Source organism: Penicillium cosmopolitanum, assembly GCF_028827165.1.
Source record: "Penicillium cosmopolitanum strain IBT 29677 chromosome Unknown utg000005l:1.0-4006212.0:1.0-4009387.0, whole genome shotgun sequence".
Lineage (NCBI taxonomy): Eukaryota > Fungi > Ascomycota > Eurotiomycetes > Eurotiales > Aspergillaceae > Penicillium > Penicillium cosmopolitanum.
The window spans coordinates 2,298,057-3,325,346 of record NW_026622675.1 but is presented as its reverse complement, the minus strand read 5'-3'; the positions used below and the strand labels follow the sequence as shown (position 1 = coordinate 3,325,346).

At 48.1% G+C, this 1,027,290-nt stretch overlaps 361 protein-coding genes across 361 annotated transcripts; 185 read left to right on the top strand and 176 right to left on the bottom strand.

The window, feature by feature from the left end:
- Nucleotides 1–2,203: 2,203 nt before the first annotated feature.
- N7509_004247 (sugar porter family MFS transporter) lies at nucleotides 2,204–3,959 on the top strand (the record flags this gene model as incomplete). The annotated part of the gene is made up of 3 exons (XM_056628884.1): nucleotides 2,204–2,301; nucleotides 2,371–3,161; nucleotides 3,229–3,959. 3 exons carry the CDS (start codon nucleotides 2,204–2,206, stop codon nucleotides 3,957–3,959), a joined length of 1,620 nt encoding a protein of 539 aa, XP_056491618.1.
- Nucleotides 3,960–5,949: 1,990 nt separating this feature from the next.
- N7509_004246 (uncharacterized protein) lies at nucleotides 5,950–6,384 on the top strand (the record flags this gene model as incomplete). Its single annotated transcript, XM_056628883.1, has 2 exons — nucleotides 5,950–6,217; nucleotides 6,335–6,384. The coding sequence occupies 2 exons, from the start codon at nucleotides 5,950–5,952 to the stop codon at nucleotides 6,382–6,384; spliced, it is 318 nt and encodes a 105-aa protein (XP_056491617.1).
- Nucleotides 6,385–8,985: 2,601 nt separating this feature from the next.
- On the bottom strand, nucleotides 8,986–9,276 carry N7509_004245 (uncharacterized protein; the record flags this gene model as incomplete). Its single annotated transcript, XM_056628882.1, has 1 exon — nucleotides 8,986–9,276. One exon carries the CDS (start codon nucleotides 9,274–9,276, stop codon nucleotides 8,986–8,988), a length of 291 nt encoding a protein of 96 aa, XP_056491616.1.
- Nucleotides 9,277–10,133: 857 nt separating this feature from the next.
- N7509_004244 (putative ab-hydrolase associated lipase) lies at nucleotides 10,134–12,008 on the top strand (the record flags this gene model as incomplete). The annotated part of the gene is made up of 1 exon (XM_056628881.1): nucleotides 10,134–12,008. The coding sequence occupies one exon, from the start codon at nucleotides 10,134–10,136 to the stop codon at nucleotides 12,006–12,008; it is 1,875 nt and encodes a 624-aa protein (XP_056491615.1).
- Nucleotides 12,009–14,209: 2,201 nt separating this feature from the next.
- On the top strand, nucleotides 14,210–14,521 carry N7509_004243 (uncharacterized protein; the record flags this gene model as incomplete). Its single annotated transcript, XM_056628880.1, has 2 exons — nucleotides 14,210–14,309; nucleotides 14,376–14,521. The coding sequence occupies 2 exons, from the start codon at nucleotides 14,210–14,212 to the stop codon at nucleotides 14,519–14,521; spliced, it is 246 nt and encodes an 81-aa protein (XP_056491614.1).
- Nucleotides 14,522–18,458: 3,937 nt separating this feature from the next.
- Nucleotides 18,459–20,287, top strand: N7509_004242 (putative oxalate decarboxylase; the record flags this gene model as incomplete). Its single annotated transcript, XM_056628879.1, has 9 exons — nucleotides 18,459–18,759; nucleotides 18,809–18,898; nucleotides 18,949–18,964; nucleotides 19,011–19,081; nucleotides 19,136–19,236; nucleotides 19,293–19,360; nucleotides 19,418–19,538; nucleotides 19,594–20,098; nucleotides 20,151–20,287. The coding sequence occupies 9 exons, from the start codon at nucleotides 18,459–18,461 to the stop codon at nucleotides 20,285–20,287; spliced, it is 1,410 nt and encodes a 469-aa protein (XP_056491613.1).
- A 358-nt stretch (nucleotides 20,288–20,645) lies between these two features.
- Nucleotides 20,646–21,392, bottom strand: N7509_004241 (uncharacterized protein; the record flags this gene model as incomplete). The annotated part of the gene is made up of 1 exon (XM_056628878.1): nucleotides 20,646–21,392. One exon carries the CDS (start codon nucleotides 21,390–21,392, stop codon nucleotides 20,646–20,648), a length of 747 nt encoding a protein of 248 aa, XP_056491612.1.
- A 1,040-nt stretch (nucleotides 21,393–22,432) lies between these two features.
- N7509_004240 (hybrid sensor histidine kinase/response regulator) lies at nucleotides 22,433–26,296 on the bottom strand (the record flags this gene model as incomplete). Its single annotated transcript, XM_056628877.1, has 5 exons — nucleotides 22,433–22,671; nucleotides 22,722–22,830; nucleotides 22,883–23,135; nucleotides 23,197–26,154; nucleotides 26,211–26,296. The coding sequence occupies 5 exons, from the start codon at nucleotides 26,294–26,296 to the stop codon at nucleotides 22,433–22,435; spliced, it is 3,645 nt and encodes a 1,214-aa protein (XP_056491611.1).
- Nucleotides 26,297–27,889: 1,593 nt separating this feature from the next.
- N7509_004239 (hydrophobin family protein) lies at nucleotides 27,890–28,416 on the bottom strand (the record flags this gene model as incomplete). Its single annotated transcript, XM_056628876.1, has 4 exons — nucleotides 27,890–27,931; nucleotides 27,992–28,056; nucleotides 28,112–28,264; nucleotides 28,317–28,416. The coding sequence occupies 4 exons, from the start codon at nucleotides 28,414–28,416 to the stop codon at nucleotides 27,890–27,892; spliced, it is 360 nt and encodes a 119-aa protein (XP_056491610.1).
- Nucleotides 28,417–29,863: 1,447 nt separating this feature from the next.
- Nucleotides 29,864–31,762, top strand: N7509_004238 (eukaryotic translation initiation factor 3 subunit D; the record flags this gene model as incomplete). The annotated part of the gene is made up of 3 exons (XM_056628875.1): nucleotides 29,864–30,071; nucleotides 30,211–30,870; nucleotides 30,894–31,762. The coding sequence occupies 3 exons, from the start codon at nucleotides 29,864–29,866 to the stop codon at nucleotides 31,760–31,762; spliced, it is 1,737 nt and encodes a 578-aa protein (XP_056491609.1).
- Nucleotides 31,763–32,736: 974 nt separating this feature from the next.
- flbB lies at nucleotides 32,737–34,230 on the bottom strand (the record flags this gene model as incomplete). Its single annotated transcript, XM_056628874.1, has 4 exons — nucleotides 32,737–33,199; nucleotides 33,290–33,847; nucleotides 33,904–33,991; nucleotides 34,098–34,230. 4 exons carry the CDS (start codon nucleotides 34,228–34,230, stop codon nucleotides 32,737–32,739), a joined length of 1,242 nt encoding a protein of 413 aa, XP_056491608.1.
- Nucleotides 34,231–34,285: 55 nt separating this feature from the next.
- N7509_004236 (uncharacterized protein) lies at nucleotides 34,286–34,481 on the bottom strand (the record flags this gene model as incomplete). The annotated part of the gene is given in 2 exon segments (XM_056628873.1): nucleotides 34,286–34,422; nucleotides 34,433–34,481. 2 exon segments carry the CDS (start codon nucleotides 34,479–34,481, stop codon nucleotides 34,286–34,288), a joined length of 186 nt encoding a protein of 61 aa, XP_056491607.1.
- Nucleotides 34,482–34,746: 265 nt separating this feature from the next.
- N7509_004235 (uncharacterized protein) lies at nucleotides 34,747–36,132 on the top strand (the record flags this gene model as incomplete). Its single annotated transcript, XM_056628872.1, has 1 exon — nucleotides 34,747–36,132. The coding sequence occupies one exon, from the start codon at nucleotides 34,747–34,749 to the stop codon at nucleotides 36,130–36,132; it is 1,386 nt and encodes a 461-aa protein (XP_056491606.1).
- Nucleotides 36,133–37,136: 1,004 nt separating this feature from the next.
- N7509_004234 (putative arsenite resistance protein Ars2) lies at nucleotides 37,137–39,922 on the bottom strand (the record flags this gene model as incomplete). Its single annotated transcript, XM_056628871.1, has 4 exons — nucleotides 37,137–37,700; nucleotides 37,763–39,661; nucleotides 39,726–39,752; nucleotides 39,812–39,922. Coding segments are annotated over 4 exons (2,601 nt in total), but the record flags the coding sequence as incomplete, so codon positions are not given.
- A 2,209-nt stretch (nucleotides 39,923–42,131) lies between these two features.
- Nucleotides 42,132–42,788, top strand: N7509_004233 (uncharacterized protein; the record flags this gene model as incomplete). Its single annotated transcript, XM_056628870.1, has 1 exon — nucleotides 42,132–42,788. One exon carries the CDS (start codon nucleotides 42,132–42,134, stop codon nucleotides 42,786–42,788), a length of 657 nt encoding a protein of 218 aa, XP_056491604.1.
- A 1,672-nt stretch (nucleotides 42,789–44,460) lies between these two features.
- Nucleotides 44,461–45,544, bottom strand: hapB (CCAAT-binding transcription factor subunit HAPB; the record flags this gene model as incomplete). The annotated part of the gene is made up of 2 exons (XM_056628869.1): nucleotides 44,461–45,285; nucleotides 45,314–45,544. 2 exons carry the CDS (start codon nucleotides 45,542–45,544, stop codon nucleotides 44,461–44,463), a joined length of 1,056 nt encoding a protein of 351 aa, XP_056491603.1.
- A 4,034-nt stretch (nucleotides 45,545–49,578) lies between these two features.
- On the top strand, nucleotides 49,579–54,421 carry N7509_004231 (kinesin-3 motor protein uncA; the record flags this gene model as incomplete). Its single annotated transcript, XM_056628868.1, has 5 exons — nucleotides 49,579–50,537; nucleotides 50,569–50,954; nucleotides 51,013–53,366; nucleotides 53,437–53,938; nucleotides 54,078–54,421. 5 exons carry the CDS (start codon nucleotides 49,579–49,581, stop codon nucleotides 54,419–54,421), a joined length of 4,545 nt encoding a protein of 1,514 aa, XP_056491602.1.
- Nucleotides 54,422–55,134: 713 nt separating this feature from the next.
- On the top strand, nucleotides 55,135–56,569 carry N7509_004230 (uncharacterized protein; the record flags this gene model as incomplete). Its single annotated transcript, XM_056628867.1, has 2 exons — nucleotides 55,135–55,542; nucleotides 55,622–56,569. The coding sequence occupies 2 exons, from the start codon at nucleotides 55,135–55,137 to the stop codon at nucleotides 56,567–56,569; spliced, it is 1,356 nt and encodes a 451-aa protein (XP_056491601.1).
- Nucleotides 56,570–57,970: 1,401 nt separating this feature from the next.
- Nucleotides 57,971–58,552, top strand: N7509_004229 (uncharacterized protein; the record flags this gene model as incomplete). The annotated part of the gene is made up of 1 exon (XM_056628866.1): nucleotides 57,971–58,552. The coding sequence occupies one exon, from the start codon at nucleotides 57,971–57,973 to the stop codon at nucleotides 58,550–58,552; it is 582 nt and encodes a 193-aa protein (XP_056491600.1).
- Nucleotides 58,553–60,245: 1,693 nt separating this feature from the next.
- Nucleotides 60,246–62,885, bottom strand: N7509_004228 (uncharacterized protein; the record flags this gene model as incomplete). Its single annotated transcript, XM_056628865.1, has 3 exons — nucleotides 60,246–60,370; nucleotides 60,588–61,843; nucleotides 62,029–62,885. The coding sequence occupies 3 exons, from the start codon at nucleotides 62,883–62,885 to the stop codon at nucleotides 60,246–60,248; spliced, it is 2,238 nt and encodes a 745-aa protein (XP_056491599.1).
- An 818-nt stretch (nucleotides 62,886–63,703) lies between these two features.
- N7509_004227 (uncharacterized protein) lies at nucleotides 63,704–64,433 on the top strand (the record flags this gene model as incomplete). The annotated part of the gene is made up of 2 exons (XM_056628864.1): nucleotides 63,704–63,987; nucleotides 64,061–64,433. The coding sequence occupies 2 exons, from the start codon at nucleotides 63,704–63,706 to the stop codon at nucleotides 64,431–64,433; spliced, it is 657 nt and encodes a 218-aa protein (XP_056491598.1).
- Nucleotides 64,434–65,246: 813 nt separating this feature from the next.
- On the top strand, nucleotides 65,247–67,672 carry N7509_004226 (HET domain-containing protein; the record flags this gene model as incomplete). The annotated part of the gene is made up of 2 exons (XM_056628863.1): nucleotides 65,247–65,628; nucleotides 65,865–67,672. The coding sequence occupies 2 exons, from the start codon at nucleotides 65,247–65,249 to the stop codon at nucleotides 67,670–67,672; spliced, it is 2,190 nt and encodes a 729-aa protein (XP_056491597.1).
- Nucleotides 67,673–69,878: 2,206 nt separating this feature from the next.
- Nucleotides 69,879–70,946, top strand: N7509_004225 (glycoside hydrolase family 43 protein; the record flags this gene model as incomplete). Its single annotated transcript, XM_056628862.1, has 2 exons — nucleotides 69,879–70,193; nucleotides 70,254–70,946. 2 exons carry the CDS (start codon nucleotides 69,879–69,881, stop codon nucleotides 70,944–70,946), a joined length of 1,008 nt encoding a protein of 335 aa, XP_056491596.1.
- A 797-nt stretch (nucleotides 70,947–71,743) lies between these two features.
- N7509_004224 (BCS1 and AAA domain-containing protein) lies at nucleotides 71,744–73,518 on the bottom strand (the record flags this gene model as incomplete). The annotated part of the gene is made up of 2 exons (XM_056628861.1): nucleotides 71,744–73,372; nucleotides 73,444–73,518. The coding sequence occupies 2 exons, from the start codon at nucleotides 73,516–73,518 to the stop codon at nucleotides 71,744–71,746; spliced, it is 1,704 nt and encodes a 567-aa protein (XP_056491595.1).
- Nucleotides 73,519–76,227: 2,709 nt separating this feature from the next.
- Nucleotides 76,228–78,279, bottom strand: N7509_004223 (uncharacterized protein; the record flags this gene model as incomplete). Its single annotated transcript, XM_056628860.1, has 3 exons — nucleotides 76,228–76,960; nucleotides 77,026–77,901; nucleotides 77,963–78,279. 3 exons carry the CDS (start codon nucleotides 78,277–78,279, stop codon nucleotides 76,228–76,230), a joined length of 1,926 nt encoding a protein of 641 aa, XP_056491594.1.
- Nucleotides 78,280–80,151: 1,872 nt separating this feature from the next.
- On the top strand, nucleotides 80,152–81,287 carry N7509_004222 (sterol desaturase family protein; the record flags this gene model as incomplete). Its single annotated transcript, XM_056628859.1, has 3 exons — nucleotides 80,152–80,481; nucleotides 80,562–80,647; nucleotides 80,729–81,287. The coding sequence occupies 3 exons, from the start codon at nucleotides 80,152–80,154 to the stop codon at nucleotides 81,285–81,287; spliced, it is 975 nt and encodes a 324-aa protein (XP_056491593.1).
- Nucleotides 81,288–82,187: 900 nt separating this feature from the next.
- N7509_004221 (uncharacterized protein) lies at nucleotides 82,188–83,103 on the top strand (the record flags this gene model as incomplete). Its single annotated transcript, XM_056628858.1, has 2 exons — nucleotides 82,188–82,555; nucleotides 82,584–83,103. 2 exons carry the CDS (start codon nucleotides 82,188–82,190, stop codon nucleotides 83,101–83,103), a joined length of 888 nt encoding a protein of 295 aa, XP_056491592.1.
- A 941-nt stretch (nucleotides 83,104–84,044) lies between these two features.
- Nucleotides 84,045–84,998, bottom strand: N7509_004220 (AA9 family lytic polysaccharide monooxygenase; the record flags this gene model as incomplete). The annotated part of the gene is made up of 2 exons (XM_056628857.1): nucleotides 84,045–84,599; nucleotides 84,675–84,998. The coding sequence occupies 2 exons, from the start codon at nucleotides 84,996–84,998 to the stop codon at nucleotides 84,045–84,047; spliced, it is 879 nt and encodes a 292-aa protein (XP_056491591.1).
- A 2,979-nt stretch (nucleotides 84,999–87,977) lies between these two features.
- Nucleotides 87,978–88,637, bottom strand: N7509_004219 (uncharacterized protein; the record flags this gene model as incomplete). The annotated part of the gene is made up of 1 exon (XM_056628856.1): nucleotides 87,978–88,637. One exon carries the CDS (start codon nucleotides 88,635–88,637, stop codon nucleotides 87,978–87,980), a length of 660 nt encoding a protein of 219 aa, XP_056491590.1.
- A 2,424-nt stretch (nucleotides 88,638–91,061) lies between these two features.
- Nucleotides 91,062–92,123, bottom strand: N7509_004218 (uncharacterized protein; the record flags this gene model as incomplete). The annotated part of the gene is made up of 1 exon (XM_056628855.1): nucleotides 91,062–92,123. One exon carries the CDS (start codon nucleotides 92,121–92,123, stop codon nucleotides 91,062–91,064), a length of 1,062 nt encoding a protein of 353 aa, XP_056491589.1.
- A 1,303-nt stretch (nucleotides 92,124–93,426) lies between these two features.
- pfa4 (putative palmitoyltransferase with autoacylation activity Pfa4) lies at nucleotides 93,427–94,958 on the bottom strand (the record flags this gene model as incomplete). The annotated part of the gene is made up of 5 exons (XM_056628854.1): nucleotides 93,427–93,836; nucleotides 93,899–93,969; nucleotides 94,025–94,329; nucleotides 94,382–94,539; nucleotides 94,640–94,958. The coding sequence occupies 5 exons, from the start codon at nucleotides 94,956–94,958 to the stop codon at nucleotides 93,427–93,429; spliced, it is 1,263 nt and encodes a 420-aa protein (XP_056491588.1).
- Nucleotides 94,959–95,253: 295 nt separating this feature from the next.
- Nucleotides 95,254–98,030, top strand: N7509_004216 (putative DNA mismatch repair protein; the record flags this gene model as incomplete). Its single annotated transcript, XM_056628853.1, has 3 exons — nucleotides 95,254–95,660; nucleotides 95,726–96,111; nucleotides 96,160–98,030. 3 exons carry the CDS (start codon nucleotides 95,254–95,256, stop codon nucleotides 98,028–98,030), a joined length of 2,664 nt encoding a protein of 887 aa, XP_056491587.1.
- Nucleotides 98,031–98,555: 525 nt separating this feature from the next.
- On the top strand, nucleotides 98,556–99,388 carry N7509_004215 (uncharacterized protein; the record flags this gene model as incomplete). Its single annotated transcript, XM_056628852.1, has 2 exons — nucleotides 98,556–98,565; nucleotides 98,616–99,388. The coding sequence occupies 2 exons, from the start codon at nucleotides 98,556–98,558 to the stop codon at nucleotides 99,386–99,388; spliced, it is 783 nt and encodes a 260-aa protein (XP_056491586.1).
- A 424-nt stretch (nucleotides 99,389–99,812) lies between these two features.
- N7509_004214 (uncharacterized protein) lies at nucleotides 99,813–102,849 on the bottom strand (the record flags this gene model as incomplete). Its single annotated transcript, XM_056628851.1, has 4 exons — nucleotides 99,813–100,471; nucleotides 100,529–100,662; nucleotides 100,718–100,853; nucleotides 100,929–102,849. 4 exons carry the CDS (start codon nucleotides 102,847–102,849, stop codon nucleotides 99,813–99,815), a joined length of 2,850 nt encoding a protein of 949 aa, XP_056491585.1.
- A 2,305-nt stretch (nucleotides 102,850–105,154) lies between these two features.
- Nucleotides 105,155–105,762, top strand: N7509_004213 (uncharacterized protein; the record flags this gene model as incomplete). The annotated part of the gene is made up of 2 exons (XM_056628850.1): nucleotides 105,155–105,381; nucleotides 105,498–105,762. The coding sequence occupies 2 exons, from the start codon at nucleotides 105,155–105,157 to the stop codon at nucleotides 105,760–105,762; spliced, it is 492 nt and encodes a 163-aa protein (XP_056491584.1).
- A 3,675-nt stretch (nucleotides 105,763–109,437) lies between these two features.
- On the top strand, nucleotides 109,438–111,198 carry btgE (putative cell wall glucanase (Scw11); the record flags this gene model as incomplete). Its single annotated transcript, XM_056628849.1, has 1 exon — nucleotides 109,438–111,198. One exon carries the CDS (start codon nucleotides 109,438–109,440, stop codon nucleotides 111,196–111,198), a length of 1,761 nt encoding a protein of 586 aa, XP_056491583.1.
- A 1,107-nt stretch (nucleotides 111,199–112,305) lies between these two features.
- On the bottom strand, nucleotides 112,306–114,044 carry N7509_004211 (peptidase family M28; the record flags this gene model as incomplete). The annotated part of the gene is made up of 7 exons (XM_056628848.1): nucleotides 112,306–112,380; nucleotides 112,470–112,641; nucleotides 112,704–112,846; nucleotides 112,924–113,301; nucleotides 113,384–113,550; nucleotides 113,603–113,951; nucleotides 113,997–114,044. 7 exons carry the CDS (start codon nucleotides 114,042–114,044, stop codon nucleotides 112,306–112,308), a joined length of 1,332 nt encoding a protein of 443 aa, XP_056491582.1.
- A 310-nt stretch (nucleotides 114,045–114,354) lies between these two features.
- On the bottom strand, nucleotides 114,355–116,622 carry N7509_004210 (uncharacterized protein; the record flags this gene model as incomplete). Its single annotated transcript, XM_056628847.1, has 1 exon — nucleotides 114,355–116,622. The coding sequence occupies one exon, from the start codon at nucleotides 116,620–116,622 to the stop codon at nucleotides 114,355–114,357; it is 2,268 nt and encodes a 755-aa protein (XP_056491581.1).
- A 1,343-nt stretch (nucleotides 116,623–117,965) lies between these two features.
- N7509_004209 (uncharacterized protein) lies at nucleotides 117,966–119,537 on the top strand (the record flags this gene model as incomplete). The annotated part of the gene is made up of 3 exons (XM_056628846.1): nucleotides 117,966–118,159; nucleotides 118,212–118,978; nucleotides 119,044–119,537. The coding sequence occupies 3 exons, from the start codon at nucleotides 117,966–117,968 to the stop codon at nucleotides 119,535–119,537; spliced, it is 1,455 nt and encodes a 484-aa protein (XP_056491580.1).
- A 201-nt stretch (nucleotides 119,538–119,738) lies between these two features.
- Nucleotides 119,739–121,363, bottom strand: N7509_004208 (uncharacterized protein; the record flags this gene model as incomplete). Its single annotated transcript, XM_056628845.1, has 3 exons — nucleotides 119,739–120,197; nucleotides 120,249–120,374; nucleotides 120,431–121,363. The coding sequence occupies 3 exons, from the start codon at nucleotides 121,361–121,363 to the stop codon at nucleotides 119,739–119,741; spliced, it is 1,518 nt and encodes a 505-aa protein (XP_056491579.1).
- Nucleotides 121,364–123,017: 1,654 nt separating this feature from the next.
- N7509_004207 (transposase) lies at nucleotides 123,018–124,748 on the top strand (the record flags this gene model as incomplete). The annotated part of the gene is made up of 1 exon (XM_056628844.1): nucleotides 123,018–124,748. One exon carries the CDS (start codon nucleotides 123,018–123,020, stop codon nucleotides 124,746–124,748), a length of 1,731 nt encoding a protein of 576 aa, XP_056491578.1.
- A 692-nt stretch (nucleotides 124,749–125,440) lies between these two features.
- On the top strand, nucleotides 125,441–127,093 carry N7509_004206 (uncharacterized protein; the record flags this gene model as incomplete). The annotated part of the gene is made up of 1 exon (XM_056628843.1): nucleotides 125,441–127,093. The coding sequence occupies one exon, from the start codon at nucleotides 125,441–125,443 to the stop codon at nucleotides 127,091–127,093; it is 1,653 nt and encodes a 550-aa protein (XP_056491577.1).
- A 229-nt stretch (nucleotides 127,094–127,322) lies between these two features.
- Nucleotides 127,323–128,790, top strand: N7509_004205 (putative C6 transcription factor; the record flags this gene model as incomplete). Its single annotated transcript, XM_056628842.1, is given in 2 exon segments — nucleotides 127,323–127,991; nucleotides 128,008–128,790. The coding sequence occupies 2 exon segments, from the start codon at nucleotides 127,323–127,325 to the stop codon at nucleotides 128,788–128,790; spliced, it is 1,452 nt and encodes a 483-aa protein (XP_056491576.1).
- A 176-nt stretch (nucleotides 128,791–128,966) lies between these two features.
- On the bottom strand, nucleotides 128,967–130,270 carry N7509_004204 (uncharacterized protein; the record flags this gene model as incomplete). The annotated part of the gene is made up of 4 exons (XM_056628841.1): nucleotides 128,967–129,154; nucleotides 129,213–129,459; nucleotides 129,509–130,017; nucleotides 130,081–130,270. 4 exons carry the CDS (start codon nucleotides 130,268–130,270, stop codon nucleotides 128,967–128,969), a joined length of 1,134 nt encoding a protein of 377 aa, XP_056491575.1.
- Nucleotides 130,271–131,064: 794 nt separating this feature from the next.
- N7509_004203 (MFS transporter/fungal specific transcription factor domain-containing protein) lies at nucleotides 131,065–135,285 on the top strand (the record flags this gene model as incomplete). The annotated part of the gene is made up of 6 exons (XM_056628840.1): nucleotides 131,065–131,183; nucleotides 131,251–132,232; nucleotides 132,291–132,867; nucleotides 133,424–133,626; nucleotides 133,676–134,450; nucleotides 134,510–135,285. 6 exons carry the CDS (start codon nucleotides 131,065–131,067, stop codon nucleotides 135,283–135,285), a joined length of 3,432 nt encoding a protein of 1,143 aa, XP_056491574.1.
- A 109-nt stretch (nucleotides 135,286–135,394) lies between these two features.
- On the bottom strand, nucleotides 135,395–136,480 carry N7509_004202 (ribokinase; the record flags this gene model as incomplete). The annotated part of the gene is made up of 1 exon (XM_056628839.1): nucleotides 135,395–136,480. One exon carries the CDS (start codon nucleotides 136,478–136,480, stop codon nucleotides 135,395–135,397), a length of 1,086 nt encoding a protein of 361 aa, XP_056491573.1.
- A 1,846-nt stretch (nucleotides 136,481–138,326) lies between these two features.
- Nucleotides 138,327–139,380, bottom strand: N7509_004201 (NAD(P)-binding protein; the record flags this gene model as incomplete). Its single annotated transcript, XM_056628838.1, has 3 exons — nucleotides 138,327–138,579; nucleotides 138,634–139,051; nucleotides 139,077–139,380. The coding sequence occupies 3 exons, from the start codon at nucleotides 139,378–139,380 to the stop codon at nucleotides 138,327–138,329; spliced, it is 975 nt and encodes a 324-aa protein (XP_056491572.1).
- Nucleotides 139,381–141,064: 1,684 nt separating this feature from the next.
- Nucleotides 141,065–143,155, top strand: N7509_004200 (flavin-containing monooxygenase; the record flags this gene model as incomplete). Its single annotated transcript, XM_056628837.1, has 7 exons — nucleotides 141,065–141,351; nucleotides 141,409–141,422; nucleotides 141,473–141,722; nucleotides 141,793–141,861; nucleotides 141,915–142,172; nucleotides 142,236–142,781; nucleotides 142,846–143,155. 7 exons carry the CDS (start codon nucleotides 141,065–141,067, stop codon nucleotides 143,153–143,155), a joined length of 1,734 nt encoding a protein of 577 aa, XP_056491571.1.
- Nucleotides 143,156–143,526: 371 nt separating this feature from the next.
- On the top strand, nucleotides 143,527–144,971 carry N7509_004199 (DUF2855 family protein; the record flags this gene model as incomplete). Its single annotated transcript, XM_056628836.1, has 3 exons — nucleotides 143,527–143,699; nucleotides 143,753–144,599; nucleotides 144,654–144,971. 3 exons carry the CDS (start codon nucleotides 143,527–143,529, stop codon nucleotides 144,969–144,971), a joined length of 1,338 nt encoding a protein of 445 aa, XP_056491570.1.
- A 533-nt stretch (nucleotides 144,972–145,504) lies between these two features.
- Nucleotides 145,505–147,925, top strand: N7509_004198 (uncharacterized protein; the record flags this gene model as incomplete). Its single annotated transcript, XM_056628835.1, has 6 exons — nucleotides 145,505–145,571; nucleotides 145,649–145,762; nucleotides 145,850–146,242; nucleotides 146,313–147,161; nucleotides 147,217–147,299; nucleotides 147,359–147,925. 6 exons carry the CDS (start codon nucleotides 145,505–145,507, stop codon nucleotides 147,923–147,925), a joined length of 2,073 nt encoding a protein of 690 aa, XP_056491569.1.
- An 827-nt stretch (nucleotides 147,926–148,752) lies between these two features.
- N7509_004197 (uncharacterized protein) lies at nucleotides 148,753–149,497 on the top strand (the record flags this gene model as incomplete). Its single annotated transcript, XM_056628834.1, has 2 exons — nucleotides 148,753–149,145; nucleotides 149,168–149,497. 2 exons carry the CDS (start codon nucleotides 148,753–148,755, stop codon nucleotides 149,495–149,497), a joined length of 723 nt encoding a protein of 240 aa, XP_056491568.1.
- Nucleotides 149,498–149,805: 308 nt separating this feature from the next.
- On the top strand, nucleotides 149,806–150,360 carry N7509_004196 (uncharacterized protein; the record flags this gene model as incomplete). Its single annotated transcript, XM_056628833.1, has 3 exons — nucleotides 149,806–149,931; nucleotides 150,068–150,114; nucleotides 150,144–150,360. 3 exons carry the CDS (start codon nucleotides 149,806–149,808, stop codon nucleotides 150,358–150,360), a joined length of 390 nt encoding a protein of 129 aa, XP_056491567.1.
- Nucleotides 150,361–151,905: 1,545 nt separating this feature from the next.
- On the bottom strand, nucleotides 151,906–153,688 carry N7509_004195 (uncharacterized protein; the record flags this gene model as incomplete). Its single annotated transcript, XM_056628832.1, has 2 exons — nucleotides 151,906–153,206; nucleotides 153,256–153,688. The coding sequence occupies 2 exons, from the start codon at nucleotides 153,686–153,688 to the stop codon at nucleotides 151,906–151,908; spliced, it is 1,734 nt and encodes a 577-aa protein (XP_056491566.1).
- A 2,585-nt stretch (nucleotides 153,689–156,273) lies between these two features.
- On the bottom strand, nucleotides 156,274–157,871 carry N7509_004194 (Zn(II)2Cys6 transcription factor; the record flags this gene model as incomplete). Its single annotated transcript, XM_056628831.1, has 3 exons — nucleotides 156,274–156,964; nucleotides 156,993–157,521; nucleotides 157,571–157,871. 3 exons carry the CDS (start codon nucleotides 157,869–157,871, stop codon nucleotides 156,274–156,276), a joined length of 1,521 nt encoding a protein of 506 aa, XP_056491565.1.
- Nucleotides 157,872–158,445: 574 nt separating this feature from the next.
- Nucleotides 158,446–159,717, top strand: N7509_004193 (uncharacterized protein; the record flags this gene model as incomplete). The annotated part of the gene is made up of 1 exon (XM_056628830.1): nucleotides 158,446–159,717. The coding sequence occupies one exon, from the start codon at nucleotides 158,446–158,448 to the stop codon at nucleotides 159,715–159,717; it is 1,272 nt and encodes a 423-aa protein (XP_056491564.1).
- A 137-nt stretch (nucleotides 159,718–159,854) lies between these two features.
- N7509_004192 (Zn(II)2Cys6 transcription factor) lies at nucleotides 159,855–161,752 on the bottom strand (the record flags this gene model as incomplete). Its single annotated transcript, XM_056628829.1, has 4 exons — nucleotides 159,855–160,691; nucleotides 160,837–160,980; nucleotides 161,041–161,520; nucleotides 161,600–161,752. The coding sequence occupies 4 exons, from the start codon at nucleotides 161,750–161,752 to the stop codon at nucleotides 159,855–159,857; spliced, it is 1,614 nt and encodes a 537-aa protein (XP_056491563.1).
- A 356-nt stretch (nucleotides 161,753–162,108) lies between these two features.
- N7509_004191 (FAD-dependent oxidoreductase) lies at nucleotides 162,109–163,455 on the bottom strand (the record flags this gene model as incomplete). Its single annotated transcript, XM_056628828.1, has 3 exons — nucleotides 162,109–162,383; nucleotides 162,440–163,248; nucleotides 163,301–163,455. 3 exons carry the CDS (start codon nucleotides 163,453–163,455, stop codon nucleotides 162,109–162,111), a joined length of 1,239 nt encoding a protein of 412 aa, XP_056491562.1.
- Nucleotides 163,456–164,550: 1,095 nt separating this feature from the next.
- Nucleotides 164,551–166,582, bottom strand: N7509_004190 (uncharacterized protein; the record flags this gene model as incomplete). Its single annotated transcript, XM_056628827.1, has 3 exons — nucleotides 164,551–164,973; nucleotides 165,051–165,686; nucleotides 165,749–166,582. The coding sequence occupies 3 exons, from the start codon at nucleotides 166,580–166,582 to the stop codon at nucleotides 164,551–164,553; spliced, it is 1,893 nt and encodes a 630-aa protein (XP_056491561.1).
- A 784-nt stretch (nucleotides 166,583–167,366) lies between these two features.
- On the bottom strand, nucleotides 167,367–168,149 carry N7509_004189 (uncharacterized protein; the record flags this gene model as incomplete). Its single annotated transcript, XM_056628826.1, has 1 exon — nucleotides 167,367–168,149. The coding sequence occupies one exon, from the start codon at nucleotides 168,147–168,149 to the stop codon at nucleotides 167,367–167,369; it is 783 nt and encodes a 260-aa protein (XP_056491560.1).
- A 1,389-nt stretch (nucleotides 168,150–169,538) lies between these two features.
- On the top strand, nucleotides 169,539–169,799 carry N7509_004188 (uncharacterized protein; the record flags this gene model as incomplete). Its single annotated transcript, XM_056628825.1, has 1 exon — nucleotides 169,539–169,799. One exon carries the CDS (start codon nucleotides 169,539–169,541, stop codon nucleotides 169,797–169,799), a length of 261 nt encoding a protein of 86 aa, XP_056491559.1.
- Nucleotides 169,800–170,294: 495 nt separating this feature from the next.
- N7509_004187 (uncharacterized protein) lies at nucleotides 170,295–172,466 on the bottom strand (the record flags this gene model as incomplete). Its single annotated transcript, XM_056628824.1, has 3 exons — nucleotides 170,295–171,028; nucleotides 171,518–171,861; nucleotides 171,949–172,466. The coding sequence occupies 3 exons, from the start codon at nucleotides 172,464–172,466 to the stop codon at nucleotides 170,295–170,297; spliced, it is 1,596 nt and encodes a 531-aa protein (XP_056491558.1).
- Nucleotides 172,467–173,616: 1,150 nt separating this feature from the next.
- chs3 (putative chitin synthase activator (Chs3)) lies at nucleotides 173,617–175,697 on the bottom strand (the record flags this gene model as incomplete). Its single annotated transcript, XM_056628823.1, has 2 exons — nucleotides 173,617–173,840; nucleotides 173,903–175,697. 2 exons carry the CDS (start codon nucleotides 175,695–175,697, stop codon nucleotides 173,617–173,619), a joined length of 2,019 nt encoding a protein of 672 aa, XP_056491557.1.
- A 3,938-nt stretch (nucleotides 175,698–179,635) lies between these two features.
- chsF (chitin synthase CHS3) lies at nucleotides 179,636–183,413 on the top strand (the record flags this gene model as incomplete). The annotated part of the gene is made up of 3 exons (XM_056628822.1): nucleotides 179,636–182,367; nucleotides 182,420–183,225; nucleotides 183,328–183,413. 3 exons carry the CDS (start codon nucleotides 179,636–179,638, stop codon nucleotides 183,411–183,413), a joined length of 3,624 nt encoding a protein of 1,207 aa, XP_056491556.1.
- Nucleotides 183,414–185,794: 2,381 nt separating this feature from the next.
- On the top strand, nucleotides 185,795–187,949 carry N7509_004184 (WD40 repeat domain-containing protein; the record flags this gene model as incomplete). Its single annotated transcript, XM_056628821.1, has 3 exons — nucleotides 185,795–186,543; nucleotides 186,590–187,867; nucleotides 187,919–187,949. 3 exons carry the CDS (start codon nucleotides 185,795–185,797, stop codon nucleotides 187,947–187,949), a joined length of 2,058 nt encoding a protein of 685 aa, XP_056491555.1.
- A 673-nt stretch (nucleotides 187,950–188,622) lies between these two features.
- N7509_004183 (uncharacterized protein) lies at nucleotides 188,623–189,308 on the bottom strand (the record flags this gene model as incomplete). Its single annotated transcript, XM_056628820.1, has 3 exons — nucleotides 188,623–188,757; nucleotides 188,815–188,856; nucleotides 188,898–189,308. 3 exons carry the CDS (start codon nucleotides 189,306–189,308, stop codon nucleotides 188,623–188,625), a joined length of 588 nt encoding a protein of 195 aa, XP_056491554.1.
- A 799-nt stretch (nucleotides 189,309–190,107) lies between these two features.
- N7509_004182 (uncharacterized protein) lies at nucleotides 190,108–191,295 on the top strand (the record flags this gene model as incomplete). The annotated part of the gene is made up of 1 exon (XM_056628819.1): nucleotides 190,108–191,295. One exon carries the CDS (start codon nucleotides 190,108–190,110, stop codon nucleotides 191,293–191,295), a length of 1,188 nt encoding a protein of 395 aa, XP_056491553.1.
- Nucleotides 191,296–192,395: 1,100 nt separating this feature from the next.
- On the bottom strand, nucleotides 192,396–196,547 carry N7509_004181 (class I myosin myoA; the record flags this gene model as incomplete). Its single annotated transcript, XM_056628818.1, has 4 exons — nucleotides 192,396–192,820; nucleotides 192,886–195,963; nucleotides 196,106–196,448; nucleotides 196,545–196,547. 4 exons carry the CDS (start codon nucleotides 196,545–196,547, stop codon nucleotides 192,396–192,398), a joined length of 3,849 nt encoding a protein of 1,282 aa, XP_056491552.1.
- An 875-nt stretch (nucleotides 196,548–197,422) lies between these two features.
- On the bottom strand, nucleotides 197,423–199,720 carry N7509_004180 (uncharacterized protein; the record flags this gene model as incomplete). The annotated part of the gene is made up of 2 exons (XM_056628817.1): nucleotides 197,423–199,593; nucleotides 199,645–199,720. 2 exons carry the CDS (start codon nucleotides 199,718–199,720, stop codon nucleotides 197,423–197,425), a joined length of 2,247 nt encoding a protein of 748 aa, XP_056491551.1.
- A 616-nt stretch (nucleotides 199,721–200,336) lies between these two features.
- N7509_004179 (NAD(P)/FAD-dependent oxidoreductase) lies at nucleotides 200,337–201,352 on the bottom strand (the record flags this gene model as incomplete). Its single annotated transcript, XM_056628816.1, has 2 exons — nucleotides 200,337–201,021; nucleotides 201,078–201,352. 2 exons carry the CDS (start codon nucleotides 201,350–201,352, stop codon nucleotides 200,337–200,339), a joined length of 960 nt encoding a protein of 319 aa, XP_056491550.1.
- Nucleotides 201,353–202,065: 713 nt separating this feature from the next.
- N7509_004178 (uncharacterized protein) lies at nucleotides 202,066–202,572 on the top strand (the record flags this gene model as incomplete). The annotated part of the gene is made up of 1 exon (XM_056628815.1): nucleotides 202,066–202,572. The coding sequence occupies one exon, from the start codon at nucleotides 202,066–202,068 to the stop codon at nucleotides 202,570–202,572; it is 507 nt and encodes a 168-aa protein (XP_056491549.1).
- A 985-nt stretch (nucleotides 202,573–203,557) lies between these two features.
- Nucleotides 203,558–205,875, top strand: N7509_004177 (uncharacterized protein; the record flags this gene model as incomplete). The annotated part of the gene is made up of 3 exons (XM_056628814.1): nucleotides 203,558–203,867; nucleotides 203,957–205,277; nucleotides 205,362–205,875. 3 exons carry the CDS (start codon nucleotides 203,558–203,560, stop codon nucleotides 205,873–205,875), a joined length of 2,145 nt encoding a protein of 714 aa, XP_056491548.1.
- A 583-nt stretch (nucleotides 205,876–206,458) lies between these two features.
- Nucleotides 206,459–206,806, bottom strand: N7509_004176 (uncharacterized protein; the record flags this gene model as incomplete). Its single annotated transcript, XM_056628813.1, has 1 exon — nucleotides 206,459–206,806. The coding sequence occupies one exon, from the start codon at nucleotides 206,804–206,806 to the stop codon at nucleotides 206,459–206,461; it is 348 nt and encodes a 115-aa protein (XP_056491547.1).
- A 1,465-nt stretch (nucleotides 206,807–208,271) lies between these two features.
- Nucleotides 208,272–209,101, bottom strand: N7509_004175 (OPA3 family protein; the record flags this gene model as incomplete). Its single annotated transcript, XM_056628812.1, has 2 exons — nucleotides 208,272–208,967; nucleotides 209,042–209,101. The coding sequence occupies 2 exons, from the start codon at nucleotides 209,099–209,101 to the stop codon at nucleotides 208,272–208,274; spliced, it is 756 nt and encodes a 251-aa protein (XP_056491546.1).
- A 1,754-nt stretch (nucleotides 209,102–210,855) lies between these two features.
- Nucleotides 210,856–214,446, top strand: N7509_004174 (CDC5/polo family serine/threonine-protein kinase; the record flags this gene model as incomplete). Its single annotated transcript, XM_056628811.1, has 3 exons — nucleotides 210,856–211,164; nucleotides 211,221–211,663; nucleotides 211,719–214,446. The coding sequence occupies 3 exons, from the start codon at nucleotides 210,856–210,858 to the stop codon at nucleotides 214,444–214,446; spliced, it is 3,480 nt and encodes a 1,159-aa protein (XP_056491545.1).
- Nucleotides 214,447–214,925: 479 nt separating this feature from the next.
- Nucleotides 214,926–216,468, top strand: N7509_004173 (NAD(P)-dependent alcohol dehydrogenase; the record flags this gene model as incomplete). The annotated part of the gene is made up of 2 exons (XM_056628810.1): nucleotides 214,926–215,234; nucleotides 215,368–216,468. Coding segments are annotated over 2 exons (1,410 nt in total), but the record flags the coding sequence as incomplete, so codon positions are not given.
- A 225-nt stretch (nucleotides 216,469–216,693) lies between these two features.
- On the bottom strand, nucleotides 216,694–218,595 carry N7509_004172 (uncharacterized protein; the record flags this gene model as incomplete). The annotated part of the gene is made up of 4 exons (XM_056628809.1): nucleotides 216,694–217,821; nucleotides 217,880–218,190; nucleotides 218,245–218,320; nucleotides 218,377–218,595. The coding sequence occupies 4 exons, from the start codon at nucleotides 218,593–218,595 to the stop codon at nucleotides 216,694–216,696; spliced, it is 1,734 nt and encodes a 577-aa protein (XP_056491543.1).
- A 1,137-nt stretch (nucleotides 218,596–219,732) lies between these two features.
- On the bottom strand, nucleotides 219,733–220,943 carry N7509_004171 (uncharacterized protein; the record flags this gene model as incomplete). The annotated part of the gene is made up of 4 exons (XM_056628808.1): nucleotides 219,733–220,223; nucleotides 220,280–220,594; nucleotides 220,663–220,868; nucleotides 220,927–220,943. 4 exons carry the CDS (start codon nucleotides 220,941–220,943, stop codon nucleotides 219,733–219,735), a joined length of 1,029 nt encoding a protein of 342 aa, XP_056491542.1.
- A 590-nt stretch (nucleotides 220,944–221,533) lies between these two features.
- N7509_004170 (GNAT family N-acetyltransferase) lies at nucleotides 221,534–222,330 on the bottom strand (the record flags this gene model as incomplete). Its single annotated transcript, XM_056628807.1, has 2 exons — nucleotides 221,534–221,769; nucleotides 221,919–222,330. 2 exons carry the CDS (start codon nucleotides 222,328–222,330, stop codon nucleotides 221,534–221,536), a joined length of 648 nt encoding a protein of 215 aa, XP_056491541.1.
- A 724-nt stretch (nucleotides 222,331–223,054) lies between these two features.
- N7509_004169 (uncharacterized protein) lies at nucleotides 223,055–223,954 on the bottom strand (the record flags this gene model as incomplete). The annotated part of the gene is made up of 1 exon (XM_056628806.1): nucleotides 223,055–223,954. The coding sequence occupies one exon, from the start codon at nucleotides 223,952–223,954 to the stop codon at nucleotides 223,055–223,057; it is 900 nt and encodes a 299-aa protein (XP_056491540.1).
- Nucleotides 223,955–226,263: 2,309 nt separating this feature from the next.
- Nucleotides 226,264–227,534, top strand: N7509_004168 (D-isomer specific 2-hydroxyacid dehydrogenase family protein; the record flags this gene model as incomplete). The annotated part of the gene is made up of 4 exons (XM_056628805.1): nucleotides 226,264–226,411; nucleotides 226,475–226,541; nucleotides 226,598–226,881; nucleotides 226,954–227,534. 4 exons carry the CDS (start codon nucleotides 226,264–226,266, stop codon nucleotides 227,532–227,534), a joined length of 1,080 nt encoding a protein of 359 aa, XP_056491539.1.
- Nucleotides 227,535–229,419: 1,885 nt separating this feature from the next.
- Nucleotides 229,420–231,210, bottom strand: N7509_004167 (uncharacterized protein; the record flags this gene model as incomplete). The annotated part of the gene is made up of 3 exons (XM_056628804.1): nucleotides 229,420–229,663; nucleotides 229,729–230,093; nucleotides 230,146–231,210. 3 exons carry the CDS (start codon nucleotides 231,208–231,210, stop codon nucleotides 229,420–229,422), a joined length of 1,674 nt encoding a protein of 557 aa, XP_056491538.1.
- An 867-nt stretch (nucleotides 231,211–232,077) lies between these two features.
- Nucleotides 232,078–232,406, top strand: N7509_004166 (uncharacterized protein; the record flags this gene model as incomplete). The annotated part of the gene is made up of 2 exons (XM_056628803.1): nucleotides 232,078–232,316; nucleotides 232,340–232,406. The coding sequence occupies 2 exons, from the start codon at nucleotides 232,078–232,080 to the stop codon at nucleotides 232,404–232,406; spliced, it is 306 nt and encodes a 101-aa protein (XP_056491537.1).
- Nucleotides 232,407–232,572: 166 nt separating this feature from the next.
- N7509_004165 (uncharacterized protein) lies at nucleotides 232,573–232,923 on the top strand (the record flags this gene model as incomplete). Its single annotated transcript, XM_056628802.1, has 1 exon — nucleotides 232,573–232,923. The coding sequence occupies one exon, from the start codon at nucleotides 232,573–232,575 to the stop codon at nucleotides 232,921–232,923; it is 351 nt and encodes a 116-aa protein (XP_056491536.1).
- A 627-nt stretch (nucleotides 232,924–233,550) lies between these two features.
- On the top strand, nucleotides 233,551–233,986 carry N7509_004164 (uncharacterized protein; the record flags this gene model as incomplete). Its single annotated transcript, XM_056628801.1, has 2 exons — nucleotides 233,551–233,722; nucleotides 233,778–233,986. 2 exons carry the CDS (start codon nucleotides 233,551–233,553, stop codon nucleotides 233,984–233,986), a joined length of 381 nt encoding a protein of 126 aa, XP_056491535.1.
- A 785-nt stretch (nucleotides 233,987–234,771) lies between these two features.
- Nucleotides 234,772–235,304, bottom strand: N7509_004163 (uncharacterized protein; the record flags this gene model as incomplete). Its single annotated transcript, XM_056628800.1, has 3 exons — nucleotides 234,772–234,883; nucleotides 234,942–235,004; nucleotides 235,078–235,304. 3 exons carry the CDS (start codon nucleotides 235,302–235,304, stop codon nucleotides 234,772–234,774), a joined length of 402 nt encoding a protein of 133 aa, XP_056491534.1.
- A 1,912-nt stretch (nucleotides 235,305–237,216) lies between these two features.
- N7509_004162 (uncharacterized protein) lies at nucleotides 237,217–240,773 on the bottom strand (the record flags this gene model as incomplete). Its single annotated transcript, XM_056628799.1, has 9 exons — nucleotides 237,217–239,194; nucleotides 239,255–239,552; nucleotides 239,614–239,754; nucleotides 239,808–239,912; nucleotides 239,988–240,085; nucleotides 240,123–240,280; nucleotides 240,338–240,452; nucleotides 240,520–240,543; nucleotides 240,766–240,773. The coding sequence occupies 9 exons, from the start codon at nucleotides 240,771–240,773 to the stop codon at nucleotides 237,217–237,219; spliced, it is 2,925 nt and encodes a 974-aa protein (XP_056491533.1).
- Nucleotides 240,774–242,498: 1,725 nt separating this feature from the next.
- Nucleotides 242,499–243,446, top strand: N7509_004161 (uncharacterized protein; the record flags this gene model as incomplete). The annotated part of the gene is made up of 5 exons (XM_056628798.1): nucleotides 242,499–242,514; nucleotides 242,575–242,691; nucleotides 242,748–243,053; nucleotides 243,117–243,230; nucleotides 243,295–243,446. The coding sequence occupies 5 exons, from the start codon at nucleotides 242,499–242,501 to the stop codon at nucleotides 243,444–243,446; spliced, it is 705 nt and encodes a 234-aa protein (XP_056491532.1).
- A 670-nt stretch (nucleotides 243,447–244,116) lies between these two features.
- N7509_004160 (ankyrin repeat domain-containing protein) lies at nucleotides 244,117–245,259 on the top strand (the record flags this gene model as incomplete). Its single annotated transcript, XM_056628797.1, has 1 exon — nucleotides 244,117–245,259. The coding sequence occupies one exon, from the start codon at nucleotides 244,117–244,119 to the stop codon at nucleotides 245,257–245,259; it is 1,143 nt and encodes a 380-aa protein (XP_056491531.1).
- Nucleotides 245,260–246,639: 1,380 nt separating this feature from the next.
- Nucleotides 246,640–248,457, top strand: N7509_004159 (LysM peptidoglycan-binding domain-containing protein; the record flags this gene model as incomplete). The annotated part of the gene is made up of 6 exons (XM_056628796.1): nucleotides 246,640–246,855; nucleotides 246,915–247,186; nucleotides 247,241–247,383; nucleotides 247,452–247,706; nucleotides 247,776–247,931; nucleotides 248,012–248,457. The coding sequence occupies 6 exons, from the start codon at nucleotides 246,640–246,642 to the stop codon at nucleotides 248,455–248,457; spliced, it is 1,488 nt and encodes a 495-aa protein (XP_056491530.1).
- Nucleotides 248,458–253,384: 4,927 nt separating this feature from the next.
- N7509_004158 (uncharacterized protein) lies at nucleotides 253,385–254,856 on the bottom strand (the record flags this gene model as incomplete). Its single annotated transcript, XM_056628795.1, has 2 exons — nucleotides 253,385–253,928; nucleotides 253,988–254,856. The coding sequence occupies 2 exons, from the start codon at nucleotides 254,854–254,856 to the stop codon at nucleotides 253,385–253,387; spliced, it is 1,413 nt and encodes a 470-aa protein (XP_056491529.1).
- A 5,083-nt stretch (nucleotides 254,857–259,939) lies between these two features.
- On the bottom strand, nucleotides 259,940–260,293 carry N7509_004157 (uncharacterized protein; the record flags this gene model as incomplete). Its single annotated transcript, XM_056628794.1, has 1 exon — nucleotides 259,940–260,293. One exon carries the CDS (start codon nucleotides 260,291–260,293, stop codon nucleotides 259,940–259,942), a length of 354 nt encoding a protein of 117 aa, XP_056491528.1.
- A 3,271-nt stretch (nucleotides 260,294–263,564) lies between these two features.
- Nucleotides 263,565–268,222, bottom strand: N7509_004156 (bifunctional urea carboxylase/allophanate hydrolase; the record flags this gene model as incomplete). The annotated part of the gene is made up of 16 exons (XM_056628793.1): nucleotides 263,565–263,815; nucleotides 263,874–264,277; nucleotides 264,337–264,688; nucleotides 264,828–264,984; nucleotides 265,038–265,374; nucleotides 265,434–265,586; nucleotides 265,655–265,906; nucleotides 265,966–265,999; nucleotides 266,050–266,271; nucleotides 266,359–266,377; nucleotides 266,434–266,729; nucleotides 266,787–267,215; nucleotides 267,275–267,566; nucleotides 267,626–267,899; nucleotides 267,960–268,079; nucleotides 268,152–268,222. 16 exons carry the CDS (start codon nucleotides 268,220–268,222, stop codon nucleotides 263,565–263,567), a joined length of 3,663 nt encoding a protein of 1,220 aa, XP_056491527.1.
- Nucleotides 268,223–268,488: 266 nt separating this feature from the next.
- On the top strand, nucleotides 268,489–271,047 carry N7509_004155 (Zn(II)2Cys6 transcription factor domain-containing protein; the record flags this gene model as incomplete). The annotated part of the gene is made up of 6 exons (XM_056628792.1): nucleotides 268,489–268,524; nucleotides 268,593–269,586; nucleotides 269,637–269,828; nucleotides 269,909–270,139; nucleotides 270,199–270,497; nucleotides 270,559–271,047. 6 exons carry the CDS (start codon nucleotides 268,489–268,491, stop codon nucleotides 271,045–271,047), a joined length of 2,241 nt encoding a protein of 746 aa, XP_056491526.1.
- Nucleotides 271,048–271,676: 629 nt separating this feature from the next.
- N7509_004154 (uncharacterized protein) lies at nucleotides 271,677–272,624 on the top strand (the record flags this gene model as incomplete). Its single annotated transcript, XM_056628791.1, has 3 exons — nucleotides 271,677–271,863; nucleotides 271,934–272,354; nucleotides 272,411–272,624. The coding sequence occupies 3 exons, from the start codon at nucleotides 271,677–271,679 to the stop codon at nucleotides 272,622–272,624; spliced, it is 822 nt and encodes a 273-aa protein (XP_056491525.1).
- A 968-nt stretch (nucleotides 272,625–273,592) lies between these two features.
- Nucleotides 273,593–275,288, top strand: N7509_004153 (uncharacterized protein; the record flags this gene model as incomplete). The annotated part of the gene is made up of 3 exons (XM_056628790.1): nucleotides 273,593–274,303; nucleotides 274,341–275,028; nucleotides 275,092–275,288. The coding sequence occupies 3 exons, from the start codon at nucleotides 273,593–273,595 to the stop codon at nucleotides 275,286–275,288; spliced, it is 1,596 nt and encodes a 531-aa protein (XP_056491524.1).
- A 442-nt stretch (nucleotides 275,289–275,730) lies between these two features.
- On the bottom strand, nucleotides 275,731–278,458 carry N7509_004152 (uncharacterized protein; the record flags this gene model as incomplete). The annotated part of the gene is made up of 3 exons (XM_056628789.1): nucleotides 275,731–276,833; nucleotides 276,890–277,330; nucleotides 277,384–278,458. The coding sequence occupies 3 exons, from the start codon at nucleotides 278,456–278,458 to the stop codon at nucleotides 275,731–275,733; spliced, it is 2,619 nt and encodes an 872-aa protein (XP_056491523.1).
- Nucleotides 278,459–279,305: 847 nt separating this feature from the next.
- Nucleotides 279,306–280,932, bottom strand: N7509_004151 (putative MFS alpha-glucoside transporter; the record flags this gene model as incomplete). Its single annotated transcript, XM_056628788.1, has 2 exons — nucleotides 279,306–280,718; nucleotides 280,768–280,932. The coding sequence occupies 2 exons, from the start codon at nucleotides 280,930–280,932 to the stop codon at nucleotides 279,306–279,308; spliced, it is 1,578 nt and encodes a 525-aa protein (XP_056491522.1).
- Nucleotides 280,933–282,853: 1,921 nt separating this feature from the next.
- N7509_004150 (Cytochrome P450) lies at nucleotides 282,854–283,444 on the bottom strand (the record flags this gene model as incomplete). The annotated part of the gene is made up of 1 exon (XM_056628787.1): nucleotides 282,854–283,444. The coding sequence occupies one exon, from the start codon at nucleotides 283,442–283,444 to the stop codon at nucleotides 282,854–282,856; it is 591 nt and encodes a 196-aa protein (XP_056491521.1).
- Nucleotides 283,445–286,355: 2,911 nt separating this feature from the next.
- On the bottom strand, nucleotides 286,356–288,014 carry N7509_004149 (MDR family MFS transporter; the record flags this gene model as incomplete). Its single annotated transcript, XM_056628786.1, has 4 exons — nucleotides 286,356–287,096; nucleotides 287,146–287,605; nucleotides 287,657–287,891; nucleotides 287,948–288,014. 4 exons carry the CDS (start codon nucleotides 288,012–288,014, stop codon nucleotides 286,356–286,358), a joined length of 1,503 nt encoding a protein of 500 aa, XP_056491520.1.
- Nucleotides 288,015–290,184: 2,170 nt separating this feature from the next.
- On the top strand, nucleotides 290,185–291,048 carry N7509_004148 (type 1 glutamine amidotransferase; the record flags this gene model as incomplete). The annotated part of the gene is made up of 1 exon (XM_056628785.1): nucleotides 290,185–291,048. The coding sequence occupies one exon, from the start codon at nucleotides 290,185–290,187 to the stop codon at nucleotides 291,046–291,048; it is 864 nt and encodes a 287-aa protein (XP_056491519.1).
- Nucleotides 291,049–291,741: 693 nt separating this feature from the next.
- On the bottom strand, nucleotides 291,742–292,343 carry N7509_004147 (uncharacterized protein; the record flags this gene model as incomplete). Its single annotated transcript, XM_056628784.1, has 2 exons — nucleotides 291,742–292,134; nucleotides 292,215–292,343. The coding sequence occupies 2 exons, from the start codon at nucleotides 292,341–292,343 to the stop codon at nucleotides 291,742–291,744; spliced, it is 522 nt and encodes a 173-aa protein (XP_056491518.1).
- Nucleotides 292,344–293,166: 823 nt separating this feature from the next.
- N7509_004146 (uncharacterized protein) lies at nucleotides 293,167–297,050 on the bottom strand (the record flags this gene model as incomplete). The annotated part of the gene is made up of 7 exons (XM_056628783.1): nucleotides 293,167–293,375; nucleotides 293,438–293,552; nucleotides 293,641–293,938; nucleotides 293,998–295,026; nucleotides 295,082–295,762; nucleotides 295,811–296,896; nucleotides 296,971–297,050. 7 exons carry the CDS (start codon nucleotides 297,048–297,050, stop codon nucleotides 293,167–293,169), a joined length of 3,498 nt encoding a protein of 1,165 aa, XP_056491517.1.
- Nucleotides 297,051–300,200: 3,150 nt separating this feature from the next.
- On the bottom strand, nucleotides 300,201–300,617 carry N7509_004145 (uncharacterized protein; the record flags this gene model as incomplete). The annotated part of the gene is made up of 1 exon (XM_056628782.1): nucleotides 300,201–300,617. The coding sequence occupies one exon, from the start codon at nucleotides 300,615–300,617 to the stop codon at nucleotides 300,201–300,203; it is 417 nt and encodes a 138-aa protein (XP_056491516.1).
- A 916-nt stretch (nucleotides 300,618–301,533) lies between these two features.
- N7509_004144 (mercuric reductase) lies at nucleotides 301,534–303,497 on the top strand (the record flags this gene model as incomplete). The annotated part of the gene is made up of 2 exons (XM_056628781.1): nucleotides 301,534–302,929; nucleotides 303,484–303,497. The coding sequence occupies 2 exons, from the start codon at nucleotides 301,534–301,536 to the stop codon at nucleotides 303,495–303,497; spliced, it is 1,410 nt and encodes a 469-aa protein (XP_056491515.1).
- Nucleotides 303,498–304,392: 895 nt separating this feature from the next.
- On the top strand, nucleotides 304,393–305,730 carry N7509_004143 (uncharacterized protein; the record flags this gene model as incomplete). The annotated part of the gene is made up of 1 exon (XM_056628780.1): nucleotides 304,393–305,730. The coding sequence occupies one exon, from the start codon at nucleotides 304,393–304,395 to the stop codon at nucleotides 305,728–305,730; it is 1,338 nt and encodes a 445-aa protein (XP_056491514.1).
- Nucleotides 305,731–306,810: 1,080 nt separating this feature from the next.
- N7509_004142 (uncharacterized protein) lies at nucleotides 306,811–307,146 on the top strand (the record flags this gene model as incomplete). Its single annotated transcript, XM_056628779.1, has 1 exon — nucleotides 306,811–307,146. The coding sequence occupies one exon, from the start codon at nucleotides 306,811–306,813 to the stop codon at nucleotides 307,144–307,146; it is 336 nt and encodes a 111-aa protein (XP_056491513.1).
- Nucleotides 307,147–308,082: 936 nt separating this feature from the next.
- Nucleotides 308,083–308,298, bottom strand: N7509_004141 (uncharacterized protein; the record flags this gene model as incomplete). The annotated part of the gene is made up of 1 exon (XM_056628778.1): nucleotides 308,083–308,298. One exon carries the CDS (start codon nucleotides 308,296–308,298, stop codon nucleotides 308,083–308,085), a length of 216 nt encoding a protein of 71 aa, XP_056491512.1.
- A 738-nt stretch (nucleotides 308,299–309,036) lies between these two features.
- On the bottom strand, nucleotides 309,037–309,635 carry N7509_004140 (DUF3807 domain-containing protein; the record flags this gene model as incomplete). The annotated part of the gene is made up of 2 exons (XM_056628777.1): nucleotides 309,037–309,555; nucleotides 309,612–309,635. 2 exons carry the CDS (start codon nucleotides 309,633–309,635, stop codon nucleotides 309,037–309,039), a joined length of 543 nt encoding a protein of 180 aa, XP_056491511.1.
- Nucleotides 309,636–310,304: 669 nt separating this feature from the next.
- On the top strand, nucleotides 310,305–310,588 carry N7509_004139 (uncharacterized protein; the record flags this gene model as incomplete). The annotated part of the gene is made up of 2 exons (XM_056628776.1): nucleotides 310,305–310,532; nucleotides 310,577–310,588. The coding sequence occupies 2 exons, from the start codon at nucleotides 310,305–310,307 to the stop codon at nucleotides 310,586–310,588; spliced, it is 240 nt and encodes a 79-aa protein (XP_056491510.1).
- A 662-nt stretch (nucleotides 310,589–311,250) lies between these two features.
- Nucleotides 311,251–312,375, bottom strand: N7509_004138 (HVSL domain-containing protein; the record flags this gene model as incomplete). Its single annotated transcript, XM_056628775.1, has 3 exons — nucleotides 311,251–311,668; nucleotides 311,797–312,079; nucleotides 312,135–312,375. The coding sequence occupies 3 exons, from the start codon at nucleotides 312,373–312,375 to the stop codon at nucleotides 311,251–311,253; spliced, it is 942 nt and encodes a 313-aa protein (XP_056491509.1).
- A 3,091-nt stretch (nucleotides 312,376–315,466) lies between these two features.
- On the top strand, nucleotides 315,467–316,351 carry N7509_004137 (uncharacterized protein; the record flags this gene model as incomplete). Its single annotated transcript, XM_056628774.1, has 2 exons — nucleotides 315,467–316,144; nucleotides 316,229–316,351. The coding sequence occupies 2 exons, from the start codon at nucleotides 315,467–315,469 to the stop codon at nucleotides 316,349–316,351; spliced, it is 801 nt and encodes a 266-aa protein (XP_056491508.1).
- Nucleotides 316,352–317,271: 920 nt separating this feature from the next.
- N7509_004136 (uncharacterized protein) lies at nucleotides 317,272–318,279 on the top strand (the record flags this gene model as incomplete). Its single annotated transcript, XM_056628773.1, has 1 exon — nucleotides 317,272–318,279. The coding sequence occupies one exon, from the start codon at nucleotides 317,272–317,274 to the stop codon at nucleotides 318,277–318,279; it is 1,008 nt and encodes a 335-aa protein (XP_056491507.1).
- Nucleotides 318,280–318,986: 707 nt separating this feature from the next.
- N7509_004135 (uncharacterized protein) lies at nucleotides 318,987–319,852 on the top strand (the record flags this gene model as incomplete). Its single annotated transcript, XM_056628772.1, has 2 exons — nucleotides 318,987–319,074; nucleotides 319,134–319,852. 2 exons carry the CDS (start codon nucleotides 318,987–318,989, stop codon nucleotides 319,850–319,852), a joined length of 807 nt encoding a protein of 268 aa, XP_056491506.1.
- A 223-nt stretch (nucleotides 319,853–320,075) lies between these two features.
- On the bottom strand, nucleotides 320,076–320,873 carry N7509_004134 (VOC family protein; the record flags this gene model as incomplete). Its single annotated transcript, XM_056628771.1, has 1 exon — nucleotides 320,076–320,873. One exon carries the CDS (start codon nucleotides 320,871–320,873, stop codon nucleotides 320,076–320,078), a length of 798 nt encoding a protein of 265 aa, XP_056491505.1.
- A 3,560-nt stretch (nucleotides 320,874–324,433) lies between these two features.
- On the top strand, nucleotides 324,434–326,455 carry N7509_004133 (ER oxidoreductin; the record flags this gene model as incomplete). Its single annotated transcript, XM_056628770.1, has 3 exons — nucleotides 324,434–324,544; nucleotides 324,608–326,226; nucleotides 326,320–326,455. The coding sequence occupies 3 exons, from the start codon at nucleotides 324,434–324,436 to the stop codon at nucleotides 326,453–326,455; spliced, it is 1,866 nt and encodes a 621-aa protein (XP_056491504.1).
- A 731-nt stretch (nucleotides 326,456–327,186) lies between these two features.
- On the top strand, nucleotides 327,187–328,757 carry pex13 (peroxin PEX13; the record flags this gene model as incomplete). The annotated part of the gene is made up of 3 exons (XM_056628769.1): nucleotides 327,187–327,238; nucleotides 327,377–327,889; nucleotides 327,949–328,757. 3 exons carry the CDS (start codon nucleotides 327,187–327,189, stop codon nucleotides 328,755–328,757), a joined length of 1,374 nt encoding a protein of 457 aa, XP_056491503.1.
- A 1,030-nt stretch (nucleotides 328,758–329,787) lies between these two features.
- On the top strand, nucleotides 329,788–331,751 carry N7509_004131 (major facilitator superfamily transporter; the record flags this gene model as incomplete). Its single annotated transcript, XM_056628768.1, has 3 exons — nucleotides 329,788–330,090; nucleotides 330,284–330,562; nucleotides 330,840–331,751. The coding sequence occupies 3 exons, from the start codon at nucleotides 329,788–329,790 to the stop codon at nucleotides 331,749–331,751; spliced, it is 1,494 nt and encodes a 497-aa protein (XP_056491502.1).
- An 822-nt stretch (nucleotides 331,752–332,573) lies between these two features.
- Nucleotides 332,574–334,020, bottom strand: N7509_004130 (Clr5 domain-containing protein; the record flags this gene model as incomplete). The annotated part of the gene is made up of 4 exons (XM_056628767.1): nucleotides 332,574–333,109; nucleotides 333,209–333,328; nucleotides 333,383–333,621; nucleotides 333,788–334,020. The coding sequence occupies 4 exons, from the start codon at nucleotides 334,018–334,020 to the stop codon at nucleotides 332,574–332,576; spliced, it is 1,128 nt and encodes a 375-aa protein (XP_056491501.1).
- A 2,898-nt stretch (nucleotides 334,021–336,918) lies between these two features.
- N7509_004129 (beclin 1) lies at nucleotides 336,919–338,590 on the bottom strand (the record flags this gene model as incomplete). The annotated part of the gene is made up of 2 exons (XM_056628766.1): nucleotides 336,919–338,246; nucleotides 338,311–338,590. The coding sequence occupies 2 exons, from the start codon at nucleotides 338,588–338,590 to the stop codon at nucleotides 336,919–336,921; spliced, it is 1,608 nt and encodes a 535-aa protein (XP_056491500.1).
- A 376-nt stretch (nucleotides 338,591–338,966) lies between these two features.
- N7509_004128 (Myb-like DNA-binding domain protein) lies at nucleotides 338,967–340,976 on the top strand (the record flags this gene model as incomplete). Its single annotated transcript, XM_056628765.1, has 1 exon — nucleotides 338,967–340,976. The coding sequence occupies one exon, from the start codon at nucleotides 338,967–338,969 to the stop codon at nucleotides 340,974–340,976; it is 2,010 nt and encodes a 669-aa protein (XP_056491499.1).
- Nucleotides 340,977–341,043: 67 nt separating this feature from the next.
- N7509_004127 (putative cysteine synthase) lies at nucleotides 341,044–342,561 on the bottom strand (the record flags this gene model as incomplete). Its single annotated transcript, XM_056628764.1, has 4 exons — nucleotides 341,044–341,222; nucleotides 341,296–342,034; nucleotides 342,152–342,211; nucleotides 342,304–342,561. 4 exons carry the CDS (start codon nucleotides 342,559–342,561, stop codon nucleotides 341,044–341,046), a joined length of 1,236 nt encoding a protein of 411 aa, XP_056491498.1.
- A 374-nt stretch (nucleotides 342,562–342,935) lies between these two features.
- On the top strand, nucleotides 342,936–344,571 carry N7509_004126 (class I SAM-dependent methyltransferase; the record flags this gene model as incomplete). Its single annotated transcript, XM_056628763.1, has 3 exons — nucleotides 342,936–343,236; nucleotides 343,317–344,287; nucleotides 344,362–344,571. 3 exons carry the CDS (start codon nucleotides 342,936–342,938, stop codon nucleotides 344,569–344,571), a joined length of 1,482 nt encoding a protein of 493 aa, XP_056491497.1.
- Nucleotides 344,572–347,960: 3,389 nt separating this feature from the next.
- Nucleotides 347,961–350,015, top strand: N7509_004125 (uncharacterized protein; the record flags this gene model as incomplete). The annotated part of the gene is made up of 6 exons (XM_056628762.1): nucleotides 347,961–348,417; nucleotides 348,491–348,603; nucleotides 348,682–348,905; nucleotides 349,009–349,286; nucleotides 349,357–349,815; nucleotides 349,879–350,015. The coding sequence occupies 6 exons, from the start codon at nucleotides 347,961–347,963 to the stop codon at nucleotides 350,013–350,015; spliced, it is 1,668 nt and encodes a 555-aa protein (XP_056491496.1).
- Nucleotides 350,016–350,289: 274 nt separating this feature from the next.
- On the bottom strand, nucleotides 350,290–352,401 carry N7509_004124 (tetratricopeptide repeat protein; the record flags this gene model as incomplete). Its single annotated transcript, XM_056628761.1, has 2 exons — nucleotides 350,290–352,098; nucleotides 352,234–352,401. 2 exons carry the CDS (start codon nucleotides 352,399–352,401, stop codon nucleotides 350,290–350,292), a joined length of 1,977 nt encoding a protein of 658 aa, XP_056491495.1.
- Nucleotides 352,402–352,800: 399 nt separating this feature from the next.
- Nucleotides 352,801–354,248, bottom strand: N7509_004123 (nucleic acid-binding protein; the record flags this gene model as incomplete). Its single annotated transcript, XM_056628760.1, has 3 exons — nucleotides 352,801–353,275; nucleotides 353,391–353,897; nucleotides 354,235–354,248. The coding sequence occupies 3 exons, from the start codon at nucleotides 354,246–354,248 to the stop codon at nucleotides 352,801–352,803; spliced, it is 996 nt and encodes a 331-aa protein (XP_056491494.1).
- Nucleotides 354,249–354,359: 111 nt separating this feature from the next.
- N7509_004122 (uncharacterized protein) lies at nucleotides 354,360–355,286 on the top strand (the record flags this gene model as incomplete). The annotated part of the gene is made up of 1 exon (XM_056628759.1): nucleotides 354,360–355,286. One exon carries the CDS (start codon nucleotides 354,360–354,362, stop codon nucleotides 355,284–355,286), a length of 927 nt encoding a protein of 308 aa, XP_056491493.1.
- Nucleotides 355,287–355,575: 289 nt separating this feature from the next.
- Nucleotides 355,576–357,494, bottom strand: N7509_004121 (uncharacterized protein; the record flags this gene model as incomplete). The annotated part of the gene is made up of 6 exons (XM_056628758.1): nucleotides 355,576–355,874; nucleotides 355,941–356,207; nucleotides 356,300–356,870; nucleotides 356,938–357,118; nucleotides 357,175–357,254; nucleotides 357,345–357,494. 6 exons carry the CDS (start codon nucleotides 357,492–357,494, stop codon nucleotides 355,576–355,578), a joined length of 1,548 nt encoding a protein of 515 aa, XP_056491492.1.
- Nucleotides 357,495–359,954: 2,460 nt separating this feature from the next.
- On the top strand, nucleotides 359,955–361,298 carry N7509_004120 (uncharacterized protein; the record flags this gene model as incomplete). The annotated part of the gene is made up of 3 exons (XM_056628757.1): nucleotides 359,955–360,083; nucleotides 360,199–360,832; nucleotides 360,913–361,298. The coding sequence occupies 3 exons, from the start codon at nucleotides 359,955–359,957 to the stop codon at nucleotides 361,296–361,298; spliced, it is 1,149 nt and encodes a 382-aa protein (XP_056491491.1).
- A 634-nt stretch (nucleotides 361,299–361,932) lies between these two features.
- Nucleotides 361,933–364,733, bottom strand: N7509_004119 (uncharacterized protein; the record flags this gene model as incomplete). The annotated part of the gene is made up of 6 exons (XM_056628756.1): nucleotides 361,933–362,238; nucleotides 362,312–363,010; nucleotides 363,062–363,580; nucleotides 363,630–364,091; nucleotides 364,163–364,565; nucleotides 364,621–364,733. 6 exons carry the CDS (start codon nucleotides 364,731–364,733, stop codon nucleotides 361,933–361,935), a joined length of 2,502 nt encoding a protein of 833 aa, XP_056491490.1.
- A 300-nt stretch (nucleotides 364,734–365,033) lies between these two features.
- On the top strand, nucleotides 365,034–365,339 carry N7509_004118 (uncharacterized protein; the record flags this gene model as incomplete). Its single annotated transcript, XM_056628755.1, has 1 exon — nucleotides 365,034–365,339. One exon carries the CDS (start codon nucleotides 365,034–365,036, stop codon nucleotides 365,337–365,339), a length of 306 nt encoding a protein of 101 aa, XP_056491489.1.
- Nucleotides 365,340–366,270: 931 nt separating this feature from the next.
- N7509_004117 (putative RNA interference and gene silencing protein (Qde2)) lies at nucleotides 366,271–369,673 on the top strand (the record flags this gene model as incomplete). The annotated part of the gene is made up of 6 exons (XM_056628754.1): nucleotides 366,271–366,632; nucleotides 366,693–367,138; nucleotides 367,198–367,848; nucleotides 367,911–368,158; nucleotides 368,209–368,807; nucleotides 368,866–369,673. 6 exons carry the CDS (start codon nucleotides 366,271–366,273, stop codon nucleotides 369,671–369,673), a joined length of 3,114 nt encoding a protein of 1,037 aa, XP_056491488.1.
- A 545-nt stretch (nucleotides 369,674–370,218) lies between these two features.
- N7509_004116 (uncharacterized protein) lies at nucleotides 370,219–370,898 on the top strand (the record flags this gene model as incomplete). Its single annotated transcript, XM_056628753.1, has 2 exons — nucleotides 370,219–370,384; nucleotides 370,474–370,898. 2 exons carry the CDS (start codon nucleotides 370,219–370,221, stop codon nucleotides 370,896–370,898), a joined length of 591 nt encoding a protein of 196 aa, XP_056491487.1.
- A 445-nt stretch (nucleotides 370,899–371,343) lies between these two features.
- Nucleotides 371,344–372,587, top strand: N7509_004115 (NAD(P)-dependent alcohol dehydrogenase; the record flags this gene model as incomplete). Its single annotated transcript, XM_056628752.1, has 3 exons — nucleotides 371,344–371,982; nucleotides 372,083–372,463; nucleotides 372,525–372,587. 3 exons carry the CDS (start codon nucleotides 371,344–371,346, stop codon nucleotides 372,585–372,587), a joined length of 1,083 nt encoding a protein of 360 aa, XP_056491486.1.
- A 1,751-nt stretch (nucleotides 372,588–374,338) lies between these two features.
- On the bottom strand, nucleotides 374,339–375,046 carry N7509_004114 (uncharacterized protein; the record flags this gene model as incomplete). The annotated part of the gene is made up of 1 exon (XM_056628751.1): nucleotides 374,339–375,046. The coding sequence occupies one exon, from the start codon at nucleotides 375,044–375,046 to the stop codon at nucleotides 374,339–374,341; it is 708 nt and encodes a 235-aa protein (XP_056491485.1).
- Nucleotides 375,047–376,361: 1,315 nt separating this feature from the next.
- Nucleotides 376,362–377,357, top strand: N7509_004113 (uncharacterized protein; the record flags this gene model as incomplete). Its single annotated transcript, XM_056628750.1, has 1 exon — nucleotides 376,362–377,357. One exon carries the CDS (start codon nucleotides 376,362–376,364, stop codon nucleotides 377,355–377,357), a length of 996 nt encoding a protein of 331 aa, XP_056491484.1.
- Nucleotides 377,358–379,177: 1,820 nt separating this feature from the next.
- On the top strand, nucleotides 379,178–380,551 carry N7509_004112 (flavin monoamine oxidase family protein; the record flags this gene model as incomplete). Its single annotated transcript, XM_056628749.1, has 1 exon — nucleotides 379,178–380,551. One exon carries the CDS (start codon nucleotides 379,178–379,180, stop codon nucleotides 380,549–380,551), a length of 1,374 nt encoding a protein of 457 aa, XP_056491483.1.
- A 520-nt stretch (nucleotides 380,552–381,071) lies between these two features.
- N7509_004111 (uncharacterized protein) lies at nucleotides 381,072–381,518 on the bottom strand (the record flags this gene model as incomplete). Its single annotated transcript, XM_056628748.1, has 2 exons — nucleotides 381,072–381,148; nucleotides 381,215–381,518. 2 exons carry the CDS (start codon nucleotides 381,516–381,518, stop codon nucleotides 381,072–381,074), a joined length of 381 nt encoding a protein of 126 aa, XP_056491482.1.
- Nucleotides 381,519–382,753: 1,235 nt separating this feature from the next.
- N7509_004110 (uncharacterized protein) lies at nucleotides 382,754–384,593 on the bottom strand (the record flags this gene model as incomplete). Its single annotated transcript, XM_056628747.1, has 3 exons — nucleotides 382,754–383,942; nucleotides 383,981–384,189; nucleotides 384,282–384,593. 3 exons carry the CDS (start codon nucleotides 384,591–384,593, stop codon nucleotides 382,754–382,756), a joined length of 1,710 nt encoding a protein of 569 aa, XP_056491481.1.
- A 1,073-nt stretch (nucleotides 384,594–385,666) lies between these two features.
- N7509_004109 (DNA-directed RNA polymerase II subunit RPB7) lies at nucleotides 385,667–386,335 on the bottom strand (the record flags this gene model as incomplete). Its single annotated transcript, XM_056628746.1, has 3 exons — nucleotides 385,667–385,840; nucleotides 385,916–385,996; nucleotides 386,087–386,335. 3 exons carry the CDS (start codon nucleotides 386,333–386,335, stop codon nucleotides 385,667–385,669), a joined length of 504 nt encoding a protein of 167 aa, XP_056491480.1.
- A 1,115-nt stretch (nucleotides 386,336–387,450) lies between these two features.
- N7509_004108 (2-hydroxy-palmitic acid dioxygenase MPO1) lies at nucleotides 387,451–388,407 on the top strand (the record flags this gene model as incomplete). Its single annotated transcript, XM_056628745.1, has 4 exons — nucleotides 387,451–387,627; nucleotides 387,700–387,723; nucleotides 387,798–387,857; nucleotides 387,940–388,407. 4 exons carry the CDS (start codon nucleotides 387,451–387,453, stop codon nucleotides 388,405–388,407), a joined length of 729 nt encoding a protein of 242 aa, XP_056491479.1.
- An 886-nt stretch (nucleotides 388,408–389,293) lies between these two features.
- N7509_004107 (ATP synthase subunit alpha) lies at nucleotides 389,294–390,928 on the top strand (the record flags this gene model as incomplete). The annotated part of the gene is made up of 5 exons (XM_056628744.1): nucleotides 389,294–389,362; nucleotides 389,554–389,723; nucleotides 389,870–389,926; nucleotides 389,999–390,119; nucleotides 390,224–390,928. 5 exons carry the CDS (start codon nucleotides 389,294–389,296, stop codon nucleotides 390,926–390,928), a joined length of 1,122 nt encoding a protein of 373 aa, XP_056491478.1.
- A 323-nt stretch (nucleotides 390,929–391,251) lies between these two features.
- On the top strand, nucleotides 391,252–391,479 carry N7509_004106 (uncharacterized protein; the record flags this gene model as incomplete). The annotated part of the gene is made up of 1 exon (XM_056628743.1): nucleotides 391,252–391,479. The coding sequence occupies one exon, from the start codon at nucleotides 391,252–391,254 to the stop codon at nucleotides 391,477–391,479; it is 228 nt and encodes a 75-aa protein (XP_056491477.1).
- Nucleotides 391,480–392,319: 840 nt separating this feature from the next.
- On the top strand, nucleotides 392,320–393,658 carry N7509_004105 (methylenetetrahydrofolate dehydrogenase (NAD(+)); the record flags this gene model as incomplete). The annotated part of the gene is made up of 4 exons (XM_056628742.1): nucleotides 392,320–392,516; nucleotides 392,705–393,338; nucleotides 393,414–393,503; nucleotides 393,575–393,658. The coding sequence occupies 4 exons, from the start codon at nucleotides 392,320–392,322 to the stop codon at nucleotides 393,656–393,658; spliced, it is 1,005 nt and encodes a 334-aa protein (XP_056491476.1).
- A 3,517-nt stretch (nucleotides 393,659–397,175) lies between these two features.
- On the top strand, nucleotides 397,176–397,484 carry N7509_004104 (uncharacterized protein; the record flags this gene model as incomplete). The annotated part of the gene is made up of 1 exon (XM_056628741.1): nucleotides 397,176–397,484. One exon carries the CDS (start codon nucleotides 397,176–397,178, stop codon nucleotides 397,482–397,484), a length of 309 nt encoding a protein of 102 aa, XP_056491475.1.
- Nucleotides 397,485–398,654: 1,170 nt separating this feature from the next.
- N7509_004103 (flavin-containing monooxygenase) lies at nucleotides 398,655–400,558 on the top strand (the record flags this gene model as incomplete). The annotated part of the gene is made up of 4 exons (XM_056628740.1): nucleotides 398,655–399,229; nucleotides 399,307–399,787; nucleotides 399,849–400,038; nucleotides 400,089–400,558. 4 exons carry the CDS (start codon nucleotides 398,655–398,657, stop codon nucleotides 400,556–400,558), a joined length of 1,716 nt encoding a protein of 571 aa, XP_056491474.1.
- An 891-nt stretch (nucleotides 400,559–401,449) lies between these two features.
- Nucleotides 401,450–403,053, top strand: N7509_004102 (aldehyde dehydrogenase family protein; the record flags this gene model as incomplete). Its single annotated transcript, XM_056628739.1, has 4 exons — nucleotides 401,450–401,501; nucleotides 401,608–401,865; nucleotides 401,920–402,982; nucleotides 403,041–403,053. The coding sequence occupies 4 exons, from the start codon at nucleotides 401,450–401,452 to the stop codon at nucleotides 403,051–403,053; spliced, it is 1,386 nt and encodes a 461-aa protein (XP_056491473.1).
- A 2,286-nt stretch (nucleotides 403,054–405,339) lies between these two features.
- Nucleotides 405,340–406,271, top strand: N7509_004101 (FG-GAP repeat domain-containing protein; the record flags this gene model as incomplete). Its single annotated transcript, XM_056628738.1, has 2 exons — nucleotides 405,340–405,356; nucleotides 405,434–406,271. The coding sequence occupies 2 exons, from the start codon at nucleotides 405,340–405,342 to the stop codon at nucleotides 406,269–406,271; spliced, it is 855 nt and encodes a 284-aa protein (XP_056491472.1).
- A 1,626-nt stretch (nucleotides 406,272–407,897) lies between these two features.
- Nucleotides 407,898–408,608, bottom strand: N7509_004100 (B3/B4 domain-containing protein; the record flags this gene model as incomplete). Its single annotated transcript, XM_056628737.1, has 1 exon — nucleotides 407,898–408,608. The coding sequence occupies one exon, from the start codon at nucleotides 408,606–408,608 to the stop codon at nucleotides 407,898–407,900; it is 711 nt and encodes a 236-aa protein (XP_056491471.1).
- Nucleotides 408,609–412,943: 4,335 nt separating this feature from the next.
- Nucleotides 412,944–416,443, bottom strand: N7509_004099 (MET18/MMS19 family protein; the record flags this gene model as incomplete). Its single annotated transcript, XM_056628736.1, has 8 exons — nucleotides 412,944–413,354; nucleotides 413,413–414,075; nucleotides 414,131–415,345; nucleotides 415,403–415,591; nucleotides 415,641–415,780; nucleotides 415,833–415,930; nucleotides 416,006–416,279; nucleotides 416,362–416,443. 8 exons carry the CDS (start codon nucleotides 416,441–416,443, stop codon nucleotides 412,944–412,946), a joined length of 3,072 nt encoding a protein of 1,023 aa, XP_056491470.1.
- Nucleotides 416,444–417,859: 1,416 nt separating this feature from the next.
- On the top strand, nucleotides 417,860–420,084 carry N7509_004098 (flavin monoamine oxidase family protein; the record flags this gene model as incomplete). The annotated part of the gene is made up of 2 exons (XM_056628735.1): nucleotides 417,860–417,893; nucleotides 418,100–420,084. The coding sequence occupies 2 exons, from the start codon at nucleotides 417,860–417,862 to the stop codon at nucleotides 420,082–420,084; spliced, it is 2,019 nt and encodes a 672-aa protein (XP_056491469.1).
- A 414-nt stretch (nucleotides 420,085–420,498) lies between these two features.
- Nucleotides 420,499–421,272, top strand: N7509_004097 (uncharacterized protein; the record flags this gene model as incomplete). Its single annotated transcript, XM_056628734.1, has 2 exons — nucleotides 420,499–421,104; nucleotides 421,177–421,272. The coding sequence occupies 2 exons, from the start codon at nucleotides 420,499–420,501 to the stop codon at nucleotides 421,270–421,272; spliced, it is 702 nt and encodes a 233-aa protein (XP_056491468.1).
- Nucleotides 421,273–421,481: 209 nt separating this feature from the next.
- Nucleotides 421,482–422,573, bottom strand: N7509_004096 (ER membrane complex subunit EMC3; the record flags this gene model as incomplete). The annotated part of the gene is made up of 5 exons (XM_056628733.1): nucleotides 421,482–421,669; nucleotides 421,744–421,905; nucleotides 421,982–422,348; nucleotides 422,426–422,459; nucleotides 422,524–422,573. 5 exons carry the CDS (start codon nucleotides 422,571–422,573, stop codon nucleotides 421,482–421,484), a joined length of 801 nt encoding a protein of 266 aa, XP_056491467.1.
- Nucleotides 422,574–422,908: 335 nt separating this feature from the next.
- N7509_004095 (signal peptidase complex subunit 2) lies at nucleotides 422,909–423,662 on the top strand (the record flags this gene model as incomplete). The annotated part of the gene is made up of 3 exons (XM_056628732.1): nucleotides 422,909–422,942; nucleotides 423,035–423,333; nucleotides 423,426–423,662. 3 exons carry the CDS (start codon nucleotides 422,909–422,911, stop codon nucleotides 423,660–423,662), a joined length of 570 nt encoding a protein of 189 aa, XP_056491466.1.
- A 1,815-nt stretch (nucleotides 423,663–425,477) lies between these two features.
- N7509_004094 (uncharacterized protein) lies at nucleotides 425,478–426,885 on the top strand (the record flags this gene model as incomplete). The annotated part of the gene is given in 5 exon segments (XM_056628731.1): nucleotides 425,478–425,593; nucleotides 425,664–425,824; nucleotides 425,908–426,128; nucleotides 426,142–426,250; nucleotides 426,263–426,885. 5 exon segments carry the CDS (start codon nucleotides 425,478–425,480, stop codon nucleotides 426,883–426,885), a joined length of 1,230 nt encoding a protein of 409 aa, XP_056491465.1.
- Nucleotides 426,886–427,422: 537 nt separating this feature from the next.
- On the bottom strand, nucleotides 427,423–428,634 carry N7509_004093 (uncharacterized protein; the record flags this gene model as incomplete). The annotated part of the gene is made up of 1 exon (XM_056628730.1): nucleotides 427,423–428,634. One exon carries the CDS (start codon nucleotides 428,632–428,634, stop codon nucleotides 427,423–427,425), a length of 1,212 nt encoding a protein of 403 aa, XP_056491464.1.
- Nucleotides 428,635–428,758: 124 nt separating this feature from the next.
- On the bottom strand, nucleotides 428,759–429,370 carry N7509_004092 (uncharacterized protein; the record flags this gene model as incomplete). Its single annotated transcript, XM_056628729.1, has 1 exon — nucleotides 428,759–429,370. The coding sequence occupies one exon, from the start codon at nucleotides 429,368–429,370 to the stop codon at nucleotides 428,759–428,761; it is 612 nt and encodes a 203-aa protein (XP_056491463.1).
- A 68-nt stretch (nucleotides 429,371–429,438) lies between these two features.
- N7509_004091 (uncharacterized protein) lies at nucleotides 429,439–430,485 on the bottom strand (the record flags this gene model as incomplete). Its single annotated transcript, XM_056628728.1, has 1 exon — nucleotides 429,439–430,485. The coding sequence occupies one exon, from the start codon at nucleotides 430,483–430,485 to the stop codon at nucleotides 429,439–429,441; it is 1,047 nt and encodes a 348-aa protein (XP_056491462.1).
- A 69-nt stretch (nucleotides 430,486–430,554) lies between these two features.
- Nucleotides 430,555–430,899, bottom strand: N7509_004090 (uncharacterized protein; the record flags this gene model as incomplete). Its single annotated transcript, XM_056628727.1, has 1 exon — nucleotides 430,555–430,899. The coding sequence occupies one exon, from the start codon at nucleotides 430,897–430,899 to the stop codon at nucleotides 430,555–430,557; it is 345 nt and encodes a 114-aa protein (XP_056491461.1).
- A 1,249-nt stretch (nucleotides 430,900–432,148) lies between these two features.
- N7509_004089 (uncharacterized protein) lies at nucleotides 432,149–433,405 on the bottom strand (the record flags this gene model as incomplete). The annotated part of the gene is made up of 1 exon (XM_056628726.1): nucleotides 432,149–433,405. One exon carries the CDS (start codon nucleotides 433,403–433,405, stop codon nucleotides 432,149–432,151), a length of 1,257 nt encoding a protein of 418 aa, XP_056491460.1.
- A 711-nt stretch (nucleotides 433,406–434,116) lies between these two features.
- Nucleotides 434,117–434,874, bottom strand: N7509_004088 (GPI anchored serine-threonine rich family protein; the record flags this gene model as incomplete). Its single annotated transcript, XM_056628725.1, has 2 exons — nucleotides 434,117–434,674; nucleotides 434,728–434,874. The coding sequence occupies 2 exons, from the start codon at nucleotides 434,872–434,874 to the stop codon at nucleotides 434,117–434,119; spliced, it is 705 nt and encodes a 234-aa protein (XP_056491459.1).
- A 1,433-nt stretch (nucleotides 434,875–436,307) lies between these two features.
- Nucleotides 436,308–437,256, bottom strand: N7509_004087 (uncharacterized protein; the record flags this gene model as incomplete). Its single annotated transcript, XM_056628724.1, has 3 exons — nucleotides 436,308–436,572; nucleotides 436,704–436,918; nucleotides 436,990–437,256. The coding sequence occupies 3 exons, from the start codon at nucleotides 437,254–437,256 to the stop codon at nucleotides 436,308–436,310; spliced, it is 747 nt and encodes a 248-aa protein (XP_056491458.1).
- Nucleotides 437,257–438,419: 1,163 nt separating this feature from the next.
- On the bottom strand, nucleotides 438,420–440,128 carry noc4 (ribosome biosynthesis protein NOC4; the record flags this gene model as incomplete). The annotated part of the gene is made up of 2 exons (XM_056628723.1): nucleotides 438,420–439,452; nucleotides 439,521–440,128. 2 exons carry the CDS (start codon nucleotides 440,126–440,128, stop codon nucleotides 438,420–438,422), a joined length of 1,641 nt encoding a protein of 546 aa, XP_056491457.1.
- A 240-nt stretch (nucleotides 440,129–440,368) lies between these two features.
- On the top strand, nucleotides 440,369–441,398 carry atp4 (F1F0 ATP synthase subunit 4; the record flags this gene model as incomplete). The annotated part of the gene is made up of 4 exons (XM_056628722.1): nucleotides 440,369–440,399; nucleotides 440,463–440,911; nucleotides 441,054–441,276; nucleotides 441,373–441,398. The coding sequence occupies 4 exons, from the start codon at nucleotides 440,369–440,371 to the stop codon at nucleotides 441,396–441,398; spliced, it is 729 nt and encodes a 242-aa protein (XP_056491456.1).
- Nucleotides 441,399–442,206: 808 nt separating this feature from the next.
- Nucleotides 442,207–443,778, top strand: N7509_004084 (tetratricopeptide repeat protein; the record flags this gene model as incomplete). The annotated part of the gene is made up of 5 exons (XM_056628721.1): nucleotides 442,207–442,836; nucleotides 442,964–443,003; nucleotides 443,092–443,185; nucleotides 443,296–443,602; nucleotides 443,680–443,778. The coding sequence occupies 5 exons, from the start codon at nucleotides 442,207–442,209 to the stop codon at nucleotides 443,776–443,778; spliced, it is 1,170 nt and encodes a 389-aa protein (XP_056491455.1).
- A 638-nt stretch (nucleotides 443,779–444,416) lies between these two features.
- N7509_004083 (uncharacterized protein) lies at nucleotides 444,417–444,689 on the top strand (the record flags this gene model as incomplete). The annotated part of the gene is made up of 2 exons (XM_056628720.1): nucleotides 444,417–444,424; nucleotides 444,518–444,689. 2 exons carry the CDS (start codon nucleotides 444,417–444,419, stop codon nucleotides 444,687–444,689), a joined length of 180 nt encoding a protein of 59 aa, XP_056491454.1.
- A 2,442-nt stretch (nucleotides 444,690–447,131) lies between these two features.
- Nucleotides 447,132–448,403, top strand: N7509_004082 (class I SAM-dependent methyltransferase; the record flags this gene model as incomplete). Its single annotated transcript, XM_056628719.1, is given in 4 exon segments — nucleotides 447,132–447,250; nucleotides 447,261–447,370; nucleotides 447,393–448,165; nucleotides 448,224–448,403. The coding sequence occupies 4 exon segments, from the start codon at nucleotides 447,132–447,134 to the stop codon at nucleotides 448,401–448,403; spliced, it is 1,182 nt and encodes a 393-aa protein (XP_056491453.1).
- Nucleotides 448,404–453,437: 5,034 nt separating this feature from the next.
- Nucleotides 453,438–454,297, top strand: N7509_004081 (uncharacterized protein; the record flags this gene model as incomplete). Its single annotated transcript, XM_056628718.1, has 3 exons — nucleotides 453,438–453,563; nucleotides 453,589–453,812; nucleotides 453,922–454,297. 3 exons carry the CDS (start codon nucleotides 453,438–453,440, stop codon nucleotides 454,295–454,297), a joined length of 726 nt encoding a protein of 241 aa, XP_056491452.1.
- A 374-nt stretch (nucleotides 454,298–454,671) lies between these two features.
- On the bottom strand, nucleotides 454,672–455,782 carry N7509_004080 (Zinc-regulated transporter 1; the record flags this gene model as incomplete). Its single annotated transcript, XM_056628717.1, has 2 exons — nucleotides 454,672–455,648; nucleotides 455,674–455,782. The coding sequence occupies 2 exons, from the start codon at nucleotides 455,780–455,782 to the stop codon at nucleotides 454,672–454,674; spliced, it is 1,086 nt and encodes a 361-aa protein (XP_056491451.1).
- Nucleotides 455,783–457,754: 1,972 nt separating this feature from the next.
- On the bottom strand, nucleotides 457,755–459,668 carry N7509_004079 (putative bZIP transcription factor; the record flags this gene model as incomplete). The annotated part of the gene is made up of 2 exons (XM_056628716.1): nucleotides 457,755–458,841; nucleotides 458,911–459,668. The coding sequence occupies 2 exons, from the start codon at nucleotides 459,666–459,668 to the stop codon at nucleotides 457,755–457,757; spliced, it is 1,845 nt and encodes a 614-aa protein (XP_056491450.1).
- Nucleotides 459,669–463,985: 4,317 nt separating this feature from the next.
- On the bottom strand, nucleotides 463,986–465,596 carry N7509_004078 (CCCH zinc finger protein; the record flags this gene model as incomplete). Its single annotated transcript, XM_056628715.1, has 3 exons — nucleotides 463,986–464,566; nucleotides 464,668–464,723; nucleotides 464,788–465,596. The coding sequence occupies 3 exons, from the start codon at nucleotides 465,594–465,596 to the stop codon at nucleotides 463,986–463,988; spliced, it is 1,446 nt and encodes a 481-aa protein (XP_056491449.1).
- A 606-nt stretch (nucleotides 465,597–466,202) lies between these two features.
- On the bottom strand, nucleotides 466,203–467,504 carry N7509_004077 (transcription factor IIF subunit TFG2; the record flags this gene model as incomplete). Its single annotated transcript, XM_056628714.1, has 4 exons — nucleotides 466,203–466,571; nucleotides 466,631–466,827; nucleotides 466,895–467,159; nucleotides 467,238–467,504. 4 exons carry the CDS (start codon nucleotides 467,502–467,504, stop codon nucleotides 466,203–466,205), a joined length of 1,098 nt encoding a protein of 365 aa, XP_056491448.1.
- Nucleotides 467,505–468,417: 913 nt separating this feature from the next.
- Nucleotides 468,418–469,737, top strand: N7509_004076 (PCI domain-containing protein; the record flags this gene model as incomplete). Its single annotated transcript, XM_056628713.1, has 2 exons — nucleotides 468,418–469,650; nucleotides 469,708–469,737. 2 exons carry the CDS (start codon nucleotides 468,418–468,420, stop codon nucleotides 469,735–469,737), a joined length of 1,263 nt encoding a protein of 420 aa, XP_056491447.1.
- A 136-nt stretch (nucleotides 469,738–469,873) lies between these two features.
- N7509_004075 (uncharacterized protein) lies at nucleotides 469,874–471,607 on the bottom strand (the record flags this gene model as incomplete). The annotated part of the gene is made up of 2 exons (XM_056628712.1): nucleotides 469,874–470,971; nucleotides 471,092–471,607. 2 exons carry the CDS (start codon nucleotides 471,605–471,607, stop codon nucleotides 469,874–469,876), a joined length of 1,614 nt encoding a protein of 537 aa, XP_056491446.1.
- Nucleotides 471,608–473,123: 1,516 nt separating this feature from the next.
- On the top strand, nucleotides 473,124–475,565 carry N7509_004074 (uncharacterized protein; the record flags this gene model as incomplete). The annotated part of the gene is made up of 1 exon (XM_056628711.1): nucleotides 473,124–475,565. The coding sequence occupies one exon, from the start codon at nucleotides 473,124–473,126 to the stop codon at nucleotides 475,563–475,565; it is 2,442 nt and encodes an 813-aa protein (XP_056491445.1).
- Nucleotides 475,566–476,301: 736 nt separating this feature from the next.
- On the bottom strand, nucleotides 476,302–477,507 carry N7509_004073 (uncharacterized protein; the record flags this gene model as incomplete). The annotated part of the gene is made up of 3 exons (XM_056628710.1): nucleotides 476,302–477,123; nucleotides 477,190–477,260; nucleotides 477,321–477,507. 3 exons carry the CDS (start codon nucleotides 477,505–477,507, stop codon nucleotides 476,302–476,304), a joined length of 1,080 nt encoding a protein of 359 aa, XP_056491444.1.
- Nucleotides 477,508–479,582: 2,075 nt separating this feature from the next.
- N7509_004072 (aldehyde dehydrogenase) lies at nucleotides 479,583–481,489 on the top strand (the record flags this gene model as incomplete). The annotated part of the gene is made up of 4 exons (XM_056628709.1): nucleotides 479,583–480,043; nucleotides 480,170–480,563; nucleotides 480,702–481,173; nucleotides 481,323–481,489. 4 exons carry the CDS (start codon nucleotides 479,583–479,585, stop codon nucleotides 481,487–481,489), a joined length of 1,494 nt encoding a protein of 497 aa, XP_056491443.1.
- A 1,326-nt stretch (nucleotides 481,490–482,815) lies between these two features.
- osm1 (putative fumarate reductase Osm1) lies at nucleotides 482,816–484,833 on the top strand (the record flags this gene model as incomplete). Its single annotated transcript, XM_056628708.1, has 3 exons — nucleotides 482,816–482,852; nucleotides 482,920–484,668; nucleotides 484,736–484,833. 3 exons carry the CDS (start codon nucleotides 482,816–482,818, stop codon nucleotides 484,831–484,833), a joined length of 1,884 nt encoding a protein of 627 aa, XP_056491442.1.
- A 1,631-nt stretch (nucleotides 484,834–486,464) lies between these two features.
- On the bottom strand, nucleotides 486,465–487,775 carry N7509_004070 (uncharacterized protein; the record flags this gene model as incomplete). Its single annotated transcript, XM_056628707.1, has 1 exon — nucleotides 486,465–487,775. The coding sequence occupies one exon, from the start codon at nucleotides 487,773–487,775 to the stop codon at nucleotides 486,465–486,467; it is 1,311 nt and encodes a 436-aa protein (XP_056491441.1).
- A 1,482-nt stretch (nucleotides 487,776–489,257) lies between these two features.
- N7509_004069 (protein phosphatase 2A regulatory subunit CDC55) lies at nucleotides 489,258–491,144 on the top strand (the record flags this gene model as incomplete). The annotated part of the gene is given in 8 exon segments (XM_056628706.1): nucleotides 489,258–489,301; nucleotides 489,459–489,499; nucleotides 489,564–489,661; nucleotides 489,772–489,966; nucleotides 490,055–490,415; nucleotides 490,500–490,590; nucleotides 490,607–491,063; nucleotides 491,121–491,144. The coding sequence occupies 8 exon segments, from the start codon at nucleotides 489,258–489,260 to the stop codon at nucleotides 491,142–491,144; spliced, it is 1,311 nt and encodes a 436-aa protein (XP_056491440.1).
- Nucleotides 491,145–492,265: 1,121 nt separating this feature from the next.
- On the top strand, nucleotides 492,266–497,834 carry N7509_004068 (transcriptional regulator SIN3; the record flags this gene model as incomplete). The annotated part of the gene is made up of 7 exons (XM_056628705.1): nucleotides 492,266–492,369; nucleotides 492,442–492,506; nucleotides 492,615–492,955; nucleotides 492,993–493,441; nucleotides 493,499–494,177; nucleotides 494,232–496,820; nucleotides 496,899–497,834. 7 exons carry the CDS (start codon nucleotides 492,266–492,268, stop codon nucleotides 497,832–497,834), a joined length of 5,163 nt encoding a protein of 1,720 aa, XP_056491439.1.
- Nucleotides 497,835–499,710: 1,876 nt separating this feature from the next.
- Nucleotides 499,711–501,468, top strand: coaT (acetyl-CoA hydrolase ACH1; the record flags this gene model as incomplete). Its single annotated transcript, XM_056628704.1, has 4 exons — nucleotides 499,711–499,853; nucleotides 499,942–500,182; nucleotides 500,274–500,838; nucleotides 500,885–501,468. 4 exons carry the CDS (start codon nucleotides 499,711–499,713, stop codon nucleotides 501,466–501,468), a joined length of 1,533 nt encoding a protein of 510 aa, XP_056491438.1.
- Nucleotides 501,469–502,137: 669 nt separating this feature from the next.
- N7509_004066 (uncharacterized protein) lies at nucleotides 502,138–502,467 on the bottom strand (the record flags this gene model as incomplete). The annotated part of the gene is made up of 2 exons (XM_056628703.1): nucleotides 502,138–502,299; nucleotides 502,378–502,467. 2 exons carry the CDS (start codon nucleotides 502,465–502,467, stop codon nucleotides 502,138–502,140), a joined length of 252 nt encoding a protein of 83 aa, XP_056491437.1.
- A 1,053-nt stretch (nucleotides 502,468–503,520) lies between these two features.
- Nucleotides 503,521–504,618, bottom strand: N7509_004065 (uncharacterized protein; the record flags this gene model as incomplete). The annotated part of the gene is made up of 2 exons (XM_056628702.1): nucleotides 503,521–504,198; nucleotides 504,355–504,618. 2 exons carry the CDS (start codon nucleotides 504,616–504,618, stop codon nucleotides 503,521–503,523), a joined length of 942 nt encoding a protein of 313 aa, XP_056491436.1.
- Nucleotides 504,619–505,057: 439 nt separating this feature from the next.
- On the top strand, nucleotides 505,058–506,830 carry N7509_004064 (CocE/NonD family hydrolase; the record flags this gene model as incomplete). The annotated part of the gene is made up of 1 exon (XM_056628701.1): nucleotides 505,058–506,830. One exon carries the CDS (start codon nucleotides 505,058–505,060, stop codon nucleotides 506,828–506,830), a length of 1,773 nt encoding a protein of 590 aa, XP_056491435.1.
- Nucleotides 506,831–507,512: 682 nt separating this feature from the next.
- On the top strand, nucleotides 507,513–509,276 carry N7509_004063 (uncharacterized protein; the record flags this gene model as incomplete). Its single annotated transcript, XM_056628700.1, has 5 exons — nucleotides 507,513–507,657; nucleotides 507,713–507,769; nucleotides 507,828–508,144; nucleotides 508,201–508,325; nucleotides 508,409–509,276. 5 exons carry the CDS (start codon nucleotides 507,513–507,515, stop codon nucleotides 509,274–509,276), a joined length of 1,512 nt encoding a protein of 503 aa, XP_056491434.1.
- Nucleotides 509,277–509,426: 150 nt separating this feature from the next.
- On the bottom strand, nucleotides 509,427–511,443 carry N7509_004062 (fungal specific transcription factor domain-containing protein; the record flags this gene model as incomplete). Its single annotated transcript, XM_056628699.1, has 3 exons — nucleotides 509,427–510,432; nucleotides 510,552–510,889; nucleotides 510,943–511,443. The coding sequence occupies 3 exons, from the start codon at nucleotides 511,441–511,443 to the stop codon at nucleotides 509,427–509,429; spliced, it is 1,845 nt and encodes a 614-aa protein (XP_056491433.1).
- Nucleotides 511,444–514,524: 3,081 nt separating this feature from the next.
- N7509_004061 (potassium channel family protein) lies at nucleotides 514,525–515,631 on the top strand (the record flags this gene model as incomplete). The annotated part of the gene is made up of 1 exon (XM_056628698.1): nucleotides 514,525–515,631. One exon carries the CDS (start codon nucleotides 514,525–514,527, stop codon nucleotides 515,629–515,631), a length of 1,107 nt encoding a protein of 368 aa, XP_056491432.1.
- Nucleotides 515,632–516,856: 1,225 nt separating this feature from the next.
- On the top strand, nucleotides 516,857–518,297 carry N7509_004060 (FAD-dependent oxidoreductase; the record flags this gene model as incomplete). Its single annotated transcript, XM_056628697.1, has 3 exons — nucleotides 516,857–517,319; nucleotides 517,375–517,693; nucleotides 517,745–518,297. 3 exons carry the CDS (start codon nucleotides 516,857–516,859, stop codon nucleotides 518,295–518,297), a joined length of 1,335 nt encoding a protein of 444 aa, XP_056491431.1.
- A 142-nt stretch (nucleotides 518,298–518,439) lies between these two features.
- Nucleotides 518,440–519,927, bottom strand: N7509_004059 (uncharacterized protein; the record flags this gene model as incomplete). The annotated part of the gene is made up of 1 exon (XM_056628696.1): nucleotides 518,440–519,927. The coding sequence occupies one exon, from the start codon at nucleotides 519,925–519,927 to the stop codon at nucleotides 518,440–518,442; it is 1,488 nt and encodes a 495-aa protein (XP_056491430.1).
- Nucleotides 519,928–520,621: 694 nt separating this feature from the next.
- On the top strand, nucleotides 520,622–522,564 carry N7509_004058 (sugar porter family MFS transporter; the record flags this gene model as incomplete). Its single annotated transcript, XM_056628695.1, has 8 exons — nucleotides 520,622–520,664; nucleotides 520,727–520,849; nucleotides 520,909–521,133; nucleotides 521,208–521,654; nucleotides 521,708–522,017; nucleotides 522,075–522,157; nucleotides 522,211–522,296; nucleotides 522,355–522,564. The coding sequence occupies 8 exons, from the start codon at nucleotides 520,622–520,624 to the stop codon at nucleotides 522,562–522,564; spliced, it is 1,527 nt and encodes a 508-aa protein (XP_056491429.1).
- A 1,908-nt stretch (nucleotides 522,565–524,472) lies between these two features.
- Nucleotides 524,473–525,644, top strand: N7509_004057 (aromatic ring-hydroxylating oxygenase subunit alpha; the record flags this gene model as incomplete). The annotated part of the gene is made up of 2 exons (XM_056628694.1): nucleotides 524,473–525,149; nucleotides 525,200–525,644. The coding sequence occupies 2 exons, from the start codon at nucleotides 524,473–524,475 to the stop codon at nucleotides 525,642–525,644; spliced, it is 1,122 nt and encodes a 373-aa protein (XP_056491428.1).
- A 465-nt stretch (nucleotides 525,645–526,109) lies between these two features.
- N7509_004056 (uncharacterized protein) lies at nucleotides 526,110–527,622 on the bottom strand (the record flags this gene model as incomplete). Its single annotated transcript, XM_056628693.1, has 2 exons — nucleotides 526,110–527,297; nucleotides 527,359–527,622. 2 exons carry the CDS (start codon nucleotides 527,620–527,622, stop codon nucleotides 526,110–526,112), a joined length of 1,452 nt encoding a protein of 483 aa, XP_056491427.1.
- A 1,553-nt stretch (nucleotides 527,623–529,175) lies between these two features.
- N7509_004055 (uncharacterized protein) lies at nucleotides 529,176–530,444 on the bottom strand (the record flags this gene model as incomplete). Its single annotated transcript, XM_056628692.1, has 1 exon — nucleotides 529,176–530,444. One exon carries the CDS (start codon nucleotides 530,442–530,444, stop codon nucleotides 529,176–529,178), a length of 1,269 nt encoding a protein of 422 aa, XP_056491426.1.
- Nucleotides 530,445–531,792: 1,348 nt separating this feature from the next.
- On the top strand, nucleotides 531,793–533,382 carry N7509_004054 (class I SAM-dependent methyltransferase; the record flags this gene model as incomplete). Its single annotated transcript, XM_056628691.1, has 7 exons — nucleotides 531,793–532,005; nucleotides 532,055–532,151; nucleotides 532,244–532,335; nucleotides 532,390–532,565; nucleotides 532,626–532,781; nucleotides 532,834–533,295; nucleotides 533,349–533,382. 7 exons carry the CDS (start codon nucleotides 531,793–531,795, stop codon nucleotides 533,380–533,382), a joined length of 1,230 nt encoding a protein of 409 aa, XP_056491425.1.
- Nucleotides 533,383–533,744: 362 nt separating this feature from the next.
- On the bottom strand, nucleotides 533,745–535,354 carry N7509_004053 (putative MFS multidrug transporter; the record flags this gene model as incomplete). Its single annotated transcript, XM_056628690.1, has 2 exons — nucleotides 533,745–535,132; nucleotides 535,189–535,354. 2 exons carry the CDS (start codon nucleotides 535,352–535,354, stop codon nucleotides 533,745–533,747), a joined length of 1,554 nt encoding a protein of 517 aa, XP_056491424.1.
- A 542-nt stretch (nucleotides 535,355–535,896) lies between these two features.
- N7509_004052 (cysteine hydrolase family protein) lies at nucleotides 535,897–536,586 on the top strand (the record flags this gene model as incomplete). Its single annotated transcript, XM_056628689.1, has 2 exons — nucleotides 535,897–536,310; nucleotides 536,371–536,586. 2 exons carry the CDS (start codon nucleotides 535,897–535,899, stop codon nucleotides 536,584–536,586), a joined length of 630 nt encoding a protein of 209 aa, XP_056491423.1.
- Nucleotides 536,587–536,646: 60 nt separating this feature from the next.
- N7509_004051 (Zn(II)2Cys6 transcription factor domain-containing protein) lies at nucleotides 536,647–538,035 on the bottom strand (the record flags this gene model as incomplete). The annotated part of the gene is made up of 1 exon (XM_056628688.1): nucleotides 536,647–538,035. One exon carries the CDS (start codon nucleotides 538,033–538,035, stop codon nucleotides 536,647–536,649), a length of 1,389 nt encoding a protein of 462 aa, XP_056491422.1.
- Nucleotides 538,036–538,302: 267 nt separating this feature from the next.
- N7509_004050 (wax synthase family protein) lies at nucleotides 538,303–538,773 on the bottom strand (the record flags this gene model as incomplete). Its single annotated transcript, XM_056628687.1, has 1 exon — nucleotides 538,303–538,773. One exon carries the CDS (start codon nucleotides 538,771–538,773, stop codon nucleotides 538,303–538,305), a length of 471 nt encoding a protein of 156 aa, XP_056491421.1.
- A 142-nt stretch (nucleotides 538,774–538,915) lies between these two features.
- Nucleotides 538,916–539,653, bottom strand: N7509_004049 (uncharacterized protein; the record flags this gene model as incomplete). The annotated part of the gene is made up of 1 exon (XM_056628686.1): nucleotides 538,916–539,653. The coding sequence occupies one exon, from the start codon at nucleotides 539,651–539,653 to the stop codon at nucleotides 538,916–538,918; it is 738 nt and encodes a 245-aa protein (XP_056491420.1).
- Nucleotides 539,654–540,280: 627 nt separating this feature from the next.
- Nucleotides 540,281–540,666, bottom strand: N7509_004048 (uncharacterized protein; the record flags this gene model as incomplete). The annotated part of the gene is made up of 2 exons (XM_056628685.1): nucleotides 540,281–540,303; nucleotides 540,366–540,666. 2 exons carry the CDS (start codon nucleotides 540,664–540,666, stop codon nucleotides 540,281–540,283), a joined length of 324 nt encoding a protein of 107 aa, XP_056491419.1.
- A 1,408-nt stretch (nucleotides 540,667–542,074) lies between these two features.
- On the top strand, nucleotides 542,075–542,290 carry N7509_004047 (uncharacterized protein; the record flags this gene model as incomplete). Its single annotated transcript, XM_056628684.1, has 1 exon — nucleotides 542,075–542,290. The coding sequence occupies one exon, from the start codon at nucleotides 542,075–542,077 to the stop codon at nucleotides 542,288–542,290; it is 216 nt and encodes a 71-aa protein (XP_056491418.1).
- Nucleotides 542,291–542,676: 386 nt separating this feature from the next.
- On the bottom strand, nucleotides 542,677–543,726 carry N7509_004046 (uncharacterized protein; the record flags this gene model as incomplete). Its single annotated transcript, XM_056628683.1, has 1 exon — nucleotides 542,677–543,726. The coding sequence occupies one exon, from the start codon at nucleotides 543,724–543,726 to the stop codon at nucleotides 542,677–542,679; it is 1,050 nt and encodes a 349-aa protein (XP_056491417.1).
- An 871-nt stretch (nucleotides 543,727–544,597) lies between these two features.
- N7509_004045 (H-type lectin domain-containing protein) lies at nucleotides 544,598–549,084 on the top strand (the record flags this gene model as incomplete). Its single annotated transcript, XM_056628682.1, has 5 exons — nucleotides 544,598–544,647; nucleotides 544,709–544,974; nucleotides 545,059–547,364; nucleotides 547,421–548,053; nucleotides 548,104–549,084. The coding sequence occupies 5 exons, from the start codon at nucleotides 544,598–544,600 to the stop codon at nucleotides 549,082–549,084; spliced, it is 4,236 nt and encodes a 1,411-aa protein (XP_056491416.1).
- A 556-nt stretch (nucleotides 549,085–549,640) lies between these two features.
- N7509_004044 (uncharacterized protein) lies at nucleotides 549,641–551,305 on the bottom strand (the record flags this gene model as incomplete). Its single annotated transcript, XM_056628681.1, has 6 exons — nucleotides 549,641–550,562; nucleotides 550,617–550,694; nucleotides 550,769–550,812; nucleotides 550,869–550,994; nucleotides 551,090–551,193; nucleotides 551,278–551,305. The coding sequence occupies 6 exons, from the start codon at nucleotides 551,303–551,305 to the stop codon at nucleotides 549,641–549,643; spliced, it is 1,302 nt and encodes a 433-aa protein (XP_056491415.1).
- A 607-nt stretch (nucleotides 551,306–551,912) lies between these two features.
- Nucleotides 551,913–555,848, top strand: N7509_004043 (transcription initiation factor TFIID subunit TAF2; the record flags this gene model as incomplete). The annotated part of the gene is made up of 3 exons (XM_056628680.1): nucleotides 551,913–554,210; nucleotides 554,263–554,631; nucleotides 554,688–555,848. 3 exons carry the CDS (start codon nucleotides 551,913–551,915, stop codon nucleotides 555,846–555,848), a joined length of 3,828 nt encoding a protein of 1,275 aa, XP_056491414.1.
- Nucleotides 555,849–557,620: 1,772 nt separating this feature from the next.
- On the bottom strand, nucleotides 557,621–559,246 carry N7509_004042 (carboxylesterase/lipase family protein; the record flags this gene model as incomplete). Its single annotated transcript, XM_056628679.1, has 1 exon — nucleotides 557,621–559,246. The coding sequence occupies one exon, from the start codon at nucleotides 559,244–559,246 to the stop codon at nucleotides 557,621–557,623; it is 1,626 nt and encodes a 541-aa protein (XP_056491413.1).
- Nucleotides 559,247–562,492: 3,246 nt separating this feature from the next.
- Nucleotides 562,493–563,057, bottom strand: N7509_004041 (putative small nuclear ribonucleoprotein SmG; the record flags this gene model as incomplete). The annotated part of the gene is made up of 4 exons (XM_056628678.1): nucleotides 562,493–562,552; nucleotides 562,628–562,702; nucleotides 562,885–562,956; nucleotides 563,028–563,057. 4 exons carry the CDS (start codon nucleotides 563,055–563,057, stop codon nucleotides 562,493–562,495), a joined length of 237 nt encoding a protein of 78 aa, XP_056491412.1.
- A 199-nt stretch (nucleotides 563,058–563,256) lies between these two features.
- Nucleotides 563,257–564,559, top strand: N7509_004040 (uncharacterized protein; the record flags this gene model as incomplete). The annotated part of the gene is made up of 2 exons (XM_056628677.1): nucleotides 563,257–563,350; nucleotides 563,427–564,559. 2 exons carry the CDS (start codon nucleotides 563,257–563,259, stop codon nucleotides 564,557–564,559), a joined length of 1,227 nt encoding a protein of 408 aa, XP_056491411.1.
- Nucleotides 564,560–564,713: 154 nt separating this feature from the next.
- N7509_004039 (uncharacterized protein) lies at nucleotides 564,714–566,978 on the top strand (the record flags this gene model as incomplete). The annotated part of the gene is made up of 7 exons (XM_056628676.1): nucleotides 564,714–564,802; nucleotides 564,856–565,025; nucleotides 565,087–565,439; nucleotides 565,502–565,588; nucleotides 565,630–565,782; nucleotides 565,832–566,597; nucleotides 566,656–566,978. The coding sequence occupies 7 exons, from the start codon at nucleotides 564,714–564,716 to the stop codon at nucleotides 566,976–566,978; spliced, it is 1,941 nt and encodes a 646-aa protein (XP_056491410.1).
- Nucleotides 566,979–570,201: 3,223 nt separating this feature from the next.
- On the top strand, nucleotides 570,202–571,203 carry N7509_004038 (uncharacterized protein; the record flags this gene model as incomplete). The annotated part of the gene is made up of 1 exon (XM_056628675.1): nucleotides 570,202–571,203. The coding sequence occupies one exon, from the start codon at nucleotides 570,202–570,204 to the stop codon at nucleotides 571,201–571,203; it is 1,002 nt and encodes a 333-aa protein (XP_056491409.1).
- A 75-nt stretch (nucleotides 571,204–571,278) lies between these two features.
- Nucleotides 571,279–571,746, top strand: N7509_004037 (uncharacterized protein; the record flags this gene model as incomplete). The annotated part of the gene is made up of 2 exons (XM_056628674.1): nucleotides 571,279–571,294; nucleotides 571,580–571,746. 2 exons carry the CDS (start codon nucleotides 571,279–571,281, stop codon nucleotides 571,744–571,746), a joined length of 183 nt encoding a protein of 60 aa, XP_056491408.1.
- A 3,270-nt stretch (nucleotides 571,747–575,016) lies between these two features.
- N7509_004036 (uncharacterized protein) lies at nucleotides 575,017–575,655 on the top strand (the record flags this gene model as incomplete). Its single annotated transcript, XM_056628673.1, has 1 exon — nucleotides 575,017–575,655. The coding sequence occupies one exon, from the start codon at nucleotides 575,017–575,019 to the stop codon at nucleotides 575,653–575,655; it is 639 nt and encodes a 212-aa protein (XP_056491407.1).
- A 428-nt stretch (nucleotides 575,656–576,083) lies between these two features.
- On the bottom strand, nucleotides 576,084–579,737 carry N7509_004035 (uncharacterized protein; the record flags this gene model as incomplete). The annotated part of the gene is made up of 1 exon (XM_056628672.1): nucleotides 576,084–579,737. One exon carries the CDS (start codon nucleotides 579,735–579,737, stop codon nucleotides 576,084–576,086), a length of 3,654 nt encoding a protein of 1,217 aa, XP_056491406.1.
- A 4,053-nt stretch (nucleotides 579,738–583,790) lies between these two features.
- Nucleotides 583,791–585,757, top strand: N7509_004034 (FACT complex subunit POB3; the record flags this gene model as incomplete). Its single annotated transcript, XM_056628671.1, has 3 exons — nucleotides 583,791–584,087; nucleotides 584,186–585,327; nucleotides 585,415–585,757. Coding segments are annotated over 3 exons (1,782 nt in total), but the record flags the coding sequence as incomplete, so codon positions are not given.
- A 1,026-nt stretch (nucleotides 585,758–586,783) lies between these two features.
- Nucleotides 586,784–588,328, top strand: aspB (septin AspB; the record flags this gene model as incomplete). The annotated part of the gene is made up of 3 exons (XM_056628670.1): nucleotides 586,784–587,072; nucleotides 587,141–587,607; nucleotides 587,693–588,328. 3 exons carry the CDS (start codon nucleotides 586,784–586,786, stop codon nucleotides 588,326–588,328), a joined length of 1,392 nt encoding a protein of 463 aa, XP_056491404.1.
- Nucleotides 588,329–594,292: 5,964 nt separating this feature from the next.
- N7509_004032 (Zn(II)2Cys6 transcription factor) lies at nucleotides 594,293–596,961 on the top strand (the record flags this gene model as incomplete). The annotated part of the gene is made up of 7 exons (XM_056628669.1): nucleotides 594,293–594,339; nucleotides 594,392–594,523; nucleotides 594,579–594,820; nucleotides 594,876–594,958; nucleotides 595,029–595,651; nucleotides 595,701–595,871; nucleotides 595,920–596,961. 7 exons carry the CDS (start codon nucleotides 594,293–594,295, stop codon nucleotides 596,959–596,961), a joined length of 2,340 nt encoding a protein of 779 aa, XP_056491403.1.
- A 90-nt stretch (nucleotides 596,962–597,051) lies between these two features.
- N7509_004031 (putative 2-haloalkanoic acid dehalogenase) lies at nucleotides 597,052–597,774 on the bottom strand (the record flags this gene model as incomplete). Its single annotated transcript, XM_056628668.1, has 1 exon — nucleotides 597,052–597,774. One exon carries the CDS (start codon nucleotides 597,772–597,774, stop codon nucleotides 597,052–597,054), a length of 723 nt encoding a protein of 240 aa, XP_056491402.1.
- Nucleotides 597,775–598,942: 1,168 nt separating this feature from the next.
- On the bottom strand, nucleotides 598,943–600,670 carry N7509_004030 (alpha/beta hydrolase; the record flags this gene model as incomplete). Its single annotated transcript, XM_056628667.1, has 1 exon — nucleotides 598,943–600,670. The coding sequence occupies one exon, from the start codon at nucleotides 600,668–600,670 to the stop codon at nucleotides 598,943–598,945; it is 1,728 nt and encodes a 575-aa protein (XP_056491401.1).
- An 889-nt stretch (nucleotides 600,671–601,559) lies between these two features.
- On the bottom strand, nucleotides 601,560–603,224 carry N7509_004029 (uncharacterized protein; the record flags this gene model as incomplete). Its single annotated transcript, XM_056628666.1, has 1 exon — nucleotides 601,560–603,224. One exon carries the CDS (start codon nucleotides 603,222–603,224, stop codon nucleotides 601,560–601,562), a length of 1,665 nt encoding a protein of 554 aa, XP_056491400.1.
- A 619-nt stretch (nucleotides 603,225–603,843) lies between these two features.
- On the top strand, nucleotides 603,844–605,340 carry N7509_004028 (NAD(P)/FAD-dependent oxidoreductase; the record flags this gene model as incomplete). The annotated part of the gene is made up of 2 exons (XM_056628665.1): nucleotides 603,844–604,434; nucleotides 604,489–605,340. 2 exons carry the CDS (start codon nucleotides 603,844–603,846, stop codon nucleotides 605,338–605,340), a joined length of 1,443 nt encoding a protein of 480 aa, XP_056491399.1.
- Nucleotides 605,341–606,830: 1,490 nt separating this feature from the next.
- Nucleotides 606,831–608,135, bottom strand: N7509_004027 (uncharacterized protein; the record flags this gene model as incomplete). Its single annotated transcript, XM_056628664.1, has 4 exons — nucleotides 606,831–607,202; nucleotides 607,277–607,657; nucleotides 607,745–608,019; nucleotides 608,090–608,135. 4 exons carry the CDS (start codon nucleotides 608,133–608,135, stop codon nucleotides 606,831–606,833), a joined length of 1,074 nt encoding a protein of 357 aa, XP_056491398.1.
- Nucleotides 608,136–608,726: 591 nt separating this feature from the next.
- N7509_004026 (uncharacterized protein) lies at nucleotides 608,727–609,972 on the bottom strand (the record flags this gene model as incomplete). Its single annotated transcript, XM_056628663.1, has 2 exons — nucleotides 608,727–609,589; nucleotides 609,657–609,972. 2 exons carry the CDS (start codon nucleotides 609,970–609,972, stop codon nucleotides 608,727–608,729), a joined length of 1,179 nt encoding a protein of 392 aa, XP_056491397.1.
- A 562-nt stretch (nucleotides 609,973–610,534) lies between these two features.
- Nucleotides 610,535–611,106, bottom strand: N7509_004025 (uncharacterized protein; the record flags this gene model as incomplete). Its single annotated transcript, XM_056628662.1, has 2 exons — nucleotides 610,535–610,693; nucleotides 611,056–611,106. The coding sequence occupies 2 exons, from the start codon at nucleotides 611,104–611,106 to the stop codon at nucleotides 610,535–610,537; spliced, it is 210 nt and encodes a 69-aa protein (XP_056491396.1).
- Nucleotides 611,107–611,436: 330 nt separating this feature from the next.
- On the top strand, nucleotides 611,437–613,075 carry N7509_004024 (uncharacterized protein; the record flags this gene model as incomplete). Its single annotated transcript, XM_056628661.1, has 2 exons — nucleotides 611,437–611,907; nucleotides 611,960–613,075. The coding sequence occupies 2 exons, from the start codon at nucleotides 611,437–611,439 to the stop codon at nucleotides 613,073–613,075; spliced, it is 1,587 nt and encodes a 528-aa protein (XP_056491395.1).
- A 783-nt stretch (nucleotides 613,076–613,858) lies between these two features.
- N7509_004023 (nuclear transport factor 2 family protein) lies at nucleotides 613,859–614,329 on the top strand (the record flags this gene model as incomplete). Its single annotated transcript, XM_056628660.1, has 1 exon — nucleotides 613,859–614,329. One exon carries the CDS (start codon nucleotides 613,859–613,861, stop codon nucleotides 614,327–614,329), a length of 471 nt encoding a protein of 156 aa, XP_056491394.1.
- Nucleotides 614,330–616,416: 2,087 nt separating this feature from the next.
- On the top strand, nucleotides 616,417–618,116 carry N7509_004022 (putative cellobiose dehydrogenase; the record flags this gene model as incomplete). Its single annotated transcript, XM_056628659.1, has 3 exons — nucleotides 616,417–617,241; nucleotides 617,304–617,951; nucleotides 618,009–618,116. 3 exons carry the CDS (start codon nucleotides 616,417–616,419, stop codon nucleotides 618,114–618,116), a joined length of 1,581 nt encoding a protein of 526 aa, XP_056491393.1.
- A 595-nt stretch (nucleotides 618,117–618,711) lies between these two features.
- N7509_004021 (splicing factor u2af large subunit) lies at nucleotides 618,712–620,439 on the bottom strand (the record flags this gene model as incomplete). Its single annotated transcript, XM_056628658.1, has 2 exons — nucleotides 618,712–619,212; nucleotides 619,276–620,439. The coding sequence occupies 2 exons, from the start codon at nucleotides 620,437–620,439 to the stop codon at nucleotides 618,712–618,714; spliced, it is 1,665 nt and encodes a 554-aa protein (XP_056491392.1).
- Nucleotides 620,440–620,796: 357 nt separating this feature from the next.
- Nucleotides 620,797–622,249, top strand: N7509_004020 (8-oxoguanine glycosylase OGG1; the record flags this gene model as incomplete). The annotated part of the gene is made up of 3 exons (XM_056628657.1): nucleotides 620,797–620,885; nucleotides 620,947–621,755; nucleotides 621,819–622,249. 3 exons carry the CDS (start codon nucleotides 620,797–620,799, stop codon nucleotides 622,247–622,249), a joined length of 1,329 nt encoding a protein of 442 aa, XP_056491391.1.
- Nucleotides 622,250–623,030: 781 nt separating this feature from the next.
- On the top strand, nucleotides 623,031–624,027 carry N7509_004019 (40S ribosomal uS15 domain-containing protein; the record flags this gene model as incomplete). The annotated part of the gene is made up of 4 exons (XM_056628656.1): nucleotides 623,031–623,232; nucleotides 623,335–623,367; nucleotides 623,622–623,668; nucleotides 623,758–624,027. The coding sequence occupies 4 exons, from the start codon at nucleotides 623,031–623,033 to the stop codon at nucleotides 624,025–624,027; spliced, it is 552 nt and encodes a 183-aa protein (XP_056491390.1).
- Nucleotides 624,028–624,279: 252 nt separating this feature from the next.
- On the bottom strand, nucleotides 624,280–626,943 carry N7509_004018 (fanconi-associated nuclease 1; the record flags this gene model as incomplete). The annotated part of the gene is made up of 3 exons (XM_056628655.1): nucleotides 624,280–625,763; nucleotides 625,810–626,252; nucleotides 626,309–626,943. Coding segments are annotated over 3 exons (2,562 nt in total), but the record flags the coding sequence as incomplete, so codon positions are not given.
- A 567-nt stretch (nucleotides 626,944–627,510) lies between these two features.
- On the top strand, nucleotides 627,511–629,107 carry N7509_004017 (uncharacterized protein; the record flags this gene model as incomplete). The annotated part of the gene is made up of 2 exons (XM_056628654.1): nucleotides 627,511–627,662; nucleotides 628,219–629,107. Coding segments are annotated over 2 exons (1,041 nt in total), but the record flags the coding sequence as incomplete, so codon positions are not given.
- A 425-nt stretch (nucleotides 629,108–629,532) lies between these two features.
- N7509_004016 (ankyrin repeat domain-containing protein) lies at nucleotides 629,533–632,037 on the bottom strand (the record flags this gene model as incomplete). The annotated part of the gene is made up of 1 exon (XM_056628653.1): nucleotides 629,533–632,037. The coding sequence occupies one exon, from the start codon at nucleotides 632,035–632,037 to the stop codon at nucleotides 629,533–629,535; it is 2,505 nt and encodes an 834-aa protein (XP_056491387.1).
- A 53-nt stretch (nucleotides 632,038–632,090) lies between these two features.
- N7509_004015 (5'-methylthioadenosine/S-adenosylhomocysteine nucleosidase family protein) lies at nucleotides 632,091–633,854 on the bottom strand (the record flags this gene model as incomplete). Its single annotated transcript, XM_056628652.1, has 2 exons — nucleotides 632,091–632,824; nucleotides 632,900–633,854. The coding sequence occupies 2 exons, from the start codon at nucleotides 633,852–633,854 to the stop codon at nucleotides 632,091–632,093; spliced, it is 1,689 nt and encodes a 562-aa protein (XP_056491386.1).
- A 3,856-nt stretch (nucleotides 633,855–637,710) lies between these two features.
- On the bottom strand, nucleotides 637,711–639,027 carry N7509_004014 (RNA recognition motif domain-containing protein; the record flags this gene model as incomplete). Its single annotated transcript, XM_056628651.1, has 4 exons — nucleotides 637,711–638,279; nucleotides 638,365–638,723; nucleotides 638,796–638,937; nucleotides 638,991–639,027. 4 exons carry the CDS (start codon nucleotides 639,025–639,027, stop codon nucleotides 637,711–637,713), a joined length of 1,107 nt encoding a protein of 368 aa, XP_056491385.1.
- A 458-nt stretch (nucleotides 639,028–639,485) lies between these two features.
- Nucleotides 639,486–642,877, bottom strand: N7509_004013 (putative PHD finger domain protein; the record flags this gene model as incomplete). Its single annotated transcript, XM_056628650.1, has 4 exons — nucleotides 639,486–640,383; nucleotides 640,444–641,258; nucleotides 641,304–641,353; nucleotides 641,494–642,877. 4 exons carry the CDS (start codon nucleotides 642,875–642,877, stop codon nucleotides 639,486–639,488), a joined length of 3,147 nt encoding a protein of 1,048 aa, XP_056491384.1.
- An 838-nt stretch (nucleotides 642,878–643,715) lies between these two features.
- On the top strand, nucleotides 643,716–644,439 carry N7509_004012 (uncharacterized protein; the record flags this gene model as incomplete). Its single annotated transcript, XM_056628649.1, has 4 exons — nucleotides 643,716–643,729; nucleotides 643,796–644,010; nucleotides 644,192–644,260; nucleotides 644,348–644,439. The coding sequence occupies 4 exons, from the start codon at nucleotides 643,716–643,718 to the stop codon at nucleotides 644,437–644,439; spliced, it is 390 nt and encodes a 129-aa protein (XP_056491383.1).
- A 638-nt stretch (nucleotides 644,440–645,077) lies between these two features.
- N7509_004011 (N(6)-L-threonylcarbamoyladenine synthase family protein) lies at nucleotides 645,078–646,591 on the bottom strand (the record flags this gene model as incomplete). The annotated part of the gene is made up of 3 exons (XM_056628648.1): nucleotides 645,078–645,798; nucleotides 645,843–646,373; nucleotides 646,479–646,591. 3 exons carry the CDS (start codon nucleotides 646,589–646,591, stop codon nucleotides 645,078–645,080), a joined length of 1,365 nt encoding a protein of 454 aa, XP_056491382.1.
- A 1,971-nt stretch (nucleotides 646,592–648,562) lies between these two features.
- Nucleotides 648,563–652,435, bottom strand: N7509_004010 (uncharacterized protein; the record flags this gene model as incomplete). Its single annotated transcript, XM_056628647.1, has 4 exons — nucleotides 648,563–648,582; nucleotides 648,650–650,369; nucleotides 650,768–652,293; nucleotides 652,351–652,435. The coding sequence occupies 4 exons, from the start codon at nucleotides 652,433–652,435 to the stop codon at nucleotides 648,563–648,565; spliced, it is 3,351 nt and encodes a 1,116-aa protein (XP_056491381.1).
- Nucleotides 652,436–653,327: 892 nt separating this feature from the next.
- N7509_004009 (uncharacterized protein) lies at nucleotides 653,328–653,708 on the bottom strand (the record flags this gene model as incomplete). Its single annotated transcript, XM_056628646.1, has 1 exon — nucleotides 653,328–653,708. One exon carries the CDS (start codon nucleotides 653,706–653,708, stop codon nucleotides 653,328–653,330), a length of 381 nt encoding a protein of 126 aa, XP_056491380.1.
- Nucleotides 653,709–655,110: 1,402 nt separating this feature from the next.
- Nucleotides 655,111–655,968, bottom strand: N7509_004008 (bZIP transcription factor; the record flags this gene model as incomplete). The annotated part of the gene is made up of 2 exons (XM_056628645.1): nucleotides 655,111–655,772; nucleotides 655,839–655,968. 2 exons carry the CDS (start codon nucleotides 655,966–655,968, stop codon nucleotides 655,111–655,113), a joined length of 792 nt encoding a protein of 263 aa, XP_056491379.1.
- A 644-nt stretch (nucleotides 655,969–656,612) lies between these two features.
- Nucleotides 656,613–657,666, top strand: N7509_004007 (SDR family oxidoreductase; the record flags this gene model as incomplete). Its single annotated transcript, XM_056628644.1, has 2 exons — nucleotides 656,613–656,648; nucleotides 656,695–657,666. The coding sequence occupies 2 exons, from the start codon at nucleotides 656,613–656,615 to the stop codon at nucleotides 657,664–657,666; spliced, it is 1,008 nt and encodes a 335-aa protein (XP_056491378.1).
- Nucleotides 657,667–658,485: 819 nt separating this feature from the next.
- On the top strand, nucleotides 658,486–659,728 carry N7509_004006 (phosphatase PAP2 family protein; the record flags this gene model as incomplete). The annotated part of the gene is made up of 4 exons (XM_056628643.1): nucleotides 658,486–658,519; nucleotides 658,606–658,883; nucleotides 658,990–659,452; nucleotides 659,511–659,728. The coding sequence occupies 4 exons, from the start codon at nucleotides 658,486–658,488 to the stop codon at nucleotides 659,726–659,728; spliced, it is 993 nt and encodes a 330-aa protein (XP_056491377.1).
- Nucleotides 659,729–661,082: 1,354 nt separating this feature from the next.
- Nucleotides 661,083–663,433, top strand: N7509_004005 (citrin; the record flags this gene model as incomplete). The annotated part of the gene is made up of 4 exons (XM_056628642.1): nucleotides 661,083–661,259; nucleotides 661,400–662,581; nucleotides 662,654–662,816; nucleotides 662,880–663,433. The coding sequence occupies 4 exons, from the start codon at nucleotides 661,083–661,085 to the stop codon at nucleotides 663,431–663,433; spliced, it is 2,076 nt and encodes a 691-aa protein (XP_056491376.1).
- A 1,017-nt stretch (nucleotides 663,434–664,450) lies between these two features.
- On the bottom strand, nucleotides 664,451–665,156 carry N7509_004004 (DUF5321 domain-containing protein; the record flags this gene model as incomplete). Its single annotated transcript, XM_056628641.1, has 2 exons — nucleotides 664,451–664,644; nucleotides 664,721–665,156. The coding sequence occupies 2 exons, from the start codon at nucleotides 665,154–665,156 to the stop codon at nucleotides 664,451–664,453; spliced, it is 630 nt and encodes a 209-aa protein (XP_056491375.1).
- Nucleotides 665,157–665,529: 373 nt separating this feature from the next.
- N7509_004003 (C50 family peptidase) lies at nucleotides 665,530–671,945 on the top strand (the record flags this gene model as incomplete). The annotated part of the gene is made up of 3 exons (XM_056628640.1): nucleotides 665,530–670,246; nucleotides 670,325–670,541; nucleotides 670,604–671,945. 3 exons carry the CDS (start codon nucleotides 665,530–665,532, stop codon nucleotides 671,943–671,945), a joined length of 6,276 nt encoding a protein of 2,091 aa, XP_056491374.1.
- Nucleotides 671,946–672,550: 605 nt separating this feature from the next.
- N7509_004002 (SDR family NAD(P)-dependent oxidoreductase) lies at nucleotides 672,551–673,330 on the bottom strand (the record flags this gene model as incomplete). The annotated part of the gene is made up of 1 exon (XM_056628639.1): nucleotides 672,551–673,330. The coding sequence occupies one exon, from the start codon at nucleotides 673,328–673,330 to the stop codon at nucleotides 672,551–672,553; it is 780 nt and encodes a 259-aa protein (XP_056491373.1).
- Nucleotides 673,331–674,820: 1,490 nt separating this feature from the next.
- Nucleotides 674,821–676,563, bottom strand: N7509_004001 (uncharacterized protein; the record flags this gene model as incomplete). Its single annotated transcript, XM_056628638.1, has 2 exons — nucleotides 674,821–675,525; nucleotides 676,504–676,563. The coding sequence occupies 2 exons, from the start codon at nucleotides 676,561–676,563 to the stop codon at nucleotides 674,821–674,823; spliced, it is 765 nt and encodes a 254-aa protein (XP_056491372.1).
- A 1,317-nt stretch (nucleotides 676,564–677,880) lies between these two features.
- On the bottom strand, nucleotides 677,881–679,434 carry N7509_004000 (purple acid phosphatase family protein; the record flags this gene model as incomplete). Its single annotated transcript, XM_056628637.1, has 1 exon — nucleotides 677,881–679,434. The coding sequence occupies one exon, from the start codon at nucleotides 679,432–679,434 to the stop codon at nucleotides 677,881–677,883; it is 1,554 nt and encodes a 517-aa protein (XP_056491371.1).
- A 2,378-nt stretch (nucleotides 679,435–681,812) lies between these two features.
- N7509_003999 (cysteine hydrolase family protein) lies at nucleotides 681,813–682,650 on the top strand (the record flags this gene model as incomplete). Its single annotated transcript, XM_056628636.1, has 4 exons — nucleotides 681,813–682,159; nucleotides 682,241–682,360; nucleotides 682,429–682,449; nucleotides 682,521–682,650. The coding sequence occupies 4 exons, from the start codon at nucleotides 681,813–681,815 to the stop codon at nucleotides 682,648–682,650; spliced, it is 618 nt and encodes a 205-aa protein (XP_056491370.1).
- Nucleotides 682,651–683,235: 585 nt separating this feature from the next.
- N7509_003998 (uncharacterized protein) lies at nucleotides 683,236–683,598 on the bottom strand (the record flags this gene model as incomplete). The annotated part of the gene is made up of 1 exon (XM_056628635.1): nucleotides 683,236–683,598. The coding sequence occupies one exon, from the start codon at nucleotides 683,596–683,598 to the stop codon at nucleotides 683,236–683,238; it is 363 nt and encodes a 120-aa protein (XP_056491369.1).
- A 230-nt stretch (nucleotides 683,599–683,828) lies between these two features.
- On the bottom strand, nucleotides 683,829–684,335 carry N7509_003997 (uncharacterized protein; the record flags this gene model as incomplete). The annotated part of the gene is given in 2 exon segments (XM_056628634.1): nucleotides 683,829–684,218; nucleotides 684,231–684,335. 2 exon segments carry the CDS (start codon nucleotides 684,333–684,335, stop codon nucleotides 683,829–683,831), a joined length of 495 nt encoding a protein of 164 aa, XP_056491368.1.
- A 733-nt stretch (nucleotides 684,336–685,068) lies between these two features.
- N7509_003996 (WD40 repeat domain-containing protein) lies at nucleotides 685,069–688,497 on the bottom strand (the record flags this gene model as incomplete). Its single annotated transcript, XM_056628633.1, has 3 exons — nucleotides 685,069–686,766; nucleotides 686,823–688,404; nucleotides 688,487–688,497. 3 exons carry the CDS (start codon nucleotides 688,495–688,497, stop codon nucleotides 685,069–685,071), a joined length of 3,291 nt encoding a protein of 1,096 aa, XP_056491367.1.
- Nucleotides 688,498–688,685: 188 nt separating this feature from the next.
- Nucleotides 688,686–689,776, bottom strand: N7509_003995 (uncharacterized protein; the record flags this gene model as incomplete). The annotated part of the gene is made up of 3 exons (XM_056628632.1): nucleotides 688,686–689,156; nucleotides 689,238–689,436; nucleotides 689,487–689,776. The coding sequence occupies 3 exons, from the start codon at nucleotides 689,774–689,776 to the stop codon at nucleotides 688,686–688,688; spliced, it is 960 nt and encodes a 319-aa protein (XP_056491366.1).
- Nucleotides 689,777–692,506: 2,730 nt separating this feature from the next.
- Nucleotides 692,507–692,950, top strand: N7509_003994 (Mg2+ transporter protein CorA-like/Zinc transport protein ZntB; the record flags this gene model as incomplete). The annotated part of the gene is made up of 2 exons (XM_056628631.1): nucleotides 692,507–692,665; nucleotides 692,723–692,950. The coding sequence occupies 2 exons, from the start codon at nucleotides 692,507–692,509 to the stop codon at nucleotides 692,948–692,950; spliced, it is 387 nt and encodes a 128-aa protein (XP_056491365.1).
- A 1,498-nt stretch (nucleotides 692,951–694,448) lies between these two features.
- Nucleotides 694,449–695,608, top strand: N7509_003993 (S-formylglutathione hydrolase; the record flags this gene model as incomplete). The annotated part of the gene is made up of 4 exons (XM_056628630.1): nucleotides 694,449–694,704; nucleotides 694,790–695,010; nucleotides 695,142–695,336; nucleotides 695,423–695,608. 4 exons carry the CDS (start codon nucleotides 694,449–694,451, stop codon nucleotides 695,606–695,608), a joined length of 858 nt encoding a protein of 285 aa, XP_056491364.1.
- A 1,876-nt stretch (nucleotides 695,609–697,484) lies between these two features.
- Nucleotides 697,485–698,756, top strand: N7509_003992 (Zn(II)2Cys6 transcription factor domain-containing protein; the record flags this gene model as incomplete). Its single annotated transcript, XM_056628629.1, has 1 exon — nucleotides 697,485–698,756. The coding sequence occupies one exon, from the start codon at nucleotides 697,485–697,487 to the stop codon at nucleotides 698,754–698,756; it is 1,272 nt and encodes a 423-aa protein (XP_056491363.1).
- A 30-nt stretch (nucleotides 698,757–698,786) lies between these two features.
- N7509_003991 (uncharacterized protein) lies at nucleotides 698,787–699,273 on the bottom strand (the record flags this gene model as incomplete). Its single annotated transcript, XM_056628628.1, has 2 exons — nucleotides 698,787–699,066; nucleotides 699,134–699,273. 2 exons carry the CDS (start codon nucleotides 699,271–699,273, stop codon nucleotides 698,787–698,789), a joined length of 420 nt encoding a protein of 139 aa, XP_056491362.1.
- A 1,221-nt stretch (nucleotides 699,274–700,494) lies between these two features.
- Nucleotides 700,495–701,036, top strand: N7509_003990 (VOC family protein; the record flags this gene model as incomplete). Its single annotated transcript, XM_056628627.1, has 3 exons — nucleotides 700,495–700,714; nucleotides 700,806–700,948; nucleotides 700,995–701,036. The coding sequence occupies 3 exons, from the start codon at nucleotides 700,495–700,497 to the stop codon at nucleotides 701,034–701,036; spliced, it is 405 nt and encodes a 134-aa protein (XP_056491361.1).
- A 768-nt stretch (nucleotides 701,037–701,804) lies between these two features.
- Nucleotides 701,805–705,129, bottom strand: N7509_003989 (Ran GTPase-binding protein LOS1; the record flags this gene model as incomplete). The annotated part of the gene is made up of 3 exons (XM_056628626.1): nucleotides 701,805–701,831; nucleotides 701,923–704,976; nucleotides 705,118–705,129. 3 exons carry the CDS (start codon nucleotides 705,127–705,129, stop codon nucleotides 701,805–701,807), a joined length of 3,093 nt encoding a protein of 1,030 aa, XP_056491360.1.
- A 612-nt stretch (nucleotides 705,130–705,741) lies between these two features.
- On the bottom strand, nucleotides 705,742–707,276 carry N7509_003988 (cation diffusion facilitator family transporter; the record flags this gene model as incomplete). The annotated part of the gene is made up of 2 exons (XM_056628625.1): nucleotides 705,742–706,412; nucleotides 706,499–707,276. 2 exons carry the CDS (start codon nucleotides 707,274–707,276, stop codon nucleotides 705,742–705,744), a joined length of 1,449 nt encoding a protein of 482 aa, XP_056491359.1.
- Nucleotides 707,277–707,869: 593 nt separating this feature from the next.
- On the top strand, nucleotides 707,870–709,015 carry N7509_003987 (putative SIR2 family histone deacetylase; the record flags this gene model as incomplete). The annotated part of the gene is made up of 1 exon (XM_056628624.1): nucleotides 707,870–709,015. One exon carries the CDS (start codon nucleotides 707,870–707,872, stop codon nucleotides 709,013–709,015), a length of 1,146 nt encoding a protein of 381 aa, XP_056491358.1.
- A 216-nt stretch (nucleotides 709,016–709,231) lies between these two features.
- Nucleotides 709,232–710,537, top strand: N7509_003986 (cyclin-dependent serine/threonine-protein kinase phoA; the record flags this gene model as incomplete). The annotated part of the gene is made up of 3 exons (XM_056628623.1): nucleotides 709,232–709,393; nucleotides 709,455–709,478; nucleotides 709,629–710,537. The coding sequence occupies 3 exons, from the start codon at nucleotides 709,232–709,234 to the stop codon at nucleotides 710,535–710,537; spliced, it is 1,095 nt and encodes a 364-aa protein (XP_056491357.1).
- Nucleotides 710,538–712,659: 2,122 nt separating this feature from the next.
- N7509_003985 (putative cAMP receptor-like protein) lies at nucleotides 712,660–714,315 on the top strand (the record flags this gene model as incomplete). Its single annotated transcript, XM_056628622.1, has 3 exons — nucleotides 712,660–712,919; nucleotides 713,042–713,243; nucleotides 713,335–714,315. The coding sequence occupies 3 exons, from the start codon at nucleotides 712,660–712,662 to the stop codon at nucleotides 714,313–714,315; spliced, it is 1,443 nt and encodes a 480-aa protein (XP_056491356.1).
- Nucleotides 714,316–715,006: 691 nt separating this feature from the next.
- On the bottom strand, nucleotides 715,007–715,870 carry N7509_003984 (uncharacterized protein; the record flags this gene model as incomplete). The annotated part of the gene is made up of 1 exon (XM_056628621.1): nucleotides 715,007–715,870. The coding sequence occupies one exon, from the start codon at nucleotides 715,868–715,870 to the stop codon at nucleotides 715,007–715,009; it is 864 nt and encodes a 287-aa protein (XP_056491355.1).
- A 1,734-nt stretch (nucleotides 715,871–717,604) lies between these two features.
- Nucleotides 717,605–718,481, top strand: N7509_003983 (PMF1/NNF1 family protein; the record flags this gene model as incomplete). Its single annotated transcript, XM_056628620.1, has 2 exons — nucleotides 717,605–718,101; nucleotides 718,187–718,481. The coding sequence occupies 2 exons, from the start codon at nucleotides 717,605–717,607 to the stop codon at nucleotides 718,479–718,481; spliced, it is 792 nt and encodes a 263-aa protein (XP_056491354.1).
- A 59-nt stretch (nucleotides 718,482–718,540) lies between these two features.
- N7509_003982 (uncharacterized protein) lies at nucleotides 718,541–720,463 on the bottom strand (the record flags this gene model as incomplete). Its single annotated transcript, XM_056628619.1, has 4 exons — nucleotides 718,541–719,813; nucleotides 719,911–720,052; nucleotides 720,140–720,173; nucleotides 720,404–720,463. 4 exons carry the CDS (start codon nucleotides 720,461–720,463, stop codon nucleotides 718,541–718,543), a joined length of 1,509 nt encoding a protein of 502 aa, XP_056491353.1.
- Nucleotides 720,464–721,380: 917 nt separating this feature from the next.
- Nucleotides 721,381–721,888, top strand: N7509_003981 (uncharacterized protein; the record flags this gene model as incomplete). Its single annotated transcript, XM_056628618.1, has 2 exons — nucleotides 721,381–721,431; nucleotides 721,583–721,888. 2 exons carry the CDS (start codon nucleotides 721,381–721,383, stop codon nucleotides 721,886–721,888), a joined length of 357 nt encoding a protein of 118 aa, XP_056491352.1.
- Nucleotides 721,889–723,252: 1,364 nt separating this feature from the next.
- On the top strand, nucleotides 723,253–724,940 carry N7509_003980 (NTF2 and RRM domain protein; the record flags this gene model as incomplete). Its single annotated transcript, XM_056628617.1, has 3 exons — nucleotides 723,253–723,570; nucleotides 723,636–724,571; nucleotides 724,647–724,940. 3 exons carry the CDS (start codon nucleotides 723,253–723,255, stop codon nucleotides 724,938–724,940), a joined length of 1,548 nt encoding a protein of 515 aa, XP_056491351.1.
- A 1,458-nt stretch (nucleotides 724,941–726,398) lies between these two features.
- Nucleotides 726,399–728,590, top strand: hsp90 (chaperone Hsp90; the record flags this gene model as incomplete). Its single annotated transcript, XM_056628616.1, has 2 exons — nucleotides 726,399–726,656; nucleotides 726,731–728,590. 2 exons carry the CDS (start codon nucleotides 726,399–726,401, stop codon nucleotides 728,588–728,590), a joined length of 2,118 nt encoding a protein of 705 aa, XP_056491350.1.
- Nucleotides 728,591–729,841: 1,251 nt separating this feature from the next.
- On the top strand, nucleotides 729,842–730,731 carry N7509_003978 (uncharacterized protein; the record flags this gene model as incomplete). Its single annotated transcript, XM_056628615.1, has 4 exons — nucleotides 729,842–729,972; nucleotides 730,023–730,190; nucleotides 730,254–730,301; nucleotides 730,383–730,731. 4 exons carry the CDS (start codon nucleotides 729,842–729,844, stop codon nucleotides 730,729–730,731), a joined length of 696 nt encoding a protein of 231 aa, XP_056491349.1.
- A 762-nt stretch (nucleotides 730,732–731,493) lies between these two features.
- N7509_003977 (putative quinol monooxygenase) lies at nucleotides 731,494–731,939 on the top strand (the record flags this gene model as incomplete). Its single annotated transcript, XM_056628614.1, has 2 exons — nucleotides 731,494–731,515; nucleotides 731,653–731,939. The coding sequence occupies 2 exons, from the start codon at nucleotides 731,494–731,496 to the stop codon at nucleotides 731,937–731,939; spliced, it is 309 nt and encodes a 102-aa protein (XP_056491348.1).
- Nucleotides 731,940–732,483: 544 nt separating this feature from the next.
- On the bottom strand, nucleotides 732,484–734,839 carry N7509_003976 (uncharacterized protein; the record flags this gene model as incomplete). Its single annotated transcript, XM_056628613.1, has 4 exons — nucleotides 732,484–733,511; nucleotides 733,585–734,052; nucleotides 734,129–734,513; nucleotides 734,663–734,839. The coding sequence occupies 4 exons, from the start codon at nucleotides 734,837–734,839 to the stop codon at nucleotides 732,484–732,486; spliced, it is 2,058 nt and encodes a 685-aa protein (XP_056491347.1).
- An 852-nt stretch (nucleotides 734,840–735,691) lies between these two features.
- On the bottom strand, nucleotides 735,692–736,828 carry N7509_003975 (ankyrin repeat domain-containing protein; the record flags this gene model as incomplete). The annotated part of the gene is made up of 1 exon (XM_056628612.1): nucleotides 735,692–736,828. One exon carries the CDS (start codon nucleotides 736,826–736,828, stop codon nucleotides 735,692–735,694), a length of 1,137 nt encoding a protein of 378 aa, XP_056491346.1.
- Nucleotides 736,829–737,964: 1,136 nt separating this feature from the next.
- Nucleotides 737,965–739,065, bottom strand: N7509_003974 (uncharacterized protein; the record flags this gene model as incomplete). Its single annotated transcript, XM_056628611.1, has 4 exons — nucleotides 737,965–737,984; nucleotides 738,127–738,294; nucleotides 738,348–738,729; nucleotides 738,778–739,065. 4 exons carry the CDS (start codon nucleotides 739,063–739,065, stop codon nucleotides 737,965–737,967), a joined length of 858 nt encoding a protein of 285 aa, XP_056491345.1.
- A 971-nt stretch (nucleotides 739,066–740,036) lies between these two features.
- Nucleotides 740,037–740,718, bottom strand: N7509_003973 (uncharacterized protein; the record flags this gene model as incomplete). Its single annotated transcript, XM_056628610.1, has 2 exons — nucleotides 740,037–740,414; nucleotides 740,464–740,718. The coding sequence occupies 2 exons, from the start codon at nucleotides 740,716–740,718 to the stop codon at nucleotides 740,037–740,039; spliced, it is 633 nt and encodes a 210-aa protein (XP_056491344.1).
- Nucleotides 740,719–741,605: 887 nt separating this feature from the next.
- Nucleotides 741,606–743,961, bottom strand: N7509_003972 (putative AMP-binding enzyme; the record flags this gene model as incomplete). The annotated part of the gene is made up of 5 exons (XM_056628609.1): nucleotides 741,606–741,711; nucleotides 741,810–742,996; nucleotides 743,121–743,401; nucleotides 743,457–743,712; nucleotides 743,788–743,961. 5 exons carry the CDS (start codon nucleotides 743,959–743,961, stop codon nucleotides 741,606–741,608), a joined length of 2,004 nt encoding a protein of 667 aa, XP_056491343.1.
- A 720-nt stretch (nucleotides 743,962–744,681) lies between these two features.
- Nucleotides 744,682–746,543, bottom strand: N7509_003971 (putative arginine transporter; the record flags this gene model as incomplete). Its single annotated transcript, XM_056628608.1, has 3 exons — nucleotides 744,682–745,926; nucleotides 746,002–746,261; nucleotides 746,333–746,543. The coding sequence occupies 3 exons, from the start codon at nucleotides 746,541–746,543 to the stop codon at nucleotides 744,682–744,684; spliced, it is 1,716 nt and encodes a 571-aa protein (XP_056491342.1).
- A 35-nt stretch (nucleotides 746,544–746,578) lies between these two features.
- On the top strand, nucleotides 746,579–746,791 carry N7509_003970 (uncharacterized protein; the record flags this gene model as incomplete). Its single annotated transcript, XM_056628607.1, has 1 exon — nucleotides 746,579–746,791. The coding sequence occupies one exon, from the start codon at nucleotides 746,579–746,581 to the stop codon at nucleotides 746,789–746,791; it is 213 nt and encodes a 70-aa protein (XP_056491341.1).
- Nucleotides 746,792–747,892: 1,101 nt separating this feature from the next.
- Nucleotides 747,893–748,572, bottom strand: N7509_003969 (MARVEL domain-containing protein; the record flags this gene model as incomplete). The annotated part of the gene is made up of 3 exons (XM_056628606.1): nucleotides 747,893–748,001; nucleotides 748,085–748,370; nucleotides 748,494–748,572. The coding sequence occupies 3 exons, from the start codon at nucleotides 748,570–748,572 to the stop codon at nucleotides 747,893–747,895; spliced, it is 474 nt and encodes a 157-aa protein (XP_056491340.1).
- Nucleotides 748,573–750,290: 1,718 nt separating this feature from the next.
- Nucleotides 750,291–751,833, top strand: N7509_003968 (O-acetylhomoserine aminocarboxypropyltransferase/cysteine synthase family protein; the record flags this gene model as incomplete). Its single annotated transcript, XM_056628605.1, has 4 exons — nucleotides 750,291–750,340; nucleotides 750,427–750,925; nucleotides 751,000–751,568; nucleotides 751,632–751,833. 4 exons carry the CDS (start codon nucleotides 750,291–750,293, stop codon nucleotides 751,831–751,833), a joined length of 1,320 nt encoding a protein of 439 aa, XP_056491339.1.
- Nucleotides 751,834–752,527: 694 nt separating this feature from the next.
- On the bottom strand, nucleotides 752,528–752,980 carry N7509_003967 (uncharacterized protein; the record flags this gene model as incomplete). Its single annotated transcript, XM_056628604.1, has 1 exon — nucleotides 752,528–752,980. The coding sequence occupies one exon, from the start codon at nucleotides 752,978–752,980 to the stop codon at nucleotides 752,528–752,530; it is 453 nt and encodes a 150-aa protein (XP_056491338.1).
- Nucleotides 752,981–756,701: 3,721 nt separating this feature from the next.
- On the bottom strand, nucleotides 756,702–759,246 carry N7509_003966 (Nrd1 complex RNA-binding subunit; the record flags this gene model as incomplete). The annotated part of the gene is made up of 5 exons (XM_056628603.1): nucleotides 756,702–757,160; nucleotides 757,208–758,411; nucleotides 758,494–758,597; nucleotides 758,808–759,053; nucleotides 759,127–759,246. 5 exons carry the CDS (start codon nucleotides 759,244–759,246, stop codon nucleotides 756,702–756,704), a joined length of 2,133 nt encoding a protein of 710 aa, XP_056491337.1.
- A 1,792-nt stretch (nucleotides 759,247–761,038) lies between these two features.
- cit1 (citrate (Si)-synthase CIT1) lies at nucleotides 761,039–762,720 on the top strand (the record flags this gene model as incomplete). Its single annotated transcript, XM_056628602.1, has 5 exons — nucleotides 761,039–761,143; nucleotides 761,201–761,265; nucleotides 761,342–761,426; nucleotides 761,499–761,546; nucleotides 761,614–762,720. The coding sequence occupies 5 exons, from the start codon at nucleotides 761,039–761,041 to the stop codon at nucleotides 762,718–762,720; spliced, it is 1,410 nt and encodes a 469-aa protein (XP_056491336.1).
- A 964-nt stretch (nucleotides 762,721–763,684) lies between these two features.
- N7509_003964 (putative mitochondrial DNA replication protein (Yhm2)) lies at nucleotides 763,685–764,901 on the top strand (the record flags this gene model as incomplete). Its single annotated transcript, XM_056628601.1, has 3 exons — nucleotides 763,685–763,801; nucleotides 763,946–764,042; nucleotides 764,177–764,901. 3 exons carry the CDS (start codon nucleotides 763,685–763,687, stop codon nucleotides 764,899–764,901), a joined length of 939 nt encoding a protein of 312 aa, XP_056491335.1.
- Nucleotides 764,902–768,725: 3,824 nt separating this feature from the next.
- Nucleotides 768,726–770,132, bottom strand: N7509_003963 (uncharacterized protein; the record flags this gene model as incomplete). Its single annotated transcript, XM_056628600.1, has 1 exon — nucleotides 768,726–770,132. The coding sequence occupies one exon, from the start codon at nucleotides 770,130–770,132 to the stop codon at nucleotides 768,726–768,728; it is 1,407 nt and encodes a 468-aa protein (XP_056491334.1).
- A 704-nt stretch (nucleotides 770,133–770,836) lies between these two features.
- On the bottom strand, nucleotides 770,837–771,431 carry N7509_003962 (GNAT family N-acetyltransferase; the record flags this gene model as incomplete). Its single annotated transcript, XM_056628599.1, has 2 exons — nucleotides 770,837–771,333; nucleotides 771,398–771,431. 2 exons carry the CDS (start codon nucleotides 771,429–771,431, stop codon nucleotides 770,837–770,839), a joined length of 531 nt encoding a protein of 176 aa, XP_056491333.1.
- A 609-nt stretch (nucleotides 771,432–772,040) lies between these two features.
- On the top strand, nucleotides 772,041–773,147 carry N7509_003961 (pyridoxal phosphate-dependent aminotransferase; the record flags this gene model as incomplete). Its single annotated transcript, XM_056628598.1, has 1 exon — nucleotides 772,041–773,147. The coding sequence occupies one exon, from the start codon at nucleotides 772,041–772,043 to the stop codon at nucleotides 773,145–773,147; it is 1,107 nt and encodes a 368-aa protein (XP_056491332.1).
- Nucleotides 773,148–774,111: 964 nt separating this feature from the next.
- Nucleotides 774,112–775,746, top strand: N7509_003960 (amidohydrolase; the record flags this gene model as incomplete). Its single annotated transcript, XM_056628597.1, has 1 exon — nucleotides 774,112–775,746. The coding sequence occupies one exon, from the start codon at nucleotides 774,112–774,114 to the stop codon at nucleotides 775,744–775,746; it is 1,635 nt and encodes a 544-aa protein (XP_056491331.1).
- A 333-nt stretch (nucleotides 775,747–776,079) lies between these two features.
- Nucleotides 776,080–777,038, bottom strand: N7509_003959 (SDR family oxidoreductase; the record flags this gene model as incomplete). Its single annotated transcript, XM_056628596.1, has 4 exons — nucleotides 776,080–776,273; nucleotides 776,310–776,546; nucleotides 776,581–776,760; nucleotides 776,810–777,038. The coding sequence occupies 4 exons, from the start codon at nucleotides 777,036–777,038 to the stop codon at nucleotides 776,080–776,082; spliced, it is 840 nt and encodes a 279-aa protein (XP_056491330.1).
- Nucleotides 777,039–777,106: 68 nt separating this feature from the next.
- On the top strand, nucleotides 777,107–777,757 carry N7509_003958 (Vanillin dehydrogenase; the record flags this gene model as incomplete). Its single annotated transcript, XM_056628595.1, has 4 exons — nucleotides 777,107–777,220; nucleotides 777,272–777,491; nucleotides 777,536–777,575; nucleotides 777,637–777,757. 4 exons carry the CDS (start codon nucleotides 777,107–777,109, stop codon nucleotides 777,755–777,757), a joined length of 495 nt encoding a protein of 164 aa, XP_056491329.1.
- A 1,522-nt stretch (nucleotides 777,758–779,279) lies between these two features.
- On the top strand, nucleotides 779,280–780,349 carry N7509_003957 (fungal specific transcription factor domain-containing protein; the record flags this gene model as incomplete). The annotated part of the gene is made up of 3 exons (XM_056628594.1): nucleotides 779,280–779,366; nucleotides 779,420–779,887; nucleotides 779,954–780,349. The coding sequence occupies 3 exons, from the start codon at nucleotides 779,280–779,282 to the stop codon at nucleotides 780,347–780,349; spliced, it is 951 nt and encodes a 316-aa protein (XP_056491328.1).
- A 4,027-nt stretch (nucleotides 780,350–784,376) lies between these two features.
- On the bottom strand, nucleotides 784,377–785,963 carry N7509_003956 (ubiquinol--cytochrome-c reductase subunit 2; the record flags this gene model as incomplete). Its single annotated transcript, XM_056628593.1, has 4 exons — nucleotides 784,377–784,472; nucleotides 784,550–785,409; nucleotides 785,526–785,700; nucleotides 785,787–785,963. 4 exons carry the CDS (start codon nucleotides 785,961–785,963, stop codon nucleotides 784,377–784,379), a joined length of 1,308 nt encoding a protein of 435 aa, XP_056491327.1.
- A 794-nt stretch (nucleotides 785,964–786,757) lies between these two features.
- On the top strand, nucleotides 786,758–788,918 carry N7509_003955 (uncharacterized protein; the record flags this gene model as incomplete). The annotated part of the gene is made up of 4 exons (XM_056628592.1): nucleotides 786,758–786,769; nucleotides 786,827–786,883; nucleotides 786,950–787,843; nucleotides 787,902–788,918. The coding sequence occupies 4 exons, from the start codon at nucleotides 786,758–786,760 to the stop codon at nucleotides 788,916–788,918; spliced, it is 1,980 nt and encodes a 659-aa protein (XP_056491326.1).
- Nucleotides 788,919–789,200: 282 nt separating this feature from the next.
- On the top strand, nucleotides 789,201–790,252 carry N7509_003954 (uncharacterized protein; the record flags this gene model as incomplete). Its single annotated transcript, XM_056628591.1, has 6 exons — nucleotides 789,201–789,222; nucleotides 789,275–789,333; nucleotides 789,387–789,453; nucleotides 789,543–789,748; nucleotides 789,876–790,138; nucleotides 790,216–790,252. 6 exons carry the CDS (start codon nucleotides 789,201–789,203, stop codon nucleotides 790,250–790,252), a joined length of 654 nt encoding a protein of 217 aa, XP_056491325.1.
- Nucleotides 790,253–791,079: 827 nt separating this feature from the next.
- N7509_003953 (integrase zinc binding domain-containing protein) lies at nucleotides 791,080–792,955 on the bottom strand (the record flags this gene model as incomplete). The annotated part of the gene is made up of 5 exons (XM_056628590.1): nucleotides 791,080–791,599; nucleotides 791,745–791,884; nucleotides 792,016–792,070; nucleotides 792,139–792,261; nucleotides 792,414–792,955. 5 exons carry the CDS (start codon nucleotides 792,953–792,955, stop codon nucleotides 791,080–791,082), a joined length of 1,380 nt encoding a protein of 459 aa, XP_056491324.1.
- Nucleotides 792,956–795,715: 2,760 nt separating this feature from the next.
- N7509_003952 (putative cytokinesis regulator (Byr4)) lies at nucleotides 795,716–798,816 on the bottom strand (the record flags this gene model as incomplete). The annotated part of the gene is made up of 2 exons (XM_056628589.1): nucleotides 795,716–796,281; nucleotides 796,368–798,816. The coding sequence occupies 2 exons, from the start codon at nucleotides 798,814–798,816 to the stop codon at nucleotides 795,716–795,718; spliced, it is 3,015 nt and encodes a 1,004-aa protein (XP_056491323.1).
- A 647-nt stretch (nucleotides 798,817–799,463) lies between these two features.
- N7509_003951 (uncharacterized protein) lies at nucleotides 799,464–800,916 on the top strand (the record flags this gene model as incomplete). The annotated part of the gene is made up of 4 exons (XM_056628588.1): nucleotides 799,464–799,734; nucleotides 799,785–799,999; nucleotides 800,076–800,379; nucleotides 800,462–800,916. The coding sequence occupies 4 exons, from the start codon at nucleotides 799,464–799,466 to the stop codon at nucleotides 800,914–800,916; spliced, it is 1,245 nt and encodes a 414-aa protein (XP_056491322.1).
- Nucleotides 800,917–801,469: 553 nt separating this feature from the next.
- On the bottom strand, nucleotides 801,470–803,989 carry N7509_003950 (putative NADH-ubiquinone oxidoreductase, subunit G; the record flags this gene model as incomplete). Its single annotated transcript, XM_056628587.1, has 7 exons — nucleotides 801,470–801,581; nucleotides 801,657–803,538; nucleotides 803,601–803,623; nucleotides 803,686–803,700; nucleotides 803,768–803,819; nucleotides 803,873–803,896; nucleotides 803,950–803,989. The coding sequence occupies 7 exons, from the start codon at nucleotides 803,987–803,989 to the stop codon at nucleotides 801,470–801,472; spliced, it is 2,148 nt and encodes a 715-aa protein (XP_056491321.1).
- An 827-nt stretch (nucleotides 803,990–804,816) lies between these two features.
- On the bottom strand, nucleotides 804,817–806,551 carry N7509_003949 (putative ER to Golgi transport protein (Sly41); the record flags this gene model as incomplete). Its single annotated transcript, XM_056628586.1, has 2 exons — nucleotides 804,817–806,061; nucleotides 806,150–806,551. 2 exons carry the CDS (start codon nucleotides 806,549–806,551, stop codon nucleotides 804,817–804,819), a joined length of 1,647 nt encoding a protein of 548 aa, XP_056491320.1.
- A 1,625-nt stretch (nucleotides 806,552–808,176) lies between these two features.
- On the top strand, nucleotides 808,177–810,955 carry N7509_003948 (Pumilio-family RNA binding repeat-containing protein; the record flags this gene model as incomplete). The annotated part of the gene is made up of 6 exons (XM_056628585.1): nucleotides 808,177–808,365; nucleotides 808,419–809,489; nucleotides 809,551–810,177; nucleotides 810,250–810,529; nucleotides 810,587–810,677; nucleotides 810,739–810,955. 6 exons carry the CDS (start codon nucleotides 808,177–808,179, stop codon nucleotides 810,953–810,955), a joined length of 2,475 nt encoding a protein of 824 aa, XP_056491319.1.
- An 824-nt stretch (nucleotides 810,956–811,779) lies between these two features.
- Nucleotides 811,780–812,451, bottom strand: N7509_003947 (DUF5572 domain-containing protein; the record flags this gene model as incomplete). The annotated part of the gene is made up of 2 exons (XM_056628584.1): nucleotides 811,780–812,158; nucleotides 812,282–812,451. 2 exons carry the CDS (start codon nucleotides 812,449–812,451, stop codon nucleotides 811,780–811,782), a joined length of 549 nt encoding a protein of 182 aa, XP_056491318.1.
- An 806-nt stretch (nucleotides 812,452–813,257) lies between these two features.
- Nucleotides 813,258–814,778, bottom strand: N7509_003946 (TFIIH/NER complex subunit SSL1; the record flags this gene model as incomplete). The annotated part of the gene is made up of 3 exons (XM_056628583.1): nucleotides 813,258–814,050; nucleotides 814,135–814,470; nucleotides 814,564–814,778. The coding sequence occupies 3 exons, from the start codon at nucleotides 814,776–814,778 to the stop codon at nucleotides 813,258–813,260; spliced, it is 1,344 nt and encodes a 447-aa protein (XP_056491317.1).
- Nucleotides 814,779–815,063: 285 nt separating this feature from the next.
- Nucleotides 815,064–818,874, top strand: N7509_003945 (M1 family metallopeptidase; the record flags this gene model as incomplete). The annotated part of the gene is made up of 12 exons (XM_056628582.1): nucleotides 815,064–815,305; nucleotides 815,610–815,779; nucleotides 815,856–816,280; nucleotides 816,348–816,569; nucleotides 816,630–816,747; nucleotides 816,811–816,927; nucleotides 816,982–817,007; nucleotides 817,070–817,280; nucleotides 817,349–817,419; nucleotides 817,484–817,926; nucleotides 818,004–818,216; nucleotides 818,280–818,874. 12 exons carry the CDS (start codon nucleotides 815,064–815,066, stop codon nucleotides 818,872–818,874), a joined length of 2,853 nt encoding a protein of 950 aa, XP_056491316.1.
- A 504-nt stretch (nucleotides 818,875–819,378) lies between these two features.
- N7509_003944 (Rab family GTPase YPT1) lies at nucleotides 819,379–820,514 on the top strand (the record flags this gene model as incomplete). The annotated part of the gene is made up of 5 exons (XM_056628581.1): nucleotides 819,379–819,389; nucleotides 819,654–819,777; nucleotides 819,859–819,906; nucleotides 819,975–820,202; nucleotides 820,320–820,514. 5 exons carry the CDS (start codon nucleotides 819,379–819,381, stop codon nucleotides 820,512–820,514), a joined length of 606 nt encoding a protein of 201 aa, XP_056491315.1.
- A 1,145-nt stretch (nucleotides 820,515–821,659) lies between these two features.
- On the top strand, nucleotides 821,660–822,793 carry pmp47 (putative peroxisomal membrane protein Pmp47; the record flags this gene model as incomplete). The annotated part of the gene is made up of 4 exons (XM_056628580.1): nucleotides 821,660–821,784; nucleotides 821,869–821,953; nucleotides 821,997–822,597; nucleotides 822,678–822,793. 4 exons carry the CDS (start codon nucleotides 821,660–821,662, stop codon nucleotides 822,791–822,793), a joined length of 927 nt encoding a protein of 308 aa, XP_056491314.1.
- A 934-nt stretch (nucleotides 822,794–823,727) lies between these two features.
- Nucleotides 823,728–825,780, top strand: N7509_003942 (WD repeat protein; the record flags this gene model as incomplete). The annotated part of the gene is made up of 2 exons (XM_056628579.1): nucleotides 823,728–825,390; nucleotides 825,536–825,780. The coding sequence occupies 2 exons, from the start codon at nucleotides 823,728–823,730 to the stop codon at nucleotides 825,778–825,780; spliced, it is 1,908 nt and encodes a 635-aa protein (XP_056491313.1).
- A 731-nt stretch (nucleotides 825,781–826,511) lies between these two features.
- On the bottom strand, nucleotides 826,512–828,347 carry N7509_003941 (Zn(II)2Cys6 transcription factor; the record flags this gene model as incomplete). The annotated part of the gene is made up of 1 exon (XM_056628578.1): nucleotides 826,512–828,347. One exon carries the CDS (start codon nucleotides 828,345–828,347, stop codon nucleotides 826,512–826,514), a length of 1,836 nt encoding a protein of 611 aa, XP_056491312.1.
- An 888-nt stretch (nucleotides 828,348–829,235) lies between these two features.
- N7509_003940 (FAD-dependent oxidoreductase) lies at nucleotides 829,236–830,502 on the bottom strand (the record flags this gene model as incomplete). The annotated part of the gene is made up of 2 exons (XM_056628577.1): nucleotides 829,236–830,375; nucleotides 830,455–830,502. 2 exons carry the CDS (start codon nucleotides 830,500–830,502, stop codon nucleotides 829,236–829,238), a joined length of 1,188 nt encoding a protein of 395 aa, XP_056491311.1.
- An 805-nt stretch (nucleotides 830,503–831,307) lies between these two features.
- On the top strand, nucleotides 831,308–832,114 carry N7509_003939 (oxidoreductase, short chain dehydrogenase/reductase family; the record flags this gene model as incomplete). Its single annotated transcript, XM_056628576.1, has 1 exon — nucleotides 831,308–832,114. The coding sequence occupies one exon, from the start codon at nucleotides 831,308–831,310 to the stop codon at nucleotides 832,112–832,114; it is 807 nt and encodes a 268-aa protein (XP_056491310.1).
- A 1,966-nt stretch (nucleotides 832,115–834,080) lies between these two features.
- N7509_003938 (uncharacterized protein) lies at nucleotides 834,081–834,803 on the top strand (the record flags this gene model as incomplete). Its single annotated transcript, XM_056628575.1, has 1 exon — nucleotides 834,081–834,803. The coding sequence occupies one exon, from the start codon at nucleotides 834,081–834,083 to the stop codon at nucleotides 834,801–834,803; it is 723 nt and encodes a 240-aa protein (XP_056491309.1).
- Nucleotides 834,804–835,222: 419 nt separating this feature from the next.
- Nucleotides 835,223–836,177, bottom strand: N7509_003937 (uncharacterized protein; the record flags this gene model as incomplete). The annotated part of the gene is made up of 3 exons (XM_056628574.1): nucleotides 835,223–835,428; nucleotides 835,528–835,620; nucleotides 835,724–836,177. The coding sequence occupies 3 exons, from the start codon at nucleotides 836,175–836,177 to the stop codon at nucleotides 835,223–835,225; spliced, it is 753 nt and encodes a 250-aa protein (XP_056491308.1).
- Nucleotides 836,178–836,985: 808 nt separating this feature from the next.
- N7509_003936 (phosphate-sensing transcription factor PHO4) lies at nucleotides 836,986–839,259 on the top strand (the record flags this gene model as incomplete). The annotated part of the gene is made up of 3 exons (XM_056628573.1): nucleotides 836,986–837,531; nucleotides 837,599–838,643; nucleotides 838,715–839,259. 3 exons carry the CDS (start codon nucleotides 836,986–836,988, stop codon nucleotides 839,257–839,259), a joined length of 2,136 nt encoding a protein of 711 aa, XP_056491307.1.
- Nucleotides 839,260–840,174: 915 nt separating this feature from the next.
- Nucleotides 840,175–841,779, bottom strand: N7509_003935 (uncharacterized protein; the record flags this gene model as incomplete). Its single annotated transcript, XM_056628572.1, has 3 exons — nucleotides 840,175–841,234; nucleotides 841,288–841,711; nucleotides 841,773–841,779. 3 exons carry the CDS (start codon nucleotides 841,777–841,779, stop codon nucleotides 840,175–840,177), a joined length of 1,491 nt encoding a protein of 496 aa, XP_056491306.1.
- A 1,733-nt stretch (nucleotides 841,780–843,512) lies between these two features.
- N7509_003934 (U2 snRNP complex subunit CUS1) lies at nucleotides 843,513–845,254 on the bottom strand (the record flags this gene model as incomplete). Its single annotated transcript, XM_056628571.1, has 2 exons — nucleotides 843,513–845,138; nucleotides 845,198–845,254. 2 exons carry the CDS (start codon nucleotides 845,252–845,254, stop codon nucleotides 843,513–843,515), a joined length of 1,683 nt encoding a protein of 560 aa, XP_056491305.1.
- A 493-nt stretch (nucleotides 845,255–845,747) lies between these two features.
- On the bottom strand, nucleotides 845,748–846,246 carry N7509_003933 (mitochondrial 37S ribosomal protein mS33; the record flags this gene model as incomplete). Its single annotated transcript, XM_056628570.1, has 4 exons — nucleotides 845,748–845,776; nucleotides 845,837–845,886; nucleotides 845,942–846,150; nucleotides 846,214–846,246. The coding sequence occupies 4 exons, from the start codon at nucleotides 846,244–846,246 to the stop codon at nucleotides 845,748–845,750; spliced, it is 321 nt and encodes a 106-aa protein (XP_056491304.1).
- A 169-nt stretch (nucleotides 846,247–846,415) lies between these two features.
- N7509_003932 (ribonuclease III) lies at nucleotides 846,416–847,602 on the top strand (the record flags this gene model as incomplete). The annotated part of the gene is made up of 2 exons (XM_056628569.1): nucleotides 846,416–846,484; nucleotides 846,592–847,602. 2 exons carry the CDS (start codon nucleotides 846,416–846,418, stop codon nucleotides 847,600–847,602), a joined length of 1,080 nt encoding a protein of 359 aa, XP_056491303.1.
- Nucleotides 847,603–849,301: 1,699 nt separating this feature from the next.
- On the top strand, nucleotides 849,302–851,148 carry N7509_003931 (uncharacterized protein; the record flags this gene model as incomplete). The annotated part of the gene is made up of 3 exons (XM_056628568.1): nucleotides 849,302–849,714; nucleotides 849,775–850,214; nucleotides 850,277–851,148. 3 exons carry the CDS (start codon nucleotides 849,302–849,304, stop codon nucleotides 851,146–851,148), a joined length of 1,725 nt encoding a protein of 574 aa, XP_056491302.1.
- A 14,549-nt stretch (nucleotides 851,149–865,697) lies between these two features.
- N7509_003930 (uncharacterized protein) lies at nucleotides 865,698–866,213 on the top strand (the record flags this gene model as incomplete). The annotated part of the gene is made up of 1 exon (XM_056628567.1): nucleotides 865,698–866,213. One exon carries the CDS (start codon nucleotides 865,698–865,700, stop codon nucleotides 866,211–866,213), a length of 516 nt encoding a protein of 171 aa, XP_056491301.1.
- Nucleotides 866,214–866,251: 38 nt separating this feature from the next.
- N7509_003929 (uncharacterized protein) lies at nucleotides 866,252–867,211 on the top strand (the record flags this gene model as incomplete). The annotated part of the gene is made up of 1 exon (XM_056628566.1): nucleotides 866,252–867,211. The coding sequence occupies one exon, from the start codon at nucleotides 866,252–866,254 to the stop codon at nucleotides 867,209–867,211; it is 960 nt and encodes a 319-aa protein (XP_056491300.1).
- Nucleotides 867,212–868,445: 1,234 nt separating this feature from the next.
- Nucleotides 868,446–868,980, top strand: N7509_003928 (SANT/Myb-like DNA-binding domain-containing protein; the record flags this gene model as incomplete). Its single annotated transcript, XM_056628565.1, has 2 exons — nucleotides 868,446–868,455; nucleotides 868,622–868,980. The coding sequence occupies 2 exons, from the start codon at nucleotides 868,446–868,448 to the stop codon at nucleotides 868,978–868,980; spliced, it is 369 nt and encodes a 122-aa protein (XP_056491299.1).
- A 2,198-nt stretch (nucleotides 868,981–871,178) lies between these two features.
- N7509_003927 (uncharacterized protein) lies at nucleotides 871,179–872,996 on the bottom strand (the record flags this gene model as incomplete). Its single annotated transcript, XM_056628564.1, has 4 exons — nucleotides 871,179–871,657; nucleotides 871,710–872,100; nucleotides 872,163–872,305; nucleotides 872,498–872,996. The coding sequence occupies 4 exons, from the start codon at nucleotides 872,994–872,996 to the stop codon at nucleotides 871,179–871,181; spliced, it is 1,512 nt and encodes a 503-aa protein (XP_056491298.1).
- Nucleotides 872,997–877,362: 4,366 nt separating this feature from the next.
- On the bottom strand, nucleotides 877,363–882,106 carry N7509_003926 (uncharacterized protein; the record flags this gene model as incomplete). The annotated part of the gene is made up of 3 exons (XM_056628563.1): nucleotides 877,363–880,431; nucleotides 880,479–882,005; nucleotides 882,071–882,106. 3 exons carry the CDS (start codon nucleotides 882,104–882,106, stop codon nucleotides 877,363–877,365), a joined length of 4,632 nt encoding a protein of 1,543 aa, XP_056491297.1.
- Nucleotides 882,107–882,176: 70 nt separating this feature from the next.
- On the top strand, nucleotides 882,177–882,551 carry N7509_003925 (uncharacterized protein; the record flags this gene model as incomplete). Its single annotated transcript, XM_056628562.1, has 2 exons — nucleotides 882,177–882,285; nucleotides 882,445–882,551. The coding sequence occupies 2 exons, from the start codon at nucleotides 882,177–882,179 to the stop codon at nucleotides 882,549–882,551; spliced, it is 216 nt and encodes a 71-aa protein (XP_056491296.1).
- A 377-nt stretch (nucleotides 882,552–882,928) lies between these two features.
- Nucleotides 882,929–883,816, top strand: N7509_003924 (uncharacterized protein; the record flags this gene model as incomplete). Its single annotated transcript, XM_056628561.1, has 2 exons — nucleotides 882,929–883,366; nucleotides 883,481–883,816. The coding sequence occupies 2 exons, from the start codon at nucleotides 882,929–882,931 to the stop codon at nucleotides 883,814–883,816; spliced, it is 774 nt and encodes a 257-aa protein (XP_056491295.1).
- A 4,054-nt stretch (nucleotides 883,817–887,870) lies between these two features.
- N7509_003923 (ankyrin repeat domain-containing protein) lies at nucleotides 887,871–888,998 on the top strand (the record flags this gene model as incomplete). The annotated part of the gene is made up of 1 exon (XM_056628560.1): nucleotides 887,871–888,998. One exon carries the CDS (start codon nucleotides 887,871–887,873, stop codon nucleotides 888,996–888,998), a length of 1,128 nt encoding a protein of 375 aa, XP_056491294.1.
- Nucleotides 888,999–889,082: 84 nt separating this feature from the next.
- On the bottom strand, nucleotides 889,083–889,850 carry N7509_003922 (uncharacterized protein; the record flags this gene model as incomplete). The annotated part of the gene is made up of 2 exons (XM_056628559.1): nucleotides 889,083–889,542; nucleotides 889,627–889,850. The coding sequence occupies 2 exons, from the start codon at nucleotides 889,848–889,850 to the stop codon at nucleotides 889,083–889,085; spliced, it is 684 nt and encodes a 227-aa protein (XP_056491293.1).
- A 56-nt stretch (nucleotides 889,851–889,906) lies between these two features.
- N7509_003921 (glycosyl transferase family protein) lies at nucleotides 889,907–890,250 on the bottom strand (the record flags this gene model as incomplete). Its single annotated transcript, XM_056628558.1, has 2 exons — nucleotides 890,122–890,250; nucleotides 889,907–890,061 (listed from the first exon to the last, which is right to left on the bottom strand). The coding sequence occupies exons 1-2, from the start codon at nucleotides 890,174–890,176 to the stop codon at nucleotides 889,907–889,909; spliced, it is 210 nt and encodes a 69-aa protein (XP_056491292.1). The 5' UTR covers nucleotides 890,177–890,250.
- Nucleotides 890,251–891,064: 814 nt separating this feature from the next.
- Nucleotides 891,065–892,588, top strand: N7509_003920 (uncharacterized protein; the record flags this gene model as incomplete). Its single annotated transcript, XM_056628557.1, has 1 exon — nucleotides 891,065–892,588. The coding sequence occupies one exon, from the start codon at nucleotides 891,065–891,067 to the stop codon at nucleotides 892,586–892,588; it is 1,524 nt and encodes a 507-aa protein (XP_056491291.1).
- Nucleotides 892,589–893,490: 902 nt separating this feature from the next.
- N7509_003919 (uncharacterized protein) lies at nucleotides 893,491–894,027 on the bottom strand (the record flags this gene model as incomplete). The annotated part of the gene is made up of 2 exons (XM_056628556.1): nucleotides 893,491–893,772; nucleotides 893,821–894,027. 2 exons carry the CDS (start codon nucleotides 894,025–894,027, stop codon nucleotides 893,491–893,493), a joined length of 489 nt encoding a protein of 162 aa, XP_056491290.1.
- Nucleotides 894,028–896,155: 2,128 nt separating this feature from the next.
- On the bottom strand, nucleotides 896,156–897,380 carry N7509_003918 (uncharacterized protein; the record flags this gene model as incomplete). The annotated part of the gene is made up of 2 exons (XM_056628555.1): nucleotides 896,156–896,691; nucleotides 896,870–897,380. The coding sequence occupies 2 exons, from the start codon at nucleotides 897,378–897,380 to the stop codon at nucleotides 896,156–896,158; spliced, it is 1,047 nt and encodes a 348-aa protein (XP_056491289.1).
- Nucleotides 897,381–899,358: 1,978 nt separating this feature from the next.
- On the top strand, nucleotides 899,359–900,294 carry N7509_003917 (uncharacterized protein; the record flags this gene model as incomplete). The annotated part of the gene is made up of 1 exon (XM_056628554.1): nucleotides 899,359–900,294. The coding sequence occupies one exon, from the start codon at nucleotides 899,359–899,361 to the stop codon at nucleotides 900,292–900,294; it is 936 nt and encodes a 311-aa protein (XP_056491288.1).
- Nucleotides 900,295–903,725: 3,431 nt separating this feature from the next.
- On the top strand, nucleotides 903,726–904,675 carry N7509_003916 (uncharacterized protein; the record flags this gene model as incomplete). Its single annotated transcript, XM_056628553.1, has 4 exons — nucleotides 903,726–903,771; nucleotides 903,822–904,404; nucleotides 904,455–904,485; nucleotides 904,604–904,675. 4 exons carry the CDS (start codon nucleotides 903,726–903,728, stop codon nucleotides 904,673–904,675), a joined length of 732 nt encoding a protein of 243 aa, XP_056491287.1.
- Nucleotides 904,676–905,776: 1,101 nt separating this feature from the next.
- Nucleotides 905,777–906,502, top strand: N7509_003915 (uncharacterized protein; the record flags this gene model as incomplete). The annotated part of the gene is made up of 2 exons (XM_056628552.1): nucleotides 905,777–906,200; nucleotides 906,252–906,502. The coding sequence occupies 2 exons, from the start codon at nucleotides 905,777–905,779 to the stop codon at nucleotides 906,500–906,502; spliced, it is 675 nt and encodes a 224-aa protein (XP_056491286.1).
- Nucleotides 906,503–908,276: 1,774 nt separating this feature from the next.
- On the bottom strand, nucleotides 908,277–909,670 carry N7509_003914 (WD domain-containing protein; the record flags this gene model as incomplete). Its single annotated transcript, XM_056628551.1, has 2 exons — nucleotides 908,277–909,446; nucleotides 909,524–909,670. Coding segments are annotated over 2 exons (1,317 nt in total), but the record flags the coding sequence as incomplete, so codon positions are not given.
- A 1,414-nt stretch (nucleotides 909,671–911,084) lies between these two features.
- On the bottom strand, nucleotides 911,085–911,546 carry N7509_003913 (uncharacterized protein; the record flags this gene model as incomplete). Its single annotated transcript, XM_056628550.1, has 1 exon — nucleotides 911,085–911,546. One exon carries the CDS (start codon nucleotides 911,544–911,546, stop codon nucleotides 911,085–911,087), a length of 462 nt encoding a protein of 153 aa, XP_056491284.1.
- A 626-nt stretch (nucleotides 911,547–912,172) lies between these two features.
- N7509_003912 (uncharacterized protein) lies at nucleotides 912,173–913,206 on the bottom strand (the record flags this gene model as incomplete). Its single annotated transcript, XM_056628549.1, has 3 exons — nucleotides 912,173–912,268; nucleotides 912,294–912,748; nucleotides 912,783–913,206. The coding sequence occupies 3 exons, from the start codon at nucleotides 913,204–913,206 to the stop codon at nucleotides 912,173–912,175; spliced, it is 975 nt and encodes a 324-aa protein (XP_056491283.1).
- A 6,295-nt stretch (nucleotides 913,207–919,501) lies between these two features.
- N7509_003911 (uncharacterized protein) lies at nucleotides 919,502–920,197 on the bottom strand (the record flags this gene model as incomplete). Its single annotated transcript, XM_056628548.1, has 1 exon — nucleotides 919,502–920,197. The coding sequence occupies one exon, from the start codon at nucleotides 920,195–920,197 to the stop codon at nucleotides 919,502–919,504; it is 696 nt and encodes a 231-aa protein (XP_056491282.1).
- Nucleotides 920,198–920,916: 719 nt separating this feature from the next.
- Nucleotides 920,917–922,263, bottom strand: N7509_003910 (uncharacterized protein; the record flags this gene model as incomplete). The annotated part of the gene is made up of 1 exon (XM_056628547.1): nucleotides 920,917–922,263. The coding sequence occupies one exon, from the start codon at nucleotides 922,261–922,263 to the stop codon at nucleotides 920,917–920,919; it is 1,347 nt and encodes a 448-aa protein (XP_056491281.1).
- A 42-nt stretch (nucleotides 922,264–922,305) lies between these two features.
- Nucleotides 922,306–923,097, bottom strand: N7509_003909 (uncharacterized protein; the record flags this gene model as incomplete). The annotated part of the gene is made up of 1 exon (XM_056628546.1): nucleotides 922,306–923,097. The coding sequence occupies one exon, from the start codon at nucleotides 923,095–923,097 to the stop codon at nucleotides 922,306–922,308; it is 792 nt and encodes a 263-aa protein (XP_056491280.1).
- Nucleotides 923,098–923,992: 895 nt separating this feature from the next.
- Nucleotides 923,993–924,427, top strand: N7509_003908 (uncharacterized protein; the record flags this gene model as incomplete). The annotated part of the gene is made up of 1 exon (XM_056628545.1): nucleotides 923,993–924,427. One exon carries the CDS (start codon nucleotides 923,993–923,995, stop codon nucleotides 924,425–924,427), a length of 435 nt encoding a protein of 144 aa, XP_056491279.1.
- Nucleotides 924,428–925,661: 1,234 nt separating this feature from the next.
- N7509_003907 (uncharacterized protein) lies at nucleotides 925,662–926,422 on the bottom strand (the record flags this gene model as incomplete). Its single annotated transcript, XM_056628544.1, has 3 exons — nucleotides 925,662–925,853; nucleotides 925,902–926,027; nucleotides 926,183–926,422. The coding sequence occupies 3 exons, from the start codon at nucleotides 926,420–926,422 to the stop codon at nucleotides 925,662–925,664; spliced, it is 558 nt and encodes a 185-aa protein (XP_056491278.1).
- Nucleotides 926,423–926,773: 351 nt separating this feature from the next.
- Nucleotides 926,774–928,076, bottom strand: N7509_003906 (uncharacterized protein; the record flags this gene model as incomplete). The annotated part of the gene is made up of 2 exons (XM_056628543.1): nucleotides 926,774–927,495; nucleotides 927,761–928,076. The coding sequence occupies 2 exons, from the start codon at nucleotides 928,074–928,076 to the stop codon at nucleotides 926,774–926,776; spliced, it is 1,038 nt and encodes a 345-aa protein (XP_056491277.1).
- Nucleotides 928,077–933,805: 5,729 nt separating this feature from the next.
- N7509_003905 (uncharacterized protein) lies at nucleotides 933,806–936,438 on the top strand (the record flags this gene model as incomplete). Its single annotated transcript, XM_056628542.1, has 3 exons — nucleotides 933,806–933,887; nucleotides 933,993–934,143; nucleotides 934,185–936,438. 3 exons carry the CDS (start codon nucleotides 933,806–933,808, stop codon nucleotides 936,436–936,438), a joined length of 2,487 nt encoding a protein of 828 aa, XP_056491276.1.
- An 8,690-nt stretch (nucleotides 936,439–945,128) lies between these two features.
- N7509_003904 (uncharacterized protein) lies at nucleotides 945,129–945,548 on the top strand (the record flags this gene model as incomplete). The annotated part of the gene is made up of 1 exon (XM_056628541.1): nucleotides 945,129–945,548. The coding sequence occupies one exon, from the start codon at nucleotides 945,129–945,131 to the stop codon at nucleotides 945,546–945,548; it is 420 nt and encodes a 139-aa protein (XP_056491275.1).
- A 142-nt stretch (nucleotides 945,549–945,690) lies between these two features.
- On the top strand, nucleotides 945,691–945,882 carry N7509_003903 (uncharacterized protein; the record flags this gene model as incomplete). Its single annotated transcript, XM_056628540.1, has 1 exon — nucleotides 945,691–945,882. The coding sequence occupies one exon, from the start codon at nucleotides 945,691–945,693 to the stop codon at nucleotides 945,880–945,882; it is 192 nt and encodes a 63-aa protein (XP_056491274.1).
- Nucleotides 945,883–947,074: 1,192 nt separating this feature from the next.
- On the top strand, nucleotides 947,075–952,177 carry N7509_003902 (uncharacterized protein; the record flags this gene model as incomplete). Its single annotated transcript, XM_056628539.1, has 1 exon — nucleotides 947,075–952,177. The coding sequence occupies one exon, from the start codon at nucleotides 947,075–947,077 to the stop codon at nucleotides 952,175–952,177; it is 5,103 nt and encodes a 1,700-aa protein (XP_056491273.1).
- A 9,840-nt stretch (nucleotides 952,178–962,017) lies between these two features.
- On the bottom strand, nucleotides 962,018–962,540 carry N7509_003901 (uncharacterized protein; the record flags this gene model as incomplete). The annotated part of the gene is made up of 2 exons (XM_056628538.1): nucleotides 962,018–962,298; nucleotides 962,369–962,540. 2 exons carry the CDS (start codon nucleotides 962,538–962,540, stop codon nucleotides 962,018–962,020), a joined length of 453 nt encoding a protein of 150 aa, XP_056491272.1.
- Nucleotides 962,541–963,298: 758 nt separating this feature from the next.
- Nucleotides 963,299–963,847, top strand: N7509_003900 (uncharacterized protein; the record flags this gene model as incomplete). The annotated part of the gene is made up of 1 exon (XM_056628537.1): nucleotides 963,299–963,847. One exon carries the CDS (start codon nucleotides 963,299–963,301, stop codon nucleotides 963,845–963,847), a length of 549 nt encoding a protein of 182 aa, XP_056491271.1.
- Nucleotides 963,848–964,046: 199 nt separating this feature from the next.
- Nucleotides 964,047–964,464, top strand: N7509_003899 (uncharacterized protein; the record flags this gene model as incomplete). The annotated part of the gene is made up of 2 exons (XM_056628536.1): nucleotides 964,047–964,244; nucleotides 964,297–964,464. 2 exons carry the CDS (start codon nucleotides 964,047–964,049, stop codon nucleotides 964,462–964,464), a joined length of 366 nt encoding a protein of 121 aa, XP_056491270.1.
- Nucleotides 964,465–968,308: 3,844 nt separating this feature from the next.
- Nucleotides 968,309–970,071, bottom strand: N7509_003898 (uncharacterized protein; the record flags this gene model as incomplete). Its single annotated transcript, XM_056628535.1, has 2 exons — nucleotides 968,309–969,682; nucleotides 969,745–970,071. 2 exons carry the CDS (start codon nucleotides 970,069–970,071, stop codon nucleotides 968,309–968,311), a joined length of 1,701 nt encoding a protein of 566 aa, XP_056491269.1.
- Nucleotides 970,072–976,833: 6,762 nt separating this feature from the next.
- Nucleotides 976,834–977,379, top strand: N7509_003897 (ankyrin repeat domain-containing protein; the record flags this gene model as incomplete). The annotated part of the gene is made up of 1 exon (XM_056628534.1): nucleotides 976,834–977,379. One exon carries the CDS (start codon nucleotides 976,834–976,836, stop codon nucleotides 977,377–977,379), a length of 546 nt encoding a protein of 181 aa, XP_056491268.1.
- Nucleotides 977,380–977,875: 496 nt separating this feature from the next.
- N7509_003896 (uncharacterized protein) lies at nucleotides 977,876–980,208 on the bottom strand (the record flags this gene model as incomplete). The annotated part of the gene is made up of 7 exons (XM_056628533.1): nucleotides 977,876–977,893; nucleotides 977,944–978,751; nucleotides 978,802–978,828; nucleotides 978,875–979,274; nucleotides 979,329–979,463; nucleotides 979,914–979,977; nucleotides 980,029–980,208. 7 exons carry the CDS (start codon nucleotides 980,206–980,208, stop codon nucleotides 977,876–977,878), a joined length of 1,632 nt encoding a protein of 543 aa, XP_056491267.1.
- Nucleotides 980,209–982,762: 2,554 nt separating this feature from the next.
- On the top strand, nucleotides 982,763–983,044 carry N7509_003895 (uncharacterized protein; the record flags this gene model as incomplete). The annotated part of the gene is made up of 1 exon (XM_056628532.1): nucleotides 982,763–983,044. One exon carries the CDS (start codon nucleotides 982,763–982,765, stop codon nucleotides 983,042–983,044), a length of 282 nt encoding a protein of 93 aa, XP_056491266.1.
- Nucleotides 983,045–986,658: 3,614 nt separating this feature from the next.
- Nucleotides 986,659–987,121, top strand: N7509_003894 (uncharacterized protein; the record flags this gene model as incomplete). Its single annotated transcript, XM_056628531.1, has 2 exons — nucleotides 986,659–986,830; nucleotides 986,889–987,121. 2 exons carry the CDS (start codon nucleotides 986,659–986,661, stop codon nucleotides 987,119–987,121), a joined length of 405 nt encoding a protein of 134 aa, XP_056491265.1.
- Nucleotides 987,122–988,347: 1,226 nt separating this feature from the next.
- N7509_003893 (HET domain-containing protein) lies at nucleotides 988,348–990,671 on the top strand (the record flags this gene model as incomplete). Its single annotated transcript, XM_056628530.1, has 2 exons — nucleotides 988,348–988,405; nucleotides 988,783–990,671. The coding sequence occupies 2 exons, from the start codon at nucleotides 988,348–988,350 to the stop codon at nucleotides 990,669–990,671; spliced, it is 1,947 nt and encodes a 648-aa protein (XP_056491264.1).
- Nucleotides 990,672–992,734: 2,063 nt separating this feature from the next.
- Nucleotides 992,735–993,577, bottom strand: N7509_003892 (uncharacterized protein; the record flags this gene model as incomplete). Its single annotated transcript, XM_056628529.1, has 1 exon — nucleotides 992,735–993,577. One exon carries the CDS (start codon nucleotides 993,575–993,577, stop codon nucleotides 992,735–992,737), a length of 843 nt encoding a protein of 280 aa, XP_056491263.1.
- A 538-nt stretch (nucleotides 993,578–994,115) lies between these two features.
- N7509_003891 (uncharacterized protein) lies at nucleotides 994,116–996,566 on the top strand (the record flags this gene model as incomplete). Its single annotated transcript, XM_056628528.1, has 1 exon — nucleotides 994,116–996,566. One exon carries the CDS (start codon nucleotides 994,116–994,118, stop codon nucleotides 996,564–996,566), a length of 2,451 nt encoding a protein of 816 aa, XP_056491262.1.
- Nucleotides 996,567–1,003,274: 6,708 nt separating this feature from the next.
- N7509_003890 (uncharacterized protein) lies at nucleotides 1,003,275–1,007,721 on the top strand (the record flags this gene model as incomplete). The annotated part of the gene is made up of 2 exons (XM_056628527.1): nucleotides 1,003,275–1,005,782; nucleotides 1,005,844–1,007,721. The coding sequence occupies 2 exons, from the start codon at nucleotides 1,003,275–1,003,277 to the stop codon at nucleotides 1,007,719–1,007,721; spliced, it is 4,386 nt and encodes a 1,461-aa protein (XP_056491261.1).
- Nucleotides 1,007,722–1,016,168: 8,447 nt separating this feature from the next.
- N7509_003889 (glycoside hydrolase family 18 protein) lies at nucleotides 1,016,169–1,017,176 on the bottom strand (the record flags this gene model as incomplete). Its single annotated transcript, XM_056628526.1, has 1 exon — nucleotides 1,016,169–1,017,176. The coding sequence occupies one exon, from the start codon at nucleotides 1,017,174–1,017,176 to the stop codon at nucleotides 1,016,169–1,016,171; it is 1,008 nt and encodes a 335-aa protein (XP_056491260.1).
- Nucleotides 1,017,177–1,021,266: 4,090 nt separating this feature from the next.
- On the top strand, nucleotides 1,021,267–1,024,794 carry N7509_003888 (WD40 repeat-like protein; the record flags this gene model as incomplete). The annotated part of the gene is made up of 3 exons (XM_056628525.1): nucleotides 1,021,267–1,022,496; nucleotides 1,022,672–1,024,498; nucleotides 1,024,624–1,024,794. The coding sequence occupies 3 exons, from the start codon at nucleotides 1,021,267–1,021,269 to the stop codon at nucleotides 1,024,792–1,024,794; spliced, it is 3,228 nt and encodes a 1,075-aa protein (XP_056491259.1).
- Nucleotides 1,024,795–1,026,341: 1,547 nt separating this feature from the next.
- N7509_003887 (uncharacterized protein) lies at nucleotides 1,026,342–1,027,009 on the bottom strand (the record flags this gene model as incomplete). Its single annotated transcript, XM_056628524.1, has 2 exons — nucleotides 1,026,342–1,026,637; nucleotides 1,026,739–1,027,009. 2 exons carry the CDS (start codon nucleotides 1,027,007–1,027,009, stop codon nucleotides 1,026,342–1,026,344), a joined length of 567 nt encoding a protein of 188 aa, XP_056491258.1.
- Nucleotides 1,027,010–1,027,290: the final 281 nt, after the last annotated feature.

Here is a 1,027,290-nt window from a genome sequence, read left to right as displayed (position 1 = left end):
CAGAGCCAGAGGATGATTCAAAGTCACGTTGCTTTATAAATTCTGCCCTAATTGAATTTTTGTATCCGCATGTCTTGGACGTATCTAAAAAAAACCATGAAATTTACCCCGTGTGAAATTAATCTGGATTGATATCTGGGGACAGTGATCTACGCCACCCACGCCTCAGCACTACTCCATACTCATACTCCATCCTCCGGAGACACTCGACACACGACACCCCGTGTTCCTCGGCACACAGACACACCTCGGGGTCCAAGCCCGAACCCGAGACACTCGGCCCCAACGCACCCCGCAAGGCAGACGGCCGACTCCTACTGAAAGTTCGTATATCCCCGAGTCCGCGGCGCACTAATGCAGTTGATTCGCCGAGACCGGGAAATTCTCGGAGAGCCATCGGATAGCCCGTCCAATCCGCGCCACGGTACGGAGGGCAAATAAATGCCGCATTTCAGTCTTTAGGCTTCAGCCAAGACTGCAACACGGGCCGGGTGCCACTTGCGTGTGCCGTTACGTCTGCACGACATGTCTGGATTTTAACATGATCCGAGTCTTGCCAGTGATTATGATCTGGGTTGTTTCCGAGTGTTGTGGCTGGTTACGGGTATATGTGATACCCAGTGATACTAGCACTGTAGATTTGAAAATTGGAAATAGATATTTGTCTACGGATTCTGTACAACGTAGTACGAGTATCCGCTAAATGGCATCCCTCATGCAATGCAACAATCGGGGGGGTGGTAAGAGGGAAGAGGGAAGTGGATCCCAGAAAGAAAGTCTCGAACAAGGTTTCAGGGGGCTAAGCAAAAAACAAGCCAAACGCCACTTTCCACCATTGCTTGTTCCTCAATCAGGTCCCGGTGAGCAGTGAAACGCGACACAGGGTCCATGGTCGTGGTAGCACACGTCAGTTCTGACTTTGCTGTCATGTTCATGTGGTGATCCCATCCCCAGCAGTTGATCGGTGAGCGTCTGGAGATTCTGGGGAGAAATCAGTTTGGCTGGGGTTGTGGAGGGCGAAAATCCGGAGATTAGATGGCCAATCGTGGAGAAGACATCTCTGAGAATACATCACTAGTGAGTCTAATCGTGACTTACTCTACTTTACTCCATCCGTGGTTTGATGCTGTCCATTTCATACTCCGTACATCTCGTATTATTCTATGCGGAGTACTCCGTACATTTTCACGTAATTGATTCCTACTAACAACACACTGCCAAATTGCCCCAGTCCCAGAAATAGACCTCCCACGCCTGAACCAGCAAGGGATGTCCGTTTGTCTTTTCCGGAATCCGGCTCGCCGATCCATTCTTGGCCCGTTTGCGGGTTCCTCGGCGCCATATCAACTCTTTCTGTAATACACAAAATCAATTACTTCGCAGTTTCTTTCTGATCTTGGTCAATCAAGGGATAAAATAGAAGCCCCAATTGTCTGCTGCTCATGTGAGTACCTGAATTGACTCCGATTAAAGTGGCAATTTCCGCAACCAGCTGCCAGCCCGTGAAACACGGCCGGATGCCGATCGCATTCCCCTTTACCCTGACTTCCCCCATCCTCTTCTCGAACAATTCCGGCCGACCACGGTTTAGGGCAGAGAGCTAATCTTCCTTCCCACCCAATAATTTCTCGGCGACGCCCGAGATCTCCACTCTGATGGGTGGCCGCATTGGCTCAGTGGCCATGTCTTCTCCACACGGTCTCGCCATCCCCAACCTTGTTCCTCTCTCTCCATGCGTTGGAAAACATGGAGGGATGGGGCTACCCAGTCCCTACCTGCCTTCCTGTTTGCCTGCCTGTCTCGCTTTGGCCGCAATGGATCACTAATGTACGTACTGGGGAATTGCGTCCCCACACCCACATCCCCGGGCCTAGAGCGGGTATCGTATGGTATTTTTTCTTTTCTGTTCTATGTAGGGTCCTGGTTTCGGGAGGTTTCTCGGATGAAGGACTGCTGAGGCTGATCCTGCCCGGATTTTGCTGGCTCTTGGCCCTCGTGGTTTGGTTTGCGGGTGTGGAGTACAAGAAGCACTGTTCATCCTCTTATTTTTCTTTTTCTTTTTCTTGAAGTTTGTTGATTGTCTTTGGTTTCCCCCACGGTCTTCTCTGTTTCGTGACTGTGTTGGTTCTACTATACACTACACTATCATCGCCACTTTGATCAGTTACTCTCGCCCTCGCCTTATCACACGACCATCCTCACTATGGGTTTCGCTATCAAGAAGCCCGATGATGCCGTCGGCTCAGCGGCACCGGCCATTATCATCGGTCTATTTGTTGCCTTTGGTGGTGTTCTTTTTGGGTATGTTGTTATTCCTCCTCCTACTGTGAGACGACCAGGGCATTGGATACTAACCTGCTGGCTTCTCAGATATGATACAGGTACCATCAGTGGTATCCTCGCCATGAAATACTGGCGAGAGTTGTTCTCGACCGGCTACACAAACCCCAAGGATAATCTCCCCGATGTAACTAGCTCGCAGTCTAGTATGATCGTCAGTCTCCTCTCCGCAGGCACATTCTTCGGTGCCCTCTTTGCTGCCCCGATGGCCGACCACTTCGGTCGTCGCCTTGCCATGATCCTCAACACCTTCGTTTTTGTCTTTGGTGTTATTCTGCAAACTGCCGCCACAGCAATCCCTCTGTTCGTGGCTGGTCGTTTCTTCGCCGGTCTTGGTGTCGGTCTTCTGTCCGCCACCATCCCTCTCTACCAGTCCGAGACTGCTCCCAAGTGGATTCGTGGTACTATTGTCGGCGCCTACCAATTGGCCATCACCTTTGGCCTGCTGCTTGCTGCCATCGTCAACAACTCCACCAAGGAACGCAATGATACCGGCTGCTACCGGATCCCGGTTGCCATTCAATTTGCCTGGGCCATTATCCTAATTGCTGGAATGATCATTCTGCCCGAGACTCCTCGCTTCCTCATCAAGCAGGACAGACACGAGGAGGCTGCCAAGGCCCTTGCTCGTCTCCGCCGCGTCGACATCAACGACTCCGCTGTTATCGAGGAACTATCTGAGATCCAAGCAAACCACGAGTTCGAGCTTCGTCTCGGAAAGGCTACCTACTGGGAGATCGTCCGCGGCTCTCTTGGCAAGCGTCTCGCCACTGGTTGCGCCGTCCAGGCTCTGCAGCAACTCGCCGGTGTCAACTTCATCTGTACGTGACCTCACCTCACCCCCAACCAACAAAACCAACATCCAAATACTAACTATACTCATCACAGTCTACTACGGCACCACCTTCTTCCAGAACTCCGGCATCCAAAACTCCTTCATCATCACCCTAATCACCAACATCATCAACGTCCTCTCAACCTTCCCAGGCCTCTACATGGTCGAGAAATGGGGTCGTCGCCCCCTGCTCATGTTCGGAGCCGTCGGCATGTGCGTCTCACAACTAATCGTCGCAATCGTCGGCACAGCCACCTCCTCCGACGTCTCCAATAAAGTCCTAATTGCCTTCGTTTGCATCTACATCTTCTTCTTCGCCAGCTCCTGGGGTCCCGTCGCCTGGGTCGTCACCGGTGAATTATACCCCCTCAAGGCCCGCGCCAAGTGTCTCTCCATCACAACCGCAACAAACTGGCTCCTGAACTGGGCCATCGCCTACGCGACACCTTACATGGTGAACGATGGACCCGGCAATGCAAACCTCCAGTCTAAGGTCTTCTTTATCTGGGGCGGTTTCTGCTTTATCTGCGCTATCTTTGTTTACACTTGTATCTATGAGACTAAGGGTCTTTCCCTGGAGCAGGTTGATGAACTTTACGCTAAGGTCCCTGTTGCGTGGAAGTCTGTTGGCTGGGTTCCTTCGGTGCATTATACTGATGTTCGTGATGTTGCGGGTGCCACTAAGGCGGGTAATCTGGCTGACCTCGAGACGGAGGCTAATGAGAAGCGGAGTGGTGAACATGCTACTCACTTTGAGAGCATTGCTTCTAAGACTGAGGTTTAGATGTGTTATTACGGATATGATTGTTTAAATTGTTTGCGCCCTTTTATTTTAGGGTGGTTTTTTGGGCATTGGTTTCTGCTGTTTTTGGCGGAATGACTCGTGGTTACTCACTATTGCTTTTTTCCCGAGTCTTATGGATAAATTGTTTGATATGGCATAAACTGGATATACGATTGATGGAATATATCTAATTTTCTTTTTTTCCATTTCGTTTTTTTCTCTTGTAGTTTGTCTTGGTGGATTGAAGTAGTAATTTTTTTAAAGGATCACTCAGCAACAACTTTCTATTTAGAATTGGAGAAATACAGGATTTCAAGTGTTTAACAGGAAGGGACCTTGAACGTGAGTCAGTGCATGTTTTGATGGAATATTCCACGACACGAACGGAGTTGATCGGGCCAAGGAGACAAGAAGAATGCGGCAAATCTCACCGCTCTTCACATGTCGTCCTGTCGTTGTCTCCACTGGCTCTGATACAGTTAATTCATCCCAGCATGGCTGTTCCAATAATTTCTACTCAGAATGCCAGCTTCAAGGTTTTCGTGTGGTATTTGTGACCACAATTTTTCAACCAAGAACCACCTCCGGCGCCACGAAGCATCGCGTCAGTATACCCGACCGAGGTCCATTGCCAACCTCGTCTAACGTCTATTCCCAAGCAGATGCTTCACATTCTCGTGTAAAATGCGATTTTTGCGGCCGGGAGTATTCGCGAAAGTATGTCTCTTTCTCTAGATTCATTGAAGTAGATATTGATCATGGGCTTACTGCCACAGCGATGCTCTTCGGAGACACTATCAAAGTTGCCTCGAAATAGGATCACAGATACCTATGCTGAACAAGCCCGGCCGCCGACGAAAAGCTTGCGACAACTGCGCGAAGAATCGAATTGTATGTAACGGTGGATTATCCTGCAATTCATGTCGGTCTCGAGGAACGGATTGTTCCTACACCCGACTTGAAGCTCACCCGGGTTTGCAATCTGACTCACGACCAGATACTTGTCGTGTATCAACCAGGAGTCAAACTAATCGGACTGGGGATAACGAGCCTAGATTCCTCGCACCAAAACTTTCTGTTCCTTTCTTACTGAACTATTCGGCCACGAGCAGCCGTCACCCGGGGGAGGTCAATAGCGTACTCACGGCACTTGCAACTGCAGAGTCCAAAGATGAGACGCGAGACCCGGCCGTTCCAAGTTTACTCCTAGAGGATGATAGACCGGATCTGTTCTTTGAAGAGTCATGGAATCTTTTCTTGGGATCTCACCAAGACCAAGCTCGCTGTGAAACACTTTTCCTGCCTCATGGCTTGGAAGATGATAATGAGTGTGAAAGCGCAGCATCCCGGGTTCTTCAATCCATCACTTCTCGCCATGTCGATACTAGTAAGAATGCTTATTACAATCGAGCAAAGGCATTTTTCACGAAAGAAAATATATATGATTTCGTCGTCGCTTACTTCGATGGCACCGTTCGTCCACGATCGCGAATTGTCTTGAAATCCTTCTTCGACCTTTCCTCCACCTCTACACCTTTACTTTTAACGATGCTATTGATGGGAGCTATTTGCGCAGGATTCAAGGACGCGAAATACAACGCTATAGAATACGCGGATAAGGCGGAGTTCATTGTATTTGACGACCCCTCATTTCAACGCCTTGTCTATCAAAAGCGAGAATCTAGATGTGATATGTTGAGGAAGAGTGATGTTGAGAGCATTCAAGCGGCAATTATGATGATTCTCATTCAAATATCCAGTCCTGATCCAGAAAGCAGACGCCGGATCCGAATTCATCGCTACCCTGCTTTGGTATCTGTCGCGCGGGCTACTGGCCTCACGCAAATAAAGAATATTTGGCATGATTCCGAAATTTCCAGTCATGAAGTATTTTTTCGAAATGAACTCAGCATTAGGTGCGGTTGAAAGATTCTTCTACTGCCAAGCAACACAAATACTGACCTAAATCAGGATGATGGCATCTATCGCCATGATTGATACGCACTTTATCATTTTCTTCAATTCCCCACCGCTCCTTTCTCCGTTCGAACTTGGCTTTGACCTTCCGGCTGAAGATGCCGGGGTAGATATCTCGGACACTTCGACTTGGGAGGAATGGATCACAAACGAAAGGAAGTATCAGCGACCTCCGCCTTTGAATCGATTTATCCAAGAGCTTTTATCCGACAACTGGGCTGGAAAGGAAGACACGCGCTTCCAGAATTTGAACATATTTGCTCTGTTCATCGTTATATCAAGTATGACTCATGCTTTTACTCTTAGGCGGGGCTTGTGCGATTTGAAGCTAACTGCCTAACCCTCTCCGATCAAGAACTTTACCCCATTATATTCAATATGCGATCAAGCTTGCTTAGGACGGATGATCAAGTCAGTCAAATTGAAAGAGCTCTTTCGCGATGGCTAGAATTATGGGAACATTTAAAGTCCCGCTTGACAGAAGAAGAGATGTATCGATCTGGTTTCATGATTCACGCACCGGATTTAGTAGTCTTTGCCAGACTCTTACTTCGAAGACCGCTAGCCGAGGCCAATGATATTGCAAAAGACTCGATGGCACATATACATGAGCTTTTAAAAGGGCCTTCGGACTAATGCAGGAAAGAATTTTTCAAGGTTTCGGAATATTAAGGAGAGAGAACATGAAGATAAGCGACGGTGGTGATATTGGGATGAAGCTATCTGAGGTTGTCTACATTGGAACGCAGGGTGACTGAAAACACTAATACCTGAGCCATGAGGCGTCAGCACTCAATTTTCACTGACTAACGGGAATTTCATGTTTCGGTGGTCAAACACCCCGATTCACCCTATGAAGTCATTCACAGCGAAATCCATGTCAAAGCAAGCGATGCACTTGTGCTACATGCAAGAACCAACCACGTCATTCTTCCGCTGCTGTGCCTGGTGAGGCATCGACCAGTGTCCCAGATCAAATGCTTTACGCCATTGAATCCGTGCCATGTGAAAGGCATCGAAAACACGAATTTCATAACAGCCTTCGCAATAATTGGTAGAGATCCAAATGCAGTTGTTATGGAAGTCGAGTCAAAGTGTATTCCCATCGCCGGAGCAGCCAGGTAGAACGTGAAACAAGCATACAGACTTCCTGAAAGCAGAATCCCGGAAATTCGCTGCAATGCTGAGGCCGATGAAACATAGTTCCATTTGTATATTGTCATGTGTGGTGAGATAGGGCGGCGTAGTCGTTGGGCGGCGAGAGGGCTCTGGGGTGTGGTTGTGGGTGCGATTTTGTTCGTTGAGTTGCGCTTTCTTTCATAGATATTTAGCATTTCCACTCATCGTTCTATTGATTAAAGGGCCAGTTAGCCTGTCACGTACTGGAAATTCAAAACATGCAGCCTTCGCATTTCCACAAGCCTCGTTCCGGTGTGTCGAGCTACGGCGCGCGCAAGGTACTGAGAAGCTATAGAAAACGAACGTTAGAAGTCATTTCGAGATAATATATGACACTGTAGAACTTGCCAATGATCATTTTCTATAAATGGGAGAAAATTTATTAAAGAATTTAATGCCATGAGACCATCAACAGAGACAAATATGACATTTACTACGAGTAGACTCCATTGGAAAATACCCACCGCTAGGGAAATATCCACAACAGCCCCCCCACGCCAACTTCATCTGGCATTCAGTAAATCTCCACCTTGATATTTGATTTACTGACTCGGAGGGTACCGCGTTAGGTCACACTTCTTTGAATTTTTTTTCGTGAAATCGGCAATTGTCCATTTGTTATCTTACAAAAAAGGAAAAAGAAAACCAGCGCCGAAACCCCAAAAGAACTCGCAAGATGTACTCGCCCCATCTCGATATGTTACTATACACCAACAAACACATTTAAATTTTTCTGAAGCTCCTCAGGGACCCAAAGGTTCCTAACAGTGCTTCCGGCGGAGGTCTTTTTCTATGGCCAGCTCTGCTTGCAGCCCCCGGATATCTGCGCAGTCCGCCTCCCGATCATCCTGGAGTGCGGTGATCTCAACTTTGTACTTTCGCTGAAGCTTGTCATATTTTTGCTGCAATGCAATGATCAATTGAATCAATCGACCATCCTATTGCTCGCCAGTACTGTCCGCACAATAACTATATGATTCACGTACGTGGCGAAAAACGGCACGCCATGCGCTTCGATCACCAGCAGAGGGTCCATGGGCACTGGTCGAGTGTGATGTTGGAGGTCTTGCGGTATAAGACAAAGCAAAACTCGGCGAGTTGTTCCATGGACAGAAGTATCAACATGATGATTGATGCCAATTCGATCAAGACCAAGAGGAGGAGGGTCGCTATCCAGCCGCGGTGCTCACGAGCGCAAATTCGGCAATTTTTTGTTGTGCAATCAGCCACGTGAAGGTCTATGCGGCTTTGACTTCGTCTCCAAGTCCCAGCTAAATAGTCGTCCGATTTCGACCGCAATACCGGTACAAACTGTCATCAGGATCCCTATCTCCGAGTCGGAGGATCCCATTGACCGTCCGGGGAAGCATCAGTGCTTGAAAGCAATAGTATCGGATGCAATTCCACTGGCATATTCCGGCGCTCTTATCCTCCAGCAGATCATATGTGTTTTGGGCTGCTACCTATTTGGGTGTCATTTGTTTCGAGGCTCGGGAGCTTCTGTTATCTCTGCATACCTCGTTAGTAGGCATCTTGAGAATATCTCGGGAGGCTTACTGAATGTTGTGACAAGTGGAAGATTGATCGAGAAGTAGCATTTGGTCAACTTGGTGTTTGCAGTCAAATATGAGTCTAATTCTAAGTTCAGATTCTACTCGAGAAATGAGGAGAATGGGAGATGTCTTATGTTTTGGCTTGCTAACAAGAGGGAGGGGACGACCATCTCAATAAACAACCCCGTTTGAACTTGAAAAAAAAAGAACTGGGAGAAGGAGCCGAGAACAGGCAATCGCAGTCCGGTTGGTTCTACTTAAATGATACCATACTAGTACAACTAGTATTAGTACTTACTAGTAGCTCTATGTTAAGGTTACCCTTTCCGTCTTCCGAGTTTCTTTGTAACCTCTGGCAGATCAATATCGCAATCCGGTAGGTGGGATGCCTGTGTGACTATTATCCCGGGTCCACCATTAATCATTTCGTAATAAAACTGTTCAAGTTCTTCACGCGTGTGTCGGCGTGGCTGCTTCTGTTGTCCTTTGGCTTGGATACCGTTATCCTCCTTGTTGACTTGTGGTTGATCAGCATACGGCTGACCTTGCGCCTGGGGTTGTCCTTCGTGACCAATACGGCCCTTGGAGGGGGGCTGAATATCGGCCATCTCGACTTCCGATTTATTCTGTAGATCAGACGAGAGAAAGAAATGGTCCTCTTCGGAGCCTCTGGTGAGTATCGGAGAGTCTGTGAGTGCGGGATGCTCGTGGGAGCTTTCACGACTTGAATACTCAACGTGAAGTACGCTTTTCACGATGAAGTCTTGAAGAGAATACGGTCTCGTGGCCGCAAGTGCTAGATGTTATTTGTTGCCCCTTTTGAGACCTTGACGATATCCTCTGCGCTTTGGCAGGACTGAGATGCATCTCTTGGCGAAGTGAGGCGAGGCAGGGTGTTGCAACGGATAGTTTGGTCTTCCTTGGAAATACGCGAGAGGATTGCGGAGTGAAAGCACCGCGACAGACCGTCTCCAAAGGCTATATTCGAGAAGCGGGGAAAGTAGCTTGTTTGAGCTGTAGGGTCTCGCGACACTTGTTGTGTACGCGCGAGCGAGCAGAGCTAGTAATGGTTTGCTTATGGAGGGGGGTTGGAAAGCCTCACTAGAAACACCGGGCCATAAGCTGCTAAGAGGTCTTGAGTGCTGCTATGACAGATCATGCGGGATAAACGTAGACGTTGCAACAGATCGTGATTGGGTGAAGCTATCTAGAATTGAAGGTGTCAGTATGTATGTATTCCAGATGTGTTTGGTTCTATTTAAAGATTTCTGCCTCAGGCAAAATCACATGATGCACCCGCATTTCACGTGACATCATTTCCCCGAAGCCGAGGGACTCCCCTGGCAAGTTCAACTTCCCCGCGAGGTTCATGTTGCACAATTCAATTCAGGACCACCTGATCTCCCCGTAGCAGGATGCAAGATGTGTTCTAGCTCTTCAATGTCGATTACCTGATCCCGCGCCAATGTCGGTCACCATTCCTCTGGAGACACTCGTTACTCCCTCTGCCGGGGGTACTCGGAGTAAACACATTCTCGAAACGACCCACGAGACGACACTCGATCAATACTCTCCTTCAAAATCCGGCAGTGGGGATGGGATAAATGGGCAGGTCGAGTTGGGGTGCCAGGTGACAGATGCTGAAAAGCACGGCCAGCCCTGTCACATGGTTCTTCCAGGAGACTTAGGTGAACACCCTCTCTTTCCACCGCTACCGTCCTACTGTCCTCCGACACCAGCTCGAAAGATGTGGTACTATGTACGAAGAACTGTCTCGTTCTTTCTCTCGCTCGGGTTCTTGACCCTCATCTTCCTCGGCGCATTGACTTGCACAGCTGCCACGGCAGTATCCGACGCGATATCTCGACTAAAGGGCCACAAGAAACCTACGGCAAGGGTCTTCGAAACCGAGGAGCATATTCGCAGATTGGCGCGAGCAGAATCAGACAAAAAGTGGGTAATCCGGCAGCAGAAGAAGCATGTGGATGAGGAGCAAGGACCCCAGGAATGCCCACCACTGGAAGGAGGCAAAGATCAGATCGTATGCGACGTCGCCTACTATGCCAGACGAGTCGGTCTCGATGTGGAATCTTTCCGAGTCCAGACCGAGGACGGCTTCATAATTACCTTGTGGCATGTGTACAACCCACAGGAGTATTCGGCGCTCTCTGCGGAGCAAAGGCGCGAACGTGGACCCTCGGTGTTTGGCGAACCGAAGAAGTTTGATTCTCCACGCGCAAATTCCAATCGGCGATATCCCGTACTTTTGATTCACGGCCTTCTTCAAAGTTCCGGTACCTACTGCACCAATGATGACGACAGCCTTGCCTTCCACCTCTGCAAATCCGGTTACGATGTATGGCTGGGAAATAACCGGTGTGGATTACACCCCGAACATACCAGCCTGTCAACCTCGGATCCGCGAATGTGGTCATGGGATATCCGACATCTCGGTACTCTCGATCTAGCAGCTCTGACCTCGCGCGTGCTCTACGAGACAGGTTTCGAAAAACTGGGCCTAGTCTGTCACTCACAGGGCACGACCCAAACGTTTGTTGCCCTTGCCAAGGAACATCGCCCCGAACTTGGAGAACGATTATCAGTATTCTGTGCTCTTGCACCGGCTGCATATGCCGGGCCTCTCGTCAGTAAATCATATTTCCGGTTCATGTCGATCATGTCGCCAGATATGTTCCGCCTCTTCTTTGGAATCCATTCTTTCATCCCACTCATGATGACTGTGCACCGAGTCGTCCACCCTAAAATATACGGAACACTCGCTTATTGGGTATTTTCGTTCCTTTTCGGCTGGTCCGATGCACGCTGGGAACGCGATCTTCGCCACCGCATGTTTCAATTCGCACCTGTCTACGTCAGTGCAGAGACCATGCGGTGGTGGCTTGGAAGCGAAAGTTTTGCAAAGCATAGATGTATTTTATCAACGACGGATGAGATGGAAAATGATCGTCAATGTGGTAGGAAAACCGGCACTGACCACGGCGATGACCCCGCCGACGCTTGTCTTGGTGGCCCGAAAAATAATTCTTGGTTCGGTCCCCAAGTTCCCCCATTTGCGTTATGGATTGGTGGTTCTGATTCCCTGGTGGATGGTCGGAAGCTTCTTGATCGGTTGCAATCTGGCTCTGAGCCGCATGTGCGACTCGTTCATTCGAAGATCATTGATGAATATGAACATCTTGATGTCTTGTGGGCTATGGATGCGATTGAGAAGGTGGGCAAGGAGGTTCGCCAGGTCCTTTGGACGACTATGCCCGAGGACGCACGCAAGGTCTGCCGTGTTCCCCGTGACATCAACCAGACCCTTCTAGAAACGGAGTAATGATCGTCAAGCTTGGATTTTGACTGCATATTGATATTGCTCTCACTGTATAGCTGCTATACAATCCCTTGTACATAAATAAAGAAACCTTAAGAGGGGCCTTCAAGCTGAGGTGGTTTCTTCAACTCGACTGCCATTCGGAAGGTTCACACTACAAGCATGTAACTAGAATACGTAAGGAGCCTGAGCGGCCAAGCTTGTGCGAGAATGACGAGTGTATGTCCCATACTCTGGTATCTAGACCTAATTGTCCACCTATTTCATATCGAAGTACCGAAGCAGTCAACTCGAAGACCCGAGAACAGGAATATGACGGCTCCGGTGAGCTGCAGTATCTTTGAGCCATTGATCTGAGCCAAGATAAGGTCAACTGGAAGATATCCAAGCCTAGCCACCAAGTTTGACGCTTGAACCTCCCTTGGTCGTGACAGTGTGTCAGGAAGCGAGACCTAGACCTCCCGCATGTCAACTATGGGATCTTGAGCATATATTCCGGATACTAGGATGTCAGTGGGATGTCCAGGTGGTCACCAAAAGAAGGTCTCGGATTTCAACCAAGGAGTGTTCATGCCCAAATGGTCCCAAGTCAATGAAACCTAATTGGCATAATCTTGACTGCGTCTGGCCACCAAGAAACCAGACACTTTCACAAGACTCCCTCCCAGCATCATATCCATGACATAAATGTCATCGGTAGACAGTGTTTCCCTTGGATAGCTCGATGGTATGTTATGCCGAGGACTTTGCTAGGCCGGTAGTCCTTCCTGCCAGTTGCCAACGACATCGCGAAGTATTTGCACCGAGTAAAGTTGTCGAGCGTTATCGTTGGTTATTCTGTGACAAGACCCGACCGGGAAAAGCAGAGAGGATCTTCTGACACCGACAAGACAACCCGAAAGCAGTTCATCAAAGGTGTCAGCTTCAACTTGGAGATTTGTGCGACCGGCGAGTCGTGTTGATAAGCTCTAGCGTCTCCATTCGCATGCCCGCTGCACAAAAGTGAACCCTTTTGTGACGAGGATTATCCAGTTCGATTTGAGGACGTAGGAGGGCGGGTGGTAGGGAAAGAGCAGCTATTGAGTGGCGAGGTCGCCCCTGAGGGCCATTTAGGAAACGTTGAGAAGGCAAAAGCGACCGAATCGAAGGGGCTGGCCATCATATGGCGGTCGCAAAGTTACATTCCAGAGACTAGCATGGCCCTGCAACCTATAGTACAGTGTCAGCAGGCTTCAAATCAGCTAGAACTGGCTCTGATGGAATCATGAATGCTAGGACACTCTGTCTCACCGGGTTTTGCCCCTCTATCGTGATTCAAATAAGCCAAGCGTGAGGGTGGAGTCATTTACCCCGGATTGGATCCATCGCCCCAGATTTCCACTGTGGGCCCAACCCGCACAGCCTCTCCACACTGTCGATATGCCCACAGCCTGAAGAATGCGCGCGGGAACAACATCAAAGAGACATCCCTTTGGAACGAAAGGTCTTGCTGGTACTTATTGAATGCTAGATCAGACCATGCCTTAATCTAAAAAATTAAGCTTGTCTCCCCCGTGGTATGATTTCAGGGGAAGCAACCTATGGTCACGGAGAGGAATCGCTTGGGCGTCAAGTCGCTCAATCATGATGCACACGAGTTGGGCAATCAAGGGCGGTGCTGCATACCTGGACCAATCGTTTGTCGATGTACTCGGTACGTTATGTGAAAGATAGGCATGTGGAGGGGGAGGGTGGGTTACTCTGGACGGCATCAGCCCATCCCTGAAGATGTACCTCTTTGCCTTTCCCACTCATCTTCCTCGATCGTTCAATGCCTGGGAGAGAAATGAATGAAGGTACCATAATATAATTGTAAGACAGCCCGTATAGTGTCTTTTCCCTCGAGTGGCTACAACTCTGGGATAAATCTTTGATCTGGATTGACCTCATCGATGACTTCGCTGGCTGAAACTCTCAAGACCATCGCCACCTGAAGTACAGGGATGCCCCGGATGTCACCTCCCGCCGCTGTTAACCCAGTAAACCTTGTAAACCCCGCATTCATCTGTCATCTGATCTGTGCTATATAAGCTGTAGGGGTTGGAAACTTGGTATCTCTTTCTCTCCCTCTCATCATCAATCTCTCCACTCTACACGTTCATATCCATCGATTTCATCTCAAATCATCACTTTTCCATCATAAACCAACACCTACAACCGACAAGATGTCTGCTCCCGTTGGTCCTCTCCTTGCCTCGCTCAGAACCCTCCCAGAGCGTTCTCGCCAGGGTGTGAACAATCTTCGCCAGAGGCTGTTCCAGCAGGGTATGTCTTTGTTCCCAAAAACATCTCCATCATCACCCTCAGGACACGATAACTAACAGAACCCAGGTGAGAAGCCCAAGAGGGAAGGTAATTTCCTGCGAACCTCTTTCAGTGTCCACCGTCCTGTCTGGATCACCGCTGCCGGTGGCGCGTACACAAGTGCGGCAGCCGTCCTTCTCACCATGCGATACCTCAAACGCGCCGTTCGATAGACGTGACTGTCGAACGTGCTCACCCTCATCACTACAACACCTACTTTCACGCTACATACCCTTTCATCCACGACTTTCTTTTTTTATCTCACACGACTACTACTCACGCACCCTACTGGTTATGGATTTGAATCGGAGGATGCTAGTCGGTTCTTTCTTTTGTTTAAACCATGTCCAGTCAACTTGTATCGCCATAGATTGGCACAGACTCGGATTGGAGTTAAGGGCTACTTTACCCTGAATACGAATACAACTGTTTTGATTAAGCATCTTCCTTTAAATTTGATGCAGCAGTAATGATGACATCGAATGTAGAGTAATCGATAAACATCACGTAGCAGCGCAGTACCTTCAAAAGCCAAGAATGTAAATCACAACAGTCATAATAAAAGCCCGATTGAGTCATTCCTCTCGATTCCGTCAAAAGTAGTGCGCTTGCGTGATGTTCGAAATCGCAGTGCGAGGACAGTATCTAGAACATTCGCTATCGTCGGCCTTGGTTTCTTTGTTCATCAATAACTATGCACATCATGATCATGCTACATATACATAATCAGCCCATCTTGACGAATCCAAGTCCATCCGGAGCCCAGACTTGCAACTCAGACTAACTGAAACGAAAACATCAAGGGGGAATGCGAGCCAGGTCCTCGATGGCCCCGTGGCAGTGTAACAAAGTAGCCCTAGTCTTGAAAGAAGTCGGTGCAGAACCCGCCCCGCCCCCAGCGCTTCCAGACTAGGCATCTTCGCAGACGACCTATCACACCACGCTACTTACTCAGTGCGTCGTCATTAATGTCAAGCTATGACCTCATGAGTCTAGCGTATGCCCAAGATGGCATATTTTGTTTTCATTGTGTTAGAAAGACAGGCACTAGCATCTTGGCAACCCCGCACTGTGCGATCGTATCTTATTAGCCTTCCTCACGGATGAGTCTGGCAAATCGAATGGCTCAGGGGATATTACAGTACATTAATTAGAGGAGAATGATTGCAATGAAAGGGGTGCTCTCTGAGATGCAGTGTGGGAGGGGTAATCGGTCTGAGCGCAGGGCGGAGAGATGCTTTCGTCACCTTAGGGTCACCTTAGGGGTTAATTTGGGCGACTGGCAGATCTGGAATGGGGGTTATTGCATGTTAATTTCCATTATAGTACTAGCGCACCTAATGCCTTCGCTGGGTGAAAATACAATATTAGCCTCAACGTCCTCGCTATTGTGACGCGCAAGGCCGAGTCTAATAGACAAGCTTAAAACAATGACAGAGGTTACTAGTATTTCCTGGTAGCCGTATGAGCAGGAGCTCAGACATTGAATTGTTTAATTCTACCTGTGATGTTGAAGAGCGTATCAATTCGACCGTGCCAAACTCACAAGTTTGTGTATGATCAAGTACACAATCGTTTGCTGTTTTGTGCCATCTAAGAGAGCGCCAAAAAAGCAATTTATCAATACAATTGATATTATTGAAATATATTTACCTATATATATTGCGTGCCTTGGCAAATCAGGAGGTTACGGCAAGAATTCCAACATAATTCTGTCGTCCAATTAAGTCCATAATGAAGCCTAGTTTCGGGTTAGAGAGGAACTTCGTCAAATCAACTACTAACATAATCCCCCATGGACAAAACGACATTCTCTTCAGGTTGTTAGTGGCATATTCAGTTCTATTGCAAATTATCTTGATGTTCAATATTTTATTAGTAATGACGACTCGGACATTTCAGGCTATCGCAAAGGTCGACCACTTCATCGATAGTGGATTCCAAAGAACAACTAGTACATACCTAGATAGTCTAGAGTGGAGCCAAGTGATTATAAATAAAATTACCGGTACTTAAACGAGTGCAGCAGATTTGCATAAAAGCACTATGTCTGTTGCAAGAATAGAACAACTTGGCTACATCTCTAGCTTTACCTACAGATGCTTGTTTTGAGTGACTTTGAGGTCGATCGCAAGTCGACTTGCCAGGCAGGAAATTTCTAGAGATAGTATTGTAATTCATTTAATTCGCATTCCGTACCTATCGCACTTCTTACCCAACACAACAAACCTCAGGGGTCGGAGCCGTGATTAATTTCTAACCTCAGCTCCAGCCTTGCGACCGGCATGATATGCAGCCAAGTCTTCCACCTTGACTATACAGCGTGTCGCCATGCTATCCATTTTCACCTTCGCTGTAAAGGGCATCACGTCTATGTATAGACTGGTTTAAGCCAGGCAAATCGATGATCACACTAGATTGGATATAGAAACATCCCCGCCTGCCTCCAAAGGCTTAATTCGCGATCTAGTGTTTTTAATTGTCGGTGATCGAAGATTTTCATAATCACCTAATGACATGGGCGAGGTTAGTGGTCCTTTATAGATGAAGGAAATGTGGAATGGTAAATTAAGGCCTTGTTTTAATTTTCTACAATTTTAGTAGCATAGTGCGACAGGGCTGAGATGCTGTTAAGCTCAGTGAGGGGTTGCGGGATCTCCGGGACGCCATATTCTAAATTTATCTCCTGGAAGCTATCTGGATGCAACGTACGCCCCTCTTCATGTAAAGCTCTCATTCTATACACCCCTAAACAAGCTAGAAAAAACACTCTCGAGGATCGACCCCTACAGCAACATCTTTAAGTGGTGGACATATTTCCTATTCAACTAGACCCTCAAGCCACCTTCCAGTTCGGTTCCCAAGAGTAGTCGATCCGGCTAAAATCTTCAATGTTTTTGATGTCAAAGCGCTCTCTATAGGGCTGTATTATATGATATTCCCCTCACGCGGAGAGGGGCACGTGGATACTGAGAAGACGCAAGTGGGGGATCGGGGGACCTTCGAAGCCTGTCGCTAAGCTTCTGCCGTCCCACTTAAAATACCCGAGAAAGCTAGCTAGACAGTTGCTTGATTTTCTGCGGCCGTAATTGGATATCTTGGCTAGCATTAAAATCTTGCTTGTACATTGCGGTTTCTATACACAAGTACCTACTTCGCTTAACTGACGGCTTTTCTACGTTTCTGACGAATTGGACGATCGTCATGAGATTCCTACTCGAGAATTCAATATTCAATAGTCACCAGATAACTTTTTTTCCCGATTATTGTGCCATGGAGATTGCTGCGTTAAGACTGTTTCTCAATTTTGGAGTGCCATTGATTGGCCCGGATTCCACGGTACCTGGTGGGTCCTACTGTTGACTTTGATCGAGGACCCATTTTTAGAGCCACGTCATTTGCGGGCCAAATGATTAAGCTAACCTCCTCTTCGGCACAAGCGGTGGCTTTACTCCGGCTTTGATCAATCGCAGATCAGTATTCCGAAACACCGAACTTCCTGGTTGCCGGAATGAGAATGGTTGTTTCTAACCATTATACCAGCTGCACCAGGAAGCTGCATATAAAAGATTATAAGTGCAGGCTGCAAAGTTGAACTGCAGCTATATTGGATTGTTCCGTTTTCGTCAATTCTGACCGACTAGTCTAATTTTTATACTTGGTAGCTAAGATACCACTGTCTACTTTCCTATGACAGGGATGATGACTTAAAGTGGGGATAGCTGCACGGGCAAAGATACTATCCCCGATTCATAGCATCTCCGGTCTATATCCCTGCTCGTTATTCTGCTCTATTTCTTATTGCGTCCTAGTCGAGAGGAGCTATGGACCTACTGGATACTTCTTGAAGCCTAGCTTTATCACGCGGTCCCCTCGCGAGGGGAACTTGGTGAATCTCCAAAAACTTGTACTGTTAGGTCTGGATTCGGATGAGGGGATGCAGATCCGTATAGCCATGGGTTTGTCCTAGGTGAAGTTTTGTGTGCTGGGAATCAAATATATAAAAGCCGACATAACCCAGCCCTGGAGTGTCTTTCGTTTCATTCATAATTGACGGGCTTGTCATCAATCAGAACGGGCTGCAAAACTCCAGCTTGCGGCTCTGCCACCATGAAGCTCCAATTTTCGTCTTCTGTTGCTTCTCTGCTTTTAATCCTTCTTCCACTATCCTATGCATTCCCTGCACGCCGAGCAGATGAATCAGCGAGCAACCCTGGCTTGAAAGGATCTAAGACCCTGATCGGGTACTCGCCTTCTGAAAAGGTCGGCAGCACGACGACTCCCGACATCAAGTACAGCCTCCTCCCTGGGCAAACCAATGATCCCGACATCGGCACTTGGCTCGACTTCTCGAAAGTTGATAATCCGCAGCCAATTCGGGGAGATACAGGAGGAGATGATCCTGGTCCACGTGAGTGAAGAAGCTGCTATTTTAAAATATGACACTCATCATTTCCCAGGAAACTTGAACTACGATAGGATTCACAGTGACAAACTTGCTCCTCCCGGCACAGACCACGGAGCAACCATCAATGCACAGTGGCCCATGGGTAGGTTCTCCTTTGGCAACAATGATAACATATACTAATTCATGACATAGGTCTCAGTCACAATCGGTTAGGCTTCAATTCCTATCAAATTTGGCCATGCTAACATTTTTAGGCTTGGAATCGATAATGCTGGCTGGGCTCGCCAAGAGAATACTGTCGTGATGCCGGCTGCTACCGAGATGGGTAAGGAAATTCTTAGCTCGGTTTTATTTTAGCTCTCTAATCAATATTCAAAAGCCGGTGTCGATATGCGCCTGGAACCTGCCGCATACCGAGAACTCCATTGGCACGTTGCTAGTGAATGGTCTCTCATTTTGAATGGATCTTGCCGCATCCAGGTATGCACTATATATTTTGAGATTTACTAAATAATGTGGATTAACCAACTTCGCAGGCTGTGAACGAGAATGGCGAGACTTTTGTCGATGACCTTACTGCGGGAGATGTCTGGTTCTTCCCACCGTAAGTCCCAAAAACCACGAGAGTCCAAAGCCCATACATTGACCAATTTATTTCTAGAGGAATCCCTCATTCAATCCAAGCATTGGACGATGGGGTCGAGTTCCTCCTTGTCTTTGACGATGGTGGCTTCAATGAAGACAATACCTTCCTCGCCACCGAGGTCTTCCTTCATAGTCCCGTACGTACCTGAAAGTCTAACTATTGGTTGAATCAACAACTGACAGCCCTTACAGAAGGAAGTCCTGGCCAAAAACCTCGGAGTTTCAATCGCTGATTTTGAAGATATTCCTGATGATGAGCTCTATATTTTCAAGGGTACACCAGCACCTAAAGATATTGAGGAGCAAAACGTGACTACATCTTCCGGGGTTGTCCCTCGAACCAAAAGCTATTCGTACCACTTTTCTGAACAAGAACCTCATGAGGTTGCCGGAGGCTCCGTTAAGATTGTGGACCCATCAACCTTCCCCCTCGCCAGCAACTTCTCCGCGGCCGTCGTTACTGTTCACCCTGGAGGTATGCGTGAGATCCATTGGCACCCGTCCAGCGACGAATGGACCTTTTTCATTAAAGGACAGGGTCGGGCAACCATCTTCACTGCCCCAGAAGCCGCGAATACCTTTGACTTCATGGCAGGTGATGTTGGGTACTTCCCCCAGTCAAATAGTCACTATATTGAGAACACTGGTCAGGAGGATCTGGTATTCCTTGAAGTTTTGCAGGCGTCGGAATTCACAGGTATGGTTGATTTAACTCCCTTGGTGGGGCAAATTTGCTAAATATTTCCTAGATGTTGCTCTCGGCCAATGGATTGCATCCACTCCCAAGCAGATCATCTCCGACACTTTGAAGTTGAGTGACAGCACATTGAGCAAGTTGAAGACTGAAAAGCAATATGTTGTTGCTGGCTCGACTAGTGACGAATGAGAGGTTCTGAGCCGATGGCTGAACCATTCTGTATCTCCAATCGCAGATCGCATCATTTGTGCATATCTTCATGCTTTAATATCAAGGTGGCAACAGAAAATAGTACTTCGTTCGAAATAAACATCCGTTAGTGTAGCGACATTGACCTGGCAATTCAATCTTTGTCTTGAGATAACAATGTTGATACTAGTAGTAAGACATGAGTTTTTTTGATGTAAATATCGCTTTCAAATTATATAAAAAATTGAAGAGAGAAGGTACTGTCACCCATGGATATAATAAACAAATAAAATCGATCAAGTACAAAAGGCACCACCCTGGCCCTTGGCCCCACAGTAGCTTTCTTCAAAGTCTCATCTCAAACTTTATACGGAGGAGGGAGATCTTCCGAGAGATCGGAATCCTCGCTCTCAGCGCTCTCGGCTGAATCGATTCGATCCAAATCGTGAACTGGTAGCGGGCCCTTTGATTTAGAATCGAGCTCCGGTATAGCAGTGATGTTTGAAGATGGCCCGGCATCACGACTCGACTGTAGACGGCAAACGTTAGCACCACTTAGAGAAATGACATATAAACAGGTAATACCCACAGTCAGACGTGGATCATCTTTTCGAATCGCGACGGGTTCTTTATCTCCAACCTTCCCGATAAGCTGACCCCTTTTCCACACTCCATATTTAAGAACCATGCCCTCGAAAGAGGACCGAGAAATTATACAATCCTCCACATCACAATTCTTGACTTTAGCCCTTCTGAGTTGACTGTGCGAGATGGTTGATCCCGTCACAGTACTAGTCGTGATGGTACTCGCATCTCGGACCGTGGAAGTTTTGATGGTACTTCGATGTGCGGAACTCTTTTCAAGAAGCGTACTTTCTGTCACCTCACTGCGCTTAACCGAAGTCACGCTGTGGAAGTGAGACTTCTTCCCTGTTGCGCGAGATGCTGAGCCCACCTGCACCAAGACGCAGTCGTCAAAGGTGCTACGCTTCACGTAGGAGCTAGTAACGGCACAGTTGCGCAGATTGCTGCGCGTGATAGTATTATCATCGTTGGTTGTGATATTGCCACCATATTGGGCTGCCTGTTGAAAGTTGTTATCCATCTTTATCTGTTCGCCTCTGAGAGCAGTTGCCGTTGTTCAAAGTCTGCGCTTGATCAATGCTGAAAGTTGAAGTCAGAGGAATGCGGACAGGATATATGGGCCGGTGGGGCTGAGAATACGAGAAGCTTGCCAAGGTGGAACTCGGCTGCCTGGACTCTCGAGGTGTCAGCACCAGCTCGGCAGGACTGGTTGTCGTTATATCCGACGAGGTTAATTTGCACGACCCATGCCGGTCATGACGAAGGGAATGGTTAAATAGAGGGGAATATGAGTGGTTACTGATATGCACGGAGGTGGTGCAGGGAGGCGGGGAGAAGTGGATGGTGTCGTCTGCAGCACTGATGCCTGAGGCCTCAACGCTATTTTTTGTTCTCTCGAGCATTTTACGATTAATTTCCTAACAACAAATTCTCCATTCTATAATGACGCCCGGGAGATCGCATCTGGAAGGGATGCATTTCAAGTCCCATTATATTATATACCATAGCATCAGGAGCGGGTTGTAGATAAAAGAATACTATCAAATTCAGGCTTCATGGGAACAATCTAGCGTCGCATCTGCTACTACAGTGGTGTTGCAAAAGTTTGAAACCCCTTGATTACCGCCTGATCCCTCTCTTCCGAAGGGAACAAGTAGGTACCTGACATGGCATAGAGTGTCTAATCTATTCCATGATCTTGGGGACTAGTAGCTATTAGTTTGCCATTAAAAGGCGTTTGCAAACTTTTGCAATGCCACGGTAGTTGGCTCGTAATATCGGGACATTCGAAACATCTCAAGATAGTATCATGATTGGTCTAGTGCACATTCTGAATCTGTAGGGTTTCGAAAAACTTATGGGTGTATGTTGAAGCTTTTAGTAACAAGTTTTACGGGATATATCAATATTCTAACTCTACTAGCAGTACACACTAACTATATAACCTTGAAAGATTCTTCTGCCAGGTATCGCACAAAGAACACACGCTAAGTAAACATATTTGTACATCTCATCAGTTACATAAATTCGTTTATATCCTCAATGGGTCATGACTCGAGCTCATGAGTTAATCGAGGACTTGCGCCGTGGCAAGTTCTGCAGCATCTGTTTTAGCTGCTTCAGAGGTGTGGGCTTCGTCAAAAATTCGTTTACGCCGCTGATCGCCGCCTCCTGCTGCGTCTCAGCGGATAGGAACGCAGTCAAAATAATAATGATGCTCGGATCCAATTTGCCCATCTTCTCGAAATGGCGCATTTCGCGAGTTGCTGAAAGCCCGTCCATGATGGGCATCGATATGTCTAGGCAAAAGTTAGGAGAAAGCGGTAGAGATAAGTCTTGCTTAACATACCCATGATAACTGCATCAAATCTCTTAGCCTTGTACTTGTTCAATGCTTCGAGGCCATTGACGGCGGTTTCATAAGGTAGTTTCGCGTTCTTGACGCATGCCTCGATGATCTGAACATACTTTGTTAGCCCTATTCAAAATCGTCATATGGTCCATGCGTACCTTCAGATTCACTGGGTTATCTTCGACGAGAAGTACAATTGGTCTATCATCTGGGAGTGCGCCAGAATCATCCCCGTTGCGGGCCTTATCCATTTCTGGGTCCGTCGAACCCAAGTTGTTGAGGCTCATTCCAGAGATTTGTTGAATCTCGTGACTCTCAACAAGCGGTGGGGATATAGAATCTTCATCAAACTCAATCCCTTCATTGTCGAGGCAATAACTGAAGACCTTCTCTAAGGTTTTGGGGCTCACTCTGATGTAGATATAATGTTAGCCTCATAGAATAAATCACGTAATGCCTCGTCGTCACTTACGGCTGTGAGAGGAAAATCGCCCGATCTTGTGAATTCTCCTTCACCACTTTCCAGTTACCTGTATGGCCACTCAACACTATCAACGGGTATGCGTGCTTGGGTTCTATTGACTGTCGGATGTCAGAGTTCTCAGGACTATGAGCGAAAGTCCGATATTCATGTTCAGTGACAATCAGGAAATCGGGGCGCTTTTGCCGCAACTCGCTTTGGTCCAGAACTTCCAGATCAAACCAATCTCGCACCATCCGAGTCAAACTAGATCGAATATCACTAAAGACTTGCTGCTTGATGCCAAGATCACTTCTTTCAAAGCTCTTTGTGAAAAATGAAACACTCTTTCCCTTCAGGCGTTTTTGCAGGCCAAGGAACGGACATTTTGATGCGGGAATCGACTCAGGTCCAGAAATGGGAAGAATAACGTCAACCTCCGTTCCTTCGCCTACTTTGCTCCGAATCTTAATTTTTCCATTGAGTGATTTGACAATCTGGTGTACAAGACTCAGACCTACCCCAAGACCTGGTGACTGAGTATCCTCTTGAATGAAGGGAGTGTAGAGATCGTGGAGCAGATAATCCTGCGATATGCCCCGTCCAGAATCAGCAATAGTGATCCGAACAGCCGGTACTGGGTTTTCACCGTGTACGCTAATGGTATCTCGCTTCATGAAGAGACTGACGTAGCCTGCCTCGGTATATTTCAGGGCATTTCCGAACAAATCCATGACTATCCGGCGCCATGCGCCGGCATAGACTGTGAAATGCCAGTTTTCTTGCCACTCGATATCAACTACCGTCAGCAGTCGAGATCGATCGTCTCCATTCTCAGACATTTGGGAAGATTTGCGATCTCGTTTCCGTGATCCGGGTGCATAATTTTCCTCTCTGTCTAAGAACTCGCGTCCGGCGATTAAACCTTCGACAACTTCTTGCACCAGAGAGCTGAGGTTTTGGTCTTGTATGACACCAGGAACTGCTGCTTTTGCTTTCGAGCGGTTTGTTTTCCCTTCCTCTCCGCCACTGCCCCGGGGCTGCGTCAAGGTATTTATTTTGGCGTAGTCCAGCAGGTGATTGAGTGTATCAAGCAAAGTCCGACCACAGCTGTGGACTGTTTCGACAAGCCCCCTTTGGGAGTAAGTGCTGACCGATTCCTGCAGTAGCTCAATGGTACCGAGCACTCCATGCAGTGGAGAGCGTAGCTCATGCGAGATAGACGATATGAAAGCCCCTTTTGCTCGATCGGCAGCTTCCAAATCCATTTTAGACACTTCGGCCATCACGCTGTTGCTAAAAGCAGCCATGTATGTCAGGTCTTTTGGTTCCGATAAAACTCGTCCAGGGTCATTAGTCCAAACCAGGTTCACGGTAAACCATCGACTTCGCTGGAAGTCCCAAACTGGATAGATACCAATACATCTGGCATCTGGCAACGCCCTGTGGAGGTACTTGATGTCCATGGTTTCTTGGCGGATATCCTTTTCTTGAGGGGATCCTTCGGCAACTTTCTTTCCACCAACGAAATAGGCTTGACTCACATCATCCGCCAAGCCTTCATAGCTCACTGCGATAGTTCCATCATCCTCGATGTGGAAAATCTTTCCGCGGGGGTACCTTTCAATGAGATGGCTAATGAAGGCACCCGGCAAAGAAATATAGTGTCGTGCTTGCTGATCAATATCCTCCCTCGAGGCTGATGATGATGTTGAATATCCTAAGACCAAACTCTTAGGCCCGGAATTCTCGGCTCCCATGGATTCCCAGTGGGTTTGCGTCTCATAATCGATCTCGAAATCACGGGGGTCGCTATCGCTTTTCTCATCTGGGGGACCGATCATCTGACGTCGAGCATACACATTTGCATCAAGAAACGTGGCCCCTTCCACATCTAACGCCTGATTCATCAAGCGCGAAGCCCGGTCAAGTATGCGTTGGACGCTAGATGGAGCTAGCTTCTCCTGCAGATGGCTTGTGGTGGGCGAGAGAGGCGGTCGCTGCTTATTTTCCTCCTTCTCCTCTGATCCTCTCAGCTTGCTCTCGTCGCGTTTGAATTCCTGGATAGGAGATCGACTCCTACTGCTTTTTGAGCCTTCATCCACGGTCTGGCTCTTTGTAGAGCTCGTGATTTCTGCAATTCTTCCCCTCCGGCTTTTTCCCTGGCCATTGTACTGATTGTTCGTGTGATCAGGCCGGGATTCTTCCAACACCGGCTTTTCTGGGGTATTAGAGATGACCACTGAGAGCTGAAAGCTTTCTAGCTTTTGATTTATTTCGGCAAGCTGATTGTCGGCCTTGTTCTCGTTCTTGGCATGATCGCGACTGTCAATTCCTTCGGAAAGATCTGATTTCCCTTGAACGAATAACCCAAGTGCTCTGACCATTCTTTCTTCGCGGTCTTCCTCGCGCATAGCTCTCTGCGATATAAGGTGATCCATGACCGTTAGACTGAGCTCCTGTAAGAACTGTGTTTGCTCCTCGGTCATGGCCACTCTTGGCTCATCGTCCAAGACAGCAATGCTCCCGATCACATAGTCGTCGGGTGACATTATGGGGACGGAGACATAAAAACGATTATGAGGCGGGCCCGTAACCGATGCATCGAACTGAAATCGGGAATCTTGGGTAAGGTTGGGGACAACAAAAGATTCCTCTCCGTTCTTTGCAAACGTGTGCATCGCCATATTGCACATTGGTATACTTTCTCGCGGGAGCTGCTGAACGCCACGCCAAAGACTCTTGTCATCATCCTTGGCGCCACGAAGACTAAGTCGAGGAGTTGCTTCGGCCACAACATGCTGAGTAGTCCGATCGAAAAGCGAAATTAGGGCTCTTTTCGCATTCAAGCGTAAGCTTGCCAATTGAGCGAATACTGTCAGAACATTGTCGCGCGATGCATTTGGCCCATTGCCGGATGATTCTTGAGCAAACTTTTCTGATGTCGAGTAGCCCCAGTACGGGAGGTACCTTTTGCAATTGGTGAGTCACAGTAACAATCAAAAGACAAGACTAGGGAATCACACAAGTGCATTTCTCGTTCTCGAGCGGCGTCGACATTATGAGCATATTTGCGTGGGCCATCAGGGCCTCTAGTCATGCTAGGTCTCATGAACTTGGAATTTGGAGATTTTGGGGGAAATAATTGGAGGTTCGTAGTTTCGTTGCCAATCAGTGTCGTTTCGATTGTAGAAATCATCCCTGTTGAGTGACAATAATCAGCCCACCGAAAGTGGTGATGTTTGGTTTAAAGCTGAACGACAGCCATGGCGTCATAGTTTACACCGTTCAGATGAACTGGGGCACTTTTAGTTTCGGGTAGTCATTTTAGCGCGTGGACCGAGTGCCAGGGACGATTATGACCCGATCAGCCGGTTTGCTGCTCAGTTCAGTTTCTTCCCCAGACTTCCATCCCTGACGTCACGATCCACATTCCTCAAAGTGAATCGTCTTCGGTGTGCCAAAGGTGCAAAGGTGCAAAGATGCGAAAGAAAAGCTATGACAACCTTGGAAAGCAGTTGCTGGTCCGGACGTGTCGAATGCAAGACCTCGGTCGCGGCCAAGACAGACCTCATCTGCCGATCCATTTCCTTTCCCAGACGCGTAGGATTAGAAACGCGACTTGGGATGACCATATATCTCGCGAGTCATTCCATACATAGAGGATCCACCCCACAGTAGAGAAGCGTTGGTGTTAACAGTGTTGGTTAAAACCTTGGAATAACATGACCCAGCCCCATCTCTTCCACCATCTGGCTATTCTACACTGGCATGCATCATCCGGGATTCCCCGACCACGCACCAAGATTGAAATCCATATTTCCACCAAGCATCCCCTTCGTTCCCCCACTATTGAATGGTCAAAGAGAAATGGAAGAAGCTTCAGGTGTAAGAAGTATTAATATTTTCAACCTCATTTTTGGAAAACAACTTGAATTGCAACGGGTTATCGAAGAAACTGACGAGGTGAAGATAATACCTTGACCGACAATGGAGCAGAAAAAAAATATAAGCCCTGGAGATAATTAGAAATTTTCGATTGGATCTTTTTTTTGTTTTCACTCCTTTCCAAATGAAACACTCGGCGGTTAGTGCCGACCAGAGGCTACAGTGGCGTTGCAAAAGTTCGAAACCCCATGTTGCCCACCACTATCGACCGCTTTCTAATGGGAGACTGTAGCTACTTTTTTCCCTTTGGGAATGAATCCTTTTTCTTTCAAACTCGAAGCGTAGCCACTAAGCTTTCATGCATAACCTTGGCTACAAGCGCATTTCTCAAAATTCTGATCTCCAGCTTGAGCCAAGAGAAAGATGCTGACTTCGCATCTTGATAAAAAAATACCCAATAGGAAGCTACAATTGTCCCAACGTGGTTTCCCACGCCGTCGGAAAATTTCAGCGGATTTCGCGCGCTCGATACATCAACTCCGTTAGTTTCCCGCTCTTGATCCCTAGACGTATTGCACATAACCTTGCAGATCGAACGTTTCAGACCCTTGGAAATTCTCCTAACATTGCGTTAAATCTTAAATTTTCAACATCAAAATTGATAGGTAGTTCAAAATGATTCTTATTACATAAATATATAAAGTTAAAGGGCTGTGCTCCCTGAAGAATATAGACCTGCTAGTGGGTCATCCATGAGCGGAGAGAATTATCTCTCTTCCACCTGGAGTACTAGATACTGTTCGCTAGACCAGCAACTTTACTTCTTGAGAGCGGCGCAACCAAGAGCCACGGTACCACCCTGTAATCAGTTAGTCAGAATAGCTTGCTTAAATACTGGCTCGGTTTAGAAATCACGTACCAAAAGGTTAGCCTCAGTGCAGCACTGGGGTTCGGTGGTGCAGACGGAAGCCTCGTAGGGGTCGCCTGATACCGCATTAGCTATCGATATAGTGATCGTTGGTGATTCATGAATACTTACAAAGCAGACCAATGGAACCAACGATGTTGGCGGCATCAATGCCTAGGTCCTCCAGGATGGGATCCACGATGTGATCCAAGGGAGTGGTGAGGGGTACCACAGCAAAGCAGTGGGCCAACACACTCCGAAGTCTCAGACTCGTTCTCGTGTTTGCTGCCGGCCAGAGCAGCAGCGGCGTCATGAACCTTAGTCTCTGTGGAATCACCGCGGCGCATCACGTTGGAAGAGAGAGATCCTTCCATGGGAGTGGCGGCAACCACGCCGGCACCGACGAGGGAGAGGACAGAGATCATGGAGAAACGCATCTTGATGTATGAGGATGACTTGGAGTCGAAATAGAGGTTTAAAGTTGGAAGTTTCTTTGGATGATGAGATTGAGAGTGAATCAAGCGTGATCTGATACCCTGAATGCGCGAGATGTTGTCCCCTTCTTATACCCTTCGCAAAGGCCCCTGTACTTCATAGCCGAGCTTCTCAATTACTCCTATCCTCCATTTTGAATAGTAACCATGTACATACATAGGACGCCTTATCAGTCACCTTGGTGTCTTGGGTCGTCATAGTGTGAACTATAGACCAGGAGTTTCTATGACAAGAGTCAATCCCAGCGGACAAAGGATTGGCAAAAGTATAGATAGAACATTGTCCACTCGGAGAAGCACCATGAGGAGTATGTGGATCAAATGAAATTGAGAGAACGCAGGAACAATAGTGCCGCGCGGTGGCAGAGCCAGGACTTCACCCATAGATCAAATCCGTGATCGACAACCGAGGCCGGCGATGCCTGTGCTTGCCCTAAGCGACCTCCTCTTGGCCGTCGATCACTACCGGTCCAAGCGCGATCTTGGGGCAATTATGTTCGAGCATAAACTAAGAACTCCTGTCGGAACCAATAGTTAGCGGGGCTTGCATTTCCATTGTTGTTCCTGGTGGTTGGATCGAAGGGTGTTCTTATCAGTGGAGCCGCATTCCGGGGGGCCGAATCCTGGTTTAGCGAGTCAAGTTGGTATCCAGTTGGCCGTGCTAATGCCAAGAGGCTGATCCACTGCAAGGAACAGGGAGATTCCGGCGAACGAGCTTGTTGAGGTGCTCACAATTGATAAGGTGGTCAAAAGCAAATCTGCACTGTCACGTCTTCATATCCACCTTGGGACCAAAATTGATGTATCCAGGAATTTGTCATGGGCGCGTAGTGCGGGAGGAAGATGGAGGCGGAGTCGGAGTCACGTCCATCCGAGCAGCTGGTGATAAGCTTCCTTTCGTTGATTGCAGGAAAGAAGTCGCTCCCGTACCGAGTACAGCGAACATTGAACAAGGAATCCCCGGGTCCAGAATTATGGTTCATTTAGATCGACACTAGTGAATCTGTCGGGAGGCATTGGCAGTCTGTAGCCGAGTTCATTAATTGCGGTGGCTGCATCTATACGTACTGGGGAGCCTCCAGAAAGAGAGATTTGAAAATTGAATCAATTCACCCAGTCCAAATAGACACCTTCTCAATCACCAATCATGCCAATCATCCTGTATTTCATATACCTCAGAATCTACGAATATCCTGAAGTATACTCGACCTGGGGCAAGATATTCACGTGATCTCACGTGACTGTGGCTTGACCCGTGAATTACTGTGGCTGGTGACTCCCGTGCTTGTTGTGGCTGTGGGTGTGGCGGTGCCTCGCGACACAAAAACTTCCCGCAAATCCTCCCCCCACCAAGGCAAACCTCCTCCACCCATCTTCAATCGCTACAAAAATGGCTCCGACTTCGATTGCGGATCTCGTGGCCGCCCTCCCCTCGGAGGAGTCCTGGGGCCCTGCCTCCTCCGCCGATAACATGCTGAACGGCGTCCCCTATGCCCCCTTCTCCAAGGGAGACAAGTTGGGCCGTATGGCCGACTGGACTGCTGAGTCTAAGGACCGTGAGCGCCAGGGTCGTCAGCAGTACAACCGCAACTTCAGAGGTATGTTTTGTTCTCCTCTCTTTTTATTTTTTATGTTTTATTTTGTCTTGCTTTGGTTTTGGCCAATTTTCATTTTCTGTGATGGCTGGATGATCGACTTTGAGAACCCACACTGACTATTTTTCTTTCGTCAATAAAGACCAGCAGGTTTACGGTGCCGGCTCCGGCAGTCTGTTCACCGTTGCCACTGCCGAGGACGAGTCCTCCTTCTCCGTCGTTGACAACACCCGTTCCTCGACCAAGCGTACCTTCGGCCGTGGCGGTGGTACCGTTTTCCGTGGCCGTGGTGGCCAGCGTGGTGGTATGGGCCAGCGTGGTGGCCGTGGCGGTGCTTTCCAGCGTGCCGGTGGTGGTCGTGGCAATGACCGCTTCTACGACAACCGTGGTGGCCGTGGTGGTCGCGGTGGCCGTCGTTTCGGCTGGAAGGACTACGACAAGCCCCAGCGCACTCGTGAGCCTTCGGTCAACATCCGCCCTGAGTGGCAGATGCTGGAGGAGGTGGACTTCACCCGTCTGTCCAAGCTGAACCTCGATGCCCCCGAGGGCGAGGACCTCGAGACCTACGGTTTCCTCCACTACTACGATCGCTCTTACGACAAGCCTCCTGTCAAGAACGCCGAGCGCAGAATCCAGGCCCTCGACCGTGCCGCTTACAATGTGACCACCTCCCAGGATCCCATCATCCACCAGCTGGCCGAGAAGAACGCCGCTACCGTCTTCGCTACCTCCGACATCCTCTCCATGCTCATGTGCGCCACCCGCTCCGTCTACTCCTGGGACATTGTCATCGTCCACCATGGCGACAAGATCTACCTTGACAAGCGCAACGGCGCCTCCTCGACCTGGTCACCGTCAACGAGAACGCCTACGACGCCCCTCTCGAGGTCTCCGAGACCTCCGCCAAGCACGACCAGATCAACACCCCCTCCGCCCTGGCCATGGAGGCCACCTTCATCAACCACAACTTCGCCCTGCAGACCGTCACCGAGAACGACCAGGCCAAGATCTCCTTCGCCCAACCCAACCCCTTCTACAACGAGGCCGAGGAGACCGAGCCCCTCGCCTCCAAGGGCTACAAGTACCGCAAGTTCAACCTCGGTCTCGAGCGCGACGAGGAGCCCCTCCAGATGGTCGTCCGTACCGAAGTCGACGCCGTCATGAAGAACCCCACCGGCGGCGCAGACCAACAACTCATCGTCAAGGCCCTGAACGAGTTCGACACCAAGGCCCCCGGCTCCGGCAACGCTCTGGACTGGCGCTCCAAGCTCGTCTCCCAGCGCGGTGCTGTCCTCGCCACCGAGATGAAGAACAACTCTTGCAAGCTCGCCCGCTGGACCACCCAGGCTATCCTGGCCCAGGCCGATGGCATGAAGCTCGGATTCGTGTCTCGCGCCAACCCCCGCTCCGCTGCTGGCCACGTCGTTCTCGGCGTCGTCGGCTACAAGCCTAAGGAGTTCGCTACCCAGATGAACCTGAACCTGGGTAACGGATGGGGTATTGTTCGCACGATCGTTGACCGTATTCGTGAGCTTGATGCCGATGAGCCTGCTGAGTCGGTTAAGAAGTACGTCCTCATCAAGGATCCTAACAAGTCTGTTCTCCGTCTGTACAGCGTTCCTCCTACTACCTTTGACGAGGATGATGAGGCCGAGATTGAGCAGGAGGAGAAGGCTGAGGAGTCTGAGGAGTAGAGAGAGATATCCATTCGATAATGTGCCTTTTCTGTCTGGACTAGATCCGAGTCCTATATTACTATTTCTTTCCTTTCTTCTCCTTGGATGTGCATATGTTGAAAAGTTTGATAACGACGATCTGTTACGATTGTGCTTGAATTCAATGTTTCCACGTCAAATTGTCCAGTCCAGTAGATGTGTTCCAGCCCGTACTACTACTATCAATACCTAGTAATACTACTAGGTAGCAGTGAGCAGTGACTAACCAGTGTATCATTATGAAGTACCCTAGAGTCTGCCATGCAAAATGGCCAAGTCATCACTACCTGAAATTGTTCGACATGGATACAGTAATCTAAAGCAAGATCAAAGGGATCCTATATAACTATTGAATTCTCATGCAGACCAAACAGATAAGAAATCTCAATGAGAACCAGATTTGACCTTGCTTCAATCCAATAAACCTAGGGACTCGGAAAGAAACAAGTGATGGAATAGAAGCAGATTGGTCTCGTGCGGTACACACTGGTACGCGCAGTACCCATCTGACTGTTTTCAAATATATACATCTCCAAAGCAGGATAAGAGAAGAGGAAAGGAATCAAGGAGACAAAGATGAAGAGTAGTGACACAGAAAAGAAGAGAAGAAAAGGTAAAAGTAGTATCATAAGAAAAGCCATCCAAAGGATGGAAGGTGGTGGGGGTGGAGATAAAATGAATATAGGAAAGAGAATCAGAAAATTTCTCAAAGAGAAAAGAAGAGTTCAAGTTGTTTGAAGAGAGATATCAAGAAAAGAAGAAAAAGGTCGGGCCCTCGGCCTTCCAACCATAGAAACCGAATCTCAACGGTTTAAGCTAGAATAATACACACAGCAAGAACACGCCAAAAGCAAAGGGTCTTTCCAGACATGAAATTTCGTAATCGTTTCTTAGTTTTCGCAAAGCTCGCTTTTTGATTGGGGTCTCCAGGGAATCTGGAGGAATCAGTCAAATCAAGAGTAAATCGCATCGTCGCGTTGGCGAATCATGCTCAGATCAACATTGGTGCCCAGAACACTGCTCAAGCAATCGATCAGCTCGAAATCCTCGACGACGGCACCGAAGCCGTAGCAGCGGACTTTAGTATTGAGTGTTTCGATGATGACCTTGATGTCATCGCGGCTGAGGGATGGGTAGAGCTCGTGGTTCTTCAGGCACTGTAGAGCCATAATGGGAGTGATTTGACCATCGGTGACGAGCTGGCGACTCAAGTTGAGGAGCGTGCCGAGGTTTGCGAGCGGTAGATCTGGTGCTTTATGGGGATATGGTTGTTCGGGTGTTGTGTTTGTTATATAGCTGGGCGGTGGGCAGGTAGCCATCAAGGCGTGCCCTGAGAAGGGCATATCCTCATCGTCGGCCTCGGTGATGGAGCGACGACAGAGATAGTCGGTGTGTTCACGGCAAGGACCTTCCAGACTATTTGTGGGTTAGCAGTGTGCAGATGGAGGTGGAAGGGGACAACGGGAACGGGACGCTCGGGGACTGGGGAAGAAGGATGTGGCGTACGTTAGAATAAAGTCAATCTGGAGCTGTGGGTCACTCTCAAAGGCGCCGCCCATCGCAGGGACCGGAGGAGCTGCTTGGCAAGCGGACCGATCCATCGCACCCATACTGTCGCTGGCACCAGCGTGGTAGATCTGTTGTGGGGGCGCAAAAGCCATCGCGGGCGAGATATCGGGGTGCTCCAGACCAACACTCCCACTACCAGCGGTAGGACTCAAACCAGGAGAAATGGAGGTTGCCGGGGTGGTGTGTTGGTGGCTGATCGAATTTGCGAGGCCGGCAGATTGCGAACCTGCGCTGCTGGCGGCGACGGGGCTGGACTGGAATGGGACAGGAGGGCGTTCCGCCCGACGCTGCTCGAGCTCGGGCTCGTAGTGGATGCCATGCGCGATGAGGATCTCCTTGAGGATATCATTCTCGGTGCGGACGGACTGCAGGACCTCCTTGTGTTGTTGCAGTTGAACATTTGCGTCGGAAATCTCCGTTGTGTAGGCCTCTCGTAAACGCGACACTTCCGTCTCCAGGGCTCGCATATATTGTTCCTTTCGTTCGCGATGGGTTCTGCGTCACGTTAGACGACGTGTGGGGTTTGAAAAGGACGACAGAATAGTGCATACCGCTGAGCCTGGCGGTTGAGCTCCTGTCGACGAGTCAAGGCCGGCTTGCTATCAGGTTTGGGACCGCGACGTTTCGGAGCCTGGGCATCTGGGGAGAAGTCAATATGTGTGCGGGTGCATATCTAGGGGAATCGGGAGTGAAATTCACCTCGCGGGCCTTTTTTCACAGCAGCCGCAGGGGGGGTTATTGTTACCACCACCGAAGAGCTTGAAGAATTCGCCGCCAAAACCGGCTCTTGTTGGGGTGGAGGGTTGTTCTGCGATCGATCGCACCGAGCTCCCGTCGGGCGGGATGGCCCGGCGCAAGGAAGTCAGCATGGACGCCATGAGGTTGGGTATATTATGCGGAGAGGAGAGAAGAAAGGCAGAGGAAAGTCAAAAGTCAATAATCAGTAGTGAAGCGCAGGTTATCGAGTAGACTGTAGGCAGTTGACAGTAGCAGTAGCAGTAGCAGCTTGATACCCAGACGAACACCCCCAGACCAGACCAGACCAGACCAGACCATGACCATAAGAAATGCTAGACTCACCAGGCAGATGTTGCATCTGGTCCATGGGATACACCCCACCGTTAGCCATGATGCCAGTGAGTAGGGAGTGTGTGGAGTGGAAGAGAGGAGTACAGTAGAGTAAAGGGAAGAAAAGAGAAGAAAGTCGGGGCAAGCACAACCGTTGAGAAGTGGATGTGATCGATCGGTCTTGGCATGACCTGCTACTACCACCGTCGATACTACGAAGTACCTCTTGTCGATACTCTACCCTGTCGAATCTACTCTGTCGATACTCTGTCGACTGTCGACTGTCGAGGACCCCTGTCGACTAGTCCGCTAGCTCTGACAAATACATGGAGATCCTCGTCCATGTCTCTGCCCCGAGCAGCGCCGCGGATGATGTGCGATACCGTGCCCAGATCGCCGCCATCATGGCTCTTCAGCCAGTCTCCGCTGCTGCTACTCCTGCTACTTCTCTTGCTTCTCTCTCCGGGACACCCGCTCGCCCCGGTTCCCCTGCAGCTGCAGATCCCCGACCTCAATCTCCCTCTCCCTCTGGCTTTCCCTCCTCTCGCCCGGGCCAGGAAACTGGCCCAGGCACTGGTCCAGCCTCCGATCTCCAGCGGGTCTCCAGTCCTGTTCGCTTGGACACCATCGGGCCCGAGGCGCTGGCCCCGGCGCCTTTAGTTCGTCCGCAGCAAGAAACAGCGTCCACTTCCAATTACCTTCCCACATCCAGTTACAATTCCCAAGAAAGTCTAGTCAGCGTCATTCTAGACTCACAACCATCGGAACAACCTCCAAATCCTTCATGGCCTGAAGACGATCCTCGTGCCCCGACTCCACCCCACCCCCCTACCTACCGGCACTCGGCGCAAGCTAAAGCTAGCCTGGTCCCTGCACTACAATCAGGCCTGGCTAGCCCTGGGCCACCCCCCAAACGCCGCCGTCTCGAAGCCGAGGCCGAGAGAGAGGCAGCCGCCCCCAACATCACAACCACGGCTCATGAGGCATCGCTCCTCCACTCTCTCCCTATCAAAATCACTCCCCCACCGCCCCCAATCTCCACCTCTCCCTTCATCACCCACATCACTCCAACCCTGTCCATGCTCACTCAGCGACTCAAGCCGGAAAGAATATACAAACCTCTCCGACAAACTAGAGATCTGGATAAACTAGAACGGGGGTACTGGGCTCTCCGAATTCCCATTCACACAGCACCAAACCAAGACTCAAACCTAGCCCAGTCTTCTGCTGCTGCTGCTGCTGCTGCTACTTCACCCAACCCAACCCAAAAGCCCTGGGACATCCCCTCCTTCTACCGCTTCTGGTCCTTCCTATCAGACTTCATCGGAAAAGACGCCCGAGCTGGCTGGGGCGTATGGTGTATCGTCGAGCAAATCAATAAAGCAGATCCCACTGCTAGTTCCGATACTAAAGAACAATCACAATCGCAATCACACTCACTACCCTCAACTGCATCAACTGATATAGACAATCCCTCTCCCCCTCCTCCTTCCAAACACACAGGTACACAAGCTGCCACTTCCACTACCACCCCCAAAGACACTCCCATCCCTGGACCTGAATCTCTATCCCTCTCGCTAAAATTGTATGCATGGGGCGAAGTCGCAATGCATGTCTATCTCCTGCTGTTCCTAGCGAGTGAGCGGAGGGTTAAAGGGATGGGCGCTGAGTGGCGCGATTCTGGGGAGAAGGTTGTCATCAGTATGCCGTGATGTGATGATCGGATCGGATCGGATCAAAGGTGATCTGTCCTAATTTGGTTCAATATGCATATATTTATTTTTTCGATGTACGATGTACGATGTACGATGATGTTAATGACAATATTACTATGACTGAACAATGAGAATGAGAACTTTGGAATGAGAGTTCTTGAATGTAAATTTCCCTGTCTCCAGGGCTGGTTCTACTAGTATACACCCCGACAACTCGAACTTGAACTTGCAATTATTGCTCCCAGGAGCACCTACTAGTACTAGTAGACATTCCAGTACCACACGTGCTACACTGACGGTACTTTTACTCCTAGTCCGAGTCCCCTTCCCCTCTGTCGTGTTTCATTCTACCGAGAACAGATGAAACACAAACACCCTACGAACCGGGATGAAACGATGACCAGTTTGCAACTCAATTCACGATCGAATGATATTGTACATCGAAACGAACTTTCGAACTTTCAAATAGAAAGGGTCCAGGTCCAGATTCAGGTCCGGGAGTTTTTGAGACCAGATGAAAAGAGATAGGAAATGAAAAGAAAGTAGACGAAAAGGAAACAAGAAGTAGTAAAATGGCCCAGGCTGGGTCAGCCCAGGCTACACCTGGAGCATGGTAAAATCAGAGGTGTGAAAAGAAAATGGGAAAAGAAAAATAAAAGAACGGAGTACTGCAAATGTGGTCCCGAACTCGAGGGAGAAGTAAGATCTCGATAATTCGAAGAGAAAATAAAAAAAAATGAAAAGGTGAGGAAAAGAAAAAAAAAAAAGAAAAGAAGTTCAAAAAAAGAAAGGCGTGCCGTGCGCAGTAAAGTAAGTTTCCCGTTCATCCGATCCATTGCGCCACACACCAGTTAGAAGAGAACAGAGCAGAACAAACAGCCAGAATAGACAGAATAGAATTGAGCAAGGCGAAGAAGCAGACATCATCGACCTAAGCCGAGTCCAGTCAAGTCAAGTCGCTATGTCCATGTGAGTGAGCCCAGGATAACAGAAGACTAGTGCTAATAGTTCAGCTCTCCACTACCGGACCCACCCACCGCATCGAGATCCTCATAGCTCTTGATACTCCGCCCCTGGACCGCTTCACGCGGCGGCATAGGCTGCTGCGCACCACCTGCACCCATTGCATCGGGGAACGGGTTATTGCCGACCATTCCGGCGGCAGGATGACCCGAGGGAGGGTAACGGCCCGCGCCGTGCATGTTAGACATGCGGACAGGGCTGAGTCGACCGCTTCCGTTGGGCCGCCGGCGGTCGTACGGTCCAGGTCGAGGATGGTGGCGGATATTTCCTCCGCGGCGCATGGCACCAGGATGGTGGAGACCAGGACCGTCGCTGGAAACCATCCCATTGCCCCAGGGACCTCCGTTCCTGGACATCATGGGCATGCCCGTGCCCCGAACTGCGAATCCGCCGGGTACGTCTGGGTTGTAGGTATATGCCATCATTCCATGTCCGTGTGACGGGCCGCCTGGGCCGAACGGGTTGTCCTCGTTCTTCTTGGGGTCAGGGTGGGGTATCACGAGACGCGATGGGTCTGTAGCGAATCTCTTTACAAGTGCCATCTGGAAAAAAGGGTTAGTGGGTGCCATGAACAATTGTTGAATATTCGAAAAAGAAAACTCACCTCACTAGTGATATTCGCCCGGAATGCTTGGTGGCCCGGGTTCTTGGGCGGTTGGCCTTCGGCTCCACGTCCGGTGGTGTGATTGAGCCAGAAACGCTCGGCCGCGAATTTCTTTGAGCAATTTGGCAGTTTGCAGTCGAAACGAAGTTGCTTTCCCTCATCGGTGCTCACAGTGCGCTTCAGAACGTGGTTGGCCAATAATTCGTCAACAGTGGCCTCTTCGTCATCCATGCAGTTGAATTTGCGCAAGTCGACGGATTGCGGGTCCAAAATCAGACCCAGTCTATCTTCGAACCTCTTTACATGCTTGAAAGCAGTTTGCAGCTGCTTCTCGTTCTTCGAAACGGGTCGCTGGTTTCGTCTTTCTTGCGGCGACGACTCTCCATCCTCCGGCAGCTCCTCGTCTTCGGCAGGGAAGTCTGTGCCGTTGACACTAGCATCAGCGACATCCTCAGCGCGCTTAGAAAGAGTGCCGCGTGGTCGACGAAGGTGACCTTGGCACTTTTGGGTAAGTCCATGAACCGAGTCACTCTCATACACACAGTAAAAGCAGAAGTTGTGGACTCGTCGCAGGTACTCCACCATCAAGTCCAAGTTCTTCTTTTGCACCAAAAGCTCCATATCGTCGACATCATTGTTTTGGTGCGCTTCCTTCTCTTCACCCTCCTCTAATTCCCCGTCCTCGGCATCCTCGTCGAATCCATTATCCTGCTTGATGCTGACTGGGCCAGTGACAGGAGGCTGCAGCCAGCCCTTTCTCTTCAAGTCCTCAATGCGTTCTTCGATCTTGGTAGCTGCGCTGGCGTCATAACCCAACACTTCGGTCAATTCAGCATCCAGCTTTTCAATCAAACTCTTCGCAAGGCTCAGGTCGGCTTCGATTCTTTTCGGGGCGGAGTACAAGTCCCAAAGTGTTTTCTTGGCAAGGGGAGGTGGGTTATGAACTCCCATGTGGCAGGTGAAGTCACCATGCACCGGATCATGGATCTTCTTCTCATTCACAGCTTCGAGAGCTTTCTCGGCCGTGTTGGTGACGGAATTGCCATTGCCAGTGTGGTCCTGGTCAATTTCAAAGTTCTCGCCCTCCTCGTCGCGGCCATCACCACGCTCCACGACATTCATCGTATCTGCCGCGGGGTGCAGCATGACCCATCCCATGCGGTGGAATTTCTTCTTTGGCCTGGGATCGGCAAGACTGAGCCATTTGAAGCCACCATCACCCTCTCCAAGATGCTCCTTGCAAAACTCCTCGATCTTATCGCGGCTGATATTTGGAGCCAATGTCTTGATGAGCAGGGTTGGTTGAGAAAGGGTCTCGTCGCGCAGATCCGCTCCACGAGCTGGGACTAGATCTTGACCACCTTGGGTTTCACCAGCAGTGGTAGTCTCGCCCTCCTCCTTCTCAATGACACCACCGGCGCCGTCGTGCTCGCTCTTGTGGATTCCTTCCAAAGAGAACTCATCAAATACACCTTCGTTCAAATCACGCTCCCATTGCTCAAAGCCTCCCTTCCGGAAAGCGAGGAGGCGGCTGCGGATGGGGTTCCGCAGCTCATCGTTGTAGCGTTCCTTGAACCATTCGTCGTCCCGGTGCTTCCGAACAAGAGTTCGCGTGAACTTGATGAGATAGTCCTTGTAATCCTTCTCAAGTTCAGCCTCTTCCTTCTCTCGGTCCTCCAAGGCCTCACGCTCCCCTTTGATGCCATTGGTAATTCGGTTTGCCTCTCGATCCTGTCGCCACCACAGGCGATATTCTTTGAGTTCTAGCTCGAATTCGACGGAGAGCGGATCGGGGTATACAATCGGCGGTGAGCGGTTGCGATTCCCGGGGTGTATGTGTCTCTGGATGAGAAGGGCGAACGTCGGCGTTCTCGGGGGCGTCCTTCGCGAGGACCATAGCTGTCTCTCGGACGGCGATCCGAAGGTTCATAGCGATCGATTCTGGCGGGAGACCGCGAGCGACCATGGCGACGGCGACGATCTTGGGGGGCTGGGGGAGGAGTCAGCATTGAAGAGTTTCAGCAACGGGGAAATAAAATTGTGTCCTACAAGGAGATCGGCGTCGAAATTCCCCGGACGCTCGTCCGAGATACGAATCTCCATCTCGGGGTCGTCCCGGAGACATGTGGTCGTCGAATGAATCCATCTCGGCGGAGGGATTCCTGATGATTGGTGATAAGCAGTTCACGGCTTCTGCCGCAACCGAAAATGCTCAGAAGCCCCTAGAAGGGTAGCTGGATGGTGTTATGAGCCAGCAAGGTAAGGTCGTGTGCTGGATAAGCCGACGGAGGTCTGGTGAACAGTGTGAAAGAGCTAAGATGTTCCATCGTCAATGTCAGATCGAGCAAATCGGAAGAAAAGCGGAAGGAGATCGGTGTATTGCAGCTGATGGTTTCAAGAAGGACAGAAGAGACAATGTGATCGGGGATTGGATATAAACAAGATGAAGTGGCCGTCGGTACGGCAGCTCCCGAATGGAGGAAGCATGTCTTGACCGGATCAGGCGAGTGTGGGGAGATTAAGAAGATGGAAAGAAGGGCATGGCATCTCGAGCATGCGCTAGAGAATAGTAGAAGAAAAGGAATTGCGCGAGCTCACGAAAGCGCGAGGCCAAAGCGGCGCAGTTGCGGTCTTCGGGGCAGCAGGCAGAAAGATGAAGCGGGGAAAACAGATGATCGGATAAAGGGGGGGAGCCACGAAAGGGAGGAATGGGAAAGGGTAAAAAAAAGGAAAGGCAACCTACAAGAAGCCTTAAAAGAAGCGATTGAGGCAGTGACAAGCTCTCAAGAAGGGAAGATGGAGATGGAGATGGAGATGCGAAGGGGAGCGACAAGCTGACTGGGGCGGAGGTGATATGCTAGTCCGGATGGGGTTAGCGGGTCACCTGACAAGGGAGTATACAACGTGACTCAAAATCAGGTAACTAAAGTTGACAAGAGTAGGTTTAAAAGATCGGAGAATTGAGAATCGAGAGTCGTGAGAGAGGCGGACAATATTGAGGATACTAGTAGGTAGACAGGGGTAATGGTGGACAAGAAGGACATGTCCAAAGGGGGACACGGCGGGCTGGGGGCTTTGTTTCACATCAAATACTCTAGATGACAGGCTGTTCCTGGTCAGTAGGGAAAGTATCTACAAACAGGTTATGGGCAGCTGCAGAAGGAATATAAGCGCAGTCTTACATAGCTGCGATTGCATTCTTTGTCTCGATCTTGACAGACGATGCATATTCAGCATGTATGACAAAAGTACTAGAATATAGGCCTAACCCTAAGTGGGATATCAGAAGACAAGCAAAGAAATAGCTTAGCATAAGAAAAGATACCATTAGTAGGATTCTGATAGAGCGACTCTGATCCGGCTGCAACATTCAGCCGCACTCTCAAACTAAATTCCAATTGCGACTGATACTGCAGGCGTCTCCGAGTAGAACAGAGAAATGGAGGACAGAAAGAACAGGTGCACCTAGGACGTGGGGACTCGCTGGTCCTAAGACTTTAGAAGAGTATTAAAATATACTTTGCAAAACTATGTTCTATTATGTAAAATTGAATTCCCAAATATGACTTCAAAGAAGGCTTGGTGGATTAACCATATATTGGATTGGAACCCCAAGGCTTCGAAGTCTGATTGCCATTCATGAGCAGCGATCGGTGAATTATGAGGTAATCAAGTGATGTACTATCCATAATTTTGCTAGTATCGTATAAAATAGAGACTGATTAATTATCTATGGATGTTCCAAGATTAACAAAAGAAATACCTCTATTTGCTTCTCACTATACCCTTTGTACCTAGTACCCACAGAGTGACTATTTTTCAAGATTCAATTGCGCCAGCTGATCCATACCTACAAACTTAAATAATGCTACTAAGTTATTGTCAAAGAAATCCTCTCTCCTTCGCACAGCCCTGCACTACTAGTACTGCACTTAGTATATCTACTCTACTCCACCATTCCCCAAGGCCCGTGCACACCGGATAATCACCCGCCTCCCCCACATTTCACATTCCACAAAGCACCGCACCGCACTGCACTACACTACACCGCATCACACCAAGCTCACAATGGGCGACCTCCTCAGCTCGCGCTGGGCCCCCAGCGCGAGCAACCCCAGATCATCCAACAATTACACCCTCCGCCGGCCACGCTCCGAAAACCCAATTCGCAACCACACCCACACCCCAGCCTCACCCTCAACCTTCTCCTCACCATCCCGCAAACCAAGTCCCCGTCCAACACCACAGCACCAGCACCACCAGCTCCACCAGCTGCCCCCCTCACGAAGAACTATCCCGCTTCATGAAAATCGTCTCCCGTCTACGCTGGAAACTCCCCTTCTTAGCCGAAGCATACAGACTAGCAACAATGACCGCACCAGAGAACTATGGCGCAGACTCGAATCCAAATCCAAATCTAAGCGCAGAAATCGCACACGCCCAAATCATGTTCAAAATCGATTTCCACGAATACTACGCCCTCCTCGAACGGGCTATTGTCCATTTACTCGCAATTTTCAATATCAGCGTTTCATCGCGTCGACCTGCTCCTTCCCCTGCTCAAAGCCTACACACGACTACCTTCGCCAACGGCACCGGCACCGGCACCGGCACAGGAACACACCGCTACCACGCAAACGTCCTCCAAGCCCTAGAAGAAGAAACAACACCCCTGACACCGGTCCTAGGATCCGGAAAGACAATCGCGTTACTACGGCAAGCGAAACAGTTACGCAATCGGTGGAAGACGGCTGATATGACTGCTGAAGAGAAAGGGCGGGATCCCCAGTCTGATCGGGATCGGAGTCGGGATGAGGTACTTCCGCTGTCGAGTTACAACTTTGAAGAAATTATTATGGGGATTTTTGCTGGGCTTGAGGAGGGGTTTGCCCGGGCTCAGGCACATGTTGAGCTTTGTCGACGGCCTGAGGAGGAGGAGGGGGCTGGGGCTGGGGCTGGGGCTGGGGGAGGTTCGGAGGCGGATTGGGAGTTTATGGTTGATGCTATGGATTGGGAGGCTGTTTAGTACCATACCAACTACGGAGTACATCTGTATTAACTAAGACGGTAGATGGTCTTGTCTGCGGCTTGCATAAGATGGTGTTTGGGATGGGGGTTCGGTTTAGATTTCGCATGGGTCAGCGCTGGTTTCGCGGCCTTTCTTTGTTTGCTGGACATATGTCTTTTTTTCCACCGTGGCTGTATCTACAAAGCAAACGAATTTTCTTTCATGGGGTGGGGGTATTATGGGGACTAGGTTGTACTTTTGTACATATTACTTGGTTCTGAATGGTCATGCTTGACGCCTTGGCTCAGATCAGATCGGGCCAGGTCAGTCAGGTACCAGAGTCAAAAGGATATCGGACCAATGATTATCTCATGTCATATTCTAATCTACAGAATACATGCTACATAATTTACTACCTTAGTACTAGCAGTTTAGTTTATTTTAGTTTCCATTGGCAGTATGGGCACCGGGACTATCCCTTCCTCCACCCTTTGAGTAGGTACTACAGTCTGGCAACATACCAGTAGGTAAGAAACTGCAATATAGAACAATGTCTTCATTCAAATGGTATAAGCATGACAAATTGGTCCCATATCCATCCATCAAAAAACGAAAAAAAAAGAAACACATAAAACACAAACAGAAAATCATCTCATCCAGATTCATAAAAGATCAAATAAATCTGTTTTTCCAATGAAGGATACCCTCTCTCTAAATTCCCAGCCTAGCCCAGCCCAGTCCAGTCCAGCCCGGAACACAACAGAAAAGCCATACAGACCCAGAACCAGAAGACACCGAGAAAGTCGCATAAGTGGAGAGAAAGAACAGAAAGGGGACGGGGGATAATCATGAATAAGTCAATTCCGGAGAAGTCATTCGCGATAGGAGACAATTGGGTAATAATAAACATAAGTGCGAGCTGCAATCAAAGTCAAGACAGTCAAGCGTGCGTACTGTCGATCATATACACAGGGTGAGGAGAACGCTGAGCGAGATTAATTCTCAAGGTTCCAGTTGGTTACCATGTTTTCTCTTCTCTGCTTTTCATAATTTGCCCATCCACAATCACAGCCGCGGTCAGGCCAGTCACAACTAGTAACTGGAAAGAATATGACGATCATGGCGATGCGGTGCGGATGGTGGAAATGAAAGCTCGCGATATTCCAGTGTCAGTCATTCTGATAGGAGAGGAGAGAAGAGAAGAAAAGAGGTCTCGAAGACCCATGGACCATGGAAGAAAGGGAGGAAATCTCAACCAGCGACCCCTCGCGGAAATACTTAGGGCGAGAAATTGCTTTGCTTCCCAGCGTAGAGTTATAAACAAACAAGTCAGGAGGAAGGAGGTTGAAGATTCAAGGTTGAAAAGAGTCAATGTGAGGTTGGAGAGGGTAAGTAGAGCACATTGAGTTGAAGGTAGAGAGTAGAAGAGAAAAGGGGTTGTGGGTTATCGCTCGCTCGAGAAGAAAAAAAGAAACCATAATCAAAGTTAAGACAAAAAGGACACAACAAGGGGAGACAAATAACAAAAACACAGTCCAGAAAGCGTCCATCCATAAAGCCGTCGTCACAACAAAAGGAAAATACATAGGAAAAATGATATATCATCAACGAGAATCATGTACACCCAACCCTATGTACAGGGTTAAAGTATATTTCATGAGCCAAGCCAGCAGTTCCGAGGAAGAGGCACTTAGCCATCCTCATCCGATGGGTCGGCAGATTCTTGCTCGCTTCCATCGGCGCTGGCAAGCGTCTTGGTCTTCTTGGGGTTGACGTTCTCATCGTTGACTTCACTTGATTTGCGCTTCTGCGCGGATCCGTTCTCGCCCTTCAGTATATCTTCCAACCCATCACCTCCACCTTCAGCCGCCTTCTTCTCCATCGCGGCAACCTCGTCAGCAGTCAGGAAGCGGCCACCAGGGCCACGGGGTCGACGCATGGCGTGGTTATGTCGTGATTCGTGCAGGTATGGCTTGCGGCCCTTGGATGTCAGACGCAGTTGTTCTTCAAGCTTCTGTCGCGCAACACGGCGCTTGAGAATGCGATGGAACTGCTTCGCGTTGACGTATAGTGGTGACTCTTCCTGGTTGGTGCTGGCCACCATCTCCGGAGATGGGTGACCCTGGGCCATGGCCTGGGGAGGACCTCCGGGGGGAGCCACGGAGGCACGGCTAATGTGGTTCAGGACGGGTTGGGCACTTTGTACATTGGGGCTACCACCGACATGGCTCATTCGACGCTGGGCCATCTGCGTATTTGGCGCCATCGGAACACCGCTACCCATGGGTGGCATCTGTCCCGGCATCTGCGGCGGCGATCGAGGGTTGCGGTCCTGCTTCATCGGGACACCAGGGGCCATTCGAGGAGATCCTCGCTGCCCCTGAGCCATTTGACCCGCCATGGAATCCTGGTGCATAGGATAGAACTGACCCGAGGCAGCGGCGGTGGCCATGGCGGCAGCCTGGGTAGGCGAGATACCATACCCTTGGGGCATGGCGGCGGGGACACCATATCCCTGGGGGGAAATTCATCTGTTGATGAACGCCGCCGGGCGCATTCTGCTGTTGCTGGTAGTGCTGTTGGGATGGAATGATAGGAGAAGTCTGGTGAGCGGGATGTGTCTGTTGCATCTGAGGCGGAGCGTTGGTTGGCGACGCCATGGACCCGACGGGAGGTCCAGCATTCGGGGGACCAGCTTGGTAAGGACCGGGCAAGTGTGAGGGAGCATGCGGATGTTGGCCATGAGGCTGTTGATATTGCGGCGGGTACTCCATGATGGGCTGTAGTAACGGGGTTGTTTCCGTTGCACAGTCGCGCGGTACCGAAACAAGGATGGATTCGGGGCCGGGGGGACGATCTACTTTACCCCGAAATCACCAATCAGATGAAATGAGACGTTGAGCGACGCGACGGATTGGTGCGCCGTTGGCGAAGGAGAGACAAGAAGCTCGAAGAGCGCGAGCTTTTGTTTGGTAGAAGAGCCGGGACTATATCACGGCGCGTGCAGGCGGGGCGGGAATCACCACACTCGTCAACTGAGATGATTCGACGTGGGGACACGACGGTCTGCAGCCTGTCGGGCGATCGCGTCAGCAAGAGTCTGGCGCTGCAGCAGCGGACGGTCACTGGGTTTTGGCACAGTGGGGACCAAAGGAAATCACGGCGCGTACCTTAACGGAACCAAACAAATGGACAAAGGGGGTTGAGGGTGTGAGGGCAACGGCTTCGAGGCTTCGTAGCTTCCCGCACGATCTTGAACGGAGGGATTAGCGGTTTTGAGCAAACCGATACCAGGACCACGGGTGTAACGTGGTTGGGCTGTGATGCAGCCGGGGGGTCGAAGTGGCCCCTCTGGATATGATGCGTTGTCCGTCTACCACCCCGCGGAGGGCTGGAGGGCTGGGAACTATTTCAGGCGCTGCGACCGCAGTTCCGAGGTTTGATCTTCTTTCAACCTCGCTGGGCGCAAAGAGCACACACAGTCAAGGGTTGAGGCAATGCGAATCTGGGCTAGCGGGAGTGCTAAACAATGCGACTCCAATGTCAGAGCGCCGTCACTGTGAGTGTCAGTATGCATTCGGTATGAACTGGGAGTGGTGCTATGTTGTGTTGTCAAGTTGGGACCAAACTTGGTCTTCTTTGTCTATTTTCCTCTCTTTTCTTTTTTTTTTTTTTTCTGTAATTTTTCTTTCATTTTTTGGGGGGGAACCCGGGCATACCCAGGATAACACCGGAGTGGGTTAGGCCGCGACGGGCAGAGAGGCAATGGGCAGTGGGAGTGGCAGTGGCAGTGGCCGCGGCCGTGGCAGCGGGTAGAATGGGATGTATGCGTTGGCACGGGAATTTGGAGGGTGCAGTGAACTTACCAGGATGATCGGCTCTGCAGACAGATCGAACTGGACAAGGCGACAAGGGCCGAGCGAATTGATTGGCGTGAAACTAGCAGCTGTTAGAATGCGATGCGATGCGACGAAAGGCGATGATGTCAAGCTCAATGCCAGGGACGCGTGCAAGGCGAAGCGATCGGGTAGAAACACGAAACAAAAGACAGTAAAGGCAAGCTCGAGTCAAGGCGCGCGCATAGAAGATTCGCGTTCAGCCAATGACAGAGGGATAGGAAGGGGAGGAGGGGGTAAGGAAGATGCGGCGCATGCGACCGTGGGTGGTGGGAGATGTGGGTGGTGGAGGAGGCGCGTTGTTATGCTGTTGGTGGGCGCGCGCAACGTGGGATTGGAGCAAGCTGGGACTTACCTGGAGACCAAGGTGGGGGAGATGGTAGGAAATGGCAAATGGGAAGGGAGAAGAACGTGGATATGGATATTCTCCGGGTCAAACGATCAAGGGATCGAAGGGCGAAGATGATTGGGGAGAAGAGATGGGAAGTGCAGGTGGAGGTGAAGTCAGTGCTAGGCGGTGTGATGTGGGCAGTAGCAGGCAGTAGGCAGAGTAGGCAGAGTAGGCAGAGTAGGCAGTAGTAAGGTACAGTAGAGGGAAGGTAGAGATAATGAATAGTATAGTAAAGCAGTATAGTAAAGCAGTAACAGTAAAGTAGCAAAGCAGTGCAGTATAGTATAGATAGTATGCTAGTACTCACGATTGGTTGGTGCAACTGGACCAGATGCGAAGGAAGGCTCTGTGCGATGGTTGGAGGGCGAGCTGGAGAGGGCGACCAACGAGAAGAGGCAGAGGGAGAAAGGCGAAAAGGGGGCGATGGGGCATTTTGTACATTCACGTTGACTGGTGAGTTATTCGGGTTACCGTGGGCTTACATTGGGGATACCATGTGGTTACCAGTAGGTTACTGGTTTGACCAGAGGGGAAACCTTTCATTGGCTTATTGGGGGCAGTGTACCCACTAGAGTGTGTATCTATGACCATACCATACGGCTGACCGCTCCGGGCTTCCGGGTCATGTGCACCAAAAGGGGAGACTCCGCCGAGTCAGCTACGTAGACTATCTCAGCTGTACTCAGTACTCGTACTCAGCTACTGTGGTCACCGTAGGTCCAAGTTCCCGAGTACCTACACTACGGTGAGTACACAGTACTCACCCCATTCGGCCCCATCTGGCCCCCCATTCCATCATTGCCATCTGGACTGCCCCAGGGTGCCGCAGGGTGCTACGATGATATCACACCAACGCTATCCCATGGATTCCCGTCACTATCACTATCACTATATCGAAGGATGACCAGTGTGAATGCTACTCGTATGAATATCCCTGGCTCTATATATCTACTCTGTATCCAGCTGGGGCGGGGAACTTCCGAGTACGAGGCCGCCTGCGTGGTGTGGGACTGGCAGCAAAGGTCCTTACTATATGCAGTCTATCAGTCCCATGTCACTACCATACTGGACAAGGATATCATTCCAAGGTTGCCAATATAAATGTTAATGTAATGAACAAATACTAGTACTAGAAGTTCTCAATATCATCTAGATTACTAGTATCATCTCCCCACGTGCCAACCCAACCTTAGCCGCAGCCATTCAGCGTGTGACCCGCCCGATCGTGACCCACGTGTGAAGCTTGTCAACCATCCCAGTGTACGGAGTATTCAGTTCAAGTTGAATAGAGATAACTACGAGTAGTAGACCATCAGTTAGTATCTAGACTAGTACTACCAGTGGGCAGTTCTATCAAGAACTATCTAGTACTCGTACCAGTACTAGCTACTAGTATGCGCTGCCACTGGCACTGGCACTGGAGTGACTCGGCAGTCCGATATATATGTATCCGAGTCAGCTGATCTTCTAATATTTGAGTAGACTCAAGTTCAACTCCAAGTTCCAAGGTCAATATGCTATTATTAGTAGTACTAGTAGCCTAGAGCATACCTAGAATTCGAGACTCCGATTCATTACGATCATATAATCCCACCTCCAATTGAGCCATTCTGAGTCTACTGTTCCATGGACTACCCCAGGCCCCAGGTTGGCGCATTCCGCACTCCTCAGGCTCAAAAATACCTCGATCTGCATAGTGCATCAGCCTCGAAAATTCATTCTATATAGCTCTTCCAAGCATCCCTGGATCCTCTATAATACTGGTAGTATGGATCCTTGCATACAATACCCTAGGCATCCAGTGCACCAGAGCTGGAGTCCGCAAAGGCGGTGTTTACCTCAGCAAGGGGCCTCAGGTGCCAGTGGCTTTTCCGCATGAACAGGACGACATCTCGACAATCGCATTTACTCCTTTGTCTCTCGTCTCTCCGTTTGCGCGGCTTGCATTCGACTGTCAAAGAGGTCCCTCCCTCTCTGTCCCGAGGGACTTACCCATCCCACTCCGCCACCCCCCGACGCGAAAATCCCATACATGACGTCTTTGTTGACATCCACGGTTCACTCCCTCCTCCCCACAAACCACTCGTCGACTTTCCCCGGCCATTCGACCACGTCCCACACCCCCGTGCAATTACGCCGTATCTACGAGCCCAAACGCGCTCGCGCTCGCGCTCCTGGCGGAGTCCGCGCACCGCTGTGACACCCCCGTCACCGCTTGTGTCCATCCTCACTCCCCTCACTTGCGGAGTTGAGTCCCATACTACGACCGCTTGACCTGTGCTTTACACCCAGTGCATGGGGTAGTGGACAAGATGGCTCCAGGCGGCGGAGGTAATATTAAGGTGGTGGTCCGAGTACGACCTTTCAATAGCAGAGGTGAGTTTGCGCGGAAATTGAGGCCTTCTCCCCCGAGTGCCCTCCGCTCCACCCCTGGCAGGGGCAGATGAAGTCATTGGAAGCTGACACCCTCCCTCTCTCACGGCGATTAGAAATCGAAAGAGGTGCAAAATGTATCGTCAAAATGAAAGGCGCCCAGACGGTGCTCACCGCACCGCCTGGCGCGCAGGATGTCTCCTCAAGGAAAGGCGGCAAGGGCGAATCCGGAGCGCCCAAAGTCTTCGCGTTCGATCGATCATACTGGTCCTTCGACAAGAAGGACGGGACGTACGCCGGGCAAGATAATCTCTTCGATGATTTGGGTTCGCCACTCTTGGACAACGCCTTTGGCGGATACAACAATTGTATTTTCGCCTATGGCCAGACTGGTTCGGGAAAGTCGTACTCCATGATGGGATATGGCAAGGAATATGGTGTTATCCCGCGAATCTGTCAGTCGATGTTTCTGCGCATCGGCGACATGATGCAAGCCGATAAACACCTCAATTGCACGATCGAAGTCTCGTACCTGGAAATTTACAACGAACGCGTGCGCGATTTGCTCAACCCGTCCAATAAGGGTAACCTGAAGGTCCGTGAGCATCCTTCCACGGGTCCCTATGTGGAGGATCTGGCCAAGTTGGTGGTGCGCTCCTTTGAGGAGATCGAGAACCTCATGGATGAGGGTAACAAGGCGAGAACGGTTGCTGCGACGAACATGAACGAGACCTCAAGTCGATCGCACGCCGTGTTCACACTGACCCTCTCACAAAAACGTCACGATGCCGAAACTTCACTGGACACTGAGAAGGTATCGAAGATTAGTCTAGTCGATTTGGCGGGTTCGGAGAGAGCAAACTCTACCGGAGCCACGGGTGCTCGTTTGAAAGAAGGTGCTGAAATTAACCGCTCGCTTTCCACGCTTGGTCGTGTCATCGCTGCACTTGCGGATGTCTCATCTGGAAAGCTCAAAAAGGCATCCATGGTTCCATATCGTGATTCCATCTTGACATGGCTGCTCAAAGATTCACTCGGTGGTAACTCGATGACTTCTATGATTGCAGCTATCTCGCCGGCTGATATCAACTTCGACGAAACTCTGAAGTACTCTGCGTTATGCAGATTCTGCCAAGAGGATTAAGAACCACGCCGTTGTGAACGAGGACCCGAACGCTCGCATGATTCGCGAGCTCAAGGAGGAATTGGCACAGCTTCGGTCAAAACTTGGAGGTGGTGTTCCTGGGGCTGCTGGGGGCGCACCTGGTGCCATCGCAGCAGAATCATATCCACCAGATACCCCATTGGAACAGCAAATGGTTTCTATCCACCAGACTGACGGCAGTGTGACCAAAGTCAGCAAAGCTGAGATCGTCGAACAACTCAACCAAAGTGAGAAGCTTTACAAAGATCTCAATCAGACCTGGGAGGAAAAACTGCAGAAAACTGAAGAGATTCACAAAGAGCGTGAAGCGGCGCTCGAGGAACTCGGCATCAATATCACAAAGGGCTTTATCGGATTAAGTACCCCGAAAAAAGATGCCCCATTTGGTCAATCTGAGCGATGACCCTCTGTTGGCAGAGTGTTTGGTTTACAATATCAAGCCCGGAAGCACGACAGTGGGACACATGGATCAAGGCACTAATGTCGACATCCGACTGAACGGCTCCAAGATTCTTCAGCAGCACTGCACTTTCGAAAACGCCGATAACGTCGTGACCATCGTCCCCACTGAGGGTGCTGCTGTCATGGTCAACGGTCTCCGGATAGACAAGCCCTCACGACTCAAGAGTGGTCATCGTATCATTCTCGGTGACTTCCACATCTTCCGTTTCAACCATCCGCAAGAGGCTCGCGCCGAGCGTGTCGAGCAGAGTCTCCTGCGCCATTCCGTGACAACTAGTCAACTGGGCTCCCCGGCGCCTAATAAAACGCACGATCGCAATGTCAGCAAGACTGGATCGGATATCGACGGGGACTCAAGTAGAGCCGACTCCCCGATGCCCGCACGCAGTCGCGAATCTGACTGGTTCATGGCGAGGAAAGAGGCCGTCGGCGCGATGCTTGGCCAAGATCATATCTCACATCTGCCCGACGACGAGCTTGACGCCCTATTCGAAGATGTGCAAAAAGTCCGAGCAGGGCGTCGTGGGCTGCCGGAGAATGAAGAAGATTCAGACTCTCTTAGCTCCTTCCCTATCCGCGACAAGTACATGTCCAATGGAACCATCGACAATTTCTCCCTTGACACGGCGATTACAATGCCAGGCACCCCACGACAAACCGAAGACGATGATGGCTCCAATGGTGTTTCCCTGAAATCGGTTCGGTTGGATATGCAGCGCCAGTTAGATCGCCAGCGGGAGGCGTTCCAGGACAAGCTGAAGAATGCGGAGACTTCTTCCAATCAAGATCCCGGAGAGATCCAGACTGAGAAACAGCGTATGGAGGATGCACTCCGGTCTGCCAAGGAAGAGTTTGAAGAGCAGTTGCGAGCACAAAAGGAGACTTTCGAGACTCAGATGCGAGATATGGGAAAGCCCATCCCACAGATCTTTGAGAATGGCTTTGCCAAGTTGAATGAGCGCGAGCTCGAGATCGCACAGTCCGTCTACTCCCATTGGTCACAGCGTAACTATGTTCGCATGGCCGAGAAAATTCTACAGCATGCATCGCTGCTGAAAGAGGCACAAGTCATGAGTCAGATCATGGACAAGAATGTGGTCTTCCAGTTCGCAGTTGTTGACCACGGTCATAGCATGGCTTCATGTTATGACCTGGTTCTAAATGGCATTTCCGGCGACGAGGATATTGTTCTTGAAGAGACCAAGAAGCCCTGTGTCGGCGTTCGAGTCATCGATTACAAACAGTCTGTGATCCACTTATGGTCTATCGAAAAACTCCAGAGACGCGTACAATCTATGCGACAGCTGCATCAGTACATCGATCGGCCCGACTATATCCAGCACTTCAGGCTTGAAAATCCGTTTTCGGAGTCTTGTTCGCCGCAATACTCTCTCATCGGTGATGCCGACATCCCCCTGACGGCTGTCTTCGAAACCCGTGTGCAGGATTTCTCAATTGAGATCACATCGCCCTACACCCAAAGCGTTGTCGGTATCATTCGATTGTCGCTTGAACCCTCCTCAGCCCAGGCTCCTTCTTCGACTTTGAAGTTCAACGTCGTCATGCGTGACATGGTTGGATTCGCTGAATGGGAAGGATCCGATGTTCACGCTCAACTCTTCGTGCCCGGAATCTCGGAAGAAGGTGGTGCGACGACAACGCAGATGATCAACGGGTTCGAAGAAAGCCCGGTGCGCTTCGAAAGTGTTCACAGTATGAGCCTCCCGTTGTCCAGTCCTAGAACTGCGGCGTTGAAGGTGTGCGTCTATGCTCGTGTGACATCCGTTCATATGGATAAGCTTTTGAGTTGGGATGATATGCACGATTCTTCGGAAATGATCCCTAAGAAGCGCACCTCGCCTCGGATTGCCGAGTCTGAATTCTACTCCGAAGAAAGACACGACGTCTTCGCCCGCATCCAGATTTTGGAATTAGCCGAGTCTGGCGAATATACACCGGTTGAAGTGGTTCAAAATGGGGCTCTTGACGCTGGTACTTCTCAACTTCATCAGGGATTGCAGCGTCGCGTTTCGATCAACCTGACTTATAGTTCCACCGAAAGCCTCCCATGGGACGATATTGCCAACGCGCGCGTGGGCTCTGTTCGTCTCCTCGACCCGTGGGGCAAGATTCCCGACCAGGATCTCCAAACACCAGATGTCCCGCTCAAGTTCCTTCAAGAACCAATGGTTAAAGACAATGCTGATGGCACTTCGAATGTTACAATCATTGGCCAATGGGACTCAAGTTTACACGGCTCTCTCCTTCTTGATCGGGTGACCGCGGACAAATACAAAGTCCAAGTAACCGTCCGCTGGGATCTCGTCTCCTCCCGACTTCAAACCCCCCGTGATATTCGAGATCGACCAAACCATCCAGATCCTCGGCCGCACATATGTCCGCCAACAGTCCATGTTCAAGCAGCTATGGAGCTCCACCAGAGTCGTGCATTCGACAACAAGCATGTACTCACTAGTCATCCGCCCAATCTCAGCCAAGCGCGCCGCCGACCTATGGCGTATGAATACTCAGAATGACTACGTTAAGGGCGAAGAGCTGCTAACAACATGGGCTCCACGGAAAGTCTCCCTCGTCCGAGATTACATCGCTGCCCGTAAACGTCGATATCGCATCGCAGAGCTCCACGCTGCCCGCGGCGCTCTCAGTGCCGGCAGCCTAAGGGCATCTCCAGCCCGAGGCAGCGGCAGATCAACACCCATGCGCGGCCAAGACCTCAACGAGCGCAAGACAAAACTGCTCAAAAAATACCTCGACCTCTGGTCAACAAAGAAAGATCCCACCGAAGCAATCCTCGTCCGAACAAATACCGAACCGCCAAGTGACGGCGCTGACCTAGCAGCCCAACGCAAACAAACCAACGGTACCCCAACTACAACAACGCCTTCTGTCTCCGACAGCATCTCTCTTAAACCCCGCTTCATCGCAACAATCCAAACCCTACCAAAGAACCCCTCAGCCCTAAAAACAGGCTACGTACTCACACCCGATGACACGAATAGCGTCTGGGTCCGACGCTTCGTCGAACTGCGCCGACCCTGATCTGCACATCTACTCCGTACCGGAAGGTGATGAGATCAACGCGATTAACCTGCGCAATGCACGGGTTGACCACGCGCCCGATTTCGCGCGATTGCTTGATGGGTCTGGGGCCGGTAATGATCGGTCATCAAATTCGCTTGCTGCGAAGGGTAGACCGAATATCTTTGCCGTTTATGGGACGCAGAATACGTTTCTTTTTGCGACGAGGACGGAGGCGCACAAGGTTGAGTGGATTCTTAAGATTGATGAGAGCTATTTTAGTAGCAATAGTGGGAGTGCGGTTGCGAGTGGTGATGAGCGGTGATGATGGTGATGATGGATGTTAAGGCAACTTGAAGGCCAATCAATGCCTTCCTTCTCTCTCGATCCTCCTTCATGTTTGACGATATAACGGCCCGGGGGACACGGCGTCCTTCACCCATTACTGTTTTGCGTCGTTTTCTTATGTCTACTATACATTTCTTTTTTTTTCTGATTTCTGACCCCCCTTTACTTTATGATGACCTGTTGAGATACCCCGTCTTTATATATATCAACTGCCTGTGGCGATTTCCCCATGTACATAGTTCGATATCGTTGGGACTATAGATTCGACGGTGTTCATGATTTCAATTACTATTAGTACCGTGGCTTCATGGTACGAGTGGTTTTTTCAACTTCAATTCTTAGAATGGCTCACTTATAATAGTATACGTAGTAGCTATGGATGTACTAGTACTACTCACTTGATTTTTAATAATTCCAATGTTCTGGAAGCCCTGGAGTTCAAGTTCCGAGTCAATTCGTGGATGATCTCATTGAGGCAGCTCGTTGTCGGGGCAACAATCTGTTGTGTCCACCACTCCCACCTGCACCACATGGGATCTACCAACGACTCACCACTTTCAAGGTCGATCCTTCAAGTTCAAGTTAAAAGACACCTGGGCGAAGACCCCGAAGACATCCAACTTGATCCTGCATGGAATAGACATTCCAACCTAACCCTCCGAGTCCCCAACTGCCATTGCGAAAGCGACCATGTTCGCTCAACGCCCTTCATTCCGATTCTTGGCCGTCGGCGCACTCTTCTCGCTCGTCACTCTCACATTCCTCCTCTTAAACACACGCCGATCACGCGATTTGACATCCCAGTACATCCTCAAGACCCCGCGGCCGGTCTCACATTGCCCGCCTTCGTCCTCGACCCAGCCTCTTCCGAACAATACCAATACCCACAACCAGCTTGAAGCTTGGGAATTCCATGTTGGCCGCGATGGAAACGATCACGGTCTTTCAGAGGAGCAGTGCCAAATTGCGTTTCCGAAACTTTTCGGCGAGATTGAGAAATCGGCGGCGGCACGATCGCAAGATCTCATTTCTTATGAGGAGCTGCGAGGGCGAGAGATTGAGGATGGGATGGTGAGGTGCATTATTGATCGGGGCGAGGTATGTATTGTACTAGTACTGCTTATGCTAGAAGGTGATCTGGCAGAACTGCAGTTAGCTAACCTCAACTCCGAAATAGTTATACATCGTCGAATTCGCCCCCCAACCCGTGACAGCATCCCGTGCCCGCGCAACCCTAAACTCCCTCCACCGCGCTCTCAAAGCAGTTCCGAACCGCCACCAGCTCCCCAGCATCGAATTCATCTTCACATCCGAGGACTTCGCAAATGACCCCACCGGCCGCGGACCCGTATGGTCCTACTCAAAACGCGACACAGACTCCTCAGTCTGGCTAATGCCCGACTTTGGCTACTGGGCCTGGCCAGAAGTCCAAGTAGGACCATACCACGAAGTCCGACGACGCATCGCAGCCATTGATGACGGAGAAATCAACCCGGATGATGGCTCTATCATCAGTCCCGGTATCTCCTTCCAGGATAAAAAGAAACAGCTCGTCTGGCGCGGAAGTCTAAATACAAACCCCGGCATCCGGAGTAAACTCCTCAAAGCTTCGTCGGGGAAAAGCTGGGCAAGTGTCCGGGTGATTGACTGGGATGACGAAAATGATATACGATACAATCTCCTCCCAATCGAAGATCACTGTCGATACATGTTCCTCGCGCATACGGAGGGTCGCAGTTTTTCCGGTCGAGGCAAGTATCTACTGAACTGTCGTTCGGTGGTTATTTCGCACCCGCTCATTTGGCGTGAGGCGCATCACGCTGCGCTCGTTTCGTCCGGGCCCGATGCGAATTTCGTCGAGGTGAAGGAGGATTTCTCGGATTTGTCACGCATGATTGATTATCTTATTGATAATCCGAGAATTGCGGAACGGATTGCGGAGAATTCCGTGCGCACCTTTCGTGATCGGTATCTTACTCCTGCTGCGGAATCTTGTTATTGGCGCCAGCTTGTGAGGTCTTATGCTGCTGTTTGTGATTTTGAACCCTTGCTTTTTGATACGACCAGGGATGGGAAGAAGGTTTCTCGTGGTGTGTCGTTTGAGACTTGGATGCTTACGCATTGATTTTCCTTTTGACATGATGTTTGTTTATGTATGCAATGCTATGCTATGCTATGGACCGGGGTACAGACCTGCTGGATGGGTTTGGCGACCACAACGACGCTGCATTTGAGCGAGTTTCTTTACGGCGTTGGGGTAATGGATTGTATTTACAACTGGATTTGACACTGTCTGTACATGAGACTAATCGATGGATTTTTAAAGTTATTTCTTCATCTTCTCTGGGTCTGCGATCGCCCGTTGGGCTCTCCTTTTAGAGCAGATTAAGGTTGTCGGTACGAAGTGCTCTGCGATCGCCGTTCACGCCAGTCTGGAATGACCTTATGATAATTCTTTGTTCAGCAAGGCTTTTCCTCGTCTAACCTCTGCCAAGAATTCTCATCTTAAAAAGGGGGTCCACCTGCTTTGCTAGTCTCGAAGCGTGTTTAGTCTCGGTTCTGATCAAAACTCGGGTCAGTCATATTAAACTTTGCAGTGAAATCCTTCGGACGAGAAAGATGCATATCGGCAATAAAGAATAACTACAGTACTCTGTACGAGTATGGTGTACAATGCATAGAAATCCAAATAATCCCTCGGCTACCTTGTTGAACTAGGAGACTCAAGCGAGATTAAGGGTCCAAGTCCAAGCCCAAGCCCAAGCACAAGCCCAAGTGTGGCGCTGGGACCGCGTGAATACGAGTGAGGCTCTCAGTGGTCTTTCGTCTACTAAACCCAAAAGGGGTTAAATCCCCTGCCTTGCTGCTGCACCACGGTAAAAAAAGTCTGTTATTCTTGGAAATTGGGGTCTGCCTCGCCCCCAATCGCCCCCCCAGGAATGCCTTCCCGCTAAGCTCGTGTTCAGGATCGTATTGTGTGACTTGGCTTGGACGATCTCGGGCGATCTCAACATCGATCTGATGGGCAGACTCTGATGTTCGGTGGAAATTCAAGGGAAAAGTTATCTAACGCGAATTTTTTTGATGTGACAGCTGATCCGAGATATTATAGTGAAATTGGAATTCCCTGGGGACCCTTACAAGGTTGTCATTGCCATGCAGGATGTGATTAAAGATCGACACTACGCCATGTTCACATTTTCTTTCTGGATACGAGATGGACCATGAAAATAGGGGAATCTACAGCCGGGCCAGCACGAAACCCTACTTGCCGGAGACGATGATAGGTCCAGTTTGTTTTAGTTCACAGCTTAAATCAAGCCCTGTCTGCGTACTAGTACTAGTTAGTATCCATCACATTCATGTTTCAATGGGGCGGAGTTCGTTCTCTGCGCTGGCCCCGGCGCTTTAAGAACCGTTTCAGCCCCATAATCCATACCCTAGTCCTTCTTTTCCTTTCCCTTTTCGCCCTTCAGCGGAAAAAAAAAAAAAAACCGCCCCCACGAGGAACATCATATCCTTAATCATGTCGTCTCCAGGCCAGCCTTCGCGCGTCACCAAGTGGTGGCCCATCAGCTTCTTCATCGCCGCCATCGTCTGCTTCATCATTGGCGGTGCTCTGATTGGAGTATGGACTTCCAACTCCATCAATGACTGCTCCTACAGCTCTTACTCGTCCTACTATTATTCCGACTACTCATGTGTTCAGACGGACATGGGCGAGTTCTGGGGTGGCGTCGCTATGTTCGTCATCGGCGGTGTTTGCAAGCTCATTGCTTGGGTTCTTCTCATTATCTTCTGCGTCAAGCGCAGCCGCAACAACCACACCACCGTCACATACGTCAACCACCCTCCCGCCCAGCAGCAGCAATTCCAACAGCCTTATGCTGCTCCCCAACCAGTCTACGCTCCCTCCCAGCAGAGTGCCCAGTTCCCTCACTCCCCCGCCTCCCCCGGCCCTATGTACCCGGAGATGGCCAACCCTTCTCTCGCTGGTACTCCTCCTCCCAAGGAGGCTCATGCCACTGCCACTGCTTTCAAGTACTGCAGCCAGTGCGGAACTGCTATTTCCAGCCGCTTCTGCCCTCAGTGTGGAATCCAGGCCTAGACGTTTACCACTATTTGGTTCAAGTTGTTGTCAACGCTTAGTTTGATATTACGTCGTCGCCGATCAAATGATATGGCGGGTGTTTGAGATTTCGGAGCGATGAGGCTTCTGGTTATATTTGAAAAAGAAGATTCGCATATGAGGAATGAGAGGTCGCTTCGAGGGGTTTCTTGGGATGTCATGTTGGCATCTGTTAATTTTGAGATACACCGGGATGAATCCCACAGACTGCTGCGCTAGCATTATTTATTATTTATTATTATTATCATTTCAATTATTATTTTTTCCATTTTCTTCTACTTTCTTAAGTACATTTTTCTTGGGACGTTCCTGGTTTAGTCCTCCGATTGACCGTATTCATAGTGCCATCGGTCGTTGGTGAATATTCGATATCAATCAGCATAAAGTAGCAAAAGTTCTTGGCTCAAGCTCTAGATCCGAGTGCTGCTATTTGGACCACCCTTTTTACTAATTGGACCACATTCTTGCTACTTGAACCATGATCCTTCTTAATCTAGATTAGTATGTGTTTCTAATACAAATTTAGATATACCTCTGTTATATAGTAGCATAGTAAAAGTTCAAGTTTATAGCCTCTTGTTGGACTATCTTAGTTTTCCAGCTTTGAATAGCAGACTAGTAGCTACTATTCAAATGTAGTCAATGATAGTGGGCAAGAGGGTTGCAAGCTTTAGTTGAGCCACTGTCTATCGAAAATTTGTATAGTGAATACATACTAATCTGAATTCAGAAGGTCCATGGTCCATTTCGCAAAAAGGGTGGTTCAACTAGCAGCACTCCTAGATCCTAGCTTCAACTTTCACAAAGAGCGAAAATATTCTTAGAAATTTCAAGATTTTTGAATTTGAATCAACATAGAAGAGGAGCATTTTCGCTCTAGAAAATGTAGAACAATAACACCTGAAAATATCGAAATACATGACTCCCATAAACGCCAGAAAATGCCAAAAAATGCAACGAATGAAAATACTGAAAGCTCTTGACCAGTATCTCGTCATAGTGTATCCAAATCAATCACAATGCAATAAGCTCCTAGAAACGCATGGCCTCCTGGATTGATTTCAGGTCAATTTCCAGGCGGGCACAAATGTGCAGTGTTGACATCTAACGCACTCCTGACAGCAGATCTACAAGAGTTAGTATTAGGCTCTTCGTAGCTTTCAATCACCAATTAATCAGCGATGGTATTGCGCGATACTCACTTTGAAGAGATTTAATCCATCCCTATGGATCACTTGCAGGAAGCCACCGTTTCTGCAAATCGGAACTTTCATCTCCTTGGTATTCTCGTCGACAGACCTTGGGATCAGTATCCCACCTAACATGGTTTGTTGGTCAGGATCAAGTCGAATCTCGCAGTCAATGCCGTGGAGGAACGCAATGAAAAGGAATGGGGACTGTGCTTGTTTTGTAAGAGAAGCAAGCGCGATTCGGCTAGGGTCTTGCGATGGCGCAATGCTAATCTCGTGAAATGTTCTGTTCTTGCCGAGTTTTGCATGCGAGGTCCATAGCCGTAGACCATTTAGTGACGAAGCTAACCAAGAAGGTGCACAATACAGTATAGTCGTTGACCTCCCCGATGGTAGAGCATTGGAAGGCGAGTTGGAGATAACACAAACGTCGTTTAAAGACCTGCTCTGAAGCCTCAGTAATTCTGTAACAATGTCAGGCCCTAGTCGAGATCTAAGACCTTTGGCTGAGAAATGGCAGTGGCAACAGGGTCCATATTCATGGCGATTAGACGCAGGGCGTGACCGTATGTGGGAACAGATGTTGTCTCTGCGGTGACAAGGGACACTTCCATGTGCACAGTCGTATTCATGGTGGGGGTGATGCTTGTTCATTATATGTCTCATTAAGCCGCTCGTGAAAATGTGTCTGTTTGACATGTCTGGACTGCAGAGGTGGCAATCGAAGAGCTTCGTTCTGTTCCAGGTGTAGCTGATATATGCATGTGAGTCGTCGTTATCGTGGCCACTGTTTGAATGGTGGGCCTGAGACCTCCTATGCCTACCGCTGTCGACGAGGACTTCATGATCATAGCCAAATGTGGTCAGTGGTATCCATTCAGCCGATGTGAGAGACACGAGCGGAGCCACAGTGTTACGAGTCAGAAAGTCGTGTTCCCCTTGCAGCCTGGCGAAGGTCCGCTGAGGCTGTTCATGTAAACTTTTCAAAGCATCCGAAATGTATCTCCACTCCTCCAAAATCCAGTGGTGATTCCTCCTATCATGTATGGGTAGCGAGTTCTCGTAATGGTTCCAAGGGGGTTGAATTGTGGATTCCAGGCACGTGGGAGAGAAGTCTCTAAAGCTCCTTGGACTCATCCCACACTTTGGATTTTGGGTCATTTCGTAGTTTTGTGGAGTGGGATCGAGATCCCAGCGAGGTGAACTCTGGGAAAAGGCCCCTGATATGGAGGCTGAACAGCCGAATGCATGGATCACATCTTCTATACTCAAACCAAAGTGAGAACCGGGATGATTAAGCCCGATCGCCTGTCGCGACTCTCCAAAGTCCTCTGGTTGGGCACATGGGTCGTTTCTGACCTCTTCCAAGTCGATTCTTCTTTTCTTGGTACTCTCAACCGAGTCGGTTACCGGCTCTTGCAGTGATCCCTTCCTAATGCAATGACTTGATGATACATGCCATGTACCACCGAGTAAAGGGTCGCAACCATCATCGGTGAGGCTTAGGCCATCGAGTGAGATGTCTAGAGAGGATGAATCTCCCACAGATCGCCCATCAAGCGAGGTATCTGAAGCCAACGTTTCTTCGACCTGAAAGATGGAAGGTGAGTGCCCAAACCAATATGCATCATTGTGCTGAGCCGTTGACTCGACCAAGGGCTCGTGCGAAACTGAAGAAGGAGCAGGTATTTGTTTGTCATATGTCGAAACTGCCTCAGGATCAGGCAGTCTGGTCATAACATCATCCAAGACATCGGCCGCTTGAACGATGAAAGCGAATTGAGATTCTGTGTCACCGGCGACTAGGTGCCCATATATCTTTCCGGTATTTGCATCTCGAACTATCGAGCCACATACACCAGGTTCAAGCGAGTCTTCAAACTGAGCAGACAGGACTTCAACGAAGTTTGCGGCGTTTGGCAATCGGATGCATGATTTTCGGCCTGAAAGTATGCCTCTGAGGATAATGCCTGAGCCCGTTATGGCTGTCACATTGACAGATCTACCATCGAGCTGGCCAATAGTGTCCTTGGAAAGAACGGGTAGATCTGTCGAAATGCTCTCGTCGTCCATCCCCAGTCTATGAGACAATAGTCGAAGCTATCAGAGCTCAGTCGAGGCGGTCTAGCAAGTGAGAAGGCGTGGTGATTGACTGAAAATAATTTCATGTCATCTGCAGAAGGGCGTGCTTTATCGCTGGCCATCGCAGTACTTGGAGGTTGCTCACGCCGCTCATCAAAGTATTGTGTGGATTCTCCATCAGACATTGTTTCCTCAGAGTCAAGGTCCCACTCTTCTTCTATATCGCTAGACTCAGCACTAGCGCTATGTCGGCTCATGAAATCGGCCTCATCTTGGCCATCTGAAAAGCTTTCGTCGTCACTGTCGAATTCGTCTATATCGCATTCACTATTCTCGGACAAGCTCTTCTCTTCAGACATCACATCTGGAGTAGTTGCATTAAAAACATGTACCGGAACCAGATAGTACTTTTTACCATGAAGTTTGATAACACTTCCAATAGTTGCCATGCAGGGACTTCCGTGGTTTGTCGACTCATTTTGTGTGGCCAGTCGTAATGCCCTGATCTTCCCTGACTTGAGGTCGAGTACAGGGTAGGCCCTGCACCTATACGACTTTGTAACCTCATCATCAAGCTCGACAGCATTGATGAAGATGCTTGACTTCACCTTCGAAGAGGCAAGCGGCCGCACATTTATAAGGTGTGGAGGATAGTCCCAGTCACCGAGAAGCATTCCCGGCGGACACTGATCGAGAATATTCGACTCTTTGATAGCGGCGACAGCGGCCTTTCGTGATTCGCGGTGCCTGCACGAGAACATAATGTAGGGCCTTGATCTAGCTTGGTCTTTACCAATCATAAAGACGTCGACCATAATCATGCTTGAGCTGGGAACCTGAATTCTCGCGCCATTAAGACGGTCAATAATTTGCTGTCTGACTTGTTCAAATGCATCTCTAGCGGGACCTGTGGCATCCCAGCAATGGAGTTTTCCTTTTTTCATACCACGATAGCTATCTATGGATAGCTCGGGCTCAGACCAGCGGACCTGGGGCGTCGAGAAAAGTGACATATTAGGGAAGAGTCGTGATGAGTTCATCGTGAAAATAGGGCTGGAGTAGAGATTTGATCGAATAAGTCCTCACAGAGAAATAAAGGGTTAGGATTATTCGCAAGCAAAGAAAGATTTCTACATAAAGAGCAACGGGAGCTGTTAGTGTTATTTGAGTCGGCGGGTTGGAAGAAGTGGCGAAGAAAAAAGAGGCTAACAAGGTACTTACGAAGCAAGTAATCTGTTGCGTTTTGTTCCAGCTTTCAGCCATAAGCCACAATCATGACCGCGCCTCGCTTTCGTCGGTAGAAATGGATGGAAAGCGCCCATCTGTACGGAGTAAGCCAAATATGCTTTGTGGCTGTGGCGCAACCCGGGCGGACGCAGGAATCCCTGTTTTGATCACATTGGCTGGACAACGATTGGAAGATAAGTATATGTCAGCTTCCCAGGACAGAGATCTAATGCTACTGGGTGTTCTCGAGTATTTTCTCACAATGGGCACTGTAAATTTGCATGCTTTTAGCGATTCTCTTGATGTGACCTTCCTTGAGTCCCCCATTCCGTCAGAACGACAAGAGAAAATTGTCACCCAATTCTGGGGTAGCACTCAAAATTATCAGACCCCTTGTTTTCGTTTATACTTTCAGTATTATACTGAGCAATGCAGAATTGTGTATCAGTCCCATGGTACCAATCTTGCCATTCGCACCCACCGACATATTGCGGAGCTTGCGTCACGTATTCAAGGTGGACTATCACGTTCTGAAGTCTATGAATTTGTTGAACAGTTTCAGTGGACCAGTGTTCCAGCATCAATAGATTCCATCAACGCGTCGATAGATCTGACCGCCCGACTTCTCTATATGCTTGACATTGGCGAATTTCGAAATGGGCATTCGGGAAGAAACCCGCTGCTATGGGTCCAGGGCTCTCTACAAGACTTTGTGCAGGAGAATTTGGCGGAGGCCAACTCCGAACCCGACGATGGGATCAGATTTGAAAAATCATTCAATCTCATTCGCATGGTTGGAATCGCGGGATTCGATGTGGAGCTAACGTCAAATCTATCTGATCATCTTCGCTTCAGAGACTCCGATAAGACTGTTAAAATCTTCCATCATGCCTCATTTCTAGAGGCCCACAAAAGGTACGTTAGGGGCCATGCCGCATTTTATTGTTTTGCTTGCCTTGAGACTATATTGACAATTGTTTTCGCCTAGAACCTCGGCATACCCACCAGGTCTCGTCGACGAGACACTGGCGACGCTGGCCCTCTTCTTCCCAAAGGGTGATAAAGAGACCGAGAGGTGGTACAAAAAACAAGGGAATGCCGACGAGCTTGACAAAAGTATCTTGAGGCGTCCGAAGGTTGACATGGGGATAAAGGAATACCGATACTGGCATGATCGCCTTGTCATTCTCAAGACAGAATTTGACGAGTCCCGCCCATCGACGATCGCACAATGGTGGAACGACAGACGCGATGTTAGTCAGTGGTATCCATTGTGGGTAGCGATCTCCTTGACCGTCTTATTTGGCCTGGTTCAGAGTATCGAGGGCGCGTTGCAAGTATACAAAGCATTCAACCCATAGTTTCCCAGCGATAGATATGAATATTATTGAGGTGTGAATGCCCGGAATCGGGTCCTTCCGCTTCAAAAAGATATATTCAAAGAATTTGAAATTCAAAGAAGGCATCCATGAATTCCCAAGATAAAAATAACTTTTTATTACTACGCTAGTTCCACAACTATCCCCCCGGGAGCTCTAAAATAAAGCCTCCACAACAGTAGTATTTTATATCAATATAGTATTCCTCCTTTACCCTGTAGCATGCAGATGGTATTTATCTTACAACACAGTTTTCAGGCACTGATTGATGGCCTCGGGGTTCAGGCACTAGGTGATGAGTCATCCTGACTACCACTTCGTGGTTCAGGCACTAGGTGATGAGTCATCCTGACTACCACTTCGTGGTTCTATATAGCCTCAGTCTGTTTTGTTCTCCTCCTATCACCACCTTTGGCCTTTCTCGCTCTCGTTCAAGTTCGTGCCCACCGTGCCCCTCGTGTTCGATAATCTCAAATCAAATCTGCCGTTCACATTCTGGATTCTAAGCCGTCCTAGGCTGGTACCTACGGGATCGATAATATCTCTATGGGGCTCCTGCAGTGTGGTGCCTGGTCTGTTGACCCCTGTCGCCAAGTAGACACGTGACACACCACTTGGTCTATCTAACGATCTACGACCGTCAGCAAAGAATCATTTTCTCCTGTATCATGTCTCCGAGATACCCCTGGGATATTCCACCCCCATAATTTTTGGCCAAGGAATTATTTAGGAGTTTGGTTGAACTGCCCGACTTTGAACCATCCCGTCTAGATCATCTGCCATTTCCAATCCGACATGCCAATCGAAAGCAACGGACGAGGAAGGCTGTGTGAACCCTGCCAGAAAATATTCCGCGGCCAGCAGATCCTGAGTGCCGACTCGACAGCATCTGACGACCAGACCTCCCAATTAAACTACCAGGCTCACCATTCCAACTTGCAGTCCTTTCTCAAGGCCTCGGACTCGGGTTGCCCCGTCTGCTATGAGTTCTGGTCTTCAATAGGAGAAACCCGTCTAGAGATATTCTCAGGTTTGTCCACGCCGGAAGGGTTCTCGTACTGGGAATTGGAACGTCGAGAGGGTGGTGGATATGACCTCACCCTTGCGCTTGATGATGAGTACGACGAGCTTATCGAAGACCACTTGGAGTTGGACCTCGAAGTCCTTCCACCGCATAGTATGTTGACCAAGCAAATGTGTTCTAGGCTTGGTAGGCTTACTTATAGCGCTTTCTTAGTCTATGATGGGTCAACGGAGAATAACTCCTGTTTGCAGGTGATAGTACCGCGTCAGACGCAGCATTTGCTTAAGCATTCAAATGGTTTCAAGAATGTCTTTCGATGCATACTGCGTGTAAATCCAGTATTCATTATCTGCCTTCACGGCTCCTGAGTCTCTGTGAGGACGACTTAGAGACTATCAGGCTGGTTTCTACGAAGGTCGAAAGGAAGGGGATAAGTTGCTACGCAACACTGAGCCACTCTTGGGGTGATGCAAACATTCTTACGCTTCAGTGTTCAACGCTTGATACGTTCCAGCAGAGTATCTCGATCGACCTACTCCCCAAAACCTTTGTAGAAGCAATTACCGTCTGCCGCCGGTTCTCAATACCTTATTTGTGGATTGATTCGCTCTGCATCATTCAAGACTCTGTAGCCGACTGGCGAGCCGAAGCCGCGTCGATGGAAGGCGTCTACAGTAACAGTAGGCTCAATTTCATGGCTACCGCTTCTCGAAACAGCCACGAGGGGCTCTTCCGATCACGCGACCCGAGACACCTCGCACTCTGCATCGTGGAATCACAATGGACTGACGCCGTGAACGACTTTTTCAGTATAGTGCAAGACGAGATGTGGCAAATGGAGATGACAAACGCACCTCTAAACCAGCGAGGCTGGGTCCTGCAGGAACGCATTCTACCGCCACGCGCCCTCCACTATGGTCAGTACCAGCTACTCTGGGAATGTAGGGAGTTAGACGCATGCGAGAAGTATCCAACAGGTCTGCCAAAATCCCTCCGCAATATCTTCACGGGAGTTAAGATCACCGATCCAGAGGCCTATCAGAGTTACCACTACGGCTGGTATCCCAGAGAGAGTGACAGTGTTGATAGACGGGAACGTTCGAAGACAGTGATAGACTACGCGTATATGCTATGGAGTCGCTGGATCTCCGCGTACAGCAGCATGCGGTTCACTCGGTACTCGGACCGGCTCATTGCCTTCAGTGGGCTCGCCAGTCGCATGCGGGCCATCCTGCAAGACGACTACCTCGCGGGGTTATGGCGGTCAAGGTTCGTCGACGAACTTCTGTGGGTCACCTTCCATAATGATTCGATTGAGGGCGAGTTCAGGCCTTGTCGGCCGCCCGATGGCGGTGCACCTAGCTGGTCATGGGCATCCGTCACCGGGAAAGTCACCGCTGGCATGGCCGATGAGCTTACCGGCAAGGTATATCATCTGGATCTTAAAGCGGTTAATGTGACGCCGGTTTCTGGGAGAGAAAGAAACGACAACAATGACATGGGCGCTGTATCGGACGAACAGGTTCGGATAAAGGGATTTCTCAAGCGAGGAACTCTACTCAAAAATGTATATGACATGCCAGAAGAAGATTATGAGGCTCCTGCGACGGTGTACGATGTTGAGGTCGACGGGATAAAAAAACCATTTATCGTCTTTGTCGACGAACCCATGATGAACCGGGCCACAATGAAGATTGTCGTCCTCTCTGTGCTTACGAATTTGGATGACTCGGACTCGGACTCGGATCGGAAGAAAGAGCTGCTATATGCATTGCTGCTTCGGAGGCCAGACGGATTGCCTAGAGGGCTCTATGCGAGGGTAGGCTATGCGTCCGGAACAGAAGAGGAGTTCCCTGGCAGTCAGCTGTGTGAGTTTTTTCACCACCAGACTGTTACCTCCATTCAAAGAAATAGAGTAGGCGGTACGGGGTTTCGAAATGCGCTGCGGAAGCTGGTTCTGGCAAAGGACCAAGGGGATCAAGAGACTCATGGCCAAAGCTGGGGGACGAGAAGCTGTATCTTCCTGGTGCCTATGGGGAGTTCATCATCGTTTGAAGGCCGTCTGAATGAAGACCTTACAAGCTCAGACTTTGGTGTAGGCAGCATGGATGCTCGACCAAGATTATGGCAAGTATTGCGTATCTTGAAAGCTTTCTACAACCAAAACTTTCTATTTTGCAATTACATGGGACCCTAAAGAACATGACTTCCCATCCTCTCCGCGGTAATTAGGCCATGACGGCCAATGGGTGGCGGTGGACCCCGATATACGAGAGGGAGCGTCCTGGTTGTAGAGTACCAGTCATTTATTGTACGTGTATGTCTATGTCCATCGAATTCTTGTTAATAATTATTGGCAATAGGAGGATCTCAATATTGGGCAAGTGACGTCATGACATCATGAACAACCGAAACATCTTCACCGACTGGTTGAGACTGACGTTCATTGGAGGATGTTTCGGCAACCAACATGACTCAAGCCGAGCATGTCTGATGTATATGTATGTAGGTACGGTGCAAGTCTTTGCCGATCGGAACGTGATATGCGGGGGATCTCCCAATTCATGAGGTAATCCGGCTTTCGAGACATGATTTCTGATTCAATTCTCGAGTTCCAGTGAGACTTGCCTCTGCGATTTACCAGCAAGTGAGTTCATGCTGCCACTGACGACCATTGATACTAATGCTCCGGTCGGGTGCGCCACACCGCAACTTTGGCGGCCCCTTGCTTGGAACCCGCGACCTGGAACCACGGGGCAATCCAATATTTTGCGGGGAATATTGAAAGCTGGGAACGTTCAAGTGCGGACTATACCGGGTCTAGTGGAAAACTATCGGAGCTTCGTGCAACCCACGAGCCATTAGTCCCCGCGTGCCAACGCACCCTGAATAGTGTACAATAACCATTTGCCCCTGTGTAGCGGGCATACGCCCGCCCTATCAGCGGTCACTTCTCCCGTGTTAGGGCGCCTAATTGGTGAGATGACGGCATTGTACATAGTGCCTGGCATCTTTTCCCAGCCATACGTTGCATGTTGTTGTACAGAGTACCACGGTTGACAGCAATATTCACAAGCGTGTCTCGATGGTGTATCTGATATTTGAAAGAAAAAAAATGAAAAAAAGAAAAAGAAAAGGAAAATTGAAAAGAAAAAAAGAGAAAACTTTCTTTTCCCGGGTTGGGAGTGTCTTTCCGCTCGTCCATCTGAGTCTTGGGAGCGAGGGGTGTCCGCCGAATCGCCCTTACTTTATCTTCAGCTCCCAACTACTGCATATGAATTTTCGTATCTTTGCCTTCACCTCTGTCAATGACTGGCCCCATTATTCTCTGTATGATAGTGAATCTTGTCTAGCATTTTCCAAGAAAAAGCAATGGGCATTGATCGCTTTCACCCGGCATCTTTGGCGAGCTTGGATCCACTAGAATCACAGCCTTGCCGTATCGGGCCTCATTCAGTGATGGGTCTGTCCGATCATTTGCTTCCCCACACCCACAAAGATGTTGTACTGAAACCTTGTTGGAACCAAAAGACTGACTTGCCTTGGACCTATGTATGTACGTAGCTGTTCGCTTGAGGCTGCATACAGCTACATGTCCTTGTGACTTCAGGTATAATCCGGGCATCACTTTCCATGTCCCATGGAAACCGCAGCCTCGGTGTCGATAATCATGAATCTCGGCTGCCACGAGCTTTGCGGCTCCTAAATTTGTCAGCCTAGTACCTAACAAAAATCCTAATAATAGGGTGCTAGCCATATGGAATACCCTAATGCTCAACAGAAGGAAGCACAGCCTTCACTTGGCACGATTCCACTTTTCCCACTGATCTCAGCCGAGCCATCCGTCTCATGCGGCTGATACCTTTGAGGAAAGGTGTCACCCCACCGCCAGGACAATTCTGTTTGGGTAGACCCACCAAGTCCCTTTTTATGCATTCAAGTCTTAAACTTTTTTCCTACTATCAATGCGCCTCCCCGGAAAATCCGCCTTGCTCTTAGAAACTCGAGTTTTTGATCGCCAACAAGACTCGTGATTACTGGACCCACACTTCGACTATCGCATGGTTTAACCAAAATGGTCAACCGTGAGTTGACAAATGGCTTGGCCGCAGAATTTAGCCTCGCAGAATCCACATGCAGCCACATGCGCCTGATAGACCTGTCGTGCCAGGTATGCGCCTGCTGGTCCACAAATGTCGGCTCGGGGAATAAATGTCTCTCTTCCAGGCTAGATTGATCGACCGATGCATGGAGCACTGCTGGCAGTGCTGTTCGATGTCATGCCCAGAAGCTCAACATATAAGACGGGCCACTTCTGTCCTCGCTTGAGATGAATATTCCAAAAAAAAGGAAATAACCATTTCCCCTGGATCTCACAGCCTGGATTTGATAACCACAGAAGAATGTTTCTCACATCCATCTCCCCATCCACATTAGTGGCACTTGTTCTACCACTGCTACCGAGGGCTTTGAGCTCCCCTTTGATGAAGCGGGGTGGCTCCTTTTTAGCTTTGCATACCGACTTTCCTGACCCCAGCTTCGTTAAAACACCAGAAGGCAAATGGTTTGCCCTGGGTACGGAGGGAAATGGCAAGCGTGTTCAAGTCGCCGAGTCTGATGGTTTTCATTCTTGGACCCTTCTGGATATCGAAGGTCTGCCGAAGGTTGCGGCCTGGGAGGAAGATGCCCAGCATTTTGCCCCGGATGTGATAAGACGAGTCAGTTACAACCCTTGAATTTAGACTCGGAGATACCAAAAAATGTTAATACCACTACAGGATGACGGAAAATACATCATGTACTATTCTGCCAACTCGAAGGAAGTCGGCCCAAACCAAGATGACCACCATTGCGTCGGCACTGCTATCTCTGACGACCCCAAGGGACCATATATTCCTAACGACAAGCCACTCGCTTGCGATCTTGATAAGGGCGGTGCAATTGATCCTGCTGGATTCCGCGATGCAGACGGTACTCTATATGTTACCTACAAGGTTAACGGTAACAGTATTGGCCACGGAGGTGACTGCAACAACGGCGTCGACCCTCTCGTTCCCACCCCTCTCGTGCTGCAGAAGCTTGCCAAAGATGGGGTCACTCCTGTTGGCGACCCTGTTCAAATCTTGGATCGTAACACCGCAGATGGCGATGGCCCTCTTGTCGAGGCTCCCAGCCTTGTATTGTCATCTGGCACCTACTATCTATTCTACTCAACACATTGCTTCAACGAGGACACATATGATACCCGCTATGCTACAGCATCTAGCATAAATGGCCCTTACACCAAAAATAACGAGCAATTGTTGAAGACTGGAGATAGCCCTAGGTTGATTTCTCCCGGTGGTGCAACTGTCCATGCGGATGATGGTAACCGCATTCTTTTCCACGGCTGGTGTGATGCCAGCATGAAACAGCGTTGCATGTACGGTGCAAATCTTTCTTTAGATGGGACTAAGGCCTCCATTGTCTGAGCTTGAGCCTACAACGACATTGATTTGATTTCAATTTCCGGAAGAGTTGAGTGACGCGATTGAGCTTTTGTTTTGATACCCTTGTCTGTCTATAATTACCACTCAAATGCATTTATTTATATCTTTACTCCATTGGTTTCATCGAAAAGACTGATCTTGTCCAATTCTCCATATTATTTTGTTCCCTGAATCAGATACGACTATTATTAGTATATTAGAGCCACATGGGCAATCAAAGCCCACTAAAAAGTACTAGCAGTAATAATATTACAAACCCCTCATAAATTTCGCTCATTTTCGAGTCGTCTTCATGCTCCCCATGCATGGATGTTTACATGTAGAGGAATTATAGTATCAAGTACCTCCCAAACGGGTCCGTGGAATTAAAGTTATATAGTCCTGGTTTTCGATCAAGCCGAAATGAGGTCATGGACTACAGACAAATTATTTTTTCATTTAGACGAGCCCGAGAAATATGAAGTGACCAAGGCGCTCATACTTGCTCTGGTCGGAGCTGAGGTCGATAGGCTTTTCGAGGCTACGGAACTTGACTCGCTTGACCAGAAGAAAACTAATAGAAGTAGGAAGAGGAAGATATTTCCGAGGACTGCTACTAAATGTACCGACAGAAAGAATTTGATATCAAGAGTTTTATTATGTATTTGGCTTATAATGAAGAGCTTGTTCTGTGAGCCTGGTAACCAAATCCGAAGTCCCTGGACCAATTGTATTCCATGCACGAACCATTAATGCCAGCCCAAGGTTATAAATTATAAATGATGTCGCTACTCCATTCGCTATGCTAAAATACTATCTTGGGCAGATTTCTTCTCTCTGAGTCCTTGAACCCAGGCATCTGCGCCACCAATAGCAGCCTCGGGGGAATCCTTATGGTTGAGAAGGTATCCTTGTATCTCGGCAGCAGTGAACTCCCCGTTGGGCATGATCGCCGAAAAGTCGGTCGCGAGCTTCGAAATCCGGACACGAAGGTCATGAAGACGACGTTTTTGCTCTTTATCATTCTCCTCTTGCTTCCGTTTCTCTGCATATTCGACTTTACCATTCTCGTGGTTGTGGTTGGCGCTGCCGTTCGTCAGATGCTTGGCCGCCCCATTAGGGAGACGTCGGGAGGCTGCAGCGCGTGGAAGATCGCCTTCCATTGTTGTGTAAATTGATGTAAAAAGCTCCTCAATATCGGCTTGGGTAGTTCTTCCGAAGGCGATGCTTAAGTCAACGCGACCAGGTCGGAGGAGAGCTGCGTCGAGCTTTTCAGGGTGATTGGTTGTCATGACGAGTATGCGACCTTCACTGGCTGCAACTCCGTCAATGACATTCAATAATGCGGATAATGTGATACCTGGAGACTTGTCCTCCTTTTTATCTTTGTCTTTGTCCTTTCCCTCGAGTTCCTCTGCTTCTGTATGGTCGGTACTATCGGTTGGTTTATCTTTATCCTTCGACGAATCCGTTGTTTTCCCTCTAGTATGAGTGACACCGGCGGTGTCAACATCCTCGAGGAGAACGATGCATCGACGGGGAAGATCATGGAAAAGGGACGCTAGGTTATCCTCGTCGAGGGCTTTCGAGTCAAGATTAAGGAGGTAAAGCTTCAAGCTAAGCAAGCCTGCAGCTGCGAAGCAGAGACTGGTTTTTCCTGTACCCGGAGGACCATGCAAGAGATATCCCCGGCGATACGGAATTCCCCGATTTGAGTACCATCGTCGAGTGCGCGGATGAAGATATTCTTTGATATCGGAAATAAATTCATCTTTCTGTGCCTGATCCAGAACAACAGTTGACAGAGGCCGTGGGCAACGCGCCATGCATCGATACCAGCCAAACTGCTGACCAGTATATAGTCTTTGGCCGCGGTAAATAACGGTTCGATTGCCATCGCGCTCTACATATGTCTGTTGCGCCTCGTTGAGCAGGTCCTTGATTATGGCAGGGTTGCGACCAATACAAGATACGTAAAGGGTCTCGTTGTTCATTACCCACAGCGGACTCTGCTGTTGCTGTTGTCGCTCCAGCATCAGCGGCTTGCCTCGATACCAAAAGAAATGGCGGCCCTCTGATGGTGTATATCGCAAGGTTCTATACTTGTCACGGCCGGTGAGCTTGGCCCAGTATTCTTCAAAGGATGGTTCGTTTTCGCCGCAGCCGGGCTCATCCAGCTCAATTCCTTTTTCGTCGTCTTCATCATCAGAGCAATCGTCAGACCAGTAGCCACTTGTTTTAACACCAGCGACAAAGCGGTTTGTTTTCGACATGTTTGGCTGTCGTGACATCCAGTACATGAAGTAATTAAAAGTCTCATCGTCGAAACGTATTTCTGCGGTAGACATGAAATACCTTTCAACTATATCCTTTGCGTACCAAATGAGGTATTGAAAGGAGGCGCCGAACGTAGCCAATAAGATGACATACTGCAAATAGCTGGCGATGTCAATGTTCAGGCGAGAAATCACAAGTTTAGAAATTAGTGAGTACCCCGGACTAGGGCATCGAGGATTGCGGTATCCGTTTGTGAGAATGAATTGGTAGGAGAAGTAGCTGTAGTATTTTCAGCCATGGTTGACTGTTGAGGGTTAATGGATCGTTTCTTTCGAACGGGGCAGTAAGCTGTATTTTATCCTCCGATGTCAGCTAGAGCCTCATCAAACCCCGACCCGACAGGGCACCCGATCAGTTAATAGCGGAGAAAGGTATGACGAGGATCTGCACATGCACGGACAACCTTGTTGCAGAGCAAGCGTGTTGGCGGTGTGGCGTTGGCCAGGCTGTACAGGCTGTGCCGGTTCGTGCAGCTTCTGCCTGATCCTTGACTCACGGACGCAAAGATGCCCCAGGTAGGCGACATGCTCAGCTTATCTGAGCTTAGCTCAGCTAATGGGGCAACGAATCGGAGATCGAAGGAATCACCGTGATGCGTTTTCTTCCAGCTGGTCACGCAGATGTGCGGCTTTTTGTGAGTTGGTTTGAAGACTAGAAACTCGGAGCCTAAAGCCAACTGTGAATTTCAGCCTTTTAGCCCAGGTTAACCCCGCCCAGGCTTAATGAGTCACTTGCCTAAATCGCCCGCACCGTTCATCAAAGTCGCCTTGTGACTGGAGTATCATAAAGTAAGCATTCGACGAGGCGCAATTAACGCGCACTCTGCCAAACATCTAGCTAGGTCCATATTCAATAAGCTCGCAGTTTTCAAACTCCTATTCCATGCATTCATTACCTTAAACACTACGAAGTCTGCCTTGAATTTTGGTGACCCCTTTGCTTACTTCTATCACATCTACTGATATTGTTCGTGACCATTAGCAAACATGCTGTAAACCACCAGTAGCAGATTGACTTTAGGATCTCTTCAAAAGTTCAATCTAGTTCAAACAGAGTGATACCCTGATAAGCATCCCACCACGTGGCACGAAAATACTACTTGGTAAATTGCCCTGAAAGGAGTAGTATTATGATATTGTTGGCCGATGACAACTTATGCATCAAGAATAATTCTGGCAAATATGTGTCTTAAACTACAACCTTTTTATTCACGTGGGTGTTGAATGCCCAGGTGTCATATTCTTTCGAGCTCTTAATGAAGATGATTTGAATAATAACTGAATACGCTATACACCAAAACTAACCTGATCGGTCACATTGCATAAGACTTGACTTTTCTTTCGAATAAGCCTCTGATAATACTAGATTGCAATACCTTATTCTAACATCTTGTAGATCATGCCAGCATAGATTCTGACATAAATAGTAGGATTTTGTGGCTACAAACACTACCGAAGGCTCTAAGCTAATGCATAAAAGACGTCTCAGCCACATGAGGCAATTTATTAATATCCTGAGTCCAAATAAACTCCATGCGGCCTTCCGACAAGGCTTTTGAAACAGGAAGGTCTCCGCATAGCAAATTCCAGCAACTCCATTCATCTTCATTCGTATCAACTTTTTGATTCTAAAGATCTTCCGTCGGCATTATCTGAGTGAGGGCATAAATTTAAGTGACAAAGGCGAGGGTATTGCTTGATTGTAGCGCCAGCATCGGCTTCAAGTATCGGCTTTGAAGATAGTTGCCGAGGTTCTGTTTTGAAGATCTCTCATTTGACTCTGGAATTGGTCCCTTAGTGCTTGCGACTCGACGCGCGCCTTTTTCTTCCCCCACCAGAACCCAAAGCCCAGCATCGAAATCGCCAGTATACCCAAAGGGACCCCAACACCAACTCTGATCGCAACCTTCGACGATGAGCCGCTATCGCCTTTTGAAACCGCACCGGCTGTTGATTCGGTTGAATTTGAGACAGCAATTGAAACTAGTGAGGATTTGAGCCTAATCTCATTTTCGCTTCCACAACAGTCTGTGGTTTTCAAAACGATTGCCCTGAGCCTCCTGGACAGCGCGTCATCACAGCTGTCCAATTCGAAGGTCCGCCTGCCTGTATCAATGCCAAGTCAGAATGCGGTCACATAGCCATCTATTACAAAGTGGGAGAAACTCCGAGGCAGAAATCATCCTCTTGTTGAACGTACATTGTCATCGCAGGTGGTTTTGAGGAGACAGTTTGGAAGGCTATGCGCAGAAGCCCCACATGTCCCTAGAAGCATCTTTGGCCTAGACTTTGATTTTAGACCGAGCTAAGTGAATATCCGAAAGCCTTCTCATTTCCTGAATCGCAGGTAATGCACTAATGCACCCTGGATCATGTACATTACTTCTGTTCTTTAGTATCTATCATAATATTTAACTCTAAGAGATTTAAACTAATTAATCTCTGCTCCTATTCTTAGGTATCTATTACAATATCCGTTTCTAAGAGATTGAAGTGGATGAAACCGTTCTAGAGTTATTTAAGCCACAGAAGAAAGAAGGTCTTTGGAAAAGGAGACCAAGTAAGACAAAGAGCCCAGAGAATGTATGGCAGCCTGCAGCCTGCAGAACTGTCACTTTCCTACCCCGGTTAATATCAATCTCAACCGCAGGGTAAGAATGCTAGCCTGGGGAGCACCGTATGTACTTACAAGTACTGTATTCCTCAACGATTTGTAAGCCCTTTGGAAAACATTTATACTCACTCATATGTACTGAGTATGCTCCGTTATTTTCAATTTTGACCACCTTGAGCACTAATATGAAACTTGTCTTTCTTCTTTCAATGCACATGTGTGAAAATGGGTCTTACTATTTTAACCTAATACCGGATAGTCTAGTCCAAATGGCTCTTCTATTTAGCCCATTCGAGTATGGTAGCTCATCAGAATTCTCCACCCGTACCCAAGCTCACGCGTAATAGCGCCCTTCTTCAGGAGATGTTATTTCCCGTCCAGAAAACGTACAATGATCCACCTCCCCACCAAAAGAGTTCGGGACAACCCCCCACTGCACCGGTCCCAGATGGCAGTCAAATTCATCCGGAGGCGGATGACAAGCAGCACTAATAGCCAGGCTACAATGGCCAGCCGGAGGAATAGCATACTGAATCTCACGACACATCAATACCAAGATAGAAACAGCCATTGCAAGAAGACAGATCAAAAATACAAGCAAGCTCAGCGTCGAGTATCCGCAGGCGCAAATCGACGCATCCTCCCTTAACCCCTGATCTTTATCATAGACTTCAATCCGGACCAGGAATAAAGATTGCGAAAGCAGCCAGTGTAGTAGCCCTGACATCGCAGTTAGTGGTACGGCCCAGCGGTATGGGAGTTGGAGGAAGTAGGCGCTGCGCTGCTCTCCCTTTGGCTGCGTGACGCGGAGGGGTTTGCGCGTCTGGGCGAGGGCATTCCATTCTCGCGCGAAGCACAATGATGTGCAAATTCGGTTTGCGGCTAGGTAGAATACCGATAAGAGGAGCTGCGGGCTGTTTGCTAGCCAGGATGTAAATATTATACCTCGAGCATCAAGTGGTGAGACGGCAAACGGGATGTGTAGCTTTGAGGCGGTGCCCCATGCGCTTGGCCCTTTTGCGCTGAGGGCAACGATTCCGAGAGTGGATATGACGATTAGAAGACCGCTGGGTTAGTTAGATCAAGGTTTCCAAGGATTTCAGCTTCTTTCTTTTAGATCGTGGAAACGCACAGCATCATATAAGAAGTCCACCGTCCTCGAGCCCGGTCTGAATATCTCCCAATCTCGTGTGACCATTTCCCCTCCGTCGCATGTTGAGGATATTGAATACCCTGGATTAAAGCATGTTTCTCCGCTAGACAGCGTCCGACGGTCGCGGTATCGGGTACCTGAAGGAAAGTCGAAATAGCGTCCCCCTGCGTGATGATCTGTGCCGAATACGAGCCTTTCAGTGTAAGGTATATGGCGATAGTTTTTATAGCGTTGCAGATGATAACGACTGCAATGAATGCAATGGAAATCTGCACCGCACTACCCTTGTGTAAAGATTCCGCCAAGCTGTAGCCGATGTGCCAGGGTGGGTACATCCATGTGTCGTGGCTTAGTGTTAACACGTCTTTCCAGGAGTTGTCTTTCGAGATATTGAATTGATAGGGTGACGGCCAGCTTACCTCTGGCATCGTTTGCGAAGAGTACTCATGTATAGGGATTTGGCGGCGTACACCTGTTGATGAAATATTTCCTGACCCGGATGATTTTGAGGTGTTGTTTAGTTGTAAGGTGACGTTGACAGCCCATTCTTTTGCGTCCCATGAAGGTGAGAGTACCTGCCCCCAGGCTGGTTGCTCTGTTATATTTTTCGGAGGCAAGAGTTCCCAGCTCACATTCCCAGGGAAAAAGCCGAGTTCGAATGCTACGGCGTCTAATACGAGGTATAAGTTTCCGTAGTCAGTGATATATTTTGTATCATATTTTTCCATCCAGATCGAATTTTCCAGGCGCTCGTGTCCTGATGAGCGGTGGGCGATGGTTTTGGGATCGCTCGCATTAAGGAAATCGATCTCGTAGTTGCGGCCGACGGTCACGCTGAAAATGGAGCTGTTGTATCTGGCATTTTCTGACGTATTAGAAAAGAAAGGAAATGACGAAGATCAGGTTGTGATCTCACAGGAGGTGGAGCGGAATAGAGCTCGCTGCCAACATCAACCACAGCAACGCCCGCGGCCGCGCGATATGCCGCACATTGCGAAAGCTGAGAATTCCAATATCAAAGTAAGTACCCCGGGCATGTAAGCGATTGATATCTTGTCGGGTTGGCGCGCAAACTAGTTGCATGCAGTAGTTGCTGGAGGTAAGGAGGCCTGTGCTGAGGATATTGATGAGGATATGGTATGCCGTACTAAGTCTGGCGATGTATTTCGCGCGGCCTTCGTGTAGCGTTCCGATCCCGCCGTCTTGTTCTCGAACGGCAATACCCACGATCATTAGGATGAAGTTGGCGGCTAGCGTGACGGTTGATATGAGGAGGGCTAATTTGACGTTACTGCGCCAGTCCCATGCAGATTTCTCTGCGGGCTTATCGTGGACGGATTCTTGCGAGGAATTGGGGAGTGCGGGCGATACTATTTTGTATCGGAGGCGCTGTCTTAGGAGCCATTGTCTGTTTATGTGAGTATACAGTGCGACGCTGAAGCTGCTTGGGAGGGGATAGCGGACAAGAACATTATTGTTTATGCAGCCGGAAGGTAGGATGAATCAGAGTTTCGAGAGAGACAAGAAGCACTGAAATGATCTGGGGGGTAGCTCATGTGAGTTCATCCGTAGGGTGGCGACAAGGCATAGCACAAGCTTGCCCGCCCCCCTGATCTTCAATGGAGATGGGGCTGAGTCTCGGGTTACTCCTTGGCGCATAGATGTGTAGGGGTCACCCTTGTTCATCTTCACGGGGCGCGGCAGCCTGACGACGTCTTCGTGCGTCGGCTGTGCATTTCCCTACTGAACTTGATTAACGGTATCGTAATTACAAATAGTTCCCTCCATTTAGGCGACAGACGGGCGATAACTACACATGCTGTACACAATACAGAGTCCAAAGGGGGAGGATATCTGCACAAATGGACGCTGGCATTGGTAATTCATTGCCAGCCTGACAGCCTCAACCTGGCTTAAATAATATGCAATGTTCCAATCTAAGTATTTCTGCAAGTCAGCCACGTCCCGCCCCTGTAATCATACCGTTCATCTCTGCACATATCAAACTAGGCACGATACGACTGTATAACCCATTTCAAATCCACATACCCACTCAAGAAAGCCAACCTGCACAGCTTAGCAAAAGCCGAGGCCGCTATGCATCTAAGTGGCACCAAACTAAACAGCACCCACCAAGCTGATAGGCTCAGCCCAATGTAAAACACCAGCAGAGCCTCCTACTACGGCATGGCTAAGTAAAAGGATCCCGTAGACACTTTGAGAGTAGTGGCATGTTGGTTGGAGTTTTGACCTACTGTATCCAATCATCTCACTTGCTCTGAGTACATCACTAAGGAGAGAAAGAGTCAGGCTCTCGATGAGGCTGCCAAAAAGACTTCAGCCCCATTTCTCCTGCGCCCTAAGTAGCTTGGTGCGGAGGCCCTTCCTTCCCACCGCACTTACTTTTCACCACGGAAAATCTGCAGAGAAAATTATTCCAAGGGATCCTTCAAGGAATTCAGGCGAAATCAATGAGCCTAGTTAAAGGAGGTAGTTAAACCACCTCATTTCCCTCTGGACCATAGCAGGTGTGCTTCGCAACCACAGCTTGAAAGATTTGAATAAAAACCCAGATAGATAGCTCCATTCTAATAAGCGTTCCCATTTAGTATTCCTCGAATTGCAATCCAAAAGAAGGCGGACGAAAAAGAGGTAGAAAGGAAGCGGGAGAAGGGAAGATACATAAGATGCGCCATGTAAATAAGTGTCGTGTCGCATAGGTCATAGGTGTTTTAATCAGGTCTGTTGGCTCTACCGGCATGCCATTGGTCCTATCTCTAGCTTGGACCTATGTGCTATGTATGTAGTGTACAATATATTCCCCACTATTCAATCCTAATTCTGCTAAATTAAACATACCACAAGCAGGAAGGTCCCAGGCAGCCAAACACAGGCGGGCACATGCGTATTACTAGTAGTATCCGGTTTGGTGGGGCTCGGATGGCTACCGGCCCGTCTGTGGCCTGACCTTTGCGGCGCTGATGACTTTTATGTTCCGGCTCTCGCCCAGATCCTTTCTTTTTTACTCCCCTCTTCATGAAATAGTCTTCCCCTTCTCTCAGCCTCTGCTTCTTCTGTCTTATTCAAGACCTGCTAGGAACCACAATGTCTGTGTCTCCGCTTTTTTGCACCCCCGGGGGTTTGGATTATACTCTTTTGTGGAATTTGTCGCATATTGACCCTTTTTCTGCTAGGAATTCTACCGTGCTGCCCCCCGGCACCTATTGGGGCCAATATCAGGATATCACCAAATCCAATACCCACCTGAGCGTGGCAGAGAGATTGTGGGTCGCATGGTATGCGTGGGTGCAGAATGATGTCCTGGCCACCGGCATCATGTCCTTCCTCATCCACGAGTTGTTCTACTTCGGCCGCTCTCTTCCGTGGATCTTCATCGATAGCTTGGGTTTCTTCACAAGATACAAGATTCAAAGTGTAAGCGGCAAGCCTAACATCTGGCACTAACCGAAATCAACCCAATTACAGCCGCTATCGAAACTAACATTCTGCTTCAGAGCAAAGTACCTTCATTACGCGAGCAATGGGATTGCGCCAAGTTTGTGCTTCTGAGCCACTTCACCGTTGAACTTCCTCAAATATGGTAAGTTCCTGCCCTCGACGGAATGGTATTCTACCTGAAGTTTGCCTCTCAGGCCTGATTGAGTAGTAACGGATCTTCTAGGCTTTTTCACCCGATGGCCCAGTTCTGCGGTCTATCAACATCGATTCCTTTTCCGTCTCTCTGGACTATGACATATCAGATTACAATATTTTTCGTGATGGAGGACACTTGGCACTATTTTTTCCACCGAGCTCTTCATTGGGGTCCACTCTACAAGGCTATTCACAAAATTCATCATCAGTATTCCGCACCATTTGGTTTGGCCGCCGAATATGCTTCTCCTATTGAAGTGATGATTCTCGGCTTCGGGACCGTCAGCTCCCCGATCCTCTGGTGTGCTTTCACCGGTAACCTGCATATCCTCACTATGTATATCTGGATTGTATTACGCTTGTTCCAGGCTATCGATGCCCACAGTGGCTACGAATTTCCTTGGAGTCTTCACCATTTCTTGCCTTTCTGGGCTGGTGCTGATCATCACGACCTCCACCATGAGAAATTCATTGGGAACTACTCAAGCAGCTTCCGCTGGTGGGACTACCTCCTTGACACCGAATACACTCCGGATGCCCTGAAGCGCCGAAGAGGGGAAAAGGTGAAGGCAAAGAAGACACAATGATCTGAACATTGGCAGTGACGGTCTGCCTATTTTCTCTTCAATTTGGGCGTTGGCTCTGTCTGGAGCTATTTACCTGATAGATGATAGCCTTTATTATGGTACTGTTCAAGGGTTGATTTACCATGACTAGACTTAGCTATTGTTGAAACTAATTGGTCTTCTAAACATCGCTAAACTCATGCCGTAGCCGAGAGATTCATGGCAAAAGATGAAGCGGGCTGTCTCGATTAATATACGATTTGTGGCTCTGTGATGAGAACTGACTCTTCGAACAATTTTAGAAGAACGTCCATGGCGCGGTTATGAGTGCTAGGAAATGATTGGTACTCAGCTACTGTACGAAGACCGCGCCGATTCTCTTACTCACGCGTCTGTTGCAGCTTACGCGTTGTGACTCAACTTGTGAGTCGTCGCGCAGTCACATACATGACGCCAAACCCGTGCTCAACCTAGCCGGTCAGGAGGAACACTGCATAGAGGTTAGGCTACGTGTGTGTCGTCTGACCCTTGAGACCGGGTTCCAATATTCAACATAAGTTACAAGTATCGCTTACCTTTGTGCTATTTCACATTGTTCACGTGTTTGACGTGTGAAACTGCTTATACTCATCATGCTTGACTGGACCTATCACAGCGCACAAATGGTCTTGACAATTTACGCGCCGAGAAACCTGTCCATGACTGCGCGAAGTACATCTACGCCAGATGTAAAGGCACCCTTGTTCCTGGGCGGTTGGAAAAGTGCTTAGCGCCTTGGAACATTTATTCAGAAAGGCAGAGACTTCAACCGGCGAAGAGGGCCTGCGTTATGTGCTCCCACCCCATACCTGAAAGTGATCAAAACACGTTCTTCCACCCTGTTCTCCTCTTTGCAGGCCCTTCGGGGTCGATAGGATAACCATGGCAGGGTGGGAGCTCTACTCTGCATTGCCGCTCACGGGCTCGCAAGTCCGCATCCTGACAGTCGAGCCTGGAGAGTATGGGGAGACACTACAGACCAAACTGCGTCTTGGCTACCTGCTCCACCCAACAGGGGCGCTCTTGCTGGAGGAAACTTGTCCTGTTCAATACCAAGCGCTGTCGTACCATTGGGGACCCAAAGGAGAGCGCACAGTCGGCCTGCAACTACTGGCGAGTGTCCATTGGGGAGTCAGCATTTCAGGGTTGGCACGGCTCAGGCACGACTGGCAGCCGGTGAATTTCTGGATCGACGCGATCTGTATTAATCAAGAATATTTCGAGGAAAAGGCTCTCCAAGTACCTCGAATGTGAGACATCTATGCGAATGCTGAAGAGGTGGTTGTGGCTGGGACACGGAGATCAGCAGATTCGAGATCTTCTTGATCGATTGGCACACACCCTAGACAGGGCGACTGATCAACAAGTCGCTGAAATGGGTGAAGTAGGCGAAAAATTGGAGGTCCTATGCGTTTGGTCCTCTGCAGGTCCTAAAACCGCGGTTCCACAAACTTCAGCGGAGCTCGTTCAACGCATCCAAACTCTGCTGTGGCTTCCATGGTTTAGTCGAGTGTGGTGCAAACTGGAAATCTGGGCAGCTCGCAAGGCATCACTACGTTACGAAGACATTTCATGCGAATGGCAAAATTTCGATGCCGATTTCTTCGAACGCATAGATACGAGCACTACTGCAGACGTCCAAAGTGTTCCGGGAATGACACGAGCTATGCAAAGTCTTGCACGAATCCGAGACCAACATTTGAGAGCCGACGGCGCAACACTTGCAAGCGTGAGAGACAAAGACATACGCAACCCGTACCTCAGGGAAGATTGTGCTGGATACAGAGGGACTAGATAGAATGATGAATGCGATGTAATGTATGATATAGAAGAGGAACTAGTAGATGGCTATCTACTACATATATAGTAACAGAATAACTCAGCACCGGAGCCTGAGCCCTCAGGTCTCAACAGAATACAACGCATCGCAGTGGGTATTCTCACCCCTCTCACCCTGTTCTCGCGCGCTCTCACCCCGGTCTCCAGAATTCTCACCCATATCACCCGCACTCGCCCTAACACAGAAACTGACGCTAATTAAAGATCCAGGGCTCATTGGTTATTGACCACGTTTAGTATGTGGCTTAAGTACGGCTGAGCGGACAGGAAGCCCTGTTCTCCACACCCTATGGTAGTATGTACCAGATATTCCCCAATAGGGCTATATATGGCTACATTTTTCTTGGTTTTTACTAGAAAACATGATCTATTCTCTTTGTGAGGATGCTCAGATAAGATACTCACAGATCAACGTACGGCGTAGCATACGATACAATGAAGTGGTAGCGGTTCGAACGAAAGTAATAGCTTGAGGAGAATAGGGAGGAAGTTGAGATGGAACAAGATACATCCATGGATATAGGCGTAGATGGCATCTACGAGGCATCTACGTCAGGCATACGCGAATGGTAGCAACCCCAGTTCGTTACGTCCTTCTTCACAACTTTTTGATGGAACTCAAATTTCATTTATATTTTCTCCAACTTCAGGAAATAAAAGATGATCTCCACCAATGATTTTCTATATTTTCAACACATCACTTCCCGAAAAGCATTTCGCGCACAATTTCCTTAGACAGAGATATCTCGAACATGCTTCCTGCCCCCTGACAATCCAGCCAGAGGATCTTTTCTTCCAGGTTTGGAAGCCCCCATAAACTCGACCGTTCTATATCTCACCCACAGTTTGGCCCTGATAGAATGGCAAAGCGGCGTCAGTCCCCATGGGTGCACATCAGATTTAAGGAGCACTCCGGTTGGGAACAGATCCACAAGCCTGAGGCGCTGCAGCGAGGGTCGTCCACGCTGGGGTGGAAGACATCGCAGGGGAAGAGGTTCCAGCGGGGATGACGGCGGTCACCTTAGGTGCTGCACCCCTGCCATTGTAGAGGGCAGGGCCTGGAATCAGATAGGTGCGAAGGTTGTTGAAGATATTGACTAGGATGCCGGGATCGGTTGGCTTGTAAAACTGGGTGGCAGGAACGCCTTTGGGAGTAGCAGTGCCACCCGCTGTTACCTTCAGGTTGATGCATTGCGGGTAAGCTTGTGCACCATTGTCGCTCATTGCGTTATGCAATGCGATGATCTCATGACGAAGGACATAGTCTCCTGCTGCGATATCGGAGGGGATGTTGACCGTCCAGGTATTGTTCGCAGCCATAAGCTCACCGCTGGCCCACCATCCGGGGGACTTGCTGTTGTCGAGAAGACCAGCTTCTTCAATTTTGAAAAACTTCAGCTTCATCTTGTCCACAGAAGCGCAGCTCCCATTGCAGTTCGCAAGATAGCTAATAACCTAAGTTAAGTTAGCGTTATGTTTAGATTTAACCACTTCTGTCTCGCTTGTTGCCCTGTTCCTCTGATCACTTACCGGACCACGGTGATCTTCAAACCATCTGCTCCAGTGCAGCGTCACATTACCACCAGCAACAACCTCTCCAGCGAGAGCACCAGGCTTAGCGTCCTGGTGGCAGATAATATTCGGGTGGCTGTAATCGAAGGTTTGAATATAGGCGTCCTGAGTAGCCGCAGTTGACCACGCAATGAGTTCAGGGACGTTTGGTTGACCGGGGTATTTATCGACCAGGTATCCACCATAGGATTTGCCATCAATGTCGACACGGTCGATGTGTCCATGAGCTGCAGCCAGACCAGCTGTGCCTAAGATGAGGCACGCAACTTTAGAAAGAGACATTGTTACGTAAATAGTGAACAGGGTAAACGAAGAACAACTTCAGTCAATGAAGTAAAGGAGAGAAGTAATAAGAAGGATGAGACAATGAAGCCTTTGAGGGAATAGAAGGACTTTATATATGCCCAAAGTTGTTCAGGCCTGTATTCTAAATTCTAATATTGTAAATAAGACAATGCCTTGATGCATTCAAGACATACAACAGCGATGGCATACTGGTAATGGTTTCAGCTCAAACCTTGAAACCCCAACAGTCCTGGTGCATTAGCCACGGTTTCAGGCCCAAACTTGACACAAGTGGTTGTTCATTTAATAAAATGTATTCAGGGGTCCAATAGAAGTTCTAGCATCCATTTTTACATGTTTAGATAACATCTTAAATAAATGCCGACGGAGTCTCCATTTCTTATATGCGTTTACTATAGGTAGCTGTTTGTGCATTTGTCATGCTGAAGATGAAAAGGGTAATTCTTTCAATCCAACCTAAGTAAGTCACGACTCAGTACATGATTAAACCTCAATGTGAACTATCGTATAAATTTTATTTGTTGGTTGTAACATAGTACTATTCTGGAAGTATCCACTTTAAGTGTTTTGGTTCCTTGTTAGAATGCATAATATATTAAGTCTTTAACGTAACGAACTCATTTATCTGGACCCTGATGATCAGGAGAAAGAACCAGGATCTAAGGTTTCATATTGATTTACTGGACTACAACCTCCTTCTAAGCGATCTCACATATTCATGATTACATATAGTAAGAGCATCAGTAATCTGTTTAGTACTAAAAAAAAATCATGACTTCATGATTAAGGCTGCCGTAGCTTGGGAAGAAGAATATCTTAGTTATCATATGGTAGACAGCTCAGACAATGACCCATCTGCATCTCTAACAAATGCAACCAACTTAGCTGCTTTTAATTGTACTGCCTATTTCCCTTAGTTTATATCTCACTTGATACTTAAACTTCGTAGGGGATGATAGAACATATATCATGAAACAACTAGTAAAGGAACCACCCCACAGAAGTTTAAGCTGAAGGGTTTTTACTAAAGGAGGGTAACTGCCTATATGATTAATGTACATTTTTTTAGCATAAGCACTTGAGTCATTGCAAGATTCTGAAGAAAATGGACGCAATAATTGCAACATGTAATTCCAAGCTAAAAATTTCACCATCTAGCTACCTACCTTTCGAGTCGAGTAGCATTATCATAATTATCCTAAACTCAGCTGTGCGATAAAGACGAGCCTGCACCCCTAAGACCACTATGTTTGACCCCAACTGTTTTAGGTAGATTGCTTATCCTAAGCGAGAGCAAAGCGGACTTTGATAAAATGCGTCGCTTAGAAGTTACGTAATATTAAAGAATATTGTAACTAACGGCGGGAAGCTAACCGATCACCTGATCAGCTCGTTTGTTTGATCAGCTAGCACTAACCTTTTCTATCTGGTAAAACAGCCTACGGAATTTAGATAGTACCGTTAAGCGACGTTGTTACTAACATAATCGCGAAATCCAATTGAATTACACTGTATACTATGATTGAATTGCTGGTTCATGTGGTGGACTCTTTTGACGTTACTAAAACAAGATATTCTTTTCTGTGTACTATCGAATTTCAAGTGATTGAATGTTTTGCGAATTTTCCGCTTTGTAAACCACAGCTCAGAGCTACACGTATCTCCGTCGCGTGTGGGAAATGAGATGATCAAAGACGTTAGTTCTACATATTTAGGAACCTAAGCCACAGTAAGATTGATTAATTTAAACGGTCCATTATTGACACTTCCAAAGTTTTGACTTCATGGGTTCGTTGAGGATTTCTATCGCGAATGCTCTTTATAGACTTATATTAGACTTTTCCAAATGGAATGATACTAGTTCGCAAACTCAAGGTAGTATCGTCGCGATAACGCCAGCTTTCCAAGAATTCGGGATCAATTATCACCCAATGTATGAGAGACCCCCTTTCCATATTCTATTTAAGATAAAATAAAAGATGCTGATAGGTATTGGTCAGATTTAATTAGGAACAATAATCATCAAGATACAAACGCTATAATACAAGCATTCGTTTGAGTTACGATAAGGACTGGATTCGATGATAGCCCCTACTCTTGTACCAGAGCTAGGAAATAAAGAGAGAAAACTCCCGGTCTATACGCGTGCTCTCTTATATACATAATCGTAATAGATATTCATAAACAGGTGTAACGAACTGGTGCTGTTACCATTCGTGGATGCCTTGCGCCTGCGGCATCCACTTAGGCATCCATGCCTACACGTGTATCTAGTTCATCTCAGCTTCCTTCTTCTTCTTCTTCTTCTTCTTCTTCTCGAGCTATTGCTTTTGTCGAACAGCTATTGCTTTCTTTGCTTCGTATGCTACGCCGTACGTTGATCTCTGTGAGCATCTGAGCATACTCACAACAGGTATCGAGTTAGGTAATCTATATCCTTTCCGTTAATAGGAACCACTATCTAGGCTTCGTAGGGAGCTTAATAGCAGAGCAAGAGAAGGGCCTCGAGGCTTGTATTTGTGTCTTTTCCCTGGGACGAGCATAGGTTCAGTGTGAGTTCTCCCCTATCACCCCAAGGGTGAGAATTGTCACCCAGTTCTCACCTCTCTCACCTCTCTCACCCGCACTCACCCGCACTCACCCTAATACTAAAACTGACGCTATTTTATGATCCAGGGCTCCTTGACTATTGGCCGCATTTAGTATGTGGCTTAAGTACGGCTGAGCGGACGGGAAGCCCTGTTCTCCACACCCTATGGTCGTTCGAACAAATTTAGAATTGATATCAGAAAATTAATCCAAGACTGTTTAAAATGTCTGATCTTACTTTCAATCATTCACCATATTGAGGGTTGCAAAAGCTGTAATAAAGAAACCATTAAAGGCCAAGACCGGGCATCACAGCCGCGAATATACTAGGTACATCGTTTAGCTATCTCTCGCTTCCGACTGGCATTAACCCTTACTCCTCCTGACCTGACTTTCAATAACTGCAAATGTAGTCAGATAGACAATTATCTCCAAGTCGTTGGCATGGCCTTCTCGCACTGCACTTTGGTCTTGCTCTTTCTTCACCGTATCTGCAAGAAACAAGCTGCCGTTCTTCATATTCCAACGACTACTTCCTATCCACTTTGCCACCAACTCCCCATCTTCCTCATCGACTCCTCCGATGCGAAGCTCCATGCTCTTCAGTCTCCCCGTTCTGCCGGTTGATTTGCGGAATGTGTATGTTTTCCTCTGCTCCCCCTTTCCAAAGTCGAAATGGTATATCTTATGACTATACTTCTCAGGCCGCTCCAATTTCTCCCAGATTATCGGTTTCCCCTCAATTTCTCCGGCTGGGTCACCCAGTCCGATGGTGAAACCGCGCAAGTGTCTTTTCGCAACACCGAGGATCACTCCGTTCTTAGAGTCTCCTTTGTGAAGCAGGAGGTCGAATTTGCTCTTTGAGAGAGTCTCGTTGGATTCAATGTAGTATATCGGGCTGGAATTAGGACCGGGACTATGAATTTCGTAGGCGCGAAGCTTCCCCTTCGACACGAGTTCATAGGAAGATCCCTTTTCAAATGGAGAATTGACCGGAAGATCCGGCGTGGAGGGTTCGGATTCCATGAGCGACTTCTGTATATTCTCGTGGAGGTGGTTTGGAAAGAGAATTATTATGGAAGACTGCTGTCTCTGGAATTTGTCACCGCGAGGAGGTGTGAAGGAAATGAAGTTGACGATGATGTGCGCTCATCTCTTATAACTACCGGGTGGGGCTTACTGAAAGTAACTATACGCTAAACCCGAGATGGTCAAAACCCGCGAACGCTGATCTCGTATTTGAATCCATGGGTGCTCTGGGTTCCGAACATGATTGGCCCGAAAAAATTATGATAGTATTTTTGGTCAATACTTAACATATATACGAGTAGGAGTACGATCAATTACCAACACCCATTCAAGCTCTAGAAAGAACCAGGACAATACTATGCGACTCATTAACCTGGATATGATACAAAAGGACCACGCCGTGAGAACTTGAATGTCCGTATCTTTTATTACTTATGAAAATGGCGTTGAATAACAAAGCTTGGCTTTACCTAGGTACTTTGATGGGTATTTTTCGTACTTGCCAGAGAGGACTTGATGCTACCACGAAGGGACCAAAAGGCGAGAGATGTGGCAAAAAGGCGATTATGGGATGACTAGCAGCTGGGGCTATCTAGAATGATGAAACAGTGGGTGCAAGGAGACTCAGCATTCTCGTGCTCGCGGCCACCCAGAACTTTTTCCCACACCGTAACAAACAATGCAACGACTGCAACGTCACTCTGGCTGAATAAAGCTCCCGCCCTGCCATCCCTCGCAAAAGCCGATATCACGAAATTATTCATCGCCATGGTTAATAAATTCAGCCCGTCAGAGGCTACAGAAGACTCGAAACCGGACATCGTCATGCGGCTCCGGAGTCATACAAAAAAAAATGAAAACCGAATTCCACACCATTTCATCCTCCCCGCTGTCCTTAGTTGTCGTCAAAGTCGTGATCGTCGTCGTCGTGAATCTCGTAATCGCAATCGTCACTCATCCCAGTCATTTGGTGTCGTCCATTCGAAATGGCCGTGATGTTTGTCGGAATACGGTCATCACGGCAATAGAGGGGCAAAATGGAAGTCCCAAATGTGACAAGAAATACTTCCACGATGGGAAAGAGGATCTTTCTTGATGTTGCAAGACAATAAAAGTTCTCTCTCGATGGTGAGAGGAGATGGAGACGGAGACGGAGACGGGGTTTTAACACACGACAAGACGAGTTTGTCGACACGACGCAATGGACACAACGGGACGCGATGAGATGAGGTCTCGATTGTGACAAGCGACAATATCACATGAAGGGAACGAAAGGAGAGAAATTGGGATGGAGGGAATAGACGAGCTGGAAGCTATCTAGAACAAACGGATCGTGGATGACTCAGCAAAATGGTGCCTGAGGCCACAAATGAATTTTATGCGAACGTTGTCGAGTTTGTACCCAATCTTCTGGTTATCACTTTACATATTGTTCGGGATTCGAATTCCTTCAACAAACCAGGGGACTATGACCCGATACAGCCTTACATGCCACGAAAAAAGTGATCGGTTGATTGTCGACAAACAATCCGATCAGGCCCCGTCTAACTACAGTTCAGCATGGCTGGCTGGTTGTACACAAGGGGCACATCTCTGCGAGTTCGTTACGAGCATTTCTTACGAGCATACCATGACCCCGACTTGTTGCAGCTGACTCTTTGTCCGGTATGGCTAATCCAAACAGGAGTCCACTTGGGCACCTCGTTTTTGCTTTGGTGCCCGAGGAGGTAAAATAGGCGTAAGCGAACGGCCCGTTAAGACATGATATCCCTCGGAGGAAGTGAGGCTGGAATACCAAATGCCTCTCCCCATTTAATTTGCTCACAATTAGCCTTCAAAAATTGCCCGCAAATCAATATTCTTTCTTACAGTCAGAAAGCGTTGAAACCTGAAATAAATCACAGAAATCTTGACTACGATCAAGTTCATCTAAGTTCTTCACAGAGGTAGTCATTCAGTCCTGCATGTCTCACAAAACACCTCCGAACACGCCCATCGCCAAAAATGCGTCCGGGCCAAATAGCTGCTTAGGAAATTGCTCACAGAATGCAATCTGGTCCTACTTTTGCTTCTGCCGCCAACTAAATTCCCTTGGGCGAGTTATTAGTAAAGCAATAATATTCCGTTGTATATTCAATCTCCATTGAAAGGTTGGGATGTGAAATTTCCGCTACATTTTGAGCCCTTTATAGAATTTGAAATTTGTTGCTGCGTACTTAAACAGCGGTGGTGCTTACAGATTGCCTAGAAATAACAAGTATTTTGTACTCCGTACTCCATTAGTATCTAGACCCCACCCGAACTTGAATTTAATGCAAGGTAATAGTTAGATCTTGTTGAATTTGTTCCTTAGGCGATAACTACAGGTTAAAAGCATTTTCAGGCCCGCCATCCGTTACATCTTCTGATCTCAATTTGGGATCAGTATTGGCCTTCAAATAACAGCACTCTACCCGCAATAACGAGCAGAAGTATCATTAAGTAGACGCTCATCCTCTTCTCCCATTCCCCCATAATCATGCACATTGACGTGGCCATAATAAGCTCATACACCCTTGTTGTCCTTATGTCAAGTTCTGACCGTGACACTGCTCCTTCCTCAATTTGGTCTCGATCCCTGAAACTGGAGATGCCTGACTCTTCAAGCACCTTGGAGATCATATTATCAAAAATCCAGAGTCGCCCATACTTGTCGCGATTTATTGCTGAGGAAAATAGACCAATAATGTAGCTCTTACTCCCTGGAAGGTGTGCCACAAGCTTCAAATGACTCAATGGTAGAAGAAGCCTCGCCAATTTATTCTCCACCGGCAAATCCCGAGTTCCCTCCCAAGAGAAACGTATGCCTGCATATTGAAACTCGTATCGTCGGGGGTTGAGAAAAGGAGACGACCATTTAAGTTGCATTGCCTCATCCGCGAATTTAGGTTCGTGAATAGGAACTTCATCAAGTCCTTCTTCCCTTTTCATCTTGCGTCGAGCATTGACACGATCGTGGTAAGCTTTCCCGCTTTCGCCCCAGACTCGCCATGTACGCACTTTGTATCCTGTCAAGGCGCAATAGTCGCCCTTGGTAGTATTGTCCAGCCTGCTTCGATTTTCAAACGGAACCATTCCTCGAGGATCGAGTATGTCGGGCAGGTTTTCCTGAAACTGAACATTCCAGTGACTCCAAAACGGTTCGCTGTATATCAAACAAATTGGATGGCCATCCCTGCGGCTTCCTCGGCGAAGGACGCGTGGAGGATTGCGGAAAAGGAGTTTCGGCTGGTGCAAGAAATAGCTATTGGATTCGTCGCTTCTCCTGTGAAAGTATTCGTGGTCTCCTGCTTCTTCGCTGTCGTTTTGCCTGCTGTTGTCATATCCAAACTCCTTTGTCTTATCCAAGAATGGCGTGATGTGGACGTTATATTCAGGTTCATGATACACGTGATACTCCGACAGAGAGTGTCGCGTAGCCAAAACTTCTTCTAGTGTTGACATGTTGATGTGTTGTGTGTTGCGATCGACCAATAATCCCAAGAGGTGGGAAATGATACAAATTCGGGCGGGCGGGGTGATATTTTACAAGTGTCAAATCTTTCCGGAAATGGTTCGGTCATTGGGGACAAGTGAGGTCTTCTCAGCTTCCAAGGTTTGCCCTGACTGGCCACTTCATGTGGGCCGACCTTTCGGGCAACTCGTAACTATGGGGCTGTGCATGCCATGGGCAGTACATAGCTCTTAACCCCGAAATCCCCACTTTTATGATAGTTTTCTACCAGGACTGTACGAAGTAGCGTTTCGGAAACAAGCATAGTTTATATATTCATTGCATCTTATCACAATCAAAGGTGCAACTGACTTTCCGTGAAAACCTCGCCTCCCTTGGGCGCCACGGTTGGGAAGATGGTGGCCTTGAGGAACACCTTTCCAGGTGCCTTTGGAGTCTTTGTGAAAACGGCACTGCCAATAGGTTACTAATGAGCATCATTTAGGTCGGACAAGTAGTACATACCTTCCACAATTGGAGCAGAAATTCCTCTGTACAAGTTAGATTAGAACACCTCAGAGTTATGAGTTGACATTTGATATAGATGGTTTCAGCTATACCTGAATAACGTTTCCAGTGACAGTATTTGAATCATCATAGATCTTCAGCGCGTGTGATGGATCTTCCACGGTCATATCATCTTCAGAAATGAAATAGTTGACCGAAAAGGCTGTCTAGTGTTAGTTTCGAATCTGGGGTTCCGGATATAGAGGACTGTGATCCTACCACCACCACCAGCTTTCTTGCAGTTGTCACTAGTAAAAGAAACATTAGCTCTCTGAATGCTTTAGACGACACTGGTGAAAACCCCACCAATGACAAAGGATCGAATTAGGAGGTTGCTCGGGGAGCGCAATGCTAACGCTCGCACAGTTGCACGATCCACGGTAAGCCATATTGAATGCTTATGTGAGACCAAACCAATCACCAAAGGTACAACGAAAGGACCTTGGAAGACTGACCCCGGCTACTATTTAACCATTTCCCTCCCCGGTCCGGGCTGAGAGGAGGGGTTATCTTATTCTTCTCCACTTGCAATGGCGGGACTCGGCCGAACACTTCCGCTCATGCTATGACGTCACAGCGTCAAGAAGCAATTGTTTGCGGTCGCAGAAGAGTTTCGTCGATGAAAAGAAAAGGAAAAATTGCAGGTGTCTGATTTTGAGTTTGATTTTCGCCAAGGTTGAGAAAGAGCCGGACTATACAGGCTATGAAGGCTATAAAGGCTATAAAGGTGGCTGGAAGGAGTAGAGATTATTGGCGCCCCCTGCGCTGCTCGACTAGTACCCCAAGGGGAATGTCATCTTCATCATAGAATTCAACATCTTCGTCAACCCCAAAATCGCCAAGGCGCTCACCTTCTGAATTTCGCCACGATTCTTCACCTTCATCTGAATCATTCCCGTAGGTAGGGCCTGCTGGCTGGTCTTCATCGCTGTCATAGTTAGGCTCGTCCTGAAAGCGTTCATGGAAGCGCTTGCGTCTCTGGACTGTCGAATAGGGCCTTAGGCGATCCGAGTCGGCTGCTTGTCGACGATCAAATGCTTCGACTTGGTCCCGAGCAGAAGCGTAGGATAGAGGAATTTCGGGATCATTGACGGAGTAAGATCCCTTGGGAATGGGTATGCGGTCTGGGTCCGGTGGAGGCCATGTCACTGAAGCATCTGTTGTGATTTGTGAGCTTATCGACCTGATCAGTATGTGCATTGAGATGAGCCTGGCATACCCTCAAATCCGTTCGTCTTGAATGTCCATCCAGAATTGCGATCGGGACTTGCGGCGAATGGCCAGAACCAACTGAATATCTACAACAGTGTCAGTTCATCTGAAGGGGTGCGTGAATGGTAAAAACTCACGTTGAGTGTATCCCCCCATAGCTTGTACAATGTTTGAAAATATGCCGATATCGTAAGGGAATTCCTGCTTGCGAATCACGATATTGACACCTCCCGGGCCCTCAAGAGAGCCACCTAAGACTCGAGCTCGACGAACAAGAGTTTCGTGCCTCTCAATTTCCCAGGATTCAATTGTGGTCGTATTGAAGAGGATGGTCCCGATCGTGCGTACCAGAAGAATGAATAGGCCAAGCCAGGTCACACTGTTCACGACGATCAAAAGAAGCAAGTGAACTAGTTGTGCTACCGATGGACCGAGGTACTAGGAAATAGTGAGTCTCCTTGCATTAGGAACCGTTGCATGATCAACTCACGCTCGGCATATCCCTCTCGTGCCAGATTATAGATGCACGTTGCCACAAAAGGGTTTCCAGATAGCCCATTCCGAGGACTGTATAAAATAGAAAACGGAAGAAGTGGGGAATGTGAAGTATGAGACGCAGTTTGAAGTCCATGGACAATGGTGATCCATCTTCGGAATGCACCTGAAAATAGTAAGTGATTGGACGAGATCAGATTTAGCTATCGATTGATTTCTTTTTCTTTTTGATCTCACCTTTTGCAAGTTTTACAATGATGAGCCCGAGGTGGCTTGTAGGCCTCACATCTACGACACCATCGTTGGCGCCCTGTGGACTGGTCCTTCTCCTGTCGGGATGGGGCCACCGATTTGCCCTTTAGATCAAGACGTCCAGGGTCTACAAAGCATGCACGATAGTAGCAGACCCAAATGCATAATGCGAAGACATTGAGAGCCCAGCCCTCGTCGAGTGTCAGCGGTGCGGGCTTGAAGTTGTGGAAGAAGTATTGCGAGGTGTAGGCGAGAAAGCTGATCAGCACGCTGACGGCTGGAATCGCTAGTCGCGAAACTTCGAAATTTTCGGCCAACATTCTTTGACCCCAGCTTTCTCCCGGTCGAGGAATGCAGGAAAGAGAGACGAGAACAAGAAGGAGGAGAAGTTGAGGTTGAAGGTGGACGTGTTTATCGCGATCGCATGACTAAGCAGTCTTCCAATCAGCCTCGGCCAACGCGACCAGCACTCTTCCACTTCCACTTCCACACTTCCCCCTTCAAGTCTGCTTGAATCCAGCTGACTGGTGCTATATACAAAATATTCGATTTCTCCCCCGAGTTCCGTGAGCCAGCGAAGGTGCACCCATGTGCAATTGACCCAGCTCTGCCACCATGCCCATCGAGGCTCTCCCGCAGGCCACAGTTCGAGCCATTGGGTCGACATCGGTTATATCCGATCCCTGCTCTGTAGTGAAAGAGCTTGTTGATAATGCCTTGGATGCATCTGCGTCATCCATAAGCGTTGAGCTGTCCCTGAACACCATTGATGTCATCCAAGTCAAGGACAACGGTATCGGCATTTCGGCCGATGACCACCCCGGTGTTTGCCGGCATGCATGTACAAGCAAAATTCAGACAGTCGAGGATCTAAAGAATATCGGAGGAACATCTTTCGGCTTCCGTGGCGAAGCTTTAGCGAGCGTGGTGGAGATGTCAGGCGGCGTCACCGTTACTACGCGAACTACGTCAGAGGTAATTGGATCGTGCGTTAAGTATAGCCGAGAGGGCGAGATTTTGCAGTGAGTCGAACCGAGTGGAATGTCAATTTATGATTTTTTGACTATCCAGCTAATTCTTCTTATAGAAATCAACGAACAGCCCACCCGGTAGGGACGACAGTTCGCGTCACGGACTTTCTCAAGCATATCCCTGTCCGCAGACAGACTGTGCTCAAGGGGACCGCGAAGGCTCTTGCGAAGATCAGAAAACTTCTGCAAGCTTATGCATATGCTCGGCCTTCTTGTCGGTTCTCTCTCAAATTTCTCAACGCGAAAAATGAGAACAACAACTGGATGTACGTACCTAGTCCAGAGGCTGCAATAAGCGACGCGGCAGCCAAGATTGCTGGAAGAGACGCTTCTTCATGCTGCATTATGAAGGATGTTTCATCGAACGTGAATACCCAAAATGAAAACAATTTGACCTCGGGAACATACCACCTGAGTGCCTTTCTTCCACGGCCAGATATAGGTATCGCCTCGTTTTCTTTAGCGTCCGAGATATTCGCTGACTGAGTAGACTTCTCCAAAATAAATCATGTCGGCCAGTTCGTCAGTCTTGATGGCAGACCATTGTCCTCATCCCGTGGAATTTCTCATGACATTGTGAAGTTATTCAAGTCTTACCTCCGCTCGGCTGCTTCCAAAGATGAGTTTTCGAAGACCATCGTCGACCCATTTCTCTGTCTACAGCTCGAGTGTCCACAAGGTGCCTACGACGTGAATATCGAACCGGGAAAAGATGATGTGCTTTTCGAAGATCGAAAAACGATTCTGTCCTTGGCAGAAAGCCTATTCGGAGATTTTTACGGCCAGCTACCAGTGGACGCAAAGAAAAGCCTAACCAAAGACAAGTCTGCATCTTCCACTACAGCGGGAACGGCCACTGGCTTCAATATCCTCATGGCCAGAAAGCAGACTGAAAGGCCGCCACCTAATCAACCAGTGAATGTCAGAAAGCTCCCGGTCAGTCACTCTACCAGGAAGCCACCCTCTCATCCCCCATCCCAAACACGCACCGCCATTTCTCCCCCGAGAGATGAAACAAGAAACTCTCAGCCCGAGTGTGCCAATGAAGATCGCAGCCCAGCAGATCGGAACTCACGTTTCATCAATCCATGGTCTGTTACGAAAATGAATACTCCACTACACACTCCAGGGCGATATGGCCGAAATGCTGCGAGTCGGACACCCCTATCGCCGGACACCCAGCGCCTAGCCCCTACCTTGAGACATACTCCTCAGTCTCCCCCGGACACACCTGATGTCGCTCATCCTGAAAGTCTAAGGGCTCCGTCGGGATCTCCTATCAGCAGGAGACGAGTACCCCAAAGCTCTGCGAGCCCTCCCTTATCAAAAGAGCCCACGGGAAGTAGCTCGAAGAGAGAGGCAAGAGAGCGAGATAAAGAACGTTACGGCAATGGCGCTCTTGACACTTGGTTTCAACGGACAACCCAAATTTCAATGGGTCAAACCCCTCTCGACCAACCTCCCAGTATTGATGACTTGGTTCCCACCTTGTCACAACTAGCCCAGCAAAGATTCGGCGCTGAGGACGACGTCCAGACTATCGACAATGAAATCCCTGAGCTTTCCCAGGATATTCCGACCGGTACATCTGGCGATGCTGGATCATCATCTTCTCCAGAGGACCAAGAGTCGACAGCCAATGCACATGATACCTCCATGAACAGTGGAAGAGGATATCCTGTTCTTGAACACTGGGCTGCCAGCCTCAAAGATGGGTTCAATGCCGGTGGATCATCTGGGTTAGAGTGGGCGATGGACTTCGAACGACGCAAGAAAGAGGCCAACCAAAAACACCGCAGTCGCCCTGTTCCCGACCAGCAAACAAGCGAGCCATCAAGTCAACCACAAAGCTCTCAAGCTTCACAGAGGCCACATCAGAACCGATTCATCGCAGCCAAAGCCGCATTGGCTGCCGACCGCCCTTTCGGCCCTGAGGTAACCTCCAAACCAGCCATTACTCTACATGACCCCAGGGCATATTTGATGCGCCATGAAAGTTCCAAGGCGTCCCGAAACCGGGCTTTGGATGGATCAAACAGCAGACGCCATCATACCAGCCGTTTACCTTTTGAACGGATTCCTGATGGCCATGGTCTCCACGATGTCTGTTTATCCGTGCCAACAGATTTGCCATCGATATCTGACTCCTTTAAAGTTTCAACATCGCACGACTCTTATATTAATGGTGGCAAAGACACTGAAGCTTTTCTTGATCCTGAAATCAACACCCTAGTTCCCATTTGGGCACAGCGGCTGCAATCCATCGTCGCTGGAGAGTACAAGGGATCAGGCAGTCAACCCTGTTCTGATCAAGCTGATCTTGAAACCGTCATCGCGAAGCATCTGAAGCTTCGCTACTAATTTTATTAAACTCGGCCTATATTTAACCGCTTTTTAGCGCGGTCATGACCTGTTATATCCCTTACGAATACGATGATACCCCAATGGCGCACCCCTGATACCTTCAGCCGCCAGTTTAAAATTATACCTTTTGCCAATGAGAAACATACATTAACAGCTAGCCTAATTGAAGCATATTATATTCCCAAAATTAATCGATTCGTTGCGGTCCACCTGGGCAAGTTTTTCTCGACGAGTGGAGAGCCTCTGTCAATGAGGACTTGCACGCTCGAGATGTGAATCCCTTCCACTGCATGAAATAGGGCATTCTGTCCGTTTGCATCAAACCAGGATATATCCGCCTGATGTTCCAGGAGCCATTCCACAAGGCCCTGGCCCCCAGATGCTGCAGCATACATCAATGGAGTCAGTCCTTGGGATGAATTGCTCACGCCATCAATCTCGACGGGCATGACGTGGTTAACTAATAACGTCATGATGTCTCGCTTGGCATCAAATAAGATTTACTTGTGATTCGAATTGAGGATGGAATCTCGTACGCGAAGCCAAACATTCCTTCGCGGAGTATCAACCCGAATAGTGTAGCCTATGCAATCGAGAACGCAATCAGCCATGAAGTCGATATTATTTCCATGTCATGGACCATTCGCAGAAGTGTTGCTGAGCTCCGAAGCCAGAGCAGTGGGATAGGTATTGCCACCTCACCAAAGAAATCAATCGATGATTCAGGTGTCACGCGGCTGGAAAAAGCGATTGCACGCGCTGCGGAGAACAAAAATATCCTAATGGTGTGTTCGGCGGCCGACGACATCGAACTTCTTGCCAAAGACACCTTGCGTTACAGCGCGGCCCGGGTACAGATATTCCGCATCGGCGCGTGTAATTCGCAAGCGCAGAGAGAACCCTCTGAGGACAACCAAACCATTTCGTATTTCCTTCCCGGGATCCACGTCCCCGAGGCGCGCCGGCCACATTCGAGCACGCCGCCCGTCTACCATGACGGGTCGTCCATCGCCACCGCGCTCGCGGCCGGTCTGATGTCAATGATTCTTCACTGTGTCCGCTATATGGCCCAGTGCCAGGAGACTCGTCCTTTCACGCCTGATAATGGGCTCAAGAATAGTAATTATTACACGCGATTGGCAGAAAAGCTTAAGGATCACGCCAGCATGAGAGTGGCCCTGACTAATATTGTCCGATCGCAAGGGTCGCAGCAACCTGATGACCCTAAGCAATTGCCAGTGTACCGGCTTTTCAGAGAGAAGGCCGAGAAAATGCAGAATGCGAACGGATTAAATAAAATCGTGATTCTGGAGGATCTGGTCACAGATTTGTGCAGTGGTATCAGTAAGGACTAGAAGATTTGCTGAGATGCAAGTGCTACTAGTATCTAATTAGTATACCTTATGAGATGAATTTGAAATCTATTTTTTCTCCTGCAAATTAATTAGGAGCATCAATATCACCATCCCACTGGAAGTCAATTGACTCAAAGCACGCAGAGAGCTCTCTTCAGCCTTTATCAATATTCTGGATCATCATCTTCATATAACACAGTTTCTTCGCGATATGGCGGCGGGCAACCACATGCAAATCTCTGCGGTTGTTTGTTTTGGATTTTGTGCTCTCGTTTTTTAAAGCATAAGAAGAAAAGAGATGGGAAAAAAGCATTTTATTTTCAAATATCAAGTGAGATCGACAAGAAACTACTAGGACTAAATAATTCGAAGCTCCAGGCAATGAGAAGAATAACTTGATTTATCCACCTGGGCTAAGATAAAATTAGGTAACCTTTATATGGGCGCGACCCGTCAAAGGCACATCAACATGAAGCACCAACTTCTTATTCTCAGCATCGTACTCGGCATTATGGAGTCCCTTCGGCTTGTGCTTTACGCCAAGAACGGTGACTGTCTCAATGCCGACACCAGCGTCATACTCAAACGAACCAGTCATACTGAACTTGCCGTTCTCGTATTTGAAGTCGATCTCCGACACAGCATCCTGCACAACTGACTTTCCGTCATCGAGGTACAGCGAGCCTTCTGCAGAGCCATCGAGACCGGGTGCAATGACAATGTTGAAGCCCTTCTTACGCAGAGCGGTAGTGGTGTTGGCGCTCTCAATGCGTTGCGGATAGATAATTCCACCCTTGTAGTGGATTGTGATATCTGTGTAGTCAACCTCGGCGGAGACGTACTCGCCATGTCCACGGACGGGCTTTCCGGTGCCCCATTCGTAGAAAATATCGTCGGGGAGATAGTAGCTCAGGCTCGTGCTGTTCTCCTCTGTGACCGGGCTGACGAGGATGCCATCACCGTAGAAGAATTGAAGATCGATCGGGTAGGTGTTTGCGTCGTTCGGGTAGTTGAAGAACAAAGGATTGAGGGACGGAGTACCAGTCTGGTTTTGCTTATAGATGGCAGTGTAGATATAGTCGACTAGTCAATTGTCAGTTATATTTTTCCACCCGGGAAGGTATACTTTTCATGACTTACGGAGCTGATATCTAATAGCGATTCCTTTGCGTGCGGCCTCCGCGACCGTCGGCCAGCGGTAGAACTCCTGGGAAGTCGAGGTGATCTCGGCGTGGTTGCGGAAGAATGTGTAGAAGGAGCCAAGAGAGGCCCATCTGAAATGTGACATTGGTTAGGATTGCTCATTTGACAAAGACCTGTAATTCTCACCTAGCGCATAGCGTTTCTGTTGTATTACCGCCGAAGCCGCAAACATCGGGGCCCACGACGGGGATCTGGTACAGAGATGCAAACTGCAGAATCTGACTGATGGAAAGCCGGTACCATGACCATCCGGAAATATTATCTGTAGCGAATGGAAGTTAGCATCGGGTTGTGACTTTTCATTATAGAATAAGATCAACTTTGACAGCATTCTTACCTCCAAGCCAGTGCGATACGTCCTTTCCGGAGCCAGCGAATGTGCTTCGGGTAATCACCAAGGCACGATCATCTGGACGCCTGGCACGCATGGCATTGTGAGAATGCGACGACATCATAGCGCCATAAAGATTGTGTGTATCATATTGAACATATCCGCCGCTTTGCACCACATCGGTGTCGGCAGTGCTATCAGCAAGTGTGGGCCCTGCACCGTTTTGAATCATATAGGGTGGCCTAATGAGCTCACGACCTGAAAGGCCCTTGCACTCCTTAGGTCCACAGCCAGAACCAGTTTTTCCACCGTGCTGCCATCCAGAATGCGAGGGAGTCTTGTTGGTGCGCCAGTGACCAGCGCCGAGGTTGCGGCGGGAACGAGGCCGGGATTGATCACGTTGGACAATGGTAACTTCGCGCTTTTCTTCTGAGTTTCCAGAAGCAAAGTTCGGCTGAAGACTGGCTGGGAACCCGGGGATGGGGGCATCTGGGCCATCTCGAACCGGTGGGGGCGCAGGAGGGTCACCATCAACCTCTGCGAAATTTTCCGGGGTGGTGTTGTTGCCTGGGTAGGGGCGATTGAAGAAATTTGCGGGCTCGTTCATGTCAATCCACAATGCGTCAATGTCCGGTCCATGCTCTCCATCGAAGAAGTTGCCGAACTGCTCGGTCCAGTACTGCTGTGACTCAGGGTGGAACCAGTCAGGGAAGTAACTCGGACCGGCCCAAACGACTCCCTTGTATTCGGATCCATTTGCTTCCTTCATAAAGGTATCATACTTCAGGCCCCCCTCGAGTGCCGGATTGGTCTCCTTATAGAATACAGCAGGGTCGACCATGACAATGTAATGCTGGTCTCTCGCGTGAATCGTGTCCACCAGGTCCTTGTACAGATTGGCTGGGAAACGTTCAGGGTCAATAGTGAAGATGCGGCGACGATCCATATAATCGATATCAGTCCAGATGGTTTCGAGAGGAATGTTGTTGGTGGAGTAATTAGCGGTAACAGCGGCGACCTCATAGACGTCTTGGTAACCGTATCTACACTGGTGGTAGCCAAGCCCCCAATAAGGAGTCATCAGTGGGAGCTGAGTAATTTCCGCGTACTGAACGGCCACATCGCGAGGGGAAGGCCCTGCAATGAAGTAGAAATCAAGAACACCGCCAAGAATGTTGTACTCAAGAAATTGGCCGCCCTTGTTGTCGATGAAAATATCCATACCATTGGAGTTGAGCAGGAATACTCCGTGAGTGGCATCCTTCCTGTGGTCGAAATAGATGGGGTGGGCACCGTACAGATTCTCACCCTGAGGCGTTCCATAAGCATCGCGAGTGTAGATTGTTCGAGTGTAGTTGGTCGTGTTCAGCATGAACGAGTCACTGTGCTCACCCAGTCCATAAAGGTGCGGGTTCTGGGGCAATTTCGTCTTAAGATAGACATATTGACTCTCGAACACCAGCTTGCTTCCTGAGGTATCGAAAAGTACTTCTCCGGTATCAGTGCGAGATACGGAAAACGAGAAAGGGTCGGCAACAAAGTTGAATTTAAGCTTGGAGTTCTTTGGGGAAATCCATTCGCCATATCCGGGGCGCGGGAAGACACTATCTGGAACCTGGTAGACCGTGTTGTTGGTGTCCAAAATCTTAACGTGGAGTCGATCGCTAGTCTGATATTCCACCTCCAGCTTCAACTTCGGCAGGTCAGTCCCGAAAACATTGCATTCCGGTCCTGCTAAAGACAGATCCGCATAGAATCCAGATTGAGTTTTCCGGTGCTTCGTCGCCTTATATCCTGGGCATTTGGATAGGTCTTTTTCATAGAGATCATTACCCGGGGCATCTAGATCCGCGACACCAGCCTGGCTTTGGGCCAAGGCACAGCCACTCAGGGCTATAGCCGAGGTGACTAATTTCTTGAAGAACATATTGACGCCTTGAAGATCAAATTATCAAACGGACAGATGTTGACCTTATATACATCTCTCGGCCTCTATTCGGAGTTCCCATTGCCAAGGCGGAGCGGAGCGTGTTGTCAGTGCGGCGAATGCAACATTCCCCAAGGCCCGCGATCCCCACCCCGCAAAAATGAATCATGCTATCTTGAATGTCCAAGTTTTGCAGATATTGATCAAACCAGTTTTCTTGCTTCTATCGCTATCGCTGCCGCTTTGCCGATATCGCTCAGAATTTTGTGACATTCCATGGTATACACTACCTGATCCTTCATTCAAAGTTGAAAATGAAGCCAACGGAATCAACAACACGCAAGATGTCAACAATGCAATTATTATATCCTGTTCTTGGCATTCGCCAAATTACCGATTCCTCCGCTAAAAATCCGAGAAATGATGCGGCGAACTTGATTCCAAAGCCAAGACAATGAGATGTACCGGCCCACGATTTTCTATTTCTCCGCTAAATGCCCGTCTTTGTGGGGCTCCGCGGGGCCCCAAAGCTCCTCGGCACCCCACAGCTTCGTTAAATGACTTCTATACGTAGTTAAAGACCCGAATTTCTCGATCTCTTCGTAACTAGGGACGTGGAGCTATCCGATCGGATAACTCTTTGGGTTGTGCGGCAAGGCAAGACACCACCGTGGAAGACAACTGATCACATGTAGAATTTCCGGTCTGCAAATGCCAAGAAAGCCAAGAGAATAGTCATCTTAGATCGGACACTACAATCCAATGACTATTCACTGCCCCTCATCTGCCGGGAGATGGTCATTGCAGCCAACTTCCCGCTCTTATAGCGCACATTTCGCCTAGTTATGCGACTGTCAAGCGGAATTCACATTTAACTATTCTAGCAGAACTTGCCGAGCTGTTTGTCATGGAGAGGCTGCAGTTGGTATCTTAATCATATGACGGGTGCCCCATGTGAATCCCTGCCCCTCCGCATACTGATACTACTATCTATCAATGCATTCTCTGTTTTATTTTAGCCGTCGTACTTCTTATTTTGTTAGCTTGAGCTTATTCTACTTCTTAAAAACTGCCGTTGGGACGAGCTCGTAAATGCATGCTCGAGTCTCAGAGACCGGGGATATGGGATCTATCGCACGGCCAACTCCGATGAATCGAATGCATTTCTCTCAGATGCTGCTGAATTTATTGAATTTTGCATAAAATGAACGTTTTTCCAAGTCAGTATACACTGCTTTAATCAAGAGCTTGTTGAGATCTACGGAAGACATGAACTTATTCCTATGATCCACTCGATGCAATTTATTAGAGCGTCCCTTGCTTCGACGTATACAATGCCACCCAAGACGAACGTGAACGCTGGATCAAATTCTATATATGCATGACCATTGATACAGAGTCTCTGCAAATGCTTAAGGTGCATATGTGGCTGGCCTTGCCAATGATGCACTAGGAGACCTCTATACCAAAGAACGCAGCTGCATGAAAGTCCTTGCACAATTTTGCTCCAAGTGGTTGATTTCTCCATATTTTACGATTTTCAGTCTCTCGAATATCGCGAGTGAGTATTTCCAATAGCTATATAGGTATATCTACCTTGCCAAGGGATTGTTATGAGCGAGTCCAGCTTCCATGTTGGCGGTTGTTAACATTGAAAGTCATTGTAGAGACAGGGTTTCTCCTCGAAATCTCAAACAAGAGAGGTAAATTACTTTCTCCTAGTATCTGCCATATTCAACGTCATGTCTCTATCCAATCGTAATTATGATCAAACTTTACATTGTTCATATTCATGAAACTATCACCCCAATATGTGAGGGAAACGTTATTCAGGCGTAGGCGAAACATATTCTCGAGTGCAAAGTGCTTTGAAGGTAACAAATTCTCAAAGAAATTTTCAAAAAAGAGACGAAAAATAAATTTTATACCGGTTTTTGGCGATCGTGGTCTTGTAAAAATAGCAGTGTCATCATGAGGTGTTGTTGTCGTGGTGCCTCAGGCTTCCAGGCTTCCGTACCTTCGTAGGATGTCTAGATAGCTTCAACTTTGACTTCAAGTTCACTGTCTCCTCCTCTCTTTTCCTATCTCATCCAACCACTGGCACTATCATCCGATCTCCATTCCTCGTGGCTGTAAGCATGTGATGCTTGTGTACTGGAATCCAATACTGACACTATTACCAAGTCCCATACTTTCCATCGATTTCAACCTCACTTCCTCGATCCCCAAAATCGAACACCAAATAGTTTGTTTCGGATCGATTTCACTTTGAAGTACATTTACAAATCAACGCAATTTGAACAGAATGTCTTCTCTCGAATCTCCCGTCGGCACCGTGCCTGAAGCACAGCAGTGTGAAAGTTGCGAGATCTGTCAGCACTTCGCGAGCCTTATCTTCGCTTGGTCGTGGGCACATACGATCGCATTTTACACCGTCATTTCATGTTTCCATTTACTTGCCTTTATTCTCGCCGAAATTCTCTATATCTTCCTCGGACCCTATGTCAGACGCGTCGTGAACTACTTGTACGGGTAAGTTCTGACCCCACCAGCTCATGCTCAAAATCCACAAAAGACGTTTGGTTTGGGGAATCAATCGCATTATCATCCATGCTCTGTATGCATTAAAGCTAAGATATGGGTAACAGGCTATCAACCAACCGCACGAACACCACGGCAAGGGAGTACTCTTGCATTGTCCCCGCACCCGTTAATCGCCCTCATAAGCTCCGCGTTATCCAAGCAAATGGGCAGAACAAACAGTCGAGTCAAAAGCGATCAAAGGACGATGTCGATGCCACGTTTTACCTCTATACGGATGACTTTAAGCGTGGTTGGGCACGCAACGAGATCACCTTGAAAGCCGTTATTTACGTCGGGGACAAAGAATCAGGTGGTAAAGAGTGCGTCTAGTTCTGAGTGGCTTTGATTTCTGACTCGGAACTGTTGAGTTGCTGAATTTCGCTGCGTTCTCCGGGGGTTGTGATGTGATTCCGGAGGTCTATCTCGTTCAGGGATATCAACATTCCTGCTTCTAGCCTCCGCTCACTTTTCTATTTCTATACTTCGCACCTTCAAACCCCCCTGTTTATCACGGGTTTGTTTAGATTGCTGTTTCTTTTCGTTGCTTTCTTTTCAAGAAGATTGTACCTTATTACTGAGGGAGCTCACACTCCATGCATTGCTTTCATCGCTTTCATCGCTTTGATCAGTCTTTTGCATGGCCGTTTGTCATAGGTTGGTTGAGATGCCGCGGTAAATCTATTCAAGGTTCCCACTTCGTTCCAAACAAAACAATCACAAATTCAAGATGGCACACTCTTTCCCAGCATTCCAAGTTGATATTAATAGGAAAGGACCCTAGTACCAACAATTTTGTCCGGTCGCATGCTACTAGTATTATATCGGGTCGAGCCGGAATCATGTTACAAAATATATATCTGAGGGTACTGGTACTATTCTCCTTCAAGTTGTAGGTGCACAACTCTCAACTTGAATTTGAACAGTAACCTTCAAAAAGAAGTTCAAGTTCAACCTCCCGGGCTCAAATTAAGTCAAGAATCCGTAAATATCTATCTACAACATACTACTACTATCCAACTATCCCATCAAAAAAGTACTGGTATACTTCCATCGTCAGAATTTTTCACCGATCCACCGCCAAGCCCCCCCGCTGACAGCCACAACTAGCGACCGTTGGCCCTCGATCGAGCGCTTTGGGCTGACATTTGCCACCACCAAACGAGGGACCCTTCAGAATATGGATACTGAATGGATACTTACGAGAAGGGGGAAAATTACGTGAAATCCACCGATCGCCCGGCGTGGATCCGAAGGAGATTGAGATTACAGATGGACGTGTCTAGCCAGACTGACACCAGGGCATTCCTTGGGCGCTGTGGGAAATGAGATGAGATGAGATGAAATGAAATGAAATGAAATGAGCGGTCACGATCAAAGACAAAATCAGCCCATACGCAGACTCCAAAGGTGAGTGGTGCCCAAGAATCGAAATTGTTTGTGATTTGCTTCCTTGGCTTCGCGGGCATCACGTCACATTTACACACCGACCAACCTAGCGCCAACGCAGAACCTCATTTCTCTTCCCCTGCAAAATGCAAGGTAAGGCTGAAAATATGTGCATAAGACGCTCGGGGACGTAGACGGTGAAGGGTGAGTGGGTGACTACGGAAATGAGCCCCCGATGAGCATGCAGGAACCCGGCCCACTGCTAATTTGCGGTGCTGTGCGCTTACCAAGGCTGAATCAAAGGGTGCCCGGGTGGCTGGAAGAATATGCATTCGGGCATCGCATGTGGAGAGGAGAATTATTGTACGTGGGTAGGTAGGGTAAGGGCAAAATATGACCCGGGAGGAGTACGATACTCCGTAGATGACCCTCAGGGCTAGACCAACTGTCCGAAAGTCCGCGCTAACCAGTTCGCCCCTGGACGAATAACGAATAACCTCAGAAACAGAGTCTCGCCAAGCCTTGTCCTAAATGTATCGTACCAGTTCCAACCCACTTCACGGTGCCTAGATCGACTATCTTGCTTGGCAAGAAGAGATGTGGTCGAGACCGGTGTGCCCAGGTGTTGTGGAGATGTGGTCGAGTTTTCTCGGATCTTAGCGAGGTGGGCACTATGGAGGTGGATGGATATGAATACAATTCATATTTACATATTCTAACCAGGGTTTGTGAGTGTATGTGCGTACTGCTCCTCACTGTACGTATTCGTACACAACTTGAACTTGAAATACGCCGGTCGGGTTTACCCCTGGATGGGACTTGGATGAACTGGAGGGCTCAATCACACTTGCGTAAGACATTTAATTTTAGTCTGGAGAGTCGGCAGCGAGTCATCCGAGACTAGCGATTGTTATTCTCGGCCTGACCATTGACAATTGGCCATTGAGGAATTAGGGGGGCGGCCCCCCAAGGAATCAATGCAGTAGCCTTGTTGAACATGTCGGCAATTCGATTCCCCGCAAACGATGCCGTTGTGCTGTTGCATTACACAGCTATGAGTATGAAAATAGGAGGTCACTACGAAGGAGGCAGTGCGAGTACTCGTACTCGTACATAAACGGAGTGGTATATGGAGTTGTAGGCAGAATGTAACTTAAACTTGGCAGATTCACAGAGCCATGGCCTCAGGTCTAGACCGGGCGCATTGGGATCAGCATCAGCATCGGCCAACTGGGGCCGCGTTGTTGGAGTGGTGATCGTCGGAAGATGCGGATGTGTTCAAGTTGGTCGAGGGTTATTTATGTATTGATGGCCCCGGGGGCTAACACGATGGAATTGGGTTTTGTTTTTGTTAGTATGGGCTTTGAACAGAGCACAGCTAAAATGATCAATTATTCTATACTCAATGGTACTCATTCTTGTACTCCGACTCGTAGTTGAATAGTGTATTTGTTGTGCATAGCCGCCTGGAGCAGCGATCCAAGCGATCGGCGGTTAGCGGGTGACGAGTCTCTGAGCGGTTGGAGATGCAAGTGCGATCTTCCTCTGTTGTATACCCCATGAATGGAGGAGATGGCTGTTCAGACCCATGGTTGCATTGATGAATGAGGGGCCACCATGTCATCGATGGAGTGTTGAATATGTGTGTTATTGAGGAGTGGATGGAGTACATGTCTGGAATTGTGCGGGAGTACCTGGATGGATCCTTGGTATCAGCCGTGTACCTCAGTGGTCCTGTGTAATTGACTAGTGCTGAAGCAGGAGGTACTAAGAGTACACAGAGTCACGATCGGCAGGGCGGAGATTAAAGATGGGCGAATTGGCAAATGATATTCTTGTATATGACTCCACCAGGCTGCCACTTAGCCCGTCTGGGGATAGCGGGGCCACATGGCGCAGGGGCATTTCCTGTTTTTGTGTGGTTCGTTTTTGAGTTCCCCTTTTTGTATAATACAGAGTTGTTGGTGGTGAATAAAATGTAGTAGACTGTAGATAGAATGTATAACAGACTGCAGAGTATGAGTAGAATAGAAGATAATGCAATAGAAGTGGCCAGTTAAGTGAAATAACCAAGTGCGGTGTCCCGTGATCGCCGAGCCCTATCTTGCACTTCACGGCAGTAGACTTCACTGCAAGCTGTCAGGGGTCGCAAGGGGCGGAGTGAGACACCTATTTTTGCACATCCGTGCTCTCCTAGTACATCCAGTACTCCGTAGGTAAATAAATACTCGAATACAGCATGTGTATCCGTGGTATCAGTCTATACACTAAGTGCCTCCTCGGTGCATCCATCTCCACTCTGCCACCACCTCACCAATAACACTTGCAGTGTGCCTGGACATCTCAACCTAGTCCGTATGGATCCCCCGTAATGTAATTTAATATTCACGATCGGTGGAGATGCGCCCTTTTGTCTTTGGTCTTTGGTCTCTCCTTTTCCCCCCTAACTCTGCCTCCGCCACTCTGCCTCTCCCAGTCTGACAAAAGGCCTTGCGTGCCCACTTCCCCGACTCTCCTTCTTTTCCCTCCTCAACCCACGTTCCTTTACAACCTGACCACCGCTTCACTCGTTCAGCGGGCTTTCCCTTCTTTGCCGCTAAATCCCTATCATCTTCCATAATGAAGGGTTCCATCTTTGCGGCCGCCGCCTTTGTCGGCTCGGCTATGGCCGACGGTGCTCTGCACCGCCGCCACGAGGCCTTCCACCGTCGTGGTGAGGCTGGCTCTTCTTCTTCCTTCGTGGCTGCTTCGTCTTCCGCCTCTGTTCTTCCTCTGAACCCCGAGGAGACCTGCGGTTGCACTACCAAGGTCATCACCTACTATGGCTCGCCCACCCTGGTGCCCATACCTCAAACCTCCACCAGCACCGAGTCGACCTCCACCTTGACCAGCACCATCCACTCGACCAGCACTCTCACCAGCACTCTGACTGTGACTCCCTCCGTCGAGGCCACTGCCACTTCTACTCCTACCCCGGAGACCTCGACCATCATTGTGTCGCTGCCCACCGCTGGTGTCTCCAGCTTCTCCTCGACCGGTGTCTACACCATCCCGGCCACCACTCTGACCGTGACTGATACCACCACCGTCTGCGGTGCCACCACTACTGCTGTCCCCAGCGGTACTCACACCATCGGTGGTGTCACCACTGTCGTTGAGACTGAGACCACCATCACCTGCCCCTACGCCACCGTCAAGCCCCACGGCTCGACCGTTACCAGCACCATCGAGTACACCACCTATACTTGCCCTGCTGCTGGTACCTACACTGTGGTCCCCGGTACCGTCACCACTGTGCCCACCAGCACTGTCCTTGTCTACCCTACCCCCCAGACTTTCACCCCCGGTACCTACACTCAGTCCTCCAGCGTCGTGACCGTCACTCGCACCGACACCACCTACTACTGCCCCTACGCCAACGGCGAGTCCTCCACTCTTGCTGCTAACCCCAGCACCAGCTCCGCCCCCGTCCCCGCCGTTCCTACCACCACCGCTGCTGCCACTACCACTGCTGCTGCCACTACCAGCTCCGTCGTTGCTGTCACCACCAGCTCGGCTGCTCCCTCCAGCACTGGCGGCACCGGCAGCGGTGTCACCGGCGCCGGCCAGTACGGCATGACCTTCTCCCCCTACACTTCCGAGGGTAACTGCATGTCCCAGTCCGAGGTCACCAGCAACCTGAAGACCATCAAACAGAAGGGCTTCAACCTGGTCCGTGTCTACTCCACTGACTGCAACTCCCTCGAGTACATCGGTTCCGCCTGCAAGTCCCTCGGTCTCAACATGATCCTCGGTGTCTTCATCGAGTCCTCCGGCACCTCCGGCGCCGAGGAGCAGGTCACTGCCATCACCAAGTGGGCTCAGTGGGATATGGTCGAGCTGATCGTCGTCGGTAACGAGGCCATCTCCTCCGGCTACGTCTCCGCCTCTCAGCTCGCTTCCTTCATCACCTCCTGCAAGTCCTCCTTCGAGGCTGCCGGATACACTGGCAAGGTCACCACCACCGAGCCCATTGATGTCTGGGAGCAGTACGGAAAGTCCACCCTGTGCAGCCCCGTCGACATTGTCGGTGCCAACATCCACCCCTTCTTCAACTCCGACACCACCGCCGCCAAGGCCGGTGAGTTCGCCCTGGCCGAGTACAATATCCTCGAGAAGCTCTGCGGCAAGGACGTCCTGAACCTGGAGACCGGCTGGCCCAACGGTGGTTCCGCCAACGGTGCCGCCGTCCCCGGTGCCTCCGAGCAGAAGACTGCCATCCAGGCTATTGCCAAGTCCCTTGGCTCCAAGTCCATCTTCTTCTCCTACGCCAACGACGACTGGAAGGCCCCTGGTGACTTCGGTGTCGAGCAGCACTGGGGTTGCGCTGATGTCTTCTAAACATGTCACCCCCGATGTCATGTCCCTGTGATTTAAAACTTGTACAGGAGGATCCAGGAGTTTTTCTTTTTTCTTTCTTAGTGGCGGGTAGCTGGTCGAACTGATCACTGCTATTACCCAGCAGTGAAAATTCACGCTCAGTGCGCCTGGTCGCTCTTTTGGTTTCTCGTGTCTATCTTGGACTTACGTGGTAGATATCCTTTTTTATTTCATGTCTACTGATCCTGGTCGCCATCCGCCTGATTTCTTTGTTTCCGCTAATTTGCGATTGTCTGTATATCTTTATTCTATTGATGCACTTAACGAACGGTAGTCTTTTGACGTAGTTGTAGTTCTATGCTCAATAACTTTTCTCCAAACCCTGCCCTTCCTAAATCACCTTGTAACTTTCAAGCCTTCCTATAAATACCCACAAAAACATGCTTCCATGTCTACGACCCAGCCTCATAGTACCATCCCATGCATATTCTTTGTCTGAAACACCCGATCTCCGGACCGACCCGCCGAAACCACAACATGCACAATCCTCAAACAAGACCCGCCATCTAAGCATTTTCCCCAATCAATCTCCGACGACCAGGTATTCGTCACAAATGCTTGGTCTCGTTTACCGATCGTACTCGTAGATCTCTCCCTGCAGATGATCTACACAGATACGGAGTACGATACGGATCCGATCCGATGTTTCAGTGCCCAGCCTGTACAGGGAGGCGCATCAGCAGCCATCTCATCTCCTTTATTTCGTGTACCCTTGCCCCAGCCATCTTGTCCATGAAGATATCTACTTGGCTTTGGCTGTCCCTTGCCTGAGGCACATGCTGTGGTTTCACATCTTTAGGGGTATTATAATGACGGACTAATTCATGTTCCTGGATGCTGATGCTGACAATGTATTCACATGATTCATATCTGGGTCTGGCAAGTACAAGTTCGGCGCAAATTCCGATACACACTGGCATGCTACAGTGGTGTTGCAAAAATTTGAGACCTCCTATTGCCCATCATTATGGACCGTCTTCTAATGGTGGGCAATACTAGGAGATTTCAACCTTCTGCAACGCCACTGTAACTAGTACCTCCCCAGATACCATCTCAAACGTAACTCATTTACCTCCACTTATTATTCCAACCAGCCTGCTCAACTGCAAAAGCAATAGCCAATTCACTGAATCGTGCCATATGCTGCAATGACATCCCATCTCATCTTAGCAAATGACCCACAGATATACTCGTAGAAACGGAAAGGGAATCAAAAAATAACTTGAACTCACATCAACTGAAAAATATCCCGTCTTATCATTGACCCACATCGTGTCATTAATACCATGCACATAAGGATCATATTCACCAGGGAAACCACCGCCAGCAACAGGATTTCCTTCCGACGCAAAAGAAGCTGGGTAATTGAGTTGTGTGTAGGACATATAGTCCGAGCCAGCATTACTAAAGACTTGGTCAGAAAAAGCCTTCCACCCTTCCAGGCAAATGGATGCGGAGCAACATACCCAGGAAGATCATAAACCTCAGTAGGAATAGAGATATACTTCTGACTCAAATTGACAGCCCAGTTAGTGAGGACCTCATCAGCCTCTGTAGCAATAAACCCAATAGACTCGGTTGCATTCGTAGCAATGAATGCGGTCATATCCTTATAAACTTAATCAGCATCTGTACCAAGCCAATCATTTCTTAACTGCACTCTCTCTTTCACGAAGGGCGACTCACAAATTCCATCATAGCCCCAATCCGCGCCCCCTGCTCTTTCTTGTACCTCGCAATAGCCTGACTACCCAACAACCCACCCTCCTCAGCAGCATACCAGTGAAACTCAACCGGTCCATCCTGGGGCACGAATCCCGCCTCGGCGAGGACACGGAATGCTTCAAGGATACTGACAGTCCCGGAGCAGTCATCGTCTGCACCTGGGGCGGGGAGGAGGGGGAAGAGATAGTTAGCTGAATCCTGGTGTGCGCCTAGGATTGTCAATGGTTGCTTGAAGTTGCGGACTTTGGGCTCGAAGCGGGCGATTATTGAGGATTGGCGGAATGGGTGGGTGAAATATTCGAGGGAGATGTGGGTGTGTAGGGGTGATTTTGCGATTATCTTTGAAAGGTTGCGAGGATTTGTTAGGTCTGCTTGCTTTTTGCCCGGTGGCTTTCTGCTGTGTTGTGGACTCCACTCATACCTGGGAGATATGGTTATAAAGCCACTCAGAGCTCAATTCGCCGTGAATATCGTCAAAATAGCGATTATAATATCCAGTCATGTGTTCAAGTACGCCAAACATTCTCCCAGTATCAACGAAGGGGAAAAGAGGTCTGATAAGGCGTTCATGAACCAGATCAGGTAGACCTGAAATAGTTAGTTGTTAACTACTATCGCCAAGATGAAGGAAAAAACTAACGAGGCTTCCCAGCCAAAGCATCAACCTGCTCCTTATAAAAATCTTCATGATCAGTGATATCCATGAATTTAACCCCCTCCCTCCGCAACCTCATCTTATCACCCTCAGTCATCCACTCCGCCTTGGCATTAGGAGCCCCCAGTCTGCGCAAAAGACGCGGCTCAGCCAACGCTGCTTCGGTCTTTGCTCGAGCTTCATCTTCACTCTGGAGCGAGACTAGTGCGGCCACTGGATCTGCATGAGTCTCGATTGCTGATAGTATACTTTCGTGAACGCTGTGATCGCCATGCGGGCGCGACACGCCAGCGACAACGCCAGCGTCGCCCGAGCCTGAGGTTGAGGCCGAGGCCTAGGGGATCGGAGCTAGGACGCGTTGGAGGTCGGGTATTGCGACCGTTAGCTGGGCGGCGCCGAGGAAACAAGCTAGGAGAGATTTGTGCATTGTTGTTGATGATGGGGTAAACAACTTGGATATGGATTTGAGGGGTTTCAAGTCCGTTAAATGGCCCTGCCTGACGTCGGAGCACGCGAGTCAGTGCGGAGTTGGCTACTCCGGAGTCCGACGTGATAGCTGACTGGCCAATCACAGTTGAGTATTTCAATGTTGGAGGCAAATAAATGCTACGGCAATCTATTGTGTTAATATGATTGACCGAAATTGAATTGAGAGCGGTAGTGAAGTAAAAAGAGGTAGCAAATTGTCTAGACCTAATATAGGTTGAGCGATATCAAATTCTCTAGTTACGCAACTCTCACATAGTTTTAGGAACCGGGTTCTTCATTCGGTAGTAGTAACCGTCCAGAAAGGCCGCTGTCTTCAATCTCCCCTTTTCTCTTGCCGCCTTCTCTGCGTCACTCAGTATTTCTTTCCACTTCTCCAGTGAGAATCCCCGCGATTCTAGCACACTCAGCATTATTTCAATTTCCTTGGTATGCCCCGACTTGGCAAAATTGACCAACACAGTATTGGAGTTACCTCCTCCATCCCACAAGGGATCCGCCCCATGATCTAGCAATAATCGAACATTATCCTGCAGGCTGACCTGTCCGGTACCATTGCTATAGGAGTATCGTGTGAGATGGTGGTGAATACGGCTCAGACTGGAGCTCTGCTGTGTGTCTGCCACAACCCCATGCGCGACTAGAGTGTCCATGGTAGCCGCTCTTTGAACTATATCACCACTTACACATGTCAAAAGTGGACAATGATCCTCTGTGGGCTGGTGGAGGTTCTCTATTGGGCATTCTTTGAATAGAAGCTTGATTGCAGCCACGTCTGATGTTCTTGCTGCGAGCTCGAGTGCTGCTTGATATCCCCAGAGGGCACTGGAGTCTGCCTGATACCCAGCCGCGAAGAGACGTTCCATCGCTGCTACACCACCATGCGTTGCAGCTTGAATCAAGCTTTGAAGTGGTGCGGCCCTGTCTGTATCGTGTGGGATGATTGGGAAATCCTCAAACGGAACTCTCCCGTCTAGGAAATCGATCATGCCAACATTCCCTAGCATCAAGGCGCTAAGGAGATTAGATCGCTTCTTGGACTCGGGCAGTTTTTCGAACTGACGAGCTCCGACATCAAGCACCAATTGTAGGATACCCGAGTTTTCGGGCGACTCGAAGGCCTTAGAAAATGGCGACTTAATCGCTTGATAATATATGCAATCTGGTCCGGCTCTACGATCCATGGACATCATTCCGATTCCACAGTGGGATGTGGAATGTGCGTTTGCTCCGCGTCCCAGAAGCATTTTCACAATACTCCGGTGACCACCATCAATTGCGAAGAAGAGTGGACTTGGAACATGATAGACAGACGGGGTTTGGAGGTCGACTATCCCGGCATCGGCGTGTGAAAGTAGCTTTTCAACAACGTGATGATGCCCTCGATGTGATGCCAGTGCCAATGGGGATCCGTACGTTAGACTGGGGTACCCCTCGGTCCGGCCCCTTTCTTCGGCAGGCCAATTCTGCCCTTCAAACTCCGCAATCCGACCCTGAGGGGCATTAGGTGGATACACTCGCTCGAGTAGCTTTTCCACAATATCGCCCCACCCACATCCAGCGCTGACGAACAAAAGCTGGCGATAATTTTCATGGAGAAGCTTCCCATCCGAGATGACACGTTCTAGGTCCAAAGCCCTTCGAAATTGTTCCGCGGTAGCAAAATTCCCACTATTCGCAGCCTGGATCATTGGGGCAACAAGGAGAGTCGCATTCGACACTCTCGGATTTTTATCGTAATCCAACACACCATGATCCAAGAGAAGGCCGACGATTTCCTGGTTACCGTTCCCAGCAGCAGTACAAAGAGCGCCAAAGCCAAGACTCAACCATCGGTTATTAAATTTCGGAGAATGTATTAAATAATTGACGATGCCATAATGACCTCTACCGGCTGCATCGGCGAGCAGATTTCCCCCTGGAAGATCGAAGACCTGTTTGTCGAGCAGCTTCACAATATTTAGGTGACCTTTTGACACAGCTATTTTGAACGGTGTCATATAACTCTCCTCATCGATGATGTTTGGATAAGCCCCTTTGGATAGTAGCAGTCTGACAATATGTTCGTGACCGTGGGAGGCGGCAAGTAACATCGGGCTCGTAGTAGTACGGGGCTCCAACATCTCCCAGTGGCTATTTTCGCGATTGGGAGGTGTCATGAATCCTTTAATCGAGTTCAGATCGACACTGTGTTCTATCAGCAGGCGGACAATAGGCTCATGTCCCTGTATGCATGCCACAGCCATCGGGGGCCAACTTCCAAAGCGAGGAAGATCATATTCTTCAGTGACTGAAGCCTCAGCTTCAAGAGCGCAATGAGCAGTTGACTCTATACCGTTCATTGCCGCCCATCCCAATGCGCTGGAGCGAGATTTGCGAACATTATGTTCGTAAAGCGAGTAGTTCAAGCAGCTGGCAAGCTGCCGGCAGGTTTGGAGAAGAGCGTTTATGCAGTACTCGTCGTCCAGGTAATCAGAGATATAGCAAATTAGTTCAGTTGGCAATCCGAGAAAAGACATTTTGGGTGAATGAAGAAAAGTTGAAGATTTTTTAAATTTTTGCTGGGAAAAGTCAAGAAGAAAGATAAGGTAAACCGCGGATGCCGCCCAGCTGCGACCCTTTTTGGGAAACATTACGTCGTCTTGATCATTCAATATGACAAAAGCAAGAACAGCACTGAATTAAATAAACGCTCTGAAGCATCCAAAGTCCCTTAAAATGTTTAGAAATTTTTTAAAAATATGGTATATAGCAACCCGTGAGAAAGAGTATTGACAGATGACATTCTGTGAATGACGTTATGTACAGCATTACTTCTTTCAAAGGTTCAATTTAATTGCAATACGTTTCACAAGAGAAAGTTTCAAGTAAATAATCATCGAAGCCGCAACATTTCTAGTGACGGAGGCCATCGAGGTCTTGTGAAATACTACTACTGAAGAGATGATGGGATCAAAACGAAAAGATGAGATGAAGATGAATGTGAAAAAAGGGGGAGCCCCTCATGCAATATTTACCCATTTAATAGTTACAAAAGGTATGTAAAAGCAAATGACTAAACAAAGCGATGAAAGCGATGAAAGCGATGAAAGCGATGAAAGCGATGAAAGCGATGAAAGTAATGCAGGCAATGCGTGAAGTATGAAGTGTGAAGTGTGAGACTCAGCCACAGGCCTCAGTAATTTCTGATAGACTCTCTATGGGAATACAATGAGTAGTAAAAAAAGATACTTGTACAAAAGAAAAAGCAAATTTCAATAATTTGAAGATTTGGCCGGAGCGTCACACCGAAGTCTGGCTGTAACCATGATCGAATCAGGAGTCGATCAAGTAAAAATGGGAGGATTATACTCAGTTGTGCATGCTCTTCTAGCTATAGTCTCGCTTCCTTGAGGGTATGGGAAGTCAAGAAGCTTTAAAATGTATGTTACAATCGGACCAGTCGCTGATCACTTCCTTCCATTCCTGCCCTCCCAGCCCTTGCGTATTGGCTCCCTGCCCCTTTTTCCATCATAATTCCTTTTCATCCGACACCAAGGTGATCCGTTATTACCGATACTAGCTACCACGCTAGACAGTCGCGCCTGGGCGCAGAATAATCGCTTCGCATCACGCCCGGTCTACAAGCCGTGAATTATTTATGCCAATGCATCAATATCTATGTGGTCCGGGACATCCTCATACATAACTTCATCCGGAATATCTCACCCCCTTGCATATTTCAAAGATACCAATCTTAAGAAAGGGATTGCATGACCCCTCACAAAATTAAATCTCTAATTACGACGTCAGAGCTTTTAACTAGTCAACCTCTACTCATAACTTCCATGAACAGCCCCGGAGGTACGATAGCACCTATAATATGGTTGTTTCTCCTATCGTGGAAGATGCCGAGCCCTTGCTGCTTGATGCGGGAGATGACATCTACAGTCTCGAAGAATTTCCACAAAATAGCGTCGGTCTTGGAGACTCAGACTTCCCAGAATATCAGCTCGAATGGTCGGAGTCCTTCAAATGGGGCGTTGTGGCCTTATTATCTTTTATGGGGTTTACCGTGTCTGTATATCTTCGAATATCTGGGTTTCACGTTGAGGCTAACTTCATCAAGCTCTTTCACTTGCATCTCGATAGCCCCAGTGGCAAGTTATATAGTCGAGGATCTTGATGGGAGTGCTGGAACCAAATCCGCCGTACTTCTCGTCACAATTTGGGAGCTAGGCGAGGCAGTAGGCCCGCTCTTTATTGCGCCGCTCTCTGAGGTCTTTGGTCGTTACCCCCTACTCATAACATTGAATCTGGTCTTCGTTATGGCCACCATATTTGCAGCTCTTTCACCCAGTTCGATACTTCTCATTGTCTCGCGTGCGCTGATGGGCATGTCAACAGCGTCAAACGTTTTAAGCCCAGCAATTATAGGAGACATTTTCGAACCCGAACAAAGGGGCTCAGCCATCAGTTTGATCACATTTATACCCCTTATCGGTAGTAATTTGGGATCAGCAGTTAGCGGCATTATTATGGAGAAGCTAGGCTGGCGCGCTATAATCTGGATTAGTGTCGTGCTGACGAGCATCTGCCAGCTCTTGCTAGTCACTTTTTTCAGAGAAACATACAAGGTGTCGATTCTCAAAGGCAGGGAAGCCAGGTTGGGTTCGGAGAAAAAGAGAATTCATAGGGTAGTCCTAGCCGACTTGCTAGGCTGCATCATGCGTCCCGCCATGGTTCTCTTAAGCTCTGGTGTGCTAGCAGCTCTCGCACTGTTCGGGTCCATCATCTTCGCACATCTCTATGTGGTAGCCACCACGCTTCCAGTTATCCTGAAAGACACATATGGCTTGTCAGCAACTGCGACAGGGCTGTCTTTCCTCGCAAATGGTAAGTCTGAATCGTTCATCTTCCTTATTCAGCCGCGGACATCAAGCTCACACAGTCTATTTAAGGTCTCGGCAGTGTCATGAGCTTCGCGATTTTGATTCCCTTTTTGGATAAAATTTATATGAAGCTCGGCGCAGGAAAAAGGGGCGGTCTACCAGAGCATCGTCTGCCGTTAAGCATTATCGGCGCTCTCACATTGCCTCCTGCTGTATTGCTGTACGGTTGGTGCGCCGAGTACAGACTCCCCTTGCCTCTTCTTTTGTTCTCCGCCACCTGGATTAGGTTGTCTATGATGTTAGCCTTCTCGCCTTTGACGTCTTACGTTGTGGATGCGTTTGGCGTTTACTCAGCATCTGCTCTGGCTGGCCTCGTGACATTCAGATGCTTAGCCGGTGCGTTCTTACCGCTCACCATAACGCAGATTACTGAAAACTTTGGCTATGGTTGGGGATTTACTCTGCTTGGAGTCTTTGGCATGGGTCTCGCTCTAATCCCAGTGCTAGTTATACGTTATGGGTACCATTGGAGGCAACGCTCTAGCTACACTGAAAATAAATGATAGTCGAGTACGATCCTCATAGGTGGTCAATGCTCTGTTGCAATTTGGATACTGAGAGTAGAAAGACTAAAGTTGTTTTTCATAGATTCATGTCTAAGACCGATGCTATCAAAGAGAAGTGGCAACTGCCGATTTGCATAAAAAGTTTCATACTCGTACTCGCTGAGAGAGTAAGAATGTCCATTGAAGTGTTCCAGCACTCTAGACCAAATACCTGAATCCCTTGCGCATGCACAGCGACTCGTTGGCACTGACAATAAAGTCGCCACCCTGGTCTTCATCAGCAACCTCAGCCTCAGAAAGCTGCTTGTTCAGGTTGACAAGGATCATGCGGAATAGCCAGAAGCCAACGATTGTAATGCCGAACATGGCTGTGACAATGCCGTAACTCTTGCGGTAACCGTTCTCCGAAAGGTCCCACACGTATGAACCAGCCACGTTACCGAGTTGACTGAAAGCGTTGATAAGGGCAAGGGCGACGGCTCGCTTGGCTGGGGGACGAGGGAATGAGGAACTGATCCAAGAGTAGAAGACGATAAAGCCAGCGTAAGAACCGGCTTGCAGGAAGAGAGCGACGTAACGGGCTGCGACGTTTAGAGTGGACATGCTGATGATAAAACCAACAAGACCCATCACGATAGGACCGTAAATATGCCAGATCTGAGAGTCGTTAGCTTGATGTCAAGTAGGTTGCTAGGGATATCAACTGACCTTTTCTTGGGTTCTGTCGGCGTGCCAGGCGTTGATGACAGAGAAGATACAGGAGAAGACCCAGGGAGGAGCACTCAGGAGGAGGGTGGGGATTTCCGAGAAGCCGAGAGTACCAGTAAGGGTAGGCTGTGGGATTTCATGGTTAGTGGTGATAATCAGAAACCTCCGAGTCTGAAACTTACGAAGAAAGCATTGAAAGACAGTCCAACAACGTAGGCAGTGAAAGACAACATCATGATGTAGATCTTCCAGTCCTTCAGGGCCATGACAAGACCAGTGAAGGGACTTTGCTCCTCAGAGTCGGTATCAGCCTCACCAACATCCTCAAGGATGCGAAGCTGCGCAACCAGACGCTCCTCCTCGGTAAAGCCACGTGCATTGGTAGGCAAGTCAGGCAGGATGAAGCCAGCAGAGATCGCAATGGTCATGGTAATGGCGCCCTCGATCCAGAAAAGCCAGCGCCAAGCAGCATGTCCCAGGACACCTTCCATGTTGGAAAGAACACCCGCGGCAACAAGCGAGGAGAAGGCATTTGAGATGAGGTTACCACAGAATAGAATCGCATTCCGAGTAGTCAGCTCCTTGCGGGTATACCACTTGGAGAGGATAAGGAGAGCACCGGGAAGGAAGGCGGCCTCAACAAAACCCAGCAGGAAACGGATGGCAACCATGTGGCCAAAGTTCTTAGCCCAGCCAGAGCAAGTCGAGATGATACCCCAAAGTGTCATTGCGATGGCAATGTAGATGGATGGTCGGGAAATGCGGTTGATGAACATGTTGGAGGGGACCTGCATCAGAATGTAGCCCACGTACAGGATACTCAAACACGTCGAGTACTGTGGATCTGAGAGGTTAAGATCATCTTGAAGACCCTTCAAGCGGGCCGCTGAGATGTTGTTGCGGTCGAGGTAGTTCATGATGTAGATGAGAACGAACAGACTGCAGCGAGCATCGAGCTTGCGCTTAAGGGTCTTCTCAACAACGACTCGGCGAGCCGGGTCAATGTGAGGAAGGACATTCTGCTGCTCAGAAATATTTTCGAGATTTTCAATTCTCTCCTTCTCGACCTCGACCTCGATGCGGTCATTGTTGTTTCGTGAGATGTCGTCGGCCATTGTGAAGGTATTTTCTCTTGCCACCCAAATTCGCACACCGAAAGAAAAGATCTCGCGTCAGGGGATTTCCGTTCCTTTTATGAAAGAGCAGGCTCGTACCAGAACCCCATCCCCACCAGTCCTGTTGCGTCCTCACCCCGGTGACCCCCACGCGAAAATATCGAAACACGCGGGGGTTACAGTGGAGATTTGCCTTGGCGTCCGGACCTGGGACACCCCACGGAAGGGTTTCTCGGCTACAAAGTTGTCCGAGTAGCGGAGAAAACGCGGACGGGCTGCCGGTATTGGAATATAATTGGTCAATCGGTCCGGTACGGGGTGTGGAGAATCGGGTTGAAACGAGGGGGAACAACACCTAGGACATGTGCTTTTGCACACCGGGAGCTCTCTAGGGACATGTTAGACTGCCCCGGAAAGCTTGGACAACTTGTAGATGCGGAGAAAATGACATCGTTGGAGTAAAAAAGTACACCATGGAGGCTTTTCGAACCGATATTCTACCGGATGGTCGCCGGGTTACAAGCGGGGGCTTGTTCGGTCAGCTGCCGTGAACATTTTGCCCCAGACATCCCGCATCGGTCGGGATCTGGCTTCCCAGGAAAATTCTGTCGGCCAATCCCGGCCCCTCGCCTAACTCCTTGCTATGTAATGTAATGGATTCCCTCCCTGCGTGTTGCGTCATGGGTCATGCTGAAGCAAACTCCCGAGGGAGAGCGACGGTGCCTATGATAAATAGCTTCTTCTTTAGCGTCGGCAAACTCACTTTAATCCACCCCCGGCCCACAGATATAAGATATAGAAAGCAAAGGAACATGTGGTAAGTTAATAATTACTCGTGCAGACAGGAAAGGGGCAATGCCAGTCTAGATTGATTGCCAAGGGCTTGGAAGGTGAACCGAGACCAGAATGAAATCCCAACATGAATTACTGAGGAATTACTGACCCCAAGGGATACCCAAATTGGAAGGTTTCTAGGGATTAAGATATCTCCGCCGGAACCCCCCCACGTTCTTGCAAGCTGGCTTGTTGGCAGTGGTCTGATGCCGTGCTCTGCCAGTGTTAAATTGGCTCAAGCCGTGATCTGCGACCGGATGGAAATTGGCTGCCCTCCAGGTCACCCCGCCACAAAATTGCTTTGAAGTGGAGCAGATTCTAGGCCCAATAACCAACGGCTTGTCTTCGCGGGCGATTCTTTGATTGAGGATTCCAAGGTTATATTCACGTGATTCACTCTCATCCATTTCAACATCACACATCTCGGCTCCTGCAAGATAAAGTAGATCATGGATGTCAAGCATCATGCTACGAGTAGTTTTCGGTGGTGATTTGGTTTCTCACTAATTCGGCAATGTACTAGGAGTAAAAACTGTGGAGAATGAGGTAGTTATCGTGTCAATGTCAGCTGTGCTCACGTCTGATCCCATACTTTGATCTTCAATATGCTGCCCAAGACTTGTACCAAAACTAGGTTTCCCTCATAGCTGAAATATGCATGAGAAGGAATGAGTGTGCGTGGTTAGCAGTGCCGCACTCGTATTACAATACTGCGCGCACCCCACCTGGCGGTGAGGGTGCGCGTCACAATTAGAACAATTGTCAGAATTAGAACAAATTCACACAACCAGCCTTCGTGAAGCTATTACCATCCACCATTATGCCGTATCGACCCAAAATTGACGAATCTCGTGTGGCTGAGGCTTGCGAAGCCGCCAGTCTCCTTGAAAACCCGAATTTGTCGCAAATCGCGAGGCAATATGGTGTTTCATATGGGGTATTGCGGGGACGCATCCGCCAGGGTAAACAGCCTCGTACAGCACCAAAACCTGAAAATCGAGCTCTTGATAATACTCAGGAGGAAGCCTTGATTCTGTGGATTGTGGAATTGAACAAATATCATATGCCAGTAACCCCGGCGTTGCTCCATGAGATGGCGCAGCTCTCGTTAGTTCGCGCAGGCTCAGATCATATCTTAGGCGATCGCTGGGCTTATCGCTTTATTAAGCGTTTGCCAGAGGATGTGAAACTATCGCCAGTGAAGCAGAGAACGAAGGAGTATAAGCGTATTAAGGCAGAGGACGCATGGAAGCTCGATGTGTGGTATATGAAGCTGAAAAATGTGATCAAAAAGAATACCCCAGCACGGTTGGTATACAACTTTGACGAATGTGGTTTCCAACCAGGAAAAGGCAAGAATCGAAAAGTGTTAGGGCAGGAAGGAGGGCCTGATCTTGGAGAAAACGAGCATTCAGAGACTATTACTGCTCTAGAGTGTATTGCTGCAGATGGTTGGTTTATGGACCCGTTGTTCGTTTTTAAAGGTACCACCTTCCAAGAAGTTTGGTATGACAACAGCGAGGGCCTTCCACCACGTACACTTACAGCAGTCTCTCCAAATGGCTGGATTTCTGATGAACTACTTCTTGAGTGGCTTGGTCACTTCCAGGAAGCAACAAAAGAGCGAGTAGAACCTAATGAGAAGCGTATTATGATCTTTGATGGTCATAACTCTCATCTTACGGTTGAATTCCTCGAAAAATGTCAGGAATATGAGATTTTACCAATCGCATTTGAGCCTCATACAACTCATATATCTCAGCCTCTTGATGGCAAGCCTTTTTTGGCTTATAAACAGCATTTCAAGGTGGTTAATAATGAGATGTCGTACTTTGCAGGTATGCCGGCTGGTAAATCAGAGTTCTTAAGAGTCATCACCAGAGTACGCGCCCGTACTTTCAACACTCGAATTATCCGAGATTCGTTTAAAGAACGTGGTATTTTCCCAGTCAATGGCAAAGATATTGTTAAGAAGCTTCGTATGAAGCTTCCAATAAGTTCTGAGGACCTTGATATCGATACATCTCAGCTACGACTACACGGAGAAGAGCATACACCACCTCCTCCTGAACCTGGATCATCCAGTATTGAGAATTCACCTCCAAAATCAATACAAGCTGCCAAAAGGAATCATCGGAAGCTGGAGAAGCTATTCAGAAAAGAGAGAATATCCCCAAAGCTTCAGCGAGGGTTAAATCGAGTTCTGAAACATCAGGGTGTTATCATAGAACACGCAGCATTAACCAAAGATATTGTTCGTCGTATATCAGCTGCACGTCGTCCTCTACAACGCCAGTTTCACAAGCGACAGGTAAAGCCACTCTCTGGCTCTAATATACTGAGTGTACGTGATGCCAACTACTCAATTAAAGCCAGAAAGGAGAAGGAAGCAACAAAGGTCGCAAAACAAGCTGCAAAACGAATAGGCCACAAGCTCAACCAACCAACAGCAACAGAGGTTTCACAGGCAAAGCAGGCATCATTAGATGCGGAAAAAGCTGCCCGAGAGGGTGGATTACTTTTTTGGTTCGATTCAAATCCAGTGCGTTGAAAAACGTTGTAAATAGTTTCAATTTGTTCTAATTCTGACAATTGTTCTAATTGTGACGCGCACCCTCACCGCCAGGTGGGGTGCGCGCAGTATTGTAATACGAGTGCGGCACTGCTATCTGCAACGCCTCTGGTCAAGTTCTTGATCTGGACTTCGAGGAAGGGCTGAAAAATGGCCCAGCAACACCAGTGTGCCCGTTGAGCTACGCAAGCCACTACATCGGTGGTGAGACCTCAGCCACGAACTGTGGACTTTGTGCTGAAGTGGCTCAGGATACCTGCATATGCCGGGGTGTACGAGCCAATGATTGTCCTCGGAGCCTCGGTGGTTTGAGCGACCTGCATATAAATACGTCAACTTTTTTTCCAAAGGTACAAACAGATGCAGTTTCAGGAAATGAATTGCACGTTGGCAAAGTATCTGTTCAAAGGTATGGACCGGCGATTCCGTCGTCGGCTTTTATTTCTCACAAGGTGGGGAGGCTTCGTGGCTCTGCAGCATCGTGAATAATGGTTAGTGCTGCCGCGCCTGTTTAGTCCGGGACAAAAAACGGACTTCGCCGAGTGCAAGTATCCGCAGGTATGAAAGATAAGTTTTGGTGAATGGATAGCGAGGATATTTAAGAAGGCAAGGCCTGCTACTTTAAAGAGTCATAGAAATAATTTGAACCTATATAACGCCCCGCCTTCATAATGATTTCCAAGATAGCGCCCGTGGTGGAGCCGAGTTTGCTCGACATCTATTTGGCATGGAGCGATGCGTGGCTCTTGTTTGATGACAATAGCAAGCAAGATTCCGCTTCTCATACTTTGAGTCTTCATGATCTTGCGATGTTATTCGATGAAGGTAAAATCGATCGACTCATTCACTACGACCAGCTCATCTTGGCCATTTCTTCATTCAAACACCATATGACACTTGGTAACATCAGCTTTGGAGGATCTCATCCACCATCATGCGATGAAACCAATCTTGCTTCCCAAACATACAACCCCCAGTCAAAATGTGACTGCGAAACGACGGACATAATCAAACTTAAAAAGGGTCTTCCCATCAATCCACGAGACAATATATGCGAAGCGATTTCCAGTATGAAATCATCAATGGAAATAGTCATCGCACATCAGAGCGAATGGCATAGCACCGGTCTTTTCACAATTAAGAAGCTTCGACATGCCGTGGAAGAATTGATACACGCCAATATGGACATTCAAACCACGCCAGACACATGCCGCGGCCGTCGAACAGCAAATTCCATAACCGAGATTCGAGCACCCGACCGCCGGCCCAATACCAAGGTTGATGGGAATGCGACAATCGGGAATCAGATATACCCGACCCATGAACAAATAAAGATCTGCGCCGATGCAAAGTACTTTGGTGTCATGGCCTGCGGGGCAGGAATTTGCGATGAGGGACTGGCGCGAGCGGTCGCTGATTCCTGTAATGATATTTTGATCGGCGACTATTGCGAAGCTGCAGATGCGGCTGGTTTGCTTTTGCTTCAGCGTGTTGGTGCTGGTGCAATGGCGTTTTTGAAGCTATGCAATTTAGCGGGGCGCGTGACAGATTGGCAATTCGATAACTTGTCTGCCTATATGATTCAATGTCGCATTCTAGGACATTTCCGTGATCATTCGAGGAACAAGCTTCCAGACGGAATATATGGAAGCAGGATGACTGGTCTTGGTATCCATCGCCATATAGATGTGGCTGCCTTCCATGGTGTGATGACCGCGTCTCTGGCAACGGGCCAGGAACTCACTGAGAACGAGTTCATGCATGTGGTGGACGCATGTGTTTATATCAATGATTTTGTGGATTTCCGCGGCGACACTATGCGCAAACAACGTGAAAATGTTATTCTCCGTGGGATAAGAGGAGACCTGTGCAGATACCTTGATCGAATGATCGTGCAGTGCCTTGACTCGGTCATCGAAGTTATTGAGACTTCTGAGGTCGGGGCATTAGTTGTCATGGGGTATTGCAACTGGGCAATTCTTGGGGCACATCACAAAGTGTTTGAGATATTGGAGGGTATACGGAAAGTGAAAAATGATGCTGCTTGCATATACAACTCACAGTTGGATGCAACTCGCTATGAGCGACTTCTCCAAGCATTACAACCATACGGCACACTTGGTGACCAGGGCCCTCGAGTTTCGAAGAGACGAGTCGAAATGGACAAGCTATATAATGTTTATCGGAAAGAACCCACTTCGCACTTAGCATGGCTTGCGGATGCCACTCGGGACCTCCTGCAGCCAAATGTATTGAGAAAAATCATTGATGTGGTGCACTATGAGTGGAGTGGTGATCTGGGCGCTGTTGATTATTGTCCTTAAATATACGCTTTTTCAACTTCAAGTTCTGTCATCTTAAAAAAAAAAGACTAATTCCAATATTCAACGCCAAAGATGCCTAAGACCCGTGGATCCATATTTGCTCACCAAATATTGGCGGAGGCTTTCCGTGACTAATTTAATTTGCCTCCCGCCAACATCTCAGCGCTCCACCTTTTCTCTTTCCTTGTTACCCCAGATTCCCAGAACCGACCAGATACTACACAGACAAATGGATGGCCCAGTTCCTCCAATTATTCCCGATGGGAGACTGCCCGATTCTTTCAATACTACCTCTTCGCTTTTTGAAGAAGAGGCTTTTTTATCGCCAGGTACATTTTCAAGTGCGGACGAGTATGCCGCCAACCCGCGCTTCCTAGAATTACAGGAAGAACTTCGCTGTGTTTTATTCTCGGCGGTTTCCAGTCTCGAGCCAAACACATACACGTCTCCCACGCCGTCAGAACCCCTGGATGGCCCTGGCCCCCGAGCATCACGTCCGAGCTTGGACTTTACGCGGGTATCGATTCCCAAAATACGACTGATTTATTATTTGAAGAATTGGATCACGGAATGTGCGCCGTACTTGGACAAATTCGACGAGTCGCGCCATTTTGGTGTCCACATTCCAATCCTGGCGCAGAAGTCGCCAACATTATTCTACGCTATTCTCGCATTCTCCGCCCGCCAAAATGAGCGCAAAGCTTGCCTTGACAAGGCCTACGATAGCCTAGAGCTATACCAGGAATCAATACGACTATTAGCGCCTTGTCTGCAAGCCAAAGATCCAAATGTATTGGTTACGGTCTGCATTTTAGCCGTAATGGAGTTGATGTCCGTCAGTCCACGCGATTGGCGCCGCCATGTCGAGGGCTGCGCGGCACTTTTCGATTCTTTCAACGTGAACGGCCTGTCAGGGGGGGCACCTACAAGCAGTTTTCTGGTGCTATGCGCGCATGGAGCTCTGCGGGGCAATTATCTCCAACGGTGCAGAGAGCACAGTTCTGCCACTGGAAAAATGGGTACCTGCCATGCCAGAAGCATCATGTCCGAAAGAACAAGAGGACATGATTCGGGACTTATTTTGCCAAAAGAGCCGTACATCGCCAGACATGCATGCGAACTGGGCAGTATATCTCTGCGCGAAAACATGCGGCCTCGCAAGTCGGCAAATCAGACATCTTGAACTTGGTGAGATGGTCGATGACACCAGATCCTTCGTCGAGCAGTGGGACTGCCTTTGGGATGAACTTCAATACTGGCTGGAACAGCGACCCCCAGCCATGTTACCCATCAAAACAACGGGGCTGGGTGGTGGACAGATTTTCCCAGAGATACTCTATGCGCATTATGCCGCCATAAGTGGGAATCAGCTGTATCATGCATCGTGCATCATGATGCTCGACATGAAGCCACCGGAGAAAATTCTGCCTCCTGCGAAGCCACAATACTCCGCAATTTGGCATGCGCGGAGAGTGTGCGGTATTTCGCTTACGAACCCACACAGTGGAAATTTGATTAATGCTATTCAGCCACTTTACATCGCAGGCAAATTTCTCAGTCACAACAGCGAGCATATTGAGGTCGCCAAACTATTCAAAATAGTCGAGGAGACAACTGGGTGGGGTGCGCTCTGGAGATTGAAGGATCTTGAAAGAGCTTGGGGATATGAGCCGGGTGAGATTTTGTCTGCGATTTAAGCATTGAAAAATGGGCGTCTTCACATTTGAAATCCCTGGAAGAATATCTTAGAAAGAACGCTTAATATACATGGTATTTAAAATAATCGTGCAGACGCCCAAGATACATGCATGGCGACAAGTTTATATACGATTTTAAGATAACTGGATCTAAACACATCGGCAGCTTTCCATTCTTATTTCTTCAGATCCGCGCAAGTCTTTGGATATTGCAGAGCGTGCTTAACCCGATTCTTCAACTTGTCGGCATCAACCTCAAAGACGTAGTTCACCTGGCGAATACCACCGGGAGCGAGTGCCTTCTGGTAGACGTGGATGTTGCCATAATTGGGGCTTCCATAGGAAGTGTCCACATCGAGGTACACTAAACGCGAAAGAGTTAGATTTTTCGGTCAAGAACAGGTTGCTCGCTTTCCACTTACCCGAGGTCTGGTTAGTAGCAAGGGAAGGGTCAACCATTAGGGCCGCGGCTGTCTCATCCCAGAAAGGGAAAGAAAGGTCATAGTATTTGGAGAAAAGCTCTGAGTAAGGGTTCTTGACAGAGGCAACCTCCTCGACGAATTCCTTTGTGGGGAAGACCTGGTTTGCAACATTGCCAGCAATGGTGATCTCAGGGAAGTCCGCAGTCAAAGCGATCTTGGATGCCTCCGGGTCGATCATGAGGTTAATCTAATATGTGTTAGAGCTTGAAGGCTTTTACTTGAAACGTGGGGCTTACATCAGATTGATAGTCAGCGAGCATAATGCTACCCGTAGCCTCGAGCATGTTGAGATCGACATATCCACCCATGATCACTAGATCTTTAGCCAGCGATGCGAACTGGGGGTCCATGCGGACGGCCAAGGCGATGTTGGTCAAAGAACCAGCAGAGTAGATAGACACTTGGCCTGGATACTTGTGGACCATTTCCACCATAAAGTTCGCCGCAGAAGTAGAGTTGTCGGGCTTGCCCTTAGGGTATCCCTCCTTGAAAGCCTCCTTCACGATGCGGTTTGGATTGCCCGAGGTGGGATCATTGCCTTGCGCTTCGAGGGTCTTGTTCTCTGGGGCGAAGGCACCTTCCCAGGGGAGCTTTCCGTGAATGGTTTCCCATGCTTGGAATCGTTCTGGGGTGTTGATCAAGGGCCAAGTGGCGCCGGGGTAAACTGGAATGCAGCTGAGGTTGCCGGCCTCGAGGGTGGCGACAGCATGCAATGCCACTTGGGGTTGCCAGGAATTGGCAGTATCTGGAGAGTTAGCGTTAGCTAGCTAAACCAAAGACAACCCAAGGGAGTGAGACGTGATCTCACCTGACGCTAGTCCCAGCACATCAACGCCTCCATCAAGAGCGATTAAATACGGAACAAATCCTGCCGTGTACCAATCATTGTCCATGATGGCATAGTGCTTATTCGACCGTGCCTTCGGCAGCGCAAGACTACCAGTGACGAATGGGAGGATAGTGCTGCAAAGCAGCGGCAACGAAGTGGGCCAATGCATGATGAAAAATCGGGGGAAAAGGCCAAAATCAAATCGTGAGAGAGCTATTGATCGTCTTCAGCCTCGTTCTCTCACCGGATCTTTTATATTTACAAGTAAACATTTCCTGCTGCCTACCCCAGACTTCTCATCGGCCATACCCGATTATCTCCCGACAATTGGGTTTTCTGATGTCAATCGCCATGCGATTATCCTCCACGTTCTCCACGATCCCCGCATGGAACTGACTTAGGGAGCAAGCCCGTGGCTCTGATTTCCCAAAGCAGCGACAGAGTTCAGGGCCAGTGCCCACACTATGCAGGTGCGTCAGGCCATCAGGAGCTAAAGCATTTTAGGGTGTCATATTTCCTGCAACTCGACACGCTAATGGGCCAAATCCCATGGAATTCACGCGGGATGCCTCCGATTTCCCCCTTCGCTAACCGAGTGGATCCACCCCGAACCCGAATGTTTCGCCGAATCGGGATATCAGAGCCTACACCCCATTAGCTTTTGGTTAAGGGCCTGCTCCGCACTTGTCCGCACTTGTCTTTGCCTCCACGTTTTTGCAGCGTTCCGGGGAAAAACCACGCGATTCGGCCTCCCGAGACCGGGGAAAGAGGCGTTTTGGCTTTTTTTTTTTGCGCGGGTGATGGCCCCGTACATTCGAAGGAGGATGGTTCAAAAAAGGTATAAGACATGACTTCCCCATAATTTCGCAGATCGACATTCTCGCCGTTGAAAATTCCCCTTCTACGAGTACAGGTTTCTTGTTGTTCCTGCTCTGCCCGATCTCCTTTTTCTTCATTTTCAGTATGTCGGACCGAACGTCCGTTGATGTGGAGACGGCACCGCGTATCCAAATCGCGAAGAAGTCCATGTGGCAGTCAATTTTTGCCAATCCTAAAGTTCTACTAATCGCCTTCTTTGCTTCGTGAGTTTTCCTGTTTGCCTTTGGGTGATTTAAAATTTCTGTGCGCACCACTAACTCTGCAATCTAGCTTTGGTGGATTCGAGTATGGATACCAGCAAGGTGTCTTGGGCCAATCCCTGGTCATGACCCGGTTTACTGAAAACTTCCCCACCGTCGTCGCATCGTCTACAGCAACTGGCTGGTTAACATCCGTTCTCCAATTGGGAGGTATTGCGGGTTCGTTGGCCGCCGGTATTCTTGGAGAAATCTACTCCCGCAAATACACCATGTTCTTCGCCTGCTGCTGGGTTATTCTGGGCAGCTATCTCTATATTGGCGCCACTGCCGGAAACCCATCTCTCCTCTATGCGGGACGGTTTTTCACTGGTCTGGGTGTCGGCTTGTTCAGTGGTGTCGGCCCACTGTACAACGCTGAGCTTGCTGCCCCCGAAATGCGCGGCTTGCTCGTTTCATTCTATCAGTTCGCCACTATTCTCGGAATTATGATCTCCTTCTGGGTTGGATACGGCAGCAACAACATTGGTGGTGTCGGCGAGACTCAATCCGACATGGCATGGCGTCTTCCCTCTATCATTCAAGGTATCCCCGCCATTTGCCTGGCATGCGGAATCTGGTTTATGCCCTTCTCGCCTCGTTGGTTGGTCAAGCAGGGCCGTGATGAAGAAGCCCAGTCTACTCTGGCATGGATGCGCAAGCTGCCCGTCGAGCACGAGCTGGTTCAAGTCGAGTATTTGGAGATCAAGGCCGAGGCCCTCTTCGAAAAGCGTGCTTTTGCCAAGTCGTCGCCCAAGCTGGCGGAGCGCGAGCGCCAAAGCGTTTTCATGAACCAGGTTGCTCAATATGCCAACTGTGTTCGCTCGATGGACAACTTCAAGCGTGTCGCTACTGCCTGGATGGTCATGTTCTTCCAGCAGTGGAGTGGTGTTGATGCAATCATTTATTATGCGTCCAACGTCTTTGTCAGTCTTGGTCTAACTGGTGGTACCATTGCTCTCCTCGCTACCGGAGTCACTGGTGTTGTTTTCATTATTAGCACTATTCCCGGCATGGTAAGTAAAGTATCTACCTTGAAATATTCCGAAAAGCTTTCCGCTAACTCTCTCACAGTTGGTCATCGACAAGATTGGTCGCAAGCCTATGCTTCTTGGAGGCTCTGCTCTCATGTTTGTCAGCATGGTGATTGTCGGAATAATCGTCGCGAAATTCCAGCACGATTGGCCCGGTCATGTCGCAGCCGGTTGGAGTGCGGTTGCTCTTATCTGGCTGTATATCGCAGGTTTTGGAGCCACCTGGGGTCCTGTCTCATGGACCCTTGTCTCCGAGATTTTCCCTCTCTCCATTCGCGCCAAGGGTGCCTCAATTGGCGCGTCTAGCAACTGGATCAACAACTTCGCTATTGCCTTCTTCGTGCCTCCCATGCTCCAAGCTTGGCAGTGGGGTACATACATTTTCTTCGCCGGCTTCCTCCTGGTCGGTATCTTCTGGGTCTATTTCTTCCTCCCGGAGACCAAGAATGCCAGTCTCGAGGAGATGGATCGCGTTTTCGGCAGCCACACTGGAGAGCAAGATGCGGAACTTCTCCGCGAGGCTCAGAGAGAAGTTGGCCTCACGGCCTTCATTGAGCGCCTTGGTAGTGCCACTGGGCGCGATTTGGAGAAGAAAGAGGGCTCCCAGTATATTGAGAGTCTGTAGAATTTTCAAGTTAGCAATAATCGGTGTGAGGAATGATTAGGCCATCCCTTGCTTTGGAAAACTAGTATCATAATGCAGTTCAAGACCTTTCTACGAAATATTTCCACAATTCCCAGGGTCCTCCTAATCTCCTACTAGTAGTTCCATATCTTATCTATCAAGTGCATAGTAATCCATGGGTCTCTTGTGGATATGTATGTATAAGCCTTCGATATTTAGTGCCTAGATCGAGCGATCGCTGAACGTTCTATCGGGTGGCGTCCGAATCCGCCTCCGCCTCCACAGACCCAGACACAAGAATGAAAACATAATGAAAACGCGGTCCAAGCCGCAAGCCTGGCAGATCGGGTGATTTGCCCCACAACGGGCCCCGACTTTGCGCGGCATCCTCCGGAGAGCACTTTTTGGGGAGAAAGGAGCCTCCAGATCGCGCTTTTGGTCTCCTTCACAATCCGGGGTCATGCATACTATACTAACACCATGCCCCGGAAACCTACACCCGCAGGCAAGCAACGGGTTCGGACGGGGTGTCTGACGTGCCGCAAAAGGCGACGAAAATGTCGGTGACAATCTTTTCATTGTGCGTTCCTCGGGCAAAGAAGCTAACGAGCAAGCAGGCGACGAGCAAAAGCCGCGATGTGCCAACTGCGAAGTAAAGGGCTTTACTTGCAAGTATGGCTCTGACTTGGCATTTGTACCCCCACGATCAGGGGATGCGCCAGGCGGACGACATGTGTATGGCGCGATCAGTGTAAGTGAGGCTGGAATTTATTTAACAACATAGCTGACCGTACAACTAGTTCGTTGATGACTCCCCGGTTGCACATGCTACAGTGAAAAGCAAGGAGAAGTCTCTGGATCAAGATACACAAGCGACCGATTCCAGCGACGTTTCACTCACAGCTCAAGGCACACTGAATCCAACGGGCCAGGGTCCGTTTCTTAACCCCAGTGGCAACCGTACGACAGTCGGTTTAAATGATATCTTGGCATCTAATACACCTCCCCACAATTCGCAGGGGCAGTCAACTTTACAGACTGTTCTTGGTCTCCCTGGCAGCCACCCCGGTGGTAGCCCCTTAAGCCTGGAGTATCTTCGCTTAACCAGAGACTACTCGCTCTTACCACGAAGGCCAATAAGTGTGATCAGCAACTATGAGACAGACCTTCTGCGCCATTTCCGGTACTCTGTTAGTCCTTGGATTGACGTCGGGGATCCCTATTGTGCATTTGGAGTCCAAGCCCTGCTCATTTCCAGATCGAACCGGCCTCTCCAAGCTGCTATTCTTGCTTTGTCTGCAAGTCAAAGACAGCTCCTCGCTCTGGGCTCCCAGAGCCAAGATGTTGGTGGCAGTATTCGATTTCGCAAGGAAGCAGAAGCGAGCCTGGCTATGGAGACTGACATGTTGCGACGTACCGGTCAAGCCTTGTTGCTATTACAAGATCTCTTACCATCCGGCGTCCAAGGGTGGAGAGATAAGCTAGAGGCTCACATTGATGCTGGTGGTCTTGTGATGCCTACTGTGCTGGAGGAGGAAATGGGCGAAGAGCTATTTTGGCTGCATTTTCGCCTTGGTCAGTACTCCCCTGGTGAATTGCTACAGGAACGAAACTGATCAAATTCCCATTTTTAGATCTTGCATCATCTCTGATGACGTCCAAATCGCCTCTTATTCCATTTCGCTCATTCCTCCAACGCGATGGGTCGCCTATACACACCCCTCACAAAAACTCACAAACGCCTTCCGTCCACCGAGTGTACAATCACGCGCTATGTCTACTTGGACATAGCCTTGCTTTAATATACGGAGATCCGTCGGATGTGACTTCTCCACAAGCAGCTGGATCACCAGAGCTAGCGGCTTATCCTTCCTTGCGACAGTCACACTTTTTATCACAGTGGACATTCCTTTGGACAGATTGTCAAAAGTGGTATAATGAGCGTCCAGTTGACGCACAGCAGATTGTGGATGTCCGGGGTGGAGAAGCAGATCAACTGGACCCTGATCATGACACGGGCTTCCCCATCCTCATCTTCACAACGCCAATGGCGCTGGTCGCCAATACCGTTTACCACATAACGTCACTTCTACTCTTAACGCATAAGCCACGACTCTTGAAGTCGCTTCCTGGACCACGTTGTTTCACCTCTCACATCTGGCATGCCCAGTCAATAGCTGGTATTGCAACCAGTAATGACTCGCCGGAGCAGTTTGACCCGATACTTGTCGTGGGGCTACTTCTGATTGCGCGAGAGATGACCCATGAGTCGCAGCAAATCGTTTTACTTGAGGTGTTGCAGAAAATCACAAATACGACAGGCATTAACCTTGAGCGTGAAAGGGAAGCGCTCCGGTCTGTATGGAGAATAGCGCGGTATGACGACGGGTCTGATGAGCAAGATATTTAGTGTGGTAGTATTATGTATTTCATGAAATCATTTAAGCGCCGTTTCCCATTTTGTTTCATCTTTTCATGTCCATATATAGTCTAGTATGTATTTATCTTTTATAACCTCATTATTCCATATCGTAAGCAAAGGGGATGCTTTGCATAGCACCTCTTCGTTGAACGCACTTGGCGGCAGCAGCGTTTGCTTTTGACACAGCAGCCTCAATCTGATCATCAAAGGACTCCAAAGATGCACCGGTCGCAAGGAATCGACCGAGAGCAGTTGAAAAGTATCCTACAAAAGTATCACCCGCAGCTGTAGTATCAACAACCTTCAACACCTTAACTCCAGGCACAACGCCACGCCGGCCGGTCCGAGTAGAGAAGTAAACACCCTTAGCCCCGAGAGTGATGACCACAATCTGAACATGAGCCAGCTCATGGAATCTTGGTGCAAGCTCCTCGGGTTGCAAATCGTCTAGTTCGGTGGGCTGGGTCGAGTCAGAAACAGGAAGACCAACAATTGACCTCGACATTTGGACCGCCTCGGTTTCATTCATAATGAGGACAGATGTGTGTTTCAGAGCCGTAAGCGATATACCCTCAGGAAAAACAGGCGCAGGATTGAAGACCACGTGGGCGCGGTTGGTGGTTGCAACACCCCCGTTGAAGTATTCGAGCAGGCCAAGTGTAGTCTTGCGCGGAATTTCGCCTTGCAAAACAATGACTCCAGGGCTAACTTCCTGCTCCTTCACGGCAGAGATGATGTGTGAGGTATCATTCATCATGCCAGAATGGTTTGCGCCCGGAACCACCAGGATGCGATTTTCTCCTCCAGCGGCCTCTTCGACAATGATGCTGGCTGATCCAGTTTGAGCCTCGGTGGACTCTTCGATGCTTGCTGTGTTGACACCGGACTTTTCGAAAGCAGGCTTGAGAAGGGTCGAGTAGTAGACATCATCGGCACCGACCGCTCCGATCATGCTCACGGCAACATCTTGTGTGTCCTTCGAAGTAAATGAGGCACGACCGCACGCTGTTGCTTGGTTTCCACCCTTGCCGCCGGCTGTGACGGACAAGGAGGTTGCTGTAAGAGTTTCACCGGGGCCGGGGCATCGCGGGGTCGATGTCACAAAATCAATATTCAAGGAACCGATGATGCAAATGTGTGGTTGGGAAGTTCCCGTGGTCGCGGTTTCGTCTTTAATACCCATTTTTGAGGCCCCGGGGCACGACTGGAATGTGACGGCGAGGGGTTGGTCTTTCGGGGCGAAGTAGAGGAGTTTTGAGAATATTTCTGTGAACTTAGAGTAACAGCTTTGGTCGTAAGAGTGAAATCAAAATGGAAATTAATCTCGGCTCGGGTTGTCCTATATTTATTTATTCAAGTTCGGCTTATCTCCAAGCATTTCACGGTCCGGGGGCGAGGAAGCCATCGGCTATCACCCGAAAATGGATGCCGTAGCCTCCGTACTTACAAAACAGGTTAGGATCTGCCGCTAAATTTGTCTAAGCGGCTAGCGCCCCTCCGTAGGCCTGGAGGGTTCTATCATCGCGGTTTTTTCTAGAGAAAAAGTAATGATGACATGAAAAATTCTTTTAAGCGCGTCTGTTTAAATAGATCATGTCGATCGCTTGATTCACAGTCTACCTTTAATATAAAGCCGACTTCCAACAAGCTTCAAACCTTGGAAATAGACCTTTTTGGGCATTGGTTGCACCTACTCCTGAGGTCATAATTGAAGTTTGTGCCGAGCTCCCAGCAATATATAATATGGTTCCGGCCTGGGTTTCTCGAATAATGGTTATCACGACGAATAAAATCCGCCAACAAGACAATGAAACTAGTATTTATCTCATCCTTCAGAAAGCGGAAATGGAAGATGAAGATAGAACGGAATAAACTCAACAAATCGACCCGGAAGGCGATTGACTAGTAGTACTATGCCCGGAATTTGCGAAAGTCTTGACTGGTGGTGAAATCGTCAACCACGAGATCAAATCTGGGATTAATTAATCAACGGCCGACCGAGAAAAAATCAATCCAATTCTTATGTGTTTTTGAAAATTCTTAGAAAGCATCAAAAGTAATAAGAATCCGAACATGCGAACTGGGAGTTCCGGAAGGAGGTTGCGGGCAACTTTTCTACCGTGACCACGCAGCAGCGTGGTCACACACATCGATCCGTCTCAATAGTAATTCCTCAATATCGACCGTCTCGTTACCTTCAAAAACATCGAAGCGAAAGGGATAAGGACCCCCAAAAAATGCAAAAAAGACAATGCTCACGTCCAGATTTGAACTGAAGACCTCGGCATTACTAGTGCCGCGCTCTACCAACTGAGCTACGCGAGCTTGTTGATGGAGGGGATTGCCGATGTTGGTTATACAAGATAAGACTCTGAAAACCCAAAGGTATCGGCTGTCGAAATCCACCTCTCCAGTCACTTCTCCTTGTACAGAGGACTGTCTCCCTTCGAGTGGCTATGTTCGGAAGACATGCCAAGCCCATGCTCCTAGAGGCTGTAGCGTGATTGGCCGAGATATTGAACGATCCAATTCTTGTTTGTTGAGATACTTGGGTTTGAGATATTTCGCCTGGAATATGTTCAGCCCGTGAGGCTTGGAACTAGAACGAACCTACAGATCCATCCATGAATTTAGGTAAAACTATTCCCGAGTCAGGTTAGTATTGGGTGCCCAGGTGGCTGAGGCCATGAAACAAATTTTCCCTAGATCTCCAGCCCGGGGAAATTACGAAGGGTGGTCCGTAATGTTGGCAATCTAGGGCGAGGCGAACGGTAGAATCAATTGAGAGGTTTAATAATAGATGAAAGCATAGCAAACTTGAAGGCTCATACGAAAGTAAGATAACAAACGAGCTAGATTGAAGCAATTATATGAAGCGACGGAGTTGGTTCATTGGGAGTAGTATATTTACGCATGATCCACTTCACCTAAGATCTTCAAGAACTGATGGGAACCGCTGCTGAGCCTCCATTGTACTATTTTTACACCGAGAAATGTATCTAAAAAGCAACACACCAAAAGTTAATTCTTTAATTATGGTCGTAGCCTCTACTGGTGGTCAAAAGGTTCCGGATCCGCTCCTGTATCCAAGAAGGAGCTCCTCTCACAAGTGAAAGTATCCAGAAGTTAGATGGCAAGAATACTTGAGCTCCAAAAGTTGACCTAAGTTGCTTTAATATAGCCTCTGCAACTTCCTCAGGCTCGAGAAGATGACCCTTAAGAGCTCCACTCTGCATGAGCTTCTTGATAAGCGGTGTCTTGACCCAGCCTGGATGGATAATACTAAATCGAAGTTATTAATATTAGATATATCAATATGGCCAGCTGGAGACTTACGTCGTGCGAACCCCTGGCGCACGATAAATATGTCGAATTTCCTGACCAAGGCCCTCATGAAACGCCAGAGCAGCAGATTTGGTGCATGCATAGTCGACATTAACCGCACGTGTTGTGAATGAAGCAAGGCTGGCAACAGTCACGACATGTCCATGGTCATTGGATACCATAGCTGGAAGGAATTCCTTGACGAGAAGAAAGCTTGAAATAATATTCACTTCAAATGTTGCGTGAAGACGATCTTGTGGAAGGTCAAGAATTGGCTTATTCCACTGTATACCGGCATTATTTATCAGAACCGTGGGGTCACCATGTTCCGATCGAATCCGTTCCGCAACTCTGTTGATGTGCTCCACATTGGTCAAGTCGACTTGATAGAAAAACGCATTTTCTGTCTCTGCTCTTGTTAACAAGAGTACTAATGAGAGAATAAATGTACGTACCGGCATCTGGATGGGGCCTGCAAAGATCCAAACCTATCGTCTTAATACCCTGTTCGGCAAAGAGCTTAACGATTGCTGCTCCAATTCCACTGGCACCCCCAGTTACCACCACGATTTCCTTATCCCAGTCCCACGTATCCTTTCCAGCGGGGCTATTCAACGCACGCCTGGATAGGTAGGAATTGGATTTGTAAAGGAGACCAATGCAGGCCAAAGCGCCAAGACCTATAGACAGTGGAGGTGGGATCGAGACCTGGCGGGGTTGCCTTATTATTTGAGTGAGATGGTCCACAATATCTGGCATGGTCGCTTTTAATTTTTCGATGAAGAAAAGAAAAAAGATCGATTGATTGAAGGACTTCGGAGCTTGCTGTCGATGTTTCGAAAATCGGGAGATGAGCCACGTGGACTTTTTAAATAAGCTCCTATGGCCCCCAATATTTTCATAACCGATCTCCGGGTGCTAAGGCTTTATCAGACCCGCGGGATTTAATTATGCAATTTTTGATCGATATGATTCGGAGTTTCAAAAATGTGAGGCTCCAAATTTATTTCCGTAATATCGAGGTCAGACAGGATTGAGACTCGAGAGTGGATTGACAAAATGATGATTTGCACGAATCCATTGCGATAAACTTACACCGGGCGGCTATCATGAATGGGAAGTAACTAGTAGTAGGAGTTTGAGAGAGAATTCGGATGTGGTGATATCAGGTCCTACCAGGTCAGATGCCTATAAAGAACTCATGTGTGCGCAACCGTTGAAGTGTGATTGCAAGGGGCCAAAGTCATACACTTACATTGTTTCATAGCACCCGTCGAGTCAGAATGCATACAAAGTAAAGCCAGTCTATAAATATTCAAATTTCATGCTAACTCCGAGTCCACACACAAAAACGAAAAAAAAGAGAGAGAAAATCACACAGATCGCCAGTAACTTCTAGTATTAATTGGATGAGGCGTTAAACGGTCGCTAGCGCACCCAGTGTGGCGCTCCATAAGCTCAGCCTTGTCAGTAGTTGCATATATGAGTATTCTACCTGACCGTCTTGAAGGCCGCCTGTAACTTCTCAGTCTGAAATTAGCAGTGTTCCATATACAAATTTGGACAAAATTACAATATGAACACAAAATTTTCTGACCCTCATTGTCTATTCCGATTGAATATCCTCTAGTAGTATACTAGTACCTACCTTAGATAGAATAGATTAGCCAATCCATTCCATCCCAGGTGGCTACTAGCCCCCCTTAGAAAGATAGAGACTTGGAAGTTGAGGGCGGGCTTCAACTCTGACAATTAAACACCCTTATATGCAGGTACTGACCAATATGGGCCTATGGAGCGCCGTAAGCATGGCCTGATGCTTCTGACAGCGCGGGGTCGTGCATATATGCATGATTTTAAATATAGTGATGGATGTACACTCTTCCACTGAATCGATGTGTCAAGGGGCTGACTAGCCAAGCCGGATATCTGCACGAGGCTAAAAGTAATACTTCATGCTAAAAAAGAGAGTGGCGGAGGACTTAAGTCGGACTTAAGCCAAGTTGCTGTACATTGACAAATGGGGCGTCCAGCTGATCCAAACTAGCCATAGCCACGTCGATCTTCAATAGCCGTTGGGAAAGCCGGGAATTTTGAACTGAATCATTACAGAAACCTTGGAAGAATCCGGAGATTGTTGCTATCCCCGGAGCTACCGACTGAGACAGGCCTTGTCTTAGAGCCGCATGTCGGATTTTGTTTCTTGTACAACTACCCGGAGGCAGAAATCAGCGTTGTGACTATTCACCGGCATGCCACGGAAAACGATAGCAAATGGCAGACCACTATGTACGAGTAGCGCAAGATATGCCTACTTCAAGTTATAGTCTTGTATTGGCGCTGCGGGGTTCCTCGAGAGAGTGTCTCTACTTAAGAAATCGAGATTTCCAGGAATTTACCCAACTACAACTCTGCCGAGATATTAACCCCTTTGACTGAAAACATGGCATCGAACGGAACCACAAACAAACATGGCCGAGGCGAAACGCCCGCAACCAGAGTTGCTAATGGACAACATCCGGAAAACTGGATGCCTTGCAGAGATCAACCTGTCTATACTCGACGCAAACTCCGGATCGCTTGTATCGGGGCTGGATATTCCGGTTTGACATTGGCGCACAAGATTGATCACGAGCTGAAGCTCAGCGACGTAATTGATCTAGTCATTTATGAGAAGAATTCTGCTGTTGGTGGAACTTGGTTTGAGAATACATACCCCGGCGTGGCGTGGTATGTCTTTACCCCGTAGCTACTGCGGTTAATGGTAGTTTGCTGATTGAAGAATAGTGATATTCCATCTCGTACGATATACATTTCTACGACCTTTGATTTTTATCTAACATTGGGCCAGATGCGTACACCTTTCTTTTCGAGCCTAATCCCAGCTGGTCGAAGTTTTATGCTCCTGGTCCCGAGATTAATGAGTACATCCAGCGGACAACGAAGAAGTGGAATTTGGACAGGAATGTCCAGTTTAACTCTCGGGTGAAGGAAACTCTTTGGGACGATGAGTTAGGAAAGTGGAAGATTGAAGTCGATCAAGCCGGGTCGGTAAAATATGACGAGGTCGATATATTGGTCAACGCTGCAGGATTTCTCAAGTAAGATTCAATTCCAGAAGCGCGGAATTTGAGGTAATTTAGAAGCTGACAATTTGTTTTCACCTTGCAGCAAGACCAATTGGCCAAATATTGAGGGCTTGTCTGAATTCAAGGGCAAGCTTGTTCACACGTCAAATTGGTAGATCACTTACTAGACTTGGAAGTGTATGATAGCAATACTAACTTTCACAGGGACAACAACTATGACTGGACCAACAAGAACGTCGCAGTGATTGGAAATGGGTCATCTGGCATCCAGTGCGTGACAGCCATGCAGCCAAAGGCCAAAAAACTTGTGAACTTTGTTCGTAACCCGACATGGGTCTCTGTGAACATTTGCGCAGACAAAACCCCGGACGGGCTCAATTTTGCATATACGGAAGAGCAGAAAAGGCTGTTTACCGAAGACCCTGTTGCTCATTTCAAGTATCGGAGGGAGTTGGAGAGCAGGTATGTCATTGTCGCTGGGGTGACATTTCCGAGTATATTAATTAATACCATCTATTTGTCCAGCGTGAATGGCTTCTTTTACGGAATGTACAGAGATCATCCGGTGCAGGTTGAACTGACAGCTCTCTGTCGGCAGCATATGCAGGAGAAAGTAAGAGGGATTCCAGACCCTGAAGTCGTTTCAAAATTGCTTTCTCTGGATTGGAATCCTGGTTGTCGTCGCCTGACGCCCGGAGAAGGCTACATAGAGGTTTTCTCAAACCCAAATGCGACCTTGAGTTTTGATCCTATTGAGAAAGTTACCGAAGAAGGTATTAAAATCAAGGATGGAAAAGAACACCAATTTGACATTATTGTGTGTGCCACTGGATTCGACACCAGCTTCATTCCTTCTTGGAAATTGGTCGGTCGCGGTGGAGCAATGTTAGATGAACGATGGAAGACCAATCCGGAATCATTTTTCTCTGTTCAAGTCGACACAATGCCTAACTACTTCATGTTCAGTGGTCCTAACGCAGTAGTCTCTCATGGCTCTCTACTGGCGTCTATATCGTGGACTTGTGACTATATCCTACGATGGGCCAAAAAGATTGCGACCGAAGATATCAAGTAAGCAGGCCAATTACTATGCCGAGCTCGTTTGTATACTCTCAGGCTAATATGAAAATTATAGGTCAATTGATGTCAAGAGAGAATCCATGGACGACTATAACGTTTATGCCCAGGAATTTCTGAAGCGCATGGTCTGGTCCGATGGGTGCCGATCTTGGTACAAAAACGGCAAAGCGTCCGGACATGTTACGGCCGTATACCCCGGCTCCATCTTACACTTCAATAATTGTCTCGAAAATATCGGCGGAGAGCATTTCAACTTCCAGTATCGATCCAAGAATAGTTTCCACTTCCTGGGAAATGGAGAAAGTATTCATGATAAATACGGGAAAGGTGACATGGCATACTACATGGACGAGAGGAGTGTTTGAGATGTGGCTCTGGTTGGGATGAGGCTCTTGGGTCAAATCATAGTTAATTTCCGAATAAACTCAATTTAATACACTCGCACAAGTCCCGTGTATCTGCTGACGTGGGATTTAATTCAAATCGGTATCCTCCAAGCCTGAGTGGAGCGCATAAAACTCAGTAAGTCGCGGAGTCCCCTTTATACAGTAAGACAAGCCCGAATCCCTCTCAGTGGGTGGACGATGTTGTCCGGAGCGGGGCATTCCCGACGGAGACCTAACAATCCGGTTGATTTGTGATCGGCGGGGTAAATTATAGCTTACTATTTTAAAACACGCCCATCTTCCAATTTCAATGATTTTGAAAAATCAAACTCCTCAAAATTGCTGCAACCATGGCGGTCCACGTAGTGTCAAAGTTAGATATCAGCCAACATGCAACCTTCCCGGTTCCTGCGGCTGCCGGTCCCCAACAACTTGCCCCGTCCAGCCTGCGTGTCAAGACACAATTAATTACTCTGTCATCGAATAATTTAACCTATGCGAAACTGGGGAGTGCGTTAGGATGGTGAGTCGTCAATCCTTTCTTACCAAAGCGACAATTGCTCAAGGTCAACGCAGGTGGAATACATACCCCGTCTCACCATCCTATCCAGCCCCCTACAACGACGAATCCAAATGGGGCATCGTTCCAGCCTGGGGTTTTGCCTCGATTGAAGAGAGCAATATTCCCGAATTGACTCCAGGAACACTACTGCACGGGTATTGGCCCACATCCGCCGCGTTGACAGATTTGAAACTACAAGCAACTACACTAAGCGGGCATTGGCTCGAGATCAGCGATCACCGTTCACAACTCATGCCTCTATACAATCGCTACAACGTGCAACCGACATCGTTGTCTGCGGGTGCGATCGCAAATTCCACAGTTGCACAGTCTACCGAGCTAGATAAACTTGGTTGGTCGGCTGTTTTCCAGGCAATCTGGCAAGCTGGTTACTACCTGAGTGAGTACGTATTCTCACCACGAGAAGGTATCCAACCTATCCACCCCCTTGGTAATGCGGCGGGTTTGACTTGGACGGATGATGACGCGGACTTGTCTAAGTCTGTGGTTGTGAGCCTGGCTCCTTCAGGAAAGACTGGACGTTCATTTGCCTATTTCTTTGAACGAAAATCGAAGGAATTGGCACCTCTAGGCTTTTTGCAGGTCACATCGGCAGTGGAGGGTCTTTCCCGGGCCACAGAATCTGCTGCACCCTCGTTTCCTTCCAAGGCTATTGCGTATAGCGATATTTCAGACCCTGCGTCGATCGAGTGGATCCGGAACCTCGGTCCTTCGAAGATTATTTTGCTCGATTTTGGTGCGCGAGAGGGAACTTTCGACGAATTGCTTGCTGGTATCAAGCAGAACAAACTGCTGGCGAGTAGCAAGGTTGTTCTTGTTCAAATCGGTGGTCCGCAGAAGGTATTGTTTTAATCATTCCGCCCGCCTTCGAGGTCACGCTAATGCAATGCATAGAAAATGACAGCGGAAGAAATGGCCGCATTGATGGCGAAAAGAGCCCAGCAGGATATTGGAAGGGTTCAGTACAATACTTCGGGTGTTATTGATAGTGCCCTTGTCGCTCGAGGTGCGGAGGTTTTGTATGAGGAGTTGGCCCAGGAGTGGGAAAAATTGCTCAGTAAGCGCCATCTGACTTTCCCCGATTTGGAGATTATCTGGAAAGATGGAGTCAATGGTGCCGATGGTATTGAGGGAGGATGGGATCTGCTTAATAATGGGAAAGTCGGGGCGAGTGAGGCTCTTGTGTACCGAGTGCAGGGTGCTCAAACTTGAGCATCTCATTGACAAAGTAGTCTGATAGGTGGCAATGGATCTGGGTGTTTTCTTCAGTTTTGGATAGGAGTATCAAGCAGAGTATCAAGTAGAGTATCAAGGAGAGTATCAAGTAGAAGTGGAGTACCGAGTATAGTATAAAGTAGAGTAAGGTGGAAGGTCCCTGGTGCCTGCACTAAACCATTTTGGGCCAGAGTGCAGCCTGCCACAAAGTAGGCAACAGCGGTGGACACCCGACAATTCAGGCCAGAACATTTGTGTTGCACCTTTCCCCCGTCCATCTTCAATCTTTAAATTGTGTCCGACCTCCTCTTCTTTCCATCTCCATCTCGAACTCCTCAAATTTATTTTCTTTCCTCTTTCCTCTTTCCTCTTTCCTCCTCCTCCTCCCCCCCCCCTTTTCAATTGTCCCCTCGGATGTGGTCACCCTGATTCACATCCTTCACACATCGCCATCTCTCTTCATCCCCTCTTACACACACAACTCTAACCTTCAACCAAGAGCTTTCCATTGCCTATTTAAAATCTTCACAATGGCACCTCGTTCATTCAAGGCGCTGGTCATCGCGGTCAGCGGAACATTCCCAGGGTACAAGCAAGGTACGGCCCCCACTTGAACCTCGTATCCACGTGGAAATGTGGAGATGAGCAATGAGGCTGACATTCCTTTTCCACAGCTGATCTGAAGGCGTTGATCACCGACCAAGGAGCCTCCTTCAGTACCTCGGTATCTGCCGAGTGCACTCATCTGGTGACAAACGAGAAAGACGTCGAAAAGAACAGCAACAAATGTGAGTCCTGGCTGGGTCTGGGCGTTTGCCCAAATATGCCTGCCCCCTCCCCCCCTTTTTTGATATTTTGATGCTGACCTCCTCTAGATCAAGCCGCTTGCAACTCCGACAAATGTCACATCGTGTCGCTTGACTGGTTGCTCGAGTCAGTCAATAGCAAAAAGCCACTGACCGAGAAGAAATATACCCTGGGCCAGAAAGCCAGTTCTCAGCCAGCCCAAGCCGACTCCAAGAAGAATGGCAAGGCAAAAAATGGGGACGGCGCAAAGGCCGCTGTCGGGAAGACCAAGACTGTGAAAAACGAGCCAGAGGAGAGGAACGGCGACGCAGTCAAGACCACTGGCAAGAAGCGTGCTATTAAGGAAGAGGACGAGAACGATGAGGTTGACGACACGAGCAAGAAACAGAAAGACTCGCAAAAGGTCGGATTCAAGTCTCTCAATGTTCCAGTCGAGTTGGGGGCAATCAATGCTTTGCCTGGTAACGGAATTGGTTCCAGTGAGTTAAACCCACCCCAGAATGTGCTCTGAATTCTGACTGATTACAACAGACCCAACCGTCCTGATCGATGACTCCGGCGTTATCTGGGACGCGACACTGAACCAAACCAACTCCACTAACAATAACAACAAGTTCTACCGCCTCCAATTGATCGTTACGTGCAAAGGAAAAACCACGACACACTACACTTGGAGTCGATGGGGTCGCGTTGGCGAGAATGGTCAGTCATCGCTGATCATTAGTAGCACTCTGAAGGACGCCTTGAGCCTGTTTGAGAAAAAGTTCAAAGACAAGTCCGGCCTCAAATGGGAAAACAGACTCGATACTCCCAAAGACGGAAAATACACCTTCATCGAGAAGAACTACGAAGAGGAAGACGACGAGCCCAAGGCGAAGAATGGAAAAGCCAAAAAGGAGCCCAGCAAAGGCTCTCCGCCCGTGGAAAGCAAACTGACCCAGCCACTGCAAAACTTGATGTCCTTCATCTTCAACCAGGACCATATCACAAACGCTCTGCGGGCAATGGATTACGACGCGGAGAAGCTCCCGCTGGGCAAGCTGAGCGAACGGACTCTCAAGAACGGTTTCTCAATTCTCAAGGAGCTCTCGGAGCTGATGCTTGACCATGATTTGGCGGTTTCCAAGTATGGCACCACTTTCATCAAAGCTGCGGAGAATCTCAGCAACCGATATTTCACGACAATTCCTCACGTCTTCGGCCGCAATCGCCCCCCTATTCTGTCCACCGGTCCCCAGATCAAGAAGGAGGTTGAACTGATTGAGGCATTGACGGACATGGATGTCGCGAACGAGATCATGACCGAGGCCATGGAGATGGATGATGTCAATCAACTCGATCAACAGTTTAAGGGACTGGGATTGAAAGAGATGACCCAACGTGAGTGACTCGGGTTCCCGCTGCAAAGCATTGCCAACAAAGCTGACCGTCACAGTGGACCACAAATCCGAAGAATTCACTGAGTTGTCGAATTACTTGAAGAACTCGTCCGGCGCGACACACCACATCAACTATGAGGTGAGTATTCTCCACACTCCTTACCCTCGTACCAATACTCATTCCTAACGATCTCCCAGGTCATCGACATCTTCCGAATCGAACGAGACGGCGAAGAAGAGCGATTCACATCATCTGAATACGCCAAACTCCAAACCCAAAACCGCCGCCTACTATGGCACGGCAGCCGCTCCACAAACTTCGGTGGTATCCTCAGCCAAGGCCTGCGAATCGCACCTCCCGAAGCCCCCGTTAACGGCTACATGTTCGGAAAGGGAGTCTACCTCGCAGACACATCGACCAAGTCCGCCAACTACTGCTGCTCATACAACAGTGCGGGTATGGGACTTCTCTTGCTCTGCGACGCGGAGCTCGGCCAACCCATGCATGAACTTTACCACTCTGACTTCCAAGCGGGCGAAAGGGCAAAGGAAAACGGCAAGATCGCCACCCTTGGTCAGGGACGTACCATTCCCGGGGGCTGGAAGGACGCTGGCTCCTTCAACAAGGAACTGGGTGGTGTTCAGATCCCGGACGTGTCATGTGCCCGAGCCGACGATAATAAGGCCAGTCTTCAGTACAATGAGTACATTGTTTACGACGTTGCTCAGATTCGCCAGAGATATCTATTCTATGTCAAGATGTGATCGGATCTTTTTTTTGATTTTGCTTTTCATTCCGCATTAGCGCAGAGGCGTCCAAGAAGCCATGGGTTATTTCGAAGCACGGCGACGGTGTTCACGGTCATTTGCTTGAAAGTTAGCTAGTATATTTTTACTATCTGGCTATTTATCTCGAGGAATTTTTTATATTAGCTTACATAGCTAATCTCAATAGTATCCAACCTCCTATTGACTCCCTTCTAACTAATGGCAGACGAGTAGCTACTTGAGATAGAATAGATTAGCTAATCTCTTCCATCTTGGGTAGCTACTAGTAGTTTACTTTAGGAAGGCAGGACCCAGGCTGGTGAATACGGAAGGTGCTCAGGGAGCAAGTGCCTGGGTAGGTAGAAGGCATCCTCCTCTGGACCATCTTCGTAACCTCTGAACACCCCAACCCATCTGAATCTCGCTCCCACTGCTCAAGCCATCATGCCGAGATTCGTAAGTCCATCAATTGGAACAAAGTTACATCTAATATATGTGAGATACTAACAAAAGCTGCAGTTCTGTTCAGTGCACGGGGCAAACGCCTCGCACGACACGGCTGCTTGCCTGTAGATAGATATAAAGCTGCAGTTTTTGCTCGTTCCACGGAGACAACGCGTCGCACGACACGTCGGTCTGGCACCACATGCAGCTTTCAGCAGTGTTGTTCAGTGCACGGGGATAACGCGTCCCAGAACACGGCTGCTTGCCAGCAGCTCGAAACAGAAGCTGCAGTTTTGCACGTTGCACGGCGCCAATGCGTCTCATGACACGGCTGTCAAAGACATTTCCAGACAGTGCCGACTCATCCCAGCACCGTTATCATGTCAAAGTTCTTCCGGTCTTCCCATGGTCATCGTCTGGGATCTGATCAATGCAATTCGAACCGCACAGTTGCCTCGTATCTCTCCAGCTGCAATTTTGAGCCCGATACTCGAAGACGAAGACACTCGCCTTCTTTGAGCCTGTCCAAACTGTCCGCCTGTAACTTCAATTCGCGCAAATCGGCGACTAACACCTCGCACGACTCATCTGCTTGCCGCCAGATCCGCGCTCTGAACGACCTCCAATTTGAGGCGGCGGCCACTATAGCCAAGAACATGGGCAAGAAGCTCCTCTCGGGAGCAGAAGGCGGCCCAAGGCCGTTAAGAACCGCACCTGGCACTTCCGCAAGGCCCGAGTCTGCAGTCAAAGTCAAAAGAGAACTAGGAAAACTGGTACTACAAGCACTCTCGTGAGTACCGTCTCAAGAGTGATATCCAGTCACGGGCTCGCTTTATACTTGCGACATTTGAGCCCAAAGTGCCAACTTCATTTCATGTGGTTCTTGAGTGGATCTTGTGCATTTGGCTCGGAATGCTCCGTGGTCCCCGGAACGATCATTTCGAATGGAATACCCCAGGAACGGTGTCTTTGGTCAAAGAGATCCGAAAGGATATCCACGAAATTGCAGGCGTTGCCAAGGCACCTACCTGGCTTCCGTTGAATGCTGCATCACAGCTCAGACAGGGCTGCCCATGTGGTCACCGACGTCTTACGTGGGAAGGGTGTGCCCGTACCTGGGTGTAACAATCACGAGACAAAAGAACGCAGATTCCGCCTGTGGCCTGAGAATCGAGCACCATTTGAACTAGCCGGTAAATTGATCTGCAGGCTTTGCCACAAGTCAGCTCGGATTCGAAAAGAAATACCTTCCAAGGAGACTCTTGAGCGTCGAGTCAAGCAGTTGACAAATGATCGAGAGATTCAGCAGTTCCTGCTAGGTCAGCAATGCCAGATGATATCCTGCAGCATCAGTCCAGCATGGATTCAGCGACGATATCTCTTAGGAGATTCGAGGACGTTGGCTCTGACAATCTTGTCATCATCATGTCGAAATGGGCAAGAAGCTTCGACCCCCTGAGGCTATTGCCAAAGCTCTAGCAAGGATCAAACTAAGCCTGCAGCTTAAGCGACAGAAGTGCCCACCTGGTCGGCAATGCCAAATGCCAAGCTTCAGTGCCGTGTGTATGTAGCCAGGCCAGTTCCGTAGGCCTTGTGATGATCATATTCCCTAACAGGTTCGAGGTCGTTGGATGTATTTCTCTTGCTATGATTATGTCTAAAACAATGAAAACTTTTTACCAAATCAAAAAATAGAGAAGTGCCCACTTGGCCAGCAACGCCAAATGCCAAACCGCAGTAATGTATGTACTAAGCCACGCCAGTTCTGTAGGCTTTGCGGTGACGATGTTTCCGAAAATGTTCGAGAACGTTGGATCTGTGAACCTTGTCGTCGATATGGCCGAGCGTACAAGAAGCTTCGGGCCCCTGAGACTATCGCCAAGGCTTTGACCATGAGGGTCTGGAATTGCTTCGATCTGATATACGACTCGCAGCCTGGCTCCTGGCTAGTACAGCAAGATCCTGCCACTGCCGTGGCTAGATTCTAACGATGGAAGATACCGAGTAGGCAATCTAGTAGGATTGAAAAGGCCCCAGTAAAGGCTTCAAAATAGCACTACGGGTGAATCAACATCATCTGGCATGATCTTCTACCCCTGCTCCCTCTTCTATTTTCTTTCCCGGATTACCGGGGCAATGCACATAGTTATCGACAGGTACCCCCCTACCGCACCTTTGATGCAGAGAGGTGTGTGTATCGTTAGTCGTTGTTGTATGGGCCGGCGTTGGCTATTGTGGTTGGACGGGGTTAGCTGATGAGGAATCGAGCGTATTGATTACGCGGCGTGGATGCGGAGAGTAGTGAGGCCGCAGGGGCAGCAGTGAGGCCGTGGAGGGGAGTGAGGCCGCGACAGTAGTGGTAAAGAGAGCCACATTGGTAAGGACGTGAGGTGGTGGAGGCGGCTGCCGGAAATGAAAGATGAGGCGAAAGTACGCCGGTGGCTGCGACCGCCGCGAGGACGTTGCCCAAAAGAGGAAGTTGACACTGTTTCGATCAAGTAGGGTTCAATGGACTTGAATCGATGAGGTGGCCATCGAAGGGTGTTATTGTTGTGGCCACTGGTGGCAGCGGGGGAATTGAGAGATAGCGCGAGGTGGTGATGGCGCCCCCACCCCCCCAAAGGGCAGGGGATAGTGCTGAGAGCAACAGAGTGGTGATAGCGACAGATCAGGAAGCGTAGGACCTGGTTTATTAAAGAGAGCTTTTCAAGTTTTTAAGCGTATAATAAAGAGCCGTTTGATAGTCTCGGACTCTCGGCATGCCGAATCGCGGGATGCGTAAAGCCGGCTCGTTTTCGTTCCCGCATTCGCTTGCTGGAGTACGGCGCTCGATAAGCGCAGGATGGTCAGTAGTTTGTTGTATTGCCCACCATTGTTGACCCATTTTTAATGGCAGTGGCAGACTCGGACTAGTAGCTACCTGAGATGGAATAGAGTAGCTAATCAATTCTATCTTGGGTAGCTTCTAGTTAGTTCACCTTCGGAGGATGGAGACCAGGCCGGTCAAAAAGGGCTTGGAAATCATTGCGCTGCCACGGTAAAATACCACTATACGAGTACATAACTATACAACTGCTCACTAACTGTACTGACCAACCTGCGCTTAACTATGGTCCGTATACCAACGAGCGGCTGGACATCGCCAAGGCGCAAGCTATGTAGGGACCGACTCGGACCGGAGGTAGAGGAGTGCTACGCAGCCTAAGGGGCAAATCTTAGATAAAAAGAAAACTCATTTCCAATTTGAAAATATAAGTATCTCCAGAGTCAAAATATGAGAGTTACACTGTCGCCTCAAAAGGCCAAGACTTTGTTGAGAGGAGGCCAGTGGCTCTCAGAGTGCTTCGTCAGCCAGCACCACCACCACCGTAGATAGCTTCATCTTCATACATCATTCATCTCCCATTCCATCACGTCCCTCTAGTCATCAGATTTCGGTTGGAGTTGTGGCAGCCCGGCACTAAGCTAATCTTCAAGTACTTAATCATCAATAACAATTTTTCAAATACCTGCATCCAATTTTTGCCCATCAACTAAAGGTGATAGGTATACGTCTGAGCTCCACTAGTTCCTCCAGGATTTGTGACAGTTACCGAAGCTGGTCCAGGTAGCCCTGTTATAGGCACAGTCGCGGTTATAGTAGTATCATTGAGAACAGTAAAAGTCGCCGGGAGGAGGCCGAAGAACACAGTAGTTGCAGTGAGGAAGCCCGTTCCCATCAAAGTAACGTTGCCACCTCCACTTATGGATCCGGTAGTTGGTGAGATGGCAGTAAGGGTCGGTGGGGGAATGTATTGATATAGAACACCATTGCTGACGCTAGCAGCTGTTGAGACCGTGACGCTAACGGCCCCAACAGCCTCAGCAGGTGCAACAGCAGTCACCAAGTTATCAGAAATGACAAGGACAGTCGTTGCAGGGACGCTACCGAAGAGCACAGCATTGGCTCCAAACAATCCGGCTCCAGTGATCGAAATTAAATTTCCTCCATCGAGAGGGCCCAGAGCTGGGGAGATCGAAGTGACCGCGGCGGTGGGTTGGAAGCTAAATGAAAGCGAGCTATCTGTGCCACCCGGAGTCGTAATAGTGACTGGAACTGTCCCAACAGGGTGTGGAGGGGCTGTCACTGTTACGAGCGTATCCCCACTCACCGTAATCGTGCCCTGTGAAGGCGTCGATCCAAAGAGCACGCTGCTAGTTCCCGTGAGGCCTATCCCAGTGATAGTGACCGCAGTTCCACCAGTGATCACGCCAGCGGTAGGGAAAATTGTTGTTGGCGAGGGCGGAGTCAGATAGGTATAGGGGAAACTTGAGCTAGTACCGGAAAGCGTTGTCACTGTCACCGGGATGGCTCCAGTAGCGAGCCCAGGCGGAACGGTCACATTGATAGCAGTTGGTGACAGGACCGTGAAAAAGAGAGCTGGGATAGCGCCGAACAGAATGGCTATTGCTGCGTTCAAGTTCGTTCCTTGGATAGTGATTGTTCCGCCCCCAACCAAGGGCCCGGAAGATGGGGTCAGTGAAGTGATTGTTGGCGTCGGGGCCGCCGCATAAGTATAGCTGGGCCCGCTAGGACTGGAACCGCCAGGGCCAGACACGATTATAGTGACATTTCCTCCTGCTGGTGGACCTGCAGGCACAACCGCATTGATGGTCGTGTCGGATAACACAGTAAATGAGGCTGTGTTAGCCCCGAAAGCGACAGAAGTGGCATAAGTAAACCCAGATCCCGCGATTGTGACGCTATTTCCACCTGCAGCTGCACCGGTACTCGGGGATACGGCAGTGGTAGTCGGGGCATTCAATGTGGTATAAGTATAGGGCAAAAGTCCCACTGGTACCAACCGAGTTCGTTACGCTGACTGTAGTAGCTCCTGCTACACCCGCCGGAGCCACTGCGGCGATTTTGGTATCGGAAAGAACAGCAAAGCTCTGCGCATTAGTGATTCCAAAACCGACGCCATCCACAAAGGACAGCCCCGATCCCGAGATATAAATGACGTTGGAGCCCGATACTGGGCCACTGATTGGGTTGAGGGAAGTGATGACGGGTGCCGTGGCAACGACATAATTGAAAAACACCGGTTGCGTGCTAGAGCCGGCGCCGGTGGTGACTATTATTTGGGCAGCGCCTACAGATTTTGCAGGGCTTGTCACCGAGATCGTGGTGGAGGTACTTGAAGTGACCATCGCGTTTGTGCCGCCAAAGGTTACGGCGGTAGGATTGAGAAGATTCGCTCCTACTATAGTAACCGCCGTACCACCCGTAGTAGGTCCAGTTGTTGGAACAACTTGGCTTATGCTAGGAAGAGCCATGGTGAATGAAGAACTTCGGAGGCTGAGTATGGATTTGGAGTGCCGAGTGAGGGGAAGCTATGTCGGACCAAGAGAAGCATATATAGCACATATCGACAGAGATACCTCGAAGAGGAAAGGTGTTGATTGAAGCTTGAAAGGGACTCAAAATATTTGTTCAGGTCATTAACCACATCACGCCATAAATGCAACAGTTGCAATAAATATTGATGGATGGGTCCGAATGCTGTCTCGTGGAGCCATCATGCAGCTCTCCTACTTTGTAAAGGGAATTTGACCATCTATCCATACTATCGCCATCCACAAGCTTTTTGATTTCGCCGCATTAGGCTTATCGGCCGGGAAGCATACTTCGACTTCAGGTTCATGAAACCCACCTTCAAGCTTCTGTGATCTCTATTGCGTTTAGAAAAAAGGAACTGTAGCATGATGAAGCTCTAGTCTATGCATCTGGTCCAATCCTTGCATGTGCATAAATTGATCAGATGATCTGCGATATTCGACGTACTCCAGGGCTCTCCAGCACCCAGCACCCAGCACCCCAGAACCAAAACCAGACGCTGAGTTATGGTATCCTATATCATTTCTCACTGACGTGTGGTCGCTCATCAGAACAGCTTTTTTTCCTTTCATACACAACATACTCCTTGGTCATACCCACAAAGGAATTATATACTGTCATGAGACTTGAAGTGGGCTGCTATTCTTCCCAAGAAAGAAGGTGCACTATCGCTGTCTTTGTGCAACGTTTCACAAAGGGTCTTGAGGTGACGATATCTGAAGGTTCCTAGAATAAATGAATGGTCAAGGAACAGGGTTTTGCTTTGTTCAGGACTTTTCAGTTTTTATGAATTTTCAAGGCTGTTTAGCCTACTAGCCGAAAAACTTCTTTGAGCTCCATCCATTTCTTTCTATTTCAGATATATCGCCCGGGGATCCCAGGAGGGGCTTAGTTCAAGAGAAATGTGATCTATTGATGATCGTACATGCTTCGACTGTATACTGGATCTGCCCATGCCAAAACGTTTAACCTTGCAAATTTAACAATACAATGCTTCCTGCTTTCTAGAAATATTAATTAAAGGAGCAGACAATACTTTGATACGTAGGGTATGAACGAAATATTTGAAATCATGATGATATTTATCCATTACTTCTACATTTGTATTGATATCGCTGCACATCCCGTCACCTAGCTTTCGTACACGTATTACAATTGCGCGATCGACGATTTTTATACTTTAACAAAATAAGGATTACCACTCTCGACTGCCAGAAAATGGAGTGTAGGCTTTAATTTCCATGAATCACCTACAGCAACACAATTAATAACCCCCCCAATAGAAAAGCCTCATTTCCTCCCAGTTTATTAAGTCACACGACGAAGAGATATTTTTATGCTGTGAGCTTACGACATGAAACCTCACACTAATAAGTAATTGGAATGTAGCATGATCTCATGATATCAGTGTTTCTGATAGATGCTACGTTCCGCAATATTATTTTCTTACCAAATGTCTTTTGGCTACTACTCTTATAATTTGAAAACAGACCAGAACCCCACAGTTCATGAGTTTTATGATATCTAACGACCTGAGAAACTTTCGGGTGAAGGCTTGCCTCTTTGGAATTAGAAGCCCAATGATTCATACGATTGTAATCATACTTAGTGGGGCCGTTACTGCTTCCACAATGGCCACATCCTCTCAATATAGCGACGCCATGTCTTCCATTTCTTCGAATACTGCTATCCCCCCTGAAAATCCTAAAAATTCATCGCTGGAAGCAATCCCAACATTCGATGAGGAATCTACGGCAGCTGCCTCCTCATCTCCACAAAGCTCGAACCCCAATACCAGGAGTAAAGACTCGTCAAAGGTCTCATCTTTCAGCTCTAGCTTTTACATGTGCTGCCAAGCAAATCCCAATAGCATTACTATCGACCACTATTATCCACCGTATGCGTGTATATTCGGGCCTGAAACTGGGCTGTGCCCTCAGGGAGTCAACTCTTCGTTTATCTTTCCATGGCTATGTGCCGTCGATTCAGGCTGGAAGGCTGGTCAGATTGTGCGTGTCTCGAGGTTACATTGTTGAATAAATCACTGACATTCCATGCAGAACTGCACTTATAATACTTCTATCTGATTGAACACCAATTTCGCTATTCATGAAAACCACAAAGTCATAAGTATCATTTCACGAAGAATTTTGTTGCAGGACAAGAGGAGATCCTGTGGATACCTCTCTTCCCTTCTTCCCTTCGGTTTCGATACTCTGTGAATAAAATATTTCTTGAAGTATAGGCGACTGGCAGAGACTTTATAGGCCGTTGGGCAGATTTCATGATTAGGATTATTGCCAGGCTAATAAAATAAAGTTACTACTATCTCTAACCGCATCCCGGTTTGGAAACGGGGACCATGAAAATTAAGAAACGGCTAGTTAGACCGCTCGTGATAATAATTTTCATCACAGGCGCAGTGAAGTCAATGGTGGATCAAAATTCCGAATTGTCACTACAGAAAAGGGGGAAACATTTTATTATGGACGAAATTGCCAGGTGTATCAATATTAATGAAATATCAAACAAAAATCCAATCCATCCCCGACCGATAAATTTCGCCAATCCAGGAAACAGGGGTTATACTTTCATCATTCCGAGTCCAAAGGTTCTGAAGTACATCCGAAGCGTTTTTCACATTCTGACAGCGCCATATGTCCCAGAGGTGTTCAAACACCCGAACAATAGCCATTCTTTGTGATCGATCCTTTGCCTCCGCCCCAATGACGAATGCAGGCCACACCAGCCCCTTAAAAAGGGTGTCTTCGGGGCTTATGGATTCAATGTGTAATATCGTCGGGTCAAGAGAGGCTGGAGTATCAATGTGAATATTTTGACCATGAGGAAGTTGGCACAAAACCTGAGACATGTAAATCGCAACAGAATGCTTGTATACGCTCGCTAGATGATATCGTGTCTTCATCAATTCAGGCTTATCGCTTCTAATTGCCCATTTCATTGGTGAAAATCCATGCAATGCTGGCAAAATCTCTGTTGTGAATTCACTTAGGATTGACTGCGATCTTGAAATGTTGTTTAGAATGGAGATGATATAGAGAAGCTCCGCTGGACAACCTGCCCATAACTCGCTATCGGAGAATCTCATCATTTCACGTGGTGATATTTCTGAAAGCAAGGGTTGGTAATCGGTTTTGCTTTGGATAAAGGTAGTGCCCAGAATATGTAGCCTTGATGTGATAGTCAGAAAAGGCCTTTGATGCAAGATTGTTTGAGACTTACGTTGCGTAGGTCATTTCAAGGCACCGTTCATACCTCGCAAAATCAAAGAAAAAACATCTTCCAGGTTGGAATTTGGCCGAGGATTTCTGTAGTTCTGCAATTTCTTTCAGGGCATCCAGATGGTATCTCCAAGAATTCGTTCCCGAGTCCATGCAATCCTGCCAAACTAGTAGGAGTATTGAGGCAATTGTACCCTCAATATTTCCAGAATCACAGCTTGAAAGCTCCTTTTGGATTTGTTGCAGGGCATGTTGCTTGTGTTTCAGGGAATCGTACACTGCACGTGGATCGTCTTCGATGATATTCGTGCGTGGTGAAATGGTCATGCAAGCATCATCTCCCAGGGTTGGTGAATGTTCAAGCTTTACAGCTCGACCATTCGATTTTCTCCGAGCTTGATGAAGGGCTGCGATAGACATCATCGCATGAGAGAGTCCCTTGCTCGAAGGGATTATCCGCATAAACTCCCGAAAGGGATTGGTTGCATCGGAATCGTAAAGCGCACTTTCAACAGAGCAATACCGATCAACTGTTTTTAAGTTAGAAATGAATATATTATATTTCCCATACCGACATACAGTATTTTATATATCCCCGATTGATAGGTGACAAGTCTTGCACTGCTGGGTCTTCAAGTGACCTTATGATCGAGGCAGACGACTTATTAGCATCAATTATAGGCACGCGTTTCCCCATAAGTTTGCCTCGACTAGCGACGCCATTGGTCCACCTTAAAGGCCTTGATTCATTATATCCTTGGCAATGCTCTTCGCCAGCTAAACACTTATGACACTCCGGTAGCGCTCGGTCGCATTTGACGCGGCGACGGCGACACGTCCAGCATGAGGTCGATGAATAGCCCCTGCTTGTTCCGCTCATGAAGTTCAGTTTCGGTATTATAAACTCAGATCCCAGTCGAATGGCTTTTCATAATATCGGAGTTCGTGTCACGATAACATTCAAAAGATCTGGAGGAAATCTTTACAGCAAGGACTCGCGGGGAAGAGCTTTGCACTAATCTGCTTTAGGCAGCCAAGACGCGGTGGCCAAAATGAAGCATCATAATTGGTGTAGATCAGATATTTGTGGAACGGCTTCCTGCGTCACGACAAACTGACAAATCAAAAATCGCGACCATGGAAACCGGAAGCTTGACTAGATCCATGCGCGAACCTCACACTTTATACCATCAGAACTCTTGGCTGCCTTTTAAGGACTAGTCTTACTACTTTGAACGATGCAGCTATCGGAAACTGTACGATTTCCAAAGCTCACTGGCATCTGGGCAGGCTGTAGGGGGGTTCCGACATCCCCTGCCTGGCTGATATATAATCTAGGACTGGTAGGTCTCCAGGTAGCGACCGGTGCGTCCGAGTCCTCTAATCTGAATTGAAAAAATCCATCTCACACCTCCTGCACCTCCAGCCTGAGTGTCTCAAAGATTCGGATGGTCATGGCCAGCTCACGTTTAAAATTGAAAATTCCATCGCAATACTATATCATTCATGACCCTAAAGGAGAAAGATGCGCCCAGCCTATTTCTGGAACTGCCATTCTTAGTACTGGTTTCACTCAACCGGAGACTTCAAATCAAAATGTGCTTCATATTTGCCTGATTTGTGTTCTCACGACGACCGAGAAGAAAAGCAGAGTCGAAAAAAGATTGTTGGGTCGATTCACTCGATGGAGGTTGGAGAAGCAGAGTTCGCTTCGAAAAGGTGACCTAGTACGATCCTGCTCGGTCATTGAAGAATTGACCCTCCAACCATTTGCCAACACTTGCGGACAGCTCCGCTGCAATATTCCCTTTTTATTGCCAGTTCCTGGGAATATACCAGGGACATCGATCACAGACATCGGAGAAATATCATACTACCTTGTTGCAACTTTGAACACGGGAAACGGCACAGACGCGGAAATTACCCACCAAGAGATCAAGATTACCCGTCAAATCTTGCTAGAACAACCTTCGCTTCAGCACATTCGGAATTATCCTGGCTTGAATCTCATTACTAAGATTATCCTTACACAGGATGTTGATTTAGCGACGCACTCCAAAATTCCAGTCAGTGCGAAGGTGTTCGTCCGACCGGCGAGACCCGCAGATCGCCCAATCGAATACCGATGCGTGGCGGTACGTGGAATTCGATGGCGAATCGAAGAAATGACAAAGGTCTTCAGCCATTCAGCAGATGAAGACAAAAATTACCAGCCATGCCAGCCTATTGCAAGTCGATGCTCGACAAGTGTGATTTCCAAAGGAGTGCAGAAGGGGTATTGGAAGATCGAGCAAGTTTCCACGAAACGAGCATCGTCGCTGCGGCATGCAGACCTATCAGTTGACATCCCGCTTGAATTATCGCTGAGTAGAGACTTTGACACCACTTCAGCGGTTGATTTGAGATGCTATGATGTCTTTTCGACGCCAACGAGCAACTTGAGTGCAAATTTGAAAGAAATTGGGGTTTATACAAAAAAAGATGACATGATGATCACTATCGAACATCGGCTGAAACTCGATATATTGATGTTAGAGGATACATTTTGCGTCTATAAACATGAATTGGTTGATCGGAGACCTCTACAGACTGCACTTGACGCGTCATTTCCTCTCCAGATCAGCGCAAGAGCCAGGGGCAATTTGGAAGCCGTGCCGAATGAAGTCAACCCGCCCTCTTATAATGAACTTCCTATTCGTCCTCCTCATTATATGCAAGCAACTTGATGGTTAAATTGAAGAGCGAATCTTTTTTCCGAAAAAAAGTTAGAATTTAGTAGTGTTCGCATTCTAGCTGAAATATGAGACATAAGGAGTAAATACAGAGCTTTCAAACTAGCCATCATATGCTTAGCCTCAAGTAATCATGCTGAAGATGCACGTATCTCCTGATACTCCTTCATATTGCCAAGCTCATAGTACGGGACATGGAAGATCGAAACAGACATCACTCCCGGAGAGCTAGTTTCTTCATCGGCATTCTCGCCAAACTTCTCGACCGAATGGAACATTCCCGGATCCACGGTAAGAATATCCATCAGTGCGAGTGCCTGATCCATACCCATCGAGCGACCGATCATGCCCAGACATTGCCTTACCCAACGACGCTGTGGGTGATTGGGTCCCTCGACCATACCAGCAACGAATAAAGGCCAGAGCAACATTAGCCCACCGATATAAGTTTCGGAAGGCAGCATGGGCCTTCCAGGAAGAATTCCTGCGTTGCAAGCACCTAGGTGGAAAGGTACGCTGCGGCAAATATCCGCACCGAGACGACGTATTGTGGAGCGCAAGGATTTGCAGTGTAAACGGAAGTCTTCAGATAAAGAACCGTGAGGTGAAGTGCTAGAGACTTTATGGACGTTCGCTAAAATTAGCTCACTGACGATGATTCGTGCACTTCGATAATGGTTCCAGAGATTTGGGGACCATAGGTCTGGGTAACTGTGATACTGGTTGTTTAAAGGTCGAATTCCACCACAGATATGTTCGAAGCTATGGTCCGTTGGCATCACTGTGTGACTGCTATATGTGAAATCTGGTGGTAAAGCAGCTAGCCAGGCCATGAGGTCGGCTTCGATGGCACTAGCGGCAGCCAGGATTTGCTGCGGGTCGTCGAGAATCTTCCCTTGAACATCGGCTCGAAGATTGGAAAGATTTCCAATGATGATGATCAATCTGTTTCCGAGCGCATCCCTTATCTCAGGAATAGGTCGAGTTTGGAACAGTTCATTAAGGAATCAGGTACTCTCAAGTCTCGCTGGAGACAGCTAACTATCTGTAAATCGGTTAGACGCGGCTTTCCTTCTCGTGTTCCCTTTTTTGGGGAAGTAATTATGCACGAACAATTTGGTATCTCAAATGCAGAAAAAGACGAACACCCATCACAGTTGTCATTTGTGCAAATCCTCGGTGCTCCAGAAGGGCTGCAGCTCCGCAAATATGATTTGTCCAGCCCTGGATACTTTGAGGGGCTCTCGATGTGATAACCTAACGATGTCAGCAGTTGATTTGGCATTGCTTTTGATTTTGGAATTGGCGGAGCTTTACCTCATACAAAGACATAAATACGACCGCAAGTAATGCCTGATTTGTCCTAGACTGAACGGGGTCGGCTAGTGCTGCATTGACTAGCTTGAGTGTAGATCCATACTCCTGACGCGCCGCCTGCTTTAGGGAGGGTACATTGCGAACCCGCGAAAGCATCGCACCAGCGACGGCATAGATACTAGATTGTACAGCTTGCTGACCTAAAGATCCGCCGGAATCCATCAGGAAATTTGTCAAAGTGTCCGTCATGAGGGAACTCCCGGGAATGCTATGTGATTGAAGAAAGAAGCAGATAGCCTGCTCCTTCGAAAGTCCTTCTGTGGGGTTTGTGATCACTGCACTTGGCCTTATTTGGCGCATAATGTATTGGTGACCGGGATCTGAGTTGAAGTCAAAACTTGTCTCAGCGTTTGATCCAGTAGACCCTGTTGTCGAGGGGGACCGAACATGCCGTTCAGGGTAAGCGTTGCGAGGAGGGTCCTATAATGTGGGACGATGCATACGAAGCCGACGAAGCAGAACTCGAGCTTCCTGCTTTACGCGCTGTGGCTTTAGTCACGTCTCGGAATATAAGATCCAGCTGGTCGCGGTATCCTGGACATTCTCTCTTCGTTCGAATGCATTGATCGCAAGCCGGTCGGCCCTGGTCACACCTTATTTTGCGTTTGCGACACATATGGCAACCCTTGCTAGGTTTGCCGCAGTATACCATGACTGAATGATTTTCGAGCTGAATTTGACGCAGACTTGAAAGATGAAGAGAAATAAATGTTCATCAGGCTGAAGAATGCGGAGATGTCCTTCGGTTTTTGGCTGGGGAGTTTGGCACACAACTGAAGTGGCCCCCACCAAAGGCCAGAGAGATCAACTAAAAGTCTAACCTAGATAGGCGACGCTCTAAAAAAAAGAATTTGTCACTGACAAGGCGTGACGGTGACGACTGGTGTATTTTATTTTACCAGACAAGCCATTTTACCGAACTTCTCCGACAGCACCTTGCGTGTTGCTATTTTCTTGATCGGCACTGCATTTCGATGTACATCTCGGTTATTCTTAACCAACGAAGATCTAATTTGCCCAAGGAATCTCACTCAATAGCACCTTTTTTGATGGAATTATTGAGCGCCGAGTGCCCCAACTGGATCGCTCCTCCTGAGATACCTTGGTCCATTCATTTCGCGAAAGGCGAACCGCTGTGCCGCCCCGAGAGAGCATCTCCTTCTGGTATTCCCCCATGACACTGTTGAGCTCGTTGCCGCCATCGGTATTTTTGACTATCAGAGTAATTGCCTTTGACAGATGAAGAGCGTCGCGCATGGCCTGGACCCCACCCTCTCCACGGACTGCATATTTCTATTAGCACGACAGGGAAATAAAAAGAGAAGAATTGTGCACTTACAAGGTGTCATGCAATGAGCCGCATCTCCGAGCAAGGTCACTCTTCCTGTTGGGAGATCTTGGAGCTCCAATTCCCGGAGGCACATTTGAATGTCTGACACCCCCTGTACTCCCGTTTGACGAATTATCTCCGTGAACTCAGACTTGAGATGGCTTGTCTTTTCCAATGCTAGCTCGTATCTTCTGGCTTTGTTTGCATATGATGTCCAATGAGGGAGGTTTGATGCGGCCGGGTCGATATAGCTCACAGACCAATAATAGTTGCCCGACTTTCCGTCAGCATTGACAGAATTCAAACCAACGAATATTCTTCCGCTACCTTCATCTTGCGAGTTTGCATCATGTGCCACATACCCGCTATACCCCAACTCAAGTTGCTTTTCAAATTCTTTCCCGGATAGAACGACCTCCCCAACAACCGTGGCAATCGGAAGCACATGAACTGGATCCGGCTGTACCAAGTATTGGCGTATAGCGCTGTTGACACCATCCGCGCCGACCAAAATGTCACCGATTGCACTTGAGCCATTCTCAAAGTTTACCCTGACGCGATTTCCTGGAATTTCTTCAAGTGTGGTAGCTGCACTACCGAAATTGATATGGATATTGGTTGCAAGCCATGATCTTAGACGCTGCCGGTTGCATCGAATAACAGCCTTACTTCCGGCGTCCTGTACACCATAACGAGGCTCGACCTCATTGCTACCATAAAATATCATCTGCGCGGGCAATGAAAGCGGCAAAAAAATGTCCGTCAGATTGATAGGCGGCATGTCCGAGGAAAAATGCTCCAACAGGTCATCGATGATGCTGTCCGATATTTCAGTGATTTGTAAAGGGCCAGAACCAATGGGCAAAATACCTATGAATTCCGATAGCCCAGCCTTGAAAACGGGAATCCGAGGTTTTCTCAAACACCTGGAAAGATATGCCTTGCTTTCGCAGAGCCTGAGCGAGAACTAGGCCACCAAGTCCCGCGCCGATAATCAGAACATGAGGCTTATCCTGTGAAGCCATCGTCTTATAGAATTTGGTTGAATCAAGCTTGGGCCCAGATAAAGTATCAACCGTGGTTGTGTATCTCAGTCAAGATCTGGAAGAGAGTCTCGAAATCTTATACTCACGGGACATGCGCCCTCGGAGCTCGCATAAGCTCGCATAACACGGCCGAGATTCATAGTGGCAAAATATTTCAGAGATAAATTTCACGAAATTGAAAGCCGAGATCAAGCTGATCATGATTATTAATGGGCTCTATACAAGTTTAAACTTTGCAAATGTCCAGATATGGTACGACAGTCAACAATCGCCATATCTAACTTAATATTGTCTAGTTTCTCCAAGACCAGGGCGGTGAATAATTTCATCAACAGTTCTTCAGCCTTGCGATCTGTATTTGAAATACAGAAATGGGAAATGCGGCCCCATGCAACCTTGTGCTAAAAAGTGGATTACATTGCCTCTTGAGCTTGGCATATGGTTACGCGGCAGGGCAGTTGTCCATTCACACACTATAGCTCATGTCCTAGCTCGACCTAATTCAAAAAGGAAGTCCCAGCATGACTCAACAGAAATGACCGCTTCCAATCTATCGGTATTTAGAGAGCCTTGGGGGCGTTGGGGGCGTTGGGGGCCAAAACCATTCTTTAAACGGGAATGTTAGACGATTCTCCTGGAGTTGCTTAGAAAATGGGCGTTCGAATATCAAGCAGCAATTTTTACACGAATAAAAAGTCGCTGCCTGGGTCTGGAACCCTCTGCTTAACATTTTATTAGATTATTTTTTACATTATCCATCCAACGGGAACCTTGAAACGTGATTTTGTGTCGATCATTCACTCCGCGAATAAGTGGAGATTCCTGCAGACACTGCTTGTTTCCTGCGGCCTACGTGTCTACATACAAACAAGGCTGTGTATAATCAAGTGTGCACGATATGTTACGAAAAATCTGAGTAATCTGACAAATCAAACATCAATTCGCTTAATTGCATGAATCATCTATTATGGTTTTCGCTATGCAACATGACGCGAAAAATATGAATACAGCCGGCAGATGATCAAAAACACGTTTGCATCAACTTGGGAATATCACCATCCATGATAGCTCTCGCTATTGTCCAAAGCCATTAGCTATGGGCAAGCCCTTTTCCTTCATGATATATTCCAGCTTGGTAGCCGATTGCTGTAATTCCTCCTGACTGGGCATATTCATAATGACCAAATACTGCACATTCGGCTGCAGAACCTTCTTCATTGAGCCCAGGCCCCGAGTATCCTTCCCAAAGCGCGTCCATATTGTGTCATTGCTTGATTCAATTGAATCTATGCTCCGGGTAGCTCGCTTGGCATCTTGAGCTTCCTTGATGGAAGCAGCAGCACGATGAATCAGTCCCGGCTTGCTTTTGTTTCCCAACCTCCCACCTGTAATGGCCGATATGAGCTTCCCATTATGTGCTGAATGGGTGGAGCCGTTTTGGTGCGGGTCTGAGCAGTTTAAGCTATGTCCGTACGACATTCGTGAAGAATTTGCCTTCTGTTCCTTGTCAGCAACCAGCAACCAGCAACCAACAATCAACCCGAATATGATGTGAAAATGGGGATAAATCTCACTTCTGAGTCTAATTTCCTTCTCTCGTATTGATCACCAATCCAACCACCTGCCGCCCTAAGCATTTTGTGTTTCTCCTTACCGCCTGGTCCTGCTCTCTCCGTTTTCTCCGTTCTCTCCGTTCTTTCTGTGACCCCCATGCCCGCGCAATCTAAATCAGGAAACACCAACGGCCTGGATTCGGGTAACTCAATCTGAAGAGAGACATTGTTTCCGGAAGCTTTCGAGTTACGCTCCATGTTTCCTGGCCGGAAAGAGCTCGGACATGTATCTTTTTGGATAGTTGTACCCTCATAGAGATCGGTGCTTGATTTGGGGGTCATGGCCGACTCGGTCAAATCAATCTTCTCGGAAGCGAATATGGTTCTACCCATTCTCTGGGAAAGTGGATTGAGCAAGCCTTCCTGTTGACCAAAGACATTATCCTTGAACTCCACAATCATAGCACAGAGGCCTCGAGGCATGAATATTAACTCGTTGGCCGAGTCCACGAAGCTTGGGTCGCGGCCAGCATATCGTGACCCAGGAATTGACCCAGCCACTATTTTCATGAGAGTTTCGGTCATAACATCTGTCTTTCCAGGTACCCAGGTAACGATATCCGTTGCGATACCGATAACATCGAGACTTCGAGAGATCTAGTTCCGACATTAGCATGCTTGTTTCTTACATTTTGCCGAAATACTCAGGGAGCACTCACTTTGCTTGACTCGTAAACCTCTTCCAGAAACTCCAAGAACATGTCCTGGCTGATGCCGCAATCCGCCAATTCAGGTGCATATGCGCGCACGAAGCCACGAAACTTCGACCCGGGCCTGCGTTGTGGAATTACTACGGGGCCAGGGATCTGGATTGTGGAGGAATTTGGCGGCCCTGCCATATTCAGAAGATCGCGAATCATATTTTCGATTTCCTGTCGCTCCTTTTCTCTAGCTTCGCCGACCTTGTTGTCTGCTGGCACATTTGAAACATGACTGGGCGGAATTCCAGATTCTTCGTATGCCGGGGGTCTCGCGTACCCTGTTGTCTCATCGAGTGTCCAGACCGCTTCATCTTGATTAATGCCGCGATTGGGGTCGGTTGAATAATTTGACTCGCTGTACGCATCCCAGTTATCCCTTTCTACAGGGGAATATTTGGTATCGTACCCATCGACTGCGTCGAGCTCTTCGATCTTCTTGGTGTTGATATCTTCATATGAAACACTTGGAAGCTCTGCATAATTCTCATGGAGCTGCGTTTCGGATCCAGGAAGCTCGGCATATTTTTCGTCCGGAAAGGAAAATGAGGCAGGGAGCTCTGCATATTGTGTGTGGAGAGAGGGCACACCGGGCGCTGGAAGCTCTGCATATCCTTCGTGGATGAGCGCGCCGGCTACCTTGTCGTCTGCAATGACAAATTCACCGCTCTGATCAGCGGTAAGTTCGCGTTTTGTGGTTAGATCGCGGCTTGAGCTGTAGGAAGATGAACGATTTCGAGCTGCATTGATGGCGTCGATACCCGACCCGACAAGTTTAACGACCAATTTACCCATGTTTGAATAGTAAGTGACTTGCAAGTCTGGGGAATCTACAGTAGTGAGAAAGGTGGGTATTCTTCAGATCTTAACCTGAACATCAAACACCGCATTTCTATTTTCAGCACAGCTATAACCTAGCCCCCGATCAGCGAGGACCACAGCATGGGCTGTTCACTACGCTAGCTATGCAAATGGCCGCAATGTTAGCCTAAATAGGCTGCGATCAACTATTTTGCACTTTAGGGCAGTTAGGCCCACTTTTGCCGTGGACCCAACGCCGCTATCTCTGGGATACGTCGCTTGCATCAAACATGGCCCCCAAATTACGAGGCCTGCATGAGGGGTTAGCCATTTTAAGCACAGACGATGAAGATATGATTTTCTTTCATGAACCAAAGACCCAGTACCATGGAAGCTTTCCAAAATGTTGAGAGAATATTGTCCACGTGTACTTGCGGTAACTAGTTAGTAATTCACCTACCGTACGCGGTGTTCTTCGGGTAGAATTATGAAAGCCACGTTCTTCTCAGACGACAAAGTACCACCTTTACCCTATTTGTGTGAGTAATCATCATGCTAGCATCTGGAAATGGATACCGAAGCCTCTATCTCACCATGAATGAAATATTAGCATCGTTATTATCATTATAATTTACTAGCAGTAACTAAGAAGAGAGTTGCTTTGTACCGAGTGAGATTGAGCATTGAAGAACAGAAATAAATTCGTGAAGCTGCCCCAAAAGAAAAAATAAAACGCCAATCGCGATGCGCAATTATTATAACAGAAAACGAGAATCATCTAAGCCATCTCCTCTCTCAATTCAGTCTCCTTGTTTGGAACGGTCTTCCAGTTCTTTTCCCGAACATGCAAGGTAAAGCCAATACTCAAGCAAACGAAAACAATGATCATCTCCTCAAGTACAGACATCACCAGCTGAACCGTGGTGTTTCCGTCCAGGGCGTTGAATGTATTGTTTGCCACAAACCAGAGCAAGATAGCGTAAATGGTTCGGATAAGGAGAAACGGAACACAGACAGCCACAGCGAGCAAGTTGCGATTCTCACCTTCTGCGATCTTTGAGCGCCGCAGAAACAGGACGGCGAGACCAATGCACAGAAGGACCCAGCTGACAAAGTACAAGATCATGCCAACCTTCACTTCGGTGTTTGGCGTCTTCAAGGCCTCGGGAGTCATATTCCATGTAATTCCAGTCACAGTCATAGCCAGCGCGACGATGGTGATGACACGAAAAGCGGTAAATGTGAGTCTGTGAAGGACAGGTCGGGCCATGGATTGGTTTGCTCTCGATAGCATGCCTGAACAAGCCATGAGTAAGGGAGATAATCCAACGGAGCTGCAGATCGCAGCCGCAATGTAAACTCCAGTCGAGTGATTGTGGATAGTCGCCAATTCACAACAGGCGCCGACTATGCGGACGAAGGTGAAAATGACGAGGAAAATAAAGCCGCCCGAGCTTCTAAAGCCATGACGGTAAACCAGGAAGCTGGACACGAAAAATGATGGGAGGTATGCGATGAGCTGAAGGATAGAGACGCCGTCCGCGTATGTGATTGAGCCCATGATGAGTGTGTATTTTGAGTATGGAGGAGTGGAACTGAGTGAAGAGGATTGAGAGCCTCGTAGGATTGATGAGGGGCGAGGAGGAGTAAAGATAAATGTAGATGAGTGGTGATTACTTTTTCTGTGGATGTCTGTGCAAGGTTGCAGAAAGCTTGGTATTCCTTGTGCTTATATACTCTAGTGAAATTACTTGTCAGAAAGGTCTTCAGCAGTGCCAGCACAAAAATAGAACTTTAATGTCAAAGCGAGTATTTGCAATATGGCGATCAACGCTCGTTCGCAAGTCGATAGTGCATCTCTGTTACTAACTCGAGCCTTACGTTGAGTAGAGTGGAGGCTTAGGATCAAGCCTCGACCCGCTTATCGGGGCGGCCCCTTGACGCTCATTTGCTCTCGCACTGCTGTATCAAAAGAGGTTAGGATCTACACAGGGAGCCTGGGGAGAATCAACAAGCTCAACATGGGGGCCAAAACTCTTTCGAAGCTCCATCGAATCCCCCACCGAGGTTTGGAGTGGTAAATGATTCAGGACCAAGCTATTTTCAAGTCCGACTCCCAGCCCCTGGTCCCGATAAATTAATTTTGGCCCTTGAGAACTTGCATACGAGAGATTTAACTATTTTTGGCAATTTCCGCCCCTTCAAATGCAAGCGAATTAGAATTTAGCTCCGCGTGAAGTCTGATAGCTTCCTGTTCAGAAGGATTTAACCCAAGACTTAAAAAAAAAAGGGAGAGTGTCAATATGCCCAAGGCTTATAAAATAAGCGAGAAAGTCAAAGAGAGAAGATATTGATATATAGTGATCTTCAACTGCCCAGTGTTGTTATGCCTAAAATGGTACACTGGTCCGTCTTTACTACCACATAAGGCTGAGAAGTAGATAAATACTACGGTAGTTAGCTAGTAGTAATTGATTCAATTTGCGGGATTCCGGGGAATGACAGCGGCATTTCGACGACTAGTACCTAGGTTAAAAAGCCAGTATTATTGCTGCAATTCAGAATCACTCCGAGTCTGGTCTATATATTTCCAACTTGAAGGTTTATCCACCTCCAAGTTCGCGTTCTGATAGAGTCAACATCCATGGATACAAGCGACCAAGATAGCCACCTCAACAATGTCCATTTCCACATTGGCGTTCTCTCCCTGGCAGCAAGGGGTCCTGCGCTACCTGACACATCCGCATCCACAACTTCCGGATCAGAGCCCCTCGCGCTTGCACTTGTGAGGTCGTCGAAGAAACACTCCAATACCAAGATCGGTGCTGATCCACGATAACAAGAACGTTCCAGCCAATCAGCCCATTTCAATAGATATGTCCCATGATGAATCATTTTCACGGCGCGCACTGTGCATTGTCTGGATCATTTAAAATCTAGGTCGAAGGGAATGCCACCTACTGTCGCACAGGCACCGCGTCGCAACTTCAAGTTGAATGAAATGATCTCCTTCGGCACTCATCTGACTTCTGAGATTTGGACGTGTCCCCGTGACACTTCGCTCAAAGATCTTCAGACTCAGTTGTACAAGAATCTGGAGCTTTCGTCGCCCAACGATGAGACGGTAGACTACATCCGTCTGGTGCTGAATAATGCCCTCTCCCTCTCGGGAGCCTTTCTGCTTGAAGGGCTCAATGAATGGACTTTGTGAGGTAAAAACTTCCTCAGAAAGGTGCTTGACCTCATTAAGGAAGCCCAGTACCCACATGCGATCTTTAATAAATACAATGCTTCGACTCCTGTGGGCCATGGACAACCGCCCGGTTCCTAAATATGGTCTCTATCTCGTGATACTATGTACATTGGGATTCTGTGGTTATGCCATCTTAGCCAAAGTCGTCATGATCCGAAATCTGATGAAGGATTATGTTTGCTTTCTGTTTCTATTGTATTATAGTAACATCACCTAAATAGAATCAAATGCAAATCCGCTACGAAACTTCCAACGCACTAATCAAATCCTTCGCATATACCGCAGCAGTAATTGCCGCATATCCCTGCCACCGATTGTTCTTATGAGAATCCGAATAATCAGAAATACCCCGTATAACAAGGCAAAGAAAATGATCCATCAACCCAGCCGCTTCCATCTCAAAACAGAGAATCCCAAGCTCCTTGGCTAGATTCATCATCTTTTGACCATCCTTTATGACCTGATTACCCGTTGCAACGATACCGTAATGCACATAGGGACCATCATGACTTCGGACAGCTCTAGAAACCAATATTTCCACATCGCACTGAGAACAATCGGGCATCCACTCCCATGTCCATACGATGCGTCGAATAGCACATCCTCCCGACATCCAGGGAATACAAAGATGGGATTTTGAAAGACAAGTTCACCAATAATTTTCGATATGTGCGAAGGATCACTTAAATGATTCGTTTCGATGCGACTCATAGCAGTGAGAAGTGCCGGGGCTGGCTTCGCCAATTGACCTATTCGTTCAAACTTTCCGTTGGCCATTGCCTTGCCGTAGTCATATTGGATGATTTGCTGATTGACAACCACATCTCCGAGTCGAATATCTGTATGATCTGGCACCCCGCCACCAATTCCGACGAGCAGGATATATTTGAGAGATCGGAATGTCGCATTCATTCGATCGGCTACGACTGTTGCTGAAGTACTCCCCGGAACGCCGTGGGGTAGGCAGGTGATGACAACATTATGGTTCCCGATACTTCCCAAGATGTATTGATTGGGGTCTTTCTCGAGACATTTAAGTGGTAGATGCAGTTTGGTGAGCATCAGTTGCGCGGCTGCCATTTCAACTGCCAAAGGGCAAATCCAACCGATTGAGTAGTCGGCATGGTCCAAAGGCGCCGATGCAACGGAACACGAAGAGATACTTCGCCGATAGCTCATATCCAAGGCTCCAGATTTGTTAGTGGCTTTAACACGGAAACCTCAATCCTTGTCCTCTTTGAGACAATGTCGTAAATTGTTTCGGATATCACAGATGCCGGGAACAATGCCTCGTCATCATGGCTGTGTCGAGGATTTGAGTCCGGGTATCTTTCCCTATGTTGATTTTGTAAATAGGAGTGCCGATCTCTAGTCTCTGGAATTGCGTAATATTCCAAATCCAAGGCTATTTGCAAATCCCCTTCACGCTTGCTCTTTTCCAACAACTGCCCCAAGGATTCGAGCTTTTGCTCAGCCTCAGAAATCAATTGTACTACGTCCATTTTCTCTTCATGTAGCTTGAAAATCGGAGCATATTTCTTTCTTGTCGCAGCCATCCAGTCTTGTGCAGTGATTAGTAGACAATCCGGAGCAGTCTCGCCATCAAATTGCAAGGAAAAATCCTCAATCTCGAGTTGTCGCATGCGCTTTTTCCAACTCGCTTATCTCTTTCGTACCGCAATGAAGTTCTATTCTGGCTACAGCCTCGGCTTCATCAATAAGGTCGACAGCACAATCAGGAAGAGGTCGTCTTGGTAAAAAGTGCGTCGCAAGATTAGCGGCTGCGACAATTGTGGCATCAAGGATATTAACTTTATTTGTAGCTTCCGAGTCTTTTCTCATGCCCCGAAGAAGGGAGACTGTCTCGATTATAGAAGGCTCAGCCGTCAAAACAGGTTGAAACTGATCGGAGGAGGAGAAACTCCCATAGAATTCGTCTAAAGAAGTCGTAACAATGCAGCGAATTTCGTCCCCTTCTAGCACAAGCTTGAGTAGCTTGATGATATCCTTCTTATCTCCACTTCCCAGCGTGTGACGACAGGAAATATCGATTCATAGAATCGCCGGATAATTCAAAGAGCGCATGTGATAGGAGATGTGCTTGCACCGCTCCTCCAAATCCCAAAGTCCGGCCTCCAAGAATCCCTTTTGCACAGGTAGAACTCGGTATCGCTCAAGTTCCGACGGAACCTTAGAGCTGAGAATCATCGAAGCCAATACTTCCATAATGAATCTTCTTGTCATGCAAGACTCACCGGCAACAACGGGGGTTCTTTTCCGTCTCCGGCTCAATATTTGTATGATTTCCCGGGTTTCATCTTCATAACCAACAGGATGACGAGTACGGTTGCGTTGGACCACTTCTATGTTATCAAGCGCGAATGTCTGGTCAAGCCTAATATTGAAAGTCTCATTTGCACTTGTATCGAGGCATAATTTGGATCGTATTTCGAGAATTGCTGTTCTTATTAGATCAGGATCGGAAATCCCTGATTCCTTCAGAGCATCCTGAATCTCGTGAACCCGAACAACAGCTTGGATTACATGATCTATGGCAGTCAAATCCTGACCAGGTTTTAGTTTCTGTGCTGCGAATCGCATGACTCTTGCGCAAGCTGCTGACATTGGGGGAAGTTCCTGCGACGGCACGTCTTCTGTATGCATTTTACCCAGCAAAGCATTCAAGACATGGGCAAGTTATTCAGGAAAGCCACCCGCTTGCGCTATGACTTGTTCAAAGATAGTATGGCGAGGTTTGAGTGGTTTCTGACGTCTTGATACCGTCGTCGTGAGAAGGGCATATACCAGGTGAGCTGTTTCGATCTTCGTATTTCTTCCCCTTTTCGCAACTTCGCCAGCACTTAAGAGTACCTTGTTTAGGGCATCCGTGTATTCTGTTGAAGTGAGTGCCATCGTGAGCCAAGACTGGGCGAACTACTAGTAGATTCGATATTCAAGGTCAAGATGGGTGAACGCTGTCAGATTCCTCGCGTTAACGTGATGGACGCTTTTCATTGGGCTGAATAGGAACCAATCATGCAGATAGATGCCTACCTTGCTTTTGGCAATGTCCCATACCTCTTTTATAGGTACGTGCTCGATAAGCGCAGTGTGGAAAGTAGTTGTATGTCGGTGTATTTAGGCCGGTAGAAAAGGGTAGGCATAGTATAGTGGCACAGCAAGTTGAAACATTAAAGTTTAAGCTTTAGGCAGTGTGTTTTCGCACAATAGAAAAGCCGTAGTATCAACCTTGGAATTAAAATATGAATAGTATATGAACACTATACAACAGACCAGACCAGATGACTCGATAAACCGACATAGAACCGCAGAAAAAAAGGAGAGTCGAACATGCAGAGTATGATATGTATTAATGCCGGAATGAAAATCACAATCAGAATCACAATATAAGCATAGCCAGACAGAACTGGATGGAACTCGGCATCAAAATGCAGAAGAGAGATGAACAAGGAAATCAAGATTAAATCAAAACCAAAATCGAGAAGTATTGGGGGAATCATGACATGGAGGTGCGAATGGGAGGGAAGAGACAGGCTGTAAATGCATTCATTCATGGCGGGTGACTTGGGTGTTCGGGGGAAGGATGTAGATGTATTTTTGTCTTTCACACGGAGAGAATGTTGAAAGATAAGTCATGTACGGGGAAGGGAATTCAGAAAATCATGAAACGCTTCTGTTTCGGTTTCTCGCCGTCTGAAGGAAACATGTATGTTAGTTGAAATCCATTTATATAGAGTTGTTTATTTTTCGCGGATCACTCACCTTGGCCTTTATCCTTTCTGAACCGGCCATTTCGAGCTGCATTTACCGGGTTTGCACCGTCGGCGGCAGCTCGAATGGCAGCAATGCGGTGCTTCGCACGTTCATCGCCTTGATCAGCGGCCTTGACATACCAGACGTTCGCCTGGAGGGGGTCGCGCCGGCATCCGATACCCATTTCGGTGAAGTAGCCGACAGCATATTCCGCCTTGGCGAGACCTGTTTGGTTTTAAGTGTTAGTTGGCTGGTTTAAGAGGTGATTTCGGGCTATTAGGACATACCAAGTTCCGCAGCCTTAGCTGCCCATTCATACGCCTCATTCTCATCCTTTTCAAGGACTGGTTCAGCACCGACGAGGTACCACGCACACAGAGCCATCATCGCCAACGGGTGACCGGTCTGCGCGGCGGAGGTATAGAAGTGAATACTCAGTGCAGGGTCGCGAGGACAATTCAATTTGCCGTGTTCGTAAGCATCACCCAATCGATACGCCGCTTCCTGGTGACCCAATTCCGCAGCTTTGGTGAATAATTGTGCAGCATAGGATTCGTCGATGAAAACGTCATCACCGTAGCCTGTCTCGTGCATCAGGCCCAGTTCATAAGGCGCCGCGTTATACTGTGCATCTGAAGATTCGGTCGCCCGCTTCATCCATTTGATTCCTTCTCGATACCGTTTTCCCAGTCCCATATCTCCTGCCAGACAGGCATTGGCCATGCGCATCATCGCTCCGGGGTGATTTTTCGACGCGGCTTGGCGGTAGAATTGCACGGCGCGACCACCATCAGCACGACAACCCCAACCAAATTCGTAGCAGAGCGCTGTGCGATAACACGCCTCCACATGGCCGTGTTTACTAGCAGCGACGAAAAGGCTGAAGGCGCGGTCTTGGTCTGGCTTGCCCTTGTTGAAGAGGCCGGATGCATAGCCGTCGGCAAGGTAGTACTGTGCGAAGGGGTAGCTGCGGTCTGCGAGCCGTTGAAGGATGGACTTTGACTCGCGCATTAGTCTGGCGCGGGTGATCGAGCTGGAGTCTTCGAGGTCGACGGATGGCATGTCGCGCATGGAGTTGATCATGAATACGGCGAATTCATAGAGCACTGCGGGTTCGTCTGTCTTTTTCACGTTTGCCAGGTACATCTCAAATGTTTGTTTGTGGCTGAGTAAGGAGGCATTGTTGCCGACTGATGCGCGGAGAGAGGCATTGTTGAGCTTTGACGCCCCTGGGCCTGGTTGGGGATAGGAGGTGTTGAGGAGATCCAGGAAAGACGAGGAACGATTGTCGTGGGATGCGCTGGAGTTCCTGGAGGATGATCGTGCATGCATGTACGGGGAAGCTGAGAGGTTGCGACGGTGTGCTCCGGGGGCGAGGTCGGAGCTGGAGGAATGGTTGGAGAGCGGGCGGGTGATTCTTGAGCGTCTCACGGCGAGTTTATCGGTAGAACTTGACGGATTGTCCGGTAGAATCATCCCGGGGGTTGATTTCCGCTTGCTTTGTGGGGTTTCCTGTTGCTGGTGGTGATATGCCAGAGGCTCATGGCCGTCCGCTGCGAGAGCGACGCTTTCCAAGCTGCCACGAGAGGAACTGTTGTGGCTAAGATCATGGTGTTCGAGCGAGGCCGCACTCTTCTTGGGGTTCCCCATTGTACCATCCTGCGCATGTGGCTCGATCACCGACCAAGATCCGCTGCTTGCGGGGGTATGGCCATATGGATGAGGGTGCTGCATGGATTCCCTGCGTGGCGGGTATGTTGGAGACCATGTCTGCTGCGGTTGTGCAGGATCGTCGATTGTCATGCCGGCGAATTCGGGCAGCTCTAGCTGGGGAGTCGGGGGACCGTTGTGGAAGTGTTCAATGGGGGCTCGTGAGGCGGGCGGAAGACCAATGCCATAGTCGATTTTCACAGGCGACCGGGGGGAGTCTTGGATGACTGGGACATTATCGGTGGTCAAACTCTTGGGCCTCGGAACGGCATTGCGTGGAGTGGATTGCTGAGAGGGGAAAGGAGGTGTCGATCGGAGATAAGCTGGAGGTGGAGTGGGAATGGACGGATACTCTGCGACCGGAGCAGCCATGGTGAAGAGAGTAGATGGGGGAGTGTCAAGATGAAGAGGCGTAGCAGACGTAGTAGACGAGTAAAGCTACTAGTAGCAAACTAGCAAAACGAGCGTGGAAGTGAACGCAGTGGCAAAGCGAAGGTGAAAGCGAGCGAGGGTCTATTGCGGAGACATGGAGATCCAAAATTCTCGCCGATCACGAAGGTGGAGCAGCGGGTGCTAGGGTATGATCGAGCGAGATGTGTCGTGTAAACAGTCACAGCGTATTTTGGTGTAGATATCGGTGCAAGAACTTGAATATACCTAGATGGACTAGGTGGTGGGATGATAGGAGGAGGTGAAGAAGAGAAAGAAGAAGCGAGTGAGTGACGAGTGACCTCCGCCAGTTGAAGCGAGGGGCAAAACACTGTTTCACCTGAAAGACCACCACACTAGTATTTACTAGTAGATGGGATTAAATCAGTATAGTAGAATACTAGTATACATCTACTACAGAATGTGTGAAATAAAATAGAATAGCTAGTATGTAGTGTCATATATCTAGATATAATCCAGGCCTTCCAGCCCTGGTCATGTGAACCCTCCATCTTCTCCAGACTACTCCTCTACTCTGCTCTCCTCTACTCTATTCTATTAATATATTGGTGCCTCAGGGTACCCCATCTCCAGATTTTTATTTTCTCGTATCGCCTGGGGCTGAACATCTCTTCCCCTCGTATGTTCCCGTCTCCAATCTCCACAACAGCGCATAGCACCTGGCATACGAGCCCCCAGAGGTTTCCCTTGAGGCCGATCCTCATTCGGATACCCTCCGATCAAATTCAAGTTCAGCTTCAATCCACTGCCCAGACTACTCTCTCCAAATTTCTCCTCTTTCGTCTCTTCTCTTCCCCTCCATTCCCTTCCTTTTCTACATTGGTGGATCGCGGATCGGTGGAGTCAACTAGGCACAACTCTACTTCGCCAAACCCCCAGTGCTAGTCGCAACGGGGAATAGACTGCATCCCGCTGCCATCCTCCAACCAACTACGACTCGGCATCAATTTCCTAGCCCTGTCCGCAGTCGCACTCGCAGCCGCACTTCAACTGGCGGTGGCAGGGAGACCGTAATTTAGGCTCCGGCATATCCGCCGTGGTGGCACGTTCTGAATCATGACCAATCCAGTCATCCCCAAACCCTTTCCTTCCTTTCCTCACGGAATTTTTGCCCTGGGCCACGTCTTACCGCTGAACAGAGTCATCACAGTCACGGCGGTAAGAATATCCAGCAGGAGGGGATTCGAGGTTGAATTGACTTTCTCACGGCCCTTGGTCTCGCACGGCCCGAACCACGGACCGCGATGGCGATATTCTCCTTGCTGCTTGCTCGTATGCGCCGAGCCTTGAAGGTTTCTTGTCTTGGCTGATTCCTTCAGCTGGATGCCACTGGAGTGGTGGTAAATGACGACAATCGAAGTGATACTTCGTAGTCACTCAGTGTCTCTCTCGCCGTCTCCCCTCCCCCTCCACGGGGTACTCGTAAAATTATTCCACATTCGAGCCCAATAAATACAACCATAACGTGGCCATGCATGTAGTAATGGCTAAGACGAACCGAACCAGCAGAGAACTGGAAGCGGTCGTTCCACAATCCTGGCAGCCAAGATTGCGCCGCGTCTGATACGTCCAGGTACGCACGCCGCACACGGAGTAATATTATGCGATATACGATATAAGATTCCGGTACCGAGTAGTGTAGCCTGAGGATAGTGGCCAGCATCCATAACTAACTACCTACTCATCCACGGGCATGGATGTACCTCCGCGATCTCTCACGTTATACAGCGTGTATCGAATCTGATATATATCGCGCAGCGGGGATCGGCCGCCATGCCGATCCCATCGTGGGCGTGAGCCTGAGCACAGGGGCTTGCCAATGCGGGTTGAAGTTTGCCCCGGATTTCCATCTGCGTCCCTCGCAGGGATATTCCGATAAGTTTGATAGTTGTGTTTGGGCCTCGACCTGGGTCTGATCTGGGTCTGGGTGCAGTAAGGTATGGCATCAATTATCATTCTGGTGTCCACTGTCCAGCATTTATTGCACTACAGTACGATACGGAGCACCAACGGAATATGGAGACAGAATTGGGCATGTCATTTCGGATATGACAGATTCGCGATCGGAATGCCAGCCGAGTCTGGTACGAGTACTCCGTACTCGTACATGTGGCGGGCTCCCTCTGACGGCTGCCCAACGCTGTGAGGCGGCGTGCATATTGCTGAGACTACTGTATTGCTCGAATCGCCCTACGCAATACATATAGTCTGACAGGTAGGCTATATATCTCATGCCCTGCGTACTGCCCTGCCCTGCTCGATTCAAGCACTCTGCATAACGGTTCCAGGGCGGCCGGGGTGCAACCTACCAATACCTACTCTACTTCGTATTAAGTGTAGCTTAGCTTAACGTAGCGTAGCGCCCGGGAAAATTGAGATGGCCCCGTGACCGTCGTGGAGAGGGGAAATGAAAGTAAAATAAAAAATAAAAATAAAATAAGCCCTCGGCTGGATATTCCCCCAGTGAAAGCGGGTGCCCGGGCGGGGGCCGGGGCACTCCTATTAGTGCATCCCAGTAACTATACAGTGGCAATCAGTACCTGACGCTGTGCATTCGAGTAATTTGTGAAGCGCCCGGGAATTAAATCGTACATATTATAGTTAAATAGAGCATCAGGTATGCCAGTCTTTAAGTTCTTGTAATGATGCATTTTATTGTTGTCTATTTTGAGAGTGGCAAAGGTGACTCTATAGCTTCAGTGCTAGTATCCATGGGTTGACTTGGGATGGACGGCAGTTCCTTGGTCGCCATTATTTACAGTGTGCTACTATAGATAACACCGCAAATTTCGCCTACTCTGCCACTCTGGGTGCTACTCCGTCGGACCCTTCTAGTCTTTTGGGTGCTAAAGTGCAAGGCTAGACCCGAGATGGTTTGGCGCGAAACGGGGAGGGTGTAACCGAGGAGGGGCGATGATTTGCTGGGATTGCCCCTAGCGACGGGGCAGAGCAACCTTTGCCCAAAGGGAAAGAGAAGATCGAGGCAAAGGGGCCTCACATGAAGAGATAAAATAGGAGAATGAGTCTGTAGTGAAGTACCTAACCTTAGCGATAGGCATACTACTACAGTATACTACAGTATACTACACAGTTAATACAGGCATATAGTTATGCATGTATAATAGAAAAGTGAGACTGTCACGGGACCCTCCCCGGTCGCACCTGCCTTTGTTTTTTGCACTGCACTGCATCGCTCCTTCCCTAGTCAGAGTCTCTCAGTCACTCAGTCACGTTCACTCCGGCTTTCGCCTTCTCCTCGACTTCCTCGACTTCCTTCATTTCCACCTTCGTTTCCTCTCCTCCCATCGCTTCCCTGGATCCTCGTACCCTCGCTCTCCAAGTCGCTCGTTGATTGATCTGATCGGCCCCGCTGACGTTCACTGAATCGTGTGTGGACCGCACTTTGTTTATTCTCCACCCCGGCCGTCTCGTTGCACAGGCCGACCAGCTCATCTTGCGATCAACCAATTTTCCATTCGCCCACTTAACTCTCGCTATTCTATCGACCAAGTCGACATTCTCGGGTCCACTGTCCCACGCATCGGAATCGGCATCTCTGACTTTCGCGTGGAATCTCTGATCCCAATCACCTCCCGATATCCCTCGTGTCGGCCTGCAGATTGCGCATTCCTTTGTGTTGATCCCCGAGATATGTTCTAGACAACCGACGACCCACAATATTTTTGAAACCATCGTCACAACACTCTAGCTTCCTGTTGATGGTCGCAAGTTGCTCAGGGTAAGTTGAAAGGTTCCTAGCTTCAGCTTTGCTTTCGTCCCGTCTCGTATCAAGACTTGACTTGACTATCCCTGGCCCACACTGCAGGCAACTGATCCAGCTCACAGAACCACCAGACACCATGTCTCTTCCGCAACGGCCTGGCAAGGCCTCGCCACGCCGTGAGGACACCCGCAGTGCCTTTCGTGAACCCTCACAACGTCGTCGCCGTCGCGATATCGATTCCGGGACATACAGCGACAGCCCGCAGACCTCCCCATCCCACCACCGCCATCGTCGACGCTCTCACTCCCATCGCAGACATACCGAAGTCGATGACGATCGCTTGGAGCGGGGTGATGATTTGAGGCGCAAAAAGAGCCTGGTCAGACCCGAACGACGACACATGGACCGAGACCACCCCAATTATCACTATAGACAACGGTCGCATCACATGGAGACTCACCCCTCGGCGACCGGCAACGACCCGCTACTCGATCATGATGGAGAGGCAGAGACGAATAGCTCCCGGTCCATGGATGCGAAACCCAAGGACAAGGAACAACTCTACGGGGCACATGGCAATGTGAACAAACCCATGGATCGAGTACCGAGCCGCCATCGGTCGAAGAAGAAGAAAAGGTCAACCCGCCGAGTATCCAAGACTCAAACCGCTGAAGACCGGAGGAAACAGAAAGAATTGGAAGCTGCACGGCCGCCTGATCTGTGGACAACCTACTGCGCTCTCGTCAGTTGTTTGATCCCAGATTTCGTTCTCAAGTGCTTTGGCATGCCCCAGAGAGAGCAAAGAACGGCTTGGCGAGAGAAGATTGGCCTGATCAGTATCATTCTCGCGATCGCGGCCTTTGTCGGTTTCCTGACTTTCGGTTTCACTGCCACCGTATGTGGTACGCCCCCGGTTCGTCTGAAGGCCAACAAGGTTGGTTCCGGTTACATGATTTTCCACGGCCAAGCCTACGATTTGACGGGCTCGCACCACCCCGCAGCAGAGGGCATCCCGGCCAAGACTAATGTCCTGTACGATCTGCCACATAAGTACGGTGGTCAGGATGGTAGCTTTTTCTTCCAGCAAGTCAACGGTGCCTGTAAAGGTCTCATCACCGCTAAGGATGATGGCGGCGTACCGACGAACTCCAATGGAGACGTGGGGTGGTATTTCCCTTGCACGGCTTTCAACCAGGACGGATCATCCGAGCCCAACTTGACGACTTCTTACTACGAGGGCTGGGGATGCCACACTAGCAGCTCTGGGCGCAATGCTTTCTATAACCTGAGAAGCTCCGGCGATGTATATTACACCTGGGAGGACACGAAGAATACCAGTCGCAACTTGGCTATTTATTCCGGCAATGTCCTGGATCTCGACTTGCTACGCTGGTTCAACACCTCTCAAGTGTCATATCCCAAGAAGTTCGACAATCTGCGCACCAACCCTGCAGTCCGTGGTGTCGATCTGACCTACTATCTCCAGAGCGGCGGCGAGAAGCAAGTTGGCAAGTGTCTGGAACAGATCATCAAGGTTGGCAGCATCGATACCGATACAGTTGGCTGCATTGCGTCCAAAGTCGTGTTATACGTCTCATTGATCTTCATTCTATCTATCGTTGTCGTGAAGTTCGCCTTTGCCCTTCTCTTCCAATGGTTCTTGGCCCCCAAGTTCGGGGCGCAGAACACAAGCATCGCGTCGGATTCCAGAACTCGTAACCAGCAGATTGAAGACTGGTCGAACGACATCTACCGACCTGGACCTCGAATCGCCGATCCCCCTGCTCCCGATCGAATGAGCAAACGCGCGAGCTTCCTTCCCACAACCTCCCGCTTCTCCAGCCCATATGTGGTGAACAGCTCTGGTAGCAGCAAACAGCGAAGCCCATATGTCACCATGGCAAGTCAAAACTCCACGTCTCGTCTCATGCCCACCTCCACTACAACTGGTACAATGTACAAATCCAGCCACAATGGCAGCGGTGGGACATTGAGCGCCGAAAACTCTCGCAACAATGCTGCCGCTAGTCGAACAAGCTTGGTTCCTGGCCAACAGGATCAAGGCTACTCTGAAATCATTCCCGATTCTGAAGGGTCGGGGCCAGCTGGGTTCATTCATGAAGCAGTTGTCCCCCAGCCTCCGCCCGAGTGGCAACCATTCGGCTACCCATTGGCTCACGCATTGTGCCTGGTGACATGTTACTCGGAGGGCGAAGATGGTATCCGCACGACCCTGGACTCGATTGCCATGACCGATTACCCGAACAGCCATAAGACTCTTCTTGTGATTTGTGATGGTATCATCAAGGGTAAAGGCGAAGAATTCTCGACTCCAGAGATTGTGCTGGGCATGATGAAGGAACACGTTATCGTTCCCGATGAGGTCCAGCCATTCTCCTATGTGGCGGTAGCTACTGGCTCAAAGCGCCACAACATGGCCAAGGTATACACCGGATTCTACGATTATGGCGAGACATCTGTCATTCCCCCTGAGAAGCAGCAACGCATGCCAATGATGGTCATTGTCAAATGCGGCACCCCGGCCGAGTCGACCGTTTCGAAGCCGGGAAATCGAGGCAAGCGCGACAGTCAGATTATCTTGATGTCCTTCTTGCAGAAAGTGATGTTCGACGAGCGTATGACGGAGTTGGAGTTTGAAATCTTCAATGGAATGTGGAATGTTACGGGAATCCCGCCGGATTTCTACGAGGTTTGTCTGATGGTCGACGCCGACACGAAGGTATTCCCAGACAGTTTGACGCACATGGTTTCTGCCATGGTGAAGGATCCCGAGATCATGGGTCTGTGTGGTGAGACGAAGATTGCCAACAAAACCGACAGTTGGGTTACCATGATTCAAGTCTTCGAGTGAGTTTCCCTGTCTGCCGGTGGTGGTGCCGAACCAACTAACAGAATTAAGGTATTTCATTTCTCACCACCAAGCGAAATCTTTCGAATCCGTCTTCGGTGGTGTCACCTGTCTCCCCGGTTGCTTCACCATGTATCGCATCAAGGCCCCCAAGGGTGGTCAAAACTACTGGGTCCCAATTCTGGCCAACCCGGACATTGTCGAGCACTATTCCGAGAACGTGGTCGACACTCTGCACAAGAAGAACTTGTTGCTACTGGGAGAGGATCGTTACCTGACAACGCTCATGTTGAAGACCTTCCCCAAGCGAAAGCAGATTTTCGTCCCGCAAGCTGTATGTAAGACAGTTGTGCCAGACAAGTTCATGGTTCTTCTCTCGCAGCGTCGTCGCTGGATAAACAGTACCGTGCACAACCTGTTTGAGCTTGTCCTTGTTCGCGATCTATGCGGTACCTTCTGCTTCAGCATGCAATTCGTTATTTTCATCGAGCTTGTCGGTACCCTGGTCTTGCCAGCCGCCATCTCGTTCACCATCTACGTTGTTGTCTCCTCCATCGTTAAGAAACCTGTCCAAATTATTCCCTTGGTTCTTCTCGGTCTTATTCTCGGTCTACCCGGTGTACTGATTGTCGTCACCGCACACCGACTTGTTTACGTGTTGTGGATGCTGATCTATCTGATCTCGCTCCCAATTTGGAACTTCGTTCTTCCTATGTACGCATTCTGGAAATTCGACGATTTCAGCTGGGGAGATACGCGAAAGACAGCCGGAGAGAAAGACAAGGGCCATGGAGATGGCGAGGGCGAATTCGACAGTACTCAGATCACCATGAAGAGGTGGCGCGATTTCGAGAAAGGTAAGATTTAAGCCCCCCTGCTAGCCTGGACAGGCTTATTGGTAGCTTACCCTGGTGGTGACATTTTGGATTTGGATTTGGATTTTCTGACATGCATTGCAGAACGACGTCTACGAAATAGCGCCTGGGCGCACCCACATGCGCCAACGAATGGGTACTCGCATTACGAGACGTACTCTGATTATTGAGCGGAATTATTTAGTTTTTGTACTTTTTCTTCTTTGATTTGCTTTGCTCTGTTCTGTGATTTATTATTCCCACTCACATACCGAATCTCGGCGGCGTTTGCGTTTTTTTAATCTAATCAGCTGGGATTTTGAAGGATGCGAAGCTATTAATGGCGCTGTACTGCACGATTGACGAGCTATTATTGAACGAGTGTTGCCTGTGCATTTATTGTATTCAAGTTTTCTGGCATTTATTATGTGTATCTTATTTATACAGCGAGTTGAGCGTGCGTGCCATGCTCTGTGTTGATAATGAACATGAACATGAACTGGATGATACTAGCGTTCGCTGCTTCTGCTTTATGGCTATGCTTACTTACTACCTTACCCATTGCCCATGCAAGTATTTGATTTGATGTATAGGTTCCCCACACTGTGCCAGCGACAGGGATGTTTACAAGGATCGTCAGCCCAAGGGAGTGCCCAATGGACCTGAGCGCAGGTCACAGGCTCAATTCACGGATCTGCGGTGCGTCACTCCCTGCAGCGATGATTTACATCCGCACCTGGGCACCCCTTTCCCGATATTGGATACTCCAGGGCTGTCTCAATGGAGTACTGATATACTATGCTACTACTAACTGTGTACATAAACTTAAGAGGTGTTGGTAGTCCATCAATATACTATAGTCATGGTGGCGTTGCACAAATTTGAAACCCCTGTTGACTGTACTCGTCCGCCTTCTAATGGCAGATTAGTAGGTACCTGAGATGAAAGAAGTTGGCCAATCTATTTCATCTCAGGTAGCTACTACGAGTATACTCTCTGCTCTACTCTGTTGTATAGTGTTGTGCTGACTAACGCCAAGACTCCGGGATCGACTCGTCAATTCGACCTCACTTTCACTTTCACCTCCCTCCTCCCCTCACGCCTAACTCCGACTCCGATACTATCTTCCATTGCCTCATCATTTTCTGAATTGTTTATTTGCTTCTTTTCTATATCGCGCAATTCCCCGTCCAGCCAACACATTACCAATCCACCTCAGCTGCCTACACTAACTGCGCCCTGCACTGGCCATCTCTCCATTCCAGCTGCACCCCACTTACTCTCCTCCTTTCGTCATCCTGCATCCCGCTATCAGCCTCTTTCTCTCATCCTTGGATCTGATCACCACTCGGCGTTAAGCACTGCCATCGCTTTTCACTCAATGATCCGCTGAACCCTCGCCGAATCTACTCCACCTGGCTCCTTTTTCCACCTGTCATATCCCGCCCACCGTCGCCGTGCTAAATTACCCTCAGACAACGTGGATCAGTGCCTCCCCCATCTCCTTATTTTCACTTTCGACTTGGCGTTGAACGGGAAAAAACGGCCCACGCTCAGTCCTCTCACCTCAGATCTCCATTTTTCTTTTTCTGTTCCAACCTTTCAGGCTTGGTGATCATAAGTTTGAAACCTCGCCCGCGAGCGCCGGCTCTACTCCTTACCATCTCGCCTCCACCCTCGTCCACACTTATACCTGTCGTGAATCATTCGCGGCGTTGACCGCGATCCCCCCCTGGTCTATAGTAGACCAGTCAGAGAAACAGATACAAAAGCGACCCTTGGGTTTCACTGATTATCCAATCATCCCAACGTTCTTGCTGACACTCGCACTCTCACTCTTTAACGGTCGGCAGTCCCACATTCCCCTCGTGGGCTTCTTACCTACACTGCCCCTCCTTCCCGGTTGCCTTACCACTGGCGCGATCTTATCACCAAGTCCAACCGTCGCCTCGGCATTTCTGTTTCGCCCGCATCTTGTCTCCCCGTTGTCCGCAATTGGTGACTTACACCTGCGCCACGCCCGACCCAAGTCACCTGGAATACTGCATATCCCAGGATCCGGCGTCCCCAAGAATACCACACTTAGGTCTGCGACAACTCGTGTAACTGTCACTGCCAATCATCCTTGCACCAGCTGCCTATTCGAGTTCTGATCATCCGTCCTCCTTCTTGTGCCTGACATTCTTCGACATCCCATCGGCGGATCCGACTTGCGCGGCTTTTTCGCTCGCCCATCCCCGCGATTTAGATTCGATATTCCCCGGATCGACCTGCGGATATTGTTACACCCCTCTCCATGACGGGCAATGCTTGATGAGAGCCACGCCGCACATACGCCTTCATCCACCCGTTCCCGTCAGCCAACGTCTTCCCTGACGACTCCTCGCCATGAGTCATGTGATGCCGCCTGCGTGTCAGCTCATCCACGAGTCATGAATAACGCTGCATCCACCTTGCATTTCCCCGAGGACGGGACAGACCTCCCGCGCCGCAGAATGCCGGCGCTACATCGACGACGCAAGACCTTGCACCCACGCCTACACTTTCATATGCAGGAGCGACCACTACAGACATGGCGTCCCAAGAGGATCAAAGGCTGCACAATGTGGGAGTCGCGGCTCTCGCTGCCATCGCGCAATACCCGCATGCCGTGAATGATGAGAGCAATTCTCTTTTAGTGTCGGAGGTGGTGCATGCGATGACTGGCAGGTCCCTGCCAGTGTACCATCACCACAACCCCCATCCAACCCTTGGCGACCAAGTGCAGTCACCTTCGAATCCTGAAATCAATTTTTCGCCACTATCCTTTTCCCCGGTGTCCGACGGGAATAGCGTGCCGTCTGGATCGAATGCTCTCTCGCCACTCTCGCAGGACGATACCGATATCGACATGGAGGGCATTGTGCAAGACCTGATCGAGCGCACTGCAACATGGCCTAACATCGCGACAATTGCGAACGAGAGCGATATCGAGAAGGATATGGTGAAGGATTACGATCCTGAATTCGAGGACCACACCTCGCCGTCGACTACCCCGGACGATGAATTTGAAGATTTCCTCCGGTTTTACCCCGACGAGGAGGAATATTACCGCGAGGAAAATGAGCCGCGGTCTCTGGAGCCTGGTATGCATGAGGTGGACTTGGACGAGTTTTATCACACCATCAACTATGACACTCAAGATGTGGATATTCCTGAGGTTCCGGGCACTCCACCCTTGGGTCCTTTCCCGGGAGTCGATGAGCTTGATGCCCATCCTCCCTCCATCATTCACACTACAACCCATGAACGAAACCTCACTATTGATGAATTTATCCAGCGGTGGGTTCTCCAAACAAATATTATTCCGCATGGGTTCCACTCGGAGCACAGAATCCCCCCCGCAGCTACGCCCGCTATCGAAAATGATGAGCTGGACTCCTCACCGTGATGTGTACCGGCCGCATACATATGAAGATGACATATATGATCTTCAACAAATCCCTTGGGCGGAGACTTTGAAAGTCAAACCCAGTGAGGCGCGCGCCCTTCGCGATGCATGGTACACATCATACCACAATATCCCCAAAAACTCCCATAGCCGCCGCCTCAACCATCTCCCCCAAGATGAATTATTCTTCCAAGAAAAGTCAATGCATACCGCACACAAAGCGACAATCGAACACTTCCAACTACGAAACCTGATGTCGGTCCCTGCCTACAACACCATCAACTTCGCCAGCCGTTCAAAAGTCTACTCATGGGCCCCATCCTTCGATGAGAACCGAGTCCTCATCGACCTATCACGAGCATACCCAGAAAGCGGCTTCCTAGGCCCAGTCAAAATCTCCAGTATGAAGACCGCGCACGGTCTCACCATCGCAGGTGGTTTCTGCGGCGAATACGCCCTTCAAGCTTCCGACGGCGCAGGATCCGGCGCTAAGGGCCTAGTCACGCCCGACCCGAGCGACGGCATCACAAACCACGTGGACATTGTTCCAAAACGGACCGGCAGTTCTCCAATCTGCGTCTTCTCCTCGAATGACCGCCACCTCCGAGTCCTCGACTGTGAAACAAACACCTTCCTCTCCGACCAAGAACTCTCCCGCCCGATCAATTGCACCGCCACATCTCCGGACAGCCGTCTCCGCGTCGTCATCGGTGATTCCCCGGATGCTTGGGTCATTGAAGCCGACACCGGAAGACCAGTCCACCCTTTACGCGGACACGAAGATTTCGGCTTCGCTTGCGCCTGGTCCCCCGACATGCGCCACATAGCAACAAGCAACCAAGACAAAAAAGTAATCATCTGGGACGCGCGCACATGGCGAATTCTCGAAACAATCGACTCCGACGTCGCGGGGTATCGATCATTACATTTCTCCCCTGTGGGCGGTGGACCACGAACACTCCTCTGCGCCGAGCCAGCAGATCGAATATCCATTATAGACGCGCAGCTCTACCAGTCTCGACAGGTGCATGAATTCTTCGGCGAGATTGGCGGGGCGGATTTCTCGCCTGATGGGGGGACAGTGTGGGTTGCTAATACGGATCCGCATTTTGGCGGGTTTATGTCATTTGAGAGGCGGGAGTGGGGGAGGGAATTTGGGGTTTTGGATTTGGTGAATGAGTTTGTTGGTGAGGACCGGCTTGATGAGGATGAGAGGTGTGTTTTGGGGAGGAGGGAGAGGGGTTTGAGGTTTTTGAGGAATTTTAGTGATGAGGAACATGATTTGTTTGTTCTTTAGGATGGGTGGGATGGGATGTGGTTTTTCTCTGATTACCTGCGTTTTCCTCTGTCTGATTTACCATCAGATTGAAGTTTGAGCCGGCAGTTCCCTTCGTTTCTTTCCCTTTTTGTTTTCTTCTTGTCTGTCTTTGCGTTCTTCCTGTTCCCTTTTTTGCGGCATTTGATACCCTGGGTTCTGGTGTTGTTGGCTATCTGTACTTTGCATAGAGTGTATCACATATATCGAAGAATGGATATGTCTTGACTAGTATTCTTCAAGTTCAGGTTGCTTAGGATCTTGTGTAGAATGCAGAATTCACAATGGTACTACCCAGTGGGTAGTACTAGTAAACTGCCAGTGCCAGTGGGCATTGAAGATCTGAGCAAGTAGGCTTCACTACTAGTATTTTAGCGCAGGTTTAGCTTCATGCTCGAGCTAATTATAGTTTTAAGTAGATAATAGCCTTACTAATACCTAGTACTAGTCGTCAGTCCTTCCTACAGATCTACATATCATTAAATCATACGATGTGTAGGTTGATCTGTATTCATCGATTTGATAGCGTCCAGGTTGACATTCCGAGGACGCAGCAAGATACACTACTAATAGTGCTGCTAGTGCTAGTATCGAGACGAGTCATATAAGAAGACTGAAAGCAAGCAAGTAAGCCCGCCTCGACAAAATCCATCATTTACAAGAACTTGCTGGCTAGACTCATCAGACCACCAGCACCACCAGTTCCACCAATTCCACCACTGCCACCCTTCATGTACATCTTCAACGCCATCTCGGCAGCAGAGTTGACCGCAGACTGCTTATCGCCAGACTGTTGCACTTATTAGCCAACCCAACTCATTCAGAATACCCCAGTATCTCAACTCACCACATTGCCACTAGCATTCTTCTCATCCCAAAGCTTACTAGCCTGCGCCATAGCCAACCCCATCAACTTATTCTTATCCATACCCCCATCCGAACCACTACCCCGGAACCACCACCAGTAAACATCTTAAGAGCCTGCATAGCCGCACCCGCACCCACAGTACCAGAATCATGACTGCGCTCATCACTACCACCACCATACATAGCCTGGTGGGCATTCATGGCGTGCGCCTCGTCGACTTCGTACTTGGATGTATCGGCATACTCGCTCCTACGCTCCTTGACGAAGGATAGTGCGCTGTCGAAGAAGGATCGGTCTTCGCTGCTGTGTTCCTGGGAGGCGTGGTGGGCTGCGCTGCTGAAGTCGTCGTGTTGGTTCTCGTTGGAGTAGGAGGGGGGTCCGTTGTAGCGTGTATCGCGGAAGTCGGCGTTTTGGTCGTAGTAGTTGGCGCTGGCACCGGAGTTGCCGCCGGAGTTGTAGTCGTTGTAGGACATTGTGATTGTGGGAGATAGATGGGATGTGGAATGTGGGTGTTGTAGATGGGTGGAGGGAGATAGGAAGAAGATAGAAAGACAAACAGAAAAGAGGGGTATTTATTTGGACTGGGCTGAGCTGAGCTGAGCTGGCCAGGTGGGCTGGAACTCCCCTCTTCTTTGGAACTTGGCGGGGCTGTGGAGTCAATGGGAGATCGAATGGATCGGTTTTACGTCGGTGGATCGGACACAAGGTTGGTGGCAAAATAATGCTATGTACAATAGCCCACTGGTAGCGGTTACTAGTATGATAGATAGTCTCGAATTTTGAAATCAGGGCATTTATACCCCATTATAAATTACACTAACCGTTCTTCAAGTTGTACCTGTGGAATAGAATAGCAGATATATGAGCTGCTATTGGGGCCTACACTGCAGAGGAAATAAAGAGATAATAAAATTGAATCTGAGTACTTCGATGACAAGTGAAGAATAACAACTAGTCGAAACTACGATTATCTGGCATGGGAAATATCGAACGTGGTGCTGATCTATACATGCCTCAGGCGAAATAAGGCGCCAATTAACTATTACAACTTCTTTACCCCGACATGTTCACGAATTGAATTAAAATGATAATATATATTTCCAAAGTCCTCTACCTGTGTTAATTGTGATCGATGGGCTCAACAAATGCCATGAAGATCACGCCAAAAGATTTCTTCCTCTACTGGCTCAACCGCAGAATCTGAACGCCATTCGACTAAGGATCTTCACAACAAGCAGGCCAGAAAATCATATTGCCAGACTTTTCAAGAAGATGAAGGACATGTTGGCAGATTCTGTTGACGAGAATGAACTCTGTAAAATTGATTCCCAGACGAACAAGGACGAGACGGACATGGAAAACGACATAGCTCGCTTTCTGAACCCTGCCTTTACCCAGATCGTCGAGGGCAAGGAGAACGAGGGCCTGTACCAGGGATGGCCTGGCGATGATCGAATCTGCGATATTGCAGATAAATTTGGAGGTCTATTAATTTATGCGGCTACCGTATGTCGGTTCCTCGGCGGCCTGAAGCCAAGCAAGGTTATACTAGAGTCAAGACTGCAGAAGATATTCGATGGCAAAGTTTCTGGAAGAAGCCCGCAGGCGAGCCTCGTTGCCATTTACAGCCGCATACAATCTGCCATGATGGAAGGGCTAGATGTGGACGAAGAAGAAGACATCATAAGTCGATTCCGCTTAGTGGTTGGATCTATAATCATTGTGCTTGGGCCGCCTACATTCGAAATACTGTCTAAATTGATCGAAATTCCAGAATCGGACATCCGCGGGGACCTGAAAGGTCTTCATTCAGTTCTTTTCTTCAAAAACTCCCCAATGTCTACAATACAGTTGCTTCATCTCACGTTTCGAGATTATCTGCTTGATGAAAGAAGATTACCCATTGCATGGTCATCGGATAGCAAAGTGATCGCTTTCCCTGACTATAGCCACATGACGATTTGGAACTTCTCAAAAGAAGTCCTGGCACAGTCTTTGGACGCCACTTCGCTAGAGCTTCTTGCCCTCGCGTTCTCACCCGGGGATCAGCTTTTGGCAGCGATGGCCAATTTTGGGACTCTTCTACTTTTCCAGCCTGGAAGTTCTGGAGATACTAAGTACTATAAAATAGCTGACTGGTCACCTCAAGTAAAACCTACCATGAGAGACTTTGAGCCGCCGGTGTTGGAATTTTCGAAGGATGGCAAAACCATCCAGACAGGCTACGGTCGTATTGATGTTAGGATATTCAAGGGAGAATTAAACCATTCTGATGACCTCAGTTTATACATAGATGGTGCCTGGATTCTTCGAGGTCGACAAAGGGTTATGATGATCCCTCATGAATATCGAGTTAGTTGCGCATTCGCGGCAGATGATACTCTATTCATGGGGTTCGAGTCTGGCGGTTCCGGTTCCATTACATTTGATGGAACTAGGAAAATAACTCACGGGGGTTGATACCAGGCTATCGATACCCTGTGTTCCAAATTCTTCTCCTTCTCCTTCTCTTCCTCCTCCCCCTAGATTATAAGTAAAGGCCATCATCACTCCCCTGTGACTATTAGGAAGAAGTCCATCATTGAGACCCAATCAAAATCTAGCATAAGTTGATATATGAACCATCATTAACTCATTTCAAAGCTTTTCATGCAACCTTTTCCAATGTTATTAACATACCTCAGGTCGATTCCTACCTGGCTACGCCAATCTCAAATCTATACACAAATTTATTATAAGCTCAAAGTCTTACAATAATTTATCATCTTGATATATGAAATACGATGTCCTAGTTTATCGTCCATGTCTACCCGACTAATTCGTTCAATTGCGCTTGTCATTGGGGCGCAAGGCAATCGGCCCTCCCTGACCCAGACTGGCAGGTATGAATGGAAACTCGAACTTCAAGTTTTCACCTTAAATTTCTCGTCTGTGGTAGGGCTGCTCGTAGTATCCACCCAAATAGGAACCTTGGAAGTTGGGCATCAGACTCCAAGTCAGATTCCAATTTGAAGACTCAAGTTCCAAAGGTGCGCTGGAGTCCACAGTTATTATTTCAAGTTTGCTGCTTGTAATACTACATCCGTGACTCGGAATAAATGAAAAATCTAACACTTGTAGCGGTATATATTCAACAACAATTTTCTACGGTATGAATATCAAGTTGAACCACACCATGCCAGAGCCCATGCCATCCATACAATACCATGCCATGCCATGCCATGTCCATGACCTCGCCAGCAAGCAGTAATGAATCATATAATCAGGAACCGTGAAAAAGCAGATCAAAACCAAAAGAGTCATAGCCATGCACAAATGCCGGGGTTCTCGTGAATACATAGCTGAAACGGGGAGGAGACACAGTCCAAGAGAAAAAGAAAAAGAGAAAAGGGAAAAGAAGAAAAGAGTAGAATATAGAAGAGAGACAGCAGAACAGAACAAAATAGAACAGAAGGTCCAACGCTAAGCGCAGAAAAACAATTCCATCACCTTGAACACGTAGACAATCACACATCACATCACCAACAATAGCACAAGCAACAGCTAGCTAGCTGTCTTACCTACCACTCATCATCATCATCATGCTTCCCCTGCATAGCACTCTGTCTCGCCCTAAGCGCTTCAGCAAGACCACCCGCCAAACTAGCATTGGAAGTACTATTCGGGGTACCACGACCACTAGCACCAGACGAGTCACCGGAATTCATGCTCACAGCACTATCCCGGGGAGCTGGGGGTGGAGCTGGTTTGCGGCCAGCCATAGTGGGCCGCTTAGCTGGGGGTGCAGGTGGTGCGGGTTTTGTCTTTGCTGCTGCTGCTGCGCCGACGCCGCCGTTGGGGACGGGCGAGGGAGTGGCGCGGGGAGCGGTGGGTGGTGGTGGGGGTGGAGTTGGTTTGGGGGGTGGTGCGGACTTTTGTTCTTCTAGGTATGCTTCTGGTGTCCAGCCTTGGGCTGAGGTTGTGGTGTTCATGCATAGCCACCAGCCTGTTGTTAAGTTAGAAAGGGATTCGTTAAGTGGGAGGGGAGGAGAGGGAAGGGGGTATGCGTACCGTTTCCTTCCTTTGAGACAATTTGTACGATCTCGCCGGTGCGGATGGAGAGTTCGTTCGCGCGGTCGCTGTTGAAGTCGTATAGGACCTTGGCGGTTGGCTTTCTCGAGGCAGCAGGGGGTGCGGAGGGTGGAGGTGGAGGAGGAGCTTTCATGGAACCGCTTGAGTCAGTGCGGATGTGAGAAGCAGCGGCGGCAGCAGCTACGGCCGCTGGCTGGGGAACGACGCGAGACTGGGCGACTGGTGTTGGGGCCGCTGGCACAGAAGTCGTTTGATGCGATACAGGTAAAGGCTGCGCGGGGGGCGGAGCTTTGCGAGCAGCAGTGGAAAGCTTTCCTGCATTTCCACCGGGACCTCCTTGACGGAGAAGTCGGCCCTTGGTGATTGGTCGTGCAGCAACGGGCTTCGCTCGTGGCGTAGGCTTCGATACAGAGCTGGGAGGTTCACCGGCGCTGGTGTGGATCGTGCTACTCTTGTAGCTGTCGACGGCTCCAGCTTGGGGGTCCTTGACAGACTTGACATAGGCGAGCTTTCCTGGCTTCTTGTTGTATTCGATGCTCTCGCCGATCTTCAGGTTCAGGGAGCCGCGAAGAGAGGTGTTCAGGTGGGTAAAGAATTCGGTCTTAAAGACACAGGTGAGAAGGGGATCGGGTTCCTGGGCACCAACAACCAGCGAGAACCAGTCGTCCTTCAGGCTGGAGGTGCTGACGGCCTTGATAGCGCCAACTGGGATAGTTCGCTCGGATGCAATGACAAGTTGGTTGTTGACAATGCTCTGGGCCACAATGTACACATGGCGGCCAGTGAGAACCAAAATACGAGGCACAAGCTTGCTGGAACGGCCAAACTTGGAAACCAGCACTTCCGCACGACAAGAGAATAGGATGTCTTCGGAGCTGCTAATGTTCGCGCCATTGCGGATCATCTCACCGGGTCCACCCTTGTTGCCCACACCAAGGTAGTCACCAAGGAAACGACGCGAGCCGAGCAAACTCATTCTCCGACGTTCCTTGCGGCCTTGCAGGACTTGGTGGCCTGAATCACGGACCTTGATCAACTCAAGACCTCCGGTAGTGCGGCGCCAGAATCGTTGAATACGAATGGCACACTCGATGCGGTAGCGGAGGTAGTTGCGCCAAGCACGTTGGATGCGAATGGCCATGTTGTGCCAGTAGCGATCACGCATGGCTTCCAGTGCGAAGAGAGTCTCGGGTGTCTTGACAAACACCTTGCTGATACCCATTTGGTACTCCTCCGCGGGGATTCGGGTATCCTTCAGGATTTGTTTCGCGCCCGACTCAACATCGCCTGACCAGGTATAGTCACCGGCGTAGGAGGTCTTGGGTGAAAGAAGGTAGAATCGCTCAACGAACTTGTCGAATGTTTGACGGTAGGCAAAACCGGCACGACGAATGCGAACGTTCTCCTGCAGACCAAGATACTTGATCTGGTGCAGCACGTTTCCTTCATTATACTCCTTGGGTGCCTTGTTGTCGTTCGGCTTGATGGTACGGATATAAGAGGGCTGGGCCTTCATCAGTGTCGCGACGAGGTCATTGGCCGAGGCCTTGATCTTATCACTGGCAGTTGGCGGACGACGCTTGTCATCCTGATTGACCTGGTTGGGGAAGAGAGTATGCACAAATTGGTTACCGCTAGATCCGGCCAAGTTCAGCAGATCCTTCAACAATTGATCCTTGTTCTTGTCCGTCATTCCCTCAACTGCGTAGCTCACATCACCAGCGTAGTGCTTGATGATGAATTGACCCTGGCGACCTTCGAAGTTGGGGTTTTGGCCAAGGAAGTTCAGGCGACCAACAAAAGTGTTGTCCGCAGCACCGGAATCGGCGTGTGCAGTCGCGCAGGCGTCGTTCAAGGCAGCGAAAACACCCGGAGGGCGCTTGTCCTCGATCAAGGAACACACGACCTTGTTGTCAAAGTACTTGATCGGAGTCCACTTAATCTGCTCACGGGCATATTCATCCTGCTCTGCCTTCAAGGTCAATTGAATAAAGATTTGCTGTAACTTCTCGTTGACGTAGTTGATGCACAGTTGTTCGAACGAGTTCTTTTCGAAAATCTCGAATCCGTAAATATCTAAAATACCGATCGAGTTGGTGATTGCTCCTCGGGCAGTCAAAGATTGGTTGATGCGCTCCACGATCCAGTCGAAGAGGTTGAAGTAGATGGCCTTGGCCAAAGCGTCACGCACGGCCGATGCCTGAGTCCGGTTCAGCGGCACCTCGTAAACGGAACCTCTGCGCCCTCCGCGGGCAGTCTCCATCAGACGGATCGTCAAGGCCTTGTTCACCTGAGCGGCGTCCACCTCCAACAGGTAAGCGACAAAGTCGACGGTCGACTGATCTGAGATGGCCGCATTTCCTGAGTCGTCCTCGGCGAATTGAATATTACCGATCCACAAAATCGCGGATAGCATGCGGAAGACATTATCCTGCTCCGGCTCGGTCATACCGATCACCCGCATCGCATCCAAGGTATCCTTAAATTCAGCAACATCGTCGATTCCTGGCACATCGTAACACTTGGAACGGCTGGTATAGAGGTAGGACTGCGGTTGTTGCACACCGAAGGTATCCCGGTATTTCTGCGGCGCTCCCTTGGTGAATTGGTAAAAGATGTGGAAGTTTCGCTCATTTTGAATCTGCCCAACAACACGGGTCTTCTCCAGCAGATAGTTGGTGATGTTAGCACCGACCGGCTCGCCGTTGGTGTTAAACTCGAGTTCCAGGTACTTTCCGAATCGGGAGGAGTTGTTGTTGCGGAGGGTTTTGGCGTTACCAAAGGATTCTAGCAAAGGGTTTGTGGCCAGCACCATGTCCTTGGTCTGCTGGATAGATGAATCGCTGCCACCGGAGACACTGGCAATATATTGCATAATGCGCTTGGCGGCCTCTGTCTTTCCGGCACCGGATTCACCGGAGATAATGACACACTGGTTGTCCTTGTAGGACTTCATGTTATAGTATGCGGATTCGGCGACTCCGAATACATGGGGAGGGACTTCGAGTCGGTTCTTGCCGCGGTAGGAGTCTAGGACTTTATCGGTGTAAATGCCGACTATATGGAGAGATCATCGGTTAGTGAGGATGTAGCGGGGGCGCAAAGCGCAGGAGAGATTGGGACGGCGCTGAGGTAGCGCATTCCGTCAGAAGTCCGCTGGTGACTTACGGTCTTGAAAGGGATTGACGGAGACCAATACATGTCCAATGTAGGTCTACCAATGACATCGTCAGCGTATACTCTGGGGGCACTTGCAGGGCCCCGGGGAGAGCGGGGGTGTCGCGTGCGTGGAAGACGGGGTCCCTTACATAAATTTCGCCATGCTCGAATCGCAGTTTCAGGTTATCGTTGATCGCCTCGTTGGAGATCTTGCTAAGCAGAGTCAAGTCGGAGACACCAATCTCCTTCTTCTTGGAGGATTCAAAGGCGGCCTTCTTGACCTGACCCTTGCCCGATTGACGGCCATCGCCGACGTCTGCGACAGCTTTGGAACGACCAAAGCGACTCTTCTTTTCCCCGCCTTGGGGACGTCGTGATTGACCCTAGATTGAGCGCGGGGTCAGCGGCAGTCGCAGGTTGGCGGGGATGGGGGGGAGAAGGGGAGGAAGTGAATGGGAGATTGTGGTGAGGAGACTCACCATGTTACCAAGTGATCCGGGGAGTAACGCCCAGGATCAGAAGTAGCAGATGTCTTGAGAATTGAGAGAGAGAAGAGAAGACCGAGTACAGCGTCAGAGTCCAAGTCCAGTCCTCCAAAGTCCAGAGTGTCGGGAAGGCGGACAACCAAACAAACCAACCAAACACTGCGCCACTTTCCACTCCACTTTCACTGCTGCCTTTCAGGGGCAAATCCGTTGGGTTGGGCCTCCACTGACGCGTTGCAGTGGGGATGTCAATTTGAGTATGTATGAAGGAGTCAAGAGAGCCTGATCTACCAGGGACGACAGAGTAATAGATTGGGTATACAGAGTACGAGTACGAAGTAATTAGTAATCACTGTATACCATCCCTAGTATACATACGAGTACACTATGTACTGGCTAGAGCCACAATGTGGCGCGTGCATACAAGAATAGCAGCACCGACGTCATTGGGCATGCACTGCGTAAGCCCGCTTAATCAAACTTTTCTTTCTTTTTTTTCCCATTTTTTTCGTTTTTGCCTAATAGCCAGTCTAGACAGAGGCTATTCCTGGTTCGGTCTGACAATTAGGGTCATACATACAAGTAGTAAAAAATATGACGGTACTGAGCCCACCTTTAGTTAGTCCCCCAGAGCCGCACCCTGAGCAACCGTGGACCCTGATCTCACCCCATAACCCATAGAATATAGAAAAGACCTTGAAAATTTAGTGAATGATGTTCCAAGGTTTTTATGACTTTGAAATATTTATACAAGTTTCCGATGTCTACTCCTTGTCTTTTTAGAATGTTAGCTTTGCATACATGTTGCCCACTGGCTGGCAGGTGTTGATATCATATAGCATCCAAATATAAACCTTGGAAAGATTTTATATTCAAAGTAAAACCTCAGGCTCGATCCCCTCTTGAACTAAATTCCAAAAGTTCGTATCAATCCCCTGTAACGACCACTCCATCATATCCGCAGCGACGTTCGGGAACATCGACGATTCAGTGGGATCGTCGTTCAGGGAGACCATTGTAGAACTCGAAGTCGAAGTAGTCGGAACATCCTGGAAAGCAGATATCTCCTCAGTGGAGAAATAATGTGCCACTTGTGACTCATTTTCATCACGTGTGACATTTAGGTCAGGAACCCATCCCTGTATGCTTGAGGACACCGGTCGTTCAATATTTATCCTAGTCGCATCAAGAACCCACGGTTTAATGGTAATGACTCCGATATAAGGCACATCAAGTTTTATAGGTGGAGTGGTTTGCGGGATCTGATCTCCATGCCCTTCGAATCCGCTCCTTTCAGTCCAAGTAACGATAGGCATTAATCGACTAATAACGTCCGATGTTTCGTGGCAGATAGCATCTTCATTCTCTCTTGCGAGGACTTGGAATCGAGCCTGAACACTCTCCAAAAGACGACTATCCTCTTGCCGCTGGGTCGTTGGCGTATGACCTTCCTCGATGTGGGGCGGTTCGTCCGCTAGATATGCCATCAGCAAGGTCATGGCTCCAATTAGAGCGCTGTGGTCAACATGCCGACAGGCAGACGCTGATGAATTGAGATTGCGATATGGCATAAATAATCGCAAAATCGAGCGACTGGCTGTTGCGCAAATGTCCCGGCTATATCTAAAGCGAGGGTTGTGAGATCGGAGACCAGGTTCGCGCTGGAATAAGTGTGGTAAATGCAGAAAGACCTTCAGTGTGTAGTGGTGGATTTGCAGCAAGGTCTTAGAAATTCTGCTGATCTTTTCAAAGAATGAGCCAACCATGTGTGGGTGAGTTGGCTCCCACCACTCAGTCCCCATCTCCTCAGCTACGGAATCCAATTTGCAGTCGATGAGTTGTGTAGATGCGAATGCTTCGTTACTACTCTTTATTGAATTTCTCTCAATAATGAGCCCAGTAAGAACAGTGTAGTTTCTTTCGAGAGTATCCATGGGCGTATAAGTTTCTGAGTCTGAAAGGTTTGTAAAGGGGTCATCTTTAGTTCCCGGCGGCAGACCAAAGAGGAGTGACAGATAGCGATCAAAGAATGTCACGCGGTGCCATATCCATTCAGAGGAGCTATTAGCACCTGGCGACAACCTTTTATCGAATTTTTGGAGGCGTGCAATCTTCCCATTATCCAAACCGAGGATCTGGGATATGTTCAGAGCTCGACGAACCGTCAGCCAGCTACGTCGCAGATTGCCAGCATTGAGTTGAAAGATCGCCAAAAGCAGAAGACACTCCAAACCCTGGAGTGAAACACAGATATCATCCGTAGAATGAAGAACTTCCGATACTCTGGAAACCACATCCACAGCAGACTTTTTGAGGGACTCTTGAGTTTCGCGGGTGAAAGAACTGCAATCGGGCTGGAGGTGCTGAACGCAGATCATGAGTTTGAAGAGGTGCTTAGCGAGAACTACAGGGTGGCTGTCTTCCGAGGGTCGTATAGCAAGATCCGTTGGTTTCTGAAAATTCCCCTGCAAGATTTCATGCTGAGAGTAGAAAAAGGTTGAGACAAAGTTCGATCCGGGACTTGCTGACACCAGATCGCTCATGACCTGTTGGGATGGGAAAAGATTGAACAATAATTTGCAAACATCTCTGTGTCTCCGGTCTTGAAAGCTAGCTGTAGGTTTGTTGATATTCAATTTTTGGTGGGAAGCCGAGGAGCCCCTAGAGTGCTCATCTAGCATGTCGCGGATACTGAAAATGGCTGCCGTGGGCGTTTCTTCCACTGTCCTGCCAACTAAAATGTCATTGGTAGCTGGAGACTTATAAGACATCGGCAAATCGTTTGTAAACTCGATTGTTGGGGTAGAATGCATTCCGCTCGTTTCCCTGGACTGCCGAATTTCCCCAATCAGGCTCTCCATAGCTGCCTCTAGTCTTTGAAGTCGATCCATGACCTCGCCATCCTGCTGCTGTTTCTGGGGCGGGCGAGAAGTTGTGGGGCTGATGGAGTCCTGACTATAGCAGGAGGTTCCCCTGGCGGTACAGGTAACGCAGACGATGTCATCTGGCTTCGCAAATCGACAGCGTACTTTGCGGCGCCGGCCTGGGAAATGATAAGCGACCGAGTTAAAGATCGATCATATTGCGAACATACATTCTCTGCAACTGTGGGTTCCTTTTCGTACTCCCTTTCTCCGCCCAGTCGGACTCATCGCAGATCCCTGGGACATAATGACGATCCGGGGTCCGGGAAGTTAGGGAATCAGTGACAGTGACACTTGATTCGCAAGTTCGACATATATATGCAACCGCTTTGGTATGGAAAACGTATTCAATTTTTCAGGCCACAGTCAATATTGATCTCCACACAACCGCTTGGTAAAGATGGAGGGACCCAAAGGAGTCAAGTTGGGATTCAAGCCTCACCTTAGGCGGGTGGGGGCGGAATATCACGATTACCAATCAGACGTAACATAACTATAGGACAACATCGTGCAATAGGAAAATAGTGTGCAGTTCATTTCAGATAAAATAGAAGGTAGTAGAGATCGAAAAGTATGGTAGCTAATGAATGAAAATAACGAAGTCTATAAAGGAAACTAAGGAATCAAGAAATGATCTGGTATGGTGCCTTGGCTGTCTCTTGCTATTGCTTAGGATTAACTGGTGGCTACAAGCTTACAAGAGAATCATCATCGTCACTATTCGTAACAGTATTCTAGAACTCGGAATGAAACTTCTCCCCGAAGGATTCCTATTCTAGTTTTGAATTTTTCAGCGCACCCAGAAATGCGAATGGTGTACCAGAGAAGAGCCCACAAAAGAATCAGATACAAGTACTACTAACTATTTCGTCCATTGTTCGCCACTCCATAACTTCCCTGTCGTCCACAAAAAATAATCACGGCCTTTAACAAGCCATATCAAGAAGCTTGGGAGCCTGTAGCCCATCACAGCTCCAACGCCTTTCGACCTGCCGATCGGCACCAACTGCGCCTCGCGTGTATCTTCTGTAAAAATACAATCCTCGCCAGCTTCGGCCTTGGTGGCTCCACCAGAGAGTAGCAAATCCCGCTTGATGTTGGCACAGAGAACTGGCACTGCTTTGAAGATACTATGCACTGTCGGGCGGGCAAAAGACGCAGCGTCACCAATGGCGTACACCCTGATTCCTGCCTTTTCGACACGCAATGTCGATTTGTTCGTCTCAACTCGTCCGTCCGGAGCAAGAAGGGTCTCATCAAGAAATCCGGTATTGGGTGTTGTGCCTGTAGCAGGAATATACAGGTCTGCTTCAAGGATTTGCCCATTATCCAATGTCACCGTCGTAGGAACCGCAATCTGATCGTTCTTGTCCTCGCCTGAATTTGAGGGCTCGACCTTCTTTACTCGGACGTTCTTGATGACGGTCACCCCAACGTTGGCCAAATATTTCTCAGCAGTCTGGGCGATTTCAGAACGAAGTACCGGCAAAATGTTTGGCGTCGAAGTAACGATTTTAATGTCAACTTTGGGCGGACTCGACCTCGAGCTAATCCATCGAGGGACCCCATTCAAATACTCTCCGAGCTCCCCAGCTGTCTCTACCCGGCAGGACCGCCGCCTGCTATCACAATGTTCTTTGCGGTTGGGAGTACTTTTCGTATAGCAGCCCAGCTACTGCGAAGTTGCTGGACATCCTTGTTGAGACCGAGGGCTGGAGATGGAGTAGAAGCGCCCGTGGCAATGATGAGGGCGTGATATTCAATCTCTTCCCCTTCCCCTGATGGTAACTTTATCGATGCCACCCTTTTTGTGTGGTTCACGGCGGCGGTTGTGCCGTGGAGAAATCGAAAGCGACCATCGGGGTACTTATTGAACATTGAGGATATGTCGACGAAAAGCTTCTCTTGAGGGAAAAATTCGTCTGAAACCAAGGCTCGAGGGCAAGCTTGACGACACAAGGCCTGCGATGAAGCGCTCACCAAAATCACCTCATATGTACTTGCCCCGGATAAATTGGGAATAACATTCTTGAGCAAGTAATGCGCAGTAGAGATGCCGCCGTAGGACCCGCCAAGAATTAGAATATTATTTTTGGGGGGAGTCTGGAGGGACATCGGAAATATCAAGATAAAATCGAGTTATTGAGAAAGAATCGCGAGATTTTTATCCATAAGGCCATTAGATAGGAATGTCTAGGGCAATTAATATATGAAGTATACTCGGGCCGAGCTGCGGACGAACTGCCAGAGTAGCCAAAGCCACCCGTCGTTTGTCCGAACTTTCGCAGGTTATTCGGCCGAATTCATCCGAGCACCTACAATGTCGTTACAAATACTCTGGTACCTCTTGGTAGAGTGGGCTCTCACAAGAGCACATTTGAGAAAAAATAAATATCTTGTTTTACAAAGGCCTCATATTTGATGAAGGGACACATGTCTGTTTGAGCAAAATGGCAAACCAATGCTAGTCGCGATCCAGATCAGCAGTTGTGCCCAGGTGAACTCCGCGATTTCCGTACTGTCAGGCCCCAGTAAAGTTAGATACTACTACTAGCTGTACATATACGCGACGGCTTTCCGCTTCCGGGATAATGGAGAGTGCATCTGTGACGACCGGGAAAATCGCAAACACACGTCTTATGGCACTGTGTGATCCTTACCTTCAGGGCGAGATTGGGTCTGGTATTCTTACTGATGCAGCTTACAGTGGACATTATGAAACTGTTCGTTTCTTGCTAGAGACGAAGCTTTTTGAAATCGAATCGCCTACGCAAGCAGCTGGTCGAGGCAATACAAATATTGTGGATCTGCTAATAGAGCATGGGAAGATCCCAACACCAGTCATGTCGGATCCTCTCCAACCCTTGATTAGACCAGTGTTAGGTGATCACTCTTTAATCCTTGAGAAGCTTCAACGTTCTATGGATCTTGATGCTTTTGTGGCACACGACGAAGCTGATCATCATCGAGACCTCCTGATGATCAGTGCTGCATGTGGCTGGAATGGCCTAGTTGAGAAGTTACTTCAACGCGGCTGTTCAACACATCTCTATCACCCATATAAACATCTCTGGACCTGCAGTGGCAAGGAAGTCTAGGCCCCAGGCATCTCCTAGCCCAAAATTCCCTATCACCTTTAGCGTTGGCGGCCCATCGCGGTCATTACGATACTATTGAGCTTCTGCTCAGCCATGAAACCAATAATATTTCTGGCAATATTTAGCATTTGCTGTATGGTTGGGATCCAGTGCCGCTTCTACTAGCAATTGACGGGGGTCACAAACAGATCGTCGAGTTGCTTCTAGACAAAGGTGCGGATCCGAATCATATGACCGATGGCCTTACACCAGTCTTTTTCAAAGCTATCGATCAACCAGAGATTCTTGAGATACTTTTCGATCGAGGAGCAAACCCTCGGCTAAAGGCAGTGACAGATATTTCCTCCCACAGATTCAGAGCATCGATCTTCCTGCACGAACTAGTAGCTCGGAATATCAGCACCATGGAACTTCTACAATACCTATTTTCGGTCGGAGAATTCTCATAGGCCAAGCCCCGTTCTGTACTGTCGTTTCTCCAAGCAGCCGCCTGGGGCGGAGCTTTGATGATGGGATATCTTCTTTTGCTTGGGCTTTATTGTCCAGTTATACAAGGCAGCCTTGCCTCCAAGTTGGTGAAGTTCTGGAAATTGTGCTATATAAAGCAGATACGGCGACTTTGGCTCTTATTTTGACAGCTAGTTGGAAATTTGTCTTGAATCAATGAGGAGTGCGTCATGGCGTTGGTTTGTCAACGAAATGGAGATCTGCTAAAGGTAGCCGCTACCCTCGAGTCTCGATATATTTATGGAACATGGTATTTCAATGGAAATTAAAGAGCAATACAAGTAAAAAACCACTGGTGTAGTTGTTGAATGTGATTCTTGATTTTCTGTGAGGGTTCTGTTATAGTAAAAAGGGGCTCCGAGAAATCCCCGAGGCTGCCGAGCTTATCTGTTATCGTGGTCAAGTTTTATGGAACCCCGGACTTCAACTTGAACTTCAACTTCAACTTCATTCAACCCTGCATATATTTACTAGCACAATGGCAGCCAGGATTTCACGTCACCTGCCATTGCTCAACCGCCGTGGCTGGGCTAGCTTACCCTCCCACGCGACCCCTCGCCTTGTGAACACCAGTGCCCGTTGCGGCTTGGTGACGTCGCGCAACACCCGGAACCTCGCGCCCTGGACAGGCCGCGCAACACCAGCGAAAAGCGTGGCCGTGCCATTGCGATATGCGCATACAGATGCTAGCTCGTCGGGAAGGCCAAAGGCCGTCATTGCGGACGCGACCACGTTCAAAGGATCCAACATCACCGAGAAGCATTGGACGAGCCAGAATTTGCCAGTTGGTACGTTAGCACGGCCCAGGCCGAGCCCTCCTTGATTTGATACTTCGATTCTTCACTATGGTCACCTCGCTAACATTGGAATTCATTAGCGGACCCCTTAATTGAACCGCAAGCTGTCTTGCATTTCCTTGAATTCATCACGTCGGGTATTCTACCAAATGGCAAGAAAACCGCTCTGCCTTTGCTGAACCCCGATGAATTCCCTCTATTCTTGACCCCGAGCTCGCAATGGGCGCCGGCGCCTTTCAACAAAGATGAGACCCTCTCATCCGTGCAAAAGGCCATAAAGCGTATCACGGATGCAGAAGAAGTGACCGGACTGTGCCTTGTTGGTCAGAACATTCAGTTCATCAAAAATCGTCTCTGGGGAGGCCTCGCCCCTGTGCCCGCATCTCGATGGCACGAAAAGGACCTGAACAACCCGGACCACTTCGCAATTGCTCAGGAATATCTGACCTCGGTCATTGCCGTCTTTGAATACCTCAACAACCCTCAAATCCGGTCTAACATGCGCGACACCTTCAACAAGATCTCTGGTGACTTCGGAGAAATGCAGGAAGCCCTGAATGCCCAGCGTAAAGCTGCAGGTGGCGTCTCTCCCGACCTCAACCTAACCGCCCTGTGGGAAGAATACATCCGCTCCGTCTACGAAGTAATGACCACCACCGCACACAGCTGGATCCTAGCCCGAGTCACCGAACTCCGCGCCCGCACCCTAAACAGCTTCAGCGAAATCACAGCCAAGCCCAACGCCGAAGAATCCCCCGAAATGGCCATCTTCTCGCAGCGCTGGAGCGAGCTTCTGTCCGTGACTTCGATGGCTGACTTTAACATCTGGATTTCCATGGAGGGGTACAACGGCTTCAAGACGCCCACCTCGATCGTCGCCGGCCTGCACAATCCCGATCTCCAGAATCAAGCTACCAACTCCGGCTTCTCGGAACTCTTGCTTGAACGTCTTGGTCAGTGTATTAAGCGTCAGAACGAGGCTGCTGGTGTTTCAGGCGAAGGCGCGATCGATAATGACGCGGCTCGCCGTGAACGTCTTTCGATTAGCACACTCGTTCAGGATGAAATACGTGAAAAGATTCGTGGGCCGAAACCCTCGCCCCGGCCACCTGTGCAGCCTTGGATCCAACAACATCTTCGCGCTTATGAGATGCTATCGAGCGGGTTGCAGCCTGGGCAGGAACCCGGCTTTGGGTTTGGATTGGCGATTTACCGTGCAGCGCATAGAAATGTCTCCGATGAACAGTGGAACAAACTGAAGCAGGATTTGGAAACTCAATTCTCGGCATGGGGTGAGGAGGTCGAGCGTGCCGATGAGCTTAAGCCTCTTCTGAAGTTGCATTGGTTCGATTGCAAGGAATTGGGCTTCGACGCGGCTAACTCCATAACTGAAGCGAGAAGGTTCGTTGGTTTCTGAAATACCCTCCCCCTCCTCTGAGTAATAAGCTAGTCTGGCTAACTAATCCCTTTTTTACCTCCTTCTAGCCACTTCCAACAAATCCGCACCTCAGAAGAATGGAGCCGTAAAATCGCACCATCCTTCTTCCTAGCCATCGACCCCATGGCCGTAGGCTCATACACCGACGAGAACTTCCACCCAACCCCCACCAAGGACGAAGTACTCCTGAAAGGAGATTTCCAGGGCCACGTCCTCGCCATTGACGCAGACTTCGAAGCTCCTGCCCCGACCGATGCGAGCAAGGAAGCAGACCCCACGAAATATACCGGCCAAATGCGCGTTCTGGGAAATCTAGTCTGGAGCGAGATTTACCCTATGCTCATGCTTCAATCTGCCAATCTTGAGACTCTTAATATGCGGGCCCGTGATCATCCGATGAAGGTTTATACGGGTCCTACGGTGCCGAGTCAGGTTGCGCCTTGGAAGGAGAGGATTGCTATGAATGGTGCTATGATGGATAGTTTTGTGGATTATTTGAAGGAGAAGAATCCCGATCTTGCGGGGAAGGTTGAGGGGATGAAGGGGCAGGGGATTCTTTGATTGGAAGATTTGAACTGTGAGGATGGCCTTTTGTAAGGTTGTCATTTTGATAGAATGTACTATATTGTATTATTGGGCTCTCTTGTATGTGGTTTGAAATACACTCTTCGGGCATACTTGTCTCTATGTATATTTGCGGAGAGAGACTAAAGTCGGCTACAGATAGGCACGTATGTAGCTACATCTACATCTACATCGAGTATCGGGAATATTTTGATGGCTAAGAAATGAATTTCTAAGATAAGAATAAGAAAAAGACAAGCCGGAGAGGCTTCCCACCGCCGACAAACATAAACATAACTCAAAAAATCCCAGAGAGCAGAAATAAACAGACAAAGCACGCGCAATCTAAAAATCTCACTCGAAAAAATCAAATCTAGAAGAAATCCTTCAAACCCTTTTCCCATCTGCCAGACATAAACATAGACATAGACACAATAACAACAAACTCACGTATCAGCAACGTCGGACGCACACACAATTTCAAAGGTATTCTCAAACCATCAAACACGAAACAGTCCTTGACAACATTGAGCTCCCACTTCTCGCTTCTTTTCAATCTTCGTATCAGTTTTGTGCCCATCTAAATGACAGGCGCAACAGTATGAATAAGTTGCCTAAGACGACTCGCCGTAGAGCGACCCAAGATCTGCCGGGCCAAAGCCAATGTACCAGGATCATCCAGTGACCGATCGAGGAATTCAATTGCTGCATACAGGTTGCTCGGGAATGAATCGTCCTCGTTGATCGCATTGTCGTTTGAACTTTCTTGGTCCTCTAGCTCAGCCCAGTCGGGTCGAGTAGGTGATAGGTTTGGACGTGAGGGATGTAGATCGCCACTGAGGGAGGCCCGGTGGAGGTATCCAACCAGTTCTTCGTAAAGGTTCGTTGGGTCCTTGATTGGGAGGATTGGGACGTAGTGTGGAAGCATTTCGATCCGGCTGTGGTGAGGAAACGAGTTTTTAGTAAAGACATAGAGGGAGGGAGGAGGTATTAGTGTAAGAGTAACTTACATTTCTTCCAGAGCTGCGATGTTATTGAGAAGACCCGTTCCAGGTATACCTTCCAGAGGATGTTCGATCATAAGGAACGCGATAACCTTTTCAACGACCTGCCCTCGAGCGTCATGCTTATCCCTCCGCACCATAAAATCCTGCATCATACTCCCAGTATTCAGAAGATTTTCAAAGAGCAGACAGTGAGGGCCAATCACAAAGACCTCAAGGATGACGGGTATTTGTTCAGGTTCGGTCTGGGCTTCGGTTTGGCCCTGGCTTGGGCGTCTTCGGAAGTCTGGCCTGGGTGGTACACGAGTCATGAATCGAAAATGAAATGGCTCAATGAGGTTTCCCTCCACTAGAGAGACGTCAGTTTTGAATGTAAAGTGAATCTAGATAGTCTGCTTCTTGTTTAGTTTGCCTACCGTCATTTCTGCCTTGAATGCTATTCGCGGGGATGTAATTCCTCAGGATAGGGTCCTCCAAGTCATTCTGTCCAGGTGGCTCCTGGCGCCCAGGCTGGGGCCGGCACAGAGGTAGGTCCTGGTCGATGGGGGTCTGGATATGCCAAACGACCATTTTGGCGGCGTATCTTTGTTTAACCTTGAAGGATTCAGGGACCCAAATTCGAAGAAATAGTCAAGATAGATTGCTGATCGGTAGGACTCGGAAAGAATCGAACTCAAAGGTGGCATAGAAGGCAGAATAGAGAGAAGTGGGCAGTGGAAAGTGGAAAGTGGAAAGATTGAGACAAATCCAGGTCAAACAGAGGGAAGGTCAGATTGATGAAAACCTGAGCAGAATTTGATTAGATGATAGAAAATGGCGAGCTCGGGTTAGTATGGAAGAGCCAGAGGAAGAGGGAGTATGTGAAGGGGAAGTTGTAATAGACCCGGGACTCGGACTTAGAGTTGCCGGGTGGTACCTACCATTGCTGCCATACCCTACCTATAGTACTATATTGAGTATATTTTTCTAGTTTATACAATACTGTAAGTTCTGGATATAACGTATAGTATATTTAATATATGGTATATTATAAAACTTATCTCAGATGTAAGCAAAGAGAACACCGTTTTCTGCGGAATATAATTAGTAACAGAGCCCGGAGATAGTTCTAGTATAGACCAGACAACTTCGACCACTTAACCATGAAAAATCCAGGCCTGTAAAAGAATCCAGGAAATAAGAGTAATAGAAAGATAATCTATAATCAATTAAGAATGGTCTATGTACGATCCATAACAAAATATCTCAAAAGTATGAGTGGAGGGTATCAACACAAAATCGCGGGTCTATCCGCCAAACAAAACAACTCAAAAACACCCGGCGCGCTATGTATATATCGAAGGAGAGCGGAGAATCTATTTACTCCTCGGTTGTTGGTGGAAGAGGAGATTATTTTTTGGGAATAGAAACAGTGGACGAGGCAGTGGGAGGCGCGGTAGCTTTCAAGACCTCAGTCTTAGACTCGGTCGTCTCTTCTGGCTTCACCACCGCAGCTGTCGTCTGTTGAGAGATGGTCGGTTCTTGGCCGAAAGCAATGTACGACGTAAGTCGCGTCCATAGGCTGTTTTCAGGCTGGGCCTTAGGTGGATCCTCTGGAACATCCAGTTTGCCATGCTTCTCCTCGTAGAGAGAAAGCTTCTTCTCCAGCGCATTGAGACGATCTTCCACCCCTTCACGGCGCGTACTCTCTTTATTCCGCGATCGCCAGGATTCAAACACAATCAACCCACCCGCCACGAGGAACAGAAAACTTTCGCTAATAAAGTTGGCACCGGACTCGATGGCCTTGGACTGGGAGAGGGGTCGGATTCGGTAGTGGTGCGGTTTGGCGGCCTCTTCAGCCGCAGCTTTGGCCTTGTCTAATGCATCTTGCTCGGCTTTCGTCGCGGCTTCGGTCTTAACTGTCGGGCTTTTGGCGAGGTGCTTTTTGGCTTCGGCTTCGGCAGCGGCTTGTTTTCGGGACGCGGTGGTGTCGCGGATGGATCCTAGTCGAAGGCGCATGTCGAAGCGGTGTAGGGCTTGGGCCATTGAGACACAGACATTGCGGAAGCGCTCATGTTCGCGAGCTTGGCCCTTGATTTGATTCTGCCGGTGGCTGTTAGCTTGGAGCTTGGCGAGGAGGGGAAGTGTCAAGGGGCGAGTTCGGGGGACAGGCTCACGGCGATAGGTTTGGAGAGGGTACGGATGACCAACGAGGATATCTTGAGAGTGAGCGACATGGCGAGTCTATAGGAGTAGTAGTCGGGAGTGAAACTTGAAATTGAAGCTGACAATTTGAGTCACGGCTGTGACGTTGTCAACTCAGGAACGGGTGAGTCAGCAGATCACAGCCTCCTCTCCACTATTAAAGCTACTATAGTAATTAGTGGCAGTCGATTCTATTTTTATGTAAAGTAGCATGAAATACGTAGATTAGGAGATTTGAAGGATATTTAACGCAATTAATGAATATGCGTTAAATATGTATTTGGTACTACTAGTAGGGGTTGAATACGAATATCTCAAGATAACTAGTATTGTTACTTACTATAGGTGGGCCAAGCTATTATAGAGAGATTTCACATACTTGGCAGCTTTCAGCCAAAAGAACCTTGGAACTCTTCTCAACCCGAAAAAAAGTAGAAACTTATTTTAGCCCCTATGTAGTTCATCTACTAGTATCAAGATTGAAAAGTTTACCTTCCGATCCGCTGTCCTCAGATGCAACTATATCGGGCTCAACGTATTTGAAATCAACTTCTTGAAAATGGAATCTGGCGTCCACAAATTTCGTTTCCCAGATCTTCAGCCTGATAATCCTCACAAAGCAAAAACTGGAGAATGAAAGTTAATCCAAAAATTTTGGGTACATGGTGGCAGGCGTGTCATGATGCTGTTGGCACTGTAGTACTATATCTTGCCTTTTCGAACTCCTACTAGTACTGGGCAGCGAAACTCATTCTCGCCTATCGTGGAAAATTATCTATTACTAATACTAGTACTATCTCCGAGCTATATGGGGTAGTTACTAGTACCTCTGTGCTAGTGGTGGTGGTACTCCAGGACTAGTAGTACCTAGGTAGGTACTATTACATTCCAAGCCCTCATATATATTTTCTTAAGATGATCGGCACTATTTCCCGAGGTCAAGAGTCTTTCGGGTAATAGGTAATGCAGGACTTTTCATGGTAGTCTCAAGTTTCACCCTAAAGAGCATATCTGGCAGGAAGACTCAAAATATCATCTCCGAGTCCGAGTCTCTTACCCCAGGCCTCCAAGCTGGAGGCGCCACAATGCGAATTTAAATGTGGGGATGAAATGTAAACTGCCTCCCGAGGACCGTTGGTATGGAATTTGGCTTCGTAATTGATTTTTCTGACCTCCTTTTCGAGTGGGTTCAGTAAAAAGTATATAAAGCTCGCTTTATTTATTTTCTTTGTTTAATCCAATAAATTATGGCAATAATTGTACTCGTACTGTAGTGATACTTTTCTTTGTTGTAACTAGGGCACTGTTGACACCATCACGTGACTGTTACTGTTTATCGATTTCCCAAAGGGGAAATCTATTATGGCCCGAGTTCTTCTCTTCCACTTCAACTTCACTCCCCGCTTTCACCTCCCCGGCTTTGCGCTGTCTGGCTTCGCAGCAGCTTTGTACAGTTTTTGTTTTATTTAGCGCTTTGCATTCTGGTACTTCAAGTCCTCGAGGTCCCCTTCTTACCATCCATTCTCTCCGGTCCTCATCGGCCTCGGTTTGCCGACCGGAGTTAGCTGCTCATCATTAACGGATCGTTGCAGGGATACCAATCTGCACCACCCAATACTGATACCCCCTTTGCGGCTCCGCCTAATACCTCGATTCTTTTCATGACTTTGACGCTTAATATCCGTTTTATTAAACAAAAAGTTCTATTGCCCCTGGCCCCGAGAACCCGATTGCGACGGTCCTAATATCGTCGCGTGACGCTGGCCAACCCGACGCAAGTTTCATAATGGAGGCTCTTTCCCCGCGCTCGACAAACCAGATGATTCGGCCCAAACCTATCCCTGAGCGCAAAATGACCGACAAGAATGCCGCGGCTGGTCCCGTGCAGAAATCCTCGTCTTCCAAGAACCATGCCGACCCGCCTCCATCTTTCGTACCGGAACCGGAGGAGGGTGGAGAGCGATACTCGATCGGTGGATTTTTGGGGAAAGAGGGGTTTGCAGTTTGCTATGAAGGGACACTCGCTCGGAATGGTCGGCTGTTTGCCATGAAAGTGGTTAAGTCACAAATGCCCCAGAAAAAGATGGAGGAGAAGGTACACAACCCATGACGCTGCGTTGAGTCAATTATTTTTGCGCTGACAATATCTAGTTTCGAACAGAGCTTCAAATCCATTCGAAAATGCGCCATCCCTTTATCGTTCAATTCTACCGAGCCTTTGCATTCGAGCAAAGCACCTACGTTGTTCTAGAGCTATGTCCGAACGGATCAGTCATGGATATGGTGAAGAAACGACGGTCCCTCACACTACCCGAAGTGCGACGGTTCATGATTCAACTCTGCGCTGCTGTTAAATACCTCCACAAACGATTTGTCGCTCATCGCGACCTGAAAATGGGGAACCTGTTTCTTGATCACAATATGAACATCAAAGTTGGAGACTTTGGACTGGCGGCAATGATTTTATCGGATAAAGACGCAAAGCGACGAAACACCCTATGTGGTACACCCAATTATATTGCACCGGAGATCCTTGATAAGAGCAAAGGTGGACATACCCAGAAAGTCGACATTTGGTCCTTGGGTGTCATCTTGTAAGAAAGTCCTCCCACGCTATATGTTGAATTCAGCTGACTCAAGGTCCCCTAGTTTTGCCATGTTAACTGGCTATCCCCCTTTCCAATCGAAAACACAAGAGGAGATTTACAAGAAAGTACGGAGTTTGGCATATGTCTGGCCGAAGGAATCGGATCATTCGAACTTTATCCCTGAGGAGGCCAAGGACTTGGTCAGCGCCTGCTTAAATCTGGTGGATGAGGAACGTCCCGACCCCGACGATATTGTCGAGCATCCATTTTTCGACATGTACGACGGTTGCATTCCCCGTCAACTCGATCCCTCATGCCGTTTCAACAAGCCGGTCTGGCTCAAGGACCAAGCGCCGCGTGGAGACTCGATGATGAGTGGATATGGGTTGGACTCCGATGAGAAGCTACGATCATACGTATACCAGGTTGATGATCCTGGGCAAAGGTACCATTCTTGCAAAGCTGCTTTCTACTCACTGTGTGGAGTCGGACGAAAGCCCGACGGAACAGCGCGCAAGTCTGTTGGTCGCAACTGTTCGAAATCGGCGTATTCGGAATGTGAGACCGAGGACGCTCGCGGCCTACGCCCGGTCGTTCCTTTGCCAATGGACTTCGTATATAAATGGCCACATGACTTGGAGGGTGATTGGTGTCTAGTGGAAGCCGCTAGGAGGCCAATTCGCGCAGAGAATCCTAGCCTCGAAAGCAGTACGCTATCTCAGCGCAGTACGGCCTCGATTCGGAGCAACAGCACTGTCGCGACCTCGAGAACAAATGCGGCACTCGCTGCCGCGCACCAACGCAGACTCGAAACTCAGAACCACGCTGCTACTCTCCGACAACAAGTTCGACCCGGAACTCGAACCGTTCGACATATACCATCGGTCGATGTGCTTCCTGAGACAGCCGCGCGACCTTACCGTGATATTAAGGAGGCCGAGCCAGCACAGGCATTGGCACCAGTGCCAGCACCAGTACCAGTTCCAGCACCAGTGCCCATACCGGCGCTTGATAAGGAGCCGTCATCTGGTGGACTAGCAGAGCGTCCGATTCGTACACGGAGGATGGCGTCGGCATCGAATGCCCCGACCTTGCGTGAGACTGAAAGGAGCGCCGCTGCGCCCCAACTTTCCAAGTCTACTAGCATGCCATCTGGCCTGACTATAGGTAAAACTCGATCCCAGTCCCGCCGAATGGCCACTGGAGAGGCAGTCAATTACCCCCAGGCAGCGCCGACTACCCAACAGAAGCTGGCGGCCCTACCGGAAGAGCGCCGGACCGCAAGTCGCTCGACAACGTTGCGATCGACATCTCGACCCGATCTGAAGCTTATGGCAGAAAGACAAAGGCCTGCGCCGGAGCTTGTTCCAATGTCGTCTCAGCCACAACAAATCCAACCCACACCGAATGGAATCAGCCGGTCCAACAGCAAGACATCGTCGGGCACTAGAGCTCGCTCGAGTTTGGGACTCAGCCCCTTGTTCCATCAGGATGACCTCTACGACATGATTCCTGGAACATCGCTCACTGAAGTCAACACTGATTTGCGACTGATGTTGTCAAATCTTGTCAACCACGCGCCAGCTCGTCGCCGCGGTGGGCCTCGGAAGCAACCTCATGCCTACGTTATCAAGTGGGTGGACTACACCAACCGTTATGGAATTGGCTACGTCCTAGATGATGGCAGTGTGGGGTGTGTGTTCAAGGGAGAAAACGGTCAGCCCGCCAGCAGCGTAGTGGTGAGAGATGGCGAGAGACATATTCGTCGCAAAGCGCGCAGTGTCGACAGCCCAGAGTCTAAAGGAATTCCTTACTCCGAGTCTGAGCAGCTTGTCCCTCGCCACGGTAACGCCATCGAATTTTACGAAAACAAAGACGATGATTTGCTTGGCTGCCGCGGCATTCGAAGGGGAATGGTGTCGCCTTCCTTGTTCGACTCCAGAAGCTCCAAGGTCATGAAGATCCGAGTCAACTCAGGATCCGATGCAGACAGATGCGACGCCGAGAAGATCAAGCGTGTCAAACTCGTTGATCAATTTGGAAAGTATATGATCGGCTCGCTGGGTCGCCATGGCGACGACGGTCTTGCAGACGCGCCCGCGTCCCGGCAGACAAGCGGGCAGTTTATAAAATTCTACCAGCGACTGGGCAATGTGGGAATCTGGGGCTTCGGTGACGGTGCTTTCCAGTTCAATTTCCCCGATCATACCAAACTCGTTATATCCCCTGGTCGCACCCGCAGCTCCTCACCATGGATCGATTTCTATCACCTCTCGCCCTCGGCAGCCCGGTATTTCACAGCCAAGGGAAAAATGCACCCGTCCGGCTTCGATACGCGTGCCATTGCTTCTGATGAAGCTGCGACCTTCATCAGCATTGCAAATGGCAGCTCCGGTAGTTCGGTCGAGGAACGCATCCGCGAGATCCTAGACGCCAACTCATTCATGGAGAAGATTGGATTTATGAAGGAAGTTCTGAAAGGCTGGATTAAATACGGGCGACTTGGTGGTCGTCCATCCACCAATAAGACTTCTTCCGGGGCAGACTCCGTGGCCCCTGAGTTATTCTGGCAGGGAACGCAGGAACGCACACCAACCGGAGGCCATGGAACCAAATTTGTCTGGGTTACTGTCGGAGCACCGGATGGCGATGGAGAGTATCGGTCCGTGATGCTGAAAGATAGCGACCGCGATAGATTGGAGAAGAGAGGAGGAATGAGCAGTGTGGTGGACCATGACAAGGAGATGGATGTGCTCCGGGAGCGATTGCGGATGATGGGCCGCGAGTGATGATGATTATCCAAACTGCGATTTATGCCATTTCATGCTCTGTCTTCTTTTAACGACGTGATGACCTTTTCTTTTTTTTCTTTTCTCTCTCCCTCTCCCTCTGTGTTTAGTTTTTGTTTGGTTCGGGATTTCTTGGCCTGGGTTCAAGATGGCCGAACGGACCAGGATATTTGCGGGAAAATACGGCTCTTTTGCTGTTGTTTTAGGCCGCCAGACTCTTTTAGCCTGGTGTTATATCGAGTTTATTTATTTTTCCTCTCTTGTCGCTTTGCCCTTTCCAGTTTTCTGCCTCCGAGTCCCCTAGAGTTAGATGATGGTAGGTATACCACGAATCATTCTACAACTGCTGTGCAATCGGAGCTCTTTGTTTGCTGCCAGTGTTGGCTTTGGTCTGTCCGTGGGGGCTGTGCCCACCAGGAAGCATCATCCCATCTCTCCCCGGCTGCACGCATTGTCCTCCTTCAAACCACTTTCTCCCAATGGTAGCCTCAAGGGTGAAGGGGACCACACCTCCTGTTAGACAAAGAACTCATCATCCATCAGCAACCCGCAGTATAATTCACTCCACCAGTCAGCGGAAGTATAAGCATCAGCAGCAGCAGCAGCAGCAGCAACAACGACAACAAGCTCAGCCTCGCGCTCCACTTTCAACGGTCAGCATGCAGAACCCCTCGTGTCTGCTGTATGGGCCTGGAGACGCTCGTTTCGAAAATATCCCACTCCCAACCATCGAGGATCCCTACGATGTAATAATTCGCATCGCATATGTCGGCGTCTGTGGAAGTGATGTATGCTGCTAACTTTTTCTTGCTTTTCCTTTCCTGACCCCTTCCCTATCCATATGCCCGTGCGCCGAGAGGCAACGTACATCAACAAGACAGAGACAGGGAGAGAACACTTCAAGCTAACAAATAACCCCAGGTCCACTTCTGGCTACACGGCGGCATAAAAAGCTACGTCTCACCAGAACACCCATTAGTAATGGGCCACGAAGCATCAGGAATCGTCTACGCCGTCGGTCCCTCAGTCACAAACCTCCAACCAGGCGATCCAGTCGCCATAGAACCAGGCTACCCCTGCCGACGCTGTCGTCACTGTAAATCAGGCAAATATAACCTTTGCCCGGATATGCGTTTCGCCGCCGCTCCACCGTATTCCCATGGCACTTTATCAAAGTACTACAAACTGCCTGCAGACTGCTGTTACAAGATCCCGACTAATACCGCCCCTTTACCGCCGCTCGGCCTGGATGAAGCGGTTCTCATTGAACCCTTGGCCGTGGCTGTACATTCTGTTAGACAGGTCGGCGTTCAACCTGGTGATAAGGTTGTTGTTTTTGGAGCCGGGACGGTTGGATTACTCTGTGCGGCAGTTGCGAGAGAGTTCGGGGCTAGGATGATCACATCTGTTGATTTAAGTCGGGAGAGACTTGATTTTGCGCATTCGTTTGTCCCCGGGTCCAGCAGTGGAGGTAATAATATCCAAGTTCACAGTAGGGTAGGATTTTCCACAGCAATTCCCAATCCCGCCCTATCAGCGGAGGAGAATGCGCAATGTCTCCGCGTTGTGCATCGGTCTTCTGTACTGGACGACGATCCCGGGTTCGACATTGCGATTGAAGCTACGGGATCCGAGTCTTGTATTCAGATGGCGATTTATGCGCTCCGGGTTGGTGGATCGTTTGTGCAGACGGGTATGGGGCAGAAGAGGGTGGTGGAATTTCCGATTTCGGTCGTGGCTGAGAATGAGATTTGCGTTAAAGGGTGTTTTCGCTATGGACCTGGTGATTATCGGATGGCGTTGGAGTTGGCTATTTTGAAGAAGATTGAGCTTAAGTCGTTTATTACGAAGGTTGTGCCGTTTGAGAAGGCTGTTGAGGCTTGGGAGACGACGAGACGTGGGGAGGGTATTAAGACGCTTATTCGTGGGGTGGGGTTTTCGGATGGGAGTACCAGGCCAGTGCCAGTGGTGCTTCGCCTATGTCTACTGATACTGGGAGGAGGGAGGAGAGTTCAAGGGGAGGAGTGAGTATATTTTTATTGATGGGGAATGACCTGAAGTGCTTGTAAGAAAGAGGTGGAGAGTTGATTATTATTATACAGGCGAATTTGTTCTCGATGAGACCGAGGCTGTCAATATTTCCGCCGTAAAACCCAAAGAAATGTACTATTATTTCTAGAATATCCTAGTGTCGTTAATCGTCGAAATGATTCAAGTTCAACTTGTGATCCCATAGCACACACATATTTACCATGCCATGGGTGCAGCCTGGTTGACGCCCCTGTCAGCGTTCAGCTCCAAATCCTTCTCCGACTCCAAGCGAGCCTTCTTGTCCAGTCCCTGCTCGGTCTCAAGCGCACGGTCAAGATCGTATTCCTCGGTGAACAAACTGGATACCAATGCCACAGCAGAAATAGCGCAGCAGACGATCCACACAATCCGCAAGCTATCGGTGTATGCATCTTTGAGGTTGATCTTGTTGATGCCATCTGGCATGGCCTTGATAACCTGAACAAGCCCCGCTGCATCTTTGCTATATGCGCTAGCCATGGGAGCCAAGGCATCATACTTGAGCAGGTTCTTGTGCATCTGATTCTGGAAGACCACACCTCCAACTGCAACGCCGATAGCCTGTCCCAAGGCACGGAAGAAGCTGAACATGGCAACTGCGATAGAAAGATTGCGGGGATCTGCTGATGCTTGGACTGCGTATCCGAGGGAAGGGAACAAGGAACCCAGGCCTAGTCCAGGGACAATGTTGAGGAAAACCCACCCGACTACACTGGTATCTCTCTTGATGATGCACATAAGACCCAGTCCAATGGTGGACAGAACCCATCCCATCCATACCGCCCAGCGGTATTTACCGGTAACTGTGATCAAAATACCGATGACGATTGCGGACGGGGCAACCGTGAATGTTTGTGGGAAAAGGGCCACGCCGGAGAGGATAGGGGAGTATTCTCTGACGGCTTCATAGTAAAGTGGCAGATAGTACAGCGTGCACCACATGATCAGGCCCTGAAGAACGCTGCCCAGGAATGAGACACTGGCAGTTCGGTTGACAAAAATGGCCGGAGGGATAATTGGTTCGGCGGCATAGCGGTACTCGTAGAATATGAAAGTGGCCAATCCAGCGACGCCGATCAGCAACGGAACGAGTGCGTGCCAAGAATCCCAGTCGTAGGAAACACCGCCCCATGTGAGTGGGATCAAGAATGAAGAGAGACTACCGACGAAGAGGATGGTGCCAGTGTAATCGATGCGACGGAGCTTGTCGAGAAGGGAGCTCGGGGCGAGCTTCAGAGTTAAGAATAAAATGACGAATACGGTTCCCACTCCGATGAATGGGAAGTTGATATAAAAGATCCACCGCTGGAGAATTTTGTTAGATATTTTGAAATTATTCAACTGTCAGCTGAAGTGTACTCACCCAAGTGACATTTTGAGCGAATCCACCACCAAGGATAGGACCTGTCACGGATCCGATACTCCACATTGCACTAAATATTCCAAAATACTGTCCCCGGTATCGCAGGGGAACAAGGTCTGTGATGATGACTTCGGTCAAAGCGATGATACCACCTCCACCGATACCTTGAATCGCTCGACCGACCAGCATCTGCGTGAAATTGTTTGCAACGGCGGAAACAATGGCGCCAACACAGAAGAATAAAATTGACGCCAACACCGCAGGACGGCGACCGAAGATATTAGAGAAGGACGCAAAACTGGGTTGGAAAACTATCAAATATATTAGCTCGATGTTACGAGGCTATATCCTATGCCATGTCGTACCTGTGGAGCAGAGCAGGAACGAAGTTCCTGCCCAGAAGGCTTCGATGGCGGTGCCGTTGAGTTCTTCGGCCATGATCTACAATGCGTTAGCTCAAAATTCACTGGAGGTGACCCAAAGATGCTAGTTATTACCGGTAGTGCGACTGAAATAGAGGTTCCATCGAGCGCAGCCATGAGAGTCAGCACACAGAGAGTGAACACCACCAGTATACCCTTTCGTCCAAGGGCAAACTTCTCATCTGGGTCGGTGTGGGTAGCATCGCTTTCGGCAGATGCATGTCGACTGAGAGAAAGTGCCTGGGGAGGTGATTCTGGCTTTTCAGCAGCAGAGCTGGGTGGCTCTGAAGCCATTTTGAATATATTAAAAAGAATAGTTTGGAGAGAGTGAAGTAGAAGAAGGCCGAAGATGATCAAGTAGGACGGAGCGTCAATGAGTACAAACAAACAAAGCGAGGGCGAAATTTGAAATTTGAAATTTGAACCTTCCTGCTGTGTAATTCTATGATTATTTCTTCCATGGATTTGGAAAACCGCGTGGCAGCGCAACATATAACCAAGTATAAATGCTTAAATCCAACGACCATGTGGGTCCGTGACACAAGGTTGCCCAGGTGTCTAGCTTTTCAACAGGGCGAAATGTTGCGCCGTCGCGAGCCCGCAGTAATCGTAAAAACCCATAATATTAGGCTCATTACGCTATCTGATCCATTCCAAACCTAGACTGTCGCCGCGCTCGTAGCTAAAGTGGACACATTCTGGAAGAGATCGCCAAGTCGGGCCAATTCCAGGCCGATTCACCGGTGCGCCACTCAGCTCGGGGTCGGCCCAACATCTTCGGTGGAGATCATGATAACTGCGGCCACCCGGGGCGCATTACTACGCAGTCCGAGTGCGATCAGTTGCGTTGGCACGAGGTGAATGACTCAATGAGCTCGTGTTTGAGATCGGCTTTAAGGTCCTGCTGAGCCCCGCGGACTCGTCCGGGGTTTCTCGGGGAATTTTTTGTTGACTTATCACCCGGGAAGGCTTAGCACTCGCATCGGAGCTAACTACCTTTGTAATACGAGCTACGGACACGGAGTGGAGTCGATTATTTTCAGGATCCGCGGACGTGGACCGCGGACAACAAGCGGACAGGAGACCGTTGCTCTGGGACAAGAATGTTCAATATTTGCTTTGGATTGATGTTTCATTGGATGCAATCAAATGCCGGTCGCATTGAAAATATCACCTGTCATCTCCGCGATTGCTGGGCCAGGCTAGAGTCTTGCTCTGAGAGTATAAGACTATAAGACTCGCAGAATATAAACGAGCTCACACCGCAGGTTCCAATGCGATCAAGGACGCGACCCGATTCTATAGATTTCTCATTGATGCATTTGAGCAAGAGGTAAGTGAAAAGTCAATTCAAGGGCAATCTTCTCTTGATAGTGCGAATGCTGGGATTAATAAGACTTGCCCACTCATTCTGGCTATATCACCCCTTGCCTATTTCTGCAACCGCTCCCACTCACTCCGAACAATCTCCGGTAATTCAGCCAACAAACTAGGTCGCGATGGTTGCCATCCCAGAATTTTGCGTGCACGTTGAGCCCGGCCACGAGAATTCAGGCCCCAGCTGACTGACTCGAACCCTGCATATTTTTTCGCGCTCTCGAGGTCAAATGCCTCAGTCTTACGCTCTGGGATGTACCCCAGTTTTGCAGCAGCCTCTGCGGTAGATTGCGCCAGCTCTCCCCAGATATGCTCCCCGTTCTCTGTGAGATAGTAGGCATCGGCACCCCAAAGCCCCGGATCAGTCCGGCCTGCAACTGCAGCATCCACGAGCAATGCATATACATCGCTCAGATCATGAACGTGCACGTTGTTCCAGATGGACTGCCCAGCCCCAATAATCGGTCCCTTCTTCAATTGGAGCGTCACCTTCGCTAGCTCGTAGACTTGTCGTCCGCGTCCTGAGACGGGTCCTCTTCCTTTGCCTGATTTCAAAATAAGCGAGGGGCTTGTAGCATATCTTGATCAGATCGTGACGTACCGTAGATCGTTGGAGGGCAGACCAGAGCAAGTTTGAGCACATCTGCGTGCTTGGCACCAGCTTCCAGGACGAGCTGGTCGACATTGCGATGGAAGGCATGGTCGGGGAGATTCAACAGCTCATCTACCCCTTCCCAGTCATTGTAAATCTTATCACTCCTGTTGCCGTACTGGTTCTTGTCGGTATCATCGAACGTAAGGATTCCAGTCCCGCCCGTGTGTAGCCAGTACCCCGGCTTTTCTTTCGAGTGACCCGCGACGAGGCCAGCTGCTATTGCCTTTGCTGCACCTACATGATCAGATGCGTCGGCAGTGTCTATTCTCACACTTGTCAGCGAACAAGGACTCGTGGTCATAATCTATCCTTGTAGGATTCGTACTTACGCAAGACAATATCCGCCGCCGCACTCTCTCGCTCAAGTATGGATGAGTCATTCAGGTTACCCAGAACAATCTGGACGTTCGGGTATTGAGCTTTGACTTGCTCTGCCTTATCTGAATCGCGCACGAGAACGGAGTAGGTGAACTCGGGGTGCTGTGCGACGATCGTAGCCAAGGCGTCACCGCCAATGTAGCCCGTTGCACCGGTGCTGTTGCGACGTTAGATCTTGCTTTGCCGAAGTTTTCTATGGGAAAACTCAATCTCACAGGAATACTTTGGTCATTTTCTGATCTGTCGGTAGATGGTGTTGGAGACTCTTCAGGTTGTTGCGAGCAAACGGGAGAGCGTTGACGTCAGAGCGCTGAGAGATTGTCCGAGCATGCGGTTGATAGATAGTTCTTTGCGAAGAAGAGGGTTGTGTCTGTGATGAAATCGAGAATTTAAGTGAACAAACTAATTCAAGTAAATCGAATTCCTGCCAATTAATATATGTTCATGTTCAATTCTACTCGATTGCTGCCCCGCGATTCCAGCAACCCCCCTCGGCCACATTTGTAAGCACTTCGTGGGGCAATTCGTGATCTTCACAGCTCCACGGCGATTCCGGGCCCTTTTTTTTCGACATTGCATGTTTTGAAGAGTTTCCTTGATTTAGTCCGGCTCTAGTGCGGAAGACTATAACACCACGACACTGGCTTCAAGTTCAAATTTCCAACCCCAAAATCCAAAACCGCCCGTGGATTGCTCCCGGTCTCTAATATAAATCTAGCATCTGAAGTTCAACTTTTAACCAACAAAAAACCATGGATATTTACAAAAATCTTCCAGGGTACCTTTAAACGCAAAAGCAGTGCCTTAGAAAGCCCGATGACTCTATTTCCGAGGAGTACGGATCATATCGACCTGCTCGTATCCAGGCCAGGGCGAGAAACGGCCTGGATACTTCCTCTCTTCAAAGCCATTCTTGTCATACAGAGGTTTCCCCTCCGGCGAACTAGAGAGATAAACCTCAACTCCCTCTTCATCTGCACGCGCCAGTCCCCACTTCAATAATTTGGACGCTAAACCCCGGCCCTGGTAAGACGGATGCACGCCCAGGATTTCAAGATCTATCACACGTCAGTTCTGCAGCTCAATTCAAGGTGTGGGGTCACTTTAAATGAATCGCGAAAATCCGTAGTAGAATTTCCAAGGTTGATAATCGCCAGCGATCTAAACTAGCTATCAAGCAGAAGGGAAAGAGAGCAAAGGAACTTACAATAGTGTGGCCGACCATCCATAATTTCTTCATGATGCTTTTCCATCGTTCCGAAAAACATATCGCAGAGCTTCGCATCGCTACTGGCAGGCCACTTCGTAGCTGCAGAGTGCTCATGTCGATCCTGATCGGCATTTGCATCTGCACCTGCAGCTAAATCTGCAGACACGATTGGGAGTATCCATTTCGCGAAAGCAGCAACCACCTCGGCATTGGAAGGATCGGTTACTTTGAGGAGAATCTCATGCTGGTGCTCGGTGTTTACCTCCAGAATGGTGTTCTGTAGAAACGCGCTCACTTCCGGGTTGGCGGGGAACATGGTTCTGTTGAAGTCGTCGGAGAATGTGGAGAAGAATGTCTCTGTCAGGCTGGCCGAATCGCCCGGCGAGGCAGTTTGGACTTCGAAGGCCATTTCTCTTGTATAACCTTCGAGTGTTTTTAAACGAAGTCAAATTCGTTGTTCGGTTATTATCGTTTGTTTGGCGGGCTGTAAAATTTTCTGGTTGCGGATGATTGCCGCCTACGAGTTGCCGAGTTCAGTTCTGGGTGGGTCTTCACCAACTTCAGTCTGGGTTCAAGTTGGTTGTACGTAGATAAACAAAAGATTGAATAGAATGCTTTTTCATTGTGAGTGAGGTTAAGATTGCTTTGTTTTTGGGCTGCTTTTAGGTTTGTTTAGTTGAGATCCACGGAGATTGAAAATTGGTATCTGGCGATCAATGCTGAATTTAGAACTTCCTACAGCTGCTAGTTTAATCTATTTGTGCGCGAGAGCAATAGTTTTTAGGAACTTGAATTGGTAAACATTAGGTGACATTAATGGTCTTGAGACAATACTAGTACTGTATCATGACATAACCGGTATGAACGCCGTCAATATGTATGCGGACGATGGTATAAGTAAAGACATTAAACGAAACCGACCTACGACAAAGCGTAGGAAGGTAATGTATGATTGATGATTCACGGAGACAACATGTTGCGTTGAGATTATTCTCCATGGTGTAGCTTCTGCTCACCCTCATCAAATTTTGAATTGGCTCTGAGGAAATCCGCACTTCTTCAGCACTGTCGGTGGCTTTTTGAGAGGGTTGTGTGGTGGGTCCGAAACTGATTCAAGGGAGAAAGAGGAAAGATCAAATCTTCTCATGAACAGGAGCTGGTGAACTGATTGGGCTCACAGGCTCATGATCATCGGCAGAGTCAGCCCGATGCGCATCCGCGCGTGTGGCGGGAGTCGTGGAGGCTCGGTGGCCGCTGAGATTATTCGAGGTAGGTAGAAGAGAGCGACGAATTCGGGGGTCATCTGGTTGAGATCCCCTATTGTCGCCGCTGCTCGTTTTCGATTCCATCTCCGACTTGATGCTCTGGTACATGCTTTCCACGATAAAGACCTCTTCTTGAACGTCGAGGGTACAGCCAACCAAACAGAATTCTCGTTCACGTTGTTCGATATACTCTCGGATATTTTTCCACTTGTTTTGGTAGCCCTTCAGACGATCGGGAAGACCAGAACCACGGAGGTAGGTGAGGATACCCGCCATGATGGTGTTGATTGCGCCAAATGCAGTGATGGCAGAATGAGGTCCACTGGCCGCGCCAACAGCAGTGATTGCAGCAGCGACGACAATTTGAATGCCCAGACATGTGTTGATGAGGAGGTTGAAGATTTTGTAGGCACGAGCAGCCTTGGTTTCGTTTCGGATGACACGGGTATAAATACCGACATTTGGCGCGCTTCGAAGAAGATGTCCACCAGAAGTGAGGGCCGGGACACTGTCGATACCGGTCAAGGCACGGAAGATCAGTAGCTTATCGTTGGGTGGGATAAGACTATCAGGGTCGTTTGGCGACACAGCGAGACCAGTTGCACGTTTGGATGGTCCACGCTCTAGGTCAGGAGTACCATTTCCATCCCCACGTGTGGCAGCAAGATGGGCTGCCATCGGAGGATAGGAATTCTCTTCACGATCCAGAGCGGCCGTGATCACCCGCCGCAATAGGCTGTTCGATCTGGGATTAGACTGGGCAGCCATGGTGGGAAGGACCTGGTGACGAGGAAATGGAGGGGGAAGAAGAGAAGAACAACGCGTTACACCAGAGGAGGGGCGAGTTCTCCATTTGTAGCGACATCCGTCTTTTTTTGCCTTGAATTTTGTTTTTTTCTTTGCTTTTTACCCCCCCCTTGCGTAGTACCGGTGCATGTGCAGATGACAGTAAGCTTGACGTAGATTGGGGCGCACGGCTAGACCAGAGCTAAGTGCAGTTTCAGCACATCTCGAGTCATGATGATCATAGTTCCTACTAAAAATGGCAAGACTGGCAGGCAAAACCTGCAGGGTTCAGCAACCGGTGGGTGCTGATGATCCAATCTGAATCGTGACAGGACCGGTAGCTTTAGGGAGCGGGTGTCGACGGCTGTCCCGCGAGCGCGGGCTGAAGTTTGCGAATGGACAGGACGAACAGTAATGACCCTGAATGGAGCTCGAAGTGGTCGTGGCGTCGAGTTGGCGTCGAATTGAGTGGGGGTCGCACGGGACATCTTCGCGAAGCAGTCAAGAACGGTGGGGAAGGGTTTAGATGATTGGGGGAATCACGGCCCAAGATCGTGATAGGGACCTCTCAGAGAGATGTCGATCGATGGCACTTGCTCTAGCTGGAGTGTAAAAAACCTCCGAATGGGGGATGCCACATGGAGATCCTCCCCGCCCCATCGCTTCAAAAGGTTACGGGGCCTGGCCTGCATGATAGGCGAGGAAACCCTGGTCCAGTTGGATGATTGAGATTGGTGCTCTGCAGATGCCTCAAGATTGAGTGGGTGAACTGCTTCTGGGTGGAGTTGGTTTGCACGGGATGGCAGCTCCACACAAATTGAGAAGCACACGGCTCCAGCGCGACGGCGTGAAATGCCGATTTACCCTCGTGTGTTCCCGAAAAAAAGGATCAGTGCGCCTGCGCCATCGGACTGTCCAAGCGATCTAGATCGCTCGGATAGGCTATCGGCGGGGGGAGCATGGAGTCACCAATACCTCGAGCGAACTTTGTGAGGTTGATGCATCATGTCGAGACAGCGGTAGCTGCAGGAAGCGGCTTTGTTGACAGTGGAAGGTGGATCCTCCCCTGAAGAATGCGATGGAGACAGCGGCACTCGATTTCCGGGTCACAGCAGCCCCGGTCTTTCATTACTCGTATGCTCGTGTGCGACATGCTTCAATGCCTTTCGCGGTCATGATTGGTTGTGGGATAGTGCGAGAACCTCATCCACATTTCAGGGGGTTTGGTGGCGAGCTGAACAGGTTGCATTCGGTATGGAATATGGCTTGAGTTTATCCTGTCGTGCATCATCCTTAAAAAATCATGACTGACCTCTTGGAAGCCGTGAATGTTGCGGAAGACAAATGGTGAATCGCGATCCCCAGTTCAAGTTCGAGTTGTTCTTATTATCTTTGAGCATGTGATTATCAGAGCATTTTTAGGAATCCAGCTTTCTCGCCAAAGGCCCAGGTACACGACACTGTTAGAATTCTGCTCCCAAATCCCCGGTGGAATCTAATCTGAATTATACTCCGTACTCCGTACAAAGAATAGCAACTTGAGATCGGCGCGCTCTTCAGACTGAAAAAGACGATCGACTTGTTCGTGCCTTTATCCCCGCTAGGTCTGTTCGAGAATTTTCTTCCGCGTGGAGTAATCAAAACGCTGAACGATCCTGCTTACAATACGGAGTATTCCTTTCACAATTGCGCTCCTGCCGAAATGACCCAAAATAGCTGAACAAACTAATGTTTGAGAATAATTTGTTTTTAAGGGGGCGTTGTGGACGCAAGAGTGCCGGCGAGAAAAAGCATATAAGTGGGGTTGCCAACGTGCAATGTGCATGGATGCAGGTGCGAGGAATCGCATGAAACTGAAGTATTCATCTCAAGTTCTACTTCGTACTCTCAGCTATCCTCGGATGGTTGGCTTCAAGCCAAAATGAGCTATCTACAATATACATTGCGACATATACTCATCGGATGAAATTCTGTCGTCATCCTGCGCCTTTGTGGCATAACTAGAATGCGTCTAAATTGGATATTACAAATCCTCCGCATATTCGCCATGCAAAAATACTTTGTTTTGCTCGATGGTGAGCTAACAGCTTATCGTTCATTGCTCATCGGTAACCACTCAAACTGCCTCGGCCTTCGTCCTTCCGACCGATGTGGGGAAAAGAGCGCCTTACGCCCTATCGTTTAACAACCAGCCACTTCCCAAATCTCGGGCCGTTTTCTTTCATCTGCAACTGCAAGCATTGAATATCCAACCACTGAAGAAGGCCAGCCCAATCATCTGTGATATCGAAATGGGATCAGTCGAGGTTTCCAGGGAGCACCTGCTCGTGATCTTCTATCAAGTCTTCTCACCGGAAGTGGAGAGGGTGATTCGAGAAAAGTTCGCCGATTCGGAGGTCACCCTCTACCAGTCTAAACCAGGAGAACCGGTGCCTCGTGGTATGTGTTGTGGCTGGATGGGAAATCAGCTCATGGAAATATACTAAATTTGATGTTTTCCAGAGCTGTATCGCAATGCGACCATTTTAGTGACATTCACGGATCTGCCAGAACTTGAAGATTCGCATAAGTACTCAAAACCCAATGTCTTATTGACATCGCATTGCCTAATAATATTGAATACAGCCTGAAGCTTATTCATACATTTTCTGCTGGTCTTGATCACCTCATGAGCCATCCTATTCTCAAAGAGGGCAGGATTCCAATTGCGACCAGCTCCGGGATCCACGGTCCACCGATAGCCGAGTGGACGATCATGAATTGGATTCTCGCAGGACGACAGCATTTCCAAGTGTATGAGGCTCAAAAGGCTCATCACTGGGATGAAAAAACGAAATATATGCAGGGCAACCATGACCAGGCTGGCAAGAAGGTCGGAATCTTGGGTTATGGCAGCATTGGGCGACAGAGTATGTACTGCTCGTGGTTTTATTTCACTTTCCGAAACGGTGAAAATGATCTACATGACTAACGAGATATAGTTGGTCGTGTTTCCCAAGCACTGGGAATGTCTGTCTATGCATACACTGCATCGCCTCGCAAGACCCCTGAGTCTAAAAAGGATACCGGCTATATTGTTCCCGGAACAGGGGATCCAGATGGCTCTGTCCCAGTTTCATGGCATCACGGTACAGACAAGGAATCGATCCGGTCCTTCCTTTCCTTGGGCTTGGACCATCTAGTCATTTCACTCCCTTTGACACCGCAGACCACCAAGTTCCTTGGGGCCGAAGAATTCGGTCTACTTTCTGATAACAGCACTAGCCGATTTGCTAAGCCTTATATCACTAACATCTCCCGAGGAAAGGTCCTTGATCAAGACGCTTTGATTGACGCATTGAATGCTGGCCAGCTCAGTGGAGCGGCACTGGATGTTACGGACCCCGAACCGCTCCCAGAAGACCACCCCCTCTGGGATACTCCAAATGTGCAAATCAGTCCTCATTTGAGTGGACTTGGGAGAGAATATCTTCCCCGGTCGCTTGATATCTTGAGGCTCAACCTGGACCGACTGGCTAAGGGGGAGCCATTGATCAACGTTTATAGGGGCCGAGGCTACTAGTATTGACATTGAATGAGACTAAGCGCAAATTGACACAACCAAATAATAGCATAGTGATCGATTGTTGTAGATGTAAGCTGTTGCCTTAAGACGTCAAAGCACTAAGGCATCAAGGCATCAAGGCAACAGCATTCAGACGCAGACGAGGAAGGAACGTCCGACTGTATACTCCGTACAAAAGGAAGGAACGTAGTGAATACTCCGGATCGGCACGTGCCCAGGCTGCTACTTGGGAATGAGTTGTACGTCTTCGAATTCTCTTCTTCCTCCTCCTCCTCTCCCTCTTCATCTGCATCTACGTCTTTCAGAGTCGACCATCAAACACTTACGACGCCATCAGATCTCGCTCTCTCATCGCAGAATAGCCCACCGTCCTGACCAAGACTCAGCTTAACTTTCCGCTGCTCTGCCTCATTCTTGGGAAGCCCATCGCCTCTTCCGTTACCCTCCTCCGCATCTCCTCAACATCGTCGCGATGCCTGACCTGCGTCATCTCCTCCGCCGTCACCGAGCTCCGTTCTCGCCGTTCTTTTCTGCCTTAGAAAGACCAAATGAGTGACCCAAGGCGGAAGATAACGATGCTTCAGCCGGATTCATGAATTGGTCTGGCCGTTCTATCGGCCTTGAGCATCGCTATCACCCGCCTCCAACATCCGTCCTCGCTGAGGTTCGGAAACGAATTTCGCCGTTCCTCTCTGAGGTTCGGCACCCCCCGTAGCGTGACTCGCGTCACCTATCCGTCCTCTCTGAGCTTCGGACTTATTTTCGCCTCCGGCTTCAACAAACGTCTCCATGTCCCCGGTCCAGTATCTGTTTTGTCCTCTCTGAGGTTCGGCATCCTCACACCTTGACTCTTGTCACCTTTCCGTCCTCTGAGGTTTGGACGTATTTTCGCCTTCAGCTTCTACGAACGTCTCCGCATCCCAGATCCACCATCTGCTCTGTCCTCTCGGAGGTTCGTGATTTTACTTCGCCTTCGTCTTCGACAAACATCTCCTGACACCGGGTCTCACTCTACCTTCCGTCCTCTCTGAGGTTCGGCAACCCATATCGCCCTGTCTCCGTCGATAACAGTAAGATTCATTGGAAAGTCCGTTCTCTCTGTTTGGTTTACTAATCGTTGAATTAGAAATGACGTCCCATGCCCAGCAACGGAAGATGGGTGGAAGGGGATTGAAACGCAGGTGAACGCGGCCCCGCTGCGTAAAATGCCTAGAAGGACCAGGAGGGATATCTGGTGAAAGATAGGGCTCATTGGGAGTCGGTAGGAGATTGGAGCGCCAGCTAGCGGGTACACACCGGGGGACCCCAAGTGATTCCAAAATACAGTATTCAGATCAGTGCAGTATTCCTTGACTTTCCCCATTTCCCTCGCATTCAATAGTTCAATCAATATAGTAGTTACCAGGGCCCAAATTCTGTTACATTCAAGTTCTCTCTTATTCAGGGAGGGCCGGATGTATTGAAGTAGTTCTCTGTTACGCTCCCTAGCGGCAAAAACCTCCCCCTCAGACATATCAAATTAAATCAACAGGTGCTGATTCTAAATAATGAGATTGCTGGGGAAGTACAGTCCTGAATGCAGCGGATTGAAGGCGTCTTTGAGTGCCGTGAATACTACTATCCTTTTTCCTAGCTTTTTTACTTCAAAACAAAGGTGTCCTTTAATACCTGTGGAGTCGCATAGGATTTGTCAGTACCACCTGGGCATTGCTATATCTAGATTTTTGAGCCTCATCTACTAGTCTTTCATTCTACACATATTTCCTCTTTCTGATATCTCTCAACCAGTTAATATTATTAGCTACTACTTGATATCCTACCCAGTTACATACTCAACACTTTAAAGCGCCAGAAACAAATTACCCAAGCAGAATTGCTGGCTTCATCGCGCCCGTCGACCAATAGACTCTAGCCATTCACGTCCCCTATGCCGCACCTCTTCGTTATGGCACACGCGCTGATTCTGGAAGGCCCGGACGTTTCTCATGACCTCTATGATACCGTTATTGATAGCTGTTATCTCATCCTCCGGAGTATCAGCCTCTATCAAAACCGCTATCACATAACGAAATGGCCGGTGAAAGCGCGGGCCCTGTAGCTTCAGGCGAGGCTCCCAGCCCACGAGCCTGAGAAATCGAAGAAATCTTTGAGTGGCGCGAGTATAGTTAACCACCTCTGGCTGTATTCAGACGCCGACAACTTCTTCTCGATCGCATTCGCCCAAGCATTGTCATGCCACATGATGCAGATCTCATTCCATGGGACTGGAAGCCTGAAAGTCTCGACAATGTAGTCTGCGAGAAGTGCCGCTTCCCACCGGAAACGCATAGTTGCCTCCAACATGCCCGCTTGTTCAAGGTTCAAGCCCAGCTTATAGAAGCAGAACAAACGACCACTCAAGCTTACATGGTCACTTAGGGTCCAGTCGTATGGACAAGTAGTATTGTGGAAAATCCTAGCCATCTCTTTGAGTCTCTCATGGGCCATTTGGTCGGTAATGGTGTCGACGATGTTTCCGGCCTCTTCCGCTTGTTCTCCCGCCTGCTTGGTTTTATTCTTTGATAGTTAGCTCGGGGTTTTGAGGATCGGTATTTTGTAGTGAACGCACCTCCTCCGATCCTGTATAAGGATAAGCTTTCAATCTTTTCCACCGCTCTTCAAAGTGAGCTAGTGGTATTCCAGTCCTTCCAGTCCACGAATACTCCCAGTCATCATTCTGAGCACTGAAGGTGAAGTGCTGGAAAGAACTTGAGCTAAGCCGCGTAGCCGTGTTTTGACAGGCATCTAACACTGATTGGCGGAATGCATCGTAGGCCAGGGTTTGTTCATCGGTAGGTTCCTGTGGCTGGAGGCTCTCTTCGCAATCTGGTTGCTCAGACTGACGGGGATCATCTAGCAGGGGACTTGCAGCGCTGGATAGCTCTTGGAAAATTGAACCCGCGAATATCGAACCACAGCTTCGCTCGATTTTCGGCGATATATCCCAAAGAGAAAGGCCTTGAAGTAAATCACCCGTGGGACCAGCACCAGTCGAAGCAGTGATGTTCAGATCTGGAGTAACTGCCCACCCTCCGGAGTAGCAACCGGTAGTTACCAGGGTAGTACGGGTACCTGGCGCAAGGACGTCTTTCAAAGTACGCATACTCAGATTATTCTCTCGATTCTCATCATCTAGGAGGAAATGATGATTCGGGAGTCCGTGACAGAAGATCAGAAGAAGGAGTGGCGCGTCGGTTCTTTTCGCCAACTCTGATGCTCGCTTCGCCTCGGAGAGGAACCGCTCGATCATATCACTTGGCTGAACCACAGTAACATCGGTGAGTTGATTCTGGTCCAGGATTTCACGATCGAGGCAGACTTTGCCGTCTCCGTGCGGGTTGCCATATAAGTAGGACCCGTATTTATCTACCACCTCCTCCGGGGCAGTTGCTGTGAGCCACGTCTGTTCCTGACCTTCACCCTTTAGGAGATAGTTAAAGGCGTAAAAGTCGGAAATAAACGACCCGTCTTTGGCTGGGTCTGCGCTGGTCATGGACGGGTGGGTAACGGCGAGGATTACGGTATTTTCGTGGATGGAGGGCAATGTTGACGATGTGAACGTCGAAGGCACCTTGTATGTAATTCGTATGTTACTCCCCTCGACAACAGGCTGTTGCTGCGCTGACGACGCCATAATGTACTAGGTAGACTGAGGGGTGTGTTATGTGCCCAGGTGGAAAGTGGAAATCAATGAGTGAGGAGATTTGAATCCCAACCCCAGAGTGTACTAGTAGTAGTTGCCTTGAAGTTTACCATGGTACGTGCTCCGCTTCCCAAAAGGGAAGTCCTCCTACCCCATCTGTATATGTCATCTGACTGGGCTCACTCGGTGAATAGACATCATTCTATTATTATCTACTACTTAGGATCCTACTCAGTTGTATACCCAGGACCCTAACTCGTTAGGCATGAGTTACCCAGGCAGAAAGACTGGATCTCTTGCGCCTGCCATACTTCTACTGGTAGTTAACTGGTACCTACGTGAGTACGAAGGCAACACCGTCCGGGAGTGTACAAGGAAGGTGCACTATAGAGAGCAATCGCACTGGCACCTGCCTTGGTGGCCTAAATGGATTGTTTACTTTCTCTTCTTCTTTCTCTCCTTTCCCTTTCTCTTTGTTTACATCTTCCTCTCCATCTCGTTGAGCCCGTCTACTGGCCCTGTATTTGTCGGCACACTCTGAGAACTAAACCGCGCTCAACCAGCGCAATTGAAACAAAAGCCACTTCACGATCCTGGAAGATGCGGTCTCAAAGCCCAGTTTGAAAGAGCTTGTGCGCAAACCCTCCGCCCCGACGGCAAATCGCGTTCGATTTCGTACATCGGGAAAATGCCAAATTCCGAAGAACCGAAAAGGCACCACGCAGACTCATGTTGCCCTGCTTTCCAATATTGGTGGCAAATACTATACATGGGGTTTCTTCGCTGAATTAGCAATAGCGAGCTCTGCCAACGTCCCATATCTTCTCCGCCGTCCTCTTAGAGCGGATCACCCAAAGGATGTTCACAATCAGCCCCAACGAACCCGTTTCTGCACGCTTCGCTTTAACGAACAAAAAGGAATGCACCCCTGTGTCAATGAGAGTCCGATTCAAATCCCGGCAGCCATGCCGGGATATTCAATTTGGCCAGGTGCACGTCGTTTTCCCCGCGACGCGGACAGACATGAAGTTGATTCTCAAAGCCGACCCCCGTCAGTACGACGCCTTCATTGAAGCAGACCAGAAATCAGCAATAACGTAACTAAAGAAGGTCTACGAAGTCTGCCTGGTCCAGTTGAACCCGTCGCTAGCCCAGTTTCATGGTCTGCCATGGGAACTGAAGGGTGAACAGCTAGCGCGCTGGAACAAACTCAAAGACACATAGTGGGCTGCCAGAAAAGTGTACATCTGAACTACGTTTCCCAACAACTGCCGTCATGGTTTCGAGGAAATCAAGAGTCATATGGCCAACCTCATGGGGCATATACGTAAAAGTCCCCAGCTCAATGGCAAGATGCGTTTGTTCCAGTATGCCAAGCAGAACCCTCTACCGGAGCCGAGCAAAGCACCACGTCGACCCATGATGTCTTGGCTGTTCTTCGACGACAATCAGTACCGGATCTGGGAACACAATTTCGATTTCTTTCTGGGCGAGGAGGATCACCGTTCTCGATTATTCGAGGCCACAATCGTCGAACAAAACGTTCAGTGGACAACTACGATAATGTGTTCCATGAGAGCAAGACTCACCACGTCATTCTTGAACGACCCACACATGGCTAAGTTTACTGGAAGCTCGACGTTCAGATTCGCGCGGGTCCAAAGCCAACCCCGCCTGAAGCCATCGAAGCCAAGTTCGAAGTGAAACTTGCAAGCTCGACTCTTCCGAAATATCGGAACACGGTCCATGGAACTGGAATTTCAATGAATTCAAGTCAATCAGATTTTGCCATCTTGACCCAGGCCCACTTAGATCTTGCCTTGGACGACAAAACCAAGAAGGTAACAGCTTCACTCAAAGGAATAATCCTCGCGCAGGGGTCGAAGAGCCCGATGAGTCCGTTCTACTTTGAGTTGAATGTCAAGGATGTTTCCGCCGTCGATCCTGATCGCCAAAAGAAGCGAATTGACTATATATATATATCCTTGGGAAATACGAACTGGATAACTCTGAGCCTCGAGCCGTTGAGAGTTCAGTTTTCAAGGTCGTTGCTGGCATAGACCTGGTGAAAGCGTAGGGGAATGGCAAACACAGACAACGTTGGTCATGCTTTTCATCCTAGTGAGCCTGGGGATGAAGTTTCTAATCCGCACCGGGTCCAACCAGGCCAACGACATGCTTTTGCTCACCTTCTATGACACTGGATTCAAGCACAGCGCAAGGTTTTGTCCGACCTCAATCTTGCATGTGGCCTGATTGACAGTTGAAACGCTGTTCAAAGCTCGCAGGTTGGTGTAGGTTGTACTGCCGCTCAGAACTGTCGGATACCAAATGGGTATTCGTTGCCAATCATTGAGTGGTACCACTGACGACAGCTCTTCCTTTGGCGAGGCCCTCACAGACTGCCAGATAGAGGAAATGGTGGTAAAAAAGGTCACGAAGGTTTACGACCAACGGCCTGACGCGAAGAAGCTGATCGACCTGCTCCACCTAGATCGACGAAGTGTTTTGGACAAGGAGACGATGTTCTCACTCATTGACTGACTGTTGCGAAAAAGTCCTGCGCGGGATGATCATTCAATGCAAAGTGGTCGTCACCGCACTCAACGTTTCTGAAGACGAGAATCTCAAGGACTTGTTCACGCCAAATTCGTTGCGCTACGAAAACGCTGGCGAGTGCCTCGAAGGCGACAGAATGATACCATTCACAGGGTATCTGAACCTGCGCATAGCTGTCATTATCGAAGATACGAGCAGTTACCGCTGACTGTTGTATCCTCGCGTCAGAACGAAGGGGCAATTTCCACCGTCGCTCGTTCGTGGCCCGATTCTAGTTCATCATAACCAAAGATCGGTGCCACCCTGAGATTTTGGATTGGCCTACGTCAGCCGTGTAGGAGGGTAATATCACCGCTAGCGCGGGAAACACCAATGCTTAAAGCGCGAGGGATATGTGACACGCCCACTGGTTCAAGACCCGGGCATTTATTCGGAAGTGCCGAACTGTGTTTGACGCCGAAGGTGGAGTAGGCCTGACACAATGACACCCAGATTAATGCCGTTATGGCTATCATTGAGGCACTACACGCCTGCAGATCCAGGGTAGTTCATATCTTGTCCGAGGATGGAATATTGTTCTGCTCCTACAATGCAGTGTCAAACGCCCGATCGGGCGTTTCGCTGAAGATGGAGTGAACGACCGTTGCTTGATCGACGACGGGTCGCAGAGTCAGGAGTCAAACGTGGTAATCTTCATGTATACAAAACCACGTACCAAATTTGACGACAGAGATTATCTTTCTCTCACGCCATCAGCGGTTAATGTGGCCCTTCTCCGAGCAAAGAAGCTCCCTGTTGTCGTCGCAGACCTGCGTATCTGGAGAATCCCAAGATCTCTAGGAAAAGCCGATTACCTGTGAACTGTAAGCGATGCCTAACAATCACACCGATGAAAATGACTAACCTGGCTATATAGCTTGAACAATGTTTCCAACTTGCAAGCTCATATATACGACTGGGTTCGGAACGGAGGATATTTGCTCTATGTTACTTCTATGAACCAAATGTTCGTCTCTGGAGAGACATGACTCCAGCCGTTATCTTGTGAGCATCCTCAAGGATGCGGTCGACAAGGGCCATGTGCTGCCATGGGTTGACCCAGAGACTGTGGAAAGAATACTGTGAACACGGTAAATAGCAGGTGCTTGGTCAGCGTCTCATACCTTGACTCACCATCACCGAAACGACCACCGGCACCCTCGCAGCAATCCTTAAAGCCATCTTCCCTGAAAATACTGATGTGATCGTTAGGGCTATCCTCAAGCTAAGGCAGGTTGGGTTGGGTTGGGCTGGGCCAACATAGCGACCACCCCAAAAAAGTAGGATGCGAGGCCCGACCCGAACATTCCAAATCTCATCGCATATTCATCACGAAGAGGTCCTCGGGGAACGTAATGAGTTGCGACAGTGATATCATGATTCCATTCAATGTCATATTCCCGAGAGATCCCGAGATAAACAGGGAATTTAACATTGGCATTGACGACCTCGGGAGCAAAGACCGAAGCCGAAATCGCCTGGGACATGTAAATTTGAAGATAGATGGTGAAGCTCCAGATGAACGGGCACGCTAAAGCACAGCTGGAGAAAAGTGCGGCATCTTGCGATCGCGTCGCAGTTGGTAGTCGAGCATGCCTCGAGAGACTTGAAGACAGCATAACCGTAGATAATTTTAAATGAATTCAACCTTTCCGTTTTGATAGTTTTCACGTTCATTAAGATACTACTACTAGTGGCATATTTCATGAGTATCTCGTCCGCACTTGTACTCGGCCTCAAAACCAGCAAAGCCCCCTACACCTCCTTTTTGGGCTTAGTTTTCTATAAGACTCCGAGGAAGAATTTTGCAAGATAACAAGACATCCATGAATAAACATTCACAATTTTTTCCCGTTGTTTACAAGCTCTGGTGGCTCATTCGCAAATGACTTTCATGCGGAACTTTGCCCAGGTGGTTGGTCCTTTGTGGCGCTCCGTAGCCGCAATAGAGACAGACTTGGAGATGTAAATAATACACTACTCGGTATAGTACTCGGTTACATACCCAGGAGCATGAATTGCTAGGATCAAGTAATTCTTATAGGTGGAAAAGCTCTAACGGAGCACGGGGCCGATCGGGGCCCGGCGGAAACACTAGGTCGATTGCGGTATAGAGGGCTGTTCGATGAGGGTGGTTGATGAGGGAAAAGAAAACTGAAAAACTGAAAAAAAAAAAAACATACAACAGCAGGGATTCGCATGTGGTCACCCACCATACTACTAACCTGCCGGCGTGTGGCTAAAACACAGCAGGTAGTGCGGTGGGTGCCGCCCGGGTGAGAATGGGGTGAGCGCCGCTTTAGCGTCGCGCGACCCGGGTGATTAGGGTGAGTGCGCAATAGACAGGGTGAGAACAGGGTGACACCGGGTGAGAATTGTACTTTGCCATGCAAGGATCGCGCTTTGACCTTGAGAGCTGAAGTCAAGCATACATCATTGGATGATCTACTATCACCTGAAACAATCGTCTCCTTGGCACCTGCACATTGCCACCATATGTCCTGGGTGGTTGTGTGAGATGCTGATTAATTTGGACAGGAAGCCTTCACATAGTCCTTACGTGTGCTCCGCTGGTCTGCAACACCATTAAGTGAGCTAGCAGTGGAGGTCTCACCAGGCTTGTGTCAAGGATACCACTATCCGTCCAATCAAAGCTTGCGATCTCCTTATGAGCCGTTGACCGAATTTTGCGGGGGTTATCTCCATCTACACACAAACTTCTTTTTATCATCTATAGTACCGATTGAATGTCTTCGACTCTCATTTTGTGCTGTAGAACCACAGATTTTCATATTGTGTCGTCATCTTGGTTCATTAATATAGGTAGAGAAACAAGGGATGCATGTATATATTCCGGACGATCGCTCATTGTGTCTCAGTGAATTTATCTGCTTAAAAGATGTATGATTTAAGCTCTATATAAACCTGTGTCTTTCTAAACTTCGCTGCGTTAGAATTTACCAAATTATGTTGCCATATAAGCACAACCGCCCCAGTGTGCTTTAATCAAAATAAATAGCTCCTTGCCACTCGATTCAATGTCATTCACTCTCAACGGCAAGTTGTTACGGACCCTGCGACATGAGGGGTCGCTGCCTACAGATGGGCCACCGAGAGCCAACCGTTCCTGGGAAAGGAACGCAAGAGTCAAGACCGGATCACGTGACCAATGGCCGGAATCAGCCTCTGACTCGCCGTCTGAAACTCCACTAAAAGACAGGGAGTAATATGATAATCACCTACGGGGAACGGTTAGGTCTTTGCATTGGATTGAGTTGATACAGCGTAGACTAAATAATTAATCATAACTCTTAAACTTCTTCGAATGATGTATTTAACAGAAGCATTATAGCACGTCGGAAGCTACTTGGATTTGAATCATTCCGAAACTTCCGTCTATCAGATGATAGAGCATTCTATCACCTTGTTGTAGGATTTCCATGTCTTCGTACCCGCTTTGTCCATTGATGTCCCACAGCCAAAATCCACGACATGATTACCTTTCTCTTTCACAAAGCCAAGACAATCGAATTCTGTCAGTGTGTTTTCGCAAGTGACGTGTCCCGGATGGCCATTCGGCGACGTATATTTGCACCCAGTGTATTCGCCGAGGTCAAAGCCACTGAGAGATGAAGGATAACTATCATGTTCATCTGCATCAACTGGTCCAGCCACCTTGCGCTCTCCAGCACACACCTGAACCTCGGTCATTTCCTGGCGGTAATCATAGTAGGCACCGTAGAAAGAGTATGTATCTTTGCGACTGGCGTCAATATAATCCTTCTCCTCGTGATATTTGAAGATCAAGAATGAATTAGGGTAGCCGGCCTTCGATGGCTCAGAGCCACCGCTACTTGTTGTCGTCGTTGCCGTAGTCTTTGTAGAAGTTGTGGAACCAACGGCTGACCAATAATCAGAAGCATATGCCATCAATTCGCTTTCTATTGCAGATGAAACATCTGCTGGCAGCGTCTGGGCGTACTCAATTATACTGACAGTGGCTTCCACGAATTGATCGTCGGTGATTGTCTTCGTAGTCGTAGTTGGTGTCGCTTCACAAGCAGTTATTGTCTTACAAGCAGTAGTAACGGTTTCTGTAGAGTGAGTTGAAGCTGGCGTAACCAGTGTGCTGCTGATCCAGTCTGTACAGACCTCAGCCTCTTGAGCCTCGCAGTCACGATCCTCTGGCTCGCAGTCCTCTCCTTTGCAGATGCCATTATCGCAGTCAGGCCCAGCGCAGCTGACAACACGGCAATTGGGGCCAGTGCAGGTGAACTTTCCAGAGCCAGATGGAGGGCAGTCAAGACCAATACATCCCCAAGCCAGACAGTTGAATCCAATGCATCTTCCAGAGCTTTCGTCGCAGTCTTCACCAGTACATCCATGATCTTGACAGTCATCGCCTTCGCAATGACCCTCGTAACAATCAGTACCTCTGCATCCAGTTGGCTCGCAATCCTTATCATCTGTACAGATTCTTCCCTGACAGCCTTTCCCTTTGCAGCCCTTCTCGATGCACAGCTTGTCTTTGCATTCCCCGTTTTTGCAGTCTGGACCGACACAGTCGGCCACAGATGGGGGATGGTCATCAAGAGGGTCAATGAAATCGCTATACGAAAGATCATCACAGTTGTTGAGGCAAGGCCCGTTGCAAAATTTGGTACACACCTCGCCACAGTCTGCTGTACAAGTTGGACCGGGCGGACTGCCCTGAGTGAAAGTAATCCTGGTGGGGTTCTCATTGTCGGTGTGCCAGGGCCAGGGTGGAATATTGATAGTTCTCGTGACTTGCTTGTGAGAAACGCCTGATTCAAACAAAGGGTTGGGGTCATCAGTGATATGGACCACAGGCATGGGGATACTAGGCCAAAGCGTGCCCACGAGAAACGTAGCATTGGATTGGGTAATGTTCCAGTTATAGAAGCCATGAGAATAAGCCGTGTGTGGAGGGACTGTTATGACTGTGTCTTGAACGTAACGAGTGATGGTGCTTGTGACAGTTGTGATGGTTCCACTCGTCACCATCTTCGGTGTCTCCCATGCTACTTCGACGGAGGTAGATAGCGTAGTTTCAGGGATGGTGGTTGGTGTGGGCAATGTTATCCAGGGAAAGATAACATTGACCGGGGCAATACCCGTGACCTCATGGTCATCAGAGTCAAATATCTCAGAAGCAACTTTGAGAATTCCTGTTCCATCACTTCCACCCTTTGTATCAGCACCATTCATGCTAGTATCAGAGGGGTCCATAGAGTTAGGGTTTTTCAAAGAACCAGGACCGCCCATATCAAGCGCCCAACTGAAAAGACCCCCAAGACACCTAGAATTTGCAAAGTCGGCCTTTTGTTTCAACGTGCGTTCATTGTCGAAGGAAACCCTAGAAAGAAAGAAAGAAATCAGCATGCTCGTTGTCTTCATTCCTTTCGCTATCACATACCATTGGTCGTTGTTCCAGGTCATCCAGTTGACAGCAGCCGCTTCATCGTACTTGATTTCAGGGGCATCGCTTTTTATGATGCGATTTATTTCATAATCAGAAAGAATACCACTTGTTCCAGTACATTGGCCTGCAGCGGCTCCCCCAGTGCTGTTATGATCTTTGTCAAATGCACAACCCGGAGACGTACAGGAAGTGTCGTCCAAAGTGAAAGATCTTCCATAGAAACCCAATCCCAATAGAACCTGGCTTGGATCTATGCTGTTCCGCCACAGAAGATCCAATCCATTGGATACCTCTGTTTTCGATCGTTAATACCAGCTAATTTCGGCTTGGGTGTATGACAAAGTCAAACATACCAGTCAAATTCGTATGAGGGTTGACCACCGCACTGGTCCACTTGGTTTTACCGTCCCATGTACCATGAATATCATAAGCCATGAAGTTGAAGAAATCAAGATGTTCAGCCATGCCTTTGAGATCAAATCCTTTCAGATACCCTTGGTATCTGGTCAGTATAATTCCAAAATATAAAAATAAAGCTTTGACCCACAATAAGATGACGGAAGTGTAACTGTGACTCCCCAGGAAGTCTTGACTTCCTCGCGAAGCTCCTTCAATAGCGTGACGAGATTAGCTGTGTCTCTGGCAGTGCCACCTAGAGTTCGATCAATAGCATGTTAATACTACACATAATGACAAGTGAAAGATGTGGTCAGCTCTTAGCACTCACCTCGATCTCCTGCCGCAGGGTACTCCCAATCAATGTCGATCCCATCAAAATCGTATTTCTTCATGGTCTCAACCGCCGATTTGATGAAAGCTTTCCGACTCCCAGGGAAACGGCACAAATTGGACCAGATCTCACCACCAAGATCCCAGCCTCCGATCGACAGGTATGTTTTCAATGAACTCTTCTTTTTTTTTCAGGGCGGTAAATTTAGACCAGTCATCCTCGTCACCATCGTTCATAGTGGTGATAGTAAAATCAGACTTGTCAATATAGGCAAAGCTGTAGTAAAGATGCTATTAAAAGAGATTTAGAACCATGTTAAGATGCTCACATTTAGCTTTTGTACTTACGGTCCAAGGAAGGACATTGATATTTTCTGGCTCGACAATGTCGCATGCTCGCTGAGTGTTCCAACCCTCGTAATATCCAATATAATTTGCCTTACTTGAGATTCCATCACACGAACTAATGTATAGAATCTGTTAATTGATCTGTGAAAGTGCGAGCCTCAGGGCCGCAATTCTGTACTCACGGTTGCTCAACAGGGTCACAGCCGCTTTGGCAGTTAGATTTGCAAAATTCTTCAGTCGTTCCGCAGAAACTATGGAACTCATGAGCATATTAACAAAAAAATATATTTCATTCTTAGATTCAACCCACCCAAACTCAGAACAGCAGACGTTCAAAGGACACGTAGTCCCGTTAACCTTTGCATACTCTGGTTTAAACAAATATTAATCCCATAAAAGCTAACGAAGCGATAGAGTCAAAATCATACCGCCACATTCTGCGATAGCGTCGCAGCTGGAAATACAGACATCGTCTCCGCAAAAGTCTGGTCCGAATCCGCAATATCCCTCTTTTGAGCAACAGCCACTATCACATTTGTCGGTAGATGAGCAGCTACCCATTGCTGCTGAAACAGGGATAACGTTGTTGGTAAACAGTAGGCTGAATATCAGCCCCGGTATGGTTTTTAGTATCATAATAGGCAATCCCTTCTCATGGGACTTGACTACTAGAGATATCCAGATACCGGAAAGGGAGGCGAAAAATTAGGAAAAGAAAAAGAACGTAATATGAATGATTCAATGATCCATGTAAAGAGCGTGATGTGTTGCGATAAGGAATGTCGAAGGCTATGGAAATAGCAAAGTCTAGGTTCAACGGGGACTGTTACTTATATTCATCTAGCCTTTTCCGCCGCACCAGCACACACGAGGTTAGTTCCCACCCTACTGAGTCGTAATGTATCTTTCCTCAACGTCGTGATTTCGCAATGATACGGTCTAGTATCACGGGCAACGGAACCGGCGGTTAGAGATCGTAATTTTTGCTGGTGTTGACACAAAATTTCACTTACTAGTCTAAGGGTTTGATTGAAACAAGGAGTGGATTAAGTTTGGGGGCTACAAAACTTAGCATGGCACTAGCTAATGCATACTATAGAGTATAGACTGGGACCGGCGCCTCTACCAAGCATCTACGCGTTTCCGGCCCTCGGCTGGCGGTATTTACGGAGACCTTGCAGGTACATCCGAGTGTGCCGGACTCGGATACTCTCCGAAAGACGAGAATTTAGCTTAATGAAACCGTACCAGAAAGTTGAAACGAGATGAAGTGGTTTTTATATGCACGTACTAACAGTAGAAATCTCCACTTTGATTCACCTGGAAGAGTCGAAAAAAGCTCCTCTGAAACCCACGTTACATCGCATAGACAGGAAACACTTAGGTCCATTTACGTCCGAAAGATTGAGAGTCTTTTTTCTTTTTTTTTTTGTGAATTCTCCTAGAATAATGAAACGAATTAGTTCTGGTTGGCTTTGGGGGGTATAGTAAATACCTAATAGGTAATAGTATTTGCTAGTAGATACTGGACATAATCAGAGCTCAAATATATTCCGATGAGATCCCGCTGTGAAACACAACCAAAGCTTCTATTCTCTTAGATTCCCATTTCATCATGCAATTTCGTGAGAAAACTTTTGCAGGCTCAGCTTCAAAAGCTGGCTCGCTGGTCCAAATGCTGCTGGTGGCTGTTTTTTGTGCTCTTACGGCAGCTTCCTCCATCTTGGATACAGCGAGCTCTCCAGTTGCTATCGAGACGATTGGAAGTTCGACGAATACAAGCTCGATCGTGGAGGACTTAAACTCTCTACATACACGTGCAGATACAAGCAAAAGGCCCAATGTTGTTTTTGGATCGACTTGCTCGGATGCTCAGGTCACATACCTCCATATATCCATGAGTGAGGCTGCGGATCTGGTATGTTCTCATCTTCCCTAGAAAAAAGCACAAGTTTCTGAAGCTGCTCAAAAGGCATCTCGAGCTCATACTGCTGTGGCCGAGCTTTTGGAGATAATGAGAAACAAAGAAGAGCCTAGCACCTGGCCTGCGGCCCAGTACACTAGAAGAAGCCGAAATTTCCTTCTTTGGAATGCTTTCTTTGGACAGGTAACCCTTGGAAGAGCAAGAGGCAAAGTTTCAAGAGGGAAGACTATAAATACAATGAAGCAGGTGCTATGTAAGTTAATGCCTTGGACGCGGACAATGGTATACAGCCCCTCATACTAATGGAACTTAGTCATGTTCGAAGATATCAGTAAAGCATTGAGCGCGACTAATACAAAATTTCAAATGGTGATCAATTGTGCCGATGAATGGCTTGTCAACACGCACGAGGAAGGTGTACAGGGCTATAGTAAGTTCCAACACTTCAATGCGGTCTAAATTCGATTCAACTAATACCGAACCCAGTGCTGTATCATGATACAAGAATTACAGATCGTCGGGTTCTCTTTGAGCACAAAGTGACCTGCCATGAGACTTCCAAAGTGAACGGCTATCAATTTTTTCATAAATCAAATGACAAGGAAGAGACCGTATACTGTCCAAAGAGCTTCGATATGTGGGCCGGCAAGACGTTGGCTGAGATTCAAGGCTCCTCCTTTCAATCTTTGAGGGGGAAGCCCCTGCAATACGTGAAGAAGTATGCTGCGGCCAGCACAGTATTTCACGAAACCTCCCACTCTTACAATGTCCTCAATGACTGGCAAACATTTGGTGCGAAACTTTCAATCAAACAGTGAAGCTGTATACATGATTTACACTAACGACAAATATCAGACTACTCAATTGTTTGGAACGGGAGGCAGGAAGCAGTTTATGGCGCACTCCTTGCCCGAGAGTTCGCCAGGGTATTCGATGTTAAAAGCGAGAGAGCCCCCATTAAAAATGCAGGTAGGAGACATTCCTTCTTGAATTAAAACACATCTTTTGCAACAGGGATGCTAAAACTTTGCAGATACTTTAACAGTTTTTGCACTTGGGGTGTATTTTGGCCAGTGCAACTGGGCTAATCCTCAAGATCCCGGTAAATGCTCTGGCGACTCGCCAGATCCCATCTGCCCGAGAGGCGAGGATGGCGAAAGACATTGCGTCAGTTTTTTTGATTGAATGACCAGGGTAATTTGAATCTCTGGCTATCAAAAATAATTAAAAAAGATTCTTTGCTTCTTGAACAAATATCTTTCATAGAATCTGGGAAATAAAATGCGGATAACATTTTTAGATATTTTCTTGATAATCACCATTCGAAGGAAATTGAAATAAGCTGCCATTGTTTATCTTTGAGAGATCTGTTGGAGTAGTTTCGAATTCATCCCGTATATAATAGGCGATCGCCGAAATCTTGATAATTTTCGGATGCATATTCAAGGATTTGTAGATATTGCAAATGTTCCACCCTGATCATGCAGAAGATAAGTCTGGACCAGGATGCATGTTCTGAACTACGGAGTATACTAGCTAATACGGAATCGACCGTGGCCCCACATTCGACTCCATCACGCCAGGCACGAGATGAGAACGCAGCACGTACGGACTAGTTACAATCTCATTTAAATACCGGAACCACCTGATGTCCGAAGCTAGCACCGGATCAATAACTTGGCATCCTTTAGTCTAGCGATACTCTTTCGCCATTGTGGACATTGTCAAGAGTGGACATAGGGGCGACAAGAAATACCTCGCTCTTTCATTAGTGAGCACCTTTCCTCCTACATGTGTGCAACATATATGCATCCCAGAAATTAAGTGTCTTTTCAGTTTCTAATCACACATCGAGATGGATCTTTCTCAGCTGCCCACTGAAATTCTGTGGATCATTTCGTCCTATCTTTCACGCCAAAACGATGTCTACGCATTTGTTAGAACCAATCGTCATCTGTACCAAGAGCTGGGAAAGTGTCTACCTTATTGGAATGCTCAGTACGATCACGGATCAGCGCTCGCCTTTACCGCCGAATACAATCTTCTTCCACAACTCAAAAATCTTTTAGTCGGGCTGTTAAATGTTGCCCGAACTAAACCCCATTCGCGTCCGCGGGATCCGACCCAGGTTTCCCAGTTGGCCGGAATTAGACATGGGGATCCCCGGTATTCCTATCTATGCAAGTGGAATTTGAATACCGAGGGGGAGATTGATTCCGAATGGGAAGAGGAATTAGAATGGGAAGAGGAAAGAAGAAGATCAGATCCGTACTGGGAAGATATCTATACCCATCGTCTTTCCTCGCAAGGTCACTGCTTTGAAAGTATTATCAACATTCAGCATGCTCTAGCATTGGCGATCCAAGCTGGAAATACAGAGATTGTTCAGACTCTGTTGAAGTTTGGTGCAGAAATTAACTTCTATCGTGGAAGTCGTACTGCGAACCCATTTCCGATGTTTACCGATAAAGCACGGCATAGTAGTCGAGTCAAAATTGACAATCCACCGTTATTTATTGCAGTCCAGTATGGACACACTGAGTTAGTGAACAACTTGCTCGATTGTGGTGCCGATCCACAGCGGTATACCCCTTCGCCATTATACCGCGCTGTTGAAGATGATCGCCGCGATATTGTTTCCATTCTACTGAAAAGAGATATACGATCCCAGAAATCAGCCATAAAGCTTGCTTCATTACGTGAGAATTACGCCATGGTTGAATTTCTTCTGTGCAATGGCTTGAATGCTGCAGAGCATGGGCATGTTAGCCTATATGTTGCTGAAATGAAAGGTTACAAGGAAATGGCCGATTTACTAAGGCGTCATGGTGCAAGCTTTGATACGCTCTCCAATCGAGACAGAGAGGACTGGCAAAAGGAAGATAGAGATGGTACTGATCGTCCCCATCATTTCTTTCAATCTTGTATCCCATCAGAAGATTATCCTGATGACACCGAAGCCCCAGAGTCTGAGTCGGAAACCAATGAATCGATGTGAAAGCTTGAATGAAATGTGAAACCTCTACCAGTGGATTATAAAACCTAGAAACGTTGAATACTGCTAATTAATACTATGTAATGTAAGATGGGAATGCTCGTAGGCTGTCTGCGTTGGCAGACGGGTCGATCGCAAAGAGACAACACCACCACACTCGCAGAGTGCAAGGAGACGATAGGCAAGCGTGACACTATAGAGAATCAACAGAACGAACAACAGAACGAATAACAGAACCTTTCATGAGCAGTATACCGATACCGCTACCTCAGCAGCCTCAGTAGAACATTTTTCATAACAGAAGGGGGAACATCCATGTTGAATTGATAATCTAGAACGAAACTATTTATCCTCCTTGAACTAAACAGCAGCCTTGTTGCTAAGGCCCTAATCACATGACTCTGAGATACCAATGTTGAGAGCAGGAATCCCCACTACAGTAACTAGTATGTAGGATATAGTTAGAGGTAGGCCATAGTACTATCTACTGATAGTGTTTGTTTTTTTTTTTTTTCAGAAATACGTTCCGTTCAGCAGGGAATAAAAGAAAACAAAACAAAAGCTACAGGCACTGCTTACAGACCGCAAAACGATTTCTTCTGTAATATTGCAGCATGCCATAAACTATTTGTCGATACTCAAAGTTTGCCGGACTCCAACTTCTAGGTACAACAAGTTCCTTGGTCTTTCTCTTAGCTTCGTCTTTTCATTTACAGGGGGATCTAAGCTCGTTTCATTTCACCGTTCGGTATTTCCCAAGTGTCCGAGGTATATCCACCGTACTCACTTTTATTTCGCTTCGCTTTGCGAGATACTTGTCTAGGACGCCCGAAAGATCCGCTTGATACAATAGTAAGTGGGGTGAACTACATTATGAAGGTAGCATTCGCTACGGCAGGTGAGTGGAGAACACCACTAAGACTGCTCGGGGGCTTCGGGATGTCTCAGATCATCATTTCTTGATTTTGTGTAAGTTTGTTGAATGAATGCGGTACAATGCAAATTTCGCTTATTTGATCAGGCTGAGTGGAATCCTACGGATCTAGCTAATGATCGGAATGCATAAGTGGGGGCCTGGAAAAGAAACACTAGTATGTATGCGCAAAAACAGAGCTAGTATTGAGAACTATCTCCCGACAGTATACAAGCGCCAAGGCCCTAACGGTGGATCTGTTTGGCGTGTAATTAAAAGAGGTAATACGAACAGGCAGTGGATATATCCCATAATCGCGCATTGGATAAGGGTAGATTTGGCAAGACTAATTTAGTGTTGTTACTGTTTATGGACTCGATCTTACCGGACTTGAAGAGTATTGGAAGTGGCTACACTTATTTGAAACTAAAGCCCCGAAGTCTGTTGCCTCTCTATCTCTTGCAAGCATAATGGTCCGATTGAATCTTTTCCTCTTTCAAAGCCTTGCTTTACTTTCCAGTGCTCAAGTCCAGCGCAGATGGACCAACGCAGATTCCGCGACGGGGAAAACAGGCGATCTTGTCATTGAGGGCTGCGAGTACTGGATAAACGATATCAGCAAAGATGACACCTGTGAGGCGATCGAGTCTTACTTCGGAATCACTGAGCAACAGTTCCTCTCCTGGGTTTGTCCATTTCTTCCTGAGGGAATTTCCTGATATAGGACGGCAACTGACTGATATAGAATCCTTCGGTGCCATCAGCATGCATCCTGATCCTTGGTTGGAGCTACTGTGTAGCAGGACCAGAGAATCCTGTCATTTCTGGCAGCACAACTTCGAATACAACTCCAACTCCAGCTGGAACTCTGACATACTCGGGAACTGCAGCGCCCACACAAAGTGGAATTACTTCAGATTGCAAGAAGTACTATGAGGTCCTGGAAAATGACACCTGTAACACGATTCAAGACAAGTTCATGGGCTTTACTCTTCAACAGTTCTACTCGTGGAATCCGTGAGATGAATCGATTGACCTTATCAAATCTCCTCTATCTAATATTCGCAACAGGTCGATCTCTAAGGGCTGTAAAGGCCTACAGGCTGGATACTACGTCTGTGTTAGTGACGGGTCCAGCCCAGCCTCGCCTTCTGCTACTGCAACATCCTCCAGCTCGGATCATGAGCCGCATCAAACAGGAACACCTTCTGACTGTAAGCAGTGCCTCCATTCCCATCAAAAGATTGTGTCAGACCTGGCTTATATTGTGGTTTTTATCAAGGCAACGAATGGTATTACGTGGTCGATGGGGATAACTGTGAAACCATTGTGAAAAAGTATGGTTTGACAAAAGAGGGATTCTTTAAATTGAACCCAGCAACTGGCTCAACCTGCTCGAATTTGTGGCTGGAAAACTATGTTTGTGTTGGCGAGGGGTCTACCTCAACATCATCCCCTGCCACTACCTCTGCTACATCCACGAGCTCGAGCACAGCTGCTAATCATGAGCCACATCAAACTGGCATCCCGTCGAACTGTGAGATTTGACTCCCTGCTCTTTAGAATAACTCGATCAGAATTTATTAACATGGACTTCCAAATGCAGGTAACAAGTGGTATTATGTTGTCGACGGCGACAACTGCGAGACTGTCGCGAAGAAATACGGCATGACCAAGGAAGAATTCTACAATTTAAACCCTGCTACTGGATCGTCTTGTGCAAAATTGTGGTTAGAGAACTATGTCTGCGTCGGTGTGTCAGGTAAGTACAACAAGAGCAGCGGCTCATGAAGCAAAGGCCCTGCCCACGAAGAGTAGATACTAAAGACAAACTGTTCTCAGATTCTTCATCCTCAGCTACCACCACGGTCACAACATCAGCATCATCTACGGCATCCGGAGGCGCCCCTGGTCCAACTGGAAGCGGTACCGTAGCGAACTGTGAGACCTACTACAAAGCCCAGGCTGGAGACAGCTGCTGGTCTATTGTCAACGAAAAGTACACATACTTGACACAGGATATTCTCACAAAATGGAATCCGTCTCTCGGCAGCGCATGCACTCTCATTCTTGATCAATACTACTGCGTCGCCATCAAGACTGCACAGCCGATGCCGGGTACCATCAATACATGCAAGACATGGCACTTGGCAATTGATGGTGATGGCTGCTGGAGTATTGAGCAAAAGTACGGCATTACGACAACACAGTTCAACAAGTGGAACCCTCAAGTTGGATCCGACTGTGCGAATCTTTGGTTAGGTTATTATGTATGTGTTGGCGTTTAGATCTGGAGGATCAAAGAAACTTAGATCAAAAGTCCCCAAGACATGCATCGAATATGCACTAGCTTGAATTCATTTGTCAACCGAAAAGTCCACACACTTAAAACGCACAAAATAGCAGCTCCCTGGCATGATATAGGATATTTAGATAGCAACTAGTGACCACATAGTAAAATAAACTCCCCATCTCGGGGTCGTCCGTCATCATACCATCCATCGCCTTCTTTCACGAGCTTGTGAGTCATTACCAGGTTTCCTACCTTACTAGTGAGACGAAGAGATATCTGACTAGCTGGGCTTGGTTATGATGCATCGGCACCTTCGGCAATAACGAGCAGAAGGCTGCAGACGCTCGAATGAAAGACGTTGACTATCCCATTCCGTCCTTGCACAGGCTTTTAAAGGATTTCAAATATCTGGAAAGCTGTATACACTAGCTCAAACAAAGCTGCAATCAATGAAACACGACTCAATGATCGCTATTATACATCAGCAGAAAAAGCCTTGCGACCAATCGAGGATAGCAACGCTTCCTCGCGGGAAGCGAACATGGATCTAGAAAAGGAAGGTGCACGACATGCACTATAAATCGCTATAAAGGGCCTGGAACTCCACATCGATCTCAATGATAGCGAGTATTCTATTTTCCGAAAGATGAGAAGGTATTTGAATTTAGAAGATAGAGATCGGCCAAGGTCCAAAGAATAAACGAGCACACTGCGTCTTATCAAAGCAACCTGGCTTCAGGAAGTGGCAGACAAGCGTCTCATCTACTTCTCCATAATCTACTCATATATTTCTCTTTCCGATAGATTTTTTCTTAATTTCTAGGAGCATGATGGAAGAGGATGAGGCAACTCGCCGGATTTTGGAAGATCTATTCGGCTCTGGGGCCTAACTTATTCACATTCTTGTAGCGGATATCTCAAGTTGTTGTTAACGTCGCTGTTCTTGTCAACAATATCAAGGCAATAACATGATACAACTCATTTATTAGTCCACTCATGCTGTCCATTTGCTCAATAATCTGCGAATTTAACTAATCCAACCGGATAGGGATACCTAATTGTGGGAAGAGAGGTCTTCCACAAACACTCTCTGCAGGAGAAATGTTTGCCCGAATTTGGCAGGCGGATAAATACACTGTGGCTCAGGGTACTGGCCTTTCTCAGCAAGCTGTACCTCTGAAGAGATCACCTATCGCGAACACGTTTGCAGATGGTGTGCCGGCCTTATATCGGCTCCAGCGGAAAGCAGGACATATCGTTACAGCTCTGAAGAAAAAAATCAAGGAGAAAACGCCATCGCGCTGAATGAGAAAGTCTAAGGCCATCTGACCATGGAGACTACAAGCTAGTCATTCCTATCTATGATTTGACTTCCGACCTTCACATTTTCCCTCACGCCTAAAAAGAATAAAGCACAATTACTTCTGGTCTACCTTCTCCTTTCCTCACTCTTTTTGCGTCAAGTATGCGATGTTTACTCTAAAAAATTTCAAGTTCTCTGCTGAAATATGTCTGCAATTGAATAAAGGCTCTTTAGTTAAAGACGAATGCGGAGTTTAATACTGTGTGCCAGTCTTCTTTTCTCCCACCCCAAATTCATGCTACACTCCTCATCGTCATTTCATTTTGATCATTTCTGCTTTTTTATCGCTATTTACCTTAGTATAGAGTGTGTTCCTATATCATTTTGTTTCTCTTTAGTGCTACTTGCTTCTCTTGAATCGTTGATTATGATTTGTCATTCGATTAACGTACTAAGCCACCTCGAACACCTTTTGCGCCCTGGCACCTTGACCCTTATTATACGTTGCCAACACCCGACGGAGGTTTAGGATTTGGTCTCTTCCTATCTATAGGCTAAGGAAAGCTTAAAGGTAAGGGCTATTGTTACATACTATTACGTTCAGAACGTATATCTCTGGAAAGTGATGAAGCAACCTGAAAGCAAAAGGTGTACGCAGCTTGACTGCCGGGTAAGCCATCAGCAGCCAATTAGGGCGTACGACGTGATTCGATTAATGAAATCCGATTGCTATATAGTGGCAGAGCCAGTATCCTCCAAACAAGACTTTGTCAATGATTCAAAAGGTGGCGAGCAAGAGATATGTTTCGTTTGATGCTTGAAAGCTGCCGCAGGCATCTACGTGCATCCTCTAACTTTTAACCAGCATTAAAACCTCTCTAGCCATTTCTCATTATCCTTCCCTCCTCTTGTTTAGCTACGTCATTTAATGCTGCTACGTTCGATCTTGATATATTCACATCCCATCGAATATTACTCCCTCTTCAGCTTATGAGGTCTTCGAAATCTTACAACTCGAATGGGAAAGAAAGTGGAACCTGAAATATACTTTCTGGTGCTCTGGCACGGCCACATTCAGAACAGACAGGACAGACTACATGGACAAACAATCTAACCTTATTTGACCGCCAAGAAGACACACATGCAAATCCACGAGTCTAACCCCTATTCGTTAGCTTGGTAGAGGTGTTAGGTGCCAATGACTTTTCATTCTGTCGTACAGCAGTCGCGCGACCGAGGGCGATCCTCATCAAGCTTCTCACTTTTTTCATTGCGCACTCACCCTTCTCAACCGGGTCGCGCGATGGAAAAGCGGCGATCAGCTACTTCCCCACTAGGCTAGTCCTGGCGATTGGCTAGCCCGGCCATTAGGCGTGGGGCAGGTAGTGCGGTGGGTGCCGCCCGGGTGAGAATCCTACATTTCATGCAAGGATCACGCTTTGACCTTGAAAACTGAAGTCAAGCAAATATCATTGGCTGTTCTATGACCAACTGAAGCACTAGTCCCCTTGGCACCTGCACATAGCCACCTGTTTTGTGCAATGAAAGCGAGGATCTGGTCGGCCAATGGGGCACATAATTTGACCATGCAATCCACATTATTGACGACTAAATTAAAATCTCATGTGGAAAGACCAGCCAACGGTGTCACTGCTAATGCTGGGTGTTTTCGGAGTGTACGACGACATCATCGCCTACTACACAACCTCAAAATACCGCGCCTTACACACTTTGCCCCGCTAAAGAAGGTTTCACTCTACTCTATGGACAGTTTCGTGGATAATCATTCAGTATCATGTCTATCCAAAACAAGTTATCTGGTGATATATGTAGTCAGACTCTGGATTATCTCATAGATTATCTTGGCTTTTGCGATATTCAGGCAAGGCCCATTTCACCATCCATTCTGAATTGAGAATTTGATTGGTAGTAGGGCGACTAGCAGGCCTGAATGAGAGCATCGGTCGCAGCAAATCAAACAATGCTTCCTTCTCTTCTGCTTCAAATGACGACATTCCGCTATCTCGCCTGGGCTGTTGCACGCTATCCTCAAAACGATCGTCCGAGGATCGAAAAGACCTGCGATTCTTTGGCACACCGACTTCATCGAATTTATGCCTTCGCGCATTCCATCTCCCCCACCATTCGGATGGCAGAATACCAAGGGTGTCAACGTGTTCACATGTCATATCGTCTGCTGTTGCGAGGAATCCTTCAAACAAAGGCCGCTGAGCGATGATAGACCATATGGTACAGGCGGCAGTCCAAATATCCGATGAAAAAGATAGTGATTCATTAGATTCAAACCGTGCATCCGGGGGGGGGGGGGGCAGATCACAAGGGGGGTGAAAGATTCAAATCTCCGTTCTTTTGAGCGAATAAAGGCCTCGCCAAAGTCTGCAAGCAGGATTTTGGTTTCTAGCAATCCTATTTCTTCACTGGCTTTCCCCAACCATATAGGCGGAACCCCATGAGTCGGGACGCCAGGTGGGAGAGGATTGCCAAATAGGCGAGAAACTGGTTCCAATTCCGGGGCTCCATATTTCTAGTATAATTGTTTCGGTGAAAGCTGATCAAACCCGGACGGAACTTTAAGAAGAATATTAACAAGGTGCAGGTCACCGTGGACAATACCTTGAGCATGCACATAGTCCAAGGCAAGAATGAGTTGCGCAGCCAATGACCGGGCTACGTCAGGCTGGAATAAGCGAATCCATGGACCATCTTTCAGGTCGGAGAGGCTAGCGCTGGTCGGCGCTGTAACGTAGCAGGAATGAATGCCATTCAGGCCGTGGAGGGTGAATCTGTCAAGGATAGATGGCAGCATCATTCTTCCTGGATGACTGACTGAAGGACAATAAGGCTGAAGGAGAGTGGATATAATGTCCACTTCCCTTGGATTCGCGCCGTGCAAATTTTAACTGCAACGTATTTCTTTGTTTTTGTATCACTTGCTAGCCATGCAGTTGAGTAAGAGCCATATCCCAGCTTGTGGACAACTTGATATCGATCGTGGAGGAGATCCCAAATTTGAACGACATGATAACCCCTTGGTCGATAGTTCTCAAGTCTTTTGACTCCTTCAAGAGGCTCGTAGAGGGGAGAAACATTTAGATCTTCGTTGATCCTCATTTTATTGACTGCAGTATGAGTCAAGGCGTAACGGGAATGCTGGTGATAAAGCAGTGGCAAATATACCGGACGGTGGGCAATGTATCATGCAAATTCCTTCAACACTCGAAGTGTAGCCGGGGGTTGCGACCCTTGGTAGTGGATGAAGTAAGCTGGTGGGGATCTGGGCGCAGATGATTATATCTCTAACTGAGATACCAAAAGACATAACTAATACTAAGTGACAAGATAACTTGGGTAAGTAGAAAAAAAGAAAAAATATAACTGAGACTAGGCAGAAACTGGCAGGTAATAAGCTCAAGTGGAGTGAATAATTGTTCAATTATTGACATGTATGATTCTTTATGTGTTCTGAACGTTAATTATTTTTATTGTACTGTAAAACGACGTTCAAATAAGTCCTTACTCTGTCAGTGGCCAACCTCCCGACCGCATCTATAAGAAGTGCACTCAGACTCCAATCAGGCAATTTTGGAATAGATAACTCCTAGAACTTCAGTGCAGCAATAGAGACCAGGAGCTGAAGTGCTGCCAGAATGTTCGCCACTCCCCCAACCAGTAACACAGCCCCGAATGTGTACCATTGTAAAGGATTGCGCCTATCGCGCCACAGATCGGTCAGCTTACTGGGTCTCTGACGTGTATTGAACTGCTGGAGCTTGATCAACCGTGGTCCAAGCCTTGGGAAGTCGTCTCGAGCGCTGTATACGTCGCTTTGCTGAAGATGGCCTTCCATGGTCCGACATGTGATTGGCCATACCTCGGATGGATAGCTCTGCAAGACTTTGTCGCATGTCTTCCACCACTGACTGCCACAGTCATACTTGCGTTCGCAGAGATCCGAGAGCATTCTGTCCACAATTTGATCTGCGGACGAGTTCTTCAACATGCAAATTTCTTCACGTGCAACCTTTCTGGACTTGTCGTCTTGTCCAACAAGAAGGCGGTAGGAGAGGATAATCTCTTGTTCTAGACTAACGCAACACTGGTCCTTCTCCTCCGGGGACAAAGGGTCAAGTTGCTCATGAATACTATCAACGGTTAGTTATAACGACGTTAATGGGGGCCTGTATGATGATCTGTATTATACCTTCTAATCGTGGGGCAAACATTTTCTCCATGGCTAGCAAGCAATGCGCAGAATGTGGGAAAGCGAAACAGGGACAGCCGACGATCAGCTGGATTGAACCGTAGATGCTCGTTGATGGTATCGACCCATTGAATGGTGACGTGCCCAAAGTAGCGTAACGAGTAGACGTTGAGGCTTGCCACGTACAGGCTATCCGTTTCTCGAGGTCTCGATCCATCAACTATACGTTCACTTGACTGGTCACCCCAGTTCTGTGGTTTGAACGACCGAAAAGTGGTCAGTAATGGCCGCTTACATCTGTCAACTAGTTTGTTGGAGGGGGATTTTAATGTCGATTTGGGGTCGTGTGGCAGGAGGCATGTGAAATTCGGCGACACAGCATCTGTGAAGATCAACCTAGGCCGCACCACCAGGCTTGACCAGCACAGAACCCCGAAAATCGCGATGTAAAGATAACTCTTATCCTGGACTCGCCCTATATTCGTTTTCAAGGGACCAATCTGCTCTTCGAGGCGCTGTGCTATGTCGTGTATACTGACTTCGGGATATTCAGACTGTGTCACCTGCAACACTGCAAGACACCAGTCCCAACAGTCTGTGATCTCTTTGGCTTTTTTGCAGGATATAAATTCCCAGATCAAGCTAAATTCTGGGTCCATCAATGACTGGAAAGCATCATGCTCTAAATAGTCACAGTATGATTCGATTCCAGGGAAGCCGGTGAGGATTTCAGGCTTGACATCGAACAGAAATTGGATAAATTCCATGCGCTTATTGTATGTCAACTTCTGGATGACCGAGTCGGCTTGTGTTTCCAGATCTATTGATTTCTTGCGGGATAACGTCATTTGCCGAAGCAGTCGTTGCATTTTGAAGTCGTCCGGGTACAAGCGACAGCTGCTTTTGCGTTCGGTACAGTCTGGCCTCTTCACGAGCAAACTAATAACTCCAAAAAGCAATCAAGATTGAAACAGAGTGTGGGGTGAGAAATTTTGGATTTTCCCTTCAAGGAGCGGATGTAAACGCAGAGATCATCTGAGAACCTATTTACGGAACGGACTAGAGGTATTTAACATAACTCAATGGGCATGTCTCTTCTATCTTCACGTACCAAAAATAGTTCAGCTAAGTGTGAGGCTGGCGGTTAAAGATGGGGCTGATGCCTTATAGGCCCACTGTCCTTCAAGAGCAACCATCCAGTACTATTCGATTACTGTATCTACGTTACCACTCTTCACTCCAGGATCGAGCAGCTACCGACCTAGATGGGTGGAGACCAGTACATTACGGGATGGGCCCGACAGTCGCAGAGACTCGTTATGATCATGGCATTATTTGTGGGATTTTGAGGGTCTAGCAATGAGTGGAGTGTCATTACGCGCCATGGGTGGTGTTTCAAGGCATCATCCGTCATCCTCAGCAGTAGCGGCTACAGAGAGTAGGTATCCAGCGAATTTAGTGTTAGAAAGATGATTAGCTGCCAAATGAACCGGGGGTACCCACATCCCGAGGGGTGGGGCGGTTCGAGGCACACATGTTTTGGCTTACTAGTTAGTGTAATAGGGATTTCCGCTCTCAACATCGGTACCCTGTAGTCAGGTAACTGAGGCCTTAGCAATAAGGCCATTGTTTTGTTTCTTAAGATTAAGTAGCGTTCGTTTGATAGCATCAATAATAATTATCTATGTTCCCCCTGATGAAAGTGTTCTACTAAGGCTGCTAAGGTTGCGGTATCGGTATACTGCTTATAAAAGATTCTGTTATTTGTTCTGTTGATTCTCTATAATATTACGCTTACCTATCGTTTCCTTATACTCTGTAAGTATAGTAGTATTATCTCTTTATAATCAACCCGTCTACTAACGCAGACTGCCTATAAGTATTATTATCTTTTATATAGTATCCCTAGGAAGGCTCGATTAACAAAAGGATAGCTAAAAGCAAGAGTAATAACTTTGTAAGAAGTAGATACTGTATTTAACCCTAAGAGAATACAACAGTATTCGAACATATTATAAAGGATAAAGAACAGCTTAACCTAGGTAGGATTAGCCTATCAAATATTCGAAATATTAGCTAAAAGGTTTACCGGAATACTGCTATCTGCAGAATATATATAGTTTTTATGATCAACACTTACTAATTAGTATATAGGAGATGCTACAGTACTAGAAGGACTTTTATAAATAATACTAAGTTAATTATATAAGATTATAGTTCGAAGATACCCTAGTATTAGCTATATCTAGTATTCAGTACTGTCTAATATTCTGTTATTATTTATATTACGTTATCTATTACTAAAGGGATTACTATTAGAACAGTATTAATTACTAATAGCTATATTGTTATTATTATTACCCTAGAGGACAGAGTCTTCTGTTCCTTATTTAGTATTATCCTCTTCGTCTATATCTTTATCTGTTTCTGTTTCTACCTAGAGATTATCTTATTAGGCTAATTTATTCTCTAATACTATATCTGTTTATTGTTCTTATTCCCCAATATCTTATTTTCCTGCAGGAAAATAATCTCCCGAAACTATAGCTATTAATTACGGCAGAAATAATAGTAAACTTCCTAGTAATATAGCTATACCTATTACTACTGTAGAGCAGTTTACTTAGTTTTACAAACCGCTTCCTAAAGCTTCTAGATCGATAATTAGGGAACCCTCTCGTCCTAAAAGTCCTAAAACTGTTGTAAAACCGCCTCCTCTGTCCCCTTCTATACCAGTAATACCGTTGTAAGATCCTGTACTACCTACTGAAAGATGGGAATGCTCGCTGGCTGTCTGTCAAGCAGACGGGTCGATCGCAGAGAGACAAAACCACCACACACGCAGTGTGCAGGCGAGTAGGCAAGGCGATGGCCACTGAGATATAGCTTCCTAAGGCATCGGAGCCTTCATGAGCAGTATACCGATACTGCTACCGCCGCAGGAACAGAAAAGACAGAATTGTGACACTTGACAGGTGTGTGTATTCCTAGAATGCTATCGCGCGAACTAAATATCTCCCTATAAGCGACACCTTATTGCTAAGGCTCTAATCACCTGATTCTGATGTTGAGAGCAGAATCCCCACTACACTACTTAGTATTATATAGTTCTGCCCCCTTAGCTAATATATTAAATAATATATAGTGTGATGCTAGCCCCAGGATCTTAGGGAGCCCCTGCTTTCAACAAAACTAATACGTCTGACTTCCTAAGAAAGCTAGAGGATATCTATCGTCGCTATAGTATCGTCCGTTATAAGGTAATTATAGATCTGCTCCCTTAGTATTGTAAAAGACCTCTATATATTGAAAGATGGGAATGCTCGTAGGCAGTCTGCGTTGGCAGACGGGTCGATCGCGAAGAGACAACACCACCACACTCGCAGAGTGCAAGGAGACGATAGACAAGCGTGACGCTATAGAGAATTAACAGAACGAACAACAGAACGAATAACAGAACCTTTCATAAGCAGTATACCGATACCGCAACCTCAGCAGAACATTTCGTAAGGGGGAACATGCATGTTGAATTGATAATCTAGAACGAACGCTATTTATTCTCCTGAAACAAAGCAGGAGCCTTGTTACTAAAGCTTCTGTCACCTGACCCTAGGGTACCAATGTTGAGAGCGGAAATCTCCATTACAGTATATATAATTTCCTTCCTTTAGGAGGTCTAACTGCCAGAACTTCTTCTACTGTACTGAGTCCCTTGAAGGTACTATTAGCAACGCTATATACTATAACCCAGAACATAAAGTTAAATCTAAGAATCGGGTTTTCCCTAAACTAATTTTTAGGTCTTCGAATGCTAGGTTAGTTATCGAGAACTATAAGAGAATTAGGGACCTTATAAATATCTGTCGTCTTTATAACGCTTTCCTTTCAGGAATTAAGGATTAATCATTACCCAACGTTTTAGCTTACTATCTTTCGAGCTCTACTTTAGGTTAAAAGTAAGGTACTATTAACTTTTTATTAGTTTGATAGTTCGAAGTTAGGAAAGAAAGAAGAGAGGGGGGGGGGGGAGATCTAATAAACCCTGTAATAAAGATACTCGTTGGTATTACAGTAGTTACTTAACTCTACAACAGTGCCTGCTCTCGAGCCCGAGCCAGCGAAAATTATAAGGGTGCTGCTAGTTTGGACCTAAGTATGCTTATGTCTGTAATTATGCTAATCGTCCCTAAATAGGCTACAAAGAAGGTAGTCTATATCCTTAGCTGTAACTATATATCGTTCTTGCGGCTTTGTTCTCAGCTTATATTTGATAGTTAGGTCCTGCCTTATATACTATAAATGGTTAGCGAATACCTTGTGTAATCGTTTATGTCTGCCTTATGTTGAGAATATCTTCCTTAACTAGACCTGGTAGAGAGCAAGAAGTTTCTCGCTCCTACCTCAACGTAAAATTGATGAAGTTCAAACATACTGACTTCTGTAAGGGTAGTTTTTTCCTTGTAGCAATGTAATCTTCTGTAAAAGATTTTAACAGCTGAGGGATAAGATCGGGCTCCTCTTTAGAGAAGTTAGCGTTAGTTGCTTCATTGCGAGAAAGTCTCTATCTGTTGTGTTTTGATTAGCCTCGATGACCCGAGACAATGTTTTGGTTACCTACAGTACCTAATTTAATACTGTATTCTTGTAATTACGGAGCGTAGCTAGAGTAAGCTGCTTATGGCAGAAAGTATTAACTACTTATTCCTGCGCGTTCTGATACTCGTGGGTGAAACTACATAATACGGTACGTGCCTTTCTCTCTTCTAGCTTCTTTTGTATTTCTTCTGGGGACATCTTCGGTCGAGGAGCTGGATGAAAAAAAAAATGAGGAATGGCAGACTAGACTTACGCCCTCGGGCTTTTATTTCCTACCATTGCAGTAAATTAGAATAACGCAACGCATCGCAGTGGGTATTCTCACCCCTCTCACCCTGTTCTTACCCGCTCTCACCCCGTTCTCACCTCTCTTACCCTAGTCTCCAAAATTCTCACCCATATCACCCACACTCACCCTAAGTCGGAAACTGACGCTATTTTAAGATCCAGGGCTCTTTAGTTATTGACCGCGTTTAGTATGTGGCTTAAGTACGGCTGAGCGGACGGGAAGCCCTGTTCTCCACACCCTATGGTTGTATGTACTGTACAGAGTTGTTAAAGGAGAGATATCGCTAGACTTGAGACAATTCTCAAACTCAAAATTATAACGAACAGTAGGCCCTAACTCGCCGATCCCAATGTCGCTCCAGGGTTAGCTTTTGGCAAGCCGTCCTCTTTTCATCGGCGCCACCATACGCTATATATTCCAGACTGGGTGAAATTTTCGTGAATGGCCCGCGATTTTGTATGTAAGTGAGCGTTATAATTTTTATTCATAGTGAAGATGCCGCAGATGAATATCGGTGCCGCAGGCAATATACTCGACCTAGAACGGGTTCCCGTTCCCCAGATTAAAATTACGAGATATCTCTTCAAGTTGTCCAAAGCTGCGCAATCGCCGTTCTTTATTATTTGAATCAGTACATCAAGCAATTTCATGGTTACTTACCCTTGCTTTGTTTTTGTTTTTTTTCGATATGCTGGGGTGCAATTCGACACCTCTATCAGCGTTATGATAAGAAGAAAGTTGCCCTATAAAATTTCCGCAAGCTTTGCTGATGAGATGGGCACAATTTGGGTAAGCTCGGCCGGTATCTTGTATACTCTGCATTAGCATGACAGGTACCTCCTATGATTAAGTTCACATAAAAAAATTACTGTAGTATAAAATGAGCTAACGTAGATCAAGTAAACAGAATGATTTATTTGCACCGAAAGTTGCACCGAAAGTACTTTGCTAATCAGGATACTTCCAATACCTGGAAATAGGGATCACCCTGCCACCCATGGGAGACCAATCAAGTGAAAGCAATATGGGGCAGACTTCAGATGTGACCATGCATGTTACCACGCCCCCTATTTAATAATCGTTTCCGTTTCAGCTTTCTTTAACCCTTCGTCGATGAGGTTGCGTAGTTCGTCACCTGCCGCGCCCTTTTCTTCTTCCCATTTCTCCAAAATATCCTTCCAAATAATCTGACCCTTTGCGTCCTTGTCCATGATATCACTCAGTTGCTTCACTTCGTCACTGATCGATGTTTTGCTACTATTCTCAGGTATCAATGAGATCATTCGAGCAGCCGCCGCCCCCAGGTCCTTCAGTTCAAGCAGGCTTGACAGTACTATCATTTTAATGATAGTTTCCAGATCCGCCTGAGTGTCTTCATCTTGGAAGATCCAGGCAGTCAGTTCTCGTTCCTTGGGCGTCATGTAAGTTGCATCCTTTTCATCCTTCAGTACCCCCACAAGACGGGAGACATCAAAGTCCTGGGGAGCCAGTGTAAGCCTCCTTCATTGACAGCTTCACAGCTTCAACGATGAGAAATGAGGACATTACCTTAAAGCTATCAATGAGACCAAGCCCCCAAGTGGTTTCCACGTTCGTACCATAGAATCCTAGATATTTCCCTGGCTCTGTCGATGCTCCTGAACGAATAAATCGTTCTTCTTGTCCAGCCAACCTGTCGTCTCGCAAATTCAAGCGAAAATGCAGAATATCCTTCAGTATCTGGACTTTGTCCGCTGTTTCAAACGCGTTGTATCCATCAATATCTAGCACATCCTTCCATCCCGGGATGGATCTGAAGTAAACGATGGGTCCGATAAGACGATGGAATACATCAGCACACCTCTTGAGATCCAATCCGTAATCCTCTGCACAGCAGCATCATCGATTGCCACTCTGTTTGGGTAGTAATTCTCGATAAAGGCCCGGATGTATCTTTGGCTGAGTTGTTTATATTGATAATCCCAGCTGTAGACCAGTCCATTGAAATAGTCTTTCATTTTCCTTCTTGCAGATTGTATTCTCTGATATTCATCTTCGCTCACGACGTCGATGTGCCTAGCTGGGCGACGGATTTCGGCTTCACGCGCCGCTTGAGCAGCGTTAAATCGATCCCATGCTTCTGCCAGTCGCTGCTGTCCTCCCCTCAGATGACTGACCGATTCAGGCATTGCTGATTGTTGATGATGAATTCAGGAAGGCTTGGTATTATATATGAGGTATGAAATAAATCATTGACGACGAGACCAGAGCGTTCACTCTTCAAATACCTACTGGCGGGGTATGAGAAGCATGTGGTGTTACACAATTTTGGTGTCTGTTACACAGTTTCGATCTTGTGTTACATAAGACCTGGATGTATAAATTTTGTACACCGCTAGTTCTAGGCCATTCTCCCAGTCTTTGAACAGCATCTAGAGACAACTCAGAGACTTCAATTACGTTCAGCCTCTGAAACAGACCTTATTTCACATAATAAGTGGTGGAATAAATGTTTTCAACGACTTCAATGTGGTGACTTCGTGAATCGCTAGTTCATGAATAGTCATTTTAGTCTCCTCGGAGTACTTCGGAACGGAGCTTCTTTATCAATCTTATGGTTAACGAACGTACGCTTTGCCGCATAGGGTGCATGTCATTGGAAAAAGTTTCCAGTGCCTTGTGTGTATGATAAGTAGTATTTCGTAAGTTCCAATTTGCAAGGTTACTAATAGACCATAACCAAATTCCACCTCAGTACTATACTACGTTGGTATACCTACTGTCCAAAATACTTTGACAAATATAAAACTACATATAACCTTGGAAGTAGCCATAGTGGTACATATCACAGGACTTGGTTATTACCCACTCATTTATCTGGTAAATTCACCTGCGCAGTGGCTTTGGCAGAAGCACATTGCGCTAATTGTACGGTTGGATACCTAGCTCTCTATCACGGTCAATACAATATGATACTAGTAGTATTAACTTAATGTAGGGCTGGTAAGGTAGCACCGACAATAAGTTAGGACTGTACAATGTTCTCACTTCTGTAACGAACTGGTGTTGTTACCATTCGTGGATGCCTTGGGCCTGCGGCATCCACTTAGGCATCCACTGCCTACATGTACTTAGTTCCATCTCAGCTTCCTCCTTCTTCTTCTCCTCAAGCTATTACTTTCGTCGAAAGCTACTATTTCCATTTCCTGCTACGCTACGTCGTATATTGACCTCTGTGAGTACTTGAGCATCCTCACAACTTCCAATAATTTTCTGCTATAGTTAAATAAGGCCCGTGTATAGAAAAGGTCCTTGCTCCTTCGGAGATAGGCCTCGTGTCGCACAAAAATAGCCACTGGATACCTATACTCGTAGTACTGGTATATCTAGTCCTTTCAGCCTCACATGGGCAGCCAATAGCCTTTCATCCAACACATATTCTCGCGATCGTCTCTCTCATCCATCATGACTCTCATCCCCCGTCAGCAGCCCCCCTGTCCGAATGAGACCTTTTAGTTTCTTTGGAGTAGATTTAGACAAACTTAAAGATCAATTGCCGTAATATATCCCGCAGAACTAATCCAAAATAAGTTCAAGTTGAGGCACGTATGCCTCAGGCATGAAGAATACGCCTTTATTCAAGATAGCTGCTTTGTCTTCTTCCAAATTCTTATCCTTACAATCATCACCATCTATCAAGGTTGTCTGTCATCATCATCATCTGAATTAACTCTCTTCATCAACATCGCCTTACTTGATCCTATATTTATACTTGTTATCGGGATATGTTATTGCATTCGGCGCTCAGGCAGCATATCCGAATGCCCAGGTGTATCCATTCAAGTAAGGAACGCTGCAATAATGCCCAGGTGCTGCAAAGACTCGGAGCACCTAGCGCAGGTAAATTATATTCACTCCCGATGTCTCCCTGTCACGGTGTCCTCCACATTTTCCTATTTCCCTCCGACCCCAGGAGTTTCCTTTACATCCATCTCGACCGTTAAGGTTCCAACTTCTTTTCCCATGCCTCGCTTCCACTACACAAGACATTACCAGATATTGGCCTCGCATTCCAAAATAACTCCCTCCTGTGACCTACACATTTTCACGCTTCCTGAAGACCGTTCTTCCATTTTTCGCGCCCTCCGTCAATAACCGTAAGCTCGTGTGGCAGATTGGTCTTCCCTGTTTAGTTTACTGATTATTGAATTAGAAATGACATCCTCTGCCAATTTACTAAAGAGGCCCACGGAGTCCCGCCTGGCTCCCTCGCCACCAAGGAAGAAACGACGCATTACCCGCAGCAGCCTCAGGACCGCAGACATGGCTTATGAACTCGCTGAAGCGACTATCAACTTTGACCAGCTTGCGTTGAATCGGGATACCATGGCAGCCGAGGAGGAATCCTTGCAGAAAAGACTAAGAGAGATGGATTCGGAGCTGAGAAAGCTAAGCTGGTGAACGGCGTCACAATAGTTAATCTATCCTGCGTGTAGGAAGGCGACCTAGGCCGCATGTGAGAATGCATAACACCGTCGGGTTCTGTTACTTTGATCATTATTAAGGCGCTACTATGATTGACCTAGCATCTCATTTGTACTTGGGCTACTCTCCTTCAAGATAAGCAAAATCACCTGCGCTCACACCTCGAGCTCAATTCTCAATGAAACCCTAGATGATATTTTCAGAGACTCCATGATTCTCCCACTCGTGTCATACATTTTTCAAAAATGCAAGTGAATCTCCAGCTTTTACCGTATCACCCGGCTGGACAAGCATCTTCTCAATTCTAAAGGACTGATCAAGACCATCTTTCTTATCGCCATTATAGGAGACAGCGACTTCCATCTTCATTGCCTCGAGGATAGCAACGGCCTGATTAGAGGAGACGATAGTGCCATCCTCAGCGTTGACCTTCCAAACATTTGCGTCCAGAGGAGCATATAACGTTAAAACTTCAGGGTCTGGTGATATTCGGTCAGTATATTGAAAGTGTGACTGACTCGCGATGATTTCATTTACCTTCTCTCAGAAGTTCAATTTCATTGGCAGGAACGTTGTTCTTCGCTCTCTCCTCTATCCACTTGTCCATCGATTCCTTTTCCAGGGCCAGCATTTTTACCTCAGCCTTGGATTGGCGAGACTTAAATGCCGCGGTTTCTTCTCTGGTTTGATCGAGGAGACGATTGTGGGCGCTCATATCAAATATGACATCCTCGTATTGAAATTTATAATTTCCGGACCGGAAACGAGCCATCTCACTCTCCAGCTCGTCTTTCTCCACTCGGTAGAAGGTGATCTGATCGAAGTCACGGAAAAGACCTGGCTGACTTGGCGAGAAGTCGGGCTTCACTCCCAATTGGTTGAAGCAGGGAATGGTTTGCCCTGTCATTTGATATCCACCTGGAGCGTCAACGGGATAGATGCTGTTAAGATTAGCATTTGAACTTTGTCTTCATTGTCGGGAGTATGAGGAAGGGCTTACTTCATGCATGATCCACCCCAGCTGACACTTCCTTCCGGGGTGTATACACGACTGGGGTTCTGCTTGGGGCATTTCAACCGATAGCGGGGATCGATTGGGAGGCAGATTGTATCGCCACAGAAGAATCCGACACAAATAGCCATGAACTCAACCGAGAGAAAAATATCCACCAATTCATCATGCGTAATGCCGTTGATATTGGCCACAAAGTCCATGTTACTGGGTAAGAATGGAGCATGTGGTCTTTGGGTCTCCATATATCGCTGGATTGCCTCCTGCTGAGCTGGACTTTCGAAGCAGATAGGAAGACGAAACTTTCGACTTGGAACATGGGAGCTACTGAGATCGCCAACTGCTTCCTGGAGCGACACCAAAAGCCGGACAAGCTTATCCCGGGGGGAGTTTTAAACCATCATAGTGAATTAGAAGAGCTTTGATTGGCCATTTGTCAGTTGAATTCAAGCATCTTGGAGATTAAAGGGGATACTCACAATTGCAGCATCCGGTGGTCTTGTATACGGCTTGCTTCACAGATTCGTCGGACTCTTGAGAATTCTTGAAGGCTTCGTTCAATGCTGTTACTCGGCACCGATGATTCAAATTGAACTTCCCATCACCAAATTCGACTAATAAGAAGTCATCTCCACCCTGCAAGGGAAAGTTAGAAGTTGATGGGCAATGTGAAATGCAGTATTTCTTACCTGTCTGAATGACATAGAAATCCCAGATTCCCCCAGCACAGTGCTATGAATCAACGCCTTCCCCCAGTTACCAGACATAGTTGACTCTGGCAATTCGGAATTGGAGATTGGCTCTATGGTGCTCACGTCACATTGTCCGGCTACAAGTCCTGACACACTTTCCAAAAACCTTTCCAATTTCTCACGAGCCTGAAGAGCATCTTTCAATGATACTCTGCGGTATTGAATAGTGTCGCCGGATTTAAGTTGGCCCATACGCCACAGGCTGGCATTCACAATTGTAGTAGATGATATAAAGCCACCAAGATCAGGGGCATCCACGGGGAAGATGCAAGGGCTGAAAGGGCGATTCGAATTAGCGTAATGAGCATCAATGTATTCGCCATCGCGACTTGCCTGTCTCCTGTCCAGTTCAAGGTTCCGTTCGGGTATCCGTATTCAATCACGTTGCTAGGGTGCTGTCCGCCCTCGCCGCCATCTTCTCTTGCCCACCTAGGAGCAGGTCCAACAAGGCGAATTCCGCCTCGAGTGGCATTATGCGAAACATCCCTGAAACATAGTAGTTAGCAGCGCTCAATGAGGTATTTCTTTGTACCTCTTCCGTGCACGGAACATACCAAACTGTGTTGTATATCATTTCCACATCTTCGGATACAATGTACCCCTCGTCATATGGCCCTACCATGGAATCAATGTCCCAATGAGGGGGGTAGTTCGGGCGTAAATGAATGGGCAATGAGACTTCAGACTCTTCTTCGAATAAATCGAGCTTTGAAATTGCCAACATATCCCCTGGAGCCAGTGCTCTTCCTTGATACCCGCCAATACTAAGTAGAGGAGAGGTTGACTTTGATCCAAAGTATGGGGAACTGTTCATGTGATTAGTTCGAGAGTCAGGAAGAAAGATCCATGAATAGGAGTAGCTTACATTCCTGGGAATCCTCCTCGAACAGCGAGATATGCTAGTATAGCAAGTTAGTAGGGTGGATGTGAACGATGGATAATAACTTACCTCGACACCCTCCAGATCCATTGAGCTTTCCGATTGATAGGGTTTGGCCAGATTTGATATATAGTCGTGTCCACATTGCTACATCGGCCCCATCAATTGTAATTCCCATTGGAGCTCCACAGACAGATACCATTGCAGGTGCTAGGAACCGTAGCTCTGGTCCTTTCAATGTAATTTCTAGGCCTTCGGTCCCGACCGGATTGCCGGCCAATATGTTTGCAACTGCAAATAAGATAGTAAGCCGTTAGTGGGTTTCGCCTCATCTAGAAATGTACCAAAACTAGTAGCTACTAGTAGGAAACTGCATACCTTGAAATGCCAAAGGGTCCTGATATCAAGATGTAAGCAAATGAATAATTTTCTGATTGATAGAGTTCCACTAACCATTGGCCCTGCTTGTGGAATTCCGCGCCCAGTTGTTGGGCGTCCTGGATAGTCCTGTACTGTTGTATACACACCCGGCGATATGACATCAATCGCAGCAGGCGTGAACTCGAAATCAGTCAAGAAATTAGTGAGAGTATGACCCGACCTAAATTTACTGGAATCAATGATTGCGTGTAAAAATTCCAAATTCGTGGGTGGTCCGCAGAGGGTGGAGTTCGACAAGACATCGCCCAACTTTTCAATAGCCGCTGTTCGGTTGGTGTCATGTACCATCAACTTCGCAATCATGGGATCTAATTTTTTTGGGTCAGCGTAATATTTCATATAACGGCTTCAATGTAGCGACATACCGTAGTATGTGGAAATTCGGGTTCCGGTAGCAACCCACGTATCGATTCGAGTGCCGCTCGACTCCTTCCACTCAACATGTTGAAGCAATCCAGGAGATGGTGCATAGTTTCGTGCAGGATTTTCTGCGTACACACGAACTTCAATTGCACAGCCTGAAGGCTTTTTGGGTTGCAAAGCTTTAATATAGCTTTTTTCCAGACCTCCAAGACCGCATAGCTCTCGGTCAGCCTGTTGGAGCATGAGCTTTACAATATCAAGTCCGTAACAGAGCTCGGTGATACCGTGCTCCACTTGAAGACGAGTGTTCATTTCCAGGAAGAAGAAGTCACCCGATACATCATCAACTAGGTACTCAACTGTGCCTGCAGATCCGTAGCGAATGGATGTGGTCAAAGAAACCGCCGCAGAGGTGAGCTTCTCGCGAAGACCTAAAAACATCAGTAAGTAGATAATACGTGAAACACGTAGGAGAATTGTGGCAACCAACCTGGGTGTCTTTCAACGAAAGGACTGGGACACTCCTCAACAACCTTTTGGTGACGGCGCTGAACTGAGCACTCGCGCTCCCCGATATGGATGGCATCTCCTAGACCATTGCCAAATACTTGAACCTCAATATGATGGCTCTCGGGGTAGTAACGCTCCATAAATACGCCGGCGTTCTTGAACAAAGTTTCTCCTCGGGACCGAACTTGCATCAAGGACTCTCGGACCTCTTCCACTGATTTGCATATCGTTAATCCCATACCACCACCGCCACCGGTGGCTTTGAGCATCACCTAGAGCAAAACATCATCAGCGGGGGGTGTCAGCCACGAATACGGGCAGGGTACCGTACAGGATATCCCAGTTTATTTGCCGCATCAACTGCCTCCTGCTCTGTTACGAGCAGCCCCTTTGTTCCGGGTACAATTGGAACTCCGGCTGCCACAGCAATATCCCGAGCACGATGCTTCAACCCGAATGACTCAATGGCTTCGGAGCGAGGCCCCACAAAGACCATCCCCGCATTGGCGACAGCTTGGGCAAATTCCACATTCTCCGACAGGAATCCATAGCCCGGAATAATCGCATCAACATTGTAGGAATGTGCGATCTCTATAATGGCATCCCTGGGTGCATCACCGTCTCAGTTTCATAGAGCTTGCGTTTGGGAATGGTAAGGAACTAACCCGTCAATGTACGCGGTGGAATCGTCACCCGGTAGTAGGACTGCCTCATCTGCCGCTCGGAGGTGTTGTGATGTCGCGTCAGCAGAAGTGTAGATTGCAATTGTGCGGACACCCAGCTCTCTATCGCGAATAATGTATTAGTTAGGCTGTTGGTAACAAACAAGCTCGGCAGTGTCCGCAAGGCTCTCTTACTTGGCAGTTTTGGCAATTCGAACCGCGATTTCACCACGATTTGCGATCAATAATGTTTTCAATTTCTCCATTGTGAAATTCTTGATCTCATGAATTCCGGGAAGTCCTGCGGATGTGCAATAGTTATTAGTATCCTAGGATACCCCAGTTCCCTTCAGCCGAGGCCAATAGATAAGCTTATCAGTACCCCAACGTCGGATGCGGGGAAATGTCACGGGGTTGGGGTAATTGCGCTCATCCGACTGGCTGGAAAACACCGCTTACTTCGGAGATCTCTCATAAAGTGTCTGGATATCCCCGGCTCGGATTTTTCGTCCAATGCAATCTCCCATCTACCATGTCTCATGCAAGGGAACACAGACGAGTCTACCAGGTATGAGGACCGAGGACCCTTGAGCCCCCGCAGTTCCCTCTTTGTCGATCCTCTGACATTGTGACCAGGCCTGTGAGCCGTGCAGGGAGAAGAAAGTGCGATGCGAGTTGGGATCGGCCGATTCTCCCAGTAAACCACCGTGTGCGCGATGTCGGAGAGAGAGCAAAGACTGTTTCTTTTCCGCGTTGCGTTCAAGGAAAATCGCCAATCGGAAATCCCAACCTTCTCCCCGAAAGCCCAGGCCTCAACCTACCACATTTTCTCCCAATTCGATCCTTTTGTCACCCGGCAATCCAACTCCTACAGAAGAAGACAGTCGACCATTGCCTGGAGATGGCCGTGCAACAGCTGCTTTGCTTGAAGGTCATCCTCGAACCTACCATGAAGCATTGACACTGCTGTCGGAGGCTTGTGAGCACAGTGAGGCTCGAAGGGAATCCACTGATGGCTCACCATCCAACCATCCAAACGCCACCGAAAATTCCCCCGACTTGCGTCTCGGCATCCAAATTGTGCCGACTGCCAATAGACACACCAATGATGCCCTTCGCGCCTGGTCCAACCTACGATTTGTCCGCGGCGGGCTATTCACAGCAGAGGAAGCATTGGACATGGTTGATCATTTCTATACGTTCCATTCTGCCTTTTCCCCTGTTGTGCCGGAACACTTCCGATGTCATTCCCAGCATGCAACGTTGATTGAGGAGGAACCCGTTTTGACAATCACCATGTTGATGATAGGGTCGAGGTATCGAAAATGGGAGGGACCCGCCGCAGTTGCGCGTTCTTATATTGTTCACGATCGAATTTGGAGATATTTACAAGGAATGATTTCGCGATTAACTTGGTCGGAGGACCTGTTCGTTGGGGAATTTCCTTCGCTCAACGGGCCGCGTCCGGCATATACAGACAGTTGGTCACATGGGTTCCGCACATTGGGAACTTGCGAAGCATTGTTATTGTTGCTAGATTGGCATCCGCGTGCTCTTCACTTTCCGCCACCTGATGATGATATGTCTTCAATCATAATTCCCGAGACCAAAAAAATGCGAGACAATGCTAGTAGCCGGTATTATGGGCCCGGTCCGGACATGACTGGCTCGCTCGATCAGATCGCCTATGCCAATCCATGCTTTCCACTGTTTTGATGCTGGCAGCTGAGATGGGTATCTTCTCAGAGGATAATTCTCTTTGGCAAAATGAAGCTGAACACGATAATTTGAACATCGCTCGTGAATATGAGAGATTCCACCGTATTCGGTGCTTGATATGGGTTTACGCGACCCAACAGCCAGGCCGACCAGGTATGCATTTCCCCCATGAGGAGATGTTAGGCGAACGTTTTAGAAATTCCAAAGCTAATACAGGGCCTCGAGCATTGCAGGGCGAAGAAATCCGACACAATGCACTCCCATCGAAAGCCCCGACGTTAGGAATGATGATGCGACTGAATGCTGGATGCGCGTCGCAACAATCATGAAGAATGCAAACGACCTTCTCTTTCCGTCGCCAAAGTATACACGTGACATCATTCGTAACGGGGACTACCTTCAGATTGTTCGGGGCCTTGAACCATCTCTAAATGAAGCACTCGTTCAATTTGACCACGCAAAGTGTATGTATCATCATGTACCGGCCCTGCCGCCACATGAATCTACGCTCACTCGATTCTAGTGGCCAAGCAGACCCGGTATATCCTTAACATTGAATACGAATATGCCCAGCTCTGCATGTTCAGCCTCGCTTTACAAGCTGCAATCAGTCGAAGCTCTCATGGTCGTGCAAATGGCACACCGGGACGCTTGTTTCAGGGTCCCTCAACGGAAGAAGAGAAGCATCTCAGGAGGACTGTTAAGGCCTCTCGAACTGTACTTAGAACAGTGCTTGACGACCTACTCCCTCATGGGAGTTTGAAGTATATTCCCGTGCGATCATACTCCAGGATTCTCGGTGCAACTTTGCTCCTTCTCAAGGTTAGTCGTTGGCATTACTTTGTCCCTTCTTTGTTCCCACCGTGCTAAGTCGCGCAATCAGTGCTGCGCTGCCAACATTAGTGAGATCAATATACCCACGTCTCTCGATCTGGTTCGCCAAGTCGCTCTTGGTCTCCGCAACTCTGTAGTCGATGATACCCACTTGAGTAGTCGTTGGGGCGATCTGCTCGAATCCCTCGCCAATAGATTGGAGTCCGGTCTCGCCCAACCAGCTATGCCCAAAGCGTCTGGTATGAAATTTCCATCCGAAACATCTCGGGCCACCGATGAAATACAACCATCGACGATAAACCATACCTCTCAAGATCCACAGGCAAATGCCGCCCTTGCATACAACGATCTCCCGGATGTCAACCCCTCCGGAGATGCTAAGCGTGACACACAGTTTGATGCCTGGTCAATGTGGTGGGATGATCAATTCACCCAGGTGAACCTCAATTATATGCCATGGTTTCCCACTTTGGGGCTCGTGGGTGGAAGTGATCATCAATTCTCCAGCGATGCAGCTGATTGTGTCTTTGAAAGTTAGTACCGGTCTGGTATGCCATTGACCATTGATCCCATATCGCAACTTCAAGTGGAATCATATAGTTGATTGCATGATATCTAATGTACCAATTCCCATGTAAATTACATTCGCTCCTACTAGTAACATTACGTTCTGGTGAAGAACGTCCTTCGTATCTTCAATAAGGCTGCCTTACGTCATTCTCTAGTTTACAAGAAGCAGATAAAAAAGTCATCTGCATTGCATACAAGTCTTGATGAAGTTTTTCGATCAATCGGCGCAATTTTGTGGGTCCTAAGCTGAGGGGGAATACAAACGGTCTCGGGCTAATGGAGTTGCCACTCCCCGGGTAGTGCAGGAAAGCGGTTTGATTCCGAACCGAACCAGCTCCGCATGGCGGGGTCATTAGCAGGTCCGGGTCAAGCAAATAAACCAGACACTTGGGGCAGGATCCGAACTGTCTAGGTTTGACCGACAGCTTGATTCATTATCCTTTTGCCCGCTATCTTTCAAGCGCCTCCAAAAGATTCTCACTTAAAGCCAATTATCTTATCGAAGGTCAACACTTGAAGATCCTCCAACATCCGTATCGCTCTTTCGACGGACATCATCGGCCCTCATTAAGTCACGGCCAGTTTTCAAGCGCCAAAATGGGACCTATCAAGCACAAAGCCCTCATCAATGTTGACCTAGGAGAAGGATTTGGAAATTGGACAATCACTTCAGATGAAGATTTGCTTCCGTTCATTGATCATGCAAATATTGCCTGTGGTTTCCATGCCTCGTATGTCTTTCTGTTTCCCTCCGTGCGACCGCCAGCATCGCGATGCCCTATCGGTTACGAAGAATATTATGCGAACCAATTGCAAGAGCATGAAAACTTTCACTAACATCTTTCTGCTACTAGTGACCCCCCTCATCATGATGGAAACCGTTCGCAGCTGCAAGGAACACGGCGTCAAAATCGGAGCACACCCCGGCCTACCAGATCTCCAGGGCTTCGGCCGTCGCGAAATGAAACTTTCACATGACGAACTCACCGCGATCACGGTTTACCAAATTGGCGCGCTCAAGGGGTTCCTGGACAGGGAGGAAGTCCCTCTTCATCACGTTAAGCCCCATGGATCACTTTATGGGATGTGCTGCAGAGACTACGAGATTTCCAAGGCCGTCTTCAAGGCCGTGCCTAAGGGTGTCAAAGTGTTCGGGCTTCCGGGAACTTGTATGGAACAAGCGGCCAAGGATTTAGGGCTCGAGTTTGTTGCGGAATTTTATGCGGATGTTAAGTACAATGCGGATGCTTCTCTTTTGATTGAGCGGAAAAAGAAGTAAGTTGTTTATTCCCCGTTGGTCATGCTCGTCTTATCTAACGTGGTTTTTGTAGGGCTTGGGATCTTGCCGAAGTACGAAGACGCGTTTCACAGCAGATGGAAACATGCACTGCTGTTGCGATTGACGGATCAACCTGCGACTTGCCTGTTAAGGATAACCCCATCTCCATTTGCTGTCATTCTGACGTTCCCGGGTGTTTGGAGCTGGTCAAAGAAACAAGAGCCGTCGTCGATATTTTCAACAAGGCATACTTTCCTGAGAAGTAGATATATACCTGGATAGTCACTTCCAGTAGTTACTACATCAAACTTCAATCCGAGCCGATTCATTAGAATCGATTGTCAACGAGAGCAGAATATTTATAATAACTATGTATATTATCATGATCGTATTCCAAGAAAAGTACTAGTAGTATTCATGAATGTCCGTTTATGCTGCGCTCGATCTGTTCCGAACTCCTTTTTTTAAGACATCCCAGTACTCCAACTGCTCCAACTAAAGCTACCCCAACTGATCTACAAAGGCGCCCCGAGGTCTTCAATAAAACTACCTTTGAATTTCCCTGCTTCGGCCCGATCGCTATCAAGGTGATGGTAAATCGGGTGTAAAGCTCGTAGACAATTTCAAGTTCATGTGTGGATGTTGACGGCCGCTAAATAATTATCAATAAAGTGCACTGGAAATATGATTTGGAGTCGAGCCGAAAATGGGGCAATCCGATTGGACAGCTCGCTCCTTATTAACTCGTATCTTATCAACCAACTCTAAGCTATCAAGAATGACTCCAATTCACTACCCCAACTCAATGCAGCCAATGACACCGATATTTATGGTGATAACATGAGTTGGGAAGGCCTTAAATCGGCCATGGATTGCGGGGTATCACTTGGCAGCGTGCACTGGCAGCAATATGGTCAAGGCTCTCCCTGTTTCCTACCCAAAATCTGCTGTGGCTGGATATTTTATGGTTATCCCCAGGCTCGAGCCGTCTATGATAAGCCATTTCCCGACGCCTTTGTGATTGATTTGGGGTATGCACAAATATTATATAGCTCGTGTTCGCGATATCACCCACGCCACTGGAAACAGCACACAGACTATCCTCTAGAAGGCCCCGGTTCGATTAAGGGTGCGTGCGAGGTATCCAGCAGCTTTGGAACTGAAACAAACCATCCGAGCCAGATATTATATTTAGAACCTGAACAGCCAAATCTCCGTTGCCCTAACAGCAGAGATGGATGACCCTCTCCCCATCCCTGGAACTGTCCAGCAGGTGGATGTTGACCACAATCTGAGCCTGAGGCACAATAAAGAGCAACAAGATATCGTCCTGATTCCTCGCCCGAGCTCTCATCCAGATGACCCTCTAAATTGGTCCCGCTGCCGCAAGTCTTTGAGCAGCACCTGCCAAATGGCCTGGTGTTTCTTCGCCGCCGCTCTAATCAGCGGCCTGTCGTCCTCCTACCTCCTTATCTCGGAAGACACGGGTATTTCCGTGGCAGACCTCAGCACAGGAAATGGCCTGATGTATCTCTTCATGGGGTGGGGTACCCTGTTAACCCAAAACCTAGCGCAGGACTTTGGTCGTCGGCCAGTATTTCTAGTTGGCATGCTGGGGGCATCGCTGATACAGATTTGGTCTGCTTATATAACGTCGGTAGGCGAATGGTATGCCAATAGAATTCTTCTTGGCATTTTTGTTTCGCCCCAAGAAGCCTTGATCGAGCTTTGTATTGCTGATATCCACTTTGCTCACGATCGCGGCTTCCACATGGGTATTTATAACTGGACTTTATGGTGCGGTGCTTTCTTGTCGCCTATCGCTGGTGGATTCGTTGCCGAGAGATTCGGTTGGAGATGGATCCAGTACATCCTGGCCATTATTTGCCTTTGCTTCACAGTTGGAACATTCTTCACCTTTGAAGAGACCATGTTCTTCCGCAAAGTGAATATTCAACAGCCGATATTTTCCGACCCCAAAGACGCTAGCACGCTTGAGTCCTCGCATACCTCCGAACGAGAAGATGGGCAGCGAATCCAAAGAGCCAGAGAGCTCCAGTATTCCTCCCGCCGCTGCTGAAGAAATCTATGAAGTCAGAACATACATCCAGAAACTGAAATTGTGGGGATTCAGAGACCCTTCCCAGCCATTCAACTTCTTTCGGTCGATAACACTGTCTTTCCGACTTCTGTGCTTCCCGACAATTATCTTTTCCGGTCTTCTAGTTGGAAGTATCTTGGCCTGGTACAATGTTTTGGGTGGCTCCTTGGCGGAGGTTCTGGGAGGGGCGCCGTATAACTTTAGCACTGAGGCGATCGGTCTTACCTACTTCGCAAGTGTGATAGGAGTGTCGATTGGGTGCTACTTCAGCGGCTGGCTCAGCGATATTCTTGCGATCAGGCTCGCTAGAAGAAGACACGGTATCAAGGAGCCCGAGGACCGCCTCTGGATGTTCTTGATTCCTATCCTCGCCCATCCTCTGGGGTGCCTTCTTTATGGTGTTGGAGCCAGCCACCACATTCCATGGATTGGAGTTGTCATCGGAATCGCATTCATCTGCGTGACTTTGCCAATGGGATCTGGCCTAGCCATCACCTACATTATTGACAGTCAGAAGGAATTGGCGGGAGAGTCAATTGTGACTGTTATCCTGATCCGGAACACAATCGGTACGTTAAAATTCGCTTGTGGATACATCATGTTTCTCAAATATTCCGACTAAAATTTATTAGGTTTTGCATTCGCGTATGCAGTAAATCCCATGATCACGAACATGGGGCTGCAGAATACATTTATTCTGATAGCAGTGCTGGGGGTGGTTTTCTGGAGTGGGTGTTTGCTGTGGATCAAAATTGGAAAAGCGGCTCGAACGTCTATTGCCAAACCCTACTGGAACTTGGTTGAAAGACATGGACTTGCCGCCCACTGAACATTTATTTTGAAAATGGAGGTGGATGACGGGCAAAGCGATATGGAATGCCTTGAAATTTTGTATAAATTGGTATAATGTACATGTAACTTTCCATTGAACACTTAAGTTAATACAGACGGGGCTCTCTGGTTTGTGGAAGGAAGCTATTATCCTCCTTTGTCACGAATCTAGAGCCTGTTTTGAACTCCTTGTTTTAAGGGCTGAGTTGACGACTTCTGCAGGATAATGCAGTGCACGGATTTGTGGGCCTCACGGTCGGGCTTTTATCCTTATATGATTTTTGAGAGCGTCAGGATTACTAGTACTATCGCTGGTTGATTGATCCATGTAACTAGAACGGCTAAAACGCGATCACCAGTGAGGCTTGGAGGTTCGAAGTGGCTTCGATCTAGTATCGCCGCCCGAAATTTGACCTAAAATTTCAATTCAACAATATTAACTAGACCACGCAGCTTTCATACTCGTGCACTCCCGATCCTACCACGATGGGCTTCTTCTCCGAGCCAGAAGACGGCAGTTGAACGGTCGCCTGACTATTCGGAGGCACTTGAACGGTCAAATGAAAGACCCTTTCTTTCTTCGAACAGTTGTCATGACCTTTGCTCATCTGTAGTGTCCAATGCGTGGATATAAGGCCATATGCACTTGTGAACTTGGTTGTCGCCTCAGTCAATCCACCCCCGGGTCGTACTTCGACATTGAATTTCTTCCAGCCAGGCTCAGAAGGAGTTAGCCCACCAATGTTTTCATGGATCCAGCTCCCTACCGACCCGACCGCGTAATGATTGAAAGAGGTCATTGATCCTGAGTTAACACTTCCATTTGCCAACATGCTGTCCCAGCGTTCCCATGTAGTGGTTCCGTTCATCACCACTTGGAAAAGCCAACCCGGATCTTCCTCCTGCATTAACATGCCATAGAAAGAGTCTGCCGCACCGTATTCGGATAGTGTATGTCCGAGGATATGAGTCCCGGCGAATCCTGTTCCAACTTTGTATTCGTTTCCCTTTACGAGATTGACAAGTCGCTTCGTAGCAGATGTATAATGTGCTGGATCAGAAAACAATCGGAAATACAGTGGCAATGTTAGGCCTGTCTGCGTCTCATTTGCCACAGTTCCATTCTGAGATACCCAGGCATCCTGGAAGGCGTTGGTCAGTTTAGCGCGAGCCTTGGTATATTTCTCGGCGTTTTCGACGAGAGAGAGTTGGGTGGACATGTTAGCCACAAGCTCGGTGCTGTGGATCAGATATGCATCGGAGACCAAATATTTGTCCGTTGTAGCATCCCCTGGATTGTCTGGGGTGCCTTTAGGGTCCAGCCAGTCAGCGTATTGGAAGGTCGAACGATTCCATAGCCCGACTTCGTTCCTAAGGACCCCCTTATCAATCCAGTCTTTGGCTCCGGCATACTGTTCTTCGAGCATTTTCTCATCTCCGAAAGATTGAAAAAGTTGCCAAGGTACAGCCACAATTGAATCTCCCCAAATTGAGGTTGCTGACGAATCTCCTAGAACATTTGGAATAACATATGGCGGGGCATCTAAAGGTCTGATTAGCAAGGGGCAATGGGTTTGATAGAGAAAACAGGCTTCTGACAATTGTTCTCTTTTTGCTCAGAGCGCGCATCCCGTAACCACCCGCGAAGAAAGCCGGCCGTGTCGTAGACAAAATTTGCAGTTCTACTAAAGGCATGAATGTCGCCTGTCCATCCCAGACGTTCATCACGCTGAGGACAATCTGTGGGAATACTCAAAAAGTTGCCACGCATGCTCCAGAGAATATTTTTGTGAAGCCGGTTCAGCAGCGAGTCAGAACAATCAAAGAATGCAGTCTGCTCCATATCCGTATGAACAACGATCGCAGTGACTGAATCAGCGTCGAGTTTAGTTTCATTTGGCCAGCCTTCGACCTGAACATATCGGAAGCCGTGGAACGTGAATGAAGGTTCCCATTCATCATTTCCGCCAGAAAGTGTGAAATTGTCTGTTGCTTTGGCAGTGCGAAGAGGGCGTGTTGCGACTTCTCCATCTTCCATAACTAGTGGAGATTAGCAGCTGACGTACAGGCAACTGGTCGCCATACTATCATACCTTCGGTGTGAACAAAACTAATGCTTTGGCCTCTCGGCCCCTTGACGCGAATGCGCAGCCAGCCGACCAAGTTCTGCCCAAAGTCCAACACCGTCTTGCCTGAAGCGCTAGAAAACACATTCTCAAGCTTGTGCTCCCCAACACGTCTCACCGGCGGTGCATCTGGGGCAGCGAGGGCATCTTTAGAAAAGTTGAGCTCACGGACACCGAGCCAGCTCGACTTATCAAATCCTGGAGAATCCCATCCCTTTTGCTCCAGCCTAGAATCGTATGTCTCCCCATCATAAATCTCAGAAGAGATAATGGGGCCAGTGCTAGATTTCCATGTTGTGTCGGTGGAGATGTACGTCTTTGTACCGTTGGAGTTGGTTACTGCGAGTAGACAAAGTACGCCTAGTGTATCCCCGTAAATATTTCGATTGTTCTCCCACGCCAGGCGTCCTGAGTACCAGCCCTCGCCAACAGTCAGACCCACGGTATTCTCTCCATTCTTTAGAAGATCGGTGACATCGTAAGTATTGTACTCATGGCGATGCGTGTACGACTGCCAACCTGGGGCAAGAACATGATCACCAACCCGCTGACCGTTCAAACGAGCCTCATATAGTCCTAACGCCGTGATGTATAACCTTGCCGATGCAATGTCCTGGTCCAAGGCAAAATCCTTTCGAAAGTAGATAGGTCGGTGGGTGGCGTTGACCTCGGTAGCTCGGTCTGACGCCAAAACAACCGCCTCTTTCCAATCTTCGGGGGTGAGAAGCCCCGGTTCGACAGAAACAGGATGCGACCATGATGTACTAGGTTTGTCTCTGCCCCCGGAAGATTTCACCCGAACGGTCGCCTCTTCTCCTGACTCTAGGGGGTCGCTGGGCCATGGAACAAGAACAGACTCCGCAGAATCCACGTGGAAAGTCTCTGCATCCTTTCCTGGCCTTTGAATTTCAAGATCATAAGATGCTTGATGCCAATCCGAGACTTGTCCATCGAATCGCCAGGAAATCCGGGGAGAAGTCTCCGCTATACCCAAGGCCGTCCGATGGTGCTCGAATGAGACCTGAGAAATTGAAAGAGCCATGATGCCTAGCCATCCATGTGTCGGTCCTCGAAGCCATTTTATATCGGAACTGCTCAAGATCATCCATTCCATCAACTGAGCCACCGGGCATATGGTCCAACCCCGCATTCAAAAATCCGGGGCATATTGACCAAGCCCAGATGGAATTTCTCGCCTGGCGTCGGTCCAAGCTATACCGAAAGGCACGATAATTCCATCAAGAGGTCATCGCCAAGACTTCAATTCGACAATCTTTCCCGAATTAATCATTCAGCGGAAGGAATTAATCATTCAGCGGAAGGCTTTTTAGATCTCAAGAGCCGAAATGTAACTTCACCCCGCATTTTGTCACCCTCGATTCCTTGGCAAGATATATAGCGTATCATCGCGGCGTAACTCTAGCCCGAGGCTTTAAAACACAAAAGCTTACCTTCTTCATATTAAGTCAATCGTATTCGTATCGCGGTTGCGGCTGGTCGCTGCTCGAAGAAAGAGCACTTCTGGCCGATAGTCACGGAGGCAAATGTCAAATTGTGAACGGTGGTGGCCGGGAAAGGAGAAAGTGAAGGAAAGGGCAAAGGAAATATTGGTGCCTGAGGCAACGGTTCCCACGCAAAGTGAATGGGCAGCAACCTTGGAACAGTTTGACCATTATTGGACTAGAAGCAATATGATACCCTAAAATCAAGTCCTTGTCCTCTCTTAATATCCGCCTATCAGATATATGATTGAATACTAGGACTTACACGATGCATGTCACGCATTTGAATACCATATCCCGTCCATGACATTGATCGATTCCCTTGCACAAGAAATTCATGTTGATTTCATGGATTCTACTCTATAAAATTCTAATATCCTGAGAGGATCATTCCAGACGCCTACCACCAACATCAACATCAATCTTGAAATACTTGAACTTACGACTTGGCACCTGCCGCTCAAACAATATATCCAGTTCCTCGAATGTACGATCTTTTGTTTCCGGGACGCACCAGAAGCAATAGACAGCACTTAGGAAACTAAGACCCGAGAACAAAAATCCAATTTTTCCACGCCAATTACCCTCATCCTCATTCATGGCATATGGTATGACAACCGCAAAAACAATCGACCAGATAAAGCAGCTCACAGTTGAGAGTGCGATTGTAAGTCCACGGAGTTTTGCAGAAGATACCTCGGCCAATAGAACGTAGCAAAATGGTCCCAAGCTCATGTCATACACAAAAGTACAGAGTAGCATCAAGCCACACTGCGCCCACGTGGTAGATGGTTGCCGTGGGGCAAGATCGACGGCACCGATTATGGACAGTACAACGGCCAGCGTGGAGCATCCAAAAATATACACGGTTCGCCGACCAATGTAGGAGAGTAGAAACCACGATATGCAAGTTCCCAGTAGTCCCAGTGCGGTGAGACCAATATTCATAGAGAATGCATCCGAAGCATCGAGTCCAGCCAGCTCCATGAAATGCACGGCATAACTGAGAAAGAAAACATTGCCCGCAAATGCTTGCATATTATATGCCATAACACAAATGACCAGACGACGGCAATTAGAACCACGGAAACAATCAATATAATTGGGCCGTTCCCCCTGATGGCTTTTTTCAACCCGAAGAGTCTCCTTTATGTGTGCTAATTTCTTCGGTATATCTGGAGTTGAGGTCCCAAGTCGACGCAGTGAGATCATAGCGTCCTCATAACGACCCTTGCGACACAACCAGTATGGCGGGTCGGGGCACAGAGGCACCAGTAAAAGCATAATGCATGGTAGGGCCCATTGAGTTGCGATAGGAATTTTGTACGACCACTTGCTGTCCATGGACTCCGTTCCTTTGAGGATACCAGAAGCGAGCAGAGAGCCAATTGAGAAAGCAAGGTTAGTCATAGTGGCTGTGAATCCGCGAAGCACGAGGGGAGTGACTTCGCCGACATATGCCGATGCACAAATAGGGTAAAACGCAATGATACAGCCGTTGATCAGCTCACCGACGAAAAGCTGAGCTGGGGTATGGCTAAAGAACTGCACGAATATGAACGCAATCGAGAGCACACAGCAGCCTACTGTCATCAATCGAGGTCCAAAGCGGTCATAGGCAATTCCAGACAAAATTGCGCCGACAATAGCACCTAGAAGGTTGGCATAATTGAAGGCGGATAGCCACTGCGCTGCGATCGTGTATTTTCCATTGTCGTTATATCCGTATGTCTCCTTGAAGACAGGAAGTCCGACCAGGCTGCGAACGATTCCTCCGTCGATGCCTTTGAGAACAGTTGCCTGGAATCATGAGTATGCAATAGTCTCTATAAGAAATAATTTCACTCACCAGATTCATGAAAATTCCCCAGCCTATGGCGGGGTAATGCAAACGCATGGCATCCCACCAGCCAAGAGCATGTTCCTGTTTGCTGAACTCGAAAGATAACCTTGCGTCAACGCTGCCATCAGAAGAGATATATTTGACAACGGTACCCTGCTTCTCCGATACCATGATTCCAATGGAACTTAATTGAATCTTCATAAGAGAAAATTTCAAGTGACAAAAACATATCGATATATGCAGATGCCAAGCCTTGGCAGCGGGCTCCAATGCTGGCGGAAAAATGATTCGGTTGCGCTAGGAAACAGCGGAGGAGGCCGAAGATAAGTAGACCGACTCTAGCCTGAGGACCTTGCTGGTAAGTAAAATAGGAAGTCAGATCTGACCAAAAAACAACATTTCCGACTCGAGACCTGGCGATTTCCAAGCTTCCAGTGGGCTTTAGGCCCGTCACTGTCGGCTCCAGGGCTTCCAAGGTTGATGAGCCATTCCAAGGTTGTAAAATATATCTTGACATGCTCCCACCAGAGCATATTTCCCGGGGGTCCTCTACTACGTGCAGCAGCATTTTCCTAATTTGAGTTGTTTCGAAAGAAAGATGTTATTGGGGTGTTATGTTACTCTATGTGACTCATGTTGTAAATGGTCAAACAGGGATGTTGAACAAGCACAATATGTCACTTTGTATCGACCAGGGCTCCGCTCGGCAACATTTGAACCTGATAAAAATATTTCCATACCTCTGATATGGAATAAATAATCAGTAGACCTTTTCAACCTCGAACCTATCTCCGTGCAACTGCCGGCCATACTCGGTTTCAGGCCACCATAAGATAAACATATTCTCCTAGAGGTGCTTGAACATCAGCTCTAGATTTTCCCCTCCTTTGCCAGTAACAAATCCAGATGCATTCAGGAACCGAGTATCATCATGAATTGAAACTTCGAAGTTGCTGAATATGGCTGCCATTGAGAAGCGCAGCACTGGCGATGAAAATGTCAGCACATATGAGATTTCAAATTCAAAGAGGCCTGACTAACTTTCAAGAGCCAGGTTTTGACCCAAACATCGTCGGCTGCCAGTTCCAAATGCCCAAAACCATCGATCCTGGTCACCAGGTGCAAATTGCTGATTTTCACCGAGCCAACGATTGGGTATCCAAGCTTCTGCATCTGGAAAGACCTCTTCCCTTCTATGTAAGCACCAGGCAAAGGCACTGACCCTGACACCAGGGGGAATATTTGCATAAGGGCCCAATTTTGCCAGTGTACCAGCCGGAGTAACGCGTGGGTTGGAAGTGGGGACATTTCCACGTAGACGGATAGACTCCTTGAGCACGGCATTGAGATAAGGAGAGATTCCAATGATTTTGCAGATGGAAGGGATTTCTCCTTCCCACCGGCGAGATGGAATATTTCCTTCATCGGGCGAAGCTCTTCACGGAGCTTTATTTGAGCTTCGGGATGGCGGGAAATGTATAGGAGAACGAATGAGAAGACAATGCCTGAAATCAGTCATGAGAAAATTGTCACTGTTTCAATCGTGCAGCAGAGGGGCCAGAATGAATTTACCAAATGTATCTCGGGTCGCAACTTTAGTCCAGTCAATTGAGAGCCACCACAACAATAGAGGATGATAGAAGCGGAAGACTAACCTAAGTGATCCAAGCATTCGCTGGCCAGCTCAAGGCGCTGTGATGATGAGGGTATCTTGGATAAATTTGCTCTCCCGCCAGCTTGCTTCAGTATACTTGATCGCAGTGTGTGGTACATTTCTGGGAAATGACCAGGCTCGGACTTGTCCATGTCAGGCTGAAGTAATGCCGTCTCTGTTGCGTCCACAAGCGAAAGAATCCAGGAATCAAAGAGATCTACTGCGTTAAAGTATTCTTGAGGGACAGGGGATCACCCAACTTTCTCATAGTAGCAACGAGATCAGGATATTCCTGAAGCCAGAAAAGAGGTCTTCCTGAGTAGATTGTTGCGTAAGACTCCAACCATCGATCGCGAGCTTCGATGTGCTCCAAGAAATTTGTAGAGCGAGGAAGACCGAAAATAAATGAGGACACAAAGTCCAGACTAAAGGCAAAATTTACCGGAAGAACGTCCAATGCGGTGCCTTCTCGCGCATGTTTTCCAAGCGTGGGCAAAAGACGTTTCTGTAACAGGTGAGAAAGCAAAGTGCGGACATGAGGGGATGATTGAACATAGGGCTTGGTGTAAACCGAGCTGATTCGATGCCGACGCATGGAATGATCAGTGCCAAGAGAGGAAAAGCAGTTGCGAGCGCTGATGTTGTATGAGTATAGAAAATTGGGAAAGTCAAAGGACGGACTATTAGAACACAGCCAAAAGCATACCCGTTGTGCATGAAGACGGAGTACGAGCTCGTCTTTGTACAGTTGTTTTGTGCATAGCCATGGACTACACGGACGGCATCTATGTCATTCACGGCAATCTCATTCGGTGAAACTCTGACAATAGGCCCCTTTGTCATGAAGGCATTCTGGAAGGTCGATACTTCTTCGCCTTGAAATCTCTTCCATTGCATCCAGATAGGTGTTATTGCCGAAAGCCAATTTGCATTTGGAATGCTTGATAGAGAGGAGAAAAACAATGGATGGAAGAAAGGTTTATATGCGCAAAGGGCGAATATGATAAAAAGTCCAATGACAATAAACATGATGGCAGGTCAGATCTGGGAGGTTTCGAGCAGACAGTAAGGGCTAGAGTGTTTGTTGACCAGGCAATATAAAGAGCCTGTCCAGGTAGGTATATCTAGTACTAGAGAACAAGTTCGACCTAGTAGATTGGTGCAGCACCCTGGCGATCGCCCTTTTCCCAAAAAAGCAAAAGCAAAATTCAGGCCACCGGCAGGGTGCAGCATATGTCCCTCCGGCGCCTGGTTTTCAACTTATTCTTCTCCGGGCTACTAACACGAAGGTATGACCCGCTTTATCGATGGGTGATTTAGGTATTGGCCTAAAGGCGTCTGATGAAGGTTGCTCCACCCCAGTCGAAATGAGTACATATCGAGATCGATCCTGAGAGGATTCTCGCGTAGCAACTTTGGAATTCAACGCCCACCACAGGCAAGGCAACTTGTAGGAAGTTTGTATGTCTATGTATTAGGCAACAATTTGACCCGTTACAAGGTTGTAATCCGTTTCAAAATATGCAAACTTGCAGAGAACTCGGCATTGAGCTCCCACTGAGCCCCTGGAAGTCTCTGCGGGACGCCCGAAAACCCCTCACCAGACTAAAATTCCTCCGGCTGTGCTACTCTGATAGTGTGCCATGGGGCTTTGTTGCTCAATCCTCCGAAACATGGGGTGAAAAGCTGTACCAATCATTATGGCGGAAAATAGTTAGTATTTGAGTGGAACATTAGCGAACAGTAGTTTTCAAGACTTTATCGAGGAAGCAAGCTTACTATTATAAACTTCATGATGACATTCACAACATTTGCTTACCACCTCCGCAACTTTTATGACCTCCGGTCTCTACTATCTTTGGTAAACCGGGGGGAAGGGAGGGTGTCCTACGGGCCACAACTCCAACTACCATAACCTTGGAACTTGGATACAAATGTAATAGTACCAGTCGCGCCCAGTTGAGGCCTTTCTGTCAGAAAGTCAATTGGGATACTACTAGTCGCAAAGGCTGATGGTCAGACGCTTCATGCAAATGGAGCTAGGGGTATAATCAAACAAAAACTCGACTCTAGGAATGTGGCGATGAATTGCAGAGCTCAGACCTGCTTCTGTTTCGCTGGGATGCTTCTGATTTCATGGGACAATATCGTAATCTAAACATTCACATATTTTCCGTACAGAACATAGAGGAGACATACTCGATTGCTCACTTATAATTCGAGGGAATTATATATCTGAAGGGGTAGCTTGAGATGGAGGGGTTGGGATCTCCCATCAATTAGCTCAATTCGCATAAAATATTCCCTAGAAATATAACAATGATAGAATGTTGGACAAACAGTAGCCTCCCCGGGTATGGCAACTGGGATTGACACAGCCCCCTGGCGTAAACTGCTGGCTTTCCCACCCTTTTCGACCCAGTCCAGACTCAAGCCTTTGTTCTTCCACAAATATAAAGTTCTTCGAAACACTTGCGCATTCGGGTCATGGCAAAGGCGTACTCCGTCAGGCAGCTCGCTCATTGGCGTTGTAGTCAAGTACGTAACAGCCTCAAGAACTGCACGAAGTTGACACTCTTGTGGTAGCTTGCTTGATACCTCAAGCCCCTCGAGATCTAAATCGAGATCTAGATGCAGTGGGGCTATATCCAGTCTACCTTGACTATCAAAAGGAAGATATATAGACTTTTGCAGAGAGGAACTTGAATGCAGTGTGAGCTGGCCCGTACTGGCGGTCCACAGCGTCTTTCGAAGTCGAGTTACGTCAGAAAGTTGGATATTGCTGCTATTGACCCAGAGCCGAGGTGGTTTCTCCAAGTACAAGGGAAGGAGCCGAACTTCTTTCTTGACATGGCGCCTTTCGCCGCGTTGCAAAGCAACTTCAGCATAAATGTAGTAGGCAACGCTACACATCTGAGGGCAGAACTGATCCCCTTTGTAGTTAATGCTCGGCGGGAGTTGAAAGTGACCGTTGTTGAATCCTATTCTTGGTTTTGGGTTCCTGGGACTAGCGTCAAAAGGAAGCGCATCCGGAAGGACAAAGGATATTGGAAAGATCCCATTATTCGGACACAACTCCAGGGAATTGTCAAATTGGTGCATCTTAAGAAATACGGTGTCCACTGAGCTACCACTGTTCGCAAATGGAGCCAGAGTAGTCACTATAACTCGAGTTCTCCCTATAACAGTCACCGTAGGCGGCATACGGGGGTGCCTGAAGCCTAAGGCTGGCCCACTCCCCCTGGATGACCCAGCTCGTATGACTGTCTGCCCTCGGAGGTGACCCTTAAATATAGTCGTCTTTTCAAAGCTACCTGCCGGCTCACGCCTGATGGCGGAAAAAGACAGAGCTCCTTGATACAAGCCCCATGGCCGATCTGTACTACCCAGAATGACCGCATAGTTGTCAGTGACTCGAAAGTCGTAGGCGGAATTTGATTATGCAATGTGACGAAAATTGACTGGTACACAAGTATATTGAACGGAGCCTGATGAAAGCGCTCTAATAGCTCCTGGTTTTTGTGTTTGCTACCATGCGTGCAAATAAAGCAGCAAACGTGCAGGAATGTCTTCGCAGACAGCATTGTATCACGCCAAGGGTTTCAAATACTGAACCACCCTACTGTCGTCCTCGCAGTCCTGAATATTCGAAATGGACTCTTCCACTGGAGGCGATTTTGGATTGTTCGTGCTACACCGAAGAGAGTGGTGTTTAGTCTAACTCCGTCTTCTCAGTGATAAATACGATCAAATCTTATCCGGTTTCTGAGAATCAATACTGACTCATAGCTATCACCACGTGAAGGATAGAATTTCAAACCCGACCCTAGGTTTTGTGGTAGTGCGTATACGAGCAAAGAATCTGAAATTGTATTTGGAGTATTCAAATGCAAGAGACATGTAACTTCACACAGGATACCAAGATCCGGCAATCGGAGTACTACACACAAGGTACGTTCTCCACAGCAGGGGTTGCTTCAACTTTCAAGCCTGTCTTAGTTTCCACATGCTCCTTGTTCAACTTCAACCTCAGGATGAAGGCCGAGAAGAGGATACCGAGAGCAGACATGGATGTATACAAAATCCACATGTTCTTTAAGATCCATGCAAAAGCCTCTCTAACCGCAAGTAGCTGCGCTATGTCGGTAATAGCTCCGATAGACTCAATGTTCGCAGAAGCGGAGCCGCCGGACATATGAGCGGCCATGCTTGGAGACATCCCGGAAGCCAATAAACTATCTTGTCTTTTTGCCATGCTATTCTGGAAAACAACACCGCCAATTATAACAGAGAAAGCATTTGCCATGTTACGTACAAAGCCGAGCGTTGCTGTAACTGTAGCAGTATCTTCTTGGGATACCGTAGCCTGAATAGCAATGATCGGAGTCTGGAATAAAAACCCGATACCCAGTCCACTGAGAATCTGATATCCAATGATCTCGCCTATATGCGAGTTCACCGAAAGATTAATGTAGAGCCCATTTCCGACCGTCATGAAGGCTAGGCCAATCCAGATAAGATCTAGATACCGGCCTGTGCGGTGGATGATGACGCCTGTGAGAACGCCAGACACGGCTTCCATAATGACCAGTGGAAGGACAAGAATGCCCGAACCCATGGCCGACGATCCATGAACAGATTGTAAGTAAAGAGGCATGTAGTACTCTCCGGCAATGAAGACCTGTAATATTGTTAGAAAATATATGGGTAAAGTAAGTAAAAAGACTGACAAAACCATGCGCGAATGTCACTAACAACGTAGCAGCGCTTGAGACTCGAGTGAAGATATACAGAGGCATCAGGGGGTCTGCTGCGAGCCGCTTCTCACTGTAAATGAATAGCAACAAGCATATAACTCCAAATACAATCAGACAAATGACCTGCGGTGATTTCCAGGGAAATGTCACACCACCAAGATTTAGCCCTAGCAGAAGCATAAGAGTCAGGCCAAGAAAGGAGAGACTGCCGAACCAGTCGATTGCTCGGACGCCATCCACGATCCCGGTCTCGGGGTTGTGTACATCCAAGGAAAGGAAGATCAGAACAAATGCAATACTGGCGACTGGTAAATTGATCCAGAATACCCATCTCCAGTTGACATACTGGGAGAAGGCTCCACCGAGCAAAGGCCCAATCCCGGCGGCAAAAGCCCACATGAGCTCCATCAGACCAAGATATAGACTTCGTTGTCTATTGGAAACGTCAATATTAAACGCCAGTACAGAGATCTTAGTCTCTTACCTGACACTGAACATATTAGAGATGATGATTGTAACAATTTGGAGCAAGCCGCCACCTGCCACGCCTTGTAAAGCGCGACCAACAATGAGAATACTCATCATCGTCGCCGTCGCACATAAAATCGACGTAAGAAAGAAAAGGCCAATAGCGAAAAGTAAAAGGGGAGTCCGGCCCCAAATATCAGAAAGTTTGGCCCAAATACACGCCGATGCTGCATTTGCCAAGAGATATGCGCCTAGAAGATGAATGAGGCATGATCATCATAGTAAGGTGAAGCAGGCCTCCACCTACCACCTATCCACGTATACCCGGAAGCGCTGTTAAACTGTGACGCGATTGTAGGGTTCGCTGTTGCCATGATACTTTGATCTCAGGGCAGCGATAAACATCGATAACTGGTTCATGGGTTAGCAAAAAGGCACTGGATTTTCTGGGGGCGAAACGGTACCGAAAGCGCTGTTATAATCACGAAAAGGCGTAATTTGCTTCGCCCTGATGGATGAGCACCTTGTAACTCCATTATGAAATATGCAGCGGCTGATGGCAGCGAGATGGAGGTTTGAAGATTAAAGAATCGAAAGGCCCGAAGATCGTTATCGGGCCTGATGTCAGGGATCTGCCTAGGGACGATGGAGCACCAGTCAGTCGAGGGTGGTAAGCGAGACCGATTCTTGGAAAATTCCCCGAGTGTTGTGCCAGCAGGCTGTTAATGGAGAAAGGTTGTAATGTGATATTGGTGCAAGAGAGAAGCACGGCAATCGGGATTAGTGCCTCAGGCAGCGATATCTCAGTAAGATTCCAAGAGGGAAGAGACGAGGAAAAAAAAGGGGTATATTCTACAAAGGTTGAGCCAGGCTACCTAGTACGGCTTGGATGAATAGCCCAGGAAAATAGGGGAAAAAGGTCTCGGAAATTCACCGGGCTACTAGCTGCAGGTGTCCTACCAGCTAACTACAGCATAATGTCAGACTTCATGCACTACCGTGACCTGCATCAATGGAGGCCTGAAAATATGTTTCTTTATTCCAAGGTTTTAGTGGGTTTTTGGGGCATTCATGCACGGCACCTGCATATCTTGTTGAAGTGACCCATCTTGCATGAAGAATGATAATCAGGTACGTAACAACATTTCTTCTTGTCATCTCACTTGTGAAACCTAGAATTCCCATACCCTGCAGAGCTTGGTCTTGGTTATAATACGGGACGCCTTGATGCATTGTGCAGTTGAGAAACATACTGGCACGCAATTGGCTACTATCACACCGCGGTTTTCATCTAACCTAGCTATCCGATGATCTGAGTCTGAATCTGACTTCAGCCCGAAAGCAATATTTATCCCCAGGGTCTTCAAACCTTCTAACATCTTTTGTTTCTACCAAATCATCGCACAATATATTCTCATATCAAATCATATGCCTAGAAATTACCAGTGACAGCCCTGGAGGGTTCTAGTTCAAGTCAGTAGTACCGAAAATCGCACTAGTACTAGAAGTTGTTGGGATAAACGGATGTCTGCAGTTTCAGCGGCATTTTCATAGCATGTTCCGACCCAATTATCCTCCGATGTTTACGACTAATGGTAAAGATTCATTTCCAGATTGTAAGTACTAATTGATATTCAAACTATGAGCTTACAACTCGCGTTAAAGCCTCAGAATCAGGTGTTTTTCTTAGTCTGGAATGGAACCTAACTTTTTCCACGACCCACTCATATCGATTATGACCTCAATCCCTTCACAGAGGGAGGGAAGGGGTTCCGTGGGCACTTAACCATCTTGAAATTGCTTTTCAATCCCTTGGTCATATTTTTCAAATTAAAATCAGCACAATCGTCCGATCTATGTCGATCTGAGATACATCTGTTTGTTCGTGAGCCACAGGTCAGAATGTGCCAAGGCCACCGTAGAGCTTGACGAGGAGCTGGTTCGGATCTATTCAACTGCTCTCGAAATTAGTAGCAAATACGTGTTTAGGAAGGGAATTTGGCATTTTTAAATATTGTCGATGATGGGAATTTTCAAGTTTGTTGAGGTTCCTTTCAAGGTACGCCGATCTACCAATGAAAAATCTTCAGCAGTGCATATCGAACCCTAATTATCAAGGAAAACTTGTAAGGCACCAATCAAAGGAGAAGAAAAAAGAGCTTATTTACATGACGCCTATTAAGAAGATAGATATCATGAACTCGAATGGCTCTTTCGAGTTGCAATGAGACCGTTGATGGTGGCCAGATAATGCTATGACATCATCGTAAAAAGGCAGAGGCCAAGACGTCCTCAGCAAGACCTTGGTAGTGGGTCGGTTCCAATCGTCGAGATCCATGACATTATGCCCAGGTTTTCTTACCAAAAGGAAGTGCCGAGTCACTTGGCATTGGCATTGGCATTGGCATTGGCAAGAAGCGATCATTACGTTGCTGGCCGCCTGGCTCCGTAGACCCCATTTCTTCAACCCACTGTTCACTTTGCAACCCAGGTCGCCGCATTCCCTTTCACTTCACAAATCATACCAGAAAGCAAGCATACAGCATGGATCAGACCTACAAGCCCACTCCATCGGCGCCTGTTGTACGTCTCATGGTCCTCGAGACCGACAAGCCTCATCCAGACACATATTCCATGCGAGGATCCTTTGGCCGGATCGTCCATGAACATTTCTCCAAAGCTGGCGGCGCTCACCATCCACCTCTGGGCGTTGAGACTGACCAAGTCTTTGTCGTGTCCGAACATGGTGGTCGGATTCCAACCGTGAAAGAATTCGATCGTTTTGACGGGCTGCTGATCACGGGCAGCGTGTACGACGCGCACGGGAACAATCAATGGATTCTCGATCTCCTGGAGCTTCTCAAAAATCTCTGGATACAGCGCCCTGATTTCCACTTCCTGGGAGTCTGCTTCGGTCACCAACTCCTAGCTCGCCTCCTTGGGGGTTCCGTCGGGCCCGCGCCTTCACAAGATTGGGAATTAGGTCACTGCCGAATCAACCTCACGCCTGTCGGGCAACGGCTATTCCGCACACGCAAAGACCATGTACATTTGCACCAGATGCACCAGGACCAAGTAGTCCTACCGCCTACTGCTGCATCTGCGGGACCCACTATGATATCTCCGGAAACGGAAATCGCTTGCTGGGGACGCACTGAGCATACACCTATTCAAGGCCTATACATCGCAAATCGGCTGTTCACCACGCAGGCTCACTTGGCGTTTGACAAGGATATGGTAAAAAGACAGATCCAGATCCGTGTCGACGGCGGTGGAATCAAAGACTTCGAACATGCGAATCGCGCAGGCGAGACAGCGCATCTGGAACATGATGGCGTGGAGGTTGCCAAGGCTATTTTGAGGCTGTTTGTATATGATGATGATGGCATGGGATTTGAACGATCATAGATGGGAGATTGTGAATGTATTAATCTGTGATACCCTATCCGAAGTACCGGCTTTACTACCAGTATTTAACGCCAAATATTATCGGTAACCATTGAGAGCCAGCCCTGTTTTGCGCATATTTAGGAACTACCGATCACTAGTAGTAATAATGAATGGCGAGTGCTTAGTGAACGCCACTTACTTCTCTGTATTAGGTAACCTTGAATTATGCGCTTAGTGTAAGCCCTGTATTCCTCTAACACATCCTTTTTCTGCATCCAGAGGGCTCTCGTCTTCATCCCTTCTCATCCCAAGAAATCTTATTATATCACGCAGCTGGGCGAAAAAGATTGAAATTGAAATTCCCACCATATATTTCACGAACGGCAATGATGTTTACAAATATGAGAGAAAAAATAACTCTCCGAGTCCCCCTTCCCAGGTGCGGATCCAATTATATTCGACAGATCTTCCAGCCAAGCCCAATGAAAAGGTAGCAGAAACAACCATGAACCCGATCACTGAGACTTAATTGCTCGAGCTCGAAGATGAGCTGGAATACCGTCTGCGATGCTTGTGACATCCATGACGCTTTTTGTGATGTTTATGCTTCTTATGCTTTTTGTTCTGGCCATTCCTATCAAGGATAAAAAAAGCTAATTAGTCACTTCTGACCTCTGGATAAAACAGAGGCAAATTGAACGGACCCTAGACTTACACTTGATGTGTTGCGGCGTTCATGCCAATTGCTCCCAGAACTGCTCCAGCTGTACTCCCTAGGAATCCGCCTCCCAAGTGATGGCCGGCATAGCCACCAGCAGCACCGCCGACGACACTTGAGCCAAGGCCTTTCTCGTCTTGTGGACCAGCAGGGCCGATAGCGTTTCCATACTGGTCTAGAGGCGCAGTCCCGTAATACGAGGCATTCTCACCTACCGGTGCGTATGGTTGTTGCTGAGGATATGGAAGATTTCCTGGTATGCCCGAAGGTATACCATATCCTGGCCCAGCAGGAAATTGGTTTTGTGGTACTCGTTGCTCATTGAATAGACCAGGGTATTCTTGCTGGCTACTCCCGGCGGGACTTAGTCCACACCCTGGTTCTTGCTAGTTTTGAAAGTCAGCATTACGTCCAAGGCCTCAGAAAAATGGTAAGGATCCACAATGTTCTTGACCAGAGCTCTTACCTTTGGGGGGTAGAGGCCTTGGGGTGGTGTGGTGGCACCTGGTCCTTGTTGAGGATAATGATAGCCCTGAACTTTTTGACTGTTGAATACAGCCCCATTCGGTAGACTCGAGTCGAGGTTTTGTGCCATTGTGAATTTATTGGAATACAGGCAATTTGGCACCTGGGCAGTTAATACATAAGTCCTATGAAGACAGGAATATTCGGTGTCGTGGGAGGGAAATAAATAGTTCCGGCAATGGTCCAAATGTTAGCTATGACGCATTTTCACAGCCTTTGCTCAGCCAGGGGTCCATGGGGGCGATTGGGGCGATTTTTGGATAGCATGGCCTCCAATAGACCTAGCTACCATCTGAGCCTCCTACCCCTGTTGAGCTCCTAGTTGTCCTAAGGCCTATCATTGGCAGAACTTCTAGATTACCATATTTGGCGTAGTCTATGCGCACCCCTGATGTCACTTTTAAAATAGTACACACAGATGCCTCAAGGCGCTAGTCCAAAGTGGATAAGACAGAGTCGATCCCTCCGCCTACTCAGGCTTCCCCGCCTTAGACCATTATCATTGGGTTTGTCTGTCAGACGTTCAGATATTGTTTGGCGTTTGGCTCGGTAGCTCCGCGATTTTCGACTTTTCATATCGATCAGCACCTGTTCCAACATTGGTAGGTATAATACTATGATAGTTTCATGTTCCATATACTGATTCTCGGGATAGACAAATGATTATGTTGGACTTGTAGCCTTGAAATTATCAAACCCCAGTTGGTAAATTAATGATATTGAAAAATGCCTGCGTTTAATACCGGAGGTCCTTTCAAGTTACTAGTATAGCGCGTCCATCATAAGACTGCCCAGGTTCTTGTGTGGAGATCGATCTGAGTCTCCATAGCACTGTGGGATGACATGCTTATTTGGTCGAACTGATTGGGAATTGTGATATATGTCTAAAGAATTCAACACCGCATCAATTCACGAAGTCTTGCAAGAGACAACGGTTTGACCAAAAAGTCATCGACACCTGCCTTTAACGCTGCCTCCCGTGTCTCATTAGAGGCAACAGCCGTAACAGCCATGATGCAGGCTGGATTGAATCCGTTGATCATTTCGTATTCGCGTATCTTCCTTGTCGCAACCAATCCGTCCATTACGGGCATAGATATATCTGTCATTGTCAATGGACCAACCAAGGTAGTAGAGGAGTTTGGGAATGAATTCGAGGCTTACCCATCAAGACGAAGACATATCGTTGATTAGAATTCCTATACTTCTCAAGAGCTATGAGTCCATTCGAAGCTGTGTCGTATTGGAAGCCAATTTTGCGTATAAATGTAGACATAATCTTAAGGACAACAGTGAGCATGGGGAGTTCAGACAGCAGCATGGGGTGGATTTTTATAGCACAAAAGTTTTGATAGGTGCATACGTACCTTGAGATTGATGTCGTTATCATCCACAATCAGTACATTGATGGTTTCTCGTGAACACTCTAGTTGAGGGGCAAAGAACTCAGGGGGATCGAGAGGAGGAGATTGTGTCGAGTTGTACCCGGTTAGGGAAGAGTCAACTATTTTCAAGGAGATTCGATCTGCCGTTGGAGTTGATATTTCCGGATGGTTCATTGACAGGGTGGAAATGGGAGCCAGATCCGTCGGGTCCAAGTGCATCGATGCCTTGAAAAGGTTGAGAAATCTTTCAGCGGCGTCATGGAGACTCCGAGGTCCGAACCTTTAATGAATAGTCAGCTTGCAGTACCATCACTGGAGAAAAGAATGGATATAACTCACGGCGGTGGAACGCGGATAATATTTGCAGGTAGATCACCAGTCAACAACGATGTCTTATCGCCGAGGACAATAAAGAAATCTCGAACGCCCTGAGAGCCAGTTAGAGGTAGTGACCCTTCGATTAACATGTGGCTAAGGTCTGCTTCCTCGATGATCGAGACATCCCCATGCATTCTGTCGGAAAACTTTCGTGGTGACAGTTGCCAGCCCAGTTTTGTCGTGAACACGTCCATGAGCGCATTGCGAATGGATAAGTTCCGTTTTGCATTTACGCTTAAAATTCCCGTCGGCACTTCATCCACCTCTGGGTGAAGCTGTAATCCAATTATAGATGCCTTGATCAATGGTGGTGGAACGAGAGTGTCTGTGATCGATGAATGAGGATCCGCTGATTCGGCGGATTGAGCAATCGTAACAGGAATAAGAATATCGACTTGGGTGCCTGCGCCCATTTCACTTTTGACGTTAATATTGCCTCCAAGGGACATGGCCAATCTGCGTGCGATGTTGAGGCCAAGTCCAACACCCGGCGCTAGTGGGTCCTCCTGAGCGAACGGAGAAAAAAGCATGTCCTTAAGAAAGTCGCGTGAAATCCCACAGCCGGTATCTCGGACACATACATTGGCAAAGGGAGAGCCGTGGCGACTTTCAGGTCTCACTTTTGACAGTGTCACCTCGATGAGGCCGCTCTTAGTCCATTTCATTGCGTTACCGATAATGTTCATCAGTATTCTTTTCCAAGCACCGACCGCGGATCGCACCATCCAGGAATCGAGTTGCTCAAGTCGTATTATGACCGGAGCTTTAGCACTTTGACTATGAAGTCGGTCATGCACATCTGCGCTAGGCCCAGATGGAGACATTACATCCGGGATATTGGTGTCATATTGCGATTGTTGGCCAGCGCAAAGAACGGTCGCTACCTCTTCGACTAGTATGCCAAGGTCAAAGTCGGAGTCTCCATTTTTCATGGCTCTCGATTCACCTGAACTTTTAGTCACCAGGTCGTTTATCTTGCAATACTCAAGCCTAGAAACAGTAAAGTTAGGAATAACCATTTGCGGTATAAATAAGAAAAGCTCACAGATGATCAATCGTGTCCAACAGGGTCAGGCCTGATCTTTCTATCATTTTTATCATATCATGCTGAGAGGGCTGGAGCGGCAAAGATTGCACCAATTCTGTGCTTCCAAGTATCCCGTGAAGCGGAGAGCGAAGCTCGTGGCTTATAGATGATACGAAGTCAAATTTTGACTTCTCAGTTGCGTTCCAGTGCACCCTTGAGACCTCGGAAATGATAGAATCACCAAAAACTTTGAAGTAATGCAGTTCTTCGATACCCAATGGGCGGCGGTGGTCATTCGTCCAGACTAGCGTTCCAGCTAACCAACGTGATTTATTCCAGTCCCACAGTGGAATAAAAAGTACTGATTTCGCATCTGGTAGGTTATGTGCAAGCAGGCGGGAAACCTTGTCTTGCAGAGTGTCGGTCCCATCTTTCACGTCGAATGTGTGGCCATTTGGGAAATTCTTGATCAAAATCCGAAGAATGTTTTCTGATAGAGCGAGCTGAGGTTCTGGGCAAGGTTTATCGATGGGTGGCATGCTTGTATCATGGTTCAAGGGCCGACAGAGGTTTTTCGCACTATCTGGCGGATCTTCGGTAGTTCGGTTGCCCTCAAGACAGTCCCAAGGGTCGTTCAAGGAATCCAAGTGCCTGGAGGTTGAGGAAACACTTTTGTTCGCAGAACTATCGGGGAGGTCACTTCATCACGTTAGTGGATGTTTAAGTAAAGGAAAGATGAAAACTGACAATTGCGAGTCACTCTGACGAGCGTCAAGAAACACTACTCCGTCCAGATCCATCGACGATTTGAGGAGATTAGCGGCGCGAGAGAAGATCGCAGCCAAATGTTCAGCGATGGATACGTCTTCCATCGTTGCGTAAGGAGAGTCCTCGTCATATGTTAACAGTTCTGTTGATTCTGGTGATCCCGGGGCAAGCGAAGATGGTTGAGTAGTAGGTTGTGTCATCCCCGAGTCTTTTGCATCTGAGAAAAGGGAAAAGGTCCCATCTTCTTGCGTCATTGAAGATCCTTGATTTAAGACGGACTCATCACTGCTGGACTGATTCGTTGAAAGAAATGCACTCGTCTCATCAGTGTGAATTCCGCTATCCGAGGAGGTCATATTTTGAAGACTCAGTTTTTCTCGTGACTCTGCAAGTCGGTTGAAAATATCAGCGCGGTCAGGTTCCATGCTGCCTTTAACGAAACTGGTTAAGCCTTTCACCAAACTTTCTTCCCGTTGGTTATAATGAACAATCCGAATATTCTCAAGATGCTGGGAGATGGCATCTGCAATCTCTTGTAAAGCCGCGACTTCCTCATCTCCGAACTCTGTTCGTGCCTTATTGTCGACAACACAATATGAGCCTAGCACATACCCGGATGGGCTGTATAGGGGCACTTCAGCATAGAAACGGAAGTATGGCCAGTTTTGGACGTAAGGACGATCTTTATAGAAATCTTCCGAGGTAAAATCACGGATTATATTGCGGGTTCGGTTGGCGGTTATGTTTTCGGTGTCCATTATCTTCGACGAATCCTGTCCTGTGAAAAGACGAATGGCATGAGGGCACACACCCCATTCCAGGTCGAGCGTCCGGACGCCGAGGTAGATTCCGTCATTGGGAAGGTGGTTGTCTCCATTGCGCAAAGAGACTGAGGCGGTTGCTTCGGAGATGAGATGTTGCTGTTCGCCATCAATTATTGAAACGAAAGAACGGTTGCATCCAAAACGATAGACTCCAAGTTGCGTGAGCGCAGTCAACGTAGGATCAGGAGAAAGGCGGGGACTGTTTGCTGATTGAGGGTCTTGTTCGAATGTACAGTAGTATCTAGACAGTGGGGGTATTCAAAATCAGCATGCGCTATCGGCGAGATCGGCGACGTCAGAGACGGCAAAGCGCACCTTGAAAGATCGCGAATCCTGTCCTGTTCCGTGTCACATCTGATTTCACGAGGACAGGTAGATCTAGAGTCTATTGCCATTGTAGTTCGGTGACGTAGGAAGTACTAGACATCGCGCATTGAGTTGATAACAATGGCAAGTTTGACTCCGTGAGGGGCCCCGGGAGTGCAAGGTCAGTGCAGATCCGATCCGATAACCTGTTTTCCTTATCGCCTTTCGAGACTAGTGGGAAAATATGGTTGCTGTGATTCACCGCTTTTGTCCTCGGCAGACGACGGTCAACCGTTGAATGTGGGTCAACATGATTGGACTTGGTATACCGTATAACTATCTTCCAACCATATACCGCATACTCAAAGCAAAAGAATTAAAAATTAAGAAAAATATATATATTAGACCTCGATCTTTTAAATTATTTTAAAGAGGCTTCCATTGATGTCTGAGCTCTTCGAAACAGATATAAGAGAAAAGATTAGAGTAAAAGAGAAAGAGAGATTTACACATAGAATATAGGGACCTGTGAAATCGACGCCGAAAATGACAACCTCTGGCGCCAGAAACGGCCGCCTTTCTACCCGTAACTTTGGACGGCGAGCTGTTGCTTGACCGCCCGCTCCATTGTACTGCTCTCTATTCTGCACCCAACCAGCGCTGTTAGTCATCATCCTCTTGTCCGCTGTTGACGCTCGACTTCAACGATTGTTCCCCCTGTTTCCACTGGCGACCAAACGACGCCGAAAATGGCTCCCCTCTGTATCCTAAACTAGGGCCCCCTCTATCTCGCTCAGCCTGATCGAGCGCCTATAAGATGCCCCGTCCGCCCTCTCTTACGGGGTCTTCCAACACTCTCCTCCCCTTATCCTGACCCTGCTGCCTCGATTGCCCTCGACATACTTGTTCAAGGTTATTTATCAAAGAATTCAAACCTTAGCCTCTGTATCCGAGTTTACTTTATGGCGCCTGTGTCCGTACCCCTAGCTCAAATTGATGAGCACTAGTTCTAGACCGATCCTATCCTTTACGAGGAAACTCGGCCAGAGTGAACTATTTCCGTAGACTTGGATAGCTTCCTCTAAACTTTAAGCCTAGAACGCTGATGGGAATTACTGTAGTTAAACGGTACTGGTGGAAGTGGGTTTTTCCCTGATAATAAAAAGGTTTGTATTTAGGGACAAACGTAGAAATAGATATTGTATTCAATCAAACCAGGACTATGTAGACTATCTTTTGCTAGAAGATCACGCGATTTATATAAAGTTTTTCGACTAGATTTTTAATATATTACGAAAGAAAGTACTTTAATTGTATAACGAATACTGGCGCTGCCTATATCAATACTTCGTGCTATTCACCTGCTGTAGTGTTAATGACGATATTCATAAGCAGATACGACGCGTATAGCTACTCTTCTATTCTGTACGGGATTAGGCTAAATAGAGTATAGTTTCTCAATGGCGTATTTCCTACTGAGCGCAAAATCTCTAGACGAATAAAGGACAAGAATACAGTATATGTGGATATCTTTTGTATAATCTATCGGTATTACTGGGTCTATTCGCAGTTTTTTCGTTATAGAAGTATAATCGTCCAATTTGCTACTATCCAACTCTGGTCTGCAATTATCGGGACCCGGCTCGGTGTCTTACTTATACAGAACACCTCTCTACCTAGCGACTTCTCCCTGAGTAAGCGTATACAAAATCCTACTTTTTAGAGTGATCTTCCGAAGTATATCCCTGTGATAGACCTTCTAGACTCTATCTACTATTGCGACATCAAACTCTTCTATCTTTACGACACTTAGAGCAAACGTAATGTTCTCTATGCTGTTATAGAGTTTCGTAACCTAAAGGGTCGACCGGAAGGTACTGATAGGTAAGTATGGTTGTATAACCACTATGTTACTTAGGGATGTACCTTACTACTCTCCCTTTGCTTAAAATTAGCAGGCTCCTTCTATATCTTGAAAAGAGAGAGCGTTACCGACAGCCCCAACAAAATACAGTGTTTATGCTCAGTGTGAGAGATAATAGAGAGAGTGTTTGAGACTCATCTTCAAAGTAGAGAAAGGATCATATAACAACGGACCAATAACTAGCCTTAATAGTTAGTTAGTACGTCTACACTGAACCTTTGAAGATACAAGACAGAATAATACCGTCTTGAGTGTATGCCGGTAGTATCTGGTAGCACTGGCCTCGATGAAAATTTGACACTTGGACCGGTGTCACGCCGAGTGGTGACCAGCCAGTCCGCCTATATCCCACCCTTTTACAGCCGGAAATCGGTGTCAACACCTACACTCTTTCATTGTTTCCCGAACCCTAACGCCAAGAGCTAATCTACTTCTACATAGTTAAGAACGTCCCCCGATGTCTAAGCCTTGTTCCGTAAAATACTAGTTAATTATATGAGTTGGGAATATGTTACTATTCTGCTGGATGAATTCGACGTGTCCATGCCTAAGTCCGCGCTCAGCGACGCCCTGCATCGTAAATGGTGGACAGAGAAGAGGACTCGACAAAAAGCCAGGGAGCCAAATGCGGATTTACGTGATGATTACTGTCATCTGATCTTGGAGTTTTGCTAATACCACCTGGTCCATGTAGATGAGTCTGGATGTGATAAGCGGATAGGGTTCAGACGGACTGGCTGGCTCCTCTTGGTACAGCACCAGTCCAAGTGTCAAAATTCCATCGTGATCAACAATATCAGATACTTCCTGCATATGTATCTACTTCTCTTCTACAAGAATCAGTTCATTATCAATCTATTCTACTATTTAGACTCTCTGACCCATCCCAGATCTCATTTCCTACCTGAACGATATATGTTCTACCCTGTACAAGTAGATTGTGACATGCGAATGGGGATGCTGCTTTACCTCACTAAAGTGTCCTAAACAGGTAATAGCTTGCATTAGTGCAAAGGGTGCTTCAGAATCGCATATCAGAATGCCACATTTTCTCCTCCTCTGCAAATCTGGCTTTGCGAGTGAAACTTAGGGGCGAGATACAGGGTCGGTGTAAAAGAGTACCAGGTTGGCTAGCTCTAGTCTTACTTCTCTTCCGCTTCTGCAAGAAGGTCGAAATCCAAATATATATTGAATACTTAGGCACAAACAAATAAGTGCTCCAAAGACACGCCAAAGATGTTACTACCAATGTAAAGATTTGTCCAAAATCACTTTTCTCAAAAAGTAGAAGACTTGGCCTGGGCCAAGGACGTGATCATCTCTCTTCGATATGCCCGCCTGGTATAGGCTCGGCGAGCGCTGCCCGCCACGTAGGTACACTGAATTTCTCAGCGAAGTACTGTGTCTCGTGCACCACAAGCTCGCGAGCAAACTGCATGATGGAGACTGAGTATGTTGGTACTCCGTCATAGGTGATGATGCATTCGCTCACCCATAGATGGCCGTCGCCTGAGATGCGTAGCACCGTAAATTGCCGGTCAGCCGGGTGTCCACCACGCTGTGCAGAAATTGCCGCGAGACCTTTGAAACGCTCCCCTGATTGCGGGTAGTCTAGGATCGCGTCTACGGCATAGATAGCGTATTCGGCTTCGGTATCACTGTCATCCGATGCCCGCCAATGTTCCTCGATTGCTTTCCTGGTCAGATTCATCGCACTCTCGTTTCCGATCATTATGACAAACAATAATATACTTTGAGCTGCTAGGAAAGGGATCGCTAGGCTGTGTATTCCAGCGGAGTTATGGGACACAGGCTATATCAGTTTGTCGCTCGGTGGATGAGCTTGCTGATCAATGCGGCCAATGACACCACGACTTCCCCCAGTACCGCACAATATGCGTCCCCAAACGGACCCTCGCCGCTTTAGCTGGTGGGGGGCCTTCATCAGTCTAATGGTTCTCGACCGCTAGCGGAGCAGCGGCCGAATATTAGCTCTCGGTAAAGCGTATGACTGATCAACGAACGAGAAGAAGCGGCAAAAACAAATATATCCCAAAATCGGATAGTAGACGAGGCGATTTTACCTTGGAAGGGACTGGAGCTACTTCAACCGCTGACCAAACCATTCAAACGCGTTCAATCACCTCCGCTAGCTGCTGCTTAGTAGCCTGTATTACCACTTCCGCTGCCCAAACGCACGCAGCCTTATGTGTAGTAGGTGCGGAAAGATTAGGTATAGATTAAATCAATGCGAAGGCAGCTGCTTATATATGAATACATTATAGCGTTTTGATTAAAAGATGCTAATTTAGAAAATTGTAATGAGCGAAGTGGCCCGATCAGCCGGGTGGCTGACTCAGCCGGGAATTACGTTATTGATGCCTTTGAAAACCGTCGTGACGTCCAAGATCCCACATTCCGACCAATAACGAAAGACCACGCAGCATTGAATCGGTGAATTAGTTGCCTTGTCGCTAGGCTAATACCTCTATTAAAGATGGCTCTAGGTATTATTTCAGAACCTGCGTAGCATCAACTACTGACTCCTATTGACCTGCTCGAACCGGACCGACCTTATATTTTGAATCAGTTAGTTGTTGATGTTTCGTCGCCCGGCTGTCCTCAACTCGCTGAAGCACTATTGCAATATGGCGACAAACTTACAGTACGAAGTTATCATCATCGGCTCTGGCCAATCCGGCACGCCCTTTGCCGCCGCATTTGCGAAAGCTGGACAAAAAACAGCGCTGATTGAACGCGAGCATATCGGTGGAAGCTGTATTAATGAAGGCTGTACACCGACAAAAACGTTAATTGCATCGGGTCGCATCGCCTATCTAGTTCGTAAGGGACTAGATTATGGTATACACACTTGTCAGCACGAGACCGATGTGAATGTGGCCGTGGTCGATATGCTCAAGGTCCGCCAACGGAAACGCAACATCGTCGCCTCATTCCGCGGTGGTAGTGAGACTAAGTTAAGAGACGCTGGCGTGGATACCCTAATAGGTGAGGCGACTTTTGTGGACGAGAAGACACTCGAGTATAAAGATAGTGGTGGCAATGTGAGAACTATCCAAAGCCAGAAGATATTCATCAATGTCGGAGCACGACCTGCACCGCCACTCCTCGAAGGGATCGGCTTGCTTGATCGAAGAGCAGTCTTAGATTCCACGTCAATTCAAGAGCTAGACGAGGTTCCTAGCCACCTCGTGGTGATTGGAGGAGGGTATGTGGGAGTGGAATTTGCACAATTGTTTCGTAGACTAGGTGCACAGGTTACTATAATCCAGCGTGGAAGACAATTACTACCGCACGAGGACGAAGAAATTGCTCACCTACTGCGAAATATTTTTCAAGAGGATGGACTTGCGGTACACTTGAACTCTGACCCTGTCAGAATTGCGCCGTCGCCTAGCGGGTTTACTCTTTATTTCCACGTCAATAATGGCGATCGAACCGTCGAAGGAACGCATATCCTATTCGCTACTGGCCGCATTCCAAATACAGACAGTTTAAAGCCAGAAGCTGCAGGTATCGACACCGACAAGAAAGGTTATATTGTGACAAACGAATATCTCGAGACTTCGTCTCCTTCTATTTTTGCAATAGGCGACGTGAAAGGACCACCGGCATTCACGCATATCTCGTACGACGACTTTCGCATCCTTCGGTCTAACATGCTTTCATTACCACCTACGAGGCTCTCTACCAAAGACCGCATTGTCCCGTACGTGGTGTTCACTGATCCCCAACTAGCGCACGTCGGCCTCCATGAGAAGGAAGCTCGTGTAAAGTTCCCCAACAAGAGGATTCAAACTGCGAAAATGCCGATGGCATACATCGCCCGCGCACTAGAAACGGACGAGTCGAGAGGAATGATGAAAGCTGTCGTGGACGGTGATATAGGGTTGATTCTAGGGTTTTCCTGCTTGGGCATCGAGGGTGGCGAAATCATGAGCATGGTGGAAGTAGCGATGATCGGAAATGTTCCCTACCAAAAATTGCGAGATGCAGTCTTGGCCCATCCCACTCTAGCAGAGAGTCTGAACAATATTTGGGGATTTTTGGAGTGATGGATGGGTGAAGAAGCCTCGTGCTCGTGTGGACAGGAGGGGTTCGAGAAACAATCGAAGAGTGTAGGTGGTGACACCGATTTCCGGAAGTACTGTATCACATCCGGATTCATCGACAAACACAAGATGATACGACCGAAACTCAGATAGCTTATGCTGGTAGAAATCTCGTAGTTCAGGGTTCTGTTCTTTTGCTTTCTGCTAGGCTTTCTTCTTTGTCCAGCCAGCCTTGGAAAGCGCACGTTTGATACTGGATGACGATGGTAAAATATTGAACTCATCCCATAGGAAGATAGCCATCTCTTCTATGGATAGGCCGGGCTTTTTGGCGAGGTGGTCATAGAGGGCGTCCAGCATAATAGGGGTGATGCTTGGTTGTCTATGAGACATTCATTAGTTTGGGATATACCAAGTCGACATCCGCGGCTGTGTCGTGTTAAGGTATTCATTCCATCAGATCAGTTGCAGTTAGGCCTAGGAACGAATCACATGCTTATCGTTTGTCATTGCCTTATGTCTTAGGCCCAATATACTGATTATACACACCTCTTTCTTTCTCTATGCTTAGTATTTTTTTAAAACAATGTTACTACGTTGTTATTCATAATAATCATGATCTGTCTCATGACTGCACCAACCTTCATCAACATGGATCACGATAGGGTTGGAAACCGAGCCCAATGGAGCAGGATTATCTCCGATCACTATGAGATTGGCCTGCGTGCCTAACTTAGGGGCAACGATGGAGTGGCGTACGACCACTTCAGGCCCGTCGCACGTTTCCTGTTCTTTTTCTGTAAAGGAGCGCATATTGACTTGTACCAGTAGAAGCGATAGAAACAAAACAAGTATTGGATGATGTTGACAAAACTGAGCACTTGGTTGGAATGACCAACTTAAATTCTTGACTGCTTTTCACGAAGACGGCGTGCGAGAGACATGGCTTTATACCCCTCGTCAGCGACGGAGGGAGAGGTGACAAGACGGTGTATTGGGGCGCTAGGCCGGGAACGGCAAAACTAACCAGATGTAGTAAATCACAGGTCCCAATATTACAATATTAACAAGATAGAAAGTAGTGGGATGTGGGGATGACCATGTAGACGTAGCGGAGCGCTCAAGTTGGGGGCCAAAGGGTCTGAGTTTGGGGGCTGGTTTTTATATAGTAACTTTTGCCCCCTCCTCTCTCTCCTCTCACAATATCCTATCTTTACATCTTAATAATGGGTGACAATTCCATAGCAAGGTTGGTCTGCTTAATTTGTGTCTAGCTATTATGTACTACTACAGCTTAACTGACATATATTCAGTCCGGTGTCTCTACTACCCAGCGACTGTTGGCTCAAAATTCTGAGCTATCTCTCCCTGGAAGATCATCGGTCGCTTCTCCTTGTCTCGAAAAGCAGTAAATGCTTTTCTGAGCCATTTTTAATGAAAGCTATTGCCTGGGAGTGGAAACCAATCCCGCTTAGAAAAGTTCTTCTATTATTTCGCGCTGTACTGCGGAAGCCAGAGCGGGCATATAATATTCGACATTTCTGTCTTCTGTCACAGAAAAGTTTCGATTCAGCGGTTGAGTCATGGCATCCCCCAAGCTGTGAAACGGACTGTAAAGAAGAGATCACACATTTTCAGGATGTTCTTGGGCATGCCCAACACATTGTGAAGAAAACTGCTTTCCCAGATTCTAATACCTGGACCCAAGCTCTTGATAATGGAAACCCCTATGCATTTGTGTCAATCCTTCTCTCGCAGCTTCACAACCTCCAATCACTGTCGCTTGATTATACTTTTGTATGGCAATCTGGGTTCCCTGGACTAATGCTACGCCATGCACTCTCATCGAAGCAATTGTCACAGTTCAATTTTCTTACACATGTGGATTACGGGGCCAATGTCCGGCGTGACGAAATGAGCTTTGGCGAGCCGTTAATCTACGAAGAGCCTGGATACCCTGAGTGCAATCCTAAACAATTTCCTGCTTGGTTCTACCTGACAGCTCTCCGGTCGCTTAAAATATGGCTTCGTACCAAGAAGGGCATAGAGCTGCCTTCGCCTTATGGGCGGCCAGATCTTTCTCGGCTTGAAAGGCTTATCCTCACACGAGCGACTATTGAAGAAAATCAGGCTCCTAGCATTCTTTCTCTTGCTCCCTCTTTAAAAACTCTGCATCTGGGAATGGCATACAGATGGGGCAAGGAGGTAGCTTTGAAAGATGGACCAGCAATAATTGAAGGCCTGAAATATTCTAAGGAATCACTCACGAATCTGTCTTTTGGCATTGAATATTATCCACCAGGGAAAAGTGATCTTCATCTTCAACGAGGGGAGTATGACCTCAGTACTCCATTCTATGGTCTACTGAAGCAATTCCCAAAGCTTCGCTCTGTTGAAGTTCCTGTAAACCTACTTGCAGGATGGACAATGGAGGCCTCAAGTGATCTGGTCTCAGGTTTACCCGAAGGGGTCGAACAATTATGTCTCAGGTCGGATTATGCTCCAGTTGATTACGATTCCTGGCACGCGGAGGAAATGACGGAGTTAGTCACATATAACGCATCAAAGCTAAAGGCGCATTTGCCTCACCTTAAGCGCGTCTGGATCCGGAGATGGGAATACTTTGCCCAGGACGGCGAAACAGTGCCCCTCGCGAAAGCTGCTCGGGCTGCCTGTGCCCAGGAGGGTATTCATTTCCAGGTTGTTTCTGACGAGCTTTCCAATGGAATTTGGACTGAAAATCGCTTAGCCCCTGACCGGAAGGTTCTCTGAAAAGCTTGCAATGCTAGACTTGAGATCTCTGATTTAGCTGATATGAAAACAACTCGTTTATACCATGTGTCTTTAAGAAATTGAATCAAATTCAAGTGTGCCATCTTGTGACGATCTACGAACTTCTCGAGCTTTATCTTTTCTATGGCTTATTTGAGAGTCGTCTAATCCAGATGTAGAAGCCTCATGGAGGGTGACGGCTTTACGAGTACAATCAATGTTATGATTACGATCAGACAATGTCGTTCACTTTAGTGTGACCCAGGCAATGAGTAGCTTTATTCCTGGCAACTTTGGTACTTCACATTATACTTTCATGACCGATGATGCTAATTACTCCCATAAATCTGTGCTTCATAATCTCGATTATGATACATTTATTCTGGTTCATTATAATCCGATTCCTCACTTCATGAATCCTTAACATCAAAGATTGGCTGAAAGCCCAAAGACACGGGCTTATTGTCATCATATGGCTCCTTTGCCTGGTCTTCAGTTATGACATCGATGTTGTTCCCGATGTATTTCTTCAACACTTCGTCGCATCCATAACCGCCATCTTCCGTGCAAGGGGAATGGTCATTCCCCCCTAGATACTGCTTCTTCTGTATCTCTCCATTTTCGTCCTCCTTATCTTTGATTCTTCCTGCAATTTCAACGATACTACTAGTCTCCTGTGTGATCTTTGGCGTCTTGCCCTGCTCGGTAAGATCATCAATGATGCATTTTGTTCGCCACAGCTAGCATCGTTTTTGTGTCGAGGGTTGTCGCCATTGCCTGTGCTCCAGTCAGCCCTGCAATTTCGAGCTCTTTTCTAAATTGTTCCGGAAGGAAATCGTTTGTCACAGCACAGTTTGCTTGATCGCGTGAAGACTTTTTCGCTGCGTAGACAATATTCTTCGAACCCTTGGCGGACGAAGCGAGATAGACAACCAACCTGAGAAGAAGCTTCCCCTCTGTAAAATTCTGCGTATTAGTAGATATCGGGGAGGTGTTCCATCGTCCAGGAACGACATCCGCCTCGGCGACGTCGTTATCAGCAAGCCAATTGGCACTAATCTTAGAGTCATCCAATACGACATGGGCAAAGCCCTCGAGAATGGCGTGTTCGAACAATCAGGTCATCTTCAGCAGGCCCCTCGACTGGTAATGACTGCGCTCAGCAGTATGAAATCGGATCCGTATCTACCTCAAGCCCCGCTTCAAGAATACATCCAAGAAATCATGTCTTGCAAGAAGAATATCGGTATCCAGGGCCGGAAAAAGACCGTCTCTTTTCCCGCCACTATGCGCACAATCCCAGACACGCGGCCTGCGACCTGTGCAGTGCGACTTACGTTACCGAAAGGCCAAATCGGCCAGATCATCACCCACAAATACACTACGGGCTCATCGCATCAGGCAATCAAGTCATGAAAGACGCGGAGCTCCGTGAGAAGTGGAGCGCGGAGAGAAATGTACTTTGCTTTGAAATGGAAGCCGCCGGAATCGCGAATACCATGCCCTGTCTTGTGATCCGGGGATATGTGATTACTCGGACAGTCATAAGAACAAACGCTTTCAGCAGTATGCGGCGGCAACAGCGGCCTCGTATGCCAAACGCTTGTTGTCTTACGTGAAGGATAGCAGCGACTTGGAAGGGATTGCATTCCGTTCGACAAAGGAGGACCAGAGTCTGCTAGGTACTTTTCGGAGGGCTCTGTCATTTATGGCATAGTGCTACAGTTCCTGAAGATCAATTTTGGCTTTATTGTCACTCTCTGCAGCAGTCATAGTGCTTTGCCAGTTGAAGAATTCAACGCCTGCTGGTCACTAGCCGAACTACCATCTCTTTAATCATCAGAGGAGAAGAGGGTATATCTTCCAAGTTTGACGATAATTTCCATTCCTATCATACTATAATCCAGTCACTTTTTTTCTACCAGATCGCATTTTCTCAATTTTCGCCCGCAACTACATGTTCCCTTACCTACAAGAACTCAGTACAATAGGAATAACCCATAGCATTAAGAAAGGTAAAAAAGCTAGAATAAAAGAGCAGATAAGGCCTGAGGGGGCCACTATCTAGGTGTCTGGTTGTCGTGCCATCATGCGCGTCGTCGGTTTGTTGCACCATCCTCCTTTAGCCATAAATCACATTAGTGATAATACCATTCAAGTTTATCCATATCAGAAGTCTAATTTTAGATTTCAGAACACAGTGTATCAAAATGACGTTCACGGTGGATCACGAAATACCGTTCGTGTTTACGCATATAGTCTGTGGCGCCTGGGAGCTTCCGGGTGGGCACGGGGATATCAATCTCCCTGACGGCCGTCTGACAGGAAGAAAATATTAGTATTTACGTTACTTCACCTCAGAAGAAGGCACAAGATGATTACATCTGTTTCCTCGGGTGGGATTTCCTTGTCATCGCGGTAGAGCCTCTTGCCAAGTAAGCGCTCTTCCCAATACTCGATTGGATGCTTAGGGGGAGGATTGCCGCGTCGTAGGGCTTTTGGATTGACAGGGACTTGCTGTGATTCATCCGTTGAAGTTGATTGCTTGATGTGTTGAGTATCCTCCATTGCTAATGACAAGGGCGAGTAAAAAAAGGGAGAACATCGGCAGCTGTTGGTGGCTGCGGGGCTTTATTTATGCCGTGGGGCCACACATGTAGCCACCTTTTAGGGGCGATCACAGACCTTGGTTTCCTAAACCCAACTCATCCCGAGTGATCCTGAGTTGGGTTTAGGAAACAGGTTTACCAACCTTTTGGCCCCCATCGGGCCGAGTTAAAGGGGCCAGGGGCCACCCCAAGGCTTGTTGCCTGTGTAGACGGCATCCACATTACTATCGGTATGCTGATATATGCCAGTGCCGAATGGAACTGTAAGTGTTGAATCACAGATGCGAAATGTATGGTCGCCTTGGCTTATTCGCATGGTCGGCGTTGGTATGGCTTGTCGATACGGACTCGTTGGGATAGCTTCGGGGGACAATGGCCTATCAAGATATTAGCCTGAGAATTCCAAGAGAAAATGATGACATTTGCGAATGAGGAAAGCCTGTCAGAGAGAAGATTATGGTCGTCAAAGCCTCACACTTCGGGAGAAGCTTGAAGGTGTGGCATTCCGTCTAAGGATGACAAAAATAGTTTCATCATATTCGGCCGGGGAAGTTAGGAAGTGGAGAAGGGGGAAAAGATTCGCCTTACCATTGATGGACTGTCCTTGGAGTGGGTTCGCTTGGTTCTGGCATCACCTATCACCAGTTCTGCCCGTTATGTCGATTCGGAGTTTAAAAGCACTGCAAACTGGACCACCTCAATCATCATAAGAAATGACCTTCCGTCGCGGATGATTAATTTGGGGCTCTTGAGTCTGTCCTTTATCCGTCGAAGTTTCGTCAATTTCCCCGTAGTCGAGATACTCGGATTCCGCAGCAGTCGGCACAGGCCTGGACAGCGCCTTAGGCGGTTGCCGCGAAGATGGTTGCACATTAGTCGCAGAGCCTTGCGCAGACGGGGTTTCTGTTGCAGCGTTTATCGCGTTCTCCTCGGCCCTGACTGTTTGATGTGGCTCGTCCTCGCTCTTCTCACGTCTGGCCTCGTAATCAGCTTCATCCTGCTGGAGCTGCCGCTCGCGGAGTAGTGCGTGAATTTCGCTGTGTCTAAAGATCCGAATTTGCTCATCCGTGAGTGTACGTTTCACACCATCGGGATAGTATCCCAGATCCTCCTCTCCATCTTCATATGTGTCGTCATTGGCAGGTTCAGCGACGGGTGGGTGTATTGTTTGAGGATGGCCTGGGAAATGTGAGGCTTGGAAAGCCTGTAAGTCTTCCTGGCGAGACATACGTGTTAGCTTGAGAGCGATCGAGAGATTGTGGCAGTACTTACAAGAGTGACAGTTGGAACTTGCATGCTGATGGAGGAGTGGAGGAGGTTGAATTGCGGCGACGCGGACGCGTGAGTCGGAAATACAAAATTAAAATTACGGTAGTTACCGCAATTTCGCCGCCCGAAAGTTCAGGCCACAAGGCACATTGCGCAACTACAGCTTCAATTTTGGTCAAATTATGGCTAGGTGTGTATTTTTGAGATCTCTGTCAGCCGAGCTACGAGTACGAAGGGGATGTAATGCTATTGACTATAGAAGATCAGGTCACTCGCAATAATGAGTAAATGGGGCCGTATGGTTATGCTTATCACACTTGCATGCACCCCTCTGAATACGCGCCGTGCAAAACTTCCCTCCCCCTCACCCTACAGTCCGGCCAAGACTGCCCTCATAATTCAATCAGGGCAGAAGGTCTGTGTTCTAAACACATCGAATCAATTTACCAGCATTTACTAGTAGCTTTTATCTGTTTGCTGGGTTATTACCATGGAATTTAACTCGACCTGCCCGCTGGTTCTTTCATGTGATTACAGCGAACTCTCGATCACAGCAAGTGTTACTGGAATACTCACATTCCTTTATGCAATCACCATCACGGTATATTACCGTACGGCAGAGCTAGGAAATGCTAAAGAGGATATCCACCGTTTTCACTCCAATATAGCAAGTGAAGCTCTTGAGGTTAGGTTTCTATGGACAAGGCTAAAGGATCTGTGGGAAGCCCACGATATGGCCCGGAATATAAAGAAAGGGTCGAAGTCCTAGCTCGCGAAGCATCCGAAATATTCAACGAGGCCGAAGCAGTGGTGGTGCCCTTTGAGCATGCGTCGAACGCGCGGAAATGGAAAATTATGCTTGAGAGGGGCCGCTTTATATCTCGGAATGCGAAGGTTCAGAAGTATCAAGATGATATCATTCGAGTAAGAACAAAATTGAACGCCCTTTTTGATCAATTTCAAACCAGGTAAGGGTCTAGACATCGTATGCCCTACTACTCGTAGCAGTATTAAGGACTAGGTATAGCTCAAGCTAACATCTTTCAAGCATTATTTTAGAAAGGGTTCACAAACAGTCTGAGGTACTAGACATTTATCGCACAACTATAGAGAGTCAAAGGGTGTTACTAAGGCGAATCATGAACGCCCTTCACTTGGATGTTATGGAAGACTCATCAGAAGAACCGTTGGAGGAAACAAGGGAGGAACCCCCGCGAGAATCAGCGGTGCAAGTATCTCAAGAGCATTTGACCCCCGATCCTGACAGTAGCTCTGATGGTTTGGCGATGCGCCCACCGACACAATGGGACCCCCCTGGTCCACAAACGCCCTAATGTTTTTGTAGAGGGTTCATGGTATTATATCGGGCCTCCATCCCTCACTTTTTCTGACGCGAGCGACGACTTGAGTCACTCCTTACCCAAATCATTCGAAGAGCGAAAGGAAGAGCATTAATTGATGTTGTGCATCGATGATTGCTGGATAAAGCTGGTATAAGATAGTACAGAGATCATAGTTTTATGATATATTGGATTTTATAGACAAGCCGCGGGTATTCCGCATTATAATACCGATTTACAAGCATTTTCTCACTCGGTGCGGGCATTATAGAGGTTACTCGAATGCATCAGAACCCACCTCCTCACGCTCGCACCGGAAGCTCAAAGCTCTCAACATAATTCCCAATCTTCGCTTTTACACAAGGAAAGGGGACATCAATAGCCTGGGCTTTATCCAGCTTCACATCATTCACACGCTCCAGCTCTGTAGAATCCGGCGCATTCAAGCACCAGGCAATCGAGATGTGAAAGCAGCCAGAGAAATCACCATCATCTGTCTGCGCAGATCCTGGAGCAGGCCCTGAATCTGGACTTCGCTCTGACATAGGGTCGGCCCGAGCGTAGAGAGGCGGTTGGCCAAAGCGATGCAGAGTCGAATTACATAGTCCCAGCAGACGGTTTAGATTATCGGCCTTTGGTTTTGAGACGCGTAGGACGAGAAACCAGCGCGTTTTCTCGTAGTTGGAGACCCATTTTAGTGTTTCGGGGTAAACATTAAAGCTTGGATGTTGTTAGCGACGCGTTCTATGGTCGTAGTGGTTCCTTCCATCGTAACTATCACTGCCACGGCCACTGTCAATGCAGGGGAGGAGGCGAGGGGGGGGGGGGATGCGAAAGCTACAACATACGGAGAAATACCAGATGAACGCACACCTTCCGAGAATGCCTCCGTAAACGATGCGCGCTGCTCTGTGCGCAATATCACGGGCCTCGACAGGCTGATGTGAAGGGGTAACTGGGCGCCCAGATCGGAGTGGAGAAGACTGTGCACAGTCGATGCGGAGTCATCATCGGACACTTTTGCGTCGTTATCACTTTGCGCCGAAGAAGAAGCAGTGGTCTTGCTGGTATTGGCGTCGGCTGCCTGAATCAAGTCGGCAAGGAGGTGAACCTCCTCCTTTCCCGGAACCCCTGCGATCAGAGCCCAATTAGCAAAGCTTGACAATGAGATAAGACCGAAACGCACATTCTAGATACAGGTGTGTCGGCCAATTTCCCTCGACGTGGGGGATGGCGCGTTTTCGACCGGCGTGGAGGGATGGGTCGTCTTTGGTGCTGACGCGTGTGGAGGCGTAGAGCGAGTGGAAAGATGCGGGGAGTGGGGGGAGCGAAGTTGAATTTGTTGGAGCTGGTCGGGCGACTTTCTTGCGGGGTGGGGAAGTGGATTCCGATTCTGAGTCACTGGAGGAATATTGTACCAGGGACATGAGATGAGGTTGAAGTAGTGTGGTTAATCGTGTGAGGTGTGATGGAAGTTGAAGTTCGAAGGCTGAGCGGGGCGGAAAGAGTTCCGCTCCACCTGCCAGTGGGCGCCAAGAATGTACGAGTAGATGAAGTTGAACTCCATGATACGGGTATGGGTGTATACAACTCGTTAGTATCTTCCGGCATTGTATTTTCTATATTCCTTGGCTATAAGTATCATTATTTGAGCAATTTCTGTGGTTGTTGGCGAAAGGTTGAGAGAATGGCTGGCACTGGCACTGTACTAGTAGTACCGTACCTACTAGTAGAGGGTATTAGTTATATTATACTACTAGTAGTATATGTTTTAAATACTAGCCCTTGAAATTAGTTCGAACTTCTTGAACCAACCTTGGAATCCATCTCAGGATCAACCCTGATTAGTTTGAAGTATCCATATCTTCTAGATCCCACTTCCCTGCCTCATTCTTTCCTCATGCGTGTGCCCGTCAACTAGTTAAGGGCTTGGTACATCGATGTCGGGAATTTATTTTGGGAGCCTGAAAGCTTGTGTATATGCGGTTGTATATGAACCTGTCGAGCGGGTGATGCCAGCATGGCTTCTAGCTAGATGAGATGTATCGAGTGTCTACCTCTACTCAAGATGGTATTTCGACGAAAAGTAAAAATAAAATGAAGCAATTGTGTGACTAGTACGGATTAGTGTAACCCAATTCATATGAAGGACTTGAATATGTCCACAATAGAACAGCCAGTAACCTATCTATCTGCTGCCTCCGAGTCCCTGATCCATTCCGTCCCGATTACTAGTACCCTGAGTCAGGGTCCCTGACTTTATATTTATCACCAAATAATCACGAGTCACTTCTCCTAGACCGCGATAGAACCGATCCAATCACCCACAAGCATCTGACTCATCTACATAGCACTAACTTAACACGACAGCTCGCAAATCCACCTGCAGGGTCCATGTGAGATGGCGATCTGGACCGGGTAAGATCGACGGAGGGGCAGTGATTGGAGGAGCTAGCGATTCTATCGCGGGACGGAGGTGTCGAGAATTTAGAACCGAGGCGTGGAATGTGAATGATCTGACAATGTCACCTATCTTTGTCGGAATGGAATGGAATGGCAATGGTGCGGGGGTCCTGGGTCAAAGAAAGAGTGCAAACTGTCGGGTTGGCTTGGGTCGGGTTAGCTAGGCCGTTGGTTAGATTGAGTAATGTAAGGGTGAGATGAGATAGATGAGATGGCTATCCGTACAGCAGAGCAGTTCTCGAACGCCTGTACGGAGTAGGGAACTAGTCTTTCAAACCCCTCCTTGACGCGAATGATGTCCGGTCTGCTTCTAAGAATAGATAGAGTGTTTTAGAATTGGAGCCTTGCTACTCGTCTACTCGTGCGCAAGTGTCAGTTGTGTAATTTATGTGGTATTGAGAATACAGGTCTTCGAATTCATATGAAGAAAGTGAAACATATTCTTTACTTTCTGATTGATGTTATAGAAGATAGAAACAGCTTAATAGACTAGCGAATACAAGAAAGAAGGGAGAGAGAGAAATATCCCAGAGCACATGTTCTTGTTGGAGCGAACCATTCCGACAAGTATAATCGGCACTTGAATTGATACTTGATAAATTCAGCCCAACTCGCCTAAGTTTGCAGAGTTCTCGCATGACGTGATATGTCAATTTTATGATTTAGGATTACCATTGGAATGCGATCCAATACCATGCACAATAGCTGAACATTAACACGACAGACGAGCAAGCCACGCGCTGCAATGCCACATTCCACATGGGCTTGGCTTTTTGAGGCGGTGTTAGGCTGTGATCTGTCACAGTAGTGATTGTGAGACACGAGAGTGTAGCTGGGCAGCAGACAGGCAGCAAGGGCACTAGTGAAATGAATACATTTTTAGAAGCCTAGAAGTATGTCCAAGGAGGTGTATCTCAGATGGTTCGTGCTGATGGTTCGATCAATACTGTAATATTACATCGCTGTGTACAGCCCGGGCGGTGAACCACCAGGCCCTCAGGCGAACTCAGGGATCGGATCGGATCGAATTGTGAGGTTTATTGTACGCCATGAGATAAAAATAAGCATAGGGAGCCCTGGAGAGCAGGGGAGAACGTATTAGATTCAGAGAATTCAGAGAAGGGGAGGTCTAGACTGCAGTGCAGGTGCAGATGCATAACGAGGGGGATACCTCCTTGCGTCATGGGGAAGGAGAAGACTATTTAGCTAGTCGGTGAGCTTAAATGATGGCGTGGGATTAAGGAACAGAGTTTGCGGGTGTAAGGGGAATGAATCATTAGCTCGGAAGGGAGTGGAAGGGGAAAAGTCGAGAGTGGAAGAGTGGAAGTCTCGGATGTGGTGGATGCAACGGCAGAAATTGATGTGAGTAGGGTATAGGTGCAGGTGCAGGGTATTCACTATGAGTGAGTAGCTATTATGTTGTCTGTATACTTTAGGATCATTTACTAAATTACATGCTGAACATATTTTGTTCTTACACCACTTGCATTTCGAATTTTCTATTCTACTGCCTGGTGATAACTGTGATAACTGACATCATTTGCCCCATGATATCACTTGACGATCCCTCGCGGGGCAGAGTGGAGTCTCTGGTGGATCCATGACTCGAGATGGTCAATGTCGCACTACAGAGATAGACAGAGGACAGAGCACATGCAGAGTAGATACTGGAGAACTGTGGATCATGGCAGACCCTGACAGACCACTAGTCCGTCAACCAACCTAGCCGAACGGGGCCGATCGGGGCTACCGGGTCACTAGGAACACCTTACGCGCGGCAGAAGTGGCACTGATAATCGTGGTACTATTAGTGCCACATGAAAGTATCCCAGAGTATACTGGTACAGTATACTGGTACTCTGTAGTTGGTACGCTGTAGAGTAGAAGTACACGTCATGCCGTCCCCTACCGAATATTTGACTTCTTCATTCCTCAACACTTCGCTCTTAACTTAACTTCCTTCACTATATCCCCTTCTCCCCTCTCCCCCCCTCCTCCCTCCTCCTCTCCCCCCCCATCCCTATATCCCATCCTACTACTCCTACCATCCCATCCATGGCAGTCGACTGTATCCCCATGGCCTCGCGCCACCACCCCCACCACCCCTCCAACTATACCTACAACTACACCTACACCTATACCCCATCCCCATCAACTCGACGCTCCAGCTCCTCGAGTTCCTCCAACTCCACCTCCCACTTTGGCAGCAACAACCCCTACGCCCGCCTCACCACATCATCCCCACACAACACAACCACCTACAACCGACGCTCCACCCCCATCTCCCTCTCAGACTGGACCTCAGACTGGACCCCAGACACCCACCACCAAGCCGAGCGCGAGCGCAAACGAAACAGCACAAGCTCGATCCCGCGCCGCCGCACACACAGGTACCCACGTACCTCCCAACTCGTCAACCCAGATATAATCGACCAACTAGACGATGTGACAAACTACTCCTACCACCACGAAGGACCCTACGACGCCGTCTGTCCCGAGCGCAACCGTATCAGCCAGCGCAGTCCACTCGAGGCAGTCCGCGAGTCGAACGAGGAAGCTCTCCGCGCAACGCCTCGGGACAAAATCATTGACTGTTTGAATTCGCATCGGCCGCTGGATGGTGTGGCGTTTTTCCCGCCCGGTGAGACGGATCGGTGTGGGCAGACTTATTCGTATGAGGAGGGGACCAATATGATGAATGATTATGGCAATTTTATGAGGACTCCTGGTCAGGTTAGTTCTTTTCTCGCCTCTCGCGGAAGATCTTTTTGGTCTTTCGTCTAATGTTGAGGATTTGCGCTGACGAAAACGAAACAGAAATTCACCGATGAGGACTTCAAGAATGATCCTTTCTATAATCGGCCCCTTCTGAACCCGTTCGCGACACTGAAGAAAAAGCTCAGTCTGAAGCGCAACAAGATGCGTCGTAGTACGGCGTAATCGGTGATCGGATCGGTGACGAGTTTACGATGCCATGACTCTTCTTCTTCTTCTTCTTCTTCTTGATTTTTGGGCTTCTTGGGGGTTGGTTTCTTCTTTTTCTTCGGCTACGCCTGGGATAATGGTTGTACGAGATACCAGGAGTCAGTGTGGAGTTTGTTTTGTCTTTTTATTCAACTGTATTCCCGTTTCTTTTTTCTTGGACGGGAGTGTTTTCTCTCTTTATTGGATTCTTTTCCTTCGGTTTCGTCCCACTCGTGTTGCTCAAATGTTTTATAGACGAGTGGATTCGTTATGTATTTAGACGGAGGTTTTATTTCTTTCATTATTTCTATACACCCGGACCTTCAAGTTTGTTTCTACTTGTACACCGTAGGAGCTGGAACGACGCTTTACAACTGCACCCTCTCAGTACTAGTTGCTGTAGCTTCCAAGGTTACTACTGAACTGTCACCTCGCTTCTATATTGAGGCATGGACGCCTCAGGCACCCATGACCTCCAGGTCACCGCGCCTTCCATTGTAGATAGCCCCCTTCACTTCACTTCACTTTTCCTTTCCCATCTCATCCCTCGCCATACCCGCATTCCAGTGTCGTCTGATCTGATCAGCTGGTAAGATACCCCTCTTTCAACCCCGCACGATTGTGGCGGCGAGAAGATAGTCTTTCCACTAACCCTTTCGGGAAAGGCACGGTTCAGAGCTTATTTTGCCGCGGCTTGAATCCAGCCACTACTAGTCCTCAACTAGGTTTGTACCTGACCCAAGGTTGTAAGTATCATCATTCCGTGTTCAAGTTTGAAAATGAATTTTTTTTTTCGCTCTCATCTTTTATCTTGCATTCTCTGACTCTGACTCACTTCTCGCTCATACTTAGTCATTCCCATATCTCCAGGCTGTCGATATTGATCTACTCTCACAATGTCGAGTGACGGATGGAGAAACTGCGAAGAGCACAGTTCCTGGAAGCGCGATAAAATCAACCTTCGAAATACAGGCACAGCTGTTTCGACAATGTTCGGATTCCACATAGACTCAGACAAAGGCACCTACACGCATGAGCTCTACTACGAACACAACGGGGAGAAATTCCAATGTCCCTCGGCCCTGATCAGCAATCTACTAATCGACGAATACGAATTCCGAGTCTACAGTCAAGACAAACAGGCCAGGCTCGATTATCCAGAGACAGAGAACAGATTTGGTTCGGACGAAGAAAACGGCTGGTCACAGCTGCCAACCAAAAATAAATCTATCTTCCTACAACCCGAGCCCGTGATTGCCAGATGTGTCGAATCCGAGTCAAATCTCTACTACAGCGAGGCCGCTTTGCCCGGGATACCTCTGAAAGAACTCTACGACGCCGTCCGCGAAGATGAAAAGTGGTATCTGCGAGATGAGCTTGTCAAAGACTGCACTAGACGGGGTGGCTGCTGCGGCAAGGGCTGCGATTGTTGCGAAGGCCGTCTGGAGGATCCGGCTCGAAAGGGCCTCAGCGGACATTGTACTCTGGGATGTGCATGCTGCCAGGAGAGGAACGATTTCTACCCTACAATTTTAGCGCTTGATCAGTCCATCGCCCGGGAAAGGAAGGCTCTGGAGAGTCATAACCCGCATCACCTTTTGCGTATGGCGGATGCCTACTTTCGGAATCCTTCGTATTTGCCCTCGTCACAGCAGCAGCAGCAGCTCCAGCTCCAACCCCAGCTTGTCTCAGCTTCAACCGATTGGGCGGTATCGCCGACAACATCGGTTTCCTCTGAGCCAGTCGATTCATGGGGTTCGGGTTCTACGGTGACGATTACTGAAGATAGGGTTTCCATCGAAGAAGAAGACGTGGAGGGGGAAATATCTGCTTCAGGCATGCCCCTGAATGAGGGAGAGGAGAAGTCTGGTCTGTGGTCGTGGTTCTCCTCTGGACGTAAGTGAATGGTGCAAGTAAATGCAATCCTAGCTGGTTTTCAAGTTATCTTGCTACCGGATCTAAGTATGCTAGCAGCTCTTTGCTTTAGATAGATGATCAATCTATCTTTTCGCTGGGCCAAAATAACCAATTCTGGGAACTCCGAATATTAATGTAGACCAGTAGTGGCGAGAGAGTTGCGCTTATCAAGGCGCCACCCGTACCAATTTACACTGAGTCAGGGGTATCAACCTCCAAGCGTCCTCCATTGTGCCCAGATGGAATCGTATTGTCGTGCCTGGTTTACTAAGGGTCAAGAAGTCCTTCTTGCCCGATGACTTTGTTGAATAACATTTCTTTCACAAAGGGATATGTTTGGAGCGAAATGCGTCCTTATTGTAGACCCCGCTTTGTTCCAACGCACTAAACGAACCCTGATAGGATAATGACAATAAAATCACGGGGAAATAGTGCCGAGCTGAAAGGGTCCAAGTCACATGCGGCTCCAATAGGAAAGAATCATCCCCTGGTGCATATCGAGAATGACTATCCAATGATAATCTAGTAGCAACAGGCACGGGCCGCCAGCTGACAGGATCTATTTGGAAAGCAGAGCGAAGCACTGTCTATCATTACTTAGCAAATTGAGGGCGGATCCCGGTTTTCGTTAAATGCAGAACCCCCTCAGCGCCCAGGCTAAATCCCATTTCACCAACAATGTGACCCTCGGATAATGATGATCCAGATAATCTCGCATGCCCTTAAAGGGTTTTGGAAACGAGAAACCTCAGAAATCCCCGCTGCATGCTACGATGTTTGCAGTACGTGGGCCCGAATCAACACAGGACAGCTTTCACAGACTAATGAGCGATTCTTATAGACGATGCTTTTATGGAAGGTCAAGCAGAGGGGAAGACGGCTAAACTTTGCGAGTCAGATTCACCATTTATGAAGGCACTGCAAAATTGCAGTACATGCGTCGACGGTAGCTCCTTGGAAGGGTTCAATGGTACACTACAGAATCAGTTTTCGGAGTTTTCAATTTGGTTACGCTACTGCAACACCACTCTCACGAAGAGTAGTGAGCAATCTCGAGTACAAAGCCTCCTCGCCAAAGAATCGGATTTGCTTGCCTCTGCGCAGGCCCTGGGTTCCCAGATCGCTTCTCTTGGAATTAATTCCAGTCTAGCAATCGCAACCGCAACCGCAACCGGAACACAATCCAGTACTTTCTTAACGACAACATCAGGATCGCAGGGCCTGGTTACTGTTTATGCGACACAGACGGCGAGCGGCTCAGGAAATAGCGCGGGTAGTAAAAGTCACTCCAATGCTACTACTATTGCGCCCGCCGTCGTGGTACCTGTAGTAGCCGTTGCGATTATAGCAGTGCTTGGATTCTTCTTTGTGCGCCGCCGCCGGCTTCGAAAAGTCAAGGACAGCAATCTCAATACCCAACCTCCCATGGATGATAAGCCCCAGTTGCATGCGGATGAGTTTCGACCAGAGCTTGAGGGATCGGATCGCGGTGTCGCGCGAAGTGTGCTTGGACAGAAAGTACCCCGCCGAATTACCTGCAAAGGAAGAGGTGGCTCGTGAAATGGATTCGAAGACACAAGGAGAGGGGCCCCGCGAAATGGATTCGAAGGGCTAGACCAGTATCCGCTGAGAATAGGATTCAAATACTTAATCATAATATGGGGCGTTACCATTGTGAAATGATACGTTTGAGCGTGGATTGGTTACTACTTAGGCCAACTACGTCCTTTCGGAACGGACTTTGCTCTCAATTCAGCAGATCATTATGTTAATATCTGTACGATTACTCCTTAATCTCAAACACCAGTCCAGGCAAAGGCTCAATTTGCCTCGAGACGAGTCCACTCAACGTCAAAGTAATTGATGCCTCTCCGGGAGTGTCTCCCAAAGAGATGGTACCAGCTTGTTGGCCCTCGGGCACACTGTAACTCCAGGTTCGACCACCTGGTGCTGTTGGGCCAGACAAGGCTTCGTAGACCTTCGTCAAACGGTTGATGTCACTAGTATCAACAACCAACGCCAGCGATGCAACACCTCGGACATCAGAGGGGTGTTGCGCCAGCTGAGGCGACTCTTTATAAGGAACACGCAGCGATCTGGGCGTTGTATCGAGACACCAAAATGGTAGCTGACCTGGTGAAATCGGGTTATCGGATGGCCCATTTGCCGTGCTAAGTGTCCACTCGAGAATCACGCCATCATCTCTCTCTCGGCTCCATTCCGCCGGCTTCTCGTATGAGATCTGTGTATTTGTACTGGCGACGCGGTCTCTGACCGCATTGAAGTCATTGTTGGGGGGATATGTGAATGCCCAATCGATGATGGTGTTCTCGCGCAGGTTTCCCCAGCGATGGCTTCGACGTTTTTCGGGGTCGATGTTGTCGTAGAAAGCGATGAACTCGATGTAGACTCCGTCTTGGAAGAGGACTAGTTTGTTCGATGTGAGTCCGTTGGAGTGCTTACCACCCGGGGCGACTGTGAATAAATCTTGAAGGTGGCCGGTTAGGTTCTCCAGTGTGTTGTAAGACACGAGGACGACAAGATGGTCTAGGGTCGGAAGACGGCTGGCATGGGACGACATGATGAAGGACTGAAGTTTCACACGGGGATGTAATCGGTTCAACCTTGGAACTTAAATGGGTCGATGATTTATTGGAGTGCGGGGGTAAGGTAATGCGGGGGATCTTGAACTCGAAAGTTATAGAAAAAGTGTACAAGCAAGCTGGCCGCAGAGGAACATTTATATGACCCTCTAACCAGTCGCGTGGCTTTCCTTCATCAGTACTAGTGTTCCTCGGAACGAAACATGATTCGGCAAATTCATTGCGCAAGGTGAGGTGATTTTTGCGTTGGGGTCATCGTGCTTGTTTCCCGAAGCCGTGAAACGTGGGGCACTTTCGAGTCGGAGCTCTGAGCCGGGATTTAGGGGCAAGCTCCAATTCCTAGACTCTCTGAACCTACCCTCATGGACCTGGATTGCCTACAAAGGACGCATCTCTTTCACTCGTGATCGTCGAGTATCACGGGATCCCGGTCCTGTTCGATCGCCTTCTTCCTGTGAATTTGAGCTCATCGATAGCGAGGTTCCCGACATTGTATCGGCGCTGCCGCTGGAACAGCCAGCATCGCTTACAATCCGAGCTCGGATACGAGAGATCCCCTCATTCTCGCAAACTGTGACCACGTACTGCACACAGAAACAGACTCGCGAAGAGCATGCGGATTCTTCCCAGGAGATATCCGATGAGCATACAGTGATGGAGAGTGATTTTTTCTGCGCTCATGTTTCTACCTTGTGGGAGGAGGAAAACCCGATACTTGCATACGCACTCATTTTGGCTCGTTTAAGAAATGATAGCTTGAGGTTTAGGCAGGTCGGCCTTGCTGAGCTGAACCATGAATGGATCACATGGGGAGAAAAGAACACAATGACCTTGATGTAACATAGTAGTTAACTAATGGCTGCTCCTGTACATATACTTACAAATTGCTGTCACTGAATACTAAGCGAGCCGAGAACTTGAACACGCCATGTAAGTAAACTAGTAAATAAAAATGAGCTTTTCCGAACACAGATGGAAGTCGCATTTTATGTATATCGAATTTGACGCGACCAAGGTTTGTCGTTTTGAAATTACGAGCGATGTATCGATTTACGCACATCATCGTATTTCGGCGGCAAAGCATTTCCTCGAAGGCATTGGATGCCCAATACTAATATTGATGTTACCGGGGTTAAAGACTCCGAGCCCTTTTACTGCATGACCTTCGTGCTTCAGAAGTCCCGCTTATAAGTTTCTGGCTATGAGATACCAGGTAGGCTTTTTGCAGCTGTATCGTTGGATCGGCATTCTAACCCATTGCGGCACTTCTTAGGCTTGCTACTGCGGCCCAGAGTGAAACGCTGCGCCCGTACCCCTTCTAATATTATAGAGATACAGCGGCATATACAGCGGCATAATATGCCACCAGATCAGGCGAGGCGTTGGCACTATGATTGGTCGTATCTGTCAGAGCCGCATCGTAACTTGCAAGGATTTCGCCCCAAAGTTGAAGGATAGGACCTCGCGAGGGCGAGATGACGTGGATAATAAGTGGTATGATTGGTCTAGGACATAGTCTCAGGTGGGGTTGATGCTGATTCTAATTCAGTAATCAGCAAAGATCGTGTCGATTCAGTCAAAAAAGGTTCCATTGTGAGTAATCTGGAAATTTTAGTAGTTGATTTCGGGGAAATCCCATCGCCAACTGGAAATGAATGAATGTACTATAAGAACCATCTTTCCCTTCAACGATAGTAATTGAAAAAAACCAGCTCATTTAGACTTCGACAATCACCAGGACTTCCAAGGTTCTTCTGATTAAAGCTTACTCCGCAACTACTTTTTAAGATGGCTTGGTCTTCGTTCAATTCCCCTTCTGCTATCAACTTGAACTCGTCTTCAAAACAGTACCTTAGCTATGAACCGACTTCCTCTGACAAACTTGCTACCGAGGACCCTTCTCTAAAATTTCCATTCTCAACATCAATTCACGTGGATGGATCTACCCTAAGTGATTACAACCTGGAATATCACTCCAATTCGATCACTCCACTCCCATCCTCCCAGTTTGTTCTTCACACGGGCCACAATCCTTTGCACGATGTCCTAGAGAAGAATGGGGACTTGGAACATGCCGAGAAAGCTATGTTTTCTGGCTCTGAATGGTTGGGTTTAAGCCCACACACATCAACTTCCGTCGCGAATGGTTCATTTCTACCCAAGAAAAGTCAACATCGACATATTCATAGAAAATTTGGCACTCACCGCGTTACAAAAAAGAGGTTTAGAGCTCCCCCAATACGCCATGAAATTATATTCTGTTTAAAAATTTTCCTAACAATAGCTGTGTCTTGAACAGTTCGACCCATACCCTACTAGAATGTGGTTGGGCAGGCTGCGAAAGGCCCCGACCCTTCGCAAACAAAGGGACTCTATTTCGACATATCAAAACCCAACACGTTGATCCGGGTTCGTTCGAATGTCCGGATGAGGAGTGCAGTAGGACGTTTAATCGGAAAGAAAATATGGAAGAGCATCTACACCGCATCCATCAAAGCACGTTTTGTCCGCAATGATCCCCAGGTCTGCGGGTATTCAATACGCTAGCCGCCTGTTCTCTTCCCGCTGATGAACTTGAAGTCTGGAGTCCATTTTCAAATTCAAGTGTCTGGTTAAAGCTCAAGTTCGTTTGGTGTGTTCAAGGTTTGTGTCAGTGTTCTGTTCTAAGGTTGTTCAAGGTTATTTGGGGTTGAGTTTATTTCGGTATAGTTCGTTTTCTTGAATCTATATATAACCTCATCATGGTACTATTACTATACTACATTTTCAAGTCCTGATTACGAGTCGTAATTGCCCAATGGCTAGACAACTTGAATTTGAACATAAATAGTGCCTAGGTAATAATAATATAATCGACAAAATACATCGATGTTCCCATGATATTAGTACTAGTATGTGGGATAATACTATGTTCCTAATATATTTATTGTTGTAGTTTGTTTATCTCCGAGCGATCGTCGTTATATCCGACGGTTGTCCCGGGGTGGTCAGTACTACAACTAGCAACTTGTAGTACCACACCACAACCATCCCAATTAATTACTCGTCAATACTAGTAGTATACTCTTAGTACTAGTATATTATGAAACAATTCTTCCCACTCGTATGATCTCTCTCCTGATGAATTCCGAGTATTCCGTACATTACTAGTAATCCATTAGTTAGTTAGTTAGTTCTCGTGTTTGTCAGCCCACGCATGTCTTGGCACTCGATCGGCCGATCGCCACCGAGGCCAGACTGTCCTGTCCACTTCCACTTGCTTTCTTTATACTTTGTTGTCCCTGCATTTCAATCACGGTTGGCTTTTTTTGCTTTCAAGTTCCATTTTTGAATGTCGATATTCTGTACATGCTGTCGCGCCAACTAGGTGGTCCCTCCTTTCCCATATTTCGATCTGTCCTACCGACAGTTGGAGATTTCTCCAACTTTTACGCCACCTTGCAATCTTTATCTTCCCCTGCATTGCTCGTCCTCTACCGTCACCGTTACCCTTTGAGACGATAGTACTTTCTTTACGGCCGCCGAAAATACCGCCAATATGCGTGGAGCTGTCAGGCTGCTCTTCGCGGCAGTCTTTGCCCTTGGAAGCCTCGCCGATGCCGATGCCAGCAACCATGACTCCGGCGCGCTGGACACAATGAAATGCGCGGTAAATTTGCCCCGGATTCCCTTTCCCTAGAACCCCCCGTGACTGACGATTCCGCTGTACTAGATTGACCCCTTGGCCATGGTCACCGACGCGTGTGTCTCCTACGGTACCATCAACAAACTCAACGACGAAGTCTACACCCTACTCCAATCAATCACACAAGAAACCGATTTCTTCTCCTACTACCGTCTCAACCTCTTCAACAAAGAATGCCCCTTTTGGTCCGATGCCAATAGCATGTGCGGCAACATCGCCTGCTCCGTCAACACAATCGAATCCGAAGAAGATATCCCGCTGACGTGGCGAGCCGAAGAACTGAGTAAACTTGAAGGTCCCAAGGCGAAACACCCACCTCGCAAAGTCCAAGCCGAGCGACCGAAAGAGCGTCCTCTTCAAGGAACTCTCGGTGAGGGTGTCGGGGAAAGTTGCGTGGTCGAGTACGACGATGAATGCGATGAGCGGGACTTTTGCGTTCCCGAAGACGAAGGGTCGGCTGGTAAAGGGGACTACGTGAGTCTCGTCGACAACCCGGAGCGATTCACCGGATACTCCGGAGAAGGTGCGCACCAGGTTTGGGACGCGATTTACCGCGAGAACTGTTTCATGAAGCACGATGCCGAGGAGTTGGCTGGGCAGCAGTCGCTCAATGCGCCATTGGGCGGCGGCGGACTGCAAGCATTCTCGGATTTCCGCAACGTGCTTCAGAAGGAGTCGGCTCGATTGGACGGGCTCCCGCTGGACAATGAGTGTTTGGAGAAGCGTGTCTTCCACCGTCTTATTAGCGGTATGCATGCTTCCATCTCTACCCACCTCTGCTGGGACTACCTCAACCAGACGACTGGAAATTGGCAACCCAACATGCAATGCTTCAAGGACCGCCTCCACGAGCATCCGGAGCGTATCTCGAATATGTACTTCAACTACGCCCTGGTGTCGCGCGCCGTCGCCAAGCTCCGCAAGCATCTTCAAAACTACACTTTCTGTACCAGCGACCCAACCCAGCAACTCGACACCAAGGAGCGCGTCAACGAGCTGACCGAGATTCTCTCCCGCCCCCCTCAAATTTTCGACGAGAACTTGATGTTCCAAGACCCCAGCGCCGACGGATTAAAGGAAGACTTCCGCAACCGCTTCCGCAACGTCAGTCGACTAATGGACTGCGTGGGATGCGACAAGTGCCGACTCTGGGGCAAACTCCAAGTAAACGGCTACGGAACCGCCCTAAAGGTCCTATTCGAGTACGACGAGACAAAGAACGGCGAGAACCCACCCCTCCGCCGAACGGAACTCGTCTCCCTCATCAACACTCTCGGCCGCATCTCACACAGTATCGCCGCAGCGCGCAGTTTCGAAGAAGCAATCGAAGCCGGCAATGACAATGCCTTCCCTCAACATTTCGCCGCACCGTCCACGCCCAAGGCAGCAAAGATCAAACAGTTCTCCAATGATCCTAAACAGATCAAATTGAGGCACGACGGAAGTGGTATCTTGTACTATGAATCGGAGAATGTGCAGTACTACCATGGCCCCGATGAACCGGGTCCCGATCACCGATACCCCTGGGTTCGACCTCCTCGTGACCCGGACGCGTCGACTATGGACGATATCATGACTGAGTGGCAGATGGTGCGGGACACGATGTTGTACGTGATCCGCGCGTGGGCCGATCTTCCGCGAACCTTGTAAGTTTCACCCCCCCTCCCTATATTTGTATCTGTATCCGTGTCGTGCGGATCCAAATGATTTCTTGCGACTAATCTGAATCTTTTCGCTAGGTATCAAATTAGTTGTATGGAAGCGCGGCGTCTGTGGCATTACTGGCTTGGAGTGACTGTACCTCCGCGTGAATGGGGGTTGCAGGCGCCATCCGACCCGAATGTTGTTTCTAACCCGCATCAACAAGAGCTCTAACTTGAGGGTATTGCCAATGCATTGGGATCGGCGTTGTAATTGGATTGCATGATTGTATATAGCACATGGCGTTGGGTGGTTCATTTGATTCACCTTGGTTTCGGGTTATTGTATAGAGTTAGATGAGCTGTAGAAATGGCTATTTACTCGATGTTATTCAATTTGTAGAAATACCTTTGTACTAGTAGTACTAGAGACTACTTCAAGTTCAAGTTCAAGTTCCAAGGTTATATGTAGTATACTTGGGTACTTGTAAAAGATACTTGTATACTTTGTACTAGTGTATTGTATAAGTATACCGATTATTCATACTTGCCTCGGGACGTTTCCCGACGGCCTCGGAGACCGACGCCGAGATCGGCCACGAGTGATAAGTATACAAGGGCACAAGGGCACAATGTAATGGGGTAGAAGTGAGGAAGGGAGTAATTAATGATAATTAATGAACACTTCTCTACTACTTGGTAAATATTAAATGTAGAGTACTAGTATACTATACTATACTATACTATACTATACTATACTATACTGTGTGGAGTATCGCCACCTGCGTAACTCTCAGCACTCCACGGACAACGCCGACATCCTCGGTTTCTCCACTGCCGGCCACATGCGACCGATTTCACTCTTCCCCCATCTTTTCTCCAGTTTCCATTCTCCACCATCTACCCTTCCACGCTACCCCCTCCCTTCTTTAACCCAGACCTAATGCAAGGTCGCTAAATCCTATCATGGCGTCGGTGTCGCCACCTAAACCGTGGGAGAGAGCAGGCGCTGCAACCGGTGAGTCTGATTCTGAGTCTTTTGATACCCGTGACGGTGACTGTTGTCCCTCGGCCTTCGCCCTACTCCCGCCCCAGTCGATCACCCTGCAACTCGTCGACTCATCGAATACTTGACCTCAAACTAACAACACCCCAGGAAACGCATTAACCACAACCACACCCAGTCCAGCGGCCACCGCGATGGCTTCCTCCGCGGCCAACCCCGCAACTTCAACCACCTCCGCCCCCGACCTCCCCTCTCGCCCCAACACTCTCAACTCCGTCGTCAACAACACTGCCTCCAACTACTCCCCATATGGCGCCTCCCGCTTAGGATCCACCGGCTACGGAGGATATGGCAGCATGAGTGGCATGGGTGGTATGGGCGGCTACTCCTCTCCCTACTCCCGCTTCGGCTCGATGGGAGGCATGGGCTCCATGTACGGCGGTTACGGCGGCATGGGAGGGATGTACGGCGGTATGGGAGGTATGGGAGGGATGTACGGGGGCATGCCTGGGCAGGATCCCAATGACCCCAACAGCTTGACCAACTCCTTCAGCCAGAGCACCCAGGCCACCTTCCACATGATCGAGAGCATCGTCGGTGCCTTTGGCGGATTCGCCCAGATGCTCGAGAGCACCTACATGGCCACGCACAGTTCATTCTTTGGTGAGTTTCAATCAATACCCCAGTCAACATCTATATATCCCATTTATCATCTCTCCGAGACATCATTGTACTAACATGTCTCAGCAATGGTCTCGGTCGCCGAGCAATTCGGCAACCTGCGCAACACCCTCGGCTCAGCCCTGGGAATCTTCACCATAATCCGCTGGTTCCGCACCCTCATCGCGAAACTTACCGGCCGACCACCCCAGCCGACGCAACAGCCCTCACACCCTCGGCATTCGCAGCCTTCATGGGCGGTCGCTCATCCGCCGCCAGTCTCCCCGACGGTTCCCCCGCCCCAGCCAAGCCCTCCAAGAAACCCTTCTTCATGTTCCTTGTAGCCGTCTTCGGCCTCCCCTACCTAATGGGCAAGCTCATCAAAGCACTCGCCCGCTCCCAAGAAGAAGAAGCTCGCCGCCGCCAACAACTCGTCGGACCAAACGGCGAGCCCGGCTCCGCAGCTTCACTCGACCCCACGAAGCTAGACTTCTGCCGCGTGCTCTACGATTACTCTCCCGAGACGCAGGAGAGCAACGGCATCGATCTCGCCGTGAAGAAGGGCGATATCGTCGCTGTTCTCAGCAAGTCTGATCCCATGGGTAATGCTTCCGAGTGGTGGCGCTGCCGTGCTCGTGATGGTGGCGTCGGATATCTCCCCGGCCCGTACCTGGAGACTATCCAGCGCCGTCCTAATCAGGCGGCCATCGAGGGTCCGGAGGCGGCGCCTCTCGCTGCTCCGGTCAAGGGTGCTCCTGAGCGAACTCAGAGTCTGTCTGCTCTGTCCAAGTCTGATCAGCCTCCCGAGCTGAAGGGCAAGATGGGCGATATCTCACCTGAGAGCTTCCAAAAGAGCACTTTCTATTCTTGATTGGGAAACTTATAGATTTATGGCTAGATTGGACTGCACTGCACTTCACCGGACTGGGACTGGAACTGATTTTTCGACGCGATGAAACGCAAAAAAGCCTGTCGGGATTTTTACGTTCGAACTTTTCTTTCTACTTTTTTTGACACCCCTCCTCTACCTCATTTGGGACTGAATCCGTGGACATGGTTGAATTTTTCAGGATTCCCCCTTCCGATCTTATAAGTGAAATCTCACCCAATGATCTACCTGTTTCGGATCTTGTCCCACGTCGCACAAGCGGACGAGGCTCAAATTTCCTCCGCCTTTACAAATTCCCCGCTTCCCTCTTACCCACAACTCCCCTGGGCTTGGGGGCGGGGATCTGTTATCTGCTTGCTCACCTCTTTCTTTTCTATCTTTTTACTACCTATTTTCTTTTCTTTTCTGATTATCTCCGGATGGGGTTGGACTGGGCTTAGCGATTTCCATGACTCTGTATTGTATTTAGTATCTACCAGTGCAATGCACATGCATATTGATTTATTTGATTCAAATTTATTTTCCTTTTCCATTCATTAAGAGTGTAGCCCTTGACTAAATACCAATCATATTATGATAGAAAGAACTGCCCTGGTAATGCTCGGTGAATACTACATTACATTGAATGGGGCCAAAATTCCGAAGGAGTTCTCACAAAATTGCGTTCGCCCTGTATAGTAGTTAGGTTCCCCCTCCATGAATACCACCATGGACAAGGATTAACGAACTAGCCTATCCTTATCAAACTTTCTTAATGCAAGCCTTGTTTTCCTTTTTTTTTCTTTCCTCCGGCTCTAAATTTCATAACTTTCCTTTCACTTTTACCTGTTCGACTATCTATTTTCTTGCTCCCCGTTTACTCCGAGTCATCGCCTCCTCCTCCTCCCCTCCTCGCTTCTTCCTGTCACATAGAGGAATCGCGATCGTCGGGGACAGGGTACAGTACAGTAATAGACAAAAAGAAAAAACCAACACAACAATTATAATCTCAAAAGTCTCCAACGAACCCACCATGCCCCGCCCACCGGAGAAAAACACCCTCCCAAATGAAACACAACTCGATCCCACGCAGAAAAACAGATCACAGCACCCACAAGAACAAAAACAAGGGAAAGAGGAAATCCCCTGCTTCAGATTCGCACATGAGTCCGAGTCCCAGTCCGAGTCTACCGCACAATTGGGTTCCAACTCCCTACTGTACAGGATCTGGTCTCTGGTCACTTACACACCGCACCGATGTCGCTGGGATCCAGCGAATCCGGTGAAATTCAGCTGGGCGTTGACGGTTTTATTTGGGTTTGCGACGACATTTACGGTGAGTTGTAGTTTTTATTTTTTTACTACCTAGGTGGCTTGGTTACTCTGGTCTTTACTACTTCTTTCCCTTGTCATTCTCAGTCGATATATTCAAGTCCGGATAAGGATTCGAACTACATGATATACCTCCGAGTCCACTCCCCAGTGGAAACTTCAAGTTGAACTAACCATTTCCTCCCTGACAAAAAAAGGTCGCAAACCTCTACTACAACACCCCCCTCCTAACCCTCCTCGCCTCCGACTTCGCCGTCCCCTACGAACGCGTTACGCAAATCCCAACAGTCATGCAAGCAGGCTACGCCGTAGGCCTAGTCTTCCTCTGCCCGCTTGGCGATCTTGTCCGAAGAAGACCATTTACTTTACTCCTGACGAGCTTTACGGCGGCCGTTTGGTTGGGACTTTGTTTGACGGGGAATTTTGAGTGCTTTGTTGCGCTTAGTTTTGTTGTTGCTGTTTCGACTGTTACGCCGGTATGTATATGCTTTTATTTCTTTTGAAGATTCCTGTTAGTGCTCTCTATAGTAAAGGGTGCTAGTTAGGTGGCGGGTATATAAGTATTACTTACTAGTAGGAACTACTAGTTGGTAGGGACAGAAAGGACTCGGGCTTGGAAGACTCAACATCCAAGACACAACTTGAACATTGTCAACTATGAACTTGAACCTTGGATATGATAAGTCTAGAAAGAGACTTTAGCAGACGGAGCATACCCCAGATACTAGCACTAACCACCATGATATCTCACAGCAAATAATGCTTCCTCTAATCGGCGACATCGCCCCGCCCACACACCGCGCAACAGCCATATCCCTCGTCTCATCAGGCTTACTCCTCGGCCTACTAATCGCCCGCGTCATAGCAGGAATAATATCACAATATACATCCTGGAGAAATATCTACTGGCTCGCGCTGGGACTGCAGGTTTGTATCACGATTATGTTGTGGGCTTTTATGCCAGATTATCCTGCTACTATGGATATCACCAACGCAAACACCACGCCAGCATCAGCGTCCGAGTCGACATCAACAGCGCAAGATACAAGTGCCAACCCATCAAAGAAAAAGAAAGCGACCTTCCAACAAAGACTGCTCCTATACCCATCAGTCCTATGGAGTATAATAACCCTCTTCATCAACAATCCAACTCTAATCCAAGCCTCCCTGATGGGCTTCTGCTTCTCAGTACCATACACATCATTCTGGACGACGCTGACATTCCTCCTTTCGGCCGAACCGTACTCCTACTCCACGCTTGTGATCGGGTTATTCGCCGTCGTGGGTATTCTCCCCATGGCATTTGGACCTGTATACTCGCGTCTTGTCCTTGAGAAGTCAGTCCCGCTTGTTTCCGCGCTCGTTGGGGTTGGATTTTGTTTGGTTGGTGCTGTTGTTGGGATTGTTGGAAGCGACACCAGCACGAGGGTCAGCGTCGACATCGACAGCAGGCCCGGGGGGAACATCGCTGGACCAATTATTCAGTGCATTCTACTTGATTTAGGACAACAGGTTGCGTTGACGGCGTGTCGGGTTGCGATTTATGAGTCGGCCCCCGGTGCAAGGAGTAGGGTGAATACGGCGTTTGTGTTGTTTCTTTTCGGGGGGATATTCTTGGGACGAGTTTGGGGCCGTTGCTTTTTGTTAGATTTGGGTGGGTTGTGACTGAGGTTGCTGCGGTGGGATTTGCGGGGTTGGCGATTCTTTTGGGAGGAGTTAGAGGGCCGCGGGAGGAGGGTTGGGTTGGTTGGGGCGGTGGATGGGGGTGGAAGAGGATGCCGGCGGTTGAGGAGGAGAAGGAGGATGAGGAGAGTGTCAGTGGTAGAAGGGTTCAAGTTGACAGTGGTCTTGGTGTGTTGGTACAAAGTGGTGAAGGACTCCCAGTCGGAGGTGGTGATGATCGGATTCAGATTCATAATCGTGAGTCTCAGACTCAATAACCGCGCTGGGATGGGATTGTTAGGGTGAGTGATAGTGATAGTGACGGTGATAGTAATAGTGGTAGTCCTGCACTTTCTATAACTTTTGCTTTTGCTTTTGACATCTTGGAATGCGGGGTGAAATGTAATATATAAACAATGGAATGAAGGTTAGAAGAACCCTAGGTCATCAGGTCGAAGGTAAACAGGGACAAGCACAAGTCCGATCTAAACAGTCCCGATGGAAACGAAACAAAATGAAACGAAACGAAGCGACCCGTTATGAAGAAACGCCTTGCTATGATTTTTCTCGCTCTCCCTGACTGATGCATGTATACTTGGACAAATAAAAGAGCACACTCCGAAGAAACCGCGAGATTGAAACTATAGGGAGAGACAGGGAAAGGGGGGGAAGAGGAAGGGAAGAGGAAGAGGCAAGAGATGAGACAGGAGGGAGGTGAAGGAGAGGGGAGGAGGAGAAAAAAATGAAGAGGTAATCCAGTTACATAGCACAGAGAGAAGAGAGAAGAAAGGAAGAGGAGGAGGAAGATGGGAATAAAGAAACCGATTATAGCCCGAGTCCTTCATGATGAGGATGATGAGGGACCTCATTGGGATCTTGATCCCGATTCCACCTTGACATGGAATCGTTTAGGCGGGTGTTTAGCAGCTCGAGGCGTGTCTGGAAATTATCAAGACGATCCCACTCGTTCGTATGGACCATATTTGCAGGGGGTGCCACGATACCCCCTGCGTTCATGAAGTCTCGATGTGAAGACGCCGGTCCAGGGGCTGCGGCGGGTTGCAGTGGAATCGCGGGCGCCACGGGTTGAAGTGGAGGCATAGAGCCTGCGGTGGCAGACATGACGGTGTGGTGAGGGTGCGGTAGATGAGGAGGTGGAAGTGAGTGCGGATGCGGATGATGTGCATGTGGGTGTTGTGCGTGCGGAGATTGTGGGTGTTGAGCATGTGAATGGGGCGTGTGCACTAATGATTCAGATTGATGATGATACGTTCGTCGAGTTGGATTATGATGCATGCTTATTGGGAATGGTGAGTCGTCATCTATGATGAGGTCGGGGATGGAGTCGATGTGATTGGGGTCTGCTTAGATTAGCGGGGTTCAATATGGACAAGCGAGTGTAATGCGTGAGCGCGGGTGTCACCTCAATGCAGAGGCAGATGCAAAATGATGGTACTTACCGTAGCTAAGAGGGTAAGATGAGGGCTCGCGCGATGGAGACTGGATCTCTGGAGGTGATATAGGCGTGGCGGCCTCGTCGGCAGGCTCTGGAGTATAGCAAGTCATGTCGGACGGGGTTGCTATGATGATATTAGACATCTATACGAAAAGAGGTATGATAGAGGTCGGCGTACTGGGTTCCGGGCTCATCTGTTGAATATCCTTGTCTTTCTCCTCGCTCCAACTATCGCCGTAGCGACGCTGAAACCGAGCAATGCGCTTGCTGTCAACTTCTTGTCCGTTCACCCGGAAAGCCGTCTGTTTGCCCCTCGCGGCACGCTTTTGCTGTTTTCGAATCATAAGGTGGACTTCTTTGGCTTTAATATTCTTGCGAACGTGCCAGGCAGCAAGGCGATCTTTGTATTGTTTTTCTCTGGGATTATGTTAATTTCACGGCTGGACAGAGACAATAGGTAAAATCGAAGTGCATCAGGCTACTTGAAAATAGAACCCAAATTGCAGATACAGATCGATGGAAATGAATGAGGGACAAAATCGGAACAATGATGGATGGAAAGAAAATCTGATATAAAACATACGAGGCCTGGAATTTATAATCACGCTCCATAATGCGCTTCACATCGCGCAGCTTCAGTTGGTCATTGCGGTAGAGTTGCTCAATAATCTCGCGATACTCGTGCCAATCCTCGGATCGGCGGGGCCGAAAAATGGATGAGGTGGTGGGATTCTGAGTGGAATTAGATGGATTCGGACCCGGAGTTGGCGATTGCGGTGAGAGCGTCATGGACGATAGCGGGGGGAAAGGATCCATCTTGCCATGGGGGAGAGCGAGGGAGGCGAAGAGCCGACGAGAGAGAGAGAGAGGGCGAGGGCGAGGAGGGGGAAAAGAAAAGAAAGCAAAGCAAAAATAATACAAATCAAAATGGCAATCGGAAGCAATAAAAACCCATTAGCTGAGCAGCGAGAAAAGCGAGAGAATAAAATGGTTTTCTTAATAAAAAAGGGAAAAATGGAAAAAAAAAGAAGCCAGTAATGAAGAATGGATCACCAGGCAACTTGAGCATCGGCCAAGGAATCTCTCGATTTCTCTTTGCGGCGAGCTGCGGCGGACGCACGACCCCTGGCTTCCCCGGGCAAATCAGCGAGCGCGAAGGATGGAGGCGATGGGGAGGGGGGCTCCAGGTGCACTGTCACTGTCATGATCGCCAACGGTACGGGATGCTGGGAGAGATCTCCGGCCGGGCTCTAGCCTGGTTGAAAGTAAGTGGGCTTATTCGCTGGAGGCTATTGCCTTTCTCGGTGGAGCTGAGGTACTTTTGCACTACTGCGCAGCCTAACCGAACTATTACATGCAGTGCACTGGCCGCAAATGGGATGCATTTTCCGCTGCCTGGCCCACAGGAGACTGGAGGGCCGGGTGGGTTGGGATCGTTGATTGGATATTTGGCATGATGGGACAAAGGAGGTCCTGGAGATACTCGGATGAGCTCCTCTCTCTTTTTTTCATGGCGATACCAATTCGTGAATAAATGCATGGATTGCCCTAAGGCAATACAGAGCAATATAGACAAGGATGCTCCGTACTAGTACTGTTGATACTAGGCAATACCCCGGACACTCGACCATGGACCCAGGATGGACCGGGAGCGGCCCGAGACTCGTGACAGCCTTTGTTTGGACTCACTCAACTTCCCAGCATTCTGGTTCGACAAGCCACCCCATTTCGTATTGTTACAGGCGAAAGCTGTATGATACCTGGGATTATTAATATCTTTTTGTTTTGCTGGTCAGTGGTGGTGGTCTTGCATCCCACTCATTTTGGTCATTTTTGGTCATTTTTGTCCACTTGTCAAGTTGCCTCGTGGACGCAAGGTGTGTGGGGGGGGGGGGGAAACCGTTAGACATGCCTCGCCGTTAGACAGTGTCATCCCCTCCCCAGAATGTTGTAAAAATAGGCGCGCAAAAGGGCTAGTGACCCAGGATGCAATGTGTCACTCCTCCCCCATTCAAGGGGCGAGTCTCAGTCCTCGCATTCCTTGCGCTTTGGTCTCTGAACCCATTAGGCCCTTGACCATATCCGGCCGAAACTCAGACCTCTCGTGGGTCCTGACTCATGCGTCTGACGTGGGAATCGTAGGGTAGAATCAAAGGGGAGAGGGGGTGAGAAAATAATAAAGGGTAAAAAAAAAAGGGAGATGAAACAAAGAGGCGAGGATTACGATCGCATTTGGAATTATTCGTCCTTTTGTGATGTACACTGCCAGAGGTACAAAGTACATGGGCAGTAAGTCCAGGGGTGGTGCCATCGTATTTCGGGGATAGTGATTGAAAAAAGATCGGTACTTTCGAATGGAAAGGTCTCGAGGTATTCCGCCTGGGCACTGGAGTACAGAGTACAAAGAAGTGAACAACGTCCCTGGCCCGGTTGCCAATATCTAGAACGCGATCAGTGTGTCAGGTGGCAAGGCATCGATGGCTGCATTGATCGACACGGTCGGGGAGGTCAACCCCCCAGTCCCCGAGGGAAACGAACAAAGTACGGAGGGACTGCGTCAATGGTGTATGTATTACATTAGGGAGATCGATCTTGTATATACGGAGGTACGGAGGTACACTTGGCCCTGGCTCATGTACTGGTCGAGGCGTCTGGAAGTATTGTTTGAAAAGTACGTGGCAAATGAGGAGAGAGTGAGGCACAGGACACAAGTACGAGTCTGAACAATCGGGCACCGTCCCTCCTGCATGCATAGTCCGAAGCGCCCTTCCTCGAACAGGTATCGATCTGAGGTTCGAGGCGAAATGCGGGGCGCGCGGTCATTGGGGGCTGTTGCCAGTGCTCCTCTTCATTTAGTTTGTTTAGTACTTATGCACCCGACAAGAAACGGTATCCGAGTGGATTCCATGTGGACTCCGGCCCCTCCCAGAGTGGGCTCAAAGTGGACTCTTTCACATCCTGGGCAGCATTGACGACGGCTTGCCAGCACGGACTGAGGCAAAAACGAGGTTCCAGGCCGAAGGGGAAAAGGGGCCAGAACGGGAGTCCGAGCGACAAAAAGAACCATACGGCAGGCCAGTTCCGCGTGGAGCTGGCTCGAGCTCAGGCCCACACTTCAAACGCCGAACCTGGCGGCGGAGATATCTGCCGCGACCGTGGCCATACGCCCCACGGACCACCGTTCACCGGCTCGGATCGCATGCAGGTACTAGGATGTAGCGCGCAGACCGGATCAGAAGGGAGTCGTGGCGGCGCGAAACGAGACTGCAGGATCATATCGGAAGTGGATTCCTTTGGCCCGCTGTGAGGAGGAGTTGAGGCGCAGGCCAAATGGGAATAGAACGGCGTCTTCCGCGCTCCACGAGTGGTCTCCTGCAACCAGCCGAATAGATGACAAGGGAGATTGGCGATTCTTAGCTTCTGCCGATCAAAACCCGGGATGGCCCAACTAGGCTTGCCCTGTTCAACCAAGCCTGAGTGGTGCTGCCATAGGTAAAAGCCCATCCTCGGTCATAAGTACGTGGAGCTACTACCTGAGAAAAAGTCCCTGGTGAAACCCCTCCTAGCAAAGTGATCATTCAATAGCAAAGAGCGCCGCCTCCAAATTAATCGACCAGGATGGCATGCACGAGATGCTCACCGCATGCACGTAGCCTCCTGGCTGAATCCTTCATTCTTTGGTCCTTAATCCTTGAGCCTTTGACGCTGCCTTGTTCAGGGCCGCGACTTGGCGGGGGCGGGGCTTGAGGTGGAGGACGGTCGAGCTGCTGGATTGCTAGCAGCTACCGCCGCCGCGGCGACGGCCGCCGAATGAGAGCCAGTGCTGGCGACATTGCTCGTGTGCGCGAGAAGAAACTTGCAGCAAGTTAGGGTATACTTGCACGCGCGCGTCCATGTTTCGTCGTTTTGGTTGAATCCAAGCTTGATGCTAGCATCGCCGATGCGGTCCCGCTTGATTTCGTAGGGAAGTCTCACACCGGGAGCAGTGGTACCAGGCTGGCCCCGGCGTGGCGAGGCCATGGGTGCTGGGGTCGCTTCAACGAACTGACCAAGCTGGCGTAGACATTCCAAGAACGCCACCATGCCGCTGTCGAAGCGACGGTGGAGCCAGGGAAGATTGAGCGGGAGATCACCCGAGGAGAAGAGATCTAGTTGGGTGATCTTGGGCGCGCTACGGTCAGTAGCAGTTGTTCCAGCAGGCTGAACAGGATACTCAATTTTGTCAATCCGAGAGGTGGACCCCAGTGGCCGCAGGCGATATCCTTGGAACTGAAAATTAAGCCGGTCTGCAATAGTTGAAAGCAAAAGACAGGTCTGGCCCCAGGCCGCATTGATCTCGGGCCACTCAACCGAAGGGTTGGCCAGACGGCCAAGACGCAGGGCATTGATGGTCCCGAAATAGCCATCATGGCCAATGCAAAACGCGTCATTGTAGACATTTGTCCGTTGTAATCGCTCCAACTGTTGCGAATCATGGTCGTAACGCATGTTCAGTGCATCCCGTTCAGTTTGAAACTCTCCCAACGTGAGAGAGAAGCCGTTCCGGGCCCGCCAAAAGCTCTCCTCGTCTGAATCGAGCTGCCGAGACTCTTCTTCGAGACCGGCGATTTCTTCGTCTAGTGAGTCCTTCTCTCGCTCAAGGGCTTGTAGTTCGGCAAAGGCTGTTTCTTCGGCCTTGAGACTCTCATGGAGACTTTGTTCGGCCACATCGATATCCTCGCTTGATGGAACAGAAGCATTCAAAGTCCGAAGAAACGCAATATACGCATCACGCTCCTTTGTAGAAGCGTTCAATCGTTTTTGCAACCCATCCACCAACATATCAGTACATTCTATGCAGATGGGATGATCGATATCCGATCGCGCAGAGACAATCTCGAAGAGACGAGTGGCTTTCTCGACCTGACTTGAGAATGAGCCGTTCTCATGGTTAGGGTCGTGTGGTTGGGAGCTTTTCCGGTGGACACGGGACGGCGAAGACGTGTCTACTGCAGGAGGCCCAAACTGGGACTCAGTGAGCATGACGAAGAGACATGCTGCCGCTATCCCCTCGTGTCAGCCCTGATCCGTGAGCCTGGGCTCCGGCCCGCGGGCCTTGTAGAGAACGCCGGTAGTAGGGGGCCGTAGATTGGTTTGCATTTCGTTCGTAATTCTCACGACGTTCCGGAGGATTGGAGGATCGATTTGCCGAGGGGGTAGCTCCTTGGTCAGAGACTGTTTTGCCTGTAGAGTCTATTCCAGCGAGAAGCTTGAGGTCAGACACCGCTCGTTGCGACTGGATGGGAATGAGTGGACACTTACTAACAAGCAACTCGAAAGCTGTGGGGTTCAACGAGCCCAGTGAGCCATCAAGAGTCAAGGGCGTGCGACACTTTTGACAATACATGACGAATGAGGGAATCTCAGTTGAAGTCCAAGTCCAAGTTCATGATGATATGATGTTTTGTGGGGGAGCAGCAGAAATGCCGGTGGATGCGGGGAGGAAGTTGAGTGGAAGTCGACGTTGACGTTGCGCGGTTGCGGTTGGAGCTTCCCTTTGCTTTCCCTTCCCGCACGTCACTCACTCAACCACACCTTTACTTTTTCTACTGCTGCGCGCGCTTAGCCACGCTTTGTTTGGAGTGGCCCACCTCCGATTATTACGAACTACTGCAATGCGCAAACATTCTTGATTGCTTGACGCCAGTGGCTGTCTCAACTTTCAACCTGACAGCCCCGATCGCGCGACACAGACGCGGACGCGTTCGAAACGCCCGCAACAAATGGCCAACAACGCCTACACCGACGATACAAACACAATGGAACCTCCTACGAAGAGGCCTCGTCTCTCGGTTACCTCAGACCCTCCGGAGGAAGAAGTCTCAGATGACTGGGATCTACAAACAGCACGCGCCCAGAATGATATGAAGTTGAAATCTATCTTCGAAGACATCTTTGCGAAATACGGTCAGGACTTTACGGAAGTCGGCGATGAGATCGACCTGGAAACGGGAGATATTGTGGTTGACAATGGTCATTTATTGGGCCTGGAAGAGGAGGGTCGCAACGATCAAAGTCAGGCATGGCACGCCAAGGAAGATGAGGATCCTGAATCTGAGAATGAAAAGGAGCCTGTCGGATCACCGCATGACCCTGATAACCTTGTGTTTGAAGATCCAGGCGCGCACTCGGATGATTTGTTCCACTTCACGCGACCGGAATCGAAAGGTCCCATCCCCGACGAGGATCATTCCCATCCAAGAGAGCCTGCATTGACCTCGACCTCCGACAACCCACAAGCCTGGCAGGCACCAGAAGAGCTGGACGTGAAACCTATTCCCGAGGAACTGGGCCCAATAGACCCTGTATGGAAAGTCCCTGAGCTTCCCCGCTCCTTTTCGACGCCTAGAACCGAGACTAGGTTCGCAAAAGTGCCATTTACTCCACGACTGCCCACGGTGGACAGAAAATCATCGCCACCAGGCTCCAGATCCCTTTGGAGTGTTCCAAGAAAACGTCGTCCGCGCACAGAGGGGAAGCCCAGAGCGACGCCGAGCAAAACCCGACCCCGGGCGAAACGCAAGTATCATTCCAGCCCCGTGGCGCTGGAGGCGCTCGACTGGTCTTTCGCGGATATCGCTGAAGAAGGCGACGAATCGGACGACCCGCTGCAGGAGTATCAGCCATCACCCACCCCGTCCAACGCAGCGAACATTCGTCGGAAGCGAATGCGCATAACGGCCCATGACAACTCTAACCAAGAAATTCGATTTGAATTAAATCCTGAATTGTTGGCACCTGCCGAACCCACTCCTCACGACCAATCGGCTACAGATACACATCTTGACGCGAATCATAGCCACGTGGAACAAGGCGACGCACGGGCAACGGTGACAAATTCTATCGATGTACAATACGATTCCCCTGCACTTCCCACCACAACACATGGCGCCGCGCCTGCGTCGAGCCCTGTCCCTGTGTCCATCCCTGTATCTACACTAGTACCTGCTGCACTGTCCTCGGATCCCATATCACCGAGGTCCCGCACTATAATGACTCCCGACGAGATGAGACTGGTGCTTCGCAAGCGCCACGTTGAAGGTAAAAGATGGAAGGAGATACTTCCGTTTCTGCCTAACCGCAGCTTGGACAAACTCACACAGTGGAACTCAAATCATTGGTTTGCTGTTCGTGCGAAACCATCTCCACTCCAAGCTCCCTGGTCTCAAAGCGAACTTGAAACCTTCGATCGCTTGCAGGATCGGCCATTCCTTGCCTGGAAGGATTTCCACGTACAGCTGCCCGACCGATCCAAGGCTGAAATTGAGTTTGAGCTAATGCGCCGTTGGGTTGGAGATGAGGTCTGGAATCGCGATGGAAGTTCCTCCCTGCCTCAGTTGAATAATGACGGCGGTGGCTTAGAGAGGCATTGTGTTAACCCACAATACCAACCTTTGAAAAATGATGCTTTAGAAACAGACGTCCGTGATCGAGAACCCTCTGTCACTCGCCTCGACACTCCCTCGACTCATCAGACACCAGCTGTTCCTAACCCCGATTCGCCCTCGGCTAGTCAGACACCAACTGTCTATTTGATTAGCGACGGAGAGGATGAAGACGATGGGGAGGATCAAATGGATACAGAGGATTTCGGTACACTCAGTGATGAAGCAAAGGTCCACATGGAAGAAGTCAGTTCAGATCCTCCACTGCCTGACTCGTATACTTCCCGTCTTGGAGCTAGGCCTGTCAAAGGTTCTATCAGTTGGCCAATACCCCAGTCCAGCGACTAAGGGAAACCCCCCGAATTGGACTATTGATAGAAAAAATAAAACATGTATCACCACCAATTGATTGAGTCTACTCAAAATCTTCATCTCGCGCATTAAGAACGCTTTCAAGCTTTGTATCAACGGCACCGCCAACATCACCAGCCTTCGCCCAGAACCGGGATAGATGCCTTGACCCGGAATCGGACAAGACCGTAACAATTCGATGGCCCGGGCCTAGCTTTTGCGCCGTCTTGACTGCCGCAATACCTGGTAGCCATAGTCAGTATAATTATATCAAAAAGATCAATCATCAAGAAACCGATAGCAGAAAGCAACTCACAATTCACAGCACTACTACTCCCAATAAAGATCCCATCTTTCTCAACCAACCACCTTGCCATAGCCAAAGCCTGCGCGTCCGTAACCCTAACCGCATCATCAACAAGTTCCTTCCCCGCCTCAAAATTAGCCGTAACACGATTAATCCCAATCCCCTCAACAATAGTATCAACCTGTGGTCGTCGCCGCGTACCCTCCCTCTCCTTAAGATCAAACATGACCCCAAACCGCACACGATTATACAACCCGCTTCCCTGAGGATCAGCCAGCACAATCGTAATATTAGGAAGTAGCGGTTTCAAATATCGCGCAACGCCAGAGATAGTCCCACCCGTACCCGCACCCGCGACAAAGGCATCAATCTTTCCTTCGCACTGGGCATAGATTTCCGGACCACTACCGCCATAATGGGCGCGCCAGTTCGCTTCGTTTTCGAATTGGTCTGCGAAGAAACCGCGGCCTTGCGATGATGCTGTGCCAGTGTGACTCTGGGCAAGGGCACGCGCGCGGTTGACAAAGTTGTCTTTTTCCACGATGGGGGCGGGTGGGACCCGGTCGACTATTGCGCCGAGTTTGAGGAGAAGATTGGATTTCTCGATTGCTTGGTCTGAGGGCATGCAGATGTGGGCTAGGTAGCCTTTTGCTCGGGCTAGGGTTGCTAGTGAAATTCCTGTTGAGCCGGATGTGCCTTCGTAGATTGTGTCTCCGGAGTGGGGGGTTAGAATTCCTTGTTCTTGGGCCTAGGTTTCAGTCAATATCTGGCAAATAATGATGTTTTTATTGATACAGTTCCTCCAGCGGTGCCGGTAGAGAGCCATACGTGCAAAATTGAACAAGCATTGGGTGGAATGACATACAATTTCAATCATGCTCAGAGCCACGCGATCTTTTGAGCTCTGGCCAGCTCCGTTTAGGAACTGCATTGCGTAAATGTTAGCCACATTTATACATATAACTCGCCTGTATATAGCTATGCTCATTTGGTGAGCGGAGAACTGGGCTTGCGCACCTCGGCTTTGCCTAGAATCTCACACCCCGTCTCATCAGAAAGGGATTTAATCCGGAAGAGTGGCGTGTTCCCAATGCATCCTTCAATGCCCTCGACAATGGCCGGAGGTCCTGGCCGCGCGACAAGACCCTCAGGCTCGGATTTGGATGGGGTTGGGTTTTCGCGGCGCGGCGTAGTGAGTGCCTCTTTACATATTAAGGCTAGACCGGCACCCGCAATAAATGCAGTGGCAATATAAACAGCCGAATGGTCCGGCATATTCAGTGCTCGAGGCCGTCGTTTAATTCATTGAAATTTGGCGCGATATCGATGCGCAGTCTGATGTCGACGCTCGGACCACTTGCGTGCGTAGATATCCCCCGGGGGGGGGGGTTCTCAATTGGAGGTGAAAAGGGGCGAATCAAGATTCTGGCTAAACAAAATCGATTGCTGAGTAGTCCAACAAAAGCAGTTAATAATAAATGCAAATGCAAATGGTAACTTGAAGTAGAAATGGAATATCAAAAAGTCAAAGTGGAAGTGGAAGTGACAAAGCACGTGCCTCCTGCCTGAGGCCATCAACCATCGCATCTTCTTCTCTCCGCAAAAGCTCCCCCCAAAGCTCTCCGACTGCTTCAACCCGCGCAACAAACATGGACTCGCCAGTCCTCAACCAGCTGTTTCGACAGCTCTTTCGGCATCCGGCTTGCCAATCATTACGGCAGTCTCCATCAACCTTCTCCAGGCAAACACAATCGCGTACATTCTTCACCCGCCGCAGTGTCGCCAAGCGCAAGGTCCAGGATGGCGGTACGCTGTGGACGAAACGTGGCGATGAGCCGAAGAATATCGACCAGGAGTACCGGACATATCCACTGGTCACGGCGAATGACCTACGCAATCGCCGGCAACGGCCGAAGCAGGTCAAAATGCTGACGCGCGAATTCATCGATGGTACGTTTGGAATTGAGTCTCAGTCGCGCATTTCCGCGATGCGACATCGCTTTCTTTGTTACTAACCCCGACGATTATAGACAGCCTTTATAATCCGCACTACGGCTATTTCTCCAAACATGCGACTATCTTTACCCCCGGCGAACCATTCGACTTCAATAGCATAGAAGATGGTCCGGCCTTCCAATCGCTCCTGGGCGACCGGTACATTGAGTTTGAGGATAAGCTTGATGCGATCAAGCCAGATGAATCAAGGCAGCTGTGGCATACCCCGACGGAGCTCTTCCGACCTTACTACGGAGAGTCCATTGCGCGATACCTAGTCTCCAACTACAAGCTCACCTTGTACCCATATCACGACTTGATCATCTATGAAATGGGTGCCGGTAACGGTACCATGATGTTGAACATCCTGAACTTCATCCGTGATACGGATTATGAAGTGTACCAGCGCACAAAGTACAAGATCATTGAGATCTCCTCGTCACTAGCCGATCTCCAGATGAAGAACTTGATGGACACCCTCGAGACAGCTGGCCATCGAGACCGTGTCGAGATTGTGAACAAGTCCATTTTTGACTGGGATACATACGTGCATTCGCCTTGTTTCTTCCTCGCTCTCGAAGTCTTCGACAACTTCTCCCACGATACCATTCGCTACGACTGGAACACAGGGCTTCCCCAGCAAGGCGGAGTACTTATCGACGCGGAAGGCGAATTCCACGAGTACTACAATGCCAAGTTGGACCCTGTGGCGGCTCGATTCATGCGTGTTCGTCAGGCTGCAGCTCGCCGCCCTTTCCCCAGTCCGCTCGGCCACCCATATCTCCGTGGCTTGCGTTCCATGTCTCCTTTCCGCGGTGACTACACGCTCCCTGAGTACATCCCTACACGGATGATGGAGTTCTTTGATGTTCTGAACCAGTATTTCCCTGCGCACCGCCTTGTGGCAAGTGACTTCAATGTTCTGCCTGATGCCGTGCCAGGTATCAATGCGCCGGTCGTTCAGACTCGGTATAAGCGAAAGACCGTGACTGTGTCGACACCATTTGTGAGTACCCCCCGCTTTTCCAACCTTTCTTCGCTCAGTATACTGGGGATTAATTCTAACATCCTCCCCTGCAGGTTCACCAAGGATACTTTGATATCTTTTTCCCAACTGATTTCAATGTATTCGAAGATGTTTACCGAGCCGTTACGGGCAAACTCACACAAGTGACGACTCATGAAGATTTCATGAATCGCTGGGCGTATATTGAAGATACGGAGACACGGAATGGCGAGAACCCGCTGTTATTCTGGTACAAGAACGCCAATATGTTGATGACGGTATAAATTTCACCGAGGGAGGCAAACCATGTACATTAGTCTCAAGTTGACAAAGAACGTTGGAAGTATTCTTGCATCGATGCAATCCAGCTTTGATCACACCCCCCTCCCTCGTTCACATCAGGGCTAGCAATAGTAAGCCGCATAGAAGTCAAACACACGTAGCCACCCCATTTTCAGAACGGCCTATCCTATAGTCCACCCTGTCATATCGCCCCGTTGAGGCTCCCTGGCCATTGAGAGAACACCCTGTCGTTCCTCGAGCAATGGTTCGCCGCCATCTGCACGGCCAGCTCACTCCCGTCAGATCCGTGCGTCCCGCATCTGGGCAGTCTGAGTCCACGGGTCTATATAACAGCTCTAGATTTCCCATGTCGCGAAACCGTCAGCTAAAACAGCCCTGGAGTAATAACATAAACCCTTCTTCCATCACAAACACAGGTACTTGAATACCGCAATGGAGAAATCCATCCCAATCCCAATCCCAACTTCCAACCCCCCACCAACCCGCGGCTTAAAAGGCATAATAAGCCGCGTATCCAGCATCCGCGTCGCATACCCTAATTCCGTCAGCATATACCGAGACCTAAACACGACCTATCAATCCTGCTACGAAATTGCCGTGAATGTCTCAGAGCAGTACAACAGCTACCGACGCGCCGGGCAGCGAATTTCAGGTATTCGAACTCTGTTAGCGGATTGCGATGCGATTTTGAAGAAAGTCCATGGCTTTTTGCAGAGGTATTCGAGTCTGAGATCGCAGAGGCCGACGTCGAAGGAGAAGTTTGCTTTTGTGAGTGAGGATATTGAGTTTCAGAGGAGGAGGGTCGGGATTTGTAGGGGGAAACTTGGTGAGGTTCAGAGGTTGTTGCAGGGGTATGTATCCATGTTTCTTTTTTAAATCTGGATTTGGATTTGGATTACTTCTGATTTTTTCTTTGCTTGGCTGTGAGGAGAGAATCGATGCTAAGCTGGTTTCTTTGGTAGTGCTGATTACTCTAGCCAGCAAAATGTGACTGCAGATGAGCCCGGAGGACTCGGAGAAAATGGAGATATTCCTGTCGGAGATACGGGCCAAGTTCCTCCTGTCGAAGAAGGTATCTTCAATACTCCGCCCCGAGGGGGCCACTTGAAAGTATTAGTATTGACGATCCAACCCTCCAGTTGAACCTTCAGCAGTCAACATAGAAAATACCCCCACAAACCCTCTCGACCAGAAACCTCCACATAGATCCCGATCCCAGAAACGAAACACTCGTTTAGCGACAGCAGCCTCTGTCTATCGATGGGAGGAAGTTCGCTCCCTCGTCGAAAGAGGTGCAGATGTAAATACATCTGACAGTCGAGGATTGAGACCCCTGGTCTACGCTTTAAATGGCAGGTACAGAAGCAAGTATCGCGATGAAGCTAGAGAAGCAAGTGATATTGTCCGGCTATTGCTCAGCAAAGGTGCAAAGTTTGGCAAGACGGAGCTGGATGAGTTACCCCGGGCAGGGACCTATGGGGAAAGGGAGTATCGGAAGTGGGTGACGAAGGAGAATCTTGAGTGCGAGGTGGAGGATTTGCGGTTTGAGGGGTTTAGGGATAGTGGTATTAGGGTTTAGGGCGTTAAAGATCGATCTACCATACCTTGGTAGTAAAGCTACTAGTACTAGGTACTCTGCAAATTGCTCAAGGACTTAATCCTGATACCTCCGGACACAGAGTGTACAAACTGGTGAAATTTTAACCCCAAATCTCCGGGCCTCTATATGTTGTTCTAGTGCCGACCATTGTCTAGTTCCCTATCCTTACTTCTTGTTCCAAACTTTGTCACGTCATGCGGAGCCGTCACCGCTGGTCATATATCATGATATATTGGGGAAACTGAACCAGGCTATCACGTGCTAGAGTGCCTAGGTGGTATTTAAGTTGTCAACTTTTGGCCTGGAAGTGCAAATATCACTATTCATTTATTCCTCAAATATTTAATATTTGCCCAAGAATCTATATTCTGTGAACCTAGACTCAAGATGCACTTCAAGACCGCAGCCATTTTCCTTATCCCACAAAGCATGGCAACAGCATATTTATCGTACGTTGCGTGATAATATGAGCAAAGATTGCTATTTGCAGTAATTAATGTGGTATAGGGCACCGTCTTCGGGGCAGAAAACTGCCGCGGATTGAACAAGAAGTTTGAATCCGGAGAATGTATCAACATAGAGAATGCTAAGCACGAGTACAATGCCTGAGCGAAGAAGCAGATGAGGTGCTAAACATATTTCCTATAACAGAGGCTTGCTTCTTCAGCAGAACAGTCACTGCACTTTCGACTTGTATGGGTTTCAAATCGATCATCCTTCAAAGCCACAAACTGACAGCATACAGCCACAGTACGAATTGCGAGCGCGGTTCTTCCAGGCAACTGCGGGAAAGGATGCTACGCCCTGCAGAACTTCGATTACCCAAAGTCCTTTAGCTGTTTCAGAGGATAAACAGGCAAGATATCTTTGTGGATGGCAGAAAGAAGGTAGATACATAGCCGATTAGGATTTGCAGGCTATCTCATACCCGACTGGCACTGAGGACTTGCATTTCTGCAAACTGAAAGGGGATGTCAATTACGTGCTCTGCTGTAAATGCCATGTCGTCAATAAAGAATAAAGACTCGGAAGCAAAGACCTGACTTTCCATACTTGGGTTGGTTATGAAAATTGTTTTTTCATACCTAATCAAATCTAGACGACCTCGTAAGCGAATATTCCTTACATCGGATCAGCATTTAAAATACATAAAGAGATACAAGCACCCAATAGACTACCTTATCGCATACTCCCTCTCCAGATGGCTTGATGAAGAGATATGCTAAGAGGCGTGGGGATACCAAGCCGTCACTGAACACTGTCCAGTACGGGCCGCATTAAGAGGGAGTCTATTTTTCTTTTGCATAGAGAACTCTGTCTTTAGTATATACACACCACGCATTATAGCGCAAAACTTGGAAGGAGGAAAGATCCTGAATTGTGGGATCCACGGATTGATTCGGATGATTACTATATTCAAGTTGCTAGTAATTAGTATTAGTAGTAGTAGCTACTAACTATCCACACTATTAATGCTAGTAATGTCATACTCGCGATATTTCTTTGATCAAATGTGAAACTCTCCATCTCCGCATTCACCCCGGTTACTAGTATACAGTGAATGGTCCTCTCGGGTGTGACCCCTCACCTCATGCCAGACCCGATGATCTCAACAACCTTTGGAAGAGGGGTTACCCTGCCAAGTTTTAGACAGGATATCAATGACCTCTCCCAACAATTTCCCAATTTCTGCCAGGGCCGATACATTCCATCCCTGCGAACCTTCCGCAAAGCTATAAATACTAGTAATAAGTCACAAATAAAACAAACATGGCATCAAATCTAGACCCCCAGGGCCCGCACTGGAAGCCCGCTGTGCTCACCAAACGCAACACCCAAATCAACGCGATCCCAACATCCTGGCGCCTCCCAGATTCAGTATTGGAAAACCTACCCACTTCGAGCATACATGTCATTCGATCCAGCGGCATTTTAACCGCCGACGAACTATCCTGGACTGAAACAACTGATATCCGCGACCTAATCTCGCTCATTACCTCGCGCCGCGTAAGCAGCGAGCAGCTCACGACGGCATTTTGCAAACGTGCCGCGATTGCGCAGCAGGTGACTAAATGTCTTACGGAGATATTTTTCGAAAGGGCGCTTGCGAATGCGAGGGCGTTGGATGAGTATCTGGAAATAACTGGGAAGGTTATTGGACCTTTGCATGGGATTCCGGTTTCTGTTAAGGATCGGTTTGATCTTAAGGGGGTTGATACGACAGTCGGTAAGCTACAATACATATGAGAATCTCTTGAACTCTTCTCATGGTTACTTCCCTTTTTTGCTGACACTTGCAGGCTGGGTCGGTCTTATCAATAAGCCGGCTAAAACTTCTAGCTCCATTGTTCAACTTCTTGAGTCGATGGGTGCGGTGATGTATGTCAAGACTAATATTCCGCAATCACTTATGGTGAGTTCAGCTGTTATTTATAAGGTTTTGTCTCCCAATTATTGGGGATATGTGAAATTCAGCCGTTAATAGTCCCAGATGTCCGACTCGTATAATCATGTCTTCGGTCAATCGGTCAACTCATTCAATCACGCCCTCATCTCTGGCGGGAGTTCTGGCGGCGAAGGTGCTCTTATCGGATCTTGCGGCAGCATCCTAGGAATTGGCACAGATATCGGTGGCTCCATTCGAGTACCTTCAGACCTTCAGGGTTTGTATTCTATCTGTCCGACAACAGGGCGTGTGCCGTGGGACTGTTCCATGTAAGAACTTCCCCCAGTTGCAATCATTCCTTATCAGAATTCTGGAAAGGAAACACGAGCATCATTAGCTGGTTATCCATCTCGGTCATACTAACATCAAAAGCCTCCATCAACATTATCTTGTTCCACCAGTAGCAGGACCAATGTCTACATCCTTATCAACATCGGAATATTTCATGGAAAGACTCCTCGCCTCCTCCCCCTGGAATCTCGACCCGGCCGCGATTCCAATTCCCTGGCGCAAAGAGCTGGCCACGCCCCCAACTGACCGCAAACTGAAGCTTGGCGTTGTATTCGACGACGGCGTCGTCAAACCGCAGCCTCCGGTTGCACGCGCTATGCGGGAAACCGTGCAAGCATTAAGAGACGCCGGGCACGAAGGTATGTTATCAAAGCGCGCAATCAAGATGTGAACTGGTATAAGATATGAACTAGTCTAATCCACAACCAGTCATTGAATGGGACACAACCCTCCACACACCAGCAACCAATCTCTGGACAAAAGCGATCCTCGGCGACGGCGGCGCCCACTGTCGAAAGTTGTGCGCTATAATCGACGAGCCGTTGATTGAAGGTATGGTTGTGGGTACGGAAGAAGATATGTTGTCATTCGTGGAACGGGAAAAAGTAGAAGAGGAGAAATATGACCTTCAGACGCAAATGCTTGCTCAGTGGGTCGATGCGGGTATCGATGCCCTCCTTATGCCGGTTTTGCCCTGGGTTGGATATAAACCTAAGACTTGGGTGAAGAGTAGTCAGTGGTTGGGATATACAGCTATGTGGAACTTGCTTGATTATGCTGCTGTGACTGTTCCTATTGGTAGGGCAGATAAACAGATTGATGGTGGTGATGCGGAGTGGAAGGGTCATGTTGGAAGGAATGAGTCTGATGAGTTTAATCATTCGCAGTGTGAGTATCTTTTGGTTGCATTCAGATGGTGATGGTTCACATGCTGACTAGTCGCGGGCTTAGATGACATCGATCTGGTAGATGGAATGCCTATTTGTGTGCAGATTATTGGAGGGCGGTTTGGAGAGGAGAAAGCAGTTGCTGTCGGAAAGATTGTTGATGAATTAATGAACAAGACTCCGTTTCATCCTGTCGCCTAATTAGCTACATGTGTGATTTCGCTTTTACTACGAGATTCATGCCCTATGAAATATGATATAGGTCGTGAGTGGATTCGTCATGAGATTTCTATTCGAGCATATCCAATCAACCCGAATGATTCCAGTCGTACACTTTCGGTACGGATATCATCAATGCAGCCAGGCCCTGCTGGCATCCCAGTAAGAAGTAACAGAAAAAAAAGGATAAAGAAAAAATGAGATAAACCTTCATGTCAAAGGTCCGACATGCAATTCCATGCTCATGGGAATATTACTAGAATTCAAATTCCTTGCGGAAGACGTTCACATCCATACCCGCAACAACCTGATCCGCCAAATCACGACGGCCCATCTGGCTAAAGACCCGGCGCAGTGTGTCGTAGAGGTTGGTGCTCTGGTTTTGACTGATGTGGAGCATCCGCTCCAATCGCTCGTCGTCCAGGCCATCGGGTCCACCACCACTGATGATCTCGCGAGCACGTTCACGGCCTTCTTGCTCAACAACGCGGTGCATGGAAAGGGAGCCCAGGAGGTGCTGCGCGGCCTCCGGGTAGCAACCGATGTTGATACATGAGACTCCGAGGTTGTAGCGAGCGCGGACAAAGTTGGGGTTAATGTTAAGCGCTTGTTCGTACGCCTCAATGGCCTCCTCCGAACGACCGGAGTTGGCCAGTGTAGCACCGAGACGGTTCCAGAGCAGGTGCAGCTGCTCTTGCTGGTTGGTGCTGCCGGACTCAGTTGAGGCCAAGGCGGCGGAGAAGCAATCCACGGCCTTTTCGTACTCCTCGGCACAGTAGAAAAGCACACCCAGGCCAACTTGGACGTCGGGGTCCATCTGTGCGCCGGATGGAGAAAGCTGTGCAGCTTGAATGAAGAGTTCTGTAACGCGGTCGTGCAAGAGTTGACGATCTGTGAAGCCCAAGTCGGCGTCGCCGGAAACCTCACTCGGGTTGATGATGGAAGGATACTTGTTTGACAGCCAGCGTTCAAGAGTCCGGTAAGCAGTAGAGTCGTAGCCTTCGTTCGTATATGAGACGGCCAGACCCATGAGTGCATCCAGATTACCAGCATCAATCTTCAGTGCCTGCTCCAAGGCGCGGATGGCCGGCAACTCTTTTTCGTTCTGGGCCTGCGCAGAACCCAGCATCGTCCAGGCCTGGACATGTTGCGGGTCCTTCTGAACCGCAGCTTCGAAAGCCAAAGCTGCAAGAGACAAGTTACCACCTTCGCGCATAATCTTGACACCTTCCTCGAACGGGTTGTTGATAGCCTGGTACACATTATCCTCCTCGAACATGTAATCACCAAGCTGAGGATCGCGGAAACGGGTATTCAAAGTATCGAATCCCTCCCAATCACCCAGATCGCCCACATGCACGTCTTCGGTAACTTCAAAGTCATCTTGCTCGGCCAGTTTTCTGCTCGCGGCTGTCTCAGTCTGAATCCTTTCCCATACAGACTCGAAGGCATCATTGGAGGGCACTGACCTGTCCAGCTCATTCAGTTCCGCCTCCATAGCGGCATTCGCCTCGTCATCCGTACGCGTCTCATTACCCGCCGTCTCCATCTCGGCAAACTGCGCCTCCCAATTCTCATCATCGAGCTCAACCATCCGGCCTTTGCCCTTATCCTGCGTCTGGCCCTCTACCGGCTGCTGCGCCATCGGAGACTGCATACCCATAGGCCGCATACCCATACCGCCCATTCCCATACCCATACCTCCCATGCCGCCCATATATCCACCACCCATCCCCATGGGTCGTTGGTACCCCGCCATCTGTGGGGGTGTGGCGGTGGTAGCCGGGCTGGAATTCTGGGGCATGCCCATGCGACTCTGCTGTTGGAAACGAGCGAATTCGGCAGGTGTAAAACCGGAAGTGTTGTTCATTTGCTGTCCGGGAAAAGCACCCTCCATACGGGCCTGCTCACCGGGATCGAATTCCGCGGCCCAGCCAGGTGATCCCGTGCGCGGGGGAGCGGTCTGGAAGTTCTCCAGCTCGCGGCGCATGTGTTCCATGGCGAAGGGCTGAGGGGAGGGGCCGTTTATTTGTTGTCCGGGCTGTTGCATAAAATCGTCCATCATCTGTGATAAAGTGGCCGAGTTATGGCCTTCAGTGAGCTTCTTGTTCTTCAAATGCGTATATCATGCCAGGGAGGGGTTCGGTGTGCATTGCATTCATTGCATTGCCCGGTTGGGAATTGGAAACTGTTCACTGACCTGGTCTTGTCCACCCATCATCCCTCGTGACCGCATGCCTTCTTGCATTCCTGGTCCCCAGCCGACCAGCCGGTCTCTTTGGAGGGACTTGTCATCTTGGACGTGCTTGGTGAATTGTGTCAGAGGGTTTCCTGCCGTGGAGCACTCCGCGCCACCGAGGAAGGACATGGTGAGTGTGTAAATGTGAGAGTGATGATTATAAAAGTCGAAACCCAAAATCAAAAAAGCATTCGGGGAAAGAGAAGAGTAGCGGGCACATGCGAGAGAGAGGAGAAGCCCCGGATAACTAATCGACGTGGGGCTCGCCCACTTCAGGCCGCTTTTCCGCCAGCCGAGGTTCCCCGGGGTCACGTGGTATCAACTGCCGCGGAGTAAATGGAGATCAACATCAACAGTAGGGTAACTACAGTAGAAGAATAGTTGTAGTAGTAATGCAGTATACAGATTTTTGTTGTAGTTCAATAATATACAGTGGACACTGGACTGCCCTAAAGTCCCTCTCTTCATAATGTACACTCCTCCCCAACATCAAATTAAACTCGGAAGTCGGTCCGACTCTCGATATCCCTATTCTCCGCCTCCTGCTCCTGTTGTTCTCTCTCCCCATTCCCTCCTTTCCTGTGCCTTAACGTTCTCCCCCGCCATAAACGAAACCCGCTTCCTCGTGGAATACTCAACCTTCAACATTCTTCCATATGGCCTCTTAACCCTCAACTTCTCCATAGCCTTCACAGCCGCACCAATGCTCACGAACTCCGCATGACAGAATCCGCGCGGAGCCCCAGACCGCCGATCCACCGCGAACCGGACATCGACCAAATTCTTAGTATCGGCGAAAATAGCCTGGACATCACGGTCCGTACACTCGTACGGGATATTGCCGATAAATAAGGTATTTGACTGCTCGTACCGTTGATCATTTTGTCGGAGCTGGCTGTGCGAAAATTGCACGACGATTTGGCGGCCTTCGAAGACTTGGAGGTGCAGGTTTTCGATAGCGCTGCGGGCTTCTTCGGTGGTGTTGAACTGGACGTAGCCGAATCTGTTATAATGAAAACGAGAATTAGCCTCCGCTGGGAAAAGGTAAAACGGATCAACGTGCGTGTGGAGTATAATGCGCATATTATGATCAATTGAGGGTCATGGTGAAAACTTACCCTTTACTCAAACCCCGATTATCATAAACAATCAACGCCTGAATGACGGTTCCAAACTGCTCCATCCTCGTCCGTAGATCCTCCGCCTCAACATCGTAGAACAAATTACCCACGTAAATTGTCTCCGACTCCGGCGGTGAATAGTTTTCGGCTTGCTCCTGCATGCGTTTGTTGAGTTTACGCATGCGATTTTCGCGCTTGCTGGGGGCCGCAGAGGCCTGGTTGATGGACTCGGCCGCGGCGTCTTCAACAGGTCTCTCATTTTCTAATACACTCGGCTGTCGACGTTGTTCTGAGGCCTCGGCCTCGACGTCAACCTCCTCCTTGGGAGGCTGGGAAGGTGTCAAGCGTGGGTCATTTTGTGAAGAATTCCATCGGGCTTGGTACGCGGAGAATGGCCGGGGAGTGCGAGGAAAGGAAGTGAGGATGTCGGGGCGGATTGATCTAGAAATGGGGATTTTTGGAGAAGAGCTCAGTAGCCTTGAGCTGGCTTGGCGGAGACAGTGCCTATTGCTCGAGTTAGTGGTTTGTTCTGGTATATGCGCGGATAGGGTGCTGTGGAGGTGTTTATAGATTCAATAGTAGAGTGGGGAGCATACATGTTGATCCAAAAGCAGGGCAGATATTCTGAAAGACGCCGCCCGGGAAGAAATCAAGATGCGAAGTGCAGGGTATGGAAGAGTTCCAAATAGTCAAGCTGGTTCAATGTCAATGTCCGTCGGGGCGCGCGCCGAAAAGTTTCGATAAGGTCACGTGGGGTGGCTGATATGCATTTTTGGCCTGAAGTCTCAGGCATCAATCGCCAAGACGCCAGCCCTCAAACTATAGTTAGTTACTAGCAGACAACTTCTGAGTCATGAGGAACTTGAACCTTCCAGTCGACAATAATATATTAAGCGGGGTAACAGATCCTAATTTTGATTCATTTCACATTTCCTGGGAGGTTCTGTTCTGTCGAAAATTGGAAGCATGGATCTCTTCCACGACGATTCGTGGGCTACCCCATGGCGATCATCCGAATTTCCCCCCGAGGAACTTCCACGTGAAAGAAAAAGGCGATTCGCGACAAAACCGGGATGGAGATCTGGCTGGAATGGCCATGCTCCCCGGTTTTTCCAGTACCATACTGGGATGGCTGGGGGCTGGCCGTGGGGATATTTTATCTACCGCACGAGCTTTGGAAGTATATCTGACCCGGACTGGGCCGCTGTGATCGCGAAGATTGATCGGTACTGCTACGCCAGTATGCCGACTGCTGAAAATTGCGGCCTTTTATCACAGTTCTCATTTCAGCCTAATATCCATGAACTCGTTCGTGAGGGCTATCGAAATGTGATTGTTGAGGATCCCAACCTAGAAAATGCATCGACAGATACCATTCGAAAGCGACATGTCGAATGGGCCGAAGGGCGAGGCTACTGTCATAATCTGGGTAGACCTCGATTCGACTACTGCCTCGTTTTAGATGACCGCTCTATCCGGTCAATTTTGGTGAGCTCAGAGCCAGATGATAAGTCTCATTCTGGCTTAGTCGGATATGTCAATGTGATTGACTGTGACTTTGACCCTAATGACCCAGAAAATGATTGCTCAGAGCTCTACGATGGATCGTTCAGAATTTGCCTTACAGATCTATTCTGCTTTGCTAGCTATTGTGAGGATCTCCAGACTAGGGAACAACAATGGGGAGATTGGGGGATGGAGCATCCTGGGAACGTGATTTATACAGATGGACGTTGTTCAATTGTCGAGAAGGAAGATGTGTTCCTTTGTCCGCCCAAGTATAGTGTTTCCTCCCGCGCCTACTACCCTGAATTTTCAAGTGGAGTAACCATTACGGAGGCTCAGTACTATGAGCGTCAGAGATCTAATGTTGAGAACAGCCAATCCAAGTAATTAATGTTTAATTTCTACTATCATAAACAGATTTTATCGCGGGATTTGAATTTCCAGCTAGAATGAATGGACTAGATTTCAAAATCTAACGACAGGTTTTATGGGCATATACGATTTATGGATTCAAAATTATGTCGCCCGTGGCTAATCTGCCCGCTTCGACCTCGGGACTTGAAATTTGACATGGTCGAGGTCCGGCCAAATCTTCTGTCTATGTACTAGTAATACAATCTATATTCTAAGGTTGGCTCTACCACTCACGATCTCCAAGGAAACCTTGGAATGAGACCTATAAGGTATAGATAAAATCAGGACGCTTGTCACCCAGTAGCTCGATCTGACTTTCATCCAAGCCCTTAATCGAGGCGTCCCGTTCTCCGCGCCTACGCTTTGAGTTTTCGCGACGCAGTAGGAAGTACTGCAAGATAGAGCCACCGAATAAAAAGAGCACAAGATAGCCGAGCACAACGCCATGCCCAGGGTAAAACCGGGGGGCATCTGCATCACGGTAGATATTGGAGGAGACGATCCCGTTGAGGTTACCCCAGCCGATAATAAAGCCTAGAGAGACACCACGCTTATAGACACCTAAAACGAATTTAGCTCTTGAACGGGTAATAGTAAGTTATGACCGTTTGATAAGTACCAACTGACCTTCAGTGTTGTTGCTACTCCAAGAAATGGTGTTTGCAATCGCTGGATAAATACCCATTGCGCCTAGGAAAATACCAGCGTAGCGCCCACCTGCTGACTCGCAGCCCAGTAACATGCCGAAGCCTGCCATACCAATGATTGACACAGCGATGTTGCAAAGACCTCGCTGGCGTGTGCGATCGGCGATAAAGCCAATAGCCACCGTCAAAACAGCCGCAGCAGCATATGGGGGAACACTCAAAAGCTGAGCACGGATCGAACTATAGCCTATAAAAACAAGTCAGTCCACCGCACCTTGCATCCCATAACGGTGTGCAATATTTACCCTGGACATCCAAATTAGCTTTGATACCTTTGACAGATTTTTTCAAGGTCACTCACTAGTTCACTGATGATCGTAGGCACAAACAGAGAAAAGGCGTACAGTGCACCATCCGCCCCCATATAAATGATAGCCCCAGTGTAGGTTTTCCAATCTTTGACACTGGTCCAGAAATAATCCATCTTAAAATCCTCATGCGCTGCACTTGACTGCTGATCCAAAGCAAGACGACGAAGAACACGCGCGCGATCTGCCTGCGACAGGAACTTCGCCTGGTCTGGAAAGTCATAAACACACCAGAAGGAGGCAATACCAACGAGGATTGTGGCGAGACCTTCCAGGATAAAGATCCACGACCAGTCTGATTTCCCGCCGATTCCATCCATCTTTGCAATCGCTGCTGCCAGTAGGCCACCGAATGAGCCAGCCAGTGCGGCCGCGGAAAAGAAAATTGCCATGCGCACGCCGAGCTCTGATCGCTTGTACCAGCATGACAACAAATAACCCACCCCTGGGAATAGCCCTGCCTCGCTCAGACCGAGGAACCAGCGTACTGCCATTATTCCGGAATAGTTTTTGACCAAGCCCATACATGTCATGCATATTCCCTAGGAGACGAGCACCGGTTAGCTAGCGACTTCAAGTGAGTATGCAAGGCATTAGATTCATATTCACCCAAGACACCATGATGAGCGGAATAAATATGCTCGGGCGTAGACGCTTCAGAAGGATGTTGGTGAAGGGCTCAAAGACGGAATAGGAGACGAAGAAAATGGTGAGCGTTGCATTGTACTGGTTGGAGGTCATCCCTAAGTCTTTGGTCAAGCCGGCAATCTTTGCATTGCCGATATTGGTCCTTCAAAAATTTGCTTGTTAGAATTTCACGTTGGCGGAGCTTTGATACTATCTCACCTATCAAGGAACGAAATGAGATATAGCAGGCTCAACCATGGGACTAGTCGCAAATCCAACTTCCACAGCAGGCGACGGTCCTATGCAAAATGGTGATTAGGAACTGAATCCGCTTGCGCTTCAAAAAGAATTGAAATTGCAGATGAGAAAAATGAAATGGTCTCGCATACGATTGCCTCTCGCTCTTCCTGGCTCAAGTTCGCGTCTGGATCTTCCAAATCGACCAACTTTTGCTCTCTGAGAGCACTTGGGTCCTTCTGAGCATCAGAGAGTTGCGACACATTGTCGATGATACCTCCCTTAACTGTCGCTTCGGCCATAGCGAAAACGATACCGATGTAACTTGTCTGGAGGACGTTGCACCAGGCTGAAGAAAGAGAAAGAAAAAGAATTGGCCTCCCTCCCCTGACAGAAAGAAATATCACGCTAGGCAAAATTTATGAACTGCATACATAAAGAACTCAAACATGATTTGCAGCCGAGGAAGGTTGCAACGAAGTGTAATTTGGTACAGGGTGGATAAAAATGGAATAACTAGTGCCATACGGGCATATAGTCGGCGTACGATCCTTATGATCGGCAGGGCGAAGCTGGTGCTAGGTGAGTTTCAAGCCGCAATATTGATCGAATTAAAAAGATAGTTGTCGGCATGAAAGGATTTGTCCGAGCATCGTAATGCCAATGGATGCCTTTTGATAACATGTGAAAAGATTTCGTAAAGTTTTCGTCACTAACGGGCCACACAAGCCTCAAGTTTGCGCCGGACTAGTTCACAGTAATGATATTTACAGCTCTCCATGTTGGCGATCGACCCAGTGTCTCTGCCAGCGTCCCAAAACTACTAGCGTTCCTTGTCATACTAAGGATCTGCCTCCCCCCTCTTAGTGAAGCTATTCTACATATACAAATTGTTTGATCCCAGCAATTCAGTGTAATAAATATACAACTGGGTAGTAGGGTAGGTATTGGACAGAATGCCAAGCAGTAATATGGTAATTTTTTTATCTTTATTACTGGCCTATCTACCACACCAATGACATGACGCTACTAGCACCAACTAAGTAGTTCCTGGCCGTCCTGGCTATAGGTTTTTCTTAAGATATACCAATACATAATTTGGAATACAATAGTCTGTGTCCGAATTTTTATAGCGAACCCTGTGAATTTTGGGATGCTGCCACCTTGGTACAAACACCGAGTCGATTGCCACTATGTTGGGGGAAGACCCAGTGAAACAGCAAGTTGGGGCGGCAGTTTCCTCCACAATCGAAGCACGCGGGATAGAAGCTTGATCCCCCTAGCGTGCCCGGATTCTGGGGCTCTAAGTTTGAAACACTTGAAGAACCCGTCTCCCATTGGCTGGGTTTGTCGCATGTTACATGTCAGCCTTCTTACAAAAACCTTCCTGGTCCACTCTGAACTTTCAACGACACGAGCGACGCCCCGAAGACTTGCAGATCTTAGGTAACTCTGAATCTTGTCATATTAGGGGAATTGTGAGAACTACAATCCTGTATGTATCTGTGTGTTTTGTGGGACCAAATGCAACATCAACAAGGATGATTCTCCACTCTTCTATCAGATGGAGTTATGTCAAAGTTCAATATTACGGGAGAATATTGCGACACGCGTCGGAACGTTCGTCTGCATGCGATCCCTGAATTTAATCGCCTCTCGAATACTCAATTTTTTGCCAATCACCCCTGGGCGACTGGTTCACTAGACTCCATCGCAATCCCGGTACCGAATACCGTCGGGCGCATCAAAGCTTAGTTCGCAGCTCGGACGGCACGTTCATGAGATCGGCACACCGATGCTAGAAAGCAATGTTTTAGCCCCTGCTCCGTACAGAGTTTTATTGCTTTGGGAAGCACATGAAATTTCTGGATATTGGTGATGTTAGTTACTGCCGAGGAAACACATCAAGTTGCCACATTTCGCCAACCTGCTGCTCCAAAGACTACAGTGGCTCTCCCTTACGCGGGCATGTATGAGCGCTAAAGCATGATGGGAAACAAATTTGTTTCATTTATAAGGCATAAGCAGAGGCCGGTTCGCCCCATCAATCGTCCTGGATAGTGCCTTTGCCTCGGACGCCGGAGACTTTTCGTTCTCCGGATTCAATGTGAATCCGGCTAACGAGAATCCCGGGCCAACGAGAAGCCCGAGAAGCATGAATTTCTGACTGCTCTGCATGGGGCTGTTCGCAAGTTGACTTGGCCTCACACTGTTCGGCAATGATGAAAGTTCGATATTTCGTGACATGCACTCTCATAGTGATCAAAATAAGTGGAACGATACTACGGAGTCTGAGAGCAAACCGATTTATTCAATCCAATAGTTCAAGTTGTAAAGCTTAATTCGGTCTCCACATATACCTTGTATCCAAGGAAGAGTGGTTGGCCTTGGTATCGGCCACATGTTTCCAATGGTGTTAGAGTTCTTTCTGTACCGACGATGGTGTCCACCTGAACTTTGACCCAGGTTCTGCTCTTTGAGCGTTAACAACGTCATGGCGTTCGTACTGCATATCTAGAAGGTCCACCTCCCTTCTCTTTTCGTCTCCTCTATCTCCATTCTTGGTACCTGCCAAATTACTTGGCAGGATCGCGCTCATGTTCAAACTCGGATCATTATTAGAAATGTTGAGTTTCTAATACTATACTTTTTATCGACCCCTCCGCAGCGCCAACAGCCTCACCTCAAGCTGACGACTTTCTCTCAAACATCGATACCGGAATCTTGCTCGAGGGTTGATAATTAAAAGGAAAACTTCGACAATGGCTGCCCTCACCACCATAACTGAGGCATCTTTGCACTCAGCGGGCGAGCTGATGACACGCTCAGCCAGCGACTCAAACTTAGACATCAATCCTTTACCCCTGGAGCAGCGGAGGGGCCTTATCGCCGTCTCGATTATGGCACTTCTTTCATTCATCGCCACATCATCTCTCCTGAGGATTCATCACATATCGCCTCATTTTCTGGAAATTACACTTCAAACGATATATCGGCTACAATCAGTACATCATTCTCATCTACAACTTGGTTCTCGCCGACTTCTTACAATCAATCGCCTATCTCATCTGCTTGAAATGGATAATAGACGACAAGATAAATTCTGGCACCGCTGCATGTTTCCTTCAGGGCCTATGGCTCCAAATGGCAAATCCAGGAAGCGGTCTTTTCGTCCTCGGTATTGCCTTCCATACATTTTTACTTATCGTTTGGGGATACAAGATGTCCCACAAAACCTTCGTCACATTCGTTTGTGGGATCTGGTCAATGGTTCTTATTCTTATGATTATCCCTCTAGCATCCCATGGGGCTGATGCTTTTGTCCCATCTGGTGCTTGGTGTTGGATCAGGGAAGACTATGAAGCCCTTCGTCTTTGGACGCATTATTTCTGGATTTTCCTCGCCGAATTCGGTACTCTCTGTCTCTACGCGGTGATGTACACCCAGCTTCGGCGGCAAATTTCCGCCTCTGCGATTCTGGGAAATAGCCACATCGAGGGCCTGAAGCGTTTGCGCCGTGTCGTTGGGTATATGACCATTTATCCCATTGTTTACGTCGTGCTTTCCCTGCCCTTGGCAGCAGGACGTATGGCAAATATGAGTGGCAAAATGCCCTCTGTCGCATTCTTTTGCAGTGCCGGTGAGTAGTAGCTCCGTCATATTGCGTCAATCCATTCTGGATAAGAATTAGAATATTTGCTAACTGCCAGTGCTTTGAAGGTGCTATTATTACCAGCTCCGGCCTTGTCGACGTGATTTTATATACGCTTACACGCCGCAACCTCATAATCGACTCCGAACCTAGTCAAGATCGCTCCTACAGCATGTTCCCAGGCAGTCGTGGACGTGATGTCAAAACTCACCTCACCACCATCACAGCCGAGCCTAAGAGCCGGAAGCAAAACACTATGAACGGCACAATTACGGAGCGAGGGGGCTCAGAGGATCGAATATTTCGATCGGACCTTGAATTGGCGCCAATTGGAAAGGTGCACCAGGAGACCACGATTGAGGTTACCACTGAGCCTGCATACCCGTCAGAAGGGGCGAGTGGGCGATCTAGCAACGAATTTTGTGAAGCTACGTCGAGTCCGATGTGGAAATGATTTGATGTAATTGTAATTAGGGTTGACTAGGAGAAACAGACTTAATTGAACTAGTAATATTACAAGATTAACGGAAGATCGATTCCTGCCCAGGTGGAGAAGCTTTTAAGAATCACTGACCACCCTGCCCGGGTATACCTAGTAGGTAAAGTATGTAGAGAGGAGTCTTAATTGTATATCCAAACTAAAAAGATCATGATATGATACAGAGAAAGAGAAGAGAAGAGAAACCAACCACCCAGGCAAATCGCCCATCCAGCGCAAAGCATATAACCAATACGAGGCTTTTATCGCAGTCAAATATCCATCCATGAAAACAGGAGATATATACAATCCAGTCCAATCCATGCCTTTGTCCGTGTCCGTCCAGATCCGTGTATCATCAAATCGCTCGCGAAAAAAAAGGGATACTAACTAATAACCTCTAGTAATCTCCCGACACCGAATCAAAAAACTTGCAACGCAAGGCATCCATCGCTCGAAGATAGAAACGCAGGGCATGGGGGTAATAGTAAAAGGCGGTAAAAGAATACCCAATCCAAATCCAATCAAATCCAAAAAAAGCATTGTCGTCAGTCTCGTGCCTAGAAAACTAGGTCATGGTTGCCGGAAGGAAACCGAATCCACCTCAGCATTACATTGATCCTTGACTCCGGCCGGTATTCGTACTTTGCTGGGACATGGGTGTGAATCCGGGTATTGACCCGCTGCCACCATCGGAGCTATTTGAGTTGGGGCTGAACATGTTGGGTACACGTTGACCGTTTGGGGCGTTGTGCGGGATAGAGGGAGTCCGGGAGTCGACCATGGGACTCGGGACTTGTTGTTGTTGCTGCTGCTGCTGCTGTTGTGGTAGGACGCCCATGCCAGGATTTGTCATTGGCCAGAATGGGGTTGTTGTGTCGAAGCCTGGATTTTGAAGGTAGGTGTCCCATGCGTCCTATTGAGTTGCGTTAGCTGGGGCACTCTTTGGCCAAATAGAGGGCTTTAGCTAGCTGGATGAATCAACTTACCCAGTCAAGGTTGACTTGCATGTCCGGCATTTGACCAAACATGCTACTGAAGGGCGAAGCGGGGCCCGGCATCTCGGCCGGACCCACAGTCGGCATGGGGGAGTCGGACATCTTGAACATAGGATCTGAGTATGGAGGCGGGCCCGGGTTCATAGGACTCATTCCACTACTCAGGAGACCAAGTGTCATGGCGGCGTTCTGCTTCTCATCCTGTGGCTCGAACGGGACATTTCCAGTGCCGTTCTCGGAGCCTGGGATCGCGATTTGCAGTTTCTTAAGCATCACGCCGATGACACTGCTTGCCTTGAACGACTCCATGCTCTTGTCGCTCGTCTCATCCCAGATCTCTTTCGAGCGTTTGATTGCAGCAAGCATTTCATCGCGCCGTTCTCGCCCCCAGGTGTAGGTGTCGCCAGACGGGCGACCGGAGTTCTGGAGGTTAAAGGTGTGGTAGAGATCAAGGCAGGTAATTGTGCCGGCCAGGAGGAAATCGGCCGAGTTGATAGGAGTGACGGGGTTGCAGCGGCCGCGTAGACGTCCGTTTCCTACTTCTGACTGCAAGGTTGCGTGGAACTCGAGGAGCTCCATGGCGGAGTCGATGCATGTGCGTCGAGAGTACGTGAACCGGGGATTCTCTCGGGACCGGACCAGATAGGGTCGGTGTAGCACACATTGTGCTTTGAGGTAGATGCTTGCGACCTGGAGCTGTTAGTATTGGAATTTCCCGCGGGGCCTCGAAGAAATACTCACAGAGAATCGCGATGTGATAAGATTGACCGGGTCAAGTGCACACTCTTCGAACGGTCGGATGTGCAAGTGGTCGGGAATCAACTCTCTCGCACGGCGCAGGTCTGCATCAAGCTCCATCACCTTGTCGTAAGAAGTCGACGAGAGCGATGACATCTGCTCGTTAACCCGCCCAAAAGCGTATACCAATCGGGATTTGGAGATCAAGTAGGAAATCGGGGTCGGCTCGGTCAGCTGGCGAGGCGGTGGAAGTTCTAGGCAATTTTCATCAAAGTCATCGTCGTAGAGATTGCGAGGTAATTCTGTGTCCATATCGGCATCACGGAGCATGCTCGGCATGCCAACCTGGAAAGAAAAGAGCAGGTCTGCAGTTGCCACAAAGGACCAGACACGTCGTCTCATCTCGCCTTGGAAGGGAGTGATGTTGGGGAACATCTTCGAATCGCGGTGATATCCCATACGCATAGCGAGACGGGCAATCACGCCTGTCAGCACCCACACTGAGATATCGGCCTCCCAGGTCTGGGTATAATCAGCGTGGAGATGGAATACCAGCGATTCGATGAGGAACGGATGTGGCTTGGTATAGTCTGCCAGGGTCAAGCATTGGGCAACAGAATTGCGGAAAGATCCAGCCATGTCCATAGCCTTGCCACGAAACTCTGGGGGGCTCGTCGCCCTCCCTATAATAGGAGAGCATTGCGAGTCTCATCATAGCAAACAGCATGGCAATCCAAACCAGCTCTGTCTGCGATGGATCCTCCCAGTGCTTATTGTATTGCGTTTGGAAGGTTGGGCCGTGGAGAATGTGGGTAGCTGGGTCGTACGTGTTGAAATAGCGAGCTACGAGGAGATCTGCCGTATATTTTGACGGCAATGAAGCCATAATTTCGGGTCGACTCAATGGTTTCATGGCTCCGAAGAGCAACGTGGATTCAGGGACATCGGTCCGCGGGCGGGTAGCCTTGACCTTTTCCGCTTGCTCCTCGAACTGCTTCTTATGCGTAGCGAAGTAATTTTTTACCTCGGAAATCTAGTTCATAGCATTCGTTAGCCATTGAAAAATGGTGAGACGGGGTAGTTCACGCCAACATGCGAACTCACATCATTTAAGACGGATGCCCAGTGAGCTTCACTGATGTAGTAGGACTTGTTGTTGTCCACCTTCATAATACCAAAGGACTTGGTAACTTGTTCGGTATCGCTCTCCGGCCCCTCGTCATCGTCCAACTCGATCTCATTTGACAAACCAGTCGACCCAGTCGTGCTCTCACCCGATATAGCGGCCATAGCAGCGGCTGGGCCGTCAGATTGTGTCCCATTGGTCATCAAGGAGAGAACCAAGCCTTCCAAGCGATCGATTCGGTTCTGCATGTCATCTGGTGACGTTGGAGATGCCTGTTGAGACGAGTTCTTCTTCCGAGTACCGGTCTGGGCATAGGTGCAAGAGGGGCCATCGCCTCGTTTGACGCAGTTTTCGCACGGGTGTCCGCGGTTGCATTTCAGCCTGCGGCGTTTGGTCAATCGAGACATCTGGTAAATCAGGGGATTTGGAAACCTACTTCCTGTGTCGACAAGGGGCGCATGAAAGCGGGACTCGATTTCGTTTCCGGATCACTCTGAACTCTGGCGAGTGGCCGCTTGAAGATGTTGTAGAGGGCGGTGTGGGAGACATGATGAGTGGTGGGTGGTGTATGCGGGGGTTGAGTTGGGTATTCGCCTGTCGTTTGGGCAGTGCGATGGGTGTTGCTCCTCCAAATGCGAGGTTTATGCGCCCGTCTCGTTAGGTAGAGGGAAGTCGCTCGCACAGTGCAGACTCGATATAGTGGCACGCGGCTTCAACGTGAACGGTTTCCGGATGGCGTAACGAATCACCGCGGGGCGGAGGTGGACTGCTGGAATCTGCAGTACTTTTTCTCGGCTGCTAAAATAGCTCGGGAAACGGGTGAATATATTGCGCGGTGCTCAGGAAGCGATGTTTCTCCTCGCCCCTGGCCACAGAGAATATGCGCAAGCCTTGCGCCCACTAGGAACCACTGGAATGGGGGCTGTTTCTGGCTTTTGGCTCGTTCAGGCGCAACACCAGTACGAGAGTATTCCGGGATTGAATCGGACAGGTCGACTCAAAGCTGAAACACGGGGTGCGATAGTGGAGGAGAAGAAGGGTTGCGCCGATTTGTCTAGGTCGATCCGATTGCGCGGGCTGCTAGCATGTGCTGGAGCTCTGCCGTTGGGTGGGGGTGGATTGTCCTCGTATGACGCCGCTGGGCTGGATGCGTGAAAGGGGTTGAACCAAGTCGCAGAGCAACAGCAAGATGCGCAGAGTGAGAAGGCGCAGGAATTATTCCAGTGTAAGCCTCTAAGAATAGGAGGTCAAGTGGAAGAAAGAAAGTTTATGGAGGAGGAAGAAGAAGAGAAGAGTGGATGGCTCTCACTGGCTGCGCTGATTAATCACCGCTAATCTCCGTTTTTGGGTGCTTATCGCCATGTGATGATCTCACTCGGTGCGGACACAACATTAGCAGGAGTAACTATTGGTTAGTAGTAGTCTAGATCTAAGCTCGTATAGTTATGACTCATGCCAGCACGGCCATACTAACTATAAGTAGTCGTATGCTGCCACTAAGCTCATACAGCTTGGCTAATATGGTACGAGTATTTATACTAGTATTAGACAGAGTATATTAACAATGAATATTAGTACTTATTTATATGCCCAGGCTCACCTATTTACTAAGATAATTAATAGATAAATCCAGTACAGCTGTGTGGTGAACACTATACATACTATGTAGTGATAGTGTTGCAGTACTTTGTACTGGCACTGCACTAGCAATCAACCACACCCACACCAGACCGCATCCCGCACCTGCACCTGCAAACACACCACTTCATACACGTCAACTTCAGCATCCCGGTTGCACCAACACATCCCTGCTCCTTTGATTGCTCCATTCCCTCAAAGAGATCCATACAATATTCTCTTCTCAAGCAAACAGTCCCCAATTATACCCCGGTCGAGGCCCACAGCACAAACACAGCGCCAAACACAACAAAGAAACAGAACAGTGGGGTTGCTCGTTCGCCCAATGCCATTCAATGCCCACTCGATAGCCCCATCATTGAAGCTATAAAGAGCCCTCTTCACCCAAGACCTTGTCTCTCCTCCTCAGACACCTCCTTCCTTAATTCCATTGAGGTGTGTTGCCATCATGTCCGATAATCGTGGTCGAGGCCGAGGCCGTGGAGACCGTGGAGACCGAGGAGGAGGAGATCGTGGGGGTCGCGGACGCGGCCGTGGTGACGGCAACGGCAGTGGCCGTGGTGATACCAGCATGCCATTCCGCCCAGCAAGAGGTCGTGGAGGGGATGATAACTATCGAGGTCGTGGAGGAGGCAATCGAGGCGGAAGTGATCGAGGAGGCCGCGGTCGTGGAGGGGACGACGGCTACCGAGGTCGTGGAGGAGGCCGTGGTCGCGGAGACGACGGCTATCGCGGCCGCGGAGGCGATCGTGGAGGTCGAGGTGGTCGTGGTGGATTTCAATCTGGACCACAGGGTCCCAGCATCTATCGGTATATCCGTCTCCGACCCGGTGATGGCAATGCAGCTAGCTAACAAAGATTTCATTACAGTGCAGGTCAATCCGTCCCCGCCCCCGATGCCAACGTTCTCAAGACCGAGAACGCCCTCGCAAAATCCCTCGTGGGCTTCAAGCAAGCCGATCAGGCATATCCCTTGCGCCCGGGATATGGAACCCTAGGCAAAGAGGTGACTTTGTACGCCAACTACCTGTCGCTCACAGGTCTTGCCAAGGGGAAGCTTCTGCACCGATATAATGTCGAGATCGTGGCCGAGAAAGTTCGGGACGCTCCAGCTGGAAAGAAAGCTCGCCAGATTATCGCCTGCCTCGTTGACGAACACTTCGCCGCCCAGAAATCCCACGTCGCAACTGATTATCGCTCCACAATCATCTCGGCTGTCGACCTCAATCTTACTGAGGGCCAGACCTTCAACATCAGATACAAGGCCGAAGGCGAAGACGAATACCCCGAGGACCCTCGCGTGTACCAAGTCAAATGTACCAGTGTCCGCCATCTCGACTCCGTCGATTTGATCAACCACCTAACCTCTACTAAGGCGGGGACATGCTAGCCACCAAGCCAGAGCTCATCGCCGCTCTAAACATCATTATGGGCCACCACCCCAAGACCAGCACCGACGTAGTCTCCGTCGGAGCTAACAAGCATTTCGGAGTCTCCAGTCAGCTCATAGATCGTCAGGATCTCTCCGGTGGTCTCGAGGTTCTTCGCGGATTTTTCATCAGTGTCCGCGCGGCTACCGCACGGGTGTTGCTGAACGTCCAGGTCAAGTATGTGGCCTGCTACAAGGCAGGCTCTTTAGCCCAGACCATCCAGGACTTCCGGAATGGTGCAGAGTACAGATATGCATACGATGGCAAGAAGTCTTACCTTCTTGCTAAATTCTTGACGCGTATGCGCATCACGCCAAACCATATCAAGCGCAAGACAAGCAGTGGAAAGCCTCGACCTGCCCCGCCCAAGACTATTTCCGGTCTGGCCAAGAGGGAAGATGGTAGATCATCCCCAAATCCGCCTAAGGTCGCTCGTGATGGCGCTGGTCCCAATGATGTGCAGTTCTTCTTGAGAGCCCCAGGTCAAGCGGCGCCGAAAGCAGCTGGGGCTGGCAAGAAGGGTAAGAAGGGCCCAGCTCCCGCCGGCCCAGCTCAGGCAGGGAAATACGTTTCTGTTGCACAATACTTCTTGGATTGTAAGTTTGGGTGCGTATTTGGCAAGTTTCTCCTTCCACACGTTGACGCTATGTCCTTTTAGCATACGGCATGAATATTAACAACGAGTTCCCTGTTATCAATGTCGGCAGCCGAGCCGAGCCTAGCTATCTGCCCGTTGAGGCATGCGATGTCCCAGTTGGTCAGCCAGTGGCCAACAAACTGTCGCCAGACCAGACAAAGAACATGCTCAACTTTGCAGTTAGAGGTCGTAGCCCAGCGCAGAATGCCGAGGCCATCGCGACCAACGGCGTGAGCATGCTAGGAGTTAACCCGCCGAACGGTACACTGGTATGTCTTTCTAACATGAAAGGGAAATAACAGTACTAACTTTCTACTAGGCATCATTTGGCGTCGGCGTGAACCCGGATCTGATCACTGTCAAGGGCCGTGTCCTCCCTGCGCCGACAGTCTACTACAAAAACAACAAGTCTTTCACCCCTGTCAGAGGTTCCTGGAACATGCAAGATATCAAGTTCTGCAAATCCGGCGCCCTGAAGAACTGGACATTTATCTTCTTCCCTGGAAGACAGTACGATCGAATGAGCAACACAGACGTCAACGACTTGTTGTCAACTTTCGCCGATCATCTCAGGAAGGCAGGCATTGCCGTTGAGGCACCAAAGCAGGGCGCCCGGATTCTACAACCGCAGCCAGGAAATATCCAGAAGGAGATAAAGGGCCTTCTCGATAAACACGGCAAACTGGATCTGATCCTTGGTATCATGTCCAACACAGACACCGCCATTTACAACAGTATAAAACAGACCTGCGATGTAACCTACGGCGTCAAGAACGTCAACGTTCAAGCAAGCAAGCTCACATCGGACCGAGGTCTCGACCAATACTGCGCCAACGTGGGCCTGAAAATCAACCTAAAACTCGGCGGCGCCAACCAAAGCCTCAAGAACATGGGCCTATTCGGCGATGGCAAGACCATGCTCGTCGGTCTAGAGCGTCACCCACCCATCCCCGGGCTCAACCGACAACGCGCCCAGCGTCGCCGGCATCGTCGCCTCGGTCGACAAAGACCTCGCCCAATGGCCCGCGGACATCGTCGTGCAAAAACGCCGCGACGAAATGGTCTCAGACCTCGACCGACTACTCCAGTCTCGAATCCGCCTCTGGGCCTCCCACAACGAGGGCGCATTCCCAGAAAACATTGTGGTCTACCGTGACGGTGTCAGCGAAGGCCAATACAACCTCGTCATCGACAAGGAACTTCCCCTCCTCAAACAGGCCTGCAAAACCGTCTACTCGGCAAAGGACACCGCAAATGGTCTCCCAAAGATGGCAATCATAATCGTCGGCAAGCGACACAACACCCGCTTCTACCCAACCAACCCAGGCGACGCCGAGAGGTCGAACAACCCGCAGCCGGGAACCGTCGTCGACAGAGGAATCTCCGAAGGCCGCTCCTGGGATTGGTACCAGCAAGCTCACTCTTGCTTGCAGGGAACCGCCCGTCCGGCACACTACTTCACAGTCTGGGACGAGATTTTCCACCCCAAATACCCCAGTGATGCGAACGGGCCCGGCGCGGCGGATGTGCTGCAGGAGTTGACGCATAAAATGTGTTATCTCTTTGGTCGGGCGACGAAGGCAGTTTCTGTCTGTCCACCGGCGTATTATGCTGACCTTGTCTGTACGCGGGCGAGATGTTACTTGCATCATGTTTTTGATCCGTCGACTCCTTCTGCTAGTGTTGCAGGCACGGAGAGGAGTGGGAATAATGACCCGACTCTTTCTGATTCGAAGACTTACCGCCCGCATGAACTTGTTAAGGATACCATGTTCTATATCTAGGTGAGGCTTAACATGGTAGACTTGACTTGTCTCGGAGATTACTTGGTTTCGGCTCTGGCATTTACTTTTGAAATCTACGAGGAAAAGGAGAAACAAACCATCCTCTCGAGGTGAAGTGAGACATCTAACTACTTGGCAATCGGTCATTTGAGAAAACGCGAACTTTTTATGATCATCACGAGAATTTAACGAACTGAAACGAAATATTGGCATTGTTTTATTTTTATTTTTGGTTTATGATTTTTGTTACCCAGATGTTTTGCGGAGCGTGGAAGATACTTCTTTTTGGTGTGATGGTTGGATTGCATTGGAACAGATTGGGCCTTTGAAGGAAGAAATCCAGCTACATTATGAGTATAATCTTAAAAATAATATTCTTATATCCCACTTTGCCTTTCGCACAAGGCGGTTGTACTGTACCTAACCAGTCTCTCAGATCAGTTAGCCCCCTGATCTTCCTTTCTTTATGGAATGACGTGGCCCCGCTCGAGGTGGGACTGCAATCACTTTTCAACCTCAACCACGATCAACCAACTCCGGCAAAAATGACTATCTCGCAAGAACTATCCTCATTCTTCTCTCCGTCTTACGTGGAAACCTCCCCAGCCCCCGAAATCGGAGCCAAAGCCCCGTCATGTCCAGAGTTGCCCTTTCCAGCAGATAATGGAAAACCAACTATCATATCATTCCTCCGACATTGCGGGTGTCCAGGTCCGTTCCCTATCAAATAAAGAATCCCAAGACGAGGAAGCATTCTAAGAAAATATAAACTAACTAAACCACCCCGGGGCCACCTAAAGTCACCGAGGCAGCATTCCTAAAAATGCGCACCGCCTCAGCTCAACACCCTGATATCAACTTCATAACAATATCGCACAGTGACCAGGAATCTACAGAGAAATGGTTAGACGCCGTAGGTGGGTCTGAGTCCGGGGATGGATCATCAGTTACCATGGTCGTCGATGCCGACCGTCAAATCTACGCAAGGTGGGGGCTGGGTATCGTTTCCTGGGGCCATCTTTGGAATTTCGCGGGCCTTGCATCGATCTGGAAACTGGGCAGAGAGGACGGGATCTGGCAAAGGCCTACTGAGAGTGGGAATCGATGGCAGTCTGCTGGGAGTTTCGCGGTTGATGCGGAGGGTTATGTGCGATGGGGACGGGCTGCTGTGCGGGTGGATGATATGGTTGATATTGAGGCGGCTATTGCTGCGTTGCGGGCATGAGGGACTTTGATATCATGATACTACCTGAAGCTATTTGTATTTTGTGCATACTATATAACCAAATCATCTATTATTATGGATATTTCCTTTGAGGAGAGGTGTGCTATTCAAAAGAGTAATGGACAATGTACTAAGCATCTTGGACGCCCTAGCAATACCACCGAATCCGAGAGAATTATAACCGGCACATTCTGGCCCCCAAAAGGTCAAAGAGTAGTTTCTTGGGAATCTCAACACCAAGTTAATTAGATAGTTAGCTGATTGGCTGGCTGACGAATTGGCGCCAAAGGCCAACAATCAATCGGGAACGGACCAATTTCGTCCGTCTCCAGGCTACGAGAGCTTACGACAGTCGCGAACTGATTTAAAGTAATATAAAACCTTACTTGAAAGCTGCAAAGCTAACCAGATAATCCAAGATTCATACCAGCTTCAAGCTTTCAACATGACAAACTCTAGTATCCCCCCAACTATGCGCGCATGGTCCTACAAAGGCCGCGGCCAACTGGCCGATGTACTCAACCTCACCTCTGACTTCACCACACCCAGCCCATCGAATCTCGGCCCCAACGACGTCCTAGTCAAGATCGAATACACCGCCTTCACCCCCAGCGCAAGCGCTCTTATTTCCATTCTTCCAAACTGGATTCACACTCTCCCCGCAGTACCGGAGCTCGTGCTCTCCGGCACAGTCGCGGCGCTGGGGTCTAATGTTGCGGCGAAACGTCCGGATCTTACTATTGGTGCCCGAGTGTTCGGTGGCACATCTACACAGCTTTATTTCAAAGGACATGGGGCCTTGGCGGAGTATTGTCCATGTCCAGAGGAACAACTTGTTGTTATTCCTAGTAGCATCTCGTTTCGGGATGCCGCTGCGCTGGGTGGGAATGGCGTTACGGCTGTGGAGGTGCTTGAGGAACTTGGATTGAAGAAGGGTGAGAAAATTCTTATCAACGGTGGGAGTGGTGCGACGGGGACCATGCTTGTTCAGTGTGCTAGGGCTATTGTTGGCGACAGTGGGCGTGTTGTGGCGACTTGTTCGGAGGGGAATTCTGAAATGGTGAAGAGAATAGGGGCTGATGAGGTGAGAATTAACTGTCACTTTTTCGTTGGATTTCATGATACCCTGGGAAGATTGTGGACGTCTGCGATTTAACACTAGAATTGCGCTAATCTACTAATAGACAATCGACTATCGGAAACATGACCCTCTCCATGAATATCTTGCCAAAGAGCACAGTGAAACCCGCTTCGACGCCATCGCAGACACGGTTGGGATACAAGATCTCTATACTCACTCCCCAAAATATCTCCGTGAAAATGGCCGATTTGTCAACATTGGCGCTATGCACATTCAGTCTGGTCTGCAAGGTCTGTTCGGGTACATATGGTCACTGTGCGTCAATCTATTATGGCCAAAGATCCTGGGCGGAACGCCGCGCTGGTATAAGATGGTTACAGCGACGCCGAATCAATTTACTTTGTCCCGCTCCGGGGAATTGGCGGAGAAGGGGCATTTGACTGCTATGATAGATTCGGAGTGGGAAATGGAAGATGTTTTGGAAGTAGGTTCTTCCACTATCATCTCTGCAAAGTTGATATAACTAACCGAATTTTCCTGCCTAGGCATACAAAAAGCTTCATTCGCAACGCGCGAAAGGGACGATTTTGGCTCGAATTCCGAGATAGAGCTCGGGATTCGCTAACGTCTATATGCCTGCTTTTTCATAGAGAGGCGTAGCGGCAACGATGGTTTTCTTCGAGTTCGTGGTTGGACATTTCATGAAATGGACTTATGAATTGATTTTCCTTGCGTCCTTAAAATTTGTCTTCTTCACATCGCTGGCAATAGGCGAGATCATTCACGGTCAGATTTAGCCTACTCAACTTGAAGGCGAGGGAAACCCGAGCATACCAATATGAATGAAGACAACCCCCGATTTAGGACCTGGAGGTGGATATATCTACAGGACCACCGACTCCCTCAGGAATGAAACATTTTACTCCAACTTAAAAGTCATTTAACCGACGCATCTGCACGTAGTGATTTATAACTTCCATACACTCAGATAGTTTCACGAACTAATACCTACTGGCAGCTATTTCTCTGTCAAGCTTATACTAGAAGTTCTCAGCAGTATAGACGATATACACCGAACCAGAAATTTAGCTATTTCACATTTCCTCGATGAAACTAAACCCAAGTCAGCCAAATACTAGTATTAATCGCCCAAAGCACTAGCCCCAGGATCAGTCAGATACATTTCCATGCGGGACTTTTCTTTTCGCCTTCACGACCCATCTCCTGGCACTCTTTGTATCTTCATTATCAGGACCTAGTAGCTTCTCTAGCCCGTTCTCACATCGTTCGAATATTTCTTTGCTCTTTTGTGGAACTTTTGAGAATAAAGCGCTTTGCCAAGCCATTTTGCAACGTCAAGAGTATACTTCAATTCGTGAATAATAAGTCCGGAAGATGAGAAGATGGTCCTATTCATACTGGCCTTCGGTCGACAGACAACTACTAATGTACATGGGCGTAAGCAGAAAAAAGAAAGAGAGAGAGAAAGAAAAAAAAACATGGCTACTTCGCCATGTTAACCGAAAGACGAAACAAAGCAAGTGTGGATTATCCGCCTTACAACAACGTCGTAAAATTGTAAAAATCTCTGTGATGGATGTTCTTTGGCATCTTTGGCAGTGGCTTCCCCATTCCCTCCCTCCCTCATTGCGAGCTTTTTTCGGTCACCCCAGGATAACCTCCCTCTGTACCACGTCATCGAGAATTTTTTCAACGCCTGGGTCATCCTCCTTTAGATCTTGGGTGGCCATGTAGTAGAAAGAAGCCCGGTTGGCGTATCGCAATACCTCCTATAATTGGTAAGGGAAGACAACCCGATAATTAGGTGGTGAATAACGGAGGGTTCTCGGAGCTCCCTCCAAAGCCTCCTCGAAAACCCGATCCGAATTCCCCTCCGAAGGGAGAGGGTTGAGTTAGGACTAAGCCCGTGACGAGATGACTCCGGAAAGAAAATAATGGGGTGAAACTTGAATGAGTACAAGTATGACGGGCTTGATCTTCCGCAACTTGGCCGTGGGAGTTTTGGCTGTGGCTGCCGAAATGATTTCGAGGGGGAGGAGGGGAAGGAGGGGGGGGAGGTAATTTCCGCCAGGATGGTGATGTAAATGATGCAATCGTCACTGAAAGGCCGGTGTAGCTTAAGCCCAGGAAAGGAGCGACAGGCCAAGGTGATAGAAGATGGCTTGAACGAATTTGCTTAGCCAAGGCCCCATACATAACTGATTGACATTCAAAATCACATCCCCTTGTCCCAAGCAGGAAGGACTCATGTGTTTCTTGAAGAAAGCATAATTTTTTCTAAGGCTTCCAGGCGATATTTGTTCCTTGATTCTATAACCTTGTCAGGAGTAATGTACTACTAGTAATTCAGAGTATTATGTTCTTCCTTACCGATAAATGTAGCAGGGATTGGAAGTCCCCTAGCAACGATTGAATCTGTAGCCGACGACATAATTGAGCTTGTCAACTCCTTAAAGTTGGTAGAGAGTTGAAAGAAATAGGAAATCCATAGCCGGAGCATCAGATCTCGTGAAGATCGAATTACTGACAACTTTGCCAAAGAATCAATCCATTTATCCTGGAGAAGATAAAGAACATCCTTGCAGTCATAATAGTCGACTATCACTGCGACCTTGGCAAGGATCTCGACAGAAACCGTTTGTGGTACTTTTTTGAATTGGCCATGTATCGCATAAAGGACAATCATGAATGCTTGGAGATCCCAGTCGTCTGCAATAATTTCAACCGAGCCTTGTTGTAGATCCTTGGTCTCCTTCCAACCGCCAGTGAGACTTTTCTTGAAAAACGAAGAAGCAAAAATCATATGCTTTGCGGATACTTGAATGCGTGGTTCTGACTTTACCGCACTGGGTTCTTGGGGAGTGGTCTCATCAGAAGCAGGCTCTTCGGCAGTCTTTTCGGTCTTCTCGGGGGTTTTGCCAGGGATCTCTTCTGGCTCGTATGCAAAGGGAGCATCTGCGTTGCGCAAGATAATGATCACTTCGCCATCTGGGTCGAGAATGTGTGTTGGGGTGGTTGTAAGGTTTAGGGAGCTCAATTTTTCCATTGGAAGTAAAGTCATTCTCCCAGGTTGTTCAAGTTGTTGATAAAAGGGAGACTGGGTCCAGGGGAAAAGGAAAGACGAACAAGGTCCACTAGGTAAGCAAACAGAGTTGATGGGCCACCAATACAGTAACAAAACTGAGGCATCGTAATATACATAATCTCGACATGATTGATATGCTTATTTGTTGTTAGATTTGGTGTCTCCCATATTGATCCTTGACTCAGACTATCCGGTATTCTAGTAAAGAATAAAGCTGTACTAAAAGTTGAAGAATGAAAGTGTTGACTGCGCATTTGGTGGGGACTGCGCCCGGTGGACGGTATTGTAACGTACTGGAGGCGTTACTATTGTATTGTTCCTGCCTGACGCGGATGGCACCCGCTTAGGCATCTACGCCTAGATCTGTATCAAGCTTTCGCTTCTTCCTCCTCTCCTCGAGCTATTACTTTCGTCAACCCGCTACTACTTTTCTTTGCCTGATTTTCTACGTCGTATCTTGATCTCTATGAGTAGCTGAGAATCCTCACACTCTTCATCGTCCATCCACCATATTTTCAGGAACCCACATCTCCACTCTCCATCACTATAGATAATGCATGGCACGATCAAGACCGCTTCAATATCCAAATCAAAATTTTAACCAGATATTTTCTTAGGTCCTTGGTTTTCTTTTAGACACCTTTAAGAGTTTTCTTTAAGACTTCGCAAGACGGAAGATGGGAATATGTGAAGATGGTCTCTCCATGCCAGCCTACGGCTGACGGAGAACTAATCAGAGAGAGAGTTACATTATACTCCGCTTACTAGCTCCCAAGGGTCTCTTCCAGAGTTACTAATAGTCACCAATAGTCATCGAAGCTGTGCCGCGGAGAGATTATACTATGTGCCAGTCACATAATGTCAGTACATTCCTAAATCCTTACTACATTCCAGATCTTTCCTACATTAGTAGGCGTTCCTTCGGCCCTTTCATCGCGAAGACTTGCCTTACCGTAGCTCCCCTGGAATTCTATCTGACTGGAAAAGCCTATTATGGCTTCAACAAGTGGACGGAACTAAAAGCGGAACTATTTCAACACTAGTCAAAGATCCAATCCAAAACACCCGATTAGCCAACAGGCCAGCACTAGAATTTATGAGAGCCATAGCACAAGATACAGCGTCTCTCATGACCCTTCCCTAAACTGTATTTAATACCCTCCATTGTCATAAAGAAGCCGTTTCTATTCTCTGGAATTGAATTATCCTCTCTGCTCCAAGTTTACTGGTACCAAATTGCCTTGGCTAGCATCATTTAGAAACTGCGACAGTAGCTATGGCGGCGATATCTCTTCCCCCCGGCTTCCAGTTTGAGGCGGTCCAATTCTCGGGGTCAACGCCGGCGCCCAGTGAGCCAGTGCAGCTGGGCGTGCTGACGAACTTCAATGGAAGCTTTACGGGAACAGGCTTCAACACAATTTTTCGCCCAAATAGCGGACCGCCAAACACTACAACATTTCCCGCTGACAACATCCTGGAGCTGAATCTCATAAATGACTCGATAACCTTCTCCGGAGAGCTTGGCGCCGTACCTAACCGCGGGCTTGACTCGCAGAACGATATCTATCTCAATGGCATATCTTATGTACAAGCTGTCAACGATGTGACAAATGAGAAAACCGGAAAGGCTGATGGTTCTCCCACGGGCATTCACTTCGAGGCTGGATTGTGGATGAACGTCCCGTCAACGAACAATACTCCAGTGCTTGGCGAATCGCTCGTGCGTATGGCGTCTATTCCACATGGCACAACTATCAATGCTCAATGCCTGGAGCCTACCTCGAATTTCTCCGGTCCACCAGAGATCCCACCAGCCAGCTTGCTGCCATTCCCTGTTGGCGGCGGTCCAACATTGATGCTTGACAGCCTCAATGCCTCGATGATTTCCACTCTTCGATTGCCACAGGATCTCTCAAAATTCATTGCTGCTGGCACCATCACTCAGGAGATGCTAAAAGACCCAAACACTGTTCTCCGCAATGCAATTGAAGGTCAAAATATTATACAGACCACCACTTTTACGGTGGCCACGGCACCTCTACCTCCGGTGTTCGGGGGTGGAACAGCGAACATCGCATTCTTGGAAGGCAATCCCGCCGTCACGACTCCTAATGCCAACTCGATCCAAATGAATGCTACCTTCTGGATCGAGACGGTACAATATAAGCTCAAAGTTCCAACCTTCAAGCGCGGACAAGCCCCTATCAAACTATACCCGGCCTCACGAGGACATCATCCCGGGCCGGTGTTCATCGTCAACCCCCCCACATGATATCACTGCACCCAGAACGATTACTGTCAATTCAATCCAGATTCAGTATTCCCAGGTAGTAAACTTGGTATTTGATCAGCTGGTCTGGCCGCATTATTCGGTATCGACGCTGACTCCGTCGGAGCCTGTAACTGTACCAGACTCAGTCTGGAATTGATAGACAATCGAAGCTGCAACGGGTCTGTGGGTTTTTTTGATAATCTTTAGTTAGTGTTTTGCTACGTATTAATACTATATTTGTTTCATTAAATGGCGAAAATCTTTCTGGTCTTTGAAGCATTTAACAATCATAATACTCCTCATAATGACTGATCTACGCTTTCGTTGCCTCGGCCTTTCGTGGCAGGACAAATACTACGACGAGTGCTGGAGGAGAAGCAGATGCTCAATGCTTGGCTTTCTGGAAGTTTGGCTGAACTCCCCGATTTTTAACCTTGCGTTCGCACTAAATTTCTCCAGAAGTTTGGGTTTCACTAGTAGAATGTTAGTCCAAGCACGAAGCTGGTACCAGTACCATCTTTTCGCCCTCAAGCATCGCTTAATTGTGCGTCGGAGAGTCTAGGCTATCATCCAATCTGGGTGCTCCCACACACCTGTGTTATGGTAGTTTTATAGTATCTAACCCCTTACATGATTTCTGAAAATTATACACTCTCTCTATGATAGTCCTAGGCGATCGAATATACGACAGTCACTAAATATGAAGAAGTTGCTACGAACAATTTTCGTGCCGCAACCTCCACTATGTGACCAGAACATTTAGATGCCTAGCAATTAAGCTCGAGTTAATGTGATTAAGTCAATGTGACCAGGTGCAGTGTACCCCTACAAAATCCGAAAGGAACGCGTTGTCCAAATCGACGCTCGGACGGGGAGATGATCTAAACAGTCGCGTAGTGTTCAAGTATTTGTATTTGGAGAGACAATCGATGCGGAGCTGCCAATAGGAGGTTCTGCCAGAATGGAGAATTCATGGTCCATGTATGAGATTCCTTCGAAAGTTCTTCGGGATTTTTAATGAATTTTCCGGCCTAAGGATCCGGCCAGATAAGCTGCGTAGATCTAACAGTCATGTGGGCCTGTCATAATCCATATGAAAATAACTTTATTGCCCAATTCCCCTACATTCCACGCGGGGCTTGTCATTTTTGCTGATTTTGTACTGGTAAGCCGAGGTGATCATTTCATACACATTCCATCCCGCCGCGGAGAAGTGGAATGTAGTGCATATAGATAGACAATGACTACTTTCCCTTTTAGTAGTTTATAGGCATAATAATCTCCATAGTGTCCTTAGTTTGAGAGTCTTCACTTTCTTCCGTTGCTGCCAAAATGGGGAATTTATTCTTTGTCTCTGCTTTCTTTTTTTTCCTGTGCCTACACGGCGTCCAAAGTGCCATTGACCCCGGCAAGGCTCGAGCTCAACTTTTCCGCGAGTTGATATCTCGCGCAGGAGTATACAACCAATTTCCTCCTGGTCCTCCGGCATCACCATGTGACCGAAACTGCCAATCTCGGCCACCACGGCTAAAGGTTGGCATTATTGGTGCAGGTGCTGCGGGTTTGTATTCAGCTCTGCTTTTGCAGAGCCTGAGTATCGAATTTGAAATCCTGGAGGCAGACGGACGCGCGGGCGGGAAGAATCCATACCCATTATTTTGACGTGGAGAGTTGGAAGAAGTCAACCCCACAGGATGCTGCGTATTACAATTATTATGTAAGTGCAAAGTTACAACAGCGGCTGGATAGGGTATTGGTAGTAGCAATACTAATTGGATATTCAGGATGCGGGTGCCATGAGAATTCCCAATATGCCCTACATGGACCGACTGACTGGGGCTCAAAACTGGTCCGTCGTCAGCTACGTGAACTCGCACGTTAGGGACCCAGCAGATGCAATTAATCTGATCCCATATATCTTTTCCACGAATAATAATATCCAGCTATACAACAATATATCTATTCACTCCAACGTGATCCCCTCTGCCACAGCATTCCATGTCCTAACAAATGAAGGCGGGGATATCCCACCCTCCGAGTTCGCTGTTCTCAATCCTGATAAGATATACAGCGACGCCGTCGCCGAACTGGTGGATGCGCTACAGCAAAATATCGATGAAGGGTTTAAAAAGCTCATGGAATTTGACCAGCTGTCCGTCCGGGCATACCTTTTGCAGAAAGGTTTTACCAACGCGCAAATTAACTGGCTAGAGACTATTGAGGAAGGAACATTGACCTTTGATAAATCCTCCCTTGCCCAGGCAGTCATCGACCAATGGATATTCACGGCTGCTCCTCTGGATTCTTGGGTCACGGTCAATGGCGGATTCGAGCGACTGATCAATGGACTTTTGAAAGTTCTACATAAGCCGCCAAAACTACTCAGCCGCGTGACTGCCATCAAACCTGGACGAGCGGATTCCCTGACTGTTGTCGTCAACCATACATCTGAGCATTCTTATGACCATGTAATCAGCACAATCCCACTCGGAGCAACAAGGGTCCTTGACACATCCACTTTGCCAGATCTATATTACAATACCACAATGGCGTGGCGCACTCTAGCCTACGATGATGCAGGCAAAATTGGCATTTGGTTTAAGACGCGGTGGTGGGAGAACCCCGATGTGTTGGCTGCTCCTTTCATTGGCGGACAATCGTCGACAGACCTTCCAATCCGACGCTGCATTTACCCATCCTATGGGCTTGGTGTCCCCGATGCTCCAGGGACAATGATCGCGAGCTATACATGGAGTCAAGATGCTGATCGACTAGCCTCCTTTTACCAAAGTGCAGAACAAGAAGAATTTATAACACACGTAGTCTTGAAGGATATGGCACGCCTACATAATGTATCCATGTCATTTCTCCAGGACCAGCTAGTGGAAGCACATTTGTGGGACTGGTATAGTCAACCATACTCAGTCGGTGCTTATGCTCTCTTTTCGCCCGCGCAACTTTCGGATGTCCTCCCGCCCTTGATGCGGCCGAGTTGCCACGGAAGACTACACACCGCGGGTGAAGCTACGAGTAGTGGTCATGCGTGGGTTATTGGAGCATTGAACTCGGCGTATCGTGCTGTTATGGAGGTCTTGGCTGTTGAAGGCAGAAAAGATCTGATAGAGAAGATGATAGAAATATGGGGATCGATAGATGAGGTGGATATGGGCTGGTTCGAGTCTCCAAATCCGTAGTTTAAGATACGATTGGAGAGAGGTAGAACTTGAATTCATATTTTTTGAGACATTCCTTTAAATCTTCTTCTTTTCATGGATATCCTAGCAGAAAAACAACAGACAATTAAAACAAAAGCAAATTCTCTTCTTTCCTTGCAAGGTCATAAACTCGCAAGGCTAGTGAATAGTGTTGATGTCTCTTTGGCAATACATCCCTATTGTGAGCCTATCTACCGCCCAGTAACCAATGCTTAGGTTTCTGCTGGCAGGTCTAAGCCAATGTCGGAACTATACAAGTCCAAGAACAAGCATCCAAAGTCCGAATCAGGACAGACATGGGGGGAAAGATGCGGAGAGGTTGAAAACGCCGCCCACCAGGGTGATCTGAAGAATCCCATCTCTTGTATGAGTCGCTTATAGCTTAGGTCAAGGTAGGGAGCCACGGGCCAGGGTGATAAGAGCTGGTTCGAATTAATCTGTCCAGTCAGACTTCCGTACATGATCGAGGTGCATTCGGATCGACACCTTCGAGCCCCAGTTAGGTACTCCTAGCGGGCTTGCTGGATTTGAAACAGTGCCTTTTCGAAGCGGCTTCCCGGGACTCGTTCATTGCTGCTGTGAATAGGTCAGAATCTCGAAGCTATGTATTGTTTTGGGTCAATAAACTCACTAATTTCTTACCGATGATTTTAGGAGGAATGGGAAGTTCCCCGGTGTCCATGATCAGACTGATGCTGTTTGACATAATGAATCCTGTGATAGCTTTGAACTTGTCGGGGATCTGGAAAGCCCAAGATATCCATAGCCAGAGAGTCAGGTCTCGCAGACACGCTGGTGGATACTGTTCATCGAGAGACCGGATCCAATCATCACCTTTCGGGAGGTGAAGGATATCCTTGCACTTGTAGTAATCTGCAATGACCCCGATCTTGGCCAGCATTTCAAGCGTCACCTTCTGCGGAACTTTGTTGGGCTGGTGGTGCATCGCAGTAAAACTATGAGAAAGGCGTCGATGTCCCAGTCTTCATCATCAATCTCGACCTGGCCGTTTCGATCAAGGTCGAAGTACCGGTGTATTGGAAGAATCCGAGGACGACTCGAAGGACGAGAATAACTTGAAGGCAGAGATGTAGTCCTTGGAATATAATCATGGGGCACATCTGGGCACCGACTCGGAAACTTGGAACTGAGAAATGAAAGTGAATGAACAACACCTGTTCCCACCTGGGCACAATGCACCGCCACCAACCTTGGAACACAATAGTGAAACAAGGGACTGTAATATAATGCCAACATAGTTATATGATCTATGCATCAGGTGTCATCGAAGTTGATAAATGGATATATAGTAACGATGCATATTGTTTCTCAACATTGACCACATGCTGTGCTAAGGGACCTTGGAATAAAGGTATAAAAAATGTTGGGGAGTGAAGGTGGTGACGGAATAACTTGAACGTTGGAATGTACAGTGAAGTTATTTTATAATATTTAATTAGTAAGGGAGCCGTGGGAAACAAACGCACGTCAGCAGTGGAGGGCAAAATAACTTGAAAGAAGGGGACTTTCTGTTATCAAAGCAGAGCAGAGCAGGGCAACAAGGGCAACAAGGGCAAGGGTATTCTCTATTCAACACCATCCCGCGGACCACATATCAACTTGAAACCAAGGGGCAGAGCTTGAATACAAGAAACTTAAAGAAACTCAAATAACCAGATCGATTAATTGAAAATATCAACACTAAGAAACAAGAGTTCTAAAACTCATAATGGTAATCTTGTACAGAAAGGGGAAAAATGCATCAGGTACATAGCAAGTCCAATCCAGCAGATCTGGCAAGCAGGACGGAACCCCCGTGCTGTACCCCGGAAGAAGAAAAGAAATAGAAAAGGAAATAGTAACAAAGAAAGAAGAAAAACACCCTGACAGGGACGCCAGATGAATAATCCAACCGAAGCTCCACGTAACACAAAAAAGGGATTTGTTAGAAGAGCAGAGCAGAGCAAGCAGCGCAGCCCCCGGCACAAAGTAGTCCATCCCCGAATTTTAGGCGTTTGATTGATTTGATTTGATTTAATGGTGGGTATCGGTACACATTGCTCGTTGATCAGGTGAGGCCGTACAAAATGGTCGTAGGAGAAGGAAGAATAGGAAGCGGAGCGAAGCGGAATAGAAGAAAAAAAAAGGCAGATTAACAGACAGACCCCTTCCTTTCCACGCTTACTCCTCACCTCCCATGCTCCAGCTAGGCTGGTTATGGGTGCGAGGGTTACGGAGCGAGGTAGCCGGTTTAACGGGAGAAGCTTCATCCTGCATATTCCAGCTCGGCTGGTTGTGAGTCTTAGGGTTGTATAGCGACGTAGCGGTTCGCGAGGGTTGGGGCGAATCGGAGTAATCCCAGTGCGCCTCTAGAGCCTTAACAGCCTTGCTGCGATCCGCGGCCAAGGGTTTGGGGTTCTCGTTATCCGAGCGGGTGGGTTTATGACCGGGGGAGTCATCGTGCATTTCCCACTGCGAGCCGAAGGTCTTGTTTAGGTTTGCCTTGTTGCTTGTCACGCCGAGAGCTTCTTCGTGTTCACCTTCATGCTTTTTGGAAGCAGCCTCATCTTCGTCGTAGAGGCGGTTTTCGTACAGGCTTTGACCGCGTCCGCCGAAGGAGCTGATGATGCGGCCGTCTTCTTCGTTCACGTCGTCGGTGATCTCGAAGTGGGCGCTTTGGTCGGGGCGGGCTTTGACGACGGCTTCACGGCGTGGAGGGGAGTTGGGATCAACTTCCTCGTCGGTGTAGCCGAAGCCTCGGGCCTTGGCGGCTGGTTCGGTGCTCTTGGCTGGAGTAGAGAAGTCGCCAAAGTCCCATTGGGATTGGTTGCGGGCCTTGGCTGGCTTTGAGTCCTTCTTCGTCTCGGGGGTTTCGTCGGCTCCGAGCTGGAAGTGGTCGTATTTGCGGGGGTCGGACTTGTAGAAAGATCGGTCTTCGGGGCGTCCTTCGTTGGCTCCGATCTCGAAGTGTTCGTACTTACGAGGATCCGACTTGTAGAAAGATCGGTGTTCGTCGTGCTCCTCGGCGCCTCCGAAGAGTCGGTTGCCGCCCTGATGTCTGGCTCCGCCCTTGGGAGAGATCACCTTCTCGGCCTTGGATGGTGTAGTGGGAGACTCGCCGTCATCGGCCACGAAGATATCACCCAGATCACGTCGCGCAGGTTGGTTGGATCCCCCGTATGGGCGCATGACGGTGTTGGTTTCTGGCTTGGTGGGAGACAGGATCTCAGTTAGGGAGCCCTGACCGTAGGGATCACGAGTGTGTCGCTTGCTGGGAGAAGAAGGTCTGCGTGTCTCGCGTTCTTGCTCCTCAGGAGCGTCCTTGGTAGGCGAGAGAAGGTCGGTCAAGGAAGCGGCCGCGTAAGGGTCCCTGATGTGTCGCTTTCCGGGGAGGAGGGGCGTGCGGGCAGGTCACCCTGGGAGGGTTCCAATGAGGGTGCAGCGTCCTTTGCAATGGCAGCAGCCTTGAGCAGACGAGTCTGCTCCTGGGCTTGACGAATGGGCCAATTGCGGCCACGAGCACCAATCACTTCGAGCTCCTTAAGCAGGGAACCCTGATCCCAGTAGATGCGCACTTGCTGGATCTGATGTTCGGCATTGAAGTGAACGATGTGGAGCTAGAAAGGGGGCAAAAAAGAAAGGTCGCATTAGATTACGTTCCACGACGTCTCACAATTGGTCATGCAGGGTTTCGGGGAATTTAATTTACCGTGGGGAAAGTCACGACGCGATCAGCCAGGAAGTTATCGTCGAACGAGGGGAGATAGGCCCCGCCGCCCTCGAGAAACTCGATGGTGGTCTCAATATCTAGACACAGAGAGTCGGAGCTCTCGATTTCGCTAATGATCTTCTCGGACTTCTTCTTGAGATGGGCGGATTGGCGCGACGAATGCGACGCAACGGCGTCCGCGCCATCGATGCGCGTGGTGGAGGGAACATAGATCAGCGACACATTGGCGGCCACTGGGGCATTGCGGGGGTTAGCCCGGAACTTGGAGTAGGCATCCTTGAGATAAGTCATGATAGCCGTGGTAATCCAAGAAAACACGGTTTATCCAAGGGAATGAAGGAGGGAGAGTACAAGGGGGGGAGGAGAAGGAGGAGAGAAGACGGGAGGGTTGACTGTTTGAATGTTTGGTAGGGGAGACGCGACGAACCCAACCGGGTACGCCGAGGCCGGGCCTGGCCATTACTACGGGGTATACAATGCACGGAGTAAACAGTAGCTATTCAGTTGCTTCGAGAGTAAACTTAGTAAACTTAGTAAATAACGCAGGGGCCCCCAAAAACACGCCAGTGTTTCACCAGTGGCCGTGAGCCCCAGAAGCCCTAAACCCGTTCCCACGTCTCTCCGGCAACTTCAAATGTTTCACCCCCAGAGAGTTCAATACCAAATGCGGAATTCCACTTCATGAGATTTTTATTGGCGTAAAAAAAAAAGGCTGGACCGTAACTGAACTTATGTTGGTACATATTCTCTCTTCCAGCTCACAAATTCCCCCTTCAATCATGCGCAATGCCAATCTGGCAAATCTGCCACGCGCTCACTACCGTCGATCCTTGCTCCTGCGGGCCCGAACACCAGCTCCAGTCGAGGTCCTGGGAAATAAGCCATCTCCGGAGAGGGAGAGGAACAGGAACAGGGAGAAGGGGGCGAAGTATGTTATGAAAGCCTTGAAAGGATTGGTTGGGGCCGTGTTTTTGAAATCAGCCAGTTCGTCTATGTGCATTCCCTATTTCATTCCCTTAAAAAAGGAGCCCAGCCAAAATATCAAATCACATGCAAAGAGTCCGGGGAAATGCCATCCTTGTAAAACTCCCTGAAGCGCCGAATCGACAATAAATTCTCTTTTTTTCTTTTGGTGGCTTGCAAGTAAGCAAGGTCGGGAATCGTCGGTAGAACTCGCTTCGCCAATGGATCGCTATGTCCAGTAAACTCGAAATGTTGGAAAGGGGGTGTGGTGGTTTGGTTTGGTTTGGTTTGGTGTGAGAGTGTGGGTATGTGATGCGGCTCGTATCTCGTTTATAGGGGTCTATGGGAGAAAAGATGTCTTGTCAGTAAGGGTACTTTTGCAAACGTAGTTGCTGTGTCACTCACCCAAGGTAATCTTCCTTGATCGTGCCGATGGCGTTGATCGCCGCCACGTCGGGCTTAACACCGAGGATCTTGAGACGCAGACTGGTCCCCTTCTCAATCACCTGGTCGGCATGATCGGTATACTGCGGAGGCACGGTATTCGGTTCCCACTTGATGTCGCCAGGAATGTTCTAAGGGAGTCAGTCAGCATAGGATCAGATCACGGGTTGCAGTTTTGCATTTTGCATTTTCATAATGGTATATACCTTTCGCGCAATGAACACAGACAGAGGGCCAGCCAACGTAAAGATACCAGTAGGCTTCACAGAGGTGACGATAGCATCGACCTAGAAATCTCAAGTCAGACAAAATCCAGCAGAAACAGCTCCGCACTCGTCTCGTGGAGCTTGTATTTCCTTCATTTCCTTCCAACGTACCGTCTCGCCTCGGAATGGCTTCCAGATAATCGCGCGGTATTTGATGGTGTATTCTGCATTTCCGCTGGACGGAATCACTCGTCCCTCGCCGATATCAACCATGTCCATCACGCAAATCACGAAGTGGTCACCCGTACACCGGCCTTCCTCCTCCTCGTTTAGTCGGGTAATCAGGTACTCTCGCATATTGGGTCCGAAGAATGACGGATGCAAGGAAATGACCTTGGTCTCTTCTTTGAGGAAGAACATTGTGGCGGTTTTGCGATCAGCGAGGCTTGGGACTTCGTCAAGGTTGGGTGGTGGGCAAGGCAGCTCCGGAACACACGAGCGCTGTCGGTGTCGTGATCAAAGAGGCTTCAATTAACGGGCGCAAGGAATCGTGGAGATCGCTCGAGCTCTGAGATCCGGCAGGCTAGACTGTGCGCAGATAGGTGGGTGGAGGGTGTCAATTGGTGTGAATTAGGTCGTTGGCTGCTAGCTCATGGCCTGTCGGTGAGGCGCAGGGTGAGGAGTTGCGCGATGAAAGAGTGTGTAAGAGACTCGGGAGAGACTCGTTGGGAGATACGGTATCTGCCTGGAACTTCGGGTAAAGGCAGATAGACCGATGCTGCGAGCGCGCTTGCTAGAGCTGCTTGAGATTGTCGTCCCTCCACGGCGGGAGAGGTTTGGGTCATGTGACATGGCATGTTCCGGGGTACTAGCAGAGTGAATGGGAATTTGAAATACGTGCCCAGGTGGATTTTATTGCTACTACTAGTACTAGTATATAGACAAAATTGAGTTCATTCAAATTGAATACCATGGTATATCTATCTTGGGGTCAAAGGAGGCCGATTATCAAATTCAAGGAGTTTAAGCCTTCAGGATGCTGCGATATATATTCCGCTGTACTTCGACGCTTTCTACTCCCAGTAGTATGCCTGCCTGGCAGGAGATACCTCCAAGGTTCCATTAGTACCTAGGTAAAATTGAACTTCCAAGCATACAAGTACATCAAAGCCAATAGAAAACCAATTTAAAGAGAGACTAAATGCTCAGTTCAATCTTCGTACTAAGTATAATGGGGTTGAATCTCAACCTGTTGCTCGAGACAGCCTTCAAGTTAGAGTAGGTATTTAAGACGGCAGGCTGGATGTAGACAAAATTGGCTGCTTATTATAAATGAAAATAGCCCTTGTATATGTACTAATAGTGTACTAATAGTAACGTGTGGAATCAATCGTGGCATTGGCCTAGTTGAAGTCTGCCCTTGCCTAGTTAGCTGGTGATACTCATACAACATACAACATAATACTGTAAATTACCACCACCACCCATACTAAGTCACCACAAATACCAAACAGAAACCACCCTCGGCCCAACACATGCCCTGCCCGGCGGCAGGGACGATTGCACCACTTAGCGTCCCCATAATTGATGATGTAGTGGGCAACCATCTCTCTTCCCCAACCCCAGCTTTCTGGCTTCTAGCCTCTGCTTCAAACCGCCTGCACCGGCCTCCATCCAGGATGGCGCTCAATCTTGAGAAGCAGCTGCTCTTCGTGAGTTCTCTCGCTCCGACCTGACCCCGACTCTAGAGAAGGGTTCGTTCCCGGCTGACATCCCATCCGCAGTATGGAGCTTACCACAACAATCCTGTATGTGTCCGCAATAATGGCAATCCAACAACTTCACTTCCGCTGGAAGGACCTCCCACTGATAAAATCTTCAGGTGAATGTCGCGATTCACATCACTTGTGTCCCGATTCTGCTCTTCACAGGCATCGTCTTGGTTCGTGACCCCGCGTTTTTTCATCTCTCCATCTCCCTCGCTCAAGCTATGAAGAAGAAAAGCTGACCGTCTACACTACTAGGCATGTAACTCTCCAACACTCCTGCCCGCCCCGGAAGTCCTACGCTTCGAATACCTCCCCGCCAACGCCGGCACAATCGGAGCATTCATCTACGCCATTTTCTACGTCCTTCTCGAGCCTGTCGCGGGTGGTTTGATCGCGCCCTTGGTGATCGGCTCCGCGGCCGCTGGAAATTACCTTCTCGGAAGCCACGGCATGGTTGTGAACTACTGGGCTGGTGGAATCCATGTTGTCTCGTGGTTGGCGCAGTTTGTTGGCCATGGCAAGTTCGAGGGACGAGCGCCAGCGTTGCTGGATAATCTTGTTCAGGCGTTGCTGCTTGCGCCGTTGTTTGTTTGGATGGAGATTCTTTTCTTCTTTGGGTATCGGCCTGAGTTGAAGGAGCGGATGGATAAGAGTGTTGAGAAGGAGATTGAGAAGTTTCGCAAGGAGAAGGAGGGAAAGAAGAATGGTGGTGGTGCTCAGTAAATTTGGACTTCGTGTCCTTCGGGTTGATGGGGTGTGGATGTGGATGTGGGTGGAGCCGGGTGGTTCGAGAAAGGAGAGGTGTTAGGATCTAAGGTTGTTGATGGAGAGAGAGAGAGAGGGTGAGGAAGTTTCTTTAGGTTCTGGCTCTTGCTGTTGTTGTCCCTCTTATGAGGCGATCGTCTTAGCGTGTTTTCTTTCGTTATCATTTTGATATTGTTGAGCCGGTGATGATTCCGGTAATTCCCTTATGCGACGTAGTATATAGCTGTGGTCGGTGTGGGTGTAGGTGTAGTAAGAGTATAGGTATAACGTGTGAGGTACTTCCAGCTACGGCTAGGTATATGTAGATGCTAACTACTAAAAAGTCTACGGAGTACTTGTATATGCATGCACTCCTAGCTATACTACGAGCTACTGTATACTGCGTTGCCGTGACGAAGGCATTAGGTAAGCGTCACCTGACCCTGGATCCGGAGAGCCGAAGAGAAAAAAACGGGAAGCAGCGACCCGCCTCGGAGCACCTGCTGGACCACACACAACGGGGGGCTACGATGGGAGTCTAACATATTGGGTATGTAGGAGGAGTATAGAAATAGGATAGTAAAGTGATAATGAATATTACAATTATTGTAAACTCTAGGTATATTCTGTAGAACACAACACCTGGCCCAAAACCAACGTGGAGCACTGAGCACTCACTAGGGCCACCTCGGAGAGGCCTCGCCCGGATTGGACTAGCGCGAGTCCTGAGAATCCTGGCGTCCCCCCCCGACGAAAGCTCCTTCCCGTCCACAACCTTCTCTCTCCTCTCTCCGACTCCTCCCTCACTACATCTCTTTCAGAGAACACTTCCTCCCATCCTCTGAACCCCCCCTCCCCTCTCACAATGTTCAGAAACGCTCTGCGGCAATCCAGCCGCTCTGTTGCGGCCGCCTCGGCCACTGGCCGTGTCGCTGTGAGTTCTGTCCTTCCCAGCCATCCTATTCAACCCCGTCCATCGCCATCCCCGACTTTGCCCATCTCGAATTCCGAGTTCCATTGGTCGAAGGACCTTCTCCAACCCCTTCGTCCATATCATCAACATGCCTTGATCACATTGCCCTTTCAGAACATCGTCGTTAACAAGGTTTTCTTCCCTCCCTATAGGTTCGCGCGGCTGTCCCCGGCCCCATCGCCGGTGCCTCCAAGCAGGTCCGTTCCTACGCTGCTGAGGCCAAGGCCCAGCCCACTGAGGTCTCCTCCATCCTGGAGCAGCGCATCCGTGGTGTCCAGGAGGAGGCTGGTCTCGCTGAGACCGGTCGTGTCCTGTCCGTCGGGTACGTCTTAAAAACCTCCACTCTGGGGGAGAGCGGCTAAAGGGTCGTGAAAAATTCGGTCATCGGCTACCATTTCATTCAACGCGCCCACGCCTGCCATCCAACGAATCTCCTCGCAAACATGAAACTGATTGATTATCGAATAGTGATGGTATCGCCCGTGTTCACGGTATGACCAATGTCCAGGCTGAGGAGCTGGTCGAGTACGTTGCAATTCCCTCCCGAAAAGTCTTGGCATTTTCGACCTCCCTTCCGGTAAACTAACAACACTCCAGGTTCGCCTCCGGTGTTAAGGGTATGTGCATGAACCTCGAGGCCGGCCAGGTCGGTGTTGTCCTGTTCGGTTCCGACCGTCTCGTCAAGGAGGGTGAGACCGTCAAGCGTACCGGCGAGATTGTGAGTTTAACCCCTGGGAACCCGGATCGGACCGATCGGGTTGCCTACCATTGCACTCCCGTCACGTCTCCTTCTCTCCAACACATACTTATATTATCTTACAGGTTGATGTCCCCGCTGGTCCTGAGCTGCTCGGCCGTGTCGTCGACGCTCTCGGTAACCCCATTGATGGCAAGGGACCCATCAACGCCACTGAGAAGCGCCGTGCCCAGCTCAAGGCCCCCGGTATCCTGCCCCGTCAGTCCGTCAACCAGCCCGTGCAGACTGGTATGAAGTGTGTCGACTCCATGGTGCCCATTGGCCGTGGTCAGCGTGAGTTGATCATTGGTGACCGTCAGACCGGTAAGACTGCCGTCGCTCTCGACACCATGCTCAACCAGAAGCGTTGGAACAGCTCCGGCGACGAGGCCAACAAGCTGTACTGTATCTACGTTGCCGTCGGTCAGAAGCGTTCCACCGTCGCTCAGCTCGTCAAGACCCTTGAGGAGAACGACGCCATGAAGTACTCCGTTGTCGTCGCTGCCACCGCCTCCGAGGCCGCCCCCCTGCAGTACATTGCTCCCTTCACTGGCTGCGCCATCGGTGAGTGGTTCCGTGACAACGGCCGCCACGCCGTTATCATCTACGACGATCTGTCCAAGCAGGCCGTTGCCTACCGTCAGATGTCCCTGCTTCTGCGTCGTCCCCCCGGACGTGAGGCCTACCCCGGTGACGTTTTCTACCTGCACTCCCGTCTGCTCGAGCGTGCCGCCAAGATGAACAACAAGACCCACGGTGGTGGTTCCCCTGACTGCCCTTCCCATCATTGAGACCCAGGGTGGTGATGTCTCCGCTTACATTCCCACCAACGTCATTTCCATCACTGATGGCCAGATTTTCCTGGAGTCCGAGCTGTTCTACAAGGGTATCCGTCCCGCCATTAACGTCGGTCTGTCCGTCTCCCGTGTCGGTTCCGCTGCCCAGGTCAAGGCCATGAAGCAGGTCGCCGGTTCCCTGAAGCTGTTCTTGGCTCAGTACCGTGAGGTCGCCGCCTTCGCCCAGTTCGGTTCCGATCTGGATGCCTCCACCAAGCAGACCCTTGCCCGTGGTGAGCGTCTGACTGAGCTGCTCAAGCAGAAGCAGTACTCCCCCCATGGCTGTCTCCGACATGGTTCCCCTGATCTTCGCCGGTGTCAACGGTCTCCTTGACACTATCCCCGTCAACAAGATCCTCTCCTGGGAGGCTGACCTCCTCGCCCACCTGAAGAGCTCTCACCCCGAGATCCAGCAGACTATCGAGAAGGAGGGCCAGGTCTCCAAGGAGACTGAGGCCAAGCTGAAGGAGACCATTGTCGCCTTCAACAAGTCCTTCAGCGCATAGAGGTGAGCTAGAAAACACCGCGAGTGATCCCTGGCTGGTCGTTCTGTTTTCCTGACTCTATGTGTATAGACAAGATAGTTTGTACAATTTTGAGCCCATTGTTTCCGTTCTGTTCCCTAATTGCAGTGCCAGTGCCCTGGCGAATACGTTTTGATTGTCCTCTTGTCCTTGGATGTAGCGATCGACTAGCGATGGTAATGCGCCTACTGGTCCAGGGATGAGGACGATCTTCTCTTTCCCTTGTGGCACACAGCCGGCAATGGTATGAACGGAGTCGGACTCAGTGTGCTGCCAAAATGTGATTATATCCTGTACGTTTAGATTTTTTCCGCGCATCGGGGGGCGCGAGATGGGAGGAGGACCAGTCTTACTTCTGTCTGGTCTCCATGCGACTCTCCATGTTGGATCCGCAATTTATTTTCATTTGTTCACATGCTTGATGCTGTAGTAGATTAGTGAATTAAAAAGTAGACAACTGTAGTATGGACAACTATAGTGTAGAGTACTGGTGGACACGGGCGACATCGGCGAGGCGTCCCATCTCTCCCTGCGGGTTCTACATAGTCCACCATGAGCAATACTTAGTTGAACCAGACTATCCTGTACTCTACTCTACTCTGTATTATTCGCTCCACTACTCATACACTAGTTAAACCTGCATTTACACTGTGGACACGCATCGGCAGTGAGCAACTTTTGCTGGGCCGAAAGCGGCACTTCTTATCGATAAGCGAACAATCTTTTTTCCCCTCGACACCCTAGGACATCCCATCGCGAGAACCACCAGCGTTTCAAAGGCCTCCCCTCTATTTTCCGCCCTCTCATACCATTCTCGTCGTCATGTCGGCTCCTCAAACTGCCGCCCCTTCCTCATGCAAGGTCATGCTGTCCAAGAATGTGGCCAATGGCCTGCTTGGTGAGGTGCAAGAAGGCATCAAGACTCTCGACAAGCCGCCGCACCTGGTCGGCTTCCTGGCCAACGATGACCCCGCCGCGCTGATGTATGCGCAATGGACACAGAAGACGTGCGAGGAACAGTGAGTATCCCTAACATAACCCCGCTTTTGGCTCTCAATGGTCTTGTCAAAGGTCGTTGTGGTGGGGTAGATTCTCCAGCTATGAATCATAGTACCCCTCCATCGCAATCGCGACTTCGTCCGAAAAAGAAAAAAAAGAACCCAACTTCCCCCCCTCAAGCACTATACTAAACATGATAACAAAACAGTGGATTCGCCTACTCCCTTCGCGAAGTAACCCGCGACGACATCGAAGAGTCAATCCTAGCCGCCAACAACGACAACGCCGTCGACGGCATAATCGTCTACTACCCAATCTTCAACAACCGCCAAGACCAATACCTGCAACAAATCGTCGACGTGCAGAAAGACGTCGAAGGTCTCAGCCATCGCTACATCTTCAACATGTACCAAAATATCCGCTTCCTAGACCAGGAAACCAAGCGCCAGAAATGCGTGCTTCCCTGCACGCCCCTCGCCATCGTCAAGATCCTGGAATACCTGAACATCTACAACACCATCCTGCCCTACGGCAACAGACTCTTCGGCCACACGATTTGCGTGGTTAACCGGTCCGAGGTCGTGGGTCGGCCTCTGGCGGCACTGCTGGCTAATGACGGTGCTTGCGTTTATAGCGTTGATATCACCGGTGTGCAGAAGTTTACCCGTGGTGAGGGGTTGAAGAAGAAGCGTCATGAGATTCATGAGATGGAGGGTGCCACTCTTAAGGATGTTGCGCCGCTTTGTGATGTTGTTATCTCCGGTGTTCCTGGTGATAAGTATAAGTTTGATACTAGCTTGTTGCGGGAGGGTGCTGTTTGCGTTAACTTCTCCAGTGAGAAGGTTGGTCTTCTTTCTTTCCTTTCTTCCCTTTAATTTGGAAGGCTTCCCGAAAGATACTAATTTATATCCCGCTAGAACTTCCCCCACGAAGTCCGCGACAAGGCGTCCATCTTCGTCCCCTCCATCGGAAAGGTGACCATTGTCGTCCTCCTCCGTAATCTGCTGGTGAGCTTGGAATCCCCTGTCTCTCATATTTATATTCTATGATTGTCAATTTTTGCTAATGCTTTACACAGCGTCTTATCCAAAACAAGCGCGTGGACGACGTCAAGCCCGCCGCGGCCACTGAGCGTCCCGGCACCCTTGAGGCGTCTTCTTAGGCATTTGACATTGATTGTTACTAATTCATTTTTGAGAAAAGAAAAACGGATTGATGGATGTTACGAGGTTGTTATGTGGAAAATACAGTATAGATCGCTTTTTTATTTTTATTTTTATTTTTAGCCCCTTTGAATTGGATATAGCCTGACCGATTGACCTTTATTTTCCAATATCCTTTACCTGGTGACTATATACTAATTTATGAGAATATCTCAAGTTCTTTTCTCTTTGTGGGTTTCTCGTCACTCAAAGTTTATGGCTAGCCTTAACAAAACAGCGGCCAAACAGAGTCGACAGGCCTCTTAGCCTAGTTGAGTTCCCAGACAAAAAGCCAGGGCACCCTATTTGTGGGCTGTTTCTTTTTATAATTAAAGATCACAGTAGGTGATGCCTTACGATATTAACGTCGTAAATGAAGATGACTCGTAAAGCTGACTCGAACTATGAGTGGTATCTTAGAGTCTAGGCAAATTAAACAAGGGCGAGGTAAATGGAATGTGAATTACTTTATAAGCAATTTTCCAGCAAGATTAATTTCTTTTCTCATATACCTCAGAATTAGGAGACCTATGAGACAATGTTGAGGTAGCTCATATTCACGGGTGGAATAAGCAGAGTAAGGCAGCTGATACCTAAAACTAAGCTCACATCGTAAGAACAGTTTTTGAATAAGGCAGATTTCATTAGTTTTATTGGTCAGTGTGAAATACTTTTACCCAATAGCAGAGATTCAAGCTCATTTTTTCTTGGAAAGAGACCCATGATCATTGTTTACGTGCGGCTTGTCGTCCGTATCTGTTGCTCAGGTATGTGTACTGTAAAGATACTAGAGTAAGCAAAGAAACCACTTTGTGATACGAACCAAGCAGTAATATCATTTAACATTGCCTTCTTTAAGATTGACTAATGTGGCAACACCGAGATCTTACGTGGAGTAGCTCGAGCACAAGTGGAAGTCACTTAGTCAGAGCCTCGAGTCAGGGCCGATAGTAGTATCGGTATGTTTATAGCTGTATTTAAAGCTTGCCCAAAAATAATTGAAATGATCGTGGCCTCTCAAACACTCTCAGTATGTCAGATTCCGAAAACGCAACTGCATCTAATCGAGAAAATCTTGAGGATATACTACCTGGTCCGATCAATAATCTGAAGCCTAGACGCGGGCGGGCTCCAATCGCCTGCCAATCTTGCCATTTACGAAGAGTACGCTGCGATGGTGTATTTCGGACAAACGGCTGCACAAATTGCACATTGGACGGGGCGAAATGCTTTTTCCCACGCGGTAAAGCCGACGTGAAAAGATTAAACCGTGCAGTACATCGGAGCCAAGCTCGCAAGGATACATCACTAGGCATTGGCACATCGAGTCTCGAAAAGTCCACTAATAATCATGATCTTCGAGCCAGAGAAAAAAGGAAAAGCATCTGTACTTATCCTACAAAGCCAAACTATATTTCGCACCATGAATTTGCTGTACTGAAAGGTAAAGGCGTTTTCTACATGCCTCGTCTTGAGCTTAGGCGTGAAATGATTCGCGCCTATATACGTTACCTCTATGGCATTCTTCCAGTCCTGGACGCCCGAGACCTTGCTGTAATAGGTGGATCTGAAGACAAACTCTCTTGCTTTTCCAACTGGTTTATGCTGATAGCATTCTTCGCTATTGCCATCAAATTTGTTGATTCAAATTTCGCCAGGCAATATGGCATGGACTCTTTGGACCAGTCATCGAGGGGGTTTTTTGAAAAGGCTGAAGTAAGCTTCCAGCTATGCAGGTCATGGTTCCGGTCTTTTGACCCATCCCGGAAGAAACTGACTAAAGGTAGACACTTTACAGGTTTCGATGGGAGGGGGACAAATACTCCTTCGTACAGGGTCTACTGTTCCTCGGCTTTCACGACAAAGACTTAAGCGCAGGTGATAGCTTCCATTGGATATGGATGGCATATTTGACTGCTGTATCTATCAAACTCAATTTTGAGCCCGCAACTGGCCCTCAGAGAGAGCAACGGCTCCGAAGAAGGCTTTGGTGGTCTTGTTACACTCAATGTTGCCTCTCAAATATCGATGCGAAAAGTCGATCTCAAATCACCGTTTCGGAAGGCCAAATCAACCCACCCACTTTTGATGACTTCGCACAGGACTCGACTTTGAATTTGATCCCGGAGAGTTTCGATCCATCCTTCCCTGTGAACAGCTCCGCGTTTGTATTCATTGAACGCGTTAAGCTTCTCCGCATATACAATGAAATTATATCCATTGCGAAACCTCGACAAGGACATGATTTAGTAGCCCCGGCTATTTCCGCAAACATTGAAAATATCGTTCAATATGTCACCAACCCTATATAGTACTAGTAGTACCTCCCAATCAGGACTATCGCTCCTTCCTTAAACGATATAATACAGCATGCTAAGCTATAGTTCCTTCCTTCCAAACTGTCAGTAGGTGACTCATGCATTACATAATGCATAGTATAATTGCAGCCTGGAGAGAAGGTGCGCGGCGCCCAAGACAAAAACAAAAACATCCTCGCTTCAAGTTTCCTCCACCAATATTCCCCCATTACAATCGGAACCCGGAGAGCTCCTGGGTTGCAGAAAATGTCGAGGCGGTAGTGCATCATAACACCAAGTTCGAGGAGATATGCTAGATCACTTGGGGGCTTGGGAAGGATTATGCTGGCCGTCGGGAACGATTGGTGGTCCTGCCCATGTACCTACCCCGTGGTGGTTCTCATAATACATCTGGTCTGTGATCTCTTCAGCCCTTCTCTGCTTGATTCCCGAGTGGTTTCCCCGGTCAGCTACTAACTCCAGTATGCGGTTCGAACAGGCAATCTGTCAAGAATTTTCCGAGTGCTATTGTGCGGCGATGGTAGTGCAGGGGCTCTTGTTGCGGCAATTATTGCAACTGCATGGTTTGGGTCGCAATACCGGTTGGCAAGGCTCTGTGCTCGCCAGGAACAAGCGTGTTCTGCCGTATGCATATATCGCATGTCTGGCCTTCAAGCCTCTCCACCTCTTACTTCACCACTTACTCTACCATTGTGCGTACACCCTGAAATTTGGAATAAGTATGTAAATACATGCGTGGAAGCTGCAGAATCTGCTGTGGGCATTGTCTATTCATGGGCGAAATGAGGAGCGTTCGGCTATTTGGGCGCTGCGGGGTGTTCTTTGTCCGGGAAGGAGAGGGCATTGGCATTGCAGTCTTCCCTCGTCGATAGGCCGCTTTTGCATTTCGATGCTAGCCCTAGGAACATGAGGTTCCTCCTTTTGTTTTTGGAGAAATAATGCGCGGTTAACTGAACTAAATGAACTCTTCCAGAGGGTTCCAAACCGTTGAAATCTTGAAGCTGCTCACTTTGTTCCCTTCAATCTTGGATCCTTCAACCCCAAGGACTCCAATTACGTTACGCAACATGCAAATATCTGGGTTAACTTGATCCACTACTTTCCAACTCTTAGGGACATGTCATTCACCTCAGAATAGCTCAATAAAATAAACGCCATCATGTTGGACACAACGCCTCACTTCAAAATTGGTGCATTCAGATTCTGTTTTGTAGTAACCGGCATCGCCTACCAGTGCCGCATGAAGACCTTTAAAGACACCCCGACCACAACACTTAGATTTTTACCTACTTATCGCCTTGCGACGTTCCAGTCATACAGAGGAAGATGGGAGCTCCTAAGAATCCATGCCCAGCTCGTGGCTACCGTTTATACCACCATGCCGTTTGATTCGGTTAAGACACGACTGCAGGCTTTTGATGGAAACCGGCGGTTATCGAAGCTCGCTGGATTGCTTCCGTTCGCATGACGGGGTCTCTGACATATGAAGAGGAACCAATCTACGGTTGGTTGGGTTGAATGTTCGTAGATCCTTTGCCGGTTGTAGCTGAACTTGATTTCCAGATTTTTGACCAAAGTCTTACTACAATCTACAACACTAGCTTGCTCCAACCAGCTCGAGAAAGATGAAGAACCATGAACTCGATCAGTGTAAATAATACAAGAGAAGGGCGGAGGAAGCAGAAAGTGGCGAATAGACCATCCTTCGGCTTTCCACACCTGCCAGGCCATTGAGACATGGGAGATCCAATTACGGTTTCTTATTAATCAAAGAGGATGCAGTTTGAAGTAAAGAAATGATAAAAGTTTGTCTCGGGAACTCGATATTTGTCATTCGAAATTACACCAACGGTGATTCAAGCTGGCTGTTCAAACCTGCCTCGGGAGCTGTCGCTATCGCGTTGGAAGTTGATACAGCATAGTACTCCGCACGTATGTCCGCATATATGAATAAAAACATAACCCACCAGCCACGCAAAGAGGAGGAAAAGTGGGAAAAAAGTAGATCGTCATTGCTATGGCCTCTCCTGGGCATGAGCTGGACCCCCCTTATCCTGGGGGCCTTAATAATGAGATCTTGCAGCACACACCTTGCCATGCACAACCCTGATTCGTGTGCTATCTAACCGAGGTGGGAGGAGATAGCTCGGACCTCCACCTGTAACTTGGAGCACAGCTCAGGTAAATCTTATCCCAAATAAAGTACATGGGCCCGTCTTTGTCTTCGCCCAAACGGCATCACAGCTTGATAATTGGTGGAACAGTGAATGAGTCGATACATGCATGACTTGGACAAATGAGATCAATTAGAGAAAGAAGGGAAGGCAAGCACAAGTGCCCGCTTACTGGATGCCGCTATCCGTGTAACCTTTAGTCTTCATTGGCAGTGCTGTTGTTTGAGGGATGGGTCAAGCACCCCGGGCGCTTCGTACTCGACCAGTCATTTTTCATGCATCAGAATGGGCGTGGGAGTAGGAGCGCGAGCGGGGTGATCGAGAAAATGAATGAAAACTGCAAGGCGTGCCAATTTAATTGATACTTAATGTAAATGTCCCACGAGCACACAGAGTGACAAACAGAGAGACTCGAGGCGTCAATTTTGCTTTCATCTTCCCTCCACTTCGACCCTCGTTCAGTCATGGCGGGGAATCCCCTCAACTCAAACCGACCGCTGCGAGTCATTATTATCGGAGCAGGTGCTAGTGGCCTATTAATGGGCTACAAGCTCCAGCGCAACTTCGACGACATTTACTTCCAAATATACGAGAAGAACCCCGATGTCGGCGGGACCTGGTATGAAAATCGGTATCCCGGGTGCGCGTGCGATAATCCGTCTCACACGTATGTCTGGTCTTTTGATCCTAATCCGACATGGTCGAGCACATACGCCCCAAGTACCGAAATATACGATTATTTCAAGAGGTTTCAGTTCCGGAGTAATCTGGGCGAGAAGACCAAGGTTTCGCATCAGGTTGTTGGAGCCAAGTGGGATGACAGGGCTGGTAAGTGGAATGTCGAGATTCGAGATATTGTCAACGGTGTTGTTTTGAATGATTCATGTGATGTCCTTGTTAATGCGAGTGGTGTTTTGAATGCCTGGAGGTGGCCTGCGATCCCAGGCCTGCACGATTTCAAAGGCAAGCTTGTTCACAGTGCGGCGTGGGATCAAGATCTCGACCTTACTGGCAAGCATGTGGGATTGATAGGGAATGGGTATGCTGAAGCATCTTTGATTTCCCTGGTTATTGTGTGAGAAGGAAACTCATTCACTAAGACATAATCTGGGATAGCTCATCCGGGATCCAAATTCTACCTGCCATTCTTCCGCAGGTATCCAAATTAACCACCTTCATTCGTGAGCCATCGTGGATTGTCTCTGGTGTCGCAGGATTCGAACCACGGAAATTTGAGGAGAATGAGAAGGAGAAGTTTGCCAAAGATCCAAGCACACTGCTCAAATTTCGTCGAGGGATCGAGCAGAATATGAACAGAATCTTCCCCCTCTTTCTTGCCGACTCTCCAACGCAGCAGCGGTCGCGTGAAAGCTTCAGCACCTCTATGCAGGGTGTTTTAAAAGACCCTGAGCTTGGTGATCAATTGATTCCGAAGTGGGCTGTGGGATGTCGACGTATCACGCCCGGAGTGGGATATCTAGAGTCGCTCACGGATGAGAAAACGACAGTCATTTATGGTGGGATCGCGAGAATTTCACCGGAGGGTTGTGTAACCGAAGAAGGGGAAGAACATGCAGTCGATGTTCTAGTTTGTGCGGTAAGACATCTATACCTTCCAAAGATTCACACCAGTGAAGTGTTCCTAACTGACTCCATAGACTGGATTTGATACTACCTTCAAGCCACGATTCCCCTTGGTCGGCTCTCATGGGCGCCAACTTGCAGAGGACTGGAAAGATGAGCCTCGAAGTTATCTAGGCGTCGCGGCTCCTGGTTATCCGAACTACTACATGTTTCTTGGACCAAATAGTCCAATTGGAAACGGACCAGTCCTTATTGGCATCGAAGGTAAAAGAACACTTGAGCATACAGAAAATGATTTACTAACCTTGTAACAGCACAAGCCGACTACATCTGCCAGCACATAACCAGAATCCAACAGCAAGGCATCAAATCAATCGAAGTGACCAAAGAAGCAGTGGATGATTTCATCGAATTCAAAGATCAGTATATGAAGCAAACAGTCTGGGACCAGGAATGTCGATCCTGGTATAAGGGTAATACAGCCGATGGCAAAATCGTGGCACTGTGGCCGGGAAGTACAATTCACTACGTTGAAGTCTTGAAGAATGTGCGATACGATGATTTCAAAGTCCGCTATTTCGGGAACCGCTTTGATTATCTCGGGAATGGGATGACGAAAATTGAAATGACCCCTGATGCGGACTTAGCGCAGTATGTCCGCAATGAAGATGACGCTCCGATAATTGGGTCGAAGTTCACTTATGTGAAGGCTTCTCCGGAACAGCAGACTCCTGCCGATGTTATAACTGCAGATTCGAGGGCAAATGGAAGTGCAGAATCATGAATTGCTTTTGGAAAGGCTGAGATTTGGAAATTCTTCTAGAGAACTTATGAAGATAATTTTATTTGTCAACAATTTTTGATTAGAATAACCCTGGAGAAGCGTATTTGGAATAAAGTATGGAAAGAGTGCGCATTGATGACATGCGTATTCACAAGATGCGTATATAGAAGCGGCGTATGCACCAGTGTCGTATTCAAAAGATACGCCAAGTGCGGATACTCCAGTTTCGGGGCTTGGTACAACTTCTATTCCTAGCCTAAGTATATGCGTGCATTCATATTTTGTGCTACAAAAATGTCAAACCTGAATCATGTTAGCAGATCCCTAGGGACTGCAATCCAATGGATGAGGAAGAATGAGATGGCGCCCCCGCTTTGTATATGCTGGCTCCACTTTGGGTGATCAGACCAGGCTTAGAGCAGGCTGCGGGGGTGAAAGTCTCCGAAAAAGAGACTTGAGCTTCCAAGAGACGTTTTTTTTCTGACGGAAAGTTGTGAACTGTGTAGCAATTGTTGTTATGTTGAAGACTAGACATGTCAAGCCCGGAGCGCCTTTTGATTTGAACGATCAATATCGTGGAAAGTCAAACGCTAGGCTAACAGCACACTTAAAAAAAGAGGACTTAAGGTCTTAACCCCGCTAGGCGCATTTCATGTGGAGCAAATGTTAGGCCCATGTAAGCATGTGCTGTGCATTGCAGGTTTAGTGGGCACATCACCTCGAATGCTGCATCATCCCCTCTTCTTGGCTCGCGCAGCCACCCGAAAGAGAGAAAAGTACAGTTATTATTCGTAATGCTCATAGGCATGCATAAACTAACTTATAAAATGAGTTTGACTTAGACCTGTCACATATTCAACTCGAAATTGATTGTCGAGCCTGCCTTTCAACATGACCGGAAACAAATATCCCTCTCTCTACGCAGTTGTGCATCAACGGAAAGGTGAGAAACATGAATATTGACGTCTCCCGGAAATGCCATAATACTGACGTGCATTGAAAGTTGGTGGATAGCCACTCATCCGAGAGATACTCTCTTTTCAACCCAGTGGATGACTCGTTGTTCTGCGACCAAGTTCAATATGCAGCAGCCGAAGATGTGGATGCCGCAGTTGAAGCAGCAGAGGCGGCCTTCAAGGGACCTTGGCGAAAATTCACAGCTACCCAAAGAGGAGAAGCACTTGTAAAACTATCCGCTTTGATTTTGGAGCACAAAGAGGAGCTGGGGTATTTGGATGGGACTTCTATCGGAAAGAGCCAGGCTGCAGCCACCGGAGAAGCCGAGTTTGCCGCGTCGATTCTAAGCTGTACGTGTCAGATACCTTGTCGTCCTAGAATGTAGCAAAGTTGACTATTTGCAGACTATGCTGGCTGGGCCGACAAATACCCTGGCGAGTCGTACCCCGGCGAGGACGGTTTCGTCAAAATCGTGCGACAAGAGCCGCTGGGTGTCTGTGTCGGGATCAATCCCTGGAACGGACCTCTCGCAATCATGGCTATGAAGCTCGGCCCTGCTTTGGCAATGGGAAACGTCATCATTCTGAAGCCGAGTGAGAAAACGCCATTGGCGTCAAACCGTCTCGCATTTCTGGCCTCCGAGAGCGGTATTCTCCCACCGGGCGTATTCCAGAGCTTGTCTGGTGCCGGAGCAACCGGGGCTATGCTTGCAAACCACATGAGAGTGAGAAAGGTCAGCTTCACCGGCTCAATTTCCACAGGGAAAAAGATCCAAGAAGCTGCCGCGAAGAGCAATCTTAAGCGAGTAACACTTGAGCTGGGTGGGAAGTCCCCCTCTGGTATTTTTGAAGACTGCAACTTCGATAATGCGGTCTGGTGGTCTGTATTTGCCATCACTCAAAATACCGGTCAGGCATGCTTCGCGGCGAGTCGAGTCTATGTGCAGGAAAGCATCGCAGATAAATTCGTCGAAGCGTTTACCAAGGGGATGTCACAGAAGCAAAACGAGCTTGCCCCTCTTGCGGATAAAATTCAACTATCCCGGGTATCATCGTTCTTCCAACGAGACGCAGGAAAGACAAAAATATTGGTTGGTGGAAAGCAGCACGGCGACAAAGGGTGCTACTGGGAACCAACCGTCTTCTATAACCCGGAGAAAGATGCTCAGGTATATAATGAGGAAATCTTCGGACCAGTGGCATGCATTAGTACATTCAAGGATGAAGAGGAATTTTTGCGTCTTGCTAATGATACTGAATATGGTCTGATGGCTGGTGTTTTCACCCAGGATATCAACCGCGCCATGCGAATTTCCTCGGAATTGGATAGTGGAGTTGTTGGAATCAACTGTGTCAGCACAATCAGCTTACAGACTCCTTTCGGAGGGTCTAAGCAGTCTGGAATCGGAAGAGAGATGAGTCACTATGCTCTCCGAAGCTACAGTGAGCCAAAGACAGTTCTCATAAAGTAAGTGACATCTCCAGTGATACTCACTTTGATGAGCGTCCAACTGATATTATTATAGCATGAACTATTAGGTTGCAATTTGATGTTTCCTAATATACTAATTTCAGAGTAGGCAACTTGGAAAAAAAATATTAACTTGAATTTTGTTTTGAAGCTTTACGGCGCTCCATAGACGCAAGGTGGTCAGTAGTTTTATACGGAGGTATTGTAGAGTGGTGTTATAAAGGTTTCCAAGCCCTTGTTGACCGGCCTGGTCTCCGCCTTCCGAAGGCGAACTAGTAGCCACCTAAGATAAAATAGATTAGCTACTCTATTCCATCTTACAGTCTTCTCGAAATCGCCTTGACTAATACACACTGAGAATCGATTTTCTGGCCCCACTGCCAAGGCCTTAGCGCATATTTATTATTGAGCTAGCCTTAAAAGATGAGGGGTGTGAATGAATGTGCTGCTTTGTTACAGTATGTGATTTACAGTACCCTCGGAAAATCCTATAATCCATCTTGAGAAGATGGACTCGAAGGACCTCCGTGGAATTCTATAGCGGATTCCTGCGCACCAGACAAAGCGGCCAGACAACTTACCTACGTTTTTCCATGTGGGGTTTTTCTGTGGGCTCTTCTATAGGCGTTGCCTTAACGGTGTGTTATGCTCGCAGTACTATTGTAGGCAATTTTCCTGGACTTGATTACTTCTTCCAATTAAAAACCGATACCACTTTAGCGATTTTGTTTTCTTTGGTCCCTTGAACACTCCACATTTCTGTAGTATCCTCTCTAGGGAGCACAGTGATAAGAGTACAGCTCAAAAGTGTGAGAAGAGTAAAACGATTATTTGTAAACTTGTTTGCTTGAACCTTTGAATACGTAATAACAGGTTGTTAGTAGGAAAGATGATGTCGTCTTGCTGTTCGTTATAATAAAGAAACTTTAAGACTTATAATCTAAGCTATAGCGTTAAATATGTAGACTGCATACGTTCTTTCATTGATGGTCTAAAATTTTTTTAAATGTAGAAGACTTAAATATATTCCTAAGAATGCTATAGAATAAATCAGTGACCCTTTCTTCCTTCAGCCCGTAAGGGGTTTGGCGTATGTAGACTATTTCGCGCAAAATGAATTCCAGAAAAACTTTCCGGCAATCTGAACAGAGTACTACGGGATCTGATTGGTCGCCCCGTACATACTCCCAGCCTCGGAATCTAGGCGCATTCTGTAAGCCTCCCCAGTTCTATGTGGTGTAATAGAGAGAGAGAGAGAGAGAGAATGATTGTCACATTCCAAGCAAAACATCCAAGTGCTTATTTATAATAACAAAACCTAAGGGGTTAATTAATGAACGTGAGCGGACTTCTTATAACACCCTCTACTGGGGTAGGACACAATTGATCCCGTACGAGCAGTACGACAGGTTGACAACTAAATTTCTTTCATCTTAAGCGAACGCTTGTTTAAAGATGCGTTTCGCTCTTCGCACCATCTTATGCTGCGCTGCTGTTACTGCGCTCTCCGGAGAAGATGCTCTGAGAAGGTGGGGTAGCCCTAACGGTGGGGGTGAGGTTTCCCATGGGGGTAACAGTATTGGAAATGGGAATGGTGGCGGGATTAACATTGATACTGGGGGTGGCGATATTGGGGAGATCGGGGTCGGGGTTGGGGGTGGGAGCGGGGGGAGTTGCGACCCGGCCACTTGTGACGCTCAGGTAGGACACGGAAATGACTGACGAGGTTGTATGAATACTAATATAATGATTACCACAGTGTCGAAAATCAGGGAATCAATCTGGATCCTGCGACAACGGTAGTGGATCTCCCAGTTTACTTGGACTTCTGCTTGGACAAACTACGCCGTGAGTCTCTATCTCTGATTATCTAAGACTCCAAGACTGCAGAGCCATTGAAAGCTGATATGAGATAGGGGATGTGTCTGTACACCATGTGATGCTTCTTCTATTTGTAATGGGCAATGTGTAAGATGCCTGTAGACAACATATTTGTGACAATAACAATAACTAAAGAGTGCTCGACAGTGCGCGTCCGGTCTGACCTGTTGCAATGGAGTCTGTACCAACCTCCAGAACACTCCTAGTAATTGTGGTACTTGTGGAAACAGTGTGAGTTGTCCCTAACATTTATGCTTATAGGTTTACCGTTGTGTCATTGTTCTTATGGCTAATCTGATTAATTCCTGCGTCTCTATAGTGCCCATCTGGATCGACTTGTTCATCAGGCTCCTGTAGATGCACTGGATCAGGAAGCTTCCAGACGCAGGCCACCTTCGCTGTGGGGTCTGAACCATTTAGTGTTGCAGTGGGCGACTTCAATAAAGATGGCCATCTGGATATCGTCACTACGAATGGCGGCGATAATACAGTGAGCGTCTTGCTCGGGACTGGATCAGGAAGTTTCCAGGCGCAGACCACCTTCGCTGTGGGGTCTGAACCATTTAGTGTTGCAGTGGGCGACTTCAACAGAGATAGCCACCTGGATATTGTCACTACGAACGGCAACGATAAAACAGTGAGCGTCTTGCTCGGGACTGGATCAGGGAGCTTCCAGGCGCAGACCACCTTCCCTGTAGGGTCTGCTCCATTTGGTGTTGCAGTGGGCGACTTCAACGGAGATGGCCATCTGGATATCGTGACTACGAATAGCAACGATAATACAGTGAGTGTCTTACTCGGGACTGGATCAGGAAGCTTCCAGGCGCAGACCACCTTCGCTGTAGGGTCTGCTCCATCTGTTGTTGCAGTGGGCGACTTCAATAGAGATGGCCATCTGGATATTGTAACTGCGAATTTCCGCGATAACACAGTGAGTGTCCTGCTCGGGACTGGATCAGGGAGCTTCCAGACACAGGCCACCTTCGCTGTGGGGTCTGCTCCATTTGGTGTTGCAGTGGGCGACTTCAACGGAGATGGTTATCTCGATATTGTGACTGCGAATGACGTCGATAGCACAGTGAGCGTCTTGCTCGGGACTGTATCAGGGAGCTTCCAGACACAGACTACCTTCGCTGTAGGGTCTGCTCCATTTGGTGTTGCAGTGGGCGACTTCAACGGAGATGGCCATCTGGATATCGTGACTTCGAATTCCGCCGATAGCACAGTGAGCGTCTTGCTCGGGACTGGATTAGGGAGCTTCCAGACACAGGCCACCTTCGCTGTAGAGAACGATCCACTTAGTGTTGCAGTGGGTGACTTCAACGGAGATGGCCTTCTCGATATCGTGTCTGCGAATACCGCCGATAGTAACGTGAGCGTCTTGCTTGCGACTTGTGTGGATTGACCAAAACAGGGTGACTAGTCAACCCGAAGAATCCATATCCTTCAATATTAGATCTATCTTATTTCATAAACAAGAGATATATTCGGGGCCGCTCTGGATTAGCTTCTATCGTTTCCCTTGCTTGGTTCATTTGGTTGAACATTCTTGAAGACGTATTATACCGGCGGTGTCTAGATTATGGTAGCCCCTTGATCTTGGCTGTCATCACATTCAATGACTTCACAAAGGCTAGACTTTATATAGGAAATTGCAGGTCTGGCCAAGACTTTTTTTCAAATTCAAAAATGTATAAGCATAATAAAGGTGATTCTGACCGGCCCTGTATAGGGAGCTGGCTATATAACTATCGTTTCTTCTGTGTGATCTGGGTATTCTGGCTCGGAATCGATCCGTTCCTAGGGACTAATGTGACCTCCACAGGACCAACAAAATATTCCATGGGTCAGCCTCAATCCATTCCTCTTGGCGCTATAAAGGTTGCCTGATCGCCAACCTAAAAATATACCCTCTCCTTCAACTCTTTCGACTGAAAAGCAGATAATTTCTTATAAACTACACGAAAGGCACTTTCCCTTGACTATAGATTCGTTATTATTCTGCGGCAATAACGATAAAACTCGAAATTGGAAATGACCAGGGATCTATCACAGCTAATTTTTGTCCTTCTTGAGATAAATCAGGAAATCCGACTATAGTTAACGTAATTCCCGGCCGATCTGGCCACCCGGCCGTCCTGGCCACCCCAAAACACCATACCAAATACGATAAATTACAACTTCATATCTCCACAAATATATCTATTTAGGATAAGATATTAAACGTATACAATTTAAGTACTGTTTCTAACCTACTAGTACGGTATAGGAAAATTGCTTTAAGAATTAGTAGAGATATACGGGTTCAAGTCTAAAACGTCAAAATTACGCTGCATTTTATGGTAAAGTATCGAAATAATAGCCTGAAAGGTCTAAAATCTAGATATGCTCTTTATATACCCCGAGAAATGCATATGCTAAATTTTTGACAGAAATGAATCTCTGGTGGTTGAAATATAGAGGAATCAATAGTCAGCATCTTGTATGTGTTTTGGGGTGGCCAGGACGGCCAGGAATTACGTTAGGTCATGGCTGACTGATTAATCGCCCCTTCCTACTCTTTAGAGCAGCCGGAGAGTCCACAGCGTACTATCGACAGTCCTGGATACTGCAGTGGGTCAGGCACATATTCTACACCCATCACCAATTTACAATACCGTTCAAACTGCATTTTACGGTGGTCCTCAATTCACTGCGGGCAGCTTAATGATTGATCTGCGCTAAGGTCTTGGCAGTGGGGCCAGAAAAGAGTGATTGAGTGTGTATTGGTCAAGCCGATTTCGAGAATGACTGTAAGTAGCTACTAGTATGCCATTAGAAGGTGGTAAAAAATAGTAGGCAATAGGGGGTTGGAAACTTTTGCAACACCACTGTAAAATACCTCTGTATACAACTACTGACGACCCTGCGCTAATGGAGCGCCGTGAAGCTTCTGGTATACAGTTCCAAGTCTATTCTATGGTAAGAAAATAGAAAAACACATTTTGAGACCGAACAGAAATAACACGCCACAGAAAAATAATGAAAGGACTCATGTCGAAGGGCCAATAAGGCGTCTAGATGTTTGAACCTCCGGAGAAAGACTTTTTAACAAAGCTACAAGCTCATCTGCAGCTTGGATCAAAGTATCGTCCGAAAGTGGTTTCAACGCGTCGAGAATGAACAACACCCGCGTAGTGTCATCTGTCAACGCTGTCCGAGGGCCTTGCCGCCAGTTCCAGCGCCGGCAAGTGATGCCTGTGTTATCACACCAGATGGGTTCTCCAGCCGTAGCGAGCTCTGTTTGAGGCTCTCCGCCAGAGAAGGTTTGAAAAGATTCTTTGCCGGTGGCGCGGAGCAGAAATGCGGATCCGTCGTATTTATCCAAATCCTCGCCACCAAAAGGGATCTGATATTTGACAGAAATACCATTGTAGATATCCGTCAATCGGTTGATACGTGGTAAGCCATTTTCAGCGCGACGAGTCAGGGCCTCCAGACTATTTCGTGTCTTGTTCGGCTTGGCTCCGAAGCCTTTGTAGGCTTCTCTCCACGCAGCGATATGGGGGAACTCGGTGATAGGAGTGCCGGCTACCATTTCCTTGACATGACTCTCTGCTGCCTGGAGGACCTTCTCGCTAGTCTCATCGCTAGGGCCCTGAGGAATGCCCTCCACAATCAGCAAGAGAGCTCTATAGTCCGGTCGTAGTTCGAAAATTTCAGGAGCCACATGTGCTGCTTGGAGTAGCTTCTCGGCAACCATTTTGTTTGCCATAGTTTGTAGACAAAGTAAAATAAATAAAATTGTTCGAACTGATTTGAATCGAAATTAACGGACTCGGAGTTGTATAGTCAGCCGTTGACCTGAGCGTATAGTGGTAAATATTCTCAACTCAAATCAAGGGCGAAGCGCTCTTTATAGGGTGTTGACTTAGCCTCAAGCGGTCAAAGATTAGAGTATTGCAAAATGAGTCAATGGCAATTCCGATGCAAAAATTTCTCTAGCCTGACCAATCTAAAGTCGAAGTTGGAAAGATCATGTCCAGCAGATCTCGGTTGTTATAAAATGCCGCCCCACTCACGATAACTTCCTAAATTAGTAAATAGTGGGGATGGGGAGCATCTAGTACAATTCAGTTCCACGGTTACAACCGAGCCATATAATTTCCCTTTTCTTCTTCTTCCCCGCCAGAAGTCAATTTGAGACTATTTTCATCTATGACATCCGCCTGAAAGATGCAGGTAGTCGAAACTGGCGCGCAGTATTTTAGGAAAGTCTAAATGATCCCAAGGCGGCTCTCGTTCAAGTCGTAAAACAAACAACAGAATACTGGAAAATTATCGGTATTACTTAAAATTAACTGTCAGTAGCTTTCAGGATGATTAGTCTGCGATTTTGATTTACCACTAGAGCTTCTTCATGTCCTGATCTCCGTTCATGGTCTCTGCATCCTTCTGGCGCTTCTCAGCTCGAGTACGCCCGTGGTTCATGACCTGGTGAAGAGATGGAAGTCGGAAGTCTCCAGATCCATGGCAAATGCAGACTCAAAGCCGAGTTTTGGAGCTTTTCCATTCCTCCAGGGCTCAAGTAAGCGTAAATCCAGGAATAACGACGAGGCTTTGAGATGATGTAGTATTTATTACCTAGCTCGAAGTTGGTCCCATCGCAGCTGTAGTTCGCCCTGAAAGAAAAATCCCCACGGGATGAAAAACATGATGTTGAAAATGCTGAAAATAGTTCGACCCCATCCAAACTGAACCACAGCCTCAATGATGTACTGGATAATGTCCACGGGGGAACCTCGTGGTGCTCGCCATCCTGGTCCTTGGAGATTGGCTAGTATAAATTAGTTAGTGCCAATCCCCAATTGATCCAGATTTTAGCAAGAAGCATTACCGCCATGGTCAAAAAGAGAAAGAGAATTTGAATTGTTCGCGAAGATTTGGAATGGCGAATAGTGACGAGGTTCCGTTAACCCGGACGTCCGAAGTTCGACTTAGTTCCCAACCGCCACTACTACAGGCAGGCACGACTGTTCCTCACTCCCCTCATATTTACTGGTGGTGAAGGGAAAGAGCGACGCCAGGAACACGAACAAAACAAAACAAAACATTCATTGCGTTCAAGTTGCTTTGAATTTCCTCCTCTCCATTAACCGCACGTCTACGAAGAAGCTTTCTCTCGCCTGATCATGGGCATCATTGGAACGCCATTCTCAAACACTGGATACATTCATGGAAACACGGGAATAGGAGGAGGGGGTATGCCGCCTTCTTGGAAGACCTGGATCTGCTTGTGCCTCCATCCATAGGTCTCGCAAGACGACACAGAAGAGTCCGACTAAACTTTGAAACAACCCATGTCCAAGCGACATTCATGGAAAACTAAGATGCGATTCCTGAGGTTCATTCGAGCACTTTGACTCTACTTTTTCATGCAAAACCCGAATGTCATAGCGACAAGATATCATGGCCATTATGCCTCGCATTTCTCTCCGTGGCCGCAGAGTCAAGCCCTCGTCATAAACTTCTCAACTCGCCTTCAACTCGCCTTGAATTGACCGCCACCCGTGATCAAAAGCTTCGCACAAGCAATAATATGGTCAAATCCAAAGGGGTGGCGTTCTCTTGCGAATGTAAAGACGTAATCGCATTGATCATCCTCTTCTTTGCGGTAATTCCTGACTGGTAGTATTCCCAGTTATAAAGGATTTTTTTTTTCAAGTCAATCCGCCGGAAGTTAGCAAATGGAAGAATTGGATCAGGGATGCCTCCCAGGCGAGGCCTTGGAAAATGTGCATCAGCATTGCGTATACGGGGAGGAACTCAATCACATTCATGATGAATATCATAGGAGGGAGAGGGAAAGGCACATTCACTCTCTTCCGAAGGATGATGTGGGAGTAGCATTGAGCGAGTTCCAGAGCCAGGTGCATGTCATAGAGAGGGAACTAGCCTGGGAGTTACTGACTGAGTCTGTACGGGCGAATACCGTCCGCCATCGCAGGGCATGCTGAAGAGCCCCTGGAATATTTTCCTGTATTACTACTCGTCTGGTCTTAGAGGACAGTAACTAATGGTAGACAATAGGCAGTTAGAAACTTTTGCAGTGTTACTGTAGACATAGATTGAGTATATCTAAATTTGTATAGAGATTACATACTAATCTGGATTCAGAAGGGCCCATGGTCCATTTAGCAAAAAGGGACTATTGTTCCATTTAGCAGCTCCCAACCCCGCAATTGAATACTCATTTTGCTAGTCCGAATTAATCAATGTCGCGTGGGCTTTCAGTTCTGTTTTAAACGTTACGTTTTTAGCGGCTTGTGATTGGTCGAATTATATTGCATTTGTTTCAGCCTCAGTCCCTTCAAACGGGATTGGGGGCTTCTATTACGAAGAATTTGGCCCCTACTCTAAGAACCTATGTTCAACGAGACCCTGATACCTGGTAGTAAGCTGCATACCGTGGGAGAGCCTCGTTACAAGCTCTAGATAATTGCAGTTCCCCATGTGGTCAATTCTAATTTCGGTGAACTGCTGCTCCTAGCGTCTTCTACCAGGCGCCATGCATCAATATAGTGGATTCGGTGGTAATAATTGAGATACTGGGCAGAAACACCAGTGCAACAGAAGGCTGGGGTAAGTAGAAAACCTTGATTAATGTGTGATCGGGGGCTGTCGTCAGCCCATAGCTGCGTACGAGTAGATCACGAATGGAGGACTTGGCAGATCACAAAAATAGTTGGCGATCCTCCCTCCTCCCCCCCCCTCCCCCCCACACACTCGCCACCTTGACGAACTGTATCGAAGCGACCGACTCAAGCGCCAATCTAGTAAATGTTAAACTACACCCAGCTTATGGGCTAATAACCGCTTCAAACTGGACTCAAAATGGCCGTCAGTCACATTCAAGACATTGAACAAATGGTTTCCGGCCCCCGTAACAGCCGGTGTTCGGGGTATACAGAAAGTAATAAGGGTGGTGCTCATTCTGAAACAAGAACGCGACGCCGAGGGACACTTCGCCCCTAGCAGCCCAGCCCCACGAACCAATCAAAATTCAACAAGGAGGCAGAGCCGACGCAATAATAAATGCGACCTTAAAATATAACAAGGGCGTTCGCCGGGGGCCGGAATTTCTTCCTTCTCAGACTCGAAGCTATTTTGCAGTCCCATTCTTGAATCGCAGGTCGATTTACACCCCCACCCTCCTTTTTGTTTTTGATCGCCGATTTACATTTCGCCCCATTACTGTTGATTTTTTGATTTCGCTGGACGACTTTCTTCACTTTCTTTTTTCTATTTTTCCGGATTCTCCGATATTCACTGCTTTTCGGAGGGACGAACCGGCACTTCCATTTAGTTACACACACAGTGCAGCACAGCCCCGACGATAAATCAATCAATCACCACTTCCAACACACTGCGCAATTACCATACAAAAAAGTTATCTCCGAACCAAAATACGATGCAATGAAGTTTCTCAATCTTTTCTTGCTCGGTTCTTTCGCTGTCTTCACTAGCGCAGCGCCTATTTCCGAAACTAGCTGTTTTAAAAGTACGTGAGGGATATGGTTGTGATTCAACGTTCACCAGGATCGAGGACTAATAATTGTTGCATTTCATAGTGGGCAGTGGTTGCGGAATTAGCTCAGATTGCTGTGGTGATCTTACTTGTGGTTATTTTGCGGTGGATGGTGTTCTGGATTGGACGCAGAAAGTGTGTGGGCCGAAATAAGAACTTCAAGTTTTTGTCTGAGGAGGGAGGGTTTCAAACCGAGAACTTGAACGATCAATATCTGGTTATATTGTTCGGCTCAGTCGATCGGATGGATTCCTCGGTTCTATTCCAAGGTTGGTATTGGATTATGTATGTAGCGGGGCTGTGTATAGCTGGACATCCAATTCCTATTCCTCAGGCATCCTACCTCGAGTAGTACTAGTACTAGTTCTGTTACTACTGTTTCTGTTTCAAATGACCGAAAATTGTATGTATCGAATATGGGCGTTTCTATTCTAGTCATGATGCGTGCTAAACTTTATACTACTTGACGAAATCGCCAAGGCATATATAGAAAGGAATACTTGGCGATGCTTAATCCTCATCCTCTGGCGCATCATCCACTCCACGGAGCCAAGCACTTGAAGCGTCGACGGCCGCCTTACGGACGTCACGCTTAGGGTCATCCAAGACAAAGCGCAAAGATCGCAGAACATGGGTCTTTTCGGAAAGAAGTGGGGAGATAGATGCCGGAGCACGAGCGTTGGGCGCAGCCTCGGAAACTATTTGCTTCGTGGCGAGCAGGTACAGACATTTGAGAGCATCCACGCGAAGACGAGGGGTGTTGACCGCTCCAGATACCGTCTTGATCTCCGTCGTTTTCAGGAGTCTCATGACGAGGCTGTGAACGTGTCCGCATTGATCAATAACCGCAACGCCATTGTCACGAATGATCACAGCGAGGGTATCCAGAGTTGCCGCACGGACGGCAACCGAGTCGGCAGTCTGCAAATCAAGAGATTGAAGGAGAAGAGGGAGCAGAGTGAGGGAGCTCTGGCATGACCAGAGCTGTGGAGATGGTAGACAGGATGCCAGCAAGAGCAGTCAAATGAGCGGGCTTGATGTGGTCAGATGTTTTGGTAGCCTGAGAGGCATCATCGTTACCGGCAACATTGACATCACGGATACGAGACGAAATCAACGGAATGACTGTGGTGAAAACACGCTGTTTGGCCAACAGGCGAACTTGGGCTCCGTTCACTACAGAAAGCACATCGTCATCACCGAGTAGAATGGCAAAGCCGCGTGCGGCAGAGAGGCTGGTTTGCTGATTTGGCAACGAAAGGAGTCCCAGGAGTGAGGTCAGAATATGAGTGGTAGTTGGCGCAATGCGAAGGACGAGTGACTTGGCGAGCCAGAAAATAGTACGGATGGCGGCCGGACTGAGAGATTGGGGATCCTGAGAAACCAATGTGTCGAAGAGCTTTTCGGCGATATTCAAGTCCTGCTTTGAAAGGAACTTGTTGGTGAGTAATGCCAGGTGCCGCAGGAACGAGAGACTAGTGGCTGGCTCTGTGCTTTCGGAGAGTGAGCGGCGCACCAAATCCGAAAGCAGATCGGACATATTGGGCAAGGTATATGGGAGGCTATTACTGCAGTCTTTGGACAAGCCTGCAAGGAGGTAGGTTGATAGAATGATAGTTCGCTCATGGTCGGGGGTTGTGTTCTGGAGAGAAAGGCACAGGCGAAAATTCCGATGGCGTTGCAAACAAGCTATACACGTTTTCTGCGACCTGTTGTTGTTTTTGGGCTGATGAGGATCGCACAAGAAGATTGCACAGTCGTCCGAGAGTGTCCAAAATGGAAGGATCAGCCAAGATTTGATTCTTCGCCCTCCCAGATGCTGCCTCTGCAACGTTGCGAGACAGACCCACGACAATTTTATCAAAATACAAATCAAGATTTGGATCAGATTCCATTTGCCTCTGATCCATCACGTAAAGAAGTGTCATCAAAATGGCCCGGGGATACGCCACAGATCCCGGCTGCTCCTTTTGGAGGAGTACCGAAAGCTTGCTAAACAGCCGACGGAAGAGAGTCTCGAAGATATCCCTTTCAACGCTGATTTTGGCCAATGTATCCAGGGTTGAGAGGTATGTCGTATTGGTGTCATCGTCCTCATCAGGCAGAGTGGCGACAAAGGCAGGGAATGTGATGTCCATAATCAAACGAGGCTTGTACTTGGAAATTTCTGCAAGAGCTGTAATGGCTTCTTTTTTCAAGTCATCCCGGCCGACTGACTCTTCCTTCAAAAGAATTTCGTCCAAGTACTGGACAAACAAGCCAACTTCGTTGTCCTGGAAAAAGTCTCGCAAAGTTGAGAGCCTTAGGAATCCTTTCAGTGCGGATACTCGGAATGAAACCTCTTCCTTTGCAGAACCCATCAAGGCCTGGCCGAAAATATCTGAGAACTGATCCTTGAATTCCAGCAACGGGTTCTCGATAGACGCTTCACCACCTCGAGTTGTCCATTGCCCAAAGACCTTAATGGCAGACTCGAACAACACCGACAATGTTTCGAGAAGGGCCCTTTGCTTGACGATTCCATCCGCTTCTTGGTAGATGGTGAAGATAGGAGCGACGACCGTCTGCACAATAAGTGTGAAAGCGACAGGCGAGGATGATGAGAGCGCACTGAGGATCTGTTGAGCGGGCTTTGCCTGCTTTTGTTGGGGTTCCTGAAGTTGCTCGTTGCACTCCTTGGTGATGGGGCGGAGGTATTGAGCGAGAGGCAGATCTTGCGAGATTTCTGTAACACCCTCGGAAAGTCGCTGTCCAATGCCGTGGAGAGCTTCCAGAGATGACTCGGACAAGAACTCTTCTTGAGCATTGAGGATTTCAAACTTCAAAACCTCCCATATGGTGATGGAATACCGCGACACGGTATCGGGGTTGTAGGAGTGCACACAAGCAATAAGAGCGTTGAGAGCATCTTTCTAGAAGGAAGTTAGACGCAGAGCTCAGCCGTAAAGCCTGGATTTGTAGATACATACCTTAACGTTAGGCGACGTAGAGTCCAGCTTGTCGAGCAATGCCGGGATGGTATGAGGGGCAAGTTGACTCGTTGAAGAAAGGCAGTCTTGTAGTCGATCCTTCAGGTCTTGCGCGGTGATTCCGTAGGGATCGTTTGGTGGAGGCCGGAAAGTAATAGGGAAGTAATTATAGACAGAGTCGAATAGTAGCTGCAGTGGATTAGCGGTGAATTTTAAGCTCTGTGTCCAGAGATCGTACCTCGACGTAGTGGGAGATGTCCCATTCCATCATGACCACCTTGAGGATGGAGAACACGACCATCAGATTGCGAGGATCCTTCTCTCCGGTCATGATGTCTACCACACCAACAAGTGAAATTTCTTCCATGTCACGAAGCGCTGGAATTCGTCAGTCAAGCCTTCACCAATTGAACAAGACGTTTCAACCCACCCTTTCGGTGCTTCAGCATCAATTCGTTCAACAGTTGGTAAACCTGGAATCGCTGTGACTGAGATCGAGATTGGAGATCCTGGAAGTTAGAGAACAGCCTGTACAAACGTCAGCATTACTCTCCCTATCACGCATTTCCGTGGATGTATGAATCGGAGCTCAAAAGAACATACGCATGCGCGGTATTGATAGCCAAGTCCTTAGTGAAGCGGTCTAACCGCTGGAGTGTATCCAGACCAGCAATTGCACCCCCATCCTCTACCCGATCGCAAAAGAATGTCGTCAAGACCTGTATCTGCTGTCGTGATAGGTATTTGGGCGGGAGGGACTTGATAACGGAGGTGAGGAAAGAGACCGCCTTTCCGCGCAGGATTGGGTCTTCATCGTTGATGTATTCACCAAGTTGCTGAACAATCTCAATTAGGGTAATCTTCTTGCTTTCGAGGTCTATATGAAAAGGCCTCGGTTAGAGTCATGAGATCGGTGCAATGCGGGTGGGCGAATGCGGGGTGCATTTGCGGTGACTTACCTTGGGCCACGGAGTCGGCAATGCGCTTGGCTTCTTCTTTGTCGTGGTCCACCACGAGCAGGAAAGTCTGTAGGGCCGACATGATTGTCAATTTGATCGACCAGACAAGCCAAGCGTGTGCAAGAGAAGTAGCGACGAGAAGAAGCAAGCAACGAGTGAGTGCCACTTTCGATTCTTGCGGCCCTTATCGATAACAGTCAGGTGACCCCGCACTCACCGGGCGCCAAGATTTTGTATACCTTTGCATGCTTACGACTGAAAATATTAAATAATCATGAATTGCAGGGAAGTTGAAATATTGAAGCTATTACTATGGTCCTTTCTGTACGATACCCCGCCTAACCAAATAGCCCATGGTTAAGACTGTTGGCAAGGAGCTGAATAATCTAGTCATTTAGGGTTGATGTTGGTGACAGTTGCGTAGTAATAGGCAGCTGTCAGTGGCCCGTTTGTAATTTGCTCAATTATTCAACAGGAGATCCTACGTTTCTTCCTTCCACACTCTACTGGCACTATATCTCCCAACTTGCAAATGCCCTCCAAATTCTGATCCCTGATTCCCAGGGCAATTTCATCGCCCAGGCCGGGCAACAGGATTCCCAGATTCGCCTCGGATCCAGATTTATGTATATCGGGGTCCACGGGTGTCGTTTATAAGATAATTGTACAAATTCAAAGCGAACTCTTTGATTTTATCTCGCAGGAACCCGCTATCACCGGACAAACCCCCCACTTTATGCCTTCGGAATAACCATGCGGTTAAGCCGCGATAAGCAACCACGCCAAGCAGCAACGCCAAGACTGCCGGACTATTACCGACTCGCGTCGTATTGGAGATTGAGATATCTTGATACCAGTGGTTCCAAACAGGCAATCCTTTGCTTTCTTATCTCCCTGATCTAACCCTCCTTGGAAAGGTGGCTACCGTCCCCTCTAACCGACGATGCTTAGCCGACGTACAGACACTATCAGCATCCGATACCCCGGATATTCCACCCCGCAAGCCCGCAAGCCAGCGTCAGTTAAAAGAGTATTTCAGTCACGGCTTTCATAAAGAGTCGATTTATCAATACTTTCGGTAGTTCTTGAGCTGTGGTAATCCTCAATGAATAATCATAGCTACAATATACAATGTACACTTCATTATCGCTCACCTATTAATGCACATAGTTTATGAACGTAGCACGCCCTACGCCCTTCGCTTGACTCCCTGGATAGCTTCATTCCCCTCTCTGATAAGATAGTCGCTCAGGTTTGTCATAACTTTTTTCTCCCGCGATAACTGTTCCTCGGCCGCCTCAGCGAATCCTATCGCGAACTTCTCGACCTCGGCCGTGCCCTTCATTGCATTCGGCCTTCCTATTCTCCTCCCGAGACTAAACTCCGTACTGGTTTTGGTCGTTCAAAGTGCTTGATTCCGACACTTACGACACTCGAGAACCGTTAGCGGGTGTTCATCCTACCGGATCCGGCGTAAACATCTCCAGAACAGATAACAATGCCGAATCGTTATTATCTATCAACAGAACTCGGTAGCTATTGGGTGATACCACCCAATATTGATGGTCTAGCCTTTGGGCTTTCACTTATAAAGTATTCGATATCGTGCACCAAGATGATGCAATTCCACACATTTTAAAGCCACTTTTCAGAGGCTGCCTGGCTAGCTTGAATAAAAATGAAAGCCCACCTTTACCAAGCCATTGGCTTGGCTTTTCTCTCTCTGATATCGTCTTAGGGGGTGTTGCCAAACGAGACTTTGAAAGGATTCGCATTCACCAACCCACCAGCGTGGTAGCTGACTCATTGCATAACGTTCACATTGAGTTTATCGATAAGTCATTTGAAGGAGAACTACAACTTGTATATGCCGAGTGCGACATCGAATCACCCTCATACAGCCACCACGATCTCGGGACCGTTTTTGTTGAACGCGACGCTCAACCTGAACGTTTTGTCTGGGTGACCCCTCCAGATGCACCCCACTCGCATTGTTTGCATGCATTCTCCAAATCAATTCTTGTCGGACGCTCCTCTCCAATCCCAATCTCATCTCCAGATTTGAAAAAGCGAGAGAGTATTGCAGATGTCGCAGATGCTATGGGACCTTGGTTTGACGGGGTGGCATACATGAAATCGAAGAAGAATGCAAAAAGTTTCGTCACCAAGGCAAAGAATACCTCCGTCGCTATCCTTGGAGGTGGAATGTCGGGCCTTATGACCAGTCTGCTGCTTGAGTCTGTTGGTATCCACAACTGGCACATCTATGAGTCTTCAGAACGAGTTGGCGGTCGAATTCGAACCAAATATCTCAACAATACCTCACCGGATCAGTACCAGTACCAAGAGATGGGTCCTATGCGTTTTCCCGTCGGCATCACATACGCCGACACGAATGAGACGCTTGAGATTCAGGATCACCGTATGGTATTCCAGCTCGCAGAGACGCTAAATAAGATGAATACCGACAAGCCTGAGCTGCAAGTCAACTTCATTCCCTGGATTCAAAATGGACCAAATGTCCCTGCAGCTTCGGGTGGAAACCGTTTACCAAATGGGCGCATTCCCACAGCTGCCCAGGTTGCGGCAAATGCGTCACTTGTATACACTGCCGCGTCATCTAATGAAACCGCCGCCACCGATGCAGAGGCCGCATACGAAAACTATACAACTCTTGACAATCGCGAAACACTCCGCAAGATTGCAACAAATATGTACCAGGCCGACAAGAAAGCCGTTGACGATGGCATGTTCCACTGGTCTGAAGCTGGTTATCTAAAATATGCACTGGGATACGACGCCAATGTCACCGACTATGTGGCTGGTACAACCGACTCTCCCATCTGGGGCGACTTTTACGACGAGGTCTACTTCGCTGCCACAAAATGGCGCACCATTGACAAGGGATTGGAATCACTTCCTCGCGCTTTCTACCCGCATGTCGCCGACAAGGTCACCTTCAACCGCACTATTCAGGGTCTAGCTTACAACGAAACTACCGGCAAAATCGCAGTAGCGTGGCGTGAGGACCCACTGAAAATGGCGCCCGAGACAAAGGAGTACGACTACGCCGTTGTAGCAGCACCATTCAGCAAGGTCAGATTATGGGATCTGCCGCGTTACTCGTCTCTCCTGAGTCGCGCGATTTCCACTCTGAACTATGACCCAGCCTGCAAGATGGCTCTGCTCTATAAGACTCGCTTCTGGGAGCACCTCGAACAGCCAATCTTTGGCGGCTGTGGATCGGTAGATGTTTCCGGGGTTGGAAGGGTTTGCTATCCATCATACAATATGAACGGCACTGGACCTGGCGTTATTCTTGCTTCATATATCTCTGGCACCCCTGCACGATCTGCAGCCGCGCTTAATCCCGAGGAACATGTTGCGCTCATCCAGCGAACCATGATTGAAGTTCACGGTGAAATCGCTGCGGAACAGTTCACCGGAGTTTATGATCGACAGTGCTGGGAGTTCGATCACCATCAAGCTGGGGCTTGGGCTGATCCACTTGTTGGACAGCAAGAGCTTTATTTGCCTGCTTATTACCAGACTGAGATGAAGACCATTTTTATTGGTGAGCATACTAGCTATACCCATGCTTGGATATTTTCGGCTTTGGACTCTGCTGTCCGTGGTACGACGCAATTGCTGCTCGATCTCGGACTGGTTGATGAGGCGAAGTCTGTTGTGGAAACATGGATGGGTCGCTGGATTAAGTTGTGAGGCTGGAAGACATCTTCATCGTACCTAATCTACCACCCACTGCTAATACCGAGCTGGTACCTACCTGGGCAGGCTTTTGAGTACCTGGCCGATGGTGTTGCTGCCCAGGTGTTGACCCTGGCTTTGAGGAGTTCATGATCGTATAAGTCGCTCTTATATTATGTAGATAAATATCATGACGAAATGAACTTGAATTTGAATGTACTTTCATCCGCTTCAGACATTACCAGTATACTTGAGGACCGAATTTCGAATTGTGTGGAATAGAACTATATTGTGGCTTATACTCGACTATACCAAATTAGTCCACCACCAGCCACAGTTCGAAGTGGCTGACTACACATCACGTGCACCCCTTGCGTCATGGCGGGCCTCTAACCATCGCCAACTCAAGCAAAGCAAGAAACAACCAAGATGCGGGCCACCGATCTCATCTCGTCTCTAGTCATACTATTTACATTCATCAGTTCCAGCACAGCACTCTGGACTTTTGCCCTTCCGAACAGCCTCCGTCAACGACCCCTAGTCCTCCAAAACCAAGACCAAGACAACCACCAGCACCCGCACGGGTCCAAACCGATCATGGACAGACTCATCCCCGGAATTCTAAAACCCCAGCCAGGGCCCCAGCCCAATATCGGCGGCGAAGCTGACGAGCCCATAATCTCCGACGTCCTCCCCAAAACAAAAGGAATCAACATATTCGCCCAACTGACCCGAGACTTCGACTCGATATCGCAGCGTCTAAACGACGCATCCAAGAACCTGACCGTCCTGGCCCCTCGCAACAGCGCAGTCCAGGACCTGCCCCGCAAGCCGTGGGAGGATCCGGAGGACTATGCGAAATTTGGCGAGGTGAATGCATATGAGGGGCAGGATGGGAAGGATCGGGCGAGGGATAATTTGCGCCGTTTTGTAGAGGCGCATCTTATTCCTGTTAGTCCTTGGGTTGAGGGGGAGGAGGTTGAGACGCTTGGTGGGGTTAAGTTGAAGTGGGTTAAGGAGGGTGATAAGATTAAGGTGTGTATTTGTCTTGCCCTTCTGGAAGCCTTGGGATGTATTTGGATATTGCTAACCACCAACATGAATCAGATTCAACCGGGTGATATTGAAGTAGATAAGGTTGCGGAGAAGGTTGCCAACGGTGAGGTTTGGGTTCTTAATAAGGTGATCAATTACAGTCGCTGAGGACTGATTTACTCATGATATACGATATTTAATGACATTTGGAATTGGAATTTGGCTCTCCATGATGCTACTACTAGTATCGTCAAGTAGAAAGCTTCAAGTTCTCGAATATTTTCTGCCTAGGCCCAGTGGTTTCTCTCCGTAAAGTATATACACACACGCAGACTCCTAAACCAATACCAAATTATCCCATTCTATGTAACTTTAAATTAGTTGATCTGCGCAAAGTTGCGCAGGACTCGTTCCTCCACTCCATCAAGGATGCAGAAGTGCTCCATAACCTCAAGGTTCTCAGCCTCACTGGTGAACAACTTGTCGGGGTCTTGGCCGGGCTGCATAGGGTTCATCATAGCCGCAGGGTTGGCCATACCCATTTGCTGGGCCATTTGGCTGGCAGCTGCAAAGGAATCAGTTTCCAGCTCTCATACAAGAATTTCGAAAAGCGCTCCGGGCGACCTCGGAATAACTCACCATTGTCACTACCCAAGATAAAGCCGAAAACCGACTGCAGACCCATCAAGTTCAGGAAATACCACGACAGACTGGACACCCACTTCACATCCAGGTCACGGGTCATAACACCAGACTGGAGCATCGACTTGAAGCGAATAGTCAAAGGGAAAGGCAGTTTGACTAGCAACGCTCGTTAGCAGACCATAACAACAAGGACAAAGCATCCGCAGAGAATAGAGATAGAGGGAAATCTTACGGATAACGAAACCCGAGAAGAAGGCATTGATCCAGCTCATGATCAAAGTTTGGGGAATCATCATCATCATATTTCCCTTTAACATGCCCATCATAGCCTCCATGCCCTGGGGATCGGTCATTGGGTTGGCAGGCGGTTGACCACGGTTGTTGGGGTCCTTCAAGAACGCGCCGCTGCGGAAACCAGCGACCATGTAGTTCCGACGGGCCTCGAAGGACTCTTGGTCCAGGACGGCGGCGGCGTGGTTACGCAAGTTAACACCGCGAAGAAGGGCGTGGCGCTCGCGTGATTCGGCGAGAGTCGAGGGGGACTTTGGGGGGGTGTTCATGAGGACGGTGGCATAGTGGCGCAGGATTCCGGTGAGGATCTATTCGGACGGATGAGTTAGCGCTTCGGTGGTTCTTGGCTTGTATGCACAGTAGGAGAAGAAGGTTTCAATCATACCATAACCACCGAGATTGGGAAGAGAATCCAGTAGCTAGATTGTCATGGTTAGTTCGGTTGGGAGGGGATTCGGTATTCATTGGAACGTGGTTTCTCACAAAAGGGCCGGATCCCTAAGGATGGTCTGCTCCACCCCTTGAACTGCCATGATCGGAGAGACAGATGTCTGTTATTGAACTGGAATAGATCAATGGAGATAGAGGGGAGAGGTAGAGGTAGAGGGGGGGTGATGGGAAGAGGAGGAGTTGCAGTTGCGGGAGGGAAGAAGTGGAAGTGGAAAGGTGGAGGTCTTCCCGCCGATTGGTCCGTCGCGAGCTCCAGCTTTCCCTTCCTTAACGTTCCCATCTTCAACCCGCAACGGTGTCCTCGCGATAAACACTCTCCAACCCTAGGCTCACATACTCCAGAGTTACTCGCTAAAATCGTCAAAGTTGGACTCACAAATCACAAATCTTACTTCGCGGCCATTTTAATATCTCCACCATGGCGTCCAAGGTGCCTGTTTACTCGACAAATGGTCTGTCAGCTCCCCAATCTACTCCTTCATACAATACCTCTCTCTACCTACTACATAGCGAATTCCCTAGCTAACCAAATCGCTTTATAAAGACCTCAAGTCAACAACCGATGATGCCCTCCTCCCATACTTGTGCACTCTTCCAGCCCCATATGCCTTCAAGGTCGACCACTCCAAGAGCAACGTCCGCTTCGCTCTGGGCTACAGCGCCATCGCAATCGCAGGCTTCACTTTCTACGCAGACCGAACACTAGGCTGGGAAGCGACAAGCTCCCCCTGGATCATCGCCGCCGTCGTCGCATACTTCACCCTTAACAGTATCCTGACTTTCTGGCTTTGGGCCGTCGAGGCCGGCGAGGTCTTCGCCGGCAAGCGCAAGACAGGAGAGACGGTTCGTTGTCCATTGTTCCAATTGCTCCTGTTGGCTTTCACATACGAAAATCCATTTTGGACTCTATTTACTGACGAAATCTACCCGAATAGATCACCGTTTCTTCATCCTCGAAGAAGTTCTCCAAAGAATACAAGCTGCGTGTGCAGTACAAATCTCCCAATGGAAAGGTACTACAGGATAAGCGGTGCGAGGCTCCTTTCACCACTTGGTTTTCCGGAGAAGGTGTCTTTCACGCCGAGCCATTCCGTCGCTGGTTGTCGAGCGAAATTGATATCTTGAGATTGGCGGCGAAGGAGAACGAGAAGAAGGCTGCCAAGGATTCTTAGTCGGTAGTACTAGAGAAGATAAGGTCTCAATGCAACGGGGATCTTTGATAGTTCTTGATCTCCTTTTGGCAAAACAAAAGAAAAAGAAAAGATGCATATTTGATGCCTCAGCGGGGGTTTGCATGTCATGTTATATTGGTTCAAAGAGCAATTTTACTTTACTTCAAAGCGTATACAGATTAGCGAAACTTGTTCTCCCAAGGCAGTAATACTGTACAGCAAGCTTGGCGTTATGAACCACAGAAGCTACCAATAACTGTACTCAGGATGCCAAGTAGTATAATGTTTACGTCTCTGATACTTGCTATCTACTACGCCCTGGCATTAATCACTCGCGTCAACTGAGTAGTTCCTGGCTCTGGCTATATGTATTCCAAAGATATTCATACCATACCATATTCTGTGCCCAAACTTGTGTAGGGAATAGTAATCATTGTACGGGTAAAACCACTGGGTCGATCATTGCTAGGGAGGGGAGTTAACAAAGGAAACTGGAATTCGACGGGTGTTGATTGTTGATTGTTGACTGTTGACATGGGATGTTTACGTGTTTACCAACTAAATAGGCAAGTACGATCAGACATCAGATAGACAACCTTAGGTAGGCACGGTCAAACAGAGAACAGGCAAGTGCGCTTTATAATCACTGCCACTTAGCTTCTTCCTCATATACCGTGACCACTGACGACATTGAACCACAACTGATCTCTATAGTATCTGGTTAGTGATAGGTTGAAGCTCTGCTTTCTAGGTAGCTTACTAGTTGGGAAGCTGTTCGGATACGCAGGTACCAGGCAGCGGTCTTTGGGATTGACGTATTTGAACCGCATTAGCCCCGAGAAGATCAAACGAATGTTACTTAATGGACGGTGCTGGTAGCTGTGGATAGTTGGCGCAGAGGAACGAGGGGAATGAATCGGTTTAATTGTAAAATAAACTGCTTCGTGATGTCAAATTTTCACTTGAAGCAGGATAAATGACTTGCTTCGCCTACTTTCTCGAGTAAAACGAACATAATTCATGATCTTTTACCGTAAAGAGTCGTTGCTGGTCAAGTCGAAATGAGGCGAAGCACAGGGCGACCTCCTCACCCCGGCTGTGTCTCCTCGTATATACGGAGCCTAGAGTTGGGCCATGCTTGAAGAGCTCCGCCTCCGAAGAGCGAATTGTTTACGCTCAATCATATTTGCTTCCCATATACTCCGTACATGCATGCGCCGTAGCATGCGGCACATAAGATCGACAAGAACGAGACCACTGTTTCAACTCCTCAGCCTGCTGGTCGGGTCATATCCGCATGACAGGGATATTTTGCCCGGGTGCATACTTGAGCTGCCTAGGCAGTCTGCATACGCGCCCGGGTGACGGTGAGAGGGCGCTAGAGTTCTTTAGTTCATTCGTCAATCTAAGTCACTCTGCCAAGACTTGGTGATGCGCTGGCAAGGCTGTGCCCCGCACCGAATCAGCCTACTCAGCCGCTTTCCTGTGCGATGGACTCGACTGGGCTTTTATTTCACGCAGTCAGTTCTATCCTTGCTGTCAGCCAAGCCATATTTAACTCTTTATATCTTGCCCCGGAATCCCCTAGGCCTGAAGTGGTACATTTATTCACGGATCGTCATCATTTACTATAGATCTGACAGCTCATTGGACGAGTGTGGGACTGAACCTTGGCTCATCAATTGTTTAAAGTGTTTATTTGGATATGTTCGATCTTCAATGCAAAGCATTATGTCCGAAGATTCCGATCCTGCAATGGAAACATGGTAAATTGCACCCATTCCCGAATTTGTCGGCATACTCCTTGCTTACACTATGGCAGGCAATGGCGATCATTGGACGAAGAAGGAGATTTATACGTCGGAACTGCGTGTCCAAAGCCGTGGACAGGTTCCCTCGATCGTCTCTGAAGATACTGAAGTATACATCATGTAAGTTGGGTAAAATAAAGGGTTGGGCAGTTGGATATCAGGGACTCGGATTGCCACTGACATTATGAAGAATCGCAAATGCAAAAGCACTTATAGAATGCGAACAATGCCGCAAAACTTTCATGAACACATTCTGCATACCGAAGACTCTCTGGTCCCCGGCAATCCGCAACTCAAACGGCTACTTCGGATGCGAAGCAACCTACGACACCAACTCCGTGGCGGGATTTAGTGAGTTTATCTATTCTATCATCTCAAGGAGACCTTCAAATCAATCAGATCTCCTCAATCAACACGAAACTAACAAAACTCAGATACATGGGCCTACTTCGAAATGAAACACCTAGAGCCAGACATGGAATACGACTGGTCCAAAGCAAGCACCTTCACGCGCTGGACAACGCACACCAACCAAACAGCCTTAATCTACTTCGACCCAACTCACCGAATAGCCCAAACCCCCGACCTAGAAGAAGCATCACCCGACATCCTAAAAGACCCCTTCTGGATCTACACCCACATCCTAGAAGAAATCGTCAAACTACAAGATTCCGCCGTCTGGTCAATCAGGGACCACGTCCGCGCTCTCGAGAAAGCAGAAAGCAAGAAACCCCCCCGGCAGACCCCAACCCAATTATCGCCGTCTCCACGATATAGGTCGACACGCAGTTCACGTTACGGAATCTCTTGACGTCGCTGTACAGACTATTGAGCAACTTCTCCGACACCACCAGCGCTACGCGCATAAACCTCCAACACCAGCTCTCATTTCTACAGAAAGCTTGAATGACGATGATACTACTGCCCCTCCTGCTACCGGCAGTACTATTACAGCCCCCCTTCCCCAATCAACATTCCAACAAATCCAATCCCGCCTCGAATTCAACCAAAGCTGCCTAACAAGCCTCCGCCACCGAAGCACAGCCAACGAAAAGCGTCTCGCCCACGAGATCCAACTAGCCTTCAACACAGTATCCCAACACGACGCAAATCTATCCGTAAAAATAAGCCACGCAATGATGTCCGACAGCACCGCACTGAAAACGCTTGCATTCGTCACATTCGTCTTTCTACCGCCAACATTCATCTCGTCGATATTTAGCATGAGCTTTTTTAAATTTGATGATGGGTTTACGATGAGTGGGGAGATTTGGATTTATTGGGCTTTTGCCCTACCTACTACAATTGTTAGTACGCTTATCTGGCAGTTTTGGCATAAGATTTCGCCGAGGCAGAGGAGGGAACGGCCTTTGAGGAATGCGGCGACTTTTGAATTGAGGGATCTTGTTTAGTTAGTAGAACCTCCAGGGAGGGCTTGAAGGGAGATATTGGATTTTGTTTTAAAGGTGCAGTTTATTCCAAGTTTTATCTCTATTTCCTCCAGTTATTGGTAGCTTGGTACAATGGCATTAAATCAAGATTAAGCACAGTCAAATTGATCTAAACCCGCATGAATGGATATGCTATGCTAGTTAAGAGTGAAACTTCTAGGCCCTGCGCCCCCCCTCACGTGTAATTGCTCAAGTATGAATGCCGCCCAGAAAGATAAAACAGGAAAACAATGATTCAGCAGACAAAATATGCGACAAAGTACAATGAAGGTAAGTAACATCAAAACAATATCAAGTGCACGGGGTCTCTTGGGAAAATAGAAGAATAGAAGAACAGAACAGAACAGAAGGCAGCCAGTCAACACACTCCACTTTCTCAAAATTCGAACATGTAGTTTTCTTCTCTTTGGATCTCAAAACAGCTCACAGTAACAAGAACACAAAACACAGACCTAGCAATTGAACACAATCTTGAGAATCATCATCGCTGCCACATCTTCACCAGTACCGGGATTCTCGAGGGTTCTCTTCATGCTCCCTCAATCGAGAACCGCCAGCCACGCTCGCAAGGCTTTTGTTTCGATCTTGGCTAACTTGGCTAACTTGGCCAGAGGGGGCAACTCGATCTTTGGAATAAGAGGTTCCGGACAAAACCAACGAGTTCGATATTTTTTCCTTCGTCGACGCAGCAGGTATCTCCTTACTTCGGGATCCAATCTCATCGATATTCTTGACAACCGTCTCGGTCAGACCGAAGAGAGACCACAGGCCTGGGGCATCAATAAGGGTATCCGGGGAGCTCGCGGCTGAAGAAGACGCCGGCGCCATGCCTTGTCCAAACAGTGTAGCCGTGTTCCATTTAGAGGTCTGCGAACCAACTTCCAGTTTCCAGTTTGATTCCAAGGCATCTTCTGTTCCCGAGCTGATGAGTGAGACTTCGGACCAACGGTGCGGTCGATCGACTTGGTCAGATTCGTCGGGGCAGTAGGCTTTGATATCTGTTTTCTTTAAGCCCGAGTAAGAGATCACCAGGTCTTGAACCTCCGTGATTCGCATGTAGAGATCTTCCGTCCTGTCCCTTTCACCGTCCCGGAGATAGCGGTACTTTGAGACTCCCTTCATCAGAATTTTCTTAATCTCAAACGGCGGCGAGGGCACAGTTGTCTCGATCTGGATGTCGGACCTGGAGAAGATCTTGCGAAAGTTTTTGGTCATTTCCAGGATGTCATGTTTGACTTGTGCATCTAGCTTGACATACGGTGATTGGCCGGTAAGAACAATCGCGGCATCCCAGTTGTTATCCGGGAAATTCAAATGAATGTTTCCGAGCGGAAAATTGGGTCCGGTGGTTCTTGCAGGCTCATCATCGAATATGGTGACGAGGAATGATTCCACGGTATTGCCCTTTGGCAAGACACAATGAAATTCACAGTCAATACTTTCCTCGTAGGGTTCACCGTCAAAAATACGGCGGCCGGCAACTCGAAGACCAATCAGGTTCTCAATATCATCTTTGCTGATGGCCAGCCGGTTGTACAAAAATGGTTTGGGAGGCGGAAGACCAGTGTTGGGATTGAAGTATTTGCGAAGTTCGGCCAGGTCCATCAGACCAGATGGTTGCGTGGGAGGGATCAGGATCAGGCCTATCTGGACCTCCAAAGTCATTCGACCAGGGAACGCTTTCGCGGCACCAAGCACTGGCTCGAGCATATGAAAAACGGTTTTCGCGCGACCTTCCGACTTGGACCGCTTAATCGTATCATGCCTCGAAGACGATCTTTCCTTTGCCCCAACACCTGGCTCCAATGTTGGTTCTAGGATGGCCTTAGCAACATTACTGTGACCCCGAGCACGTTGGAAAGTAGTCAACCCCCCACATGTCGTTCTTTCTGGCCGTATGCCGAGCCTTAGACTCTGCCCTTGCTTGGATTTTGTTCTCTTTATCGATATCAGCAGGCCGAGCGGACTTTTGATTCATGATATTGTGGAGCTCCCGTATTTCTGATTCAGACACCGCAACCTGGGCCTCATGAATTGAGTCATCAGTTGGATCTCGGGGTTGGGGTGCTTCAGCAATTTCAGATAGACTCGTTGACCCGTTATTCTGAATCTCGCGACACAAGAAATGCATGGCTGCCTGAACATTTGTTTCCTGTTCCCTCTCTGGAGCCTGCACATTGGATTCCTGTTCCCTGTCTGGAGCCTGCTCTTGGGTGGTTGTATTCACTGGTTCTGTAGGCAAAGTTCCCTGGAGTCCGAACATCGGAAGCTCAATACATGGGATAATTGGCTGGTCATCAACAATGTAAAGCGATATCTCACCCACGTCGGATAGCATTTCAAATGATGAGAGGTCGTTACTGTTCACAATTTCTGTTGTACATTTGTTACCTGTCATTTCTCCACTGCCCAAAGTGAATTTGGCTGGCTTCGTCTCATCCTTCATCGGCTTGAAATCGACAAGAGTCGGGGACTCAGGAACAGCCTCGACAACAGTCGATAGCTTGCTAGGTATCATGCGAAGCTTTGGAGGCTTTGGAGGAACCGGGGACGCTTTGAGCTTGAGCGCTCCGGGATACTCGAAATTGGCAAACCGGTGAGTAGTTTCTGCCGAGTGAATGCAGCAGGCTCAGTAGGTCGCCTAACCAATGGAGTAGCTATCGGAATGGACGGGTGAGGGATATTTCCAGGCATCTCGAGGCTATCTTCAAGTGCAGCATGGTTGGCAGAGGCAGCAACCGGGCGGGTAGCATCGCTAGGTAAGCCCCCCGGAAACCGGATGCCTGCAGGTCGATCACGAGTCCCAGGGTTGAATTCCGGCCTCTTGACAATTGAAAGCGACACCGGGCTACCGGGTCGAGAAATGTAACGCGTAGGCGGCGAGGTAGGAGGAGAGGAACTGCCAGGGGTGGTCTGAGGCGGCGGTGAAGTAGACAATGGAGAACGGAATCCAGATTCACGACTAGGCGCCGACGACACAGTCGTTCCAGGTGTCGGGCTACGCTCCTGTCGGGGCTTGATAATGGCAGCGGGAGCCGGAGGCGCTGAGGGAGGCAATCCTCTGGGTGCTATGTTCTCATCCGTCACACTTGCAGGCTTCCGAGTCTTTCTAACATTCGGATATCTCGGTGTAGCAAGTTTTCCAAGTTCAGACTGTTGAGCGATGGGGATTTTAACCTGCGGTACGATGCTAGGTTGCATAGGTTGTGTCGCTCTGGCCGGAGGGGGTAACCTGACTGGAGGGGGTGACCTGACTGGATAACGTGAAGCGGGATTTGGTGGCGCTAAAGCAGACCATGCAGAAGAACTCTGCGAAGAAGTCTTTTGGGCAGGTGTGCCCAGCTTTGGGAAATCCGAGTCCCATTTTGTCGGACCTTTGGCCCCTGCAGGAGTAGGAATTGGATGGCGAGGCCCCAGGGGAACTCGTGGCGTTGGAGATATGGTGACAACGGCGGGGGCCTGAGAGTATGGTATCATCACATTTTTCAAGTTGTACCTCAAGCTGAGGTCTTCGACAAGACGCTGTCCGGTGGCTCGGTCAGTGTCCATCAACTTCTTCATCAGGTATCGGGGTACTTCGTCGTTCGACCCGAGGACAACAATATCGTTTGGCGGTTCCAGGAGCAAAGCCTAGAGAGTGTGAGCAATGTGCCAGTCAAAAAGGAAAAGTGAATTTAATCTTACAATGAATCCGAGCGATCCTTGTAGCTTCTCCAATGCTTCATCAACGTCTTCAGGAGTTAGGCCAGCCAAACGAATTTGAAGGGGATCGGAGTTCGCCACGATAGAGATATCCGTGTGAGTATCTTCCGCGATGCGGAACATAACATTGAATCGATCTGTCATGAAGTAATGACCAAGCTCACCCGGACTCCAGGTCCTGTTCATAGACCGGCTGTAGAATTTAACGTCCATTGTGCCAAAATCAAGAAGATCCGCGGGCTCGGAGGAGGATGACTTGGGAGGCGGAGGCATGGCTTGAAGGTCATTCGGGATGAGCGAGTGCATGCGAGGAAGCTAGAATCTCTCATCAGCGCGGAGTCCCAAAGGTATGCCAGTGTGAAAAGTGAAGGCACATACATCCAGTAGATGATCGTCTTTGTGCTGGTTGAAGTACTCATTCAGCGTCGCCGCACAAGATGTGTGAACCTTTCGATCGGGCGTTCGAAGAAGAAGAAGCTGTGAATGAATTGAGGGTATTAGCTTCATGACGACTAAGCGAAGTGAGAACAAGGAAAGGCAAACAATACGAACATGAGACCCATCATCGTAGCCAACCTGCGCATCACCCGTTTGGGATGTGTTTCCTCTGTCTCTTGTCAATGGAACCTCGGCTAGCAAATCGGCAGGGCACACGCGATACTCAATTCGATCGGTCAATTCGTCAACCTTCACAATGGCAGTGTTAGCGGTATCCACGATTGCAATTGTAGAGAAAACAAAGAGAGAGATGGATTGTTCACCCCAAGAGCCTCAATGACGTAGATTGATCCCACGGCAGCATCGCCATGTCCACCATGTCCACCACGTCCGTCACGTCTCGGAGAAGCATCCCTAATAGTCAAATCCAGGCTTTTGTCAGCTGTGACGGTCATGCTCGAGGTGATCTTTGGCAGGGGGACAGAGTGAGTGAATTTTGAATGTCTGAAGAGAAGAGAAAGGGAGGGAATGAAGGAAACCCAGCAAGAAGCTGGGAGATGGCGGATCATCGTGGATGTTGAGGAAGGTGCAGAGGAAGGTGTGGAAGAAGTGGAAGAAGTGGAAGGTGCAAAGGTGTAGGGGGGGATGGCCTAGATAGGCAGTGTGTGTATAGGCAGTATACAAGGGAGTATACAAGGCATTTGCAGTAGTAGTAGCAGTAGCAGTAGCAGAGTGGATGTGATGTGATGTGATGTGATGTGGTCGGTAGGTAGTGGATGAGAAGTGGATGAGTGGAAGACCAGAAAAGTAGTAGACAGTATGCAATGCAGTCATCATACATCAGATCTAACAGAACAAAATCTAGAACTAAAAGAATGATACAACACCGAACTTCGCCTCCATGGCTAAGGGTATCCGTGCCTCCGAAACGCCAGGGGGATGACTCTGTACAAAAGAAATCAATGTGATAGTATGTGATGCGATTGTGGAAGGGGAAATGGGAAATGGGGAGGAGAGAGGGCCAGTATACTCGGTCAACCAGCCAATCCTTGCATTGACCATGCCAATCAATACCTGCACCGAATTATGCCTCCTCGTTCCCTCTCCTCCTCTCTCCCTCCTGATCTCGCATCTCTTGCAGCCGCATAACCCAATTCATCTTCCCCTCCGTCTCCTTCATCGAGACAACCATCGTTTCAAGTTGCGCATTATACGCCCGACCCTGCTCAAGCGTATCTCGAAGCTCATCATCCTTGAGCTTCTTGTACTGCACATGAGTATCCAGTAACTTCTCATGTAATTCCTTCAACCCCTCAATTTCCCGATTCTTCTGTTCCGCAATGACCTCCAAATGATCCGAAGAAACAACGTGTTTCTCATGCGCCCCCTTAAGACTCTTCAACTCATCAAACAAAACCTTAACCCTCCTCCCGAGATCCGTCTTCTCGCGCTTCGTCGCGCTAGCCAGAACCTCGTACTGCGTCTGGTGATATTTCGTCAATTCCTGCGCCTCGGCTTGTTCGCGGTTATGATTTTCCCGCTCATCGCGCATCATGTCGTTTGTTTTGCTCGCGGCGGATTCGGCGTCTTTCCGCTTATTGCGCTCGTTTTGGATTTCCAGGCGGAGGTCTTCGATTTTGCGATCTTTGCGCGCAATTGAGTTTAGGTTTGTCTCGTTGACTTGCTCTAGGTTTCGGAGGCGCTCGGACATGTTCTGCGCTTGGGTTTTTAGGGTCTCGTTTGAGCGTTGGGTTTCTTCGGCGCGGGATCGGTAGACGCTGCATTCACGGCGGAGTCGTGCGATCTCTTCTTGGAGGTTGTGGATTACACGGCCTGATTTGCCTGTTGCGGCGTGGCCGACGGCGGACCATTCTGTGGGTGTTTCATCGGCGGGGGAGGTCGGACTGCCGGAGGAGGGATTGGGGGGTTGAGATTGTGGTTGTAATTGTGGTTGTGATTGCGATTGTGGTTGGGGTTGTGTGGGGGAGCCGTGGGAATCTGTAGATGGGATGAACCCGGGTCGGGTAAGTAATGCGCGGTGGGATGTAGCTGACGCCATGGACATGGTGGACCGACCTCTGAGGCCGTCGGCGGCCGGAGAACCGTCTTCGAATAAACCGTTGACTTGGTGCATGTTCAATTGGGTGTCCACATGTGGGAGGTTCACTTGGGGTGGTTGAGTGGAAGCTGGTGAGAGGAGAGGTTGCACGTCAGTATCGATCGAATTGAGGTTCGCCATTGATCCCAGCCGCTTCATGGCTCGCTTTAGCGACGCCATCCCATTACTCAGCTGGCACTGGCAGCTGGAGCTCAATATCTGGGGAAGAATGGCGGTGGACATAGAGGGGGCACTGGCAGGCTGCGACGCAGGCATAACACTCCAAGTGTGGGAATAAATTTGAAGGGGAACGAACAGAGAGCTCGGCGTACCAGTATTGAATCTCAGTTGTGCCAAATGAGTGGTTGTTAACTTATTGCGGCGTCTGAGCATCGCCGAGCATCATAGGAGGCCGTGCTTAACGCGACATCTATGGGCGGACAGCAAAGTGGGCGGGTTGATGCAGTAAGGGACACCCGTCAAAGACCAAAGAACGCGTGCAGGCCAGAATTAGAAGAACCAAAGCTGAAGAGCCAAAAAGATCAAAGCGGAGTAGCAAAAGAGAAATGGAGCAAAGTGAAGAGTGAAGTGAGAAGAGAGAAGAGAGCTGAGGTGTTCCACCGGATCCGCCGACTATTGACTTCCGTCAGGAACGCGGCAGCTAAGCGGGCCACTAAGCGGGCGCTAGGCGGTTTGCGCTTGGACTTTTAGTTACTCCAATGAATATTTCCACTTTCAAGTTACTCTTGCACTTTTGAATAAACTTTGAATGAATCGATTACCTCCACAACGCCTGACCAATTGCCCTCCATAGTATCGGGTATTGGATGTATATACATGAAGGAAGCCCGGGCTTGAATTGGCTGATTTTGCAACATCTTGAGGATGACTGGCCACTGATCAAAAAGGAACTTGAAAGAAGACAAAAACGCTCAGCGTCTGGGGTTCTCATATCTACTGAACAAGGTAGACAAACAGACCAAGAGCTCCCAGGACAATCTCGCGGGACAATGAGGGTACGGAAGCCATGCCACTCTGCGTGGTTCCGGTCTCAGATGCCTCCTTGCCATTCATCACGCCGGTTTCGGTCATCATGGGACCATTTGTCATAGTGCTGCTAACAGTCGCGGATGAAGGGCTGCCGGAGGGGGAGCCGGATGCTGAGGAGCTGATTAGAGGCTTGCTGGTTGTCTGTGTCTCGGTGCCCATCGTGGTCTGGATGTTGGTGCCAGTGGTGGTGCCAGTGGCAGCAGTGGCAGCAGTGGCCTCGGTGGTGGCAGCGTTGGTGTGGGTTGCTCCAGTGGTCTCGGCCTTGGGGGCTCCAGCGCCGGCCTTCAGCAGAGCGGAGTAGTTGACCTGTCCACCTTGGGAGACCTGGAAAGCGTAGGTCTCGCCCTCCTTGACGTTGTCACCGGGAGTCCAGGTGAAAGTGCCATCCTTGGCCTCGCTAGTGATGGTCTCGACATCCTTGAGGTGGGTGGAGGTTCCCTTGCGCAGGGTCAGAGTCACGGGCTATGGCCTCCAGTCAGCACAGCCAAATTATACTCCTCGAAGATCCATCCTACCTGTCCGGGGACGGCACCAGCCCAGGTAAGGGTGACGGGCTTGCCAGCAGCGACATCCTGGGGCCAGCTAGTGAAAGCAAGAGGGTCGGCGGCGAGACCCAGGGCAATGAAAGAAGCCGACACGGCGAGGACACGAGAGAAATGCATCTTGACAAAAAGAGCGAATGTAGTTGGGGGGATGTTAATGAAAGTGTCGTATTAGTTGGCGTGTAAAGAGTCGGAAATGGCGGCGTAAGTCGAATAGAGGCGAGAAAGCCAGGATATCGGTGGCGCAACGCGATCTTTATTTCACGGCGTCTGCTCGCTCTGATCTCTTCCAGCCCCGCAAATTGACCTTCAAATTTGGGTGTCGGTATTCGAGAGTTGGGAGAATGTCGCATTCCGAGCAGTTGGTCGAAGCATCGGCCGGGTACTACTCGCTGAAGCATGCACCACCTTGGATTGTTTGGGGAATTCCTTTCCTAGTAAGCAGTAGGAATTCCCCACAGATTTTCTTCTTCGGTTAGCCCTTCGATGTTGTTGTTTTTCTCCTTCTGGTTGAGTGAAGAAGGTTGTGTAGCCGCAGCTCAGCTCGTATCCATCCAGCAATGAATTATGCGACTCTCTGTAAAGCAATAAACCAAAACTAAATAAACCAAAACTAAATAAACAAACCAAAATAAACCAAACCAAAATAAACCAAACCAAAGTAAACCAAAACAAATTAAACCAAAACAAAGTAAACCAAAACAAAGTAAACCAAAACAAAGTAAACCAAAACAAAGTAAAATAAACAAATCTACTTCAGCGCTCGGGGAGGGATAAGATCTAGAGCCTATAGGAATGGCTCCCTGATCCTCCAAGAATGCATCCCTTCCCGAATTGTTTTGATTGGAATCAAGGCATAGGGCTGTCCATCTCTCGACCTTTGTATTCAGTATGACATTTTTCTTATATTTCTTGTGTTGATTCCATACCAAGGGGTAGTAAATGTCTTATTATCTCTACGTGTGGTTAACTTGTACATCTCTGTGTCGACGGCTATAGTGCCGATCATATATCATGCAAGGGCGGCGGTGGCCACCCGCTGCCATTGACGTTGGTGGACAGTGTCGTTAGAAGATTCTTGTTATGATGGCTGCTTGCATGGAAGAAGAATATTCCAAAATCAAATCCAGGAGTACAGGACCAAAAGTCAAAGTTGGTCGTGTGACATGGATTTATTCCTACTTGATCAGCGCTGGTTCCCTTCCAATGTTTAGCTTATTTTACAACATTGCTCCTCATACCACGCAGAGTTTGCTTGACTGATCCAATTCTTAGAGTCTTATACCGGCGCCTAGTAACTTGCACCCTTTCAGGAAGCCTAAAAAATACACCAATTACAGTTCGCATCAGATACAAACACTCGTCGACCAAAAGTATCAAATTGATTGGTTCTAAATTGAACTTTATAAATGTCAAATACCAAGAAGCGAAATAAACATCCCATTCCAACACATCTCTAACCGAGACATCGAAAATCATCCTGCCATTGAACCAGCCAAATCAAACAGAATGCACTTGGATAGAAGCAAAGTGAAACTCAAGCCCCGCATGAATCATTTCACCTTCGAGGCCAAGAAAGTCGCAGCCTCATTAGCATTAGCGCCGTAAGTCAAGTGCGCAGCGGTAATGATAAGAGTCCCATCACAGACCATATCACCAATGGCGCAGAAGACCTTAGTCTGATCCTTGGGGTAATTGGGGATACGCCCACCATCCTGCAAATTGCGCGTGAATCCAAACAGGACAACTCCCTTGACCTTATCTCTCACGTCCGAGTCCAACTTCTGAATCGCGTTGTCGATGACAGCACTTCCCTGACTAAAATTCGGTAAGATGTGTATTAGCCAAAATTGAGCTGCAGATGTGATGTCTCGTATGTAGGGTCTGTCATGGAGAGGAAAAGGGGGGGGTAAAGCTTCCTGCGTATCGTGGTAGCAATAGCGACATACCTGTATCCACCCGCGACGATCTTCGCATTGGGGCATTTAGTGTTGCACTTGTTGAATACATCCACTGCAGCCTGCACATCCTGCGGCGCGGTATTATCGGGCAGGAAGTTCTCAGCCAGACCGGCTGTGTAGGCTCCGCCGATTCCCTGACAGCCGACGGCGCCCCCCAATTGGGTTTTCAGGTCAGTGCAGACTTCGGGACCAACAACGGTGCCCTATGTAGAGGGTTAATGTCTCGTTAGTCCTTTACATTCTGGAATTGTATAGTTTCGATACGATTTCTCACAGTATTGCCGACTTCGGTCGATCCACGTGCGAAGATGAACATGGTATCCTTGCAATTGCCAGTGTCGAGATCATTGGCGGAGATGTATTGACGGCGCTCGACTGGGCTGGTGAGGACGGAATCGGAGTTTGAGGCCGCAATCAAGGGCGTAGCCAGGAGGAGGGGAGGATAGACTTGAGAAACATGTTGCGGGTGGAGGGGAAGGTAATGGAAATGATTCAAGTGATTTTTTATTTGGTTTTTCACACTCACTGTATTATGTACCATCTGATGATTTAAATATTCGCAGCAAACATGATTCCGGCTCTACTTCGGTCGGGATAAACGGATCTCAAAATCGAGGCTGTGGATAAAGGGTTCTCGGAGGCGTTTCAAGATCGCCCAAAAACTAGACCCTGTCTCACCATGGTACACTGTTGAGCCATGGTGATGGGTTTTTTTTAGTATCGATCAAACTGAGGATCGTTTCGAGTTCGTCCGAATGTTTTATTAGGTCGAATATGTATGAATCTCCGGGTTTGTATGGGGTTCCTGAGTTTAGATAGTACTCGGCATCCACGATAGATGGTGGTGATATATAATACTCCCCGCATGCGCTTAACAGAAACTTGAATTTCCCAACATCTCATTTATTGGCTCCAGCTCACTTAGTAGGTACCTCGGTATCGGAATTTCCGAATTATTGAATGTTGCCTAATTACATCGCCAATTAATTCAAGGCATGTTTTAATAGATCATTTATTCGCCCACTCTACTACTGCTTGATTTTGAGACAATAACCATTGAGGGGCAGGGCTCGACAAAGGAGCACACCCAATATCTCACCAAACAATCTACTGGTACTACTAGTACTCCAGCAACCATCAAGGGCAGATGAGTTTCTTATTGGATATTGTTCCAAGGTTCAAGCCTTTGTATCTATAGATTCTCAGTATTCTCAGCGGGTCAACCTTCACCCCCAATCGACCGCCCTTCATATAAGCGTTTCCAGCGAATTCGCGAAGCAGCTGAATTATCCCTTGATTGCCTGCGCCCAATATCCGAGACGCGCAGAGGCATCAACTACTAGTGATGTTTCACTTCTATCCATGGATAACTTTGAGTTGAAAATTCGCCATGGTGATACGAACCGGTTCAAATTCCTCATGCGTGGTTCGAAGGCTACTGGTAATACGTTTATTATTTTAGGTTTAGTATTTCCATCGAAAGATAAGAGGTGGTAGTTTATTATTGTTATAAGTGGGACGTATACTGTCATCTGCCAGTGGAAATATAGTAAAAGATAGTCTTAGTCTGAACATCACAGCATGATATTTCCCCAACGCCAACTCTAGCTGATAGTGTATATGCAAATGAAAAGGGACAAAGAGTAAGTAAGTAAGTAATCTACTCTTCCCAAAAGAACTTAAAACCAAAGAAATTTTTATGCATCAGAAATCCCAAAACTCGCGCAAAAACGCAGCCGGACCCGAATCAACACCCCCATCCTCTTCCAACAACCGATCCGTAAAGATACGCTTGGGGATCTGGTACTCCACAACAGGAGTCTTCCTAAGCACACGTTCTCCCGTTCCAAGATCAGATTCCACCATACCCTGGTACGTATGGTCCAAAAAGTCCTCCAGGTTGTAGGCCTGCTTGGTGAACTGTTCGGAGATAATGCGTGCGATGGCGGCGACGTTGGGGTGGTAGTGAGATTGGAGGGTCTCGATTTCCCACAAACTGCTCTCGATCGCGTTGGTTCGGGTGGGATTTGATTCGTTGTTATCGAATGGATCGTCCATGCCATGTTTCTCGACGTCAGCGGCAACGTCCTTGTCGCGGATTGTGCGGTGCATCATGAATGTGCAGGTTGGGTGGTCTTTGAAGATGTTGTACATGAATGGGACGATGACGACGATTGCGGAGGGTGGTGCGTTGAGCGCGAGGCGGGAGAGACGCTTGAGGAAACTTGCTACTAGGGTTGCTGGAAGATGGGTTGAGGCGAGGAAGGTGTTTAGGAGGCGGAAGAAGCGGGAGCGGTGCTTGGAGTGGAGGAGGTCGGCGTCCAGGAGGGAGTAGAGTTTTGTGTAGAATTGCGGGTAGTCGAGGTTCTTCTCTTGGATGAGGTAGAATAGACCGGATAGGGCGAGGAGGGAGGTGGCGCCGCCCACGTTATACGAGTCTGTCAGGAAGTCCATGAGTAGCTCGGGTCGGCTGAACCAGGGCTCGATGTTGTGGACCATGATGCGGAGGAGGTTCTTTCGTTGCGCTTGGGAGAGGTTGTTTCGCAGGATGGCGAGCCATGCTTCCTGGGCTCGTTTCTTGTGGGCGTTGACGGAGTTGAGTTGCTTGGTTTTGGTCTCGCGGGGGACGAAGAAGGATTCAAATTCGTGGTCGGCGGCGGGGGCATCGTCGCAGGAGGAGAGGATCGAGACGAGAGTGTCAAGGGTTTCGGGGCTTCTTCGCACGTCGGCATATTCACTGCTTGATGGTTAGTAAGGTCTAGGGCATTTGGTGGGTTGTCCAGGGAGGAGGGGAAATTAACATACGCTAATTGTACGAATGTGAAGAACCGCACATCTTCGAACTCTTTCACAAATTTGGAGACAAACTCAGTCTGCAAATCCTGACCATTGTTGGCCTCGACAACAGCCGTGACAATATCCTTGAACAAGGTAGCCCAAATATTGTTGTCGGCACCGGGGATGTGGGTGATGCGCTCCTTCACCAGACGCATGGCCAGAGTCAAAGCGGTGATTTGGGAGGTAGGGTCGGCCTCACGCATGATTGCCATCAGCGCGCGCTGATATTCCAGACATCTCTCCTTTAACCAAGCAACAATAATCTTCTCGTTTTCAGCGGCGCGGTTGGATTCGGTCAAATTGCCAGCAGCAATGAGTCGACTGAAGACTCGGCACAGAGAGACGGCGACGGCCAATTCGGGTTCCTTGGCGGAGGGTTCGACATTCAACATGGAAATCAAGGTCGCAATATTGTTATAGTGTTTGCGCGACTCGGTAATCTGATTTTCGAGCTCTTGGATTTTCGACAAGGTCTCGGCGAAGGTATCCTCCTCAGCCACAGCACGACGCTTGGAAGGGGCGCCTCCATTTTTGACAGATTTGCGCTTCTTGGATGACTCGACCGGCGCAGGCATTTTGAGGAATGGTCGTGAGTAAAATAGCTTGTGTCAACTCTATCTCAACCTGGCGTGATCCCGGAAGCACAACTTTTTTTTGATGCCTCGGAAGATCGGAAGGGGAGATTATCCGTGGGAACACACTAACCCCATCCGGCCTAGCGTGTGCAAACCAGAGAGGTCGGAACGGTTAGGAAAGACCTCAACTCCTCTCCGTTCACCCACTCTCAACTCCCTTTAACCACCATCCTCACAACAATGGCTTCGCGTCTTGCTAAGAGCGCCATTGGTACGCTACCCTTTGAATTATTCGCCACTATCTGCTACCAGTTACTAACTCTTACCCCCCCAGGCGCCGCCCGCCTGCGGCCGACTATCGCCGCCCGTGTCCCTGCCGTCACTGCCCTGACCTCGACTCGCGCGGCCTCCAACGTCCCTGCTGAGGATCCCTCCAAGAAGGCCCAGTCCATCCTGGATGCCGTCCCCGGTAACTCTCTGGTCACCAAGACCGCCACTCTCTCCGCTGCCGCCGGTATCTCCATCGCCGCCATCAGCAACGAGCTCTACGTGATGAACGAGGAGACTGTCGCCGCTTTCTGTCTGCTCTCCGTCTTCACCGCTGTGGCCAAGTACGGTGGTCCCGCTTACCGTCAGTGGGCTGAGGGTCAGGTCCAGAAGCACAAGGATATCCTGAACGCCGCCCGTGCCGACCACACCAGCGCTGTCCAGTCGCGCATCGACAACGTCAAGGAGATGTCCGGTGTTGTTGAGGTCACCAAGCAGCTGTTCGCTGTCTCCAAGGTAGGACTGCTATTATCCTTTTTCTTATGTGCCTGGTGTGGATGAGGGGATGATGGTTCTGTTACTCGGTTTTCCGTTTCAATTCCCAACTCCCCCTCTCCTTGGCACTATCCGCAGACCCGGTCTAACCCCTTGTCTATAGGAGACCGCCCAGCTCGAGTCCCAGGCCTACGAGCTTGAGCAGCGCACTGCTCTGGCCTCCGAGGCTAAGCAGGTTCTGGATTCCTGGGTCCGCTACGAGGGCCAGGTTAAGCAGCGCCAGCAGAAGGAGCTCGCCGATTCCATCATCGGCAAGATCCAGAAGGAGCTTGAGAACCCCAAGGTTCTCCAGCAGATCCTGCAGCAGTCCGTTGCCGATGTTGAGCGTAAGTGTTTCCTTCCCGGGATATCTGATATCTGATATCTTTTGATGAAGTCAACGTCGGGGTATACTCGAATGCTAATTCCAATTTCCCTTTTAGGCATCATGTCTGCCAAGGCCCAGTAAATGGACTCCGGTAGCTCCGTCGGCTGTTGCCATCGTGTACAAAACTATAGGGGCTATTTGCATTTGCTGAGTTAGATTTGCAATACCATTACCATTTCCTATTATCGACACACCATGATGTCGGGATGCACCTCCGATGAAGAAGGGCGAGTGCCAGTGCCAAGAGCTGGCCAGATCTGCCGTAGTAGACCTCATATAATGATTCAGCCGAGCTGAATATTCTCAGTCATTGATCCCAAGTATTTAAGTATCAACGTATCTACCATGTAACCACTACTACTTCTCTGTAATACATTCATAAATCAGTGCATTATTCTGTCTGACGCCCCGCAGGCTGCAGGGACCAACGCCAACGCCAACGCCAACAGCCATGTGGGACATGCATCGAACTATATACATCAAACTGGGTACTCTGGATAGTATCTAATCTCGATCTCGATCTCAATCTAGATTCAAATCTCGAAAGTATCCTAGAATGTACATATAATCTAGCCACGCCAAGCTGGTTATACCAGGGTTACATGTAAGCGCCCTCCGCAGCCACGCACAGCCCCGGATGTTTCTATTTGAGGCTGACTCTGCCTTGGACCTTCTGGTAATCCTTCAATCTCCTCTTCTTCTCCTCTTTCTCTCTTTCCTCTTCCTCTTCCTCTCATTCTCTCCTGTATATTTCCCCCCGTTTCTTCATTTCCCCTCTGTACCTTATTTATCTCCCTCCTCCTTCGAATCCCCGCCTTTGTCCACATCCATCGCATCGCATCGCATCGCCTTGCATCGCCTTCGCATCACCCCCACACCAACCATCAGCATGCCCTCACTCAAAAATATCCTCCATAAGCGCGATTCAGTCTCCAAAGACAAACCCCCCATACCAACCACTTCACCCGAGGCCATCCCAACATCTCCACCACCCCCCGAAATCACATTCCTCCGCTCAGATACATTCGGCCACGAGGAGATCACCCCACCAGTATACCCCGACCACCACGATCCTCATCAACAAAACCAAATCACGACCTTGAAATCCGACGAACCGCCCAGCACACCAACAACATCCTCCCCACGCCGCAGTTTCCAAATCTTCCGCCGCTCCTCCTCCGCCCGCTCCCTCTCCAACAACAACCCCTCATCCTCCTCACCATCCCAACCACCGCGCCGAGAACGCCGCCTGTCAAATCTACTCCACCTCGACCACCGCAGCCGGAGCAACTCACGCGATTCCTCGTCCGCAAATATCCCCCAAGATCTACCACAAATCGAAGACGAGGAAGGCGATGAACGGGAGCAGGAAGCGCAATGGGAAAAGAGAGCTACAGTGCTAGTGCAGAAGAATCCGCATTTCGGTCCGACGTCGCCGATTCATTCGCAGACGGAGTTGAGACCGGGTCAGATGCCTAGATCGAGGAGTTCTAGTTCTGTCGGTGATCAGCAGGATGATGTATGTTCTTGTTCTTGTTCTTGCCAATGCGATTGTGATTGTGATTGTTGTCGAAGCTCTCCCATGTGGAGATGGGCGTGGAGAAGATGGGCCGTGCTAGAGCCAAAGCTAATCCCAATTATTGTAGATCAATATCCAGGAAGCGATTCGATTGCATGAGGCAGGTGGTAAGTTTAGTGATGTGATGCATCATGCTCAGGGCTGATGAATTCATTCCGACTCCGAAAAACATAACTGATCAATCCCTCTTTTTAGATTTGGAACGATCTACCAAGATGTTCGGCCACTTGGCTGATCCCAATGGCACAAATAACCCTCTCAGCCAAGTTCTCTACGGACTAGCACTACGGTATGACTTTCCTCCTCTCCCTTCTCCCTGCCTCTTTGTCCAACTATTCCATTATCCATTATCCCCAAACCCCTAACCCGTAAATCACCATACTAATTAATCCCTCCCAGACACGGCTGGGGCTGCACAAAAGACGAAACACGAGCAGTAACCTACCTCTCCGCCGCAGCCTCCAACTCCGCCGATATCGAATCCGAGGCCCTCCGCGCGGGCATAAAGAAAGGTGGCGCCGCAAAGGGCGAGTTAATCCTCGCCATCTTCGAGTTGGCGAATTGTTTCCGGAATGGCTGGGGCGTCGAGAAGGATCCCGCTGCTGCGAGACAGTATTATGAGACGGCTGCTAATTTGGGGGACCTTGATGCGATGGATCAAGTTGCTTGGTGTTATATTGAGGGGTTTGGGGGGAAGAAAGATAAGGTTAGTTTGGTGATGGCGGGGGAGGAGCTCTTGTGTTTGGTTAGGGTAACTATTTGCTGACATTTCCGGGGTTACAGTTCAAAGCGGCGAAGTATCTTCGATTATCGGAGAAGAATGGGGGGCCTACGGTTGGGAATTCATGGTATGTGTTTGTCTCGTTTCTGGGAGAGGTTTGATTTGAATGCTGTCGCTGATCTGTTCTTCTTTTCTTTTGCTTTAGGATCTGGAAAGAAAAGTATAATCCGAAATGATGTGATGGTTGTGATTCTTGTTATATTCTACTATTCACTGGACATATTGACTACTCGACGATTTGACATGTATGATGACTTACTTTGATATGATGAGCCGATTCTTTTTATTGCATGTACACTTTTATGGAGAATGATAGGATTAATGTACCACCGGCATGATTTATACTAGTTTATCCATGGATCCTGTCGCGGGATTCTGAGTATACAACACCTCAGGCACTCGACGCCGACCCGAAGCTGAATCCCCTTCGAGTCGCCTGCATATCGAGGCCCACCCGAACCCTAGTGTATTTAAGATCCCACAAGTATTCAGGATTCCTGATCTCTTCAAGAATCAGTCTGTGTATCAACTGTCCAATCTGATATCTACTGTCCGATATCCTTGCCTAGTCACAGGTTTCTAGCCTGACAACTTAGTAACCGTTACAAAGACTGCTTGATCCCTTCTAAAGTAGGAAGACTATCAAAACTGCTTATAGCACTTATCTTTTATTATGATATATTTGTCTGTAATAATAGGGGATCACCTTACGAGGCAGTATTTCTTGTTTCCTATCTTAATGTTTAAGTTAGGTTCTTATATGCCCTAATAAATATACAGACGATCTAGATATATATCTTTAGCCTAATATATAGCGATTACTTACTAAAATATCCAAAGAACATACTTACGATTCGATTATATCAAAGTCGCAGTCCTGCAGATTGATCAAACTAATCTTAACACTAAGTATATACTGGATTCAATGGCTGCTAGGCAGGATAATAGCCTGATTCTGCTTTATATATATACTGTTCAGCGGGTTCTGAGAGAAATACGAATTATACAGTAGAATATAGGAACAGTATTTGACTATATAGAGTTTAAGGAGAGAATCTTATATTCCAAACTTACTCTCAGCTAGCTTAAACTACTGAAGCAGTGCCTAGAGGTTCTAGAGAGCTTTATACTAATACAGCAGATATCTTGCTCTAGGGTGGGTAGAGGTACTAAGATAGGGGGCACTAATTAGAGGCTAAATGTACATCAAACATGCTCGTTATCTATTTTATACGACGGACGACGGGCGCTAAATTAAGCAGTCACGCTAATTAACTATTGTTGACCTTTCCTATCCCTGTATTTCTTCTGACACAGTATGCTCTCTCTTTAATATCTGCTTCAGGATATTGTTGAATAAAGCACCGAAGTCGGTCGTATAGTGGTACTTGGGGACTCGGGTGGTGATTTCGATACAAGAGCCCACTATATCAATATATCTGCTTAGCCTCTGCTCCTTAACCATTGTTCACTGTTTCACTTCACTAGAGTAGCTTTATGCTTTACATAGCAATATAGCTGCTGTTACCTTAGCTGATTCCTCTTTTAGAGGATAGGAAACCCCAGAAGAGAGAGATAGGGCCAGACCGTCAATATTTGACAGGATAGTTTGGCTCTGTGTGGGTGAAGCATTGATTTTTTCTCTAAGTGTGGTGCTAGGATCTTTATCTGGAAGCAGAATCAATAATTTGATCTACAAGTTGGGGTCTGGATACTTAGAAGTTAAAATTAGAAGCAGACTGACTGAAGATAGTACAAAAAAGGGTGCTATCCTTGTGAATCATCCCTAGGTAGTTAGTTGGAATACTGTTAAACTTGTGATCTTATTTCTTTTTGTTTTAATTGTAAGGAAAAGTTGTATCTTTACGGTGGAATCTTAATATCTCTTCATTTAATGGCCATGGAATTCTACAGATTTCCCTAAGGAATGCCTGGTGTAGATATTATAGCGCTAGCATGTTTCTTCGTAAGAAATGAAGTAGATGCTTCCTGATATCTGTTGGAAAGCGAGATGAAAGTAGTCAGTGAGCAGAGTGCAGCACTGGATTTTCCAGTACACCTGCCATTGTTTATGGCTCTGGCCGGAGTCTCGCGAAGAAATTCAGTTGAAGATGCCGTTGAAAGAACTTTAATCAACATAAGAATAGACTTTGCTAGGTTAGGAGCCATGGTTCGTTGCACCGCCCGTTGAATTACCAACCAAGAAACCAACGTGAGGATTGGGAAAGTTGACGTGGGGCTAGACACTGTTGAGATTTCTCCTCGCACATTCTGGAAAGAGAATCAGCATAGATACCCAGCTCTTGCTAGTGTCGCACGAGATGATCTTTCTATTCCAGCAACTGGTGCAGGTGTTGAACGGCTTTTTAACTCTGCCCGAGACATCTGTCACTACCGTCGAGGCTCACTAAATGCGACCACTATCCAGGATCTAATGTTGTATATGTGCGCATCAAGATTTGATCTTAAGGAGCAACAGCTTGCATTGCTTAACCACTTTCACTCAGAGGAAGAGAAAGAGGAAGCAAATGAAGAAAAGGTTGCGGGGTTCCTTGATGATCTAGATCCGATCAGTGATAACGAGGATGATGTGGTACCTATCCAGGAACAGCCTACGACACAGAGACTTTCGGAGCGAGCCGCAGGGAAAAGACGAAGGAGTGTGGTATCTGAAGCAGAAATAGAGGCCCAGGAAGGTGCTCAATCCGACAATGAAACAGGTATTCCATTACCTGAACAGCCTGAGATCCAGCAGCGAGTATCAGGGAGAAGTCGGAGTGGTGTAATTCAGAGGAATTGATTCAGTTATTATTCTTGAGGTGATACACGACTCTATACTGTATATACAACGAGAAGACCAAGTTGATTTGCAATCAACTTGATTCTTCATATAGGCAACCCGGGATTATTTCCGATGTTGCGGCTTTGTTCCTGATCTGCGCAAGCCTCGTATCACAACAGGAAGCTTTCAAGACGTCAAGATGATGATTTTATACATTATTAGGTAGCATGTCTTAGAGTAACTCAATCAATGTCAGGCTGAACCTATCCAAACACCCGCTTCTCTATCTCTTGACCTCCTATGTAAGGCGAATACTTAAAAACACAAGCAAAAACTGCACAAATAATGCATGTCACGGGTTTCCATACTTTTGCACTGTTTGACAGCCCGCCGGGCACTTGGAGCCCGTAGTAAACCACCGGGCTGAACCCGTAGTTACCCACCGGGCTGAACCCGGCCGGGCATGCCCAGGGCTGTGCCGAGGTCTTAAGGACGTGAAAATCGGCACCGGTTATCCGAAGTCTCAGTCGCCCTGCAATGGGACCGACGATTAATCAGTCCCCAACTAAGCGTCTGACGGTGTACAGTCTCATACTCATCCTATCCCGCACCACCAGACTCCCTCTCCACGATATTCTGGCTACAATATATAGACGCACCCTGGAGATAGTCATGGCTGAGCCTTCTACCAAGGAATGGATCCAGTCCCTCGTTGAGCCTGGTCTGCTCCTCTTCTGGGCCATGAGCTGTATTATTCCCAAGCCGATATTGCATCGGACAAGGCAAGATATGTTCCTAGAGGGCTGACGTGGTTACAGACTACGTAAGAGTCAACTTCGAGGCGGTGTTCAAGCGCGGACAGGTGCTTGCCCCATTCCTGCAGACCAGCAAGCTACGCGATGAAGCCTTTAGTCGACTCTGGGTTGCGTTCAGTGAGCTACGCCCTCCGTTCCCATCAGTCAAAATGGCCCCCTAAGAACAACCGCATCGTAAGACTGACCCGATCTACAGCGACCCTCGTTGAGGGGCCACCATCGACACCTGGTGCAGACTCAGCCCCGACGCGCATCCAAGCCGCGTCGGATCTCATCCCGGGCGTGCTGGCGCGCGCCTCGGGGGTAGTGCTTGACGTGGGGCCCGGTACGGGCACGCATATGCCCCTCCTGCAGTCGCCGGCCATCAAAGCGATCTACGGTGCCGAGCCGTGCGTCGGGCTGCACGCAGAGCTCCGCGCGCGCGTCGAGGCCGAGGCCCTCGTGGACAAGTACCGCATTGTGCCGAGCAGCGTGGCCGCGGCGGACCTTATACCGGCACTGGAGAAGCAGAGTCTGTCGGTGTCGGACAGCGGTGCTGGCGTCTTTGATACGATCATCTGCGTGCGTGTGTTGTGCTCCGTGCCGGATATGCAGCGCACCGTCTGCGAGCTGTACGGCTTGCTGCGGCCTGGCGGGCAGCTCCTCGTCGTTGAACATGTGGTGAACCCGTGGCGGACGGCGAAGGGCTCGGTGGTCGCTCGTGTGATGCAGGCGGTCTACGGGTTCCTTGGGTGGAGCTGGTATGTCGGCGATTGCTGCTTGAATCGCGATACGGAGACGGCCTTGCGTGAGGCAGCCGAGGCTGACGGTGGGTGGGAGTCTGTTGAGTTGGACCGGTGGTTTGGACGGTCTGTGTTGCCGTATGTTTCTGGGGTATTGGTTAAGAGGGGGGTGAATGGGCTGTCGCATGCGTGTGATTTCTACACGATTTGTTTATTTGTTTACATAGGGTATAAACATTGTCATTTCAAAAGCATCGGATAAGACTGCAGTAAAGGGTATCATGGAGGCTGAGGTTTTGGTCGTCCCGGCGGCCAAAAGTCAAACAGATACAATGCCTCGGACGTCCATGGTCCTTGGTCCTCGGCTTCGCTATCTACATTATTCGGTCCACTTCGGTACGATTTAGGTCGTGGTGGCATGCGTCGAGTGTTAACTAACGGGGACGGGTCGGAGTGTGCCTTGCGGAGTACGCTCGACGACGACCTTGTCTTCAATGCTTGCGGCACGACAAAGCGAGTACCTCCAACTTCCCTGCACCCCATTACCACCCTACAGCTATGATGACTCCTACCAATATTGATCCTAAGGATATTTAAGCACACTGGGCTAAATATTAGGACGATAAGTATGTTGAGGGTTGGGCCTTACTCTGGGACAAAGGTGAGAATCTGCTCTGGGGTTGTGGCTTCCCTAACCCTGTGCTAGAAGACACTCTGGTCCAGTGAACTGGCACTATTAGCGGGCCTATTGTCTAGGACGGTGAGAGGCGGAAGGCTCTGGTACTGGGCTGTGGACGTGGAGTCGATGTGCTCTTATTCATAAGCTTTGGGTATGATACCTATGTAGACATCGCCATACCCCATCTTGGGACCCAACCCAACCCATAACCCAGTGGGTTATAGATGGGTAACCCATTTAGACCCATTTCAACCTATTCTGTTATAATTTCTTTATAACTTTTATGCACTGTATTCTAAAACGAACTTTTATATCTTTTTTTTAGAAGGAATTAGATACTAAGATTTTATATATAGGTTTCTATAGTATTAATTATATTATAGTTAAATTTTCGAACTGAAATATTTAGTAATCAAAAAGTTATTAAAAAAATAAGACTATTTATAAAGATATATATGCAACTTAGTATGATATACCACTATCTTCACTATAGAGCTCTGTAATTTGATTTATTTTTAAATATATTACTTTCAGATCTTTTGACCTATTATATATATATTTAAATATAGAATAATAATAATCTAAAAGAAAAAACTGAAATCACCTATATATAAGGCCTAAAAACAGCTCATATATACAGTATTTAAAGGCTTGGTATATTTGACCTGTTTACACTAAAATGGGGACCCAGTGGGTTCCTATGTGGGTTATAATATTCGACCCAAAACCCATTATGGGCTGGGGTTGGTTGGGTTGGATCATGGTTGACATGGGTTCTGGCGATGTCTATGTGTGTATAACCTAATCAGATAAAAACAGGCCACAATAATGTTGTGGTAATTATAGGGAGACAGAGTATAAGTGTAATAGGTGCCTGCTTAATAATAGTGCTTAGTTTTTTGTAATTTAATTAGTTATTGTTATTATATTTATCTGAATACCATAGGTGGTGGTGGGGACTGCACAGATCGCTTAGAAACACGGGTGGTATATAAATCACGTTAGTCAGTAGCTGCTCAAGTTACTTCACACTGCTTTCTCACCAACATCCATTCTCTGATGTGGTTTTCCTGCGAAAAACAACGTCGATGCCCAGGAGACAGGCCATGCAAATGTCTGCTGGGCACAAAGATCTTTTAGATCCTCGTCGGACTCCGAGACAAGGAGATCCACAACAGCGGTGAAGGTATAAGCCCCTATTCCGGTAAAAATATAGCACCTAATTCAAACGTTTAGTATCACAGCATATTAAAGAATCAGGAAGGAGGAGAAAGAGAAACGCACCACCCATGAAGCTCCAATAAAAAGGCCCAAGGAAGACCGATTGCTTCACGCGCTCGCGTCAAGAATCCACAGGCCCAATACTCGATCAAGGAAAGATAGAATCCAGGCACTAACATCGCTGCTAAAAGGATGCAAGTTAGTTCACTGGTAAGTAATGATCAATTTGTAGGATTGGGTTGGCTAACTAGCACCAAATCTAAGCATCCCATATATCTGCCGCCGGGCATTTGATAGCTCCCGGGCATTTGATACAAGAATCGTCCGGCTTGCGTTGAGTGGTCCTGTTTGAACTATGATGACAACCACAGAACCGAGAAACCACCGTGAATGGACGAACAGTTCATCGGCCATAATGTTGAATGTTACTAGCAATAGCAGTAAGGAGCCGATGACCGTGGCAATGATGGTAGAGATTCGGCGAACGGATTTGGCTGTCCAGACTCGGCCAGTGGATTCGCCTACCAAGACATTGCCTGTCAAGACGCGGCGTAGGAGTGGAGCTATTATGCAAAGCGTTGAGAGGTCATGCACTGCAAAGGGAAAAATGAGTGAATAAATAAACCAGCCGTGTGGTATACCTAGTAATACTAGTTGATCAAGCGGGGTGGGGGAAGACGGGGTACGCACTGATTTTGGTGTAGTACTTCAGACTCAGATGGAATGCAAAAGAGCATAGCCCAACTATTATTAGGCCCCAATATGGCAGAGCACGTAAAAAGTCATTGTTACCTGGTTTGGATTTGTTCGCTTTCCTTCGCAATTGGCGTAGGCCGTAGATGCCGTAGATTACTGAGTAGGTCTATAAATCAGAATTGAAAATCCACACAATATTTTCCCGTGTGAATCTTACCGTAGACTAGACCGGTCAAGCTGTTGATGAATTCGGCGATGTATCTGCTCACGGCGTAGTCTGCCTCGCAGAAGCTTTGTCGTGGTCGTCAGTCACTGGAGAAAGGTACAGGACGGGCATGCTTACTTGGCATGCGAGGTTGGGGGGCCCCAGAAAGGATCTGCAGAGTTCATGGTGTTTATTTTGATGTTTCCCGACGTACAGAAATGCGGTAGTTGAAAGATGGAAAGGTAAGGTGGGTAGAAAGCACACGTTTATGTAAAGATTGCTTGTCGAATTGGCCCCCAAAGCCTTGTTGGGGGCGGTCAAAAAGTCTTGATGTGATCTTTTTGGATGTCAAAAAAGTCATATTTGAATAAATATTTGACGATCATTCTAAGTTTGCATTGCAAGTGACTAATTGGGGGTTATAAGGAATTTCTATACATTTTAGCAATTTTTCTAGTTGACATGTAAAACAAAGGAAAGCTCCATGCACCCAACGACCTGGGACAATGTTGGAGCCATTGTTTTATTGAAAATAACCTGTCTGTTTCCCCTGGTGCTAAGGACTAAATGGCCGACATTTGCTCTCCGTAAACTTGAAGAACATGACTAAACTGCTCCCAGGAATTTGGTATTTTCTGTTTTTAATCTTTTTTGGTTCATTTTGTAAACTTTCGCTTTTCGCGCACCCTTGACCTGACAATATTTCCGTATATCAATCTCAGCCAAAGTGCTTAACATCCGAAAAGATAATTGTTTCCTCGAAACCAATAGCGAGCTGAATATCATTACACACACTAAATGGAACATTCCGCTTCGCTTGATCCCCTTACCATCAACCATTGGCAGATTAGCAAGGACGACCAGCATTTGCCAAGCCCTGAAAAGGATTAGACCTTGAGATAAACATCCCAAGTAGATGTTACAGAAAAGTCTCCCGGGGTTCTGGAGCTGGTGTATGTCCAACATCCACGCCCAGCTGCATTCCAATGAGCTGCATTGGCTGTTGCTTGCACAGGCATCAACGCATTCATCCCTAGTCAGGGGGGCACCATGGTTAGTTCCTGTCTTATCAGACCCTGAGACAGCTAAATAATCATAGAACGATTAGCGTGTGACATGAATGGCTTGGGAACGGATATTCATACTTTTTTTGCAAACAAGCTTCCAGTCTCTCCCCCCATGGGCAAGTAAGTCATTGTTTGAGCCGGGGCTTGTTGGAGTCAGCCTTAAATTCGTCTTTTGGGAGTTTATATCCTCACAAGCTGCAGCACTCAGGGGCTTTGACGATGGGGGACCACCGCCGCTACCAGGGGGGTCCACCATCACCGCCGCCAGGGGGTCCACCACCACCGCCGCCTGCTCCAGTTCCCAAGCTCGCCTGGCAAGTAGCGAGCTGGCCGTCAACCACCGCTTTGTCGGATTTGCATGAGTCGTCAAATATGCTAGAACCCGTTGGGTCATAAATATGCACATCTCATAAAACGCGATGTTAATTGAAACTTCGCCGGTCCCAAACACTGTCGTAAGACTTCAAATGCGTTTCGCGTATGTTTGTACAGCAGATCAGCCAGGAGGTTCCAAGCAAAGACGCTTGCGCGAGATGCGCCAAGGCAGAGGGCCCCTTTTCATCATGTGTGTACATGATCTCTACCAATATACCTACTTTGATGGCGCATGTGCCAACTCTGCCTTCAATAACGGCGCCAAAAAGTATTCTTTTCGTATACCATTTGTTGCTTCCAATTTACGATCATTCCTAACTACAACAGGTGAAGAGGGTGTACTGCCCGACTTTATCGTTGCCGATCTTTAAAAGGCGAGCCCAGGTCATCGATTGTTACGTCAGGCAAAGGCTGCTTGCTGGTGCTGAGGTCTTAGCCAAGAAGAAACGCGATTCTGCTAGTCAAGCAGAAGCCAGGGCTAAGCACCGTTCTATTGACAGATAGTCAAGACCAAGTCCCATAGACCAGGGACTACGAGCCAGGTTTCGGCGCGCGTGGGCATGGCTCTGCAGCCTCCTGCAAGCTCTTCTAAGCTGGCCCCGTTCCAGAGCGAATTCCTGCGCTCGCCGTTCACTGACCCTTCAAGTTGCTTCTTCGTTCGCCCTGGTGAAGAGGACTGGCACCGTTTTCGATCAATATATCAGCACATGTCGGAAATGATCGATCAGCAAGAGAATCCCAGTCCATGAAACCGCTTTTTGACATCGATCCTTCATTTCAAGAGGAGCCCGAGCCGCCGAATCTTTTTTTTTTTGGCATCTCTTAGGTAGTTCGCAGGGCCGCCAACGTCAACCGCGACCCCACGACGCACGCCAGCATCTGATCCCACGCTACCGGTCGCTAACATATATCCCGGTCCTGTGGCTGGTGCTGGGGTGTCTTATCCGGCGGCATTCACGCGAAAACAGGTCGCAATACGAGGTGTCGGAACCACGCCAAGGAAGAGGGGTTGTGGCAGGGCTATTGAGGATCGAGCGAGTCTCAAATTTGAGAAACCTTTATAAGCCCAGCACAGCTCTAATATCACCTATTTAGCGATCAAGTTACCTCTGACTACTGTACATATTCATTCTGGGTCCTAAGGGTACTACTAGTACTACTTGGTATACCCCCAGACGTCACCCGGGACATTCAAGACATGGGTTTACCTCAAACCCTATTGTCCTATTTATTCTCATTATTTATCCTACTAAGCCGGGCTCTTTCATACGACTATGCGTCCTATTCTAAATCCAATGCCGTGAGAATCGACTCTTCTCGCACCGTCCTTGCCGGTCCCCTCACGACAGTCTTTACGCCGCCTGCATCGTGCTTTACCCCCCCACACCGTTGCATATTATGGCTATCCGTGGATAGTACAGGGCTTTGATGGACCCAATGGAGACGATTGCTCCCCTGAAAACTGGAAGTATGATCGGTACTTTAGTCCAGGGCAGTGTCCTTCCGGGTATAAGGCTTGCACGCTGCCTACCGAGACGCAGAGGCTCGTAACGACAGAGATATGCTGTCCGACGTAGGTTGAGTTTCTTCCTCTACTCTCTTTTACTGAAAGCGCTTTTATTGTTTCTCTCCTTTTCTGCAAGAAATGCCTATCTAGTCCTCGGCTAAACTAACCGTATCAGTGATTTTGACTGCGTGGGACAAGACTTGTGCTCCAAAACATTCAATACTCCGACCCACATCACATACACAGACTCAACTGTTTCCACTGAAAAGGATGTCTATGGCATCAGAGCTACCCCCATCCAAATCCGTTTTGAGGCAAGTGACTCGACTGCCGTTCCTATTCCGACCGAGTCGTTCAAATTACCGGAATATCCCGCGCCAAAGAAGGAGCTCAGTCAGAGAGAAGAAGCCGCTATTGTAGCTGGGTCAATTGCTAGCGCCGTATTTCTCGCTTTGGGGGCCTACTTTGGACGGAAGTACTGGAAGCAGAGGAAGGAGAACCTTGCCAGTGCTCCAAGAGATGATGATCCGCCGCCGCCTTATACGAAATAATCATTAGAGGATGGAGTACGAGAAAACTCACCCGTTTATGAATAGACTTAATTTTTTGTTTCTCTACAGAAATGGGTAATTTTCAGGAAAGGACAGGGTAAAAATTAATGACAGTAGACCCTCACGGTTCAATTCCCCGGGTATAATTAGTATGTACTTCTAAACCTAAGTACTAAGAACGAAAGACAGAGTAAAGCAGAGAACTATAGAAACCAAAAAAAAACCCAATCTATATCCCAAGGTATCACGAAATAACAATGAAACAGCGTACACACGATAGCACCTCATGCAAAAGGCAGTACTATCTCACTCTCCATTTTCTTTTTTCTTCAGACACACAGCACACACCGACACAAAGCGGCCACCATTTTGATTTAAGCCCACTTGCCCAGAAGAGCCATGATACCAGCACCGAGCAACAGCGAAAAAACCATAAAGGTCAAACGCTTATCGTCACGAGTGCGGTGGGGATCAAACAAGAAGTCACGGGCAAGCAACTCCACCAAACCGGTATAAATCAAAATACCCGCCGAGATCGCATCCAGCACACCAGAGACGACATTCGCAGTATACGAGCCGGGATTGTAGGTATTGCGCACACCCAGACCAATAGCGATGGAGATAGGAGTAGTGAGACCATACGCGGTACAAAGGAACCAGGGCAACCAACTTCCCTTCTTGAAGGGAATAGAAGACATTCTGGCGCCAATACCCAGGCCTTCGAAGGACTGGTGGAAGACGAGAACGGGATAAAGCGAAGCAAACTCATCACCCGAAACACCAAGATTCAACCCGATAATAACAGAGTGGAAAATAACTCCGAATTCGAGGATCAGGAAAGCGGCAATTTGCTGACGGAATGAGCGTTCAACGAACGAGTCATCGTCGTTGCTCGATTGGTCTTCCAATTCACGCATTATCTTCGCATCATCGCTGCGAGAGCCGTCCTTGTCGAGACCTGTTGCGTCTTGGGATAATCCATTTGGGTTGACGTGGACATGGTCGTTATGAACAGCAACACCCTGCGCCATAATGGGCTCGGGGTCATCGCGACAAAGACCATATTTCTTCTCAACCCATCGCTCAGCGCCAAAGTCCATGAGGAAAATTATCATCAACGAGGTGAGCACAATGGCAGGGCACCAGGAGTACAGGGCCCAGTTCCCGGTCATACCGACGCAGCTAGCGGGCCCGATTTCATCATAGGCTGGGTCGAGGAGGTGGATGAAGGCTGTTGCGACGATGACGCCGGCACCGAAGTACTTGGCGAATAGGTAGACGTAGAGAGGGATGCGGAGGCGGGGTACACGTTTTGCGACGACGGGGAAGAATGTTGCCGCGCTGGATACGACTAGAATCACGAATATGGCTGATACACGTGCGCCTGAGACGGCCGTCGTATTCATTGCCTTCGGCGTTGAGGTAGCAGATTAATTCTCTTTGGTCGACTTCGTCGAGGTCGACGTTGTGGGGGTCGAAAGACATGATGGGTGGTTCAAACTCTCCCTAGAGGAACTCGGAATGTAGGAATTTCTTCTGAAAGATTCGTGGTGGTGTGGTTGGGCTGGATATAGGAGGAAAGCCTGTAGAACAGAAACCCTAACCAGCGAGGATGATATAAAAGACCACGAATTTGAAAACGAAAGAAGGTCAAAAGTAGAATGAACAGTATGATTCAAACGGAGGGATCGTCCGTGCCATTTTATAATTGTCGCAGACGAAGAAAGAAAAAAGAAAGAAAATTCGAGCTGATTGCCTCCGGAGCCACCGTGGAGGACCTTGGGAGTTGGTGGCAGCCCATCGAGTGGTTCCGTAGGTTTTGGCCCCCCGATGGTCAGAACCGATTGTCAAACAACGCGAGACATATCCAGATCAATTAAAAAGACTTATTTCTTCGTCTTCTTTTTCCTTTTCTTTCTCCTTTCTGTATAGTGTCTATCTGGATCTGTTGGGTGGTGGTTGGACGGGCTGCAGTATCCCGCACCGCAGTGCAGCGCCTGGCGCGCCTCGTGGGAGGAACCACCGGCCAAGAACCAAACGTCAGATCTCTCCAGTCTTGGTCAAAGCTTGGATATGTGCCTCAAGCCTTGGTCTGATGCATGTAACAGTGGAGAAGGCCGAGTCCCAAGACCCTAAACATCTGCCGGATGATTGGACAAGCCCCCCAGTCACCACGACTTGCCATCCCCCAAGGTCCTCCGGCTAATGGATCAGGGCCACAACGTGGATTCCACTCTCAACTGACGGGCGTGTCACTGTGATGGGGTAAGTTTGGTTCAAACTCTCCGAGGAAATGGCCATTAACCGAGCTGGGAATATGAGATAGGTGGTATGAGGTTCCACCTGGCGACGTTGATGCGCTGATATGTACTATCGACATCCACAAAGCCAAGCATACTAAAGGAGAAGGTGAACAGGGAAAGGAGAATAGTGGGATTTGACAAGGAGGAAAGGAAAGGAAAGGGAAATGACGGGTTCAGCCGCCGTATCTCAAATTCTTTTTGGAAAATGTGTCCGAAACCAAGGTCTCGATTCTCGATTGTTCATGGTCATGTTCATTGCAAGGTCGTGACTTCATAATATTCGTTCATAACATTCGTTCAGTTCAGGGCGTCGCCGCCTCCACAGTGGTGTTTAGTAAATAGTTAACGCATGCAGAAAGGAAAGAAAAGGTGCAAAGCCAAGGCTTGGAGTTTCAACTTGGAAAAGCCAAGTCGAAGCCAAGTTGGCCAAGGGGAAAAGCCAAGTTCAGACAAGGCAAGACAAGGCTGAAGCAGAACAAGAAGAAACCAGAAACAAAACCAACCCTTCTCACGCTAGAAAAAAAAACAAGTCAAGAACAAAAGATGCCAGGGTCCAATTTTCATAATTTCGTTATCACATGGCCCGTAAATATCCTGATTCATTCCAAGGAGAGGCTCTCCCAGAAAGGAGTCGTGGGAAGTCGACGAGCAAGGGGGCAGACATTTCTCTCCTTCTCCCTCTCTGTACACAAAACCAGCCCAACCAAAACCTTTGCAACATTCAAAGTCCACTATCATGTCATGAAATGAAGAAAAGAAAAGAGGGGGAAACACAACTAAACCACAAGACAACCATAAACCGCAGTGACCGCTCCCTGCCACGCTATCGCTAAAATAAAACAACAACCAAAGACCAGAACATGCAAAAAACAAACCAATCCAAACTCGCTAACAAAGAAACCGCTAAACACGAAGCCACATGAGGATAGGGCCAAAAAAACACAGTGAGTAGAAGAAACAAAATACAACACAAAAGAAACACCGCGTGGTCTATCACGCATCGCGAGAGCCATTGCTGGCTCCTGTCGTTTTCATATAAGTCCAACGAATGCAGCCGACCGAGCCCCTTTCCGTCCAGACATCTCCCTCCCAGTTACGGTGAGGGAGGAAACTTGACAGAAAGATTGGCCTTTGGATCAGATGTCAAGGAGAACTCAAGCAGACGCAAACCCAACCATCTCCTCCTTAACGGGCGCCCCATACTCGTGCACCATGCGACGGAAATCCCGAATGACTTTCTCAGGAACACGGTCCCACATTAGCGATCGTGAATAAACATCCGACGACGCGCCCATGCGATGCTGCGCGGCATTACTTCGCATAGCGGCGAGTGCCTGCTGCAGATTCGACGGTTGCTGCGGCTTGAACGCCTCGTCGTCGAAGCTAGTCAGCTGATTGTACTGATCCGGGTTGAGCGCGAAAACCTGTGCGCGCTGCTGGTCTTCTGTCGGCATGACGAGAGTGTCATGGAGCTCGTCCAGAGTTGAGGAGCCTGGCTGCTGAACCTGGACCTGCGCCATCGGTGCCATTTCCATGGTTGGGATGGCGGAGGAGGAAGGGCCAGAAGGCATGGCTGTGGGGACTTGGCCCTGGCTTTGTACGGCGCTGAACTCGTTCGGTGAGGATGCTAGCACGGCTTTGAGCACGTTTGCTGATTCCGCTCGGTACTCTTCTGAGAGTTGGGGGAGGGATCGGCCGGGGATGGAGGAATTGTTCGAGGCGATGTAGGCGCCGAAGAGAAGACACATGTAAAAGGCGTTCCAGCTGAACGGAGTGGTGGATTTTTCGCTTCGCTCCGAAACCTGGAGGGCTTGTTGCTGCTGTGCTGGGATTGGCTCTTGCATGGAGATACCGTTGCCCATGTTGAAGTCTTCCCATGGGTGGTTCTCCATGGACAGGTTCTCGAAGCCGGTGAAGTCTGCGTGGGTGTCGACTTGTTTGGGGACACCTCGCTCGAGTTTCTCGACCGTCTCCATCAGAATATTGTTCTTCTTTCGCAGCTCGGCGGTCTCGAGGGTGTGCACGCGGATCATTTCGTTCTTTTCGATATGAATACTCTCCAGATAATTGGTCATGTGCTGCTGCTGGTTGATCCACTCGGTTTTCTCGCGAATCAACTCGGCCTCACGGCTTCGCAGCTTATTAACCATATCCTCGAGGTGTCCGATCGCATTGGTAAAATGTTTCTTTTCTTCCTCCAACTTTTCAGTGTGGAGCTTCTTCCGCTGTCGGGAATCCAAACTATGCAAAAGTGGAGTCAGTACGAGACAATCGACTAGAGGGTCAGGTGGGCTCTGAGATATCACTTACGCTGCCTGGCGGTTCCGAAGCAATCGCTTCTGCTGCTTGAGTTCCTTGATCTCCTCCTCGTTATTGGACTGGCTGATAAGATGGTCGATATTACTCAGAGTGCGCTCGGCGGGGATTTCAAAGCGAGCGTTTTTCTTGCGAATACCGTCTCGACGCATCGTCAAGGGTGACCCATTTCGAAAAGCAGCACTCTTTGACTGTGCAGCAGCGTCTGCCAAGTCCATAGGCGCCGGCATCCAACCCTGGCTCGACTGTGGTGACATAGCGACCCCACCCGACGGCGCGAAGCCCATCCCTCCGCGGTATGAGACAGCACCCATGGGCATAGAGTTGACGGGGCCAACGGCACCTCCAGAGAAGGGAGCACTTGAGGTGCCCTCTTCGGATGGATATTGGTCATAAGCAGTGGGGGTACATGAGCCGGAAGCCGTGCGGGACAAGGCCCAACCGGCGGTGGGCTGTGTATACGGCTGGGGACCATCGATAGGCATGAAAGAGGGGTTAGCCGAGTCGAGGACAGACTGCCCGAGATGCGAGGTTGGTCGAGACTCGGAACTGGCGCTGGAGTAGTTGGACCAGACGGAGTTGCGATGTGAGAAGGCATCTTGAGTATCGTACGAAGCCCGTCGGGGGTCGGCGAGCCCCGGCGAGGTCGAGTCGAGGATCTTGTCGTCCAGTACACTCATGTCGTCCTCCTCAGGTGGCACGTCTAATGATGAAGGTTGTTGGTAATAGTCGAAGTGAGAATATCTCGCCATAACGAAGAGGCGGTGTGTGTGGGGGGGGGGGCGGGGGGGAGAAGAGACAAAAGATAGAGATAGAGATAGAGATAAAGATGAATATATAGATATACAGGGGGGAAGAGAAGAAGAAGAAGGGGAATAAATGGAAGGATATGAAGAATAAAATCAGAGGGGTGAAAGTGATAGTAATGGGATGAATGGAGATGGGAGAATGTTGCAGGAATACACCCACTTAACAACCACGATCTCGCTGTACCCTGTATGTATAGTTACTCCATACACAGTGTAAATGTACATCCTCTCTGTACGAAGTACTCTGTATGCTGCTCGTACTGTACCGCGGTGTGCGCGGAATGACCTGCTCCTTCATTGGCTGCTCTGTCCCTCTTGGGCAGACCTGCATTTCTTTCCTGATCCTAGATGACAGAGACTCCCCACTGTCCAATGGATGGCCGATCTCCATAGCCTATCGACACTACTGGTCTGTGCTTGTCCACCTTCTCGTGCCCCTCCCTTCCAATCGTTTCTTCCATCGGGTGATCCTGGCCTTCTAGCCTTCTAGCCTTCTACCCGATCACCCAAAACCAAAACCGCATACCAAAAATGGATCACTTCAGTACATTCATCCTGTACTTCTCCATTCCTGTGTAATACAGTCCTACCATGGTACTCGAACGGGTCCGGCCCGCGATCCACCTGCGGTCCCACCTCCAGAAGCAGAAGCAGAAGTAGAGCAGAAGCAGGGCGGATGCAGATGCACGGATCCTGCACTGATCACTCGTCCCCTCCGGATGACGCTCAGCTCGACCCCTGTTCCATTCTGTACCAGTGCGGGGCAGCATCATGGTTAGTCTATGATCATGATCATAATGATGATGCCATCATCGTTGCAAACCGCCTACCCGCACAACCAGATGAACTGAACCGAACCAGACGAATATCAGTCAACGCGCGGGGGTTCAACACCCAGTAAATCCCACAATATTCTACCATCAATTTCGAAACACTCCACTATATTCAACTTCGGTCTTCACTTTCTCCGTTTGGTAGATCAGCAATGCTGCCTCGTCCTCTGCCCATCTCCTGACGTCGCGACTCGCGAGCACGCTCCCGCTCGGCGTCAGCCCCTGGACCTACTCTGGGGGCCGGAACTGGCTATTCTCTGGTCTATTCGTCTATACTTAGGCTGGGTTGGCGCCGATGATAGGTTCTCCCCGAGCGAGTCGGCGTTTCCGTGCGCGGGACATCGGTTACGATCTGGCGGTGAAAAGCCGTTTTTATCCAATTGAGATCCAGCCGGCATCGGCTTCCTTAGTCATGGACTCTTTGATACTCGTACTGAGTATTGGTACTCCCTCAGTATTCAGTGTACTCCCACGGGGGTAAACAGAGTACATCCATGTACTTCGAGGTACAGTATTGTAGAGCCGCTGACCTACATTCGCTTTTGTCTTTTGCGTGATACCGGTATCATATGAAAACTATCATATTCGGGGCATACCATGTCTCGGGTAGGTCATCTATCCCAGCCTCTGCATACATACTATTCAATATTCTATGCTGTGCTATGCTACATCAACCAGCAGATCTATCTCTCGAGCAAGCGAATGCAATATCATTTCCTCTGAATGAATGAAATGCACCATGACTCACTCTCGCTGGGTCTACCCGCACTCCACGCTCTGGCAGCTCCACCGATCCAGCCCCGCGGCGTCAATCCTGCCCAACGTCCCTGAAACGTTGCCGCCATGTACGGTATCATGTAGCCTCACTTTGGCCCGCCGATGGGGGCTCCCTGCCTGATCAGCGCTCCACCGTGCATTGGGCACATGCTGGGACCAGGGTCAGACAGAGCCAGAGGCCAGGGCTGCAGGAGATGGATGGATGGCAGGAAGGTTCCTCGATCCCACCGTGGAGTATGGAGTACGGAGTACATGGTACATACATCCACAGAAGGAGCCTATCTCCTTAACTGGGTTTCCGGACCGCTTCCTATAGGCGGTTGCTCTCCACTTTACTTGTTTGGCTGCTTTATTTTTTCGTTCGTGATCGTGCTCGGGATGGGGCAGGTCTGCTCCTGTAATTTCTATTTCTTTGACCGCTTGTAGTATTTCTAAGCTGGGGGGTCGAGCTGGGAGTCTGGGAGTCTGGTGAGTGGTGAGTCAGTGCTGGATCTTTTTCGGGGTTCTTTCGATCAGCCTGGTAGACAAGATGGCTTTTGGCGAGAAATTTTGTTTTGGATGCGCTTCAAGGCATGAAGTTTGTTTGCCTGACATCTACTGCTCTGATATTTACTCATACGAGGAGAAAGAGCATCTCTCTTCCAGGAAGCTTTCGATGGTTTACTTGTCGATAGAATGTACTTCATGCTCAAATTGATATAATTTGAATCTCTCTCAGTCAGCCCACCTCTTGCCTTGTAAATGTTCACATATAATATTTAATTATCTACTTACGCATTCCATAATCTCAGGTGAGAATCATTCAATCGAGTTATCACATACTTCAAGTTCTCACTAGACACAGATCCTTTCTACACAACCAAAGATAGACCAGATTTTGCTATCTTAGTAGCTACTAGTACGTAGCTCTACACCTAACTATATCCTACTACTGACGTTCACTTACCCGAAGCCGAACAGTCCACGATAAGTACTAGTAGTAATCCCTTTGAATATTCCCAATAGTATTATCACGTTTTCCATCCTCATCTACCCCAGAAATCCATCACTCTGAATCTCACCTCCGCCGCGAAAGGCCTTGAACAATGCCTCGGATCATCCCATGTCACCCCCAAAAAGGGAACTCAAGGCAGACTCGAATTTACCCGCACCCGAAGCCAAAAAAAAAGCATCTGCCTCGCGAATCGCGACCAAAGCCCCTCCCCCTCCTCCCCCACGGGATCATCACAGCCACTGTCAACAACTCAAAACCTGCGCAAAATAGAAAAAGAAAACAGAAAACAAAGGCAAAAAGTGAAATTCTCCAGCCCAAGCCCCCACGCCCATAGGACATAATCCAACCATATTCTAGTAAATCAGAAATAAATACAAATACCTATATATGCTCAGTGCATGGCAACTATTACTGATTATCAGGTGGTTAGGCCGGCTTTCCCTAATTTCAATCCAGATCTAACTGGACCAGATCAGATAGGCTGACGAATATGCTCAGATCCGCCTCGATTTAGGTCGAAACCTTGCACCCCCGGGGTGAGGACGACTTCGGAATACTAGTACAGATACTGGGAGTTGAATAGAATACCTGCCCAGCGCACTTGAGCTGAATCTAACTGGCCTGGCCTGAAACGAGCTGAGCTGAGCTGAGTATGCATAGCTTTTCCTCAAATGATAGATCAGACCTAGATCTACATAGACCAAGCCAAGTAAATCAGCAAAGCCTCAACCACTATTTGATTATAGAAGAAAGAGCAGAAAACAACCCTGCCATCTCCAACACAAAGAACCATGACACTTAACTAAACACTACTGTAAACATGAACATGATCTACAAACCTACTAACCAACTAAATACGTAGCCACTAGCACTAGGATCATCATCCCATCCCATCCCATCCCGCACTGCACTGCAGTCACGCGCATATCGCGTCCAGACAAAAATGAAATCACAAACCTTAGTTACGGAGTAATAACTAGCGGGCGAGCAGACTTCCCGGGTCCCGGGTACCAAAGTATGCGCTTGAATTGACGAGGAAATGATCGGTGCAGATTTCAACTTGAGGCCCGGCTGAACTGTCAGCGGACATTTGCTGCGGCTGGTATCACTATCACATCACGCATTATTATCTCGTGGACTGTACAATGTACATACGGTAGGATTGGGTAGGGTCTGCCTTGTTCTTTGTGCTTTTATTTTTGACAGGTTTGAGCTATGGTGTTGGTTATTTGGCTATTTAGTACCTACCCAAGGGTCTACTGTGCAGTAGATACTCATAGCGAGATTTTCCGCGTGTCTATACTGTACTATAGACCTTGCTGACAAGGTGAAGGCAAGGACAGGCCGTCTACTATTTTCACGGATACTTAGCCTACTGGGTACTGGCTACTAGTCAAGAGAGATAGTACTAAATACTTCATATTTCTTATTCTCATTCATGCGACATGTTCAGAGACTGGGTATCATCGGATCGTATCCAAAGTCCAAAGGCCACGGGGCAGGGGAACGAAAAACGAATAACGAAAAGAAAATAGCAATAATGAAAAAGAAGGGGGGCGGAGGGGGAAGGGGAGGGGTAGAAACGTCTCCAAGACATCTATATCCGTCAACTACAATCCCAGCAGAATCGCGCCATTTATAGCACGTTCGCCAAAACTAAACGTGGATAAAGTCCTGTTGGTTCGACGTCTCGCCACTATCCACGCCACCAAGTAACTCTTCCGGCTCATCATCGAACTCATCCGAGTCAACATCATCTGAATCAATCTCATCATAATCCTCTTCCTCGCTAGAAGGGTCAGAATCCTCGTCCATGCGATCACGATCTGCGTTCTGCTCAGCCTTCGCGGCCGCAGCCTTGCGAATCTGGCCCGCGCGATCAACATGGGGCAACTTGCACCGTTTCTTGTGGCACACGCCGGAGTTCGCGTAGTCTGGACACTCGTGCACGTGGCGCTCGGCGCACTCGGCGCCCTTTTCGCAGTATCCTAGCGTTGCGAAGGCGCGGCAGACTGGGGCTCCGGGGGTTACGCGGATATGCGCATAGCGGCAGGAAGGATTGGAGCAACGGCCTCTAAGGAAATGCATACAGAAGGGGGAGCGGTGGGGCGAGGGCTCATGGGAGAGATCACAGCTATTACCTGCTGGGCATTCACCTGTTTGGAGGAAATCCTTGCAGATGGCCACTTTGCTAGGGTCGTGAGTGTATAGGCATGAAGGGCCTTTGTAGCAGGTGCCTAGTTGTTGAGAAGGTGAGGTGGGTTAGTAAATTCAATTCAGCGACAAGGTGGTTGGGGTTGGGTTGGCGGAGTGAGTGGTCCGTCGGAATATAAGATACCGGTCGTTGTGAATCTCTTGCACAGGTCGTCCCGCTTCTTCGCGGGGTTCGGGGTTCTATGTTTGTGTTAGTGGGGTGTTGTTGTGTCGGGATCTCGTAGGTTTGAGCTGGTGGTCTCACTTTTTCGAAGTCACTGCGCCGAGACGGTGTAGGTTGCCGTTTTTGCTTCGGACAAAGGCTACACCCGCGACAGTGACTCGCTTCGGGGTGGTGTTTGCGGTGTTCGGATCATCTATTATGGGTAAGCCAGTTATGGGCGAGAGGATTTCATGATCCCACGTACTTGACATCCGAATCAGCTTGCTGCCACCGCGCGCAATCTTAAAGGGAACCTCGTTGACGAGAATCTGGTGGGCGGCGGGCTGCGCAGTCGCGGGGACCGATGGGGCACCCGCGGGTACAGTGCCTTGGGCATAGCGAAGCACCTTCGTTTGTTCACGCTCAGCTCGTCTCAAAGCCTTCACCTTTCGAGTCTCTTCCATAGCCTTGGCTCTGGCTTGAGTTTCTTTGTCATAGACCGCGGAGTTGATCAGTTGCATGTGGCGATCACGTTTAGCAACCCACCCATTAGATGTTGTTGCGGGGCGCGTATCGCCATCATTGTCGCTTGCAGGGCCTGGCGAGGACGTTGGAGTTCCGTTTGAGCTAGGAGCATTGTTCAAAACCAGCGTACGGTGTCGATGCGGAGCTACTGGGCGACGGCCTCTGCCTCGAGAGTAAGGAGCCCACCCCGCGTGGGAAGGGGCATGACGCGAGACATGCTGGGGCTGGTAGGAAGAGGCAGGGTACGGCTGAGATGACTGATTCTTGTGCTGATTGATACGGCCTGCACCAACAGTGAGTACGTGCTTATGTTGTCGAAGTGAACCGAGCGAGGGCTTACCTGCGAGCTGACCGATGCGGGCCAGCAAATCCTCGTTCTCTGTCATGGTGTGCTAGAGTTAGGGGGGGTATTAGTGAGCACGAAGTAAACGAAGAAGAAAAGCTGAAGCTGAAGCTTGCGAGTATACAAGCGAACAGCGAAAAAAAAACCAAGTGAAAGCTGGAGGTGAAGTGGTCTGGCAAAGTTAAGAGTCAAGAGTCAGCCTGCCTTGGCAGTGACGACTCGCGCTTTCCAGCCGCCGGTGGCGTAAATATCACGTGACCCTGGCGCATAGAAGCGACGACGAGAACACTGTAGGAACTTGGAAGATCAGGACATTTAATGGAATTTGATTTACATTAATGATGCGTGCCTTGAGTTAATTAGCTGTCTCACTTCCATTGAGACTTTTGAAGATCTTCCAAGACTGTACGTCTTGTAGCTATATCTCGAAATATACTACTAGCAGTACTAGTTACGAAGCGGGATGTTTCCAAGGGTTACTACTATGACTAATTGCTAGTACTATTCATGGATTACAGTACGAGAATTCCTCCTAAACCTAGTAGGTACTCTACTGATAGCACAAGGGGTGGTTAAATACCGGAGTACGTTGACCATATATGTATTAAGCTATGTATAGCCCCTCTAATCTAGTACAACGATGACTCCTTCAGACATTTTCGAACTGCACATCATCATGGTCCGTAACCATCCCAGAAGGATCATCATCCGAGTCAAAGTTATCCCCGGGAGCCATCTCAGCCTTGACCGCATGGGGCATCTGGGCATAGTTGGTCTGCTGCGCTTCCGGCTTCAACTCCCACGTCATGGCAAAGTCACCAGACTTGACCAGATGTGCGACCATCTCCAGGGTCTGTTTGAGATAAGCCTCAGGCTGCATGAGCTTGGCCTTGAGCGCCTTAAAAGGCCAGTACTGGTACTCGCGGAAGCATCCAAAGATCCTGTCCAGCAGCTCGTTTTGAGGCATACGCGTGTACTTGTTTTCCTGGGCCTTGGCCTTGGATGGTTTTGTTTGTTGCTGGAGGAATGATGTCAGCTGGGATAATTCGGGAAAGAAAAGAAATGGACAATACGTACCACGAATGCACCCTGGGCCGTGGGGAGAAGATGGCGCTCCTGTAAGATCTTGTTGGGGAGGTTCTTGATGAACATGGTTTCTTTCTTCGGCTTGAGAGCCTCCAGGGCTCGCTTTTCTGAGATCAGTCGGAACTCCTCGTTCTCCACTGGAAGACAGTTGAACTCCTGGCTGGCCTGTCCGACAAGGGCAGTGTGTTCTGAATGGTTTGGTTAGAATGGGTTTCCGGGGAGGATGGCTGGAAACAACCGGGGTCGAATACATACTGGGTATGGTCTTGCGCACATAGGGCTCCCATCGTTTGCCTTGCTCCCTCCTCCGTGCGTCGCGCTTCTGAGCTTCATAAAGGGCAGATCGTGTCTCTCCAAAGGTGGCCATGCGATTCTCCACGCCGGGGATGTCCTTCTCCGTGAAGACATAGGTATTTTGAGTCATGTGTGAGGCATTTGTGGAAGTGACGGTTTGTTGTTGGAGGGTATAATCTTTGGGAATTTCGCGGTTGTCTGGTCGATCGTGGAGTCGCAAGCTAACCTTTAATGCGGAGAATAGAGCTTAGTAAAAGATCGCGGTATAACGAAAAGGGAGAAAAAGATCAGATGTGTGGCTCACCCGCTTGATATCATTTGGGTCTGTAGGGTTTTGTTCTATCCTCATTGTTCCAACCTCAATCTCTTCGTCGTCGTCAAGATGCGCCCAGTTCTCCCAAAGCTGTCGGGGAAGGCGTGAGATCCATACGCTCTGGCCAGCTAGGGAGAAGTCGAGATCGCCAGCGTCTTCGTAGAGGTCCTCGTCATCGATGTCGGCTAGAACAGTATCCTTGGAGTCGGGGTCTTGTTTGATGTACATGGCATCCGGGTCTTGCTTGACCTGGGCCATAATGGATATGGAATGGGTGAGGATTGGGTGACGAAAGAGAGGCGGGTTAAACTTCTTGGCGAGGAGGAAGAGCGGTGATATGCGACTGCGATCGAAGAATTGACGGGGGTGCAGTTAGTGTTCGCGGAGAAAGGTGGTGGTTGATAGATGGGATGGACAATGAAGATCCGAAGTGACGGCGCGCCACTTGCGGGCAGCTTCCCCGAACAGGCAGCGAGTAGACTAAAGTGGAAGGCGGTGGCGGACGGTACCCCAGTAATTTTTCGAACTTGAAGTCTTCCGCAATCCGCAATCCTGCAAACTAAGGTCATTTCAAGTTTAACTTGATATACACCAGTTGTCGGCTGTTTTCACTGGCAATGGTTGTTTACGAGGACATACAAATACTGCTCTTTGACTCTACTCCGTCTATATCTTGCGGAGTAGCAGAGGGTGCTGCTCAGCACACTAACCCACCTTAATCCTTGAGTCCAAAAGTGGAGGGAATACCAAGAAGTATAGCAAATAAGGCAGCTCAGATCTCTAAGCTCTTTGCCCCTATGGCCTAGTGGTATGGCATCGTTCTTATGTTGTTTATCCTTTCTTTGAGAGGAAGCAATATGAACTTGGCTAGCGAAGTGCCCCGGTTCGATCCCGGGTGGGGGCATTCTTTTTGCTCATATATATTACACTGTGTAGTGTAGTAATTATATTTGGATGCCAGTTTAATTTACCCACGCTATTTAATCTTTTTCTATAATTTGTCTGCTCATTAGTATATATCGAGCACTATTCCCATGCCGTACCATTTCTAGTACTTTGATGGCGGCCGCCTGGCAGGACCACCATAGCTCCACCTCGCCAGCTCCGCCAGCTTAACCTTCCGACTTCACCTTCACCTCCCCGCATTCCTCTCCCCTCCTCACAGCTCGCCATGGCCTCACAAAAAGTCACATCCGCCCTTTCGGCCATCGAACAAAATCCCCACCAGCCCACAAAGCTCCAGCAATACAATGACCTCCTCAATGATATCGTGGCCAGCTCCTCCGGCGACGAGCTCGCGCAAGATATAGTCTACTACCTAGACTCCATCCTGAACGAAGACGTCAGTATTGTCGCCGCTCGACCCCTCCTCGACTCCTTCGTCGCCGTCCTACGAAAGTTCGACTCCGAAGTCACAATCAAAGTCGGTCAACACGCCGTCACCCTCCTCCAGTCGCGAGCCACATCCGTCGAAGAACAAGACTCCCAGATCCGCGAGATCCTCGCCGAAGCATACGAGGCCGAGGAGGAATACACAGCCGCCGCGCGCGCATTGCAGGGAATAAACATCGACAGCTCCCAGCGACTCGTCTCCGACGCAGCCAAGGCCCGCCTTTGGATCCGCATCGTACGATATTACCTAGAAGATGACGATACCACCAATGCCGAGGCCGTCTTGAACCGCATCAAGAACCTACCCAGCAAGATCGAAGACCACGACGCCAAACTCTACTTCCAGCTCTCGCAGGCTCGCATTCTCGACGCCCGTCGGCGTTTCCTGGACGCTGCGCAGGAATACTTTAACGTGAGCTTGGCTTCTGGCGTGGATGAGGGTGATCGATTGACGGCGCTGTCAGCTGCTATCCGCTGCGCAGTCCTGGCTCCGGCCGGGCCTCAACGGTCGCGATCACTTTCCCGTCTTTACAAGGATGACCGGACGCCTTCGGTTGACGAGTTTTCGATTCTGGAGAAGATGTTCCTTGATCGATTGCTTAATGCGGACGAAGTTGCTGCTTTTGCGAAGAAGCTTGCTCCCCACCAGCTCGCTGTCACCGCGGATGGCACAACCGTCCTCGATAAGGCGGTTATTGAACACAATCTCGTCGCTGCCAGCAAGCTCTATGAGAATATCAAGATTGATGCCCTTGGAGCGATCCTTGGCCTGCAAGATTCTACCGACTTTTCCGCCGGCGAGAAGGCGGAGGCTTATGCTGCTCGTATGGTGGAGCAGGGTCGACTACGTGGTCAGATTGACCAGATTGAGGGTGTTATCTCCTTCGAGACTGAAATTGGTGGTGGCTCAAAGACCTCGACAAGCTCTTGTCTTCGCCAGTGGGATCTTGGTGTGCAAGAGCTCGCTGAAGATGTAGAACGTGTGGCTACTAGTATATCTGACCAATTTCCGGTACGCATACCCCTCCCAGTAAACCTTTCCCCGAGTCTGTGCTAACATTCTGTTAAGGATTTCTCTACAAGTCAGATGGTGCATTGAGAAGGCGAAAACTTAATGAATATCTACGAATTGATGCCCACCATACATCCATATTATTTACTCGTATTCGTCAATTGTAGACTTGAATGGGAATCAACTCATTTGTTTTCTATATTCAACTTCAAAATAGTCCGTATTAAACACTGTGAATATCACCCCCCTCCTTCGCAGCAACACCCATGGCCTCCGCATCCGTCCGATAAGCCTTGAATTTCCTCGCAGGAACCTTCTTCATAAACATCTCATCCAACTCGCCATACGTCCTCCCCGCAGTCTCTGGCTGCCAGAACCAAAGATAAACCAAAGAAATGACACAAAGACCGCCAAAAATGAACGACACCTTCGCACCCAGATTCGCTTCATCGGGATTAAACAGATAAGGCAGAACAAACGACCACATCGTATACAGCGCATTCTGCAGCGCCAACCCGATCGCAATCGTCTTGATACGCAGTCTGGACGTAGAAACCTCGGCTAGAATCGTATATCCCGCCGCACCGATGGTCAGGTTATACCACCAGCAGTAAACCAAGATAAGCGCGACAGTTCCTTTGATAGCGCCGGCTGAATTCGAGCTCGAAGTATCAGAACCAACGACTGCAAGACCACCAGTGACCATCAAAATGGCCGTGAGAATGCCCAATCCGTAGACCATAACATTCCTCCGTCCAACGCGATCAATCACAAAATAAGACATAATATTACCAATCAGCGAAAGAATCTGCTGAACAATCTGCAACTGAAAGCTCATTTCCGTACTATACCCAGCCAACTGCATATAATACGTCGAATAACCAGCAGTGAAAACCACACCCGACAACGCCTGGATGGTGATAGGCATAATCGAAACGATCGTACGTCGTAAATTCGACCGCCGGAAACATTCGAGATATGTGACTCCTTCTGTTTCGTGTCGGATCTCGTCTAAAGTATTCTTTATCAGGGCGATTTTCTTCTGCGTTTCTTCGGCTGTGTAGCCTAGTCTTTGGAGTGACTTTTGCGCTTTTTCGTCGCGGCCTTTGGAGATCAACCACCATGGTGACTCGGGCATGAAGGGGATGAAGGCGAGTGCGATGGCTGCGTAGCCGTATTGTGCTACGAAGACGGCGCGATAGGCCCACCGGTTCGTGTAGACTCCGGTCCAGTTGGTTATTAGGGCTACTACCAGTGGACCTATAACGTAGGCCAGAGCAGTGAGGCAGGTGAGGACACCGCGGAGGGCGAGAGGAGAGATCTGTGGGAGGAAGTATAAGCATAAGCACGGTGAGAATTTGAAAGAATATCCCTTTCCCCCGCGCCACCTCAGGCTTGGAATTGAATTCAATTCCTCCAAAGAAACTGTAATGAAACTCACCTCGCCAATATAAGTAATAGGCACCGAAGCAAGCGCACCAACAGCAAACCCATTCAAAAACTTCCCCCCAAAAAACATTTCATTCGTCGTAGCCCGAAACTCCAACGTAACAGCCGCAACACTAATCAACAACGAAACAAAGATCGTAATCTTCCGCCCAATAGTATCAGCAACCTGACCCGAGCACAAAGCGCCCACAACAGCAGAAGCCACAGGAGCCCCCGCAAACGCGGATTGCCATTTAGCCTCCAGTACCCAGCTGCCTTCATAATAGTGGCCGAAGTCCTTGCGGAATTCGGGGATTCCGGTCACGTTTCCTGAGGCTTGGTTTTCGAAACTGACGAGGAGGATGCACCATACGGCGTACACGCACCAGGTGAATGTCCATGGGTATTTCTTGAGGGATTGCCATTTGGTTAGAGCGTGGTCTTCTTGGTTGGCTATGTGGCCTAGTTGGTGGGTTTCTGTGTCTTCGATGAAATCTGTGCTTGGTTTTTCTAGGATGTTGTCGTTCATTTTGGTTGCCATTGTATGTGTTGTGGGGGAGAGAATGATAGATGAAACAGGGTGAGAGGGTATCAATGATGATCAGCTGTCGCTAGCCCCCGTTGGTATGTGGAAATAAAACAGAAGAGGAAATTATGAACAGCAAGCAGTAATAAAGGGGCAGGCACTGCCACGAAAGTCGGCTCTGGTCAGGGCGATAGAAGTCTGTTTCAGCGAACGAGGGGGTTTTATGTAGTTTCGGCTCGGGTCGAACCATTAACAGTACGGTGATGCGATGCAATAGGATAAGATGGGACTAGCCAGACTCTGTGCCGCGTCGTGCAGCATTGTCCCGGTCTGCCGTTGCCACGAGGTGTGGTGTGGTGCGGTGCGGAGTGCAGTAGGGAAAGTCTAAAACCAAACGCCTAAAAATGCCGAATTTCGGCTTGAAAGGAATGACTCAAGCAAGCAAGCAATTAATCTAATCAAACCCCAAGATAAAGCTTAATCCCTACCGGCTACATTCAAGTATTCGATCATTTGTTCCAACAGAGTATATACTTACTGACTGCAAAGTTGACATTTGATTTAATTGATAGTTACTTGCATTCGCGTGTGGAAGTTCATATTTGGTCCCACATGCGCAATGTGGGAATCCGGGGTTGAGTCTGGGGTTGATCGGGGGGGATTTCCCGATCCTAGTCTGGCCCCGGCTGGAGCGGATGATCGTATGGACAATCCCCCGAGGTTCTACCGCGAGAAAGGCAATCTTTCCCACAAAGAGGCGGGCCCCGGGTTTAGGCGGTTATGCTCCTAGTTTCGGTCTTGTTGGCCAGGAGCCACCAGTTGTGGCTCTATATGGATCTTGTGGAGATGCGCGAGTGATCCGGGATGGCAACAATAACCACCATATTCTGGTAGTGAAGTGTGTAGCTACCTCCCAGGTGTAAAAATAAGGCTAAAGGGTAGATTTGCTGTAAGGTCATCTCAGTCCTTGAATCCAACAATTATTGTTATCAACGAGGTAAACCAGTGTATCTCTTTGTCAATACTTAGTCTCGTCTAAGATCTCCCTCCAGCCCCAAGCATCAGATCGAGGGTAGAGATTGCGCGTACGGTTCCCTCTTTTATCCTTCGACATAAAAATCACATCTTATCTGGGACATTTGAGCCGAATTTACCTCCTTTAGTCCCGATCATACATGAGTATTGTGGCTGTCGTGCCCAGGGCAAGGTGACTCTAACAGTGGCCATTCCAGAAAACCCACCTAGAATTATCTGATGATGATAAAAGAGAACGCCATCGAAGACAAATCATTAACGACAAATGAAACCCCCCCGAATCTTAATGCCCAAACCCGTTGCCGGCTAAACTTCGGCTGGGTCGTACCATGCGGGGCGAAAGGCATCGGTATGGAATATCCCGAGCATCCTGGACAAACTGCCTTTCGTCCCTCCACCCTCGCCCCAGCGTCAAGTTATGATGTTGGAAATCCTTCTTGCAAGTTCTTCTACCCACAGAGAGTAGGAATTCGAAGTCGTCACCATGTCAGCACAACCCACCATAACAGCCATCTCTTTCGAGCAACACGCCAGCGGACGCGGCATCGGGATCGCATCACCCCGCATCTCATGGAAATTCGCCGCTGACAACAACACAATCCAGAACTGGGAACAGAAAGCCTACGACTTAGAGATCCGTCATGGACCAATCACAGAAGACTATCACGTTGAATCCGACAACTCTCTACTCGTCCCCTGGCCCAGCCAGCCCCTCCAGTCTCGCGAGATAGTTCAAATTCGCATTCGCTCGTATGGTGGCTCCACCACCGAACCAACGGCATGGTCGAAATGGAAAACCCTTGAATGCGGTCTTCTGCATCGAGAAGACTGGAAAGCTCATGCCATCACCTCTCCCACCAAGCAAGTAGTAGATGGCCCGTTGCGGCCTCTGCGCTTTAGAAAGACATTCCACGTCCCTTCGACCGAATTGAAACGTGCCAGATTGTATATTACGAGTCTGGGCGTATTCCAGGCTTATATCAATGGCGCGCCTGTTGGTGATCATTTTCTCGCGCCTGGATGGACAAGTTATCACCACCGGCTGAACTATGAAGTTTTTGATATCGCGCCGCTACTCCGCGAGGGGAAGAATGTCATTTCAGTCGAGGTTGCGGAAGGGTGGTATGCTACTCGCCTTGGATTCCACGGTGGACGACGATTTATCTATGGCGATGAGATGGCTTTGATCGCGCAGGTGGAGATTGAATCTGACAGCAGCGAAGAAATCATTCTGTCAGATCTTTCGTGGAAAAGTCATACCTCGGCACTTATATCCAGCGAGATCTACGACGGCGAGGTATACGATACCCGTGAAGAAGAAGGAGATGACTGGGATTGGACAACCACATCCTTCAAAGACGAAACCTGGTCCAGCGTCCGCAAAACCGCATTCCCAAAGACAAACCTCGTAGCTCCAAATGCATCACCCGTCCGCGTAACCCAGACAATAAACCCAATCCAAATAATCACCACACCATCAGGAGCAACAATTGTCGACTTTGGCCAAAATCTCGTTGGCCGCATCCACATCCCCTCCCTCCTCACACCACCAGATACACGCATAACACTCACCCACGCAGAAGTCCTCGAAAACAACGAACTAGCAACTCGACCCCTCCGCGACGCAAAATGCACAGACACAATTATTTCCGCGGGCAAGGAACTCAAAAATTGGAAACCACGCTTCACATTCCACGGCTTCCGCTACGTGCAAATATCAAATTGGATTCCGACCTTATCCAATATTCACGCAGAGGTCCTACACACCGACCTCCCCGCAACGGGAACATTCAAAAGCTCGCACGAAATGATAAATAAACTCCACGAAAACGCTACGTGGAGTATGCGCGGTAATTTCCTCTCTATCCCGACGGATTGTCCCCAGCGTGACGAGCGTTTGGGTTGGACGGGCGATATTCAGATTTTCGCGCCTTCCGCTTCTTTCTTATATAACACTGCCGGAATGTTGGGGGATTGGTTGGAAGATCTCGCTGCTGAACAACTCTCCTCTGCTACCGGGATCCCGCCATTCGTGGTGCCAAATGTTATTCCGGAATCGCTTTGGCCGGTTTTTCCCCAGGCTGTTTGGGACGATGTTACAGTTCTTTTGCCTTGGACGTTATATCAGAGTTATGGGGATACGGAAATTCTTCGACGCCAGTATACGAGTATGGTTGCTTGGGTTGATCGGGGTGTTAGACGTGGACCGGATCGATTGTGGGATGATGAGCTCTTTCAACTTGGCGATTGGCTTGATCCTACGGCTCCGCCTGAGCAGCCGGGTAATTCGAGGACGGATGGGACGTTTGTTGCGGATGCTTATTTGGTGCATGTTACGAAGGTGTTGGGACTTATTAGCGGAGTCTTGGAGGAGAGTGATAATGCCTCGCGGTATGAAAGGGAGTATCGCAGTCTCAAAGCGCGATTTCAAGAAAAGTATGTCACGGCGGAGGGGTATTTGGTTGGTGATACGCAGACAGCGCTTGCACTGGTGATATTCTTCGATTTACTGGACTCGCCGACGCAAATTGCCCATGCGGGAGCGAGACTGGCGAGATTGGTTCGGAAGGCCAAGTTTCAGGTCTCGACGGGGTTTGCGGGGACGCCGATTATTACGCATGCGCTTTGTAAAGTTGGTTATGTGCAGTTGGCGTATCGGATGTTGTTGGAAAAAACTTGTCCTTCTTGGATGTTTCCTATTACGATGGGTGCCACGACTATTTGGGAGAGGTGGGATAGTATGCGGGCTGATGGGAGTGTTAATCCGGGTGAAATGACGAGCTTTAATCATTATGCGCTTGGGTCGATAGTTAATTGGTTGCATAAGGATGTTGCTGGTGTGAGCTTGCTCGAACCGGGTTGGAAGAGGGTTCTTGTTAAGCCTTTGCCTGGGGGGTACCGTTACCAGTGCCGAGGTGAGGTATGAGACTGCTTTTGGAGAATTGGAGTGTCGGTGGGCTCTTCATGGGGATTTGTTTCAGCTGAGTCTTTTTGTGCCGCCGAATTCCTCGGCCGATGTTGTTTTGCCTGGCAGTGATGCTGTGAAGAGGGTGGGGTCTGGGAGCTATGCATTTGGGACCAAGTTCAATAGTGGGGTTGGGTGGCCTCCTAAGTCTTTGGTGCCGCCTATGTTTGAGTCTGAGGATACTTTCGTCTGATCAGGCTTGACTGCTGGATATAGAAACGGGTACGGTGCTCAGAAATATTTGTCTATCGAATTTAATTGTTTGATTGGATAATAGAAATATTCGAGTCTTTGAAAATGAATGGAAGCATGATACGGTTGTAGTTTCAATGAATGAAAGATCATGGTAGTGTAGAATGGTTAACAAATGCATGGTAGCGCAATGGTTGGGTATGTTTCTCGTGGCTGGGGTATTCAGTAGCCCGTCAGCCATTGAGCGGCATAGTAAGATCGCCGGTGAAACCGAAGCTACCGGCAAGACGAGGCCGGGCTTGGGCAAAGCGTTCGGAATTTCCTATATCATAGGCTTCAAGCTGGGTTGGGCTTAAAGAATTGGAGTATCCGGGGTATCCAAGCCGAATTGTTGTATTCCGTAGAAGTACAGTGGTCATTCCAAAGAAGAATGAGGGTCATCACATCGTATCACATAGCATAAGCCGGCCTAGTAGACTTTGCAGACTCAGCAATCAGACCGTCCTCAACGGGTGAGCGTGGTTCTCGAGTTGTTATCAGGGGTAATGGAGATATCAGTCTGAACACTGATACCCAGAGGCTGCGTCTGGAGATTGTCGCCCAAGAACGTGCCCTTGGTGGCACTAGCACACCTCTCATATGGCGATTGTGAGCCATACATGGTCGCTTGCATTTTCATATACTCGAGGTCCGGCGAGCGGGGGCTCGACTTGGAGATCCAGTGCGCGTTGCTGCGGTCGGTGTTGATATAGTACGGCTGCTGGCTGTTCTTGGAGCGGTTCTTCAACTTGATGGCAGGGAATAGACCGCGGATGATGGGTAGACAGGAGCAGATCAGTCCAACCGATGGCTCGATGTGTGTCCACAGAGTGGCTTGGTAGACGGTGTAAGTAGGGTCGGTGGGGCTGATCCAGAACAGCACGACGATGCGGTAGATACTAGCGAAGCAGACGAAAGCACCGAGGGCGAAGACACCGTTCAGTGCGAGCTTGTCTTGCCAGCTACGGTGCAGACCCCAAATCATCGGGATTGGGAGGATGAGGATGACAAAGTCCATGACGATGTTGAAGGCTTGGTTGACAATGAAGAAGACGTTCGCATCGAAGCATTTTCCGGGCACACTATGGTCCCAGTAGGCGCGGAGAGGAATACATTGACCGGCGCAGGCGAGGAAGATGCCGAGGCCCCAGGCGCCAATGAGGCAGTTTAGACCGAAGGTAAATTGCTGGAACTTGGGGGTCGTGAAGACGCGGCGGTAGAAGCAGATCAGGGAAATCTTGATACACGGGCAGAGGATGAAGTATGTGAACTGGTTGGCCAGGAAGATCTAAGGTGTGTGAGTGACGGTGCGGCAAAATGGATTACAGTAGAAAAGATTAGTATCTTTGCATACCTTCCAATAGTTCATTAGGGTCTTGGTGTCCAACAAATTGACGTGGGTCCCATTGCCTCCGATCGAACACCCTGGGATTATCAGCCAAGAACGCAGGTACACACATGCACACAGCAAGTGGAACAACTTACACAAGATCAGCTCAATCAACATGGCTATCATCAACACCATAGATAGCAGGGAAAGGTAGTCATCAATGCCAAAGCCCACTCGACGACGGTAGCGAGCCACCATGCGTGCCACCACGGAAATCAGACACAGGGACACCAAGACCGAGACGATCTCAATCATCTGCCATCCTCGTACACTGGGAGCCATGGCTGTAGTAGTATAGTGATGAAAAGTAAAAACCAAACCCCAAGAAAGCGACACAGTCAAAAGTACAATCTAAAGCAAAAGCAAAAGCAGAAAGCACAAGCAAGGGGGAAGTCAGAAAGAGTGAATGACCTGGGGAAAGAAGATCAGCAGGGACAAGTGGACGACCTCCACAGATATACCAAAGCCACGCGAGAATTGATGCACGACAGAAAAGAGAGCCTGAGGAGAGAAGAGAGAGAAAGAGGGTCCGGAGCCAAGAAACCGGGTTTCTCAAGATGCCAGAAACCTTGGTTCGCGCAGACAATAATCGAACAGGTCTACTTTTCAGTTGATTGCGCAGTCCACCTGCACTATGGAGTATTCATCCATCCGGGTCGATCATTTGTCCATATTGAGTGACGGACGCGCATGCGCCCAATTGTTTGGCTCTCGGGATGTGCAATGTGTGTTGGGTCCATCTGGTCCCTCTGGCCACTCTTTTCTTTGGATCTGCCTTTTTCGATGGAGTATGGATAGGCTGATGGGGCCCAGCTCGCGTGCCAAAGCAAGAAAGTGGAGGCCACTATAGTCCCCATTTGCTGGGTGGCGCTGAATGGCGGGTAGCTTAATCGACGCCGACAGCGGCTTATTGGCCGGTTCGCCAGGTGCTAGCGTTGCCTATCAGTACTAGGAAAGGAAGCTGATTTGGAATGACACATGTTTTTGGTTTCCACCGCGGATCGATTTGCTAGAAGGTCCTTGTGAGCGGAAGTCATGGTGGGGGTGTGATTGACACATTGGGAAGGCCGAGCCTGGCGATCTCATCTGATATCTGGGATTGTGTGACTTGAGAGCAGCGGTCTATTGGCTTATTATTTGATGACCTCCGAGGTTTTTCTTTGCCTTAATAACCATAAACTATGGAAAACTATTTGCAAGGCTATTTTGGGTTTAAATTTGTGGCTCTAAATCAGTGCTAAACTCAATCCTTCAACTCGGTATCAATTTACCATGACCACACTCCCCGAGACAATGCTCTCGCAGATCATCAATAGTCCCTCCCAGCCCGTGTGAACGGCGACTATCGAATGCCAAGGGTGCGTCATTTCGGCATTGAAGCGATCGGGCCAGCCATGCATGGAATCTTCCGCAATATCAACTGCCGGGGCCTGAGCACATAATGGGTTGCATTTCATCTAAATTTGGATTTAATACCAGGTGCTACTCCCCAAGTAGAGTACTCCTATTTATGCTCTATGTTCGTCAGGGTCGCAGTGGACTGCCTCAGATAAATCAATTTGGCGTTGTGTCTCCATTGCAAATCTCTTCGGGGTGGGGCACACTATTGACATGCGAATTCTTCAGGGCTCCGCAAGCTCAGATCAACCACTGCTCCTTCAACAAACCCATTGCATCCGGTTGAGGGGGATTGTCCCTGGATTGTCCCTGAAATTGTACATCCTCCGAGGGAGTATTTGGTGGCGTGTTCGTCTTTCTTGAACCCCTTTCCCACAGATATGTACTCATATAAGTGTCAGTGCCTATATACTCCGTACTTCGTCCTCCGGAGAATATCCAGTGGATCGGCGGAGTGGCTTGGTGGCTTGGGTCTAACCGAGGTATTTTCCATGGTTGGCATTCCTGTAAGAGTAATTGCAGCCTACTATAAGCAGGCTCAGGTACTCAGTGATAGAGTATACCGTGACTCTTTGTAGCTCCCCGTATTCCATCTTCCGGAGAAGTATACATAGCAGCTACTTGAACTTATAGGGTATACTGTACTGGTACTATATACTCCCTCGATTAGGGCTGGAAAGATGCCAGTGGAAGCTGAGCAGTGGAGATCAAAAGATCAACCATTTCGAGTTCCCCTCCATGCGGATACATGCTCCGAGCCCTCCATCCTATTCTAGTACTAGTACACTACTACTAGTAACGGAGGGAGAAATTGGAGCCAGTGGGGCAATCATCCAGATCTCCAACTTGAAGCTCCAGCTCGCTGCATCTACTCGGAGTATCTCTTCAAGTTCCCCTCTCCCCTCTCCCCCTATCACCATCAAATAGATACCTCCTAGGTATACCCATAACCATCCACCATGACCACCACCACCACCACCACCAACATCCCCCTCCTTATCAACGGCCAAGAAGAACACACCCCAACCACCTTCCCCGTAATCAGCCCCTACACCAACAAACAATGCTGGACCTCCTCCTCCGCCACCCCACAAGACGCCATCCGCGCCGTCGAAGCAGCCGACGCAGCCTTCCCCTCCTGGTCCCAAACCAAACCCACCGCCAGACGTGATCTCCTCCTCAAAGCGGCCGATCTCCTGGAGCAGCGCCTGGAGGAGAATGCCGAGTACATGCGCACCGAGATGGGCGCTGACGTCGGTGCTTCGCAGGGTTTCGTCGTCCCGCTGGCTATTCGCATGTTGCGCGATGTTGCGGGACGTATTACCTCTATCTGTGGGAGTGTTCCTGTTGTTGAGGCGGAGGGGCAGAGGGCGATGGTTTTTAAGGAGGCTATGGGCGTGATTTTGGGGATTGTTCCTTGGTGAGTTTAATTGCACGGCAGCTATCTATACATCTTACCTCACCTCAACCCACACCACACCACACCGCGCCGCATCACATCAAATCCTCCTACTTCAACTTCAACTAACAAACTTGGAACCCAAAGGAACGCCCCCTACGTCTTCGGCATCCGCAGCGCCGCCTGCGCCCTCGCAGCAGGAAACACCACAATCCTCAAATCCTCCGAACTAACCCCACGCTGCTACTGGGCCATTGGCCGCGCCTTCGAAGACGCCGGTCTCCCAGCCGGATGTCTAAATATTCTACCCTGCCAACCAACCGATGCCGCCGACGTCGTCAACGCCATGATCGAGCACCCGGCGGTCCGCAAGATTAACTTCACCGGCAGCACGGCCGTCGGTCGCAAGATCGCTAGATCCTGCGGACAGAATCTTAAGCCTTGTCTTATGGAGTTGGGTGGAAAGAATAGTTCGATTGTGTGTCAGGATGCGGATTTGGAGACTGCTGTGAATGGTGTTTTGGCTGGTGCTTTTTTGAATGTTCGTCCCCGACCCTGACCTCGAAGAAGGCTCTCCCTCTCTCTATCTCCCTGCACCCAAAGGAAAGGGCCAAAGGGAAGAAGAGTTCTCAGATGATTATGAACATACCACTAACTACGTCCTCCTTTCTCCGTTTAGTCCGGCCAAATCTGCATGGCAACAGACAGAATCCTAGTCCACACCTCAATCGCCAACACCTTCATAACCGCCCTCCAAAAAGCCCTCACCACCACCGACTCACCAGACCCAACAACCCTCCCACCAACCCTGGTAAACACAGCCTCAAAAGCCCGCGTACAAACCCTCGTCTCCAACGCAATCGCATCAGGCGCACACTTCATCTCAGGATCCAGTCCCGCAGACGTAGACGCGAGCTTACCCGCCGGGTGCGGTGTGCGCATGGCGCCAGCCATTCTGGGCGGAGTGAGGGAGGAAATGCCCGTGTGGCAGGAAGAGGCATTTGCGTCTGTTGCGGCTTGTATGACATTCGATAGTGAGGAGGAGGCGGTTCGATTGGCGAATGGGAGTGGGTATGGGCTTTCGGCTTCGGTTTTTACAGAGGATCTTAGAGGGGGGGTTTTCTTTGGCGAGGAGGATTCAATCTGGGTGAGTGAGAGTTTTGGTTTTATTTCCTTTTTTCACTCTTGAGAGGAGAAGGCAGGCTGGGCTGGGCTGGGCTGAGCCCATTACCTACCTGCCTTTTCTCGTGTTACTTGCCCCTTTGAGGAATTTTGGCAGTGCTGTGCTTTTGCTGACGAGTTCCCCTCTTTTCTTTGTGCAGGGCGGTCCACATTAATAGTATGAGTATTCATGATGAGCCGGTGTTGCCGCATGGTGGAGTGAAGAATAGTGGTTGGGGACGGTTTAATGCGGAGGAGGGATTGAATGAGTTTTTGTCGACGAAGAGTGTGACTTGGATGGATTAGTGGTGGTAGTTAGTATAGTATAGTATAGTATAGCAGAGTGTGTTCTGTAATTCCAACTAGCACGATACGCATTTCACCGTGAGCATGTTATTAGCAGGCCACTTGAATATAATGTATTCCGTCCTCTACTCCGTCCTCGGTGATATACTCTGCGCTCCAGGGCTGCACATCGGCTCTCGGGCGAGATGACCTAGCTCCTTCGGAATGCATTACCCCGAGATTTCAGCGTGCGGGCCGACCGCAACAATTGAGACCGAGATGCAGCTGTTCAGGCCAGTGAAACTGGGGCGAGATGGGCCTTTTAGTATTTCTCGCCAGAAGGAGGCCCGATTGATCGGGAAATGATGAGAACGATGGGGATGGAAGAGAGAATTCCGTCGGCAATTGACTTGTCCCAAAGGGGATGCGTGGTGGATGACATCATCAGCCGACCCCGGATTACCTCAGCAACTTCCACCAATCACAGCAGACCCAAAGTTCAGCGGTGGTGGCAACGAGATGTGATCATGGAGGATAGTACAGAGTATGCAGAGCAGAATATAGAGGATAGAATAGAGGATAAAGTAGTATATAAGATAATATATAAGAGTGTATATTGTGTAAATAGTTGACTATATCCCCCAGTATAGTATAGTAGTACACTAATGCACAGCACCTTGTACTCCCACTAGTACACCGAATGCAGCTCGGCCTCCACTGACTTCCGAGGTTCACGGAATTCACCCCAACCGAGTTACCGGTTGCCTTTGCTCTGAAGATGTTGATTCCGAAATGCTTTGAATTTGGATTCTAGAGATGCATACGAGTGTCTGTATATCCACTATCTACTGCTATCCACTATGCCCAGGTATTATCCACTGTATCTATCCTATACCTATGCCTCCTCTCTACCTACTCGTATACCCATACCTATGCTCACATGTGCATGTGAATGTCTCTCCGTAGTCCTACACTATGCAACATTGCAACATCTGATCAAGAGTACCCCGTAATCATACTAGCTAACCCCCTAACTTCCCATGTGATAGTACTATCTTCCCCAGAATGGATCCCCCTTTCAAGCACAAACCAGCAGTCTCGCATTCCTCATTACTCACACTCCCCGGAAATATCCACAGTCGTTGATCCACAACTGGGCCCATCCCATCGACTCCCATCGTCCCCCACGTTTGTGCCTCGGCCGATAGCTCCTCTCTTCGTCGGCTTCTGAGTTGACTTTCCTCGTTCCCTTTAAGAGTTCCTCTTCCCTTTTCACTTCCTCCTCCTTTTTTCTCTCTCCCTCTTCTCCTCCATCTTCCCCCATATTCTCCCTTCACTTCACACATCATGGCAGCACCCCAAGTCGTTGTGGTCGGTGGTGGTCGTATGTTCTCCCTCCCTCTCCCTCTCTCTGCTTGCCCTTCCCTTCCATCCTCTCTAACACTTTCCAGTCTCCGGCCTCAGTGCCGCCCACACCGTCTACCTGAACGGTGGCAACGTCATCGTTCTGGACAAGCAGGCCTTCTTCGGTGGTAACTCTACCAAGGCCACCTCCGGCATCAACGGTGCCCTCACCCGCACCCAGACCGACCTCGGCATCCCCGACACCGTCAAGCAATTCTACGAGGACACTCTCAAGTCCGCCCGTGACAAGGCCCGCCCCGACCTCATCAAGGTCCTGACCTACAAGTCCGCCGCCGCCGTCGAGTGGTTGCAGGATGTCTTCAACCTCGATCTCACCCTCGTCTCCCGACTGGGCGGTCACACCCACCCCCGCACTCACCGTGGTCACGATGCCAAATTCCCCGGTATGGCCATCACCTACGCGCTGATGCAGCGCCTCGAAGAGCTCGCCGACTCCGAGCCCGGCCGCGTCCAAATCGTCAAGAAGGCCAACGTCACCAGCGTCAACAAGTCCGGCAACCACGTCACCGGCGTTACCTACACCATCAACGGCGAGACCAAGGTCGCCGAAGGTGTCGTCGTCCTCGCCACTGGCGGTTACGCCGCTGATTTCAGCGACACCTCCCTACTGAAGAAGCACCGCCCCGATACTTTCGGTCTCTCCTCCACCAACGGCACCCACGCCACCGGTGACGGACAGAAGATGCTCATGGAGATCGGTGCCAACGGCATCGACATGGACAAGGTCCAGGTCCACCCGACCGGTCTCGTCGACCCCAAGGACCCAGGTGCCAAGTTCAAGTTCCTGGCCGCCGAGGCCCTCCGTGGTGAGGGTGGTCTCCTGCTGAACAAGGACGGAGAGCGATTCTCCGACGAACTGGGTCACCGTGACTACGTCTCGAACCAAATGTGGATCGAGAAGGAGAAGGGCAAGTGGCCCATCCGCCTCGTGCTTAACAGCAAGGCCTCCAATGTGCTGGACTTCCACACCCGCCACTACTCCGGCCGTGGTCTGATGCGCAAGCTGACCGGCAAGCAACTGGTCGAGGAAATCGGCTGCGGCGAAGCCGCTCTCAAGAAGACCTTCGACGAGTACAACCTCATCGCCGATGGCAAGAAGAAGGACCCCTGGAACAAGAAGTTCTTCCACAACATGCCCTTCAAGCTGGACGATGAGTTCCACGTCGCGACCATGGAGCCCGTTCTGCACTTCACTATGGGCGGTATCGAGATCAACGAGCACGCCGAGGTTCTGAACTCGGAGAAGGAGCCCTTCACCGGCCTGTATGCCTGTGGTGAATTGGCTGGCGGTGTTCACGGCGCTAACCGTCTCGGCGGTTCTTCGCTGCTCGGCTGTGTTGTCTACGGTCGTGTCGCTGGTGACTCTGCTTCCCAGCACCTCTTCCAGAAGGTCATAAACTCTGGCTCCTCTGCTGCCCAGCAACGTCTTGGCCAGATCTCTCTGCACATTGACCCCAATACCCCCGGCAAGATCTCTGTTGAGTGGGCTGGTGCCGCTTCCGGTGGTAGCTTGCCTACTGTGGCTGCTACCCCTGCTGCTGCTGCCGCTGGCCCCGCCGCCGCCGCTGCCCCGGCTGAGCAGGCTAAGTCTGACCCGGCTAACTTCCAGATCCCTGAGAAGGAGTATACTATGGAGGAGATTGCGAAGCACAACAAGAAGGACGACCTGTGGATTGCCGTTAAGGGTATCGTTCTAGATGTGACTAACTGGTTGGACGAGCACCCCGGCGGTGCGAACGCTCTGTTCAACTTTATGGGCCGTGATGCTACTGAGGGTGAGTCCAGCACCTACCTAGGCCCCTGGCTTCTTTTATGAACATACACTAACTGATATTTACGCAGAATTCGCCATGCTCCACGACGACGAGGTTATCCCCAAGTACGCTGCCCAGACCGTCATCGGCCGCGTCAAGGGTCAAACTCCCAGCCTGGAGCTGTAGATGGAGTACCCCTCTGTGCCTCCTTGACAAAACCTGATCTTTTGCTCTCATACCCCGTTCTTCTCTGCGATGCGATGTTCTGCCATGTTCTTACGATATACGATGGCGTGCTTGGACTTACTGACTGACTATGACTGACTGAATTGGTATTGGCTGGTCTGGTCTTGTCTTGTCTAGTTAGTCTGGCCCGTTTGATCGAGGGTTCTCTCTTCGTGTAACATATTTTAAATGCATTATCTAGAGATGTTTTGCCTCCGCTCTTTTCCTCTCTTTTGTTCTCGTTGTCTTGTCGTTATCGTAATGTATGTTCAGTAGTCCTTGATGCTTACGAGGAACTCAGCAACAGCGTAGTACTAGTAATAAAGGGTGACGGTAAGACAGCCGCCTCGGGAAGCGATCAGCCTCGGCAGTCCAGCCTGAGTTCCAGGTTACTAGTAGTATTCGTACCCCCGCCGTCCTAAGCTGCAAATAATCACAATGCACAGTACAACATTACCCTACGACTGCTGGAAAGCAATCGCAGATTATCTAACCAGTGACAATCACCTACGTCTCTCACTCATATCGAGAGAAATCCACTCCATCCCATAGTCAAACCACTCCACTCCTCTACCACACAATCTCATTCATGGGACGAACCAGTTCCCGCACGACGTGTTTGTTCTCAATTTATCACGAACAGTCCTGAACAGAGCCCGATCAATTCACAGCGTTGTTTATCTCCCCTCACTGAAATCTCTAGTTATCTGGTTAGGAGACGCAATGCAAGATCGGGATATAGGCGCGACGAAAGCGATCAGTGACCGAAAGATGGAATCTAGACCAATTATATACCCTCATCTTGACAAGGTCGACCATTAGCTAGGCCTCACTTGCCGATGGGGATGGGGCCGAGAGACTGCCTTGGAACTTGAAGATGGACAAGATATAATTCGGGGATTGGGATTGGACTATGTGGCAGACTCAGTCACGAATCTCTCTAAGGCTTGAGTACTTGACTAGATACCCGCCCACGCTTGGGTGTTATATTATAGAAGCGAGTGAGCAGTCGTTAAGCGAGAAACTGCGAGGTTTTCTGCTGCGATTCCGCAACCTTTGCAAGTTTGAAGTACCGGTGACGTTACTTGTGGGATGAGATGAGACTGTCGAACTTGATTAGATATTGGGAGTGTATTGCCCGAGACTGTGGAGGTTTGCATTCGTGTTGACTTCTAGGGCATTGGTAATATTGGCTGGACGGAGCAGTCAAACGATTCCTCATTGGATTCACTGTCATTTGTCCAGTCTTCGTCTTGTCGTAACATCAAACGGATCGTCTCGCGGACTTGGGCTCTATTGAAGCCTAATTGGAGCGATGATAGTGATGATGAGCGGTGGGATTTGCGAGACTTGCGCTTACAGGTGGGTATTCGATTTTATGTGGTTGAGGATGAGCTTGGTGTAGGCTTGTGGATGAGGTTGGGATAGATGGAGTATAGGATTGATGTTTAGGTCTCGTCTGGGGAGTAGGATAACGTTACTTCGAGTACCTCCTAGTAATACAACTTGAATTCAAGCTCAACCGTGCAGGATTTCTTAAACATAACATCTGTACTAATACAATAGATATACACATAGTATTCATGTACTAACTACCCACCCATATGTTTCAAAATCATCTTCAACCTCCTAACAGCGGGCCCATCCCCATCATGCCCCTCCCCCTCAACACCCTTCTCCTTTTCCTCAATCTCCTCCCTCGCCGCCTCAAGCGCAGGCCTCAAATAACCCCAAACCTCATCATGATACCGCTCCTGCACACCAACCCACTCATTCGAGCCCGGTAATTCGGACAGCACTCTATCTCGAAGCGAGACTGCTCCGGTTCTGGCTCCGGGGTCGTGCTCGTTTAGAAATGCGTCGATGTCAGGAACTAGACTAACCGAGGACAATGGGACGGAACCTTGTGGGATTTTTCTGTTGTCGAATCCAGATCCAGAACCCATCCCAATGCCAATGCCCATATCCCGACGAAAAGACTCCAACATCTTAACCTCCTCATCCGAAAGAGGCGCCAAGTCCGCCTCAAGGTCGAGATCGACGTTATAATTCAAGTTATCGTCCTCGTCGTATCCAGCTGCGTCGAAAGATGGATCTGAGAGAAGCGCTGAGACTGCGTCACCGTCTGTTGAGACGGGCGTGTATGTATTTTGTTCCAGAGGTTCTGTGGTGAAAGTGTGTGGACTAGCGCGTTCCCAGGCTGTGGTGTATTCTAGTTGGACTGGGTCTTGGAGTCTGTGTTTTCCTTTCCAGGGGCCTTTGTTTGATTGGAGGGGTTCGTGGTCGGATTCGTTTTGGCTTGAGGTTGCGGTGAGGTTTGATTTGTGTACATCGGTCTCGGCGTTGGTGTTGGTGTCAATGCCTGTGATTGTGCCGGTGCCTGTCTCTGAATCGTAGTATGCTCGGCCATAGGTCCCGATATCGGTGTAGACGCGTTGGAATTCTTCTTCGGTTATGTTTGGGATTGAGAATGCGCCTGGTTGGTTGGTGGTGGTGTTGCGGAAGGTTGGTGCGGGTGTTTGTTGTTGGGGTTGTGCGGAGGAGGATGAGTAGGGGACATGGTTGTTTGGATTTGCGGCGTAGCTTGAGCCAGAACCAGAGGCTGATATTGAGGCCAAGGCTGAAGAAGAGCTTGCGGCTTTGCCTTGTGTTGCTGTGTTGAGGGTTTGCGCGTAGTCGCTTGGTCCTGTTAGGGCGGAGCGGGCGAGGCCTGTGGCGGAGGATTGGATGCGGGATGCGAGGGAGGGTTGGGAGGGAGTGCTTGCATTGTTGCTAGTGTTGGCACTTTTGCTTGGGCCTGTGCTTGGATTTGGGGTTGAGCTTGAGCTTGAGGTTGAGGTTGGTGCGGCCTTGGAGTCGGGCTGGCGGGCTGGCGGTGTACCCCGCATGTTCGGGTCGGTCATGGCGGTGAAGTGGATGGAGGATTGTTATTTGAGGAATTGGCTGTTATTTGAGAGGGAAGGACCTTTCAGTGCCAGTGGGTAAAGGTCAGAGGCATTGGAGTGAAGGAGTGGAAGGTGGGTGGTTTAGAGCGGACAAAGTAGGAACTTGAACATGTGAAGGCCGGATGGATGGGTACTAGTAATAGCAGAGGTGTGACTACCATAGGTACTGGTAGTATTCTAAATTAAATGCCATATTTAATCAATCAGCATAGTAGTAATTCAGAGGTCAACTCTAGGCATAATATTAGTAAATTACATCATACTAGTATTGTTGGATTGAACTTGTGTCATCTTATATACTCCCCGGCTGTTCTACTATATATTGGGGGTCAATTGCCGCGGTAAGTGTGGATATACAACTTCAAGTTGAAGCACTCAGGCTGGCACCTGGGCACTTTTCAATTTTACCAGGTGGATCCTGTCGAGACTTCATGCATACCTAGGTATTTAAGTAAAAGTGGAATGGTTAACTACCTAGGGCCCCCCCTACTACTACTACTGGTTGTGTCTGCCTAGATGACGACAGAGGCTGGGCAGTCTAGTATACTAGAACTAGAGTATTAAGAGCTCGATAGTCGAGGTAAAAATGAGATATATACATATACTATACTAGTACTAGTAGATGTGCCTCTTATATTTATCTATATAATATACTGTTAGAGTATATACTATAGCCACTGCGATAGTGTGTCTACTCATGCCCCACCCGATGTTGCACTGTGTAAATGGTTGATGTCAGGATCGGTAGTAGTAGAGTAGAGTATTCTCTGGCAGTGCTCTAGTATTACAGTATGAACTACTAGGACTAGACTACTCACAGACATGACTAGATAGCATAGCAGAATAGCATAGCAGTATCTGCTATGCTATTCTGCTATCTGCTATACTAGTACTTCCTCGTATCCAGTGCTGCCTCTGCCCTCAGCTGCTGCCCACCACCACTCCCTCCCACCGCTGCTCAAGCTCTGCTTCGGGCCCACCCAACATCCACGGCTCGTTTGCTTCCCCTCCTCTCTCCCCCTCCAACTACCTCCTCCTATCTCAACCCCCACCACCACCCCCCATCCATCTTGGTTTTCCTTTGGCCTCTCGTGAGACCTTCTCCCCTTCGGTTCTTCGTGGGTTCGCTTCCGCCCTCTCTCTCTCCCGCGATCCCGCCATCGAACCCCTCGCTCCGTCCTATCCAACCCGATTCCTCCACCCACCCCCTCCAGCTCGCCCTACAACCATTGACCATCGCTCGCCGACCGATCTGATTTTTCGTCGTCGACCCTCCGTCGTTTCCATCGCTCTGATTGTCGCTTTCCCCGCCTGCAATAGAGCTCGCCGTGCCGAAGAAAAATTATTCCGGGCGCAACGGCTTTTCTTTCTTCACCGTCTCCAACCTTGCATCGGTCTTCGCCCATCCGTCGCGATCACGGGCGATCTTAGAACGAAAAGATGGTAGACAGAGATCCAGGCTCACCCACCTGGAAGTTCACACAGTGAGTCTTTCGGTCCAAAGGGGACGAACCGCGGTGGGGTTGTGCGGATGCCGCCCAGTTGGCGTCTCCCAGAGCGCACTTTGATGGGTCGATCATGCCTCGTGGAAGCGGCGGATCGGCAGAATACCGTGAATTATGGCTGACTCGTGGGATGCAGATGCTTCGGAGATAAAGGCGACGTAGAGGATATCACAGAAGGTACCATTCTCTTCTTTTTCGCCCTCCGAGAAAGAACTCTTGGACTGACTCTCTTCCCCGCCAGCTGATATCATCTCAACCGTCGAATTCGATCACACTGGAAATTATCTGGCTACGGGAGACAAGGGTGGACGTGTGGTTCTGTTTGAGCGAAACGAGACGGTAAGCCTAGAACTCACTCAACTCGGATCAGAGAGAAGGATGGGGGGCAAAAACCCCCATGAAAAAGAATCCCCATCACTGACACGGACATTTTTCTCTCCCCCGCTCAGAAAAAAACCTGCGAGTATAAGTTCCATACCGAATTTCAATCCCACGAGCCCGAATTCGACTACCTCAAATCGTTAGAGATTGAAGAGAAGATCAACAAGATAAAATGGTGTCGGCGACAGAATGCATCACACTTCCTCCTTTCCACAAACGACAAGACAATTAAGCTGTGGAAGGTGTTTGATAAGTCTCTAAAGGTGGTCGCTGAAAACAACCTTTCCAATGAGATGACTCCGGCCCCCGCCATCGGCGGTCTCTCCTCGTGCCCCCCGTGGGACTTTCAAGGACGCATCGGCATTGAAGCTGCCCCGATTGACACACCATGATACCGTGGTCGCTGCTGTCCCACGGAGAACTTACGCAAATGCTCACGCGTACCATATAAATAGCATCTCCGTGAACAGTGATGGCGAAACCTTTATCAGCAGTGACGATTTGCGAGTGAACCTGTGGAACCTCAACATCCAGGACCAAAGCTTCAACATTGTGGATATCAAGCCCGCAAACATGGAGGAGCTGACTGAGGTTATCACCGCGGCTGAATTCCACCCCGTCAGTTGCAACCAGTTCATGTACGCCAGCTCCAAGGGTACCATCAAGCTTGCCGACATGCGCCAGCGAGCGCTCTGTGACGAACATGTGAAGCGTATGTACTGCAAAGAAGCAAACAATTATTTACGCCGATTTGCTCAGCAAGGAAACTAACCTTTTTTTTTCTTTTTCTATTTAGAGTTCGAACAAGAAGAGGATGCATCCTCTCGCTCTTTCTTTTCCGAGATCATCTCCTCCATCTCCGACGTTCGATTCTCACACGACGGCCGGTACATCGTGTCTCAGGGACTATCTAACCGTGAAGATTTGGGACGTCAACATGGAGCGCCAACCGGTTAAGACCATCCCCATCCACGAGCACCTGCGCCCCCGCCTGTGCGACACATATGAAAACGACAGCATCTTTGACAAGTTCGAGGTCGTCTTCTCGGGTGATGCCGAGAATGTCATGACCGGTAGCTATAACAACAACTTCATGATCTACCCGACAGAGGAGGAGAAGGAGACAGAGATTGTTCTACAGGCGGATAAGTCGGCTTTCAAGGCAAAGAAGGTTGGCGTACCGACCCCGATGAACAAGGGCAATGGAAAGAAGGCCGGCTCGAGGTCCGGCAGCCCCGCGGGTCCGGGCAGCCGAATGAAGAAGGAGACCGATGCCGATCAGATCGATTTCAACAAGAAGATCCTGCATATGAGCTGGCATCCCTTCGAGGATAGCATTGCGATTGCGGCTACGAACAACGTGAGTTTCTCTATGATCAGATCTCTACCTTTCTTATTGCTAACCTTACGTCTCTAGCTATTCGTCTTCTCTGCTCTGTGAGGCCATACACATCATGGATAGGCGCATCTTGGGAGGAATTCGAATTCGGTGACTGGGTGGAGGACTGGTGTTTGAGAGAACAAGGACGCACCCAAAACGAACGAAAAAAAAGAGCAAATAAGAAAAGAACAGAAACGCAAATAATGCCATAGCAGCAAAGCCACAGGTTTCATAATTCAGGACTTGCACTCACACCTTGCACACCTGCCTTGCACCACTTCCTCCACCTGTTTCGAAGTGTCCCCCGAAGTGTCCCCCGAACAATTCCCACCACCCCCTCCCTTGAACCTGCAGGCGTTGTACGGAGTGATTCATGATAGAGAGAATGTTAAGCTCGGTTGGGGCGTATTATGATCGATCTTGTTGTGTTGGGCATACCCCATGGTAGTAATGATTATAGGAGTATCTTGTATGTAGCTACACTTAGTTGGGGCAAACATGTCAAGTTCCTCAAACCACTCCTTTCCTGTCCTTACTTATGAAGCTTAAAATAAAAATTCATCTCTCAGCTCCCAATTTCCCCTAATTCGTACACTCAGCCAGCCTCTCCAGATTTTCCGGTTGATCCTCGGGATTTTCTGCCCGACTTTGCGGGCGATGACGAAGGCGGAAGGAATGTTTGCTTCCCGTCGTACGGAGCTGTGACGATACACTGGGTGTTTATTTGTGCTGACCGCCCGCTAGTTTACCTTACCCCTGTACAAAAATGTTCTGCCAGACCGGACTAAAGACAATCCGGGGCCTCCCCCCATTGGGACTAGCCGCAGTCGGTCAAGAAAGCCTCCACTGGAGAAGGCCGCGATCGGTCGCGCGCACTCCTCGTCTGCTATCGCTGGCTCTGCTCTCGGAGTATATTTACTGTTTGTTTTATTTGACAACTTCTGCCTGGTCATGCTGTGACTAGGCGCTGCTCGAGCGTCACCACTTATCCCACTCCGAGCCTTTGCGAAACGCCAACCGCGAAAAGCTGCTGGAGCTCACCCTCGTCCAGCCCATTCCACCACCCACACATCTTCTCTTCCCCCCTCCCCTCTCCCCCCTCTCTTCAACTCATTCACTCCTAATCCCTCCTTGTTCGACCTCTCTTCTTTCATAGCCGTCATTCGGCTCATGCCCAGATCATGAATTCTGGGAATGATAACTGGCACTCCCCCGCTGGTGGGCCTCCGTCGCACCCTGGCATGGACCAGATGAACCAACAACCTCGGCCCTTAGGGTCTTTCAGGTATTAACCCCCAATGGTTGTTCTCGATTGGAAATGGTCAGCGGCTAACCTTGCATCTTGCTACTCTTTTAGTCAAAATCCGTCTCAACAGGGCCCTGCGTCGCAGCCCTCTGGACCTGTCCTTCCTCCTCCGTCCGGTTAGCATTTCTCCCCACACCTTTCTCTTCCACAAACCGCTCAATCGATCGCATACCCCTGGTGTGTACAAGAGGATGGACAACTAACTTGGCTTTGCCGCTTCAAAGGTCCCTACCACCCCGCCGGTCAGTCAGGTGGCCACTCCCTCCCCGGACTGGCAGAACTGAGCCAAAGCCACGGGGCTCCTCCACACCAACAACCAGCCTACGGACAGCATCCTTCTGGACCTTCGCACAGCTCGGGCCATTCTCTTCCCGGCATTGGCCAGGCCATGTCGCACGCATCCCCTCAGCTGAACCGTGACCGTGAACGGGACTCAAGGGAACGCGAGATTTTGGAGCGCGAGCGCCAACGCCAGGAAGAAATGGCCCACCGAGAGCGTGACCAGCGCGAACGCGAACAGATGGAGCGCCAACAGATGGAACGCCAGCGCGGCGAACACCACCCTGTCCAGAGCCACACCGGCTCGATCCCCCCTCCACCAGCCCGTGGCGTCGAAAGTCCCCAACTCTATCCACGGCCCGAATGGCCTCCTTTCGAACCTCGGTAGCAACCCGCAGAATGGACCCGGAGGGAACGTACAGCCTTCCGGCGGTCCGGCCAGCCTCTTTGGCGGCCCGCAGATGCAGCAACACGGCGAAGGCACCCCTCGGTCGTACATGCAGTATCCGGGTGGGCCACCCATCATGGGTCACAATGGGCAAGCACAGCAAATCCCTGGAAGTGTAGCGGCTCTTGCCCAGGGCCAGCAGCCGATTCTCAATGCAAGTCATCCGATTGGACCCGCCGCATCTCTCGGAGAACCGAGCGCTAACAGTGGGTTCGTGGTGCAGGATGCCCTTAGCTACTTGGATCAGGTGAAGGTGCGGTTTTCCGACCAGCCCGATGTTTACAACCGCTTCTTGGACATAATGAAGGACTTTAAGAGTCAGGCGTAAGTATTCGCTTTCTCTGTGCAGTATGATTGAACCTGAACTGACTTTGCAAACAGAATCGATACTCCCGGTGTAATCCAACGCGTCTCTACCCTCTTCAATGGCCATCCGGCTCTCATTCAGGGCTTCAATACTTTCCTCCCACCCGGCTACCGAATCGAGTGCGGAACTGAAGACAACCCAGATGCTATTCGAGTCACCACACCATCTGGCACAAATACGCTGAGTATGCCGCGTGCAGGACGCCCATTCGAGACGACCACAATAACCGAGACCGGCCCCTCCAGCGGTGGTCCGGGACGTCCTGATTACTACGAGCAATCTCGTCCGGGATGGCAGCAAGCTCAACAGCCGCAGAGTCAACAACAAGGCCACCCAGGCTCATATTCTCCTGGCTCGCGTATGATGGGACCAAGTCTATACCAGGAGCCGCAAGGACCTGGCCAAGACCCTCACTATGGCTATCAGACTCAAGAGCAGCAGGGTGCCGCGGCGCTGTCCCACCAGCAGGATCACCGTGGTGTTGCTCAGCTGCAAGGCGCTGCCTCTGCCGCGTCTGCCCTGGGGAGACCCGGCATGATGCCCACCTCTGGCGCTGGTCCCAATGCCAGTTTGACACAACCGATGAACAGCCTGGCTGGCGTTGGTGGCATGCTTCAGGGTGGCGTTGCGGATCTCAATAAGCGTGGACCCGTTGAATTCAACCATGCCATCAGTTACGTGAACAAGATAAAGGTATGCTTCTTGTCCTGGTAGCCAACTTTTGAACACAACTAACTATGAATTCAGAACCGTTTCTCCAGCGCACCAGAGATCTACAAGCAGTTCCTTGAGATTCTGCAGACTTATCAACGGGAGTCCAAGCCCATCCAGGATGTTTACGCACAGGTTACCCAACTGTTCAACACTGCTCCCGACCTTTTGGAAGACTTCAAGCAGTTCCTTCCTGAATCTGCGGCCCACGCCAAACAGCAGGCCGCGGCGCGTGCCGCCGAGGAGAGCATTCCTGTCAGTAATATGCGGGGTGATCCTATGGCCATGTCCCAAGCTGCGAACCGAGATGCGAAGAACTTGCCTCCCATGGGCCACTTCAAACCGCAAGATTCTGCCAAGGATAGCAAGAAGCGGAGAGGCGGACCTGGCATGGGCGGTGGCTCTGTATCAGGCCCTGCTGGTGCGGAAGCTCGGATCCCAGAGTCTCAGATGCGTGGCCAGCCGGCTCAGTTCGCCAACGGCAGCAAGCGACCCAAGTTCCACCATGGGAAGCCATCTGGTGCGGATATCCCGAACGTTTCTCCCACCTTGATTCCCGCGCTCCCAGAGCCAGTTCCGCCTAGTTCTTTGGCTACTCCCAGTCAAGAGGAGATTGCTTTCTTCGACCGCGTCAAGAAGTTCATTGCGAACAAGCAGACTTTCAGTGACTTCCTGAAACTGTGCAATCTCTACACCAATGACCTTATTGATCGGTTCATTCTGGTCAAGAGGGCTGAAGGCTTTATTGGTTCCAACGCGGAGCTCATGAACTGGTTCAAGCGTTTCATGAACGTTGAAGAGCCTGAAGACAAGACCATTGACCCTAAGCCTAAGAACGAAGCCGGTGTCGTCAACCTTGCGCACTGCCGATCCTTGGGACCTAGTTATCGTCTGCTGCCTAAGCGCGAGAGACAAAAGGCCTGCAGTGGTCGCGATCAGTTGTGCTTTGAAGTGTTGAACGACGACTGGGCTTCGCATCCTACTTGGGCATCCGAGGACTCTGGCTTCGTTGCTCACCGGAAGAACCAATATGAAGACGCTCTGCACCGCATCGAAGAGGATCGTCACGATTATGATCATCACATCGAAGCTTGCACGCGGACGATTCAGCTCATTGAACCGATCTGCCAGCAATTTTTGCACATGTCTGACGCTGAACGCGCCAACTTCAAGCTGCCCCCTGGTCTTGGTGGGCAGAGTGAGGCTATCTATCAGCGCGTCATTAAGAAGGTCTACGACCGCCAGCGTGGTGAGAAGATCATCCGCGATATGTTTGAGCGTCCTTGCCAGGTTCTGCCAATCGTACTCTTCCGCCTGAAGCAGAAGCTGGAAGAGTGGAAAGCCTGCCAACGGGAATGGGATAAGGTCTGGCGCGAGCAGATGCAGAGAGCGTACTGGCGTAGTCTGGATCACCAGGCGATTGCCACCCGACAGACGGACAAGAAGCTTTTCATCGCGAAGAACATCCAGCAGGACTTGCAAGGCAAATTCGAAGAAACGCAAAGTCGCATAAAGAGTGGTCTTCCCACGAAGAAATTCCAGGCTGAGCTGCAATTCGACGATATTGATGTTCTCCTGGATACCACCCATCTCCTTTGCATGTTCATTGACCGCAGCACTTCCGGCTTTGGCGCTGAGCCGTCCAGGTTGATAAACTTTGTCAAGGACTTTGTTCCTATCTTCTTTGGCCTCGATCGGGAGACCTTCCACGATTATATGGATGAACTTTCCATCGCTGCTACGCCGGCCGAAGAGCTGGAGGAGAACTTCGGCGCAGATGATACCTCCAACGCCAGCCGCAGGGTTGTTAACACGCAGAAGCTGGATCTCCTGCGTGAGACTCTCAAGCAGAAGGGCGAGAAGGGCAGTAACCAAAACAAGGAAGATGGGGCTGCCGCTCCAGCAGCAGTGCCAACACCAGCATCAGTGCCAGCGCCAGCACCTACCCAGCTTGCGACACCTGATGTCCGCGCCGCATCCGCTCCCGCATCCGAACCCGAGGAGGCATTTGACGTGGCAGAACTGAAATGGATGGAGCACCCTGGCCAGGGTAACTTCAACCTGGAGCGCGAGTACACTCTGAACGAGAAGTACAAGAAGACCGTGCACCATATGTACTGCAACCTCAACATCCTCTGCTTCCTGCGCACATTCGAGATCCTTTACTCGCGCCTGCAGCGAATCAAGGAACAAGAAGGTGAAGCCCATGAGCAAGTCCGCCGCGGCCTCTTGCCAAAGCCAGCCAATGATCTCTGCCTGATTGATCGATTCCCCGGAGATTTCTTCTACGACGTTGAGCCGAAGGCCAACCTCTATAAGCAGATTGTCCGCATGTGCGAGGAAGTTATTCGCGGGGATATCGACCAGGTTCATCTTGAGGAGACTCTGCGCCGTTTCTACATGCAGAGTGGGTTCTTGATGTACAATCTGGAACGTATCTTCTCGTCGATTACCAAATTCGTGGCGTCGATCTTTACTGGTGATTCTCGGGATCGCAGCTCTGATATTGCGAACTTGTTCTTCAAGGAGCGCGAGAAGGATGAGACGACTCATCATCAGGAGATTCAGTATCGCAAGCAGGTCGAGCGATTAATCAAGGAGGGCGATATCTACCGCGTGACCTTTGTAAGTCTGCCTCAGCTGTCCTCCCTCTTCTACTACAAAGGAAATGAAAACAATAACTAACAACAAAATCTCACACAGTTCCCCTCCGACCGCCACCTCACAATCCAAGTAATGACAACCGAAGAATCAACGCTAAACCGCGAAGACCTCAGCCCAGAAGCCCGCTGGTCCTACTACGTAACAGCCTACTCAATGCGCGACCCAACAGAGGGAATCAAATTCTCCGAAATGCGCATCCCCTTCCTAAAACGCAACTTACCCGGCAAACTCGACGAAGACGAAGAATACGACCGTTTCTACCGCCGCCTCCAACACTACGACGGCCTAGTAATCCGCATCTGCGCCAACAATTACACAATCCTCTACCAACCGCCCACACACGACTGGTTCTGGCGCTCGAATGCGCCCGTGCCGGATAAGGACGTTATCGCGCTTTCGGATCCGGAGGCTGCGAAGGCTCAGATTAGGGTTAAGAGGGAGGAGATGGTTAAGGATGTCGCTGCTCTTAAGGAGAAGAGACATGATCGCTTTGTGGAGAAGTTTGTTAATAATCCGAACTGGGCTAAGGGGCTTAGTAAGGATAAGGTTGATGAGTCGAATCTCAGATTCCGTGACTGGTTGAATGGGAGTCTTGTCAAGGCTGGTGGGGGTGGTAGTCCTAGTCTTAGTCCTATGACTGGGACTGCTGCTGCGACGGAGACTGCGACGGAGAATAAGGATGCGGATACTGCGACTGCGACTGATGCTGCCGGTTCCGCGGCCCCTGCTGACACCCCGGTTGAAAATGAAGCCACTGCCCCTGAAACCGCCTCTATCCCTGTTCCCGAACAGAGGGAGGAGGAAGGCGAAGGAGAAAGCAAAGCGGACGATGAGAAACCAGCCGAGGAGCAGAAAACCGAACCTGAACAGGCAGATACAGAGATGGCGGACGCTGAACCAGTCGCTAATGGTGATGGTGACGGCAACGCTGCTGTCGCCCCTGCTGAGACCGCAGAGCCTTGGACCGAGTCTTGAGTCTGAGACTACTAATCAAGCCTGAGCCGAGTGCGAGTGTAAGCTTGAATGGAAATAGCGATGCGATAGCGATGTATTTTCAGGAATGTATGTGCGGTTGTCTGATTGATTGATTGATTGATTGCTTGGTTGAATTGGGCTGGGCTGGATCGGATTGGGATGGAAAGTTGTTTTTGCATGTATTTTCTTCTTCTTCTTACTTCCTTTCTGTGTTTTTCTTTTCTTTTCTTTTATGTTTTGTTATTTCATTTGCGAAGGGCACGGCGTCTTTACCCTATCTTATACCTGAAATATGGTTTTTATTAAACATTCAATATTCATGAGGAAATTGCGCGATGAAGTCTGATGCTAGCTAGGCTAGTGGTTTATTTTCTTTATTTTCTAGTTCGAGTCTTTTAGAATTGGATCTGCTTGATTGTACCTATACTACTCCTTTACACCCTTATCCAGTGACGTCCACGGGTTGTATTCTTTCTTTTTGAATGAACAGATAGAATTGAAATGGTGTTGCTATTTCTATTAGCCTATTAGCCCTTTGTCTTTTGAATTTACGAAACACTAAATATGGAAGACTAATAAGCTTCCATGATAAGATACTTCTACCCTGTACCTTATAACTACCCCGAGGACGTGGTATAGTGCCAGTATTTAGTTAGGTACCACCGCATCATTCTATCCTCCTCTAGTTACGAGCTATCTTCATCTTTCCCGTAAAATTCACAATCAATCCATCTACCTCTCTATTCAGGCAAGACTATTAGGGTTCAAGTTCTTATCCCGCACTCCGTAGTTGGTTAGTCTGACGATCAAACCACCCGGCTGCCGAGTAGCCATATCTATCTAGAGCAGAACAGGCGAGATCTCCGCGCGGCTAGGAACATGAACAGGAACAGTGAACCGGTGGATTCGATTTGATTCGGATCTGATCTGAGATGATCTACTGTACTTGCGAATGACCCGCAAAGGGAAGGGCAGCTTGGCACCATTCCCCTGAATTATGTACATAGACCAATTGGAAGTGCTAGCAGATCACTACTCGTACCCCATATTCTCAGTAGCCAAGACGTCCTGGCGTATTCTCGGCCCTTGTTCGGCTATATGTTAAGTAACTGACTTCCAAGACTCCGTGTGCCCGAGCTGTAATAGCCGATACACTCCGAGACGTAAACTGAGAGGGGGCGAGGGACCCGTCGGGCCGGCGGAGACGGATGCGGTGGGCCTGCTGTCCTGCATGATTGACAGGTAGTACTACTCGTATACTGTACTAGATCGAATAGATCTTGATGGTGATGGGCTATGCATGTAGCCTAATAGGGACTCTGGCGAGTTATTTACGGAATCTGGGGTGGTTGAGAGGTGCATTTCGGTGATATTTGGCGAATTGAGGGGGATTTTAGGGAATTTTAGGGAGATATTGTGGATTATTGGGAGTGCGAGAAAATGCCGAGGGTGTCCGAGGGATGACCGAGATGATGTCAGGATTACTTTCGCCGGATGAGGATGTGAGGTCATGACATTGAATAGGGGAATAGGAGTAGAAAGTACAGAGGAGAGGACAGGGGGCAAAATTCATCATGATGATAATTTAAGAAGTTAGAAAGATGGATGTTGGCATTTGAATCAGACCAGATCTATAAAGATCTGTAGTGTAACTAGGGTTAGCCGTAGATCATCCAGTCTTCCCTTCTCCCGGGACCGACTAGCCGTTACTCCTCCATTTCCATTTCCATTTCCATACTTTCCCATAATTTCAATTGTATTTCACTTTGTGGGGTTGCCTCCCAAAGACTATTTTAAGTCCAGTCGCCCCGGCCTTTTCTTCTTTTTTCTCCTTCCCCATATTGTTCTAGACACTCTCCCCTCTTCCACTCTCACAATGGCTGCTTCGGCCCTCCTGAAGAGCCGTGTCCGACGGCCCTCTTATCTCAACAAGCTTGCTAAAGCTGAGGATCTGATCGATCTCTTCCCCCATGGCTCGTATATCGGCTGGTCCGGCTTCACCGGTGTGGGATATCCCAAGTACGTTGGTTTCAATATCGTCTTCATCTCCGCGTGACACAGTATGACAATTGGTACGGCAATCGCTAACCAACAAACAACTATTCAGGATGGTCCCGACAGCTCTGGCAGACCACGTTGAAAAGAACAACCTACAAGGCCAACTAAAATATAATCTCTTTGTGGGCGCCTCCTCAGGCGCAGAGACGGAGAACCGCTGGGCTCGCCTCAACATGATCGAGCGGCGAAGCCCGCACCAGGTCGGAAAGGAAATCGCAAAGGGCATCAACAATGGCCAGATTAAATTCTTCGATAAGCATCTGAGCATGTTTCCCTCGGATTTGGTCTATGTAAGTGCTGCCCTCAGCGCATCTCGGGATTTCCCGCCGCGGAGAGCGATCGTCCCAAGATCGACGCTAATCATTTCTCTCCACCTTTTAGGGCTATTATACTCTCGACAAGCCAAAGAATAAAATCGACGTGGCCGTCATTGAGGCCTCCGCCATCACAGAGAATGGCGGGATCATCCCCGGTGCCTCGGTGGGTGCATCACCGGAATTGGTGCAAATGGCCGACAAGGTGATTATCGAGGTGAACACATCCAGCCCTTCCTTCGAGGGCCTGCACGATATTGTCGGCTCGGACCTACCCCCCGGACGCAAGCCGTACCTCATCATGGCCCCCGAGGACCGCATCGGTACCTCCTACATCCCCGTCGACCCGGAGAAGGTCGTCGCGGTCGTCGAATCCAACTACCCGGACCAGACACAGCCCAATGCACCCGAAGACGAAGGCTCGCAAGCCATCGCAGCCAATCTGATCGAATTCCTCAAACACGAAGTCCACCACGGCCGTCTCCCACCCAACCTCCTCCCCATCCAATCCGGCATCGGAAACATCGCCAACGCCGTCGTCGGCGGTCTCAGCAAGGGCGGCGCAAACTTCAGCAACCTGAAAGTCTGGACCGAAGTCCTACAAGACTCCTTCCTCGACCTATTCGACAGCGGCAACCTGAGACTTCGCCACTGCAACCTCAATCCGCTTCTCACCAGACGGTTTCAAGCGGTTCTACGATAACTGGGAAAAGTACGCAGGAAAGCTCCTCCTCCGCTCGCAGCAAGTCTCCAACTCCCCCGAAATCATTCGTCGCCTGGGCGTCATCGGCATGAACACCCCCGTCGAAGTCGACATCTACGCCCACGCCAACAGCACCTGCGTAATGGGATCGCGCATGCTAAATGGTCTCGGTGGTTCGGCCGATTTCCTGCGCAATTCGAAGTATAGTATTATGCACACTCCGTCGACCCGGCCTAGCAAGGTTGATCCTACCGGTGTGAGCTGTATTGTGCCGTTCGCTACGCACATTGATCAGACCGAGCATGATCTTGATGTTATTGTTACGGAGCAGGGTCTTGCGGATGTTCGGGGTTTGTCGCCTCGGGAGCGTGCGAGGGTTATTATTAAGAAATGCTCGCATCCGGATTATTATCCTATTTTGACGGATTATCTTGACCGTGCTGAGTTTGAGTGTCTCCGGAAGGGAATGGGTCATGAGCCGCATCTGCTTTTTGAGGCATTTAAGATGCATAAGAATTTGCAGGAGAAGGGTACTATGAAGATTGATTCTTGGGAGTAAAATGTCAGCTCTGGAGTGGCTAGGGAATATTGGATACTGGCTTTGGGAGGAATGTATATAATCATAGCGGTTTTTATTTAAAATATCTTTAAATTGACATATTTACATCATTCTTTTGTCTTCTTGTTGTGTTACCTATTAACTACTAAGAATTGAGCTGGCTCCAGTTTAGCATATGTGGATGTCGGAATTAAGTATTGCACTATTTGTAGCATGACCCAGTGAGAGGCTATATAATAATGCTTTACCAGGGGTCCGTGATTGGCGTGTGTATCTGGATATCGAACTTCGTTGTGAAGGGCGTCAGCTAAATGAATTGTGGGTCTGAGCTAACTCGGAGCTGCAAGGACACGCACAACTTCAAATTGGAGGAGATTTTTTCTTTTTTCTTTTCTCAGATAAAGTAGTATCTAATATCAAGTTTTTTATTTGTGTAATTTGATGTAAATGTAGAACAAGAAAAATAAATTCCAACCCAAAACTCCAAGCTATCGATCCAATCAAACAAACAAAAACCGCGAAACAAAAGTGATACTCAAGTTTTCAACAAAGAAGCCATCATATAAAATGGACTGGCTAAAAAATCTTGGAATCATAATGTCTCCAAGATATCACTCCCAAACAAATTGATCATAATCGTTCCAGTACTCAGCGTCGAAGAAAGGTATTTTATTCTGCGGGCGGGTGATATGATCCCCCAGTAAATCTGCTGAAAATGGAAGCAAGCAGACCGGGCGAATCTTCAGACTTGCGTCGGGCCCAGCCGTGGTCGACGTTGTAGTGCTTGGTATCTTGGAGTCCGGCGAAGAGGCCGCGACCGGCAGTGGATCGCTGTTATGTTTAGTTAGTAAACTCCGTTGATGTGAAGGGTGAATTGGAATTTGTAAAAAAGGGGAATTTAAAACGTACGCGATGTTCCTTGTCCGGATTGCGAATCCAGTAGTCTGCGCCAAAGTCGTTTTGCAAACGGGCTGCTTCGGTGGTTTTGGGGGAGGGCATTGTTGGGGATTGATTGATTGAGTAGTAGTCAATGGGTAAAATGCCGTCGTGGTATTGTATAAGGTTCAGTGTGTTCTGATTCGATGAATGTTCTTGAGGATGAATGATGTATAGAACTTCACGAAGAGAAGTCCCTTTTATATATGAATCATCGAATATACTAGTATAGATGAACAGCACAGCCACTGTTTGGCCGATGGCACGATGCCGCCAGCCGACCCCGAACCATATCAAAGTTGATGGTACCAGTTCATCGGTTCCGACTCGGCTTCAGCCTCACCTCTACCTATCGTACGGTAGGGTAGGTTGGTACCCTACAGGGAGAAAACGGTTGGATGAACCAGTCACACTCTTCGCAATTTTCACTGGTATCAGGATCTACGGCCCGCGATTGGGCCCTTACCTGACTCCGGGGCCGAATTTATTCAGTCGTTGAATTTGGTTGGTCGTTGGGCATGAGTCGTGACGTCGATCGCTGAGTAGTGTGGTACGGCCGACGCTCAACACCACGCGGATGATAATTTTCCGGGGTTGGATTTCGGATTTACCGAGTGGCTTAGCTGTCAGTTTCTGTACGTTGGACTGTGCATTTGGCGATATCTAGGGGTTTCTGGAGTGTTGTTTGAGGGTCAGGCGGTGGAAGGATTCGGGTGGCATGATGGTGGCGTTGGCGGTGGTACGGTGTGTGGTGTGGTGTGGTATGGGTTTATTGAAGCAATGGAGCAATGGGAGGTTTCGGAATTTGATTTATCGCCGATCATCTATTTGATATTAGTGATAATGGATTGGTTGGAATATTTTGAGGTTCTTAGTAGTACTTTGTTGTACAGGCCCCACGTTGGAGCTGTGTAACAGCAACCTTGGAATGCAGGAACAGCGACATCAAGGTCCATTGACTTAAGCAGAGAATGCTATAATAACTCTAGTTTACAATTTCAAGATATCCCAATTTGGCTTGGTCGCATCCCAAGGTTTACCTTCCGGGCTATCAATCACCGAGGTAGCTTTGCCTCCAACTCACTGCTATATAACTCTTTCTTAGTCCTTTCCAGGCTAGTAAGGCAATGCCCCAGCCAACTTGAGGAGCTTATCGGTCTTAATTGGCAAAGTAATTGGCTCATTCCTCTCTAAAGGATCAACAACTTCCTGCCCATCAATCTCAACCTTAGCCTTTCCATGGGAAAAAAGATTCGTATGCGGCCAGTGCGTAGTTGTCTCATAATTCTCAAAGAGATCTTTCTTCACAAGGCGATCTTTCTCAGACATCCATTTAGCAGGGGTGTAGGTCACATATGCAATGGTCCGGATAAGATCCGACTCGCCGAATTGAGCCCAGTGCATTTGCCTCGAATCCCAGAGAATCAAGTCTCCCGGCTCGGCACAGACTTTGATTAGTTCACATCCATGTGAGCGGTACCAGTCAAGATCTTTCTCTTGAAAGGGATGGAAGTCTTCATGCTTGGCCGTTCGCCAGGGAGTAGGGCCCTTGACCGGGGTTTCCTCGAAGAATTGATTGAAAAGAGGAGCTGACTTTTTCATCACCACTAGGCCGCCATCCTTCGGACCTGCTTCAGAGAGGTTGACGATTCCTTGCACGCAGCGGAGGCCTCGGCGTTCGGGGGCTTGATCAACGTGTGGCCAGGGGGTTGAGTCGTATTCACCGACAATGGACTGGGGCAGGGTGATGTTTACAGTATCGAAAGAAACCACCAGTTCGTCGGTTTCCCAGAGCTTGGAAAAGGGTTCGATCACGCCAGGGTCACTGGAGAGTATGGAATTGGGTTATTATGCTGATCTTGAATCATTGCATGCCCATGTTGTGGATTGTAAACCTACCATCTGATATCCCACATATACTTCTCATGTGCGGCGGAGAAATGAAGATACATCCCGCCTTTCCAATTTTGAGGAAGATTTTCCTTTTTCCATGTGCTCTTGTCGTTGCGATTCGAAGCCTAGCCCAAATGACTCCAGCCAAGTCAAGGCGTCACTTTGATATTGCTGTGCACGCTCTTTGGACAGTGCATTCTTGATAACAGTGTAGCCATCCCGAAAGAAATCATCACGCCAGTCACCAGTGAGAGACCGCTCTTGTACCTTTGATAGGACAGGAGTAACAGATTCTGCAATTTCAATAAGTGAAGGTGCCATCGTGATCTCTGAAGTAATTTTGTTGACCAAACAAAGAGCGTCTTGGGTTTGAACAAAAGAAACTTCATGATAAGAGCGGGTCTTGAGGGAGACTTTAAATCCGATCAGGCAGAGTGCTACTCTAGTCGGTAAAGCAGCATCGGAGCCCCTCGTTCTAGGTTTCCTCTCCATACCCCGAGGGGAAGAAAGACCAAGATCATCAATTCACTATGCAAGATGGGACCCACCCGAACCCGCCCTTACTCGCCCGAGCTCGGCCGCGCGCATTTATTGGGTTCCCCACATGTTTAGGAATTGCTTCTACTTTCCCTCCACTTTCCGATTGAATTTCGAGACCAACATAAATTCAAAAACAATACCAAATGCCTGAGCGTTCTTGACGTATCGACCTCCCTCCCCGTTCCTGTTTGCCTTTGTCACATAAACATTCATACCCAAGATGCCCTTGTCTGTGCCAATCGCAACTCGTGCTATAGATCCGCCTTCGGTGGGTAGGAACAACTACCAGCCGTTCGGATTTCGCGAAGAAGTCTTACCGAAAGGATGGAGCCAAAACGGATCACGTCCGCTACCTTGTGATATCCATACCTCGCACGACGTCAAAATCGAAGTTCGTGACGGTTGCAACTTATACTGTGACATCTACCGACCGACCCATTCAGCAGAGCCCGTGGCTGCAATCCTAGCCTGGAGTCCATTTGGGAAGAATTACAATGGTATTACCATGCTAAAGAACCTTCCATGGAATCTTGGAATCCCCAATGGAGTTCTGAGCGGTTTAGAGAAGTTCGAAGGGCCCGATCCTGCCGAGTTTGTTCCTCGGGGATTCGCTATTGTCAATGTGGATGCTCGGGGTTCCGGCGATTCTGAAGGGAATGTTGGGATTATGGGGACACAGGAGGCCGAGGATGGATATGATGTGATCGAAGCAATTGCCAAAATGCCCTGGTGTAATGGGAATGTTGGCTTAGCTGGGAACTCGCATTTGGCTATTGTCCAGTGGTTCATTGCTGCATTGCAACCACCCTCCCTTAAAGCTATTGCTCCATGGGAAGCCTGTGGCGATCTCTACAGGGAACAGTTTGTCCGAGGCGGTATATTCGACGCCGGCTTGTTTGACTTCATCATCGACCACAATATACAGGGTCACGGAGGCGTGGAGGACTTTCACGAGATGTACCGCCGCCATTCTCGAGCCGATTCGCTGTATTGGAAGGACAAACGTGCAGACATTGCGAAAATCCAAATTCCAACATACATTACGGCATCATATACCAGCTTTGTGCACACTATGGGATCTATACGGGGGTGGCTCCAGGTTGCAACCTCGGAGAAATGGCTTCGTCTGTGCCCTTGGCAGGAATGGTATGATATCTGGAACTGCAAAGACTCAGCCGATGAACTTGCAACGTTCTTCGACCACTACTTAAACAGCAAGCAGAATGGGTGGGAGACGACACCCAAAGTCCGTACCACAATTCTTCGGTTCAATCAGGATCCCTTGTACAATATCGCGGAGGCCGACTACCCGATCCCGCGCACTGATTACAAAAAAATGTATTTCTTAAAGGACGGACGTCTGGGCCTCGAAACTCCTTCATCTGCGGCATCAATTTCCTATCAGGCTGAAAAATACCAGGACTGTGCCGCATTCACCTACACATTCCCCACCAAGACACGACTGGCGGGAATTCCAAAGGCAGTCCTGTTCATGTCTTGCCCAGATTTCCACGATATGGATGTCTACGTCCTGCTGCGCAAGCTAGATGCACAAGGGAAGGCCCTGTTAAATCTCAATATTCCTTGGTCAAGCATTTCTCATCATGGGGTCACCCCAGAGACACTTGACAAGGTACCCCGACGTAACATGAATAACCTTATGTTCCATGTTGGGTCACTGGGAATCCTGCGAGCATCGCGTCGGGCGATCGATGAGTCGAAATCGATCCACGAAAATTACCCCTTCCATACCCACGATCGCGACGAGTATATTGTCCCTGGAGAGGTTGTTCGATTGGAGATCGGGATCTGGGCGATGGGAGTAGAGTACGACGCTGGAGAAAGTATAAGGGTCGAGATCCATGGAAACAGTCCACTGCTTCGTGGGGAGTTCAAGGGTGACAATGAATTTTCGGGTGCTGCATCGCATGGGAAGCATATTGTTCATTTTGGAGGGGATTATCCTTCACATGTCATACTGCCTTTTGTTTAATTCGCATATCTATAGTTAAGGTAGTAATGTGATTTCATTGCTCTCTGTTGACGCACTCAAATGTACGAAGAGCTTCCTGAGCTATTTGTAAATTTGCATTATTTCCTCCGTTAGCTCCATTGATTCTCATTTTATTCCTCCTTCCAGAAAGCCCAAAAGAAATATTTACTTCCTTCATGGCTCACTGCCTTTTTGTTGGGCTGGGATGCCCCATGCATATAATATTGCCTTTCATGTTGCTGTGTTCTCTCTTGGATATGTGTAGTCGATTACATACATCCACCGCTTTTATGGCTCTGAGCTTCTGCCAACATTAACAGGAAATTTCTATCAAGCGAACTTTGAGTGACTCGATTACCTCGGTTCATTTCCCCACTTAAATTGCCGGGGTGGACTGGAGATGCGCTACGCGACGCCACCACAAAGCTTTCTCGGCCCAGCTCGGGCGAGATGGATCGTAACTGCCACCATTCGACCCAACGGTGAGAAACGAGATTCGACTACTGCAACTGGGGCCCATTCTCTGATGGGTTAAACGACACCACTCTCTTCACTGCATTAACAATCGGCTCCACCTCAGGTTGCGGGGCCCCACGATCGGACCAAGTGGCCATGGTTGCTGTATAAAGCAGGGCTTGCCTGAGCGGGAAGGAGAGTATCACAAAGCATCAGACTATTGGTCATGGATATTAAGGCTGGAACAACTGAGGTGGCTCACCTTGAGTCTGCCTTGTCCAAACCAACACATCACAATTCCACAGGAACAGTCACCTTGCTCGAGGGAGGAGAAATTATCTTGATTCCCACCCCTTCTCCTGATCCACGTGGTAAGTGATAATTCGATCTATGTTGGCCTCGCTTTTTTATGTGCTGACCTTCTAGATCCACTCAACCTCCCTAATTACCAGAAATGGGCTATTGATATTATTCTAGGGATGTGTAAGTTCCGTCTCTCCTTCCATTAAGAGGTGTCATCTAACGGAGGATAAATCTACAGTCGCTGTTTTTAGTGTCCTCATAACTTCCGGCATGGGTCCCATTCTGACCAATATTATGGCCTTCTACGATAATGACCCTCGAACGACAGACCTGATGACCTATCCGACTTTGTTTATGGGGATTGGGAACATTATTGCTATGCCACTTGCGATGGCCATCGGTCGTCGTCCTGTATTCTTGGCTTCTGTTTTGATCCTCACTGTGGGCTCTATTTGGTGCGCTGCAAGTCAGAGCCTGGACTCCCATATTGCTGGTCGGAATATTCTTTCTTTGGCAGCTGGGCAATCCGAGGCTTTATGTCCATTGATCATCCAGGTACGACCTGACCTTTTTGAATGACCAAAGAAGAGGCTAATAGTGGTATTTTCAAGGAAATACACTTCGTTCACGAGCGTAGTAGCAAGCTCGCCTGGTTCAGTGCCACACAATCCATCGGCACCGCAGCCCTCACCATCGCCACAGCGTATATCGTCAACGCCCTCGGTTGGCGATGGTGGTACGGAGTCATCGCAATTGCAAGCGGCGTCGTTCTCATACTATCCTTCTGTGCTGTCCCCGAATCATCATATCCCGGCCAAGCGACGCATATGAAGGCCTTGTCCACATCTACCACGAAGGCGAGCCCGTCTCCGTTGTCCGAGCCACTCAAAAAACCAGAGTTCTAATCGACAACACACGGTACAAAGCCCGCACGCTATCCCACAGCCTGAAAATATTCCACGGGCCAGCGGACTGGTCAAAAGCCATCACCTGCGGGAAGCAAATGGCGCAGTGTCTTCTCTTCCCTAATATCCTCTGGGTGATTCTATTGAACAGTGTTGCGCTTGGTATCTACGTGATCGTCGTCACTGAATTCGGCACCATCCTCTCAAGTCCTCCGTATAATTACCCATCCTCAGCCTTGGGTCTCGTTCAAGGCGGCCAAATCGTCGTATCTTTCTTATTGGTTCCGGTCCTGGGATACGGCGGCGACCAGCTCACGCGGTGGATCGCAAAACACCGCAATGGCGTCGCCGAGCCTGAAATTCGTCTCATTCCAATGGTTCTTCCCGTTGCAGCTCTCATTATCTCATCCGTGATTTTCGGACGCGCGGGCTCGAGCCCATACGAGTGGTCCCCATGGGCAATAACAATAACTTTCAACGGGATATATTTTGCTTTTATTGGTGTCATATTGGTCGGGTATACATACTCGCTTGATAGTTATCCAGAACGAGCAGCGCCCATTTTAGTGCTCATTTGCGCTATCAGAGGTCTCATTTCGTTTGGAATTTCGTTCGGGGTTACGAAATTTGTGACGGAGCAAGGGTATCAAGGGGCTTTTAATATTTGCGCTAGTATTACTGGTGCTGTTGCAGTTTTGGGCTTGCCGGTATTTTTGTGGGGGCACAAAATCAGAGCAATCACTATGAAGTATGCAGTCGATCACAAAACTGCCCAGGGGTGAGATGGTTCAAATGATACATCAGTATTTCTTTATACCATCGTCAAGTGAACAGGTGATCAATTGCTGTACAACAACTTCAGAGCAGGTATACTTCGAATATAACGTATCCATGCGTGTAGATAGTAATACTATTCGTATACCGTTCTTATGTCACTTCCATAGATCACCCATCAAGGCCAAATTTATAAGCTCCGCGGATGGAAACACCTGCCCGAAATAAGGTACCATCTCTTCCTCTCCCATCGGCTCCGATAGTCCCCAAGCATCAAACTCCCCACTCTGCACCTGTGATATGCTACTAAAACATAATCCCGACTGAGCCGGATACAGATCCGAACCTGGAGGTGATGAGAAGGAGGAGCCAGGATCGCCTCCCGGGACATCCTGGAATAGGAATCGCATGATTGCATCCGTATTTGTTAGAGAATTCCACAACCGTGGAAATGCAACAAGTCTGACAATTTTCGCTAGCACACTACGGTCAACTCTGCTCATGTACGCTGGGCGCACGGTCTCGTATAGATGTGTCAGACGCCTGAGAACGAGAATTCCATCGTGTCGTGTTTCTGCGATAGACTGCTCGATCATTCTCAAACTCAATGCGACCAGATCCTTCTGCTCAGATATTTGAATTGGTGATCGCTGTCGTTGGAAGCAGATGAGATCAAGAGCTAAAAATATTCCCGCCGAGACGACTGCGGAATTGACGGACCAGAATTTGTGGTAGACAGGGTTTGAATTGGTGTATGTACGTTGAAGGATTTGTTTCGCGGTTATGATTCCCGGGTCGAGGGCTGTGTGAGACGATGGCGAGGAATCATCGAGGACTTTAGGAAGCATGGCCACATACAGGGCTAGTCGCCAAGATTCAACGCAGTTAAGGGCTAGATTATGCTGGATGGTGTTCCAGAGCGGGTCGTCATGGGTGGAGTCGTTCGGGGCTGGTGGAAAGCAGGCACAGACGTTGTCTACTTCTTCGAAGCATGCCTGCAGTGCACCCGGGCTCAATTCTTTGGCTGGGGTGATGTTATTTCGAGCTATGGTAGCAATTCGAGCCATGAATTTGTGATATTCGATATGAGGGGAGGGAGGAGTGCCCATTACAGTGGTGAATGAACCAGGGTGGATGGACACTGGACGTGACCAAATTGTCATCCTATATACGAGTTAGATATACCATAGAAGACCAGGATTAGTAGTTGGACACGCACCAATCGCAAATGACAAGAGTCCACCATAGTCTTTGATGGACGGTTTGTTGGACCCTGTTGATACCCCCCCCTTTCCTTATTCGACGTATCACCAGCATGATCCATACCAATAAGCCTAGCAACATTGACCGCCAGACCATGGAGGATATATTCTCGCGTTGACTCTCCCATGTTTTTCTGCACGAGATTCAGGATTGCAATTGTCTGTACTGTAGACAACGCAGGGTTTCGAGTGTAGTCGGCCAAATCCAATTCCCTCAATGCAGCTTCATACCAGGTGCGGGCTAATCCGTAGGGATTCTTTCCCAGTGAAGATACCGTTGAAGGCGTTTGATGAGAGAAGTTTTCGTAAAGTAGTTGAATCCCGTGCAAATGCTCTTCGCTCATAAAATACACCCCAACCTAGTATCTGTCAGTTTGTAGATCCCAGTGCAGTATTGAGGGGGGAAACGCACAGTTAGTAAGCCGAGATAAACTGAAATCCAGCCGTGATTCGTTAAAGATTCTTCCTCATGTTCGATCAAGGAATCCCAGAATGCATTATGCTCTTCCCTAAATGTGGTATCATCAACGGCATAATGCACCCAGCCCAACTGCACCAAGGAGAAGTCAATTATTCTTTCACTCCATCGCCGGGCAGGCAGAATAAGTTTGACGCTATTTTCCCGAAGGCGAGTGCTATTGGCAATTTTTGGGGTAGGCTCCACAGAAAATCCAAAGGCCTGGGTTTGAAAGTCACTCATGATTCTATCTGACGATTGCGGGTCTGGGGGAGGCACAGGAGAAGACGCCGTCTCAAGCTTGGCCAGTTCTGGGCGGGAGAGTGCCAGTTCTAATTGTCTGATGCGGAGCTTCAAGCTCTGGTTCTCTCGCACGATATTTGAGGACTCCGGGCTGGTTGTAACGGTGCCCTGTCCTTCTGTACCTGCGTCAAGGGCACTAACCATGTTCAGCATTCTTTCAGACTCTTAACAGGGCTTGGACAGGATTGAGAGAAACCCACATCGTTATTTTCCCTCCCACTTTTACAACTTCTCGCATACAATCTGCCGTATCGCCTCGTTGTATGCATTGTCGGCAGGGGATAGTCTTGGAACACTTCACCTTCCTGCGAGAGCACGGAATACACGATCGAGGGATGCGCTGGGTCTCTCGGACCTGCTGTGGCATGTCGTCTGAATAATTACTCCCAGCGATGACAATTGAAGTGTCACCGTGCTGGAATAGCTCATAAAGTCTGAGTTTCCCCAGACTGGAATCTCGGGCTAGTTCGGGTGAGTTCGGGCCAGTCCTCGGCCAGCTGACATTTTATACCAGTGGAGACGAAAGAATAGCGGGGTGTGACTTGCGGCAGTGGGTAAAGTGTTTACTGCCGAGTGGGGTAGTTATGTTCTACTTAAGGCGCTCCGTAGCGGCAACCGGCTCCGTAGAAGTTACTGGTGGTTTTGTGGGCTGGGGTACAATCTCAGTATACATCTCATTGGAATGTTCAAAACCATTCTCAAATGTACCCTGGTACCTAGCCAAGTAGGCTTACTGCTAGCTTCTATGTTTCTAATGCCAGGCTTGTTTTGTAGTACCACTTTGAGTGTTAGTTATTAGTCTATCTCTGATTCTTTTTAACACATGTTCCTTGGAAATTGATTATACGACTGGTATCATATTCTACTATATACAAACCTTTGAAGTTTATAAGTGCCAATGGCCGCTGGGACGGTCAGCCTAAATTGCCCGCTGACGGACCTACTGAGCTGAACCGGTTGCCGCTATGGAACGCTGCACTACTCCATGTTTACGGGTGCTGTGAGCCTCAATATGAGGTCGTGGAAGCTCTTATGCATAGAAATTAGTATTCGTAAATTGAGCAATATCTAATAAATACAAAGCGCTTGGATTGGACGTGCGCTTAGTAGTGTTCGATAATCACTTCTTCGGCATCCACGATGATGGAACTTGAGCGTACTGCAAGTCCTACCATTTTCCGATCCTGTAAGTCAACATTGGTCAATGCTGACAGATTCACGTGTACATATACTGGTCTAGGAAGAGCAAGAGTAAAGTGATTGGCTTACCTCAAAGTCCCCGGTAATCGCCACAACATCGTCATTTGAAGCGAGTGGCGCAGATTTTCTCGTATATTCTCATTTTTAAGCCATTGCTTTCTCCATTCATGCACCTCAAGGGATCAGACACAGTTAGAATGAGCATATCGATATTAAAGTCTCCAGTCTTGAAAGCCATCTTCGGCTAAGAAATTGAAATAGCCTCGTCTCCCATGGGGCAAAAACCTCGTTTGCCAGAATTGCTGGCTTTCAAATAAAGGGACCATGGCTTTTGAGGAAAGCCTGAGGTTGAAAATTTCGACGGTGTAGGGATAATGAGCAATATGAAACCGAATTTCCATTGGAAGGAAATGGAAACAGTCGTGAGATCCTGCTTGAAAGTCGACTTTCCCATGTTGTGCCCTTGGAATAGGACCATTTTGGCTCCTACGGGGTCGAACAAATCTTCGGATGTGTAGACTTTCCCATGATTTGATTCCCCAGTAATGTCCTCCTTCCGTCTGTGGTCTTAAATCTCTGTCAAACGTGTAAGAAAACTATGGGGGCTCATAGAATCCACATACGAGGTATGCAGTTTGGCTGCCGTGTCTCTTGCGGTATCCCAGCCAGCTTGTTAAGATGGAGTAGACTGCCCAAATGTTTTCTTAGCATTTCTCAGCAGAAACTAGAAATTAAGACTTTGGTTTCTGGACTGCGGTTAGTATGACTCGTCCGAAAGGTGCCAAGAAACATACTGAGACGGTTTATAGATCCTGATGGCTCAAATGTTTGAACTTCAATCGTCAGCGGTACTTCCTTGATTCGAAATCACCCTTGTAAACGTTCAAAACTGACTGTCTTCCAAACATTCTGTTAGATTCGGTTATAAATCAGATTAGAAATGCCGAAGTTTTGTTATGAGAAACGAAAAGAAGGTTCTCTTGGTTGAACGAATTTTGTGAATCGTCATTAAGCACTGGCAGCTGATGCGGTTAATCTATCGCGGCCAACTCTTGCAAGATACTAGTGGAATCACGATGCCACCCCTCATATATACCCATCAGCGTTGCATCATCAAAACATGGGGTACGTGTGTGTGTTGCAGCCTTGCAGCCTCGGGCACTCAGGTTGCCGCGCTTGTTGTTATTCAGTCAGTAACTTAGGAGCCTCCTCCTTCCGCCTCCATCTATCCCATACACACACATTTCCTCCGATCCCATTTCTCCGAGACTATCGATCGCTAGTCGTCAGGCATGGAATGTATCAACCTGCTGACTTCCAAGCAACCGCCCGCTTGGGATCAACATTTGGTAGTATGACGTCATCACCACACTGGAGCGATACATATGCAGTAGGTCAAGGGCTGAGGTTGATCCAATGGCCAGTCATTAGATAATCATTTTTAACTTTGCCCCAAACGACACTCACAGGAGTCACATCAGATGATCTCAGGCTAGTACATTTATCGCATCGCTGGCGTTGCCTATGTATACGGTCTCTATGGGACGGGAAATGGTCGAACGATACTATGGCAGAATCATCAGATCATCATGGGAATTTGGCGCTGTCAACGACCAGAAAATGGACGAGAATAAAGGAGGTGTTCGCCCGATCTCTAATTTGGTCCGTTTCTAATGGTTAGCAGTTACTGGCGGGACGTCTGGACAAGCTTTCCTGTTCTTTCGGTATGATATTCGTGCCCTACCAACCTAAGTTACCACGTTGCTAATGAGTACGAAGGGTGCCTTCTGTTCTATGGCTGTCATGTTCAACATCTGCGCTCTAGTAAATGGTTGGCAGCGGGGTGTTTCAGCAGACGGGTCAATATTCGATATAGGCACACCTAGCTGGCAAGAATACCCCCTCCTAGTCCCAGTCTAATCTGGAGATTAACGCATTTTCAGGGCCACTGGGCTCAGAGCAACTTCACTGGCTATATCCACAGCGGCCTATATGACATATATAATCACTATACTTCTCCACATTGATTCAATAATGGGATTCATGGTGACAGTGATCGGTTGGCTCGCCTCCGCGATTATTCTGTTCAGCCTCATCGGCATTGAGGTCCGACGGCACAGGCAAGCCCAAGGCCAAGCTTTCCTATATACCGAAAACTTTTTCGCCGGGATCATATCCGCCAGTCTCTATTTTTTGATAGCCCTCCTGCTCTCAATCTACATGGTCAGCGTGAAAGTGTCTCCTTTAGGTCCAAAAGACAGGCGAAAAGTCGAATGTACAGCGATTGTGCTCCGGGCTAGCACTTTGGGCATTCTGCTTCTAGGCGGAGCCGCCGTATACAGCACTATTGAAGGCTGGTCGTTGATGGATGCTCTTTACTTCACCGATTACACTCTCCTGACCATCGGTATTGGGAATATAACCCCAAAGACCCATCTAGGGCGCAGTCTGCTGTTTCCCTACGCCACCTTAGGGATCATTAGCTTGGCCTTTTTTATAACTGCTGTGGCCTCTTTTACGGATCAGATGAGAGATTTGAAGCTCAAGTGGAAGATCGAGGAAACTCGAAGTCCAATTGATAACGCAGATACCTCGGGCAACACAGTCGATGGTCTCCCAACAGCTGGAGTAGACGGATCACAAATCGCTTCAGTCAGTCGTGTCAAGAGTGAAGAAATCCTTAGAGCACGGAACGTCAGAGCTGCATTCTATCGAAGAAGGAGATGGGCTGAGCTGGGGTTTTTCTTAGCTGCATGGTTCGTCCTGTGGCTCGTTAGTGCGGCTATCTTTTGCCAATCCGAGAAAGAAGATAGGTGGACCTATTTCGTGGCTCTATATTTCACCTACACATCCCTCACCACGATCGGATATGGGGACTACTTTCCCACGAGCAATTTCGGCAAGGTCTACTTCATTTTCTGGTCATTACTGGCCATTCCAATTCTAACAAATCTGGTCAAGGCCATAGGAAGTGTATTCCATATTTGGCTGGTTTTCTGCTCTAGTTGGATATGGCGACATGTGCTCCGTAGAGGGCGCTCAAGGCAGCATCATAACCATGAACATGCCTATCGTTCCTTACATACACCGGGCCTGACTGCGACGAAAAAAGCCCCCGAAACCGAGACCAGGGGATTCTGATCTCAATACCGAGAGCCAGACTCGAAGCTATTCAGGGACCAGGCGAGGCTCGCCACCCGTGCTGGATAATTATGCGCGAAGAGACTCACGAGGGGATGAGCAATGTTGGATTCTATCTCGAAGAGCTTCGACGCACTATCAGCTGTTACTCTCAGAAGAAATCGGAAACCTCATTTCCGTGTTGAGGGGTGAGTTTCTTGAGCATCAGGAAGAGCTTTGTTGTACATGGTCCAGGGTCCTACCCCTGCTTCAGGCTAAGGAAGATGCTGGTAGCCTGTCCGAGCTCACGCCACTGTTCGCGTCTGCGAAGTCTGAACATATGCCGATGGGGATGCTGAAGAGCCCCAAGAATGAAGTTTCAGAGAGGAATGCTGCGATCTCATGGATGCTAAACTTGTTAGTGGAGAGGCTTTCGTCAGAATTGCGGAAGGATCTTTCTGAGGCGATTGAATGTGCATCTATTCATGACTGAAATCAAATTTCTACAAAATCACGGATAAGTGGATTGAGACCATTCACTAGGTTCGGTTATTGTAATCAGTCGTTACAAAGAGAGTTTACGTATCAAGCGACCAATCAACAAACTTAGAGTGTGGCGACTATGCCCAGGTGTAAAGAAACCTGTCTTTCAGATCGACATAAAATTTTTTCAAAAGGTGTTCCAATGAAGCCTCATGGAATCCTAGGAGGTCAAACGGATCCCACTGACAGATCATTTGATTCAACTGGCGGAGAAAAACCCAATTGCGGATAAGAAGTTGAAGTCGTTTCTAGAACTGAGAAGAGGTTAGGTCACGGCAAAACTCTTGGCCAATACATTATTGAGGAAAAGGTTGTATCATAATCACAGCGAAGAGCCTCATCTGGTGCAAAATATTCGCTGGCATTCGTAGCATTCCAGTCTCAATGACATCATAGAGCTACATTTTTGGGCTTCCTATAAATGAAGATGAAGAATCTGACCTCAAAAAGTCGCTAGTGAAGATAAAGTTTATTTGATCAGCATGTGTACGTGAACCCCGCTTACTCGTAACTGCTGAACATCACATCTGAGCCTCACCGTCTTCGCACAACAATCCCGCCAAGAACCACAATATCCGATTACTTCCAGATTTGACCACTTGTTCACCATAAACCTTGCTTCAGCCAAGGCCCACACACTGAAAAAGCCCCAGTTATTCTGTCGACGCCATTTCATGCTCTGACTTAGGGGAATCGCACTGTCATGCAAATAATTATCGTCGGAGCTGGGATAGCCGGCTTATCCCTAGCCATCGCCCTCTCACAGGCTAATCACAGCGTTCTAATCGTGGAGTCGGCTCCTCGGTTAGCGGAGTTAGGCGCCGGAATCCAAATGACTCCCCAGGCCGTCAAATACTTTTACCAATGGGGCCTCAAAGAAGACATACTGGCGCAATGCGTGAGAGTACAGAAGACATTCATCCGGGATCACGAAAGTGGTTCAGCTATTGGTGTCTTGAATGTGGCAGATCTGGAAAAGCAATATGAGGCTCCTTACATTGTTCTTCACCGCGCAACTTTGCACGATATCTTGCACAAGCACGCCATTCGTTCTGGGGCAAAATTAATGCTAAACAGCAAGGTAACCGAGTATGACTTCGAGAACGGGGCTATAGTACTGAAGAATGGGAAAAGAATGGAGGCAGATCTTGTCATTGCTGCCGATGGTAATGGCCTTCTCCGACCACATAGAAAACCTTCATTGAATACTAAACGAGACAGGTATCAACTCCTTCGCACGTTCGCAACTTCTTCAGGATGCCGACCCTGGATCCCAACCAACAGGCTGGGCCGCATTCCGAATGATGGCCGAAGTCTCCAAGATTAAAGACGATCCACAACTGAGAGAACTCGGTATCGATATTCCTTGCAATTCCAATTTTTGGATTGCCCCAAATAGGTCTTGCATGACGTATCAGATCAAAGATGCCACCATGCTAAATATCGTTCTATCTCATCGTGATACCGTTGACACTTCAGCTCTCAGTTACGAAGAGCACAAGGCAATCGTCAACGATCTTTTTGAAGACTTCAATCCAATGTAAGCTCATCGCCAATTTTGGATGGAAATTCTATTGATAAAATGTTGCAGACTTAAAAAGCTGCTCGAAATTTCGCTTCCGAAGGTAGTGAATTATCCCGTGTATGCTGTCCCTCCACTCCCAAATTGGAGGCACGCATCTGGTCGGTTCACTCTTGTCGGCGACGCCGCACATGCTATGGCCTTTTACTTGTCAATGGGAGTAAGTCTTGCAGTGGAAGATGCAGTATCGCTCGCCACAGTCCTTGACCTTGCACTCACAAATCCCTGCACTGCGCCCAAAAAGGTGCAATTGAAAGCTGCACTCTCGGTATTCGAAGAAGTACGGAAGCGGAGAGCAACTGATGTACAGAAAGCAAGTCTTCGCGGAGGAAACTCTTATCATATCCCGGAGGGCAAAGAGCGAGATGCATTGCATAAAGTTATGAGCTATCCCGATGAGATACTCGAAGTATCCGTGGAAGACTTGGAGGATGGTGTGGATGTCCATGATGAAATTTCTGGTGCTGTTGGTGGCATGATGAATCGGAAGACTAGAGACTGGTGTTACGGATACGATGCGATCGGCGAAGTGACCGCAGTTTGGAATTCTAAAGCCAGATGAAAGTGAATTGCGAAATGGTGGGACTACCCTGAATGTAATCGATCTATCAATTGGCACTAAAAGCCGATCAAAATCTCAGGCACATTTCGATATGAGCCTTCTGTCGAATGCACCGAACGAAATAACATCAAGCAGTTCCCATTTAAGACTCGATAACGATAGCCACGGCATATGCAGGGAGTTCGATGCTACCATTGACATCTTCAGTTCGCCATGGGTTACCTCCGGTACTTACATCAACGATCTCCGCGGTCGCTTTCTGGAAATCAGTAACTTTTATGGAGAGGTTTTGGTCCAGCTTGTTCACTAGTAGCAGCTTTTTAGTACCATCTGCTGCCTCCAATGCTTGGGCGTGAAATTGTGTCTCATCGCTCGTAGTTTGGAGAAGTTTGTCACCAATCGAAGTGCTATTCTGAATCAACTGAAGTACACGCAGACGAGCCGTTGGAAGACCAGTCTGGTAATAAATCATTGAGACAGAGGGGTATTGGCCGGGATAACCGCTCAATTGGCTCTCCCCGACAGCGTCAATGCCAGCCACTGCGAGCTTAGAGAAGAGGTAGGCGTAGATACCTCCACTCCAGACCCAGTACTCATCCGGAATAGTGTAGTTATCATAGATGAGAGTCGAGCCAAGGGGATCCATGGTGCCCAGCTCATTAATGGTGGTACGGGTCGACGGCGAGATCGCCTTCCGAGCAGCCTCGATTTCGGCTACTTCCCCAAGGAATGTGTCTGCCATCTGGAAGCTTTGCGCAGCTTCGTTCTGAGTAGTAGAGTTATCTGGAGTCGCATAGAAATGATAGCTGATCCAGTCCAACGGCGTGCCAGGCTTGTGATTGGTAGGGTCGAGGAAGTCCTTTACGCGAGTCACATTGCGTGTAGCCAAAGCAAGACCAACAAATTGAGTCTTTGGTGAGACTTTGTGAATAGCGGCGGTGACCGCGTCGTAGATTTGATTGTAGAATTCTGGACTGATTGTATGCTCGGAGTCTGACTCGTTCAAGATCTCCCAGTACTCAATGTCGAGATGATGGCCGGATTTGTGATAGACGCCACACTCATCGGTGAAACCACCCTGTACATACCATGACAAAAGTCGTGCATAGTAATCAGAGATTTCCTTCAGGGATGGGTCACGAAGTTGAGTTCCGTTATTGTAATTCCAGTCAATTGTGTTGACATCTTCCGGATACTCATAGGGAGTGTCGGTCACCCACATCCAGTCAGGTGTGGTGCTGAAATTGATGATGTGCGAAACATTTGGGGTGTTGGCCAAGAAGTCTAACAGTAGTTGGTCTGCATAGGTGAAATCCCAGTTGGTGGAGCAATGGGTCTCATTTTTGACAGGCGGGTCAATCTCCGGCACCGAGAGACGAGGGTAGGGGAACCAGGGGACGTAGCGGACGTAGTCAGCAGCGACGGACTTGAGAGATCCCAGGGCATTTTCACGCGTACTGCTGTTTGATAGCAATGGTGGATTGGCCACCGACTGCAAAGTGGCTGTTGTTTTGGACTCAATCAATACTGTGTTCCAATCGATATCCACTTTTAGGTCGGATGCATCGCTGGCAGGGAGAGCAAAACAAGAGGCAGCGAAGGCTGTAGCTCGTAAAACGCGTGAAACCATTATATCGCGAATCAACTTGAAGTCTGTAGAGGCTTTCTAGAATAAAGAATCGAAGTTAGATTGCTCGGTATTTATAGCCATCGACTCTCGTGAGTTTGCGGCATCTTTCACGATCTCTCCGATCTGGCAGAAACGAGAAGAGAAAATGGATTAATAATGCGAATGTAACCCAACTCTTCGTGGTCTCAGAAAATTAGCTCGAGCACAGGCGATCTTTGGTGCTCGAGCTCATTGCTCACGAGTCTCATCCAGCGGTCGTCAGCGCACCATCGACCACACCGGACCCTGAATTCGGTGGCGCCCGCCTAGTCAGTGATCCCCACTCGGATTTCTTCAAGCAGCCTGGTGGCGCTTTGCTTGTTTAATGATGGCGCTGGTCAACCCCGGCCGTGCCCAGCCTGTTGCAAGCCTTCGTTTGGTGAAAGTGCGGGGCAACCCCACAAATCCCCGGGTCGGGCGTGCACTAAACTCCCGCTAAACCGTATTAAGCAATGCAACTGTAGCACAACCTCCGGGCCGGGCTAATTCCCCCCCGAGAGAGGACGGATTTCTCGGGGGAGATGTTAGCGAAATGTGCGAGTGTGGTTCTTCCCTTAAAATGGTCAAACAAGAATCGCGGGGCCCCGGACTCCCATTCTCTTCAACGTTTGTTATACTTGCCTAATCGACTTGCTGTCTTAGAAAAGACATCAAGATGGGCCCTATCCGTGGAAGATATTTACATTGGGCTGTCACAGGTACCCTACTTTCCAACCTCGCACTCCGACGGCCCGACAGAGACTAACTCCAAATGATGCAGCCGCCAGCTGTCAGGCCTTCCTTCTCCTGGGATATGATCAGGGTGTGATGAGTGGACTTGTCGGAGCAGATAATGAATTTGGAAAGCAATTCGGCCACCCCGATGCGACCATGCAAGGCATCCGTACGTGAAAGCCCCATCGGGATATACAGATCACAAAAGAGCTAACTCCACGCTTCTAGTGACCTCAATTTATGACATTGGCTGCGCAGTCGGGTGTTTATTTGCCTTCGTTTTCGGTCATCGACTCGGGCGGAAAAATATGATTATTGCCGGCGGTTCCATCATGGTCATTGGAACTATCATTCTCGGTTCATCGTACTCCACTGCCCAGTTCCTCGTTGGCAGAGTCGTCACCGGGCTAGGGAATGGAATCAATAGCAGCACGGTACCAACATATCAGAGTGGTAGGTGGATTCCTTGGACTGCTATACGAAATCGGAGTAAATTTGGAGAGGAATGATTGCTGACACTATCTTAGAAATGGCACGACCAGAGTTACGTGGTAGGCTGCTCTCCGCGCAAGGTACAGTGACTATCGTCGGACTCTGTATCGCCTATTGGTTGGATTATGGCCTCAGCTTCGTCGATTCTCCTGTGCAGTGGCGATTCCCAATCAGCTTCCAGGCATTCTTTGCGGTTTGCCTAGTACTACAAATGATTCCCCTACCCGATACCCCTCGCTGGTTATGTGAACAGGATCGCAGCGAGGAGGCAGCATCCGTTCTGGCTCGTCTTCAGATGGAGCAGCCTGCGAATGAGTCCACGCCTGAGGTTATCCTTCTCCGTCGCCAGATCGAAACATCTCTTGAGATCGAATCTGCTGGTGGACCTTTCAAATATAGAGAGCTTCTCTCCGGAGGCAAGATGCAGAATCTTCGTCGCATGATTCTTGCTGCCTTGGTTAACGTGCAGCAACAGTTCACTGGTAAGTGACTCTTCTACCTTCGGGAATGGTTCAATCAAGCTGACGAAAAAAAGGCTCCAACATGATCAATTACTACGCACCTATCGTCTACCAAAACGCAATGCATCTCTCCCGAAACTTATCGCTGATCCTTGGAGGATGTACCTCCCTCGCCTACCTGGCCGGCTCATTCATTCCCCTGTGGAGTATGGATCGCTTGGGTCGCAGAGCATCACTGATGATTTCCGCTGCTGGACTCTGCACCTGCTTTGTTCTCACTGCTATCTTGTTATCGATCGGAACGACATCATGCGCATATGCTGCAACCGTTTTTGTTTTTATTTTCCAATTATTCCTTGGCATTGGATACTTGCCTGTACCTTGGTAAGCTCTTGAATCATTCTTGATTCATCAAAAGAATGCTACTCACATCTTCATCAGGTTCTATCCTAGCGAGATCACCACGACTCGTATTCGTGCACGCGGTCAAGCCTTCGCAGGATTCGTGAATTGGATGTGTGTCTGTAAGTAGAAGACAATCTCAAAGAATTCTTGAGTAGAGTACTGACAGTCTCAGTCATTGTGGTTCAAGTAACGCCTACCGCAATTGACAACATCTCATGGCGGACATTCATTATTTTTGCTTGCTTTTGTGCCGCATGGGTAAGTTCTCGCGGTTGATATTTCCTTTCGCTTGGTGGCCGATGCTGACACTTTCAAGATTCCCATGGTATACTTCTTCTTCCCCGAAACCAAGGGGCTGGAACTGGAGGATGTCGATCATCTCTTCGAGAAGGGTGGAATTACCGGAGGCGTTTTCGAATCTCGTGGTTACCCTGTTCTGCCTGGTCACCACCGCACAGTCAATACTGAGATTATCGAAAAGCACATCCAACCCGAGGAAGCTGGAATGCACGTTGAAACTGTTTAGATACTGTTTCGTCTTGCATGGAGCTTCGAGGATGGATGTTTGGCATTCGTGCCTTTATGGAAAATATACTAGATACATAGAGAGTTCAATTATGAAGCAAAGGTTGCACATATCGGAATAATCTCGTCTTGGATAGAACTGGTAGAGGTTTTCGCATCAGCAGGAATACCTATTCTATGCGCATATCACCTGGCTGGTTACTGGTAAACAAAGGTTCTTTCATGAAAAGCCGTTAGTGGTTCCAATTTTGATTGATGCCGATGCCAAAACAGTCCTTTCGCCGCCTCAATGCTACTAGTAGGTAGTACTACTACCTAGTATCGGTAACTCTATATAAACTTTACCCTAGTAGCTTTTAGTATGTCAGCGAGGTGCCTTGCATTCTGATTTCTCTTTAGGCCAATCGGCTGGGCTCTTGGAATCATGGTCTCAAATCGGCAACGACCTCCGCCAGTTCCACTCAACCATGCAAAAGGTCATATGACTAGCTACTAGTTACTAGCCTGAGCACAAGAGAGACCTCGGTAGATACTACCCAATACAAATAATTCAGGGTTATGAAATTCATGCGAAAGGCATTTTAATCCTATAAAAGTTTACATAAACTACCAACCTAATCAAGCGGTCTATATCCATGGAAATATTTCGTCCTTGTTGACTATTCTTCTTCAGAATTCTTATTTTTTTTTCGATGTCGCCAAAAATAGTAGCAGCTCGATTTGGAAATCGATCACGAAAGATGGCAATGTAGCAGCAGTCAAAGTCAAAATCTCATCTTCATTCTGGACCTTCGAAGGCGCTTTACCGCTTGTTGGTCGGATGATCTTCACTTTCTCCTCTCTCTGATTGCCACGTCACCAGTTCCCTATGTGCCACGGTATCGGTCTGTGTCCAATCCTTTGTTGATAAGGCAATGAGTCTTCGGTGGCTGAAGAAGTTTGGTTCTCGTGACTCGGCCAGCTCAAATCCTTCCGTGGCCGGCCCGTGCTACTTTTATTGGCGCGATAGACATAGCCGTGGTGCATAGTTAAAGTTTACTAGTGTAGGATTGGTAGCTACCCATCATCAAATGACCTCTCTCACAGACTCGAGATCCTATTTTGAATTCCAATTAAGTTTCTGCTCTCCATGGTATGCTTCTTGAAAGAACGTTCCAGCTTGGAGAGCTTTGCACTTAATTAAATAGGAGAACGGGCACAAGATAAACAAATAGATGAGTGTTGCAACTAAGTATTGACCCACCCATCTTCAGAAATGACATCTGTATGACGGTTAGCATCTAGCCTTGTTATTTTGCAGCTCATTGCGGGTCATTCCCCAGACATCCGGCTGTGGGCCGCGATACTAAGCTGTGTAAAAATGATAAAGATTACCATTTAAGGTATCTCTAAACAGCCGGAGTGGAACGGATTTAGACCGACCCGGGGGCGGCTCTATCTCGGTGTTCTAGATCAAACTGGCGCTCCCCACAGCCAATGATGCGGGGAGCTCGGGATGATATCAGCAGCTATCCCTGCTGTATCTTGGACGGGGCTAACCCCTTTAAGGCAAGGAGCGCCCGATAGCCTTCAAGCCATTCGGTGTTGATAGTGATCTACCGATCACCTGACCGGTTCTTAGGTATATCTCCCGTTGAAACCCCTGGACAATGGCTGGAAATTGGCCACATGATTGCCGTGCGCATTGTGGTATGCCACCCATTTCGGATGCGAAAGTTCGAGTACCGTCCAAGACATCGGACGGGGCGTCATGAAAGCCGTGTCAAGCTGGTCGAGATAGCTATATAGAAACGCAGCTTCTTCTGGTTGAGATGTAGTTATCAGCAACTCTAAAGCAAAGATCAATCAAAGCATCAAGCTTCTCTACACTTTTATTCCAAAGACCCGTCTTTGATTAATCATATTCACAATGTCATTCTTGAGGAATTTCTTCGGCACCTCCGCCACACCAGTTGTTGAGGAGGCCAAGGACAAGAAGACCCCTATTCGCGCTCTTCCCGCACCCTGGTACACCTCTCAAGCCATGTATGAGCTTGAACGCCGAGCTATCTTCTCCCGCAAGTGGCTCCTCACCACACACAAGGCCCGCGTCCCCAATGCCGGCGACTGGGTCCGCTATGACGCTGCTGGCTACGAGTTCGTTGTTGCTAAGGATCATGAAGGCGAGATCAAGGCTTTCCTCAGCGAGGATCTCTCGCCTGCCCACGTGCACCTCGACAAGAATGGATTCGTCTGGGTGAACCTGGACTCATCTGAAACCCCAGAGGTTGCTTGGAAGGATGACTTCGAGGGCGCCGATGAGCAGCCCCGCTTCCAATACTACAACTTTGACGAGTATAACTTCGACCACACCTGGGATATGGAGGGCGCATTCAACTGGAAGATTCTCGCCGATAACTACAACGAATGCTACCACTGCCAAGTCGCTCACCCCGACATTCCCACAATTGCCGACCTTAACTCTTATTACGTCAAGCCCAAGGACGGCCACATTCAGCACTACGGTGCTCCACGAGAGGATCAGATCGCCAAAGGATTCCGCATTGCCACTACTTACTTCTGGCCAAATGCCTCTTTCAATATCTCGTGAGTATCTCATCGCCAATAAAGTTCCAGAGCACTTCTAACTTCTATAGTCCCAACTTCTTCTTCATGCAGCGTTTCACCCCTGTTAGCCCAACCCATTGTGTGATGCGCTATGAGGTCTACCGTCACAAGGATGCCACCGATGAGGCTTTCAGCATTATCAGCGACATGTACAAGCGGATCATGTCCGAGGACAAGTACCTCTGCATCGGTACCCAGAAGAACATCAACGCCGGTGTCTTCGTCAACGGTTTACTCCACCCCGAGATGGAGCTTGGTCCGCTCCACTTCCAGAAGACAGTGCGCGAGGTCGTCATGGAACACCGCAAGAAGGAAGAAGAGGTCGGTCATGAAATCTGGCCTGCAGCAGATCGCACCCCTCAAGAAACAAGCGTCAACGAGGAGGAGCCTATTACAATCCAAACCGGCTCCGAGAGTTACTTGAGTGAAAAGAACGACTTCAGTGTCACCGTGACTCCGCTGGTCAGCGTCTAGAATTATAATGATGGAATGGTGGAAATTTGGAAGGAATAAGGATTAATGCCGATTGTGTTACTATATAGCATTGCTTTTCTTTTTAGAATTGCTTTTGATGATTTACTAGATTTTAGTCTCTTTGAGCGAATATTGGTCATGACAGAATGAATTTACAACTCTCTTTTATATTTCTCCAATGGGCATGCGGAAAGCATACTACTACTATTCATCTAGTCAAATGCCTACAATGCATGCGCACGATGTCTTGGTGAATTGCAAGCAATTGTGAACTTTACTAACTAGTACAGTTGTCAAGAAAACATACTAGCTATTAAATACTTGTAATAACTACTAGTATCATACACTTTTTCCAGAAGCTATCCCGCCTTGCAAGTGATAAAATAAGCAATATCACTGGGGCAGTCTCGACCTTAGTGTTTTCTGGTGTAAATATTCAATTATGGCTACTTTCACAAAACCTAATCATACATTCGTAATTCGTGAGTCGGGCCTTGACTCCTTTTTCCTCGCGTCTCGCTTCTGGAGCAGCGTGCTGTTTTCAATAACAAGCTTATCATGGATACTCTCATCGCTTGACTCTCTCTTTTCAGTGGCCGCGACGAAATTTGCCTCGGGGGACTCTTGTCGTCTTTCGTTGTCTCCATTTCGGTGTGCTGAGAACACAACGTCGAACAGCTCTCGAACGTTCATGAAACCAGGTGTTCGTGCTTCCACGCGCGATTCACGTATAGCTTCTGTGGCCGGTAACTCTGGGGTTTTGGCGGTTTTCGTATCACCATTCGGATCATGGGCCTTTTGAGATGTACTCTTGGCCTCCTTGGAATTTTCTGTCTTGCCAGGTTGCGTGATCCAGGGGTGGGCAAGGAATTCTTTAATGTTCAACCTCTCCTCCGCGTTCACGGTTAAAAGTCTTGAAACAATGTCTTTGGCGTCATTGGATATGTCGTTCCACCAGGGCGAATCAAAAGTGTACTGCCCCTTTGCAACCTTTTTCATCAAGACCTTTGTGTCGGGGTCGTAGAAGGGTGGGTACCCGGCCAAAAGAGTGTATAACACGCAGCCAATTGCCCACATATCCACCTCGGTGGTATACTTCTCATCGCGCACTATTTCAGGTGCGGCATATGACATTGTACCACACGGTGTTGCAGTCGGAACGCCAGCAATAATTTTAGACAACCCGAAATCTCCTAGAACGACAGACCCGATTCCTCCTCCGCCCACGCCGGGGATGAAATCTCCTTCGTCAAGTTTGTCTTCTTCTCCAGGAAGTGTTGGCTTCGGAGTCTTGCTCGGCTTCATCGGTATTGACTCGAAAAAAAATATTTTCTGGTTTGATGTCTCTGCAATGGCGGTTAGCTTTGGTCCATATGTCCAATATTCGGGATGGCGATGAAGTGAAACGAACCGGTGAACAACGCCAAGCGTTTGATGGAGATACAGAACCGCCTCTGCAACTTGCTTAATGACATGTCTGGCCAAATCCTCACTCAAATAAGTAAGTTTGACCAGCTGATTAAACAGCTCTCCGCCGGAACTGAGCTTCATTATAATGTGGCAATACTGATGTGTCTCGACGCAGTCGATAAGCTCGGATACGTTGGGGTGTCTCAATTGTCGCATAATTTCGATCTCTTTTTTTGACGTTTCCTTTCTATGTGATATTTAGCTCTCATTTTCAGGATACTTTAATAAGTGATCAGATCCATACCTGTTGTTCGTTCATTTCAAACTTCCTCAGGACCTTGACTGCGACTTTGGCGTTCTTGTTCTCGCGGTCGGAGGCTCGATAGACATTGCTAAATGCTCCTGTACCCAATAAATCCAAAAGTTCAAAACGATCAAGACCAGGGTACGATGGGAATCTTTTCTTCAAGGGCGAGCCAGCTCCCTGCACGGCTTTTCTTCCATCATTATAATTGGCGAGTGGGTCACTGCCTCCGTTGGCAGGCTTGCCGATATGATCGAGTGGCATGTCAAGATGGCGCGCCCCCAAGGCTACTGGTGAGGAAGGCGCTAGTCTCATAATAATCCAAATTTCTGTTATTTTTAATATGTCGAGCTCCGTGCTGGCGGTGTGAACCTGTATGCTATTTGACTTGGAAAAGCAAACAAGGTACGGGGTATGTCCAAGGGATAAGTAGGGCGTTCCATTGTGACAAGCACCATCTTAAAACACAGAGTTTCCCACATCATTGTGACATTATGGTTTGTTTGATACGTCAGTCGAGCTATCAGGTTCTTAGATAATTTTCCATGATACTAGCTGTACCCCATACAAGGCTGGGACCTGAACGTAGTGCATGACATCATAGGGTATAAAAACAGAAACTGGGCCGATGATCATCGGTGGCCTGCCCACAAATCAGGCTACGGCGTATTGCATCTCCTTGAACCGGCATGAACCAAACGCCTACTGTAGGTCCTTGTGAACGAAAAGGGGCTGCTCATCTTCGGTGGCCTATCCACGAATCAGGCCGACTTTTACTTGGTCCATCGTGAGCCTCACACTGTACACCTGCAGTAGGCCAGAAGATCCCTAAATCCCGTGACAACCTTAGTCAGTACACCCAGTCGAAAAAGAATTATCTGCTTTTGCGTGAAGTCGCGACGCAATCTCGTGAAGCCCTTCCCCCCAAAGCTTTTGCTCGATGTCTTGTGGAATTGTCACCTTGCACAGCCGCCCAAAGCCAAGCGGGCGGCACGTAATCGGGTTTGCCACTTCCAGAAACCTCTGACTTCGTTTACCCCACACGCTGTTATCAACAGGGATCGTCCTTGACGGCTAGAATTTGTGTGATTGGCGGGTTACAAGGCGGGTGACCCCTTGATGCCTTCCGGTTTGCTTGATTCTGGGAGCTCAAAGCGATAGGCTCAATTTTAATTCGCTAGTTTCGATACTGACCGTGCCCGAAATCCTTTGCTGGGAATGCTAAGTTCAACATCCCAGCAAGTAACGGAATGTGATTGGCTGGAACTTCGCCATCGTTGCCAATTGGATCTCAACCTTGCTTTCACCCGTTGCGGGCGGAGATAGCTACGGGTGGCGTTTGTCTTTCATCGTGGATTTGGACTCTGATCCACTGAAGGCCAGTGAAAGTTGATTGTCCTTCAACTCAAAGAGTTACTTCATATGACGTTGATCATATCTGTAGAGGATGTTGGAAAACGTGAACTTACTGCTTGATGGACCGGCCGGAACTGCCACAGATGCGCTCTGCTGCCTTGAAGAGGTAAGCTTGAGCTAATGTTTAGTATCTTTCGAGAATGCCAGTGTGTTTCCACCTCTGTTATTCGATTGTTTCTCCAACCCTTATGCCAAGGTAAATTATACTGAATCAGAACTACTTTTGTACCTATAGTAGTTATATCTTGATAGTCATGCAGCACTTGCGTACGGTCCTTATTGTCGAGGATTAGTTAAGTATCGACTTACTACCGGTTTTCAAGTACTAGTCGAGAGAAGCCAACGAACTTTTTTTAAAAATACATCGATGAATAGCTGAATCTATTTCACTAGCACTTGATTTAACCCTTCAGTTTTAATTCGGGGTATTCGCGAATGCACCCATCGTGATTGTCGACCTTTTGGAATTGAGGGAAAAGTCCGTTGACTTTAGACACAGCCCACATGAGCTTTCCCATAGACCAAACACCAAGTCTCGAATAGGGAAAGAAAAGTCCAAGACTGCCAGTAGAGAAACGCTGACAGTCATCTATAAAAGGCCGCATTTCATCTTCGTATGACTTCAAAGCTCCCTTGACATCGCTCCCATGTCTAGCCAGTTCGCCTGCAAGAATATAGGCTCCCATTAGGCAAAGATTGGTTCCAAGTCCAGTGAAGGGGCTCGGGCAGTAGCCTGCATCTCCAAGGAGCACAACGCGACCGGTTGAAAGTTGGCCCATTTTTATCTGGCCAAGCTCATGAGCATAAAAGTCTTCAGAGTTTCTCAGGCCCTCAATCAATCTATCAGTTTGCCATTCGATATCCTTGAACGTCTCTGAAAATGCTTGCTTTTGAGCCTCTTGTGGTTCTTTATAAGATGCTCTCAGTCGATTAGACTGTTCCATTGCAAACAGAAGAACTCCAGTGACTGGCCGGTCACTTGTTCTGGTCATGATCATTCGTCTTCCTGGGGCGAGGTGTCCTCGCGCGAGGCTTCCTTCGCTTTCAATTCGAGGAATGCTAAAATAAGCACCATGAATTCCGAGCGATTTAAAAGCTGCGTCGCTGACCTCCTCGCCAAATGCGAGTCTTCTGGTTCGTGATCCCTGTCCATCTGCAGCAACAACGAGATCAAAGCCCTGTTTCTTTCCGTCGGAGAAAGTCACTTCCACTTCATCTGGGTGTTGGTCAAGAGCCGTGATCGTTTGGCCAAATCTGTACAATATGCCCCCTTGGCTTCCTATTTGAGGCTTCAATGCTGCATTTCGCTCGACACTGGCATCATAAAGCACTTGCACCATGTCCCCGCGCATAATTTCATGCTCGCTCGTCAGTCCAGGGCGACGCTCTCCAGCAGCAGTGGCAGGAAAGTAGGAGACCTGCTTATCTGTGGAGTCTACCATTTCAAGCCCTGTCTCATTCACACAATGCGCCTTGATCGTTTCCATCAGGCCCATCTTTCTTAGAATGTGAGGAGCTTGAGTCTTCAGATCAACTTGCTGTCCGGATGTGCGTAAGGAGTCAAAGCGCTCTAGAATCGTGATTTTGTGCTTGGGATTGGATCTTTGAAGAAGAGTTGCAAAAGCCGGGCCACAAATTCCAGCCCCAACGACGAGAATATTAAGAGACATTTCCGAGGAAGATAGAGTGACTATATTATAGTTAGCCCGGAAACCCTCTTTTTTTACATTGATTTTATTTTAGCCATGGCTTCACTAACCAATTATTCAAAAGCGAGTTGAGGGAAGTGGCAGGATGGCGATTCTCTAGACTTGTGAGGAGACAAAAGAAATGGAAAAAGACAGCATCAGAAGACTCGTTTTATATGGTTTCATAACTAGATCCTTTTTCCATTAAGCTGGTAAGGCTTCCCTAGAACATGAAAATTCCCACTTTCATTGGATGTTGGTCGCGCTCGTAGTCGGTCACGTCGGTTCTATCGGGCATATCGGAAAATTCATAAGGAGCGGCGGGTATGGCCGAGCGATACCACAAGAATTGAATATACTCTGACTAGTACTTAAATATGTTTTTCTTCCAGCCTACGGAAAACTACACGCGATTCTATCAGATGTATTTCCTTCGGTGCACTTTTTTAGGGTTTTTTCTTGTCGATTATTGCCTCGCCATACCAAAACGCTCCCTTGACTCGGTTCCATAAATTCTCAATTCTGGCTTTTTCTCCGTTTCGCTCCTTTATCAGCTGAGGTAGACTCGATATTTCCAGGATATTACTTCTCAATAATGGTGGTAAATTTTTGATTTTCAATCATTAAAATTGATAAGTTTGTTTGCTTTAAAAGATATATATGTCTATGGACCTTCCTTACTCACCAACCTGCCCTTAAAATCTCTAACTTTGGAAACGACCTCGGAGAATTGCCAACTTGAGGTTATGATGATCTATCAACTTGTGATACAGAAAAATCGGGGTGTGATGCTACTTCAGGCTCGCCATTTCGCTGGGAATAAAAAGGGTCACCTCTTCCCGAGGCCGTGGACGCTGCTAAGGAGCCGTCCACCAATTGGAACATTTGCGTGTCGATCACCAGGCTGGGAGTGAAGGCCTTGACCCAACAGGCTGGTAACATCTAGTTATGCGCGAACGAGTCAATATGTTCATCCACTAGCTATCTTCTTGATTCAGTGCACTCGAACCGGGACACTGTGGAATTGCGATGTTTCGCACTTACTTAGGCCTTGGGACGAGTAGGTTGCTCGGGGTTGCTCTTAATCAAACATCCAGACAATTTGAGACTTTTCATTTTGAAAGAGCGATCACATAGTTAAGTATCCTCGTTCACATTCTACCTCCAAAGGCAAGATCCGGGGGGGGGTTCCTGACCTGCAGGATAGTTTTTGCGGATCGCGATTCAATCATGAGAAGCCTCCTCACTGGTGCTGGTCCGATCGGTCGCATAACCGTGGGCCCGCACAGGTCTGGACCTTGAAAACTATAAGCTCCATCCTCGCCACCTCATGCCCCTCGCAAAGCCTCTTGGCCTAGTCAGTCTCCTTTTGCGCGACCCGTCAAGCTATCAGCCTGTGAGAGTCGACATGAATTCGCCCGTGCTCCCCAATACCAACGACAGTCCTCCAAACGGATTGAAGCCCACAGAACATCAAGCAGGAGACGCGGAAGCCCAGGGCAACACATTCACCAGCGCTCCGATTGTTGCGGATACCTTTACCGTGATGTCATTTATTCCTCATTGGCCAGAAATATCCTAACTGTTCACAGGATGAAGACAGTGAATTTGCAAGCGAAGGGTCCGATCTTACTTCTTTATCATCGAGCATCTTGGAATACGAATATGAAAATGGGAGGCGCTATCACAGTAACAGAATAGTATGTCGCATCGCATCCCATCCGACTCCGAAATATTGATCTAAGTGAATGTCCCCACAGAGTAACTACATGTAAATACAGCATCTTATCGTGCTTATTGCGCAGCCGAGGCTTACCGATTGATGAAATTAAGGATGCCAAACGATGAAGAAGAGCAAGATCGAATGGATTTGGTAAACTCTCTATCACCCCTTTTAGCCGAAACGCAATGCTAATAACGCATTCAGACACATCATATGTCAGTTTTACTAGCCCCTTCCTGGAAATCCGCATCGCTAATTGAAACCAAAACAAGATGGCTCTTGTTAATGAGAGGTGAACTTCACAAAGCCCCAATAAACAACCCACAGAAAGTCTTGGATCTTGGAACTGGTACTGGAATCTGGGCTCTTGATTTCGCAGAGTAAGATATCAGTTGTGGAAAAGAAAACCTTATACGCTGGCAGGCTAATCCATTGATCAGAAAATACCCAATGGCTAGCATCATCGGCAACGATATCAGTGCCATCCAGCCAAATTGGGTACCTCCGAATGTGGAGTTTGTGGTTGAAGACTTCGAATCGGAATGGATTTATGAGCCATCAAGTTTTGACTTCATCCATGCAAGGTTACTCGCAGGGTCCGTCGTTCGAATCTTCTTCCTCGTCAGAAATTTATTGACAATCCTACAGCTGCGTTTCAGATTGGCCTCAACTATTCAATTGTTGCTACGATCATTTAAAGCCAGGCGCCTATTTTGAAATACAAGAAAGTGCAGTATGGGCATGGAGTGATGATGGCACATGTCCCCCAGACTCACCGATATTTGAATTACTACGAGCAATGGATATGGCCTCGAATGCAATTGGAAAACCATACAATGTTTACCCTTATCTAAGACAGTGGCTTATCGAGGCCGGGTTTGAGGATGTCAACCAATTCGTCTATTTCCTTCCTTACTCACCGTGGCCGAAAGATCCATATCTCAAGGAGCTGGGGAAGTTCCAGGCCGCAATGGTGCAGCATGCTATTGAGGCATATTCTCTCAGGCTGTTCACTCAAGTATTAGGCTGGGGTGAAGATGTGTCTAAAATATTCCAGGCTTCCGTTAAGAAACAACTACGAGATAAACACATGCACGCTTATGTCAAGGAGTGAGTCTCTAGATGAAGCATGTTCGGGACTATATACTAAAATTGGGTTTCAGATACGTCATATATGGAAGAAAACCATTGAGATAAACGACCCTCAAATTGGCTCTGCCGTTAAGTCTGCATACTTTGTTTACCATCACTTTTGTGTTATTTCATCCTTTTTTTCTACTACTATCTGGCTACGCGGTAGCCTTTGAGTTACAAGATTGATGATCTCTAAGATATAAGATCTTATTATGTCCTCTAAATACTCTAAAATGGGCTTTCGTGGATGAATAATTTTGTGATCTTGAGTGCGGCTGTTTTGAGATGGGTTTGCCGAGTTTCCCGTTGAAACTCCGAACAAACTGTATTATGATAATGAATAGTATTAATTTTTATGCCGCGAAGATTCAGTGTTTGTAAATTAACACTTGTCGCTTGACTCTCATGATCCATAGTCGGCTGCCTCACACATTCTGTGTGTTCTGTGCTTCGGCCTTTCTTCTCCAGCCAGCCGCAAATTTCCACTGCAGTAGCGGACCGATCAATGCGAAGACTTGAACAATTACACAAATTGTGAATGTCAAACCGACGCCAACGGCATTGATCAGAGGCATGACAAAGCTTGTGCCGCCAGCGGCAAACAAGCATCGCGCTAAATTGAGACTTGCACTAGCCCCGGCACTTTTGTCGTGATAGATATCAACGAGGTAGGTCATGATGACAGATTGCATCGAGACAGCAGTCCATCCGGTGATAAAAGTAGAGACAATCGGAACTGCGATGTGAATGCGACGAGGGAACTGAATTGTCCACCCAAACAGAAGAAGTGACAGGCATTGGAGCAGCGAGAAGAACGGTACAAGCCGGAGGCGAGCCTTTTCAAGCGGAAAATCTTCCTGGTTGCTCTTGGTGCGAGATCCCGCGCTTTCGTCTTCAACATCCGTAGAAACTCTTGCCTCGAAGCTTGCTTTAACACGACCGTAATCGACATTGAGTATTTTTCCGGTTATCAGTGTTCCGATGATAGACCCGACGCCATTCGCAATGAACGTGAGACCAATCTGGATCTCAGTGAGACTGTAGCGATCCCTGAACAGCGATGACATAGCCGTGATACTCATCTGCCACACAGCATAGTAAATAGCGAGGAAAAGAATGATCGGCGCAGCCTGCTTGCTAATAAGGATGCGAAAAGGGCCGAAAATATCAACGTTCTTTCTGGCCGCAAGCTGAGGTAGCGGAGTATCCGGGTCTGTTTCCACCTTTGAAAGCTTTTGATAAGTCTGCAACGGAAAGCGAGTCATCAGGTTAGGTGATGAGACGCTACCATTGGCGACTATGGATCGAAGCGTTTCAGGCAGTACAAAGGTGAGAACGAGGAGAAACACAGCCGCATAGATCATTAGAAACCAGAACACAGATCTCCAGCCTATTGAGCCAGCCAAAGCACCACCTATAACCGGCCCAACAGCAACAGGCGCCAAAAGTCCGGCTTGAAAGATGCCCATGAAGCCTCCACGCTCTGCACGGGTGGTAATGTCTCCAATAACACCGGAGCCAATGGCTATGGTGCTTGCACTTCCAGTGCTCTGGAGACATCGGAGCACAATCAACGTGGCATAATTTTCCGTTTCCGCCAACCCGATGCACGCGCCGATAAAAACGATAAAAGTGCAGACGTAAGCAACTCGGCGGCCCTTGACGTCCGATACGGGACCCCAAAGACTAGGCGCAATTCCCTGAAAAATGAGATAAGACGTGACCGTAAGGTTGACGAGTTCCAGTGATACGTTTAAGTCGGCCGCGATTGTTGGTAGAGCTGGGAAATAGATATTGGATGCAAACCCCGAGACTACAAGAAGCATTAGTCGATGATCTTTTCGCATCCGAAATTTGAATGAAGCTCACAGGTCGCTGCTGTTGAAACCAAGGCCACGATTAACCACTTTTGCCTCTTGTCAAAGATGCTATACGGCGGTTCTGGCGGAGCTTGAGCTGCTGATGCCAAATCTGATGCATCGCTCCAGGACGGAGCATCACTCAAAGAGGGATCCTTGTTTGTCTCCGTGGACATTCTAACTTCAAAAATGGCTTGGAATGAATGATTGCTTATGGTAATGAAAAGATTTAATTGAGTTGTCGGATGAAAATTTATTGGATTGCAAGTAAATAAGTGGGAGTAACCCTTGAAACGAGAGATCTTTAAATAACATCAAGAAGGGCGAGGGTGTCGGGCAGCTGACGGAGTTGAGCGGAGTTGAGCGCCGTGGCTATGTAGGCGTTCCCACCATCGGGGACCAGAACCACTCTAACGCCACACCCGCGGTAATAGAAGACAGAGAAGATACGGCATATTGCCATAATAAAACCAGTAATAAATACCGTAAAACAGTAACAAAACCCCACAATGAATGTAGTCGGCTACTGCCAGCTCAAGCAGTGCCCTGCGGCCACCCCCATTTCCGCTTTCTCCCATCCCCGCCAGGCCCGCCACTAAGAATGTATAGTATGAGATAAAGCAAGAAACCTATTAAATACAACTTTCTCCCCACTGAATTCAGCTTTACTTCACTACTTTTTTTTCTTTTCTTTCAAAACTCTCGAAAATCGATCGGGATGGCTTCTGAAGCTCCAGAAATCCCAACCTTTGGGCAGCGGTATGCCATTCTCAACTTGGACTGGATGGCACTGCTTCTGGGTGCTGTTGAGAGTACACCCGAGGGTCAAGCATTGATCCAGAACTACACTAAATGGAATGACGCCGTCCACAAAAAATCATCTCGTCCTTTGACTATCTTCACGACACTCGCTTTTGCCCATGGCCAACCGGAAGTGAAGCGTGGAAAGCCTTTTGCGAAGCTTATTACTCCGTTTGGAGAATTCAAGACTGGTACTCCTGAAACTCAAATTGACAAACGCTTTACCTTGGATGAGCACGATGTTGTCCTTGAAAAGACAAGGTGGTCAGCGACATCTGGTAATGCCTTGAAACAAATCTTGAAAGCACAGAATATCGACACAGTGATCATTGTGAGTCAGGTTTTGTCTTGCCATTCTCCACGCTATGATCGGTTTTACTAATATTTTTAGTCTGGTCTGGCTCTATCTGGCGTGGTTATGAGCACGATCTATCATCTTTTCGACCTTGATTACGATATTTATGTGATCGAAGGCAACGTGCTGGAACTACCCCCAAGTGACACACCCGAGTTCAAAGAGCTTTTTCTTCAAAATGTTCTCTCCCGAATGAACCTGCATGTTATATCGCTCGATACTGCCTTGCGAGCACTTGACCAGAGTGCTTAGTGTAAAGTATTTATTAGTAACTGATACCTAGAATAAGATCTATAAGTATTTTTGTTACTACTAGCAGGTACTAAAATAGGCCTTGCAAATATCCATGATAAAACAACTCTTCACCCCCCCATGTGTACAACTTACTACCGCGTAAAGCATAGTTCCAAATCCATCAATATCCTCCAACCAGTGATCCACTCTACTCCGTCTTTTCGCGATCTCGACCTCAATGAATTCCGCCGGAATCGGCCAAAGTTCATCAATCGCAAGACCAGGTTCCATCCATTCCGCCAGGAAGAGATTGTACGACTGTTCCCAATCAGATCGAGTTCCTGCCTCCCATATCGTCCGAGATGCAGGCGCAGGAAGTCCTTGTAGCTCAGTGCCAAGATAGGTGGGAACATTCTCCTGCGTGGAGATGACGCTATCAAACAGATACATCATGTACAGAGTTCGCCGTTTTGCTTCTGTGACAATCCATTCTTCCCACCTAGGCCTGGTTCTAGCTTGATCGGTCGCGCAAACAAGGCCCCTTTTGCATGAAGCATGCGCGAGCTCTTGTAAGGTAATCATCGTATGTCGAAGAGAATGATCGCGAGCCAAGTCAAGTCGAAAGTATAGAACCATTGAGTAAATAAGGTATGCCTGAAAAGCAGCCAACAAGGATATGTCATCGTAAGTCTCGCGGGATTCGGTAATATTATCCATTTCACGCTGCAATATCATAATGGCGGCATTTTCGCTTCCTGGTAGTGGATGTTGACACATTCGCACTAAGCTTAGGCACGTTGATAGCGGCGAATTCGGCACCTGAGGCTTCATTTGAGTGGGGTGGATGAATGGTAAGATTCCTCGACCACGGATAGCGGATCCGGCATAAGATTTGAATATTCGAGAGATAAAAGCTATGATGCTGGTGGGGTATTGTTTAATCCTTTGCTCTGAGTCTGGAATGAAAGGATTCATCCAACGGGATGTGATCCCGTCCACATCAATTGGGCATAGTAGTTCCAGCCCTGTGAAATCCAGAATGTCTTCTCTATCCTGAGCATTCCTCGGTAGATGTGTATTAGCAACGGCTGTGGGAGCTGTGTCCATTCGACCTGAATTCAGGGAGAGGGTCGCCGGTGAGCCAGAAACGCTTGCAGGCATCGCCATATTTCCTATTGAAGTGAAATCCGAAAACCGTGTGCTTCCAATCATAGACGACATCCCATCTCCAAAGCCTGTGCCGAGAGAGTCCGTCAAGGACGCGGGGCTACAAGGTCCACCATCGTTGTTGGGAGGAAGCGTATGCTGTGTTGAATCCTCCACTCTGTGCGATCGAGCATATGTGCAGTTGAGACCGCGTGTGATACATCGATTGCATCGTCCTACACCTCGGTCGCATTTCGCTTTCGAGATGGAGCAATTTTGGCAAGCCTTTTGTCGGGAGGAAGAGTATCGTGATTTCTTCATGGCTGAGTGTCTCATGGGTATCTTTGCGTTTGCATGGCTCAGTTCTAAGTTAGAATGGATGAGTGAAAGCGGGTGCGAGTTGAGAAAAGGGCAGCGGAGTTGAGGAAGTTGCGGCCAGATTTCTCAGGCATTGTGAATTTTATTAGCGAATCAGCGCATGAAACCTGAGGTTCATAACAATTCATTTATCTTCGATTATAAATCTGAAAGTGCAAAAAGTGCACCTATATACATTATCACACATTTAATTTAAAACATTTGATTATCTCACACTTCTGGCCCGACAGTCAAACACAGCAGGACAGCCCCGACAAATGCCAGTCCTCCTCCAGTCTTGACTCCAAGTTTGCCCACCACACTGAGCGGCACGAGGTCGTTGGGAGGTAATTGTGCCATACGCTCCGTGTACGGTGTCGAAAAGACAGCAAGCCAAGCAAAGACCCAAACCATACCGACAACCTTCTTCCATAGAGGAGTCAGAACATCCCCGTCTTTGGACTTTTGTGGAGGTGAGAAGCGATTCCACAAGGCTTGCACGCTATCTTCAATCATAATTCCCAAGACAAAGGATAGGAAGAAGTGCATCGCACCCGAGAGTTCCCATGGGATATCGGCCACAAGATCAAGGATGAAGTGCATTGCGCCAGATAAGAAGAATACGATGAAGATATTCGAGTACCGCTCGAGAATGGATGGTCTTGGAAGATGCAAGACATCACGCGCGAGGAAGTTACTCATTGTGGTGAAAGGTTGGCGCAACATCTGATGCCAAAATTTACTAAAAAAATGTCAGCCCTGGGCAATTTTTTTTTTCTTTTTTGACAGGGAGGAAAGGGGGAAAGGGGGGGCTGTTTCTCTCAAGAGGAATGGAAACTCAGACTCACCCCCAAAAATTGCGTAGGGTATACGCGTCTTTCATACGGCCAAATTGCGGTAGCCAATTCGATGGCTCATCAAGACCCAGACTCACAAATACGATCGAGGAGAGTCTGAAAGAGCAATCGATGACAGCTCGGCCAACCAGGAACCAGGTGATATTGTTCGTAAAAGCACGCTCAATCCATTTTTCCAGCGAAACTTCGTACTCAATTTCCTTGAATCCAGATTCCAATTCCATCTGGCGTCTCAGAGTTTGGACAATATCAATGACCAGGAACTGCCAGCTCATGATTGCCAATTGCCTAAGCAGATAGCGACCGACCGGGATCTTCCCACCATAGCGATCATAGAACGCAGGCTGGGCAGGCAAATTCTTCACTTGACGTGGTGTCTTGATTCCACGCGTGAATGAGAGAATCTCAAAGACATAATAGAAATGGCCCGATCTGAAAAACGTGGTGGGCATTTCGCGCGCAAGGTCGCGTTCATCGAGCGGGTTGATGAGCAAGACATTGATCGCTGTGATCACGGAGACCGTAAGCATGCCAACTGTATTTGTCTGAATGTACACTGAGAACTCCAGCGGGCGTACGAATCGGCTGGCGTTCCATATCAGAATAGGGATCGCAAGGAAGCGATACGGTGAGCGCTTTGGCGTCGCGATCAGCAAGGTCCCAATGATGAGATTTTGGACCACAACGCTGCAAATCAGATTGACCAATTCCAAGTTGAGCTCCATCTTAATTGACGGCCTGTGTAGGGACCTTTGGGCGAGTACAAAATGTGCAGCTTTCGGAGGAGGTCATAAATACTTTTTTTCTCATACGAGTCCGATCGCTGACTGGGTGGGTCAGGGGGGCCCATAAACTTTTGGAATGATGAGCGCCCGATAGAACCGCTTTTGGATACGCGACATCCCGAATTTATCCATCCTCTCTTGAACACGTTGATGAGGGGAGGTTTTGAGATCTAAACCCTCCGGGGATCAGAGTGGTGACTAGTTCTCGGTTCACCTTTCTTCTGATCAGGAAGTTGTCCATCTAGGGTTATACTGTACTAGGATCAAAAGTCTGGGCACACGCTAATGTCCTAGCGCGTTTTTCGCGTCTACAAGTCGCGATCCCAAATTGATATCCAGAAAGATGAGTGGGAATAAGAAGAATAAAATAATGCGCCTTTAAATTTTTTTAAAATTCGAATTGAGTGATTCTTAATTTCGGAGATATTGTGATTTTGAGAAATCGTTAGATACAATGCACTATTAGCACTAACTGTTTGAGTTCGCAATATACATGTAACTCTTTGATTGCACGGCCATTGAAAGGTATCCATAGATAGTGGGTTTGCCATTCTTCCATGGTTTTACTCAAGTGATTTTGTATGTGGCGACTGAAGAACAATATAGTTAGCATCGCCCACGCAAAGGGTCAATCCCGAGGTAGGAAGCTTACGAAAAGGCACGTCATCATTGACCGGTACGCCACGAATAACTTCATCTGTAAGTTCTTTGTAGGCTCTTATGCCATCCGCCAGCAACCGAACGACCTGGTTTTCATTGTATCCCGGGGGGCGTTTTTCTGGTACTAGTACCGCATCCTGATAGAGAGCCATCATGGTTGGAGAGCGTTCCTCCGCCACAGAACAATAGAACACTACCAGATCTGCTGCACCGATCTTGCTGTACACATTGGACTTGCTTGTGATAGCGTTCTTGAATGTGAGAGCGGCTCCAGTGGAGGACGCAAGGTTCATATGAATAGCACCAGAAATTTGAAACTTTTCATTGTCTTAGAAAAGGATGTGAGCTCTATGAAATATCACTGACGCGGTCGATAGTTCTATTTTACTCATTTTTTTTCATGCTGACAGTCAATGAAAACGATTGTCGATCTTTTGTTGGTGGCGAGGGCAACTCTTTCTTCGGCTAGCAAATCTCGCAATTGATGCGCGTCTAGAGTTTTGAGTTCCCTGTATGTTCTCACTGGCATGCATGCTGCCCGTCTACCTGACCAAGAAGCAATTTTGTCTTCTTCCAAATACCATATTTTCGCTTAACAAGACTCAGGTCGAGAGGCTCAGTAGTACCATTTAGCTTCGGGCCGATAGTCATCTTGTAGAACTTGAAGTAGTAGTTGGAAAAGGTATCTGAGATAGATTGTTGAGAATGGACTACAATTTTCGAAGCTGCAGCACGCATGTCTTTTACACTAGTATGTCCACGGGCCTTGTTCCTGGGTAGCAGTACTCGTGGCACCACTCACTTTAGGAGAATAAGCTGGAATTTCCTGTCGTTCACTAATCGCACCTCATGGTGAAGCTGCGCCCAGAGCTAAAGGTCTGTGCATGGCCAGCCAAAATTAGCTTGGGAAGTCATAGCGCGGGTATTTCTGCCTCTGCAGCATTTTACCCCACTCGGCTGTGGCGGTGGCGCCTCCAGCCTTCCCCACTCGCATGAACTATTGACATACATAAATTGCACTAAAGTGCCAAGTTCTTCAGCTTGCCACTGTGCTGAGTATATCGGCCAAAATTGCCAATCTTGCCGTAAGACTACGGTGACTTGAAGTACTCCGCAATTCATCACGAGATGTTGAGTGTGACGGATCTAAGACCTAATAAAATCATAAACTTCATATCAGCTGTAACCTTTCTCGTTTAGAATGACGCTTCTAAATCATAGAAGTATCTTTAGCAGAATTCGGCTATATCACGCGAAGACCTAATATCCTAGTATAGGCCGGCTATTTATGCTTGCTAAATGATTTGAGCAGGGCAATTCAGCAAGTTCCAAAAGCCGATTGTGTATAGTCTGGGAGTTGAAATTGTCAAAATATAATAGGGAGAGTAGTGGCCGTCTCTTGAACTAATTTCTATTCAACTTTCATACGAGCATTTACAAACTCAACTCAACTGTACTCAAGGCAAGACGCAACTGTGCCCCCGACTATATACAGAAAACTGACATCTCGGTAAGAAGGCAATTCAAGACAAAGAAGCGAACAATCTCTCGAGCCCAACGGACCTCAGTATCATACACATAGTTACGAATTTGTCTCTACTCGAGGTAAGATTAACCCTATATGCTACAGCACCATAATAACGCGGATACAGTCCAGTGAACAAGAGGCTAACAGCGATACCAATTCAGACTTTGACCAGGATGGATTACAGTGGCGCCAGCTTCGGTCAAAAGAAAATTTCCAGGGGTGCTCAGACAAGTCCTACAGCGCAGCAAAAGAAAGAGGCAGAGGAAAAAATGGCCAAGGAACGGATGGAATTAATGGAAGATGAACAAAGAAGGAAAGAGATGAGGAACGGTGGTATAGCAGGTACTACCGGGTACCTTTCCGATAAGGTCTTGAAGCAAAAGAAGTAGTAATACTAGTTCGAGATGGTCGGAGCTTCTATCGTGTGAAAGAATGAGGAATTCCATTTGGCAATTTACAGATATAAGCACCTATGCTTTTTAGATAGTGTCAAGCATTGTAATTAAGAAATTGGATGTCAATAAAACTCCCTTGAAACAGGCAGGATTATTCTATAGAGAATCTTAGTGCCCAGAGAAAGGGAGTATGCAGGCTAATGTGTATGATTTCAAAACGTAGGGTGCGCTGCGTCGCTGAACATCATTACCGTATACCTCGATGTGCCAGGGGATGGGGGCTCAGAAGAGCTCTAGGGGTGTTGAAAAAAAAATATAAGCAGATACAGAATTCACATTACTTGTCTTTTTCAAAATTTATAAAGCAATAAATTCCGTTTCTAAATAATGTCCCTTTCATTCATCCACCGAATCACATCTCGCAATCTCGACATCGGTTGCAGAAGAAGTTCGACAACAATTCCCTCTTGCACAAGCCCCTCGCACTGAGCAAATGTAAGGCTCTGACCATTCCGATACCCGTGCTTTTCCAGCACCTCACCCACTCTTTCAAGAAGATTTTCGGACCGTGTCATAATCGCATCGGTATCAGCTCGAAGTGAGTCGGCATCCATTGCGGAGCCACCAAAAGCCCAGGCCTCCATCTCCTTTACATCGTCGCCTGCTGCACTGAAGTTTCGCCAATTCTTGTTTTCCAATGTATCATATCCGAGGAGTCTCACCTGTCGACCGGACCGGAATGATTGAAATTCTTTCTCCCAATGCTTGCTCGCCGACACGAAGAAAACAGTCAAGGTTGCTGTGATGCCATACTTTTCGATCTTAGTTCGCGACCCCCCCGACGCGCTCATCAAGATGCCGGTGTCTCCTCCGAGTCTGTAGCCAGACACATAATAGTCCCCATATCTTCGACACAGGCCTTCATAGCCACCACCGTATTTAATCTCCCTGATAGCCTCCATAGTTAATCGAGGCTGGCTTTGAAATTCAATTGTCCCGGCTCGACAGCTCGCAGTAAGAGATATTTTATCCGAATCTTTGTTTTCTTGTACGTGCTCGTCGTATGTTCCTTTGACATTCACAGAGGCAACGAAGGGCAATCCAACACCGACGCCAAACCCAAGGCTTAGATGATCTCCGGTTTCGCACGTTTTATGCGTCGCGACTTTCTTGAATGTTGAGCTCGTGCCGTACTCTGCGTGCAGCTCCTTTTTGATCATGTGGAGCTCGGAGAGTATAAATGGTGTTTCGTCGGACCAGGGGTTCATTGTATTTTGTCGGTCGGAATGAAATGTGGTACCCAGGCGGATGACTTCGCGTCCCCAAGGAAGAGCAAGTGGTAGTCGCTGGCTAGCTTGGAGGGAGATCTCATTCTCATCGGGGCCTTCTGGGCGAGCCAGATACGCGTCTTCTTCGTTAACGGCAACCATTTTGAACGTAGGATGATGATTGAAGAACTAGAAAGGTGACAGGTCTGTCAATCAATTAAAACGGTAATTTAGATGCGCACAGATTTTCCTAGAGGCTGAATGTCCAAATACAAAAAAGGAAAAAAAGGAAAAAAATGCTCATCACGGCCTGGAAAGGAAGGAGGCATTGGGAGACTATTCACATCGCTAAAACTGGCGTCCAAATTTATTTTAACTATACCGAGCTGAGAAAAGACTCGTGATATTGATTTATGCTTTCGCGTGCAGCTGCATGGCAGATGATGCCGACAGGATTCGTAATTCGTATAGGTTCGGTCTAGATTTATGCGGGGAAAGTGGCGAGCTGTCAAACAACAAACAGTTCCTCGGCCCAGCCCGCCACAAAAGCCTTCCCCCTGTGGCGCTCGGGGGTTCCGAGACTCAGCCATGGTCCGGCCTCAAGTCTGACGACTCGGAACTTGATGTCTAGAAGCTGTCAGACGATGAAGTGACCGTATCGGTTATTTAGCCCGCCCTCGGAGATCGTGACGGTCGCTTGACGATGCCGCTCTGGGATGTCACGCTGGGGAGCCAACTTGGGCTTGCCGCTCGTATGGGACAAATTCGAACTACTCGAGAGGGAAAGAGCAGGTTTATTCCCGATGCGATTATGATATTTAAACCAGGAGAATAGTATATATTCCCCGTTCCCGTTGTCAGCCCATGAAAGATGGGTACTGATAATTGATATTTGACCACCTGGGCATTCAAGTTCTCTATTAACTGCCACAACAGGGTCAAACTACTACACACGTGTGCTTCAAGTTTCATTAATTTGTTTTTGATTTTTTGATTTCTTTTTCGTGAGGTTTGATCACAATTTGTCGCCAATATGTCGCTCCTCCTAGCACCTTACAACAATGCTATGCGCCTTGGGCAAGGGTAAGACCATCAAATTCACCTGCCACAACTGGACAGCCACAAGTACTGATAATATTACTAGCTTCAACTCTTATACCCAGCAAATCTGTATCGACGATGCTGTTGTCATGGACCCTGACAGATCGGAGAACGTCGTGACCAACGATGGTACAACGATGCGGATCATGGCGCAAAAGAGTGCCACGCCTAGTGCTTGGACTAGGCAAAAGGAAGTTCTCGTGGAGAACCCTGCCACTGCTGTCCTTGTGGCCAACGCCCGGAAGGCTGTCGACGAGACTAAGCTGATTGAAGAACAATTGGCGGCTGAAGAGGCCGAAGGCGAGTCATGTAAACCCCGATGAATGAGCTCTCAGCTAACTTTTGGAACAGAGGAAGAAGCATCCAAGTCAGAACCTAAGACTACGGAGTCAGGGTCAAAGTCTGCTGGTAAAGACGAGGAAGAGGATGAAGAGCCTGAGGATTCTCCAAAGGAAAGTGACTCTGTCGATGATTTGGCGGATGCCGATGAGGCTCGGAAAGAAGTCGAATGCAAAGCAGCCGAACGTGAAGTTGCTGATGCCGATGCAACAAAGGAAGACGGCAAGTCAGAGAACGCTGAGACAGGATCCGAGCCTGTCAAGAGCAAACCCAAATCGCCAAAGACTCGCGCCAGAGCTAATTCATCCTCGGAGAAAGAGCCTGAGGATGCGACAAAGACTGACCGGGCCGCTATCCTGGCAAACCTTCAGGCCAATGCCGAGCGTCCTAAGCCCAAGAACTCGGCCAAGAGATCTCTTTCTTCTGATCGGGCTCAACAACATACAGCCGAAAAGTCAACCACGCCAATTGATCGCGCTGCAATCAAAGCTGCTCTAACCAAGACCAATAGCGCTGGACCTCCCGTGAAATCAGCCCAGGAGGTGGCCGAAGCGACCGAGCGCGAGAAGGAAGAGAAAGAACTTCTGACAGAAGATCGAGCTTACCGCAGATCACTTGAAAAGGAAGCACGCGAAGACGAACGAAAGCGTCGGAGCGAGGAGCGCAAAGAACAAGAGGCGATTCGTTCCGAAAAGCGCGAGTGGGACGCTAAACGGCGCGAGGACGCACGCAAAGCTATTGACAATGCTGCCAATTTGAAGGCAATGAGCATGGAGGATATGGCAAAGATTCGACAACAGAACCAATTTGTCGAACGCTTCAACGGCATGTCGGAACAAACTACGAAGTACGACTTTGATCCCACAGCGCCTCGTGGCCCAAGTCAGACCGTCATCTACACATCGCGCTTTGTGGATCGTCTCAGCGATGTTATGGATGACATGAGTGTTTCAGGATCATTGTCGATCAAAGCTGGCAAGATTGGTGGTTCCGGCAAAGGCTCATTTGTTGACTCCGACAAGTTCAAGGAGAGTGATTTGAACTTCTACATCTCTGTTAAGGTGATCAATCAAACCATCAACTTCAAGGACGCTCTGGTATATAATCCTCTACGATCGGTCGACAAGGACAATTTCCGCGAGGTGTATGGCGACTCTTTCATTTCCGGTTTCTTGGAAGGCGGCGAGTTCAACGCCCTAGTCAGCATGAAGATCCTGAATAAAGCCAAGAAGACAGATATTCAGGCTGAGGCAAAGGTCGCCCTAACAGCCGGTCCAGTTCAGATCGAAGCAGAAGCAAATGTTGGAGTTGCTCGATCCAATATTGAGACAAACACCGAAACGACCATCCAGGTTAGCTGGTCTGGTGGAGGCCACATCAAACCGATGGAACAGCAATGGGACATTCAAAGCCTGATGAGCGCTGCCGCTCGATTTCCCGACCTTGTTGCTGATTGTCCCCAACGTACTTATGCTATTTTGACAAAGTACGACGCGTTGCGAAGCTTCGTTGCACGAAAGCCAGCAGCGTATACTGCGCTTCAGTATGAGAATGCACAGATCTACACGAACACTCTGCTCGACACATTTGTGAGCTACAAAGCGCTTTACAAGCGCCTGGGCGAGCAAGTCTTTCAGGTACAGGGCAAAACAATGGAAATCCAGCAGTGGAGTGACAGCGACAAGGTTGCGACAACGAAAGATAATCAGCGCAAAGAAGAGTCCGCATTGACGAAAGCAGCACAGAAAGGCACCAAGGACAAGACAGGCTTCTATCCTTTTAAGGAAGAGACCTCTCGCTTTGAGGCATCAATCACAGGCCTGAGCGATGCCCGTAAGGCTGTCCGTCGACAAATGGCTCGCATCGTTAATGAGGTCAGCTTGATCGAACAGGATCCTAAGCTTGCAACAGATGAAGACCACGAGGAGCCTTTCCAGGCTTCAACTGCGTTCGAGGAGCGACTTCCTACAGTCGTGGTACCGGAAAGACTTCGAATCAAGTCCAATCCTTTATCTGGCAGAAGGATCCAGGCCAAAGCGCTTGATGAGAAAGAACAGCAACAAGCTATACAGGACGACGCGAAAAATGAAGAGGGTCCCCCCCTTTTCACGCCAACTGATAAACTGTCGGCAAAAGAGCAAGAGGCTATGCAGGCTCTTGTTAACACTGATCCAGCCATTGGCGACAACTTCCGTGTTTCTACCCCTGCGGGTGACGACTCCAAAGGAAAACCTTTTAACAACCTTGATTATCTGAAGCCAGATTGGGAAGTCCGATCGATCAGGGCTGAGATTGCTGAAGGCGCTCTCGTCTATTTGGCGGTTTCTTATGAGAACGGCTTGTTGGTCGAAAAGGGAGCGGTAAGACCCCAAAGACTGTTTCTGCGATCCGGTTATACATTCTAACATTTAATCAGTCTCGCAATGGCTCACGTATCAAGAAATTCGGGCCTTTCTTCCCCGGCGAGAGGATTAGCTCTGCATCCATCGAGCACGGAAGACGACTTCGCGAAAAGGACTCACAGGTGCTCGGATTGCGCCTATTTACCAATCGAGGGCGTGGTTTGGTCGCTCGTGCTCTTCGCTCCGAACCCGGCACAGCTCCTGCTGACTCTGGCGCGAAGGATGCTCAACCCATCAAGACTATCGTCAGGGATGGCGTTCCGTATGAAAATGTGGGTGTCACCTACCTTGATGTGCCGTTCAATCCCGGAACCATCAAGGGGTTCTTCGGTCGCAGCGAAGACAACTCAGAGAGCGGTAAAATATGGCGTCTCGGTATTGTGTGGTGCCGCACTGGAGAGTCTGTCGACGACACAGCCGAACACTTTGGGGATACTGGCGATGTGATCGACAGCGAGGATTTTGCGCTCCTTCAGAAAGACCAGAGTACTTCGACGAAAAGTCTGGAGGATACAAAAGCGGAACTCGCTAAGATGAAGTCAACGCTAGCGACTGCTCAGAAAGACCAGAGCGATTCGACGAATAGTCTGCAGGATACAAAAGCGCAACTCGCTAAGATGCAGATAGAGCTAGAGGCTACTCGGAGGGTACGTTTTCTGTTGATCTTTCTGATGTGTTTTATATTAACCTTCCATAGGATCTTGGCGAGGCTCGGAGCACAAGCACAAAGAAAGACGAGCAGCTTCAGCAGCTAAACGACGATCAAAAGAAGAGACCCGTCTTCACCTTTGAGCCACAAAGTGGCATTATCTCAGGGTGGCAGGCTGGCGTTAATTCGTACAAACGTCCTTCACATCAATTCTCACAAGCATACAGCATCAGTCCGAAGATGATATACGGCCTTGCATACATGGATTGCGAACAGGAGACACACAATAGATCAATGAAGGTCAGCGTTCCGGATATCACACCGTCAGGGTTTACAGCTCATCTGGAATCCTTCAATGGATGCAATGCCTTCGGCATTGAGTGCGCCTGGATGACACTACCAAGCGATCTTCACCTAGAATATGGAAGTGTCGATACAAATGGAGCAGGAGCAGGTGTGAAGGACAACATCCGTCAGCGCATCGTGTTCAACCAGGGATTTTCCTCTCCGCCCAAAATATGCGTCTGGTTCCAGGAAATCGACTATCCCAGTATGAAGATGGCTCTGAATGCCGATGTCTATAACAATCCTATTTTCAGTGCTTCCCTTCCCGGCATGATAGCCAGTGCGAGCAATAATTACACTGCTATCAGAGTCACGGCCGACGACATCACCGACACCTCGTTCACACTGAGCCTTGCCAGTTGGCTTGATCGCAAATACACCAATATCCGCGCTGGTTGGTTCGCATATCCAGCAGAACAGGATGGAAAACGCGTCAGGAGTGGACGTGAGAAAGTCACGCGCGCTCAGCCGACTTCGAACAAACAAGTTCCGTTCTCTCAGCCATTCTCGCGCACACCGGCCACTTTCAGTGCCATTTCGGAGATTGACTTTGGTTCGGCAAAACACCTCCGCATGAAGTGTAAAGCAACTGCTCCGAACGAGCGTGAGTTGAAATTGGATTACGGTACCTGGGATGACTCAGAGATGGATCATGCTGATATTACTTGGATCGCGATTGAGTAATCTGTTTCGAAGGATTCTTTTTCAATATGTTCTGTATTTGTTATTGAATCTAGTTCTGATATACACTGCACCTAATTTTTACCTAAAGATACTAGTTTTTCCTATTTTGCCTTTTTGTATTTGAATAAAGTTGTGAGGTGAGGCCCCCAAAGAGCGTATAGTAACTCTTGACATGGATGAACATCCAAATTGATTGTCGAGTCTATTCTATAATATCATAATGTAACAATGCAGAAAACTGATTTTTGATAAGTACATATGTGCAAGGGAATAAAAAAAACCCCGTTCCCATCCTGAACAAAAAATGCAATACGTGAATGTGAATGTTACCCGCCAATCAAGCGGGTTAAGTCAAGTCAAGCTATGAAGCATCAGGACATCATCGGAGGCTGTAATCATAATTACAATGTTATGGTAATGTGAACAACGATGTATCACGGACGGCACGGGCACGTGCAACGTCCGTCATACAGTCGGGGAAAGGGTGGAAGATGGACACAATTAGTACCTTTTCCATGAAGGAGAATGAAAATCACGTTTCCCCGGCGAAAGAAATTTAGTGGCTCTTGAACCCATCATCCTCGTCCTCGATCTGAATGCTGTCACGACCAGCGTTCAGAGGGAGACCGGACTCGCCAAATTCGCGGTAGGCACGGTCACGCTCAGCGCCACGGTCCTTGCGGATGGTGAGACAGTTGATGCCCAGGAAGGTGGTGATACGGTTGATGACCAGGACGGCCCAGTAGCTGTACAGGACGAGAGCGAACACGAAGAACAGACGCAGGTACCACAGCTCGAGCCACATGGGGAAAGGAATACCGATGCGAGGCAGGTTGACCAAGAGGGCACCGAGGACCAGGGGAGCCTGCATCACAGTCCAGTAAGGGAATTCCTGCTTCAGCAGATGGGCCAGAATAATCATGGTGGTCATGCGGCCGAAGACGAAAGAGATAGTCACGCAGAACAGAACGAGGTGGTTCTCTGCGAGAATGCCGGAGTAGGGAGAGAACATCCAAAGCATGCAGCACAGGGTGAAGCCAATCATGGGCACCCACTCCTTCAGGAGAGGGGTCAAAGGAAGGCCTTGCTTGCGACGAGCCACATAGACGTTGTAGACACATCCGGGAAGGTGGGCCAAGAAGAAGCCGCCAAGGAGAATGGGGATCCACAGGTCCTTGACGGAGTTATCGCCGAAGATAGCGGGGATGTTGATAAGATCGGTGATGGGTTGCCCCCAAATACCGGGGCCCCAGATACCAGAGGCGATCATGATTGAGATGCAAATGATAAGACCCTCGGTCGGGCCATTGAAGTATCCCAGGTAGAGGGTGTGGGTGTGGAAGGTCTCCCAAGTCGAGAAGTACATGGCGAGGCAAGGCACAAGGGCGGTCCAGGCACCCAGCTGGGAAGCACCTAAGCCCATAGCCGCAGTCTCCAGGAGACTGGCAAGAGTGCAGTTCAGCGAGTCAATTCCGTGACTGTGGTTCAGTTAGCAATTGGATTCCCATGGCTAGTCCGGAGGCGGTACGAACTCAAATAATTCTCCCAGCCCGCTGGAAGTTCCGGTACGGCGTGCCTGTTTGCCATCCACATTGTCCAGAGTCGAGTACCTGTTTGTAATCCATCAGTTCCTGTCGAGTGTGACGCATAACGTAAAGGGGGAAGGGGGCCATTCGGTACTGACATCCAGACACCAATCGCAAAACTGATGTATAACCACCACGGGCCCTATGTCCAAAGTTTAGCACATGTCCATCCCTGTCGGGCAGTGGGGACTCTCTTACCGGTCCAACCATATCGGGCATAATGAGGCAGATCAAGAAGACATTGCCGATGATGAAGAAAAAGCCGAGAAGAGTGACCATGTTAGGCGCAAGCCACATGGGCAAGAGCTCGACGAAGGCATTCCACTAATATCCTCCCAAAACCAGTCAGTGATAGCCCTGCTAGGTATATGCGATATGCGAGATGCGATTCATATCATGAGGAATTCGGGAAATCGTACGTAGTGTCGCAGAATGTAGTTGGAAATGAAAGACTTGTCCACGCTGGAATACTTGTAAGACTTCAGGGGCATAAGAGCCTCGTCGGAAAGTCCTTCTTGGGTCTCTGCAAGCGGGGTGGAAAAAATGACACCGATTAGTTCATGATCCTTTTGTAAATGAGATCGCAGGGCATTCTTCAGTCACTCACCTCGGACCATTCTGATAATCGCGTCCATGATGGAAGTTGAGCCGCGTGTCGCGTGAGCACTGTCAGGTACAGGATGGAGTAGGATGGTATATGTCGACACCGGGGGGGATTGAAGAACGGCGAAAATCAGGCAGCAGTAAATAGGGGCACAATCCGGACCAAAGCGCACCCAAATCGAAAAGCAAGTGACCCAAAAATAGCGAAAGAAAAGACGAGGAGATTGGAATGTCTCAGGGATTTTTCCGCCCGCAAGTCACGTGAGTTCCTCCGCAACGCGCGACTCCGCCAAAAAAGGGAAAGTCACTGCGAGTTGACCACCGCAACTGCAACTGTGGTGGACCTGGCAAGGTGGACTTCCTGACGAGACCCTCAGACCCTTGTGGCTTTGACTGCGACTGCCTCTGTTCATCTCCCTTCCACTTCCCTTCCACCCTTCGACCTTCCCGGCCCCCACTTGGCCCTTTCGCATAGGAGCTGTCGCGCGCATCTCCAACACCCGCTGCGCCTCCAACCTACCCACCTCGAACTAGCCCCCATCTCCATTTCAGCCTCGTCGGATATGGTCTCTTATTCATTCTGAATGGACATGACGCCCCACTGCGCCCTTCGCGCTTCTCAATACTGAGAACTTCGCGATGCCGGGCGTTGTCGAAACGCCCACCGCGACGGTGGCAGTCCCGGCGGATCGAGATTTCAGCGTTGCCAACCAGAAGGTTGAGCTGGAGATTGACTTCTTTTCCAAGAGCATCAAGGGAAAGACAGAGATCACTATTTTACCTCACAGGAAGGAGTTGACAGCATTCCGATTGAATTTCCGACAAGGCGAGATCAAACGATTGACCGTGAACAATGTTATCGCTTCCACCAAATATGCCGACCCTTACGAGAATCTTAACCTTTACGGACCCCAATATCATCAAAAACTCTTACCGAATATCGACGCGCTTCTGAAGACCCCCACACACCCAGAGCTAGAAGTCACCATTCCCAAAGGCGTCCGGATCAGGGAGCTCAACAAAGCCGAAGCTCAGGAACAGATCACATTACAGGGCATAGGGAGCGATGTGGATGGACCAGCAGGAGGCAGACTACCCGAAGTCAACCGCACGCAGTTCAAGGAGCTGACCGTGAATATCGAGTTCACGGTTGAGAAGATTCGGGATGGTCTCCAATTTGTTGGCGTTGACAGCGGGGACCGTCGGTATCCGCATGCCTACACGACGAACTCGCTAGAAACAGGCGTCGGTTGCCCTCTGTTCCCATGCGTCGATGATCCTCTGTCCCGATGTACCTGGGACGTTTCCATTTCTTGTCCCGCCTCACTTGGCGATGTGTTCAATCGCAAAACAGGTTCAGGTTCAACCACACAATCTCGATCACGCAATCCGAACCGACCTCTCTCCGCCGATGATGAGGGACTAGACATGTCGGTAGTATGTTCAGGGGAATTGACTGATGATATCGTGGACCCGAAGGACCCCACAAGGAAGACTGTTTCATTCTCGTGCTTCTCACCTTTGTCGGCGCAGCAGATTGGATTCGCCGTTGGCCCCTTCGAATACGTGAATCTGGCGGATTTTCGTGAAAGTGATCAAGATGAGCAACTCGGTACGAATGCCATTCCCGTGCACGCGTTCTGCTTGCCAGGAAGGGGTTCCGAAGTCGAAAACACCAGCTTCCCCATGGCCCAGGCTATTGATTTTTTCTCGTTGTCTTATGGATCGTATCCCTTCTCGAGCTACAAGCTCTGCTTTGTGGATGACGTCCCGACAGAAACCCTTCCCATGGCGTGCATGGCCATCTGCAGCAGTCATCTACTATTCCCCGAGCCGATCATCGACCCAATGTACGATTGTACGAGAGCTTTAGTGCATACATTGGCTTGCCAGTGGACTGGCATCAATATTATTCCCAACGAGCCGGCTGATACCTGGGTCACTGTTGGTATAGCATGGTATATCACAGACACATTCATGAAAAAGCTCTGCGGCACCAACGAATACCGATTCCGACTGAAAAATATGTCGGATAAGACCTGCGAATTAGACTATGAGCGTCCGTCCATATATGACATGGGAAACTTCCTCAAGATCGACGCCTCCGAGTATCGTTTTATCGCTTTGAAGGCGCCTTTGGTGCTATTCATCCTTGATCGCCGTCTCACCAAGGCAAGTGGTAAGGCCACCATGTCTCGGATTATCTCTCGGCTCTTCCTCAACTCGCGCATGGGTGACATTCCCAATGGTGCGGTGACCTCTTCGCTGTTCCAGAAGCTTTGTGAGCGACTCGGCCACTCCAAGTTGGATGTATTTTTCCAGCAGTGGGTCTACGGTGCCGGATGCCCACGCTTCCAAGCCACTCAGCGATTTAACAAGAAGAAACTTGTCGTTGAAATGATGATCAGACAAGTTCAAGTCCAACCAGACCAAACGGTCGCGCGAGATCTTGATGAAAATACTTTCCTGCGAGATTTGAAGGAAGAAGTCAGGCATGTCTATGCCGGTCACCCCCAGCCCGTCTTTACTGGGTCCATGACGCTACGTATTCACGAGGCCGATGGTACACCGTACGAGCATATTGTTGAGATCAAAGAGGGTGTAACAAAGTTTGACATCCCCTACAACACAAAATACAAGCGTCTCAAGCGAAACAAGAAACAAAGAGAACGCGCCGTGGCATCGGGTGAGGCAGAGGCCCAAGAAGAGGTACTACTATATTGTCTAGGTGATGTCCTGCAAACCGAGGAGGAAATAGAGGCTTGGCGCCTGACCGACTGGACCAAGGAGGACGAGGAAAGAATGGGACAAGAGTCCTACGAGTGGATTCGCATGGATGCAGATTTCGAATGGATTTGCAAGCTGTCCCTGGGCATGCCTGGTTACATGTATCTGTCGCAACTGCAGCAAGATAGGGATGTTGTCGCGCAGTTGGAGGTAAGCGTCGCTCTCCCAGGTGGTCATGTAATTCACTGCTAACTCGAAACAGTCTCTACAGTACATGGCAGCTCAACGAGAGCACAAGTTGATCTCGTCAATTTTTGCTCGCACACTCATGGATAGTCGCTACTTCCATGGGATTCGAGTGACAGCCGCGAGGTCGTTAGTAAGGCACGCCAAGGACGACGTGGATTGGATTGGTCTCTACCATCTTGAAACAGCATTCCAAGAGCTTTTCTGTCTGCCAGGGTCCCCGATGACTCGTTCTAACAATTTCGAGGATCGGGCAGCATACATTCTGCAACAAGAGATTCCTGAGGCCATTTCAAAGGTACGGGATAACAGCGGGAAGACTCCGCTGAGGGTGAAGCGCTTTTTATTCGACAAGTTGAAATTCAACGACAACTCGAACAATGCCGTAAGTACATAACATGTGGGCGTACTATCAAGGTACATTATACTGATTTTGTCAAGTTCTCGGATAACTTCTACGTCGCTTCCTTAATGCGCTCACTCTGCCACGCCATGCTGGGAAGAAACGAAGCTCGTTCGGACGAGGAACTGGCCCATTTCGACATGGAGCGTGTCTTGGAGAACCAAGCCGAAGAGCAATTGGAAAAAGACACCATGGCAGAGTTCGACCGCTACAGACGCATGGATGAGTGGTCTAGCTCGTACCAAAACATATACTCTCGCGCTGCCCTGCAGTGCCAGATGCAGCTCATGAAAGCCAAAATCCAGGATGTGGATATCATGCGTTTCATCCCCTATACACGAGCCGGCACATATGACCTTCTTCGACTACAGGCATTTGACTGCCTTGTCGACCTGGACATTTCCCAAAACCAAGAGCTCCTTCGATGGCTCATTTATACAATGACAAGTGACTCCTCAGCGTACATCCGCCACCACAGCCAGAGGATATTTGGACGTGCCCTGGCCCAGATCGCCTTTGGCCGGCCTCAAGAGCCAGAAAACACCCAGACAGGCGGCGGTCTAATCATCGAACAAGAATCGTCAACCGAAATCCGCCAAGCCGATCTCGCCCGCCGCCAAACCGTATCCGGTGCCCTTGAAGCTCTAAAGAGGGAAATCGGCCAAGACTCATCTATGAAAGAGTACATGTGGGCAGCATGCAATTCCCCAGCCCTCGGCATCTTAGAAATCGCAGAGCTAGTCGACATCTGCCGCGTCCTATTTGACCCGATCAAAACCAAGATGGCTCAAATTCCCCTTCCGCGCTACTGGAAGGTCCAAAATTTAGGCAACGGCAAACTGAAGTTCCAACGATCTAGTCGTGTGCGCACTAGCCTGGCACCATTAAAGGACTCAAAGCGGAAGCGCGAAGAGAATGGCATGCCCCCTCCTGCTCCACGCATTACCTTCAAACAAGTCAAAAAGGAAAATGGTCCTGGGCCCAGCCCCAGCCCCAGTACACCATCGTCTACGGGTCTTCCTAAGCTCCACATTCCCAAGCCCGTGTCGAGTACGCCCAGCGCGGGCGCCGGGGGGACAGGTACAGGCGCAGGAGCGGGAACGACAAAAAGCAGTACGCCTGTCGCGACAACTCCTTCGACACCAGCGAGTGGAGGCGGACTGAAGCTGAAGCTGAAGTTCGGACCGAAGCCGAAATGAATTTAGTTAAGCGATACCTAACCTACCTTCCTACCTACGTTTCCATTTATGTATTCTACCTCTACCTCTACCATTTTCTTTGCTATTCTCTTCTTTTACAACTTCTTTTATTTCTGGGGGAAAAGGGGGAACTTAGCACCAACCAGCATGGCTTTAGGCGTGAATTTGAAGGACGGCGATGCATTTCTTTTAAAGAGAATAATATCACATTTGTGTTCGCTTTTCCCTCTGGTGATTGTAAGGTTAAGCATAAATACACTCATCCGGGATGTTCAGAATCGCATGATAAAGGCTAGGTTCCAGATGACCCCAACTCAAGTATCGATGTCTTCAAGTTCCCCCGTCCTTGCCAGAAGTGATAACGCGGTAATAGCCGCCCTCCGAATGCGAACCCAGTCATGTTACTAATAAGTAGAAATGTTCGAAGTGGTGTATTCTTCAGTCAGGCATATCTGCTCGGCAAAAAGAATAGCGATGACCGGAGACAATTGATCCCGCGGGCCCAGCGTCTCGTGTGTATTGAGATTGCTGGAATGCTTGGAACTGCGGGTTGTTCGTTAACCCAAGCACTGTTATATAATGCTAGTAGATCGATGATTCCGCCACGAAATACTTAATACGGATGATCTGCTCTTTTGCGGAGAATGTCTGCTGCTCCAAGAAACCAAATCACAATCCCTGAGTGGTAAATCGAAGGTCCTTGCAAGTGGTGCCTCGCCGGATTAGTTTGGATCGGAAGGGCGTATATTGGCCGGTGCGGTGCGCAGCTCGAAGACTTTTCTCATACTATAGGATACTCTAATTATTCATCTCATTGACATCTCCTTTCTGTATACAGAATAGTAAACCTCGATTTAAAAACAGATTGATTGCTATAAAAACGAGAGAAGCCACGAAATGCTATCTCCGAGACTCGGGCGACATTGCCGAATTGGGTAGCATTCCGGGGTGCTGTTGGCCGAATTGACCGGGATTCTCCCACTTGCCTTTTCGCACAGGCCTTCTGTCTTCAGAGAAACATCTAATGAGAATAGCATGAGTGTCAAAGTCATTTGCAGATTCACCCCATCCTGTTCAGAGTGCTCATGTCGCGTATTGGAGATGTTGATTTCACCCAATAATTAACTGACTTCACAGGGATAATCGACAGGGTCTCGAACCGGGTCCCTGACGAACCGTACAGATTGTCTATCTTTATTCGCGAATCACACGGTACAGATCCAGCATTATTCCATTGTTGGTTTATGACGAACACGATTGCTCCAGTATACTTGGATCCCACCAGGTTTTCTTCCCCGAAATCGAGCCAAAAACAAGCTCGTCACTTCTGACCACGGTCTTTGCTCATCTATTTTTAACACCCGCAGAAACTCCGCTCTTCCGAAATAACTAAATGAAAACAATGCCTTAACGACACCAGGCCTTTGGGGTTTTGGTCCACCGTCTAATACCATAAAGGAATTTCATGTCTCGAGACAAGTCCGGCCGCAAAAAGACCATAGAAAAAGAGTAGCCGGGGAAAGTTCGGATTTTACTAGTACATATACCGAATTCCGTTGATTTTCAAGAGACTGATTTGCTTGAGAGATCTAATATTCCCTTGAAGGACTTGCTGGTGGCACGATTCTCCTTTCGGCCCCCTAAAAATGAGCGTGTTGATTTCAGAGATAGAAGCGTCCATACGAAAGGCCACAACGTATTGTCAAGATATTCTCAGAGTCATGGCCACTCCACGCTCGTACGGCGGGCTTCTAGCACGCCAGGTAAAGAACTTAGAGCGAAATTCTAGTCCGGAAAAACTCATTCAGGAGGGTAATATGGTCCTGCGTAGCGACAGGAACCTGGGTATAGCCAGCTGGCAGACCGTTGGCATTGATCGGGGCTGGGGGGGAAAGATGGAAGGTGGTCGCATTGAGACTGTTGCTTGGACGCCAGTGCGCAAGGGTTCCGTTTCGGTAGCTGTTTCCAGTGTTCGGGTTCGAAGTCTTGACGAAATTGGCCCAGTAGCTGCTCAGAGTCTCGGCAATATCATAGTCAACAGACTGCCATGGCAGATCTGTGCCGTAGAGATTGTTGAACACATAGGTAATTTCAGACATATGGTGAGCGCCCTGGTCCTGCCCTGGGGGTGCGTGGTCCCAGTAATATGTGTAGAACGGCGAGGACGCGGACTTGGACCAGAATCGACCAAAGTTCCAGGAGCCGACGAGGGAAGTATCACGAGCAAGGAGATTGGTGTCCATGGATGCCTCAGTGTAGTTTGATGCAGGATAGGCTTCCAATATTCTGTCGGCGAGAGACCCGTATGTAGAATTAAGCGTCTCGATATACTTTGCCACACTTGTGTTGGTGCCGTACGCAGCGCCCGATTCATCCTTCGTGTTTCCGGTAATCAAGGGGACATCGTTGGCCGGTCCCACCTCCAGCTGCTCTCTGTAGGTCATAGACATGGCGTAACCATCGAGAGTAGTACGCCAGTTGGAAAATCCAGTAAACCCACTGTTTTCGTTGATTGTCTTTGCAGGAACCTGGCGGAGCTCGTCGAGAGTAGTCACATTGAGAACTGCTTTTAGCTCAGCTCCCAAGGCCAATGAGGTGGACATGTTATTGTAACCCTCAGCAAGCTCGGTAGACGCAGGGTCGCGGGGATCGCGAATACCACTCTCGGCAATAGCACCCACAATGAGGCCTTTGGCCAACGGGCTGTTGACGGTGTGGTACACAGCGGCACTGCCAGCTGACTGGCCAACAGTTGTGATATGTTTCGGGTCACCCCCAAAGGCGGCGATGTTCTCGTGAACCCATTTCAGCGCTTCAATCTGGTCAAGTAGTCCGTAACTTCCGGTTGTGACATTTCCTGATTCTTCCAACAGCTCCGGCAGAGCCAGCCAGCCATAAGGACCAGTGCGATAATTGTAGGTCACGACAATGATATCCTTGAGTGCCAGTCCGCCGCCGTCGAACATACTCCACGCACCGTTAGCACCAGCGGGATAGCTCCAGATCATAACAGGTCGTTTCTCAGCAGTAGAGTTTGCCGAGCTCCAAATGTTGAGGTTGAGGCAGTCTTCATCATAAACAGTATCTGCAGAGCCTGTTGGTGAAGTCCCTGCCGGGCAGGCTGATCCAAATGTATCAGCGATGAAGGTGCCATTCCAGCCGCTACGGGGCTGTGGAGGCTTCCAGCGATTCTGACCACCAGTGGTAGCAGCGAAGGGAATTCCCTTCCAAACAGTCACGCTCTCATAGCCATCAAGATAGGCACAGCAGGTGGCATTGAGAGCTGGAATGCCCTTCACATTACCATATTTAGTGTGGATGGTGGTGTTGTACAGGTAGGCGGAGGCGGTGGTAGCACCGGCTATCAGTGCCGTAAAGAAGCGGGTGAAGCACTTCATTGCGCGGCTTTTCAAAGGGAAATTGATTTTTGACTCTAGTAGATGTTTCCAGGGCACAGCTTGCCTTATTATCCAAAACACAAAGACAACGTCTAACGCGGAGTTCACTGACAGAATTGCTCATTAATTTCATACTTCACGGTGATGACGCACCCTTACATACGCGTCCTGCAGTGGTGTGGTTATGGAAAGGTCTTGGCCCGTGAGGATCATCTCACTTTAGGTACTTGATCTGCAATTTAAGCTTGCATATGATGGACTGCAGTGGATTCGTTTCGGACAGAGGAGTCGTGAAAACGGCAACTTGGTCCGAACCACAGCTAATTCCGCTCCCCAGGTTGACTGACACTTTCTGGTATTAGGAATTGAAACAGTCTAGGCAGTATAGTCAAAGGTGCCAGCAAGAAGGATATCTTGTTTTGAGCAGCAGTATAGTTATTAAACCCCAAGTTACAGTACGCGACTCGCTTTTAAAATATGATTTATCATGGTTGTCCCCAAATTTTGTGTCAGTATCAGTGGGTAGTAGACCTTGCCAAAGCCCGGCCGTGCCTCAGTTTTGCGCCCGAGCCCATGGGCCTACTTTTTAGGCCTGCGGCCCGGGCTACGGGCTATCCGGGCCGCTAAGCAAGGAATGATCAGCAGTTTTTGAGTGACATTTCCACCTAATGAAGAGTACAACTTACGTTTGTAAGCCTGGTTAAATTTTATTGATTAAGTATCGGCTTGTTGGTGTAACAAACTTGATTCGTGATATAATTAAAGCTAATGAAACTATTTGGTAATCAGGAGGCCTCTGGATACTAACTAAGAAAGGGCATTTAGCAAGAACAACCTTCAAGAATTCTATTAAGCTACTTTTACTGTAAATATGGAGCTCTATTGAATCGTTGAAAGTCAATTGTAGGAAGATACACTAGATAAGGGTTAGTTAAGCAGACAAGGAAATAGGTAAAGGAGAGAGCTAATTTGCCAAGTAGCCTATGGTAAGTTATCTAGATTAACTTTGTTCTCTGCTCAAGTGATTGAGGGAGGATTTGGCAAGATAGTGATTCCACAGCCGTGGAGCTCTTCTGTTGAAACCTTGGAAAGAATTATAAAAGTCCTTATGCCTGTACATTGTGTCAAGAATATAGAATGAAATGTGATGGTGCTCGGTCCGATTGTAGACGCTGTATAACATCCGGAGCGCAATGTTTCTATCGCCCAAGAAATCACGATGTCCAAAATGGGATTTTCCTGGACGTCGGTGATATCTCTTTAAATGTAATAGACAGCCACCTAATTAAACGCCTTGGTGAATATTGCTATTTGTTCCTCCCATTCTTCCAGGATACCGTAGCTTAATTGACGATAACTCAGCCTGAAAGGTAGAGGAATTTTTGAAAAATATCTTCACAAATCTAGGCAACTGGCCCCCGTGAAATTTCTAGATCAACACTAGAAGCGTGTTTGAATATACACGACTCCTTAAGCAAAAGATTCTAGAGCTTAAAGACCATTTCAGTCTAGCTAGAATTATATCCCACAAATTTGTTTGATAGTCCTGCTTCTGTGGTAATTTCTAGGTCTAGGTCAAGATAGTAATTAGTTAAGATGTTATATTACTTATATAAGAAAATGGTGTATTATTCAACGAAAGTATTGTAGATATAGAGTCAGATTCGTAGGTAACGCCTCGGGCTATCCAAGGGGGTATGTAATATCGAGTATGCGATCGGTAAATAACAGCAGATCGTTACAGCAATACAAATTGCTGCATTGCGAAACAACAGGACCCTACCTGTGACTGACAAAGCTCTCTTATTTGGCGTGAGCCCCAGCCTTAGATGACTTGCAAGTGAACAGCCTCTGGCCATGCTGCAAGCCAAGCCCGCTAGTACAGTCGACCTTGTCGTTTGCATCATCCCTATATGTTATTTTAAAGACCGAATCCATCTAGGAACAACTGGAATGCCATCTAAATACATTCATCATCGAAACGTGTCTCGATGAATCCTCTAGACTCCATAGTCGGTCGTATCAGCCCATCCAAAATTCTTCAGATCTTGGATAGAACGGAGTTTCGGTCGATTAGGCCCAGCTTCTTCACCGCAGGCAGAGTGCTGACTGACATGAAATGCATAATGAACTCGTCCGACAGCTCCCACAAAATGGACCGCCACATTGTCGAACGGTACATACCTCGTTAAATCTCCCACGTGTCAAACTTGCATTTAGACTTGCAGTATTCTCGATACCCAGCGACCATCCGCAATTTTTTCGGCATCTACTCTTGGTATTCCACAGATTCCTCGCTAGTCTGACCGGCTTCGTTGCTTCGTTTTGAGAACTTTCTCTGAAGATTTTTCACAGCCGGGTTGACTTAGGAGCCGTTTTCGCCTTCCATCCCATATCCACTCAGAACCGATCAGGCGGTAAGTATTCCTGGGCGCTTTGAGAATTTTTCTTCCTGGTACACTAGAAAGACAGAGGTCAGCATAAGGACAAAATAACTAGGAGCAGAGCGGGAGGAATTACTATGACCCTTACAATAGCGGCTAGTCAACAAGCTCTCTCTACCGTGTACTCCTGCTTAATGCGAACAGCTCAGGACAGTCGTATGTAGATGTTCCAGTAAAATTGGGGTCGATTGGGTCCCCGGCGCTGGTATGATGGAGGTGGTTGCAGAGCGGACCGAGGATTTGTATGAATTTGCCATTCCTTCGGGAGTCCCGAGAAAGTTATCACCTACGCTGACAGTTCTGTCTAGCTGACGTCCTGGGGAGTGAGAACCGGGGGATTTAGACAAGAAGAAAAGACGAGGGGGGGTTGGGCAGTAGTTATGGAAGGTAAACAAGCAAACTTCAAACATTCACGGAAGGTGCCTAGGACTACTAGAAGTACAGATTGAGGAAGGTGCTAGGCTACAGTTAACAAAGGTGCCTTCTGATTGGTGCAAGTACTGATACTCACAGTTACAGCAAAAAATCCAGGCTCTGGTAGCCGTCAATGGTGGTTGAATAACAATAAGATGCCTACGGCTAAGGTGTGCGTGAATAAGCCGGGAATGGCAAAAGAAAAAGGAGAAATAACAAAAAAAAAGTTGATTGTTCCCATGCAGCAACAGATCCAGAAACTCCCAGTATCATTATGGTTTTCCCCGGCCAGCCGCTGGCAGGGCAAAGGTTTCGAAGTTCAAGCCAAACTTTTTGGTGCCTCGCGAGTTCTCGAAAATCAATGTCATAGATCACATAGTTGGTATGTTTATTTGTCGCTTATCCGCTCCAAGGCCTCGAGCATGACGACCGAGTTACCGCGAATGACCTGTAGAGAAAGGGTATTTAGCAAATGTTCCAGCCTAACGCAACGTTCACGAGGGATATCAAATGCTTTACGTACCACCATTCCAATGGAAACCTTCTCTCCACCAGCCTTCTCCTCGAAAGCCTCATCAAGGACAATGTTCATGAAAACCTATAAGCCGCGAAATCAGTCCTATTCGCAAGTTGCATGCCCCGCCCCGGTGTCGTGTCGTGCCGTGCCATGCGCTGCTGCTGTCACCATTTCGAGGAACAGTGGTGATGCAATGGATTCGCGGTTCGCACGACACGCATTTAATTGGGTTCGGGACATCGGTAGATAGGGTCGACACGTACATCGTAACCACGGAGGAGGCCAATAACTTTGCGGTTTCCGTTCAGCTGGCAGAAGACCCGCTTCTCCATGTACTAGAAGGAAAGGAAAAGGTTAGTGGGACAAGCTCAGAGTATGCATATAGGCGCAGCAGAGAGCAACTAACCTTCTTCAATTCAGGCTGAGCTTGAGGCATCTTGGGCGAATGGGGATGTGGTTTGGCTTGCGGAGGATGCTCTCGTATCGAAAAGGTTCGCGCTGGTTGGAGGTGGCCGCCCGGAGAAATGATGTTCCCGATATGCGATAAGAGCTCTCCGCGCCGGCTCGGGCTCCAAGACAATTCTCACCTCAACCTACACAATTTCATTTTCCTCTCTTTACTTTTTGTCGAAAGTATGAGCTCTAAATTCGCAAATCGCAGGAAGCCCCGCAAAATTGGTGGCGATGAGGAGGACGAGGGAGAAGGGAATGGAGTTGGCGCGGCGCCAGGTTTGTTTCTATATTCTTTCACTGCCAGGCATTAAAGCCCTACGATACAGCTTCTGACTCTATATCTTCAATTCAGAGCCCGTCGTCAAGCGACCTATACGCCCGAAAGCGAAGCAAAAATCCAAATTGAACCTGTCCTTTGGTGAGACCTCAATGGCGGACGATGACGACCAAGACAGCGGGGTAGTTATTCCAAAGCGACATGGCCTTGGCCGCAAAGCGATGGAAAGAAGCGCTGTGCAACGCACATTAGACTCCTCGGCAGCTCCGCGAGTCTCACAGGATTCAGATCGACCGAGTTATAGCAACGACTACCTGAAAGAACTCCGCGACTCAACCCCCTCCACACCCAAAGCCAGCACGGACGACGAAAAAGACCGAACCGTCGACGTTGCTGCCAAGTTTGGCGAGGTTATGAAGGTATCAGGGCAATCTGCGATCCCGTCGGAGGCCGAGATCCGGGAAAAGAAGGCCCGTCGGCAACGTCTAGCATTAGAACATGGTGCCAATTTGAAGGAGGAGGATTACATTGCGCTGGACGACAATGCCACCCGAGATGATGATGACTGGGATGCGGTTGTTCGCGGCGATAAGGAGGAGCATACGGACACGCGCTTGATAAGGGACGACGAAGACTTTGCGGAAGGATTTGACGAATATGTGGAGGATGGGAAAATCTCGTTGGGCAAGAAAGCGGAGCGCGAACAGAAGCGGAAGGATCGCGATGCGATGCGCGAGCTTATTAATGATGCCGAGGGAATATCCGATTCCGAAGACTCCGATATAGAGGAGAAGGCTGCCTATGAAGCCACTCAAACCAAGGCTGCTATTGGTAGCAGATCAGATGGCATCGACCGTCCTCGAACACCTCCCAAGATGACGTCCTTGCCGAAGCTATCACACAGCCTCGAGAGACTTCGCTTGTCTCTGGCGACGATGGAAACGTCCAAAACACAGATGATCAGCCGGATGGAAGACTTGAGGAAAGAGAAGGCGGATATCGCTGTTCGTGAGGTGGAAATTCAGAAATTGATTAAGGAAGCGGGCGACAACTATGAGCGACTGAAAAAGGAGGCTGGTGTGGAGGGAGATGCAGATGGTGCAGCAGCTGGTGCTCTGGAGCAGTCGCGAGGATTGGAAAGCATCGGCGCACCCATAACGACCTCAGCCACTGAAGAGTCGAATGATGAAGATGTACCTATGGTGTAATTGCTGTTCCTGCCCGTACTATCCATGGCCGATGCTTTGCTGCTGTCTGCGCCTGCCATTCGAACCTACGCATCTTTGGAGTCAAGATTCTCCCTTTTTGATACCCCACGGAGAATTTCATTTTGTTTTCTTTACTTCTCTCGCAATATACAACATGCCTCCTTCATGGAATCCTCCTTCATGGAATTTTTCTATCTTTCGACAACCTTTGCGTAAAAATGCGGGTCTGGAGAACGGCATCCCGTAAGTCCAGATGCGCTCTCTTCTCACTGCATCCCCTAATGTGAGGTACCCAGCGTACACGACACACGTCTATCATGGATCTCCAGTCCTATTGAAAAGACCGAAAACACCCCCCGTCTCTACCGTCACTCAGACGCGACACCTATCGAGCTCTTCTTCGACTTGTTTTTCGTTGCCAATCTCTCGACGTTTACTGCCACCCACGAGATCAATAATGTGAAAGGTGCGACTTCTTCGGGGTCTTTGATGCGGTGAAAGCATTGTTCTAATGGCCATATTCTTAGCTTTGGGTGCATACATTGGGTTTCTCGGGGTGATTTGGTTTACCTGGTTACAAGTCACCTTGTTCGACATCCGCTTCGCACGAGACTCCGTCTTTGAGAGAATCTGCAAAGGCTTTCAGCTTGGCGCAATGGTCGGGTTTGCCTCTGCCGGATCTCGCTTCACGACCCGTGTCCGAGGTGAGAATGTTTGGGCTTTCCAGTCTCTGGGTTTGATTCTTGCTGGGAGTCGCTCGCTGCTAGCCATTCAGTACACCATCAACACTTTTTTCGTCTACAAACATATGAAGCCTTCTGCAAGAGGGCTACTATATACAGCTGCTGTGCTTTGGATGACAACGATATTCTACATCGGGGTGTGTTGGCATTCTCCTGGGTCGCGGATTCGGGATTACTGGAGTTGCTAACACTCTTGCAGATGTATTTCGCTTTCCGATGGGCCTATGATATTCGCGCTAGAATATGGACCGTTTGGTTCGTTCTGTTTGGAGTTGAAATGTGGACGGTGATGGGGGTTTCTTGTCTATTCCCGGCATTGGATTCCAGGAAACCCACTTGAACGTACGAATGGGTCTTCTCACGCTCATCATTATTGGAGAAGGGGTTATTGCGATCACTCGAATTGTCAACAAGACGGTTCGGCCCGGGGGGTGGACCAAATGGTCGTTTGTACACATACTGGGTGTCACTGCCAACGTCGTGGGTTCCCCTGATCCCCCACCTGAGAGGCTGCGCTGACCAAACGCAGTATTTACTGTGGCAAGTCTACTTTGACATATCCCCACGGCGACACCTCGGAAAACTATCCCAGCAGCTCTGGGTGCAGCTTCATTTCCCGTTCCATGTCGCCCTCATTCTGCTTCTCGAGGGCTCACAAATTCTAGCCCTGACGCTTGATGTGACCTTGAAGTTGAGATATCTGGCAGAGACATTCTCTTTTGTATGCGAAGAGCCGCGCCCCAGTACAGAACGAGCAGTTGGGCTCATACGAAGTACGATCACAGACATGGAGATCCCATTTAGCCGAGGTGCCACCCAAGAATGGACCGCCATTTCAAGTCTACTTGAGAGTCTAGCTGAGCAGGCTCTTTGTCCGGAGACTAGCTCGGAGGTCGGGCCCGTCGGCTTGCAATATACAGAAGATTTATTCAATGACCTAATGGGCAACGTAACGGCTGCACTGTTCTCCAGCATGGACATAACCCCATCAAAAAAAGTGGACATCAGCCTCCTCGACAATCAACAGCTGCTACGAATGTACATGAAAGTTCTCGCCTTCGTCTACATCTACTTTTTCGTTGTCGCGAGCTTGCTGATGGGACTTTTCACCGCGTTTCTGCTGCTCTCTCGACGTCATGAGCGCTGGCTATACCAAATTCTATCAATGACTGCACGGGTTGCTCTCGGGATCTTCCTAGCTAGCCTGGTCTCGTTCGCAAGCCATTTTCCGCTCGCACATGCATTCATGACTTCGCCGATCATATTATATGCCTTCAGCTTGACCCTTTTGACCGGTTTGTCTTCTCCCTCTCCCTCTCTGGTGTCTAATTTTAACATTCTGACTGGCTCTAGTGCTCTTTGTTGACCGACTTTTGGATTGTCTTGCATCCCGGAGAGCCGCAGCTGGCCGACGGAAGCGGAAAGAAAACATCCAGCTCAGGAATATTGCTCCTAGGCCGGGGATGACCGTCCTGGGTCTGGCCTCCGCTTTGGAGGGCACTCTCGATCGACGCGTCTCATTGTCTTGTGCCGAGGAGAGAGAGATTCATATACCTGTTCAAGGACGGCCACCATTACCAGAGGAGGAGTCTGGTTCCCGAATGTCGTCTAGCTTGGATATTTTACGCACGCCCCCTTCCTTCCCACATGAACATTCGAATCGACATTCTGTATGAGTGCCTGTCATTGCTGCTTGACCTACAATATCATTTTCTCGATCTTGCTCGAGAATAGCGAGTTGTACTTCACTTCGGTCAGAAATTTTACTTGTTGAGAGACCTAGTTGGTTCTTTTTCTTTCACATAAAGCCAGGCCTGCTCATTGGATTCGGCTATCTCGATACCCGAGACCTCCAGTATCCCTTGAAATTATCAGAGACAGCGGGGTGCGGGTTGAGTTGTCTCTCTTTCCTACTACCCATTGGGCCTATATCCGCGACAGCGCGTACGTACATGTCTGGATGTATGCAGAAATGTTTCTCATCTGGAACATTTTTGTCTAGCAATTTGCGGGGCGGGGGAACTGGATTCCAGGTCTCGAGGTCTTTCCTGTCCGATTCTTCTTGGCTTCTACTGTTGTTGAGGCCGGCCTATGTAATTGGAAAGGTGACGAGATGCTTATTACAAAAGCACTTCATTATAAAGGATGGGTGGTACTCAGGCTCTACTACTACTATCTCCATGGCCGAGGTCCTTACTCTAAACCAACCCATAAAACTAGCATCATCACTTTCCAACCTTCGTATCGGTAAAAGAAACCTGCTCCCAAACATTGTTATACCAACCTCATTCAGGCCATGTCTCCAGCTTCCCCAGATTTGTTTCATTTTGAGCCCAAGTCAGGCTAAATGTCTTATTCCCTCTAAAGAAGCGGCACGAATAACAGCAGCCCAAAATTATCCGCACATGCAAGCGTTCCCCTCGTCCCAACGAGGCAGACCTCCCGTCGGTTGATAATTCCAACCTGAGGCAATGGTGCCTAAACGACAACAAAGACATCTTAGTGGGTGGATCAACGGGTGATGAGTATCCGGGCTCCCCAAATTCTCGGGATTGTATCCGAATGGACGATCGATCTATCTGCCCTATCCTGTCCTGCTTTTTCCTCCCTGGACTGGGATGCAGACAGCAGCCGTTGCGCGTTCGCATTGCTGCAGACTGGTTCTCCATCCTGCTGATTTCGGCACTATCTGGATATTCACTCATACTCATGCTAGGGAAAAGAAGCTTCTTTGAAACAGAGCCAATCGCCGGTTGTGTTAGTCTGGTGCTAGTCGGGTTTCGGTTAGTCGATGAATGGAGTGGTCTACGGCGTGTCGTGAGGATGATCTTGCCGCTCTCGTATATAGTTGTCATTCAACCTTTTGTATCAGGCAGAGACAACTTCAAGTTCTTCCGAGAGTTCTGAGCTTAGTACTGAAATTTATCTTTCCTCTCCGAGTCTCCCTCTTCCACCATTAATTCAAAAATTAACTTCCCTCTCCTTTGTCTCTGGTAGAACTCATTTACAGAGAAATAGACAGGTCACCGAACCTCCAAATACCCTGGTAACTCAAAACCGCTGGTCGTGCATACCGCTACCCCCAACCCCTATTATAATTGCTTTTTCAGAACGGTTGGTTCAAGCCTGGTTCTCTTCCCATTGGAGCGGATAACAGAGAGAGCCTCTCCAGCAAGCCCCATGTAGTTATCCGTGGAGGATGGGCATTCTCAAAATGGCCGAGCCAAGACTAGGAATGGGGCGATGAGCACTATTCCGAGCAATTGAACTTCCGCGCTCGATGGATGGCCTTCTCCACGGCCTGGGTTGATCTGGTTCGGGGCTGTTAGTTATTAGTGTGGGCTGGGGTTGCTACAGTCCGGCTCGAGATTAGAGTGGTCTCCATGACTCGAGGATGGACTAGGCATGAAGAGAACATAATTCTTCCTCACGATTTTTATTTTGTTTTATTTTTTGCTATTAGTTGAAGTTCGCCTAGTGAGATGGATGCTTTCTGAAAGCCCTCGTTCAGCCGCTCCAAGAAGTTTGAAGTTTGACATGAACATCTCCTCTACCCGTCTACGTGTCTCACAAAAACCTCAGAAAGACATGATCCAATCCCGAATTCGAGAAAAACCAAAAGCACTACTGCACATCATAAATATTATTATCTGAAACATCCGGGGGGTGGATCAAAACAGCGGATATTTTCAGCCACCCGGAGATTTTTGGTTCGGCTAGGGTTGGTGTCATTTCGGTAACGATCCATGTCTACTCTGGATCTGGATGTCTGATCTGAACTACTACCCTTTTTTCGCTCGATTGGGAATGGTCCAACGGTCTGGACTCCGGGGAACCGTTTATGAGTTCCTCTAAGGGCCGGCCCGAGGTTGAAATGGCTAGGGTGCATATCAAGGGCTTAGAAAAGTTCGTTCTTATTTTAACTTTGTAGATGGCCGTTTATTTACCCCTGTGCCTTCAATGGTGCATGTTTCCATAAATTCTGGTGCGAATTCGTCTTTTCAATATTCGTGGAAATTCTTATAAAAGAGAGCCTTTGAAATTTTGGCCCAACTCATTCAAGTTTCAAGTTTCTCAATCGACTTTCTCATCCTTTACAGCACTCGGATTGTTGTAAGATCTGAGACAGCGTTGCGTGCAGCCGCAAGCCGAGATATCTCCCCGCTGGGTTAATCTCGTTTTCTCGAAATCAGATCAATTGCCCACAATCCACTAATTAGGACGTCATTTTGTGCTCAATATTCTCTCAATCTGCTATCAAACGTTGATAATATACTCAGTGAAAAGTGAGACACCTAGTTGTGAACCCGTGATGCTATACGGGGGAGGCAAAACCCTCACCTACATGAGACATAGGCTGATATCATGATTTTTTCCTGCAGGCATCCTGAACAACCAGCGGTATAGTAGCCGTTGCGCACTGACACTGGGTCCTGGGGTGCAAGAGAAAGAGCATATGTTTTAACGGTCATCCACACCCAGCGATATCCCGTGTACGACCAAATCTATCAATCAAGAAATAGTTGCGGTGAGCCAGTGTGAGAAGGAAGACTGGGAAGAATCACACCAACTTTTCTCCAAATTATCGTGCCTGCTCATACTACTATCATGTTGGACATTTTTGTAAACCCTGGGGTTCGGGAGCAATGGCTGCCACTCCAGAGGGACTTACCTTCCCACTGCGGGTTCATCTCAGACCAGTTCTCTTCCCTCAATCAGCCCCAACTCTCACTTTGTGAATTTTTGACACAATGGCCCTCATACTTTTATCCTAATTCCCAAAGAAAGAAGAAAATATCACGAGCAGAGGGATCTCGCTCCCCTCGCTTGTCTCGTGTCCACAAATCTCCAACCCAAAGACGCCAAAAGGACAAAGCTCATCGCAATACTTTGTGCAGCATGGTGAACACTCCTCCTTCCATGGGTGACCCAGGATTTTCTAAACCTTCGACTGTCACGCCAGAATATGGCAACTTTCCCAGAGATGCAGCTGCTTCACAACAGTCCACTCTCTCGCCGGCGGCAAGAGACGGTGACAATTGGGGTATAAATCGTGAATTCGACTTCAAACGCACTGACAGCATTGGATATCCCAATGCAGCAGAGACGATGATGGACTACAGACATCCCATGCCGGTACAAAACATACCTTACACTGAAAGCCCGTCGTTCGCAGGAAAACCCGCTGACACACCGACATCATTGATGTCGTTTGACACCACCCTTGACACCCCGGGAGACGGCACTACCATGAGCCACGGGCTCACTTTCCACGGTACAAACCTTCCAGCAGTCGGGGGGATAATGCCCCATCATCCCCAAACTGTGTCGTTTTCCGGCAACGAAGTATGGCCTCCAATGCAACACAATGTCGATCCCTGGCGCCCCCAATGGGGCGCCGACCCGGCATGGAATACGCAGGAGGATCTATACAGCGGTTGGCACGATTTACCAAGCTTGAGTGCTCCGGCGATGGATCCCAGATCTTCTTCGCAGCCATACACCCATCTCTCCACGAGTCCAGGATTCGCGCCCCTCATGGGGTTCCCCAATCACAAGAGCCCTACCTCATTTTCCGGCGATCTCGGCCTGTCAAACCCCCAGACATCCACTGCATACCAAGCATCGCAATATCATGCATATGACGTGCAAGCACCAGTACCAGCACCAGCGGCAGCATCAGCATCACCACTAACACCCATGTCGTTGGCTTATATGAGTAACATGGCCTCTCAAGGCTGGACAGACCAAGAAACTCTCACCTCGATTCACGAAAGCAACATCTCTACCCCAGAGCCACTCGTTCGTCTGACGAGTCGCCAATGTAGCAATGCATTCCTCGTGGAATGCAAGCGCAAAGGTCTCTCCTACAAGGACATAAAGCGGATGGGGGGGATTTAGAGAAGCCGAGTCGACCCTGCGAGGGCGGTATAGAAATCTTACCAAGGCCAAGGAGCAAAGAGTTCGCAAGCCGAAATGGACAGATACCGATGTAAGTACAGTACTGAGTACTAACTATTCTCCTCTTTTTATGCATGCACACCTATCACACATCTACCCCTACCCACAAACACAAGCCCAAACGCAAACACCACATCTTATACTTCCCCCGATAGCAAGCGTTTTCCAAACACTAACACCGCATTTTCCTAGATTCAACTTCTCTGCGAGGGCGTGGATCTATATACAGAGAAGTCTGTGCGTCCCTACCTCGCCGCCAACGCCGCCATATCAGCCATGAACACCACCCCGAGTGCGATAACCACCCCGACCTCAGTGTCGGTGCCAGCGCCGGCGCAGTATCAGCAGATGCAAGCGCAGGCATACCAGAGTCCCAAGATTTCTTGGAAGAAGGTTTCGGAGCACATCGAGGCCAATGGAGGGTCTTACAAATTCGGCAATGCGACTTGCAAGAAGAAGTGGTACGAGATACACGATCTCTAAGCTCGTTTGAGTTGGGTTTGGGTGCAGTCGCGCTCGGAGGATCTCATTTCTTTCCTTTTCCTTTTCCCTTTTTCTCTCCGCCTCTCTCTCTCTCTCTCTCCTTCGGGCTTCTTTCCTCCTGCTCTCTCTGTGGCTCTCTCTGTGGCCCTCTCTGTGGCCCTCTCTGTGGCTCTCTGTGTGGCTCTCTCTCGGCGGCTCTCTCTCGGTGCGTGTGTTGTTGTGTGTCTGGCCTGTGTGCGTGCCGTCTGTTCCTGTGCCTATGCCGTTTGGTGTGTGATGTGTTCCTATGTGGGTGCGGTGGCCCCTATGTCGTATAGGTGTGCATGTCTGTGTGCCTATATGTATTCCTTGTGCTCTCGTGTGTGTGGACCCCTCTTGTGTCTGTATTGTGTACCGTGTCGTGTGCATTATACTCGTGTGTGTGTGTTCCTCTGTCTGCTCGTGTGTGATGGCGTGGTGTGCGCATGTGTTCATTTTCCTCGTGGAGTTTAGGGTTACGGCGGTAGATATCCGATACTAGTATTTTAATATCAAACTTCTACCATACTTTGGTAGAGTCAATCGAGGCTAAAGGCTCATTCTTATTCAACCTAGTTCAATTATGCGTGTTTGTATCTTGAAAACACTGCTTTGCAACACGCATAATGCAATGTGCTTATAAGTCTTCTTTCTCTACTGGTCTGGGTATTGCCAAACCGCCTTCTTCATCTTTCGGGCCCCTGCTGGGGCAATCTGGATTCCCTCTCCTTCAGGCTTTGGAGGTATTTTTATCGGACTCTCAATATAGGCCTGAATGTATGTTACTAGTACCCTCCCTTACTTCTAGATATATCTAGATATACTATACTCTATACTTCGTTGTCTAAGTGTCACAATTTTCCCCTTTCGCAGGAAGGAGCAACCCAACTTCCAAATCGAACCTTCAAAGGGAAGTGACAATAAACCCAAAAACATAAACAACTTCCATGTTGATTCTCTACGGCTTCCCTTCTTCCAGATCTTCCCATGCGAGCAGCTCTCTCGACTCCAACCTTATTTCAAGTTGGTTGCCTTTACCAGAACTAAGCGTAAGATGCGTCAAACTCCCTACAACGAAAAGTTGTGTCCGATACTGACTCTCCAAGACTTCAGACCAAAATATCGCTGTTCCCTACTGCAGATACATAATTCTCCAATGTCGTTATGGGATCGATCATCCTCAACCTCAAGAACATTCCAGTCTACAGACGACTCTTCTACTTGGTCGGTTTCCGGCAAGCAGGAAACTCAGTTCGAATCTCGGGCCCTTTCTCCACGTCTCGTTCCTCCGGGAGAGCGCCAGGAAGTATGGACTGAACAGGACCAGTCGCTTATGTAGCGACTCCCATAATGCATGTCTCGTGGAATGCAAGAGGAGGGATCCATCCTACAAGGAAATAAAGCGGATTGGGGGGGGTTTAAGGAAGCCGAATCGACCCTGCGAGGGCGATACCGGAGACTAACAAAGTCCAAAGACCAGAGAGTGCGTCGAAAAGCATCGTACTTTAATCATTTCATTGCTGCATTCCAGGTGGGCGCCGAAGCAAGGCGGACCTTCCGACAAATTGAAGTATTTCTGCGATCCGGTGGAGGTCGCAATATCAAGTATCATTGAACAACACCATTGCCTTGAGCAAGTGGCGGAACGAGTACATTCTTGAACTTCTGATAGTCGCCGCCTCTATCCCAACAATATCTTTTCCAATTTTTCAATCCCGCGCTTGTTCGGAAAATGCCAGCTATCATCACCGATGAGGCATTACTGAATGCGAATGCGCAGTCCATAGACGTGGTTTGTCACGGGGCTTGTTTGCGGACCAAGCTTCCCCAAGCATGAGAATATCTATATATCTCCCTAAAGGCTTCGTTCTCAATACCAGACGAGGCGTCAGCATGAATACCCAACAGATACTATGGGTAGCCATTCATCCGACCGACCAATCGCCATATCGGCGGTGTGCATCACAGGCAACATGGCTATTAGCTCCAGTATCTTGCCTTCTCGGCACAGGGTGTCGCTAATGTGGAAGAACGGTGGCCTACTTGCTCTTGAGACTTCCTTTTTTCGAATGGGCATACAACAACGTCGATCCATGGCAGCCACAATTGGGCGACGACCCAGCATGGAGTACTACGCCGGGGGATCAGGCCAGATGTAAAGTGGTCTTCGAAGCCTCGTGATATTCCAAGGCTTCAAGTTCAAATCCTCTCGATGGTCCATCTTAGTTATATTATGAAACAACCCGTCTTCGCCGTCGCTCTTTATTACATTTTCAAGTTCCTGAAAATCATCACTCCACTCATACGATTGAATTTTCCCTTCTCCTTCATTTTTCTCATGCCCTCTTCTGGCGAATACTACTACACGCGTATTCGATCTTCATCCCGTTCAAGATGTACTCGAGGGTCTCGCACTCGGCTTGTTCTCCTCTCCAGCCTTCACATCCCAACCTTCGTACTTTGACATATCTTATTCTCTTGCGAACTTGCAATACAGACGACTTGCTTTCCACAGCCTGGGCCCCATCTTGTCCTGTCAGTGCCCAGAATTGCATCCCAGAATCTTACTCTTCATCGAACGAAACTCGAACCCCATTGAGACGTGTCTTCAACCTTTCACTCCCCGTCAACTTGCTCCGATGCTATTGGGTATCGACCTTAGAAACAGTGTGAACTGACGCGACTGGCTTGGCGTCGGCAGAGTAATTCTATACCCCTCTGTTAGGGTCTACAACTGCTGGGCTAGTGCCCTATTCACATCGGCACCAAACATGATTCAATGCACATGGGTTGGAAATGGCGAATATAATGGTAAGCTCGTTCTAGGGGTATCATGTAGTGGGTTCAATACTGCCCATGCCCGTTCTGTACCTGTGAGTGAAGATCTACTTCAAGAAAACGTGTATCTGGAGACATAGAAGTATGGATGATAGGTCGACAGGGGTTACCTGACCTGAACTTCAACGCCACGAGATCCGCCATATGACAGGCTTTCTCTAATCTTCATGGTGCCCAAATTCGGTGATATATCTTTGACGATGTTCTCGGTGTTGAATGAAGCCTGTTCCAATGAAGGATGGACTAGTATTTGAGATTTCCCTGGCCATGAATTCGCGCAAATTGCACCAATGTCTCTCGCAAAGGCAGCCTCGCCCTTTCGCGATAGTTGGTCATCTCGAACCATAGCTACCGCGAAAGAGGATTCCGGACCTTTAGACACACGGATGCGCCAAATGAGAGAGAATCTGAAGGATGGAAAGTCTCACGAACCTGAACGCCGACCTGAAGACCAACTCGCCAACTGGGTTAAGTTTACCCCCCAACAATTTCATTGTTACAGGCAAGATAATGGAGGAGAACATTTCCAAGAGAAAGCAACTGGAACCCTTCACACTGGTGACCGGCTTCACCACCAACTGCCAGCATACAATCCTGCCTCCACATGTTGCCCTGACCGACGAGGCTGCCGTTCTTGCCATTCAAACTTACGGGAAACCTGATCTCCGCGCACGATACCCGAGCGATTTCACTGGAAATGGAGCATTGAATTTTATAGGAGTCCAAACAGGTCCTACGTTGGTTGCAAATGCGCATGGCCTGCCATTGTCTTGTTCACCGAGGAAATATCCTAGGGTCCTCTCCTGCTTCGACGATAGCATTACAGACTACGATTTTATCCTTACCATCCTCAAAGACAAGGATCCTTGCGAAGCCACAAGAGTGTTAGGTCATGTAGATAGTCTAGCTCAATCTTTATCATGGACAAGCATTATCTTCGCCCTCACAATTCTCCCTACGAGTGAGTACACCACTACATCAATCCTACTCTCAACCTTCCTAGAACAACTTGAAAACCAAAATATCTTCATAATCGGTAGATCATTGTATTAACCACGTCCCACGGACAGGACATAATCACTAAGTTACAAAGGGCAGGTGTCACATGTATATGGATGCATAACATATGCACAAGAGGAGTGAGGAAAATTTCGAAACCAGGACAAGATAGAAAATTGAAAATCAAATCATCTCGTCAAGGAAAACGGGAGAGAAGCGTCGAGACCAACAATCCAATCCAATCAAGGAGAGAGAAACGGCCGGCGCGAGAAAGGTATCGCAGTGCAATTGCGCTGGTTGACATTAACAGAAAACAGCAGAGTAAACAAACATTAAGGGGGCGGGGTATAAGCAGCGGCGTTGCTTCCGGAGAAAAAAAAGGAAGAAAAATTGAAAGGCTTAGCTAAGCTAAGGCTTAGTTAGGAACAGGGCGTCTTTTGTGCAAGAGAGAGGTTGGGGGGAAGAGGGAGGAATTGCTTTCATTAGATTGCTGGCGCTGTGGGGTTCGTGTGGCCGAGGGAATTGAATAGATACTCTGGCGGCAGACGGGTCATGTCTGTTGGTCGGTCTGTACCGAAGGTCTGCGGGGCCGCGGCGTAACCTTGGCGGCGGCGCTGGATCTTGTTCAAGATGACGCCGGCAGCGACGATGAGGAATACGCAGCCTAGGGCGCAGCAGAAGGCTACGAGGACGACGATGCCGTTTGAGTGGTGGCTTTCGCTGCCGCTCGAGTAGGGATTTTCGTTCTCGGAGAAGAGGTGGGACATGCTGCCGGGTTGACCGTCGGATTTGGAGGACAGGATGAAGGGTGTGACTGCGGTGCCGTTGTAGAGCGCTGCGGATGCATTGCCGAAATCCGGGATAATCAGTTCGCCCATGATCAGGAGGATCTGGTCGTCGTTTAGGAGAGACACGGATGAGTGGTCCTGGTTGACTGGGAGAATTTCCATGCCTCGGATGAGGGTGCCATCAGAGAAGAGGCTGCCGGGGGAGTTGAAGTCGGAGCCATCGTAGTTCATCATGAAGGCTGAACCGTTGGTCGATGTACCCGCAATCCAGAACTCGCTGATGTCTTCGCTGGCGGGAGCGAATGCGGTGATGTTACCCGGAATTGCGGACTTGGATGATCCTGGGAAGGAAGTCCAAGAGCTGGAATCGGTACTGAAGGTGGCAATCGCGCTGTTGTTTCCACTGATGTTGATATCTCCTGCGGCATACAATGTCTTCTTATCCGCCCATTTGAGAGCGATCACGGATCCACTGATGTCTGATGAAGGCCACAGCCAAGAGTTATCCGAGGCATCCAGCTTGCAAACAGTGCTGCAGGGGAGAGTTCCAGCTGACGCGAAGTCACCGCCGACGTAGACGTCAGATGAGCCTGGTCGGTGAGCGATAGCGTTGACAGCGTTAGTCTTGCCTCTCAGACCCCAAGGCTGAGTCTCTGCGAACTCATTCTTGACCAAATCGTAAGTCACTAAGCCGCTCACATTTTCACCGCCAATTGTTCCTGTGATGTTTCCACCGAGGTAGAGGGTGTCATTGGACACAAGCATCGAGATGATTGTGGAGTTGCTTTGAAGGCCCGTGGGAAGACCTGTGAGGGTCTCTTCAGTGCCATTCAGGAAAGCAACATTGTCAACAGTCGAACCATTGGTAGCAGTCGTGGTGAACCGACCACCAAGGATGGTGAGGTTGCGGTCAGAGGAGGTATCATAGACGCCGGTAATCACCCCCTGGGTGTAATCAGATCCAGATTTGGTGCTAGGGTGTTCCAACTTCATAGGCAATGGAATCAGGTCAAGATCATCATCGCTCTCGGACAAGGACACAGCGCCGCCAGCGTTGAATCCATCCGTGGCGAGGCTGCCAGCCAGAAGCGAAGTGTCATTGTGGGTAGCAACAGCCGACAGACGACCAGCAAACTCCATCTGGGTATCGTTGAGGGACTGCAACCAGACCTTCTGAGAAGGAACCCAGATTGCGAAGCCGGCAACGAAGACAGCAGGGCTATCGCCATGGGCGAGGATTTTAGTGAAATCACCGCTCACCGCAATGGTGGTCTCATTGACCGCTGATGACACATTCATTTCGAGGGGATAGATGTTATCAACACGTCCATTGACACCATCACCCAGAGACACCCACTTCTTGGAAGAGAAGGAGTAAGAGGCAACATAGTTGAGGCCATCAACACCACCGTCGGAAGTGTCTGTGAACTGACCTCCGACATACAAGGTGCTGTTAAGAGTAGCGGTAGACAGCACCTCGGAGTTCAGACCACCACCGGGCATTGCGGTAGCATTGCCATCGGTAATGGACATGATGTTGTGGATGGTTTTATAAGAGAAATTTCCTCCAACGTAGATGACATCGTCATTCGCAGCCAAGGTCATAACCGAGGCATTGTGGTTGAGCGATTTGCCAGCCTTGTTGATGTCCGATTTGTCAAGATCGCTGGTATCGAGCTTCTTGGAAGAAGGATCAAAGTCGTAGAGTCCGTTCAAGTCATCAGAGGTGGCGGTGCCGTTGATCAGTAAGAATTGAACGCGGGATGCAACAGCGGTGAAATCTCCTTGTCCAGCAATAGGCCGAAGGGTGACGGCAGGGCGGAACGAGTCACTGGCGGCGTCGACATATACAGAATCTTGGCTCAGCATATCGTACTTGTTATCATTGTTGGTCTGGGGGATGATCTTGGGGGATGGCTGAGATTTATCAGAGTCGGTCGAGAGAGTCGCCGTCACGTTGACCTGGGCGCGAGAGGCGCAAGTGTTGTCTTGAACACATCCAGGGGTGAAGACTTTGACGTTATAGTAGCCGGATTCCTTGATATCGGGTTTGTAAACAACAGAGGTGTCGTCGGCGTTGGAATCGGTCACCTGGGCAGACAGATATCCGCCATCCTTAATAGTCCAGGAACCAGTGTAGGTCGACTTTGCCGCGTACTCAATTCCAGCACAGGACGGCTCGTTGTACTTGTCAACAGCATAGGTGACGATCTGATCCTGGAATACTTCGATACCATTCAGTCCAGCACCTTGTCCATACCAGGACAAAATTTCGATCTCAAATCCACGCATGCCAACGGGATTGACAAGAGTGAAGTCGCGGTACTTCTCGGTGGTGCTATCGGAAAGCGGGCAGGAGGAATCGCAGCTCTGCTTCTTACCCGAATCGTCGGTATAGGTCATGTTCATGATTCCAGTGTCGGGAAGGGCGCGGAAGAGGAAATCCTTGGTGCCTCGTCCATCCATATGAGTGTTGTAGAGGCGAACCTTGGTCGGATAGAAGTCAAAACCAAGGTCGGCGCGCCAAAATCCAGGGGCATTGTCGTGAAGCAGGTATGTCTGACCGGCTGCGGCCTTGCCACTAGTCGAGCAGATGATGTTTCGGTTGTCGGAGTAGCCGCTGAGGGACGAGTCGGTGTCGGATGTGATGGTCGCATTCTGCAGATTGAGAACCTGCTTCGTGTTCTTCGACGAGTGAGTTGAGTTACCGACACCATCAAAAGATCCACCAAACACAATGTGGCCGTCGCTGGTCTTCAAGATGGACTCAACGGGACCATTGAGACCATCGAAGGCGAGTTTGGTCCAACCGTCGTCGGCAGACCAAGCAACGGCGTTCTTGGTCTTTCCGTAGGTGAATGACCCGCCAACGTAGACGCGATTGGTATCCTGGTCGCAAAGCACAGTCGAGACGGAGCCCTTCAGGCCGGGCAGGGCAGTGATCTTGCTGGAGTTGGGGTTAAAAAGGGCCGCGCCGGGCGAGTCAACTCCACCCAGGCTTGAGAAGTTTCCACCGACAAAAATCCCAGCGAAGGTTCCGTCCTTTTGGGTGAAGGCACACATGTCGCGGATCTGCGCGTCGGCGGAGGTCAGATTTGTCAGGATGCCATTGGGAAGCGGGGTGAGAATCGACGATCCGGGTCGCTTGGTGATTTCGGATTGGCCCTCATATTCGTACAACGAGACACCCTCGAAGTCACCGGTGATGGTCACACGGCCCAACGAGGAGAGGTCGAGGTCGGGAATCGAGACGGCGTCGAACGACTGGGCGTGTGCGATGGGCGAAAACAAGGCGAACAGGGTGGGCAGACCGGCCGCCGCAGACCCTAACAATGAAGAAACCCTCATTGTGTCGGGGGAGGCGACGACAGGGGAAAAAGTGAAGTCGAGACCAGCCGAGTCTAGTGGTGGTAGTGATAATATTGGTGGTGGTGGTGGTGTGGGAGTGAGGCGAATGGACAGAAGCCGAGCCAAAAAGGGTTAAAAGTAAAGAATTCAGGAGGCGCCACAGCGCGTCAGAGAAAGGAAAATAAAGAATGTGGGTGTGGAACAATCTAAAGAAAGCAAAGGAATGTGGGATGCATGTCGAGGGTAAAGCCTCCTCTCACGCAGAACAGAAATCAACGAATGACTGGGTTGTTGGAAAGGAAGAAGAGCCTGAGAGAGAAGGGGGGGGTGTGGTGGTGGTTTACAGTACGGCAGGTACGGTAGTGTGTACAGTAGTGTGTATTGCACTCACTGCTTGGCGGTACTGTATGGTCACCCTCCCTATAAATACGCCGAGCCACAACTTCCCAGGGGATTCCCTCCACTCTTTGCTTCTCCACCACCCAATCACATATCCCAATTCTCCCTCTTCCGTGCCTGGTGGATCCCAGGATGATGTCGATTGCCATTCTCCAGTCTCCCATGGATGCCAGTTCTTCCACTTCTACCGAATGCTCAGCTCAACCTCCAGTCATACCGGTGGCAGATCTCGATGTATCGGAATCCCAGGCATTCACACCACCCACACCTTTTACCTATTCTACTATCTGGTCCCGGCACTCCCGATCCCAGCCCGAATTACGTCGGATACCAGTCGATACCCGTTGAATGAGGATCTACATCCAGCCTGAACATCCCGGCTCCCAAAGTTGGGTGTTTATGCTTATGCCGGGTGCTTGGTCCCCATCGATGATGTCGACTCCTTACAGGGGAGGGGTGCAAAAAATACATACAAACTAACCTAGCTTGCACCATCAATTTTATTCACCCTCTGCTGCCTCTCTCTGTCTCTGCCGCGTCTTCACATTGTCATCCATGCTAAACGTTAGCTCCGATACAAGTGGCCCGAAACAACAGACCGAATCCAGCCCCGCGCCCGATGGCACTTATTATAGAATCCAGCTCCACGCTTGTCTTGTTTCGCACACTGTACACGCAGTCTCTGTAGCTTGTCAACGTACTCTGTCCACTATTCACATCCACTGTCTACGAGTGCCATCTACCATTCACCATCCACCATCCACCATTCACCCCTGCCGGATCCGATCGGAGAATATAGGTGGAGTGGTGATGGTGGTTGGGAGTCCAGCTAGGGATACAACAGTGCTGAAACTGCGACTGCGACTGAGACTGAAACTGAGACGGTCTAGAACACTGGCAATGACTTCAAAAGTGGTTTCGGCAGATCCCATCAGTGCGCAGCGATTGTTTCATCAAGGATTAAGCTTTGAGGGGAGGTAATGCATCGCAATATCCTGAGAACTACGGAGTTCTTTACGAAAGAACCTGTCCCGCTGGGATCCTGGAGTGTCCACAATTCTGTTTCACACCGCGACGCCGGAACCGTAAGATGTACTTGTGCGTAGTTGCGTGATCTTTCATACAGGATAGTCAGAATGCAATAAGTAGATTTACAATTAGATTTGTACTTTCATTAATATGTTCTAAGCATCAATTTCGAGGTTGTTGACCAATCACGATCCGGGCATGGATGGACCTCGGGGTGACTGGAATATATAATTACTTTGTGCTGGTAGTACACACTTTAAGTTCCCTTCAAGTTCAAGTTATTCCACTGTGACAACTCCTGCCCCACCCAAAACCTAGGTATTCCAAATGATACTACTACCTAGATAGTAGTAATATCTACCTGTGACTTAACCGACAATCCCAATCGCGTCCGGCCAAACATTAAAATACCCATGCGGCACGCCCGCATGAACATCCAACCGAACCTCAAACCCGCCATCCCAACAACCTGGACACACGTTGGGTTGACCCTTAAACACCACGCCTTAATGATCATTAAGAAAACTCAATGGAATAGTCTGCGCCTTAAAGTAAAAATTTGAATACTAACTTGGCATATGTCGTTGGTCCTTGGCTACTAAAGCGGCAATCAAACACAGATCTCGTGATACTGAATAAGTAAACTTGGAAGCAACTTCGAAAGTACTAATACAGTATCGGCTAGCGAGAACATGTTCATTATTTAATTGACTTTGTGGATAACAGGACCATCCTATTTATTGGATTCATTAGGTAGTGCACACTTGCACCGGCTCCTTAGCGGAAAAGTTTCATGAGGTCATCTCCGTCCCGTTCTGCCGCGCCTGGCCATCAGTTCGTAATAATTAAAGCTAAACCCAGCCATCCATGATTTTCCATGGTATACATAGTCTAAATCAATCTACCGCGAGCTATCACAAGTATTATTTGATACATTGGAAATACATGATAATTATTTCAGGCCATTATGGAAATCTGATTCCATCGGGTAGCCAGCTCATAGTTTTTACTCGGCATCAATTGAGAAACCTTGGCGTTTAACAATAACTTTGTTACATTTGATGACTTGGTACATGCTTTCGCGAAATATGCTTGGTCAGTATACACAAGGTTGCCCACTCTTGTAATAAGGGGCGCATGAAATGCCGTTATAGTACGAGTCATGCCAAGTCCGTGCAACTCCGGTAGAGGTACTATATTGGATAGAAACCAGACCCGCGTGACTCGCCCATACCTCGATAGTACGAAGATCATGAACAATCAATCATCTGCTGGGCAGGGACCTGCCTCCAAGGCTCGAAGCAAAAGCTACTGATCATAATAACATCATGACAGTCGGCAGCTTTTCATGGATAGATAAAGCTATTTAGCAGCATAATAATACCGCCAAATAACTGTTTTTCAGCAGACCTACTGATCAATTGTGCTATACTGACCGATATTGCCCTTGGTAGAAGAACTATTGCTTCTGTAGGGCGAAAAGAAATGCACAGAACCACCGTTCTCGTGTTTGCACTGAGTAAGTACGCTCTTCATTAAAGCGGTGCGTTAGCTGAAAATTAATAACATCTCAATACCTGTCTAGTCTGCCTTGCTTGGGCACAAAGCCCCGTGGTCAAGCTTGCCGAATGCACTATATGGTGCCAAAAGAATTATCCAAATCCAGCCCTCACCTGCGTGCTCCCTGCTCTGCTTGGAAAAGGACCATGCTGTATTTGTGGGCCCTTCAAGACTTCGTCGACCGAAGCTCTTTGTAGCGGAAAGTGCATTGATGTATCATCTGATGGTAAAAACTGTGGAAGCTGTGGCCAAGTTGTACGTTCTTACCTGGCCTGACCTGATCGAATGAGATTCGAGTAACTGAACTTATTATCTCTAGTGTCTTACCGGAGCTGTTTGCAAATCCAGCCAGTGCACATGCAGCAATAGCGGCAAACCAGCTTGTAATGGCGTATGCCCAAATTATCAAACTGATAGTAAGAACTGTGGCCAATGTGGCAAAGTCTGTCTACAGGGTACAACCTGTACCTCTAGTACTTATAGCTGTCCTATCTCAGAGCAGAGTTGTAGTAGAGTATATACAAATACGCAGACAGATAGGAATAATTATAGATCTAATAGTTGAAGGTTTAAGTTATAGTTCTAGTTCCTGTATCTGTTCTACTGGATTAAATCTATACTTTTTTTGCCTTTTGTTCCCTAGGTATTTTCGCGATATTGATCTCGGACATTCGGTGCCAATGGCAATGAGCTTCAAGTTGGACCTGACTCATTTGGGTATAAGCCTAGTAGACAGTCGGAAAAGTAAAACACAAAGTCATCATTGAATAAAAGTACATTAAGATAGGACTATCTCATTGATAACCTTGGAATATTTCTTTCATCAACAGCCATTGGCCTGGGGCAACTCTGATTGCACCGCCAACCACACTAAACCCAAACGGGCGGAAGTGGCCAACCTCCCTGCGGCGCGCCGCAACGCGACCTCCGAGACTTTCTTAGAGCTATCACCACCATCACCTCCCCCTCCCCCATCTTATCCCACCTACCCCGGCCAACTCTTCCTGATTCCTATAATAATTCGATTCTCTTTCTTCCTGCCCATTCGGTCACATCGGCTTTAGAGCTCCTCCAAAATGTGCGCGCCCGATTCCCCATCTCTCTTTCACCTTCACCTCAAAGCTAACAATGGAAAACAGGGAGAGCTTCGACAACATCTACCTGGATCTTTCCAAGCAACCAGGAAAATGCAAGCTCGCCGAAAGTGGTCTGGGATGGAAACCCTCCGGCGGCGGCGACACCTTCACGCTGGATAGCAGCAACATCGGTGCCGCGCAGTGGAGTCGCGCAGCCAAAGGATTCGAGTTGAAGATTCTGTCACGCACATCGGGTGTTATTCAACTGGATGGATTTGATCAAGAGGTGTGAAAGATGTCCCCCCCTCCCCTCAACACGGCCCAGAATCTGGTTTCCAAAGGGTTGGTTTTGTTTAACTAACGCATCGCTTTCATTTTGAACAGGACTTCGAACGATTGGGCAAAGCTTTCAAAATCTGGTACGGCATCAACGTCGAAAGCCGCGAACACGCCCTTCGAGGATGGAATTGGGGTAAAGCCGATTTCAACAAAGCAGAACTCTCCTTCAACGTGCAGAACCGACCCGCCTTCGAAATCCCCTACTCCGAGATCTCCAACACCAACCTTGCCGGCAAGAACGAGGTGGCCGTCGAATTCTCGCTCTCAGCCGCCGATGCGAACGGTACAAATGGAAAACCCGCTGGCAGTACGGAGAATCGTGGCCGGAAGGCTGCTGCTTGCTCTGACGAGCTGGTCGAGATGCGCTTCTACATCCCCGGCACAGCTGTGAAGAAGGAGAAGACCGAGGGCGCTGAGGGTGCTGAGGGCGAGGAGAAGAAGGACGACGAGAATGAAGAGGAGGTTGAGGAGCAGAATGCTGCCAATCTTTTCTACGAGACGCTGATGGATAAGGCGGAGATTGGAGACGTGGCTGGTGATACTTTTGCCACTTTCCTCGATGTCCTTCATCTTACGCCCAGAGGTCGATTCGATATCGATATGTACGAATCTTCCTTCCGTCTTCGCGGCAAGACGTACGATTATAAGATTCAATATTCCGCTATCAAGAAGTTCTTCTTGCTGCCCAAGAATGACGATACTCACACACTGATTGTGCTTGGTTTGGACCCACCCCTGCGCCAGGGTCAGACCCGGTACCCATTCTTGGTGATGCAGTTGAAGCTGGATGAGGAGATCAGCCTGGAGCTGAACATGACCGAGGACTTGCTGCAACAGAACTACAAAGATAAGCTTCAATCGCACTACGAGGAACCGATTCACCAGGTGGTGACCAAGATTTTCCGCGGATTGTCGGGTAAGAAGGTCATTATGCCGTCCAAGGATTTCACTAGTCACCACGGCCACCAAGGAGTTAAGTGCTCCATCAAGGCCAACGAGGGACTGCTTTACTTCCTGGACAAGAGTCTGCTCTTCGTGCCAAAGCCTGCCACCTACATTCAGATGGAGAACGTGGCGGTGGTGACAATGTCGCGTGTGGGCGGTGCTATCTCCGCCAGCCGCACCTTTGATATTACCGTGACCTTGAAGGCCGGTCTGGGCGAGCACCAATTCAGCAACATCAACCGGTATGTCCATTCGTTCGTTTGAGTTAAGCCATGCGCTGGCACAGACACAAACACAGACACACAGAGACTAACTACCTTTCTTTCTAGTGAGGAGCAACAACCCCTGGAGGACTTCTTCAAGGCCAAGGGCATTCGCATCAAGAACGAGATGACCGAAGACGCCTCTGGTCTGATTGCCGCAACACTGGACCAGGATGACTCCAGTGACGAGGAGGTTGTCCGAGCCGACCGCGGATCTGCGGATGAGGATTCGGACTCACCGGACGAGGACTTTGATGCATCATCGGACTCGGATGTTGCGGAGGAGTTCGACTCTGCACATGAGAGTAGCGGAGACAGTGATGATGAGATGGGAGATGCTCCTGCGGCGGGTGGTGGGGATGATGATGAGGCAGCGCGACCTAAGAAGAAGAGCAAGGTTGGAAAATAGAGTCGGATGTACAGATAGTGCCGTTACCAATATCCTTATCCTATTTATTATGCTATTAGTGAAGTATACTGGAGTTCCCAGCACAGAGGTAGTCTCTTAAGTAGATATTCGTACGGAGTACGGAGTACTCTTTATACAATTGGTTCTCCACACTTGGTGGAGCTCACGTGAACAGCCCCTGATCCAAGTCCAAGATTACCCCGGGAGCTTCAGCAGTGGCGGCCGCGGCAACAGCTCTGTATTCAATGGGTCAACAGGTGCAAGCAGGGTAAATTGGACTTTGTGTTTAATTCAGTCAAGTCTAGATCTGAGCCTAGATACTACTTTTTGATGTATCTCTGTGCTACAGCGATTGTCTACGGAATGCCAATTGCAGCACCATTGAGTGATGAGAAAACAATAAATTAAGCAATAAATGGAGGAAGAGGATGTGAATAATAATATAACAATATGTCAATTTGATCCATCATACTGGAACTTAATCCAGATGATCGTAGTCGACAGATCACCTGGTGCATACATAGTACTAGTACCATACCTCTTCTGTAGGTCACAAGTAATCCACCCGCCCCCCTTTCTTTCCCAGACTGGAACTCCGTCAACCTCCCCCCTTCTCCTTCTCCTCCCCCATCCGCCCTCTTTCTCTCGTTTTTGTATTTTTGGCTTCCTCCCTTGAGGTGCTTTTGGTCGTTCGCTTCTCTTCTTCTGCAACGTCCATTCCCCCAATACCCACCCCTTTTCTCCGACGTCTTCAGGTACGATCCTCCTCCCTGACATTTCTCGATCTTCACCCCCCTCGATTTTTTTTTTCTTTGCTCGAGATTATTATACGACAAAGGAATCATTCCTCCCACCCCGGATTTCAGGACCGAACTGACATGATCATTGATTCGCAGGGATCGTTTAGTCTCACTTCTTCTCCTTCCCTTCCAACACGACTTTCGCCATGTGTAAGCTGTCCTTCCGGAGTCGCGATATCCCCAGGTTTCAGGGACACTCGACTACTTTCATCAGAACTCGCCGCTGATGTCTTCTCTAGCTTCATCTCCCGCCATTGAATCCCCCGTCGCGTCTCGGGACTCTCCTACCCCCAGCAGTGGAAAGGAGTCCCCATTCGTCGAGCGCAGCAACCCCATCTCCGGTAACGCCCAGACCGTTAGCTCTCGGGACCCCAAGGCTGTTGCCCAAGCCGCCACCGATATGAAGAACGTTGTTCGCCGCAAGTTGACCGGCTACGTTGGTTTCGCCAACCTGCCCAACCAGTGGCACCGCAAGAGTGTCCGCAAGGGATTCAACTTCAATGTTATGGTTGTCGGTACGTACTGAATCACCCCACAAATGACCCATCCGCACGGAAGCTCACACCACCCCCCTTTTTTACAGGTGAATCCGGCCTCGGAAAGTCAACCCTTGTCAACACCCTGTTCAACACCTCTTTGTACCCTCCCAAGGAGCGCACTGGCCCTAACGCCGACATCATCCCCAAGACCGTCTCCATCCAGTCCACCAGCGCCGACATCGAGGAGAACGGCGTCCGTCTCCGCCTGAGCGTTATTGACACCCCCGGATTCGGTGACTTCGTCAACAACGATGACTCCTGGCGCCCAATTGTCGAGAACATCGAGCAGCGCTTCGATACCTACCTCGAGGCCGAGAACAAGGTCAACCGCAGCAACATTGTCGACAACCGCATCCACGCCTGCGTTTACTTCATTCAGCCTACCGGCCACTCCCTGAAGCCTCTGGACATCGAGGTCATGCGCCGCATGCACACCAAGGTCAACCTGATCCCCGTTATCGCCAAGGCCGATACCCTGACCGACGAGGAGGTCGCTGCTTTCAAGGAGCGCGTATGTTTTTCACCCCCTCCCCCAAATACCCCCTCTCTCTACGTGTTTAGCGGGGTTGAATCTAATGTTTCACTTTTCTTTTTAGATCCTTGCCGATATCCAGCACCACTCCATCCAGATCTTCGAGGGTCCCCGCTACGAGCTCGACGATGAGGAGACCATTGCCGAGAACCAGGAGATCATGTCCAAGGTTCCTTTCGCCGTTGTCGGTGCCAACTCCGAGGTCGCCGCTGCCGATGGCCGTAAGGTCCGTGGCCGTAGCTACCCCTGGGGTATCATCGAGGTCGACAACGAGGAGCACTGCGACTTCGTCAAGCTGCGCCAGATGCTGATCCGCACCCACATGGAGGAGCTCAAGGAGCACACCAACAACTTCCTGTACGAGAACTACCGCTCCGACAAGCTCACCCAGATGGGTGTTGCCCAGGACCCCAGCGTGTTCAAGGAGGTCAACCCTGCTGTGAAGCAGGAGGAGGAGCGTGCCCTCCACGAGCAGAAGCTGTCCAAGATGGAGGCCGAAATGAAGATGGTCTTCCAGCAGAAGGTTTCCGAAAAGGAAAGCAAGCTCAAACAGAGCGAAGACGAATTGTATGCCCGACACCGCGAGATGAAGGAGCAGCTAGACCGGCAGCGCACCGAGCTAGAGGACAAGAAAACCCGTCTCGAGAGCGGCCGGCCCATCGAAGAAAAGGGCAAGCGCAAGGGTTTCTCCCTTCGTTAAGACGGCCCAACGCCTTCAACAATCCCAATGCTCTGCTCCTCTTCCCTGAGCCGTTGACGGCTGCCGAACTTGACCTTGAAACTGATTTGAACCGATCTCATCCCAACTCGCACTCTCTCCTTCACCAACCATTTTTTCCTTACCCTGTCATCACACCAACACACTCCCTAACGCAGTTTGTTTTGCTTCCCATTTCCTTTTCTTATTTTCGTTTTATTTTCCGCTGGATGGGCCCACGCATCGCCAAAAAAAGAGAATGGTTTTGATAATATGATTCCCTCGCAGAAGGAAACCGGGGATGAATTTCTCCTACTCCTCTTAACTTTATTAAACCCTTTTCTTCTTTTTTTTACAACCACCACAACCACTACCTACCTCACTATTACCCTTCTTGTGATGTACTTTTGCTACGCCATATCTTGTTCTTGCTCCGCTTTTCTGTGTGCCCTATTACCCGCTCAGTCTACCTCTCTCTCTCTCTTCCTTCTTTTTCGTTAAATTTTTTTAAACTCCTTTTTATTTTCCTTTGGGGGTTCATTCGGTTAGTCCCGTTTGTTTGCTCCATGTGTTAGTCCAATTGCAGCGCTTCGGCATTTCTTTAGTTTTATCAAGTTTCACGTTCTGTCTTGAGTTGAGTTTGAGTTGAGTTGAGGGGAGTCGAGTTCTGTGTATAGTGTAGCTCTTTGTCGGGTTGAGTGATATGGCTGTGTGGAGAGGATTGACTGGCTGGGGACGGGACTCGTGGAGCCTGGATGTCTTGCTTGTTCGCTTCAAGTTACTTGCTTGATATCTTTACCGCAGTGCAGAAGTAATAATAATGCGAGGCGCTGATTCTTACTTATGGATTTCCATCTAGACTTATCTAGATCCTACTAGTGGTTCTGTGCGTCTAAGTTTGTATGTGCGTTTTCAATAAATGCATGCGCCAGATGGTTGAGGACTCTGAGGTGTTAGCGCAAAATACCCCGTAAGCAAAAAATAGATCTAGATAATCTAAAACTCTGTATCTCGTAGCTTGGAAGGTGAGTGTAGGATATAATTAGAATCAAGCTTCGACCCACATGTACTACAGTGGTGTTGCAAAAGTTTGAAACCCCCTGCTGACCGTCCTGGTCTCCGCCTACTTGAGGGGGGCTAGTAGCTACCTGAGATGGGATAGTTAGTATCCCTTCCATCTTAGGTAGCTACTAGTCTGCCATTAGAAGGCGGTCGATAATGGCGGGCAATAGGGGGTTTCAAACTTTTGCAACGCCAATGTAGCTAGTAGTTACTCCGTACGTACGCGAGGAGGTACAAAGTTCTTGAGACCGTTACACTATACTCCCGCCACTCCCGCAAGAGCCGATTTGCTTCGAGTTTATTTAAAGTTCTTAGATTGAATGTTGATGTGTCGTTGACCTGCGAGTTACCTTATCCTCGTACTTTGTGCTGTACTCCGTACGACCAGGGGTCTTGACGAGCCGGGCCTTGAGTGACTCTGACACTGGCAGGAGGGTGTGCCAAGGAAACATTGCTAAGAAATGTTTTCCAGGTTCTGTTGAGCCATGTGTATATTAGCTAAGTCTTTGTCGGGTCGTTATCCTTATACTTCTGTACAGCTTATGTACGAGCCCACTGAATTTGCCTCGCGAAAATGAAATGGTGCTGCCTAATAGATTCCGCACGGTGAGGTAGGTAGGGAGCGGGTTGATCGGGGAGGAATGGTTAGTCTACCAACCAGGGGGGCTTTAGGCTGGCTTCTCCCAAATTCAGCTTTCAAAAAAGATGCTCCACCCACGGAGCCCGGTTCTCACACATGAGCCGAGCCGGAATTTTGGAGGCGCAGTAGATCAGGTGTACATCTACCATTCCTTTTTAGGATCTGTGCATGATGGCTGCATCTATGGACTGGGTGTATGTCGATGTACGTTGGATATCATTCACCAATAGGAGGTGATTTTGATTGACTGCTCCCATATTCAGTTTTCAACAGACCACTGGATTGGAAGCCTGAGCCGTAATTTTTGAGGCGCGGTAGATGCATATGTACATTCTAGTCCTTTTTAGGATTTGTACATGATGACTGCATCTACGGGCTACATGTGGATGTGCGTTGGAGATTATTTATCAATAGGAGCTGATTCTAATCAACTACTCCCACATTTAGCTTCAAAATGAATGGAGAGGAACAATTTGTAGGAAGGGCTGAGCCATAATTTTGATTTTGAGGGTGCAGTAGATGCCCATGTATATCAACTTTTGTTCAATCCAAGATTCATGCCTGATGATCGCATCTATGGACTGCGTCTGGATGTGTGCTTGACACTATTTACCAATAGGAAGTGATTTTGGTTGACTACTCCCATATTCAGTTTTGAATTACTAGCCCCAACCCCGAAGCCCGGGGCCGAGCCATATTTATTGGGGCGCAGTACATAGATGCACATATTTACATTCTATTCCTTTCTAGGATTTGTACCCATGATAACTGCATCTACGGGTTGCGTGTGGATGTGTGATGGATACCACCAACCAATAGGAAGGAATCTAGATTGCCTTCTCCCATATTCAGTTTTCAATTATATGTCGGGGTTGTTCAGGCTCTTCCGGAGCTGAGCCGTATTTATTAGGGTGCAGTAGTTGCAAAAGACATTCTATTCCTTTTTAGAATTTGTACATTATGACGGCATTATGGGCTGCATATGCTTAGTGGTATCTGCCAATAGGAGCTGATTATACCTGACTACACCCATATTTAGTTTTCAAAACAGGGACGATGACGACATCGACAGAGAGCAGCTAAGCCGTAATTTTTTATGGCGCTGTAGATGCACGTGTGTATATACTATTCTAGTCCCTTTTAGGATTCATACCTATGATGATGGTATCTATGGACTGTATCATGCATGATGTGGGGGTGTTGGATATCACATACCAGTGGGAAGGGATCTGGATCGCCTTCTTTCATATTCAGTTTCCAAATCAGTACTCGTTCCAGTACGTTCTGGAGCTGATCCGTATTTTCTGGGGCGTAATAGACCCGTCGGATGTGAATACCCTTTCTCTTTTTGAGTTTCAGATAAGACCGCATCCTAGGTCTACGGACTTGCTTGTGTATGTATGTTTGATACTTTCAATCAATAGGAGGTGTTTCTGATTGACTACTCCCATATTCAGCTTTCGAATTAGTATGCACAGTTGTACTCAGCCACCTCCGGAGCTGAGCCATATTTATTGGGGTGTAGTACAGTAGATGCAAACCTGGGCATATATGTACATTCTATTCCTTTTTAGGAGCTATAAATGACGACAGCATTCTCTGACTGCAGGTGAACGATAATCTTTGCCAATAGGAAGGGAGTTGGATCACCTACTCCCATTTCTCGGTTTCTAATTTGGTAGTTAGAAGCTCCTGGGAAGCAATGAAGCACCGAGCCTTAATTTCTAGGCCGCAGTGCAGGTAAATCTATTATTTTCTAGGATTATTGCGTAACCCCAGTATCTATAGTTAATTTTATTAGCCAATAGGAGGTGAGTCTGATCTTCTTCTCCCATATCTAGGTTTCAAAATATTGTCGAGGCGGGCGGGGATGACATAAGCTGAGCCTTAATTTTTGGGGCGCAGTGAGTTTACAGTTAACCCTATTACTATCTAAGATTATTGAATAGCGGCGGCATCTATATGCTAACTTACTTATTTTTCCTTCAGCAATAAGAGATGACTCTGATCTTCTTCTCCCATATCTAGGTTTTGAAATATTGTCGAGGTGGGTGGGAACCACGTCATAAGCTGAGCATTAATTCTCGGGGCGCAGTGAGTGTGCAGTTGAACTTATTCGTATCTAGGATTATCGCATGGCGGTGGAATCAAAGCTGACTTAGTTAATGTCCTTTGCCAATGGAAGGGGGTTTGGATCACCTTCTCCCATTACCAAGCTTCAGATTATGATCCAACGCAGGGGAATTTAATAGTACATCGAGTGACAAACATCTGGGTACACTTATAAGCCATGGTGCACTTTCGATGTATCCTTTTGTGTGGCGCCCATACAAAAAAGCATAGTTTTGCCAAATTTCTTCTGACGCCTTGCCACTTTGCAAATATTAGCTATCAAAGTTAAGCTGTACAAAGGTTTATGGGGGTTAAAAGGCCTTGTACATGAAAATATCGTAAACATGTATATTATAGTACAATAAATATTATTCAGATACAGCAGGGCAAAATCGGCTCTTAATGCTGTATATTTTGCGCGGTACTCATACTTTTGTCACTCGATGTACCGAGTGAGCCGAGCCTTAATATTGAGCGCAGTAGTTAAATCTAGTCCTACCTAGGGTTATTGCATGGCGCCTGCATCCGGAGATTGCATTTAGTTAGTTTCTTTAACCAATAAGAGGCGAATTTGATCACCTTATCCCATATCCAGGCTTCAACGAATGTTGTTGTTGGGGCTGTGCACCATGAGCTAAGCCATTCTTTTGCAGTCCACGGGCGATCCAGCTGATCCTCTTTGGGGCTCATGTGTAGAAAGTGATGGAATGCTCTGGATCCATATATTTGATGCTCTCTGCCAATGGGAGGGCGATTGGATTGCCCGATTCCTTGTCTAGCTTTCAAAACAGTGCTCAGTCATCATTGAGCTGAGCCATAATTTCTGAGACACAGTGAGCATAGTCCGCAGCATCAACCATCTAGTTCTCTTTAGAATCTATGCTGTAGTGGCTATTATTTGGTGTACGTAGGAGCATATGCCCAGGCAATTAATGTTCTTCACAAATAGGAAAAAGGCAGTCCTTCTGCTACTAATTTAAGTTCTATTTCAGTAGGCGAGTATTTTTAGGATCTGAAAAATAACCGAACTAAGCCAGAATTGTAAAGCATAACGACTAAACATATACTGACTCGGAGTACATAGATCTTATTCCTGTTTGTGACTCAGACTAATGCCTACTAGTACTAATGAGTGACCTGCTCTGGGGCCCGGGGTGCATATGCCTGGCACCTCTGGCGAATGGAAGGGGGACACTGAACCTGCTCCCCAATTCTAGTTTTGAAATAAACTCATTAGTCGGTGAAGCGTACACTCAAAGCTGAGCCATGGTTCCCGAGGCGCACAAATCATAGGTGCCTTAGTCCTCTTTGGGGGCTGTACATGATGACAACAGAAGACTGCATGTATTCAATGTGTTCGCCAATAGGAGAGGGATTTAGTTCACCTCCTCCCATATCCAGTTTCAATATTTGGAGGTTGTGGCGACAATGACAGCGATTGGATTCTGAGGTAATGAGTACTACTGAGCCATGATCTTCGTAGTGCATGGGGCTTATATGGAACATTTGGCCACTCCTCCAAATAGAGATGCCGGAGCATGAGCCTCCTCCCTCTCCCTCAACTATAGATCTTTGTTTTACGCTGTGGAAGATCACTGTAAGCGTATTCCATTGAATTATAGCCACGGACTTGACACTCAAGGGCACTGTAGGTGGCCCTGCATAGGGCAAACGTTTGCAACCGGTAGAAACATTTCTGCTTCAAGTTTGGAGCACAGTACCTGATGGAATATCTATCATATCAGGTATACTACTGAAAGTTGCGACTCTATCCTCTGACCAAAATCATTCTTGATTCGAGTGGGGCAAAATCAACTGGCGAATTGGGGGGCCAGATCTTTGCACACAAGGTCATGGAAAAAGCAAATAAACCGAGTACATGCACAGGTCTCCACTATACAGCTCCACAATATTGAGTGAAGATCAAGCTCATATGGCATCACTTTATATTGAAGGAGAGCTCATCACAATGAGTCTTTTGGACATCGGAACTTAATCAGTCTAGGTTCTAGATTCCGCGCTCCCATTCGCTGGTTTTCTTATCACTGCGAGAGTCACGAGATCAACCGACCCCACACTCTGGCGGCGCTGTGGGGAACCGTACCTCCCCCGTGGATAGTTAATCACTTCCAGCCACTTGACCCCCCTCACAAATGAAGCTGAAGCGATGGATAATAGGAAACGCACAGCTCGAGCGTCAGTATCAAGGAGTGTTTTAAGATCATGAGCGATGTCTAACATGTTCCATACAGATGCGATGACTGTCGGCGCATGAAGGAGAAGTGTGAGGGTGGAACACCATGCAGGAGGTGTCTCCGCTTCCAACGCGTCTGTGAGAGGAGGCAGGCTCCGAAGACAACTGATTTCAGGCCCTATATCCCAGCGTGAGTATTCATGTTGCCACTATTGCGAGCAGAAAGGCGCTAAAATACGAAACAGGGAACAACTGGCCAAGGCTGACTTTCGAGACTTGATCGACCGCTCAAAGTATATGGAACGAATATTGAAACGTACAATTAAAGGTATTCGAATTGATTCAAAGAGTCTTGCCGAATTGGCGGACTCACTTGATGCCGATAGCGATAATGCAAGCCTTGTCGGGTCCGACGCCCAAGAAGTGGAGGGATTGGCGATGGACGATGAAGCGTGCACAATGGATCCAAGAGAAGATAATACAACACGTCAGTATCCGCAATTTGATTCCATTCGGATATATCTCATCGCTGATATTTCCAGACTTTTCCGGCGAATTTTCATATTGGAACTTCTCCATGCGGCTGAAAGAGCATTTTGAACAAATGGGGGGATTAGAGAGCCGGGTAGGATCAACCCTTTCCTCTGTGGATATCTGCAGAACATGAGAACATATCATCTAATTAAAGAGAATAGAACACAAGCGATCGCAACAGAGGTTGGGATTTCCCACGAGCCCACCAATTACGACCAGGACGTGATCATCTCTCAGCAGCAATATCATGCTGTCCACCCCGTCCAATTGCCGAATTCTTGGCAAGAATATTTTTCAAATATGTCGAGACCCACTACTTCCTAGTTGAGGAGTCTTGGCTCCTCGAGAGAACGAGTCTTTTGTACGAGGACCGCGGCAGCTTCACCACGAAGAAAGGGAGCGAGGTGATCATCAGCATCTTACTTACTGTATTCGCGATTGGGTCCCAATATGCACACCTAGAGTCATCAACGAGTAAATCGACCGCAACCGAAGGCCAGACATTCGCTGAAGAGGATATTGGTGCCATATTCTACCAACAAGCAATTCGGTTACTTCCAGAGATTATTGAACAATCTTCGCTTGAAAGTGTCCAAGCCTGCCTTCTCTTTGGTTACTATGCACTTCCTGTCGATACCTCGGGACTGGGCTATATCTACGTTAATCTTGCAATTCGACTTGGAATGCAGAATGGGATGCATCGAAGATGCAAGAATAATGCATTTACTACGACCATGATTGAGACCCGTAATCGAGTATGGTGGACGGCATATCTTCTCGAAAGGTGAGTTCAACGTTGACCATATATAGTAAGATTTGCTAATCAAGGCTAGAAAAATTTCAATCTTCCACGGACGACCTCTTTCAGTACTCAGAACTGAAATTGACGCGACACCCCCTGTATATCGACCAGAATTAGACTTGGTTGGCACTCGCACAAGTGTCGCACGTGCTGGGGCCTCGATCCAGTTGATTCATTTTCTAGAGGATTTGTTTGGTGATGTGTACGTCTTGATAGCTCCGAGATATGACCAATACTAACACGTTCGCAGACGCAATCTTCGCAATTGCCGTAAACACCAAATCCCCGAAATAATATCGAGCCTCTTGAATTCGAGATCTGCGATGGAGAAGTGGTGGAGCTCTCTTCCCCGAGAGCTTGTGTCCAGCAGTTTGCAGCCGGTAGTGCACATTCGTTCAGTCATGCATCTTCAGCTGGAATATTGCTTAGTTCGCATGTTTATTGGGCGGCCTTTCCTGCTGAAGAAAAACATGGCGGACTCAATGAATAATTCACCGGCAAATCCAGAGTCCAATGTCGCCGAAAAAACCCTGTCTTCAGAAGGTCTTGGTTCCAAAAACTCCTTGGGCCCTAAAGAGTTGGTCGATGACTGTATTAAGGCGGCGATGGAGGCATTGGATCTTCTGCAAGAACTTCAAGATTGTGGGCTAGGCTTGGCGCGAGCTTCGTATATCGAATATAGTTCGTGTCGGGCATCACTTCTTGTTTTGATTGCCTACTCAATCCAGAGTTTCTCAGAACAGTATCGAACACCGCTCTACAAAGGGCTGGATATGATTAGAGAGATGTCTGCGGCTGGCGAGTCGGCTCAGTCTGAGGTTTCCTTGATTGAAACGCTTGAACGGGCACTTGCGCGTCTCCATAGCGGGGTCCAGCTATCTCAGCAAGGTGAAATCGTCCCACACGAGCGACCCATCTCAGATTACGAGGCTTTCAGGCATTGGGGATCACGAGTGAGGAAAGATGTCGCCTTTGAAGCACCGAACCTTGCGACAGGTCCTGCCACAAGTCATACAGAGGACTCTATACCGCAAGCTGGCCAATCTCGAGACTTTTATGGGATTGATCAAACAGTGGACATGGATTTCAGTCAAGCATTCATCTCGCCCTCCGAACAAGATACGGATCCGTTCGGCGCCCTTGATCCAATTTTTGAATCACCAGATTTTGGCTCTGCCAGTACATCATTTCCGGCGGCATGGCCTACCTGGACGGAATCACAAGTGCTTGAACAATTTCTAACGAACGCGGAATACGGATCAACGCAGAGTATGGACATGAGCAGAGAATAAAAGCTCCCCGGGAGCCCTTTTTTCTTATAATAATGTACAACCACACATTGCATTTTCATTTGGAGTCAATTTAAATATGTACAAAGCCCCTTAAGATGAAGCTGCTATGACCTTATCCGCCATTGCAGGCAAACTATCCTCATGAACCTCCATATCAACATCAAATATCTCCGCACAAGACTCCTTCTCATAAACAGTGCAATAAGCTCCCCTAAAGCCCACCTTCACAGCAGCCGAAACATCCCACATATGCGCCGCCGCAAACCACTTCACATCATCATCCTTAAACCGGGCCAAAGCAGGCTTATACGCCGCGAGCGCAGGCTTAGCAATACCAGCCGTATCACAGCTAAGGAAATTCACCAGAGGCATATCGACACCCCCGCGCTCGAAATAACCCCGCACACGCGTCACATCTCCAGTCGTAAGACACCAGACCGTGAAACCCGCATCACGAAGTTTAGCAAAACACTCCTTCGTTCCGGGGCGAAGCTCGAGATCAGAGTAACTCTGCGCGCACTGGTTTCTCTCGGCTTCAGTTGCGAAGGATCGAGGGTCTTCGACGCCCATCATGTAGAGTGTGCGGAAGAAGAGTGCCAGCATGACTTCCTTGTATGGCTTGTAGCGCTCGGAAATCGAGAGAAAGGTGAATTCCAGCTCCGCTGCTGTCATCCATGTAAAGCCGAAGGAACGGGCTGTGATGTTTCGGGCTAATAGGCGGGGTCCGATGACTTTGTCGATGCCATTGTAGAAGGCGTCAAATGAGACGCATGTTCCGACTACGTCGAAGACAACGTGTTTTTGGCCAGGCATTGTGAGCGAGCGAGCCTAGTGAAGGCAAGCAAAGGGAAGAGAAGAGAAGGAATTGACTTGGGCGTTGCTGATGCTGATGCTGATAATGCGGGATTCAGCAAAGGGCGGTAGACAAGGTAATTGAATTGGATTTCGCGATATTTGGGAGATTCCGTAATGTAATACGGATTGAACTTTCTTGATTCGATTGTAAGGCTCCGGGTTCATGTAGAGAGATAAGCTTCGTGAGTTAATATAGGAGAATTCACTGTGAATGGCTCCCCCGCACCGAAAGTGTTAAAGTGATAAAGTGTTATCGCGAGATCCGGTGGAGGCTATTCCCGATTTGGTAACTCCGGTCCGGTTTATCAGTAGTCGTGGGAGATTATTATCAACCTCTAACCTTATTCTTAATTATGGGTCAGGTGTTTTGGTAAACGGAATTGGGGGTCAATGTAGATTTCTACATTTCATCGGGCACGGGGTTTTGGGTTCTTTTTTTGTTAAGGGCGGCTGGCATCTCTCCGATCTCGTAAGTGGGCCAAGTGACCACCGTTTTCCTTTTAGGAAATATAGGCCAATTCACAGTAAATCTAGCGGGGCTACAGTAGAATTCGAAAACAGATTACCCCTCGGACACACTGGCTTCTTTCGCAGCGCCCCCGCTCAGATCGCGCTAGGCTAGATTGGCTAGTCAAAAGTCCCACTATCCTTTCTCGATGTATTTCTGGTAGATCATCATAATCACCGTAACTACTGGTTTCGTCCAGACGCTGGCCCACGCTTTGTTTCTCGACCCGTACGTCCGCTAATACTTTCTTAGACCACTTAACAAACGACCCCTGTTTAGTCGTCAGAGCGTATTGGATTTCCGTCCTCTTATGAGTCATTGTAATCTACCGTATTCTCCCATAGAAATCCTTAGTGGGACCTTGAACGGGGTGGGGACATCTGGTAATCTGGCTTGATCTACGCTCGCTTTCTCTTGTGAAGGCTGTGCTACTGTTGTAAAACGACTACAGTAGCCCTACTGGGCCAACAAAGCTCTCGTTTACATCCTCGAATAGCTGTTACCCTATTCCAGCTTCTTTCCGCTAATAGCATCTATCCATAGCTGGTACCGCCCGTTGAAGCATTAGTCCGCTTTGTTAGGATAGATGCTTGTGTGTGCTTTAAGTCTAAGATTATGCTAATTGGCCGATACAAAATCCCAGTCTCTCGCTAGCAGCACCTGCGCTTGGTGGATTCTGGCCTCCTCCACGTCCTCAAAGTGTTTGTGAGCCGACAACTGCTCGCTCTTGTCTGACCGGTGGAAGTAGGGAGAATCCACCTCGCAGTGCGTATAAGTGTCAGGCAATTTGCCTTCGTACAAAAACGCTCGCACATGTTTCGCAATGCACACTGACGGTACTGCAACAGAGCAATGGCCATACCCTTTGACCTCGACGATCTGCGAACCCTCGAATGCCTCGTTCGCAGACCACGCAGCTATGAGGGGGCACACGGGGTCGTAAGTTGTCGAAAGTATTAGCAGCGGATGTGTCGTCTTCACACTTTTACGTGGCACATAGGAATGTGTCTTTGGTACAGCCCAGTGTTGCCGCACGTAATAAATTTTGCTTTGCACAGGGCTGAACAGACTATGGTTGAATAAGGGCGCGATCTTATCCAAGAACGTCTGTCTGTCTCGAGGCCAATGCATCGGGCCACTAATACCGTCGTTTAGGGTGATAAACTCGTTTGCTTCATGATGCCAATCCCGAATCTCCTCAATTCCATATGCTAGAAATGCATTTGTCGCATTCCCTTGGATCAGTCTGTACATATTATCCGCAAGGGCAGTCCACATTGAAGGTTTGTACAGGGCCTCGAGAAACCCGTTGTACCAGACCTTCTCATAGTCAAGCAAGCCGTAAACGGAGTTGTTGATGTATACACTGATGGGCTGATCTCGAAGCGTGTCCATGTACGAGAGCACGGTGTCACGCAATTCCTCTTTGGATGCTGCCAACAAGGCCAGGGAGCAATTTTCTGCTCCACCGTTGATGCACTCGTCAAAGAAGCCATCGAGTACCGTGTCTGTGTCGATTACTGACTGTGCTTCAAAAAGACCTTCGTACCACTCGAATTGATTCACGACCCCATCAATGATAACGCGCTTTGAACGTTCGGGAAATAGCCCTGCATATGTCTGACCTAGCAGACTGCCATAACTGAATCCCCAGTATATCATGTCTTGCTGGCCCAGAGCATCAAGAATGCTGTTCATGTCGGCGGCTGTCTGGGGAGTGTTGAGATACTTGGCATACTCGCCCATCGTGTCAGGACATGCCTTGGCAAAATTCTGCGCCCACGCATAGACTTCGGGGCTATCGCCTATTACATGTAGAGATCGAACGCGGGACAATTTCTGTCGGGTCCTATCGTCCGGATAGCAAGAGGCTATTGGTGTCGAGCTATTGACCCCGCGAGGGTCGAATGAGAGTAGGTGGAAACCTTCGCCGACTACGGCCTTCAGCTGCTCTCCTAGGCGGTATAGAAACTCAAAGCCGCTAGCTCCAGGACCACCAGGGTTTAAAAGGAGATTTTGGGTCGCGTTGTTGCCTCGCATGCGAACAAGTGGGATGGTAAAGGTCCTATCTCCCGGGAACCCCAGATCGAATTGGTCCATAGGAACATTAATACTGCTGCATTCAAGGGGATTGCCCTTAAAGCTCCCACAGGACTGCCAGCTGATGAGCTCTTCATTGTATTTGAGGGACCCTGATTCAGTCGTCGATGGCAATATGCCCAGCCAGCTATGCAAAATAATGTAAAAGCATGATAAGAAAGATGTAATGATGACCCAGAACTTGGAACGCGAAACTGTTCTTTGCTGAGTCCATGCCAAGTCTCCCAGTATATGCTTCTCATCCATGACGTGTTTGCCGGTGGGGTGTATAATCGAATGGCCCGGTTGCAGAGACGTATCCCCTTCAAAAGGTGAGAATTTGTTGAGTCAAGCTGGAAGAGAAAGAATGGTATGATGGTTTGCGCTACTACTAGTGTTAAATAGCGAGCGAGCGAGCATCTTACGGACAAAGTCACATGAGCAGGGAGTGACTTCCCCGCTGCACTAGGTGGGCGCTGATATTGGACTCGCTAGGACCGCCTTTCGCCTACTCAGATTGAGAAACATTTCAGTTATAATATGTCGCTTTGACGAGGGTAGTCGTTCTGGAAATAAAAAGGGTCTATTGTTAGGAACGATATATTTACCTTAAGACAGATTAGAGTGGTCTCGGGTACGGTTCGAGAAACAAAACGTGAGTGCCCAGAGAGGTTTTCGAATTTATTGTTTGGCCACGGGCCATTTCGGCAGGTATGGTTTGCCCCATGCCGGAAACCATGATTACGGTAACTTTAGTGATCTACCTGAAGTACATCATGAACAAATGGTGGGAACTTTCCCTGACCTAATTCAGTTTAGCTCGATCTGAGTGGGGCGCTGGGAAGGAAAACGTCAGTGTCAAAAGGGTAATCTGTTTTCGAATTCTACTGTATCTTTTGTATTGGAAAGAGTAACAGTTGCAATTACTACCTTGGATGTCTTGGGAGATGAGTCTTGCTGTTGATCTTTTGTACTATGCAGCTGGACCGGTTGCACATCTCATGATTCATAATGAACACTGCTATTTGATTTTAGACTGACCAGTAACGACCAGTCCCAGCTTTGATAAAAACAGGTGGGATCGGATTTACTGAGATAAGTGTATGAAATGAAATGAAAAGAGTACAAGTAGTATTTGCTATATAATTGACCAAATTTAGGACCACAGAATATTCAGTCGTCGAAGTCCACGTTTTGGAGCTGGCTCGGGCTCAGGGTTCTGTCGATAATGTTCAATAAAAGGTCGGATAGGGATTTCCTCCAACGGAACTATCTTCGTTCTCTTCGTGAATTTGTACCCAAAGTAAACAATGATGATGAAAGGAAGGTTAAAGTAGGAGCTGATAAAGGTCTCCGTCGACCATTGGCCATTGATAAAGGTAGTAAAGCCTCCAGTCAAGAAGAGAAGGATAAAAATGATCAACGAGAACCATGCTCCATATGGTTGAAACGGAGCTGCCCATGGTAATTCTCGCTTGCGATCGATCCCCTGCTTCTTGCATCCATATAAGAATCGAAGATAGACAATCAGCAGAGTTATCCAATTGACAAGTGTCGATATAGACACCAAGTCCTGGAGCCACGTGAAGGCGACCGATGCACCACTCGAGAGACACATGTATCCGAGGGCCATGAAGACGCCATAAAGGGCAACAGCAACGTAGGGAATCGAGAAGCGATTGAGGCGCTTGAAGATAGCGGGTGCATGGCCTTGCACGGCCAATCCGTATAGGATTCGAGAGCCTCCGAGCATATTCGAGTTACCCGATGACCAAGCTGATGTCAGGACAATCGCATTGATGATCGATGGCACCACCTTGATACCGGCAGACTTGGCTGCAATAACAAAGGGTGACTGGGCTGCTGTTCCCGACTCTGAAAGAAGATCTGGGTTGCCAGATGATACAACCAAGGTCATCATGAAGATCGTGATTATATAAAATACCAAGATTCGAACAAATATACGTCGTGCAGCCATTGGGATAGCCTGTCGGGGATATCTGGTTTCTGCAGCAGCAACGGTAATATTTTCGATGCCAGAATAGGCATAAAGGGCATTGCTGAATGTGGCCCAAAACCCAAGAAAACGACCAAGTGAGCCTTTGATCTCGAGATATTGAACAAAGGGACCATATGGAGACTTCCAAAATTCAAAGCCTATAGTCTTGTGATTTGGTGCACCACCACAAGTGATGACTAGAGCCATAACGTTGATACCGATAATCAACATTATTTTGAGCATTGAAAAGCCGAATTCCAGTTCACCGTATACGCGTACGAAGAGCAGTGCTGTAACGATCATGATAGCACCAAAAATAGTGATCCATATAGCACTGTTCACGGTGACCCAAAATTCAACGATAACAGCACAGGCGACCAGTTCAGCGGGGATGGACACAATATACGAGTATATTTGATTCCATCCATTGGCAAATGCGAGTGCCTCATCGAAGAAGATATCACAGTATCGTATAATACCTCCTTGAAGAGGAGCCAATGAACCCATCTCTCCAACACCAAACACCACACTTGCCACAGCGAGGCCGATAATGGAGTATGACAAAAAGGCTCCTAACGGACCAGAGTGGGCGATAGCACGTCCGGAGCTCAGGAAGAGACCTGTGCCAACAGTGCCAGCAAGTGCGATCATCTGGATATGCCGCTGGTGGAGTCCTTGTCGGAAGTGGTTGATTTCCTCCAATTGACCGGCGGGATTCTCCTCATCCATTTCTTTGGTCATCCCGGCATTGTAACTAGGGAACTTCTCTTTGGAAGAAATGTTGTGAATATCGTGGTCTTCCGACATGGCGGAAATGGTCATGGTTAAAGACTAAGCATGAAACGGAATTTTCTTGAAGAAAGTTGAGTTATCGGAATCCAAGTCGTTGTGGGAAATATGTACTGCTTTTTCACCTTCATGCGTATGTCTGCGAGCAATCTAGTGGCGCCAATGAAGATGCTTGGAGACAGGTCGCCTTGGATCCATTGGTAATCGCCCGATTATCGTTGGTTCAAGTGACCGGATTCCCACCGGCTAGATAACACGTTGACTATCTTGCAGACAAAAGGAGATCTAGTGCTCGTGTCAAATTCCCAAGTTGTGGCTTCATGCGGGGAAGTGCATCCAGTCGTCGTTTTTAGGGTTTAGAGTTGAGACCCAAAAGGGTAAGTCCGGTCCGGTCAACCAAACTCGTTAAGCGCCAATGGGAATCCCATGACCGAGGCAATTTACAATTCTTACCTTAATCCACTCTCCACTCCGGTGCAGATAAGCAACTCCGGTCTCCGCCCCGGACCCGGTGCCACTCTCCCTAGTAGGGACTATCGTGATAAAGCCACTTCAACTCTATCAAAATCGGTGGGAACTTAATTGAGCCCTGACCCGTGTGTCCCGTTGAATTGTTCTTTCACCTACATTCGTTATCATTCATCCCTCCATGATGCCTTCCCGGACTCAAGAATTGCCTACTCGGACAAGAGACCCCTTGCAAACCGCAGGAACTCCTCAATGTGTCCCGGTCAGCAATCCCGGCGAGACCGTTTGGCAAACAACCAAGCATAAGCTGCATGACCATCGTTCAACAGAGCAACTGCCCGAGTACAGTGACATTGTGATCATAGGTGCTGGGTACGCCGGTGTCGGTACCGCCTACCACCTCGTCAAAGACCATGCCGGATCGAACAAGTCAGTCGCTATTCTAGAAGCTCGGGGTGCTTGCTCGGGTGCAACTGGCCGGAACGGCGGTCACGCCAGACCCGATTTCTATGGTCACATCCCCACATATATCGACCGTGCAGGAGATCAAGCAGGAGCTGAGATCGCCGAGTTCGAAATCAAGAATCTGAGTGCTGTGAAGAAAGTCATCGAGCAAGAGAAGATTGATTGTGATTTCACTCTGGCCCGATCGATTGATGTTTGGTGTAACACAGAGGCTGCCGAGAGGGCTAAGTCTACATATGACCAAATGGTTACCAGGGGCTTTGAGTATATGAACGATGTTGCTTTTTATGCGAATGATAATGCGGAAGGAGTAAGTGATCTAGCTCTTTTCTTCCAAGAAACACAAGAGCTGACATCTTCTTAGATTTGTGGTGTAAAAGGCGCCAAAGCGTGTGCCAGCTTCACCGCAGGGACAATGTGGCCATACAAGTTCATCATGCATTTAGTCGAGCTGATTGTCGATGCTGGTGTCAACCTTCAAACAAATACGCCCGTTACATCAGTGACACCCGACACAGGATCTGGATATATCATCGACACCCCTCGAGGCAAGATGCGTGCTGGGAAGGTTGTTTACGCAAACAATGCCTATGTCTCATCTCTCCTCCCACAGTACAGAAAGAATATCGTCCCATGCAAAGGCATATGCTGCCACATCAAAGTTCCCAATGGAGTGACGGCACCCCTCCTGAACAACTCCTATATTAATCGAACCGAAGATAACGTCCTTTCATATCTGATTCCACGGGCTGACGGCAGCATCGTCGTTGGAGGTGCCGCTGCTGTATTCCGAAAACACGAAGATCAGTGGTACGACAATGTGGACGATAGCATCCTCATAGATTCTGCAAAGGACTTTTACAACAACTACATGCAGGAGACATACCGTGGATGGGAGAACACTGGAGCCAAGATCGACAAGATCTGGACGGGTGTAATGGGCTACTCCTATGACTCCAACCCTCATATTGGGACTGTCCCTGGTAGTGACAAAGACCAGTATATCCTTGCAGGTTTCAATGGTCATGGTATGCCAGTTATTTGGCTATCCTCGAAGGAACTGGCCAAAATGATCATTCAAGATATTCCTTTCGAACAGACTAGCATGCCTCGATTGTTCCAGACTTCCCAGTTTCGAATCGACCGAGCTTTGAATGGGAAGACCGAGGATGGTGATATTTTGGGAAGTGGTAAATTTCCGGCCACAAAGCCTTAAGGCCTGTAAAGTTAAACTCGCAGAATTGATCATTTAATAAAAAAATTACTCCCAGCGCTTTGAAGAAGTATCTTAGTAGTTTCTGATCTAGGATTTCCTCGAAAGATTGCTCCTAGCTGTCTATCCAATGCCCCGGATGATTGAGTAGAGCGAGATATTAGACCTACGTGCATGGATAATTACAAACAGTCAAAAATGTATCCATTCACATTTGGAATATTCTTTTTGCTGGGACACAACTCTATGAATTAATTGTCTTCTGATGCCAATGCCAAGCCGGCACCTGTGCGGCTTGACGATTGCCGGAAGCCTTATATGCGACGCATGGCAACGCTAGCCAATAATAAGAGTGAGAGGTTGCGATCTTGTCGCATAATGTGTTTTAAAATAACGATGAGCCTTAATGAATGATACTTTTTCGTGTCACAAGCTGAGCCATAATTATGACGTGCAGCCCCACGAGTGGACCTCGTAAATAGCTACTGCCCGACCATGTCACTACTTGCTTTGAGCCTCATTCCTACAAACAAGATGTTAGTAAATGAATTCAGGTTCAGCCAAGCTGATCAAGTGATTTGGTTTCGATTTTACCCTGTGCCGCATCAACTGGGCTATTATACTGAGTCATGATTACTGCCCGAGTGGAGACTCGTATGCCTAGTCAATGCCTGGTCACCAGATCCGAGCTAGGCTCAGTGATGCATAGGGGGGATATCCAACCAATGACCCGTAGCCAAGCCAGGCAGATCGGTCAATTTAGTCTCAATTCTGATGCCCAATCCGATCATGCTGAGCCATCATCTGGACAAAATAGGGCAGAAGTGCTAACATAAGCTTTCTCATCTGCAGTGGAATACCTTTTTAGTCCCAAATCGCTTAATACACAGTAAAGAATGCTAGAACCCATTTTCGATTAAATCCACTATTATGCTACCAAAGAGAACTCGGAAAGGTTATGAGATCGCCTTTTCTGCCACATGGAGCCTTGAGGCTCGCGGAGCATAAGAGCCAGTTCGTCATTTACTCGAGTTGGGACTCCGTAACAACTACCAGCTAGTACTTGGAAAATTTGAAGGTTTCGAGAGCGATATTGTGGTAGACAAAACTCCATGCAATCCAGAATCAAAAATTGCTCCCGATTGTCAATAAATGGACATAGAAAATGCTTCGACGTTCTGTTGTTAATCATGCAATTTGAGATGTGCTAACAGACAGACTGTTCCCTTAATTCGATTAATATTGTTGTTATGTGGGAATTGCTTTCAACTTTGAGGCTGCAAGGTTGGTGGACCTTACTGCAGAGCTCGAGTATGTGTGAGCCAATCGTTTTATATCAATTATTTGTCGCTCGGACACATCGGAGTTTAATGCTTAGTTTTTATGTTCTTGAATGTGAATCAAAAGGAGGTGTCAATGTGAAAGAATTCTATTTGACCAAGCATAAAATCTCTATCTACAAACTCATAAACTTCGTTTTACTCATATTCTTTTCATAGCTTGGAAGCCTCAACACGCTTTCCGTTCTCCTCAAACTCGATCTTCTTTCCAGAGATCAGAGACTCCTGCAGAGCACATCCAATAGTGACTGCGCGCACTGCAGCGTCCAATCTGAGAGGAGGAGCAGTGTTGTCAAGGCAAGAGGCAGTGAATTCATTTGCCTCGGTGATGAAGGCCTCACGGAAACGTCCGTAGTAGTCGGAAGGAATCTCGCGACGGATACCAGTGGGTTCGTATAGGTTCACCAAGTTAAGCTGGGGCTGGGTGTTGATGGCGACCTTACCGTTTGTGCCGAAAATCTCAGTACAGTCTTCTTGGCCGGCGGCCATCATGCGGGAGCAGTAGAGCTGAGCGATCTTGCCGCCCTGTTTATAGCGTGTTAGTGCCTGATGCAATTTCTTGAGGGTTCATAATGAATCGGGTAGCTGAAGGAACTTACGTAGAACTCGATAATTCCTAGGGCATTGTCTCGGTCGTTGTGCTTGCGGAGGTCGGGCTGCACGGCAGTGATACCGATGGCAGTCACACTCTTGACCTTGCTGTCCTCGCCGAAGAACCAAAGAGCCAGGTCGATATCGTGGATAGAGCAGTCCACGAAGATTCCACCGGAGAACTCGGCGTACGCAACGAAGAAGCCACTTGGGTCGAGCTTGTCGCAAGTCTGGGAGCGGAAGACAGATGGTGTACCGATATCGCCATTGGCTGTGCGTTGGTAAGCATCGCGGTAGGAGGCGTCGAAGCGACGCGAGAAGCCGCAAATAACTTTTTGGTTGGGGAATTTCTTGATGGAGGTGTTGTAGGCGTCGACAACCGATTGGGACTGTTGGGAGAACAAGATGTTAATTTGGGATGTTTTGGAATAGAAAAATCTTCAAGACGGGGGAAGTGGCTTCGTAAAATAACTCACAATCTCAGGGCTGGTACTGATAGGCTTCTCGCAAAGAACGTGGAAACCACGCTCAATGGCCTTGATGGCCTGCTCCGCATGGACGGTGGTAGCGCTAGCAACGACAACGGCCTGGAGAGTCTTCTCCTGCTCCAACATCTGTTCATAGTCCTTGTAGACGCGAACATTTCCAAATTCTGCCTTGGCGGCATCCAGCTCAGCCTGGACGGGCGAGCAGACAGCGATCAGCTCGGCGCGAGGGGTAAAATTGGCGAAGTGGCGAGCATGGCGCATTCCTAGGAGTAGTGATTAGCAAAACTCGAGAAGGTTGTCAAAAATTCCAAGTTGCAAGATGAGAGGACTTACCCATGCGGCCAATACCTGCGACGGCGACTTGGAGCTTGTCAGACATTGTTAAGAGCGGTGTAATTAAATATAAGGTTGATTTAGAGGAGTGTGATGGTTTGGAAAAAGAAGGCCATGCTGAATTGCACTGTTATATAGGCATTGTCGCAGCTCGATCGCTGTCCCCGCCCCTCATCGGAGATGCTCCAGGTTGGTCGGCGAAGCGTAGCTGAATATGGTTAGTATTATTACTCGATAAGGTAGGTTTCCAACGAAGGTTGTTCGGCGAAAGTTGCCCCAGATGCCCCAGATGCGTCTCCACCTCCACTTCCCCGCACCGAAACACCTCGACGCGACTATTTAGTGGTCTCAGCATGGCCCACAGGGACCACGAATTTTATCGGGCGCATATTCAAACTTCCGGAATCAAGGTTCCTCTCTCTCGGGGTTGTGTAAATTTCTGCAGAGTTGAGCTGGTCCAATGTCATCAATCGCATCCGCGGTGGAGCTTTCTCCGCGTCAAAGGCCGTTGGGGTAAGATTTTGGCGATAGAAGCTATTGACAGCTAACTCCGTGGGTTTAGACAGAATAGTCTGGTGAATTTATTCAGTTCCAGTCAAGAATTTCATATCTGAATGGCTATTCTAAATGAAGATGGTTACCCCAAGCCATCGTACCCATCCCACCCCCACGCCCCTTTCAACAATTCCTGCATGCTGGTCGTGGGATACGCATGTTCATCCTTAAGCTTCGTTAAAACACCCAGAAGTGCATCCTGTTCGAGCCGATCCGTGAACCGGTCACCACACATTCCAATTGCGACCGAGGCAGTCACTAGGCCCGGAGGACTATGCTGGTTGGAGAGCGCCATCCCACAAAGTCGCAATACCATTGACCGCACTTTTCGATCTACTGATCGCATCGCAGTACGCTGGCTAGGCCCGAGACGGGGTAATTTGGGATTATAAACAACGAGGAGAATACGCGCCAGCTCGAAGAATTGGAGCCCTGCGACGTGGCAATTATTAAGATACCACAATTCTGGAAAGACTTCTCCACGGGAGTGATCTGGTTCGTGCGTGTAGATGGGTTTGAAACTCGGCGGGCCAAGCTCCGTCCAGAGGGTTTCAAACAGGACAAGTTCGTCGTAGCGTGCTATGCGCATGTCGGTCACCGGTATAGGATGCAAGACCCCGGTGCTGGAAGATTGGTGTTGGTCTTGAGGGGTCCCTTCTTCCTCAGATCCAAAGCAGTATTGTAATACATCAGCGCAATGAATAACAAGGCGATCGGCCCAGACATAATCATCCGCAGGTTCAAAAGAGCGATATGGCTCGCAAGGCCCTAATGGGAGCCGGAACGGGCGCTGTTTGCTGAAGGCTGTGATAATTTCTTGTCGAAGTGCGATCCAATAGGCTGCATGCCGAAGGCCAAACCCAGCTACTGCAGATGGGGCTTGGGCGTCAAGGAATATTTGAATTCCCCGCAGTGCGCTCTCTGTATCTTCACCTACCGATGGCACTATTGGAGGATTGTTTAGAAAATCATCAAGGAAATCGAGACGAAAGCGGGGGGGGGGGCAACTCACTGTCCACTTCTTCGTAGAAACGAAGAATCACGGCGGCGGCTAGTAGGTTCTCGTCTTGGGCTTCACCCGAGTGGTCTGATAGTGCCATGAGATTCGCGATACACTCGTTGTGATAGTGAATCGCAGTTTCGGGTGTAAGGTCTTGGAGGACTTTGCCCCCGTAGTGAATTTGATTTCCATGATAATATTTTTTGATTCGGCTCAGGTGTCTCGCGGACGCGGTATAAATGGCATTGAGTAACGGAGGACATGTCCTAGCTCGTAGAGGTACCGTGCAGGCAAAATGTCTTTCCCCGTCGCATAGGTCGAACTGCATACAGCGTTAGCCAGGGCTGCTAGCATTTTTCAGGCGGGAAGTTCCTACCCAGGGAGCAAGTTGGACAACAAAGTACCGCATGAGACATGCCTCATGCTCATTCAAGCTCGGCAACCTATTATCAAAAGAGTTTATGATGAAGTCTCTAGATCCAGGTGAGGCATTGCTGCTATGTGAAAAGTGAGGGGAAGCAGATGGGATGGAGGAATGTCGATCCGGCGACAATTGCAAGGGATGATACGGCGAAAAAGGGGCCAAAGCGTCTTCGGGCCGATTTGATGAAAGGAAGGGCTCAGATGAATGCGACCCAACGGGGTCATTCAATAGCGAAGGATCTGTGGCAGGCTGGTGATCCGGCGAAGCCATGCTCTGGCGTCTCGCCCGTGCCCAAGGCAATGACGATTCGCAACTCGAATCTATTGAGTAATGCCTTGCTATGTCGGCAGTCTCGTCGACATAACTGTAATCCACTGCGGCCCGAGTAAACAACTGCAATCGGCAATGCCAGAGCCCGATATCCGTGAATGATGCAACACCTCGGGAATCTGCTGGCACAAAGGGGTCAACGCACCTTGACCGATGGGCAACCAAGGCTGGTCATCGGCGAAATCATACCGGGCACTGGCACTGGAGCCATGGCGAAATCCCGAAGGTGAGCCCTGCCAGAGGCATGAGGACCCGGTCTTTTCACAGCGCTGGCATTTGGGTTTCTGGCCGTCGCCTGCAGTAAATTGGGTCAGTATCAGCAAACTGAATGAATCCTCAGATACACTCACATTTCACATGTCGATCTGGAGGGAAAGGGAGGGTGGGTTAGTTTTCTTGGTCCTTCTTCACTTTTGATTAACAAGTTAGACGCATGCGCCACTCACTTCGACACTCCTGGCTGTTGAAAATTAGTCTATAACGATTGGTGAAGACGTGCAGATAGTGTGGGGCTCACCAAGGAACAGTCTTGTTCCGCCGCATTTTTGGGGGGTTATGCAATATCACGATGCCGATAGAAGAAGGGAATTGGAACTTGCGGAGATGGCTAGTAAAAGTATTAATTAATGGCAAGCTCGGCGAGAATTTACCATTTACCCTCTCCACACCCCAGAAGTCAAGGAAGTGCGGGGGTTTCGAGCTGGGCATGGCATTCTGGGGGCGGAGTATTTGCCTCCCCCACTTTCCAATGCTGTTTATTGGATGGTTTCACACGGACTTGAACCGAGTTTCCTCGCTAGCCTAGCGAACTAGGCACACTCGACGTTGATGTGCATAATTAAGTTGGGATATATACTATTTAAACGAGTTGTACCAGAAGACATAATGAGAGCAGACCCCTCAGATAGATAGAAAAGGACGAAAAAGTTGGAAGAAGCGAGAACAAAGAACCCTCCAGGGCTCTTTCTGTCTTTGGTCCGTATTCTTTGTATACCTTGTTCCTTCCTGGTTCTCTCTCCGAGAAACCTACTACCCAAAATGAGCAATCTCAGTCGGAAAAGTTCCCATTCAGACGACGAAGATCTCAAGGATTTGGCTGAGCATGTCGAAGGATCCCCCATTGTTGAGTTGGATACCATTGAGAATACCAGATGCAGCAAATATGCCTGGCTTGTTTCGCTGACAGCGGCCGTTGGAGGATTCTTGTTTGGATACGACACCGGAATCATATCAGGTATTCTAGTATATCTTGGAGATGGTCTCGGTAAGACCCTCAATGGCAGTGAGAAGGAATTGGTCACATCGATCACTTCCGGCGGTGCCTTCATCGGTGCCATTGTGGCCGGCCTATGTGCCGACCGTTATGGGAGGAAGATGGGCATATATACTGGTTGCGTATTGTTCGTCCTCGGCGCCGTCATTCAAGCGTCTTCCTTCTCTATCGCCCAAATGACAGTCGGTCGGGCGGTTGTGGGACTAGGTGTCGGGTCTGCAGCTATGATTGTCCCAGTACGTTTCTAGTGATTCTGTCCGTTCTATACATAACTACTGACCTTGACAGCTTTATATAGCTGAAGTGGCGCCGGCAAAATATCGTGGACGTATGATAAGTCTCGACAACCTGTCAATCACAACCGGACAACTCGTCAGCTATGGCATCGGAGCTGCATTTGCGAATGTAAATGACGGATGGCGATATATGGCTGCAATCGGAGCAGTTCCTGCGATAATTCTTTGCTTCCTACTTCCATTCTGTCCGGAATCACCCCGACAGCTCATTTATCACAACAAGCGAGAGGAAGCTGCAAAGGTTATTTCAAGGATCTTCCCCGATGGCACTGAGCTCCAGGTCCAGCAAAAGGTCCAGCACATTTCACTCCACGTGGAGACAAATCAAAATACGGACAGAGCATTGTGGTGGCAGATCAAGCAGTTATACGTCGTTGGATCAAATTTCCGTGCAATGTTTGCAGCCTGTGGACTCATGGCAATTTCTCAGCTAGGTGGATTCAACTCAATCCTCTACTATTCCGGCACAATATTTGCTGCTGTTGGATTTGACAAGCCAATTGCAGTGGGTACTATCATCGCTGCCACAAATTGGATCTTTACTTGGATCAATCTGTTCCTGGTTGATCGTGTTGGTCGTCGACAGATACTCATGAACACTCTATGGGTAATGGCTGCAGCGATGGCATGTGCGGCAATATGCTTCCATTGGGTACCACTCAGCCCGAGTCTTGAAATTACTTCCCAGAAAACCGGGTGGGCTGCAGACTTAGTCTTGGTTTCCATGGTGGTATTCGTCGCATTCTACTCCGCTGGAGCTGGCAACATCGCCTGGATGTCCTCCGAATTCTACCCCATTGAGGTTCGTGCTGTCGGCACAATGCTTTTAACAATGAGCTGCTGGGGCTCCAATGTCATCGTTTCCTCCACTTTTCTTACCCAGATGGAAAACATTACACCGTCGGGCGCTTTTGGTTTTTATGCCGCGGTATCGTTCTTCGGTTGGATTGGAGTCTACTTTTGCTACCCCGAAGTCAAAGGAATGACTCTTGAAGATATTCGCGAGGTATTTGAGCATGGATTCGGTGTCGACTTTGCCCGTCAGAAGCAAAAGGATCTCAAGTTGAATTCGCAACGCCAGAACGTGGAGGTCGTGGACCAAGTATAGAAGGACGGATGGGGGGGGAATACAGCGGGGTACACCTATGGCAGCGCATTTAGCATTAGATTTAGATGATTGCAATAGATAGATAGATGACGAAATTCGGGGCTTTACATGCAAATTCCTGATGTGTTCATTGCCGCAGATCATCAAGCCTAGATCATGAGTTAAGTGGGCCTATCTTGAAATCTAACTAAAAATGGTAACTCTCGCCGGGAACTGCTCTCTAGGTGCTGCCCGCGTCTGGGCAGCGAGCCAAGGCCGTTGACACCTGATTTTGATATTTCGGCCTTATTTGACCTAAATCTGCCCGAATTATTTTGCATAACCCACTGATTTATCTCTGTTCCTTACAACCAGTGATCGCATTTGTTAAAGCAACCGAATGGGCTCAAATTCTTCATCATGATGTTCGATTCAGAAAATGCTGGACAAATTCAAGTGCTGGAGGACAAATCCGAAGAACACATAAATTATGGATACAGTGAGGTTAGAGCAGGAACATATATTCTCCAAATTACAATCCGCTCCCACCTGGCCAGTCTTTTCAGCCCCCAACCACTGGCGTCTGTACTAATAGTAGTCTCCGCGCCGTACCCTCTCATGGGAGGATGGCGGAGATAAAAATATTAATCCGCCTAACCCCCGAGGCTCGTCATACCCCTCACATACCCTGAGGGCGTTGGTTAGACACCTAGAAGATGCCAACTCCTGCTATGAAGCTCAAATTTCTTACCTCGCAGTCTAGATAAACTACCTCTATATCGAGGAATTCTCCCCTGTATCAAAATGCCATCCAAATCAAGAGAGACGGCTCTCTCGTACCTTGAAGGCTTCAAGACACTCTCGCCGAGCATATTTCTCGCATTTTTGGCGCCGACCGCCATTCACAGATTCGCTCCAGCTTCCCTCTCTCCACCCGAGCCTATGAGCCCAAAAGCATTCGCCAGTCATCTAGACAAACTACAAGAGGTTCTTGCGGAGTTTCCTGTTTTCCCCAAGGAAATTTTTGACAATGAAGAAAAAGGCCAGGTGACCATCTGGGCTACCAGCAAAGCCAAATTCAAGGAGGAATGTAAAGACGATGGTTTGACCGAAGAAGAGTGGGCCTATGAAGGCGAATATATTTTCATCTTTACTTTGGACGAGACCAAGGAGAGGATTGTGGATATTGTTGAGTTTTTGGATAGTAAAGGTACGGAGAGACTGAGGGAGTTGATGGTTCGGGCGCGCAAGAATCTACAGGTGAAGAGAGACTAGATGGCGTCGGTTAGACGAGAGAAATCTTAGGCCCTGTTTCAAAGCTTTTTTATTCGCCATCGAGGATTTTTTTGATGAGACTCCAATAATTACCAGGCGTCGAATGCTGCGAAGTAGGTCCTTTTTGTTGTCGCCTTTGTGTCTACGCGCTCTTCATAGATGAGCTGGTTTTCCCTACAAATCGAAATCGCATCGGGCACAATTATTCAATCAAAACCTTTCAATACTATTAGGAGTATATGGTCCTTAATATACTTGAAAAATCCCCGTGGAGGTAGGAGGTGACCATAAAGTTTGAACTCGACCCTGTAGGGCTGAATAGCGCCATTTCACTGTAACGCAGAATATAAGCAACGCCGGTGTGGCGCCGTCTTGCAGTCCAGGGCTGAAGACCAGGTCGATCAATGATGAAATCAAGTATTATTTCTCGGAATAGACAAAGGAAAACTTGATCGCATGGGTGATTAAGGCCAATCTGGTAGTTTCTAATTGACGACCCTGTGTAAAAGTCCAACACGATGTATAATCTTTCACCCGGCTCTAGAACTCGGGCGGGGACTCGGTCGGAGGCTCATTAATGTGATGTCTATATCGGAAACTCTGATGAATCCTGAGTTTGAAATTTGTTGGCGTATCTTGGCGCGGAAAAGATGGCTGTCATAAAATGTCAGAGCTACCTTGTCGCTTCGATTATCTACTACGCGCCACTACCCCCAGCATAGCGAAATTTGACCTGCAATGGTTATATCTAAGCTCCTGGTTTGTCATGTCGTTCAATTTTCTCGCAGGTTCAAATTTAAAGTTGCTGCAAGAGGCAAATTAGACAAGGTAGAAGCGGGGCTTGAAACCGATGCCGTGTTTCTCCTCATGCCGAGGATTCGCCGGCTGGGCGTTGGCGTTTTCTGGACTAGGAGAAAGAACATAACTATGGCTTTGTACACGCAAAGCTACTCGTATAAAATATTCATGTTGTGCTCTAAATATTACGGTTATTAGACTTTGCTATCGTGGATGCCAAGTCGATGAAGTAAATGATCGTATCGGTTTTCACTTCCAGGATATCCGATTTACCTAAAGCGACACTAACCTCTTGACCTCTGATCGGAGCTCAGAAATCACGAAAAGGTTTTCATTTCATAGATATACTAGTTCTAAAATGTTTTCGAATGTCTTGGCCCCTGAATGCATTTGCCGAGCAAGCCGTGGGTACCTGCAGCGGAAATGAAGAAAAAAGACAAGGATTTTGTCGACCCGCGTTGATCCGCGAACACTCCTACTTTATCTTTGCTAGCATCATGCACATAAGACGATCTGGTCGAGACAACAGTTCGCGTAGAAGGAGAGCGCGTCACTAGATCCATGATCATTCTTTTACCTTCCACTTCCATAGAAGACTTTAGAAAGGACAGAAGATCTCAATCAGATAACGCAAGTTAGAATCTAGTTTCACCGATCCCTTCCTGTTTCAAGGGTGAGGCCCCTGACTCCCTTCCTCAAATGGATTAATCACCGGCCTAAGAGACTTCAAAGTGGCGCGGCTAAGCAAATAAGAGTCGGATTTTGGCCGCTTGGGAAGACTGTGGAGACTCGGCAAGCCCATTCGGCCGCCCTGGATGCCACATGGTGGAGACCGATGCTTTAAATGCGCCTCTGACGGTGCCTAACGGCGCCATCTTATCTGACTGGACTACCCTTCATCGGGTTATATCCGCTGCCTATCACTCATGCCTAGAGTGGCTGAAGCAAGTTTCATTTCCAAACGCAGAAAAAGACCCACCCATCCATTGTTCTCGTTGCTTATGAGAAGATCGCTAATCCTGCCGTGAGAAAGTGACAAACCATCTATCCAGACAGGGAAGGTGGGCACTGGCCAAGAGCAAGATATGACACAATATGGAGATCTTGGTCCGGGTCCCTAAATCCCCGAGTGACAGACCACTGGGTTTGAAGAATGGAGAAGGAAAAGTTCCGCGAAATAACCGAGTTGAAAAGGCCTTGAAGCCCCTCGATCTGCACGGCTCTTTCCCTCGCTCTTTTTTTGTATACTGCAATTGATTGACAAGCTTAACTGCTTTTTTATACACAAGATGCGGTTTCTCCAAGTTGGCTGCAAGGCAGCCCTAGTTGCCGCTATCGGAAGCCTGGCATCTGCATCCAGCTTCAAGAACCACTACTACGACTACATTGTTGTCGGTGGTGGTCCCGCCGGTATAATCACAGCTGAGCGGTTCGTTGAGGCTGGCAAGAAGGTCCTCCTTCTCGAACGAGGTGTTGGTCCAACCGTCGCTACCGGTGCCAATGAAACTCTCACCTGGAACAAGGACCTCACAGCGATTGACCTGCCCGGTCTTTCTGCCGATGTTGGTAGCCTCCCTGTATGGGATGAGTATATGTGTACCGATACCGAGGGAATGGCCGCCTGTGTCCTCGGTGGTGGTGTCACCGTGAACTATATGGTCTTCGTCCACCCTCCCGAGCACGACTTCGACGACAACAACAACTGGCCCGAGGGATGGAAGTGGAAGGATCTCAAGCCCGCTGCTGAGCGTCTTTACCAACGCAACCCTGGTACAACTCTGCCCTCTGCCGATGGCAAGCGTTACGATCAGGGTCTGTACTCGGTTCTCTCCAAGTTCTTCAGCACCGTCGGCTGGAAGTCCGTCGACATGATCTCCGAGCCCAACGAGAAGCACAAGGTCTACAGCTATCCTTCCTGGAACATCAAGGACCAAAAGCGTGCTGGTCCCGTCCGCACCTACCTTCCTCTGGCCGAGAAGAAGGATAACTTCTCCCTGCAACTCGGCACCAAGGTCATCCGCGTTGTGCGCTCTGGTAGCCACATCACCGGTGTCGAGGTGCAGACTTCCTCCGGTGAGACTGAGATCATCACTCTTGCTCGCGATGGTCGTGTCGTCCTTGCTGCTGGCGCTCTCTCTACCCCCGTCTTCTCTTCAACTCCGGCATCGGTCCCCAGAAGCAAATCGAGACTGCCAAGGATAGCGGCATCAAGGTTCCTCCCAAGAAGCAGTGGCTCGACCTGCCCGTTGGCCTTGGTTTCCGTGACCACCCAATCTTCACCCTCAAAGTCCAGACCAACGGCTCTTTCGGTATCCCCGACTACGACGCCATCGTCAACGGCACTGACCGCAAGGATATCAGCCTCTACGGAAAGAACAGCGGTCTTCTGACCCAAGGAAAGCACCGTGCTATCTTCTTCTCTTCCAATGAGCTGAACGGTCAGACTCGCTACTACCAGGGCTCTTGCGCTCCCGCCGATGGCTCTGTTCTTGAGATCAAGACTTACCTCACCCACGGTGCTACCTCTACCGGTGTCCTGGGTCTTGACTCCAACCAGAAGACTGTTTTCGAGGAGTCTCCTTACATGCAGACCGCCGATGACAAGAAGGCCGCCGCTGCCTTCGTCAAGGAGTTGATCAGCGATATCAGCACCCCTGGCTCTGGTCTCGAGCTCATCACCAAGCCCAACGTCACCGCTATTCTTAACACCATCTCCTCCGGCAACCACTACACCACTTCTGCCAAGTTGGGTACCGATGACGGACGCAAGGGTGGCTCTTCTGTTGTTGACCTTAACACCAAGGTCTACGGAACGGATAACCTGGTGAGTTCCTATCAAACACCCAATAGCCTATCATGCAAAAGCTAATATCTTTTTTAGTACGTCGTCGACGGCAGTATTCACCCCGACCTTCCCACTGGTAACATCCAGACTACTATCATGGTTATTGCTGAGGCCGCTGCTGCGCGGATTCTGGCCCAGCACTAGATCATTCCGGTTTATGAATCTGGGGACCAAGATCCAAGTTGCATGTTTTGTATTTTTATAGCGTTTAGACTATTTAGGGAGTCAATTCGATACCTTCCCTAGGATACCCAAAACTACTTGTATACATCCCGCTTAATTTCGAGTCCGATACTGCGGAGTAAAAAGTATTCTGGTGCTTCGAGCTACCTTCCCGTGATCATATTTACAAGGAATCCACTAGGTTCCGTAGTAAAAATATGAAGAACTCGGATTTCGGTCCAGCGAGAGCAACCTCGTCTAAAGCTGACTGCGAGCGTACACGAGGTTTATTCCAGATTCACTCGTGCCGATACATCGAGAATCCGACAAGACACACTACAGGGATTTATACTAGTAATTCCAATGAATACCATTGCCCAATTGAAGACAAAAACCGAGCTAAACCAATAGGCCAAAATATTACATTTTGAGGACGACTTCCAAACCAAACCATCGTGATCAAGTGGACATGGGCCTATTTGCTATGATACATACGAACTCCTTCGGCTCGAAGCAAAGAAAAAGAAAAGAAAAAAAGCAGAACCAGATACCGTTTCAAAGCAGCATTTTCTCATCTTTACCAGGCGTCCACATCGAAGTTCTCTTCTCCGAAGTAGGAGACGACAACGGTGCGGTCCGAGAACTTCCGGCCAGCGAGAGCCTTGAGGGCGCTAGTGGCCGATTGCTCGGTATCGAACTTAACATAGATCTTGCCCACGCCAGAGGTCTGGCGGCTTCCACCGCTGGGACGCGGAACCTTCAAGCTCAGGACCTTGCCATACTTAGAGCACTCTTCGCCAACATCCTCGAGGATCTCCTCGTAGTCGTCGTCGTCAAGAAGCTCGTCCACGGTGACCATGTTCAGCAACTGCAGAACACGACCCGTCTCCATGTCCTGGGAGGTGGTCTTGGCGAACATCGACATGGCGTTGACGCCCATGTCCAGGCCAACGGCTTGGGTGGTTCCGATACTGGCGTGGGATACCTTCAGGTGGCGATCGCCCAGTTCCATACCGTTCAAACCCTCAACGGCGATGGGAGTAGATGTGGGCTCGACATACTCGCAGAATGCGATACCCTGTTTGATTCAATTAGTGATCGGTTATATGGAATGAATGGGAAACCATTAAGGCAAACTTACGCGTGACTCTTCCGTCGAGGCATCCTTCACCAAGATAAATGACTTGAGTTCACCAAAAGACTTGAGCAGCATGGTGACGGCCTCCTCTGGGATGAAAGGCGGGATGTTGGAAACGCAAATTTTGTTGGGCGAGTCTGGCACCTCGTTCAGAAGCACACCTTCTTGGTACTCCTGCTCTCCACTTCCACCGGGAACGATGTAATCCTTGGGTCGGCGGACCTCAAGTCCCTTCTCACCACCGTCAGCCATGGTGATTCCATCAAAGGCCAACGCAACGGTTGCATCGTTGGGAGTCTTGAATTCCAAAAGGGCGAACGACTTGTCATCGGCAACTTGGGCGGAGATACAAGGATCGACGCTGTGAATGACATTGAGGCCGTTCAGCTGAAGGTTGAAGAAAGACACGACAGAATCTCCTGTAGAGTTCTGGGGGATATTATAGACGAAGAGACGCTTGGATTGGCGGGAGTTGGATGGCTTGAGGGCTGTGGACTCTGTGGATTCCCCTTCAGGCTGGTTCATGAAAGCCTGGAGGCGAGAAGGGTCCATGGGCTGCTGTCGAGGAGCTCCGGGCAGAGGGAACATGCCGGACAATTTCGCCTGCTCGGCGGTGACATTTTCATAGCCGGGGGGCTTGATATCCCATTGAGTAAGACGACGCTTGCGATCCAGGATGGAAGGGACGTCGGTCAAATCGGGGGTTGGCTCCTTCTTCCGCGGAGGTGAAGGGCTCCTCTTTGGTTGCTCTCTTCTGTCACCACCGCCGCGATCGCCGCGGTCCCGGCCACCACGGTCTCGATCACCGCCACCACGTCGGGGTCGATCCTCAAACAAGTCTCGTCGGGGTCTGTCATCGAAGTCACGTCGTCGGCGATCACCACCACCGCCACCGCCACGCTCAGCTCTGTCACCGCGATCGCCTCGGTCCCAGTCACGCTCTTCGCGTCTGCCGGAGTAGCGGTCTTCGCGCTCACGGGCACGGTAGTCGCGGCTGGATGAGTAGGAGTTGGCTTCGTGTTCGCGGCGCGAGCCCCCTCGGGAGCCGTGGTGAGGCGAACGCGAGCGCCGGCGCTCTCCTCTCTCTGGTCGCTCACTGCGGTCTCCCCGGTCACCTCGGTCTCTATCACGTCGCTCGTCGCGCTGAATTAAGTTAGTTGCAGTCATCGAGAGGCGTAAAAGCTGATACGTACATAGTAATCGCGCGGGCGCCCAGAATCTGTGAAAAGGGTGGGAAAGTTAGAGAATTCCTCAATTAGCGATTGAGAGTAACACACCTCTGGAAGAATAAGTGTCTCCGTTCATGGTGAGCTTTGGGGATGACGAAGCTCTCCTGGCTTTACTGAAAGGGAGATGCAGTTTTAGCAAGCTTGGGGTTGTTGACCGCCTCCTGTTGTTGCCAAGAAGGAATTCTGCCGGGTGCTTATCGCTATCGTCGTTTCTCACCTTAAGGCACGGTCTGTTCCCAGTCAATTACATGTTTGCATGCAATTATTGAAGCAGACAAATTGAGATTGATTGATCATGACGGTCTTTTCAGAATGGTGCAAGTTACCTATGAGCCTGAGCGAGTTGTGTATCAATACAACTCTCCGCTGCGGGCAATCGTTCAGGTTTGCACATATCTTAGTAGCACCTCACAGCCCCGTGCAACAAGCTAACATCAGCTTTTAGATGGCAGAAGATCCCCGAGAGTGAGGAATGGCGCTGTGTACTCTATGGTCGCCTCTTTTCCCTGAAGCAAGATTCAAGCTATCTCTACTACCGAACCTGTCAATCCGATCCCCTACCAACCCCTCCCGCCTCAGTCCTCCCTTCTCGAGCGCCATCCGACACAGAAGACAGCGACAGTAAAGCGCACTCCGGAATCACCCAAGATGACCAACTTCTGTCGATCCTCAAACATTACCTGAACCTCTCTTCCAATCTGAGCGAGCTTTATACCCAATGGTCCGCGAACGATCCCAATTTCAAGAAGAAGGCAGCTGCCTTCTCCGGCGTGCGCATCTTGCGTCAAGATCCATGGGAAGCGCTAGTGTCGTTTATATGCAGCAGCAACAACAATATCTCGCGCATCTCACAAATGGTGGAAAAGCTGTGCATACACTATGGTCCATTCGTCGCGACAATAGGCGACCGCTCCTATCATGATTTCCCTGCACCCGAGGCATTGGCAGGCAAGGACGTTGAAGCCAATCTTCGCACTCTAGGATTTGGCTACCGTGCGAAATATCTCTACAAAACGGCGGTCATGGTCTCCCAGGAACGAGAGAAAGGGTGGCTGAATGGCCTTTGTAACCCCGAGTCTCCAGCATTCGGCATAGAGGCAAAGACCGGCAATGAGATGAAACCCGAAGGACGAGATGGATACCGAGAGGCACATGAGAAGCTATTAGAGCTACAAGGTGTTGGACCCAAGGTATCCGATTGTGTATGCTTGATGGGCTTAGGCTGGGGTGAATCAGTGCCCGTGGACACACATGGTTAGTACTAGTACTACTCAATGCTCCCCTCCGTTTAAATTGCAAGGCTCTAACAATTAGCAGTTTGGCAAATCGCGCAACGAGACTATCGTTTCGGGAAAAGCTCACAGAAGACCTTGAATAAGGTAACCTACGATGCAGTGGCCAATCATTTCCGCAAGCTTTGGGGACAAGAAGCTGGATGGGCGCATAGCGTTCTTTTCACCGCGGACTTGCGCTCTTTTGCTGATCAACTTGCGACAACTAAGAAGGTGGATGTCAAAGTGAAAGATGAAGGCGCGGACGTGAAAATAAAGACTGAAGTGACGACGGCTGTTGCACTGACGGCGCCAAAGCACGAAGAAGTGAACGGTGTCAAGACCGAAGACTCGGAAGAGAAGAAGCCAATTACAAAGGCGCCTGCAGGCAAGAAGAGGAAAGTGCCGGCAGACCCCGTCGTCGAAACTGCTCAATCGACTGAAACCAGGCGGGTGTCTAAAAGACTACGTCGGTGAAGACATTGAAATGGTCATGACATCCTTGCATGGAAGCTATGCCCCCTAGACACCTTGTATACTAGAACAGCCATGTATATGCTACAATAAACAACGATACGGTATAGAAATTCAAGAGTTGTAAAGAATGGAATATATTGATCAATATCATGTGCATAGTTATTTGTGAGAGGAGTAAAGGCTAGAAAACGGTCAGTAAGACAGCTTTCATCAAATGCTTGAGAGTCAAGATGAGGCAGTTGAGAGGTAATCAGAAGTCCGTTTAGATCATCGAAGACGCATCCGAAGATACGCTTCTAAATCAAGAGGTACCAGAAATAGTAAAAAAAGTATGTTTTCATCATTTAAGGGGAGGGTGGCAGGGCAGAAGCAAAAAGATATGATGATACTGACCTGTTAGTAAGAATCAATTGGAGATATCGATGGGCGGATGGCGACATTAAGCTGATCATGTAGAGACAACACAATCGTGAACCGTGAGATCGTCTGAAAAACATCAATTTCAGAGCAACCTGACACGAATTGCGAGTGGTTGACATAGACAGAGAGCAGAGACGGAGATTAAATAAAGAGAAAAAAACAGCTCGGAAGTCGGAAGGAAAGGCGGAGTCTCCCAGCAGAAAAAAGCTAGCGTTAAGCGAAGGTCGTCCCATCACATGACCCTCACATGACCCACTACACGTGACCCACACAGAGTTGGAACATTCCAAGTCCATCGCCATCGCAAACTCCGCCCCGTGAATTTCCTCATCCACTCGACAACTTCGACAAATCAGCCAAAATGGGTCGTCTTCACTCCAAGGGCAAGGGCATTGCCTCCTCCACTCTCCCCTACTCTCGTGCCGCTCCCGCGTGGCTCAAGACCACCCCCGACCAGGTTGTCGACCACATCTGCAAGCTGGCCAAGAAGGGTGCCACTCCCTCCCAGATTGGTGTCGTCCTCCGTGACTCCCACGGTGTTGCCCAGGTCAAGATCGTGACCGGTATGGAATTCCCTGCAAATTGCGACAGGTCTTTTTTTTCAAATTTTTGGAAGAGACCGTGAGAAGGGTCGAGATTTTCTAACTTTTTTCTTCTGTGAACAGGTAACAAGATCCTCCGTATTCTGAAGTCCAGCGGTACGACTCACCTCGCCACTCCTCCCCCATCGCATCAATCGGATGAAGGAAGAAAGCAATTGCAATGGGAACTTCAATCGCGTCCAAAGAAACCGAAATACTTTTCTTCCGGCAACGAGAGAAATTCCCAGCGCATTTACTTTTTTCCTCCCGATACATATACCCACACAATACTCTGGTAGCAGAAATGCACCAGCAGCTAAGCCTCTGCTTGGTCAAGAATTAGACTGACAGAGAGATTTTTGGAATAACAGGCCTCGCCCCCGAGCTTCCCGAGGACCTCTACTTCCTGATCAAGAAGGTACCGTACCGCAAGACTTCTGCCTCCGCGAAGCAATCCCTCTCCCATGTAAACTAATTGTTCAATTTCACTAACAATTTCTCTCCCAGGCCGTCGCTGTCCGCAAGCACCTCGAGCGCAACCGCAAGGACACTGACTCCAAGTTCCGCCTTATTCTGATCGAGTCCCGCATCCACCGTCTGTCCCGCTACTACAAGACCGTCGGTGTCCTGCCCCCCCACCTGGCGCTACGAGTCCGCCACTGCCTCCACCCTTGTCGCATAAGCGTAAGGCGTTGGTTGTCTGTGGTTATTGGAGATAGTAGGGGCATGGAAGGCATTTTCGGACATGTGTTCGGATTTATCTTTCATGTGTGCTAGATACGCCCATTAAAAAGAACTATTTTACGAGTGATACCCTCCCCGAGTGTGATCATTGGATCTACTTGAGCAATTTTCCAACCTGTAGCAGCAAGTAAATGAAATGTAGATTTTGTAATTCCAGGCTGTCACGGTGTTTTCAGATTCTCGTGTCCACTAGTAGTGGTAAATGCAATATTTGCAGGTATATTTAGTCGTCGGCATCATTTCAGCATATATACATTCACAACTTGAAGTATACATAATCATCACTCACCCCGTCCTCACCTCCCTCGCAACAGCATTACACAACTCAACCTTCACCCCAGCCCCAAGCAAAATATGTATCCACAATCGCTGAGTATCACTCAACCGATCATTTTCAGACTTAACTTCCGAAAACATAACAGTTCTCATCTCATAATTCCACAAAAAAAGATCCGGAATCCCCCCACCGCGCTGCTGATACTCCTGCGCCATAACCTTGCAAATAGTAGCAAGAGCCTCGCCGCGGAAACTCTGCACAATCTCAACCAAATCATACAATTCAAAAGACCAATCAAGGCCAATGGCACAAGGCTGGGTTGACGATTCACGATCATGCACTTCTCGCACTATACGCTCCGCGTCACCATTCGTAATCTCGACAAGTCGATGATTTATCTCTGACGCGCGCGATGGGTAGAACACATCTGTATGCAGATCCAGCGGGCAGGTCTGGAAGGGCGTTTGAAACACATTCGGCACATAGGTGAAGAGGATATCGTAAAAGAGGTAGGCGAATAATGTTCGCACAATTCCTCCTTCAGAGTGATATCCCTTCCAACCATTATCCCGATACCAGCTCAAACACATGCTTTCGACCCTGCACTCGCCTCCCTCGCGCTCATCAATCCATATCGTAGGCTTGCCCCGTTTAGTAGCAGCAGCAGCAGCAGCAGCAGCAGAAGCAATACCACTGCTGCCAGCAGCAGCAGCAGGCAAATCATCATCACGCTCAATCCGAATACCCTCAATAGTCCGCTCGGCAGGTTTAGAAAGCATAACATGTCCAAAATCATGCTGTTCCCTTTTAACAAACTTAAGCGCTTTCTCAAGCTTCGTAATCCGTTTCTGCAAATCATAATGATATATCAAATGACACAGCGGATCCTCAATACCCTCCTCACACGTCCGCAGCGCAACCCGTTTCCAAAACTTGCGCTGTTTCTCCTCACTCCGATCCTCGGTGGGTGTCAATGCCCACATGTAGTGTTCTTCCAACAACGCTTTCCGCTGATACCAAGCGCCGCGCCTGGATGCGTGGAATAATCTCTGAGCAAGTAGTTCGCTGATAATCTCATGCTCACGTTTATGTTCTTTAAATCGACCGAGTGGGTGGAGACTTTTATGAATGATTCGCGTATATACCCAAGCAGGCGAGAAGCGGCGTAGATAAGCGCCTTCGCCAATTTCGTAGATACTGTTTTCCTTTTCTTGTTCTTCGTTGACGAGTGACCTCCAGCGGGGGTGAATGTTGACGGCCAGGTTGATGATACTTTGCAACGACTCTGTCGTTGGCGGGCCGTTAAATTCGAGAATATTGTCAATATCAAATTGTGTACGTAGCGCGGATTCGAATTCCAATAATGATTTTCGAGAAGGGAAGATCGAGTTCGATCGACAGACGATGTAATTGGGGAAATTCCGTCGAGAAATTTTCGCCAGGATTATTGTTGTTAATGATTTCTCGCTCCACTCGGTTGATCTGTAGAAGACTAAATGGACGCGTTCGAAGAGAGCGCGTGGTTCTGGGGTCGAGACGGATGCATTCGCCTGTATAATCGAGGATCTTGGCGACGAAATGGTCATCTCGATTTGTCGTTTGGTTGGCTTGCCAGGATTTATCCTTGAATCCGAGACCGGTTTGGGATTGACTGCTTTCGCGGAGTGCGGATAGGAGTTCCTTCTTGTTTTTTCCTTGGGTTTTGGCTTCTTTAGCGAAGCCTTTTAGCTCGTCTAGTAGCAGTAGTGAGGATGCTTCTTCCAGTGTTGTGATCTCGGTCATGCCGTCTGCGAATCTAAAAGACGGGCCCAGGGTTGACGGTGTGTCTTCCTCGTCCTCGTCCTCATTTTCGAGTTTCGGTAAGCTGCGGTCTAATTGGAGATCCGCGGCTACAGAGGATAGATCTGATATGTCAGAGTAATAGCCCAGGCGATTGATACGATGCCATGCGGAGGTCTTGCGAAGGAAAAGCCGCACATATCTAAGGACGGGGTGTTAATACACGAATATTTGGGGAAAGAATTGGAGAGATCATACAAGTATTGTGATTCATAAGCTAGCCCCTTCCACTCGTTAAATATGCACAATTCAGCCGCATTGAAGAGATGCGATTCTTCCTCCAGCACAGTTTCCAGTGCTAGATTGAACGCATCTACGTAGATGGAACTTTTGCCCTTCTGCCATACGCCATCTCGTAGTCTGACATGTAACCCAGGTTCTGTATCCGTCTCCTCGTCGTGTTCGTTTTTCTCGGTCTGAGAGTGAGATGCCTCGTATTCTCGGATGGCATGTTCATCGGTCTCAATTGCAGGAAGAGAGGTCTCCAAATCTGTCTGACTGCTCTTTATTTGGTATTCGTGTTCGAGTTCGTCATTCCCCGTCAAGCGTGTACTGTCTGCAACACCAGTCGAGGGACTCGGGCTCGCCGGCCGCATATCACTGGCACTGGCACTGGCACTGTCCTCGCCGGGCGTCTCCTCCAATTTGGGAGTTGTGTCAGAAGCCTCTCCGGAGGTCTTCCTTCGTTTCACGGAGCGCTGTGTCTCCCAATAATGCAGCAGCGACATTCTGACCTCGATCCATGGGTAGGGCGTCAGCGCAGTGATGTCTTGCCCCGCGAGAGACGCGCGCCTCGCGGCAGAGAAACACGAGGTCACCTGATGGTGCCGTGCCACTTTAGGCAAGAGCGACCGGGGTCAATTGGCGCTACAAAAAGGAAAGAGCAGAACAATCCAACTAAGTTTAACTGCGATGATTCACTCCTTTCCTTTCCATTGATAGAGCCTCGTGTCTGAGTCAACCGCAATCATGGCCGAAACTTCGGTAAGCGACAAACCTGTTCTTCTTTCTTCCTTCTACCACCCCTCCCACTCCCACTTCCACTTCCGCGGAACCAGCCCAGGCTCGATAGCTCCACAGCTCTCCGCTCTCCAACCTTGCTTGAACTTCACCCAGCAGAAACCCCAGTCGAGCTCCCCAGCACAACCCTAGCAGCTCCCATCGTCAGCCTCGGATCTAATCCCTGCTGTTCTACAACTTTCCTATCACCAGTACCTTGCGCCGGAGCAGCAAGCGAGAGGAAAAGAAAGACAGACGAAGCAAAGCAAAGCAACACTTTCTAATTAAACATTCTACCGCGCGCACAGCACACCAACCCTCCTCCACTCTCAACGGATTCTCCAGCTCGAACGCCAGCTCCCAGTACCACTACCGCAACCGCTCCAGATCAATTCTCCAAAATGGACGTCAACGGCTCAAATACACCTACCGCAGACCTCTCCGGTGCCTCCGCAACACAGGTGCGACCCGGCGGTGCGCCCGCCCGCGTCTACCTAAATGATAAAGTTGTGCCGCATCTACTCGAAGGAATGAAGTCCGTTGCGCGAGAACAGTGAGTTCCGTTGCGTTTCGTTGCGTTGCGTTGCGCCAGAACCATTCCGTACATGCCATGCACATACATACCACATTCTACTCTGGGGAAGAGAAAGAGAAACAAGGTTTGAAGGCGCAACAAAATGAATACATATATCTGACGCCGTGGAACCCAATATAGGCCATCCCAATCCGCTGCGCGTCCTTGGGGAATATTTAATTCAAAAGAGTAATGAGTTGGAGGGTGATGCGAAGAAGGAGACGGAATAATTACGATTACGACATCGACTGCGACTGCGACTACGATTTTATCCTATGGGGAGTGTGGCCCAAGGCCAATTGCTCTCTTCTTTTGTTGGTCGTTCTGGCGTTTCGGTTCTTTATAATATTTTGTGCGTGGGGTATTTTTAGAGCGTGTGGATGGAACTTGAAGGGGAGGGAATTGAAGGGCTTTTATAACTAGTCCCCTTGGCATTCACTATACGACTGAGGAATTTATATTACTTACTTACACAGGGCCATGAAGTACCTGTTTACAATTATGAATTGAAGCTGAATGTAGTCTATAAATGTAGTTGGATAGACCTATGCAAATGCCCAACAATTTCCTCGGAGTACCGGCCTTTTGAAATCGATATTGATATTGAGGAAGACCTAGGTCTAGGTCTTGAGCTTGAAAAGCCAGCCCGGTATCGCTATGTTTATCTCACTCCAGAAGAAGCTACACTACTCTGGGAGCCTCTACCACTCGATATGCCAACATTAAAGAAGGACCTCCTACGCCAAATGGCCGCCTACGAGGGGAATGTGGACCGATATGTTCGCCTTGGGCCAGATCCTCGTATTCAAAGTTTCATGCACGATATCGAGCACCTTTGTATTATTCGTGGCATCTATCATCATACCATGTTTGCGCGATGGTGGCAGCAGAAACTAGACACCAATACCGATCTTGGCAGGGTTTATGATAAGTTCCAAATCCAAGTCGCTATCAATGCCCGTCGGGTCATGGTTAACGATATTGCGACTTTCACCGATGATAACCCACATCTGCCTTGGCTTATTTGGTGGCCTCTTAAACCAGAGGTAGATGCATTATTCACTCTTGCTAAACGGTGCCCATCCATGCATGAGCAGATTGCAGTCACATCTATCTATTGTGATTACCAGGATCTATATCAAGATCTCAGCGCCAGTATCACACCAAGTGCTGGTCTAATGGAGGCTGCAAAACAAGTCGGTAATACTTTCTACCTGGAGGACCTGAAAAGGCGTTCAGCAGAGCTAGGAGTCGACCCTTACAGGTATTCATCGGAAAGTGGCTTTGATGATCCTAATTTCGCTGTTGATATGGAACCGACGGGCACTGGGATCTATCCACGTCTCCGTGCCGATCTGATGGATGCACCAATTATTCCAGGCACCTTCACTAGGTACAAAATGCGTTCGGGGGATATGTGGAGAGGTATGTGTGGCTTTCGTTTGAAACGATTCGCAAACTCGATTGCCAGAAGTGGGCACCAGATGAGTATTTCGTTAGCAATGATCTACGTTGGCATCTCACGCATGAGCTTGGGAAGGATGAGAATGGTCGTGAATTTATCGTGGAAACCCCTCCTCCGGAAGAAAACAAAATGGATGATTGATATTCAAATTGTTGTGAATTCTGTATTTCGACTGAGATTACTACTGTTATGTGATTTGACGCATATAAAACCTAGATGTTTTCTTCAAAGTGCTAGTAGAAAGACGGCCGTTTCTGGCGTCGTTTTCATGGATCCTCACCTTCTATTAGTTTTAAATTCCCGAGTCAGTGATGTAAGTATGTATATTATAGTATTTTATCCCATTGCACCATCCACTGGCAGCTTCTTCGTGCAAGTAGTAACTCAAGAATGATGAGTACTATCACCGTCGTCATCAGCCTGAGAAAAATCATAACCATTCTTCCTCTCCATTCTTCCCTTCCCTTTCCATGGCCGCTTCGTGAGACGCTTCCAAGCTTCACCCATTGTCCTTGTAGTCTCTCTGCGCTGCTCTCTCAACCCTTCTAGCATCCCGCCCACGTCCTTGGGCTCTCTTTTCTGCTCGTCATACTCTTGTGTTTGATGGGATTCATGGTCATTTTGGCTGAGAATTTCTGTACTCTCGGCAAGACTTTTGGTGCGGTCCGAGCTCTGAAGGGTCAGGGAAGACGCTCTTGCTTCCGACAAAAGACGTAATATACTTTGATTAAGGCATGCACAAGCTTCAACTGTGATACCTAGACTATCCATTATATCGATCCGAGCATTGTATTGCAGCAGTAAAGAGACTGCTGCCTCATGTTCTGAAAGGGCCGCTCTCATCAAGGCTGTTAGGCCTGAGTCAGCTTGAAGATTTGGATCAGCACCATTTTCCAATAACATGAGGATGAGATCATTCCTGTCATAATAAACTGCAAAGAAAAGTGCGAAAAAGCCACCTGCACTTTGCATATTTGGATCAGCACCATACTTTATGAGCATTAGACTGTTCGCTGCATCATTGAATGGATTCATTACTGACACCATTAAGGGCGATCGTCCTTGGCCATTTTGAAGATTTGGATCAGCGCCATTCTCCAGTAATACAAGGATAGTGTCATGCATGCCATTTTCAGCTGCCCAGTACAGTGCAAAGAAACCTTCTTTGTCTTGTATGTTTGGATCAGCACCATGGTATAGTAGCAATAAGGGGATCGCTGTACCATGCCTCAACAAAGCCACCATCGTTATCAAAGGCGTTTGGCCTTTGCCATTTTGCATATTTGGATCAGCATTATTCTCCAGTAACATGATGACGGTTTTACTCAGGCCATAACCCACTGCCCAGTGCAGTGCAGTACAACCATTTTGATCTTGTATGTTTGGATCAGCCCCATGCCCTATCAACATGAAAGAAATTTTTTCTTTTTTTGCATGAACTGTCTCGGCCAGAGCCGTCCTTCCAGTGGAGTTTTGTAAATCCAAGTTAGGGTTATGCTCCAGTAATACCTCGACGATCGTATCATAGCCACGGCCTGATGCTCGAGAAAGTGCTGTACTGCCGCCGAAGTCTTGTATATCTAGGTTGGCCCCATGTTGTAGCAAGTAGCGCACAATCAGCTCATGGCCACTTTGGGCTGCGCATATCAAAGCCGTTTCACCTTGAAAGTTTTCATGTTCAACTTCAGCTCCATGCTCTAGTAACAAACTTGCTTCTTGTGAGCATCCATGTGCAGAGGCTAGATGCAGCGGTGTGCAACCACGATTATCTGTAGGATTTATCTCCACCTTTCTTTTCAAAAGAAGAAGCACAATATTGACATGGCCATACCGTGAGGCTATATGTAATGGCGTCCATCCTTCATCTGGGGCAGCAATGTCTGCTCCAGCTTCGAGCAGTAACCTCACCTCCTCTATGTCACCATTTTTCGTGGCTTTGTGAAGAGATGATATCGCCTCGCCCAACGTCGGTTCCACGGGTCTTTGTTTCGTGACTCTCTGTGCCACGATAGCCCGACCAAAGTTGTGCTCAATGTTTCGAAAAGTCTCTCGAGCTTCACGGAGCGCGGCAGCGGCTTGGACGGCTCTTTCATCGTTGTCCGGGAAGACTTGATCACAATGAGCAAGAAACAACTCATATCGCTCTATCCCTCTTCCGAAGCTTCCAACCTTCACATCAATTCTTGCCGCTTCAAAAATCTCATCCATGTGCAACTCTGTATCTGGCCATGCCGTTTCAGCGATGACTCTGTACTTGATTGCAATATCCCAAAAACGGCTGGATCCCTCCAAATCGCCGAGCAGGCGGCAAGTATAGGCGTACACAGGCGCCACAGCTCCACATAGCACAAAGTATTGACCGTCGGGACCTTGAAAAAATGGTGTCGGGACTGAGGAAAGAAACTCCACAAGGAGTCGTCTGAGCTCACCAGTATGCTTCCATAGCTCAGTCAACCGAAAACCTTTTGTTCCATAGCGAAGTGATTTCCCACCAAGAAAAAAGGTAGTCGCTAGGCTCTCGTGAATATTCTCTTCTGATGCCTTCGAACAAATAAAAGCGCGAACTAGAGAGTGAACCGCAAGGCTCTCGACAGCAGCATTGTTTTGGTTTCGACCAAGCTTGACAAACCCTGACGATTCGAGCTCACCAACGGCAGCTCCGAGCTCTCCGAACTCCCCGCGTAATTTATCCAGCCAGCATAGAAGGCCGAATGACTGCATCTCAACTATACCTGCTCTAGAAGCAGGTATCTCGAAAGTGAAGTCAGGTACCCCTAGCTCGATTCTGTTCTCAAAAATAGAAGGAATTGACCCCGGGCTGAGAAAGACGGCAAGGTGAAGAAGCTTGACCGCGTCGGGACTTCTCTGGAAGAGACCGTCATATGACATTTCAAAAACCGCCCAAAGAGTGCGCCCTTTTTCGTAAGACCCTACGTACTTCTTCATGGGAGTTTTGAGCGTCTTATTAGAAAAGCGCTGTTGAAACTGCTTATTGAAATCATCCATCCGAATGACACCGTAGGATAACAAAGTGCCAGCTTGTTCAAGAGCGAGGGGAGACCTCCTAACTTGTGAGAGATTGACCGTGCTGTCGCTTTCCCAGAATCATCGGGTGCTTGAACTCCCGCGCATCTGAGAAGGATAGAACAGCCCGTAATGTCATCGACGCCTTCCAAGTGGATCTCGGGAAGTGCTAAACGAAGGTGTAGATCTGACGCTGTTGTCACCAGCAAGATATGACCATGATCACAAGTAGGTAGATATTTCCGAATATCGAAGTTCTCGGGGTCATCGACATCGTAAGCTCCTGGGACACCGTCGAAAACAATCATCCAGGAACGATTCGTTTCCCTCTCCAACCACTCGATGACTTGCTCAGTAGCTGGTCTCTCTCGATTGTAACCTGAAATATGATGTGAGAGGTTCTCGAAGGATTGATGAATCAAAGCAGAAGTTGATCCGTCGATCCACAGCACAGACTTGTAAGTCTGTTTGTTAGTACTGACATAGTGAATGGCGAGCTGTGTCTTCCCAGACCCACTCAGACCCCAGAGTACCAAAGACTTTCTACACAAGTCAGAGCCAAAACATTGCTTCATTTGAGACATTTCCTCTTCTCGCCCAAGGAAGGTTGTGCGAACTGGTAATCTTGACTGAATTCCTTGATCATCGGTTTCTAGGAAGTTATTTGAACAAGTCAACATGGATTGAAGGATTTCAGCAGTTTAAAAATAATTCATTGCGTACTAACCACGCTTCACGTAAGCCGGGGCCGAGGCTTTGGGTCTAATCTCATATAAAATCGCTTTGGCATAGGCGGCAGCCATTGCCGCTGCATAAGACTGCCACCCTTTATTCTTGTGTTCATCCCCATAGTCACAAACCCCTCGAATCACACCAACAGGTATACGATTCATTGTTCCAGCGGCTTCCATTTCCAACCCGATGATACTATACTTGTCTCTCAATTCATTTCGCCTCCGAGTATTCTTCATAAGTTTCTCCCCAGATCCGATCGGTCCGTACCAAACTCGGGTTCGCGCTGAATCAGGACGCCGTTCTCGCTGAACGATATGGCTCACTCCTTTATCGTCCATTTGATATAGGTGGTCATGGTCCTGGCCAGGATCGTTGAAATCCCCATTGGCGTGCTGCTTACACCGAATGGTCTCGTAATATGATTTAAATGTGTCGACATCCTGAGGCGCCATCAGTTTGATATTCTGGATCGCCGATCGGACAACAGTCTCGGTATTTGCCAAGACGTGTCCATCACGTAGCAGTTGGAAGCCACCAGCTCCCGTATCTTTGCCCAAGTCGTAGGCTATAAGGCCAGCGCTGTTACCCTCCGGAAGTCCTACGAGGACATCACCAAGTCGGATATCACGAGGCGGGTGTCGTGACAGACTCGGGAGACCAGCAGCAACGCCAACTAGCAATCCAAACCAGAGATTTGGAAAGAATTTCTTCACCTGGCTGGCAAGTGCAGCAGCAGATCCGGTACCATACTCCTGGCCTGCCGGGAGAGTAGCAATGATGGTATTATGTCCACCAAGATCACCAGCGCGGAACACATAGTCGTCACCCCTATTCAACGCGAATCGCCCACGGTGATGATTGTCCAACATATGGAGGGCAGCCTGTGCCTCGATTTCGAGCGGCGCTATCCATGCGACCGTATAAATGTCTGGGTTGAGCTCGTTCATAGTGAGCAATGGCCAAAGAAACGGATCATCTCATAAAATATAGGCAAAAACTTGAGATACAATTGACCAACAAGGCTACAAAGGTTGACCGTGTAGCCCTAGCTCCTTGAGAGTCAACTTTCAATTCTCTCATGAGACAGGAAAGATCATGAATAACTTCCCCTCTGCGTGGGCGGGGGTGTTCGGTCTCAGCTAAGGCAACTCCCCGGTTAATCATGACCTAGGGATAAGCGCCCAATCGTATTTCAGACCAGGCATATCCCGCGAACTGACCTTTCTCCTGCATGAATCCGGAGTGTAGTGCCTGTGAAGCGAGCCATTCAGCCAATGATAGCGAAGAAGCCCCTCGCGGCCAAGAGAAAAATGCTTGTCAGCCTCGTCTTGGTCACGGAACAATACCTATGTTATGCGGCTCTTTGTACTCTTTTTTGCACCAAGTAATCCGTGAAGATGTTTAATTAAGAACCAGTTGACTTCTTCACTCTGGCTGCATAAATGTAATTTTTGATATGGATGCCCAACATATCTGTGCCTCTCCTCATTCGCCGAGTTGGGATACAAAAGTCGCCCAGGATAAAAGCAAACAATATGTCTTCCATGATGGGAACTCCCTGTGTGCATATTCCTCTCAGTTTGAGCTTTCAGGGTAATAATATCAAATCCACAATTGGTAGATATAACTAAATTTGAGCGTTTAATTTATCCCTAACCCAAAATTCAATCTTGTGAGTCTATAGCATGTTGAGCGTCTACTACCACAAAGTGGTTAATCCCTCAAGCTCTACTCACAACAGAAGAATCCCAACGGCACCGGCATCAGAACTAGTATTAACCATATTACATCTGAGGAGTGGAGATCAAGTCAATTTATTACTCCTCGGGTGGTTTAGAAAGGACTCTACAGGGTAGCTCGCCGGGTTTTGAGTCTTGTGGGTTGTACAGCAGCTTAGATCAACCAAGTATGATACAGACCCATGGATGATGTTCCAGGTAATATCCATCGGAGCCTTAACTCTGGAAAGTGTCCACGGCTGGAATACCATAGTGTTATGTTCAAAAAGCGGTCTATGTAATGAGATCTGAATTTGAGATAAAACATGGGTCTCAACAATCAATATGATGATGAATAGTCATGTACCAATTGTACCGGCGCTTATGACCTCATGAAAACCATTCGCATTAGGATAGCGTTGGTGGAGCTGATCATAGTTCATTAGGTGGTCTACCACTTATAGACACATATTGGTTTGAATAACGTTTGAGTTAACCATACTTGTATTAGCATTTACTTATTCATCATCCGAGGAGAAATAATCCTTAGAGATAATCGCTGGAACCAATAACCAACATTTATAGACACGTTGTTCAACCCGTTCATCGGTAAAGTTCAAGAGATCTAGATGGGGCAATTTCAAATAATCTATTTTATGATGGATTCCTTGCGCCTGGTAATTGATGAACAATGGTGAATAGCACAGTCACCTACCCGAATATTCTGCATCCCAAGTGAAACACAATGCTGCTCTCCCATGCTATACTTACGGTCATAGCTAGCAGTACTATGGCCTCTACACTGGCTGAAAGACAAACATCCATTACCTGCTCCAATCCAAAACAGATACCGAAGTGCTGCCAGATTCTGGTCCCTGTCCATGTCCTGGGGCGAACTGTTGATGTTGGAATTTCATGTGTACCCTGTACGCAAGATAGTCGCTTTTTTTATCCTGAGCTACGCTAACTGGCTTTGTAGTGGGTGCCTCGTGCAAGGGTCAATCCTTGTGCTGTGATAATGAAGATGTGGGCTATACATACTATTTTACTAATTATCATACTAACGGAAATAGTTCTTGATTGAAATCCTGCACGTTTGCTCTGAGCCAAGTGGAGGAGGTGGTAATACTGGTGGTAGTGGTAATGGTGGTTGACTGTTGAGTATTAACAGCAAGCTAAAATAAGCAATCCTTTCAAAGTTGATTCCAAGGTTGAGATTCTGAGCATTCGCTTCATATTTAAGTGAAAATGGAGAAGTAGTAGCACTGGTACTGGTAGTGATTGAAGGTAGACCAGAATTACTAGCTACTCTTTGTGATTATGATATGTACCTTATTACCCCCGCTCCTTTCTTTAGGCTTAAATACCACAAAAATGACATCTTGCGCTCTCTTCTTTTGCACCAACGACTTTGATATACACCATTCGAAGAAAATCCTTGACTAAGACCATCTTCAAAATATCCCAATTACATTTGGTAATGCCTTTTGGCAAAAGATTTGTGGGGGCATAAATGTTTTCAAACTGCTGTAAATTTCTGCCAATATTTTAGAATGTATGTCTGCTGCATTTAGCCTAGTTAGCCATTTAAGACATACTACTAGTTAGGGACTGGTGATTTATCATATCATGAGTGAAATATAGCTTCAATTTTGAATGGGACAGCCTCAGTGCCATATCGCGTAGATGATGGCCTCAAGTGACCTTTAGACAGGAAGTGCCCAGGTGGACGAATATGGTTTACAATATTTTACTTTATATAAGAACAAACTTGAAGATGTATCAAGCTCTATCTAGTCTACATCACCAATCTGATCTCAAATTCAGGTCAACTTGTGCATTAAAAGCTAGTATTTAAAAGTCTCTCTATCAAATTGGCGACGTCGACATTGATACCGATAAATAGAAATGCAAAACCGCGCAGGTATCGAAATCGTTCTTTTCAATCCTACGCTTGATCGAAACTGACGTTCCTAGCCTAGTAGGGTAAGCAGAATCCTATCCCATAGCATGGCAGTGGGCCAACGGTTGCCCAGGCCACAGCCACATCAGGGAGACAACACAATCCGGAAAAAAAGCAAAAAAAGAAAAGGGGTAAATCAAAAAGGAAGAGATGCAATACAACAAGGAAAGACGCAAGTCAGACCTTAGAACTTGATTCTGATTGCCTTACCGTCAAGCTTCCTGGGCGCTGCGCTCTGCTCCGCTTCTCTCCGCTCCTCCGTAGATGACCAGGGATTTCAAAGGAAAATAAAAAATCACCTGTGTTTTGCTTTTGCTTTTGTTTGTTTTAGAGGGCGATACTACAAGCGCGAAGACGAGACGGCCTTGGCGAAAGACAGGGCGGATTTGTGGTAGAACAGGTGTGAGAGTGATGTGAGATGAGGTGAACAAGGTGTGATAGGTGACAAGGTGATAGGTGAAAAAAGGGGGGCGACACTTTAGTTTGTCGAATACATCGAAACGAACGAGAGCCGGGTTACTGAACTGAGATGGTGGTAGGGATGTGATGTTGTGCATAAGGCGAACAGTTTTGAGTGTGACCGAGAGTGCTGACCCAAGAGACAACCGATATTACAGCGATAATTTGTTTTGCTTTCCCTTTTTGGCCGCTAGAGAATTTTCCCGATAGTTGAATTGACGTTTGCGCGAACAGAACAAAAGAGAATCACCATGGGACACATCATCGAGCGATACCGAAAGATGATATACTGACGACATGAATGACTGAGACTGAGACTGAGACCGATACCGATACCGAGATTGCCAGTTGCCAGTTGCCGAGTCAGCCACCCACTCAGGGAAAAGACCGATGACGCTCCGAATATTTCTGGTTGAGACGTAGACGCGAAAGCGAAAGCAGAGAAAAAAAACACAAAAGACTTGACGACGCCCGTGGCCCGTCGCTCAAATTTCCCACATTAAGACAATTTCAGAAAAAGAAGAACGGAAAAAGGGGGGGAGGAGGGAATGTATGGTAGGAAAGGTATTGGGGGGGAGGGAAGGGTAGTGTAGAAACGTTCAACCATCAAGGAGGAGTTTCGATGTCGAGCCCTCCTTGGTCATTTTGTGCAGAGGGAATACATTACCTGCTACCATAGCGCTCATCACCCCGACCCTCGTAGGAACGGCCAGCATAGGCGTCACCACCACCGCTGCCACCACCGCCGCTTCCGCGGGGCTCACGAGGGGGAGCATTGTCGTAGGAGGGAGGGTTGGCATCACGGTCGTAGTAGCTACGGCTACCACCTGCATCGCCACCTTCGCCACCAGCAGGGGCAGCACCGCCGCCACCACCTCCACGGCGATCATCACCACCACGGCGGTCGTCACGGCTGTAACGATCGTAGCGGTCGGGGCCACCACCACCACCGCCACCGCGGTAGGCATAGTCGTCACGGGAGCCACGGCGATAATCGCGGTCACCGTAGTCACGGCCACCACCACCACCACCACCACCTCCGCGGTAGTCACCACCGCCTCCTCCTCCACGGTAGTCGCGACCGTAGTCGCGGCGGTCATTGTAGGAGTCATAGCGACCATAGCGATAGTAGTCATCGTCACCACGGCGGCGCCAGTTGCCACCACCTCCGCCAGGACCGCGGCGGTCATCATAGCGGTCACCACCACGGCGAGGGGGACCACGACCATCCTCTGTGAGAAAAGAGAAAAGGATCAGCTAGCTGCGACGATGGAAAGAGAAAGGGAGAGAACGAATAGGATCGAAACGAAAACTTACCACGCTTAGGAGGACCGAAGTACTTGCCGGGGGTGGGAGTACGAGGACGGCTACGGCGAGCCTTCTCGATGCTCAGGGTACGACCTTCGATGACTTCACCCTGAAGACCCTCCTTGGCGGCATCGGCTTGCTCGCCAGTAGTCATGTTGACGAAACCGAAGCCACGGGACTCCTTGGTGTGAGGGTCCAGCATGATGGAGCAGTTATCGACATCACCGTACTTCTCAAAGAGACGCGAGATGTCGGACTCGGTGAGACGGGGGTGGATACCAGTGACAAAGAGGTTGGAGCCGGAGTTCAAGGCACCCTCCTCCTCCTCGGCTTCCTCGACGAGGTGAGCAGGCTTGTGGCGCATGGGGCTGTGGAGATGATTTTGTCAGTTTCAGATAACAGTAGCAAGTAACAGGATTCTGATTCTCAATGAAACATACCGGTCACGCTCACGCTCGCGTTCACGATCACGCTCGTCGGGGCGTGCTGGGGAGCGGCTACGGGTGCGAGCGCGCTCGCGGTCGGGTCGGGGCTCTTCGCGAGGAGAGGCGCTGCGGTAGCGCGGCTCATCCCGGGGCTCGTCTGTGGAGAATCGATCAGAGATGAAGGAAATAGTAGTTGATGGATGGACTCACCGGCGTAACGGCCGTTGTCGTTTTCAAAGTCAGCCATGATGGGTACTCGATGGATGTGGATGGGAGAAGGAAAGAAGGATGAGAAATCGAAGATAAGAAGGAATCACGCTAACGGAACAACCCTTTCAAGTTACATCCATTCCGACAAAGAACTCGAGGGAGTACCCTGGCGAGTTTTATTACTAGACACTGGCGAATTTTATTTAATTTAATTCAAAATTAATTCAAATTTTATTATTATTCACTTTTTCCCTACCTCGCTTTTCTCTCAAAGAAATCAGCTAGGGGTCCATGCAGTAAGACAACAAAGCAAGGCGCCAAGGCAACCACTACGTACACTACATACACCACCTACACCACGATTCATTCAATGAAAAAAAGAGTCAACTTCCCTTGCCCGGTATGCAATTAAAAAAGGAAGATAATAGAAAAAGCGAGAAAAATAGCTAACCCATAACTCCTACCCACGCCTGATGCTCATAAGATTAACCCTATTCATCTGCGCCGACGAGTGCGTCGGACCTGCTGAGAATTCCCTGCTGCACCTGTACCAGCACCAGCACCAGCACCAGCAGGCGCCTTCGTTGGATCCTGGTCCAGTTCTTCTTCTACCAGATCTTTCAATTCATCCTCATCCAGTTCACTTAGTTCCTCACTCATGCCCCGCATGACATCCCGACCGGTCCATCGTTCCTCGTGGATAGTGGTTCCGATAGGATCAAAGGGCTGCATGTACCATTGGATACCACCCTGAGCCAAAGGTAGCCGCTGATCCGCCTCCGTAAGCACTGGCGTTGGGTGCCGACGATAGATTGGGCCTGCATTTGGCTTAGTCTCCTCAACCAGTTCTGGCTCTGCAACAGCCTCGTCAGGGGCCACTGCTTCTTCCCCGTTGGGTGTCCCATTCAACTCAGTGGTCTTGGCCTGGGCCTGGGTTTCGGGGGCCACCTCGACAACGGTGGTGGGCTCAACACCCTCCATTGCTTCGGGTTTCGTGTCATGCGGGCCAATATCGAATTCGGTGTCTCCTTCCGGTTCGGCAGACAATACGCTGTGGTCGAGGATCACATCGAGCTCCTTGAGCTCTTTTTCGAATGGTTTGCGATTTAGTTCGCTCTCTTTTCGAATGGCGTCTTCCAGGGCCGGCTGGATCGCCTTGATGATTCGCTTGGCCAGTTTTCTCTTCTCGCGTTGCTCGATACTAAGTTCCGGCGCCCGACCACTGATCTGAGCCTGCAGTTCGGCAGTATCACCAGCCGGGCCAACGCCAATCTCCGATGTGAAAAGGCTGGCCAGGTCCGCCGAGAAAGATGCGACAGATGGATAGAATCGTTCATTGAGTCGCTGGCGTATTGAGAACAGGCCAGCTGCGAATGTTCCTTTGCCATCCAATCTGCAGATGGCCATTAGCGAAAGAGGGGGTAACGGGGGGGGGTGGAAGATGGCAACTTACACTTGCGCTTTCTCCAGGATAGGTCTGAGTAATGGGAAAATAGGGAAATAAACAAGGTCAACAATATTTCGTAGCATCTCGGCGTCCTTGAGCTTTTCCCTTTCGCGTTTCTTCACCTCGTCACACAACATTCTCAACCGATCAAGGTCCTTGTAGAGCCACTCGCCAAATTCCTTGCGACGTGTGAGTCGTTTGTGACCAGTGACACCCATAGCGACGTAGTCCCGCCGAGTCATCTCCATAGAAGAGAAGGTTTCAAGCTGTAACTGAAGTCTCTTCAACAACGCGGCACCTCGTCTCGCCTCGCGTTTGAGGGTCCAATATTTGCACGCCTCCTCGGCGTATTGCTTTCGCCCACGAACTGTGAACCGGGCAAGAGTAGCCACCACAGAGTTCAGAACAAGTTGAGGGATTACAGGGGCACCGGAAGGAAGTTTCCAAATGGTTCTCGGAGGTGGTCGTTTTCGCTTGTTGCCTCCAAGTGTGAGTGTGATTCGAGGGGTGCTTGCTCGCTCGCCTTCGTCCGGGGCGAAGGCTGATCCAAGGGACAGCGCCGCAGCCTGACTGTCTCCCCACCGTCTGCCCTGCATCGTCGTGCGGTAGTATTCAATGGCGTCGGCGGTGGCAATGTCAGTGCCATGCTCAAGTCTCCAGTCGGGGGGGACATGCTTGTCGCAGAATGCCTTCAGCAAGTGTGAGTCCATAAGTCCATGGCCAATCTTCATCTTCAAGTACAGCTGCGCCCGGCGTGCACATGAAACGTGGAAAGCAACGAAACAATTCTTGTTGCTGCACTGAATCGAAGCACCCATTCTCTGCTTGCAAATGTAACAGTTAAGTTTCCAGCGGCTTTTTGGTACCTTTTCCACGTCAGTCACAGGCTCCATCAGAGACGGGTTTCCAATAGAGACTTCGGGAATCCAGATTGAACAAAGCAAATGAGCCCATTTAGAAGAAGTGGTTTGTTTGAAGGCACCCTCGGTATTAGGCAGAAGATACAGTCGGTAGAACCTCTTCCTAGTAACTGACACTTGCGGCACAGCCACTGACCCTCTGGAATGAAAGGAACACCGTAACACTCTTGATGAACTGCCAAATCGCAGCCATCGCAGAACACAATTGCGTTAGAGTTCTCGCAGTCGCCATCATCACAAATAGCGCACTTGCTGTCCTGGTCCTCTCCGGGGCCGGCAGTTTCACCATTCACTGCAGCTGCAGAGCTAGAGCGAGGGCGATGTGTCTGTGGAGGTTTCGGGTTAGGCTTCGGAATGCGCTTTTCAAGCGAATGCCATTCTTTCTCAATCTTTGTCATGGTGATTTCGAATATGGCAGGCTTGATCGGCTCCAGCTGGTCATCCCGGCGTTTCGAATTGATTTCTTCAAGCCATTTCTCGTCCTGCTCGTCCATGTCATATTCGACACGGCCAGTCGTGGCGTTGACATCGCCTTCTGTCACTGTAGGTTGGATCACGTCCATGTCATCTTCCTGGGCACCTTCGGTCATCCGAATAAAGCGTCGGTCATGGCGAAGAAACAGATCACTTTCCTGGTATCCCACGCTGGCCATCGTACGGTCGACATAGTTCTGTTGTCCGATTCCTTTCTGCTCGTAGAATGTAAATGGATCGCGGAGTCGGAACGACGGTTTCGGTAGGGTCAGTCTCTCTCGAGGGTTCGGTCCTGGGGGTGGTATTATCTTGGGTCCTTGGTTGGAGAATAAAGCATTGAGGATGGCTTCGGGGCGACGCGGTGGGCGGCCCGGCCTACGCTTGAAAGTAGCTGGAGATGTCGAGTCATTCGCCTGCGAAGCGGGGGTTCCTGGAGTATCCTGGCCATTGGTACCGTTGACAGACTCCGCGGCAAGAATACTGGCCGCGGTCTCAGTCGTATCGACCTCCTCGGCTGTAAAAACAGCTAGTCTGCCATCGATATCCAAGTCCGGGTGGAACTCCTCCCACCCCCGCTCCTCTCGCGGCTTATAACCGTCTCCTTGTTGTAAAGCCAATGCGGCGGCTGTGGATGATGTGAAGCGACCTCGGTTCTGGCTCTTATCTCGTCTCGGGCGCGTCACGGGTGGAGGTGTTTCTGGTACAGGGGGAGGTGGAGGGGGGGCATGAATGGGCGGTAGGAGGTCGACTTCGCGTTTTCGCGCGCTGTTGGTGGGGGGAGGGATAGTGGCGGGAGTGGTAACGGTAGAGGTAGTAGTAGAGGGACGGCGGGGGATGCTGGATTTCTTTTTAGGTGTCGTTTCTTGTTGCGAGGCTTCGACGTCGATAAATCGTCCACCTCCTCCAGGTCCACCGGGGACGTACTTGCGCTTCTTAAAAGGAGGGCCTTCAGGGGAGTCGGCTGCGCTGCGTGAACTTTTCAAAGCAGACTTTGGTTGAGCCCTCGATGGTCTACTTGAGATGGAGTGTCTAGACATCGGGGCCATCGTTCATGGCAAGCTTCATGCGATCCGTATGTTGATCGTCACAGGGCTTGGAGAATGCCAATCAGACACGTCGAGTCGCGTTCAGGGGGGGAGCGAGGGGGCGTGGGTGACAGGTATCCAAACAATGCAAGGATCTCCGAAATGATCAGACGCGCATGAATAGGAAAACAAGCAATAACCAGTAGGCGCCTGGATGAAAGCTGTTCAGGGTGTTTGGTTATCTCAAGGCCGAAGGCCAAAGGCGGAGACGTCCGTGCTCTCCACGTAAGTTGGCTGTGGCTGTGGTGGCTGACATAGCAGTAACAGTAGCAGTACTACTAGTACATAGTACGCAACTCAAGAGAACTCGATTCCTCTTTAATATTTTCATGTATACCTAGGTACAGTATACTGGCTAGGTCGTATTCTAAGTACCTAGATTTATACTACTAGTACTACTAGTACTGTACTATTCCAGTTGTGGTGACTGTTGGGGAAATCCTGGGCCACTCTACTGGGACTAGGTAGACCTGAAATATATACTTCCGAGGTTGTCCTTGCTCTACTTTATACTACCAACTTACACAAACCTTGGAATCTAATTCAAGCTGTCCCATTCCTCCAGCTATTGGATTTTTCAATTTAACCTATCCTATAATATCACATCTCGAACCCAAACCAGCCCATACCCTAGGTAAAGTCCAACAGTTTCCTCTCTGGCCTCTCCCGCCAACCGTACCTTTCAGCCTCAGGTGTCGATCTGAACTGCTTCGGACGCGCACCAGCTTCCCCGCATACTCATCTGGTTTCCCTGTGTTTCACTAAAATCAGATCCGGTATCTACTACCTCGCTACAATCATGGGTGATGACAGGTATGCAACTAGTACCCCCGCCGAACACCCTCCCCCAGGGCTTTGCTAAAGTACAATTGGCTACAGATGGCGCGGCGGACCCAGTCGCCAATCGTCGCAGCGTCAATCCGGCAACCGTGATCGAGCTGGAGGACAAGGACAAGGACAAGGACAAGGACAGGGCGCTGGCCGCGGTGGAAATCCGGCTGGGAATAGCAACAACAACTCGACTCCCTCGCAGGACCAGCATGTCCCCGTGAAGGGGTTCAACGCTGGAGAGGCGAAGAGCCTGTTGAAGAAGGGTAAGTTGACACGTGAGTGGAGTGCGATGCGACTGCGACTGTCATTGCGATTGCGATTGCACAAGTGAAACACAAAGCTAACCGATGCTTTTCTATTAGCTCCTCGAGGTAATACGGACCCCTCCCGCGGAATCTACAACCCTGCCCTTTCCAATCTAACATATCGCCGCAGACTCGAAAGTTCCCTTCTACAAGCCCACCGGCAAGGATGCCAATAACCAAAAATCTGGAGGACCGTGGGGCGCAAAGGGTATGTTATACCTCGGAGATCATCCATAACTATGGACTGTCCTCCAAGTTCTCCATATTCACCTCACTAACACAACACCGCACCCAGCAAACACAATGGCCAATGGAAAGGACTTTTTCGTCGAGCTTCGGAAACAAGTGGCCTCTCTACAGCGGGGCGGTCCTCCCGTCGGTGGCTGAGGGGTGATTTTTAAAGCGCTTCTGATTTACTTTTCCTTGTTTCATTGCTTTTATTTGTCTTTGATTGCCTGTTTTGCATTCTGTACCGGTTACCGGAATGGGCTTGGTTCATTTGCACAGGTTAGAGCGGCGCATTCATCGATACCCTTAGGGACTGGTGGAGGAGGAACTGGGACGGGAGGGAAGGACATTTCCAAAGTTCTGGCCAATTTATTTTGGTCGGCTACATTTGCATCGGCGTCTTGATTTCTGTGGGTCTAGCTATTCTCTGCTTCTGCATGGTAGTGTCGTCAAAATACACATGGGCTGTGAATTGGTCCAATGGTTTTCCTTTGAGTATTAGCTGTATTGTATGATCCGGCGCGGCGTAGTAGCTGTGGGCTTAGTCCTTTATTTTGTCGGCTTTTGTAGTTAAATATAATGGCTATGAAACTGACGCCGAAGATGCCAGTGTCATACTAGCCAGAGAGAGGGCCTTCCTACGTATCACCTCATCTTCTGTAATGGTTCTTTGCAATTGAGTCAATTCATTGCGCACATAGAAACTTGAAGAAATTGCATGAAATGCAGGAATGGGGTATCATTATAATATACAGTATACTTCACCTAATGTACAAGAAAGAAGCTTCCCTTCCACCTCAAACATCCCTCTTCACCCACCCACCAGGCCCAAGAACACCACCATCCTCAGCCTCAGGGTCAAGCGTCCACTTCCGCAAAGCCCTAACACCCAACCCAGTCTCCCACCCAGCCTCAAACATCTCAATACCCGCCCACCCAATCATAGCAGCATTATCCGTACACAAATACGGCGGCGGCGCAACAATCCTCACACCCCCAAACCCACGTACATCCAAAAACGATCGCAAAACAGCCATCAAGAACCGATTAGCCGCAACACCCCCACTAACAACAAGAGTCTTGACCTCCTCATCACCAACATGACTCAATCTCAATTGCTCAAGCGCAATAATCGTCCGCGAAGCAAGATGTTCAAAACAAACCCTCATCGTCTCCCGACCTAATTCAACTCGTTCAAGATGAGAAAGACTCTCACTCCGCGCTTTCACAATCTTATTAACCATACTAGCAATCGAAGAAAAACTCAACTGCAAAGCGCGCGTATTCGCAAAAGGAACCGTAACACTCCACCCATAGCCACTCTGCTTTTTCATATTAGCCACCTCCTCCCCGCGATTCAGGGGAGGTTTGTAATCGCCGAAATCGGCCGCGCCGTTAGGAAATACGAATTTTTCCAACGTTTTCGCGTACATTGTATTCGTCGCTTCGGAGAGTAATTCGGCTGGGATTATCTCTCGTGCGCTTTTGTCTAGTGCTTCGCCGATGGCGATGTCTTCGCTTGATGCCATTATTTTGTGATTCACTAGTGACTTTGAGTGGACGAGGATTGAATGGCCGCCGGAAACGAGGATTGAGAGGAATGGGAACGGGGTGAGGCAGCGCTGCCAACGCTGCTGGTGCTGGTGCTGGTGCTGGTGTCGTTCTTCCCATTTTCTGCTGCTGCATTTTCCAGACACGAGACAAGTCTCGGCGTCAAAAGATGCGCCTGCATATGATGCACCCCAACCATAGGAATCTGCCACGCAACAGACAAAGCCTTGCCCGTATCAAGACCAACAGACAAATTCGAGCGCATCCCAGGTCCTCTCGTAGCAGAGATGAAATCCGGTCTGCGCCTAGTTGACCCATCTGCTAAATATATCGACGGCTGTCCTTCTTTTGTTGCTGGGAGGGATTTTAGAGCTTTATTGACCAGATTTGCCATGCTCTCTTGGTGTGACTCCAGGGCGAGGATCGGGTGAATGCCCCGATGGGCGCGTGAATCGGCTGTGATGTTCTCTAGGAAATGGATCTTGGCTTTTGGGGAGGAGTCGGTGTTTGATTTTTCAACTATCGCTACTGAGGTGTCATCGCTGTGCAGGAGAGGTTCGTGTTAGCTATCGTCCAAGGTAAATTGGAAATAGAGTTGCGTGGTAAGAGGTGATGATGTCGATAGGTCAATCGGGATGGGAGCTTACCATGACGTCTCGATCGCGAGAGTGAGGAGGCCTCGGCGACATCTTAGACTGTTTCGCCTTAGTTCTGCGGCCGATCGGCGCAGAGCGATCGCTGGAGCTATTGGTGAGAACATTGAAGTGCCAGTGTTGGGAGAAGGTGTTGTTGGCGTCGCGCGGCGAAAAAAGATCAGAGCCGCACGGGCCAGGAAGCCCTTAAAGGCTGCCCTAAATAAAAGGTTGGCCGAAGTCTAGTACATTTGTCACAGGGAGAAGAAAAGGGGAAAAAATGGAAGTTGGAAGTTGACGGCAGGCGGAATCGAACGGTCGACGTGGAAATTGTGGGGAAAAGGCAAAAAGATAAGCCCGCAATTCAGCTTCTCCTATCCCGCATATGGACTTTCCTAGACCATAAGGGTCTACGTGCCAAGACGTTCACTTCCTAGGGCCATCACCATGCAATCACTCTACTTTACTACCTAATTTCAGGGCAAGCCATCAATAAGCACGCCGTAACACACCTACTCACTCTTATAAGTATACTGAGGCCACTACGAAATACATAAAGTAGAATTATTCCAAGATCTACTAGTTAGTACTGGTCCAGGAAACATCTACGACGAACAGAATTGCGCATATGTACAAACGCGCTCGAAATCAGTTTCACCTCTTTACTCTCTTCAATTCTTTCTTAAACTCTATTTTGCATGTCGCTACACATTTTATAGTTAGTCTACGCCTGACCCATATTCTTGGCTGTATCACAGTACGGTAATGAATAATGGCCCAAAAATAGCTCCCGTATTACGAGTGTATGAGCTATGCCCTGTATATAACTACTGACCTGCAAACAAATCAAACAGAATGGTTGTCAGGTTTGGTCGGTCGTTCTCATCTCATCTTCGGTCAACAACATCCACTCCACCAAAACCATGGACGAGCGAAGACATCCGTAGAGACAATACTGGTGGGGGTGTTTTTTTTCTACGACTGATTTACCTGCCCTACAAAACGCTGGATTTCGTGAGCCCCATCCTCTGTTGAACACAGGATGAGCAAAATGTGTTGAACTTTGATTTGCTAGGAAGTTGAGTTGATAATTGACCACTCCTATTCTAACGGTGGTGAAATTTAAGCTCAGGTCCCATTCTTTCCGACCAGGACTTGCAAGACGCTCCCACTCCAAGATATTATGAACACAAGCCACCTTCAAGATGGCGATCATAAATGGCCTCTCGCATGGGTGAGATGATGCTTCGCCGCCGTCTGACAAGAGTTGGAGGCGCTCTGACATTTCTGAGTTGCTGAAGGTTATACAGTACGCTCACCACATTCAGCTGCTTCGGCTATCTGTGCGGGCTTGCCAATGATCACATAACGGATAATTCGATCTTCGACAATGGAAGCCCCGGCGTGCGCAAAAGGGCGCAATGACGATCGAAATAGTTTTCCCATGCTTACCCCTGCTGATCAGACTGCTCAGTAAGCAGACGAAAGCATTTTTGACTGAAATTAAGTTCGGAGGGATGCAATGCTCTTGGCAAATGCACATGGCACTGGGTTTGGAGTTTGTGAGAGCTTGGTCGTTTCTAGAAGCCATCTGAAAATCATGAGCGGTTAGTTTCTGCACCTAGGGAAAGTAGATACAGCACCTGGGAAAGCGTAGTTTCTAGCTGAGAGTTCGCTTATTTTATATTAGGTAGTAAGCTACTGGCTGCTCTACGCGTAATAGTATATGTCCTGATCTATGTACGGGGCTCAAATCTCTAAAAACTCATTGCGTTCCTTTGAAAAAGATTATAACAGACTTAGGTCTTCAAAAGACATATATACTTATATCTATTCAAGACGGTCCGAAAGTAGTATGGGGGCTATTTAGCGTAAGAGCTTAAAGAGAAGTGTAGAGACATGAGGAAATCTCAGAAAAAATCAAAGGGCAATGATGGGGCTTTTTCCTGTGAGCGTGAGAAACATGATACGACCTGAAAAACATCCAATTGCCAAAGATGTTCTGGACCTAGAAAATTGAGATATATCTCTAGGTCTATACTCAGCAGGTAACCACAGGAGGTTAAGTCCATTGTAGGTTATCCATGAAAAATCATCGCTCAAACCATATCCATATTGTCTGTGCGATGAGACTGAGTTGTAAGGAATAGGCGTGACAGAAACAATTGAACCTATGTCAAATGTACCCAGACTCGTGTGAAGATGGTTGGGATTAAATTTATCGAAGTCGAGGAAGCCACGGGAAGTAATATAGAGAGTTGACATGCTCTGGCCAGTGGCTGGATCCCAGATTCTGACAGTGTTATCATGAGACGCTGATGCGAGTCGTGTTCCATCTGGTGACCAGGCAATGGCTTTAATGGCACGACTATGCCCCTCAAGATTTAATATGCTCTGGCCAGTAGTCGAATCCCAGATCCCGACTGTGTAATCATTAGATGCCGATGCAAGTCGTATTCCATCGGGCGACCAGGCAATGGAGGTAATGCCAAGACTATGCCCATCACGAGTAGACACACTCAGGTTGGTGACAGGATCCCAGACCTGGACTGTCATATAAACAGACGCTGTTGCGAGTAGGCTTCCATCTGGTGACCAGGCAATCGAGCTGATATAATAACTATCCACCTTAAGAGTAGATATACTCTGGCCAGTGGCTGGATCCCAGATCCTGACTGTGTTATCATTAGAAGTTGATGCAAGTTGTGTTCCATCTGGCGACCAGACAATCTGGAATACCTCTGCACTATGTCCCTCAAGAGTGGACACGCTCTGAGCAGTGGCAGGATCCCAGATTCTGACAGTGTTATCATTAGACGTTGATGCGAGTCGTGCTCCATCTGGTGACCAGGCAATGGAGTTAATGCCACAACTATGCCCCTCAAGAGTTAATGTACCTTTGCCATTAGCCGGATCCCAGATCCTGACTGTGTTATCATTAGAAGTTGATGCAAGCTGTGTTCCATCGGGTGACCAGGCAATCAACTTAATCCCATGACTAGGCCCCTCACGAGTGGACACACTCTGGCTGGTGACTGGATCCCAGACCCTGACTGTCATATCACCAGATGCTGATGCGAGTAGACGACCATCTGGAGACCAAGCAATTGAGAAGACCTTCGCACTATGTCCATCAAGAGTGGATGCACTCTGGCCAGTGGCTGGATCCCAGATCTTCACAATCCCATCATCAGACGCTGATGCAAGACGCCTCCCATCTGGCGACCAGGCAATCGAGTTGACCGAATCACTATGCCCCCTGAGAGAGGACATGCTTTGACCAGTAGCCGGATCCCAAATTCCGACTGTGTTATCATTAGACGCTGATGCGAGTCGTGTTCCATCGGGTGACCAGGCAATCAAGTTGACCGAATCACTATGCCCCCTGAGAGAGGACATGCTTTGACCAGTAGCCGGATCCCAAATTCCGACTGTGTTATCATTAGACGCTGATGCGAGTCGTGTTCCATCGGGTGACCAGGCAATCAAGTTGACCGAATCACTATGCCCCCTAAGAGTAGACAAACTCTGGCTGGTGGCCGGATCCCAGACCCTGACTGTCCTATCACTGGATGCTGATGCGAGTAGGCTTCCATCTGGTGACCAGGCAATAGAGTTAACCCAATTACTATGCCCCTTTAGAGTAGACACCCTCTGGCCAGTGGCTGGATCCCAAATTATGACTATCCTATCATTGGACGATGATGCAATATATCTTCTATCTGGCGACCAGACAATCGAGAAGATCATATCAGTAGGCCCCTCGAGAGTAGACATACTCTGGCTAGTAGCTATATCCCAGACCTTGACTGTTGTATCCCAGGACACTGATGTCAGTTGCCTTCCATCTGGCGACCAGGTAATACAAAAGACCTCCACACTATGCCCCTCAAGAGTGGACACGCTCTGACCAGTAGTCAGATCCCAGATCCTGACTGTATTATCAGAGGACGCCGATGCAAGCCGGGTTCCATCGGGCGACCAGGTAATCGAGGTTACCTGACGACTATGCCCCTCCAAAGTTTGTACACAAAGATTCCAATTGTCCTCCACTAGTGGATTATTCAAAACCCATTCTGGTCTCTCTTTCTGAAAACACTTTCTTGTGAGGCTCTCTGTTGGGCCAAAGATAAGAGGCGAGCAATACACTTGCAGGGGACTGCTTTCAACTGCCGCTCTGAAATATCGAATAAATCTAGAGGTATCTTGAACTCGAAGAAATAGGGCTTGTGACTCTGCTCTCTCCTATCAAAGCGGGTATTTTGTTAGAAGGTATCTCTATCTCTATATAAATAACCACATACCTGAACCAACACCTCGAGCTTTTGCATCGCTCGGATACCATTTGAAACGCTCCCTAATACACTAAGGGCCTCGAGCCAGTGAAGGTATTTCTGCTGTAAAAATACGTCCACGGGACCTCTATCATTGAGGCCAAGGTCATATGATTTATTCCGCTTACTCCCTTGAAGATGGTCTACCCAAAAGACACACGCGTATTCTGCCGCTGCTAGTGGATTTGGGCTAGGTTTGCAGATATCCTTCGCGGGGAGTCCAGGTAATTTGATCTTGAACAGATCACGTTGAAGTGTCTTGAAAATAACGTCGAGAGATCGTGCACATATCATGTTGTGTTGTGCTTCTATACCTCCAGGAAGTATCTCACTGAGTGCTTCCTTGAGTAAGAATTCCTTTGCGGATTGATGGACGAACACGACGGTGTGTTCCCGTAGCGTTAGAAATGATCCACAGATCGCAATAATCTCCTCAAGGGGAATGTGGTCATCGTCGCCATCACCCGGTAGTTCGATGAGTGAAGTCAGTTCGTGTAGCGTGATAGGCCGAAAGACCGTCGACATAATTGCCAATATCTCCTTGCAGAGCTCAGCATCTTCTGATTCGCGAACCTGGTCAATCATTCGTCTATATAGAGTATTCAACCCAGGAGGAAATGACTCTAGTTTCTTGAGCACATTTATTCGTATCTTTTCAAGGTTCTGACACACCAAGGCTACCCATAGGAAGGTACCTTGTGAGTTTGATAACAGATAGCGTTGAACAGCATCACGAGTTTTATTGCTGTACTTCTTAGCTTTCGCTAATTCTTGGACTTTATGCTGAATAAACTGGTTCACTGCTTCGGACACAGACACCTCGTTCAGCTCTAATGAGACCGGAGCTAGCTGAGTTACAATATGAAGTCGCTCAGTGATTTCAGGCCAGTTACGGCTGGACACAACCCACTTTATTTGTAGATTGGCTGATGACTCCTGGATAATTAAGTCCAGAAGGGAATCAAGCCCATTTATGCACTCATCTAGAGCATCGATCATCAGATAAGTCATTTGTAAGGTCGGGTCTTTTAGCATATCCTTGAAGATCGTCGACAGTACATTCCATGCATTAACATCCTCAAAGAGAGCCTTTCCAGCATGATCATACCGGGCTCGCACATAGGGGAGAAGGGATGGATGCTTTTTGACAAGTGAATATATCAAACCCCTCAGCACAGACGTAGCGCTATTGATTCGTGGGTCGGTAGCCTGACAGAAGAAGAACAATATGTTCGCATTATCCCCATATAATCTGGTCAACTCCTCAGTGACACCACATAGGAGCATCGTCTTGCCTTTACCAGGATCACCCCTGATCCAGAGGAGACGATCTTTCTGACCGTCTTGCCATTGTCTGAATTCTTTGTTGTCTAGAATCCAACGGTATGCGTCTTTGAGGAGCCCACCCTTAGAATTCTTAATACGTTCTTTGTCATCAAGGGGATCGGTCGTACGCAAATCACGAAGGCATTCTTGGTTCAGCGTTTCGGATTGTACTAAAGCCATTCACTATTCACTAACCGTCTATTAGAGGTTTTTTGTTTTTTACTTACCAATCGTGATGTTCCCGATATTGCCGTTTATTACGCCTGCCTGGAAACCAGAGTTTTTCTCGCCGTGGGAAATGGTAGTTGCCATGACTGTTGCGCAAGAATTTTGAAGAGGCTCAAATCCAACCTTGGATTTCCCAGTCCCCAATCTAATTACCCCGCTATCAGGTGATCTGATTAGAGACAGAGGAAATCAACGGTCTTGATCTTATACCTTATATTTGCCTTGAGGGACGAGATCTCTTTTCATTTGCGGCACTCAAGATTTAGATACGCGAACGCAGCGCTATTCTCCTCAACGTTGTCGAGGAATACCAAATTTTTGATCAAAGTGATTAAAGGGTCAACCGTAGCGCACCGATTGTATCTGTGCTTCAGGAAAGTTACAACCCACCAATTGTGTAATTTATCGTGACATGACATTTCAACCTTCCGAAATAGACTAGATCGAATGGGGACTAGTGTGTTTCAGAATGGAGTTCAGAAAAGAGAAGAAAAGATTACAAAGGTGAAGTTGATTTCGAGCGGCCCTGTATACGGTGCACGAAACACCATACTATACTATTCAATAATAATGAGTGACTTGGTTAAACTAAAAAGGTATCGCAGTCATCAATCGGAGGCCCATCAACGTCATAAAAATATAATCATCTCTTCAAGTTCTCTTCCGCGCAATGTATCGACATTCCAACCTCTTCATTCTCGCGAACTCGATTATCTTATCTACATTCAACCAAGCAAGCTCACCGGACTCGGCATTTCAGATGGTTGGTAACAAGACAAAGTGCAGTTTGAGCTGCACCTGTGCTCTTTTGATTGGTAGCGGTGTACTTTCCTTGTCGAGTCGGTCGGTGTAGCGCATAGTATTTTCTGCGCCGCTCTGATTCTCACTTTTATACATCGCCCCGTGCGGTATATTGACTTCGTAGCCGGCAGACAGCCGGTGTCAGTGAGTTCCAAAAGGAACTTTGGAGACTCATTCACTCGCGCACTGTCCAGCGGCGCTCCTCGCGGGTAATCTTCGTATGTCGGCCATAGTACTCATCCGGGTTCTCAATTGGAGTCACACAATGCACAGTCGGCGTAACCTGGAACTTGATGCGCTTGTCGGCAACACCTGCTCGTGCAATCGGCTGCTTCTTGAGAATGCTCTTCGACGAGCAGGAGTTGGAGTAGTTGTACGAGGGTACTTGCAATGAAGAGAATCTCTTGGCTGTTGGACTTGCGGCGGAAACTGGAGAGATTGGCGTGCGAGGAACTTGAAGACCGGGAGACTTGAGAGACAGTGCTGGGCGGGGGGCGCTTGTTGTGGTGGCGATGCTCAGAGAGAGCTTTGGCTTGACGGAGCGAGCAGCGTACATGTTGGCGTTATGTAGGTATGGGTGATATATGTCGAATTCGAGCAAATATTGCAAAAAGTGCTTTCGTTTTTGTTTTTGTTTTGCACGGGGAAACTTTGATCAACAAAGGTCACCGTAGGTGTGAAGTGGGAACTTGAAAGTATAGAAAGACGGAGAGATGATAATTATTGACGTAGAGTAGATAGACTTAGAATGAAGATCGTCTGGACCAGCCAAAACGAAGCGAAGCGCGAGACGAAAATAGAAAGAGAAAAATTAGAAAAACCTCAAACAACGAATATGCAGGGAGAAGAGAAGAGGGAGGATGTGGTGGATGTGGGCGGCTATATACTTAGAAACAGGCCCCATCATTCGGGCGGGGCGAGGGGCAAGCGGCGAGCGGGGGCCAAGCCACCGTACCCAACCATCGCCCTCTCTCTACGCGCCCTCCTCCATGCACCACAACGCACTATCACCTCTCCCATCACACATTGGTCCCAACCTTGTAGGGCTTTTGCGTCGATCTCTAGCCAACCATCAAACTGAATGCCAGTTGTGGGTTACTTGGACCCTCGGGAAGATGTGATCGGTCGTGATTTCTGAGGTACCCTGCAGCCATGCCGCCTGAGGCATCCTCGACACCCCAACGGGGGGGGCTGGCCCCCCCCTCCTTGAAGGAATCCACAAATGTAGGAATTGCGTTGACCGGTCTTTATCTGCAGCCTTATCACCCGCTATCACTCTGGAGACCCCATGGATGATAGCTAAGTGGGTGTAGCGATAAACCTTCTGCCTGGGTTTTATGCATTTGGCTTCATTGGGGGTTGATCGGCAGGATCGAAAAGTTGTCACACAGTACGTACTCTGTAGCTTCAGTAGCACTATTTTATCCTTGATGCATAATCACAATCACAATCAGCACAGATTATGACGAGAGAAACAGAGTTAAGCGAACTCCCCAGGGCCAATTTGTTTTAGGTCGATTATTAGTAAGCTCTCTTCAACTTGAAGTTCTGTCAACGATATAGGAAAGTCCCCCCAACTACTAGTAGTACTAATAACCATTGAAATCCCACATTCGGAAACTAAACGAGAGACAACGGCACTAATCGGTATCTTCTTGCCGACCGAGTTGCTCTGGTTAGCTCGACAGTCAAAAAAAATACTCTATAGGCACACTTAAGGAACTCGAAGTATTGTAACCATCCATGGTACAGTACTAGTAGATACAGGGGAGACTGGCTCCTACCGAAACGATCTTAGGGTAATTGAGATATGGCATCAAATTGAAGTGTCCTCATCACGACCGGTGATGAGCAAACGTCTCTCGCCTCGCTTTGATCGCCAATAATTGCTGGATCGAATAACATCATAACAATCACGAAAAAGCCACAGCCATTTGCGAACTACCTTTTCGGAAATTTCATAGGCAAGAGGGTCCCAAGCCTCCCCCCCAAATGAATATTCCAACATCCCCTTCATCTTTTACACAGGAGCCGAAGAGGTCATGACAAAGCTCTTCATCGTCAAATTTCCCCTCGTGCTTTAAAAGCGCGTCCCTAACAGAGGCAATAGGAAACAAATCAATCCACGGGTGGTGCGCCTTCTGCTTTTGTAGCTCGGTAGGCCGGAGACTTGGTGGTAAGTTCAAGTTCAAAGACCACGGCAAACTGGTATTAAACGGCGAAGGAATGTCGTGACGTAAAGATTCCATTGAGAGACCAATGGAAGCAGCATTCGTGCTCATCGCGGTGAAAATATTGTACTGCTTCACGGAAAGAAGTAGGTCCAGGTTCAAGAGATGACTTGCTGCACCACCAATGGATTCAGCACGCAGGCGAGCGACTACTGCGTTCCGCTCAGAAGGTCCTAAGCGACAAAAATGTAGAACGCCGTCGCCGCTTGTTTTTAAATGGGATTGCACCATTCCAAGCGAGGCTGGCAGATCTTCCTCGAATGGAATATTTTCAAGACATTCGTTGTTGGTCTGAACTTGAAGGACGCCAAGCTTTCTTTCAGAGTATATGATCCATTTCAGATTTGATTTATCGCTTGACTTATCCAATGGCTGCTTTTTTCTCTCCCCTGAGAAAGAACAGTGTGTCAATAGCTTAAAAGTTCCCCTTAAACTCGACTGGTCATTTGGCTTACGGCATCTTCTTTGGCTCAAGCGATTCTGCAGCGTCCGCCTTGCCGCTCCAGAAAGGCCAACTTGGCGATAATCATCAACACCACCAGTAGTCTGACGCGAAAATGTATCTTGTCGTGCTTGATGGGACATGATATCAGGGCAAGAAATAGTCGTTGATACGTTTTTAGCTGCAATACTCTTCGAATACTTAGAAGTAGAGTTAGCAACCTCAATAGTAGGAACGTATCGAAGGAGTTGATGGAGTGCCGAGTAAGGTTTGGAACCTTTCCGCAAATGGTTAGCCCATGTCAGCATTGTACATAAAGATGATAGTAAGACTCTAACCATATTCGGAATGAGAAAGGGTACAGCGAGGATGAAGGACGAGTCATTTTTAATAGAGTGGCTACTGTACTCAGTTATGAGAGGTGCTACGCGTAAATGATTGACTTGTTCTTTGCAGGTTAGTATCTGTCAGCATTCATCATTTACGAGTAGTCAACTGATCAGTATCTTGCATCGCATTTGTGTGGGTCTCACACCGATTGGTGCATGTTTCTACAATATTTACTGACAAACCTACCTAGAGGGTAATGATGACAGGTATATTGCTGGTTGCGATTAGCGCGTCGCGCCACGTTGGCGAAATCAAGTGTGGTGATCTGTAGATCAGGCTTCCACCTCTTGTCTATATAAACAAGATGAACTCGAGTTCCTCCTTTTTCTTTTTTTAATTAATTGTCTACAACTGCTCTTTTTTCCACCCAGACAGAACCGATCCTATTTCCAAGCAGATGGCAGGACGAGACCAAAGCCCGGAGCGCATCCTTGTCACAGGGGGGGTCAGGTTTTGTGGCTTCGCATCTAATTCTACAGCTCCTGGATGCCGGTTATTGTGTTCATACGACAATCAGAGGGTCTTCGCGTGAGCAACAGGTCCGAGACACGATCCGACAAGCAGGCATAGATGCCGGAACGCGTCTTATATTTTTTGAGACAGACTTGACAAAGGATGACGGCTGGCGTGAGGCTTTGACAGGATGCACATATGTACATCATGTTGCGTCCCCATTTCCCGCAACAACACCGAAGGACGAAAATGAATTGATTGGACCTGCACGGGATGGCACACTCCGAGTGCTGCGACTGGCACGAGAGGCTCACGTCAAGCGAGTTGTCATGACGTCGTCGTTCGCTGCCATTGGATATGGGCATGAGCATGGGCAGATACCGCTATTTACGGAGAGTCATTGGTCTGTTCTAGATGGAAGGATGTCAATTCCTGCATATCACAAGAGCAAAACGCTTGCCGAACAATCGGCATGGGAATTTATGCGCAAGGAGGGGGGCGATCTTGAACTTGCTGTGATAAATCCGACTGGCGTATTTGGACCTGTCATGGGCGCAGACTTTTCATCATCAATTGAGATTATCAAAAACATGCTTAATGGGAACGTACCTGGATGTCCGCGGATCTCCTTTGGCATTGTGGATGTGCGTGATCTTGCGGACTTGCATATTCGCGCGATGAGAAGCCCGGCAGCACAAGGGCAAAGATTCATTGGGATGTGTGATAACGGACCAGTTGCGATGATCGATATTGCAAAAATATTACGAGCTAAAAGGCCGCAGCATGCAAGTCGTCTTCCTACCAAGGAGTTGCCCAGTTGGCTTGTTCACGCAGTCGCTCTATTTCGTCCTGGTTTTCGTGGTATTCTTCCAGAACTAGGTGTTGTGAAGCGCATCGATAACACAAAAGCAAAGGATCTGCTTGGATGGCAGCCAAGATCGATTGAAGAGTGCATTGTGGATACGGCGGACAGTCTGGTGGAATATGGAATCGTCTAGTATCACCTCGTAGGGGGAATCACATCATGCCTCCGCGTTAAACCACCTGGAACGCAATAAAATGATTAGTGCGGAGTACACCTGGGCAATCATTCAAGTTTTGCATAATGGCGTTTGTGGAAAAGCATTGCGCTTTTAAGTTGATGTATATTTTTCCGCTTTTCGTCATGTAGATTTGTATTGATTAAATATACGTCTCTGATCGTGTACTGCTGAACGCGAATAAGACCCAGCCCTGGGCGGGGCCTTGGCAGCGCGTACATATTGATGTTCTTTGTGCACAGGGGGTAACTAACATGTCGCTTGTCATCTGGGCAAAGGTGTTCCACACTGCTTGGGCCTTATCCAGGTGATATGGAGTGCGATATTGGATTTGAGGTTATAGGAATATTCGGCGACAGGATCCTGACAGGCTGTTAAGGTCCTCGGTATCGATTTATAGCGCAACAGACCGCTTGGGATAAATTGTGGTGAGCAGCGGATGACTGATTCCGATTCCAACATAAGCGCAGTGGCTGTCCAAATTCCCGGAATTGCGGCTCCAGATTCCCTGCCTACAGTTCTGCGTCGAGCTACTGGACCAGCATTAACTAACAGGCCTAGACAGAGATGACATATGTACGGGTACGTGGTGGGATGCTAGAGCCACCACTTCCGGGGGAGCCGGTAAGGCACTTACTTCTTCAGGTCGTGACCAAGTTGTTTCTTTGTTCTGTTCTAGCGACGAGTACTTCTCAAGGTATTCTTCTAGTGCAGTGTACACATATTATTTTCATCAATATCCCAGTCAAGAAACACAGCTCCAAGTCATTCCGCATCATGGGCTTACTGAAAAGCATACTTGAACCACTTGGTTGGTCGTTTGATCACTTACCCAATCTGGACGACCCATCAACATAGACGGTCCAATACGATCTGCTAACTTCTCACTCTTTCTAGCAATTGCCGCCATTTTTACCATCGGGGCCTGGGTTAATAGGGAGGACGTCCCTTGGTACGATGATCTTCGTGCACCCTTGTTAAAGAATGATGATGCAGATCCGGAACAGAATGGGTTGAGGGCAGGTCACGGTGATGAAGCCAGGGACGGGGAAGTCGTCAGGGATAATGCCAGTGCAGAACTGGCACCCAAGAGATATAAACCGAATATACAATCGCGGATATTGGCCCGGTTTCCCTTCATAATCGAGATCTTCTACTGGCTGCTTATCTACTGGGTATGTGCATATGACCTGGCTGGTACCTACCTACCTCCAGGGCTACTACCATCACCTACCTTTACCAGTTTAGTACAACCAACATCTAACCACCTTCAATCAATAGATCTACCAAGGCTCCCGAGCCATCTCCGCACGAGTAATCGCAGGCCACAAAGCCATATTCGACAAAGCCGAGCACCACGCCCTTTCCATCCTATCCCTAGAATCCACACTGAGCATAAACATCGAACTCCCAACCCAACAATTCGTCCTCAAAAAAACACCATGGCTCATACTCATCCTCGCCCAAATTTACTACTCCCACATAATCCTCGGCGTCGCATTCCTAGTATACAGTTACACCTTCCTCGCGCGGAGCACATACAAAACCATCCTCCGCACCCTCGCCCTCTGCAACGGCATCGCATTTATAATTCTCTCACTATGGCGCTGCGCACCACCACGCCTCCTCCCCGAGGAATATGGCTTCATCGACGTATTGCATAATACTCGCTCGAATTCGGATTCCGCGTGGACGCAGAATAAATTTCAGTTAACGATTGCTGCGATGCCGTCGTTGCATTTTGGTAATTCGGTGCTTGTTGGGTATTGTTTGGTGAGGTTCAGTCCGCATCTTTTTTTGAGGGGGGTTTGGTTTGTTTTGGCCTGTTGCGATGGGGGCTACGGTTGTTGCGACCGCTAATCATTTTATTATGGATATGGGTGTTGGGGTTTTGGTTGTTGTGGTTGCTTGGTGGGTTAATTGGGGGGTTTTGGTTCTTTTGCCGGTTGAAAGGGGGTTGTTTGGATTGTTGAGGTTGGTGAAACCTCCAGATGGTGTTGATGGTGGTGATGGTGCGTAGGGAGAGGTGTGGATGGCACTGGCAGGTATCCTCCGTGCGGAGTAGGTCTTGCCGCGGTACGTTCAATTCTCCATCTCATCTCGTCTCGGGATGATCGGACTGGGGTGAGAGAGATGCGAGAAGGAAAATCACCACAATAGGCAGGTTTACGCGCCGGTGCTACATAAGAGAAGACAGATATATCGCAAGAGATTGGAGTAAGCACAATATATCTACCACATATACAGCATTTAATAGTATCCCCTGAATGCCTTGTGCAATTAAGCAAAGAAAATACACTCTGTAACCCCCAGTTGGAGAGGGAATCCGACTTCCCCAGAAAAGAGACGATTTCCCCCCAATTTCGCAGGGCTAAGCTGCGGAGAGCGGAGTTGAGCCGAGTTTGGTGACCGGGGAGAGCGAGGGGAAACTCCAACCAATAATCATCAGAGTATCAAGGGGCGTCTCCAACTTTTCCCTCTCCAAGACCCGCCTTGTTGCCTCCGCACGCACCCGGATTTTGTATTTTTTCTTTTTCTTTTTGGCTGTGGGAGGTGGTGACCCGGTTTCACCCTTTCGGAAGCCTGTCCTCCCGATGTCCTGGTGATCATCTGGACGCCTCTTTGCTCTGTGCTCTGTGCTCTGTGCTGTTTGCTCTTTGGATCTGATATCGCTTACCGCGGTGACAGGGGGAAGTTGGCCACTGGGACTGGTGGTACCGTGGATCTGTGGATCGTGGCGACGAAATCCCTTCACATGCGTTCCTGGTATACTGTATACTGCGGAGTATATCTGTACTTACACTGTGCACACAAGTATACTCCGGTGTGCGTGTATGTGCAAAATAGTAGGCAGCCTTGCAGATCTAGCCTTGAGGGTAATGCTAGTATCAAATGCGGAGATGCTGGGGTCGGCCCTAAGACCGAAGGCTCACCGGTTAAATAACGCCATCCGAGTGTATTCCCCCGGCGGTGAAAATTTCATACTCGCAGGTACTTCAGGTACTCATGTGGCCAAATCAAAACATGTCAAGTTGAACCTTGGAAATCTCTGCAGTTCTTAGAATAGCATTATGATTATTTCATGGCAGTACACAGTACACACTAAATAAACCATAATTCATGATTAACATAAGTACCTGGTACAAAACACGGTTACTTTTCAAGGTATCGGCTGCTCCAGCGCGGTCCGGCGTGATTACCTTACTAGCACTGGATTATCGTCGGGTTCATTCCTCTTGACTCAAGCCCCCGTCTCCACACCCTTCACTTCCATCTCTCCCCCCCTTCCGCCCCCCCCCATTGTTGTGTGTGCATTTTCACAGATCGGGTTCCCCCTGTCCAGTCGTGATTGATCCAACTGGTACTGTGTTACAATGGCAAGCATCAAGGAAACCGTCAAGGAGACGCTGGTCGGCAGCACCGAGGCGCCACAGCTGTCGCACCAAGCCCGCTCCAACTTCATGCGTCATTCGCAGAAGGACGAGCATGGCGAGGCCTTCATGAACGAGAACGACTTCATCAATGCCGTGGCCCCCAAGCAGGAGGACTATGTGAGTCTCTTTTTCTTCTCTTGAGATGAATTTCGGCCCTTCCTTACATGTCCGCGGTGATGTGCGGTGCAATGCTTCGCGCCGATCTTCAAGTGTAAGTACGAGGATGATCTTGCTGACCTGTCCCTTCCGCACCACAGCACAAAATCAAGCGCGAGCAGTATGGCATTCTGTTCCGCGTGGCCGATCGTCGGAAAACCGGCAAGCTCACCCTGTCCGACTGGGCTACCTTCGAGAACCTCCTTGCGAAGCCCGATGCCGAGTACGAGATCGCCTTCCGTCTGTTCGATCTGGAGGGAACTGGGACCGTCACTTTTGACGCCGTCCAGGGGCTGTACAATATGAATAAGGGCCCCGATAGCATCCCATTCGACTGGAACTCAGAATGGGCGTCCCTGTACACCGGACGTACCAAGTCCCGCCACGACATGACCTACCCCCAATTCTCCCAGATGCTGCGGGGCCTGCAAGGCGAGCGCATTCGCCAGGCCTTCCACATTTTCGACAAGGATGGCGATGGGTACATCGAGCCGGAGGACTTCCAGCGCATCATTCTGGAGACCTCAAAGCACAAGCTGTCGGACCATGTCCTGGAGCACCTGCCCTCGCTGTGCAATATCTCAACCAGCAACAAGATCTCCTACGCCAATGTCCGGGCCTTCCAGAACATTATGCGCGAGATGGACATCATTGATCTGATCGTCCGCGAAGCCACCAAGAAGAGCACCGACGGCAAGATCACTCGTTCAGACTTCCTGAACGAGGCCGCTCGCGTCACGCGTTTCTCCCTCTTCACCCCAATGGAGGCCGATATCCTCTTCCACTTCGCCGGTCTCGATGCCCCATCCGGTCGCCTGTCGCAGAAGGATTTCGCAAAGGTCATCGATGCCTCATGGCGCATTCCTGTTGCTCTTGCTGGCCAGGCTGCCGCTGAAGCCGCGACCAAGACCACCACCTTCTTGCACAGCCTTCTGGAGTCGGCGCATCACTTCGCTCTGGGTAGTATTGCTGGTGCTTTCGGTGCTTTCATGGTGTACCCCATTGATTTGGTCAAGACCCGTATGCAAAACCAACGGTCCACTCGTCCCGGTGAGAGGCTGTACAATAATTCGCTCGATTGCGCGAAGAAGGTCATTCGTAACGAGGGTTTCACTGGCCTGTACTCTGGTGTTATTCCTCAGTTGATTGGTGTTGCTCCCGAGAAGGCCATCAAGCTGACTGTCAACGACCTGGTTCGTGGTTATTTCACCGACAAGGACACTAAGCGGATCAAGTGGCCTGCTGAGGTCCTGTCCGGTGGTACCGCTGGTGCTTGTCAAGTGGTAAGTTCATCAAGCCGGAAGTTGGATTCCCCGAGCTTTTATATCATATACTGACCCATTCCCCGCCGATAGGTCTTCACCAACCCTCTGGAGATTGTCAAGATTCGCCTGCAGGTTCAGGGTGAGATTGCTAAGAACGTAGAGGGTGCTCCCCGCCGCTCAGCTCTGTGGATCGTAAAGAATCTGGGTTTGGTCGGTCTGTACAAGGGAGCCAGTGCCTGTCTCCTGCGCGATGGTAAGAAAGAAGTCCCACTTCACATCTCCCTCACAAATGAAAGATATCTAACAATCAAATTAGTTCCCTTCTCGGCCATCTACTTCCCCACATACGCTCACCTGAAGAGCGATTTCTTCGGCGAAACCGCGACCAACAAACTCGGTGTCGTCCAACTCCTAACCGCCGGTGCCATCGCCGGTATGCCCGCCGCCTACCTGACCACACCCTGCGACGTGATCAAGACCCGTCTACAAGTCGAAGCTCGCAAGGGCGAGACCAAGTACACCAGTCTCCGCCACTGCGCTAAGACGGTGTGGAAGGAGGAAGGTCTCCAGGCCTTCTTTAAGGGCGGTCCCGCCCGAATCCTGCGCTCGTCACCGCAGTTCGGTTTCACTCTGGCTGCCTACGAGGTCCTTCAGAAGGCGCTGCCTTTGCCTGGTTCTGAAGAGGCTCTGACTACTCCCAGTGGCCAGGTCGAGCCTGGTGTCGGTCTGCAGGGCGCTAAGGCTCCCATGCCTTATCTGCGATCAAGGAATGCTCTGAAGCTTATCCTGGATCTGGATCAGAATATCGGCCGAGTGCAGGTCCCTCGTCTTGAGCACTGGCCTAAGATCATTCAGGCACCGAAGCAGTGAGTTCGATTATAGTTTCATAGCGATGTTTCATTTTCGACTTTTGTGTGTGTGGTGTGTCGTTTTGTGTCGATGGGTGGGTGTGGGCGTGTTCGTTTCCCCCACTGCCTGCCTGCCTGCCTGCGCTTTTTCGTGATATCTTGGCCCAGTTTAGCATTTTCCTATTGGAATCTTCATTTCATTTTTCTCTTTCTCTTTCTCTCTCATTTTTGCTTTTCTCTTTATGTTCTCTGCTTTTCTTTTTCGGAAACATCTCTTGCCGTTGTCTGTTTCCCTCTCAACAAAAATAGGTGATGCTGTTTGTGATTTTGGACTGGGTGAACCAAAAAAACACCCTCTCTATGATTCAGTTTTCTTCTTGTTTTTTTTTTTGGATTCATTCTTGGATTTGGATGGATGGTGTGCAAGCTGTATGCATTGTATCAACAATAGATAGACTTGGAAAAGGAAGAGAGTTGGGGCTTTAGAGGGGTTTCCCTGCATTCATGCTCGATTTTCTACATCTACAACGAAGACCCGCGTGTGGTACTTATACTTATTCTTTGACTCGGATTATCGTCATCATGCTAGCCTGGGTTGTTGCTATTGTGTGATGACAAGTTTGTGCATAGTACTTAGATCTAGAGCAGATAGAATTGAACTTCCTGTCCAAAGACCGTGACTGGATCCTTTTAATTACCCTCGGGCTCTCCAGTGGAATGCGAGTGTGTTACTGTTGGTGGTGAAATTGTTCGTCGAATTATATACTTGAACTCTCCGTGTTTGGCGTCATATTGACACAAAGGGCGCGGTGTATGGTTTCATATACAACAAGGTAGTAAGTAAGGTTTACATGATATAGTAGTACATTTGTTTGCCCTGCCGTCTTCATGGTGTTGGTCTTGCTTTGTACCACGCGTCGGCGGGGGCTGATGGCTAGAAGCTTATGCAGAGTTCACGTTGTTACTGCAAAGGCTCAACTTCAAAACTGATGGCGATGGTGAGTTTTGGCCAGATAGGCATGCGAAATCAAGAAAAAATCTAGAAGAATCTCGTTTTCCGTGGCGACTGGTTCTTCGTCTCCTCTGTGCTTGGTGTCGTCGTCGTTGACCCCTTCTCCTTCGGTTGAGACTTTTGTATCGGTTGAGTCTGTTCCTCAACTTGCTGAGCTTGAGCTGATTCCTTCTTATCCTTCCGATGCCAAAGAGAATCCTCCTCTTCAATCTCTCGCAGTACTGCAGAAAAAAAAGAATCAGTAAAACAAGCCCCCTCATCAATTCATCGTTAAGTCCTTGAAAGCACTTCACTCACCATCCTCCCACTCCTTCTCCTGCGCCTCATCACCCGTCCCCAACAATTTCTCCACATCAACCTTCTCCCCACGCTTGACGCGCTCAATGACCTCCTTCAACAGCTCGATCTTCGCATCCGTACTCCGCCGGTACGCCGTGTAGTCGTTCTTCAATGTGAGCATGCGGATAGCTTGCGATCCGATGAGGGTGAATATGACGATGTAGAATGTTGCTGGATTCCATTCTTTCGATTTACTTTGCGGGTCACGGGGTTTGCGATGGCGGATGAATCGTGGGATCATTGCTGTCCATACGGATGTGTCTGCGATTTTGGGGAGTCGATCGGAGGTAGCATAGTGTCTTGATGAGGAGGAGCCTTGACACCGGGCTGCGTTTGAGAAGGATTGTAATTGCCGGGTGAGACCGAACGGCCTTAATCGAAGTGGTATAGCCATTGTTGCGTGAGAATTGGGGGGTCGCGAGGATTTAGTTAGCGTAGATTCAAGTTCAAGATGACAATCGTCGCTGGTAAGGAACCTTACTCCCACTCCGCGGGCAAAAGTGAGCAACTGCACCGTTCTGCCCGTTGTTGCCGCCTCAGACTGCCAAGATGGTCTTACCCGAATTGGTTAGTTTGTGTTTGTTGCTCCGACAACGCGGGACGTTAAGCTTGGGTCACACACGCTGCGAGCCCGAGAGCCCGCAAGCCCGCACCAGCGCGTTGTGCAGCCCGGTGATATCACCTGCAAAGCTTCCGAGCTTCACTCACCTCCGTCTCCGACTCCGACTGATGACGCCAATTCCTAACACACACCACATACCACCGACATGGCGGTCACCGTCTTACCAATGAACTCCCTAACCGAGACCGTTAAACAAGCCGTCCGGTCCACAACAACATGCTCCGATTCAACCGTGTTATCCCTCCAAACCCTCCTCCGCGGATCCTCACTGGGCCCCGAGAAGCCCGCGCGAAAGAATACGAAATCTACAAAGGACCTCGCTGCCCCCGTATCTCGAGCGAGAACGTCCCGAACAACCAAAACAAAGACATCCGCCGACACCACCGCTACGCTGCACTCGATTGTCGATCAAGATGCTGCCGGACTTACGCTTCAGGAGAAGCTCGTCCTCGCGACAGAAGTGTTTAATGTTACATTGAAGACTCTCACCGACGCATCGAAAGTCACAACGACAAAACGCCAGCCTATTTCCGATACCGCCTCGACAAAATCCGGGAGAAGCAGTGTTACCACAGTTGACTCGGGGATCTACTCCGCCGCCGAGTGTGCGCGCCTTGCACTATCGACTCTCCGAATTCTGAAAAATGACCAAGCAAGCCAAGAGTTGCCGAACATGCAGCTCGAGCAAGGTGTTTGCGTGTTAGCGGGGAAGCTGATCTCTCTGGGTCTAAACGATATGGCGTGCAAGGAATTACGATCTCTCAAGAGGAGGATTCAACAATATCTCGATGCTAAAAGGGCGGGTAAGAAAATTGCAGACGTGAAGGATACAATCTCGGACGAAGATACTGGCAACAAAGAGAGGATGTCTGATTTGATCAGTTTTTCAAATCTCGCTCACGCGCAATCCGTGTATGGGCTGTTGGTCTCTTATCATTCGAATGTGATGCGATTACTTGCCTCCGATAAGCGAGTCCCGACAATACAGAAAGTTTGCCCTCTGCTGCAATTGTCTGATCCCAGCAGTCCGGCTCAGATTATTACTGCGGCTATGAAAACTGGTGCTCTGGCCAGTGACAAGGCTGCTCTTCAACTTCAACTTCTGTCTAATACCGTTTTATCGTTGAGCTCTGCAAAACCTTCTGCTTCAAATGAAGATTCGACAACGGCTAAAGACTCGACCAAGCCGCTCACAGCTTTGACGCTTCAGCTTTTGTCTCTCGAAATTCGATCTTTAGGGTGGAAGATATCGGGCCATGTGTGCGATGAGGGGAGGGAGATGTTCGATCCTCTACTTCGATATCTTGGAAATTTCTCCCAGCGCAGCAAGGGCGTTGAAAAGACCGAATTTTCTACCATCTACAAAGCGATCTCCCGGATACAGTTGACAATGACCGAAGTGAGGAAGAAGCCTCAAGATGCGAAGGATTTGAACCTGGGCGCTAAGATTATGACTATTCTTGGCCAGCTTGCTTTGGATGCGGGGTGCTTTGACGAGTCTTTGAAGCTGCTTTCGCAAGCCATTACCCCGTTCACGACTTCCCAAAGTCTTTCTCTTGCTACTGTTCGATGTAAGATTGCTTCGGTCTACTTTCAAGCGCTGAAAGGTTCGACCAAGTACCTGGATGGAGCATTGAAATCTACTTCTGAGGCTACAGATGCCCTTGGATTACAACTTCGAGGCAGTGCCGGCGATTTGGACGAGTTACTTGTTGAGGCAGCGAGGTTGAAAAAACTTGCCCTTGCTTGGTTTGGCGATGCGATGACGAAGAAAGTGAGAAGTGACACGGAAAAGAGTGAGATCGCTTGTCAAGTTAGGGAATATTTACAAGCGTTCCTTCGATTTCTCAGGCGATATGTTGGACGTCCTCTTGCGGAAGATGCTGATGATAAGGAGATAGAGATGTTCAAGAATCGCATCTCCATGTCTAAGAGTATAATTCTTGCCGCCGTTGACTCGGCCATCGCTGTTGGGAAGTTGTCAATTATGTCTCAACGACCGCCTTGGGAAGATATGCTTCCCATCTTGACGGACTCGCATCGCCTGCTCACTAGTGTTGAAAGTACCGCCGACAGCGAATCAGATGAAGCCTTGACAGAAAGCATTAGTCTGGGACTTGTGAAGCTCTCCAACCTTTTCTGGTCTCGTTACATCAAGGAAAAGGAAGCAGGGCAAGGCTATCGTGAACTGATTCCGCTGCTCAGACATTCGACCCAATTACTATCCGGTTGCTCTTCATCCCACAGGACCACCGCCTTTGCCGCTCTCAAGTTCGAGCGGACTGCCCATCTTTATGTGGAAGGAAATATGTACAGCGATGCAGAGAAAGCTTTCCGGCAATCAATAGCTGAGTACATTGATACGGGTGCCCTGGAGCAAATGGGTACAGATCATCCCGCAAGTCTTTCGAGCTCGGCGAAGCTCGACCCGCAAAGTCCCAGCTTCATGCTCAATCGTGTTCTCACTGGACTACTTAAGGTCAAACTTCGAGGCAAGGGGTCAAAATCCTCGTCGTTTTATGACGATGGGGACCTGAATGTGGAAGGAAGAGGCCTTCTTCTTGAATGGCAGATGGGAATACTTTTCGATCTGCACAATTACGCCTCTAGCGAGGATGATTTCCGCTCCATCTTTACATCTGTTGTATCCAACATCCTCGACATTTATTCTCCCGATACCAACCCCATTCGCCATGGACGAGTCATTCTCTCTGTCCTCAGATTCCTACTTGAGCATCCCAGCGCCTTAGATTCCGACATGGCCGAGAAGATAATGGAAGAAGGAGCTCAGGATCTGGACCGCGTCAATCTTATTGGCCAAGACACAGATCTGACTCCGTTCGCGACTCACATCACGAATTCACTGCGTGTTATCATCGGCTTCCACGATGGCAAGATGGATGGCGGTGAACTCGATGACACGCTAGCTTCGTGGGCATCTATGGCCCGCCAATGTTCCGACTGGGAGACCTTACTCGGCTGTGTTCACGACACCGAGTATTGGGTTCTTCAACTTAAGGCCCTGGTTGATTATACCGAAATCCACGGACTCTGGAAAGCCCAACTCAATGCATTGGAATTGATTCTCCGAGCGGCTGAACTTCAGAAATCAGGAGACATTTCGGACGCTATTATCATTCTTTCACGTCTTGTGCTTCAACACTGTCAGCTTGGTCATTGCCAAAAGGCCGGGAAACTTCTTTCTCGAGGCGAGCAGTACCTCACTCAGCATGATGTTTCTTCCCTTGCCAGCATTTCATTCAAGTTGGCTGAAGTTGAGCATCTCCTCGAGACGGGAGAGATAGAGAAGGCGTCGACGACGCTTTCTGTGGCTAGCAAGATGTACCAGAAGACTGAGAAATCGAACGAGCTTAGTGGTCTCACTGTCCTGGCTAAAATTTCTTGGGAGCGACTGGTTGCAGATGCTGCTTTTGTTCAGTCTCGACTATCGACTGCCCAAGGCTCAATGACACATGCCTTGTACTTTGCCAAACTGTCCGTCAGACTCAACTGTCGGATCTGGGCAAAGGTCGAGCGACTGGCTCAGAAGAAGCAAGACAAGTCTCTCTCTGCCTCTGCAGCGGGAAGCTCTGATATGGACGCCGTTGCCGAGGGGGTAGCAAAGCTCGACCTATCCCAGACTGAATCTTCTCCAGATGTATCGCCAAGCTATATCCAAGGTGCTCCATTTTGGCCTCACCTGGGCTCGCATCATACCTGCTTGTTGAATCTTGCCACTTTGTCGGCTCACCATGGTTTATTCCAAGATGCTATTTATTATGGAGAACAGGCTTTGAAGATTGACAAGACGCTTGATGCCAATATTCGACTCGTTGCTGCACAGACTCAACTTGGTTGCTACCGAACCATTGGTGGCGATGTTGTTGAGGGTCAAGATCTTCTTCTCGCGGCGTCGGAGTCTTCGAAGCAATTGCCGGCTAGTGTTGAGACGGTTTCCCTGCAGATGGCTCTTGCATCGCTGTACAAGGCGCAGGGACACCATGATAAAGCTCTTCGGTTACTCCAGGAGGCTGATAAGGTCATTACTGCTGTCATCTCCTCGGATACAATCAGTATCTCGGAAGGACCAAACGTGGCAGCCCTGGAGGAGAAAATGGAAAAGTTGCAAGTACGCACTACTCGGCGAGCCCAAGCAGCAGCCACCACAACTGCTACGGCTACAACTGGTCGACGCACACGTTCAACAAGCTCGGCAGCATCGAATACGACCACTGCCACTGCCACTGCCAAGAGAGCCTCGACTCCCAAGACCCCACGGCCAGAAACCCGAGCTCAGTCGCAGTCTCTTCTACGGCTGAAGGGTGACATCCTTCGACAACAAGCAGACTGCCTTCGCGCCCTGCGTGATTTCGACCGTTCCGCACGCACTCTCACCGAAGCCCGACAGTTCGCCACAGCTCGTGAAAGCAAGGTCTCTCTGGAAATTGGGGAAAGTGAACATCTCCTAGCCGAAGCCATTCGCAAATTCGCAAGTCACGCCGTATACTGCGTCTTACCCGAGTCTACAATTTCCTTGCCCTCCCTGAAGACACCTACCAAGATCGTCGAAGAGATCACTCCACCAGCGGCAACAACAAAGTCCACCACTGCCAGAAAGACCAGAGCTCCGGCTAGGGGAGCTCGTGGCAAGGCTCAGAATCAAAAAGCAGGCGAAGATTTCTCGATGATGCTTTCCAAGGCTAGCGATTGTCTCACGAGCGTCTTTGCTGATGCTACGGTTCTTGGGTCAACGCTTGAAAGTCATGCTGCTTCTCGACTTATGAGTCGGATTTCGATGCTTTCTCATGCTACTAATCCTGGAGGGCCTGCGACTTTGGCTCAGTCACCCGCAAATATGAATGGTAAGTCAAGTCCTCAATATTTTGAACGTTTTAAGCCGAGGGGGGTAGAGAACTGAACTGATTTAATTGAATTTGCAGAAATTGGTCGAGTTGGCGCCTTTGCCCGGGAACGCATGGCTATCGACTTTGATCGCAAACTCGTCGACTACGCAGATCCACTCCTCTGGCCAACTTCAATCACCTCAACGAATGAGATGGATGAAACAATCTGCTCCAACTTCGCCGAGCAATATATCGACATCTTGCCCGAAAACTGGAATGTGCTCTCGCTATCTCTGAGCGCGGATCAAACCGAGTTTGTCGTTTCGCGACTTCAGAAAAACCGCTCCCGTTCCTTCTGCGACTGCCCCTGCGTAGAGGATCGGAGGATGATGAAGAGGAGCAATTCACCTTTGAAGACGGGAAAGAAGAAATGGCCGAACTTATCAGATTGGCGAATGAGAGTGCTCACGCCGCGAAACTCCAAACAGACAAGTCGATGAAGAAAGAGTGGTGGAAGAATCGGGAAACTCTCGACAAGCGCATGGAAAGTCTCCTGCAGAATGTTGAGAATATTTGGTTTGGAGGGTTCCGGGGTATCTTCTCGCCTTTGCCTCGGGATAGTGCTGCGTTGTCTCGATTCGCAGGTGCATTCCAAGCCTTGCTGGACAAGCATCTCCCCTCTCGCCAGAAAAACGGCAAGGCAACATCGGCATCAGGATCGGCATCGCCCCGACTCACGCTCCACCAGAATGTCCTAGAACTGTTCATCGGGCTTAGAGATCTCGAAGAACAGGAAGAACCGGAGGATACACTGATGGATTTATTATATTTCGTCGTTGACATTCTCCAATTCCAGGGAGAACGGAACGCATACGATGAAATTGATTTCGACATGATGGTCCTCGACACCCTCGATGCTCTACGAGGATACCACAAAGCAGCAAAGGAAGAACTATCCTCCCAACGACCCAGCCACACAATCCTCGTCCTCGACAAAGCACTCCACTTATTCCCCTGGGAATCCATCCCCTGCTTACAGGGCTACCCCGTCACCCGCGTCCCATCACTAGAATGTCTCCGCGAACGCGTCCTTCAATTCCGCCCCTCCGCATCCGGAACAATCCTAAACCGATCCTCAGGCTCATACATCCTAAATCCAACCGGCGACCTACGCACCACGCAAGAAACATTTGAAAAAGACCTATCAAGTCAAAAGTCATGGGTCGGGATAACGAAACGTGAACCCTCCGAAGAAGAATTCCGAACATCTCTCGAGAAGAAGGATTTATTCCTTTATTTTGGACACGGGAGCGGGGCGCAGTATATTCGTGGTCGGACTGTTAAACGACTTACGAGGTGTGCTGTTGCCTTTTTGATGGGATGTAGTAGTGGGAGTCTCACTGAGGCGGGTGAATATGAGCCGTATGGGACTCCGATGAATTATTTGCAGGCGGGGAGTCCGGCGCTTGTGGCGACGTTGTGGGATGTTACGGATAAAGATATTGATCGGTTTTCGACGTCTGCGTTTGAGTCTTGGGGGTTACTAGGCAAGGGGAAGGGCAAGGGGAAGAAGGGCTCTGAGTCTGGTGCTGGTGATGGTGAGGATGGAGAGGTTGGTTTGGATACAGCTATCGCTGGGGCGAGAAGTTCCTGTGTATTGAAGTATTTGAATGGGGCTGCGCCGGTTGTTTATGGAGTGCCGGTGTTTTTGGAATGAGTTGAGCAAATGAATGGGGTGTGGGTTTTGTTGCCATCTTTGTATATATCATATTTGGTTTTATCTTTCCGCCGGCGTTTTTGGTTGTAAACTTGAACTCTTGGTTCTCCATTGTGGGTAATTCTGGATTCGTTTCTCCAATCTTGTTTACTGGCCTCGTTCAGCCTGCATTCGCATTATGAGCAATGATGATATTTCTTAATCTTTACGTTGATATATGAGTGCCCGGCTAGGGAGTAGGTATTTTAGAGATCAGCTATCTCAATCTACTAGCCATTGATCTAAAGATAATATACCAACTGGACACTGGCAGTACGGTGTCACCACACACCCCGAGTCCTTTATTCAAGCTTCTCAAACTCTAGATTCTCGGCCCACTTCAGCCCTGGAGCTTCTTATATTTGACTTGTAAGTTTGCTAGCATCCCTATGGAGAGAAAACTCGAATTGCCTACTAGTATAGTGCCTACTCTATACGTTGAAGATAATTGGAGTATTGCATCCTTGAGAGAACAGTACTGTACTACTAGTATAGGTAATGTTACAGGAATATTACTGGTAATACTCCAAGTCTATTTCAAATATGGTATAATTCCTAGGTATAGCTTAGAATAGAGAGGTCTTCTGTGGATGTTGGAGCTCAGCATGACCTCCATCAACTCGTAGTTCCATTCCAGTCGAGAAACTACTCTCGTTCGAAGCTAGAAAAACCGCAGCTGCAGCAACTTCTCGCGGCTGTCCCATTCGACCCATCGGAACTTCGGTCGCAGCCCACTTTCGAAAGGCGGCTGCATCCTCTGGAGTCTTTGCAACGGTTTCCACAATAGGCGTATCAACCGGACCAGGGCTGAGGGTGTTGACCCGAACGCCACGGGGAATCAACTCAACGGCGAATGTTTTGGCAAGAGAATGCACGGCCGCCTTCGAGGCGTTATAAACGCTCGCTCCGGCATCACTTCGAACATTCATCGAGGAGGAAACGAATATTACCGACGCGTTGCCGTTGAGTAAGGGTATCGCTTTTTGAACAGTGAAAAAGGTACTCCGCACATTTAAATCAAATATACGATCGAAGTGATCCACATCAACTTCTACAATTGAACGATTCTCAACACGGCCAGCATTGGCAACCACGATATCTAATTTTCGATTGTCCTTCGCGATTCGGGAATAGACGTTGTCCAGCTCGGCTAGTTGGGTGATGTCGGCTTGAATGCATGTAGCTTTAGAGCCGAGGTCGGTGGCAGCTTTATCCAATTCTGTTTGCCGACGACCGACGATGTAGATGTGAGCTGCTCCCTCCTCCGCAAATTGGTCAGCGATTGCGCGCCCAATTCCGCTGTTACCGCCTGTAACAAGAGCGACTTTGCCCTGCAGCTTGCCCATTTTGGATTCTTGCGTGACTGAGAGAGGAGAGGCTATTGCTTGTCAGTAGGCGAGGCCTTTTAGGAGAGTGACATGCCATCTTGGGGCGAAAGCAACATTGTGAAAGACATAAAAGTGCGTACCTTTTGAAAATATTAAGACTTCGCTAGATGCCAATGAAGATAGATCCTATCTATTATGCAGTAGGGTTAGGACCAGGGCATATGTATTTGTACTCTTCAATCTTTGTTTACAATACTTTGATGCCATGGCCGATTTGAAATGGGGATGACAAATTGCTGGAGATCATCTGCCCGAACCTCCGAGGCTGGGTAATCAATCGTTTCAGGTTCTGACAGAAATCAGATCAGGTGATCTTATGCGATCCTCAGATGCTACGAAGATTTCTGAATTGTTTACCCCTGACTCCCTGAGTTCTGATGGGGGTTTCATAACTAGTGCGTACTAGTTGGAGTCTACTAGTATTGAAGGCTCGGAGCTGACACCCGACTAAGAAGCATGCTACTGATAGTAATAATAGTACCAGTAATTAAGAAGATAAATTCCTTTCCTCGACGTCCTTCAAGTTCTCGTCCCCGAACTATTAGCAGGCCAGGCTAGCCAATTGTAACAATTGTAACGGTTGCCCGAATCCCGCATACATAAGAATTCAAGCTGAAAACTGATTATCAAGAATGCTGGCCCGTTTAGCCTCATCATTAACAATCTGCCTCGAGTTTCGTGGCTTTGTGTTCCTCTGGCTGAAAAGTGAGAGAGCTGAACTGGCACTTCTCTCCCTCTATTATTGAGCGAGAATCACTATACCAACAAAATTCGTAGGAATTTTGTGTGCTGGCCACAATATCAGGCATTATCAGGCGTGCAAATATATGATCGATGTTTTTGGATTGACGGAAGCTCCTGGATTACATTGTTCTAAGTTCAATATTTCCTCTGTGCTTCTGTGAGGATTGTCCGTATGTCTAAGTGTAAGAGAACAGGTTTTACGATAGGGAACAGATAAGGCCTTGTCTGATGCGGCCTGTTTGATTCTCGGCATGGTAGAGGGTGGTTTGTATAGAGAATCTCGAGAAATGATCTGTTGAGATGGATGGTGTGTAGCATCGCTTAGTTATTTTATTGTGTTTCTAAAGTATAGTACTAATAGCCGAGCGCTTATGTATCCAATCAGGTGCTGTAGTCAAGTTGGTTAAGATGCCTCGTTGTGGTCGATTGCTGTTCTATAGTGAATAGCAACATTTCCAATCCGAGGTGGCCCCGGTTCGAATCCGGGCGGCGCCATATTCGTCTTCTTCTTTTTGCGTTTGGCTGCGGTGGCTGTTCTGAAGAACTGTTCACACCAACAGCCGAAAGATTGAGTTTTTGGATCTCTCACTTCGTTTGTTTCTGGAATACAGGATAATTGCACACCAGGCCTTTGTTTGTTTATCATATCTCGTGATACACATTTTATTTTCATAGATACTGGGAAGGAAATAGCCGTTTCACGCTCAAATGCTAACTGCCGGCAAATACAAGTCTTGATCCAAAGCTGCCAGCTCAAAGTATCTCGTTATAGTCCGAAGCGGTGCTTTTGAAGCCACCGCACCCTCAAAACAACATGTAAGATATGGTGCAGTTTGCAGAATCAAACAAGCTGTCTCTTCCGCCATGGCCATGTTTCTCTCCAACGATTCAGCCTGTGGGCCACATAAGCTTCGCTGGAGTTTGATCATTCCCATAAGAAGTTCCAGACGAAAGGACCAGAAGGTCACAGCAAGACCTGCCTTTTGGGTATTTTGGAAGCGAACTTGATATGTTTCATTTGGGAATGAAGGTATACAGACTGAGTCGACGTCAATAAATTTGCTGGGCATTGGGATATCCGAATACCAATACAGAGGGCCTTGTTCGGATGCTTTCCAGTTGCTTTCCCACTCTTCTAGTTGATCGAAGATGATCTGGTGATCATTTAGAAGTGAGAAACCGGTTTCTAGATTTTGATCTGGAGAGTCTGAGATCTCTTGGTGGTCGGAATTGTTGGAAGCGGAATGCCCATCGAGCCATCGATCTGTTTGGTAGAAAAGTCCTGGTATCGGCAACGCAATATCGTGAAGAAGCTCCTTTCTGGTCTTCTTACTATTCAGAAATGGGAGGTGTATCCAATCTGAATCTGCTAGGAAGCTTCGGGTATGTTTGTTAATTCCAACAGGAAGCTGTAGAATCGTCAGTCAAAGCAAGAGTAGTAAATATTGAAAGCGTACAAAGATCCCCCTAAATCCACTAAAAGCTTGTCGCATATGCGGCTAAGAGATATTGCTCGGCCCATAGAGCTCCAAGATGCTTAACACGCCACCGATGTGGGCCAACAGGGCTGCTTCTGAGTATTCATTTTCGTTCACGAACTGGAAAAAGCGGTCAGGAAAAGAAGTGAAACTTCTTCTTTTTCATATATGGACCTAATTCTCACTTCAAATGCCAGAAATGCTATGGCTAGTAGCAAAATCAACTCAAGGTTGGCCTTTGGTTGGGCACTGCGTTGGCCATTCTCTATGACCTTCTGGATGTGCGGCCGCGACTTTTTCAAGGCGGATGTGTATGATGATTGTGCGAGTTGTGCGAGCTTTTTGTCATTTTTCAAGTTTCCCATATAAGTTGCGAGGAGACTGAAGATGGGTAAGTTGAGTGAGTCAATCCCGCAAAGATGTGAACTGCAGTAAAGCTCGAATGCACAAAGCTGCGCTGGAATAATTGGGGTCATCTCGCGATATTCTATCCCCGCTGAATATACCTCCCAGGGGAACAGGATGAAAGTCGTTAATCAATGCCAAGAAAGTCAAGCGCCCAGGAAAATCAATGGAAATTATATCAGAGGGCAGAATGGGGTTAGTGACAGCTAGTGTAGTTCTTCGGGATGAAGAATTATCCGAGCCAGTACTTGAGCTCTCAAAGTTGGCGACGGTTGACTTCGGCTTTCTTCTATTTCTTAATGCGGAGACTAGCGCTTTTTTATCACTTTCTTGGGTCAAATTTGTAGCGTTCCGATTGATGAACGTCCGTGAATCTTTTGGGCCGCTGCATTTGATACCAGCTTTGCAACATCGAAGACACTCAGGCTTGTTAAGATCACACTTATCGTTTTCAGGATTAATACAGCCTAGCGTATCACTCAAGGAACGGAAGAATATCCATACCTTCTTGCGGCGTCGGCGGCATTCATCGCATCCTTGGGAAGCTCCTGGGTAAAGCGGCATGGCGCGACTTGGCGACTAGCAGACAGCCTGAGAGCCTCCAATGTGGGCCACTCCTTTTCAAGGAGGCGCGCAATGACTGCCAAATATATGCACCTATATAGACTAAATAATGTCTGGCGGGTGAGTCTTTCCTGTCTCGGCTGCCACAGATTTTATGAGGGCGTTCAGGCTCAGACTCAGTGATCAGGTCAATGGGGTTATGTGAGGAATGTGTAACACTCAGTGATCGATAGGAGGCGGTCTATCACGGCAGAACAAGCCGGACTCACTTGTATAGCCTTAGCAGGACCTGGTCAGTCGGGTACAATAGGGGCTGTCAGTGTGAAGTCAAAGGAAATAGAATACTGGGTAAGGGCAAAAAGATCACAAGAGGAGTCAGCAAACGGGTACAGGCTAGTCTTCTTGTTTCATCCTACTACCTTATTTACCTATATTCCCACACTATCTTAAGTCATATTAGTTTAAGTAGAACAATATAGTAAATAAAAGCTAAGTCAGCTAGCTAGCACTACCCCCTAACTATTAGCCTAGTGTATCGTGTATTAAAAGTATATGAATCCTGTGGCGTGTAAATTTCTTCTATAAATCAGTCATCACTTCTAGTATAATTCTAATCTAGACGAATACCCTTGCGAAAAACACACCCATATCATATTCTTTCAGTCGACAGAGCAATCTATTTCAACTAAACTCTGAATCAGCTCAATGCACACACCGTTGACAAACGGTGAATATAAGTGTACTACAGTACCGCAGAGTAATTGATCATTTGAACAGATATTCGGTCTTCTAGAATATCGTTAGAACAATATTCAAATTTTCTTCATGTCTATCTGGTGTTGTTCATTAGCCAAATACCAATCCAATCAGAAAAAAAGGTTATAGCAGAGCTTACGAACCTGGTTCGACTTCATTAATCATGGTCTTCTCTTTTCGAGTCTATAAACTTAAAAGTCTACTGATATACTCAACACGGATAAAATCCTGGATTATTCCCACCTGCGTAATTGGGAATATTGTGACTTACAAAGCATACAGCTGGGTACACTAAAGGGACTGCTAGTTTCGGTAATCTAGTATACCACCCTGACTACCCATTTATAGACTACGCTACAAGGGACTGGATATATAAGGACACTTGCTTATCATCTTGTATTAGTTCTTTGTGATCAACTTTTACTTTGGTATCTGGATATGTCTTTACACTTCACAGCACAGTTCGCCTTCAAGAAAACCCATCATACGAGTAGCAGCGAAAAAGGTAACAAGAGGACCCTACACGTAGCTGGAGACTCGTAGAGCGACGGCAGCACCAGCCTAAGCGATACCAATGCGAGAGTTGGTTTTGGTAATTTTGCCGGTGCTGCAGTTGCGGTTCTTGAAGAGTGTGGCAGTGTCGATGATGCTGCCGTTGTTGCTGGCGACAAAATCATGGGATATGTGGGTGCAGTTGTGGAAAGTCAGCTTAGACCAGCCGTAGGTAGCATTGGATGTATCAAGACCGAAGCGGCTGTAGTTCTTGCGCGGGACATCGAGGGCATCGAGGCCATCATAATGACCGGCAGCACCATTAGTGATATACCACGGAGCGGTAGGGTTGTTGAGCTCGGCAGTGTCGTAGACGTTGTTATTAATGGGAGCTTGGCGCTCGTAGACGTGGGAGTGGCCAGAGAGTACCAGATCAACGCTGTGCTTGACGAACAGCGGCTCAAAAACGTCCTTACAGGACCAGCAGATGGTACCTGACGCGTTAGCATGGCTGAGATACCACGGGCGGTGGCCGGCAACAATGACCCAGGGAGTTTTGGCACGGTCGACGGCGGCCAGGTCGGCTTCGAGCCACTTAGTCTGCGCATCCATTGTGGCATTGACGGGATCAGCGTTCATGCCTTCAGAACCGCCAACTTCGTCGTTACCGATCAGGCCGTGACCGAGGTCGGTCTCAGTATCGAGCTGGACAAAATGCACCATACCGCTGTCGAAAGAGTACCAGAAGTTTCCTGTACCACCCGAAATATCACTCGGCATGCGGAAATGGTTCTTATAGCCGGTGAAGTTGGTCTGACCCACGACGCAGATGTCAGCTGTGTAAGTAATGTTGTGGGCTTTGTCGGTGGTGCCGCCGTTATCGCACGTGGCTTCGTGGTTGCCAGGGCCGACCATGTAGGGCTTGGTGGCGGTAACTGCCATCATCTGGTCGTAGTAGTCATTAAGAATGGATTCGTAAACGATATGGCCATCTTCAATAGTAGTGTTTGGCAAGAAGCCCTGAAGTTCCTCCTTGAGCCAGTAGTCCGCATACGCAATGTCACCAGGGTGCCAAATAAAGTCGAAATCGTTCTGGTATTTGGTCAGTGACTCGATGGTGTTGGTCTCTCCGGGCTTCAGGATGTTCTGGGGCTTGACACCCGTGCCAGCGCTAGTGGTCAGGCCCCGGGTGCCCATGGTACCGAGGTCGACAACCACCGCGACGGAGAAGGGCGTCTTGTCGCCAGCAGCCCTGCTGGTGGTGAAGTTGTAGGGCACCATCGAGTGGGAGTCGGCCAGGTGGACGGGCAGGTAGAAGTAAGTGGTGTCAGGAGATAGGCCTGTGAGGAGGACATGGTTGTTATAAGTCAATGAGGTTGGGTAGGTGACTGAAATCTTCGAGGAAGCCGTCTCGTTGAGGTTGCTAGCCGAGACGCCAAAGTGAACTGTAGGCTTGCCGAGCTTGTGGAACGTGTTCCACGATACCATCATGCCGTTGTCGCCATGGTACGCGAGACGGATTTGCGAATTAATGGTGGTGTTCTTGTTGTTCGCTGCAAAAGCTAGCTGGGCGATTGCTGCTATTGAGACTGCGAGCTTAAATTGACTTGCAAAGGCCATCATGGCGGAGGCACGACACAGGTAACGAGTGTTTTGTGTCGCTGTTCGGGGGTCTCTCGGTTGGGTAAAGTTCGTTTCTTTTATGTCCAGTGTTCTCCTATAAACTAATCCAGTAGACAGCGGACTACCTTAATAGCCCGAGAACATGGAATTTGATGGTGGCGAGTGGAGTTTCATTTCCGAGGAACGACTCAGTTTGTCTATGCTTATCCAAAGCACAGCAAGGGCGGCGTGGATGGATGCAGCTCCATCATTAGTTCCGTCAAGCGTGGCTGGCCGGTGAATTTGTGCGATGAAACAAGACTTGGCCGAACTCTGAAGATCATCCATCATGTGGGTGATCTGAGGGATCTCGTTGGACAGCCGACCGTTCCCACCAGGTACCACCAGGTACCACCACGTTGATTCCACTAAAACTCAGTCTGTGCTCGGCTCTCGGCTTTTATCCCGGAACATCCTTACAAAAGGAAATTCAAGCTTCGCACGAGAAGTTAAAATATTTAGGGGGTCTATATACCTGAGAACGGGAAACAAGGCCCGAGTAGACCAGCAAGACAAAGAGCAAGGACAAAGGACCTGGCGTGGAAATAGTCAAGTCTCTAGCCAACCACCCATCATTCTGTTCATGGCTGGTGATACTGGCCTCATTACTAGACGTTTTTGGGTCAATTTGGTATGTGCAGTAGGCCAATATTGTCACGGACCCTGCAACATGAGGGGTTGTTAGCTACCGATGAGCACCCGAGAACTAACCACCCTCAGCAAGGATTCGGCCATGCCAGGTGCACACACGATCAGGCGGTCATGCGAAAGGAGGGAGGAGGAACCGGTCTCCTAACCGCCCCGACGAGTACCGCACTAGACGGCAAAGCGGTTAGCGCGACGCAGGAATCGGCGTCGTTTCTACTCTCACCATTACTATAAGTAAGTGCAACGGCAATTTTGCTCGTTACGTAACCACACAGTATACAGAAGGCCATGTCAACGGGTAATTATGTAGTTTGTGTGATCTAACTTAGTATACCACCAAGTAGACCACACGACATACCACAGGCAGAAGAACTGGATATATAAGGACGTTCCTTTACGCAGACGTATCTACTTCTTTGCGATCAATTACACACTGTCACTTGGATCTATTGTCGATCTAGTTCACTGTTCGATATTAAGCCAAGCATCCTACAAATATGGGAGCTCTCCGGACTGACCTACTTGGCGCACTCGACCGACGCACCTTCGCAAACATCCTAAAGACCCAAGCCCGTGTAAAGCATCGTATGTGACGGTACTGTTGTGGGCTAGCTTGAAGGCCTGAGTACATGAGGCAAGTATCACCCAGGAAATCCCGTTTCATCGCGCTTGGCCAGTAGCGCGTAACATACACATTCTTATACCTCCCTGATCCAAAGGGAAGATCAGTGGAAAACTGGGAAAACTGTTTTCCCAATAAAATCTTACTTTTTCGTTCTTTTTAACTTTATATTCTAGTAGAGGTAAGACATTATAAGACCACAATACACAATATTAAGTAGAGTAAACAACCATTTGTGAAATTGTGAATTATTAAATCGATATCCAATAAAAACAAAATAATTCACATAATCTATCTAAGAATTACACATCTGCCTATATAGTTCCTCCGAACCTGACCAATATACAAGATAAATAAGGATATTCCTAGGAAAATTACATCAGCTATCGATTTGAAAGACTGAGTAGAACGAAATTGACCGGGGTACAACGCCAACTTAATTAAAATAGTTAAGCTAACAAACACGTCGCGTTTTATTGACCTTGCTTACTCATATCGCCCTGCATGAGCTGGCTTAGTAAGTAAGCCGGGGTCAGTGATCAGATCATAATGATCACTGAGCAAATCAGGGTGCTCATACCAGGCTCATTGAGTGAACAGTCTGATTACATATCGGTCAGGGCTGTGCTTAATTCTACCCAGTGAGAAAAAGCGGCGACGAGGTGAGCTCTAGAACGGAAGGCGGCCGCCAAGAGTTGCCAGACATTATCCGGTACATTACGGAGTACTAGTATGTCTAGAGAAAAGGATGATTGCGACATTCGTTGTCCACGGCCACCCGATCCCGCCCTTTCGCCACACTAGTCTCAAAACGGAAGTCACAGCGCCTAAAGATCGATACATACTTTTTTCTGCATGTCCTCGACGCAAGTCAGACGTAATCTGGGGAGTCTTTCTTTTTGTTGAATAATACTTTATTTCTCGCAACTTTCAATGATCAAATAGTAGTACCGAACACCGATGCTCTTATAAATCAACCATTTGGATAGGATATATAAGAAGGAAGACCAGGTATAGCAGTTTAACTTGACATACATTGAACAAACATTTTACTCAATTGTTTGCAACCATGAGCCAACGAACTGCTGTCCTCCTTATCGATCCGCTAAATGACTTTCTTCACCCCGATGGACAGTTGTTCCCTCTCATCAAGCCTAGTTTGGAGGCGTCCAACTCTCTTGAACATATAAAGGAGCTGGTTGCCGGCGCAAGAGATGCTCGCATTCCTATCTTCTATGGTCTCCATCAGATCACCAAGGATGGAACTTACTCGGGCTGGAACCACATGAACGCGTCGCAAGTTAAAATCAAACAGAATGTGGCCTTTTCCGAAAGGTTTGGTGGTCAGATTCTGAAAGAACTGGAACCTCAGCCTAGCAATGGCGATGTAGTTGTCTCTCGACACTGGAACAGCAGGTTAGTAGTATTGGAAGACCAATCTTATTAAAGCAATTCTCTCTCTTGCATAGAGAACGAAGCTTACTCAGATAACTCCAGTTCATTTTCGAACACCGACCTGGAGTATCAACTCCGGCAGCATGATATTACTCACGTCGTGTTAGCGGGGTTAGCCACCAACACATGTGTGGAGTCTACTGCGCGTGCTGCTCGTGAAATGTAAGTCTCCTTCAATTACCCGATCTTTTGATTGCACGATTTACTGATAATTCCTTCCGTTTGAATAGTGGCTTCCATGTCACTTTGATGTGAGTTTCAATCTACTTCTGATACTAAATTCTGAAGGTTTTGTGACGAATGCTGCTAACTTTCGAATCAGTACTGATGCAACTGCGGCGTTTTCAATTGAGTTGAAAAATGCAGCAGTTAATTTGATTTGGCCTGTGATCGCCGACCAGCTTCTGACGACCGAGCAGTGGGTATCTTCCTTCTCAAAGGGGCGTATCTGAGTGTGGAAACTTCAATTAGAGATCGAGTGTGGATGGACCGATGTTAGTCTATATTCTGGCTCTAGTAATCAAGTGTTTGCCCTTTTCAGCTTTTCCACTAGATAGATCAAAACCTGGTTAGCATGTCTTTTTCTCCCCGATATACTCCGTAGATACTAGGACCCTTCAGGGCCAGCTTAACCTCACATTTTGTATTTAGTGTGTAGAACATAGGTGTCAATTTTTCTTACCTCGACGAAGGACTGCAAGCTTAATCATTTCTACTTCTACGCTTTATAGATAGTACGTGTCTTTGAGAACCAATCATGGTATAGACTCGTAGTTAAAATATATAGACTTAAAATAATACATTTGAAAGGTTATATAAGTAGAGGTAATCAAGGCTGCCAGGACCCACGAATCCCTGTTTCTAAAGAGTCAAACCTGCAAAACTTTACGCATCAGAATGATTATAAAAAGCAAAGTAGAAGTATTGATTCAAAGGAAAAACCAAGTATCCAATCTAAAACAAAGTGGACCTTCGATAATAACAGAGTTAAGTCACGAAGATAAATCATATTCTGCTGCCCTTCTAGACAACCTTGTTCAGAGAGAGGACTCTTTATCGGCCTTCTCCATATCTAAAAAGGCGTGAGCCATATCCAAGAAGGTTTCGTTAAAGGGCCGGAACTCGATTCCAAGAACGCTTCTAGCTCGGGAACAGTCGACCTCGTAGTGCTGACCAACGCTTGGCTTTCCTGGGTTTCCTACAGGCACCCGACTCTTCAGCTCGGGTATCTGATCTCGAAGCAGATCACAAACCTTCTGCTTGTCAAAATCGCCTCCGGAAATGAGGAATCTCTGTGGCTGATCTGTCTCGAATGCCAGAAGGTGGGCTCTCGCCACATCCCTAACATCCACAAAGGCCGGCAGCGCCGTGGGTGGAACTTCAGTCAGAGATGCGTTCATGAGCGCATATATTTCTGACATAGATTGACCCAGATTCTTGAGAGATGCTGATCCGGGAGCGCGGGCCCATATACCATGGTCGGATTTATGGTTGCGAGAGAGAATTTCACACCGGACGAAATTTCCACGAACTGCCAAGCTGCTTCTTCCGCAAGCTTTTTGCTACCTCTGTTCAATTTGATCGTTAGCCTAGTATAAAGGCCAGTAGGGTTGAGTGTGGGAAATTCGACTCAAGCATAGGCAAGACCTCTCTTATCATCCTTCGTCGCCTGGTAGGTCAGAGAACTCCACTGTGATTCCTCATACACGTGTCCCGGTCTTAGACCCTTGGAAAAGTCGGCAATTGAGGCAAACGAAGAAGTTAAAACAACTCGCTTAAACTTAGGCGCAAAGGAAACCGTGCTTTGCAAAATTCCCTTTGTACCATTCATAGCAGGTATGATTGAATCCTTCTCATTGTCGGTGATCTTGTAGGTGAATTGAGACGCCATATGGACAATTCCATCAACATCCTTGACGGCCGTATCAAAGGCCCCGGGTTTTGTGATATCAGCGACGATCAGCGTTTCCAGCGAGTCCCGGTGTTTCGAATGGATAGAAAGGAACCAGTCACGGGTATCCTGGTTTCATACTGTCGCTCGAACTCGATATCCGTTCGAGAGGAATTGTGAAATTGTATGGTTTCCGATGAAACCAGTTCCACCAGTGATCAGGATGAGCTTGCGGGCATTCGACATGGTGCTCTATATTAGTATACCTTCGGATTGATGGAAATAATTCGCAGATATCGCGGAGGGTATGGTTTTACTTTCACCTGCGACCTATCTGACTTCCTTTCATATATTACAGTTAGGATCACCTAGATTGCGAGTTGAATAAATTAAGCGCATCCGGGCTCGGAGTTATCGGGTTGACGCCATTAGTTGCCCCAAATTCAGTTGCGCGCTCTCACATCCAAATAAGGCTAGTGCGAGAGCGATTTAAATTCAAGTTTATACTGTGTACCGATTCCAGTGCCTGGTGGCCCTGGTGGACCACCTGGTGGCGCAGTGGCTACCCGTTTGCGGGATATTCGCCCAAGGTAGAACCTGGGTAGATAATTATTACTAAACATACTATTACTACATAGTATATGATTGCCCGGGGCGGTCGATCAGCCAAGTCTAAATTTGTATCGGGAACCCGAGTGATTTTGGGACGCTGATGTTACGGGCGGCTTCAAGGGCGATAAGGGTAAATTCCCTTATAACTAGTGAGTGCGACGGGTCTCGAAACCGGTGTCGCCTTTTAACCTCCGAGTCTTCAATTATTTCAGGGCCTTCCACGCCAAGACAATTTCAAATTGGCTTGTGGGCCACCCATTAGTTACTAGTACTACGCGGGTCTCTTTTCGACTTAGAGCCCTGGAGGACAGAGTGTCTTGCCATTTAAGATGAAAGAAGAAGGATTTTAACTTGAAGTAGTATTGGTTTAGGCTTCTGGAGGATCGAAATCGATAAAAGATATATAACCTGATGCGTGCCCTATGGCAATTGCGCTGTCAAAAACGGCCCAGCAGCTTGGCCGCGAGCCCGGAGGAAGCCATAGAACTCTTTCATTGTTCAATTTTATCCATTGGCTCTGTTCGATAGATATTTCCACGTCCACTTGTTTCCCATAAGGTAAATTGGAATCATAGAATGATCGAACCTCGAAAGAGTCCTTGTTCGTCTGTAGCGATGAACCATCTTTGGAAAACTGGACATCAGAGGGAATCCAATCTTCTGCCTGCCAGGTTTTTCGCAATTTGCCCGTCGCAGTATCCCAAAGCCGTATCGTCTTATCGATTGAGCAAGATGCCAGGAGTTGGCCGTTAGGCGAGAAGTCCAGCGATGAAACCTGGTCTGAATGGCTCTTAGGGGTCAAGGGAGCAGTATCTATTGCAGTATCCCAGAGCCGCACTGTTCCATCTGAAGAGCCAGACGCTAGTAGCTGGCCGTTGGGTGAAATTGCTACCGAAAGACGATGGGAATGAAGCTCAAGAGTCCGTTGGAGCTTGCCCGTTGTAGTATGCCAGAGCCGCACTATCCCATCTGAAGAGCCGGACGCCAGTACCTGGCCATCAGGCGAGAAGGCCAGTGACCAAATATTGGTCGTTACTGTATTGCTGCGAATCATTTCGTCCTCGAAAATCTGTTTTTCTTTGCCTGTCGCAGTATCCCAAAGCCGCACCGTTCCATCATTAGAGCCATATGCTAGTATTTGGGTATCAGGCCAAAAGGCCACTGACCAAACAAAGAATCGTTGATTTCTGTGAATCATTCCGTGCTTGATCATCTGGGTTGCTTCCCCTGTTGTAGTATCCCAGATGCGCACTGTCCCGTCTTGTGAGCCAGATGCTAGTATTTGACTGTTGCAAGAGGGGAAGGCCAATGAGCTGATCCTATCGGAGTGCCCTGTGAAAGAATATTTTTTCTCGTCTGTTCCAAGATCCCAGAGCTCTATCGTGCTCATGGACCTGTCTTTGGTATAGCAAAAAGCAAATGCTAGCATTTGGCCGTCATGCGAGAAGGTCACTTCACTGACCGGGCACTCGTAGCCCCACTGACTCTTTTGAAAAGCTTTTCCAAAGCAATTGATTGGCACGATAGTGTCATCAGGGTCATACGTGAAAGGCAAATATTCAAGCTCAACCGGATTTGGCTCGGAGCTGAAAGTTCGTGATTCATTGCCCGTCATACCATCCCAGAGCCGCACTGTCTCGTCCTCAGAGCCAGATGCAAGTAATTGACTTTTGGGTGAGAATGCCACTGACAAAACCGGCTGTAAATGTTCGCTGAGAACATGTTTTAGATCGCCTGTCGCAGTATCCCAGAGCCGCACTGTCTCATCAATTGATCCAGACGCTAGAACCAGACCATCATGAGAGAAAGCCAGTGATGAAATTGACAGTGCATGGCCCTCAAGAGTCTGGAGGCCTGCAGTCCAGTTTTCCTCAACTTGTGGCAGGCGACACTTCCAAGCAGGCAATTTTCCCTCAAACACTGAGCAGATCACTGCCGATCGTGGTGCAAACATCAGTCCTGAGTAATAGAGCTGGAGAGGTGCGTCATCCGCGATCTGCCGATTTTTAAGGACAAAGCGCTTCGCATCATGTAAGAAAGCAGATATTGAGGGGTTTTGATCGCACTATTTCTTAATAGTTAGTAAATAAACATAACTCTATAGCCATAGAAATGAATTACGTTAACTAGGGACTGTAACTCTCCTATTAGCCTGATGCTCTCTGATATCTTGTTTAAAAGACTCAAGGCCTCAAGCCAGTGGAGGAAATGTCTCTGAAGGAACCGGAACACCTGGTGTTCATCATGAAGCTTGTCTCCGCTACTCTTTAAGTGATACACCCAGTAAAGGCATGCATATTGAACCGCTGATGGCAGGCACCGGTTAATCGTTTGTTGGTCGAGGATAGTACGAGATTCACCAGGTGATTCTAGTCCACAGATATCCTTTTTCAGATAAGCAGCTTCCCTATCTCTGAAGAGCAGATCAAAGCATTTCTCTGTAAGCGTCTTGTGAGTAGCCTTCTCATCTATACAGAAGTCGTGGACGTCTTCCGGGTCAGGACGAATGAGGAAATCTCGGAATGATTCGTGAAATACTCTCACAGGGCCAGTAGTAGCACCGTTTGGGAAGTCCAGTACAGAGTGAAGTAATTTCAATCTATTTCTGATGCAGCTAGTGGAAATGCCGAGGAGTGTCGCCAGTGATGCAATGTCAAGAGGTTTTGACAGTGTGACTATTGAGCCCACAATTTGGTTGAACTCGCTCAATGCGTTTCGACGGCTGGAGCCCTCTAATTTGTGAACCATATGGTCCAAAATAGGTAGGTATATATTTTTGAATACTCCATGGGCCTTGTATTGGATTATCATCTGAAGTCGATCATCTGGCTCGCCCGTGCCTTCGTAGCAGTCTTCGATGAAGCGACAGGCAGTAGCCGCGAAAATGAAAAGAGGGGTAGATTTTTCCAGGAGCTTTTGGAAGGTGGCTCTGTCCGGCCAGCTAGAGTCAATTTCGGAGTCGCACCGAATCTTGGCCAATCGAGATTCCAAGAAAATCGTGATGTCTTGCCTGATTATATCCTCCGGGATCGTGTGAAGCTCAAATAGTTTTACTTTTTCTTGAGCATCCTGGAACCCGAGACGAACCCAAGGCTCAGGCCTGCTAGTGACGAAAAACTTCAACGGGATTACAGCCGGATCGATCTGCAACAGTAATTTGATAATCTTCCTGATTATATCCCGATCTTCTTCGCACTCATCTAGAGCGTCGATCACGACCGTCATGGGCTTGGATTTGTCATGCGAGACGGCCCCCATTGGCTGCAGGATAAGTTTTTCAAATTGCTCTTCCAGCGCCGTTGTGACGATACGACGGTTGGCTTTGATAGCGCTTCGCATATACTTAGCCACGGCAGGCATTCTCTCGACGAGCTGGGCAGCAATAGTTGTGAATAATTTGCTGGCACGACCGCGATCGCCTGCATTCCTCCTGAAGAAAAAGCTGGCCGCGAGGCGATCTTTCTTGTTAAGCTTATCCGCTACTGTACGCGCGATCGTTGACTTTCCGGTGCCAGCTTTTCCTTGAAGCCAGTATATATGCTCGCAAATCGTTGGGCTATCAGCCCATTTGCCGATCGTATCGAGTAGCCTTTCGCGCGTGTGCTCGTCGCAGGTCGTGATGTCTTCGTTTGCATAGGAATTGAACGCAGCTCCTTCCATGGGACATAGCTTTTCGTAGACAAAATTCTGGTTGTCATCCGAGCTTGGAGAGGTATTTCTTTGCCCTTTACCATCTTGGATACTTAGCCTCGCTTCAACAAACGTTCGGTTAAGGTCTTTCGTACCTCTTGTCCATGTTTCCAAAAACAATCTAGAATTTTTGGCCAGGCTGCAAATACGAGGTGCGACAATTTTCTTCCATTCTACATCGTTGGGACCTTCAAACTTCTGTAAATTGTAGTGATGTCGCTGAAGTGAATCCTGAGTGACTCCCGCCGAGAGGTCAAGACAGGCCGACGTCCGAGAGACAAGGTACTCCCTTGGCTAGATGTCACTCAGCATAGAAATATAATTATGGAAGAACACTGTAAGGTGGCCTACCAGATTTGGATTTTGGTCGCCCCAGACTTTCCCCACAGGACTTGGGTCTAGTTCCCAGAAACAAGAGACAGGAATAGGATGGTCAACTCGTGTCTCTGTATACTGACTCAATAATTCTCCAAGATATTGACTTCCGGGTATAGACGTGGACATTGTCTCTGACCAGATTTGAACATTCGGATCCTTATGGTATTTTTTGATATTTTTAACCCATTTCTTAACTGAAGGGCCATCTCTTCCTCGGAATGGGACACCAAAAAGAACCAGCCCAGAGGTAAATTGAAACGTGTTACCCCACTTATCGGGGTCGTCGCGGGATCTGCGGAGGGCGTGTATAACAGGTAGGCCTCCAAAGCTGTGGGCGATGATAATCAATGGTCGGGCATAGTCCTGTAATGTGTTCTCTTTAGGAGGCTATAGTCAGAGGAATGAACCAATGCTTACCTTTCGGTGAATCTCTAGCTGCCTGAGTAACCGTTCACTCACATTGCTCACCAAGGTTTTGGTAGGTTGTTCGGCAGAACTTCCAAACCACTTGGCACCATACCCAAATTGCATGATACGGGCGTTCGGGACCTCTTGTCGGAGCATACCCTCGTCCTTTAGCCAGTTGCAGACGGCCACCTTTGTCTCCGGGTTCCGGTAAGCCCAAGTTTCTCCGGGATGGGCTCCAAGGCCGTGAACGGCAACTATGCTAGAGCAATTTATTAGCTTCGATTAACCATAATACCGCATATGCCGTACTCAATAATGTCTTTCTCGGTCATGTGTTCCTCGATTGTAGGCTCGACAAGCACTTTCAGATCGAAGTCCTTGTTGTTTAGTATGTCCACATGCAGGGCGTCGACATGAATTCTTTTTTTCATCGGCTGTTGCGGCTCCTCGTATGCTGGACAAGCCCCTCTCATCGCGTCCCTCAAGAGCGGTCTCTCCTCTTTCGGTCCTGCGGTAACTGGTGTCCCTGGGAAGTTTATCTTGCACATGAACCGCGGAGCTCTTCTGCCCAGTGATGTTTGTTTCCACGGCGTTTTCATTGAGAGAGCTGCTTGCTGGCTTGGACTTGTTCTTTTTCCGAGGACCCATCAAGAAATACAATAAGGTGACAATTCTTTTTTGGAAATTTCAGGGTTTGATGAGTTAGAACTTCTCCCAGGGGCGCTAATCGAGCCCTTGGTCAGTAACAAGACAAGAGTGAAGGAAGGAGGGGCTCAACCGCTCACATTTATCCTCGCCGACCAGGCGCCTCCTCTTTGCCTGTCTGTTTGCTTGGAGTGGGGCGCTCAGCGAAGTGTGATCAATCATATACCCCAGCCTGTCATGTCAGCGTTTAGAAGGGGCGCTAAGCCCGGTCAAAAGTGAGGCGAGGACCCCTATGACCAACCATTTGGTACTGCTCCTGTTTCCTAGAATTCCTGCTGGCTAGTTGTAGCGTTCTACGTGCATCTCTTTCTCTTGGTGCTAATGTATGTGGACTATTTGGGAGGAGTGTTCCTACACTGGTATACTGCGGATCCTGTTCAATTTTTTGACCTCTTTTCCTTTGCCGTCTCCATTTATTTTCTTCCATCTACTGTACGAAACATATTGTACACTTCTTTCCTACTGTTCGTGGCTGGACTAGCCCGGCAACAGGCTCACAGACACGATAGAGGCAAGGATTATGCACTGATTCTAGGCTGATACTCCGGCTGCCCTGTATACGTTGTTTAAGCCCATTGGTTAGGCCTGTGTGAGGTATAGGTGCCAGGACATGGGCACTTGGGCACCTAGCTATGTAGATGCCAAGATGATCGCTAAGCCAATAGTTAGTTCATTCTGTCCTCGTACACCCAGATATGATGTCATGGTGCTCCTCGCCCAAATCTAGACCTATTAGGTAGGCCGCTGTAACCTCTCATCGCAACAAAGCTACAGAAATATGTAAATACTAGCGGTATAAACATCGATTCAGCACACGGCTATTGCGCTCGTGGCCGATGCACTCTATCTACCGATGGATGCCGCACGTCCATCACCCAAGTGAAGTCAGATGTGTGTCAGCAGGGAGGAACCCCAAAGAAGGCACCCAATAGAACCGCAACACGCTCGGCAGGCGAGAGCCTCCTGCTTCATACCTTCTTGTGACTCCGCCTCAATGCCCAGAATCTTGCGACATTCTCGCCAGAATTGAAGGTCTTTCACAATCATTCCAAGGTTATCTTTCACGAACATTTCGACATATACATAAAAAAGTCCATTGCCTCCGATCTTGAAGGACTCTCATCGCGTTTTGCTTGTTCTGTGAATTACAGTCACCCTATTCTTGCGATGGCTAGTACACAAGAGTGGCTGTCATCATCACTTCGCGGAAATCCCGATTCATTTAGTGCACTATATGAATGCCACACGTTTTGTGCTCGTTTCCCAGTAAGCTCCGGAACGAGAAAAGTCAACGCAGCTTCTCGTAGAATCCGCTGACTCAAATCCAGGACGAACTGCGATCAGATTCTAATGCTTCTATTCCTGGGGCCCCTCTTCAGAACATCCAACGTCACCAGATGCAATCCGAGCCAGAAGTTCACTCCTACCTCGATGGGTCTAATTTAGTACAGTTTCATACCCCATCAAATTCACCCTGTCTAACCATTTGATAGGATGACCTCGATATTATTGTGCTGTAGGGGTCCCGCAGTAAAACAATCATCTTGATATTAAAACCTCACAGGGCGTTTGCGAAACCCCCAATCACAGATACTGAAAAGCATACGTTACCTATCTCACCTAAACTCTTTGACCGAGTTTCCCAGACCTTGGACATTTCTTCGTCCTTCTTGAACGTGATTCATACAGGCTTTGCTTCCTTTTCTGTCTTTCCAAAGGGAAAATACAGAGCACCACCTGCAGTCCAGGAGAGCGAGCGTAATGTATTCTCTCATCTAAAATTGGGTATAACCAGTGGCTGATAATGGAACAGAGTTAATCATTCAACAAGCTCGATCGCATTCTCATTTTTCTATGGGTCTGACAGTAAGTACGACGGGTAAAATACGAATTCTGATTTTCGGAGCTCAGACATGGTCATTATCCGAGCTATTTAGCTATCTAGAGACAGCCGATATTTCTCTTGGAGATTTGTCGATCTCTATTCCGACATCAGCCCTCGAACTTCAAGCCCAGTGGTTTACTAGAACGATTAACAGCCTAAGACATCGTGTTCGTTTCATTGAAGACACAACCGGAATGAGGAAACCAATCAGTCCCCAAGACTTGCGACAGCCTGCTCAAGATTGGAAAGAGCTAGACATGGTTCCAATGACTGGTGAACTTAGCAGTCTATTAAGTAGATTTTCTTTCTTGAAAATGCAAGCCGAGACTGCATTATATTTGATACAGCGAATGTATCAGCATACAGAAGCACTAGTTGGCACACCAGTCGGAAGACCTGGGTGCGCGATTCATGACCAACAGGGACTTTTCATCAAGCTTGAAAACGCCCGGGGTTGTTACCTTGGACTCGTGGCACAGTGCGATTACTTGATGCGACGAACGTCTGCCCAGACTGAAACAGTACGTTTCTCCTCCAATCTATAGCTCATGCGTCCGCAGCTGGGATGATTGAGAAACCAAAAGAGAACATCAGAGACCGTTTAAAGAGACTGTAGAAGTATTTCGCTAAATCAAATTAGGTGTATTCTCTCCTAGCATCTCAAAACAGCATTATAAACATTGAAATTGCCCGAGCATCGAATGCTATGGCTCAGCTAAGTCGAAGTGACAACCAAGCGATGCTTAATCTCGGTAAGCTCAGCCGCTATGACGCGAAACTTATGATTGAGATTGCACGAGATTCGCGCTCCGTTGCACTTTCTACTGCCCGGGACAGTGCTTCGATGAGAATACTCGCCATTGTCACAATTCTGTTCCTACCAGCTACATTCACCGCTGTAAGTAATGTAAAATTCGAGTTGTTGCCAAAGTTAAATCCTTACATGACTTTGCAGACCTTTTTTTCTATGACATTCTTCAATTTCCTCGACGCAGACAGCCCGAAAGCTTCACCGTGGATCTGGATATACGTGGCCGCTACTGGCCTCTTGACTGTCATTATCCAAGGAATCTGGGCATTTATGTCACATAGAAGCCAGGCCAAGCCCATATCTGACTCGCAAAGTGATTTCAAAGTGATGCAGAACGAGAATCTGAGTTTGTCTGCATCAAGCGGTCTGTAAAGACCCCTGACAAAAACGCCTATACAAAAGGCGGGCTATGCACGCTTGAAGATGACATATATCATAACTTGAATATAAGTCAAATGACCTTAATTTGAAAGTCTGGTGTTTCAAAATCTGGTATCACTTTTGGCCCGAGACAATCAATGTACGACGCGCAGAGGACATAGTCATCATGTGGGCATTGTTAACTAGTTACACCACAGCGGTACCCATAGTAACAAAAAGTAAAGACGCGAAACTTTCGTTGTCTGCAATGCGATTGATTTGGCCCGGTAAAAACAAAAAGCGGTTATGAACGGGAAGACAATCGAACCGTCGCCTGGATGATCGCCCGGCGGAGTGTGGAGGCTTGTGATGGTGTACTGCACTCGGAGGCGGAGACAGAGGTGCGTTAGCAGATTGCGTGCCTTCACTTCCAGAGTCGTGATGGCCACTGCCTAGAAAGTTGATAAGATGCGCAAAGTACAGCTCTCTGGGACGAGTTTAAGTGTCGTATGTGAGTTTTATGTCGCAAAGGATCATACAGACCCATCGACGCTTAGTCCGTGGCCGGTGTACGCAGGAGTAGTAGAGTTGCTGTATCTATTCTAGACGTAAATAATGCACCCTGCTCAAAGTAATAGTGGCCTAAAACACGCGTTTGATCGCTTGATTGGCATGCATCCAACCTAGCAGCTTAGGCGTGAATCTGAATGGAATGAAGTGAGTCGAAAAACGTAGGAACAACATCGGGTAGTGCGCTCAGTTCCGACTGACGGAAAGCTCTCAAGACCATGAACCTGGAAAGATTCAGTGCTAGAGACGATTAATCCATGATCGCTACCGTGGCGAGTCGAGTCGAGTCTGCGATGATTGAGATCGACATGGAAGGTAAGCTCGTGCTTCAAAGGAGCTACGTAGGGGCCCATTACAATGCGATCACTCTTAATTTATTATCATGATCACGCTGTACGAAGGGACCACGGGCTTCTGTACGGAGGCTAGTACGTGGTGTGTTAGAGAGGTGTAGGGTGAAGGTGGGAGCAATGGAGATATGCTGACTTACAGCTTCAAACGCTTTATTGAGGTAACTATTGGATATATCAAATTTCAAGTCAATACATCGTACAACTATACAGACCCCACTAACAGGGCCTGTCCAGAAAAACTTCTAATTGTAGAGACCAGCTTCTCTTGGTGATTAGGGGTGGGAAAGCATCAAAGAATGTAAGAATGACACCAGTTTCGGGAAGTACTGTACGAGTACCAGCTCTCCGCGGCCAAGTAGCTTATCAGTTCATACCCTACGTACAGTAAGTACCCAACTGTAGGGTATGAGGGGTGGAAGGGTGGAGTGGTGGAGCTTCCCCTCATGCGGGACAAAAAAAAACCCCGCGCCAAACGTCAACTTCCGATCTGGTCCTTTGCTCTGGCATTTATCCTTTCCTCTTCTCCACATCTTGCTCTTCTTTCTCCTTTCTCTGTTTCCATCCATCCATACACACCCACAGACACAATGTCCGTCACCACAAAGGCCACTATCGCCTCATTCGGCGGCAAGCTCCTCAAACTGAGCCACAATGCCACCACTACGAACTGCGAAATGTCCTTCAACCTTTACCTGCCCCCACAGGCCCAGACCCAGAAGGTCCCCGTGCTGATTTACCTGTCCGGCCTGACCTGTACCGCCGATAATTGCTCTGAGAAGGGCTTCTTCCAGCACGGTGCCGCCAAGAAGGGCATTGCTGTGCTTTATCCGGACACTAGCCCTCGTACGTCATATCTGCAGACCTTGACTTTGGCTATTCCATCCTGCGAGCAATTTGAAGTTCGTGTTAATCTAACCTTTCCACACAGGCGGTCTTAACATCGAAGGCGAGAACGATGCTTATGACTTCGGCTCCGGCGCCGGCTTCTACGTCGACGCTACAAAGGCCCCTTACAATGCCGGCTACAATATGTACAGCTATGTCACTGAGGAACTGCCTAAGACTGTCTTCGCTGAGTTCCCCCAGCTCGACGCTGGCCGCGTCAGTATTACTGGCCACAGCATGGGTGGTCACGGTGCTCTCACCCTGGTATGTCGAGTCAAATCAAAGTCGAATCGAGTCGAGCCGAGCCGAACTTCGGGAATTCTTCCAAGCCGACTTTGACATTTCTTTCTTATTCAATTGCCTGTGATATCTGACACCACTATCTATCAATCTAGTTCCTCCGCAACCCAGGCAAATACAAGTCCGTCTCCGCCTTTGCCCCCATCACAAACCCCATCAACTGCCCCTGGGGCCAGAAGGCCTTTAAGGGCTACTTCGGCGACGACCAGCAGGATAAGTGGAAGGAGCACGATGCTACCGAGCTCCTGAAGAAGTGGTCTGGGGGTCCTCTTGATATTCTCATTGACGTGGTACGTCCCCCCCTCCACTCCATTCCTTTCCTCTCTATCTTTTCTTTTCTTCGCTTGCGTACTCAATGCTGACTTCTATGATTCAGGGAACTGGCGATAACTTCTACAAGCAAGGCCAACTTCTGCCCGAGAACTTCGAGGCCGCAGCCAAGGAGGCCGGACAGAAGGGTCTGAACGTCCGATACCAGCCGGATTACGACCACTCTTATTACACCATGGCTTCGTTCGCCGATGACCATGTCGAGCATGCGGCGAAGTACCTCTTTGCATAGTGTGTCACCTCCCTCCTGCTCTGCTCTCAAGCCTTCTGCCCATTTTCTTTAATTTTCATTCTTCACGCTGGCATTTTCCGGGAATTCACTCTGTCGGAGGTCCTTCCTTTCCTCGAGAGACGTGGAGCAGATTAGATCCGGTCCCCCCTTCAAATTTATGCTGAGTTTCTCATTTCATTGCCATAATGAAACAAAATGGATTCTGATTCTTTTTCGTTTGTTCTTTTCTGTTCTCTAGTGGGCAACGGAATTCCAATACAGTAAAGTCCGTTATCTGAGCCGATGGGAGGAAAAGTTCGAGATTGAATCATTGCGGAACATGATGGGCATTGGTCATCTATTTATTTATATGACCTACCCCGTAAGGATAGCACGAGTACATTAGAATATTTTTGAAGTAGTATTTATCCATTAAGTACAGCGAACTTGAATACGATTGGAAGGATTCCGACTGGCTATAGATGTGAATCTCTAAGAGTTGTAGCAGATATTACGGGTACAGATGCACTGGAACTCGCTTATGGAAAAAGAGTAACTAAGATAAGGTCCCAGAAAGCTCGCTCCATGTATCACAAAGCCCCAAGCAGTAGTCTAGGCGTCTTAAGATCGAAGAATAGCCGAAAAAGAAAAGAAAAGATGAGAGTAAGAGAAATATGAAAGCCCAAATTCCCACAGGCCGCGATGCGAAAAGAGCCATCAAGTTGGGAAGATCTTGGGGGTAAGTTAGGGAGACTTTCGGCGGATCCTCTGTTTGGGTAGGTGTTGGTGGAGGCGTATGCGCAGAAAATGGAGTCTTGTCGGACGAGACCCGGAATGCCAAATGCAATTAGCCAATCGTATGGTTGAACTATCTGTGGACTCTGCTGGTCAGCCCGACCACCTAGCGTAGATAAAAACAATCGTCAATGAGCCCATCTAGGACGCATGTCCAAAATTTCTTGGAAGTGAGAGCATCTTGATGAAAGAGAAACCTTCAGCTAGTATGTATAAGCTTCAGAGTTTACAGTGGTTTCTCGAAATCGCCTTGATCAGTACACCCTAACTCACCGCCAAGCCTTTGGTGCAAATTATTCTTCGGGGCGTCTGCGACTAGATAAATGCTGACGGCTGCCTAGATATGTAGCAGGTTTTCAAATTCGTCAGGGCCAGCATCTTCTTCACAAAGAAGCATTGTCGATGCGCACGGGTGCGAGCGCCTGGCAGCCGCCCCGGCAAGGAGAGACTTCGACTGTTCAGTCAGCTGCCGGCATCCTTCCATTTCGAGGGTTTTCAGGTTCTCAATATGTCTACCTTAGATCACTAATCGAGAGACAACCCACCATTCCATTTTGGTAGTGGATAGGGAAAAGAACTGAAAGCCTCTAAGTGGGTTGGTGCGATTGGGAAGAGTCATAATTCTTTCCTTGTGAACGAGAAATCTGGATCAACGCAAGTGGTCACTCCCTGGCGTACCTCGGTTGGTTACTTGATAACTAGATGGTGCTTTCATCATTTTCCTTGGCCAGCGAAACTCCGAGTCCAAACTGTTCCTGCTTTAGTTTTAGAGTTCCGCCGGCGGAACTCAAAGTGGATCGCAGTGGAAGTGATGCGGAAGCTTACGTTAGATGGCAAACTCGTCCCATCACGTAGTCGCCCCTACATTCTGCCCAAATCAAGGGAGCCGTGACAACGTATAAGCACTTTCAGGGGCGTGGTAGAAATAGGTACTGTATGAGACAACTAGCTCGTTTATTACCGGGCGAAAGGAAAAGATGGATGGATTAACATTTCCTAGCTTCCACGATCCTGCGCACTTCCTGGTTAGGCGCTTTCCCTTATTTTCCTTCCCGGCGGAAGTCTGCCTCCTTGTTCTCCTATTTCGCCCACAATATTTCCAATGCCTTCACCTTATCGGAGGTCGTGCCGGGACTGCGTGAAAGCGAAACGCCGCTGTGACCTGAATTTCCCATGCTATCGCTGCCGTGTTCGGTCCTTGCAGTGTACATATGAGAGCCCGCTAAACACGAGACCTATTGCGGTACCTGATGTTGCAGACGATGAAGATTCTACGTCGACAGTCTCGCCGCCAAGCGTGTCCTGGACCAACGCTGCTGAAATGCCGGATGTGAATCCGGCCGTCGGACCCTTGGACGTATATAATAATGCTCCCGTGGGTCTGACTTTGACTGGGTCGACACTTCCTTTTTTCCCAGACTATGACCTAGACTGGCCGGATATCATGGAAAATATCGACCGCTTTGCGGCCCCGGACCAGGTCGGGGTAGATAACTCGGTACCGAGTCGAAGTGTCCTGGCAGGTGAGATATATCAAGAGAGAATTATTTCGGCCGTGAAGCAATTCAAGTCCTGGCCAGGTATGTACGCAAGTCGTGGCCATATCCCGTTTATACACGCCCGGTTATATAAAAACCACCTACCATTGGCCATGCAAGAAGCTCTAGGGATGTGCTCCCTTTATACTCAGAGAAATAGTCACAACGAGCACTTAGTCAATCGGTGTATCAGCCAAGCGGCACGACGACTAATAACGGAGCACTGCGAGTCAGACAATATGTCACCCATTGAGCAATTAGCTTCGGCACAGGCATTGTGCCTCTACCAAATCATTCAACTATTTGATGGTGATATTGCGCTACGATCGCAGGCCGAAGTGGCGGGGCCTGTCCTGGATCGATGGCTTCGAAAGCTCAAGTGTCATGCCAAGCCTGTCAGCGATGCATTGACAAATTTGATTCATACAGCTCATGCACATGATGCATGGCAGACATGGGTTTTTGATGAATGTGTACGACGAACCCTCATCGTCGGGTTTTCCATTGAAGGGCTCTACTCATTTCTTAAAAACGGTTGGGATGCTTCCCACCATGATTTTGCGGAACTTGGCTTCTACGCACAGCGAGCACTCTGGACTGCACCATCCGAATATTTCTGGCTGGCAGCTCTTACGGACCACTTACTGCTTCCAGTGTGGTTTCGGACATGGGAGTCCGATATTGCTCAAGCGCAACCAGCAGATATGGAAGAACTCGGGGTGATAATGATGGGATTCATCAAGGGAATGGATTATTGCCGTCACTGGCTAGGAAAAGAGGAACTCCATAAATTTGGTCTCACATTGCACGAACTTGGCTCTCCACCTAACAACTGAGCTTCAAAAAATCCATAAGGCTAGGAAATTTCAATGGTCCTGCATAATCTCCATCAGTTCAATCAACTGCTTCTTCCCATCACTAAACGCAATGACACAGATGGTCAAGCTCGTCTGCGTGCGTTGAGTGCCCGTTTTCTTATCCTCCAGTGTAAAAGTCTGAATGTGCGCGACGGAAGCAGTGCTTTTATCTGTTGCATCGGGTGATGCCAGCAGCTCACGGCTACTATGCACCCTGATGTTGTAGGTGCACCGTGTCTGTATTATCGCCTGGTCAAAGCCCTCCCTGGGCATATACTGACCATTGATACTGTATAGCATATTATATTAGACTGACTGACGGTCTATAGCAGTAGATCATAGGTGGAAGAAATTACCAAACTTTCAACTGAGAGCTCATTTCTTCTTCCATCGCCTTTTTGCATATTCCATCATCTGGCTGGTAAAACAACTTGTGGAAGAGGTCTTCTAGCCAGTTCCCTAGAGGAGTGGGATGATGGTCAAGTTGGTCTCCCATAGTGCGTGGCGTGTTGTGATAGTTCGAATTAAAAAGTTCCTTCGTAACTTGTAAATGATGGTTGGTCAGTGTAATGAAAAGTGAAAATGGAGGCAAGCATAGGTGGTTGCTGACTAGGGTTTAAATACATTCTCTCACTTCAGTTCCACCAAGCTTCCGCTGGTCTTCCACTCAGAGGCGGGAGCATGGGCATCTAAATAATAGTCTTCCGCACCTCTTCCGCAACAATCCACCGCAGCGGAAGCTTGGCCTGCCACTTGGGGGAGTTGGATCAAACTATCTGCTATATTACTCATATTAAATTGTTGATTGTAACGGTATAGTGGCCCCTGTTACAGTATCGTATCGCCTTCCATGTCGGAGGGATAGCTAGGTATGAGTATGAGATAGTCTTTTAAACCATAGTGACGTGCTTTCTGGATTTAAATACAGTGAAGGACTAAAAAAACTGTTCTGGTATAATAAAATCCTTAACTGTAGGAGCCACGCACACCAACGCCGTTGGCTCGAAGCAATCCGCATCGGCGCACCACGACCAACTGGCAGCTCTGGTTTCCGAGCAAGCCATAGGCTCCTGCTCCTTTTGGGCTCTGTATATTTTACCAGACACAGCTCTTGCTGACGCCTGGTTACAGAATATCTGTCGTCGGAAGTCTCGGACCGCTAGAAACTTTAAGTTGTCAACTATTTTCAATCAGGACTCAGGAGCAATTTGGACATGCTACGTACCTGAACCTCCCACAATAGGTCATTTATAGATTAGCTCATTCGATAATTAGGGACATGATGTTTAATATCCGATATATGGACAGATAGATACGATTTCGTTTATCCTAATTCGGAAAGTTATGCAGAAAGTGGCGTTGAAATTGGGTTTGGACCGAGATCTAGATTGCCTACGTCAAATCAAGGGCCTTCACCAGAGGCAGCATACCAGGTTTATGATTGGCCGGGACATTATGTCACGACTAAACCCAACAATGTGGGAGTCTCGATTTCAGAATACGAGGTTGACCTCATCATAAAGCTCAAGAAACAGGCAGCAAAGTGGTCCCGTGCGCTTCTTGATGGATGCCTTAAGTCCATCTTCCGCTCAGCTTCCGCCCAGCTTCCGCTATTTGACATAAAAGGTGGAAAAAGAACCCATTTAGTATATAAGATTTCCCCTCACTCCACTCCTACTTAACTATACCCTAACTTATCCTCGAACAGTCAACAACCATGCCGTCCAGCAATATCGACCATATCACTATCCCCGCCCCGGAAGAGCATTTCGAACCTCTTGTCGAGTGGTATAAGAAAGCTCTCTCTCCACTGGGCTACAAGGAAATAATGCGGTTCCCGGGCGTCGTCGGACTGGGCAGCGAGGTTCCTGATCTCTGGATCTTTCAGAAGGAAACTCACATTCCGTCGGGGTTTCATTTTGCCTTTACCGCTCCTAGTACGGTTTCCTCTTCCTATATATCCATCTCTTATAGATATCCTTCTTGTTAGAAGTCCAAGTTAGATATTTACTGACTGATTCATGACAGACCGGGCTGCTGTCAATACTTTCTACAAGGCTGCTATCGACGCCGGTGGCACCTGCAACGGCAAGCCTGGGTTGAGACCAGAGTATCATGAGAACTTTTACGCGGCATTTGTTTTAGATTCAATTGGAAATAATGTGGAGCTGGTATGTATAAGTACAGTATTTCCGCTGATTACATGAGCTCATTTAGGGTTTCCAGGTTACTCATTGTCCCGAAGGTGCAGAGAAGTAGTATGCTTTGACGCTGGTTTGATATGGAACTACTCTAGCTGGAAGATAAATTGAATAGTGATTGTTCCTCCTTCCGTGAAAACCAAATAAACGAGAGAAAATCAAGTCAGTTTCTAGCACGGGGGAAGACGGGGGGGCTCAAGCTCGAACGCCCGCGGGGTGCAATACGATACGATGCAAATGATGGCACCAGTTCAGAAATGGGTGTGGGTGTGGTGGGGGGATGTTATAATTTGAAATCGAATCGCTATGTACTAGTACTTAAAGGAGGAATAATTTCGTCATGCTTTTTGAATTGAGGAAGAACAGTCCTTGATGTGCGCTTTCGCTTTCGAGTTTGAATTTGTATACCGATCAAAGTTCCATATTTTTGGTGCGAATTTCTTTTCATTTTTTGAATGGTAAGGGTAGTAGTAAGGTAGTATTGGAAGTAGTGAGGTTGCTCTTTTGATGTAGTGACTCGGAAATTCCGAAACATGTCAGGGCTCAGATGAATATAAATGCCATGAAATTCGACTTGAACAATCATGTCACAGGGCGGGGCCGGGTCGGATCGGCGCGAGGATAGACGTCACCTCGTTTAATTTTTTTTTCTTCTCATCAAACAAAATATGACATTGGGGAATCTAAAAACCAGAAGGAGAAAAGGTCGTCGTTGAAGAAAGGAAATGGGATGGGATGGGATGGGCGTTGGGTTGGGGTTGGGGTGGAAGGTCTGAAGAAATGAGACGGGCTAAGATGAGATGAGATGAAATGTGATGAGAACAGGCTATGCGCTGAGACGTTGGATGAAAGACTGGCGTAAAAGTTAGCACTTCGAACAAGAAAATTGTAGAAAGATACCTTTGAGCAAAATGCTCATGCTCGGGCTCGGCTCGTGTACATACCGGGAAGAACTGCCTGAATCCCTTAACGTCAAACTGACTCAAAGCCGTCAAGAACTCATCAATAAGATCACCACCCATACCCATACCAGGCAACTCATTATTCCGCAGATAATCAGTATATTCCCCGCCCGTCTTGGCGTAGATAGTTCGCTGTAAACTTCCCGCTTCAGCGAGGACCTGTTTAGCCTGAGCATCTTTCGAATTGAAAGATGGATTTGCGGGAAGTGCCCAACACAAAGGCGAGAATCGGGAGATCATGTAATTTCCAAAGCCGGGAAGAGCAGTCTGAGTCGACGAGCCGTTGCTGTTACCGTTGGCGGCGGTGATATCAGGTCCACCCCATGAAATACCCATCTTGCAGAGCACAGAGAATGCCATTTTGGCAGTTGTGTAGTCATCGATGTCCTTGGCGAAATGCTCTAGGGTTGTGATGACAGTTTCGAAGAGGGTTTGGTTTCTCTCGCTGATGATTACAGCGCCTAGATCGTTGTTCAGAACTGCGAGTAGGAAGTTGAGATACTCCCGTTTCAGTTCTGCAAGTTGGATTTCATCATCGGTACCCGTTGTGGGATCCGCAATTCCCGAGAAAACGCGCTGCAAGAACGGAGTGAGGAGAGTGTCCAAAATACTATAGATTTCACCCTTGAATCCGAAAATCACCTGGTCCAGCAGACGCAGGAACAGGGCCATTTCATCGCGTGATGAGGTCGCAGTCATGAGACCATCAATCCATCGGGGCAACTGGGGCAGAATACGCGCGCCCTGGACGCCAATGAAACGTGAAAATGCGAAGCGAGCGGCAGTCCGGACGTTAAAGGAGGCCTTGAGAGATTCCAGAGCAACCAATGTCGCTTCGGCTACTTGGGAGAAAGCCTCCGAGACCTCTGGGGCGGGCATTTGGGCGGGTGTGTGAGAACCGGGGGTCCAGTCGGAGAAGCCACGGGCGAGAGTACCCAGGGCCATGATGTCGTGGTGGATCTGGAGGAGTGCTCGCTCGTCATTGTTCTTGGCGATCGCAATGGTTTGTTCCATGTCGGTGAAAATTGGCTGGAGAACGGCCTGCGCATAGAGGACCTGCTTGTCTGCAGGGACGCCTTGAGTTGAGCAGATGACGCCAACTGCCTCGAAAAGGTATAGTTGGCTGTTGAATACCGCGTCGGCGGAGCTTTCGTGGTCTTCGGATGACATCTCATCGCCCTCGTCGTTCTCTGAGGGAATTTCCGCTTTGATGACCAACAGCTTGAGCAAAGCCTCGACGACTGTCTGTGCCACGTTGCCGATGAAAGTCCGTAGCTGTTTCACCAGTCGGTGGAAAAGGTACCAAGAACGTGTCTTCACCTTGCGGTTGGGGTGGTGCACGAGTTTAAGGAAGGCTTCGAGGACAACAGGGATGAGGTGCTGATGATGCTGGAGAACAGAGCTGTAGCGAACGCAGATTTCCATGTACTGGAGTTGGGTGGCAGGGTGTGTGAAGAATTGAATATCGCACTCAATCATACGAAGCACCATGTCGATAAGCTTGAGCGCAGCTGGCCCAGTGGGCGCGTTCTTCTGATAGATACCACCGCCCTTGACGGCCAGATCACCGAATGCGAACATCTCGTGGAGGGCAAGTTCCAGATCACGCCAATCGATCTGGCCTTGAGTGGCCCGCAGGCTGGCAAATGTATTTTCCACAGACTGCGCAATGACAGTGATATACAGCTCCTCATGCGCCGTTGCGATAATATGCTGCAGCACACCCAACCTCTTGCGCAGCTCTTGGAATTCCGCTTCGTCTGTTTGGTCATCTTCGCTGCCCCAGTCCGAGGTCTCGTCGTAGCGGGTCTTTGCAATGATGGCTGTCAAAAAGCCACGGAGGAGCTCGGCATTTCCAGCCTCGTAAGATGGGTTGGACTTGTTAAGCTTGCGGATGTAGGTGAGCATATCATTGACGCAGGGAATGACAGTCGAGCAAACTTCGTCATATTCATCTGAGAAGTAGCGAAGCATGTGAGGCACGAATTCCTGCAAAAGGTTGTCTGCCTTCTCCTTGACGGGACCAGCATCGGACTCTAATACTCGGACAATGTCCAAAACAGTAATATTGACGAGCTTCGCCACGGTCTCCGCAAGGTCGGTATCGTACTCGGGGGTGGATCTGTTCTGGTGCAGTGGTGGGCTGTTGGAGAGCTCAGTCACGATGAGGTTGAGTTTCAAGAAGTCGATCATCTCAATTTTATCACTCGGCTTCATTTTCTTGCCGATAATCTCTGTGAAAACGTCAACGGCGGCATCACGCACTCGGCGTTCACCATCGCGCAATTCCTGCTTCTTGGCTCGCCCGAGAAGCTGGAACAGCAGATCTAACATGTTCTGATTCACAACAAGGCTGATGTCGATCCAGCTCACCCAGCTTCCGACGGCCTTGAGGCACATCTCAACGACCACGTCTTCGCCATCCTGCCACGCGGACAAAATCTCTTGCCAGGAGCTAGCAATTTTCTGCATATCTCTCTCTCGAATCAGATCCTTGAGACTATTCGCCTTATCCTGTTCTCCTCGAGAGCGTGAGACTAGCACATCGCCAATCTCTTCGTGGATCGAATTTACCACACGGAGGTAAAAAATAATTCCGAGCGGATTATCGCGAGCCGAGCTGGCAGAGGACTTGTAGGTGAGACTGAGAAGATCGTCGAAGCAGGATTCCCAGCCATTGGCGTAGAGTGCTGAAAAGAGGAAAGTGATGGTCTGCGCAATTTTGTTCTGAATGTAGGGTGCGTCCGGGGCGGCGTTGCCTTCAGGCCCGTACACCTGTCTCAAGTATGATAGGAGTCCATCCTTGACGACGACCAGTGAGGCCAAGTCGATAATACCAGCTTGAGCGGCGCTGTTGACAACTTCTAAGCTCGTATGTCGTACGATCTCGGGCTGTGGGGGATTTTTGATGAAGAGGCTGAGGCAGACCTGCCACCCGGAGGGATCGGAGCGGAGTTGGTTGAGATAGTTGAAAGCTTGCGACTTCAGGGCTTGGTCGGAGAGGGGGTTCCAGGCGATCTCAATGGCATTTGCTACCTAATGGTGGGATGTGTCAATGCGCCGTAGTGGTCGAGGGTGGTCATTCGGAGGGTCGGAGAGAGGGGCAGCGGGGGAGGGGTCGAGGGATATATTTTTTTCCCTGGAGATCAAAGAGTTGAAAAGGATGAGAATACGTACCTGTTCTTCCATCTTCGACCAGCCGGACTCCCTCGAGTGTGGAAGGGGGGGAGGTTGCAGGGAAGGGGGGTGATGTGTGTTGAGATCAAAATTGTTTTCGGTGGAAGATAACCTCCATCGTATCGTAATCGCTTTCCGTGCCTGGGGGCTCCGCTAAGGTGTGTCCACTTAGACTTGCACTGGGGAAAAAATAAGAATAAGAGACAACTTAGGTGGGGTTTAGTTGGAGAGAAGAATAAAGTGAAAGTGAAAGAAATTTACTATTTTTCACAATTTCACAATTAGGTTGGTGCGTCCCAATAAGGCAAGCTGGTGCGTGATTCGGGTTGAAGCCTGACTCACAAAGTCACGATCTGACATCACCGAGTCACTTGAACTATGAACTACTAGTACTAGCATGGTACTTTTGCTGAACAGCTGAGCAGCTGGGTGAAAGACAAAGGATCTTCTTATTGTATGTCTCTATTTTCCAAGCAACGTTCTATACACAGTACAGAAATCACTTGCTCAAATCGCCGTGGGCCATGGACCATGGGGTATCATAGCAGCACCAAGCTGCCGATCAATGGCAACCCGAAATAAAATACTCCTGTTCTTCTGTGCATCTCCTTCACATCTTCACATCTACCGCCTTTTTCGGGATGCATCGTCATGACTATGGGAACCGGAGGCACTGCCGTTGGTCGTCTTACCATGACCATGATCATGGCCATCACCGTGATCATGATCATGATCATGTTCTTGAGACTCAGGACTAGCGTCCATATCCTTAGTAATAAACTCCTCTTGAAAAGTAAGTTCATCATTTTCAACCGGAATAAAGCGAAACTTGACACGCTTAACTCCGCGAACCTTCTCCCCGATCGCCTTACGAACAGCTTCCTCCACAGTCCGTGATTGATCAAGGGCCCAAGCTCCCGGCACGGCAACCTCAACATCCATCAAATAATTTTGTCCAGACTTCATACCTTGCACATCACGGATCTGCACCTCTTCTCCGGTGGCAAGGTCTCCCAGAGCTTTGAGAGCTGCCTTGTGGACGTTCTCCTTCACATCCTCGTCCACGGTGGTATCAGCCAGCTCTAGGAGGGAAGTCACAGTGTTTCCCCAACCGGCCTTGATCACCATGAGAGAGATCAGAACCCCGCCAACCGGGTCCAGCCAGGTGGCGTCTTGGAAGACATAACTTCCACCAATTGTGAACAACGCGACGATGCTTGTTAGGGAGTCGATGCGGTGGTGGATCGCGTTGGAGGCGAGGACGGAGGACTTGCGCTCTTTAGCAACTTTCATGGCTGTTCCAGAGACGGTTTATGGTTAATTGTCTGCAAATGAAGACACTATTGGGTGGTGCCGTGCCCTGTGGCAGGGATACACTTACTAGCATGGTAAAGCCACTCCTTAATAACAATCGACCCAGCCGCCAACCAAGCCGCGTGAATACTCGGACCAAGGCCATGGCTATGTGAGTGACCATGACCATGACCCAGAATGCCCGAGTGAGCCACCGTTTCAGCCACGTCTGGGTAAAATTGAGCAAGCAGGACCTGTCCTGCATTCAAGCCCATAAAGACACCACCGCAAAGGAGGAGGCCGCTAACTCCCAAAGCACCAATACTTTCCACCTTTCCATAGCCATTGGGAAATTGTTCGCTAGGCGGTTTAATGGACCACGCGACCGTAGCCAGAGTCAAAAAGTCGGAAACCAGATCGGTGAGCGCGTGGTAGGCGTCGGCGATGAGAGCTTGGGAATGGAACATGTAGCCGCCAATGAATTTCCCAATGGCCATGGCGAGGTTGGCGACGAGTCCAATGCGAGTGATGCGCACGCCGGCGTCATGTTTGTTTGTAGAAGTCAAGTAGACATTGTCGTGATGGTGGTGGTGGTGACCGTGACCGTGGCCGTGGCTGTGACCACCATGGCCCCTGGATTGTGTCATAGGGAGCGGAGTTATAGGATGAAGGGAATGAGGTTGAGGTCGGACATAGGAGAAAAGGGAGGTATTAGAGGGATTGGGTTGGGACTTTATTAAAGGGACAGAGGTGAGGACGCGACGAGCAGATCCACGGAGACTGGAGACTGAGACGGAGACGAGGGGAGAGTGGATGGAGGGACGAAGCCTGCACCGCAGGGGCTGCGTCAGCGGCATCACGGCCATGGTTGGAGGTCGAGGCACGCGAGCACGGGCGAAAAGGCTGAAGGGACAGGGTGTTCACTTTGAACCATGCTTCAAAGGGAAACCTTGAAACCTTGGACCTTGGACCTTGGGGAGGAAAGAAGAGGGGAAATTCCAAAAACCCCAATTCAAGAAGAGGATGTCCGATCATGTAATCCGGCAGTCGGAGATCCAGATGCGATGTCGTCCGATGTGTGGGTATACTATACTACAGTATACTACAGTATACTACAATACTCGGTGTATGTCCATAGACTCAGCATCATGATTAATCCAATGATTGATCTCAAATAACAAATGCAAATTAAAATAAGCAAACACAAATCAACAATAACTACTCTTCTCCTACTCCTACACCCACTTGTTGTTACCACTACGCCGATTAGTACACACCCGCCAAGACCCGAACGCAAACGTCAACGTCAGCCTTTCTCTTAGTTCCAGACTTCTTGAACCCTACAGGACCCTACAGTTGCTTATTATTTACTGGGCAACCCTGGATCTCCGCTCGAATCCACCCTGCTTTACCCTCTTTTCCCTTGCCAAGACCCTCACAATAAGATGATGCGTCTCCAATGACGACGCCCGCCATTCGTATCCCCTTCACGGGTCCTCTACCTCCGGCAATTATAGTCCCACCCTCCGCCAGTTCCGTTTCAGGTGCCATCGACGCCGTCTGCGCCTTCTTCGCTGCCTCACCATCTCTCAACCTCCGCGGCGTCGATGTCGGAGCTCATTCCCAGACCGTTCTACTGACCGGAGCCGGGATCTCGGTCGCATCTGGACTCTCCGACTACCGCGGCGATCAAGGAACATATCGTCGGAATAAATCCTATCGACCAATTTATTTCCATGAATTCCTGTCACGTCATGAGTCGCGCAAACGATACTGGGCCCGTAGTTTTATCGGATGGCCTGGTCTTGTAAAAGCACGACCGAATTCCACCCATGAAGCTATCAGAGACCTGGGCAAAAAGGGTTATATCAGTTCCGTCGTCACGCAGAATGTCGATTCCTTCCACTCCTTCGCTCATCCGGAATTGTCTACTTTGGAACTACATGGATATCTACGATCCGTCGTTTGTATCAGCTGTCACAATCAATTCCCACGACGAGAATTCCAAACATCGCTGGAAAGATTGAATCCCGCATGGGCTGAATTTCTCGCTCGCATGGTTGAACAGGGCGCGCTTGATACGGATAATCAGGAAGAACAACGACAGAAGGGATTGAAATTAAATCCGGACGGAGATGTTGATCTTGCCGAAGCGCCATACTCCACCTTCCGATATCCATCCTGTCCGACCTGTTTGGAAAAGCCTCCCAGGTTGAAAGATGGGACTCGGGCCCGGGTAGAAGTGGAGAGGGACGGTGCTTGGATGGATAGTTCCAATGCCGGAATTCTCAAACCAGCCGTGATCATGTTTGGCGAGAATATTGACCCAGCGGTTAAAACAGCGGCTGAGGAGGCGATCGACGATGCAGGGCGCTTACTGGTGCTTGGTAGCAGTTTGGCTACATTCTCGGCGTGGCGGTTGGTGGAACGAGCGCATAAACGGGGGATGCCCATTGGTATTATCAATGTTGGCGGCGTGAGGAATGAAGCGGTTCTCTTTGGTCAGGGCTCAGAGTTGGACCCAACTTCCCATGTGCGCTGCAGCCAACCCGCTCAGTCCATCTTGCCGACCGTGGTATCCTTGCTAGGGGTGAATAGGAGATAGAGTAGAGAATAAATAGATATGAATATGAGTATGAATATAATGAATCAAATAACAATAACCGACGATAGTATAATGTACAGTAGATCAAAGATCTAAAGTACATAAGTCATAGTCATAGTACCCTACGTAGAGTAAAGTACTGCTGTAAAGCGGACACTCCTCACATAAGCGGCTCCCCACTTCCAAACGTGCGCGGGGCTGGTCTCCTTCATCAGCATGGAGCGACTCAGGGATCCTGCAGTCCACTCTTCCCTCGTATCTCCTAAGAACTTCCTCTTCTCCTCTAATCCTAATCCTGTCTCTTCACGAGTCAGGTCTTCACTCCCTCGAACCATGGATAAATCACAGCAACCCAGCTCGTTCCAGCAGCTGGAAAAGGTACCTCTCCTCCGCCGATGATCTACGATTTACCCAAACTAACTTCATTTCGATACTCTAGCTCGGAGAGGGCACCTATGCCACTGTATGTTCCAATCACTCGTGATTTTGACCCTCAACATGCGCTCAACCGCCCTCCCCCTCCCCTCTCTTGGGGGCACATTCTCCGTCCTCCTTGTTCCTCCCCGGTCCCCTCCGCTCCCCTCCGCCGTATCACTAACGCAGAAACCCCCAGGTCTTCAAAGGGCGCAATCGCCAGACAGGCGAAATGGTCGCCCTAAAGGAAATCCACCTCGACTCCGAAGAAGGCACCCCCTCCACCGCGATCCGCGAGATCTCCCTAATGAAAGAACTCAAGCACGAAAGCATCGTCTCCCTCTACGACGTAATCCACACCGAGAACAAGCTCATGCTAGTCTTCGAATTCATGGACCGAGATCTGAAGCGATACATGGACACCCGCGGTGACCGAGGCCAACTAGACCCGGCAACAATCAAATCATTCATGCACCAACTGATGAAGGGAATCGAATTTTGTCACGAGAATAGAGTTCTCCACCGAGATCTGAAGCCACAGAACCTCCTAATCAACAAAAAAGGCCAGCTCAAACTCGGCGACTTCGGTCTCGCCCGCGCATTCGGTATCCCCGTCAACACCTTCTCCAACGAGGTCGTTACACTTTGGTACCGTGCCCCGGACGTCCTCCTCGGCAGCCGCACTTATAACACCTCCATCGATATCTGGTCCGCTGGCTGCATTATGGCAGAGATGTATACAGGTCGACCCTTGTTCCCGGGAACAACGAACGAAGACCAATTGTTGAAAATTTTCCGACTCATGGGGACACCTTCGGAACGCTCTTGGCCCGGAATTTCGCAATTGCCTGAATATAAGCCGACATTCCACGTTTACGCGACGCAGGATTTGGGCCTGATCTTGCCTCAAATTGATCCCTTGGGTTTGGATCTGCTTAATCGCATGCTTCAACTACGTCCCGAAATGCGGATTAGTGCCGCCGATGCCCTGCAGCACCCTTGGTTCCATGATTTGCCTCAGGTTCAGGCTCAATTGCAGCAGCAACAGCAGCAACAGCAGATGGCGGGTGCTTATGGGGGAATCGTTCCTCCTCAATCTGCGTATTAGCTTCAGCCCGGCTTAGCTTGACCTGGCCTAACCTGCCTGAAATGCGTATGACGAGATGACGATTAGACCATCGCAAACGGGGAGAATTCGGCGTTATACCCGATCACGGAAATCTCTTTTATGTTCTTATGTTGCTTTAATGTGTTTCCTTTGATGTTATTAGCTTCGGCTCTGTGGTCTTTGATTCTGCGAGCTTTGGGTTATGAAAAGAAATATGTCATTTGTTGGAAGTTGCAAAGACCCCCCACCCATTTCGAGTTCTTTTTTTGGGTTTTCCGTGACAAATGAATGCTTTGCTTTGGTGTCTGTACCAACCACTATTGATATCGATGTCGATGTCAATATCGTTGCTCCGGGTCACTTGAAATAGTTGCTACCTGCTACCCAGAATCAAATTATAGGCATACTTTTGTTGCGGGCATCAGATCAGCCAAGTTTCTCGGATCAATATAATACGAAATCCCCTTCGGTGTACTAGTACTAGTACTAGTACTACAAGATCGACCTTGGACCTAACCCTGAACCCGAACCTGAACCCGAACCTGAACCCGAACCTGAACCCCATATTTCAAATTGAGCCTGGGGCCAAACACTAGTGTCAGTTTGGAACAAAGTGCTTTGTCTAACTATCAGCCGAGGTATCCTTGACATAGAACCCTTGACGAAAAAGTTAAGCTATACGCGGACTCGACACCGGCTCAAAGGGGCTAGTACATAGTTTTAGCTACATTAGCTACTTGCTTCTAAGTTCAAGCTTTCTTTCGGGGACACGTTGACGTTGGCGTGGAACATTGCCTACTACCTAAAGTACTGTATCATTCATCCGCCCCTTCTTCTCTTCGTAGATACCTTGGACCCCCGCAAGGCCGATTTCAATCCGAACCAACTTCCCGAGCACCTATTGGCTTAGAAAAGACTGGCCCTGTTGGCCCCGAGTCTCCCACCAGGGTGGTGACACAACGATGTCTAGAAAAGTCCCTTGTGCATCCAGAAGAAAATCGAGTCTTGGTAGGAAATATTTCCAGCCATGGAATCTGCTCCGAGTTCTGTTTCCGATTGGCGGAGGGTAGTGCTGTCAGTTCGGGGAATCTTCCAAGTAACCCCATGCGGGGCAAGTGTGGTCATGATGGCCGGGTTAACCGGAGGCAAAAGATTTCATTCAAAGTGTATCAACGGTATTATTGGTGCGAATTTGAGGTAACTTAGTCCATACCCTTCGAGTTGAATGGTTGAGCAAGGTCGACCAGGGCTGCCACACCCAACCCGGTCTTTCTCCCCCCCGCACTAGCTATCCCGGTCTTCTGACCTGGACTTTCGGGAAATGTTTGACAAATACCGAATTTCTCGGGCTAAGCTCTGTGCCCTTTGTGTTTCGCTGGCGAGTAGGATTCCTCCATTCACGGCTGCAGCTTGGTCCTGACCTGTCCTGTTCTGTTCTGTCCTGTCTTTCATGTGGGCGAGGCGCTGGCGCTGGCGCTGGCACTGGTGATTCGGGGGGGAGGCAAACTTCCCCATTGACTTGAAAAGATGCTTCTTTTGTCGTTGGGCTCTTGGCTTCTTGGAATTTACTTTTTGAGCGTGGGGCAAAATATCTTCCTGCATTTTGGCATCCTCCCCCGCGGCTTTGTCTTGTTATCTACAGGTATTGCATGGGACTACCTTACTCGACTACCAACAACTAGTTAAGCATGTCGTGTACGATGAGTTTGTAGCATACACGACACTTTTTACTCTTCAGCTTCAGGCCACCCACCCCCAACACTCAGGCTGCCGGGGTCTGTTCTTCGTTCTTCGTTCTCTCTTAGTCAACCCAGCTGCCAGTCAGCAAGGCAGGATTTTCAGATCGAATACGAATACTGGTACCATTCTGACATCAATATCAGGCCTTGCAGAAGGCCCCCAAGGACAGATCTCAGCGGATATATGGGCACTTACTAGTTTTCAAGTTTCTTGCTGGTGAAAGCCCTTTGTTTGCTGAATATACTACTACTACTACCACTGCTACTTGAATGATCTCCCTCGAAGCCGATGGTACCCCCCTACAGCCCTTGTCCACTGTAGCACGGGGTGCGCAGGCTTATCTTGAACCCAAGAGCACGAACTTGAGCTTGAACTTGAAACCATGGCAGGACCCTCAGAAGAGCAATTATTTGCCATCTCCGTCACAGAACGTACCTGCTCCGCAATATCCATAACAGGAACATTTGTCATAGTCGCTACATTCATCGGGTCGCGCGCTTTCCGGAAACCTATCAATCGTCTCGTCTTTTATGCTTCATGGGGAAATCTCATGGCTAACATTGCGACCTTGATATCACAAGATGGAATTCATGCTGGTTTGGGGAGTCATTTGTGTCAGATCCAGGCTTTTTTGATTCAATGGTGAGCCCTCCCCTTCCACCACCCTCTCTTGCCTCCTGCGTTTCTTTTCTTTTTTTTTTTCTTTTTTTTTTTCTTATCTTTTTTGCTTCACTCTGGTGAGCTGCTTGTTAAAGATAAACTAGGTTCATGCCCGCAGACGCCCTTTGGACATTCGCCATGGCTTGCAACGTCTACCTCACATTCTTCCACAAATACGACTCCGAACAATTACGGCAAATAGAGTGGAAATATCTCCTCTTCTGCTACGGGTTGCCGCTAATTCCGGCTTTTGTATACTTCTTCATTAAAACAGAAGCACTTGGTCGGGTATATGGCTCCGCTATCGTAAATCTCCCCCTTCTCCCTTCCCCTCCTCCTCCTCCTCTTCTCTTTCCTCCTATTCAATTTCCACACATTCTAATCATTTCTTTCACAGCTATGGTGCTGGGTCTCAACACAATGGGACTGGCTCCGAATAGCCACCTTCTACGGCCCCGTCTGGCTAGTTATAATGCTCACATTCGCAATCTACATCCGCGCCGGCTCAGTAATATACCAAAAAAGGCGCCAATTTCGACATCTCGGGAACTCGGACTCTCTTGACTCGGAAACACAGGCCGATTCTTCACCACTTGTCAAAGCTAAACTTTCTGCTTTCCAGCCTATTCAGGGTATACATGGTATACAGGTCACTAGTGAAATTGCCTATTCGGTCCCCGATGAGCGTCCTTCTTTGACGGAGGCTAACGCGAACGCGAACGCGAACACGAACGCGCACGCGCACACGCACACGCACACGCACACGAAGGCTCTTCATTTGCATTCGTATTCGCATTCACATTCGAATCCACGAAGTTACAATGTTACTTCTAATTATAGCCCCGAGTACTCGGTTACGATTCGGGGTGGCCGGTCCCTGTCTGATCCGGGTACTTTCCAGGAAGAAAGGAGTGGTTCTATTCCGAGTCCTTCGGTTCGGCCAGCTAGTTTTCAGCTAGTTCCGGGTCCACGTCCCGGTCCAGCTCCCCTTCAAGCTGGGACTGGGGCTAGGGCCAGCATCGGGGTCGGGGCATATACCTCACACCTAGAGAGACCAGAAACACTCTCCACACGTCGAAGATCATCAGCCGGGGAAAATACGTCTCGGGCTGCGTGGGCTTATACCAAGTATGCGATGTTATTTTTTATTGCATTGCTTGTGACATGGGTCCCTTCAACACTTAATAGGGTCTACGCTTTCGCTCGTCCAAATGATTTCTCTTTTGGTTTGAATTTTGCTTCTAGTTTTGTGCTTCCGTTGCAGGGGTTTTGGAATAGTGTTATTTATGTTTCTATATCTTGGCCGGCGTTTAAAACTATTTGGAGGAATTTTAAGTTCAGGGCAAGGCCGCCTGCTGTGGAAATGGTTTCTAGATAGTATTATTATAGCCTGATTGTCGATACTTTTTTATTTTAGCGATTGGTTCAATATTATAACCTTTGGAATACTTGTATTCTACAGCTTTGGTCACTGGCACACGGTGGCATAGCCTCCAGTTGCCGGCGACTCAGAGGCTTAATAGCATAATACAGTACGAGTGCACAAAGAAATATATAATATCTCTCCCAAGTCAAGCGAGACCGCTGATAGTCACGGTACTATTCTGAATTCACACAGGCTAGAAACAAACCGCCTTTGATTGCATTCACATAACGCTTCCACCATCTACAACGTGATCAGCAAAGTTTTGGTATCATCTGTAAGCCCAAGGTCCTCAAGCCCAACGGTCCAGCCGGGAGACGTTCCCACTATCTTAGATCGTCGGTGTACAAAGGTAGTAGATCATACAGACAGTGCTTACCATTCAATTATGTCCAAGTTGGCCAGCCCAAGAAATAGCTCGTCCATGCTATTACTTGACATTTTTTTAAGTGATCATCAACCTGAAACGATACAGCTTTCCTAATTTTCCCCCATTTCTCTGAATTTCTATCTCATTTTATACAAAGCTTTCCTTTCAAGGTTTCACGGTCTTCGTTCGCAGGAAAGGTGGGTTGAATCGGAGCCAACATTTCAGCTTCTGCTACCAATATATGTACTGCATATGATTTGAGATTCTTCCAGCAGGTTACTGCTCTTTTGAATGCACTGCAGTCACAGCTTTGATACCCTTCATTACCAGCCATCCAGCCATGATAGAGTGCAGCCAGCTGCCAGGGCCCGACTCCAGCAGCGTAGGCTTTCCGTTCTTGCGTCTCCAGAGCCATGTCTCATTGACGAATACAACCATATTCTCAGTTGCGCTGTTCCATGAAGATTCTGCGCCATTGGGGTCGTACGGCTCGATGGCGGATAATATCAACCCTGTCTCTGAATGCCCTCTGTATGATGGAGGGGCAGCGAGACCCAGCTCAATGCGCTCACATCCAGCCATACCACCGTCTCCAACGTAGTCAACGCAATATACACCATTCACAACGTCACCATGTTTAAATGAGAGATCACGAACCCAGTCTGTGTCGAATGTGCGCTTGATCCCGGGATCGCCTATCAGTTTGCGGATGATGAAAGCCTGGGGCGTCCAACCGAAAGCCTCTTGCGCCGCCCGGACATAAGCTTTGAGCAGGTCTGATGGTTCATTTTCAGCAGCATTAACATTCGATAATGTAGCGGCTGACCTATCCGCAATTGGGCCAATGAGATTCGAAACTGGGATGGGACGGGAGACGAGTCGTTCGAATGTGATGACCCACTCATCAGTGTCCGACGCAATGGCTCCCGGTATGCTGGATGGCTCTAGAGGTGCCGCGTCTAGCGATGAAGGGGACTTAGATGCTGCTGTATGCGATCGGTAACGGCCGCTCTGAGAGGTGGTGCTATTAGAAACTTGGTGCTTTAAGTACAGCAGATACGCCGTTGTTATCGCAATTGGTACAAGCGGGCCTAGCGCGATGAAAACCACTGCTGGAGTGCGCATTAGTCCGAAGGCCATGATACCAGTCTGTGTGCGACGCTTCTGATAGATTTCACTATTCGGCAGACCAGGGTAGTGGCGTGAACAGTGACAAAAGAGGAACTTCTGACCGCGGTTGAATAACGAAATGCACAAGCGAGCTGCCCACACCGCCTGACGATGTTTAATGGGAGGAAAACAGTGCTCTCCTCACGTATGCCGTAAATAGCGGACATGAGGCCATTGTTCGATCTTGCTACTCTGTATCTATGGCGCCCAGGTGAATTTTATTAACATTAGAAAAAAGGGAGGCAAGGAGACACTCACAAACGATAAATTGAAAATATAATAGAAAATTTGTAGCTGACAAACACAGACCAGTGTTTTAGAACCTAGACCGGTTTCTCGAGACAAAGTGTGCTTCCTTTTCTATATCGCCCCTGGATGGTGTGAATGCCAGGTATAGTCAAGATCGAAACCCACATGCCCGTGGGTAGCATGATTCAATAAACGTGAAAAAGTTGGCACTTCTTCTGCATGATTCGCCAGACCTTGACGCCCCAGCAGAGCTCGACAACTGCACCCATTCGGTCTCGAAGAACGCGCACGAAGTCTTCGTGTGGCTTGCGGACCTCTTCGGCCCAGAATTCAAGAATGTGGTGTCAGTCATCGCGTCGATAGATAGCGTCGAACATGAGGCACTTCGCCGATGAAAACCCACATTGGTGCAGCAGGTAGATTGTTGGACTCATTGGGTTGTCCAGGTTGGTTGAAGATGTGACACGCCCCGACAGCGAAGTCCAGCGATCCACTTGGGCGAACGAGGAAGATTATGAACTGCGTTTGAATTGCAAGTCAATCCACGCACTCTCAGATGTGGCCTGGGAAGATGCAAAAAAAGAGTCGATTGTCGCGTAGGATCATTTGGCTCCAATCCTCGTCAAGAACCATTGCTAAAGCTTCTTCAAGCTCCGAGCCTTTCTTGATTCTGGCGCAGGAGCTGGTGACCGCGGTTTTTCTAGAGGTCAAGCGATGATCGGTCAGTAGTTGTGGGCAGTGGTAGCTCTGAATGGTGGCATGATATTCTCGATGAATGAGCAGAGCTAGCTGTCAAACTAAACTTGAACTCGTGCATCCGCGATTTCTTCCACACCGTGGAACTCCCGGATGCAAGTCCAGTCTGCTGTTTCAAGATCTGCGATGATGCGCTGCGAGTTGGCAACGGCGGAAGAAGGTCTTGAGCATCATATCAGACAAGCCCTGCTTCAAAACGGGGCAACGGTAAATATATCAGAATCTCGCCTGGGCGCTTCTTAATGGTGGTCACGCTAAGGCATGATTGATTGTGAAACTGGAATGTTGTGGGGGGAAAGGAAAGGAAGATGAAATACAGAAGAAAAAAGAAGGATAATGGAAACTTGGGTAATTTAATACCTGAAAGTCATCCGGAAGTTTTCCTTTCACTAAACTAGCAAAACGATATTAGCCAGTTGGTAATAAAATGAAAGAATCTGCCATGAAAAGTAACCGAATTGCAATACAATGCAATTGCCATCTGAACGGAGTAATTTTGAAGCTATCACAACCAGCCTCAACAACATCACAACTTGGCTCCAAATTCAAATATTTACAAAAAAATCTTAAAAATCAATGATTTGTAGAAGGAGAATGAGAATTATAGAGAAAACCCCTTTCTATAATTATTTCCCGCATACGCCGTACATAGATCGATAATGATCACCATCACGTGACCACCGCGTCGCGACCCGAACAATGTACGCCAAAGTCCCCAGGTCCAGCCGACCCAAATTCCTAACGAAAACAACAACTCCTCCAGCCCAATTCGCTGCACGCTGCCAGATCAACAACAAACGGGCTCACAGTCAAATCGCGAAACCCACACCACACCATGCCTTCGCCAAACTCCCACCCACCCCCGCAATCTTCAACAGCCGCCGCCCTCCTCCTCTCGGCCCGCGCGCATCGCGTCTACACCAAGTATTCAACCAAGCACTTGCACGCACGTTGAAGGCGAACTCCTTCAACAATTTCGCCAGTTGTTTCCCCACGCCTGCGCGGCATGTCCCGGCTAGTTTGGAGAGTGTTTGGAGGCAGTTGAATGCTAAGTTGGAGGAGAGTGCGAAGGCGGAGTTTGAGGAGATTGTTGAGGAGAGGGATGCTGTTGCGCATTTGAATGAACTTGATCGGTTGGTTTCTGAGGCTAGGGAGAGGAAGGATGAGAGTGGGGATGGTGATCAGGAGGGTGATGCGTATGTTTTGAATCCCTGTTCTATTTTCCCTTTTTTCTGGGGTTGGGGAATTAGCTACTGACCAAATGCTTTTTTTCTATTCTAGTCCTCACACGCTTGGTGCTGATGAGCTCTACAAGGCGCACTTGACGCCTTATCTCCAGCAAGCGCAGGCAACACTAGATTCCAAACTTGAAGCTACACATGCGCAGAATGCGGAGCTGGCGCAGACGGTTCAGGCGCAACGGTTGGAGATTGAGAGGCTTCTTGCTCATATTGAGTCTGTTGTTGCGGATATCGAGGGTGCTGCGTCTGCGTCTACGCAGTTCAGTCAGGAGAATCAGATCCGTGAAGAAGCGGTTCATATGGATGAGGAAATCAACGCCCATCCAGGTCTCTAATGAATTCGATGGGAGTCCTTTATCTTCAATTTATTTTGGGGTGTCTCTATCTACTCGATTTATGAGATCAGGGCGCTCATCTCCGTGGCTTCGATCATCCCATCTTCCACCATCTCCGTCGCGACAGCAATAACCTGCTCAAAAGACCTAGTCTTGAGTTCCTGCAGCTTGGTATTCTGACCATCCACCGCAGCAGCGATTGCCTCCTTACAAGACCCATCACGCTCTTCCACCGCCGCCCCATCCCGACGAGCCAATGCCGCCGCTCCACGATAATACGTCTGTGCGTTGCGCAAGAGCATGGCGCCATTCTGTTTCGCCAGAGCGTGGTTCCAAGGCTCTCTCCCCAACCGCCACCGCTGCATTTCCGCATCCCCGCGCGCGATGTGGATCTTCGGCAGATTCTCTGCATCTGGTAGTTTAGTCGCAGCCGTCAAGGCATCCAGGGCTGCGGAAAGGGATGACCAGCGGGTGGAGATGGAAAGGGCCAATGTTTCAGGATCCTCGTGCGGGGGTACTTCTGCAAATGCCGTGTTTAGGGATGTCAGGGCGTCCGCTTTATGGCATAGTCCTTCGGGGTCGGCGGATACGTCCAATTCGGCTCCGAATGCTTGGCCCACTTCTTGCTGGTAGGTTTGGACGTCGGTGTGGCCGCCTCGGTATAGGACCTCGTGGATCGCGCAGACGAGTTTCGCTCGCGATAGTGCTGCTTCGTATTGTCTGTCTGAACCTTCCATGTACGCGGGTAGGCGGGTTTGGATAAGCTCCGATGAATACTCTTGTACCCAGCCAACACCGCCAGCACCCGGGTTGGAAGTGAGCAGATTACACAGTGCGGTCAATGTGTCTAGCTGCGCGACGGCCGTATCGACTAGTGTATTCTTGGTGACGGGTTCGACGATAGCAGCCCAATGTTCTTGGGGATCATCACCGGCTTCGGATTCGGCTTGGACTTCGGCCTCTGTCGGTTGCGGTGGGGCTTGCTGCTGGGCCTGGTCATCTGTGGAAGATTGCATCTGCTCCATCTCCTCTTGCATCTCCGTGTATTTCATTTCTTGCAGGACCAAACATCGCTGGAACAGTTCGATCGCTTCTTGAAGATACGTGCTAGCCTGCATCAATTGCTCCTCGGCGGGGTGTTTAGCATCTGAAATCGCCTCCGCCAGACTAGTTAGAACCTGGCCACTGTTGAACAGGACATCTGCATTATCCTGGTCTAGCACCAAGGCATCTCGGTGTGATTGCAATGCAACTTGCAAGATCTCGGCTTGTGGAGCCGGTAGCTGGGCTGCTAGTTTAGGGTGTTGAGTGATGGCATATTGCACTCGTGCTCTGGGAATGATTAGTTTAGTCTGTCTGATATAAAAAAAACCCCTAGAAAAGAAAAAAAAAACTTCAAAATATTTCAAAACAATATGTAAACACTTACTTGTTATAAGCCAAATCAAAGGCATCGGGATGTCTCGTCAAACCATCATCATAATTGGCAATTGCGCGCATGAAGAAACGCATCGACTTGGCAGCATCCCCGGCGCGCCATTTCTCACCCGCTTCTTCTAGCTCCACACCGGCTGAATGATTTCGATTGGAGTTTAGCTTCAATTCAAGTTCCAAAAAAAGTGTGATTTCCGCTCAGCCGATCAGGGACGATCACTTACCAGCGAGAAAGTCATCAGCCGTGACTGGGGTTGCCTGAAGTGTAATTGATTGGATTAGATGGGTTGGTTGGATTGGATTGGATTGGATTGGGCAGGTATGGGGGGGAGGGGTTCTTTTTTTCTTTCTTTTTTTCTTTCTTTTTTTTTCTTTTCTTTTTCTCTTTTTGTTGGGCATGGGTCAAGAACAAATGATATTCAAGATATGGGGGGTTGGTCTTGAGTAAAGGCTTAATTTAAAAAATAAAAAATCACTAGCGCACATACCTGTTTTGCGGCCTTTTTCTTGGGCTTGAAATCCTTTAGCAGGCTCTTTGGTTTGGGCATATTAAATGAGATGATTCTTTTAGTACTGGGTACTGAGTACTGAGTGTTGAATAGAATATGAGTGCTCAGTGTTGACTGTTGAGTGTGTGCTGAGTCGAGAGTGTGAGTGTGAGTGTGAAGAGAGGTGATGTCAAGGCTGGTGATGATGCCAAGACCCGAACTGCAGGCAATTGGGAATTCTCCGCCAACCATCAACAACCAACCACACCAGGTCCAAGCCCTGAACTAACCCTGTAGAGTCTCATGGCTATCCTGATCCCGGTTGATCCTGGCTGATCCGCACGTGGCAAAGTTCCACACAGATTATACCCTCTATCTTGACTATCGTATTTCTATTTCTACTTGTATACTCGTACTGCGTATACTCTCTCTCACGGGCCCATGACTCGTCAATAGTTATCATACCTGCTACTCTATACGAATACCCCTCTCCAGACTGCAAAACCACTGCACCCTAGGACTACAACCCCGAGATACTCATCCTCACATCCACCTGCAGCCCCTGACCGACTCTTGTCTGCTCCATCCCTCCGGCCTCCTTTCCCTTCTCCCCCACCGCCGGCTTGACCCACTCTGGCCGTTTCGGCCTCCTGAGTCGTCGTCTCATCAAAATACTAGACCTCTGCATTGGCCAAACCTGTCTCAGTCCCGCCCTGCTTTCCTTCTCTTTCTTCAACTTGAACCTCAGCCTTAAATCTTCAACTTACACCCTACCCCATCTACATCGACCCGGTGCGTTCGCCCCATTTCCCACCAGCAGAATAATTCCTTCTATTGCCCGATCATTATTGGACCGAGGACCAGATCCCGAACCAGAACCCGTGCTAACCATCCCCTCGTTCGCAGGAGTCCCGTTTGATTGAAACTCCCCATCCCGCCACCCACCACACCACAACTTCACGTCGCTGGAGGTAGAAATGGCCCGCCAACCCTCTCTCGACTCAGAGCGGCCCATCATGACCAACTCGGTATGTTGATTGTGATCTGCCCCCTTTTGCCCCTCCATGCGACCCAACCGCCCGTCGTCCCACCGTCCATGCCCACCCCCTCTCCAGTCCCCGACGCACGCAGCACTACATTGAATACGAATATATATATGCTAACCCGCCCTCTCCCTAGAACCGCAACTCCAAGCGCTTTTCGACCATTAGCGGCAGCCCTTCGCTAGCCACCTCCGATCGCACCACCAGTAGCCTGCCGAGCGGCGACCCCAGAACCCGTGACATCACCCACCTCGGCGACGGCCTGGAGCGCCTTGAAAACAAGCCTCTCCAAGCGCAAAGATTCGTGCCCACGACTGAAAAGTCTGATAACCTCAACAAACTGGCTCTCGGGGCCAAGGTCGAGCGTGCGCTTGGTCGACGAATGACCGGCCAAGATGCCGTGATGCGCAAGCCGTCTCTGAGCGAGAAGACCTCCTCTTGATTATTCCCCGCTAGGATATTCTTTGATATAGAGTTGGCAAGCCATGGCCCACAGACAAAAGTCCAACTTGCTAGACCACATTGTGTGTGTGTCGCCATTCACGTCTTTGTTTTCTTTCATACAACCCCCTCTTCTTTCGCCCACCCTTTGATCATTTCCAGCCGGGCCTCTTTGACGAGGTTCTATGATACGATCGTTTTATTTTTCATGTTACATTTCTTTCAGGCTCATCATCATGTCTCATCATACCCCCCTTTCTTTCGAGGTTATTTTTTTTTTCCTCTTTTCGTTTTTTAGGGCGTTTCTCTCATGAATTTACAACTACGCATGAACTTTGTTCCTCCTCCGGTCTATCTCTCGGCCTTGATATTCGTTTCCTAATGTTTATCTTGTGATTTAACACTGCAGAAAATATTAGAAACTTCCTTATCCAATTAATTGGCAGTAGAAAATGTATTCTATTTGCAGACTCGGTGTCTTTTTTGTAACCGCGGTAGTTTCTGCCCAGTTGGTTGGCGGCCGGCATAGGCAGTTGGGCATGGACACCAGGATCTTTTCTCTCCACTTTTCTCCAATAAATCTACCCTACTTTTGACCTCATCAATCCCACTATATGCTACTCTTGTCTCTGATCTTATCTAAATTCAACCCTGTGTGTCTTTTGATACTTTGCCACACGGTACAAGTATATACTACACCAGTAGTATACTTCTCGAAGGCTCCAATTCTGCCGGGCGGTGACATCGTGCCAAGCCCACGCGAAACCCGCACGGAGAGTCGCAGTTGACGAAGCTGCTTTTTCTCCAAAGTGAATTCCTCCAACAACAGCTTCATTTCCTTTTCTGATCGCTGTTCGACACTCCGCCAGCCCGTCTCCGCTCATCCTCTTCACATCAGCATTTTCATCCTCCTCGCCACCTGAAACCCCTCTTCTTCCGCCGTGACCTCATTCACACAAGAGCCTTCTCAAGTGACTTCCCACCTCACTTATACTTTGCCAACACTTTCTGCATCCCCGGAGAATCATCTGTGCTTTCTACTCAGCATTAGTCTTCTTCCGTTCCTTTTGCTTCCCCCAATTACTTGCATTAGTGCTTGGTCCTTTTCGCATTGTGAGTTCTGGCCACCCATCACCCATCCGCTCTGTGTGTGGAGACATCTAGACTAACCATATTTCCCCAGTTGAAACCAAGCGAAAAAAAAAAATTCAAGCCTTTTTAGATATTTCACAAACCCACCTCTTAGAGAGTTCTTTTCTTTATCTCTAGCGCCGGGCGTCGATTATTTCCAACACCCTCGGTTACTTTATTTCGATCCCGTTTCCCACCACAATCAAGCGCCAAAACCAAAACCCCTCCATCATCATGGCCGATATGTCCCAGGCTCCTCTGAACGGCAGCTACCCTGCGCAGCATGCCTACCCCGACTCGTTCAACCACACCCATGCCACTATGAACACTGCGGCCAACTTCCAGCCGGCCCAGTCCTCCACTCCTACCACCAACACCCCAACCGATCACAAGAGCGACATCCCCAAGGATGAGGTGGGCTGGTTCTTCGTCGAGCAGTACTACACCACTATGAGCCGCAACCCGGACAAGCTGCACCTCTTCTACTCCCGCCGATCCCAGTTGGTCTTCGGCACCGAGGCTGAGTCCGTTCCCGTTGCCATTGGTACCAAGGTGAGTTTCATTGCGCCGGATTCGCGTCACATAGTATATAGGACTAATTGTCTCGTCTGTTCTAGGCCATCAACGACAAGATTAAGCAGCTCGATTTCCAGGAGTGCAAGGTTCGCGTCCTGAACGTTGACTCCCAGGCTTCCTTCGACAACATCCTGGTCACCGTCATCGGTGAGATCTCCAACAAGTCCGAGCCCTCTCGCAAGTTCATCCAGACTTTCGTCCTGGCTCAGCAGCCTAACGGCTACTACGTCCTTAATGATATCTTTCGCTACCTCGTCGAGGAGGAAGATGAGATTTTGGAGGAGGCCGAGGCCACTCCGGCTGTTGAGGCTCCCAAGGCTGCTGAGCCCACCCCTGTCGTCGAGGAGGCTCCGGTGACCGATGAAGCTGCGGCCACCAAGGTTGATGAGAAGCTTGAGGAGGAGACCAATGGCGAGGCTGAGAAGCCCGCCGAGGTTGTCCCCGAGATCAACGGCACCGTCCCAGAGGAGGTTTCTGTTCCCGCCGTTCAGGAGCCCGTGGAGGAGGAGCCCTTGGCTCCTGAGCCCACTCCTGCCCCTGTTGCTGAGAAGGAGGCTCCTGTCGAGAAGAAGGAGCCCGTTGCCGCCACCCCTGCTGTTCCCAAGTCGTGGGCCTCCATTGCCAAGGCTAACGCTGCTGCCGCCGCCGCTTCCGCTGCTGCCGCTCCTAAGGCTGCTGCTGCCGCTGCTCCTGCTGCTGCCGCTCCTAAGGCTGCTGCTCCTGCGGCCAGCGCCCCTCAGCCCGCTTCTGCGGCTGCCCCCGCCGCTGAGGCCCGTCCCCAAGAGGCTGCCCCTACCGATGGCTCTGGCTGGCAGACTGCCGGCTCTGACCACAAGAAGACCCAGTCCCGTGCTGGGGAGCAGCAAACCACTCTTGGTTACATTAAGAATGTCACCGATAAGGTCGACGCCAATGCTCTTAAGCAGACCCTGTCTCGCTTTGGAAAGCTGAACTACTTCGACGTCAGTCGCCAGAAGGTACGCATATTCGTCCAATCTTGCATTTTGTTCAACATTCATTAAGAGACTTCGATCACTAACATATCCCTTTAGAACTGCGCTTTCGTTGAATTCGCTGAGCCCTCTGGCTACGCTGCTGCCGTTGCCGCCAACCCCCACCAGGTCGGTAACGAGCAGATCCTCCTCGAGGAACGCCGCCCTCGTGGCAATGCCTATGGCAGCAACGGTGCCAACCGTGGTCCTGCTGGTCGTGGCCGTGGTGACCGTACTGGCAACCAAGGCCGTGGAGGTTTCCAGCGCGAGGGCCGCGGGGGCTTTGCCCCCCGTGGTCGTGGAGCTAATGGTAATGTAGCTGCCAAGGGCCGTAGCCAGGCCCAGACTGCTTAAGCTCCTCCCTTCACCTCTTGACGTTTTATCTCGCGGATAAATTTTTCAGGCACTGTATTAATCCGATATTGATTTCTTTTCCCTCTCTGTTTCGTCCCCTGTTTCTAATGACATGTCTTATGTTACGTGACTCGACTTGCCCCTTTCTTTTCCGTCACAGTGCATATTAGCGGTTGGGTCCGGGTTGGCTGGAAAAAGTTGTTTTCTCTTCTTTCCCTTCCCTCTCTGGGCAAATGTGTTTTATTCTATCGTGAATCATGCCTTGATCTTGCTTTTTCTTCTTCTTCTTTTCTCTTACTTTTTTTTCTTACTCTTCTGGTCTGTGGTTTAGCTGTCGTGTTGTCTGGCTTCACGCTTCTTTGCCCCCTATATTTTCTCCATTGTCTTTTTTTTTCTTTTTCTCCATGTTATGTTAACTTTTTGTCACCATGACCTGTGTACCGCAAGGGCCAACCTATATCGCATACTTTTTATCTAGCATAGCAAGCAAGTTCCAGGGTTTTTGAGGTGTCGTACCAATCGGTTCCAGATTTCCCTTTTTTTTTCATTATTCTCTTGTTTTCCCCTATGTATTTTTCTATATGCACCTCTCTTTCTTTCAGTTGCCCGGGTGTTAATCTCTACTCCACTCCACTGGAGGCGGTGTGGAGTACCACCTGGGCATGCAGGTAGATTCCAGGAATGTTCCAGATACTAGTTTCTTCCATCAGTTTCCTCCTAGATGGTACAATTCAATTTAGAACCGTCGTACAAAGATTCCCCTGCCTTAGCCCTGGCCTCCTGCTGTGTTTGTGTTCCCCAGCCCTAGACGTATATACAATTGGAATGGCTGGTTCCAAGATCCCATTGTCGAAGGTTCTAGATGTGTGGATGCCTTATGCCTTAGGCATCAATGCAGCTCTCCCCAGGCTTCTGAAGATGTGAAAGCTCTCCCCAAAGTCAGAGAAAGACCAAAGAAGAGAGACAAAAAAGTGGGCACCCTAGCTAGACAAAGAAAAAGCAAAAAAGAGCCGCCCTTTCTAAAGGAGAGAATCCTCTAGAACTGCCGGTTGGGGCAAAGCACCAAAGTTGCCTGACGGGCGGTGGAAGTTGCTGGATCGCCGTGGAAACCCACCAGAAATTTTTGGAAACACAAAAGCCTTCCCGCTCTTCTCTCCTCTTCATCCACCCTCCCCCTCAAATACGGATCTGCTTCTGGCCAGCAGTTCTTCTCTTTTCCTTCTTTAGCATTTTCTTGTACGTTGACCCCTTTCCCCTATATCCCATCTCCCATCTCTCATCTATCTCCCATCCTGCCATTCACCTACTCTCATCTCCCATCTCTCTTGAGCCCCTCTTCCCCACTTTCCAATCTGGTGTCAAGAGGACAAGAAAGAAGAGAAAGAGAGAGACATTGGCTTCACTCCTCCATTGCCTCGGAATTGTCATTCTAATACCTTCCAGAATTTCACCGCCATCATGCCCGAGACCTTCGAGTTCCAGGCTGAGATCTCTCAGCTGCTCTCGCTGATCATTAACACCGTCTACTCCAACAAGGAAATTTTCCTTCGTGAGCTGATCTCCAACGCCTCCGATGCTCTGGACAAGATTCGCTATGAGTCCCTCTCGGACCCCTCCAAGCTCGACTCCAACAAGGATCTGCGTATCGACATCATCCCCGATCTCGAGAACAAGACCCTGACCATCCGTGATACCGGTATTGGTATGACCAAGGCTGTAAGTTGATTTGTCTAATCCCCCCTCCCACACACAATGATGAGTCATACTCGATCCTAATACGAACTTTCTAGGACCTGATCAACAACCTGGGAACGATTGCCCGCTCTGGTACCAAGCAGTTCATGGAGGCTCTGTCCGCCGGTGCTGACATCTCCATGATTGGTCAGTTCGGTGTCGGTTTCTACTCCGCCTACCTGGTTGCCGACAAGGTTACCTTCATCTCCAAGCACAACGATGATGAGCAGTACATCTGGGAGTCCGCCGCTGGTGGCACTTTCACCCTGAACCAGGACACCGAGGGCGAGCAGCTCGGCCGTGGTTCCAAGATCATCCTTCACCTGAAGGATGAGCAGATGGACTACCTCCAGGAGGCCCGCATCAAGGAGGTTGTTCGCAAGCACTCCGAGTTCATCTCCTACCCCATCTACCTTCACGTCCTGAAGGAGACCGAGACCGAGGTCCCCAACGAGGAGGCTGAGGAGACCAAGGAGGAGACCGAGGAGGGTGACGAGAAGAAGCCCAAGGTCGAGGAGGTCGATGATGAGGAGGAGAACAAGGAGGAGAAGAAGAAGACCAAGACCGTCAAGGAGTCCAAGATCGAGGAGGAGGAGCTGAACAAGACCAAGCCCATCTGGACTCGCAACCCCACTGACATCACCACTGAGGAGTACGCCTCCTTCTACAAGTCCCTCTCCAACGACTGGGAGGACCACCTCGGTGTCAAGCACTTCTCCGTTGAGGGTCAGCTCGAGTTCCGCGCCATCCTCTTCGTCCCCAAGCGCGCTCCCTTCGACCTGTTCGAGACCAAGAAGACCAAGAACAACATCAAGCTGTACGTTCGTCGTGTCTTCATCACCGACGATGCTACCGACCTCATCCCCGAGTGGCTCAGCTTCGTCAAGGGTGTCGTCGACTCCGAGGACCTGCCCCTCAACCTGTCCCGTGAGACTCTCCAGCAGAACAAGATCATGAAGGTCATCAAGAAGAACATCGTCAAGAAGACCCTCGAGCTCTTCACCGAGATCGCCGAGGACCGCGAGCAGTTCGACAAGTTCTACTCCGCCTTCAGCAAGAACATCAAGCTCGGTATCCACGAGGACGCCCAGAACCGCCCCACCCTGGCCAAGCTCCTCCGTTACCAGTCCACCAAGACCGGCGACGAGCAGACCTCCCTCGCCGACTACGTCACCCGCATGCCCGAGCACCAGAAGAACATGTACTACATCACCGGCGAGTCCATCAAGGCCGTCGCCCAGTCCCCCTTCCTGGACACTCTGAAGCAAAAGAACTTCGAGGTCCTGTACCTCGTCGACCCCATCGACGAGTACGCCTTCACCCAGCTGAAGGAGTTCGACGGCAAGAAGCTGGTCGACATCACCAAGGACTTCGAGCTCGAGGAGACCGACGAGGAGAAGGCCGAGCGCGAGAAGGAGGAGAAGGAATTCGAGGAGCTCGCCAAGGCCCTGAAGAACGTCCTCGGCGAGAAGGTCGAGAAGGTCGTCGTTTCCCACAAGCTGATGGGCGCACCCTGCGCCATCCGTACCGGTCAATTCGGCTGGTCCGCTAACATGGAGCGTATCATGAAGGCCCAAGCCCTCCGCGACACCTCCATGTCCTCTTACATGTCTTCCAAGAAGACCTTCGAGATCAGCCCCAAGTCTTCCATCATCAAGGAGCTGAAGAACAAGGTTGAGGCCGACGGTGAGAACGACCGCACTGTCAAGTCTATCACTCAGCTTCTGTTTGAGACTTCCCTGCTCGTCTCCGGTTTCACTATCGAGGAGCCTGCTTCTTTCGCTGAGCGTATCCACAAGCTTGTTTCTCTCGGTCTGAACATCGATGAGGATGCTGAGACTGCTGAGGAGAAGGCTGCTGAGGAGGCTCCTGCTGCTGAGGCTACTGGCGAGTCTGCTATGGAGGAGGTCGACTAAATGCATTCAGCTAGCGAAGCTATGCTAAAATGCGTTTGATTTGAACTCTCTTTTCCTGCCGGCCTTGTCTTTGCCTTGATTTGCTAAACTTCTTACGGGAAATGGGAAACGAACGGGATCACGACCCTTGATGCTTTTTTTTAACTTTACCACTATTGTTTTGAAATGAGAATTTTTCTTTTTCTTCCTTATTTATCAAGTGCATTCTATTGATTGAGTTCTTGAAACTTTTACCTCTCTTAAAATTCGGGCGTTGATGTTTGGTTTGGCTTGCTTTCCATTCATGCTTTTGTGCCTTTTGTAGATTTAAATTTAAGTTGCTTTTCAAGGTTTCATTCAAATGTGATCTGGCTCGTAGCTTTGGAATTGATGCTCGTGCGTAGTGTAGTGTAACAATCAATGTTGTACTTACCGTGTCCTGTCTTTGGTAATGCTGTTTAGCTAGTAACATCCATCCAGTGCAGGTAGGTAGTAGATACCAGGTTCAATGGGATCCAATTAAGGAGAAATAATGCAATGCTAGTAGGAACTTGACTCGGAGAGAATAAGAATTGAATTGAAATATCATAGATGAACGAACTTGGTTTAAATACAGTGAAGCTCGTCATATTTAATCACCCTGGTACTGAAGACGTATCTTTCACGTACCTAGAAGCCCTAGAGAGAAATTGAAGAAACTTGAAGCTATAGAGGTGAGGATGAATTGGAAAGACGCGTGTGACTTATCCACGTACAAGATCGACTTTTATCCAGATGCCAGTGGAACTTGAAGCTTTCGATATCCAGGACTACTGTATCAAGTCGAGTTCGGATATATATTCGGAGTTACGGTCATGTATGTGAGACAAAATGCTGACCATGATTTACTAGTGCAGGTGTCAAGGTTGGTGATCTCGTGGCAGCTACCCGTATACAACCCATGCTATACTATACCCAGAGCTCCGGGATAATTTAGGGATTGGCTTCACTTTATCATTATGGGGTATGTATCTGCCAGTGCGATACCAGTAATGATGAAAGTCTGCCCAAGAGAAGATATGAAATCGAATCTGATTTGACGAGAATGAAACAATACTGCACCTATAATTAGTATTTAGTGGGCCCCTTCCTTAATCTAAAACCGTTGATTCCAAAGCCCACCTCTCCTCACTTCCCCAGAAACTTTCCATGTGAGGTTTTACCAGAATTCATTCACCATTACTCCGTATAGTCTCACTCATCGCGGCTGACTGACTATTCCTCGAATCAATTATGATGGAATCTTCATACAGCCAAGGCTCTTTGCGCTATTTCTTTTTCCACGGAAATCACGGCGACGTTCCCCTTCCACACCATCTGACCGTCGAAGCCAACGTTGTTGTCTTTAATGGGAAAGGCGAAATGTAAGCCCGTCCTGGTGCCCCTTGCTTTGACGAATATTCTAATGAAGAAGTTTATTTGGCCAAAACTTTGATAAGGGACCATCTTGTTACGAATTTCAGGATGGGATCTGTAGAAACGCAGATGGCCAAGTCGAGGGCCCCTTACCGGCAAAGTCTTTCGTGGAAAAGATCATGAAAAATATTTCTGTGCCGTCGCTTATCCTAGCGGAAGTTCCGAGGTAGGTGCTTATGCTTATGCCCGATACATTCGGTCGAATCATTCATGGCTAATGCCTAGGTAGGCACCAAATGGGGGTTGATCTGGAAGTCGAGGACACATTTTTCTATATGTAAGTCCCCCCCTCCCACACTCCAGGCTAGAATTTCACCACAAAATAACTTCTGACAATGCTTAATTTCGGTTTATAAAGAGCTATCCTTGTCCTCGGAAGAAGTGATATCCGCCCTTGCACTGCTGGCGATAGAGAGTACCTCTCAATCATGATGAAGACATTCGTCCCTCGAATGCTACGCGTGATGGCTCCGACAGCTAGTGAATACCTACCAGGAGATGCACATAATGTGTGTATTGGTGTTGCCGATCGTATGGAAATGATTGAGGATGATCCTGACTATCACACATTCATTGCGATGTATCGTGGTCGTTATGTCCAGAAGCCATTGCCGCGAAGAGCAGTGGTGGAGTTATGTCTGCTGCACGTTCTGAAAATGCCGTTTGAGTTGAATACTTCAATCAAGAATTCACTGATTCGCTATTGATGCTGGTCATACTATGTTATTGTATCTTTGTGGAAATGTTAAGCATAGCATACTTTTACAGATTAAATAAATATCTGCTCAATCTATCCCAAACTGGAATCAGGTCTCACAGCGGGACATAGTTCCTGAACCTTGCCGAGAGACAACCGAATCACTCCGCATCTTCTATCCAAAAGACTCTAAATAATTGGCCAATTTATTCCATCTTAAGTAGGTACTAGTCTTAGAAGGATGGTCAACAAGTTGGAAACTTTTGCGGCACCTCTGTAGGATATGACTATTATAATAGAAGCCCAGCCTGTACATAAGAAAACGGGTCAAGTATGTCGATCACAGCAAGGGACCCTGGTTCCAAGTCTTTTCCAAAGAGATTCAAACTTAATTCACCGCCCAGCAACGCCACCTGAAGCCTGACTTTTCATTTATTTTCAGTGGAAAAAAAAGGCCATACTCTACAAAGTAAGTAAAATATACCTACTTCCATCGGTACCAAAATGTAATTCCTTAGCGCAATACACAGCCCCAGAACCATCAAAACCCGCCACTTAAGCAGTCGGGATCACCTCGGGAGCGGCCTCGGGGTTTTCGTATTTGACTCCACACCGGCTTCACACCGATGCAAATATCGGGAGAAAGAAATGATACGTATAAAGGACCACTGCCCCGCGATTGCCCCGCCGAATCGAGGGGTTGAATTTCGTGTCCTTGATCTTACCATTCCTCCATCTTCAATAACATCCAATATCACATCCATCGCCCACCATGGTTTACACAATCGTTGTCCGTACGTATCAACCCTACCCCATTTCATTCCTCCGCATCCAAACCTTAATTCCCAATGGATTTCTTCTTCCTTTCCGGCAAATACCGTAAGGCCAAAGCCAAAGCAAAGACGTCATTGCTAACGCGCTTCTCCTCCAGACATGCGCGCCAAGTCCGACCAGGAGTCCATCTCCAAGCTCCACGCCAAACTCCTCGAGGCTTCCGCCGTCTACTCCCAGGACAAGGAGACTCTTTCCTGGTTCGTGATGCAGTCTGTCCACGACCCGCAGGACTTCACCATCGTCGAGCGATACCTCCAGGAATCTTCGCAGCAGTACCACCTGAACAACCCTTACTGGAAGACTTTCGATCCTTATGTTATTCCCCTCCTCGAGAAGGATATGGATTTGCGTCGACTTGAGGAGCTGGTTCCTTCTTCCAACTAGATTGAGCCAGAGGGTACACTATGATCAGTTGAATTGAGCTGGTGATACCTGTGTATAAGGATAAGGATATGAAAATGAATCAATGTGAATAACTGCTAGTATATAACGACTGGAACTTGAAGGCAATATCAGGAAACTTGAACTTCTTGATTATCTCGTATCGTGTATTTACTTTATTCCAGCAAGATCGAGTTGTCTAGCACCTCTCTCCACGAAAAATGTAGCTGCAAAGTAAACGAAACTCCAAGGGGGGGGGGGGCGGGGAAGGAGAAGGTAAAGCGGAAGAGACAACACCGGAAAAAGCAAACGCTACTTGATGGGGAATAAATAAGAGGGATGAGCGCCACACCACACCATTAAACTCGAAAGCGCCAGCATAACAAAGTGGACTTTTCCGGTCCTGGGGTTTGCGGAGTAAAATCACGTAAAATCAAGAGAGAAAAAACCCTTGCGCAAAACTCATTGGGTCCATCCATGACTGACCATGTTCAGCTCCGTCCGTAAAAGATGCAAAGAACACATGCTTGGGCGAGAATAAACTTAATCACCGCTCAAGAGTGCCGTACCAGTAATCCAAGTGTAGATCTGACAGGCTACGAGTCGGCAACCCCCAAGTCCGAGCTAACCAGAGCGCCAATCCACCAACAACCCCAACACTACCAACGATTTGAACAAGAGCCCAACTCCGTCGTCCGAGGTCGTCAATCCATCCAACTATACCCAGCGGGTCGTGGTGGCTCAGAGAAATTTGATAATCAGCAGTAGATCGCATGGAATGTAGACCAGGGTGCTTGTCGTTTGATGGTGTGTATAAACCACAGAAGCCGGGTGTCTTGGAGATCGGGACCAGAGAACCATCGATCACGCACTCGCTCAGTTTCTCTGTTAGCCAAACAGCCCGATCACCCCGTGCCAGAGAAGCGTATCGATCACGTTCATTTTGCAGGCTTCGCTGTAGATCCGTTGCCCAGTGGGCTAAATGGACCTGGGCCATGCGCTCCTCGTGGCGGGTATAGTCCGAAAGTCGCGCCATGGCATAGCTAGGAGGTGAAGGACCCCTGATGGAGCAGAATGAGGAGTTTAGTGAATCGGCTGATAAAGCTTGCCAGTTTGATCTGTCTGCGGAAAAAGCAGGAGATAGAGGTGCGGTCGGTGGTGGTGGTGCAGCGGAGAATTCACCACCTCGTTGGACTAACTTCTTAGCAGCTGAATGGCGCATCCAGGCGAGGTGTTCTCTATCGAATAATTTATGTACCAGAATATCCAATTCCGATGCAACGAGTGGTTGTACATAATCTGGGCTCATTAGTGTGCTTGCATCCATGACTTCCAAGTCTGTGGTTTTCTCGGATGACACTGTGTACGGTGGCTGAGGGTCAAGTCCTTCCAGTCCTTCCGGCGGTGCTCCAAACAAGAATGGTTTGATTCCGGCACTCTGAGCCTCTTGGTGAAATCGAACCTTGGTCATTTCAATTTGCTCCGGTGGATATTTATCGGCTTTGGCCACGACCGGAATGACATTGGTCAGTTCACAAAGCTTTCGAATACATTCAATATCCGTTGAGAGCGTAGCTGGAATCTGTTAGCATATGTTGCGCTTTTTTTCCTCCTTTTTTTCATTTTAGCACTGGACCACAAATCTTACCATTCGAGACCAAATAAATAATTGCATCAACCTGAGACCCTCCATTTCCAGCAAGTAAATTCTGCATATCCACACTCGAACTGTTCAAAGCAGCAGTAGCCCGGTGAAATTGCTGACGCATATACTGCAAAATAGCATCTGTCTGACCAGGCCGACTCAATGAAATAGCCGAAGTATCAACAAAACAAAGATTTCGCTCCAGCACAATCTCGCCGATACTTTTTCGACGCCGCAACACACGCGAGTCCTCCAGGTCAGACCACCAGGCAGGATACGGTTTGGTGCTAGCGTAGATCTCGTTGATAGCACTGAGCGCCCCGCGAGTGGGGACTGATCCAGAGGAGTGGGCCCGTGATGAGCGGCGCCGCTCAAGTGAGGTTATTGGGGAAGGGGAACCGAGGGAATCAACGTGTACGATGTCTTCGCAAGTCTGAACGATCGATTTTATAAGGGATGTTTTGCCCGATCCTGTTGTTTGTTGTTAGCGGGAAGGAAATACGGCGTATTGATATTAACTCATTGCCCATAGTTTGGGCCAACCTACCGGAAGCTCCGGCGATAAGTATTTTGAACCGTCCCATGGCTTTTCCTCGCTCGGTAAACGGTCGTCTACTAGGCATCTTGATACTTGGCATGATAAGCTGGGGCGCTCCACTAGCCCCTAGGCGGGGAGAGGGTCCGGGTCTTTCATCCTCGTCTCCGGATGCAATAGCCTGGCTGTTTATTTCGTCGGCGATAGAGATATCGTCGAGAGGTCGGAGGGAGTGGTTTGAAATGGATTTAGGACTGCTAGGCAAGGAGGGCGCATCGTCGGGGTTGAGCGGGGTTAACGGGCGAGAGACTGTATCGTGACCAACGGGGACGGGCGGGATGGATGAACCTCGCACATCTGGCTGGGACGGCTTGATCGTTGACCGGCGTCTCGACTCCTGAGTGTTCGTCATATCATCATTTGAACTCTGCGAGGGGCTACGAGAGTGGCCTTGGGGTCCTTTGTCGGTGTAGAATGCGCGCGGCGAGTTTGCGGACAGTTCGGATCGTAATAGCGTTTCGCTTAGACTGTGCACTCCATACATACTATCTTTGACATCATTTTGTTCGTCCGGGGTAGACTGGATTCCGAGTCGGAGGCATCCAGATTGCGGGATAGGAAGAAGGTTGCGGGGGTAGCGGTGGTGCGGGGGTCAAGGGAGGGAGATGGGTGGTCTAGGGAGGCCTTTTGGGGGTAGAGCGGTAGATCTGGAGCAGGACGCATGGTTGGATCATGGAGGAGGAGTTTGAAAGGAGTTAAGTTGGTGAGACTTTCTTTATCAGAGCTACAAATGGCGGGGAGAGGGGGATCATCATATCATGTCATGCTGCGTATGTAAGCCATCATCACATCACGCGGTGAACGCGGCATAAACATGCCACTCAGACATGGGTTGAGGACAATGTGAAAGTTGAATTTTGAAAAATAGAAAGTCGGAAAGTACCAATATTCTTTTATTTAGTCCATGATGTCCACGGAGTATACATCTATATGAGTGGGGCGTGACTCTACAATCTTATCGAGCGGGCTTCCTTTCCTACCTTAAGGTAGGATCTACCTGGACCACGATATACAAAGGGATATTGAGCATGGGGATATGATAGTGCCATTCTCTAGTGTGGCTGGATTTGTTGGGATATCTTGAACTGATTGGCTGTATTCCAGAGATCATCTCCTGCAGCTTGTTTTTTAGTACTACCTCCTGGTGGCCTAACTGATACTTTGGTGGGACGAGGGATGCAGGTGAGAGTTTCTGTGTCTGATGTCATTATTTTTGACCTCCTTACATGCAACTGGCAAGATGGCCGAGCGGTCTAAGGCGCACGGTTCAGGTTTACCTGATCCTCTGAGATCTTCTATAGATTTCCGTGTCTCGAAAGGGGCGTGGGTTCGAATCCCACTCTTGTCATTTTTTGCTTCCCTACGCTCTGTTTTTTTTCAAGGAGAAGTGTTTTTTTTGTCGCGTTGTAGTGATAGAATGCATTGTTGGTTCAGCTGGCTTTATGACGGTAGCTTAGACTATGTTCCCGAGGTCATTATTCGTGCTTGGTCTACTAGGAATCCATATATAGTGTTTCAAGCTGAACTTTTCACCCGCTGTGCGGCTGCCTCATCTAGAATTCTTACAATTTCTTCATGGCCCCTCGCTTTTGCATAATTCCGTGGTGTTTCATCCTCTTCAACCGAAAATACAGAAATATCCGCCCCTTTTTCGAGCAGCATTCTTACAACAGCTTCATTCCCAGACGTAGCCGCAAAATGCAGTGCCGTATGTCCAAAGACATCACAGTTCTCCACGTTCGCCCCATACGCCAATAGTAACCTAACAGCCCATTCATTGCCATTCTTTGCAGCATAGTGCAGTGGCGTATTGTGTTCGTAAGGCTCAGATACGTTCACATTTGCACCCGCCGCTAGAAGCAGGTTAAGAATGGCTGCCTGCTTGTCATAATTCTCGACATCATATACACAACCAAGTGCCCAGAATAACGGTGTCCGTCCAGCGACAGAAATGACCTCTAGGTCTACCCCTTTCTCTAGGATCATCTTCACAATCGTTTCACTTTTAGACAGAGTTGCGTGATGAAGTACTGCTTCTCCCCCCTCCGTTAATGCTGCCACATCAGCTCCCCTCTCCAGAAGCAGTCTCACAACAGCTTCCTTCCCACCAGGGGGCGTGGTACGTAGACTACCACCAGCCGCATAGTGTAGAGCGGTCTCTTGGTGTGAATTAGTGGCATGAATATCTGCCCCCAATCGCAGGAGTACAAGGGCGGTTGTTTCGTGGCCATTCTCTGCGGCGAGTTGCAGTGGGCTACTTGTCGACCCCCATCCCATAAATATCGGAGACGATATATCCGCACCTGCGTCCGCCAAAATCTCGATGATGTGATGCATTCCGGCCTCTGCAGCGCGACATAGAGCTTTATTTTTCACTTCAGGTGGAATTGGTGCATCGTTGGTTTTCCTTAGGAGTTTGCGGATTACGGATGCTTGGTTTCTTTTCGCGGCCCATTCGAGGACGGGGGTTTCGTCGGTGCATATATGGCTGCGTGCACGTTGGTAAAGATGGGAATCGAGGATGTTGGCGTATCTACGCTCTGTGCGTAGAAATGAGCTGACATCTCGTGTTTCCAGAATGTCTGCTATCATGAGGAGGATCTCGGTTGGAAGGTTGAGCAGTGGACTTGGCCACACCTGTCTGATGGGCATATTGAATTCGATGAGTCGGTGACTACTCTAAATAAATTCTTCCGTTATTGCACGAGTATTACTTAATCAGGTGATGTAAAAGACAGATGTAGATGGGTGGAGATCTTGTCAGATGTTCTTTGCAACTTCATTATGTTTGGGCTGTTTGTCGAAATATTCTGCCCGATGGACACTTGCGGACTGATGATACGAGCTTGATCCTGGGCAGAAGCTATTTTAGTTTAGTGTATCTTGGCATCTAGGGTTTGGGGAACAGTGAAAGAACTCAGGAGTACAGGGGGTGACACCGATTTCCGGGATTACTGTATATAGTGTATGTCTGTCTCTAAGTTCAACTTTCAAGTTATTCCTAGTATGCCATTAAATCTAATTTTGAATAGTACTCATACTACCATCTAACTAATTTAAAAGGCTACCAGTATTTGTACACATCACAGAGATATATATCCAAGCGCAAAAGACCTTATTCTCACCAAAATCCAAAATAATTCCCTCCAGGACTAAAACCTCAACCCTTCTTCAAGCCCTAAGATTATTCCAAGAAATCATTACTTAAGAAACTTAGCCTAGTAACTAACTCCTCAAAAAATAACTTGACAATCCACTACCAGTATCCAAAACGGGAACAGAACTCCCAAATTTCAGACTCGGGTCTCAAACTTTTACAGCCCACTTCATCTAATTGGCAAGATGGCCGAGTTGGTCCAAGGCGTCAGGTTAAGGTCAACCTTAACTCCAATTTCCTGATCTCCGCAAGGGGGCGTGGGTTCGAATCCCACTCTTGTCATTACTTTTTGCTTCCTAGCCATTCGCATGTGGATTCGTTTGTTTTATCATGCCTTTTCACCTCAATTTCTCCGTGGCTATTGGGCGGGTTATCTGCGCGACCGGACTCGAAACCCAAAACTGAATTTTTCTGAAATCTGGTCCACACAGCTTGGCAGTAGCCCCAAGCATGATATTACCTAACAATATAATTTCTATGAGTTGAAAGACAACGGCGAGAAATGATATTTCATGCTATTCTATTCTCCAACATATTCTGTATCAGCGACGGAATTTTCATCCTAACTGCTGCTACAATCTTGGGTGTTTCGAGTCTTTCGTCCTCAACACCCAGATCGTTAGAAGCATATTTAGAGGAACGAACATGAAGCTACCTATCGTCCAACCATTAACCGAAGCTCCTTGGTCAGTGTAGGTGTATATAACTGCAAATAAGAATATTCCAAATGAAAAGACCCCTGAAAAAAGCAGGAGATACCACGGAACCGAAAAATCTTCATCTATCCAAATACCCCATCCTATTGGAGCATTCCGACCATTGGGGTCAATTCCCAATGGCTGCCGACGCTTCTTTGGAGTGCGTTGAAAAATATAGTGAGGATCTACTTCACCGAGATCAACATCAACGCTCGCGGTCTGGAGCCATTCTTCTATCTCTTCATCTACCTCGGGAATATCCCCTGTGTAGGCTGTTAACTGACATTTCAAACAAAAAACTGGTACTTAAACTCACGCCTAGCTTCGCTATCGGTGGGAAAGTAAATTCTCACTGATCGTATACGGTTGATCCAGTGTGAATCATCAATGGACCCGTGGCGTTCCTCGACTGGTAAAGTCTGTGATGTCCATGGCCCGCAGATTTCGATTCGAGGTATCCTGCGTTTCTTGCCCGTAGAGTTTGAAGCACAAGTAATTTCGGAATTCTTGTTACTATGGCTGTAATCATGAGGCTTTCCCTGCGATAACCATAAATGGACCATAAGCTTTGAGATACCATCCACAGGTGTCCCCTCGGAATCATCACGAATAGATTCCCAGTCTGTATCCTCGGTCTTTGGCCATTTCCATTCAATATCATTCACCAGCGGACCATCTTTTGTGTGGCTAAGTTCGAACTATGAAAGGTGAGCTAGCCCGGTGATAGGTTGAATTGATTAACTTACCCGTGCCAAGCGAATGCTGCTAAACCCACGAAGCTCCCCAAGCCTTCTCCAAAACGGTCTGAGGTGATGGTAGGTCTTTTTGACTCTCCTCATCAACCCATGGTCATTGACCTCAGTAATCTTCGTTTGCCACATCTTGCGTCTAGAATGATGTGGAAAGCAAACGATGAGAAACAATTTGACATCGGTGGTTTCACTTTCGTTTGCACCCTGGGAAACATCCCTGGTACGCTGGTCACGTCGTTGCCGGAGTCCTTCATGAGGAAGTATAGCGCGCTGGTCATTCATTTGAGATGGGTTCGATGTAGATGAATCCTGCTGTGACGTGCTGGCATTTCCTTTGTCAAGTCTCTCGTTTTTTGCATTGTTTGTATGTGATGCATCCTGATTTCGTTCGACCTGGGATAGATCCGATTGGAGAGATTCGGTAACCTTACCGATGTGCGCAACGTTGCCCGAAGATCGAATGGCTGATGCCAAAAGCCCCAAATTAACTTGCGACTGCTTGGTATCGCAAGAGAATTTCTCTCCACATCCCTACTTCATGTCAAAAAAAAAGAAAATTTGCTAAAGTCCCATCAACTTACACACGAGAAGCGAAATCGGATAGACCCCACAGGTGGTGACAGTGGCTGATTCTTCGACACTTCCCTACGCCACAATAATACAATGATAGAAAGCAACCCAATGCAGCAACTTAGAATTAAGATTGCAGTTATTGGAAAATGCCATCTGGCCGTCTTAATGAATGGCCAAGCGAGGAATAAGTGAACGGAAAGTAAAACAGGCAGCGAGCTTAGCTGTTTTGTCAATGTGTGTATATAAGTCTTCGGAAATTCTCCCAACCACAGTAAAACAATGGTGAAAAACAGCCCAATGCTGTAGTTTAGCATTAGAGTTGCAGTCATTGGAAGATGCCATCTGGCTATCTCAATGAGTGGCAAGCTCAGGCTCAAGCTCAAGAAAAGTAAAGCAAGCAGCCGGCCAATACTTCGCCGTTTTTTCAATGCGAGGCCATAAATTGGCCCTTCTTGGATTTCTGAAAGAAACTCTGCTTCTGCAAAGGGGGTACTGCGCCGAGGGAGATAATTATTGGATATTACGTGTTCAGGAAAATGCCGTGGGAAGGTAAATCGCATCTGGAGTTCATGGCTGGAGGGGAAATGTTCTGGCAGACTCCAATTATCGCGATTTAGAGAGTCGGGTCTATTTGCACTTTCCATACTCCAGTAACGGCCATTTTCGCAGGACTCAATCTATTATGACAGGTTAAAAATAGCTAACACGCCAACTTTGGTGGCACACTGGAAACTACTTGCCTTCATAAGATCAAGGCGATATTGACTGAATGAGAAGAATAGCCGCAAATATTCCTGGAAAGTCTGTGTCTTCGACCGATGAAGAAATCGCAGAGTTTCAAATAATTTATCGTCTCCTAAGCCCACTGGAATGTTTATTACACGGAGCGCGCTTGCCGGTGAGGCGTTGGATATCTCGTGCATAGGCGATGCCCAGTGATTACCGGTTTCAAATAGAAGAACGTAGGATGTTAAAGTGGAAGGAGATAATCCTTCGGGGGAGATGATTCTGGCGTCAGTCTCATCTGCTACGGATGTCGCCGTATTGATAGATGACGACTGCAAAATATATGAGCTAATGTGGCATACATACGTGTCTCAAACTCACCCTGTACTCCATCTCGGCATCCAAGGTCTTGGGTGCGTGGCGGTCGTCTCTGTCGTGATCACGAGGTGGGGGTCTGAAGAGCGCTCGCCGGAGATGGGCCAAGGAGTTGTCCAGAAATTGAGAAAACGCAGTCAACTGGTTGTTGACCATAATAAGACATGCTAGAAGAAGCGCTAGAAGGCGATGTTTCACGGGGACATATTCTTTCATATTCTCCAGCCGGTAACCATCAACTAGGTCTTCTGTCCGAGTCATCTTGTTCGAAGCTGCGATTGATGACAGGCAGGCTTGAGCGGAGCTCGAGAGTGATAGAGGTTCGCGAAATTCGATGATGATAATAAAGAAAGGCGGAGAATGGAAAAGATAACCAGGTTCATGGGCAGAGTGATAGCTTGAAAAGGTGGAGAAGTAAGGTGAGGCTGAGGCACAAGACTCTCGCGCCCAATCATTTCTATACAGTGGAGAGCGAATTCGTGTATGCACATAATCTTACGTGTTCAAAAACTGCTCCAAGACTAACATTTCGTAGTAAAAGAGACGAATCCCAAAGTAAAAATCCCGACACAAGTGCGGGCTGCGAATTAAGCACGGCTACTAGGGTAGTAATTACTAAGAAAACAGCACCTAGAGGGTGTTATTGAAGACGAAGACGCGTCTGAATTGCTTTCTCTATCTAGACCAGGCCTGAATACACTACTTATATCCTGCATACTATCACACCGCTAAATTGCGAAATTCCCACTCTAGTCCCATGGCCAGAAATAACTAAGGCACGTGCTAGTTACAAGCTACTCAAACAACTTGGAACAAGTGATATGCAGAAGAAACGAAAACAAAGCCCATAGATAGTCATGGCTAGAACTAATGTCGTTCTAATAAAGTCCGTACTCCAACTACCCAGCATGATATACCCAACGAAAAGAACTTGTTTTTCCAGAAAGCCTTGAAATTCAATATACTACAATGCCGACTAAACCGACATAATAATGCAGGACCCCTATATACAGTAACACATCTAGGCTGCACGCGAGTACCACCCCAGGAAATTTGATGAACTTGAAACTCGACTCGAGACCCCGGACAAGATAGTAATGTAATGATAAAGAGAAAAAATATATTCGAAAAAGGGCGGGCTGAGCAGTCTAAAGCTTGGCACGAGGAGCAGATTGTTCCTCCAGAGCCTTCTCGTAGAGTTGGTCCAGGAGTTGGCGGTAAAGTTTGACGGTGGGAGGACGCTTGAGCTTGAGACTAAACGTAAAAAAGAGTTAGTGATTGATTCAATCCAATCCAATCCAATCCAAGCATTGAAAAGCAGACTCGGCTTCTTGGGGGCCGGGGACACTTACGTAGGAGTGAGAAGATTATTCTCAACAGTAAAAGGCTCCAACTTCAACGAAACATTCTTAACGCGCTCATAACCAGCAAGTTTATGCTTCTTAGCAACACGCTCCAGATCCTTGAGCACAGCCCTCCGAATCTTCTCATCCGAAAGACTAGCCTTAATACCCTCCAAATCCGACTGATCAATCGTCTTACCAAGAACCTTCGAAGCAAAGGGGGCATACATATCCGGTGCAATGCCAAAGATACCAACCAAGAACGTCTGCACACTATCACCGTGCACATAAGCCTGAGCGAAATAGCCCAACTCGGAAAGAATTACACCCTCCAATCGCTCGGGGGAGATGTATTCACCCTGCGCGAGCTTGAGCACGTTCTTGCGGCGGTCGATGATGATGAAGCGGCCCATTTCGTCAATTTGGCATACGTCGCCGGTGCGGAACCAGCCGTCTTCTGTCATTGCTTTGGAGGTTTCTTCGGGGTTCTTGAAATATTCGGTGAACATGTTGTTGCCGCGCATGAGGAGTTCGCCGCGTGGGTAGGGCTTGTCGTTGACGGAGTACTCCATGTCGGGGAGGGAGACGAGGCAGGCTTCGACGCAGGGGGCTAGACGGCCGCAGTTGCCGGATGTTAGGTCGTCGCTTGATTGGGCGGTGCCGCAGGCGTACGACTCGGTTAGACCGTAGCCCTGTAGGACGTCGGTGCCTGTTGAGACGCGCAGGAAGTTGTGTAGGGTGGGATCCAGGGGAGCGGAGCCAGATACCATATATCTGGCTCGCTCGAGACCGAGGGCGGAAGCAACCTTCTTGGCCCAGATACGGTCGTAAAGAGCGTGGTGGATTGTGGCCTTGGAGGGGTCGGGGTTCTTGAGGTTGGCTGTCTTGGTTGCGACGATGTGGCGGGATAGTGCGCCCTTGAAACCAGGTTGCTCGACGGTGGCGGCGCGAACTGCTGTGCCGAAGCGGCTGTACAGACGGGGGACGGACATGAAGCCGGTTGGCTTGAGGAGCTTCAGATCGTCGACTAGCTCCATGATGTTGCCGTGGAAGTAGCCAATGCGAGCACCACCCCAGAAGGCAGTGTGCTCGGCAAGACGGGCGTAGATGTGAGCTAGGGGCAGGTAGGAGCACATGGTGTCACCCCGAGCCTGGCCGATAGTGATCAGACCGGCGGAGGTAGCAGCGACAGCGTTCTGGTGGGTCAGAACAACACCCTTGGGCGGGCCGGTGGTGCCGGATGTGTAGTTGATAGTAACGATGTCCGAGGCCGAAGGGGGGCTTATATTCACGCTTGGATGCCTCTCCAAGAGCCTCGACCTCGCTGATGGTGTAGATGGAAACATCCAGTCCGGCAGCGACGGAGTTGAGCAGAGCGCGCTTCGAGTGGCCGTCTTGCTCGCCGGCGTCGAGCGGGTCAAGACAGACAATCATCTTCAGACCAGGCATGGATGCCTTCAGCTTAAGGAGAGTTGGGATGTGAGGAAGGGAGGTGACGACACAGCTGAGTTCAGCGTGGTTAATGATATACTCGGTAGCATCTGGAGCTAGGACGTCGTAGATGGAGACTGAGTAGAGGCCTTGGAACATGCAGGCCAGATCTAGAAATCGTTAGATCTTCATCTCGATGGGAGGATTACAAAAGCAAAGACATACCGGTGATCTGCCACTCGGGACGGTTTTGACACCAGAGACCAATACCGTACTGGCCGTCACGGTGCACGTTGTGCTTCTGGTGGAGCTCGACCAGACCGGCACCGAAATCCGCCCGGCGCTTCTGCACCTGCTCGTATGTAAGCCATTGATATTGATCATAGGTCTTAGTGGTCGGGTTGTATGCGCGCCAGCCGAGGCAGTGGTTCTTAGGTTGACGGTTGGCCGTGGACTCGAACATGTCATGGGCAGTGAGGACCTGAACAACAGAGAAGAAGTGTTAGATGCATGTGTGTTTGTGTATGTGTCCGCCATAGCCGAGGTATAACCGTACCTGAGGGTCAAGAGTCTTCAGGAGTTCCTTCTGGTAGTTCCAAGCCCGGTAAACCCGGCTGCGACCTTCCTGCTCGGTGCCAGGAATGCCGACAGAGTACGGGGTGCCCTTTGGCGGGGGCTGCTTAAGCTCCTCTGCCTTGGCGAGATGGGCGGGCAATTGTGAGAAAAACATGGCGAGGGTCTAATCTGTTTCCAGGAGAAATTCAGCAGTCAGCAACAGCAACAGCAACAGCAAGCACATGCTTCGGATGTTGCGGGATAGCGATATCGCATACCGCGCAACGATGAGGGGAATCAGGAACAATGACGAACCAAGGAGAGGAGTAGAGAGAGGTAAAAGAGAAACGCTTTCCCAGAGCGACGAACGAGACCACAGGAGAAGAAAGGGAGTGTGGGGGAAGAGAAGAGGGAGAAGTCTGGAGTAAAAAGAGGAAAATCCGGAGAGAGCGACTCTTTTCGGAGAAATCTCCTGCCACGATGGGGTCGAAGCGCGGAAAGTACCTCGGCTCGTTTGGACAGCGGGTACCGGTACTTGTGTAAACTATGGGGAGACCAGCATAAATGGAGGTACCCCTTGAGTCCGGGTGGGTCACCCCTGGGGAAGTTATGCACTACGATGTCATCCGCCACATGCTCTTCCATACTTTTTCACATGGTGCTCGTGTCTATGTCTAAGCCATGTGTGAAACTTTATGTCTCGAATAAGCATGCTGTTCGTAAACTGGTTCAGTGTGGAGATGCTAGACTTTAATACACAATAATGATAATATATAGGATGGAGTAATGTATGTAGGATATGATACAGGATAAAAAAGGAACACTCAAAACGCCATGCCAAATGCCAAGAAATACGCAAAGACTATAAACAGATGCTTGCATGCATGTACAACCTCTAACCGCTGATCCACTGCCAGGTCTTGCCGTACCAAGTGGTCGGCTCGATCGTCTCCCAAGTCTCATTATCGAAGGTAGTCCGGCCAGTATCCAGATCAGCCTCAATAGCCTTGACAAACTTGGGACGGAAGATAGCCCAATGTCCCAAATACAGCACCACGAACAAGATGAGACTCAGATAATTGATGAAAAAGTTCTGCACATCGAACTTGGGAATAAAGCAGGTAAAGCCCTGGGTGAGAATGATGAGGGTGTTGAAGAAGAGGCCGTACCACGAGAACCACGGCTGCCAGATCGCCTTGTAAGGCAAGATATCGCGCGAAATGTTGCGCGCCTTCAACGCCCTCTGGAAGGCGATGTGGCAAGCGTTCAAAGAGCACCAGGTGATGAAACCAGCGACGCCAGAGATCTGGAGAAGCCAGTTGAAGACATCGGCACCGGCACTCGACACGTTGAGGAAACCAAGTAAACCGAACGCCGCGGTGAAAAGAACAGCGTAGTAAGGAACACCACCCTTGGAGGTCTTCTTCATAAAGCGAGGGGCGAATCCCTCCTGAGCCAAGCCGACGATGATACGACTGCCACTGTACACATTTGAATTGGCGGCGGAAAGCACGACAGTCAATAGAACAGCGTTGATGATATCCGGGAGGACACCGACACCGGCAAGTCGGGCAGCAATCACAAATGGCGAGGCGTTTGCATTCTGGGCGCTGGCTCCGCTACCGCTGCTAGCAACCATATCTGGGTTGTCGGAGGGGACCACAATTCCGATAAAGAAGATGGTGAGGATGAAGAAGAAAACGATGCGGAAGAAGGTCTTGCGAATGGCGGAGGGGACTGTCTTGCGAGGATTCTCTGTCTCACCGGCCGCAATACCAACCAGTTCGGTACCCTGGTAAGAGAAACCAGCCTTGATGAGAACGGACCAGAAGCCAACGAATTTGGCGACGGAGGGGGATGCGGTAACCTGGTAAAGATCTGGGGTCACAAAGGGACCAGGAGTCACCCAGTATCGGAAACCGATATATCCCTGCTGGCCTGCACCGGCGTTGATACAGATGGCGAAGATCATGAAACCAACCACGGTGAGAATTTTGATACTGGAAAACCAGAACTCAATCTCACCATAAAATTTGACAGGCAACAGATTCAGTATGATAATGACGACCCAAAAAATGGCGATAAAGATGGCAATTGGGATAGAATCGTCCCAAAATTGAATGATTAAACCGGTGGCAGTCTGAAAGGATAGGTGGTTAGTGACTGAGCAGCTAACTCCGAGCAGGAGGAGATATGGGGGGATAGTAGGATGTACCAATTCAAGTGCAAAAGTCGACGCCCAGGAAAACCAATAAATCCAACCCATCGAGAAACCCAAACTAGGATGAATCAATCGTGTCGCGTATGTCGTGAAAGAACCAGGAACGGGGATATAAGTAGCGACCTCTCCGAGAGCCGTCATAACGGAGTAAACGATCGTTCCGACGAAGATGAAAGCGATAAGAGCACCGACAGGGCCAGCGTTTGCGATGGCCGAACCACTACCAATGAAGAGACCAGTTCCAATGGTACCACCTAGACACGGCAAGCATGAGTATGAGTATAAGAGATTTTCCGCAGCTCTTCTAGATGTGTGTTGTACTCACCAATGGCAATCATCTGCAAGTGTCGACTCTTCAACTTCCGCTTCAATTCGGGTAGCGGGTTGGATTCACGGCTGGCGCCGTACTTCTCGTAGTCGACATCATCGTAGGCTTGGGCAGGGTGTTCTTGAGGCTGCGGCTCCATGATGGGACTCTCGGACACCATTTTCGGTTTATCAGACCACGGTGCGTTGGAGACCCGGTCGTCAGCCATGTCTGACCCGTAACGAGCAGTGAAGCAGTGACAAGATGCGCGATGGGGAAGGAAAGAGGAGAAAGAAAGGATCTGACTCGACTCTGGCTTTGGGGGGGGGCGCGCGCACTTTTGTCTCCACTTCAAACCACGAGCTGGTAGGTCGCGCGGCTGCCTCCGAGGGCTTCGAGATGTGGAGAAACACGCGACGCTTGTCAAACCCTATGCCTGAGATCGCGGAGGAGGGGAAATGGAAAAGTGTTATGTAAAAAGAAAAATCAATGCAACCTAGGACTGAAATGAAAGGAGGAATGACTCTTCTTTTTATCAGACGTTTCTGGCGAACTCTATTAGATATGTACAAAAGTACGGAGTAGACTATATCCCATCGGAGCAGAGTTTTCCTTTGCGCCCTGAGAGAGATAGTACCGGCGCGGCATCCATGTGGGCCATTAACCAAAGGAACAGATTTTTTAAATTTTTTCTTTTTGGTGGCGAACCTCTCATGGGATGCCGTTTTTCCTGACTAAGGTGCGCATACTGAGTATGCATATTACTTTCAGATAGAGATAAGAGGCTGGAACCGTCCAAGATGACTGTTCTTTGAGCAGCTTACTTGGGGGTCGTGCGGGCAGGAATCGAACTAAACTTCGCCCGATGTGACTCTGCATGAGCCCGCGCCGCCACCCGCCGATCGCGGCCACAGGTTTATACTCTTAACAGTACTCACTACTCACTATTCACTACTCGTACTCGTAGCTACGCATAGCTACATCTCTAATAGAATACATTAAAGATCTGAGAATACTGGCTAGAAGTAATAAATAAATAAAACGAACCTATAAAGACCCCATCATTATGTATTACTCACCTGCCCGAATCGGCATCGCCGTTTCCGGTGGGTGGGGCCGAGTTTGATAAGCATTCCAGTGGGAAAACCTTGGATCCATTGGAAATAGAAATGACATGATTCAGATCTGGTTCAAAGTATATCTATATCTATAGATATAGTTATAGTTACACCATCGATCGCACCATACTCACATTATCAAACTGCAAGCTTAATTAATTATCAATCGATGATAAACGGACTCAAGTAATTAATTCCTAGCTGTCATCTGCCATATGCCATATTTAATGTAGGAAACCCACTCAATTTGATAATAAATGCAAAGGTTCGCTCTCAATAATCACACAAGGAATCATCATGGAAACAAACAAACGCAGAAATGGAGAATCGAAACACCCCAGGGTATCGTGGAAATTTAACGCAGATTCATATTACCCATACCATCAATGACATTCCCGATCAGCAGAACATAAGAAAAATCCCCACGACTCAACTCTTCACCCCGCTTCAACTGCTATGCTCAAACCCCAAGGTGTGCATTATGCTGGGTCTTCGTCGCACTCTCGCCCGTACGACGATGATTCATAAGATCGACCACAGCAAAATAAGTAGTCACAGAGAAAAGAACCCTACCAATAAAAAATATGAATTAGCACATCGAATCATGGTTACAAACACTAAATCAAAATCAACTCGGGGAAGGGGGCCATACCACTCAAAAGCTCCAAAGACAGTAACAGCCTGAAGAGCCCGACAGGTACTATAATGACAGTACCGAGGCGGAGGAAGCTCAGCACCAAGAGCAATAAAGCCCGCGAACCAGAAGATCATCGTAATGATCTCGACAGCGGGAATCACAAAGCGATGCGCCAGTCGAGGGAAGAATATCGGGGCTGCACCGAGGTAGGGCGTCGCGACGAATGCTGTCCAGCAGCCTAGGAAGAGGAGGTAGTTTACTGTGTCGGATAGGGACCACCAGTCGTAGAAGGAACTGATAACTATACGCCAGTGGCCGTTAGCTTAGTTATTTATTGAAAGCATAGTTGGACGCATCGGAAAAGCTTTGTGCAAGCTGCGCTGAGCTGCGAAGCGACCGTTGAGAAGGTGGGGAATGAACGAACCATAAGCAGTCAAAGCGACCACGATCAAGCCGAAGATGATCTGCACGATCCGCACAGCTTGGATCCAGGGGAGATTCATGGCGGATGTGGGTGATGGTGTCGAGTATGTAGTTAGAAAGCAGAATATGTGAAAACGGCTGGAACTTGAAACTGCTGTAGTGATAAAATATGGCTATCAGCAAAAACGAACGCGGAAAATAGTCAACAAAGACCAGAGCTTCAGAACAGGTATCAGGTATATAAAGTGTTGGGCCAAACTTGAAGTTGGTCAGCCACCTTCGTCGCGCGCGCGTCATCGGTCACATCTTGGCAGTCAGGTGGCTTGCATGATAGGGCTGATGAGGAATTAGGGTTACCTTTTTGGTTTTGCGGGGATGAAGAATAGCTACTAGTATTCTTGGTGTGTAGCAGCTGATACTATAAGACTAGGTATAGCTTGTCGCGACCGATATTCGAAAGAATTGCCCAAAAGTTCCATCCCGACCTACAGTAACTATAATGTAGTTCTTAGATACTCTGCTGCCTACACCCGAGGCTATTTTATTTGCGCCTGAAGAAAGCAGAAAGTTGCACCGCCAATAGTAAGCTAGGGTCTTGGCTCGCTGCCTAAAGAACATGTGAAAAATGCCAGTGTTACTCGCACTCATTGGCAGGTCGAGTGGAGTGTGAAGATCGGTTCAAAGAGTTATGGAGCCTATTCGTATATAGTGTGCTATTATTAAATAAATGCCGTACCTATTATTGACCCAGCGCTTAGGTGGCTCTGTTTAAAACAAAGCTAAGCGGTTTGCTTTATTGCGGGTTGGGATGAGACGAGTTGGTGCCTGAAATATAAGGATCTATCCGGTTGGCTGATGCCGAGGGATCTTAACAATGTGGTACGAGTATTTGTAGAAAAAAGCAACATATGCTCCAGGGCAAATTATCCAAAAACAAAAAGGCAATATATTCGCATCTTCCTATCCATGTCAGCCTAGGACCCGTGAATGACGGAGGCAAACAGATCTATCATCCTTCGTTGACATAAAGCCAAAACAACTCCCACTCTGCGGAAGTTCCTCTGCTTCAACCTCCCCATCTCCGCTTCAATTTCCATATTAAACTCTGCTATGTTTTCCTCTGCTTTCTCTCTCTCTCTATCGCGTGGCTACTAATGAGAGCCCCGACAGTATATGGCTATGGGGGCTGATGAGAACTTCATCCACAACCTCTGGTTCCAGATGGATGAGCAGGTCAACGTCAAGATGATCCGTGACAAGTTCTCTGGTAAGAATCGTTTCCTCCTATTTCTTCTATAATGATACTAAAGTAATGGTGTTAGTAGGAGCAATGCTGGATAGTGCTTCGTACATATATGCGATGTGCCCATGCAATGCCATCACATAATGTGACCAATCCACCACAGTGCATGCATTGAATACGAACTAGCGGGGTTGGAACTGGGAAATAGACCCCTCTCAACTTGAATTCTCGTACGAGAAAGAGGATTGGATTGGATTGACCTCCGACGAGAATGAACGGAATCAAAAAAGGGTTCAATGATCACGCCATCGTGGGCCCGCGCTGGCGTGTTCATTGCCCCTCTTTGCTCTTTGCTGGAGCTGTCGCAATTTACCAGGGTAATGCTACCTTGCAAGAGGAGAGGGGCACTGAACTGCTATAAATCTACCCATTCCTGCTTCCGAGCTGCACAACGTTGTGTTGTGTTCTGATTTCTTCCTATAAGAGAAATAACCTTCCCGCCGATTGTCGTACACTTCCCCATCATTTTCCCCTTCACCTTCCCCGCATTTCATCATGTCTGATCCCCAGAATCTCCACTTTGAGACTCTCCAGTTGCACGCCGGGTAAGCGGGGCCTCCCAATCCTCTATTCAATTCAATTGAAAGAGAGACAGAAGCAAATAACAAAACCATCTCTAACACCACCCCAGCCATGAACCAGACTCCCAAACCAACTCCCGCGCCGTCCCCATCTACGCAACAACCTCCTACACATTCAATGACTCTGCCCACGGCGCCCGGCTCTTCGGCCTCAAAGAATTCGGAAACATCTACAGCCGAATCATGAATCCAACCGTCGACGTCTTCGAAAAGCGCATCGCCGCCCTAGAAGGCGGTGTTGCCGCCGTCGCGGCCGCATCAGGCCAAGCAGCCCAATTCATGGCAATTTCCGCCCTCGCCCACGCTGGCGATAACATTGTTTCCACGAGCAATTTGTACGGTGGTACTTATAACCAGTTCAAGGTCCTTTTCCCTCGGTTGGGAATTAAGACGAAGTTCGTTTCGGGAGATAATGCGGATGATATTGCGGCTGCTATTGATGATCGTACTAAGGCGGTTTATGTGGAGACTATTGGGAATCCGAGATATAATGTTCCGGATTTCGAGGCTATTGCTAAGGTTGCGCATGAGAAGGGTGTGCCGGTTGTGGTATGTGCCCCCCCTCCACCTCTTCTTCGTCTTTTCTTCATCCGAGCAAGAAATAACAAACATCCATCTCACAGGTCGACAACACCTTCGGTGCAGGCGGCTACTTCGCCCGACCAATCGATCACGGCGCCGACATCGTCGTCCACAGCGCAACAAAATGGATCGGAGGCCACGGCACAACAATCGGCGGCGTAATAATCGACAGCGGCAAATTCGACTGGGGCAAGCACGGCGCTCGATTTCCTCAATTCATCGAACCCTCCGAGGGCTACCACGGGCTAAAGTTCTGGGAAACATTTGGCTCCATCGCATTCGCTATCCGGGTTCGGGTCGAGACGCTTCGTGATGTTGGTGCTGCGTTGAATCCATTCGCGGCTCAGCAGTTGATTCTTGGTCTGGAGACGCTTAGTTTGCGCTGTGAGCGTCATGCCACAAATGCTCTGGCCCTGGCCAAGTGGTTGCAGAAGAATGAGCATGTTAGTTGGGTCTCGTATCCTGGTCTTGAAGATCATCCTTCGCATGAGACAGCGAAGAAGTATCTTCCTCGTGGTTTTGGCGGTGTTCTTTCTGTTGGTGTTAAGGGTGGTGCGGAGGCTGGGAGTCAGGTTGTTGATGGGTTTAAGTTGATTTCAAATCTTGCTAAGTATGTTTCCTTGTTCTTTTCTTTTCTTTCCTCGGCGAAGCGTTGTTTGCTAACATCCTCTAGTGTCGGCGATTCCAAGACCCTGGCTATTCACCCCTGGTCCACTACCCACGAGCAACTCACTGAGCAGGAACGCAAAGATTCGGGCGTCACTGAGGATGGAATTCGTATCTCTGTTGGAACGGAGCATATCGATGACATTATTGCCGACTTTGAGCAGTCGTTCCAGGCTTCCAAGGCTGCGGTGCCGGATCGTACGGCATAGTTGCGCACAGATATTTCGGACAAGTTTCAATTGAAAGGAAATAGGTTTGAGTAAATGGAAATAGGATTAATTGACGAATGAATGAAATTACTGTAAACAAATTGACTACAATCTGGATTGGCTCTGGCCATTTCCTGTGTGAGGGGGGGGTTTTCCCTGATCCTTCATACTTCTCATGGAAATAATAGAGCTCTGTCGAGGGGAAACATTTTTAATAACCGATTGGTCTAAAGTTGAAGATTATACAGCCGATTTACTGATTCGGGCACAGTTAGCCAAAGTCATACTACTAGTATATTTCTTGGTCTTACCAAACTTACAGTAATATTCGAAATCAGATTTACCTTCACACTCTTCGATTTTAACTCCCAACCCCTAATCTGAAGCACGCTAACCCTGATAGTGTATATTCGTCGATCCCCTTGTTCCTAGAATATAAACTGTATTTTACATGACGCAGGTGGGACCATGTCCTATGTAAATTACAGGACACTGCTATACATCGATACCACTCCACCCCTCTCCCTAAGCAACAGGATTCTTGAAATTCTTTTCATGTACCTTGACCTGTCTAGTCCGACTTCTTAGAGCTTTCGCCGCTCTTCAATATATAGAAAAATGTAAATATCCCTTAGCAAATGAGCACCTGGCTTGGGAAATATCCTATCCCGAGTCAGATACAGTAAATTTGACCTCACTTCCTTTTCGATTCTGTGTTCCTGTTCAATTTCCCCATCTCCAACCAGGTTCCGATCCCCACCATAGTGAGTAGTATTCCACAAATGTAGACCTGAGGATGCCCGTCACCGAATTCGGGATCCATGGCCTTTGAACCGGGATAAAATAGGGCACTCAATTGAGTAATCCAATAGAGGCTTGCTAGCCATGCCCCTGTAGCGAGGGAGTCTCTTTCAAATATCTGTTGAACGGCAGGAGGTGATGCAAACAGAGACTGAGGTTTTGGTCGATACAAGAAGTACAGAGTCGTAAGACCGAGAACCATGCCCATAGACATAGTTTGTCCATTATGGAATTTCGCGTGAGGGGGCCATCGGGGGTTGAAAACATGAGTTTCATTCCAGTCGGCGAGATATCCACCGATCGACGTTGTCAATGCAACGAGAGTAAGGAGGATACGACCAGCCATAGTGAATGAGAATCAGAGGAGGATGTTTGCTTTGGAAGACACAATTTCGCAACTCTTTTAATTCAAAGAAGATTCTCCGTCGGAGTTATCTTAACGCCGCAGCGCGCTCGGCATATTCCGGACGCCGAAGGCTTCTGAATTCTGGATTGCAAGCTGTCTTTTTTTTCCAGCTGCGAAGAACTCCGAAGCTCCGCACGTCCGAGTCATGTACAGTTACGAATTCTTACAATAGTAGATATAGGTCGGTAGATCCTGGTTGTAAACTCTTCCTTCCTCCTATTCAGATAATTAGAGTAACCTCAGGGTATGAAGTTGGGACTGATTCTCAGTAACTGATAGAGGGACTGTAATTAGATTGTGTTTTGTATGGACTAATATAGTATCCAGGAGTTGGAGCGTATTGTGAGTTGTGTTTCCAGGGTCCGGGCGCGCCAGGTTGAGAGATAAACTTATCGTAGTCTGGGCTCTGTGTTTATATTCACAACCGAGGGTAGCCCTTGATAGGTCCATATCAGCTTCCTAACAACAGCAACCAATGGAAACGAGTAAATAACAGTAGCCATTAGAAAAAAAAATATCTACCAGGGGTAGTTCTCTATGTAAACAATACAGCCTTCTATTTGATGTCAAAGGATTGTTTTTGAGCGAAGGCTGCTTGTGGTGGGGAGGCCAAAAAGAAAGGAAAATGAAGTTAGGGAGGAGGGAATCTTGCCAGATTGTTAGGATCGACCCCTTGCTTGGTTTCTTTGCAAGAAAGATTCTATTAAATTCCAAAAATGATTACGGTATTATAAAAATGACCCACCTATCGTAACGAGGGAATAAAAGTATAAGAGTGTAGAGGTAAATCTGATTTCGAATATTACTGTATACAGGATCTAAAGTGGGCGATCTTTTTCTTATCGTTTATAAGAAGTTTTTGATATAGAAGGTAGATATTTCAAACCACCCTCTTTTGTTCGGAAATCATAGAGATCAGAATTCTAGAGAAATTACCACATGCATCATGAAAACCGGGGTGCGGGATGCGGGATGCGGGATGTTACTACGACTAGCTCGGCTGACCAATAGACTCGGCCCAGATAGTTAAAAAACCTTATTTCTATGTAGCACTGGTCGAGGTCCAAGTTTTGATCTAAATGGTCGAGCCTAGACCATTAGCCCATTTATTTGGTAAAAACAGCGCCACCTGACATGGTTCTCTTGAATAATTAGAAACCACTTGGTACAATATATTTCATTAAATTTACACCGAGTCAAGGACGTCAGATCTATGTCACACAGTACTAGTATCTATAAATGTTAACATATTCTTGCCGTCACGGTAGATGGCTAGGTGGACTAAAAACGATATTGAATGCTATTTCTGCATCAGTGTACATCGTCAAGTTGAAATCAAAAATGGCCAGAGGAACAATCCTTCTTCTTCTTGCACTAGGTAAGACAATTACCGAAGCAGTCCGCTAGTCCAGCCGATATATTGAACACATCTAGTCTCCCCTGTTTGGTGTCAAAGTCCTTTGATCAAGCTTGCTGAGTGCACTACATGGTGTCTTCAAAATTACCCGAACCCAGCTATCACCTGTGTGCTCCCAGCTTTGCGTGGACAAGGGCCGTGTTACATCTGTGGCCCATTCAAAACATCTTCGTCCCAGCAATTGTGCAATGGAGCTTGCAAAGATACTAGTACCGACCTCAAAAATTGTGGGCAGTGCAATAAAGCTGTAGGTCATATGATCTATGGGGTTCCCTTCATATTAGCGTCGCTCTAGGCTGACTTCATGCTAGTGTCTAGCAGGGTTATCATGCTCCTCCGGAGCTTGTCAGTGCCCTAATGGAGTACCGCTCTGCAACAATGCCTGTCCAAATTTTCAGACAGATAGTACCAACTGCGGTGGTTGCGGAATTAATGTATAATTCTCTACCTTGCTTCGATTAATAACTTGATAGATGCTAATTCGATAGTGCCCGTCTGGCTCAACATGCTCCTCCGGAGCTTGTAAGTGCCCTAATGGAGTACCGCTCTGCAACAATGCTTGTCCAAATTTTCAGACCGATAGTACCAACTGCGGTGGCTGCGGAATTAATGTATAATTCTCTACCTTGCTTCGATTAATAACTTGATAGATGCTAACTCGATCTAACTCGATAGTGCCCGTCTGGCTCAACATGCTCCTCCGGAGCTTGTAAGTGCCCTAATGGAGTACCGCTCTGCAACAATGCCTGTCCAAATTTTAAGACAGATAGTACCAACTGCGGTGGTTGCGGAATTACCGTATGATTCTCTCTCTACCCTACTTTGAATATGGCCTAATTGGTACTAATTTATAGTGTTTGCCTGATCGTTCATGCTTTTCGGGCACTTGTCTGTGTACCGAAGGTGTGGACTGCAGTGGTGTCTGCGCAGTGTTAAGGACAGACCCCAATAACTGCGGTGGCTGTGGAAATAAGGTATGATTATATACCCTACGTTGAGTATGGCCTAATTATATTAATCCTATAGTGTCTTCCCGAACAACCATGTGTTGATGACAACTGTCAGCTCTAACAAACCCCTCGGACACTTGTCAGTGTCCTGAAGGGAGAACCGCTCTGCGATACCAACGTAGACGTGCGGACAGACACCAATAGCTAGGGTAGTGGATCATGATATATTGTATGCCCCTCTACATTACCCTATCTTAGGTTGAATTCAAGGCCAAAAACAGTAATCTATAGTGTAGTAATCTATAGTGACGAACTGGTCTTTAATTTAAAGGTCAGCCAGACTACGAGGCAGGGTCCTATATACAGTAAACCTAATGAAGAATTAAGTTCAAGGAGACAAGAAGAAAAGAGAGCTTCGGTGCGAGCTAAGCTTTTTGTGTGCATCCGGCCTTAGGTACCTATAAAAAGGAGACTACGATACAGCTAGGCAAGCCAGGGCTAGGTAAGCTACCTACAAACCCGAGGCTGCCTACGGATATTGGAAATGGATTCGCCATTCATTGAAATTGTATAATTCAAAACAGCATTGGAGCTAACAAATCATTCGCACAAACAAACAAAACAAAATAAGAGAGCCCAGGGAAAATATAAAAAACTCGAGTAAAGGACTCAAGCTATTTTGGAAACAGAAGCTCACTACAAACAATCAAGTGCCTAGCCCAACCTTGAAAGTTCAAGTGACTTTTAAGTAATTAAGGAAACTTCGTAAGAAACGTTACTTCAACAATAATACATGTGTTCAAGTGTGTTATGGTCCATCCCCACGCCCACAGGACGGGAGGATCGCTTCATTATGTCGCCTACTGGCCGCAATGAGAAACTATGCAGGTTGTTACATGTGTGAAGTAGAAGAGAATAAAGAAAAGCACAAGCGCAAGCGCAAGTGCAAACGAGACGAGGCAAGAGAAACGAAAAAGAAAGAAATCAGTACTAGAGGAAAAGAAAAAAAAAAAAAGCCTCCCCCCTTTTTTCCGAAACGGTTAAACGAAACGAGATCCTTTCAACCTGTCAAAACGCCAGTAGGGTTTCCTTCAACTAGGTAAGCTGAAGGGTCCAGATGCAGAAACTGTGATAAGAAGACATAATAGAAGGGAAGGAATTGGAAAAGTGGAAAAGACCTTCCGGACGAAGAGAGAAATGGAAGTCGTCAAAGATGATGATGAAGAAGAAGAAGAGAAGGAGGAAGCAGGACATGTCGTACGCAGCGCAGTGCGGTGCAGTGCGGTGCGGTGATTTAGTTGCCCTGACCCGGTGGAGGAGGTTGAGTGGTAGGCATGCCGCCGGCTTGCGCACCGCCCATCATGAATCCGGGAGGCAGCATGGGCATGCTGGCGAAGTTGAAACCGTAGGCGGGGACTGCGGGGGCAACGGCAGGGTTGTTCATGTTTGACATATCCTGCTCGCCCTGGCCTCCGTATTGACCACCACCGAAAGCATCACGGTCCTGGCGACGGCCACCGCCGCCGCCGCCACCTCCACCACCACCACCGCCACCACCGCCAAAGCGGTTGTCGGGGTTGGGGTTGGTGCGGGAGGAGACAGGGCCTCGCTTGCCGCCAGTGTCAGTCGCGATGCGTCGGCTGATTGCCTTTGAAGAAACACCAGCGCCGATTTCGATATCCGGCTCCTCGACAACCATGCCAGGCTCGATAGCCCGGCCTCCGGTTCCACCGTACTCGGCGTTGAGCATCCACTTGCGATCAGCCTCGGTCAGTCGGTCGATGGGGATGATGCTAACACCGGTTTGGTAGTCGCTGCAGTCACGGGACCGAAGCCGACACCCCAACGGGTTCGCAGCTGCATCTCTCCTTGGCGGTATGATTCCATACCGTCGCGGGCTGCGATCGCATCTGGGCGGCTGATCATCTTAATGAATGCATGGCGCTTGTCGATGTTAACAATGCAGGTTTGAACAATGCCAAACTTGCTGAAGAGTGCGCGCAATTGAGCCTCCGGAATGGTGACACCGCCAACAAAGAGAGTTCGGCTAAGAACTTTTATGCTACCTTGTCCGATTGAGTAGTCCCACTCGATGAGCTTAGGTCCGGGAGGTGGAAGGTTGGGGTCCTTGCGCTGGGGTGAGGGGGATCGGCGTCTCCGCCCAGCAGGGCTGCGCTGGCGGTAATCGTTGCCACCACGGCCACCACGGCCACCACGACCATCGCGAGGATCGCCCCGACGTCCTGGGGAGTCTGCATGGTATTCATCGTAAACAGGGCTGTTGCGACGACGGGGAGGGGAGGTATCACGACGGCGGTCCCAGCCGGGAGAACGAGAACGACGGCGGTATCCCTGAGGGGAACGGTTGTAGTCACGCTCTCTGTCGCGATCATTATGACCCTGAGCATCGCCCCAACCACCTGCGGCCTGACCGGGCATGGGAGGGAAGCCAGGCATCTGGCCAGGGATCGGACCACCACCAGGCATGCTGTTGGTCATGCTGATGATTTGGAGGGCAGTACCCCACTGATCCTGGGGAATACCCTGCGCAGCCAAAAGTTGCAGAAGCTGAAGCTGCTGGGACAGAGCATTGCCATCCCCCATGGGCGGCATGGCAGTACCTGCAGGGAGCATGGCGGCCAAGGGGTTCTGAGCCGGGAGTGGGTTGGGTGTCTGGCTTTGACTTTGCGGCTGAGGCATGTTCGGGTTCTGGCCAAAGGCAGCGAATGGGTTCGCCATCGCACCGGCAGCTGCATATGGGTTCGCAGCGGACTGGGATGGATCGGCGGACGAGACGGGGGGCGGGATTGCAGCAGCAGGGTTCAGTGCAGCAAGAGGGTTTGCCATGGCCGGGGCCGCGGGGGCCGCTGGCGCCGCAGTGTTCTGCTTGGCCATGTCCGCGAGCGCCTTCAAGATACTCGAAGTATCCGGGGCGGCGCCACCGTTGGGAGGTTGAGATGGCATGGTTACGCCTCCAAGAGGATTGGCGCCCGGGCGGGAGATCCTTCGGGGTGGTGGATGCCACAGCTGTGTCGCGAGCAAACAAATCAGATATGATTACGGGATGCGGAAGCCGAGGTGTAAACTTACGCTGCTGAGGAGTATTCAGCTTCTCGCGAAATGAGTTGAGCATTGGGGCTGGGAATGTGTATCCGCGCTCCCAGATATCAATCAGCTTCTTGATCTTTTCCTATAAGTTCGAAATAAAAAAATACGTAAGTCATACGGTTCATAAATCATGAAAAATAAAAGAGCAGCCAGCAGTAGCCAGCAATGACAGGGCCAATTTGGAACAATCCTCGAAAAGTGATGTCCGGTTTGGGAGTTCGAATATACGGCCATTACAATTGGCCCCCAAATGGTTGCCCCGCTGGGCTGGATAGATGCATGTCTAGCGTACCTTTTGATCTTGAGGAGCAGTGTTTATGATATCACCCATTAGAACAGGCAGGAGTTCAGTGACACGGTTGACGCCTGCGGCGAATGTTCCATCAGGAGCAGAGCTCCCAGGAGGCTGACCGGCCTTTCGTGCAGCTTCTACCCATTGCCGGGTTACGGAGTCTACGACATAGAGTACTCCCAGTTTGTGGGTGCCCGGTGCCTTCTTGAAGTGTGTGTAGATCTTTTGAATAAGAACGGATTCATTCTGCGAGGATATGGTTAGTCTCTGGGGTCGACGGATGGGGTGACAGGATGAGAATAAAGCAGAGAATTCATACCTGTACGTTGGCGGTACACAGAGTGGTGATGCTGTGGATTTTGGAGCCCGATACGCCGGGGGCCTTGAGGGCCAGCATCGACTGGAGATAATTCTCCAGCTCAGCTACGGCCGAGGACATGCTGGGCAAGCAGGAGTGTTTGTTTTTCGATAGCTTGAGATGAGTTCCGCACTCTAAATATGGGAGAACTGATGTTCGGAGAAGAAGAGATAGGAGGTGCGAAAGTGAGAGAGAGTGTGTGTATGATAGAGTGAGGTGTGAGGTGTGGTGTGATGTAGGAGTAGAGAGTGCAAACGAGGCAAGAAGCTCTTTGGTCGAGTCCCGTGGCTACTTTCGAAGAACAATCACGACAAATTAATCCCGAGACTGATAGAACTCCAGGAAACTCTCAGCTCAGGGGAGATTATAGTAAAAATCCTTATCTCTTGAGACACAATATGTTTTATAGCGGACGGTGACTCTTCACTACAGCACGAGCGTATTCACTGTCGAACCAGAGAACTGCCGCCTACAGCTGGGGATACAGCCTAGCGATTAGGGAGAATCCAGGATAAGAAGGCTGGCCGAGTACGAAAGAGTACGAGAGGTACAACCTAAAGGCGCACTGCCGTGAGATCCAGAAGCAAGACAAGGGACGGATTTACAAGGTATAGAGAATCCGTGGATGGCGAGGAGGAGGGTCGGTTGGATGAGAGGAGGATGAAAGGGAGAGGATTCTTCCAGGTGGAAGGGGAAGGTACAAGGCCTAACTGGCACTGGGCAGATTTCTCAGCGCTAACTGGATTGGGGTGGTCACGTGGGGTGAAGAATCGCCATCATGTGACCAGTCATGTGATATATTGGTCACATGACTAGAGTACATCTCTGGTCTTTACTGCACACCGTATACCCCCATCCACTTTCACTCCCACACATCCACTATTAGCAGGTGGTTCCCCCGGCTACGGAGCTCACAGTCTCAGGCCAGAGTGGATATCCCGGCAAGATGGGGCCGATGATATTGTATTTCCGCGAGCCATCTGTCCCTTCCATCCCCAAACCTAAGCTGTTTTAGCCTCCGTTCTGCCCCTTCCTTCCGCCCGTCGACATCCCGATCTCGGTGAACATATTCAGCAATCAGCCGGCTAGTAACGGGGAGATCTTGAGCATGGCGTTAGACAAGAAGTGTTTTCATCCATATTTCAGACAGAATACTCCATACAAGACAAGACAAGTACAAACTACAATTCATATTTACTCGTTGTACTCCGTACACAATACTCCACGGGGTCAGATGCCCAGACCGAGGCACCAGGACAAACTCTACTCCGTGCGCGATGCCGAGGGTTATCCACTCGGGCATCCGGATGGCGACACGGGAGATGACAACTATCGACGTCACTGTATCTGGGTATACAGATGCTGCGTAGACTCTACCTAATCAGATCTATTCAGTTAGAGAGATTCGGATATAGATACTACGAGTACGTAGTATGCACCAGCATATTAAAGTATAATTACAACTATATTTGATCAGCATATATTGTAGTATCTGATGGTTCCCACATCCGTGCACCCACTCCCTACTCCGTATTTTGTATTCTGTACTCCGTACTCTGATCTGTCCTCAAAGGCTACCCCTACGGAACTGGTCGGACCAAAGAGATCTGCCGGCAGACCGAAAGCCGTACTCGGCGTTACCGTTGGGAGCGTTAATTACGCAGATCAAAGTCCCACCCGCACACACAAAGCACCCACTTCGATCAATACTGTATTACCGGCTGTTACGGTCAGATGGAAAAATGCGGCCAGAAAAATCCAGGGAGCTCCTCCCGGATATTTCTTTTCTTCTTCTTCTTTCCCCCCTTGTGTTCATACCTCACCTCTTTCCCTTCCATCCATTATACCCCTTTCTTTTTCACAAAAAGTCGTTATGGCTTCTCTTCGCATTGGTACCTCCGCTCTGCGGTCCTCTGTCGCGAAGCCCGTTCAGACTGCTGCCCTGAACGGCGCGCGCTGCTACTCCTCCAAGGCTAAGGTAATTTGGTCCTCCTTCCAGCTTGCATCTCAATTGACATACTAATCAATTCTACAGTCCCTCAAGGAGACCTTCGCCGATGGCCTGCCTGCCGAGATTGAGAAGGTCAAGAAGCTCCGCAAGTACGTCCACCGCGCGCAATCCTACATTCCCTTCCCCCCCGAAATCCATTGAGCATCATCACTGACGCAATCACAGGGACTATGGCAACAAGGTTGTTGGTGAGGTCACCCTCGACCAGGTCTACGGTGGTGCCCGTGGCATCAAGTCCCTCGTCTGGGAGGTAAGTCGCAATCCGGGAGCAGAGCCCTGGCGCGCTAAGAAAAGTCCGCTAACCATGCTTTTTTTTTCCCAGGGTTCCGTCCTCGACTCTGAGGAGGGTATCCGTTTCCGTGGAAAGACCGTAAGTTTTGAAGATCTCTGAAAGACCAATTCTATCGACCAGACTCGCTTACATCTCTCCTCTCTAGATCCCCGAGGTCCAGAAGCTCCTCCCCAAGGCCCCCGGTGGCCAGGAGCCCCTTCCCGAGGGTCTGTTCTGGCTTCTGCTGACTGGCGAGGTCCCCTCCGAGCAGCAGGTTCGCGACCTGTCTGCTGAGTGGGCTGCCCGCTCCGACGTCCCCAAGTTCATTGAGGAGCTCATCGACCGCTGCCCCAGCACCCTCCACCCCATGGCCCAGTTCTCCCTGGCTGTTACCGCTCTCGAGCACGAGTCCGCTTTCGCCAAGGCCTACGCCAAGGGTATCAACAAGAAGGAGTACTGGAGCTACACCTTCGAGGACTCCATGGACCTGATCGCCAAGCTGCCCACCATCGCCGCTAAGATCTACCGCAACGTCTACAAGGATGGCAAGGTTGCCGCTATCCAGAAGGACAAGGATTACTCCTTCAACTTGGCCAACCAGCTCGGCTTCGCCGACAACAAGGACTTTGTTGAGCTGATGCGTCTGTACCTGACCATCCACACCGACCACGAGGGTGGTAACGTCTCTGCCCACACCACCCACCTGGTCGGCAGTGCCCTGAGCTCCCCCATGCTCTCCCTCTCCGCCGGTCTCCAGGGTCTGGCCGGTCCCCTGCACGGTCTGGCTAACCAGGAGGTCCTGAACTGGCTCACCGAGATGAAGAAGGCCGTCGGCAACGACCTGAGCGACAAGTCCATCACCGACTACCTCTGGTCCACCCTGAACGCCGGCCGTGTCGTCCCCGGTTACGGCCACGCCGTCCTCCGCAAGACTGACCCCCGTTACGTCTCCCAGCGCGAGTTCGCTCTCCGCATGCTGCCCGATGACCCCATGTTCAAGCTGGTCAGCCAGGTCTACAAGATCGCCCCCGGTGTCCTGACCGAGCACGGCAAGACCAAGAACCCCTTCCCCAACGTCGATGCCCACTCCGGTGTCCTCCTCCAGTACTACGGTCTGACTGAGGCCAACTACTACACCGTCCTGTTCGGTGTTTCCCGCGCCCTGGGTGTCCTGCCCCAGCTGATCATTGACCGTGCTCTCGGTATGCCCATTGAGCGCCCCAAGTCCTTCAGCACTGAGGCCTACGCCAAGCTGGTTGGTGCTAAGCTCTAAATGCAACACCACCGGTAAATGGTAAAATGGTAATAATTGGGGGGGAGGATTCTGAGCTAGACTGTATTATTTCTTCTTATTTTTTGTGATTGTGGTTTTCATGTTGTATGATATAGGACTTGACCGGTTCGAGCGGGCCTTGTAACAGCACTTCCTCCCAACATGATATTTGGTCACGCAAATTGTCTTTGGTATTCTGCGTAATTAGTACTTTTTTCCTTTGGGTGTAAAAGTGTAGTGTAGTCAGATATCTGCTGAGATATCTGCTGTTGAGAGCGATCTAGTCCGCCATGCATGCATGCAGGATGCAGAGTGCCTGTGCGGGCGCAGATTAGGAATGGTCTGACGGCTACCCAAGTAGAATCGAGCACACGTGAATTGTTGGGAGGCTCAACCTTCTCACCGACCCACCCAATGCCAAAATAAACAATGCAGGGAAAAAGGAGAGGGAATGAAATGAACTTCGGCAGTATTTATAGTATAGAAATTATAGAAATCGGAATAATAATATGAATGGCAATACGGTAGCATCAAACCAACCGGAGCTATCCAGAATGTCCAAATTCCGAAGTACGGAGAATTCAGAAATACCCTGGGGGATCTCGGGAATTGAAATTGCCTGCCTGAGGCTGGTCAGATAACTACAGCAAAGTATGGAGTATGGCCACAGTAGACACAGTAGTTAACTACGGACAGTATGGAAGGTACTCAGTACCCGCCGGCATGAGTGGATCACGGGACTCCTCCAGGTACTCGATACTTTGGTACCTTCCCTCTCCGCCTCAGCTGACTCCCCCTATAAGACAATTGGCCTTTCCTTTTCCTCTTTTGCTCACTACACTACCTCCGATTTCGATTTCTATTCCTCCCTTCTCCCCTCTCCCCTTCTTTCCCTTTAAAAGGCGACGAAGCCCCATATATCCCTTGGTCAGGGCCCCTTTCAGCGCAACTCCCCATTCTGAAGATGTCTACCGCACCGGTCAAGGCCGCCGCGCCTGAGCTCGAGAAGAAGCCCGTCAAGTTCAGCAACCTGTTGTTGGGTGCTGGATTGAACATGTTCGAGGTCACCTCGTTGGGACAGGTACGTTATTGTTATTGCTATTGTCATTGTCATTGATCACAGGGAGCTCTCCTCCCCGTGTCTCCACCCTGTCAATCAACACAGGATCACCCTCCCCCAAACAATCGAGTACACCATGCTGACATTCCCTCCCCTTCTCTCTAGCCGTTGGAAGTGATCAAGACAACCATGGCCGCCAACCGGGGCGACAGCTTCGCCGGTGCTATGGGTCGGATTTGGGGCCGTGGTGGCATCCTCGGTTGTACGTGATGATACCCTCCCTTCCCCCCCCCTTCTTCCTCCGATGCACGCACCTAGTGTCTACTGTGGAGACCCACGCAAACCCAATCACCACGCATGTGAACCAAATCAAACTAACCCGAATACCCGAACTAGACTACCAAGGACTCATTCCGTGGGCCTGGATTGAGGCATCCACCAAGGGTGCAGTCCTCCTGTTCGTCGCCTCCGAAGCCGAGTACCAGGCACGCCGCCTGGGCGCCGGTGACTTCGTCGGTGGAATCAGCGGTGGTATGGCCGGTGGTGTTGCCCAAGCCTACGCTACTATGGGATTCTGCACCTGCATGAAGACCGTCGAGATCACCAAGCACAAGATGGCCGCCTCGGGCGTCAAGCCCACCGGCACCTTCGCTACCTTCATGGATATCTACCGCAAGGAGGGTATCCGTGGTATCAACCGTGGTGTCAACGCCGTCGCCATTCGTCAGACTACTAACTGGGGATCCCGTTTCGGTCTCTCCCGTCTGGCTGAGTCTGCTATCCGTAAGGCTACTGGCAAGGAGGATGGCACGAAGCTGTCCGCTTGGGAGAAGATCCTCGCCTCCAGTCTGGGTGGTGGTCTTTCCGCTTGGAATCAGCCTATTGAGGTTATTCGTGTCGAGATGCAGAGCAAGACTGAGGATCCCAATCGTCCTAAGAATCTGACTGTTGGCAAGACTGCCAAGTACATCTACGAGAACAATGGTCTTCGCGGTCTTTACCGTGGTGTTGCGCCCCGTATTGGTCTGGGTATCTGGCAGACTGTCTGCATGGTTGCTCTTGGTGATATGTACGTTCCCCCAATCCCCCCTGACAAACTTTCATGTGAAACCGAGGACTAATCAATATTGTTACACAGGGCTAAGGAGGCTGTCGAGAAGCTGACCGGCGAGGCTGTCACCGCTAAGCACTAGAGAAGGTTTGAGATACCCTTCTACTATGCAGTGCAGTGCAGTGCAGCGGCGCGTATTTAGACTAAGCGGAGGAAGTGCCATACCAATGGTTCCATTCCATTCCACCCTTACACAAACATTCACCTACACACATTCTTAATTCCATCAACCTGCCACAAGCAGACCCGATACCCTTTGAATACATTTGCAATCGTGAATTCACGACAATCTTATTGGCCCAATGTGTCTGGACACTTGAATCCGTCTCCTTTTTTTTTCCTTTCCATTTTTTCTTTGTAGTTTTGCCTGGACGTTTTCTCTTACATTCTTAAAATAAACAGAGTTATAGAATCAATTAACAAAACAAAAAACTGTTCTCTCAATTCAATTCATTAATTTCTCCCTGTCTGTTTTCTCTCCACTTCACTTCACCCCAGAACCCAACCCCCGGAGTACCACCCCCGGACTCCGAAAATGAACATCCCACGAAAACTACATAGCCGACCACCACCCGGACAGGACAGACAGGACCGTTCCGGACCCCGTCCGAGTCCGGGCCCGGGCCTTTCCCAAGTCATACCGTAGAGCGGACTGGACGGGACTCTTCCTTCCAATTATCTGTCTCTTTTTCTACGGGGTATGTCCGACTGGGGCTGGGGAATGTTGATGGCTGCCAGCACATTCATCCGATCTCGGGTCTTGCCCAGCCAGCACCGTATATCGGCCCTTTCTTTCAAATTGACTTGGCGATTGTCGTCACTTATGGTATTTCTTTTGATTAAATTGTGTTTTTATTTCTCGGGTTGTAATTTTTTGTTATTTTTCCGAGATCGTTCTTTCCATTGATCCGTTTGCACGGACCGAGTTTGGTTTGCTTTTGTGTATTGGTGTTGGTGTCGGCGTTTGATACCCGCATTTCCGATGCTCGTGTCAACCGAGGTTATACTAGCTAGGATCATATTACTGTAGTAGGTCTGACGTACTTTGTGCATTGGATTTCTTTGGACTTGTGCATTGCTTGCTGTTTCTTACTTAATGTTGTCCTTTTTCTAAAATTGGCTTGGCGTGTAGGGAAAATCGATATGGCACATTCTCACTCCAGCCATAAAATAGTATCTTTGAGCTTTTGATTTTTTGATTTTTTTTTTTAAAAAAAAGCACCGGATGAAATGGGAGGTTGACATGATGCAATCAAGCGGCATGTACCCGGACTCTTTGTTCTATAAATCAGACGATAATTGCCCGATTCCCTGAAGAATCTTTAAGAATTAGTTTTTTTGTTACAATAAAAAACAGCAGTTTTCTCTATCAACTTGCCTGATCCGGTCACTACCCGGCCCCTTAGTCACCATTACAGTTACCAATTGATATCACAATCCCGCCGTGAACAGTGACATATGAAATCATTTTCATTATAGAAGATGTTAAAAGCTAGTCTAGGGAGTCAATCCGATAAGAAATTATCCAAAAACCTGTCTGAATCTGTCACCGCATAAGTAATTTCAGGTATGTTTGCTAAATGCATCGAATTCCGACACCAAGGACTCGCCTTTCGTCATCGCCATTATTGACAGTGGTATTCCTGTTCTTCAATCAATATTCAACGCAGTCATCACATTCTCTGTTATAAGTGTGGCCAATTCTTGCACTTTTGGTTCTACTCGAACGCTACAAGCTCTGTCTGAGCGAGGCATGGGTCCTAAACTCTTCTCTCATGTATATAAGAAGGGTCGCCCAGTATATGCCGTTATTCTTCAGGTTCTTTTTGGTCTACTTGCCTTCATTGGTGAGAGCTCTGAGGAATCCACGGTTTTCAACTGGTTGCTCAGTTTGATCGGTCTCAGCTACTTCTTCGTCTGGGGCAGTATCTGTCTTCGCCACATCAGGCTCCGAAGAGCGTGGGTGTTTCAGGGACGCTCAATCAATGATCTACCTTACAGGACTCCATTTGGTGTTTTAGGAAGTTATGTTGGCTTGACCCTTAATATTCTGTGCCTGGCTGCCACTTTCTGTTTCCGTCTGGGTATGTCGCCTTAATTTCTTGCTAACTGGCACAATCTAACATGTTCTTATCAGCCACATGGGTCATCTCCCAGTCCCAGTTACTTCTTCCAACAGTACCTCGCCGCCCCTGTTATTCTCGCGCTTTATCTCTTCTGGAAGAACTTCCCAAAAAGGGTTGCTCGGTTGCTTATCTAAGTTTTTAGCGCAGGGAACATTATTCTGGACACCAAGTTTTTAAATGACCGCGGCACAGCTGTTTATCCACTATGAGTTATTATAAAATCCCACTATAACTGCGCGTCCTCTTGAGTTATGAGTCTTATTAATCTTATGGGGTTTCAAATATTAAAGTCGGGCTATAGCAAATTGAACTATAGCTAAGTTAATTTTATATACATTATGACTGAATCCTCGCACTTCGAAGCTTTTTCTTACCCATGGCAATTGCAGTTGAAGTCTTTCAGTTATTTGAATTTTCTGATACTTCAAATTTGTCCTCTCTTGTTTGACAATAGGTAATCGAGGGCGCAGGAGAAAAGGTAGTCCCACACGGTGATGGTCCGTTACAGTAATTTCCTTCCAGATATTTTGAATATCCCGATTCGTCACTAGTAATCACGCCATGACGTATCCAGTCACAGTTGTTCCTTTCCCGCTTCGTCTCAAGGTTATTGTCAATTTTTAATTCGTGAAGGAAAGGAGCTGGCTTCACTCTCTTGATTTCTTGTGGTCGTTCCACGTGCATTAAGCTCCCCCCTCCGTCTGCTCCTTCGGTTAAAAATCTCCTTTTGGATCAAATTATGCACACCCTCTCTATATCATTCTTTATTTCTTGTACATAGGCTTATGTCGGGGCTGCTTTACATAGATCTTAGGATAATATTTGCTGTTGGGGTAGAAACTCTTCAATCTGGGTTTATTTAAAACAGTTTAGACACTATTCAGCGCGATTTGTATTCCTATGCAGTTACATACGTTGGGGGTAGACTCAGGCATATTAAAGCGATGTACTGTCTCTCGAATAAACATAGTTTCTTTTTTCTAGATAGTCTGAATACCTGGTGATAGCCAAACCTCCCTCTCAAGAGAGTCTTAGCTTGGTCTAACGTGAATTGTGGGCATAGTGGTGGATATGAGATACATAAACGCAGTAGGACACGAAAAGGTGATTGGGTGCGCAGCTCGCTTGTTACACCCACTTAGCTAAAACCGGGCCAATAGGGGAGTGATATGCCTGCGCATTTGGCTTGCGCTAGGGACCTCGGGGGTCTTTCATGAATTACCCTTTCGCAAACCTTGGAACATATTCCGAGTCTTCCAGCGTTTCCCAATGTCTTAGAATATATATGGGGCACCATCATATTATCTACTACTCTTGAAGCTTGGAATTTCAAGGTTCTCAATTTTCGTGACAGCTTTGGTTCAAGTTCCAAGCTCTTAACTTGAACTGAAAGGTACCTAGAGAACCTTGGAAATTTACACAATCCATGGATCATTTGAGTTGCTAGTGAACTTGTATTTATGTTTACTCAATAGCAAAATCCTGCCACGAAAATGCTTCTTGACATGAATTTGAGCCCTATCGTCGCCTATCATGGTCAATCATCCTTCCCATTTTTGGCCTGCCCTTATGATGGACAACTGTGAAAATGAACTGAAATGTCTGAACCTATAGCCACCTTGATTTATTTAAACCTTGAAACTAACAAGAGAATGATGATCCGACAGCACCAGTAGCGTAATTATGTAGCTTCAAATATGTGAGTAATTTACTGAATAAGATAGATTTTGGTTGGAGGGGGGGTTACTAACGATGTCTTGGACACTGGCATACGTCCCCCTCCAAGTACAAGCAATCCGGCGCCAAAAATAGAGCCACAAGCAATGGCATGTATGTAATTCTCTCTCTCGTACCATTCTCCCTTGCAAATAAGGATAAACCAGATTGCAGCCGGAAAGTAGAGGACAAATCCAGATATAAGAGCGGCTGAGCTAATAGCAAGGAGGTCGTCGAAGAACGGGATAGCTTCAGCCACAATCCAGGCAACAACAGTAGCTGTAGCCAGAACCATAATCCAAGTAAGCCATCCCATTGGAGTGTTGATGAAGCGAATGACGGAGTCCTTGAAAAGTCGAGAATGAATGTATCGGGCAGTCACTGTGTTACCAATCGCCCCTGAGATGAATATGAGAGGAAGTGCAAATCCAAATGCTATCTTTGGAAGCAGTCCCTGTAATGAGAGCAAGGATGGACTTTGGACATCCGCGCCAACAAAAACAAAAATGAGAGCACCAATGAGTGTATACACCACCATTTCGATTATACCTAGCCACCAGATAGACTTCACGTAATCTGTTGGGGTATGCATCTCAGACATAAATGGGGTTATGAACATGCAGAAGCTGTAGGCAAACATAATGTTACAGATTGCTACCATCGCATCTTTGAAAGTAGTATCACTGGGTGGCCATATTGACCAATCCACGGCGTAAATACCACTTGGCAGGTGTGTGGCGTGCACTCCAGAACCAATAATAGCAATACCAATCACAATCATCACCGATGCTAGATCAATATAGCCTAATATGGCAGCTTCAGTAAAAGATGGCATCAGGGCAAGAAGAAATAATATAATAGCCGTTATTAGACCGAAAACCATATCACAAGCCCCATTGTCACTCAAGATATTGAAAGCAATCGTACCCGTGAGACAATAGGATGCTGTCATAAGAGTGAGCTGGAGCACATACAATATACCTACCAGTTCTTCCCCAAAACGACCCATCGCCAAGCGGCCAATATCTCCATAATGTTTGATTTCCGGGTAAAGAATTTGGACTTTTCCAACAATATATCCAGTATAAATGACCACACATCCCAGAGTAATACAGCAGATAATGCCCGGGACTAATCCAAGTGTTGCAAAGGCGGCAGGCAGGCTGAAAGTACCCAAGCCTATGGCTTCAACAATGAGAATCACTGTCATGCGCTTCCAGCCTAAGCGATGGAACTTCGCTTCTCCCTCGATAGTTTTCTGCTTCTCAAAATCTGCAAAGGTGCCAAGCTCTTGATCATCCTGATCTATCACTCCTGAATTTTCGTTGTGATGAACATTGGCCTTTTTAACTCCAGCTGTGGAGGAGAAGGGTGCTGAGGTGATATTATCCGCTTCCATATTGGCAAATATTGCGTTCAGTCGAATTCTTGTTTCAATAGAAGGAAGGAACGGAGAGGGAGAGAAGGCCTGGAAGTTGGTATGGATATTATCGATTGAAGAATTTTAATCGTGATTATGCGAAAAGAACCATGAAGTAGCGTGTTAATCAAACTAAAGAGAGATTTTATACTGGAAAATCATTGTACTTCTTTTTTTTATATACTGTTACTTCACTACCCCGCATCATTATGCATCAGCTTGTCAAAAAACACGCAGAATATTGTTTCTTTGATTGGCTAAAATGAGAGCTTGGTGCGATCCACAGGAAAAGGAAATCGCCTTGCCATTTTAGGTTATCATGTCGAGTTCCCGGGCCGGTGGAACACCCTATTGGCTGGATCGCATATATGACTATCATAAGAACCAAAGGACCTAGCCAGTACGTACGTCTGGATCTAGCAATGCATACGGCTTAAGATTGTACGTATTGCGTACACTTTGTTCATAATACGAAAAATTGCTAATTCTTTCCGAGTCTTGACTTTCTATCCCATGGGCCCGCCATGTTTGTCGATCAGAGCTATACTATATCGATTTAAAAGTTTTAATCGGGACCAGAATTTATATTACTCTAGTGCGATTAATAACCCTGATGCTCAAGTGATATACTCCAAAGGACTTTTTGGACAAAATACTGCTAATTTAATACAGCGTTATTATATCTAAGCCTTTTCTTTAAACCTTTCGGGTTCAAGCTTCATGTCCATCCAGCCATTCATGACCGTGGCACCGATGCCTTTATAGAACCGAACCCCTAATTCGTTCCAATCGAGTACTCTCCATTCAAGCCGCACTCCTCCAACAACTTGAAGTTCCTCAATTAAAGCGGAAATCAACTCTCTTCCATATCCCTTCCCGCGCTCTGAGGCGCGAACATAAAAGTCCTCGAGATATATCCCAGGTTTACCATGCCAAGTGACAAAACTGTAGAAGTAGATTGCCATGCCAACAGGAATACCACTTTCGGCCAAAACCAAAAGGCAGCGTGCTGGACGGGAGGGAGTTGTTGGAGGCGTCTTGCTGTTATCATTGGCATGGTCCGTTGTATTAGGGTCGAATATCAGTGATTGCGCCAGGAGCTCTTCAGTAACCGTGACTTGCGCTAGATCATTTTGGTGTTCGGCGAGCTCAAGAATGAATTGGCGTATAGTTGGAATATCTGCTGAATATATCAGGAAACATTCATTGGGTACTTGTAACGCTGAGCTTTGAGCAGATTTTACCTGTTTGTCGCGCGTGGCGTGTTCGTTGAGACATATTAAAAGCAATCAAGTTCAATATTCATCGAATACTATGCGCGAATGTATCCTGTCGTCCTTTTGAACATTGGAATATCGGTATATATAATAGAACTTGTATAAGTAATAGATGTAAATTCTGTCGCGCTTTTGGTGAATTATGGAGGAAATCTGGCTCGGGCGGGCGGGGCGTGAAAAAAGGCCTCGTATAGATCATGGTGTTGGTTTTTTCGAGCCACGAAGACCCAGTATAACCACAACATACAGCCATTCAAGAATAACATTGGACGTTAAGGTCCCCATCACATAGAAAGGACCACAATTGCCAAGAGGGCAACGCGTACCGAATAGGGTAAAGGCGAACCGAGACAAAATCAACCAATCACATCAGCCCAACTACCGGCCCGGCTGTATACTTGACGATATCCAGGATTTGCTAAATTTTAATCTACTCCATGATTCAATGGTTAGGTGGGTGACTACTCGTAAATGGGTTAATCTGCCCCAGATAAATTCTATGAATATTCCCACGCTACGGAAATCTATCCTATAAAAGGCGGTAATGCCCGCTAATTGTCAGGACGGAGCCAACCATATTTGCTTTCTCTGACAGGAGTTATCACTCAAAATGAAGTACGAACGCATGCCAATCGAGATCGAGTCGCCGGAGGAGTACGGCTACGAAAAAATCAAATACAATCTCTCCGAAAGCTCGATCGCTGATCAAACTCTCTCCTCTCTGGGTCTGACTATCCCAGACCTCACGCTCCTATACAATGAACACCAGGGTAGCACCCAGCTTCGAGATATTATTGCTTCAGATGCTGGCGTGAGCAGAGATGATGTCCTCATTACTGGTGGTGCTGCTGGGGCACTTTTCATTATCGCCACTTCTCAGCTGTCTAGCGACGATCATATTGTTGTGGTCCGGCCCAATTACGCCACCAACATCGAGACCCCACGAGCAATCGGTTGTCAGATCAGCTATGTTGATCTTACATTTGATGATGGCTTTCAACCCGACCTTTCTTATCTTGAATATTGCATCACGCCAAAGACCAAAATTTTATCCATCACTTGCCCCCACAATCCAACTGGCACTTCGATCTCCAGGCAAGCATTGGATAGTCTCGTGGCTCTTACCAAGCAGAAGGACTGCATTCTCCTTGTTGATGAAACATATCGTGATGTTCATTACGGAACACAGCTCCCTGTGGCTGCATCTCTCGCCGATCATGTCATCAGTGTGAGCTCCCTGTCCAAGTCATACGGCGTACCGGGGATCAGACTCGGATGGATTATCACACGTGATCAAAAGCTACAAACAACCTTCCTTGCAGCCAAAGAGCAAATTAGCATCAGTGGCAGTGTGATCAATGAATGGATTGCCAGCGAATTGTTGTCGCGCAAACAGACTTTATTGAAGGAGACAAACGCAGAGATGGAATCCAGACTTCAACTTGTTAAATCATGGGTTGAAAGGGAGGAGATGATTGAGTGGGTAGAGCCAGTTGGTGGCGTTGTGTGCTTTCCAAAGATAACAAAGGAGCCCGCGGGTGGCATCGATGCTTTTTACAAGCGATTGCTCAACAAATACCAGACATACGTCGGTCCTGGACATTGGTTTGAAATGCCGGATGCTTTCTTCCGCCTTGGATTTGGCTGGCCAACTAGAGAAGAGCTTCTGGGTGGTATGGAAGCTATCTCGAAGGCTCTGAGAGATTCTGAGAACTGAAATTCCTGCCAATGATTTTCAGAGTGATCCAATGCAAGCCGCATTGTGTGAAAATCGTTAAAAGACTTTAGGGATCATCCGTGGCAAATTAAGTTTGTGCAGCCAGTTTTCAATATTTCTCTACTCATTCCTTGGGGGATGAGTGGTGACCAAAAATATAACCACCGAATTCAAGTTTTAGTGTGTACTACTCCCAGGGTAAAGCAGTTATTTAATTGACAAGTATGTGATGTAGAAAGTGCAACAAAACCGTCTGGTGTAACTAGTCTTTTGAAGGAAACCTTCATATAACCAGCTCTGACCGCCATGTTTGCTAGGTCGATAGTAAGAATTATAATACATAGTAACCACCGCGGTAACCATAAGGGAGAGAAAAGTTCGGACCTACCAGACTGGTAGAACTTAAATGAAAATTGTGGCATGGAGGGATGCATCAAGTCAAAAAACACCACTGTTTTTACAGGGGCTCAGAACGGCAATATGAGCAACCGACAGCCTAAGTGAAATAGACTGCTAGGAATCTTGGCCGATTCTCATGAGCCTCAGCTTACGTCAGTGGGAACATTCATGGGTATACGCATAGAACCCCGAAGTGATCGCTTCTTCCGGTATCAATTTCTGCTTAGAGTATGAGACCAGAGGGTTTGCACTAGGCGAATCAATTACAAATGGTATAGTACAGCGGTCAAATAACTGCTATGAGCGACATGAATATTTTTCTGGCGGGTGAAAAATTACCGGTACGGAATAGTGAAGCTCGGAATGAAACTCGGAAGGAAGCTCGAAGCGAGCCAGAAGCGAGCTCCACCATAGATTACTTCAAAATATCAATCAATAGTACGATGTTTAAAATGCTACTTCTTTCCCATATCCTGTTTTCAGATGTCCAAGCTCTATTTATCTCTGAACCAAGCTCAAATTCATTCTTCCATTACAAACACAACGTATGTGCGTGCGACTCGATATGGCAAACCGCATATTCTTCCACAATGGTCGCATCTTGACCACCGAACATGCGGTCCTCCACGACACCCCAAGCTTTGCGGAAAGCATGATAGTTCAAGATGGCAAAGTCATTAGCATTGGGCCATACGATGAATTATTGCCTTCAGCCAAGGATCGTGATACTGAGCATCGTGACCTTCAGCAGAAAATCGTTCTACCTGGCTTCATTGATGGCCATATGCATCTTCTTCTTCTGGGCCAGTCTCTCCGTAAGCTGGACTTGGTACACTGCCAAAATCTGGAGGATATAAGATCGACTATCCGAGAATATGCTGTTGCAAACCCCAACATTCCGACCATCCTTTGCAAAAACTGGTTCCACGCAATGACGCCAGACGGCGTGACAGCAGCGATGTTAGACGACATTGATCCGTCGCGGCCGATTTTCATTGACAATAGTACTCAGCATTCATGTTGGTGCAATACTGCAGCTCTGAAGAAACTCGATGTTGCTAGCAAGCCCGACCCAGCAGGCGGCAAGATCTATCGTGATGTCGATGGAAATCCATCTGGGGTTCTTGATGAAGGCGCCATGATGTCTATTATATGGCCATACCAAGCAATGTCAAGTCCTAAACAGGAGAGGATGGAAGCTATTCGGGCTGCTATACAGGAGTACAATGCCGCAGGATATACGGGTGTGATAGAGATGGCAATGGACGAAGAGGCATGGGACGCTCTTGTTACTCTTCGTGAAGAAGAGCCAACTCTTCCTATTCGCCTCTCAGCATACTGGCTTATAAAGCCAACAGAGAGCTTTGAGGAAAACTCGAAGCAAACAAAACGTGCCTTCGAACTGTCAAAGCAATATAACTCTAAAACAAGCCCGGATCTGCGGGTTGTTGGAGTGAAGATTATCTGTGACGGAATTATTGATGGATGTACAGCCTACCTCTCACAGCCATATTCCTCGGGTAGCTTAGGCTCCCCTCCCCCGATATGGGCTCCTAGGTATCTGATTCCAGTCATCCAGGAAGCAGATGCTAGTGGTTTGCAAATTGCTCTTCATGCTATTGGAGATGAAGCTATCAATATGGCTATCAATGCAATTGAAAATCATACTACTCCAGGAAGACGCCATCGCATCGAGCACCTAGAGCTGGCGTCACCAGAAGATTCCAAGCGCCTTGGTACATTGGGGTTAACAGCTTCCATCCAGCCTGTCCATGCAGACCCATCTATCCTTGAAGCATGGCCTCGGCTTCTTGGGAAAGAGCGATGTGGAAGGGCATTTGCGTATCGCGAATTCGCTGATGCGGGCGCTCTCATGGCTATAGGCAGTGATAGCCCTACATCTCCTTGGGCTCCGATGGATAAGCTCTATGTCGCAACCACGAGGCGCTCTTCAAGGAAACCACAGTACGTAGGTGCTGTAAATGATCACTTCTGTCTGGGTCTTTGCGAGTCTGTCATTGCCGCGACCGGTGGTGCCGCTCGGAGTGTTTTCGCAGAAGACCGCGTAGGGACATTGGCCCCTGGAAAGATGGCTGACTTCATTGTTGTAAATATGGACTGGGATAAACATGCTCTTCTTAGCGCAACTGTCTTGGAGACTTGGTTCAGTGGTAGCAAAGTGTGGGAAAAATCGATGTGACCTGGGAAAAAGAAATTGAGGCTTCAAAGAGAGCTAGATTACTAGCAATTATCTAGTGAAAAGATGCGTGATATTACCGACTTGATATTTCCATATTTATGGTGAAAGCCGAGGAAAAGTTAGAGGGAACCCTTACCTCTCGAAGGTTCTATGGTACAAATGAACAGATGTAGGTATTGCGTGACATGGGCACGTGGCTCAGACGACGATATGCGGTTCGTTACACTTAGCGGAGTATTCAAAAATCAGGGGTTTACAAGGCATCTTTGGTAGAGGAGAAGACATATTGGACTATTGGAGACTTTTGAACCGGAACGTATTGAATCTTCTGACCTAGTATGTGGCAGGCATAACTGACAGTCTTCCTCCATCGGTAATTTGCATGTTTCCATTGGCATATGCTCCCGCTTTACAAATTAGATAGAGAACAACTCCGGCAACGTCCTGGAAATCCCCCTTCCGCCCTGCCGGGACATCATTGTAGCTATAAGTATCTTTAGTGCCGACACTCATATCAGATGGATAAACTGCAAAAATATTCTAGTGTTAATATAGAATCAGACAAGCAAAAGGACCCAGACTTCTAGGGGAAACCATACTTCCTGGGTTGATAACATTGCATCTGATTCCCCATGGGGCCAACAAATGAGCCAGCAGTATGGCCGCTGCTTTACTGCCACTATATGACAATCCCGCAGTAATATATTGATTTAATCCTGCGATACTAGCCACAGTAATAATCTGACTACTACGTTTATCCTCCAGATCCACAGTATCACTAGGAGCAAGGCTTGTTTTTTCTCTAACACGAGGCTGATTAGGCAGGTGACCTACCAGCTGGCCAGCCGCGTCTTCTATTTCCTTCATCTAAAAGTTTCAGGAAAGCAGCTGATACTCCTACCACTGCACTCAAGTTAACAGCAAAGGTAGCCTCCCAACCAGACCAGGTATTTAGTAGACTTCTCTGTAATTCATCGATAGTTGTTGCAATATTGGCTCCCTTATAGTCTGGTCCTAGAATGCCCGCAAATGTTTATCAAGACATCGATGTAGCCAATATCACGTTCGATACAGGATACAGCGCTAGAGACAGAGTCTGGGTTGGTTACATCACACTCAATAGGGATTACGGTATTTCCTAATCTCTGAGAAGCATCTTGGAGAATAGGCAACCGACGTCCAAGGATATATACTCGGGCCGCAGAAGTCTGAACCAGGCAAGATACAATAGAAAGACCAATGCCTGAGGGAAAAGAATCAGTATTTACACACGGGGCCGGCGTGAATTTCATAGTTGGTATATCATGTAGGTGACACAGCTTACCGCTTCCCCCACCAAAGAACTATAGAGCCCGCGAGCATGACAAGTGATCTAGTAGAGCAGGCGAGTGTCACTGTGCCCTTCATCATTAACGGCAAAGATGTCACCTCGACCTCAACTTTCAAGGTTATCGATCCTGCTACCGGCGAGCAAGTCTAGGATAGCTCGTCTACGTCAAATAGCCAGGTCATTGATTCAATCAAGGTAGCCGAGGCCGTCTTCCCCTCATGGTCTCAAACAAAGCCCAGCTTCCGAAGGGACACCATATTCCGCGCGGCGGACCTCTTCTTCAGTAGAAAACAGGAATTACTCTCCTACCAGAGCAAGGAGACAGGTGCTGGAGTTCAGTTCATGGAAATCAGCATCAGCGCTACAGTGCAGATTCTAAGGGACCTTGGTGGAAGAATTGAAGCCGCTGTTCAAGGTTTGTTCCCGTGACTGCAGAAGAGGGCTCGTATGCCATGATAGTCAAGGAACCATATAGTGTGGTCCTTGCCATTGCACCATGGTACAATGCTTCTTCCCTCCTCCATTTTTCTGCCGAAATGGGAATACTGATGTTGTCGCAGGAATGCTCCCTACGTGCTGGGCGCCAGGTCAGTTGCATTCGCCCTCGCCACAGGCAACACGACCATTCGGAAAGGCTCCGAAATGAAACCAAATGAAGAACAATCCAACGGTATACTGTAGTAACTTAGATTGATTGATTGCAAAGAACTAAATACATGTGTGTAAAGAGGTGCTCTTATATATCCAGTCCTTCTCAATGGTATCCATGATAGATGGTAGAGTGGTAGATTATGCTTGGCACAATCTACCTGTTGATTGAAATACCCATCTACCATCTGTGGTCATATGGACCCTTACCGGTTACATGTGTTTTTGGTGTAGTATAGGTGACGGTATAAAGAATGCCTGTTCCTGCGCCTTTTCCTGGGTGTTCTCAGCCTGTAGTTTTGGGGGTGCCTTGGGTGCCCGTTCCTTTGAACATGACTTCCGGAGCTAATGCATGCCCCTTAGTGTTGGTTGGCTCATGGTGGCCCATCAGTAAGTTGTGCCCCCTCATGGTGTAGGGTCCGTAACAGTTGGGTCTTGGGTCCAAGCAGGTCCTGCCAATGTCTAATATCAATGCATGAGGGTCTTCCGATATTGCACATTTGTAGTGACCAAATGTGGTATATAATATAGCTTCGCAACTGCATGTATAGATTTGATTAAACTAGTCAGGACGTTACGAGAAGCACGTGAATCTCGGTGGGCTGTGGTGGCGAAGTCGGACGGCGTTTTGTTAATGCTTTTTTGTGGTGCTGTAAACAGTTTTCATTTCAGTCAGGTGACCATAGGACTCCAACTTGGGCTCATCGCATCAGATATTGACTCTACCACTTTGGTTCCTTGTTCTTATAATTTTTTTCTTATTGGTCTACGGCTTCGGCTGTGTGGATAGGCTTTCAGCGCATGACTCTTTCCTCACGTCTCGCAAATCACGTGAAATAGTAGGGAGTTTCTTCGCGAATTGCACTGATATTGGAGCCCGAACGGCCTCATTCGGTCGAATTGCGCTAAGTCCATGCCACGCGCAGGATGTTGGACATGTCATGTTCGACATAAGAAATGTGACCTTGGTACACCATCATGCATTGAATGCTCCGATAGGCATGTCCAGTGTCACGGGTATGGTTCGAAGCCAACATGGATGGATGGCGGCTCGGAGGAGCAAAGAGAACGGTCACGTATCAAGGCTGCGGTACGGAAAAACTTCCGGCGTGTTAAAAAAAAGCAAGCCGAAGCTCGATATGGGTCGAGAGCAGATACTCAAACTGCCTCAGAAACACAAGCGCACGCGCAATTTGTGTCCGGGGCAAAAATACCATCCAGATCATATGATAATCAAGTCATTCAACCTCATGATGCGGTCTACGATAGCCAGGCTCTTACCAATAACAGCTGGAACATGCAAGAGGCAAATCTCCTGATGTATTACTTCGATCAGGTATTTCCATGGCAATTTCCATACCATCATGTACATCTTTCTCTTGGCAAAAGAGGTTGGCTTTTCTTGCTTTTTGTCAAAGGGGGACCACTTTACCAAGCGTCTCTCAGTCTATCTTCATTACATCAGAGTGCATTGCTTGGCACAGGGCAGGAACTTTCGCAGAAACAGAGAGCATTTGATCGTCACTCCAAGGTGCTACGAGATATGTGCACCATAATGAGCGAGCAGGGGGATGAATTGATCCAAGACCATACCCAGCTAGCGGAGCTTTTGGCCTGTAGTGTGATGCTAATGAGTTTTGAGGTATTCGATTTCCCCATTTTTACAATTTGCGATCGCTGACACCTACGGGCCAGGTTGCCCGAGGGGGGGAGCATGATTGGTTACTCCATCTTAATGCTATCACCTCCTTGATGAGCAATTTATCGCCTGAGTGGATTTTCAGCTGTCAGGAGCATGATGCGTCCTTCAACAAGGACAGTTTAGCCGGGTTTTCTGACCGAGGAACTAGTGATGACACTGGTTCTTTGAGATTCATCATAGTTACTGGATTATGGTTTGATATATTCTCGTGTTTGTCAACGGACAGATTACCACAACTTCCATACCGAAAATGGCTTGGTATTCAGGATTTACACATGGCTGACCTCATGGGTTGTGAAAATTGGGTCCTTGTGGCGATTGGTGATTTAGCTCATTTGGCCAAGTGTAAAGATGTGCAGGGCCCAGGTGAAGTTGAATGCACTGCAGAACTTCTTGTTCAAGGGGAAAGAATTTCCACGGATCTGGAAAATGGCATCGACAAACTTGAAATCGCAACAAAAGTGAGTAGCTTTTGATCAGAGTTCATCGAAATATCTCATCAAGACCTGAATTAATCCTTGTCATAGAAATCTGGAAAACGATCACAGAAGGACTGGGTGTCAAAATTCTTTGCAATAGCTGCACTTGTTCTTTGTCATTCTATTACTCTGGGCCCGTTGCTTGGTTCCCCGTCGATACGAAGTACCGTGGGCAAAGCCTTGACCATGCTTGAGTACAAGGAGGAGTCAATCTCTCTTACGGGCTCAGTATGGGCATTGTGCATAGTCGGATGCATGGTGTGCCCACCAGATCGTCCATATGTTGAGGGTCTGATGGTAGAGTTGGTAAATTCTTCGGGTGGCATTGGAAACTCGGCCACTGTTCTAAAAATAATGCGAAAGTGCTGGGAAATGCAAGAAGTCGACCAGGCAGATTGCAGAGATGCTATGTTGGAGTTAGGAATTCATGCTCTGCTGGTGTAACATTCTTACCTAAAAGTGTCATTGACTTTAGCTGTGGGCTATCACATCACGCTTGAAGGATTGGCCTACTTATGACTAACAATGTAAATGATACCTCCTTTTTGTCATATGGCGATTACTCTTCTATTGTTTCCAACCCCTGCATAAAACAAAGTATTGAACTTCTTTGACCTAGTATATGGCAGGCATAACTGATAGTCTCCCTCCACTAGTACTAGTAATTTGCATATTTCTAGACATAAGCTGCCGCTTTACCAATCACAAGGGTTGGGCCCTGGATATCAAGATCTAAATACAAAATTCCATTTTATATTCAGAATGTTGAAGAGTGAAGAGATTCTTTCACACAATTACGTAGCTACCGTGGTCCAAAGAAGGGCCAGCGCACTGAAATTCCTCACATGTCAAATCCATATATCCCAGGTCCCTAATCTGGCATTGTTCCAGTTGCCTGAAGTGGCCAATCTTTCAAATATAAAAGATTTCTGTTGGTTTGGAGATGAAACGATCGAAAGTCCGTAGGAAAAAGGCAAAAAAAACCTCAACAGCTATAGAAATTCCAATTGGGGAGGACGATTTCAGATCACTGAAAACAGATACCCAAATTTTCAGAAATTGATCTAGTAGGCGTTGAGGCAAAGGTACAAGCATACAGTGCTCAAACTGTGCATGCACACCTTTTGTATAGAGGCGTATTTTGTCCATTTCCACTCTCGAAAGTATGCTGCGTAAGCCTCATGAACCAATTACATTGAAAATCAAGATAGCAACATATTCTCGCTAATAACTGCTGATCAACGCAAGACTTACCTGCTCTGGAATAAATTCACCTTGTTAGTCATAAAGATAATCAGGTGAAGCTTGAAAATTCGATATCTTTCCGACATCGGGCAAGTGAAAACTAAATATGCAAATATCCCGAGAAACTATTCAAGCACACTCGTTTTTATGTCTCCCATACTAGATATTGAGTGAATAAATCTAAGCTTGTAAAAGGTGCACTAAGATCTCCCAGCATTCTCGATGGGCTTGAAGCAAGAGAATAAGATAGCCGAGCAACATTGCAATGAGTACTATCAACGTTCTAATGATTCACTATGCATCAACGCCTCGTTTTTTATGTACCTCGAGGTATAACAAGATATTACGAGAATGCGAAAAGTTTAAGTTCTTTTAACCTAGATACGAGGACCAAATGTGTGAGATAGGGTGATATTGATATTAGACACTTGCTAAATACATATGCCAAGCCGCTGAACTGAACATAGCGGACTCAAAATTAGATGTAAGCCTGAACCACTTCAGTCAGAGAACTAGATATCGCACAGGTTGGACATAAGAAACACCATCGACTGTTGTAGTCAACGACCCGGTACGATTGAAGACGGTTTTGAGGAGATCAATCCACAGATGGAATCCGGTAGAGCTGGTCTTCTTGGTGCTGCGAGTTTGACCAACCGAGACGAGGTCGGAATACCAATCGACTCTGAGCAGAGTTGTGCTACTGTAAAACTTGTGCAGGTCAAATTTTTATAACCGTTAAGCAGGGTTAGTCCGTCTTTTATTAAGTTGTGATATCTTATACCATAAGATCTTTGGCCGTGATGACTAGTAAGCACCATTCTCAAATACTGTAGTCGCTTAGAGACGATTTGCCGATCCTATCACTATAAATTCTATTCCCAATGGCGAAAGGGAAATGTGCAAGCCGAGAAAGAAAATAGGAAGCATGGAGCCACATGGCAGGTTGTTTGGAGGCTAATTCCGACTAGCAAATCCCATGGAATTGTGTAGAATTCTGTGGCTGTGGCGTAACTTAACAAGTAATACACGGAAATTCCCAGCTTACGGGCTCTCCTATTATCCGAAGCAATATGACGAAACTCTTTCAATTGCTATTTGCTCAACTTGACGGGTTGAACCATATTCCCAACCAGTTCTCCCTGACACCAGCAAGTCGATCAGGCGGGTCTGTTGTGTGAGTTCAACCATTAGAGCCACGAGCTATTCAGATGCTAGAAAGACTTTAAATATGTATGGCCAGGTCGCTATTATCACCAAACGTGGCCTAGCGAGTGGAGAACACTAAGATTTAGTTCGTCGCCACTAGCCGCAATTGAGGCTTTGAGACTTGGCCGGCCCAGCAGGAGTGTTCCCCATAAATTCTTACTGATCACTGGTTGCTTCAAACCATACAATATTTGTGGCCATCTAGTTGAGTGTTGAAATGTTATTTACTCATTTTTTCCCTTTGTTGCTAGCTATATACATTGTCAAATGCGGCACGCGCGACGCTCGGGTCCATTTTAAAGTCTCTTCTTCTATGCATTACTTTATCTGTGCACACAATTTGCGGATTCGTCAGGTATTTACAGTAACACTACACACCCTGTTAGAGCTGGCCGAGTACCAGGATAACCTAGCGCAAGTTACAGTCACTGAGGAGAGCTTAGCAATACCACTCGTCTTCGGCTTTGATGCATCCTGATTTCCAGCAGTAAAAGCAAGATCCACCTTACAATTTCTATTCGCCCGGCACGATATTTTCTCGTTTTTAATATTTCTGCTATTCCTGTTGGTATGGTGATTTACTTCTATAGTTATGTCACTTGGTGTGGTCAACCAGACATATACCTCCACACTCACCCAATTGAACCTATATGGATGCTTCTTAAACCACGGCTATTTCAACCTCAGCCTGGTTTACTTCTTTGTAATCGATATGAGCTTGCCTAGGCGGATTATCTACAAACCAGGGGTGTACAAGGTATTTTGGTGGGGAGAATAAATATTGGACTATTGAAGACTTTTGAACCGGAACGTATTAAATCTTTTGAGCCAAGGTCTGGGTATGAAAGAGCATCTCTATTTTTGCGGCATGGATACCGATGTTGGGCGCTTCTGTAAAGGAAAGCCAGACGGCCAGACTTGATTCGGCGGGAAAGGACGGCTTAGGATGGGGCCCTCAGATGATGGATTTGAATGATTCTGAGGGTATAAACTGATGGACTGTGGCCCTTGGAATTGTGTCTTTTCGGTAGGCGGACGATAGTGGATGATTTCGTCGAGACTTATGGAAGGTAAATTGTGATAAATTGAAGAGAAATAAGCCAGTGTTACGCAGTACATAGTACGACTATATACAGTGACCTACATGTGGGGAGCTCTATCATCTGCTTTGCTATGCCTGGATTCTCTTTGGAACTGGTGTCAAGTTGTTCGTCAAAAGTTCCGGGAATTGCATCGTATATGGGGCAAGGTCTACCCCCAGACACAGTATTATCATAACATTGTCGTGTCTCTAGGCCTACTTTGACGGGCCAGGGATCGGGGTGAAGTTGAATCCCATCTGTTTCTTATAACATCATTGTTTGACCATTTTATTATGCTTTTAGTATACTTTCAAGACAGTTTGCTTTTCATGAAACCGTTATGTCATCGTTGCCAGCTCTTCTGATCTCTGATTGTCTGTTCTGCCTTACGAAGAACAGACTCGGTTCTCCTCAGGAAATGACTATGTATATAGAACAGAGCTGCGTTCTGACTTCGCGGGGACAGGGAGACAGATTGTCACGATGATCTGGTCACGTACAGAGATCCATGTTACCTAGCTCTCAATGATTGATATTTCATAGCTTACACAGTTCGTTACTGTTCAATTAGAGCCATCCGATATTAGTTTCACAAAAGTTTATTTCCCAGATCTTGCAGGTCTAACTTGTTGGCAATTTCTTTGAGATGATCGAAAGCCATACGTGAGCTTCTGTTCTACTATGCAGGATCTTTTACACCTGGAAACTTCGAATCAAAGCCCACCTAGACCGAGTCTAGTCCAGTTTAGTCCGGGTAGGCTTCTCATCAAACTGCACTGCTTCAAATAAGGTACAATTGTATTACAGTCAACTACACCCTTGAAAACAAAGGAGATATTGGCAATGAATCTAGGCACAAAGTGGTCACATCAAATCCAACGAGGAAACACGCTTTTCCCTCGATCTAGGGGTTGTATGGTATACAAAAGGGGTGTTTAAACGGTGAGGCCAATGTCCTCGGCGTAGGGGAGCTGGTGGACGTCACCGACGCTGATGAGGGTAGCCTTGCCGGAGAGGAAGGACTTAGCGGTCTGTAGGAAGAAGAATTAGTAAATGAATGACTCAAAGGTGGACCTGGACACGGAAAGGGAAAGGGAATTAGACATACCTCCTTGACCTGCTGCTCGGAAACCTTCTCGACGGCTTGGGCAATCTCGCCAATCTGGTAGGGCTTGCTGCCGTGGACCAGGCCGGAGCCGGTGGCCTCGAGACCAGTGTCGAGGGTCTGCAGAGACTCCAGGGCACGGAACTTGGCCAGGGCAATGGCCTTCTTGATGTCCTCGCTGGCGACCTCGCCGGCGGCGGCCTTCTTGAGAACGTCAACGACGTTCTTGCTGGCAGCGGCAATCTGGTCAGCCTGGCCGGAGAGTGTGACAGTGAAGAGACCGGCATCGGAGTAGGCGAGGTTCTTGGTCGAGATGTTGATATGGTTGAAGCCCTTGGTGGCCTGGGACAGAAGGGAGAAGCCAGGGGTCCACTTGATGGTGGACTCGCCGCCGAGCAGAGCAGCCAGGACGGAAGCCTCGGCCTTGAAGCCAGCAGTGCCGAAAGCGCTGGAACCGGGGAAGGCGATCACGACGGAGTTGCCGGCCTTGGAGGGAATGCGCTGCTCACCGCCGTAGTACTTGCTAGCCTGGGTGGGCTGGACCTTGTACTGGCCGGAGGTGGCACCGGCGGGGAGATCCTTGAAGAACTGGCCAACCCACTTGGTGACATCGGCAGAGTTGGGGCCAGTGGCGACAAGAGCGACGTTGGACTTGGCGTAGGCGTCCTGGGCGAACTGGGCCAGGGCATCGCCGGAGACGTACTTCTCGTAGGGGGTGCTCTGGGAGGGGGTCTGGGCGGAGCCCAGGCCGCGGTGGAAGGCGACACCGTGGGCGGCATCGACGGCAACACTCTCGGGGTTGGAGTAGACAGCCTGCTGCTTAAGCTTGAGGAGATCGCTGACAACCTCGCTCAGTTCGTGGTCTAAATGTCAAGAAGGAATTGTGTCAGTAAAACCACTTCTCTAATTGCTTTTGGTCTCCATCTCCATTTCCATTGTTTCCTTGCTATCCCCGATCGGCTAGGTGGAATTGACTCACCAGCGAACTTGGTCGAGCTGGCAACCTCAGCCAGAAGCTCTGTGAAGTATGGAAGGTCACCCGAGAGGAACTTGGCGCGGAGGACGACGTTTTCGCGCGAGTGGGAAGCGGAGATCTCGCCGCCCAGCAGCTCGACCTCACGAGTGATCCGCAGAGCGGAGCGCTTGAGTGTAGTCTATGGAATTGAACAGATCATTTAGTATGAATAAGGAATTGAATGTCGATGGTCAATGGATGACCGCGGGGGACCGAGGGACCGACCTTGAAGGCAAACTTCTCGAGGGCATCGGAGAAACCAGGGAAGGGCTGGTAACGGGAACCAGCCTTGGCCACAAGGGCGAGAGTACCGGTAGCACCACCAACCTCACGGTTGGCGACCTTCACGCCGGAAGCCTCGGAGACGTCGTACTGGAAAGTCGGGTTGGCAGCAGAGGCCATGGCCCGACGGCCGCGGCGAGCGCACGCGGCGCATTTCGGCTGATGGAGGACCGCGACAGCATTGTGCGCCGGGGTCAGTGAAAGGAGAGGAGAAGAAAATTAGGAACCCACTTGGGTTTGAAAGGGTGGGGAGGCAATTGAGGGGAGGGATGAGGAGAGATGAAGTCGACCCCCGTCGACGACGAAAAGCTTCGAGGCGGTTTGATTACTCAGTCGCTGATTGGTCAGAGTGACGAGTCGGGCGGAACCGGAAATACTTCTCGGAGGAGCTGTACATACAATCTACAACATGGTATAAAGATACTCTAAAGCTAGCATTTCTATTTTACTGATTGATTTACAGATATAAAAATATAATACTGAGTCAAATATTCAAAAATTTGTTTAATTACTATGCAATTGCATACATATCCAGGGTACCAGGCCACATGGTAGGACCAAGTATGAGTGTAGCTACCATGTTAGATATCAAATTGGTTATTATTACTACAATTATTTATCCTATGCTCCAGTACTTATTCGTCCAAAAGTTCTAGTACATCGAATTCATTAACTCCTCTCTTTATCCCTTATACTCTATTTATTCCCTCCTGCATGTCATTCACTCCTACGCATTCCACCCCGGTCCAATCAGATCAGCTGATCACACACGTGACTGATAAGGAAAAAAGTGCCCGCCATCTCAAACGCTCACAGCTTCGCGACTACATTCACACACTCTATGAATCTGTCGCGGTGACCTTAAACGACCCTTGCGAGCATCGGAGGCTGGCAGGCCTTCATAATACACCAAGATGATGTCTCAGGTTCGGGAACCGCTACCCAGAATGGTCCAAGATCCAACAATTGACGCATAGCTATAGCACGCCGTGGAGCTCTGCACGCTCCTCATTGAAGATAACTTTGGAGAGCTTTTCGCGGTGAGTGGACGGCAAAACTACCATTTATTGGTCTCCGGATGATTTGCTAATGAGTGAGACGGACAGCGCATTTTCTCAACCTTACAACGATACGAACGCTTAACCCTCCCCCGATTGAGATTCTACTCCGGCCTCTCAGAACGCCAACTTCGCCATGGTCTTACTGCCATGATCCAGCAACACCTCGCCTTCCACTTTACCTCCGTCGACGATGGCAATACCTACTACGAAGCAAACCCCGAAGCGGCATATTACCTCGTGCGCTCTGGGAAGATTCTCCAACTAATCGAAGAGAGATTGGGCGAATACGCAGCTAAAGTCATGGAGGTGATTCTATTTCTTGGTCATGCTTCTGTTCGGCATTTGCAAAGTATTCCTGAGCTTCAGACTGTTGGGGTTCCTGTGGCACCAAAACCATCGGTGCAGACGAATGGAGTGTCGCATGAAGAAGACGGCGATGCCGAAAATAACGATGCTGAAAACAACGAGATGGAACTTGAAGGAGAAGGAGAAGGCGCACAAGAAACCAACGGCGACGATATTCCCGAGGCGAAACCTGCACCCTTTCATTCTACGCTCAAGGCTCTCGCGTCGCATGGGTACATTCTTCGAGTCAAGGACGCTATTTTCCAAAGCCCCTCGGATAACTACCTTGATGCTCGACGAACTGTTTCCGCGAAATCCGATATTAAAGCGTTGAAGGGGAAGAAACAGGAAGAGGCGATTGAAAGTGCGACAGCTGATCTCGTGAATGAGCGCACCGACTACGACCTTTCGGAAAAGTTCATGTATAATGGACTTCCCAGAGGAGTGAAGAGGAAAATTACCAATGGGAGTTCTGGAGCAGGCAACAAACATGCCCGGACAAATGGCGTTAATGGCCATCATGCTGATGATGAGGATGATGAGGAGAACGACTGGTCTGAAGACGAGGATGGATTCGATAATATCCCTATGGAGGTAAGAGCTTAAGACAAGACTGTGGTAAAAAGTGCACCCAGCTAACCTTCATCCGCAGTCTGGCTTAATCGTCCGAGTCAACTACGAAAAACTAGACGTTGCCCTTCGAAACGCCCGCTTCGTCGATCTAGCCGAACAAGACGCTCCCGACGCAACAGTTGAAGTCTACGAAACTCTCCTCCACCGCATCGAATACGCAACCCCCCGCTGCCGCACCGATGGACGAAAGAAAGACATTCCCCGCGAAGGCGAAGAAGGAAAACACCACTCCATCCCAATCGAAGTCATGAAGATCGTGAAAGATCTCGACCCAGACCTCGACCTAACAGGAGCAATCGGACCAGTGGATCCCCAGTCTTCGTCCAGCTTGAACACACGCGGAAAGCGGCCGCTGGAAAATGGCGTTAACGGCACCCACGACGAAGAAGACGGAAAGTCAATCTTCACCCGCATGACAGAAGTAAACCAACACCTCAGCCTCCTCTCCCAACCACCTTACAACCTCGCCGAGAGCCACACATCCGAAGGAATAAAGTGGTACATATCATTCCGCGACCTCGCCCGGAAACTCCGCCACCTGGAACTGGAGCGAATGATCGAATCGCGCTACGGAGACGTTGCCCTCCGCGTAATCCGCGTCCTCCAAGCAAAGGGCAAACTGGACGAAAAACGCCTGCAAGAAATTAGCCTGCTTCCAATGAAAGATCTTCGCCAAACACTGGCCACCATGCAAAAGGGCGGCTTTGTCGATTTGCAGGAAGTCCCGAAAGACGCGCAGCGACAGCCTTCCAAGACGATTTTCCTCTGGTACTATGATACGGATCGCGTGTGCAGTTCTATTCTTGAGGACACGTACAAGGCCATGTCACGCACGTTGCAACGGATTAAGACTGAGCGCGAGCGGGTGCGGGACTTCCTGGAGAAGACGGAACGCACTGATGTTAAGGGACATGAGGAGCATTATCTTACTGAGCTTGAATTGGTGGATTTACAGCGGTGGAGGGATCTTGAGGCGCTTTTGCTGACGGAGGTGGCGAGGTTGGATGATATGGTTGCTGTGTTTCGGGATTACTGATAGCTGATATGGCTGATACTGGAAAGAAAAAGGTTAAGGAACCATTTGCATCTGTTAAATTATGAGCGACGAATACATTGAAGTTCAGTGGTATCAAAAGAATGTAGTCCCATACATCATAGTTTCCCATAGTTGTGGAGCTCCCGCTTGGCCCCGGCGCGTCGTACCTGAAATGCGGAAATGCTGAAGTGATCGGCAGTTTCGTCCCCCTTCCGTTCGCTTTCGTGTCAACAACTCTTCTTCTTCCACACCCCCCCATCTGCGCAACTCACATCCGACACCATGAATATCTTCAGGTTGCTAGGTAATTATTGCCTGGAATTCTATACCTTGACAATATACTGATTCCCGCCCAGCCGATTTCTCCCACCTGGCGTCGATCTTCATTCTTCTCCAGAAGATGAAGTCGTCCAGCGTACGCTCCTCCAACCTCCTCCGACCCAGATCGTCACTAATTCCATGTCGCAGAGCTGCTCTGGTCTATCATTCAAGTCGCAAGTGCTATACCTGCTGGTTTTCGTCACTCGTTATCTAGGTAAGATAGCTTGCCACCTGTCACCACCCCACACAGTTCCGCCGCAGTACATCGACTAACAAGGTGGCCTTTTTGTTCTTTCGGTATAGATCTCTTCTGGACCCTTACAGATTCGCTGTACCTCACTACATTCAAGCTCCTCTTCATCGGTTCCTCCGGCTATATCATCTACCTCATGCTCAACGATTTCAAGCCAACGCACGACCCGAACCTGGATACCTTCAAGGTCCAATATCTCCTGGGTATCAGCGCAATCTTGGCTATCCTGTTCCCGCACGACTATCGCCTTTCCGAGGTTCGTTCATTACCCCAAATTATACCCCGAAGGAAGTCAATTTGCCGACAGCTTGCGGAAATGGGATACTACACCTCATACCTGCAAGATAAGAGAAAGAGAGCACCCTACTAACCCCCATCAATAGATCCTTTGGACATTCTCCATCTGGCTAGAATCAGTCGCCATCCTGCCCCAACTATTCATGTTGCAGCGCACCGGTGAAGCAGACACAATCACAACACACTACCTATTCGCGCTGGGAATTTACCGCGCTCTTTATATCCCCAACTGGATGTATCGCTACTTCACTGAGGCTGCTTTCCAGCGATCGTTCCAGCCTGTTCCCATTCTTGCGGGAATTATTCAGACGCTGCTCTATTCGGATTTCTTCTACATCTATTATAACAAGTGAGTCGGGACTGGACTTTGGGGCACTGGCGCACTGGCGCACTGATATTCCATTGATATTCTAACGCATTTAATAGGGTGCTGAAAGGAAAGAAGTTCTCTCTCCCCGTGTAAACTCACTCTCGACAACAAACGATGCGAGAATAGTGACAGTGGCGCGCGGCATGAGATCCTGATAGAGCCACCGCCACTTGTTTACATTCTATCTTACTCACTCACTCTCCCCGCGGGGCCGGTTTCCCCCACCTCCATCCCCCGTGTGGTCTGATCCGAGGCAACGGCGGAAAAGGCATGGGAAGGCAGGGCAGGGCAGGGCAGGGCAAGGCTAGGGTTTCCATGAACGCACCTGGTATGCCTAACTTATGTTCCGGCCTTGGCGTGCGGGTGTTTGATCCGAGATCTGAATTTATGAATTGATGCTTTCGCTTTCACTTTCAATTTGTGTGTACCGGAATTTTTCGACCCAAACTCGAATTTGAATTGATGTACGATGTTACCCCCTGGTTCTCTTCTTTCTTTGTTCTGTGATTCGACTCGGCTGTCGGTCTCACTTAGGTAGTCTTCTTTTTCTTCTTTTGAATAAAAAGCGAAATGTCATAATAAGATGCATTGTGTTTCATTATGATTTTATTCCGATTGAGATTCTACATCGTATCTGCAAACCTCTCTTCAGCTAAATAATTCCTTGTCAAGACTCGAGCTTTTCCAGGTCCCCAATCCCATTCAAGTTCCCATCGCTTTCCCGCAAGGAATTATTGTTTTTTCCGTTTTTTATAATTTCGCAACCCGCAATGTCCCATACATATATTCCCTCTCCAAAAAACAGCACTTTTTTTGTAAATTTTCACACCGGCTGCCAATAGTTATCATTACAGCCCTGGAGGTATATATCAGCCGCCCTCGTTTCCCCCCCTTTCTTTTTTGTCACGCTTGTACCAGTTCTAGGTAATTGGGTATTGACTGTGTCGGTTCTTTCCGAGCTTCAATTCAAAAACCCCTTTTGTGTCGTGCGTACCATGAGCCGCCGAGACATATCCCCCACCGTACGTCAACTGAGACGGCGGAACCGACATATCAGGCGAGAAAGGGTCCAAAGTCCCCGCAATCGAATGCGGCATCCCATGATAAGGGCGATGGTGCAGTCCTCCTCCTCCTCCTGTCGTGCTGCCTCGTCCCTGTAAACCCTGATGCTGCTGATGATCCATTGACCACCCACCACCACCATTATGCATCTGCTGGGTGAAGTAATCCGACTGAGCCCGATCAAGGGCGACCTGAGTGCCGAAATTCGATTCGCGGCGCGAGATCGGTGGCGAGGGCAACTTTGGCGATGATCGAGGCATCATTTCTAGTCTTGGTGAACCTCGGCGGGAGTTTGGCGGTGTTAGGCGTGAGCCTCCGCGGCGGACTTGACAGGTTGGGCAGATTTTGACGAAGCGGGATATTAGTTCTTTGGGAACCCTTTAGCGAGAAGTGATTATAATTAGTTTTGTATTGCAATCGATGGGATGGAAAACGCGTTTCCCTTTTTAAAGAGTGGTGGTTTACGGCTTGAAGGATAACGTTATAAACGTTATATAGACAGAACCTAATGGTTACTACTTACCAAGAATAAATCCGCCGGACCTGAGCAGAGGTCTTATCCCGTCCGCCGTGTTGACATTGTTGATGAGCTTTAGTGAGGATTTTAAACAATTTCTCACGAATTGCAACGGGCTTGCCTTCATGGCAGATCATTTTCCGGCACTAAACACACCCATTAGCATTAGAATGCCTCATATTTCTTGCCTGATGCGTGATAAATGTATGCAGATGCAAATGCAAGCATGTGCAATGCACGCACACATATGTGTATGTACTCGTATGTATGTACCTACCTCAGTCGTACCCACACCCACAGTCGTAAGCTTGAACATCTTTTTAACCCAGAATCTACATCGTTTAGCAGTTAGCACAAATCCCAAAAAAGAAAGATTTGAGTTAAGGGATACAGGACGTACCGAAACTGAGCAGATTCAACAGCAGTATCTTTAGGATCAATCAAAACAGTTCGAATATTCCGTGCTCGTTTGGCGTGAATCAAAGCCTTGTCTTGCTTTTTCACAGAGAGATCATCGACATAGCTAATAGCAAAATTAAATCCAAATTAGCAATGGTCCAGAAAATTCCCCAAGAATTATACCAGTTGAAAGATAAATGAACTCGGTTTGCACAAGCACAAGCACAAGCACAAGCACAAATTATCATCATCCCCACAGAACTCATTAATTCATACCTTTGCATCAACTGATCAAACTCCTTAACATCCGGAAACCCATCCAAAGCCGGAATAACCGCCTCAGAAAGCATCGTCCCCTCATTCCTAGATTCCTGATTCTCAATCTCAGTCTCGAACGCCTCACGAAGCGGCAAATACCGCGGCGACTGCATATACCGCGATTGAGCCGCCATGTACTGCGAATGCGAATGCGAGTGCGAATGCGTGTGCCCATGCCCATGTCCATGCCCATGCGGGTGGTGAAATTTCATATCTTCGTTCGTGGACATAGACGGGATCGTATGATCCGAGGCATATTGCAGATGTTGCATTCCCTGCGCGGTTAGGGTTGGCTGTTGGCCGTATGCTGGACCACCGGCGCTGGCGAATTGGGAGGCTGCGTTGTAGGGATTGGCGAAGGATTGCGGTGGGAAGTGGTATGAAGCTGCTGAGGAATTGAAATCGTGGGTCTCCGGGTGGTTGTAGGGTACGCCGGGGACGAGTTGGGAGTTCATTAGGTAGCTTTCGTTAGCATCGTTTCGTCTTGAGTAGCTGCTCATCGCTACTGGGATTGGACTTTGGCCGTTCAATTCGGGGATTGGGAGGTGGGATTTTGGAGAGATTGGATTGGGTTGGATTGGATTGGATTCGATAGTCCTAACCGCGAGCGTTGTGTGATGTTTGGCTTGATGAGGGTGGGGGTGGGGGTGGGAGGAAAAAGCCAGCGGTTCACGACGACGATGAAGAAGAATTGAAAGGAAAAAGATGTAGACGTAGAAGATGATGAAGAAGATAGATGGTGATGATGATGATGGAAGGATCCGTCGAAAGAGGAGATCCGATGGATTATGTAGATGTAGATTTGTAGAGTTTAAAACCACTGACGGTACCAGGGAACATAGGACATTTAAACAAAAGTCATGAAGACATCAACAGGGTAGGTAGTGGATTGAATGAATTAAATGGGACCCGCAAAGGGGAGGAGACGACCCCCCCAGGCGAGTCTTGCAGGACATGACCGATGCCCAAGAAATGTGCACGAGACCATGTCTGTCTAGACAGAGTGTAGGCAGGCAGCAGAGGGTATCAGAGGGACATCCCTGGAGGAACCACAGCAAAGATTTCACAGAAAAAAGAAACGATAGAGGCAGGCGAATCGAGTAGAACTCTGTCAGGTACAGCCAGACCAGAAAGGGTACTAGCTAGATTGCAGGGAATAGCAATAGAAGGTACATAGCATGGATGAAGGGCGAGAAGGGAAAAAAAAGAATAATAAATTACTAATTCTATTTTTTCTATTTTGGTAAAAAAAAGAAATCAGAAACGGCAAGAAGGTGCAAAAAAAAGAAACGTCAACCATCTGCTTTGACTGGGGTTCGCTGTCGAAATCTTTCCGACCCACCGAGGCAAATAGCAAGATGAAGGAGCAAGGCAGGGCAGGGCAGAGCAGGTTGGTTGATACGACAGCGCACAACAAGCAATGGTGATACGGATTCCCACTTCGATGCCCGGCGCCACCATTTGCCTCATGAAGAGAAGCCACGTTGGGCGAGGCCGCGAGGGCCAGCTCGAGGCCACCTATAGGGAGGCTACTTGGGAAGTCTCTGAAGATTGGATCGGCTCTCCAGAGCCAAAGACATCACCGATAGTACCGGGGGGACGATCATAACCTCCCCGACACACTGATGCGGAACAAGATTCGTGCCGGACATCAGAGGCGGGGAGGCGAATTATTCCTTGCAGGGCTTTGTTTCTGCAGGTTTGCCATCTGTCAAACAAAAAGACGAGGCTGGAGATTGCTCCGGCAAAGGTCCAAACCAAACCAAACCAAACCAAACATGACATGCAAGTAACCGTGCCGGAAGGGACATGGATTGGGGGTTGAGGAGACGAGAGAAGCAGAGAGGCCGCGGCAGTGTCAGTTGTTCCAGCCGCTCTAACTAGCTACTAGTAGCTCTAGGGCATGCCCTCACTGGCGCCGCAAGCTTGCGGCGCGTATGCCATATGCGCGGGGGTTAGGGGGGGGGCGAAGACTAACTAGACTGAGGCCTGTGGACTGTGGAAAAAGCACAGAGGGAAGATTCTGGGGCAGGAATGGGGGCCGGCCTCGGGCGAGTCTTCGCTGCGAGTCAAGACATGACATCCTGGTCAGGCCTGCTGTCCCACCAAGCCAGATCGTGTGCTGTGCTGTCAGGGAAGAAGTCGACGTGACCTTGACGTGGCGTTGATGCCAGGGCGAAGTGGATTGGGTCTCCGTTGACGGGCAATCAATGCAGCATGCGGGATGGCAGGATTGCATGCGTTTGGCCCGTCCGCGACAGGTGAGACACCGTGTTCGATGCACTTGGCGTTACGGACCCTCGCAGCGCTGGCAGGTCGGAGCCGGTCGTGAAGCGAAAGGGGGGAAGGGTGGGGGAAGCCTTCGAAATCGAAACAGTCATCTTTCTTTTTTTTTCCCGCAAAGATGGTCCTTTCCAGCGTTATACAATCTATTACCCGCAGTGTCACTCTGTGAGTTCCCGATGAGCGTGAGCCGTCCAAACCACCGGGGTGAAGGGCAGAGTGAAGGCAAGGCGCCTATGCACAGCAAGTAAAAAAAGAAAGGAAAAAGGGAAAACAAAGCCCTGGTCTTCTCTTAGATGTCCCGAGTCCGAGTGTGTTTCGGATCTGCCTGGGGAAGACAAATGACGGTATAGGGAAGTGAATTCCCCCGAGGAAGGATTACCAACATGGATACTCCCTGTTGCTCGGGGCCGTACGAGGCATGGACCCGGTGAGAAGAGGAGGTACGATGAAACTTGACAGGTGAAAAGAAGCACAAGAAATTTGCCTGAATTTGGGAGAAGAGTGGAATGAAGAAGAGAGGGAGAAGTGGGAGAAGGGAGGAGAGGAGGTTGAGTTCCGTGCCCTAATGAGATCTCAGACCTCTTCTCTTCTCTTCTCTTCTTCTTCTTCCCCCAAATGAAACGAAGAACAAAGTATGTACTTCTCCAAATGAATAATAAAAAAAGAATAAGAATAAAGACGAAAACAATCAATCAATCAACAATAACAACAACAATGATATAGTTACAGGTTTCCAACCGTAAATTCGTTTGGCTAGTTTCATTAAGGCCAATGGTAGTAGAAGGGGGAAGGGGGAAAGAGAAAATCAATCATCCATCGAACGCATCGAACGTCCGCTCGCCTCCAGTCATTAAGTTCGTGTGTATCCATATTCAAAACTCTACCACAGTCCAGGCACTGAACCACTGAACCACTGAGTTCATCACCATGCCGCTGGAATCCAATCCAATCCTCCCCTTAGGCTAAGGCTAGGGCTAAGCCGTACCATCGGCCACCAGGTCACGAATCGCCCATCGCCAATGTGTTTCACGATCACCGCGGTCACGGTCAGAGCCTACCCAATTGTCCACTTTGCGTCTCCATTTCTCTTCCTCGGCCCGTTGTCGTCGAATAAACTCCGGCCCGACATCGAATTCCTCGGTGATAGGTCCTTCGTCGGAAGATTCACCCGCGCTAGGTTCTCCAGTAGTGCCAGTGCCAGTGGAGGTGGGGTTCAGATCATTCATCGTTGTCGAGGTTCGTCCAACTCCAACAACTTTGTCCTCCAAGTCATCCAGACCCGCAAACACATCATCCTCGTCATCAGGCTCGGTTGCTGCGGGTTCCGTGGACTGGGACTTGGCTCGAAGCCAGCACATGCGGTGGGGGTCGAAAACCATACCGCCCACCGTCTGTACATTTTGCATCGCGCCTACGTTGGTAATAAGGGCGGGCGCGGGTTTCGGTGATCTTGACGCCACAGGATTGTCAAACTCTTGCACAAGATTTTCATTTCCTTCCCAACGGTAAGTGTTCGGGTTGTACCGCATGCCTCGCACGGCTGGATGCAATTGTCAGTTTCAGTTTCAGTTCTCGCCGGGCAAACTAAATCAAGGTTTTTTCTTTTTTGTGGCTGATCTGACTTACACTTCGATTCTTGGACACCAGCCCCCATGGGCTTAATTAAGTGAGGTTTTGAGTTATTTTTGGGATCCGACCTAGTCTTCCGGCTTCGTACAGGCGCTGCATTGGGGGAGAGGCGAGAGATGGGTTGTGGTTGGGGTTTCCAATTAGAACTGAAAGAAGAAAGCGGAGTCGTATCTCTATCCCGGTGGCTGGTCAAGTTCCTGCTGCCCATAGAAGCAATGCGTTGTTCTCTCGCATTGCGGGACGCGTTCGTATCACGGGCAAATCTAGGTATCGAGGTGGGCGGTTTTGAAGTTGACGGGGGTGTGGAAAGTTGGCCTTGGCCGGGACGGGGAGATTCGACAGGGGGAGTATTGCGGCTCTGGCTGAGTTTGGCACGCACAGATCGAGGTGCGCCTCGGCCGATGGGGGTTTTGGTATATTTGCTTTCCGTGGAGACGGATGTTGGCAGATCATCGAAGGACTCCAGTTCAGTGCCGTCTCCAAAATTACGTCGCTTCGTCGGTCTGGTGAGAGTGCGCTTCCCGGACGGAGACATGGTGTCCGTACTGGTTTCTCCCAAACTCAAGCGGTGACCGTCTGAGCGACTGGAACGCGAGAGCCGCGAGAATGTGCCAGTCGGACTCAAGAGATCGCTAGAGCCGTCCGAGTTGGTACGCCGTGAGGGCCGGTAGCTCTTGACGCTGGCATGGTGTGATTGTCTTTCTGATGTGCCAGCGGGAAGAAATGGTGCTGGCGGCCTGCGACTTGAGGGTCTTCCGTCGTTGACTGTGGTGCGGTCGACCGGTGTTTTGGGTCTACCGAAAGAAGATCGAATATATCCATCGGGGTGGGATGGTGATCGTTGCGAAGCCTGTACCGATTCCGCATTCTTGATTCCTCGAATTGATGGCAACGACCTCTTGGTTCGGAGTATCCGGCCCGGTGTATTAGAATTAACAACTGGAGCAGGCTCCCTGGAGGGTCGCTGCCCAAGGATCCTCCTAGTTGATGATGTGGTAGGTGTTGGGGAGGCGGAGGGCGTAGTAGAGGTCGGAAGACTAGACACTGAGGATTGGGCCGAATGGCCGAGTCTAGATTGTGATCTCCTAAATTTGGACAAGGGTGCGCCACTCTCAGAAACAGTTTCGAGATGGGTTGAATGCGTTCGGTCGTGACCCGATAACCGTGGAATTCGGGTACGTGGAGATGTTGATGAGTTGGTGAAGGTTAGGGTTGTGGCGGGTCGGCGTGTTGGGCTCGTGGGCCATTCCGTCTTGCATTTAACATTGGGATTCAATGCCAGTTTGCCCGAAGAAAATGCCTTACCGCTGTCGATTTCAATTCCACTGAAAAAGTCATCGGCCTCTGACGACTGTGGAGGCTTTGGGGTCTCTTTGGGCTGAACCAAGTCATCGGCGGCTTGCACCTCCTGTCGTTTCTTGAGAGAGGCCGTGAAATCGAGTGGCCCTTCTGGGAATACAATGCCATCAAGTCCATCATCTTCACTGCCCCCTGTTATGCAACTTGAAACACTGGGACTTGCGATAGATATGGATGAGCTTGGAGCAGATCGGCCATCTCTCGTAGTACCACCAACCCGTACACCAATGCTACCTTCAGACCATTCTAAATCGAAATCCTCAAGCGTTGGGCTAGAAACGCCCGTGTGCTGTTTCCGATGGGATAGCTGAAGAGGCTGGTGGTCAGGAGGAAGTTCAAACTCAAGATCGAAATCATCGGCCTCTTGTTCCTGAAAATTGTTTGTCCTGGCTCCGCTCATGGACTTCTTCTGCGGCGACCGAGGAACCGGAGATCTGATGGTCGGCACGACCTGATGATTATGGTTATGATGAACAGGGCTGTCATTCTCATTCTGGTATTGTTCCAGACCCGTAAAAGCCGATTGAAGGCGAGTAGAAATATCTTCGTGCCAGATTGGCGAGGCCGTTGTTTTGATCGGACTGGTAGCGGCCGAGCTTACTTGCCGTAAACTTTCCGGGAAGGTGGTATCTTGCGGAGTCCTAAGTTCGAGAACAGTATCAGGATCTGGAAGCTCCACATCTTCGGACCAATCGTCGACAAAGGTTCGCTTTTGTTTTCGCGTAGATAGACGTTTAATAGCACCCCCGATGAGAGCCGAGCTGGGGATATCAGCTGGAATGGGGATACCGGCATGTTTCGCGGATGCAAGCGCTTCTTCTTTCGAGAACTCGTCGTTATCCTGTAGAAATACCTGCCAGTCTTCGTCACCGGCATTGGAGTCTAGGTCTGAGCGCGCAGAGCGGCGGGAGGAGATTGAGTCGCGGTGTCCGGAAGGTCGAAATGAGGAATTGGTTATGGAACCGGCGCTGGATGCGGCCCGAAACTGGATACCCTCGTTGAATTGAAGATCCCCATCATCATCCCAGCACTCAATGGATTCTTCTATATCGAGCCGTGGCTGGTGTCCCAATGACTCCATGGCCATGGTGGGAGGAGAGTGTTGGAGAAGGGGACGGGGGAGACGCGGCGTTCATAAAATAGTTTGGAGGGTTCCCAAGTTGGTGATTAGGAGGTATATCTGGAGCTTTGCGACGCTGATAATAGGCGAGGAGGTCGAGAGTAGAGCGTCATGCCGTGTCGTTTTCGTTTTGCGAGAGTGTTCGATCAGGGAGGCTGTCAGTGCGATCACCCTGAAGTGGGCAGATCAGATGGGGGGCTGTTGGAGCTGGTGCGAAGATATACGAGGGCGAAGAGAGGAGAGCAAGATACAGCTCAAGTCGTGAGTGTCTCGACCTCTCACGCGAGCATGTTGTCTCTATCTCTCAGGGAGGAGAAAGGGGTATAGAGGGTGGAGGAGGTTGTGGTGGATGGCGGCGAATGGAGAATGGTGAATGGTGGCTGGATGAAGTGGAATCCCTCGTGGGAGAAGGAGGAACGTGCTTAGCGTACACAACAGTGGGGACAACACTAGACAGCACTAGGGTAAGAGAGATTTCCTTGACAACCAGGAAGGCTGGGAGTGACAATAAGTAGGGAATTAGGGATATTTTTTAATAATATTCTCTCAACGAATAGGGGGGTGTCACAAGATCCAATAATGTGGTGGAATCGGTGGATTTAATTATTGTTGTGATGGATGCTAGGCTGACTACGGTGACTACGGTGGACCCGGACCGCCGGCTGCCTGGACTTCCATTTGTACTTACTCCGTCTCTGTCACCCACCATTACTCCTACTTCTACTTCTACTCCTCCATACATCAATATGTCCCCCCATGTCCTCCGCTTCGATAGATCAGACCAGAAAGACTCCTTCGTTTTGGTCCACTTGGTCAACAATGGATCACCCTCTCTCAACCTCACCTTGACTGCGACAGAGGGTGAAGGTGCATATACTGCCTCAGGTATGCTCTATACAAACACAAACAAACAATTCATATTGACACCGGCATAGTCAAAGAATCAAGCTTAAAGGATCTCAGATCCAAAAGTTACCAAGGTTCAGACGATGAGTGGACCCAGGTGATTCGCCGCATTCTAGGCCAATCAACCAAAGATGAGAATGAGACGACATCCTCATTCAAACTCGAAGCCACAGCCAGCATCACAGAATCAGATGATGAAAATGGAATCGTCATCACCATACGCAAAAGAGTTCAAGACATCACAGTACGTTGTAGTCTGAGCCCTGCCCTATCGAACGCCCATATCATATACACATAGAATATTCTAACCCCCCTCCCAGCAAAGACTCGGAACAATCACTCTAAAGCAAAGCGAAGCAGAAATCGAACTCTTCGAATGGGCCGGCACAGCAGCCGCTAGAAACAGGGCCTTGGAACAGGAGACTTCCACCCTGAACGCCCGCTATCAAGAAGCAGCAAACACAGTCCAAAAACTAACCCAACAACTCGAAGATCTCGTCCAAGCAAAAGCTCAACACGAGAACCAATTAATGACCAATTTCACACAGCTCTTGAATGAGAAGAAATTGAAGATTCGGAATCAGCAGCGTCTTTTGGCTTCCGCTACTGCCGATCCTGATAAAGGTATATATATGCATACGAGTCACTACCCTACCCGACTTCTATCTAGTATGAATTTTTAAAGGCTAATAATTCACAAACCCAGTCTCCGAGATTCAAGCCTCAGCAATGCAATTCAACCAGAGCTCAGAATCCCCACGTCTCGCAAAGCGCGGCCATGGAAATACTACCGATGAAGAATCGGATGACTTTGAGCCAATGGATATCGATCAGAAGAAGACCGGCAAATTGACGGCGGCAGCAGAGGCAGACCCTCACGATCAAGATACTGACGAGGGAGGCAACTCAACCCCGCCACCTGGAGATGATGGAAACACAACTACAGATGACGAGTCCGGAGAAGAACAGGAGCAGAAACCAGACCTGAAGCAGAAGCGTCCCTCGGCTCCAAAAGCGAAAGAAGCCGCACCCCCGCCTCGACGGGAATTACCCTTTAATCGGCGGGGTGCAGCCACGGCGCCGAAAGCTGCAACGCCGCCTCCTCCTCCTCCGGCTGGTGATGAAACGGGGGAGAGACTGATGATGATGAGCTTTAGTTAGAATCAGGGATTATGGTGATTTGAAACGTGGGAGATATTGAGGCATTGAACTTACGGTCCGGTTCTCCGTAGACTTGATGAATTATTGAATTACATGACATTTCGTGGTAGATTCTTGGTTTTGGATTTGATAAGAAACGAATACCAGTGGCATGCATGGCATCATCTTGCTCCCTAGCTACCACTTTTTTTTCATCTGTCTATGGCTACTACTACTGACCGGTAGAATGCTACTCACAACCTAAACCTGGAAGATACTACACAGAAAAGCTATCACTGACTTCCGTAGCGGAACTAGAGATTTTGTTGGCCTCAATCTTTTTATGTACAAGTCAACCCCGACCGATTATTCCCTGTTGTAACACCGGGAAACGGGAGAATTTTCGAGAAAGGAGGTCAACCCCAAAAACCGGATGTAACGGCCTTCAAGTCGATGAAAAGAAAACAGAAGATGAAGATGAAGATGGAAAAAGGAAACGGGTACATCAAAGGGAAGTATAAGGTGATACAAATGACAACGCCTGCAACCATTAGAGAGAAAGCACAGAATTCAATCACTGGCTTGCGCCGTAGAGGGCCTGGGGAGACATCTCTCCGGCGGCCATGAAGTTGGTCTCGGGGTTGCCAGTGGCCTTGGCAGCTGAGCAACGGGCCATGGTGGGGGAGCTAGAAGCATGTAAAGTTAGCATTGAACGGACATAAAGCATAATTCTGAAAACGAAGCTTGAATCGGTCACTAACCTTCTGGAAATGGGGTCGGTGAAGTAGAAGTCCTCAATGACCTTCTTGAAGGGAGAACCGGTTGTTGAGGCTCCCTTGTTCTGGTCAGAAAGCTGCACCTTGCTCAGGGCAGCAACGGAGGTAGGCTCGACGACATCGTAACGGCGCAGGACGGGACTGATCTCCTCCATACGGTCACGGAGAGCCTCAATATCATCATAAGGAAGAGGAACGCCAAGGAACTCGCTGGTGGCACGAATAATCTTCCAGTCATCACGGGCAGCACCGGGGAGCGAGGTAGCCGCACGGGTAACCTGAACACGACCCTCGGTGTTGATATAGGTGCCGGACTTTTCAGTGTAGGCGGCACCGGGGAGGACAACATCGGCAAGCTGGGCACCCTTGTCACCGTGGTGACCCTGGTAGACGACGAAGGCATCCTTGGGGATTTCGCTGGCGGAGATCTCATCGGCACCTAGCAGCCAGACCATCTTGGGGGTAGTCTGGGCAACTTCGGGACCGGGAGCAGTGAAGCCCACCTCGTAGGCACCAGCGCGGGAAGCGGCACGCTGCAGGACGTTGAAGCCTTGCCACTCGGGGGTGGTGAAGTTGCTAGCGTGCTTCTCGACGAAGCTGCCAACCGCCTCGAAGATGGCCTTCGAGTCGGGGTGCTCGGCAGCTGCGGAGCCGACCACAATCATAGGGCGCTGAGCACCAGCAAGCTTCTTACCGAACTCGCCAGCCAGAGCAGTCTTCAGGGCGGAAACATCGGCGCCAAGGTTCTCGTAGTCGAAGGTGCTCTCGAACTCCTCACCGACAAGACCGATCTCCAGATCAGAGCGCAGGTATTGCTTGCGGATACGGGCGTTCAAAACTGAGGCCTCGTGACGGGGGTTGGTGGCAACAAGAAGGAGGGCATCGGCCTCCTCGATACCGTAGATCTTAGAGTTGAACAGGTAGTTAGAGCGGACATCAATACCGTGGGCAATGGGAGCACTGCCGCCGGGTTGGTCGAGGGCAAGGTTGTCAGAGCCAAGCTTGTTGGCCATATCCTTCATAGCAACGAGAGACTCAGCCTCAACAAGGTGTCCAGCAACTGCCTTGAATTCATTAGGTTGCAGCTGCAGCTTCTGCTGGGCGGAAGAGATCTCCACAAGAGCCTGTTCCCAGGTGGCGGGGACAAAGTTGCCCTCGCGGCGGATCAGGGGAGTGGTGAGGCGCTGAGTCTTCAAGCCATCACAGGCAAAGCGAGATTTGTCGTTGATCCATTCCTCGTTAATGTCATCATTCAAGCGCGGGGTAACACGCATCACCTCCATACCACGGCTGTCGATCCGAATGTTAGATCCCAGGGCATCAAGAACATCAATTGACTCGGTGTGCTTCAGTTCCCAGGGACGAGCACGGAAGGCATATGGCTTGGAGGTCAGAGCACCAACGGGGCAGAGGTCAATGACGTTGCCAGACAGTTCCGAGTTGAGGTTTTGCTCCAAGTAGGTTCCGATCTGCATGTCGTTTCCGCGGCCGGAGGTTCCCAGCTCGGGTGCACCGGCAACATCGTTCATAAATCGGACGCAACGGGTGCAGTGAATACAACGGTTCATCGAGGTCTTGACCAAGGGGCCAATGTTCTTGTCCTCCACAGCACGCTTGCCGTCCTCCTCGTGGAATCGGCCGCGATCAGCACCATAACGCATGGACTGGTCCTGAAGATCACACTCTCCACCCTGATCGCAAATGGGGCAGTCGAGGGGGTGGTTGGCGAGGAGGAATTCCATAACACCTTCACGGGCCTTGTGAACCAATGGCGAATTTGTCTTAACAACCATTCCGGGCTGAACGGGCCAGGCACATGATGCAACAGGCTTGGGGGCTTTTTCAACTTCGACGAGACACATACGGCCTAGATATGTTTAATTAGCACCTGTGATTGTTTTTCATGCAGTGGAAGAGGCCGGAACGTACAGTTTCCTGCAACTAGCAGCTTCCTTCAGGTCAGGTAACGTTAGTAAGGATTATCATCGGAGGAAAGGACTCGGGGAAAGCGTACTCGTGGTAGCAGTATCTAGGTTCAAGGGTCAGTAATTGTCACAGGCATCGTGTTTGATCTCGAGGGAGGATTAGATCCATACCTGGGGATTGTTGCGCCTGCCTTTTCGCAAGCCTGGATAAGAGCCGAACCGGCTACAATGGGTCTGAGTGATGGTTCAATGGGGGATCGTTTGAGTCACTCTTACCTTCAACGGACACCTTCTTTCCATCTGCACGACATTGTTAGCGTATCTTGACTATCAATTGATGCTGAGAGACATACCAATGGTCAGTTCCACCTCGGCCGCGCGAGGGGCGGTCATCGCGAAGGTCCGGGCCCGGGGGACCCGGAGAGACCCGGGCGGCCGCACGGAACAGCTGCGGCCGCATAATTGTGAGGGATTCTGGGAGGAGGAGGGGGGTGGAGGGGTTTGGGAGATGGGGTGGACGAGGGGGAACGGGGAAGAAGGAGCTGTTGTTCAGAGACGGATTCTGCTGGGTTACCTAATGCCCATTGGGCTTTGCTGACCATTGCCCGGATGACTCAGCAGACTTCGCAAATGCACGATTGATGATTGGTTGAGCCACTCGGTTACCCGGATAAACCTTACTTCCGGGCAACAGAACAAAAACCCGCGGCCCCTTAGAATCCTTTTTCAAAAATCATCTCATTCACGGGCTTGATTTATTGTGGGAAACAGGCGTCTCACCGTCCCTTTTTCCTCTACAGATAGTCCCCAGAACAGAATTGGCGCCGTAATGGGGCAGTCAAGGGTCTAGCCCGATTATGACATGTTCTTTACCGACGGTCGCGACATCTCACGCCGACTTATTCCCGCGGGCAATCGATACGTAGGACACCGGCCGCAGGAAGCAATTGAAGATCACCGAATACATTTACGATGATAGCAACAATATGAAAAAAGCTTTATGACTTGAGAAATTGATTGAAACTTGAATCATTTACATTCCTACAACCACCCTAGCTCTTCTCGTCTATGCTGTCGCCAGCGGAAATTCAACGCAACCCAAAAAGTCGTTTTTAAATAAAAGGTCCCACAACGCCATGATATATAAATATATATTTATAATACATCATCATTTTCTCCGTCTTTACATTCGTCAGAAGTAAGAAACGAGAGATTCTATGCTAGGTGGCCACCGGAGTGTCAGTGGCCTGCCACGTCGATTCTTGTTTGGTCCCAGGTAGCCAATTCCGGGACACACTGGCACCACGGGCCCGCACCCGCCCTGGGCCATCTTCCTTCTTCAAGTTGTTGGCAGAGCTCTCGAACGAGCGTCCGGCGGGGAAGGCGTAGCCATTTGAATCCCATGGCCTGCTCGATTGTCGAACATTCATGGGAAGAATGGCCTCCCGTGCGCGGAAGTGATCAGCATTCGCTCGCTGATCGGCCACGTCGTCGTGGCTGTTGCGATCGTACAGGTAGAGTCCCAAAAAGGTGAGGCCGATACCGACTGCTTGGATTGGAGTAGTGGAGTTACCAAACCATATGACTGCCACAACGATAACAAAAACGCGTTTAACCAAAGATGCAACGGAATAGGACACTGGAGAGACCATCGACAAGAGCACAAAGGCCAAAATGTTCTGCGCAAAATGCGACACACCGTTGAATACGAATTCAATCATGAGTGCGCCGTGATCCAACGATCCCTTCTTTTCTGACAGGTCAATTGCGCCGTCCTTGATAAAGTCGGATACCAAAGGATACCCCTCACTGACAAACCAGATAGGCAAGGTGAGGAAGAAAGCCAATCCTGAGCAGTAGCAAAGCAGATTCAGCTTGTCTAACTTGCGTCGTGCTGGAGTCTGTGGGTCGTTTTCGGCACGCTCCGCCTCGTTGAACAGCTTTTTGGAGAAGATATTTTGCGAGACGAAAATGATCGCGGCGCCGAAAGCGCAGATAATCCCGAAGAAATTCGTGGACGATCCGGTGGAACATGCGAGCATGACACCGGCTGTAAGAGGGATTAAGGACAGGTAGGTAGCTCTAGCATAACGGATTCGAAATAATACCCGGTAGGCGAGAACAGTGAATAAGGGTGAGAGTCCCTTAATGGTGTGGACCAAGGAGACAGGGATCTTGGCTGTGGCCATTGAGCTGAGAATATGGCCAAGAAGCTGGAAGACAGCGAGGGGTAAAGCAGTCGAGATCACTTCACGCGACGGGTAACGGATGCCGTGCTTGAGCACCGGGATGCTCTGCCGCAGCTTTGGGAACACCGAAGATAACCACACCAGTAACAAACACCATATTGAAACGAATGCGAATTGAATAATAGTCAACGTGATTGGCATGGGCAAGGCGTTCAAGATGGATTTCGAGGATGTGTTCGTAAGGGCTGAGGTAAAGTACCAAACAACGCATAGGCCCTGGGATATGAATCAGCCATCGTTCTGCAGCTATAGTCTCTCCGACAGTGTGCGGTCATTATAGCCCTTGGGGGAAGAGAGGACGTACCACTAGCCTATAAGATACGGGAGCCCGTAGTGCCTCCGCCAGCTCTTGCGCGTTGGCACTCACGCTGCCGTTACGTGTTCGAATGGTGGAGATGGCCTCGCTGATGCTCTTCCGCGGCCGGTGCTTAGGATTCCTCAGTGCCCCATTGGGATGCTCTCTGGAGTAAAAGGCTGTTTTCCGCGGTTCCCACGTCTCGCTCGGCGCGTATTTCACTGAGGGGGTGGAGTTGGTGGTGCTGGGTCGGCTGGACCCAATGGCGCTGTCAAGGGTTTCTTCGTATGGAGGGAATTGGTCTATCGGGCTGCTAACCGGCTGCGCGGTCGATGTTTTGTTTGGCACTTGTAATTCCGGTTGTCGCATAGACGCCCAGCGTCCATGGCCGGTCACTGTCGTGGTGGCCATTGTTTGCTCTGTTTAGTCCAGATCCGGGGTTCTATTCTCATGAAGGTCAGCTCTCTAGCACACAAACGCGTCCGTATATGCGGTGCTACTCACCCGAATCGATGAATCTAGCAACGGAGAGCTAGGAGTGTTGAAGGGAGTGGCAGGGAATCTTTTGCTGAGGCGATGTTGGCCCGGTGGAGCGAAGTGAGCGCAACGAATCCGGCGATGACGAATCTCCTGCAAATGGACGTCGAGGGATAGAGGGCACTCGGATTAAGATAGCGAGTCATTCAAGGCTTTCGCATCGACAATTGAGATGGCTTTCCTCGTCCACAGAAGGAGAGGACAAGAAGGAATAGGGGTGGGGAGGGAACACGACGACGACTGGCCCGATGAGGGTGTGCGGTCCATGGGTGATTTGCGGTGCTACCGCCACCAACGGTTACATTACAAGATACTAGTACCGAGCAGTACCATTTCATTACCACGGAGACGGCCGAATAGAGATTAAGATATATCTAATGAGGCGATAAGGGTGAAGTAAAACTGGCGACCTTTTTACAAATTACTTAATTCTTAATTGAGAATATAGCCATTACAGCCAATGGAAGCTTGTTTGGCTTTTTATGTATTAAGTACTGTAAAGATCGTGACTTGGCTCGATCTAAATATAGGTATTGATTGGACCTGGATTCGCAAGGGGGTCATGTGAATACGTTACTGACTAAGATGGGTAATTTACTGGGTGGAGCCAGGAACACTCAGCATCGAAGTATATGCATGCAGTGACACTTCTATGCACATAATAGTATATCTTGATATTAATAGTAGTAGCAGCAGTAGTAGAAGAAGTAGTGTATCTGATGTATTACTACTATAATGCAAAATTTAATAAATTAAGATCTACCCCATCAATACCCATCATATCATAATATCTGTAGTTAACACATTGAGTGGTTACTGCCTCAGGCATTGGCGCAGGAGTATTTAACTAGTTAACTAACTAACTAACTAACTAACTAGCTGCCTCCTTTATCGATTTCGTTTAAATACCACATTTTGAGGCTTGATCATCTTCATTATCTTGAGCTGCTCAAATATATCCCTTTTTTTCAATAACATTCAACAGATTGCAAGTATGCGATGCCTCCAAACTATAGGATCTACCTGGCGTCTCGAGTTCTCAAATTCGATACTGGTTGTACTAATGAGACAGTTCCCTCTGTATATAATTTTTGACGCAGTGGTCGGTCATAGCTTCTATTTATCCAATACAATTCCCTTATGATGCAAAGTATGAGTCGTTCCAGCGCGCTTGCCCGGTATGAACACTCGCTGCTCGTTGCTGCCGTCTCCCCCGCTGGCTCTTCCACTCTCGCCCGCCCGTTTTCTTTCTTCTCCTATACCTCACTCTCCATTTTTCTCTCTCATCCCGAATCGTCCAAATTTACTGACTTCCCTGTACCCAAAGCCTCTTTGGATCTGTGTGATTCTCACTCTCATTTCACTATTTCGTTGCTACTAGTACCCTGGCCACTGATTACCATGGTGTCTACACTGAGCGGTCCCTCCAAGCTTGGCCGCATGAACAGAGAAGGGTATTCCCCTCCAAGTGATGTTGAAATGCGAGGCACAAGCAACAGATGCGAGCCCTCGGTGAGTACCTTGGCGCGGAAACCTTGGACCTACGTATTGTTGCTCATTCTGACTCGGTTTTGAAGGGTCATCAACATTCGTCCAGCCACCATAGCTCATCGGAGCTGCCCCAAGGATCGAGGTCAGTTTTCGGTCAAGTTTCTAGCGGAGAAGACATCGAAACTTCTTCAAACAAGGTACGCCTTCCCCAGATGCTGATTATGAAAATCGGGAGATCTGACAATCCTAGAAGCAAAAGCTAGGGCATCTGAAGGTAGGATCCTTGACTAGCAAACCTTCCCCGTTAGAGCAAATCTTGGCCAAACTCTCCCCTCAATGCCATTCCGAAATGGTGTCGGAGGCAGGTGGATCTGCTGGCTCGCCGCAAATCGTCTCAACCAAGGAGTCATTACCTGCTACGGCATCCTCGGAGGTTGCAGGAGCAAACACATCGGATGAGAGAACGACGGAGCTTCTACGACTTAAACAGGAACTCCTTGCTGCCAATTCGAAGATTGCTCTGCAGGAACAGGAGCTGGCTCAGACCCGCGTTATCAAGCATACGCTGGACCAAGCCCTCGGCCCTCCCTCTGAGGCTGACTTTGGTGCTCGTGATATCACGGACCAGACCATAAGTCATTTGCAGAGTGCTTTCAATGCCTCGAACCCCGGATTTGGTCAGCTCCAGGATACTTGGAGTTCTCAGGATGACTCGCAGTCTGATGTCTCAGATACTTTATCAGCTGGCACCTACAATCGCGCTCGTGGGATTTGGACCCAGGGTAGTCAGCCCGCATACAGTGTTGCAGGCAGCGAGCTTCCGTTCGAAAAGGTTTACGGAGACTCTCGCCATGGGGCAGGCCCCGCAGGTCAGTTTCACCAGCCCTGGAATGGCTCGAATCCGGGCTCCTTTTATACCTCTCCAGCCTTGCAAACACAGAGGATACCTCCGAACAGCTCTACTAGTGTATACGGATTTTGTGCGCGCTCTCCAGTCGAACAGCCTCGATATTCTCAAGGTCCATTGCAAGTGCAAAACCCCATACCCCGCCGTTCTCTTGCTCCGACAAGTCATGCTGGGACTCTGTTTCCACCCCCAAACAATCCCTGGTCCGGCTTCAGTTCCGAGGCGACGACCGGAGACTCGACTCCAAAATCTCCCACATCTTCGACAACTAGGTCTTCCAGCGTAATACAGGCAGTTGGAATGTATCCTTTTGCTTATCACGCCCGACAAGCTGGAACGACACTATCTCCAACAGCCACGGAGTTCACAACGAGCAGCCCCGAGGCAAGCCCATGGCCACTTCCACCTCCGTCGGTCAGTTACTTGCTGGTCTCAAATCGAGAGCAACCATATAGTACTAACAGATTTCATTTAGACCGCTGGGAGCTCGACTCATACATACATATCGCCCCTCGAGCCCCTAAACTACAGGCGTCTCCTCGACAAGAACGTCTCTTGTGATTGGAAATACATCGTTGACAAGATCGTCTGCAGTAATGACCAACAAGCATCCATTTTCCTCCAGCAGAAGCTCAAAGTCGGCACAACTGAACAGAAATACGATATAATCGAGGCGATTGCTAGCCAGGCGTATCCGCTCATGGTAAATCGGTTCGGTAATTTCCTCATCCAGCGCTGCTTTGAACATGGCACCTCCGAGCAAGTCGTGTCCATTGCCAACGCCATCAGGGGCAACACTCTCACCTTGAGCATGGATCCATTTGGTTGCCATGTTATCCAGAAAGCCTTCGACTGCGTGCCAGAGGAAAACAAAGCATTGATGGTCCACGAACTTCTCCGCCGGATTCCCGAGACGGTAATCCACCGCTACGCTTGCCATGTTTGGCAGAAGCTCTTCGAGCTCCGCTGGAATAGTAACCCACCTCAAATCATGGCCAAAGTGAATGAGGCTCTTCGTGGAATGTGGCACGAGGTTGCACTGGGCGAAACAGGGAGTTTGGTGGTGCAGAACATTTTCGAGAACTGTGTGGAGGAAGAGAAGGTAATTAGTACTACCCTTGAACCCCCCATTCCATTGACGGACTGAGACCAGAAAAGAGCTGACGATTAGTAGCGACCGGCAATTGAGGAGGTACTGGCAAAGATAGATGTACTCTCTCACGGCCAGTTCGGAAACTGGTGTATCCAACATATTTGCGAGCACGGTTCTCCGCCCGATAAAAGTCGAGCTACCGACCATGTACTTCACTGTGCTGTTGATTACAGCATGGACCAGTTCGCATCCAAGATCGTCGAGAAATGCCTGAAGATCGGAGGCTCAGACTTTCTAGATCATTACCTTTCTCGAGTATGCACAGGCCGTACTGATAGGCCTCGCATGCCCTTGATCGATAGTAAGTCCATCATTCTCTGATCCAACTGTTGCTTGAACCATGCTAATAGATAAACAGTTGCCGGTGACCAGTACGGCAATTACTTGATCCAATGGATTCTAATGAATGCCGCGCCCTGCCAGCGTGAGCTCGTTGCAACTCATATTCGGTATGGTTCTTTTTCCGTTTCATTCCCACTCTCTCGATGGAGAGCTGACACTTTCTCATAGAAAACACATGGTCTCCCTTCGGGGATCCAAGTTTGGATCTCGGGTCGCGATGCTATGCTGCAACCCATCACACACTACTCGGCCTGGTCCTGGAACTGGTATGCAGATCGGGCGCTTCAATCAATTCAACGAAGAGCGGTTTTCATCATCGCAGCAGAATGGAGGCCGGTTTAGTCGCGGGAACCAGTGGAGTCCGGGCTATGTGCCATTCCGCTAGCTTGACGGTGGAAACACCTTGAAGCTACCACCGCCGCAGCTTCTCAGAGAACGAAAAGAAACGCCAGAAAAAGGAAAGAAGAAAGAAGACATTACCACCGAACGGATGGTAGTACGCCACAGCCCATCTTACTTATTCGTTATTTCTCGAACCTCTTCCCTTCTCACACCGCCATCCAATTTCCTACAGAATCGCCAGCAACAACCACATGCTCCAATCAAAGATTTGTGATTGTGTTATTCGCCTGTTTATTTCATCCAATTCAATCTCGATAATTAAACCTGCCTGTCGATCTATTCATTTGGCTTGCTTCTTCGCCTGTCTTCGTCACTCCAGGGTCTTTTAGAGGAGGACATCTCAAGTGACGAGCATCGTCTGAAATACCAGTCCTCTCCCTTTCAGTTCAACGATCAACGATCTGCCTATCATGGTGAATTTTATCTCCTCTGCATACGAAGCAACTAACTACTCGGTGTCTATCCTACCGGAGCTTTGGTTGACCAGGATGGTTGAGGTGTTATTCATCCATACATATTATTTGTCTCCAGTGGACGCTACTATTATTGGGATTCCCTGGAGTCGCCTCGGCCTATTGATTTCCAAAAAAAAAAGATTCGACTCTTGTTGTCTATTAGTATATTCTATCCATCAAGCGATGGGAGATTGAGATTGGTCTTTGCTTGTTACGTCAGTAGCAGCGGACCAATATTTTTATAATGACAGCTCTATTCATCTTTCCTTTTGGCCTCTATGAAGAAATGAAAAAAAGAAACAAATTTGAATCATATCACCAGAGAGCCGAATTATACAGAGGCAATCCCATTTCAAACAGCACCAGTTGTAGTTGTAGTTTCATCCGTCGGGGCCGAGGCAGGGGCCGCGGTCACATCGTCCTTTTCCCAGGGCTTTCGCCGCCGAGGCTTCTCGGTGGCAAGATCATGGCCCTCTAAAACAGTATCTGGAATTTCTTCTATTCCCGGAATCGGCTGCCCGGTCGTGATCAATTCCACAATATGCGCGAAAGAAGTCGGATATGCGGGCTCCGAGGAAGCGGTACCTGACTCGGCTGATGATTGTGGTTGTGACAGCCCTGTATTTAAGTCCGATCCTGATTCCTGCTGTGTCGCTGTCGCACTCGCAGTCGGTGAAGCTAACCAAGCTTTATAAGCCGCAAAGTTAATCGGCGGCGAAATATTTTCCTTCCTAAAGTGTGATGATAAGTAGATTAGCAGCTGATCCTCTTAATCTTTACATCGAAATGAAGCTGATAGATAGACTAGACTAGACTAGAGCAGAGGCGTGAGAATGAAAACGAGTGAGGCGCACCGTGAGAAGAAAAAGCATTTAGCCTGCAAGACAAGATCATCTTCCCTATTCATCTCCGCCTCGCTGGCGGGTGTTTCGGGATGACCTAGGATTATGGCGAGGCCGGTTGCGAATTCGGCGTCATCTTGGAAATTATAGGATTGCAATCGCTTGAAGATTTCTGTTGTCATTGTGTGAGGTTTGAGGTTGGGGTGTGTAAGGTGGTTTGAGATGCGGAGGTTACGTGGGGCAGGTCGGAGAAGGTCGTCATGTTAATCGGGGATGGGCAGAGCCGAGGTTCATGCGATAAGATAAGATGCTCGCATATGCACAATGCTAAAGTACGTATAAAGTAGATTTAGATGGCCTAGAATAGTATACTTTATTATGGGGTAGTTTTGGTTATCAAATCTTATGAACGAAGAGGATAGCCCATTTATATTAGTATTGCAGAGTCGCCCGGATTCACCGATGTAAACATTCCTCTTCTTCATTCTTGTTCATTATGAGCCATCCAGTCGCGCTCCAAAAGTTTATATACCTAGGTATATCATCAATTGCATTGGACTTCTCCAGTTCATCATCTTTGTCCTAATAAGTCTCACTTTGATCAAGACCGGCAAAGCATTTCATTCTGTAGTGTCGACATGTCAAACTTCGTCTCCGCCTGACCTTTGCACCAAAATTCATCGCTGTGCTTTTTCAAGGCAGGGAGTATTTCGTCTAATTCCCCACCTTTTTTGCTCCATAAGACTGCCGATATATGGATCTTAAAAATATAGCAAGTCTTGAACTATATCATTTCAATGAGATTTTATAGCCTAGATAGCCTCTTGATGCTTTATATTCTAGGGTGTCTTGTTTGAAGACTCGAACTTCTGTCACCCAATGTATGTACAATATTGAACTCCACCCCCAACCCTAACCCATTCCACAAAATCCTGTTAACGACGCCAAAATATGCAACCCTTCACAAAGCAACTTTCAAGTTGACTCCTCAAGCCGTCGTGTCCATCCCATCAGACGTAATCGGCACATCGTCAGGAACACGCATGCTTTTACTCTGACACCCAGGACAGTTATGAACAACTTCATGGGCGAAGAGATCACAGTCAATGCAGAAATGGTTCCCACAAGCGGTACATTCATACCGACTGCTAGCACTCATCCCCTTGGCGTGATTCTCAGCCGTATACCACTGATCTTCTGGCGGTACTGGCGGGAATTGAAGCCCACAAGCAAAGCAAGCCGAGCTTATTGAAGCCCGACTCCACGGAACTTCGACCCAATTGATCAACGGGAAGAGATGATGATAAGAGCGCGCAAGATGGGTAGATAGAATCAAAGTCAGACCGCAAGATGGACATTCAGCCGGTAGACTGCAGACCTTGCTGCCGCAACGAGAGCATAGATATCCACCCCGAGACGGCTTTGAGTGGCAGGCGCAGAGGGAAGGGTCTGCTTCCACAGTACGCGATGGGAATCCCATCATTAGTAAGGAACTGGCGTTTCGTTTTTTGGAATACGTTGCTGGAGGCGTTGTTACTTCCATCATTAATTCGCGGAAGTGTTGCTCGTTCAGAGCGACGCCGTACGCTGTCTCGTCGCCTCCATTGGTTCTTGTGCAGAGTTCACGGCAGATGGCGACTTGTGCGGCTAGACCGACGATTCGTACTCGTACTTTGTCGGTGATAAGGGTGTTGATGGTTTGGTGGATATCCCCGGGGTCTGATGAAAGTAGAGAACCGAAGATGACCAGTACCTCTCGGGTACCGTGACTTGGTGTGTGGCTATAATTTAGGAGTCAGCTTCTTGTCAAGTGGTATGGCTAGGTTCTCCTGCAGGGTAAAGTCGGGGAAGGGAAGAAAGCGTACAAAAGAGCGCCACGGGCCATCTCGAGGCCATTTTGCAAACTCGGAAGACCCTTGGGATCTTGTGTTCTGAGATTCTGAATAGATGCAATGTGTTCTGTCGGGTTTCCACTCATATCACTGACGCGAAAAGCCAACCCATCCCTCAGGCCCAGAACGCCGAGCTGAGAGATGGGATTCTGTTCAAAGAACTCTCGAACAAATTCCTGCGCATATCGTAGGGACAAGAGGTATCTGGTCGGGCGGAGATCCTTTTCCGACATCGACTGTGAGAGGTCCAGGATCAAGATGAGGTGTCGTATGATGCCGCGTTGCAGAGGAGTCGTATCTTTCAACAGCCTGCGCCAAAGTCAAAGTCATTAGCAATCTGCGGAGAAGGGTATAACGAAGATGAAGACTGGGGATCTGGATCTGGATCTGGATCTGGATTACCTCTTCCGCTTGCCTGCCTCTAATAGTCCTTCTACCGTCGAGCTGATGGTGCCATCTGCGCCCTCAACCAAGGTCTCCCAAGTCCTGGAGAGCTCCCACTCCGCGGCACCGCGTTGCTTCCTTTTCCCAGATCGTGTCCGATCGTTCCGGGAGACCTGAAGATCATCCTCGTCTTCAGTCACATCTCCCACATATTCCTCGTCGGAGTCGGCCATGGTGGCGGGTGGTTGTGCCGTATCGGAGTTCGGAGTGAAGGTGGATTGGAAAGCTTGGGGGAGATAATCGCTGCTGCTAGTTAACTCTTAGTTTAGCGGCGAGAGGAGGGTCCAAGCTCCCGACGGGACTCCGTTAGACACGAGACACCAGACAACCTCTTCGAATTAAGCGCTCCTTGGGAAATTGGTAATTGAGACAGCCACTCAAGGTATTCCAAGGTCAACGGGTTGCAATTACCCGGAAAGTAACAGACCGAGGATAACCGTAGTGTTGCTAACGCCGCGATGTGGGGGAGAAGATCCATTGCGGCGTCGAGACGCGCTGCACTCGAGGTCCGTCACCGAATCGCTCTCCGCCCCTCCTCCCCCTCTTTCTTTTCTTCTTTGCCGTCAGTCCCTCGACAGCGTACTCGCCCCAGAATTACATTACCTACCTCAAGGCCTCTTTTCGCAATCACTCCTGTTCGACATTGCTCCGCCGAAGTTCGCATGATGGCGTCCTCCGATCGAGATACTCTCCCCGACGTGTAAGTGATGGCGACATATGGAAATCAACCCCGCACCTTTTTTCTCTCCTTAGAAGTGGTGGAAATACCCAGGAGGCTATACTGGTCATGCCTTTTAGTCGATCCGGTGGAATCCTATCCAATATCATCTGTTTCTGAAGGCTTGTCTTGTCAAGTATGGAGCTCGATCTAGGAAGATCATCTGGCAGTGGGCCAGCTTCAATGCTATTTGATCCACTTGTGGCATTGCGCCATATCTTGCACATCTCCAATTCATGGTCACTTTTATCTCGCCTGAGTCCATACTGATGTGATGCTTCTATAGGGCCAAGCCTGTCAACTACCACGTTTCTCTCTTCGACCTACAACTTGGTGGATCCTGGGAGTACAAGGGCATTATCAAAGTCGATACCAAAATCACCCGTGCCACTAAGGAAATTGTTCTGAACTCGAAGGATATCACCGTGCAAAGCGCGGAAGTTTTCGGCCAAGATGGTATGTGCTAGCGAAGAAGTACCTCGTTTGGTCAACTTGTACAGATGGCTGATACTTGAGATTCGCATCAATTCAGGAACCCAACTGGCAAAAGCAACCGATATTTCATACGACAAGACCTCGGAACGTGTTTCCCTCAAGTTCTCTCTGGATCTTGCGCCATCCGACGTTGTGCTTTCCATCAACTTCACCGGAACCATGAATAACGTGATGGCGGGATTTTACCGCTCAAAGTACACGCCCGTAGGAGAAGCAGGACCTGGCGCTCCCAAGGAGGGAGATTTCTATTACATGCTTAGCACTCAATTTGAGTCCTGCGATGCTCGGAGGGCCTTCCCTTGCTTTGACGAACCGAACCTCAAGGCCACTTTCGATTTCGAGATCGAAATCCCCAAGGGTCAGACTGCACTTAGCAACATGCCTGTCAAGTCGGAAAGAGATGGAAGCAGTGCCGATTTGAAGTTTGTTACTTTCGAAAAGACCCCGGTTATGAGCACATACGTGAGTTACATAGGCTGCTAGAAACAAGCAAGCCATTGGACATTTCACTAATGCGTGGACTATATAGCTTCTCGCTTGGGCCGTGGGTGACTTCGAATATGTTGAGGCTATGACTGAGCGCAAGTACAAGGGCAAGAGCATCCCCGTTCGGGTCTACACAACTCGCGGCTTGAAGGACCAGGCTCGTTTTGCTCTGGAATGTGCCCACCGCACCGTTGACTATTTCTCGGAAATTTTCGAGATCGAGTATCCTTTGCCCAAGGCGGATCTTCTGGCTGTACACGAGTTTGTATGTGGACTCCATTCTCTATCATTCAACGCATCCAAACTAATCTTGACCAATTTATAGGCCATGGGCGCCATGGAGAACTGGGGTCTCGTCACTTATCGGACAACGGCTGTCCTCTTCGATGAAGGCAAATCCGACAATCGCTACAAGAACCGCATCGCCTACGTGGTTGCACACGGTATGCTCCAGCCAAACTTCCTCTTGAAATTTATTACATTTTTGTCTAATATATCTACCATAGAACTGGCCCACCAATGGTTCGGTAACCTTGTCACCATGGATTGGTGGAATGAGCTTTGGCTCAACGAAGGCTTTGCCACTTGGGTTGGCTGGCTGGCTGTTGATCATTTCTATCCGGGTAAGCATCATATGAAGCGCAAAATGTCAAAGGCGGTCTCTAACACATGTATAGAATGGAATGTTTGGTCTCAGTTTGTTGTACGCAATAACCGAGGTATCTCCCGCTTGCCCTGAAGATCATTATTGACATTGTACCACAGGCTGAAGGTGTTCAACAAGCATTCCATCTCGACTCGCTGCGAGCATCTCACCCCATAGAGGTGCCCGTTCGAAACGCCCTTGAAGTCGACCAGATTTTCGATCACATCAGCTACCTGAAGGGAAGCTCTGTCATCCGCATGCTGAGTGTTCATCTCGGCCAGGAGAGATTCCTTCGTGGCGTCGCTGATTACCTGAAGTCCCACGCATACGGTATGTGATTTATACGACGATTAATATTACCCTGAGTTTTGACTAATACTTGGTTTTCTTTTCTCAAGGTAATGCCACCACAAACGATCTGTGGTCTGCTCTGAGCAAGGCTTCGGGACAGGATGTTCACGGATTTATGGTAACTTGAGCGTCACGCCCCAGCTCAAAGAAGCGTTACAACTGACACGTGTATCACAACCTAGGACCCCTGGATTCGCAAGATTGGATTCCCCGTCGTCACAGTCGCGGAAGAACCTGGTCAGATTAGCGTCCGCCAGAACCGATTCCTGTCTACTGGCGATGCGAAGCCCGAGGAGGACGAGACCACCTGGTGGATTCCTCTCGGTATCAAGTCTGGCGATAAGCTGGCCAATGTGGACACTCGTGCCCTCACCGCGAAATCCGACAATGTCGCAGGTGCCGGCAGTGACGGATTCTACAAGATCAACAAGGATCTGTCTGGATTCTACCGTACAAACTACCCGCCTGCACGCCTTGAGAAGTTGGGCCAGTCTCTTGGTCTTCTGAGTACCGAGGACAAGATCGGATTGCTCGGAGATGCTGCTGCTCTTGCAGTCTCTGGCGAGGGCACCACGCCAGCTCTGTTGGCCCTGCTCGAGGGATTCAAGGATGAGTCGAACTACCTGTAAGCGACACTGGGATAAGATCTACAGGAGATCTTTTGCAATGCGCAGTCACTGACTTTTTTTTTCAATCTATTAGTGTCTGGTCCCAAGTGTCTTCTTCTTTGGCGAACCTCCGCTCCGTTTTCGCCCAGAACGAGCAGGTCGCTGCTGGCTTGAAGCAGTTCACTCAGAAGCTGGCTAGCCCAACTGCTGAGAAAGTCGGTTGGGAATTCAAGCCCAATGAGGACTACCTCGTCATTCAGCTTCGCAAGCTCCTGATTTCCATGACCGGTAACAGTGGCAACGCTAGGTAAGTCTTTCCTTGCTTCTCTATTACTTTTTCCATAATTGCTGACGAGCTTCGTCCCGGCAGCACCGTCGTCGAGGCCAAACGCCGTTTCGACCTCTGGGCCACCGGCCAAGACAAGACCGCCATCCACACCAACCTCCGATCAGCAATCTTCAGCCTCAATGTTTCAGAGGGTGGTCGTAAGGAATACGACGCCGTCAAGGAGGAATACCTCCGAACGGACTCCGTCGATGGCAAGGAGATTTGCCTGTCTGCCATGGGCCGTACAAAGGACGCCGCACTGGTGCAAGATTACCTGAACTTCGTCTTCTCCGACAAGGTGGCGATTCAAGATATCCATAACGGCGCAGTTTCCCTAGCCGCGAATGCCAAGATGCGTCATCTCCTCTGGGAGTACATCAAGACGAACTGGGACATGGTGGAGTCGCGTTTGTCGTCCAACAACGTTGTCTTTGAGCGATTCATTCGCATGGGTCTGTCCAAGTTTGCTGATCACCAGATCGGCGATGACATCGCTGCATTCTTCACGAATAAGAACACTGGTGCTTATGCTCGGGCCCTTGTTATTGTTTCGGATAATATCCGGACCAACGCTTCCTACAAGGAACGCGATCAAGCTCTGGCTCTGGAATGGCTGCGAGCTCATGGGTACGCGTGAACAGGGAGGTGGCAACTTGGCAAGAGTGTGAGTAATATGGGCTTGCGATGATCGGGAGATCACCTGCCACGAGCAAGTGAGGATCCCACGAGGCTGTGGTGCATGGGATCTGAGTACTTGAGTACTCCGTAGAAGGACCTGGGTCATGTAGTTAGTCTCAAGCAAGCCAAAGACGAAACAGCTTTCGTATAATCAGTTTTCCTATGATCAGCATTCACATAATCAGCTTCACATAAAATTAAATTAAATTGTATAATTGTATCACTCCTGCTCCGCAGTGTGCAGGGGATCAAAGCACAGGCACAAGCACAAGCAAAGGCGGTGGCCGCTGAAACAAAGCTGCGCATCAGGTGCGCCTGGCCTCCTGCACCTCCTATCATTTCAGGCGTTCATCATTCAGTCCCCTCCACCAACCCCCATCTTTCATCTCTCGTCTCTTGGCTATATCCGTCCTGATCTGGTGCTTTGGACTTTCTACTCGATTCCTCAACACACCAAATCATCATGAACCCCGAGTGGTAAGTCCCACTGCTCCGTTTATTTTGAAACCTCCCTCTCCGTGTCCAGACCGGGCTCCGCCACCCAAACTCGTTTCTTTGGCATCGCCCGCGCCTGGTTGGGGTTGGGGTTTGGGGTTGAGGTTGAGGTTATTCTTTGCGGTTGAACTAACTAACGTGTGCTTTACTTTACAGAGTATCTCCATCCTGCTGTCCCACCATCATCGCAACCCCATCCCATCTCGCCGATCTGATCAGCCTTACCTAACCTCACCGAAATAGATACGACTACCTCTTCAAGCTCCTCCTCATCGGAGACTCCGGTGTTGGAAAGTCTTGCTTGCTGCTTCGTTTCGCCGACGATACCTACACTGAGAGCTACATCTCGACTATCGGTGTTGACTTCGTACGTTTGAGTTGAAACTCTTGGTCCCGTCCCCGCGGGGCTACCGGTGAAATAACAATGTAATGCTAACGCACGTCGCAGAAAATTCGCACTATCGAACTCGATGGCAAGACCGTGAAACTTCAGATTGTATGAGAATTTTATCTTCAGATCAGGCATGGATATGTGGAGCGATCTAGCTAACGCGCGCATTCTAGTGGGACACTGCTGGCCAGGAGCGTTTCCGTACCATCACATCGTCTTACTACCGTGGTGCCCACGGTATCTGTGTTGTGTACGATGTGACCGACATGGACTCTTTCAACAACGTCAAGCAGTGGCTTCAAGAGATTGACCGATACGCCACCGAGGGTGTCAACAAGCTGCTTGTCGGCAACAAGAGCGATATGGAGGACAAGAAGGTCGTGGAGTACACCGTCGCGAAGGTATGCACCTGCCCCTGCACCTCTTTCTACTTTTCTTTCTTCCGCCCTGCATCAGTTCGGGATAAGCCTTCTGGTCAACTTACATGTGCTAACTTGTTTTTTTTTTTTTGTCTATAGGAATTTGCTGACAGCCTGGGAATCCCCTTCCTCGAGACCTCTGCCAAGAACGCCTCCAACGTTGAGCAGGCTTTCTTGACAATGGCCCGACAGATCAAGGAGCGCATGGGAACGGCCACTGTCAACAACAAGCCCACTGTGCAGGTTGGCCAAGGCCAGGGCGTCCAGTCCGGATCCGCTGGCGGCTGCTGCTAGACGATATGACCTGACCTGACCCTGTGCAGTTGCGGTGTTTTCATTTGGCGCAATGTTACATCATGAATGAGGGTTTCCCAAGCGGGCGTGGTATCTCATCGGCTAGCCAGGCTTCCCATGTCACACACACCTGCGACAGTCGGTATTTCCAGTAGGAATACCGAAGATGAGGCAGGACAGGACAGGACGAGGCGAGGCTTGCCCATTCGTTTTGCGCGAGTGCCACCGCTCCGGGAAGGCTCTACCTTTCTTCCTCTCTTCCTGTGCTTTAGACGGCCCTGCGTTCTATCGTTCTTCGATTTGCTTCGTGATTACCGCCGGTGTTTTCTCTTCCCTGGCCGCATCTGATCTGTTTTGGCCCTTCATTCCCTGTTCTCCACCCCCTTTACCTCCTTGACCTCCTTTTTCTTTTATTCTCTTTTTATTTTCTTTTGTCTTGTAGGTTGGATTCATCTCTTCTGAATGAATTAATGGCGACGACTGTTGTGTTTCTCTAGGAATTCTTCTTTTTGCTACATCGTATCAGTGTATCAGTGTATCAGTGTATCAGCTGGTTGTAAATCCGTCCCCTGGGACTTGTAGTTAGTCGCTGCATTCTACAGAGGCTCGACCATTTTCCATATGACCATATGACAATGTCCCCTGTAAAGCAAAGCCGTGGAGCCAGGAGCGTGATCTGATCTGATCTGATCACATGCAAGACTCGGGGCCCCGGGCTTCATAATTCGATACCTCTCCTAGCGTCAAACTGCCAGTTGAACGTTCAGTGGGGACTTGCGCGCCTCAGCTTCACGCTAATTCTCCATGTGGAAGGGGGACAGGCAATCGAATCGACAAGTATACACGGGTTGTCAGGACTGTCACGGCCGTTTCGGAATGCGCTGTGGAGTTGGCCGGCAGCCGAGGCACAACACTCGGCAAAACGTCATGAACTCCCTCTTTCCCTCCAAGCCGAATCATTATCGCGCCCTTTTCTCCTGACCATAAGACATTAGGGGTTTTCTTTTGATTTTACCTCCTTAACATACCCATCCGCTCCTTATTGTCTCTTGACCTAACACCTTTCCGTGATCTTTGATCCCTCAAACCCGCAACACCTCCGCCATCCTTTCGGAAATCCATCCAGGAAGAACCATCAAGCCATCATGTCTCAACAGCGTGACCAAAAGCCCGCGCCAGCTCCAGCGCCCTCTACAGCCATCCAGCAAAGCGATAACATCGCACACGCACTGGCCGGCGCCGGAGGTGGAATTCTCTCAATGGTTTTGACGTACGCTACCACCCCCGCACTACTCCATCTCCATCTCCCTTCCCCATGGGACACACATAACTGAGATCCACTCTTCCCCAACAGATATCCATTAATCACCCTCTCGACACGAGCCCAAGTCGAGTCCAAGCGAGCACACTCCACAGCCCTGGATGCCGTCCGCCGCATCGTCCAGCGCGAAGGTATCGCCGGCCTCTACTCGGGTCTGAGAGTCCGCACTATTCGGAATAAGCGTCACAAACTTCGTCTACTACTATTGGTACGAATGGACGCGCTCCACCTTCGAAAAAGCAGCCATCACAGCCGGCCGCGCTAAAAAGCTCACAACAATCGAGTCCATGATTGCCGGCGCCATCGCAGGTAGCGCGACGGTCCTAATCACCAACCCTATCTGGGTCATCAATACCCGCATGACGGCGCGCAAGTCGGAGTCTGAGGAACAGGGTCTTCCTGGTGCGCCGAAGAAGGCTAAGGCTTCCACTTTCAATACCTTGATGCAGCTTCTTCGTGAGGAGGGGCCTAAGGCGCTGTTCGCGGGTGTACTGCCTGCTCTGGTCCTTGTCATCAATCCGATTCTTCAGTATACTATTTTCGAACAGTTGAAGAATATGGTTGAGCGGCGACGACGAATGACGCCTAAGGATGCCTTTTATCTGGGTGCGCTGGGTAAGATCTTGGCTACTAGTATCACGTACCCTTACATTACTATTAAGAGTCGTGCGCATGTGGCTAGCAAGGATGGGCCTAAGGAGAGCTTGAATGGTAGTCTGAAGCGGATTATTAATGAGGAGGGGTGGAAGGGTCTTTACAAGGGTGAGTTTTGAGTTGTTGACCGGAGTGGTGTGCTGTGCCAAGTGGGACAAAGCCCTTGCTAATGTTATTTTTCTACACAGGAATTGGCCCTAAGGTTACCCAGAGTGCTATCACTGCCGCATTCCTCTTCGCCTTCAAGGATGTTCTCTATGATACCATGGTCTCGATGCGCAAGCGTAGGGCTATTGGTAAGTAAGTTGAATGCCAACAGAGAAGCCGTGCATGCGCGTAAATTTGGCCGTCAAGGATCGCCAAACATAAAACATCACGACATGCTTGTTCGAACACGCTATTCTTGTTCCTCGACTCGACTAGACAACAATCAAAAGGGAACTGACTGTCCCTTTTTTTCTCCTCTCTGTGGGGAGCTCAGAAGCCAGAAGCTTACGAGCTAGGGCCAGACCGACGATGCCTTTGTTGCCGGATTGTAAATATATTTTATTTTTTGATATACCTCTCTATCTTCTTCTTTTTGTTAATTCGAATTTTATAATGTTTCCAAAATGTGTACTCTTATTATTTATTACTTCGTTTTTACGGTTTACTACTTTATGTACAAGGCAGATGCGATGTGGTTGGTATCTTTCCGCTCTTCCTTCCTCATTCACTTCACTTTGCCGGCACCCGGAGATCTCAACCTCCTCACCACCCATATGCACCCCATCTCATACTCGGGGACTTGATCCTCATACCCTCGGTTCACTTTGCCATACCGGTTCCTCCAGTCCGCATGTGCCATATCTCAAGCTCGGAGGCTTGAGTCTCATACCTTCGAATTAGCTTTGGTTCCTCCTGGTGAGAGAACACCCATCCTGATATCTCGGAGTATTCCCTGGTTGTCTAACCTTTTATAGCTCATTATGTCTTCTCAAGTTGCAGTGCATGAGGGAAACAGCTCTCCAGTCTCTGGGGAGTCTACATCTCGACGAGTGTCTCGGCAAAGTACTCGAAACTCAAGGTCACTCGCTCACTCCCCGCGTAAGATACGTCCTTCTTCCGGGATACCCTCCAAACTGCCGTCATCTATCACGTACCCTCGTCTCATAAGCCTGAAATTCCCTGATCGGAAGCGTGTTCGAAATCTTTTTCAAGAAATCCATGGGAGACTTGACATTCCGATCTACGCTACAATGACTTCAAAACTCGAGCCGTGGAGATGGTGGAAAGGCGCATCAGACGATGTCGTGAGCCTCGCATGGTCAGCAGATGGGACAAAATTTGCTGCGGGTGCCATCTCGCAGGATCAATACAATCGCAAAAACAATCTGGTTCTCGGCGATCTCACCCGCAATTCCTTAACTGAGATACCTGGTCATTGCATGACACCTCACACAGCCTCGAGCATTCCTCCATTCAATGATGATTATCGATGGACGACAGTCACTCACTCGGAATGGATCGGACAACAGTTGTTTACTGCGAGTTACGACAAAACCGTCAAGATCTGGGATATCGATCAAAGTGCCACCTGTGTCGAAACTCTGAAGCATGATTCCGAGGTTATAGGAATGGCTTACTCAACGCATGCGCCAAAACTTCTGGCAACTGCTTCTAAGTCGTTCGATCTGTGGGATCTTCGGGACAGGACTCGCCGCATCTCCCTCCCTGTCCAGAGAGCACCTCGTCAAAAGACGAATCTAGTTGCCACGGACATTGCCTGGGGTCAAGAATCTGCCGCGGGACGTTTGGTAGTAGGGGGTATGGGTGTGGCGGAAAGACCTGATGAAATTCAAGAGCCTCTTGGAGGTCATCTTCAGGTCTGGGGTATCGAAGAATCGTCCATATCCACCCGGAAAGTTGTACCAAACTCACAGCACATATTTAATATCGCCTGGAGCCCCACTGAGGTGCAATTTGCGACTGCAAGTTCAACATTAGGATTGCCGCTTCCTCGCGACACTCGCACGGTGGTACAGGTCTATGACTTATCGAGCCACAGCTCGGTAGTCACCAGCAGATTCCCTTGCCCAGCATATGACATCAACCAGGTGACATTCTGCCCGACGGGCTTCTATATCACTGCCAGTTGTACCGATGGAAGTACATATGTATGGGATGAGCGAATTCCGGACAAGATGCTCCACAAGTTGTCACACGGTCCTTCGGTACTGCCAGTCAGCCTGGAATACCACCAGCTGGAGAATGATGATTATGGTGTTGGAGCTGCTTTGTGGGGTACGACCATTGACCAGTTCTATACCGGTAGTTCAGATGGTGTTCTGAAACAGTGGGACATTCGACGCTCCCCCGAGGATGTCTTAGTGGGGAACACTGCAAGTTTCACCGCAGGGATAACGAGAGGACTCTTCTCGGACGATAAATCTCATCTTCTTATCGGCGAAGCTGGTGGAGGAATTCACGTTCTCTCATCAGGACCCTGCTCAGATCCTGAACCGGCCGAGATGGAATTCTTCCACGCTCCTGCATCCGCGTACTACGAGTATCAATCGTCACCGTTGCTCATTTCGTATGCAAACGAGCTTCTGCACTCTGGTCAACTTTCGTTACACCCAGTGTACGGCCCAATCCAGGGACCACGATATGTTGGACCCTATGCTGCCTGGGCTCGAGGCCTTAAGCAAGGACAGAATCCAAGAAATGTCCCACTACTGGAGAAGTACCGACTACGCCAATTTGACGGACCACCTGTCAAGGACCGACACAATCTTGACAATGAAGCAAAGACAAATGTCCAAGCGTTTTTTGATATTGCGAAGGCTCGCTCCCAGCTGGTCAATCATATTCAGCGTGAGCGTGGGAAAGATCGCAATGGAGGTGGCATCAGCAAAAGCGGTACCTCGAGCTCTGCCTCCAGCTGTCCTTCATCAGCTTCAAAGAGGTCAACGCCAAAGTCGAAGACAAGGACAAAGACAGGGACAGTACAGAAGGCAAAACGCGATACCAAAAAAAAGAATTAACGCTGTCATCACTAAATTAGGTGAGGGAATCATTGATCTAACAATTGCCTCGAATTGCACCGACACCCCGATTATCGATTTAACAATCGATGCCCCTATTATTGATTTGACCTCCGAAACAGAAGGGTCATCCTCGTTCATTGATCCGTGTCCGGCTTTATCGGAGTGTAAATGCAGCAGCGAAGATATGGAAGAAGATTACTGGTGGCCGGAGAACAAATTCGTTGATGCTAATATTCCTCGACGGCTTGATGTATGGGAATGATCGGGGAAATGCGCGCACGCGTGCCTGTGTATGGCGAGAGCTGATGTGAGAAGGGATACGGGTGGAATCGCGGTTTCCTTATTATCTCTTATGGTTATGCTCCAGTCATGTAAGTGAACAGCTCCTTTGCTAGGACAATGAAAGCACTTATTACAGAACGTTGAAGAAAAGCCTTTCATGAAAGATAAAATCGCTTGTCAACTTGAACCCCCGATATCAAGGGCTACATTTGGATAACTACCCTCGTACTCGACCATTTCTTTTGTTGGTATGTTACGCGTTGCTAACTGGTCACGTTGAGTGGTCAGACGGTTGGTCATCAACTTACCAGGTGTGACGTTATCCTTGGTCGTACGTGATATCTATCACTCGTAATCCTTAAGTATCGACTCTCAATTGTACCGTTGCTGGGCAAAGCCTTACACGGGCTCGGATCCTATTGAGTAGCTTCGAAATGATGTGCCAGATAGAGCGCCAAGTAGGTCAGTCCGAAGAGCTCCCCTAATTGTAGGATATTTGTCACAAGAGATGAGACTGAAGGAAGAACAACCCGAAAGGTATCCGGTAGTAACTTAGATTGATTGATCACGAAGAACTAGATACATGCGCGTAAATGAGCGTCCCTTTATATCTGGTCCCTTGCATCGCCCGATGATAAGAGATACCGGGAAAACAATCATGACCTCATAGGCTGGACGGTATAAAAGAGAACAAAAGGCAATTGGGAGATGTTAGATGCCCTGCAGTGAGAAATCATCCCACATAAGGGATGCAAAAAGGGGATCCCAATCGGAAAGACTGGCATCCAACACGGAAGCTGAGGCCATGGATTCTTCCGGGATCCATTGATTCGTGGCCCACGCTTTTGAACGAAGCGTTGAAAGCCTCATCAGGTTGTAATGTAAATCTGTTGAAAGGGTTGAAAAGCATGCTTCGACCGTCACGCGGATCGTAGTTGATTCGGCAGACAGGGGATTTTGGATAAGATCCTGCAGCAAAATGGCGCAAGGGTGTATAGCATTAAAGTGATTCAGAACCCAGCGGTAGCATGTTAAGGCGGGGTCGGTGAAACTAGCCAAGAAAGCTTCGATATAGTCTTGACAAGCCCGAATGGCCCTCGGTCTGGAATCCCGGGGCCATTGTGTAGATCGCAAGAATGGCTGATGAAGAATATAAACCATTTTTGAACAACACATCCGTTGACTTAGATCAATGAATCTATCAAGTGCCGCGATATGAGGCAGCTGATGATCCTCAGCCTCGTCAGTACAGGTCTGGGCGGCTTCCTCGCCCAGTTTCCGGATCACGGCATAAATCGGCTGACGGGTGCCATATATTTCATACAAAATTTTCGACATCACAACGCTTACCCGCGAGATAGTACTGATCAGCTTGCGATACGACCTGCCTTCACTGTTGATGACCTTCACGTCGAAAGTTCCATGATGTACTATTGGTGGCAGCGCATGAGACACAGAATAGGAGACTTCCAGAGCATGAATTGACCACCATAACACCCGCTTCAAGTCAGCCTCACAACGTGGCAAACCAAAGGAGGATGGATCTCGATGGAGACCAAGAGATTGCGCTACTCGCAAGAGGACACATAACGGACCAGGATCAAGAAATGCGTTTTCTTCCGCGGAGCTCGGCGTTGCAAGGAGGTATGCAGCTCGCACGGTATCAAGGCATGGACGGAGAGGGTAGTCAGATAATGAAAGGAAAAGCTCCGTCATGTTTCGCCAAGTTGACGCTGGGGTTAGACTCGGCGATCGGAGCTCCCCAGAAGCAGTTATTGAACAGGTTGCTGTGTAGCAAATCGCTGCCACCTGCGCCAGGAAGGTTGGCGGGGCTTTCTGCTGCCGTCGGAAGGTATGAAGAGATTTTGTGATCTTAAAAATATCAAAAATAGGATGCCAGAAATGACAATGGTTTGAGTACCACGAAATGAGGTAATCTACCTCGTGATTTTGAAGGAAAGCGTCGAGGTTTTCTGCTGGTATATTTACGTGACGTTGGACATATCCAGGTGGTGAAGCTAACTCGCATGATCCTGTCACATCCGAACTTATTTCTTCTCCAGACAGAGGTGTCGTAACTTCGAAATTTTCTGTCGCGGTCATCCATGACAAACTCGAGTAATACCGAGACTGGATGTTGTTGCCGGCTCTGAGATGACCTAGCTGATTGAGTCGGACCGTAGCGTCCATCTTCTGCGGGGCGCCCTCATATGGACTGGCAGGTTGGTCATTTATAGGTGGAGGATCGGACTTCTTAAAGGGATCAAACAAGTCTCCTATCTCGGCGTCACTGGCTTGGTAGCTGCAAGTGCGATGATGCGCTAAGCACTTCTGACAACGAGGTTTAGATTGATCGCATTTGGTTTTTCTCGACCGACATTGGTAACATGCTTGTATTTCACGGTTTCTCATAATTCTTCGCCGGTTCAGATCTAGTCGTGCAAACCCAGGCACATTCGAGAGCTTGCGTTTCCCGCCACCATGAAGGCGAGCGACGCTATCTTGTTCTACCCGCTTAGATTCCAGGTGGTTGTTCGACCCGGACATTATGCTGCATAGCCCAGCGGACCAATTCTTCCTCCAAGGGTATTCGACAGATGGCAGTCCATTTGAAGACGTGAAGACTTTTGCGTCATTTGGTCATTTTTATGGGAGATTCCACGGTTAGCCCAGAATGGAAAGTTTCTCGGCCGGCCCATGACGATCCCTACCAAATACGGTCTCAAGGCACAAATATCTTAATGTATTCTTCATGGATTCACAAGCCAAGAATCGAATTCTCTCTCAAGTCACGGAGCATAACTACGCTCGATACGGTGCAGAGCGTCACACCGACTGCAGGTTTGGTGATGCGTGGCGCTAACTATGGGGCAAACGTGAAGGGATATACGAGTGATAGGCGACCAGCGTGAATATGTACTATAGTAGAAAACATCAAACATCACATGTACCTAGAAGGCTTTTCTATCTGAAATTTCATACGCGCAAGGAAATGAGATTTGATTTGTCAACTCGGCATCAGTAGTGTCCGAGGTAGTCCGAGGTGCATAAAGTAAAAGAAATCTAAGTATTCGATTTTCATTATATCCCTGAAAGCGGCCGAGAGAATTACTACTTCAGGAATTGTATCATACTGAGGACCGAGTAACCTGAGGCACTCAGGTGCCGACTCTACCCGCACCACTTCGTATGTAGATAGCCTCAGTATCCTTCATCCAATCTACACCCGCTTCGTGCACCCCACGGTTCATCTCATCTGCTCGGTATCGGATGGTAGCATCCGCACCTCCCAGTATATCACTTCACGGAGCCATTGGCTAAATCGAACCATTTGAAAAGTAATAAATCTTGTATTTTTGGAATGACATTATGACAAGGTGTGAGCAGTAATCCATGAGGCAATATCTTCATCCATGGTCGGTAGATACAGCCATGTTAGATCATCGGATGGCTGCTCGTACTGACTGTGATCCCCATTCCTTGTTCCAGAACCAATCTCTGGGACTTGGACAGCCTCTTCTTGTTTGTTTCATCGGTCATCTTGAGAATTGCATCGATTCTAGGTTGGCGCAGATTCCACCAGAAGTCTAGCGTCTTGTTGAGGGATGTCGGGCCATGTAAAGAGCTCAATAGAACAGCTAGCGTAGAAGCGTCCTCCAGTGCTTGATTGACACCTTGGCCTGAGGAAGGAGGCATTGCATGGGCCGCGTCGCCAATGAGAATGACCCGTCCAGCTGACGATGCCCAGCGTGGAAGCTTCGGCATACGGTAGAACGGCCAGAGTAGTAGCCCCTCTTTCCTTGTTGACAGTAGTTCCATGAGATATTTTGCTGGAAGCCCCCATCGCTCGTAATCCTTACACATCAGAGCGTAAAGTTTGTCTTTGTCTTCCGCCAAGGCGTTCCAGCCAGCACGATCAAGTGCCGGATGAGGAAATTGTCGACCAACCATCAAATCGGATCCATCATGCAGTTCGGGAATCATGAATAAAGCCCCCGGATCATCTTGAATGGTGCAAGATTTCTCGGCTTCTTCAATCAGCCACGGAACACGATCTGTTGGTAGATGACCGTAGATACAGATCAGACCCATGTAGTCAGGTACCGCCGAGGTAAGATGCTTGCGCACGGTCGAGTGAATTCCATCAGCCCCAATCAACAAGGAGGCGCGCTCCGTTCGACCGCTGACGAGGAAGGTAACACTATCTTCGGCCTCCTCAATCACCTTTTCAAATTTCACATCGTACTCAACACGGACGGAATGCTCTTTCAAAACCGCTCTTAATTCTTGCTTCAGGGCCTGGCGGTAAATTCGAAGCCCTTTGTACCCATAGAGTCTTTCCATGGCCAGATTTGTCTTATTCACTGTGGTACCTTCGGCGTCTTTCAAGACATGGTACTCTGTCTGATAACTCTGGGTTGCCACCCGCGGCAGAATACCAAGTCTATCAAGGACACGACATCCGTTTGGTCCTAAAGTCACTCCACTGCCAAATGTCTCAGAATCTTCGCTCCTAGACTCGTATATTCGGCAAGGAATGCCTCTTCGGCTGAGAGCAATTGCAAGAGCAGCTCCCTATTTGATCGTCAGATCAAATAATTGAAAGGCAAATGAAAATTTCAAGCACCCGGGTCTCCAATAGAAAATGACTTACGCCGAGTCCGGCGCCAATAATAGCGACATCGCTTAGTACATCCGCCATATTAGCCACCGTTTTGTATCAGTTGTATTATGGGTATGAATGTAAAGGATAGCCTGAAGAGCAGGGCGGGGTTTTATACCTCAAAATTCTCATACAGTCATGAGCTCTTGATGTGAATTGTCCTTCTGCGGCCGAGAAAATTGCTCTTCGGGTCAACTATCCATTTATGTTCAACAACACGTCAGCTATATAGACATGGCTTGGTGATCATCACTAAGTTCCGAATGCTCGGACTTTCAGATTCATTAAAAATCGGTTCATAAACAGTCCGAGACTATTCAATGTGGATATGTATGCTTCGAGACACAGTCTTCTTGGGGTATTGAGTTTGAATTGAAAGCAAATTCAAAGGGCAGATGTGGTGGAGACTTCCATTCCGAGTGATATCGGTGAGCGTATTATTGATCTTCGTATGATAATATGGACCTCGTGAGAGCACGACAAATGTATAATTCCATAAATACACAATGTCAAATTGCAATTTAGACACACTCAGCACGTATAATGCCTCCGTTCATGACGTGTACGTGAAACCCACCCGAGATTTTCTCGGTGTCTTGCTATTTTAGGAAACTTTAACGGCCGATGATCAGTCCAGTATCTTGTGGCTTGTCGGTTATCAAACATTTAAATTGTCACCGTTTATCAATTGCAGTAACACAAAAAATAGCAACAATAGCTCTCATTCCCCCTCTGTGCTTCTTCTGTTGAAGGTGAGCTTTTTCTTGGCTAACTCGTGGAACATTGCTAATACCATGGGCAAAGAAATTCGCTCAAGATACCATTCCCATTGCATCTTTTCAACATGAGTGAGATAAAGTTCAAGTCCATCAACAAGCTTCAGGGCTCTCGAGTGGTTCTTTTTGGCGGAACCCTTGGTATTGGTCTTGCTGTCGCGGCCGCTGCCTTGGAGCATGGCGCTTCTGTCTTTGTCACAAGCTCGAAACAAGCTCACGTCGATTCGGCCATATCGGACTTGAAGCAGTCTTACCCTACGGAGGAATTTTATCGGCGCATTGACGGAGCTGTATGCGATCTCGGGTCTGTCGAGACGTTGGAACAGAATCTCGTACAGCTTTTTGAACGTGCGACCAACGGTAGTACAGATGGTATGGAACGACTCGTTGATCATGTCGTCTTTACTGCAGGAGATCTTCTCCAGGTTGTACCCCTCCAAGACTCCACAGCAGAGTCCATTGTCAAGTCAGGAACGGTCCGTTTTCTGGCTCCCTTGATAATTGGAAAGCTCGCCCCACGGTACTTGCGCATCTCGAATCGCTCCTCAATCACGATCACAGCCGGGTCCATGGCACGGCGACCGGACAAAGGCTGGTCCGTCCTCGCCGCATTCGCATCTGGCCAGGAGGGCATGCGTCTTGGCATGGGGAAAGACCTGGCACCTATCAGGGTCAATGTGGTATCCCCGGGAGTCGTGCAGACCCCGCTTCTAAGCCGGTTGTCGGAGGAGGACAAACGGAGATGGCAAGATGTTCTCCTCACTGGAGAGTTGGGTTGGCCCGAGGATGTGGCCGAGGCGTACATCTACTCAATGAAGGACCGGTCTGCTACAGGAGCGTTGATTGACAGTAGTGACGGCCGGATATTCAACTGAGAAAAGAATAAGGTTGGGCTCATGCATGGATGTTTTGGATACATGGTGTGGAATATTTGGAACTATATGAAGCCACAACAGTTATGTACTCGCATGGATGAGTATTTAGTTTACGTTCGAACGACATCTAGCTTAGCTAGTAGGGTGAAACAAATTCTTACCGTGTACTCAGGGGTTTCTTGGTATTAGGAAATGCGCGTGATTTAGAGTGGAGACTGTTGTCTAGCCAATATTATCTAATAAACACCCTAGATCTTTCACTATTATTAACAAAAAAATGAATTAATGAATCCGTTTACCATACTGTACTCGGATTCCTAAGACATCCACTTAGTTGGTTAATCGCCGGCTACAAGTTTGCTTGCCTATTGACCCTTGTGTTTTCTCCAGTCATCGGCTAGTCGATGATATTCCGTTTATTCTACTAACACCTGTCGTAGAAAGCACCGTTGAGTTAACTTGCAAATGTACCCGTTGCGTTTTATCGTATATCAACATCATTTCTCTCTTCAATCGGTGTAAAGACACAATATTCTTGCCAGTTAACCACATATTCTTCATATTGCCCGAGTCCAATTTATATTTCTAATATTGATTACTCATTCTAGATCCTACATCTTATACCACGAGACACTCACGTTTGTGGAATCATATACGACCCAAGAATATAGGACACAGTTCCCAGCCACGCTATTAATTTGCTCCCAGGGGTGAGAATTATAATTCTCGGAGGGCCTACAGCTCCTTGGAGTGAACTGTATAGCTCCGGGAATGAGAGGTGGTGTCCTGGGAGTTTTGGTTACTACTCCTAGGAATAATTTATAGCGTGCCTGGGAGCGCAAAACCTAGAACCAAATATCACCTAGCACAGATCCAGACCTCACTGAATGTTTAGATCAAGAAGGCGAGCCAAATGCCACCTCTGTATGCAGTACCATATGGCGTATAGCCTTTCGTAGGGCTTGTGCTCTTCAGTGATATCTCACGTGTAGGTATTGCTCTCAAGAGGACCCTCACAAGACAATTTTTCTCTCGAAACAAAATTCTTAATACGTTGAGCAATAGCCCATCATTGTATTGTTGTGATCGCTTTCTTATAATGAAACACACACAATTCTCTGTTCGTTAGTATATATGCAGAACTTGAATCGGGAGATGCCTCTCGGGTGGAGGAAACTGTCCTGAGATGTATGTATATCGTTGTATCTATGCGGATACTTGCATGCCAAGCTTCCCCGCCCAACATAGAAAGTGGCAAAGAACTTGACCAAACTTGAAAGCCACAATTAGAACCCTGGAAGTAATACACTATACTCCGTAGGCAGGTGCATTAATTCAAGGGTGCGTAGAACATTCCAAATCCACCAAGTATGACGTCGCACTGCCACAATGGCGACGGAGCACAGCCACCAATTGCGTTGCCTGCGGGAATGTGCCCGCTTACTCCGTACTGATTACTCCATAAAGCCAAGGGCCAAGAACCCAACTAGTCCCGGTCGTTTATAGTCCCGTTCCATTCCACCTCCTCCCTCTCTCCTCCCACCTTTTCAATCCCTCAATCTTACTTCAAGTTTTCTCCCTACCATACAGAGAACCCCTTCTTTCCCTTCATTCCATCCATCGTCAGTGTCACTTTATGTCGTCCTTTGCCCCGCCCCCCGGGCCTCCCCCACCCTCCGTCCCGGACGGTTGGAAAGCACAATATGACGATCGCTACAAGGCCTGGTACGTCCAGCTTCCCTTCCCTGACCAACCCAACCTTCCAAGAAACGCCAAACTAACACAATCACCCCAGGTTCTTCGTCAACCTCGCAACCGGAAAATCCCAATGGGATAACCCACAAACAACCTCCGCCCCTCCAGGCCCTCCCCCACCCTCAACCTCAGAGCTCCCACCATACGAACAAAGCGGTCCCGCCGACCCATCCGCCCTAGCAAGCGCCAGCGCAGGAGAAAGAAAAGCGCCATGGCCTCGAATAACCCCTACAACCCCGCCAACGGGCCCTCGGGACCCCACGGCAGTTCCAGCATGGATGAAGACGCTAAACTAGCTGCCAAGCTCCAAGCCGAGGAAGATGCTCGCGCGGGGACCCGAGACGTCGGAGGAGGGGGGCCAGGTGCTTCATCGGACTATTACAATAACAACAATGCCCAGCCGCAGTCGAACACTCCCCCCTACGCTGGCGGATCACAAAGTCAAAGTCCGATGCCGGAGCAGAAGCGCAGTAAGGGTGGGTTTTTGAGTAAATTGATGGGCAAGGCTTCTGGTAGCTCGGGTATGGGTTCAAGTTCATCACGACCATACCAGCAACAACAGCAGCAGTATTATCCGCAGCAGCAGGGTGGTTATGGTGGTGGGTATGGTGGTGGTTATCCCCAACAAGGCCCGCCTATGGGATACGGTGGATATCCCCAGCAGGGAGGATATGGGGGCTACCCGCAGCAGGGATATGGTGGTGGATATCCCCCGCAGCAGGGGTATTATCAGCAACAGCCGCAGCGGAGAACGGGTGGTGGTGGAATGGGGACGGCTGGTGCGGCGGCACTGGGTGTTGGTGGTGGGTTGTTGGGTGGAATGTTGATTGCGGATGCGATTGATGATCATGAGGATCATGACAATTATGATAATGGTGGTGGGTATGATGATGGTGGTGGTGGTGGTGATTTTGATGGTGGTGGTGATTTCTAGATGATTTGCTTTGCTTTGCGTCGCTTTGCATTTCGTCGCATGGCTTTGCTTTGCTTTTGGATTGCTATTGCTTCAGTTGAGTCGAGTTGAGTTCTTATGGGTTCGGCGTACATATGGTATCGGGTATCAGCTCCGGTGGAGGTAAACTGTGGAATTTCCTGCGTTTACCTTATTTGTTCTGCTATTTTGCTTTTTGCTTGCTTTTTTTTCGGTCTTTCAAGCCGCGCATCGATGTATCATGATTTACGTTTATGGGATATGAGGCAAATTTTTCCAATCGAGTCACTCTGGACCTTATTGTATAACGAGTAACTTAACTGTACATTATCAAGCAGGAATTTAGAATTTGATAGGCTTTAAACAGCCATAAATCAAACCAAACCAAACCAGTGCAGTATCTGGTCAATATCTTCGACCCTCTAAGCACGTCGCCGCGCAGAACCACCAGATTCCCGACCCGTAGCACCACCGCTACCCTCCGCATTGGCAGCGGGACTGGGCTTAGGCGTGGTACCAGCCATCCAACCGGCCAGATCAAAGCCGCCGCCAGCCATGGCGCTACTAGCACCTGAGATGGGCGAAGAGCGTTGCTGTTGCTCGAATTCGGCGCGCATTTCGGGGTCCACTGATGATATGTTAGAAGGGAATTCTATTCTGAATGTGTCTGTTTGTGGGTGGGTGGGTGGGTGGGTGTAAGAAAGATATTTGTGAGGGAAGCACGTACTGTTCTCCATGAGTTTCGGCATGCCGAGGGTGAAGACGAGGGCGACGATGGCGAGGAGAATCATTGGGTTCTTGACGAGGCTGAGGGGTGAGACTAGGAGATTTATATGTTAATATACAGTGCTGTACAGTACTTGATACCCTCACGGCCGGGGGCGGGGGGAAGAGGAAGGAGAGTCCATGGAATGAATACTCACATTTAGCACGCTCCTCATAGAAACCCTTCCGACCCAGAATCTTCGCCTCAACGACCACATTGGTGGTTCTCTTATTGGCGACGTCGACGACATATTTCTCCGCGCCACGATTATCCCAGGGGTTACCGCGGAAAGTCTCCCAGATACCCAAGATAGACCCGTCGGCCGCAACGTCGACGCGGTAGGGGGCGAAGACGAATCCGGCGGAGCGAATTTCCAAGATATATGACTCGGGTGCGCCGGAGGGAATGTTTCGGAAGACTAGGGTTGAAGAGCGGGTGAGGGGTGTCGTTAGGATATGGTCATGTCGGTCCTCTTGGGGGAGGGTGGTGAGGGTGGCATGAGTAGTTGCGGGGAGGACGTGAGGGTTTGGCAGGTTTGTTGAGGGGGGAATGCTGATTGTGAGGGATGCAGCTGCGAGCTGGAAAAGCAGTGCGAAGATGAAGACCAGCATTGTGGTGGTGGTGGGGAGTGGACAACAACGGTGGGGGAGATGTCAACTGGGAAGTGAAGCCGATGCTGGCAATATAGCAAGGCCAAGGCCAAGGCAAATGGCAGCTAAGGTCCAAGGGTGCAGTATAGTGGGGGGGTCAGGTAGATGGGTGTGGTTTAGAGGTAACACGTGACATGCACCTGATCCTCACGTGACCTGCATCTGACAATGCCAAGACCAGACCCAGATGTACCCAGATTTGCTCGGGGAAAAAGCATTTCGCTCTCCACTCGGCACTTTGGGAAAAAGATTTGGTGGAGAGTGGCAAGTGGACTGTGTGGGTTTGTATGCTGAGATCTTGGGGATTGGAAATGGGGTACTATTGCAGTATAATATTACATCGGTTGAATACCAATATAAAGTTGCCTAGATCGTAAAATGACTAGGCGATCTCATGATGCACTCAGTCTTCCTCGCATACGCGCCTCTAGCGCGTTAAGGACCAAAAAAGAAAAAGGCCGGTAACATCAACCGTCTCCGCCCGAGGCGAGCACCTCTCCACCCACTCTCTAGTCCTTCTCTAGCCCAGAGTTCTCGGTTCCTCTGGTTCACTCCCTGGTTCACCCACCCCTCTCCCCTTGTCTCCCCTGACATCGCTGTGACTCTCTCTTTTCTTTATCCTGCCTGGTATTGGGGATTTCAATCTCACTTGCTTATCTCTTCATCGTGAAGTGATACCCCCGCCCGCCCCTCTCCGATTGGCCTCATTAAAAAAGTGTGCGAGAGACCACTCTGGGGCCAGCAAAAAAGACACACAAGAGACGCCATTATGGAGCAGCAACCCGCCATGTCTTGGCCTGAACAGTTACAGGAAAATCCCCTCATTGCCCCGCCAGGAGATGATGAGTTCTCCAATTTCCTGGAGTTCAATATGCACTTCCCCGATCTTGAGGGGCACGGGCCAGGACCAGCACCAGGACAGGAACACTCACATTCTCAGCTGCAGCAGCAACATGTCCTTGTTCCTCCCACCACCTCCGCTCCCGAGATGTCCTCCGACCCACGATCGCATCCATTTACATCAATGGAAGGACTGGCTATGGATTTCACCGGTCATCCCACCATGTCGCAGCCGCAGCAGTCACAGTCGCACGCACACCCCGGCCCGATACCTTATTCGACCCCCAGCATGACCCCGGGATTCTGTGCCCAGGATGCCTCACAGTCTTCGGCAAATCACTCCTACATGCAGGGACAACAAGCTATTCCTCCGACCCCTAATAGCATGGAGTTACACGGCAATGCCGCCCGGTACTCCCATCAGGACGACCATTCGGAGATGTACGATCGCTACTCGCGTATCAATGAGGAGCAGGTATGTGTTAGACCCCTGAACAATTGACCCTTCTTTTCCCTCCGACCTCTTCCTAACCTTAAACCAGGCACTTTACACCCCGCTAGTATCTCCCGCGATGACTCCGCTGGAGAACCAATTCCGCCTGCCCGAATATACGATACCCGGAGAATACTTCACTCCCCTCACTTCACCTGCTCTCGAGGCACAAAATTCCAGCAGTTCTAATAATGCCTACGCATACCACGCTCGCCAGGTATCAGACGTGGGCTTCGTCCCGTCAAGTGCCGAAGTCAACTTCCTCCCAGGAACCTCTATGCCACCATCCCCTAGTATCATCCGCAAGACCAACCGCCGGCGGGGGTCCACAGCTGCTTCCTCGCGGATTCCCGGTGGCAGGAGTAAGGTCAAACAATCGCCTTCACTCCGTGCGCAGAATCAGCGCAGCAAGGGGAAGTCGACACCAACCTCGGAGGAGTTCTACAACAGCCTAACACATGAATTGGCCAAGCCGCAAAATCATGATGTGCGCTCTCTACAAGTAAGCAGCACTGAAGGATCGGGTCAGGATTCCGTTTCGCCAGAGCCCTTGTCCGAACCTCTGATGCCCCCACCAGCTCTGCCAGCGCCCCGAAGATCCCCTGTTATCGCAGCGCAACCACCCCAGTCTCCCGGAACCGCTGCCACCCCGGCAACCTTGATGCGCATTCAGCGTTCGCAGCATGCCCTAGAATCCTCGGGACAGTTCGGCGGAGCGCAATTGGAAAGCCATGACGAACTCATGGAGGATATTTCTCTTCCAGAGGCCGCCGCGCCGGCCTTGCAGCCACGTCCTCAGATCAACCGCATCGACACGAGTATCCGCACGAGTGCGCCCAGCCCGGCAATCTCTGCCAATTTGACTCCTTCCTTGGATCCCAGGTCTGCCGCAACAGACAGAACGGGATCTGTTGCTTTGAGTCCACGTACAATGGCCATGCCATCGCCCAGTGGACCGGTACCGAAACGATCAGACCCATCCCGATCGTCGATCTCCAGTCGGAAACGCCCCAGCGTGAGCTCCACACACGCAAGCCCTCAATTGCGGCCAAAGATTAGTCCCAGCATCCAGCCGATGATGCGTGGTAGCGACAGTAAGTGAAACTAGTCCGTTCACGCCACGCCTTGAAATCTTGACACTAACAATTCTCCCCCCGCGGTACAGGTTTGACACAAGACGCAATTTACCTAGCTTCCAAGTCAAATTACCAGCACATCTTAGACGGAACATTACCATCAGGCGTCTCATACCCAGAAACACTCGCGGAGAACTTAAGTTCCAAGCGCACGAACCACAAACTCGCCGAGCAAGGGCGTCGAAACAGAATCAACAACGCTTTAAAGGAAATCGAGGCATTAATTCCACCCGAATTTGTCCAAGCCAAACAGGCCAAAGAGGCTGCTTTAACTGGTATCAAGCCTAGTGACAAGGAGAAGGAAAAGCCCGCCAATCAAGCCATCAGCAAAGCCAGTGCCGTGGAAATGGCCATTGATTATATCAAGGCTTTGAAACTTACTCTCGAGCAAACTACCACGAAGCTGGTTGAGGCCGAGGCTAAGCTGGCTAGCAGTGCTTCTCCCGTCAATGGCAATGGCAATTCCAGTGCCAATGAGATCTCTTCGGATAGTACTGGTACTACCACCCCGGTAGGCGAGTCAACGAATACTGCTGGTTCAGTCTCGGAAACGAATGGTTCTTTGTCAACTTGAGTGTGATGTGAATGTGAATGTGAATGTACGCCAAAATGGGATGGGATGGGATGGGATGGGATGGGGAATTCGGTTCGGCTTATGGCTTAGTCTTTACCTTTTCTCTTTCTCTTACTCTTACACTTTCTTACTCTTCCTTTCTTTTTTCCTTTTGAATGTTTGTTTCTATAATTTACGGACGGGGTTCAAGGTTCCAGGTTCCGGGTTCCAGGTTCAGCGCAACTGGATTCTTCGGAGTCGGATTTTGAACGATTATTTCTCGTGCTTTTCTGCGAACGCGTGATGAATTTTTTTTTTTCTTCGGTTCAGGGTTTGGTTTGGGTTTGATTGGTTTGGGTGGTCTGGTAGCGTCGGTGTTGCATCTTTTTCTCTTTTCTCTTTTTCGGGTGGTGGTTTTTGTCTTTCGCCCTTGCGATTGATTGATGTCTGCTATTGATGTCACTGATTTATGCCTCATTTTCACCACATGCTTACTGCAAAGGCAAATTTTAACTCTATACATAGATCTTCTTTCGAGTACATATTTTCAGAATTGATGATTCTTTTTGACTTTGCTGTGTATCTGTCATGGATGTAGTCTATGGATTTCAGTATAAAAGTAACCTTTGAAAGCCGTGGATGGCAAATACATAGGCCTACTCCACAAGTGAGAACATGAGAATATGCATGTGATCATGATCATGATTACTATCAATTGAATTTTAAAGACGTAAGAGTAAGGGTGTGAGGGATCATAGCTAATAGTACAGTTGCGCCAAAATGCATCCAGTATTTGACTCTGCCCTTCCGAGAACTCCTTACCACGCAAAGGTAATAACAAAGGCTATTGTATAACCATAGGAAGGATATGTAAAACAAATAACCACAACGCCATCCAAAACCACACCAAGCCAGCCCAGCCCAGCCCAGATCAGATCAGTACAAGACTCCCCCGCCAATACTTTCATCCGCCATGCGTTGGAGATGGCCCTCAGCCAACTCACTCTTCAACGCACATATTGAACTCTCCCGATCCAATCGGTCCCAATCACGAAGACCCGCTCTCCTAGGCTTCTGCGTCGCCGCCATTTGCTCAAGTAACTTTTCCTTATCAGCATCAAGTTGAGCAAGCCGCCTCTCAGTCGTAACATCCAGCGCCGAGGGTAAAGCCCTACCCCCGGGGACAATTGAGCCCAGACCCGCGAGATAATTGGGAGGTTTGGGCGTCATTGGAGATACGGCCCCTGCCGAACTACCCTGGCGAGAAGAACCTGGGTGGCCCCGGTATCCTGGGCCACTGGGGACTGGGGATGAGAAGGATGCTCGAGGACCGGATGGAGCACCGTGTGAGGGCATTATGGATGATGGGCGACGCGGGCCCATTGAGGGCGATCCCATCCATGGACCGTCTCGGGGACCGGATGCGTGACGGGGTCGGGTTGGTGCTGTTAGGGCGGGAGCGTTGTGAGGGCCGCGATTGTGAGGTTGTGGACCCCTTGATGGTCCGAGTGGTGGGGTTTGGTTTAGAGCGAGGTTTCGTGGTTGGGTTGGGATGTTTCTGTTTAAACGGGGTGCTCCTGGGGGTCCTTGTTCGGAGGAGTCTTTTCGAGGTAAACGTTCTGCGTTGTCTGGTCCTCTCGTATAGTTCGCGACTGTTTCTTGGGGTTGATCTGGGCGAGGGGAGCGTCCTGGTGGACCTGCACCGGCACCTGAAGACCGGTAAAGAGAGTGGCGTGCAGGTGAGCCGCTGCGGCTTTGGAGAGGAGGTAGACCACCACGTTCAGCGTGGTTGAATGGAGATGAACGTCTTGATGTATTATTCGATTCACTTGCGAGGGCGTGTTTAGGCGATGCTTGTCTAGATCGTGACGAAGGGCGGTCTCTGTTCATATCGGCATGCTGTTCGCGGCGGTAAGGCTGTGAGGGACTTTGCGAGTGAATTGATGACGGCTGAGGGGCCGGGGCCGGAACCGGGGCTCTTGGAGACAGCACACGACTGTTCCTGTCGTTATTGGGAGCGATGGGAGGACTTCGCCTGGCTGGGCGGACTTCTTGATTTCCCGGGGATACGTCGCGGGGACGGCGGGGGCTGCTCCGACCCCGTGAAGCATCGCGCGGTTTTCCATCACTGTACGGAGACCGGGATCTCCATGACTGAGGAGGAGGCGATCTAGGTCTGTCGTCTCTTCTGGGAGAGAATCTTCGAGGAGGTGGCGTTCGACGACGACCGTATGGGGCTTGACCATAGGCTCGTGGTTGGAAGGGAGGTGTTCGTGAGCGCCGGCGGTAATCAGGAGGCGAACGACTTCTTGGTCGTGCAAATCCTCGATTTGACGGCACCCAGGTGTCAGCGCGAGGGCGAGAGCGATTTCGTGGGGGAGAACGTCGTCGGCCCTCGTAGCCTCGAGATGGTGATCGAGCGGACCGGTCTGAGGGTCGATAGCTTTCCCCTCCTCGCCGGTCGTCAAATCTGCTGGGGATTGTTAGTTATATGTCCATCATAGAGGTGGGTGCGACAAACCTTCTGCGATCACGATCCATCCCCAAGAATTATGCGAATTCGATATCGCAAGAACTCAGTCGCGCAAATGCGGATGAAAGGGAAATATTGGGCGGTCGCTAGTGGCAGAAATATATGGATGACAAAGCGCCTTTCAATGCGGTAGCCAATCAGATACTTGGGAAGTATAATTTACTTGGCAGGAACGACAGTACCTACTTTCCATTCATTACATTCACTACATTCATCTACGACGGTAGGCACGACGATACCTACTTGGGCAGGTGCTTCCTTGTATCTGCCATTCTTCTTAAATAGCCAGACATCCCCGTGAATACCAAACCCCTCCATTCTACTGCATCGCTCCTAGTCGGAGTGCATCACTCCAAGTCAAATGCCCTTCACAACACCTTTTACCCGGGCCATCTTATCCTCTGGTCCAATTTTCTGCGGGCAGTTGAGTCATATTATAGTGACCAAGAACGCTCAGAGATGGAATCTGCACCTCTCAGACTGAAATCACAACCGACGCGAAACCAGACCTCCAGCTCTCAACACAAACATGGATCATAACAGAGAGACTGGGGGAAGTAATCAGCCCATCATATTATATGAAAATCGATAAACTTAGGCCCGGATGGGCCGCAAGGTTATTCCTATGCAGGGAAGATATCGTGGCGGATCGGCCTCAAAAGACATTGAAGTCACCACTGAGACCAAGCCAAACTGGCATTTGCCAAAGAAAACATGAATTATCGCTCAAGAGCTTGGGAAATTCCTTCTTTTTAGGCCAACTGGTGCGCAGTATCGTGTTCGCTTCGAGAATACATCCTCCGGTCTCTGGGTCAACCCAGTATGTCAAGTCTGACCTCACCAAAGTGTTTGGCTCTCCAGTCGTCTCCGCAAAGCAACTTGAATGTTTCTACGAAACCATTCTTGTGACAAGTCTTACTGATACTATTCCAGGGCAAATAGCCCAGTATCATCTTTGAAGTCAAACAAGGAATGCTCACAAACTACAAGGAAACCATCTTCCCTCGTCAAGTCGGAGACCAGAACGGAGACTGGATACCTCAGTATTCACCAGTCATAATGTGGAACAATCTCTGTCCCTCCGCTTCTGTGCCTCAGGGTCCCGCCGGCCCAGTAACCCGAAGTCGCTCAGCCTCTCTGTTGGGCCGGAATCTCGCCGCTTTGATCCGACGTTGCTTACTCTATTTCCAAACTTGCAAGTGGCGAGAGGCCTGTAGACAACAGCACGCCGAATCCGCAGTGGTTCAGAAAATGATCTTTGGATAAATAGTTGTTAATAGTTGCAATTCGAAGTCCACATCAAGCCGAAGCACGTGTTTATGTCTTCTAGGCCCAAGGCAGAGCAGACCACATTCTGATGACCCTACTACCTGGTATCCTACCTCGTATCCTACCGAGTTATATACTTAGTACCTGAGTTTGTAGGATCAAGCAAGTTGTATAGGTAGAATAGCTTCACCGGCAGAGCCTTAGTAATTTTGGGTCACTCCACCACCTTGGCAGAAGCTGGCTCGACTGCCGCCGTGAAGCGCCGTACAAGTACACGAGGAAATAAGCGAGAAACTTTCGACATGGCGTAGGGGTTTATATGTCAGGTGCTACATCGATGAGCTAACTGGAAAGATCATATCGTCCAAGAAACATTTCGAAATTGGGTCATTGTAATAAAAATACAAGAGGAAATAGCTAGCGCCTGTGATGGTCCAAAGAAACAGAACAAACAAATCCATCAATCTATTTATCACCGCTTGCCCTTTCGTTCTTCGTCCTTCCGTAATCGCTTGCGGCTCTCTTGTGCAATCATGTCGCTGAGATCCTCTTGGAACCCCCATTGGGGTTGATTCTGTTGTTGCCTCTCCGACTCGTAAAGATTTTGAAGATTATCCTTGTTCAGACCATCCCCGGATTGAAGTGCATCCAAATCAACAGATACCTCAACATCGCCGGGCTTCTTGCGCTTGCGATTTTGGTCGTCTGCGCCGAGTAAAGGTGGGTTGCCGGACGGTTGGCTGAGATCGTATGTTCTGTCACCGCCGAAGAAACCTTGGACATTGGCTTGTCTTTCGGGAATGACTTGGTAGGCACTCCGCGGGTGGACGGACTCCTCGGTCTCCGTTCCACGGTGGTGTTTGCGGACATCGAATTCGCCTGAGATATTCTCGGTTGTTCCAATCTCCGATGGAACGGCTGAGGCCATGCCACCAGGGGTTTCCAGGCCACTCGGAGAATGTGTTCCATTCTCCTGTGCCTCGTCTTCGTCTTCCTCATCCTCATCCTCGTCTCCCTCCTCGTCACTTTCTTCCTCGGATTCTTCCGACTCTTGCAATTCTCCCCAGAGATCTTTCTCGACTGGCTCTCCTTGCTGGACATTTTGTTGAGGCTGTAAAACACCGAAGATATCACCGCCGTAGAGCGGCCTGTTATGTTCATCCACGGGGGGTTTTCCATATCCTCCCGGATGGTAGCCCCACATTGCACCCGGTGGAGGCGGCGCATTGAGACCTGGAATCTTCAAGGAAGGGTAAGAAGGCGGGGGTCCATATCGCTGTTGGTTGATGAGCCACGGCGGGGGAGCGCCGGGGGGCATGTTGAGAGCTTCCTTCAACTCATCGCTCAGATCACCGGGATGAAGATGCTTGAGGTTGGTTTCATACTCCTTGCCTTCGTAATAGATTTCACCGTAACGAGTCAATTCCGGCTTGGTCTGGAAGCGGAAAAACGCCTCGTAGAGCTTCTGATAATCGATATCCAATTTTCCCATTTTCGGCGCCACCCTCTCGCGTTGTTTTTGTTTGAGAGAAGACGCATCCTGCTTGTCTAATGCGGCATCGCGCATTTCAGATATTCCTGTCTCTTGGATGAATTTCGGAAGGGCGAAGGGTGCCTTTTCAACACCGCGCTTGGATGAAAGATACTCGCGCTTGAGGGACCAGTGGGAGGGAACCGGAACCACATTTCGATGCGCCTTGAGATGAATTAAAAGTCGAGGGTCCGAGGCGGAAGTATCTGTCCATTCCACAATTTCCGGCTTGTGTACCATGGCCTTCAATTCGGCGACGGATAGTTTGTTAAGCTCCTTTCGCTTCTTCTTGGAGATCTTGGGCTCATCGGTTTCCTCCTCGTCGGGAATTTCGTCCTCGTCGTCGAAGAAGACCTCCGGCTTTTCACTCTCATTTGTAGGGGCATTGTCTCCCGTCTCGTCGAATTTAGTGATGAGACCCTTGTACATCTCCCATAGTGGGTCATCGTCCGCTGGGGCAGCTGCGGCCGGTGCGACAGATGATACATCTTCTGTAATGGGGGCGCTTGTTGGTAATGATGATGATGAATCTGGTTCCTGGGACTTCTCGACCGGCGCGTTGACAGCCTGAAGGGAAATGAAAGGTTAGTGACGAACCATGCGCCGGGGACGAGGACAGAACTCACCTCGGCTTTCTGGGCCTTTTTCCGAGCTCTTCGAAGCTGGTTCTTGTTTCCCGCCATGGCCGCTGACTTGTCAACCCACAATAACCTGTGGGGTGGTTCGGCTGTGGGAGAGAGCTGTAGGAGGTTGATAATGTCAAATGGAGTCGCGCCGTGAAGCAGTTTCCGCGAATGCCAAGCTACTCTCCGGTCCAACAATATCATTGGCTATCAGGCTCACCGCCCGCTACATTTTCGCAAAATACGATAACCCGCGACATGTCTGATGGATCTATTCAATGGATTGATTATTGGGTGTTGAAGGTTTTGGCAGGGCCACAGGACCCTTTCAATTCAATTCTGGCCTAGTGTACATGTGATTTAGGGATATGCTAATAAAGAAAAGCGTGCTTTTAAGCACGTGAAGCGAAAAGAACCAAAACCACCACCTCAGATCTAAAACATTGCAAAGTCCTGTTCGTAGATCCAGAGACAGCAAGTTAGATGCACGAGGACCAAATGGACAATCGAAGTTCTTGTAAAATGTAGGAGTATTTGCCGTGGGGAAGCGGGTCTATTTCTTCTTCTTCGCGGATTTCGATTCTGGTGGATTGTTAGTGAGCCACTCAGCTGGGTTGAGTTGAAATGGGAGGGTAAACTTACCGGCTGCGGTTCTCTTCTTTTTGGGTCGTCCTTTGCCTCTCAATTTGGCACTGTAGAATAAAGTCAACGGAAGAACCTTTTGACGAAGGAATGTGGCACACATACATTTGAATGGCTTCCTCTCGATCGTCCTCGGCCTCGTCAAAAGTCGTCAAGCCGAGTGGCTTGTATGTGTTCTGTAGGTCCCTGAATGAGACGTCCTTCTTGGGATACCATGCCGCGAGTGCTGGACCGCGCAGCCGTTGCCTGAGGATCTTGTTTCCGAGCCGGAGTCGTTGAGGGTTGAAATTGAGGGAGAAGATGCGACATTGAGTCTAGAGAGAGCGGAACGGTCAGTGAAACGGCTATCTTTTCTGGGTAGCGCAATTGGAATATACCTTCACCAACTCGAGGATCCGAGGTTGTGACATCTTCGCACGGCTTCGAGGGTTGTGTTGACCGTCGAAGTGAAGATGATGGTGAATGGATCCAATCGGCCAGGGTCGGCCTCGGGCGCGCGCCTCCGATAGAGTCACGTGGTTCTTTTTTTTTGGAGGTGGGCCCGCCGCGATACTCTTCCTCCACTCAACCCGCACCGAAATGAGCTCCAAAAGATCGCGCGATGCCTCCGGTGGCAGGCATAGCAGTGAAACTGACAAGCGCATCAAGGTAAGAGTCTACTTTACCCTCCCATCGACTCGTGCGGCCAGAATCAGGCCTCTTCCTCACGAATCTGTCTACATGGTCCATTGAGTTGAACTGACAAGACTTTGAAGACAAACCATTCGATTGCAAATTTGCCAGCCGATTCAAGTACAAGCAAATATGACTCTGCCCAGAAATCTCAATCAATTTCCCATCTCTCAACCCTAAAACAACTCATCCGGGAGGTCAAGAAGGATACCGATTTGCTTAAAGCCGAACCCAACATCGCAACCACAATTTCCACACTTGACACTTTATTGCTCCAAAAAGACGCAAAGGAGGAAACCTCGCAAGTCAACAAGGGACAAAAAACCAGCCAATCTACCTCTGATTCTAGGAAAAATGAAGATGGCTCACGGCATCCCGATTTGCCGCCCATTCTAGATGATCGCCTGGAAAAGGCCGTCTTCACCCACCCCGCTTGTGCCAACGATTCCAATGCAAATTACGACCGATTGGAACTACTGGGAGATGCTTACATCGAGTTGATTGCGACAAAACTGATCTGGAAAACATTCCCAGGTCTTGCGTCCGGCAGAATATCCCAAATTCGAGAATTGCTGGTCAAAAACGAAACCCTCTCGGCTTTCGCTGATTCATATGGCTTCTCTCGTAGGGCTGTTGTGCCACAGGATTACGACACTCAGTTAAAACGATGGGTCAAGATAAGGGGTGATATTTTCGAGGCTTATGTGGCTGCAATTATACTTTCTGATCCTGTCGGCGGGTATGAGGTTGCAGAGCAATGGTTGACTAGCTTATGGTTACCAAAGCTCGTCAATTTGGGGCCACAAAATTCAAAGTTGAACTCAAAGGATGAACTTTCTACGAAAGTCATGGGTAACGGCACCAAGCTAAAGTACATTGAAGAAAAACCTTCGATACACCCAAAGGGCACCGGCAGTCAAACATACTTCATTGGGGTGTATTTTACTGGCTGGGGGTGGGAAAATCAGCACCTTGGCTCTGGTCAGGGTCTAAAGAAGAATGCGGCAGGTGATGAGGCTGCCAGAAATGCTCTTGCAAACCCTCTGGTTACAGAAATTAATTTAAAGAAAAAGACATTACTAGGCAATAAATGAAATCTATCAAGGCCAAATATTCCCCATCTCACCACGAATCCCCCTTGATTTGTAAATACTGGACAAGAAGCAAAACCATGCTCGTACGAATGTGGAGTGTCGCTTTATGCAATTTCTGGATAAAATGTCACTTGTCAATCCCCACGTGGCTCGCCACTAGCCAGAAACTAGCTACACAAGATTGCTGCCTTTCGGCATTTGAAATCTAGATTTGACCAGTCCCCACCCGCCGAGACGGTTTTCTTTTCAGCCAGGCGAAGGTAAGCGAGGGTTCTTGCCTCTAGCACAAGATGTCATCGATCCAAGTGGGTCTGCGGCCTTTGGGACAGATGCACGGCGAAAACAGCCGCCACCAAACGAAAATCAGCCATTTCCAATCATGAAAGTGATCGTCGTAGTATTTCTACGAGTATGCGGTGAAATCCAGCCTACCTAGCTTGTTGACTGAAGACTCATCTCATTTGCTTTCATGGTTATCCCTGTTCCTCCTAGTGGTGAAAACATACATACATATCAATCCCTCCTGCGCTGTGTCTCGCGGGAATGAAGGAAAGTAATGCATAATATATTTTGGGCCGGATCGGATATCCCGGATCGGAGACTGTTCTCGGGCAACCGAGAAGCCTAACAAAGCCTAGAAAAGCTTAGCTGGTTATCGCGAGCCCGAGCCTGCCAAGCCTAGCCAGGTACGCGTGGGTCCATTCGACATGCCGAGGTTTTGCCGTTTCTTAGGAAAAGCAGGAAATCTGGGTATTCGTTGGAGATTGAGAACCCTGGAAATGTTCGATTTGTATATGCTAATTCAATGAACAAAAACGCCGAGTGGTCCGATAAGGTCACTAGATTCCACTACAGTCAATTTGGGAGCAAGTGTCCGAGCAGTGAAGATCTCTGTATCTTTCAAGGAGAACTCAGATTGTCAAAATGACAATATTGGGTTATGCCAGTAGTACTAATTCTGTAGAATAATTAAATGCTTGTACGGAGTAAAGTCAGGCTTGTTCGTTGAAGGAAAGCGTGGCTTCGGGATTTCCGGATCCAAGCCTTGCTGTATTTTCTGACGCTTCCTCAATCGGTGGGTCTTTTGAACGAACCTTACAGCCATGTGGAAGATTCACTAGGACTATTGAAACCAATACCCGTCCTATACCAGTTCTGACTGGTCACCGTTCGCCAAAGAGAGGATGAACCCTCGATCCGATGCCACTACCCTGCTCGGTTCCTGGAAACGACCCACTCATACATTAGCCAGGCATCCGGGAGATGTACAAGTAGCTGTTCTCGCAGAATTCCGGCCAAGTCCGTCCGCGATTTAATTCTCTCTCGGTTGAAAAGCCGAATTCAGGGCTGTTGCCAGGCTATTGATTCACTTCGTACCATGGTCACTTATGTCGAATGCTAGCTCTAGTGGGTAGGTCTACAAGCTCAAATCACATTATGGATCTTCTCAGAAGAACCCTTGCTCGGTATTGGATCATCTGAATTGCTCCATTTTTCCCAGTAAGTCTTTTTATAGCGAGCTATTAGGGAAGAAACGGAGTCAAGTTTTCAACCGTATTATAAAAGTAAACTAGCCCAGGAGCTTTTCAACCAACCTCATCACCTTGTAACGCTCTTTTCTGGCGGTTCTTTCCCTTCTTTCACGCCATTTGATCCTTTTCCTACCACAGTCGCTCTTTCAAAGCATTGGCCACGAACAATGCATCTCTTTAGCCTTGCTGTGGCTGCGGCCTCCGTTGGGGTCTCAGCGGCTGGTGTCATCCAGGGCAGACACTCTGACGAGGTCTGCTCCAATCTCATTTCTACCGGTGAAGTGCTGCACACTTCTCTTAATATTGTCGAATTTCCTGTTGTTGTCGACATCCTGTTGGAGGAGGACACTGTTGTTACTATTGATAACACTATCCTGATCGAATGCACGAACGCCCCCACTCACTTGCACACGACCGTCTATGCTACCACTACCGAGACCATCACTAAGACTATCTCGACTGCCACCATCTCTGCGAACGGTGGCACTGCCCCCACAGTGGTCGACTCCACTACCGTTGGAAAGGCTGATGATCGCACTGTTACTACCAAGATTGGCACTAAGACAGCTGGATCTAACCCGTAAGTTTTCCTATCAAGGATCATTTTTGCTACGAGGTACCAATCTTAACTCTTGGAAAGTGAGGATACTGTCGCTGCTTCTACCAAAACACTGGCCCCAGTTGCTGGTGGATCTGCAGTAGGCTCTGGCATCAACACCGATTTATACACAGCATCAACCTCGAACGCTGCTGTTCGCACAGTGACTTCCACCGGCTACCTTCACGGAACCAGCGTTATCAAAGTCTATACTAAGACTGTCGCGTCTGCCACCCCCGCCGCTACTCTTGCTGCTGGCGAGTATACCAATTGGAACTTATTCAAAGCTAACGGCGTTAACCTCGGTGGCTGGCTGGAGCAAGAGCAAGTCTTTGACCAGTACTGGTGGGATCAATATGCTCCCAATGCCAGCGACGAATGGACATTCTGTGAGACACTGGGTGACAAATGTGGTTCTGTCTTGGAGCAGCGCTATGCCACCTATATTACAACCGACGATATTGACAAGGTCGCGGCCGTTGGTAAGCTTCTGTCAAACTGATGTTATACAACCTCAATCTGACATTCGCTAACAATTCCCAAGGCGTCAACACTCTCCGTATCCCAACCACATACGCAGCATGGATCAAGGTCCCTGGCTCCGCCCTGTATCATGGCAACCAGAAGGAGTATCTGAAGAAGATCTCCACTTATGCCATCGAGAAGTACAACATGCGCGTTGTCGTTGGTTTGCACTCTCTCCCAGGTGGCGTCAACTCGCTCGATATCGGAGAGAAGGCTGGAAATGATGGTTGGTTCCAAAACTATACCAACCTGAAGTACTCCTACGAAGCAGTTGATCAAGTCCTTCAGTTCTTCGTTGACACTGGATATCCTTGGGCCTTTACTCTTTCTCACATCAATGAGGCTTCCGACAATCCCTCAGCCTTTGCGTCGCCCAATACCTTGACCACCAACGGTACAAACTGGATCGTCAAGTATACCCGTGGAGTCCTAGATCGTATCGCCCGCGTTGATAAGCGTATTCCCCTGATGTTGCAGGATTGCTTCCTCGGCGAAGAGCATTGGTCCCCTTACTTCCCTGCCAAGACGAATCTGGTCATCGACACCCATGTGTACTACTTCGCTGCCTCCGGCGTTTACTCACAGTGGGCCAACGGTGCTATCTGTGGTCAGGCTTCTGTCGTCGGTGGTGATGGGAAGTTCCCAGTTTATATTGGCGAGTGGGCTTTGCAAACTCTTTACAGCAATACCTTCAAGAACCGGAACAGCCTATTCAATACCCAGCGGTATGCCTGGAGCCATTATGCTTCTGGTGGCTCTTTCTGGAACATCAAGCATAACAGCAGCGCTGCTGTTGACGGTCATGGTACTCAGAGGGATTACTGGTCCTATGAGCGTCTTATTGATGCTGGTGTTATCCACAAGCCACTTTCAAATACTACCTACTGCTAATACTTTAATTAGCTCTGTGATTATATCATATACAGACCAGGAAATAATATTGACTATATAGAGTTTAGTTTGTTTTGTACACTATCTACTACTAAATCTCTTATCTCCTTTAATAATAAACTAAGGTATCTCACCATCTTGGGGGAGGTGTTACATGTTCACCAACTGGTCAATCAATCAATCAATTCTTCAATTATCCAGTACTTAAGCTCGCTAGGTTTAAAGCTGCTATACTGGGGCGCCAACTGGCCTGCCAGTCAACAAAAGGGTGGTCCTGGACCACGCAGGGTTGGCTGGGGAGCCGAAAGCTCTGCTAGCCTGTAACCTCAGATACTAATCCGCTGCTTACAGAAAGGAAGTGCTTATGTAGCAGAACTATATCAAAATTATATAATATAAGGAAAAGCAGTACGGAATATATAAATTTCAAACAATCGGCGAGAAATGGGTCTTAAAATTTATAAAAAGGCACTCAGAGCTTTCAACCCGATTCTCGAGATGCTATAATTACAAGCGTGCGAAGTGTGAAGATCCGAAAGTTATTGGTAAATGGTTTAATCTTGTTCAAAGAACTATCTTTCAATATAGCATTGATCCTAACGATGTTTATAACTTTGATAAGACTAGTTTTGCGATAGGATTAACAGTAACTGTAAAGGTTGTTATAAGAGCTGAATACTACAGTCAGCGATCACTTTTATAACCTAGAAATCGTAAGTAGATAACTGCGATTGAATATATAAATACTTCTGGTTAGGCCTTATCTCTGTATATAATTTTTAAAGGTAAAGTCTTTATTAAATCTTAGTTTGATAATCTCCTAGATAATTTGTCACAGGATTCTGAGTATACAATACCTCAGAAACTCAACACTGATCTGAAGCTGAATCTCCTTTAAATTACCTGTATATTAAGGCCTACCCGAACCCTAGTATATTTAGAATCCTATAATTATTTAGAATTCTTAATCTCCTTAAGAATTAGTCTGTATATTAACTATCTAATCTAATCTCTACTATCTAATAGCCTTTTCTAGTTATAGATCTCTAGCCTAATAAATTAGTAACTATTATAATTCTAATTCTTCTTTATTAACTATCTAAAGATTAAAGATAATACTCTCTATATATTAAAACCCTATATCCTCTTATAATAGTATCTGTTCTAAATCTTCTATACTCTCTTTAGTTATTTAATAGTCTAAAGTTAAATTAATTCTAGATTAACCTAGAAACCTTATTAAATCTAAACTAGACTAGATATCTATCTATAAGACTACTAAATATATTATTAATATATTATTATTCTCTTCTCTATATAGAATATAGATCTAAAGAATTATAAGTAAATCTATAACTAGAAATTTTATAGAACTTAATATAGAGGATCTTAAGGAAAAGAAATATAAAATTAAGTATCTTAAAAATTTCTAGTAGTTTATATATATCTTAAGAAACTTATTACTTAAGTCTCTAGAATTTATATAGAAAACTTTTTAAATAATTTATCTATAAATTATAGATAAATTAAAGCTAAGAAGTATAAGAAAGTAGAGGATTTTAAGGTTAATAATTTTAAAAGATTATTTAGTATTTAGAAATAAGAGAATTAGCTCTTTTAACTTAGTTATATTTTTTAAGATAATTCTAGGATCTATAAAGATAAGAAGATAAAGATTCTTATAGAAAAGAGATACCTTAAGGATAATAATAATAAATATCTTAGTAGTTAGAAGTACTTTAAAAAGTAGACTTTTACTTTAATATATAATAAAAATATCTTTACTAGAGAAGTTAGTAATAAGATAGAGTATTATTACTAATAAATTAATAAAGAATTAAAGATTTATTATTATCTTATAGATCTAAAGTATTATCTATACTAGGTCTTCTAAGATAAATAAACTTATTATTATATATTAAAGCTATAGTAGTAGTTAATCCTATATATCTAATAATATATAAAAAATATATCTACTACTTAAGCAGAATAGATAGAAAAAATATAGAGTATATAAAAATTTAATAAAGTAAAGATATAAAAATATAATCTATTTAATAATAATTTAAATTTAAGTATAAAATATCTATAATTTAATAATTTATTTCTAAACTAGTCTAATAGTAAAGAATAAGGTTAAAAAAACCCTAAGTATTTATACTTAAGAAACTTTTTGTTACAGACCATGCGACATAAGGGGCCGCAGGGGCCGCAACCTACAGATAGGCCACTAAGAGCCAACCGTTCCTAGGAACGCAGAACCAGATTACGTAAATAACGGCCAGAATCAGCCTCTGATTTGCTGTATTAAATAATACTATACTAAACCACGAGACAGCTAGCGCAACGTAAGAACAGACGTTCTTTCTACTATTACTAATACTACACTATAAGTATAAGTAACCGGTAAAAGACCTACGTAACCAACCTAGTGCAGGAAATAGCTACGCTTTTATACATTCCGGAATTATGCCTAGAATATAGGAACCTGTAAAACTGTACGTATAAGACTGCAAAGGTCTTACTAGGCTTAGGGGAATATAGATAAAGGAGGAATTATTATAGATAGTTGATTACTGAGTAATCAATAAGATTAAGGACTTAGTTGCTTGATTATAGAGGATTCTGATTGTTGTATATTATTATTTCTAAAGGAAAGAAGGCCCTATTTAACCTTAGAATAGTTATACCGGATAGCTAGTATTCCAGCTATCCGGCCGGTTATCTAGCTATCCGGCCGGTTATCTAGTATACCGAATATCCGGTCGGATACTAAGTATACCGAAGATCTGGCCGGCTACCTAGTATACCGAAGATCCGGTGTTTTTTAGGGTTACTAAGCCTTTTAACTAAATCTTAGTTATATCTTTAACTAGATCTTAGTTATATCTTCAACTAGATCCTAGTTATATCTTTAACTGGATCTTAGTTATATCTGTATAATATTCATATCCCCCCTTAATCTTTATATATATATATATATATAAGGATTAGCTTTGAATATTAGTTATTATTTTTGGTATATGGCTTTCAAATATATTTTTAATTATATTTTTAGTAAGTATATCAGCAATATTATCTTTTGAGGGTATCGGTACTAGCTTTATTTGGCTATTTTGTATAGCGTTCCTAGTAAAATGATATATTATATCAATATGCTTTGATCTCTTATGGAATTCAGGATTTTCAGCTAATTTTTTAGCTCCTTCGTTGTCTATTAATATTATTGGTATAGTATTAGTATAACCTAAATTTAGATAATCATTTATATATATAAGCATATTATTCAGATATATTGCTTCTTTTGTAGCTTCTTTTAATGCCATATATTCAGCTTCGCAGCTTGATAAAGCTACTGTTTTTTGAAGCTGACTATTCCAGGATATAGGATTAGTTAGGCCTAGATCACTACCTAGGCTAAATATATAGCCAGTAGTAGATCTTCTATTATTAATATCATTTGCCCAGTCACTGTCACAATAACCTTTAATATATAGGTTATTACCTGAGCAGTTATATATTAGACCTTTATTATTATATTTTAGTATATAACACCATATATAGTGTATAGCCTTAAAATGTTCTTTACTAGGATTTGACATAAACCTAGCACAATATGATACAGGAAAGGCTATATCAGGTCTTGTTTTTAGGGCTAAATATAGCAGAGAGCCTATTTCTTTTTGATATTCTTTTATATCAGTATTACTAGCAGTAGTAGTATTTTTTATTAATTTTATTCCTGGTTCTCCAGGTATATCTTTTGGTTTGTATGTATTATTGTTATATATGTTAAATTTAGATAATAATTTATCAATATATTTTGTTTGATATATATATAGCTTTTTAGCCTTATAATCAATATATATATCATTACCTAAAAATGTAGTAATTTGACCTATTTCATCTAATTCAATAGATTTATTTATATTGTTTTTTAAGGCTTTTATATAGGATAGATCTTTATGCAATACTAGTATATCATCAACGTGACATATTAGTATACAATTATCCTTTTTATTTATATATATTCCTTCATCATATGGAAATACCTCAAAATCTAGTAATTCCAGTACTGATTTTAGGTATTGATACCCATAGTCTAGGGGATTGTTTTAACCCGTATAATGCTTTATTAAGTTTTGCACATTTATTATTATATTTAGGATTATTATATAATCCTATTGGTAATATAGTATATATATCAGCATCTATATTAGCATGGCAGAAAGCGTTTTTAACGTCATATTGCCATATATATAGGCCTTTATTAACAGCTATTAGTAATAGCATATGCCATGATTCTGTTCGGCATGTTGTTGAAAAGGTTTCTAGGAAATCTATTCCTAATCTTTGATTAAAACCTTGTATAACCCATCTAGCTTTATATCTAATAGTATTATCACTATTAGTAATATGACTAGTATTATTGGCTGTTCTGTTTATAGTAGGTTTCATCTTAAAAACCCATCGGCCATTTATAGGGGTTATATTATTAGGTATATCAACAATATCCCAGGTCTTTTGGCTAACTAGGGCATTATTTTCAGCTATACAGGCCTTTTGCCAATATAGGCTATCAGGGCCTTCTAGGGCCTGTTTTAGTGTATTAGGCTCCTTTATAGTAGTTATAGTTAAAACAAAGTTTAATACACTACTATATATAGGCCTATATATAGCTTCTACTGCTGTATCAGACAGAGTATAGAGTATATTATTATTGTTATTATTATAGTATATATTATTTTTTATTGGTATTTGAACCTCAATTTTATGAGAGGGATCCTCTGCTATTTTTATATATTCTGTTGCTCTTGTATTCATCTTATGTATTAAAGGTTTGGGGTTTAGGGTTTTCAGGGTAACCCTTTTATTATTGTTTAGAGATATATTAGTTATATTATCCTTAATACTATCAAAATTATAGTATTTATTTTCTAGGATTGTAATATCTCTTGATATTATTGTAGTCCTTTTATTAGGTATATAAAGCTTATAGTGGCCATAATCAGTATAGCCTACTAATATAGCCTTTTCCTGCCTAGGTTCTAGCTTAGTTATTTGCTTATTAATAGTATAATAAGCAGTAGAACCCCATATTTTTAATTGATTATATATATCGATAGAGGGTTTTGTTTTATTATATAACTCATAGGGTGTTTTAAACCCTAGAGCACTATGTGGTGTTCTATTATATAAATAGGTAGCTGCCAATAAGGCTTCACCCCATAGGTATTTAGGACAATTACTATTGGCCAGCATTGCCCTTACCTTATTTAATAAGGTAAGATTTATACGCTCTATTAGGCCATTAGGCTCCTTTGTATAAGCAGGACTAGTATTATGTATAATACCATATTTATTTGTTATATTTTTAATTGGTTTATTAATATATTCTTTACCATTATCAGTAAATAGTTGTTTTATATTTATACCAATTTGATTTTTTATTAAGGCTTTTATCCTTTTTAAAGCTGTTATTGCTTGGTTTTTATTTTTTAATAATATAGTAAATAGATAGCGGGTTTGCTTATCTAGAAACGTTATATAATATATATAGTTATTATATGTTTTTGGTGTTATAGGACCACCTATATCACTATGTAGTCTTTCTCCTCTTCTATAGAGTGTAGTATTATTAGACCTTTTATTTATATATCTTTTTGCCTTAGATCTTAGGCATATATCACAGTTTTTAACTATTTTATATAAGTATTTGTCTGATATTTTTATATTTATAATATTACTTAGTATATATTTAAGAGCTTTAGGGCCAATATGGCCTAATCTTCTATGCCAGTTATTTATCTCTATATCTTTATCTTCTAGATATAGTAGCTTATTTTGATATTTTATATTATGTATCTTATTAGGATATAGTATATTAGTATTGGTTTTATATAGGGTATCTTTATATCCTTTTATTGTTGGTTTTTTATTATTATATATATATACACTATTTTCTTTGAAAATAGATATACCTTTTAGTCTATTGGTACTTAGTATATTAATACCTAATTCAGGCATATATAGCACATTATGCATTATATATATATAGTTTAGATTAGTCTGTATAATAACAGTTCCTTTATATTTTATTGGTATTTTTAGTGCTTTTCCCCAGTTCACTGATTCATTTACTGCTTGTTTATAACAAAAATAATTTAAATTTGTAATAACAGAGACAGTAGCAGCAGTATCAATAACAAAATTACAAATAGGTCCAATCTGATAGGGCAGTTTGCCTAGATAACCTTTATTATTTGTAAGTATATTTTTGTTATTTTTAGTATTAGGGGTATTATTAACACTTACATCATTATCAAGATCTAATAGAAGATTATCAATCTCCATATCGATATCCTGAATAGGTATAGTGTCAAAATTATCTGAATCAGACAGAATAGTATTAACAACAGCAACTTGATCGTTATTTTGTAGGTTTTTGTTTTTGTTATTTTTGTTGTTTTTGTTGTTTTTGTTGTTTATATTGTTTGTAGTGTTTGTATCGTTTGTATCAATTGATTTCCACCAATCTGGACGCTTATTAGGGTATAGGAAATAACAATCATTAACATTATGATTGGTTTTGTGACAATTTTTGCAGAATTTGCCTTTATAAGGCTGTTTTTTCCATGGTTTTTTGGTGATTTTGTTTGTATTGTTTTTGTTAAAGAAGGAATTATTAATACTATAAATAGTATTATCTTCTTTTCCACGTGATTCATCAATAAGTGATTTTATTAGTGAATCAATAGTATATGCCTTAGGATCATTACGCAGAGATTGTGTAATATTTTGTATAAATCCTGAATAATCTTCGTCTAGACTATTCAAAATCCAGGCAATAACTACCTGATTAGGCAGTATAATCTCTTTAGATTTTAGGTCACTAATAAGCAGTTTTACCTTATTAAGGTATTGCTCCATAGTGTCAAAATCTCCCAGAGTAGTATTAAAAAATTCTTTTAATACTAGGAATTCAGTAGTAAAACCCTTAGGATTAAATAATTCCTTTAGGGTATTCCAGGCCTGAATAGCACTAGTTTCATCCTTTATATATAATAAAGGATTATCGTCACACAATAGCTTAATAATAGCTAGTGCCTTCCTGTTTTTTGCAGGAGTTATAGTGGTTTCATCGGATATTGTTCCATCTGGGTCTAGGGTATCGAACCCTAAATCCTCTTTGACCAATAGAGCGTAGGCCCTAATTGACCATGTAGTATAATTTTCGATGCCTGAGAGCTTAGGCACCTCAATTTTTTGAAGATTTGCCATAGTATATAATATATATATATATATATAGATATATATATATATCAATAGGTTTTGTATAATTTTTTTTTTTTTTTGAGGTTTGTTGAGATTTCGGCCAAAATACGGGGGTATCTCGGATTTAATATTTTTAGACTTCAAAAGTTCCCAAATAGGAGATAAATAAAAAAGAGGGCAAAAAGTATATATAAAAAGGTGGTATAGCCAGATATAGACAATCCGGGCTCATAACCTATAAGACTGCAAAGGTCTTACTAGGCTTAGGGGAATATAGATAAAGGAGGAATTATTATAGATAGTTGATTACTGAGTAATCAATAAGATTAAGGACTTAGTTGCTTGATTATAGAGGATTCTGATTGTTGTATATTATTATTTCTAAAGGAAAGAAGGCCCTATTTAACCTTAGAATAGTTATACCGGATAGCTAGTATTCCAGCTATCCGGCCGGTTATCTAGCTATCCGGCCGGTTATCTAGTATACCGAAGATCTGGCCGGCTACCTAGTATACCGAAGATCCGGTGTTTTTTAGGGTTACTAAGCCTTTTAACTAAATCTTAGTTATATCTTTAACTAGATCTTAGTTATATCTTCAACTAGATCCTAGTTATATCTTTAACTGGATCTTAGTTATATCTGTATAATATTCATAGTACGTAACTATAGAGTATACTAGAGGGTATACCAGCGGGTAGGTAGAAGGGTATAATCTGGTATACTACCAGATATACCTTCTAATATACCACACTACGAAGGATTAGATATATAAGGATACTCCTTTATATATATATATTTAGTTCTTCGTGATTAATTAATCTAAGTTACTATAGTATACCTTTAGATTACTCTTTATTTAGTTTTAACTCTTATGATAAATATACTATAAGTAGGGAAGCTCTTCGGACTAACCTATTCGGTATACTACCTAGCGTATCCTTTAAAGTTACTTAATAAGATCCGAGCCTGTATAAGGCTTAGTACAGCAACAGTACGATTATAAGTCGATACTTAAGGATTATAAGTAATAGATATTACGTATAACTAATAATACAGAGAACAACTAGTAAGTTATTTACTAATAATCTAACTATTTACCGTAACTAGTTAGCAACGTATAATATATTAATCGCCCTGTCAATACGAAACTATAAAGTTTAATTATTATATTATTGACTAGCAGCAGCAGAGATAAGGTACCGGTATCTGTACCTCTACAGACTTAATCTTAACAGAAAGAACCTAACTCTAACGAAGAACAAGAGAATATACGATAAGAAGAAATTAAATAGCTTAAATAGGTTATTAAGAACCTCTAAGAATAATTTAAGAAAATAGGGGAAAGTTTTACCGAATACACTAAAGAAACTAATAATTATATTAAATAGATTATAGCGCAGATTAGTACTATCCTACCTAACAACGCTATTACTAGTATACCTAAGCTACCTAAGGCAGAGAACTTTAACAGAACCTGCTCTAAGTTGTGAGGATTCCTAACTTAGATAAATATATATCTTAACGTAAATAAGTTTAAGTTGACTAACGATACCGATAAGGTTATCTTTGTATTAACCTACTTATAAGGATAAGTATAGGACTGGCTCAAACTATATATCTAAGAATACTATAAAAAGGATAGCTTAGAATAGTTAAATACTGTAGTTAATATCTTTTCTAGTTACAATAAGTTTAAGGAATATCTAGAAAAAATATTTAGTAATATCAACACTAAGAAAACAGCTAAACAGAAGCTTAAACAACTCTGACAGACAGCCTTAGCATTAGTATATACGGCTGAATTTATACAATAAGCAGCTATCCTTAGATAGAATAACTATACATTAATTCCTTACTATAATAAAGGACTTAAGTTGTATATTAAGGACAAAATCACCAGGGTTAGTAACTTTAATATAATAGATAAACTTATCAACTTTACAGTTTAAATCAATAACTGTTTCTTCGACAGACAAATACAGAAGAAGAAAGTAGAAGGATAGAGAAAAGGCAACAGACACCTAACCTATTATCGGTTCTAACCTTAACGATAACAGTAGCAACCTAACCGGAGTAGTGATCTATATAGTCTATAATTAATAGAGCTTAATACAGTAAGACTCCCTAATAAAGAATAGAAGCAACAGAAAGATAACAGACTCTGTTTTAACTGTGGTAAGCTAGGTTATATATTAAGGGATTATTGTAGTAAGAAAGATAATAAGAGACTACAACAGCTACGTATAACTTAAGAGAGAGGAGTATATAATACTACTAGGACAGAAAAAGTACAGCAACTCTGCGCTACCTAGGAAGATAGGAATCCTAAGATAACTCTCTTAGAAGGGGCTGCTTAAGAAGGGGTATCTAAGAACAATACAACAGGAAGTATACTAACCTAGAAAAAGCAGGTTAGGAAGAGTATAATTCTATAGAAACAGTAGGCAGCAGGATAGCTACTGCTGTATACTAATAAGCAAAAGGCAGAGCTAGAACCTAAAATACAGGGGCTTATAACCTTAGTCAACTCTAAGCTTAAAGAGTATAATAGACAGGAATAGTATCCACAGATTAACCTAAACACTATAGAAAGTTAAGGATAGACCCGGTACGCCTAGGAACCTATTAACTCCCAGGAACTAACAGACTGACCCCAGAAGTAGGGTATACAGGTCCTAGAAGCTATAAATAGACTCCTAGGAATACTAAAGATCCTAGAAACTCTACCTTAGCTCCCAGAAATACCTTATAAGTTCCTAGGAACGCCTTAAGAGTCCCTAAGATATAATAAACTTCCTTAGACAGTTTAAGAATTTCTCTAAAGATAGATAACTCTTACCGAGCAGGAATTACAAAAAATCCTAGAAACCCTACCGAAGGGCTACTAGATAAGTTACTAAGAGGAATAAGAACTATAACAGATCTATAAGATAGGTAGCATAGTACCTAGAGACCCTTAAAGGATCCTGTTTAACAAATCAGATAACAACGAACCAGCGCCGTACGTCACTAGCACAGAAGGAACATACCTATGCCACAGGGAAGATTATGCTTATATCAGATATATGCAATATCCTGATTATAACCTTAGAGCAATAATTAGATGCTACGACTACGTATACAGGACGTATATGCAAGGTAAGCTAGATACTAGAGGAATCAAACCTAAGCTATCGCTATAACTACGTTGCCTAGAGTAGAGATAAACCCTTACGGCAACAGTATAGGGAAAATACATAAAAGCAGAAGCACTAATAACTCTCTATAGGGGAAACAAGATCAGTATATAAGTTATAATTAACTCCGGAGCTACAGGAAACTTTATAGACTTAAACTATACCTTAAGCAGAAGGATACTAACTATTAAGAAAAGACTTACTACTCCTCTCATTAGACTTAATAGAGAAAAGCTAAACAAAGGAATTACATACTATACCGAAATAATCGATATAATTATCAGTAATTACCTAGAACCTATATACTTTAATATTATAGGGTTAGAAGGATACAATATAGTACTTAGTATTCCTTAGCTGCGCTAGTATAGCCTAAGAATTAATTAGCAGAGGGATAAAATCTACTTTAACTACTGTAATTATATATAAACAGAAACTAGATAGATAGGAAAGGAACTATAGAGTATTAAAGAGTCTAGCCCTAGGACAGCAGATACCTATTACGGCCTGTATAAGGTTAACCCTAAATAGAGTAAGCAGCCCAGAGGCAGGGCATTAGGAAGAATTATAGATATTAACATTCTTGCAACAATAGAACAAGGACCGGATATATCAGACAACGAACTATAAGAATATATTATAATACACTACAAATCGCAATAAGCCCTCTGTACAACAGAAGAAGAAATATAAATACCTACAGAGTACTAAGAGTACCGGGATATATTTAAGGTACTAGCAGATAGTATACTCCTAGAGTATAGTCTGTTTAACTATAAGATTAGGATTAAGGAAGGTAAGGAGCTAACCTTTAGACTAATCTATTAGCTATTACTGCTAGAATTAGAAACTCTAAAGAAATATATCAAAGAGAACCTTAGGAAGGGATATATCTAGAAATCATTATTATCAGCCGGATATCTAATTATCTTTGTAGACAAAAAGAACAGAAGCCTTCGACTCTATATAGATTATCAGTATTTAAATAAGATTACTATTAAAGATCGATATCTGTTACCTCTTATCTAGAAGATATAGGATCGTATTTAGAGAAGTATTTACTTTACTAAATATAATATTACTAATATATATAATTACCTTAGGATTAAGGAAGGCAATAAGTAGAAAACAGTATTCAGAATAAAATACAGATATTATAAGTATATAGTTATACTGTTCGGACTTACGAATACACCCGCAGTATTTTAATGTTTTATCTTTAGTGTATTAGAAGAATACCTTAACATCTTTATAATAATATATCTTAACAATATTTTAGTATTTTCTAAAACTATAGAAGACTATATTTAATATAATAAGAAAGTACTACAGAAGCTTAGAGAAGCTAAGGTTATACTTAAACTTAAGAAGTATAAATTCTACGTTAAGGAAACAGATTTCCTAGGATATATAATCAGTAATAAAGGATTTAGTATATAAGAAGATAAAATTAGGAGTATCCTAGATTAGCTAATACCCAAAAATATAAAAGAAGTTCAACAGTTTCTAGGGTTATATAACTACTACTAATATTTAATTAATAGGTTTAGGAAAGTTATAGTCAACCTTAATAAATTAACAAAGAAAGACTAAAAGTAGGTCTAGGATAACTAATCAGAAAATTTATTTAATACCCTTAAGAAGTTGTTTATTAAACGAACAATACTTATATTAGCAGATCTAACAAAACTATATACAGTAGAAACTGATACATCGGATTATATACTTAGGGTATAACTTACCTAACTAGAGGATAACGGAAAACTAAGACCAGTTGTGTTCTAGTCCAGAAAAATAATATCCGCAGAAATCAACTATAATATCTACAATAAGGAACTGCTAGCTATAGTATTAGTACTTAAGATCTAGAGAGTATACCTAGAAAGAGTAAGCTACTAAGTTCTTATAAAATTAGATTATAAGAACCTTATATTCTTTACTAGTACAAAAGAATTAATAAGACGTTAGGTAAGATAGGCAGAAACCCTAGTAAGATATAATTATAGGATTAAATATTGCCTAGGCATAGCCAACAGCCAGACGGACGTACTTAGCAGAAAACCCGACTATATAATAGAGGTTAAGAAAGCTATTCTGGCTATACTTAAGATAAATAAAGATAGCTATCTAGTATATAATTATCAGATCCTAGCCGCTACTAGCAAAATTAAGGATAATAAATAGATTAACTAAATTAAAGAAGGAATAATAAAGGATATTATTATTTAGAATATTATAACAAAGAATTACACAATATTAAAAGATAAATTAATCTATATCTATAGACTAGTATATATACTACAACGACTTTAGAACAAAGTAATACAGCGATACTACAACGATCCGGCGTACAGATATATAGAGGTAGAGAAAACAGTAGAATATCTCTCGAGAAACTACTATATCCCTAATATATATAAGAAAGTTTAAAGATATATTAAGTAATACAATACCTATCAGCAAAATAAGCTATTATAATATATCCTATATAGTAAGTTACAGAACTTAGAAACGCTAACGCAACTATAGGAATAGATTACGATTAACTTTATTACTAAACTATCTAAGTCAGACAGGCATAATATAATTATAGTAGTTATAGACTGATTAACGAAGTACTCCTATATAATACTAATAACAGAAATAATCAATACTAATACTATAGCATTCCTGTTATTCAGATATATATTTACTAACTATAGAATACCTTAGAAAATAATATCAGACAGAGATAAACTCTTTATAAGCAAGATATAGTAATTATTCGCAGATTTAGTAGGTATTAAGTATAGACTCTCTACCGCCTATTATCTATAAATAAATAGCTAAACAGAACAAACAAACTAAACCTTAGAGCAATACTTAAGACACTATATAAATTACCAGTAGAATTGCGATTTGCTGGAAGGCGGCCGGATTCGGCGCCCCCCCTCGGTTGGGTTTAGCGTCCGTGAGACCGAGCCGGATCTGGCATCGCGCCCTTCCACGTGTGGTTTAGCCCCTCCACAACGGGTTTGGCGCCTCGCGCTAGCCCCGATCAGGATCTGCCGTCTCGAACCGCCCGTCTCGCGACGGCCGCCATCTATATAATCCGCGGTGCGTCGCTCGACGACCATTTCTCTTCTTTCCCACATCCCTCCCCTCGTCCCCTTCCATTGTCCTTCGTCGGCGCCGTCTCATGGCCGGCTGACGTGGCCCCTGCCAGCTGAAACCCTCCGCCCTGAGCACAGCCTGCTTCCCCACTCGCGAGAGGAAATTTCGAAGGGGTCCGTCTGGCCCTGCGTGTCACCCAGGTTGCCCTGGATTTCTCGGTTCTATACATCTTTCATTTCATGCTGTACGCTGTGGACGGTCGCTAATTCAATCGCTGTACACACTACCCTCGGGCTGCTTGATAAATGGACGTGTGATAGCAATTGAGGAGGACTACTGCCTTCTCTTTGTCCGAGGCTTCGTTTCGTGAATGCCACGCAGCGCCCCACGAAACAGTCACTTTGCTCTTTCCACCGAACACCGATCGAGCATCATCATTGAGTCGCTCACTAGACCCACTTTCGCTCGCTCGCCCAACGGCAAAAATGCCTCAAGGAGTCCTGGCACTGAGCTGAGACATCACAATCATCCTAGTGATGGATGGCTTGCATGATCGCCTTGTGTGATTGGTGAAATGTAGGCGGCCGGTCGTATCGAGGGGGTATTTCTTGCCAATCTACCCAATCCCTCGACTGTCAGCTGAAGGGTGGAGGTGTCTTGACGGCTGCAACGTTATACGCTGGGCACTTTGAACCCAAGCCGCCCGTCGACGAGGCGGCTCGGTTAGATTCGCCCGGAATACTCCCAAGTGATGATACGACGCAAGCAGGGAGTAGTATCAACCAGGCAGCGGTATCGAAATTCCCGATTGTGTGGAGTGTGCAGGGCGATATACGCATGATCCCCAGCTAGTAATGCTCTGGCAGCGCCTGGGTATTAAAAAGGCTGATCGATCTCCTTTTGTCCATTCTTTGGACACAAGCCCGCCCAGTTATTGCTGCACTCATATCCAAGGTTGTTTTATTATCTGTCGTTATCTACCTCCGCCTTACCACTTCCTGAGAATGAGCGTGAATCTTGATCAAATCGAGTTCTACCATGGCCCAAGTCGCCCGCCGCCTTATACCAATGCAAAAAGCGTGCCGCCCGACCACGTCCCGGCTCATGTACCGCCATGCTTCCAGCAGACCTTTCCCGCTGGGTTCGGCTTCCGTCCAGAACCGTGGGAGGTACCTCTAGGACAGTCACTGCCCCTGGCCGGTACAACTCATGAGTGGAACATATTTGATTTCGAGATCAATAATGTATATGGTCCCACTCTTCCTGAAACGAGGAAAGATGTCGAACTCGCAGTGACACCAGCTATTCCAGCTGCCCGTGATATTCTGTTAGATCGTGGAAGTTCCGCACTGGCCTTCGCAGAGCCAGTGCCATTGACAGACTCCGCCAAAACAATCCCATGTCCTGCAGGGCCAAACTCCCTCGAGCACATTTCTCCTGATATGCGGGGAAATGATTTGCAAGGTAAGTTGGCACATCACATGGCGATGAAAGTCGGTCATCATACTCTCAGTGTCTGACTTTTTGTTTTTCAGATGCTGTTCATAATAACAAAGAAATGGAGACTTCTCGACTCTCATGCGTATCCTATGTGGCCGCACCCGTGCCTGCACCCGAACAAGCGAACCGTGCCCGTGCCCTTAGCAGCTTATCTGTGGTGGGCGATTCCCAGCAAGAATCAGCCTGGCGGAATTTATCTCCTACGAGGCCCTCAAACAGTCTACACCCTGAGGACCCCGAAAATGATACGGAGCCAGGTCAGATCTCTGACCTAGGTGAAAATCCATGCTCCAGGGCAAACGATGCTCCAGAGCGGGCTAAGGATTCCGGCCCTACTGAAGACAAGCCAGTCCCATCTCAGCCGTCCGCTCCGCCAACTGTGCGCTCTTCTCCAGAATGTTCTCGTATTCGAACGACGCGGAGTTCCGATGTCCCGGTGCGCTACCCGTCGATAGCTGTGATTGTACCATCACCGTCCTGGAAGCAAGCAGCCGCCAGGACAAGCACGAGAGCCGCTGCGGCAGTATGCAAGCAGCGACTCCGCTCAGGTCGAAACACCCGCAACCACCAAGATGAGAATACCACCCTCTATGACACGAAACAACCGTGTCAAAAGAGAAAGAAACGGAGACCCTTAATCGTGCCGTTTTCCGATACGTCGGTCTCTTCCATTCCCGTTTCATCCCATTGCCCTGGTGCTATCCAGGGCCTACGCGGAAGTGCCCTCCTCACGGTCGAATCTAATTCTGGTCTCAAACCGGCATATTTCTTTACTTTCGTTCCCGACCCTAGCCCGATGCTGTCTGGACCCCACGCGGAGGTTATTCCAGAGAAACCAAGGTACACATCGGATGAGAACGCCCTGCTAGTGCGACTGAAGGAAAAAGAGGCAATGTCATGGCCTGAGATCACGACTCACTTCCCAGGCCGAAATATGTCATCCCTTCAAGTCCATTATTCAACCAAATTACGCCACAAGGCCAGCTCTCGGTCTGGAAAACCGAGGAGACGCGGATGAGAGAAGCTATCATTCGCAATTGAAACCTGCCAACCCAGCTCGATCAGGGGTTGATGTCAACGGATCACGGGTTGCGGCAGAGGTTTTTCCGACAAATTATCCTCGCTAAAGCGTGTTATGGCAAAATATAGAAGTTCTCCATTCTCCACCTTGGAGTAGCAAACTAGACTCAGAAATGTTTTCTAAAAGATAATTAAGCTGGCTACGGCTGCTGAATTCTATACTTTAGATTGAACAGCAGGGAAGCGAAGTCCCCCCATGGAACCAGATCGTGAAGCATTTTCTAGGAAGGATGAAGGTTGCTCTTTAGGTTCGCTATAGCACGAAGCTCAAGGACCGAGGAACTGGAAGTCTCAGGCGACGCTGGAGTCGAAGTGTTACATGTCCTGCAGCTGCGCTTGCTTGACGCAGCTAATTCTCTCCCGCTCAAAATAGGACCGGACAATTGAAGAGCTTCGGGAACCCCTCAACTTTCGTTGTATGAATCTAAATCATTGTTATTCATTAATATCTCGATCCTAAACTGTCAGACTGCCTCGAAGCCATCACTCTTGGTCACCTCTGGAAGATCGACGAGTAGCCGAGGAAAAGGAGCATAGTGATTAAATTATATAAGTATTTCCGGCATAGCCACGCATGCAGATTTCGATCAAGCCCAGTAATGGAGCATGACAATCAACTTGGCCATGGGCCCTATGTGGTGTTGGTAGATTTCCCGGAGACTATCGTTGTCTTTTACCACTCCTCACTACCTCCAAGGCTTGTTCAATCATCCCAGCTCAGTAACTGTACCTGTACAGTACCACTCGAAAGTAAAACCAAGTTGCTCAGGCTCCCCCGAAGAGAGCATAGGAAGAAGTCCGCACGCCTCCAGCCTCTGACAGAATTTTTTGTCGAAGCGAATTCCTTTGTCGACAAGTTTTGGTCCATGCCACAGATGGGGGGACTCCGTTCTCCGCGATTGGTTACATCAGGGTCGGCGACCTCACTGCAACAGACCACTAAAGCCCACCAATATCTTAAATTTCCCCATAACCCACGAAATATGCGGCCTAGAACAATGCGCCATCGGGGGGTGGAGATTTTTCCGGCGTCAATCTCTTTCTCTTTGATGCTCTCTGAGAGGAGCGTCTCTGTGTATGCGGCTAACTCCGCAATTGTGGTATATTGATTATGCCAACAGTTATTGATAATATTGTCAAGTAGGGAATCACCATTGAGTGTCGGAAATTCCATGTTCTGCAGTAAGTCGACGACTTTAGGCCCTTGCTCCCCGGGATCCTCGGTAAGGCATCGGTCTCCATAAACCTCAAAACCGTAGTTGAGTAAGTAGTACAAAGAAAAAAAATGAGGAGTCCCACCCCCAAACGCCGAGGGATCGGCATCCCGTATCTAGTCCATCCGATATAGTGACAATTCCCATTCGAGGTTTCCTGACACGGGGAATACTTCTGTCGAAAGTTGTTTATTCAATTACTTTTGAGGAGCGAACAGAGCATACCTGCCTGCAGGAACCCGATGAGACCCCACCAGATTGTGAACGTGAAGCTGAACGCAGAAAGCTTTCTCGGCAGAAAAAGTTCCAAATTGGAAAATCAATTAAGCCAGCTCGAATTCTGTCTAAATACGACGAGCTTTTGATCGATTTGAAGGAAGCGAGGGGATTAACGTGGAAACAAATCGCCGAGTATTTCCCAGAAAGATCGAAAGGCTCTTTACAGGTGCGATATTGTACACGGCTGAAGGGGGGGGCATGTTGGAAGTCCTGAGTCTAGTTACAAGGCAAAGGACAAGTTTTTACGCAGAAGCATATCTTTTTAGGCATCCCGTCCAAGCCACGGATTCCAAGTGTCGGATAATAAAGGCAAGGACGTCGAAGGGTTGTCAAGACAGCGATACGGTCCACCTCGGCGACGGCAGCCTGTCAACCGGTTTTCTCCCGGTTTAAAATGACTTTACCACAAAGCACAGTATGTTTATAAAGCGGATGCATCTCTGCGTACCAGATACATTGTGCGATTTTGTCTTCGTAGTTGTCTATAATGAATTCAAGCGTAAACATGCCAAGACAGAAAGCGCAATGAGAGCCATTCTGGCGAATCTCAACGCCCGGGTCTGCATCTCTTTACATAAAGAGACTGCAGAAATCTGCAGGATATAAATGTGGCTTGATTTCTAGGACAGTCTTCGACGGAATAATTGCCTGCAGACCTTTGGTACTCTGAAACGGCTAGAGAGGGTTGTGACTGATGGGTTTGATATCAACAAGCGGCAAGTGACTAGATTATTATGCAACTGTTGTTTGTTTAACGTGCAGGTTTTCTTTCTGAACACTTGAGTAGCTGGACTCTGCCCATCATCCGCAATTGAAACTCGCCAACACAGCTCGATCGGGGGGTTATGTCAGCGGTTCTTGGGCTCCGGCAGAGATATTTTCCCGTCAAGTTAATCTCTGTTAAAGAAATCATGCTTATGTTAACAGTTTCAGTTATATTATTGGCCAAATACTTCTCCGTTCTCCACCTTGGAGTAGCATAATCCCGAACTCGGTGCTCTCAATAATGGCAGGTTTTTTCTATGATATCTCTCAAGAACTAAACTGATACTGATTTAGTCCTCCCATCGTCCCCTTGTCAATTTCACCAACCTCTCACCCTCCACCGCTGGATATTGAGTGGTTTCAATAGGGTGTGGTGGTGCTGAAGAGCTCGGGACATGTCAAATTGGTTTCAGACTTTTAACAGCACGGTCTGGTTATATGTGATAAGGTAGGTACTCGATATCAAAGGCCTAGCATTTTTGGTGATGCCGCTATTATTGCTGATGATACTGAGAGCCTTTATTCAACATTATTGGATGAATCAAACTGCGTATTTGCTTAGGTATATTTGTATTCATGCACTTTTTGGTACAGAGCCGCCCACGTTCGCCTTCCTTGTTCCAGACAGAGAGATGCTCTTTCGAACCCTAATCACATGATACAGTAAATAAACAGGTTTTGTACGAACCCGTAATAATACCAGTCCCTTTTTACAGGTCGTAAGACAGATACAAGCGTCCATAATTAGACAGCTAGACTACCTAGAACTTGCCAAAAGATTCCACGCAAACACAATAAACAGCACAAACAAAGCAAAATTGTAAGTGGCAAAGTGTCAACTTCTCCCTTTCTGTATCTCGCAGTTGCTCTACTGTAGCGCTTGGTGCTTCCTGGGGGTCCATCTGGAGTCAAGGTAATAGGCAAGTCTTAATGGTAATGCTATGTTTCGGGATCTTTCACTATAATTTATCATGATGCTGCGGGTTGAAACCTTGAATGGATACCAGGGATTACTTGCTAACGTCTGGGAGCATTGTTCAGGTCACGCTCATCGGAAGATTTACACGATGAGCATAGGTAGTTTTTTGGATGACAATGCTTATACTGAACGGAAATTCGGATTATGCTCCCACACCTGGTAACTTCGGTCGCAGGCCCGCCACCTTAAACTCTCCTATACCTGCCCCGGACTGTGCCACAGACTAGGTGCTGTCCGATCAGCTAAACTTTATCCCATTGGCTGAGTGGCAAGAATTTGGCGAATTTAATGAACTGCCTGAGAGATATGTCTGCTATACATATGCATGGAAGCTTATACTCAACCGTAAAACGGTAGGCAATGTGGCTGAAAGACTTGGTTATAGCTATCAGTGATTGCTGGAGGAAGAGGTTGCAAGCAAAGCGTCACCAGTGGAATATATTTGAAGTGAAATTATAATAACCTTTCTCATTATATGGTAACTCTATTCAAGGAGAGAGCTTTATGCTCTCCAAGAATACGACTATCTGCCATACAAAAAGCAAAATATAACAATCATCAGTGGTACACGCGGCTGATTCGTCAACAAACCCCTCGGCAAGTGTCGAATATGTATAACGGCGAAAGAAATTGGCACTGGACAGTGTACTTTGAACCTATCTGCAATCTCAAGACAAGACAAATCCCCAGTCATCGTTGCGGAGACTTTGGAGCAGGCATGCAAGTTCTTCCTCAAACCCCGATGACAGAGGAACTGAAGGGCGTACAGATCCTAAAGCATTTATTATACCTGGCACGGGGATCACCGCCGATGCGATCATTAACTTTGCCGAAGGTGGTGCCTTGAGTTCCCATTCTTTAAGGGCCATCATCGACATAGCTTTTTCGCAAACACTTATGAAACTAACGCCGTAAAATTCCACATCTCTAGACGCCTCATTGAACAATGAAAGCCATCTCTCACTTTCCAATGTGAGATAGCCAAAGACCGAGGAATTGGTCAGAACTTTTCCTTGGTTAACCGGAATCGATTCACCGTAGTGGGTTGAAAATTCTTCCATGTAATGTTGTCGATGCAATCGAATATGAAAATCCAGTAAATCTTTGACTTTGGATAGTGTCGAGACTCTTTTCTGCTCTATCTGATCTGAGGCCTTTGTCAGTGCAATGATCTGCCTTTAGACTACCATTCGGCTTACCTATGATGTTTTGGGGCAGTGAGACTTGATACTCAGTGACCATTTGATTGATGGGCCACGAGGCATGTTGTTGGACCATCCCAGATAACCTCTTGAAATCAGAAGTCATTCCAAGTTTCCAAAGAATCCAAAGCCAAGCAACTGCACTTGAATCAAATGTCTCTGGAATGCGGTGACGATGGAACCACACCCAAGCCCTAGCGCGCCTGGAAACAACATCGAGTTGGTTATATTTGTCTGCTAGAAGCAGGAAATTGAGGAATGAATAGAAGTCGATCTTGTCGGGAATATCGGAGGCTCTACCAAGTATGACGTTTCTCATCACGGAGAAAGCAAATTGGTCATCCTCTGGGGCAGGCTGAAGGATAAACGTTCGAGCACCTCTGGTGTTCTAATCATTCAGTATTAGACTTTGCTTCCAAAGATTCAATAAGAGGGGTATCAGAGACTTACCTTGCCAATATCGTCACCTCTAGATACTCTCGAAGCCTCTTCGAGGTGTTCATTGTCCACGACAACTTGACCTTCATCGAATGATACGTAGAGCGTGACTGGGACTGCGCACTTGACTTCGGCTGGAGATCCGTTTTCAACGGCTGTATGTGCACATTTTTGATTGTGACAGCTTGAATACAATGAAAGACAATTGTTTTCTGGGTGTTCTTTGTCGGTATGGCTTAGCTCAGACGCAACACATGGGTCAAGTCCTCCTGATGTTAGCGATATTTTGCAGGGCAATCGCATTTTTGCAAGTTCAATACGCTGTCCTTCAACAATAATATGCCTACAGCTCTCTTTAGATACACATTTCTGCTGAAGGCACAAGGTTTGACAGTCTTCTGATATAGACAGGCGATCGGCGCAAAAGACCATCCTTCCAGTCTCAGGAGAGATACATTCCGTCGCATTCTTGGTTTGCGCAGCAATGAAAGCGGCCGTATGTTGCGAAAGAGGGATTTGGATTGGAGATAGACCGTAGTTAAAGCCATCTGTGTCCAACGAAGGAGTAGAGCATTGTGTCTTTGAAAAAAGATCCACAGCATTTTCTGGCCCAGAGAGCATAATCCTGTCGCATTCTTCTTCAGGTAAATCCCAGAAAGTATCGTTTAGCATGATGGATTCTGCATCGTTGACCGAGTCGGGGACCATGCTATCTGACCCAAAGCCGACTTGCTCATTCGAATCGGTTCTCGCCGAGGGAGTAGTGCAATCATGGAACACATGAACAGAACTGTATTCATGGGATAAATTGGAACACGAGTCTGTTCCATTTCTCTCCACTGCCATTTTGCTAGAAGATGCTTCCGATTTACTCATCCATTGACCCCAGACACGTTTGGCACCGCGGTACTTATTACTGAATCGACTTCCGACTGACAGTCCCGAGGACTCATGTAGCTCTGCTGTACCAAATGCACGATTTTGTTGTGTTTCTCTGGTGCCATATACCCCGAAATTTGTACTAAATGGAGACTGCTGAGGCTGTGAAAGTTTTTGAAGTTTTCTCAAATCAACTTCAATGGTTTCGTGCAACTGTGTTAGAGCCTGAGAATGCCGTTTCATCTCAGCCTGAGCATCTGCGACATAAAGGTCGGTCCCTTCCCAATGGTTGTTTCTATGCTGCCATGTAAGTAATAATATTTCAAGGTAAGGAGAGGGAGATGGCATAGCGCGTACTGAGACTTAATAGAGGCCAATAGAGTTACGCCTATCGCAACCTGGAGAGATGACTTAGCACATTCGACAGCCTGTATCAAATCTTGAAGGTGATCTTCCTCTTTCACGAAACGGTACGAAGTCAAGAGTTTTGAGACTAGCTTTTTGAAGCTTTTTGACTTGTCTCCTTCAAGCCGAATGAATTTTTTCAAGGCGGCATTTGCTTCATCTCGAACCTTGCCAAGGATTTCATTCATAAAGTCTATAAGTCCACGCCGTTGTCCATCGTCGAGTTGGATCGTGATGTTCTGTTCATCGAACGAATATTTGATGATATTAGCAAGGGCTATTTGAATCTGCAGAAATGTTAGCTTCAGCTCATCTCGTGTTTGTAATAGAGTCTAGCCTACATGCTCTAATCCTTGAAGTCCACTATGATACCGCCTCCAATCGTCTCGAGCTGCTCTGCACTTGATTATAAAATTAAAACATCTTGTCACGACATCAGTTATTGTTATAATACTTGCAGCTGCACCGATGGGTTCCATATTCTGATTCCTGATCTCCCACAATAAATCACATGGCCTTCACAAGAAGAGCGGAATGTAGAAGAAGCATAGGTAGCCAAGCGGAAAGGACTGAGATTTATAAAATAAGTTTTTTACTCAGCGAGAATTCTTTCCCTTATATTTAGATGGGGAAAAATAGAAAGAGAGGTGCTATGACGACTATTGGATCCTATCCCTCCATTTTAGAGGAAAGTGACGACGGGGCAGTGCCGTCCTGCATGAGGGTGTGAAAGTTTGACTTCCCAATCAATTGGTTGGGCAAGAAAGGAGGGGCAACGTGGCTATGTCTGTTGTGGCTTGGAGGTGCATAAGTACCTCCGCGCGTACTGGTTGACCACCAGGAAACAACGCAAGTAGCGCCAACATGACAGGGCTGTGTTCATACCTTGACATGGGAGTCGATTGCCGCTCTTGGATGTTGCGATCGATGCAATGCCATCTGGCAGGTTGTTTACGTCACCGAGAGGATCGAGGCTGAGAAGGCTGCGAAAGGTTGATAGATTTGCCTGATCTGGAGGAGAAACTAGCGGAGAATAATGCACACGATATGGAAAGCAGCCACCACTTAACCAGGAATCTGAACAACAATTAGTTAATGCGAGGGAGGCGTAGAGTGTTTGAAATCACAGCGTTCCAAGCAGCGTTAAAGACCTGCATCGCGCAGGCGTGGATAAAATTATCTAACAGATATACCGTCCAGAGTGAGGACAAGACAGAAGGTCTCCTCCTTAGTCGCAAAATATTATTGATTCAAGGGCCTCAACGCGCAAAGCAAACTGGCATGATACTGGATCTTGAGAGGAGTATTACACGCAGATACCACCTTGAGTTTATGCTGGCAGTGTCTGATAGCGTTGACCGCGATAAAATTCAGGCACTTAGACCAGTATCACCATAGTGGTTACCCAACCGTCCGCCTACGTTCCATCCGTTTATCCCATTACATCACATCCGGATCCGTCAATGAAAATAAGGTGGTACGAACGAAACTCGGATACTTTGTTTTAGTAGGAATTGCGCAGTTGAGTGTTACGTTGTTTGGCTCTCTACCGAGCGATCTTTTGGTCTAAACAACCCGATAAAGAGCACGTTAAAGATGTGGGTGTGGACAATATTGGTAGAACGTTGAAACAATCTCAGGTTTTAGCCATCTCTTAAATAAAAAAAGGCCGGATATTTCAGCGAGGTAGTCAAAAAGGGCGTCCGTCCAGCACCATGGGAGATATGCGATGGCGGGCCAAGAGGAATTCCGGGAGGATACGGACTGTCGAACGACCGCATGCTCTTGCGTATGTCAGTGATAGAACGCTCGCTACACTCTGCCAGCTCGGCCATTTGTGATGTAGTCTTTTCTTGCTACTTATCATGTGTACAATCATCTGACGCTGCCAAGTTTTCAGATTTCGCGCCATTTTGTAACGATTTAGGGGGGTTAATGGTTGCTTGAGGAGGGAGGGACGATTGTGATGGGACTACACCACGGGTTATTTTCGGACCGGTAATAATACAGAATATTACACCTCCCATTTGGATTGTATTTTACCGTTCGAAACGAAACATGAACAAAAGTACGGGGGTGGCCGTATCTGGATATTCAGGATCATGTGATTAGGGTTTGAAAGAGCATCTCTGTCTTGCCGACATGGAAAGCGAACCTGGGTGGCTCAGTAATTGACGTGTCTACATGTTGCAAGTTTTATCGGTTGTAATCACACCTGTCGTAATTGCGTTTAATGCTTCATATTTTTACTGCTCCTAAGCTATGGTTTCAAATCCCACAGTTCCTTTGGATTCTATCCTTAATTCATAATCATGGAGAGTGATCAATCGTGCGAGAGCAACACACTCATATTGTTTTGGTGAGTTTGAAGTAGGCAGAGTGACACGGCAGTCATTCTGAGGCCTATAAGGCCGATTTGAAACTATCACGCACTTGATTCACTTAGGAAAATGGTTTAGTTCCAAGGTACGTACCGTCATTATTGAAGTCTGCAAGTTGTAGTGTACGCAGGCAAGTATTGTGAAGCCTAATGAAAAAAGAAACATCCATATTGAGCCAATGGACGCAATCCATAAGGCTCGTTGGTGCTTGGCAGTACCGAGGGATGGATACCGCCAAAACAATTTGAATGTGTTTGCTTCCGTATTCCATTGTCTCATGCAGAGAACCCAGGCTCTAATGAGTTGCGCGTGAACGAAACTGAGCTCAGCAAAAGCGAGAATCATAAGTGAGGCAAACAAAGCTCTGCGATGCTTCTATCATTTTCGGTTAATGAATCATAAGAAAACAGCAAGGCAGGTAGTTGAACGTACCGAAAACGTCATGGACAATAATACAAGGTGGCGCTGGCTGTCATGGGATGAGCTCGCCTGTACTGATCAACGTCCGCTCCGAGGAATTTTTAAGGCTCGTTGAACGCAAACTCGCCGATTGCAAGACCTGGAGAAGCCCCCAAGGGATAAATTCTATTGGGACCCCAATAATTAGCCCACATTCGTGCCCAGCTACGAGAAACAAGCATACAGCAAGCATATCTTCTGCATCCGCTGATGAAAGCCGAACCAATTGGTTGACTAGCTCATGATCTCCGAATATTTTATCGACTCACATATCAACGGCATCCAAATCCCAAAAACCTTCTGAGGATCGAAGTAGTGAATGTTGATGTTTTATTTTGGTAAGTTGGCGCTCGATCGCGCCGACGGAGCGGTCATAACCTCGGCGAAGGAGCAGGCAACGCACCGCCTCCGGGCAGATCCGTCTAGACGAAAAGAAAACAGTAATAATGATTTCATCTTTCGACCACGTAGATCCAGGCGTCAGACTCATAATTCAAATACTGTCTCGAGCTGTTTGACTGCATTCTCGAGCCAGCGTGGCGTAAAGAGGTAGAAGGGAGAGACCCAACCAGAAGCACGGGTTTACAGCCGTCGAGATCCGAATCACGTGGTAAAGCCAAGGCCGCCGCCTAGTTTTAACAGTTGTATGTCCGCGTTCACCCATTTCTTTTTGATTCGTTGGGCAAGTGCCTTTGCCGCTTTACTCTTCAGTCCCTTCAGCCCCGCACCTGAACACCCTGAAGCACCCCCGCGGGGTTGACGTGGCCTCTCGGCTAAACCTGCCGTGGTTTTTCATTACACCCTATACAGTAGTTCCGAAAATCGGTGTCACCACGTACACTCTTCGATTGTTTCTCGTACCCTAATGCCAAGATCCACTAGTCTGTATTAAGAATAGCCCCGGAATATCAATGTTCCCGTTACATCGTCCATACATTATCTTACACTCATCATCATATGATGTTATGTCTCTTTGCTGTATTTATGGTCGATCCTTGGTAATGAGTTTTAGAACCCGATGGAATTTTATGGCTTTCTACGAACATCTTACAGCCGTATAGATTGTCACTTTCCTGCAGGCCCTCCATTTACAAAGATATTAGGAAATAGAGAAAGGAATGGAATCCTATGAAGGAAATTCGCCCTGACCCGTGTCCTATGGCAAGTACACTACCGTGGATCGCCGAGCACGTAGGCCGAGACTCAGGAGGAAGCCATAGTACCCTTTCATTGTTCAATGTTATCCACTGCCCCTGCTCGATAAAGATCTCCAGATTCACATGAGATGAACCAGTATCACACCTAGACTGAGTCTCGAGGAGACCCAAGTTAGTCCTTAGATATGAACAATCTGGAGAAAATTCAAGGAGGGTGGCAATTCCTTCAACACTCCAAATTTGATGCAGGGAGCCCGTCGCGGCGTCCCAGAGCCGCACTGTGTAATCATTGGAGCCGGACGCCAGCATCCGACCGTCCGGCGAGAAGGCCACCGAGTTAACATCATCTAAATGGCCCTCGAGAGTCTGGTGCAGGGTACCCGTCGCGGCGTCCCAGAGCCGCACTGTGTGATCATTGGAGCCGGACACCAGCATCCGACCGTCGGGCGAGAAGGCCACTGAGTTAATGATATTCAAATGGCCCTCGAGAGTCTGGTGCAGGGCACCCGTCGCGGCGTCCCAGAGCCGCACTGTGCGATCATAGGAGCCGGACGCCAGCATCCGACCGTCGGGTGAGAAGGCTACCGATCTAACCGAAAAACGTGAATGGTCCTCGAGAGTCTGGTGCAGGGCACCCGTCGCGGCGTCCCAGATCTGCACTGTGCGATCATCGGAGCCGGACGCCAGCATCCGACCGTCCGGCGAGAAGGCCACCGACTGAACCGAATGTGAATGACCCTCGAGAGTCTGGTGCAGGGCACCCGTCGCGGCGTCCCAGAGCCGCACTGTGTGATCATAGGAGCCGGACGCCAGCATCCGACCGTCGGGCGAGAAGGCCACCGAGTTAACATCATCTAAATGGCCCTCGAGAGTCTGGTGCAGGGCACCCGTTGCGGCGTCCCAGATCCGCACTGTACAATCATTGGAGCCGGACGCCAGCATCCGACCGTCGGGCGAGAAGGCCACCGAGTTAACCGAAAAACGTGAATGGCCCTCGAGAGTCTGGTGCAGGGCACCCGTCGCGGCGTCCCAGAGCCGTACTGTGCGATCATTGGAGCCGGACGCCAGCATCCGCCCGTCGCGCAAGAAGGCCACCGAGTTAACGAAATCTATATGGCCCTCGAGAGTCTGGTGCAGGGTACCCGTCGCGGTGTCCCAGAGCCGCACTGTGCGATCATAGGAGCCGGACGCCAGCATCCGACCGTCGGGCGAGAAGGCCACCGAGTTAACGAAAAGTGAATGGCCCTCGAGAATCTTGTGTAGGGCACCCGTCGCGGCGTCCCAGAGCCGCACTGTGCGATCATAGGAGCCGGACGCCAGCATCCGACCGTCGGGCGAGAAGGCCACCGAGTTAACGAAAGGTGAATGGCCCTCGAGAGTCTGGTGCAGGGCACCCGTCGCGGCGTCCCAGAGCCGCACTGTGTCATCATTGGAGCCGGACGCTAGCATCCGACCGTTGGGCGAGAAGGCCACCGAGTTAACCGGACGTGAATGGCCCTCGAGAGTCTGGTGCAGGGCACCCGTCGCAGCGTCCCAGAGCCGCACTGTGTGATCATTGGAGCCGGACGCCAGCATCTGACCGTCCGGCGAGAAGGCCACCGAGTTAACCGGACGTGAATGGCCCTCGAGAGTCTGGTGCAGGGCACCCGTCGCAGCATCCCAGAGCCGCACTGTGCGATCGTAAGAGCCGGACGCCAGCATCCGACCGTCGGGCGAGAAGGCCACCGACTTAACTATATCTAAATGGCCCTCGAGAGTCTGATGCAGGGCACCCGTTGCGGCGTCCCAGAGCCGCACTGTGCGATCATTGGAGCCGGACGCCAGCATCCGACCGTCGGGCGAGAAGGCCACCGAGTTAACCGGACGTGAATGGCCCTCGAGAGTCTGGTGCAGGGCACCCGTCGCAGCGTCCCAGAGCCGCACTGTGCGATCGTAAGAGCCGGACGCCAGCATCCGACCGTCGGGCGAGAAGGCCACCGATTTAACTATATCTAAATGGCCCTCGAGAGTCTGGTACAGGGCACCCGTCGCGGCGTCCCATAGCCGCACTGTGCGATCATTGGAGCCGGACGCCAGCATCCGACCGTCGGGCGAGAAGGCCACTGAGTTAATGATATCTAAATGGCCCTCGAGAGTCTGGTACAGGGCACCCGGGTACAGGGCACCCGTTGCGGCGTCCCAGAGCCGCACTGTGTCATCATTGGAGCCGGACGCCAGCATCCGACCGTTGGGCGAGAAGGCCACCGAGTTAACCGGACGTGAATGGCCCTCGAGAGTCTGGTGCAGGGCACCCGTCGCAGCGTCCCAGAGCCGCACTGTGTGATCATTGGAGCCAGACGCCAGCATCCGACCGTCGGGCGAGAAGGCCACCGAGTTAACCGGACGTGAATGGCCCTCGAGAGTCTGGTGCAGGGCACCCGTCGCGGCGTCCCAGAGCCGCACTGTGCGATCGTAAGAGCCGGACGCCAGCATCCGACCGTCGGGCGAGAAGGCCACCGAGTTAACCGGACGTGAATGGCCCTCGAGTGTCTGGTGCAGGGCACCCGTCGCGGCGTCCCAGAGCCGCACTGTGCGATCATTGGAGCCGGACGCCAGCATCCGACCGTCGGGCGAGAAGGCCACCGAGTTAACCGGACGTGAATGGCCCTCGAGAGTCTGGTGCAGGGCACCCGTCGCGGCGTCCCAGAGCCGCACTGTCTCATCGTCAGAGCCAGACGCCAGCATCCGGCCGTCGGGCGAGAAGGCCACCGACTGAACCGAATGTGAATGACCCTCGAGAGTTTGCAATTCTGCGCTCCATCTTTCGTCAACTTGTGGTAACTGGCATATCCAAGGAGGAAGCTCTGTTTTGAACTCTCTACGAATTATTGCCGTTCTGGGTGCAAATACCAGCCCTGAGCAATAAAGCTGGAGAGGCGCATAATCAGCGATCTGCCGATTTTTAAGAATAAAGCGCTTTGCATCGTGCACAAAATTAGACATTGCGGAATGATGGTCGCTCTATATCTATTAGCGCGAATCATATATGACTTTTCGCCAGAACTTACTGATATATCCGCCTGGAGGAGATTAAGAATCGCCACCACTTCCGATACAAGACCTAGTAGGCTCATTGCTTCTACCCAGTGCAGGAAATTCTTTTGAAGAAATGTATGAGCGTTGTGCATTATAACATTCTGATCTGTGCATTGCACCAGATGATGTGCCCAATATCGACAGGCGTATTGCAATTCTGGAGGAAGACAGTTACCGATAGTCTGGCGGTCGATCTCTGCACGTTGAGTTCCACAACTTGGCAGTCCACATATATTCTTTCGTAGACTTTGGCACACAAGAAAGCACTGTTTAGTCAACTTGTAGTGTATCTCTTTCTCATCTACCCAAAAGGGAGTTTTTGCGCGGGTTTCCGGATCAAGGAGAAAATCCCGAAATGACAGGTGAAAGAGCCGCACCGGCAGAGTCTCATCATTTGGCACATGTAGAACCGAGTGTAGGGGGCTTAGTCGAAGATGAACAATCCTGTTGGAGAGGCCCAGAAGTTTGGAAAGTGAGATAATTGAGAGCGGGCTCTCAAGTGTCACGATTGCACCGACCACTTGCTGAAATTCCTGAACCAATTGCTTCTTCTGTTTCTCATTTTGTCCATAGAGGAGTCGATTAAGCACGGGAAGGTACGTTCCATCCAGTTTTGATTCATCATTTTGATGTGTAAGGATGTCAGGGAGAATTTCCACTGGGTCCCAAAGAGGGTCGTCAAATATGCGGCATATAGTAGCTGCGAAAATAAATAGCGGAACGGACAATGTCACGAGACGTTGAAGATCTGTGTTTCCAGGCCAGTCCATAGGAAGAAGACGTTCTGTCCTGATCTTTGAAAGCCGGTGATTCAAAAATAGTGATATGTCGTGCATAATCACTTCTTCGGGGATCTCATGGAGAATGAAATCATCATGATCATGGACCGCAATCTCCGAGAAACCCAGGCGAATAGGCAACTCGGGCCTGCTAGTCAAAAGGACTCGTAGACGCACAGCATTTGACTTCCGGAGCTGCGGTAGAACTTGAAGTATCAGGCGCATATCCTTATCTCCCTCGCATTCGTCTAATGCGTCAATCACTATCAGCAAGGTACGGACCGGGAGATCAGATGACTTTACGCTTAGGAGTGGCCGAAGAAGTAGTTTATCAAACTGCTCCTTCATTGCCTTCGCCGCAATGCCTGGGTCGTTATGGACTGCTTGCTGGACATAAGGGAGCAGTTGGGGGATGCTAGTCGCTAATTGCCTTGCGATTGTCGGAAAAAGCTTGGTAGCGTTGCCTCGATCCGCTTCACCCCTCTGAAAAAAGAAGCTCGCCCCTAGTGACTCAGTTTGGCTGAAGGATTTTGCCACTGTTCGAGAGATAGTGGATTTCCCCGTCCCAGCCATTCCATTTAACCAAAAGATGCATCTTCCTTGTGGCGAGAATGCCCACTCTCTGATTTGACGGAGGATATCGATCCTCGTGCCTGGAAGACATTCATCTTCATGTTGATCCGCGTATGAATCGAACGCAGCCCCGTAAGCGATGGGTAACTTTTCATCGAGGTCCGAAAAACAGTTAGAACCATCTACTCTGCATGAGATCGGTCGTAGCTTACTTGGCGGCAGATGAAAGTCGGCGGTGATCGGAGCATTATTAACTCCTATTTGTAGTCCCAAATTGGAATCGCTAAATGATATCGCAGAGGCCATGATCCCAGCAACATGAGGTTTCGCTGGGTTAAAGAGAACCGGGCACTTTATGTGTCGCCTAAGGGCCAGCGTGTCAGTCCTTCCCAGCCCCGCTATCACGTGGCATCCCACTCGCTACATGGTAAGTGGATATTCGATAGTGGGTGTTTGCCAATATAGTTCTTTATTTTCAGCGATACACAACTAGGAGCATCCGACACTGATAGGATGGTGAGCACTTTTGTGTCATCGTTCCCATCCTAGTTGATAGGGGTACCAACCTTTGGAGACTTTTTTCCAGAGTCCCAACTGCTTGCTCTGGCGTCGGCGAAATCGTCGGCCCGCACCGAACCAGACCGGTCCCTGCCTCTGGCCACCACATCCAATGCCGGTGGTGCAACAGAATGAGAAAGCGATTATTAATTTAGCCAAGTTTGAACCTGGCCTAAATACAACATTCCCAGACGTTCCAGGAGGGAGATATAAGAGATCTAAGGACCATTGTTGACGCCCGTGTGTATACGTTGTCGTTGCCATGATCGAAGCAGAATGAGTTCCATAGGTAGTTTGTATTGGGCCTATGGGCGGAAACTAAGGAATCTTCGCTACAGGAGGGGCAAAAATTAGATTTCTTGTCAGGTGGCTTGATGTGTCCCACACATGCGGGGTGAGTGCTCTCAGCCTCACTGTCAGTTGGCTTAACCGTCACAAGCTGCACAGGGGCGGACCTCCCGCTTTGATAGCTAGTTTCCTTCTCAACTGCAGCTATCATCTGTATCTACAAAATGATCGAGCCACTTAGCGTCACGGCCAGCATCGTTGGCATCACTGCCCCGGCTTTGCATGGGATACGGCTCCTAATAAATGACGTGCAAAGCATCAAGGATGCGCCCGAGGCCATCCGAGCGTTGGAAGATCACCTTCACCGAGTCAGTCTGGCGGTTTCTTCTCTTCAGGCCATCGACCCCAGAGAGTGGGAGTATCTCGGCAGCAACGTTACGGATGAGGTCGAATCAACAGTCCGGTTCTGCACAGCTTCATGCGACCGATTCAGGCTCGACCTACAGCGTTGGACCAGACACTCTCCTGATGGAGGGTTCTCATGGCAAGACCGTGCCAAAATGGGCTTTATGAAACAAGGTCCGATCAAGTCTATGCAGGGCCACCTACAAACCTGCCAGATCGCAATCAACTCAGTGGTCGGCATAGCCACATTATACGTAGTGGGTCCGTCCTTTCGTGGCAGGTAAAGCACCTAATGACATAGGTACAGGTATAGCTCGATTCGAGATACTCGCATGACCGGAGAAATCAAATATATCATCGCTGAAAAGCAGCGAGAGATCACGTTTGCTGTCCAAACAACGGATACCCAACTGGCACAAGTGACAGAGACGCTGAAAACGCTCAATACCCTCGATGACGCTCGCCGTGAGGTAGACATGGTGAGACAGCTTCAGGAGGAACAAATTGCATTAACATGGTCCCGGAAGCTACTGGACGAAATTATTGCGAAGTTGCAAGAGGATCCGGCGTCGAGAGCGTCCGGAGAGAAATCCGGAGAGAAACAGGGCTATTCCGCGCAAGTGACCTTGGAAGCCAGACCTCCGGCCTTCAGATTGGCGTTAGCCACGGGGCTATCAGCGGGATCACTTTTGGCGGCAAATGAGTAGTGCCGTATGCACTTGAAAGTGCTTTGTTTCCGAAGTCCTTGTAGTACTGTACAAGCACTGCGGTCCCTAAAGGCACAATGCTTATATAGCTCGAATTCAAGGGATAATCGAACCCCGAGAAGTTCTAGGACACGAGCTGTGGATTCCAGTAGGCTGGTTCCGAATGACACGCCGTATAGAGCGGGTAAAAAATATATCTTATTTCAGCTTTTAGGTCGTCATCCACACGGCCCAAGTGGCTTGTGCCGCAGAACACGGAGGTGGCAGCTGTCTAGCTATGACAGGGAATAAACGCAGGCTAGGCAATTACAACTATCCGGTAATTTACAGTACATAGCCTGGACAGGGGACATTATTTTAATTATTTCTAAAGTAGTTTAGTCTTTCTTGGCATTAGGGTTCGAGAAACAATCGGAGAGTGTAGGCGGTGACACCGTTTTCCGGAAGTACTGTACCCTTGTCAGGCCCCCAGTGAGCTCGCACTGGGCAGCAGTCCTAGCCAGGCTGCTGGGACAATGGATTCATACCTTCTCGTGGTGTCCGGTGTTAATCCTCGTGGAGGAGACCAAATTGAATCCGCCGTGGTTGTGCGGTTCGGCCCGGTTCGGGAAGCGACCGCACAACCACACCAAAATCAGGGGACAACGGGATACGAAAACCATCCGACTTCTTTTTACCCGACTCGCACTCGGGCCCCGAAGCTGGTCTTGCTTTACCAGTGGAAGTGGTGTCGCCCTAGAAAGAAGACAGGACACCCCTGAGCTTGCATACGGTCTGGGATCGCATCGTGCGAGATGCGGCGAGGCAGTAGTGAACCGGTGACACAGGCAGTCAAGCTGATCTCGAACAGACCTCGTTCAAGGCCCAGGAGACCTCGTTAAGACTCGAATTCGTTAAGGCTCGGAGAGACCGCCTCGAAAGACCTCGTTAAGGCCTGGCCACGGGCAACCTTTGACGCGGCTCCTCTTCTTGACACGGACAACACCGAGACACGGGCAACCTCCTGGGAGATAAACGGGCGTTCTGGAAGGGGTTGGTATTTGGCTGGTGGCAAACGATGGACCTCGTTAAGGCGTTGCCACGGGCAAACCATCGATCCTGCTCAGACATCGGGGGACAAGCTTGGTTAGTGGAAAGTGGCCGACGTACACTGCCGGACGGAGCGTACACAAGGGCTTTCTGCAAGACACGGTCGGCCTGGCGGGGGAGACCTCCCCAGGTAACGCGAAACGAGAGTTCAAGCTCTCGCGGGGCGTGGTGTACAATGGCAGCCACTGCGACAGGGTCGGGGCCTGTCAAGAGACTGTCGGTATGGCCCGAGAGGACGGATGCGCGTGTCGGTGTACACAGAGCCGGGGACCAACTACCTCACTCGCACTGAGGGCCTGAGATCAGCTAAAACTGATTGACGCGGTGTCGTCCTAGTTGTTTGGCCCGTGATGTATGCTTAAGGAGCAAACTGAGAGACACCCAGGGTGAGAGGCTTTGTCCACCTCAAAAGTCCAGAAGCCTCGTTTATTGGGTGAAAAACTGGGGTAGTGGTCTATGCAAGTAGGCCTGCCGAAGCTACTTTATGTCTCTTGGCCCAGTGGTGGACTACGCCTCGAATGTCTGGATGCACGCCTTCAAGAATCAAAACATGGGACCGATCAACCGGGTGCAAAGGGTAGGAGCGCAAGCAATTGTGGGCACGTTCCTCACCGTTGCGACTAGCGTGGCGGAGGCCGAGGCACACATTGCCACGGCACGACACCGATTCTGGAGACGAGCCGTGAAGATGTGGACGGACCTCCACACACTACCAGAAACCAATCCTCTCCGCAGGAGCTCAGATCGGATCAGGAAATTCAGGAGATACCACCGCTCGCCACTATATCAAGTAGCGGACGCGCTGAAAAATATCGACATGGAGTCACTGGAAACCATCAACCCGTTTACACTGGCACCATGGGACGCACGCGTGCAAATAGATGATGATGAGCCTATCTCGGAGGGGTCAACTGTACCCAGAGGATCCATGCAGATCGCGTTCAGCAGTTCAGCGCGGAATGAACTGGTCGGGTTTGGAGTGGCGATCGAAAAAGCAACCACCACGCCAGCGGAAAGTGAGACTGAAGACCTTGTCTGTCACGTTGAGTGCGAGGACAGATCACAATCCGTTTTCTGCGGAGCTGGCCGCCATAGTGCATACACTGAAGACACTTGCGGCATCATTGAAAGACTTTCGGATCACACTGATCACGAGCAACAAAGCGGCGGCTCTGACGTTGACGAACCCGCGACAACAGTCGGGCCAGGGATTTGTCTGTCAAATCTACAAGTTGATGAGAAGACTGCAGAAACATGGAAACCACATCAGCGTCCAGTGGATCCCCACTAGCGAAGACAACAAACTACTTGGTCTGGCGAAAGAGCAGGCGAGAGCCGCGACACAAGAAGATGCCATCCCGCAAGTACAAGTTCCCAAAATAAAATCAACGACTCTCAAGATCGCGCGCACCCAAGCAATCCCCAGCCGCAAGCTGCCCGAAAACGTAGGGAGACACTCCCGTCGAGTGGATACCGCACTCCCAGGAAAACACACGCGACAGCTGTATGACCGATTATCGTGGAAAGAGGCGAGCGTGCTGGCTCAGCTCCGCACCGGCATGGCGAGACTCAATGGATATCTCTTTCGAATCAATGCCGCCGAAACAGATCAATGTGCATGTGGACAAGCAAGAGAGACGGTAGACCACTTTCTGTTTCGATGTCGGAAGTGGACAGCGCACCGGACGGAAATGCTGCAATGTACCCACACTCACCGAAGTAATATGTCCTTCTTCTTGGGAGGGAAGTCACCCTCCGACGATCAAAAGTGGAAGCCGAATTTGGAAGCAGTGCGAGCCTCAATACGGTTCGCGATCGCTACGGGCCGACTTGAGGCCACCTAGGCGTGCCGACAAACTGATAGAATACCTTACCTTACTAACCCCTACACCTTGTGATCGACGGTAGACGCGCTTCAACTGCCGAGGATAGGATGTTGAACACTTGAAGAAGCGCCTTCAAGCCAGTCTACTAACCAAATACTAACCCACAGGGACGACTATGAGATTGAAAGCTGAGAGGTCAAATGCGGGAGGAAATACTGCATGGGCTTCAAGGAGACACGGCGTATACCCAAACATGCATGTACTGGTAGATTACTGATAGTTGCCCTTTCGGCTGAGCCGCCGGGCGTTAATGAATTGTGTGTGTGTGTGTACCCTTGTCACGTTACCTTACTCTGGTGCTGATGGATCGTCCAGATGCATTGTTGCCATCACTACTGTCTGGTCTGGGATTGGCTACCTTGTATCAAAAGACTTAGTAAGGCTTTTGCCAGCAACGGAGAAGTAGTTAATAACGCGGACATACAACTAATTCCGAAGCGGGACTCAAAAAAGAATCCTCTTCTAAGGGTTCAGCTGCGAGAGAAACTGATTGGGAAGGGGGCGAAGATTCTGTAGAGCGCTCACACACAGAAGTGAATGTATCAGATGAAACGCACTCATCAATCGTGCTTGGGTATCTACGAGGAAAATTCTATTCTCTTGCTGCGCGAATGAACTCGCGTTGGTGAGATCTAGTCCTAGCAGATCCTGATCACGTGCATTATCACGTGATATATGGTTTGACATCGAGCTCTATCGGACGAGTGTTTGGGCCCTCATTCTGTTTCTCACCCGCCAAGAGAGCCGGTTTATTCTCGATTCAGCTCAGCACATTTTTCCAACGCTGCAACCGCGTTGTATTCAAACAAAACCGAAGTTTACGAATGAAGAGCATCTACGCCTCTACAACTCATCTGATTTTCTTGTTTGGCCCTCGCTGGTACGTTTCATGGTCTGGCTATTTCCGGTACTGCGCTACCTTTGCCATTTACATCAGACAACCTGCTTATCACTATTGCACTTGCTCCAGCTCTTCTCGTCTTTATACATGACGGGGTTGTCTCATTTCGAGACTCTATATATAATTACCCTTGGATATTTTCACCGTCCACTGTAAGCTATCGATTTGGTACTTCCAAATGAATTTGCATGTATTGCCCAATGAATTGTTGCATTTGATTGCCGATAACTTGGAATTGATAAGTGATGTCAATTCGTTCGTCCAAGCACATACTCGGTTTTTTGCTGCCCTGAACTCATATCTCTATCTTCAAAATATTCGCTCTGGAAGTTCGGCATTGATTTGGGCGGCAAAGTTCGGGCGTCCAGTAGCGGTTAAAAAGCTGCTGGACGAAGGTGCTGATGTTGGGGTCACATCTGACAAAAACCTAACACCGCTGGCACTTGCAGCAGAAAACGGACATGAAGCAACAGTCAGGGTACTGTTAGCAGCGAAAGGTGTCAATCCAAACTGCGAGGACTTAGTGCGCCGCACGCCATTGATTATCGCTTCGAAAAACGGACATGAAGCGGTTACCAAACTGTTACTCAACTCGCATGGGGTCAAATCTGACTCCAAGGAATTATTTGGGCGGACGCCGTTATCTTACGCAGCACAGAATGGGCATGCCGCAATTGTGGAGCTGCTACTTATGGCTAGTGGAGTCGATCCAAATTCAAGGGACGAGCAAGGACAGACGCCGATATCATGGGCGGCAAAGTACGGGCGGGAGGCGGTGGTCAAACTGCTGCTTGCTGAAAAACGGGTCAATCCGGACCCTAAAGATTCTAATGGACAAACACCACTATTTTTCTCGGCAAAAAATGGGCACGAAGAAATCGTCAGGCTACTGCTTGCCACAAAGGGTGTTGATTCAGACTTGATGGATAATTTGGGTTGGACACCGCTGGCGTTGGCAGCACAGCTCGGACGCGAGGGAGTGATCAAGCTCCTTCTTGCCTCTGGGCACGTGAATCCAGATGCTAAAAACTACCTCGGGAGGACACCTCTTTCTTTGGCAGCAGAGAATGGACACGAGGCAGTCGTCAGGCTCTTGCTCGCCACGGCCGAGGTTGACCCGGACCCAAGGGATTCTGATGGACGGACCCCATTGTCGCGCGCAGCACATAAAGGACATGAGGCAGTCGTCAAGCTTCTACTTGCTCAAGAACGTGTGAAGCAAAATTCAGTAGATAATTACGGGATGACGCCTGTTTTTCTGGCAACACGGAAAAGACACGAGGCAGTTATTAGGCTATTAGGTTGAGTTTTGTCGTGGTCTTTGATCATGAATAGTTCATATACTATTCATGGCAGGGTAGTGCGAAAATTTGAAGTTTGTCAAACTCGCTCAAAAACCGTCTGTGAGGCCTCTCTGTTGTTCCTCTGCTAGTCTTTCCGCATTCAATGATATCCACCAGACATGGGAGGGATCGTGACCTTGTCCATCTGCCAATTCATCCCACGGTTTCGGGCTAAGTATATAGTGTACATTTTTCACACTCTTATCGCGCCATATGGTGTCATGAATTCCTTTCCATCGGAGTGTTTTGAGCGCATTGTATACGTACGGTAGCGCAACCCACCGACCGTAAAAAATATCGCCAAGGAGGGACTGATCAGCGAAATCATATTGCAATGTTGTAGAGGAGGCAAGCTGTTCTAAGATTTTGTCATAAATCGCTTGAGATGGGTTCACCACCTGCAAGCCACCATTAGGTATCCCTAATCCTACGGTGGCTGGAGGCCCGGCTGTTTGTGCGATATCTGGAGTGTTATGCTGAGTGGAATAGGCACAGTTAACCGGAACCCTTTAACAAAGCGCTGGATTAGCGATTGGGCAAACGACTGGTAGGTAAAAAGGTCCTTGCTTAGGACAAAGCCATCAAGCTTACCAGTCTCTGGGATAGTGAGGTTTGTTAAGCGGATTGCAGACACATGCGTGGCTAGCAGCAAACACTCGGTCACCCGTTCCATTCATGCTTGCCGCATCCAAAGTGATGTCCATTAACTCATCCATATTTTGGAGGATCGCCATATCACTGTCAAGCTGCACAACGCGATCATATTCAATGAGTGAGAATGGTGTGAGCTTGCTCCAGCAGTCGTAGAAGCGCATGTCGTTGGTGAAATCTTTCGGGACCGTTGGGAGAAGATATGGTACATGCCGTTTCGCTATTCCCCTCGAGTCCAGAGCTTTGTGTCCATCCGCAGGAATGAATCTGTGTAAAGAACAACGAGAGGATATTTTGAACCAGCTCTCTTAAGAGAGTAATCGAGAGTCAACAGACCAGACAAATACGCGGTATTTGTTATGAGAGTGGTCCAGACTGAAAGGCGTTAAATGTTATCATGGGAAGTCTTCCATTATATTCTTGGGTACTCATTACCTTTGGAACCCCGTAATTCAGGCGGTTTCGCTGATTCGGGCACACAGTTACCCATGTTTCGGGCGGTTACACGGAGCGAGAACAAACGGAAGAAGATGACCTCAATTGTGTGTCGGAAGTGCTGACGAGCTAGAAGCAAGATTTGTGGTTTTCCGTGTGGGCGGTGAGATGATGCCTACTGAGTCTCACCTCGGTTCGCTCATAATTAGTCAGAATAATATGGGCAAAATTTCCGACGCAACGTGGCCCCTGACCGGCCCGCGAGACGCTAAGCAGAGTCAGTCATCTTCATTTGCCATCTGTTGATGAAATGGCAATTGAAATCTGCCGCTGGTCGTATCCGGTGTCCAAGTTTTTGGTGAAATCTGTTGCATTATCATTTCAAGGAGAGACGGCCACAGAATAGAGGGTTTCTGGTCCTCTTTCCAGATTAAGTCTTACGATTGCATCCGACTCTCCTTGCTCTCACCGGATACTCCGACGTTCGGCAACGGGAGGGGCCGTGCCGTGCGAGCTGCAACTAAACCCAAGGGGTGTTTTCCATGCCCAATCATAGCCATAGCCTCATATTGAAACACAGCGTATCGCCGTAACAAAAGAGGGGTACAATGATGGCCACAGAGCCATTCAGTTTAGCCGCCCGATGCGGATTACTTCGAGCGCGATGCGAATCAGCGGCCATAGCATCCTTTTCTACCTCACACCTTCACGTCAAGAGGACAAATCTTCGTCAGCGCACAGGTTTCCCTAGAAAAAGGTTGACTGTTACCCTTTTTATTTCGCACGACACATTAAAGACCCCTACTCATTTCTTTCTCGAAAAATCCGCCTGGAGCAAACCACCAGAATCCTATCTCCTTTCCCCAGCGCAGCTCCTACATTTTGTCCAAATCGATTCAAAGTGTGGCAATCAGCAAATTCTAACGATCCCACTTAACTCACAATGGATGTTTCATCAACTGTCGCTACATGGCTGTCTTTGGCGGTCACAATCTTGGGTCTTGGTTCCATCGCTACACAATTCGGCACGATCATCGATCAAGCAGACCCATTCCATTCCCTGAGGGACATTCGGCACCTAGGCAGCTGGTGGCGTCGACAACCTACAGTTCCGTGGTATCGAATTATCAAGCCGCCTCCTGTCGGGCCTGTTATCAGCGCAGACCTCTCAAACGGAATATGTGGTAAAAAAAGAGTTCATCTTAGCCGTCTGCCACTGACACGTTCAGCGGGGCAAGCCGCATGGTCTATTTTGCTAGCAGTGGTCCATCCGGTATCTAGGAAGGATAGTCGTTGTTTGAAACCCTTGGAAGGTGTTTCAATCACTGGAGAGAAAGAAGGTGAACATATTGTGACGATCACCGACGAAAAATTCGACCTCGTCCCATGTGAGACCTGGGCCGATATCCCTCTCCGTCCTCTCGTGAAGCATAGATTGACGACTTGCACCGTGATATCACGCGGTACTCTTTTGGCATTATTCTGCCTAACAAATGCGCGTCAAGTATACCGCTATAGCAGTGCTTCTGGTCATCGGGCTGCTTACGCGTCATATTGTGGGCAATGGCGTATAGAATGGCCTATTGGAGACCGCGCGTGTGTGTTTTTTTGTGCACATGATTCACATGTTTCTTCAAAAGACGTGTATCCGGCAATCTTCGAACAAAGGACCGACAAGTGCTTACAGATGCTGGCCGGTGTGATTGATTCTGAGGTACCAAATGGCTTCAAGTGTGCCTTCCCGGGACGCAAATCAACCGGCACATGGCGACTAGAATATGCACCTAAAGGGTTTGGCGGCGCGCACAGCGGGAGACATCTTTACAATATGATTGGCGGCAAAGTGAACGAGGTGGACTACTTATTCCTGAAGCCAAGAAGTATGGAAAACGAATCATCAAAAAGCACCGTCGTTCTTCGCTTGCCTAATAAAGAAGACGGTACTTCTGATGTCATCTTATACATCGGACATCAAGAATCAGCTGTTCTAGACCAGGCTTTGGATAACCTACCGTGGTCATTCCTATCATGGTCTATTCATAGGGGATTACGTGATATTCTCACTGCTTATTCAAAGCAGAGAATGGACCTCTACCGGAATCGTCTAGCAAATACCCTACGCCTTGCGGTATTGAATCGGCCAGAAACGCTAATCGCCAGAGGATGGGACTCGCAGTTTGTCAGGCATGAAATGGCAGACATGGCATCAAGTGCTGTTCTTTCAGGACAGGGAAACTCAGGGGATGCTGTCCGTGTAGTGACAGAGATTGCGGCAAGCTTGTGGGACGGAGACGTTTCGGCTCTTGATGAAACGCACTTCTGGAGACAACCAGTTTCTGAACCTGATTTTTCAACTTTGAGCCCAATGGCTGTCATTGCCCTCGTCAAATGCTTTGTACTGGAATGGAGTAATGATTTAGATTACCAGATGTACCATGATTTTCCATTGGAACTGTACCTCGGCTAAACCAACAAAACAATCACAAACTTTAAAGAGACAGTCAGTTCTCTTCAATTAGTCATAAGGCATGCGCTTCAATTGACTATAATCACGCTTCCTAGAGTGTCTCATTGGTAGACATATTGTCCTTTACTGGATCTCGCCGAATCTCCAACCGCTAAGATATAATGAAACACCGCAGTAATGAAACAAGCTAAACATTCCAAATGAATGTAAGTAGTATGAATATTGTATTATAGAGACATCTATCTAGCGACATAGGTAACAGCACGTTGTATAAGTCTTTCTAAAGCCGCATGGCTCACCAGCGATTAAAAGAGTTCTCTCGTTGCTCGAAGAATTTCTTCCGCGAACTATTACCTTGCATGATCAGGTCTGGCAGTTGAAGTCATGCTGGACTATTGGAACTCGGGTCTCATTTGACCAGATCATGAAGAGTAGCATTATGAAGGCCCGGCTAATTCAGAGAAGCCAAAATTTGTATAAGGATTTCCAGCAAGATCAGGGAAGTCTGTATTTAGAGGATCGTCACGTAATGGTCGATAACCGGACTCGAGCTGCATTGCAAGCGCGGCGTGTGCAGCAGGCTCATCCACCTCGAAAACCGCGCTCAAATGCTGTCAATTTGTCTCTTCCTGACATCGACCTGTCAGACGCGCAATTTTGCTAGGCAGATAAAGTTTACTGCTTCTGGCTGAAACGTGTTCTCTCATTCTGTTGAATGGTCAGGATCTTCCTGAAAGTGTTTGCTGAGATTGCGAGCGGAGCATAGCTGCTGCTCCAGTGTGATGTCTTTTTGGCATCCCCAACCAATCGCGTGACCATCTAGTATTTGAAAACACAATCGAGGGTGTAGTATCATGCTATATTATGTGAGTAAATCGTGAGGAAACGATAAGGAGCGCATCTTACATTCCACCATCCTCAAATTTAATCGTTCTGTCTGGCAAGTTTCTCTTCTTTAGCCAGGAATATGGGACCTGGACTAAACCATTTGATGCCAGGGCTCCCTTTAGCTCGCCGATGTGAGATCCTTCAGAAAACTCGCAGTGTGATCCCCTACCCCACATGTAGACGATAATGCGGTGGTCTGCCTTATCTGTTATTGTCGACGCATAGAATGATTTAGGATCAGGGCCAAGAGTGAAACAAAATGATTCGGTAAATGGCCCGATGATGGCTCGAAGGCGCTATGATAAGTGAGCGCAGAACAAGATGGGATTGATGATTACACATACCGAGTCGCGTATAGGAAAACGTTCCATACGAACTTTCCCGTGAACAGCTTCGCTGCCTAATGTTGCCACAAGCTTCCCAATATCTGGATCTGGAGCATAGAAAATCCCATGCTGTTCGAAAAATCTTTGCGCATCCTCTGCGGCGACAGTTGGCGAGATAAAGGTTTCTTCGAGAAAAGAACTAGGGAAAGAGATTAAGGAGGTCATTTTGTGGCGGGACCACCAAGAATGAAGGGTGCGCTGTGAGACGATGGAAAATCCATGGGCGAAGTCAGTGAGAACGCGGGGCAGTTTGCATGTCGCAAGATATTTTATCCGAAATCCGTCATATGATGGCTAATCTCGGTTCTTATCTCGGTTCTGCATTGCTACCTCCCGATCAGTTGCATTGTTCATGCCCAACCAAGGGCAGTATTTCAGTCAAGAGTTCGAAGACGTGCCATTCCCCTTCAATATCGCTCTGAAATTAACCGACTAAACAAGATATATGACAACTACCTTTCTACAAACGGCCCCAATGGCAGATGAGTGCGCGTATTGCAAAGATGGCATCACTCCTACCGGCCAAATATGCCCTTTCTGTGGCAAAAAGGGAAATTAAGAATAAGAACAAGGAGGAAATTCCCTGTACGTCATCACAGCATAATGGCGGAAGACAGGACTGACTTTTGCTAAGGGGAATGACCTCATGCTGGAACTGCTATCTGCAAAAGACTGCTGAAATTTAGAGGAGTGGGTTTCTGATCGAGTTCATCCTGGCTTGAATATATTACCCCCAGGCAGATCGCTGGACTGCGCGATATGTTGGCCGGCACATCTCCTACTTTGTGCCGAGAGAATGATTGAATGGTCTAGACAATGCACTTTTGGCAATTTCATACCTTTATTTTCGTACTTCACCCCGCCTTCGGTCTGCTGATCAAATCCCGGTCTGGATGGGTTGCACTGGTGCCTGACCGCCTCGGGCAATTCCTTTTTTCTGCCTCATGTCGGACTTAAGCCTAATTACTTGTTATTTGATGGGTACCTTAGTGGCATTTCCTAGGATTGCTCAAGCTCTTGGCGTAGGACAAAGGGCTTTTATTTACCTGACTCGTGCTATCTTATTAATTGGAGTTTCACATTTCGCCGTGCTTTTGATCAGCCGGTAATTGGTGGCCAGGTCATGCCCATGTATATACCTCGTTCTACATGCGATGCAAGCTAGCCGATAGCTTCCAAGGTTTATAGTCACCAACCCACTGAACAACTATCTTGGATGATGGAGGGTCTCCTAGGGTGAGCCCTGGCTGGTCGGCCCGCTGTATATATGAATACAATGAACAAAAGACACAGGACTTCCGTAGGCCTGGCACTGTACTTCCGTAGGCCTGGCACTGTACTTCTAACGGGTCGCATCTTATGTCATTATATCGAGAGACCTTGTCGTCTTGATCCTAAGAATCAACCGAAACGGATTCAAGAGATCTGGTCTGATTCTGAATTAAATCATCAAAGTGTAAACCTCGACCGCACCGGTGCGTTTCGTCGAAGAGTGACTTCACCGTTGGACAAGACGTTTCTTATCCATTTAATCTTGTTCTGGAGCAGCCAACACCCAAATCAAATGTGAGTTTTAGTTTGGTTTATCAAATCACAATCTCCTCATATGACTCAAGTTGATCGGCTCCTCGAAACATTTTATGTGAAAACATCAGAATTGTCTATAACCCCTAAGGTGGCGGCGTAAGATGCGACCACACCCCCTCCTTTTCAGCTCAATAAAATGGAATAAGCTTCGTATGTCAAAACCACGATTCGACAAGTAGGCAGAGCCCAATAATTCATTTTGCAGTCAACTGACTATATGGGATAATCGTGGCAAAGTGAGTGCGAATGTTGATTTTCAGGAAACAGACTCCATAAAATAGGGCTTGGAAGCGCAGCTGATGTGTACTGATGGTCGAATAGAGTGTACAACCCGTTATGAAGGTCACCGGCTGGCATGTTCGTCTGGTCGGGTGTGGTGGAGCCTAAGAGCGGTAATGTTGGAGCTGACCCTGAAAGAGAACTGCCGTTTATGACAATGGAGGGTTGTAGCCACTCTGCGCGGTCTAAGTGGGATCCTCCGCCTAGATCGTATACACTGTTTATGCTATTTGTGTTGATCTGTGGTTCCCCTGTGACATTTGGGAGGTCTGTAGCAGTAGACTCGACCTGTATAGACACATTGGGAGAATGGTTGTTTTGTTCCCTTCGAGCTATATCAAAACTCGGTGTTTTCTGGGATGCCCGTGCGTCATTTTGCCTGTCACCTGGTTCTAATTTATTAGCTCCTGGAAAAAAAAAGAGTCGTTTACATACCATCCTCAATATAATTCCGTTTCCTTTTCCTTTGATTTATTCGGGCTGATTCTATTGCAAGTGTGGATTGACCTAGGATTGGTTCGGTTTGTTGCGTTTGCTCGGGCTCCGAAAGTGGAGAGCATTCGAGGAGTTCAGCAGAAACTGAAGAAGTTTCCAGCAAGCTTTCAGCTGAATTCGGGTTAGTTGTCGGGGTATCTCCATGGTCAAGAATCGATCCCTGACTTCTGTTTTCGGGTGAATTGGGAACATCTGATCTAACTAGATCAGAAGTTTCTTGGAATGAAGTCGTCCTAGGAAAAGCAGAGTGGTCGAATTCAGTTCTCCCGTAATCGTTAATCTCTGCCGAGGGATATTGTGTACCATATTCGTTTGAAGCCTGTTCATCCACAGGGTTGGCCATGGGAGCATAGCCCTGCCGAGACTGCAGGCTGTCATCACGAGCGAAGACGTGTTTCTGAGTAGACAAGCTGACTGCGCCTGGATCGAGGTAGGCCCGACATCTACTGAACAAGCTAGCCGCCATCGCTGTGTGGTGTTTCAGTTGCTCTCCATCTATCCCTCTGGCAAAAAATGTTTCCTTGAAGGACTCGATGCATCTAGTCCTTTTCTCTCCATCTTTGAGTGAAAGGGCCCGTAAACTGGATGGAGGTACGGAACAGTGAGCCAAAACTTCAATTTCCATCACATGTGCGACACCACTTACGTTTCTTTGGGAATATTGAGAGGAGAACATAAAGCACCCCCAAATGCTGGTACTTGATGGGCTGGTCCTCGATGGAGTTTTGGTAGCATATTTTAGGATAAAGGCCTTTACAAAGAGACTCAAGCTTCCTTCCTTCGTTGGCCCAATCCTTCGCATCTTGCCTAGTACTCGGATAGAATAAACTGGCTGCATCTTTCGGACCGTCCTTCTGTTTCTTGTATGTGTCGAGAAGTTTACCCATTGCGACTTTGATAAAACGCTCCCGAATGGTGAGAGACATGCGGGCTCTCATAACCTCTTCGCAAGTCCCACTTATCCGAGCCCAATGGTCGAAGCAAAGATCTGCGCGAAGGAGCTTTGTCGCCTGTTCTTCCACCGAGCTTGATGTGGTTTCTTGATTTGAGTGAGTTGGTCCGACCTGTTGAATCTGTTGTGAGGCCGGCAGGAGAGCCGGCTTCCTGTTATTCTTCTTTTTACCGGTGATTTTATCTCTCATTGACTGGGGAATCATCTTCCAGAAGTTAAGAAGTTCTTCAGTGAGCTTCGTACTCTTTTAGCTTGATTCTTTAGCTCACTTAGGGTCTAAACATACATTCTCATCGACTTCAAGATCATCCTGTCCACTGTGCACAGCCGTATTAGAGAGATCCAGAATCTTGGTGGCAAGTTCTCTACTTGGAGTGGCACCCATGATTGATGTTGGGTATGTAAAAGAGAAATTCGAAACGCGACCGTGAGAACATGATCATTGGGGCCAAAAGCTGCAGTGCCTAGGTGGCGGCTAGTGTTCCTCTATGATTGGACTTGTGTCTGCTGATGACACTCTAGGAGTCATATTCTAGACTGGAAACATTGACAGTGTCAGCTGATAACTTTCTTTGTTTATGGAGGTCCGAGGCCATCTTCACGTACCTCACGGAGCGAAGAACGTATGCGGTGAGTGTGGGGAAAAGCGGTGGTAAGGTTCGGATGCGGCCCGCCATATATCGTGGTGAACCTGGATTTTTGACCTTACTAGTTCAAGTGGTGGGGTGCTGGTCTCCGTCAATCGGTGAATACAAAAGCAGGCTTAACCCCAGTCCTCAATCGCCCTTCGAATTGACGGTAAAAATAATGTCAGCCATCATTTCTTTGACAATACTACATCACGCTATTCCACTTGTGTCACTTTTTTTTGGGCACCAAAAAAAATAAAATGACGCTATTCCACTTCGGTCACTTTTTTTTGGGCACCAAAAAAATAAAATGACGCTATTCCACTTCGATCACTTTTTTTTGGGCACCAAAAAAGCTCAAATGACGCTATTCCACTTCGATCACTTTTTTTTGGGCACGAAATTCAGCCTTCCGCTAGAGCCGCCGTAATCCCTAAATAGAAATTCTCAACAACAGAGTGGGCAACCCAATCGAGTTTAGCGGCTCTTTCAACTTGTTTACGACCGCGACCAGCGCGTAGAACAAGGGTATCCAACGCCACCTAGAAGAGCATACATATGGGCGTTCGCCCAGACCACCATATATACAATATTAGAAATGATCATCCAATACTCGAATATTGCTCGCAGCCAACCAATCGTACGAGGCCAAAGTGCATTCTGACCTAGAGCATTCCCCATCATTTGGTTTGCCAAAGGAAGGGATCGCCAATACAACCACTCAGAGCCTCAAGATCCTCAAAGAACCCGAAATGCTTCAAGGTAACACAGTCGTGCTATTTTCATGAAGTGTTCGTACATTTAATTCTAGGTAATATAAATTGCATCTTTCGCCCATCACTAACGCAGGATGTCTTCGCTATCATCACTCAAGTTTGAACACTATCAAGCGTCCTCACTTCTGACAGCTCAGTCAGAATCAGACAAAACATCACGGGACGCTCGCTTTGTTGACCACGAAGCATCAACATGTGCACTGCTATCCATACCCCTACAAAATACAAATGTGGTCACAGAAAGGATATCACGACTGTTGAGCCTTGTGATGACCCTGATTGCGGAATTGTCACAAAAGATAGATGGCTTGGACTTCGCACAAACCGAGCACAGAACTGTTCGGACTGTGGTGTAAGTGGCAAATTGGCACCAAGATGCAATGTTTACTTATTGAATTCACAGAACTGAGGATGAAATGGATTCAATGATGGATATACGAAGTCCACAAGTGGCCGGGAATGGAACAATACTGATTGTATTGAAGGGGTGACCTGAAGAAATTGCATCTTACGTCTGAATTTTCCCGCTTAGCTTCGTTAGGTGAATGTGGATGCAATGTTGATGTATTTGCTGCTTGTAAAGTTGCTTGGACCGTAAACTGCCTACTAATCCTAAACCGAACTTGGCCTTGCGGCCGCGGCAAAAAATCATGGTACGCGTATCCACGAACCAAACTGGGATTCCGGATTAAATATAAATCCTTGTCACGTGATCATATGATTGAGAATAGAAAATCTGGCCAACCCTTCTTTCGATGGATGTTTCAACTCATTCGTGATGGTCCAAAGGCACCCTGTGATTCTCCGACCGGAAGGCGGCTCACGTATTATTGCCATTGGTACTACAGGCATTATTTGTCAGAACGCTTGCCTTCCAAATCAGGTAATTAAGGCCCCCCTCAGACACGACATTTGCGGGTGTGATGAAGACGTGGTTAAAACGATACTGCACGATGAGGAGTATGCCATGTCATGTTTTGAGCGTGAGCGAACTATCTACGCTCAATTGCCAAAAAACATAAATATACTTGATTGCATCGCAATTGAGGATGATCGTCTTCACTTCCCCTTTTTGCGACTCGGCAATCTACGTGACTACCTTGCAAGCCATAATAAAATCATTGGAAGCCAATTACGGGATCAATGGATTGATGCGGCCATCGATGCCATCGCACTAGTCCATAGATTTGAGATTGTGCATGCCGACATCAGCACCCGCAATTTTCTTGTGGCTGACGACCTTTCGATACGACTTTGCGATTTCTCCGGATCATCGATGGGCAACCAGCCTTCGCTGGTGGAAGAGGAGGACAGATATCGTATATCTCCAAATGCTCCTAGGTCTATTGCAACAGACATATTTGCTCTGGGATGTTTGATTTTTGAGATCATGACGGGTAACCGCCCGTATGATGAAATCCCAGACGACGCATGTGAAGAGATAGAGCGACGTTATGCTATTGGAGCTTTTCCTTTGCTCAAAGAGAATGTCTATGAGAAAATCATTCTCAAATGTTGGACATTGCAGTATGTGGATGTCAAGCAAGTCAAACAAGACATGAAAACCATACGCGAAGAGAAGATTTCGCACAGTCATACGGAGATGACAGTTACGAGCTATCTGCTAACTGTCACCCCGGTCATTCTCCTTATTAGTGGTATTATACTCGTGTCAAGGCGTAAGCTTTGGGATTTGTGGCATGTAACCAGTTAGTATGATCGACAACCAATGACCTCGGTATAGGCTTATCAGTTATCATTTTGCACTATCATCACAAGTTATCCACCGTACCTATCACTTACCATATTTCTACTTCTTTTTACGTAAGGATCGAAACCTAACTGTATCTCCTTTCTGTGTTGAGCCCTTGGCAATTGCTACCAGAGAATGATGTGTGATACGTTTCCGCCCTATCAAACGAAACATAGTTCACGCCTCTTGAACAATATTGATATCCGTCCCTTGAAAATCCAGTGTCATCCTAGAGGACTTAATAATCAGGTATTTAAGATTTTATCCACCATCCTGCCAGCTGAAACACTCCAAGAAGCATGGACCGGACTCGGGGCTCGGTTGGTTCGGTTTAGCCAGTACTATGCACACTCAGAACTATGCAGTCAATCAAGATCCACTGGTATAGGGGCAATCTGAAAGACAGACATATAAAGATTGTATCCACCCTGTTGTGAAGTATCTAAGACGGACAGTGGAACCCGTATACCTGGGGACAAATTACCTTGACTCAGAAGCTTCCTGATATCAGTTCGAGACACATCATGGCAGCAAGAAGACCCACCATATCGCAACGGTTGTTTGTTGCTTGCGATAATTGCAAGAAGAGTAAGACTCGTTGCAGCAAGGGAGATACCTGCGTGCGTTGCTTCAAACTCAACCGGGTTTGCGAACGGTCCATGTTAGTTGAAATTATTTATCTCATTCCTCCAAGGAGTTTTCACTCATTCTCTCAAAGGAGACCTGCGGTCAGAACGGCGTATGACGCGAACAACACGAGCTTGAAACGTTACGGTCTTCCGAAAAACTCTGACATTAAGAAGTATAAGACTTCTTTTTTCAATCAAATCCATCATGTCAGTAACTCAACTTAGATTGTTATTGTCAGAAAGCTAACGAGTTTTAAAGGTGTTCTGCGTGGTTGATGAAGAACAATTTGAGGGCGAATGGCGCCAATTCAGAGAGACCCCCAAAACTTTTTCAAGTGCTTGGCAGGCTCTTCTCTTTACGATACTTTCACTGGGGTGTCTAGTCCCGGACGAATACGACCAATTACCCCATACACTCTCTGTTCAGTATGAACAGCAAGCGTGGGAATGTTTTACCAAAGCTGAAATCGATAAAAATCTATCGATAACCGCAATGAAAGCTCTATTATTACTTTCATATATCAGAGCATATCGAGGAGGCTCTATCTCTGCCCTAACGCGAATGGCATGGCGAGTCGCCAAGAGACTCGAGATTACTGCAGCCAACGAGAGAGATATTTTCAATGGAGTAGTGACACTCTTTTCGCTAAATGCCAAGCTCTCTCAGACACCCAAGGAGGAATGGATCCCTGATGATATAGGGCAGATTGAGATATCCTCCGAATCAGCTATGAACCATGCCGAACTTGATTTGATTCATTTGAATATATCATGCCAAAGGGTTAGTTACATCGATTCCGAACGACAACTACTTGGATTTGTGGAGAGATTGAAAGACACCATGTGTTATTTGGGGGTTCAACAGCATCAAAAGCACACAGACCCCACAATGAGGAGCCTCTTCATATTAGAAGCTCGCGTCAATTATCTACTCTATTACATCTTCCGCTATACCCATTTAGCTTCGTCAGAATATGTCCATTTCGCAAGGAATGTCCTGCAGTCATTCCAGCAAGTTACCTGGTATCGATCTGGAACCGGGAGCCTTGAAGCCACTGATTGTGCCGTGAGTCTTGCCAGTTCCATGGCCAAGGAAGATCTGTGCCTTCTCCGCAAAACTAAGGAAGTTCTGAAATCTATAACGCCCTGCAGCAATATCAGCAGAGACTGTCTCCCAGGAGTCCAAGACGCTATAGAATTTTATTCCACGGAAAACTGTGTTCAAGCTTGTCTGAGCGTGTCTTATCATTTAGTTCCTGATTGGCCTCAGGTACCAATGTTCTAGATAGCCCCCTTCATCTCGTTTTATCTTACCTCGATGCTTCCTTCATACTAGCATTTGTCTCTAATATTAGCATGATATGAATCTGGGTTTTTGTCTAGAAAATGGGAGCAAGGTAGGCCAATAATGGCTTGACCGAAGTTTTCCTAGTCATCCGCTGTATCTATCTTCTATAAGCGTTCTTTAGAGAATTTTGATTCTGATACCTTATCCTACATCATAAATTATATTTAAATGATGCCGCGTCTCTTGTTTCGAGCTTCAGGAAATATATCTATCGTCACTGTTCTCAAACTTCATCACCATGATGAAAACCTACCCCTCGACCCCCCCGAGGGCCTATTCAAGGCCCAAACGGCCGACATTTGATGAGGCGCTTAACCTGGCGCTCGTCGACATACAAAATAATAGCCTCATTATGGGTATTAGCAATGCTTTACATTCTCTGGATGATTCGGGACATCTTCTACCTACCATTCAATGCATCCGATACCGCAATGCCTTAAATCGAATTAAGCGCTCCAGCTCTGTGACCTGAGAGAACAAGCTGGAAAATGGCTATAAGAGGTTACCTGAGGTGGAAAGGTCGACAAGGAAAGATAAGGTTACATCTGGGAATTTTGGCCGCATGGATTACTGTAAGAGCTAGAAGACATCTCATTACGACGAACCTCTAAGAAAGGTTAGCTGTTGAGAATTATCTACTTCTATAATTTAGTACATAACGACCTGGCATATCCCCAGGGGAATTTTATATAATTTCCACGCAGCGCAGCCTACCTACCTATCCGTATGCCTTCATTACGATCCAATCCCGGCCATGTTTCATTTCCTAAAGTATTTCCGCAATTTCGAGTTTTTAAATCATTGCTTTGGCTCACCACAAGTAGGTCCCACAGTACCATGAAGGGATAAAGCTGACCGTTTCTAGGAGACCGAAGATGTGAATCCATCAACTCCAAATAGTCCCGCGTTTCTACAGAATCAGGCTTCAGTAGGGGGCCGAGAGTATATGACATATCCTGATGCTTTTAATAAGCCAAACAACAAAAGCTATGATGTGCCAGGCAGACTTTGGAGGCCGGATAGCCCTGTGAAGCAGCAAATTGCCAAAGTATTGAGCATCAAGCACTCCGAGAGTTCGCTTTATGGATTGCAAGTAAAATTCACAATTCGAAGAGATACTGAGACGCAACTTAAGGAGAATACGATGCAACCTGAGGAGAGATGGATGAATCAGGAGGAATGTGAGGGGATGGATGGTTATGCGGATGCATTGGAAGCATACATGGATAACAAGCGGGAAATGTGCCCAGAATAAACATCCTAGCCAAGGAAGCTATATCAAGAGTGTCAATCCCACACATTGCCACCTTCATTCCATCACCAGTTAAAGTTCATTTGTTGTTGATAATCCTACAATTTTATCTGCCAGTAAAACAAGCAAGAAGAATCGAAGCCAAGAGGCAGCCTAGGTAAAAATGGACCCATTTGATCTTCGCCCATTTTTCAAACAGAGCCTATCAGGTGAGCTATAATATTTCAACTTATTAAGAAACCAGTTAACTCTTCTCTAGTCGTGTTCTCATTGGACGAAACAAACAGGAATGTTTTCAGCTATCAAAATTCTATCACGCAGGCTCTCAAGACTAAATACGGTATCGAGGCCTACACTGGAGCAAGCCCGGCTCAGGTGTATATGACTATGTTCGCAATGTCCTCGGTACTTTTCCATGCACATCCAGATCGCAGGTGGCTTTATAATGCCATGTGGGCTCGTGTGTTTGATTCGGAATACCTATCTACAGAAGAGGGTGCATACAACTGGCTAGCGATTGCGATAAAGCAACGTGCATGGATTGGATATGATGGAATGAGGATTTTGCCCGTGCTAGGAACAGAGGGCGGGACTCTTGCGCTGTTTAATAGCTTAGTGCAGCTCGATACCAATGAGTGGGAGGCAGAATTTTGCTTTGACACGTTCGAAACCCCAAAAATTACTGGGTCGATATACTATATCGCTTCGGTTTTTCAAAGCTGCTGTCATGTACCTGACATGAGTCCCAAACTTGACATTTCAATGTCATACGAGCAATGCAGGGCAGAAGTCGACCAGATTTCTCACAATATCGCTCTATATTACTCCGAGAAGTTCCTAAGGTGAGTGGTCTCCATTCTCGGACTCGCCCTTTTTTTAATGCAATGTATAGTTCTGCTTCGCTTCCAGACGCATACGAAAAAGTATCTAGGCCTATTTTAAACTTGGAAAATGAATTTACTTGCCAGGACTGCGGCAAGGAATTCAAGACCATGCTCCGATTGGCCAATCATGAATTAGAACATGAAAGATTGCTCCCAGAATTCCAAGATTCGCCACGGTGCTGGAAAGGAGACTGCAAAGGAAGGATTTATGCTGAAGCCCGAACACTGAAGGAACATGATAGAAGGTCACATAGGATTTAGTTTATTCGAGTTTAATATGTGGAGCTCTGCCGTTTTATTGGACGAGCTACTATTGCGCGGGACAAGACTAGTGTCATTTTGCCAATTATTTAATATACCATGCTAAGCTCATGAACCTCAGATCTATTCAACCTTTTTATTCGATTGAATATCTCCAGCATAAGAGGCTTCATTTTGGGTACCATTTTCAGTTGAAGCGACTGACAAATCTCCAGACGTGGTTGGTACTTTGGAGACACCATATAAAAGGCCTCCAATTATTTGATAATTTCATCTCAAAAACGTGCAATTTCTCGCATTCCTACGATATTTAATCAACCCCAACACAAGAATGGGTGGTTTTGAACCTCTACGGCCACGAGAATTTGCGAGCTATATCGATAAGCTGGCAGATGAAAATACATGTACGATCCTCAATGAGAGTCTGGAAAAAAAAATGAAGACGAAGATCTGGCGTACTTCTCTGTCCTCGCAAGCCTTTTGATGGACTACAAATTTCCACCTCGCCACTTGCTTCACGACATGCTTGGGATGTTCGTGTCAGAGCTTGGAATTTCTCTGGCTGCCAAGATATTTTTTGATCAGCCCAGGAAAAGAAGATACTTGAAGAAAACATTGGTATATTGTCTACACTCGTCAAGGCAGAATCTCAGGGAGCGATGACCAGATGGAAACACGAAAGACCTGTGGATGGCTGTTACTTTAGCTATTCTCAAAGAAAAGATGATCAAACTTTGCATTTGGCGGAGCTTCAGGAGAGAATTTCCGAGGTTGATCATTTTTTCGGTCAAAGCAAATGTTATTAACTTCATTTCTCTAATAAATACCCAAGATAGCTCATTTTGTGCCAATAATAATAGTGCATGTTTGATTTTCACTTCAAAAAATGTACTTCTGATCTTCTAGGAACCATGTCGCTCACCTTGTCAATGGAGACACCCCATAGACATTTGAAGAAGCTATAATCCTGCTTCGTGCTATGTCCTTTTCAATTTTTATAAGTAGGGCTGCTTTTCCCTCTAAATAAATCGTCTGTATATTCAAACCACTTCTCGCCGTTGAGTTCAAAATGGCCCCCTCAGCAAAAATGATTCGGTACAGCAAGACATGCGACTTCGATCGATACTATGAATCTGTGTTCTCGAAACTTTCCAAAGCCGCTCGACATGCACTCCTCATTCAACCGAAGGATCCAGAGTATATTGGAGAGCAGGGAACTTCAGCTAAAGCCGAGGCCTATGAAATTTTCTTGAAACTTTCCAAAACGACCCAAGATTCACTTCTTGCTCAACTGAAGCGACTAAAAAGTATCAAACAAGGAGCCAGTGAGAATGACCAAGTATTATACAGAAGGCAACAAATGGTTTTTCTTGAACAGCAGAAAGCAGTGACTAAGACTGAGGTCGATGAAATTTTCTCGAAACTTCCCAAATTTACTCAAGATGCATTTCTGGCTCATATAAAGCAACTCAGGAATACGGAAAAAGAAGCCAGTAAGAGTGACCAAACATTGTTAAGGAGGAAACTAACTGCTTTTTCTAAAGGTCAGAAAGAAATTACTCAAACCAAGGCCGATGAAATAAAAACACTTGTCAAGATATTGCGCAAACAGCCAGTAGCATATTTTCGTCTTGCAATGCAGCGAGCTAGAAAGAAGCTTGAGGAACGGCAGTACAAAGAGCTCGAAGAGATGCTATCTACTAGGGAAAAAGAGCTGAAATACGAGAAGGGAGAACTTGGTTCGTTATTTATCTCTCGCTTGATCGCTTCACTGTTGACAATTCATTTGAAATAGACGAAAAGAATCTAAACAGCGCATATTCATTGCACGCAGGGTAGGTAACTAGGAGTTATGCTCAAGTTATTTTTCTTTGGGGTATAAGCCCAAAGTATCATGCGACAACATTATGATAGCTGAAACAGATTGAATATGCAAATAGATGGATTTTAATCCTGAAATCTCAAAATCTAGGCTATATGTTGACTTCCTAAATGAATAAAAATAGCCCAGTAAAGTATTTTGTAGCTTAAGATTGGATAATTTGGGATTGCAACTACCAATTACAAGCTTTCCTGTCTTGAAACTTAGAAAGTTTTGAGGCTTTGATCCTCTACTTTACTGTCCTTGCAAGCCGTTTGATTGACGCGAAATCTCCACATCCCGGCTTGCGTCGCTGTATGCTTAGGATGTTGGCGTGAGAGCTTGGAGTTTCTCTGACTGCCAAGATATTCTTTGATCAACTCAAGAAAAATCAAATATCTGAAGAAAAAGTTGGGAGACTCTCGGCACTTGCCGAGGCGGAAGCCCGGGAAGCGATGCGCAGATGGAGACACGAAAACCTGTAGAAGGCTGCTACTTTAGCCATCGCGATTCTCAAATGAACTAGCGATATTCAGCTCACTGATCCAGTAAAAGAAGGCATACGCTTCCTTCATATTTGGAATATTGCCGGACCAAGGCTTAGGTAGTATACTGTGCATATTGTTGCAAGCGGATGGTTTAAGCTGACGAAGAGGCATTTGATTGGGCTGATTTTCCTTCGTTTTAAGCTGATCACCACTAAAATAGGTCCTGGGAGCACATGGCTCGGATTCTTCGTTCCAATCACATCATTCTTTTCGAAAACTGAGTAAATGTATCAAGCAGCCGCCACCATGCAGTGTATTAGCTACAACGCCTGCTTCCTCAGATCTTGGGTATAAGAATCGCAGAATTACCCTCTTCTGTTAAATTTTCATTCGAAAAGTGCGAATCCCCTCCTCAGTGGATATATTTCAACATCTTAGGTTTTGAACAGAAGTAAGAATAGGTCACCTGCATCCGTTTTTGTTGTATCTAACCCAATATCAGCAAAATCTACAAACCGTCAAAATGAACTGCAGCGACTGCGGTGGCACCCCACACATGGTTCGCAAGATCGATTGCCCGGCGTGTTATGGAAAGGGCTACAAGATACTCTCACCTAATTGCCCAGAGTGTAACGGATTCAATTGCAACGCTTGCCACGAAACTGGGCATCAATGTGTTCCCTGCACATGTGAAAACGGCAAAATCAACTGTTCCAACGTGGTCCATAGAACTGGTTCTCATGCTGCACGATAAATCATGACCAACAAGTGTACGGTGGTTTTTTGCTGTGGGTCGTCCGAATAATTGATGTATCTGCGCTACGGAAATTCAACATTTCCAGTCAAATGAATTTCGGTTTTTTTATCTCATCAATCCCGTGATTACGCGAATTTTGATGATATCTGGAAATACTGAATACATATTCCCGAGGGTTGTTGTGATCTTTCTCGTTGTAGATCTTTATAGTTAGTTAGTCATTCATTGAACTGACTAACTAAGCGGCAATGATTTCTTTGAATTCGCACCGGTTGGACTTGAGATGTCTTGAGGAGTGTCGACAGACATAACAGTCAGTTAAATTTGAAACTAAGCACTTTAAATCAGGTCACCAGTCGTCTTGGCGAATTCCGCTTCTACGGTGTAGCTCCAGAAAGCAGCATTCAATAATATTTGAGCGGCAGACGAGGCGTAAATAACTGTCGTTACAAATTTGTTATCCTCATTCTGCATAGATTTTCACCTGCTCATTCGCGTTTCCTGTTGCAACCACACAACGAATTTGTTTGTCCAATCTACCTTCCCCATTCACCTTATTGCTGCTACCTACCGATGCATTGCCCTTTGATTGTTCAAATGAAAGGTTTCTTGGGCTTTGTGCATGATTTGCAATGCTAGGAGCCCACTTCAAGCAGGTAATGAAGTTGCCATCTGAGTCGCTGATAATTTTCACACACTTGCCTTGCTGGCTTAAGTCCCAGCAACGTAGCGTCCTGTCATCTGATACCGAAAGGAGATACTTCCCACCCGGGTGGAATGCGATTGCACGCACCCAATTATCATGACCAATGAGAGTCAGAATGCAAGTTCCCCGAAAATCCCATAATTTGACGGTTTTATCACGTGACCCGGTAGCCATGAATTCGACGGGACTGGCCGGTTTTTTCAGATGAAGCCAGGGAGCAATATACTGAAATGTTTCCGATGGAGCTATCGCGCAACAGATGATGAAGTTTTCGTGCCCTGTCGTTGACATTTTGTTTTCCGGCTGAGTACTCGAAATGTCCCAAAGACGGACAGTCCTATCATCGCCCGTAGAGAGCAGATAATCTCCACCTGCAGAGGGGAAGATATCTCGCACCCAGCCAGTGTGGCCTTCTATGGTTTTCACGCAATGTCCGTTGGCCGTGTTCCACAGCTTTACCTGCGCATCTCTGCTTGCACTGGCCAGTAGGTCTCGTGACGGTATAAATCGCACGGCACTGACAATATGGCTATGATCTTGCAAGGTCCTGGTGTTCTTGTAGCCATTCCTCGGATCCCAAAGCTTGATCGTCAAGTCGGAGCTGCAAGAGGCGAGAAAAACTCCATTGGGTGTATCGCCGTAATCCAAGCCGTGCACCGCCTTTGTATGACCTTTGAGTGTTGCCTCCCACACGCCATGTTCCCAATCCCATACCTTTATCGCATTGTCGTCAGCACCAGACGCGATTGAAGAAAAGATAGGATGGAAAGCAATGCAGTTGATTGCCCCACGGTGGGACTGCAGTTTAAATTTCGCACGTTGGGGAAGCCAACTGGTCGCGTCACTGCTGCATTTGAGGAGGGAGGCGGGTGTTACATTATCAAGCTCCTGTTGGAGAGCTTGATTACGAGATTCAAGTTCCATTATCTGTAGAACAAGGGATGTCAGCATCACAGGAAGAGGTTTGGAACGGAAAAAATGGCATGAAAAGAGGGGGATGCTACCTTCCTCTGTAATCGGGAGTTGCTGGTCCATTTTTTTTCTAACAGTGATTCGTATCTTGTCTGCGTTGTCTCGTCAATATCAGGGGCGGATCCCAGTTCCCTCCGCAACGAAGCACAAGTTTCAACTAGGCCATTCGCTGCAAAATACGCTAGCATGGATTTGTGCCTTCGTTATGTTCTCTATCAATTAAGGCATCAACTGCGTATGAATGATATGCACTCACAATTCATCACTTTGCTGCGGTGTTAGCAAATTTGGCATGATGGAGGATAGTGTCCAATGTCAGGTTGAACCGCTGTGAGCGAAAAGGGAAGGCCGAAAGGGGAGGGCAGGCGAGGATGATAACGGGGAGAAGAAAAATCAAAGATCAAGATTAGCCTACGGGTCCTCAATTGCTTCAAGACTGGCGAGTGGTGAATGCCTGGCGTGAATAGATAAGCAGGGGAAGGAGGGCCCTTGGGCCAGCAGCGCATCGCTACGTGAAGGCAAAATATGCTGAATCAGCAGATTAGTCACGGTGATAACGTAGTTTCGACATCGTTCACACGTGTACTGCCGTGCTGCCCTGCACATTGTTCGCATCGCGACGTTTCCTTGCACGTCCTTGCCAAGTGTCCAAATCGGTGGCATCGGGAGTCTCTCTCTTTCTCTTGGCCTTGCGTCGTTCAACATGAGGGGTTCGGTTCTGTCTGACGGAACAGCTGCGAGGTACGGTAGAAGTCAAAACAGATTGCTAGGGCTCCAAAAGGAATATGATTATTCGTGAATATGAATATATGTGTTGAGATAGGTATGTTCAATTGGTTAAGTTGTCTATCTTGTTGGAGGTGGGGCTCCTCATCTATTTATCTGTCTCTTGATGATCCCCACTACATGCTTTGACCACCGTGATACTCAACAATATTCGCGGAGTGCGAATATGAATATGTCGTATATTCGCATTCATTTATTCCTTTCGGAGGTAATCTGAGATTGCCTCTGTGGACAAGTCGTGCTGTAATAGCATAGATTGCAAACATGAGCGGGTCGGGTCATTCCGCCTCCAGGTTCTGAACGGCCCAGAACCTACATAGCGATGATTTCCCGTTAGTACACGACAGTCTTGGGTATTGGAATTGACTGACAGTCTGCAATGTTCTTTGAATGGCCCTAAATGGGATATTATTCCGAGAAGTTCTCAATAATAAAAAGTGAAGGTTAATGATCAAAGCACGCCCGAGCGCCTGACTCCGAAAGACGTTGTCTCGCCTAAGGTTTTCTTGTGAACTAGTTCCATCGTCACTGAAATTTCACCTCCCCAGCCCATTACGAGCGTATGTCCAACGCCATAAAGTGATATATTTTTCTCAGTCAATTGTTTCCAGGTAAAGTATTGCAGATCTTTGACCGTTGCACGGGAGCTGATCTGCGCTTTGCAAAATAATTTTTTCACAATGCCGGAGACGCCTTGACCCATAAACGTGTGACCAAATCTTGTGCATAACATTCTTCTTTCACTCCGTGATCGGAGGGTGAGATATGAAGCGACTCAGGTGAGGCGTAATTATGGGCCGCGGGATATCATATGCGAATAGCAATGGAGTTCGATAGCGGTACTTGCCCGTATTTTCTCACCTTTGCGAGATGGCCATACCGTGCATTTCCAGACGTTAGCTCAAGGGTACGAGAGCGCTTCAACCGTTCCAGATCTTCCAAGTCAATGACAATCAAACGGTTATCTAGGTCATCCCACAACATATTGCGCCACTCACTGTCGCGGTGGACCACTCTATGCGAACGGAACGCAGCCAAGGCTTTCTTGCGCTCCTGGTGAAAAAAAAATCGTGTTCTCGTCATTGATAGCGTGCTGGAGTCTCCTCCCGACCAGCTGAGAATTATCATCTGCTCCATTAGCTCGCCATGGTACCAATATGAAACTTGCGGCGTAAAGGTTCCAAGACAAATAGGAATATTTTGGCCCTGCATACTCCTGAGGTAGCTGTAATTATCTGCTTCTATTTGAAGGCGATGCTGCTTTTCCATGGTCGTTGCTTTGATTATGACAGTGTATCCGCGCGAAGAAGGGTAGCTTTGATAAGATATCCAGTCCGACCACAGATATGGAGCTGTTCGAAACTGAGGTCTCGATCTCGGGCAAGTTGGCGATAAAGCCTGCGTGTGAACTCTCGTGGTCCTATGCTGTGTCTCTGACCACCGTGAAGTTTCCAGTTGGGGTATGTCTTATCCAGAGGGCCCTGGTTAACTATACTATGGATGCAGCCAATGGTACAGTATGGTCGTGTGGAATGCCTGCCTTTTTGAGAAGTCTGTTTGTTGTCCCGGCCAGCTTGCGTCTTTTCGCTCTCCCTGCTTGATTGGCCTTTACTGCCTCGGTCGCGGCTTGATCGGCTGCGCGACGCTGCTGCTGCCGTCGGCGAACGTGATTCTTCCTTACTGCTGTTGTCTTCAGTCGAGGAGTGCTTCGGTGTAGATACGCCTGGTTGACAACGAGTGCGAGAGCGTGTGTTGTGTATTTTCCGATCTCGTTTCTAGTGCGAGGGGCGATAATTAGAGGCCCGCGGGTCTTTACGAAGAGTTTCGGGGATTTCCCTCAATACGTCCAAATATTCGACTTCCCAGGTTGTCAGCTTGTTGTGTGCCGTATCGTGCTATTCTTGAGAAGGAGCATCGGCGATCAGTGCTTGAAGGGTGAACGCAAGAACCTGGCCGATGGCGGTTCGGTGGAGGCGTAACTCATCGTCCGCCTGTACATCTTGATTCGGAATACACAAGAAATTGAACAATGGTGGGATCATCCTTCGGGATGTGGAGGAAAACAAAAGCCTCTCCCGTGCAAATGTACCCGTGTCGAACTCCGCTATCGATCATATATGAAAATATCTGAGTGACCACGGCGGCAACAAGGCGGGTGGCATAGAATTCAAATGTGTCGCCCTCCTGGTTAATGACATCCCGGGCCAGATCCATTTGGTGTAGACCCGCGACAAATTCGGGGATTGTCACTTTATGTGGCGCTTTGAACTCCACTGTATAGACCGGTATTTGTCGTTCATCGGCCACAGTATGCACGCAAAATTGGTCGGCACGTCGATTGCGTCTTCGTGCAGTGCCATCCGGCTTCTGCCTTTGCTCTGCTCCTTTCGCTCTTCCTCTACCTCTTCCATGCCTAGTGTTCGCCGGCCTTTGGGGTGTCTGTGTATCATGAAGGAATTTTGAGCGAGACACTGTTGATAACTTTGTCGAGAAAGATATCAATACTTTGCGAGACAATGAAACTCTTCGCCATGAGTTTGGGATCCAAGGCCGAGTTACTTTCTATGATGTTCGTCGCGACGTAATCGACTTGGGTATCCGAGGGGAATAGAGGGCGCGAGGTAAAGGCTGCGGTGCGGTCGAATTTGCTCCAGACTTGCTCTTGGAGCTGTGGAAAGTCAGGCCAAGGGACTATGCGCTTGGGGTAAAGTCGGTTCACGGGGTCGGTCGCGTCGCCCTGGGTCGTGAGTGTCGCATCCGTCTCGACTCGGATCGCTTGAGACAGAGATTCATGGCAGCGATCGAGGAGGCGGAACAGGGTGTTGGGTTGGAGTCGCCGTTCTGCCTCCCCCTGGAGGCGCTCTGCTTCTTCCCGCGCCTTTCTCTCCTCTTCCAGCTGACGTCGTAGCTCTGCAATAGTTTCTTCCATCGTTTGTTGATATCAGTATTCAGTAGGTAATCGAGTGATGAAAATCGAAGTCGACATAATTTGGCCTCGCTGTCGCAGAGAAGAGACCCGCCAGGTCGGAATGCTTCCAGTGTTTATCAGCTTACTCACCGCCTTAGTTAAGTTAGTTAGTTAACTAGTTTACACGAGTCGACTATGCCTCAGGCATGAAATGTGCCAAGCCTCTCGGCCTTTTCGATGGTGACATTTTGTCTTCTTGGATCTGGAATATGAGTCGAACGGATGGTTTCGGATAATCTAAACTAACTATGAATAGCTGGGTACAGTATCTTCATCTAGATCAATCATCGCACTTGTACCTTAATCCAGAGTTCCAACTCGCCAGGGGTCAGGGTAAATGAAATCATCCATCCATCCATCCGACTGTATACGACAACACTGCTATCAGATAGTATGTCTTCCAATTTTAAGTTCAAACCATTTCCCAAAATATCGGCAGCCTTCAGGGCTTTCTTTTTCTGCTTGCCCATCATCCAACCATGGAATCTTGTTTCTCAACTCAAGTAGCACGTGTCTTGTCAATTCATCGAGCTGCCCCCTGCCGGTTTCCAGCCGTTCTACCTTCATAGCTTGGCCTATGATTGTCCGTATAGGGGTTTCTACAAGATCTCCTTCAATACTTAGATTAACATCAAATACCCAAGTCTGATACCAAATCTCATCTAAACGCTCCAGGCCGTTGCGGCCCATAAATCCGAATATGAATTGCTTTCGAAGCCAAGATGGGTGGACTCGTTTGCGGGTTTGATGGTAGTATATCCCGTGCCACTTAGACCCTTCCGGCAGTTCAGACCGCAAATTATCCTCCAAAAGCTTGATATGGGCGTCTATGTTGTTTGGGGTGACCCCATGACGTCTACCAATAACGTGGATATAGTTGACCATGTTTTGATAGAGATAACTAAAGATATTGTTCCCGGGTAGTACAGTAGTAGTAGTAGTAGTAGTAGTAGTATTCATTTACACTGACCCCTCGCCGTAGCGATATGCAGTATACGACAACTATATATCCGAGCATGTACATGTTGACTGATCCACTTCCTGACATGAACTTAGAGCCTCGTCACGGCCTGTCCTGGCCCATTGCCGTTCTCGTCATTAGGCTGCCCTTATGGCGCACGACTACAAAACCGCTGTGACGCCTCGGCAAAGTCCAGTACCGCCTGTACTGACTTCGTGCGCGAGACGGTGTCTGGTTTACCTTTCTCACCTTCTTTTGAGCCTCCCAGCAGACTCGACACGCTGTTGAGCGTGTCCCCGACTTCCTTTTTCAGTTCAACTCGCAGCTCCCGCAGCCGTGGGCATTCCATCATGACGTGGGCGACTGTCTCCCGCGCGCCGCACTCGCATAAGTCGTCTTCGCGAAATCCGAACTGTTTCGCGTAGGGAGATAGCCAGTTGTGGCCCGTGCGTAGCTGCGTCAGCAGATATGCCCGGTTCCTGGGTAAATTCCCGTAGAGCTTTCTCGTGTATCGCGCCGGTAGATTCCCATCGATTTTTCGTAGGTGTGCGCCTTTGGTGCTTTCCTTCCACTCCTGGCCCCATTGGGCATAGATCTTACTGCGGATGAACGCATTCTCCCTCGATAGTAGCGGTCGAAAGGGGTGGGTTTTACCCGGTTTCGCGGCATCCTTCGCAAGCCGATCCGCTGCGTCGTTCCCAACGTCCTCGCAGTGCCCGGGAATCCACTGGAGACGCAGTCTGACCTTCGCTGCCTGAACCTCAGAGGCTGCCTGTATGATTGCATGGACGACTCGCTGGCCTGATTTGTTCCTCGCGTTTTGAATTGCTTGTAGAGCTGATCTGCTGTCACAGAGTATTGTTGCGGTCGTGTGCCTGTATTTTCCGACTGTTGGGCGTTGGTGGGCTAACTTGAACACCAGGTTCACCGCGTTGAATATGCCTATGAGTTCTGCGACATGGACCGACCACCGGTCCATTGGCCCCACCTGGATCTGTTGAGATTCTAAGATCTCATCGCCATCGTTGAGTGTGACGATGGCCGACCCCAGATGACCCTCACGCCCAGAGGCGTCTGAGTAGACGACGATGTCCGAAGTGTCTCTCGTTGACCCTGCTCTCTTTCTCGCGATCTCCCGATCGGGTTCGAGTTCGACCTCCGCAAAAGCGTCGAGACGCCACGGGGCCAATGGTCGGGGGTCGATCGTTTCGAGCTCGTTGAGCCTGTCAACATCCATGGTTTTCAACGCTTCCGCCAGGGGAAAGCGTGCACATGATCCGATATTGTTCCTGCGCTTCTGGGCACGTGATAGTGCTCCCCAAATAGGATGGTCCCGTGGTAGTGTGTGTAGTCTCGCAATGGTGCGCTGTGCTCGATGGCGAAGGCGGAGATGTGTGGGAAGTATATGCGCTTCCACTTCGAGCGTTGTGGTGGCTACTGTTCGAAAGGCTGACAGAATCCGAATCAACACCGTTCTCTGTACTGTGTTCAAGTGGCGCAAATGGGTCTTGTCTCGAAGCGGGTCGTGCCAGACCGTTGATGCATAGTCCACGACCGGCGTAACACACGTATACAGTTGATAGCAAAAACGGCTTCTAACCCCAGGCTGCTTTTCTTCTCCGAGGCCCCACTGCAAAGGCCCTGGGGCAGGCCACGCCAAGTTGAGGGCCACCGTAAAATACCGCGTACCTAGTACCACAACAATCAAGCCTTACTATCTAAAATTTAGAGCGGAGGTATAGTTTTACGGAGGAGCTACACTACCGTACGCGGGCTGGGTATACTGGCCCTCAACTTCATGTACTCCGATCAATAGATGATCTGCGCTAAGGCCTTGGCAGTGGGGCCTAGGAGAAGAAAAGCCATCTGTGGGGTAGAAGCCGTTTTCGCTATCGACTGTATAATGGCGGTACTGTATAATGAGAATATTCAGCGTGCCACTGGGGGGAAAGTGGGGTAGACGATCTTGCCAGAACGCTAGTTCTACAGAACGATATGTGGGTCCCGGAAGATTCGCTGTTAACGTAATAATTGTCACCTTTTGGCGGCAGACTGAAACCTAAGATTGACCCACACCCCGGAGGGTGTGGGTCAACCGGCGGTCAACGGAGTTCGCTCGTCAACGAGACTTTTTTTTGATTTTTTAGCTATTTTAACCCATAACGCCAAATATAGAAACAATTAACTATAATTCTCTTCTAGATTAGGCAATAACGGAGGGTATTCGACCTCGAAATTGTCTAATCTTGCTCGTAAAGCATCGCTTATGGCTGGATAAGGTAGTGGATTGCGTAACTCCGTAAGCGCTTCCTTGATCTTCTGCCTTTTTTGGGTCACGAATGTGGCGATTGGCATCTTTAGTGGATATGGCACCAAATTTGCCTATTTGCTTTTGCGACTTGCGTACAGTTTGGCGTTGTGTAGGCAATCTATTCTCTAGGGTATCCTGTAGTAGGCCTATATCCTCTGCGAGCTGGATCTGGGATTGGGCAACACGAAGCAATTGTAAACCCTAAACCCAAAAAGCAAACCCTAATCCTGAATAAGACCACACAAAACAATGTGTTGCAATTCCGGGAGTGTACGGTGGCGCGCATGCCCCTGGCCCGGTGAGTATCTGTGTTATCAACAAACTGTTTCCTTTTTTGGAACAAGAAACGCAAAGAAATGAGAAATAAAAATACTTACGGATTAAAGAAATCAAAAAAAGAACCTGATGGTGAACAATGGTACATATCCCAGAAAATGACGACATAGTTATGTGACGGTGTTTTCTCATGACTAAGCGCGCCCTGGATTACCGAATCTAAAATGGCTAAATGGGAAGGAGGGCAGGGATACTGGATACTGTAGGCCTCATGATTGAAGAGTTCTGTACAGTATCTCTACAGTAAACACTGGAGATTGAAATAATGAAGTCATTTCAATCATGACCAATTATAGGAGTACAGCACTATTTTACAGTACCGTATATATGTAATCTCTTGTCGAAAATTATTGTCTAGGGCAAAAACATAACTACATCGGCTTCCACTATGAATAAGTGATGGCACTACTGGACTGTAAACAGATACAAAGAAAAGAAAAGAAACATTATGAGACATAGTACTGCAATGCAAAAGTAGGCAAAGATTTACTGACACCCGACATTCAGAAGGCAATACAGTATTGGATACAAAACCGAGATGACCATTCTGGTGTTAATGAGCTAATAGTGCACTTGGAACTAGTCTGTGATAGAGGAAATGGTGGGTCCAATTCTACGGGCCAGCTCCCTAGGGCTCAATGACAGTGGGCTCGATGGCTCTGTCGCGATGGTTGTATCCGCCCCAGATCCCTCTTGTTCATCTCTCCAGGCAATATGAGTCCCTGAACCATTTCCAGTTTCGTGTTTCATGCTTGGAGTTTCCACGTCTGAAGGGCGCCAACCTGGATGCTCGATCTTGAGGTGACAGAGGACACGATTGGGAGTTTTGAAATTCGTTCTTCCACATTCAGGGACTGGACAGCTGCACCCACGACGACTGCTGCTAATGGTGGCGGTTTCCTCCTTTTCCCCCCCTTCTTCCCATGCAGGTGCTGAAAATTGGGGTGGTGGTTGGGCCGAATCATATCGTTGTGCTACTGACTGACGTGCGTGTGTCCCTATCGGTGGTTGAAGAAATGGTGGGGAAATACCTGTTGTCGTAAAAGATAGGTGGAACTGCAGCCAGCTTTCTAAATGCTACAACGAAACCTAGATGAGGCTTGATTTTGCTTTGAATTGGGATGAAGTCCGGTACAGTACCTTCTGCTCTGCTCGCATAAAACCAAGAGCGTGCTCATACTGGGCATCTTCCTGATAGCGCACCGAAATTTGCTTATCATGAACTGCATTCCAGGCTGCCATGGACTCACGCAAGCTATTCAAGCGCGTTTGAATTTGGGTGATATGAAATTGGGAATTCTGACGAGGTACGGCGATCGTCCATCGGGAAACATGATCAAAGTGGATTCCAAATGGAAAGCTGATACTTCTGCTCTGGAAGGCGCGCTTTAATATAATTAATGCAAACTTCCCGATTATGTTAAATACTGTAGAAGGATAGAAGTTACTGTTGAATAGGTGAACCGTTATTCGGCACGGTATACTGCCGAGTCGTTAGACGTCGTTGAACGGAGGACATATAGTATATTATTTATTCACCCGGGAGTCAATATTACTGCAGAGCACCAGAAGATGGCATCTAAAAGAACAAGAGGACAGCAAATGAATCGACGTAGAAAAAGCCTGTTCAAAAAGGCAGCTGAATATTATCGTGACTTTGAGGCCGATGTATTCCTAGTTGTTCGCACCAAACCAGCAGGAAAGGTGTTTCTCTTGGACACCTCACCAGACTCAAATATGCCTTTATCTAAAACAGAATTGGTAAGTGCAAATTCCAAAACTCTACTATACTGTTGTGTCTAACGTGAATAGGATGGCTATTACCCAATCCCTATACGGCTCTTAGCAGACCGCTGCTTATGATACATAAAGTATTCTACAGGTTGAATTATTGTTCTGCACCCTACAGTACTAGTGCAGTATATTACATTAAAATGATCGGGGAAAAATAAATTATCATTTATTCTCTTCATTACGATACACGAGGACACATAGAGTAGTGAACAATCTGCAAGCTGCAAATACATGACCAAGATGTTGATATCTGTCTACTCTAGACATGGCTATTCTTGCCAATGCAAGGCAAATTGAATGCGGATTCGATATAATTGGCTGAGGTAGGAGATGTGAGCCGTCCGACTTAGTTGAATCGATCTGCGATCGGGATAGTTGAGCGTAACGTTGAAGAGTGGGCTTGACAAGAGAGAGTATGGCTTTGTAGCTTTCAGTGTGTGGTCTCCCGAGCCGTCTAGAACATCTGATTCTTCGAGGGATGGTACAGTATCTTCTGAGTGGTGCCTTAGATCGGCCGATAACTTTGGGGGATTGATACGAAATCCTTTCAGCGAGTAACCGTAGACATGAACTCCTGGCATCCTCGGGTATAGCTAATGAGGGGTCCAGCATACGAAATAATAGGATGGAGTACCAGAAATCTAGTGGAACTCTTAGTTCATGAGCCATGATAGACAAGGGAGAATTTAGTTCTGCAATATGTATTCTGGGGCTGACGGCAGTATTTAAGTGCAAAAGACTCGGATTCAACCAGATCAAAAGTTTCCCAAAAATGATATCCTGGAATTTGTGAATATGGCTAGATTAAACGAAGATATAGAAGCACGCCGCTGAAGAAAAAAGGCGAGGGCTCTCTATTCATTCTCAATGGACCGCTTGGATCTTTTTGACCTCGAGTCGAGTTGTGGGGGGCTAGAACTTCTGTGACGCTTCTTTGAGGAACACCTTCGAAGTGTGGCACAGTGGATCATTTCACCTGCGATCTGCATGATAAGGGGTGGTGACGCTGCATCAACGAGAGGCCGATCACGCTCCTCGAAAATTTCTAGAGATGGCGACGCAAACCCTTTGTTACGCGCTAGCCGCGTAACAGGTGGACCGGCGTCATCGTCTAACCCAGGAAGAAGTTCCGGAACTGAAAGTGCAGTAGCACCTTTTCCAAGCCATCGATGATCGATTGCTGTTGGTGCAAGGATCAAAAGAAGGACGCGGCAAAGCGAAGATCGTTGTGTATAGGTGATTACCTTCAAGTGCACAGAGTAGCGATGTTTCAGGAAGCCAATCAGACTGTGCATAAGCCGGCCAATGGCAGAGGGGTGTAACATCGAGATCGGTAGAACAACGAGGCAAAATTCTGGTTGAGCTAGACTGGTGATAATCAGATCCGTGGCCTCTTTGAGGGACTTGAAAAAGATCTCGGGGATCGTGGCCTCGGTATGTAGAAGCTCCCCCGGAGGAAGGTGCGGCGGCTCAATTCCGTTTGATATGACCACTAGAACCGGGGTGTCGGATGAAATTTGAAGCAAAAGATCCTGTGCCGAGTCGCCCATTACGGCTCTCGGATTCAGCCTCTGGAAAGGGTCTTCAGTACGGCATCCAGCACGGTAGATATAACCAGACTCACCTGCCACAATTCATGATTTTCCCCCTGAGCGGCCACAGCCCCTCCGATATTCCAGCCAGCCTGTCGAAGCCCGCAAGAACCGCCAATATCCGAGGGGGAAAGATCGAGAACAACAGGGGTCACGGGGCTTGGACGATGCACTTGAGGCGGCCGAGGGAGAGGGATCCAGCACGCCGAGCCTGGATCGCAAGCTCTATAAATGGCAAAGCGACAATGAAAACCCCGAGGGGAGTCTACGAACATGAGTATCTGTCATAACGATGCATTGGGATGGATTGACTGACCCTCGGCTTCCGGTCGTAGTTGGATACTAGAGGCGGGTTGCCATGCCATGATTTGATCAAATCTTATTAGCTCCGCGTCTCCGGGCTGTCCAACCTGATTTGCGTCGGCGAAGTGCATCACGACCTCAGAACTCAAGTGGCCTGATTTAAGGGGCTCCAAAGGAAGAATATCAGTGATGAATGAGTATTTTGTGGCCAGAATATGCTCTGTTGAATTGGGATCTCCTGCACGTGGAAAGACCTCATGGACATATAGAAGAAACTCTCTGTTCATCCACCCAGCGAACTGGACTTGGATGTAAGTCCCTTTCTGTATGCCTTGCTTGATCTCACGAACCTGAGTAAGCGACTAGCCCATCTGTTAAAGTGAGAGCAAGCGTGATTGTCGAATGGAGGTACTGACCATGTCAATGTGTTCAGCCGCCTGGAAGAGTAATATTCCATCTAATCCCTCGCGAATCTCCCAGTCCTTCCAATCAAGGGGCTCGTCTAACGACTCATTTCCAGAAATTGATTGCGTAGGACTTGGCCCTTGCCATGCAGGAAGGGGCGAAAACGCCGGAGAGGACGGTGTATCCATTGACATCACGCTGCATGGGGGAATGAGTATCTCTGTGACCCTGATACTAGGAAAGACGTACCTGTCGGAGCTAGTCCATATATCCTGAGATAAATCTGGAAATGAAATAGTTTTTCGGTCGGGATTGAGCAAGGCTTGAGAATCGATACCCCCTGGTAGATCTAAGTCGCCATCCAGACCAGAAGCAAAGCCTCCAGGTGGTTCTTGACTGATAGCATTCTCATTATATATTAGAGATGGAAGAACAGGATCTATACCCAGGATTGGCCCGCATGACGGAGGAATGAAGCCGAAAATCGAGTTCCTTTCGTTTCTCGCAACCATTGGAAATCGCATCTCGCTATCCGGCGACTCGAAGGTAATCGATCGCTCTCTCTGAGAAGCCAGGCCCATTGGGCAAGAGCAAGAGCACGGATCAGTGAAAAATAGTGCATTCCTTTGTTGTGCGCAAGATGCCCCATGCAGTGTAACATGATAGTCTATATGACTCCCAATTGTACGGGAACCAGCTCGACTATAGCCATCTTCCCACTCAATCCGGACTGTCTGACCATGAGGAAGCACTGATGCCCTAACAGCTCTTGGCATTGCCTGGAGACGATCCCGGCCTCGAAGACATAATGCCTGGATGGTTTCTTCCACAGTAACTTCTCCATGGCCAGCTCCTAATAAGTGTGACCGGAGAAGGAAGGTGGCCTTCAGATAAACACAGTTCAATATATGTTCGCAAAAGCTGGAGTCATGCAACCACAACACATGCTTGGCGGGACAGTAGCTCCGGGCGTGAGCAGTGTCAAAACTCAGCCATCGTTCATGAATGAATATTATTCTGGCATCTCTAGAAAATGCTAAATCAGTCTGCCTGTCATTGCCCTTCACATATTTGGTTTGAAGGAGGCGTGTTTGTGGTTCTGCAGCGAAAAGAGCCCGAATCGTATGGTCAAACTCTTGCGCGTAGCGCGTGTTTGGAAGAGTGGCTGGCTCAGAACGTGTTAATTGCAGAGATAGCTCCTCCGTGGTTGTATAAACCAGATCATATCGTTTCAAAAGCCGCCAGAGCGATACTGGTAGGCATTCTGGCTCACGGCTCAGCCGCTCGCGTACGTCAGTCTTCTCCTTTGCAAGCATTAGTATAGTACGTAATCATTGATTCACAGATACGATGATCAATCATACCAGGTCGTTACTATCTGAAGGAACATAGAATCTTCCTAGCAAGCTTGCTTCATCTTTGAGGCATCGCCAGACAGCTTTAGCCGTGGGCTCGTCGATCATAAATTCTGCATCTTTTACATCAGTGCAATCCCAGTGCTCCTTGAGCAGGGTACAGTAAGCAGTCAGTGCGACCTTGTTCCCTTGAGCAATTGCCCCTGCCCATATCTGGGTAATAAGACGTAGTTGGAGAGGATGGTTCAGGAACTCGGATCGGTCTTGACTCGGTACGCCATGAGCTAGATTATAAGCCATTCGTAAGTCATCTGTACTACGTAAGCGGAGGCCTTTCAGGTACAGCGACCCAGAGTATGCGCCATCAAGGATCAGGTCGCCGGCGAGTGTTCGTATAAGCCCAGATGGGGGACTAATATCGATTGTTGTCCTCAACCATCCCTCAAACTCCTCCTGTGTGATCTTTCCTAGAGGGCCCTCTCGTTTGATGATGACCGAAACATCTTCCCAGATATTGGCGGTCAAGTCGCTTGGGGACATCGCACCGCGTCGTCTTGTCGCCTTGTCTCGAAGCCTCTGGACTTTATCCCTACTGGCCAGGGTAATATTGCAGTAGAGGTTCCGATTACCGCGTCCTTTCAAGGCAAAGTTCCAGTGAGAACTATTGGAGCAGAGCTTAATATGCGATCCACCCCGGCAAAATACGAGTGCCGCCAATTTGAGGCCCTCTCCGTAGTAGCCGCCGAGACAAGCATCATTTTTGGTGGTCGAGTATCCGATGTCCAAGCAGCGCATGTCAAGGGAGCTTTGAAAATTGGTTATCTCGACCACGCCCGTGGCCTTTCCGAAGGATATGAACCCAGCATAAGCTGTTTGCCATCCATCCGCACTGTTTATTACAGGTACCACAATGCGAATCTCTCTGTCTGTCTCAGTTCTGGATGGCCGAAATCCAGATAGAGAGACATCGTATGTCTGTAAGATGGCATCCTTCCTACATAAGAGTGAGTTGGTATTTTTCGGGCAGTTACCGTACCGTACTGTATGTTTGAAAGTCATACCAATTCTGATAGAGCTCCCGGAAGGCGTCGTTTTCAGTCCATGTCGGGACAGATGATGACGTGATGCACACTGGCTGGTGTGTCGGCAGGGTATTTCCACTGTCGTGAAGTGGCACGGCGCTCTCATTTCTTTGCATTTTGTCACCCGTTCTTTGTTGGACTCCACTGAATCATAGGCCCTCTAATTATAAGAACCGCGATACGGAGCTTGGGTCTTGATGTATTACCACTGTTCAACATCTTACTCCATGCCGAGCCAGCTTTGTGCCTGTGGTCAACCAAGGGACTGCCAAAGGTGCGGATTTCAACAGGACCTCCGGGTATGGCGATCTACCGCATTTTTTCGAAATAATGGATTTTTTTGGAATTTTTTCATTTCAGGATTTCAAGTGGTTTCTGTCGTTCACCGCACTCTTGTTAAGGGCGCTTTAGTACTCCTCCGATGGAACAGGAACAAAGAGAAGGGGATGGTCAAAAGAGAGCCGGGCATTTTGTCGCTGAGGTAATGATGCCTATCGATTTGAAAGCCCTCAAAGTATGATGTATCGACAAAGGACCGCTCGCCAGGCTATATATGAATTAGCGATTACCGAACTTGGCAGATAGGCCCAATTCTATAGATGATCAGTATGGCGACCGGCCCGAAGTGGATCACACCGTCCGTTCTGGATGGAATTGAAGAAGTTCCAGAAGATGAGAGCATTGACATTGTCGACACTGAGTGTGAGACAGAGTCAGAGTATTCTCAAACAGAATCCGATGAAGCCTTTGTGGTACCAGACGATGATACAGATTCTGCAAAGGGTGATGGGGAATACGAACCGCTTGACGTTGAGTTCTCTACCGACGACGAGAGTGATGTAAGCAAACCCGAAGATCTTGTACGAACTAGTTATCTCACAGTACGAAACCAGGACACGCCCGATCCAACGATTCTAGGACATCGTGAGGTATACCGGCGCAGAGGGCTCGTTAAACAATATGAGGTAAAGCTGTGGATTGACAGTGATCACTGGGACTTTTTACTTGAATTGGTTAGATCCTGTGTTGAGGCAGAGGAATAGATACGGTATAGTCCTGTAATATACTGCACAGCACTCTACACTCTAGTATTACGAAATCCTGTCGGGGAATGCTTTGAATACACTCAGACAGAAACACCTGTCCTATGCAATAGTAGTAATGAACGCGTACTGTACTGTTATCTGGAATGAAGATCAATCTCGTGTACTGTATTAATTTGATGTTAAAAGTAGTACAAGATGAAACTCAGATTTTGGGAACTAGATTTTTATCACTGAATAAGTCTGGCGGGATGTAGCCAGTCTCCTGGTTTTTGCTACATATGATCCTTTCACATATGTGACAATTACACATGTGTTGAAAATACACTTGTGTTACAACTAAGAATAAACTTTTACAGTGATTCTCGAAATCGCCTTGACCACTATAACCTGGGAAACTCTCTCCAGGTCCCACTGCCAAGACCCTGGCGCAGATAACTAATTGGGCTGGCTACCCACCACTGTAATATACACCTTATCTAGTGCAGTAATTATCGTTGTTTACCACATATTCAAGGCGTAGCACGCATATTTAGGAGGGGCAGGTACAATACGATACAGACTTCATTGCACAACGGCCCTCAACTTAATGAGTACTGCCCAATTAATGATCCGCGCTAAAGCCTTGGCCGTGGGGCCGAGAAAGAGAATCTCAGTGTGAACTGGTCAAGGTGATTTCGAGAATGACTGTAGTAGGGAGGAATAAGACTTTTTCTTCACCCAAAACGCTACACACGTAGAACAGCAAGCTGACTTAGATTACAGTATCCGCCCAGGAATAAGCCTCAAGGAGGGCAAGTCCAGGGTCTCCCACATAAGGGAATGCAAGCTAAATAGATATTCTAGACTGCTTTTTCAGGGGCTGAATGGCGAACTGGACTTATCCCACTTTTTAGGGATTCGAATTCGGAATGTGAATCACTTTATTATTGAGGAGTTATGTCGCCGAATCCTTCCTATTCTAATGCAGAATGAGAATGGGATATTCCAGTATGATAACGCTTCTACCAACACCGCACAAGTTGTCCGAGATGCCCTAGCTGTGATGAGTATCTCCGTCATCCTATTCAATCAATATTGCCATACTAGCTGGTTAGTAACGACCAGTCCTGGTGTCGTGGATCATGTCAGTCTGCACAACCTCCCCATTTTTGAGGAACTCATTTGCTACCACTCTACCAGCGGCCACATTATTCGAGTTCCGCTCCAAACGATTGTCGCCGCTCTTAACAGTTCAGTTAGCCAGGGAGATTTCCCCAGCATTACGCTCCTTGGTGGTAGGCATGCCGAAGAATTGAGCTCCAACTTGTTCTGGGGTAATATTGAGTTCAAAGTATGCGCGGTAGTATCCCTCAGACCAATGCAACCACTCACTGTCAGTGAAAACCAGCTTGGAGGTATCGTTTGCCGCAGAAACAGTGGTCTTCTGCAAATAAGAAGGGAGAGCTGATGGCTGCTACGCCGAATTCCACACCGATGGCGCCGGCCCCCTGCTGGAGTCGTATGGGCTGTAGTCGAGCCAGGCCAGATCGCTGACCCAGTTGACGTGGGTATCTCCCGCGATGACGATGTTGTTGCCACTGTTGTTATCGTGGAGGATCTATAAGGTCCTGTTCTTGCGCGCCATATAGCCATCCCAAGCATCCAGGTTCAGTGGTTATTCGGGTCCATTCTGGAGTGTCATGTTCAATTGAGAGAATACTGCAATGTCTAGAGTAAGATAACATTCCAAACTTTGAATAAAGAAAGGCAAACCGATTTGACTACCGAGGATGCACCAGTGAGCACCACCGACTTAATCAGGTTACGCTGCAACCAGGCCTCCTGACGGATTCCCATCAAAGTACGACCGGCGTCATCTTTGATCTTGTTGATGTAATTAGTGTTAGCGTAGGTATGCGTAATGGAGCGGTCGTATTGTCTGGTGTCCAAATTGATCAGGTCCACCAAATTTCCAAGCTTGAAATTTCTCCAGATGCGAAGGTTATCGTCCATCTCGAGTTAGCCTTTTCTGAGAAAAAATGTATAATTGAGGATAATTGCATGTTTATATTGAATTTTAAGGCCTATAGTGCACGAATCCTATTGTTTATATATATATGATATTCGTCGAACTAAGATGTCACAGTAGAAGCAAAAATACATAACGCAGGATTAAACATCAAAAGCATCCAATACTACGAAAGGGAGAACAGTTCTGATCTGTTATAGTATAGGATACAGTAATTAACAACCTTCCCCCTCTCTTCTCTCCCCGTCCATCCCAGAAGCGATGGAGGGGGCAAGTTAAAATATCCAGTACTTAAGCACGGGTCCGATACGGAACTGTATATACTTAAATCTGAATCATGTTTGGTTGCTCAGGTCTACCGTGGGGGCTCCTGGTAGGCGGTCCTCTAATTTCTCAATCCTGATCATCATCTCCAACAACTGTTTCTGGAATTCATGCTGCCCAGTGATGACGGGTTCAAGCGTTCTCTTCATGGCTTCATCGATTATTCTCTGAATAGATCCCAGTGAACTTGGATTGATACTCTGTAATTTAGGCGAACCTGTGCTTTCCTGTTCTGGAAGTGTGGTAACTTCCCTCTTTTGTCGTCTTGTTTGTATTGGATTATGGCATCGCGGATCATTCACAATCACTGTCTGCGACATAACAGTCCATGGGGTAGGCACGCCTTGGGATTTGCAAGATTTCTCCACGAATGATTCTGCTTTCTCCTGTCCAATCCATGAAGCTAAATCACCGAATATCAAAACCTGCGGGCCCTTATCGGATACCGCAACTGATAGTGTTGTGGGGGACCGAGGGGTCGTGCCTACTATGCGCGCAGGTGGGGTCATATAGGCAGCGAACCAATATTCTTGAAATACTCCCGCTTGTTTGGGCTGGAATTTTTCTCCCTTTTCAGTTTCATCGACGACCCATCTGTCTGGCTCAGCTTGCCAGTCCTCTAATGCCACCTTTACCTCGTTGGCCTTGGCGATCTCATAGCGATACTTCCCTTCTACCTTGCGTTGAACCACGAAGTAAGACCTTTGGCCGCCCTTTGCTTTAATTATCCGCTCTAGTAAAATGGTAGTCTCTTTCTCGTCTCCTTCAATTTGTATACAGGTATAATTGAAACGACTGAAGGCCTCAGCATATGGGCCTCCCAGGGAGGCACAATCCACGGACTTTGAACCGCGTGACATCTTGATATTGCTGGCGGAATACTGCTTATTACTAGGAGGTTGTGGGGTATTACTGTTGTTACTTTGCAGAGATTTCTCGTAAGAGTTGTAATCTAGAAATCGTCAGATAGTGAAAGCAGGGACACAAGTTTAACTTACTTGTTCTGGCCTGATCTGCATTTGGTAACGACTTCTTCTGTGCCCAAGCTATAGCGAGATCATACGCTTGCAAAAGTACTTCGTAGTGCCCATCATTTTCGTCATCGCGCTGTTCAAAGGAATTATCGAGAAATGAGGCTACTATAGACTGCACGGCACTTTCAAGAAAAGCGTATTCTGCAGGATCAAGTTCGCCGCTCCTGTTCTGGTCGATTGTTGGGGGTACGTCACCCTCGTTGTCTGTTTCCAAGAGCGCGGCTTCTTGGAGCTCGTAGTAGACGTGACAGTCATCCTTCACACGTGGATCATTGGCCATTCTGAGATGTATTTTCTGTTCTCGTCTATTATTCCAGGGTTACCAACACATGCGAATGAGCATCTCCAAGAGCGAAATGCAGGACGAGATATAGATCTCTTATAAGAAGGCATGTCACCTTGCGAACAGGCCAAGGATTTTCAATTTTCTATATCTTTGATAGGAGGAATGATAGATGACGGATATGGAAGCAAAAGTTAACCCTTTTGTTGCCTGAGCCCCTGATCGTAGACACCATTGTGGCATTCAATGATATGCCCCCCTGCCACTTGGCAGCGGATCATATTGTGGAGTGCCTTTGGAGTTAATCCTTTTCCAATTGATATTAGAAAATGCGGGAGTATAATATCTATACAGGACTTGAATTGAGGGGATACTTAATGCATAACATTGCATCTACTTTAAGGGCTATTAAGCAGGCGGAGTCATGCCCAAATAGTTAGCATATAATTCAGACGTTACGCCATGTGGGATCTTGGAAAATGTCAACCAGAAAAGGGCAAGATGAAACGTCGCTCGCCCGGGAGCGTAATGCAAACTATATTGGAGCTGCGAAGGTGATGCTCTCTGACATTCAATTTGACCCACCTTTACCTCGAAATCTCAGCCAGAAAAAGCTCGACCGCTTGAAAAGAATCTTCTATGATAAAGACTGTGACCGGCTAAATATACATAATCGAGTCCCGGGGGTTATATCTTCCGAGGAATTCCGTATCGCCACCCAAAGTCATGGGCTAACGGGCGATGACCTCAAACATGCATCGTCGGACAACCTACCAACCCTCCAATTTGCTACGGGGCAATTGAAAGCACTCCACGGGCGGCATAGAATCCAGGTAGCATCTGAGTTCCTCTTTCCAGGTGACAAATGGTGGGTGGTGGACCTGTACGCTGACGGTATGTACCTTGATAAGACGATGGAGATGTGAGCTAAAAGATATAGAGATCGGCCCTAGACTACGGAATGCCCTGATAGACGAATACTCTTACGAATCTGCACCCACTGATGGGGAGATCTATCGCAAAATTAGGCAGTACGAGACCGAGGGTGATGCCCAATTCAGACAGCGATGGTTTTCGCGACTCTCAAGAACAAACCAAACCCGATTAGATCAGCTTGACAGCCGAAAGAATAGATGCCTTCGAGTTGCCTTCGATGACCTACTCCCTGTCACGGGGCTGTGGAGGAGTGGGATGAGAATCAGTCTGATTTCCCGTCTCGTCGCTGCCGAATGCCGAGAGGTATGTTTTATCTATATTAAAAATGAATTTGCGATGCTGCGAACACACGTACCTTTGAGAGTCTACTTCAGGGCGTACTGTCGGAACCATATTCAGCGGGTCTTACTGTAGCGTTTCCTCAGTGTGACGGCGTTGCAGATCCCTTACTATTCTTCGCGCTAGGCCGTAAGATGGTCATTGTACAAATCAAACAGTGAATCCAGGGATTTGTGTTTCTGACAATAAGCAGGAATTAACCAGTTATCTACATACAATAAAAACGTTCTGGTTCGGGTGTATATCGCAAGACCCACTGGAGCTAGAAAAGGTAAGCTCGGAAGATGTCGAGGCGCTTCAGCTAAAGCTTCCTCATCTGGATAGCCCGGAGAGCAGTAATATCCGTACCATGATACTAGATGGCCGCATATTCTCTTCCTTTACAGAATGTGAGAGAGAGGCTATAGTGGAACGAATCATAAATATGGATGTTTTCATTCCTTCACTGTACAGTTTTTTCGAGGATTTCAAATTGCTTGAATGTTGGTCGAATTGTATAAAGCGACTTTGCCCTCCTATTCAAGATTCAATCCAATTGACACTAAGATATATGTTCAATGCTTCCGATCTTCAGGAGCAGTATTCGAAGAATGGGCGCAATCCATTCCCAATTGAACTTGGACATAATGATATTGCATACGCGAATTTGAAGATCAGTGACTCTTTTGACATTGGATATCGCCAACTGTGGCTCTATAGCGTTCGAAACTATCATAGGATGCCGCCGGAGCCAATCAAGAAAAGCAGATTGCTCGCAACTCCGAATCGAGGGGAGGCGGACTATCATACCGTATATAATATGGCTAAACTAGCGGAAAGACTTGGCTTCCATTCAAAGCAGATTCAAGACATCTTGAATGACCCGCCGGATCGAAAGTTTGCCTACAATATGCTTCTCAGGGCAAGAGATCCTTCGGAATTCAGATACAACTCTGCAAAAGTGGAAAAATTCATTGACGTAATAGTCAAATGTTTTGATAGTGCAAAGGCAATTCTTCCAACCTTATCTGCCACGCATATTCCTGGTCCTGTTCACCGGTGCGGGATTCAACAGACTGATGCTCATATTGGTAGCACAAATATGCTTTATGTCACCAAAATATTTGACCCTACAGATAGGATGACAAAAGACGCCTTGAGAACTGAACAGGTCTATAGATGGGTGTTGAAGTGCTTCTTTGGGCCCTGCGATGCTTTGGCAGATGCGGAAATCCTGAGATCTACCACACGCGACTTGAAAAGAAAACATAGTACAGAGAAGTTCAAACAGGAACGTCACTCTAAAAAAACGCCCCATCTTCTTTAGAGTTTGAAATGCCTAGATCGACAGAAAAACAAAAGCCGACAGAATATTGACTAATCGGGCCTTATGTGGAATTGTTCAGCAGGCTGATCAACGGACTGCAAGAGAAAGTTGGATTGGTGTTGAACATTCTAAAGCGTTATCGATGGTACACTGCTGTATGTTACTCAACGTAGGGTCCTGCTCAGGATAAACTCGTGCACAACATAGTCTATTTGCTTCCGGTCATTGACGCGTCCACTGGGGCTCTGAATGTACTGGTAGTGTATATCGTTTAACATATATCATCTATTTACTACCAAGTTATGAAACGACAGAATTATTTATCATCTCGAGCTGCTGCTCTGGGGACATGACTGTTGTACAACCAAATCTCTGTTCATGTCATGTCGATACATACTGTAACTCAACGAGACAAATTCGGGGATGAGAAGTGGACATACCCACTCACAAGCTGTTGCAATCCCAAGCGTACAGGTACGTTATTATGATCTAGATAGCTGATACAGAACTGATGATATAGCAGGCTGCTCCGCCATATTTCTACCCTGTTGCCTTTTCGGGAAGATATCCTCCTCTCTGAGTGAGAATACCCAAGAAAATACTTGCAACAGTGATGTCAATCTCCCAATTCTGTATAGCAATTGATTATTCTCATTCTAACAAGTGTCTACTGTAGTGCTGCCTCTTCTCTTTTCTGACTCTCTGCGGCCTTCAATGGATACCAATCTTGCAACAGAGAAGACAGATCAGAAAAAGACTACACCTCAAGGAATCATCGGCATGTCGAGATGGTACAGTACGTTGCGAAACCGGTGCAACAACCTCCACTCTCCGAGAGACTTTCTAGACTCACCGCCAAGAGGCACTAGAGCACTTTAAGAATAGTTCCGGAATATAAATCTTCCTGTATCAGTCTCGATACTGTTATTTACTTTCATTAAATACGGTGCCTTGTCTCGTAATTGTATTGGCGACCCAGGGGAACTAGAATTTTCCAAGGAAATGCAAACATATCAAACACTAGATTTGGGGATTGCCTCGAGAACCTGGCAACCTGGACACTTCCCTCTGCCACTCCTATGTCCAAGTGACGGGCTGGGGGTCTTACTCGGCACCGGAACTTGCAAAGAGTAGCTTGCATTACTTGCTTACTATCCTGTCCTTACAGACTACTCATGAACTTGCTTATCATAATACTCAGCCTGTCAGCCACTGCCTTTTCATCTTGACACTGTAACATACTAGGTCGAAGCTAACACACGACCATGTTAATAGACTCCTCAGTGGCATCTTCTGCTTCGGGGGATGACTTACACTCCTTTCAACGATGATAATGATGATGATGATGCTTACCGACCTGAACTGCCTAATCAATGGGAACGGACTCCCTCGTATGCCCCCACCCCTGGTTACCCGGACCGCGAATGGACACCATCAGTAATCTGCCGTTCACCCGATCTTGAGAACATAGTTGGTCAATATTCACCTTCTTTGCATCTACATTCAATCGACCAGCAGGGTTTTGATCCTATTGTTGAACGTGCGGATGGGAGTGCTTGGGATGAACAATCTCCGGAATGTATCCACTACCAGATCGAGTGGAGGGTCAAATTGAACAATCGAGTGGTGGTCAAGGATACCAAACAGGACCTGACTCAACCGCCTAGATCCTACTGGGAACAGATAAAAGAGGACGCTTGTAACATTCTACGACGGAAGACAGCCCGTGGCCGACGGGTGAGACTGGATGATACTGACATGGTGTTATCGGTGAACTCCCAACGGAACATTGACAAACATTTTGAAGGTACTAGTGTTGATTGGACAGTGGTAGAGAAACAGCTACTAGCGTGGGCGTATCTTTTCCGACGTGGCAAGAAGATCCGACTTCAGATATCGATCAACTACATAGAGGATAGTGGACCTCTTCCCTCCAGAACAGATAAGAGAGGAAAGTCGTCGGTGACCACACGGATGCTCGCCGACCGAGACGCTCAGATCGACGCGGAGCAGGTCTCCGGCCAACATTCCGTCTGGCGTGATGTGTATCGTGTCATGCGATGTCCTGGGCCTCCATGTCGCCACGAAGGACAATATTGCTGGCAAGATCCAGAGGGAAAGAGGCACCACAGATTAAGGACACATCATCTGAAGGCCCTCATCAAATATGTGGAGCAAGGTGGAGTTCTCGAAACCCACGCTGATGTCCCCGATAGTGTTCGCGAGCAGCTCTATGCCGAGGAGAACCAGCGTCTGGACAAAAAAAAGGAACCTGCGGAGAATGCTACAATGGGTTCAATGTGTCCTCCCATCAATATCACTGTCCTCCCGGCAGCATCATCTCAGCAATCGATATATCCTCCTGCTAATGACTCCATGCCCACCGGCCCCGGTTGTACAGAATCAATCATGGTTGACGGCCTCTTAGATGTCGCCGTGGATGAATACACTGAATGGCAGCAATCCCGGGTGAGCAATGAGACTTTCAGGGAGAACATCAACAAAGCACGCGATGTGACCCTCGAAAACTGTCTCGACCTCATGCAGATCTATGAGGATCAAGACCCAGGTTTCTTTGTCAAGCACGGCGTGAAAGTAGGTGCCGCCCGGCGATTCGTTCGTGACATCGGTCTTTAGGTAAAACGACGCAAAGAACCGACTTGTAACGAAAACATTCCTTTAGTCTAGATATTTTATGTACTGTGATTTGACAATCAGCCTACACTGGTATGACATGCTGCATTTATCCTTTTGCATGGGTTCGTAATGAACTGTAATTCCGTTCGGCGATCAGATTCCCATACCAAAGTAGGTAAGGCCGCTTGAAAGTCCTTTCCAAATACGCTGGCACGGTACAGTATCATGGTAGGGAGGATATTGTCGGATTTTAACGAATGTCATTATTGTGAGTAGAGTTTGTCCGCCACTTAATGAGGTCAATATTGTTTCAGCTTTAACTCCCACTGGACGTCAGACCTTCTGGGACCAGTCCTCGCATCAATTTTTGGACGTATCAACCTTGACGTTGGTCCTGCAAACGAGGCAAAGAGGCGCTTGTAGTTATAAACTTGGCTTAGCGATTTAGGGTCACATGATGGTGAGGCTGAGGACTGCCCCACTTTCAGCTCGTGGGAGTCCAGCAAGGATGACTATCACAAACCACACACGAGGCACTTTACTTCATCATAACATCGATATCATTTGGGGACAGAAATCGTGGACTCCAGGTTGGGCAGAGCAGTGGCTCGATCCACGCTGAAATTCATCTGCCTCCAGGTTAGAAAACTCAACCAAGATCAAGGCCGCCTGACTAATAACCGCTGCTCCTGTAGAGCGACTAGAAACTCCGCCGAACCCATTATCAACTGTCCCATTCGCACGCGATCCAGACTTCGTCTATCGTAGGTCCCTGCTTCAGTCGATTCACGAGAAAATCTCGATCCCAGGATCGAGAATAGCCCTAGTCGGCCTCGGCGGTGTCGGGTAAGTAGGAAGCGACCAGTTCGTGTCCCGTAGCTCACAAGTGAGAGGAAATCGCAACTTGCCATCGAATACTCGTATCAGATCCGATCAGAGTCACCAGAGACATGGGTTATCTGGGTCCACGCAAGCAATGAGGCCCGATTCGAGCAAAGTTTCCGAGACATCGCCGACCAGCTAAAGATCCCTACTCGTCAAGATCCTAAATCCAACATATATAAACTGGTCGAAAACTGGCTGCAGGATGAGAACAAGGGAAAATGGATTTGTATCCTTGATAATGCGGATGATGACAAGTTCCTTTGTTCGCCTCCGGCAGCTAGGAAAGGGTCTTTAATGAAAGCGCCACCAAACGCCTCAACGAAACCTCTTTTAGAATACGTTCCCAGATGTCGGAATGGATCTATAATCATCACAAGTCGAAGCAGAGAGGCTGCGCTCAGGATGGTCAAGCATAAGGACCTTATTGACGTAAACCCGATGGCAAGGTCTGAGGCACTAGAGCTTCTTCAGAAGACTCTTGATCAACCCGAGGAAAGCCAAGAGAGCCAACAGTTAGTAGAAGAACTCGAGTTTATGCCGCTTGCAATAGCCCAGGCCGCATGCTATATTCGAAATCGGGCGCCTCGCTATTCAGTATCACAATACCTGAGAGACTTTCAGAAGAGCGATAGCGAAGCGATAAAGCTTCTCAAAAAAGAGGCCGGTCACCTTGACCGGGATTGGGAAGCAAAGAACTCAATTCTAGTGACTTGGCAAATATCATTTAACTATATTCGCGACGAAAAGCCATCTGCAGCGGAACTACTTTCTCTTATGAGCTTTTTCGATCGACAAGGCATACCGGAGAGTGTTATCCGCCAGCCACCGGCTAGCTGCACCTCAAGGACAGAACTCTTCGACAACTCTTGTGACGGGGAAACATCTGAATCCGACGGAGGTCTGGAATTTGAAGATGATGTTACAACTTTACGGAATTACTCATTCATATCTATTAGCGAGAATGGGACTTCCTTTGCTATGCATCGACTAGTGCAACTGACTACGCGCGCATGGCTGAAATCTCATGGAGAAACAGAACGGTGGAGGGAAACATTTATCGCTAATGTGTACGGAGAGTTCCCTACGGGTCGATATGAAAATTGGGGGAAGTGCCGGTCTCTCTATCCTCACGTTCGGTCAGCGATGTCTCAACGGCCAGAATCACGAGAGTCTCTCTTGAGATGGGCCACGCTACTTTATAGAGGCGCATGGTATGCGTCAGAAAGCGGCCATATTGCGGATGTAAGGGAAATGGCATCGAAATCGCAAAAGCATAGAGTCGAACTGCTAGGTGCGGAGGATGACGAGGCCCTTGCGAGTACGGCGATGTTGGCTGAAGCCTATTCACTAGAAGGCCGATGGGAGGAGGCGGAACAGCTCTTCGTGCAGGTCATGGAGACTCGCAAGACGAAGCTCGGCGTGGACCATCCCGACACGCTGACGAGTATGGCCAACCTGGCATCGACGTATAGGAACCAGGGCCGATGGGATGAGGCTGAACAGCTCAACATGCAGGTCATGGAGACTCGCAAGATGAAGCTCGGTGTGGACCATCCCGACACGCTGACGAGTATGGCCAACCTGGCATCGACGTATTGGAACCAGGGCCGATGGGAGGAGGCTGAACAGCTCAACATGCAGGTCATAGAGGCAAGGAAGACGAAGCTCGGCGTGGACCATCCCGACACGCTGACGAGTATGGCCAACCTGGCATCGACGTATAGGAACCAGGGCCGATGGGATGAGGCGGAACAGCTCGACGTGCAGGTCATGGAGACTCGCAAGACGAAGCTCGGTGTGGACCATCCCGACACGCTGACGAGTATGGCCAACCTGGCATCGACGTATTGGAACCAGGGCCGATGGGAGGCGGTGGAACAGCTCGACGTGCAGGTCATGGAGACTCGCAAGACGAAGCTCGGCGTGGACCATCCTGACACGCTGACGAGTATGGCCAACCTGGCATCGACGTATAGGAGCCAGGGCCGATGGGAGGAGGCGGAACAGCTCTTCGTGCAGGTCATGGAGACTCGCAAGATGAAGCTCGGCGTGGACCATCCTGACACGCTGACGAGTATGGCCAACCTCGCTTCCACCTGGAAATCCTTAGGGTATAATACCCAAGCTCTCGAGTTACTACGAGATTGCCTGGCCAGGCAGCAGCAAATACTTGGGAGCAATCATCACCATACCATATCCGGTTCTCAAACCTTGCTGGAGTGGGAAACAGAGATGTTGGATATTGGTAATAAATGAGCAAGGTACTTGAATATACTATTTTTCCGTCACAATGGAGCTAGCGTAGTGGTGTAATTTTATAGAATAATTTTGGAATCATAATAGACTTCATATAGGGTGCGCGAAAGAGCTTGCCGGTATGATCCTGGCTAGCAGACTCTAGTGGCATATTCATGTTCAGAGTATTTCGAGAGATTGCAATTACCCACAGCAGCCAGCACATGCTCGCAAGAATCGACGGTATACCGTATACTGCGGATGATCTACTCGAGAGAGTCTTCATTCTTTATCTATACATATCACGATTTTCTAATTAGGCCTCAGGAAAACGTTCTGAGTCAACCGGTGAAATGGATCTCGAATCCGCTGTAGCCATGCTACATCTCCTCTATAGCCACGCCGGCATGCCGGAAACGGCCCTTTGCGCTTTTCTCCCTCGCGCCGACGACATCAACACACCAGTCGAGGAAGGTATCAAATCCTTGGTCAGGATTACCTTCATAGGACTGCCAATTTCGCCGAATGAAGGCTTTCAACTCAGCAAAGAACTCCTCAATAGGATTCAAGTCCGGTGAATATGGAGGCAAGTACACCAACTTTACCCCGGCTTCCGAGCACATCCCTTCTATTCGGTCTGAGTGATGAAATGATGCATTGTCCATGACTAACACAGACTTCGGCTCTGGCCACTTCCCACAGTGCTGCAGAAGCTGCTCAATAAAGTCCTCAAAGACGACGGCATCGGTTGAGCCCTGGAACACTCGAGACATAACAATACCATCTTGGGCATAGGCGGGTAGTATCTGATATCTCTGATCACGATGGAATTTGGACACTTGAATTGGCGCTATACCCAGTGGGGACCAACCTGTTCGCCTGAAGCCTATCCTCTTATCACATCCAGACTCATCCACATAGACAAGGTGGTAAGACTGAAAGTCTGAGATATAGTGAAAGTATTCGTCACGGAGCTCTAGGTTGCGCTCTCGGGCCATGACGCGGGCAGTCTTTTTTGACCAGCCTTTGGACCTAAGGGCACGACTGATGCTTGCTTTCGTCGCGAGAAGAGCGAATTCGTCCCACAGGAAAACCGCCATCTCGTCGAGGTACAAGGTAGGTTTCTCGAGCAGGTGCTCGCATAACGCGTCGAGCATGACTGGAGTGATGTTACGGGGTCGTCCGCCCTTATTAGGCGGTGCTTTCACGCTGCCAAATACGTATATTAGAAGAGATTCTTCGAATACTACTCTTGTTGCATCCAGCAGCCTCTGCCATCTCCGAAACAGATAGTTCCCCACTGTGGATCATGTCATAAATAAGCTCATGCTTGGAAGCAGCTAGGTTTGGAGCCATCTTTGGTTCGACCACTTGTGATTGATTGTTAAGATGAGGCGTCCCGAGGAAGTCTATGTTGGAGGAGGGGTAATGAGGTACCGGATGTATTGAATTTACAAGCGAATACGTTCCCGTAATTAATGTGTAAATTACGTAAGAAGCAATACAACGTTGAATTGACAGGGGTACTTCGGAGAACTCTTAAAATAGACTAGTGGATCTTGGTGGTGGGTCTAGAGAATCTCTCGAAGTGTGTAGGAAGGTGCACCGGTTTCGAGACGCACTGTATACAATCTTTGTGTTGCATGTGTTGTGTACTGGTCCAGCACAAGAAAGAGTTAAACGATCTGCGTAAAAGTGAGAGAAGCGCACCTGTTGCACCAGTGTACCAATCTCCTCCCGCCATGGCTCTTCCAAACAAGGAAACATAATAAATTATGGTACAGTACAGTACTGTAGTCACTGAGTGCAGGTGTACAGGGAAAATACACTGTGATCATTTGAAAACTCGCGTACACGAGCTAGCTATAGGTACGATTCCGTACGAACAGGATTTATTGTCAATTACTAGCTACGTACTGTACAATAGTGGTAGGCGTACTGTACTCTGCTGTTGAAGAAGGATGGAAATTTGTTTTGCTCTGGAATACTACAGAATTGTATATGCTGCACGTAGATGGGAAAAGAGGAAGCCATTGGCTAGAGAAGAAAGCACTCTGGGTCAGCTGACGGGAAGGCGGCGGAGACAAATTTGGTAATTAGCGAATAAGAAAGCATGAAAATACTGATTGAATAGTACTTCCCCGTGCAGCCAACTTAGGTGCAAGAACCAAGTAACGATTTTGTCTACTTTTTACCAGAGGTTCACCGCCGGTATCCTCTCAATCCAAGATTATAGAGATATAAGGGCGTTGTAGATCATGCTAGGTCTTACGACGGAAGTAAAGCGTAACGGTCGGATTTCGCTGTCGATAACCGAGAGGCTACACGTGGTGCTTTCATCTGGAAACAAAACAAGCGCAAAAGCACAAGGCTACTCGCTAATTAGCTACGAAGCTCGATGGGGGCCCATCATGCCGATGCTGCGGTTAGGTCGAATCAGGAAAGTAGTGGCGCGAGCCTGGGCGATGTTTCTTGTCTGAGTCGCCCGGTACCCACATCTGCACTGCTCATCACCAACACTGATTTCCACTCCTGACTGGCGCAGTAGTTCTCCTAATGAGTCAGTCGTTCAACGTTGATCTCATAATTTTCATATCTCAGCTGCACTGTTTATCACAACATTAATTTCAACTCCTGATTGGCGTATTATTTCTCCTAATGACTCAGTCATTCAATACTCACTGATTTCCGTTCCTAATTAGCGCATTCTTTCTCTTAGTGAATTAGCCGTTCAACGTTGGTTTCGCCATTTTCGGGTCCAGAGCGAGCCAAGGTTCAGGTTCAGGTTCTACTTACTCAGTTAAATCGTCTTTTTTTGTAATTTTAATAATCAATAATAAAAAGAACTAATACGAAATCTAGATTATACATTACTAAAAAAGGTAAATCCAGAGTCCCTAAAAGGTTTCAGGCTCTCACTTATATTTTCTATTAGGAAAGTTCGCCTAGAGAACTAGAGTGCTTATTAGCACAATTTAAGACAAGTGACGTAGTGCTTGACAGAAAATGTGAAATCTGAATTGAATAGTTAAGAATTTAGTTCTGTGCAGCACAGTACTAGCAAGCGAAAGTTTGTAGATAAAAGAAAGTCGGATCGTCTATCTAATCATCTGCGGATAGAGTCTTGTTACATAACTCTGGCACTGACTGGTTATTGAATGAAGCCCCACAATAGATTAACGACTAATTTCCAGTGCTCCAGGACAGTGCCAATGTCTCGCCTCCCCTTTCGTTTCGGGATTTCAATTGACTCCGAATGCTCGTACTTTGGGGAAAAGTCTGGATTCGAGATTTTACAGAGAACGCCACATGTTGATCATCGTCTCCGACTCTTAGTACTATACCAAAAGCGGACGGCAATAGACTGAATGTTCGTCTGGTGCGCGAATAAGAGCAGAGGCTTAAATGTTGGGTGGCGGAAACGCCGATCACATTTACGCGCTGGTAGGGTACGCCGCAATGTTTCGGAATCGCCCAAAAGACCCAGGCCGGACGTTTCGACCATTGCGCCGGAGGCCACAAAGGACAAGGCTTGTCAGTAATGGATCAGACGAGAGGATAAACGTATCAATTTACGTCCTGAATTTCATTCCCAAGAGAGTAGTCAGCAAGAGCTCCCAGAAGCGGCTTGATATATGATGTCCATAATGTCGAACCCTAACGATCTCTCGCGCCCAGTCCAGCGTATGACAGGGATTGGAACGTGGCCCCCACGGGTTGGTGAGAGGGGTAAGAAAGAAAACAGAGGCGAGGAGTCCAGGCACAGCTTTGCAAGATCTATGCAGGTCTAGACCAAGCCCTGGTTCAATCTCATCACTCGAGGGCCAGGATTCAAACCTCCGAATGATGCAAGAAAGCGGACTTCGAAGCTACGGTGATGTGCAGGGTAGATGAAATGGGCCTTGCAGGTGCACGCAAAAGCTTGCGAGTGAGTGCCGGACCCCGGCAAGGGGGCGGGGAAGGACGCGGGACAAGGGTCGACTCTCCTGTGAAAAGCGACGCTATCGCCTGACCAATTCCCCCGCCAGGCACAGCTGGACTGGGAATGACCGTCAGAGCCAATCGGCCTGGATCCATGCAAGATTTAGCTCTGTTTCTTCCCCTCGTGCCGATGCGAGCCATCGCAGATCGATGGTGTTCTCGCCTCGTATGGTATGTACCGGGGCGATCCCATGATTTAGCCGGGTCTTATTATCGAAATTAAAAGCTCATACTAGCTCAGCAGGTTTCTTACAATATAACCAGCTCAGCCCAGGCGCGGATAATCGCGGGGTCTTGATATTTTCAGAAACAGAACGTGATAATCATAACAATTAAAGTTTATTATTCCAAATACTTCATTCACTCCATCTTGTCACGTGATCTTCCTGCAATGCGCAGGCCGCAGGCCATATGGCCGCATCGGCGATTACGCACCGGGCCGAGGAATTCCCGAAATAGTGTAATTGCATGGCGTAAGAGGCTTACTTAGTAAACCGGCCTTAATCGCCAGAAAAGCTCATCCGAATGACGCTACCTATGCCCTGCGCACCTGAAATATGACCAACAGAAAGGCCCATGCCGGCTTAGTACTTTTGTCTGGCTTTGGCGACTGATCGCGCTAACTCGAGCGCTGTCAAATACACCCAAAGGAGTAATTCGAACGAGACTTGCCAAGGTTTGGATCTCTCCCAGCCCCTTGATCATGGAAAGGTGCCGAATGCAGCAGGGATTGCTTTGGCTCGATTTTTCGCCACGAGCCTGCTTTGCCCTGGAAATCTTGCTGCACAGAGAGAAAGAAAAACCAAGTCACGCCAGTGACCTGGACACGAGCGTGATATGAGGGCCACTGGGAAATCAATCATCCCAGTAGAGAGATAAGTAGCTGCTACTCCAAAGCATGGCCTTTTAGATGCGGACTTCAAGATCATAGCATAAATAAACCAAAATACTCCATTCCGGGTGAGTCGGATCACATCAGCATCTTCGTTGGCAGGTTGTTGGCAGGAGCAGACGCAGGCTCACCAATAACGTCGAGTTTGCAGCCGCTGTTGGAATCTAAAGTTTTCGGGTGTAACCATCAATTTCGCCTCTCTGGACTAAATTTTGGAACACTGCCGCCGGGAAGGACTACCAAGGCACTAGTTCGACCATGTGAATCATGTACACTTCCGTACATTTGTCAAACGTTTTTACTCTTCCCCGGTCATCTTGGCGGCTTACGAACTGGATCTTTCAAGGAACTAGTAAATTACCAGGTGGTAGCGTTAAACGTTCAACTTGGGGAGCCCACCGACCGGGAACGTTGCCTTTTGCAGTACAAAAAGCCGGTTGTTCATCGAATGGAGAATTCGGTTTAGTTGAATCTGTTCAAAGTATTTGAGGGGTCGGCGTATATCACGGTAATCTACCTTAGCTGGTGCATCTTCACCGCAGATTGCACTGTACGACACCTTGTGAAATATGGAGTTTGTTTTTAATACTTCGAATTTTAATACTTCGAATGCGAGCCGCTGCAACCCATGCCGAATATTGCATAGAGCCTGTAACAAAGACAGCCCGTGCGATAGCTGTATACGACGCGGCCGACCCGAAGAGTGTATCCCAGCAAAAAATATTATAAGACGATCCAGGTATTTGGAAGATGTCTCTTCATCTTACCAATCCATGAACGTCAGGAACGTTGGCAATTCGAATTTCTTGGATGAAATGGGACTGCCGGAGGAGCCAAGCTACGCCGAAGATACACATTATGTAACCTCTTTTGACGATCAAATCTTGTCTTATGATTTCCTTTCAGCTACCACGCTGGATGGACTTCGACATACATTGCCCTCACCTGCTGTCATAGAGATAGTGAAAAGAGAATTCTTTCGCCACGTGGTGCTGTACTCATCCTCAAGTCAACACGTGGAGAAATGGTCTAATTCTGACGTATTGTCTAATAGGAACCACATATTTTGTATCCCCATGAGTTTGAAGCAGAATTTGAGCAAAACATGGGGGAATTAGACCCATTGAGCCCTGGATGGATGGCCTTATTATTTGCGGTCCTCTCATTCGGCTCCATCCTATCAGCCAAGCAGAGAAGTGATCTGGACACCACATTAAAAAGCCTATCATTTCAGTACGACTATATTGCATGTCGATGCGTGGCCCTTGTTGAATTCGACTTATGGGGATCTGTAAGGGCTATGATAGTTCTTCTTTATTTGCGAATAGGGATTAGCCACCAGCACGCACGGCTATTCAGGCTAACTGAAGGTCTCGCTCTAGCTCACTTCTTTCACCATCCATATGAGCATGAACGAAATACTCGCATTCAGTCCGACCTTCGGTTATTGGGAAACGTGATGGGTCTCAGAAATCATGCGTGATTGTGCCTGGATCGAACAGTCTACAAATTTCAGCAATGCGAAAACTTGAGGAATTGTTCAAAACTCGGGGTGCAACAGCCTTTATCGACGAAATAGTGGTGCTGTAGTTTACATTGCTGTATTTTGGCTTTTTTTAACCATAATACTTCATTTTCTCTCAATATTGTACTGCCCCCACTAGTGCCATACGTCGACTCTTTGAATATTATGCAATTACCTACCTGGGCGAGCGCGTTACACCCACCTAGCGCATCCACGACCTGAGCATATGTTAGTTAGGGATTTAGTCTTAGTTTTCTCAATAATTTTTATATCGCTGAGATCAAAATGCCATTTCCAACCTTCTCCCCGCTGCTTTCCACCACATCCCGCCCCCAAGGCCTTACTGGAAGACACGCGCGTTGCGCGCATCAGTCCTAAAACGGAGGCATGCTGAATGACAGCATTGGCCCATACAGAGGGCTAAGAACGATAGTTCAACAGCATCGTTGAACGAAGCAAAGCTAAAACGCACAGACCTTGTTCCTGGTGGTAAACGGGTGTGATTGTTCAATTAAACAAACAAGCCTAGCCAACGGCACAGTGAAACGCTGCGTCCGGCCGACAAGGGTTCGCGACAGGCTCGGGCCTGCCGTTATTGGGAATGATCGGCATTACTATCAAAGAAAATGTCTAAGTAACGCCAATACGTTTTCGGTTGATCTATCAGTAAAGCCGTCGTAAGGTTATTGCCCGCGCACATCATATTTGGGGCGAGCCCCAGATTCCTAGTGGCATTGCTTATACATGAAATTATTATGTTCCTATGGTACAGCACCGTCAACTACAGTAGTACAGTACGATATGTGCTTAGCTGTCTCCTTCCCTTTTCCTGGAGTACAGTACTGTTAGAACCTGTCTTATGTCCTTCTAGGGCGCCAGTCATATCATAGGCTACTGGGTACCGTACTGTAGCGGTCTTCGGGCACATAGCCTCTTATGCGTCCCAAGCCATTATCAACGGATAGCCGCCGGCCCCTTCCCCGCCTGCTAGCGGGATGCCCACTTTCTCAGGGAACCTCGTTATTGGCTCAATCAAGTGGACTTCCTCCAGGCTCATTCAAAATACCTCTACATCGCTAGCACAATAGTATTCGAGCAAGGCACGTAAAAGACAGAGGAGGATGTTGAACTTGTTGACCGTAAAATTTGGAATTTGAAAACCCAGGATCATACTGTACTGTCCACGTTCGGTAAACATGGCTCCAGAATCATAAAAGTTCCCATCGCAGAGCAACTTGTACCGCACATAGGCTTTCGCCATCTGAAACGATGGATACAATCACTATTGTTCGCGAAATTGGCAGAAAACGAGCAGCTAACCAATTCTACCGCACCTGCCATTTCCTGCTACAGGAGCTACGGCGACGGGTGCTCGACATCAACGACGAACTTATCCTACTTCAATGCGAGCCATTGTGTACACCGATTACCCTGCATGCTATGCGCAACTTATCACATGCTCTAGAAAAAGCGGTTGATGAGGGGTTGAGAACGGAGTCGATAGCTCTTGAAACCCTAGAAAGTCTCCAACCAAAGAGCAGCACATGACTATTCTCTCAGATGATGAACTCTGATATACAGTACTTTTGCGATGTCGCTCTGATCTACTCCATTCAGCTCCAAAAGTTGAGCTTTAGGGCCAACGGTGACCACCTTCATAGGTCCTAAATATGTCAGTGATTTCCTGAATAGGTCACATGTTTCCTGGTACCGTACAGGGAGAGAGGAGAAGCAATAAATAATTCCAAATCATGGCCTATTACCAGCTTTCTCTCATAATCTAGCCCTAGTAAAATAATTCTTTTTATTTTCGGCCAAGATAAAATTCCTTGTCGAAAGCGCACATTTTTCCTATCTGGTCAATCTCTTTGAGTTTCCCCTCACGAGCGTAGTCCTAGATGCTTCTAGACCCTGTGCCACCTTCTCTGGTTACCACTGGGATCCATGCTCCGGCACTCTACCCAGTTGACCGTTATTCCAGCGGCATAGCCCATCATAAAGCCCGTTCATTCGTGTTCCCAAACTGCAAACGTTCTTTCCTACATGTCACCTACTACAGACGATATGATGAGAAAGTCCCCTACAGAGGAGCAAGAAAAAAGTGCAATGAGGCTGTTGAACAGACTGACCTCTATTGTTGGGGACAAGTCAACTCTGGTACGTATTCCAACTGCTACAGAGCAGTATCGCCATACTGTCACTTCACTAAAATTTGTAAAGGACCACCTGATGAAAGGTCATGCCACATGCAATAAGTTATTTCACGAATTCCATGTTATTTGCCTGCAGCTACTGCAAATACATTCCCAGGCAATGTCTATACTGGAGTTAGACGAAGATTTGAACAAAGCTATTCGCAATCTCGGTATAAACCCCGACGAAATCGAGTTGTGTCACCCTCAAAGCGGCTCTGCCAGTTCCCCTTCGTCCCTTTCAAGAGGTGACCATACCGCTGTTCTACAGCCCCAGCCATTGAACAGACCTTCTTCTATGAACAACCAGCCTCTTCATTTGCGTCCTGCTGGTTTCACCTCCACAATGCAGCAGCCCCCAGTTTCAAACATGGCACAGTCCCAACAGCCGCATCCTGCCGGGACCGAAAGAGGGTTCAACGGCCTACAGAACAGAGCTTCCTTTGTTCGAGCTCCGCCTCAAGTTACAGCACAGAGCATGGGCCTTTATAGAAATGAGCAAGAGTGGAATATGGAACGTCTGGCGGATATTTTCAAATGATAAGTTCGTCGTTGCTGGATTTGCTTTAGTGTGAGACTGCTACTGTTGTTGTACACTACAGTCAGTCCGACTTTCCCATCAGTCTATTACTGTATACAGCACTATACTCGTCAATTTTATTTTATTTTCGTTCCTACCCATGATGGAACCAAACAACTGGTCACAATACCTGGCAGAGGTGACAGCGGCGGGGGTTGAGAAAGAACCTATGGCCTGGGTTCAGGCTCTTGAGTCAGCTGCGGATAATGGATATGACGGGTCAGTCTATACTGTACTACATATTGAAAGTTTCGCTAAGCAACAGAAGCGATACGAGGGACTGTGCAAGTTATAGGTGATTAATGATGCTTTAAATCCTGTATAGAACGAGGCTGAAAGGTTGACTATCATAATCACCCCTCCGAAGACCAGATATCAAGTAGGTGTGATATTTTGTCATATTGTAACCGAGTCAGAATAAGAATTATTCTAAGCCAGAATACAGTAAGCTATGTGAAAGTGTCCAACAGTCTGCTCTCCCACTCCCTGCGATAAAGTATAATATTATGCATTACTGTGCTGCCACTAACCATCCTCTAGGGCCCAGAAAAATATCCGGTCAGTAGAATGACGCTACAGTCCACGTGAAGACTCGTCTATAGATATTTTCAACTAACTATTTAAAGTGACTTGAGAAGTACTCTAGAAAGGTTAGCTGACGACTTAAATACCATCTTGAAGGCCGTTATTAACTAGAAACAATCTTAGGCACCAGAATGACATTAAGTAAAGCTGAAATGGAATGCCCAGTAAAGAAGAACTAGCTAACACCATGAAACATAGAGAAATCAAAGAGAATCTGTCTCAAAATATGGACTATATAGAGAGTTTGACGACATGGTCTAAGGAATTATTTAATAAGGTCAACGGGGTATTCGCCTCACGTCCAAAAGCCCCACAAGTGAAATAATCTCTCGTCTATCATGTGTACTATATAGTTAGTACACTATATGTGTCGGGATATATCCTCCCGTCAGAATAAGCAAAGACATGTTGTACGTAATCTTGCTAAGCTGCGGCTCCCACCGCATGGATTCAGGGGTATTTGGCCTTGACGGGAGACACATCTATCATATACACGAATCAATCAACCTTTGCTTTAGAAGCATAAACTGTTCACTTAACTGTGTACACAGGACCTAGCTGGTGATACCAACACTGATCAGTGGTTGATTGCAACCACAGAACAGCTCGGTTTACACGACCTGGAAGAGGCATTGACCGCAAGGGAACGGGGAAACGGTTGCAGTACCCTCATTGCGGAAGGTGTGCTAAAGGATATCAAAGTATCTCACTGGGAAACGGATGCAGTATCTTTGAGACACGGAGGATTTCCAAAAGATCTACAGTTGAAACCGCAACGAAGATCTGCGTCCATCACGCGAACAAGGCGTTAACGGGAAACACTTGCAGTACCGTCACGACACGCAACCTAACACTCAATTCGTTGATCCATTCCACCCACTGTTACCCTCGCCTGAACAGCCATGCTGCCAATCCCGGACAACCTCCCGTATCCCATCGAGGAGAAGACATGGGGGAAATCCGTCGATACACTGGATGAAAAGAACCAAACGGAAGGAATACTAAACGGCCATATAACTTGTGTACTACGGGCATGGAACATGATGCGCATTACCGACCGTGCCCTATGGAACGATTTTCGCGAAGAATTCGATGGATGGACTCTGGACACATTGAAGGTGGCAAGCAAAACCGCATTAAAGATGCTTCGACTTCATTTGACAACCAATGGAGTATGGATCAAGATAGCTATAGGGGTATCATACGCGAAGGGATTGTATGACTGTCTCCAGGAGGACACTCAACACGAATGGACTAAAGAAGACATCGAGGCCCATCTGAAAGAGCACCCAGATAACTTCAACTCCAGATGGAACCCTGCACGCGGCCAATCATCGACTATCCACCTAAATGCCCCAGCAGCACGAGCTATTTCGGTAAACCCACCAGATCTCCAAACCCCACAACCTAGTATTGCGAAACCACACGTCGAGCGAACCGACCATGGATGGGAAGAAGCCAGATCCACAACGCTCGACACAGCCTATACGGGCAGCCACATACAGCAACAACCTAGTTACGACAGAGCCCAACAAAATACCCAAGATATGCCGCTACCGAGAATGGTCGAAGCAATCACGAGGCAATATAGTAATACGGACGACAAGTACGGTGGAGGACTGTATGACGACCTCAACACGAAATTGGTCAGGTTCTACGACATCTGTGAAAAGATCGGCCTACGGGAACATCAATTCCATATTGCGTTCTCGCTTATGCTCAAAGGGAAAGCAGAGAAGTTTTATTTCACAAGGATCAAGGGGAAGGCAAAAGATTTTCCGACAATGGTAGAGATGATGAGGGCCCACTTTGACACAGAAGAAAACCGTCAAAGATCTATCACTGAATGGAGAGAGGCCACCTTTCCGAGAATAATTGCACAGAATCCGGAGAAGTCGCGCTCGGAATGCCTCGAGATACTGTTCGAAACACTCGAGAAGATCCAGCCAGGATTGCCCCCAGAACACCGGTCGGAGACGACCCTACGGGAACAAACTATAAATGCCTGCAGAGGTGTCGAGGAATGCAAATTCTCTATATATAGGCCGGCGAGCACCTTGGAAGGAGTACAAGCTGAACTGCGATCAGCAGTTGCCAATGCGACTCTTTCATCACAGTCGGGGCAATTTCAAGCTCATGAGGAGTACGACGTGCATGATCAACATTGGACTGACCGCACATACGGAGGGAGAGGTCGCGGGTACAGCCGTGGAGGTTACAACCAGCGCAGAGGAAGCTATGGATACGGGAGCAACCGTGAACTCACTCCCTTTCGTGGATCAGGACCGCGAGGAGGCTACCGCGGAAGTCCACGGGGCAATCAAGGATCCCGCCAAGGGAGATGCTATGTCTGTGGACGACCAGGATGCTGGTCGAAGTATCATACCGGAGAAGAACGAAAACGATCCCTCGACAATTTCCGCCAGCAACACTACTTCACGACGGGCCAGACAGCCACCCCACAGGACTTCCAAATGTTCATCAGCGACTTTGAAGGCACGGAGAAGATCGAAGGGCTAGACGACAGCGATAGTCATGACCCTACCCAGATGCTTGCAACTATAACTATTGAGGATGATGAGCACGAGGGGTTCGTGACTGAACTCGGAGAAGTCGATGGAACAAGAATGATATCCATCCTGAACGATCAGGCAGTATACCACTTCTTCACCAAGGACGACATTTTTCAGCAGCGACAAGCCGACGGGCAGGCTATGGAAGTGTTCACACTCGATAACCGATATTCATCCGACACGTTCCAAGGCATCATGCCAGACACTGGAGCCTCTGGGGTTTCGTCCGCTGGAGAACCTCAATTCAGGGCATTATGCAAGCTTGACCCCAAAGTCAAGCTCAATACATTTCGGGCTGCGGAACAGAAGATCAAATTCGGAGACGGGGATCCAAAACCCTCTTTAGGGACTGCTGATGTCGATACCCCGATTGGCACCATTACGTTTCATATCCTACCCACGAACACACCATTCCTCTTCTGCCTCAAGGACATGGATGCTATGGGGGTGGAGCTCCGAAACAAGAAAAACGTGCTCGAGAGAGGAGACAAGAGAGTACCCATCGTACGTAAATGGGGACACCCATGGATGTTGCTGCACAATCTAGAGGAGATAGCAGCATGGAGCCACCTTACCGAAACGGAACTACGACAACTCCACCGACGTTTCGGACACCCATCAGTGCGGAGATTAACTCGAATCCTTCAACGCGCTGGGCACGACGTAAATTCACAGTGCGTGGACTATCTCACGAAATTCTGCCACCATTGCCAGATGAAAGGTAAATCCCCAGGACGATTCAAGTTTACCCTGAAAGATGACTATGAATTCAACTACTCAGTTATCGTCGACGTCTTATACCTCGAAGGAAAACCCGTTTTACAAGTCATCGATGCAGCCACATCGTTTGGCGCTGCGAGATTTCTGAGAGATATGTCTGCACGCAATTCTTGGGACACACTTCGTGCATGCTGGATCGATACCTACCAGGGACCACCGGACTATGTTGTACACGACGCGGGGACGAACTTCATATCTACAGAGTTCAAGCAGCTTGCATCTTCAATGTCGATCAAGGTCAAGGAGGTCCCCGTGGAAGCCCACAACAGCGTGGGGAAAGTGGAACGATACCATGCACCACTGCGCCGCGCCTACGAAATTCTCAGGGAAGAGCTCAAGGACGAGAATATTGACAGGGAAATGATTCTGCAGATGGCTGTGAAAGCTGTCAACGACTCAGCCGGACCGGATGGAATTATTCCAACATTGCTTGTCTTTGGGGCATACCCGAGAATGACCGAAATGGATCCACCATCACCCTCGGTAGTCAAGAGAGCTGAGGCTATCCGTGCTGCAACCAAAGAGGTCCGTCGCCTACATGCGGAACGCCAGGTGAATGATGCTCTTGCCATCCGCAACGGGCCCAATATCATCACTACGTTGAACCTACCATTACAATCAGATGTTCGAGTCTGGCGCGAGAAAGGTGGATGGAAGGGCCCATACAAGCTCTTAGCGGTGAATGGAGAGACTTGCACCGTTGATATGCCACACGGTCCTACGAATTTCCGGTCAACCATTGTCAAGCCCTACTACAGGGAAGAGTGCCCAGAGGCGGAAAGAGGACAACGACATGTGAGGGAAGACGGTGACCAAGAGGATAAAACCGTTGATGCGAAAAACACGGAAGAGCCCGACAAACCGACTGAGACCCAACGGCGAGGCCGAGGACGACCGCCAGGATCGAAGAACAAGCCGAAGCCGCAGGTAACCGTGCGGCGGAGCACTCGACAGAATGCTGCTAATCCTCAAGATCTCGAGGATCAGTTCATCAATACTATCCTGGAAGAACAGGATGTCTCAATGGCGCTCATGACAAACAAGGAACGAGCCGACATGGAACTGTCTATCAAGTTGAGGAGCGAAGGGGTCATCACGACCCCAGGATTACCATTCGATCAATCTCGGAACGAGGAGATTGATGGACTGATAGCGAGAGGCGTGTTCGACTTCGTACAATACAACCCAATCAAGCACGCTGGCATACGCATCTTCAATTCGCGCCTAGTCAACGAGATCAAGGGCAAGGCTACGGGTGCGCCCTTCGAGAAGTCACGACTTGTTATCCAGGCCTACAATGATGAAGGAAAGGGGATGATTCTCACGCAATCCCCAACCATCCAGCGAGCCAGCCAACGAGTTATCGTTGCACTGGCCCCGTCACTGAGAGAGAAGGGCATCAGTCTGTCGATCCGGGACATTACACAGGCATATGTCCAGTCAACGACCTCATTGAACCGACTGATTCTGGCACATCTCCCTAAGGAGACCAAGAGCGAGTTCCCGACAGGCACAATCATGGTAGTGCGGAAGCCGTTATACGGAATCCCTGAAGCCGGAACCCATTGGTGGGCAACGTACCACAAGCACCACCGGGAAAGGCTCGGGATGGTCACATCTACTTACGACCCATGCTTGTTGATCTCAACAGCGAAAGGAGCTTTCGGTGTTGTCGGAATGCAAACCGATGACACTCTGATTTTAGGGTCCGACGAGTTTGCCAAGCTTGAAGAAAAGGAATTAGTGGAGGCAAAGTTCAGCGCTAAGCCCAAGGATACACTATCTCCAGAGGGCCCGCTGATATTCAATGGCTGCGTCCTGACACAAAATGATGGAGACGTTGCCGTTGAGTTACGCCAGAAGGAGCAGGGTAAGAGACTCAAGCCCATCGACCACAAATCTACGGATTTCAAGCACGTATACATGGAACAACGTGCTCGCGGGGCGTACATTGCAACGATCTGCCAGCCGGAAGCTGCATTCGACCTATCCGTTGCCGCCCAACACCAGGATCCTACGGAAGCCGACGTCAACGCGTTGAACAAACGCATCATGTGGCAAATGAAGAACCTGGACAGGGGCATCAAATACATCGCGATAGACCTATCAACTGCGAAGCTCTTCGTATTCGTCGATGGATCATTCGCAAACAACAAAGATTTCAGCTCCCAGATCGGATATGAGATCATCCTCGCAAACGAGTCCACAAAGAATGAGGAATTTGAGATCACCGGAAACTTAATCCATTGGAGCTCAACCAAGAGCAAACGCGTCACCAGGAGCGTCCTGGCATCGGAGATCTATGGGATGGTGGGAGGTGTCGACATGGCAATTGCAATCGGCACAACAATCAAGATGATCATGGACCAACTTGGTTTTGAGAAGATCCCTACCATTGTATGCACGGATTCATACTCTCTCTACGAATGCCTCGTCAAACTCGGAACCACCAAGGAGAAGCGCCTCATGATCGACATCATGGCACTTCGCCAGTCATACGAGCGAAGAGAGATAATGGAAATAAGGTGGATCAACGGGAGCGACAACCCAGCGGATGCAATGACCAAAGCAGACCCCAACAAGGCCTTGGAGAAGTTCATCAGCACAAACACCTTACGAGTGCGAGTTGAGGGATGGGTGGAGAGACAATAGGATGCTATCGTGAGACCTACAGATGCAAGGAAGGTACAGTATGATCGAAGTCGTTTTTGTTCGTTCGCTTTTGCTCGTTCGCTTTATTCGTTTTGTTCGTTCGTTCATTTCCTACTGGGGACACTGGGCCTTTGCACAAAAGAAAAGTTGCCAGTGTCGGGATATATCCTCCCGTCAGAATAAGCAAAGACATGTTGTACGTAATCTTGCTAAGCTGCGGCTCCCACCGCATGGATTCAGGGGTATTTGGCCTTGACGGGAGACACATCTATCATATACACGAATCAATCAACCTTTGCTTTAGAAGCATAAACTGTTCACTTAACTGTGTACACAGGACCTAGCTGGTGATACCAACAATATGAGCTGACGTTGGGAAATATACAGTATTAATTAGTCAGTACCCATGTTAATGTCAAATGTCCTACTGTAATTTGCAGTGCTGCTGCATTGTAACATTCTTCGTACCTCTCCATATCAAGTAGTATAGTACATGAAGCTAAACGGCACCTTTCTAAATATCAAGAGTTACACTAACACCCATACGGTATGCGTTTAGAGACATTATTCGATATAAGTAAAATTGAACAGTACTTTACAGTACGAACGACCATACTTTGATAGTAGTCACAATTTTCTAAGGATACATAGCTTAGCGGCTCCATTTTAAAGAAAACTTGAGCTTTGATTCGCCATACTTGTTATATCACGGGATTAAATCTAAACAGACCATTGTCAGGAATAGAAACTAAGCGAAGGTCCGCAAACTATTATTCAAATATATTTTGGCCATTGCCTGGTATATTAAAGGATGTCTGTGTTTTACAGCCAGTAAGCGTCAAGATGACAGAATGACATAAAATATCTCCCTGGTTATAGTAACAGGGTCTCTACAATACTTTCTCTAGTATGCTTATCCTTTAACTGAGCCCAGAGCGGTAAATCATCTGCTAGCGAGGGCCTTGGTAGAAGCTGGATACATCACAAACACATCACTGTACATAATGATCCTCCACAAGAGCGCATTCGAATTCACTCACTGAAATTTGATCTTCCAAATGAGCTACTCAAATCCTCATTACGTCTCTTCCCGACTTGGTAAAGCTTATCATTCTCACCAGGGTTACCCAAATGTAGGTTTTCCGAATGCGCTAAAAGTATCATTGCTACGTTGCATTTGCCTTTGCCGAAGCTCATCATCCTCACCAGGGTACCCAAATGAAGGTTTTGTGAATGCGCTAAAAGTATCCTTGCTACGTTGCATTTGCCTTTGCCGAAGCTCATCATCCCGCTTTCTGGCCAAGGATTCTCGAGTCCACTCTTCCTCTCCTTTGCTAAAAAGTAAGGTCGAATGGAAAAGGCCCCATTTCATTTCGCAACTCCATCCTGGCTTCAGGGACCAATCGAGGTGGAAGATTTCCTTATCAGTACTCGATTGGAATTTATCAGAGAGAGGGTATCGTTTGGGCCTTCGCACACGACCTTTTTTGCCGGCTTCACGCCTCCACGCTAGAATAACGAAGTTAGATATATCAACAAATACCAAAAAAAACATATTGTTAACCCACGAAATTGTATATGTAGATTTTTACCCATTTCTCACTCTGTTTCGAAGCCCTCTAGGAGTTTTTGAGAATATGACAGATCTAAATATTGGACTGTAATCTGGGCTCCAATGATATGTTCAAAAGTTGGGTAGCTAGCTAACTCGGGGTTGAAGAAGGGCTTTTTATATTAAAAATGGTTGAGATGACTCCTCATATAACCAGGCCGGAGTTAAAGTCAGGAAACTCAGGAGCAATGAATAGAATTGAAATAGAGGGTAATTCAAGTCACAAAGGATGTAGTTTTATGACTTCGTGTATTGACACGGTCGGTGGAAAGAAAGAGAGTGCGAGAGGTCATCTTCGACACGCAGGCTTGAAGATAGATATTTGCAGAACTTGGACCCAATTTTTGGCTGGCCTAGAATAATCTGCTTATCCTGCAGTATCGCCATGGCCACCACTAGTGCCACCACCACCACTACTTCCTCCACTCGGCGTACTGCAAACCTTAAGAATTTCAATGAGAAACTGATCGGGTTAGCTTAAAGTTATAGACGTATTCTTTGAGACCCACGTTTTCGGAATTGCAGCATAGAGTTTGGCCCTTGCACGAGCTGCCCACTATAGACTGATTAGCGTATCCCGAAGCAAAAAAGAAACGCGAGGAGGTAGCGTACAGCTTTCACACCCAACTCCGATGTCAATAGTTTTACCTAGAATGTTGACAGGGACCAGAATCTGACAGCATTTTGGAGTCTGTTTACCACTGGAGCATGTAATGGAATTTTTTCTCTCGGTTAGTGGAGACGCAATAACGCTGCTAGCCATAGTAGCAAGTATAAAGTGAGGGAGTAGCATTTTGCCTGATTTTCGGTAAACCTATATGATGGTTGATTATCGCATAAAATATCATTCCTGTTCACCAGACATAATACATTCTTATATTCTGAATTAATTTGAAGGCCCAGTCTGGATCTCTGAGTAAGGGTCTTAATTCTTGGGAACACGTTCATGGCGTTGGTTCATGGCTTGTGAACCGGCGAACTACTCTTGGGCCTTGTGACGTTAGATGAGTAAGCATACGCTAATATAGTCATCAGTTGTACGTCTCGACCAATACATATCATCGCGATTCGTATAATTAATTGAATCAGCTCAACTCAGGTTCAATATTATTCTGGTCTATGGCACGCACAGTCTAGACCAAGGCTATCCCGAGCGCTCTATAATATTTAGAGTGGACAAAATGCCACGAAAACGATCACAAATATGAATAATACTGCTTGATTAACTCAGCACTGTTACCACCATCTATCTATTAATATGAGGCTGGAAATTATTATTCTTGGAACTACAGTCGCTGCCCTCGCGTCCTCGCTCGCCCAACGAGATAGCTCCATTACGTGTTCCAGTGGCAACCAGACGCCAAAATGCTGTCAGATCCTGGTTCCAGTCAATGTATTAGGGAAAACCGTTGACATCGGAGTGGGATGTGTTAACTGTAAGCAATATCCTCATATTTTTCCGCCACTATCCTTAGTGAACGCTGACCGGTTCTTTAGTGGGCAGCTCGTGCAAGGGTCAAACCCTATGCTGCAATACCGAAAATGTGAGACTTAAACATGACGTCGATGAGGTGAAGCTAACCTGGACAGTTTTTGATTGACATCCTGAACGTTTGCACGGAGCCAAGTGGAGGAAGCGGTGGCGGAAGTGGTACTGGTCATGGTCAAGGTGGTTGATTGTGCACTGACCCACCTTTCGCGCCATACGGGGATACAAAGATGCTGGCGGAATTAATTACGATGAATTGTGCTAAGATTGCTTTGTTTTCAAAAGAGCTCTCAAGAATGAAATGGGCAAATCGCGCATCTTGAGAACAAAACTAAGGGATTTAAATATAAGGGTCTCTTGGCAATACAGTCTGACAGGGGCTCTTCCGGGAAAGGCTAAAATTAGACTAGCGTGTTTCAAGCGAGGCCTCGGGAATGAAAGTCTAAGAGTTTAGTGGTAAATCTGATTTCGAATATTACTGTACTATACAATAATCAATCCGAATCAGAAGAAAAGTATGAAACGTTTGGATTATATGTAAAAGACAGTGGGCGTGAATTCACCCGGAAAAGTCGTACTATCGTTGAAACTACAATGACATAGACAATTGCTCCTGCAATTGTACCGAATATAAGAGCCGCAACTCGAGGGCTCAATGAATGTGACTCGGATCCTGTCGAAACTCGAACCGTGGGTTCGATGTCGGATGTAGTTGTTGGAAATTCTATGTCCTGTGTTGTAATGTACGTCACCCGATGTGATGAGTCCCATCTGTCTGTTGTTTTGCCACAAGTGCCGCTAGTATAGTTTCTGCCACTTGTCTCAAGTGGTATGCCCAGTCGCGTTGAGTCTGGAGATGTCCTTCTTCCTTGATCGCTCGGAGAAGGTATGATGGGATAGAACGAAGTGATGTCCCTGAAAGTCGATTGGTCGTGGTCAGCTGGTCGTAACGGCGGTCTATTCTCGGTCGACGACTGGCCAGCCGACTCAGGAGTGAGTGTAAATAAGTTAATAGAATATATCAGTCCATGACTGTTGATGCAAGGAATGTCTCGGCATGGTAGTCGAGAACAAAGTTTAGTCACACTACGGCTCCTCAAAATGGGTCCAGTACTAGAACTCATTTGCGTCAATTAGGCTTGAACTGCAGTATAATGATTAATTATGAGCGTACGGCAAACTTATCCTTGCTGGGAAAGTTTAATCAATTACTCAAGAGTCCGTTGAACAAAATCAGGGATAAAAATATCGCTCTGGCATCTCGATACAGTGCAGTGTATTTTATTCGCTGTAGAATGAAAATCCTCACAGATTTTTTATGGAGGCCGTACCTTTTGAGATTCTACACAGGGTACTCCATTTTGTAGGGCCCCTAAAGCTTACTATTAGTAACTCCTTTTCTAACTTCCACTCCACGATAGATGGATTCATCCCACCGTCAAGCTCTCAGCATTACCTGCAGCTGGATTCGACTTGCCACTATTCCGCTAGTTTTCAAGCGGATTTTCCTCCGGCCAGAGAGTGAGTGGAATTTGAACCGACTGATCATTCCCTCTATTCCGCTTCCAAGGCACATACTCAAACATGTTCGCGAGCTGGAAATACAGATTTCCATCTCCTACGTTGTTCAAAATCGGTGTGGCTATCACTTTACAATGCCGTACTACCCGCAAGATAATCTCGAAATGGACCTTGGACTCCATGCCGACTTTCTAGAACCTCTATCGGCGCAACTCTGCCCTGTTCTCAGAATGTTACCTCTACATTCGATCAAGCATTTTAGGTATGTTGTGCGATACATGACATATATTCACTGTAGTTTTCTCTAACAAGTGTCTCTTTTTTAGATGGAATATTGGCTGCTGTGTTCCAATTGTGACTTTCATCCAGCTTATCGAAAACCAACGGCTACTGACAAAGGTATCGATATTGCTGGATGGAAGCTGCAGCTTGGCCCAAGAATGTGAATTGCTGTTAGTTTCTCTAGCGGAAAAGATGGACTTTCACCTAGAAATCAATATATTGTAGTGCCGGTGAGCTTGTTATAGTAAAGTGGAACCTCTAAAAATGTGATCAATCCGACTACTTCTTACACTAGGATTCGAGAACAGTTTCCCCTGCGAAGACTTAGAGTTCTCTCGCAGAGTTTGCTTAAAACAACTTTTACAATAGAACGATCTGGCTGTAAATTGCTCTAGAAACTATTGGCCATTCTTTTACATACAGCTTATGGTATTACGTTCTTGTCTCGTTTCGGGTACAAACCGAGAAACAACACGTGTGTGTTCGGAGGGGAAACTGTTTTCGAATTTCTCTGTAGCGCATAATGTACTGAATATGGGCCTTTCGCTTGATATCACTGCCGATGAGAGAAGACTACAGTGCAGGGAAACTGGCCAATTAGCGTCATGAGGTCTCGGGTGCGGGTGTATAATGAGCCTTTCACCGAGACTCATCTGAGGGTGCAGAAATTCAGTAAACAGTCTAAGCTTAGTCGTTAATCTATTGCAAAACTTCAATCGATGGCTAGTAAGTGCCAGAGTCTATCTGCAGATAGCTTTAGAATACTGTAACGTTAAATAAGCGGTCCGACTTCCTTTTGTATACTGTACAGACTTTTGCTTGCTAATACTGTACTGCACTGAACTAAATTTATAACTACTCACTTCGAATTCCACATTTTATACAAAAGGAAGTCGGACCGCTTGGTAATACTGTACTGCACTGAACTAAATTTATAACTATTCACTTCGAATTCCACATTTTCCGTTGGGTACGACGTCATTTGTCTTGTAATATGGTATTAAGCACTCTAGTTCACTGGGCGAACTTTCCTAATAGAAAATATAACTGAGAGCCTGAAACTTTCTAGTGACTCTGGAATTGCTTTTTTGGTACTGTAATTTAAAATCCACATATCATCTTAATTGATTTTACTATTGAGTTAGAATTACAAAAAAGGACGTTTTAATTGAGGAAATAGAACCTGAATTTGAACCTTGACTTGCTTGGGCTCGAAAATGGCGAAATTAACGATGAACGGCTAATCCACTAAGAGAAAGAACGCGATAATCTGGAGTGGAAATCAATGCTGGTGATGCACACTGCAGCTAAAATACGAAAATGACGAAATCAGCGTTCAACGACTGACTCGCTAGTACGTAATCAAGAACTCAAATTAATGTTGGTAATTAACACTGCAGCTTAAATCTGAAAATGGCAAGACCAACGTTGAACGGCTAGTTTATTAAGAGAAATAATACCACCAATCAAGAATAGAATTCAGTGTTGGTGATGAACACTGCAGCTGGAAGCTGGAAATGCCAAGACCAACGTTGAACAGCTAATTTATTAGGAGAAATAATACACCAATCAAGAACTCAAATCAATGTTGGTGATGAACACTGCAGCTAGAGTCTGAAATTGGCAATACCAACGTTGAACAGCTAGTTTATTAAGAGAAATAATACCACCAATCAAGAATAGAATTCAGTGTTGGTGATGAACACTGCAGCTGGAAGCTGAAATTGGCAATACCAACGTTGAACAGCTAGTTTATTTAGATTAATAATACCACCAATCAAGAATAGGAATCAGTGTTGGTGATGAACACTGCAGCTTAAATCTGAAAATGGCAAGACCAACGTTGAACGGCTAGTTTATTAAGAGAAATAATACGCCAATCAAGAATAGGAATCAGTGTTGGTGATGAACACTGCAGCTGGAAGCTGAAAATGGCAAGACCAACGTTGAACAGCTCATTTATTTAGATTAATAATACCACCAATCAAGAATAGGAATCAATGTTGGTGATGAACACTGCAGCTTAAATCTGAAAATGGCAAGACCAACGTTGAACAGCTCATTTATTTAGATTAATAATACACCAATCAAGAATAGGAATCAATGTTGGTGATGAACACTGCAGCTGGAAGCTGGAAATGCCAAGACCAACGTTGAACAGCTAATTTATTAGGAGAAATAATACACCAATCAAGAATAGGAATCAATGTTGGTGATGAACACTGCAGCTGGAAGCTGAAAATGGCAAGACCAACGTTGAACAGCTAATTTATTAGGAGAAATAATACACCAATCAAGAACTGAAATCAATGTTGGTGATGAACACTGCAGCTGGAAGCTGGAAATGCCAAGACCAACGTTGAACAGCTCATTTATTTAGATTAATAATACACCAATCAAGAATAGAAATCAGTGTTGGTGATGAGCAGTGCCGATGTGGGTCCCGGCGGCAGCCAAGACGCACCACCCACGCTTGCGCCCCTAATTCCCTGATTCGACCTAGCATCGACATGGGCATTAGGTACCGCGAATTAGCTTACAGCTAATAGCGCGCAGCCTTGTACTTTTGCGTCTGTTCCGTTTCACGATGAGATCGTTTGCACTTCTTGCAGCCTCTTCGCTGTCGGTGAAACTCGACCGTGAAGCCTTACTTCCGAGTACGGATATTGACACGTGATGTCACATGACTAGCGTTCTTCGTCGGGAGCAAATTCTAAGCATTGTGGGTACCAGCCGCCATAGGTTTGAATAGTGATCTGCCACACAAATATATATCCTAGTGTACTAACAACCAACGGACTTTTTCCCACGCAATTGGCCAACAGAGTATATAAATTTAAGAGCAAACTTCAATAGCTACATTGAAACCAGACAGTTCTGCTTAGTAGTCTATTTACTGCGGTGTGTCCCTAGTGGACGTATCTTCACCCTTATTCTGTTGAGCCTTGCCCTCTGTTGTAGTTCTACACTCTTGTATCTTCCATACTGGTATCTTGCCCTGAAACGAACGAAGTGAGAGTAAGGGTATTAATCAACATGGATGTACGTGTGCGCGAGAACGTGGTAAAAAAGGGTTTACGATTCATATATGGACTGTCTTGCCACGCGCTTCTCTGATTCGCCCGTTCTGATGCCTCCACATTACCTTTTTCGGACTGGCATCTGGTGGCTTTAGGGTTGTAGGGTTATATCTGCAGGCATATGCAAGTTCTTGCTCTCCTATTGCCTCGTGGCCTCGTCGCTTGTTGGCTTTGCAGTGATCGAACTTTATATTATTGCCACTGAGATCCCTATTTTCTTCCCCGTGCTTCACTTTTCTACCTCAAAATCCGTATTTTAATCTGGTCTAGCTCTCTTATGCTATGCTCAACCTGCGCTCTTAAAATGATTGTATACTTATCGCCAAGCGCGTCTATTATGAATGATTCTAACACGGAGCTATTATTGTTGACGCTTATCTCATTCACGGTCAAATATTAATACTTATTCTCGCACGCGTTACCACATTCGGGGAAAGACTTTATATGCTGATATAAGTTAGTTGCCAATCCAAATATGAGACCAGCGATCCGAAGCTTTGCTTATGTCATTTTGCATTTCGGTTATTACTCATCTACGAGACTCTTCCCATTGGCCCATTCGGATTCAAACTCATCTCCGCTTTATCCAAAACGCTCCGACGCTGCTTTTCGCTTCCAATTTCTATTGCCCCCTGACTTTCGTTTCAGGGCCGATGCGTGCAACGCGCGCGTCTTCAAGTAAACTACTGGTATTCATTACCTGGCTAGGTACCACCCATCTTGCTTACGCGCTATCTAAATATGGATTAGCATATCATGTGATTAGGGTTTGACAGATAATTCCTCTGTTCCCATAATGGAGGGCGAAACTCCACCCGTCCTGGTTGCGAAAAGAGCTCATATTTGCATTTATGGGTCGCAAAGGTCCGAGCCGCTTAGATGAGATATGGTATCAGACTTGGATATTGGCGGTTAATTTAAAGATTGAAGAAGATTTTACAATAAGCCTCATACAGAAGCTCCTAAGGCTATACATGACTGTTGTGATATGAGGCTGGTGCAGATCAGGAACTAAGCCGAACCATCGGAATTAATCCGAGATATCTATACGAACAACCAAGTTGATTGGAAATCAACTTGTTCTTCTCGTTGTATATGTGTAGCCTAATGTTTCCCTCTGAACAATAAACAATAAAATACCTCCGAACTACAACAATGACGGTAGAAAGGGTGGAAAGTGCAGATGAAGGGCGGCGCAATGCATTGACAAAGTGTATAATCCAGTTGAGAGACCAAATTCTATGGTTAGTAAATGGTCAAGCAGGAAAGGAAGACTCTCAAGTTTGCCGATGTTTTGGAAAACGAGTTGAAGTTGGAAGGCATATCTGATGGAAAGAGTACCATATTTGAAGAGACGCTGCGCTAGAAACAAATCATGTGAAGAGAAGTGTCGCTGCCCTCTTTAGATACTGCTTTGTATCTTAGGAGCAAGGAATGAACGTATTTGCTCTCATTTCAAATAGCCTGTTCTAAATCGCAACAAGGAGAGGTAGTTGTTGTTTTGGGTTGGTGATTTACTAAGGCGCATTAAAATCTGACGTGCAAGAAGGAGTTTCATTTCAATAAAAGAGCAGACTTCAATACAAAAATCTTCAGATCCAACGGTAAATGAAACGAGGAAGAATTTGAACCACAAGATGGAAAACAGTAGAGTAATTGCCTTTCAGCTTGGTTAACCAAAGTTCTAGTACTCCATGTCATCAGTATCGATCTGAGCAAGAGCTGCCGAAGGGATCGGCTGTAGTAGCTGAGGACGAGACAGCAGTAGTACAGTACCCAAAGATGGTTCTGATTCAGTAGTAGAGATCGAATCAGATGTAATCGTCGAGAACGAGCCCGACTTAGCTGCCGACAGATTACGAAGCTGGCGAGGAAGAGGAAGAAGCCTTCGAAGCTGCGGGGCTCGAAGACGGACCTGCGCTTGTACTATTCAAGGACATATATCCAGACGCGCTGCATGAACTTCCAGTATTGAGCCCATTATCAAGCGTGCAGTTAGCTTTGTCGCCGTTCATATTGAAAAAGGTAACCTCTCCTGTCTTCTCTACCCTGATCCAAGCTTCATTTTTGCCGTCAATCTTTCCACATGTTGCGACATCGATATAAGACAAGCCAAGGCGAATTTCATCAACGACCACTGTGAAATCTGAGAAAATTGTTATCAACCATTCGATAATTAATCATGACTTTAAATTTGCTGTACAAACCTGAACAGTCCTTTCCGTTAAATGTTGTAAAAGATGCGGAGTAGCCAGTGCAACCATGGACATCCTTGGTGTATATTTTGCACCCACGGTCTTCCTCAATGACCTGAAAAACTCCTCCTAGGCAAGTGCGCATAAAGATGCCAGCGATGAGTGCGGGGATTGCAAAATGCATGATGGAGTCGGTATCGGTGAGAATGAAAATTGTGATGAGAGGTGAAATATTATCTTATGGCATTAGATTCAGCAACTACAGTACTCCTAGGTCGGCCGGAGGGATTTGGGAGTTTCTTAGAACTGCTGAACAACTTTAGATATTTATATTTACAGATTACTTACCACATCCAGCTATATTAGCGATATCAGTGGTTATTAGGTTGATCACAGACCGGCAGTCGCATCGATCGGGATAACTTCGGAGCTATTTTTCGCCCTTATCAACGATAGATGTTGAAGAGTGGAAGTACGTTGAACGGCATGAACATCACAAATACAGGCGTGCCAAGGTCGCAGTCGTGTTATCCTCGTCTAACCATACCGTTCAAAAGGTCTAGACAGGGATTTTATTGAGTCTAACTTTTCAAGGTTAATATGGTCTTGGCAGTTGGGGTTGGGAAAGAAAGAGCGTGTGTAAAAGAGCAAAGCAAATTTGCAAGCTACTGCTATGACTCTTCTTGGGTCAACAAGTGATACTATAGTAGCGCCCAGGAAACTTTCCGCCTGCTGCGCAGTGGCTCATTGCTGTATAGGGAGGGCCTCATGCGAACAATTCTAATGTAAATACTGACCTCTATAACCTCTGATTTTGACTTAGAAAGCTCCAAACCGTACAGTTTTACTGCCCACCAGATTGCTAATATACAATACGCTACAGTACAGTCGAGAGAACTAACTACTCTGCACTGTACAATATTGTCGTCAAACGAGACCATAATGGTCTTCAGTCCTTCATCTAGTATCTATAGCCGATCCACGGGCTCATTGGAGCTTCAGCTTGTGCCTATAACACAACCTGCGAAGCCGAGAGGATTCAATATACCCGACCGTCCTGAAATTAGGGAAATCGATCATGTTATTGGGGACTCACTTGGATTCAGTACGGCCCTCGAGGCAAGCCCTATTCGGCTACAAAGTGCAAAGAAGCAAGGCAGGTTGTCGCAACGAGAGTTAAAGGATTTCAGTGAGAAGGAGCTCATGAGTCTACAATGGGAAAACGAATTCTTTGAGGTTTGCACCGAGACTTGGAGGAAATTGGCAACGAGCATACGCAATATCTCGCAGGATATGGAATCGGAATGTCACGCTCGGCTCCTGGATATGTACCTTTCCCCGCAATCCGCCCAATTCGATAATAGCTTCCTCGGCGAAAAGATTGAGAGCATTGATACTGCTCTTAAGAACTCTCATCTCAGAGAAAAGGAAGCCGCCAGGGAATGGAAAGCTCACTGGGGCCCATCACGAGAGATCACTTCTTGGATTTGAGGGCACCTTCATCACCGTAAGTGATTGAGTAGAATAATGACGCCCTGCTATGAACAAATTTCAACGTTTTTAGTCCCTCAATTTGTATTGTAACAGCAGTTGAACATTAGGAAACCTCTTAAATCCCATTTACTAGTCTATTTAGCTAAAAAAAAATCCCACGTATGTCATCCTATCCTTTCGAATTACAATAATCACCATGGCCAACGAAACGACAACTCGTAGTGATAGAACGCGGCAAGAGCAAATCAGGAAGCGTCGCCACAATCTCTTCAAAAGGATCAAGGAATTCAATGATCGCTATCAAATAGAGACGTGGCTCGTGATGCGAATGCCAAGTGGCTGGATTTATACATTCAACACTAATGATGAGAAAGCTCCAACTGAAGAGGAACTAGTATGTAATGAATGCACTAACTTGAGAATTCACTTGCTAATTTGGTTTCTAGGCCGAGAGTAAAAAGCCAGTCGTTCGAAAATGCCCTGAAGACTATGAGTCGAAAGAGGACTACAGCATCCGTGTGCGTAGCCCACCGCCATTCACTTTCCAACGTCCAACGTACAAAAAGTCTCAAAAGCTAGATTCTATTGAACATTTAATTGAGAGATTTGATTGAAGATTTTGAGCTCATGTACAATAGTTCAACATTACTTTAGCATGATAAAGAAAACTTTGAAACGTGACTGGAGTACTACAGTATCATACATGTTCTAGATTTCAAAAAAAGCACGGTAAAAAGTAGCCTATTATATGGAACAGCATTTAAATCCAAGGTCACAGAAATAATGTAATGTACATGCAGTACATCAGTACTTAGGGGTAATAATTTACCAGCTCTCTAGTACATGTAATGAATGCATGAATAAACCCGCTTCGAATTTCATAGAAATCACTCTTGGTCTGTATATACGTCAGTCTCAGTCATCGTGAGAGGATCCTGTTCCAAATCTGTATTATCTTTCTTCCAATTTGGTCATATGTGCCATTTATGGGGTTTGTTCCATTCTTGTGTATTGTCCTAATCTTGCGTTCAACTCGTGTTCGGGGTTTAATTCTGAGCGGTTAAATGAGCGGTTAACTCAGCAGAATCTAACTTCAGACATGACAAGCTACCCAACTTTTGAACATACTATTTGAGCCAAAATTACTGTTGAATATCTCGATCTTACATATCACTCAGAATTACCAGAGAGCTTTGAAACAAAGTGAGAGATGGGTAAAAATCTTCACATCCAATTTCGTGGATCAACCTTATGTTTATCGGTATTTGTTGATAGATCTAACTTCGTCATTCTAGCTTGGAGGCGTGAAGCCAACAAGAAAGGTCGCAAGCGAAGGCCTCAACGATACCCTCTTTCTGACGACGATTTTCAATCAAGCATTGATCAGGAAATCTTCAACATTGATTGGTCATTGGGGCCAGGATGGAGTTGCGAAACGGCAGGGGGCATTTTTGATCGGACTTTAGTTTTTATCAAGGGAGACGAAAGGTGAACTAAACCTTCCTTGGCTAGAAAACGGGTTGATGAGCTTCGTCAAAAACAAGAGAGCCGATTCGGAAAACCTATATTTGGGACATAAGGGATTTTCCAAAGAAGCCCCAGATTATTGTAGTTCGGTGAATTTGGATGCACTATCATAGTTATACACCGTATAAGATTTATTTGCGATATATGGCCATCTATTGAGCTATTTGCTACTGTTATTACAGTAGATGATGATGATGATGATTTCATTTACCCTGACCCCTCACCTCAACGGTGATATGCAGGCTACCTCAACTATATATATCCCTGTCCGTACATGTAGATTGTCCCACTTCCTGATAACGAACTTAGAGCCTCGTCACGGCCTGCCGTGGCCTAATTGCCGCTTCCACTGTTAGGCTGCCCTAGTGGCGCGCGACTGCGAAACCGTTGTGACGCCTCGGCGAAGTCCAATACGGCCTGGACCGTCTTCGCCCTCGAGACGGTGTCTGGTTTACCTTGCTCACCTTGTTTTGAGCCTCCCAGCAGACTCGACACGCTGTTGAACGCATCCCCCACTTTCTGTCTCAGTTCCCTTCGTAGATCCTTCAATATTGGGCAATCTACCAGGACATGGGTCACTGTTTCTTGCGCGCCGCACACGCACTGATCGTCTTCGCGGAACCGAAAGAGCTTAGCGTAGGTGGATAGCCAGTTATGGCCCGTGCGTAGCTGAGTCAACAAGTATGCCTGGCCCCTGGCCAGATTTCCATACAACTTCCTGGTGTATGCCGACGGCAGAGTGTTATCGATCTTCCTCAGATGGCCACCCTTATTGGTTGATCTCCACTCATGTTCCCACTGGGCGATGATATTACTACGAATGGACGCCTTTTCTCTTGTGAGCAGCGGCCGGAAGGAGTGTGATTTGCCTGGGCTGGCGGCCTCCTTCGCCAATCGATCTGCGGCTTCATTGCCTGGGTTATCACAATGCCCTGGCACCCACTGCAGGCGTAGTGCAACGCCTGCGGCTTGGACCTCAGTGGCGGCGTGGTGGATTGCATGAACAATCCGTTGTCCTGACCCAAAAGACATTAAGTAGCTTCGACAGGCCTACTTGCATAGACCACTACCCCAGTTTTTCACCCGATAATGAGGCTTCTGGACTCTCGAGGTTCACCAGGCCTCTCACCCTGGGTGTCTCTTAGTTTGCTCCTTAAGCATACATCACGGGCAGGCCAACTAGGACGACACCGCTTCAACCGACCGAGGTCAGTGTCAGGCCCCCAGTGCGAGTGAGGTAGTTGACTCCCGTCTCTTTGTACACCGACACGCGCATCCGTCCTCTCAGGCTATACAGACAGTCTCTTGACAGGGCCCACCCCTGCCACAGTGGCTGCCATTGTACACCACGCCCCGCGAAAGCTTGCGCTCTCGTTTCGCGTTACCTAGGGAGGTCTCCCTCCACTAGGCCGACCGTGTCTTGCAGAGAGCCCTCGTATACACTCCAGCCGGCAGTGTATGTCGGTTGCTCCCTACTAACCAAGCTTGGTCCCCAGCGACTGAACAGGGCCGATGATTTACCCGTGGCACAGCCTTAACGAGCTTCATCAGTTGCCATCAGCCAACCACCAATATCTTCCAGATTGCCCGTGTGTCTCCCAAGAGGGTTGCCCGTGTCTCGGCGGTGCCCGTGTCTCGCAGAACAGCCGTGCTAGAGCTTACCCGTAGCTTCGCCTTAACGAGGTCTCCAGCGAACGACGTCTCCGAGCCTTAACGAGTTCGAGTCTTAACGAGGCCTCTGGGCCTTGAACGAGGTCTGTCCGATGTTAGCTTGACTGCCTGCGTCGCTGGTTCACTACCGCCTCGCCGCATCTCGCACGATGCGATCCCAGACCGTATACAAGCTCAGGGGTGTCCTGTCTTCTTCCTAGGGCGACACCACTTCGACTGGTAATGCAAGACCAGCGTCTGGGCCCGAGTGCGAGTCGGGTAAGAAGAAGTCGGATGGTTTTCATATGCCGTTTTCCCCTGATTTTTGGTGTGGTTGTGCGGTCGTGCCCGCGCCCACCGCGCCGGGCCGGACCGCACAACCACGGCGGATTCACTTTGGTCTCCCCAACGGGGATTAACACCGGACACCACGAGAAGGTATGAATCCATTGTCCCAACAGCCTGGCGAGGACTGTCGCCCAGTGCGAGCTCACTGGGGGCCGATTGATACAGTACTTCCCGAAACTGGTGTCACCACTTACACTCTAAAATTGTTTCTCAAACCCTAATTGCTAAGACAGACTAGTCTATATTGGGAGTTATTCCGGAATATCCCTGTCAGCGGGCCCTGTATTGTTTCTTACGTGGAGTAATCTTGATACGTAGCGGGGTGTATTCACGTGTAATTTGATACAGTCGACACCTCAATACCCCACTTTAGAAGCTGTCCCTTGGAACGGCAGATCTTAACAATCAATCACGAGTGGTCGCACCAAGACGGCACCCAACCTAGCTCCTTCAAAGCATGATCTTATACAAGACATGCTCCACAGTGGGTCTCAGGAAATTCCAACTATATGAGCGGCTTCTTAATGCCACGATGAATACTGTAGGTCAACGTTGGCCTTGTGGCTGATTCTTCTCACGCATACTCCTTACTCCCTCCGAGCTTCCAGTTGTGGGGCTTCATCTGCATGTCTTCCTTTCAAGATTGTCTCACTCTTTGCTATACTGGCTTCGGTTTTACAGTATTATTAAACGCTGAGAGATATGTCTACTTGTTTCGTTAGCATTTATAATCCGATACCTCGTAAACAGAGGCTTCTGACAGCTTTGATGCATTATTTCAGACAAACTCACCCACACCTGGGGGATATTATCAAAGAATACGAAGACTTCTCATTCTGATACACTTGACTTAATAAAATAATAGACCGCATAAGAACTTTTCCTCCGAAGAAAGAACCAACGGAGACGAAACGTTACACAGCATATCTAATCTCACTTATCTCTTACTCCCGCCACTCGCTTGAGATCATTATAAGCCAACATCGATATCTCAACGATCCTCTCGATATCTTTCATTGAATTAAAGCTGATGTGCAGTGGACCTTGTAGCTTCTTTTCGATATCACCTTCGGAAACCCAATTCCGACCCGCACTTTTTCCGAAGACTTTCAATCCAGTACTTGTAACTTCCAGCCATTTGGACGACGAAGCTGGGATCCAATAGCACCATTCAACTTTTGATGGGCCTTCGTTCTTGGTACCACGTGGGTATATTCTCTCATTATCTGGGTCATAATTTGGATCACGCGGTACGGTGGAGAAGAGTACGCGAGCAGCTGGGACTAGAGCACTTTGCCCTCTGGATTCAACGCAAACCATACACGCATCGTAGAGCATGTCGTGGTTATGAGTCGTACCGGCAAGCCAGCATGCGCTTCTGAGAAGTGTATCGCCAATAACGTGGATAATTCGGATGTCATCCATAGTTGTAGGAATTTCCCAGTCGTTATCGATCAATTCCTGGGGTATTTGGGAGTAACATTCTGGCATCGAATCCAGCACGTTACTGATACTGCCCGAGCGAAGATCTTCCTCGATCTTCATATGCGTTTTAATGTCCGATTCATATGAGAACTTCCCCCTTCGATGAATGTTCATTTGGCATCTTGACAATGACAACATCAGCATCTGGATTTTCCTTATCTCGAAGTCCTGTAAATCTGAGTAAACCTTTGACGAAGGTGGTATTGTTGTGGGCTTATCAGCATCCTCCGCCAGCCAAAAGAACAGGAAGCGGAGGAAAAGCCAGAGGAGTTGAAAGCCTGTCCAGATGATGATGACATTTTCGTTTTGTGTATTAAGCAGTGCGTAGCCATGGACGAGCGAGTAAGTATAAACAGCAGCTCCGAAAATCCAGGCAGGCTTCCACAATAATGACCGACGCTGATTTTGCGGAACTCCTAAACAAATTCGACGCCCTCCAGAGCCTGGCTGTCCAAACCTTGGTAAGTTTCCGACAACAACATCAATTGTACGGTTGTGTTGATTCCTGAATGATGTCGATAAGTTTGACATGATGATAATGAACAAAGAGTAAATGAAAAACACTAGCCAGCTTAGTGCACTTAGCAGACCAAGGCCAGCCGCGTCATAACACAGAAGGACAATGAACTCAGCAATTTTGATTGCCGAAGTGAGCAGGCTGAGAACTTCGTTCAGCCAATTATGTTTTTGAAAATATATTGGGTCAATTCTGTGACGAGAAATTATTTCTGTTTCGTTTTCTTTGAATTCCGGAGCGTCTTGTACAATGTGGTTTGTGAACTCATCCAACTTATATATTGCTTGCTGGGTTCCATTTTTGACCTTGAACGTATAATATATATCAGGCAATTGTATCAAGAAACAAATTATTCAGTCCTACTTACCAGGACACCTATGCACCCATTTTCACCGAGATCAAGTTTGGCTTTATTATTGTAATCAGGGACAAGACTCAGAATCAGCCCTATCTCTGAATCGGTTGAATCGCTTCTTATTTTGAAAATTTCGCGCATCCAATCAGGAAATGCAGCAGCAACACAGGTTTTAATCACTGAGGCAGCGCTGAATATGCTCATAGCAGCCCATGGGAAACCAGGAGCGCCTCTTTTCCCCAATACTAATAGGTCGGCCGTTGCCGGGGGAAATATAGCCGCAGCTGGAGCAATCTGGGCTATGATTTTGGCAACTGGGGTTGCAAGGTTGATACCCATGGCTTGCTTCTTCACTGTTGCAAATCAAGGTATAGATATCACTGAAAGTAGAGAAGGCTATCACAAAACTATTGGGCCACAGAATCATAGCTATATAGTCTTTGCATGGTTCCTTTAATACTTCTCAATGAGTCCCATTGATGTCATGTCAGTTGACACTGTCTGTAATATCGCAAGGCTGATCCATCCTTGGCCGCAAACAGCCGGCACGCTAGCCCTGTGACCTCCACGTTTGAAAGGGCAGTGTTCACCCGTATTGTTGCCAGGTTGCGAATTTAGGTTCGTTACGGAAGTCAAAATTGAATGTTTCAAGAATAGAAATTTGCTTATGGACGACGCCCTTTTGGCCTGGGCCGAAATTCTTTAGATTGATCCTATTGTCATGAAGCAAGACTGGAAACTCGTCGGAAGGACGGCAAGCGTGCGTGGATCTCGCCCAACAACGTGACGTTGGGGTGATGATTAGACCTTGGAGGAACCACTGGCCTCTCAACGGGTGGGCCTATCCACCTCAGTTTCTGGAACTAAGTTTCGAGAGTCCGTAAGTAGTGCTGTAACGCCATAGTCAGATCCCAACGGCCACAAGGAAATAAAGTTGAATTGCTGAGGAGAACTAGCAGGCCAGGGATAGACAGACTAAGTGAGGTTCTTGAGCAGCTCTGGCTGAAGTGTTTGATTTGTTTGTGCCACATGGAAGTAGGGATGGCAAAATGAAATTTCAAAATTTCGAAATTCCCGAAATTTGGCCTCTTGAAATGAAATTTGAAATCGACCTTGAAATCTTGAAATCATACTAGTCCCAAATAGGTAGGTCTCATACTGTACTGACCAATTAAAAGCCAGGTATCTTCGACTTTACATGGCGATAAGTGGCAGGAATTACCATCCCTCAGCTTGCTCGAATGAGAGAATGATGACTCATCAACGCCAAGATATTTTGAAATGAAATTGAAATGCAAAAAAAAAGTGAAATTTCAATATTTCGAAATAGGTTGGCCAATTTCGAAATTACAACAACCCTAGGAAGCTTTTAGTTGCTGGTAGGTCGCCAATACCGAAACAAAACCAAGGTACCGTATTTGAATCTGAGTACTATATGTATTATGTTGTATTATTGAAATTTACAGGAATATCAATAATCCGAAGTTTTTCTTAATATAAACTAGCTGGCTTAACTAATAGAGTTTGAAAAAAGTTTAAGAGTGAAAGTGGTGGCACCAGTTTCGGGACGGACTGTACGAGAACTTGCAACTTCCGATTTTCTTTTTCACCCTAGTATGTACCAATGCAACCGAATAATGTAGCTACTCCGTAAATTTCACCTTCCGCACTAAATCTTCTACAGCAAGTTTGATTGCTGCGATACTAGGTACGCTGTATTTTACGGTGGCTTTCAACTTAGTGTGGTCTGACCATTACAAGACATGCGCTAGGGTCTTGGCAGTGGGGCCTGGGATAAGAAAAGCAGCCCGCAAGGTGGAAGCCGTTCTCGCTATCGACTATACAGTAAAATAACATCTTTTAAGAACTTGAATATCTAGGATTTATTCTCCGGGAATCAGGTCTAAGGAGTGCAGGGTCAAAAGGAATTCGAAAACTACTGTACTGTGCTCGAATAATGGGCTAAGGGGGATGACGGATGATCTAACACCGTTTTCCGGAAATACTGTTTAAAGATAGAGTTCATGAATCTCATTATATGATCAGCCAATAGCTTTCAATTCAACAGGTTTAACGCGTTCATATGGTGCTGATTGACAATGTCGCGCACGATGAGTAACGTTTGGATGCTGGCTTGGTGTGCAGAATTGATTACTCATTATTTGATGTATTGGTAGATCGAATTGGGGGCATATTGAACTGTTCGTATTGTATAAATCGGGTGGTAAACGCGTGCGGTGTAGGAGTGGTAAGCGGATGATTTGGTGGGCGGCGTGTTAAACCGGTCAAATAGGTACTTTCAAACTTTTGCAACGCCACTGTAAGTGGTGTTATGTACCGATTCCAGAAGTGCTGTATTGAGTAAATTCCGGTGCTGGAACCAAATTCATACAAAATTTGTCGAAGCATCGATTCCAACCCTCTTTGGAAGGGAATGGCTGGCCGTGGATGCCGGAATGACGAATGGCCTAGTACTGTAGCCGTTGTTGTTTGCTGCCCTGATGGCGCGCAAATTTGAAACTGTTGGGGCCCCTTCGCGAAATCCAAGACAACTACCACCGTCTTGACACGTTAACCACTCTCAGACTTACCTTACCCCTTCAGGTCCTCCCAGATGGGTGGATACGCTGTTGAACGCATCTCCGACCTTCTCCCGAAGCTGTCGGCGTAGGTTCTCGGACTATAGGGAAGTACAGCAAAACATCCGATGCCCTCTCTCGCTCCCCGCAGATGATGCACCGGTCACTGTCACGGAAGGAGATATTGTATTACAGTGACTCTCGAAATCGGCTTGACCAATACACACTGGTTAACTATTTTATCGTCCAACGCCAAGCCCTTAGCGCCGATTTTTATTGAACGGTTGGTATTAAATTGAGGCCCGCCAAGATGCGGATTTGTGGTGAATATTCATTTTACATGATAGAGCTCTTCCTGTTAACGCGTATTTTGATGATAATTCTAAATCTTGATGGATGGCCAAACCGTCACATTTACGAGGCCGCTCTCATTTAGGGTGCTAGAGCAACGAATGATCTGTGCTAAGGTCTTTCTCATAGGGCCAGAGAAAGGATATCGAGTGTGTGAAGATCAAGATGACTTCGAGGATAGCTGTAGATCACTGTACTACACTTTACTGTGGATTGTAACCGAGACATTTTTTTTGCCACGAAATAGATGCAAAGAAGTACGGTGTATAGTACATAGTTTGCATATTTAGGAATTTCAGTTATACTTTATACTGTTCGGTAGATTATAATAAAAACGAAGTACATAACCTTCAATTTGGACTAATACTGTACTTTAAAGATACACCCAGAATTTTCGGGATCCATTGATGCTGACTGCAGTATTAAAAACGACACAAATGGGTAAACTGGGAGCTTGTTTGGAAAGCTCTTAACAGATGTGCCGAGAATGCAACAGATGCCGCAGCGACAATAATATGCATAACCACCAAGCTGAGATGAGAATGAACAAAGAACCCGAGTCGTTCAGGCAGGTTCATTGCATAGATGCTAGCCCCCAATAGCCACATTATATGAAGTTTCACATATTCGGCTGCGATATCATAACGGCATGCCGTTGGCTGAAATATTGCATAGATCGCTGGGAGAATTGCGATTACACACAAAAGACAACATGCCGCAATGGAATCACGGCGCATATAAGAGAACTGAACGAAGGAGCTGAACCATACGGACAGAAAAGTCATAATAAATAGCAGTGTAAGCTGAAGCAGCGGTGTATGGAAGAACTGGAAGTGCAAAAATGGAACCGAAGAAGCCCATGTCATGAATATAACACAAGCATGGGAATTCTCCTGACTTTCACCGATTTCAGTCGGACGAAGCAAAGCTAGCAAATATACGGCCATCATTCCACACAAAAAGCAAAAGACAGCAATGACATCTAATCCTGCCATGACGGCCTGTGCTAATGGACGATGGAAATATTCAATGGTCAGGCGCAAAGCGAAGAGCGCAAGCAGTGAACTGGTAATACCATGGACCAAAGACATGAAAGCATGCTTTGGGAATCGAGTTAGCTGTAGCTCAGCCATTTTGAAATTTTGATTTCGATGGTAGAAGCCATTGATGAGAATGCAATCAGCCTTATAGTCGAGGAGTTAACACCCGGGCTCTTTTTGAGCAGACAGGTTCAACGAGCCAGCGAAACTAAGTCCCCCGTCGTTGAAAGCGAGGAAGTAGAATGGAGAAAAATAAATTATCAGCGAGTTGAACATAGAACGCCAAGGAAACCTTCGTGCTATCATATATTAGCTAATTGGTGACTCTTGGTAAACTACAACTGAGAATGTATAATTTTATTACAAAAACTGCTGCGATATGCGCCACATTAGTGCAGACTAGCACTACGGAACGTGCTCATCGATATGGAAACGTGAATCTATATAATCATTGTCCGATGGCTCTCTATATAGAAGGTTATCAAGGCTCTGGGTACCCGTATCTGAGAACAACGTTACAACCACTCGCAAACATTTCAATGCCAATGAGAGAGTCCTTTAATGGCGCTGGTAACTCAATTAAGGTCGCCACATCGCAAGGGAGTCCAGATGTTCTTCAAATAGAGTATAGCGCATGCTTTGAGCCCAAGAGCACATGCGGGCCTGCAGAGCAGACCTATTATGATATCTCGAAGATAGACGGTGATCCTTTACTTGATCAAGGGACGGCGATCATACCGTCCTTTCCAGACTGTCCCAAAATTGAGTGTGCAGCCGGAGACCACCACTGCCCGAATGTATATTACCAACCCTTAGACAATTGGGCGGTCAGGGAATGCGATAGCAAATCCAATTTGAATGTTTATTTTGGGGGTATTAGATGATTACTGTGGTTTAGCATGTCTATTACTCTACAGTGCTGTAAGGTACTGTACTGTACCCATAAGATGCAAATAGTTATCCACTATAGTAAATGAAGGAGCACGGAAGCACAGAATTGCCAATGGATCTTCCAATGACATTTCGGTACTATATGGAATACTAAAACCTGCCTGCAATCTTTGACAGCCTAGCTCTGCCGCATTATTCTGCGGGTGCTATTGTAATGTAAGTTACTACGGTGCCTCTCTTCTTACCTATATGAAACTCTCAACGTAGCTAGTGATGCGGGAGAGGATGCTCGAAGCAGCACGATCAGAACGTGCGGGTCGAATGAGACAAAAATGGAGCATCACGAACCACCACCAATAGCACGCAATGTAATTGCCGGTAAATAGCACTTTGTGAGCCAGAAGTGTGTATTGAAGCTATCTCTGGTCTCCGAAACGAAGATATCTACCTCAGTAGTCCACAAGGGACTAGCCTGCTATTCCAGAATCGATTAATCGTAGTATTTTGCCTATATCAACCGATTCTCTCCAGTACTGTCCCGCCCAGGTTCGCCTTCCATGTCTTTGGACAGAGCAACGTTCTTTCAAACCCTAGTCATGTGATAAGGTAAATTACAAAACAGGTAATGACGCGCTACATTCCGCGTATTATGTATGATGCATGGAGATTCTGGATTACATATTTAATAGTCTGTCACATCGGTCGCACAAGTCGCAAATAGCGAGTCGCGAGCCAGCGAGCCACGGAGTGGTTCAGGTTGACATAATTTATTTTCAACCCTTTACTTTGAATTTGCTTTATAGTAGAGAGCTCAGTGCGTACTATTGTATCTCCGGATTCAAGGTTCGCTCAAATATACTCTCTCAACTCGTAGGAATAGACAGAATAAATGCGTCTATCGCACTTTACCTTAATCACCGCCTGTCCCTCCCAAAACCCCAGGGTTTTTAATGAGTCTTCAACCGGGGACGCGACTCATGGCGTATGTACCTGAAGGTATTAAAGCTTGTACCTTGCAAAAAATTTCCCTGACGCGAAATTATTCTCAAATTCTTATTATCATCAGGAGCCCATCTGGTCTGTTCCATGTATCAGATTGTGAGGCGGCCTCAAGCTCAATTTCCACGGTTTGTTCGAACTTCAGGCTTGTCACGATTTCATCGCTAAGTATACTTGTCGCGCCATTTGAATACATGATTAATACCTCTGTCACCTGCCTATAATTGATTGACAATTTCTCACAGATCTTCCTCATGAGGTTAATCTTCGTGAATTCCCGGAGATATATTGCGATGTAAATATCATCATCCCCCGAATACCCAGTCTCTTTGAACATACGAAAAAGTATACAGAGTGCTAAGTCATTTAGTTGCAATAGATGGATTGAGGGGTAGTTCTGGTCATACAATTTTGTACTGATTCGGATGAGCAAGGGAATGTTTCTTGCCACGCAATTTCCTCCGCTTTGGGCGTCAACTCTTGGTCAGATTGGTCAGAGAAAGAAAGCCGGGTAGCCTCATCCTGCATCTGGTAGTCGATGAAATCGGCGAATCCAGTGTCTCTCTATTTGTCAAGTGCAAGCTCATTTAATCGAAAGGAATGTCTGTTGGACTCTGCAGAGGCTATATTAGCTTTAAATTCATTCTAAGCGAATAGCTCGGTGTGAATGATATCTATACCCTTGCATTGAAACTTACATAGCGGCTCAATATTGTGGCTCTTCTGTCACCTCAGATGATAAGCATCTCATTAAAGACGATGCAAGCCTGAGGGGTTGGTTGGTCTGTCAGTCGCGTTAACCGTATGTCGCTGACCGCTCCCTATTGTGCCTATGGCAGAATGTTACGTAAACGAATTGCAGGGAACAAAATTCCGCTAGTGCCACAGTGTAGCCTTTGTAAGCCTCTGTCACGTGCAAATGTGTGTCGGTAAGGAGCGGATGTCAAATAGTCACCAGTATTGGATGTCCCGCTCCGCTCAGTTCACCGAGCCCCCCCCGATGCGAAAAGATTCAGTTTCTTTGCTTCTGAACGGCCACAGTCACGTCGTATGCATGTGCTCCATAGTTTCAGCCCTGGATGAACTTTGTGCATTTGCCTGAAGAAATCTTACTGCTAATCTGCGACCGGTTGAATACGCAGAGAGATATATATATGCTTACGAGAACCTGCCTGAAAATTTACCGGATTCTCATTGTGCAACTCTATAAGCAAAATGCTATCTACTCTAACGGCTCCGCCATGCGATGGTGTATTGTTCATGACAACTTGGAAGGTATACGACTACTGCTCGGACACGGTGCGAGGTTCAGGCCCCGCATGGCTCTTTTGCCCTTTCGATGGGATTTTGATGAGGATTTCGGAGGTGTTCTACATTTGACGAGAAGTTTGACAATCGGGAAATTCCTACTTGACCAAGGAGCTGAAGTCAATGAAGTGTCGGACTCCGGACGAACGCCTTTGCACGTCGCTGTCGAGAACGGTGACCTAGCGATGGCAGCTCTATTGCTTGAAAGTGGGGCAGACGTTAACGCTGATGGCCGCAGAGATCTGGGTCCGTCATTTTTCCACTTCACTCCGCTAAAATGTGCCCTTAAGCTTGGTTGTGATGATACCAAGCTTTCCATGGTCAAGCTGCTAATTGAATATGGAGCTAATCTGACGTTACCTCGTGGGAAATCACACCCCTTGACTTTGCTGTCACTGCTACCTGGGCCTTTCCCGTATGACTTTACACATGTCAATAACGGAACATTTGGTACACCTCGTCGTTTTGTTTATTTGTGAGGAAGGAAATTTCTTTTATATCCTGTCAAATCATGTATATGCAATCCTCTTCTGCTACTGAATATTCAGATTCTGTGCTATTATGATGCTACCTGTAGTTATTGGGTATGAATAAAAAAGTGATGACCGGACAATACAGCTCATTTTTGTAAAAAGCGTTACGTTTCAGTTAAGGAACATTACCAGTAATACGGGAGTAACCATATTTGGTTAAAACATCATGTGATTAGGGTTTGAAAGAGTGTCGCTCTGTCCAAAGACATGGAAGGCGAACCTGGGCGGGACGGTACACTAGATAAGGCGCTACAAACACTATACATGTTTACAAATCTCTCTTTAATGTATCTCCGTTGGTAAGTCGAATACGACACTTACCTGATCACGTAGAGCGGTGTCCATTGAGTAGTACCCTTTCTACATTATACTGTATTTCTTTAAGCGCAGTTGAAACTGACAAGAATATTACATTCATAAACTAAAGTATCATTCAGTAGTTCTACGCCTTTTCGATGGACTTGGCTCAGGTGACATTCGCCTACGCTTAGGATGAACATGACAACACACCCGTTGCGGCTTCCAGGTATGCCTGTGGTCCGATCTACCGAATGAAGCCTCGACCCCCTGGAATTTGAGAATCCTGGAGAGTGTGGTCGGAAATCCGTTAATCCTTTCACTGGACGTTTTACTTTTGATAGATAATGAAAATTCTTCTGATGGAGTCGAAACTGTGAATTGAACACGTTTGCGGTAGTAAGCGCATACAGTACATCCCTGGTGGTTAGTGACTGAGCCAAAATTGGCACCGGGCACCATAGCAAAGATAGGATCCTGATACTCTCTTTCAACCGCACCCAACATGTTGTCAAGGTCCCCTTTCACAAGAATAGACCCGGTGCATAGAATTCCTCGATCCGTGTGGGCTGGCTCCGTATCAAGCTCGAAGAAGAACAGGCGTGAAATAATCATTTGACAGAGTCGGTCGGGAATAGTATATGGCAGAGATACGAGATCCTTGATGCTCGTGACACTATCAAGCTGTGGTAGCCCGTCCTTTAGGTGGAGATTAAGTCTGAACACGTTTTCTTGGGCCCCACGAGGAAGATTATCATACGCGTCTTGGAATCCTTCGTTCCCGTCAACAGCAGGACCATAGATAAAAGCATGAAGTGCACGATGGATGAATCCATTCCGATGCGGTGAGCGCTTGGGGGTAAGAGAAAACCCCGTTCCAACACTGACAACCAGACTAGGCTCAACATTAGTAGGCCACATGTCTAGAGTTTCTCGTATAGCAACTCGGAGCGGACAATTTGCTCGAACACCAGCGTCCTGAAGTAATCCAATGCCAGGAAGAAACATTGGCTTGAAGTATCTACTTTTCCGTTAGCGCAGGGTTAAATTCTTCGTCCAATACGATCATACCCGAGTGCAGAAACACTACATCTCGCACTATTATGTGTTAGTAACAGACTTTGGACATCTTTTACGCACGTACGCTTGCCATAGTCGCGGTTCTTCCTCCATAGGAATGATTGTTGTGTAGGATCTCCGATAGCTATCGTGACCCAGGTGGCGATAGTTAGTCAGCAAACAAAGCTTGCCGTTTTCGTCTACCTGGCTTGCCGTTATTGCCACACTACCGCTTGTTTGTTTGGTTGGTGGAGATTGAAATAAATATCGAGAGCCTCCAAAGGCCTTCTTCAGAGCAGCATCTAATGCATTGGAGTCATACTGTGCATCTTCTAACCAGAATTTAAACATGTCCCATCCCTTTCCAACAAAAGTCAATCGCCGAGGCTGGGGAGGGAATATCTCCTCAGCAAATGATGCAAACCGTGATATTGCATCAGAGGCATTCCGCTGATCGCAGAAAATGTCGATGGCAATGAGGGCGCCTGTTGCGGTTAATGGTGGAATTACAGCATACCGAGCCACAGTTCATAGCATACCTGCGCTAGTACCTACCGTTAAATTAGGAATCTGCCACAGGGGCAAGGGTATTCGCCTTTCCAGCTCTTGTAGGAAACGGAGCGTGATAACACCACGTATACCACCACCATCAAGCGCGAAAACGATTGGAGATACTGTTGGTGGGGGGCAATGTACAATGTAATTCAAACTTTGGAAACATAAATAGCATTTGCGTAGTTGAAATGAATGGTCTAGGATCCGTGTATTGATGCCCCATAAGCGTGCACAGTTATAGCATAAGGAGTGCCCACATGGAAGAATGGCGTCTGGTCCTCGAATTAAACAGCTCAGACAAGTCGACTTCGTCTTCAATGATCTCCAGGTGGACAGCTTCGAATTGAAATATGACCGTCGTTGCTCTAGTGAGGAGGATACTGCCACTGTGGTCCATGATTGACAGAAATGGCGTAGAATCTCCTGGCAAAGATATTGAGCATGCTCTGGAAAGCCCTCAGTCCATGCATCAAAACAAATCTGTTGATAATGGGATAAAAACACCTGCTCTGGTCGGAATACTAAAGCCTGTCAGTTCAGAACTAAATTTGACAGAATGCCCCACGAACAGTGCATGTTAGGAGGGTACGCGTCCATTAACAAAGCGTTTGCAATGAAATGGACTTGTTCCTCCTGTGAAAGTGTGGTCGTGGTCGATGAGATGAAGTGTCGCAAGTGTCTTACCGCCCCCGCAGGAACGGGATTTTCCTCCCGGGCAGCGTGAACCGGCGAGAAAACTGCATCCGGCTGTTGTGTGATGATATATAACGCCTTTTTCAGTAGGGACTCGAGATGTATCATAGAAAACAGCTCATTTTCCGCATCATGAAGATCCCAGCCGGCCCGTGCATGATCAAAGAACATTGATTGGAGCGGCTGGAACCTGGCACATGGAGACATAGATTGACGGCCAGTTAGGTCAAGGGTGACCAGGCCAGATATCATCTTCTCCAGCAGAGCGCATTGTAAGTGATAGTCTATAGTCAGCGGTTTAGATGCTCGAGTCTCATTTTTGGTCTGGATGAGAGCTAATCCTGGTCGTGCTGCGAATGGCTCATAGCGGTGCGCGATATCAGCCAACCATGACCAGAGTATTTTTTGAACTTCATCTATACCCCCTAGATCATCAACAAATATATATATTGTGTGAACAAAAGGACATATTGCGCAGCTCAAAATTCTGTTTTTGCTTGCAAGGTATGACTGATTCTCGACACACCGAATTTGCCACGCAGATGCTGGAGGGATCTTCAACGAACGAGGAGAGTCATGATGATTTCCTTCAAATACTAGTATGGGTCGAGGGGTTGCACTACTATGTGCAATCATATGAAGTTTTAAAATGCCGGGAGAACAGCGCTTTTGAGTGTTACTATGCGGAAATATCGATTTCAATGCCATTGACTTTGTCGCCCCTCCGAGGAATAGACAGGTAGTCGGGTGCTGATTCAATGGGTCGTCCAGAAGCTGTATCAGCTCACGGAGTCGGCCATGGTCTACAAGAATCCAGCCATCACTGTTGGAGCGCAGTTCTAGCCATGTAGACATAGTATCAAGATTGGTTGCTTTTCACGATGTATCCCTATAGAGTGCGCATACGGACCAAGGCAATGATAACGGCGAGCGTAGGTGACCATCATTCCGAGCTGGAACTAGCCTGTGTATTTAAGAGCTCAAAGTGTATTACAAGAAAATCGAGGCTGCAAATTGACCATTATTCTCTCAAAGCAATAATTAGGACCGAAAAACCAACTTCATCCCTGAAGATACACAGTGGGCGCCCCCATCTTTCACAACATGAAGGACCGTGGATCTAGAATTAATTTGCTGATAACTTTTTATTCATTAATTGGTAGGCCTGGATTTGGAGCAGAAAGAGTGGACTCACGAAGAATGATACCCATGGCCTGAAAAAGCTCTATTACCGGCTCTTGTGTTGTTGGAAGTGATGAATCCAGTGAATAATCAGGTTCTTCCTCATACACAGGACTTTCATTATCACCAAGTGATATAAAGGTGCCTGTATCCGATGAATCTGGCGCCGAGAGTGATGAAGGTGCCATAAGCGGGGATTGCGAGTGATTCAATTCCGGGGACATAGATGAACGTATGCCAGGTTCAATATGATCGCTTATGTCTGATTCGACATCACCGGAATATAGCAAGCTATTCGATATCTGCGTGGTGTTGGGTGCTGCCCTGTTTGCTTTTGAACTAGGAGTATTTGCTTGACGGTTCAATAGTTGCGAGCCACGCTGTCGAGACGTGCGTTGGCGGAGAGATTTAGGTCTCCAACCCCACTTCATTCGGTTATATATGCCGCGAATCGATTCTGCGCTACGCCTTTTGTCGAACTTGGCTTTCCAACCCCTAGACATGTGCTTCCATGATGGGTCTTTTTGGGGGTTATCGAGAAATGCTTCTAGTATCTCTAGAAGGTACTCATATTCCTTATCTTCCCATTTCATTTTGTGGCCTGGTGAACAACAAAGAAGTCAAATAAGTAGACAACACTATTGATCTCCGTCAGAAATCCTTTTGGTGTTAAATAATCCCTTAAGAACTACCAGATGCATTTGGCCTCAAATAGAAGATGACAAATGCCCATCTTGAATTCTTGTTCCCTTTCCTGGTAAATTCTACATTTTTAGCGATCATTTCTATGCCAATCATTTTCCCTCAAAATCTCGGAAAATTAAATTAAATTACGAACAGGGCAAGGGAGCTGCGGTCGGCTTTGTTGAACGGCTATACAGGGATCTAAGAAACCAATCGGATTGTCTATCACACCAACAGCGCGTCAAGTTCCCAGATGGGCAACTAACTTTTGATTCACACCAATCAAATATCCTAGTAAATCTTGGCAACTTTTGAAAGGGAGGGGTCGCTTTCCTTGCATCGACGGGCTGGCATATGGGTACCACCCCATGCCCCCGGATTTTGAACGGAGAGAGGAAAATTCTACTCTTGACATAGACGCCAAATGTCCAAAATGGAATCCCACCGAGACATCCAGAAGCTTCATTCTACTGTCATTCTTCTGCATCTTCTAGAATCCCAGTTACGAACTCACGATGACCTGGTAAGTTCTGAAGCAATGCTTAACTGTATATAGAGCTTGGGGCGGCCTGACATTATGCAACAGCACCGATTTTTGAAGCCCGATCATGCAAGATGCGTTGCGTTAATGCAATGCTTCCGGGACTTGTGCATACGACTACTGATAGCTATACAACGTACTCGGCAGTCCCTTAGATTGGACACTCATACTCTCAGTGTGTTAGCGCGCCTTGGACTTGATTCGATTGACCCCATGATAGCCCCATCACACCAACGACAAATTTTCATGGAGGATCTACCAGTCCAACCAGAGCCACGTCAGCTACCAGCGTACAGTTCGGAACGTGTGCCTACAATAATGCCATCGACCTCCGATATTGAACTGCCACCGATTTCGAACCCACCAGAGCCAAATCTTCTACACGATCAGAACCAGACACGTCAGTACTTGACGCAAAAAAGCTACCCCTCCGATCGACCATATGAACGTAACATACATCTGGACCAGCCTGTTGCGCTTGGCAGCCAAGATAGCAATAATGATATTCTGGGCCATCAGGAGATCTTGACCGATTATAACTCTGGGGGACTGAATTTGACTGGGCAGCCGGAAGATATATTTGCAAGTCATCTGTTTTGAGCTTGAATGGAAATGGAGTTTATTAAACATCACCAAGGAGCGTGAATACCATCGAAACGGGGATTCAAACATGGACTTCGTGAAGCAAATCTGCCTTTCTGAAAGAATATCCACATTAAAAGACCGTATAAAGATTGCATATTCAGATGGCTTACTACCAACACACAAAGGGTCGCCTATTGAATATGGAAAGCTTCTTTTAGAATTCGAACGAACGCCATTAGTGTACAGTATTCTAGCACCAGGGTTTGCATGGGTTCTATTGGCGGGTTATCTCGTGCTGCCAGGCACATTTGCATCCCTGAGATCATCTAAAACCTTGAAACCAACTGCAACAAAGAACGAAATCGGATCTAATCTATATGATCATATTGAGCGCGTGCCTCTCCTATGGGCTGCTGGCATACTTTGCTGTATTGGAGTTATTGGAGAGCTCGTGATTTGCTGGAAGTTAAAAAGAAACTTAGTGTTTCTAATCAGGAAGATATTCATGTAATGATACACCAAGGACAAAAATTATATATTTACTAATCCGAGATACTGCACTAGGCCTATTGTTATCAACTCTTTCACCGGTTTGGTAAACACCCTCATCACTATCTATACCGGGGGATCGTGGTCTGTGACTGCTCGGGCGGCGGTAATTGTTACGTCCAGTTTAACTTTGGTCTGTGGCTCGGCTGTTTTGTTCTTTGAGTGGCAGTTTTCTCTTGTCAAAAGACTGTGGGATGAAGAGAAGGAAAAACGAGCGAAACGAAATGAGAATCAGAGTATCTCCCCCAGGCCGATCAACATATGCGCCGATGCCAATACGTAGACCCGTACAGTATTCAGCCAATATTCTATTAGACCTGGGGTTGGTGCACCTAGGACACAACAGTGCAGTTTTCAGAATAGTCTATACTATTTCCGTCGAGACAGTAACATATGCCGGATGAGATGTCTGTGAATCTGTAGTCAAGTACAGTACGGTAAAATAGAGAGTCAGACTTGATCAAGCACTATCGCACAAAAGCAGGGCTAGGAAAATCTTACTTCACAAAGCAGCCTAGTTGGAATAGCGCGGGCTTGCTTGTTGTTGTGGGTGTATTTAAAAATTGTGATTCCGTCTTGTTAGATAACGGGGAGCTGCTCGGGGTTGGGGGCACCGTGGGGGAGTTCAAGGCTAGATGTATTTAGATCTATCCCTTCCTGTACAGTAATGTACAGGTGAAAGAACTTACATTTTCCTGAGCCATCGGTAGATTGTCTATTATTTACCGCTGGGCAGAAATCACCGTTTCTTTTCCGAACCTCTGTAGCATATACTTCTTCAGATTGAGTGCCAAGGCTCATTGAAGGCACTAATGACAGAAGAATCTCAGAGCAAGGAACATCCGGTGGACAATTCTCTAGTGCCTCAAGTACTTGCTGACCACATTTCGGTCTCTCCAAAGTAAGCGCGTTTCCAGTTCCAATATCAAGATTAAGAGCATTCATAGAAAATGATTCGTTGTAGTAATCGCATATTGCGATAGAAAAGCGACTGGTAAGGTCCTGTGTGCTCCCAACCCGAGAGAGAAAACAGATGACCGCAAGAACCGTGTAGCTGCTCATGGTAGAAAAAATACCTTTGCCTAGAATGAGGGGTAACATTTACGGGGATTAAGTAGTTACTGTTGTTTCGAAGTTGAACACTGACTGCATGTGAACAACTATACTCGGGCCGGTTGGCGTGTGCCTAGCTCATAACGTTCAACAGGGAGAATTAGCTTCAAAATTGGGGTCGTTTCGTGCCTTGTTCTAGAACCTTCCTTGTCTAAATAGGTTAGATAACTACTGATGCTCTTTTAATGATCTTAATTACTTTAAATATTTTAGTTACGGTATGCATCATGATTTTAATGTATTAAAAATTTAGGATATTTTAATATTCCTGTTTCACTATGATACAGTACCGCACAAAGCAAAACAGTCCATTATGCTGTTCACAGTACAGTATAATAGATTACAGTATACAGGATAGGGATACTTGATAGAAGAAAAGAAAATCCAGTACAGTAATGGGATACGGATATCACGCATCCCAGCATTGAGTCCCAGTAGTCTCATTAACAGGTGATGGGTTCCATTTCCAATCTACTTGTATATTTCCAGTCTCTAGATTTGAAAAGCGCTGGAACACACTTGGGCTCACATCTAGGTGCGACGGCTCACATCCCACGCATCTATCCACAACACTAACATCAATGGACTCCTTATCATGAATCACCTTAATGCTAGAATTACAAATTGGATTGTCGTTCGGGTTGGACCCTTGTGCCATTGAATCAAATATGGTATGTGAGACAGCACAGACAAAATCCGAAGTTTGGTTAGTATATCCACAAGCTCCGATGCCAACTTCATACCACGTCAAATAGCCATGCTGAAGGCCATCTGGTTCACTGTAATATCTCAGTAATAAGTCCCAGCCCAAGGTCATTGTTGTGTCTCGAATCTAGGATTACAAACATGCTGAGACTTGTTGAAGCCAATACAAGCCACAGTGTGGTTAAAATCATGGCCAAATTGACGCTGGGTATAGGTCTAAGAGACTCAATGAAATGGAAAGACGTTTTAAATACAGCTCGCTTTTAAGCTCACCGAGACAAAATTTGAATCATATCCAGAATTTAAAGATAATCGTTCAACGCGCTACAATACATTTTTGGACTTGTACTGTACTAATATGTCTGTTGTGGCTTGAGAAAAGGTCTACAAAATATTGGAACCTATGCGTCTCCGATAAATGAAATGACTTCTTAGTGTGATAAGCCATTAATAAACTGCCTTTCAATTACTGCACTTTCATTGGTTGTAATTGTTTCGTGTTTTTAACATTACTGTGACGCCGATGATTAGAATGATGCTATTTATGTAAAGTGTCTATAGTACAGGGGTGGACGCAAACAGATTCCCGGTAGTATTAACAGCAATCATAAAGGGAACTTATTACGGTCAGGTAGGCCAAATTAAGTAGCCGAATGAAAATCTGGTTTTGAATTCATTGGACAGTACACGGGTACTGTAATAATCTCTTCTGATAATGAGGTAAAAGGAAATCTCGGTTACTAGGTGCTTTCCCTGAGATCCTAAGTATGTGATGCAGGTACTATGGTACAGCACAATTTCGGCTTGAAGCTACATCTTGTTCTTCGATGATCTTGGTCAAATGCGAAGGATCGAGTGAATGCCCGCATGAAACGAAATTCTCCACTGTAGCTACATGTAACAGCCGCACTAATGTGTCCAAGCTCGAAAAGAGGTCTTGAATGTACTTCAGTTGAAAAGTTACTGTACTGTAGTATCATTATGACAGTCTATTTTGATAGGGTGAAGATAAATCTCCTGAGGTTGCCGTTTATTCATTCGAGCAGAGCGCTAGAATCTCCGGCCTAACAGACAGAACTTTACCGAGGCAAGCTTCTTGCTAGTTTTCTTTTAAATTTCTGACGTGGAATTTGACGAAAAAGATTACTGGTGCTTAGAGCAGAAGAAAAAATTTAACTTATAAGGGTGCACCTGTCTCCCAATCGCACCGTGACAATCGAAGAAGACTCATCTTAATCTCTCTTAGTCTCTTGAATGCAGAAATGCGATCCGTCACCTATATTGGATCATTGAGCCTGCTGGCAAGGCTCGCAGTTAGTGACTCTTTTGTTGTTTTTAATAACCAGGGTGTGTGTAGGATATGGTCTGATAGTGTTTTTGGCTGTACTGGCTACTCAGAGCCCTTCGCCGTACTTAATGGGGATGATTGTTCAAGTGAGTGCTAGGGCCAGTGAGAGGCTAGTTTTTAGTGACTAAGATGATCAATGTCTAGACTTTTCTATAAACGGGACGAGCACCGATGCAGCTACACTCAAGCTTGATATATGTGGTACAGAGAATGGGCGACAGGTTGCTTGGATGAATGTGACTAGAGGCAATGGTTCCGACGGCGTGTCATTCAGAAACCAACAAGGCAAAGAGTTCTGCTGCCTACTTGATAACAATTTTAAAGTTGGCAGCAAGTGCATAATCCCACATCTAGGCACTCAAACACCTATACCTTGAAACAGTAGCTATGATATGGCTATTGCCAGAATAGTCTCTGTTTCTGCCGGTAAAACTGGGTCGTATTATTATCATCAGGACGTCTGCCCTACGCACTAGATAACTTTTCCTACAGTAGTAAAATACAGTAACTAAGAATCCTTTTTTGATAGAAAAGGTAGCTACTGTAATTACCATACGTGCAACATGCGTTGGGAAAATAGCCCAAGCCAGTACAGTATAATATTACGTAACTAGTGAAATATGGGAACGCTCAATGGCAGCCCAGGCAGTGCAGGTGGGTCGATCGCAAGAAACACAACACCCGCAAGGGTGCACGTAGCGTACCAAGTGTAAGCGGCAAAGCAAAGCAAATACCAGAGCAAACGATCAATCAAATAGTGGTAACCATACGTAGCGAAGCGGCAAAACGGAAGAGTAAAATAACGATACCGCGAAACGAAAGGAGTGCGTAGATTGTAAGTTAACGATGCTATCTCAGATACTTAAAAAGACAAAACAAAAAGGTGCTGGGCCCTAAGGCTCTTATCACCCGGCTGCTCTATAACAGTTCCCTCACTACACTAGTTAGTAGTCGGCTTATACTACAGTAATCACGACTCTAAGATCGAATAAATTCACCTAATAATGTCTCGGTCTACATAATGTATTACAGACCCACCCAGGATCGCCTTCCATGCGGAAAACACAGAGATGCTCCTTCAAACCCTAATCACATGATCCTATGAATCCCGATATGGTGACTCCTGTACCTGAGGTCACGTTTCGGTTTGGACTGGTAAATTCAAAACAGGGGAAGTATGTAATCTTGTGTATTATTGCCGATCAAAAAAAAATTACCGCCCACCGTGTGTCAGTCCCAGCACATTTGTCTTTCCCTACTTAAGTAACAATTAACTCCCCCCCCCCTCCCTTCCCAATCCGAAACCTTTGCAAAATGGCGCGAAAAATGAATTCCTAGCAGAATATTATGGTTTTTCATAGGATAAGCAGTAATAGCACGCCGAAATCACCCACAAATGGCTAGACTAGCCAAGTTTAGCAGGTGGTAAAGTGGCAAATGCGCTCTCGGTTATTCCGGAACTAGGTGGTCTGTTCCTAAATGTAATCAATCCGTATCTCTTTCTTACCGCTTTCACTGCGTCGATACCCCTCCTTTTGACTTTCGCCCCCTGTGATATTGACCCCTCCCAACCAGCCTTGAGATCCATCATAACAGAATAACCATGCTTTGTGATAGATGCAAATCAGTGAAATTCGAGGTCTCCTCAAATGCTGCATCTGGTAAGAATAGTGCATTCTATGTCCTCCACAAGGATTACAACTCGTTTCTCCATTCAATTTCCAGAGGTTGCCATCTTTGCATTCTAATCAAGGGGCAACTTGATAGCAACCGTGACGTTTATGCTGATTGTGAGAATGACCCAATAATAAAACAATATTTGGGCACTACCAGAATTCACCCCTTTATTTCCAGTCAGTTCGAAGGATTTGTTGGTATATTGGTCGAGTTGCAAGGGAGCAACGCTCCCAGTCGCTGGAATCTTATTAGCCCAGCTGGGGTGGCGACACTTAGCGCCATAAATCCGCTTCCAGGTTCGGAATCGCATTCTAATTACATCAAATCATAGATTAAATTGACTGATCTCTTTTTATCTTAGAGCCCTACCTTAACGCCTGCCGGATTGAAGATGATCTTTCCAATACTGGTTCACAAGCACTAATCACTGACCGCGGCTTCACCGATGCGGACGCCGCTCAAAGAAACCATAATCTAATTGGTTCTTCGCATCAAACTGAACTGCCACATAAATATACTACCAAAGACCTACCGGTGAACGTCAATCTAGCATGCTTATGGATCAAGAATTGTCTTCAGAGTCACGAAAACTGCACGTTTGGTAGTAGACAAGAAAGCACGCTACTTCCGACGCTGTTGATCAACGTTTCAATTCCCGATCGACCCTTCCTGGAGCTAACGAGTGAAGCAACAATTGGACCTTACCTTGCTCTTAGCTACTGCTGGGGTAATCACAAGAACTTAAAGACCCTATTGAACACGAAAGATAAATATAGCAAGCTGCTGCCTATGGAAGAACTTCCAAGAACCGTCAAAGATTCAATTAACGTCACGCGTGTGCTGGGATTTCGCTACCTTTGGATCGACGCTCTTTGCATTGTGCAAGATGACGAGGAGATGCGAAACAAGGAGCTTGGCAGGATGGGCGATGTATATCGAAACGCATTGTTCACTATCTATGCAAAGCGAGGCCAAAGCTGCGATGACGGTTTATTTGAGGATCAAGACCCTCGTCTGTATCGTCCTTGTCAGCTGAAATGGCTAAAAACAACGGAACGGAAGACTGAAACATATGTCACTTTGACTTGCAGCCTACATGAAGTGAACCATCTCGAAAATCGAGGTTGGGTTCTTCAGGAGGAGATTCTCTCCTCTAGGCGGCTGATCTTTGGAAGGCAGATGTCTTGGGCATGCACGACCACCACTGCCTGTGAAACACATCCTGTTCCAAAGAAAGAGCATGATCCTTTGACAAATGAGAAAAGTGATAGTTTCAGCAAATTGCGTATGTGGTTACTGGCCCCGAATTTCATCCATGATACCCAAAGTGTCGGCTGCGGCTTGCCCGATAACGGCTTCGATACATGGTACGACATCGTTACAAATTACAGTACTAGAAAATTAACGTTACCAACGGACACTCTCCCTGCACTTTCAGGCTTAGCCACACAATTTTCGAGAAGGCAAAAGAGTACCTATATTGGAGGCCTCTGGAGAGAAGACCTTCAGGTAGGGCTAGCCTGGTATGTTGCTCTGAACGAAAGTTACCCAGGTCTGGTCACGGGGTCTACATCGAATAATAGACCTACCTGGTCATGGGCTTCTGTCGAGAATTTGCCCGTGAGATTTAGAGGTAGAGAACCTAATTCGACCCATCTTGCATATAAGGGAATCGAAGTCTTACAAGTATCCTGCCCCTCAAAAGAAAGCAATAATCCTTATGGACAGATATTTGCAGGGGCCCTTACATTGCGTGGCTCAATCAAGAAAGCAACATTATGCTACAATCCGGGATTTCTACAGAGAAACTATCTATCTGAAAAATTATATAGTGAAGAAGACAAACTCAACAGCCTTGCTCTCGCCGAGTACAAGATACGTGCCCAGTTTCCTGCGCTTCTCCTAAGGGCTGAAACAGAAGATGTTCTTGGAATGGCAGCACTTGATCGACCAGCCCCAGGTGGATCAGCAGAGTTCTCTGGCCAGCAGACAGTTATTTGTTCGCCACCAACCATTGAAAGAACGATGCAATATCCAATTTGGTGCTTGCTTCTCAGCGTCTTCCGCCGTTCGTCTTTTCTACTCTCTACTTGTCTCTTGTTGGACGCAGTCGATAAGGAAAACCTTGTCTACCGTCGACGTGGCATAGCTGTCCTTAAAGATACAGCATGGTCTGGGTTGGAAAGTCTAGACGTAGCCGACGCCAGTCTGACACATCCAGATTCGATAAAAACCATAAACGTTGAATAATAAGGCCAAGATCAAAGCTGATGATACAATTCCCTCGGATTCATATTGAATAGTGTTAAAAAGAATTAGAAGTGGACCACTATCTGATCCATTGGGCTAAGTGGAATGAACATATAGTTATCTTACATTTCTGGCTGAAGCTGGAATACAGCCAACATCAGCTAGTTCGATGAACTTTGTTATTACTATTCTGGGGTATCTCCACATGATTTCGACTCTGGGGAATTCAGAATCTACCCCACAGGACATCTCAGTGGTAGCTCGTTATACAGCATTGACCACCTTTTTTTCATTCCATCAATGAGAGAAAGTCGATATAATCTGATTGAAGCTAGTCCGTCGCACAATCCAGGGTCGGGCTAGGAGAGTACAAGGCGGTGGGCGTGCAACCGAGATTACTAGCTGTGGAGCATAATCTGACTTTCCTTCCCAGGCATCAACCATCGGGGCATGATAGGTATTGTCATCAAAAAAGGATTTTGGTCATGGCGGATATTCGATGAGTGTGGCCTAGGCAATGCTATACAGGCATTCTCAAAATCGCCTTGACCAATTTACACTGAGACACTCTCTCTTGGCCCCACTGCCAGGACCTTAGCGCAGATCTTTCATTGGGGCTGTAACGTGAAGTTGCGGCCCGCTGTAATGTGCCCCTTTGCTAGTACAGCCACAATTAATGTTCACCTATGTTCAACCTACATTCAAACCATCAGATGTATTCTTACGGAGGGCAGATTACAATACCATACAAGCCTTCATTACGTAGGACCGTCAACTTAGTGTGACCTACCCAATGAATGATTTGCGCTAATGTCTTGGCAGTGGGGCAGAGAAAGAGAGTCTCAGTGTAAATTGGTCAAGGCGATTTCGAGAATGCCTGTACGGCGTTAGCCAGTCATTCCTGATATCTAATAAGATCCGAAGCCGAAGCCGAAGCATGATGATAAGCAAAGGTGGAGATCCCGAAACAAAACCATACTATTAAGCCTTGCCTATCAACCTTGGCCCCAAGTGGACTCCAAAGAAGCACCAGGCGCTGAAGGGAGAAGTTGACACTTTGCCAATTCAAATGTTGTTTTATTTGTAATGTTTGTTGTCTTTGCATAGAACCTACTAGAAGTTCCGGGCTTCTAAATTGAGACTATTGTATCTGTCTTACAATAAAAAAAAGGATTTGGTACTATTACGGGTATGTACAGAACGGATCATTTACCACCTGTCATGTGATTAGGGTTCGAAAGAGCGTCTCAGTGTCGGCAGCATGGAAGCCGATGTCGGGCGCTTCTGTATACTTGAATCATGTCATGATAAATCAGTGCAGAGCATGGTGATGTTGTGCAGTACGGTACTGTAGTGCGCTGTACAGTAGCAATATTGCAGGTCCTTAACACACTTCTAATTCCTCACCTAGAATTGTCATACTCAAATTTTTCCCCTGGAAGTTCGCCACCAACATGGAGAGAAAGTCTATCCCCGTTTGTACAGTACGTCCCGTAACTGGTGTCACCACCTGCACTCATCGATTCTTTCTCGAACCCTAATTGCCAAGACACACTAGTCTATGTTAAGAATTGTTCCGGAGTATCCCTGTCAGTGGATCCTGTATGGTTTCGTACACAAATTCACCAGGGAAGATAGCGGGGTGTGTTGACTTCTATTTTCAATACGGCATGAACCTCAAGACCCCACCCTGATGCTCATGGTACGCGCAAATATTTAATCGACCTCGAGTGGTCACACAAAGAGAGCACCTAACCTAGCCCCTTTAAAGCATGAGAGAGATTCTTCACCTGCACTGTCTCGCCCAGCACCAACACCTCTTTCAGCGTGCTGTTGCTGCTGCTACTCAAGAATATCAATATGAAGTCAACGCAACTAGTTTTTCCGTCTGCACGCGTGGTAGGCGAGTAGGCAGCGCTTGTCATGGCGTATGCAGAGGTTGTCGACTCCGCATTTATCATAACAAACTCCAATTTTCAGGTTCCACTACCATTTGTACTAGATACGCCGAGAAATATCAATCTATATCGTGCTATAAATGTGCGATTAGAAGATCGAGATCACTATCCTGAATCAACGCCCGTATTCGAAAAGATGATTTCCTCCGGTCCCGCTATATACTTGTCACGGTCACCTTCGAGTGACAGATCATCATCCAGCGCGACCTCTATCATGTCTTCCATGTCGCTTTGGAGGTAACGAGGGCGATCATATCTCTCCCATCTTGCCTCTTTAGCTAGTGTTGCATTGTCAACACTTTTGCTTGACAGGAACCGAAATCGGACTTTGCGATACTGAACCGCGAAAATTTGCTCGCCTTGGGCCACAAACTGCCGTTGCAAGTCTTCCGCACGCCCACTAGACCCGGCCAGTCTAGGATCAGCGAGTTCGCCAAATGGCGCAACAACTCCTGTTGCCAACAGCGCACTCGAGATTGGAATAGCTAGATTACCATCCAGGGCCTTTTGTTCTCGTGATTGCTCGGCGATACGAGCATCCAAGACAGTATGGTAGCCAACTACAACATATATGTCCTCTCCCTCATCGATAGTACGCTCAATCCACTTCCGAACATCTTCCGATTTCACGATATCCCGGAACCACTGCCCATTGTTGTCTAAGTAATAGGTCTTCACTTGTTTCGTGTTGATGTGAATCGAGGTGTTCATGCGGCTTGACACGGTGGAGGAGAGGAATGCGGTGAGCTCAGAACCAAATTTACGTTGGTTCCTAAGAGAGTCAGCGCTGTCGTACTGGGTTGCAACTTTCTCGATAATGCTGAAAGTCTTCTCTAGTCTCGGATCAAGGTAATCTCGGTGAGGCTCATCAATATTGGTGACGAAACGTCCCAGCTTGATAGCGGACGGTGGTAGGAAAAACTGCGGGAGAAGAACACTGGATCGCATTTAAAAGGAAATCGGATATTCAAGGTGATAAAAATAGAATCAAGCAAATTGCGAGGCACAAGCGGGAATATGAGGATATATAGCTGGGAACTAGGCATTTTGGGTTGGTCTGTCAACCACGGAACCGGCCGCGCTATGACCCCCTGCGGCTGAACATCCTCGGGAGAGGGGTAGAATGACGTGGCGACATTTAATTGGAAAACTAATGGGACCCCGATTAAGTGGTTACATTTCCCGCAGGAAGCACGAGGTAAGCGACAGGCCCATCGAGAAAGCTAGTCTGTTGTTTATTTTCCACAAGATATGGACGCACCACTGTGGATCCAGGTACGGCTGAGTCCAGGCGGTAACTGCTTAGTCACAGACACTACTGCGTACTGATCTTCGACGTGTGAGTCTGCGTTGACAGTTGCATGCTGTACTAGGTATATACCCAGTTGCAAAGGCCTTTGATAATCTCAAATCTTGAAAAGATCACACTCTAGAAAACACGGACCTCTGAGACAAGCCCCAAAGTCGATACGAACGAACAGTACAAATGACTGACCTCGAAGAGGCGATCCGGTTGTCTCGCCAGGCGGTACAAGCCACTCCCAATGATCATCCTCAACTTATAGGGTGGCTAAACAACCTCGCAAATGAGCTCGAAAGCCGGTACGACCGAACAGGACAGATAGACGACCTCGAAGAGGCTATTCGAGTATCTCGCCAGGCGATTCAGGCCACACCTAGCAACCATCCCGAGATTACGTGGTTATTAAATAGCCTCGGAAATAAGCTTGGACGCCGATATGAGCGAAGAGGACTGATAGAAGACCTCGACGAGGTGATCCGGGTGTATCGCCAGGCGGTCAAGACCACTCCTGATGACTATCTTAATCTGATATGGTTATTAAGTGGGCTTGGAAACATGCTAGAAAGTCGGTACGAGCGGAAAGAACAGATGAACGACCTCGACGAGGCCATTCGAGTGTCCCGCTTGGCGGTTCAGGCCACGCCCAACAACCACCCCCTGCTTGCAGAGCTGTTAAACAATCTCGGAAATAAACTTGCAGGTCGATATAAACGAACAGGACAGATAGAAGACATCCAAGAAGCCATTAGGGTGTCTTGTCAGGCGGTTCAGGCCACGCCTAATAACCATCTTAGCCTTGTGAAGTTCTTAAATAGCCTCGGTTACCAGCTCGGAAGCCGATACGAACGAATAGGACGCATAGAAGACCTTGAAGAGGCGGTCCAGGTGTGTCGCCGCGCGCTTAAGATCACTGCTCATGACCATCCCAACCTTGCGGTGTTGTTGAACAACCTCGCAAGCAGACTGGAAAGTCGATACGAACGAAGAGGACAGATTAAAGACCTTGAAGAGGCGATTCTACTCTCTCGTCAGGCAGTCAAGACCACTTCTGATGACCATCCCAACCTTGCGATGTTATTAAATAGCCTCGGAAACCAAGTCGGACTTCGTTACGAACGAACAGCTCAAATGAATGACCTTGAAGAGGCGATCTGGGTATATCGCAAGGCGATCAAGACCACTTCTCATGACCATCCCAATCTTGCGGGGCTATTAAATAACCTGGGAGGCAGACTGGAAAGTCGATTCGAACTAAAAGGACAGATGGACGACCTCGAAGAGGCGATCCGGTTCTCTCGCCAGGCGGTGGCGGCCACACCTCATGATCATCCTAATCTGGCAATGTGGTTCAATAACCTCGCAAACATGCTTGAAAGACGATTCGAGCAAACAAGACAGAAAGAAGACCTCAGAGAGGCAATCCAGCTATCTCGCCAGGTAGTCCAGATCACCCCTGACAATCATCCTCAGCTTGCGTGGTATTTAAATAACCTAGGGACCAAGCTTGGACATCAATATGAACAGACAAGGCAGAAAGAAAACCTTGAGGAGGCAGTCCGATTGTCCCACCAGGCGTTTAAGGCCACAACATCACCTCCTTTGAGCCGGATCACGGCTGCAACTTTGGCTCTTCGACTCCTGATTGAGCAAGAAGATCATCATACCGGTTATACACTATCTGTTGAAGCTATTGAACTCCTGAAGCTCGTCAACAACAGGTCATTGACTTTACAGGACCAGCAATATGTTCTCTCGCATTTTTCTGGCCTTGCAACACAAGCCTGCTCTCTTGCCCTTCAAACTGGACAGCCCATTTTTGAAGCCCTACTATTATTAGAGAGCGGACGTGGCGTCATCCTTAGTCTTCTCATGAATGACCAGAGTGCCACGTCTCAACTAAAGATGGCCCAACCCGCTTTATGTGCCCTATATGAAAGTCTTCGCCTCGAGGTGAATACGCCTGTCGAGAGCACAAAATCCCAACCAGCGGATGAACCCAATCCTATAAGACGGCCAAAGGCTCTCAAGGAGCTCGAAAATTGCATACAGGACATACAAAACCTTCCAGGCTTCGGCTCCTTTCAACGGGGTCTCACAAAGGAGAAAGTGGAAACTGCTTCGAATGAGGGCAGCATTATCGTGGTGAATGTCACCATCTTGAGAAGTGATGCTATCATTGTCTCTTCAGCCGGATTTAGCTTGGTCCCTCTTCCTCAATTCGATGCTGTCCAAGCGCAGGGTTGGCTCGACAAGAAGTTGACTTCGCCTGGCGAACGTGGTGTGAAGAACAAAATTTATCTCCAATTTTTAGCCTGGCTGTGGCGCGAGTGCGTAAAGCCTGTCCTCAATGAGCTTGGCCATTATGCTCAATCCTCCCTTGAAGATCTCCCAAGGGTCTGGTGGATTGGCACTGGACTTGCTAGCTCCTTCCCATTTCACGCTGCGTGTGATATTTCTGCAGAACCGACCGAGAATACATTTTCTCGCGTTTTGTCTTCCTACACACCTTCGATAAAGGCCCTCTTAAACTCCAGAGAGCGGACCTCTACGTCTCCCTCATCAAGCAAATACCCTCTAAAGCTGCTCATGGTCACTATGGCCACCACACCCGGCGCTGATGACTTACCCGGGTAAAGGCCGAAAAATCTACGGTCTTGGGAGCACTTGGAACTTCCGTTCAAGTGAAAGTTCTCGACCAACCGGATTCCGCAAGCGTTATGCGCCAGATAAGCGAATACAATTTTGCCCATTTTGCCTGCCACGGGACGTCAGATTCATTTGATCCCTCTCAAAGTGGCCTACTACTGCAAACTGCCACTGCAAATCCGAGACAAGATATCCTGAGTGTTCTTAAACTCTGCGAAAATCGTTCTACGGACAGTGAAATTGCATACCTCTCTGCATGTTCGACAGCCGAGAATCAGGCAAATCGTCTGATAGATGAGGTCCTTCATGTTGTGAGTGGTTTCCAGGTCGCCGGGTTCAGACACGTCATTGGGAGTTTGTGGCCATCTGATGACAGGGTGTGTGCGTGGAGGTTGCGAGATCATTTTATGCTGAGCTTTGTCGGAACGGTGCTCTGGAGTACACTGAGAGAGCTGTCGCGATGGCACTTCATAAAGCGGTCTTGGTAGTTTCGACGAGTGATGACTATCGAAAACGGCCGTTACATTGGGCACAGTATGTCCACTATGGTGCTTGAGCATGGACCAGGGATGTCACTATTTGTACTATCTGGCATGTACCAAGTAAGCCCTTGGATCGTCACTTGGACACGGCGGGAGTGGGTGACAGGGAGCGACACCTTGCCAGATTCTCGAGGCCCACTCCAGCTCCTCGTGTTTGATTTGTTTGCATCTCTATGGAAAGTTCTGGCTATAATGGCTACTCTATACAGTGACGATACATAGAGTCATGCATACTTAGGAGTAAAATACCGTATGGATGAAATTATAGGAACATTAATACTTCGAGTCTATTCCTAATATGTTATAGTAAATCTTGGCATTAGGGTTCGAGAAACAATCGATGAGTGCAGGTGGTGACACCAGTTACGGGACGTACTGTAGTACGATGGTTAATATATCCAAAGGTGTAGATGAACGACAAATTACAGTACAGGTCTCCATAATGTATTTTGCAGGAATATTCATTGCTTTGCATGAAAGATTGAGTTGCAGCTGATTCTAAGAAATTATGAGCTCTGGTTTTACTGCAACATTCCTCTAATCGGGGGATAGATCTCACTGGATTGCAGAAGAGTATGGAAGTCTTATTTTTATGTGATACTCGGGCACAACTATCTGGGTCAACCACACATTGCTGGTCTCCCACATCATTCAGATGCTCTATGTTCTCAATGGTGGAGGTTGTGTATCCGAGGCCTGTAGCTATATTGCAAACAGGTGAGTCCCCAGTCTGACTTGTTAGTCACCTACTTTGAGAGAGGAAACAGGGGAAGTTTTACGAAGGCCCGAACCCCCAGATCCCAAAGTTCGAAGTGTATCAATGGAAATTTCTGGTACTGTAAGTACTTCCTATTAGAATGGAGTGGTTCGGAATATTGCTAGTGTAGTTCCTTCAAACAGCAGGTGATAGCTTGTCAATTCTCTTGGCTGCCAGTCTCCTCGAGAGATTCCGGCAACTGCTAGAAGCCAAACGATCATGGACTACATCAGCACTGTTTTTCCATGGATATTCAAGTTCCAGCAAGTGTAGTAGTCACAAGGTACCATATATATGGATCTATTTACATAGAGGAAGAAACATTGGTGAATCAAGACGCATTGAAATAATACAGGTAGATAGCCCATTACTAGTGCTGCATATGACCTAAAAAAGTCAACATCGTTGAACATTTATTAAGTTCGGAACTTCACTTTGCTGTACTGTACTTTAATACAGCATCAGAGAATCGTCTTAAACAGAGGCGCTCTGTTTTTAGCAGACTAGGTAAATCACGGTACTATTAAAACATTTTATATCTCCATGGTACTCATGCAGTGACAGAGAGCTATACAGTACACCTGGCAAGGCCTTTAAATTTTTGAAATGTCGTTTCAGATTAGCGCGTGTTGTTGCTTATATGTATAGTATGTGCTGGTATTTTGCTTTGCGCTGCTTCCCACTAATGTCGCGGTCCGTGACTGACGACAAGGATGTCTGCCCGCTATGTTACAGGCATTCTCAAGATCGCCTTGACCAATTTACATTAAGACTCTGTTTCTCTGCCCCACTGCCAAGACATTAGCGCAAATCATTCATTGGGTAGGTCACACTAATCCTACGTAATGAACCTTGTATGGTATTGTAACCTGCCCTCCGTAAGAATACATCTGATGGTTTGAATGCAGGTTGAACATCGGTTGAACATTAATTGTGGCTGTACTAGCAAAGGGGCACATTACAGCGGGGCGCAACTTCACGTTATAGCCCCAATGAAAGATATGCGCTAAGGTCCTGGCAGTGGGGCCAAGAGAGAGTGTCTCAGTGTAGATTGGTCAAGGCGATTTCGAGAATGCCTGTATCATGGGGGGAGATTCAAAGAAGGATTGGTGATGCGTTCAACGGCATACCAACTTTGGGAGGATTGGGAGATGAAAGAAGAAGTACGACTAATAGCACTTGACGGACCAAAACAGCTTCCACCACGTTGAATTTTGCGGAGGTATCACAGGGGTTTCGAATTCACGCTCTGTGAGAGCAGCATAAAATACCAACAGCCCGCAGGTCAGGGTAGGACTATACTGTGAGGTAGCGTAGATCTGTAACACTCGATTCAATCCAGCCGCGTCAATCATCTATCCGCGATAATTTATTGGTGGTTGAGTCTTGAAAGAGCTAAATGAAGCTAATTTTGAGAATTACTGTAAGGCTCCTACTGTACACTTATGAGAATGAACCCGAAGGTGGATCTCTTAGCCCGAGTTGAACTATTCTTACTACAATACAGTAGAGTACCATAAGGTAGTGGGGAATTCTACGGTAATTCCTCAAGAAATTGATGCATTAAAAATACTCGTAAGTATATCTTTTGTGTATACAATTTGGTACAGTATATCAAGTGTCTAGGCCATGTATCTCACGAGTTTTCTTTCGAGGGCGTAGGCTGGCACGACGTTCAAAGGCGGCAATCATATCTCTTGTCTCGGCACAGTCTCTTATTCCTGTCGGCATCAAAATTTCCAGTTGCATCTTGTAAGAATCGCCAGATCTGGCAAGGATGGTACACCCGGCTGGATTTTCTCGAATTTGAGATTTGAAAAAATGTTCAACGGCTGCAGATTGTTCTGTTTGCTGCTGAGTATCCGTAAGCGCAGCATTACTTTCAGAAGGGCTGCCACCTGGGCGATGAAATCTGACTCTCAGCGAAGGAATTCGTGGGAATGGTCTAGTATCCATGATCAATTCTTTGTTGGATGAGATTAGATACTGTTGGTCTTCGACGGGACTTTATTATGTACTATATATCACCCACAGTCGGCATGAAGAGCGAGTGATACTGAGAAGGAAGGCCTATCCTTTAATGACTACGTTCATAACTACTCTCAAAGTGGTGAACAGGTTTTCGAGGTATTATTTATTGCAGTCCACCTAATAAAGGCCGGCCCATCTCTAGGATCTGAAACCGCCCCCCCAGCAAAATATCGCACAGTTTATTATCGAAATTGACAATAATGAAATGGACTGGTGGCTTCAAAAGCTGGTTATGTGCAAGGTAGTGTATTATTCTCCTTAAATCTTTTATATGGTTGTTCTTCAGTGACACCTGCTAGAATACAAAGGGTCCCACGGCCTCCAACAATCAGGTCCATATTCAGGATTCCTCCAGAGGAACAAAAGCCCATAGCACCGCCAGAGCTAATTTGTCAGACTTGTCATCGTCCGAGGTCCAAAAAATATTATAGACGGCACAGGACTGATCCTCGATCCTTCCCACGAAATGGCAATTGCTCAAGAACCAGATGCATTCAAAGTCGGCGGAGATTGAGGAGGCATGATGATAGACACATGATAGCCGGAAGCATACAGTCGCCAAGATCTCAATCAGTCCTCAATGGGGATCATCAATATCCATTCCCAAACACAAGATGGACGAATACATATTATTCAGTATTCTCACCAGATCGCTTGTCAAGCGTCCTTGGCGGGGATATGGACGCGTCGGCTGTGCAAATGTCCCCACCATCGTACTACCAATCTCAGGCGGACTTTAGATACCGGACTGGCCTAGAAGCAGTCTACGAAATGGAATAAGCTAATTTATTATACTGTATGTACATGTATCATACTGCTTGTGAATGTAGTTCGTGAGCTTAGAACTGTTTTGAAAGAATGCTCAATTATCTGGAATTTAGGAGCGTGCTGTCTACCGACAGAATCCTATTGTCGCTATATCTGAGCTAGAAGTGTAATATTTTTTTTTCTTAGGACGTAAGTGATAGAGCGCTATCGTAGGATATCCGATAGGTAATATATCTTGTGCAAGCGTATTAAGTGAATTTATTCGCCAAAATTCGGGTTTTCAGTCTCGCCCTTTTCTCCAGATTTTTGATATTCAGAAATAGCTGTAATACACCGCATGGTTACAGTTATACTTTAGGCATTCGAGGCCTCGGAGTAACTATTTAGGTGCCTTCCTGTTCTTTGTCATTCTTACCTCTCCATACTCAGTATTCGTTGAATACTACATATTATTGATTGATCACCTCTAGTATCCTGGGCTGCTAAAATAACTAGTATCTGTCTATAAACTGTGTAATTTAAGCTTCGTCGTAAGCAGATTTTGTTAGAATCATTCCTTTGACTAAAGAGACAGATAAATTGTCAACCATATTAGCTATTAACGAAATCTCATACAGTAATATTCGAAATCAGATTTACCTCCACACTCTTCGGCTTTAACTCCCGAGCCCTAATTTGAAACACACTAACCGTATATGGTAATACGTCGATCCCCCTTGCTCTTAAAATAGAAGCTGTATGTTACATGACGCGAGTGGGACCTTGTCCTATGTAAATTACAGGAAACTACTATACATCCGATACCTCTCTACCCCTCTCCTCTAAGCAACAGGAATCTCCCTTTGTAAATGATTCTTGAGCGACGTCCTACACTACTTGCAATATGGCCCCGAGACTTACCCCTTCCAAGCTGCATCTCATCCGAGACATGATAGAGAGCCAGTCACTAACCACTACTCAAATGGCAGAAGAGGCTGAGTGCAGCAAGGTCATGATGATAAATATTCGCAAAAACTTGCGCCAGTTCGGCAGCGTCCACGCACCCCCAACTCGCATAGGTCGGAAACCAACCGTAACCCCGCTAATGATCGACGCGCTCTGCGACCACCTGTCGGAAAAACCGGGCCTATACCTCGATGAGATGGCTGTCTTCCTCCGGGATGAGTTTCGCACGATGATCACAACCTCTAGCATCAGAAGAGCCCTAGTGGCCAAAGGTTGGTCTAAAAAGACGGCCCGACAGCATGCGAAGGAGCGTAATGCCGATTTGCGAGAACTTTATCTACATAATTTGTCAGATTTTCAGTCGTATCATCTAGTTTATGTGGATGAATCTGGGTGTGATAAGAGGGCTGGGTTTAGGCGGACAGGCTGGTCACCACTTGGCGTGGCCCCTTTGCAGGTATCACAGTTTCATCGCGATCAGCGATATCAGATTCTACCTGCGTATGTGCAGGACGGGATCGTCCTCTCGCGTGTATTTCGCGGTGCAACCGAAGGTGCTGTCTTCGAAGACTTTTTAGCTCAGCTTCTTCACCACTGCAGACGATGGCCCGAGCCTAAATCTGTTGTGATAATGGATAATGCGTCATTCCATCATTCAGAACGGGTCTCGCAGATGTGCGCGGACGCGGGGGTGAAACTGGTATATCTGCCCCCCTACTCGCTGGATTTGAATCCGATCGAGGAGTTTTTTGCTGAGCTGAAAAGCTTTATCAAACGTAACTGGAGTTACTACGAAGTGGATCCCGATCAAGGGTTTGATGTTTTTCTTGCATGGTGTATTGACACGGTCGGTGCAAAGCAAGAGAGTGCTAGAGGCCACTTTCGACACTCGGGCTTGAAGATAGACATCTGCGGAACTTGAACACAATTTTGCGTTAACTAGCACTTTACAGTGATGGTGGTGGATTTCACTTACCCTGGTCTCTCGTCTCAACGGTTGATTATAAACCTCACTCACTAGGCTGATAACGGATTCGTTTTTGATCTAGTTGGCTAAACCAACTTCAACGACGATATGCAGGCTACCTCAACTATATTTATTCCTGTCCGTACATGTACATTGTCCCACTTCCTGGCAACGAACGTAGAGCTCGGCACGACCTGCCGTGGCCTAATTTCCGCTTCCATTGTTAGGCTGTCTCGTGGCGCGCAGCTGCGGAACTGTTAGGAAAGTGCAAGTCTGGGTTCTATAATCGTTGCGGTCACGCCGTCAACTTGAACAAGAAGCTGATGAAATTGCGAAGGTCACCGCAGCATGCGAAGATGGGTCTGGGTCAGATCGGGCCGTCTATTAATCCTGTCACCTAACCAAAGCTGCGACCAATTTCGTCTGTGGTCCCTTGGTAAAACTCATAATATTCAACTTGGACATGCAGGTAAGTTTAAGCTTAGTTCACTATTTCAAAGGAATGCATTTCTTTCAGCTGGTCTTCAGTGCAGAGTAAGTCCAATACGTATTAATTGCCCATCAAAAGCAAACATCCTCTAGTCGGGGCGGTGTATATGTAATGCTCTCTACCCCGCTTTCTTCCCCACGATTCTGCCTAACATCCTCAATTCTCAGAATCAGTCTGACAGTTCATCCGGTCAGCCATGGTCCGTGAAAAATTGAGACGATTCTTTCGGAAGCAACACTCAGATGAGGACGACCTGAAGAATTTGAAGTTTGTACAGGGAAATCAATTTGTGGATGATTCGTCGATCCACCATGTATCCGCTTCTACCACGAAACCAGATCTGTGGCAACGTGCTTTTGATGAAATCGAGCCCAAAGAACAACAACTTATCCAGTCTATATTGATACCAAAATCCTATAAACATCTAGACTCCAGTGATATGAACACCGATCCCGGTGTTATGGACCGTTTAAAGGCACTGAATGGTGTTGTCGAAACCGTGAAGACCCAATATGAAATCGACCAAGGAAAATCGAGGATTAAAGAACCAACTCGAAAAATCATCAAGGCTGTTCTTAGCTTTAAGGAACTTATCCAGGCAGCCGTGGCATTTGATCCGACAGGACATGCAACCAGCGTCTGGGCAATTGTGTCTTTGGGGTTGACGGTATGCTTGTATTTTTCTATTCCAAATATACAAGCCCAATTAACTAACAGATACGGCTTTCAGATGACGCAGAACTATCGCAGTCAGAAAGTAGCTTGGCTGGAATCTTGCGCATTCCTCGCAGAAATCCTCACCCGATATGGATTTGTGGAGGGGGAATATCAAAAGGACCCGAGTACCGATCAGCATATTGAGACGGCTCTCGTTCAGGTATACGTCGCAGTTTTGACTTTCGCTGCCCAAGTCCAGTCACTTTATGACCGCAGCCGTGTCGTCTTCGCTTGGAAGAGCATCTCCGGAGATAGTCTTTCCGATCTCCAAAAGTCCATTGATGACGCAGAGTCACATCTGGGCCAATGGCTTGAGATAGTTGACCGGCGTGAACAGAGAGACAGGAGAACACAGCTTCTTGAAAAGGCGGACAGAATACTGACTAATATTGATAAAGTGATGGAGTCACTTAATGAACTCAATAGCAAGATGGTCCTTGTGGAGCTCAAGATTGCAGAGGAGGCTCACTACAACGCAAATACCGGAGAGGAGTATCAAGAATGTCTACAAGAGACTCGAAAAGAACTCCTTCAGGACATCAAGAGCTGGGCTACCCATCCAGATAAAAAATCTGTGTTTTGGCTGCAGGGTATGGCAGGAACGGGAAAGTCCACTGTGTCGCGGACAGTGGCTCGGTGGTTAGACAAGGAGGGCTTACTAGGTGGCAGCTTCTTCTTTAAAAAGGGTGGAACAGACCGAGAAGACGCCAAACGACTCTTCACCACCCTCACCAAACAAATCCTTGAAAGACTACCTCATCTTCAGGAACCAGTAAAGAGGGCAATCAAGGAAACGCGTGGTATTGGAAGCAACAATCCACATGAACAGTTCAACGAATTGCTTTTTAAGCCACTCAAGAACCTCGATCTTGGATTGAAGTCGCCACTGATCCTGATCGTTGTTATCGATGCCCTAGATGAGTGTCAAGTGCCAGCTGATGTCGTGGCTTTTCTTTCAACGTTACCTAAACTGAGCGACTTGACACATGTCCGACTGCGATTCTTTATCACCAGTCGGCCAGAACCAACAGTCATCAAAGGGTTTCGACCGATTGTTCATGATGAGATCATCCTTCATCAAATAGAGAAGTCGATTATCGAGCATGATATAGCAATTTTCCTCCGGGAAAGACTAGGGAGGATCAGAGATGATCACGGTCTACTGAAAAGCTGGCCCGGAGAAGAGAATTTCACGGCTTTAGTCGACATGGCTGTTCCTCTATTCATTTATGCCGCGACCATATATCGATTCCTCAATTGTGAAGATGAACTGCCAAACGACCGATTACAAGCAATATTGTCCTCACACTTGACTGACGGGATGGATAACATTGACAACGAGTATTCAAAGTTAACCGGTATCTATCTCCCAGTTCTGAAGCACATTATATCGCAGAAAGGGCCCAAAGAATTAAGATCCTGGATGAATGACTTTCGCCGAATCGTTGGTGCTATCGCTCTTCTCTTCAGCCCACTCTCATCTATCTCCCTGGCTGGACTCATTTGTTTGGACCAAATGAAAGTCCAAAGCAGACTTAATACTCTCCAGTCGGTGGTGTCAGTGCCGAAAGACAGTGATGCCCTTGTTCAGCTTCTTCATCTCTCATTTCGGGAATTTCTAGTTGACCATTCAGCATCCGCCGAGTTCTGGATTGACGAACGGGCAGGTCATATACAGCTTGCCGAAGATTGTCTTGACTGTATGAATCGAGGATTAAAGAGAGATATATGTCGTCTGTCAAATCCGGGCGTACGGAGGCATGATATCGGAAAGGCAGTCTTTGGGAATCATGTTCCACCCGAGCTTCGATACGCATGTCGCTACTGGATACGTCATCTAGGGAACGGTGATGAGTCTGTCATAAGCTGGAGACTAGTAGAAGACTTCTTGAAATTGCATTTTTTGCATTGGTTAGAAGTGATGAGCCTTCTTGGATGGGTTTCAGAAACGATTGGAAACATAACAGCTTTACAGTCCTTGGTAAAGGTGAGTGACATTGGATTGGACGCAAAATATCGATGCTGACTAGCAGGTAAAGTCACCTCAGCTAGCTGTCTTTCTCGAAGATGCAAAGCGATTCATTCTCAAAAATCGCCAAATAGCCGACGAGGCGCCCCTTCAGGTCTATTGCGCAGGACTTATATTTACCCCTCAAAAGTCAATAATTCGGAGAGAGTTTAATCGAGAGTTTCCCACCTGGATTTCCCAGTTTCCAAGGATTGAGGAAAATTGGAGTGCAGAATTACAGGCTCTTGAGGGCCACTCGGACTGGGTTCAATCGGTCGCCTTCTCGCCCGATGGCCGGCTGCTGGCGTCTGGCTCTTACGATAAGACCGTACGGCTCTGGGACCCGGTGACGGGCGACCTCCAGCAGACTCTTGAGGGCCACTCGAGCTTGGTTTTTTCGGTCGTCTTCTCGCCCGATGGCCGGCTATTGGCGTCTGGCTCTGCCGATAACACCGTGCGGCTCTGGGACCCGGTGACGGGCGACCTCCAGCAGACTCTTGAGGGCCACTCGAGCTCGGTTCAATCGGTCGCCTTCTCGCCCGATGGCCGGCTGCTGGCGTCTGGCTCTGCCGATAAGACCGTGCGGCTCTGGGACCCGGTGACGGGCGACCTCCAGCAGACTCTTGAGGGCCACTCGAGCTCGGTTCAATCGGTCGCCTTCTCGCCCGATGGCCGGCTATTGGCGTCTGGCTCTTACGATTACACCGTGCGGCTCTGGGACCCGGTGACGGGTGACCTGCGGCAGACTCTTGAGGGCCACTCGAGCTTGGTTCTTTCGGTCGCCTTCTCGCCCGATGGCCGGCTGCTGGCGTCTGGCTCTTACGATAAGACCGTGCGGCTCTGGGACCCGGTGACGGGCGACCTCCAGCAGACTCTTAACACACATGCAATCGTCGACGATCTCGAATTCTCGCCCGATGGCCGGCTGCTGGCGTCTGGCTCTTACAATAAGACCGTGCGGCTCTGGGACCCGGTGACGGGCGACCTGCGGCAGACTCTTGAGGGCCACTCGAGCTCGGTTCAATCGGTCGCCTTCTCGCCCGATGGCCGGCTGCTGGCGTCTGGCTCTTACGATAAGACCGTACGGCTCTGGGACCCGGTGACGGGCGACCTCCAGCAGACTCTTGAGGGCCACTCGAGCTCGGTTCAATCGGTCGCCTTCTCGCCCGATGGCCGGCTGCTGGCGTCTGGCTCTGCCGATAAGACCGTGCGGCTCTGGGACTCGGTGACGGGCGACCTCCAGCAGACTCTTGAGGGCCACTCGAGCTTGGTTGAATCGGTCGCCTTCTCGCCCGATGGCCGGCTGCTGGCGTCTGGCTCTTACGATAAGACCGTGCGGCTCTGGGACCCGGTGACGGGCGACCTGCGGCAGACTCTTGAGGGCCACTCGAGCTTGGTTTTTTCGGTCGTCTTCTCGCCCGATGGCCGGCTATTGGCGTCTGGCTCTTACGATAAGACCGTGCGGCTCTGGGACCCGGTGACGGGCGACCTCCAGCAGACTCTTGAGGGCCACTCGAGCTCGGTTCAATCGGTCGCCTTCTCGCCCGATGGCCGGCTGCTGGCGTCTGGCTCTGCCGATAAGACCGTGCGGCTCTGGGACCCGGTGACGGGCGACCTGCGGCAGACTCTTAACACACATGCAATCGTCGACGATCTCGAATTCTCTCGGGATGGCTCATACGTAACCACCAACTTAGGCATCCTTGTCGTTCAGCCCGGCCACAAAAATGACGTTTCTCTTTCAACCTATGCGTGCCTGCCAATCTTCATTGAGCAGCAACAATGGATCAACCTGGACCGCAAAAATGTACTATGGCTTCCTCCTCACTTTCGGCCTAGCTGTTCCGCGGTCAATAGGAACTTACTGGCCTTAGGACACGCATCAGGGCGGGTTACTTTTCTACGATTTCGTCTATAGCAGAATTCGATGCTTTCTATTCTCAATCTTCTCTCTATTTTCTAATCTCTTTGTAAAAGAAGGGCCTGGGAGAGAAGCGAATTTTATATCCAACTTCCTGCTAATAGAATGTTCCGCCAAGTTCCACGAGGCTCCAAAGCCACAGCGCTATATTGCTGAGTGGGCGACTCGACCAGGCCTGGCTGCGCAGCAGGAAAGGGTGCAGTACCGTACCCGCCAAACCCCACTAACCAACACTCAATTCTCGGACTAAGGCCTTTGGCAGTAAAGAATTTGTGAGTGTAAATTATGAAGGTGGTTTTTCACTACTCTGTACCTAAGGTTATCTGGGATAGAATTTTGCTTGAATGTGTTGGAGTTATTTAATTTTGTCTAAGAACCCTCACAATTCAAATAGGCCAAATCGCACACCCTGTGAACAAAATTGAGGGATAAAGGGACACTATTCCAATTAAAGCAGCTGTGGACCGCATTGTCTAACACTATCGACTAAACACAAAAATGATGACGCCACCCAAACGCCCACCTTGCTCGTGCTAAATTATTTCATAAATAGGGATTGCTTTATTAACGCTTTCGACCCAGCGCTGAATGTCTTGTACGAACCGGCAAGCAATACCTATTTCTATACCTTTGCCAATGAAGAACTCCGGGTCTTGATCCTGATAGACCTGCTCGAGATCAAGGCCATTCTCGAGCATTAGATCACAGACTTGTCGGAATGCAGCCTTGAGGGTGTCATCAGTTACATTAGTTACCTGCCACTCACTATATTCCTTGACCGCTTCATCTCTGGGCCCTGGATTATCGAGTGAGCTTATAATCTTCCGGTGAGTATCCGTCTGGGTGGCAGGAATGTCAAACCCAGTGGCGGCAGACTGTGATGGATGGACATTGATATTGATAGGAGGATAGGGTACTCCGTTTCCGATAATATGTCCTCCTTTGCGACTGGTCTTGTCCAGTCTCTGCTGTTCTTCCATGTACAGCTCTTCACGTACTATTTCTGGCACATCCTTATGGCCGTCTAGCGCCCCACCTTTTTCGACGTAAGTAACGAGGCGCTTTAGATGGTGGGTTTTCAGTTGGTAGTGCTTTTTCCCGCTGGGTCAACCCAGCAATAGGGACCTGAGGGGCAAGTTGTAGAATCGCATCGCATTAGATTATAGACGCTACGCCAGGTAGGTTTTTATCCAGAAGCGTCCTGCTCCGCATCAAGCTGTGCGTCTCTCTCTTCGAGCATCCTTGTTGTGACTGAGGACTTTCCTCTTTTCTCCCCTTTCCGACCAGCGGTAGGGGGAGAGTGACGTTCGTCTACGTGGTTGAAACAGATCTTTAACGTAAGTTTCTTGCCTCGAGAGAACAGTCCTGACCACATCAGAAGCTGCTTCTCGATAGCCGTCCAGATAATGTCGGTATTGTCAAATCGTTTAGTCAAATTGCGCTTGGTACGGTCATTAACTGAAACGACAATGGCAATGTCGTCAGCTGTCACTCGACGATTGTGGGTAACTTTTCTTCGCAAAACCTTTTCTAGTTTTTTCTCCAAGAATAGCTGTCAGAAGGCGCTCGGGGCTAAAACGAGGTCATCCTCTGTATCCTTTGCCACCCGATTATTAACAGTCACTCGCCACTCAATACGATAGTGGATGCAGGTCGGTGGATCCTGGTCGTATACTCTTCCTTCCTCCCATTCAGACAGTCGGATCAGCCTAAGAGCATCAGGTTGGGACCGATTCTCAATAACAGATGGAGAGGGACTGTAGTTGGATTGCGTGTCATATGGACTACCATAGTATCCAGGAGTTGGAGCGTATTGCGAGTCGTGTTCCCATAGTTGGGTAGCTTCGGGCTGAGAGGTCAACTTATCGTAATCTGGGTCCTGTGTCATCTTTACAAATGAGGGCAGTCCTTGACAGGTCCATGTCAGCTTTCTTAACGGTACCAGCTTTCAATCAACGACGCTAACCAATGAAAATCGCAGTGAAAAACAATAGCCACAGGAAGAAAAGCATCTTTTCCTACCAGGGTTAGTTCGCTATGTAGACAATGCAGCCTTCTTTTTGATGTCAAAGGAGTGTGAGCGAAGGCTACGTGTGGCGGGGAGGCCAAAAAGAAAGGAAAACGAAGTTAGAAAGGGAGGAGGAGGGGGGGGGAAGGGATCTTGCCAGATTGTTACGATCAACACCTTGCTTGGTTTCTTCGCATGAAAGATTCTATTAACTTCCAAGGAAATTACGGTATTATAACAATGGCCCACCAAGTGTTACCAGGGCATACAGTACAGTCTGATCAGGATTTCTGGGGTATGGCTAAAATTAGACTAGTGTGTTTCAAAATAGGGTTCGGGAGTTAAAGTCGAAGAGTGTGGAGGTAAATCTAATTTCGAATATTACTGTAATAACAGCCCCCAGTGAGCTCGCACTGGGCGACAGTCCTCGCCAGGCTGTTGGGACAATGGATTCATACCTTCTCGTGGTGTCCGGTGTTAATCCCCGTTGGGGAGACCAAAGTGAATCCGCCGTGGTTGTGCGGTCCGGCCCGGCGCGGTGGGCGCGGGCACGACCGCACAACCACACCAAAAATCAGGGGAAAACGGCATATGAAAACCATCCGACTTCTTCTTACCCGACTCGCACTCGGGCCCAGACGCTGGTCTTGCATTACCAGTCGAAGTGGTGTCGCCCTAGGAAGAAGACAGGACACCCCTGAGCTTGTATACGGTCTGGGATCGCATCGTGCGAGATGCGGCGAGGCGGTAGTGAACCAGCGACGCAGGCAGTCAAGCTAACATCGGACAGACCTCGTTCAAGGCCCAGAGGCCTCGTTAAGACTCGAACTCGTTAAGGCTCGGAGACGTCGTTCGCTGGAGACCTCGTTAAGGCGAAGCTACGGGTAAGCTCTAGCACGGCTGTTCTGCGAGACACGGGCACCGCCGAGACACGGGCAACCCTCTTGGGAGACACACGGGCAATCTGGAAGATATTGGTGGTTGGCTGATGGCAACTGATGAAGCTCGTTAAGGCTGTGCCACGGGTAAATCATCGGCCCTGTTCAGTCGCTGGGGACCAAGCTTGGTTAGTAGGGAGCAACCGACATACACTGCCGGCTGGAGTGTATACGAGGGCTCTCTGCAAGACACGGTCGGCCTAGTGGAGGGAGACCTCCCTAGGTAACGCGAAACGAGAGCGCAAGCTTTCGCGGGGCGTGGTGTACAATGGCAGCCACTGTGGCAGGGGTGGGCCCTGTCAAGAGACTGTCTGTATAGCCTGAGAGGACGGATGCGCGTGTCGGTGTACAAAGAGACGGGAGTCAACTACCTCACTCGCACTGGGGGCCTGACACTGACCTCGGTCGGTTGAAGCGGTGTCGTCCTAGTTGGCCTGCCCGTGATGTATGCTTAAGGAGCAAACTAAGAGACACCCAGGGTGAGAGGCCTGGTGAACCTCGAGAGTCCAGAAGCCTCATTATCGGGTGAAAAACTGGGGTAGTGGTCTATGCAAGTAGGCCTGTCGAAGCTACTTAATGTCTTTTGGGCCACGGCACGACACCGATTCTGGAGACGAGCCGTGAAGATGTGGACGGACCTCCACACACTACCAGAAACCAATCCTCTCCGCAGGAGCTCAGATCGGATCAGGAAATTCAGGAGATACCACCGCTCGCCACTATATCAAGTAGCGGACGCGCTGAAAAATATCGACATGGAGTCACTGGAAACCATCAACCCGTTTACACTGGCACCATGGGACGCACGCGTGCAAATAGATGATGAGCCTATCTCGGAGGGGTCAACTGTACCCAGAGGATCAATGCAGATCGCGTTCAGCAGTTCAGCGCGGAATGAACTGGTCGGGTTTGGAGTGGCGATCGAAAAGCAACCACCACGCCAGCGGAAAGTGAGACTGAAGACCTTGTCTGTCACGTTGAGTGCGAGGACAGATCACAATCCGTTTTCTGCGGAGCTGGCCGCCATAGTGCATACACTGAAGACACTTGCGGCATCATTGAAAGACTTTCGGATCACACTGATCACGAGCAACAAAGCGGCGGCTCTGATGTTGACGAACCCGCGACAACAGTCGGGCCAGGGATTTGTCTGTCAAATCTACAAGTTGATGAGAAGACTGCAGAAACATGGAAACCACATCAGCGTCCAGTGGATCCCCACTAGCGAAGACAACAAACTACTTGGTCTGGCGAAAGAGCAGGCGAGAGCCGCGACACAAGAAGATGCCATCCCGCAAGTACAAGTTCCCAAAATAAAATCAACGACTCTCAAGATCGCGCGCACCCAAGCAATCCCCAGCCGCAAGCTGCCCGAAAACGTAGGGAGACACTCCCGTCGAGTGGATACCGCACTCCCAGGAAAACACACGCGACAGCTGTATGACCGATTATCGTGGAAAGAGGCGAGCGTGCTGGCTCAGCTCCGCACCGGCATGGCGAGACTCAATGGATATCTCTTTCGAATCAATGCCGCCGAAACAGATCAATGTGCATGTGGACAAGCAAGAGAGACGGTAGACCACTTTCTGTTTCGATGTCGGAAGTGGACAGCGCACCGGACGGAAATGCTGCAATGTACCCACACTCACCGAAGTAATATGTCCTTCTTCTTGGGAGGGAAGTCACCCTCCGACGATCAAAAGTGGAAGCCGAATTTGGAAGCAGTGCGAGCCTCAATACGGTTCGCGATCGCTACGGGCCGACTTGAGGCCACCTAGGCGTGCCGACAAACTGATAGAATACCTTACCTTACTAACCCCTACACCTTGTGATCGACGGTAGACGCGCTTCAACTGCCGAGGATAGGATGTTGAACACTTGAAGAAGCGCCTTCAAGCCAGTCTACTAACCAAATACTAACCCACAGGGACGACTATGAGATTGAAAGCTGAGAGGTCAAATGCGGGAGGAAATACTGCATGGGCTCCAAGGAGACACGGCGTATACCCAAACATGCATGTACTGGTAGATTACTGATAGTTGCCCTTTCGGCTGAGCCGCCGGGCGTTAATGAATTGTGTGTGTGTGTGTGTATCAATCGGTGGCTGGAATTACTCCTCGAATTTTGCAGGTCCCTTTACAATACTAGGTTTAAAAAGCAAGCTTCTTCACTTAAAGCGCTACTTAAAAAACGTTCAAAAAGCCCTCCAACTCCAACTAAAATCATGCTTGATCAAATTATTCAAGGCTGCTATCTCTCGATGCATAACGCCGCGCTTCTAGCAAAGGAAAATGTTGATTTACGCACTGCAAATAAAAAGAAACGACGAAAGCGTAGACAATCATATCGAAAAATACCACACGAAGAAGGTTTGCCGTTGAAGAAGCGTTACAGGTTATTCAGCAGCCAATTCAGGCTGTTGAACCTGTTGAGCAACCTCTACCAGAGCCTATTCAGCCGCCTGTTCTACCACCTCCACCAACCTGACGGCGGCAGGCAAGGTGTAGCGGCTGTCATAGAATAAGCCATTCAATTACCTAATGCCCTAGTAGATAGATTTCTCAATATAATGGCGTTTTTGTGGTAAAAATCTAGCTCAAAAACGTAGTGGTGGGCGGATTGATCCGCTCGCTTGTGTAATCCGTTCGTATGTGGATTACGTTATCCGACATGCGCTAGCATGCCTTAAGCTACCAATTTTGTAATTTTGGCAAAATGGTATCTGTAATGACTGCAAATAAGCGATGGGTCATCGGTACAATACTCTTACTTCCGTTGGATTTCGTAAAATTGATCGGCAGTTTAGCCGATCTGGAATTGTCGCTAATTTGCTTTCTTTAACAGAGCTGCGCTGCCCTTAGCTTCGTATTGCCGTACTTCGGAAAGTGCCTTGCTACATGACGTAGCCAAATGTTGGCCCGATGGCCCTCGGGAGCAGTGCATTTGCCAAGGCACAAGTCTATAAGAGGTGTATGTCTCCTTGATATTTACAAGGTCAGACATTTCTGTCAAAATCTAAATTTCAGGTTTGCTCACAGTACTGAGAGTTTAGAGATATGTCCAAGCCTTCTACATGGATCCCTTCGGAGAAACTCAAAGTGTTATGCATAGCCAGTCGCCCTCTTTGGTGGCCAGTGGCCCCATCTCTCTACCTTTCGGGCATTATCCACGCCGATGTCGTTCCGTCGACAATACCAGCAATGTTATTCGCCATTGCTCTATCTTTCCCTTTGTGCTTAGGTAGGAACTCTCACAAAGAAAGTATATGCTTCTAACTCTGATTACTTGTGCAAGTCACTTTTGGTGTTAATGATGTTTACGACTATGATTCCGATATGCAAAATCCTCGAAAGACAAAGTTTTGGTCAGAAGGTGCATTACTAACTCAGGAAAATCATCATTTCGTGCTCCTTATTGCCAAGGTTACTACTATCCTTATCGTCTTGTGCGCCATACCTGCAGCAATTCAAACTCCTCGATTGCTACTATGCACTTTATCATTTCTCTTTCTCACTTGGGCATACTCCTCGCCGCCGATGCGGCTTAAGGAGATACCAGTCTTAGACTCAATATCAAATGGAGCCATTCTCTGGCTATTTTGGGCAAGTGGATATTATTCTGGCGGAGGAAAGGCCCTGGTATATGAGACTGGTGATGACAGTAATGGTGCCTTTGTTTTCTTCTATGCCTGTGCCTGCCACGGACTGGCGTCGATTGTTGATACAAAGCCAGACAGCTTTGCAAATCATCGAACAATATCAACGTCCCTTGGAATAAGAACTGCGGCATTCCTTTTGGGGGCTTGGTTGTAAGTCAGCTTTACCCTTTTGCTACATAATGCCCACATACTAAATTTTTGGTCAAGTACTTTAGCTGGCTGCCAGGTTCAACCGTGGTCCGAAGTTGGCATGGCAAGCCTGGCTGGCATGGTATCCTGTCTTTACATTTTCCTCAGACCTCCCATGGGTGTTATCATCTGTCGATTGGCGTTTGTTGGATCCTATTGTGGCACAATAGTGTGGGTACTCCGCAACATGCTTCAGGTCAGCATGGGTACAGATATGCACATGCTCAGGGCTTGGTGATTGTTAAGTTTCCGGGTAATCCCACCTTATGGTAACGGTGGCTAGGCAGTGTGAGTAGATGTAGATAAATTAAATGCGACGGAAAGAGCATTTGCGGAGCGTTCGCTTCTTCTACGTCAGAACTCCGACTTGTTTGAGCAGAATAACGAGAAGAAAAGTCGACAGCGTACAAAGTCGACGGTAGTAGGGAAGGCTAAGATCATGGCGTTTGAGGACATTGCAGTGGTAAAAGGAAACGTGAAGAAAATGAAGCCGCGCAAGAAGCAAAGAGGAGGAAGAGACGGGCTGAACCGAGTGAAATATGTCACACCCTGCCACATGCAGAGGGTAACCGTCGCCCAGAACCGCTGAGGGGGACAGAGGATTATTGCTCCATTCTCCAATTTTGATTGAGTCTGACTTTTTTTACGGTATATTTATGGTCGATATTATATTTGACTCCACATCATGTAAACCTGAATCCCATACCAAGACACTACCTGACCATAAAATTGAATCAAAACCGTGGAATAAAAGACTTCAGTAATATCTTTGAGATAAAACTATGTGTTTCTTGGATTGAACTGATTAATAAGGCATGTTGATCATGCTTACAAGGATCACCGACAAATCACAAGAAACAACAGGGCTGGACCCGTTGCTTGCTCTACAATCATAGACATCTAGTGGATATAATTTATTGAATATATGGTATCTTAATCTGTTCCCCGGACATGATCACCATCTCTCAAAGTAGACAATATTATCGAACTTCCCGTGTGTAATGGGACTTCAGCAGGTTAATTCTTCGATCTTGTCATAAGTATAGTCGCCAGGTTGATCTATCTACAATTATCGGACCAAGGTTGTGTCCTGCTTGTCGATTAGAAGCTTCAGTCGCTCGAAACTTTCAACATTCTTGCATACGGATCTTTTGGGCTAAGCTCCCTCTTAATATCTACTTCAGAGGCATGGGAGTGTCAACTAAAATTTTACGCGAATCCTACTCCAGACGAGAGCAAGGATGGTGATGCTGGGGCATTTTGGCTTTGCATTAGACGATTTTGACTTCGACATTGATGATGCCACCCTACATCCTGCGCTACTCAGCTCTTATACGATATTTGCCATGGGTGATTACAATGTCCCGAGTAGGCCATAATCTTACTGTCGCCTCTCGTACTATAAGCACTTTGATCTAGACCGCTGTCTACAAAATTTCACGTATTTTACACGAAACTAGCAGACACATGGTACCTCCTCCCCTTTCTTCTTTTCGTGACGATCAACAGCTTCCTGCACAAGGGCTTTCTGCTTACCGTTACTAATCCAGCGACATGGCCACAAGTCTCTCGTCCTCAAGGTTTGTTCTCACCCGCGTTATGATAGAGAGCGAATGTTTCACCACTTCTGAAATAGTTGTCTCAGAACCACTAGCATGGGGATCCCGTATCGAGGATATTTCGGGCTTGTTGAGCATAGTTACATCCATTGCCGATATTGGAGTCAGAAAATCCGGCGGACCACATCATAATTCCACCAAACGCGGCCTCACTGATATGACCACAGATTAAGGTTGCCAGCGCATCTGGCTCTAGATAATATTGAGCGCCGCTGGAGGTCCCCGTTGCTGCAAAAGGGGCAGCCGGTAAACCGATGAAAATTTTAGCATTGGCAGATGGTGTCCCGGCGACGTTCGCTACCCAGGCATCGAAATTGATGGGCCCATTAACCGAGCAGCTCGGGTTATTGTAGAACTGGACCCAAAGATAGTCGAATTTTGTATTTGTGATCGCCAGTTGCATATTAGGCTCCGGAATAGGACATTGTGGCGCCCCCGTAATGTAATAAATATTGGAATGGTCGGAATCAAAGTTAGAGCGCAATTTGTTGATAAGATATTGGTAGTACTGGTTACCACCGGAGACCTCGATATTGAAGTCCCAGCCGTTAACAAATGTGGTACCAAAGGGCCGATGGACCGTAACACTTTCCGCGTTGCCATATGCATCCCAAAGATATTGACCGATAGCTTCAGCCTCCCGCTGAGATGAGAGTGAGTATGCTCCAACCGCGCCACCAAGCGACAAAATGACTTTGACGCCGTTTGACTGGCATTGCTTGATTGCAGTTGCTATATTTTCGCATTGAAAAGAACCACCAGATGCGGAAATTGAGCATGACTGTCCAATGGTACCCGAGGCAATTGTGTTACCATTGCCAAATCCATATAGGAATGCTAATACTACGATGTCAATACCGGCGGATGGTGCACAGTAAACTGATAGATCATTGTTTTCAACAGCAGATCCTCCGTTCTGCCCCCAGTATATGACGTTTTGATAATGATGAGAATCAGTCACATCATCGTTCCTGGCGGTAACTGCTGATACGGTAACTCCGAAACAGGCAAGGCTTGTCAATAAGCTTAGAAGGAGCATCCTTACTCTGATGATGAAATAGATCTGGGCAATCTCCAAGCTAGATAAGTTTTAGATCATTCGGGCGCTGTGAGGGAATTAATTCATTTGGCGGGAAGAGAAAGAAACTGGGACTCGAATGAATTAATAACTATGTCCAGTCAATTCTATGGACAGATACTAAATGCTGGATTATTAATCCGCTATTAGAATTTAAGGGCCCTCAGCTTGAAAGCAAAACGGCAGTGTTGCCCCCACAATGGAATTGAACGAATTACGACCAACTCACATCACACCGGACAGTACCAATGAATAGCCTTTGCCAATATTCTCTCGTTCATTTTCCACATCTTACCAAATTTACCACCAAAAGTTTATTTTGAACAACGTATATGACCTCATCCATATCTGTTGGCTGCCATGCATTACTAAGTTGTCGAAGATATTATCAGTCGATGTGCCGTCAAAGATGTTCGTTTACGATTACTGTACCTCCTGCACTTTTTTCTTGTCAGAACCTTAATTCTAGGGCACGCCAAGCCGTATGAGAAAGTTTGAAAATGTTAATGTAATCTTCAGGTCTCTTTTTTTATACATCCAAATCATGATTGCTGACCAGGGCAATTTACTGTAATTGTTGTTGTTGTTGTTGTTATTGACGTCATATTATCTCCTCCAAAAGCAATAACCTATTCCTCTATGACACCAGACCCCTCACGTGTCCATTCTTGATGTAGTCTTTTCGTGAACATCTTCCCTGAGTAGCGATTCACCAAGAGTACTTCTCATATTCATGTCCGAAGTAGTTGACTGCCTCGCTGGCGGCAACACCAGATAGCAAACGAAGGGCTGGCGAATCGACATGCGATTGAATCGGTAGGGCAGATGAGTTATTGTATACAAAGCCCGATGAGGATTGGTTGATAATATGTACAGTAGGCAGACCGGTTGTTCGAAGGCCCGTTGGCGTTGCGAAGTTGTCGACATGTTCATTTGAAAGCTTCCCGCCGCGTCGTCACAGCCAATAGAAGAATTTCCACCGGAGTTTCGATTTGGAAAGTTCGCAGCTTCGGTCAGACGTTGAGTTCCAACTTACTGACATCTCTCACCACGAAGAGGTGACTTTCTACGAGGGACAGGTCAAGTTACAGTAACTCCGGGGGGAAATCAAGTACAGAGAAGTGCAAATCCAGCTTCACCAATTTACATACACTCATTCTCTCTGGGCCCCACTGCCAAGCCGCTAGTTTAGGAATTGGGTATATATAAGTTGTCCTGTGTACATTACGTCATGACCAATGTGCCTGATATGATAGATGGATAGTGGAGTTCAAGTGGCTTGCGGTCAGTCCCGTGTGGGTAATGTGGACGAACATAGTTCGGTTCCACTGCTACAGTTAACATATCAGCAAGGGATCTCTTAGCTTCTACACTCTATTCTATTTTACTCCATAGACGAATCTTATAATAATGAAGCTTCCCTGAGCTGTATCATAGTCAAAGACTTGCTATGACTCTTCGACATGTATATTTAGTTTGATTCTTCTTCGACCACAACGTTCGCATGCCGGAAATGACCTTCTGCACTTTCTCTTTTCGCTCCGACGACATCCAGACTCCATTCAAGAAAATCTTTGAAATCTGGACCTGTCTGATGCTGCCAATTTCGTCTTACGAATGCTTTGAGTTCCGCGAAGAATTCCTCAATCGGGTTTAAATCAGGCGAGTACGGTGGTAAATACAACAGCTTGACACCAGCATTTGAACATAGTTCTCCTATTCGTTCAGTATGGTGAAATGACGCGTTGTCCATTATGAGGACGGATTTTGGCTCCGGCCATCGGCCACAATGATGGAGAAGCTGTTCAATAAAGTCCTCGAATATACTCGCGTCTGTCGACCCTTGGAAGATTCGCGATACGAAGATGCCATCTTGGCAATATGCTGGTAGAATTTGATACCGCTGGCCGCGCTGGAAACGGGAAACATGGACAGGTGTCACCCCGCGTGGGGACCAGCCAGTCCTCCGGAAGCCAGCCCGTTTATCACAGCCTGATTCGTCTATGAAGACCAGGTGATACGAGCAAAATTCTGAGAGCTGATGCAGATAATGATCTCTCAAATCCGCATTTCGCTCTTGTGCTATTCGTCGCGCTACCTTTTTGGTCCAACCCTGCGATCGAAGGGCTCGACTGATAGTGTATGTGGATACGAGCAATTCGAATTCGTCATATAAGAACTCTGCCATTTCGTCCAGGTATAAATCCGGTTTCTCGATCAAGTGGTCGCATAGTGCTTCAAGCACAAACGGTGTGATCATACGAGGACGGCCACCAGGGATCAACGGTGCTCGGACAGCGCCGAACATTCGGAGGTTGTTACTGATGGTTATGATCGAACGTTTGCTGCAGCCGGCCGCTTCTGCCATCTCTGAGGTAGTCAGCGATCTGCTGTCAATCATATCACGAATCATCACAAGCTGGGAGGGAGCGAGTCGAGGCGCCATGATGGTCTTTGTCGCACTGTCAACCAAAGTGGGTGAGATGGCCAAGGGCAACGGCAACAAGATGGGTCTGGGTCGGTTCGGGCCGACAGTCCAGCCGAAAGCGTTCACAGCCACTGCACCAATAGAAACGCGTCTACAAAACAGCCGCAATTCTGTATGGCGACGGCCCCTCAGACAAAACACAACACCCGGAGACTTCAGTTCGGCCGCGATATCAGTCAGGCGAACGTAGCAGCAGATGTGCTACTATATCTATATATGGCGGATCCAAAAATCTACACCGTCGGCTGGATCTGCGCTATTACTACTGAATATGTTGCCGCCCAAGCCTTCCTCGATGAACAGCATGCGGGCCCGGAGTCCTTGCCGCCTCAAAATAAAAACGACTACGCCTTAGGCAGAATTGGAAGACACAATGTGGTGATTTGCGTTTTGCCTCTAGGTGAATACGGTACCACTTCAGCAGCCCGAGTCGCCGAGGACATGTTACACAGCTTCCCTAATGTTCGGATCGGTCTGTTGGTCGGCATCGGCGGCGGAGCTCCAAGCCCTCAGAATGACATTCGCCTTGGTGACGTGGTAGTAAGCATTCCTCTCAACGGCCGGAGTGGAGTTATTCAGTACGATTTCGGTAAAATGATACAAGGCCAAGGCTTTCGTCCCACAGGCTTCCTTGATCAGCCCCCTACCGTCCTTCGCGCAGCGGTCAACGGCCTTCAGGCCCAATATGAGATGGAGGGCCATCAACTTGAAGAGTTCATCCATCATGCTCTTGAGAAGAAGCCACGACTACGGAAAAAATACCAGAGGCCAGATCTCGAAAGCGACCGGCTATATCGAAGTCACATCATCCACCCACCGGACAACAGCTCGGATTGTAAGATGGTTTGTGGCGATGATTCGACCAGGTTAGTCTCACGCCATCCACGCTCTGAGGATGAAGACAACCCGGCTATTCACTATGGTTTGCTCGCATCAGCCAATCAGCTGATGAAGGATGCTCTAATCCGTGACAAACTTGCAGCAGAAATGGATGTGTTGTGTTTTGAAATGGAAGCAGCTGGGCTGATGAATCATTTTCCATGCCTTGTGATCCGCGGTATCTGTGACTACTCAGATTCACACAGAAACAACGGCTGGCAAGGGTACGCGGCAATGGTCGCCGCAGCATACACCAAAGACCTTCTATGTCGAATCGTTCCTGGGCAAGTCGAAACAGAAGAGAGGATTCTGGAAGTTCTCAAGCCATCTATCGAGTATGTGGCTCGAACTATCAATCGCATGGACCATGATTCCATACTGGATAAGCTGCCTGTTGCGACTGAAGCCAGGTTTGACTCGTTCTCCGATCGAGATGAGGTACAATGTCTCCAAGGCACTAGGACCAAGCTCCTCAAGCAAATTATGGAATGGGCTATGTCACCATCTCAAAAAGGCATTTTCTGGTTACAGGGAATGGCAGGGACAGGAAAGTCCACAGTATCTCGGACTGTGGCAAGGTTGCTAAAGGAAAGCAACCGCCTAGGTGCTAGCTTCTTCTTTAAGAGGGGCGATGGGAATCGCGGGAGCGCAAAGATGTTTTTTCCGACAATAATAAAACAACTAATGCGGGAGATTCCTGAGGTGGAGCCTGGCGTGCACAGGGTACTCGAAGATGACCCTGACATTGTGTCAAAATCTCTCAGAGAGCAGTTTAAGAATCTACTCCTTCAACCGCTGCTCGGGCTTGACCAACTCAGCCAACAATCTCGAACCACTGTGATAGTGGTCGACGCTTTAGACGAATGTGAGCATGATCCAGATGTCCGAAACATAATCCGATTACTGCCTCTTTTACAGAAGGCAAAAGCAGTCCGCATCCGGATCTTCTTGACCAGCAGGCCTGAACTCCCGATCAATCTCGGCTTTTCAGAGATCACGGACCATGAATATCAAGACATAGCTCTTCATGAGATACCTGAAGAATCGACAGCACAGGATATACAATTATTCCTGAAGGACCAATTTGCGAAGATCAGGCAAGATAGAAATATTCCCACTAACTGGCCTGGCGATGATGTTATCCAACAATTGGTCGCGATGTCCGTTCCATTGTTCATTTCAGCTGCCACTGTATGCCGTTATATCGCAAATTCTAGATGGGAACCTAAATCGCGTCTCGAAGAACTTCTAAAGGACCAAGCCAAATATGTATCAAGAATGGATAAGACATACATGCCAATCTTGACACGACTACTGGATGATCAGGAGAGTGACGAGGCAGAGCAGCAACAGCTCCTACAAGAGTTCCAGAATATTGTTGGTGTCATCATTCTTCTCGCTACTCCGTTTTCAGTGAATACGCTGTCTGCCTTTCTTAGTATAGGAGCCGACCAGATCAGTAATAGATTGAATTTGTTCCGATCGGTTCTAAAGGGTTACGATAGACAGGATCAGCCTATTGGGATTCTACATTTGTCATTTCGAGACTTTTTGGTCCAATCTCATGGCAAATTCGGAGTGGAGGAGCCAAAAAAACATTGGGAAATTGCTCTCTATTGTCACAAAACTATGCGAAGACGTCTTCAGAAAAATGTCTGTAACTTCGAAAGCCCTGGCATGCGTAGGGCAAACATCGATCCTCAATCTCTCCGGCACTGTTTACCACCCGAACTCGAATACTCCTGTCGTTACTGGGTTTACCATCTCGAACACAGTGAAATATCATCTCCTCGGATACAACATATTCTGTCCTTCCTGCAGGAGCATTTTTTGCACTGGGTAGAAGCATTGAGCCTACTAGGCCTTGCATCGGAAGTGGTAGGGATGCTTAATCTTCTCCAAATGATTATATCAGTAAGTTCATGACTAGCCATATGCGATACACACTAATTGATATAGAGTGACCAACAGCCCATAATATCTGATTTCCTTCAAGATGCAAAGCGCTTTATACTACAGAATAGCCAAATAGCCGACGAGGCGCCCCTTCAGCTTTATTGTGCAGGTCTTATCTTTGCCCCCCCAACAGTCAATAATTCGGAGAGAGTTCAATGAAGAGTTTCCTGCTTGGATTTCCCAGTTACCAAGAATTGAGGAAAATTGGAGTGCAGAATTACAGACTCTTGAGGGCCATTCGGAGGGGGTTCGATCGGTCGCCTTCTCGCCTGATGGTCGGCTGTTGGCGTCAGGCTCTTTAGATAACACCGTGCGGCTCTGGGACTCAGTCACGGGTGATCTGCAGCAGACTCTTGAGGGTCACTCAAGCGCGGTTCGATCAATCGCCTTCTCGCCTGATGGCCGGTTGCTGGCGTCTGGCTCTGACGATGACACTGTGCGGCTCTGGGACCCAGTGACAGGCGACTTACAGCAGACTCTTGAGGGTCACTCGGAGATGGTTCGATCGATCGTCTTCTCACCTGATGGCCGGTCGCTGGCGTCTGGCTCTTACGATAAGACTGTGCGGCTCTGGGACCCAGTGACGGGTGATCTGCAGCAGACTTTTAAGGGCCACTCGAGCTGGGTTGAATCGATCGTCTTCTCGCCTGATGGCCGGCTGCTAGCGTCAGGCTCTTGGGATAAGACTGTTCGGGTCTGGGACCCGGTGACAGGCGACTTACAGCAGACTCTTGAGGGTCACTCGGAGAGGGTTCGATCGATCGTCTTCTCGTCTGATGGCCGGCTGCTGGCGTCTGGCTCTGTAGATAACACCGTGCGGCTCTGGGACTCAGTCACGGGTGATCTGCAGCAGACTCTTGAGGGTCACTCAAGCTCGGTTGAATCGATCGCTTTCTCGCCTGATGACCGGCTGCTGGCGTCTGGCTCTTGGGATAAGACTGTGCGGCTCTGGGACCCAGCGACGGGCGATCTGCTGCAGACTCTTGAGGGCCACTCGAGCTCTGTTAATTCGATCGCCTTCTCGCCTGCTGGCCGATCGCTAGCGTCAGGCTCTTTAGATAACACCATGCGGCTCTGGGACTCAGTCACGGGTGATCTGCAGCAGACTCTTGAGGGCCACTCAAGCTCGGTTCGATCGATCGTCTTCTCGTCTGATGGCCGGCTGCTGGCGTCTGGATCTGACGATAAGACTGTGCGGCTCTGGGACCCAGTGACGGGTGATTTACAGCATACTCTTGAGGGCCACTCGAGCTCGGTTGGATCGATCGCCTTCTCGCCTGATGGCCGGCTGCTAGCGTCTGGCTCTTGGGATAGAACTGTACGGCTCTGGGATCCAGTGACAGGCGATTTACAGCAGACTCTTAAGGGCCACTCAGACTGGATTGAATTAGTCGTCTTTTCGTCTGATAGCCGGCTGTTGGCGTCAGGCTCTTTAGATAACACCGTGCGGCTCTGGGACTCAGTCACGGGTGATCTACAACAGACTCTTAAGGGTCACTCAAGCTCAGTTCGATCAATCGCCTTCTCACCTGATAGCCGGTTGCTGGCGTCTGGCTCTGACGATGACACTGTGCGGCTCTGGGACTTAGTGACAGGCGACCTGCAGCAGACTCTTGAGGGTCACTCAAGCTCGGTTGCATCAATCGCCTTCTCGTCTGATGGCCGGCTGCTGGCGTCTGGCTCTTACGATAAAACCGTGCGGCTCTGGGACTCAGTCACGGGCGACCTGCAGCAAACTCTTACCACGCATGCACTTGTCCACGATCTCGAGTTCTCGCAGGATGGTTCATATGTAACCACCAACCTAGGCACCATTGTCGTTCAGCCCGGCCACGAAAATGACGTTTCTCATTCGACCCATACGCGTCTGCCAATCCTCATTGAGCAGCAACAATGGATCAGCCTAGACCGCAAAGATGTACTATGGCTTCCTCCTAACTTTCGGCCTAGCTGTTCCGCGGTCAATAGGAACTTACTTGCCTTGGGTCACTCATCAGGGCGGGTTACTTTTCTACGATTTTGTCTATAGTAGAATTCAATCCTTTCTATTCTCAATCTTCTCTCTATTTTCTAATCTCTTTGTAGAAAGAATTGCCTGGGAGAGAAACGAAATATATATCAGAATTCCTGTTAACAGAATGTTCTACCGGGTTCCACGAGGCTCCAAAGCCACAGCTCTATATTGCTGAGTCGGTGACTCGACCAGGCCTGGTCTACGCAGCAGGAAAGGATGCAGTACCCGGCCAACCCCTCTAAACAACACTCATTTCTCGAACTAGGGCCTTGGCAGTGGGGCCCAGAGAGAATTTGTGAGTGTAAATCGGTGAAGCTGGTTTTGCACTCCTCTGTATATTGCCAAACCCTTCAAAGAGATGCACGGATTCGGCCACCTGTCATCTTCTCTTCCCATGCAGCGGTCCGAGTGGCCATTGAGGATGGTTATACTGTACATATCCATGGACTGAATCTCACACATCATAAACTCACGTCAGAATTCTACATAATGTTCCATTCATGGCACCTCCCTATCTATGAACAGAAACTGCGATATCACTTGTCACGTAAACATTGACAACCGTAGATGTCGAAGAAATGGACATTGACGGGGGTGCTGAGGAATTTGCTGGTACAATATTGACCTGAATTGCAGAACATGGGAGAGAAGAATTCTCATCAATTTCATCTTGGACTATTTGTCGGAATTTCATGAATTGTATTATCGAATCCTGGCCACATTCAGCGGCCTCTGCCATTTTTGCTATAGCCAATTCTTTGCTGATTATCATATCATTGATCATTCGCAGCTTCCAGAATGGAAGGATGGGTAGACCGCTTCGGCGCGACATTTTGCTATGCTGAAGAGCGCTTTAAGGCGGAAGTCAAAATTTAAAGATATAGATGAAAAGATGAAGAATCATTGACTCTTTTTTTGTGGACCTTAAGCCTCTCTATAATTTGATGGGCAGACTATGTTGACTTTATACTTGTAGAGTTTATACTATAATTAATTTTCTTCTATAATATATTAGAAGACATGACCGTATGAGAAGTTACCGCAGGGCAGGACAAAGTCTATTTGACTGTGTTCGTTATCAATTATCGACACAAATGCATGATTATTACGCAGTATTAGCGACCCCTGACTATCGATTTAGCGCGGGTTATACTAAAGGCGATACTGACTGTATCATCGGAATCACCTAAGTTAGCTTCATATTGAGCGTCATATAATTTCTTTGCACTAGCACCTTCGCAGTGGGCGAAACGTGGTCAACGGGGCGGAAGCTGGTGTCGCTGCTGATTATGCCGTATCTTGCTATTGTACGAAAACTTACAGCCATTCTCAAAATTGCGTTGACCAGTACACATTCAGAAACTCTTTCCTGACCCCGTTGCCAAGCCTTTAGCGTAGATTATTCATTGGGCGGGAAATACTAAGTTGAGGACTGCTGTTAAATGAACCTGGAATAGCATGGTACAGTACTGTATCTCTCCGTCCATAAGATTGCAACTAGTGACATCGTTGAACACGCAGCTTCGTCGTAAGATTATGAAATATGATTAACCTGGTTCATCCAGTATGGTGCTTCTTATCGAGAGACCGAGGTGGAACAGACTATGTCGCGAATCCTACAACAGACGCAACTCTCCCAAAAAGCTACTGTAAGGTGGGTTTTTCCAGAATGGAGCATCTTTGAATGTCTTGACTGATATAGGCTCTAACGATTTTAATCTACGTGGATCAATCTCAGATGAGAGTCGGCGTTGGCATACTGTAATGAATTCCTCCGCAATAGCAATTCTCAAATAGCTCGGCGAGCCTCATAAACAGCAAATGTAACTAGTCTATCCTCCTCTAACTCCCCCTTTGATAGTAATGCGTTCAACAACTTTCCAGGAAAGATATCCTCTCGGCTTATTCCATCTACAAGCGGCGTCCGCATGGGCTGCAAAGAGTCCAGGAGCTGGCCGGGATCATGTCCTTGCGAAAACACCGCCTCTTTGTACCGCGAGAAAGCAATGCTTTGGAAGTCCACTGGGAGCTGCCAAGCCTTGCATAAATGATATACAGAAACATCGATAAGCAGTCTCTCCGAGTCTGTACTGCATTTGTTAGCTTTGCGGGATCAGGTATACTGTCGAATTAGTACAATACATCCAGTACCGTGCTGTAGCTTGTCAGATGAAGAAAGATCTTACCTGGAATTTCTGTCTTCTCCAGGTGGTAAGAGTACGCACCGAGATAGATCAATTCCAATGTCCGTAATACGGTGTGTACATCCACAGAATGAATATAATAAGTACGTCTGCCACCTGACTGGGCACTTTGCTCAAACATCCTGTTGAGATATGGGCTTTCAGAAGCGATTATTGATGTGTGTACTTTGATCTGGTGGTTCTGGGCAAATATGAGAGCATCATGACCGGTTTTAGCATACCAAAGTCTCCCCCGTATGGCATGGACGAGCATCTTGGATTTTGGGACCATTTTTACCTTGATTATCAAGGGTTTATCAATAAATTTCTCCGAATTTATCTATCAATGTTCAACGGGCAATTCTATCATAACGCAATATTCATTTTTGCAGGTATGGTGGTTCAACATGGCGATCAGTGACCCAACTAGCTCATCACCAAAAATATCGACTTTTATCGACTGATTTCTCTTTGGCATCCCATGCGCTTTGAAATAGCAACTCAATGAGATTACTGTATAGTACAGTACCGTGGGGCTATGGATAACCCTCTCAT